General features: G+C 37.5%; 2 protein-coding genes and 5 long non-coding RNA genes across 16 annotated transcripts; 6 read left to right on the top strand and 1 right to left on the bottom strand.

Annotated features, from left to right (window-relative positions):
- Nucleotides 1-1,878: 1,878 nt before the first annotated feature.
- Nucleotides 1,879-23,221, top strand: LOC125694140 (uncharacterized). The gene is made up of 3 exons (XR_007377420.1): nucleotides 1,879-1,966; nucleotides 15,983-16,070; nucleotides 20,683-23,221. It is a non-coding gene; the product is annotated as an uncharacterized LOC125694140 (long non-coding RNA).
- Nucleotides 23,222-105,684: 82,463 nt separating this feature from the next.
- LOC125693597 (uncharacterized) lies at nucleotides 105,685-121,096 on the top strand. Its single transcript, XR_007377172.1, has 2 exons — nucleotides 105,685-105,743; nucleotides 120,367-121,096. It is a non-coding gene; the product is annotated as an uncharacterized LOC125693597 (long non-coding RNA).
- A 120,392-nt stretch (nucleotides 121,097-241,488) lies between these two features.
- On the top strand, nucleotides 241,489-242,717 carry LOC125693964 (uncharacterized). The gene is made up of 3 exons (XR_007377338.1): nucleotides 241,489-241,708; nucleotides 241,787-241,877; nucleotides 242,675-242,717. It is a non-coding gene; the product is annotated as an uncharacterized LOC125693964 (long non-coding RNA).
- An 82,938-nt stretch (nucleotides 242,718-325,655) lies between these two features.
- On the top strand, nucleotides 325,656-390,507 carry LOC125693963 (uncharacterized). Its single transcript, XR_007377337.1, has 3 exons — nucleotides 325,656-325,725; nucleotides 377,630-377,688; nucleotides 389,788-390,507. It is a non-coding gene; the product is annotated as an uncharacterized LOC125693963 (long non-coding RNA).
- A 61,592-nt stretch (nucleotides 390,508-452,099) lies between these two features.
- LOC125693962 (uncharacterized) lies at nucleotides 452,100-554,422 on the top strand. The gene is made up of 4 exons (XR_007377336.1): nucleotides 452,100-452,135; nucleotides 453,746-453,899; nucleotides 521,485-521,781; nucleotides 548,155-554,422. It is a non-coding gene; the product is annotated as an uncharacterized LOC125693962 (long non-coding RNA).
- Nucleotides 554,423-555,016: 594 nt separating this feature from the next.
- CTNNA3 (catenin alpha 3) lies at nucleotides 555,017-971,457 on the bottom strand. Of its 9 annotated transcripts, none has more exons than XM_048946506.1 (18): nucleotides 971,227-971,457; nucleotides 959,639-959,745; nucleotides 951,213-951,405; nucleotides 943,063-943,229; nucleotides 932,117-932,236; nucleotides 886,913-887,176; nucleotides 879,345-879,548; nucleotides 722,700-722,780; nucleotides 718,972-719,124; nucleotides 696,751-696,843; nucleotides 683,847-684,003; nucleotides 662,405-662,605; nucleotides 635,219-635,370; nucleotides 609,889-609,981; nucleotides 597,465-597,646; nucleotides 568,661-568,766; nucleotides 561,557-561,691; nucleotides 555,017-556,676 (listed from the first exon to the last, which is right to left on the bottom strand). In XM_048946506.1, the coding sequence occupies exons 2-18, from the start codon at nucleotides 959,738-959,740 to the stop codon at nucleotides 556,389-556,391; spliced, it is 2,691 nt and encodes an 896-aa protein (XP_048802463.1). In that variant the 5' UTR covers nucleotides 959,741-959,745; nucleotides 971,227-971,457; the 3' UTR covers nucleotides 555,017-556,388. The 9 variants fall into 9 exon arrangements, with proteins under 9 accessions (XP_048802463.1, XP_048802462.1, XP_048802464.1 ...); XM_048946505.1 differs by lacking the exon at nucleotides 971,227-971,457 and adding an exon at nucleotides 966,612-966,738; XM_048946507.1 differs by lacking the exons at nucleotides 696,751-696,843; nucleotides 971,227-971,457 and adding an exon at nucleotides 966,612-966,738.
- Nucleotides 779,927-861,898, top strand: LRRTM3 (leucine rich repeat transmembrane neuronal 3). Of its 2 annotated transcripts, XM_048946516.1 has the most exons (3): nucleotides 779,930-780,528; nucleotides 780,848-782,379; nucleotides 859,330-861,898. In XM_048946516.1, the coding sequence occupies exons 1-3, from the start codon at nucleotides 780,525-780,527 to the stop codon at nucleotides 859,537-859,539; spliced, it is 1,746 nt and encodes a 581-aa protein (XP_048802473.1). In that variant the 5' UTR covers nucleotides 779,930-780,524; the 3' UTR covers nucleotides 859,540-861,898. The 2 variants fall into 2 exon arrangements, with proteins under 2 accessions (XP_048802472.1, XP_048802473.1); XM_048946515.1 differs by having other exon boundaries at nucleotides 779,927-782,379.
- Nucleotides 971,458-982,472: the final 11,015 nt, after the last annotated feature.

Genomic DNA, 982,472 nt, shown 5'->3' on the forward strand with positions numbered 1-982,472 from the left:
GTGCTCTCTGGTCAGACTGTGGCTTGTGTGTGCTGGCACAACGTGCATCACTGTATATGTAAGGACTGAAGGAGTTGCTTTTTTGCTGTTATGCCCTGCTAGCACGGACATGGCTGTATTTCTTACTCTGACAAATGCGGATGCAGTGGTGGAAGGACGTAGCAAAGGATCCCTTTATTCCTCTATTTCTGCCTCTCCATTCTTGCATGCTGTGTCAGATTTGTTTGGTGCACGGGTCACGCTGCATGCTTACTGTGAAATAGCAGGGCAAATGCTTTTTCAATGCAGCTAGCAACTTCAAGTAGGAATAACTGCTGCCTCATTGTCAGTGCAGTAACCAGAACTGTAATGCACGTGTGCATTGCAGCAAGCACTGACACTGAGATTCTGCCAGCTGGGAATGTGTAAAATTTTTGTTTTTGTGGGATTTTGCATCTTTTGATACATCTGGTTGCTGGAGAGAGGATGGCAGCTTGACGTGGTCTTTGGTTCTTCTGACGTAGTTCTTTTTGTTCTTCTGCAGAGGAGTCTCTGGTGATACAAAAGCATCACATTCTGGTTCCTGTGCTGTGTATGGCCTCTGTCCTTCCTGATGCAGTTAGGAATTTGTTGTGATTTAACATTGAACCCTCAAACTTTTATCTAGCTGAGAGGTACAAACACTTCTAACTGAAGAATCTGTTGTTTCCAATTAATCTGTGAGAGAACTAAAGCAATCCCACAAGTTGGCTAAGTACTGCATGTAAGTTGGTTAATGCAGATGGGTTTCTCTCAACAAGGGACAGCAATGCTCTAGAGGGCAGGCTTGGCCTGTATTAGAAAGAAGCATTTCCAGATAGAGCCCAAATTCATTCAACCCAAATAACATTTCGACTACTTAGCTTTCTTTCTATTCATAAATCAGACAAATCAATAATTGTTTAAAATGTGAAGGCTTTAATTTGCTGGTATTACATGAGAAGTAAAGGCAGCATTAAATTAAAGATGCTGCTGTGATGAGGTCATGATGTCCCTGAATTTGCAAGATGTCTTTTTAGTGGTGCGGGCTTTTCTTCCCCATTGGTATTAAATAGGTTTTGTACTGAAAATTAGAGAAAATCAGCATCTAGAGAGCCAGTTATCATAAGGCTTCTTCTAGAGCTTCTCATAGATTCTGGCAAGCCAATATCTTAGAAGCATACATCAACTCTTACAAAAACTGTTGTATATAATTTGCTGGGAGGCCTCTGGTCTTCTCAGCATGTTCTTTGTCACTGGTCTTGCCTTAAGAGTAGCAGGAAAATTCTGAGGTAAAATACACTGTATGGCTGTACACTCACATATTGACATGTGGCTGGGGGAGTAAAAGTACTTGGATTATTGAAGAACTCGCTGTGTTTGCACGAGGTCACAAGTGGTACACCTACATTGTGGACCACAAGCTAGTACTGCCTGCGTTCCTGGGATCTGCTCAGGTCTGCTGTGGGCACAGTTGTGTCTGTGTGACGCAACTTGTGTGTGACTCTCGGGTGGGCTTGGCAGTAACTGAGGTAGAAATACTCTGGTGTGGTGCAGAATGACGTCTCCTCAGGGTTGTGAAGCTGCTCAGCCTCTTCTTGTCAGCTCTGTGTGCAGCTGAGGTGAATAAGCGTGGATGCAATTGCCAAAATGGGTATCCTGAGTGAGTGAACCTGGAGAAGGGAGCTGGCAAGTAGGCTAAAGGAAGCTGGCTTTTATTCAGTGTTTTATGGTTCTCTTTACTTTCACTTCCCATATAAAAAAGCTAAAGGGAGGGGGAAAAAAAAGAGTGATTAAAAAGAGTAGGAATGATCTCTAAATGACTAAATGAAATTCTCTTTTTTTTTTTTTTTTTTTTTTTTTTTTTTTCCTCTCCTGGGCCAGTCAGTGAGGTTAGAGAAATAATTTTCCTTGTTGGTGGCTGTGTATATCAACCCAGTGAGGAGGCTGAGATCTGTAAGAAATGCAGGTGAGACAGTGTATAATTTAATCATCAGTTTGAAATGTGTCTCCTAATCGTGGTGTGTTTATATAACGATTTTGCTTCCTTGCTCTCATGTCTTCTGTTTGTTTTTTTTTTTTAGTTGTTGTTACTTTTTCTCCTCAGACGATTACAGCTTACCTTTTGAAGCATTCACAGCCTATGGATGTGGGGTGAAATGATTAATAGCCTGTTTTGACTTCTTAAAATGAGGAGACAGAGTAGCATGAAGCAGGGAACAGTCAACTTGAAATTTTCCATTAAGTTCACACTCCTGGAATGGGTGCTTGGAAATGACTATTTCTGTTGGAACATAAGTGAGTTTCTGAAAATTAAGTCTTTTGTTTCTTTTTAAGCTGATAAATGCTTCCGTTTACGTTTTTGCTTCTGCTGAATTCTTATTTCTGTTAAGAACTGAACATATTAAATGGGATTATAGAACAGTGTCAGAAGAAATGGATAGTTGTCTGTCTGTACAGAGGTACATGATTACCAAATGAACTGTGCATTACAATGGAGGAGCAATGGGGCATAGAGTTGGAGAAGATCATTTTTAAGGCATTTGTGAAATTTAGAAAGCCAATTACTATTCTGCCAATGGAGATTTTTTCACTAAACACCTAGTAAAATTTTAAATGCCTATTAATTAATATTTAACTGATTTCTAATGGCAGTGATGTCTAGTGACAGTATGACTTCCACATGAAAATTAGTCTGTTGTGGAATGGGGAGATCTATCACCATTAATGTGTCGGTCCATTTGTTACCCTGGTGTCTTAATTCAGCTGCATTCAAGGGCAGCCAAGTGAGAATATCATAATCAGTTTGAATAGAAATTCAAATTAGAGACATGTCAACCTGGTGGCCATGCACCAGTGTGAAGGTCAGCAATAAGGCAGGTGCTGGGGAGCAGGGAGCTGGATGTTCCTGACTGTGTTTGCCCTGGGCTGAGTGTTGGCACTGCCTGCGTGTATGCAGGGCTCTGGGGGGCCTTGTGCTGAAACTATTTCTTGTAGTTCTGCATGGGACAAAAGTGCCCTCTAGTTTCATCTTCTCCTGACACTCTTTGTTGTAATCAGTGCTGTTAGTGAACACATAAACATATTTAAAGCTTCAGATCTTGCCAGAAGCCAAAGTCGGCTGCTGATAAGGAGTTGCTTTGTGTCCAGTAGGCCTGACTACTGTTGACAGGAATGAGGAGAACAGAGAAAAAACATTCTGCTCTGCCACCTGGTTTCCAATAGCTCATCTTACACATAAAGTACAGGAGCAAATGCAGACCAGGGCAGACCTTCCAGCAGCCACGAGTCTGTATAAAGCATAGAATGCAAGCTTAGAGGGCTAAGCAGTGTTCTTAGTTGTGTGGACACTATTCCTATCAACGTGAACTTACTTCTTTGTTGTTATAATAAATTGTTCAAGGCCAAGTAAGTAGTTAACTGTACCTGGAGATCAGGTACCCATTACAATCAACAATAAGAATTCTTCTGGTTTTCCTCTATTTATTTTGTGTGGGCCCTGATTGTTAAATAACAGGGTAGGAATGAGTGTGTCTGCATAAAATTCAATTGGACTGTGAAAGATAAATTGTTCATATAAATTGTTGTAGAGCTGCATTGAACATCTTTGATTTAAAGTACCATGCATGGGAGCTTGAAATATGACTGGTAATTAATGCACTGGTAGAGAAAGTGGAGGATTTCAGTATTACTAGTTAGTGTTCTGGAAAAGATGTTGAGAAGCTGAAGCTTAACTGTCTGTGAATTCGCTTCCTTTTAATTTTTAAAAAGGTTACCCCTAAGCCCTGCATTTGAGACAAGTAAAATGATTTTGACTGAATTAATATTAACCCGATTTTTTTCCTTTGAATAAGACAGAAACACAGTATAGATTCTTCCTTGCATTTTTCTTTATTGTAGTATGCATACCAATCTTCGTCTCCTGTGAGATATTTCTAAAGTTTGAGTAAACTGCCTTTATGTAGTATTGCCAAGGAGAAAATATTCAGAAATCAAAAACTATTCCTGAGTCATAGTATAACAGGGCCTACAAATTGAAATTTCAACCATGGTAAATATAAATTTTGTGTTCTGTCACTTCATTATATTTTAGGATGTGTTTCTTCTGGCATGTACAATATCTATGCGTTTAAGTTATAATAGAAGCTAAAGTCCTTTGCAGTCTCTTAACTCTAGCACTGAAGCTTTCCCATTTAATTATATTTAATTATCTTCTTAAATCACAAGAATTTACAATGATAAAAATAGTTTACAAAATGTCCTGGCTATGTTGATCAAACACCTATGGAAAGTGTGTTCTTGTTAGAGATCTGCAGTATGTCTTGTTCTTTAAAGCAAAAAGAAGAAACTGTGGGAAGTGATAAAGAGTCTGTTTACACTTCTCAAATGAAGGAAATGAGACACTGTGCTAAGTGATAGGGAAGAAACGATTTGATTCTTCCCTGTTGCTTGTATGTGATGTACGAGTGATGAGTAGATTTTTGATTCAGATGCCTTAGCCTTTTCTGTGAGGCAAAGTAATAAATATTTTCCTGTAAATGTGTGGCTAAAACGTCTACTTTGCTGTGCTTGAACTTTTCTCCAAAGCCTGAAACATGCGAATTTCTATAAGTGTATATTTTATTTCATTTTCAATTTGTCTTTTTCCCCAAAGTTGGATGCTTCATGTGATACCAGGGTGTGTGGAGCCAGCAACTGGCCAGGGAAAGACTACGTCAGTAAGCTCTTGGATTCCCATGTTTTAAGGAGAACACTGAAAAGAGGGAGAGACAAATAGGTTGGGGTCTGAAGAAAATACCTTGCTAAAAGAGACACAGGGCTGTATTGAAAATGTGGAGCAGTGATCCTATATCTACGCATTGCACTCTTTGTAGCAGGAAATAATAAGCATTAACAAGTGGTTTCTTCTGGGGGATAATGTTGCAAAAAGGACTACTGGCTGGATGCCAAATTCAAGTTCAAATAAGAAATCAAGCAAGCATGGTAGATTATGTTTACAACAGCAGAACTGGTCTACGCTCTGGAGCAGACTTGTGGCTAAAGAGATGACCTCTCCATCCAGTGAAGCTCAACTATCTTTCTTTGAGGCAAAGCATAGCAGTGAATTCTGTGCAAGGCATCTGCCTGATGCCTGTGCAAGTCTTGTCCTCCAGGCTCAGAAGCAACCAGGTATGCTGTGCTGTATTCTGCTTGCTGGGTGGGACTGCAGCTCAGCCAGAAACAGGGGTGCTCTCATTGCTTTCAGTGGTAGGTCAGCTGGAAAGGGAGCGGTAATTAATTGCAATAGAGATGTGTGCACCAGCTAAGAAAGAAGGGCAAAATTATGGAAAATCTCATCTAATTGGATTATACTTTGCCGTTTGAAACTCTAAGAAATCTTACTCTGTATGGCTAAATCTAAGCCCTTTTTTAGTCCTGTCACAGACTGCATTAATGTCAGAAATACGCTGCTGCTGAGCATTAGGTTATTAAATTTAGCTGTGCTGTAAAGCCATCACTGCTGTACTTATAGAAATGGTAAGTCCCTGATACTTTGTCAGTTATTATTAATAAATACTGGAATGAAAATTGATCATTCTTAATAAAAGAATTGATTGTGCAATTTATATCAAAGCAGTTTAAATAAAATACCCTAAATGAGCATAATTAGATTTATGTATTCACATCACTTCAATTATAAGTTGGTATTTAAAGGACACACTTCTTGTTTCACATGCTTTTAATCACTCTGCTTGAGTTTGCTTTTGCAAATTGCGGAGTTAAGACCAACATGCTTGTTTGCTTTATTTTTCTCAGTCATGTGACTTTTTTTTTCCCACTGGAATGAAATGCATATATTCATTTTGGCTTGTGCTAATCCTTAAAAGAGAGAAATAAATAAAAACTAATCCCATTCAGCAATGGGGACTTTCAAACCTTTATAACAATGATGTAGGTAAACATTTTTTTTCCCCAAGTGTTGAAGTACTCTGGCAACACAAATGCCCTGAATACAGGTTAAGCCTCCTCTATTCCTAACCATTGTCTGCTCACTAAAGCAAATACCTTAATACAATCTCTGAAGAATAAATATCAAGATTATGGATCGTTTTATCATCTTCTGAGACTGCACAGTTTTCTCCCTCCTCTCTGGTCAAATTTACCCAAGTGGTTTTGTGAAAAACAGTTGTAAAGTCAGTGGGGTAGCTTCTGAAGTAAGAGCTGTAGCATGTCTGTGGCTTTTACTAAACTGGAGTCTTGCAGTGGAAGATGTAATTGCAACCTATCAACTACATGGTAAGCTGAGTGTGCTGCAGTGCTATGCATATCATGCAGGGATAGATGTCTCAGCAGTCTTGGCTTGCCTTTGGTTTTGACAAAGTCATAGCCTTGAAGAGAGATTCCTCTGAGCAGACAGCTGCCTCCATCTGCCTCTAGGTCTCGTGCAAGGAGAGTGAGTCATCCCACTGTCCTGGCTGCATTACACTCCTCACTGCATTGCTAAAACACTGGTGTTTCCTAAAGGGACAATGCAGCCTGCTCTGTATGAATTCCTGCAGGAATGCATCTGCAGTTGTGTTGTGATGGGGCTAAACAATGATTTCATTTTGTGAAGTTCATTGTCTGGCACTCCAAGCAGCCCTGTAAAGCACATCTAACTCAGGCTACTGCTTCAGAGCCCTGAACTTCTTCAGGCATTTTATAAAGTCTATGATGAAGGAAAAGAGAAAAGAGAAAAGATAAAATTAACGACTAGAAGGAGATAAATAAATCAGAACATTGAAATGAAAGATGAAAATCAGGCAGGCAATAACATATAATGCTCATATTCTGCTGACCGTACATGTTTTGTTATGAAATGCTTTCTCATCATCTGGCAAAAAATGCTAATGGCTGTAGTACCCTAGTGGTACAGTTTCCCTTCTTTTGTTCATGGAAGCCCTGAGAATAGGTTCATCTATCTTTTTAGGTGCATATAGAAAACCATATTTGTTTTAGCTATGCCAGTATGAAGAAATAGAATTTCAATTTGTTTTCCATTCTGGTCCTCTCCTCTGATCTCCACAGTTAACATCTGGTTTCATTAAAAGGATGTTGGCCTTTCATTTTACTGCTTTCCTCTTATACTTTCTATTTTTTCCCTTTCTGTCTTTCTTTTTTCTTCTAGTTTTTTTTTTTTCTTTCTTTTTTCTTTTTTTTTTTTCTTTTTTTCCCTGTTTTCCTGATTTTTCTGTCATTTCTTTTTTTCTTTCTTTTTTTTCTTTTCATTTCTGGTAAATTGTGCATGGACTTTGGCCAGGTGAGGACTGGGTAACCTGTTGTGGAGACAGTGGAAAGTTCCTCAGCATCCAGGCATATCTGCATCTCATGTAAAGCACAAGTGCCCATGAGAGATGGATAGAACAAAAGGCAGCCTGGGTTCTGCTGGGTCATACTGAGGGTTGTGGAGAGGCAGCCTGGCTGAAGTCATCCTGCAATCCCTAGCTCAGAACTCTCCTCTTGGATTTAGGTGTAGTAATTTTTCTAGCTTGATCCTAAGTGTAGCAGAAACAGTGCAGGTCATCTTCCCCTTATACAGAGGGACAGATGTTGATTCAGAAGGAAAACAGCTATCTGTTGTCACATGGTAGTTAGCTATGGGGTCACCTTTTTCCTTGTTGAAAATCTCATTTTGCAGCTGTTTATGGAGTGAGAAGCTCTCACCAAAGAAAAAGCTACTGCAGGAAAGTGAGAAAGCAAGTAGGAAATGTATGTTTAACTCTATTTATTTGTTGATGAGGAACCACAAAATAAAAGACTGCCTTATAACACCCCTTCAGTTTCCATTGCTCTCGTGATCCCAGCTCTGCTCCAAAATATGGTAGGAAGCAAGATAGTGTACATTTCCCTGCAAGTTGGGAAGTGAGCACTGAGGATGTAAATGCAGAGGGAACAGCTCTGGTTCATTTCTATCTATGTGGCCTGAATGTTGCATCCCAGGAACAAAGCAGAGACTGGAATCTGTGGTGTTATTTGCACATCAGCTTGGCAAGAGGGGGAGGTCAGAGAGGCCAGGACTTTTGGCTTTTGGAATCTTGGTTGCAAAGCTCTGCTGGCCAAAGAGAATGTGGAGGTGGGAGTAGTGGGGGAGAAGGATGTGTAGTGCAAACTCCAGTTTAGATAAATGTGATGGGACTGTAATCTTTGGAGCACAGCTTTACTGTCACTCTTGACGAGCATGGGGATGAGTTAATTCCTCCCTCCTGTCTGTAATGCTGCTTCTGTGACTTTTCACTTTCCCTTATAAAAAGTGATAGCAGATTTACTGATAGAGCAGCAGTTTTTGCCTTGAGTGTAATTTCATAGCATGCACTGACAGTATGCATAGTTTTTCATACTCTGTTCTGAATACGATATTCTGAAGAACTAACATCCTATACCCTATATCCAAAATCAATATTTGTATAACGTACCAATGAAATTCTGCTAAAATGGCGCTGCTTGTGTAGGTGCTTTGGGTCTGAACAGCTTAGAATCACCAAATAGACCATGAGATAGAGAATTGCAAATGAAAATTAAATATGCTTTGGGAGATATTACGTTTGGTAGAAATGTGGCTGTTTCAACACCTCTATTATACTTTGTAAGTCTGAAATAAAATGGAAAAGAGAGATAAATAACATGTTAATGGTATCCCCAGTACTGCATTTTATAAATTGTATTTCTTGACCTAGGCAGCATATGGTAAGTCTGATCAGATTAGGTGAAATGAATTTGATGCACCTAATTCAAATCATAATGAGCTCAGTTCTACACTACAGTGAAATGAGAAATTTGATATATTTGGCAGCCCTCTATTTACAAAAGATTTCTACTGTAGAACAAGCAGAGCATGGCATCAAAAACACAGATACCCTAACCAGAAGCTGGCTCTTACACAGATGAGAAATAACTCCTTTTGATCCAGTAAGCTAGCGAGGGAATAATATTGTTTCTTAACTTGTTTTAACTGGTGACAGTATAGTCAACTAATTTAAAATGTAGTTTTACCTAGCTTTTCTTTTGCTGTAGGTGGACGGAAGTCTTGTGTTCCTTACCTTTAACTGTTAGCTTAGTGTTGGATGGTTTGTAATACTGGTTAGGACTTTGTAAACAGTTATCACCGCTTTAAAGGAATACCAAAATGCAAGAATTGGACACATCAGTCAGTCATCACAAGTCAAATTCATATTTCTAAAGAAGAGGAACTTTTTAGAGTAAATACTTTGGTACCAAAAGATAGCTGGAGAAAGAGTTCATGCACGTAATTTAGTAAAAAAAAAAAACAAAACCCAAACAAAACAACAACTATGATAACCATCAAGCTATTCTCTCATTATTGTTTACTTCACATACCTTGGACTTCACAGAATCACAGAACTGTAGGGGTTGAAAGGGTCCTCCAGAGATCACTGTGTCCAACCTTCCTGCCAAAGCAGGCTTCCCACACCAGGTTGCTCAGGGAAGCATCCAGATGGGTCTTGAATATCTCCAGAGAAGGAGACTCCATAGCCTCTCAGGGCAGCCCATTCCAGTGCTCAGTCACCCTCACTGTGAAGTTCTTTTGCATATTGGTGTGGAAATCCTTATGCTCCAGTTTATGACCATTTTCCCTTGTCCTGTCCTCACAGAACACTGAAAAGAGGTTGGCCAAATCCCTTTGTCTTCCAAAGGGAAAACTTTTAGGAAGATGTTTTGTCAGAAATATGTAATTCTTTTTCTAGGTTCAATAGGATATTGGCATTTAGGAGTGGCAAATCCTAAATACTTGTTTAAATGTTGACCCATATTGGTACTAGTTATATCTGATAAGTTGTGCTGTCTCCGTTTTATTCTGTAGCACAGCTGGGGAAATATCCTGTAAGTTTTTCAACATCCCTTGAGTAGGGCTATGCAAATCATTCTGAAAAAGTTACTACTAGGTGACCTGAAACAAATGTTTGTTGTTCCATGGCAAAACATAAATCGCTGGGAAAGAGGAAAGAAAGATGTTTTGATTGAATAAAACATCTTATTCAACACTAAATATTTAAAAGAAATAATGGAAAGTGCTACACTGGGTCCCAAAATAACACTTCAAATTAAAAGTCGAAGTGCTTAACTTAGAAAATGTCAAAATAAATATCCTTGCCATGCACATTGCACACAATGCATATTTGCACAGATTTTGGTTTCCCCAAACAACATTCCAGAGCAAATGAGCTATTTAAAAGAAAGTAGAAATTCTTTCCTTCTGTCAGAATATCTTCCAGAGTTTGCCATATTTTGCAGATACTTAGGAAGTTATACATACAGTCTTTCCTATCCATCATGATACAGAGTTTTTCTATAAGTTGGTTGTACAAGACTGATATTCAGTCATACATTCTTAGAGTATTGGACTCATGCTGCTTTTTTTTCCTTTCCATAAATTGAAGACTCTTTAAAGAAGGCTAAAGGTTTAAATTCAGCTTAATTTCTACCTTCATTTTTGTACTTCATGTTTCCTTGTGTCCGGCTACAGAAATGATCATAGAATGGCTTGCTTTGGAAGGAATCAGACTTCCCAGAACCCCATTCAACCTGGCCTTGAACACATTCATGGATGCTATATCCACAGCTTCTATGGGCAACCTGTGCTGATACCTCACCACCCTCTGAGTAAATTAATTCCCTAAAACATCTAATCTGAATCTTCCCTGTGAAGTTAAATCCATTCTGCCTTGTCCTACTGCTGTTTGCCATGTAAAAAGTGAGTCTTCTTCCTGATTATAAGCTCCTTTTTAAGTACTGGAAGATTGCAATGAGCTCTCCCCAGAGAACCCTTCTCTTCCCCAGGCTGAACAAATCCATCTGCTTTAGCCTTTCTTTGTAGCGTATGTGCTCTGGTCCTTTTGTTATCTTTATGTCCCTCCTCAAGGCCTGTTCTAACAGTTCTGCATCTATCTTGTGCTGGAGACCTCAGACCTGGATGCAGTACTACAAATGGGTCTTCATGAGAGCAGAATAGAGGGCAATCGCCTCCCTTTACCTGCTGGCTATCTCTCTTTTGCTGCCAGGATACAGTTAGCCTTCCAGGCTGCAAGAACACACTGCTGGCTCATTTCCAGCTTTTTCTCCATACGGACCCCCAAGTCCCTTCCCACAGGGCAACTCCCTGTGAGTTCTTATCCCAGTCCATACACTTACCTAGGATTGCCCTGACCCAAGTGCAACACTTTGCACCTGGCCTTTTTTGAACCTCATTAGATTCACACGGGGCAGTTCACAAGCTTGGCCAGGTCCCTCTGGGTGGCATCCCTTCCTTCAGTTGTATCAAGTTGTACCACTCAATCTGGTGTCATCATCAAGATTGCCAAGGGTGCACTCAATCCCACTGTCTATGTCATTGATATAGATGTTGAAAAGCATCAGTCCCAAGATAGATCCCTGGGGACGGCATTCATCACCAGCTTCCACGACATAGAGCCCTTTACCTGCTGGCTGTCACCAACTGGCCAGTTCTTTAACTACTGAATAGTCCAGCCTTCAAATCTATCTCTGTTTGGTTCAGAGACAAGGATAGCTCCAGGAAAGCTGGACATTCTTCAAGTTAGAAATTGGAGAAATGAACTGACCCTGTATGCTGTAAGACAAGCTGATGTGGAAGACTGGCCAGCAGTGTGCCCAGGTGGCCAAGAAGGCCAATGGCATCCTAGCTTGCATTAGAAATAGTGTGGTCAGCAGGAGCAGGGAAGTGATTGTCCCTCTGTATTCGGCAATAGTAAAGCTGCACCTTCAGTACTGTGTTCAGTTTTGGGCCATTCGCTACAAGACATAGAGGTGCTACAGCATGTCCAGAGAAGGGCAATGGTGAGAGGTCTGGAGCACAAACCTTATGGGGAGCAGCTGATGGAACTGGGATTGTTCAGTCTGGAGAAGGCTCAGGGGATGCCTTAAATCTCTGTACAACTACCTGGAAGGAGTTTGTGGCAAGATGCTTGTTGGCCTCTTCTTCTAGGTAACAAGCATTAGGATGAGTAGGAATGGCCTCTAAATGCACAAGGGAAGGTTCAGGTTGGATATTTGAAAAACTTTATTCTTTAGAAGAGTGGACAGGTATTGGAACAGGCTGCACAGGAAAGTGATGGATTCACTGTCCCTGGAGGCATTCAGGAAACCCTGTAGATGTGGCACTTAGGGTCATGGTTTAGTGGGCATGGAGAGAATAGGTTGATGGTTAGACTTCATCTCAGTGTTGTTTTTCAACATTTGTGTTTCGCTGTGGTACGGGACCATGTTAAAGACCTTGCAGAAGTCCAGTTAGATGATATCAGTTGCCCTTCCTTTATCTGCCAATGCTGCTGCTCCATCATAGGCCACCAGTCTGATTAGGCGTGATCTGCCCTTGGTAAAGCTGTGCTGGCTGTCTGGAGACCAGAAAGATTAGGATCTAAATTTGGGCTTACAGTGTCTTCATGTCACAAATAGAGTACCTAAGACGCACATAATAAAACAACTTGTTAAAAGTCATGCTCTATAAAGGGGAAGGAGAAAAGTAGTAGCTGGTTCTTCCAGCTTTCTCCTCTTTCCCCCCATAGGATTATACTTGCATTTCATATGACATGCTGGCAAAATACAGTCTGCCTTTACCTGAGGGCACCATATGGGCCTTCTGAGCTATAAATTCTTCAGACTGATACATTTAGGATATTAGAATGATCGTATTTTTTGATTGTAGCACCATGGCCGTACTTTGAAATCACATGTGTCTTGTCGTTCATTACAGCTATGTAGGTTCAGAATGCCTAGAGACTAATGATACGGAAAAAGCCTCAGTGAGACATAGGTCCCTACTGGCACTGACTATACAAGTGGAAAGATACCTAGACAGTGGGTTAAAAAACCAAACAAACTCAAAAAAACCTCCTTTAATTTTTTAACTTCACTGATGTAAAGCCTAATGAGGTGATTTTAATTTATTTGGCTACCAGCAACAGTATTTAAATGAAGCACATAATTTGTTAAATACTAACAAATATGCTTCAGGCTGTAAAGCTAATGTAATTTTTTGCTTCACTGGTAGCCTTGGAGGCATTCTATTTCCCCTTGCCCAAACTTCATCTGTAAGCAGGCCATAGTAGCAGATTTGATCAAGCTTTTTTTGTCAAGTTTCAAATTATGGCATTTTAATTTCTTCTTCAGCCTGTTGAGCCCCTTCCAAAGCCTTTCCTGTCTGTCTGCTATTTTAAATGTGCGTGTCTCTGTAGTAACTCTGAGTGAGCTGTGCTCTCTGCTCAGCTCTTGTTCCATTGGATATGTCACTTGAATATGCTTCAGCTGCTCATTTTGCTTCTTACATTACATTCTGCTTAGGCAACAGAGCATTTTTTTGGCAACTGGACACTGAAAACTTATCATTCTGTCAAACAGGGACACACAGACTTTAGCATCTTATCATAGTTTTCATGGTGGATATTTGTATGTATACTACATCTAAATTGTGTTAATTTTTTGTCTTTGACCCTGTGATTAGTGATATGTGGAGAAGACAGCATGGAATCCTCTTGAAGTACCATAGAACTAAATGCTTGTAGTGTTACACTTGCTACCTTGCTCACAGAAGAACATGAAATAATTGAAGACATAGTGGGTTATATGTATTATTTATTATTTAAAAATATTTTGTGAAGGTTGTGTAGAGATTTTGGAAGAGAGATAAAAGGGAGTATTGTTTGATTTGTTTCCAGACAGAATGAATGTATGAAGCTCCAGAGAGCTATTTTAACCATCTGATGTGCATAAAACTGGACTAAGAGGCAGGATGAATTATAGTTTTTTTTTTGTGTGTGCGTGTGAGAGAGTTCTCCTGTTGATACAAAGCCATGTAAATATTGGGGTGTTTTATAATGACTGTAGTTGCAGAGATTTTGATGGACGTTTTTAATACATCAAAGTAAATTGCTATTATAGGGAAAAATGAAATGCTTACCAGCTATAGAAACCTGAAATGAATGTGCATCTGTGGGGATATTGAGAATGGTTGTTAGGAAGCAGGAGTAGTATTGAAAGACCAAAGCAATGTAGATTGTAATAACGGTGTTGAGTAAAAAAGAAAAAAAAAAAAAAGGTGTTAATACACCAAAATGTCAAGTAATATACAGAAAGAATATACTTCTTTTCTGGGAAGATTTTTGCCAGGAAAAAGAGAAAATATTCTCTTACTCCAGATATCAGGAAAAGTATTATTCGAATCACAAATCTTCTGGAAGAATGCTTAGCTTTTCTGTCAAATATATGCAAACAAAATGGTATTTTAAATCTTTTCACTGGATTTTACTGGATGAAACATGTCTCAAGGGCAATCCAAGGAAGAGGAGCATTTGATAAACATGCATGGCTCCAGGCTGAGCTCTGTACTTCCCCACAGAGCCATGATGCCAGCGAGCTTTCTGCTGTGCCATGTTTTTAACTCCTTCTTTAGGCCCTGAAAAAAAATCTAAATCTGTCTGAAATCAATGGGGCACTTTCTGTTCATTTCGAAGAGCTTTGAATCAAGTATGGCATAGGAAGTGTAGATCAGAAAGTACTAATCTGAGCTGCATTTCCTTTTATTTTCTCTTTCCCGTATTTGCCTTAATTTCGGAGGGGAACATGCTATATTCCATCTGTTCTCAAGCAGTCCTGGGCTGTGAGCCACCAGAGCCTGGCAACGTGTCATTGGACTTTCAGATCAGCAAGGCACAGTTTTTCTTCTGTTCTCTTGGCTCCCTCCCACCAGATGTTCTTTCCCTTTCTCATTATGTGATACAGCTAAGAAATGTATCTGGCATCATATAGCATCAATTTTATGAGATGAACCTCAGATGCTTACATGTTTCTCTGCCCACAAACATTTCTCATGTTTGTACTTATAAATTTATGCTATACCATTGCTGTTACAAAATGTTTCAGAATTTAAAGACAGCTATGACAAATGAGGTCCCTGTCCTCCTGAAGGGACAGCTACTATTACTTAGCTCTGATGCAAAGAACAAAAGACTGTCTGGAATCCTGTTGCTGAAAACTGAATCAATTCCTGAGGTAAAACAATCCACTTAAACTTTTTCCCTCCGCATGCAAGAAGAGTGCTTTTCCAGGCAGTGCCAGACAGGGCTCTGGCCATTTGAAAATCAGAGACAAAATATTTCATCTGCATTTCATCTACTTCCCTCCCTGCTGCTCTTCTTCCCAGTGGTGCCAGTTTAGTGCGCTTTCTCCCCCTTCCCCCCCCCCTCCCCCCACACACTTTCCCTTAACATTTATGTAACTGAACACAGAACACTTCTATTAATGCTTACAAAGGGTCAGGGCAGGCTGGACGAATGAGATGCTGGATTAGCTGGAATTTAGGGTTAAGCACTCTCATTAGAGGAAACCTGAGGCTTAGCCAAACTCTTCTTAAGGGCAGTGTATAAAGATTGGATTTCATATGTGCAAATAAATAAGCAGTAGTGATGCTCTGGAAAGAGTGCTTTAGACTCTTTCAGCAAAATCTCCCTTTTGCCAGGTTTAGTGTCTGTATTTGTGATGAACTTCCTATAGCAAAGAAATTCTTCTTCAGGGAACATTTATCAGATCAAAATTACTCCAAACTTCTTTTCTGGAAGAATGATGAAAACATGCTCTGAAACAAAATGCTTACAGAAGATGGAGTCTCAGACACTCTTCCCACCTTTTCTTTCCTTCGTGCCAAATTAATGATTCCTAACTGATACAAGAATCTACATTTTTCAAAGCACGTTTACAACTAGTAGTTTAATTTATTTGCGAGATAAGTGATGTCTTCCATCCTCTCCCCAGAGAAAAAGGAGGGAAAGCTCGTATGCTACTTACAAACTACATAAAGCCTCAGATAGGGCATACAACAGGTGAAGTCCTGTCACGCATGAAGTTAAAAGAAGGTACCCCAGCAAAGTTTCATGTTAATCATTTTTAAAAACATGTCTAGTGTGTGGTCCTCCTTTCTTGTGTCTGTGCTCTGTTCCAGCTTGTCGTATTTGAGTCCTTGGCACCAGTCAGAGGAGAACTAGGAATTCTTGGGGAGACCAGCACCGAGAGCCCACAAGGGTGCCCAGGTAAGCACTGTATGCTGTGAGAGAGTGCTGTTGATGTTCCCAGTAACAACTATGCTTCTTTACATGATACAGTGATGAATCTAAAATCTGTACTGAATTTACATATGCAAGATGACAGGAATTGGGCTTATGTCTGATTATATGACACTCCTGGTTTTTTTTGAAACTGTGATCTCTCAGGATGGTTTTATATATTCTGCAAAAGAGGAAAAGAAAAAAAGCATGAGCGTAGTGTTTAGCTGAACAATGAAAGAAATTGAACTGGAAAGTAAAATACATATGTTTTGCTATTATATGTGTTCAAAGTTTACCTAACAGATATCTGGTTGCTTAGTAGCTCTAAGATGCTACAGGTTTCCATGATGGCAGACTATCAAGAAAAAAATATGAGCTGGCATTTCCTACCCCCACAGTTCTTAAAAAGAGGAATTTGTTCATGAATTACATGTTGAGCTGCAGGCTGGTATAGCTGAAAAATACTTTCTTCCCAAGCAACTTGCTGTTTATGCCCAGATATCTGGAACGGATAGGGAATGAAGTAGGGATGCCAGACTAGTTTTGTGCCAGAAGAGTTTTGTGTTGTGTTCTTGGTAGAACCTCAGAATTTTTTATAGTAAGCTTTTTGTAATATGCCTGTATTTTTTGTGGTTCCTCCCTTGCATCTCCAGAGCCTGAAACTCTGGAGACACTAGCAAGAATAATATTTTTATAACAGAGCCATTTTAACATGATAACTGGGCACGAGGAGAGAGAATGCTGCATGAAAATCATAAAGATGCATTTATTTTTTGTCTGGAATGAGTGAAGAAAAATAATATTTGCAATTATGATGCACTGAAATCTCATGAGAGAAAATAAAAGTCATTGATTAATGATGCAACAGCAGGGAACAAAGCAAATATGCAGAAGCCCTGGTATAGTCAAATTTCATACGCAGGATTAGATTCTTCTATACAACTCCAATTCAAAGCTTTTGAAGTATTCATATTAGAAGACTCTGGCCTGAAGGAAATAACGTGAATGATAAAAAAAAAGAAAATTTTTAAAGAACTGGTATTCTGTCTGTTAAAATAGAAAAGTTGCACAGGAGTTCTCAGTAGCATTACAAGCTATAAACAGGTACAAAAGGCATATGGGCCTGATTCTATCACCTGTTTCTGGTATTCATAATTACAACCTGCTTATGGCAGGTTCAAATGAGGAACTCCATTGCCACCTCATTTTACTCCCATGCTGAGGGTCGGTGCTTTAGGTGAAGCAAGTGAAGAAAGCTTATTTGGACCTATAACAACAGTCTGACTGAAGTCTGCTTGACTAGAGGGGATCCTCAGCTGCTTCTAAAGGCTATGTTCTACCTTTTTCTTCAGCAGTTTCAGTGCAGCCACCTTTCCTACGATTCCCAGGCAAGGGACTGATATAGATGTACCATTCTTGTCCCTGCAGTGTTCAGACCCTTCAAAAGAAGAAATCACTGTAGTTATGGAAAACTATTCTTAACCCCATAACTGAAATAGCTTTTGAAGCCAGGAGCGCATCTATTCCTTAGAATCTCTCTTCCTCTTGTTAATGTGGTTTCATGTAACTGCAGATGGTCTCACTGCCATGTGCACAGACAGCCTTTTGCGAATGTCAGCTCACATCACACATCAGACGTTGATTTGGGAGTAAAGCATTTGAAAAACGGCATTGTTGGTAGTTTGGAAGTGGGAGTCTACTTTTGAACTATATGTGTATCTACATACATGTTCCACTTGGATTTTGCCTTTATTCTGGCCTTCCCTTGTCCCTCTTTGTGTCACTGCTGAACAGTACCCAGAATGCTATGGAGATTAATTGACCAAACCTCTTCTATTAATCTATTTTTTTCCTAAAGAATCATCACGTTAGAAATTTTTTACCTCTGTTGGCTCTGTTCGCTAACAGTATAATCCAATTTATTTTTATTCTCTTGGCTAATTGGAACTGTTATGTATATTAAGTCTTTCAGTAAATCAACTTTAATGTTTAATGTTTTACTATCTGCAAATGAAAGTTGTTGCTGTTATTTCAGTGTCAATATATCTGGCTTAGACAGACCTCCTGCAGAAGGAAAAAATAAACCCATCTTTCTCTGTTGGAATTTTCAATAGTTTTCAGTGGAAATGATGAAACAAAGGCTGTGAAAAGTTTAAAACAAAAGGACTACCTAAATATCTGTATGCATATGAAATTGTATCATCAGTTTGCAGATGAATCAAATAACTGCCATTTCCTGCTCACGTGGAATTCTGTTGCTACCTTGTTTTATTTTAGCAGGAGTTGAATTAGAGCTCTCTGCACTTCTACTGTATAAACATGAGAGAGATTGTGAGAGATCTGTTTTCACATCTCTTTGATACAATAATGGGATTCAGTGGTAGAAAAAAAAATTAAAGATTGAAAGAATGAGAAGATTGGGGAATTTGGATAACACTTTGATAAGCGATCTGGATATTCAGTGGTAGATAGAGCTGCATGCAAAAGCCATCTGAGGTTTTGTTCAAAAGGTCTTAGAAAAACAAACTGTGAGTAGGTATCTGTAATATGAGAGAAAAGGGGAGGACTGACTATCTCAGTTAAAGGGAAGGTTATACGTCAGACATTTTTTTCAACTTGCACTGTGCATTTAAATGAGTAAAAAGAGTAAGAAGTTGTACTTTGTGTGTGTGTGTACTCTAAGTGCAGTTGCAGTGCTAATTAATCCTGATGGTTTAATTTTTATTTTGAGAGGTGTTGACATTTTATATTTGGGAAAGAGAATAAGATTCTGAGCATGAGAATTAGATGGTTCTGACACAGATAGCTTTTTTCAAACATTTTTCTTTCTATTTTTAGATCTTTTTTTCTTTCTAAAGATAGAAAGAAACTTACTTATAAGACATATGGAGGAAATGCACCACAGCAGAGGGTAACAACTATTACTAAATGTCCATACTGTAGAGCCCGGAACACAATGCTCGGCTGTTGCCTTATTCCTCCCACAGGCAGAATGAGGATTACCTTTGAGAAGGTGTGTCTTGCTAGCACTGTAAACAAAAATGTATAATTCCATACTCCTTTAGGCTGAGGAAGGGATTAATGTCATCAATTTAAATATATTGATTTTATTTGTATATCTAAAGCCCAGTAACTATTTGGCATGCAGCCGAGATTCTCCATCAGAGAGAGGAAGGATGAGGATGGCATAATTATGGTAACTAGAACCCATTTCTGTATCCTTCCGGGTCTTTGGCGCATGGTGAAACTTAGATGGCCAAAGAAATCTACTTAAGAAGACCTTAAGCTGTTCAGCCACCATAGCAGCATGGCTTTCTTCTCAGGCTGTCAAACACCAGCCTAGGGTGGTCCTTCTCAGCTGTGCTGCTGTGGCAGGTGATGAGGCTCAGGCTACCCCTCAGGTACTCCAGGCTGGATCACAGCTCTCTGGAATTTTTGATGCTGTTAAATGGTAGAAAAGTGCCTTTATGAAATAGTGACTCCACTCACTCAGATTCTGAATCTAGAGTTACATTCTTCACATAGATGCTTTGCTCCACCTGGCTAGAATAAATGGCAAACAGAAGGGACTGAGTCCCGTTTATCATATAGCTGGTTCTGACAGTAAAAGGCAGCATAGCGACAAGATGATGATATAATTTCTTTAGACCAAGCTGAAAAATGCAGCGATAAGGCAAAACAAGAAACCTGCATAATCAAAGGTATTCTTAGAAGATGACAGGATTCATATCCTTCCTTCTGTTTAGGATGTAACAAAACTGTGATTTTAGAACAGGAAGCTGCTTTCATGTACTAATGATTCACATTTTTTTCTTCCTTCTGTTGCTTAGCTCTGTATTACAAGATGTTCATAACATTATGAGTGCCAAAATTGATTCTAGAATATAGGAACTTGTTATGGCACACACTTAGTTTAACTGATGATTAGTTAGTGACTAAGAAATGAAACGAAGATGTCTTAGTTTCTGGATGATCCAGAAGAGAGGAGTCCCAGAACATTCCTATGTGTAAGAAGCTGTTTGTCATTTTCTGTTTTAATGCAGATGTTAGCAGAGACAGATCTGGAAATAAGCGGTTTTTTTAAACAGGGCATCTAATAGGTCTGAACCAAAGCGATACACAAATATCCCTCACTTGAAAGCTGAGATTAAATCTCCCAAGACCTGTAGCTTCAACAAAACTGTACAGTTGAAATCAGTACAAACTTGGTAAACAAATTCTTCAGATAAGTTGTTGCCATTTGGTAAAATCTGCTCATTTCTTGAGCAACTGTTTTTATAAACAAAACATAATGATATACGAAAATAACACAATTGAATTGGAGGGTTACATAACCTGTATTTAATTAGGCCAAATTGAGTAAAAAATATGGGTTTGAGAGAGAAGAAGGACAAAAAGAAGAAGGAACAGGAAAGGTACCCTAGAACTGCAGAAAAATTGAAGTGAATGATTTGTTCTCTGTATGTTATGTGGATAAAGCAAGAAATTATTTCTTTAGGTTGGAGCAAAGCTGACTTATGTTAGCTCTTAGGAAGAATTTTCAAACTACTGGTTTTAAAAGCATTTAAAATCCACAAACGTCTCATCTCCGTTCCAGGGAGAGGGCAGCGGGGAGTAATGTCTGCCAAGAACAATCTCCGTGTTTATACAGTCTTCTCATCTGTTGTAATTCCACCATGGGTTTTTCCTTGGAAAGAAGTGATATGAATCATCGTGTGAATATTCAATTAGAATGAAGGAGTTTACCCAGTCTAATTCATCAGCATTCTGTATTTATATCTCTGCAATTATTTAGTTTACTCAGTCGAAGAAGTACACCATTACTTTTTGTTGCTCTGTCAATACAGATGGGAAACAGTTTTGTTGATATATTTAAATAAGGTAAGCAGCAGAAGAAATTCAATTTGGAGGACACTGCCTTATCCAACAACTGAATCAGACTTTTGTTATGTAATACGACGGATCTGATGCTGCTGCTTGCTGTTTTTCTGGAAATGTGCAAAAATAGAATTAAAACAAAAAAGTCCAGGGAACTGTTTCCAGTATTTGAACACAAATTCCCTTAATGTACAGAGCGCTGAAGCTACATCTGTGGATTTTTTAACCTTAAGCAATAAACAATCTCTGGATGTGCTAGTCAGGACAAGAACTTGTAGAAGTTGCAATGTTTGCATAAACTCTCATCTTGCAATGAATTGCATGTGCTCAGCTTCATGCACATACAAATGACAGCCAGGTATTTGCAGGTGGTGGCCAGATCTCAGGATCTCAAGACAGAGCTGAATAGTATTTGTAATTGATTGTAGTATATACAGTTATGTCTCTTCCAAGTGTTGCTATGAGAGTGCCAGATTATTTGAGGATGTATATGAGCCTTTCTTGGGGTTTGTTTGTTTAATATAATGCTTAGACTCTGCATTCCGCAAAAAAGATAGCTGCTGAGCGGTATGCTGTATGATTGGGCCATTTAAGTCATGTTAGGCCACTTAGAAGATAAACTGAAGCATTTTTAAAGGTCTTTCTTGAAGTCTTTGGCCTGAGAAGTTAATGTGATGTATACTGAGAGTGAATTAGCAAATAGATATTTCATTTGATACACCTTATAAGAGTCTCAATAAGAACAATCAATTAAATCTCAAATTGGTCTTGACTTTGGGCTGCAGAAGAGTTTGTCGAGGCTGGCTTTCAGTAGCACTTCAGTCCATGGTAGTACTCTCTTAAATTATTATGTCCATAACTTTTATTAAGTATAATGTGAAATGCACTGAGAAACCATACCAAACTAAAATGCCTCTTTCATAATAGTAATGTTTCCATAGCACCAAAATCTTTGACTTGATTCTTTTGTCTGTATTAATATCACCTTGAACATTAAGAAATAGAGTAGATTACCTATTAAAAAACAGTCCTACAGGAGAAAATTCATTATACATATATATAATCTGTGAAAATTACTGAAGTGCTTAAGTAGAGGTAAAAATCCATAGGAGAACAAAAACTGCAAAATATTTGAAAGGGTGTTTTTATATTACAAGCCTAACAACAAATGCTAAGTTAGAATCAACCTAGCCAAGGAATAAGGGTTATCTCTCCATAGTTACTTAGGGGGCTCTACTGAAGGATAGGAACTGCTTAATGCGAAGGCTTCTGAAACTCCTACTAAGTCATTTTTTCTGAGGTTAATGTATATGTACTTGTGGATAAGAGAAACCAAAAAAAAAAAAAGGACTTTCCATTTCTAAATGACGTATTAGACATATTCCAGGCTGCACTTCTAAGCACTTTAAAGAGAAATTGGGTTGTTTGGAAGGTTTTAAAAAAGTGAATGCATACATTTATCTTTAGCTGAATTCTGTCTGCTTATAAAAGGAATAAAGAATATGAATGGAGACAACTACTTATTTTTAAGTGGCATGAAGACATTCCTGGCAGATGAAATGGCCATTACAGATAATAAGACAGGGCTAGGTAAAATATGTTGAGAAGCATGCTGATATCACAAGCTCTCAGTTGGCAGTATATTCTGAGAACTTTAAAACTGTTTATGGATGGATAAAAAATAAAAATAGGAAAGTATACATGATGGGAAAAGAAAACTCAACCTGCCTTAAAGTCTACAACAGCAGAGAAAGGATAAATATTAGCAGATACAAAGAAGCCTTTAGGGGGTGAGGCATTTAAATGAAACAGTCATATGTAGATCACTGTGTGCTTTTGATGTTTTTATCCAAATCTTTGCAAGGAAGATCACCACTACAGTATAACTCAGAAAGTCTAAAGCAAAGCAGAGCAATGAATGTAGAGAATCTGTAATCAGAGTGCTTGATCATTTCAGAAGTAAAATGTTTCAAAAATCCCTTATGGAAAACAAAGCTGCTTGTTTCCTGGAAACCTTTTCTTTTTAAATGCTTTCAAATCTAAGGGAGCTTCCAGAATACAAAAGAAACAAATACTTTGGAAAATGGGAATATTAGAAACTGAAGCCATAAACTTGCAAGTACTGTTCCTGTTCATGGGTAATTCAGATAATTTTAGGTGATTGTGATCAGCTCCTAATAACTGTCCCAGTGATCCAGACATGCAAAAAATGAAGAAAGTGATTTGAGGAGGTTGACTGGACACCTTTCTGTTGAAAACATCAGTGAGCAACTGAATTTAGATTGGTGGCTTCCTTGGTTTTGTGTTTAGCGAAATAGCAAAAAAGTGATGTGATGGATAGAGTCCAAACTGTTTTATGGTATTTTGTGCATAAGCTCACATAGCTTTTACATGCAGAGATAAAAGTAAATATAGAATAACTTTCTTATATAGGATATTGTGTTTCTGTGGATTCTGAGGGTGAACTATAAAACCTAATCAAACATACATTTGTTATTCAGTTTTTCTTTGCTTTCTATATCAGAATTAAGCAACACTGAAAGGAAAACTGTAATGTATTCTTATGGCAGCAGACTTTGCTACATCATCTCTATTCAGCTCTACCCCAAGGATCAAGGAGGGTGCTCAATCAGTCTGATGCCCCACAGAAGATTTTACTTTAGTAGCTGTATCTAGTCAAACTATATGCCTTTTGTCAAATGGCATCTTCAGAACATTGTATAAGGTAGCATGTAGAGAAGAGTCCTAGAAGGACCTGCGGGCTTACCTTCATCTAAGCTCTGGGCTTTGTTTTACTCTTAGCTCAGTGCGGCCTAACTGATTTCAAATGCCTTTGCCTTTGACTGAGTGAGGATTCACTTTGTTTCTTCACAGAACAAAACTCTTCCTTCTTCATTTCAGTGGTCAGGTTTTCATCCAGTGATGTCCTATGACATCAGACTGTGACAGTAATACACAGAGCTTCCTACAGGGAAACCCTCCTCTCCAATGCCAAGGGCTTTGAATACTTTTGGAAGAGGAAAGACTTCAAAGGTATTTCTATTTATTTTAACTTTCAAAGACATTGCCATTTGTTCTGTGGATCTTTGGTGAACCGAGGTTCCTTCAGGCCCTCTGGGAAAAAAAAAGTCATAACCAAATGAAAGATAGAGATTCTGCTCAAGAAGTATACTGGGTGTTTTCCATTGCACAACAGATTAAAATACAAAGAAAGATTTTTGTGTGTGTTTGTGTGTGTGTCTTCTCCTTCTTTCTTGCCGTAAGTCTCTTCATAAGCTTGTACAGTTTGGCAGATTTTCAGGATCTTTATATTTTATCTTGGTGGGAAAGTCTTGTATTGATTTTTAAGATCTTTCATCGGAGGTAAACAAAATTCTATCTCAAGAAAGAACCAGCTAGGACATATGTAATTGCTATGCATCCTATGCTCAGTTACACCAAAACACTGCACCACAGTGAAACTTGAACACACTAAATAAAGTTCAGGGAAAAATAAAACCAGAAAATCATCCAGCCTTAGTGACATCCTGTTTATAAACTCACTGTAGGTATTTTGGAAAGCTAATTCTAAAAGTAGTTATATTAGCAGTAGCTTCTTAAGAATAGTGCATGTATTTGAAAAAGCATTTAGCTAAGATGATTAGCCACAAAAGCTTGTACGAGTTATCAGCTGTCAGAAAAACTACTACCTTGGACTTCTGGAGTGTGGACTTTGAATTATTCAAGATGCTGGTAGGGAAAATCCCTTGGGAGTCTGTTCTTAAGAGTAAAGGGTTCAGGAAGGCTGGATGTTTTTCAAGAAGGAAGTCTTAAAGGAACAGGAGCAGGCTGTGTGCTTGTGCCATAACTGGATGGGAAGAAGACTGGTGTGGATGTACAGAGAACTTTTGCTGAGATTCCAGGAGAAAAAGAGAGTCTGCTTCCTGTGGAAGAAGGGATGGGCGACTCAGGGAGAGTGCATACTAGGGTATGCAGGGAGAAAATTAGAAAGGCAAAAGCCCAGCTTGAAATCAACCTGGCCACTGTAGTGAAAAAAGACTTTTTTTTTTTTTTTTTTTTTTAAGGAGAATCTCCATCCTTTACAGATGAGAAGGGAAAAGTGATGACTGAGGATAAGTAAAAGGCTGAGATTCTGGAGTTAAATCCAGCTGGTGTGACTGGTCATGAGTTGTGCTACTGAAGGGTCAGTATTAGGGCCCATCTTATTAAATATCTTTATTGATGATCTGGATGAGGGGACTGAGTGCACCCTCAGTAAGTTTGCAGATGATACCAAGTTGAGAGGAAGTTTCAATCTGCCTGGAGGGCAGGATGGTCCTACAGAGGAGCCTGGACAGGCTGGATTGCTGAACTGAGGCCAACGGGATGAAGTTCAACCAGATCAAGTGCCAGGTTCTGCAGTTTTGTCGTAATAATGCCATGCAGTGCTACAGGCTTTGGACAGAGTGGCTGGAAGGCTGCAGAGGAAAATGACCTGAGGATGTTGGTTGATGCTCAACTGAGCATGAGCCAACAGTGTGCCCGGTTGGCACTGTTCCCTGCAGGTGTTCAAGAAACATGTAGATGTGGTACTGAGGCACACGATTTAGTGAGCAGCATTGTTCGTAGTTGTATGGTTGGACTAGATGGTCTTAGAGGTCTTTTCCAAATTTAACAATTCTGTGATTCTAATTATTTTCTTTTTTTCTTTTTTAAATGGGGAAAAAAACTGATACATTTGAATTTCATTCAAGTCAATTATTCCCAAAAAAATGAACTGAAACTATTAATAGATCTGACTTTGCCCTAGGCTTTTAGCTACCAGTTCCACCTCATTTTGGATGTTCCTCTAGAACATACCAAATATACTGTGTTTACTTATTACTGTTATTACATTTTTATGTCCTTCATGCACTGAAAAAAATAACATAATTTTGTATCAGTTTATATAATCTTAGTGAGCGGATTGTAATAAATAGCTGATCTTCTTTGGGAGTCTTTTGAGTTTTTAGTGTAATCAATGTAGATGAGAATACTGAATAAATTGTATAAAATTGCAAATAGTGCCTTTCTCGGGTTAAATTTCCCTCCCCCCCTCCATCTGCTGGGTCTCATTCTGAGTGTAAAATTGAATGGACGAAGGCTTCTAGAAACTGTATAGAAAGCAGTTGACACATGCTAGCTTTTTAATGAACCTCAGTTGTTGCTGCTGCCTGAGCTGACACAAGGCCAAGGGTGTGTGAGAAAGATAATAAATGTAAAACTTTTGTTTTCCTCTACAGTCTGAATTGGTTATTTGATGTGACATTTCAGCTGAAGTTGGCTGCACTTTTTCACATTACTAGATAATTTCAAGCTGATAGTTCTTTTCTGTTCTTTGTGGCTGATTGAAAGCTGTCAAACTTGCAGTAATCCTGTCTTAACTACCGGAGAGCACAGATCTTCATGGTAATCTCCTCGATAGGAAGCAGAGCAGTTCTTGTTCTCCAGTGTATGTTTTGCGTATTTTGAAAAAAATTCATCTCCGGGGGAAGATGTACAAATTAATCTGCCATAAGTAGCATCTTATTTGTAAGTGGTATAATTGAAAACACAAACAGTGAATTATGATATTTAATATAGAGTTATTAAAGTTAAAAATTGTACTGCAACTCCTCCTCTGTAGTAAAAACATCTCTCTATATCAACAGGTAGCTCACACCTTGATGACTGAGTATTTCAATCCAATTCATCTGGTGAACTGTTGCAAAATTAATCCTCTTGTTTCTGTGTTTCTACATGAGATGGAGATGCACATTTTCCTCAGATAAGCACTCTGCTTATAAAGAGCATGGATTGGAGGCAAACTGATGGAGAACAAGGTATGCACTGTTTGTTGATATTAAATCTATGTATTCAATCTTGGGAAAAAAACTACTGTTGATTCTTGTAATATTTAAACATAGCAAATGGCACATGTTTCATCTTTGATCTAATAATCCACTGTCAGGTCAAATTTTTCCCTTGGATTATCATGTGAGCAAGTTTTGATAAATTTCTAATGGGCAAGATGGCTTGAAGAATAAAAGCATAAAGAAATGCAGCTGGACAAACCCAGAGGTGACTATTCCTAGTCCTACCTGGCTGAGTAGGAAAGAAAAAAAAATTACAACATTATCTTTTTGTCATCTCCAGTGTGTTTTACTGCACTCGATTATTTGCATTCAGTGATGTTTACACAAGCAGCATCTTCTGCTGTCTAACATCAAAAACCAATTTGTTCCTTTCAGTGAGAGCTTGAGCCACTGTGCTCCATGTGTTTATCATCTCCACAATCCACTTTTGTAATTCGTTCACCTAACCCAGGCTTACTTAAGCCCAGAATGAAGCCATAATTCACGAAGAGTGTGGTAAACCACATCTGTGGGCAACGGCAGCATAGAAAGCCTATTATACAGGTGCTTTATCACATCTGCTATACTGAGTTCTGAGAGGAAAAAACAATTCCTGTGATAGATTAAGTCTATCCCAATAAGAGTTTCATAAATCAGTGCTACCAAAAACAGGAGTGGCTCTGAATGTCTGTCATGATCCAGGAGAGGCTGTACTCTGGCAGATAATTTAAAAAGAAGGAGAAATGTCCTAAATGGTACTGAGAGAAAAGACCAATCAAGTACAGGGAAATGGCTCTAGTATGCTTGCATTTCTCTAGAATTCACTCACTCATTACTCTATCATGAAAATCCTCCCACAACAAGAGCAGAAGAAAATGCTCAGAAGAGAGGGAAACTTAAATGAGAGAGTCTGCTGACTTTGAGGAGATGTTTAGAGTCCCTGTGAACAATGAACCAGTTAAAGGCACTTAGGAGAAGGAGCATAAAAATTTTGTTAGACAATTATCAGAGTATTTTTGACCTTGGGGTTGAGGTTTCAGCAAAAGGCTGACAACATTATTCCTTCTTTGGAATTGTTTTGCTCAATTTTATGAGTAAGTGCATCCTTAACTAATACTTGCAGTAGAGAGGATGTACTTCTTCTTATCTTTCTTTCAGTGTAAAAATTGTCACTATATGTGAATGACAAAATAATTTCTCAGACAAGGTTAGTGGCAGATTATCTGCCAATATCCTGGCAAGTAAATAACTTCCAGTAGGACAGGTGAATCAATCTTCCAGAAAGTTATGATGATATAAGACTAATGCATGAGTGAGAACAGGAACATTAAAGAGCTATGGGGGTGTGCTGACTTTTTGTGTGGGCAACGTCACTTATGTCTTTGTTCTGAGCACCCCCTTGTAGTAGACCCACACCACTTTTTCGGGATGCCTCAACTGTGTTCAGACTGAAAAGATACGGCAGAGGATTCTCAGTAATCCTCTGTTCACTGGGATACCTTATGCAACTTAATGCAATTTTAACTCTACTGACCAATTTCAGTAGAAAAGAAATAGCTATGCTGCATTCCTAACATGAATTCTCATTTAAACCATGTACATGTCAAGTAACACTGTATGAGTAGCCCTTCGGATTTTCTCTGCATTAATCAGTAATGAATATATGAGCTTTTCTTGGCTTTATTTAGCAGAGTAAATAAAAAGCTAATGTGTATCATCATGGTAAGAAAATCAGATAGTTCTGGATTATTTGAGCTCAAACCTATTGCAGAGGAGCTTCTGTGCCTTGCCGGCATAGCCACAGTTATAATCCCAACTGGCTGCTGCTCTGAGGCTGTCACTTATTGCCTTTGTTTCTCTCTGGCCTGAGAGATGCCAGTGACTTCTGATGTACTGTCCCCATCACAAATGCTACAATGTTGTTCTCTTGGAGCTGTGCTTCCCAATTACCTGAACTTTGCTAGATTTTCAAAAGCTAGAGTTTGAGGTGCAGAAAGCTGTAGTAGAAACTGTCTAGCAGTGTTTTCTGAGAGCTGCTCAGGAGATGTGTGGGAGCACTCTAAGCTCTTGCATGTTCCTCCTCTTTGTTGAACTAACATTCCAAATTCAGTGTTTAAGAAAGTGCCATTATAAAATGCTTTTGACACAGGCTGAACGCCTTGTGATTTTCTAGCTTTTATTTCCAGTAAGGGGAGCAGACTGTAATGTAACAAACATGCTGCTAAAACAACAGCAACAACAACAAAACCACCCCACTTTATATCACTTCATATTTATGAAGGAAGGATTGCATGAATATTATTCTTATTTCAGAATTACTCAGTGTAGCTTTGAATACAAAAACATCTTTGGTATGAAAAGTTATTGAGATTTTTCTCTAGAATGAACTTAAATTGGTGATAAATTCTGGCTAGGACAAACAAAAGAATCCAATGGTAAAAACTGAGCTGCAGCCTCTGTTCTCAAATCTCTTATCCTATGATCTAGTCTGGGAGAAGTGGATGACTTCTAATCAGCTCCCATGATGCTGTACTGTGCAAGCATTGATCTGTATTTACAGTGAGCTCAGAGCTTATGCCTGTTGTCACTTCAAACAAACTGCTCCCCTGAGAGCTAACTTTAGGGTAAAGTGCCAGGAAGATACCCTCATCTCCCAGCCCTAAAATGTGGCAGAGGTGAAAAGAAACAATCCTGCAGTTATCAGGCCCTGGGAACTCCTTGGCTTATGTATTCTAGGGGCTCCTTGTAATCCCTCCAGGAATGCTGCAGATGTGTTGGCAGGTGCTGCAGCTGGGCCATGCGGTGAAGCTTTGAGGCCTGGTCCTGACAGCTTGGCCTCATCTTGTTGGGAGATAATGAGCAACATTCATTTCCTCTTTGATGTCAGCGGATGGCAAACAGCCCTGAGAGCAAGTACCTCTGTGGTGCCCACACCCCTGTCTGATTTATGGCATCATATGTATATTTGAAATAATGGGCTTGGGTAGTACTTCTGAAATAATGGGTTTGGGTAATACTCAATAATAACATAAAAAGCATTTATATTCCCTCTACTTCATGTTCAAAGTACTGATAATTCATGCCTGTAGTTGTTTTCACCATACCCAAAAAGCTGAAAAAACTGAAAATGAATCCAGGAAGACTTTCAATTTTTTTTTTTTTTTTAATAATTTTTTTTAATTTACTGCTGATAAATATTTCTGTTTATGATTTTAAGGAGTAGTTTATGGACTCTCACTGTGTTCCCGCTCTTCTAGACAACTGCTTACCTTAAGTTTTCCTTAGCAAGGGAGAAATTTCCAGTATCTTATTTTTGAAAATTCTCAAAATTAAGTGGTTTCTGCTGAGCATTGCACATATCAAATGTCAGACTGTGATGCAATGCTACAAATTTTATCTGACCCTGTCCCACTCTGAACTGCAATTACTGTTGTCTGCCTGTAGGAAGAGAGCTGCTTCTGTTGGAGCAAGACTCAGGTCTGCATTGCTAGTGTAGTATCCATCTTGTATGCTTGTGGCATGCTAGAATAAATTGATCTGTTTAATGCACAGATTTACTCCTTAATTAAAAAAGTTTAATTAAGAAGATCAGTGTTAATTTAAAGTCATTAAAAAACTCTTAACACATTGTTATAGATTTATTAGCGCTTAGAAGCGTGTTGTTTTCAGGCCTGCTAGCATGAATGGTGATGCATATGAGCCAATGTAATGTTTGCTTACCAAGCTTTTTGCTGACACCAAAAACTTGCAATAGCTGTGAAAACTGATTTGCATTTATTTTCATGAAATTGGCCTCTATCTTTGCCATTTCTCTGCAGTTCTGTGCACTACAAGTTTTAGCTGGACTGGAGGGAGAGTATGATAGACTGAGAAAGACATCCTCTATTGGAGTCCTGTGGAGCTGTATCCACTTTAAGGGCAAGAAAAGGGAAAGCCTGGCCTCTCTAGATATTTCATAATTTCTATTGCATATACAGGTACAGCAAGTTTCAGTCTTAATTGTTCATATTATTTCCAGTGACTGTGTTCCAAATTGCATCCTCTTAAACAGGGTGCTGTCACATTACCAGTTATTATATTTAGTATTTTTTGGCTCTGACACATTGTGCAGAGAAATGGATTGAGTACTGCTCCTGGCTCCACACTGGATCACCCGAAAGTGTAAATGCATGATGTCTCCAGGCCATAAAGCCAGAGGAAACATATAATTCTTTCAGCAAATTAACATCTAACCCATCTGTGGTTTCCCTGACTCTAGATCTGTAAATAGAATGATCCCTATAAATAGAACGGCTTGTGCTGGAATGGACTGTAAAGATTATGGTGTAGGGAACCTGCTTTGGCAGGGGGGTTGGACTCGATGATCTCTGGAGGTCCCTTCCAACCCCTACAATTCTGTGATTCTGTGATTATCTAGTTCCAACTCCTCCCACCAGACCAGGCTGTCCCAGGGCCCCATCCAGCCTGGCCTTTAATGTCTCCAGGGACGGGACACCCACAAATTCTCTGGGCAGCCTGTGCCAATGTCTCATCACACTCTGAGTAAAAAATTTCCCCGTAACGTATAACTTAAATCTCCCCTCTTTTAAAGTTATTTCCCCTTGTTCTATTGCTCTGTAAGCAGAGTTAAAACTAACCCAAGGAGTCTCAAGTACATTAGAAGATGAAAGGACACAAATAAGAGAAACTTTGGTACCTACAAGGGAGCAAAAGTCCAGTGGCTGGAATGGCAACAGGCGGGTCAGAAGTATGAAGATTTGAACTGAGAGGTTCCAGAAAGGGTGCAAAAGCCTCCTTGACACAAGCAGGGCATATCAGCAACACCAGAGGGTTAACAGGAAGCTCCTGTACCAATTCACAGAATTCTACCCACCGTGCTCCTCCATGGGCCCCACAATGGCTCTAGGTGAAGGGTGGTCATGAGTGCTGACCCTCAGGGGTCCATGTTGGAACTGGTGCTCTTCAACATAGAATCATAGAATCACCAAGGTTGGAAAGGACCTAAAAGATCATCCAGTCCAACCGTTCACCTATCACCAATAGCTCCCACTAAACCATGTCCCTCAACACAACATCCAGTCTTTCCTTGAACACCCCCAGGCTCGGTGACTCCACCACCTCCCTTGGCAGTCCATTCCAGTGCCTGACCACCCTTTCTGAAAAGTAATACTTCCTCATGTCCAGCCTGAATCTCCCCTGAATAGCTTGAAGCCATTCCCTCTGGTTCTAACATCTTTATCAATGACCTAGACAGTAGGATCAAATGTACCCTCAGTAAATTTGCTGATGACACCGAGTGGTACAGTTAATGTTGTAGAAGAAAGGGATGCTGTCCAGAGGGACCTGGACAGGCTTGAAGAGTGGATGGGCGCATGAAAATCTAATGGGGTTTAACAAGGCCAAGAACAAGGTGTAGCACTTGGGTTGAGGCAAACCTAGATACGAGTACAGACTGGGAGAAGAACTCACTGGGAGCAGCCCTGCAGAGTAGGACTTGAGGGTCCTGATGGATGAGAAGCTGGATATGAGCCAGCAGTGTACTCTTGTAGCCTGGAAGGCCAACAGTATCCTGGGCTGCATGAAAGAGGAGTGGCAACAGGAGGATGGAGGCAATTGACCCCCTCTGCTCTGCCCTTGTGAGGCCCCATCTGGAGTAGTGTGTCCATGCCTGGGGGGCCCCAGTACAGGAGGGTTGTAAAGCTGTCAGGCAGGTCTAGAGGAGGATTGTGAAAATGATCAGAGGGCTGGAACACCTATCAAGATAGGCTGGGGGGAGTTGTGCCTTCTTAACTCAGATAAGAGAAGGCTCCAGGAAGACCTCAGCATTGCCCTCAAGTACTTGAAGGACAATTTCATGCTTGAGGGGTTCTGATAGTGATAGGGCAAAGGGAAATGATTTGAAACTAATAGAGGGGAGATTGAGGTTAGATGTTAGGGAGGAATCTGGGATGTTGAGGCTCAGGAACAGGTTGCCCAGAGAGATGGTGGATGTCCCATCCCAGGAGACACTCAGAGTCAGGCTGCACTGGACTTTGAGCAACCTGATCAAGCTGTAGCTGTTCCTTTATTTGTTGCCAGGGGAGCTAAACCAGATAACATTTAAAGATCCCTTTCAACTTCAATGATTCGATGATTAGGAGAAATCTGATAGGGTAGATAGCCCAGGGGACTTGTCAGATCTCCAGGAGGAGGGAGATCTATGGGACCAGGTTAGACTAGCATCTGCCAGTGTGCATTTCCATCCCATCACTGCTGTGTGGGGTGGTGCTGCACCCTGAATGCCCTTATGCTCCCTCCCAGCCCTTTCTTCCTTCCTTCCTCTCATTCTATGTGTTCTGCATTTTACTTATTAGTGAGCTCCAGGTATCATCCAAAAGTTGATCTTTCTGGCAGTGGAGATTACTGCATTTTTTTTAACAGTAAGACTTTTACTTCACTCTAGAATTTAAAATGTTATTTATGCTTTTAATGGAGGTGGATAACTAGAAAAAAAATCTGTATTCGTAATTGCTATAAATTTGCTTCATTCCAGTGAAGTCTAGGCAGTAGTAGCAATTTTGCTCCATCTAGGAATGTGGATCAGTATTTCATGTCTATCAAAACATTCATTAAAGATATTGAAAAATATGACAGACTTTAAAGTGAGAAGGGAATGGAGGTGGCCATTTTTGGAGGATGTAAATGCAATAGATACAAAACCATTTTCTTATGATTTTTAATATGCTATCAGATGGAGTGTACACAGATAATTGAACTTTCTGAAGTGACAAATTAACATCCTTAGGAATTAAATGTGATGTTTAAGAAAGTTACTGAGTGTTAATGGATTTCTTCATTTGTTTATTATACATGGGGTGTCATCCTAAAGCAATTCTGAAAAACAACAGAGAAAGCCATAAACATTTTCTGAATATTAAGATGAAGTTCCAGAAGAACTAATGAGTATGTAATTGGAAACACAAATTTGCATACAAATTTGAACATGATATTTCAAAGCTTGCAAACATCAAAGTGTATTAAAATGACAAGCTATCCATGCCACTGTACAGTTTTTATTTTAAATGGATGAAAGTATAAAATAAAAAGGATTTACTTGTGAGATGGCTAATTATATAAAATTGCTTTAGGCAAAAGGCAATGTCAAGCTATCAAGGCATGCATTTGCTTGGCTTTTTTCTTCTTATTGTGTGCAATTTCTGTGTACCTTGGAGGTCAGAAGTGAAACATGTGTCAGGCATATAAAGATAATACAGAGTCACAGCTTTCTGTCTAGCAAATAATAGAGGTATCTCATACTCATACTTTGAAATCTAGACAAATGTGCATATGGGAATCCTCTTCCTTTCATCCATGGAATGTAACCCCTCTTTGTTCATGTGGGACTCCCAAAGCTGTTCTGGCTGTGACCAACTAAGTCTGCAAGACCCTGAACAGGGAGGTGCTCTGCAGAAGGGAAACCATGTGGGGATCACTGCTGTAGCATCAAGGCCATGAGCTCTGATGCTGCAGCTTTGCTTGGCCTCACGTTGACCAGGGCTTACCCCCAGAGCTGCCCACATCTGGTTTTCTGCACCATGTTCTGTTACTACCTGCCAGCTTGAGACACTCTTTTCATCAAGACTGTACTAAATTCTTCATTGGTAGAGTCCTGTCCTGTTGCCTTCTCTTGAGAGCTAGGAGGGCTGTTTCATCTGGCTGAATAAAACAGTGTGAGCTGTTGCTTGAAATCAGAAAGAGGTAGTATCTAGCTGGTGGCAGTTCAGACGTTCAAAGTAATTGTGTAGTCGACAAGAGGTTAAAAAAAAAAGAGCCTTGTGGGGCTTGTGCAGAAAAGTAAAGAATAAATTACAAAGGGCTTCTAACAGCTATGAGAAATATTAGATTTCTCACACCTTCAGAGAACAGCAGAGCACTGCAAGCATTCTTATCAATGTGTGAATTTTCCACAGTCTTTAAATGCAACTGTACTTGAGAGTTCAGTAGGTTTAGCAGTGTAATGCATCAGAACAATTTAGCCAAATGGAAAGAAAAGCATGGATCTGTGCTCCTCTCGACTTGAATTTAAAATGGAAATACAACAGAGAAATTCAATACTAATACAGCAGCATTCTTGCATATTGACTTTTTGGCTACTTTCTGACCTTTGGTATGAAAAAAAAACATTTAAAGCTTTCTGAGAAAGGCTTTGTATGTATGAAGTAGTACGCAGTGTGTAGAAACAGCTTGACTGAAGGCTCCAATGAGGGCAGCTCCTTCTTGTACCTGCCCTGTAGGAGGCAATAGGATGGAAGGGAAGCTGGTGCACAGACAGCCACCACAAAAAAAGCCTCAACAAACTGTTTCAGCAAAACGCACCAAGTGGGCATATGATAAAATGAGCACTGCTTCTAATGCTGTTAACAACACATTGCCTATATAGGAAAGTTCTTGATTTTGAACTGTCACTACTCCTATCTGTGACATGCAAGTTTTAGCTAGAGTAGAAGACTGTTTCCTGTTGTTTTCTGGTAACAGATTTGTGTTGGGCATCAGGAAACAAAATGCCAAGTATGAGGTTAATTTATTAAGCTACTATGCCTAATTCAATTGCAGGCCTAGAGTGAATCTTAGGGTGGCCAGGTAAAGTTGGTTGCTAAAGTAAAATCATGCTCCTTGTCCTTGAATCAAATGGAACTCACAGCAGGAATCCTCCTGCATAGCCTTGAAACCCTTTATAAGGTGCTATGTAAGCTAGTGGTGTTTGTACACTATTGTTGGCTATTTATCAAGCAACAGAAATATTAAAAGAATTAGGTGAATCAAAATTAATACACAAGTTACTGAATTAAAAAAGAAAAAAGCCATAATTAAGCCTTTAGGTATAGGAAGGCAGCTGCTGCTCTTCATGGATCATGCTTGTGTTTTTCTTCATCCTGCTTCTGTGCTAAATTTAGGAACCCCGCTGTCTTGTAATATGCATGGAACTTCATCTCCAGGGCTCTACAGTGTGTAATACGAACTTATGTTTTGAGTAATTTAGGGGAAGAAGCAATTATTTGAGGTTTGTCAGATTAACCTCTCAATGCTTCAGTATCGAGAAGTCACTGGACGGCCCTGGAGGAATAAAGGTTCCCTCAGTAAGCTGCCATCTCTGAGGAAGAGAGGCTCCCTCTCAAAACGTGATGCTTGCAACATGACTGCACAAACATCTAGGATATTGTAATCCATCCCCTGTACTACTACAGACACCCCTGATGTCAGTGACACTGGGCTGAAATAAGGGCTTTTTTTTGGTCATGAACTGTAGCATAAAATGGCTGAGATGGAGAAATATGTGCATTTGATCTGAATGTCATCTGGCTATCTTAGCCAATGAAACGTACGACGGAGACTATTTGAAAGCCACGGAAGTACCAATCTTTGGGAACTTAAAAGACTAGACAAAATACTGCAAAATATACAAGGGAGAGAAATGCTGTTCTGTCAGATTGGCAGAGATAACCAGATGTATTTCTTTCATCTTCAGACACGCTCTATTTTCTGTAATTAGTATATTACAGGCTATCAAAGCCATACAGAATCTTTTTCTTTTTTTTTATGAGGGACAACCTGACTGCTTCTTACTGTTGCCCCTGAGAAATTGCCGAGGATATTTTTTGCTGGCTGCTGTGGAATGTTGTGATTGAAACACCCCTTAAGATCATTGCAGATGTCTTCTTTTGTTCGAACTGTGCATCTAAATTGGCCACTGTTTTTCCTAATCTTTTCCCAAAGGCTTCCTGAAGGAAAACATAGTATGGTATTCAGCATGGAAAAAACAGGAGGAAAATGAGTAAGGGTTTTTTATTTTGTCTTGTTTTGCATAGCAGTGGTTGCTGTTGTCTGTTCCTCAGAAAAAGGAATGCATGGCCCTTGTAACTTTTTGAGATGTTGGTTAGGATTTGGGGAACCTGATGTGGAATTTCAGATGGAATTGCAATTATCAAATAACCATCTAGAATAGTATTTTCTTATGTCTGGCAAGTCTTGAAATTTTGGAAAAAAAGGGGATATTTATAAATACTGATTAATTAGAAAGTATTTGTAGTATTTCTTCGTCTTGCTTCTTCCCAGTACCCTCATCCTTCTGTATCTACCGTCTGTGCTTACAAGACTGTATGAGAGACATTCTAGAGTCAAAGGAATTCCCCTGGCATTGTTTAGAACATCATAATGAAAAATGAGAGAGTTGTGCTGGTGACGCAACATACACGGGGAAGAATGGAGAACACAGTGCCTCAGATCCATGCACTCTGAATGGAACCTTGTGAGATCCTTCTTATCATCACTCTGTCTTGCATATCTTCCACCTATGAATGCACAACTTCCTGGAAAAATTATTGACTACTTGTAATACCTCAGGGCTTTAACAAGCTCTTTGAAGTGCAGGACCTGTCATTGAGTTCTGTATCAATTCAGCTGCTTTGACAGCAGAGAACTTGGTGTGTTACTTTTCGCACAGACAGATGAATTTTCTCCTCTTATTTTTGTCATTATCTGTTTTGATACTTTCTTCATTTTTCAAGCAACATTAAGTCACATGCAGAGAGAAAGCCACTCATCCTCCTAGAATGCAGTTCAGGGAATAGCCATCTGACCAATCTCCCCTGTAGCTCCAGGCCTACTTCCCAGCACTGCACCCATATGCGAAGATGATCCTGTTGGTGGATGCTAGACTGAATGTACCCAAGCTCAGGAACTACTGACTCCCCTTTGTGGGGCTTGAGCACGTGTCCTGTGCCCACCTGAAAATTTACTGGGCTGTGCTGGTCTTACCTTGCTGAAGATAAAAACAGCAAATAGATTCTTTGTTAAAATTGTGTTTCCTAGTATTAAGCAAGTGAAAGTAATCTTAAGTATAAGTAATAGATTCTTTGAGGAAATACACCTCTACAAATGATTTTTATGATGAATATTTTGGTAACTGATGGAGCTGAAAGACTCTGAAGATTGGACTGCTGTATTTGCTTTACTCAGGTAATCAGCAAATGCATTAGTCACCCTCAGTCATTATAGTGCTTTTGATCCTTCATCTCTTACTCCTGGAGATTAACACATTTTGTACCACCAGAGAGTGTCCTTCCTTTTAACAGACACAAAGCAGATTTTGCAAGCAAGAAACTTGCAAGCTTAGATAGTTGGTGGTGCCAGGTATGAGACACTTTCCTTCCTATTTTAAGGGCTTATTTTCCCATAACCTCCCAAATTCAGAAAGACTCAGAATTTTAGACTGCATTCTGAGTCTAAAATATATCCTGCCATTGTTAATGAGTACTCAAAACCCCCACCTCTTGCACAAGTAGCAACAAAATGGGTTTGTTTATTGGACTGCATCTCCCCATCACTTTATGGATTATTTAGCAGGCTGTAATTAAATATAAAAAAGATGTCTAAGGCCAGCCGATTTGCGTATCTAGGTCTCAATACATTACAAGTTAAAAGGTGTTTAAAGTTTCTCTTGCATATAGGATAGTATTGGTGCTAAACATCAGCTGTAGCCTTTTTTGACACTTTGTTATGAGATTGCTGAAGAACGGGTGATGAACTTGTCAACCTCTTTCTATGGGTAGCTGTTATCATCTACTTAATTATTTTTTTATAACTTCTGAAGTATAATACATATTACAGAATGCAAGAAGTGTCTGTCAGTAAGCCAACCACCTGTGAGGATCATTTAAAAACAGATGGTGAAGAAACAATTTTGCCAAAGTGTCAAAATTATGGCATAATGCTGGAAATTACTGCCTGATGTTTATTAATATAGTAGTTATGACCCCCAATCATTTTGCATGTATAGTTTGTTGCACTTGTTCTTTTGAATGAAATACTCATTATGCAAAGTTGCTTTCATGGAATGTATGAGTATAAAAGAAAGATCCTGTAACGTGAAATAGCCCAAATATGCCACTGACTTTAACTGTGTTTGCTTGCTGTCTTGCATATTCTGCATATATAGTGCTCTGCTACAGGGGAACAGATGTGTGTTGGAAATGAATAGATAGGCATAACTTCTTCCTGGTACAACTTCAGGTGTTGAATTAGAGCTATTTGCATATAAAAATCAATCAGTTTGAAGGAATAGCTTTAAAGTCTGATGGGAATGTTTTGTATTAGGTCAGTAGAGGTCTAGTGTGAAGTCTCTCAGAATTTACTCTAGGAATCTCCTAGTGAGAAGTAAATATTGGCATTGTTTCCTAGTTGAAGCTTTTGATGGACGCCTGGTGGTAACAATCTTTTGAGTTTGATGTTTCTTATGCTGGTACTCACAGCACATCTGAAGGAGTCCAACTCCTGCTTGCCATTCAGGTATCATTGTGAACTTGATTTATTTATTTGTTTTTAACAGATTTTCACTACCACCATCTCATCTCCAGGGAAAATAATTTGTTTTCTTTTAATAAGTTGTTTTCTCAACTAGTAAAAAATGTTTCAAAAAGACAATTCTTGATCACATTGCCAGTGATCCTCACAACGTGTAAGAATTGAAAAGATTTTCATCGTTGCATGGAAAGATGGAAGGACAATTTTTAAGCAGTCTCCTTGCTATATACTACATCACTAGCACAGCTTTGATATTTCCTTAATATTAGATCAACTGCTGAAAAAAAATTGATAGAAATAATGCTCCCCAGGCTACTTTTTGAATACCTAACAAAGTACTGTGATGTTTAGGACATTTAAGGTAGGTATTTGTGTTTGAAAACTTTGTTCATGAGATGAGGGCTATCATCCTAGTGAATTTTGAAGCTCATGAGATAACTAAATTTTGAAAATTCTATTTAAAGATTTTTTTTTACTGCGTCTAGTTCATCTTTGAATCTGAAAGAAAGGGTAAGTACGTGTATTAGTAGTATAAAAGCATTGAGGATATTTAAAATTTGCTTTGGAATTATGCCAAGTAGCTGTTTTTATGTAATACCTTGCATTCTAGCAGTCTGTTTTATATGTCGGAAAGCTAGTTTAGGAATTTCTAGATATCAAAAGATTTTCTGGGCTATATTTTAGAAGACTCCCTAGGTTCATTCTTAGCTGAATGTGTGAGTTTTTATTGTTCCATGTAAGGTTAATTCATTTTGTGATGCATGAAATATACAGAAGGGAAACCGCCCTTTCAGTCTATCTTAAGACCCGCTGGCTTTCAAAGCAGAGCTCCTAATTACTATCTACAATCTCACTACAGATACATTTGAACCTTTATTTCCACTGGTCTGTAAATCATCTATTGAGGAAATAAGTATGAAAATAGAAACGAACAAGAGGAAGATATAAATCTGGGGAAGAAAATAACATGTAATGAGTAGTGAACTACATATCCTTTGTTAAGTCTTTTGCTGTACTGTGGCCAGAATGTTTCAGTATAAGGACTAAACTCATTGAATAGGTGGAAGAAGCAGGAATTGATGGTAAATGACTATTATGTTAACAGCCAGATTTGTTTTCCTCTTTCAAATTTTGTAACTGGAATGTAGAATTAACAGACAGCATGTTGGTCTATGTTGAACATGTAGCAAAGCTCAGAACAACTCTGAGATAGTATCAGTCATATGCTTGCCTGATCACAGTGCTGAACAGGGGCTAGTAGGATATCTAGTGATACTGAATGGACAGTGTATGATACTACATGAAGTAGTGTCATTCACATTAACGTAGCACTATCTTATTTTGTTACCACCATCCTTTCAGTCCAGGCATTGCAACCAAAATGGAGGATGTAGCTCATACTTGCAACCTAGATCTAATAATTTGTAGCGGATTAAGATGTTAAAAATTGAGAAAAATGTTCCTTTTTGATATTAACAACATAGAATTGGGGAAGAATAAATAAGCCTAAAGGTTATTTATCGTTAGTAAGACAAAGGTTGCAGTACTAAAACTTAACACAGAAGTTATTTCTCCTAGCTATCCTAGCTATCTTTTGAATTGCTGCTCCATGTCTTGAACAGTACTTAGTTCTATTTCCTAGAATATACTACTTCTTTTTACATGAAGAGCTCTCACCCACTAACTTTTCTGTACTCTTCAATCCAGTAGCTAAGGGTAGGTATCTGTAGACTACTGATCCATGTGAACCATTGTTCTCTCCCAGTACAGGATCTCCCAGCGATGAACACAGGCAGGTATCAATGGCTCCCTACATCGGGCACTGAAGCATGTCTTTTTTAATGTTCTTTTATTTTCTATTGATTAGAGACCAGAAAATACCCACAGTACCTTTGTGGGCACTGTTTTCACATCCTGTTTTGTAATGCAGTTTTTAAAGTCCACATAAGTGTAACGTTGAATCCTGGAAGTGCACTGTAGAAAAGAAGCTTTCTCACTTGGATCTTAATTATTCATTTCCTGGATTCCACCGAGTTGGAGACAAAGAAGTCCAAGTCAAATTCTGGCTTGTGTCACGGCCAAATCCTTAGAGAAGGAACCTAGATCTTGCTTTGTCATTTTTAAATTGTGCTCTGACAAGCCTCCATCCACTTTCTAGGAAGATACTTGTTCTTGTCTGTGAAGAAGGAAACTGAATGTTTAGGTTTCAACTGCAGCTGTAGAAGGTGAAAATGAATGAAGTGTTTTAAAAATGACATCAGCCCTTTCTAAGCCCATGGCTCTCTGTTGCCAAAATTAACGTTAATTACTAGATAAGTGAAAACTTTACCTGTGTTAACTTGCAGTTAAACCATCAAAAAATCACACAAAAGAACAAAGTCAGTTTCAGCCCAAATCAGCATGTTTTTTTTTTATGGAGACATTGCTTATGGGATGTAAAAGCTGAGTGTTTTGCCTTAGTGAGAACTGCAGATTTTAGCCCTATCTCTGATTATTAAGCACAATCTTATTTTAGCATACTGTAGTTTTTACTTGCAATGAAAACTTAGTGCTATAAAAGGAATATTAAATGAATTAATTAAAAGTAAAACATTGCCTAGTTTAAATGACTCACAGTAGTTTACTTGGGGTGCATTATCATCTAGTATTTCACCTTTATATCAACTTAATGTTATTTCTGACCAAAGCGGTTTAATAAGCTACTCCACTGAAATAAGCTTATTGCTTTGAATATTGGGAAGAAAATTGAGTAAAAAGTCATTTTAAAGTCAAGTTTATAGCAGCTTACAGTTATATATATCTGGTCTGAGAGTGTTTGAATCTGAAATAACAAACTGGATTGTCAGAAATGACATGCTAATAAGAAAAAGGAGGCACTTGTTTAAAAATATAATTCTGGGAACCAACTTCCATGGACTGCTAGCAGTTTTAAGCAGATAAGAAGCCCTGATGGAAATAAATGGAAATTTTCCATTCAAATTGGAAAATTGTGATTTGATTCTGTTGAATTTGGTGAATCCTACTGACACCAGATTCAGTGCAGGTGAAAAGCTGGTTTGCCGTGTGAGCTCTTGCCAGACAGCAATCTCGAAGTTGAGCAGGAGCTTGGTCACACCTTTCCTTAGGCAAGTACTCCATCAGTAGGAAACAAACAGCTGAATGCCAAGAGCAAATACATTGAAATTAAAGGGTGTTTTTCCTTTGAGATTGTTTTTTTTGGCACAGCTTGTGACAAAAGGAGGCACAGTGCTTATAGATGGAAATGCATTTCTGTCTTGAGTTGGATCTGTGTGGTCAGAACCTCATACCTGGAGGGGTTCAGGCAATGCAGGAGGCCTGTAAGCAAGCAGTGGAAGTATAATCCTGGGACAGTCTCTGAGGAGGTTTCCCTCTGAAGCCTGAGCTAGTCAGGACTACCCAGTAGGTGTATGATCACTTACTATCGTGCTTGTGCTGGACAATAATTAAATGATAGTGAAAACAGACAGATGGTTGAAGCAGACTCCATGGAATCTCCTCACACAGTGTTCTCCAGCCAGTGTGAGGGAAATGGATCTTGCTTTCTCTCTGCAGTTGTGTGAGCACAGTGTTCAAATGCTGAACGAATGCTCAGCAACCCCAAACCGCCACAGTCCTCTCTAAGGAGAACTTCTGCTATCCACCTTAAAACATATGCTTCAATAAATGAAGTTTTAGCTCTCAAAAGGTGTTCTACACCTTTTGTCCTCAACTTCACAAAGGCCTCCTTTTCATGTGGCTGCCAAGTTGTTCAGACTCAGGGACGCTGCAGTGATAAAGTCCAGGTGAATCCTCTCCAAAAAGGGTTCAGCTCTGCCTTGTCCAGATTCTCTCTTCTATTTTGAAAACCTTACTGATAGCAGTGCAGCACATTGCTCAGAAGGCTCCCTCTCTTTGTGGATGTCTCTGCAGTGATACTGTGAACTTGTGCCATGAATACCTTGCATACTATGTGATACGTAGACTGCTACATCTCAAGATTGGGCAAGTTCACCTAGCAATTTTGTTCTGGATTCAGGTGTAACTTGGTGACTGATGCGTTAAAAATGTTTTCCATTGGAATTATTGCTGTTTTTCTTCATTGCTAAAACAAGCATAAAAAAATAAATCAGTTCTAGAAATTGCGAGAGGGAGCAGAACTGCTGATTGACTGTTATTTTGATGGCATGTCTAGAATAATTGTTTTGGAAAAATAGTATCACAGCAAGGTAGCACAATTTTTGTATTTACAGATGCAGGTTGAAGTGAAATTGCCTGTATAAGGACCCATCTCATTTTTGCAATCATGATAAATTTGATTGTGCTATGCTGATTATAAACTAGACCAAACATTACGGCTATTAGCATTCCAGTTGGGATGTATATAGAGTGGTGGTTTTGCTGAGAGATACAATTTCAAATCAGCAGTGAAATTGCTAGCAGTGTAACAAGACTGTCTCTGTGTGTCCTTCACAGTTACATGCACAGGAGGGTGTACAAGTAAACTCCCAAGTATGTGTGAGCACATAAAAAACCCACCATGTAAAGATGTATGCAAATGAAAATATCTTGCATCTAATTCTGTTCAAAACTGGACTCCTGTGTGAATTTCAGCAGCTGGCATCCACAATGATGTCTCAGCTTTCGGGACTGACCTTTGCTCTGCAGCCTGGTCTGATGGAGCAGAGAATCACCTCCAGCCTGACAGATCACTTTTCACCTGATCGTAGTCACTACCTTTTAGATGTGGTACAACTTGTAGAAATTGATGCATCTGTGCAGAAAAATTGTCTTTGAAGAAATGTTCCAACTCCCTAAAAATTGCAGTTGTTAAAAAGATTTTCTTTCTCCCAGGAAGGAAGAATGGAAGCAAGGAGGTTTTTGTGACACAAAACATTTAATCTGTCAGCATGATGTCAGCTCTTTGGTGCAAACCCTTTTCTATTTTGCACAAATATAGATGTAGCCTCCTAAAGGTTATTCAGCCATGGAGAGGTATTAACAGTTGTGGCAAGATCAGTGAGGAAAAGGAGAGGAGAAGGAAGAGGAGCCAGTGAGATGTGGTCACAGCTACTGCCCTCTTTCTAGGAAAATGAAGATCAAGATGATGAAATGTTAAAAGGCAGCAGCATTGAAGCATGTACAGTCAGCATGAGGAGACAGTGAGCCTCCACTGTGCGTGGCCTCACTTCCTTTAATTTGTTGGATGCATTCCAAAAAGTGCATGGTAGGACCTTAAATTGATGCCTGCAGCTCCAGTGTTTCTGAAGTCTTCAGGAAGACCCGGAGCAGTAATGCAGCCTCTGGCAAGGGTGTGTTGTTGTAACTCAGATTAAGCGCCTGGTGAGAGTTTGCCAGGTATGGCAGGTGGCCTGAGCATCACTGCCTCTCCGAAGATTTCATCTCTGTAATCTGCAATTAACCTTATTACTCAAGCTTGTACCCCAGGATGCTGCTGACGTTTCACACTTCTTTTTTTTTTTTTCCCTCTAAAATGCTGGGGGACACAGATGTGTTACAGCTTTTTGGTCTTTGCAACTTTTATTGTATAATGTACAGATGCAGTGACCAGTGTGTAGCATGGTTCTGTTCTAAGGCTCTGGTGATGCAAAACAAACACAACCCATCCAAACTCGTAAGTCATTATATACTTGTGACTGCTTTAGCCAGTGCTGCGTTATAGAGGGCACACAGGATTGCAGCCACTTTGGTCCTTAATCTTTCAGCAACTAAGAAGTCAGCCTGAGGCAGATGCTCAGACTCATTCTGATCTCGTTTGCACCTCGGTAAGTCAAGAGTAACTTCAAGACAGTAAATTCAATTATGATGCGGGTGGTAGACAGTGCCAGGACAGGCTATATTTCACCATTTTTTGTTCTAGGCATTCTTTTTTTTTATGATTTAATTTAGAAAGAGATTAGAATTCTTGTTTGAGCTGCTTTTCTACCCATCTTTGTTATTTCCTTTTCATTTAGTCTCAGCCAATACATGATGTTTTCTTTCTTAATTATTTGCTGGCATGGTAATTTTTTAAAAATGTTTTCAGATTACAACAATTTTCTGGCAAAGAAAAGCATGAAATTCACTGCCCTTGAAATCAGCATCCATAAGGAGGAAAATATATCCTTTCATATATCAGTGTCAGAAAAGAATAGTAACCATGAAGCTATATTTATGTATTGAACCTTGTAATATTCTAAAGAGGAGGAAAAAGTGTATAAAGGATGCTGATTTTTCTTTTGCATATGCAGCATATATATCATGTAACTGTCAATGTTCAGATAATAATTTGTTATAAAAACCTTCACATTTCAGAAAAATGTAGGAGGTGACACAAAACAGACTGTCATTACTGGCCATACGTCTATGGTCTTAGGCTCCCTCCTAGATTTCTAGCCAGATAGAAAGAGGAGAAATATCCAGCCAGATTTCTAAGTCCATGTCATTTTCTTTGCACTGAATGCTAATCTTGGTTCAAGACAGAAAACAATTTCTTGAAATATTACATAAAATCTTAGCACATGCTTTGTGCTTCTGCTATTCAAGCTGCTTTTCTCTGGTTTTCATATTTTATCCAAAAATTGGCAGAAATTCAGAAACTGTATAGGTGTCAGAGCTTTGAAGAGAATATGCAGGTCCTATGGATAATACAATGCTTATTTTAATGTGCCTACCTGAGAACAGCAGAACAGAGCTCAGAACTTGTGGTTTGTATGAACGGGACCTACAAGTTTTCTGTGTTATCTCCTGACTTTGTGAATGTAAGCTTCATGCGAGTTGGAGAACTCTTTTTCCTGAACAGAAAACTGTCCAGGAACTAACTGTTAATTTCTATAAACAGACTTTCTATTGTTGAACCATTCTAATATTATTTAATGTCAAGAAACTGGGTAAGTTAGCATATTATCTATTCCCAGAATTACTGACAAGAATGTTGCAGTCACTTTCCTCATTCACTGAGAAAGAGAATGTGGGAGATTCTCTTTATGTTTTGCAACTAGTGGAATTCTTGGTGCCTTCTCTGAATAAATGGCCTCAATCTCTTTTTTTCTTCTTCTTTGCCTAACAATGCTACTTTCACACAGAAATATTTCTTTTTAAACTTAGTTTGAGCCTTTTGCCCACATTCTTTGTTATAAGATAGTAACTGAGATGTTTTCCCTTTGTAGACGTGCTTCCGCATTTGAAAGAATGTCATCAGGAGATGCACAGGGATATGCTGAGGCTCTGTGAATGACAGAATGACAGGACAGAGGAAAGGCAACATTGGTACATTGATGCATCTGTGGTACATTGATTTACTCTTTTGTTTTTACTATAGGAACTTACAAATTCCTTCTGTGTCCTTTTTTGGAATTCACCATTATCTGAGTAGCCTGTTTGTTGCTTTTGATAAGCAACAGGCTCTGATTTCTTCTCCTTCACCCAAATATTAGGAAGCTACAGGAAAACACTTTCAGCCAAAGTAGTTAATGCATCACAAGAGTGCATTGTTTTGTAAATGCACTCCAGCAGCACCTTATAGCTTCTTGAACTGAAAAGCACATTCCCTTGCATGAAATAAGAAACATGTTGTCCAGTTAAGCCATCTTCAGTTAAGCTTTGCATCTTCTGCCAGACAACTTCTATTAAGTATGCATCTTACTTTTTTTCTTTAAATATTTAACTGGATGATTGTTTGCTTAGTGTTAACATGTCATGAGGCAGCTGTTTTCAGTGCGTTATTTTATTGCCCATGTCTCTGAGGAAATGTACATAATGAAACAGATCAATTCAAAAAATCATTTTCTGTGCTATTTTCATTATTTTTTCCATCTCAGACCTGATCTCTGTATCTCTGTGGTGGTTTTGTTTTGTTTTGTTTGTTTTTCTGATTTCCTTTCAATTGTACCCTTTTTTTTTCTTTGTGAGAAATGCAGCCTGGTCTGTAGCAGTGATGTAGATGACAGTGGTACTGCACTTCTCTTGCTGTTAGTTTTGTGGGGACCACGTAGCACTCACCATGGCCACAGGCATGTAGAACTAACACTGTGAAGCCAGAAAAATGTTGTATTTATATTGACATTGACAGCCCTCTGCCTGTTTTCCCATCACTCCTCACTGGTTGCTGTCTTTACTTCTGCAGTATTCTGCTCTGACATATTGAAGATTTGTGCCTGTTTGCTGGTACAGAGAAAGAGTCAGTCCTGGATAGCTTCTCTCTTGGCTTTTTCTTTTTTTCTAACTTCATATGCTTGCTTCTTAGTGCATACTATTACTAAGGGCCCTAAGGCGTGCCCGTTTGGCTCTTCCCCTTCTTTGCCATTACATTTGAGTACCTGATTGATGTAGATAGCATGTTAGGAGATGGCAGATATTCTTTTCCTGTCAAATAGATAACCTGAAAAAAATAGTCAACCTTTATGAAAAAGGGGCTGGAAGGCTGCTCTCTGGCTGTAATTTATCAAAGTATTTCTCATCTCTGTTTACATCAGGTATACACGTGGACCCCAGTCCTTAATGGCTATGCCTTGGCATTCACTGTGTTATTGCAGTAGAAATGACAACAACACAGTTTTTTGGGCTGTCTTATTTTCATTTGAAGAATAATCACCTTTTATCTAAAGCAGGTTTGTGAGCCAGTGGTGTGTTCAATGAATTTGTAAACAGCTGCACAGTCTGATTCTCCTCCAATCTCTGATGTAAAGCAGTCAGATAGGGGAAAAGAAGTGAGAGGCATAAGAAAGGTCAATACACAGTTTTGCTATGAGTGTCAGTATTAGTTCTACTGTACTTGGATACTGCACCCTGAAAATTGTGAAGAAAACAGTGGAGAAGTGCTTGCTTTGTTACTGTGCTTCAGACACAAAAGACATTCCTGCTGTAGATAAACCTAATTGGTTGTATTCATTGAACACGGAGGTGTATCACAGAAATACAGTCTATAAAGTTGCTCCAGTATGAAATGCACAGATTTTATGGTAATGTTCTGGTTTTTATCAATGTTGATATATGTGCCTGGGAAGTACTATAAATGCAGCATTTTGCTTGAAGTACTTGTACACGGAGTTTCACTAACCATGTACAGCCAGAGGGTGAAATTAATCTGAAATTAATAATGTAGAACAGTGCAAGAGGACAAGCAAGCATGCTACAAAAATGGATTCTAAAATCTCTCCTAAGTAAATTTTTAACATTGTACTCTGGAGTGAGCAAATATTATATATTCAAGAAATGTTTGCCAAGTCTGCCTGCAAGAAGTGTAGACAGCTAGAAGATGTCAACAGGGAATATTGTCATAACACTAAGAATAATGTGTTATCTAGTGCCTAACACTGAACACATGTAAACAATTAATCACAGAACAGAAACTTCTGAAAAGCAGTAACATGTGAGCTGCATTCATAGGCTTGAACTATTTATTGTTTCTGATTAATAGGCCCTTTAAATTTTTTCTTTACGTGCTATCTCAGCATCTTAATCACTTGCATCATCCTGGTGTTTAAGGGATCTTTTTTTCTGAAGAGAGATTGAATACAAGTGTATTTTTCTTCAGAGGGATGAATCTTATAAAGAGAGGAGAATGAGGAGAATTATGATTGCTCAACCTTAGGGTGCAATACTGGTCAAAACACGTTGTTCATAATCTCATATACACGTGTAAGACTGCCATAATGCAAAGCCAGCCATTTTGTTTGACAACTTTGTCATCATCTTTACATTCTACACTCAGTTGTTGGGTGACATGCACTGAAGTTTCATTTCAAGGAACATCAGGGCATTATTGTTTAAGTTAGGGTTCAAGAACTGGTAGCAGGAGATTTCAGTGCCCTAATGCTGTGAAAAGAGGAATTCTCTGTGCATCAAGTGGATTTCATGGTGTGTCATCTTACAAACCATGTGTATCTTATACTTTGCCTATGCTTTCTAAGTTAGGAAAGACTCCTTGATTGGGAAAAACAGTATGTTGGTACAGAAGTCTTTTCTGGAATGAATTGGGCAGGGAATGAGGCTCAGGCTCACCTAGAGGTAGCAAAGGTTCTGGGAGAGGGGAGAAAGGTCTCTGCTTGCCTGGGCTGGGCTACACTCCTATCTGGGCAGCTCCCAAGGGACCAGACATCTGTGCTGGAGAGAAGTACTAAGATAATGGGGCCAGTGCTGCCACAGCTGTGGTTACCAGTCACCGCTACTGCTTCTCACACTTCCACACAAGCTGTCAGCATTCTAAGAAGTGGTTTCTTCCTTCACTTACGGGAATTAAGTTCTTCATCACTGGACTTCATGAAAGCAGTGTAGTCTCATTGCCACAAAGGAATAAAAAATGGCCACCTCTGCTTGCAAAGGAGTGATCTTATCAGCTTCAGAAGGTTCAAAGCAGGTCTCAGACTGAAACAGGTGTGAGCTGTTCTCCTTGTGTCTACCTAAAAGATGCAACTATTATATGCTTCACTGCTGAAACTTGTCTTGCTGCTGGTGTTAACTGGCTTAACAAGGAAGCATAGTCTTTTTGCTCCGGGCAAAAGTTGCTTCTATTCTGATAAATGCGCCACTTATCACAAAAGTTAGGGTTTAAACTAGTTGGTCTTCTTCCCGTTTTGAACTGAAAGAGATGTTGAATGTGTCTTCATTTTGTCTAAGAAGTTCTTAAAGGCATGAAAGATTAATCTCCTGTTAACATTTGCCTGCAGCTATTTCTAAAACATATTCATTGATTTCTGGCAAATTAATTAATCCTAGAGGAATGGCTTGGTGTTCTTAGCTGTGTGTTTTCTTACACAGAACTAGATCTGTACTGAAAGTAGTAGTGTTTTTTTTGATGGCAAAGCATGAAAGGGATAAGTTCACAGTAATGCAACTTGACCTTTTCAACTTCCCAGCTCTGTAGAACTCTTGTAAGAGTCATTTTCCTAAGTCACAAAGTGGCTGTTATACCATAAAGAGCAGCAATAAATGTGCTAATATTTCCGGCATTTAAACTAGTTTCTCATAGTAAAAAGATCCTTTTTGAAGGGCCTCAAGTCCATATAGGAATTGAATATCAAGAGGGTCAGCCTAGTCTGCAGGTCTCTTTTGTGCCTATTATAATTATAAATTCACTAGTCAGGCGTTTCACACTGATTTCCATGCCAAAGACAAGGTGCTGAGTTTTTAGTGCATTTTTGTTGACAGTTCATCCTTTGGAACTCTTGTCAGAATTGTAAAATATTATGTTAGAGACCTTGAAGTCTCTACTTCAATTTGTATTGTAAATACCTTCTCACAGTATTAAAATCATTATGACTCACTGTCTGTAGCATTCCTGTTATGTTGGTAGGATAAGTTCAGTAATACTGCTCCTGCTTCAGGATAGGTATCATTAGTGAAGCCTGTTGGGTAAGGCAGGGATGGAGACCTGCTGGCTGTGTGGCTGTTCCCATTGTATGCACTTCATTCTCTGGTAAATGTGAATTAAGGGTCTTTTACAAAGGGTTTGAATGCTAACACTGAAGGGATGAACTTCATCAATACCTACGCAAAGATGTGGTGTGGTGGTAGGAAATAAAAAAGTTTGGAGAAAGAGTGTGAGGAAAAAATGAGAAATTGCAAAGTAGGTGGAAAAGATAGGATGCAGTATAATATGGCATACAGGCAAATAAGGTTCAACACTTAGGAGTAATGATTTCCACAACTGCAACTGATCATTGCTGCAATGATCTGAACGTGTTAATGGCTCACAGACTGAGCATCAGTCAACAGTGTCATACTGGCAAGAAAAAGGCAAGCATCCCAATGACTCTGCATAAGCAAAAGAGCCTGCAAAACCAAGATAAGGCATCCATCTGCTTTTCTTCACATTTCCAAGGCCCCAAACAGTGTGTGAAGTCCAGCTGTGGGCATGTATTTTAAAAAAGCTACAAACTAATTTTGAGAGATTCCAGAAGGCAGGTGTAAGAATGATTAAAGGCATCAAAAACATGAACCATAGGCTATAGTAGAGAGCTGAAGAATTTTAGTTGCAGAAGAAGAAATTTGAGAGCAGACATGAAATTATTTTTCATCTGCCTGTGGCACTGCTGCATGAAGTGAGTCTCCATCTCTCCTGCTTATGGCTTAAAACTTCATAGGCTTAGCAGGTGAGATCTGGGATTAGAGGACAAGAGTAGGTGACTGGGATTTGGGGGATGTTAGGGGGTTGCTGCTGGTGTGTTGGAGCATGTGGGACAGATCATCAGGAACTGCATCATGTGTAGTTGATCCTGCCTTTTGGCAGAAAGATATCTATTGGCAGAGATATCTTCCTGAGGTCAGTTCCAGCAGTACTGTCTGTAGAATTTTAAGCCTTCAGATGGATGAGAAAGACCAAATCTATCCCGTCCATGAAAAAAATGTACAGATACATGTTTTTGTGATTTACATACCAACACAATTTTGAGTAAGTCTGTAAGTCTTCATGACTTCGGCTTTTTGTTGTTTGCTGCCTGCATGATATCCCTCAGTCACCTAGAGAAGGGTGGTGCTGCCTTGCTATACAGACACCCCCAGACCCGTCAATTTTTCACTAATAGGCATGAACTTTGCCTGACATGCAGCTAATACTAAGTAGCAAAGCAGGCTTCTCAGCTGTCTCCCATGTGTCCTGATTTATTTCTTATGCTTCTGTGATCCATGATACGAAGTTAATTTCATGACTTATGTTGTGTGGGCTTGGTAGCAGGGGCAAACTTTTGTTCTGAGTTTCCAGAGTATTTAATACAATAGAACTTCACAGTAACACAATACAAAACAACAGTAACAATGGCATGAAGGCAGTTGTTTCATTCCTAAATACTTTTTTTCCGTAGCTTTCTTGTGTGTGCGTCTCACATACAATGACAGCACAGAGAAAGAGCAATCTCTAAGCAGTCCTATCAAACTGACAGCTTCTTACTCTTATTCACTGCAGGGCAGTCACATGCCAGCTTTTAAAAAGAGTGATTTAAAAATACCAAAATGAACAATAACATTGTACAGCACCAATAGCAAAGGCAGTAAACAAAACAAAATGAAGTAGAACACAACAGGGGTGAAAGTTTTTCAGTGTTTGTTCCTCTTAAGGCATAAAATCATTTCTTAAATGATTGACACCCAGGATTGAATTAATCTGGAAGGCTTACTTATTTGCATTCTTTGAAAACTGTTGGCTGTACGTAAGCCTTGGGAAGTTACATAACTGTCATCTAGAGTTGTACACTCGAGTATTTGTCAAATAAGTTTAGCAAAATGGTGTTTCTTAATGCTTCTGTAAAAAGTACTTGATAATTCTGCAAGATAACAAACCTGCTATTCCTTTGTATATTTTGATGTCATAGAATTTTTCCTCTGAAATCTAAATCCAGCCGCCTGAATATCTGGAAGAATAACACTTGTAATAGACTTTCATACAGTTTATTTGTGCCTCTATTTTAAAATATTTTGGTCTTCAAATTGATTCCTTGATGTTGATGACTTTGTCCAAAGTCAAGATCTTGTTTCCTTGTCCAAAACTGTGCAGTCTAGTTTTGTAACTATGAAATGCCCAAACTTAAAGGCGTCACTGTCCTTTATTTTGTGCTTCTATGCTGGGCTCCCAGTTTCAAACAAAAGTTGTACAAAACATTAATTACACATCTGTGACTTCACTCTTTCAAGCATCTTTTGTATATGACTCTTAGCATACAATTACCATGTTTCAAATCACTACTTGCTCAAGGTTGGTATCTTGAAGTAGGAATCCTGCCCTAGATATGTTTTAAAAGATATAATATTAACTTCTGGCCTGTAGTAAATGTTCTGCAGTGAGGCCAACGTATCTGGCATCTCCTGAGAACTGACTCACTGGAGGAGGAGCCTCTATCATTTGGTTAGAAAAATTAAAATTAAGACTTGTCATGCTGTCAGTTGTTAAATGGGGCATCTGTCTTCCTCCTGTAGTCTGGCTCGGGTCTGCATCTTAGGCAGAGAGTACCAATTTTGTTAGGTGATTGGAGAGGATCTGTCCCAGTATTGGTATCTGCTGTCATTGCTTTCTATATGCTCAGGCATCTAATATGGATGGTATCTACATAATAAAAACATGTAAAAATTAGGATAGCAAATATGGTTTCTCTTGTACCATAGCTTAAACACTATTGCTTTTATTCCTTGGGTGAAACTCAGAACATAGCTAACAGCGGCAGAAGACGGGAAAGCTCCCTCTGTGTTATGCACAGTCATCATGTAATTGTTGAGAAACAAAGGCTTATCAGTTTGTTTTTCTTCACTTCCAGTTGCTGTGATGAATAGCTCTGCAATCTTTACATTTGCTATCATTTCTTTAAACTGTTTTTTTTTCCATGTGCTCAGCAGGAGTGTGGGGAGAAGAGGTTTGTACTTGATAGACTGTTGGTATTTAAGTGGTGATTTGGGAAATTGTAGGTATACGTATTCTGTTTTTTCTTACTAGCTGTCTTTTTTCCTTTTCCTCTACTGCCTTTTATTTTATTTTTTAATACCAGCTTGTTTCAATTTCTACATGCATCTGATTCTTAATTTCAATTCAGTTTAACTTCTTTCCCTGATGTAGATTAGTTGTTGATGTATATACTCGCCATTTAAGACTGAAAGTTTTTAATGAGTATTTGGCACCTTATTAGAAAAGGGAGCTTCAGGACATCTGTATCTGTGTAACCCCAATCTCCTGGTCTCTTTCTCAGTGATGTGGATATAGTAGGCCCTAAGAGACTAATGCCATGTTGAGCAAGTCTCTAGGTTGCAGAAATTCACAATCCTTTACTTCTCCCAGTAGAATTTCATATTTTGGCTCCTTGGGGCTGATTAAATTACTCATCTCAGCAGTAATCATCACAAAGGAAGAAGAAGAAAAAAGAGTGAACTGTATTCTACAATTTATCTTTGTTTTACTTGTGTATTCCTTACTAGGTATGCTATGCTCTTCTTATAAGATGGAGCAAGGTGGGATCTGCTAGGGCAGAGGAGACGATGAGATTAGGAGAGCCACTGAGTATCCCTGAGAGAACAGGCTTAAGGAACAGCAAGGTTAGGGAAGTAAGGGAGTTGCAACAGGGATCCAAATGCAGTTATGTCTCACATAAAGACTGCAGGACTGTCAGGAGAGGCACTGAGTGGCTGGACAGACCTTCTCATGAATTAAGAGATCTGGTGACAAGAGTTTGCTGCTGCTAAGGAAGGTATTGGGTTGATAAAAAGCAAAGACAGACAAATGAGTTCTGTATAAATCCTAGATTCCCTCTCTGTTCCAGTTGCTTCGAATTTTCTCAGTTTTAAAGGAAAGATTTCATTTTTTGTTCAGACAAAATTATGCTTTTTTGCATTTAAAAGTCTTGTGTCGTTTATGCAAGGACATCCTCAGGATTCCATAGGTTGACTCACAGCACTGTCCTACTTTACCTGTGTTCACTCCAGTGTTTATTATGGTACTCTACTTCCTTATACGTGTTTGTTCAGATGTGCCGCTCTTCTCCTTGTGTTTTTCACCCCAGATAAAGTCTTTTGTCATTTTATTGCCCCTGGGAATTTTCTCTGCATTGCTGCTGTGTTACAACTCTGTGGACCATGTTTGGGGATACTTCAGACTGTGAGATGCTAGAGCGTGATTTGGGTTTCTCTCCTAAGTTATTTGCACCCTAAGTGCCTTCATACACACCATAGGTTTGTTAAAATTTTGTGCTGTTCACATATGTTGTCTTATGTTACACATTAACATGTGTAGCAAAACTTCCTCAGAGCAAATGCTGTGGACACTTCAAAGCACAGCAAGGTGTTAGAGATACTTCCCCTCAGCCAACAGATGCTAGATGGATTTTGCATCCATAGAAAATGCCAAGTCTAGAATTACACTAAGTAACAAGTTGATGAATTGCTTTTACTAGTTTGTTGGTTTGCTGAATCCGGGTCCAAAAGAAATGAAACACTCCTAACACAAAAGTGCATCTGTAGATAGAGAATTTATTAGTGGAAGTGTGTGCATAGTTTTGGGTGGTATTTGTTGTATTTTCAGGACTTTCTTACATGTAGGAGGTGAATTCAGGATTAATTTTTGTGGGGAGAGTCATGTACTGCTTAAAGTGAGTTGGAAAAGAAGATAAGAAGCATATCTTCAAGCTATTTCTTTCAAGTTTTGCTAAGCAGTTTAACATTTCTTGAATCTAACAGTTTCAGACTGTACAGAGTTCCCAAAGAATACTTGCAATTTGATATTTCTCTTGTCTTCAAAATATAGTTTGTGTGAATAAGGTAAGAAATACACTTCAATGTTTTTGTTTTAATTGCGCCCCAAATAATGAGCTCCCTTTTATATAAAGACTATTCTAAGACTTTTATTTTCAGAACTTTTTAATTAGTTATATCAAGTATAGAGGAATGTTCATTTAATCTATTTTCTTATTATTTTCTTTCTACTCCGGTATAATTGCAGTACAAATGAAAAAAGTTTTAAAGCGCAAGGAATAATTTTAATACTAAATAATAATATTTAAAAAGTAGTGGAAAGAAACTGAGTTGTATGTCAAATCTCTTTAGATCTTAAGTTAATGATATTGAAAATCCTGTAGGTCACATTTACTTTTATTAAATTATCATTCAAAAACATCACTAGGCAAATTATAATATGCATAATTGAAGCAAGTTAAATGATATGAAGAATGCCTTGAACAAATAGCTGAGGGGGACATGTTCTTATACATAATCATTAGTGTAACTCCATAAGTCTACTCAATTAGACTTAATTGCAATACTGTGGAAGTCAACATAGAAGCTTTGAGATGTGAAAAGAGACATTTTACATATTGCTGTAGGGATCATTGTATTTATGCAAGACACTGACGTGGTTTAATTGTAACAATTGTATTTGACTACAGTAGCAATATGGAAATAGAGAAACTAAAACAAGGCAAGTGCCCTAGGACTGCTCAGAAATCAAAGCTGTCATCTGTTCTGATTAGCACATGTCATATTAAGAACATTCTAATGGCTTGCTCAAAATGCTTTATTCAAAGAAACACACATACCCCCAGCTCCAAATCTCATCAGAATATTTTAATTTCACCACAAATAAAATGTCCTGTCAAAATGGCTGGAAAAACACAATTGTAACTATTGCTACCCTGAGTTAACTAACAGGGAGAGGGTTAGAGTTTGACACTGCTAACACACTGATGTAAATCTTTTGTGGTATTTGTGATGGTATGTTAATGAAGAGCTGCTCTGATACCCTTAGGCCTGCACTTCATCAAAACCATTAAAGGCAGTGCAGTATTGCAAACACTGGAGCAAAAAGAATGTCTTTCTATGAGTGAAACTTAAAAAAGTTTACTCCATGCTGTGTTTTTCCAAATGCAGTATTTGCTAAATACAGAACTTTTTTGAAGATAGTAGTCAACACCCTTCTACTGTATTCCTGTGTCCAACCTGAGATGTTGCAGTCTGGATGAGTGAACAATTGGGTAGGTAAAAGCTAATGGAGAGGCAGCCTCAGCGGTTAAAGGGGCACTCTGTACAGGCCCATGAGCCCCAGTAGGGGTCTCTGCTTGAACCTACCATTTTCAGCTTCTTCATTAGTGACCTGCAGGAGGCAGTGAAGTGCAGGCTCATTAAGTTTGCAAATGAAAAACAGAGGCACACAAAAATGAATGCAAATGCAAAGTCCTGCAGCTGTGAAAGAAGAACCTCCAGCAATGATACAGGCTGGGGGCTGCCTGTCTGGGGAGCAGCTCTGCTGACAAGGACTTGAGAACTTGGCAGACAGTGAACTGGGCAGGAGCCTGCTGGGTGTCCTGGCAGCAAAGGCAGCCAGCAGCGTCTGGTACCACATGAACCATGGCAGAGCCAGCAGGCTGAGGGAAGTGATTACTCTGCTTTGCTTGTCACTCAAGAGGCTACATCTGGACAGTGTGTAATTTTAAGTCCCCAAAAACAGGCAAGATGCTAATAAACTGAACCAAGTTCCAAAAAGGGCCAGCAAGGTGATTTTGTCTTGGAGAACTTGATTTGTGAGGAGACAGCAAGAAAATGGATCTTGTTCTGCCTGATAATGGGAAGGATGTGGAGGTACTTAATGGCAATCCATTGCTACACGGGAGATGGTTATGAAGAAGGTAGCTTTGCAAGGGTGGATCTTGCCTGGACAATCCGATGGCCTTCTCTAATGGAGTGATGGCCTCAGTGGACAAAAAGAACAGCAACTGATGTCATCTACCTGAACTTGTGCAAGGCCTTTGGTATGGTCCCACACCACATCCTTATCTCTAAATTGCAGAACTATAGTTTTGAAGACTAGAAAGTTTGGTGGATAAAGAATTGGGTGGATGGTCAAAGCCAGAGGGTTATGATTAACAGTATCAACAGTTCTATGTCCAGGTGAAGTCAGCCTTGGAACTGACTGCTGCTCCTCAACATCTTTATCAATGACATAAACAGTGGGATCGAGTGCACCCTCAGCAAGTTTGCTGATGACACCCAGCTGCATGGTGCATTTAATACAACAGAACAAAGGGATGCCATCCAGAGGGACCTGGACAGGTTTGAAAAGTGGGCACATGATAATCTAATGAAGTTTAACAAGGCCAAGAGCAAGGTGTTGCTCTTGGGTTGAAGCAGTTCCAGATGTGAGTACAGACTGGGAGAGGAATTTGTTGGCAGCAGCTCTGTGGACAAGGATCAAGGAGGCTTGATGGACAAAAAGCTAGACATGAGCCAGCAGTATCCTGGGCTGCACCAGAAGAGGGGTGGCCAGCAGGGCAAGGGAGGTGATTGTCCTCCTCTGCTCTGTCCTTGTGAAGTCCCATCTGGAGTACTGCATCCATGCCCCATGAGAGGAAGGATACATAGCTGTTGGAGCAGGTCCAGAGGAGGGCCACCAAGATGATCATAGGGCTGGAGCACCTTTCTCAGGAACACAGGTTGAGGGAGCTGGAGTCGTTTAGCTTGGAGAAGAGAAAGCTCTGCAGAGACCTCACTGTAGCCTTCCAGTACTTGAAGGGCACTTACAAGCAAGAGAGGGACTGACATTTTACACGGTCTGATGGTGAAAGGACAAGGGGAATGCTTTAAACAAAATGAGGGGAAAATAAGTTAGATGCTAGGCAGAAATTCTTATTCGGAGGATGGTGATGCACTGCCCAGGGAGGTTGTTGCCCTATCCCTGAAGACATTCAAGGCCAGGTTTGAGGGGATTCTATGCAGCCTGATCTAGTGGTTGGCAACCTCCTTGCCCACAGTAAGGGGTTGGAACTATATAATCTTTACGGGCTTTTCTAAGCTTAGCCATTCTACGATTCTGTGATAAGATAGAGCCTCTTTACAGCAATGCAAAGTGGGAGGACAAGAGGTAACTGGCATTGGTTGCAATGAGAGAGATTCAGGCTGGCAACCTTTTTCTCCAGGTGATCAGCCCAGCAGTAAAGAAAGTTGCTCACAAAGGCTGAGCTACCTCCATCCTTGAAAATGCCCAGGATGTGACAGTAATTTGGTCTGACACTGTAGCTGAGCCATCTTTGAGCTGGGGGTTGTTCTGGAGCCCTCCTGAATCTCCTTCCAAACTTAGTTGTTCTATAATTCAATAATAATTTATAAAACTAGGTTTTCGTAATGGTCTTGGTTCATAAATAGTCCTCGCTTTCTGGAGTTCATTGAGGAAATTAATGCTAAGGGTAACAGCGGAACAGAACAGGATTTAAAACAATAATTGAGAATACTTTTTCTCAGAAGCAACTTGATTTTTTGGAACATTTTTTTTCCTTTTACTTTTTTGCTTATTTAATCATAGCCAAAATTAGGAATGTGCAAGATGGAGTTAATGACCCAGGAAAGTTATGCAGAAAGGATTTTGTCTTTGAACTGCAAAATCACTCTCTATTTTTTTCTGTTTGCATTACTTGTCTCAACCTGGATGTGAACACTGTCCATGGGAAGAGTTAAAATTTGAGGTATGATGGAACTGGGGGAGGAGGGCATTGGGAAGGCTTTGATTTTCAGAGATGAAGTATACTTCATACATCCAATGCTGTTTACTGCTAATTAATACAGTTAAGAGGATAGAATCCAAATTTCACTAAATTGCTAATCTTAGGGAGGATGGCATCTAATTCAAAAAAATAAGAAAAATAAAAAAGGACAAAGAGCTTCTCTGTGCTGAAAGCTTAAATGGAAATCATTTTAGAGGTCTCTTCCACTCAAAGTAACTGTAAAACTCAAAGTAACTGTAAGACCTTTTAAGACCTTAGGCCAGCTCATCAGTCTGTATAATATCGAGGGGATTTCTGTGAAGTAAATCTGATTCATTCTGATGGAGCATGGAGACCCAAATGCCCCTGTAGACAGGAGGAGCAGGCAAATATTCATGTAGATGAAAAAAAGACCCTTAATGCAAAAATAAATAAATAAATAAAAGGCTGTAGATGAAGAAGTCATTTTCAGGATGGAGGAAAAGTAAAGGGAAACAATTTCAGAACAGAAAGAAGCGCCTCAGTGAGAAAGAAACCACCTGGTTCTTGAACTCCCAAAATACCAGAGCTCCTGCAGCTGAAATTTCTTCTTTGGGAAAGAGTGTACAGCCTACCTATCACTCCGTGGTAGAAAAGTATGTTAAATATAAATGTTATTAGGGCAGAAGAAGAAGGTGGAATTGTTAAAACCGTAGAGATGAAATAAACTCACTTTGGTCAAATTAAATAAAGAATATCAAGAAGAAAAAGCGCATATTTCATTTAAAAAGCCACTTGCCAACAACTCTAACTATACTGAAATGAAAACTGATGTATTCTGGATTAGTTACCTGTTCTCAGGGAGGAGGAAAAAATGTTCAGAATATTTTCTTTCATTGCATTGCCTTAAGACTTCTGACTTAGTAGACTGCAAGGATTGTTAGTGAAAGGAAACAATTCTGGGAGAAAGCTAGGAATGTGCTGTAATGTCTTCAACCAGCAAATAAGAAAAAAACCTCAGTGTATTGCAGAACCATATCTGAAATTCTTTAAAAGACATTTTCAACGTTCTCCATTACCTGCTGTAAATCTTCCAGCTGGGTGGACTCTAAAATCTTCCTGTGACTGCAAGACAGGAAAATAATGTGAATAATACCAAGGCATTGAACAATGCCATGTTTGAATCACAAAACAGTATTAATGCTCTAAAAAAAATTAGGAGAACGGTATTAGATTTCCATACCTTATTTCATTGTGCTAATATAAGAAGTAATCTTATTTAATGATAACTTCACTAGAAACATGGATTCAGCTATGTAGATCCTGTATTCAATATTAATATATTGAATTAATGTACACTGCAACATAAGACACATGCCCAGTCTACAGGCAAGGCATAGTTTTGAAGAGGTTTCTCCTGTGTATGATATAGAGTCCATCTCCCTGAAAACTTCCAGTGCAAAAGAATAAAGCTGACAGAGGTATTGAAGCATTTTGCTAGTAAACTGTAGTGTCAAGTACAATTTTGGCATGCACATACAAGGGCATGCTGTGTACTAATGTCCTGGGGTTTCTAATTGGAGAATTTTAAATGCACCTTAATTCGTGGTAATACTTGCCATGTTCTGAAGGTTGAATGTTTAATCTTTCCAGGTATTTTTAAGATCTCCCTAGTGGTACTTTGTGTTTTAATACTGGCAGATGAATTTTCAGGAAGCATGCTTGAAGATTTTTTCAAAGATTATTTAAGCAACAAACTACAAGCTTCATAGGCTTCTTAATTTGATCTCATATGTATGTTTGCAGTTTGTGAGGTCACAAATGCCTAGTGGAAACTTTTGCCCACTGGTTGCTCCTTTCTGGATAGATGAATCAAACTCATTCAGGAATAAGTTCCATGGATTTTAAGAGACTTAGAATAGCAATTAATATGGCCTGATTAATTAATATCAGGCAATTATATAGAATGTGAAATCAGATCAGCATAGCATATTTCACATTTGGTTTGCAAGCTCTAGTTATACAGTCTGTTCCGTGAATACAAGAAAGAACATACAGAATGTACTGTGCCACAGAAAAAGGCAAATCTAAACAGTGTTGATTTTCTGTAGCTCTATTTAAAAAAAAAAAAAAAAGCCTAGCTGCATCTCTTTAAATAAAATCATAATTTAAGGTACACATCCAGCTTTTAATGGTAACTTTAAATATTGTATCTGCACTGATCTGCAAAGGCTTATTATTACTGCTCCTTTTATTAGACTCTGCTCATCAGAACGCTTGGTTGTTGTCTTACAGGGCCACTTCAGCCCAAATAAAGCTTCTCTGAAGCACTTGAGTTTTTCCCATTGTTCAGAGTGAAGTAGAATACAGATAAATGTAACAAGTGCAAACTAAGACTTTCTAAAAAAAAATCTTTTTTTTTCATTCTGACTAGAGAAAATTGCTTTGTGAGATGATAAAACCTAGCTCTTCTATTGTAAAGGGAATAATTTACATGTATGTTTGCGACTGTTTGTCAGGAAGCTTAGATTCCTTTCTCCAAATAGAGCTTATCATGAATCCTTATTAAGAATCTGTGAATAGAGATTTTAGAATGTTGTCTACACGGGCTTAGTCCAGTTAGGTATAAATTGCTCCTCCAAAAATAAGCAATCGGTCTTTTATACTGAAGATAAAATATGCTGTTTCTTTATTTATATACTGAAAACTCAGTAACTGATGCTATAGATGTTCAATTAAGATATGAATGTCAACTGTCAGTCATAAACTTCAGAAACTAGTCTTCCATGAGACATGTCAACTTTAAAAAGTTGTGAAACAATACATTAGAATATGAGTCACTGAGCTTACCCTGAAGCCACTTCCTGCTTAGGAAACTAAGATGTTCAAAACCTGACAGACGTGGCTCTAAGCAGGGTAGCTGGACTTGCCAGTCTCTAGAGGCACCTTCCGATATGAACAGTTCTGTGATGCTGAAGACTGTTGAAATTTGCCCTCCTGGTCCTATTGTCTCCTTCCAAAGGAGCTCTTTATGGCAAGCTCTGGTATAAATTTCAGTTACTAGAAAGCATTCTAAGCTTGTTTTGAGGACACATTACAGCTTCCTGTGTAATGTTTTTGTTAATTAAAGTGAACCATAGAGGTTCTTGAAGTCTAGACATCTTAAAAGGAATGCTGCACATGCAGTACTATCCAAGTGTTCTTGTCAAAAGTAGACAGCAACTTCTCATTCTGATGGAGCACTCCATAATGAGAACAAGGAGACTCTACACAGTTTCATGCCTGGCATAATTTTTTTTTACTTTACTAGGTGAATTTACTGAGTGTTGTAGATTTTCAGGTGTTACAGAATATGACAAAGAAAGGAGTCTATATTTGAGAATTTGAGCTTTGCCTCCCTGAAAACAAAGTGGTGGGAAGTATGTTCCAAATGTAAGAGGCTGAATTAACTCCAAGTTTGTTTTAGGACAGCAAGAAACTTGTCTGAGCTGATGATAATTTTGAAATAACTTGCAAGAAAGAATTTTTACATGGAATTTTGAACAAGTATAGTAATATTCCTTCTTCGAAAACTGAAACTGATTTTTTGAAGTTTTCAATTTTCCCAGAGACAAAAATAAACTTTATAAAAGCTAGAACAGAAAATTTAAGCTATTTTCTTGACCTTTCCAGAGTGGTAGTCCAACTAGCAAAATCTGTGTTGCCTTGGTGCCATATGTATGTTAGCAAGCACTCCACTTGACAGTTGTCAGCATCTTCAGCATCTATCCCCCTCTACTCAGCACTGGTGAGGCCGCACCTCGAGTACTGTGTTCAGTTTTGGGCCCCTCACTACAAGAAAGACATTGAGGCCCTGGAGCGCGTCCAGAGAAGGGCAACGAAACTGGTGAGGGGTCTGGAGCACAAGTCTTATGAGGAGCGGCTGAGGGAGCTGGGATTGTTCAGTCTGGAGAAGAGGAGGCTCAGGGGAGACCTCATTGCACTCTACAACTTCCTAAAGGGAAGTTGTGGTGCAAAAGGGTCTGGCCTCTTCTCCCAGGCAAATAGTAAGACCCGAGGAAATGGCCAGAAGTTATACCAGAGGAGGTTTAGGTTGGATATTAGGAGAAACTTTTTCTCTCAAAGGGTGCTCAGGCACTGGAATGGCTGCCCAGGGAGGTGGTGGAGTCGCCGTCCCTGGCAGTGTTCAAGAGGCGCCTGGATGAGGAGCTACGAGAGATGGTTTAGTAGCTTGTGGCACTGATAGGAATGGGAGGGTGGTTGGACTGGATGATCTTGCAGGTCGTTTCCAACCTTGTGATTCTGTGATTCAGCGAGACAGTGTTCTTTCAAGAATTACAGCACTTGTCCACTGGGTGCTCATGCCAGCATTCTTTCCTCAGGATTAGCTGTAGAGCCTGTTTTTTTGTGATGTTTGCCACAGTGTGATGTATGCCTGTAGGTCCACAAACTATTGATGCTCAATTGTCCTTCATCCTGGTTTGATCCAGAGAAAAGAAATAAGAAGTGAAAGAGAACAGAGAGGAAAAAAGACTAGAAGCAGAAAAGAAGTATGAGATGGTAGGTTTTTATGTTTGTTTGTTTTTTTTGTTTGTTTGTTTTGGTTTGGCTTTTTTTGTTTGTTTTTGTTTTTAATAGAGGGGGAAAAAAGTTATCTGAAGAGAGAAACATATAAGATACCTCAGGAAAATTTTTCTTCAGGACAGTTTTACAGATTTCTTAGCCTGGTTTACCTGTGGAGGATCAACTTACAATTCCACACTCTCTACATACATCCCCTGTCTGTATACAGCTCGTTGAACTACTTGGGCAATTTAAATCAAATTCTACAGAGCCATGATCCCTATAGATTCCATTAGCAGGAAGGAAATCTCTTCCTTTTTGGAAGCTGGAGGAAGGTGCAACACAAATACATATTTTATTACTTGGAGAATCCACACTGGAATGAAAGTTGATGATTAAACCTTGCATAAACTTCAGAAAGAACATACATATCAACTTACATTGTATCAACTATGAAACACAGGTAAGTAGAAAACAAGATTTTGCTAGTTGAAATTCGTTATGCATTTTGTTTTAGAGAATTGATTCTAGCATGACAAAGATTCTAAGCACTAGTTCACTTGCTACAAGCAATTTTCAGTTACCTTTATCTGTGCTAAAGATTAGACTTGAGTTTCCAAAATGCCCATCTGAATACAAGAGGTGTGATAAATAGCAGGAGAATGGAACCTTTTCTCCATGTATATTCAGCAAGGCCTCAGTATTAGTTATCTAAGGAAACACTGCACTTCCAAAACAGCGAGTAGATCTGGTATAAGATGTGGATAAAAATAATATCGGTCAAAGTAGATGCATGAAAGGAGAAGGACACCTACAGGAAAGGGGAGTAAGCCCATGGGTCACCCAACCTGGAACCTGGATATATCTCAGTCATAGGAGTAGATGCCATCTTCAATCTGTTAAACCATACATTTTCTCAATCCACACACAGCTGATTTGTGACAACACAAACATTTCCAACAACAGTGCTGGACAGCAGGCAGATCTTAAAAGTATATATTCCAATGTATATAAAAGAGAAGCAGCAAATAATAAGGACTTCACAGACACTGGTGTTATGCTTTGCCTTTTCACTATTGTCTACAGGGAGAAGTCATGCTGTGCACTTGAAGCAGGTAATTTAGCTGAGACTCAAATCTCAGAAAATTGGATCCTTTGCCTATAAACATCATCAGCAAAAAGAGTTCAGTATCTTCAGATGATAATTCAAGAGTTTAAATGAAATACCTGTAGCAGAGTTTGTAAATAGCTTGCTATGCTGTCCAATTGAATAGCCAGAGAAGACAAAAAAAATAAGACTTATAGTTACTGACAAGTTTCACTTGCTCACTACACCAAACCTGAAAGAAAATGTCTCAGAGTGGAAAACAGATTTAGAAACTTTTTGAGATAAGACATAGAAAGGTAAGTTTAAGATGATTCTAAAGAAAGAAAGGAAACTTGGAAAACATTACTTGATCTAGCCTGTTCTGAGAAAGAAATTTACACCTTGCAGACTTTGAGGTGGATCTTAGGCAACGTCAGAGATGGATTATTTTCCTTAAACCAAATAATCTTTCAGGTCATGGGGAAAAAGTACTTTGTGTTGGAGAAGTTACTAGAATACCTATGAAACACCACAAAGGAATATAAAGACTGTATAAACGAAATAACAAAATTCCAATTAAGGATCATATTTTGTTAGAACATACATTTGATACTGGCAGACAATGGAAATACAGGACTGTTGCAGTGTGGCTGCATGACAGCAAACAAATTAGGCTATTGTAAGTTTCAATTTAAGACAGAAATAAATCATATTGCATTAATTGCCCTTTTGTTTTTCCAGCTAAGATCTCACTTTAGTGGAGTTAATTACAATGCTTTTGAAGGCGGGAAGAGGCCATCTAAGAAAAGAAGCATATATGACAAACATTTAGGCTCGTACTGCCCTTTAGGGCATTCCTGCTCATAAAACATTTACATTACACATTATAAAATGCTTAAAGCAAATGGGATAAAGCAGTGGAAAAACATCTTTGTAATTTTACTTTTCTGCTCTAATTCAAAAATCTCTATGTTGCTTACATTTGGAAATTTTTTGCCAAATTTGAAGATACAAAACCATATTTGTTTTTAAAGTTCAGGAGTATAAATTTTTGCCTCAGTTACTGTTAAGTGACAATAAAAACAAGCTGTTGAACACTGACATTCCCACTGCTCTGCAAGGTACCTGCACACCTAAGCAGCTCTCGGTCTGCCAGGAAAACGTTGGCCTTGATTGCTGTGCGACCGTGTCTGATCCTCTCTATCTCACTAAGCTGCTCTTCTTTCTATTTCCCCTCATCAGGCTTTTTATCTAGTGGTGTCATGACTTTCTCAGCTGCTTTTGAGTGGAAGAGCTTTTGCAGGTGAATAGCTGCAGGAAATGGTGGCTCCCTGACAGCATACATGTTTTTTTAAGTCTGTACTTTGAATCCTATTGTGAGTCTCTCTCCATGATGCACTGGGAGCCCAACTCACAGCTGAAATTTCCACTGGTAAACCTGATAGTTAGAAGTGAACCATAGCAGTGTTCAGTATTTTAACAACCAAGATGTTTTGTGAATATAGCCCCTGTTTTTAGTTGAATGTTTTATGAAAATAGTGTTGCTTTCCTAACCGAGAAATTATTTTTGGCTTTTAAATCAGATGAATATAAGCCTTACAGAAATGATTTCTTAATGTTGGATTCCATTATTTTCTATAACTATTTTTCATGTTGAACGTAATTTTGATTGCTGTATTTTTTCTGAAGTCAAAGCTTACATAATTGTGTTTCTTATCTTACATTTCACTGAAAGCTGGCACAGAATGGCATCATCCAGACTAAATATTTGTTCTTATATATTTTTGTTTTATAGTCCACTGTTTTTGACTTTTTCTAACAGTATGACCACACTGACCTTGGGGAATTGAGGAATATTCAGCCGGGAAGAAAATTTGACCCACAGCTTTCTCTCTTTCCACTCTCTTCCTCCATTTCTTTAATATTTTTAACTGATTTTTCTTATGCAGAATTCAGAAGACTTTTTCACTTTGTTCTCAAGTATCACAACAATATTTTTTATGCTCTACAGATACTTTTTTAAATAATGCATTCAAAACTGAAGTATTTCACCTTCTTGGATAAAAATGAGGATTAAATAATGGAATCATAGAATCCTTAAAGTTGGAAGGGACATCTGAGGGCCATCTAGTCCAACTTCCCTGCAGTGAACAGGGACACCACAGCTAGTTCAGATTGCCCAGGATGTTATCCAGCCTCACTTTGAAAGTCTCCAGGGTTGGAGCATCAACCACATCAGGGAGCAACCTGTTGCAGTGCCTCACCACCCTCACTGTGAAAGATTTTTTCCTTATATCTGTCCTAAGTCTACCCTCTTTAAGTTTGAAGCCATTCCCCTTTTCTCTATCACCCCAGACCTTGCTGAAGAGTCTGTCCCCCTCTTTTCTGTAGCTCCCCTTTAGATACTGAAAGGCCACTATCAGGTCACCTTGCAGCCTTCTTTTCTCCAGGCTGAAGAGCAACAGCTCTCACAGTCCTTGTAGGAGATGCATTCCATCCCAGGCACCATTTCTGTGGCCCTTCTTTGGACACACTCTGACAGATCTATATCTCTCTATACAGAGGACTCTACAACTGGACACAGTATTCCTGGTGAGGCCTCACCAGGGCAGAGCAGAAGGGAAGGATCACCTCCCTTACCCTGCTGGCTACACTGCTTGGGATGCAGCCCAGGATACAGTCAGTTGGCATTCTGAGCCAAATCCCCAGGTTTTTTAGCAGGGCTGCACTCAATCCTTTCATCCCCAGTTTGCATTTGCTGTGAGGATTGACCCAGGTGCAAGACATTACACTTGGATTTGTTGAACCTCATGAGGTTTGTCTGAGCCCACTGCTCAAACCTGTCTAGGTACCTCTGGTTGGTACAGCCCCTTTTATTCTTGTAGGAAACATATTCCAAATTCCTAGGTTATTTGAATCCTTTTACAAAGAGCACATAACCCCTGCAGATGGCCACTGTAATTACATGGACCGCATTGTGTGAAAGGTACTTTTCTGCTGGGACTTGGCCATGTTCTGGCAAATGTGTCATAGCAAACTTGATCATGTGGTTGCTGCAGAATTACCAATATATAGCACAGGTCTTTAGTAGAAAAACAGTGATATATATTTTGCTTCATGTTCAGTGTTTTTCTGTGAAGAAAGCCTGAAAACATGAAAAATAATTAGAAACTTGTTGTAAAAAATATTTTTTCAACCAGTAAGCATTCTGAAGAGAAATATGTTGCAGTTACAGAAAATGACAATATATTTTATTTTGCTTCATGCATCATTAGCAAAATTGCCTGTTCATTTTGTCCTACCAGAATCCACATTGTGGATACTAATAGTAGGAAGAATGAGAAGAGTACAAGAGATCTTTAGTCAGTATGTAGCAAGTGCAAGCCCAATGACTAGAAAAACTGCATTTTGTCCGGTATCCTGAGTGTGGCTGGTACCTGTTCTATTAAGAATGTAACTAGATCAAATCATCTGCTGAAGCATTTTGGCAAAAAGCAATAATTTACAAAGAGATTAGTTTAGATGATCATAGAATTCTGCCTTTTTTCTCTCTCAGCAATCCTAAATTCTGACCCCGTGCATAATTTATGTCGAAAGATGTTGAAGAGAATGATGTAGAGCAGGGATCGTAACCTTTATAACTATTGCAGTGAGCTATAATCACTGTGAACTACACCAAATCCTCAGAATATCATGGTACCTTGAGTCTACACTTTAAAATAATGCCTATAAAAGAAGACCAATTACAAAGCAGAACATTTGACAAGATATAAAAACAGTTGAAAAGTTTTTTTTGTTTAATATGAGTACGCCTAGCACATCAAGTGACTGGAAAGTTTGGGTGAGTGTAATTGATTAGCTTTACTCACTTTAAACCATAGCTATAGTGTTTTATTTTAGAAACAGAGAATAAATGCAAGACTGAAGGCATGCTGTCATGTTGATTTAACTATATTTTTATTAATGCAAACTTTAGATATATTATAGTTGAGGCTGAACTGATTTCAATTCACTTTCACTGTTTATGATGCTGCTCATTTTCGCATGTTGTTAGGTTTGGAGTGGGACTTTCAACAGAACTAAAGGAATTAGGTATCTAAATCTGACTGAAAAGTAGTTGCAAATGAATGTTTAGTTAACTCGGGTTTCCTAAGAATCCCTAGCTAGAAATTTCTCAGCTCCCTAGACTTGTATAGCATTGTAATACATAAATACAGATTATATTTGACAGTTTTTAAAGCAGAAAAAAAGATTAATTGGTGGCCTCCCTCACTTGGGAAAATAAAGCACCACGATTAAATCAGCCTTAGAGTGCTCTTCTCTTCAGCTGGGCGAGTGCAGGCAAACTTCTCTGCCTGTGCTGAGCCAGGTCACTTCACTGCCCTCCCTGGTGTGAAAAAGTACAATTTTGTTCCAGCCATCTACCCAGATGGTCACCACAGCTGGTGTGGATGTATTGTGGCAGATCTCAAGCTGTGGTGCAGACAGGGAGACCCCTGACATCGCGTCAGAGCAAGAACAAAACTACCAGGAGAAGAAACTTAGTGTGGGTCCTGAGCTCATCTCTGCATGTCAGTGCTCCATTGTGCCTGTTGAAAAGTACTTTGTGGCTTTCATTTCACACAGCTGTGCTGGTGAAAATACAGAATACCCTGGTGATTCTGGCTGTTCCCTTGCAAGGAATCGTGTATTGCAACAGTAAGGATGTTGTACTTGAAGGAAAGTAAATAGGAGCAGAGAACTGTAAAGTCGTTTTTACAGCAAAAGATTAAGTGGGCAACAGAAATAGATCATTGGCTCTTAAGTCAGATTCTCACTGCTGATGGAAGATGTCCCATGCATCGTGTATACATATTTCTAAGGGTGTCACCTGCCTGTGAGTACTGAAGGTGACCCATAGTGTGACTGCATGCTGAGGTTTACCAAAGAACACAGATGTGAATGTGTCCTCTGGAGCTAAGTGTGTTAATTCAACCAGAGAGGTACCCAAAGGCCAGGCCCTCAGGAGAACGTGCTGATAGTTACTTGCAGGCTTTTGCAGCTGTGTGTTTTCAGGCTAATGATGTGTTGATTTTCCTCTTCTCTCAGAGGGAGCTTATTTGTTAATTTTCAAATACAAATAATATAAAAATTAGAGCTGTAAATGTCAGAGGCTGAATTACCCACTATAGAAACAAAACCAGAGGAAGTGCATTCAACCTAGAAGCCTGATATCTTGGTATGTGAAATAAATTTGAATGTATAAATTATTGCTAAGCTCAATTTCATTTTCAGAGTGTTTGTTAGACTGAACTTGCTGATGTGTTTGAGAATATTTTGTTAATTAGCTCATGCATATCTGGATTCCCAGGTTACATGCTGGTGAATTAACCTTCTAGGAAACCTTAAGTATTCTTATGATTTTAAAGCAATGACTTAGATGTTTTCATGTTGTGGCTTTTTTTTTTTTTTTTTTTTTTTTTTTTTTTTTTGTGAGCTATGTTAGAGCTTTTTCTCTCCCAGGAATCCCACTGTTCTGGTCATCAGTGCCCCAGCAGATTCCCTGCTTTATTTGTGCTATTCACAGGCTCACTGAGTTGTTTAGTTGGAAGGGACCTGTAAAGGTCACCTAGTCCAACTCCCCTGCAATCCTCTGAGATACAGTTGAGTGTGAATTTTTTAAAGATTTATACTCTTATTATGGTAGTTTTTCATGGTCTGTGTTTGATGTATGAATCAGAAAAAAAAGATGGTGACTAACTCTTTTGCCCAACTTTATAATTATTGGCCCATAGGTTAAAAAGTTTTCTTGAATATCATGTTTGTTTTTTTTCCCCAAAGATCATGACAGTCCCAAATAACACGATCTTGTTACATATTTAGACCCAAATTTCAATTTTTTTGGCATTTTGATATGTTGTGTCAGGATGTATCAGTCATATCCTGGCCACACGCAGCGGTGTGACTGACAGGGCTGGAGGAACACACCATAATCCCAGCAGTTCTCATTCTAAATAAGAGATACTCAAAGAGATGCGAGCACTCCTGCTTCTCATTTTTTTAAATGAAGTTCACCACTCCATGCACACCCTCATATCCTCCTCAAGTCCTTAGCTGTCACTAAGGCCACTCGACTGCATCTGTTCCTTAGTCATATTATCATCAGTGCCTGCTTGATGTACCAAAGCTACCTACTTTGAATCTCATTTTCCGTGGGTCAAACGCTTTCCAGTCACCAAAGAGCACAGTTTTGTCCTATTTCCAAAATGTTAACTCTGCTGAAAACACCCAGCCATAATGTGAGGGTAGCAGGAGCCCAGACCATAAAGCGATGAGGGATGGAGCAAAGAAAAAGCTAAACTCTGCTTTTATTGTGAGTTCAGAGATGGCTTTGCTTTCCACTGTCACTGTCAGTGGTCCTTTCAAAACCAGCAGTGCCCCAGTTCTGTGCATGGAGAGAAGGCATTCCCCAGCTTACTGCTGACCTTGGCCACTTCTTAATTTCTCTTGAACTGTGTACTGGAGTGTCCTAACTCCATAATTACAATAAAGTCTATGGCCTTTTTCTCTCTTTTTAAGTTTTTTCTTTCCTGAGTGACCCCATCCTTCCTTCCACACCTCATGAAAAAGTCACTTTTGTGCTGAGAGAAGAGATAAGGCTGTGACCTCACGGTCAGGAGAAAAGCAACTCCTTTGCTAATGTTTCCAGGATGTTACACCCGTGGGCAGAAGCGGGTCTTGCAGACCCCTACAGGCGATATGTAACTGCTTTTCTGTCTGCCTCTTTACGTGTGAACAATGGAACGGTGAGCTCCGCCCTGGTGGAAGGACATCGGCGCTGCTCACGGTGGCGCGAGCCAGAAGCAGAAACGCTCGCTGATAGAACCTTAGTGTCTGTAACTGTGGAGATTTAAGAAGGGGGGTGAGCTGGTAGGAGTGAGGGCACGCAGGTAAAGTACAAAGGTTATCTTATCGGCACAGGCTGACGCTGCTGGCTGCGTGCTGCAGCCACGCACCTCCGCAGCAGCAACCGCAGCCCTGCTCCCAGCATCCAGCCAGTCTCTGTCGCTGCAGCGGAGGGAGTTTGCTCGAGCTAAAGGCGCAGCGCGAGGCGCTACGCAGCTGGCGTTTGGAAGGGAGCGGGCTTTTTCTCTGCTCTCCCCCACAGAGCGGGAAGCGGTGCCGCCCTGCAGGTGAGGCGTGAGGCTTTGCTGCCAGGTGTGTCACGCAGCTCAGCCTCTGGGAACGTCCCAGAAAACGGCAGGACACGATATTTTCCCTTAGTGTAATAGCAAGGCTGGGGAAGGATGGATGTGGTAGTGATTTAGAGAAGACGAGAAACGTCTGGATGCCTCCCTGCCTGGTGAGCAGTCAGTTGTTCAAGCAATGGTGAGCGAAGCAGGTGAAAGTGGGGCTGCCTTTAGCTGCCTGCAATGCCCCTGTGCGAGGCAAGCCTGGGCTGCAGCAGGTAGCTGGGGTCTCACCTGAGGATTGTATGAAAAAGTGTGTTCTGTTCTCTTGAAAGCAGCTTGTGTGGAAAACTGTTGTTATGTACTAAGAACTTGAGCGTATTCCTTTGAAATCAGAAGCTTTTATAAAAGAAGCTTTTCTTTCCACTCAGACATACAGCTTTAAAAGATTGGGATTCTGTAAGCAAACACAAATCCACTAAAATACCCAGAGTTTGAATTACATTTAAACAGATTCTCTGAGCTTTCTCTTAAGGCTGAACGTGAAGCAGGCGATCTGGAGGGAGAGAAAAAGGCTGTTTCTGAAGTGACTGTGTTGATTGAAATAGAGCTATGGAGATTTGTATCCACTGAGGGGTGGCCTGCTATGCTGAAAGCTGAAACATGGGCTTAACCTCTTCAAATCCTTCAGAAGTCTTTCTCCTTTCCTATTCAAGGTGCCTGCAGTCAGCTTGTTTCTGTGAGCAGCTCATTTGTAAAAAAACTCTCTGTCTCTGTCACACCCCTCTCTGTGGCATATATGTTAAGTAACATCCTGACAGTGTTATGTTGTATAGTATATTGAAGAATAAATGAACGGTAGCCAAGAAGAAGAAATGTGAATGAATGTATTGCCTTAAAGTAATGAAAACTTCTTTGGAGTGCTTCATTAATGGTATATTAGCAGAAATTGTTCAGAGAGCAGAAGTGGGATTCACATTTTGTGCTTCACTGAAATGGGAAGGGAAAACACTGTTTAAATTCCATTTTGCTTTACTATCTTGTCATTTGCTTAACAGTGTGGAATATATTTGGTTGGGATGAATGACACTTGTCAGTTGAATTTTCCATCTAGACACTTTAAATTAAGTTAGTGTTCGGGGCTTTGAGTCATAATTTGCCCATCATGTGAAATACTGTTATACGTACCAGCTATAACGGAGGAATCTCAGATACATTGGTGTAATTGTTCTCTTCTTAATCTGACCATTAACTTTTTATGCTCTTCACAAAATGGTAATGAAATGCTGGTGTTTCTTCTTGATTATATATGAATAAATGAGTGAGAACTGTGTGGCAGCCATTTAAGGTATCGAGATTTGGATTATGTTGGCATCCCCATGGTGCAGTTCTACAGATCCTGACCTCATGTCTTTCTCTAAGACCCTGGGCTGTATCTAAAACAAAAGTCCAGATCTGATCTGGAGTGCTGGCAACTATATGTGAAGTTTAATCTATGAGGGAATCGTAAGACCTACTTCGTCAAATTGCTTTGGCATTTGACTATATTCAGTGCTGCCTGGAACAGTTCATAGACTAGGTTAAAGCCAGTAGGGTGTTTAAGTGCTAATTCAATGGAACTTCATGGTATAGATGCAATTGTTAACAGAAGAGCTTTTATAAATTCTCACTGATCAAAGTGAATTAAGATGCAGCAGGTATAAAAAAAATTCTGATCTTAGTGATGACCCAATATTCAGAGTGTGTACAAGTGGTATGCACTGTGTAGGGTTTTGTTTTGTTTTTTTTTTTTTCATAAAATCTTTCTTGGCTGCAATGGAAAAAGTGAGGAGTATAAAAAACAGTAAGAATCTTAAATTCTCAGTCTGGCCCCATCTTTGCAATATGTCTGTTGACAGGATAAGAGCATGACTAGCTTTCACTGACTCCCGTGTTGCTTTTATCTCCAGTGGCCACACAACTGTACCTAGTCCCCTTATTCAAAATAGATGCTTTCAAGAGTGAATTCTGCCCAAGATGTGTCTTCTTTTCAGGAAGCAAGAGTGCTCCTTTCTCCCCACACCTCCAGTGTGCAGCCCCATCCCAGAGAGGTGTTGTGAGCTCAGCCACCAGGTTCTAAAGGTATTTGGCATTTATCTGTGGAAGGAATTAAAAACAACTGTCTGTAAAATATCTAGCCTGTATGTAGGTCATGGTGGAAGTGAAGGAGTTCTTCTTGAGAGAAATCTCATGTAGAAAACACAAGTAATGACCCCATCTATGCTGAAGAGCTGAGTACATGTTGGCAAATTTTGTACTGGAAATTAGCTTAATCCTTGCAGTGTTTGTTGGTGAATGTGAGAGCCGTACTTTCAAGACTAGGTTTTTGTCTGAGTCTTGTGGGGGTGTGATTTCTGGTACAGAGATAGCTTAGGTAGGAGAAACAAAAATGTAATCCCAGAAGCAGTACAACTTCTGTATTCAGAAGCCGCATTGCTATCAGCTCTGTTGTGCTTTGAGTGTTCTCCAAGTTGTCATTACGTGCTCAAAATTTCCACTGCAGCACAGGAGAGTAATGTGTTATGATCAGGAATGTGGGATTTCTGTTATAGAAGCAAAAACAAAATGATATAATGTAGGTGGAGATGGTCATTACGTATGTTTTGTAAGCGGTGCAAAAGCTTCAACATACTTGAAAAAAAACCTCTAAATGGAGTAATATACATATATATGTATATTTTGGTGCAAACTAAGATCTGCAAATCTCAAAATCTCATTTTCACTGGAGGAAACTGAGAAATTTTAAAATAACAGTTTTGAATTTTCTGTGTGTTTTTTCTGCCTTACTATTTCCACACTTTTTAGTTAGTTAGTTAAAAGAGGAAAAAATGATGTATGTTGTTTCTTATCTACTTGGAAGATACTAGGTAAAAGGAAACCAGCTGAAGAGAATTGTCAGTTGGACGTTTAAGGCAGAAATGAAGTGGTTTGAGATGACTGCTTTAACTGGCAAGGTGCTCCTTGGCTTTGGTGTCCTTTGCAGGTCATGGGCATGGAGACTTTAGATAAGTACAGAAAGGAATCTTATATTTTGTCAATTTCAAAACAATCTTTTTTGTTTTAAAGGCCAGAGACTTTAATGGGCAATCCTCACACAACTTCTGCTACTGTGTTTTCTAGGCATGCTTGTAGAATAATCTGATTAAAGCATTCAGTGGTGTATGAAAAATTTTTCGCTGCTTGCCACCCTGATTTGTGTCCTCTTTGTCCCACAGAGGGACTCACTGCAGATTAGAACAAGAAAAAAATAAACCTCACCAAGTTAGTGAGGTATATGGTAGTCTGTCCTCAGTTGCTGCTAAATTGCTGACAAACTCTCTTTCACCTGGCTGATTTTGCGTGTATGCGAGCAGTGTAATCCATACTTGGCTGTCAAAATGCAGTTTACATGCTTTTACCACTAAGTAACTCACTTGGAAATGGAATTATTGAGGCTGAACTCTTTTCTTTCATGAGTTTGGACTAGACTGTGATCCTGATGCTTCTTTTTACATTCGTGCAGAATAGAATGTCATCAGCACTGAACAGGAATGTCTGCCATTTCACGTTTGTATGAAAGTTCCAGAAGCCAAACCGGGATAGGAAAAATGTTCTATCTTGCCCTAGTTCAATTCCCAGAGATTTGTCAGAGCTTTGACTTCCCAGATAGCCCCTATTAGCTTTTGTGCTTGCTCACTCATGTCCTTCAACTGAAACATGTAGAGGCCATCAGCTCCCAAAGCCTCCGGTGGTAAACAGAATCTTGGCGTTCATTCTTAATAGACCAAGCATATGGATCTGCCTGGGGTCACCAGGGAAATTTGCAGCTCACTGCTTTTATGAACTCCTGGAACTTCTGCTCAAGACACAGCCAAGTTTCAGCTGTCTGCAAGGTACCAGTTGTCTGTAAGGATGTAGTAGAATACTGTCGCTCTTAACACAGCATACTTTCATATGGATTTAGTAAACGTAAATCCTGAGATCTACCTAAAAGAGGCTGGGGAAGCAGATATTGCAGAGTAGTTGAGAATATTTTCATGCCAACGATGGACTCAGGACAGCACTATTGTTTCTAACAGGGTTGAAATCTTTTGTGAGCATTAAGCAATGGCCTGCTTTATCAGTGGGCTTTCCATCAGGCAAATTATTTGCAGATCTACTGAACTTGAAAAGAAGAAGCAAGTTCATGAGCTTGGCTGGGACAAGTATCAGTGTGGCGTTAGAGTGTCTCAAGAACAAAAATATTTCATACTGCTCTTACCCATTTCAGTAGACAGTGGCATAGTGGGTAGTCACCATGTTATATAATTTTCTTAAAAAGGTGCATCAGACTTGGAGAAACATGCTTTATTTACAACTCAATTCTAATAATTTTAATGTAGTCAGTTTTGTGTGTTAAAATTCCATCTCCAGTAGGCTCTGTATGTTGAAGGAATGGTTTATATAATCTTCGTAGTACTTAGTAACTACATCTTCTTTCTCTTCTTTTCTTAGTAGATTTCTCTTCCAATTACTTTAAATATAACGAAACAAAAAATTTGTTTTGTTTGAAACTGAATTTGTTTAAAAATGTGTGTGTGTACATATATATATATATATATATATATAGCTAGCTAGGTGGGTGTTTTTTAATCCTCATATGCTCTGAATATGCATTCTAAGACATAAAAGTTCAACAAAATTTGAAAAATGTCTTGACTTCCCTAATTTAAAACTGATTGACATCAGCAGGGAGAGGACAACAATGTGAACTGGCAAATACCTCTTGTCAGGAAACTTGTCAGACATGAACTATGCTATGCCCGGATCATCTGTGCTCAGGGTAGAGTCCTGAACTCTACAGAGTCTTTCTATGACTATCAACAGAAAGACAACAGAAAGGACCTTGGCAGGTCCTGTCCCAAAGGGTTTATCTGATGGCAGCGTGTTTCTTCAAAGTGTTTCTGACAGGACTAACCAGTACTTTCCAACAGAAAAGCACTTTCTTCAACAGGCAATGCCTGGTAATAATTATTTTGGATATATCTGTTACTAAGAATATCCAAAGATGACACACGTGGTGATTCTTATGTCTTCTGTTGGAAGATGCTTTTAAGAAAGTACATACAAAATGTAATGGGGCAGGAGGCAATCTGTGGATCAGTACAAAACATGGAAATAGCTGCTGCAGGATTCCTTGCTGGGTTCTACCAAAACCTGCCCAGAAATGCTCTGTGTGCAGTGTGTATTCAAATGACAGACCAGAGCTAATAGAGCAGGATTAGTAAATGTCTACTTGTTACTGCTGCAGTAGCTGCTTAGGGAAAGGATTTCAGCTAACACAGTTATCAGCCTTTCTGGTGCTCAGGGAAGGAGTAGCAGCATTAGGAAGACAGAGAGCATTAATATTTCTAGGATGCAGTATTTGTTCAAGGTCTTACAAGTGTTTTTCTAGAGGGCTGTAAAAGAGGAAAGTGACAGAAGTCAGAGATGTGTCAAGTAATTTATGAAACAGAAATACTAGTCAAGGATGTTGAGGAGGAAGAAGGCACACGGCTTCACTGCCAGTACTATGTGTCCCAATACCTAGCCACAGGAAAAAGGGAGCTAACCTTTTCTAAGAAAGGCCACGGAGGTCCAACTTGAGGAGGCATGAAAAGGGACCATATCTTTTGCTTTTTGCAGGCAAGATAGGTACAGAAGTGGCCATCATCTTAGGCAACAGAAGCACGGGAGGTTTCCTTTATGTAACACACCTTTTCAGCTTTTAAGCCATAGTTTTTAAAGGAATATGGCAATTCTGTGGCTACTTCTGCAGTATAATAGCACTGACCATGAAGGATCTGGCACGCAGAAATTAATTCTGTACCTTTGGGCCTGGGAAGAATATATGGATACTGCCCAGATGTACAAGAATGGGATCAGGAAACCCAAGTGCAGATGGGATTGAACTTGGCAAGGGATGTGAAAAACAAGAAGAGTTTCTTTAGATACCATACTCTTTAGGACAGAAGAGACAGGCAAAGGAAAGTTTACTTCCTCTGTTAAGGAAAGAAGAGCTGGATTCCTCAGGCATGGAGAAGGCTGAGGTACTTAATGAGTTCTTTGCCTCAGTCTTCATGGCCAGTCAGGCTTCTCACACCTCTTGTGTCCCTGAACTTCTAAGCAGGGATGCAAAATCACTCTCACTTTAAGGGTGAAAAAATCCAAGACCACCTTATGAGGGTGAATGTATACAAGTCTGTGAGGCTGGACAACACGCATCTCACGGTTCTGGGGGAACTGGCTGATGTGATTGCCAAGCCATTCTCTGTCATATTTGAGAAGTCATGGCTGTCGGGCAAAATCCTCAGTGACTGGAAAAAGGGAAACATCCCTCCCATTTTTAAGAAAAGGAGAAAGACTGACCTGGGGGACTATAGGCAGGTGAGCCTCACATCTGTGCCCGGGGAGATCACAGAGTGGGTGCTTTTGGGTCTTAAATGTTCCTGGATGAAACACCTGTGTAATGCTTAGTTTAATTTTATTTAATACTTTTTCACTGAGAAGTGATTCTAAATAGGTAATTATGGTTGATGGCACTAACGTGGATCCTTTTTTACTTTGCTAGGAAGAGTTGATACTGCATTTCATTTTGAATTTTGAAAAGAACAATATTTTCTTACTTGATGTTCAATTTCAACTCGAAATTGTCCTGTTCCTCTTCACTGCCATTAACAGATACACCTCAGGAAAGTCAAAATTGAGTGAATCTCAATATTTCGGAATTTAAACAAAACTTGTTTTCTGCTTTAGGTAACAACAGACCTTATGGCCAGGCTCTGCTCATCTGGAGATATTAACAGAATAATGGATATAGTTGGAGCTTCCCTGCCTCAAACAGTATTATGTAGTTTGCAAGCAGCTTTATGGAGAGCTTCATTATAAATTAGACCTCATAGAGTTTTGATCAATTTTTACCCCTTACTTAGATTTCATCTTTAATTAGAGGTATATCGCTTTAGTGATCAAATACTGGTTAAGTAACATGGACAAGGCTGTGCCTGAATTTCAGAACTCTTGTTTTAGTGAGGTTACTCCTCTTTGAACCGTGCTCTTTAAAATATTCTATTTTGGTTAGAAAAACACTATTAAAACTGCTGGCAAGCAGTCATAAAGATACAAGAAAATACCTCTGCTAATTTATAATACTTGAATGTTCCTTGGCATTAGAAAATATACTGCTGGTTTGTATGCTCCCAGATGATAAAATAGCACCCTTCTGAGCTGCTCTCAGTGCGTGACAACTTACATAAGATTTTTATTGACACTGAAATTGGCTTGAGATGTCCTTTTTGACAAGACCTGAATTGATTATGTTCTAGTTGGCTGTGTAGGCTATAACAGTGTTGTTGAATGTAGCTGGGGCTTACTGTTGCTTCAGGAAAAGGATGCATGAAAAGGCGCCTTTAAGTCTCTTTACTGTATTTCAGAGAACCTGCAGTCAGGGAAATATCAAGTAGTACAAGAGTCTTAATGGTTTTGATTGAATTTGAATGAATCCAGACCATAGCATAAAAAACTGTGACTCTAGGAACTGTCTGGTTTTCATCCTTATGTTTGTTTTCTTCAGTTCTGCTCCAAAAGCTGAAACTGTATTTAGATTTGCTTAGAAAATTGATGTAAATAGAGACAACTCTACCAGAGTTAAGGGCTCCTCCATACCTGTCAGGTATTCAAAATAGATGTATTTCTTACTTCTTCAAACAGCCCCTGAAGCCGATTGTACATTCACAGGAAGAACAAGAATTTGTAGGATGAGCAGAACCTTATGTCCATGAGCAGTGCGTGTTCCTGCCAGCTGTTACAGCTAGCAGCTGGCACTGCAGCTTATACAGGTAGTAGTAGGAATGCATATTTTCTTTCCCCTGAAATGTGAATTATACTTATAATTCACTGTAAAAATAATAATTTACTGTACTTATTCTTGAGTTTTTCTTTCCCTTTCAATATTTTTGAGGGGAAGTCATACTTAAGCTTTTCTGCTATGAAGCATTTGCTTGGATAAAATTGCAGTTGTTAAGATACCATGAAAAATCTTATTCTAGCCAAAATATTTGTAACTGGACAGGAAATACATTCCAGTCACAGTTGCAGCAATATTTTTTTGAACTCAAGTGATAAAATCCTTGCCTTGCTCTGGGTGTTTAGAGTTCAGAAATGCTTCAAATCTCTTATTATTCCACAGAATCCTTGTCCCTCTATTAGGGAATCATCAATTACTATTTATCTGATTTTAAATTCTACCATGGTCATTTAATACGATGCATTATCTTATAAACAGAAGAAAAGATGGCATGTAATTAAAAAAAAAAAAAAAAAAAAAAGGAGCTTTCTTTTCATTCCAGGTAAAATAAACCCTGAAAGTGAGTTTTTAGTTCACTCATGCAGAGCTCCTGAAGACTTACATGTTCTCTGTCCTGGTATTTCGTTAACCTTGTGCATATAGTTCTAACTGGGTCACCATAGAAAATTGGCGATGGTGTTATTAAATAAACTTTAAAGGTTGCTGGCTGGTGATTTGGCTGATTAAATATGGATTAGATTCAGAGTAAGCCAATAGAAAGATATCTTATTTTCTGACATGCTGAAGTTTATGAAGATGTTATGTCACATTGTATCTTATCACATTATGTTAATTTAGTACTGTGTAGGCTTTTGATGTAATGTACTTCAGCTTATTATAATGTTTTCCAACTTCAGGAAAGTTTGTTATCAAGAGGCATGAGAGTTGATTCGTTTGACAATTAATCCAAGCAAAACTATTATAGTCTAATGCATCAGTAAAATTTTAAAAGAAGCTATTCAGGTAAAATGCACATTGCATGTGTACCCATCCATGTGCACACGTATATAGAAGTGTGCCTTAGTTTTAAAACTGGCTGCAGGAATGGACTTAGGAATTTCCAATAAGAAAGGCCTACCACTATTCCAGTTTTCAATCTGGAACTTAAACAAGACAATCTTACAAGATTTTTGCAGAACTCATGTCAAAGTGTCTGACATTGAAAAGTAAACCATTTCTTTCTTCAAGTCTAAGTTTGTACTTTTTCTCATATTATCAGCCTGTGTATTTTATGTTTGGGCCATTGGCAACCAGAATTATTTTATGTGAAACTGACAGACATCTTGCCTTTGGAGGCAGTCCTTATTTATTTATAGATAATATCCATGTGTGTATTAAAAAAAAAAAAAAAAAAAAAAGAAAGCAAACCAAAACACATTGATTTAAGTGACAGAAAGAGGGGAATTAATTCACAGCCTGAAGGAAGAACAATCCTTTCTTTTGATTATAGTTTTAGTGTCTGAATCTGCATCCAGCATGCCCTGGCTCTGTCTCTTTTAGCTTGCTGTCAGATATCTCAAGGTGAAAGCAGAAATGGGAGAAAAATGTTGTGGAAGAAAGGAATTATTCTGTCTTGAATCTTCCTTCTGTTACAAGCCCAGATCTCTACACCACCCCCTGTTCTTCCCTCTCCTGTACTTTCTGTTATCACATTCTTCTTACCTGTAATCACTGCCGACCCATCAGTAGGAGCTGAGGTTCACACAGGCAGCAGTGTGTGCTTGGGTTAGAAGTGTACTGTAAACATAAGAAAATCCTGCAAAGAAAGAGCAGACTTTGGGAGGTACTATGGGAAAACGAGTTTGTTTTGTCATGTGCTGGTGAGATGGACATCACTGCTGTGTGAAGCAAAGTAAGAAGCAGGTCCTTCCCCAGGGCAGGTACTCTGAAGCTCTTCAGTAGCACAAAGTCTGTGCGCTGCCTTCTGAGTGCACTCTCATCATTTGTGCAGGAGTCCCTGCTTTGTGCTTCCTTTCAGGAACCTGCAAAGCTATTTAGAGCACTTGCCTGAGGTCTAGTGAGGTGAAAACACACAAGAAGCTTGATTGTAAAGCAGTGTTAGTGAGCTTGGATTTCTTTTAACACTGATAATCTTTTGCCAAGCACAATTTTTAATGAATATTGCTTGAATTTTAACATTTGTAATCAACAAAAATGAAATAAGGAATTCCTGATCTTCTTGCCTGCAGAACACAGATTTCTTTGAAGACCAAGTTGTACAAGTTGTAAAGAACACTTGAAATTTTTATTAACACTTGAAAGCAGGGGTAGTTGAAGTATAAAAGATTTTGCTCAGGAAAGCAGCCTTGGTGTGCAGTCACTTCCCTTCTTGTCAGCTTGAGGCATTTCAGCCAGCTGACAGGAAGATGCCTGTGCTACTGTCAGAGCTCTCCACCCAGAGGGCTGTGCCTCAGTGCGTGTGAAAACGATTATTGTGTGGGATGCTCAGCTGAACAGGGCAGCATTCTTGTTAGCTGGGTGAGCCACCTAGCACAGAAAGACTTCGAGATCTATGTGCTTGCTAGAAGTAACATCTGATATCTTCATGGATTCACTGGGATGCTTCCCCAAAAGGCTGCAGTATTATCATGAACAAATATAAGCCATTAACTCAGAAATATTAGAATCTTTTAAAATCTTTTTTCCTGCTATTGCCATAGGTGTGCACCACTTGAAGATGGACAGAATCTTCCTTCCTTCTCCCTCTATACTTACTTCATGTCCATTCTTTTGCTAATTCCATCTCTTTTGCTTTCCATCTTAGAGAACCTGAAAGTAGAGACTTTTTTTGTCTTATTCTGTTTTGCTGTCCAGTTTAGTATGTTCATATCATTAACTGCTCCCTCACTTGATCTCTGTGAGACAGTTAACTGAACTTAGAGAATGCTCAAAGTGCTTAATTAATGGCAAATTACCTGTTTGCACAAGTGAGACCGGAGTCAGTAGTAACCAGTGAAAAGAGAAACTGAAAATCTAAAGGTAAGCAGAAGTTATTTTCTGCTGGTCAATGTCAAGAGCAGCCAGTAAAAGGTGACATAAAAGTGGTTGACATAAAAAACCACTAAGATATAACCTCCTGAATTAATGCATAGCATTTATAGAGGGTAAACAAGGAGTGCAGTGATTTTCAGTGCGAATTAATGAGCATATTTTCTTTCATGATGTATTTGAGGGTTGAACCCTGAAAATTTTGTGTGTATGTTTTTGAGACAGTGATGAGTGGAAAGAAATAAAATTTGAGGCATATTGGTAGATTCTCATGAATCATACCATTCGAGATCATAGCTCTGGTAGTCCAAGTTTGACTTCCTGCTTAATACCTTTGCTATCTGCTGTGTTCCTTAAATATCTTACAATGGATGATTCCAACCTGAGGCAGGAATCTGCACAACAAAGAGGAAGGTCCTAAGATGGTGAGAAATGCCATCTCTTTTAAAGGATACTTCATACATTTTCTTTCCCTGCTTTTGTCACAGTACTCCTGTGAGTTTTGTACCAAAATGTATTTCACTGTAACTAATTTCTGTTGTGTCAGTTCAAATTTTTTTAAAATATATATATTGCTTCTTATTTTTCTGGTTGTCTTATAACAGTTTGGGATGAACATCTAAGGAAACTGTGCCCAGGATAGACACTGTTCATACTCTGGAGTCTGCCTATGCTTCAAGAGCTCGTTTCTACGATTTTTGAAGCCAGAAGGCAGGCAGCTGAATGCCTTTAAGAAAAACATGGAGCCTACTCTAATGTTCTGCAGAAAGCCACAGTAGAGAGCAGGAATATGTTGCTGCTGTAGTTTTTGAAGGACTGAATAATGCATGCCAGAAATGCATTTCCAAGTAAAGGAAACTAAGAGATCATAGCTAGGGCCTATTTGTCGTTTCCTAAGAGGGTGCTTCCAGTTGTAGCAAGCAGCACTGACAGTGTTGTTTTAATTGTAATAATTTTGTGAGAATTAATTTCAGCTGTAAGTCCACGTGTCTTGCTAGTGTATGGCCATACAGAGCATTTCTCATGGATGGACTAAGAGCCACTCTAGCAAATCACCCCTGGCTTCTGTGAACCTATTAGAGTGAGCAGCAGTGTATCTTGATTAATAGTGTCGAAAGGTTCAGAGAGATGTGAAAGGGTGAGAGTAGTGTCTGCTTATCATCTGTTGAGATTAGGAGACCATCTGTTAGTGCTGCTAACATGGTGTCTGCCTGGAGCCTGGTCTGACGCCAGGCTGTAGGTAGGATGGTACGGTGGATTCAACTGTAAGCTCTTGGCTCACTTCTATCTTATTTTTATGACCTTTAATCAAAATGATACTCAGTAAGAGTATGTGGATTACAGCCAAACTATTGTTGCTTTTATAAAGAAAAAATGCCCACTTAATGGAAATGCATGTTTGGAAGGAAAAAATAAAAATTTCTTCTCCCAAACAGACGTTGCCTGTTCTAACCAGCCATTTGTAAGAGAAAAGGCAGGCAGCATGTTCCTTGGAATGCTCCCTGGAAACTGTTTGAGCCAAAGTTTGGCATCTTTGAATCTTTTCCCTGTGGATTTTTCCTTCTTAATATCCAGGTAAACTCATGAAGAGTGAGAATGTGAGGTCAATGGGAAGCTGAAAATTTTAAAAATGGTTTCATAGTTATCAGCTTCCCTTCAATATTACATCGTCAGACAAATTCTTGCATAAAAAATGAAGCTGTACATATAGGAAAATAAGAATATTTAAGAAACCAATTCTTGTGATCATACAGAACAGCTATTTATTTTGCTGATTCTATTGAGGACTTCTCCATGGCAGAACAACACATGCTATGATAGATCTTTGCACTGTTTGATATAAGAGAACTTACAGTACAAGATGAATCTCAAGAAATTTAAAATGTTTGCTTACTCATTTTTGAGCTGCACCTTTGCAGCTTAAACCACTGGATTTGGCCAGTCCTTGCATTTTGCATTCTCTGTTTCCGATGGAAAACAAAGGAAGAGTTGAAGTAAATGTGAAGTAGCTCAGGATGACCAGTTTTAACTTTCTTCTAGAGTGCAAGTTGTGAGAATATAATTTCTTTTCTCATATTACCACTTCTACTTTTCCTTCCTATATAATTCAGGAAAAAAAAATAGTAAAAAGCCAAAACAAAACAGCAGCAATATATATTTTCTTGATCTTGCTCTTCTATTTTTTTCTTTTCCAAAGCTTTTGAAGGAGGCAGAAAATTTATTTTGCCTCCACCTTCTCCAGTTAGGAATAGTTGGTTCTGGCAATGATTTTTTTTTTCACATGGTTTTTGTGACAGTTACTTTATTTTACAGTTTCTGGAAATTTTAAAATCTGGGATGAAAACCCTTATTTAAGGGAGTCTGGGTTTGTCAAGGTTCTATTTCAAATGTAAAGCTGTAGATGAAATGAAGACTGGGTTTAATAAAAACAAATCAGATTTCTGAAAAAAAGTGCAAATTTGAGGTTTGAGAAACCCTTTGCATTAAATCAATCCATGAAATATTTTAAATTTAAATAAAAAAAAATGTTCTTACCCCTTTTTTTAACAGTACTTTTTGAGATGTGTAATTTTCTAGAAGTACAGCAGAAAGAATACAAGACGCAACATGAGTTCCTTTATTCCCATATTTGAATAGAAGAAAATCTGACTTCAGATAATAATTTCTTGGATCGCTCAGGACTGTTTTTCTTTAAACAACAGCCTCCCATGACAAGGAGGTAGCATTTCACAGCTGGGAATAGACCATAGCGACCTGATACGTCAGTAAATGTAATCTTACTAAGAGTATGCCCGCTGTCTGTATGACCTTGTGTTAATGGCTGGCAGCTCACTGAGGCACTTGTTGGGGCTGGCTGTGGTAGGTATGAAACCAGAGCAAATTCTCTTGGAAGGGAGTAAAGCAGCTTTGCTTCACCTGGTAGAAAATAATGTGGTGGCTTCTGTACCCATCCTTTCAGGAGGAGTGTTGGAAGATGGGAAATTGGAGCTCTTTTGTGAAGATGCTGGATGGTGCACAAACCATGTATCCCCGTGGCCTAAGGCATTTCTTCCTGCCCTGGCTGCTCCAAGAGGGCATGTTTTCTTTGGCGCTGGCACACCCAAGCAACCTGGGTCCAGCTCTATGGCATCTTTTGGATGGCATGCAGGGAAATTGGATGCAGAGACGGGAAATAGCTCTGCAGGAGTCTGCTTGTCACTGGCAGGTCTGATGAGCTCTGACTCTCGGCTGTCTCTGCCAAACCCACGTTGGTGATCAGTCTGCCCTGCTGATCCTGAGATGTATACCATCTGCCTTTTCCATTACTCAGAGCATTTCTACTCCCATCATCTAGTGTAATAGCTCGATGATTGTATTGGAGGATTTTGGCTATACAAAAACATAACCTGTGTTTTTACATCTGTAGATGTGTGCATTTTTTACAGAACAAAATAATAGCATGTTTTTTTTTGTTTTGTTTTGTTTTTTTTTTTACAAAGGTCCTGAAACATCTTCCAGGAAAGTAGGCATTTACATCATTTTTTTTCCAATTTTCCTTATTTTGCCAAGAAATGCAGAGAAATGGTGTGCAAGTCGGAATGTCTGCTGCATTGATTTCAGAATTAAGATTTCTGGTTGGGGAAAAAAAAGAAACTATAAAAAGTTTGTTTTGCAATGTGCGGTTGAATGATCCCTGTGGTAGTTGTAGGAGTGCTTAACACTGGATGAAGGGTGGCATCATCTCAGACTGGGCTTCACATACACAAAAGTGTTGCAGACAAGCCTATGGGAATGATTCAAAATCCTGTTTGAAATTGTGTTCAGATATCTGCCTTCCAATTCTTACCTTATGTGGTCTGTTTTTTTCTCCCTTTCTTCCTTCTGCCCCTTCACCCCTGGCTCTTTATAACATTTTAACTTTTTTTTAGTGTAGTTATGCACAGCCTTGAAAGAAAATGTCTAAATACAGCTTGAGAAGCTGGCGAAGGTGAGATCACATTTAATCCACTTCAAACAATAGACTAAAGGAAAAAAATCTCCTTTTCTACATAGGAATTACTCTGCCTTCCTTTCATTTCTACCTTGTTAGGAAAAAAATGATCATTTTTGTTATTTTTTTAATGCAAAAACCCCATACGTTTTATGTAATGTTAGTATAGGAGATATACTCACAAGTAAGTAAAAAACTTTTGTCATGGCAAGCTGCATTTGCAGCTCTCTGAAGTTTTATGCTTGTTGCTCTCCAGAGAGACTTAGAAATTACAATTTTTTTTGTATGGACAGGTGTTCTTAGAAGAGCAACATTACTTTTCAGGAAAAGAAGAAAGGTGATTACACGGCATGTGCGTTGTTGCTGGCAGTTATAATGCATTTTGCCAGAGCTCCATTGTGCTTAGCCTCCTAGTTCTACCTATTAATGTTTAATAGGAAAGCAGCAGGACACAGCACATGAGTGCTCCAGTGTTGCAGAATAAGTTTGGAAACTGCACTGTAGCCGTTAGCAACATTTTCTACAAATACCTGGCTAATTACCATCCACGACATCCAACTCTTAGAAGGCACCTGGCAATTGTGTCAAAACATCTTGGCATTTGGAAGAAAGCACAGCATTATTTAACTGTTCTCATTTAAAGAGCAGTTGCGCAGTCTCACTCAAAGTCTTGCAAAATTTAAGAAGACTGAATTTGATTTCCTCAGAAATCACTCCTTTATGGAGATGTGATCCATCCTGATTTTTTATGATTTGCTCATGGAATTGAGTTGGAGGAGGCCCTTAAAGGTCATCTAGTCTAACTCCCCTGCAATGAGCAGGGACACCTACAGCTAGAGCCCCATCCAGCCTGATATCTCCAGGGATGGGGCATCCACCACCTCTCTGGGCAACCTGTATCAAAGCCTCACCACCCTTATTCTAAGAATTTTTTCTTCATATCCAACCTGAATCTCCTCTCTTTTAGTTTGAAACTGTTTCCCCTTGTGTTATAACAGACCCTGTTAAGGAGTCTGTCCTCTTCTTTCTTATAGCCCCGATTTAGATACTGACAGGCTGCTTTCAGGTCACCTTGGAGCCTTCTCTTCTCCAGGCTGAACAGCCCCAGCTCATCCTGCCCTTGCAGAGGAGGTGTTCCATCCCTTGAATCATTTTTGTGATTCTCTTATGGATACTCTTTAACAGGTTCATGTCTGTCCTGACTGAGGACTCCACATCTGGGTGCAGTACTCCAGGTGAGGTCTCACAGTGCAGACCAAAGGGGCAGGATCACCTCCCTCACCCTGCTGGCCATGTTCTTTGTATGCAGCCCAGGATATGGCTGGCTTTCAGAGCTGTAAGGGCACATTGCTGGCTCCTGTCTAGCTTCCCATTCACCAATACTCCAAGGTCTTTTTGGCTGGACTGTGTTCCATCCTTGCATTCCCCAGCTTGTATTGATAATGGAGATTGCCACGATACTGGTGCACTCGGACTTGCTGAAACTCATGAGGTTTTCCTGGTCCCACTGCTCAAGACTGTCTAGGTCCCTGTGGATGGCATCCTGCCCCTCTGGTGTGTCAAGCACATCACATGGTTGGTGTCATTCACAAGCTTGCTGAGTGGGTGCACTCAATCCCACTGTCAATATAATTGATGAAGATGTTAAAGAGCACTGATCCCAGGACTGACTCCTGAGGGATAGCACTCATCACCAATCTCCATCTGGACACTGAGCCACTGACTGCTCTCTCAGTACAATCTTGGAACAAGTTCTTTATCCATCATAGATTCCACCCCTCAAATCTATATAATTCCAATTTGCAGAGAAGGAGACCGTGTCAAAGACATTACTGAAGTCCAGATAGATTACATCAGTGGCTCTTCCCTTGTCCACCGACGCAGTTATACCATCATAAAAAGCCACAATAAAAAGTTGTTTTTGTTGTTGGTGTGTGTTTATTGAAAGATCCTGAGGTGCTGCTATTTAAGGTCAAGATTTTGTTACTCCTTCATTTTGTTTTACGGTACTAATATTTTTCTCCATCTTTGTGCTGTAACTTTATACCCTGTCCTCCAATACCTAATTTACCTAAATTTAACAGTGAATAATCATTGGAAGAAGTAGTGTGGGCAAAGCCACTGAAGTTGGAAGAACTTTTCCATGGTTTGCCTCCAGCAATTGCAAACCTTTCTATTGAGAGCTGTCCATGAGCCAGTAAGTTAAGCGCTGTCATTCAAGGCACCAGAACTTGCCAAGCTATTTTATTAGCATGGCCTATTCAAGTTTTAATTTACTCTGTGACAGTCTATTCACAGGGATGGATTTTTTTCGAGAATGGCAACTGACATATACATCCAACACAGAAATGTCACTTCTGTTACTTTTCTGCTATCACTGCTTTTAACGATTTGAGGGTGGAGGGCCTTATGCAGTTCATATCACCTAATGGGTAGGCTGAGTTATTGACTTGGATTTTCTCCCTTCTCAGTTACTACTGTTCTGCCCTTTTTATTATAATGACTTCAAATTAATATTCTGGGTTTTTTGTTTGTTTTGTTTTTCTTCTGTGTTTGATGCATCATTTATAGTGGGATTAAATCAATGGTACTGTATTCACATTCTTTTTGGCAGCATCTGAAACTGCAATATGACTGCTGATCTAGGCACCTCTTAGAGTTGTAACCCATTGATTATGTGTCCTGAAGTGAGACAAGATTTGCTTCTGAGTTTTCTGAAGTTTGAATTATTCATGTTTCTATGCTTGTTTAGGTGGCAGCATATTGGCTTCATAGGTCACTGGCAAAAATAATGTAAATGGGATCTTTTAGGTAGAAAGAGAGTGTGTGCACAGACTGAGCACTTCTAAAACCTCCAAAACCCCATCTGTATGGTAAATGAAATGCATCTTGTCCAGAAATGAATTATGTCAGCAAAACATTTGAAGGGCTCATGATATTAGGCAGATATACAGTTCTTCATGGACATTCAGAAGTCCATAGAATTGATGGTGTGATTGCATTTGCCAGATTCCAGTAAAACGTACTGAGATGCAATGGAAGTATTCAGCAAAAGCATTCACATTAAAATTGCAGCTGTGAGTCACAGGTTCCAGCAGTGACAGTGAATGGTATCTGGCAACAAATTGGGCCTCATCAGTTCTTAGCCCAAGATGAGAGCGAAATACTGAAAACAAGCTAAATAAGCAGAATGACTAGATTTTTATACAATATGCATTGCCCTTTGGGACCTCTATAGGAAAGTAAAGCATCTCAAATTACCTTGTAAGGAAGGAGATCTGTTATTCTTTATGTTCTACATGCATCAAATGGTAAACTGATAACAATTGCTGCTAAAGGTTAGAATGTTCTTGTACTTTGCGGTGAGATTATAATTCTACTTTTTGCCCAGTTTATTGAATGGGGATTAATTACATAAGGAATGTTATCGACAGATTTCCATGTTTTTACAACTGAGGAATGCTAGGAACTCTATACAATCTGCAACTTCACCAAACTTACACCAGAGCTGTGAGAACACGTGGGCTATCTTTTTGCCTCTAAGTGCACCGCAGCTGAAGGTGATAAATGTCATCATCTCTTCTAGCAAAATTAGTGGCACTGATGCAGCCTGCTTCCATCACCCTGTATGTATTCCAGTGTATGTCATGTGCAAAAAAACAAACACGAGTTTGGAGACTGTCCTCACAGCTTATGAAATGCTGCTTTCATTTCTGGCTAAATTGGTCATTCTGTATTTTTTAATAATGGCTGCAAGCAAATTTTTTGGTATACAGAATTATTTTAGGAAAGCCTGAAGGAGGAGAACTGTACATTTGAAATGCCATTACTTTTTAGTGCTTTAATGTTATTTTTCAGTGCAACTAATTATTCTTCTTGGAAAATAGTTTGTTTAAAAATAAAATTTTTTTAGTTTCCTATTTTCAGAATATTAGTAATGGAGCTGAATAATTCTTTACAATATTAATCAGTAAGTAGAAAGAGATGATCAAGAACAGAAGTTACTCTAAAGTCTATAAATATGGATGTCTTCAAAAGGCGTCTATAGAGTCAACCATTTCAGGATATTATGAAGGTCAAATTTATTGCCACGGTGACTTTGAAGTGAAGGCAGTAAAGTCACTGAGCTTCACATGGATGATATTTGTATGAATTTATGAATTGCTGCCTTATAGCTCACCAATGTCCTTCTAGTTTTACGGAAGTGCCCCACATATTAGGTACTCTGTTCAGACAAAAAAGCAGGTCTCTACTCAGCATTGTAGCCCTCCTCACGTTCCATAGGTCTTGTCATTCTTTGTGTAAGGGACAAGGAACAGAGATAAGTCGATTTGTGTTCAGTCAACTGCCTCATTCATGAGAAATATTAGGCATGGAAGGAGGTCCTTGAGAGGGAAAATGCAGTATGTGAACAGGAAGGTAAATATTTCCTGCTTTCTCACCCCAATCAGCACTTTCAGAACTAATAATTCTGCTTGTTCAGACTGGTATCTATAGCATTTTCTCCCCTCTCTATTTTAATAAATACATTAAGTCGTATCTTTAATGGATATCTTTTCTCTGTTACTTTCAAGCCCAAAGTGCTCTGTGATATCTGCTCTCTGATTATAGCACAGTAAGGCTTTCCTTGGCAGTATAAAAAACAGCCCAGACAAATAACAGCTGTGTTTGGGTTTTATAACACTTTGGCATGTATCACTTCACACTGACAAATCCCACTTTTAATTTTGGATTCCTAGCCAAAAGCTGTAGTAAGTGTTGTTCTTTTGTTCAATTTGGAGTAACTCTTTTGAGATGTGTTTTCTGATAAGATGCCAGGTGCCCTGCATGTGGGACAAGTTCTAGGGGCACTTGAGCATTATGGGCACTCCAGAGCAACACTAAAAGCCAGAAAAACTGATGTCTTCTTATTTACAGTTTATCTGCTGTTTTTGATGTGGGGTCAAGTTCTGCAGTGCCTTAGTTGTTTTATCCTCACTCAACATGGGAAGAGCAGCTTTTCAAGCATACCTCTGATGTTAAAACTTGGAAAAAGACCTTGTTTCTTCCAAAGAGCAGGAACTGTGTTGAACTTAAGTTCTTTACTATGCAGTACAGCTATTCTGTCCAGTTTGCTGGTCAACTTGAATCTTCAAGTGTGTCCATGAACACAGCGCTTACTGAAGTTTTTGAACTGTGGTGGTAATCCATCAGTTGGGTGCTGAAATCTGCATGTACTAAGGTATGCATTTTCCCAGTGAAAACAAAACCAATTTTTAAGGATATGTGGAATTGTTATTTGCTTGGTATTAAATTGTTAGAATTTTTAATAGGGGGACAAGGCTCTCACTGTACTAAGCGTGATGTAGAAATTATTGTATAAAATTTTATGACCTGTATTATTCAGCAAGCCAAGGAAGATGATACTAATGCTCTCTTCTGGTCGTAAATTCTGTAAGATGCTTCGATACCACATGGTTACGGTGTTGGCATAAATATGCTGATGAATATAGATTTAATTAATTTTTAGAAGTTCCTTGTAATTATTCCGGTGATAGATGTTTAAATTTGCTAGTAGCATAGTAGAAAAAATATCCCGCTGTATTACTGCTGCTTGTAAAATGTAATGGCTGCAGAGCCTGGGGTTGTAGGTCTGCTGTTGCCTTTTTGTTCTACAAGTGTCCTTGTGGTTCCGCTAAAATTATGACCTGATCTGCACACTAGAGCATGGAGTTAGCTCCTGGTGGTTGTATTCTGTGAGCGCTGGAGAAGGGTTCTCTGGCCATGAGGGAAACAGGCACACTAGTGAGGTACACAGGTCTGAAATGTGCTCTGCTGGAGTGGTAGAATAGTGAAGATCTCAATCTGATTCCGAGGGTAGGCAATATTTCCTGTTGATCTGTTTGTGAACTTTGGAATGGTGCACAACTGCTCTTGCCAACCATATCTGGGGGTTCACAAAGCACAGCACTGCTAGCTGGTCAAGGGAAGTGATTGTCCAGCTCTACACTGCACTGGTGCCGCCTCATCTTGAGTACTGTGTGCTGTTTGGGGCACCACCATACATAAAGGACATAAAACTGCTAGAGACCACCCAAAAGAGGGTTTCAAAGATGAAGTATCTAGAGGGGAAGAGGTATGAGGAACAGCTGAATCCCTGGGTGTACTCAGCCCAGAGCAGAGGAGGCTGAGGAGAGGCCTCATGGTGGCTGCAGCTCCTCACAGGGAGCAGAGCGACAGTGCCAAGCTCTTCTCTTTGGTGACAGAGACAGAGCTTGCAGGAAACGCATGGAACCATGATAGGGGAGGGTCAGGTTGGATGTCAGGAAAAGATTCCTCACTGTGGACAGGCGTCCCAGGGCAGTGGTCATGGCATCAAGCTTCTGGAGTTCAGGAAGTGTCTGGACAATGCTTTTGGTTGTATGGTCTGATTTTTTGGTGGTCTTGTGTGGAGTCAGGAGTTGGACTTGATGACCCTTATGGGTTCCTTCCAAGATGAGCTATTCTATGGTTCCACAGTTCTCTTGCACACAAAAGTTATTTGTGCTGCTATTTTAGAGTAGGTTTTAACTTTCAGTGAATCCCAATGTTTTTCCGAAGGAATGGTGACCTCATGAAAAAAATAAGTATTAGTTTTTGTTTTTAGTTGTAAGAAATTTTAACAATTATCATTTATTAAATTTTTGTGTTGTTCAAAATATCTGTGAAGACCAAAGAAATATAGTAATATATGCTCAACTTGTTTCTACCTTTTTATTCTGCTGTAGCTCATAACAAAAGCGCTAACATTGGCAGGGCAACACAAGTCTAGTTGCTTTTCAACAACTTTTATATACTTTGCTAGTGCCAACTTTTAAAAGATATTCCTACTATAGCAAGAATAGCCTGAGCATGTAACCTATAGATTCCTACTGGGTACTGCTGCAGTATCTGAGAAAGGAACCAAAATAATAAGGTAATGGTCCTATGTTCATAGCGTGCTTGTATCTGAGCCTTGCACAACTGAATTTGTGGCTGGATGAAATGAATGAAGTTCAGAGAATGAACAGTGTCTGTGTATTTCCCTGTCGTAAGAATAACAGGAATTAAAGATATGGAAAGGAATCAGCCATCTGCCAGCCTTTGACCAATGGTGAGATTTTTGTCCTGTGTACTGTGGCAGAAAGAAACTCACTCCATCTTCTGATTGCTATATAGTAAAGATGAAGTAAATGTGTTCATTTGATAAAGCACAGAAGAGATCTGACTATCCTGTGAAGGAGAATAGACACTACAGTTTGTTTAGCAGGCAAAGAATGCATTCATCGTGTTTATGGTAGCTATAAAAGAATAATCCGATATGTGAAGTCAAGAATTTATTATTACTCTGTTATTGCTTTAATAGTCTAATAATTAAAATAATTCATCTAGTTACAGATCATGATCCAGGTTTAGTTTGCTGCAGCTGGCAGGGATTGTTAAACTGGGAATTTCATTGGCAGTTTGAAGGCCAAGTGCTTGCACATGCAAGAGCTCCCCAGCCTGGCAGTGTGTGAGTGCTCCTCGGCTGTGTTTCAGCCTGAATGCCTTCTGAAATGGTGAGACTTGCACTGCAAGTGGGAAGTGTTTAGGGCTTCAACTGCAGGTGAATATCCACTGCATGGTGGGAGGGAGGGAGGGAGAGAGGGAAGGGAGCTACCTCAGGCATGAAAGAGTGATCTTGAGTTTTGCAAAGCACACGTGTGTACTCTAGGGAGAGGAAAAGACAGTAATTAATGGGCAGGCTAAAGCTCCCCTTGCCTTCCTTGAAAATGCATATAGAAATTTAGGGTTTTGTTTTGTTTTGTTTTTTGTATTTTTTTTTTATTTTTTTTTAATTTTGTAGCTGGAAATTCAAGTTCTGTATCTCATAGAACCATAGAATGGCCTGGGTTGAAAAGAACCTCAAAGATCAAGCAGTTTCAACTTCAACCCCCAATCTCTCCTCTCCCTTGACCCAGTCTTAAATGCTTCCTTCTTCTGGAGAAGAAACAGCAAGCTTCTCCTTTAATTTTAATATGCTAACCTGATTTGTGTCAATAGCAGTCTCCAGCTATGTGTTGTTGTACATGTTGTTTTAGTATATTGCTTTGAGTCACTTAAATATGCTCTCTGTGAGCAGCTTCTCATGTAAAAACGTGGGAAATTGCAAGGAGTTTTTCCTCAGGGTGATGATAACCCCGAGAAAGTTGGTAAAAGAAGCCAAGAGTCTGAGTAAACTCAACAGCCTGAATCATAGAGGTGAGAGATTTGAATTAAGGTGGCTGTGTGAGGATGCAGGTGGTGAGCAGCTGCCAGCACTACAGAGCCCTGCTCCACACTGCCTTGTGCATCACTGGTTGGTCATGGCGAGTCTCTTTGGTTTACTGTTGTAGCAGACAGTGATTAACAGTCAGTGTGACCTGAGATCTGGTTGCTTTCAGTTATTTCTTTTAACCAAAAGAACTCAAAATCTGCTTTTAGTGAAAACCTGAACACACAAGTGGCCTGGCATTAACAAAAGAATATCAGGAAATTATTTACTCTGCAGCATGTAGTCTTTTTGTTAAAGCTTTCTTTTTGAAAATAAAATACTGCAGCCAAAAATACATTTGCCTTGGAATTTGAAAAGCAAATACTGATCTGTGCATTTGGACAAATGCTAAGCCTTAGAGAAAAACCCTTGTCCGTCTTTCTTGATGATATTTACCTTCATAGAGTGTATATTTATAGGCTTACTGTTCTAATGATCTTAAACAACTGGCCCTTGAGATAACTGAAGCTTGACTTCCTTTGCAATTTATGCTTCTTGCTGAAAGGGATTAAGTAATATAAATCAAGGGTTAGTGGAAGTATCACCTTGAATTTTGGATGTTTTTCATCACATCCTTTAGAAGCCTCTATTTCTTTGTTTAAAATGCTGTAACAGGAGGAAAAACATCACCTTTCAGAGAATGTGCTCATAGAAATTGGATAGAATGGATCTCAAAAGAAACAGGTGCAAAGATTGCTTTCCAGCTGCATAGTCAATAGTCTGCACACAGCTTCAGGTCTACATGCTAGATGAGTACAGTAGTAAGACTTTGTGGCAGCCAGATGTTCATATGGCATGAAGACTGGAAAGGAGGCCTAAGCTTGACTGCAATCAACAACAGTCTTTATGTTTGCTTGGAACAAGAAAATGTTCAGCAAATTGTAACATGTTCATGGAAAACACTGTAATTTATAGTCTGCTCTAGTTCATTTTCAGTTAATTCTGCTGTGACTGGCTGCACTCTCAACATCAGTGCAGCCATGCTGAAGGTGACAGAGGCTGCTGGCTGAGGAGCCTGCTTCTTTGTTTCTAGGAAGTTTTGGTAGAAGGCAAGCTTTGGTCTATTGGGTGGCCAATGTGTCTGGCCTCTGGAGCTGCAGCTAGTGTTCTTCCCTTCTACACCATCCCTCAACTTGTAACCAAGACCCCTGTGCCAGTCACAAGTCTGATCTTCCTGTCTGCAGAGACACACTGCATTTGTAGATGCTAGCTGAAAGCCCTAACAAGCAGAGACTCTATATACTTCTTTATGTGTAAGATACAAAAACTTAACAGAAACTTAACAAAACTTAAGCAAAGCCTCCTATTTTTTTTTTTTTAAATAATTTGTTGTTGGTTTTTGCTTATCTGACCTTAAAAAATATATATATCTGAGTCATAATAGAGATGAGATTATAAACCATCTGAAAAAGATACCACAGAAAGCTTAAAATCTGTTTTAGTTAGATTCTGTTTACATTATCTGTTTGAAAGATTTCCTATTAGTGTAAAATAAACTGCAAAGGGCATTCAAAGATCTGCTGGCACAGATAACTGCAGTAGTGCTGCGGGAGAGCTCGGTCCGTGCAACATGCCAGTGGCATTCAGCCTTTCTAGCTGAGGTGGCCACTTAGTCTCTGCTTGCACCAGGGGAGCACCACTTCTGTCTGCCTGCTTGGTGGAGTGACAACATGATAGCAAGAGGGCCCCTGTATATGCAGTGTCCTGGACCTGCTGCTGCTGCTGTCTTTTTTAACTTTTATTTTTGCTGCTGCCTTCTCTCTCCTATGGTCTATGTTAAGCTTTTCCATCTACACATGCTGAAGGCCTTGCCAGCACAGGAGCTAACTTTGTGCTGGCTGCAGGGTGTTGGTGGGGCTGGTCCCTCTCTACCCTCACTGCAGCCACTGCTTGCTTACAGCTAGTTCTCTTGGCCTTCTGAGGAGACAAGTGCACATTTGCAGGAGAAATCCAAGTCAATCTGTAACCAAAGCAGACTTTCTTGTGCCTTAAATGGCAAAAGTTGACATGAGTAAACTTCCAAGAATTTAAAGAAAATAAGTATTTGGTAATTGTGTTACTGGAGAAACTGTTCCCTTTGTCAGGAACACATCCCTGCTTCCAAGCTGGAGATTTCGAATATCTGTGAAGCATGATGGCATGTAATGTAACAGATTAATCCCATCTGACCTCAGACTTTTCTTCAAATTTAGCAAGTCATTATATATAGCAGGAACTACACAGGGATGTCTGCAACTAGAGCTTTAGAAAGTAGTCTGTGGTCATTTATCATCTTGCTCCTTAAGTGGGAAGCAGAAAAATTCTCCCATGTCTTTCAAACACTGCTTTCAAACCAAATTTCCTTTCAGATGGTCTCCAGTAGAGTCCTGTAAAAAGAAAAAAAATAAGTCAATACGTGGAAACAAAAGATGTGTAAAAATAGCAACATGTGAACAGCAAAAGAGAAGCTTGATAATTTCTTAGACAACTAAAGTGCTGTTAAAACTATTTGGAATATTTGTCTGTGGCAAAGATTAAGTGTAGTTCAAATGAATATACAAAGCCTGTTCAGTTCCTGAGAAAGGGCAATTTTTCTCCCACTGTTTGACTTATTTTAGCTGTGGGCATTGCTATATTCGTTTGCATAACACAGCGTGTTCAATCTATTGTAGGCAAAGAATTAATTACACTTGTATCTGAAAGCAAAACTATGGTTTTTTTACTATATGGGACTTGAAGTTCAAGTAGTATGTTTTCTGATTTTTGCAAAGCGAAAGCACTAGAAGAATACTTCTTCAATTCATATAATTATGAATTTGACCAGTGGCTGTTTCCCATAAACGAGTCTGTATGCGCATACACAGCTGTTCTTACACGGAGAGAATGAGAGCATAAAAGCCATGGGCTCATATTTTTCCAAACATTGTATAAATGCTTCAAATGCCTGAATCTCATCAAATCACAATTGGTTTGGGATTTCTTTTGTGTAACTTGGGTCCCAGTCACATGCTGCTTTCCTTCTCTTCTGTGCCTTCTCTTCAATGGTCAGTGAATAATTTCCTCCAGTTTTGGATCAAGATGATGTACATCTTCCTGTCTCTGAGCTTAAACATTTGCAAATGATGATTTGCAAGTAACAATGGTAGATTAAAGAGGAAAATAGCTAATGAGTTGTCAAATGTTATTTTTTCAGATACTAACCTAAAAACAGTGTTTTCTGTCTACTACCAAAATATGAGCACCATAGATTCCTAAACCATTTTAGCAAAAGTTTAGGATTTTGATCATATTTATTTATATTCTTACGTGATTTTTGTTTGGTTTTTTGAAGAGGCAAATTACAAATCTGCTACCTATATAATTACTAGCTATCTGCTACTAAAAATGTAGATTTGGTAGTTTAGCAAATGTCTTTTTAACCCTTTAACACCTTTCTGTACATTTATACCATGTTTCAATTTTAAAATAAATGTGTTTGGTAAAAATAAAGGAAATGCACATCCTGCCTTTTAAGTAACGAGATAGAAAAGGGCAAGAAATGTCCTGTGCAATGAAATTTGTTCCTCATTAAGACCATTTTCTGCTCTAATATAATCATGTTCAAGAACAGACAACCCCAAATCAATGCAGTCTGGGCAGATATTGCAACAGCTCTTCGGGAAGCACAGATAACACCAGTGTCGGTAGCTTGACTCAAGGACGAGCTTAAACATGCATCCAGAAAGAAACAAAACCAGGAGGAGATAAGAGAGCTCTGAACTGTATCTGAATAGACAAAAGTCGTATAGTTTGGGTAGTAATTTTTTGATAGTTGACTGTGTGGCTCTCACCAATAAGGGCAGAATAACCAGAATAGAAAGTACTTGCTGCAAGGGAAGAAGTTGAAACCTGGTTTTGGGGACTTAGCATTTATTGGAAGGACTTCCAGTGTTTCTGTGTAGCTTTGATTAGGAGCCAGCAGTTCTAGCATTTCAGTTAATATTCTTCATCTTTTTTCCCCCTTTGAGCATTCAGTGCTTTTTTCTAAGGGACTCAGGCTTATATGATTTCTCTATTCCTTTTGAATAAGTGATAAACCTCTTGGTCCGTTGCTTTCTCGAGCCTGCAACAGGAATGAAGTCTCTGATGGTGTCAGGTCTCTGTAGGACACATACAGAGACACTAGCTGGATGGAAGAGAGAAGCCCTGTTAACATACTTGCTGAGAGACATTTAGAATTTAATTGTTTGAAATGTTTTTGGTGGCACCTGGCCAAGCTGGGTATATGTTGACTGACGATTTTGGATTGTGATTCCTGGCCCCATGAGCAAGCCAAGAACAGCAGTAATGGTGGGAGCTGGAATTTACGAGAAAGGGAATGACATTTGCCCTGACAGAATAAGGGTTTTTTAGAGCCTTTAGTCATGATGTGATCTTTTATTGTAGAAGGCAAATACATGAGAATATTTGCATATCAGTGAAAACCTTCCACCAGCATGCAGCTACATGAAGAAAATGCTGAAGCTTTGTTGACAGTACTGAGGGAATGGGGGCAGGGGTATAAGTGCTTGTGTATTTTAGAATCTAGAAATGAAGGAGTCTACAGTAGCCAAGAAATGTTGAGTACTAGAAATGACGTTGTGAACAACTAATCATAACCTAACTTTGGAATGGCCTGTTTGATATGTACTTCCCTGTATGTACATCAGGAGGAAAATGAAGGCCCAGCCTGGGAGCGATTGCCTCCCAGGAGGTGCTGCGATGTTTAGATGATAGAGGTTTGGGGGTTTTTTTTAAAGTCAGGATTTAAATCAGTTGCACTCCAGGGAACAAGTAGAATTCTTACAAGTAAAAGAAATCTCATTCATGTGTGCCTCTGAGGGCAATGACCTACAGAGGGGGATCTGTAAAGGATAGAACAGACTCCCTTGCACTGAGAAAGCTGCAAGTATTCAGAGAAGGGTCTTGTTAACACGAAGCCTCAAAAGAAGTAGAACTGAAACGATGCGGGAGATTTCAAATAGGAGTGTCTCTACTACAATGCAGAATGTCCAGTCAGTTGTTGGCTCATGACTCCTTCCTGCTATGTCCAAAAAGGGGGTGTGGGACTCCCATTGTTTTGCTACTCATGTTGGATGCACTCTGAAGATCCAGGTGAGGCTTTTACTACCACTTCTGTTGGTGGATATCAGGAGCGTATTTAATAATGAATAATAAATTAAGAATTTTAATACAGCTGCTATCTTGTGTGTCCAGCTGTCTTAACAGTAATCCTGCAAATTTTTATTCCTGTGGGGTAGGACCAGTGCCTAGGTATGAATTTCTAATCACGTAAATGAGACTTGTCGCATGCAAAAACCTGCAGGATTACGGTTGAAGCTCTTAATATGTTGCATCTGAATGCTAACAAGATTGCCTTCTGCAGTTACTTATGCTTGGTTTTCCAGGGCTCACCAAGGCAGCAAATTACACACACCAGCAACTCCTCCACTTTTTCCTTTTCCCCTTACTATTCCTTATGCAAACTTTCTTCTTGTATCAGCAAGATTGATCAATTGTTGTCGTATGGAGGAATATTCCCAGGAGATCTCTGTGATCCCCATTACTGTTTATTTGTGCTCCTGGAGCCTTTCAGAAGCATACTTTCTGAAGAAGAATTTTTACTTAGAATTAAAGATTTTTGGTTTCATGAAAAGAAAGAACAGTTTCATTTGTGACATGACAGACTCAAGGTAATGAATTAATGATTTTTCCCTTTAGAGTTGAAAAATATGAAGAATCCCACACAATGCCAGATTGAGTCTTGTAACATAAATGGGCTTATTATCTGTACTGAATTTCCTCCTTTCCTGATGTAATGGAAAGGGAACAAACTTTTTGGCCCACTACTTGCTTTATTCTGTGGAATGTCAGTAACTCTGCTCAAGTTAAGGTCCTCTGTGAGATTGTAGTAATGTCTTGATCCCTTCAACATCTTCCTATTGGACATTCCCAGGTTGTCTTTTTATTTATTTATTTATTTATTTTAATTAATATTTTGCTATTTCGTAGTTGCAGCCTCCTGTGTCCCAGCTTGAAAGAGCAGCAGCAAATAGCAGTCCTCCAGCTTTATCATACCTCATAGCCTCTTCCTCATGTCCTGGATGTTCTAGATAATGCTGTTTCTTCTCTGTATTTAAGTTAGAAGAAGCACTGAACGTGACCATGGCCTATTGGAGAAAGATGCTTTCGACTGGGTGCTGTTTGTTCTGGTATCTGAATGATATTTAAGAGCTGTTTGCTGCCCACTTGGTGAGAAGTCATTCTTGTCTGGTTCTTCCCTGAGCTCTCATTCAAGTGGGATTGCTGCTGTGGGTTTCATCTTTGGATCTATTTTCTTTTCTGTGCTTGAAATGGTGTTCTCGGGGTGCAAGAAATAAATTGGCTTCATGAAGTGGGAGTTGCACTGTAAATTTCAGTAATTAATCTTCTGGAAATTTTTGCCTACGAAAGGATAAAAATGTTGCCCCCAGAAGTCTACCACTGACTTCTTTGGATGTCTTCTGGAAGAAGTCCAGGCTTTGATCCTTTTATTCTTGGAGAATGACAGAGAGCTTGATCAAGATAAATAGTATAGTACTACAAGATCAGCAAGATGAATTTGAGTTTGCTGTATACTACCTTTTCCAACCACTGCTTAACCAACACAACAGGGAGTAGTCCATGATATTTTATGAATTTTCTGAAGGGCACAGGGGTGGTGACTAATTAAGCCGTTGTGAGTGTATGTAGTGGCCTCAAGCACAAACAAAATTGCAGTTGTTTAGGATAATGCAGCTAATGCAATCTTTACTGTGCAGACCATACTCACTGCCAGAGGGGGAGGAAGAGGAGAAAACATATCACTGCCAGAGCATGGTGAACCTTGCATGGACCTAGAGTGGAAAGCAGCTTCCTTTCACACCTTTTTTTGTTTTTGTATCTTTGAGAACTATTTTTTGTGTTCTTCTGCTTTTTAAATTGCTTTTCTTTTTTTTTTTTCTTGTATGCTAGATTACTTAGGAAGCACCCTACTGGTTAGATGTGTGCCAGATAAGGATTCAGTTGTGTTTTAGCTCTCTCATGAAAGATTAGTGTGAGCAGATGGCTGGACAGCTTAGTCTTGTAATGTTTTTCAGGAGCTTAGAATGGAGGTAATAAATTGGAAGAGGTCCAGGACATCTTGTGACAGAGAAGCAGCAGAATGGACAAAGGAATTTAGAATACCTGCCCAGAGCAAATAAAAAAAAACACAGGGGTAACAAATGGGTTTTGGTGAGGTTGGCTAAAATTATGAGACTACAGATGACTGTAGAGAAAGTAAGATTAATGGAGTACTATGGAGAACTGAAGTAGCAATCATAATAACACCACTACAAAAGGCATTGATGTATTTCCATGTAACAAACTCCTTGTAAGCAATATTTTTTGTCTTAAAATGAATATTGTCTCTTAATACATAAATATAGGATGTATGTGACAAGTTGAAAGAGAAAATGATCTTGACAAAGTTCTCTACCTTATGAAATTATTTGCAAAGTTGAAAAAGCATTAATATCACTAGTACATGCCATTCCAAATAAAGCTGGTATGTAAAACAGAGGAAGGCTAGAGGATGGGCTTTTGGTTGGTGTGTATGACTATGACCCGGGATTTTGGTGTTTTTTCTGTTTTACTTATTTTACTGTGAGGCTGGTAACTTTCTTACCCTCCCCATGCTTTTGTTTATCGCCCTTGACGTAATAAAGAGAAGTCATGCTTTAAAAAAAAACAGCAAGAAATTACTGGGTGTGCATTCTCACTCACAGTATTTCTATTTTGTGAACTTCTTTTCTCGTTGGAAATAGATCTTGAAATAGTTTTCTTCAGGAAAATTGTTTTATTAATTTAAAGATTCTTAAAATCAGAATACTTGAAGTTCTGTGTTTTCTATCTTGTGATCTTTCAGAGTATACTTGCATCTTTAATCTCTTAAGTTAATGGTCATAGCTTTCTGTGCATTAGTTCTAAACTGCTGCTGCAGAAATCAGCATTTCTTTACTAGCTTGACACAGCAGTTGTGTTTATTTTGAGCAACTTACTTCTGCATCTGTTTGTGATATGGAGTGAAATAATTTTTTCTCAGGAATGCTGGCTTCAAGCCTCCTTTGCTGGTGAGAAATGTTAAGTATTACAGGGACAGAAAATGGGAAGACCAATAAGTAATGTAAAAAGTTGTTCATTTCCCGTTTTCTACACGTAGGCAACCAGTAATTATACATGAGACATCAATTTAACATCAGAGACTTTTACAAAGACTTGTTCAAATAAGCTTTGCTTGAGATTTTATTCAGGTACATGGTGTTTGAAATAACTGTACTTGAGTGGGGATTGACTGAAGGCTGGTGATACAGAAGCCTCCAGAAGAGGCTGTACACAGACCATAGAATCCAGAACTATGTGGCTGTAGAATAGTAATGATTCAGATCTAAACTACAGAGAATCAAAAAATATTCTTCTCTCATCTCCTTTCACTTACCTGGGTTTTGGTAAAGAGAGAAACAACCATCAGAACTCAAGGCAGTACTTTCTGGAAAGTGTTAATCAGCTCTGGATACTTTTGAATTTAATTATATTTTAAAACCAACCACCTTTTCCCACCACTATTTCCACATAAACAAAGATGATCTCTCTCTCTCTCCTTGCTTGCTTGGCAAGCATGAGAATTGATCAAGTATGGAGGTGGCATCTCTTGAGGACAGTAACAACAGAACTTAAGAAGATGTTTCTCCCATCTATATGATTTTTCTCCTGCCAGTAATAGGAATTGAAATTGTGAGAAGGAAGTTAAGAAAAAGAGGCAAGTCTGCATTTCCTTGCTGATTCCAAACATTGACAATCAGCAAGTGTGGGAAAAGAAGCACCTGAGCTGAGGGATGACCTAGAAAGATTTAGAAGGATGTGGGGAACAAATTATGATGTGTTTCTTCCTTCCCTCTGCCCCAATTTTCAAACAAGGTGAAATACTTGTTCGAAACACTGTGATGAGGCACCTGGTAAATGCTTCTAAATGAGCAAATATTTATTTCCATTTAGAAAACAGCTGGGAGTATATTAAATCTGTGTTCCCTCCTCAATATGAAAACCTATATAGTTTTAGTAGTGTTTTTCTTAATTTTTATGCACGTTACAGCACTTGGATCATGTCTTTTATTATGATAAAACATTAAAATAGGATTGTAACTAAGCTTGAAGCACCCATATATGTGGTAAACCTCCACATAAACCAAAAAGCAATCCGTCTTTAGTGTAGCTTCATCATTCCTTATTAACGCTATAAATGAGGAATGTGAGTTTCTCTCTTGTACAACATGTAGTAAAATACTTAATGGATTGTGAATGTCATGTTGTAAAACTTGGCATTAGATACCGCGATTTATATTCAAATGCATCTCAGACAAATAAATGCTCTATAAATAGAAATCTATCTGTATTCACAGTACATATAACCGCCTATTTGGGTGTAGCAGTTTGGATGATGAAATCAGTAGATAATTTATTTCTCCAGAAACACGTGTTTGTTATATTCTGAAGGGAACTCCCCTGAATAAACACCTTTAAACAGGGAAGGAGTTTTATGCAAACCAGAGGCGTTGTCTGTATTCCTAGTAGGATTCTGTTAACCTTCAAACATAATTTCAGAAGCACCAAACTGGAATGAATGCTGGTAACAAGTTAATACAATTATCCTGGAGAACAGGATGCCTGAGGCTGCCAGGCATTGCATGCTTACCCCAAACAGCCAACAACTCAGTGCATTTCTCTTTGCAGCATCATTTCCACAGCAGCTTACAACCGAGGTAGCACCTATTGCCAGAACTGCCACTATTAGCCATGTTTTCTCCCCACAGAAAGTAAATATAATTCAGTGATGGCATAGCTGGAAGTATGAAGTTTTAATGAAGAAGTAAAAAATAAATAAATAAAAAATCAGACAAAGAGCAAGCAGTTCCATAAATCTTTGTGAAAGCTGATGATCAGCATTTTAAACTGTGCACTCAGCCATGAAATAAGAACCAAAGGATCTAAAGAGCAAGTTCGGATTAAAGTGGCCTTGTGTTTTGTTTCCAGCACTCAGAGGAACGAGGCAGGACTTGGAAGAAGGCCATTAATTCTGTTGATTCCAGATCGTTCCCTTCAGGAATTTTCAAGTGAAGACAGGTATTTGAATAGATTCAGAGCTGAGTGCTTATTTCTTCCTCTTGTGAGAGAAATTAGTAGCTGTCCCCTTTGAGACAAGGCATGCAGCCTATCTGCAGTGCTGCTTAGATATCAGAAAATGAAATAATTTACCTTGTGTTTCTGTCCTTACCCTCTGCCTGCCCACCTACAGTTGGCAGCTGTAACCTGTTACCTCTTTTGCAGGGGAAGAAAACAAAGCTTGTAATTTATTTATTTATTTATTTTGTGAGGGAGGGGCAACAATCTAAAATTAAAAGGATTCCTATATGGAGCACATTGTCTACATTCAGTTCTTGCATTCCTTCAGTTCTTCTTCTGCTACAGTTGTATAATTCAATAAGTAGCTTGTATGGTAACTGTTGAGTCATGGCCTGAAAGCACTGATTGAGCACCTGGGGAAAGGACCTGGGAGCACAGCTGAAGGCAATTCAGCTGTGTGACTGAAAGGGGTGGGAGCCATTTAAGGGCCGGATCTGGAGATCCCTCCTTGGTGAAGCTTTCCCTTGCAATCCTAGTGTTTTCTGATAAAGGTGAGCAATCTTCTTCCCTTCCTTTATAGTATCTTTCTATCTTGCTGGTCCTATCATCGTCTCACTTTTGTTGAACTGCCTTCCTCATCATATTGATCTATCTCACTGCTACGTAGCTCTTTCAGTGTCTTGAGGTGTAGAGAGGCTACTGAACAATAGTTTATTTGTGGTTTTCAGTGATGTTTTATTCAGCTGTGTGCATGCTTACTGTTCTGTGTTGTGCAGTTGTGAGAGAGCACATGTGCACAAAAGCAGAGCACTTGTGTCACAAAAGGTTCTTAATGCTTGAAGGTTCTGTGATATCCACATTACCAAGTGGAAGTAAGTCAGGAGAGGACAGTGGCTAGTACTGATGTCTAAGTAGAGGTGTTTGTTTTTTTTTCACCTTGTTTGCCTTTTACTTTCTCATGTATTGGTAACTGCAGTGAAAAGTGGAGAATCACCAATGACTCCCGGTCACCTGCTGCTGCGGATCTGAGGTTGAGGCTTAGCTGTGCTGCATCCGCATGCAACAGGGCACCATTATTTTTAATAGTATGTCTTCTTTGTTTTTGTCTGTATCGCTGCAGCATACCTGCTCAAGTGACAGTGCCAAAAAGACATTTGTTTCTACTACCATCTTGGGAGGGAAAGTTAAATGAGAAACTGTGGTAATTTATCTGGACTGTAGCTCTAAGTCTTTATTATATAAAACTGCTATGGAATTTTAGGAGGCAATACTTTTAAATACTAAATGTACAGTTATTGACTCTGCTATGCTGTGAAGTTGAAGGAAGGTGTGAAGGGTTTGCACAGTAGCATTTTCATCAGATTGCAAGTACTTCTCTTGAGCTTCAGTAATAATTAAACATCTTTTTTAAAGTGCTCTCAAGAGGAGAAAGTTAGTCTTCTGTGAGTTCTCACTTCAGTAAATTAGAGAGTTCTCCTTTCTTGCTACAATTACTTCAACTTGAATAAATTGAGGAGTTCTTTTAAGACAAAGATCTCTCTTGAATGCAGATATTAATTTTAAGGCTTTGATCAAGCAGGTCACCTGATGTCTGAGACATCCCCAGTAGAAGCCATGTCCCTGTTTGTCATTATGTACCGTGTCATTCCTCTGAATTTCTTCACAAAAATGGGTCCTATTGGCACCTACTTTAATTAAGCTTGTGACACTGGCAGAGATAATGCCAGTTTGTATAGCTTGTTCTTTACTTTCCAGGCCTTCTTTATCAGAGTTAGCACAGGTACCATTCAGTACCCAGTAATAGGGTATGTAGGTGGAGGTATCTGGTTGCATTGGTATCCTCATACTCAAATGGAAGGCTGTAACTCAGACACAAGAAGTTTACTGTAGCTTTTATTGAGGTTCCAAGTGAGTTTCCTCATAGGACTCATGGAAAATACTCAGGCTATATTGAAAGAAGTTGAGCTGCTTGACTTGCTCCAAGCTGTCACACTGCCACCCTTTGTCATGGCTCAGGGTAAAACAAGCTGTGAGGCTTCTGTATAAAGGAAAAGTAGATCTTGGTAGCATTGTGAGGAGAATTTTTGTAGCGTTTCCTTCACTGGAGGAAGCTACGAAAGAGGACATGCCATTTAGCTATGATGCAGATATACTTACAGAGGAATATTTTGCTCCTTTTTTTGTTTGTGTGTCTTTCCAGATACTCTTCCCCCTCCCTCCCGAAATCTGCTGGTCTGTAGGACTAGTACTTACATAGCTGTTTGTCTTATGGTATTAGTGGCTGTAAGGTAACTGAATTGTTTGATTTCCCTTTTCTGTTGGGGAAAAGATTGCAACCACTCAGCAATCTTTGCTGCTCAAGAGGCATTCAGTGATCAGAATTGAATCAACTTAAGTCAAGCCATCTTGAGGCTGAAACAAAAACTTTCCAGGACAAAAGTAATGAGAGGAAAGTTACTTGCTTTTAGTGCTGTATTTCCTCTGCTTGGTTCATTAAGCTAGAAATTGGTCAAAACAGACTCCTCTGGGGAAGGGGGGGGGAAGGGAAGGGGATTTTGGAGCAAAATTAATTAGTTTTGTGAGGTTAAAAATGCACTTTTTTGCTTGGACTGAAATGGAATTTTTCTTTTTTTTTTTTTTTTTTTTTGCCTTAAATCTACGCTACTTTTTATCAGATTTGTCATTAATTGTAGGAAATAGAAGTACAGGAGAGTGATGGAAGAATTTGTCATGTTTAATTTATTCACACAGTGACCCTTACAAGTTGTTGTTTTGCTTCATGAGATGCAGCAGGCTTATCTGAACATCACCTGAGAAACAGTGATGTCTGTATTGAGTTTGAGGAATTTCCGAGCTGTTTTCTCATATTGCTAAGCAATAGATGGGTAAATCATGCCTAAGGATATTCATAAGATGCTGAAAAAAACCTGATACTGTTGGTTTGTGTTCATGTTTGCTACTTTTTTGTAAAGGCTTTTCTAAAGCCTTTTTAAGCTGCAGGGTAGTTCAGAGAGAATCTTGATTTTTGTATGAACAATTTTGTGTGCAGTGATGCACTGTAGAATTAGCAAGAGCTCATAAATCTTCATCTAAACTTCATTCTGAAGCTGCTGCTTTGACACTTAAAATGGCTGGGTTTGATACTTTCCTTGGCTAGGGTAAAGTGCAACTGCAAAATCAGATGAGGAAATCTTGTTAAGAAATGTTGTTGTTCTTGGGATGGATACCTTCAGAAAACTGTGACTGCCACACCGTTGCCCATCATGAAACTGGGTTACAGAGGGACTCATTGTGGCAATACCTCTGCTGCCCATTTAAAGCAGTTTGCCAGTTTCCAGTGGATGTAATGGAAACTCTGGCTGGAAATTCCAAATAGCTTCAGTTAATGATCACTCACGTTTGCTATTGGTAGCATTGCTATTATTTTTTAAATGAAGAATGAGGATGTACAGACTACATGATGCACAATGACATCACTGTAATGGTTCCCCACAAGGATATTGTTGAATTCTGAAGGCTACCTACAGTTCAGCATTAGTCTGATATTCAGGTTCCCTCTGAGAATAATTGAAACGTTGCTGTTATAGTTTCAATAGCAATGACACGGTTTGGATTTTTTGTGTGTATGTTGAAGGCTTAATTTTGCTTTTTTTCGAGGACAACTTTTGAAGATTTCTGCCCACCAATACTTCTTATGACTCCAGTGGCATCTTAGCTGTGTCCTACCCCGAACCCTCCACACCTTTCCCCAGTATGTACATCTTGGTGTTGAATGAGCTTTTCTCACATGGCATTCTGCCAAAACTATAAATACAAGAATAATAGGGAAAATAAGCATCAGAGGTATTTGTCTCTTCAGACATTTTTATTCCCACTGGAGTCTCTAATTTAATTTTTCTTTCCTTTTTTTCCTTCTCTCACTGCTAATCTTTTCTTGTTGATTGATATGTTCATTATACTACACTGAGACATTTTTCTCTCCTTTTTTCATTTTTTGTAGAGAACGCTTTTGCTGCAGTCTCTTATTTCTCTGCTGCTGATGAACTCATTCATCCTCTCTCCATAACAAATGTTCTTTTAATATTTTTAACTTTCATGGTGGAATCCATGCAGAAAAAGACACCCCTTCCCCAGTCCCTTTTATTATCATACCTTTGAGATGATTTCTCAAGCCTAAGCACTTAAAAAAATTCCTCCATCTAAAAATCATGTTCTGTGTATAGGTTTAGATGCAACTTTAGTCTGACAGAGTCTTCCTCTTTATGGTCTACCAGAAGATCCCAAGGCTGCATTCTGAGACCAACCTGTCTGCACTACATGCATGCTGTGGGGAAAGCATTTCCCTTTTGCAGATGTGGAAGAATTGCAGTCCAGAATTCTCTGAATATCTTTCTTGTTACACAGTAACTAGTGCATCTACAAGCAATGCTGTCTGGAAGTATGGGGCTTTCATTGGTGATTGTTCTCTTTTGCTGTTTAGCTTTCCAGAACTGCACACATGAAATATACTACTTGTTTTTGTATTGTAGGAGACCTACTACAGGATTTTATCTTCTGCAGGCCTATTGAGCCTGTCATCTGGGTCTAAACACAACTAGTAGCAGTGAGCGAACACCTTGTTCTGGGTTAGAGGGCTGATTTTTGAGGTAGAGGTGTAATTAACTGACTTGGGTGAAAGGCTCCATCTCTACTGCGTAACTTCTAACTGCCTGAGCATCCTACAACTGTCTTCTGACCCAAAGTGTGTATTCTCTGCAGTGCCAGCACCTTGCATGATGGTGCAGAAGGTATTTCACAATGCCGACCGACCGACTCACTGAAGCTTCACACTACTGGCCCTGCTGGCCCTAATCCTTTATTGCTGTAGGCACCTATCTTGTCTTCAGGTTCCTTTGTCTGTTGAATTAATTGCTATGGGAGCATGCTTTGAGTCTATAAGGAAATGGAGCTTGAATTGAGATGTGTACTGTGTAGGCGCTCCTTTGTTCTTGTTCTACTCACTGTGGTTGCAATGGGATTATTACTTATGCTAATTTAGAGCATTTGGCACAGAATTTTTAAAGAGAATACATTACATCCACTTAGTGAATGCTAGTTTTTGGAAACCTTGCTGAAGAGTAACAAAAGCAAACTGCCTCCATGAGAATTTCTTTAATACGTTCTCTTGAGCATATGGCTTTTTGTTTGTGTTGCAGTATTTTCTCTTTGAGTCATTTACTATTTTATGTAGCTATATATTGTATTTAGAACTGCCTGACAGAGGTTAATCCCATATATGAAGACCTCAAATCTAGTTCTCCTGTGAACTGGGGCAGAAATAGAAATGAGGAATTGAAGCTCTTTTAAAAACAAGACAAAATAAAATGGTCTCAAGTAAGCAGTTGTGTTAACTAGAACTCTCTGGGAACCTTAATGAAAACTATCATCTCTTACATTAAATGGGTCAGAAATACAGGGCTCTGTAAAACTGAATGTAACAGTACTGGACTTGCAATTAGGTTAATAAATTGTTTACAGCTGCTTACTCCTGTGCTTTACTGAGTGTAAGAAAAGTCTTACTGTTGGGGGAAGAATATTCAACTATAGCTAAAAATGTGTAGAGGTGGAGAAGACTGAAACACTTCAAAAACAAGCAGTGTTAATTTTAAATGGTTTTACTCTTAATAAGCTGTAATTGATCCAAATGAGGGCTACTCCAAAAGCAATGCCTCCTATTTTGTTCTGTTGGCACACAAAACCAGATGTGGATGTTGATGGTACTGCAGAAGGGGTTGAGCATTCCTGCCTGTATTCCACTACATGTTGTTGCAGTGTGACAGATGGCAGCAGAAGGGCAGTCTGACACAATGGCATCTGACAGTTGCAGATGAAGTGTGGAAAAAAACAGCATTCTTTGGCCTTCATGGACACGAGTGAATGTTTATGGAGACTGACCAGTGGATGTGAGCACAGTGCAGTGGTAGATAATGTTTCAGCAGTGGTAACAGTGACAGTAGGTCAGCTCTGCTGGTTCAGGCTTTTATAAGTGTGACGTGCAGGCTTTTGAAGGCTGTGGAGCACAATGCCAGTCTTGGCTGGACTGTCCTACCACACCCACTGTATAGTCTGCCTTCTTACTTCCGTCTCTATGAACTGATGAAGGATAGAATGCATGGGCAATGTTTTCCTAGTAATGGCACTGTCGTAGCAGCTATGAAACAGCAGGTTGTCTCTGCTGGTGCAGATTTTTACAAGAGTGGCATGTGGGCTCTAGTTTGTCACTGGTGAAAATGCAGAGCTGATGCTGGTGATTGTGCTGAAGAACAACATCTTGTAGCAGAGAATTTGCCTTATAAAAAAGCATTGTTTTTCTCATTGTATCCGTTGCAGTTTCCATGGCATAAAATAAGAGGCACTACATTTGGAGAGACCTAAGTAGCATGTGAAGTATCTTCTCAAAATACAAATGAGAGTAACAGCAAAACAAATGTCTGCAATGAAGTAGCTAAGATCTGTGTTTGAGAGCAGGATAGAAAAAAGATGAAGCTGTTTTGCATTCACAATGGCAACAGAGCAATATTAGTTGGCAACTGATGAGAATCCAGCTGTTTCTGCTGGGAAAAGATGCATATGTAAATTGGAAAAAAAAAATATCACCTTTTTCAATAGGTGATTTTGAATTTCTGATCTGATTTGCACCACTGTAGGCAGTGGGTATCCTTCATTCAGTGTTCATTGCTCACAAATTGTAGTTAGGCTCCTTAAAGGGATAATGAAACTGCGTGGTATTTTGAAGTATGTTCAGAAGCTTGGAAAGAGAGCTGTGGGGGTGATATAAAGGTGTAGGATCTGAATGGAATAAATGCAGGAGACTGGTAGTTGTATAACACCTAAAAGAGCACATCAGCCAGGTTCACCAACAGATAGCTGAACAGAAACAGTTGTGAGAATGTTTGGGGATGTGTTGACAAAATATGCCGGTGTTATATTTAGCCCTAATAGTACTTCTTAAAGCATGTAATAATTTACTGCGTACTGCTTGTCAAGTATCATCTTAGAAGCTTGATATCAAAGCTTGGCACTTCTCAGGAAGGAAAGCAGGGAAGTACAAATCAATGCCATGGCTCTATCGGGTTTTACTGGCTCTCGGTTCTGGGCATCTTTCTCACAGAAACTTCTCTGCACTGTGCTTTCATTAAGCTTCTCTGTGCAGAAAGATTTCTGTGAAGCAGCACACGCTGGACTAGTGAATAGTCTTCGTTAGCGTACTGAGCAAACACATCAGGTACTGAAAAATAGCAATAGGCTGATTAGTTTCTTTTTTTCACTCTGCTTTGGCATATTGAGGATTATATCATGCTAATGTTTTGTGTAGATTGTTATTGCGATGGAAGTGCCATGGCAAATGATTGCTTACACTGTTGTCTGTCAAAAGGCAGATTGGAAAAAGAAAATACAAACTAATGTTACTATGCTACTCAGTGCTGCTTCCTTGTAATCTCTGTAAAGAGACAGATAACAGTTGTCATTTTATTGTGTTGATGGTGGTTAAAGTAAAGAATAAAATATTTAATAAGGCTTTAATTATATCAGTTATTTAAACATTTCTGGGAAGCAATATTATAATTAAGTACAGTTATTAATTGTATGGCTCAGTGCTCACCTTTGAAAGCTCTGTGCTTCTAAGATATCTGTATCTTTTCTACCAGCCTGCAGCTGGGCTTCTAAAGCTGATGGCCCTCTTGGGAGAAGGAGCCATCTCTGTAGTAGTTACTTCTTGCCACACCTTTCTTCCAGTCTGCAGAGGGCCTCAGGAGGACATGATGGTTATTCCTGCACTTAGAAGTTTGGAAATCGTCTATGAGAAGTAATAAGGGTAGCAAGCAATCAGTTTATCACTGTTTTCACAGCATATAACCCTTTTTCAAGGTTTTCTTTGGAACGCAGCAGTCATGGAACTGTAAACTGAAAAAAAGCAATTCTGGCATATTGGCTATATTTTCTTTTTTAATCTGTCTTGGTTGCTGCTTTTCAAAATATAGATGCATTATACTCTTAATAAATATTTGACTGCAAGTATCAGTTGTAACAACATTCTGCATCCTACTGTATATTTGTATTTGTTAGCTCATACTCACGGATTCTGCAGAGCAAAATCAACTCTTCAAGACTTGATCCTACCCCTGGTACTATTTCTTGAAACAAGAATGTTTTCACAGTCTTCTGAAACATCCGTCAGATTTCTCCTGGTGTGCTGTTAGAGGACCTTTTGGTATACAACATATGTACTTGTTTACAATTATTGTTGGACAAATATATTCTTCAGACAAGTATGCTTTACAGATTATCCAGATCGTATCTTGTTTCTCAAGAAATGTGATCTTTTTTTTCTGGGAATGGTGTCAGTTTGCCTTCTTGCTCATTGCTTTTAAGACCAATCAAAACTATAAACTGAAATATTTTGGAGGTTGAATAGAAGATCAGAATCTGTTTCTCTTTGTAGAGCTGGAGTTTTCAGCTAGGCTGAGAATTTCTCCCATTTCTGAATGATGCTGTACATAAATAACACACTTGAAACAAGCAGGGGCACATCAGCTGTTACACTGAGGTGGTTTAATGCACCCCCATGCTCCCATAGAAACAGCACTGTGTGGAGGTACTGGCACAGCAGCTACCTGCATGGGCAAATGGCAAGTAGGAGAAACAAGTAACGCTTCTTTGCTTAAAAACTTGTATTGCAAGTGCTTTGACCAAATGCTCTTGCAGATCTACAGAAGAATAGGAACTTCTCTAACAGAGTCTTGTGTTCCAGTCGGTCTTTGGGGTTGACTTGAAATTGTGTGAGTTCTGTTTTTACTAGGCAAGCAGGTGGGGAATTCATCTGGCACGTTACGCCAGTGTTGCATATGGAGTTTGATCTGATGCTTCATGTTGAGACGCATCGCTAGTGCTGGATCTGAGGAAGGTACCCCTGCTGTGGGACTGAAGGTACAGGAGTCTTGCCACTGCCCAGGCAGCTTGCAGTGGGACAGCTTAATTGCCCTTACCTTGTGCACTAAACGCAGTAACACCTTGCTGAATCCTCATGCTTGTCCTGCTGTTGCTTTGCATTTGTTTTCTGACAGAAAGTGGCTACTTATTGCAATGTCCCAAATTTTGAGGTTGATTTATTTACTAGCACGGGTCCCAGAAGATCACAGTGCTTGATGCCCACACACACACAAACACCACTGTCATTTCAAAGAACCATTTGTATTTTATTTCATAGGGAATTAATTTGATGGACAAATTAAAGAAGTTTACAAATTAGTGTAATTACAGATTGTGTTCAGCCCTTCTACCACTTCTTTATGAAGGTGGCTCAGATTTTCTTTTATGCAGCTTAAATTTTTGTTTTCTGTAGTCAGAAAACTTGAGATGCAGCAAAAAGGCAGAACCAATTATATATCAAGCACTTGCATAATCCTAAAATATACCCCTCAGTAAGTATATAATGACAGTGTGCACTTTTAAATCAATTCTTCCAGCAGTAACAAAGCTGGGGATTTGATGTGTCTCAGAGACCAATTTCAAGTGAGTCGAAAGAGACAATTTGTCACAGTCAAGTGATCTTAGGACCTGCTGTCTTTGTTTTATTTTTTTGGGGGGAATATGAAGTATAAAAATTTAATGCTGTAATTTTATGGTGATGTTCCTAACTCAATTCACAGGGATTTAAATACAATCAAATAGCAGTCTATAATAGCTTTTGTGATAGTTTCTGAAGTCAGCCCACCCATACTGGAATAACTACCTGTCCTTAGAAGTTGGGAGAAACTGTAGAGATAAACGCAGAAAAAAAATATCTGTTTATTCCAAACTTCAGAGCTCAAAATTCCAGCTTTTTTCCACCTGTCCTGGACTTTGGATTGCGAGTTGTTTACTGCTATTATAAACACAGAAGAGACTGGATTGCAAAGGATGGTTTTGGCTCTCTGTCAGTTCTTCTTTACTTATTTTTTTCCAGTCTCTCAGTCTTGTGGTGTACTTCACACGGGGACACCAGGTGCAGTCCAAGTGAGATTTTTGACAGAATTAATGAACATGGTTATACTGTTCTGTGCCTGTTAAACAACAGTGATGTTCTGCAAGTGCTAAGCCAGTATAAGTAATTCCACATGGTACATAAATGGAAAATACTAGTTTTGGAGTAAATATTGTATGAATAATTTTTATGTTTGCCATGAGATTGCTTCAAATTCAGTTTTCTCATTCTTCAAACATCTGTTTCCCTCTCTGAGGGAGTTTCCCTCTGAGGCTCTTCCCTGAGCCTCCCTTTCCATGGCTGCAATGTGGACCAGTGCCCCTTTCCCTAACTGGCACCCTGCATCAATTCCTAGGTGCTACAGCCCCTACAAGCCTTAGTGGCTGTCAATTGTCTCTGTATTCTTCTGAGCACCCCAGCAATGAGTCCCAGGATGTAAAAGCCAAGTGGTGATGTGGGAGGGTTGTGTGTGTGGAGCCCCCTGTGTGCCTGCTGCTTTTCATGGGTAGAGGGAAATGATGTGTTCTGTAGATGTAATCTGACCCGAGTCAAAGTTTCTACTTAGGTGGCATTTATTTTTCTTGCTGTTGAAGTCCTGAAGCTAATACTGTCCTAGACTTTTAGCTTAAATTTATAGTAAGAAAAGTAGTTTTGCATGTTCTGCAGTTATTCTAGTTTATCTTTCTTGCCAGCAAGTGAGAATGACACCCATATATCACAATCATTCAGATTTCCTTTTTCAATATAGCTTTTCTAGTAATCGTCCTCTACACGTATTGGCTGATGGTCATGTCATTCATTGCTTTATGATACTCATTTTCTGTTTCTGAGTGTATATTATGGAGTGATTGCTTTATTGTGGTAGCTGGCGTGGAAAATGCTGCTTTGCTTGTTGTTTGTTATCACTTAATGACCTTAGAGGGAACGTGGACAGTACTGAGCATATGTGGGGGAGTTCTGTTTTCTGAAATAATTCAATGTTGTCCTACAATGGAGTTTGATATCTTTATCTCCTTTAAGGAAGTCAACAGTAATTTGAGCAAAGGTTCCAGAGTTAATATGGTAGAAAAACTTCAACAATTACAAAGGAAAGTGCAATCTGGCCAGATGTCATTTGTTTGACATAATGGTGTTGAACCGATGACTCACTTATTAGCTGCAGCTACTTATAAGTGAAAGAGAAAGGACTCATCATTTCTTTTCATTATCTATCGAGAGGAAAGGTGAGTCTCAGGTCAGGCTGTTGACTTTCTCAAAGTAACAAGGAGTACAGAAATCCAGAGTAAACTGATGGAGTATAATGTCTGGATTAAAAAAAAAGATGATGATCTGACAGAATTACTTAACTGTCTTTAAACTTTGCAAAACTGAATAAGATGGTCTGGTGCATATTAAAAAAAAAAAAAAAGTCATGTCCTGTTAGAACGACAGTAATGCTGCTGTGAGTAGTCTGACTGCTATTTATGGCTTTTTTTGTTGGTAAACTATGTGACCCTTCTACTGCTTTTACATAGGCTCTACTATGAGCCAGTTTATGAGGGAAGGGAATTACCATAGAAATTGAAAAGGGGTAATTAGTATCAACAACTGAAAGCAATTATATTTGCAAAACTAAGCTATTTGAAAAAGTTGTTTTTTTCTTGATTGATGGAATAATTTCAAACAGAAGAGGGTTACAAAATGCAGATGTGAGTCTCTTGTTGGTTGTCCTTTTCCCTACTTCCCAGAGCAATTGAATCTAGCTGCAAAATTTAGATAAAGAATTTGAATTCATGCCAAGCTGAGTTAGGTCTGCATCTGGAAATTAAATACAGCTCCATTTCTGTGTTAAAACACTGATGAAACGTGGACAGAAATTTCTTGAATAAATCCAGATCAAGTCTTTGCTTTAATGCTGCTTTTCTATTTTTCAATTTTATCATTTTCAAGCCTTTTTAAAAACCCTTTACTACTGTTTTTTTGTTTTTTTGTTTTTTTCCAATAAGGATTTCTAGTTAAGTACTCGACTTCCAAGAGGAAATAGAAAATTAAATATGAAACAAGGAAAACAGTCCAGAACATGTATGGATGAAGTCTGAACTGTTTCATTATACAAAAAAAGCATATGTAAATATTTTGAATTACCTTATATTTACTTCAGTTTTGGAATTGGACTAGACTGAAATATTAAAAAAAAAAATATCTTGTATGCAACCTCACTGGAATACATGCAGAATTTTGTACCTATTAGATGTTTGCCCACTAGTAGTTCTAGATACTGATACGTTCACTATTTGCTCATTCCACAGCACTTTTTCTATATTTTCTGTATGTTACAGAGCCCAATTTAATTTTAACTTGGAGATCTAACGTTTGTGTTACATTTTGTACAGTGTGTTGTGTATTCCTGAATGCAGTCTGTGACATTAAGGTGAAGAACTGTGTTTCTATCTTAGGGTCAAACAAACTGCCTGCCAAGCACACTGTGAGGCCTGACATGTGGCAAGAGGCGGTCCCCTGTGTTCAAACAGGTCTTATGTATCACACCATTGATTCAATTAATGTTAAGTTTAATATTATATTTCTATGTAGGCAGCTATTAAATTGGCCTAATATAACTGGTCAAAGTTGATCTGGTTCAATTAATAGTTGTATCACGGAAGAATATGTGTAGAGCGTAATTTGTAAAATCAGTTTGGAGTAAAAATCCAATATTATCAACAACTTGAAAGTTTAAGGCATGCACAGTCTGTTAGCAAAGGGAGGCTGGTGGACTTGAGAGATCCTTTGTGCTAGTCTTAATGATTTTTTGCTCTGAAGGGGCTTCATTTGTGTTCAGGAAGGTAGAGCCACTGTGTCTGTTTGTGTCTCTCTGGGTGAAAATGCTACGGAGCTTCAGTACTTAAGCACAATTTACATCTCCTGCATTTCACTCTTCAGTAACTTGAATTTAATCTTAAAATTTAGAAACTCTTTAGGGAACAATTAAAATTTTCATAATACTCATTCACTAAAACTTTTATTAACATTTCTGCACGATACCAGTTACTTCAGGAAGTGTTTTTAGGCTGGCTACATTTCAAATCATTTTCAAGTTGTGCACTTAGGTGATAATGAAAATAATTTCCTCTAGCTGAATATAATAACACAAAGGAAAACTGCTTGAATGGCTCGGACTTACCAGCTACTTAGTCCCTGTGAGGCTGCACTGGCTTTTCTGCCTTTTCTTCTGCATTTGTGGTTATCATTATCCCAGATGAAATCCTGGTGTGACTGGGAGAGGCTGCCGGCTTTCTCCATCTCATAATATGATGAGGCAATGTGCTGTACCTGCTGGGAGACATGGGGTCACTTACCTGCCTGTAAGGAATTTATCTCGGCCACATCAGCAGCTTGGTGTGAATTTGATTATATATTCTCTGCTCATCTGTCTTTTGGAGTCTGAGGAACTGTGATGTTAAAACTGGGTATGATCAATAAGAGCTGTGTGTGATGTGCTCTCCTGCTACACAGTTCTAAATGGGTAGCTTCTTGTGTTCGTGTTCAATGAGTTTGACCAACTGTGGTTTGAGCTTCTTGTAACTATTCTTTATCTCTTTGGATGTGTTTAATGAGGTTTAACTGAATCTAGCTGCACAGTGTGATGGAAATGCCAGTACTCTTCCCTTTGCTCAAAGCTATTTGCGTACATGGAAAAAAATGCCCATTTTGTTTATGTGGGAGGTTTTAGTGGCTATTACTTGTCTGGTCATTCATATAATTTTACAGTCAATCAATATAGGAAAATAACAGTAGGTGCTTCTCACTGAAGGAGACCTGGTGGGGTGCTTTGTGATGAGACTGAGCCTGAGGGAGCAGAGTAGTGGGGAGGGCTAGGGGAGCCAAGGTAATAACCGTGCTCTAATGGCCACCCTAACTCAGGAACCAAGACCTGAAAAGATCATTCCTGCTTTGTAGTTTTCCTACCTTCCTCTTGTTAGTGATCAAATCAGATTATCAGTATTTGGTGCTTTCAGGTTTGTACAGATAATCATGTTTTATAGCTTTTATTTGTGTATGTCTCAAGGAAGAGCTGCTTTGTATTTGGGTAATTTTTTTCCTGCTGTTTGCCTGAAACTGATCAGGAAGACAGAACTGTCTTTTCATTCTTCTTCCTAATTTCTCTTCTCTATTTTTAACTTTTCCATCAGTTTCTATCCTTGTCTACAGAATTTCTTCCTTGTCTACAGAACTTCCAGTGAAAAGTCTAAAACTGAAGACACCATTTGATGCAAACATTTGTGTATTGAATCTAACTTCACTGATTTTGTGTTTATTTAGATGCTTGATATAGGAGTTTATGTGAGAAGCCTTAATAGGAAAATCAAAATGCTTATAGGGAGAGTTCTACTGGGTCCCACAGCTCTTGTCCTCATTTAACAGTATTTCATTAATATCAGTTGAGATCCTGTGTAACAGCATAATTACTACATAATAAGACTTAGGTGGCATAACATTATCTGCCTGTAGATCCTCAAAGACAAGGTCACTCAGAGTACAAGTAGTCTTTAAAGTGATGTTTCTGGAACTAAGTGTTCTATCTACAGGAAAAATAAAACAAGTAACATGTTTTAATTTTGACACTACTTCTAGCATTGAAAAAGCAGTTCACCAAAATAATCTCTCTACAGCATTTTTAAAAGCCACTGGTGTTAATGTGGAGTTCATTTTTGTTTATGTAGGGCTACATTAAAAATCAGTTTTGTGAATAGGAAGCTGAGAATTAAAAAAGCAATAAAGGGTGGTTGAGTCATCTGTTGCATTTGGTAGAACAGCTTTAGATTTACTGCCTCTGGAAAACAAAACTGAATGCTCTTATCCTTTTTTATGGAATCAATAACCAGAGCTGCTTAGCGCAGATCCCAGTAGATAATGATGTGTCTTGAGTGGGATTTGCTGTTTCTAGATTGTTGTTGCCCAAAATATTTGCTGAACTTCTTTATTCCTGTATTACCATTCTTAAGAGCTTCTTTTGCATGGGGTCAGCTCATCAATTCCTTTGTTAACAGAACTCCTGAAATAAAGTCCTGATTATATACATTCTCATTATACACTTCCTTCTAGGGACTTCTTGACCATCAAAATGCAATTGGCAAGACAGCCAGTAAAACCATTAGGATATTTGGCATGTATTTCATTTTTATATTCTGCAGAGTGTAGCAAGACAGGACCAGTGCCTAAAGCAGACCTGGGAGGTTGATTTATGTAACCTTGAAGAGGTCACTTAAATCACAGCCTCCCTTGTGAGCACACTGGAACCAGCCCCAGCACACCTGGACTCCACGAAGGCCCCAAGCTGCTGCTGCTGGCTGTGCTGTGTGTCACAGGAGTTAATGGCATAAGAAGTCTCTTAGCTGTTCAGGCACCAAGTCTGGCGTGTGTATTTCTCTGTGCCAGTTCCCGTACCTAATAAATGAGAGCCTGCTTTACTGACTGTATCGAGGGGATTAATCAACTGCACGTTTTTATGAAGTGCCTGGAGATGCCAGAGAGCAGCATACAGCACTGCAAGAGATTCACTGTTGCTGCTTCCAGAAAATAAATTTGAAAGATCTTTTTTTTTTATTTGTGACTCATATTTTTTAACAAGCCTTCAAACTAAAAGGAATGTTTTTGCCTGTTCTTTGATACTGAGATGTGTCACTGGACTCCCATTGTCTGGCATGATGTACTATATTTCTTAATTTGGTCAAGAGTAATTCCAGTCAGATCTTCCAAGATTGCTTCATTTACGTTTGTATACTTGTGTGTATATATAAATGTTTACTTTGTTTTATCAACTGTGCTGACTGTAGGGATTTTTGTTTGCTTTGTTTTTGAGATTGCTTTTGAAGCACTAAGAAATGGTCACTGTTACCCAGCAATAAAGAGTTGTTTGCCTCACTGTTCTTGCCTCTTCTTTCAAAATATAGCTGTCTTTAAATTCTGTGTAACCGTCTTCTCCTCTGGGTGCAACCTTTTGTTTGATCTTTGCGTTTGTTACTTCCAAGGTGAAACCACATTTCGTGTGCCCGCCTTAGTTGAAAAGGCCTAACTCGAAGTATTTCGCTTGTGGGGAAACACTATAATTTGTAATTAAAGAAAAAAGGCCTCTATCATCATGTTGTCTACCGCTATCAGCAGGTTAACTCTTTGGTGTGAAGTAACTTTCTGTTTTCTCTATTTCATCTGTTTTGATGTGATCATGTATATGACCTGGCAGAGAACTTTACAGGCACAAGTGGAACATGGATCTTTACTCATGAGGAGGTAATTGTTCCTCTTCTTTTTTGTGCAGAAGTGGACAATGTGAAGTGATGGGAATCATTCAGTGCAAACATAGTTGTTGGCATCTCTATGAAGAAGGCAAAAACTTTCCATGAGATGGCATGTGGTTTTTCCTTGATTTTCACTGTGGCCAAGTTCTGACTGAAGGTCTGAGGCATAAACAAGTGCTTTAACCACTTTTACCTTTTCCTGATTTCCTGATGTTGACATGTGGAAGTGGAAAAACTTGATTGCAAACTCACCTTCTCACCCCCATGATTAAAAAATACAACCAACCAAACAGCTGTGCAGTCACTGTAAGTCCCAGTCTCTCACAAGACAGAGGGAAGCTATTTCTCATTATCACCCCAGAAACACTGAACTGATTTATTTAGTTTATTGTGTTAAGCTTGTTTCTACCCTTTGAGATTACTTCCATGCTCAGTGCTTACTTACCTTCATTTACCTTCATTAATAAAGACTTCCTAAACAACTAAAAAGGGTGATAATGTAAGGAAAGGATTTGTGTTCATGATCTTTGTATTTTATTTGGAGTTATGATAACCTTTCTAACTCTAATTATGAATACTGTTTTAAGGTTCTCCCTTTCACTTGTTTTCATACAAATGGCATTTTATCAAGCACCCCAGTTTTGTACTCTGCAGTGTAAATGAAAGTTTATTTCAAAATAAACTTGTTTTCCAACAAGATGTGATTCAGTATACTGGGGTAATGAGACCATTTCTCTAATGGATTCACACAATATTTCCAACAGGTCTTTTTACAGAGGGGAAAAGCAGGAAATGAAGTGGGAGCTTCATTTATATGTGAATGTTGGGTATGTGTTATTTTATGCCTTTGCAGTTTAAGCTTTGGCCCACATGACTTAGGGATTATGCTCCAATAATGGCCAGCTGTTATTTCTGTGCCACACTAACCAGAAGAGTGCACATCACTGAGAACCCAGCAGTAAATACCACCTAAAGAAGCTCTGGGTATCTACTGTGTTTTCTGGATTTGACAAGTATGTCTCTCACTGCTCGCTCAGCTCTTTTAAGGCCACAGGAGATGCTTGTCCCTTAGGGGTCAAAACAGGATTTGTTTTGCTCAGTGTCCCATTTGCAACAGTGGCTATAAGTAGGTATGCAAGAAAGAGGGAAAGCATGTCAAGTAAATACATATTTCCAGCCTTCACCTTATTAATCTTCTGATAATTCCTGACCTCGATGTGGTTTTGGTCTGCTTACCTTACCAACTCTCAGTGAATGCATTTTCTGTAAGCTTGAACCTCTGTAAGCTTTTAGCATCTACCAAGTATTTTCTTAAGGAGTCCTATGACTATTTTTACCTACTGTGTGCAGTGCCAGTCCCTCTGTACCTGTGTTTGATCAAGGCAGGCTATATCAAGTCATTCACCCTTTTCACATGCCTGTTGACCTCTCAGGAGAGCTTTCCTTTACAAAGATGGTGGTAACTCTTTGCACTGTGGTCTTACTTATTCAGGCATTCACTAGTTTCAATTTGTAGCACAGGTGCTATAATTTTCTTGGTTGAAATATTAGGCCCATGACTCCTTTTAATCCACACTAGTTCCTGTTTTTGTATTTGATACTAATCAGTCACCTGCTGGTACAAACCAAGGTGATTTTAGCAGGTAGGCTACTTAGCAAATCAGCTTTTGTAGTTTTGGCTTCATCTGGAATGAGTGAAAATTTCCTCTAGTGCAAGCGATTTTGTTGTTTGTGTCACCTCCTTACTCTACATCTGATCCTGCAATCATTTCAGCTCCAGGTGAAACTGTCTATTTCCACAATGAACACTAATAAAAAATATTGTCCAATTGTTTCCATTCCAGTGGCACTTCTGTACCTACACAGGAGCAAGGAAAGACTCTTGCTTTGCTAGTGAGCTCCCATCAAGCTGCTTTGCAGTTATTGGTGGCATCTGAGTAAATGTCTTCTTCACTTCTTGTCATACTGGGATGTCTGTGACAGTGACTGAGGCCCTCTGATTTGTTTCCCGCCCTTTCAAGTCTCTTCTGGTGTAACACAGTTGGTGTAGCTGCACTGTTTCAGCTGGAAAGTAGCACAGACCTAATGTTATACTGCTGTTCCTTAGCAAGACTTTTCAAGGCATGTGGATTCAGTGTTACTTGCTGAGATGATCGATGTGTTAATTGGATTTGACTCTGACCTTTCCTTGGCATACAGTAATACACCATGGGTAGCCCAGCTTGCTACCTTGTCATTTTATTTGTTTGTTTAGGCTCCTTAAGGTTTTCAGAATTTAGGAAGTCTAAAACCTTTGACTAGACCAAAGGTATTTCAAGCTTGGATTTAAAATCCACGAATGCGTTGAAATTAGTGGCAGTTACCTATTAATGTCAATTACCAATTAATGGCCAGCTCTCAGCTCAGCAGTCACTGCACTATTCATAATATGAGAGGCAAATGCATGTATCTCCTCTCTGTGTAGTTTCATCCCTCACGCTGCCCTGTTTTTCTTAAGAAGTGAGTCTTTGTTGTCAAAAGGTGCAAAGAAGCAGATTAATGGTGGTGATAATTTAGCAAAACCTAAAATAAACAGTTCCATATATCATATCTGCTACCTTCTAATTCCAATAAAGGATATGCAGGTAGCAGCTGTCTTAGCCAGTCTAGTTGCAGCAGTGCTTTGTATATTGGTACAGATATATTTGAAATTGCAGAATGTAATAGTACTTGCCATAAATGAAATTCTCAAGACTGAATATGTAGGTCCCACCAGTTGTGTGCAAAAAGGTTTGTCAAGACCACTCCTTTCAGAATTATCAATGCTACTACTTGTAATGGGTTAGCTTCCAAATATATTCCTATTTTAAAGCTTAACTGTTGTCTTTCAGCTCTTTATAACTGAATGTGAAGTCATTTTGTATCAAGAGATTTAGGTTATGGGATATAGTAATGGAACTGTCTTTTTTTCAATTTAGCAAAATACCATTAAGAATTAATTTATGACCTGGCTACATTACTGAATCATAGAGGTATGTAGGAATGTTACACTCTGGGTATCCTTTCCAACAAAGTTCTAAAGATAATTTTCCAAGTACAGACACTTTCTTCCTTCATTGCACTGTCACTCGTATATATAAATATGATTTAAGGGAGCATGTTTCTACTGGAGATGCTGAGGTAGCAAAACGTACAATTACAGATAACACTCAATGAGGTGAAGCTGTGTGTATTGCATGCAATTCTGCATTGCTTAAGCAGCAAATGGGACAAAGGGTGATTATTTTAAAGTGAAATTTGACAATACCTTTATAGAAATGTCAAGTCCCTGGAGGTAGTTCTGCCTGATGACGTAAAAGATTAAAAAAAAAAAAAAGGAAGAAAAAAAAAAAAAAGAAAAAAATAGGGTCCAAAAGAATTTATAAGATCCTTATGAACCACTGGAATACGTATAATGGAAACCTTTCATTTGTGAAGGAGAAAGCCTTGTTCAGTTGTGATGCCTTTATATAAGTTCATAATTCTTTAGTAGTTCTTCAACACATAACAGTCATTCAGAAGCTTCTGCCAGGTTTCAGACAAAAACAATAACAAAACACCAACCAAATCCAAGGATTGGTGCAGTGTGGTGACATAACTCCAGCAGAATTAACTGACAGCATGGGTGGCTGAGAAAAGGGAAAACCTTGTCTCACACCACCACTGGGCAATAAAGAGTCTCAGTCACGTTATTCATACTAGCTGATATCACACTGTGAGTAGTTTATGTATAGAACTTCATCCAAGGAATTTGATTATGAATCAGACCAGGGGGATATGTGAAAGTAGGGAAGTAGGTGCTCTTATTAAAGTTTATTGCAGACTGACACGTTGGGGATAAAGAAGAAGAAAATTGCCTCAGAATTTCTGAGAGTTTGGCTCCTTTCAATTGCGCATTTTATGAGATAAATTTGAAATCAGGGCTCCTGTAAGAGATTCAGCAAATGTAACCAAGCCACAACAGTGGGAGGCAGAGGCTGTGCTGCCCTGCTCTCTACCAGGCTCATGTGCTGCTTTTGAAGAGAGGAGAGCTTGGAGCCCTTCTTGTCTGTATGTTCTCTGTGTGGAATTGCATTGCTCTTCTTCCAATGAGGAAAAATATTCCCAGAGTGCTTTGTCCATTCTAAAAGATAAATCCAGAATCTGTAAATCTTTGTTCTGTTCTTTACCTGACTTCTGTAATTTCATGCGCACATGGTACCTGTAAAATGCCTCCTAATGGAACTAATGGTTTACCTAAACAGATAAACAGCACTTTGGGTGGCAGACAGTGGGGCATGCTATATTCAATTCAAGTCATTTACTAATAGCAAAGTTTCTGCCTAGTTTATATTGACTCCTAAAGCCCTAGAAGCTGGACTGATTTATGTTCAGGACCTGATCCCTTGCTGCTGTTTGAAATCCTTTTTGCTATGGATTGTGATCTGGATGATAATTTATCAAACTTTGGGATTCACAGGATTGCAGTGTTACCACTGGGCTAACAGAGTCTCCTAAAGAAGGGTATGTTCATCTTGTAGCTGCATGTAAATATTCTGAGTTCCTATAGCTTTAGCTAGATGGCTGTATTAATTCATCAATCATTTTGTGAGGATTTCAGTGTTCTCTCTTTTCAGGGGTAGACAAACATTCACTGCTTCAATATATGTTACTGGAGGGTATGGTCCTTATAAACAGAAGAAGCAGTGTTGCTGCCTGCTGCTTTTCTTGGCTAGTGTCTGTAAGATGGAGTGTGCAAGTGAAAAGAGTAGTGGAAAGTGGAAGAACTGGCCCAAATACATCCTTGCTGGATTTGAGAAATATAATTTCAAAAATAAATTGAGCCTGGGCCTAATATCTTACTGGCTTTAAGCAGTAATTTTTTGTCTTTTGACCTCTCAGGGTAGCGATTCTTTGCAGCATGCTTATTTACCTCCTGCTGTCTGGGGGCCTCAGCTCTTCTCACTGCAGAGCGCAGCCCAAACAGTCTTGTCTGGGTGCGTGTGGGCTGGGCTGTTGGCCAGGTGGGCAGGGGCTACTGTGCTGCTCCTGCCTTGCCTTGTGGTGGGAGCTTGCTGAGAGAGCCAGGGAAGGCACAGACTAGAAGCTGTGTTGTTACCAGTATGGGCAGAAACTGAACAAAACATTTCTCCACATGTGACCAATGGGCGAGTAACTCAGCAAGTAACTTACTGCTACTTCTGTCAGCAAAGAGGCTGGCTAGTTAGAGGATGCCAGGACACTTGTGGCTGTATGAATAACAAGGCATGCTGGCAGTGAGCATGCTTTTATTTATATCTCTCTATCTATACATATCTATCTTTATATGCGCTAACCACTGAAATTCAAACTGGGCAGCTGCCCATTGTACCTAGTTACTCACACAACCACAACAGTCTTGTTTTTAGTCTAGTCTGATAACATCTCTGTTGGCAGGAACAACTACAGCTGATTTTGTTCCCTAAGGACTTGGTTTTCTTTTCTTTATTTTGTTCTTTCCTTCCTAAAGGAAGCTCTGTTCAGCAACTGTACTCAAGCATTATACTTAACTGAGTTAAGTGAAAGTTTGTATGTAGCAACTTCGTCTTACTCAGATGAGACTCTTTTTTTCAATTTTCTCTTTTCCTCTTGCAAATTCAAAGAAAGCACAAACTATCAAAATGACCATACAGTTCGAGAAAGCTTCAATTACCTCTTATTTCTCATTAAAGGAACACAAACAAAAGTGAAAATAATTGTTCTAAAGTAAGTGGGCAACCAGAGATCATTAGTATCCCTAGAGAGAAAGAACATGTTTTTCTATAGAAAATGTAGGGACGATGATTTTTGGCAATGCTGGCGGATGTTCAGTGCAGCCTTTCAGAATGCACAGTATTCACTTCATTTGCTAAGTTTGTTGAGCTGTAGATGTGTGCTTTGTATTTGTTAACTATTAAGGGAAAAGAGTATTATATGTTGAATATAGTGAATGTGAATTCATGGCTGAGGGATTTGTGTGGTTTTGTTTGACTGTTTGTTTTTTGCTTTGAGTTTTTTTCTTTTTAACTCCTAACGCAGCAGTTTATGTAGATTAATTTAGAAGAGTAAGATGGACTGATATCCTGGAAGATATCAGTTATGTCCACATAAAACCTGAGGAGTATTTGTGTCTTTGGAGCACCCTTGTATAGCCACCAAAGCATTCCTTCCCACATGATGACTGGGCTGTAAGCAAATCTAAACGAAGAGGAGAGTATTTCTCATGCTGACCATTTCTGGCTGCTGAGATAATTCCAGCTTGTGCAGCTGCTCAGGTACAAGTGTTGCCCTCCAGCTTTGCAAACTAATGGCTGTGATAATTAAGGGTCCTTGTTAGTATGGTGATGGAGAGTCTCATCCAACTCGCTACTGCTGAACAATGTGAACTTTCCTTTTAATCCCTAGATCAAAGAAAGTGTGTGTGACATCTTAATTACATTTGGATAGTGGCAGAAAAGGTGACCAAGAATATAGTTAGCACTTGCACGTAGCTTTGTTATCAAGCTGAAAGCTGCACTGAACATCTTACTTGGCCCAATTAATCAACCAAGTGATTAATCCTAATCATCAGACATATCAGGGCTAGAATACCTAATTATGCATATGCAAGCAACTTGTTTTAGAGGAATTACTATAAGAAATGCTTTGTTATTAGGAGGCATCAGCCCTTTCCAAGCAGAATGGGGCTACCTTGTAGCCTGTAGCTTGTATGCTTGTAGTGTCCTAAATAGGAGAGGGTTGTGCCTCCTGGGCTCTGCACCTTTTCTTCCAGGAGCTCTCATGTAGCTAGGGGCAGAGGGATAAGGCTGTAGTGAAGCAACAACCATTGCAGCAGCTTCAGCATCTGTAGTTCCTTTACTTTCGTTTTGGGAGCCCTTGTTGATGTGTATTTCCTGTATTGGGTTATCTCGAAAAAAGTATCTTTAGAAGATGAGTCCTCATGGCTTCCTGCCTACAGTGGAGAGGATATAGAGGGCAATTTGGTGGTCCTATACTTTCTGCCCTTTTTCTTATGATGAGTGCGCAGATTTCTCTAATGCCTTTGTTTTCCATGATTTGACATTTATAGGCCATATTCTGTGAATTGGAAAGATCATTGGGTGTTAGAGTGAGAAATGAGCTGAAAGAAAAATTGATAAGTAATTAGTAAAGTTAATCCACTTGTGGTAGTGAGCCTGAGGTTTGTCTGGATGTACTGCCATTCAGTTAGTGTTCACATAAACAAAGCAAGGTAGAAATGATCTCTGAAATCCTAGTGACAATAACACTGGTTAAGATAATTAAAGCATCTCAATATAGAAGAGCTACTTAGTAGAATTTTTTTCATTGTTATATAAATTCCCTGATTTCCTTTGTCTGATTTTTCAACTACTGAATATCTGCTGTTGGAGTTGTACCTGTATCTTCCCAGACATAACCTCACAAGAAAACATTTTAAAGAGCTAAAAATAGGAGAGAGAGAATATTGAAGACGTCTACCTTCCCTCTGCTTTTTTTTTTTTTCTGAGAAGTATTTTCATTGCAGAGATCAGATTTCAAACATTTTTTTTAAATAATTTTCTACAGTTTGTGAGGCTAAGTATAGATGCAGAGACGCAGTTGCATAAGAATGCTTCTCATAAATATGGCAGAAATGTATGGATCTATATTTGAAATTAAAATTGCCTTCAGCAGACTGTCTGCACAACTGTGATAAGGAAATGTGTTGAAATGTCAGCTATGTTTACATGCAGTGTGGTCAGTTGTACAATGGAACTTTACTGTCCGGAGTACTTACCTTACAGTCTGTTTTTCCTCTTTTTTTTTTTTTTAAGCTTTATAATGAGTGACTCACAGTAAAGGAAAATATTAATTGGACATTAAAAAAAAAAAAAAAAAGATGAGGAAGCCACAATACATAACTACTTTCATCGTATTTGTTGAGGCTGCCTTTGGCCAGAGATGGATACCACAAAACCAGGTCACACATGCTGCCTCTGGCTGTCTCCCTGGCTGCCACCATCTCCACTGTCCTTATGGGGCTCAATCCCTACTGAAGAGCCTGGTGGCTGCAGGCTGCTGCAGCAAATGGTGACCGCTTGGCATTCCAAAAATAAGCCATGGAATGGTGGTTTTCCTTGATCTCTGCCAGCCTCTTCAAAGATGACTGGTGAATAGGTCATCTGTACCTTCTTTATGTCCTCTGTTGTTCTCATACAGAAATAATTTTGATATTTAGGGCTAGCAACTATTAGGAGATGTCTGTCCCATTTTTCACCTTTTTGTTCTGTATTTCATCTCCTGCTATATTAAAAAAAAACAACAACAAAAAACTGCAGGTGTACTTGATAACTAAATGGTAGTTGGAAGATAGAAAATGCTTACAAATCGAACTAGTTTGTGCAAAATGATTGCACTGGCACTGCCAAACCTCGTATGTGGAGAGAATAAAGAGAAGACAGAGCAAAAAAACAAAATTCTTGAACTCAAACAGAAGCACTTGGCATGAAAATGTGTAATTGCAGAAGCTTTTACTACCTTATATACACTATAGTAAGTGTAATTCCTCTTTTTCAGGTGTGCTCAACAGATTTTGTTTGTCCTTTCTGTTATGATCTATTATCAGGTAAATATTAGCTGCAATTTGATATGTATCATTTTGCAATAATGATCCATTTATAACTCCTGATGGATAGAATGAATAGTAACTTTGAGGGTGAGCATATAGCATATCCATTATAATTGTTTGTAAACAAAGCTGTAACAGCTAGCACTGGCCTGACACAGCACTTCTTATAATCTGGGTTCTCTGGAAAAAAAAAACATGAAGTGGCTGTGCTTTAAGTTCTTTTTTTCCCACAGGCAGGCCAACAAGGGAAGCTCTGCAGCCTCAATGGTACTGCATCATGCTTTGAGGTGTGTAGCTGTGTTGAGCTCTGTGGGGTCAGATGTTTCACAGACACATCAGGAAGGAAAGAGAGAATGTCCGGAGTGGCTGCCTGTGTACCATCCCTTCATGATGGAGTTTGTTCCTGGAGAGGGAATGGCTGGGTGCAAATGTCTTGTACTGAGGGTGGGATGTGTTTGAGTGTGTGTGCCTGCATGTGTATTGTGATTATGCTGTAATGATACGTGCAGGGAAGAGAGCTACCAGGAATATCATAGGAGTTTGATAGAAACAGTGAGCCTCAGACCAGCAAGTGGGGTAGGAAAAGTAGAACAAGATATGTCTGTACTTGAGAGGAAAATTCAACAACACAGAAGTGGTAGATATTCTTAAAAGTGGCATATCAGCAGCTATATAGAACAGTATGTTTGCCAAGTATTAAGGGGTTGGTGAGCTTTACAGGGACCAGCTTGATAAAGTGACAGTATAACCTGGCAGTCACATCTGTAGCTGGTGCCAGGGATGTGAGCAACTATGATGGCAGCCCTGTGAAGGGAACCCTTCAGTACCAAATATGTCTGCTAAAGGCTGAACTACTCAGTCACATCTCAGTCCTCCAAAACTGGCTGAAATCTAAAGGAGAAGAACACTTTGCAGAAGGGTGCACGAATTTCATCAGATGAAGCTAAGGGCAGACCTTGAGTTGGAGCAAAATGCCAGGAAACATATGGAGCATCAAAGCTGGGGAGGGGAACAGTGCCTCAGTTCCACAGGCTTCAGTGAGCAGATGTGCTGAGGGGGGACAGTGTTAGGAAAGCATTGTGGTTGGCACCCTCTGAGCAAAAGTGTAAAATTAAAACAAGAAAGCAATCCTCAGTTGTGTCATTCTAGTGCTTGTATACAAGATTAAGTAAGCCCAGAATGCCTTCTCTTGTCTTTGTCAGAATCCTTTAAACTTTAATAGCATGGCATAGTTGTTCTCAGTTTATTTGTGCTCTCCGCAACTTGTGAGTGATGTCACCTTGATAAAAGAAACCAACTAGAACTGATGTAAGGAGAGACACGCAGTACTCTCTCACTTAGAAATCCCTGAAGTAGGAAGAGAGAAAACAATGCAGCAGCAATGAGCTATCTTCACACAGGAAATTTACACCTAAGAGAGGAAATCAGAATGAATGATTACCTTAGGGATACAAAAACAAGACAGAAAATAGTAAAGAATTGCCCTAACAGCAAAACTTGGCTGTGTATGGAAGCCTTACATCTTGGAATGCTGGTGTTAACTACTCTTCATACACACGAAGCCTACAATGGGAGTCATTCGGAGCTCAAGCCCTTAAGTTCAAAATGTCTTCTAAGGACATTGCAGAGATTCTTCTGATGGCTGAAAACCAATATTAGTAAGAAATGGAATAGTTTGGCCTGGTGCACCACTGCTCTGTGAAAGGGTGGAAACTGAACCTGTTTTGCCAGCCTAACAGACCAGGCAGGCACTCATCTGCAGGTTTCAGTCAAAGTGGAAAAGGTTTCCTCTGTGGATAATAATAATAAGAAACAAACAAAATAAAATAATCACAGAATCACAGAATGGCCGGGTTTGGAAGGGACCTCAAGGATCATGAATCTCCAGCCCTCCTGCCACGTGCAGGGCCACCAATCTCCCCGTTTAATACTAGACCAGGCTGCCCAGGGCCCCATCCAGCCTGGCCTTGAACACCTCCAGGAACGGGGCATCCACAACCTGGGCAGCTGTTCCAGCACCTCGCCACTCTCTCTGTAAAGAACTTCTCCCTGACGTCCAACCTAAATCTCCCCTCCCTCAACTTAAAACCATTTCCCCTTTTCCTGCAGTTACTATTTCAAAGAGTTGATTCCCTTCCTGTTTGTAGGCTCCCTTTAGGTATTGAAAGGCTACAATGAGGTTACTGTCTCACTCCAATTTATGAGAGGGAAATGAGGTTCTTTTAATATCTGTATACCCAGCGTGAGATTAAGAAACAACGGTTCAAATGCTGATCCGACCAGTTTATTACAGATCTTAATTAGGGAGATGGGAAGGGGAGGACAGATGCTATTATGAGTTAGGGAAATGAAGAAGGGAAGGAGGGCAATAGAAAAGATAGGAAAGAAGAAGCAAGGAGTCTTCATAGGAAGCAAGAGGGAGATAGTCACCAGCGTGGTTTGTTCAGTTGTTGATTTTTGGTAGTGATGGGTCATTGGGCATTGTTGTTCTGTTGACCACGATGACAACAACGCAATGACGACCGTGACCATGGTGATGATGGCCCCTTTTCAAAGTGGTTGAGTCAGCTGTCTTTGGAGTGACAGCTCAAATCCAAAGTGGTTGAGTCAGCTCTCTTTGGAGTGGCAGCTTCTGGCTTTGGGTTCTCAGCAGGAAACTCCTTTGTTCCTATCTTCCTGGCATTGCCAGCAGATAAGAGGAACAGGGAGGTACCAACTTGTATCTTGCCTTCATAGGATACAGTGGCATCATCCCCCAGCTTTCCGTAACAAACTGGAGTTATTTGATGACAGGCTAGATCTTTCACCAGTAAACTGTCCTGAGCACTATCTTCCAAAGGCAAGCAGCTAAAATTGTCCACACAGTGATTTTGTTTGCCACACAACAACATCCATCAGCCATCTTCTAGACAAGTCAGTCTTATCACAAGAAATACCTCAGAAAGCAAGCTTTGAGCCAAAAAAACAAAGAAGAATTCTCACAGTCACCCTGCAGCCTTCTTTTCTCCAGGCTGAACAAGCCCAGCTCCCTCAGCCTGTTTTCATAGGGGAGGTGCTCCAGTCCCCTGATCATCTTCAAGTGATCATAATCACTGAGTGCAAGGGGAAATTGTGAGCTGAATTTCTCATTTCTAAGTCAGAATCAGTGCTTCTAAATGGTAACTTAAGATTGATTTAAGAGCAGGAACATGAAGAGAGAAAAGTGTCAAAAATTCACCCGAGAAGTTTAAAGGACTCCTGCTTACAGAGCATGCATTAATTTCATACAGTAAATAAGCTGATATGATTTGCCCTAATGTCTGGTGCAAATACAGCTTCAGACAAATGTGAATTCAAAATGAAGCAATGAAAAGGAAGAGAAACAAATGGTAATTAAAATACCACAGGAATATTACAGGAGACTTTTTTGTTATTGCAAATCTATGAAGAAGGTAAGCTCAGATTTTGTCTCTTTCTTCCCTTCACCCTCACTGCTGGTGTAGTGTAGGAATTGATTTAGCACAGGTGAGCCCTGTGCAAGCATGCGGGAATGGCACAGCTTCTTTCTCTGGCCATAATTCAGACTGGGAGAAGTGTGCATATGGCTAGTACCAGCAGCTTCTTCCAGACATGGTGCTTGGGGTCAAGTGACATTGTGCTTCATTTTTTCCATGTAGGCACTGACAGTGGATAAAGGATGAGGAAATTAACTGCTTATGAAGCAAACATATGTAAATTGGTGAAAGTGATTAATTTGGGAGGGAAATACATAATGTACATAAAAATATGATATGTTTCTTTGTAACTGGAACAGTACCCAAAACTTCATCAACTTTTTTTAGAAGTGATGAAAACCATTGATTTCTAGTAAAGAGTTTCCAAAGGACCTGGTTGTCCTTGGTGAAACTGGTGCCGTCTGTGTTTTGGGAACAAGTTTCTGGAAAGCAAGAGTTTTGGAAAGAAATTTTTGTCGTTCAGCCTAGGAAGAAAGACATTTTGGAATTCTTGGCAGTAGATTTCTCACCCCAGGCTCCCCTGGGACCTGCAGGTGCCATGCTGCATCCTCAGAGAAGTACAGCATTGTCCCTCTGCTTTGGTTTCTCTTGCTGCTAGCTGAACTTCGTCCTGTGAAAATAATTGTCAGCAATTTATAATGATTCTGGTTACTGCATCAAAATGGCAACAAGGGGCATTTTTGCTGCAATGAAAACAATGAAAAAAGCAAAGAACTGTCATTGTGACAGAATTGGCTTATGACAGTACTTGGACATAACTGGAAACTGCATTTTTCTTTAACTGTTCCCTTTCAAAGAAGGTTATAATGTTTAGGGCAGGAATGTGCTTGCAGGATTGAAAGCTAAAGGCAGGAATGACTGGAACAGTTACAACTGTGGCTGTAACTGATAGTAACCTGAATGGGTAAGAGCCACAAAGGGCATCATTCCCATAGAAAATTGGCATTGTGATGTAGGTAATCCTTCACTCGCAGATAATACAGCTGAACAGAAAACGTGCATTCTCTTTTAGTCTGTGTGTGGTCTGTTTATTATCTCTGTCTCATTTCTGCCTGCTTTAGTCAAATAACAATTCCATTTGCTTCGAAATATACAGAATTAAACTGCTATGTCTTGAGAAAGTAATCTGTAATAGAGTAAAGCTGTTATTAGGGAATGCTTATTCTAATTCAACCCTGCTGAATTTTTCTTATCTAAAGTCAACCTCTGGTCTCAGCCCATTCCTGAGTGGCTGGATACTTTTATCATCAAAATTTGGGGTGCTGATGTGGGGTCTCCTCTCCCTGGGGTGTGGCAGAGGTGTAGGAGTTCTGTGTTGGAAAAGGAAGAGCCCCAGACATGTTTCTCTCTCACAAGAGCAGGGTAGCAGTGTGCACAGACATAAGTCTACCTGGCCACTGGCAATATTCCTTGTGGTGGCTCGTCTCCTTGACATTACTGGCTTGTTTATATCTGGTTCACAACTTCCAAAAGTGGCAGGCAAATTAAGGAAAGCATCTCACATGCTGTCACCTATTTGGAGAACAACTGCACTGGTTTAAGAGCTGATGATAAAGAAATGGGCATTTTCAGATATGTTTTAGCCTACTTTGGAACACTGCAGTTCTGATCAAATCTGGCTGGATTTCCAAATTTATGTTATCACATCTCTGTGCCTCCACAGACTAGGCATAGTGGCTCTGCCTCATTCTAGGGTGGTATCCAAAATGGTGTCTTGCAGTGTTGAGCATGAAATGATGGACTGTCAGTGGTTTGGTGACCAGCTCCTTTCTGCAACCGTTGTCCACCCATGTGTGTTGGGCTGAGGATCGCTTCTGCTACAGTTGGATCTTTGCTGTGGGTGGCCCAGCGGCATGGCCATCTCTGGGGGGAAGAACACTGGGACAGAAGAACTTTCACAGCCCCTCAGGTCCTGCTGTTAGACCCTTCTAGGTGCATTTAGGAAAACGGCCGATGTTGTGCCATGAACCTGCTGTTGTGTATGTTTTAAAGAAGTACTTTTGTGCTGTGTAGGGTTTCTGAAAATTCTGAAATGAAAATTCTGAAAATGGTTTTTGCTCATCAGCTTCAAGTTAAAATTTCATCTGTGTATAAAAGACAGATCTCGTTCACTTTCTCTCACTTGAGATTTCTTTTGAGTTCAAATAAATTCAATTTTTAATTTAATCTCAGCGTGTGTGAGGCTGTCCCTAGAATAACTGTTATCCAAGGATTTTAGCTTCTGCATTAGTTGATTCTGCAGCTCAGAATACTCAATATTTTGTTATCTGCAGTGAACAGCGTGTCACTGGCAAAATAGGCCCAATTTAACAAAAACATGTGAGTGACACAAAACCCCTCAGAACTCTAAGAAAAATTCACCTCCAAAGGGGTGAATAAAAACATAAAAACAAAATTCTTGATGCAGCCTTTGACCACTAGCATTTTGGATAGGATTGCATTAGAAATAGAACAGCACTCTTCTCTCCATTGCATTTATGATTGTGTCAGCATTTTGCAATAAACCCATATTTTCTCAGCTTTAACAGCCAGCTATAAAAAAAAAAACAACTATTGAGCTGGAACTTGTTGCATATGTTATTATATCTCAGCATACTAGGAATTTATTAAATGTGGGGAAAAATAAACCAAAACTCTTTTAAAGTTTTATAGAAGAAAGAATAAAGATTTTATGGCTTGAGTTGCATATTGTCACACTTATTGACAGCAAAATCAGCTGACTGTTCCTTTGCATACTAACCTTGTTCCCTGGCTCAAAACTACTCCTTATTCATACACATGCCTGTTGTGAGCTACGCACCAAAGCGTGTGTGTAGTAACCATCTGTTACTATCTGTAACTGCCATCTCTGTGAAAGCAAATGATTGAAAGCACAATATACTTCAGGTGGAAAAAATGTTCCCTCCTTTAATGGAATGGTTTATGTTTCCTGGTGTCTATTTTTACTTTGAATAGCAAGAATCTCATTTATTACCTGGGTGTATAGGCAGGTATGTGATAAAAGCTGGATATGATACTGGTGAAAGAGATTCCCTGGGTTTTCATAACCTCTGTGCTGAGCCCGGTAAATGGTCACTTACTGGAGGTAAAATACTCAGGGAAGGGGCTGTAGCAGGTATTTGTTGTCATCCTGGCCCCTGAAAAAGGTGCCTGAAAAGCTGAATGACAGAAAGGCAAACTAAAGCTATGACAAAATTTTTTTGTTAGACTTGTCCTCCTGATAAGATGTAGAAAAGATCTACCTCTTTTTCTGGTGCCCAAAAAAGTATTTGAAAGCGAACAAATATTTTTTTATTTATTTAATTCTATAATTCAATTTTAATTTACTAGTAAGTATTTTGGAACATGCTGGATTGCAACAAGCAAGACTATTAAGATTAGAAACAGCAGGCTAATGTATGGGATAAACTGACTGCCTGTGTTTGTAATTCTTTTGCAGTGTAATTCGTTATTTTTTTTTTGTGAAGCACAGAGCTGAACAAAAGCTAGAATTTCTAGTCCACAATAAGCATAAAATATTTCAACCTTTTTTCTTCCTCCTAAATCTGATCAAATAGCTAAAACAAAAGTCTTGATTTTTGGGAAAGTTCAAGTATTTACTTCATTGGCTTTCCTTATAACCTATGGAAGAGCTACTTTTGTGTACTGTCCAGCTCTGGTAACAGCAATACGGATGAACTCGGTTGCTGCTTTCCAACTGAACCCATATGTTGTGATACAGGCTGATGGCTCAGCAAGAGGGGGGGGGAAAAAAACAAACAAACAGGATGCGAACTTCAACTTTAGTTCAACTTCAGAAACACCTAGGCCATGAGAAAACTTACTGTGAGGGCAAGAAATAAAAGAGGAAAAAAGTTGCAGTTTGCTCAGGTGAATGGACACTGTGGCCATTCTAGCCTGCAGCTCATGAGGAACAGCAAACAGTCAAAACAAAGTTTCTTAATGTCACCCCAACAAGTATTAACAAAGCTACCATTCTCCTGAAAATGTATTTTTCCGCTAGCAATCAATTTTCTTATTTGCAACAAAATTAAATAACACCATATTGATTCAGGCTTGATTTTCTCCTGACTTCTCATCCAACCCGGCTGTGTGTTACTTCTCCATGTTTTAGTCTTATCTCCAAAAGCTTAAAAATTTAATTACCAACAAGAGTTTCTCATGTATAGGAAAATCCCATGCAATTTTATTAAGGGGAAAAATGGAAAGGGATAAAGATCAGTACAATTGTGTTTAATTCAGTAGCAGTCTCTCCAGTGTCTCATTATCCTCCTTGTAAATGATTAATCGCCAATAATTGTCCGTGAAGAAAAAATGATTCCCCTGTTCCCAAGTCTCCCACATTTATCCTTGAGCTATTTGTATTTTGGATTAAGACCTTTCCCTAGGAAGTCTGTGCAAATGTCTTTTTTCCCCTTGGCTATCACCAGGTGGAGAAGGAAGGCTGATCTGGAAATGGCTGGCATTATTCAGGTAGACCTTCAGAGCACTTAGAGACCTGTGCAAATCTGAGGTTGCAGCTGAGGAGCAGAGTAAGAAAAGTGATAAATATGTTCTTGAGAGCTGGAAAGATCTAAGATACCTGTAAAAAGCTTTAAGAACTCCTACAAGGCTCCTGGAGTAGGCAGGCAAATTACTGCCTCAGACAAATATCCAGGCTCATAGATAACTCTCTGTTGAATGGGCAGGTTTAAATGGACTGGTACTGTCTTGGAAATGTGGTGGCTTGATTTTCCTCATAAAATGTTTCTGTTCTGTTAAATTGTTGAGACTCCTTCCTCTTTTTCTGCAGGCCATGTGGTATTCTTTAATAGAATTTGAAATGAAAGTAAGTGTGTTTCCTTCCAGCTAGGAAAAAATCATCTTAATTTTTTGGATACCCACTTGTCTTTGGCGAATGCAGGCCCCATCAACTACAACTTCTTTTCTTTCCAATAGGAACCACAACGTCTTTGAAGTTGGTCAGTGATATTCATGCTTAGCTCACTGATCTGCTCATCAGTGTTTTAGTTACTTAGATTTCATCCTAGAATTATTACAGCAGTTTTGTGGAAATGCTCTACAGTGGAAGGGCTCACTTAGAAGTTTATGCTGTAGAAGAAGGTTGCAGCAGAGAAACCCACATGCTTCATATTCTTCTGCTGATAAGCAGACGTTATCCGTGACTGCATATCTGACTCCATGGAACCAGGGGACTGATACGATGGGGAAGCCTCCTTGGTGCCTTGGCAGTCTGTCAGATAAGAAAACAATTAGCTTTAGGATGATGTACATGTTGACTTTACTGTTTCTAATCCTCTAATTTTAGTAAGTCTTTGCCTGGATCAGGTATTGCCCCTGGACAGTACTGTGAGTTAACTAATATCTCTCATCAGTATGCTTCACTTAGCTCCACATACCTCAAAGTGCAGATGAGGTCCAGGAGTAGAATGGCCTTAATTATCAGATGAAAGGTGTAGCAGTACTTAGACCTTCCTGGCTTTGCAACTGTAGTAATCTTACAAGCAAAAATTTGCATCATGTAATTGCAGATCCAAAACAAAATTTCATACTTATTGATGTAGCTGGCTCCTTCAGATGATTTCTGCTCACTGACTCTCTTGTTTATTGCAGAACAGGAAAGGTGGGTATGGAGCATGGAGGGTCAGGAGGATATGTACATGGTAACTGAGCCAGCTGAATACTGCACAGGGAAGCTGCTCCTTGTCTGACTTTTGCCACTGAGTTCTTCCAAAATGATAAGTTCAGTCATTTAACTCAGAGTTGTAGTTAGTGTTTTGGTAAACCAAGCCCACTTTCCATATGCTTGTAGTTGTGGCATAAATCAGGGCTAAATTGTTTTAAAAATGCAAAGTTTTTAACAATAGGTACTATGCAGAGAAATAGGGGAAGTGACCTAGGTGTCCCAGTTTATCCCCATTCATATGGCTGCTGAGAAAGTAGAAAAACTTTGAAGAACAATTGGAATGGAAAGCTTAAACATTGCATTCATGCAGGTTCGAAGCAGTTGAGCTGCTTAACCTACTGCCTTCCTGTCATTTCCTCATCAGCTTCTAATTTCTCTATGCTGAAAGTCATGTCTTCTCACCCTAGCAGAATGAGCCATGCAGTCAGTGTTCTTTTCTGCTTCAGTGAAACATCATGTAGGTCAAATTAAACAGCCTTCAGGTTAAACAACTGAAAATTAAGCTGGGATGACTTTGTAGTGAAGCTGGTGAAGAGTAGTAGCACTAAAAGAAGACTTTCTGCAGAATGTATGTTGAATAGTTGTCTACAATATTGTGAAGAGAACCCGGAAGAAGTTATGATTTCTACTTTTAGAGCAGAATTTAAATTATATAGGATTATTAAACAATTTAAACAGAAAAAAATGACCTGGTGCTTATTATTTTAACCTATGTAAAGATTGAAGTGAAATTTCATGAAAATTAGTCTTGCAGACTGTTCTGCTATCTTGTTAGAAATGAACCATGTAAGAGGATCAAACCAGAGTTATCTCCATAAGCTGGATATTGGTCTTTCCCAGTGTTTCGCTTTATACCTTTATGTTCTTTTAAAACAGTGAATAACATACATCAAAAACTTACCAGTTTTTATTAAAGGAGCATTAAAATTTCAGGCTTTTCAGCCTTAAACAAATCTCATCTATAGCCAATGTGGATAGCACTTTATCCTTTACCTTTGTGCTGCCAGGGATATGATTTCAGACGTGGATCTGACCAAGAGTGGAAATTCTTTAAGCCCCTATTTCTTATGAGATTCTTAGGTAAAAGCATCATTCTTTTCCAGTGTCTTGGCCTCCACCTGCCAGGCCCCTTTGGAATATTCTGCGGCTTATGCTGGACAAACCCTTGGAGTTCACAAATATCTATAGAAGCAGTAGTCAACTCCTGCAAGTAAATCCAGCAGGAGGATCAATGTTGAAAGCAGAATAGGCATTCCCTACTTTTTCAGATAAATGGTGTCTAGATTGGGTTTGAACTGTGCTGAAAGCTGGCAAAACTGCAGGCATCCCTGGAGATAAAAAGAGGTTTTGTCCCTGTTGTTCTCTGCTTTGAACTGATAATACACCACTGGAATGGCACCTCTGTGTCACATTCATTTGAATGTATTGGAAAACAGATCAGCGCATGTTCCCGTTTAATTGAAAAGACAAAAAGCACATTTTGCAAGCATTCATTAGACAGCACAGTCTGAGATGCCCCAATACATCGATAAAGGGATAGTTCTGTGTGCTGCTCCTAAACTGAGTTTTGGCAAGGGTCTTGTAGTTGTTACCATTTCTTTTCTTTTTCCAGTTCTTCCTTTCATCCTCCTTGCCTTCCTCTCAGCCCTGCTCTTCTGTTGTTATTCACAAATTTAAATCCCACCTCTCTTGCGAGTGTTAATAATGTTCAAACAAATTCTGCTCATATTTTAGGCAAGCACAAACTCTCCACAGTGAACTAAATTTAAGCCAAGTTCAAGTACAAACAAGTACGACGCACAGATTTCCCTCATTTTGCAGAGTGGCACAAGACATGGCACAAACGTTGGTGATTTACAGGGAATATTCAAGAACTCTGACTGTGGCAGGACTAGCAGGTCTCCTGGGTGCTTGACAGCTTCCTTCATTTTTACTTGCTGACACACAGGGAATTAGATATTCACTCAGTAAAGTGCATTTGTTTGCTTATTAAACAATATAATGTACTCAAGCATGAAAATCACTTTTAAGCCAGTAACAAGAAAATCCTTTCAGCCTTTCTGATGCTTTTTCATATGAAAAATAGTTATTCTGATAAAGTAACATGAAGCTGTGTTTTAGAGTTTTTTTATAACAGTATGCAGTGAATATGTAATAATGAATAGAGTGTACTATTGTTTGTTAATGGTTTTCAGTCACATATCTCATTCTCTCGTGCATGTTACATGTGAATTTTGTGGCCATTTAATATTTTGGATTTAGAAAGTTTTTATTATGGAGATGAGGTTCCTGCTATGATTACGGTCTTGTGCACAAAGACGCAGGAATTTACAGGTGCCTCCTTTCCTGTGGCTACAATAATTGAAATGGGAGGGAGAACTCTCACAGTGTCAGTCAAGTTTTTCTCAGATCTCTGCTTAACTGATGTTCTGGCTCAATAGTGCTCATGCTTAACCATCATCAAATGGCATTCACACAAAACCCTCCTCTGCTACTATTTTTAAAGAATGTCTATTGAAAGCAAATCTTCTGAATAAGTTACATTTGTTAGAAATGTATTTTCTTCTGCTTGGTTCAGTTGAGTTCAATGCACTGGGTAAAAAAGAACCATATTTTAATGTATTTTTTTCCATCTCAGCTGTAAATGTTGTTTAGGTTATCTTTAGAGCTGTGTGACCTGATGGTGTTCATGCTGAAGTAAACCTGCTGAAATCAAAGCCCCTCACCATCAGATGAAGATTGGTCTTTTGTGGGCAGTGCTGGGGGAATCTGTTTCCTTGGGCTGTAGTGTCCTAGTATGGGGCTGCGTGGTGTTCAGAAAGCTAGAGCATGAACTGAAGTGTAGCAGCTGAGAGACTGTAGGTTAACCTGTTGTAATGGCCCCCAGTAGAGATGCAGTGTACATTCACTCTCTCCTTTGTGATCTTCTTTAGTGTCAGAACAGGTAAGCCAACCAACATCAAAGAATCTTTTCAGTTAATCTCTGATGTGTATTTCTCATTAACCACCTCCTAGGAATATTTCACCTGCTACAAAGGCTTCTTTTATGTGTGAAATAACTGGGTCAGAATGTTGTTTGTTTGGTTTTGTTGTTGTTTTTTTTTTTTTTTTTAAATTCAAGATAAATTAACTGAAATGAAAGCTAGTTAATTGAACTTGAAGGCTTCCATAGCTTTTCTGTTCAAAGAAAGTGACCCTTCACAGTAGTGGAACAACCATTTTGCAGAGTGGTTGCTGGACAAATATCCTGCTGTTTCTCAGAGTGAGGACTTGAATCTGCTTGCCTCTGTTTCAGAAAACAGACACAATCCCCTGGCTATTTCTCTCTTTCTCTGCAGATAAGGGTATAAACAAACACGTGGGTGTTTATACATGGAACAGTTCCAGTGGGAAAGATGGATGAATCAGAACATCTAAATTTTTGCTAATGTCCTGACAGTGCTCTGCTAGAGGCAGTTAATCTGCCTGTGGAGAGCTGCTGCTGTTATGTCGGTACTTCCTGCTTTGAAGTTGGAAGCTGACATGTTGCTGACTTGTCCTTCCCCTGCCCACTCAGATCTGGCCTCCAAAGGCCCCGTGCTCACACTTCATGGCTTCTGGCTCCAGGCAAGGGATACTTTGTTCATTTGTGTCTGGAAGAGGATCTTTGCAAAATTATGCCTTGATGCTCTAATGCTAAGTATTTGAAATACCAAAATTAAAAATAAAAAAATCCAAAGACTGGAAAATTGTATTCTGCCAAGTGTTATTAGGAAGCAGTGTGCATGGGAAATGCTGGAATTACTTAGAAAGATTTCAGGGCCATGAATACTCAAGGCTTGTAAAACATTCAGAAGTACCCAAGCTTCTAAGCTGAGATGTTGGGCAGTGTTATATTTTTTCAGTTGTTTTGCTTTCAGTGTGGATCTGAAATAAGAAAATGCTTGTCCTGACCCCAAAGATTTGTGTATGAATGGATGGCAGTGTTGTGCTTAGGTATGTAGGGTTGGGTTATTAACAGGTGTTTGACTGTAAGAACTGTGACAGCAGATGTATAGATAGACTGAGTTGGAGGTTTGCTTCAGGTGCTCAGCAGTGACTGCAGGAGGCAGCGATGTCTGGGTCAGAAGGGTTTATTCTGCCTGGGTTTTTCTTCCATGCTCTTCTCCTCCTCCTGAAGCCAGCTGCATGTGTTGGGCTTCCAACCTAGTGCTATAGTGCACTAGTGCACTAGTCTAGTGCAATAGTCCTAGTGCAATAGCCTGCCTATTCCCCTGGCTCTTTACAAAGAAAGGCTCCTCCATCTTGGGCTCTCCCCCTAAGTCACCAATAGGCAACATATAGTCTACCTTTAATAGTCTCATTTCTACCTTTATCTGTCTCTTAATTTCAAAAAAAAAAAAAAAAAGAAGAAGAAAAAAAAAAGAAAAAAAAAAGGATTACTTGTGACATTGAGCAATGTTAACAGGAAACAGCTCTTGCTTAAATCCTTTGTTGAACAAGGATCAACTTAACTGTATGCTTAAAGAGAAACCTAGGCATATGTGCTCTGTTGAGTCACTCCATATGCTGGTGATGAGTGCAGGTTCAAGTCCTTAGTTGCTTCTTCAAATGCTGTTAGAACAGGGAGGCATGTCCCAGAAACAAAGTTCCTACATGGTTTTTGAAAACTTTGTTTTATTAAGGTATGGCTGAAAAAAAAAGACAAAAGGCCATTCAAATATTACTGCTTTATCTTTTCCATGAGAGGATGGATTAAAACATGAAAATTAAAAATCACTAAAGACTAATAAAGAAGAGTGGCAACAGGAATCATTTTAATTTCCTTCCTTACCATATATAATGATGGCCTTAGGGCAGAATGAGAAAAATGTAGAATGCATGAATGGAAACGTATCCATTAGGACTATACTATTTTCACCTTCCTTGGCATGAATATGTAGCTAACAAAAATACGTTACCGTGCAAGAGCTTGCTCTGAATAATCGATCCATTAGCTATCATAACATACAAATCATAAAAACAGCATTTGGGAAGATGTCTTTTCTCGGAACGCCAGAAGAGTTCTAGTTACATAACTTTGTATTTAATCTGGTCTTAAATGTCTGCATCATATTCGTTCTGTAATGAAATCAGGAATGGATTTGGCTTGCTGATCTGATGCTGGCACAGTGCAGATGTTTGTGTGTGTGTCTAAACAGAGGTGAAATGAGCTCAGTGTAGCATGGTTTAGGGAGAGAGAGCAGCTGAGAAAATCCTATTTAGAGCAGAGTGTGAGCATGTTTGGTATGAGCATCTGGTGAAGGAAGGAGAAACAGAACCAAATGCCTGGTGTCCCTTTAGAGAACAGCTTAGGGAAATCCACTGGGCAAGTAGAAAGAAAATAGAATCACAAAATCACAGAATTGTAGGGGTTGGAAGGGACCTCCAGAGATCATCAAGTCCAACCCCCCTGCCAAAGCAGGTTCCCTACACCAGGTCGCACAGGTAGGCATCCAGGCAGGTCTTGAACATCTCCAGAGAAGGAGACTCCACGATCTTCCTTGGCAGCCTGTTCCAGTGAAAATAGGGTGGTTGTGGTGACTGTTACTGCTCCCAGTTCTCTCCTTGTTAGCCATCTCTGTTCCGCTAGATAAAAGTTGCTTTGCTATTGTGCATATTACAGTGAAAAATCATTTTTCTTAATGTAATCTTGCCTTATAGTCCACTTGCTATAAAGGTGCTTACTTCCAGTAGGCAGACTGTATGATTTAAAGTCATTAATTAGCATTTATGTAGCTGACTTACTGCAGTGCTCTCAGGTCTGTGCTCATGACTGTTTGTACATGTATTTCCTAGCCTATGTCATAATATATCCAGCTTTATGATTGCTGATGGACACAGAATGCCAGTTTGCAAAGCAGAGCAGATGGACACATAATCAGCTTAATGAGTTAATGTCACAAATTAGATGACCTTGCAGTTACTTATTATTCCTTTCTGCCAGGACTGTTTCTGAAGTGATGCCTGTTTCTTAATACGAACTTGTACAGCTGCTGCTTCTGTCCTTGAAGCAAATGTTGCAACATCACTAGGCTAGCCACACTAGTGCTTATCAAAGTCCCTATCTGCTGCAAGGTGCTGGTAGGTTTTGCCTAAGTAAGCTACCACTGTACTCTATCTATCTTCTAGTTAGGTATTATTACTTTGCCACACAGAGATCACTTATTTTCTTGAAAATTAAAAGTCTACCCTTCTTGCCACCGTGTTGTCTCTTTGGCAGGTGCTATGTGTTCCTGTGGTTGCTTTCTCATTTAGTAGCTGTACTCTTCCTCTGTTGAAGAATGTCACACCATCTGCCTATCTTATGCATTCATCCTTTGCTTCTCCCACTTGCTTTCCTCTTGATACAGAAAATCATTTAGATCTGTGCCTGAGTCAATAGGACTTATAGAGAAGTTTAGTGTTTAGAAGTTTTTATGTTCTGCTGAAGTAACTGAGAGAGTTAAGGGCCTGTAAACCACTGTGACCTTGATCGCTTCTTCAGAGCTATGCAATTGTTGGAGTTTTAATTCCCAAAGTAGCTCATTATTATTAGGAAAATAAAAAAGGTGAGAGTGAAGAAGGTACATGGCTTCTTGTGCACAGCTTTTCCAAAAACATTCTCAAATTTGCATGTTTTTCTCTGGGTTGAAGGCAGATCTCAGTTCCTATTGTGCTTCCTAGTGAATTCCTACGAACACACATAAGTGCCTCTCTCATCATGGCCCACGCAGCCACTGCTGGTGTGTGTGAGAACAAATGGGTGTTCTGGTTGGTAGTTTCAAATCTGAGAGCTGTTGCCATTTCTCTTCTGCAAAAGCTTGACAATTTTCCCTGTTGGAAAGAGTCAGTCATCACAAGAAGTAATTGCTCATTAGTGCGGTGGGGAGGAAGGTAATAATATGGCATCAATTATTTAACGTGCTACTGGTCTATTAATGTTGCCCTCGGTAGGTGCATTACTGAAATAAAAGATGCAGGGCACTTAAATTCCTTTCTAGGTCTCTATTTTATATTTGGTGTTTTTCAGGAAGTTATAAATTAGGTTGTTAACTAACTGATTTATGGGATGTGCTTAATGTGCCAGCAATTTTCTGCATCAGTTGTAAATTACCTTCTTTTATTTTGCCATTTACATAATAATATTTTACCCTTTTACCTGTGCATAATTTGTTACCCTGGCAACCTTTATCATTCTAAAATTTTTTGTCAGTTTTGCCAATTTTTCTCTTGTGGATATGATAGTGAAAAAGTAGATATCTACCCAAGTGATATGAGATTTTAAGTGACAGCACTGTCTAAGGCTGAAATCCATTAACATGTCTTAATAAAAGAGAAAGTTTTTTTGTTACTGCACAAAATTAGATGTAAAGTGGCCTTTTTAAAAACTAGAGTCAATAGACAAAAACAGCACTTTCAAAATTTAATTTAAAATGAATATATTTACCAGTTGAATGTCATGGAAATGTGGGCAATGGCAGTTATTTTTGCAGTGGCTAGTTCAATGGTAGTACTCCTACAGGTCAGCTCTTCTCAATATCCCTGAGAATCAGTATGGTACGCAGTGTTTTTCAAGGCTTCCCCTAATTCAGACATGTTAAAGAACAAATTTCATGCTTACTTTAAGAAACATCTTTTCTATATGACCATCACATAGTCCAGTGTAAGGATGGACGGACAGAAATTTGTCTCTGTAGATCTCTCTATTAGACATGCTTATACACAGTTAGACACAAAGTTGTTTTTATTTCAGTTAATTGTGTATTTTCCAGTACCAGAGTATATGATATAGCTTTACTAATATGAACTTTAAATTGCATGTAAAAGTGGGTTTCTTTATATATTTTTGGGTTTCTATCCATGTAGAAACTTCGAGGATATTACCTAATGGGAAGGGCACAAATAAGTGCAAGGTGGGAGGTAATGTAATAAAATATTCCAGGACAAAATTGAGAAGAAGCTATTTAAAACCTGATGTATCCTGTAGATTTTTTTCTTGTCATCAAGACATCATCTGACTGAGAGAAAGCAAAAGTGAATAAGAGATGTCCTAAATGGCTTATGATTTTTATTTTTTTACGTAAGGTACATCTAGATTAATTTTAAAAATGCCTATTTTTGAAAATTTCATCTTGTTAGAATTATGTGATTTACAGCTCCTCTCCTAAATATAAGTATGTGGTTTGTTTGTTTGTTTGGTAGAGGTTGCTCTTGTATGTATTAACAATAGGATTGATTTTGTGGGTGTTTCTTCATTTCACTGGAACAGGCTGCCCAGGGAGGTGGTGGAGTCTCCTTCTCTGGAGATGTTCAAGACCTGCCTGGATGCCTACCTGTGCAATCTGGTGTAGGGAACCTGCTTTGGCAGGGGGGTTGGACTCGATGATCTCTGGAGGTCCCTTCCAACCCCTACAGTTCTGTGATTCTGTGATTCTGTGATTCTTCTAATGGATGGATTCAGAGTGGTTGGTATTGCTACTTTAAGTTCAACAAGACCAAGTGCTGGGTCCTGCACTTCGGTCACAACAACTACAGGCTGTGCTACAGGCTTGGGGCAGAGTGGCTGGAAGACTGTGTGGAAGAAATGAACCTGGGGGTGCTGGTTGATGCTCAGCTAAATGTGAGAAAGCAGGGTGTTCAGGCGGCCAAGAAGGCCAATAGTACCCCAGCTTGTATCAGAAATAGCATAGCCAGCAGGCACAGGAAGGTGATCATCCCTCTGTACTCATCTCTGGTGAGGCTGCACCTCGAGTACTGTGTTCAGTTTTTGGCCCCTCACTACGAGAAAGACATTGAGGCCCTGGAGTGTGTCCATAGAAGGGTAACAAAGCTGTGAGGGGTCTGGAGGACAAGTCTTATGAGGAGTGGCTGAGGGAGCTGGGATTGTTCAGTGTGGAGGAGTCTCAGGGGAGACCTTATCCATCTCTCTACAGCTACCTGAATGGAGGGTGTGGTGAGGTGGGTGTTGGCCTATTTTCCCAGGTAACAGTAATAGGATGGGAGGAGATGGCCTTAAATTGTGCTGAGGGAGATTTGGGTTGGATATTAGGAACAAGATCCTGGTGGGTGTGTGGAGCTGGAGCAGCAGCCGGTGCCCATTGCCTGGTAAACAGAGATAGCTCCTGGAGTACTGGGAAGGTGCAGATCAGTAGCCCTTGCCTGCCCCATAGTATGCTCTGGGCCTCTGTTGGTTAGAGATCCAAGTCCTTCCTGATCTGTATTAGCAGGTATAGATATGTATTCTTATCTGTGTGCTTGTGTTTGAGACAGCTGCTAGGTAGCACTAAATATGTTCCAGGAAAAGAGAAGCGTTAACGTGTATTTTGAAGTGCAGCACAAGACATATTTGTGTACACAAGAGACATTTTTCAAATGCTCCTTCAACACAGGATGGATTTACTGCTGACTACGTTTTGCTGCTCTCTGAAAGAAAGGTGCACTCACCAGTCTATGATAAGAATGTTTAATCCATATTTGATTCTAAAATTGTGATGGATTCATTAGGCAGTAACTCACTTTCCAAATATCTAGCTGATTTCATGTTAAAGTTTGAATCCAGTGATTTTTTTTTTTTTTTTTTTTTCAATCAGGATTCATAATCACACTGAAGTTTCTACAGGTTCCTTCTTCCAAATACAGTAATTCAAATGGTTTGTTTGGTTTTGAGGGCATAGTACTAATTTAGTCTGAAGTCTAAACTTGATTTAACAATATTTAACCAAAACAAAATCTATGGCAATCTTTTGTTAAGCAGTGGCATATGTTTAAGTGGTGCAACTTCCTATTTTGCTGCTCTTTCATTTTTTGTGTAATAACACTAATAACAGGCCACACTATGGTAGATTATTTCGTTTATTCAGTGGTTCTGGATCCAAAATCTCTGAGTGGTCCATCTGAAAGCTTGGCCACTTACCTGTAATTACTTTCACAGCAAGTTGTCCTTGTTCCAAAACCTTCCCTAGCCTTGGGCTATTATCACTTTTAAATGCTACAACTTGTTTCACTCTCTTTTCTTCAGAATGTGTTTCATTTGTAGTTCTTAAATGTTACAAATTTTCAGCAGAACATAATTTTTAGAAAGCATCAGCTATGCAATTTGGAATCAAAATAGTGCATCAGCAATTTCAAAAGAGGGCAAAGTCTTGGTTTGGATATACTCGGATTGAGGGTACTTTCTTAGCTGGAACGAAAGGCAGGATGATTTTGATTTTTTTTACCAGTGTTTTACAGTGCTACAGTGTAAACTGTAGAAATCAGATCTATTTTTATTACTTCCACATCAGAATTCCAAGAGCCTCGAGTTCACATTTTATTAATTTGAAGTGAGATAAAAAAAATAAAAAAAATTGAGCATATTCATTTTAATCTTGATGTCAGTGAACTAGAAGACCATATTTTAAAGACTGCACCATTTTAGTCATGTGGGTCTTGTTTAATAAAGCTTCAGAGATTGAATGAAGAAAATGAAGAAGCAGGACTTGCTTAAGAAAGTAACTTTAGGGATGCAGAACCTTAGAAACTTCTCTGCTGGCCTTTTGGGCAGGGATTTGTGGCAGCATTTCCAGGAGATCTGAATGCACTCGCTGGAGCTTCTGCTGAAACAATTAACAAGATTCAAGGAAAAGAAAACCAGACAGCACAATTAGCGTAGAATACCCTTGTGTGTTTCCTTCACCTTTTGAAAGATCACTATGAATATTTTTTTCTTGGATAAGTTTCAGCTGGTTGGGTTTTATTACACTAATTTCATTGATCTTTGAGCTGACTCAGTTAGTGCTTGGCCTTGTAAGTAGAACTACTGGGTAAAATAAACAGCAAACAAGGCTTGAAAGTCATCTAGTTTTACTTTAATGCCCAGAAAGAAGTAGTAAAACTCCTCCAATGAAGAAAGTGTTTGAAATTGTTAGGCTTATGATTTATGACAAATATGATTTTTTTTATTTTTATTTTTTTTTAACATTGAGATTTATATAGGTCTTTCCTGTAAAGTAACTTCACTTCTGAGGAACAGTTGGTCTTCCTTACAAAGACCATGTGCTTGGGATTTTAAGTTCAGTTTCTTTCTGTAAAAGACTATGGAGTATTTCCTTTACTTTTCACACTGAATGTCTTTAAAGAACGTACACTGTATACATAAAATAGTGTAGCTCTACCCTAGAATATGTAAGGACTTTTCTGTTACTACTGCAATGCACTGCACTATGTATGATCCTAAAAGCTTAGCTTTGTACAGCAGCTGCTGTGGAAAATAGTTTTATCACAATCCTATGAAAAATGCTTTTTCCTTGGTGGAAAGACAAAGTTTGAATAGTGTATTTTCAAAGTATCCATTAAAGTGGTGGAAGTTAGCAATTACTGCATTGAAATATATAGTTGTGTCTTAGGTTTAAACATTTTAATAACCGTTCCTGTGAAATGTGTACGTGCAGTTTGAGGACTACTGACATTCGCAAGGTTTGAAATGGGGTGGAACTGCCTGAGTTTGTAGCTGCATTTGGAGTAGAATGCTTAAAAATAAAGCATATACATCCTTAAAGAGCCATTATTGAATCATCAATGTTTTCTTCCACTGCTACGTACTGTTCAAACCAATCCTCATCTGGGTGTAAACGAGGATTTGAATGAGGATTTCTTGCTGTTTGGAGAACCAGCTTCACATTTTCATTTACTACCACGGCTTATAGATTTTAACATCAGCAAGTTTATTTTTTACTTCACAAGCAGTATAATCACTAATGACAATACATGCAAGATTAGAGAACCAGACCTTCAATTTAGAAAAAAAAAACCACCACCAGAACCAACAAAAAAAACCCAGCAACGATACGAACAAAATGAAAGTGATTTCAGAAGCTAGTAAGGCACTACTGCAAATGTCTGTACCTCTTGGACAGCCTGAAAAGGACTCCTGCCCCATGTTCTTCTCCAATGTTAGAATAAAACCTTCCTTCAGATGTTTAACAATTAGATGTAGATAAACGAATTTATGGATCTGTGCAAGGAAGAGAGCTGTTGGTGTAGTTGTATGCTGTAGCACAGGACAGAGGAGAAATAGCAGCTAGAGGGAGCCTGGCATTTAGGAAATGCAAGGTCATTTGGCAGCAGGCAAGCTTCAGTCATTGGAAATAAGCATTTCTGATATTCTTAAATCAGTTTTTCAGCTTCCAGGTAGCACATGTGGTTTGATGACTACAGTGAGAAATTTCTTGCGTGTGATAGGCAAATTTGCAATTTGCACTAGTGATCCATATGCAACAAAATAATGTAAAACAGTTTGTAACAGTGCTTGGCAAAGTGCTATGCCTACCCTCAAGGAGAGAATATGAGATGTATTATGGTGCTTTGGAGCAGGAAGCAGAATCTACACATCCCAGATCTTCTGTGGCTCTAAGCAAGTGTCACCGTCTTAGTAGCACTGTGCAGTTCAAGCTTAACACGTGTTGTGCCACTAAATCCTGGGTATGTTTTTCTGTGTGTGTGTGCCTAAGCTGCTGAGAAGTTGCTTGGAGAGTGCTGAGAGCATGAACATCCCTGCTGCTGATTCTTTGGGATGGCTGATGGAACTTGGTGCATGTGTTTACATGAACTTCTCAAGATCTCTCTGATTAGAGCTAAAATTGCCTCCTGATTTATTGGAGCTGATGGCCCTTAAGCAAAGACTATTAGTCTGCTGAAAGACTCCCATTTGACATAAGTGGGCTCTAGATCAGGCTTCATGTCATTAAACAGCTATATTTCCTGAATCTTGGAGATGAATGCACTGGATTCTTGAAATGATATTTGAATTAAGCATTATGAGCCTGATGGAGGAAATAATGGGCGATATTCTGTAATGTAAGTTATAGGGGAAATTGGAATAGAAGATGATAATGGTTCCAGAGGGCCTCAGTGGTTATTAATCTCATCATCTTTCTTCCCTGTGTCACCTCTCTGAGTCAGAAAGTGCTGGTGAGAGAGGCCACAAAACTGGGACAAATATCAGTTACTTTGCAACCAGCTTGGTGAATCCTTTTTTGAAAGGAACCAGTTGAAGTATTATTTACGGGGAAAAGACCACCACCAACAATCACAAAAGCACTTTAAAGTCTTAAAGCCTGATGTAAAATGATTTGAAAAGTGCTTAGACAAAAAGTATATGTAGTATACAGAATGATTATAAGAGTTTGGTGTAGCAGTGTGAATATAAGAGTTTTCTCACAAAATGGAAATTATAGTGTGGAAGTCTTCATATATAAAAATGCGTTTTTCCCTGGAGGCTGAAGTAAATAATGCTTGCTTGTGAATTTCATAGTTTGAAATATTAAATTTGAAGAATAAAAAAGAAATTTCAGGTAACATTTCAACATAGATCTGCTTGAAATGATGCCACATTTTGCTTCTCTCTTCTATAAAAAGCAATAATAATCTGATGATCAAGAGACTGAAGTCTGCAGTTGTTCAAAGTGGTACTGAGCTGTATTATCCATGACTGTTTTCTGCCCCACTGAAGCTTGAGGCTGTCTGATCTGTTGTCACATTTATGCGTGGTGGCAAAGTGGATGTCAGGAGGTCTAAACTGCCACAGTTGCGGTCTATAAATTCTTTTTAGCACTTATGAAATGCTTAACATATACAAAACAGTCTCCTTAATATGCAGAAAATCTCCTTGGCACTCTCACAAGCCTTCCCATCGTCCCCTTGTGTCAGTGCCTTCCTGCAGTACCAACCTAGGCAGTGATCTGCTGTAAGTCTTGCAGATGGCCTTTCTTGAGCAGGGAAGAGGTTCTGGGCTGTTTGTTTTTTTTTTATAGAGATGAGGAAGAGAACATAGGGCAGTATGGTAAACCCAGCTACCTTTTTCCTTCCATGGAGAGTCACCCATTTTTTCCTCTGCATATTTCTCTTATGAAACCTTTTCAGCAGCAGAGACCAGGAGGAAGCAGGAAAGAAATCTGACTGTTTAGCAAAACAGGAGTGGAAGCAATATGTTTTTCAGGTAAAAGTTAGTTCCTGATTTTTTGCAGTCTTAGCCCTAAAACAAGTACATCTCTGAGAAGGCTAATCTTGTCAGTTAACTTGGTGGTAGAAAGACTTTCCTGAGTAGAAATTCTAATCTTGCATTCTGCTCATGAATAACAAAGGCTGCAGTACAGAGAAAATTAGAGGTGAACTCATTTTTCTTTATTCTTGATTATAGAGTTCAGTGCTTGCACTGCTCCCTTTGCTGAAAGAACCCTGTAATCACCTTCTGCACTTCCTTTTTATGCTCACCCACTATTCAATTAAGAATTCATTAAACTGCACACCTGCAGTGCCTTTACCCTGAACTGTAGTTTTTAACCCCCTACGTCTATGTGATTGTTACACAGCCTGTGCATTGCTTGACTTCAACCAAGTAAAAATCGCAGAAAAAATAATTTGCAAAGATAAAACTTCTGTCTTTTTTTAAGCCAGTTCACAAACAAGAAGTGATAGGGTTTTTGTGAGCACTAAGCACTAGAAATGTAGGACAGGTGAGGGCAATAATGGTGAATAACCAGAGTGCAGTGAAGCTCCCTCTTGAGCAAGAAAGACAGAAAAGAGGCCTGATGAACTGCTGCATTCCTTATGTTGGATGTAACTTGCAAGAGGCATTTTTATGCTTTTGTCTCATGTCCCTTCTAGACGTGTGAACTCACTTGCTAAGCTTTGGTAGCATTGTTTTGATTTTTGGTATATTTGGGAGGGTTCTGTTGCTAGTAGTCTGAGGTTGGATACTTTTCATACTGTTTTGGCAAAAGTTTAGTAAAGAGGGTGTTGCCTGTATGCTGTTAGTTCTCAGTTGTGTTCAAGGCATAGAGTAGATACACAGGGTTCACTGGGAAGACAGGCATACTTCATATGTCTGTGTTGTTCTCTAGCTCTGAAGTTCCGTACTTTGTTAATGATTACTTTTGATTTGCTGGTGTGGCAAAAGAGACAGGAGGAACAGTGAACCAACAGATATGAACAATATGTCTCAGTGCTGAATGATGCCTGCATGTGAGCTCTAGCATTTGAGGGTTTTTTTCTTACGCGCTTTCTTAAATTTATTTCATTCTGAGTCTAGCATGTAATGCACCCAGGGCAAGGGTTTATAACGTTTTCTTTTCCTAAATCTTTACTTTTACAGTAAGATCCCAATGCAAAAAAATACCTGTTTTGCTTTGATGATGATTTAGCATCTTAAGAATGATATTTACCCTGGGCGTTTTTACAGTCTACTTTAAGAAGTTTGTTTTTCTGTCTACAGTGAATAAATTTTATGTGGCACTGCTAGAGACCCATTTGAGCATCTCCTCCTCTACAACTGTAAATGACAGCAGAGGCTGAGGGGTGGCAGGAGTGCAGAAAGGAAGAGGAGGTGATTGTGGGTTTTTAGTGTTTGAGACAGTGCAGAAGGAGTAGAAAGATGAGGATCCCAGAAGGGGGAGGGTGGAAGTGCTTCAGAAACGTGGGGGAATGAAAGAGAAAGGAAGACACGGTAGCAGCAGCTCAGGAGTGTAAGTGGGGGAGTTCAGCCCTGTACTGCAGGTTTCCTCTTAGGAGGTTTAGCTACAACCCTACAGCAAAAGAGTCTGGGAGACTAGGAGGAATGCTGAAACCCACCAAACTTCCCAATAGTGCTCTTTCTCTTACAATAATGTGTATGTTCAGTGCCAGCCCCAGCAGGGAGTCTTGCAGCATGTGGCAGGACCAGGGTGCGGAAGAGGCTTTGGGGATGCGTGCAGGGCTGAGCCATGCTTAGGATGAGCTGCTGGCAGTTGGACGCAGCAGTCTTGTGAGTGCACATGTGCTGCCATTGTGGAGCCTGCTGCTGGGTGAATGTCACCTGCTGTCAAGGGGCAGTGATGCCTCACTTGTGGCTTAAGATTGATACTGTAAGTTGTTCCAGTGCTTTCCTTTACCAAAGCTAACTATACTGCAGATGTATGTGGCACAGAATAATAATAATCCTTCCCACTATTCTCTTTAGCTTCTAGCCTTCACGAGGTGTAGTAGATGAGTAGATCCCCTCTGAGAACTGATGTTATGACAAATACTTCAGACTTACCAGGAGCTCTGAAACTTGGTTATTTTGTATAGTTTGGAAGAAAAATGCCTTTATGTGTAAGTGAAAGCTACGTGAAAGAAGACAGTAGGAAAAAAAATCAGCCTGTCTAAATGAGCTTTTATCAAGGAAGGACATGAGCAAACACATAACTGTTGGTTTGATTGCAGTTCACAGTCAGGAAAACCTGTGTGCTTGCTGGGCTCCATCAGGAACACCTGTTAGCAGGAGGAATTCCTCCCTGCTGAAGCTGAGACCTTTTTCCCAAAAGGGAGATACTAGTGAGTGTTTCCCTTGGCTATTGCTGGAGCCTTCAAGCTTCAAAGCATCAAAAGGAATCCTAACAGACTTGTGACGTGCGGCACTAACACGCAACACAGCAGCAAGGGAACCAAACCAGAAACACGAGATCGTCCAAAGAGATGGGAGAAACGGGATTGTACTAAACCAAAACCACAGTGGAAATCAACTCTTTCTGTATCCCAGATGTTGATTTGGGAACATGATCATAGAGTATGGAAATAAATATCGCTGGCATGTATTCTTCGTATTTGTTATATTTACATATGCATGATATTATTACTCTTGTTGCTGAGTAGGATTTGGGAAGGGTCAACAGGGCTTGATGCCATGAATCAGTTATGCATATTCCCTTAAATTAAGGATTATAAATCTTGTCATGCTTTCCAGCCACGTAAAATTTGCCAACCATTGGTAGAACAACCTGAAGATTACCTTTTGATCATTTGACAGTTTATTTGCAATTGTTCTCTTCTGTCCCATTGGTTGTTCATTCTACTGGCTCAGAGAAGTATTTGTTGAAATAAAGCTCTTATGCCTTGATAGCACAGACAACATAGAGCAGAATGGATATTGCTTACACAAGTAATAACTGCAAAATACCCATTGACTTAAAAGATGTGTGACTTGTGCAGAAACTTTAAAGCACTGAAGGTGGCCTAAACCAATTTTCTCTGCCTACTGAAAATGACAAAGCTTTTAAGTATGTTATCTTTGGATCCTCTTAATGCTAAATATACATTCCCTGTTTCTTTGTCTTTGGGAGAAATTAATAATGTTAGTTTGGGCTCTGGGATACAGGTTAAGGGAGAAAAGGAAGATGGAGAATTTCAAGAGGCATGGGTAAACCATCTGGTAGCAAAGAAGTTTATGGACACCTATTCCGTTTCATAGCAATTTTTGTTTGCAGATCTGTCGCACCGAGAAATTACACAAGCTCATGGAAAATGTTACAGAAAATGTGTAGTCAAGAGATGACCTTCTCTGGGACACCCAAAAGTTACTGAGTAGGTCTTTATAACAATACTTAAGATGTTTTTATTTGTAAGCACATTTGTGATAGTGCAAAGCCAGATTCACTTAGAACATTCAGAGTTGCATTAGAAGCTAAGCTAAGATACTCGTATCAAGGAAGGATTTTTATTGAGCTATAAAAATATATTGAAATACATCCTCTTAATGCTGTCTGAGTTATGATTATCAGATCTATATCTTTATTCAATTATTTTGGTCACACTGAGCAACATTTATGTCATAGCACAACAGCTGTGTTCATTGGCATGCTCTGACTGCACTCTTTGATGATTGTGATTCTTGTTTGCTCAGCTTTCTCCTTAGTGGATGATGCTGTTTATTCTCATACTGAAAATTCAAGTTGGCTTTGTATCACTCGGTGTGACATTTTGATATTTTCCCCTAAGATGTGACTAACAGTGAGATAATTCAGGAAAAGCAAAATCTAGGATGTTGCTTGGTAAACAAGTTGTGCTTGTAAATGCAAAGTGAAGACTGCTCCTGATTTCTTTATTGTGCTTCTCTGTGTGACAGCATTCTGCATCTTGTTCATACACAACTGCTGCCCTGTTCACTGCTCACACTGAACAGCAGTTACAGTAGTGTCAGTATTTTCATTCGCTTGGGAAGGAGTTCTTGATTTATTCACATTACACGTACTCAGAAATGGAGCAAGTACTGTCCTCCATAAATTACTGCTACCTTAATTGCCAGTCTACTGATGACAGGCAAATTCAGGTGCAGATGTTTACACTGGACTTTGCTGAACCTGTTCAATCTTGGTTCATAGAACAAATCTGTAATCAATGCAAAAAAAAGGAGAAACTACTTTATAAAGACTGAATGCATATTGAATTTATGCATCCTATACAACATGCAATTCATAAAATGTTAAAAAGGAATATCTATGTCACTGTTCTGAATTCTGTACTGGAATTACTTTGTCCTTGAAAAGCTTGGTAAGGGCTGTCTCCCACAGAGGCTGAGTAATAACTAGCTTTAAAAAAGGATTAGCACATGTGGAGTTTCATAGAGTGTGGTCTAATCCTGATTATGACTTTTAGGTTCCATCAAAGTGTAAAAGAAGATGGGAAGTGAATCAGAAACCTCCTGAGGTAATATCAAAATTGTTGTAGTAACAGGAATATTTTGAGAGGACAAATAAGGCTGTTGAATATTGAAACACATTTTCCATTGTAAGTTGACATAACTTTTTAATTGCACTCATAAAAGGTGCAGCATAACAAATGAGTTATTAAGGTCCCAGAAGCAGCTGTTGTCTGTGAACAATCAGCTTCTGCTAGCTATTGCATCGTTTTCATGGCTAACTGGAGGCTTTTATAGCTCTAAGCAAAGTAAAACCTTCTGGGTCTTTGCTGAAGCTGCATGCCCTGACTCTTTGTTCAGTCCAAAATGAAACCATGCTACAGGAGATGTGGACTTTTCAACTTCTCTTATGGGTGATGTGGTCTCTTTGACTCCCCAGAGAGGGATGAACCCCACAGTTTCCTAGCTTTACTGTGCTGGAGAAGAAACTGATATCCACTTGTGAAACAGGTGCCCCTGATATGGGGGACTCCAGGTTCGATATGTCCACTATCTGTGTAGCTGTGTCCTCCTATAGAGGTGGTGGTTCAGTGGGGAGGGCAAGGGTACCTACTGCTTGACTTGGGGCCTCACCCTTCTGTACATCCCCAAAGGCCTCAGAAAAATGTTATAGCTCCACTTTGGACAGGTTATCTTTGTGATACATTGCTGCTGTTAGTCCAGCATGATTTCCTGCTGTCATTCAAAGAGCCGCAAGCTAACAGTGCTGTCATTGCACTGCTGTGGAAAACAGATATTTCTGCTGACCAGCAGCCTCTGTAAAGGCAGCTAAGTAGAGACCTGTCCACTGGTCATCAGCCCGTTGTGCTTACAGGTTGTCCAGTGGCCTGGTCTGATGGGGCAAATAACAAATTTCTCTGTTGCCTATGGTTCTGTGAGACAGCTCCAGACAGCCACTTAGTGGGATTGCTGTGGGAGGGTACTCATTCTACCTGCTTTAGAAGAAGCTGTATGGATAGGGTATCCATACACCTGGATAGGGTGCCACACTCAAGCACTGTTTGAGTACATTTGCTAATGATCAGTTATCACTATTATGGCACTGGCATAGTTTGTTCCCACATCTTTCAAGTAGCTGCTGTTACTTCAGCACCTTCTCAAAAAGGTCAAGAAATTTGTAAGGCCAATTCATAAACCTGGTGGGGGATCCAACTTCTTTAGGAGTAGAAGTTCTTATGATGACAAAACTCTGAAAAGTAATGAACTAATAAAACAAATTCATCGTGGTTACAACCAGTTGCAGCCACAGCACAAAGAGTAGAAGCTTGTGGGGAATTTAATTCTATGTACTCATGCACAAAGAGCATGTACTTTAACAGGACACAGATATGTAATAGAGTGGGAATTGTAGTTATAATTGTTTGTGCTTGCTGAGAAGTTACAGAATCAGTGTATACAGTACTTGATCATCTAAGCTATTGATTTCGTTTCTCAGTTTTAACTATATTTACGTTGGATGCAGGGTTCAGCACATGAAATTCTTCATTGCTTTTTGTATTTCACAATATGACAAAAATCTTACCTGAAAATAGAAATCAAAGATAAAATTCAGGCAATTTGCATCTGCGCTGTCTTCAGAAAGGCTACACGTGTCTAGTCAAGAAGCAAACTTTCTGCCATGTTTTTAAGATTTGATCTTTTATCTGTAGTGAAAATATCTTTTCTGTAGTGTAAGAGATTATTTCATTTCAACCAAAAAGTTATCACAAGGCCGCAAAAATGATTGACACTTCGCAGTATCAGTCTTTGCAGCTTATTTAAGTCAAAATTCAAATGCTCCTTTGATCTGAATGCCTCTTTTTGGATTTGTATAAACACATGCAAATGGGCCTTCTTCCTTATTACAAACTGTACATTTTCCTGTCTTATTCAAGGTCATTCTTCTTTCAAGGTAGCCTTTAAAAAACTTGCATCAAATATCTTGTTTTGTTTGCAGGTAAAAATTTATCTGAGACATTATAATGAAAAAATATTTTGAAGTGTTTTTATTGTGTTTTTTCCTTCTCTTTTTGAGGATTTTCAATGGTGTCCTCTATGATTACTGGTTAAGTCTTCTGGAAACCGGATCCATATGCTGTTACATTCCCTAACAAAGTTATCCTAATTCAAGCTGAGAGAGATAGTTAAGCAGAAATGGTTGTGCGTTGCCAGTGCCCAAACCTTAACCCCGCGGTCTTAATAGTGGTCTGCCTCTGGAAGGAAAGCATTATCTCATTTCTTCCTCAAAGTTTGAAATTCTTCTCTTTGTCTATCCTTATGTTTCCCAACACTCACTGGTCAGCTCCCTTTCATTTTAACTGTTGATTATTGCACTATGTGCCCTTGCTGTGGAGAAATATAAAACTATAGCAGGTTATTTGTCTACATTTTGTAGTGACACAATCCTTCTATTTTAGAACACAGCACTGCCTGTGCTGTAATATCTAGGTAGGACAGTGAGCAAATGTGTGGCATTGCAGGGAAGTAGGACAACAGCATAGGAATTGAAGATGTTATTCAGCTGCTTGCCAGCAGCCTCTTGAGTTAACAACAGTCTGGTAGTCGTGGGTTAGTCGGGGTTTCTGATTGTGGATCTCTGGCCTGGTTTGTCTCATCAGCAAGTCCTGGGCAGCCCACAGATGCTTCTGGTATGGAATGTACATGCTTAGCAAGAAATCAGTCTTTCTGTTCTGTCCCAGCTAATGCAGGACACGGAGGTAAGCTGGCAGTAGGATGGGAGTGCTGTGTGTCTCCTTGCAGGTAGGAGGGAGCAGCTCCTTCTTGTGAGGGCCTGTGTGCCTCCGCAGAGCGTATGGAGACAGGATGCGCAATTTAAAAATATGAAATGCTGAAAATGTGGAGAGTGACTAACATATACATTTAAAACTTTATTTTAATTCTGTTATCACAGGTATATCTTATGGTGTACTTCCATACGTGTGCTACCTGCCTATGACCTAAATTTACTGTTCTACCTTCCACATAATTAATGAGATGTCTGAGTACGAAGTCAAGTCATATTACTGAAGCTACAAATGTTGTTATTAACATGTTATCTAATTTGCATAATGAAATCAGATGGCTTTAGAATATTTAAGCATTTTATTTTAGATGTAATTGTCATTGTGTCTTTAATTATTAACTCAAAAAAAGTTACAAGAATAATATGTATGAACTTTTTGGAATGATTGATTTAAATAAAAAAGCCAGAGGAAATTGAATGCCTTGAACTGATGTGATCTGGCATCAATGAAGGACAATAATGGTTTTAAAACTCATTTTTTTTAGCCTTAAGCTTATTTCTAGCACTGATGTTAAAGTAGGAAATAAGTTTAAAGTATAAATATAAATGTGCCCTGTGTTAGACTTATGGAAGGTCTCTATGTGCAGATGATTGAGTGATCTTGAAAATAGTGTAGGAACCAGGTAATTTTTACTTAAATGTGCTTTAACAACCCAGCTGGGGCTAAGAATTGGACTTAGTCTGAAAATATAGATATTATAAAAGGAACCTTTACATGTAAATGTGGTAATTAAATAAGGAAGTATTTGACTTAATGCACAGCTATTTGTACTCAATTTTCAGCTGTTGAGCATATTTTTGCACACATTGTGCTCTGCCTTATAATATCAGCTCTTGAATGTAACATCTTTCAAAAATGTCTTCTAGCTCTAAGTGGACTGCAGCAGATCTACTGAGGTCTGACCCCTCAGGAAGTTGCAGATAATTTATAGGCAGAATTGTCCTGCCTTTGTCTGGAGCATCTTCCAAAAGGCACTGAAAGAACATAATTAAAAACCTGGTGACCCTACTGAAATCAGACAAAAACCTCATTTCAGTCAGGTTTTAGGAGCCTCAGCTCACTCAAGCACCAGCTTGAATGAACTGCACTGTTCATAACCAAGCTTCTTGCAGTACTGTGGAAAATGACTTCAGTAAATGTTGTAAAAAAGGACTCTCAGATTCTGATAGGAAATGATTTGAAGTAAATAGCATTGGCTTGAGAGGAAATGCCCTACCAAAGCCTACTCAAACAAAGTCCTGCAGCACTGGCCATAGATACAGTTTTGGAGTGTGAACACTTGTATTGCTAAGGGCCTGCCATAAAATGGTAACTGAACGGAATAAAAAAGCGTGGGCAAAATGCTGAGGTGAAGAATGCCTGCAGCAAATGACAAATTCTGCGGTTCTCTAATTAGGAGAACTGTATCCAGTGGTAGTCTAAATCCGCTGATGTAAAGCTGACTTACCATATCTTAGTATTTTTATCTTTTGTATTTTTCTGTGAGTGCGTCTCCAGTAGGTGCTTCATAGGCTCTGCAGAGGATAAGCTGCCAGATTTAATTTCCTGTGCTTTGCTACCAGGTCTCACAGCAGTACTTGTGTGTTCTAGGGCTGAAGATCACCTAGAATCATGCATTTCTCTTTTCCTTCCAGTAAATGTTGTGCTGCATTTGGAGAAGTTTTAGGTTGCTGACCTAAAGGGAAGATTTCCATGTGCACTGAGATTCAGGACAGAAGAGACTTGCAGCAACCTTCTGAGAATCTGCAGCTCATGCACAGAAAAAGCTGCAAAGGCAAGCAGGGATCGGACCCAGCCGAACTTCCCAGGTGCTAAAGAAGCAAACTTCCTAGGGAGCACAGAACAAACCTCATGCAGTTTGCTGCAAGCCAGAAGGCAGAGCTATTAAACCTGTGAAGTAAGAACATATCCTGATAAAGAAATCAGTTCTGAAGCATTATTCAGTCAGAGCCCCAATCACTCTGGGAGTAAAATGTACCTCTTGCTTTTCTGGTCTACTTAAATAGCAGAAAGCCAGCCTGTACTCTCAATGGGCATGGATGACTATTTTATCTGGGTTTGGACTGAAGGTTTAGTTTGGAGCTGAGAAATACTTGTCAGTGAAAGTTTTTATTGAAATTGCTAACTTTCCTTAAAGGTTATGTCTCAGTAGAAAAATATTTCATGAAATCAGTGCATTCCCAAGAAAAATCTTTCAAGAAAAGTTCTTGTTCAGCTCTACTTCTGTTCCATACAGCATAAGAGGGTGGTTTTTTTTTTTGGTTTTTTTTTTCCAAGATAAGCATTTTTATATTTCAAGCTGTTGAAATTAATAGTCCTTTGACTGTTGTACCTTATGGTTTCTTCAGTTTTTACAGGTAGCTATTTTAGAAGCTCAAAATCCATTAAATACGGATGGAACAGCTGCTATAGTGAATGTACCCCTTGATGCAAGCAGCATAAAACCTGAGGAGGTCTGGAAACTGAAAACTTACCTTACTTTGAGGTGTTGGAAACCCAGTGGGAGAACCCCACATAGGTGCTGTTAACAGTCTGTTCTAAAAAATACAGTCCATAAAGTGAGGCTTATAGAAAGTGTTCAGGCATATGTTTTCAAAGGCAAAAATTAGATAAGGAGATTGAACTTTGTATTTGCTTATGGTGAAGAAAAGAACAAACTATTATTAGCAAAGATCTGGGCTGGAACTGGAATGTAATCCTCTCAGCTGCATTTTCCTACTCAACTGATCTTCAGAAGCCAGCAGTTGCAGTGTGGGGAACGCAACATTAGGAACGTTCCTTTCTCCACTCAAAATCTATTACTTAGGCAATTAAGTACAAGCAAAATGCAGGAAAAAAAATGGGTCTCAAAGTGTCTGCCTTTTAATACTCATTTATATGAACTGGAACTTTTCTCTACTTGTAAAGCTAATATCTTTACTACCTGATGTGGAGGGGTGTCCTGCCTATGGCAGGGCATTGGAACTAGATGAGCTTTAAGGTTCCTCCCAGCCTAAACCATTCTATGACTTTATGATACTTGCCTTTAAGTATTTAATGCTGACTCTAGTGCATTTTATAAAATGTGCTGAAAACAAAAACAAGGAAGAAATGGATGGCGATAACAGCACAAAGTGACAAAGATTATTGCTTCAGTCTCTTTTTTTCCCTTTAAAATGGCATCTCATACAATGTGGATAAAGGTGGGTGGTCTTCACATGGATCACCATCAAAATTTTCAACTACAGCTTCTCAGTGTTTCTCCCTAGGTACAGACTGGCTTGCATTAATCACTGGAGAATGACATTAACTCTGTTCAGCATTTCTTCAGAAATTTGAAGCAGAAAAGATGTCTTGCATTGTGCTGTTGACAGATGTTCCAGTATGAAACATTTGAGAAGGGTCCAAAAATGATTCACCCCCAACTTAGAAGGCAAGAAGCTTGTGGTATTATGAAACCTGTCAAGGTGATATACTAACAACAGTACTGTGATTGAAATGAGATTTTTCAGTCATCTGGACAAGGACAATCTTCCCAGAACTGTTGTTTTGCTTTAAGACACACGCATAAATATTTTTGCGTTTGTTTTTTTGAAAAGCAGCAACAACAAAATTACTATTGAATAGTCATTGATTCCTCAGAGAATTAAGAGAAAAGAGGAAAAAAAAAAATGAGATTGTGGAAAGGTTGCTGTGGAAACAAGAAAAGGAACAGTTAAAAACATCTTTGAGGTGATAGGTCAAGAAACTTAGATTGAAAATCTGCTGTGTTAATTATAACCAAAGGAACTTAGGGGCATATTCATGCCTTTGTTTTTTTTTCCTTGTGTGGAAAAGCTCAAGATTAAATACAGCATCTGCTTTGTTAAATGCATATATTTCCCAAAAATTGTAGATGGTTTTATGCCAATGAAGCAAAACTGATGAACAAAATAATTCTTTAATTGAGAAAAACTAATGAAGAAATTAGAAATTGTGGTAGCAAGGATATGCTGGATTAAAGAAAACAGTTCCTTTTCTTGCTGCTCACAGTGTGTGCTCTGCAAAGAGGTATTGATTTGCGTGGTCAAGTACATCAGCAAATGTGTGAGGAGTGCCTCGTGAAAAAATGTTGTCTGTACTGGTGTATCTGCTCTCTGCAGTTTGTTGAATGGGATGTCTAGTAGCAGAAAATTTTATTGTGGCTCCCAAGGATGCAATGCCGTATAGGGATATTTTGTGTTGGCAAAGCTGAAATCCATATTAGAAGTTCCAGCAGGGTACATCATGTGTTCCTTTTTATAAACCCTGGCTGATGTGCTATAGCAATATCACCAATAAGTGGTAGAAGGAGAAAGGCAGGCAATTCATAACATCTCTGCTCAAGTAGTGCCATCTGAGAGCTGCAAGCACGAGTTCTAGTGTGGCAGGATTTATGGCCCATTACGCACTCTGATTGTTTTGTGCTTTTTCTTTTGCAGAGCATAGTTATTGCTGAATCTGATGTCAAGTTTGTATTTTGGATCTTGATCATGCTGTGTTTTGAAGGATTTTCAAAGATGTGTTGAAGGATGTAGGGATGTAATAGAACTGTCCTATGGGAAGCCTACTTCTAGGAAAGGGCCAGTATGCAGGCATAAAGAAGAGAGACCACTATTTCCCCACAGAATATCTTCATTCTTCAGTTGTATTGTTACTGTATTTGTAGACAGATAAGCCTGACGGATAATTAACATGCTGTTATGTGCTCTGGAATATAAAAAAAAAAACAAAAAAACCCAAAAACAAACAAACAAACAAACCCAGGTAGACATGAGCATAGTTGATATCGTTCTTCGAAGAAGTGGTATTCTTATTACTGCTCCCAGGGGTATGTTCCTCAGAGGCTGCAAATAAAGGATGGCTCCTGGCAGTCAGCTGGCTTCCTCAAACACAATGAGCAAAATATCAAATGGATGCATTTTGCTTTATACAATTAGGAAAAATGATGTTCAGGAAGGAGAAGCATTAATGAAATTCTGAGTTCTGAGATGGACTTTTTCGAGGCAGTTTTTAAATGCCTGCATGCCAATCCTCTACCTGCAGTCCTTTGCACAAGATGTTGTTTTGGTAATGAGATGAGACTTATTACGAGACTGAAATTAATTTCTCTTTGTTAAATTTATCTGTGTAGAGCAGTTATAAAATTGCTTACAGCAATCAAGATCCTGGTGGCTTGCCAGCTTTTTAACAGATAAGCAGTTTTGAAATAATTATTTTCCAATAGTGTCATTGAAGTTGAGAAGGTTTTTGTTCCTCCTACTCTTTCTGCTTTCTTTTTAATTAAATATTGGGGAGGGGGGGGAAGATATGCTTCTAAAAATGTGTAATGAACAGGCTGTGAATACCAAGTATGAATATTGTACTTATTTCTCCTTTCAAGCATTCCCATGAGACACTGCAAAACTTAGCACAACTTCTGTATTCTTCTGTTTTACAAAATAAATTTTTGGTGGTATTATTTAAGGTATGCTGTAACTCATCAATAGTCCTGTTAGGTAAATCTGTCCATGCGTGATGCAAAAATACTTGCACGCATCTTTGTATTTAGCTGTGAAAGTACATCAGTGCTCTAAAGTTATGCAGAAACTGAAATTATGGAAAACTAATTAATGGACATGCTAAAACGCATTTCACACCTCTAATCAAATGCCTGTACCTAAATGCAAATTTACTCTGCAAATAGAAAGGAAAATGAGGAGCATATTTATCTCCCTTCAGGGTTATCTGATTTTTGTAGCAGCACGGTTGCAGTGTGGGGCATGCAGGGCACAGTGAGCCTGGAGGGGCTGCAGGCCACTTGCTCAGGGAGGTGCTGTGGGGCTGAAGGAGGACACCAGGACTGGATTTCCTCCTGGCAGCTGTTAGCCAGTCTGGAAAGAGTCATAGAGTGCCTCCCTGTGCAGGACATGATGGTGCAGGCAGGGGACAGAGGGGCAGAAGAGATGCTTGCAAAGGCGAAGGCACAAGTATTGCTCTGATGATGAGAGCTGTTCCCCCAGAAAGGGCAGGGCATGACTACATGACTACATGCATTGCAGTGGGAGAGCAGCACTCACTGCTGCTCTTGGTTAGGCAGAGAGTGCTTTTTGCTCTGGGTGGAAAGGAGCATGAAAAAAAAGAGATAGATTAAGATATTTAAGATATAATATGCAAGAAGATCTGTGGTACATGTTTCCCAGACCAGCAGGAGGTGTGAGTGGACTGCAAATCACTTGTTTGGATTTATGAGAGTGCAGTCACTGCAAATTAAACCTTGCTCATATCTACAGGTTGTTACTTTCCAAGTTCAGTGACACACCTACTATATTTCTTGGGTTTTTTTTTGTTTCTCTTCTGCATGAAAAAAAAGAGAATTATTGATAAGTTAGAAAAAAAACCTGGACAGACTGTCATTTTCTAAACCTTCAAACTTTCTAAAATATATCCTCAAAGACATGAATAAAAGGTTTTTATGAGAGGAACAGAACTGTGGGAAATGGACTATATTGATCAATGAAACTGGGTGGGAATGAAATGAATTATCTGTCTTTATTCACTTTTTTTCTTAAGAATGATTTTGGTATATTTGCAATGCAATAGCTTTTATAAGCAATGACAAAGCATGATAGCTAACAAAATGTTAATAGAAAGAAACATGATTTAGGTATTTTATTATAGATGCAAGTCTATGGAAGCACCTATTCTTTGTCTTTTTCATTTCTCTTACAGAGACAACAGCGACAGGCTTTTCTATCTAACGGCCCTAAAACTCCAGGAAAGAGATATCTTTGTAAATCCCTCACCGTGTTATCAAAAATCAACATTTCTCAACCCTGTGAAGACACAGATGTGCCAGAAATACTGAATGGACCAGAAAAGCCAGAGCAGGCACCAGCCAGCCTGCAGTGGTTTTTGACCATTTTTAAACAGATTGGTAAATTTATTAATTTATTCAACTGCTGGATTAAAGCTAGGAGCAGTCAGGGGGCCCTGAGACTATATGCGTGTATATTCTTATTCTTCCTTGGTGCTCCCTAAGCTAAACAATCAGACCTACCCTGTGTCCTTCAAAAAACACTGTTAACCCGAAATAGAAACTCCAGAGCAGCGGATTAGAAACTTCAAAGCAATCCCTCATTTTCTTTTTTTTTTTCCCCCTGTATTCAGGTATCCCTTTGGGATTTAGTTGTCATTGTGTATTAGCCATAATAAAATTCATACATCTCCCTTTTTTCAAGGGGAATTAACCTGCATTGAAATGATCCTGCCAGTTCCAAATAGCTATGTGGTCAGATGAGAACATACCTTTCCCACTGACACTCTTTGTTCTCCCTGTTGCTACTCTCAGCAGATACACTTTGTGGTGAAACAGCTGTAAGGAACAAGCTGAGGGCTGGCTCTTTAAGCATTTAGTTTATAGAGATGCATTTTTTGGCATTTGATTGAGGATCTTCTAATTTTACAGCTGATGTGAAGCTACGGTCTCCTTGCTATGGCAAAGAACGAGAAGGAAGGAAGTGCAGGCAGGTGATGAGAAATGTCCTGAGAAGTCACTGGCATTGCCTTCTGCATGGCTTCACAGATGTTGTGAGGGATTTCTCAATGGCAACAGGGGAGTGGTGCTAGCAGTGCAGGGTGCCTTTGTCTTGAGAGGAAGCGGGGGAGGAAAAGTATCACTGTTAAGATGCAGGTCATAGAGGGAGTTTGTGTGGAGTTGGGAGACATGGGGGGCATTTATGAGAAGGGGGTGCTGGTAGTGGTGGAGGGGTCTGTTGAGCACTCAGCAGGGCTTGGGACTCAAATTTGGCATAAAAAAGGGCAGCATGGGAAACAAGCTGGGGTAGACCTGAGCAGGTAATAGTGGTGATGATAGTTCTTACATTATCTGAGTAAGTTAGGTTGCAGAAATTGCCTTCTGGAAAATAAATTTCCAGGCACACTAGAGAAGTTTTAAGGTGGACAATACAACGTGAGTAGGACTTTTACTAAAATCTCCTCTTGGCTTCAGTGTGCTGTTTGCCCACTGGCAACGTGCAGCATGAGAGAAATTGCATATGGGTGCCCTGGAGGGCTTGCAATAGTGTCCAATCCTTGTGTGCTCCTATAGTTGCCTTGGCTTGGGAAGTCAGCAGGAGTGCTAAGGCTATGAGATATGCTGTTTCTGGCAGGCTGCATCTCTTTGTTGATCACTTCATTAGCCAGAGCAATAAAAACAAGCAGGAAAGCAGACGTAGGCAGTTAGGCTTTGGCCTGACCATAAGACTTTCTCAGCTGTAAGAATAATTTCAGAAGAGCAGACTAAGGGAAATAGTTTGCTTAATAACTTACAGCATCTCATCAGCCACATATCATACAACACAATTTTATGAACTGTTGCACTTTGACTGGATATAAATGGATTGTAACTGATAAGCCATAAAAAAATAATAGCTACTTTTAAGATTTCTAGAAGAATAAAAAACATTGCAGTAATGAAAAAGCTGACATTTTAAAGATTGATAAAACAACAGAAAAATGTATTAGTGGAACAGCTATGTATATTCTTGCATTATAACAGACCTATCATCAGGAGATAGCAAATGTAACAGGGTGAAAGTAATCAAAAACTCAGGAAATTGAAAGTGGGAGCTTGCAAATCTGTTAAGAGATTGAAGAAGGTATTATCTGAAACTACCTGAAAACTAGTACTTGGGTAGATTTGCATTTCCAGATGCTATTAGTTTGGTCATTGTGTGAGGCTGTTCAAAATCATCTACTGCAGGCTTACATGTTGAGAGCGAAAATCTGAACCTGTGCTCTTTTATTGGGATTTGCTGTGTAGCGTATTTAATTGGCCATTTTCCATTCAAGCTAAATCGAAGTTTTATAAACCTCGAAGTCATTTCATTTTCATGAATTCCATCCTCCTCTGCCCTCTCAGAAAGGGTGTAACCATTTGCTTGTGACAGAAAGTATCAAAGGGGAAGTCAAACAATGTGTGGTCTAATCAATATCCGTAAGTGAATGTCATTGAGTAATTGAACAGCATCCTCCAAGGAATTTTTCTTTGCAACCTGTTACTGTAATGAGTCAGCATAGCAGAACTGGTCTAGACAGAAGATTAAAGGCCTCTGGTAAAAATGAGCCTTTTTCAAATGTGGATTCAGGAAATACTGGAACAGAGCACTATTTTTGTCCTTAATTAGATGCAGCTTTCTTTCTAAATCAGCACCAGTATTTTCTTAAATTAAGAAATGCAGTAAACACTAGAATTACTGATGACATTATATAACTGTACCATGGCTAGTTATCTCTATGCCCCTCTTATTTTTGAAGACTTGTTTACTGAGGTCAACAGTAAAATTCCATTAATAATTAAATACTTAATTTTCTTTATGGAGAAAAAGTAAGATAAACACAATTTTCTTAGGTAATTTGTGATTATAAATGGAATGACTTGTTTAAAATCAATGTTGATAAATAATGTATAGCATTCTTTTTCAGTTACCCTATAAATATAAAGCTGATTGAAAAAAACAGCAATATATCTGCAAGCAGTGATAAGATTTGTGTGTATGTTCCAATTTATATGAAATTGATTTTATCCTGCCACAGGCAAAGGAAGGATTGTATCAATCAACCAAACATATGCACTAGCAGCGGAACACTTAACTGCAACCTTCCCCTGACTCACTGTGGCTCAGGGTCCCTCCCTCTTGTCAGGGCCTTCTGACTCTCCTTTGCCATGAGTACTGTTCTGCACAGCTTTGCACGATAAGGACCTACCTTTCACAACTATTCTTTTGAGCAGCTCCTTCTACATTTTCTGTATTCCACAAAGCACTTTTTTGCTGCTCAGAAGCAGTCTGTGTGCATGTCATGTGCAAGAGCACTTTGTGTACCTGAGACAGGAACTGGGCTGCTACGTTTCTGTTGGTGGACGGTGCTGAGAGGGAAAGAAACTTAGAGCAGGTAGAGGGGGAAATTTTAGTGCTATGGCATGCAGCTAAATGAAATTCTCCAATTTTCATAGTCCCTGAAGTCTGTATCACCAAGGTTATTAAGGTCAAAATTCTCAGCTGATGAAAATAAGGACAGACCAAATACAGTTTGTTCGTTCAGAGTTTTGACCTCATGTGGCTGAAATAACTTTTAGTTGTTGCAGTAGGCCTAACAGATTGTGTGAATCTGATCAGTACTTCCTTTTGTTGTGTCTACACCCACCTTACTCCCCACATCAAAGAACTGTATGTAAGAAAGAAACTGAACAGAAAATTGGGTAAATATTTTTGATCTGGTGCATATGCACAGCTGCTGTTATTGCACCTGATTCTGTTAGTTGCATCAATATAAACCTAAATGCAAGAAAATCTGTTTCTGATTGATGCTGATGAGCAGTGAGTCTTATCCGTAAAACAATCAGAGCTATAGAAGAAGTGGAAAGTTGCAGGTGACAGATTTTGAGGCAAAGTGCAGCTCATCTCCTGGAACATGCAGCAACATTTCTGAGAGAAAATTAAATAAATACTCTTCTTTTTGCAGATAATCTGTGCTTACAGTTGAAGGTGTATGATATTGTTTTTAAGATGAAGGGTTTTTTGTTCTTCTTTTGAGAAGGAATTAAAAGCTAGAAAATGTGAATCTCTTGAGATTGAGCCTGAGGTGCTCAGCACTGTGGGCCTGTTTTCAGCTGTGAAAGTTTGTTAGGGACTGAGAGAGTAACATCTCAGAACCAATGAAGGTGAATGAAGCATGGAGTGGCGCCTCATGGATGAAGAGGGAGTTTGTGTTTTGGGTACAGTGATCCAGAGGACAAAAGAAGGTGAAGTATTAAAATAAGATCTGAAACCAGCAGTACTATTGAGAGCTGCTAAACACTGCAGTATTCAGGGAGGGCAATAGATTGTATAAGGTAATGACCAGATTTACAGACTTAAAAAGTGGAAAAATGCACTTAGGTAAAAGCAAGCAATAAGTTCCTGGACAGGTATGTACATACATTATGAACAAGAGAGAATGAGGTTGGGAACACTGCATGGGAGCCTGCTATAAAATCAGTTTCTCTGACCTGGAAACCTTCTGGAAGTGACATTAAGATTAATTATGTGAATGCTCTGGGCTGTTTTATGAAAAAATTCCAGCCCAAATTGTCAAACGCTTACTCCAGAAATCACTTTAGACATGGAGTGCCCCAAAATCTTGTCGGCTTGTGAATTTTGGAAGTGCCAGACAGTGCTGTGTGTGTGTGTACTCGGGTGATCATATGGGGATTTGCCTGTGAAGTGCATTAACTGAAAAGAAGACTATGCAAACAAAAGAGTGTGTAGAGACAGCAGAGTGAAAACCAGTGGGTTTGGTGATCTGTGCTTTCACAATATGGTTGTAAAATGAAACAGGATGGATTCACACCCCTTCTAGGGCTAATAATGGATTCCCTTCCTGTTCTCTGATTTTTTGACTTACACTTTTATGTTGGACAACATCTTCAGAAAGTGAACGTATGAAAACTAACAACCTTATGCAAAGGCTGGATGCTTGGAAGATGTCAGTGTTCTGAAGAGGAACAGCATATGGTATAAAATAATAAAAGAGCAGTTCCAGAATGACTCTAATGTCACTGACAGTAAGTAAGGTGAGCAAAGCCACTGATTGTTCATAGCAGGCAGCGAGTAACTCAAGCTGTAAGCAGTCAGTCTTGTAATCAGTGCAGATGGATTATTTAGATTAGAGACAAAGCTCTCTGCTGGAGATTGGGTTTAGTGAGCATTCATTTTGGTGAGCCAGAGAGTAGTAGTGTCTAGTACTGCACAGATAGAAATCAAACAAGCAATTAAAGCTTTTGGACACGAAGATTCAGAGGCTGGAAGCAGATTGCCAGGAGACAGTGTCATAAGAATATGATATTATCTTATTGGAATAACCTTGCATTGGTTAATCGGTTTTGTTAGAGCTAGCAAAATATTGTATCTTATTTCCAAATTTTATACATTTTTTTTTCTTTTTAAGAAGTTGTTTATCAACTAATGCTTGCTCATTTATTTCTTGACTTGGAATATTCTCCAGTGTTTTTCCTATCTTTAAGTCCTGTATTTTCAGCCAGTGGAATTATGGCTAGAGCCTGGCTCTTACCAATACATGAAAGCAGGTCCAGTTAATGTCCCAAAGTATTGTATTACTGATTTTGATCATTTTTTATTTATCTTCTCCTGATTTATTTTAATTGAAAGCTCTCAAGAGCAACTGTTTTTCTTAAGTACTAGTTATAAGATAATTCTTAATCATTATTACTAATTATATTGCTTTCAAGCATGAAATTTCTCAGCATCTCCACAAAGATGTCAGTAGGAGGGTTACAGCATGAATACTGCCTAAAGTAGAGCACTTCTGTGGTTTCCATTTTTCAAAGTGTAAACTGAAGTTAAAACAAAATTTATATCTTTTCTGGCATTACACTTCTTTCACTTTGCCTTTACATGAGATAACAATGGCCCCAAACCTCAAGTACTCTGAGAATGTCTAAGTGACTCATCCTTTTATTTTGTTTGCTTCTCTTACACTGTCTTGATGACCTGCATTTCTTTCAAGTGGAAGAAGGAAAAAAACCCAGATGCTGTTACCAAACAGAGCAGAAAGTCACAGAGGAATGCCAAGGGAAATTTTCAAAGAGGAAGAGGACAGGAATGCCCATTCTTTGCTTCTCTGAAAGATCAACTATGTTACTTTACAAAGGGTTCTATCACCAGCTGACTACTGATAATAAAGTTTTTCCGGTGAAATAATGTTATGCTACGAGTCACCTCCTCCAAAGAGAAGTGGGGAGGAAAAATATTTTCTCATCAACTACCCTGGAGGCAAACCAAAAAATAAGATGTTCTGAAATGTCTTCTATAGAAATAGGAAGGAGAGTACATATATATTTACATAATGGCAGTGACTTATTGCAGAACAGTATTTTGTCTATGTGGAATTGCAGTTCTGAAGGACTTTCTGTGTCCAGTTGGCATCTCACTGAGGGTATCAGTACTTCTCTCCTTTAAAGATGCTCTAGAAGAAAGGCATATTTTCAGGAAAAATGAGGCTTTAGTCTATAAGTCCTTGTGCATGCTTTTTGCTAATATGATCTTTGTCTCCCTTGGGTCTTACTTTCAAAATACTCCTTTACAGTAGTTAGGCTATCATTGCAGGCTAACAGAGGAGAAAGAGAAATAAGATTAATTGTACCCCTGGCAGAAACTCCTATTTCCTCAATTAGTACAAACAGTAGGAGAATCAGCAGCTATCTTGGTTCTCAGGTTCTGACATTATGGGTACAAAGTAGTCATGACCATTTCAGTTGTCTCAGAGGTGTGCTCCTCCCAGAAGCTATTTGCTTTATTCCTGCCCACGTATTCTGCAGCATCAGCTCCTTTCAAGTGGATTGCAGGACCGAATGAAAAAGCGCATTCTCTTCTCTTCCCCAGACAATATTGGTAGAAGGTCACTGAAATTTAAGAGTTCTAGGTAGATTTGGGCTGAAGCGAAAAAAGCATGGCCAGCACGTTGAGGGAGATGATTCTGCCCCTCTACTCTGTGCTGGTGAGGCCTCATCTGGAGAACTGTGTCCAGATATGGAGTCTTCAGGAGACATACAGAAGGACCTGTTGGAGCATGTCAAGAAGAGGGCCACAAAAATGTTCCAAGGGATGGAACACCTCTCTTATGTGGACAGGTTGAGAGAGCTGGGGCTGTTCAACCTGGAGAAGAGTAAAGCTTTGAGGCGACCTGATAGCGGCCTTTCAATATCTACAGGGGAGCTACAGGAAAGAAGGGGACAGACTCTTTTAGCAGGATCTATTGTGAAAGAACAAAGGGAAACGATTTTGTCTTAATGATGTAGATTTAGGTTAGATGAAAGGAAAAAAAGTCTTTTACAGTGAGGGTGGTAAAGCACTGGAAGAGGTTGACCAGAGATGTGCTTGATGCCCTGTCCCTGGAGATTTTCAAGGTGAGGCTGGATCAGGCCCTGGGCAGCCTGATCTAGCTGTGGTGTTCTTGTTCATTGCAGGGTGACTTTTAAAGGTCCCTTTCAAATCTAAGAATTCTATGATTCTATTTCCTCAAATTTATTTCCTGCTCAGTTCTTCCTATTTGAGATGCTTTTCATGGACAGTGTCAGAATCTTTGACCTTCATCATCCTGTCAGCAAAACCAGTTAGTCTAAATGTGAATTAAGGCGGGTAAACTGGAAGGTTTTTGAATCTTTCTTTTATAAGAAGATGGATATGAAAGAGCACAAGTATATTTTTCATTTTAGCAGAACATCTTTAAAGTAGAATTGATGAAATTGATTTTTCATATATGTATGTATACTTTTTAAATCAGTGAATGTACTTCACTGTGTGGAATTTTTGTTTATTTTAGAGTGGTCTGTAGTCCAGAGAGAAATTTACTGTACAACTGCAGAAAACACTAACCAATGTCTCATGTGAGTGTCAAAAAAACAATTAGATATAAAAGGCAATGTCACAGCATCCTAGGATATATTTTAGGATTCCATATTCCGCATAGGGAATTCTCCCTTGACTTGAGGATTAGTTAGCAGTTGAATATTTCTCTTACTGAAAAATCAGGGAGGGAAGAATCCCATCTATGTGGTACACAACAGTGCATGTGGAGTTTGTTCCTGTTGAGATTTTCAATGTGAGTATTGCTTTGTCTTAACTGACCACTGCAATATCAGTCAAAGGAGTGAACTTTGGATTCTAATCTCCACTTGGAAAAAAAAGGTGGTTGTTTTAGTACTGGAGTGAGATGACTGAGGTGAGCTAGCTGGTTTCTGATATAGTCCTATGTTTCTTTTCAGCTAGGAGTAAACTACATTTTTAACAGAGGAGTGGATCTGTAACAAGAGTGACAAGTTTGAAAAAATGTCTATACGGATTATTGTGAAGAACTGAGTTCTCATTAGACTGAATTTCAAGTGAACTGCCCTCTTCCTCTGCATCTTTACTGTCTTATGTGAAATCTTAACAAATTTCCAAGTATGTGATTTTGCTTAAAGCAAGGAAGAAGTTATTTGAAAACAGTTTAGCTCTGACTGTATTTTGGAGACATTCCAGAGTGGGTCTTGTGTATTTGTATTTATAGACATAAACTAGGAAATAACCCACAGTGATGCAACAAGTAGCCTGTAAAACATGGGTGGATAAAATGTCTTCAGGTAGCTAAGAAGCTGGCAAGAGGCTCTTTGGGTTACTGTATTATATTTCTTATACATAGGAACTGGGGGGCTATCACATAAAGTTTAGGAAATCCTACAAAACTGGAATCACTGGCTAGTGCATCACTAAGAGATGTAGCAAAGAACAGGTGTTCAAAGCGGGCTGTCACTTGCTCTGTGTTTCTGTGAAGTAGTCACAAATTATTAAATAGGCTAAAGCTGCATTTGCTGAAGGCAAGAAAAAGTAAAATTAGAAATTGCTTAAAATGACATTTCAGCCAACTAAAACATTTTCTTATAAGGACTCCGTCAGTTTTACCTTCCCATTTTACTTTCTTTAGGCTGAACTTAGTTGAAATGTTTTGTGTCGTAAGTAAAGCTCACTTGTTTCTCAATGGGACAAACCTCTTAGGAAGCAAAAGAAATTCTGAAATAATGTGACATGGGTATGACTAATATATGCTATTAAAATCTGATTTCTCTGGGGGAAAAATGTTCAGTGTGAACTGTAGAATAAGTGTGTATGACTTAAAAGCCTGTAACAAGAAATTGAAACTGAGTTTCATACCAGTCGACAGTGAAAGCTTGCAAAAGATCTTGTCTTCTTAAGATGGATCCCAAAAATAAAATTAAAATCTCATTTAAAATAGTAGAATATTGCAGCAGGAAGGCATATGAATGCCAGATTGACAATAATAAGAAAGACTCCTGAAGGAAATGCAGATAAAGTTTTATGAAAAAAGCGTAGTAGCATGCAATACCAGATAATCTATACGGTATGTGACTAGTCTAATAAAACCACTGAGAGGCGAAAGCAAAATTATATAAAATTACATAAAATTTCCACGTTTGTCATGCTTTAAAAAACAGTGAATAAAATGAAACAAAAATGCGAGTCAAGCAATAGTTTTATCAGAGACTAAGAAATGGCAGGAGGAATGCTGTGTTCATTAAAATTACCCAAACCATTCACTCTCCCATATGCTGTGGAATCATGATCATCTGATCTTGCTGTTCATTTAGTACATCTTGATTTCTTGCCATTGCTTAACAAAATAAGCTTTCAAAAAAACTTACAAAATGAGAACTAGGTGGTGATCAGGGTATTTTGCTGTACTGATTTGACTGTGGAAAACAGTAAGAGCTTTCTCTGAGCAACCTGGACAACCCCATATCTTTAGGTGTGAGCAGAGTCCCTCTAAGGTCAATTGATGAGGAGGAAGTTGAAAGCAGAAAGTAGCCTCATGATCACAGACACTGGTTCTCACGGGGAACTTCAGCCACCCTGATATTTCTGGAAGAGCAACACTGCCAGCATGCATTCTCCAGGAGGTTCCTGCAATGTGGTGAACATAATTTTCTGACACAGGTGATGGAGGACTGGTGTACTGCAAGACCTTGGTCTTTTAAATAGAGAAAGACTGCTTGGGAATGTGTAGACTGGGGACAGCCTTGGATGCAGTGACCATGGAGTTTGGGATCTTACATGGAAGAAGCAAAGCAATAAGTAGGATTGTAACCCTGAACTTCAGGGGAGCCAACTTTGACCTCTTCAAGGTTGCATTTGGAGGTGTTCCATGGTTTAGAGCATTGGAAATGAAGGGGGCCTGAGAGATTGACATTCAAGCACAACTTCTTCCAAGATATTAAGATTAGTGCAACCCTGTAAGTAAGAAAACAGGCAAAGGTGGCAGGATACCTGCGTGGATGAGCTTGCATGGAAAAACTCAAATGGAAGAAAAAGGCGTATGGAATATGAAAAAAGGGTCTGGCCATTTGAGAGGAATATAAGAACATTGTCAGAGCATGCAGAGGTGCAATGAGAATGGCTACAGCCCACTTGGAACTAAATCTGGTGAAGGAGGTCCAGGTCAGCAAGAAAGGCTTCTTCAAGTCAGTCACAAAAGGAAGACTAGAGAAAATGTGGACCCACTGTTGAATGAGGTGGGTACCCTCTTAATGGAGGACACAGAGAAGGCAGAGTTACTGAATGCTTTATTTGCTTCAGTCTTCATTGCTAAGACTCTGGAATCCTAGCCCCTGGAGATAAGAGAGAAAGTCTTGAGAAAGGAAAGCTTCTCCAGATCTGGCCAAACACCGTCTAGGCAAATCTACGGTTCTCAATTGGATGCATGTACAAATGCTGAGGGAGCTGGCAGAAGAGATTGCCAAACTGTTCTATACTGTCTTTGAAAGGTCATGGAGAACAGGAGAGGTACCTAAGGTCTGGAGGAAAGCCACTATCACTCTAGTCTTAAAAGGACAAGGAGGACCCAGAAAACTACGGGCCAGTCAGCCTCACCTCCATCCCTTGAAAGGTGATGGAAAAGCTTATTGTGGATGCCATCTCCAAGCATGTGGAAGAAAAGAAGGTTATCAGGAGTAGTCAGCATGGATTCACCAAGGGGAGGTCACGCTAAACCAACCTGATAGCTTTCTGTGATATCACAACCAGCAGGATAGGTGAGAAGAAAGCAGTGGATGTTGTGTACCTTGACTTCAGAAAGGCTTTTAACACTCTCCCATTACATCTTCATAGATAAACTTAGGAAATGTGGGATAGATGAGTGGATGGTGAGGTGGCTTGATAACTGACTGACTAGCAGATCTCAGAGGGCTGTGGTCACTGGCAAAAAGTCTAGTTGGGGCCTGTAACTAGTGGTGTTCCCCAGGGGTTGGTAGTTGTTCAGCATCTTCATCAGTAACCTGGATGAAGGGATGGAGTCCACCAAGTTTGCTCGTATTACGAAGCTGGGAGTAGTGGCTGACACGACAGAAGGCTGTGCTGCCATTCAGTGAGATGAGCACAAGCTGGAGAACTGGGAGGAGAGAAACCTGATAAACTTCAAGAAGAACAAGTGTAGAGTCTTACATCTGGGGAGGAATGCACCAATACAGGTTAGGGGCTGACCTGACGGGGAGAAGTTCTGCAGAGAAGGACCAGGTTGTCCACCAGGGCACGAGTCGTCCATGAGCCAGCGGTGTGTCCTTGAGGCCACGAAGGCCAATGGTATCCTGGGGTGCATTAAAAAGAATGTGGCCAGCAGGTTGATTGTGGTGATCCTCCTCCTCTACTCTGCACTGGTAAGGCCACATCTGGAGCACTGTGTCCAGTTCTGGGTTTCTCAGTTCAAGAAAGACAGGGAACTTCAAGAGAGTCTGCCACAGAGGGCTACAAAGACAGTCAGGATCCTGGAGCATCTCCCTTATGAGGAAAAGCTGAGATACCTGAGACTGTTAGCCTTGAAAAGACTGAAAAGCAATCTTATTAATGCTTATAAATATCTAAAAGTCAGATTTCAACTGGATGAGGCCATACTCTTTTCAGCAGTACCCAGTGACAGAACCAGGGGCAATGAAAACAAACAAGAACATAGGAAGTTTTGTACAGACATGAGGAATAACTTCCTTACTTTAAGGATGACAGAACACTGAAATAGGCTGCCCAGAGCTGCTGTGTAGTCCCCTTCTCTGGAGATTCTGGAGATATTCAAAACCCACCTGGATGCTTTCCTTTGTAACCTACTGCAGGGAACCTGTTTTAGCATGGCGTTGGAGAGATGTTCCCTTCTAACCTCTATGATTCAGTGATTCTGTAATGGCCAGCTGTGATAATTGACCAGTTGTGCTACAGTACCTTTTTTTTTCTCCTCAAAGCTTTGTTTCAGGCATATCCCAAGCAGTATCACCATTCACCTGTTCTTAAGGCACTATGCTGTAGAATGAGCTGTGGCAGGCAAATCAATTTTTGCTGTATATTAAGCACAAAGTGCAGGCTTTAAAATGTTTGGTCCAGTCATCAATATGCCATAGATTAAATAGTGCACAATTTATTTTACCTCAGTACCTGCATCAGTGATTAGGTGTTTGTGTTGTCATTAAATAAAATTAAGAGAAAATTTTCGAAGTTAAGATGAGTGAAGACCTACTCGTGGAGAAGTTCTCCACTGATACTCACTTTCCAAATACTGAATAGGTCTTTCAGTTTGAGACCAAGAATGTTATTCATCTGTAACAAAAGTAACATAAAAGACAGCACATTAGGATAGGTTTCTTTTTTTGTCCCCTATTAGATGATGTTAAAATCCCAAAGGAAATAATTATAGCTGAACATTTTAAAAAAACTTATTCTTAAACTTTTGTTAATAGCACTTCTGTTTAACACTTCATTTGGAAAAGCATTGTGATTTATTAATATTTGAGCAGGTGCAACAAGTGTGATGTTCTTACTTTAAATTAATATATGATACAGTCTTGCATTCTTGTATACTTCTGTATTAATTAGGATTTGCTCTCAACTCTTCTCTGAATGCCTCTGATGGAAAAAAAACTTCCTCCAGACCAGATGGTGCTTTTTGTCACGTTAACTAAAATATGATGTCTGCTATATATGAAGAATTACACAAATAATTAATTTATCTCTCCTTTGACTAAGCTAAGGAAAGTTAGAAAAAAGCATCTACCAAAACTCTGTAGAAAACTTTGACAATTGTTTAGGGAAGCCACTGCATCCAATTCAGATCCTTTTGCTTTTGTTGATTTGTATCTTACTATCAAACTTTTTCTGCACTCCGTGGGATCATTGTGGACCAAAATTATTTTCTGCAGTGTAGGGAGAATGAGAGCAAAAATCTAATTCCAAGCAGAGTATTGACATTTGCTAGCACTATTGTATTCAGTGGTGATCTTAGTTTTTATTTTGTTTGGAGACCAATGTATGACCTGTGTGCTTTTCCTCTCCCTTGCTAGTAGAGAATTCAGCACCTGGCAGCATGGGAGGCTTTGACTGGAAATATTTTTTAAAATCAACACAAGGAGATGTATTTGCTCTCCAAGAATGATGTCCGCTATGCTAGCCCAGAACAACAGATACTTCTGCAAGGTGGGACTTTACCAAAGCTGGTCTTGCAGATTTATTGTTCTGTCTCTGCAAGATGATTCTCTAAAAAAGGCAAATGATGCATTAGAATTTACTTTCCGTTTTGTCCTCTAAAAGCTTTAAGTACCATAATTTATTATCAGTATTTCATGGGAGAAGCTGGGAGGCTAATGTAGAAATATATGATAGAAGTTTGAACTTCTTTTATCTCTACAAAGGTTTAAAAAAAAGAAACAAGATAAATTGCTCATGCTTGCTTAAGTTCTAGTTTTAACCTTTGAAATGCTGACAAATGTTATTAATCAAATTTCTTTCAGAGTGGCCTATGTTTTCAGAGTGCAGAACAGCCCTGGGGTTGGGTGACAGAATAGAGGATAAGTGAATGGTCTTGAAAATTTTGATGAATTTTCTTTATAGTTCCAAGATTGAGAAAAAGTACCAGAAAGTAATAATCCACGCTATGAATTTGTGCAAGCTTGAAATACTTCCAATGAAAACAAGGGGTCTCATTGAAGATGTTGCTGTGCACTCAGGAGTGACTTCTGTTAACTGAAACTCTCATAGCTCAAACACCTGTTAGCTGAAAACACTGCCTAACTGTGAGTAGCTTGGTAGCTCCCTACATCAAGACCAGCACTAGCTGATATGTTACATGAGCTGCCCTCCCATTTCTATGTCTAATGAATAATGGAAATGGTGTTTTTTACTAACGCTTACTGTTCAGTGAATGGCAGAATGATGTGTGACCTGAATAAATATTTAAGTGTATTAGTGTCTGTGAAATTTTTCCCTTGCTGTAAAATGCATTTCAGAATATGTAAGGCAATTCAGAAGGGTAAAAGCAGTGAACTGGAATTGTCCCAGACCATATATTGTAGTTTACTCAGCCTCTTCTTTAATTTAAAGGCTAAATAAATTTTGATGAATAATGACATCTTCATACATTTTAAATTGAATTTGACTTTGTGAAATGTCAGCCAGGCCATATAAACCAATAGTAAAATCAATAAAAAAAACCCTGTGCAATTGTGTGTGGTGATCTAGATTCACAAGATTAAAGAAAGCAGCAATTGGAATAAGATCGACATGGCAGACCATAAATCTCTTACTTTAATGCCAAGAGAAGGGTAGAGAATTGGCACTTTTCAAAACAGGGAACTATGTGGGAATAAAACTTTCTGAATGCTGACAGTAGAGACAGTTGTTGCATCTGCTCTGACCCCCAGCTAGGAATTTTGTTCAAGATGGGGTATTTGTGACAGAGATTCAGTACTTGCTAAACTTAATGCTGTATTTATCCTAGACAGTGAACTTTGGTGTCAATACTTGTGGCAGAAGTGTCATAGCCAAACAAGAAATGATTGCCTTCCCATTTTAGAGATTGTGCAAGACATTTCTGATAAATTGGCCTAAAACATCTTCCTGTGCATCTTTTATTTCCAGATGGTTGATGTAACATCTTCTGAAGCCCTCTCTTCTCATTCTCGTCTTTCTCATGGAGAGAGGCAGAAAGCGAACGAAGATAGCACTAAATGCTTTCTCTATGTTACTCAACTAATTATTTTTTCCTGTGTATCAAGTTTAGTTTGATAAAACTCCTCGTTTTCTGAACACTACTCAAAATAGCGGAAACTCTTTCCTCTAAGTGGTTTTTTTTTCCCTGTGCAATTCTTAATGTTGTTTTTACCCATTGTCATAGTGCCTGTTTTTGTATGGATTTTATGTGTTTGAGATGCACAGTGAAAGCACAGCTGCTAATTTGTTCTGGCAATTTGGCTGGAAATTGCCAGGTACTGAGCACTCCTAGACACTTTAATGGAAAGTTTCAGCTGGACTGTCTCAAGGGTGTGCTTATTTTGTTTAAACTGAATCAGTCATTTCTCATCCTTTCTAAAGCTCTCAGCTTGTTACTTTTTCAAGTCCAGATTCAAAACCACATCTCTCTCTTGTTAGTATTTTTATTAATAAATACTTAGTTGTCAGATTTTAAATTACAGTTTGTTTACTTGCAATTAATGGTATCTTTAAGAAACAGGAAAATCAAACTGAGATGTATTTTGTTTTTATTTACATTTCAGCTTATGCTTTGTCTCATGATGCATCGTGAGTTTAAAAAAAAACAGTGACTATCTTGTTAGTAACTACAGAGAAGAGATCCAGTGAGCTGTTCTCTTCAGGAGCTATCAAACAGTTTGGTTCTGTGCAAAACTCAATTATTAGGCTATCTAGAAAACCAACAGGCAACACGAAATGCTGCCCAATCATGATGGCCACTCCTCAGATCACTCAGTAGTTAGAAGGCTGAATTTTTCCATAGCAAAACTATTTCAGTTTATCTCTCTGTGAAGTAGCCCTTGTACTATGAAGCGTGTCAGCCAGTGTACTTACCCATGTCAGTGTGCTTACCCATGTCATCTGAGCCTGACCACACTGTATTCTCATGGAGGCAGGGGATAACAGGATAACTATTTTTTTCTAATCAAGGTGTTAGACAAGGAAGCTTAAATCAATGTAGAGATGAAGAGCAAATGTACAAAATACCTGATATCCAAGAACATCTTCTGACAGCGAGCAGATATCACAGTCACACAGTGCTCTGGGCACATCTGCGGCAGAGGATTGATTGCTAGGGCACTTATGCTTCTAGCACTAGCAGAGGTGCCCGTTAGTGACTATGGCAATTTTAAGCATTTAACAACCAAATGAAAAGAGTTCTGTCGAATGTTTTGCAGTGCCCTTTTTGTCACAAAGAACGTCTACATGCATGGAATGCATTAGAAAGTGTACTGAGTTATTTTAACATTAGAAGTGTTTGTATTTCTATATCTATATTTTCATATATCTGTATTTCTATATCTATATGCATCAAGATGATGCATGTTGCAACTTCTGGTACCTATTAGGTACTTATGAAAAAGGGCGTCAAACAGTGGGGTAGAGTCTGGACTGTTGTGTATGCATGCCAGATACTGCACAGAGAGAGGGAAATGTGCAGAGGAGTTTTACAACAAAAAACACTGAATACAAAGTAATCCAGAGTTAGGCAGCAGACAGACTGGGCAGCATATTAAGTAGTTTCCACATCTGAGGGAGCTGTCTCTATCTGTGTGAGATAGTTCAGGCCACTGTATGGAAAGCAGATCAAGGATGGACTTGAACATGACACAAACAATGGGACAAGGGCAACTGTCTCAGTCAGCAGAGTTCAATGAACGCACCCTGGCAGAGGCACTATGTCTTGCCTGGTTCATGGTACATAGTTAGACACTGATGGTCAAAGGCAGTGCATCATTAACGTCATTGGTTGAATTTCTTGAGTGAAATCTTGAAATCAACAACAAAACTTCCATCAGCTTTTACTTGGAACAAGATTTCATCCTGTGCTTTTGGTAAGTGCAGAGAAATTGAAACTACGAAGGCCAAGGCTTTCAACGCTACCAGGAAGATTTCAAGTGTCCTGAAAACATGAATTGTGGGTGTTCATTTCCCTTGGCAGTTCTTGCAGTCTGAGCTCTATATTAATGGAAAACTGTAATGAATTATTGAAGACCCTTAGAGCCAGGACATGTGAAATTCACTATATGTGGATTGCTGAAATAGCCATTCAGCAAGGGCCAGACTTCATCTTGCAGTGCACAAAGGTTCGGTTACAGGGCAAGAGATTTACAGCATGCTTAAGAGTGATATTTTCCTTGTAAAAAGAAAATTTGAGTTGCAGACTTAAGAGACTTTGACAAAAAATATGAAGTAGAAATGCATAAGAATACCCTCAAGGTTGCTAACACTGAGTCAGGCTGTCAAAGGAATAGAGTTAAGGAGGGGTATAAATAAGATATGTACAAGGTATATATCCAAAAGTAATGCTTCCTGTTTTATTCTGTTGACTCATGACATCAGAAGTAGAAGTTGGTGGTTTGGCAGTAGAACCTTCCTGACAATATTTCATTATATTTTGATTCTATGTGACAGAATGGCAACTGACATGGAAGTGCAGATGAAGCAAAAGTTTGTAACTGAATTCCTCCATACAGAAAAAAATGGCACCCGTTGACATTCATCAACACTTGCTAATCACTTGTAGTCACCAACCAGTGGATGTGGGCACAGTGAGGTGGAGGGTGATGAGTTTCAGCAGTGGTGACGGTGAGTCACCTCTGCTGGTGTAGATTGTTCCAAGCACAGCATACAGGCTCTTGTTCTCCTCTGGTGAAAATGCAGGGCTAATGGTGGTGACAGTGCTGAAAAATAGTGTTTTGCAGCTGAGAATTTGCTCTATCGAGTAGTGTTCTTGTGCTCTTTGTATCTGCTGCAGTTTCCATGGAAATAAATAGACCTATGTAGAATCATGAACATCTTTTTTCACAACTACATACTTTTGGATCTTTCTAGAAAAAAAAAACAGGCAGCATTGTCAGCTAACAGATTATAACCATGACACAACCCATTTAAACACTGGTCATGTGAACATGCAGGTACTAACTGCTGACGTTAGCTTTTTTTTTCCACCCTCCATGATAATCGATGTATTGGCATTAAGGCTCAACGCCTCTTTTGAAACAGCACAGCTTCTTTTTTTTTTTTGAAGAATTTGGTGGGGATGAAGGATAGAACTGAATTAACCTGTGAACTGTAAAAAGTGCATCTGTGTGAGATTATGGAGTCCCTTAACATTGTTTGAACTCTATAATTTGATGGGGCAGCAGCAAAATTTCACCAGTTCACGAAAAAAAAACAACAAACCACTGCCATTTTACCAGAAAGCAGCAAAGGACCCTGCTGCAGGCAATTGCGGGACCCCCCCATGGGGAGAGAAATATGACATCTGTGTCTGTTTCCCCATTACAGTGTTGTTAAAAGATATTCTTGTCTTACTACAACAGAAAAGGCAAGATTCAAATGTTTTCAAATCATCTAAGACAGTCCCCGTCCTGAGCTACCTTCAGGGATGTAGATGTAATTTGTAAGTGTTTCTCCAAACAGAGACTTTTTATGTTAATAATAGAGGAATGGAAGAATTCCTACAGTCCCCCAGGGAGTTAGCCTGCTCTGTATGAACCCTAAAATAGATCTATTATTTACTTTTTTCTTTCTGGAATAGAAGCAGACATCATGATCAATATGGTCCGCTATCATTCTTTGTCTTGTCTTGAAGAATATATTCCAATGTGAATCTGATTAGGGTATAATTCTTCTCTCATGATCTGGTTGCCTCATCTGCCAAGGATACAGAATTTTTTTAGTTATTCATTTGTTGAATCAAAACCTGCCTTTGGTTTTTTTAACTTGTCTCTCTCCAGTCTCTGTTTCAAAATGCGAACAAATTCAATCATTTATTTTCCCAGACTTTCAAGAAAGTAAAATAAGGAGAGTAGTGAGACAGAAAATTTACCTATAAGCCATTTTCATTCTGTTCTCCTAATTGCAGTGAAGGATCTGCACAGTCTTTGAGCTTTAGACAGACTGCTTATCTTTCTTATATTGTTATGTAATACAGAACAGCAACGTGAATGTATATTTCTGTTTTCTTTCACCAGTTCACTGGAATCAAGAAATTAAGCAGTATGTGCTTCTGAATTCTATGCATGTTTGTATAGGCAGAGACTTAATGTTCTTTACTTACGTTCATAGAATTAAACTGAGAAATAATCTTATCTGAAGCATTTTTTTTTTTTGCATGCTTAAATTGTATTTTGTGTATTTTTCAGTATTTATTCTCTTAACAGTTCTCTTCATGCAGTAATGTACATTACCAAGAAATGGAGATTTTCTTAGATGTTACCTCATCTCCTGACTAATCCAAGTAAATATTTCCACAGGCACTAAACAAATCTAAACTCAAACATTCTTGCGAAAAGTCATGTACAGCAAGTCCATAGACCTGATCAGGGGAAATAGTTGTGTGTTACATTAGTAAATACAGATAGCTCTGTATTTACACAACAAAAATCAACAATCTGAACAAATAAATTCCAGGTCCTAAGACTTACTAGCCTGGCAGTGGGGTAGACCAGCTTTAATCTCTGTAAGAGACCACAGTTTTTGTAGGTTCAATCTGTAATTCAAAGAGACAATAATTACTTTCTATATATCTTGTAAATATATATATATATTCATTTTATTAATATGGAGACCAGCTACTGAACAAGGGCATTTTACTCCTCCAGCAAGGGAAGATTAAAGATGAGTACACAGAAGTAGTTCCTATGCTTCACATAATTTTTTTACTTGTTTTTGTTTTCCCCATTGTTTTCAGGTATTAGTAACCTAAGACCTGCAAAGCAAAGGACAGAATGAGTCAATGAGAGCAGAGGTTAAATGTATATAACTGTTGTCACTGAATGGAGATGCTGGAAAATTCATGACTGCCAGAAAGCTTCCTGCTTCCAGAAGGGAAAGGACAGACAACATCAATTTCCGGCTGTTGGTCTCAGCTTTGGGTAAGTGAATATTTTAGTGAACCATAGTAGTGTGGCTAGTTCACTAAAATTGTTAAAAGAAGGGTGCTGCATGCAAACAAGGCAGAAGACAAATACATGTGTAAAATTAGCAAAAGGCATGATGGTTTTGAAATTGAAAAGTCTAGCCCCACTTTGGCAATTCTTAATGCTGTTTAGATGATAAGGTGATACATTACGTCATTGCATCATTAGGATGAAGTGTTACTGACAGTTAAGAACTCTAATAGCAAAATAATTATATGATAAAATGCTTATCAGCCATGCAGTCTGTACAAATATTAAAAAACAGGAGGGACTACATCTTGAACTTCTACTGGAACACTAACATAGCATTTCAAGATATGCTGAGTAGTATCTGGTCTGTACATTGTTAACATGAGTATGCAAACTTGCCAGTCTAGAGAGTTTTGTCATGTGTAGAACCAGGCAATGCAGTATGAACTGGCACATTCTCTTAAGATACAGAGGATGAGAGCAACAATTTGGTTTGACAGCATTTGTGTTTCTATGGCCATAAAAGCTCTCTGCTTTCCTTAAATGAATCTCACATACTTCATGGCACTTATTCTTCCACAGAGTTAATTATACAGCTTCCCTTTTCACCCTGCCATCACTTAGCATTATTTTATCTGGGGAGGAGTGTGAGCCTGAAGTTGGCCAAGGTGGGCTGGCTGGGCTAGGTGAGCCATGCCAGAACATCAGGCTGTCTCTGCGTATTCTTCTGCAAGCCAGGGCAGTTCCTGCTCTTCACCACTGTTCTGGGTGGTGTTTTCCATACTGTTTCCATGCCATGGCAGATCTGCTTGTGTATAGATAACAGGACAGTCCTCTTTTTGGCTTACACTGAATGGTTAAGGTTTGAAGGGACCTCTGGAAATGATCCGGTCCAACTCCATTGCTCAAGCAGGGAAAGAACATTTAATTTTACATCAGAGTGCTACTAAAGTCACAAGTGAAGTTAATTTAATATCCGGTGTCAAGAAGTATGAAAGCAGCCATTCAAGGCCAAAGGAGCATAATACTGCATGCCAAGTTATCTACATTTTGTTTACATTTTCAGAAACAATATGTACACAAATTCATCAAGAATTAAAACATACCAATTCCCATACTTGGGTGGAGACCTAGCTGTGATTCTGAATGTGATGATAATCGTAGCTAAGGGCATTATTTATTGTGTTTATGAAAATCTTGGAAGGTTTAATTATTATTTTTCTTGGTTTTTCCTCTGAGAGTCTGCAGTAGACAGGGACATTTGTCTGCACAACCCAATGGAAAGTTCACTTCACACACACAAGAACATTTTTTGCCTAAACTGTTACCTCATATTCCCAAGAATTGAGATGTCACCAGGACGCTCCAGATTTCCTACTACTTTCCTGTGACAAATTATGATTTTTGGGATTCCTTCTGGGATAATGATCAGGGCCCTTTGAACTGTAACGGGTGAGCTGTGATCCAGATCATGTCTACTGGTCTGTGTTTGCCAGATGTGATCTTGGGATAAGCCCATTAATTTCTGGAACAATTAGAAATTACAAATGGACTGTCTCTACACATACTTGCATATGCACATGTCACTATAATGAAATAAACAGATTGAAGGAAAAAATGTTAGCATCAAGATCTGCTGAAACTGGAACTTATCAGTTTTGCCTTTTCCTTGAAGTGTGAAACTAAACTTATAATTACATATTGCCTCCCATCAATTAATTATCTAAGTAGTTTTACCAGTCAGCAGCATTAAATTGCATCACTAAGTTTTTATGAAACACTTTTATAACTGATTGCATATTTGGGAAAAGACTACTGGTTTAATGATTCCTGAGGCACATATTCTGAATGAAAAATAAATAAAATAGCTCAACTTCTTTCAACATTTAGAACTAGAATACCATTAAAGAATCAAAACCATGGCTATCCTTTTCCTTTTAGGATCTGTTTTTGTGTTCTTTTAAGGTGAGATGTTCTCAAATACTTCTGCTAATAAGAACTTTTCTACCAAGGCTGAAGTTTTTTAATAGTTACAGTAGTAGTAACTGATATTGAGAAACATGAAAATAACTTGAAAACTTTTTAAAACTACTTCAACATTATTTCTAAATTTAATTTTAAAATATTATTTTTTTCCTGGATATTTATTTTACATATACAGAATAAATGTTATTTGGAAACCAAACACTTGTAGGGAGAAACTCTGTATATGAGAAACATTATTTGCTGCATGGATGTACAATTAATGAAGAATTAAATCAGATATATAATTTCTGCTATGAATATACTTGAAATTTGGCTTAGATTTTAGAAACACTGTTTCATCATAAACTATAAACAAGTGTTTTATTTAGGAAGTAATAGTGATATAATTTTAGTATTTTTTTCTTTTCCCCTACAATGCTCTCATTTATTATTGGTTCATCAGTCAATGAATGGGAAGTTGCCAGAATAAAAATTGCAGTGTTATACATTTAGATGAAAATAGCCAGAAAATAAAAAAAATAAAAAATAAAAAATAAAAAAATCAGAAGAAATTTATGAAAGAAAAATCCATCAATGACTGTTGAAAGGGAGACATCTTTTCTCATCCCAGAAGGCTCCGGGCCTACAGTCTTCTGAAGTCAGGCAGAGGTCTGGGGGTGATGGAGGAATCATCACTTTCAACTTGTGCCATATCTTTTACTTTTTGCTGGGAAACTGTTCATGGCTATTGCTGGAGAGAAGATGTTTTACTGAACTGAGGAGTTTTGATCTTAGTTGGCGCAGGTGTAGCTTCTTGTAGCCATGGTAATGACAATTGGTTAGCAAGAGAGAGACCAGATCTGGAGCAGCACTGTTAATCTAATCAAGATATTAGATATCTTTTTTAAGGATGGTGCTGTGCTTCTTCCACACCACTTTTCTCCTACTGTCTTTCCACTGCCATTTACATTATCACTCACTGCTGAATAAGAAATAGGAAAGTATAAGTATATTGACTTCATCAGTGATAACAACAATCAGTACATTTACTTCTCTAAAGTGTGTTAGCTAGATCTTTAGGTCTGCAGAATTTATATATAAGGATCAAAAAATAGTTTAAAACTGGGGAAAATGCTCCTGAGCAGAGTCTTTGGATGAGGTTTCAGTTATCTGATTTAGAAAAAGGAAAAAAGCAGAAATGAGTTCTTCAGTATGCTGGCCGGAAAGCAGTTGCAGTAACAGCAGGGGCAGCACACCAGTCTACAGGCAACCATAGAATAGGAAGCCCTCTTTTCATTATTTCTGCTGTCTCCGTTTTCAGCTTTTTACTCCCTCTAGTTAATGAGAGATATATCCGAAATACACAAGGGAAATAAATACAAGGACTATGATAGAAATAACAGACAGTTCTTGATAGCAGTGGAGCACTGAAGATACAGCAGCGTGTTTGATTTATTGTGGTGTCTTGTAGTAAACGCACGAAGATAATACTCTTAGATTTTTAAATGAAGAAATGTAGGAAAAAAACCCTTGTTATTGTTGAATAGAAAATAACAAGCAGCAAGGCATTTTACACTATGCAATATTTCCCCACATTTTAACATCCTAGATAGTGGAGAGAGGAACAGGATTCTTTGTTTGTGTTATTTCTTTCACCTTTATAAACATTCTGATTTTGTAAAGAAACAGTTTCCTCCTTTTCTAGTGATAAAAGTGCTTCCTCATTTTTTTTTTTTTTTTTAAAAAGACTGAAAAATGCTAAAAAGTTAGTTTTGCCTCAATCTCCATTCCAAATCTCTCATTAACAACTACTAGTGTACACAGTGAGAAGGAATTCAAGGCAGAGATCTAATTTATATGCCCCATGCTACCTCATCAGCTGATATAAATTACCATATCTCATTGACTTGAAGGAGGTGTCAGCAACAGTGAGGGGGAGTGTTTGTCTCAGCAAGATCATCATTATAGATATGGTCAGTGAGACAGGAAAAGTTTGACAGAGGCAAGATGATCAATAGGTTAATAGTCAACAAGTAATTTATTATCTGGTTTTATTTGTTGATCATCCATAGTCCCACATTTATGATTGAGTATTGCTTTAGAACATACAGTTTTTCCTACATTCAGTTTAGGAACCTTGTTAAGTTGCCCATTGTCCTCATTACTGGCAAGCTGAATAAACATCTTTCTTCTTCTGGTGTGTCAGGTGATGAAGTAATACATAAGCAGAATTCAATACGTTTGAACTGCCTTTTTTTTTTATATTTTATTTTAATCTCCATTAAAATATCATATGAGAAATGGAGTTCTGCTACCTCTCAGTTATTTTCACCTTTGCTGCAGCAGAAACCAATGTTCCTGTGCGCTGACTGTCCACTGAACTCCCCGTGTTTTCTGATTTTAGAATATATTATACTGCTTTCACCCTTGTTTGTTGACTTCTGACTCTTCTAAGGGGCTGGTTTTACAAGACCCTGCTTGCCACTTCTCACTATCTCCAAATGTTACTATGGCACAGTGACATGGACTTGAATCAGTAACTTAAAGCTGCTTTTTCCTGGGCTTCTTTCCAAAACTACCCATTCTTGTGGGGATAACCAAATCAAATCTACTCTGTGGATGTGTGTTTGTGTTATTATCAAGTCAGTATGCTTATACTATGTGGTTAGACACAGTACAAGTGTTATGTTATCATTATCTCAAATCCAATGATCTTTTCAACCAATATTTTCAGAGTTAATTACTATTATCTGTTAACTATTCAATGTAATTCAAAAACATCTGAATGAGCATAGCTTGGGCAGTCAAACTGCATTAACAGTACCCAACAGTGAGTCTGTACACTAGCCATATGGCTCTAATTTGGGTATCTTCACATTTTTGTTTGCGCATTAGAGGAAAAGAAATGGATACATTTTGGATGATAATATAATCTCACTCTTGATTGTGCCACCATGTGCTGTAATTAAGGATATACATATGCCCTAACTATGCATTTCCACTTTTAATACCTGTGGGTTTCTCTTCAGTATGAGCTCAAAGCCAGCTTTTAATGTTTGAATTGGGGATAACTGTAACAGTTAGGTAAGGCACTTTATGGTGCTTTGATGGTGCAGTTCCAAGCCAGGCTCCCAATTATCAACTTGTTTTTGCCAGCAAGTTCTCTTGATTTGACTTTGTTTAGCACCAGGCATTTCAAGAACAAAACAAACAAAAACCCCTACCAAAACTAAGCAAGTTTTAGCATGTGATGCTACCTGATAAAAGCTTTTTTTTTTCCTTTTGACTTTTCTGGTCAAATTCATCCATTTATTTTGTCTGCTGTATTTCTTTTAGATTAGTATAAAACCACTTGATGATGTTTTATTTAAAATGGATTTATTAGTGCTTGTGATATCCAGGCAGCACTATGAGCCTCAATTTTATAATCTCCATTCCCTATTTTTTTGTCTTTATACTCCATTGTATTTTTGTTATTCCATCTTCCCCTACTCCTTCACTAAAAGACAAGCTATGCTGCATGTATTCCCTGCAGCTCATATTCCCTTCATCCACAGGTATACTGTTTCCAATGCCAGTCTTGTTTTCTCATGTCTGTGGTTTTATTTCCTGTCTTCACTGCTGAAAGGTAAACAAACAACTTTTAAAAATGAATACTTTGGACTAATACATTTCTTTGCACTTCTGTTGTGAGGTTGCAATACAGTCAATTTGATGGGAGAAGTGCATAGAGAAGTCAACTTTACAGAATTCTTTGCATTCAACATGGCCACTAATTTCTTTTCTAAGGAAACTGGCTACACTAAGCTCTTTATAAACTAAATAACTGTGAGAATTAAGACACAGTTCTCGTGAATAACTTTATTAGTTACAGTGCATGCATTTAAATAAACATATGTCTAAGAATGATTATAGCTACTCCTGAAAGATTTTCCACACGCTGCTGAGGTCCTTCAGACAAAGGCAAGATGGGTATCTTTGAAGGGCATGAATTTTGGTCAGTTTGTATCTCTGTATTTTACAGAAGATACATACTGCTTCAACATACCGTTGTGTGCTAACCAAATTTAGACTTTTAGAATCTTTTTTGAACCAAAGCTTTTGATAGAAGTCTCCTAATTATTTTACAAATTGTTACTAGAGTGCTGTCTTTCTACTTGATGGGGATGAGCGGTAGTTAACTAATAAATAAATGCAGTTTTGATTTTCACACTTTTTAAATCTTGTTTCGGTTTCTGACTCTTTTTAAGGCTCAGTACCACTGTGTATGGTGTAACTTTGTATGCTATATTGTCCTTGGCCCACTGGACTCTCAGTTTTGCTGATTTTGAAATATATGTTTACAGATTAGTTATTTCCTTGGCCAGCTGGTAACTCCACAGCAGTTGGCTACTGCTTGTTAAATCTATTAATAAAGTGAAATATTTTGAAGTCTGCTGCTCAGCTAATACATTAAAAGAATTCTATGAAAAACTGTGCAGTCCAGACTGGGTGAAGAACAACACATTGAGAGCAGTCTTGTGGAGAAGAACTTGGGGGTTTTGGCAGACAAAAAGCTTGCTGTGAGCCAACATTGTGCTCCTGCAGCCTGAAGGCCAACAGTATCCTGAGCTGCATCAAAAGAGGAGGAGACAGCAGGGAGAAGAAAGTGATTGTCCCCCTCTGCTCTACCCTTGTGAGACCCCATCTGTAGTACTGTGTGCAGAGTTGGGGCTCCCAGCACAAGAAGAGCATGGAGCTGTTGGTAGCCTGTCTTTGTAGGGGAGGTGCTCCAGCCCTCTGAAAGCCCTCACACTTGAAAATAAGCGAGATCAGACCTTTTAATTACTTAAATGCTCTTTTCTTGCAGTGATATATGAAGAAGCCAGCTGTATTGTTCAGAAATCCACAGTGTTCTCAGTTGAGCCATGGCCTAATACATTGAACTACAAGGTTCCTTGTAGCAGTTCTGCTCATTATCATTTAAACTGTATAATTTTTCTTCCTGCACAAGTGAAGGAGGATCTTTCCAGTCAAAGTATCAGTGCAGTGTTCCTAGAATGAAGCCGGACAAATCCTTTAAGCAGACAAACACATTGATATGGTTTTGATGTCTTTCACAGCACAAAATATTCTGAAATGGTAAACTGCTGTTATGGAACTGGTTTTCAAAGCATGGTTACTGCTGCTACCAATGGTGAATTGTTAGTATTAAGAAACTCAATACTGGCATAAACTTTCCAGCATGTAGATATCTGATTTATCCACTGTTTAAATAAAGACATGCCTTCTTAAGGCTGGTAATAGCAAGAAATATCAGCTCATGTTTCAAGACAGGATTGGATTAGAACAGAGTCATCTGAAACTTGGGAGCAACATGCCAGATACAACTACTTGTGAGAATTCAGGTGCTTTTTCTTTGTTTTCCTCCATTCTCCAAATTACTGCTATGAATACATGAACATCTTTCTCATGTTTACAGCATTTATAATCCCCTGTTGGAAAGACATTATTGCCATTGCACTGAGAAAAAAAACCCCAAACCCTAAATGATGATCGAGGGAAAGAAAAAATAGATAAGCAAGGAGTTGAAAATATTTGTTTGGTCCTGGCTCACAGGACTGTTTCAGTTGCTTACTGTAGAGGGATACATCAGATATTAGGAAGGATGTCTCAAAACTTACATCTGCAGGAGCTGCTTTCTAGGCTTTTGGGTTTGGTAAGGTCAACTTGGTATATTTCATAGCAGTGGGACTGTGTGTGAAGGGATATTGAGCTGCTGTCAGAGGCCTTTACTTTCTGCTGGCTCTTTCTGCTGCAGAAGCATTGCTGTAGAGATAAGACAGCTCTCTACATCAAAAGGGATAGAAACTCCTATTTCTAACAGGCTTCCTATAGCACTGAAAGAACAAAAAGGATTCATGAATGGGGAAGAGCTTGTGCCTTCTTCTTATGACTGGAGTCATCCAGAATGAAGGTAGAAATAATTAGATGTTATGAAGGTAGTGATAATTAAAGGCTCCAGTTCAAGGCTAAATGCATCCAGTTCAAGGCTAAATAATGCCATTAACAGGGTTTGGGTTTTTTTGTTTGTTTGTTTGTTTGAACAACACTGGGTGATGCTCTTGTTCATAATTTGCTAGGTGAAAAAAGGAGAGTACTGCAATGCAGTCTTGCATCTGATTTTTTCCCTTGGATTATTCTATTGGAAAAGGAGATATATACTTTTTAATTTATGGTGACAAGAGTGTTAATAAGAGGTTGATAAAGCTCTGATGCATGGTAATTCCTAATTAGCTATAATGTCTCAGACAAAAACTGGAAGCTGTTTTTTTTAGTCTGCTAGAAACACTTGTTCAACAAACATTTATCAGCAAAATCTCCCAAAATGAAGAAAAAAAGATTATTTTGTATGTAAATGGACTGAGAGTGTGGCAGGAGATGCAAGAAAGATAAATGCACTATAGCAGAAATCTGAATAATTCCTAAGAAAACAATGCAACAGGGCTGTTTCAAAATGTGTGTTAGTGATACAGGCTACCCATATGATAAAATGCTTTGCAGTATTTAACTTCTAATTCAATTTACTAGAGTTTTGTCAACTCTGTGTTGAATTTGGCCTCCATAATGATCCTGGTGACAAAATTCCTTGCACCATTTGCTCTTGAATAGTTGTTAAAATGTGTATTTCGATATATTTGCAGAGTGAAGATTGAGTGAAATGTGAGAAAGGCTGTTGTAGCCACTTGGGGAATCAGAACAAGTTAGAAAATAAAAATAGTTAATAGAAATAGAAGAAAAAAATCAAATAGTTCGAAACTTTGGTACTGTCTCATGATACAGTTCTTACTTGGGCTCCTTCAGAGCATAGTCTGACACCACTGACTTAAACTGACTGAGGGCCTGTGAAAGCAATCACACTTAACCAGTGGGGTGTGGAGGTGGGTAGGGGAAGCCTGTCTTATCCAGCTTTTATCTCCTTCTTTGTCTCTTATCTTTTATCTCTTATCTTTTTTTTTTTTTTTTTTTTTTTGGTCTTCTGAGACTGGTTGAGGGTATCAGTCTCCATTTTATTCTGTAACTGAAATTTTGCATGTCTTTGAGTTCCTTATTTCTATGACTATTTATCAATGAAATTACTGTATAGTCATAGCCAAGGTTCTGAATTTTCCTTGTGTAAGACAGTCGTTTGTTTAGGATGAAGAATGTTGTCATATGTAAAAATTGTACTTCTATAAATAACAAATGGAGTAACTGTGGTTATTTTTATTGTTTTATGCAGAGCAGTGAATAAACAGAAAATAATAATTACCAACAGGGTGGGGAAGAGGGCTGATTGCTTTAATTAAAATCTGCAACAGCCTGATTTCTTTGGCATTTTAAATTGCAGAGAACTGCAATGTAATTTAATTGTGAAGGTGTTTAAGCAGTCCATTCTTGAGTATTGACTGATTACCTTTTGCTTCATATACAAAATTAGAATAACAATTTATCTTATGGTTGGAAATGTGAGTGGTGCAGCATAGCTCCTGCTTTGCAAGATTATTTTCAATCAGTATTCAGGACAACTTCAGTAACTGAGAATGAATGGAATAAAACACTAATGGCTGAAGTAGGTTAATGGAAGTGCTGTTAAACCTTGCACTGAAAGTAATAGACTTATATGAGCTGTTACAACACATCAGGAAGATGTTCAGCAGTCCCTAATTACCTCTAACTTCTCTTGGTCTTGTAATTAAGAGTTTTTGCACCTCTTCTTTCAGTGTTGGGAGTATTCTGGGACATGAACCTCATCATGTGCTTTTGGGAGAACTGTGCCACATCTCCAGGCACCGATTTCAGTGCTAGCATTAGTATGTAATTTTTTGTATACACACATATATAAAACTGAAAACTCAGTCAGTGCAAACTAGAAATATGATAGGAAATTTCAGGAAAAGGCATTATTTTGACACAGCTATTTTGCTATCTCATAATTGAAATCTGATTCTCTGGTAGTTTGTTTGTTTATTTATTTATTTATTTTAACAGGAAGTAACAAAAGTTCTTTCACTTCAAAATTACTCATCTACCAGAGTTAATAACTATCCTAGGAAATTTTCCATCTCAGGGGCAGAAAAATAAAAATAAGCTGCTTTTCTGCTGCTAAGAGTTCAGCTCAGATGTGGAAGCATTTTAACGGCTATCTGTTCTCATCATTTGTGTACCAGTTGTGTTTTTCTTTCTGAAATTAACTAACCTGCTGTGACTTAAAAGTTAAATCATACATTTTCCTTGTTTTGTAGCTCTTCTTTTTGTCCCATTTCACAAAAAATATTATCACTTTCATTCGTATTAAGAGTTCCCACTGTTTCTTCTGCTGCATTACATCTGTTGCTCCTTTCCTATGTATTTGCAGATTACTGACTATCTCTTTTAGTCAGAGGAAGTTACTTTACAGCTAGAAGTAGTTGCTGTGTAGATGTGGTTAACTTACAGTTTTTCATGGAATACCAAATTAACAAACATTTCTCAAACATTTTAAATTCCTATTGTGCAGTGTCTCAGGGAATCTCCTGTTCATCTAGACCCAATCAATTCTTTGAATTAGTTGCAGATGTGACTTTTAGCTTGTTTGGAATATTGTGTGTACTTTAGAAATGAAAATGACAGAAAATAAATAAGTAAGTATATTTTACATGACTTAAAAAAAAAAAAGAAAAGAAGAAGCAAGAAATGGTTTTAGGGCTCTAGGAAGCCATACAGTATCTAGCTGTGGAAATAGTTTCAGAAGTTTTCAACATCGATCATTTTCATATGCAGAACAGCTTGAACTGATACAAAATGTTTATTTTAATGAAGCTACTGTACTTGTAAAGGATGAGAAATTTTTGTCCCACTTGGAAGGAAAACAGATCCAATGCATACATAGTCTCTAAAGGTTTTTAAAATTCAGTAGCAAAAATATTCCTGAAAGCATTAGTAGAAGATTCTGTTCTGTATGAGTTCTGTAAAGACTAAAACACCTTAATTTTCATGTAGTTTTCTTTTTGATGAGAACAGTGTTACTCGATCAGGCATGTAATGTATGCTGACCTTCAGTTCATGAGGCGAATGTACAAATGAATTATTCCCATGGAAGAGGGCCCTGAAAAAATCCTTGAAACGAATTCCTTGTTTGCAATACATTAAAAACAAACAGCAGTAGATTGTTTGGGATCTGCAGTTCATTCAGCTGCAGCTGTACCTGTTGCTTCAAGACAACCACGATGAGGGGCTCTTGTGTAAGGAGAGACAGTGGAGATGGTTTCTTTTGTTTTTGGGGTTTTTTTTTGGTATTTATTTTGTATTTATATTTTTAATGTGCACCCTAGGGAGAGAGAAGGGATGACTGAGAAACCTTGTGCAAGGCAAAGATGGCATGGACACTGCAGCCCCGTGCATGCTGTAGCTCAGGAGAGGGGCCTGCGTGGCTTTCTGCCCCATAGAAGGACAGGATGATGGGCATCCTTACTTGGGCATGATAGCAGCCTCACTCACCTCTTGGGAGTCCTGTTTTGGATCTGACTTTCCAGGGCTGCTATGCTCTGCTTGACAATGTCTCTTCCACCATCTTTCATAGATTTAGTTTTAAAACTGAGAGTAGGGCTTGTTCAGGTGGCACCTCACTGCTACCATTAGTCATTGCCTTGTACTTACCTTGTACTTACTGATATGTCCATCCAGCATCTGCTGGCTCTGTGACTTCCCAGTACGTTGATTCCAGGATAAATTCTCCCACTTGGAAAAACTCAATCACTCATCTTCTATTTATACCCTGCCGCTGTTCTCCCTTTACAACTCTTCACTGTCAGTGGCAGCAAACATAGGCAGTAAAGGCTGTTGCCTTTTTCACCAACACATCCCTGCTCCAAAGCAGTGCCTGTCTCTGTTACCCAGAAGCATGCAAACACATTCTGTAGCTTCTTTCTGCTGGCACTTCTGTGATACCTGGTCGTGGTGCCTTCAGGTTCCTCTGTAGGTCACCCACTTTTGTTGTTCTGTAACAACTTGCTCATCCATGCCAGGCAGTACTGTAACTTTGCTGTGAGATGTGCTTGGCTATACTCAATGTGCACAAGTCTGCAACCTGCAGACTCCCAAACTCCATTACTGAGCTTCCATTCCCTCTGCTACCTTGGTTCTTTTTAATTGGAATTTACAAGTACTGTGGCATGGCAGCAATTTGTAAATTACATTTTGCAAGGTAGATGGATTACTTCCATGCTGCTAGAAAGCATAACTTAGTTCCTGCCCCCAGATCTCTCATTATGTTTGTTGTTCACTTCACTGATTCATGCTATTTTCAGTTCTCCCTTATTTTAATGAAGAATTGATAAAATTGTATCTAAATAAGAAGAGATCTAATCCAATACTGATTTTGTTCAAGGGTTTCACCAGGTATAGTGATCTCTCTGGAAACTTCTGCATGATGCAAAGTGTAGGTGTGGGGCTGAGAAATGAGGAGGTAGATGCCATGAAAAAGGTGAGATTTTTCTGCAGTTCCAATTCTATCAGGTTAAAAAGGTTTTCTATCAGCCAAAGATAGGCTCACTGATAAACAGTAGAGTTTCAGATGCTTAAAGTAATCTTTAAGCCTTTGACTTTTTTTTTGTTGTCTCTGGATACAGCTGTTCTCTAAAACTGTACACTGTACTTTTAAATTCAGCAGTTATCCTTTATCTGAGCTACTTCAACTTTATTTGTATTTTCTCTTTTCGCTGTTAGGAGTCACAGTATCCAGTTCTGTCCAGAGTTATCTCAGTCTTTTATCTCTCTGTAAAGCGCTACGTGATACCTTGTATACGGGATGTTTTATTAAATTGAATTTGTTTGCTTTGTATTATGCCACAGATCCTTCAGTCTCTGTACATCTTATCCTAGGCAGGTCTGTCCTTCCTCCCTATAACCTTGCTCCCCTATCTTTTTAATCCAGATGTCTGTGGGCTGAGAGGCATTGCTCTTACACAGCTATTGTAAGCTGTGATCAGACATCCTTGACTTTGTGGTATTTCCCCCGTGAACAAACTTGTGCCTTCTTGTAGCTTTCATCAGAGATGCGTTACAGAGTGGAAAATTCTCGGGCTTAGGTTAGAGATAGCGGTGGAGGCAGCAGCAGCTCAGGGCAAAGTCATATAAATGAAAAGAAATTGAGTCTTCCTGAAAAGAATGAAGGGGCCAGAAAAGGTCAGTAACTGTAAACCTCTGTGGTGGAAAGGGCCTTGGAAGCAAAGGCCACTGCAACCTTCCTGTGGCAGGCGAGTCCACAGGCAGGAGGTTTCGTTATCAATAAAACATTCATCTTCTTTTCCAAAAAGTTATTGTTACTGATTCCGCTCGTCCCTTTTTTAAGCCTCTTTGTTCTCAGCAGGATTAAATACAAGATGCCTTAAAATTTCTTCACTGTTTTAAGAACTGCTTCTGCTTGGGAATGAAAGAAACTGGCTTTTATTTTCATGCTCTTCGTAGGTCTGAGATGTTCTTTATTTAGGAACAGAGCAATCATGCTATAGATTTTATACAAGTATAAATTGTTAAAAAAGAGATTGTGCTGCCTAATGATGATGGCATTCAAAGGAAAGCAGTCTTCCATTTAAATCTGGAATAATATTTTTCAATCTCTTGGTTATTACTATATGTTTAATGAGGCAGCTGTAAAATCACCTTATGTACTTTATCTCATAAATACAAAATGAAAAGGTTATAAATTAGAATACAACTTTGGGTTATAAAATAAATATCAAAGCTAAATAAAAAGCTAGCAGTTTAAAATACGCAGGAGATAGCAGAAACAGGCATTACAAAGACTGCTTGAAGAAAAACAATTTGGGGACTTATTCCAGTGTCCTGGGGGAGAGGGGGAAGAAGGAATAAAAACAGCACTTCTTTTTATAGGCCAATTTTCTTTTTGTGGATGAGTCCCTGATACCCTCAGAATTGTTTAAAATGTCCATCTACTGTTCTCTTAAACATGTAGGAAATATGGAGGAAAATACTAGGTATTTTCATGTGTGCAGGATGTCTGTGTGAATCTCAGCTCAGTTTGCATTCCTGTCTTTTGTGTCCCTTTTTGAAAACAACTGTGTTTCACTTGTGAAATTTCAAAGCCACTTTTGAAATGGAAATCAATCCATAAGTTAATTTAAATCTAAAATTACTTGCATATCAGAACAGCCTGGTCTCCTTCAGGCACTTTATTATGAAGTACCAATTAGGGACATAAATTAGCTTGTGAGATATACAAATCACACGGAATACACATGTGCTATATAAAGAAAAACATGTGTGAATACACTGAGATTTAAGCGTTTTAGAAGTTGAATTGCTTGCCATCGTACTCCAAGGTCCCAATCCTCTTGACTCATAGTCATTGGCTTGTCAGGAATACAAAATAGAATTGGAAATGCAAACATCATTTGTATTAAGAAGGGAAAGCAAATCTATCGGGCATTTGTTCATGTTATTCTGCCAAGATCTTCGTGTATTATACCTTGGAGATAAATAGGTATAGATTTTCAATGCGAGAAGTGTAGACCCTTGGGGTCCAGGGCACACTTAAGCAATCAAGACCTGGTGCCCCAAATCACAGGAGATGTAAGAATTTTTGGGGCATGATAATTTCATCGAGTTGACTGTCCTCCTTCACTGAACTTCTTATTTTGTTAAACTTATTTGCATGTCACAGGAATGTGAACAGAGGCTAAAGGGTTTTCTCTGCTGCCACATGATCATCTTGGCCATCGTCTTGGGGATTTAGGCTGAGAGGCAACTGCTTAAAACTGTGGATCAACCTCAGTTAGGACTGAAAAGCTGGTGCTTCAGAGTGAGCCTTTATTAGACCTGTATTTTTGTGGAGGCTTTTGTAATGCATTTAAGAATCATGTAAACACTTCAGTAGGTGCTAAAAATCTGAATAATAAATATCTTTTCTTGGTAACAACTAATCTGTGTCATGGTGTACGGATCACACAAGTGAGTTATTATTCCATCTATATAATTTCATACAAGCTACTACATATTACTTCATCTCTACCCTCTAATTTATATTACCTTTAAATACACAGATTTCATTGTAACAGTTTTACTCTCAAGATTAAGTATATGCTTGCCCAGAGAATGAAAGATAATAGAATAAAGCAAAATCTAAATTAAATTCAAGCTATATTGAAACTGAATGTGATTGAAGTAATGATCACAAAGAAGAAAGGGTAAATACTTACTTATTGGGTTGGAGGAGAAATAAATACAATCAGAGACAGTCAAACAGCTTCTGTATGTACAGTAAGATTTTTGGCTAGATTAACACTTTAATTACTCTGTTTGGCAGCAAATATATGGGATAAAGCTCCTTGCCTGGAGCAAAGCTGAGTCTCGCACAGAAAAGTGGTGAAAAGGGGGCTCTGCAGGCTCGTGGAGGAGTGCTGGCAGCTTTATCCTGATGCAGGCGGGTGCCACAGGTCTGCTGTGGGACCAGGGGTGCTTATGTTTGGGCTTGGGCATAAGCAAAATCATGGAGGTGAGGTTTTTGTGTCAGCACATGCCTGCGAATGAGCAAAAGGGAAGCAAGAGTGCAGCAAAGGCTTTGTCTGAGGGGGCATTTGCTCTACTTTTATGGCAGACTTTACCCTTCAGCTTAAAGCCTGAGTTCAGTAATGAATTACATTGTTTCCCCTTCCCCTTCTAAACTTAAGGTCCTCAAACGTGAAGGTGGAAGTTGTTGCTTTTCAAAATTTTAATATAACTGTGGTGTGAAGGATAGATTCTTGGTGTCAAGGTGCATTTTATTTAGCAGTGGTTGCAGCTCTCTGAAATAGCCTTGTCGCTATGCATCAGACTGAGTGCACGTGGTGGCGATACTTCAGGAAACTGACTGTTTCCAGGAGTGGATAAATCTCCTCAGGCAGAGACAGCATCTTTGTACTTAGGGCTCAAGGGATTTTTAACCTCTGTTTAATTGCTTACCAAACTCTTTTAAATGGATTCCTGCATTTGCAAAAACCTCAGCAGTAAGTTCCCAGGCGTTTGCTTTTGAGAAATCTTTGTGTTTCCTAGATTGGACTCTACCATTGGATAAGTTCATTTGCTGCACTCTATTTCTTATAGTGAGACAGTTGAGGTTATTCCAGATTCATCTATCCGTATTGTTCTAGAGTTAACAGACTAGGTTACACTGCTAATCTGGCATTATTCTCCCAGCTGAGAGCCTTAACCTACCAAATTGTTCCTTGCTCAGAACATGGGCCACTCTACCCTGATACTTTCCTAATTATACAGTATTCTATGCACAGTGTTTGAGAGGAGGATTGAAGTGAGTGGTGACATGCTGATCTGTTTGATTTCTATTCCTGTTCTAACAACAGCAGCACTTTTTTTTTTAATCATTCTTTTAAACAACAGTGAAAGCTGAAGTGAAATTGCAAGTTTTCAAGTGTTGTTTATGCACCCAGTTGGACAACTCTTTGCATTAAATAGGAGTATGAAGTATAGGATAGAGAATTATGGATCTGTTATGCTTTTGTAGCAGAAATGGGGCTAATAGAATCCCGCTTACTTTTGCTATAAATCCCAAACTTGCTGAAGCTCAGAAAAGCACTCATCAGAGGGTAAAGGGTAAAATCTCAAAATTCCTGTCCTTCAAAATGAAGGTTCATAGATATGATGTGATCTTCTTCATAGGTATTTGTGATATTTTCTGGCAAGTCATTATTTTGGAAAAAACGATTCCTTCCAAAACTGTTGAAATTATGATTCAGACCGTGACTACAGCTTGATATTACCAAAGTAGATTTGATTGAGTGATTAGAACAGAAGCTGATCTGTTCTAGAAAGCTAATGAGCTTCTTGTAAGCAAGCATGCTAAAGGATGAAACTTTCCAGAAGGCAGTTGTCTTTATTACAAGGAATGTTCTATTGTAACTCAGATTTCAGATGTCTATTGCATGGGTAATTTGAGGAGCTGGAGACAAAGTAAAAAGCTGTCAGAGCCCAGGATGACTTGGGAAGATTTTTATCAAAAGGTGAAACAGTGTTTTCAGGTAATTATCAGTCTATGAACGATAATCCTGTGTTCATTCTACTTCAGCTGTTGAGTATGTATGTTGTGTATGATGCTCGAAATAGTCTAATTCAAACCTGCCTGAAATGGCCACCAAAATCATAGATACTATATGAAGAGAGGTTTTCTTTCTTTACATCACACTTTTGATTTCATCATTACCCTTTTGATGTAATTGATAGATACAATTGTGCAGATACAATGCATTTTTAAAGGAAATTCTATTTTATAAAAACAAACCCACAGTTCACAGCAAAAGATCTCATTTCTTACAAAAAATAAAAATAAAAAAATCCCCAACTCCTCACCAGTAACCCAAATATCTTGCTCCCTAATAGTACTTCTTTCTACTATTAATTTCATGGTTTGCAAAGATACAACTGAGGAAAAATTTACACATTTAACTCAGTTATGCCCATCTGCTGGTTGCTGTTTTGGCTAACACATTAAAAATTTACTTGTGTATGATTCCTTGTAGGCTGCTATTTATTAATGGATTAAGAATGGTCTTTTGAAGTGAGCAGCATGTATGCAGCAAACCATTTTGTTCAATTTAAATGAAAAAGAATTAAATAAGTGCTGTTATCCTACTTCTTTGAAGATATTTGGATTCAAATATTTGGTTTGAGGTATTGCTGTGCTCTTTTTAATAACATGCCCTGGAAACAAAACAAAACAAAAAAATGTTTTGGGGCTTTACATTTACATATTGTATGAGAGCTCTCCTCATCAAAGGCAGAAGTAGCTGAGAGGTAAGCAACGCTTTCTGAGCACAGCCTCTTGGCTCTTCTGCATGAGCACAGTCTCTACAGATCTGAGCTGGAGAGCAGAGCTGACTGTAACTGCACCATGCTGTCCTGGATGGATGTGCAGCTGAAGTACCACCTCTCTGTCCCTGCAGGTAGGGAAATCTGTGAGCCAGAGTTGAGGCAGGCATTCCTGGAAGGAATCCAGGGCTGGAAACCTTCTGAAAATACCCTAGATTCCCATCTGTCCCTTCAGTGGCAAGGAAGGATGGTTTAAGAGCTTGCCTGAAGCAGTGCCATCTCTCTTGGACTCTGTCCCTGCTGTGAAAACTGACACCTGTAGGTTTTCGTGAACTCTGTCTTACCTCCAACATCTCAGGGATTTTATATGCTTACTGCAAGATGAGTACTGTGTCAGAGCACTAGTAGTGCATCAGGCTTATTTTCTTGGCAGACTTTCATATAAATCCAGTAGGTCCACATAAATAATCACAGTAGAATAAGAAACCCTGATGTACACACTGACACCAAGAACAACTAACTATCTGCCCTTCTGTAAGGGTCAGCATTTCCCCATGTGTTTAACGCACCTTTTAGTTCCTGCTTAGTTATCATGGTGACTGAAAGCACAGCACAGGAATGAAAACAGGCACAGCAATAGTGTGAGGAAAACCAGTTCAGTGGAGCTTAATACAGTTCAAAGTTTTCTATCAACAAGCTATATTACACACTCCGCAAAGGCATTCATAATGCTTTTCTTTGCATGAAAAGTATAAAAAAACAAGTCAGTAGAACAGTAAAAATCTCTTTAGACTTTGAGCTCGTTCCATAGTGAAATGCTACATGCAGGATTTTGTACACTGACTTGACAAAAGAATGAGAAACCTATGGGAAGGACTGAAGGGAGGCTCCCCTCTTTTAGGCATGTACATGGTATTTGCTTAAACGCCTGAATCACTCAGCTGGGGAAGAGCTCAGAGGCAGGGAGGAGGGGAAGGTTTTTGTAAATATGATTTACTTTCTGCATGCATCTCCTGACTACACAGCATAATGCTTGTTTGAAAATGTAACTCTTCCTGCAGGTATTCATCATTCACAAAGAGCAAAAAGCGGTAATTAATTCTGCTTGGAACAATCAGTAATAACCTCACATTATAATCATCTTCTTCCCTCTTCCATGGATTCAGAGGTCTTCTTTTTTTCTTTTTTCTTTTTTTTTTTCCCTAGAAAAAAGATAATTTCTAGTAAATACTTCATTTCTAGTAATGAAATTGCAGATCATTAATTCATTTTGTTTTTTAAAAAGATGGGTTCAAATGCTACAGCTCATATTTTGTAGCAATATATATATATATTATTCACTAGTTTTAGCTGTATAAAATTAGAGATGAAAATAGTATATTTAGCCTGCTATGTAAAGAAAAGATTGACTGATTGCATATAATCACTAAAGGAAATGTCAGTGTTACAAGTGTTCAAAAAGCCCTCAAGCAACCTTAAATCTTAATAAGATCATTCAGAGTGAAAATGCAAGAAAACTTGATTGATACATTGCTGTTCTCACAGCAAAACTCCATCAATATAATTAATCCAAAAGATGAAGAGTTAAGATGGAATTTGTTCTCACGACTCCTTAGAAATATAAAGCAAAAGATGTATAGGCAGCAACTAACTGTACGCAGTAGAAAGAATGGAAACAAAGAGGTTCTGAATGGACTTGGTTCCTAAAAGCTTTAATCTTGATTCCTCTTTTACCTCACTGTCACAGAAAATATTTTTATCTTTGTAGAAAACTTCATTAAAAATGATTGATTTTTCCTTATCAAAACTTCCTGTATCATTACTCCCAATTAGAATATTCTTTCCATGCTGCTCAGAAGATGGTTACAACCTGAATGGTCCAATTGCTGAGCATGGCTGAGTGTTTCACTCCCAGGGCCCTGATGCCAGCACCCTTGGGGGATGAACTGTGGGCTGCTGGAGTATGAGACTCTTGTGGGGATTTCCTCGCTTGCTACGAGCAAAGGGGAACTCATCTCTGTGCAACTTCTCTTTGTACAGGTCTGCAATCCTATTCTGAAATGCATCTTTCACACAATGAGTAAGGCTATTGCGTAGCTGATAGTTAGCCTTTACCTGTCAGCACAGATACACAAGCATTTACACCAGCACTTCAAAATTGCTATGAAAGAGCTCTATTTCCAGTTGAGACAAGATATAGACAAGGTTCTTTACATTTGCTCAGTATTCCCAATTCACTGTTGGGCTGTGGCTGCTCTGTGCAGTCTGTTTTGATCTGCTTCCATCTGCTCCAATCTGATGTTTTTTTCCTGAAAAATGAAGCTGGCGGGGTGTGATTGTTGCAAAGACAATCAATTACTGAAGCTGTAAAAGTGTTCTGTCTGGTAAGGACAGAGTGTGCTCTTACCAGCCTGCTGTACTGCTTCCACTCCTCTATGTTTTGCAGGTAAACGCACCATAGGATATTGGCGCAGACTGAACCTGGCAGTAATAGAGACAGCTCTGGCAGATCTGCCATTGTACATGAGAACTAATCGAGGGTTTCCTGCTGCAGTCCATGTTTTGTGAGGGGACTTTGTTAGTAAGAACAGATTCTAGTGGTGTGTAAATGGCTGGAAAACTGTTCTTGGAGGATAGTTACTAGCAGCCAACTGTAAAAGAAGGATGTAGTGACTGGAGTTCATCAGCAGTCTATTCTGGTACTGCTCAGTGGATTTTCTGTTTTTATTTATTAGTGAATGACTTGAATGAAAGATTGAGAGTATACTTACCTAATGAGCATATGATGCCAAACTGTCAGGGAACAGAATTCCAAATGAACGGGACAAGTTACAGAAGGACTTGAGAAAAAAATTTTTGTTTTTCTCAATTCAGCATTTCAACAGGTACAAATGTAAGAAAATGATCCACACAGATACCAGATTCTTCAGAATCTGTTCTTCAGAAAAGATGCTGAGAGTTGTTATACTGTGTTCAACTCAATGTGAACAATGCATAGCTGTTGTGAAAAATGTTAACCTTGTGCTAAGATGTATGAAGGAGAATAAATGTCTAGATTTTTTTTCTGCAAGAGAGGCATGCATTGTGATCTTCCGTCTTTGCTTATAATGCTGCCAAATTCAAATCACAGCCGGTTCATGTTTTGACCTTGAGCGGGTTGCAGTCTGGGAAGAAGTAACCTGGTAGAAAGCAAAGGCTGCAGGCGGACGAATGGTGATCTTGGAGGGTTTGCAAGACCTGTGATTGCATAGGCTTAAAAGGGCAAATTAAAAACATGGGAGATTACAGCAGTTTTCAGACAACAGTCCAACATATGTGGAGAGGGAAATAATTTTCTCTCATTGTCAGAGGACAAGAAGGAATAAGCAGGAAAGTTCTGGGCCAACTCCAGGAAAAATTTTCTATTGATAAGCTAGGGGGAGATTCTTTTTTTTTAAAACAAACAGACAAAACACCCTGCAAGCTGGAAGGGTTGCTTCTGAGTCTTGGATTATGCTGTGGGCAACTGGGCCATAAATCATAATGTAGGCCTATAATGTGAGTTCTCTCACCCTGACTGAAAAGACCTGAATGTCTTCTTGTATAAATAGCTGATAGTGTTTGTTTGGGAAAACTCAGATTTTAAAATGTATGTGATGTTTAGTAAAGGATTAGAATTGTTTACCTTTTGCTGCTGTCCCACAGAACAAACTTACCTACAAACCACTTCAAAGGTCTCAGGAAGGAAAGAACCTGCAGCTTACTGCATTGGGCTTCAAATCAAATATGGGGAGACCTTGGATGTTTCCTTCTGCTTCAGCTGTGTTGTAGATTTTCACCAGGTGTATTTGAGAATATTGATTCCCAATACCAATTGATTTAAATAAATATTATTTTTGTCCATCTTTTAAATCTCCATATTAATATTATTCTCCGAGATAAAAATTGCATATTGTTACTCTGACATAGCACTCACAGCATGTATGATATATATGATTCTCATTTAATATTATCTGTCTTAAGCCTTTGTTTTAAAAAAATCTTTTAGAAAGCTTCATATATAAACTGTTCTTTTAATGAAGCTGGACCAATGAAATGCTAATTGTGGAAAGCAATTAAGTGTGGCTGCTAAGCAGAGATGACAAAGATAAATCAAACCATTCTGATGAGAATACTGATTAATTGCACCACTTAGCTATAAAGTTGTTGAAGTTTAGATGTTACTCTTGTGATCTTCTTAGGACAGGTGTCTTAACTTCTGAGGAGTGATTAAGTGCTACAGCATGTGGGTGGCTATGTGAATCATAATCTTCAGACTAATGTGTGCCTAAGTTATTAATTTAGTATGTTATGATTATGGGAAATATTTTGCTGTAATTATGAAATAATTAATGCAAAGATGTATTGGCAACTTCCCTCCAGTAATTCATCGTCACTGCTTCAGTGACAGACCCTTTCAGCCTGCCTCTGGGAGGTTTTGGAGAGGAGAAGCAGAATGACACAAAACACAACTGGAAGGAGGTCCCGTGGATTGATGGCTTTGCAAACAAACTATTGGTTAATTGGATGGGGGTGCATCTGTGGAAGCTGGAGGCATTTTTGTATAGGAAAAGATGTGTCATGCTGAGGGCTCTGGAGGCAGCAACTTGAGCAACTGTCAATTCAGGGGAAGATGGAAAAGTGAATGTCTGTGCCTTGAATGCTGAAGTACCTGAAATTCAATTCTAACAAATGCCCAAGTGGCTGCGTATGTGCATCTCCACAGGTTTGCCTCTCCTGCTACATGATTAATGCCTACTGTTTAGGTGCATAATTTCCATTAATTGCTTGCTAAGAATTAGACTGTATTTCAGTTTTTAACTGAGCAAACCCTCAGATACTTGCTCTTTGTCCTTAAAGCTATTCTGGGCATTGTGTTCCTTAGCAGGATGAGCCGCTGGAGGCAAGAATGGTAAGGGAAGGACATGTTGGAAATGGAAATGGAGAATTTTTCTAAAAGGGAATTAGGAGATCTCTGCTTAATTTCCAGAAAAGTGTCTTGAGGCCGGTCTGCTCTGGGCAGTGTAACCAGCCAGACCAGGAGCAGTGGAAGTAGCCTGAGCCATGCTGGTAGAGCTCTGCTGCAGAATTAGTGTGGCCGTATGTGTTGCTGCCCAGCTAGGGCCAAGGCTGCAGAGAGCTCCCACAACCAGGCAGCAGTGTGCTCCCACTCAGCAGCACTCTCAGCTTCAGTTTGCCTCTGCTTTTATTGCTGTATTTGTTATGTCCATGTGGTACAAGTCAGATTCTTGCTTTAATAAAAAAGTAATGAGTTTTGGAGCACTGTATCAGGCCTTATTCAAGCAGAAGTTGGGACTGAGCCCTGCGTGCCCTCCAACCCCTGGTGTGAAGACACTTTCAAGGTCTTCACACCAAGCCCTGCCTTGGCTACTCAGCACACAGAGGTACTGTCTACTTCTCAGTTCTGCCTTTTGCTCTTCCCTTCGTCACCAGCTGTTTCTCAGCCTTGTGCACATGTAGGTTATGAAGGTTTTTTGATGTGATTATGTCAGTGGAGTTGCCATGGGGAGGATTTTCTGCCACTGCTGTGGTGCGCCATGGGCAAGACTGCAGTACACTTTGACTGTACAAGGTTATTAATGCTAACTCAAGCCCACAGAAATGCAGAAATGAAGTAGCTCTGACTTCAAGAACCCACTCTAAGAAATGAGCGAGACAGTATTGATGAATATTGCCATCATTTTCCCTCACCCTCAACAACAAGGCAGATGGGGTTGTTCCACTCTTCCCACATGTCCCTAAGTATGATGTAAAATCAATGAAAGGACTGAAAAATTTGATTTAAAATAGAGTTAGTTGTTTGATTACTGGGAAGAATGGGCCTAACTTCATTTTGGTAGGGTAATGAAGAAAGAAAAATAAGAATTTGAAATGCATTTTTTTGGTGCATGTTGAAGTTCATGAAAACGGTTAATGTTTTGCTTGAATGATTCCCAGCCTCTTTGTGTGCACTACATGAAAAGTATTTTTACAAGTTTGTAACTTGTGGAGGCTGAGTTTACAGATACAGTTTGAATAATGGTCTGTGTTTTTGTTTCTTATTTTTATCCTTTTTTTCTCTGATGAGACCTTACGTGTTTATTTCAGTTTCTTAATCCCCCTCAGCTTCTAGTATTTGTGTTTCACTCTCTGGTTTTTTCATAGTGAATTCCTTTTTCAGTGGCTGCACTGAAGATTTTCAAAGCTTCCTGCTTACTTTTCAGAGCTGCTTATCTTTCTCTTTCTTTGTCCCCTTTATGTATTGAATTAGAGAAACTATGGATTTTTTTTTTTCTGACTAGAAAGAAATATCCAGGACTTGGAAGGCACCAGATGGTGGCACTGGTCCTTCACATCTAGCAATTCTGAATCATGCAGTAAAAAAAAGAAGTTTTATGTGAGTTACAACTCATACCATCATATTTTTTTTTCCTGGGCTGCATAGTTGGGATGCGCAAGGTGACACATTTGCACACTTATTGTTAGCATGTGCCTCGAGGTCAGACTGAGATATATTTCTAAGGGAGTAGAAAGGATAAGCGTGGGCAACATCTGGGCATCACTGACACCTTTACTTTCTGTATTTGTATCATGCCATTACATTTCATTACATTTCTTTTTGAAATGTGGAGTAGTTTGGATGCCAGCTGAGCTGCGCCAGTTTCTGCTAGTGAGGCTGCAGTCACGGTTCTTAATCAGACGTGTACCTCTTACTATGTCTTGCATTTACATACTTTGATGTGTGGTTTTTAATGGTGACTTGGTTTTTTTGGCCAAACATAGCAAACAGTAGCAATGGTGATCTTATGTTATTTGCTTTGTATTTTCAAAGTCTCCACTTCAGTATTTTCATGGTATGATTAACAATTTTACTTTTTTTCTTTTCTTTTTTTTGCTTTGCTTTGATTTGCTTGAAGGAGGAATGGGTGGTGAAATCTATATTTGAAAGAGGGTCAAGCTTGAATTCCATATAAAGTGCTTTGTTAGAGAAATATTTAAGACAGAAAAATGCATTTCTTGCCCCTGAAGATTAATTCTGCAGTCTGTGATGTACTTCTGTCTGGGCAACCTACAGTGCCAGGAAACAGAGTGTGCTTTCAGATGTGAAGGTGATGGGTGTGAAGTGAGAAAATACATAAAGTCCAGTGTTGGGTAGAGCAGTTATTATGAAAAACAAACACAAAAAAAAGGTTTAAATCCTTTAGTATTACTGCTCTTTCTGAAAATGAGTTATCTCTCAGTGTTACCTGCTGGAGTCCTCAGGCTGCAACATATGCCCTAACCAGTCTTAGGGAAAACTAGATAACATAAATTTAGCTGACCATCTAGTCTGCCCCATAATCTCCACAGCAAACCATTCTGCTGGGAAATACAAAGGCACATGAAAAAAGTCAGGGCACAGTATGTGCAGACTTAGTATTCCTCTACAAAAGGAAGTGGGTTCTGAACCCCTAAGGTATGTTCCTCAATGATTCTGCCAGCACAACTAGTCTTCAGGCAGCAAAAATCCTGATGACAAAGCAAAGCAAGGTGAATTGGAGACATTTGAGTATTCACATTTAAGTGAAGTTAGCTGCCTTCCAGAGCTACCTGTGAGCATAGCTTCAGGATTTGTCTCTTATAAATGTATTAAGTGAAGAATAAGGTGAGAGTGAATGTTTTAAAGTCATCATGATCTTTACACAATAATATATTCCCTGGTTGTCAGTAGTGGGGGAAAGTTTAAATTGACTACACTTGAGCTAGAAAAAGTGGAAAACAAAACTGTCTATCCCTTGATGATGGAGGAAAGAAATGCAGCAGTTACTTCTGTGACCAAGGACAATGGTTAAAGTAGTGTATTGTATGCATGTGTGTGTGTGTGTGTATGTGTCTTCTTATTTATTCTCCTATTTGTATCTTGCCTGTGCTCTTGGATAGATATGAAGATTTCCTTCTCCAAGGAGGAGAGGAAATGAGAGAGAGGAAAAGAGTTTGCAATCTTTCTTCCCATACCTGTGGGGAATTAGTTTTCCTACCAAAGCAAGACTCAGTCTAGATTTGGTCTCTAACAGCTACAGTGTTATAATTCAGTTTTATAGTATACCTTTGTCCCTTACTCTGAACCTTGTGGAGAACTGCCACTTAATTTCTGGGCTGAGATTTTGCCTTTAAGTGAAGCTACATATTTTCTAGTCTGAATACATGAGAATAATATTTTTTTGTCCCATAACACTCAATTTTTACATACCTATTGATTGCAAGAGAAACAGGAAAAACTAAATTGAAATGCCTTTTGAGTACGTCATTCTCATGTGGGAAGGCTAGCTGTCGAGTGTGCGCTGGCAGCAGATTGGTGATTTCTGTGGCACCTGAATACATTCCAAAGCTGCAATTTGAAGAAAGTATAGATCACGGATTAAAATGGAGCCTGGAAGTTTCTGTGTGAAATCACAGGATGTCTGCCTAAGCACGGCGTACTTTTCAGCTGACAGACTCTAATAGCAGCTATTATACATACATCGACTGCTTTGTTCACAGCACCTGGCATTCTGTAGAGTCAGGCCTTCATCAGGCATTTGAAAAATTGTTTTTCCACTTTTACTACATTCTCACAATTTTTCTCCTCTTGTCCCTTAATATGACCTCAGCTGTGAGCAGTTCATAGGAAAAAATAGTCACTCTTGTGTTTGCAACGTTGTATGTCTTGTTTACAAGCTGAGGCCCTGACAGATAGATAGCACTGCCTGCAATATAAATAGAACTAGTGTTGTTTTTAACTGTTTCACTTAAATAGGATTTAAAGGTTTGGAATTGTTGAGGGTTAACTTTTTTGTTGCAGAGAAGTACAGTGCTCCTAAGGTGATTGTGTGATAGGAGCTTCTCTTTTATGTCAGTTAAAGAACTTGTATAACTGCAGCTTTGTGGTAGTAAGATCTATGCTTACTGTCTTCCATCTTGGTTCACAGGTCATCCAATGCATAGGCATTTCATCTTACTGTTGCTCTTGTGGGGAGTGCAATATGTAGTGAACAAAGAGCATAAGTGAAAACAAGGAACTTGCATTGTGACCATGGGATTTTGTTTGTTGTTTCTGTTGTTTTGTAAGAATACATATAGAGTTACTGCTTTCATTCCTCATAGAATCTGGGAGCCTCTTAATTTTGCATTATTAAATCAGTCTGACAGAAAAAAAAGCTGCCTGGAGCAATCTGATCATACAACAGAAAAACAGAACCCAGAGTTGTCATTACTCCTTAGAATATTTTCTACTTTTCCAAGTTTTATAATGCTTCTACCAGAAGAACCCACAAGAGAGCACTCATCAGAAAGATTTAGTGCATGCATAGGCACAAGTGTGCATTTGGAATATACTTCACACATTAGGTGTGATGTGCTGCTGTGGTACTCCTAATTTTTCAATTAAAATTAATTGTGAGAATAAGTGCATGTGATGAGTCAGCTGGAAGTGATCTAACCATGATTTGCTGTGTAACGTGGCAGTGATGGCTGAGCAACACCTTGGTGTTCCAACCCGTGCAAAGATATTTGGATCACTGGGAAGGTACTGTAAAACCTGAGATGTTTACTGTGCTAGAAGTCACTTCCTGTAAAGAGAAGCTTTCAATGGACAGATGCAACAGGTGCAGACCAGGAACATAAATTAGCCAGGGCTGTTTCATCTCTCCTTTACTGCACTGCCTCCCTTGGGTAATGTGAAAATGATCTTCTTGTGACTAGTAGATGACTTCATCGAGATCTCAAGAGGAGTGCAGTCAAAGAGGATGAAGAGATTGTAAACAAAGGAATGGAAGAGGTTGCACACTTCAGTAAGATTTGCTTAAGTGTCATGCAAGGGCAGAAATCACACTGAGGAAAGAGAAAGAGGAAATTGAAAGCATAACCGTGAGATACAAATTTAATGGCAATTTGGTGCCTTCTCAATGAAAAGAAAAAAATAAATAGTTGGAAAGGAAGGTAAGTTCAACATTAAGATACTGTGCTTTTGTTGTTGTTTTTTGTTTTCTTTGTGTATGTTTTACTGGATGTGCTTTTTACCAGAAGTGGGAAGAGCCACAGGTGGCGGTAAGGAAAAGAATAGCACTAAGTGAAAGACTTATAATGGAGATTAGCATGATATGTAATCATAAAAGGACAGATCTTGCTGTCATTTTGAAAGGATAGGAAGAGAACAGCAAATAAATAACAAACAAACAGTAACCTCCTCTCCAACACAATACTCCCTCCCAACTTCCAGTAAAGCAGTCTTCAGTTGCAGTGCCCTTCCTTCCCATGCTTCCTTCTGGCTGTCCAGCTGATCCTCTGCTCCAGAAGCTGCCACCAGCTGGGTGAGCTGACCTTCTCTTTGGCAGAGAGATTCTCCATCAACTTCACACTGCAATCAGGATAAAGCTAAGAGGTACCTGAGACTGCTCTTGCCATGCTAGAGTGTCTTTAACTAATCATAACAGGCTCACTTGGAAGCGAGTAGAAGAAAATTTACCGTTTATTGCATATGCCAGTGGATTTTTGGCTTTGTTTATTCTCCTCAGACTTGATGTAACTCTGAGGGTGTTCGGCACAACAGCAGTGATCTTCCTAAAGTGTGATGTGTGTGCATACTTCAGCTGCTTTACATGGCAAAGATGTCACATTAGGTCAGGAATTTCTGTCTATGTGGACAAGGTGGAGCCCCACTTGGACTTTGGATGTCTCCTGTTGACAGTAAATACTGAGCCAGGTGCTGAAGAAAAGGTGTTGTGGTTTGGAGGAGACGAAGGCATGGAGGACAACTGCTCTGGAGAATGCTGGAAAGGTTTGAGAGTCTTACCTATGCAATAGTGTCACTTACTGGTTTCCAGTCTGTTAAATTTATTCTGTCTGTGCCTACTTCTTAAATTTCTTCACTGTGGAACTTCAACACAGATCCAGGCAATTAATTTTTCTTCTTTAGTTACCAGGTAGGAAGCTTGTTTGTGTAAAGTTGAACCTATCTACTATGTTTCTTCCTGCCTTCTTTAACAGTAAGCAAATGGGTTGTGCTGTTTGCCAGATGTGGCCACACTAGGTCTATCTGTTTTATGAATATCTGATGCAATTTTGAAATTCTAGGAAAATGCATCTGAAAAGATATCATGTGAAAATCAATAGCTCCTTTCTGTGTCATCTTGTTTATGAGCTAGAGCTGAAAGAGGGCCCACTGGAGCAGGGCTAAAATCAATAACTTTGTGAATTTTAATTGCACCACCTTTTAGTACTAGCTGAATGCTCTCTGCTTTTAACCCTCCAAGAGTAGAATACAAGACCTTTTGGCAGCTTGTGACTTTTTCACCATCCACACCCATTGGAACCACTTGTGGGCTACCTTACAGTGGATAGAAGGGAATCAAGGAGGAATTTGATTTTAACGACTGCTGTATAATTTCATTTAAAATAATTTTTCCACCACTTTGGTTTCTTATTTAAGCCTGGTTAATATATTTCTCTTTTTACTGCCATTTTATCATCTTGCATTGCCCTTGATTCCAGTCTAAGCAAGTTCTCCTGCTTTTTTTTCCCCTACCTTGTGCATAGTTGGTGTCACTTTACTTTACAACACAATTCTCATGTGTGCAGCAGGTTAATAAAATCACTATGTACTATATGGAATATGGAGATGATCATAAAAAAATACATCCATATTTCCTCGTAAAGAACCAGCCTTCCTTTTCTCACTTTCATTTACATCTCTCTTACTTGGTGATTACAAACTGTAATACGAAAATGAGTTAATTTAAGGTTACTTTTCTGGCTTACTTATATCAAAAAGCTCTTCTGAAATTATCTTAAAATCATTCTCATATCCTCTTGGCTTTATGAATATGGAAGGCCAGATAAGCCTTTTAAAATTTATTTATACAGAAGTCTCAATGGGATCATTGCTATGCGGTTTCCCCTTCACAATCACAGTCTCTCAAGTACAATATAATTAAAGTTGTATATTGCCCTGCGTTTTTTGGAAATTCTCTTGGTCATTCAGTTACATCTGCTGACAGCATGTGAGTGTTAACGGGAGACCCTTTACATCTTATAAATCTTCTGTAGGACTACTTGCCCTGTTCTGCTAGAGGTTCCAACCTCCATGCTTGCTGTGCTTAGGTTTTTATTATCTGTGAATTGCTAGCCAAGGGTACGCTTACTCTTTCCTATCTGCACCTCAGAATCAGGTCTAATCTGAGGTGACCGTTCCCCAGAAATTCCTGCAAGAGGAGCATCCAGGAGTTATCTACTCTGTTTCCTACAGCTTTCCACCTAAGAGACTTTACCTGCTGATAAGATTTTTATCAGACCAGTGCCAGGTTGCATTTTTACATTGTGTGCCAAGTAATGGAGATTGCTGCCTTATTTACAGTAGTGAAGTGGTGATGGGATTTATCAGAATATGATTTTTTACTTTGTTTTACAGAGTGAGTGGGTACGTTACGTTGTTCCTACTATCTGTGATGGCTTTTTAAAGAAATGCTAAGTGCTATATTATTCTCCAGTTTTTAAAATAATAGTGTAACTTTACTGATGTGAATGGTGTTTTTCCCCTCTGAAAAGAAGATATGCTGTTTTGTAACTGAAGAGGACAGATTCCAGTCAAAGACTCTTTTATGACTACATGAAATTCTTCTTTTATTTACATTGAAAACACAGAAGGTGAAATTTTATGCTGTTCTTGTAAAAGGCACAATACAGAAATCAAAGCCTGGGAGGAAGAGGGGCTGCCATGGCTCCTGCCTTCTGCTTTGCTCCATGGGGTGCAGTAGATTGGAAGAAGCTTAATGGTACAATAGATGGATGGGGGATTTTGGGAAATATTATGCAGCTCATTGTCGCATACGAAAGATGCAGCCAAATTAAATAGAGATATATCTCTTTCCTAAGTGGAGATACTCTGTTTCCTTCTTCTGGACTTGTAATTAAGCTGCCTTGAGCAAGCCAAGCCATCCTTTTGCTGTGAAAACTGCAGGTAAGTGTGGCTCATTGTAATGGTTTTTTAGAGATTTTCAGCAGTGAAATAGTGGCTCAGGTGTCTATCACCCAGCCGATGTCTGCAGAGCTACTGGACCAGAGCTGGCTTGGGGCTGGTGCCATGAGCAGGGCCAGAGGAGCTTGGGTCTCTACAGACATATTCTGTACCCAAGTGGAAAGGCATGGTTTGAGTGTTGTCCGTAAAGTGCGCATATGCAGATTCTTAATGAAAAATGAGAATTGCCCAATTACCTAATTATGCAATTTACTTAAAATTCTAGGAGGGGGAGACACCAAGAGGAAATAACAAAATTGCTCTACAGAAGGAAAATGTTTTGTAGGGTTGGTAGAACTTTAACTCAGCAATTGCTGAGATCTCAAAATGTATTTAGTCTTACTGTCTCCTCTTCTTTTTCTTCTTTTTTTAAATTTTATCTTAATTTTACAAAGAATTGCGGAGTATATGTTCTGAACATCTTGTCCACTGACAGTTCTTCAAAACACATCAGTGGAAAAGTGATCTGTTTTTAGTATTTGATTCTATCAGATCTGTTTGCAACCCATATCTCATCTTTCATCCACTATCACTCCAAGACTACTTCTGACATTACTACTTGTAAATTCCAGGCATCTCATTGACTTCACATTTGAGGTTATTTTTCTGTGGATGTATTTATCAAGTTTCAGGCCAGAGGCTCTCATAGAGCTATAAGCCTCTTAAAGCAAGGAAACTGCTGACATAGCCTTAAATTGTAGTATGGCAAATGTTACACTATAATTACCTTTATCTATCATCAAAATCCCTTTCAGAGTCCTGGCTATGTGCCATGGGCCTCATGATGGAATGCTCTGTTAGACTCAGATTTTTCATGGAAAAAACCTCTTCAACCGAAACATGATGAAGTACTTTTATAAGTGTGGTGTCACTGGCAGTAGCAAGGTAGTGAGATGATAAAGGATGATGGTAAGCTGCAGGACAAAATATTGAAGCTTTGGTGGTAAGCCTATATGAGAAAAAGAGCATGACTTCTTTTAACCATTCTCTCAACCGTGCTACTTCATGACTTCCAGATGCTTTGAAAAGTTGAGATTTAGCAAGAGTGGTAAAATTTAAGTAAGTGGATGTGTGTTTTTATTATGCACTGGAGTACTGGCAGTGCCATGAAGCTGGCAGACACTGACCTCGCTGCAGAGTGAAAAGCATCATAATGCTGCCCCTTTATCACTGCTCTTGGGCTAATCCAATCCACCTGGCAAAATCGAGCATGGTAGCTTTGGCACAAGACTGGGTTGAAGCTGCTTTGCTGATTTCATGATTGACATAGAGTTCATGCACTGTGATGTGTTATCACTTGATTGCATTCTCATGGAATCCTCACTGTGAATTCTGGGTTTGGTTTGTGAGTTTCATGTACTTAAAACAAAGGTGTAAAGAGAGGAAATAATGAATTTGAAAACATTTGAGAATGGTGAAATTCACAAGAAAGAGAAAAGAGTAGATACTTCCATAATGTAAAGACATTAGGCACGGGGAGAGAGGCCATTCCATATGGCAATATAGACAGTATCATCTCAGTGTCTGGAATATAATAGCTTCCTGTCGGTTTTCTTTTAATCATGAAGACCTGTTAGTCTTGCAAAGCATAGATAAAAGGAATACCTAAAGACAACACAGAAAAGATTTGTGAACTCTCCCTGTGTGCATATTATTTGCTTTTTGAATAAAGTAAAATATATTTACCTTATACCTGCATTTGTTGTTGTGACTCTTAGAAGATCCGCTGTTAAGCAAGTAGGATATAGTGTATCCATTACTGGAATGTACCCAAATGGAAAAGGGAAAGAACTTGTGTACTGGAGAACAGTGGTATTATGGGTGCAGGTCACTACTGAGATAAATTTGCAGAGACAGCCAAGGGAGATGGTTTTCCATATTTAGATCACTAGAGCCACTGTAGAGTATCAGATTGTATAATTGCAATTTGAGTACTTTGCATTTATGTTCAGTACTTCGTTTTGGTGGCTAACAATTTCCTTTATTCTGATACAGTTCCGTTTTCTGTTTAGAGTGTACTAAAGTAGATGTGCTTTAAAAAATGAAAAAAGTGAACAAAGCACATTATAGCTACATCTCTCTTGTTCTGCATGTTTAGTCATTTATCTCAGTACAGACAGTGCAAAATATTCTAGTTATGACATATTGGTGTTTGATTTATTATTCAGTGCAAATGAATGAAGATCTGGAGAACTGACAATCAAGGGGATGGTTTCTAGTCTGTTATGCTGTGACAGGATAGTGAATGTACTAAATGGGAATGAGATGAAAATAGACAGTCTTATGCAGGCATCATATTCAACAGCCTTAAAAGTCAGCAGAGTCAGCTATGATGAGTATTTGGTGAATGTAAGTGGTCTCTCCTTCAATGCATGATTGCTGTAAATAAGAGAAGCTGTGTAGTACCTCAGCTTATGTGTCTGAAAATTGCCCAGCAAAGTATGAAGATGTGCATCTGCGTGCGTGGGGGGAGAGAGGAGTCTTGCAGCTGAATCTTCTGACAGAAAACAAATTAATTAAAATGATTTGAAATATGACATGAAGCTGCTGCTCTAGGATATTCCTTCTAAGTTATGACAGGAGGGTCAGTGGCAGGGGGAGGAGTAGGTGGGTTCACCTTTGCATTCTTTCTAATTTTCTGCCTCCAGGGGAAAAAAAAAAAAGGTGGTTTGTCCACTGTTGGACATAGTGACCTGAAAAAGAAAAAAAAGGTGGGGAGGAACAAATCCCCCAGAACATCCATTTCACCATATTAAATGCTAAATCTACTGCAGCTGGAATTTAAAATGGTGCTGACGTCTTGTACTGCCCTCATCCTTATTGAATGCAGACACTCTGGCCTTTCTCCCAGAGGAAGCGGCGCGAAAGAATAACTTACGGTTTGCACATCTTGTAGCGTGGTTGGCTTGCAAGATAAGAACCTTATCAGACTTCTGCAGCAATCAGGTGGTGGTTATGTGCTAAAATCTGCAAATTAGAATTCCATTAATTTAACCATCAAGGATCTGTAGCATTTTGACAAGCATTCTGCTGTTTCTCCTCAAATGAAAAGTCAAGTTCTACAATCTATGGAGCTGAACTTGACCATGTATGTTGTGAACTGTATTTTGATTCTATGGATACTAATTACTTTCTTTAATTACATCTTTGTATGATGGGTGTAATATCTGTTTATCTCGGTGTCTGTGATTGTTACTTTGAAGGAAACCAGAATTTCTGAAGAATGATAGAAATAAGTGAATTCTTCCAAAAGCACTAGCCCTTGTAGTTGGGGGCAAAAGGGGTATCCAAGCATTCTTGATTTTGGTACAATATGAATGGAAGCTGTCCCTCAGCTAGTGCTGCTTTATTTTTATTTTTATTTTTATTTTTATTTTTATTTTTATTTTTATTTTTTTTATTTTATTTTTAAGAAAAGTTTCAGAAAAATGGCTTTTGCTATCGTGTCATTAATGGGCAGGTGTGTGGCCTTCTACTATGGGACATGATTGTGGCTGCACAGGTGCTCTGTTCAGACTGTACCTGGGTTATCAATGCTGGGTTGCTCAGCAGTTTCTGTGTATTCTGTTATGAAAAGCTGTTTTCAAGGACAGCATCACATACACATCGATTTGCACATAGCTCTTGCCTTCTGCTCTCCAGGGTGAATCTGGAAAACTACTTTCCTTGACATGACAAAGAAATGCCAATCTGTGCAGATATAATTCATGTTTTATTATACCTTTATAGTCTTCAGAGGAAACAATAGGATCCAGTGAAGTTAGGCACTTGGTTTGTTTATGTCAAACTGACATGGTGGAGTCAGTAGAACTTAATCTGATGTCTTTGGCATTTTTCTGTCTATAAAATGAGAAGCTGACTTCTGTCTCAGGAATATCAGATGAAAAACGCTAATTAAGAAACTATTTAAAAGTAGACTGGTTTCTCATCTGCAGATAAGGTGTTGTTAAAACATGAAAAGACTTTCCTTAAAGCAGTTTTAATGCATTGTAATTGTTCATTTGTAATGTTGTATAGTTCAAAATATGAATGTAGTGGGCAAAGATAAGAAGCATTTTGTATGTTTTAAGTGCAATAAACTTGAGTGATGCTTATGCAATGTGAAATACAAAAGGTAGCTGAGAGCTGTCAAGCACATCCTTGTTGTAAAAACAGAAACCCTAGGGCTTATATTTGGTCTTGTAGTGCTCTGGAAAATGTTGGTGTGCTTGAGCATAATTTGCAGGTGAATGCCTTAAAAATGTTAGTCATAAAATAGCGAGCAGGAGCGTGTGGAGTTTCAAATGACATTTTCTTGTATGGTGAGATGTGCTGTGCTGCAAGTTGGCTCTGACTGAGGATGACAAAGGACCGAGGTCTGGCAGAGTTTTTCCACTGATGAAGCATCCATAAAAACATGCTTATAGTGCTTACCTGGTAAATCAACACAGATGTGTTTTGTTCATCATTCCCCAGGGTTTAGGGCTTGCTAGGAATTTACCAAGTTAAGAGAATAAGATTGCTTTCTTTTGCACTTGAACTTTAAATCCATTTATAATAGGATGTGTATATACTTAGTTTTGTTTGCATGTATTAACTGCTCTACTCTCAGTAGACAAAAATAAAAAAGATAATTCTATTGTCATCATTCTAAGAAGGCTTTGTGACTTTAGGAGGGTGAACATGAAATAAAAGATATTTTAGTATCAGCTTAAACTTTGAGAACTCTCCATAAGCATTTCTGCTTACAATATTTGTTTGCGGCAAGATGGAGACTTTTGCATGACTGAAAGTGGTTCAATTTCTACATCACTGCTTTCATGAGTGCTTTTGCTGACTTGTTTCTGGCTGCCATCTAGCTGTGTATTTTTTGTTGTTGCTGGTAACTCATCTGGCATGTGCCAATTTATGCCCCATTCACAATACCAGTGAGAGGAGAGTCAAATCCTCGAGCATTAATCAGAAGATGGTATGATTTCTCAGAATAAAAGGTAGCATCTCTGGGTAGCAGTGCAATTTCCATGACTGGACGTGTAGTCATATAAGCTGAGTTTTGAATGTTGCTGTTTATGGAATGGGATGCTTGGAAATGAAGCCAGCCAGTGTGTAGCACAGCTTTATTAACAGTAGATGGGAACAACTCTATGATGATGAGGCAGTGACTGCTGGAGCAAAAGGAGAAAGCAGTGGGAAAATTCAAGTGAAATACATAGAAGGATCTAAAGAGTTATCCTTTAAGGGAGTGACAAGACCAGCTGCACAGCTGAAGTGCCTCTGGTCCAATGCACGCAACTTGGGAAACAAATAGTAGGAGGGGATCGGGGAATCAACATCCCCTCTTACTGTAAGCAAAGATCAGGTTCATGACCACCTAAGGAGCCTGAACATCCACAAGCCTATGGGTCTCAAAGTCCTAAGGAAATTGGCTGATGTGGTTGCCAAGCCACTCTCTGTGATATCTGAAAAGTTGTGGCAATCACATGAAGTCCCTGGTGACTGGAAAAAAAGGTAACATCATACCATTTTTAAAAAGGGTAAAAATGATGACCCCAGAACTACCGACCTGTCAGCCTCACCTCTGTACCAGGGAAAACCATGGAACATATCCTCCTGGAAGTGATGCTAAGGCACATGAAAGGCAGGGAGGCACATCATGTAAGAGGACCAGCATGGCTTCACCAAGGGCAAATCATGCTAGACTGACCTAGTGGCCTTCTATGATGGTGTCACTGCATCAATGGACAAGGGAAGAGCCCCTGATGTCATCTATCTCAACTTCGTTAAGGACTTTGACACAGTACCCCACAACATCCTTCTCTCCATATTGGAAAGAAATTGATTTGGTGGATGGACTGTTCAGTGGACAAAGAACTGTCTCTGAATTGAGTCCAGGGAGTGGTGATCAGTGACTCAATATCTGGATGGACGTCAGTGATGAGTGGTATCCTCCAAGGGTCAGTGCTTGGCCCAATATTCTTTAATATCTTTATCAGTGACATTAACAGTGGGGTCGAATGCACTCTCAAGAAGTTTGCAGATGACAGCAAGCTGTGCGGTACAGTCAACACACCAGAGAGATGGAGTGTCATCCAGAGGACCTAGACAGGCTTGAACCCAGGTGAGCCTAATGAGGTTCAACAAATCCAAATGCAAGATCTCGCACCAGGACTGGGGCAACCTCCATTACCAGTACTAGCTGAGGGATGAAAGGATTGAGTGCAGCACTGCCAAAAAAGACCTGGGGGTACTGGTGGATGGCAAGCTGGACATGAGCCACCAACATGGCCTTGCCACCCAGAAAGCAAATCATATCCTGGGCTGCATCCAAAGATGAATGACCAGCATATTGAGGAAGGTAATCCTGACCCTCTACTCTGTTCTGTTGAGGCCTCACCTAGACTACTGTGTCCAGATGTGGAGTCCTCTGTACAGGAGAGACATGGACTTGTTGTAGCACATCCAGAGAAGGGCCACAAAAATGCAATGAATGTAATGATGCATGGAATGTAATACCTCTTCTACAAGGACAGGCTGAGAGAGCTGTTGCTCTTGAGCCTGGAGAAAAGAAGGTTGCAAGGCAACCTGATAGCAGCCTTTTGGTATAGCAGCTGTAGGAAAGAAGGGGACACACTCTTTAGCAGGATCTGTGACAATAGAACAAGGGGAAATAGTCTCAAGCTCAAACAGGGTAGACTTACGTTAGATATAAGGAAAAAATGTTTTACAGTGAGGATGGTAAGGCACTGGCACAGGTTATCCCCATTCCTGGAGGCTTTCAAGGTGAGGCTGAATAAGGCTCTGAGCAACTTGATCTAGCTGTGGCGTCCCTGTTCATTGCAGAGGAATTGGACTAGATAGCCTTCAGAGTTCCCTTTCAACTCTAAGGTTTCCATGATTCTGTGATTCTATGTTTCCATGTCCTTTCCAGCTGCTGGTATATGGATGGAGAATAGAGAAAAGACAATGCATAGATTTTGTGCATCAAGAATGACAGTATGACATATGCAGCAGAAGGACATTCATCATGTGGTATAAAAGCTCAGCAGTGCTTCCTCTGTACACAGTGCAGCATCACAAATAAAATGTCTCTGTCTCTTAGGCAGAGATCTGCTGGGACACTGTGAGCCAAGGAAAGCAGATCTGTGTGTCTCTCCCAGGGAAACAACTCCTCTCTGGAAGGCAGCATGCTGTAGGCTTGCTGTGTTTTCCTATCGCCTGTATCTATGGCCAACGATTTTATGGCAGTTATGCTCAGTTAATATTTTCTGCAGATAAAAATTCTTTAGTACCCAACTTTGCTACTTCATATTTTCAAAACAACCAATATGTATTCAGTGATCAAGCTGACTGCTTTTTATTCTAGGAATAACACTGGCAGCCCTGGCTTTAGAGGCACTGCTAATGCTGCAAGGAAGCAGTTTGTATTAAATTGCCTAAATTGCTGAAAAAATTTGTCCTACTCACTTCTCTCATCTCAATATTAAAGAAGTTTATTAGTTATAATTAGATATACGAGGTCTGCTTTGATAGTAATATAATCTTAATAACAAGTACTGTTAACAAGAACCCCAGATTCGCTGAGAGGTAAAAATGGTGTTTGACAGCACCTTTTACTCTTAGACTATATTATGGGGACTAATTTTAGCCTTTGGTGTTGAACCACCTGACATTAACTGAAACAGTATCTGCTTGGTGTATCTAAGGATTCAGTGTGGGGTGACTGCAATGCTCTTCTGGCAGTAAGATGTCACACAGATCAATAGAGCTACTTGACTTTTCCATGTCTGTTTGTGATTAGGAGGATATTACCTATTATGTTTTTACTTTGGCAAAACATCAGCCACTAATTCTGCCACTTTCAGCCTCAAAAAAACCTGCCCTTTAAAGTCAGTTGTTGGGCTAATCAAATAGGAATGATTTGTCACATAATTGTATCTATCTGAGTTCCCTCCAAAAGCCCTGAACAGCTTAAACCAAAATGTTTGTGTAGTTAATAAAAGAAAATGCTATTTCTTCAGCCAAATTTTGCACATCCTTGTTTTAGAGGGATAGTGGGAACGCTTTTTTTTTTTTTTTTTTTTTTTTTTTTTTTTTTTTTTTTTTTTCCAGTGGGGGCAGAATAGGGGGTGTCGTGTGCTTTAAGAAATAAAACCTGTAGAATAGTTACAATTTTATGTGCAGACAAGCCATTTGTTACATTATAGTAAGAATGTCTATAGTTCAAAATGTATTTGCCCAAGATTTTATCAACATTCCTCTGAAGTAGTTGAGTCCCTCATCAGCAAGTATAAGTCAAGTTTGCTATCCATTTAGCCTGACTATAGCAATTTGTTTTATAAATGTGCTGTTATTCCCATCTTACAGCAGTATAAATAAAATAAAAGGGAATGGAGAGAGTAAAGAAGTAACTAAAAGGTCTGTGAGGAAACAGAGGAATAATTTAGCAAATTTCTTCCCTTTCTGATGACTCCCTTTGTCTGTTCACCTAAGATCAAAATGATAGAAGGATGCAACTCATAGCTAGCATAGAAGTTGCAGATTTCCCTGTACATCATCTAATTTTAGCATGTATTTATTATTAAATGGACAAAAATTCTGAAGTAGTCTTTGAACCTCTGTCAGCAAACAAATGAACATAGATGTATTGTGCGTTTGAAATTTTCTGCCTTGAATTAATTTATAGGGAAGAGAGCATTGAGGAGACAGGAAGGAAAGAGGCAGGGAACCGGCAGAAGATCACCACAACACAGAAAGGCAGAAAGTAAAAGCAGGATCAGAAGTTTGCAGAAAAGTTACAATGTAGAAATGAGAAATGTTAATTATTTTCTCTGGGAGGTCTAGGTTAAACAGTTCAAAGTTTACGACTCTGCAGGGTATATGGACCAAGACCACACTTAATAGTGTAGCAGTGTGGCTTTCCGTAACTGTTGGAAGGATCTTCCTTTTCTTCTTTTTGTTTTATTTTATTTTTTTTTATTTTTTTTTATATATATAGGTCTCAACCATACACGAAGCCACTGATTTACACATTACAGTTATGCTTGCTGAAAGATTCAGCTACTGGGAAGAAAAGGAGGTAGAGCTGACGAAACCTTAGGCAAATATATTTTGAAGTATAGACACTGCTACTATCATTTAATAAATGGTTTATCTGCATGTAAAATGTAAATTGAAGGTTGTGCAAAAGTGTCCATGGATGAGTGTCCCAGTTTAGAAATCCACACCAATATAACATTGTGCGCAACAATTTTCGCACACACAAAATTTCATAGGAATAAGAAGCAAAATTTTAAATAAACCAGCTCAAGCCTTATGTTAACTCATTATAAATATTACTTCAAAAATGAGCTGATGTATATTTGATAATTCTTACAAGGATCTTTATTTCCATGGACTAAGCTGCTTTTTCATTCTTACGCTCCCCACAAAGTGGACAGCTATCAGATGCTGCTAAAAGGAAAGCAGTGTCAGCAGCAAGAGCTAATTCTTTTATTATTATTATTATTATTTTTTTTTTAAGTTTTATTTCACTTATACTTGGAATGTCAAAACCTAGAGTTGTTTTTAGCATTCTTTTGTCTTTAATTTGTTAAAAGCATTTGGCTCTCCGTCCATCTACTCTACATCTAGTCTATCCAGAGTCTATTCTCTCAGTTTTGTTCTTCAGCGTCACTTTGGTCCTTATATACTTACAGGGAAGCTTAATTCAGAGCCCAGCAATTACAAATATATACAAATATATACAAATATATACAAATATATACAAATATATATACAAATATATACAAATTCTTTTTACAGGATTTATTTTGACTTTTTTTTAAAGTGCAACTACTCAGTTGCTTGAGCAACAACAGTAACAAAGTATTTCATAAATTGCTCCAAACTGACAAGTTTCCTGGTTCAGTTGAATCTTTGCTCCTGCTTTCAGTCTTGCATTAATGTTTAGAAGAGGTTCTAAGACAAAGAGAGCAATTATTACCCTATTACAGTACATTTGATTTTTCTATTTAATAGGCTGGATGAAGAGAAGTTCTTGATCGAGAGAAATTTTTTCTTTTTAATAACTCCTCAGTGTAGAGATAAGTTAATCTTGAAATTCTATGTATTTCATATTTATCTACCTGTATCTTTTTAAAGGGATTTGTTTTAGAGTAAGAGAAAATATTCCACTGAACTGTAAAGAGGCTTACTGAAGTGGTTTAGTTTATATACAGTATCCAGCTGGAATGGTGACATAAGCAATAGTTTAATATCTTACAGGCCATCTGGGAATAGAATTTGTTTAAGGGGAAACACAACGCCATAGAACGCACATTATGTAATTGTCTACACTTTGAACATCTCTGCCAAATACTCTTGTGGCTGCATGTCCCTGCATCTGGCTGAGGGAAGCAGCTGCAGCCCTAAAGTGCCCATTTGCTCACCATTTTAGAGGCTGCATCTTTTCTTCCTATTTTTCTCTTACTTTCCACCTGAAAAGTCGTAAACCTCCTGGAGCCTTTTAGGAAAGCTGACAGACAGCAACTTACAGTCTTTTCTATTGATAGCTTTGCCAGTGAACGTTCTTTTTATTACTTTGTTTTGGTTTGTTTTTTAAAGCAGAGAAATGCCACCGTTCCACTGTGAAACTTCATAACTAACTCCATGTTTGTCCATATATTGCATTTATTTTCTCATAGATATAAAAATACAAAATATAATTAATTATTCTGTTCCTAATCTTTTAAGTTTTGAGTAAATGCGCTCCCTACCTCTCACACTGTTCTGTCTGGATTTTGCTCAGTCTTCCTGATTTGATGCATTACAGTGAACTGCATTTCAAAGAATGATTACAAGTTCCTGTTTCTAGATGTTAAACTGACTAATGAAGTAAACTATAAATTTAAAATGTATTAATTTGCATTTTTCTATATATATCTGCTAAGGAGGATTGAAATAGTAAGCTTCTGTTATCTAGATCTCTATGAATGAAAGATTGGAGCTTTTTACTTAAAGCAGAATCATAAAATCGTAGAATGTCATGGGTTGGAAGGGACCCAAGGACCATCAAACTCCAACCCCTCTGCCACAGGTAGGGCCACCAACCTCCAGATATGGTGCTAGAGCAGGTCCCCAAGACCCCATCTAAACTGGTCTTGAACACCTCCAGGGCAGCCTGTGTCAGCACCTGGAACAGTGGTGTAAAATGAGTTGAACTAAGTAATGAATTCGGGAAGGGAAGAATGAATATAATAGTGATGGACAACAGATAATGGCTTCCAATCCTCCAGGTGTAGTTCACGTTTTATGACAGATTGAAAAACCAAACTTAAATCTATTTGACTGCATTGCATTATGTTTGCAGATGTTGAGCAGGGTGTTACTCGCAATGTGGCTGTTATATGGAGCCTCTCAGCAAATGACCTTAAGATGTTCTGCAGTGCAGGTCAGAGCTGCTATAGGGTTTATCATTACAATAATGAAGACACAGAGTCAGTGACGTGACTGTGATAGTTTGGCAGGCTGTGGCAGAGATCTGTGCATAAAAATTCTGAAATTTAATTTGAAATTTCCCAGACTTGTTTGGTGTGTATCTGTGTATTCATTTAAGCTTGTTTCTGAGCATATGGTTTACTCAGCTTGCATTTGTATTTGGTACTTCCATTGGAAAAACTATATATATATGCAAAAAAGCTTGGATTTGAAATGAAACCTTTGGGAAGGGAAATCATGCACATGTGTGTGTACATACGTATGCTGGAGAGAGGTAAAATCCAAGTTTAATGGTAAGTCTCAGAATTACACCAACGACTTGTGTTAAAATCAGATTGTACTGTACTTTCTTCAAATGAAATAAAATCATGCTAATGCATTTCACATCATTTTATGAGCAACAGCTGCTTAATATTTATCAGGTGCTGTATCTGTGAATTTTGGGTTTTTTTGTGTGTTTATGGAGAAAATGCTGCTCAGTGCTTCAAGTAATTTGCAGCACTGATAATCTTGCACTGTTACTGAATTTCTGTCCTATCCTGAGTGAAGTAAATCACATATTTCCTTAAGGCTTTTTATTCCAGCTTTCTAACAGAGGCTATTTCATCCTAATTAGCTCCCAGACAGCTCTGTTTTATTTAAGCAAACACTAAAAATGTATTCTGGTGATATTTTTTTCTTCATAAATTAAGTTACTTATTTCTCTAGAGAAAATTTGATGTATACAAATAGACTATGGTACCTGCTTTATCTTGTAATCCTTGATGCTGTTTTGATTTGATTTGATTCACAGCCTTTCTTGAATGTTGCTTCTAGAAATAGGTTCCCAACTCCTAACTGAATCATTTTGCAATGTGTAGCAGTTGGTTTGTATTGTCAAGCACAAAAATAAAAAGGTAGGGCTGTTGTGTACTGGGGTGAGGTGTGCTTTGTACCACTGACCTGTTTTTGTGTCTGCTGAATAACAACTGGTGAAGGCAGGGACAAGTGGGAGGCCAAGTAGACAGGGGAATGCCTTCATGCAGGGTGTCCTCCAGCAGTGCTGAGGGGAATTCACAGCCTACACCTTCCCATATTCTATAAGGAGATATTTTTTTGAAGAGATACTATTGATGTATCAATATGGAAAACAATTGATTTGTTCTTTATCGTTTATTTTTTTGTGATGAGACAAAGAGAAAAGACACTGAAACTTATAGGAAGCTTTCTATTTTCTTTTAATATTAAAAGTTAATCAGTGAAAGTAGTTACTACATGATAGTGAGCCGAGAATCAGCCAGTGAAGAAGGCATCATTAATGTTGACAAATATGTATTTAGAGAGAGAAGGAACTGCAAATGTCAAACATCTGTATCTTAGTGTTTCAACATATTAGTTTACCAGTACATTAAGTAACATTACAAAAGAATTGCCACAAAATGTGCTCCTGTGGAAGCGTATTGTACCCCCTATAGAGGGTACCCTGATCCTTCTCTGAAGGAATTCACAGTTTTCCATTGCATTTGCTTATGAACTTCTTTTTCAATTAGTACAGATGATATCATCATTAGAGTAGGTTCATAAATCGCTGCATGCCCCTCCTCAATATGCAGTAGATTATTCTGTTTTGGACTATAGTTTGTTAAATAGAAGTTAACTTTGTTGAATAGGAGAACAAGAATGTATCAGAAGTTGCTGTTGTTGGTGTTTTATTTTTTTTAATCTCAAATTTGTAATCACTGGTGACTCCAAAATAACCTCTACAACACAATTTAGAAACTCAGACAAATGAAGAATGGAGCAAGCAAAATAACTGTTAATTTTAGTATGATAAAAGAAGAATTTAGAACTGCTAGGGCTATTATGTAGCAGTAGAATCAAATTCATTTCCAAAAAATCTGATGGTTATTTTTTTCATTTGCTTGCTATCTTTTAAATGATATGAAGTGTCTGAATGAAATTAACGCTTGATTAAAAAGCAATCCAAGTTGAAATCATGAGCAGCATGTTCTAACTGTATCAAATCTCTGGATCCTACTGCCTCTTTCATACTGTGTGGGGAGAAAATGCTTCTATTTTAAAATGATGGTAGTGGGGAGAAGGAAATTTATGATCCGAACTTGCTGCAAATCATTTGTATTGATCTGTTTTGTTTCTATTCTGCTGAAGCTAATGGAAATCATTTGTCACCTGACTTGTCCCAGTTGATTTGGAGAACCACCATACCATTTATCTGATCTGGAGCAAGTGTGCTTATGTCTGCAATCACAAAGATATATTTAACTTCCAGCAAAGTAAAACGCATCAAGTGTCCTTATTTAAACATCAGCTTGAATGCACTGTCTTTGTATTCATGTCAGCTTCTTAATGAAACTGAGTAATTATAAACCTGATGTGGGGATCACAATATGTCCTGTCTTGTTTGTGCTTTTCTATTACAAGGTCAATACCAGGTCATCAGCTCCTACAAATCAACATCTTTGTATTGATTTAAACAAGTAGGTAACCATTAAGAACAGGGCTGATAGTAGCTCCATGGTGACATTTGGTTTCTGCATTAAAAGCAGTGTGAGTTCCTCATCCTCTTTCTTCAGAAGAAAGGAATAACTACAGTCTACTAATAATCTCTGTGTGTTCATTTTCACCAAGTATCCACTCCCTTCTGTGTTTTGCTGCTGTTTTATTTAAAATAATTTAAATCAAGCTGTACAAAACAAGTTCAGTTTTATCTTAACGCCCGACATTTAATGCATCTTGATTTTGAATCCAGCTTCAGCAATTTTTATAGGCAAAGGCCTTAGATGTCCACCTCAGATCTGCAAAAAACTGATCATTTTTTACTGTAGGCATGAATGATGACTATGAAGTTGCATCACAAACCAAACTCTTCTGTAGTTGCATAGATGTTCCTTTCACAAATAAAAATGTCTGAATCACTTGATCTTTAGTTTGAAACTCCTACACATCTCTAGAGCTTCAAAAATCTACTAAATTCTCATTACTTTTAAAAAGTAAGGCAGTCTAAAATGTAACCTTGTTTACTGAAGTCACATAAATGACTCATTCTAGGTCTGCTGAATGTTTGCACATTGTTTTTATAAACAACCCAAGTTTTAGATCATCTCACCTGCCATGTGAACACTGAACATAGTTCATTTTCAGTGGCTCAGTCTGATTTGGAGTCAGAACATCAATTTGCATAGCCATACTAAAGCTGCTTTCCTTGTTGGCTGTGTAATCTTCCTCAGAGGTTTAATCTTATGTTCCGCTCATTTTTACAGTGTTCCTAAAGAGCTGCAAAAAATGAGTAATACTCTTTTTCATCTACCATGTGCAAGATACTCTCCTCTCTCTCTTAATGCTGATCACATTCAACAGTTTTAAAGGGTACTTCTACTGATGCAGCTGTTATTTACTCTGTGGTTTGTCAACCAGCTCATCACAGATAGTTCTGTGCCACTTAATTAAGGAGAACTTATCTGTGGGATTAATGTACCTTCTGCTGATAGTTCAAAACTAGACAGTGTAGTTGCTCTGTTCTTGGTGGGAAAAGGTCTCTACCAAGCTGTATTCAACAGGCTTTGCCTAACTTTACATTTCATATTTAGTCTGCATGCAATCTCTTTTTAAGTATGTGAGAATGTGTGGCTGACAGTGTTAGTCTGAAGTGTGAGGCATTACGTACATGATCTCTGCTTAGCCAAAATTTCTCTTGGCAGAAAGAAAGAATACTTGACTACAAAATTAACCAAACCAACAGAAAAATAAACAAACAGAGAACAAAAAAAAAAAAAAAAGAAAAAAAGAAAAAAAGGGAGTTGGGGTTAGGAATATTATACAAACAGTGAAGCTCAAAGCCCAGTGAGTATGTGCCAAATATTCTTTTCTCCACACAGCAAACAAAAATCAAACAGACGAGAGGTAATCAGATTCTATTACTGCATTAAATGTCAGTGTTTCAAAAAATGTATCTGCTAACAATCTGGTAATATTCCACATTCTTACAGCACTTATCAGTATCTTCTTGTTCTTTCTCAGTCTTTTGTTGCAGAAAATATCATATTTTTCTATAGCTGTGTCTAAAAAAATCAATAAATCCAAACAAGTAAATACTGGAATGAGGCTGTCCTCTGAAATGCGGTGTAAGTATGAACTACTTTATTCTATAGAATAAGGAGGATTAGAATATATCACAGTGCAGTTATAGAAATGATGGCTGGGAAGGTAATTCAAGTTAAGTTTGGTGCTGTTGCAGTTCTCACTCTCATCAGTAACCAGCTGGTGTGTTCAAAGCTACTGCGATATCGTTAAACCATACTGCACTTAGTTACTTCTTTGACTTCTTTGTTAAATTTACTCTTAGATTTGAAGATTGGTTGAATAACTGCATGCGTATGTAACAGTTTACATTAATCTAAAGATGTTCTTCTGCATCATTAATTCAAAATTATAATGTGTATTGTGTCTTCTATGGGTGTGCTGGAGGTTTTCACAGTGCCCAGTGTGTGCTGAAGCAGACTGCAAGATAGCATACTAGGAAAGCATAACATAAACTTCATGAATTAGGGTCCTTTGGAAGAGCAAGGTGTACTTAAAATGTGGAAATAAATCTGTCCTTTCCTGTTATGTTTCAATGGTGTGGGTCCTTTGCATTTCAGCTCCTGGTTGCTGTTTCCTAGGAGGCATGGCAGTAGTTACTTTAGCCTGATAAATGAATGGGGTCTACAGCAAATGCAGTTGCCTGTGCTCCTTGTTCGGAGTCCCTGCTATTCTCTTTGTATTGGCACTCATGTTCTTGTTCCCATGCTGAAAATAGATTTATTAAAGAAGCTTTTGGAAGAAAAAAGGTAGTGTTCAGTAGACTTAGTTTTTGGTCAATAGTGTGATCATATGAAAGCAAAAGGAGTTTGATTATGTGTTAAGAAGCATAAATTAAGGTCTATTGAAACGGATAATGCAAACATTGCCTCTTTGTCTCTATGTTTTAACAAAGCACATGCACACGTGTGACCTGATTTTCTGGGGAAGTGTGTTTCATATTTGAATCTGACAATGGAAAACACTATTTCCCTGTTTCTCATGTTCATGCAGGAAATTGCCTCTGTGCTCTTCCCAAACTTTGTCACTAATGTGTTCTTTGTGATTAGTAATTAGCGGAAAGAACAGGCATTATTTGACTCTAAGAGCCAATGGGATCATGATTATTGCGTACTGGGTTTTGGAATTGTCTCAGTGGTTTTTGTTCACTTTATGATTTTTATCATTACTGAACAAATACTTGTAATTCAAAATGTGGTTGGACTAAGAAAATAATCATTTTAAGAGAGGCTCGCTGTCATACATAATTTAAAGATCTCTCATAGTATACGAGTAAATCTTGTGCTGTAAGCTACCAGTGGTCTACAGAGTAACAGGACTGGCATGTAATACTGTGCTGTGGTGTGAAGTGTATGCTGTTTATGCAGATAGACTTTTCAAGGAATACTGATAGTGACTGGGCAAGAATTAAATTGCAAGCCAATATTCTATGTCTGTGTTTTGTGTGTTTTATTCTGAGCAAGCTGTCTTGCTGAAGCCTGAGTCTGAAAAACAATGGCTACTGCAGTCTGAGATGTGACTTGAAACTACGTGCAGACTATGGTTTAAAATAGTGCTCTGTGAATGTGGAATTATTGTTCCTTGTGTTTTCTTGTTTTGAAGTCAATGGAAGAATGTCAAGCATCTATGAATATAAACATGGAAAAGTTCCATAACATCTGCTACTAATTTCTGCCAGATGAAAGTGATAATGATGATGAATATTTTTGTTGATGATGCTGATACACACTGGCTTAAATAAATTCACTTGCACACTATGAATATCTAATTGAAAATATACGATTGTATCACCAAATTGTTGACTTAGTGCACACTTAAATTTTTTATTGTTTTAATTTGTTGGAGAATTTACTGTTCTCTATTTTAGAGGGAAAAAAAAAAGAAATATTGTAACAAAATCAGGCATCACTAATACACTAAATAAAGACAATGGTTAGAGACTTACTATTTGGCAATTGAATTTTTTAGGATTGGATTATATTGCTTAACCATTTTTTGAGCAGTGTGATAACCTTGTTAAGAAGCTATGCCTTTGAAACAACTATAATCATAAGGGGTATCATCCTGCCTGCTTACGGACTTCACTGGTGCTTTGGCAATGTCTTAAGTTGCCATGCTGGGGATTTGATGATGCCTCATGTTACCATTGCAAATATATGCTATTCTGAGAGCTCTTTTTCCATCTCGCTGTTCCCTACACTGTCATGGAGTGCTTACAGTATCTGAGGGAGAGTGAGGACATGTACTGAGTGGCATAAGGGCTCTTTAGCCATTCAGAATAAATTTCGGTGTTTTTTTGGCAGGCAAAAAATTGTGTGCTGGGTGATGGCTTTTTTTTTTTTTTTTTTTTTTTTTTTTGTCCCTATTTTCCCTGGAGGGATCAGCAATGTGCACATATATTTCATTTGTAGACCCTTGAGAATCAACCTTATTTTATCTCATTATGTGCTTAGGATAAGAGACTAAAACATCAGTTCAGGATATTTATGGCAAAAGAATAGTTCATCTTAACACTGAAGGCGTGTGCCTGTTCTGTCCTTGCTGATGTGGGAGGCTTTTCTTAAAGTGTTTCTGGCATCAGGTTCTGCTCATGACTCTCATGACTCAGTGAGAATCTGGTTTTGGAGGTGGCAGCAAGGTGGCAAGACTGGCTGGTTACTGGTGTAAATTGTATGGCTAAAGGGTTGTGTCCTGGTTCCTTGCTGCTGGACTATTTAACTGAGCAGTGCAAAAACTGCAGGCACTGGTTTTCAGTATAGTCCAGCAGCTTTGTGAGACAACAGTCTATGGATTGTCTGATTTATAGACTCATAGAATCATTAAGGTTGAAAATGACTTCTAAGATCATCTAGCCCAACTGTATACCATCCACCAGTATTACCCACTAAACCAAATTCCTTAGTACCACCATCTACATGTTTCTTGAATACCTCCATGGGCGGTGACTCCACCAGCTCCCTTGGCAGTCCATTCCAGTGCCTGACCACTCTTCCTCTGGGGCAAGCCAAGGCTGTGTGCTTTTATACTGAGAATCTGAAATTCCCAAACTTTTTCAAGGATCAACTACAGGCTCTCAGACAGCATCTACATGGAGGATGGAAAGAAATGCTCTTCAGTTTCCAAGTGGACCTGGGCCAATTGCTAGTAGCCTGATGATGACTTGCCTGTTAGGACAGGAAGATGTTTTGTTCTGCAGAAATACCATTATTTTTAAAGTGATAATGCATTAATACACCCTTACTTCAACAGCTCAACCTTCTTGCACTGTTACAATATACTGTACCCTGATATTGAAGAACATGACAGTGGGAGGATGCTGTGATTACATTGACAGATATACTTGAAGAAGTGTGGTAAAATGTTTGTTTGGAATACAGAAATGTTTCTTTCTTGCAAACAGAATGTGTCCAAAATTATCTATATCTTTGTATCATTTTGTGCACTGCACAGCAGCATCAGGAGGATAAGGGTGAAAACATTCTGTTACTCACCATGGGAAACTTATGATTTAAGCAGAAACTCATTCATCATCAAAAAGGCCAAATCCAAGACAGCAAGTAAGCAAACAGATATTTCATGATATATATCCTAATTTTGATTTGTTAAATGTGTGAGAAAGGGTGTGGCTGCATTCTCTGTTGGTTTATATACATTCTCCAGCATTTCAACATCATTCTGAGATAACACCAACAAGCAGAACAGTTTAGAAATCCAGTAATAGTGCATATTTGGATTGGATATCAAAGGCAATTTAGGTATCACAGAAATACTTGCTGTTGTTTTAATAGTGTTTGAAAAGAAATTTTAAGAAATGTGTTAAAGTAGTGCATGTTTCACTATTTTTGTAACTATTTCTCAAGCCTGGATTTTCGTTCCAGAACCAGAAATGTTAGTTGACTCCTGTTAGCATATCTAAGGATGCTATTCTAGATTACCACATGTGGTATTACCTTGTTAGATTTGTATGGCGGGAGTATATCTGAATATGTGAATATCTTGCAGCAGAAATATGAAATTGCAGTGCAGCTTGATTATAGCCTTGAAAAAGAAACAGGAATATTGCCTCTATTTACAAGGAAATGCAATGTTGATAACAGATGCTTCAGTGTAGTCAGTATTAATAAAAATGTATGTTTCCAGAAGAAAATTAAGGAATTGTATCAGAAAAACAAAGGTGTGACATCAAGATGTATTTTGCTATTTAGTGACTGCTACAATTAGAATTTTCATGAGGCAGCTTGTATATCATGAAGCTGATAGGGGCAACTTGTTTTACTCCAAAGTTTTTTTCACATGATGAGTTTGGAGAAGATAGGTGTATGGGAACTGCTCAGTCACAGCCTGAACCTCTGATTGATCACCTGAGGCGAGCCATGACTCAGCCACAGGAGCACAGTGAAGGCAATTCACCTGTGCTGCAGTGTGCAAGAGAGAAAGGTAAACAGGGCTGGACCTTGGTGCAGCACTGTATAACTACACCTTCATTGTGTTTTCAAATGGATGTTAATCCAGGTTCAGTACAAAAGCTCCCACGTAGAGCCTTGCAATTGAAAGCCTTGCATTTTGTTCATATTCCCCACATAGTTGGTGGTTTCTTTTTTTGTCAAAAAGAAGGCTTTTTGACAGAGCTTTAAATAAAATGTCAGTGCATTTTTCATATGCTTAAAATGGTGTGCATTTTACTTTCCAATTTTCCCCATGATACCTACAGTCAATTCCTTGGATGGTCTTATGTCTTTATTAAAGTGGAGGAAACGAGGACAAGAGGCTTCATTTTTTTTGTCTGGTCTAGTCTGCGAATGTAAGCTCCTGGAGCTTGTTTTCTTTTTATTTTATTTTATTTTTTCATACTCCATTGTTTTATGATATTTCCTACTTTGAAGATCAAGTAAACTATCTTTATGAAAATACCTGTATTAATTCCTGCTGCAAACAATACACATAACTGCTTTCAAAAGTAGCTGAGCCAGATTTAAACATGATGGAAGTAGTATAAAAGCAAAATGATTTAACAGAAGAGTTTCACTAAAGAGGTACTTAGTTGTGAGTGGCATGTAAACCTTTATGTATCGTAGCTTTTTCACATATTGGTTAATGTAGCCCAGATTTCAAAGCAGGATTGCATTCAAAATGAATTGTTGCTGTTGCGATAACTCAGTTGCCCAGACATTTTGAGTGCTACATTCTTATTGCTTAGCAGTGTTCTCAGCTACTTTGTACTACTCTTATTCCACTTCTTCAGTGTAAACATAGGAGAGGTTTCTTCTGATGAGATGGAAGTCAAACCAAAACCTTGTAGCTTCCAGAAGTGTGAACCGTAGCTATAAATTTGAGGTGTAAGGGTTAAAAGACTGATGATTTATCAAAGCTAGCGCAGGGCTTTTGAGATGATTTAGTGCATGACGAACTGCTGTGCTTCTGTGCCAAGGAGTACACGTGGTTAATAATGGCCAGTCCTGTAAGCAAAGCCACTCTATGATGCACATGAAAAACAATGAAAAAAATACAGCAATTACTTTAAGTTTACGAAGCTGAGGCCACCTCACTGAAGAAAGTCTTACCTGAAAAGAAAGTTAGTACAACTTGAAAGTTCTCGAAGCTTCTTTATTTCCTTAAGGTAAAATGTTGTGCCAGTGTATTTAAATCACTCTTCCAAATTATTTAAATCTTTTATCCTGGACTAAAATTTAGTTTTAGCTTTTCAAATATTGTAATCTCTGCTTTTCTGGATTGTAGCAGCTTGAGTCAGTCTGACACCTCTCTGGTGTATTTGAAGCTGACATCAATGTATTAACAGAGTTGCTTTGAACACATTAAATATCTTTAAGCATTTTCACCCCAAACTTTTGTGTAATGTCATTCTAGCCACATGAAAAATGGATTGCACTGTCACCTAATGCACTATGCTTACAGGTGCGTATGCAGAACTCTGTTTTTAAATACAGCTGGACTTGGAAGATGCATTCAATAGTACACAAAAACTGTTGAATCTTGCAGTTAAATACTGCAACCATTGTTCTACATGTGACAGTCTGGGCATCATAGTAATAAAGGTTATATCCTAAACTCCTAATAAACATGGTGTCAAAAAGTAAGATTGTTTTATGTTTATCTTGATGACGCTATTTAAGTCATTGGATTATGATACTGCTAAGTATATCTCTTGAACATTTCGCTCTTTCATTTTTGGTGTCTCTGGCCTGACAGTATTGATGGACATGAAAACTAAAAATTATTAGACAGAATTTAGGATTTCTAAAGTAACTAATACTTCACTTTCAGGTAGAGATGTGAGAAATTAAGGAGACAATGTCATATGGTTACAACTCTACCACCAAAAGCACTTCAGCTTTCTGAAACTGAATGCACATTCAAATTCAGGCAAGTTGCTTTAAACACTACTTTCATTAGCCTTGTCTTGTACAATAGGAAGCTGATGGCATTTTGCTTCTCCTGTAATCTCACCCAGCACACAAGTCAAAGTGACTGAGGAGATGGGTGAAAGTCCAAGTGCTCTTTGCAGGAGAGCCATGGCTGTTCCTGTGCAAGAGTTCTGATGGGGACCTATTAAACTGTAACCTTCAGGCTTCTGCACAGACACAGAGACTCAACAGAACACTGAGGTGTTCTGTTAGGCTGTAGAATAGGCGTCTGATAAAAGACAAAGTAAGAACTGTATTTTTTGGCAGTTAAATTGACGTGTATATTGGGGAGCCATTTTCTGTAAGAGAATGCATAATGTGAAAACTGTGTAAATTCCATAGTTTGCTCTTTCTGACTGAATGTCAGAATGTATAGCAAAGTTAAATACAAGGAAATCACCTAATTACACCCAATAGCTTCTGTTGAATTTCTAAATCACCTTGGATTGCATCTAGGAAAATGAAAAGTAAACTAGATTATTATAAGAAATAGTTTTCAGAGAAAAATCTGTCAAAGGCTGACTTTGAGTACTTTCAAATGGATATAAGGTAAATTGCCACAGCATAAAGCAATGGATGAGTTATAGCCAGTGACAGTCCCTATATATCATACTAGAAGTTTTTCTTCAGTTTTGTCTTAAGTTCATTCTTTCTCTCCAGTACTCCCTTCAATCATCTGTAAGAAGAGATTTTTACTGTCGTGATAGTAAGAGGGAACTTTCTGCTATTTGTTATGGCTTCTGAGACATTATAGCAGTAGTCTAAAACTGAGCATTAGGCACTGTCTATGGCTTCCGTGGTAACTCATGCAGTTTTTTAATTGATATTTCTGCTCCTACATAGTAGACTTCATAAAATACTAAAAGAGGGGAGAGAAGAGGGAGAAACGTATTTTGGCCTGCTTTTTACCATTGCAAAGAAGAAATAACTGCCTTTTGATAAAAATTCAGAGAATTTTCAGACCTTCACCCAGTGTTGAGGGGAGTAGTATGAAGTTGTACCTGGCAGTACAAATAAGTTGGTTTATCAGTTGATTGAGTTCTTGTTATGGCAATTACAATCCTGAGCTCCCTTTTCAGAATTGGCAAGTTATTTAGAGTGCAAGTTCTAGCAAGAAATAGAGTCATGATTATTAAAGATTTGTTGCCTTCTTTTTTTTTTTTTTTTTGAAAAAAACTTTGGCCCTATAATTGCCTCTTTGTATTTTTTTTTCTCTTCCCAAACTTAGAAAGGCTTTTAGTCTTTGGTGAGAAATTTTAACTTTAAAGCTCTTTGTGTGTTATATTCTTCAATACATTTAATGAGGAATAACTTTCTAACAACATATTGAGGCACTGTAAATACTGAGACCTGTAACAGCACTTGCAGGATGGTATATGACAGCAATAAAACATTTACGGTTGCATTCTTCATCCTTGTGATAGTGGTATATTGATTATATACAACTACAAAGCAGTAAGAAAGGATCAGGATTTTGTGAAGTACTTTATTTACTCAGCCTTCATATAATACTCCCTTTACTCAAAAGCCCTATTCAGTGGTTTATATGGCTTTCTTTTGCACATAATTTCCATTAGGTTATATAACCTGGCAACCTGGCTTCACATCAAGCCAGTCTATTTAGGGAAAACTTTAATTAGCACTGCCGTGCTGGAGGGGGAAGAAAAACAATCCCACCTGACAGTTGGTCTGTTTATTCTTTTCTTGTTTGCTAAAAGTTGAATACTATGTGAGTAGACAGGCTGCCAGAACTTGGACCAGTGGTACTGGAGGTTTGATTTGTTCTGTGGGAAGAGTTCACCTTCAGAAGGAAAGGAACAGTCATGAAAAGGAGAATGATGGAAAACCTTTGCAGCGAAGAACTTTCATCTTGACTCCAGTTGAACTGAAGCTGCCTTACAACCTAGAATGTGAGAGTTTATCTCTTTTCCACAGGTAGATAATAGAAAAAAAAACAACCTGTAACTCTGGCTGTTTTCCTCTTCCAGATGAAATATTTCTTCTTTTTGTGGAATCTTGTGAAGGTCTGAAAGTTTGAATCAACCACCTGAACTCAACTGGATCTATGAGCACCTTTAGGTGATGACTGTGTCTTAGTTTAATGGACAACAAAGGGAAACGAGGATGTTTAAATATGCCATATTCTTACAAGGAGAAATGTGCAATGTTTCCCACTTCATTTGTCCTAGTGAATCATGAAAGAAAGGGAATAGAAAGTAAAATACGAGATTAAATGCAGTAGCTATAAACTCAGGGTATGAGAAGGTGTTTAAAATCAATTTATTTTATTGAGCATAAAAAGTACACCTTGACATCTGCCAGTGAGATGAAAACTATGAAAAAGGATGTTGTACAAAACTGGTTACAGCAAGTTTACTGCTTTAAAGAGGTTCTTAAAGCACTCAGTTCCTAGCCAGCTGTAGGATATACAAAGTTTGGCGTAAGACTTCCACTGATTTTGAAAGTCTGTAGCATTGCTACAAAAACTGTGCCATCATTTTAGATCTCCCACAAAACCATAATTTAATTGGTGGTTATGCAAAAAGAAAATGTCACCAGGAAGAAGGGTGGCATGCACAGACTCATTGAGTAGAGCTGCCTGGTGTTTTCTGCAGAGATGGCTGACACAATTCTCCAGTTTCTCTGAGGCCTCCTGGGCTGCAGAGCAGCGCTTGATTAGTGTTGCCAATTCCATTCTGAAGCTGGTCAGTGTATCTGTAACAGACGCAAGCTATTTGTTAGCATATGCTGGATGTTCGTTTTCCTCAGAGATTCTGTAGAGTATGTGAGGAAGATTTTCTTCAAAGCCAAACAGAATAATACCAGCTTAGAAAACTGTGCTGCAGAAATAAGTATCTTCTGCTTCTCGTTCACAGGTGGTAAGCAGAAAGGCAATTTTTTAAAAATACAGATTTAGGGGTAAGTATGATTATTTTATTTAGCTTAATATTTTGTTTCTGGGTAACGTGTGCATATTGCATTCCTACAACATAATGGGACTCTGGAGGCTCCTTAGTGAATCTAGAGAGATGAAACCCATGCTAACGCTGGAATACTGAATTAAAAGCGCTATACATTTTATATGAGGCATTCTTCAGGATAGGGATGGATGTGAGCAGTGAATATTATGAGCCTAGTAAAATGTGAAAAAGTTAACAACTTTAACTTAAAAAAAAGGAGAGGGGGGGGAGAGGGGAGGTAGAAAAAAAAAAAAAGTAATAAATACATGTAGCTGTTAATTCTTCCAGGAGAAAAACTTTTCTTCATTCATAATCAAATTGCTTTGACCCTCAAATAATTATTATTTTGTGCAGATTTTTTCATGTGTTTGAGTCTTTGCAACTAGGGAACCTTAACTAGTTTTCATTGCATTGAACTTTATCATACACTTAAAAGAACTGTAGTGGGTATTGATTTTTAGCTATTATGTGTACAGAAAACTGTAACTATGGGAATTACTGTTTGCAAAAAGGCAGAAAGAAATGTTTTCTCTAAGAAATAAAAAGCAAATGAAAGGGATGGAAATGACCTGCAATTTACTAAGGCAAAGCATAAAAGAATCCAGGAGATCTAATTGCTAGCAAAGACAAGAGCTCTGTTCCCTCTTATGACCTTGCTTGTTTTCACTGTTATTTTTTACTGAATCTTTGATGTTTGGCTTCCAAGAATTTCTGAAGATGCAGGATAACAAATTGATATTTAACATGGGTTTCAGATATCATTTGATGGATGGAAGTGGTTTGCACTGCTTTGCCGAACTTCACACATCAAACAAATATTTTCACTTAGTTTCTGAAAAATAGAATCATAGAATGGCCTGGGTTGAAAAGGGCCACAACGATCATCTAGTTTCAACCTGCCTGCTGTGTGCAGGATCACCAACCACCAGACCAGGATGCCCAGAGACACATCCAGCCTGGCCTTGAACGCCCTAGAGGGGCATCCATAACCTCCTTGGGCAACCTGTTCCAGTGAATAGGAACAGCATAAACAACAAGCGCAACAAACAGAAATAACATACTTCGTTCTGTAAAACAGTAAAATTGAATGAGGTTTTTATTTCCATCACGTTATTTTTAATTGCCAGTGATGCAGTATAGCAGAAGTTCTGCTATATCTATTGATTTTTTTATTAGCACATGATTAATCATTGCAAATAATTGGGCCAAGAAAGCCCACTGAAAAATTCTCCTGTATACTTTTCAGCTGACATTACTGATACTTTATCTTAGAGGGAGAAATCTTAAGGTAGAAAAATCTGTTTTCGAAGATTCCTGATTCATGCATTAAAATTGGTTATATAAATTTATTTTATATGTGTAAAATTAACAAAGTTCTTATTTTAATGTAAATTTGTGCCAAAATGTCAATCTTGTTTTATAGAGAGAGCGAGAGATCCCGGAAGAGGATAAATGCTGTAGACTGTGCAAAGCTTAAGATGATTGCACTTATTTTTTCCATCAACAGTTGTGTTGGAATCTCTTTCTGTTGCTTGAAAGAGTGTTGTGAGTTAAGAGCCCTGGTTGTTCAGCGCGGGGTCAGGTGAGCGCTTCTCTGCTGCGCAGGTGGAGCGGGACCCATCGGTGGGACACAGGTGGCGCTCGCAGCGCACTGCCACGTGCAGGGAGCCCGCACGGCTGCACGGTGAACATTCCTGCCTCTGAGCTTGCAGGAAAAGTTTGCCTGGAAGATATATTGCTTACAAACTCTCGGATGTTTTTTTATTGTTTGTTTTCGTTCTTGTTGGTTTTTTCCTCCTGCTTGTCCCCAACCTTTTTAAAATTTTTATTTATTTTATTTTGTGCTTCAGAACGCCAATGGAGAGACTGTTACCCGGGGTGAGGGGTGGCTGGGCACGCGCTGCAGGTGGGCGGGAAGCCTGCCAGCTGCTGGAAGGTTCCAGAGCGCTGGGCCCTGCAGGGAGGTCGTGCCTGGGGCCGCCGCTAGGGGGCGCCACGTGCTGCGCGTGGGGGGGGGGGTTCGCGTGCTTCTGCTTCAGCTTTACCCTCAAAGGCGCGCTGAGGGGCGGGGGAGCGCTGCTTGCTGTAGCAGAGCGTGCTCGGTTACGTTCTTTTTCCTCAAGCAGAACGAATGTCCGATGGAAAATGCATAGTATGAGTAATGCATGTGTTTGTGCATCACAGGTGAGAAGGATTTCTCCTGAATTGTGATCCGAAGTGTGTTTTCAGTGTTGGTGCTGTGCTGCAGCTGGCCAGCAGCTTCGTTGTCGCATCTAGCCGTGTTTTTATTGCCACTCAATTAACTCCGAGGTAATCGGCTTTACTTTCTTGATTTTTAAGTGCAGGTTGTCTCGTTTGTGATCACTTCTGAACGTATATGAAGAATAAATAGCATAATAAACTAGCTCTGATCTGGGTATAATTTAGTTATGCCTGTGCTGTGGAAACTCTATGCAGAGTTTTTGAATTAGATGTAACAGCACCCATATCTTAGAAACTAGTCAGCTGCTTTAATTACAGAAGTAGCCGCCTGCTATTCCAGTGTAAACTTAGATGATGCAGTGTGATTTTTGGAGAGGGGAAAAAAAACCCCGAAAGCCTTTGCAGCAAAAATCACGAGCGTATCTTTACATTTAATTCCAGCTACTAGGAAACAACAAGGACTGTGGTACAAATAGAGGACTGTGTGTACTGCAGTGCTTTCTGTTTGGATACCAGTGTCACATGGGACAATCTCATGGTGTCGTCTTATTTGTAGTGCATGTGTTACCTCAGCAAGAATTAAATTCCCAGCGAATAAGGAAAAAAACAAAATGCAGTCTGGAATTAGTGGGAACATAGTTCTGGAAACAGTCATTTTTTGAAATTACCCCATAATCTGTAAAAATTAACCAGCTGTTTTTCTTGTTATGTGTTCTTTCGCCTGTATACTCATCTCTTGCTTTTCCAGATACGTTTTGATGTCTGTTGTAATATCAGGTGCTGATCTGGCGTTATTTCCAGTTGATAGAAGGTGATAAAGTGGTTGCATAATGCATTAGAATTATTAAAAAAAAAAAAAGCACAGATGTGCTATTGAGGTTAAATGCAGTGAGGAGGTTCTGAAAGTGAGATACCATCTTTGTTTCTACTGAACAGGCACAAAAGAGTGAGTGTATTGTCACAGAAAGCACCAGTTTGCTTATCGTTTTGTGGAATAATTAATTGTATGCACATCAGAAATTGCTTTCTCAGTACTGTTATGTGTAGTTTAGCTTTGGGAATCTTCTATGATCTGAAAATCCCAGGGACAGGGAAGTAGGGCAGGGTTGACTCCAGCTAACAGGTGTGATGGTTCAGTGTCTGATCGCAAAGAAAATATCAGCAGCGAAACACAGTAGTTGGAGTTTGTGCATCACATAGCTATCACAGAGAACAGGTTCTCCAATTTTTGTCAGCTTCCATAGTACACTGAGTATTTGACTTTCTGAAACAGGAGTTCAGAAATGGGAGAGATAACAGAACCAGGCACTAGAGTGATGGGACTGCAGTGCTGCTGTCTGGGTATGATACCCTTACTGTTGGCTAGCTAAGAACAGCTGGTTAAATATGGTCCATTGGCAAGTAATTGTCTGCTCTTTCTTCTTTACAATCTTAACATGTACATCCTTCCTGTAGTGTTAATTCTGCTTCAGCAATTGAGTGCTACTGCATGTGTGTTTAGAACATGTTGTTCTTGTAAGGTGTCCATGAACGGGAACCATCCCTCACAAGAACGGAACCAGCTGCTAGACTCGTTTAAACTTCAGAAGTAGTTCACAAGTTGAAACTGCGTAGGCAGTTGTAAGCTATTAAAAATAAATGTGTGAAACATTTACTGACTTTAAACAGCTAAAATTCTTTGAGAGTTAAGCAGCCAAAATCTAATCTTGTTGTATAATAATGTGAAGATTGTTGGTTTGGTTTTTTTTCAGTGAAGACTGGCTGTCACATAGATAAAGCTGAAGTGCTGGGTAGCACAAATTTATAGAAGGCAGAAATATGTTCATTGGAGTGGAAGCTAAAGTACCTTTTAGATGTATTTCAAAGTAATTACTGGAGTTTTTTTCTTAATTTTTCTGAACTTTTGCATTCCAGTAACAGAGGACTTAAGCTGAACAGTTGTGTGCAGTTATGCCATAGCATTACCCAAGGTAGCATGGTTCCAAAATATATCTAAATGATGCATCTCAGCAGCAGTCCACATCCATTAACTGGGGGGCTGTAGCATTGTTCCTTTGGAGTGGCGAATCAATTTATGGAGTTTGTATGCTGTTCTAAAGAATGAGACTTTTCTTTGTGTCACATACTCATTCTAATGATGTGTGTATTTACTATTTAAACAAAAAAACTTCATAGTGATTATTTCTCCCTTGTGTGATTTGTTCCTTCTTTCTCCCTAATGCAAGTACATCTGTGATTTGGATGGAGCCATTTCAATTCCTTTATCATCTGAAACACCACTTGACTTCATGTTCTGTTCTCCAACAGTATGCAAATTGTTTTGTGCTGTTTGCTATCCACCTACTTTGGCTCAAGTCTTCCTTTTGATTATGTACTTGGGATGGTTGTACTGTCATCAGTCTATAATGTCCTGGCCATGAGAGAAGAAAACCGTTGTTATATATGCCCACTTTTAACTGCTTGATCTCATTTTCAGCAGCCCTAGAAACTTGTAGTGCAAATATTCTGGTATCAAATTATAAAAGCATTGTCCCCTTAGTTTTCTCCAAACTGTGCTGTACCTTGTTATCAAGTTCTCGCAGCATCTGGGGTCACCAAGGGGTATTGTGAGGTAAGTGACATTACCAAAGCAGTCATCTCTGTCTGTGGATCGCTGTCAGCAAACACTGCAAATTTGATTTTCCACGTGGCTGAGCAGCATCAGCTGGCTTTTGTCATTATTGCTGGAACCATTTACAAGCATCAAGGATAGTACTGACTGCATTCCATTGCTGGTGTTGGAACTGTTCCCTGTCATTGCAATTCTTCAGTCATTCATCCTCACAAATGTTTCTCCACCACACGTTTTGCAACAGCAGAAATGCAAAGCGCCATTCCCTACTGACACTGCAGTCTCTTGTGCAACAGTTTTGAGAGCAGCCCTCTATTGTTTCTCATCACTTGCAGAATTGTGTAGTATATACTGCCCTTGTTTGTTGTCAGCCTTTTGTAGTGACAGTCTTCCATGCTGTTAGCAGTGTTCTTAACACTTGCTCTGAATGCCTTGTCTTAACCTGGGAGAAAAAGCAACAGATTCACTAGGAAAATCAGGGGCCCTAGCACAGCTTCTGTGGAGGATAGATTACCTATGTATTTCCCTGTGAAGGAGCTGACATCCCCTGCCATCTTTTTCCCTCCTCTAGATTTTGCTGCTACTTGTGCTGGAGATGTTTTGAGTAGTAGGGAGGCATTTGGTTTTGTGCTATCTGATAGATATGATTCCAATTTTTGTAATGGAGATGATGCTGCACAGATTTGAGCACTTCCTTTTCTCTGATAATGGCTGATGCATTAGAAAAGATAGAAATAAGAAATGCTGGGACTGTTAAGGGAATGGGTGGTCTGGTGAAATTGCCTTTCCACCCAGCTTTGCTTGGCAGGCTATTGAGACTTGTTTGGTTGATGAGACTTAAAGTTACTGGACACACTGACTTCTTTTGTGTTCTTTTCTTTCATCTGGCATTACAGAAAATACTGTTTGTGACAGATACAGAGAGGACTTCCCACATTACTTTTCCAGCTTACTTTTAAGTAGGAGGACATTCTCATTGACTCCGTGTTGTTACTAATAGTGTACTCTAACCATTTAATTAGTCTTACATAAGAGATTAAATTGCTTTAATTGTTAGGGAAAATAGTTCTAATTGATAAATATCTTGATTTCCTCACTATTTTATTGTTGATAGTGTGTGGTCTTAGATGTAATCTATTTTAGCAGCCACCATCAATAAAATTGACTTCAAAGCAAAGCATGTTTGAGTATTAGTTTGTTATACCTTAGATGATGACTTTTGAGTGGTCAGTGCAAAAGGCTTCTTTTGTTTTGTTTTCCCAGCAGTGAGTGATGGTAAACTATTAAGGGATATTAAATCCAACCTACCTCACCAGTCAGAAATCTGCAGAATCCTCTTCTCAGCGTTCTGCTACCACTCCAAAGGAAAGAATTGAGAAGTAGGTGCAAAATCTGTGCATGCAAGCAACTGATCTGTGATTACTCATTAAAATTCTGTTAAGTCAGTCTTTGGAACCCTTTGCCCTTCCACCTTTTGCACAGTGTGGCTCTGGTCAGAGTGAAGCCATTCACTGTCAGCAGGAGTGTGGAAAGCACTTTGTGAAACTATGATAATTTGAGGCCTACAGCATTAGTCAGTTTATAAGAGCTACTGTGAAAGACGATAATTACAGGTTATTTTGTTGTTTGTTTTCAAATAGTTATGCAATGGGTACATTTCTTTTAGAAGTAGACTGTTCTTTTTCTGTGTACTGAACTTCACGCCTATAACAGTGATGTCAGTAAAATCATTCAGCAGTTGTAGTGCTCTCCTTTCCTATGCAAAACTTAGCATTGTAATTACATGGAATTTAATGGTTCCATTAGTGAGAGAGTGTAGTTCATGCATTCTGGTACATTTTAACTAATTATCTTGTACATTGGAACTGCAACATGAAGTACTCAAAACACCTTCCTTACCTTCCGCCCCATGCAGGTCACAGGCAGAATGTGATTGCATATCGTATGAGTACTGTCTTTGTTTGCATGAAATTCAACTGAGTAAATGAATGCTAACTGTCATGAGGTATAACTCAATTATGTCTCAGTGGGATGACTGGTGTGAAGTAAGGTAGACACCTTGGAGTTCCTGATTTATAGTAGCTCCTCCTCCTTGCAACCTGGCCTTGAAATAGAATAGCTCTCATCTTCCAGCATTTACTGCCAAGATATTCTGCTTCCATGTAGAGGGAGGAGCTGTTTTGTTTTTTGAAGGAGCTTCTCCATGGGCTTTTAAGCTGTTCCAATAGTCCATCCATTTTTGCCTTCTTCATTGAATTTCTTGTATATGTAATTCAGTAATCTATGCAGAAAATGATATGATTAATCTGAGAATAAAAGAAATGAGTAGAAAGCTTCCTTTTTCACTTCAGTTGGCTTTAGGTCATAAGCATACAACCTTCTAGAATTGATCAAGCAAAGCAAGTATTCCCTCTTTAATAATTTAATAGATAAATTAAAAGCTTTGTTTATAGCAAGATTAGCATGACAGTCTACTTTAAATATTGATTTTAGAAGTGTATTATTTCTTTAATATAACTACACATCAACGAATTTCATTAAGTAGTAGTTGATCTTACAATTTGGAATGCAAAAAAATATAGATATAACAAGCTATCTGATAATGACAAGTAGTGTTTTTGTGCTTTATTTTGCCACCTATAGTCCTGGAAGCAATAAGTGATGGAATTCCCTTTTTTTTTTTTTTTTTTTTTTTTTTTTTTAAAAAAAAAAAAAAAAGCTCACAGTGGGGAAAGAAGGAAGAAAGAAACAAAATGAGTGCATTTGTTAAAGCTCAGGAAACCACCAGTTGCCACTGGACATCTCAGCAGTTTAGGCACCTAGAAGCGATAGCACTGCATCAAACAGGTTTCATATAAATGCTGACTAGTGAAATATTCATGTTTGCTTATGGTGTTGATAATATTTTTTGCAAAAGCAAAGCATGAACTGTTGTACTGTTCGTTTCTCATTAATGAGCTCATTAACCTAGTGCTTTCTTCATCAAAATACTTCTTGCCAAACAACATCTGTGAATATAGGGACCTGTCTTCTGTGCCAGAAATACTTTAGCTGTTTTTAACTCACTAAATATAACTGCTTGGGAAGTTCTTGTGCATGAAAATGGGAAGCTGCAGTTATACAGAGTTCTGACCAGGCACTCAGGCCACTTGTACTTTCTACAGAACTCTTTTCATGGACTAAACAGTCTGTCTTTTTTACTAAGTGTTTCCAGTACCGCATTGCATCACATTGAATTACATACTGAATGACACAGCACTTCATTCTCTTTTGGTTTAGCAGTTTAAGTTTCATACTGCCATGAGTTTATAGCTCAAACTTCAGTTTGAAATGTTTGGAAGTGTTAGTTTTATATTTTCCTCTTAAAATGTTTTTCTGTCACAAATATTTTACTTCTGTCCCTCTTCATTGCCTTCACCCAAGAGATGTCATTTTGAAATGAAATGAATTTAGTTTTTTCCAGTTGAATTCTGTGATAGGTTGTAACAATCAGTCTGGAGAGATGGTGCATGATTCCAGCATCAAAGGAGGCAGTCAAACAGACACTGACTTTTTTTGAATCTGCAATACACTGTATGAAAAATGGATAATTCCTGAATACAAGTCAGATTATACAAAGGCCAGAGAGCCTAATTGTCTTTCGCTGAGTTTATTTCTGAAATGTCACCATAAAGTTGTTAGGGAAAACCACACATTCACTTCAGCAGAAACTGGTTTCTTCCTAAAAGAAGCTTTCCTGAAAGTCAGCAGGCAGTACAGGATGTTTCAAGTGCATGGACAAACTAGAAAGAGTCTCATTCTTCTAAGCATTTTTCAGGCACCTTTTTTGTATATTTGTGATATCATAAATATATAAATATATTAGATATATAAAGATTCATTTAGCAACAATATATTCTTTTCAATATATAAAGATTCATTTAGCAACAAGAAAGCCTTCTTGATAGGATATAATTTCTCCTTGGATATTAGCTTTAAATGTACTTTACTCAAACTTTCATTGTTTAACTCACCATAAACAAATACACGCTAATAAACCAAACTGTCCTCCTTAGGAAAGGAAGACATGCTGGTTTTCAGTGTAACCAAAAAGGGTATGGAACCATTGTTAGGCATTAGGTTCAGTGTTTCAACAAACTGGGTGCATTATATGTTTCTTAGGCTTACTATTTTTTTCTTTATAGAGCTGAAAAAACTCAGTAGCTTCAGCACCATGTCAGTCTTGTTGAGAAATGTGTCAGAAGTTGTAAGGATGTGCTGTACAGACCTTAGTGACTAATCCTTAATTTAGACTGGGTATTTAAATAGGTATTTAATTTACCTATTTTCTATCATTTTACATCTCTGTTAGTTCCTTGTTTATTGTTTTGTTGAGAAGTATTAATGAGTATGAAGTATTTATTGAACTACTGTCTCTTCAATAGTTAAATTACTGTTCTCTTTGAAGTGTCTGAAGCTTTCTGGTGAGATGTGATGATTTGCTGTATCTAAAATGGATGCCAGTGGATTCTACTGACCTTGTGTAAATGCCAGAGTAATTTTCAATGGCTTAAACCTTTCACTGGCTTTGATAAAATGCAAAGCCTAGATACGTTGTCTGTGTACTGCAGTCAACATTATATTAAGCAACTAATTGCTAAGAAAACAGGAGTTAAAGAATGGTATTAAAATACCCAGAATGTAACTGCAAAATATAAAGGAAGTGTAATGACAGTCTCTTTTTGCAGCAGCATTAGTCACAAAACAGCAAAAGGAGTTCCACAAATGCAGTAGTTGTCAAGAATTAAGAAAAAGAGCAGTTTTGTTTAGGGGCAGCTACGGTCAGTCATCCCTTCCCAGGTAAAATGTGATATGCCACATGTATTTACATGTAATTAAAAATATATATTAAAAACATGAAATCTGGACAATTAGAATATGTATTTTGAAGAGCGATTGGAGTTGGTGTAATTCTGCCTGTAGTAGTGGAAATCCTTGTCTAAAGCCAAAGCGTAGAGAGACTAAAATTAGTTGCGCTGACAGTAAACACATCAAAATGTATGCATATGCATTCTGGCTTGCTTTTTTTTCTTTCCAGAATGGTTTTAGGATTTACTTTTTTTTTCTTCCAGCTGCTTTATGGTACAGCAGTTTTGAAGAAGCTCTACCATAGTAACAGATGTTGTGCGTTGACTGGGGTGAGATTGGTGGTCCTTATGAATCTCCGTTGACAGCTGAGTTTCACAGGGTGCAGGTGACTTGCCCTTCTGCCCTGGGGCTAGCATGGCTTTCATCTTTTTTGACAATTTGGATTTTCTGGGAGGGAGGCTGTCAAAAACAAATTACATCATCAGGAAATTACATTTGTTTTTTTTTTTTTTGTTGTTGTTTGGTTTGTGTTTTTTGGTAGTGTACACTAAGTATTTGGAAGCACTTAAACTATCTTTTAAAGTTATCTTAAATTGATGCAGTAGTCTGGGCAAAAAGCGACTGTTATGAAATAGAAAGGCAGCAATGTGTGTTTCTTCAGTTTATTCGAAGAGGCTTAATCCTGGATGGAGTGAGAAAGTCAGGTTGCAGGAGGGCTCTGTGTAAGAGTTCTGAGGTCCTTTCCCAGGGCTTACAAAGAGAAACACATATATAAAGTGGGAAAACAGAGTGAAAATCTACCAGTGCACTTCAGAAAACTTGAGATTTTCACCTGTGGAAGCATTTGGAATTTCAAGTGAAAATCTTGTATGAGGAACATGTTTTTCGTGTGGTTCGTCCCCATAAATGTGTTTGTCTGTAGTGAAGAAACTACATACCTTTTATCTCAGATTGCCTTACAACGTATCTTCTGAAACTTTCAGACACAAAAGATGTTATAAAATAAACCCATGTATAGAAAATACTAATTTTTCTATATTTGAAATCAAACATAATATTTCAAGACAGCAGCCCAGTGCTTGGCTTCATTGAAACTATATTTCCTGTTCCTTCCTGTCCTTTAACTAGGTTGGCAGAGCTTCCTTGATACCTGCAGTGTCCTCGAGTGAGAGCTTTTTTTCCTGAATGTTATATGGGGGAAAGGGGAGACATGGAACAGACTTTGCTCAGATATGAGTGTATTTGGGGTTGGGAGGAATATGAAGTTCATCTTTTACAGATCAGCGGTCTTTCAAAGAACTTCTTTTTCTGCTTTATATACTGGATTTTTCTTCCTTGTTCTTAAAATTATTTTCAGGTCCACTTGAAAATTACCACATAAATCCAGGACTGTGAACTTGTTTCTCTTTTGCCAGTGCTTCTGAGCTTTTAAACTTTGAATTTGAAAACAGTGCGTTAAAAGCCGGCTGTTTTGGTAAATGCTTTCATTGTTGTATACAGAAGCAAACTGATGGACGAAAATCTTCATAACAAAACTCGATTATCTTTAGCAAATTTCTGCACATTTCAAAGGCTGTGAAGCCCTGTGTGGGCCTTTAAGTGTTTCTCTACCTGGAGCTAATTATACTTCTGTGCAGTATAAGTAGGATGCAGTATGAGTGCCCAGGGAAACTGCTTTGGGGTCACCTTGACTGATGCAGTTTCAATAGGAACTTTCTTAGATTTCTCTGGTACAAGAACTGGATAAGTGCTCTTTAACTGAGCCAGTGGTAGTATTTCCCTGCTTCCATATTTCATCTTTAGAATGTGCAGGCTTGGTTCCCTCTGGGTCTGGAGAATTCTTGCTGTGTCTTTTTGTTGTATGTTACAATTCTGCTAATATACCATACTTTTAAAATTTCTTTATATATATTTTTTTAAAACTCATACTGTCAAGTATTGGGACTTAATAAACAGAGCTTGCGTCTAGATAAAACAATACTTAGTATTGCAAGTCTTAGAGACTGTGCCATCTCTGCCAGCATACTGCTGCTCTGTCAACAGCTGTGAGTGAATGATTTAATGGATTTTATTTTTTCCATTGGTGGACTGGGGCTTTGATCTGCCTTAATGTAATTCATTCACATGAAAGAGGGGAAAATAGAATGTAAAATTTTCCTAAATGATCACTAACAATTTTTCTTGCTCAAACATGTTGACCTCTCGGATACGTGACTTAAGATGTCTGCTGTCCTCAATTCCTATCAAGTCTGTGTTTTTAACACTAAGTATCATGCTTCTTCCTGCAAGTGTCTTCTGTTTGCCACTGTTGCATACAGGAACTTTGTTACTCTTCTTGATGGGGTGAAAGAAATGTAGTAGTTATGACTGTGGGCTTTGCTGAGGTCTTTGGATCTTGGACTCCGTTGATAGCTGTCTAACAAGTCTGCCTTTGGAGATACTAAAAGTGATGGTGAGCCTTTGTACTTCATGGAATGTGTTGTAAGATGTCATCTGCATACCCGGTAAGTGGCAATTTCTGCTGTCTTTGTTGCAATTAACTTCACTGTTCTCTACATACATTAGGAGAAGTTCTTGTAAGACTTATTTAAACACAAAATTTGTAATATGTCTGTATATTAACGTGGTATCTCTTGTGACGAATGACCCATTGGCACATGCGAAGAGTTTGATGTCAGTTTTATCAAGACTGATGATTGCCAATTGAATTTGAATTTAGCACAGGAGTAAGAAAAGGTTCTTGGAAGAGTGATAAATTACATCTGATAGGAATCAATAATCCTCTGCCAGTTTCTGTATACATTCTTTTTGGAGTTATTAATCTACAGAGCCCTCAATATTTTATAGTATTATGTGTGGAAACAGGAAAGGATGTGTGAATGTGGCTTAATTCTCCAAGAAAGAGCAAGATTCCCAGGAGAAATTCGGTAAGTTTAAACTCAGAATAGCAAGAAAATAACAGCAATACCATAATCTATATTTTTGTAATTTCTTGATATAGAATGGATCATCAGACATCTAACGGATTTTTGACTAATAATTCATAGACGAAGGTATATTTTAATGATACTTAGCTTCAGTCGTCTTTGGGAGGTGGGGGAGGAAACCAATCAAATTTCCTCTGCTCAAATTTTATGTGTTTTTAGATTTTACATTTGTCTTTCTACAGCTAGAAATACTATTTCAGGATTCTAAGAATGATAAATAATAACATAATTTTAATAAGTATTGTGCTTCGTGTTTTCTCAGAGTAATAGCAGTGGATGTTTGCCTTGTCAAACTGTGCCTGAGTGTAAGATAAAGCCCTTGAAAGAAGCTTTCCCTGGATATTTTTACATTAGTTCTGATTATCTTCAGTCCTGCTGTTTGAATTTCCTTTTGGCATCTTATTTCAACCTAGTGTTTCTAAAGTGCTTTCAAACAGAGCACACTGGTGAGAGATTTAATGCCTCAGAAATGGTACTTAAATTTATTTGTACAGTCCTGAGCAGAACACTCATATACCAGGGAGCATATGGAAAGAAGGAGGTTCTTTTGTTAAAATTCTGCTTCCAAAGTGGGAAGAAAAAGATATCCTTGCTGGGTTTCTTTAGCTCTGAGTGAACTCTTCCACCTCTCTGCCAGCCTCATCAGCCTGCTGGAGATCACTTCTAAAGAGATAGAACATTCTTCTGTGTAGTGAATTTCCATTGAAGAGCTCTTAAACATTGGGAGCCTAGCCCTATTATCTTTCTGCTACATTATTGTGACAAAAACAGTTTTTTCTAAGAATGAAAAATGAAATTGAATTTCTAGTCACTCTTAGTTGTTGAAGTTAGATGCGCTCTAGTGACCTAAGAGCTTTTGGCACCAAAAAGATGTGATGTCCTTCCACAATTCTGCCTATATGGCTTCAGTTCTGTTCATCTGATCTTGCAAAGAATTGATTCAGCTCACTAAGCCTGTAGAGAATTAATACAAGAGGAGGTGTGAGTGGTTTTCTGGTGTCTTACTGAGTTGAACAAGTATTGTGTGTGATAAAGTAAGTTGATACATGAGTGTGGGAGGTCCATTGCAACCCAAACCATTCTGTAATTCTATGGATTTGTTCCAGATTTTGTAACTGATTTTTGCATAGCACATAGCTCTATTTTAAAAGTATTAAACAAAAGCCTTGTGCTATATAAAGTGCTTTCTGTTCTCTCCAGGTTGGTACGACTTGGAGAGGCTATTTATCTTCTGGCCTGCATTCTCCTAAGACAGTTGACACTATTTTTGATGATACAGTTATCTTAACTCATTGAGTTCTATGGTTAAAATTGTAATACCTGCTTCACAGGAGAGTGTTCCTTCTATTTTGTCTGTCATTTTTGTCACCTAAGTGACAGTGGTCCACAGGATAAATGAAACACTTGATTCATTTGTTTTCAAATCTGATCTAATGGTTTAAACTGCCATGTAGCTAATGGTTTGTTCTTAATTTAATATTTATGGAGATCCTTGATAGAATTTAAATAGTGAGATAAGGTGCAAGGTATTAGAGATCAACGTGAATTCTGAAATCTGCCTTTAGAATTTCACCCGCATATTTACAACTTTGTCATCTTGTTGCCTGTCAGCCAGTGGATTATGTATGAATATGGCTGCTGGGTGATGGGCCAGACTTCTTCTTCTCTTGACTTCACTGAAGTCGCTGCTGATCTATACCAGTGTAACAGCAATGCAGGTTGGGTCCCGTTACTCCTTTCTTGGAGTCTTTATTCAGTATCACATATATTCTGTTTGCCAGATGCCTTCACAGGTAAGAGTTATGTTTAAATATAAAGGCAACTTTGAAAACTCCCTGGGTGTTTTAGATCACATGATTCATTTATCCTTCCTTCAGTCTATAATTATTTTATATAAATTCTTTTTTTTCCCTCCCTCCTTGTTCGGTAATGCACTAATTTGAATGCCTCAAACTCTGAAATATTACTTACTGTTACTTTTTGACAGAAAATTTTGATTTTCTATTTTTTTTGCATTATTTCTTATTGTTTCATTTATTTTTATTAAATGTATACATGAACTATCACACTACAGAAATATTTCTTTTTTATATATATTTTTTTCATCCTTATTATTCTTCCTGGTTCCCTAATTGTCTGAAGCTCCAAAACTGTGGTCCTCTCTGCACACCCAGTGTGATTTTAGGCAGAGGAATTGTTCATGTCTTTGACTTCTGAAATTCTTTGAAGCTGTTAAACTACATTAGCCTCCTGTTGCTAGTAAGCACTTCAACTTCCATCAGTTAAATTACAAAGCAATCTGAGATGAGGGAAGATAACGAGAAGATGGGTCTTGGGTAGATTTACATGGAAGTACCAAATTTGATGAATAAACAGATCAAAAATACAGGATTTTATATTTTAGATTTTCAGAAGTTTTCTTGCACATCTCTAACATCATTTGAAAGTAACAGCTGGTTGAATGTAACACAGTACTAAGTCTACCTAGCTAAAGTTGGCTGGGAGGGCTGCTGAGTTAGGACCAATGGTGTACTTGCTCTTCCTGTTATTCTTTTATTCTGAACTATTGGACTTGGTAAAATCTCCAGGGAAATGAATAGGAAAAATTGTTAAGCACAACTTGTTAAAAAAATAAAATAAAAAATGTGGGAGTGACTTATTTGCAGTGTTATAACATCAAGAGGAAAAATGCCAGGCAAAGAAAAGAAGAAACTGATTTTGGTTTGGCACAAATGTAGTGAGCATACATAACAAAACTGCAGAACAGCAGCAAAATGTTTTGTGCTTGGTTAGAAACATGATGCTGTGGGGTAAATAAGGCTTCACTAAATACACGGAGTAGGGCATTAAAAACAAAAACAAAATATAGGGAATGTAAGATTTCAGAGAAGAGGTGGCAAAATAACTGTCCTAGGTCTCATATTGTGGAACCAAAAAGTGAGACTGTGTATATTTTGGAGCTTGTCTGATTTTTCAACAATACATAAGGACAGTGTGTTAAACAGAACTGAACCTTTAATTACATTTTAGCAGTGGCAGGAGGTCAATAATAATTGTAATAAGAGCATTTGTGACAAATCAATTATATAATGAAAGCGATTATAACATCATTAGAAGTTTGATAACCCAATAACTTTGTAATAATTACTTCTCAGTTGCTCTTAGGGAATAATTTACCACAGGAGCTGCTGGAATTTTAGTCATCAGGACTACAGCTGTATTCATATTAAAGGCATATTTGAATCTCATTATTTGTTTGAACCTTGTGGATATTTGATATGCAAAGACACCAGAAGGATGTGCTGCCATTCATTGAGACCTGTAAAGTTTGGATAGTTGGGTAAAAAGGAACCTAATGAGATTAAGCAAGGGCAGAGCCAAAGGCATCTGGGGAGATATAACCTTGTGCATCTGTACAAATGAGGGGCTGACCTGCTGGAGAGGATCTGCACAGAGAAGGCTTGGGGTATGATGGTAGACAACAGGTGAACTAGACAGGAAGCAGGTTGGCCATGAGCAAGCAGTGTGCCCTAGTGGCCAACAAAGACAAAGATATCCTGGGGAGCGTTAAAAATCCATTGACCTGTGGTCAGCAGGTCAATGGATGTGATCATTCCCTCTACTGTGCCCTGGTGGTGCCACATTTAGAATACTGTGTCCAGTTCTGGTCTTCTTAGTTCACAAAAAAACAGGCAACTGCTGGAGGAAGTCCAATGGAGGACCATAGGTTAGGGGCCCTTATGAGGGAAGGCTGAGAGACCTGGAGTTACAGGAGTCTGGAGTCTGGAGAAGACAGGAGTCTCAGTCTGGAGAAGACTGAGAGGATCTTACCAATGCTTATAAATAACTAAAGAGTGGGTGTCGAGTAGATGGGGCCAGGTTCATTTTGATGATTACCAGTGATAGAACAAGGGCAGTGGGCACAAACTGGAATGCAGGAAGTTCCATCTAAATATGAGGAAAAAAATTATTTACTTTGAGTGTTACAGAGCAGTGGACTGGGCTGCCCAGAGAGGCTGTAAAGTCTCCTCTGGAGATATTCAAAACCTGCCTGGCTGCTTTCCTGTGTGACCTACTCTTGGGTATCTGCTTTAGCAGAGCTTTGGATGAATTATCTCCACAGGTTCCTTCCAACCCATACGGTTGAAAGAGTGGTTAGACACTGGGATGCCCTGTCCAAGGAGGAGGTGGAGTCACCAGAAATGCAATTTTCTAGCTCCCAGGGATATAGTTGATGAAATGAAGGCATTGTGTGATGTTAGTGATCCACAGGGAAAACATCCATTTCTATTTATATGTACACATTGGTATGCACCTGTATGGGAACCATTTAAAATGAAGTGTGCTAAAGAATTGAAGTTGATTTTCTGTGAGAAAGCAAAATACATCAAACCAGCTTCAAACCTCAAATCTCCCATTTCTCTGGAAGCAGAGATTCAGGAAGCATCATGAATTTTGTACCCTGTGTGCCAAAATGTTTGTCTTTGTTTGCATTTAGTGCTGGTAAAGTAGACATTGCTTTGGGTTCCACTGGTGTTTGACTTTTTTGCATCTTGCTTCCCACTGAAAATTTTCCAAGTCTCCTCATCTTCACAAGTTATTTTCTCCCTTCAGGTGGCTAATTGTTAAAAAATAAATAAATGAAAGCCTTTAGAGCCTGCAGGAGCCTATTTAAAAACTTCCTCCTGTTGAGGAATTTTTGTTTAGACTTTCAGCTGAGATTTGTCAGTTAATCAACTTTTAATTTGATTAATGCATGACATATTGACTTTGTTTTGTTCTAGGTTCTCAGTCAACATATCAGGAAGCACCAAGTTTAATTTACTCACTTAAAATTCTAACTTCATCAAGCTGTTATCTTTGAGACAAACTTTTAATCTCATCAAGTTAGTCAAGATGCATTTTTGATAAACGTGCCCAGGCTGGCATTAATTACATTAACCTCCTTTAATTCTTTGTTTATGAAAATATAACTGGCTTATAATTTGTGTAAATTACTACACAGACTGGAGAAATATTAAAAAAAAAAAAAAAAAGGAAAAAACAACAACAAAAAGCAACAACAAGAAAAACCCATTGCTGTACTTCACTGTAGATAGTTTTTCATTCTGGTTTCATAATGATTCAAATTACTTGTTTGTTTTGTTTATTTCTTTTGGACGTTTGATTCATGTCAGAAGATGCTGTAATGTTTTTAAATGTTAGAAATGCTCTTTTGCTTTGAATGGAGTACTTAGAGTAGGATTGGCAATAGGCACGTGTCTACTAATCAGTGGAACATCTGTCTCTCCCTGCCTCAGCGGAATTCTTTGTATTTCTTACAGGTTATAGAAGAATATTCACAGAAGATTCAGGCTATGATCAGAAGCGGCACCAACTCTCAAGGTGAAAGGCTTGTCTTTTCTGTTTTGTAACTCTGGACACATAATGTTTGTTATGGCAACAATTGATGCCTGGTTTAATGATAGTAGTGCTAACTTCAGAGTGTTTTACCTATTTTATGGAGTTCTTTGACAGGAACTTTGAAGTGGATAAACTTCATTGCTTGGAATCAATCCTTGTTTATGGCATTGAATAAATTCAAATCAAAACTCTCGTTTCTGGTTATCCAAAATCTGGGTGTTTTTTTTCCAGAGAAAAGTCTGTTTGAGACTTATGTGCCATGAAACAAGTAAGAAATTATTTAATGTATGTCTATGGTATTAGAACATAACTTTTCACATGAAGCAATCTGTCAAAACTATGGTGATTTTCTTCTTATAAGCACTGCTTGGATGAAAAACTAATTGAAAGCCAGAGGAAAGAAAGTAATTGAATACTTAAAGCAGTGTGCAGATTTTGAAGATATTTAGGCAACTAAAGTCTTGTGTTTTCTTGCTTCCTATAAATGAAATTAATGGAAAGAGTCTGGAAGCTTTTTTTAACATGCCTTCAGGAAATGTTTTGTTCTCAAGGCTCCTAAGTCAAACATTAGTGCCCTCCTAAATGGTTAAGTTAGATATCCCATTATTGGGCATTTGCATTAACTAAAATAGAAAGTGAAATCATGTTCATTGTAGCTGCATGAATACCATTTTGCCAGAAAAGCAATGTGGACATCTCACTTTCAATAGGAACTGTAGACTTTGGTCATACTTCCATGATGCTTCTTGTGGATGCTATTCTCCCCTTTTGATGTTATTTGTTTTTCTCCTTTCCCTTTGCAACGCATGGAAGAAAAGTATTTTCTGAATTTTTCTGAAATGTTTGACTCCTCATGCTCGTGCCTGTACTCTGAAATCTCTCTTCTCCCTCTGGCTGGAGAGGATCTATTTCACTTAGGATATTTCTGTTAAACTTCACTGAAGACTGAAAAATAGCTTGCAGCAAAGGGCTGCTGTTCATCCTGTCACACATCCTATGGTAGCACTGTGCTAAAAATGTTGTGGGAGAAGCTGCAGTAGAGCACATAACACTGAATTGCATCTTAGGGGGAGGTTTTTACCCTACTTTTATCTGCCTAGAGATTAAAAGTCACGTGTAGCATCTGTTCTTTATCGTCTAATTCCTGATGTGTTAACGTGAGGCACGTGAGGTTGTATATGCTTAAACTGGTAGTAGCAGTTCAGTAATATATAATTTTATACAGCTCAAATAATTCTGTTATTTTAATGATTCTACATCTTGATTTTATTGCTAGCCCATGCTTCAGCCTGTCTTTGTAATGGCTGAACTAATTTACTGCACTGTGATTGGATTTCAGAAGACAGTGAAAAAAGAAGCAAGGAAAACTTGCAAAAATAAGTGTTTTGAATTAGGTGAAAATTGTAGAATATGTGGGGCTTTTAGATTAAGATTATGTAATTAACTCTTCGTGGAGTTTTTTAAATTCTGAAAATGCAGTATGTATTAGAATTAATTAACTGCGTATTTCTCTGCTCCCTCCAGTGTAAGATTGCCCTCTCTTCAGTGCTTTTAATATTGACATCTTGGTCAGATATGTTTGCTTGTAATGGGAACAGCCACTGCCACTTTCTGAAATATTCCAGAAGAGATAACAGGATTTTATCTACTGATAGGTTTAAAAAAAAAACAAAAAATTTAAAAACTAATTCTATTTCCTATTCATTTCATTTAAACCTGATTAAAACGGTGCAAGTTTTCTGCCTTTAAAATCCCTTCCCATTTCTTTTCAATTCAAGAAAAGATTTGTGTGATCCCTTGTGAGGGCAGGGTAAGCTTTTCACAGCTTACGTAGAACAATGGAAAGTTGTAAGGGATCTCTAGAAGCCCTTGTGTCCATCTCTGCATGCAGATGGAAGCAAGCTTAGAACACATTGCTCAGTGAAGTCACTATTCAGCTTTAAAGATAAAGACTGTGATTTAGTGGCCCTGTTTGGTTCTGTGTTTCTTTTCATTTTTTGACACTGGCTTTGTTGCAAGTAAGATCACTTGGGACTTGGGAAGAGTAATTAGGGTTTAGACACGGGAACCTGCCCACTATTAAGAAGTCATGAATTTATTATCCAGCTCAAGATAATAATAGCCTAATAGTTGTGCAGTCTCATCTGCTATACTAAGCAGGGTACCCTCATCTGTACTTCCTGTTTGTCTCTTCTTTCATCGCTTCTGGAGTACTAAAATTGATGATGAGTCTTGGCTAGGTTGGGGAATTGCAAAGAGCCCCTACATTCAAAACTGTCCTGAGAGGTGTCCCTGATGTACAGTCCCCCTTGTTTTAGGTTCAGTTGGAAGTCTTTTATGTGCTTTCTGTATCAGTTTATCTGCTTGTTCTTTACTAGTCTGTAATTTTATGCTGTATCCAAATTTTATTATGTATAGTATGCTACTGGAAAATACGTGATATGGTATATTCTGACATGTACCAAACAATACTTAGATCATGTAATCTATGTGCGAAGGGCTAGACAGAGGTTAGTTGCATATTGCCTTCTTTATTCAGACCATATGTACCGTCTTTGAGGAGAGCTGGAAGCTGGCTGCTGATGACTAGGTTGAAGGGACCCCTGTCCTATTTAGTTTAAGGAGTACAGTTCTGTTATGAGAGCCAGCAATTTGAACTACTGAAAGAAATCTCCTATTGATACTGATTTGTTTGCCATACTTTATGTAGCTTTCTTATCTCTGCAGTAATTATTGCACAGTCTCCTTTTTTAATGGATGGGTTTAAAAGTTTATAGTAGTGTCCTATGCAGTGTGTGTTCTGTATCCCTTTAACTAAGAAAAGCACAGATTTAACACTGGGAGTTGAAAGAGTGTTCAGCATTCCTATTAAAGGCTTAGAGCATGTTATTTACAACTGGGATGTTATAATGTAATTAAGAGAAGGTAGCCAGAGAGCACTCTTTGACTAACTGATTTAAGGTAATTGAGCGGCAGACAACCTTTGCTAAAAATGTCAATTTATGAATGTGGTTTGGGTCAATAGCAGCAGTATCAATTGCTTCCAGAAATCAGGGTCAATGGACTTTACTCAGTGCAGTAATTTAGGCTAGTTTATGTCAAGTCAACAGTTTTTTTTTCTTTTTCTTTTTTTAGTCTAGTGCAAATCATTTGAAGCCTGAAAGATTCTAAATAAGCAAAAAATTTTGGTGAGTGATTGAGTGATTCAGTCTTGTATGTAAAAGTGCTGAAGAAATGCTAAACTCATTATTTAGCAGTGTGAATTCACAATTCTCTATGCCACTACATCTTTTACTTGTTTGCAGTAAAACCTACAAATTCAAAATAGTTTTGGGACAGTTAAGCTGAAAACAGAATTTGTTTTTGTCTCATGTTATGAATTGCAGAAATTCATAGACCATGCAATGGGCAAGAGACAAAATAAATTACACTGTTAACAACATTCCAGATGTGTTTGGAGAAAGGAATCACAGTAGTATCAGTTTCAGTTTTCATCTTGTGTGCTTTTTAGTTTTTTTTAATATGATACCATAAGTTTTCTTATCTGCTTAATGCTATTACATGTGAACAGTAATCTTCACCTTAGAGCTAATAATTCATTTTCATGAATTATTCATAACTAACCAAGAAGAGATAGAGATAAAAGTTCAGCCAAAGGTGAGAGGACATATGGCCTGTCAGGAAGGGAAAAAGAGAGGGGCCTCTGTTCCTGGCCTGCTCAGTGACCTTGAGCAAGTAACTCACCAGCTTTCTCTATTATCTCTCCTATCAGATGTTCCTCTTGGCTCCTTAACCTGTGAGCTGCTTGAAGCAAGGATTGTATTGTGCTGTTCATATGGAGCACACTGGGGCCCTAATCTCAGTTGAGGTTTCTGTGTATTACTGCAAAACATGAAGAACTGGCATAATTTGTGTGCATTTGTGGGAGGAAGATTTGTAAGATGAAAAAAAATAAAATAAAACAGTTGCGGTGGTAGCTTATCATTTATCCTGGGAGTGCATATAGCTAGAATGACACAGGAAAATTAATGCCCTTTGTACTTGCTTAGACTATGACATTAATGGACTTGCTAAAATTGTAATAATATATGTCTTTTAAGGAGTCATTCTGGCAATCTGACAAACCACCATTTAGCTCTAACAATGTTTGATCCTCATCCTGAGCCATAAGCTGGATTGCATCTTGAAGACTGAAGCTGCAAAAGTGTCAAACTAGAATAAATTAAGAAATTCAACTGCAGAAAGACAGAACGGAGTAATGACAGGTTACTGCTTCCAAGCTTCTTGCTGACTGGGTTTGCACCATCCTTTCTGCTATCTCCTTTTCTTTCATATCTTGGTCTTGCATATCACATTTGTCATGGTAATAATTTGAGCTTGCCCACCTCCCACTCAGAGATGTTTGCTTTTTCCCCGTTTAATGCGCTGCACAGAACAATTCTCCTAAACTAATCTGTTAGCTTGTTCATAATCCAATGTCTGACAGGAATGTGGCTGTTAAACACATGGGAGTAAAATTTATTGTATTTACAACTTTAGGCTTCTGCTCAGTGAAAGCTATTAAAATTAAAATTTGAAAGCTATTTAAAAAAAAAAATGCTCTTTCAAAATAGGGGCTTTTTCCTTTTGGTAAGAGTTGTTAAGAAGCAACTAATTATTACAATCTGTATAACATTTTTTTTAAAGAGCACAAATATAAATTCCCTAACATGTCTGCCTGTCGTGTGGTATTTTAACCTCTACTCCTTGTGTATAAGCACCTTATATACTAAGCACCCTTAGGGTTCAGGTTCTTTTTCCATTTCTCTTTGAACAGTGCAATGGTCCACTTTGCTTATGTATCCACCAGAGGAGATAGTTTATTATACACCAGTTCCCTGCCATTTCTGCAGAACTGCTAGGACAGTGCTTTTTGTGTGAAGAAAGTTTATTGATGCAATTCCTTCATATGCCCTGGATACCAGTTCCTACAAGATGAAATCTTACTCAATTGCTGCCTGCAAGCTGAGTTGGAAGAGAGACTTCTAACAGTCTGTCTGTGCTGTCATCATACTATTTACACTCTTTGGAAAATCTAACTGAGGAATAGAAGAGTTAATGGAGAAAGGGCAACTTGTGTAACTTGTATAATGAGATGCAGCTAAATGTAAATTTCATTTCTTTAATGATGTCTTTTCAAATTATGCTTTTTAACATATCTGTCTTTATGTGGGACTGAAAGAGTATTAGAATCTGTTAGAAATCTAATGTATTGTCAAAAAAAACATTTGAATTCTTTCTACCTGTGGAATATTCCCTTCTGATACTATTTACAGAATGTTTTTTTTTAAGTGTAATAACAGGAAGGGAATTTGTCTTTTTTAGAAACTGTTCACTATATCAGAGTGGTGGGGCAGTTATTTCTAAATCTGTGTGGGAGTGAACTGTATTTGGTAACTCCTGCAAACAGAAAGTGTGGAGGGGAGAGAAGAGTTCTCACTTAAACTGGAATGGGACTGCTGGCATTACAGAGACTACTCAGAATGAAATAATATTGTGTGAAATACAAGAATATGCATTTTTCTTTCAGGCTTGTCAGATTTCCCTGTAGTTGCTTGTCGTATATTTGTAGCATATATTACAGTAACTAAAATGAACTAATGTTGAATGAAGATGTAAAAGTCCTTGTGACACATACTCCTCCTCAATTAAAGTTGTAGTTTATATATTTTTTTCCAGGCTGAATATTGTTGAACTTTATTTATAATTTTTTAATAAATAGTAGTTGAAGTTGTCATTCAAGCTCATGTTGCTCAGGAAGAACTGTATTTATTGAGCACTTAGTTATTCTGAAATATGTTTGCCAGATTGCAACTTTCTGATAAAAGTTCAGATTCAGGTTAAGTAAAGTTTGTATACGACATACAGAAGCTCTTACAAACAGATTTGATACTGTAATAAGAGTTAGCTACCCACAGCACCCTTTAGTTGTAAATTCCTGTTCATCACTTTCACTGATAAATTCATAAGTTCTGGAAGAATTTCAGCAAATTTCTCCCTCCCTACACTCAAATCCTAGTGGCATCAGCATGTGCTATGCTCTGGGCTAAGTTAAACGCAGTTTTCACACAGGAAGAAGTGGGATTTTGGAACAGAGAGTGTATGTTGTGGGAGGCTGCTTATGCTTCTGATGTATGAAAACTTGAAAAGTTCTGTATTTGTTAGCAGTTGGAGTGCGTAACAGAAGAAATCTCCAGTATGCCTTGCAGATGGTGTGGTATAACAGACCCAACTGAAAATGCTCCTGTAGAGGTGCTGTGTCATGCTGCGGTGGTATTTCCAGTACTTTGAGCACTGTAGTGGTACACTTTTTCATGGTCAATCTGTTCAGCTTTGGAAAGTTGCTCACCAGCCACATAAGTTTAAGCACTGTGACCAAAATGTTTTCTCTAACTCATTTCTTTTCAAATTGATCACATAACTAGTTCAGGAAGCTCAGGTAAAGAAGTGTCTGAGAATGGATCAATAAGGTGAACACTCATAAGAATTTTCTGATATTTTCAAACAGCTGTTAGGGGTGTGTTGATAAGGACCTACCAAATGGAACCCATGTCAATGAAAGAAACGTCTGCATTCACTCTTATGTGGCATGTGTTCCAGTGTATTGGACTTGATAGAAATACAAAGGTTAAAACAGCATTCATTTGGAATTAGGCATTTTACAGTCAGTCTTTCATGTAAGCCTGAGAAAAACAAAGCCATGGTGGAGAGCTGGCTCTATTCTTCTTAGCATATGCTAATATCTTTTTCTCAATGTAATCTTCTACCTTGCCTAAATAAACTTTTAAATGCATGTTTTCCTCAAGATGCTCATAGGAGTTTACGTTACTCTGCAATGTTCAGCAATTCCCAGACAAATAATACCAGGAGAAGTCACTATGAATTGTGTTATCATAAAAGTTAGAATTACTTATTTCCTTTTACAATTTAAAATGTTGCACAAGACACTCCAGGGTAGAAATAACACTTCCAGCTGTCCTGATTTGTGTTACTAAAAGTACTACAGCAAAAAAAAAAATATTGCCTTTTATAATTTAAAGTCAAATATGTACCTTGTTACTAGGGCAATCAGAATGTATTTCATTGCAGTGCCCATCAGGGAAAAAAAAAAGTGTGAGAAAGTACTTTATTGCAGATCATCCTAGATTGTAAACATTTGGTAACGAAAGTTAGAACTCCTTGAAAATTCATTGGATATGTCTGTTAAAAACAGTCATTACGGAGACTGATCAGATGGTGCAAGTTCACAAGGTTTGTCATGAAAGATTTCTGCTCATTTTGACCTTCTGAATTTACTCTGCTGTTTACTTTGTCTTTCTGAACAGTTTAACTCTCTCTTGCTAAAATATACATAAATATAAATCAGCCAAAAAGAGTATGCATATAGCATTTGTTCTGCATGTCATGGTGTCCAGATTGGTGGATTTATGCTCACGTGGAGGCATTGATGCATCATATCATATAGTATGTCTAACCAGAGAAGTCACTGCAGAATCATGGCTGCCATGTTGCATGTCTCTCTATACCACGGCGTGCAAGGAGAAGCACATGCTGTAGGGCAGTTCACTTGGCAGAGAGATGCAACAGACAGCAGTTAAACTTCCACAAAGGTTTTCTTTGATTTGCAAGACTGGGAAGTCTTAATTAATTTGCTGCCTGCCTTAATTGGTTAATGCCATTAACTTCAACTGACTCTGCAATATTAAAGTGATAGAATAAAAGACTGAATAAAAAGATAGAAAGGTATTGATAGATATCTAATGCATCCAAACTGTTGTAAGAGTAGTCATTCTCGTTACAGAATGGAATGAAAATCCATATGGACCTTACTGTGCTTTGTCAAGGTAGCTTTAAATAAAGTAGTGGATGCTAACTTTCAGTGTGTGGATTTCTCAGTGTATCAAGCTCATTGACTCCTTTGTAAAATGATATTCATTTGTTTGTGAAGTGCCATAGGTTGACTACAGTTTACATAGATGAGAAGAAAAACAAAGGAATTGAAGGCACATTATATCCTCTGAGGTACAACTCACTAACCAGCAATATTGCAGTGGTAAAATAATAGATGGGTATGTCTCTCTTTTTGTAGTGGATGAAAATGTAAATTCTGTTTTGGCCAAATTAGAATGGGTGCACTTTACCTGTAGCCACAATGATTTGCAAGGACAGTGTTTATGCAGAATTTTGGAAGGGTTTTGCTTATACTGAATTTCCCAGGTGAAAAGGAAAGTAATGTGTTTGATATTGAGAACAAATTTTTTTTCTTACATTCTGCACTGAAGACCAAGGTAACCTGGTTGTTTTTTATATCTGAATTGGGTTAGGTTTTGGGGCTTTAAAATTTTTTTTTTTTAAGATTTTTTCTTTGTAGGATATATTCTGTGTGAAGAAAGATTCTATGTATCTTAAGTCTGAACTTAATTTTTCAATGTTTTTAAATAATACTCCTGCTAGAATTTTTTAAAATCTTCCTTTCTTTAAAAGATGGTCTACTTGAGACATATGTAATGTCTGATCTAAACTCATATTCATATTCTTCTAAATTCATGTTTACCCTTGAAACTGTACTTTTTATATCTCATATGAAGAAGGGACTTTTCCTGGCTTTTCCAGGCGTAGCAGTAGTCCAAGTGAAAGAAATTCTGCAGAAGACTCTTTGCCTGCCTTTCCCTGTACTCAGCTACAGTAGAACATACTGCACATACAGTAAAATTTTTGATGCCGTTGCTGTTAGAGTCACTTTACAAACTAGCCACACAATTGGTTAGTAATCCTTCAATAAAACTTTGTTTTGTTAAAAAATCTTCTGCAATGGGATTGCGTGAACCCTATTCAAGGATACTTGAATGAATCTGTGTTAAGTTTAATGATCCCAGTGATGAAAGGTTTTTGAACCACGTTCATCTATTGAGCACCAACTTGAACCACTGAAAGTTTCTTGACATCATCTTATAGGTCTCTTTCCTCATATCCATCTGACATTGTGGTTTTTTATGTCCTTGAAGTGAAGCAGGTTGTATCTTTGAAAGAAATGTAGGAAATGACTTTTGTAGTGGGTATTTCCAAAATAACAGCAGGGTTGGATTTTGTTGTTACCTTAACCTTTATTAGCTAGCTTAGCTGTGTGGCGTTGTATGCAGCAAAAGCAGAAGAGACAACAAATGTGATTTTTAGCCTAAGGCTAACAGTGTTTTGGAAGAAGATCTGGAGGTGTGGTAAATCTCTCTAGGTGGTGATACTAGTGAAACGAAGAGGATAATGTCTCGAGTTAGTATTACATAAGGGTCTGTCTTTCTGAGTTGTTACAGCCCCATGCTGTATCCGTGAGTTGGCTGCAAAATTGAGCTTGACTTCTCAAATTCCAGAAAGTATCTGCTATTTTTTTGTTTCAAATTCAGAGATCTAGATAAAGGGAATTGAGGGGATATTAATACAGAATTATGCAATATTTCCAATCTGCACTTAACTCTAGATAGGCCACCATAAGCTATAGTACCCCTGTGTCCCAAAATCCTGTGTCCCAAAAGCAGCTATGCAAACTCATTGTTTAAAAGGATATTGGATGCCAAGAATGTGCCACCAGCACTTGCCAGAAATGTGGTTTCATTTTTGCCTCTTCTCACTGGAGCTCCTGAAGCAGTGGAACCAGCTGCACTTTTGGAACATCCAGTAGCAGAAGGGTATATCTGAGGTATGATTTATTGCCAGCTCTTCTTACTGAAAGAGTATGTTTCAATTTTGTTACCTGCTGCTTGTCACTGGTCCTGGCTGTGCTTCTTTAGGACAGCTTAATCCCATTGCTTCTGAGAGTCACCTAAATGTGGGGAGGCCTTTGTTCAATCGAATAAATAATGGTTTCTTGTAGAACGTGCCCTGAAAATGGCAAGGGTAGCTTCCCAGTCTGCAGAACTAGACCATTAAACTGAGCAGATGTTTGTTCTTACTGTGATGAAATAGAAGGCTGGTGAAGTGTTTCTGCTGTGAGTTGTTGTCCTCCCTTGCTTGTGAAAGTTCACATACATTTGTGTATGTGTCTGATGAATGATAGCAGTACCCTGAGTTGCCCAGAAAGGTTGTGAATGCCTCTCCCCTGGAGGTGTTCAAGGTCAGATTGGAAGGGGCTGTGGACAGCCTGGTCTAGTATTAAATGTGGAGATTGGCAGCCTTGCATGTGGCAGTGGGGTTGGAGGTTGATAATCCTTGAGATCCCTTCCAGCCCAGGCCATTCTGTGATTTTGTGATACCCTGAGTCAGTTCAAGAGTAGGGAAGAATTGCACTGTTGTGAGTTTATTCTCTAGATGACAGCGGTGGAGAACAGTAACTGTGAATGGTCTTTTCTTTCAGTAAGGAGATGCAAGGAGCTCTGCTAGAGCATAGAGATCTGTAAGGAGTCTAAAAAAGAGAAAAATTCTGAAAGAAGCGTGACAAGATAAAACTGTGGCTGAGTGCAGTTCTTATCTTAAAATAGCTAACAGACTGTCTGATGAATTTTGATTGCAATGCATTGGAGAAATAAGTGCTTCTTTTGAAAAAGGAACTGATGCTGGTAGTTGTCAAGCTCAAAATGAGTGGTATGTTCTCTTGGGATTGTGGTGGAGAGAGCATTAACATAAAATCCAAAGTTTTATTTAAAGTTATTTATTGATCTGCTGTCATGAAACAAATCTAATTCACAGTTCAACTCACGTTATATGGATTCTAGTGAATCTTTCAATATGAAAGGTGATCATGTAAGGCAGACTGTGTTTCTGTATGAGACCCGTCAAGCCTTAAATGCTGAGACACAAGTGTGAGACTGAAAGCATGAAAAGTTTGAGACCAGGTTTAAACTTTTCACTTGCCACTAAGCTGAATTTACTGCTTTTGACTGGAACTGAATCATCATTTGTAATGTGCCGAGATAGAACCTAATCGCTTCTGCAGTTTGTAAAACTACCAAGAATACATTTTATTTTCTTACATTTTATTTTCTGCTCTGTAGTTATTTTAAGATCACATGTTGATCCTAGGAATCATTTGCTGTGAAAATTTCCATAAAGTGATGTCTGCTTTGGTTGAGGATATGAGGCTTATTAAATGCAGTAGCAATTTCTTTACGAAAAAGGGAAGAAGGAGCACAAGAAAGTGGTGAGTTTAAATCAAAAGAAATGGTGAACACTCATAGTGCAGCCTGGATAACTGGATTCTGGATTAGTGGTTGTAATTAATATGAAAAAGTCAAACATTTTAGTGTCAGTTTAGTATTAGTGTCTGCTGTTATAGGGGCTTTTTGTGCATTTTTGTGCATTTCTGTAGTGTATTATTCTCTATTCAGTTCACCTGAAATGAAAGAGAAAAGATGATGTGGAGCTGGTTTTACTGCAGTAAAATAGCGGGCACTGTAATCCCAGGGTTTTATACTGTCATTTGCCTATTTTTACTGCTTTTTTGTTTCTTCTCCTTAGATGTCTGATATACCAGGTAGTCGTAAGTACTTTTTTGTGTAGACTGAAAGTGAAAGATGAGGTTTTCTGTTTCAGCTGCACTGCTCTCTTACTGCTTCTGAACACAAAGGAACAGCACAAGAGCTGCTTTTCATTACAGTTCTTTAGGACAAAGTAATCTTGTCAAGACTGAAGATAGAAGTAGCCTCTGAGAAAGCAGGGTACTGTGGACATGAAATCAGTAAGACATCAATTTCTGAGTGGTTAGTTTCTCCATGACTAGTTGACAGCGACTGTTTTTAAGCTTTTACTAATAATTGCATCAGATCGTGATGAACAATGTACTTAGGTGTTTAGAAGTCAGCCGTGTATTACCCTTGCTTAATAACACAAGTTTGACACATTAAATAAAAAAGAAGAATCTCTTTAATGCTCCCTCGTTTGCAGTGTGTCGGTATTCATGCCTCAGCTGGCTGCTCAGAGCTACCTTTGTGCAAGCAGAATGAGCAAATCCACTGTGAAGTAAAATGTGATTCATGAAGGGTTTTACTACTGCTTTTTTTCATGTAATTGTCAAAATGAATGTGATGGCTTTGAGAAATACTCAGAGATAGAGACTGCTGTGACATAAAGGGGTGGAGGCTGCCTAGCCATATCCCTTCATCTGCACTCGTGGAGGCTAATGTGATAATGGCAGATCTATAGCTCTGTGGTACTGAGGAGAGGTGTGCATTTCTCAGCTGCAGACACTGCTTCAGCTTCTCTGCTCTGGGACCAGATGTGCAAGTCTAACATCTGCATCCTATCCATTGAAACTGGAGTAAAGCAGTCTTTGGGACTACATGAGGTACTGCTGAGGGACGGTGGGAGATAGGGGTAATGACCCTAATCCCTACTGCCTTTCACTTTTAGTCTGCATTTGATTTTACTTTGTCACAGTAATGGTATTAGCAGTATTGTTGGGAGTTTCTGCTTTAAAAATGTGAAGCATCTTTTTGATGCTGTAAAGCCATCAGGGATGATAATGTGATACACATAAAAACTCAATCTGGAACTGGTGTGGGACAGCCATCTTTGTCTGAAACAAGCGTTGTGATCTCTCCAAGGAGACTCTCAAATGGCTCAGCGAAGTCCTCATCCAATGCAAAGAATTCAGTATAAGTGAATGAATATCCTGAAGTGACCACCTCACATGACATTGTTTGAGCTGAATTGGGTGCTCAAGTCGTTTACAGAGCTGTGTGTTCTGATGAGCAGTCTTGCTTTTGACTGTAGAGAGTGATATAAATTACACACAGTGCTTTTTATTTGAATACTTATCAGAGTGAGAAATTCTCTTGAAATAAAATTATACTGCAGTAAAATTCAAGGGTTTTATTTCCTTTAAGTGGGAAAACAGCAGAGGCTGAAATTCCATCTCTTCCACCTTTCCCCTTTTTCCCAGTTTCTGGAGTTTATGTCTTCAGAGTAAGCCACAAAGGAATGATTAGAGAGGCTAGTTGATAACAGACTTTATGATATATTTTGATTCAGTTTCCAGTATAATATTTTAATTTCTTGGTGCTTTTTTTAGTGGTTTGGTAAGTTTGGGAAAGTACCATGTATGTCTTATTGTATGCACACTGAGGTAGAACAATCATACCATTACTGAACAATGAGGATTGATGCTATTCTTGTTACTCATGTGGCTAGACATGTGGAAAGGTGCAAGGAAAACAAGCAAGCTATTTATGTATTTGCTGGATTTGTTCCTTATCCTTTCCTGCCACTGTGGTAATGTTGGGTATGGGGTTTTATAAATTCTGAGGTCAGCAGGGATGAGTTGACCATAGAATATGGCCAGGTATATTTGTTTCAAAAGAACAAAGTGCTTTTTCTACTAAATCCCTGGAGTGCATTATATCACGTTATTATCTGCCTCATCAGAGAGCCTATAAATTCTGACATATGTTATCAGAACACTCTTACTCGAATGATTCATAAATGGAACATGATATATCAGGTAATCCATTTTGAATTTTCATGTGCTCCTACAATATAATATACTAGTTTTTTTCTATGTAGAGGACAGATATGTTTCTGCTAAGTACAACTTTATGTGCATTTTATATTGCAGAGTATGTATAGTTAAGACCATGTTGTGCAAGCAGTGAGCAGTATAAAGCTGCCTTTGCTGCAGACTTGCTAAAGCCATTTAATCTTATTCCCTTAGGTAATACTGCATGTGAATGAAACGAAACATTATGTCTAGTGTTATTTGCTGTTCAGATAATAGACAGACTTTGATTAACACCATTATTAATTTGTCAAGTCATGCCAACACAGAACACTTAAGAGAAATAAAAAGTTTCCCTGTTCCCTCTATTCTGTGGAGAATTTCTCTGTGGTGACATTATTTGCTGAAGTTCCCTGTCCTGTGTCCGTTTAATTATCTTGCAATGTAAAAGCTGGGTGCATTCTGCCAAGTCAGAGGCAGGCATTCCTGAATCCATCTAAGCAAACAGGCTTGTGAGGACGCCTAAAAGGGAATTGCGTCTTCTGTAACTGTTTCTGGTACGAGTTACTTTCTGGAAAATAGAGTATGAACTCTATCTCTTGTATTTTGGCAGTTTTGTTTGGAACTGTCTGGGGGAAGGCAGGTCTTTTCCCACAGATGAAGGAAGCTCTTTTGCTTATGTTAGCTTTGGTGCAGTTGCTTTGAAATGTTAGAGCATTAGGACTATGTATATTTGAGGATTAAATCCTTAGAAATTGCAAAGAGAGATGCGGGGGATTAGGGACCTAGAAAACAGCATAAGAAGTTCACTCTGTATCTGTGGATTCTGCGGTCTTAGTGAAAAGACTGTTGGTAGCACAAGTGGTTTTGGAATGATGTGAGCCCTGTGTAGAATCATTGGTAAAGAACTGGGTTAACTAAAACTTGGGGAGAAAAAAAGGAGGAAAGATACATTCAGGTTACTTCTATTTTAACTTACTGTGGTTATTTACTTGAAGTTATTTCCAAATGGTAGCTGGTTACTTAGTTGTAAGTACTTCTATTTTTCCTTTCTCCTATGGCTGCTTATTTTCTTGTAACATCCCGTGAAGATTGTCAGCTGACTCTTCCTTGCTGTGCATTTTTTGACTCCTTCAGAGGAATCCTGTATGTTAAAGAATGACTCCCTTTACAACAGCCATGTTGATCCTTTCCCTGTATACCATATGCATATTTGTTCACAAATTACCTTTATTATAATTTCTACTATTTATATATTCTATCACTTTCTACCACTTGATTACTGATTTCAGATATACTGGTCTTTCCGTTCCTGAACAGGTTCATAAAAAATGATACCAGCTATGTGACCTTTTAGACTCCTTGTGATCAGGCTCTTCTAAGAAAGAGGTTACACAACACAGGCAACTGCTCAGCACTTTCACCATTGATTTCTTCTGGAGCTCAGGGATGAATGTACTCCCTGAGTATGTTGACTTGTTTAATGTGTGTAGTGTTTTTTTACTTATAGTATCATGCAGCTACACTAGAGAAAAATCTCATGATACACAACTTATTATTAGAGGATTCAATAAGGGAATCTTACTGGAAGTAGCTCTATCGTAAAAATGAATTTGTTTTTAAAAAATACTTTTTAAATGCAATAATCTTATCCTTTCTGAGCATTCCCTTTATACCTTGAACAATAATGGCTTCTACATATTAGTATAGTTCCTGATATATCAGAAAGAGATATATTATTAGTTTTTATGAGTCTTGCAAGTTGTTCCTAGAAGTCTTTGTGTCCTTATTTGGCTTGCATTCCTTTATGGAGCCTTCCAGAACTTAACAATCCTTCCTATTTTCTGTGGTGAAGCCTCCAGCTTTTTGAAGAACATCTTTCCACTTCTTAGCCACTGTTTAACCATGTCTGCTTTTTGTTTAATCTTTCTCACACTTGTTTTGTTTTGATGGCAAACCACTTTGTGGTTTTATGTGTAAAGCTTAATTAAAATAAAGTTAAAACGAAAATCAAAAGCTTTGATTTAGTTATAGTGATACTTTAGTGATACTTAGAATATTATTAATGAAGAAGAAAAATAACTTAAAAGGTAAAATCTGGATTGGAATTGGCTCATTAAGAAAATCTACATTTAAACCAGTCACCATAAATTAATGTAACATTTCATGAGATAATAGTTGAAATGAAGAACTAGATTTCTTGGTCCACGTTTATTTGGCAGACCTGCTGCAGTTAATTGGACTGATTTTGAAATAAGAATTAGATAATGCTTTCTGAAGCTATTAGCATTTCAGTGTAAAAGCATTGACCATGTAACTTACTGAAGACTGGCTATAAGTCATGGCAAGACCTCTATTTGTTACTGTTTGGATTATTGTTGTACAGTCCTGTAATAAATACTAGAAAGAATATTATGGACATTTGAGGAGTTAAATGAAAGATACCTATAGATGAAATCTCACAGCAGGTCTTGGAGAACTTGGAGAAGAGTGCTGTTGCATACAGTAATTAATCAAAGGATTGTAAACAGAAGTTTATGGTGTCTCTGGAAGGCCTTGAATGACTTGACAGGAAACTCATCTATTATGGGTCCACTATTTGAACATATTTTTGAAGCTTGTTTTTTTAAAGTGAAATTAGTTCTTTCTCACTGTCTGAAATGGAATGAGATAAAAGTTCAATTGCTGAAATTTCATACAAGTGCTCCATTGTCCATGTAATTTGAATTAATACTTTACCAAGTTAATTAAATTACATTAATCCAGTTCACTGAATTTCTGTAATACTTTCTGCTGGTGAAATACTTGGAGGAAAGCTCTTCCTTTTGTACTGGAAATGCTAAGTCACAGTCTGAACCAGTGAGAAGCACTTGGGGGGAAGGCAGAGCAAACCTAGGGGAGCTCAGGTGCATGCATCCCTTCCCAGACCTCACTGAAGGGATGGCAGTGGAGGCGAGGGCATCACTTGCTGGAGATCGCTGCCCACTGGAGCCTTTCCAAAGGTGGTTTCTTTCATTTCTTTGTGACTGCTGTGTTTGGGCTCTTTCTCACTTTCTGTAGCCTATAACTTTGCCACCCCCACTATTATTGTGGTACTTTCCATCCCATTATACCATTACGCCTTTATACTTTCATATTTGTACAGCTTGCAAAGAGCTCTCCAGTTTTATCAATACTTTACTGTGTGTGTGTGTGTATGCCTTCATTCAGTATAAGATTTATATATGAGTTCGTAATACCTAAATCATTCTAGATGGTGGAAAACAAACAGTTCATACATCATTGCTTTGTATGAAGAAACTTCAAGAGGCTATTAAGAAAAGAGTATTGAGAAGAAAGTACTTCAGACAGTGTGAAGCTGATAGATGTTCAGAGTTCTCCTAGTAAATACATGTTCTTTCTGTTTCTTTCCATTCTGACTAGGATCTTGCTCATTCTGCTCATTTATTAGGAAAAAGACACTTGAAGCACATACTCTGAAAACCTGACTGAGAATCACTATGAAATTATCTTCATGACTGTACTGTAGATTGTTTTCTTTGTAAATAGGTATATGAGAACATTATTTTTACATCTTCTTTAGAACCATTCAGTGTCATGATTTGCAGTTCATGTTAATTGCCATCTTTTATTAACTGGTTAGGAATAGGTCTAAGAGGGAAAAGATCCTGATGTTCTTCCCTAGTGCTCTCTAACAACAGGAAGGTAACCAATTCCCTAGTAGCATGGGAATTTGCTGTTCAAATGCAAGCATTTCTCAGTCACGTAAACTAGATTTTTTTATGTCTATAAAATATTTTTGAACTAGTAATGTGATTTTCCAAGTCTGTCATTTGGCAGATGTTTTTTAAACTTCATTTAAGCTATTTCCTTAGGTTGTGGTATTTTGTGGAAAAATGATGTAAAATTTACTGTAATAACTTGTAATATTTCAACCTCCCATTTTTCAGCTCTTTAGCATTAGATGGCACTGTTTTCCAAGCTTACCTTTCAATCTTTTGTGAGTGAGTCTCAGAAGCTGAAAGTTAAAAAGGAAACACCATAAAGTAATGGAGGTTATAGGATATTTACCATGAGATAATTTAATTAAAATGTGGCAGAGTGAATTGGAAACATAATGAACGTTATCAGTTGGAAGTTTAGAGACTTTCCAAATTAGTGCGGTTACTGCTTTGAATTAATAGAACACTCCCTTAATACACAAGACATAATCTCTAGTACAGCTTATTAAATATACTCTCTTGAACAGCTTAGTGATTTGACCTTTGGATTTATTTATGTACGCCTGATATAATTGACGCTAAAACAGTGAGTATTTCTCCTCCCTGCCATGGTGTGTTTGTTTCCTGTCCTTGCAGTCCTCAGGTTACTTGTGGCAGTACTGCTGCTAGCAAGTGAAGTTCAGCAAACTCACCTGTACCATCTTAAAACATTCTACTTGAGAACCACTGCATCAATTTAAATGAAGAGGTTTTGGCATGCTCTTACTAGTCAGTGTAACAACAGAAGGAAGAGAAATTTCCTGAAGAGACAGTTGCATACCTCTGAAAGTGCACACGCAGTGAGTGTCCCTGTTTATCTTTTGGGAGTCTCCTGACTCCTTTCTCTTTCCTGACTGCACATAGCAAGGATGTCTGTCAGTCACAACTGGAAGAGGCAGATCACTGCCAGACAGGGAATGGAGAGGCATTCAGGTAACTTGCAGGTTCCAGTCAATGCAGGCTGTGATCAAGACTCCCGACTGTGGAATCAACAAGATATTTCTGAATATGGTAACTCTGAAATCTGCTTAAAAAACACAACCAAACCTAAAAACTGGATGCAAATATTGTTTTACCAGTTCATAGTGCTTCTTCCAGAAGAAGGAAGCTTCTAGCACACAAGGCAAATACATTCTGATGCCTTCAACTGGGATTTGCCATCTCCAGACTTACTCTCTTTAGAGCTACCCAGGGTTAAATTATCCTTGTTAGGATTTCGATGCATCTTCATATATTTGCTGTCCTATTCATATCAAAGTAAACAGAACTTTTTTGTGGATTTTTGAAAACAGCATTGGAGATGATAATGTCATTGTGTAGCTAAGTATCTGTGAGTCATTTGAGTGTAAATGCCAATTCAGGAATTGTTGTTTTAAGAATCAAACATGTAAATTCAACATCTCTCATCTGAAAAAGAAGGATTTTTTTCATTATATCAAAAAGGCTTAAAAACAAAACAGGAAGTTTTGTTTTATTTTTATTCACAGGTCCAGCTTTACCTTTGATTCGTAGTTGATACTGTTTTCTTCCTCTTCTGTGATATCCCTTGCTTTCTGATTACAGGAACATATTGCAAACATTTAGGGGAAAAAAAGAAAGGATTCTTGGTCAGTGAAGTGGGGAAACAACCAGTCCAGAAGCTTGTGTTAAGCCTTAGGTGGCTAAGGACAAGTGATCTTGCTGCAAGCAAAATGCTACTTTTCAACTGTCAACAATGTTTAAATTGATCAGTGGAGATGCACAGAAATCCAAACCTGAACAGTTTGTTTTATTGTGAACAGCACTGCAAGGACAGCATAGTTTGGAACTGGCTTGGATGTTTTGGGGATTTCCTTCTTCTGGGGCAGTAGCCTATATCTTCTTGCTTTCTCATAACTGTCCTCTGATGTCCCTTTGCATTGATCATTAATAGCATTGGCAGGAACAATTTTTTTTTCCAGTATCTACGGGTCTGATATCATATAGGTAAAATAACAGTTTACCAGCCACCTTCCACTGTGTGTGATACTTGTTTAGGACAATGAGCACTGTGGAGAAAATGACTATTGAGTCAATAAGCACTTTACATATGCCAGCTATTAAACACTATCTTTGCAGTCTTGTGATGTACACATGTATAGATGATTCATACTGGAGAAATAGAAGCTCATTCTCTGCCTGGTCCAAGTTGACGAAGAATTGTGACAGTAACATTTCTGTTGCTTGTTTGTGGAATTGTTATTAACTGAACATCTCTTTTTCCCCTAAGATTCCAGTTTCCATAGAGAATTAACTTGGGATCACAAGTGGTAGTAGTCCTTGCCATGTTCAATATTAAAATCAAACAGCACACAGTTTATTAGAGATCTTAGTGTATTTGTCGTGTGAATGTTCAAGGCTTATTTCTCTCATGTAGTACAGTTACTTTTGGGTAATACTACAGCATAGAGCACTTATACTCCAGCACTCATACTCCAGAATTACAGAATCGTAGGATCCTTAGAGTTGGAAGGGACCTTTAAGGCCATCTAGTCCAACTCCCACGCAATACACAGGGATGGCACAGCTAGATCAGGTTGCCCAGGGCCTGATCCAGCCTTGCCTTGAAAGTCTCCAGGGTTGGGGTATCAACCATATCTCTGGGGAACCTGTTCCAGTGCTTCACAACCCACACCGTAAAAATTTTTTCCTTGTATCCAAACTAAATCTACCCTCTTCAATCTCAAAATTTATGTTTACATTTATGTTTCAGTTTCTGTATTGTTTACAAGACCCACCATCCTTTTTGCAATCTACTCCATATATGTATATGCTTTTATTGTATGCCCTGCTCAGTAGAAGATCTTAAAATACTCATAGAACTATTTTCATGATTCAAGAAATTGAGGCATTGTCATAGTTTACTGTATGAATATAAGTTTTATTAGTTGGCAGTTAGGTGTGATGTAAGATAAAGGAAATTGTGTAGTTCTGTGTGAGCTGCTGTCTAGGAAATATTTGAGCAATGTTGGTAATGCCAATGTGAGAGAAGGCCACACAGCAACCTGACAAGCTTGTGACGGTCTCTGGCATCCTGAGAAGAAGAGACAACTGCAGTCAATGCTTTACCTCAGGGGGGAAAAAAATAAATCAATCTATAGGTATGTGAGAAAGCTTTGCTTGCGCTACAAAAAATGTTATGTAGATTTTGACAAGGTTGCCTGGTTGCAGGATGTCACAGGACAATGGGGAGAAGATTTAGCTGAATCTACTCAGTAAAAGCACATGGAATCTGGTGGTCCAGAGTTTTGGAAAACTGTATCTTTGTAGCATCAAAATGAGCCTAGTCTTAAGGTAGTTACTTGGAGGTCAGAAAATAAGCTAGCTTAAATCTATCACTCCACCCACACACATAATATTTCCTCCTACCCGATTTTCTCTGATGGGTAAGGGAACAGTTGCTGTGGAAACTGTGAACAGAGAAAGCATGGGTAAAAGTTTCATATCTGTTCATCTTCAGGCCTTTTTAAGAAGAAGGATAACTGCAATTGCTAATTCTATCTGTTGTATGTTTTGAGAAAGATTGTGGGGTTAACTTGAGCCTTAGCCAGATATTCATAGGTGAGAATGGATTTAGAAGAATTATAATGATGCTCTCCCTCAAAAAAAAGAGTTTACTAGGGATCTCAATAGACAAACATATTCATTCAATTGAGGTTAGTGTTTAATATTGCTATGATAGTTTAAGAAGACACCTGTGGAAAATTACAAACACTGTGATGAGAAATTCAAACATAGTGATAGTGTGTTTTTAACAGCCTTCAGAAACGTTATTTCCTTTTCACATCCTGACAATGTATTACATCTTATACAACACTCTATCTTAAATGTTTGTAAAGGTTTTCAATAGAAAAATTGCATTAAGGATTTCTAAACAAGTAAGAAACATGAGGACATAGCTCTTCATGTCGTTTCATATCCCATCTGATTTTGTTGTTGATGTGTTCTCATCTTTGTGAGGTTTTTTGTTTGCTTGGTTTGTTAAGAAAAGTGAGGTAAGGGGTAGGGAGGGAGATTCGAGATTAAAAAGTGAAAGCATCCCTGTGTTTATTGAACATTACAAGCCTTTGAGTATACTGCCTTCAACAAGGACTTCCACATTGGTATTTCTGTGAAAATCATTTTGTTTCTGGTAACCATCTAAGTTGATCAGTACTCTACTAAAAAAATCAGCCAACAATCTCAGTGAGTAATTCTCAACAGATGAAAATGGGGGCATTTAGTGGAATGGAAGATAGCAATTAGTATTTATTCAGGATTTTAAAATGCTTTGAATAATCCAATGAAAATGTACTGTAAGAATATTAGAAATCATTTTAGTATCATTGGTGCATAGAAGAAAGAGTTTTCAAGCTGTTCTGATTAACCTTCCATCTTTTCCCTTATGCATGATTTTGAGAACCAGCTTTCTGTTGTGTTTTGAGTGACCAAAATTTACAATTTGCAGTAAGAGCCAATATTGTAGCTGAAACGGAGTTGTACATGAACAACAACAAAAATTAAATACAAAGCCAATTGAGTTACACTAATTTAAATAATTGTTTTAAGTTGCAAACAGTCAAGAGAATTGGGTATTCTAGGTTCTTATACATCTATTTCTGAGTGCGTGCCTGTGGTAGCACATGGCCATATGATTTAATCATTGCTAGAAATGAACTGGCGTTGCATGACGCTGATAGAATATAATTGTTAAAATGCTTGTAAATATGAGGAATTGAAATATTAAATAACATAGCTCAGGATAAACGTTTGCATTTGATGTTGGAGAGATTTGGTACTGTTCTACCTTAAAGGGAAATGAATTCAAAGCTAACAGCGTGATTCATTTGTTTATCTTTATTCCTTCTGTATGCAAGCTCAGTATCTTGAATATCAAATGGTTACGTTACCAAATGCTTCTAGCTGCAAAGCATTCCAGCATATTGCATTGATGCTTCTGTCCAATCATTTAACCTATTTCTTTTCACACTCTCCAAAGACATCCAGATGGTTCCATAATGTACATCAAAGCTCAGACATAAAATGCACTTCAGTAGCACTCTGCAGTTCCACACTGGTGGATCCCAGTGCAGTGTTTTCAGAATAGTGATTACTTCAGAGGAAGCCAGTTTGACAGAATGTGTTTCATGGAGGTGTTTATAGCTTTGTTGATGGAAATACATAACATTGTAAAGCTGATGCTGCCTCTTTTTATATTAGGAAGCAGATCAGTTGATCTTTTAACACAAGTCTCATTCTAAATTTCCTTGAGCTTTAGTTGTGATGATCATAGCTCTCTGTCATGTGCTGTTGTGATGCACTTTCTGAGGGGTGGTAGCATTACCTCAGGGTAAAGGTTTACCATAGATGGTCCTACTGCAGAGTCTTTGTGTGCAGCCGTCAGTACTTGGTGCAAGGAAGACGTGAAAAGGATGGTTGTAACATGTATTGAAGCTCATGTCTGGTTAGAGTGTTGTGCATCCAGCATGCACAATATCTTGCACTGTGGTTTTTCCAAGAAGCTGATCTTTAGGATCATAGTGGGAACACTGGGCACTGAAATACAGTTCATGCACTGTACAGTACTGGTGTTTTTTCCCTATCACAGAACCATGAAAATGGTCCTTTTCCCTCCTTTTATATGAAAGACTTTTCTCCTGCCTTTACAAGGTTTAGATTTCAAGTGCATCAAACATCATTAGGAGGCAATTAGAAATAGATTATCTAGAAGTAAAATGCATGTGACTTAAATGTGTTGAGGAACAGCTATTGAAGTATGGAATATGTTAGCAACTTGACTTCTCTGATTCCTGTATGTTCATCTGCTTAAAGAATGGGGAGGAAGACATTGTAATGTGTATCAAAAAAGGACAAAATTAAGCAATTTGTTTCAAGTATATGAAAAAGCTTGTTGTTATCGTGCAGTGTTTAAGGTTCAAATTATCTAAAAATATACCTGTAAGTCATGATAGGGCCTTGCTGATCTGGTAAAAAAGGCAAGCAAACGCATTAAAGTGGAACAAGTATTTTTGGCATGCCTATTTTTGAAGATATTGCTCATATCCTCTCTGTAGCTACCTAATATTGCTTTCCTACAGTTTTCAGAATAAAGGGAGTATGACAATATTTCCATGAATGTCTTCCTTACAGACTGAATGAAAAGCACCTGTACTTTAATAATACAGATCTTCTAAATAGTTGATGAATCAATAAAATACCTCTATAAACTGTAGTATAAATTCTTAGCCCCACATGTACTAGCCTTTTTTTTTTCTTTAGCTTTACAGACTAATGACTCTAAATAATAAAATACTTTGTAATTTATAAAAAGAAATACTAGTCATAATTTTTCTGTTCTTGTCTTGCGTGCCTTTTGGGGCACAGAAGGTTTGGGTCTTCTTAGGTGATTGTCACCTAATGACTTCTGATACAGGAGCAGAAAAAGTAATGCAATCTCTTTCTGGATGGTGAAGCTTTCCTCTGTGAGCCTGGAATCTTCTGATATGGGTGAGCAACCTTTGTTGTACTTTTCTGTTGTGCCAGTCCTTCCATCCTCACACCTCTGTTGTAACGCCTTTCCCATCATATTGATCTGTCCAATTGCTACACAATCAAATATATTTTAAAATTTTATTTAATGATTTTTTTTTAAATCAGAAAGCATTCTTACTGTTGCTAAAGGAGTTCCAAATCAGACTGCTTTGTAAGAGATCAGCTAGGAGCTGTAAGGTGATGTATAGGGGATGGATAATTATTGTGGTCTTGACAGTGCCAGAGCACTGTGCAGCGCAGTATCAATGCAGTGTAAGCATGCAGACACAGCTATGCTGTCCAGCAGAGTGAAGTGTCTGTCATCTTTAAGCATGCAGTGGATAGGACATGAAAGCAGCAGAATAAAGTGAGCGTAGCTAATTCTTTTCACTCCTTAAGTTTTTTTGGTAAGATGATACATAGTGTACAGGGTAGAAGAATCAGATCTTAAATCAGGAAAGTGCGGTATGAAAATAAAGATTAAATCTCAATCTTCCCATTACTGTAGTGCTTCTACTACAGTGCAGCTTCCAAGTATGTATTTCCCTTATTAATTTAGGAAGTATTAAATACAGGCAGTGTTTAATGCATGTAATGAAATATAAGTTGTATCATCTGCCTTTCACAGACCTTGACCTGGTGTTGATAATGGAATGATCTAGACATGTGTAAAATTAGAACTTCTCGTGTTATCACAAGGCAGTCTAATATGATAGCATATGGGAATGCTTTTAATGGCTTATAAATACTGAAACGTGTGTGTTTCTTGTTTATATGAATGAGGGCAGAAGTCTTTATCATTTGTGTTCCTAAAACTACCCTTGAGATACCTTTTGTATCAGATGCAGAGATACAATACTAGCAATATCAGTAATGAGGCATTAAGAAGAAAAGTAATTTCATTATTACTGTGATATTGCATTGTCTTTAATGTTGCACAGAAATTTTTTGAGATGACAACCGAATATGATTTTAAGGATAAAAATGAATGACTTTGTGCAAACAGCTTTTTTTTTTTTTTTTTTTTTTTTGTTGTCATAGCTTAATACAATCACAGGCATGTTAGTGCTGGATGTGTGGCAATATAGAATTATGATTTTACTACATTTTTAGAAGCTAAGATAAAAGATTTTGGTGTACAAAATTAAAAAAAAAAAAAAAAAAAAAAGACAAGGATTCCAAGGTAAGCAGGTGAGTAACTAGGAAGGGTATATTGTATTGCAGTTCTCTTTCTACTGCTTACAAATACTAAGAAAAATGTTTGAATGTTGCAAGCTTCAGATTGTTCTAATATTTTTACTTTGTTGTTGAAGGCAGGTAAGAAATAATTGCTACCAATTCCCTGAAAAAGAAGTGTTTATTTACAATTGGAATTGGATTTATAGAATTCATTTTTGAAGCGTGCCTCTGCTGGACAATGTATGTGAACATTTGTCCAACTCTTGATATATATATATATGAAAACACACCATCAGATTGTGCTGCTGCTTATTTTGTGACTTTCCTCTCTGTGGAATTCTGTTCAGCATGTTTGATCCCTAGTTTGGCACATAGGACTTGTAAATCAGATATATGTAAAGCATGGGGAAGGAAGACTGTTGTCCTCGATATAGCACCAGTGTATTTAGCAAGATCATGTACCACCTCAGGCTACAGCTGAGAATGTCAAAACTTTGACTTGATCTTCTTCACAAAGTTTTTTAATACAGTGATCTCTGTTCTCTCTCTTCATTACTTGATTTGTTAGATTTTATCTTTGTGTGAACATTACTTGACTTTAGAACAAATTTGTGTTGCTGAAAAATAATCTACTTACAAAGCAGTGAATTATGGTGACTGGTTGAAACCTCTGGCCTTTCCAGAACACCATTTGTCTGTGAAATTTAGTGGATTCTTACTGGATTAAGCAGCGATAAATCCTTTCGTGAAAACTGAGTAGGCCCCTAATGAAGCCTTACTTCAGTCCTTTGAAACTTTTCTGAAGGATGGAAATTAAATGTGATTACAGTCTGTCTGCTGGTACATTCTTTTCATTCAAGCAAAATGTGTTAAAAGTAGTTCATAAACTGCCTTTTGTAATTTAGCTTGCCGTGTCTGTGTGAAGTGCCTAATTATTTCCCCTAATGATGTGGTAGAGTGGTTAAACATTTCAGTGTTAATCTCCTGTTGTAGGAAGATCTCTCATTCCCTACTCAGGGTTCTCAGCTGACATTTTAAAGTATAAAATAAAAAAAATCATTCACAAGGGGTATCAACAGAAGCAGCTGCCAGTGACTGCTCATTTGCATCTTTTAATGATTACTGAAGCATACAGTTGACTTGACAAAGGACAAACAGCAAGTACGTGGATAGGTGCACTTTGAAGATGCTGGTTTATGGATCTTGCACCTTTCTGAGCACTCAGATTAATCATATAATGAATAAATGTGCTTCCAAAAATTTGAAATGAACTGGATTACATTCTCTCGAAGAGTATTTCTGGTGGAAACTGCAAGGCATGTTTGACAGTTACCCAGAGTTATCAGGCATGTATGTACATACATATGTATGTACGTTTGTGTATGCACTTATAAGCCCTATGAAAAATAGTTACTGCTTACCTTCTTCTGGAGCCAGAGTTTTATCTGTTTTATATGTTGATATATTTTGCTTATAGTTGGCCCTTAAGAAATTATTAATTACATGTATTCATTGTTATTCTAATAATTGTCATTAAAGATATCTTTGTGTACATTTCTGAAGCTGTTTGAATTAAATATTATATTTTGGTATGGCAGAGGTGGCCAGTGTTATAAATACAACATAAAAGCTGCAGTCTTCAGCAGCATCCTCTTGCTTGTTCTTGATAGATTGCATCTCACTAACTGACACATCCAGTGTTCATTGATCCTTGGAATGGAGCAGCAAATAGAACAGCTGTTACATTTCTCATTTAAGTTGTTTCTAAAGGAAGTAGCTTATTTATAATGTAATCACTTAAAGCTTTTTCCTGTGGCAGGGTGGAAGAGAGTTATCATGTTGTCAGAGGACATCAATAAACTTTGTTCATAGGAACCTGCCTGTTAGACTCTCCTGAGCTGAACCCTAACATTAGCAGGGAGAGAAAAGTGCATAGCTGTATATGTAGCCCTGTGGCATGGCATCCATGTCTTAGCCCTGTCAAAGAGCTTCTGTAAACTGCTGCTGTGCTGGTGAGGACATAGCCCAGTAATGCACTGCTTACTAATGCTTTGCATATCCAAGACATAACAGTTAATTATTGTTCAGCAGAGAGTGTAACTGGTCCCACTTCTCTCTCTCAGATGAAATCCGTGTAATTTTTAAATTCAGAAATAAAATTTGTTTTCATATAGGATGCAGATTATTCATACTCTTGCAAAGAACCATTTCAGTATCTGTTAAGCTTTAATTATATAGTACCTTTCTATCTTTCAACTGATGTTTAACATGGTATTTTCTAGAGTATATTTTTATGTTGAAACAGGCAGGGTTGCTTAACAGGGCTAAATTATAGTTTTGAAGCATAAGTTCTCAAACTTTGCTACATAGTACTGCTGGTGAAGTTTCAGCTGGCAGTACTAGCAGCTTCTGGCTGTTAACTGATGTAGGAAGTTGCTTGGGCGGTCCTGGCTTGTGGTATAGTAGATGCAGTCTCTTCCATGAGTCCCTTTTATTACCTCTTCGGCTTGAGGTAACACTTCTGGTCTAGTGTAGAAGCAGTTCAGCTACACTACCAGTCAGCTGCCCCAAAATGTTAGTATTGGGCATTTGTGATGGAAATTGCATATATTCTAGTCCCTAAATGTTTTAGAAATCCTAATTTGAAGAGATTTTTTTTTTCTACTGTGCTGAAGTTCCTGCTGAGCCTTCTTTCGTATTTCAAGTATTGAAGTGGAATTTAGCTTTGAAATAGCTTTTTGCTTTAAGGAGAAACTTTATTGATCAAATAAGCAAGAGAAAAGAACCCCTACCCCAACAGAAAAGATACTGCTGTCTGTTTCCAATTAGAAAATCCCATATGGTTAACTCAGTTCTTTGGTTGGAAAAGTTCCTAACTGCTTACACGTCAGTGTTGAATCTTGTCTTAATGAATCAGCTCCCTCTTGCAGAGAATGTCATATATACTGAAAGTTTAAGTAGTTTAGGCAGGCTATAAAAAAATTATATTATCAGTAATAAATTTCAGAGCTAGTGCTGTGACAGGTATATTAGTAGTTTTAACAATATTGTATTTATAACCTCACTTCGGGAAGTGTTACAAAGCTAATATAATCAATTCCCTATAAATGCTTCTGCAGTACAGCAGAATATTAAAGACTAACTCTGATTTTCATGTTGCTTTTAAACATTTGAATTTTGAGACTTCTGTACAAATTTTTAGAGTGCCCACATGAATTTCTTGTGCTTTCTAGTAGTCTCAGACCTATCTTCACATGTGAGCTAATTATCAGTTTTGAACTAGTTGTCATCAATGAAGGCATTTTCTGAGGGCTGTGTATTTGATAAAAATGAGATGAATTGCACCCTTGGGGGGGGGGGTTTCCTCCTGTCACTGTTGCTTTGAATAGCTAAAAAGATCTTTAGGCATTCTAAACTTCCTTCTGAAATGCACTTAGAGAGTATTTGGAAGTGCTTATTTATTTGCATCACATAGGGATCCTACATATGTTTTCACATTGCATCTAGACTGATGTAGAGCTCTTACTCAAATATGTGTGGTAACCCTATGCTTGGTCTTCCTGCCAGTTCCTAGTGACTCAAGCGTTTGAATTAGATAACATCATTGACCAACTTTATTGACAACATCAGTTCAATTCACCCTGATTTTTAGATTGGATGCAAGGCAAGGATTTGGACAAGTGCCTGCAGGCCATGGCTATGTAGGGCACTAGACAGAGGTACCTGGCTGAGGTGATCATGGGAAAATGTATCCTTAGGTTCTTGACTTCAATCCTTAGCATCACACCTGAAGTATGCATGCAGTAGGTGGTAGGCTCACTGAACAATATGTGAGTACTGTGTTTTATAGCATCTAGGAAAGATTAACTGGATGAGCACCTTTATCTTGGATTCTGGGTTTTGAAACCTCTGTGCATGTGTGTGTTAAGGAAGGTGGTGTGTACAGGCTGAAATGAAACATGCATCATGACTGGCAGATGCCTGAAAAAAAACAAAGAAACTATACGTAACTGAGATTTGGATCCAAACCTACGTTTTGAGGGATGGGAAGCGTACTTTCCAAGAGCCAGAACTGTTGGCACAAGCAAAGCTAGAAAGATTTGCCTCAACTCAGGAAAGCTTAACAAGTTGATGATTATAAAGAATAACTCCTCTGGAAGAAGCACTGTACTGGAATCACACATTATATTAAATGCAGTCTTCCGTTAAGTTTGGCCCTTCCCTGAGTGTATTGCTTTGAATCATTTTGCTTTTCTTGTGTTTTGTTTGTGTTGTACCAAAAGGTGATTTCAGGAGACTTCTGGAGGGTTTTGTGCGCGTGTGTGTGTGTGTGTTTTTTCTTCTGGTGTAGGACTGCTTCAACCTCATATTTGTGTTTGGTTTATTGATTGTCTTGGCCTTCAGCGTATAACATAAAGTGTTCAAAATACATCAGGTTGTTGTTGCTGTTTTTTTCTGAACGGTAATTAGAGTAACAATTTTCCCATGTATTTTTGTAAGTTAAAAATTAAGAAAAATACCTGAAAATAATGGTGGACTGGATAGTTTCTAGTACTGTGCAGTTTACAACTCATAATTTGTGTTTCTGTCCAATATGTTGTTTAAGCTGTGCAAATCATGTGATTTGTTAGGTAGCAAGCCATGCAATGAATCTGTAAGGTTGTACATAAGGATTATTTCATTTGCTATTTTGTTAAGCTGAGGTCATCCTATTACTACATAAAATGTATCTTTAAGGTGAAATTTCATTGGGAAACTCAAGGTGCTAGTTAAAAGCTTTGAAGACTGATGTACAACAGGTTGGCTATGAGCCAGCACTATGCACTTGTGGCCAACAAGGCCAGTGATATCCTGGGGTGCACTAAAAAGAGGGTGGCCAGCAGGTCAAGGGAGGTGATCCTCCCACTCTGCTCTGCCCTGATGAGGCCACATCTGGAGCACTGTATCCAGTTCTGGGCTCCCCAGTACAAAAAAGGCAGGGATCCACTAGAAAAAGTCCAGCTGAGTGCCAAAATGATTAAAGCACAGAGCATCTGCTCTATGAGGAAAGGCTGAGAAACCTGGAATTGTTCAGCCTGGAGAAGGCTGAGAGGGATTTTGAAAGTTTTTAAACGTCTAAAGTGGAGGAGTCAAATTGGTGAGAGAGGACTATTTTCAGTAGTGAGCAACAATAGAACAAGAGACAACAGGCAGAAACTAGAACACAGAAAGTTCCATACAAGGAATAACTTCTTCACAGTCAGATGATGGAGCACTGAAGCAGACGGCCTAAGGAGGCTGTGGAGTCTCCTCTGCAGATATTAAAGATCCACCTAGACATCTGTTTGTGCAACCTGCTGTAGGGACCTTGCTTTAGCAGGAGGATTGGACAAGGTAATCTCTAGAGGTCCCTTCCAACTCAAACAGTTATATGAGATCTTTATGTGTGTATATACTAGAATTTAAAACCAGGACATATTTCAGTTTCTAAGTCAATACATGGATTTAGTCTAAATGATAGAAAGTGTGGTCAAGATTGGTTGTGGAATAAATTGTTCAAAAGTGTTTTCATGTTGAATATAATGATTCAGTCTGAAAAGGACCTATGAATGTCACCTGTTTTATCTCTTTACTTAGGTTTCCTGAGTTTTTCTAACATAAGCAGTGGTACAAAATTACGCTTTTTTATTGCTTTGTCTGGAAAACAGGCAAAACTTGTTTTATTCAACAAAAAGATTTGATTACTTCCTTATATATTCATATTTACAGCCAAATGGAAATAGGAAATCAAATTTCTGTTAATTCAAATACAAAATGTGAAATATTTAAGAACTTGCAACACTTTCATCTTTTGTAGTAAAAAGGTCTATTTAATTATGTAGAGCTGCTGGCCTATTTTCTGGCAATTTTTATTTTAAAAATAGTCATAAAAAAGATGCATTTTGTCAAGGATTAGCTATTTTTGACGCAACTGGTAAATAAAAGTTTATTAGGTTGAGGATAGACTGTAGCTAGAGAGAGAGAGAAATGCTGGCGTGCTCTGCAACTTTCCAGTTAAATGTTAACTTTGCCTGTTCAAGGGTCAAATGGTACACAAACCTGATGTCCCTTAATCTGGAATGTGCTTTTGTTTTTTTTTCATTTCTGTTTACTGATTTTTTTTTCTTTAAAATGTAAATAATAGGATACGGATTCAAAAATTTGTATTAGAAATTCGTGCCTTTTCCATTGCCATTCTGGAAAATAAAGTGAGCTAGGGAAGTCTGTTCTGTGTAAAGAGGGTAGGAATGTTTTATCATTACCTCAGTAAGGAAAGGGAATCCTCTTAAAAGCTCAGTTTTGTTAGGGGAAGATTCAGAGATTCACCGTGAGCACATTTCAGATGCATTCTACAAATAGTTGCACTTGAAGAATAATTCAGAAAATATTGCAGGAAAAAAATGAATGTACAGAAATCCCAAGCAGAGGATGCTGCTGGCAGAAGTAGCTTTAGGTTTTGTAATTGGGAGAGTCATTTAGTGTGAAGTGTTGATCTGGGTAAACATAATGAAATGTGAACATGAGGTGATGAACTGGCTATATCTAGGCTGAGCAGAGAGCTGGCACGCAGGATTTCTTTGACTAGAGCTGACACAAGTTGCTAAGACCATTGAGACATAGTGTGAAAACTGTCTGTATTTGCAAACCAAGGTGCCAGCCTGGCTGTGCTGCTGCAAGCTCTGCTGCTGGCTTACTCCTGAGCTCCATGGGTATATTAGCACCTGGCGTGTAGAATAACTTTCTCTGTCATGTCAGAACTGAGACCTTGTGTCCAAATAATTGCTTTTTAGGTTTTATGATCAAGCAAAAGTAAAAAAAAAATAAAAAAATCCTAACAACTTAGAGTGAATATTGACTGCACTATACTCCAAATTAGAAACACCAAGAATATTGCTGAAAACAGATTATTTGGAAGAGGAAAAAAAAAGGCAACAAAAACTCCAATGCTTACCACACAAGCAGTATTAAAATATGAGTAGACAATGAGTACTAAGCAACCACTGTTCTTAGAGAGAAGGTGAAAACAGGTTCTTTAAGATTTTTGAATAAATATTTGAAACAGCATTGTATGGGAACTGCTGAGTCACGGCCTGAACCTCTGATTGATCACCTGAAGCGAGCCATGAGTCAGCCATGGGAGCACAGGTGCAGGCAATTCACCTGTGCTGCTGGAAGAGGTGGAGCCTGGCTGCACCTCTCCTAGACCTATTTAAGAGCTGGCTACCAGTGGGGAATGATCTCTTCTGGAGATCCCTTCTTCTGTTGCTTTCTGTAGGTGAGCCTAGCCTACAGGTAAGCCTTCCATTTATTCTCCTTATTATCTTAGTCTACTTTGCCTCACTCTCTTGTTCTTTTGTGATTATAACATCTTAATATCTATTGATTATACACAGCATGTATGACTTTGCACGGACTCATCAGTATTGTGCTTACTGGTTCCTCAGACAAAGCAGTATTGTATCTTTAATTGATAATTTTGAATCAACAGGATGACATTAAATGTATATCAGAAAATAAGTTTTGAATTTAATGCACATTAAGAAGTGGATTTTGTTGCTCACCTATTTTTCCTATTTCATGCATTTGACGTCCCTTACACGCATCTTTTGTATAGGCAGTGCAACACTCAGCCTTCAATCTCGTGGCTTCTGCATCCCTTGGTTGCGTGGCTTTCTATTATGCGTGGGGAAGTGAAGCCCCTCTATTAAGTGGACTGCTACAGAAATGGCTGACTTTTTACTTCTATCTTTTTCCCTCAGCAACATGATATAGGGATCTTATATCAAGTATTTATATTAGGACTCATGTCTCTATATGGTTTAACGTACTTGATGCTTTAGAAGTTATTGTGGTAGAAGTATTGGGAGTTTGCCTCCTTGAACAATTTTTCTTTGTAAAATTTAGGATGTTGTGTGACCTTCCAAAAAGTATTTACGAAACTGTGCAAGAACCTTCAGGCATTAGGCAGAAATCTTGGTATAGCAAGGAATAGTGGAGTTCATCTTTTTGCCCTTCAGGATAAAGCAGGCAAATTGTGATGCATGAAAGCATTTGTTTTTGTGTCAATTATTGCATCATCATATAGTATCTTTGTGTCCTTATGTTCTGACAGACTGTCATCATGCATAATTGTAATATGCTACATCTATTTTTCAAAATTAATTGGACTTCATCAGCTTTTTGTGCTAGGAAGTTTCTCTGAAGGAAAGTCAAAATAATGCTGAACATTGCTGTAAAATTAGAGTTTTCCTAGATATAGAGGACAGTGTCTATGACTCAGTTATACCCACTCAAAAATGTTATCTAAGGTGCATGAAATCTTCACTTGCACTCTTAAAAACCTTTTGAGATTATTTAAATTTCATAGCACCTGGAATAAGGTGTTCTTAAATTGGCTAGTTGAAATAAACCTTTATTTAAATATTGACTTGCAAAAATCTGACTTTTTTTTTTTTCTTCTGATACACTGTTTTCATTTTTGGACAAATAGCAGAATCATAGAATTATCTAGGCTGGGGAGGACCTCTGAGTCACCAAGCCCAACTGCCCATCTGATTTGCCAGTCCTATTACTAAACTGTTTCCCTTAATGCCACATCCATAGGTCTCGTAAATAGCTGCACAACTTCCCTGGGAAGCAAATTCTAATGCCTAAACCACCCTTTCCATGAAGAGATTCTTCCTGATACTCAATCTAAACCTCCCCAGCACATCTTGAGACTGTTCCTTTGTGTCTTATCAATTGTCACCTGAGAAAAGAGAGCAACACTTCCTTGCTGCAACCTTCCTGCAGGTAACTATAGGGATCGATGAGGTCTTCATTCAGCTTTTTCTCCAGACTAAACAACCTCTGTTTCTTCAGTTGTTTTCTCACCCTTTCACTAGTTTCATTACTCTTCTTTGATTACAGTCCGGCAACTCGACATTGTTCTTGTACTTAGGGGCTCAAAATAAACACAGTGTTTGAGGTGCAGACTCACCAGTACAGACAATCACTTCCGCAGATCCTTTGCTGCTGGGCAGCCTTTCAGCCATATTTCACATGCCCGTATCTCTGAATGAGGTTTTGATTTTGATGGGCTCTGAAAATTTTTAATACAGATATGAAATGGAATACTCTGAATAATCAGATAGAACAATAGCTTATAACTTTTGGTTTAGAGGCACTCCGACATGCTGTTCTACTTGACTCAGTATTGATAAACACTTGGAATCAAGACAGATCTCGTGTCTTGATTGTCAGCAGAGCAGCAAAATCATGATGCTCTGTTTTAATAAATATATTGTTTTAAATTTAATATTTTTAATAAATATATTAACCATAAATAAAATCTATGTCATCTGTTGGTAATAGCATAGTCAGGGTATTGCCAGAGAGCTTTCAGAAAGCAAATTCACTTGCAGTTGAGGCCTTTGTTTGTGAAGTGTGTTTCAACTCTTTGTTCAGGGGTTTCAAGGATCAGGTGCATTTGGATCACCTAGCCCACAAGTTTCTGAACTTTTGGTTTGCCTCGATTGCATTGAATGAATAGGAATTGAGAAATAGTGTTTTATAGAGAATTTCCTCTATCAAATAGTGTTATTATGCTCTTTATATCTGTTGTATTTTCCATGGAAGTAAATAGGAGGCATTACTTTTGGAGTATCCTATGTAGTTAGGATACTGAGCAGTGTTCCCTCAAGAACCTAATGCTTAATTGTAACGAGTTTCAGAATTTGCAGAAGATATTCACAGCAAGAAAGGGGAATTCTAACCTATAAAATTTTTTTTGTAGGAGTGAAAAGAGAAAAAGGGAAAGAGTGATGCTAATATATCTAATGTATAGCATTAGTATTTTTCATGCAGAAATGACACACGCTGAATTCTCTCCTACTTATGTTGCCTTTCAAGGAATAGATGTGGATTATGACTCTTGCCTCCACGTTTTAAAATTAGTCTGTTTGAGGGTCAAGAGATAATACTTTTTTTTCCAGAGAGCTAGGGAAATGGAGTGTTTAGTTTAGTAACGTTTGCTGGTTGTTGTGCCCTGGTACATAATAGTTAAAGTAGGATATATTTGCTAATTATGTAGCTGCTCCATCCATTGTTCTTCATAGCATTTTCAGGGATTGGGAAGGCCTCTTTTTTCCTACTACCTTGCATACTCTCTGTTTGTAATAGTGCATCATATCAGCCTCGTGGTTTTGAAGTAAATGTGCTATTGTAGCAGAGAAGCAGCCGTGACTATAAAACAGCACAGTGAGATTTTGAGGAACTACTCCTTGGCTAACAGTTTCCTGTAGAGCTGGTTGGTCTTCCTTGGAATGTTTCTTCCTTTCTATGTTGGAAGAGAGTGAAACAACATCTGCAGTTCAGATTTACCCTGCTGCTTTGTGCTGCAGTTACTAAACAATGTAGACTGTAAGCTTGTAAACAGTCCTGACATGAGAAAATACTGCATTGAAAACATAAATGTAAGTTTCCATACGTGATCTTATTATTGCTTGACCCTGGAAAGGAACTTTATTATTTATTATTATTTATATAGATATTATGTATTAGTATTGCATCTGGAGAGGTAAGCAGGAGTTGGATCCAGAGCATTATACTGGAACTTTGTTTTAAGGGTGCTAAAAGGCACAGTTATTAAAACTATTTTGAAGGGAACCTTAACATGATAAATCTTACAGCTATGACCCTGTTTCCTGTTGAAAGTTTTAGTATTTCAGTGATATGTATATTTCTAAACATATGTATTTGTTACCTCTTTAGATTGTGTAAGTGTATTATTGAATCCTGACTTATAAGGAGCTATTTAAATATTCTTGGCTTGCTATTTCTTTCCTATGTGGCATCTCTTCTTTCAGAGACAAAAATATTCTCCGTGTGGTATGCTGACATTTCTTCACACTCCTAAAGAATTGCTTTGAGAGGCATTTTTTATAAGATTCTTAAGTGAATGAAAAGATTGAGCACAAGCAAAGAAATGGATTAAGCACCTTATTTTAATCATTTAAATGTATGTATATTTGCATGTGAAAGCTGCAGTATTATCATTCCAGTAGAACTGTTGTAATAAATAATACCAGTCACTGTCTAACTTCTATTTTATTTTTAGATGGAGAAGCTTCTCTGGAGACACACCAATTCTTATTTAATTGCCCTAGAATTTTAAGATTGAGATGAACCCATTAATGAATCAGGCACTGCTGTGAACTGATACGGTTGCTGAAATGCCAGATAGTCTAAAATTGCTATCATAGAAAACAAAAGATAAAATTAGATGACTGTCTTCAAGAATAATGGTTATATCTACATGTAATACAGAAACATCCTTGTTGATGTTGAAAAGCTTTATTTGTCGGGAAATAACAGTGACACCTCTGCAACAGTGTTTGTATTTGTGGTTACATAACCTAACAGAGCTTTTGCCAGTGGAAGGACAGGAAAGCTGATCATGATTTCAGACATGTTAAAGAAATAGCAGAACAGCCTTGCTTGGGGAGAGGCAGAGCTGTATTTTCCCCACTTTGGACAAAATCTGGACATCCAGATTTCTCAGGTAGATCTCAGACATGCAGTGGAACTTCAATTTGGACAGAAAGATTGGAGTTCCTTGATAGACAGAAGTTCACAGTTGTTATCAGAGTACTGCAGCTGAATGAGTTTAGAGATAGATGGAAAGGAAGTAGGAGGGGTGCAGTACTACTCCTGGCTAGAAGGGCCCTTTCCAGGGCCTGACCATACTTTCAGAGCAGAAGCTTTTCCTTGTGTCCTATCTGAACCAGCCAGGTACAACCTGAGGCCATTCCCTCTTGTTCTGTCACTGCTGCCTGGGAGAAGAGAGCAGCTGCCACCCCACCACAACTTTCTATCAGGTTCTTGTAGAGGACAGTAAGGTCTCCTTAAGCCTCCTCTTCTCCAGGCTGAACAATCCCAGTTCCCTCAGCTGCTTCTCTTAAGACTTGTGCTGCAGATCCCTCACCAGCTTTGTTGCCCTTGTCTGGATGCTTTCTGGGCTCTTTCTTGTAGCGAGGGGCCCAAAACAGAGCACAGTACTTGAGGCACAGCTGAGTACAGAGGGATGATCACCTCCCTGCTTCTGCTGACAACAGTATTCCTGATGCAAGCCTTGATGCCATCGGCCTCCTTGGCCACGTGGGCACACTGCTGGCTCATGTTCAGGTGAGCATCGACCTGTAGTGCCAGGTTCATTTCTTCCACAGTCTTCTAGCTACTCAGCCCCAGGCCTGTAGCATTGCCTGGAGTTGTTTTGACCAAAGTTCAGGACCCAGCACTTGGTCTTGTCGGACTTCATCCTGCTAGCTTCAGCCCAGCAACCCAGCCTATCCAGATTTTTCTGTAGGGCCTTCCTGCATAGAAAGTCATGATTTGCATAGAAGCTGTACTGCCTCTTAGTAAAAAGATGTATAGAGGTGTTACTACTTTTGTACTGTTACAATGTGACAGAAATTAACAGTGAAAAGGAGCCTGGTCATAGTTGCTCATTATATTTGTAATCTTCATTGATTTATTGATTTGGATATGTAACCAGAGATTGAATTCACTATTTAAAGGTTAGATGGAACACTATGTTTAGTAGCTTTTCTTTCTTTCCAAGGTATTGTCAGGGAGAAGACAACAATTTCCAGCTAGTTGTGAAGTAGAACTATACCTTTAGTCAGCATTCTCTCTTCACAGATCCTAATGCCTTCAAAGCATTTCAGACTTGTATGCCAATGCCTTTGAGTACATCACAGAGGAGATCAATCAGGCTGTGATTTTTGAGGAACTCACAGGTGAATATCTTAGCCTGGTGACCGGTTTCCACTTGAAAAACATCTCTCAACAGCAGGAAAATTTATCAAAAACCTAACAGTAAGAAGGGCAGCTGCTCACTACACGTTGCTCTGATGAGGTTGCTGTGTTTAACCTAATATTTTAAAAATAAAGAGGAAAGTCAAGAGGAAGAAAGGGAAATATTTAAAAAGACTATTGTCTCTCAGAGTAGCTCTCCAAATAGTATTCCCCCATGTTCCTGATTACTTATTTTTTTGGTCAGTTTTTACTGGACATTAATAGAGGAACCCTTGGGTAAATTTACTTATCCCTTTTCCCTTTCCAAAAAGATGCAGAGAAATTCTGAAGTGATTCCGAAGGGGCTATGGTTACTTTAGAAGCAAGCAACAAAGGAAAGCAATTTTGCTTGAACAAATAGAAACAGAGTGCGCAGCAAGTTACAAAAAGGAGCAAATAAGATGTAAAATGAAAAGGCAATGTTCCTTGTTTTAATTATATTAAATGGTAGAGACAAGGGAAGAGAGGATAAGAGGGTATTCCTGTGTTCACAAAGAAATTATGGAGTGCTTTAAAGAGGAAGAGACCTCATTACTTTATGTCTGCTGCATCCCTGAACTGATGAGGACAGAAAGGCTTTGCTGGTTGAAAACAGATTACCCAAACTGCAATTAAAATTTGATTTTTCTTAGTTGTCCTGTGTAAAGACAGAGCCAATGTCAGATTTCTCTGTCCTAGCATGTGATTTGTCATCACATCATGTTAGAGGAGAGACCCTGTGCTGCTTTTTGGTAGAGCTCCAGGATGGTTGGAGCTTTTTTGAAACTTCCAGGCTATAATAATTCTGGGCATTGGGATTTCAATATTCAGTGAAATGTATTCAAAGAGAAGGACACAGAAATGATCTGCAACAACCAAGAACCTTCTACCAAGTTTTCACCAATATTCCCCATCCTTCCCCCTGCTCATGTATTCTTTAGAAGCAGATGAAATTCTTGGCAGTAAACCATGCACCATAATATGTACAAGATTTTCTGACATACTCAAGAACTGATTTACATTTTGCAGAGGCTAATGTTTCTGGTGTTACATTGCTCTATGAAAGCCTACTCAAATGCAAATGTTGTGGGTGCATTAACTAGGCAATTAGATATAAAGATATAATCCCTGAAAATACAAGTCTGGTTTTCTTGATAGATGTGCTTGGAAGAAAGCAGATGTTTGGTTTGGAAGTTTTTTATCCACAGGTATATTATAATGAAGAAAGGATTTAAGACTCCACAGATGGTGAAGCTACATTTTAAGTCAACATAGGCTCCTTACGGATTTATTTATTTTTTAATTTGAAAAAATAAATCTTAGAACAAGGTTGTAGTTTAACCTGGCAAGTAGCTCAGCACCACACAGACGTTCACTCACTCCCCCGAGGTGGGATAAGGGAGAGTGGAAATGAACTGGAAATGAAGAAATTGTGGATTGAGATAAAAACTGTTTGCTAAGACAGGAAATGAAATGGAAACATAAATGTAGTGATAACAATATGTATATATAGGTATATCTCTATATACCCAGCAACACATGCAATGTCTCACCACCTGCTGACAAATAGCCAGCAATCCCTAATCAATGGCTGGCCCCCAGCCAGCTCCCCTCAGCTGTGTGGCCTTCTGCATGATGTGAGGAAAACAACATGCTGATAAATAGATCAGCATTATGTGTATTTCACTAATACAGCCGTTCAGAATCTTAGTCTGGTGACATTCAGTTACTAAGTGTCTTGAAATGTATTTGCTTCACTTAAAATATGTACATGTAGCATTTGAAAAGTTACTTAGGCAATAAAGCACTCAAACGTTAAAGTAGTGTGAGTTGTTAAACTGGTTTCCTGTGGACCACCACTGTGAATTGATGCTGGTTTTGATTCTTTCAGGCCAACCTGAGGTTAAGAGACTAAAGTGATCACACCCAAAAAGAAGCTATGGTTTTTTGGGTTTTGGGTTTTTTTTGTTTGTTTGTTTGTTTGCTTTGTTGTATTCTTTGAAATTTTTTTTTTTTTTGGCCAGTTGTATTTTTCTGATTGCATGCAGTACAATTTTTAATACTTCAGTAGAGCAAATAATCTGGGTACACTGAAGGTTGTGTGTAAATTTTCCTGAAGTTAGTACTTCTTTTCCTAGACTGTTTTTTCTCTGGAAAGAACTTGACTGCAAACTTGAAGCACTTTTAAATATTCAAAATTTAAATAAGCATGTGACTTGTAGAAACGTTCTGTATTTTTTGCTCCAACCTGTATGTGTATGTTCGTCATTTCTTTGGTGATGGTAGAATTAATTTAGTAATTACTTCCCTCTAGGCTGACTACTTGAGTAATTACTGGAACAATCTTTAAAGTAATTACTTCTTTGTTGACTAAGAGCAATCGTGATAGTGAAAAATCAATACATGTTAGCAAATCAAAATTTGAAGGCTTTTCTGGTACGAAGCTGGTTCACTAGGCAAGATTAAAAGGGTTGTATATGAGACATATCTGTGTGGTGAATGCAACTTCCCTAGTTCCCTGCAACAGGCACTGTGCCACTGCTTCATTTTCTTTTCAGAATATTGCTTGACTCAGGTCAGCTGTAAAGAACAAGAAAACTCCTCTTGCTGGGCCACATAGTAATTTACCATATTTAAAAACTTACACTGTAGGTAGTGGACTGTTCTTTAGAATAACAACAGCCAGAGTGCTAAAAATATTGAGTCTGTGAGGACTGTCACATGCAGACTTAGCCCAGTGTATTTCTTTGAGAAAATCATTAATTAGTAAATAAAAAAAATACGTATACTTAATACACTGGAGTTCTTCAGAACAAACTGTAGTGACAGTGAATTGAGAGTTTGGTTCTGAAAGGCACACTGTCAGTAGAACGTCAGTAGAACAGGGCTTTTGTAACAAGGTGATGGTACCTTTTTGACCAAATATTTGAATAATGACTGTAGAAAAATCAAAGCTCTATTTCTGCCTCTGTGTATAAAGCAACAAGATTCAGTTGCTGATTTTTTTTTTTTCCCCTAAAGCTTAATTTTCTAATTTAAATAAAGCTACCTTTAGTTGTGCATGATGTGAACGAGTGCATGGTTCACACCGAGATGCAAAAGACTACCTGTGCTTGGCATGTTATTATTTCTGCTGTGACTGAAATTCCCTACAATTTTGATTCCCTAAAATCAAGGAATCCCTGAAATTCCCTTTCTTTTCTAGAAAACTTGAATTTATTCCACTAAATATTTGTTTCACCCAACATGCCAGCTTAGGCATCATGCATTTAAAAGTGTTCTTATGGGTGATCATTAGAAATGCTGTAGCTGACATATACGTATATGGTCATGGTAGTACAAGGATAATTTCCCAGCATTTGGAAGAGTCCTTTTGGGTAAGGGGTAGGAAAGAGATCTAAACTTGTAAATGTTTCTTTGTTACTCATAATCTGACTCTTGACAATCTTTCTGTTTACTTTTTTCCCTTAGCGTATTATCAGCTTTAGCGTCTTTAGTTTGCGTTTTATTTATAGAACTGTAGTGTATTTAAAATCCCAAAGAAAGCATAATTCAGAAGCATGTAAGTTTTGAGATTGCCACTTGTGATGTGGAGGAATAGAACCTCTCTGATAATTATTTACATGCAAAATGTAAGCATATTTTTAGTAACTGACACAGTCTACTGCAAAAGACACAAATTCTCCATGATAAAGGCTGGAGTTCCTTCTAGCCATCAACAGATTGTTAAGTGTTTGCACTTAGAGAAGGTTGATGAGTAAGATACTGTATCGGAGTTATCTCTGAGTTGCTAGTTAGTGTAGCGTTTATATAAAAACATTTGAAAAACATCTTAGTGCTATAGAGGGTATCTAATAAACAAATTTTGAAAAAAATCAAGGTCAATGCAATGTTGGCTTTTCACTGCTGTAAGTGATATTGTGCCTTTTGCAATTCTTTGGGGTTTCTGAACAAAATGATGACTCCTTGGCTCCATTTCCTGTCAGTGTCTTCCCTGAGTACAACATTACTCTTCTTTCAGTTTTACAGTTAATTGAAGTGGTTGGAGTTCAGCCAGTTTGACCAGAGGGCTACAGCGAGGCCATTTTATAATCTTGAGATACTTAGCACTGAAGATCCTCTGCAAAGATTACAGTATTGCATTGGAATTACTCTCTATATGTTGAAAGTATGTTAAATGCTTGTGCTTGAAAGGGGCAACCAGTAGGGCAGAAAGTATTTTATTTACATTGGATTAAGAATGGTGTAACTGACCATGAGCAACCAGGGAAGGGATCGTGCAATGTAGAGGAATTCAGAGTTAGGGAAGCAGAAGTAAAAATCCTGCAGGAGTGTTGTTTTCAAGAATCCTAGCCACACAGCTTGCCTTGTCTTTGAACTGGGCAAGGGGAGTGTTCTAGGATGGAAAGACAAAAGGACCCTGGATACCAAAATATTATAGCAGTGGTTGGCTGTGAAATTTCACCAGAGTATCATAGAATATTTGAATAAAAGTCTCACAAATACTTTAGCATAAAATCTATAATGAAGTGTAGTCTTTAATTGTAGTACTTTCAAAAAATGGACATAGTAAATAACACTGTTACCATTGACTTGATTTTCATTTTTAGAAAATGCTGTAGCAATGAAAGCTTGCCATCGTTTTCTTTCTGTTCCTATAAAAGCTTTATTAAAAAGTACGTTTTAAATCTGACAAATAAGACTGTATAATTCTTATGAGTTTCAAGATGCTCTAAATGTTGGTTTCGTGGTTGTTCCATCACTTATTTTCCCTAGTTGGTTTATAGTATTACCATAACTTTTACTGTAACTTTTGTTAGTTCAGTGTTTAAAAATAATAATGACTTTGAAATGGCTTTAAAGAGTAATGACTCTATTTGTGTGATGTACTGTGATTTACAGAAATAATACTATAATCAGAGTACTTATTGATTTTAGTGTTTGTGATGAACATTGATATACAATTACAATAACAAAAAAGACAAGCTGTTAGTCTAAAATAAAGTTCATATAGAAAACTTAATCTTCTAAGGCCTGGAACTACTGTCACGATAAAAAGGGCCCCTACCCACAGTATCGGTAATCTGCCGAAATAATTGTAGTAGTTTACTCTGAAACTCTTGTGTTCTCTCAATAGGGAACTATAAAGTGGCACAGCAATGTGAACTGGGTTACCTTCTTGCCAGTGGCGACAAGCTGTTGTCTAGAAAAACCTAATGAAGGTGGTGATAGTGGGTATGTAGTTAGTAGAAGTCCTACTAAAATTTTCTTGTTTAAGGTGTGTCTTTCATGGAGCATGAAAGCTGGCTGAAAATGTGAGTTTATGAACAGTCAGCAGGGTGCATTTCACAAACTGATGTTATCTGGGGAGAGAAGATAGAATTCAGTGTTTTCCAGGCCAGTTAGGCTGTTCTTGCTGACTTGAAAGATCATCTGCCTGTTTCATTGCAAACATTTCTAGAATAGAGCCTTACCAGCCATCCGGAAAAGAAAGGAAGCAATGAAATGATATTTCTGCAGGTTGTTGCATTCTAGAATTAATTCTTATGCTCTCTGAGGGTCTCAAATCAGTGCTTTGATGGAGTTAGCTCCAATTCTCTTACTCAGGACATCCAAATTATTTTCTGTTTATCATAGAATCATATAATAGTTTAGATGGGAAAGGACCTTTAGGATCATCTAGTTCCAACCCCTCTGCCATAGGCAGGGCCACCTCTCTCTAGACCAGGTTGCTCAAAGCTTCATTCAGCCTGGCCTTGAATGCCTCCAGGGAGGGGGCATCCATAAACATTCTGGGCAACCTGTTCCAGTTTCTCACAAATTAGGAAGAAAAAATTTCTTCCTAATTTCTAGTCTAAATCTGCCCTCTTCCAGTTTAAAGCAATTTCCCCTCGTCTTGTAGCTACATGCCCTTCTAAAATGTCCCTCCCCAGCTTTCCTCTAGGCCCCCCCTTTCAGGTACTGAAAGGCCACTATCAAGCCTCCCCGGAGCCTTCTCTTCTCCAGGCTGAAGAGCCCTAGCTCTCTCAGCCTATCTTCCTAGGCAAGTTGCTCCAGCCCTCTGATCATCTTTGTGACCCTCATCTGGGCCTGTTCCAACAGCTCCATGTCCTGATTCATCTATGCTTCACTGGGTAGACAGAGTCCTTGCTAGAATTTTGTGCTGGAACAGTTTGCATGATCTGAAAGTGATAAGACATTCCTCCTTATGATACGGGAATGACTTCAATCTAAAATAGGGGAGATTTAGATTAGATGTTAGGAAGAAATTTTTCTCTGAGAGAGTGGTAAGGTTGGGTGAGATCCTGGGCAGCCTGATCTAGTGGTTGGCAACTCTGCCCATTGCACAGGGCTGAAATGAGATGATCTTTAAGGTCCCATCCAACCTAAGCCATTTTGTGATTATGTGGGAAAGAAGAACATAAAATCCTCTACAGGATGAGTGAATGTTTATAGATTCATTACACTGACATTTGTTCTAAATGTTTTGTTTCATTTTTCCTTTTCCAGGGAATAGAAAACTGATGTGTTGAAGTAGAAGAATTAATGCTTAGGGTCAGAGATGTGTCTGGAAAGATGTAGAAAAATGAAGCATTGGGCAGAGAGTGAGCTGCAGTACTAGATAGGCCCTCCCTTGCACCTGTCATTGCTGCTGTCTGCTCCCAGCGTTCCAGAATTAACTGTCATAGGTAAGAAGTTATTTTCTGTTCTGTGTGATTTTCTGACCCTCAGTAGAATATTTTACTTTTTTTAATTTGAGATTAAGTCCAACTGTATTAGTCAGCTGAAATTCAATCTTTTCCATAGTTCAAAGTAATAATTTTATACCATGCCTACATCTAGTTTAGCTGTTTTAAATTGCTTTCAGGTGGTGGAATATTTAAGAATATTTTTTTATATAATTAGTTTTATGCATTTCTCTGGTTCTGTACCTGTGAGCAAAGTAAGCAAGATGATCTGTATATAAACACAAAATAATTTTGAAAACTACCGGTGGGATTTAGGACAATAAAGATTGTTGTGGAATGGTCCCAATTTATGTGATTGATGTTTTAGAGAAATCTCCCAGAATAGTCATATTATGACATTTTACACATGTACTGATTTCTCCAAAAAGAGGTAGTTGCTTTCTCATTTTAACCCTGCTACTGCCATGAGGCAGACTTTTCCTGTTGGAAAATTCACTGTACTTATGAACATCTACAACTCTCTATACGTTTTTTGGTAAAATGTGCAAATACGAGTAAAAACCCTGAGATTTTGCTATTTTAATATAACATGGAAGAACATGCTAGTACTTGAAAACTTAGGAATTAAACAAAAACAACCAATCCAACAAGCATAATGAATTGTAAATTTCATACAAATTTTAAGGAAAAAATCTTCAGACATTTCTGTGATTTATTTACTTTCTATGCTCCTTGGCTTACTCCTTCTGTCCTAATTCTTCTGGCAAGCTTCTAGCTGATCTACTAGATAATTTGAATCTGAAGGCATTTGGATTTTTCTTCTAAGCTGCCAAAATATTTTTAACCATTTATCTCTGTGAGATCATTTGAATATTTATGTTCAATATTATGTACTGTGATTGTACTTATAGTTTTTAAAAGTTTTAATATTTGATAGATTTTCAAATCTTATTTTAATTATTTCCCTGCCTGAAGCCCCCCTGTTAGGGCTGCAAGTTACCATCTTGTTAGTGCATTATGAGGTACCAATCAATCTGCTTCTCTGGAGCTATCTTGTGGCAACACTATATGGAGGTGGGTGTATTAATTTTAAATAAGTGGGTGTTCAATAAATTAAGGAGAAGCTGAAGACAGCATGATCTGCTAAAAGCAGATCTTACACTTTTTCTAGCTGTAAAAGTTGAAATGTAGTATCAGACTTTGAATACTTGTGACTTAAATATGAAGGCACGCTGGAACATTTTGTGCCAGAGGCTAGATTTCTGCAGTTTAAGGTGCCTGAAGTACTCACAACAAAAATGCAATTGTTTTAAAATTTCCTGTTTGGAGATTTTACTGAAATGTAATGGAAACTTTTGATAAAGATAAAATACTGAATTGGCACCTCCTAGTCTTTACTGCCTTCCTTATTTGGAAGTGGCAATTTTCAGTTCGTTGATGTGTTTTGAGTGAGATGGAAACTTTTCTGCTTTTGTCAGAACAGCCAGAAGCAGAGGAAGATTTGTCTGGTACTTGTACTGTCAGACAGTGATGTAGCTATGCCAGACATGCTGTGTCAGCCAGAACAAATGTTGTTTTGTACATCACTCTGCTCTTGGTGCACTCAGGTCTAGTCATTTACTAGTCATCCTCTGAGTGGACAAAGCTGAACAGACCACCTGTTGTGCTGTTTTTCACAGAATTATTGAGTTTGGAAAGCGACCTCTGGAGATCTAGTCCATCCACCCTGCTCAAATCAGTGTCAGCTGTACTCTGGGCTGTTTCTGTTTTATATGTATCTTAGAGACTCTACAGCTCTCTCTGGGCAACCTGTTCTAGTGTTCAATCAACCTTGTAATTAAACAGCTTTTTCCTATGTTTAGATGAAAATCTATGTGGAAAGTACTTCTTGATCTTTTGTTACATACCTCTGAAGTGAATCCATTTTCCTTCTCTCTGCATCAGGTATTTATATACATGTTTAGCATCCCTCTGGAGCTTCTTCTCAAGACTGAAAAATACCATCTATCTTACTTCCTGCTTACATACAATCAGTGTTTCAAATCCTTAATCACCTGCACAGCCCCTTCCTGGACTCTTTCCAGCATGCCTATGTTTCTATGAAATTGTATTCTGGCATTTCAGACTCCCACATGTTCTGGTGTTTGGAGTTACTGCTCCCCAAGTGCAGGGATTTTCAATTTTAACTTCATGACGTTTGTTGTCCTATTTTTCTATTTTTGTTAAGGTGTCTGCGTAGCCACACGACCAATTGGTGCATTAGCATTTCTGTGCAGTTCTTTAGCATGGCTTGCTGAGGTAGCATTCTGACCCCTCATCCAGGGCGTTAGTGAAGATGTTGAACTGTATTGGTCCCAACAGCTCCCACTGCAATACTCATTTGAGTGCCCACAGTCGCGTATTTGGTGTGGACAGAAACCCTGGAGAGCAGTGATAATTAAAGACCTTCTTAAAGAACATGCAGGTGAAGATTGGATCTGTATTTTTCATTCATTTGAAAAACAATTTCAAATGGCACTATTTGCATTTGTATGCTTGCCCTAATGTTTTTTTTTTTTTGTGCCTGTGTGCGCTCTGGTGGGGTAAAAAGAATGGAATATTTCAAATGAGTAGCAGATAATGACCAGTGTACTTTTAGTACTGATTTTCGATTTCTTTGAACTTGCAGAAAAATCAGTCAGTGTATTTCTATGAATTTGTAATTTAAATATTTGCGAACAATTAGGGTTATTATATATGACAGAGGACTAAACTTGGTGTTTTTGATGTGGGAATGTGACTGAGTTATGGATTGTTGTTTGTTTAACCAGTTCTTGCAGTGAAGCAAAATGATGAAAAAACACATGGTAGACTGGCAAAAGAGGGACCATTAGCAAATGAATGCTGAATTGAGCAATTAGGCAGGAAATTGAATGAGGATTCACATGAGGCAACACATGGCAGGACTAGAGACAACTGTAGAAACTGGCAGAGCATTGTCAGCACCTGGTAGTGTGATCTATGGCCAGTACAGCCAGCTGCCCAGTAAGCTAGCAGCCTGGGTTTGGAGGACGTTAGAATGGCATGAACATTTTTCTTGCTTCATTTGAAACATTTTGAGTGCAGCAGTCTGCTCAGAAATGAAAAAGATCCCTGCTTAGTGGAAGGAGAGGGGAGGATTCTTTATAGTTCAGTGTATGAAAATGTGTTCACTTTTGTTTCAGTAAGTCTGCATTATGAGAAACAATTGCTGTATAGTAAACAAGATACCTGGAAATGAAATACTTTGATTTAAAGTACCTGTAATAAGTTATGGATCATTTAAATAAAACTAATATGTGAAACTAGACTAATCAGTTTTCCAGTAAGATCTGAATGCCTGTCCCTGGTGAAACACAAGTTTGCTCTGCTGCAAGTTTGCTTTTGTTGCAGCTCTTCTTCAAACAGTTCCTAGGTAACAACTCAGAGGTGGATGAGCATGGCATGCTTTATGCCTTAGAACAGTCTCAGACTTAGTTATGGTGTTCCTCACGATGTCTAGAACGGTATGCATGTCTTGAAGAAAGTTGTTAAGAGCTGTCATTTTAGTGAGAAATTTAACTTGTATATCATCAGTGTCACAGAAAAAAAGGAAACTTGTGAAATCCATAGGGTTCGTTTATCCTTTCATATAATCTGATTTCACTTCTTTCTGGTACATCATTGCTGGAAAAAGCAAACTCCTTCCCTTAAGTAGAACCTCATCAAAGCCTCTTGAAAATCAACTTTAGTGTGTTCACAATGAGTCCTGAGAGTGGAGTGTTCTCTCACTTATGTTTGAGATTTAGCTTGCATAATCAAAATGAAAATTAAGAAGTATTTTTATTAAAATAAGATGGCAATGATTTACACTGCACTACAACACTAAATATAGACTGCTAAACTGTGTCAGGCTGGGTCAAATTCTGACTTGATAACCAGGCTCGGCTGTGCTGGCTGATATGCTTAATAACTGTTCTGGTGTAGTTCAGCTGCAATAGGAAGCTACTTAATTGTGTCACTGGAGTGTGGTGGAGGTGTACATCTCTGTAAGCATTTATGTGCAGAAGAAAGATTGTTTGTGTTTTTTTCTACATACATGTTAAAGTGCTAGAGAGGATTACAAACCACTGAGACTGTCTAACAGATAAGACAAAACAATACAGTTCAGAACATCATAATTCAGTGATTACTCCCAGCTAATACTATCTGAGCATCCCCATTGTTGAACTTAGTCTATTCACAAAACATAAGTCAATAAATGTGTGAAGGCAAAAACTGCATCTCAAAACGAATTAAAAGCATGTGCTTTGATAATAGATTACTTCAAGGGTAGGTTAATTAGCATTGACATTCTTTGCTCATGTGTATTAATGAAATTTTCATTAAAAGAGTGAAGTTTTTTTTTTGGGGTTTTTTTTTTTTTCAGATTGAGGAAAATATTAGGAAACATAACATCCGTTTGCAGAACACGAGAAATAGGTTAACTGCTTTCCAGGTATAGGAAGAATTATCTATACATTTTTTCACATTGGCCAGAGAATGTAATTTCTAAAGGAAGTTCTCAGCAGCTCAAAATGTATTAAATCTCTAAAAATGTACTCTACATCTTAGGTTTCAGTATTGACCTCAGAAGGGAACAAACCCTTTACAAGAATACACTGGTAGAGTTACTTAATGCAACCTGTAGGAAAGTTTCTCTGTCTTGTTGCTTCCCAAACGTAAGACAATTCTTACAGTCCTCCCACCTCCCTAAGGATTTATTGCTTACTATTAAGAATACTTCTTTGTCACTGCTATTGCTAGAAAGTAAAGCTTATGTAATAGTCTGTGTCACCTACTCACGTATGTGCTGTGGAGCTTGGTGTAATCTGGAAGATGTTCATGGTGCATGATGAGCTTTTTAAATAATATTTAAATATTTCATATTGATGACAATCAAAATTAGGTTACAGTTTGTATAATGCAGTAATAATGACATCCTCTTAAGTAAAGAGTAGAGCAGCTGAAAGCAGATGAAACCTCACAAAGAAACAGAGGATAGAATAATAAATATAGTAACTTGATTGTATGCTGAAGATGGAGCTATGAAAGCTTTCTTAACTAGCACAGCCTAAACCACTGCAGTCAAAACTTTGTTAAAGGAAGAGAGAGAGATAACAAAGAACAACCCAACTCAAGAAAATTTGTGTGAAGAATCATTTACGTTGTTCTCTTGGATGTGAGTGTTTTTGGGTTCATTCAGAGAACTGAAGCCCACGTTAAATGATTTGCTTATCCACAATGGATAAAAATGTGACAGTTGTACTTGGTTATTTCATTTCTTCATTTTTTCACACTTTTGAGACTCATTTTACAGGTGGTTTTAAAAAAAAAAAAAGTTCTTGGCCTTCTCTTCCCTTTTTTTCTTTTTTTTTTTTTTTTTTTTTTTTTTTTCTTCATGGTAACAGACTCTTTTATGATATTCTAGGTTAAATTATTCTGCTAATATTAAGAGCATTCACTTGACTGTTCATGACCTTCTTGCTGACATGGGCTTTGGTTTGTGATTTAATGAAAAGAACCTGAAGAACATTCAGGAAAAAATGACCTTTAACTACCCGTTCATCTCAGGTAAGGAATAATAAGGGCTCACTGGCTCCCAGCAGATGGTAGGCTTTCCTTAGATGTCAGTACAGATTTGTTTCAATAAAAGAAGAGAAATGCCTACAAGCTATTTGTGCAGAATCCTGAATTTGTTAGCTAGATAAAAATGGACTTGAACAACATCTCTTCAATGGCTAATAGTTGAAGCTATCTCCAATTATCGAAAAGGGTGATTTTGATGGTACAGCTGGCTAAGTATAGCTTAAATGTTCCAGATAAACTGTCATATCCTTCAGCCTTGTCTTATTTTTAAACATAGATGCAATTTATGAAGAGCTTGATACAGGCTAGATGAAAAAGCAAAGCATTGTCCAATTCATGTAAAAACAGTTGTTACAAGTGCTGATGAAAACACATGAAGGTTAACAAGTGTTTTTCCTTTGATATTAATAGAATTCAGTCAGTTTCTTATATCAGTACATCTGGCCTTTGGGCACCAAAGCTAGCTGTAGACACAAATTGTTTGCATAGTCTTCATTTGCAGGATGAAAACTTGATTGGAAGTAGAATAGATTAAAAATATTTCTGTGTTCACCATTTGCAGTTCATGTTAATCAGCCAATGTGAAAACTGTAGCAACTGCATGGTTTGGAAGTAGATAAAGAAATCAAATAAAATTAAGCTAGAGACCAAAATCTTACAAACCCCTTAATCTGCACACCCTGATAAGATGCATTTTGTTCCTGTTCTTCAGACAGTAGGTTTATGTTTTTCAGAGATTCTGTGTTTTTGTACCAGAAGTTTTCCTTCCCTGACAAAGTATCTCAATGCCAAGAAAACTGATGCAGCTAAGTTTATTTACTTTCAGACACTGGGCAAATCAAAGATAGTCCACTGATGCATGGGTGTTATGTCTGACAGAATCTGCCAATCTTGGTGTGTATGTCATTGCACAATAGCAATACACAAAGTAGTACTGTGCTGTCTTTCCACTGCAGCAATGCTTCTGGCAAGTGTGGTTTTTGCCTGCTTGATCCTTCAGATCAAAGAAGCTGCATCAGCATCTGATTTATCATTGATTACACAATGTACTTCTCCTTCAGGAAAACCACACTGCTCGAGTTTTTAAAATTGCTTCCTGCTTGGAAAAAGTAATGTAGGAGGAGAACAAAGGTTGGTATCCTCATCCCAGGTTGCCTGGGGATCTCAGGAAGAAAAGTTTGTCTTTTGGTTTAACTCTTTGTGTTAGGAGAATTGTTTAATCCTTCCAGAAGATAAAAACAAATTCAAAGCTCTAACTTCAAGCTCTAACTTCAAGCTAAGATTGGCACACAGGGGTAAGGTGCACTGAGAAAGAATTAAAGTTACCTTTAAAGTGTCAGTGTTCCTTGTAACTGGCTTCTAATTTGCCTAGATATAAATATAATCGTATTGTGTTGCAAAGTTTAGAATCTTCTTTTGCTTGTATGAGAGAAAAAGTTGATGGCTCTTTGCAGTCTGTTTGAAGTTTCCCTGTGTTATCGACTGGTGTGATCCAAGGTGGATACTGAAACAAGTGTCAGGGATGCAGAGGGAAAGATACTGGTGATCTCGAGGAAGGTTATTTGAGATATCTGGGTGATTCTGACAAGCAGTCAGTTCAGAGCAGTCAGACTGATGTTTTTAACAGTAATTGATATAGTGGTAACATGTGAAGTGCAGGAAGAAGTTAGAAACGGATGGCAGAATGGTTTGAAGAAGACTTAAACTTCAGTTTTCCATAACTTGAATAATTTTCTATAACCCCAGTTCTGTTGCTGTATATCTGTGTTTTAATGCCACTATTCTTTTTGCTTTTATTCGTGTTTGTATCCAAGGGGATCTTCTATTACTACAGTTTGGTTTTCTGTTGCCAGACCCTGAAGGAGTTATGCACAAAAGAGGTATCTCTTGGAATATGTATCTAAAACTGGATAGAAAAAGATATCCTTCAATTTTGGTGAGACAACCTTGAAGCAAAGCTGAATAACTCATGCCATTTCTGCAGAGACTGTTTTAGCTTAAGATGGTAGAAGTTAGCACAAGAAATGGAGGAATCACTGCTACTTGTGTAGTCTGGTTTCTCTTGCAGTTTCTACAGTCTGCCTTGGTGCTCTGAGAGTGCTGAGGATTGGCAAAGAGCGTAGGTGTTAGCAGTGAGTAATAAGATGAAGACTTAACCATTTATTTGCTTTTGGAACAAAGGAACAGAAACTTGAGATTCTATCTTCAGCTCCAGAACAGTGCTGGTTTCCACTGTCTCCTATTATGTTGTACTGCTCTTTACAAGAAGAAATCATGGAATGTTGTGGGTTGATAGGGACCTCATAGCTCGTCTGTTTCCAAATTCCCTACTTCAGGCAGGGTTGCCAACCACTAGATCAGATTGCAGACCCCCATCCAACCAAGCATTGAACGTCAGGAATGTGTCATCCACAATGCTCTGGGCAGCCTGTTCTTGCACCTTGCCACATTCTCTGTGGAAAAACTTCCTCTGAAATCTAATCTAAATTTCCCCTCTGCTAGTTTAAAACCATTCTCCCTTGTTCTGTTTCTATCAATATCTACCTATGTAAAGAGTTAATTTCCTTCCTGTCTATAATCTTCCTTTAAATATTGGAAGGCCATAATGAGGTCTCCTCAAAAGCCTTCTCTTCTCCAGACTAAATAAGCCATGCTCCTTCTTCCTGACCTTGTAGGAGAGCTGTTCCAGCCCTCTGATCATCTTCATGGCTCTCCTCTGGACCCACTCCAATAGCTCCACATCCCTCCTGTACTGGAGGCCCTAGATCTCTGGATACTGTACTCCAGATGTCCTCACAAGGACAGGGGGGGCAATCCCCTCCCTCATTCTGCTGGCCATCCCTCTTTTGATGGAGTACAGGCTACTGTTGGCCTTCTGGGTTGCAGTCACACACTACTGGCTCATGTTAAGTTTGTCATCTATCAGGATCCCGAAGTTCTTTTCTGCAGGGCTACCCTCAAGGAGTTCTCCCATATCTGGGACTGCCCTGACCCAAGTGTAACAACTTGTGCTTGGCTTTCTTGCATCTCATTAGATTTTCATGGGCCTACCTGACGTGTTTGTCAGGGTCCCTTTGGATGGCATCCCTTGCTTCTGCTACATCAACTGCACTACTCAGCTTGGTGTCATCTGCAAACTTTCCAAGAGTAAATACCCACTTTTGTTGCATTAACGAAAGTATATATGTACATGTACAAAATCAGCTGTGGAGCTGATAGTTCAGATCAAATCTTCATTTCCATTATTTTCTTTCTCCTTTGGATGATAGAGGCAATGAAATTGGTCCAGTGTTGAAAATTCGCAGTCAGATTCTTATTCTTTTGAAACTATTTCACTTCTCCATGGTGTGAGAAGGAACTTTGTAAAATCCTAGCTGTTTTGTGTACAGTGACTTAAGGCTTAAGAAGGATGCAGTGACTTCCTTTCAGGGTACCTGTGTAATAAAAAAAAAACTCCATCAGCCACACTTCATCTAACAACCTGGTTGCTTTCTTAGGATTTCAGATTTGAAGAAAATGTGTGCTTCAGAAGTGTTACCTTAGTAAACTGGAATGTCACTGAAATATCAGCTGCTTATCAAAGCCACAGAGTCCCGTGTACAGGTTATGGCCACGGTTAAGCTTGTACAAGTCAATTCTCAGTATTCTCAAAGGGCAAAGCCTGACAGTATCTCTAAATAGATACTTGTGTATAACTCCAACTTACTGTTTGAGCGAAGAATAGAAACTGGATTTCTCTCAAAAAGCAAGATAATTTCTATAAAAGGACCTGCTGAAGTGATTTTAGAATGGGCGATAATTTTGCCCTATTCCATATTAGCCGAAAAAAGAATAGAACGACAGATTTTAGGGGTCAGTGAGGTTTAGAAAAAAAAGCTATGTCTTCACATTTAGATTAGATGTGGGATGAAAATGAAAATTTCTAATAATTTTTGCTTATTACTAAAAATATCATATTCACTGTAGTGAATAAATGAGTAAATCTATTGGTGGTTACTTTCCATTTCAAATTACGTTTTATTGGACAAAAGTGTTAAAAATAAGTTGGGCATAAACATGTTACATTGGGCACAAATATGTTAAATATATATGCATATTTATATTAAAAGTTATGCATATTTTGTTTGCAGTTTCAGGGCTTAATATTCATAGATTCAGTTTCTGAGAAACTGAAAACCACAATTCCTTTGAATGTGGCTTTGCAAAAATATTTTCTTCTTTCTCAGTTTTGCAGGTGAGGGAGTTAAGCCTTGCCTACAGTAGATTTATGACAGTCGCTGCAGGCAAAAATTAGCTTAGCAGTTTTTGTTAAGAACTCCATCTTTTTCTTTCTGAACTCCATTTATATCTATCAGAACTGTAAATTGTGTCCCAACATAGCAGGTAAATTGAAGGTCAAAGAGAAGTGTAATGGGCTGAATCACATGCCTTCGTTTTCATGAAGGTAGGAAGAATTCTGGAAGAGCAGGTCATAAAGAAGCTGAAAATTGCTGTGAACAAACTGTTGAAAACGCATGTAACTTTTTTTCTTGGAGATATTTCTAGGAATTGTTGGTGAGCGATTGTTTTTTGTTTGTTCGTTTGTTTTGTTTTTATTTAGAAAAGTATTAAGCAAAAGTAGTATACTTAGTTAACCTTGTGCTTTGCTGCAGTCAGATAGTTACTTAACAAAAATGGAGCTTTCATCTAGTGTAGATTTTATCCACAGTACACAGCATTAGCGCAGAACCCTAGACATTACCATTGCTTTCATAGATAATACTCTATTTTGTAAAGAGTTATAATTTCTGTCTGAGCTATCTGTTCTTTAATTTCATTCTGAGATCTAAACGCAGAAAAAAAATGACTTTGTGACAAGTAAACTAAGCCATGAATGGTGCTCCATTTCAGCTTCTTGGGAAATGCACACAGACATGGTGAACAGTGCTGCGAAACAACATACTTAGGTGCTTAATTCTTCAAAAATATACCTGCAAAGAGTTCAAAAATGTGTATGTTAGATGGATAGTTTGTATTACAAAGCAAATGTGTGAAGATTAAAGATTTTGGGCTCAGATTTATGTCTTCAACTTTGCCATCTGCTCAGTCAGTGACCAGGAGCAAGACACTCTGTATTCTCTCGTTTGTCACAGGCTGTTGCTGGTTTTGTATTCAAAGCAGATTTCTCAGTTCCTTCTTTCTGAGCCCGTACTCATCTGTTTGCTGTGATACAGAGTTCTCTGCTTTAAAAATACTTTTCCTATTCCAGGAACTGTTGATAAATCAAAAAAAAAAAAAAAAAAAAAAAAAAAAGGCTCCATATTATATATATTTCTAACTATGCAGGAAGGAAGGCTGCTCCAAAAGCAATGCCTCCTATTTTGTTTTCTTGGCCCATGACATCAGAGGTGGATGTTGGTGGTACGGAAGTAGAGGTTGAACCCCACTTGCATTACGTTGCTGTGTGATAGATGGCAGAAGAGGGGCACTCTGACACAATGGCATCTGACATGGAAGTGCATATGAAGCAAAGGTCCATTACTGAATTTGTCCATGCAGAAACAATGGCACTCAGTGGCATTCATCAACACTTGTTGAGTGTTTATGGAGACTGAAGAGTGGATGTTGAGAAAAGAAGACTGAGGAGAAACCTGATCCAGGTCTATAAATATCTAAGGTGTGGGGGGCAGAATGGCGAGGACGGACTCTTTTCAGTGGTGAGTGGAGACAGGACAAGGGGAAACGGCCGGAAACTGCAGCATAGGAAGTTCTGCACAAACATGTGCAAGAACTTCTTTACAGTGAGGTGACGGAGCACTGGAACAGGCTGCCCAGGGAGGTGGTGGAGTCTCCTTCTCTGGAGATGTTCAAGACCTGCCTGGATGCCTACTTGTGTGACCTGGTGTAGGGAACTTGCTTTGGCAGGGGGGTTGGACTCGATGATCTCTGGAGGTCCCTTCCAACCCCTACAATTCCATGATTATGTGATTCTGTGATGGAGGTGGTGGGTGGTTCATTTCAGCAGTGGCAACAGCAGCATGAAAGACAAGCCACATTCTGGATGGCCAAGCAGATTTTTAAGAGCATGGCATGCAGGCTTTTCTTCACTGCTGGCAAAAATGCTGATAGTAGTGACTATGTTGAAAGATAGTGTTTAGTAGCTGAGAATTTCCTCAATCAAAAAGTGTTATTGTGCTCTTCGTATCCATTGTAGGTTCCATAGAAGTAATTAGAAGGCATTACTTTCAGAGAGACCTGCATACAAATGTATAGTAACCATGTAGAACTGTGTAGGAATTACGTAGTTGAAATAAGATTGCATTGGCTCTAAATTCAATGTGTTCCCGTTCTTGTTCCTACACCAGAGCAGAATGAAATACATCATTTCAGTTTTGTGTTCATGAGAAATAGCTCAAATCTGAACGAAATCGGTATTGGTCCTTACAAAGATTCCTGTCATAGTTTTCGTTATGCAGTTACAGTTTCTGAGACTTTGTGAAAAATTCAGAAGTGAAAAACTGTAGATGACCTGAGGGAGGGTTTGGGGCTTATTGCAACTGAGCAGATGTGAATGAAACAAAATGTAAAAAATGAGATCAACTGCAGGTCTGTGTTAAGGGCTGGAAAGAAATGTCTGTGCTTAAACTACCTGAGTTACAGGAGAGCAGCTCTGGGAGAAAAAATCAGTTATTTGGAAGTTGCCTGAGGTGGTTCTGCTAGCTGCCCTTGGGTCATAGCACAAGATGTTCTCTACGTCTCTAACGGAGTTGTTTCTCAACATCAGCAAAGAGGAACTAAGGGAAAAGAGTGCCTTGGCTGGCAAGGGCATGGGAAATTGGGGCAGCAAAGCCAAGTCAGGGTGTATGAAAGGTGAAGAGCTGGCAAGAAAGGCATCACAACTCATTTTTCAACACTATCACTTCCACTCCTGTTACTGAAGAAGATAACTAACTTCTTCAAACAGATGGTTGTGAGCAGTCATCGTCCAGGATCATGTTTTGTTAAAGAGTTGTGTGTCTCGCTCCAATTTATAGGAGGGAGATGAGGTTCTTTAATATCTGTATACCCGGTGTGAGATTAAGAAACAACGGTTCATATGTTGTTGCATCCAGTTTATTACTAAACCTAATCAGGGAGACGGGGAAGGGAAGGAGGGCGATAGAAAAGATGGAAAAGAAGCAGGAGTTGCGTAAAGCGAGGATAGTCACCAGCAGGATCCAGCAGCGGTCCCGTTGCACGGCGTTTGAAGGTCCCGGGCAGAATGCAGCAGAAGACGGGGAGCAGCAGCGTGGCCGGCCTTGGGCAGCAGGCAGGTAGACGAAGAAGTCGAGGAGCCAATTCTTGAAGCAGCAACAGCGGTCAGGCAGCAGGCTCAGGAGAGTCCGACAGTATGCAGGAATCACCTCACGAGGAATCTGATCGTCAGGAATCCCTCTTCTTCTTCAGGAGGAATCTGCTGCCAGAAATCCTCCATTCTTCATGAGGAATCTGTTGTCAGAAACCTCCCTTCTTCATCATGAATCTGTTGCCAGAAACCTTCTGTTCTTCTTCATGAGGAGTCAGTATTGTCAGAAAACCTAACCCGTTCTTCATGAGGAATCCGTTGTCAGAAAACCTATCCTCATGGTTTTCAGTTCCTCTTTTATCCTCCTTGTTCTCCTGCCTAGTGACAAGGATGGGCCTCCAGCAAGAGTCATTGAGTACCCCCTGAGATGGCCATCATCCTGAGATAAGTCCACACAAAGGAGCACTTCACAGCTATTCAGCTGCAGCTCATCTTGCTCTCGTTGCCCCTGGCCTTACCCATCTGCGCCCCCCAGACAAAGGATCTCACAACCTTTGCCCAGGACTTGCCTGGACTTGTTCATCTGTGTCCTTCAGATAAAGGGTTTCACAATCCTTGCTCGGGACTTGAACAAGTCCATCTGTGTCCCCAGCAAGCTTTGAGACACAGACGTTAACAGAATAATATCTTACAGTGGTGCAGTAGTTCCTAAAAGCTGCCGAGAAGCAGGGAATAGTAGCATGGTCTGAGCCCTGCAGCAGAATCTTGCCTCATTTCCAGCTGGTGCACAAAGACCTCACTTCTGTCTGCAAAAGGTGAAATGCATTATAAATAATGTGGTTCTGCTGAACTCTAATGTCTGTGAGTGGATGGAATTCAGAGCTTTTCCTTGTCAAAATCAGTCAGAACAAGCAGGAAAAAGGTAAAAGTAATGCTATTAATATACTTTGCCTGATACCACTGAAGTGTGTTATACAGGAATTTCTATGGGACTGTGTAGGTGATATAATAAGTGACAATGTCAGTGATTTTATGAGCATGCAATCCCACTACATGGTGGTGCTGGGCACTTGGCAGTATGGTGCTGGCACCAGTCTCACAGTTGCTCTCCCAGATGAACTCTTTCTGCTGCTAACTTGGTAGGAGCTAAAATGTGAGATGGCTGCATACTTCAGAGTGCATAATGAAGATATTTGTGCTTAGTGGTTAACAGTCTCTCAGCACGAGATATCTGCTACTTGGTGAATAGAGAAACAGCTGTAGACTTGTTTTATGGTGGAAAAACTTCTGATAAGAAAGACAGCTGGGAGAATTCTACTCAATTTTACAATTAATGGTAATTTCCTTTCTAAGAATATAAATGTTTTGGTTACATCTATGTAGTACTTAAAACATAGCCTTTCTTAAGTATCTGTAAGACTCCTGCCTGGATTGTCATCATATCTGATACTAAGACAAATATACTTAACTGCAGCTTGTCAATTTTTTTTTTTTTTTTTTTACTCTTTCCACTTAATTCCGTTTCTGAATTGCCCCACTTTGTTATTTGGTCTTTCACAGTCTGACACCGTCTGTCATATCCACTACAGGTGTTTGCCTACTGCTTAACTGCTAATCATGACATCCTGTCCTCCCACACAGTAGTTTTTCAGAATGTCTTTGTATTTTTGCCAACGTTGCTAATACCACTGCAATCACGTAGAGTTCCAAAAATCGTCTCTAAAACTTCCCACTGTTTTTTCTACATGTGTCATTTGTGACAGTGCTCCTCCAGCATAATGTGTACTCAGATCTTGTGAGAAGTTACTTGACTGGTGCAGTGGCATCAGCGGTTTCCACTGTGATCCGTTATGTACTCCTTTGTCTGTATGTCCAACCACTTGCTTTGTACTTAAGTTACTGTCTCTTCTGTAATAAGGCAAAGGTATGTGGGCACTTCTTCACTGTACAGCTGTTGCAGGATGCGTGTGTGCTCTTGATGTCAGTGCTGAATGATTTGCATAGCTGGTGGCAATGAGAAACCCGGGATGTTCTTTCCAGGTGTTCTGTGCCCCTTCAGTTTGATGCGCTCTTCCAGTTTGACAATGAGGGACTTAAATTTAGGCTGTAATAAGGATATCTGTAGATTTCTGTGTTATCAGAGGCTCACCATTGATTTGCTGGTTCTGCTCAACTTTTACATTAACACCTGTAAAGGTATAGGACTAGGCCTCTAATGTGCCGTGAGACAACTGCCAAGTAATGTCAGGAATGGCATCTCTTTCATAGGATGGGGGTTGTGCTTCTAAAGTGTTGAAACTGGGCATACAGAAGTGTCTGCCTGCTGCCTGGGGGACAGGCAGTGCCTGGTGAATGATAAAGCATCTGAGCTGATGGTGGTATGCTGGGGGCACGATCATATGCCTGGAGATTAAAATATTTATAGGATTTAGTCAATTTTAACCATATCAATTTTATTGTGTTTGTTCGGAGAGTGTTTGTTTGGGAAAAAAAAGTGTTTATTTTTTTCATGGGACCTAACACAATCCTTAACCTCCTCATGCAAAGTCTTCTTATTTGATAGAATTGTATTCCTTAATTGAATGGACAGGTTTTATTTTGATGCATTGAATGAAGTTGCAAATATTAGCGCTGCTTTTTGACTATGTCTTTTTGTTTGGTGCCTCAATATTTTGGATTTAGTTCAAAATTGAATTTTTGGTTGTTATGGCTTTCTCTCAGTTGGGCTACTTCATCATTTGCTTCTTAACCAGAGTGAAGTATCATGATTGCTTGCTGATTTGAGCACTTTTATCAGTAGGAGCCATTCAGTTGATACTAGTGGATTTTGAAAAGGGTCCATTATGCATAACCTAATTCCTACTGTTGACTGCCTATGGAGCAACTGATTGATTTAAATATCTTTATAGACTTTCAAGGTCCTTAATTTTGTTGTCTCTGAACCCTGTTTTGACTAGTATCTGAACATAAGCATCCAATTCTGTCAGTAGCCTATTCATTCAGAAGAAAAAAGACAAGAAGGAAAGCTTGTCTCCATAAAAATATTACTAAAAATACATTCTATTTGTTGTCAATCTGTGTAAGTGTCTTGAAAACAGTATTTAAAATGTATGGTGCTTTTAACTTTTATTCTTTTCCTGACTGAAATTAAACCAGTTTCTTCCTCTTTTGCAAAGACAAAACATTTCCCGGTTTTTATTGTATCTAAGAATATTAGTAAGAGGAAAAGAACTTGCTTGTTGTTTTTTTCCCGCTCATAATCTTCTAAGCTTACTTTATTTTACATTTTAAACTACACTGAGATCTACTGTTTTGAAATTCCTAATGTATGTTTTTGTAATGCCTCTTGTTTATTTTTACCGAAGTTAATGTAATGATCACATTTCCTGTGACAGGAATATAAAAGGAAATGGAGTTTATTCCCATTAAAATTTCTGATTATTATTGGGGTTTTTATTGAAATTAGAGGATGGCATTTCACATTTTCCTGCAGCATATTTTATTTACTAGCTTAGAATTCAGAAAACAAAGCTCAGCATTGTGCAGGTTTGCTTTTGTCCATTACATTCTATATAGCTCAAATTACAATATGAACAATCAAGCTTACATAGAACAAAAGGTGAAGTATTTAAATGTAAATTATGAGTATATAGAGAAAAAAAAAATCCTTATGTACAGCTGTTTCAGTATTCCCAGTGTACTTTTAAAAAAGTCATAAATGTCCAGTTATAACCACTTCCGAGTCAGCATAGGAAACTACCCCTGGGTCAGTGTTTCAGTGGTCACTTCTGTACACCAGTCCCTTCCCTGGGTGTTGTTCCTCATGAATATGTTACAGGAAGTTGTGAGCTTACAAAACCTTTGATTAAACCTGTGTGCAGTGATGCTCAGCTTATGGTGGGTATTGGTGTTCTTCAGGAAATAGGAATGAAAAGTGGGTTAAATTTCTGCATGTGATCCTTTCACTGAAGTTCAGTGAGGACTAAATAAACATTAGTTTGTTTATTTAATCAGCCACAGGACATTTTGGGGGAAAAAACCTTCTGCATTACAGAAATTCACAGCCATATGATGTTATAGCCTCTTCTGATACTTAGATTCAATTGTTTTGAAATTGTATGCCATGTACAATTGTGATGATGTTGCGTAAAATATTTAAATGCATGTTTTATTAAGCATTTTGCTGCCTTCTCTTAATTTTGTTTTCTTAAGAATTAATTATTTCTTTGCTATTTATGCATGCTTTAGAGATTATCATCAGTGTTCCAAAATTAATTCTATTTTCTATTCAAATGACAAATGGATTAAGGATCTTAGTTATGAGAAATGATTCTCCAATCATCATTTGGTTATCAACATTTGTAAATAAGGGGGTGCTTTTGTGATAAGGAAGGCACGTTCCAACTGCAATAGCTGCATCATTTTTCAGACTTTTGAAGTGGAGGTTTAGAAGTTTTCTCATAGAAAAGACCTAATTTCTCATAATAGATTGCATTGATGTAGAGCATTTCATTTAAAAGCCTCATTGCTTTTATAAACATCATTATTATTCTTTATCGATGTTACAGTAACATCTAGAATCCCCAGCTGAGATTGCTTCCCTTTGGTGCTAAGCAATGTGCAAAATACAGAGCAAAGCATATTCTACCCAAATGTGCTGATGTCTGAGCTCACATACGTGCCTTGTGCCAAGGAATTGCCCCAAAGTGTAGCTCTCTGCACCCAGCCAATGGGACTGCTTGGGAAAAGAGCCACCTGCCCCAGTGGGAGCTGCCTGCCTCCAAGGAGCATGGCGTAGGAGATGGTATAAAACTTCATTGCAGTTGCCATACAGCAAGCTGCTTGGAAATTATGAGGTTGGTACCTTCTCAGGTAATTCTGAGTGAACCATTATAGGCAGGCTGAATTATTCCCATAGAAAATGAGATAGTTAGAAATTGAATATTTGAGTTAATTATTTTCCCAGTTGAATATGTGAAATTAATTGATATTTCACAGTACCTGAAACTAGATTTATGGTATGACATACAACTATGTTAAGTTCACTGAATAAAGAAGAGGATCTGATCCTATTCCTCTCTCGCCTTTTCAAGCCCCACAAGTCCTTAATATACATTCAGTAAAAGAAAGGAGTATTTTAATAACTAGGTAAGGAAAGTAAATCACTTTGCAAGTGGTTTTTTTAGAGTTCTCACTTAGTGAGAACTGGGATGCATGTCTTCTCAGTGCCAGTGCCTTCTCATGCTTGCAGTGGCTACTGGCTACTGTCCATCAGTTTGCAGCAGAGGAAAGCACATTCTGTACTTCAAAAGCCTCTAGAGGGTGGCAGTGTAGGCATGCCGAAAGCTTTTTAAGGCTGTTAATCTGTAAGTATGGAGATCAGAGGCAGTTTTTTCTTTTTTTTTTTTTTTCCAGTTTATGAAAATGTTGGATAATCATGGAAGTAATTATGATTTTTGTATCTCTGAGCAGGGAGAATGGACACGAGTAGCCTTCAGCAGGGAAGACTCAAAATAACTAAGTTCTCTTTGTATCTTAACAAGCTCAGCTCTTTGGTCCATGTGAACTGAAAAGCTGGAATTTGTCTCTGTGCTTTTGTTTGTGAGAAAATTAGCCTGCATTAGCGTACTGATAAAATCATCTCTTTGTAACTTCCAGGAGAACAATATAAAAGCCTTTTCTTTCCTGTTTACTGTAAATCACTCTGGAAATAAGCAAGAGGCTATTTTATTCCAGAATGAAAGCTTTTGCCTAGCGAGTTGTAATAGTATAATGATCCCATTCCAGACAAGCTGTGGGTTATGCCAGGATCTGTTGCCAGATGGCTGCAGAGCTGCTCAGCTCTCTATGCTAGAGCTGCTTTGTCCGCAGCACAGCTCCCTCTCCAGGCCTTGCTTTGAGATTTCCAGAAGGTTCTCTGAAGGATCCTGCATGAGGGCGATAGGCATTTTCTCTCACAAATTTTGAGAAAGACTTTATTCTTTGGCTCCTATTGACGGAGAAAAGGCTTCAGCCCCACTGGTGGGGCCGTTAATTCAGAAGGGATGTGTTAGCATGTAGTCACAGCATTTGGAGTCACAGCTGTGTGAAGCACTGTGTTCAGGTCTGTGCTGAAGCAGAAGTCCCAGGCATTTTAGAAAAAGTTTGCCTGTCATTACAGTCTTTAAATAAATGCCATAGAATTTTTAAATTTCAAAACAGTGGAATTTTTCTTTTTAGGCTTTTAGTGTATGCTTGTGTTGATTTATCATATCTGTTTTGCAGTAAATTCAGCAATTTTTTTTTGCTATTATTTGCTTTTTTTTTTTTTTTTTTTTTTTTTTTTTTACAAATTTTTGCTATTATTTGTATTCTACGGGTCCCACTCATAAAATTTTCTCCCTCTTTTCTATTTATAAGACAAAAAAAAAAAATAGTACAAGTGAAATTAGAAGTGAGAAGTAACTAGTAACTTCAGAAATTTAAGTGTAATTCTGTGCAGCTGATTGGTTTTTAGGATGGGTGCAAATGGGGGAAATGCAGTTCCTCGTCCTGAAGGTGGCTTCAGCTGTCCTGCGCCATGCTGAGTGTTTGCTTACTCTTAGTTTCTTAGCAGTAGGATAAACTTAGAATACTGCTGAGCCGGACTGATAGAAGTGAGGTATTAAAAAGAGAAATCCCAATTCCTCCTTCAAAAGCTTCCCCTGCTGCCTCCTCCCGTGCATGCCAACACCCCAACCATGTCCTCTAGGGGTGCTGGCTGCACATTCCTTACTCCTCACTGTGTGTTGTCCGTGGCACAAAGCAGGTGAAAGGCTGAACTGTTAGTTGTGGCACTGCAGAAAGCAGACCAGTCTGAAAGGGTGATACAATGCCTTTCTTAAAATGGCTTTAGTGGCACTCTATGCTTTTTGCTCCACATGTTGAACACAGAAAAAGATACAACGGAGGAAAGGAGAGCAGAGGAAAAGGCAGAATTGCAGCACCACAACCTGACTTTAAGCATTTCTCTTCCAACATGTGTTGTTGATATTGTTAACATTGTAAACAAAATACTCTTTTTTTTCTTTTTTAATATTTTTCTGTTAGATGTTTGGATAGTATTTTATTGTGAAGGTTAAGAATTATTATAAGCAAATATGTCCTTTTCTCCTTACTTAATTTAGACACTTATATAATTATTATGGCCAGCTAGTTGTTGGGTACATCTTGAGAAACACATTTTATAAGGAAAATGCCTGCTATACTTTGGGTATTTTGCCTTGAGGACAACTTTTCCTAGCTTCTTTGCCTTCATACTATGGAGCTCTTCACCATGTGTCTCCTTTGCCTTCATACTATGGAGCTCTTCACCATGTGTAGAGGAACTGTTAGGTGATGGCTTGAACTGGTGATTGAGCACCTGGTGAAGGGGTGCGGCTGGCCCAGGGAGTACAGGCAGATTGTTTGCATCTGTGCTCCCCAGGTGATCAGAAGGGGTATACCTGGGGGGAGGCACCATGGACTCATATAAAGGCAATCCATGGAGGTAGGAGTGTCTCTTGGACTGCTTCCAGAAGAGGAGTGCTGTATAGTTGGAGTGTCCCTTCACTACTTGGGTAAGTTTGTCCCTTCTTTTTGTATGTGGTTCTTAGCCTACCTGCAAGTACTCTATAACTCCTGTTATTGCCAAAAGCCTGTCCGAACCAATCGTGCTTCTTTGTGAGTGGGATGCTATGGTTCTTGAGTTTTTCCAAATGCTCCAGTTTTTTTAATTTTAAGCTTGCAGGAGGAGAAGGAGAGGGAAAAAAATAAAAGAAGCTTGCTTGATTTATGAAGAATCTTTCTTTATGTTGTTTAGGGCACATGTCTGAGATGATTACTGAGGATTGTTGTGTCAAAGATGTGTTGATTAAAGAGTAGGAACAGCTTACATCTGTTAGAAAGTTTCCATTAATGTAGCTTAATGAACTTTGTAAGCAGATCCTGAAATATGAAAATAGTTGGCTGAAATCTCTCTGATCGTGGTCTGTGCTGGATCTGAAACTGTTAGTTTTCTGTTAGCTTTTTATTTTCAGCATGGTATTAAGGAATGTTGCCAGGTATGTGTAAGCAGCTCTTGACACAATGAGAACTAAAATAGGTACCTAGAGAAAATGAAAATGTCCATATTTAAGCCTGTTTTACCAGATGGCAGTGACTTTACAATGTGCGTACTGCAGTGTGAAGTCCTAAACCTGGAATGTAAGAGTTGACTTCTCAAACAGCTAGAATGCAAGATATTTCTAATGAAATGTGGGTCTGAGATGGGTGCATATCATCTAAAAGAGACTGCTTTATAGGAATATGGCTAAAGGTGCTTATTTGGACCTACCACAACTCTTGGGCAAGTGATTAAAGTTTGGCAAAGACGCAATCTATGATGTGGCTCCCAGTGTGCTAAAGGGGCTCTGATGCTTCCTTGTGGCTGTCCTGTGTGCTTTTGTAAAGCAGACTGTCTGAGACAGGGAATATCCTATGCTTATCAAACATCAGGCATGATGAGACTTTATATGATAGAACAAATGGATGCTACTGTAATAAATAATAATAAAATCTTGTTTCATCTCCTGGAATCCTTTTCTTGTATATGCTTCTAGAAGATGAGAGCTTGAAAACCATTTATCTCAAGAGATGAGAACACAATGTTAGTCACGTCAAAACAGGCTGAAATCCAGTGTTGCTTTCGTTATCCTGAAGTCAGCAATATGCTATCCTCATTGTTCCTTTGTCTAATGGAATTTACTGAGGCTATTCATCCTCTACACACATTGTGAAAGTGCACTTTGTAAAGCTGAGAAAGCTCTGGAGTTAATAGTGTAATAATTCAGCAAGAAAAACTGATTTGCAAGTGACCCATGTATCAGGCTCAATGGTGCTTAAAGGTAGTTCATAAATTCTTGACAAAGAAAGGTGTCAGCTTTGCGGACCACCCTTTTTTATAAATAAAGTAGCCTTTTAAGAATTGGTCACAGAGCTTAATGCAGGATGTTATTCTGACATGTAATTTACATGCCACCAGAGGAGAGAGGGGAAGCCAAACAACATTGAGATTGAGTGCTAACATGAAAAACACTATGTCTCTTAGGACAAAAAAATTCTGCTTGAACCTAGATTGTGTCAGAAATGCTGTGATACTCCTGCTCTGCCAGTTCCCAGGGGATCTTGAGCAATCGGGTGATTTTCAGGGTTGTTATGCTTTGGCTCGCACCTGGGTATGGAAGGGCTGCAGAAGGGACATTGAGGTGGTTGTTTTTCTCTGTTTGCCAGGACCATGTTAGGTTAGTAATGCCTAGGAAAAACTTCCTCTGCCTGTTAATACTGTGTTCGAACAAAACATGATTCACAAAACAGGATTTGTTTAGATGGAAATGATCTGTAAATGCTGATGTTGCACTGCAATCTCTGAGCACCTTAAAAAAAAATAGGTTATGCTGTAGCACTTATCTTCCAAGGTGAGAAACAATGGATTTGATTCTCACCAGTCGATCTGTGGATGGTGAAGGCTGGCACTGTGTTCCTGTCTTCCTCCTTTTGCAGGGTCTGGTAACAGCTGCTGCCCTGACACTTCCCTGGTAGGGAGACTTGTTCTGAGAGTGGCTTGTGTGCTGAGATGTGATGTGGCACTGCTTCCTGTCACAGTGCAGCGTGGCAGAGACCAGCAGCTTGTTTTTATACAAAAAGAAATATTGCTAAAAACTTAATCCCTGCCAAGTAAGCAGTGTATTAAGGGTGCACATTTTACACTGGAGTATCATACTGAAAGCAATTCTTACTGTTTCTATACAACTTAGACACATGAACCTCTCTGCCTCTAAGTGTTATTTGACAAAAACACGTTTCTAAGGGATTTTTTTCCTCCTATGTATACAGTGGACGTAGCAGCTCAATTACTGAAGTTATCGACTACTGTAGCAGCCCATTATTCTAGAATGTTCCATCAAGTCAATCAGTATCCCATGTGATTTCAGGCAGAAGTGCGGTGTTTCAGGTTTCTGCAGAGTTTGGCAGATATGGGATGTGTGAATGGAAGCTTTTTTATTAATAATCAAGCAGCTCATTTCTATATAATGAAAACATAAATTGGATATCTGCAGTCAAGCAATCTATTCAAATTACTCAACTGAATTTGTGTGAAGCACTGAACGATTACAAAATACATTTTGTGGAATGCTTTATACTAGGCTTTTTATAGAAATGAGCTAATGATCAATGTATGAATGCATGAATTAAGCCTAAAGGGCATCCCCAAAAAATCTATTGGAGGACCCAGTGAAAGAAATAATAGCTTGTGACACGCAGAAAATGAAATCGCATCAGATGTCAGTTGTGGTCATACAGCAGTCCAAGAAATTGATTTTTCTTTGAAAGGGTTTTTATAGTTGCCCTTTAAAAAATGAGTCTAATTACTGCAGATAATGTCTGTTTAAAGTGATAGAAGGGCTCTATTTTATTTCTTTTAATCATCTTCTCATCTTCTGTAGCACTGGGAAGTTCAAATTCAAAAATGATTCCACAGAATGATCTCTAGCTCACGGTACAGGGCAGTCATCAGACCTGCCCTATGAGTACAATTAAGGAAGTCAGGTAAGCACTGTGCTGCGTTTTAAAAAATGGCATGAAGGTACTGTGATAAACAGCAAACCTGGTATATTTAATAACATAATAGACAGTGGTTGTGACTGAAGAAGCTGAAATTTGTATTAACCATGTTAGAAATGTTTGATTTTTGTCTTGCTTTGGTTCCTCATGAGGCATGCTAGGAAGAAAAGCCTTTATTCTCACTACTGATCTTCTTTTTTTTTTTTTTTTTTTTTTTTTTTTTCCCAAGCAATTTCAGAAAAAATTGATTAAAACAGTGGGTATTGACCTTATTTGTATTAATAGAAAGTTAGCTTTATGGATTTTACTCAAGCAAGTTTACTTCAAAGAGTGGAACAACTTTTGTCTTTATAAAGAGCTGAAAAAAAAAACTGGAATGTACATCATAAGTTACAGAATTTCTGACATCTGACGTTTACTTCAGATTAAAAGTATTATCCTTTAGTAGAGCTCATTCAGTGCGTGTGGGGGACATTTTAGAAAAGTCTAAGTATGGTACATGAAGTTATTGCTTAGCAAAATATGCCTGTAGGGGAAAAAATAATGTGATTTCTTTTGTAAACTTTTTTTTTTTTCCCATACAGATCACACCCTACAGCCATTAGTTTTTCCATTTCCCCGTTGAGTGACCTGCTGGTCTTCACTTGTTTATTCTTTGAAAGAGTTCTACAATGCTGAGGGGAATTGCTAAAATGAGATGAAGTTTATTGATTTAACTTCCTGTTTAGACTAGTAGTCTCCAAAATGATTTGACTGCACACGAGGAAAACAAAGCTTGAGTAAGGAATCCTATGTTGGAGACATGTAGCTCAGAGCCTGTGCAGGGAAGCCTGCTCCCAGTGTCTTCCTACCATGTCCATAAAATCCCACATTTCCCTATCTTTTGAATAAACTCTGAATCTGTCATGTTCACCTAATAACGAAGGAGACATTTGAGGACCTCATTTCTTATATGTGTGTGAGGAATTATTACTTTTTTTATGTTTGATTGGAAAACTAAAATGCATAATTGCACACTTCAAAAATACATCTCTGATTTTATTTTACAGGCGATTCCCCCAAAAGAAATATTTCTCAGTTTTGAAGTGTGTGTTTTGAATGTGATGATCTATTGGAAGATGTTTGAGAGTCTTATTAGTCCTTATGTATAAAGTGAAACAGTGTGGTCCAGACCAGATTATTTACTTTGTATGGAAATAGATTCTTAGTCCTTATGCTTTTCTAACAAAATAAGAGCACATCTAGTGTGGCTGGGGGAGGTGGTGCTGAGGCTGGCCTTACTGTGTGCCCTCTGTGGCTGGGCAGCTGCCCCAAGAGCCAGGCTTGGCTGCCTCCTTGTTCTTCAGGAGGAGTTTTTGGTGTTTTAAGACTTATCCCAGAATCATAGAATGGTTCGAGTTGGGAGAGACCTTTAAGATCATCCATTTCCAATCCCCTGCTATAGGCAGGGGCACCTCCACAAGACCAGGTTGCTCAAAGCCCCATCCAGCCCGTCCTTGCTGGGCAACCTGTTCCAATGCATCACCACCCTCAGAGCAAATAATTTCTTCCTAATTTCTAGTCTAAACCTACTCTCTTCCAGTTCAAAGCCATTTCCCTTGTTCTGAAGATGTTAAATAACACTGATCCCTGAAGAATGCCACTTGTTACTGGTCTTCACTTGGACATTGAGCCATTGTCACGCTCTGAGAGTTGTGGTTCATCCAGCCAATTCCTTATCCAGAGAGTGCTCCATCCGTCACATCCTCTTTTTCCCAATTTGGAGAATGTGGTGTTTGAGAGACAGTGTTATGCTGCAAAACCCACAAATATGGAATTAATACAGAAACTCCTTTTACTCCTCTAGAAACATTACCAACAGAAATACATATCTGAGGGGCAAAAAAAATGCATTTCTGTAAAAGGAAATTGTGTAAAATGGAGCAGTTTACTGTTTGGCTGCATGAAGCTAGTAGTTCATGAGCTTTGAGTTGATTCATACTGCTGACTCAGAGTAAAATCTCTGAATGAAATGAAATTGCATTTGGCTTGCTTGTAGTACTCTGTAATTTCTTTAAAAATATAATTAATTAAGAATAATTGAATCGAAATGCAGTGACTTGGATGTATGATGGATATTTTGATTCATTAGAAATCCTAAGTGCTTGGTGTGTGGGCGAAACTGAGAAACAGGTATGACTGAGACAAAGCCAGCATAACATGACAGTTTTGCTGCTGAAACAGGAGAAAGAGAAATGTTAATGTCAGTTTGCAGTAATATCTTTTTTCAGATTCAGATCTAATAATCTAATGAAGATGTTCTCAGTATTCTGTTTCTTTTCTGAGTTATTGCCTCATTTAGCAACCATTTAGATTTGGAATCTTCTTTTTATATTTAAAAAAAATATATGTATATTCAGAACTACTCCCGTGCCCACTTAAGCCTCACTGTGCTGTTTACAATGGTTGGAGTTCTGTATGGAGGCTCTAAAAGGACATTAGTCTTCATGAAGAGGATTTCCAATGTGTTGGTGCCATTGCAGGCGATCAGTCTGTTTCCTAGGGAGCTTTGTGCATGCTCCAGGCCAAATGCTGGAGCACAAAAGTACAGAGTGGGGAACAACGGAGAGTTGCCATATGCTTGACATCTGCACCTGGCTTTCTGCAGTTTTAGTAGCTGGCTGTAGTAGGTTGCAGCAGAGCTGCCATTATTCACATTGCTCCTCATTGGGTCTGTGAAGTTTTACATTGTGCGTTTTCAAAGTGCAACACAGAAAATCATCCATGGTGTTAGCTGCAAACCATTCAGCAGCTGTAATCGTAGTTATGTTGAAAGGCTTCCTTGATGGTGTGGAACATATTGAAATATATAAAAGAGATGAGAGAGAAGGGAAATCATATAATATTGTGAGACTTTTGCATAAAAGTTGGTCATAGTGGTGAAATGAAATTAAAAGTTCAGTCTGCAGCCATTATTTAATCGCCAGCTAAAACCACTAAAGATGATCATTACTGCTTGGCACCGGAAACTATTCTGTTTATTACCTGCTTGTGCAGTTTTGAAGGATTTTTCTATTTACTCAGCTGGGAACAGTTTTAAAACCTAATGTAATGCAGGGCCTATATGAGAAGAGACATGCACAAGTTCTCCTTAATACTACAGTAAAACGGAATGTGTATGACAAGCCAGTACTGATGGAAGTTGTGCAATGTGTGTTGGATAATATCTTTTTTTTTTTTTTCTGAAAAAAAAAAAAGTAGAAAAGATTGCAAATAGGGCATGGATGATGCATGCCCAAGTCCTTGTGCACCAAAGCAGAGGTCACAAAACTAAGATTTTTACATGGGGGTTAATAGGGACATTGCTACAACCCCCTCACAAGTATGATTTAAACTGACTTAAAATGTTATAGCTTCTAGTAAAAGCTAAGAATCAGTATCTCAAAGTACTAAAAGTTTCTCTTGTACTTATCTCAAAGATTTATTTTGCTTCTTTATTTACTGAGAATGCTGTTGCTTGAAACGAGAAATACTAAGCTGACCACTCTACAGTGTTTTTTTCAATAATATATTGACTAGAAAAATTTGACAGCAAATTCAGAAGTTATGAACTAGAGTTAAAGCAGAAGAAAAAGTTTGTACCAAAAAAAAGAAAAGAAGACTTAGAGTCAAACAATTGGTATTGTCCATTTGTGATGGTAGTGTGTTGCTGCGAAGGGCAATACAGTTCCCACAGAGTGCCCTGCAATTCTGCAAGGTTGTTTTACCAGATGAGCAAGCAGCAATGAAAATGGTACCACCATTTTTTTCAAAAAGAAGAGAACGGATGTGTAGTGTGTGATATTCTGCCAAGAATATCACAGGAAGGACAGCAGTGGATTGAGGGACATAAACCTCCGTGGTGCAATGCAGTCAGATAAGTGGGAGCACCATGTGTGTTGACTTTGTGTAGTCACTGTGTGACTCAGAGAAGAGATCCCTCAGCAAAGACTTGAGGAAAACGTGAAGAAGTTCAGTGTAGCCAAGTGTCAAGGGAGGGTGTCAGAAGTAAGGCAGTGTTCTTCAAAAATATCAAAGTACTGGAAAAGGAAAAAAGAAAACAACAAAACAGAATAGATGATACACTAACCTAACATAGGCCTTGCCTGGGTAGGTGAGTGCTTTCCTATGAGGAGAAGCAGAGGAAGCTGGGTTTGTTTAGCATGGGGAAGAGAAGGCTCTGAGGAAACCTTTTTGCGGCCTTCCAGTAATTATAAACAGAAAAAAAGAAAAAAAAAGACCTTCTAATGTGATCTGATACTGATAGAACAAGGAGAAATGGTTTTAAACTAGAAGAAGGGAGATTTAGAAGAAATGCTAGGAGAAAATTCTTTACTCAGAGGGTGGTGAGGCACTGGCACAGGTTGCCCAAAGAAGCTGTAGATGCCCCATCCCTGTAGGCATTCAAGGCCAAGCTGAATGAAGCTTTGGGAAGCCTGATCTGATGGGTGGCAACCCTGCTCATGGCAGAAGCTTGGATCTAAATGGACGTTAAGGTCCCTTCCAACCCAAGCCACCCTATGACTTACAGTCCTCCCTTCCAGTGTGAAGCTTTATATTTTTTCCAGTTATAAAATATAGAAGTATAGTGTAGCAGACAAAAGGAAAAGAGATAAGTTGAAAATAGCAGAAAATAATTAAGGTGTATGGATTTTTACTGCCTAAGGCAGGTAAATATTTTTAATTTTTTGGTTTCTCTTACTTATGTATCCAGAGGAGATGTAGAAGATATCTGTACTGAAAGTTTTATTTCATGGGATCAGGTCTGCTAATAGTCCACAAACCTGTACCTGTTCAGATGGTGTATATACGCACAAAACCAGAAGGATGGTAAAGGAGTAATAGCCTGATCAGTATCTTGTCTGGGGCAGCGTTTGACAGTGTTACAGGCTGAGGGGAGGTTGAGAAATACAAGAAGTGGGAAGTGGCAGAATAACAGTGATAGTGTGATTGGGTGAGTGAAAAATTTCTCTAGATATCCACAGCCCGTTTCTTACCTTGTTGGAAATGATCAGCAGAAGGCATACTGCATCTGTATGCTTGGAGCACTTGCTGAATCTGCTCATCTTTAGAAAAGAATGAAAGGTGAAGTCAATTTGCCTTGGATTCTGAGAGCTGGTCCTTTGTTTCCTTATGCCACTGCAGTTGAGAGCAGCAGGGTGCCGGATGGCAGTATGGGGTCGTGGGAGTGGCAGCCTGGGGCAGTTGTGCGTGTTCTTTTCAAAATAAACAGTTTTAGGAATTACAATTAGTTAGAGGGTTCTGAAGATATGTTAAATTTGATTTCCACAAGCAAAGGCTCATCTGTTTTCCCAGGAGTACCTCTGATTACATTCCATGATATTCTTGCAAAATCAGTCTTGTTTTGAAATCCATATAGGGGAGAGTGGCAGGTTTTCTTTCTGGAGCATGAGCATCTGTGTGTCTGATTTTGCTTCTTGCCACCTCAGTGGCAAGATTCAATACAGTACCAGTAAGGCTAAATAAAGTCTTGAGCTGTAGTTTCCAGTACCTACTAAAGCTGCAGTGGAGTTAAGGAATTAAAAAATGCTAGTTTCCCTATCTTGATGTGAAGCTTGTTTTTCTTGCATAATAACCCTGCAAGCCTGCCTTTCCCTCATTTAAAATAAGCAATGAACCTTTCCGTGCTTTAGGGTACGCTATCTTTCATGGTGTTCGAGTGCAGAACATGGCTGCTGCTGGTGTGTGTGGAACCTGTCAGTTTGGGATTCCACTGTGAAGAGGGAACAGAAGTCGTCTGTTAGTCATGCTTTGTTCTTGAACCAAAGCTTGGTTTCAGGACATAGGAGGGATAGCTGTGTATACAAAATTGTTGCAACTGAGTTCCCCCTACTGTAGGGCTTCTTAGGCTATCTTTAAATCTGTAACAAGTTTTAGAATGTCCAGTACCCAGGTATAATACTGCTGCACCAGTCCCCGTCTCTCTGTTCTGTTTGAAAGCTGTATACCTTTGTTACTCTGACCCTGCTGGTCCTCACTGTCAGGAGGAGTTTCTGCTGCTTCCCTCTGTGGTGATAGCCATGGCCGTAAGACTGTGATCACAATGAGGCTGCTGAAGCTCTGAGGCCCTGTTGAACTTCTGGTTGTTTCTCTTTGCTGCCTTGTGCCTTCTGAGATTCCTAGAGCTAGGACTGCGTTTTAAAGGAAGCATCAGGCTGCTTGCACAGCATCCACTGCTACAGTGAAAATGTGCTAATGAGAATGCTGTTGTAATGGTATTAGTATGGCCTAAGTCCAGCAACTTCCAATTGCCTGGAAGTGTACCTGATAACTGACAGTGCTTTCCTAGGTGTGGTTTTTTTTTTTTTTTTTAACCATATTTAGTCAAATGTGACTTGTTAAATGGGATAATTAGGTAAATGAGTAACAGGGTAAATGCTTAAATGAGATCGAAATGGGTAATACACTGTCCTAAAGAATAAATTTGAAAAGACTTCAGGAAAGGAAAAATGGCCTTCCAGCCAGCATGAAAGACTGCGTCAGGCAACATGACTTACAGTAAGCACAGACATCAGGTCAGCCTGTGAGCTCAAAAGATCTACTAGCAAATAGTGACAGCACGTGGAACTGAAATGTACTTACACTGGGAAATTTTCTGGATCAGGAGCATTTGTTTTTTGCCATGTATGTCTTTGTAGAAGAAAGGCATCTGCCACTGGACAGACTGTAACTGTTTTTCTGACCGTGAAAATGCCATCTGGAAGGCATGAAATGGTGGTCTTTGCCAAGTTATTATTAGAGTAACTGTGTTAAAGCCAAGCATTATTTCTTGCCTTTTGGTAGTGTTTGCATTGAACTGGCCTTTTTCCCCTGAAAAAACCTTGTTAAACTTCTGTCAAGAGTTCAGAAAATGCCAGTAGCATTAGCTTGGCTACTTGGTTGAAGGGATATTGGAGGTAGAAAAATACGTATTGCAAAGAGAATCTGAGGTTGTGGAGTGAGAAGATGGGAAGAGTGGATTTGGTTTTCTATCAGTAAGCCCAGCAAGTTTCTAGGCTTAGGTTGACCTTATAATCCTCTCTGGAAGGATTAAATGGGGTTGGTTGACCATTTTAGGGGCTTGAAGAAAGCTTCAGAGCTGACTCTCTTATTTTTTCTAGGTGTGGAGAAGTTGTCAGTGATAAATCACATGTAACAATGTAATTTAAACCTGGCCAAAGAGAACATATAAGGAAGTAAGATACTTTCAGAGCAGCTAAGACTAATTATCACTTTCACTAATTTATTAAGATCTTTACTAAGTTATCATTCTAAAGTTCAAAAAAAATTATATAGCCTAGTATTTAAAGACGTGATGTTTCCTCAAAGATGTATTTCTGTAAGGAAAAATACACAGCACATTCAAGCGTGTGAGGTGAAGTTTTATGAAGGTTATTGGATATGTAGCTTTAATAGGAAAGAACAAATGAATGCAAGGAATTATGATGCATTTTAGCACACATCTGTGAGTAGAGAATGTGTTCACAGGAGTCTTTAGGTGTCTTCCTCCCTTTCTGAGATGTATGCAAAGATTTAAAAGTATATTCTGTAGCTTCAGTGCCCCGTGCTTAGCAAGGCAGTTATGTGTCAGTATTAATTTTTGTGTGGGTTAAATGCAAACTGAAGGAGTCCACGGTGGATACCAAAACCAGCTGATATCTATAGAGCTAACCTGAGCTTAGGAAATTGAGTCAGGAAGGTAGCCCTCACTGCCACCTGAGAGTGTTGCTTCCTCCAGAGAAGAATGTGATCCCACTAAATGGCAATTGAGAAAACTGTGTAGTTCCTTAGGTTCTGTAGGTGCAGTTAAATTGCTGCCCTGTTAGTGGTGGACTGCAGCCAGGCTTTCACTGCCACAGTGGGCACAAAGTCATCTGCTTATCTCCCTGAGTTGTGCAATTTTGCACACATTCTAAGAATATTAAGGCTAATCTGTATTGGCAACTCCTAAATTGATGAACCCTAATATTAGGAATGGACATCTTGCTGGTATTTACACTGTTAAGTTGACCTGTTTGTCTGTTCTGAATATTAAATGCTGTTGGCTCTGAAGTCTGAATTTATGTGGCAAGATCTTAATTTTATCACTACTTCAACAAACCTGTATTTTCAAGACCAGATTCAGAATAACTGTCAATAGGAAATTATCATTTCACTGAGTGCTTGTGTAGATTTGAATAACCATTTTCTTCTGTAGCTGATGGTTAGAGCAGTCCCTCCTTGCTTTTGATGATACCATCTTGCTCCCTTGAAAAAGTACAAGATCTGCATTAGCTTTCCTAAATTGTCATAGAGTTTGAGCTCTTTCCTGAGGGTTTAACAGATGATTTTATTTTTTTTGTCTATAAGAGACTCTGAATGGGAGTAATTCTTTTAGAAGATGACAGATGAAATAACTTGCTTGTAAGAAGTAAGTAGGCATATCTGAATCAATGTAGAAAGACAAATGTGTTCATTAGCTGCTAATATTTTGATGAAACCTGAAATCTAAATGTACCGTGGACCTGAGCAAGCAGGGAATTTCTTACCATCTTAAACAGTTCAATAGATATTTAGTCCTAGGCAAAATATTTTTACAGTGAATGGCACCGATGAGAGACTTCAGTCCCAGAAGTAATCGATATTCTTACAGTTTTTTTTTTTTATTGGACAGTGCAGTCTGTGGCTGTTGGTGATGGCTTTAATAACTGCACGATTAGCTTGTGACTGCCTGTTTTCTGCCCATCAGGTAAGTTGCATTCAACCTTGGGAAAGCTTCAGTTTTCCCTCATGTAATCCGCATTCTTTATTGCAACTGGTTCAATAACACAGATATATAACATGTCAAAATAGGAAGTTCAAGCAGCAAAAAGGGAGAGGAAGAGACTGATTTCTTCTAATGATAAGATGATTGTAATTTTATATTGCATCAAGATAATTTCCTTGTTCTTCTTTCAAGTAGCACATAGGGTTTTTTTGAAAGTAATAAAAGATGATTCACATACTTGATAAAAATCTGTTAAGGTGTGGGAATAACTATACTAATTTGAGATAGTGTCTAAATTATAGAAGTTCATATAACTTGGTTAATAGTTATTTTCTGTACTATATCCAAATATTCAAATCCATTTTTTTCTAAAATATAATACGGTAATACACAAAAGTGAGGCATAGTAGTGAAGCTTTCATGACATCCTGTTTCACAACAGATCTTGCTGTGTTTCATGTCTGTCTTGGAACAAAGCAGTTCCTTTCCAGTTCTTCCAGTGTCTGTTCTGTGGTTTTCTAGGAACCCTGTATTTACCTATCCCCTTGTCTTTAGGTCATTCATTATTTCTTGATGCAGTATTCCAGCAAGGAAACTTCAAGTGAAAGAAAACTACAGTACAGACTGACCCTGTTCTCAGTACTATCTAGGCTAGCTTTACTTTTTGAAAAAAAGTATGTCTGTTTTTCATTAACTTCCAGGCCTGTTTGATCATGTGCACAACTAATTTGTGTTGTTAGCTTTTCTGATTATTTTTGTATTTACTACTTAGGAAAATGAGTTCAGAGCTGCTTATGCTGCACACCTTTAACATTAGGCTCAGTATCTGGGAAATCTGCTGAAAAAATATTAGTGAGAAGTTCGCATTAGATTCTTTGGATCAGACCTTTAGGGTTTGGTTTAAATTCACAAATCCTGATGCAGTAACAAATAGGTTTTTGTTGTTGCTCCAAAAAGTAAAGGCTAAGTGTACTCTTAAAAGCCATTAAGTATTAAACTTTTTGCTGATTGATGACCTATAAGGCAAATTGATCCGTGATGCTCTGTTGCTGTTTGTCTTGTTAACACTGATTCAGGAAGTATTTCAAGTTAGAAGAAGGTGCACTTTGGAGCTATGAAATAGCTCCAAAATTTGAATTAAAAAATCTGAAACATTAGGCAGAATAATTTTGTGTCCTTCTGTTCAGTCTATGTAATAAATTTAAAAAACAAAAAAATCAAAAATAATGTACAAACCCTTGTAATTTGATTACCTAATAATCAAAAGTTTTTGCATGATCTTAGTGAGGGTAGAAGAAAACTGAGATAAGGACCAAAGCTTGTCTATGTGAACACAAAGCTGTCAATGCAAGAGACTCCATTGTTATCATTGCTGCTGAGAGCCAGAATCTCTGAAGTCTTAGTCAGCCTTCAGCAAGAAAATGCTGTCCTAACCCTGTAGCGGATGCTTCAGATAATGATAAAACTGTGAACACTGATAATGGATTCAAAAGACTGAAATTACAGTCAAATATGTTAAATATTTAAATGCTTTGCCTCTAAAGATGCAGTGTCAGACCTCTGGTCTGGCTGTTTGAAATGGAATAGAAATCTGGAGTTATAGTTTGTCTGTAGTTGCCATGAAGTGTTTGTGTTGTCTTCAATTTCTGCCCTTTAAATTCGCTTGATTTTAGTTTTCATGCTGCTTTTGAACACAAATGAGCATGATTTTTTTTTTTTTTTTAGTAACATTTAACTCCGTAAATTTATTATGCAGTTATTGCAGCCCGTAAGTCTGTGGTTGCTTTCAGCAATTTCCTGATTTTTATTTAAACTATAAATTTCTACAAATCAATGCTGAATTTTTAACAAAAATAGTGTATTTTTCATTTTGTAACATTTTCACTCAGTCATAATCTACTTTTCCTAAAATTTTAAATATTAAAGAAGAAAATTAAACTTATATCACATTTTCGTAATTAAAAATACTGCAAATATTGAAGGACTTTAGATCAATCTCAAGTTATTTTAAAATCCTGTCATTTGCCTTACGCTTTACTTTGCAATGACACCTGTTAGATGTGGCTGTCTATTTACTGTCTCTTTCATACAAGCAGTAACAGTGAGACATTAGTTGTGCTCTTGTCAGATAAAAAGGCAAGATTCTATTATTTCCAGCACCCCCAAAAATCCCCACTTAGAGCCTGTTTTTCCACCAGATAAGGTATTAAAGCTACTTGAAGATCATCCAGTTACAGAAGCAGTCATTCTTGTGTGAACCTGCCTTGCTAAGGTCACATTTCTGAGGGAAATGTCACAAAGTAAAATGAGCATCTCTAGATATGTGAGAAGAACCTTGTGATTAAGTAGCATTATCTTGTGTAAAGAGATGTAAGGAGATATTTTACTTTTTGGAATTCTTTGTTCTCTTGGTTGTTTGGTTTGTTTTTTTTTTTTTTCCACCTGAAATTGATTTTCAGTGAGTGAAAAAAGAACTGTCTATACTATTTTTTAGAGTATACTTCATGTATAGTTGAGCAAAGGCCAATAGGAGTCCGTGTGTGTGTGTGTGTGTGTAGTATTTGAAGAAAGTAATGGATACCAAAAAAAACCAATACAAGTAACTTGTCTGTTCATTTATTTTTTCTTAACCATGTGCAGTGTGGTGTTAAGTGAATCTAATTGATGAGAAATAGAAACTGCATTCTATGTGACGTTAATTCAGGATATGAGTAAACATGAGAAAAGGTATATGTCTTGCTGAAGTCTAAACATGCCAACAGCATAAAATACAGATTCTGCTATGCTGTATGCTATATTAGGGCTTTTCTTTGTCAGCTTTTGGTGAAGTTCAGCATAGAAATACACAATTGCTGTGAACTTGTGGATCTTAGAAAATCAGCCGTGGGTTGAGTTTGCTTTTGGAGGAGAAATCCATGAGCTAAGCAGAAACCCACAGTGTAAGTGAGAAGCAATTCTGAATCCAATGCAGCTCAATGCATTGCTTTTCTGAACCTTGGGGATTGGTCAGACAAAACTGTAGTTACTTGTTGTTTAAGATGTTTGAACATCTTAGAATACATAAATTTCCATGCTAAAGAGTTTTATCAAAGATTTGTGACAACTCTGTTCTCTAGAATGATGTATACCATCTTAGTTCTCTTTTGTGATCTCTCGGTGATGAATGAGACATTTCATGAATATCTTAAAATCTCAAAGCACTCATGGGTGCCAAACTCTGATAAAATCAATGTGAAAGACATTAGATAGCTCTGAGGGATTACAGTTGGGTGTTTGATCTTTTTCACTAATTGAAATTTTTGTCATGCAAGGTCCTTACCAAATAAAGGTATCTTTATGGGGTGTCTGTTATGCTTAGCTGCGATCATGTTCTCTTTAGGTATTGATGAGTAACTTATTAGCCCTAAATAATAAAGCCCTAAATTTAGGGCTTATTAGCCCTAAATAATAATAGCCCTAATATAAATTACCCCTAAATAATCCCAGAAATGGCAGAAAAGAAACTGCAAAGCTTAGCACAAAACATAGTTACTGTGGATACAAAATTGAAGAAAAATAAAGATGTGTTCCAGGGTAAACAGGTGACTTTTGATATTTAATGTAGAACCACAAAGTAATTAAATGGAGAAAAAAAAAATAAAAAAAGCTTTGTACACCAAACTTAGAATGTTAGATTTTTTTTTTTACCATACTGAAAGGAGAACATATTCATGGCTTTCTTTGATGTCTAAGTTATTTCTGATTTTTAGTCAGTGAAGTATGTGGCTGCATGTGTTTCTCCAGCATATTTAAATTAATCGAAGCCAGTTGGATGTGCTTAGAGTTATGTACACGCTCTATTGACTTTCTGAGACAGCTTCAAATATTCCAAAAATGATCGTGCAATTACATTTGGTTAGATATACATGTTGATTTGAAAGCCTTTTGTGTTTTTTTTTTTCCAGATATTCTTGTGAGTAACATATCTTAAAAGAGACACATGCACAAAAAAAAAAAACTTAAAACTTGATAAATATTCAGCAAAAAATAGCTAACTGTGTTTATTTTTTTTTAGTTACAGTAATGTTTTACAGCTTCTTGCTTATACTTCCACAGCCTGGTTTATTACTATGGTAACAAGTATCTGCAATAGCTACTGTACATGACAGGAATAAAAAAAACTTTGAGGAAAAATCCCGCTTAGCTTATATATATTGGATCAACTTGAATGGGCTAGATGAAGATGACACCTCAGTGCTATTGTTGTATATCTGTTTTCTGTACATAAAGTGGTTGTTTTCTGCAAATGTCTGAAGGATTAATTTTTGCATGGAATAAGAAAAGTACTATGTATGTACCTTCTGAGAAATGAAATTCCTTGTTCATGTTTTTCCCTTAATTATCCATCTTTGTCATTTGTCTTTCTGAATAGCTATGCCAGATTTCTACTCTCCAGTGCCCTTCTGCAAAGCTTTTTGTCCGATGCTTGATATGACAGATAAAATGCAAAGTTTGTTATTTATGGTATTGGATACTGAAAATTATTCTGCAGTAGGTAAAGGAAAAATTCCACAACATCCATGTGGTAAGCTTCAGAGTGAGGATTGTGATCAGTGTGAATGTTCAGCTTGGTTACACCCTCTTTCTTTGACAAGATCAATTAGGGAGTTCAGACACTGCCACTCCAGGGTATGACAGCTCAGTCATGAGCAGTGGCAAGCTGTTTCTCAGCTGGCTTTCCCTTCTCCTTAGGACTCTGCCTTATCCCCAGGACACAACTCATCTGGAGTCCTGGTATGTGCCAGCACCAGATCTCCCACGGCTTCAGCTGGGAGCCTGCTTGTAGTATCATGTAGCTGTATAGTATGTGAATGTAGTTTTTTGCTGGGTTATTTAAATGTGTGCTTTATGGCTCCTCAGAGTCACTTGAGAGCACTCTCAAATCTGAAAACAGATGGGATCCACCAAAGGAGAGGGTTAGATTCTAAGTCTCAAGTTGAAAATATGAGGAAGTAAAAGAGTAAATCAAGTTGTGTTTAACAAGAAATTACTCTTTAGTTGCCTCTTCTGTTTTTCAGGGAATGTGGAGAACAGTTGTAGCCTTATATTCATTCAGTTTCTCTGCTTGCTACATTCAACTGATAATAAATTATTAATGTGGACTGGAGAGTTGTTTTATTTTTGCTTTTTTTGCAAACCACCCATGAACTCTAGCATTTATTGTTTCAAAAGCAATGTTGTCCTAAGGGATGCTGTCCTAAATGGCTGGGTGTATCTTGAGGTTTATAAATCTGTCCCATCTTTGTGGTCTTTATTCCTTGTGCCAAGTAGCTAGAGCTTCAGTAGGTATTTAGAACAACAAATGGAGGAAAAAAAAAAAATCTCTAAAATTCTGCAGTTGAAATCCATGGAATTGTAGGCCTCATTAGTTGTAGCATTGGCCCCAAACCTGGGCAAAGAGTATGCTTGTCTAGTCCGAAGACACAGACAATATTACTGCAAAAGATCTCTGTGGCTCTTAATGTTTTTTTAATGTTACTATATTGTGTTGTTTTTTTTTTCCAGCCAGAAGGATGATAACAGTTTGAGAAGCCTAATGTACTATCAGTGTGAATTCTGACTATTTTTTCCTCATGCTCTGAATTCATTGAGCAACATCTATGTGATGGCCCCAAGTAGTTTCAGTTATGAGGCTGAAGTCTTTCTTGCGAGATCCTCTCTCAATGATGTACAGATCCCTAGGGATCTCACAAAATGGTCAGGCTACTCTGGAGCTCACTTCATGCCAAACTTTGTGGCACTGCTTTATTTGTGGATTTAATATTTTTCTAATCGAGAGAATCTTCCCACTTTTTTGCTTTCCCCGAGTATTTATTGCCACCTTTTGTTCCTCCAGGTTCTGTGTGGAAAAACTGGCATTGGTAGGGCTTTGTGATCCAGGGCTTTAATTAGTCATGAGCATCAGCTGTTACGTGCCATGTAGCTTTCTGAGCTTTTGTCACAGATTGTGCTGAGAAGGAAAATACTTGGCAAATTTGTCACTGGCAAGTAACCTTCTGTGCCCATTTATAAATGGCAACTATCTGTAATGCATATTTTTTCAGTTTCTCTCTTTTTATATATGCAGAACAAGCAAACAAGAATGAAATGCAAGAAGTAAACATGAGCATTCATAAAAAAAACACAACTGGTAACCTTGGAGACAGAAAACCAAGGGTGCAGAGCAGTTAATTTATTTTTGAGCTGAAGTACTGTAACGACCTATTCATACTTTCTATATATGCAGATTTCTGTGTTTCGGAAACAATGGGAACAGCAAGACTACATTTTGCCTGTATTTTTTTTTTTTTTTTAAGTATGTCGCCTGGAAAGAGGGGGGAAACTGCATGTACTTGTGAAAGATCTGCTAGGTTCCTGTGCTTGTTGTACTCATTAGGCTGTGATTTTTCCAAGAGCCGTTAGGCGTGTGTTTCTCCTTACACGTCTGTTTAAATCACGCATGCAGACTGGTACCCCACAGTCAGAGACATGTTTTAAATTTTGAGTGCAGAAGAGGCTGTGTGGCTGTAAGGAGGAGAGATGTGCCATCCTGCTGCTTTCTGGAAGCACGGATTTATTGACAACCATTTTTGCAGTAGATATTATTTCTGATTGTTTTCGGTTATTATGCTTTCTTATGCTTATTTCATCATTAAGTGATAATTACTTTTAGATGTTTCTTAGTGCCTGGGATATTTTGGAGCTAGAAGTAGTATTTTTTTATATTTTCTTGCCAAGGAAGAAGGTTTGAACTCTGTAGCCCTCTACTAAAAGTAGCCAGTTGTTAATGGGAATAGTACCATAGCTAATTTGTAGTAAGATTAATTACAATTCCTGAAATTCACAACAGAACAAATAGCATGCAGCTGTACAGTTTCAGTGAAAATGTCTGTCTCTAATGTGTTATTAGCACAGACGCTCTTCAGTGCATTACTTCAGGCCCAGGTTTTTCCTTACTGCATTCACAATATTTACAATTAATTCCATGCTTCCAGCTTCTGCAATGGAGAGGATCTTTGTATGTTTAATGCAGGCTGGCTGGGGCTGTGAGCAACCTGGTCTAGAGGGAGGTGTCCCTGCCTATAGCAGGGCGTTGGAACTACATGATCTTAAACATCCCTTCCAACCCAAACCATTCTATGATTGTGGGAGCAAAGATAAAGATTTGGTAGCTAGATTAGCAGATTATATACGTATATATATATAATATATATATATATATATTTTTTTCTTTTTTCTTTTTAACACATCTTGTTTCCATGTCTACTATCAAGGCTGCTTGGAATATTTAGGAAGTGTAAAGATCTGTTCCAAAACTAGGAGTCATTCTTTACCCTCACTGTGCATAATGTCACTGAAGCAAAGGGGGTTTTCACTTGATTATCAGTCCCAAATTCGTGACTAATAACATCACTCAGCAAGGCTGCAAAGGCACTGTGTATCATGTGTCTGTACTATGCGCTCATCCGGTTACTCCTGAACAACTTTGAGTCACTGTAAATTTATTTGACTTGAAGTAAGAATCTGACTTTAAGTTCCTATAAATCTTTTCCCCTATTGAGACCAGAGTACATATTTCTTCACTTTGTAATGCTGTGTGGTGCTCACTGTTTTGTTAGGAAGACATTGAGCAATAAAGCTGGACCTTGAGGTATTTTTGCTCTAAAGATGAACTTTTTCTTTGGTGGTAATCTTAGTGTTAAGATGGACTGCTAAAACAGCGGTGCTGCCACAGCTAGTGGTGTATTTTTATAACTCAGCTGTGAGATGACAGAAAGCACAGTGTCTTGAAGAGAGTCTCCAGTGTTTTTTTTCCTACATTGTATTTCCGTTTAATCATCTTGCAGAAATAGTAGCTTCTTTGCTCACTTGTGTCTAATGTGCTCTTTCCTCTCTTAGGGCCTGTATACTCATAAATATAGTAAATATATACATATACACACACAGTTTACTCATGTTCCACATGAGTATGAAAAAAATAATTGCTTTCTTAATTTCCTGTTATTATAATGTTATGGAAAGCCTGCAGGATTTGGGTTGTCCATTTTCTGTCCCATGTGCTTCTTTGTGTTATTTTCCCACTTTTCAGTTCCGCTTTTTATGTAAATTAATTTTAAATGACTTTCTTTTGATCCATTTCATTCTAGTGCCATTAGGAATTGTAGTGTTTCTGCATTCTTGTAGACAGACATACTGTTCTTGAGTTGTTCAGGCTGTGATCTGATTTGCAGCCTCTTTGTGTATATTTCTGATGATTACAGGGAAGAGTGGAGTTAATTTTTGAAGGACCTTTGCACTACACAGAGAAACATAGCCTAGCTGTTCAATTAACAAATGGTCGGGAAAGTGAACTATCCAAAAGCCTAAAGAGGCAATGTTTTCCTTTGTAAGTCTTAATACAGGAATGAATCTGAATCTACTGCGAACAACCTTAATTCCTTACAGTAAAAAGTTATGCTTTATAAACAAATAAGCTTTTATGCTTTGTAGTGAGTGCTCTTGGATTGAGAATCCAGAAGTATACTTAATTTGACAGGGAAAATGACCTAAATGCTGACTAGGGCTCTTACATTTCACCTTCTCTTCAGCATCTGTCTACATAGATATTTGATTTGTTGTGAGAGCAATATACTCTTGTCCAAGGGCTTTTTCATGTCGTTCTTTAATACTTCATCTCCCTGTGTCAGTCTGGCACTTAAACATAAGCCATGAAGTGGAATGTTTAAAGCTTTGCACATTTCTTTTTTTTATAGAATCCCAGAATCATTAGATAGTTTGGGTTGGAAGACCATCCTATTCCAGCCCCTGCACTGGACAAGGTCACCTTCTGTTCTAGACCAGATTGCACAGAGCCCCGTGCAACCTGGCCTTGAATAACTCCAGGAATGAGGCATCTACATGTTCTCTGGGCACCTTGTTGTGGTGCCTCACTGCACTTTGAATAAAGAATTTATTCCCAGTATCTAATCTAGATCTCCTTCTTTTGTTTTATAGCCATTACCTGTTGTCATATTACCACTATCTTCTACAGGCTTAACAAGCCTAGGTCTCAGCCTGTCGTTGTAGGAGAGGTGCTGCATCCCTCTAGTCATCCTTGTGGACTCCTGTGGACACTTACCAAAAGATCCATGTCTTTATGCTGGGCATTTTACATTTTCCAATTTTGAAACATAACACTGGAAATACATCGCGCTCGAAAAGTTGTATTCAGAGGTGGCTCTGAAGCCTGTCAAGGTCTCTCTGGATAGTGTTGGTTCCCTCCAGTGTGTTGCCTGCATCACTCAGATTTCATCAGCAAGCTTGCTGAAGGTGCCCTCAATTCTGCTGTCCATGTTAACATTAATTAGTGCTGGTCCTGGTACAGCTCCTCAAGGAATGCTGCTTGTCACTGGTTACCACCTGGACATTGAGCCACTGAATACATCTTTTACGCTTTAGTGCATTCATGTTTCTAATTTTTCTTCATTTATGGAAGGTGGTAGTATCACTTGCCTGTGTGTATGAACAGACAGCTCTCCAGAGCATCTGAGGACCAGCAGGTGAGGCATGGGATGGAGTCTGAGGGACATTATGTCAGCCTGTGTTTGCATGCACAGTGAGATGACTCTGGACTCTCTGGCCCACGGAGCTTGTTTTCAGGGAATCCTGGTGCAGCAGTTCCCTCAGTATCAGCATAGATTTTATTTCTAATCTCTATGGAAACTTGGCACCAACAAATAATATATGGAAAAGACTCAGAAAAACATAGAGAGACTTGAGCGTGCAACTGAGAAATGGAATATGGTGGAAGATGGGATAGGAAGAAGAATAGAATTCAGTGCAGTTGTCATAGTTATTGAAAGTCTGGGATACACGATGTAGTGGTTTGGCATGATAAAGACGGTGACATGAACAATAAATAGTGCAATCTGCTATGGATGCAAGGTACAGAATGGAAGTATAGGAAAATATTGAGCAGAATTTATATTTTACTGTATGTTTAACATTTTAGCATACTTTCTCTGTGGATGTGGTTTTTATTTATTCTGGGTCTGAGTAAACATTGGCAAAATAAAAAGCCACCTAAACAGACAACCAAAAAAACTCCCCATGAAAACAACAACTCGCTATAAACCAAAACAAGACCAACAGAAATAATATTTTTAGTTGATTGAGCTAACTTAACTACGCTTAAGTGGTAATACAAAGATTAAATTGGAAACCTGTAAATGTCATTGAAAATGGGTGATGAGGAGACTTCTACACATGTTCAAAAACACACTAGCAACACTAGTTGTTACTGTGGGTATGGGCTGTGATCACCTTTTTGTACTTAGTTAAAAATGAAAATATTCCAGAGTGCTATTTGCAGTTTAAAGCTCCCAAGCAGGAACTTTTCTTGGAGTCTTCACTTAACTCAGTGCAGTCACAGCAGTGTCCCAGTTAACTGTAGAAATGTAATACCAAATTCTATAATTTAATAGATTTAAGACTTAGAAATCATAAAATGTTGTGCACACACATCCACTGCCGTATATACCTTCAAAGTACATTAAGGTCTCTATTCTTATTTGTTATTGGCTTTTGTTTAGAGATACGAATTAGAGTGGTGATCATCTATAAAGTTTGTTTTTTTTTTTTAATAAAGACAACTAATCAAGATACTTAATGTAACACTAATAATAACTTTCTCTACAAAAGAAATTTGAAGTTGTTTTTATTTCCACAGATGAACTAAGCCCAAAAAGAAAAGCTACTTCTGCACGTTGCCTCAGAATATGCTTTACTGGATTACTAACACTGTGACTTTGTAATATCTTGAGAAACTTTGAGAGAAAACTACTTTTCTCTCTTGGATCCTTTTAATCTGCATCTTGTCTGGAGTGTCAGTGCTTTTTTAGAAGAGTCAAATTTCTTCACTATGGTTGTAGAAGCAAATTCAGCCTCAAGGCTTTTTGATACTGCTTGTGTGTGTATGTTAGTGCACTTCAACGTTGGCAAAAAGCACAATTGTTTTAATATATATCATTTTAATATTTATCATTTTATCATTAATATTTATCCTTGCAAGATGTAGGTCACTGAATGTAATTCTTCCTACTTATTTCCATGGAAACTGCATCAAAAATCACAATAACACTATTTGATAGAGCAAGTTATCAGCTACATAACACAATTTTTTTTAAGCATTCACTACCATTAGGAAAGCATCTTCACCAGTGATGAATAAGAGGCCTGCATGCTGTGCTCCTAAAACTGTGCACCAGTGGAGGTGAGCCACTGCTTCACAGCTGCTGTGGTGATGTTGGCACTAAGAGAAAGTTGCTCAACAAAATGTAATGGCATATTGGTGGGAAGGCTCAACCCTACTGTCATCCCACCAATATTGTGGGACAACATAATTAAATAGATGTTACTTTTGAGACAGCACTCATCTTTTAATGATGTAAAAGGTTATCTAGCAAATAAAATAGGAGGTTCAGAGATTGTGAGTTTTGGAATTAAAATTGAGAGGAATGCTGAAAGGGTGTAAGTACAAAATGAGAAAGATCTGTGCTCAGGGAAAGCATCAGTAAACAGAGGCTGAAATGAGAGCTTTCTGTTCCCTGCCCCATTACAGCGGGAATCTCTACTGGAGCTCACAGTGGGGACACAGCAGGAAATGTAACTCCCTAAAAAACCTCTGACCAAATAAGGTGACGGCAACATTTACAATACTGATCCAGTACACTGCATGAAAGCTCATCTGCTCTTCAAGTATGGTGTCACAAGCTGCGTAAAAGAGTGGGATGTTGGATATTCTGGAAAATTTGTCACTGCTTGTCTACACGGCAAAGAAAATACTCTTTTTAAAGCAATATCAGAAATGAAAACTCGTAGTCTTTACTATGGCTTCTTACTCTGTTTTTTTTTTCCCTAGTGAAAAACTGATGCTTTCACTGACCTTTTTAACAACTGATTTCTACCTCAGAAATTGATGCACAAGAAGAAATTGTAGCAGTTGGATGAATTGCAGCTGTTAAATCTAAGCCAGCATTTTCTGTTCACCTTCAGTGAAGAAGGAGAACCGTAAATATACTCTCTCTTGCATCATCTTTGATCACAGTATTCAGGTTGGTCTGAAATCCAGATAGTTTTATTCTCTGTTGAGGCTTAAATGGAGAAAAAAAAAAACAACAATCAACCAAATCAGTATAGAAGTTCATCTTACGGACAGCACTCACATATCCAATATTAGAAAAGGGATGATTATGTTGTTACTGTTTAGATGCCTGAGCTCTTCTAAGTGCTGTGCAGATCTGGAGCAATGAGGTTTTGGACCCAGTGACTGTAGGAGTTCCATGCAAAATACAGAACAGTATTTCAAAACAGTGCAGGATGTCTAGTAGTCTAAATAGAACTTAAGCCAAACTGCAGCCAGGTTATTAATATAATTTACAAACATGCATTCTCAGAAGGTATCAGTACTCTACTGTGTTGACTAGAGAATGCACAAAGCTTCTTTCTTTTCTTTGTTCCTTAACAAAAGAACAAGAACTACAATCTTGGAAGACTCTGAGAAAGCTAAAAACAATTTGAGATCAACTAAGAAACCTTCACAAGTGCTGTGCTAGATGAAATGCTGTTGTTTTGTGAGAGCTGAGTTACAGCTCATAGGGACTGTAAGTTAACTTCCCAGTGAGCCTTTACCTCATGCTCGCGTTGAAGAAAAACAAAGCTGCTGCAGCATCCTTGAATACAGAAAAGTTTGGTTGTTGCCATAAGCATCCCAGCACCCTCTGCTTCTTTCAGGTGTAGAAATGGCGCTACTTAGCCTCTTTTCAGTAAAATCATACAGAATAAAGGAAAGAACACTTATGGAGCTTCCCAAATTGTTGAACATATTACCAGTGAGTAGCTGTCTCTAAACTTGTAGGAAATCTTCAGAACAAACAGATGGCTGGTATTTATTCAGCTCTATGCTGGATAGTATACAATGTTTTTCTCTTTTCTTTTTCACACCATTCTCATTTCAGTCATATTAGTACTGGAGGTATTCATAGCAGTCTGGGCACTGAGTGGCCATTTTCTGCCTGAAGGACCAGGCCCAGTAATTTGGGTACAGAGATTAATTCCTCTCCTTTGCTGGACTGTACAAGACAGATAAAGCATCTCCTGCCAATTTTAATGTGGTTGGATTCAGCTTGTGAGGAATTCACTTTTGAGGAATGAAGAATGCAGAAAGGACTATTTGCACATCATTTTTGTCACCTTTGTTCCTGAGGACTGTAGCCAAGGTGAATTTTGTAATGATTTGCCTTCCTGGTTACATTGCAAGAATGTATGTGTGTTCAATGATATGCTTGGTACTGATGCAGCTGGTAAACATTGACAAGAAAGTGTTAAAAGCAACAGTTTGCTGGGAATGCAGTCCTAACATACTGTTAACGTTTTTTCTTTCTTTCATTGCAAAAGAGCCCTGCATCTTCATTTTATCTAGGAATGCCAGGTTGATGATTTGCTTCATTATCAGTGTATTAGCACTGGAGATTAAAAAAACCAAACAAACAAAATAATACAATGTTATGAAGGGAGCACAAGGACATAAAGATTGCAGAAATTAAATGAAAGAAATTCATTTGATGCATGCATGCATGCATTTTTCTCTTGACTGGGCTACTATATTGTTTGCAGGCAGTGTCGATGAAGGAACCTGTTTATCCTCTGTCTTCAAATAACTGACTGGAACTAAAAGCAACAGGTGCAAATAAGTAAATAAGTAATTGTATAAAATTACTTATTGGATTAATATTTCTTTTCTACATGGATATTAATCAAACATAGAATATAATTGTCTCTGATTGTCACTATTGTTCAGAATTATTTTCTAAATACCTCTTGCAAAAACTGCTTAGAACCTACTTTTTTTTTCCCCCCTTCTTTGTGTATATGGTGAAGCTTATGAGCATGGTCTTCTGCCTTCTGAGTGGCATCCTCTTTCTGATATCAGCAGTGTGGCATAATTAGATTCAGATTTTAGAAGCTTGTTCTTCAGTGTTGTAAAGTATTCACTTTGTTTAGTAGAGTAAATGAAGTTTTGTAATGGCCCAGTGTCTGGATGGAGATAAGTGATGCCCCTCTGAGGTCAACACTGGGACCAGTGCTCTTTAACATCTTCATTAGCAACATTGACACTGGGACCAAGTGCATCCTCAGCAAGTTGTGGATGGCACCAAGATGTGTGGTGTGGTCTATATGCCTGAAGGATGGGATTGTCATTCAGTAACCTTGATGGTTCTGAGCATTGGGACCAGGAAAAGTTCATGAGGTTCAACAAATCTTAAGCACAAGGTCTTGTACCTTGTTCATGGCAGCTCCCACTGTTGCTAAAAGCTGAGGTAATGTAGGGTTAGAGTGCACCCCTGTCAAAGGGGCTTAAGGGTACTGGTGAATGGTAGGCTGGATATGAGCCAGCAATGTGCCCATACAGTGTAGAAAACCAACTGTGTCCTGGGCTGCATCAAAAGCAGCATCGCCAACAGGGTGTGGGATATGATTCTGCCCTTCTGCTCTATGCTGTAAGACCTCACCTGGAGTACTGTGTCCAGATGTGTAATCCTCAGTTCAGGAGAAACATGGACTTGGTGGAGAGCATCCAGAGAAGGGACACAAACAATGATCCATGGGGTGGAACACTTCCTCTAGAAGAACAGACTGAGAGCTGGGGATGTTCAGCCAGGAGAAGAGAAGGTTCTGGGCAGACCCAAGAGTGGCCTTACAGTATCTAGAATGGAGGCTATAAAAAGGAGAGGGACACATTCTTAGTGGGATCTGTTGTGATAGGACAAGGGAAAATGGCTTTAAACTGAAAGAGGGGAGATAACAATTGTATATAAAGAAAGGGGTTTCTCAGTAGGAGCGGTGATGTGCTGGCATAGCTTGCCCAGATATGTGGTGGATGCCCCTTCCCTGAATGCATTCAAGGTTGGGCTGGATTGGGCTCTGAGCAACCTGATGTAGCTGTAGATGTCCCCATTCACTGTGGGGAGTTGGACTGAATGACTTTTAAGGGTCTCTTTCAACTTACATGATACTACGATTATAAGTCTTTGTATGTGTAGTTTAAAGCATGTATCTGCTGGCTCACTCTAGAGGCTACATAATTCTCTTGTGGAAAGGAGAGGAATTTCTACTATGCCATCCTCTTGTGTTCAGCATTGGTGTCCTAGCTATTAGACCAACTGCTTCTATGAGCTATGTCTTTCACAAAATTATTTTCAGATTGCCATTTCAAGAAGAAAAAAACAAAAAAGACAAAAAGACCACAAAAAAATGCCAACTCTTGAAATGGCGTTTTACTGAGTTAGCAAAAAGAAGGAAGATAACTTCAGCTGAATGTAGCCGTTTATTTGTTGTGAATGCATCAGATGTTGGCTACGTGAACATCTTTTTTCATTTATGTTATTTATGGTCTGGGGTGACAGTTAACCTTTTAAAAAGTTTCCATTAAACTGCATCTGTGGAAGCTTATGGTTGTGCCAGATTTTTTTGGACATGATGTATTGCATGCTTCCCTGTGATCTTTAAATTTCCTAGTCATCAAAGAGAAATTTGAATTCCAGTTAAAATATGGGCATTCAGATGTGCCAGCAGAAACTTGTGCATGGGAACATACTTTATGCTGGTTGCAATCTAGTTAAAAAATCAGTCACTTCATATTCCTAGGTTTGTGATATTTATCGTAATAAAAAAGTAGTAGATAGATACTAGGATGAGAGGATAGGAGGGAATATGATTATAACTAATACAAGACAAATCTCATAAGCGAAAACCAATTTTTGCAAAAGCACAGGTAAAAGCTGCTGACAGTTTCCTTTGTGTCTAAGTGGCACTGACCTGAAACAGCCCCATAAATTAAACTACTCAAGAACAGTACATAATAGAACAGACGTTCTGCCAGCTCCTCACCAGTGCCCAGCAGAATCCTGTCATTTTCTATAGAAGCAGCTGGGTGAACTGATAGTGTGGCTAAGGAAGCATCAGCAAGTTGAAGGAAATCATTAGTCATCTCTGCAGTATCCCTGGTAAACTGTTAGCATGCTTAAGCAAAGCTGTTTCTGTCAGCTGTGTGATCTAGCTTACAGCCAGGTTCAAGGCTCTGTACGTGAGTAGATGTGTCTGCAACGTGAAAGGAATCATCTCTTCCAAATACTAAAACAATGCTGCAAGAGGGGCTGAAGGGAGCCTGTGCTTCCATTATTACCATGCTGTATCAGCACACCTACAGCATAATGCTACAGTCTGGTCTGACATGCAGTCCAATGGTAAAAATCTTTTGTATCACCCGCAGTGCTCTAAACCAATGTCTAAAGAAGTTTTAAATTCACCTGTGGACTGTAGAACAGCAAGTGACACTAAGTCAAGCACAGTAATGCAGTGGGAAGGTTAGATGAGGCACTGATTTGCTGAGAGAAATTCCATGATATGAAGCTAAGTCTTCAAGCAAACAAACAAAACAACAAAAAATCCCACACAACTTAACCAAAACATAAATTTATACTGAATAAGTATTTTGACTTCTGCAATACATTACGTGTTTTTCACCTGTTAGGAGCTCTGAACTGGTTCATTTTATAGTTTAGAACCATTTCTTGGAGAAAGTAGATTGAAAAAGCATTGCTATGTCAAGTGGAAAATCTTTTGAATTAGCCTTGACTCTTTGGTGCTAGATAACCCTGTATCATTAATCTTTTCAGCCCCATGAGCAATCAGATGAATCCCTGCTGAGACAGAAATAACTCTTTGGTCACATTTGCTCACACTGATTCCATGTGGCTTTCCCTGGGAATCTGAATCTGGCTAAGGCAGTGCTTTCTGTCAGACTCAATACGCAGCGAAGGAGTCTGTGGTGATTAACCATGTGCAGGTAGTAGAGGCATATCTACACTGTTCTAATATTGCTGTTCAAGCTGTGTCACTGAAGGGCAGTCTCAGTGCATCTTATTGACATATTTCATGCTCAAGAAAAATAAATATGTCAGGTTTATCAGAGCAGATAAAGTTAGTTTTATTTCCCCCCTGCTGCACCAGTTGTGGTCAGAAGGTAACACAGAGAGCAGGAGCTCTCCATAGTGGTCACCAAAAAAATGTGTAGTTTCACAGAGATTCTTTCTCTCAGAGACTCTTGTATTGCTAGTAATGTTGTTTTACACATGCATTCATATTGTTAGCTGTCTAGAAATAGCTATCCATTTTCAGAGCAATTTTCAAGGTTTGTCATTGTCCTATGGTATCTATCTGGTGTATTACTTACTATGTAGGCAGGGGTATAGCATTACTGACAGCGTTTGTTTCAGTTGTTGTCTATTTCATTCTTTCTTATGAAGCATCAAGTCCTATCTTCCTCGATAGGAGCATTTGGTATGAGTAGTTGGGGCACTGAGCTGCCTAAATTTAGGAAGTCTGGGAGGTGAATGTATTGTATACTCATTTGACAACCTGGTGAAAATAACTTTTTTCTGTTACCAGTGATTAGGCTATGTACATGTCTAATTTTGTGAAACCTCATTCTGTTTTCCATGTTGTGCAGACTGGCTTGCAGTGCACCTCTGCCTACCCTCCAGCTACTATGGCAGCTGCTATGTCGTAAGTCAGTGATAGCTCTCAGTAACTCCAATGGCTGACAGAAGTGGCTTTCTAGAAATCTGGTGTTGTTTATGCTGTTTTATAGCACTTTGATAACTGCCAATTTTGGCAAAAAAAAAAAAAAAAAAAAAAAAAAAAAGCCTTAAAATTTGTAGATAGGAGTTGGGATTTTCAAAGCTACTATGGTCCCAGTCTTAAGATTTTTTCTTGTGGGAGTGGACTTCTCTCTTTTTATTGAATACAAATGCTAGAATTGTAATAAGCATTCAAATCTCATAAATTATGCTGACTGCCTTACTAACGAGGTTATTGGTATTTCTAGCTTATTATATGGAAGCTACGTAACAGATAGGAAAGCTGGAGAGTCTTTTCACTTACAGTGCAAATATTACGAGAAAGATTTTAAATAGTATTAGTAAGCATTTCTTTATGGAATTTGCAGTATCTAAACTTAGCATTGGAATAACATTCTTACCAGTCAAATTTCACCCTGATTACCTAGTAGTTGTTCTGAACTCATGCAGCTGGAGTTCCACAACCAACTAATGTCAAGAAGCACTTAATATATATATTATATATTTTTTTATATACACTGTGAGTAGACAAACGGAAAAATCAGGCATTGTAAAAAGCCTGCTGCTTGACGTTGTACTGCAGGGAATTGTTTATAGAGGGTGGTCAGCTGGTGGAGTGTGGAGGGCCTGAATTCTGCAACATGCCCTCCATATAAAGGAACATAAACTCTTGTTTTGGGACCTTAGCTAGAAGTAATTTAGAGAGCACATTTGCTGAAATACTCAGTTCCGTGCAGCCACTATGGCTCTAAATGTAGCCTACCAATTGCATTTGCTGCCTTTGCTTGCTGCCTAAAAAAACTACATCTGGAGTACAGTTTCAGTTTGCAATTTCTCTCTTATCCTTCTCCTGTGTACTTCATTACAAGGCAGAGGCCCAAGCTGTGGTAGCATCTGTGTGGGTCTCAAATATTCAGAAACAGAATTAACATTTTCTCTTCGTTGACAGGGAAAGGGAGTTATTTATAGAAGAATCAGCTTGATTAGCTCATGGGTTTTCGCACAGTTGTTTATTTGCATGGTATGAAGGTTTGTTTTTTTTTTTTTCATTGAAAAGGAGGAATGTTTTAACATCTCAATTTTATTCAATTGAAAAGATTTCCCTTCTGTATAATTAGCCTTATTTATATGATTAGAGTTTATCTAGTAATTGTTTAGTCCTTTTCAGTTTGCGTTCCCTATGCTTAGAGTATTCATCCAACATCCCATGTCAGAAAGTCTGAGATTAAACAAGATGGTTGTTTTTGCATATAGAAGGAACATATTTGCCAATGAAGCATTAAATTGTTGAATGTTATCTGTACACCACTTAATGGCAGCATATTTTCCTGGGTGACAGGATGATGAGTTCTGGAAAAAAAAAAAAAAAAAATGTCTTAGTGAAGTTTTGTGAGGAAAATAAATTAGTTATGCTAAGAGATCCTACAGTGACCTTAAGAGGTACCAGCTGCCAGATCTACCACTTAGCATTCAGCCACTTTTCTTAAGGTTCCAAAATAATTCGTATGAAGCTTTGCCGAAACTGCTTTCTGTAGCACTTAGACACATATATTCTAAACCTAATTCATTGCATTTGAATGACAATGTCTTTTAAAACAGGAACATCTATTCATGCCTGACACTGATCAAGCATGTTTCTATAGCGAGATCACGACTGTTGTATCTTCCTTATCTCAGCTGTACCAGGGTAGGGTCAGACTGGGCGTTAGGCAAACTCATTTTACTTTGAGGGTGGTCAAGCTGGACTTCCTAGAAGGGTGTTTGATGTACCAAACTTGTCTGTGGTCATAAGGCATTTAGCTAATGCCCCTGTAGTATGCTTTAACTTTCAGTTAGCTCTGAAGTGCTCAGGTAGTTGGACTGGATGGCTTCTGAAGGTTCCTTCAGCCTGATCTGTTCTACCGTAGAACTTTATCTTTCGCTTATGTAGTGAAAATAAACACAGTGCTGCTAAGTGAGAGCAATGGAAATTAATTAAAATGAAAAAATGGGTTGAATGTCATCTAAATACTAGGCTCAAAGTGCAAAGTACTTAGTGATGAACTGTGTCTGCTTCAAATAGGTATTAAAGGTTGTACAGACTATATGAGCATACGGAATTGTAAGAATTAGAAATAGCAGAGAAGGGTGACTTAGTAAATCTGTAAGCTGTTCTATCAAACATTCACAAGGTTAGCATAGTGTACAGCATATAGTACAGCATAGCTGTAGATACCATACAGCTGTAGTATTGCTTTCTTCCTCTCAGAGAATCTAAGGTTTCACCATGTGCTACCTTTCATCCCTTATGATACTTTGTTACATAAGTACAAGGCCTGCATTGAATTGGACTAAATAATTCTGGAAAAAGCTGAGAACTGAAAAGGTGGTTAAAATTGCTCTGCAACAGTATGGTGGCATCTGTATGCCCGATCCTCTGCCTGTGAACACATGCTCATTTTCCAGACATGACCTGCAAAGGAAATAGAGGAGAATACATCATTTACTTTCTATCAAGAAATGGCACAGTCCTTTCAAGTTCAGCTCTGCTGCATCCTGACCCTGCAAGGCTGTTAGCTCAGGTGGATGTATATTAAATGGTATTAGGAAAGTGAGTTCAGTGTAATCGGTTCCTAGCTCGTAACATAACAGATAAATCATTTCTCTGTTCTTTTTACCTGTAAAGTGGAAATTATGGATGCTAAGAATTCTGGGTAATGAAATTATTTCTGCGTGGGAACTGCTCATGGTGTTATCTATGATGCTGTAATACAGTTGTGTTGCAGTTTGATTTGTGTAGCTATAAATGCCCTCTCTTATTGCTTAAATATAAACACGCCTACTTTGTCCATATGCCTCTCTTTATTTATGATGCTGTAAGAGTTGATTTATTAATGTATTGACCTGTTTTCTACTTAGGTGTATATGTTTTTTTGCAACCTCTCAGAACACTAACGTTTATATTTTAGAATCTAACTACCTCCCTATTTTCTGTTTATCTTTAGTAACCTATCATAGAATTGTAACCTATCTCTTCCTTAAATGCAACCAGATTTATAGAAAGGCAATCAGTTATCATACCCTCTGTACTTCCTTGAACTGTAGGAAAGGCTGTAATGTACTACTGCTTTGCTTGTTGCTGCTCTTATTTCAGCTGAAAGAATGAGATTTATGTTGTATGTGCAGACTGGCAAACCTGCATGCATGTTGAATAATTAGTGGGAGCAAGTAACATGTAAGCATGGGAGGAAATCATTCTCTTTCCTTATTCTTCATATATGTGTCAGTGATTGCTTCTGGCCATTACTGATTTTTAAATATCTATGGATTGTGCTTTTCCACTTCTTTCATAGCATAGTGTGACAGTGTGTTTCCTCACTCAGTATCTTCATCTTAAAAAACAAACAAACAAACAAACAAAAACTCAGTCTGCATTGCTGTCTCAGTTATCATTACGTCTTGCTAATGCTCTAGAGAAATTCCTGATCTTCAGTAATATTCATCCAATAGAGTATGGTTAGCAACAGAGAAATATTTGATGAAAATTCTGGTATTTCAGATAACCTCATCAAACCTGTCAGAAATATTACTAAGTCATAATTCCCTCTGGAGTGTATCCCTATTTCTTTTAGGGCCTCTGAGATCAGCATTTCCGTTTTACTAAACTGAAACTTTACTTTCACAGCGGAGAGCTCCCAGGTGACATCTCTAGCTGGAGTGATACATTTTTCTTTGTTAATGCCAGTAGTGGTGAACACATTGGATAGTTGTGTGAATTAAGCTTACCAAGACTGCAGGGACTAGGAAGGACCTTGAAATCACTTTCGCCAATGTACAAAGTACTGCCTCCTTTTAAAGTTATAGTTAGAAAAAATTAGGAGAAGAAAAGGAGGGAAAAAAAAAAAAAAAAAAAAGGAAAAGGGGAAATAGAAGCCTCAACCTTAAAAATTAACATGGACAAAGCTGCAAAATAAGATGGCAGTTTGTTCTCCAAACTCTTCGAAAACACAGGTGCCTTCTATAAGATGCTCTAGATTTGAACAAGCTTAGAAAAATTAAGGTCTTGCAATAGAGGCTCAGAGTAAAGGTTTATGTGAATAGTTTAATTGCAGTTGTGCTCTCCAGTCATCTTAAAAGCTTTTGATCAAATGGGAAACAGTATGGTAGTGAGGAGAGTTTGTCCTTACAAATCTATTGCTGTCAGTGAAAGTAATGCTGCAGATGTTATATTGCATGAAAACACTTGTTTCCCCATGATAAAACATAGCTCAGGGGATTATAGCAACCAGGCTTCTCAAGAATTGATGTGTAGCTAGAGAAGTGTTATTTCAGGTACCTATTAAAAGAATATATCAAAGAAAATATATTGTGTAGCTGTATAAACTAATAGAACAGAAGGAGCAGTCTCCAAGAGCGTGGGAATTAGTTGAATGGTAGTGCTGTCATCCTGTGCTGCTATGACTATGAGAATGTTTTGAATGGTTTTGTCTGATCGGAGAGTTTACACTGTGTAAAAGTTACTTTTGAATGAAATCTGTGGCAAGCTGTGAATTATGCAGACTTTTAGAAGACTGATGAGATCTCGCAGGAAGACAAACTCAATTCAAAACTCTTCAGTATTTAAAGGGGTTGTCACAGAAATACATAATATTTCCTTATTTGAAAACTGAATTGGTTCTAAAATCAGCGTTGACACAAAAGCGATGCTGAGTTTGAGCTTTTAAAAAGGTGATGACATAAGTACAGCTTCTTCCTATCGCACGTACCAAATGTCCTTAGAACATTTATGTAATAAATCCATGATTCTTAGTAATCACCCTCAATTTCAGATAGCCAGCTCTTGCACTCCATTAAAGGAGTGGAAGTTCTGGTTCCTCTCTTTCCATGGCAAATTCTACTGTCTCTGCAGTTTCTCATTGCCATCTACCAAAACTAGAGAATTCTTTATTTCTTCCTGGTAGATACTTACTGACATGCTGTATCTTCCCTGGGCCCATCAGTAATTCCCATGAAAGTTGTAAGTATACTACTTAGGGCATTAGTATAGCATGTGAAAACAAAGCAACTTCTCCCATACTGTTATACTTGGGATGCCTTGAATTCGCTTTTTACAACCAATGTACTGCTAGCTTTCTAGCAGTGAAAAGTATTGATTTACATACCCAGTAAATATCTTGTAGGCATTTTTCTGTCTTTATTTGTTACTCAAGTAATACAACTGGACACAAATTGACATTATAGTTAACACCTACTAACAGAGCCACTGAAATTACCTGAAGTCTTTTATAGCATCCATGGTTGGTTAGTTAATTATTTTGTTGTAGTGATTTTCATCATTAATTTTGCTGTGTTAACTGAAAGAAATGATAGGATGAGCTACTGTGTTAATCTGCGTATCTTTTCTTTTTTAACACTGCTTCTTATTTTTTGTTTTATTAAGCACATTGATAGGATCCCTAACCATCTTTTCAGCCACAGTCACATTAAAATAGTATTTACCACATTTTTATTGTACAACAATAAAAACAGATGCCAGGTGAATAGGCAGAAGGAACAAATGCATGGCTTTATGCTATTTGAAAAATGAAAGCACTGCATCTAATTTGCTAATGTAGAACAAGTATTTATAGCCTTTAAGTGCTTACTAGAAAAAGTGCATATGCTAAATTGTTTTCTTTTAGTTGGTGGACTAGATGCTTCCTTTATATTAATATAAAATTTCTTGTTGATTTTTTTTTAAACTTCATAGTAGTTTCTGATGGATAAAGAGTTGATTTGAACTGACAGAACTGAATGAAAATCTCTTTGAGTTTAGTATATGTAATATATATGATATCATGTGTTTTAGAACCATAGAATGGCTTGGGGTGGAAGGTACCTTAAAGATCATCTACTTCCAGCATCCTTGTTATGGGCAGAGTTCAATAAATTTATTATTCCTCAATATTTTCTGGGCTATCTTGGTGTCATGGGTGGAAAACAATTGTACTCTATTGAACTGACAGGAGAGAAGCCAGAATATATTTACTGACATAATATGGATACAATATAGTGATTTAATGAAGCTTAATTGTAACTAAGGCAGTGACCTAACAAGATTTGAAGTAGCTGGATACACTTGATTATTTACTGCATAGGGGACTGGGTTAAACAGGCACATACAGGGGGACCTCCCTGTCGTGAGTCGTGAAGTTCAGAGTGGATTCTCTTGGTTTCTGTACTCCTTGAACCATGAGATAAGGAGCCAAGGTGCAGCTGAATCCTCACTTTGTCCCAGTATTGCTCAATGGTTTGTGTCTATGGGATTGTATGTATGCAGTTGATCTAAGATATAACCTTAGTGAAGTTAATAACGCTTACGGTCAAAGATGTGATCTTAGTGAGGCTAATGAAGTATGAAACAAGCAGGGAAAGCACGCCATCACACTTGGAATGCAAATTCCTGTATATAAGTTTATAAGCACCTCTGCTTTATAAGCACTGCTGCTCAGTGGGATACCTACGTGAGCTAGTGTACTACTTGTCTGTGGGAGAGCAAAGGAGCAGTTGCTGGTTTTATGGAGGTATAACTAGGATGCACCATTCTCCTTTTAGGGTTCACTACATGTGACCTGATGTCAATCAATTTTTCTTCTTTTTTTTTTTTTTCAGAAGAGAAATCTTGAGACTTTCCAGTGATATTTAATTGAATTTTGCCATTTCAAGGGTAGAGGGAAATATAACCTCATTAGTTCCAGTGCCGCCTGCTCCAAATCTTAGTTTTATGGAGGATAACCTATGGACTGACACCAGTCATTCCTCTGCTATTTAGCCCAGCCTGACTCCAACATGTGGGCAGAAAAGGCCATTAAAGTTGGCAGCATCTATGTCCTCAACCTTCTCCTGCACCTACTCAACTTTTGCTCTTGGCACTGTCAGAAGATTGAAGATAGATCTAAGTCTCAACACAGCAGTTGTGAAGGTATCTGCAATCTGGAGATAAATGAACAGGTTTGATAATGAAGGAAAGGCTAATTGGAATGGAGAAGGGATAGGTAGGCAGACTAAGAAAAGTCAGAACAAGTTGTTTTTTTTCCAAATCATGTGTAGATATTAGCTGGGGATGAGCTGAAAGGTCACTCGGGCATAAATACAGAACATCTCCTTGTGGTTGAAGAAATGATCTTCTTCATTTAAACTAAAATGCGCATGATAAAATTAAGATCCTAGTTGGACTAAAACATGAAATCATTTCCTTTAGTATTTCAGGTTTATCAAACCAGATCTTTTGAACAGAAAGTACCAAACCAATCTTTGTAGCTGAAAAATATGTTTCCCAGTGACTGTGTTTTGATCATTGGTCACCATTTATTTAAATACTTTATTATTATTGTTCTTATTTTACAAAAGGTAAATTCAAGCGTATGTACATAGGTTGTCTTTGGAGATGAAAGGGAGTTGCTGTCTTTATGATGTATTTCTTTACTTTTGACAACATGCCCTACTAAACTGATTATTGGATGGCTTGGTGCAGAGGTTGGTCTGTCTGTGACTCTGAAGATGATAAAGCAAACCATGTCACCTCTCTCTCTCTGTCCCCCTGCTGATCTATTTTGCCTAGTAAATCTTGCCTGTCATCTTGTTGCCCTACTTCTGCTATGAAAATGTATTTTTCTTCGCTACATTTCAACAATTTTTTTGTCTACTTTTGAATACTTTTGTGTTCTGCCAGCTGTTTCTTTAAGATGATTTGGCTAATGATTTGTTGAATGCCTTCATATTCATAAGTATTACCTGGATTTCTGTCATCAGTAGGCATAGTGACAATGCCTTTAGAAAATATTTTGCTAGATAATTAGATGCAACTTCCTCGATAAAATCTGTTTCTCTCTTTGCCAGTGAATCCAGTTTTCTGTATGCCTACTCATTCTGTTCCTGAAAATGGTTTCCACCAATATCCTATCTCACTGATCTGTAATTGTTAACACTTATTTGCTCATGGAAAGCCCTTTCAGTGTCTTCTATAATGAATTTTGATTTGAAATAGGGTCTTTTGTTCATCACAATGAAATTGGATTCCAGATTCCACTTGAATCTTTCTAGTCACCTCTACCAAAAGCACATGCTAGAAATAGCTTGTTTGTTTGTTTGCTGTGTCTTTGTCTTCTCTAGGCACTTCCTTTATAACTTCATCATTTATTGACCCTAAAGATTGTCAGCAGGCTTCTTTCTCTTATAAATCCCCTTTAAAAATTGTTCTTATGTGTTTGTTTTAGTTTGCTACATATATGTTATTACTTGATAATGTTTACTGTCTTCTCTTTCTTTATCTGGATGTGAAACTTCTTGACTTCTGTTGTTTTGTGGTATCACGTTCTTTTAGCTTCTCTTTTAGTAAACACTGTTTATTTGTTTTGAATAAAGCTATCTTTGAATACTTCATATTGCCTTAAGGAATTTGGGTTAAAAAATAGAAAAGAGAAACCTAGTCCACTGCTTCCAACTAAGCCAAGAGTGACTGTTTTCTGTATTTCCTGACTGCCTGTGAAATAGTTCTTCCTGGTGGCTTGTCATTGCATATTTAACACTCTCTACTGGATTTGGTTGAAGTTTTCTAGCCTTTCTGTGACTTGTCTCCTGTCTCCGTCCTTATGTTGCAGTTACTGTTGCCATTGTTGTTGCCTAGTTTACTGTATATTGCTAGTAATGTATTCCTTTTTTTTTGCCCAGAGTATCAGTTCCCTTGGACCACGCTTAACTGACTGGCTAGAGTGCTCTGCTAATTAGTTTCAAACAGCTCTTTAATATACGATGCTCCTTAGAACTTGGCACAGTTTAATCTGTTTTTCACATATACTTTAACAGTTACACTGTGCCTTCCTGAATGCTTTCTTTCCACTAGACTTCCTCCATGATTATTATGTCCATATTTGATATTGCCAGTTAAATATGTAGCTGGTCTAGTTGCATTTGGAGTCAATTTCCCATCGTAAGTGCAAAAAAACCCCACATACACGTTGTTTTCACTACTCTGCACTCTTAATGTAGAAGTTGCTGATCTTTACCATTTCCTTTTACGTTATTTCTACCTTCCATTATATTCTTTAATGAAGTTCTCTTCCATTAGAGAAGAGCTTTTATTTGTTCACCAGTGTCCTTTTACTTTCCTTTTTTTTTTTTTTTTTTTTTTTTTTTTTTTTTTTTTCTTTTTTTTTTTCTGGTTACATGTTGAATGTGAGCAGACTCATTCCTTTTATGTTCAAATGATGCCTGTTACTCCCAGAGGAGGAGCCTCATACTTACAATTTTCACCTTTTCTGATAAATCTCATATCTTCTTTTGTTTAAATCACTTATTTAGCTGCACACCAAGACTTGTCTTCCTGCCTTGTTCTGTGTGCAGTTTTGGGAGTGCTATGATGAAATACAGTTGCGTATTCTTGCCATGAGTCAGAAACCTGGCTGTGTTTCTGGGAGGTAAATTACCAAACACCATAGCCAGCAGCTTGCAGCTAAGGTTCATGACCCTAATAGTATATTTACTTCCTGGGAATAAGATTTCTCTTGATGATCATTTCCATTTCTTGAGTTCATGACTCTCTTTCTATAGAAAGGGGCTTCTAAACCTGTTCTTACTTCTATGAAGGTTTTTCATTGCACTGACATGTCATAGTGCCATGACACATCCTAAGGAGCTGCTGATGGTTGCATGTGTTATTCAGTGCAATGTACTCCATGCTCCTTCTGATTTTTCAGCTTCCCAGCTGGATTGGCTGCTTTTCTCAAAGCATCCTATTTGTGATAGCTAATTGGCTGCCCACTGTTTCGTTATTGTAGCTCAGATTGATCATGGTAGCAGAGTATCTCAGACAGCTGATGTGCAGCCTAAAACTGAATTTTGTAGACTGAGTTTCCACAATACTGCTAATTCTCATTGCAGAACCTGGATGAAAGAATCTCAGGCATAACTCTCTGCAGACATGGTGAAGTTTGGTGAATTCTTGCCTTTGATGGTCACTCTGGTAGTCTCCCTCTTAGCTAGAAAAGCACTTGAGCAAGACACTCCTGTTTTTACCCAAGCTGTGGGGCTGAATAATTTAATTCTGAACTTGTGTGGTTCTGGATAAAACCGTGTGAGGTGAGGGAACAGCAGCTAGATGTACTGAACAGTTGTTACTTGTGATTCAGTACATTAGGAGTTTCTCTACTTGAAGAAAATAAAGTATGGAAGAGGATTTAATTTCGTAGAGTGCTAAAGAAGCATGCAGCAATCACTTCTCTACTTTGAGGAGAATTTTCTTTGGTCCTGATGAGAAGTAAGGAAATCTGTTATAACGGATTAGCATAAACTTCAGCTTGGGATCACTGGTTGTGTTTGCCACCTGTGTGCCCTCTTGTTTGCTTAAGTGGGCTGTTGTTCATAGAAATATATAGAGAAGCACAACTTGTAGGCATGTCTGTTTCATTGTTGGAGCTCAAACACCTACCTCTCTTACTCTGTCACTCTGCCGTTAAAAAGAAGGCAACAAAGATCTTTGATTCCTATTCAACTAAAAATATCCAGAGTGGTTAACTCAGTATCATCTTGTGTGTAAAAAGAAACAGCATGATTTGCACAAAATGTAATTCAATGCTAGTGCCTTTCTTTTGTTGGTGGCTGAAATAAGTGCAGACAAGTTTCACATTTTAATTTGGAACTAATTAGTTATTGCAAATATGGTCTGTGTTTTTTACCATTTTCCTTTCTAATTTCTACTGATCTGCCAAGGACTATGAAGGACTTTTTCTATAAAAAAGACTGCAATTTTAATTTTTATTTTTTCAAACACTGAGCCATTAATACACATGCAGTTTTATGTGCATGCACAAATAAAATAGTACCTGATAGTTGAGCATCAGAAAGTAATACTTCTGTTGCCCTCAAATATTCCAAGTCTTATACTTCGTCTATACAAATCATTCTGGTTTTCTTATTCTTTTGAATTATTTAAGCTTTATGAGAAAAATGCAATCCCACAGACTTTATCATGTACAAACCAAACGGTGAATGTAGAATTCTTGTCTTAGGAGGCATAACAAAAAGTGTTAACCTTTTGTGTACAAAATTAATATAACCCTGGAACATGACCTACAAGACCTAGTTTTTAGCTATGCTTTTGACTGCATGAACTACATTTGTTGTAAATTGCAAGATTCTTTTTTTAAACTGATATAAAAAATAGTTGCATTTTTCAATATTGCAGAAATAGGTTTAGGATTTTGGTGATTTAATTTCATTGTCTCTCTTTCCTTATAGTCACAAATCTTGAAAGTTTTAGATCCAGATTTCAAGTGTTTTTGCCAGATAACAATGTCTAATATTGCATATAGGCAGGATTTGGGAGGGAATTTGATGTTGTCTGAGAATGGATTTGTTTTCTTACTATGAGATTTTTTTCATAGTTCACAAATTTACAAGCCAACATTCTCTACTCTGTCATGGGTTGAGCACAGCACAAACCATAGCAGAAAAATCTACATTCTCAGATCTGGTGATTTATGTAGTGTTACTTAATTATGTACCTTAACTTACTGTGGTTCAATTGCACGGAGCTTTCACTATAGTCAGCAGCTGCATATGTGGGAAAATTACATTTTTACAACAGAAGTAGAGGAGGTATCCTTCATGCTGGAGAGAATAGGGTAGGATATTTCTATCCCACGTACTGGAGTGCATCAGAGAGATACTCCAGGCAAATAAACTTTCACTGCTACAGAACAGTGTTACAGTGGATGGTTTAGCGTGTGTAAATTAGCTGGGATTACAATTTAAATGGTGCTAGTGATTATCACAGATGATGCCTAAAATGTATTAGGAAGCCTTCTGTCCTTCTGCAATGAAGTATTTGTAATACACCTATTTAATGAGCATGATCCCCTCAAAATAAAATTGAAGTGCAGCAATTAGAATAAAACTAGCAAACAGTTAACCAAAGAAAGCTAGATTAGTAGGTGTTCATGCTTTATTTTATGTTAATAGTTCTGTGAAGTTAAATCCTGCACAACTGTTTCAAAATTGATGAAATTCATTTCTAAAAGAAGCCACTTGGATGATAGATAGGACTATGATTTCCATTGTGTCCATGCCAGTAAAGGTTTTGTTTTTATACTGCAAAAATTCTTTGATAATAGATTTGGGTCTAGTTTTTTGGCTTCTGAAAACAAATTACTGCTATTTAAAATAAGTTCATATTTGTTACCTCATATCAATTCCTGCCATAAGGATACAGTTAGGACTGGCAATAGCATTATACAACTGAACCATATATTGTTAAGGCAACATAACGGTCACCAACTGCACCTCTGCTGCATTATCCAATGAGCCTATGTGATAATAGTGTTGATTTTGATTGCTGCTTCTACACAGATGTCCTTTTAAAACGTGCTTGATCTCCTGATAGATTTATAAATATTTCCAATTGACAGCCTCTTCACAAATACCTATTTTGGGAGATCAGAGCCAGCATTTCCATAATCATGTTCAGTCATTCAAATAGCCATCACATTTGAATACAGTGAAGAAAACTGGTCATGCGAAAGCAGAAGCCATAATTGGAAGCAAATGCCAAAAAGATGTTTTCATAATGAATGCAGTGATATTTAAGTAGCTTCCCAGCATTTTAATGGCAAAAAATGTGTCATGATCTGCCATCTAGCTTAGTAATCTTGGCTGATATCTGGATAAATGCATATATTGTATTGCTTTAAAGTAGCACTGGTAATGGCATACTGTCTGGGATTCTGTATGTTTTAGAAGAAATTACTTATTGGCTTTTGTAGCCTTGGCGACTAGTATCAGAGCAACTGCTGTTTTGCTGTTTTAGGACTGTTGTCCTATAATTCCAAGGAATACCTAGGGGCACCACTTATGATAAAGGAATATGGGCCTTCAGCATGTCGTGGTGCTCTGGCTATGGACTCATCTGCAGACCAGCTCAATAAAGTCTGCCTCCTATGTAGGATTTCCGAATAGAGTAATACGTAGGTCACCCCAAAAGTAATGCTACCTGTTTATTTACATGGAAACCACAACAGATTTAAAAAAAAAAAAAAAAAAAAAAAAAAAAAAAAATCACAGTAACACTATTTGACAGAGGAAAATCTCATCTAAAAAACAGTACTTTTCATTGTAGCCACCACCATTAGCTATGCGTTTTTGACAGTGATAAGCAAGAGTCTGCATGCCACACTTATAAAAATGTTCACCAGCACAGGTAACCCAGTTTCACAGCTGCTATGACAGAATTGTTGCTGGGAAAATGTTGCCTATGCAGTTATCAGCCTGGACAGATGGAGGAGAGAAGGCACCAAATCCAGACTGTATGGTGGGATAGTCCAGTCAAGATTAGTATGATCTTCAAACAGGGATGGGGCCTGGCCTTATGTTGTGAGAGAAAATTTGTCTTCTCTGACTTGATTCTGGAGGTTTGAGCCTTCAGCTTAGTCAGTGCTGCAATGCAGTGATCGGAGTTGGTAGCTTGTCCAAGTTCCAGGGAATCTAGTAGGATTGCCCCTGTCCTATCTAGAAGACAGTGCATGTCACTTTACCCACTGAGGGCTGTGTCTTGAGCTTCTTCTTTGGTCAGGAATTCACGTGTTGCCCCTCCTTGGACATACCGTTTTGACTCTGGCTTGTAATGGTAGCACCAAGTCTCATCACCGATAATTATGGGATCCAAGAAACTGTTGTCTTCAGCCTCAAGTTTGTTCAGTAGATCCAGACTAACTTGCATGCAGTTCTTTATGTTCCTATGGGAGCATTCATGGGACCTTTCTGGTACGAAATTCATGATACACGAATGTTGCCATCATTATTCCCAATGCATTTAATATTCAGCTCTTTACACAGTTCCATGGTTGTAATCTGCCAGTTCATGTGATCTAGCTGATTGAAGTGCTCTTCATTTTGTGGTGTGGCAGCTTTTTATGGCTGTCCAGAACATGACTTCTGTTTCACACTGCTGTTGCCATTGTTTGAAACACACTACCCCCCACCTTACTGTGCTCACATCTGCTGTTTGGTCTCCCTAAATAGAATCATAGAATTATAGAATGGTTTGGGTTGGAAGGGACTTTTAAGATCGTCCAGTTCCAACCCCCCTCTGGACATCTTCATGGCCCTTCTTTAGACCCACTCCAACAGCTCCATGTCCTTCTTGTGTCAGGGGCCCCAGAACTAAACGCAGTACTCCAGGTGGGGTTTCACAAGAGCAGAGTAGAGGGGCAGAATCACCTTGACCTGCTGGTCATGCTTCTCTTGATGCAGCCCAGGATATAGTTGGCCTTCTGGGATGCAAGTGCACATTGCCATCTCTTGTTTAATCTTTCATCAACTGACACCCCCAAATCATCTCTTCTGGGCTGCTTTTAAGCCATTCTCCCCCCAGCCTCTATTTGTGTTTGGGATTACCCAACCCAGGTGCAGGACCTTGCACTTGGCCTTTTTGAGCTTTGTGAGGTTGGCATGGGCCTACTTCTCAAGACTGTCCAGGTACCTCTCAATGGCCATTTCTCCTAGCATGTCAAGTGCATTGCTCAGCTGGGTATCATCTGCAAACTTGCTGAGAGTGCACTCCAATCCTATTGTCCACATTGCCTACAAAGATGTTAAATAGCACCGGTCCTGTCAACAGTCCTTGAGAAATGCCACTTGTCACTGGTCACTTTTGGACACTGAGCCATTGACGCAACTCTGAGCGTGACCATCCGGCCAATTCCAGACAGATGTTCAGCAGTGAATCAATGAATGTTGATGGATACAAACTTTTCTGGATGGAGGAATTCAGTGACACGCCTTTGCTATATACTTCTGTGTCAGACACTATTTGTTAGCCTACTCTCCTGCTACCATCTGTCACATGGCAACTGTATTTAGTGAAATATTGGTGGCAAGGTTCATCCTCTACTGCCATACCTCCAACATCCACTTCTGGCATACTGGTGTGACAAAATAAGACAGGAGCCATTACTTTTGGAGCAACATTCTGAAATAATACATTCAGAATGTATTCTGAAGTTAAACAGTCCAGATAAATTCAGATTTCTTTCAGCATTTATATGATTAAAAGTCAAATGTGGACAATTATTGCATGAGGCTTTCGTTGTTTTGATTGCAGTACCCTGCATTGTGCCCTAGTACCACAGCATCTGAAACACAAATTAGAGTAAAATAAGGCTGTAAATTCTACTTCTGTCTCCACACTGCAGTTCTGAAGTGATGAAAAATAAAACACCAACCAGTTACAAAGCAAAGTTTCAGAGAATCCATTTCAGTTTCTACATTTAGTATAGTTGATATATCATGGAAAGTCATGAGCTGTTTAATCGATCAGTATTTCTTTTTTCATTATTCCGTAGGCATAGCAAGCAAGCAGGGCACTGTTGCCACAGTTAATACCCCAACTCTCTTACCTATGTCTAGAAACTAATTCTTAGTGAATATGGGAGCATTTTAGATAGCTTTTCCATCTTTTATTATTGTCTATTCATTGGAACTTTGCTGTGCTTTCTGTATTTTACCCCTTTTTTTTTTTTTTTTCGCTTTCTTATAAGGCTGTGTGTAGTTTGCTTGCTTTTTAAGTGGAAAACACTTAGTTTTTCAGGAGAGCTTGAGGATATTTTTGTCATGTTTTTCAGTACTTTTGTGTAGTTTTCATTCCTTCTGAAAAAAAGGTATTGCTTGGATAGTTTCTAGAAGTTATGACTACCATTTAAACTCTGCTTTGTTGCCTCTCCTGTTGTGAGAGGTTTGAAGGGGTATTTATTGGGACCAAGGAAAGAATAAAGGAAAGCTGATTCTGGGGGAGGATTTATTTACAGGGTTTCAAGGAAATGAATTATTCCCTATGCAAGCATCCTATTAGAACTCAGTTGATAATATAGGTAAATATTCATTGCACTAAACTTAATCACACTGTTTGCAATGTTTGCAACCTGTAATGTTTCTGAGGTGAACTGCAGATTATTTTTAAAGTTATGGTTGTACTTTCAGTAAGGTGAATAATGAAGTAGCTTTTTTTCTATCTACCTTGTGTATACGTATCATGATGCTATGGCATGGTTGATGATAATTAGATATAATTAAAGTAATCTCCTTTTTTGAAAATACATTGTTGGATGATGCCATAAGGTTTCAAATTGTATTTCAATTTTGAAAAACTCAAATGAAAGTTCTCACTGAAAACTTTTAAATAAACTAATAAGGGATAAAAAAGGTATATAAGTCAGATTCCTACAAAACACAAAACAAAATGAACAAAAAAAGGAATAAATATCTGATTTTCACTGAGAAGGGAAATTATGAGCATGTCTCACAGAAATCTCTTCACCTGATCATTGTGAAAGAGTGACAGTGGAGAAACAGCTCTCAAAATATCAAATGATTAGGTTATCAAGTAATAAATGAAACAGAGTGTTGGAGAAACCAGTCTAGATCTGTACACGTAACATGAAGGATGTAGAACAAGTTGTTTTCACTTCTAAACTATTTCAGATAATTCTGATAATGTGTCAGTTTATTTAGCATCTACATCTTAATTGTTTGATGGAATTCTACTGTCACTCATGCTGAAAAACAGAACTGGAATAAGTACATGAGGAGATGAACAAGGCTTATCGTGTTTTTCAAACTATTTGGTCCAAGGAGCGATAAAGAAAACAAGAAGTCTTTGTGCTGGAGAAGAGATAACTGAAAGGATGCAAAGAAGGAAGTCTGCAAAATAATGAGTAGGAAACATGCAGTGGAATAGGAAGGGATTAGTAAATGTTTCTCCCAGGAGGGGAGAATATTTGGAAACAGATTTAGAACTAGAAAGAAAAATTCTTTTTTCCTGACTTCCATAAACTGTGGAATGCTACTGCAAAAGATTGTAAATACCAAGAAAATTGACTGGTTTCTACTCAGTATTGTAAAGGTGGGTCAATCAATGAAAGTTTTAGAAGAGTCTGTAAAATTTAAATCTTAAGCATCTGGTTCAGGTAGTTTGAAAGATTTGCTAGAGGACTCACAAAGAAGGCTTGCTGTGTTTTTTATATTAAGATAGTCACTGTCAGAGATAATGTGCAGTTTTGAATAGAACTTTGCTTTAATGAAGGCCAGTAGCATCACGTCATTAGTAAAAAATTAATATGTTACAGTAATAACCAGAAAAAAAAAACCAACTAACTCTACCAGTGCATACAGCATGAAATATGAATCGTGTGTGTGCTGCAGCCTTGCATGTAGCCAGAATAGTTGGCAGAGTAGATGGCAAGAGAAAGCGGTGCTTCTCTAAGTTGTTCTGACTCTTTTATTGTCATATGCTTATTTTAATGTTGGTTTATTTCTAGTAGAGCGTATGGTTATTCACTTTTTTAAAATTTCAGTGGCAGGAAACCAGGTCAGGTTCCATTGTAGACCTGGAATTTGCAGATTTCTGTTTAGAACATCTGCACTCCTTTCTGTCTTAAATCTAACGTGTATTGCAGTTATGGAAAGCTGGATGACCTGTGCGTGGCAGTTTGCACATGACTAAGCAATTGATGTCCACACTCAAGTTCTCCCATCTCTGTGTGGAATGGGGTGTTCTAGCTAACCTACTTGTCTGTAATGGGAATGTAAACAATGCCCTTCACAGAAACATGTTTTATTTTTTTGGGAATACTGCAGTGAGCTTGTTGCCATTGCTTACACTCTTTTCTTACACTCAGCGGATTGCAGTGCTCCACTAGTATTAGTACAGAGGTACTGATTTCAGTTGAAGGCTGTGAGGTATGCAAAAATGATGCGTTTCCATAGCCACTGGTAGTTAGCAGATGGGCTGCTGCTTCCAGTACTAATTGAACTACTTCAGCCAACTGTGGCTTCAATTCCTTAGTGTTAATCTATTGCTACTGAGGCAAGAATTTGCAAAGAGATGGCTTAATATGGACAGGTGGTTCATAGTGCAGCTATTGAGATGATGAGTAGATTTTTTGTACATATCTTCCCATTTGGACATTGAGTAGCCAGAAATAATATTGAGACATAAGGAAGAGACCCTGAAACTATTTACTCTGTAGAGGACAGGGAAAGAAGCTTTAGTAATTGATCTTTCTCATGTGTTAAGTAACAGTTATGCTGAATTTCAAGGGAGAGATGAAATCATTGTCGTGTTTAAAATTCTGGTTCTACCTTCTGTTGAGTGTGGTTATTAGACTATTCTTTTCTTCTCTCTCTGACATGGCAGGAGCATTTTACAGTCCATTTCACCACAGCATCCTATAGAAAGCTGACACCTTGACCTTGTTTAAACTATGTTGTGCAGTAAAACTATCCAGTTCACTTTCAGATTAAGCAGCAAGCTGCATATGCAGCCCACGTTCTTATGGAAGAATGAGGGTAGTGTCTGTACTGTGGAGTCGAGCTCATAAATGTGAGTTGACAGAATCATACTAGGAACTGCTGCAGACATAAAAACCCGGTGAGGAATCTTACTAGAACTGCCCGTGGTATGATTAATTTCAGACAGCATCCTACCAATCAGACCCTTGCTAATGTGCTGATAAAGGAAGTTGTGCAAGTGTAATCAGTAACGGTATTGCTGAAAAAACAGAAGGTCATGTAACAAAAAATTCATTTATTTTATTAGTCATTGAGTAAATTAATATTAATGTAATCTCATAATTATAAATATCTGATTGAGATACAAACTATTGAATAAATGGGTTGAGGCCTTGTAACTTGCAGGAATTTGTACTGAAGAATCTTCTTTTGGGTGGTTACAGGAAGGCTGGATGTTCCAGAGGACAGTGTGATCTTGGTTTAAATATGCAGGTAGTTATCAGCTCAAACGTGGGTGTCAGCATCTGATTTTCCTGTGCTTCTGATACTACCAATATGTCTAGGAAGCATTTATTTTTTTTAATTATTCTCCGGACTCAACAGGGAGTTTAAATCTGCTACCCCTCTTTGCCTTTTTGCTTTTTTCACTTTTTCTCTGTTCTGTAATCTTCATTACTAGTTGAATTGGTTTTTTATCCAGATAGGAAAAAAAAAAAAAAGAAAAAAAAAAAAAAAGAAAACCACACAGTTTTAATCTAGACAGGAGATCTTCACGCTTCGTGAAGACATTTGTTTGAAACAGTGTTATAACAACATCTAACAATGTTATTTGCCCTACACACCCAGAGAGTCTAGGCACTACTGAAACTCTGTTGTTTCTCACCCTTTACTTAGGAACAGAGTAAAATATGGCCCTTACCCTCGAGTGTTTACAGCCTCTTTTGAAATGTTCTTCTTGATAATGTTATAATGTGCGCCTTTCTCTGTACAGCCTTGGGCTACTGCCACCATTCATAGACATGTCTTCAGAGGCCGCTGCTTTAAATTCTCCGCAGGTTATGCAAACTGAGAACTGCCTCCTGGATGCATGGAAAACTTAGCTAGTAGAATAAATGCCATTCAAACTATGAGACTATCTTATGGTTAACTCATGCTGATACGTAACACAGCCATCGGACAAATATATTTTGATACTCATTTGCAAAATAGGAACTGCCTGCCTTATTGGAACTTCTTCCATGTATTGATGGTTTTCTTTGAAATGGTCAGGTATAGTCTGATGGCTCTTTCAGTTCAAGTTTGTAGTGTTGAATTTTATGTTTACTTGAAAATCAAACTACTCTTAATTATTTTTATCTTAATAAAGAGTTGAGAGTGAAGCGGCTTAGATGTACAGGAATCAAAGCAGCTGTTGAGATAGCTTTGATGTTGAACAGCTTGAGAGGACAGGATGGCAAACAAAGCTGTTAGTGTTTCAGTAGCACTAAAGTTATTGTGATGTGTGGAAAGAAGTTGAAAGGCTGATGGTGAACAAATAGCAAATTGCTGTTTTGTGTACTGTGTGCTTAAGGAAGTGTAGGATTTCACTGATGTAAATTAGACCAAGTATTGTCCTGATTTATTGAAACAAATCAAATGTAGTTGGCTTAGAGATTTGAAGACTCTTGTTGTACCTGATGAGAGCAGCAGTAGAATATCAGAAGCTGGTAGCCTCCAGTGGGTGTAGAGATGGTTTAAATGTGCAAGGGGATGTTGAATAAGTAGGACAGAAGTACTGCAGGACAGCAAGCTCAGTAGTGAGTGCCTTTACCAGTGGCCAGGAGAGGGCAAATAAGGCATTCTTAATGCTACTAGAAAAGAAAAGAATCATTAGAGCAGTAAGCAGAAACAAACAAGGAAATTGCAATTTTGTGGTGGTTATTTGAGGGAATAAAGTGTCTAGAAAAGACTTCACCTTTTTTAATGAGCTGTATGCCAAAGGCAAGTAGAAGGTTTAATACCTTTAGGCCAAATCATGACCTGCTGTAGATTTAATAGAGACTGGCAGAGTGCTGCTGTTTGCAAGGAAGTTCTGCAGATTTATAGCAGTGCAGGTTTTGGAGTCAGCTTTTTTCATGTATATTTTTCTCAAGTAAGTATTACTGCATTGAAAGGCAGGAATACAAGCGCCATATTACTAATACCCTTTTAATAATAATACGTATTTTAGCTTTCAGAGTAATTTTGGAGAAAATGCAACAAATAAATAAAAGAAAATAATGAACACTCATAAGTAAACCAAGAAGGCAAAGCCGACTCCTCAGAGAAACAGCCAAAAGCAGAATTAAAAATTAAAGATGAAATAGATCCTCGAGCTAGATCTGAAGCACTAGAAATCATTACATAAATATAGGTGTAAATCTTAAAGCCAGTGTAGGATGATGTTCTAGTCCATAGCGGGGGGAAAAGTCAAAATGAAATGTGAATGTCAGAGTGAGACAAAACAACCTACGTTTATCCAGCACTTAACATTTTGATATTGAATGACCATTAAATAAAACAGAAAGTTACATTTATCTTAAATGCATGGAAATTAAAAAAGGAAATGCTGTATTTCTAGAGATTCCTTAGCTATGAGCAAAGTATTGCTTTGACTGGAGGGCTACATTAAAGTAAAATACTAAGGGAAGTATTGGTGATTTAAAATAAGAAGACGTGAGTGCTTCACCTCTGGATTTAATAAAAGCCAAAATACACACAAAAGTTAGATTGAGCAGCCCTTTGAAAACAAAGCAATCGGTATTTGAGACAAATGGAGTTAATTTACGTCTTTAAGAGAAGACTTTGGCAAACAATGGATTATGTCTTTGTGAAGATACTAAAAATTTCTTTGAAGATATTTAAAGAAACTGCACTGGTCAAGAGCAAACGCTGTGGTTGTGTTTACCTACTGGCCCCATCCCGATAGCTCTGCTCTCTGCAGGTCAAGAGCTGGCCTGACAGCAGGCTGTGTGGAGTCAAGGAAAAGTGTAATGGTTCCACAACTCTTGGGTCTGATCTACATTCTGACATCACTGGTTCTCTTCATTGCAGGGATGGCAAGTAAGGCAGATCCCAAGTCTTCAGACTTCAGACTGTGACAGTGCCGTGTTTTGTAGTGCATTTGTATGTAACCTTAGACAAATTTATTTTTGTGAGTTCAGTATGTTAGGGCTTTTCATAATTGCCATCTGTGGAATGAAAGGCATTTTAGGCAAAAAGTGTGTATAGCTGCAAATATTAGAAAGTATAGTTATTATCAAAAGCCATGAAAGGAACTTGATGCAAATGTTCCATCTACAATAGAAGGGCCAGACTCTAATATCATGCATGATGCACAGTAACAGATTTTACTCGAGTACCATGGGATGCCCATACTGTGCCTGAGATTAGAATCTGTCTCAAAAATGGATTATTTGGATACAAAAGAAGCAATGATGAGGAAAATAAAATTTTACTGAGTTTTTCCTCACCCTTAGCATGTGAAATTTGGCTCTTGGCTTTGTTCTTATTCTTGGTCATTTATTAGAAAAAAATTGGCAGTAAAAATAATGACAGTATAAAATATCACTCCTCTATAAGAATCACATCATCAATTTGAGACAAAAAAAAGTTATTCTTTCACCACCAGTTGCTCAGAGCAGCTAGCAAATCTTTAATATTTAAATATTATCTGTATTACCTGAAGCTAACAGTGACTGCATTACCAGGGGGGATTTCCCTGCAGTGCTGTTATCATGCATGATGCAGGTGCTGTAGCAATAGAGCTCTGGTGTTGTGGAAACTATGAGCAGTCTAATCTACTCTGCAAATCTTATGATCAGAGACAGTATCTTCAACTATTTAAATCCCAAGCTGTATCATCTTCATTTTCCCCCATATTTAGATTTTGTCTTTTGTTCTTGTCAATTTGGGGAGGAGGTAAATGAAAGTTGAATAGAAACCATAATTAATCTGGGACAACCGCTTGCAGCGTTAATTTATATTCAGAATTTTGCCTTGCAGCAGCTTGACAGCTCCAGAAGGCTAATAAGGCAAAGGCTGCAGAGCTTGTCTCCTTATTGAATGATGTATTTATGACCCTAGTCTCTTATTTTTAATTCACAGCACCCCAAGAGAAGTTGGTATAGCTGACCCAAGGTCATCTCCAGAGTATCGTTTGCCAGGTAAGAAACTCCCATTAGGGATGGGAGAAAGGATTTTTAAACTTCATGGGATGGTGAGGGATGTGGTGAACCTAGCTCCCATGCACTGTCATGGGAAGAAGTCCCCACATCACTCCAGTTATCCTATTGTGACCTAAAACTTCTTTGAGGTTGAAAAGCAGCTGCACCAGGGTTTCTGTCATTCTGGATTAAGAGAAATTTCTTGGAATGCTACAGTGCATAGGAGTGGCTGGTATTTTGAAGTGTAGTGTTATTAATGATCTCCATGGAAATCATAGTACTGGTACTGAAAGTACCTCTTAAACAAATGGCAGGTACAAAGTAAAGGGCCAAACTCTTTGAACAATTTGAGTGTTTTGTTTAATTATTATATGTCTCTTTTACTGCATCTCAGGTGAATAGAGTTAAAAGGATCCTAATTTTAGTGCAACCAAATAACTAGTAATGCAGACAAATTCTATTCATTGTTTTAGCAAAGACTAAAATCACAAAAATGGTCATTGCAAATGTTTTTCTAACATACAATCCTCAGTGACTTTGAGAAAAATGCCTGCATACTAGTCATACTTCTGAGACCAGCTATGAATCTTTACAGCTCACAAGTGAAGCGATAAAATTTCAATGGCAAAATGCTTGTCGTCATAAAAATGTGAAAAATATGCCACTGTTCAGGGGCTAAAAGCTGTCCCAGGAAATGCTCTCAAGTCTGTGAATATTCATTGTGCTGCCTGAAAGTGCACCTAATTTTAAGGTATTATCTTTATTCAGTATTTTACTTTTTGCATATTGTTTAAACTAACTTTAAACATTCTGAAAATGTAAGTATTTTATTTATCACTTGTTAGGTAGATGAATGAAAGTACTAGTCAAGTGGTTTTTGAATAAGCTGCTTTTTAAGCTTGCATATCAAAGTATGCCTTTGCACAAATAAAAAAAAATTGAGTATAAAAATTACATATTTTTACTTCTATATACAATCATACACATACAATTCTAAAGTCTCGTTTCTTTGAAGCTGTAGTAATTTCTTCAGAAATATCATGCTCCAGCTTACACAAACAACACAAGTTATACAGGATATAACATCAAATGAATCTCAAATGCTGTGTATTAGCAAAAAATATGTCCCACATCTTGCCACCTCCTTCCCAGTTCTAATTTGACACAGGGACACCACAGACTTAAGAAGCTCGTGCAAGAAGTCCGTGCAGGTAATCAGTATGTTGTTGTATAACAAATACTCAGGATGCTAAAGAGAAATCTTCATACTGATACTTTGTTTTCATTCCTTTGCCATTACAAATTAGTTGGAAGGTGACTGGGGCCAAATCCCTAGCTCAAAATGTTCTGTCATCTAGGCAATTTTAATAAGTTTTTGAAACTGTATTATATTGCTGTTGATGCAGCAAAAGATTTGCTTTGAAGATCATGTTTGTTTGATATTCTGACTACTGACAATGGTTGACATGGAGGATGCCATCATCTTTGCTTTGTTGTGAGGTCCTTCACATTCGTGTCCTTTGCAGTCACACAAATCTTCATGTATACAGGGTAAATAAATTCCTTTTTCATCATAAAAGAAAATAAGAACGGGGTATGGGAAAATATTACCTGTTACTAATTATAATTCGCTGCTTTATCATGACAATCTAATCTAGTAACTTTTCTGGATTTTTTTTTATGCAGCTGTGAGTTCACCTCACCTGAAAATGTGCCCCAAGACTTTAATGGTGGAATAGCTGATTTTTTTTTTCTTTGACAGTCTTAATGCATACATGATCAATTAAAACACACTTATCTTTAGAATTATTTGTTCTCTGTTCCTGTGCTTTGTCCTTGTATCTATGTAGTGTACTTATTCTCAGTAACTCTTTCTGAACCTAGTAAGCCTTTCAAGACTGGGAATGCAATACACACTAGCTAGCTTCCTCTTCTATCACTGGCTTTATTTTCCTATCTATTCTGTCTTCCATTGCACATTAACACTTTAATGTATTTGCCTTGTCTGCAAGAACCAGAACCCAAGTTTTACCAGTAACCATTTGTATGTTTGTAATCAGCTGTGTTTAGTAATATGGGCACTTGTAGCAGAGCTTGCCTAATTCTGGCCCTAACAAACCTAGGTCTGGGTTGAACTGATAGGCCTTTGTATCCTGTCTCTCTTTGAAATAAAAAATGGGGGTGTTAGTGAGAGGCTGTTCAAAGCAAGAGATGCTTGCCAGAGAAACCATGTAGAGAACTGGAAAGCATAAATGAACCCGTCACAAATCTCTGCAAGGTGTATGATGTGTTGTAATCTGGCTTAAAATATAAATTAAAAAGGTCTGGTCATAACTGCTGGTTGAGGTTGATATTTTAATGGTTTTGTACTGTTTAGTCTGTTTTAATTTACTTATCTTAACTCAGCTCTGTTAAACACACGTCATTTCCAGGAAAACCCTCAGCTAAGCCATAGTTTGTAGTTTGCAGTTCGTCAGAAGGCCAAGCCTTACCTGTAGCATGCAGTTCAACACGAGCACTCCAGCTGTGGGAGTCATCCCACCATGTTTCAGTAATGGCAATTAAGTCATAGCTTGCCTTCCACACAGTGGCCTCCATCTCCTCTTGCTTGTTGCCCACACAGCATGTGTTGGTGTAGATGCACTTCAGCTGAGCCGCTGGCCTCACCACCCCAACCCCAGCATTATCCCCCATGGCTCATCTCTAGTGAGCTTTGTTTTATCCTCTTTTCCCTTCATACCTACTTCAAAGCCCTCTCAGTGAGCCCTGCCAGGTGCTGGGCAAGGATCCCTTTGCCCCTTTGAGACAGGTAAGACATGTACACAGCCATCAGACCAGATGCTGAGCAAACTACTCCATGGTTGAAAAAGTCAAAACTCCTGCAATGGAACCAGCCTTTCAGCCATGCATTTATCAGATGGTTTTACAATCCTCTCAGAATCTCTCCCTGCCACCCTATGGACAGAGGAAAACATCACTTGTACTACTGCTCCCACTAACCGGAGTGGTTGGTTGATGAACTTTCTGTGCCCAGAGAGTTTCAAACAGAGCTTCCTTGTGGCAGTGTGGAAACATCTGATTGTTACTGAAAATAGAAGCTGCTTTTCTGTGGTGGTGCTACATGATTTTCCTGTCAATTTGCAAATGATTTGCCTTCAGCATTTCTCTGATTTGCCATGCAGTTCAGCACTGATATGCCTGTGGAAAAATAACTGATACCTAGTTTTTACCTATTCAAGACTGGAGCCACACTTCCTCTGAGGGCTGACTAGCTGAAAACAACAAAGCTCCCTCTGGCAGTAGATTCCTAGAAGTAGCAATTAAGTAAGCCTCCTGATAAAGGCTTTGCTAAATGCCAGCATTTTTGAAGCAGAGTGACAACTTCTGTAGTTGATGGGAGGGAATCAGGAGTGCAGTGAGGGAGCTGACTCCTGCCTGCAGCAGTCACTACTTCACTTGTCCCTTCCCACCAGCAGCACGGTCTTTTCCAGAACTGCCATTCTCTCCTGCTACACCTGCCCTCTGTTGTGTTCCACTTCTGCTTCTCATATTTGGGGCAGGAGAACTCTGTTTTCTCTGCACCACCAGGAAGCATCTGTATGGCTCTACCTCTCTACATTTGAACCCCTTCAGCAGCAGCACTGAGAGCTCAGGCAGCCTGAAGCTGAGGTGTGTGTGGTACTGGGGCTGTGGAGTCTCCAGCAGTGAGGCAGCAACCACCATCAGGTCTTGCAGCTTGATGCTGAAGCATGGTCATAGCAGATTGAATCTGTAGGGAGTTGAGATAACAAATTTCTGCTAAAAAAGCTTGCAGCTTCATTAAAAGCATTTCACTGCTATGAGAGATGGTATAAGGCCAGGTGTCTAGTTCGTCATGCTTCAAAGTTTTCCTCTGTATCGCAGTGATTTTGATTGACACAATTTGATTGTGAAAATAAGATTATTTTAATGGGAAAATATATTTTGTTTTAGTTTTGTGCTTTAGTCTAACTGAAATTTCTTTAAACTTCCCCTTCAATTCAGATGGGGTATGTATTTGTGTTTATAAACAGAAATGGCTAGACATAGGAGTTTCTAACAGGAAGCATTATATCAGCCTAATTTTATTTGGAGAAGGAAGTGTTCTTTCTCATTTAAAAGGGGGGAAAAAATTGGAAAGTAAATCCTGAGGATGCTCTCATTATTCATGAAAAATGTTATTGAAAGCAAACTCTTAGGTGACTGGCCAAACATCAAAGTGCATATCCATAGTTGCAGAAAGAATTATTTCAGGCTAGCAGAAATTTACTCAAAACATCTGGTCCTTTCATTAGCATGCTAAGTTCTTATCATCTTTGCTTGTTCATTTTGCCAGACTTCCTTTGCAACATGAGTTGGAGGGATTGTCATGTATAAAAGTTCAACCAGGACTAAAGAGCAGCAGATTTAAGTAATGGTTGTGGCAAGCACAATGAGATCACACCTGGTTCAGTCCCTCTTGCTTTTTCTTGCTCCTTGATATTGTTTTTGTAATTGTACGTCAAAACTTTGACTTCAGCATTACAGCATTTCAGCAATTTCCTGCTTTTGTTTCCAAATATTGCGTGTCTGTGACTGAACTTTAAGAGCCACATATGTGGCTTTCTGCCATTTAGGGTTGTATGCCACTTTCTCATTTAAGGCAAGGGGGAATGAAAGAAAATTAACTGCAGAAATAGTGGGCTTTACTGAATAACAGATCTCTGCCATTGTGCTCCCAAGAAGTGACAAGTGGACAAAGTGGGCTGAGATGGGCAGCTGTTGAGATCTGTAACGGTGTTTAGGTTTGAATTTAGGTTGAATGTCAGGGGGAAGTTCTTTACAGAGGGAGTGGTGAGGTGCTAGAACAGGCTGCGCAGAGAGGTTGTGGATGCCCCATCCCTAGAGATGTTCAAGGCCAGATTGGATGGTCCTTGGGCAGCCTGGTCTAGTATTAAATGTAGAAGTCGGCGGCCCTGGCTGTGGCAGGGGAGATTCATGATCCTCGAGGTCCCTCCCAACCCTGGCCATTCTGTGATTCTGTGGTGTCTGCTGATGACTCATTTTGTATCTGCACACAAATCATTTAACTGTCTCTGTATCCAGTCCTCCTTTGCTGTAAATCCACAAAGATTCTTGTGTTTATTGCACATATGTGTGTACCTAATTTCTTTCTCTGGAATATGTCAAACTGGTGAATGGACTCAGCGTTACCCCTCTAATTTTGAAGGTACAAAGTACGTCTTGGGCTTTAAAAATTAAAATCATTTACCAGGGTGAAAAAATTATGTCTTGCCAGTTATATTACTATTTTTAAGAATAACACCTATCTGATTTTGAGTAGGGATATCTCAGTGTGACATTAAGTGAACACAGATGAAAAAACTGTTGCCAGCAAGCACAAAGACAACTTTCGTTGTTCAGCAGAAAGACAAGGCTGTGTTATGCTTATGACTGTTTTCTTTCACAGCTCCATCAGTCGGGAATACAATTTCAGAAGCCTTCCATATGCTACATGTTCAGATTTATTTTTCTCTAGGCTTTCATAGGTTTTAGACTACTTCCCTTACAAAAAACAGATTCAAAGATGAAATATTCTGTTAGGCTCATTTACATGTGTGTTCCAGTAAGAAAATCTGTGTTTAACAGCTCTTGGCTTTTTATTATTAGTTCTTTCAGCACAACTTGATTTTGTTTTTACCTTCCTGAATTCCTGTATTTACTATGAATTGTTTTGGTCTGAACTGTTATTCTGTCAGTCAGAAGGAAGGCCTAAAAGGAGATATCCGTGTAAGTGGGGTAGACTATGATTCTCATAGAATATTGATGTTACAAATGATCAACTGTGCAAGGTTTGTGGGTGACACCATACAAATCTGAATGTTCTTGACCTACTGCTGTTATAGTAGGTAATAAAGGTAGATATGGGGCTTTTCTGGGTTGAGGGAAATTTTTTTCATTGCCCTTGCCAGATATTACTGCTTTTGGAAGTGAATGTTGAGATACACTGGAACTGGAAGGGTGCTATAATTGCTATAATCTTGGATTGTGGTATCATATTAAAAAAAAAAAAAAAAATCCCCAAAAGTGATAAATATATTACAATATATATGACAGCTGCTTGTGAGAACATACTGCATATTGCTAGGACTTCTTCTCTAGAGCACATCCTCTTTGCTTTTGGAGGGGGTTCCACAGTATGGCATGCAAAGCAGCAAAGTGAACAAAAAAGTGGACAAAGTGCCAGACTGCATTTAATTTCTTCCGCATATGATCTGTGTAAATCAGTGGAACAATTGGCTGCTCCAGCATCCCTTTCCAATTGCAGATTTCTTGCTGCCAGCAGTCTCTCTGGAACATGCAATGGCAATGCAACAGAAGTTCCTAAAGCCACTAATTAGAATAGTAATTAACAGATTAGGGATATGTCAGGATTCCTTTCCTCATGTGGAATTCAGCCAGGATATTTCAGCTATAGTTTCAGTCCATGTTATATCCAGCATTAACCTCCTCAGATTTCACCTGAAGGAGAAGCCATGTTCTCTGTTGAATTAACAGTGAAGCATTTTTCATGTGTGGCTACAGGGCTATGTGTAAGTTTCAGGGCAATTGGCTAATGAAAGTCACCTTTGCTAGTGGAGGAGATGGAAGTTCAGGGCTCATACAGTAAAGCTTTGCAAGAGAGAAGAGTAGCTGCTGAAGGAAGGGAATAATAGAATCGTGGAATGGTTTGGGTTGAAAGGGACATCTCTGATCTTTGCCATGGGCAGACAAGTTTGCACTTCAGGGAGAGCAAGAATTTTAGCAGAAGGACTTAAATGGAAGTTCAGGGAAAGAAACTTTGGGTAGTTTGACATTATCTATGAGGTAACCTGTTTCTTCAGGAATTCACAGCCACTTGAACAAAGTTCAAAGGGAATGAAATCATGGATTTTAGCCCAGAAGTACAGGTAGCAGGAGAACTGGATGCTTCAGTGACTTGAGCAGTACCTGGAAGATGGAGCCTCCTAGGAAGGTGCAATACCTAGATTTGGGTACAATCCTGGGAGGAGGAGATACTGATCCTTAACAGAATGGTAGGCAGTTCACTGATAAATTGAGTCAGAGAGTAATAAAATGCTATTTAAAAAAAATAAATAAATGAGGCAATATGCTGCATAAGACTTGGCTAAAGGGCTTGGCTGTAGAAAGAGAAAATTAAAATGATGGCTAACATAGGTTATTAATGAAGTCTATTGTTGAAAGGTAATTGCTTTCTTTTTTTTCAACATACCCCAAATGCCACTTTTGGCAAGTTTGAAAAGATAATTAAATATTTACACAATATCTTTGCATTTCTTATATTTCTAAAGCATGCATTTGAATGATATTATTTTGAATTCAGTCAAGACAAGATTGAAGTCTGATTAAGGTGGTATTTGATGTTTGGGACAGTTTGGCAAAAAGATGCCTCAGGAAAAGACTGCACCAAATGTGCTTGTGATTCTCAAACCCAAATCACAGTAGACATAATAAGGCTGGAGAAAAACATTAGTGGAATGACAAGAAAGCTTCCTTCCTGCTACTGTGGGAAAGATTGTGGTATCCCTGGTACTGATTTTCCTTGCTGAGAGCTTTCAACAGCACAATCACACAGAGGTGTGGCAGTTTGTCACCTGCATAGGGTGACTGTTAGCTGAGGTGAGTAATCAAGATCCAGATTCATCATTCTTAGCTGCGAACCAATCCTAACAATGTCTTTTCCAAAATGCTGATTGGTGTGGGGAAAAGCTTCTCATTGTTCCAGGCATTGGCTTAAATACAAAGTAAACATGGCAGTAGGGTGAGCCTGAATTTTTTGGATTTGTAGCTGCAGCTCTTCTAGGTTCAGAAGGTGACATTCTTCCAACTTTGAGACCTCTGTTCATAACTTTGTATCTTTTCATACTGCCATCTAAAGATCTGGATCATTGCTTTGCTGGCTGTGCGGTAGTGTAATTGTGAGCTTATAACTGTTGTCTTCTGTAGAAGCATGGTGCTTCTAGTAGTGCATTGAAGAACTTAGAAGTAGTAGAATCGATAGATTAACTATTTCAGTGCTAAGTGCTCATCGTTCCAGTTCAGACTGCTAGTGTAACTTAAGAGCCAAAGCTGAAAGTAAGACAATGTAATACTTCTAAAGTTGGAGTGCTTAAGTAGGAATGGAAGCTTTACTGCTTCAGTAACTAAGCAAAGGTATTCCTTAGACTAGAAATACTGTGTTGAACATCAGGAAGTCAAGTTACATCAGCTTAATATTAAATTAATGTTCTTTCGTATACATCATTCTCTCCTACCATGAGACATGCAGCTGTTCGTGCAATCTGCACCCAGTCAATAGTTTGTGACATATCTTGAGCAAGTATTTTATCAAAGAAAATTACAGTGTCTAATCTTGTACTCATCAATTTAGAATTTCTAGGTGTATTTGTTAATAAATGTATTCCTTCCTATACTGTATTCCAGCAGAATCATGTTTATGTTCTGACAATTGCCCTCACTTAGTGCTCTTCTGTGACCTTTATACATGTAAGGAGCAATGAAAATGCACTTGAAACTTGTAAATGTCATGGTCAAGTTTAATTTCTCATGATTGTGAGAAGCTACAATGGAAAATAGTGAATTTCTTCTTATCCTGGAAAATACTGTTAAGGTTATGCACGCTCTATTTTACATATGCTAAAATGCCTTCATGTAGTCCTCAGTAGAGGACCTATTTTGAGATACTGGGATTCTTCCTTCACAAGAACATGACTGTGGTGCCAGAATTCGTAGCAATCTTCCTTGGGTTTCCATTTGCCTTCAATATTCTGAACCATGTGTACATCAGTAACAGTATTTTTGAAAGCTTGAATTAAGATTGGCTATTTTCAGGTAGGAGATCTGGCCAGGAGATCAGTATTTTTTCCTAGGATGCCAAATAGAACAGGTTTTGAAAATTACACTATTCTTTGCCAGAACACTGATTACGCTGAAGAGCATACATCAAGGCTGCTTGGTATTCTTAGTCACTGACAGTGAGTCAGAGCATTTTGTGTAGGTAATCTTACGTTTTCGTCTTTCTAAAAGATCAAGGGAAAAAGAAAAGTAATGTTCACATGGAGAAATTCTGTTCCTACTATAGTTTGTGAATTAACTTCACCAGTTAGAAATGTGCCAACAGCTTTTAGTATCTCAAGTTCCTTGTTAGTGGTTTTTTTGTTTGTTTGTTTGTTTGTTTTTTGCTTTGTTTTGTTTCATTTATTTATTTCTTTTTTTCTGTTGCTTTTCACTTCATGCATTGTAGAAGAATGATCAAATGAAAAGTTTCATTTTTAGGGATTATGCTTCTCTCAGACTAGTCTAAGTTGTGTAAGTATTGAGACAAATTTTCATCTTTCTGCTCTTCAAATGTGATTAACATTGGTGTGACTGGTAGCAAACACCGACACCGACTGGCTCCTGAATTAGGACCTTTCTTATTAGAAGAAGCAGTCATTTATTCAGGAGATGAGCCATTGCTAACTGCAGGGTTTTTTTTCCTATATAGGCGTATGAACTGTGAACTAAAGACTCAATGAACAAAGAATGTCAAGTATGCAGGAAACTGTGATGTTATCAAATACAGTGCAAAAGAGCAGGAAATGACAAGAGCTTAGAAAAGAGATGGCATCACAGAACTGATAATTTTTCAGAAACAAATATTTGTCAGCTTTTCATGAACAAATATTTCTTAGAGCTTTAGAAGCAATTTTTCTTGTTTTTGTTAAGGCTCTGAATACTTTTCAGTTACATCTTTTCAGTTACAGTTACTTAGTTGCAATTAAATTGCTGCAAAGGAGGCAAGTTTTAATTGTAGCATCATCAGCCAGATTCCCAGAGAGGTGCAGACACTTTATGTTGCACAGACTCTGGTGTTTCAGTGGGTCCTACCAGAAAGTGTAATAACTGCTATGAAAAAGCGTGGTGGAATTTGGTCCTAAATTAATGCCTGTTGCAGCCTAGAGCATTTGTCTACATTAGCAGCCTAAGCTATTGCTTCTACGGGACTCTTCTGCATATCGATTGCAAAGATTTATTTTAAACAAATCTCCTCTGATAGTTATTGCAAATCACTGCTTTAACATGTAATTATTGTCTAGGCAACTGTTTTTCTGAATTACGAGTATATTCAATGTCACAAGTGTTTTCTTTGTTCTGCATTCCTTAAAGCCACTTACAAATACAGCATCTAAAGTTTACTTAATCTGAGAAATAAGAAACCTGGGAAGAACATAAGATAATTAATTTGATATTTTAGTGAGAAGGATGCAGAGAGTTCTGTCAATACAATCATTCAAATTACATATGAATGGGTACATTGACTCCAGACCATCTACTGCATTTTTTTTCTTGATGTAATTTTTGAAGTAATTTTTCTTGTTCTCTTTTCAAGAAAGACATTTTTGCAGAAGAACACACAGACAGACAGTACTTTTAGTCTAGAATATTAGTTTGATTCAATCAGTATTAATTTTGAGGATAAAAATTTGCAAAATTGAAGAGGCTGGGTAAGGTTCTTCCTTAATAAATCCATGTTAAAGTCTATCCTGATTATTACAAAGTAGCTTTAGAGGTAAGGTTTGAAGGCTTGCTAAGGCCTGTTTTCTATAGGATGGAGAGGGTTTCAGGTCTGACATGGGTATTAATGCTCATAGGTATTATGCAGGTCACTCTCAAAATAATGTTTCCTTTCCATGAAAATTGCAACAGATACAAATAGCACAATAACATTATTTGATACAGCAAATTCTCACATACAAAATACTATTTTGCAACATAGTAATCACTGTTAGCAATGCATTTGCACCAGCTGTGAACAAGAGCTGGATTCCACACATTAAAATCTGCCCCAGATGAGGCAAACCACTGTTGCTGTCATCACTGCTGAGACACACCACCCACTGCCTCACTGAGCTCACATTCACTATTTGGTCTCCATAAACATTCAGCAAGCATCATTTAATGTTAATAGGTGCCATTTTTTCTGCATTGAAATAATTCAGTTCCACACCTTTGCTTCATATGCACTTCCATGTCTGATGCTATTTGTCACACTGTCCCTCTGAGGCCATCTGTCACACAGCAATAAAATGTATTGAAATACTGATGGGAAGATTCAACTTCTACTGCCATACCACCAACATCCACTTCTGATATCACGGGCCAATATAATAAAGTAGAAGACATTACTTTTGGAGCAGCCCTCTTACAAAATACAATGAAATAAACACTCCTTTCTGCAGTATAAATGAAGATTATGATCTATAGCTTTTAGCATAATATATTAGTAATTTGAAACAATCCATATGTGCAGGGTTATAAGACATTACAAGCATTCTTGACTAGCGCTCTGTGGCCTTTCAGTGATGGCAAATAGTTATTGCAGGCAAAACTACAGACTGACTGAATGAATTTGTGTACTTTTTAACATTTTATATTCAGAAGCACTCTGCACAGTTTTGCGTGGTGAACCTCTTTATGCACAAACAGGAATTTTAGAAATCTATATACACAGCAAAGAATTTATTGTTAATTTGATGAAAATAGCTATTACTTGTTGAGTGTAATTACTACTGTTGTGGTTTAACCTGGCAGGTGGCTGAGCACCACACAGTCGTTTTCTTCCTTCCCCCCACTTCCCAGTGGAAGAAAATTAAAAAAATAATAATAAAAAAAAATAAAAAAGGAAAGAAAAGTCTTGTGGGTTTAGATAAAGTGATTTAATAAGATATGAAAAAAAGAAAAGGATATTAGTTATGACTCTCTACATATAAATGCATATAACAAGTGATGAACAAGCAATTGCTCGCCACTCCCCTGACTGATGCCCAGCTGGCCCTACAAGCAGTGCAAGAGTGATGAACTCTCCCACCCCCTTCAGAACTCCTTCTGCTTGATGTTCTGTGGTACGGAATGTCCCTTTGGCCAGTGTAGGTCATCTGTCGTAATTCTGTTCCCTCCCAGCTCCTCGAATCCTCTGCTGAGAATGACCTTGGCTCTCTACAACACTGCTTAGTAACAACTATAAACATCAGTGTGTTATCAGCATTCTTTTTTTCCTAGAACCAAAACATAGCATCTTACCAGACACTGAAGAAAACAATTCCATCCAGCTGGAACTAAGACAACTGCAGAAATAGAAGGAAGAATGTAGTTTTGGAAAATTGATCCAATCAAGAGGCAGTTGCAAGTGTTAGAATCTCGTTAATATCCAGTCTTTTCTCCAGTGTTACACTTGCGCTTCCACGGTCCCTGTGCACCCCAAAAGTGGGTCCCCATCTTCAAGGAGAATGGGGGAGATGTTCTGTGAGCTTTCTGCATCCCCCGGTTCATCAGTAAGAGGAGAACTGTGACTTGGATGCTTTCTCTCCCTTACTCCAGATTACACATGCTGTACTCGTTTGCTTTCTTCTTATTGTTTTTTTCTTTCACTGTGTACACATTAACATTTATTCTTGGTTCTTCTTAAGCCAGTTCCTTGGTTGAGTTTTTTTTTTTAATGACAGTAATTAACTATCAATCATTATTTCCCTGGGGTCTCTAGTATTATTCTCTGGTTTTGTTTTGTTTGTTTGTTTGTTTGTTTGTTTGTGAAAACTTCTTTCCTTGGCTGAGAATTTTGAGAGCAGTTTAGTGTTTTATAGGTGATGTGGGGCATTTAATTGTAGCTTGAACTTAGGCTTGGCCATAGCATTTGTTATTTCCCTTAAATCTAGTTACTCATCTTGACTTCTGGAGGCTGTTTAATTTTTGATTCTCTCTTTTCTCAACTGAAATAAGTAACCTTCTTACCTGAAAAACTGGCTGAAACAATAAATCTAAAACTGATAATATAATGCTTGAGTAAAATAGTCTAAAACAGCTGTAAAACTTTCTAGTATTAAGTCCTGGGGATTCTTGTTTTTAGAGAGCATCTGCTTCATTCATGCAATATACATACCTGCATCTCTCCTATTTGCACAAGCTCTTGGCAAGTCCGGCTTTTTCTGTAGAAATTCAGCAGTCTGAGATTTCTTTTGTAGGAATTACAGTAATTCCCAATAATTTATTGAACCAATGATTATATTCAGAACTTTGGATCAACAGGAGAAAAATACTGAGTAGCTCTTCTCATTTTCATTTGAATTCCATGTTTATGTTTTTACTTTTACTGAAGGCTGTTGACTTAGTCTACCTAGACTTCAGCAAAGCCTTCAACGCTGTCTCCCACAATATTCTCCTGGAGAAGCTAGCAGCCCATTGCTTGGACATATGCACTCTTTGCTGGTAAAGAACTGGTTGAATGGCTGGGTCAAGAGCATGGTGGTGAATAAAGTTAAACGCAGCTGGCGACTGGTCATGAATAGTGTTCCTCAGGGGTTGGTATTGTTCCTGTCCTCTTCAATGTCTTTATTGATTACCTGGATGAGGGAATTGAATGCACTGTCAATAAGTCTGCAGGTGACACTAAGTTGGGAGGAAGTGTCAATCTACCTGGGGGTAGAAGGCCCTACAGAGGGATCTGAGCAGACTGGATTGCTGGGCTGAGGCCAGTGGGACAAAGCTCAACAGTACCAAATGCTGGGTGCTGTATTTTGGCCACAACAGCTCCAGGCAATGCTGTAGGCTTGGGGCAGAATGGCTAGAATGGGCCCAGGGAGGTGTTGGAGTCATTGACGTGCGAGATGTTCAAGAGATGTTTAGATGTTGTAACGAGGCATATGATTTAGTGGTAACTTTTGGTGGTGGTTGGATGGTTGGACTGGATGATCATAGAGGTCTTTCCAACCTTGCTGATTCTATGTTTACTCAGTATAACAGAAATTTGGAGTAGGAGTCAATAATCAAATTTTTCTACAACATAATGAGATGATGTTTACTGGAGCAGCACCTTCCCTTATTTCAAGACATCAAGTCAGTGCTTAAAGTTTTTCTGTTCTGAATCCACACTGGATTGTGAAGGGCAATTTTTAACTGGTATCTTAGATTATTTACACCATGGGGGAAAAATTACAGGGGAAACAGAGTAGCTGGGAAAGTAGTTGTAAACTTTCGTATATAGAAGAAGTTATCAGATTAAAAAGAAAGTATTTTTTTACAATGATATTTCTGCTTTAAAAAGCAATAATTTAAGAGACAAAATCAGGTTTTGAAAAAGTTTTTCCATTATTTGAGGTTTGGTTTTGGTAAACAATGGTGTGCCCCTCACACAGCAGACGCTGTTATAAAACTGTACTCTCAGGATTCTCTGAATTGCTGAACCAGGGAATCAACAGCTTTCAAATAGCTGACTTTAATAAGATACTGAATTGTGTAAACTGCTGATGAAACTGTAAAAGAAATGTATTGGAATGGTATGATCTGGTCTAATCTCAGATCTGTTCCTGTAATTCTTTTTTCTTATATTTATGTGGAAAGGGAGATAATGACTAATGGAATGGATCTACTTTGTCCCTTCCTGGGTACATGTTTTTATTTTAAATGATGATTTTAAAAAATGATCACATTCATTTATCATTGATATATCAATAATTATATCATCAGATTTTTCTGTATGGTTCTAAATGTTTTGGATCTATTGATGCAATTTTGTCTTGCATAAAATTTCTTAAGAAGCAGTAGACAATTATGGCAGTGGTTTTACTACAGGGTCAGAGTGTAAGAGGTAAAGCAATACTTTAAAAATTGATGAGTTGTATGTAAATAAGAACATTTATTCCTTCTCCCAGTAGTGCTTTCTGTTATAAAGCACGTCAAACACTGGGATTCTTCTTTCCAAGCACTGGTTAACTGAGTTTTGTTTGATCTCTCTAACTACACAAATTATACAGGACACCACTGGAACCATCAGTTGTCTTTTCAGCTGTCGGTGATCCAATTAATCCTTTTACAGGAAGGATATTTTAAGTACTCACCTTTTCTTATCCCTTAAATCTCTTGTTTCTGGCTCACTGCATGGCAAGCACAGCTAGTAACTCCCCTGAGCAAACCAAACCTGCTGCTCTATGTGCGCCATTGGAACAAGTAGTTTAATACTGTGTTAAATGCAAGTCTCAGATTGAATTGCATAGAACTCTCCTAATGGAAAAGTGATGACTTCACAGCAGTCTTTATAAAGCGTGCCTCAATAACCAATTGTGTTCTCATTTCTGTACGTTCTATATGTATTTATTCTATAAATCATTTTACCTTTTACAGTCTCCGTACATCTCAAAATCATTTGAAACCTAAAAATACATAAGTAATTTGCTCCTGAAAAAAAAAATCCATTTACTATTTATTACTTTAGTCACTTGAACGACCTCTTTTTTTCTGTCATTCATTGTTGACCTTGCCATTATCTTTGGTTTATTCTTCCACCTTCACATTTGTATGTGGTGTTATTAAAAAGAGCAATCTGTTTCCAAGTCTGGAGGAAAACTTAAAGGTATATTGGAGGCAATATATATATTGCCTACTTGCAGTGTATGAAGGTCTAAATATTAAAATATTATTCAGATTCTTTTCATGTAGTCGGGGTCGCTGTAGTTACTTTATCTGTAACTTCACTCAGAGGGTGGTAAAGCACTGGAACAGTTAGTCTATAGAAGTTGCGGATGCCCCATCCCTGAAGACATTCAAGGCCAAGCTAGATGTGGCTCTGGGCAGCCTGATCTGCTGGTTGGTGACCCTGCACATAGCAGGGGGTTCCTTTGTGGTCCTTTTCAACCCAGGCCATTCTATGATGCTGTGATTCTATATACTGCCTCTGAACTTTGCCATATATTTATGTACAATTTGTCTTTTGTAAATAACAATTTATCATCTAGGTGATTTTTTTTCATATTTTTCCTTTTTGTACTTCTGGCATCTGACTTCCATGTCAGAATGACTACTTGCTGATCGACTATGTCTGCCTTTTAGCCTGAAACTAACAATTATTTTGTCAATGTATTTCTAGTGTGATTTGTCTTCCACATATCCTGCTTGTATAGATTTGGTTGTGTGTTTTCATTATTCAGTATCAGATGGAAAGATACTTTATTTAAGAGTACTGCTAAGAACATGTAAAAGACTTTTAGAAAGAATCCAGTGGGGCTGTGACTGTTGGTCAGTGTCTAGATTTTGTTTGTACTATCAGTGTAGTTGGTATGTTGTACTTTGTGTGTCATCCATTTTACCTTATGTGACATTCTCTCCATCATGTGGCGTCATACAGTTGTCATTTTTATGTTACTTGAAAATACAGACTCATCATGTGTCTCATAATGTTTCATATCAGCTTCAGCTCATTCAGACTGGTTTGCATTCTGGCTGTCCTCCGCAGTGACATGAGCACAGTTGCTCAAATGAAACTTGGATGTTGCAGGTCTGTGTGGGATGGACTCTGCTTGGTGCTGACTCTGTCACTGAAATGCTGCCATTTTAGCAAGTTTACCAGGACAACGTCTATTGCAGTTTTGTGGACACAAGGGAAAATTAGTGAGAGTATTTCTAGGCCTTTTTAATAGTGCTGGGTCTTCATATTGTATGCTTTTAGAATATGAGATTCTTTAAACTGTATAATTCATGTGTTGCATAGGTTTACAGAGCCATACCTAGATTTGTCTTATCAATTTGAATTTTTTTTAACAACCATTGCACTTCTGAAAATTTCACCAGCTGCTCACCTTTAGCTGGAGATGAAGCAAATCTTTCTCTCAGTAATTTTCTCTTAGAGCTACGAATGTGAGTCACTAATAAGTGAGGAGAACTGAAACAGATGCCAGAAAATTAAAATCAATTGATTTTATGCAAAATGAGGCATTTTTTCTTGGTAGCAAACAGTGCTATCTTAAGTAAGCATTCATTTGACCTACTGGCTTTGATATCTATTGCTATTAATATCCATGTAGCACTCATTAACTAGACTGCAGCTTTCAGGGATTTAGTGGAGTAGTAAAGAAAGCTACATTACACAAACCCGTAAATAATAATCTTTAAAGGCAGAAAAGCAAAAGGAAAATAAATTAAATCTAGTCCACTATTAAATAGAGGATTAATAAACACGTGCATTTAATGAATATTCTCCTATAAATAGAAAATAGGCGTGACCTATGAAAAGTTGAATTTATTTTGAAATCTTTGTCTATTATAATTCTTATAAATTAATGTTTGTCTGAGATATTTAGAAGTTTCTAAAAATTATATAATGTGGCCATAGGAATAAACTGAACAATAAATCGACAACCAAAATAAATGCATAACTAATGCTGTGTACTAAAGTGAACTGTACCAAAACAGTTCACATATTCCCAGAAAATTGAAAGAAGCATTCTAAAAGCATCTGATTTTCAATCTAGATCTGGTGAATGAAATAACACTTGCAAATATTTCTTCTGTATTGGAAGGCTGAAAGGATACTCATCAGTTTTTCTGGAATATAAAGGAGTCAGAATCTTTTTAATTCCTTGCTCTTTCCCAAGCTTACATATCCCCATAAGATATCTTTGAACTTCATCTGCTAACCCTTTGTGCAAAACTCCTTTTTGCTGAGTACATCAGTCAGTGCCACAGCTGCATCAGGAGCCGGAGTCCATATTTGTTTGTGTAAGATGACAACTGCTGCTTGTTGTCAGAATCATGTTACACTGTGTCATTAGTTTAGCCTGTAATTAGTCGTCTTTTTTTTTTTTTTTCTATGAACTTCAGTAATTCCTATGCAATATGCAAAAATATTTGCTATGAACTTCGGTAATTGAATCATATCAAGTAAACCTACAGTTCAAGAGGTTTCTTCATTTTCATTATTTTAGTGTATTATTTTACTTGTACAAGTTACACAAGAAAAGAAAAAATAGTTACTGTTTCTGTAATCAAATGTGATAGTACCAGAAAAGCTAGACCATAATTTCTATTCTGTGTTGCATTTTATATACAAGTTTCTTATCTGTCAGACAAAGAGCCTGCATTAGATCTCACTGCAGGTCTCTGCAAATGAACAGAGGCATTGTTTTTTGTTTGTTTGTTTGTTTGTTTGTTTGTTTTTTCTTTTACACAGAATAGCATTAGTGAAGTCAAGATCTAACTATTGCTTCAGAGCCTAATTCTTTCAGTGTTCTAACAGCCTACAGATAACTTAAAATTAAACAGAGCCATTCAAACTTCCAATTCATGAATGGTAAAATGATATTGCATGACAAAATAATTTGATTAACCTGACAGCTTTTAATGTTGATGATTTTGTCCCATTGAAGCAAGTCTCTTTGGTCAAGACTTTTCCGTAAGAAACAGAATCAAGATGCTACCAGTTTTGATCCAGCTTAATCAAAAGTCGGTATTGTTGAAATTGTGCTTAATAAGATGACTATTCTGTTGCCACCATTACACTTTAAATGACCATTCCTGTGGTCCTTTGGGATGTAACATGAATGGTAGCCCTGTGAACAAACTATATATTATAATATGAAATATTTAATAACAGAGAGACAGGACTGAAACATTGATACATCTGTCTGATTCGTAAATATATTTTATTTGGTTTCGTAAAAGACAGGAAATGTCAGATCATAGAAGAATCAATTTAGTTTGGGCATGTTCAGCACAGTTTTAACTGCAGAACATAATTATTTACATCACTAAGTGACGTAAACATGATCTCTGCTCACATCTTTGCTTAAAAAGCTGCATTTATTAGTTCTTTGCAGGCCTCATCTCCAGAGCTGTAAAATCTGAAAAAGAAAAAAAAAAACCTCAGAAGAATTTGCTCATATTATTAATTTTTCTTCATATTTAGATTATAGTAATGCTCAGAGTATTTCTGCAGTCTTTGCTTATGTTTCTGTGACATTATTCATATATTCATGTCCATTATAGCAGAGGTCAGTTTTTACTGATGGTTGAATAGTATCAGATTCTCTTTTTTTTCCTTAATCTGACAGATGTTTCTGCCTTAATTTAATTGAAGGAAACAACATAAATGTAACAAAAATCAGTGTTATCACTGAGAGTGCTGGGTCGTCCTGCAGAAACAACTGTTTAATCCTTTCTGGACTTGATTTTAAGAGCAGCACTATTTTCTTCAGTGGCCTTCATCATCGTCCTGTCAGCCTTTCCTTATGCAACAATCTAAATAACAAAACAGGTTATTTCCATACGGCAGCTGTCTGAATGATTTTGTGGTATTTTACAGATAGGTGTACATAGCTGGAAAGGGATTGATCCCAGATAAAGAAGTATTTCATATTTTACAGGCCATGGTAAACAACAGCTCATATAAAATGGATGACAATAAGTGCAGAGTATAGCCATTGTAGTTAACAAAATACGCAAGTTAGAGATGTAGTCAATGAAATACGTAAAGCGGGGGCTGTCAAGGTCACCAGGCGTAATAGGATCTGCGGGGCCCCTTGCGTGGTTAACAGAATATGTAAAAGGGGGGCTGTGGAAGACATCAGGCCCTGCAGGGGCTCCTTGACTCATGAGAAACCATGATGAGACATGGCAAGACAAGACATGCCACACATCTTTTGGGCACAGATAACCGTAGCAAGGGTGATTGGTAGCACTGTGATAGCAGGGAGAGCTATAAGAAGAGTGTGTTGCTTACAATAAGCTGCATAAGCTGCATCTTGCCACTCATCATATTGGTGTGCTGAATAGCGTACAAATGGATCAGGCCTAGCGCGGGACTGACTCGGTTGGGCGCTGGGCCTGAGACTGTCGGGCCACTGCAGGCCGGGTGGACCATAGCTTAAGTCGCCGTGAGAAACTGTGACAAGCCATTTTAAAAAATAAAGGAACTGAAAAACAATTGGATAATTACTGGCCGTATTTCCAAAATAAACTTTTTTGACAATACTGACATTACAATTAGTCATTTTCCCCTGTTTTTCTGTGAAGAGATGGAGATTATAAAGAAGGGAAAGAGGGAAGCAAAATTCCTGTACTGTAGTGCCACGGCTTGGGCCCTTAACAGTGCTTTCGTGTCAAGCTAACACTTCCACCACAAGGAAACATACACAGAAGTTGCCTTTAGAAAAGAAATGGAGGCTTTCAATCTGGCTTTAGTAATCGTTTTGGAGAAAACTTTCTTAAAGCTTTATCTAGTCAGGATGGAGGAATTTTAATTTTACAGTAACTGTATCTCTTACCTTTCAGTCTGATTTAGGAGTCTCCAAGACTACTGTGGGAGATCAGTTACCGTAAGACCTTAGGTCGTAATACATACCCTGAGAAAATCTGTCAAACAAGTGGTGTCGTTGTACAACTAATTTGTATTTGGTGTAACATTCCAGAATGAACCATTGCTCCACTTAAGAAAGAAGGCTGGTTCATATTCCCTTTTTAGTAATAATTCACTAGCTGCGTGGCCACTTTTAAGTTTGATTTCTGGAATGGCTTGAGTTGGAAGGGATCTTAAAAATCATCTCTTTGCAACACCTGCCCTAGCAGGGTTGTTAGCCACTAAATGAGGCACCAAATCAAGTTCTCCAAGGCCTTGATCTGGAAGTAACTTTTCTTTCTTAGCCGTTTACTGTTTAACAATATATAAGTGCCTCTCTGAAATGCTGTCTGTAAGATAGCTTTCTTTTAAATTTTGTGACTGCGTGTGGTGTGTCACATTAGTTTTATATGACTCCAGATACTGGGATCAATACCATAATATATCTTCATAAATGACGTGTATGGTAAGACAGAATGCCCCACTGACAAGCTCGCAGAAGGTGAAGAACTAGGAGGAGTAAATGTGCCATCATTCTGGGGGAGAAATGGGTTAAGAGGACTGCCATAGAGTTCAACAAAGAAAGCGTTTGTACAAATACATGAAGTCTTGCAAAACTGAGGTAATAAATCATTAAACAACAGTGGGAAAAACACTGCCAGTAGTGGGCAAGCTGCCACCATTGCCTTTGAAAGGGAAATTCACTGCAACACTGGTGCCTTGAGACCTGTCTGAAAGTTGCACTGTAGCCTACATCCTTAAAATTTTCCAGGTTTTAGATCACACACATCTTAGCATAATATCTGTAGACTCTTTTTTCTTATCTCTTCAGCTACTTGTAGAAATAGTGGTCTTTCTTTGATTTCTTTTACCATTTTGTTAATTATTATTTTGTCAGGATAGACTGAAAATCTTCCCTTTTCATATTTCTATGAGAGTAATCACATCCAAAATTGCAGGAATGGGTTGCAGTGATGACAAAACACCACTGCAATTCCCCTCTGTGGTAAGGCTCCTGAATTCTGTGGTGACCTCCAGAAGCAGCACACAGCGGGAGGATTGTAAGGGCTTCTTCCACTGAGCAGTTTTAAGGCTGATCATAAAGAACTCTGGATATGAGCTCTTTCTTATTTTCATCTAGGAGTAAAATACAAGTGAGTCAGGAAGAAAACTCCTTCAGCATAATCTAAAGCCTGCAATGTTTTTCAGATCTGATTCTGGACAGATAGCCCTACTGTGCATGTGGGAAATTAATAGAAAATGGCCTATTAGTGTTTTTATAGTTAAGACTCAAGAATTCAGTGATTTATATTTCCTATTTAATCATGCTAACTGATGTAAAAAATAACTGGAAATGCTGGTGTGATCTTGCTCAAGCAAACTATGTAAAATTGAATGTAGCAAAGCTTGTACATTGGAAATCTTGCAGTAATAAAATCTGTGGTTTTTTTTTCATTGTACAACTTGCCAACTATGCCAATACAAGAGAATAGTTTAGGCAAATTACATGAGTAAAGAATTAGAAATGTAACTGGGAAAGGAAACATAATGTTGGGTTTGTGGCAATAGCTCATTTTGTATGATAAAACTAATTTGTAATTTGATCTTTAAAGTAGAACGCAAGTGTACCAAAGCGCTCGAAAGACCTATTACAGAGGAAAGGAAGTGTGAAGACAGAAATAGTTTGACAGCAGTACAGACAAGGGCAGAACTTTTACGGTGGATAGCGTATCCAAAAGAAAATAATTCAGTTTTTAGAAAAAGCTGATGAAGTTCTTTGGAGGGAGAACTGAAATAGTTTAAATACTAAGTTCAGCTTTAGAAATTTCATTTAATTTACTGTTTTTTATCTTCATGTGAATCTTTTTTAATATGTTCAGGCAAGAGAAGAAAGTTACTGAAAACAGAAACTGAGCTTAGAAAGCACAGCTCATTATTAAGGAATTCCTCAGGCTAAAAACAGAAGCAAAGGAGTGTGAGTGGCTTCATGCAGTACTGCAGGTCAGGAGTCTGGACAGACAGAAATGTCCCTGCAACCATCTTCCTCTCTCACATGGAGCATGTGCATGATTTTTTGTAGGGAAATGAGATCTTTTTCTGTCTGTACATTTTTCTCTTTAACAGTTGATGAAAGGACTTTTGGCAGAGCAGGGCTAAGAGCATTTACCACTAAGTAGAACCAAGTGAAACCTGTCCAGTCCCTGGAAAATATGATGTGTATAGCCACATCCAAGCAACAAATGCAAAGGAAATTCTCTTGATTAACCAGATTTTTCAACTGCTATTGAATCTGTTGAATACTCCATTTTAGAATGATGTCAAGGATGAAAGAAAGGTTAATTTCAATTGTTCAAGATATTTCTTACCAGCAATGGTAATTTATTTATTTATTTATTTATTTATTTATTACATCTCTAGCTGATTTCTGTCTTTGTGTTGGGAGGTTGAAGGTCAAAGCCATTGAGTGCAAAGGTCTGAACAGCAAACAACTTTCTCACAAGATAGATAGATAGATATAGATATATGTATTTATATTTAAAAGATAATTCCTGGTAAAATTCCTTCTAGAAATATAAATTGATTAATTTGTTGAAATACCCTAGTGAGCTGGCACAAGCACAGGGGGTGTGATTGTTCCTGCGTTATTAAGGGAAGGATCACCTAGATGCAGAAGTTCACATTTCCTCATTGAAAGAGTGTAAAATGATTGTTTAAATAGTTTTTTGGTCTATTAGGCTTCTCACTAATCTTTGGGGAACTCATTAACATGCTTCAATGCTAAAAAGCATGAAGATAGTTTTCGTCAAGTAAAATTGTTAGTGATGCATATCATGCCATGACACGCATTGTAAGTTGCGTTTCTGATTTTAGAAACCTCGTCATAGCAACTATACATTGCATAAATCAGTGCACTCTTGAGAGATGGAACACGCAAAGAAATTTAGCTGACAGTTCTTAAATGCAGTAGATCACAGCATTGTGTACAACTCCTCACTTTTACTATTTTTTTTCTTTTTCTTCCCTTTTTCTAATATGGTATAAATGATATACTTCTTTCCCCACACTGCAGATCTTTAAGTATGGGGCTTGAGTGAAGAGCAGAAATACTGAAATGCTTTTCCCTGTGTCCTTTTAGTCAGGTAGAAATAGCTAATCATACGTCAGAAGCAAGCTTGGGGCTATGATTAATCCCACATATTGAGAATTGTTTTTCAAGAAATTGTTTATTAGGGGGCATGAGCCCTTTGGAATGAGAGACAGCTTTTCAGAGAAGAATGCTTTAAACATTCTGTTTGTTTACTAGATAGCTGGTGAATGAACTCAGAATGAATGCATTTGAAAGAATTACTATTCAGGAATCGAAACCTTTTAAGATGACTGTTATCCCAATTTGAAGTCTGATAATGTGTCTTGGAAAGATAAAGAACACTTGGAAATGTTATAAGTAGTAGGACATACGTATATATATATATGTATATATATATGAAATAAATTTCTATTCAAGTGTGCTTTTTTACATTTACTGTATTTCATCAGTGCTTTTGTAATGAACTGACAGTTTCATGAGATTTTTGGTTTTCAGTATTTATATGGGATTAACTTGCAAGGGAGAAACTTCTAATGGTAGGGTTCTCAAATGGTACTTTTTCAGGCAGATAAGGAAGACTGTGAACCCAGGGCCTGCTCTTATTGTCTTCATTTATGGTTGTCAACAGTAGTAATGAACAATACGTGTGCAATCTCAGCCATCAAATGACTGTGTAAGTGAAAGATATAAGAAGAGATCTGCAAAAACTGCAGGAAAATGTTTTGAAAGATTTAATGTAATATCTGAGTGCTGATCTCAACTGCTTGTTAAGAATTTCCTCATGTTTACTCAGGGCCTTTGCAATTGCTTACACCTCTTTATCTCAAAGATAAAGCTGTTAATAAATGTAGCCCCTAAAATTGCATGTTCAACTCATAATTCAAATCCTATTTTTTGTACACGCATTGATACAGAGAGATGACATTGTACTGTAGATTTAAATTGCCACGATTTATTAAGCAAAATACAACATATAAATGGAAATATTCCACTGCAAAATAAGTAGAGGGAAGGCATACTCCCTAATTTTGAGTTCATAGAGAATGTAATTTTTGTCTTACATATAAAATTCCCCTGGATAGGAATGATCTCTTTTTTCATCAACTTAAAGGTTGTAATATGGTATCTAGACTTTTTCATCCATTTGAGAGTGATCTTTCAAACAGTCCCAAAGGTCTTCATGCCTAGTGAAGAAGCCGTAGAGCATGTAGGGTCGTACAGAAAGAAAGGATCTGTGGCTGAGTTTCCAAGAGTTTCAGTAGTTCTCAAGTTCTTTATCATGGGCAGAGCTCACAGAGCAATTAATTAGAAAGCATTTGTTTTGCTTACAGACTGTACTGTTCTGGTTAGCATATTTTAGTCGTACTTTTCCTGTGAGGCTGGGATATTTCTATTCCTTGTCCCATCCAGAGAAGCGGACAAGATGTTTTTTTAATTACTTGTGATACGGTTGACAGACATCTTTTACTTACATGCTGAGAAAAACTACAGATACAAAAAATTGCTTATTTTCTCTGTGTGGCAATTATTGAAATGATTGAGAGCTTCTTTGAGAAATTGCGCTGAAATTACTTTGCATCAATTTTTGTTTTGTGTTCCTATTTTTGGCTCACCAGGATCTGTTTGAAACGACTTTGTACGTAAGGTAAAGTAGCTAATGAAACTTAGGCAACTTTTACTACTTGTAGTATAACACTTGCACAGGTGAAACATGAAGCAGATGTTGCCCTCTTTTTCTCATAACAGCAAGGTCAAAATTACCCCTAGCTGTTGAATTTCTGAAGTGAATTAAACTGTTTATGACATTCCCCAAACAGAAGAGTGGATAGCGAAAGAGAAGTACAAAGTAACCTCTGTGTTCATTTCTGTGTAAGCATAATTTGCATTCTCTAGCAACTATTTAAAAAACAGTACATCTTGTGTCTAATTCAGGACAAAAGAAAGCTTTGGTTCACTTGTGTAGATGGAAAGGATGGATATTGAAATCGTGAGAATATGAGGTCCTGAAGAGTTTATTTACAGTAGTTTCTTTTGAGTACTCCCACTGCTTTCACCCTTTGCTGTGTTAACTCACAACTCGTTGCTGAGTTTCCCTTTATAATGTTCTAAAAGCTCCCAGCTCTGTGTCTCACAGTAGTTTGAAACGAGAGGAAACCTGCTAAATTGAGTAACATCTACAGATAAAGTCAGTTCAGAAATATGACAGTACTGGCCTAATTTCAAGCTCTTCAGTCCCTTTTCTACTAACATTAACTCTCAGAAATATTTCAATAGCCAAGAGGGCTAAATCTTTTGATCTCAAATTCATAAAGCTCCGTTTTTAACAAGAACTGCAAATAGAAAACAAAGAAAAAGTGTACGTGGTCATCTGACTGTTATAAAATGCAGAACTGACGTTCAAATCCATCAGTAAAATAGAGGAAATTTATATGAACATTATATGAAATTAACATTTATATGAAATTATAGATATATTACTAAAAGCAGCTGCATTATAAGAGTTAATTCACAAAACTAAAGATTGGCCCCTATTGATTACTGGATGCATTCCATTATAAATTACAGAACAAGGGGGATTTATCCTCACCAGTGTAATAAGGCAAAGTCTTAACATCTGAGTGCAGTGAATAAATGCCTTAATTAAAATGGATAAGAAGCCAGTCTTTCTTTAGTATGTTGCACGTTTTGTATTCAAGTTTTAGATTTACTTAAGATACTCAGATGTTTGCCCTAAGAGCTTACTTGACTGCGTAGAAAAATAGAAAAATGATACTTTTTTGGGTAATATCACTAATGAGAAGTATGTCATCGTTCTGGCAGAAGTCCAGTGCTTCGAGGTCCTTGAGCATGAGATGCTTTTTCAAATTTAAAATTCACACAGACAGAATACAAATACTTTGAAATGACAAAAATGACCAAAATAAAGCAGAATGTGTATTGTGGAAAAGAGAGAAGGTATCTTTCTTTTGTTAGTATTGAGCTCTGTATGTTTGTATGACCTGCCTGGAAAGTGTTACATCAGAAGAGGCTGTGAACTGGAACCACAGCAAGAGCAAGCTAGAGAACAGTGGGCAAAGGACATGTAATGCCCTGTTCAGCAAAAGCAGTGAGGTGGTTGTTAGATGGCAGTGTCTCTTCATAGGGCAAGACTAATATTCCCAGGTGAGGTACACAAATTCATTGGTGATAACTAAGAAGTCCAAGTTCAAAAAGGCCATGGAAGCAGTTGCTGATAGTCTGTCCCCTTCTTTCTTACAGCCCCCCTATAGAAACTGAAAGGCCACTCTGAGGTGTCCCTGAAGCCTACCAGAGTAGCTTGTACCTACTGCAGCCCTATTGCTATTTTGACGCCAAAGCAAAATACAAGGTTAACATTGCACAGTTTAGATGTGTATTTCACGTAAATGTTTTTTTTTTTTCCCCTAAAATTCTTCAATCGAGTTTCCATCAAAACCAGTGTAAAAGCTTTGCAGACCTTTGAGATCAGGCTAACAGGCTTTGTAGCTTGAATGGACTGAAACTTCCAGGGAAAGATTGACTGGTAATTTCTATGCCCCCATCCTCCTCTACAATTTTTTTTCCTTTCATTTGATCTTTCTATAACTAATGCTTTGCTGTTTTCTGATTTTGGGCTGCAGTAATCCAGTACTGTGATGGGATTTTAAGGAAAAAGTCAGGTGAAATCAAGCGCCTCAAAGTGAACTAGTAAAGATTTAGGAATGCTGACTCGCAAATCCCTATAGAAAAACTGTGACAGTGAATAGTTTCAGGCAGAGAGAGAGAGAAGATGGATCTTTTTCCAAAAGGATGAGTTCTGCAGGAGATAGATAAAAACAGGTATCCATACAGTTGATATTCTGTATCATAAACAGTGCCATCAATGACATTGTTGTCTGCCTGGGAGAAGTAAAATGAAAAGAGGAAGTTTGTGGATTGCTCTGGGTTAGGAAAATGTAGAAGACTACAAAGTAAGTCATTTAGTTTAAATAGGTTTTCTGTGGATCATATAAAGATGAAACATGATTCCTCAGACTGTTCTGGGCAGGACACCTTTCATGTTCTTAGATTCCCGTGAGACAACAGCCATTTTGTTTTCTGCATTTCTAGATCATCTAGGTTGTAAGACATAAATATTTTGTGCTGCACCCCAGTGATCTTGCCTTTGTTCTGTTTCCTTTAAGATAAAAGAAATTGCTGTGGACTGAAGATGGTTTCCATTGCTTATGGCAATCACAACTTGAAGAAAAAAGTCTTAACATTCCTATTTAACATTTCCTCACCAATATTGAGAATAGAAAAGAATTATATACATGAGTACAACTTTAATTTCAAAAGTCCTTGCAGTGAGTTTTACTTTTTATTCTTTGAATATTCTAGCCATTATTAGTAGGCCAAGGCTTTGGTGAGGGTCACTGGAGTCACAGAGTTCAATAATCTGGCTACTAGCAAAGAACAGGACAGTGTTCTTTTCTTATCCAGATTACAGCTGTGAACCAGGGTGGCTGGAATAAGGTGCCTGTGTCCTGATACTAGTTTTATAAAATCTATCAGATTAGAAGGATCAAGCCTTAGCCTTGTTAAAGCCAGGCATTTCCACTTGACTTGGATGTCTTTCAGCTGAGCTTTGAGAGGCATTTGAGAAAATCCAGGTTCAGTCTGAAAAAGCAGCTTCTAACCTTCATGTACGTCGTCTCCATCTGACAAGCAGTGGCACTGTACATTTTCTACCTTCAAAAATCCATTGGGAATGCTATCATTTTGATCTTATATCTGTTCTGACATAGGTATCTCCCAGTTTTGCCAGGGGAAATATATTTATTTCATGATTGATATCAAGGTTTCCTCATGTGTTATCTGCCTGAGGCTGACATTGTGTTGCTCTTCTGTAGAGGCCTAGATATTAGAGCTTGTAGGACTGTTCTCTGCAATTTCTTGACTGAAAGCCTTAACATTGATTTACCAGCTGATGTTAGCTGCTTCTTCTATCATGTTAGCTTTGCCTTAAAAAAAAAACAGGAAGAATCAGATCCTGGACCAACAGCAGTAATAAACACTGCCTTTTACTTCTATCGGGGGCAAAAATTAGGGTCAAGACACTGAATTGTAATTTTTTTGCTGTAACAAGCAACTACGCATGAAGGCTTGTTTAACTCTATAAACTGACCCTTCACTGATTCCAGGAAGGTCCCTCTTAACGCCTGTTGGAGCTGCTGAAAATCTTGAAAAAGCAAACAAAAAGGCCTTTGAGATGTGTCCAGTCATCTATGAATGGAACCTAGAAATTTCCAGGTCATGTTTTAGTCAGTATTTGTGCTCTTATATGCAGTGGACGAGAGTGAATCCTCTGACATCCTGGAGCAGACAAATCCATTGCCTACAGTGTATGTCTCAGACTTTACTTAGACCTCAATCAGGTAAATTTACTTTCAGTTCTTGCAATTTTATACAGCTGATCCAGTGACATAAATACTTCCTGAACTTGTTAATTGAACACTCTGTTACCACCATGTTACCATGCATCAGCCAAGCAGAGCTGACTTTTGACTTCACCAAAGTCAGTTTTAACTGTTCTGCTTAGTTGGTACTTGGTTGTTGTTTTCCCCGTTCTTCCTGAAAGAGCAGCTAAGCCAATTCTAACCACTTTGGATTTGATGTGGGCTCCAAGCAGACATGGGCAATTACTACAGCACACTTGACACAAAGTAATGTTTGCGGCACAGTAAGCTGGCCAGTTTTCTGGAGTTTTTCCTGTCACAAGGACTGTTCTAGGTCTTAGTGCTCACTGAGCAATGAGTAGCTCAGAAGGCAAAAAAATCCCCACTTGTGTTAAGCAGTGGCTGACTGCTGCTTCAGTCTCAAAATTGCACGAGTTTTATAAATGTGAGTGTGATCCGTGGGATGTATAATCCAGTCTCAGCCAAATCAATTTCTCAATTCTTCTCCTACAGTTTTTTTTTTTTTTTTACAGAATTGTTCTGGATAATTTTATGTTATATTAAAATACCCTGTTAATTAATTTTTAATGCACTTCAATGTAACCTCTGTGATTTCATTAACAGTATGCTCTTCTTTATATCATGAGAGCACACTTGATCTACCCTCCCTGTATACTTCATTGTCTTGGGTTCTTCTGGCATATCCTAAATTAGTTAATCACCAATGTGAACTGTCAGTCTGTTTAATTTTTGTTCTTATGAAAATCTCTAATTCCCTAGCAGTGCTCATTGTCTTCCTCTTAGACCCCTGCTGTTTCAGCTTTAATGTTTTTGAAAGAGTGCTTTTGATTTATATAAGGTCATTATAATTATGTATTTTCTGTTCTCCAGCATTTGTCTGTATTCTGAATAGCTTTGCCCATTTATCATTGTGTAAGATTCTGTTGTATTCATACAGTGCTGCAAGAAAACAATTTTTCTTCAGTTTTGCATGGCAGTGTGTGTAGATCAGAATGCTGTCATAACATCGGTGATTGGAAACTTGAGACTAAATCAAAGAGACTAAATATAGAATTCGTAGTCATTTCATATGTTATTTCACTGACAGTAATGGAAGCTGAACCAAGTTTTTTAATGGAATTATTAGTAAGGAAAAAGTGGTTCATGCAAGCTGCCTTGTTGAATTCATGTTGTCTTGATTTACAAGACATAGCTCCAGTCATTTAGATGGATACTTTAAAATATTCTGAAGTATTGACAATGTTCTGAAAAAGTTCTCTATGCTAATATAAACCTGTGAAAATAATGAAACAGTCACTGAATTAAAAGATTCCTTTGTTTTTATATCAGAGAGTAAATAATAATGAGTAAGAGGATGAGTAGAACTTACAGTAAAATGTTTTTTCTTTTGCAGTCTGTAAGTGTGTGATTCAGGCCAGAATACTATTATTATTTGAAGATTCATGAACTTAAGAAAGCCATGGACCACATAATATTATATGATAAAATCAGTTTAAATGATCTAAATTCTGAATATGTTAGAATTATGACATTCTAGTGCCAGTCTTACAAAAGAAATGAAACAACTGCCCACTGTACTGGGCAAAGTTGGAGAAGGCAGTACGTTGTTATAACATGTAAATATGTTATGTGTTAAATGTGCAAAAAAAAAAATTATACTGTTGGATACTTTTTTTTTGATTACTGGCTAAATTAGAAACTTTTTATAAAAAGTCAGTAGATGAATATTTAGAATCAGTTTTCTCCACTTAAAGAATGAGTGATGTGGTGGTACACAAACGAGCTGGTGCCCTATGCATGCATCAAGGCCATATAATACTGTTGCAATTTTTACTTGACAGCTAAGAGAGAAACTCATTGTAATTCTGTATTGTTGCCTGATATTTCACATGATATTTCAGAGCATTGCTTGTGATCCCCAAATGATGCATTTCCAGTCCTCTGGGAGGAGTATGCCCTCCCAAATGAAGATCAGCTATGAAGCTTCTGTGTCACAGCCCAACCTGCAATACTGTGTGTGTTTGTGTGTCTGCAGTTAGACACTAAGCTGCAAATTATCAGCCTCCTTTCATAGTATTTATGGCAGCTACAACAGCACTGGGAAGTGAGATGCCTTCGGCATGAACACCAGGATCACTGTGGTGGGATAACAGATTATGGCGCCAAACCGTTTTGCTGAATGCCCACTCAGCTCTGGGATCCAGGTTTCTTTCTACCCCAGTGGCTTTGTCTGCAATTGCAAATGCTATTAGAGGTTATACTCCAGTGACTTTAGAGAAAATGACCCTTTCTTGAAGTTTACTTATTCCAAAACTCTGTTTTCTCCTTCTTGTTACCTATTTCTATCCTTCCCTGACAATACATACATATATTTTTGACATTTTTCTTCATTTCCTCCTAGATACTAATGCTAACTCCCGTTTTTCTCTTGCAGCTTTTTCTGTACTCATTCCACAGCTGAATCTCTTGGGCCGAGAAAGAACATGTATCTGTGCCCCTTACAACATGGCCTTGGGCAGTAGAATGCATCCCATATGGAACTTTATGACTTCAGGTAAGAAAGAAGTAATTAAAGCAGATGAATTTTAAGAGAACTGTTTATATGCAAATATATTAGTGGAAGTCTGTGATTCAGATGTCTGTGGGCTAAATTATGAAAAAAGTATTGCTCATTTAAAAATTCATTATAAAGAACATAAAATGAATTTCAAAATATGTTATGAAATAAGAACTCGTGAAACCCCCAACTACTTTAAAGCAGTCTGAAGTATACTGAAGTGAACACAGTGTATTTTTTCTTTCTATTATTATTTCAAATTTTAATTATTTATTGATGTGGTGTTATTTTTTCCATCTTCAACTGCTTTTAGTAACTTTAGCTTTTACACCATCTCTTTTAATGTTTTTTTTTTTTTTTTTTTTTTTTTATGTTAAAACTCAGAGGGTATTTCCAATTTTATTTACCGCACGTTCCTACTGGATTGGTAATGGATGCCATGTTTTGACTATTTTAGTAGAGAGATTACTTTTGCAATTCCCTATCTTGATCAAACAGTACAGATTGGGTATTATTAAAATCCAGAATGAATATTTCACTGTAATGTGGGCTCACTATTAAAATAAAAACATGAATATGCTATAAAAATCTTGATGTATAATTCTTACCATAAATTATTGCTTGCATCAGAAACAGTGTTGCCAGCAGGAACAGGGCAGTGATTGTCCCCCTGTACTCAGCTCTGGTGAGGCCGCACCTCGAGTGCTGTGTCCAGTTTTAGGCCCCTCACTGCAAGAAAGACATTGAGGCCCTGGAGCTGGTTCAAAGAAGGGCAACAAAGCTGGTGAGGGGTCTGGAGCACAGGCCTTATGAGGAGAGGCTGAAGGAGCTGGGGTTGTTCAGCCTGTAGAAGAGGAGGCTCAGGGGAGACCTCATTGCTCTTTATAACTGCTTGAAGGGAGGTTGTAGTGAACTGGGGGTTGGCCTCTTCTCTCGTGTAACTAGTGATTGGACTAGAGGGAATGGCTTCAATCTGCACCAGGGAAGATTTAAACTGGATGTTAGGAAATACTACTTTTCAGAAAGGGTGGTCAGGCACTGGAATGGGCTGCCCAGGGTGGTGGTGGAGTCACCAACCTTGGAGGTGTTCAAGGAATGTTTGGACGTTGGGTTGAGGGATATGGTTTAGTGAGAGCTATTGGTGATATGTGATATGGGTGATCTTGTAGGCCTTTTCCAACCTTGGTGTTTCTGTGATTCTGTTGTTGTGTAGGCATGGAATGTACAAATTGTGTTATTATGCAAGATATGTTATAGTCAAATTAGTTCTTGTTCTGAGCAGATCATGCTATCCTTGCTCATTTGTCTTGTCATTTTCTAGAGATGGGAATACGTATCTTTCTTGGTATCTCTTTCTTTGTATGTACACGCACATATATATTTGTACTTTTACCTGCTTTAGTTAAATCTTCAGCATTTTGTTTTTATTATATTCAGATCTGCTTCTCAGCTTTGCCTGAAGTTGTATCTGTAGAATAGCTGTAGATCTCTTTCCTCCATGGGTGTCAGTCAGAAGACTCCCTGGTACTGAGGAACTCCCAGCTAAGATGTGATTAGCAGATATTTTGCAAAATGCATTTATTTCTTTCACTGTTCTGTTTAAAACTTTCTTTTTGGTAACATCATGAAACCATATGCTTTTTGGGGCAAAGACTGCATCAGGGAGGGAGGTCTCTAATTAGAATTGGAGAAAACACTGGGATACGGTTAAGCACTAAAAACCTGAAACTTAAGAAAAACTGTGTGAAATACATGTTGATGCCATTAAAACAGAATGTGGAATACTGGTGGACTTATCATGTGGAAATGTTCTCTAGGAAGCTGGAAAAGGATAGAAATGGTGGTTAACAACTTCAGAGGACAACACTTGAGAGTTTTTACTGCTGCTTTTTTCAATTATAAAGCAGAAAACAAAATCTTACCTGGTTACTTTCTGGGATGAATCAGTCCGGTGGGAGTGATGGGTTAACTCAATGAGTATCAAGGAAAGTACACCAATTAGCTTAGACATTACAGATTAGTCTCTGAAATAATTCTAACAATTTTGATATGATTTGGTGCATAGACTGTATCAGTTATTCAATAATTGCAAACTTCATCGAGATTTGTTTGGTGACAAATCTCTTGGTCTTCTGTTGTTCCAGACTTAGCTTGTCAATAAGTAGTGGATGGTGACAACTGTCATAATATTTCAAGATCCTTTCTAAAGAACAGTGGATGTAACTTGTTAGAGGAGATATTATACCTTGCTAAACAGCCGCAAGAGTTCAAAAGATAATACATTTTTTTTCTGTACATTTCTTAGGAAAGCACTAAATGTAAGGATGTTTATCAGTTTAATCTGAGGAAGAAAGAGACTAACAGAGTCCTGAAAGTTAAAGGACTGGTTTATGTTGTCTTCAAGGTCATTCTCCAAATCTGCTGACATTGTTAAATTAACTTCTGCTGTTACAAAACCAAAATTATACTGAATAGTATCCAAGAAAACTACAGCCATTACTTTTCCACTGTTGACGTGTCACAGCTGAATATTGATACAAAGATTTTTAGAGCTGCGTTAGGTGAATTGATGATCACGTGTGCTGAGAATGGTGGCTAAAATGCCTCATTCTGTGCATTTCAGCTCAGTTTAACTCTGTAGCCCTACCAGAATTAAGTGGCCTCTTTGCTATAAGGCATCTTGCACTTAATTCATGTTCCATCACATGCATCTCAGAAAAATCATTCTGCTTTGTAGAGGAGCTGGATGTTTTACAGTGACTTACTTTTCTGCATTCTTTCCTCATCTACATACTTACACAAATACTGTTTGAATTAGGCTGTTAAAAGTTTATGCATAAATCTTAATACTGTATGCTGCTCTCTTGCACAAGCTCAAAGTGAGTTGCCTTCCCAGTGACATTGCTGAAGTAGGAACGTATGAGGACTGCTCCGAAAGTATGACCTCTGCTTTTATTATGTTGGCCTGTGACATCACACATAGATGTTGGTGGTATGGCAGTAGGGGTTGAACCTTCCTGCCGATACTCCATTACATTTTGTTGCCATATGACAGATGACAAAAGAAGGGCAGTCTGGCAGATGGTGTCTGACGTGCAGATATATATGAATCAAAGGTGGAGTTGAGTCTCTCCATGTGAAAACAAATGACACCTATTGACATTAATTGATACCTATTGAACATTGAATGTTTAGGGAGACCAGCCAATGAATGTGAGCATGGTGAGATGATGGGTGGTACATTTCAACAGTGGTGACATCAGCAGTGGGTCATTTCCATTTGAGCATGGCATGCAGGTTTTTTTCATGAATGGTGAAAATATATAGCTAATGATGGTGACTATGTTGAAAAACGGAGTTTTATGGCTGAGAATTTGCTCTATCAAATAGTGCTATTGTGCTCTTTGTGTCTTGGGCATTGCAAGCACCAAAACAGCTGTTCTTGAGGCTGACTGTTTACTAGTTCAAAATTCTAGGTTTGCTTCCCAAACAAATGGTTGAATCTACAGACACCTGGAGCTACAAAATTCTGAGAACATTAAAGCTATGTGTGCATGCACGTACATCTGCATCTCGGTATGTCTGTGTCTGTAACGTGTGTTTTGTTCTTATTGCTCTCAAGTAGAAGTGCTGTAAAATTTTTAAGCAGCTGCCCTTTCCAATAGGTGCTACCTTGGGACTCATTCCATTGTTCATTGAAAGTCAATGACAAAGATCCCATTACCTTTACTCTTGCAGGATCGGGGCTTTAAATGAAATGACCAATCCTGCTGTGCTTTTCCTCATGAATATTCGCTTGAACTGTACCATGGTATTACTTTTGGCTTCACTGACTTGTTTCTGCAATAGCTCTTCATAAATGTTTTTATCAGTATTTGTTCAGGACCAGTGGATGTCGGTGGAAACATAAGTTTAGCAAACATTAGAGCAAAATTCTTAGCAAATAATTCTAATTAATAAGCAGAGTTAATCGTACATGGAATCTGATGCAGAGATGTTACGCAGCAAATTAAAATCCAGAGACAGATCATGTGATTCTTGGGTTCAGAAATGTTCAGAAAAGTCTGGCGTTTGAACCCCAGATGCTTCTAAATAATGAATGGCTGACATGCAGGCCACAGACCAGGAATTATTTGCCAAGTATATAGGGGTATGAGGAATTTAGTCAGGCTGTTTGCTTACTTGTGCCATCCTGTCCTTCACAACAATCAGAAAATAGTATCAAATTTTCTAAAAGACAAAACTTTACTTTCTAATTGTGGATGTTTGTCTTTGGGTTGTAGTCTTTGTCCATGGAAGTTACACAGAGTTACTCTGTGTCTTAGTAGAAACTGCTACTTTTCATTCGTTTTGATGTTACCCTTTTTACAAGAGTGAAATTTATTCAGACTAAAGTGCCTCTACAAGAATTCTACGTATGTCACACGCGTTATGTTATTTCAGGAGGGAATAGAAAAGGAAATACTCTGCAGAATTGCTGCAGAAAACAATTTTTGTTCCTTGCATATTGCTTTATCTCTTCTACTTCATTATGGCAGTAGAACTGAATGCAAATGAGAAAAATGGACCAATCCCAGATACACATTTTGTGGGATTTAACTTAGGAATTGAATATCCAGCTTGAATTTTTTTCTAGGCAATTTGCAAGTCAGATTATGTGAAAAATCCAGACAGTGTACATTTTTATCCTGGGCATAGGAGCGTTTCAGCTTTCTCTCATCATTGTTTTATGAAGAAAGTGGAGATAAAAGGCCTCTCACTTCAGGACTGTGGATGTAACATTATCTGCCTCCTCCATGCCTCTGTCTCTCTAGGTTCTAGCAGAGTGATTTAGAAGTCCAGGGACATCTCGGTTCTTCCGATAACATGGGCTTTCTTTTGTTTTTCATCTCTTACATCTTTTCCTTGTGGAATCTGACCTACAAATATGTTCACAGATAAGGGGCACCTTTTGAATTCCTTGAAAATATTTGTAACTTTCATAATTAAGAAAATAATGCTTAATTTTAGGATAACCTTTTCTTGCCCCACATTGCTAACATATTGCTCTTTTATTCAAAGCAATAAAATCTCCTGTTAGAAATTATTCTATACAGTGATTTTTTTTTTTTTTTTTTTCACAGTGATTGTGTTTGTGAGAGTGCACATACAGCTCTTTTATCTGATGGGATCATTTTTCAGCTCTGGGGCTGGATGAATTTTTATTTGAGTCTTCTCTTCTCTTGAGCTGGGAAAGTTGGGAGGAAGGCATTTGCATTTTAAGTAACTTTCACCAGTAAGGTTGATAGAGCAATGAGCTCTAAAAGTGTAGGAAGGAGACGATCTTCATTTTGTCTTATGTCTTCTCCATCAGATGTGTTATTACCCATCGTTCCTCTTTCTCTGTACTTACAACCCTTTTGGGAACATCTTTCTGGGATGTGAGAAGCCATGCTTTCTCATCTGCTGTTAGACACTAGGGCTGTTCCCAATATCCACAGCTCTGATCTTAATTCCCCATACCCTCATTTGTTTTCTGAGTTTTGATGCAGTAACTTTTTCTTCCAGGATTAACACTTGATCGACACCCATGAATTCTGTTAACTTTTAACACACTCTCATGCCAATAATTCCTGCCCTTCCTTTGGTACCCTCTCAGGATGGCCTTCCCCCACCCCCAACAGTTGCCTGAAGGAGCCATGCTGGTTGTATGTGAATGCCATCTGAAAGCAGGGAATCATAAGGTATCCTGCATCGTTGGCTTATTCAATCCAGAGCACCTACAAGAAATGAGTCGTCCTAGCATGAAGAACAAATGTGTTATTTAAATGTTGTCTTGCATAATCACCAAATGGTGAAAAGTATCCTGTTTTTTATTAACAGATTTAGGTTTAGTTATAAGTGACAGGAACTTGTGCTTGGAACAAGTCTTGCTAAATGCTCTGGGGGAAGAAGTCTCTTAAATTGCATCCTGTTTTGGGTTCTTTGTGACGTAGTACGCTTAGGTCTTATGGCAATTTAGTAGTGGTACATTAAATTTGCTTATAATCCATTGAGGAAAGCCATAGCCAAATTGCTAATATAATGCTGAAAGCAGATTATTTTACTCTTTGAATCTATTCATTCAGTGCTAGAGAAAAAGTCCGTCTTTGGTTATTAAAGACGAATGTCAGCAGGAGTCAGTGGAAATAATTCCATTGACTTCAGTTGGATTAGTATCAGTTTCAGATGAAGTAATTATAGGAAATGACTGTGTATGTACTGCTGCTGAAATGCAAACTGAAAGAAATACCAAGCTCGGTTCATTTTGGTCAGAGACAGGCAAGTTAGATACCTTCCACAAACTAATTAAGATGAGTCTTTTTTAACGCATTCATAAAATGTTTCATGCTTGCAATGTTAGTAAAATTAATGTTACTTTGAAGATGAGCTGTGCTGAGTCAGAACTTTGCAAGTGTCTTTAGATCACATGGCTTTGATGTCACACAGAAAACAAATCCATTACTGTATTGTAGGTATTTATTCATATAATAATTTGCAGAAATGTTATAGCATTATGGGAAATAGGATGTAATGGTAGAATAGCTGCCTACTTAATTTTAGACTGAGGTGGCTTGGAGAGAGGAAGTCATTAGAAGTCTTGCAGAACAAGTAGTCACATTTTTTTTTCCCCTCCAGCAATAATTCAGTGATTACATAGCTGTTAATAAATCTTGCAGAACATTTTTCTGTTTGGATTTTAAGTAGTAGAATTCCAGCTTAAGTAGATGCCTAGAGTTGTACCATTTATTACAAGGAGAGCATCAGGCTACATCTGTGATTATTTCACGTGCACAACTCAATTAAAAAAATAAGGAGAATAAGGCTTTAATATTGTTTTGGGAGGATTATGGCAAGACTTCATTAAGAATGCAGATTTCTTCAGGCTGAGTTCTGCACTTAAGTGAGGTTTGATCAATAATACAGCTCTGCTTAGGCTTGATTGATTCAGCCTGTTATGTGCTCAAGGAATGGATGAACAAAATGTTCCCTGGAATAAGAAATGGGTGCTCCTTCAATATAAATGGTTGTTCCTTCTCCTTGGGGCTAAGCCCCACCATGCTTATTCATATTATGGTTTATTATCCTTCTGTATGTTATGTAGTCTTATAGGACAGGCTCTGTTTTTTACATCATCCCAGTGATCATTTACCTCATCTCATCTCTGTTTCTCTGTATTGCATAGGAGAAATCTAAATGACACCTTATATTTTTTAGTGAGTTTTCCTGTGTATCATAGCCAATGGTCTGATCTTTATGCACCAAATCTCACCAAGAAAATTTTGCAGTGTTTATACACAACGAAGCTCCCAAAGGCTGTGCAGGTGATGTAGCAAGCCCATCCTTGTTACCGGTGTCTGTATCAGATTAAGTGTTCTAAGATTAACTTCTGTATGAAAATAAATTCAACTATGCAAGTTGCCTGGCTTAGCATGATTAAGTAAACATAGTACAAGAAAAAAAGACATTTTTGAAAGACTTCTGAAGACATAAATAAATTGGTAGGAGTGCCCTGAAGATGATACACATGTTATGTAATATTACTGTTACATTAGTCTGTAAACTATTAGTCTGTTAAGCTCGGTTTTCTGATGTAGGCACTAGTCCTTTTGTCAAAATTCACAGAAAAAATGTTTTCTGTGAAAAAACAGTAACTGACCAAAGTTAAATCATTTCCAGTGAAGAGCTTTCACTGATTTCTACTTTAAGAGTATTTTATGATTATAAACAAACCACTGAAAACCAAAGAAATGCAGCTTGCACACTGAATTTAAGACTCTTTTTGTTTTACCATTCTGGGTATTTCTGCTCTTTCTCCTTTTCCTTTCCTTTGAATGACTTTTTTTTTTTTTTTAGCTTTAATTTCACAATATATTACGTGCATTCAGCAATGCATGAAGTATTTCAAAGGTTTCTGAACACATTTTGGACTTCAGTGAACTAGTTACTTTTTTGCCAATGCATGCTTCTGTGTTCTTGCTGCTGTATAACTATCTCTAGTGACTAATTCATTCACATGATTTTGGTTTTAGCTTTAAAATACTTGTATTTATTAGAAAACTGCATTGCAATGGAAATGGGTGGTGGTGAAGTTAAATTCTTTTTAGCCTATTCTATGTTGAAAATATCAACTCCATGAATCAGCATATCTGCTTAAGTGGGTTTTGTTTCAAATAATAAAGAAATGATTAAGTAGAAAATGTTTCACCAGAGCGGACCATTGATGAACCAGTAGCCATGTTTATAAGAGAATATTCTCAGAAACTCTCCACACCAAGACTAAATTAAGCATGAAAACGATGTGTTTCACAAAGCAAAACTGGAACTAATTTGACTTCTTCTGGGTTTCTGTCTGGATAGAATTCTGTGTGTTAGGAAGAGAATATACTGCTTTTACTTTTTGTACATCTTAACTGGAGAAATGCCTTTTGCTTTTTTCCAAAAATGCCTTGGCCTGTTTGGCACAGCAGGTATGACTGCTGATTGGCTGGCGCTTCTCTGACAGTGGAGAAAGTTCAGTCAATTCCCAAGTGCAAACAGACATCTATTTTCACTGCTTACAACAAAACAAATCACTGCTGGCTGTAGCAGAATGGCACCGAGCCTCAGGCAGGCACAAACAGGCTTACTTCAATACCTTTGTGGAGGGGGTGAAAAAAGAACACATTCTATTAGAAAAGTGAATTTGCTTTGTAAACATTTTTAAGGTATCACCTTGTAGAAAATTTCTGCTGTCTATGGGTAAGGCTGCATTTGGTATGTGCTGGAGATACTCCGCCACTATAGAACTTTAATTTTATTTCGTATGGTTCAAAGTTCTGGTTAAAGTCAAAAGTTACTTTGTCAATGTTATAAGCCAATGGCATTGTCTGTCACCTTGTTCCTACCAGTTTATATCTCCTGTGCACATTTTATCATGTTCCAAAGTTATTCTTTAATAACTTTATTGTTGGTGTACTTTTTTCAATCTCAAATTCCAGCTACAGATCATCTGTTAGATTTCTTTCTAAATTAAATTATAATTTAGGAAGCTTTTACATTTTTTAATGTTTTTAAGAAGACATTTTTTAGAAGGTGATGCCATATTAATGAAAATATCTGCCTCAATATGGTAAGCAATTGCAAAAGTCAGAGTTCAACATATGTGTCAGCACAGATTGACAGCTTCAAAGATCCTGCTTTGCTGCTCAGTCTGTGCCCCTGGCGTTCACAGTGCCAGTCTGTGTGCACATAAGCACTAAGCTACTCAGCACGTGCTGCCTTCTCCTTCCTCTGGGGCCTTTCTAGATGGCACAGATGCCACCCCCATGGAGTAAATCAAGCTCATCTTGTAATTGCTGTCCCCAGCTGCTCTTGTGTATGTCTTACATGCTGTCAGCAACACTCGTGCTGGTGATCAAGCTGAGCGGATTTGAACATGGCAAGTCTGATTTGAAGGTAGAATGGCCTGGAGCCATAGCAAGGACAGAGAAGGAATATGTGGGGTAACACTGACCCTCAGTTCTAGTGTCACCAAGAGAGAAGAAACAGTAACTTGCTTGCCAAATATGGGACTTTGAACTGAGGTTATGGGAGTGTCAGGCAAGGAAGCAGATTTCTGGTGCATTCAAGGACTTCGGGGTTGAATTAGCAGTAAGGCCATGTTTTATGTCAAAAACTAGGAGCTGATGACATGTAGCAGGAACACACACAACTGAGAGGGAACTTCATTAAGAATGTGTCAAGTCTAAAGATTAAATTAAATAGATGTAAGCTGATATGAGCTTGAGAGAGAGACTGTGACGTAAACTTACCAAAGAAAACAACTTGGAACAGGAGCCAGAAAGGAGGACATGAGGATGTCTTTTAGGAGGCATGGGGACAGGCAGCCTTCCTCTTCCTGTACTCTCAGCAGTATCTGCAGCTCACCTGTTGGGCAGTTGCCCTGAAATTTCTCTAGGAGGAGGCCAAAGAAGTTCACAGAATCACACAGAGTCACAGAATGGCTCATGTTGGAAGGGTCCTCAAGGATTATGATCTCCAAGCCCCCTGCCACATGCAGGGCCACCAACCTCCCCATTTAATACTTGACCAGGCTGCCCAGGGCCCCATCCAACCTGGCCTTGAACACCTCCAGGGATGGGGCATCCACAAGCTCTCTGGGCAGCCTGTTCCAGCATCTCCCCTCTTTCTCTGTAAAGAGCTTCCCCCTGACATCCAACCTAAATCTTCCCTCTCTCAACTTAAAACCATTTCCCCTTGTTCTGCAGTTATCCACCCTTTCAAAGAGTTGAATCTGCTCTTGTTTGTAGACTCCCTTTAGGTTCTGAAAGGCTGCAATAAGGTCACCCCGCAGCCTTCTTTTCTGCAGGCTGAAAAAGTTCAGCTCCCTCAGCCTGTCTTTGTAGGGCAGGTGCTTCAGCCCTCTGATAATCTTTGTGGTTCTCCTTTGGACCCTCTCCAACAGCTCTCTGTCTTTCTTGTATTGGGGGCTCTAGGCCTCGATGCCCTATCCGGATGGGGCCTCACAAGAGCAGAGTAGAGAGGGACGATCAGCTCCCTGTCCCTGCTGGTCACCCCTCTTCTCATGGAGTCCAGAATCCAATTGCTTCCCGAGCTGCAAGAGCACACTGCTGGCTCATGTTAAGCTTTTCATATATCAGGACTCCCAGGCCCTCCTCTGCAGGGCTGCTCTCAAGGACTGAGTTCATCGCTGTTGAGCTAGTCAGTCTTAATGCTTCTTGAAACTGTTCCTTTGAATTGTTGTATGTTTTTGGTTGGTTGGTTGTTTGCTTCTTCACTGCAGCTTGGAATACTTGGATTTGATATTTCTAATACCACATTCTGAAGAACAGGAAATCAAAATAAGTCCTAGAAAGCAATGAATCTGTTGAGTGGGAAATGTTGGATGTTTAACATAACACCTCTGATACGTTTTGTGGTAGCAAGAGATAGCCAGTCAGTGCGTAATAATTATTTTCCAGTTTCTGTTAGCACAGTCTTGTATTCTCACAGTAGTAATTAATGTCACCATTGAGATGAAATTGTGAGAAGGCTATGCTAGCCAATTAAAATGGTAATAGGACTTCAAGATCTGTTTGTGACCATATTGATTTGCTAATGGAAAGCTTCTCTGTGACCTTTCCAAAGCACATACTGTACTTTTTATAGATTAATCTTGTGAAACATTATTTTAAATTGTCACACAGTAAGCTTGTAGAATTTTACAAATTGCCCAAAAGATGATAAAAATGACTGTGATTTTGTGATAAAGAGCTTTAGAGCACTGCCAGCAGATCATGAAAAATACCTCTAACAGTCTACTGGGAGTGCCCTATGGCAGAGTGAAAATTGCAGTGGAGCAATTAGGAAAACGAAGATGTCTTTTAATAAGAGATAGGTATTTGTTGTGGTGGAATACATGTTTAAGAAGTGTTATATAGTTGTAGCTATGAAATAAAATCTAGAATGTGAGAAATCTTTAGTTGATAAAGTATAAAATTTGAAGTAAAGAGATCTGACATTTGGATGAATGCAAACTCTATAGCTGAGTCTGTTAAATGAGAAAAAAACTTCAGGAACTGCTTTTTTCTCAGAGGCATTTATTTAGATATCAGACAAGAACCTGAACCAAACTGGAGCCCAACTCCTTTTAAGCTTTACAAATCTGAGCCTTCAGATAGAATTGTATGAGTAAGCTGTAATGGGATTTGAAATTTCTAGAGGGAAAACAGTACTTGGGATGGGATAGATTGTGAAAGTAAATTTTAATGCTGGTGGAAAAAAAAAAAAAAAGGCCATTAAATCTCACAGTGGCAGGAAATTAATGTGATTTCTTGATTTTAAAAAATAAAGGGAAAATTGTGACTCAGACTAGAAAATTGCTGATCTAGAAATTGTTTTACTAAGTCCATTTCAACAGGCAGCTTCCAAACATGTTCCATGTTATATGACAAAATACTTGCTAGATTTAGTGTTACGCTAAATCTTGTCAGCATATTAAAATGAAGAGCAAGCAAAAATAAGTGGTGTTCTCACCATTCATTATTAGGCAGAAGCACTGAATCTCATAAAAATTTCTCAAATAACATATTTACAACACTGAAGATTTTCTCCTTTTACTACTTTCCACCTTCTGTGGATTCAGTCTAACTGATAAAACAAATGTGTAACAATATTAGATACAGTGATGAAAGATGGTAATATTTCCAAGCTGTGGCTTTGCATCCAAAGGGAAACCTGGGTTGTTGTAGCTGCTCTCCACCCATGTATGTACCCTCTTTGTAGTTCATTCTACCTCCGTGCTCACAATTCATGAACAGTTCTCAGCAAGAGTGAAGTATTCCAAAGTATGCTTTGTAAAGAATTGGTGCTTTTCCTCTAGATGTGTGGTGTTCAGACTTCACTTGGTGACTGTTGATTCCCAGAGGCACTGCCAGTCACCTCATCAGGTCTGTTTGAGGCGATCTGATAGAATCTGTATTTTAGGTCAGTAGTGCAGGATTTTTGTACATGCAACCTCTCACTGAAATTTATGGTAACTTTGTGTAATAACTGAAGCACGATTGGCTAGTGACCAGGCTGGGTGCCCCATTTTCACTCGAGTAGAACTCTATTAAAGTATTAACTTCTGTTTTGAGAATTCATGTGTGAAGACAGATTTTCTCTCCAACATTCACAGGTTTGAAAGAGCAAAATATTTGCATTTCCCCCCAGCAAACAGCTTGTCCGCTTGTAATGACAGTTTTCCATCTGCAAGAACTGCCTTTTTGATTCCACAAACCACCAGAGGTGAAAATGTAACTGACTTGCTTTTCTGTAAAACTGCCAAAAGTGAAATCATTTTGCCTGCAGCAAGAAAGGTTTTCATGCTGCTATATGCTCCTAGTTTTCTATAAACTACATACTTGTGATTTGAACAGAAAAGAAGAATATCTCTGCAAATTAACCTATTCTTTTGTGACACAAAATGATACTTTTATTTGTAAGTTGAGGTTTCATATTCACTGGAGAAAGTCAGTTAGTCAAATTAGGCCTTCTCAGTAGTAAATACAGGCTTCTAAGTCATAAGTACACTAAAAAGCTTGTAAATAACAACTTAAAGAGAACAGCAGATGCGTATTTTCAACTCTTTTAGAAGTTAAGATATTTTTATTTATATTTATTAATACATGTTTAAGTACATAATTTAATACATTAATACCCCCAAAATACCGTGACCTGAAGAATCATACATTAATTACAGATGTTACAACTGGGGAGTGGGGATTCATGGAGGGAAAGGTGATGCAGGAGAAAAGAAATGACAAAGTTTTTCTTAAAAGAAAAAATAAATCTGCATGGTAGTGTTTGGGACAACTTCATCTTCTTACATGCTTCAAGGCCAAACTCAAATATGATTAATTATTTTTAAAATAGTTCAGTTTAATACTTTGATTTTTACACAATGGCTTGGCTTATTTCTTCCACGTGCTATGATTCTCTTTACAGCATCCTGAAGGATTTGACGAGTTATATCATGTCTCTAATCTGGTGCAGCAGAACCGCAGAAACCTGCAAGCTCCTTTCTGCATGACCTACACCAATGATGTTCCTTTCCAATACCTGGCAGTTTTTGGAATAAATCAATGTTTTGCATATCTTGTTCCTTACTGCACATCCTTCTAATACAAAAATGCTTCTGCTGCAGTTCCTTTACAGCGAACAAGCAGGGCCTTTTTCTCCTACTACCTATAACAGCATCTCAAATGCCTCTAAGAAGAGTCATGTTATTTCCCTGGAAGGCTGTTCCCCCTCATAAGGTAGAGCAGGCTTTATACTTTTTGCTTCTGTAGTCCTGTCTGAATACTGAATCACACTGAAGACATCTTGCAGTCGCTGCCCTTCTTCACAATCACAGAGGTGTTATTAGGAGAAATGAATTTCAAAGGATATTTTACCTAGTTCTTTATGCTGGAAGGATGGACATTTATTTAATGAATTTTCATGCAGTGTGAAACGTAAAGTGAGAAAAAGATGACTGTAAGATAGCCAAGTATTCATTAGACACGCTTCCCTAAAGAAAAATCTTTCTACTAGTGAAATCAATACCAGTAGGAGTAGTTTTGTTGATTTTTGTAGGGAAAAAATCATCATGATATGGGTAAGCCATGGCTGCCTTTTTTGCTGTTTCTATTTGCGTTTCATCAAGTAATGGAGTACCCAGCACATTAGAAAAGCAATCTATATTCTGCCCTTCTGTAGAATCACTAATTTCTTTGTGACAGCTCTTTAAGTCAACATTATTTTAAAGTATTTTTAATCACAACAACAGGAAAAATAGTGTGGAAACAGTGTTACCCTACTGGCAGATTAATGTAAGAATGTATAAAAGTTGGAAACAGCTGAAAATTGTTGCAGGAGGAGGTTCTCTAACAATATGCAGTAAAGCTTAACTCTTTGACAGTCTACGAATTGATAGTTGAATCATATTAAAGTAGCACAGCAAGAACTATTCAAATACAGCTTATCAACAATTGTTTGATACCAAGAGTGCAAGAAAAAGTCATGCAGGTTATAGTGGGCATTCAGAATTTCAAGATAAATTAGTGCAGTAGTGTCTACGTGAGAAACATGTGGAGCACTGTTAAATCGTGTCTTGACTTAAATAGAACCAACTAAAATGTTCCCAAAATTAAAATATTTAGAAGAGGATATTGTTTCGTAAGAAATTAATTCAAAGCAACATGTTGTACGTATTGATGTGTGTTGTCACCATAAATCATCTTGAACGTATCTCAAGCACCACACTGGAGATGAGCAAAGAGACATTACATTTTCAGTGTGAAAGAATTATTAGACCGCAGCTCCAGACTGGGGCTGCAATTTTTTGATTCTGCCAGTAAATCATTTCTATAGAGATGGAATACAAAGTGTTTCAAGCCAGATCTTTAGCAGTACAGGCACTGTCAATACATCCTTAAATACTCAGGGATAACACAGTGGAGCCACAATGAGGGAAACCTCATTGTGACCTTCCAGTACTTGAAGGGAACATATAAACTCTATTTCTCTTCTAATTCCTTTCTGTTTTAAATACTGTAAGATAGTTGAGTACCAGTCATCACGTAACTGATGAGGGCTGGAGCACCTCTCCTATGAAGAAAGGTTGAGGGAACTGGGCTTGTTTAGCTTGGAGAAGAGAAGGCTGCAGGGAGACCTCATTGTGACCTTCCAATACTTGAAGAGAGCGTATAAACAGGAGGGAAATGGCTATTTACGTTGATAGTGCTAGGACAATGGGAAATGGTTTTAAGCTGAGACATGGGTGATTTAGGTTAGATATTAGGAGGAAGTTTTTCAGATGGAGGGTGGTGATGCACTGGTTGCCCAAGGAGGTTGTGGATGCCCCATGCCTGGAGGCATTCAAGGGCAGGCTGGATGTGTCTCTGGGCAGCCTGGTGTGGTGGTTGGTGACCCTGCATATAGCAGGGGAGTAGAAACTAGACAATCACTGTGGTCCTTTTCAACCCAGACCATTCTATGGTTCTGCACAAAAGAGGATAAATAAAGGAAAGGTTTGCTATTAAAAGGAAAACAGTCTCAATGTAGAAATTTTGTTGGAAATAAAATCACTAAGGTGTTACTACCAAATCACAAAGTTCACAAGATCTCTTCAATGGACCCATAGGTCTGAAGGATAGAATAACAATAATGCAGTGTTTGCTTTCAAAGTGAACGTTACATAGAGGAACTTATATAAGTTTTGTAAGATCCTTAAAAATTCAATTGTTATGACTTATTAAACCAAATGAATTGATGCAGTTTGTATCTGGGTACACAGCAGTGAGATTGCTTGTAGTACCTGATTCTCTGCTTGCAGTTTTCTTACAAAGACTATGCTTATTCCAGAGGCAGATTGTGGAAGAAGATCTGTGTAGCTACTGGGGAGTGAGGAAAGGGGGGAATATTTTCACAGTAGCCCATGAAGGCAGCACAGTGAGCTGCTGCTGTTGGAAACAGCTTTTTAATTTGTAGTAAGTGCGGCATCAAAATAATCTAGTCTGATTCCTACCAAGTTTTCATATTTACATAGCAACAGAAATTTCATGCATTTACCACAGTTCCATTGCTATTTTTAATATTGGGAGTTCCTCACAGATTGTTATAACGTCGTTCCAAATGCATGTAGGTGATCTACTGGGTAGCTTTCTAGCAATACTGTTAGTTTTTGAAGTACCTTTTGGAGATGTTGTAATTTGTAAATCTCCCTTTAAGTATCAGCAATGCATTTGCATAAGAAAGTTCACTTGCTCTGTTATCTTAAGATCTTTTGATGCCTGTTTTCATTTCAGGCAAAATGACTGTGTCTTTTTATCTCCTTGCCATTGGAATCAAAGACAATATGGCTTAAGTCTTCCTAAATGTACAACTTTTGGGAACAGTCCCCTGCCATTAGGGATAGCTCTGGACAGAATTGCTGTGAGGCGCCATGGTTCATGGTCACAGAATAAATCCAGTTGCTTTCTCCTTTATCCTTCTCCATATGATGCTGCAAATCCTAATTTCTTTAGCCACAGATGATACCAATACAGACTTTCTAACTCTCCGGTTTACATGTGTGTAATATCTGAAAATCACACAGTGCTTTTATTAGTATTGTTTTGTAATTTGCAGACAAAATATCAGGGAGTAGAAGTGCTCTTTATTTTTGTTGCATCAGTCCATTTTACTTCAAGTTGTAGATGAGTAAGAATGAGAGCTTACATGCTACTTCATCCAAAGCCAGACTTCACTCAAGGCAGCCTGGGCTCCTCTGTCCCTTAGTTCGCCAGGTGCAATGTCAGTTGCATCACACCTAGCAAAAGTGAGTTTGATCTTTGTTTGTTCAGCTGGTGTATCCTGTCAGTGTCAATGGCCTGAAAATTGAAGTCTGACACAGGTACATAGTTTTCTTACTGTCAAATAAAATAAATGAATGCCATGTTAACTCCAGGGTATCTATTTTTCTTTATCATTAGCACATAATCATTTGCTTCACGTGAGCTCACTTTTATGATCCGTGCTACAAACTTGAAAAAATTTTTGGTATTGCTTCCAGCATTTTTTTTCTCAGCCCAAAAAGTTTACCAATTTTTTTCAGCTTGCTCTCTCTCCTCTTTTCTCCCTGTAACTTCTTAAAGGCTTTTTGATTTTATTTTATTTTATTTTATTTTATTTTATTTTATTTTATTTTATTTATATATTTTTTTTCTATAGCTAAATAAAAGCCAAAGTGGAACTGAATGTTCACTTCCGGAGTATTGAAATAAAACTATAAAACTGTTATTAGTAATGCAGATCTCATCCTGCAAGATGTTCTGACTGTCACAGTTTACAGTTTCATTTGCGGCAGGAACATCAGCATGAGACAATCATTTCACATAGAGGTTGTTTTTTTGTTTGTTTGTTTTAATATTTTCCTTGTACATAAAGACCAGGTTTGTTTCAGTAAGTTCTTTTTTTTTTTCTTTTTTTCCTCAGAACTTCTTCAAATATATTTCCAGTACTTTTTCTAATGCAAAGAATCAGGAATATGCTTTACAAACGCATGTATATGGTTATGTTTTCCTGCAGACAACTAATTTTCCTTCAGTAAACAGCAGACATGTTCAGCTCTTATGCCTTGGGAATGTATGTTTATTTTTTTTCAACTTCTTGGTGTCCAGATTGTATATTCCAGCTCCTCAAAAGCTTAACTTTTCTGGTGTCAGATATTCTCTGCCAACACAACCAGACCACGTAGATTTGGTGATTGTGAGTCCCTTCTGGTACTTTCCCTCTGGAGCTTCTTAATTTTGCTTTTTCTTGGCTTCCTTTGTATTGCCCTAATGACTCCTCTGGCTGTCTGTGGGTGACCTCAGAGATTTTGCCTTGTCTTGCTGCCTCAACTTCTCTCCTCTTAGCCTCTGCTGCTTATAATCTATTGTAACAAATGTTCCTCAGTTAATTTCTCTTACATTAGCTTCTCCCATTTTCTGTTCTGTTTTTTTTTTGCGTATTGACCTACTCTTCCTTGGATTGTGTGCTTTTTCTCAACTTGTTTGTGTTCTGAATTTGAGGTTCATGAATCTGGAATTCAGGTAAAATCATGGTTAACCAGAGTAATTGTGTCTTGTGGTGTAGCCTGTATGATTCACACAGTATAACTCATTTAAATAAAACCCAGTCACTTTCTGATGAGTCTGGAGAGGTTTAAAACTGCTGCATTTCTTGACCAACATTACTCCATTCCCTTATTCTCTGTTTTAGATGTAAAACTACAGACCCTGAAAATAATTTTAATAGCAGATTTTTTTCTTAGAATTTCCTTTCCTCAAGCAGGACAAATTAATCTTGATTTCTCTGCTTACTATAGCTTTTTTGTTTTTGGAATTCATATATTGATCTGTTCAAAGGGATCTTAAGAAGGAAAAGCATGGCAAAGTCAAAGCTGAAGCTTTCAGCTTTCACATTCTTTGCATAGAACCAAGCTTGTTGCCTCAATTAAATGGGGAGAAACCTGTACTGACCTCCACAAGTCAGGGTGTCTTTTAATGTGAATAAAGTCAGGAGAATCTGCCTTCCAGCCAGGAGGAAAAGTTGTGATACCTCATTCATGCCATTAGTAACTGTCCTTTAGCAGCTGTTCATGCAGTTTTACATTTCTTGTGCTAACTATTGCATTTGGGCAAGTTATCTTACCCAAGTGCTGCCTTACTGTCTGATAAGGATGGTTGTGTTGCTAATCACTGATGGAAATGTTTGCAATCACATTAATGAATTGGTGTTAATGAGTGTTTCTGTCTTCTAAGTATGAGTGTGGTTTTTGCTTGCTTATTTATTTTATGTAATGGAAGTGCTGTGGACGAATGTTTCTTTTAGCATTATTAATATGTTTATTATCATATAATCAGCCTAACAAATCGTGTTTTTAAAAGTTTAATCTTAAAGAGATGTGTATGGAAGATAACTAGCTACATAGTGCTGCTGCAGTCACTGTGGTAATTGATTAAAAAGTGGTAGGCATTTTCTGGAATAGTTTCAAAATATGTAAGTGGTTATTAGTGTGAAAGCTTATTGGTGGCCAAGATGTGTATTAAAGGTTATCAGATGGCTTTTACAGTCTCACTACCTTGCTAATTATAATGGGGGATTTTTGCAGATATTAGGAAAACATTGCCACCTTGTTCTTTCTCTGCAAGTAGCAGATTAGTATGGGAAAATGTCACTGGGGTACGGTGATGTTTCTTGATGCACAGGAGATAATGTTTCTGGGTGTAATCAGCAGCCTTTTAAAATTGATTTTCCAGCTATGAGGTAACAGGATAACAAAGTAAGGCACTCCAGTAGTTTCATGTAGTGCATTTTGTGTAGCTTTCACAGGTCATGGGAGGATTATATATTAGCTGGATAGTCACTACAAAGGTTTGAAAAACAACACTAAACTAAACATACTTAACAAAATATGTATTCTTTTTACTTAGCACTATAGAGTAGGTAAATGTTTTTCTATATTAAAGTCTGCTTAATATCGAAATAAGTAAATTAATTTCACAGAGAATATATCTTACAGTTTCTCAATTTGCAGAAATGTAGGTCAGATATTCATCTGATACACAAAAAAAATCATTAAATTAATATCCATGAAATTCATATGTTCTGACTATCTGCTCATTCTTTCAGAATCTAAAGGTCTAGATACCAGTAGTCTTCCATTAGTATCAGTTCACGTACATAACATGTAGAAGCAAAATATGGAGTAGTTATCTGCAAGAAGGATTCCTGAATGTTTGAGGACGAAGTTGAGCAATAACTAAAAGGTTTTTAAGTTCACAAGGTGTGAGACTCAAATATGAGGGTCTGTTTTGAATTCTAATATAAGTGAAGCTGCAGAAAAAGAAATTAGAAAAGCGTAGTTATTTAATTACAAACTGAAAAGAGCCTTCAAATAATGAATCTCACTAGCAATGGAGTTGGGATTACATGAGGTGTTGTAGCTCTAAGTCTCCAGATATTCTACAGAAAGAGCCCAACTCTCTCCTATTTTTTTACTTTTCTTCACCTTAATCTGCAGGCATGCATTCAACTGTGGTAAATGAGTGTATTTTTCACTGTAATACCTATTGCATTCATGGGAAATTATTAAGGATCCAAAACTGAACTGGAAATGGAAAGCATACTGGCATACTCAGTCCCTCCTTAAAAAACAAACAAACAAACAAACAAAAAAACTGGAAGAGGACATAAGAGGGCATGTGTACTCTGATGATTCTGAGACCAATACTGTTCTTTCAGAACTTCTCATACCATATGCATAATCTGGAGGATGTTTTGAGGAGTCAAAAGCATATAGCAAGGCTGCTGAAAAGGACAAAAAGGCAGAGAAGATGTTTTATGAGTCTCCCACTATCAGAAATTGAATGAGTAATAGTCCCAAGATAGAAAACTTTACCACAAGCTAGAAGACTGGTACAGCAGCTGTCTCAGGCAAGAGAAAAATGAGGTTTAAGGAGCAGTGGTGATGGCAGGGTGAGCTCAAGGTGTTCCCACCAAAAACTAATGACAACCAGGGAGAGTGGACTTGAAGTAGAGCCAAAGCACTTTACCAGAGGAATACAGTGGAAAGAGAAGTAGCAGCTGTCATCAGGCAGCAAGGAGAGCTGGATTTGTAGGCTAATGAGAAGTTCAGAGAACATGTTAATTTGACTGAAAAACTTCTGAAATGCTGATTGAATCAGAACCAGCCCTGGAGTTCTAAAAAACATGAATATGTTTTGTGGGGACAGTAGACTTGAATCCTGGGCAGACACATCTTGCTTGGAGTTTAAATTAAAGTGAAGCTTAGTTAAGTTCACTTCTTGAACTTAACTAAGCTTCACTTTAGTTTAAGCTTAGTTTAAAGCTTTAAGCTTTAGTTTATGTGAAACATCCATGCATACCGGGGTGGCTCTTTGAGAGCCAGCATTTTCCCATTGCATATGCTGACTGTAAGACTGAGGACTGTGTAGGTGAGAAGAGAGCAGGGATGGGTTATACTTCTGGAGCAGGCAGCATGCTGCCAATGGGATCACTTGCTGAAGCAGCCAGAGGTAATGTGGAGAGGACATTGCATCCCAGCACTTTGACATCAAGAGGGGATACTGCTGCTAGGCCTCCTTGGCAGAGAAATATAGGAAGCTTTACGGGGGCTGCCACACAACCAGCAATAAGAACTAACTAAAAAAGATCTCATAAACCACAGACAGTCAAAACTCATAGGCATGACTAGACCTTAATTCCCTTGCTAACCCACAAGAAAGATGTCTTAAAAAAGAGGCTGGTAGCAACTGCTTTAAGATAGCAGATCAATCTAAGAGGGTAGATACTGCTAAAAAGCCATTTACTAAGCTGGATTCAATAATGAAATGAGCATGCAGGACCCAGAAGGCAGCTGCCAGCCTTTTCATATGAATGCCAGGCAATGTATTAATTTACATATGATCTGAAGGTAATTTTTTCCTCCATTTCACACCTATATACCTTTAATGAACAGTAATGCATTAATGGATATATTCTTTTATGGAGGGTAATGAGCCCCCAAAACATAAATTGTGTTTGAGCCATGCTTGGGTTAGTTAGGAAGCAGAGGCATTGAGTTTCTCTGTACTTTCTGCATCTTACAGGAGTATCTCTTCAATCTGACAATTCACAAAAACACTCAACCCTTCCAGGATTTTAACATGCAGAAATGATATTTTTATGACCATAACAATTCACATTTCATGAGGCACATAGGTTGGTAAGTTCTATTAATGTTGAATAGAACTTCCTTTAAAAAGGTTCACCCTTGACTCTAGTCTGTTAAAAGTGAGAAGCATGTTATAGGAACAGATGGGGTAGGTTTTTACCACTAATTACTGTTGTTACTTGAGTGGAAGGTTCAGGAACTATTTCTGTTTCCATTTGTTTGTTTTTGGTGTTTGATGGGGGTGCTATATAAGCTTTCTGCTCTGCGCTCCCTTTATAGCACATGTCATGGTACTGACAAATTAGACCTCCTAGGTAAAATCACACGCTCTTCAGTATTCTGTCATCTTCTCTTGTCTTTTTTCTTTTTGTACAAACAGCAACAGTGAAACAACCTCATACTAGGAAACCACTACTTGCAAGTGTTTCACCAAGTATTTAACTGTTTTTCTCTATCTAGTATAATTTGGTATGGAAAACAATATTTTGGCCTTTTTTTTTTTCTACAGGTTGAATTCTTATTAGCTGTGTTGTTATTCCAGAAAGTATAGTGTCTCATTATGGTTTAATTCAATAATAGATACTGCTTATAGGAAAAGCAAGAATCTACATGAAGTATTCAAAATCTATATTATCTATAGATATGGCAGTGTGTTCTTACAGAAAAGAAATAGTCCTTTTGAGAAATAAATATGAAATGCATTTAATATATATGCAAAATACTAGCTGCATGTTTCCCTGCAGGAGAAACTTCAGAGAAACAGGAATGATAATGGGATTCCTTTGGGCTGAAGTGTGTGGTGAGCACTGACACATTCCTGAACTAGCAGAGCTATATTAATATTTGAACACAGTGGCTCGGCTTGGCAGGTCTGACATTAAGATGTGTTCCAGAGCTATTAAATGTGTTTTTTGTGAACTGGCCATGAGATGAAGCACACAGTATGAACTGCAGCATGCTTCATTTCAGGGATGTTTTCATGTGTGTCTTAAATCCATCAATGTTTTAGAAAATGTTTCTGTTTAAGTGACTTTCATTTCAGTGAGAAGAAAGTGTGTGCTTTAGTTTTTTTAATTCCTAATACTGTAATTAATGAAAATCATTATTAAAGAGTGCTATGTTCCTTATGTTATCATTATCTTATTATAAAATATAGTCAAGAACTGTTAGGGGAAATTATTACACTTCTGTACCATAAGTGGAAGGCAGATAGTGGAAGTGAGTGGGTGTACCTGCTCCTGAAATTACAGGAGAAAAATGATGAGTGGAAATTGCAAAGTGCTTAGATTTTGAAAAAGAATTATTTATAATAGTGTTGATTATACTTTCAGCCTGCTTTCAGAGGCCAGCAGGTAGATATACATACACACCTGTGTGACGAATCATAGAATCATTTGAGTTGGAGAGGAACCTTACAGGGTCATCTGGTCCAACTCCCCTGCAGTGAACAGGGACACCCACAGCTGCATCAGAGCCCCATCCAGGATGACCTTGAGTATTGTGTCATATTTATATACAAACAATTATGTTTCTGTAGAGCCAGGCAAAGCAAGTGTTTTTCCTCGAAGAATAGCTAGATAGTGTTTGAAACAGTAAAGCTTAATTTAATCTCAGTTGACAATTTCTTTCTGTTGAAGTGAAAGTGCTTCAGAGTAAGGTATTATCCTCAGCTAAGGAGCAAAAGTGGTTTTCTTTCCTTGCTGTTAACATGAGATGTAAAAATGTAAAGAGTAAAATGAAACAGAGAAAATGTGATAATTTACGAAATAGTTTTCTGTAACAACTTTGTGTCTCGCTCCAATTTATAGGAGGGAGAGGAGGTTCTTTTATTATCTATATACCCGGCGTGAGATTAAGAAACAATGGTTCAAATGTTGGTCCAGCCAGTTTATTACAAATCTTAATTAGGGAAATGGGGAAGGGGAGGACAGACACTATTATGAATTAGGGTAATGGGGAAGGGAAGGAGGGTGATAGAAAAGATAGAAAAGGAGAAGCAAGGAGTCTTTATAGGAAGCAAGAGGGAGATAGTCACCACCATGGATCCAGCAAGGTTCGTAGTTCAGTTATTGTTCTGTTGATGACCACAACGACAATAAGGACAACAACCATGGCGATGATGGCCCCTTTTCAATGCTTCCAGTGGTCGAGTCAGCTGTCTTTGGAGTGACGCCTCAAATCCAAAGTGGTTGAGTCAGCTCTCCTTTGAGTGGCAGCTTCTGGCTCTGGGACCTCAGCAGAAACTCCTTTGTTCCCACCTTCCGGGCCTTGCCAGCAGATAAGAGCAGGGATGCCAATCTGCATCTTGTTTTTCACAGGACACGATGGTATCATTCCCCAATTTTCCCATACCAAGCTGGAGCTGTTTAGTCACAGGCCAGATCTTCCCCCAGTGAACACTCTTGAGCACTCTCTTCTGGAGGAAAGCAGCTCTGGAGGAAGGGGCTTTCAAATGTTCCCAAAGTAATGTCGACTGTCACATGGTAGCACCCATCACTTGCCTTCTCAACAAATCAATCAGTCTTATCACAAGAAATACCTCAGGAAGCAAGCTTTGAGCCAAAAAACAAAGAAGGATTGTCACACTTTCTTTATTGGAAAAACATTAGAATCTAAGAAATTTTTCATAGAAGAATGGCAGGTGGACCACTGCACTGTTTGCAGTGTTTGAATGAACAGTGAGATGCATTTAAAATTGCAAAGATTGCTGTTATGTCCTATGTGCAGACAATAAATCCCATTGAAAAATTGTCTTTTAAAAAGCAATGTATGCATTGAAGTCTTCTTCTATGCACATGCATCTGCCTTAAAGTTCTTCAGTGATTTTATGAGTGTTATTCCATGAAAGAAATTTTGGTTGTGTTATAATTCAGTTATGAATTTTTTGTTTGATTTCATGGCCCAACAATTTCCATACACGGTATGATAGAAAAGTTATGTGCTTTTGCCCTAACGGCATGTATCTATGACAGCAATAAAGACCTCAACAGATGGTATTATACTGCTGGTTTAGTGGAAGAGGTACTTGATGGAAAAATTGATATGTTAGTTTTCGACGGGATTTAAGTTAAATGATAAATATCAGATATTTCGTTCTATTCTTAATTACACTGAGTCAACTTCTGTGTGTGAATATTACACACACATGTGCAGTACAAGTTCAGAGCTTTAATTTTTTCCAAGAGTTTTCAGCTTTGTATACTAATGGATTGTTTAGAATACATCTTGTAACTATACATACAACAAGAAGGGAAGCTATATTTCTAATGACATTTAGGCAAAGGAAAGAAAATAGTAAGAATGCCTGAAGAAGACCAAGTGCCGGGTCCTGCACTTCAACCACAGCAACCTCAGGCAGTGCTACAGGCTTGGAGCAGAATGACTGGAAGACTGTGTAGAGGAAACAGACTTGGGGGTGTTGCAGACCTCCACGCAGTTCCAGCCCAGTCCACAGCACCTTATCAGCACCCATCTGTCTGCACCCCCACCCGGCACAGGGACACGAGAGACACATGCCATAGGGTGTAGCTAAAGTGCCAATTTGTTGCTGCGCAACAACTGCCTACATACCGTCACACACGACCGCCCCATGACCCATTAAGCACCACCCAGAACCACCCCCTGTAACTACCACTCACCTTAGTCCAAGTACCACCCACACTAAGTACCGCCCACAGGGGTATTGGTTGATGCTTGGCTGAACTTGAGCCAGCAGTATGCCCAATAGGCCTAGAAGCCCAATGGCTCCTGGCTTGTGTCAAAAATAGTGTTGCCAGCAGGAGCAGGGGAATTATCATCCCTCTGTACTCAGCTCTGGTGAGGCCACACCTCGAGTACTGTGTTGAGTTTTGGGCCCCTCACTACAAGAAAGACACTGAGGCCCTGAAACATTTTCCCAGGAGAAGGGCAATGAAGCTGTGAGCACAAGTGTTATGAGGAATTACTGAGGGAACTGGATTTTTCAGTCTGGAAAAGAGAAGGCTCAGGGGAGACTTCATCGCTCTCTACAACTACCTGAAGGGAGGCTATGGTGAGGAGGGGGTCAGGCTCTTCTCCCATGTAACTAGCAGTAGAACTAGAGGTTGCACCAGTGGAGATTCAGGTTGGATGTTAGGAAATACATCTTCTTCAGGAGTGGCCAGGCACTGGAACAGACTGTCCAGGGAGGTGGTGGAGTTATCATTCCTAGAGGTGTTCAAGAAACGTTTAGGTGTTGTACTGAGGGACGTCGTTTAATGGGAAATATTGGTGGTAGGTGGACAGTTAGACTGGATGATCTTAGAGATCTTTTCCAACCTCAGTAATCTTATGATTCTATGATTCTATTATTTTTGCACATGTTCTGGTACACATGAAAAGTGGCACTATACATTTGAGAAGAAAATTCTGTCTCATGTTGCTTTTTGAGCTTTTAATACTTGCTCAAACCATCACCACTGAAGAGCCATCCACCTTTCATGGCATACAGTGAGCTAATGTGAAGGTAGCACAACTTCATTTGAGTCCCTCTGCATACATATATTGTGCATACATATATCCAGTTTTCCCCAGTGAACTTAAAATTCTGAGTTAAAACTTTTCTGCCACAAACAAGATAAACAAGTTCATTACAGACTGAATTTTTAAAAATGGAAAAGTATTGTTAGTTAATGTTTACCTGAACACTTGATCAATTATCTTAGATTTTACAGTAATTTTGTCCTTACTCTTCAAAAAGAATGCTAGAGCTTTAGAAATACAAAATGAATTTAATGGTAATGCTGGAGGAAAATCGGAAATGAGAAATCTCAGATTTCTTTAGCCCTCTCCTTATAAGAAGCCTGTTTGCTGATTCAATTATGAGCAGTCCGAGCTTTGCGTGTTCAGCATGCTTTTAGGCCAGATTTATGACACAGTTAGAAAAGGATCTGCTCAAGAGCCAAACCCAAGGTAGTTCTGTTAGCTGTATTTTAATTAGTATTGCTTTCTTGAAAGCCCTAAGACACCCCTGAGTGCTTACCCATACTTAAGTTACTCTGCATCTGTGAGACTGGAGCAGTAAAGGAAGAGAGCTAGGAACATTTAATGATCTTTAAAACATCATCTAAATCACCAACCTCTTAACTGAGCGAAATATATTTAAGGTACTTGAAGTCTGATGCTGATATTTTAATAACAAAAGTGAGGGGCCATAACAATTTCTAAGGACCACTGGAGCACTGAGCAATCTGCAGTGACTGATGTAGAGGGCTGACTGACATACAGAGAGGAAGTTCTCATTTTCTGTTGACTGCTAAATATAGATATTCTGATTTTGTTGGTTTTTTTTTTCCTCTTTAATATTCATCCAAAGGACAAGAAATTTGGACGATCTGACATTTACATCTGACTAAAGTCCTGTTTCATGGATGCCAGGTAACATCTGGTACTGTGATGGCTCAGCCCCATTTACCTCATTGGATCAGCAGTGTGTATTACAACACTGGGAGCTTTCTGAACTAGTGGAAAAAACATTGTAAAAAAACAAAACAAAACAGTTTGAGAGACTGCAGGAAGGGGGGGGGGGGGGGCGGGGGGGAGGCTGCAGCAGAGCAGTCCTGCCAAACCTGGATACTAACAATTAGTTCATCCTGTAATCAGTATTAATCCTTAATATAGTATAGATATTCCAAGGTCAGCAATGGAAGTTTAAAAAGAGACTCTGCAAACTCCAACTGTTCCCTCCTGGATCTCCAAAGTGTAAATCCCAGTTACACCCATCACCAGTCCTGGCAAAAGATAGAGCAAGACTCCCCAGTGACACGCTGTGCTACATGGTCTGTTAGCAGTGAATACCTTGGGAGATGTTCATTCACCACATCTGTGTTAGTTGTTCTGCAGGTGCAGGAATACATAGCACACACAAGTCTCTATCCAGCCCTGAGCCTTTCTCCTCACCTTCTTCCTGGCTGCAGATTGTCAGCAGGAGCAGAGGCAGCTACAGCTCTGGATCCTACATCCTGTAGATTGGTGTCACACAGCTCCTCATGTGGCTGAGAGAGCACTGTCATGTCCAGGCTGCTCTAGCTAGTGCCTGCCAATATCTTTTTTTTCTCTTTTGATTCTTTCCCTTTACTTCAGTTGTAGTCCCCAGGTTTTCTTTCTTGCTTCCTTTTCCATTCCAAGGTTATTTTAGGGTTTGTCTGCTCTAGAATCGGGAGAAAATAAGATTTTTTGTTTAACTCGTTATTACTAGTTCTTTGTAACTTTCATACTGTTGAGTTGTGCTTAGCTTTTGCTTGCATATTTTTTTCTTGTATATGCATTGTAGCTAAATTCTTTCACATTCAGCTGAGAGAAATAAAAATAAAGCAGGCTTTATAATGATATTTTTTTCCACCTGTTCTGTAAAATACTAATTTTTGCATGTGTACGTTTCCTGTTTCCACATTTCTGTGCTTGTAAATAAGTTATGATCACCAAAGGAATATTTCTGTTGCTAACAAGAAGCACCTTGCTGTCTTGTGGTCTGATATAAATTATTCATTGTTTTTCATGTAATCTGCTCTTGATCACAGGAACTTGTTTTCTTACTTCTTACAATAGCCAACAAATCTTCCTATGTGTGAATTCTTCAGAATGTGTTTGTGCACTGTTTAATTTTTAGCTTTTCTAATTTATGAACTATTTATTTATTTATCTATTTATTTCAGGGGGGAAGTGGCTGAGCTCAGTATACAGCATTATATAAACAAAACTACATTATTTTCTGTATTAAATTAGCATAGTAAGTACTGTCTCTCCACTATATCATTCTGCTGCTTAATTTAACAAGGCCTTGAGACATGCAGAGCTCAATAGGCATGATGAAAATGTAACGTGATAATAATAATTGCTTATAAGAGAAAAGTGACAGTAGATCTAACACAAAATTGACATAATGTCATGGGTCTTAACTAAAAATGCCTGTTGCTCAAAAATGAAATTTTTCTAAACACCCATTTACTGCATTTACTATGCATTCAAGAATAGAAACTCATTAATGCACTGAAAAGCAGTGGTAGAGTTTATAGAGGAAAATGGCAGAAGCTGAGGTTGCACAAGCATGCTGTTCTGGAGTTGGGAAGAAACATGAAGTCGGCAATGTTGTATGTGATGTAACACAGTAGTAAAGAAGTCAGAAGACAAGATCCTCTTTCAGCATCTGATGTTTGCCCCAGTTCTGTGTCAGTAACAACTCCTTCCCTACAAAATACCCTTCTCTTTTCCTCCTTTTTCCCAGAACAAAATTTCACATTTTCCTGATGGTTTTCTGATTTTCTTAGTAAGAACTTCCACACTCTGGATTTTTTTTCTCTGACTTGGAATACTTGAGTTGCAGTTATTTCTCTTCTAATTCCTTTCTGTTTTAAATACTGTAAGGTAGTTGAGTACCAGTCATCACGTAACTGATGAGGGGGCTGGAGCACCGCTCCTATAAAGAAAGGTTGAGGGAACTAGGCTTGTTTAGCTTGGAGAAGAGAAGGCTGCAGGGAGACCTCACTGTGGCCTTTCAATACTTGAAGGGAGCGTATAAACAGGAGGGAAATGGCTATTTACATGGGTTGATAGTGCGGACAAGAGGGAGGCTTTTTTTTAAGCTGTGACATGGGAGATTTAGGTTAGATATGAGGAGGAAGTTTTTCAGACGGAGGGTGGTGATGCACTGGTTGCCCAAGGAGGTTGTGGATGCCCCATACCTGGAGGCATTCAAGGGCAGGCTGGATGTGTCTCTGGGCAGCCTGGTGTGGTGTTTGGTGACCCTGCACATAGCAGGGGAGTAGAAACTGGACAATCATTGCGGTCCTTTTCAACCCAGACCATTCTATGATTCTGTGATTCTGTTATCACTGTTCTAGCAGCTCACTGGGATATTGCAGTTCTACAAGCATAGACAACATTTATTCTCCAAATCAATGGCCACCTACATAGGTGAAATTGTTGGACGTGTATTTATCAGTGATGTGGATTTTGGCTTTTCACATCTTTAAAAAAAATTGTTCCTAACTGCATAGCCAGGGACTTATCTTACAAATTTTGCTAGTTTTGATAAACTAATATTCTCTGAGAATTGATTTCAAAGCATTTATTTTTGATGATACTAAAACCAAAATGGAACAGAGACTTACTGTCTTGATTTGAATCACTTAGAATAGAGAATAAATATGTTGTTTAGCATTCCCCGTGAATCAGGGCAGAACAAATCTTTTGTGGATTCTAATCTAACTCTGAGACATTATTCCTATAACACAACTAGTAGGCTGAATTATGTTCACTTCCCTATGTCGAAGCTTATGATTTATTTCAGTTTCAAGACTGGAATAATAGAACTTTGTACTTGTGCTGCTTGTATATAAATCTTTACTATACAAGCCCAAAGTAATGGATATAGCTGGTGTTCTTTATTCATATTCCTTTCTGCCAACAACAAGACTGTATCAGACAGCATGTGCTAAACCAGAACAGAGGTGGGGATTAAGTGATTATGTGGCTTTGGAAAATTGTACAAGTATGGTTTAAAGGATCACTGATATTTAGAGGAATGTGTTTTGACTGCAGAATACTTTGCCTCCAAATCTGCCAAGCCTCCTGTAAAATTTAAATACAGGAATAATAAAATGAATGTAATAACACTTTTTACTTTCCCTTTCTGTGCAGTGGACATGGCACATATTTGCTCTGCAGCTGAGGTCAGCAAATAAACACTGATTTGTAAAGCCTAAATGAATAATTTGAAACTGTTACTTGTGTTGTCTTAAAGCGCTGAGGTGCTGCAGTGGGATTTGGCCACAATTGTAGCAGCTCCAGAAGGACAGGACACTCTACTCTTAGGTTTCACAGATAATCGCTGGCACAGAGGGTAGAAGTTGAGTTCAATTACAAGCTGTGGTGGGAATTGGTCCAACGAATGGAGAATGCTCTGCCTGTGTCCTTCAAGCTTTAGATTCCTTCTGCACCATCTTTGTATCCTGCCCCACAATGAATCCTTTTTGGCTGGCTTCTCATATTAGTCCCTTTTTCCGGATGAGAAGTATTCAGGACAGCCCTGCTAAGGTTTTTTAATGACATTTCTATTCTTCCTGACTTTTAAACTGTAGCCCTCAGACAGTCTTCAGGGGTTTTTCCTCACTCTGTATATTTGCTCTTTTTTCTTTTGTAACAGGTATGTTGACTCTGTCCTATTGAGGCGGGTGAAAAAAATGATGGCTGTGACAGAAAGGACAAGCTTCTTTCAAGTCTTTTTTTTAAAAAAGGTAAGAATGGAAAACCTTTTCAGTTGAAGTCAGTTTTTTGTTGTTAATCTTTGGCATGAGGAGGTGGAGGCAACCATCGTTTTCCTCAGCAGTGTTATAAATGCGTGAGTAACTTTGGCTGATTTGGCTGATATATAAGGCAGTCTGGGACAGAATTATGACTTCGAAAGGCTTTATGCAAAACCCTTGTATTTTCTAGAAGTGCTGGATAGCTATAAATGTAGTCCAATTAATATAAAAATAGAAGAGCATTAGACTGTGTTGCTACCTGCCTTTGCTCACAGTGCTTTTGTAGTAGACAGAATTATGTCTCAGTACTGTCATTTTTGTGTTCATCACCTTTTATAACTTGTTGCTTAATTTGTTTAGTATTTATTATGCTAAAATTAACATTAATTATGCAATAATATGAATGTAAAACTCGTTTCTGTGATGTAACAGAATTGCTTGTGAGGCATAATTTTATCAATAGCCGTTGCCCAGATAAAATGTACTGTACTACCGCAGTCTTTAGTTATATCTTTATTCCAGTGTGTGACATGCAGTTAATCTGTCATGTACTGGGAAGTACACATAATATATCAAGGAATGTGATGGGATAGAACCACGGTACTGTGCCAAAGCACAGGGATACCTGCTGCCTTGCACAGCCTAATGGGAAGCAGTCTGTAATGGTGATATGTTATCCTCCCATCTGGCTCCCATCCGGCCACATCCGTTTTGTAAGTCATGCAGTTATGTCATGAATCCAAGTAAGGAATTACTTTGAAAGAATATCTCACAAGCTTCTTTTGGTATGTTTCAATTTCTTACATAGAATCTGAAAAATATTCTAGTATTGACAAATTACAAGATAAAAAGGCATGATAAAGAGGGAAATGCACCAGAGAAAAGCTGGAATGGATTTCTGTGACATAATTTCATATAATTTAATCTATTGTCTTTAACTGTGATTAAATGGATAGGAAGCAGTGAGCTTGAATTTCAGGAAAAAAAATATCCAAATTATTAATCAGAAAATATTTGTATCAGAAAGGATGAAAATAGATTGCCAGGAAAAGCGGTACAATCTTTAGTATTGGTGTTATTTAAGGAATACATTAGACACAGAATGTGTCAGAAAGAATTGAATACAGGCACCTGGGAAGGGGATAGAACTAATCAGTCCTCTCTCTGCCCCCTCCCACCCCCCCCACCCCCCCCACCCCCCCACCCCCTTTCCCTTTTTTTTTTTTTTTTTTTTTTTGTCACTGGAAGCTATGAAGGCACTGAAGAAGTAAAATGATAGCATATGGAATATCTTTAGTTTCACATATGGAAATGCAGGCAAAGACTTTGCACAAAAAGTGATGAGAAATTTCTGTGCAGCTCCATGGAGATTTTCATTGAGCTGATTCCTCAGTATTACACATCTACAGATTAATTACAGAGTCTCAGTAATGAACTAGAAAGGAGATAAATAGACAAATGTTAATTAAATGTGGGTTTTTCTTATTGTTAAGGAAAATCCACTTTGAACTCACTTAAATCTGTTAAACTCCTTAGAAAATCTCAGTCCCCAGAACTATTTTATAACTAGCTAATATAACTTCTTTGAATATAGGGAAAGAAAAAGTAGCGTTACACTATGGATTTTCTTTTCTGCTATTATCTTCTTCAACAGGTAATTAATTTGTTAAGAAGGAATTGGGGTATCTAGTGGACTTCCTCTGAGGTTAGGCACTGTATTTGTGTTTTCTGTCTTATAACCATCTACCATGTGCTGAAATTAAGAGTTCTTGACGTCAGAAGTTTAAAAACTGGAGAAAAATCGAAACAAACGGAGTTGTTAAAGATGTACATTTTTACATGTGAGAATTTCAGAAAAGCCTTAGGGGATATAATTATCCATTTCTATTCAAATACTGTGTAGATTCGAGAGCATAACTTCTTTTAACAGATAAATCCCAGAGGTTTAGGACTGCTCAGTAGTGGAGTCGCAGAAGAACTTGTCCTATTCTCATATAGAGTAGTGTAAGATTAAATATTTCGAAAGCAAGTTAAACCATTATTTCCTTTGCTTGGCAGTGTCACAGGGCCATTCAGATTCACAGACTGCACGCAGTCAAACCCCACCACCTACTTTCTGACAATGCTTCATAAAGCCTTAAAATGTAGAAGCTCCATTCCAATAACACTGAGATTCAAGTTCATTAAAAACACACATTCATAATTTTTCACAGGAATATCTTTTTTCTGTTAAGGACAGAAATGAAAGGGCTGTAAACTAACTGTGAATGTGGGTTACTAGCATTATGATAACAATTTTTTAACCTTATTGTTTTTCTTGGAACCATTTGTGATTTTCCCCCAAAAATATGTGCTGTGAATAACCGTGAAAATGTTATTTCAGTTTCAAAGAGGGGAGACTGCAAGTGTCAAGTGAGATTAGTGTATCTCATGAATATTAATTGAAATTGAAATATTGCCATTTATCAATACTTGTGCCTCAAAACAATTAGCATGAGACTTTTAGTATGAGTTTTCTACAAAGAACTGCTATCAAGTAGTTAGTTTCTCCATTCTCAGAACTGAAACATTTTCCATACCAGATTGTATGGTAAAGAAACTACAATATAACTGAAATATATGGTTCTTGGAGTGTGCTAATTACGTTTTCACTGGCTGCAATCTCAGAGGTACCCATTCTGATGTTCTGCTGATAGGTTTATCAGCATTTCAAGTCAGAGTTGGAAAATAAATCCTTAGAGAATACAAGTACATCCAAGGCTTTTTGCTCTGAACTTTGTTGAAGGCTACCACCACATTAGTGAAAGTGTTGTTTGTTCAAGAAAATGTTTGTCGTTATAGGACCATTATAGGACCATTATGCCCTGAGAACTTCAGGGAAGGTCTCTAGAAAGGAACTTTCCTTCCCTGCTTTTGCACCTCCCTTTGGCACATTGTCCCTGAAGAACCTCTGGAGGCAGTGTCACAGAATAACGTGGTTCTGTGACATCTTTGGCCTGTAGATCCATGTTAACATTAAGACTTAATTTTCTTTGTGCATTCGGCCAAATTTGTGTCTAGTGCAGAGGCAGCAGCAATGACATGACTATTAAGTGAAGCCAAATGAGCCTGCAGTATGCAGTGGCTTTTTTTTCCATCATCTCTTTTTACTGCAGGTGAATGAAACACAGTTTTTTTACATAAATACAGTTTAAATTGGTTGTTATCATACTGATTTCAGCTGGACTAGTAGCAACATGGAATTGTAAGTGGGCATCTAAAAAGTATACTACCGGTAATTTTAATTTATAAATGGTCCAGTTAAGAATTTCTTATCAAGAAAAAGCTCCTGTCAGGCTTCAGAGTAAACTGATCCTGAGCATCAGGACATCAGCATGCAGCCAGAAATGATGAAACTTGTCAAACATCCATATCCTGTGTATTGGAGAAATGATGACTTAAATCCAGAGGGAGATGTTTTAAGTAGGAGGGCTGTTAGAGTTGCATCAACATGAGGTCTGCAGGTATTTTAAAAGCATCAGCATTAAGCTGACAGGAGACATTACGGAAATTGATTTGAGGGGGTGAGATATAAGTAATAGCAAAGGAAAGAAGTTAACTGAAATACAATAGACTCCTGAGGCAGTGAGAATTATGTGCGTTGGAACTGGGATGCAGCAGTAGGGTTTTCAGCCTGGTGGTTAGCACAGTTACTTCATAGACACAGTGACCATTTAAATTCCTTTAAATGAAGTTCAAAGCAGAGAAGAAAAAGCAACAGGGTAAATGTTCCGTTGGAGTTCATGACAGAACTGTTAACATCCCATCTTCCCTCTGTATTCTAGAGCCCTGCCACCTTGCCATTTCTTACATGACCAATATCATACACCCTGTATTGCCAGTTTACTCCATTTGGTCAGGCTGATATGTCATCTCTTGGTTAACCTTGATAACGCAGCCAGATTTGCAAATGCGGAATGTCAGTGAGCTCTGATTTACGGCTGCAAAGGCTGTGAACTGCCAGCTTTGTGGAGAAGTGGGTGGGGACCAAGCAGAGATGGTTCCTGTATCTTTTCAAAATAGGAACATTTAGAACAGATAATTTTAAAAACTTAGATGTGTGAAAGTGTATGAAATATTGGAGAAAGGTGAGAAAAGGGTAACAGTAGCATCTTAACAGATGTAAGTATATGTAGTTTTGTTAAAAGTTCTTGATTTTTTCCAGCTAAGTATCTAACCTGGTCTCTTGCTCTGGTTCATGATGTCAGTCGTGTTTTATTTCCGCAGTTTAAAAATATAGTTTAGATTCCTCAGAGACGTTTAGAACTATAATGCTATAGTAGAGGGTCATAAATGGCTAATAAGATAATCCACAGATATGAGGGCTTTTTAAAATTGTATACAGATTATGCTTATATACCTGCTTCAGCATGCCATAGAGTGCTGGATCTGCCTCCTCACTTTGTTAACCAGAAGAACAGCATACAAACACTGGAGCCAGAACTGGGCTTAAACCCTTCTACTTTTCTCATTTCTGTGCTGTGCATTGAGGTGATTTATTTGGACTGAAAGCGTAGGATGTTAAGGAGACTTGGCAGAGCAGCAAAATAGACTCTGTGTTTGGGGACTTCGCAGAACTGTTTGGTTTTGAGTTTTTCTCATCTTGAAAATTTAAATTCTATTCATCATAAAATTTGTTTAAGTTCTAAATGGTTATGCAGTCTGTTTAGGTGTATCTTCTAATAGGTCTCATATAATCAGAAGTGAGTGAAGACTCTTCCAATACTCATTTTTACGTACTGGAGAAAGTATCCCAAGAATTCCGGAAGCTGTTGTTGCTCAGAGTATAGCATACTGGTGAATAGTTGTTCTGAGCACATTAATGTGTGGTTTGGTTGCTTACTTGGTATTACAGACATATTTTTTGTTCTGCAGAGGATACCTGGAAATTATATCCTATTCCGTCTTACTTGTTAACCATGCAAGCATCTAAGCTTTGTGAACAGCAGAGTTGGTTTCTCTAAAGAGAGAGAGAGAAAAGTACTTGGTGTGTATCAACATTCCAAATTAATTCTCAGCAGCTGTTTTAGAATATTTTAATAATATCTAAGTTTATTTTGATACAAAATATCAAGATATTAATACTTGGATGCAATAATAAATTAATATATTAATATTAATATAGAATAAATTAATATATTAATACTTGGATGTAATAATAAAAATTACCTCAGTGTTTCTGTAGTAGTAACAATGAAAGCAAGAAATAGTGATTGAAATAATAGTCACTCATCTTTGGATTGATTATTCTTACAGGTATGGAATGATATTTTTCTATTTATGTGCTTGAGTTTGTTCTAAAGAGCACTACAAATAAGTGTTCAGAGGCCAAGAATTGAATGTACATAAAATGATTTTTTTAAGTCTTCCAAAGTGATCTCCATCTGTGCTTGAGTTATTTTCTGCTCTCAAAGAATTTTCATTGTTTGTGTACATCTGGTTAGAAAGGAAATAAAGTTATGTGTGAAGAAGATAGCATTTTTAATGGAAAAAAAAATACAGAATGACTTGGGCGGCACTAGAGCAAGAGGGCACAGCACTGAGCTCCATGGGACTTGCCAGAACAGAAGTGAGGCTTGGCCTCCCAGTTAAGTGCCATAGCTCACACCTTACAAACCGGTCTGGTGCACTAGAAGATTCACAGCATAAAAAAAAGAAAGAAATGTCCTTCTCTGTGGTTTTAAAGGGTAAAACGAAGCAGATAGAGAAGAATTAGTGATTGAAATACTTTCTATATAGCTGTGTAAATATTGGGTCACATCGTAATAGCACTAGAGTAAGAACGTGAGAACGTGCAGGATTCCTCTCAGGTACTTAGAGAGGAGAAAGAACTGGGGTCAGCTCCTTGCCACAGAGATTGCTAATGCATGAACCCTCTGACCTCTACAAATCATCCACAGAATCAGTGGTGGACTCCTCAGGTCTTCAGATGCTGAAACTTTTGAAGATGATTGGGAGCAGACCTGTCCAGTGAGCTTTTAGTGCATGTACAAAGCCTTTTAAGAGAGCTGTATCTGCCATTCTGAAGTCATGCGGCCGCTCACTTGGAATCATTGTGGAGGAAGCAGTGATTTCCCCATTGGATCAAAAGAAGTTCTGTAGCCCCTAAATCCTTGCTAAATCCTTTTAGGGATCTGGTCCATTCTCATTTAGTTTCATTATGTGCTTGATGTCCAAGGAATATTGAGAGGAAATTGGATATGATGGTGTCATAAGGGGTCTATAAATAACATGACAGTCTGCATCATAATTCCAGGAGTTGTTCTGCAGTTACCTGGGCTGCTTATTTGTGTGGAGCAAGAACAGGATGAATAGCTGCTGGGAGAGGAATTCAAGCACAGACGTGATGCAATCACTGGCTAGCTAGCTGTCCATACATCAAAAATACATCACTGCAAATATCTGCACTTTTGTCTTCAGATGTCAACTCATAACTAAAGACTATCATGTAATAATGCTTCATTTGGTGTGTATTCCTTACTGTATATCATTATCCCAAATTACAGACAGTATGAGAGAGCTTCCAGCGCCTTTCAAGGGAAGCCCTGGACGGCTGAACTTGGCACATGCTTGGGCAATAGATTCAGCACAGCTGGAATTTCACTGCATGTCTAAGTTGGCGGGGTAATTTAGGTCTCCCATTCTTTGATTCCATTAATGTAGGGGTGTAGGGATTTTCTTGTTTCCAGATGGAAGAATTAATATAAATTTCAGTAAAGTTTTTCAGCCTTTTTCTTCCTTTATTCTTTAGAGATTTGTACTCAAGAATTAGGAGTCATTAAAAATCCAGATTTTGGTTATGATTATATCATTCAATATTTGTTCACAAAATACTTTTGCATCTCAATGTAATGAGATGCTCTAAACAAAAAGATAGAATGGCCCTTGTTTCCAGCTGTTCAACTGCTAGAAGCTGTAAGATTTCTTAAAGTCACCAGTGTAAACTTGTCAGTCATGTCAAAACTGCAAGCAGTGATGAATTTTGCAGTGTGTAGTACCTTTCTGTGTGTGGCTTTCCAGTGCAGTCTGTGGCACTGCAGACAGTTTGTGCTCCCTCACGGCCAGCCTCCTAAGGTGATGTAGTCCCACATGGAAATACTACTTCTCCTTTTTTCCCTGCCTTGAGGAGGAATGGAAAGTAAAGTGGTAGTGCTGCTGCTTCTTAACTCCAAAACAATCTTTTTCCTCCCATTTTCAGTACTTTTTCTTCTGTCTTCATGGAGATCCTAAATTGTCTTATGTAGCTTAATTTGACAAAATTCACATTGGGATCAAACAGATCTTGAGTTTGTCAGACCCTGCTGCTGCCTGGACATACCCCTTACTGAAAAGAAGCATTATGCCTTTTTTGGGTCCTAGCAGCCCCAGTATACACTATCTTCATCCAGCTCTTGTCTTTTTGGGATGCTTTGCAAATGTGAACACACATGAATAATCTTATGCTTAACAACATGTTAATGTCTGAGAGTTGTATTATTTATATCTAACAGTGAGCACTATGAATCTTCTTTATGCTTTACTGATGATATGTTGGTGCTATACCTTGTCTCATTTTTCTAGAGGTGATGGAAGTTTTTCTCACCCGACACTATTACCATGCTAAAAAATAACAAGGAGATAGGATGCTAAAACTTATTTTCTGTGCTTTTGTCAGCTGCATGAGGCCGGGACAAAACCTCTTGAAAGCAAAGCTGCGTCCTGTGCGACCAGCCCCTGGCCTGCGGCGCAGTACGCTCTCGCGCAAAGCTCGAGCTGTTTGCACGGAGGTTGCCGCGTTCCCGCCCGCCCGTTGCTGCAGCTGCCTGCGGTGCCGGCGTGCCTGCAGTGCCTGGCGCCTGCAGGCAGCGACGGCCGCAGTCCAGAGCTGTCCGGCCGCGAGGCGCGGCCCTTCACGTCCGGCACCGCCGCCCCCGGCTCGAGCCCTCCCCGCACGGCTGAAGGAAAGCTGGCTTCCCCGCTTTCATCTTTTCTTCCACTCTTTTGGAAAGGATCGAAGAGAAAACACCGCTGGTGTTGCAGGCGGTGGCATGCTGGTTGGTTGCTTCCAAAGCGGTGCTGGTGTTACTTGGTGTCGCTGGGTGCACAGAGCCGCTTTTGTAAGTGTGTGGAGGGTGAGGTGGTGTGCAAAGTAGGAGTGGGTGCTGCTCCCATCTCCTCCGCACTGAGAGTGCTTTTCTAGTGGAATGGGATTGTGTCGGGGCATTGAAAAATACTTTCAAACTTTTGCATAGACGTTAAGAAATAATGCTCTTAAAAGTCTTCCGAAGTTGTTTTTGTTGACTCTTATATCTCTTTCTGGCAACTTTGAAGTTGTTTCTCACCCGTAGGTGTGATGATATAGCAGTGCTGCAGGTGCATATTTCCCCGAACATGACAGCCCTTTCACAAACTCCTTTTAATGTAAATGTTACGGAATCACAGCCATAGAATGGTTTGGGTTGGAAGGGACCTTAAGATCATGTAGTTCCACCCCCTGCTATAGGCAGGGACTCCTCCTCCTAGGCCAGGTTGCTCACAGCTGTGTTAAATGAGAAGATTCTGTAGAATAGAATTTTGAAGTAAACAAAGGAAACTGCTGGAATTGGATTGTGTCATGGTGGAGCAGAAGATGCATTTTGAGGTTTAATTTGAATGATAGCTTTCCTTTTGCTGTGTACTGCTTAAGCTTTACATGCGTTCCTCTTGTTTTCCCCTACCTCAAAAGCTGGCTGTGTACCAGCTGAGTATTGAAAAGCTTCTGTAAAATCTTCCCTGTTTCAGGGGATGTAAGCTGTTACTTTAAAACAAATAGGATTGGGTTGTTTATATTGGGTCTTACATTATACAATCATTGTATTACAGTGCTTTGAATTGTAAATGTGTGGAGAAAGGCTGTTTCTGGGAAATATGATTTTGCAGCTGTTAGGCAGAAGTGCTTTTGTGTGGTTTTTTTGGGGAGACTTTTTTATTTTTAAGTAGAGAAAATAAGGGCTGCATAATCTGGTCATGTTTGTACATCTGTTTATCTCAGTGTGCACCTCTGCTCTCAGACCAGGTGTGTGGTTTTTGCTTTTAATCACCTAGGGTAATATTCCTTTCATTGCTGTTATCCTACCAGTCCGGTAATTTCTTTCCACAGCTGCTCATTATCAGAAGCTAAGGGTATATATGAGGAGAAGAAGGATTGAAATGCAAGAGATTTCCAAAAGTGCATTTTTCTATAGTTTTGGAGATAATTGCAATTATAAGTGATCACCATAGTACAGGTCATAGGTCCCTAGCATTAAGTATGTTTTTATGGTGCTAAAATTATGTTCTCAGACAGAAAAACACCTGGACATTGTGAGATAAAAGAGTTTATTGCAACAATAGCTATAGTGTTAGCAGTGTTTTAGTGCTTCAGCAGTCCCATTCAAAGGTTACTTAATGGGACTGCTATTGGTGTAATTAGAAGTGATGCTGATTAATCTGATTTTATTCTCTTCTATGTGTTCCATATTATTTTTCTTCAGTATGAGAATTATTCTCTTATTCTTTCTTTTCCTGTGTAGGAGTTCATCATTGTCTCAAAACTGTTCAAATGCCTTTGAAGCACCAGGTTGGAGCTGAGGGGAAGAAAAAAAAAAAAAAAGAAATCATACATAGAGTTTCTAATTAACCACAGGATGTCTGTACCACAAAGATCTTTTTTTTTTTGGTTTTTTTTTTTTTTGGGGGGGGGGGGGGGTAAGAGTTCTGCTACCAATTATTTTTCTTTCCTTTACGTAAAAGCTACTCAGTGAGCACAGTGATTGGCTCTTTGTTGTACAATATTAGATTCTATTTCAGAAAGTATAATTCAGCTGCTGTATCTGCTGAATCCAGGGCTTTAATAAAGATGATTTATATTGTCTTTGGCAAGTACAATAAAATAATACATCGCATACTCATTTCTTCATGCACTCTAAAAATGTGTCTTTTCTGTAGTGTATTATTTTACACTAGCAAGTTAACAGGAGTAATTCCTAAGATTTGAAAAGTATTTTAAAACAAAAGAAGTACTTATTTATAAGAAGAGATTTCATTATTTCTACAATCATTAATATTATTCTGTCCTCAACAAGTAAGCTTTTACTATCACTCAGACAGAAATAGATGAATTATTTCTATAACTTAATTTTTAATTTGCTGTTGATGCATTTTGAACATCTTGATACAGTTCTTCTGATACTGAGTTGAATAAATTCATATCCTACCTGGAAGGAAAAGAGTGAAAGTACAATTAAGCAGTAGTTACAAGTTAATTGGCTGTATGTAACAGCTGCCCTGTTGATGATGATTTACAGCTTCTAGCTTCTTTATGAATTTACAGTCATTGCAACTAGTATGTTTTATATGCAGTTATCCAGGAGATAAGTTACTTAGTATGCTCAATGTGTATTTGAGCATGTATGTATGTGGGCACCTCTGATAGTTTTTTTTTTTTTTTTTTTTTTTTTTTTTTAGTGGATTGTTATCCATCATTGGAAAACCCTTGACAAGAAATCTGGTGTTTTACAGGGACATTGTTTGAAAAAGTGTAGGGTTTTAACCAGCCCGGAGTACTAATTGTAGTCTTCAAGGGACATGATATAATTGATAATTTTTCTTTGAATGGCTTCTCTGCGCTAGTCTGTGGTACTGTGATTCTTCTGGCTACTGTTACTAATTCCTTGTACTTCATTAGAGTGAAGAAAATAGCAGCACAACATCTTTCATCTCAGAGGTCTTTTATGTGTTGTTCCATACTGAATGTCACTCACAAACAAGATGCTTTCACTTCCTAAGGATGCAGAAAAGCATCATACCTCTGATAGTGTGGTTCGAAAGGTTCCTCCGAGACCAAGATAGGAAGAGGGTTTTAATAACCATAGTTTTTTTGTTTTGGTTTTATGTAACATCACTTTGTTGTCCTCAACTTTTTTTTAAGTGTTTCTAAAAGCACCAAAATAAACATATAATGTTTTGGGTGTTTTTCTCAGTAGAATTATCTGTACTCCAATCCGGAGGTTTCGTCTGAAGGATTTCTGACAGTGTCTTTAAAGAACGTTTGAGTATTTTCCATTTCAGGTCATTTGAGTTAATTATTTGTAAAGTTTTGGTTTCAGGTTCTGATGAATACCTAATAGTGTGTGCAAATGGTGATCTTAGTTTATTCAGTTCTTCTGAATAAGAAGTAATTTAAATTATTTTATGTAATGATTATGACATAGGTTAGAAACATCCAGATCTCAGTGGATGATTCTCTATGTCAAAAATTCAGAGGAACTAGCATTTTTTTTCTTTCTGAGAACCATGGTTTGCAGTATGATGTTTTCTTTATAAATAAATTATTGCCTGTTAAATTCTCATTCTTTCTTTCCAGAAGACCTGATTACAACTGTTATCCTGCAGATTTACAAATATGTACTGCTTTAGTATTTAAAAATAAGATTTTCAGCTCATGTGCTGTTATTTCCAGCGCAACTGAGCAGGAATGCATATGAGGCTTTATGTCTGCATGCATCCTTAGACTGGCTGCAGTGTGGTGTCAAGTGTGTTTTGAATTGGCCTCAACAGATTAGTTAACAGGGAGAAGTCCTCTTGAGCTGGAAGGAAAAAAAAAACAGAGGTTTGTGGTGTCTTAATTCTTGGCCCACAGTATTATTAAGAATTGCCCCTTGCATAAATTGGAGGCAGACATGACTCAAGATGTCTTGTAGTCCATCTATCTGCCCTTTGAGAGTCATACTTGGGTTAAAATGTCAGTATTACTGTACAGTACTGTGTAAACTGTCACTCGTAATACCTTCTGCAGGGAGACCTTAGACTGCTAGAGTAGTTCTGATAATATGGGTGCATTCTGCAAGTGTTTTGTTTTAATGTTCACTTCTAAATCAACGTTGCTGGAAATGACAAAGGAGCTGTGTATGGGAACTGCTGAATCGCAGCCTGAACCTCTGATTGATCACCTGAGGCGAGCCATGAGTCAGCCAGGGGAGCACAGGTGAAGGCAATTCACCTGTGCTGCCGGAAGGGGTGGAGCCTGGCTGCACCTCTCCTAGACCTATTTAAGAGCTGGCTACCAGTGGGGAAGGATCTCTTCTGGAGATCCCTCCTTTGGAGTTTTACAGTGAGCCCAGGACGTGGGTAAGCATTCTATCTATTCTCTTTTGTGTAATAACATGCTTAGCTATGCTGTCTGGTATATTCCATAATTATAACATCTGTACATTCGTTCATTATACAAACTGAAAGCGTTATTATTCAACCTTTTCCCTTCAGAGCCCACTTGAAAATGACACTGTATTTGATAGTCTTCGCTGCTAACTCTTTGTGAGCGCTGGCAAAAACAATCCTAATTCTAACTGCCCCAGCAGCTCTAGAAGAGGCTTTCAGAAGAACGTGCTGTCTGAAAGCAGGTGTGGAATTTGGATTAGGTTTGTTCAATTGTTCCTGTAAAAATCATTTATTCCTAGTGATGAGTCCTGGCGGGATGAATATTATAGAGTTCTGAGGCTTTTAGAAAACATAAAACTGGATATGGCATTTCAATGACTATTTATAAAAGCAGCTACCCTTAATGAAGTACATACATATATCAGAACAATTTTAAGAAGGCATTCATCATAATTATGAATGGAAAGATCTCAGCAAAATCACTGCAGTGCATGATTTGCATTCTTACAGTTCTGCATCCTTAATGAAATTTTCCTTGGCCAAGCACTGGAAGAATGCAAATTCATCTTGTGATTTTTTTTTTTTTTTTTTTTTTTTTTTTTTAAGGAAACAGAGTGTAACTTCTGCGTGAAGCTGTAGAAAGTGCCTTTTAGTATCCTTAAGCCGTTTTCTTAAAAGAGATTCTCATAGTAATGCTGTGGTTAAATGCTACAACTTTGCTGAAATACGTAATGTAGAACTGAGTTGTTTGTAAGAATTAATCTGTTCTAATTTTTTCCCAGTAATTTTGAGCATGCTTGCACGTTACACAGTTGGTTTTGTTGTTGGCCATGTTTTGTTTTTGTAGTCATTACTAGAAATCTGTTGTAGGTGCATCATGGGAACTCTATATGCACTCATTCTTGCAGGGAAAATTCAGGATGCCTAGATGCACCTAAAGAAATGGTTTTTTAAGTGTGATGTACACAAGGATTTGGAAATGAAAATTCAGTCTAATTCCAGACTACCATAGGAATGAGACCCAAAATCTCTTCTCATTTTGCACTAATAAAAAAACCTGCAGAATACCTTAGCAGAATTTGACTAGGTGTTTCACAGACCCTCCATGCACTTTGCGTTAAGATCTGCCAATAGTTCTTGCAGGATGAAAATGTATGCTTTATATTCAGCAGCAGCTGAAGAGGCTTAATGTTGGACCTAATTATTTCTTCCAGCTGTGACTAAGCAGCCAGTTAGAAGCAGCTGCTGTGAGAAACAGTGTGGGCAGCAGTTGTGTGGTACAGGTGAGGGAAGCTTCAAAAAGACAAAAATAGCCATTCAGTAGTGGCAGGAACAGCGTGGGCAAACAGCAAAGGCAGGAAGAAACGCTCCTCAATTATTGAACGTGAATGGAGGTCTGTAATTAAAGATTCATTTTTCCTCTGTCCTAGGGAATGAGATGAGGTTGCTGCAGAGGTAATGGGCCAAGGATTCCTGTGGCTGGGGATTGCAGAGAGGTGTTTGTGCTGTGCATGTGATCCCTCTGCTGTTTGGACTGTGATTTTAGTCACTGCATTTTTTTTTTTTACCCCATCTTTCAGGCCTACCACCTCTGGCTAGGAATAGAGGTGGCCAAGTGACATCTGTGCTAACTGTAGTGGTTTTCACTACAAGGATTCAGTTGTGCTTGAAGCCATCGCTCTTTCTGGATGATGTAAAGACTCTGCAGGGCATACTGAGGAGAACATCATAAAGGTATGTGATTCTGAGAATGTCTGTCAGTCAGTGAAACTTGAGCAAATGTATGTATTTGGAAAGTTGTAGAGGAGGAGGCTGCATAGGCAGTTAAACTGATGAGCTACACAGATTTCTGCATCTCCTAGAAGAGTTGGGGAAAAGGTACTAGTGACGTTGCAGACTGCATATTAACCAGAGCAAATAGGAAGCCTATGGTACACATTTGCTGTAGTTTCTATTTCCCTATAAACTTCACAATTTTGTAAAGCTTTGTTCTGCATGGTCTTTGTGCTCTTAGAAGTCCTTTTTTGAAAAACAAAAAAATCTCACATATATTCTGATTGGTATCTTACTGATTGCTGAGGCTACAGCTCTGGTGTCAGAAAGAGAGAGAGAGAGAATGACTGGAAGATTTTCACAGCATAAATTGGTGATATATCTATTAAAGACAGGGACAAAAAAGAAGGCTTTTCTTTTTAACCTGTCCTCCAAAACCTGCTGAAGACTGCAAATACTGAGTATGCTTCCTGAAAGGGTAGATAGGTTGGATGCATCCTGTGGTTTGGCAGAAGTGTTAGCATTTCCTATGGCTTCAGTAAAGGGTATGAGAGAGGTGGTATCTAGGCTCTCCCGTAGAAAAGATGTGGCTTAAATTATGTGAGAGTTGACTATGCTAAAAGATTTGTTTTACCTATATAATCTGAACAAAGTTCTGTCATTTGCTTTTTGACCATATTAAATGGCTTAGTTTAATGTCATACATACTGTCTTCGTAATGTATGTCTGAATTTCATGTCATGTCCATGCTACAGAGTAAGTATACAAAATCGCCTACTCATTTTTATGTATATAACAAATGACAAGATAAATGCTTTTTAGAAGAATGAGACGTATGTATCATGTGAAGGAGATTCTCCTCCAACACAAGAGTATGGTTTAGATAATACAGAAGGAATATTTTATGATTTCTGGGCATGAGGTTGTTAAACAGCCACTTCTGCATTAACTTTCCACGTTCAGTTCATGCACTGCCCTATACTGCCTCATGTTTCTTTCTCCTACGTATCAGCAAGAGTGAGGAGAAGTATGTTTGAAGAAAAGTACTTTGGACAAAAGGATATTAAAGATCTGATGTATATACGTCACCTTGCTATCATTGATGTGCTCTTTAAAGCTCTGATATACAACTTAGTGAATGTGGAAAAATTGTTCAGCCTTTGCAGAACTGTACTGCTTTCATGAGTAGTCAGCTGGGGCTGACATTCTAACTGTGGAAGACATTTATGAACACGCATCTAGAAATACCAACTGTATCCCATTGCTTTAATTCTTAGGGCTTGACTGTGAAAACAAGAAAAACCTGAGATCTGAGTAAATGCAAACAATTGAAAAAAAAAATCACATTGGCAAAGTTTTCCCGTGTTTAATAAACTGCTCTTTCGTTGCATTTATTGATTCTACTATTCTCTTCATGTATTATAAACCTAGACTGAAAGATGAGAGGGCAATAAAAACAGAACGACAGGGACATGAACCAAGTCCCATTCCCTTCTTGTTGAAGGGAATGACAGTGCTCTCCGTGACTTTATTGTGTGCCTCTTCCTTTGTGCTTTGCTTTGAATCAGGAGCATGCCTTTGAATCGCGTTTGGTTGCAACCCTTTACTGTGCTTTGGTTCACATTATAAAATAATTTCAGAGATGTAGATTGAGTTCTTTTTGTACCAGATAGAACTGGAGGACACATTCCAGAAGTACACTAATGCACAGAAACTCAAATGAGTGTTCAGACCATGGGATGAAAGGCTAATCTGAAATAAAACATCTGTATAACAGATGTCATGTGGGTGTGAAGTTCTATGCTTTATTGTTTCATTTTGTAAGTTGTTTGCTAGGATGTGATATTTGCAAATAGAGGTGTGACCAATGGATTGAGGCTTGGCCTATGTGTTGTTTAGAAAGGGACTGTGCTCACTGGTGCCTTATTAGCTTCCTGAGAAAACAATGAGTGCTGTGATCATTTACGAAAACTGGCAGCAATACAGTTCAGGTTTAATTTGAAATTGAAGCCATTAGTAGGAAGGAAATACCTAGAATTAATTTAAATTGCAGTTCATCATCTTAGCTTAAAAATATTGTTGATCATAGTAGAACAGGCATGTCCAGCCCACAGGTCATGTGCAGTCCTGGAGAGCTATATGTGGCCCCAGGAGGCATCACTTTTGGGGTGACTCATGTGCATTAAGTACATTACGTATTTCATACGTGGCCCAGGAAAACTCCTCTGAACTCAGTGTGGTCCAGAGAATCCAAAACATTGGATTCCCATGATTTAGAGGGTTCTTGTGTAGAGGGAGTTGTTATTACTGAGTACTATCAGTGTGCTCGATAAAATGTAAACGTCTTGGAGAAGATGGTGTTTCTGTATATGTGTCTGTGGAGCCAACCAACTTAGCACCACCATGAGTCACAAATGTTCTGCTTATAGTTAAGTAGATAGGTTGTATTTGCATTCTTTCTGATACTATGACTATATCTTTTGGTATAGCTCCATTGATTAGTTATTGATGGGATTTCTAAATGAGAAGTTTAACAATTGGGCAACTATCTTTTGTGGCGGGGAGCGAGATAAGGTATGTGGTTTTGTGCAGCATTATGGGATATGATTTTTTTTAATTGTGACCATTTTAAAATTTATTATTAGTGATCTGAATTAATTAGAGATAATGTCTTTTTATGCCCTTGATTTTTTTGCATGTCACATATCGTGTGTTTGCTCATTAGATAGGATGGTAACTCAGCAGGAGAAATTAATATTGATATGTATATTGAAACAAATACACTGGAGAAGAGCAGAGGCTGAGTGCTGTTCTTTGTCAGCATTAATAATGTGAAGCTAAAGCATAAATGCTTGCTGACTACAGCTTCTCATACATAAATATGTTTGACTTTTCATAAATAGGTTCCTCCATATACCATTTGGTTTCCCTGAAACAGGCAGTGATACCAGTCATATCGCTGTGCTCATGTACTTCTTACTCAAGGTAGTTCAGGAAAGGTAGAATTTGGGATGGAGTTTTCTTCCTGGCTACCATTTTACTACAATGTTTGTGGGATAATTTGAAGCTCATGCTACAGCCGATGCAGACATTGTGGTGCAGGGACACTCAACATACATATTACGCATTACACAGTTTCTTAACTTTTCTGGCTTTATTTGTGGTGTAAGCAGACCTGCATTACTGTTTCTGTGCAGTTTAGTATTTTTGATAGCATGCCAGTAGTTCTTGTTTACTGGGACTAGGGCCGTGGGCTACTGTACCAAATATGTACTTTTTGTTTAGCTCTTATTTCAGTGATTTTAGAGCAATACTAAAATGTACATTTCAGTTGCATTTCAGAAGCATTTGCAATTATTTTGATAAGCAGAACATTACTACTTTACTGCTATCTCACTTCTTGGCCTGTTTCCTCCAGCAAAGTACCTCTGAAGTATTTGTGTATGCAGCATTGAGATTAAACACAAGGAATTAGAAATCTGTGTGCAATTGAATTGCATCATTGGGATCACAGAGATAAGCTCATGTGACTAGAGTGCCACAGTATATGGAAACAGCCATCTACTGTTGAAAAAAGTGGACCAGGAAGGTGAGCAGGGAGAGTTGCTCTTGTAGTGAGAGAATGGTAGCTGGAATATATGAAGCTATCCCTCAGTTGAGAGTTAATGGGCTTAGGATTAGATGGTGAACCAATGAGTGACATCATGGTGAGTATTTGTTATAAACTGCTTGGCTGAGAAAATGTGGGATATGTTGTTTTCCTTAGACAGCTGGAAGAAGCTGGTGGTCTTCACATGGCACTTCAACCCTCTTGCCATCTTCTGGAAAGAGCATGACACAAGAAGTCATCTGTTTTCTGGTGTGCAGTCTTGATAAGCTCCTAATGCAAGCAATTAAACAGCTGGCAAGGGGTGGAGCTTTGGTCCTGATTCTTACAAATATGAAGAGCTGATGTTAGGAGAAATCTTCACTGCAGTAAATGTGAAGTGGTGGTGGATTTCAGAATTTTCAGAGAAGGAAGCAAGGCAAATAATAACCCTGGATCTCTAGAGAGCAGAGTCTGGCTTATTAAGGGATCTGCTTGGAACAATCCCATGGGAGACTTTCCTGGAAAGAAGAGAGTTCTGGGAAAATTTTTTTTTTTAAAAAAAAAAGTTTCACTTCTCCAAGCTCAAGAATAATCTATGTTGACATGTATGGTATTGGACAGAAGTGGTGAAAGGTCTATGAACAAGAAGCTTCTATGAAAGTTTAAATGTGAGCAGAGGAAGAGTGTAAGGTTGAAGCCAAGTCATATCACCCAGAAGTACAGAGACACTTGTGTGAACATGCAAGGATGAGGTTATGAAAGCCAGAGCTTTGAGTGAACCTGGTAAAAGGCATAAAGGACAACCAAAAGAGTTTCTATGAGTATGCTAGAAGCAACAGGGAAGACTAAGGAGAATGTGAGGCCCCTGCTGAATAGAACAGGGGATGTGATGATATATCACATGGAGGAGGCTAAGGTTGCCAGTACCTTCCTGATCTCAGGCTCTAATGAAAAGGCTCACTTCCACCAGTCTTGGAAGATAATTACTGGACGTGGCCTTGAGCAGTCAGATCTAGCTGAACCTGTTTTGAGTGAAGAAGTTGGTCTAGGCAGTCTCTAGAGGTCCTTTCCCACATCAGTGATGCTATGATTTGGCTGTTTATTAGAAATGTGATGAATAGTACCACAAAGTGTAGGTACTTGTCTGTTCAAACTTGCAGATTGGCCACAGGCAATCATGGAAGGAGGTAAAAAAAAAAAAAAAAAAAAAAAAATATTTACAGGAAGAACTGTATACATGGTTGGGTAGAAACTGTTCGGTTTTAAATGTTAAAAATAAAACCTCAAAGTAAGTTCAATAGTTAAATAGTTAAGAACAGTAAGCATGTTATGAATCGGTGCTACGATGCTCATCGTGTCTGGTTACTGACAATAAGAACAAGTGTGTCATCTCCACTGGGATTCTCCAGGAGGGACAGTAAATGGGGCACAACGTGTTGGTATGGTTTCCTGTCATTTTTGGTTTCTTTAATTTGTTCTTCTTCTGAAACTTGGATCATATATAAGCATCTCCCACTGCAGAAGTTCCCATAGCAACATCACTGAGGAATTATGAATAAACTGCACAGCGTCAGCAGATTCCTACTTTAGATGCAGCTGTGCTGACTAGTGCTGTTGCTGGCTTAGTTTATGGTAGCTGGGAAATTAGGACCTTCTGCTAGCTATACCAACAGAAAAAAATCTTTTTGCGTGCATGATACCTTCAGTAGAAACCTGTTGCTGTAGCTGTGCTGCAGTTTTGAATTAAAACTTACTCAGCACTGAAATTATCTAGGATTTTAAGTGCCTGAAAGGGAACAGTATATGAATTTCTTTTGCCCTGTGTTTATATGGTACCTTTAGTGCTGTGAGGGGACCTGGCTTCTGTGTTCTGAAGTAATATTCCTAACAACATACGTTGGTTACCTGCAAAAATATTTTAGTAATGAATAGAAATGATATTCTTTCTCCTCATATATATCAGATGAAGATTCATCACTCAAAAAGTCAGAGCAGTGATCAGAGCCACTACCACTGAAGCGCTAGTTTGCAAGTTTTTATGCAGGTTCTCATATCCATGGAAATGTCGGTTTTTTTTTTTTCTCAACATAAAAAAGTATTTTGTAGTCCAAAATTACATGCCATCATGCTTAATCTTCATTCTTGCCTTTCAAGTTTGTCCCTAAGCATTAGAGAAAAGCATAAGATTTCCTCTAATATTCATTCTTGTTGAGTTGAGTCGTCTTCTCATTCAAAACAAATGAACCACCAAACAAGCAAACAAAGCAGTAGAAACTGTATTCTTTTCCAGTCACTGGAAATCAAGAGAGATTCTTTGAACGGTGAAATGAAGTCAGATCTACTTTTATCTGCTTTTTGAGCTTTTGAACATTATGGCCACCACGTTTTGTTTTCTGTTCTAGGCAAGAAAGTGTAAAGTGTATGGCTGAAAATTTCTACAATGCATGTCATAACTCTTTGTTCTCTGTAGCAGATTTAAAGAAGCATGCATAGTCTGCTGCTTTTTCTTTAATAATGTCATTACCTGTCTAATTCAACAAGTTCACAATTTTTTGTAACTTGAACTGCTGGAATAATAATGGAATACAGACTTTATTAATGATCAAATGGGTGTAGATCACTGAGCTGGCCCAAAATTAGTCTCACAGTAATAGCAGAGGATTACTAAACGTGTGAAAACTTTTGATTCTTATAGGAGTGGGAACTGCCTCTTTGCAGTAGTTGACTTATTAATGGTAAATTTGAGACACCTCTGATAGTGCAGTTGAATGCAGATCTATGTATTACCAGAGGCTATATTTCTGGCTTGTGGTTAAATTAATGTATTAACATTACATGAATTCATGATTTGTATGAAATGGTTCTGTAAGCTCCAAAAGGTTAGCAGAGTTCATGAAAGTATTGTTTTAAGACATGTTTTGTGCAGTTACAGAGGGAGAAAAATCACACATTGAGTCCCTTTTTTTTCTGTTAGTCTTTCTATGAACAGCTCTAACGATCTAACTTGTGTATCAATATCCTAATAAGCTGGAGAAATGAGCACAAGCTCTGATAGCTTTTTAAGAGTGAAGGGAAGGAAATAAAGGGGAATCTTGTAGCTAATAGTGGCATAGTTTACTGGTTAGAGGATTGCCATCTGACTTGCATCATCTGTATCTTCCGAAAACTTGTTCTTGGAAGAAGCCTGGGGATTCCAGGTGACTGTGGTAGTTCTGCTGGCCACCAGAGAGAATCTGTTGCTCAGCTGTGGGTAGCAGGTCTGAATAGAGGGAAAAGATGACTTAAATTTTTATATTCTGTCATCCAGCATCTCAGTGTGTAACAGAAAATTATTTGAAAGCAGTCAGAATTGAGTATTATCACTGTCAAAAGGGGAACTGTAATAAGGAAATAAAATATTTGCTTGTGTGTGTGTTTACAGGTATGCACACAGGCACACATGCTCTAGTTATCTCATAGTACTTACATAGTATAGATGCTCTCTCAGCTTTGATAAAATTACAAAGACTGTTTGTTTATTCTGTGTGTTACTAGAATAGACAGACCTCTTATTTTGCTGGAAGAGTTATTTCAAAGCAAGTAGTGTGTGCTCTGACTAGATCATAGACTCATAGAATGGTTTGGGTTGGAAGGGATCTTTTAAGATCATCCATTTGCAACCCCGCTGCTATAGGCAGGGACACCTCCCTCTAGACAAGGTTGCTCTGGCCTGATTTTGAATACTTCCAGGGAGGGGACATCCACAACCTCTCCAGGCAATCTGTTCCAGTGTCTTGCCACCCTCATAATAACGGATTTCATCTTAATATCTAGTCTAAATCTACCCTCTTCCAGTTTAAAACCCCTCATCCTGTTGCTACATAGTCTTGTAAATAAAAGTCCTTCCCTACCTTTCCTGTAGACTCCCTTCAGGTACAGGAAGGCTGCTATAAGGTTCCCCCAGAAGCCACTTTTCTCCAAGATGAAGAGCTCCAGCTCTCTACAGCCCTGGTGCTGGATCGCTTCTTTGCTAATGTTTAACTTCTTCAGATAAGCCTGGAATTACTGTGATTTCAAGGCAAACACTATTGCTAGTAATGAAAACTACATACTGTTTCTACTTTTGTTAATGAATGACATAAATATGACTTTCTTCTTCTGTACAGAAGTATGAGGTATAAATCATTTTGCTTAGCTCTTTTAAAATGAACGCAGAAATCTGCAACGTTTTATGGAGGTAGTAAAAATTAAGGAGGCATTGCATGAGGTGCCTATCAATCCGTCAGCTTCTGGCTATATGATTGTATGCCTTTGGCAGGAACCTTTCCTACTAGTGTTGTGCTGGTCAAAGAAGGACAATGATTTGGAACTCCTCAATGTTACACATTAGAATTAAATTGTAAAAGTGTGGACTTTCCAAAAATAAAGCATACAAAATCTTTCTTACGTAGGAGAGAAATTGTTTTTACTTACACTGAGGTTTTCAAATGTTTGAAGCTGGTTACATACAAATTGAGCTCTGTATTCTTCATTTGTTTCCAATATATTTTTATGATTTAATAGAATTCTTTATAGGTGTGCTCTATAATTTTGCTATGCAGTTGGAGCTTATACAACTTTCTGTAGTTAAATTATTGTGTGTGTATATGTAACTTTAGAATAAAAAAATCCAGAAGTTTCCATGCGGTTTCTGTAGTAGAGTACCTTACCAAACATTTTTCTTAAATTTGAAAAAGTGTTGATGATTAGGTGTATTGGCTTGTGGTGACCACTGCCATCCTTTCTAAAGGAAATCATAGCAACTGGGAGGAAAATGCATGTCAGCTTCCTCCTACAGTGCAGTTGTTACCTTGTGTGTTCATAAAGGTATGTAACACTAAGGCAGACAAATAGCAAGGCAGTTAAAAATAGATGATCAATAGCTAAATAATAAAAGAAAAAGAATCATCTATCAAGAAAGCAGTTAATTTTTCAAAGGACTGTGGGAGTCAGATTTTTCTGAGAGAGGAACAGAAGATGAGATCAGTTAAGAATCTTGCTAGAAACTGTAATAATGACATAAAGTTTTACATTTCAAATGTGTTTTAGGTTATGTCCCAAGGACCTCATCCGTTCTTTTTTTTTCTAGCCAAAAAAAAGTTTTTAAATAATGTCACTTCAGCTTCTCAGAGTGTAGCAGTTCATGCATATATCTGCAGGTAATTTGCTTTTATGTCCTGAGGTTCTAGCTCTGCATCCTTGATTGTTGTGTGCTACAGATGGGCAAAAGTCTGGTTGGATCTGCCTGGCTGTGTTTAAATTGTTTTCCACAATTTTGTTCTGGTATATAATTTGAAAGAAAGAAGGGTTAATTAAGACAGACTTATATATAAAACTTTATATATAAGAAATGTGAAATGTAGAAAACAGATGCTTTGGCCTAATTTGGATCATCCTTTTAACAGGAATATTAGTAGTGAACTGGCTGGCTATTAAGTCCTTCTAGGCACATGGAATTAATGCCATCATAAGTATAGTTGGCCTGAAAGAAAGAAAAGGACGAACTCTTTAGCAGGATATGTTATGACAGGACAAGGAGATATGGTTCCAAACTAAAAGAGGGAGATTTAGATTGGATTCAAGGAAGAAACTTTCACAGTAAGCGTAGTGAAGCAAAGGTCACCCAGAAAGGTAGTGTGGATACCCCGTTTGTGGAGACATTTGATGTCAGGCTGGGCAGGGCTCTGAGCAACCTGATCTGGATGCCAGTGTCCTTTGCTATTGCAGGGAAGCTGGTCTAGGTGATCTTTAAAGATCTCTTCCAACTCAAGTTGGATTCTAATTTCAAAAGCACCTGACATCAGCTCATTGCTGATCCTATTTCAAGTTTGTGGGAACAGGACCAAGGGGATGAGATGCTGAGGAGCAGCCTCACTGAAAGGGATTTGGGGTTCTTGGATGACAGCAAGTTGAACGTTGAGTCAACAGTCCAGACTGCCAGGAAGGCCAACTATATCCCAGAGTGCATGAAGCATGGCATTGCTAGCCTGCTCTACACTGCACAGTGAATTACAACCTTTGTTTAGTAAACAACGTGGTTGGTAGCCAGTTCTTTGGTCTACTTTGTGGAATTTTATGTTTAATAGGGTTATGAATACGGTTATGAATAGTTGCTTTTTTAATAATTGGAGAAAAAATAAGTGCAAAGTTCTAGAAAACTTACTGTCATTTGAGTCTTCTGTAATTACTATATAAACTGTATTTGTTGCATTGCAAGAGAGGAGGAAGTGCTGTTGCAGCTGTATTTAATACTGAAGAGAGGAGGAATAGTTAGCTTCTAAAACCTTACTACAGACTGCAAGTTTTATAGATGAACTATTGAATAAGTTTTCTCTTTGAAGGTTAAATGGTTCTTGCCTAGTCCTTCATGTTTTTATATAGTCCTATAACAGGAGTCTTGTCAGTGATGTAGGGTCTGACTCTCCCAGTGACTTTTTTTGTTGTTTGTTTTTTATTGGGCTCATGTACCATGGCTTTCTTTTCCTAGCTGCTTTAACTGACCAGCTACTAAAATCTAAAGCAGTGCTAAAACAAGGTGGTCTATTTGTCACTGTGATCAACCTACCTGATTCACACACTTGCGAGATAAAATTTGTTGTGGACAGTGTTTAATAAATGCTCCCCTTATCTTTTCTGTGCTGTGGGGTGTGTTTCTCTCATGCACATGTGCTTTTGCTCGCTGTCACAAATGTGCATGTGCTTTCTCATTCTTTTTCTCATTTCTGTGTCCCACAGATATGTATAAAATCAAAAAATGCAGTGAAAAAATATTTCCACTTTTACATTCATCTTCTATACCTGAACGTTTCTATTTGGAAATTTCCTTGTATAAGGATTAGTTTCTTGTCTCTGTCACTTTAAATAAATTTGACTTGCAAATATACAATATTGCCATTTATTCTTAGTATGTAAGATAGTGCGGACTGTGAAGGAGAAATTACAGCTTTTAATTACTTAGTATTTATTTAATTTCCTAGTAATCACTACAGCCAATTCTGATGGATCATAGCATATTTACTTTTCATTATTTCTTTTTCATTTTTAACCTTGCCTCCTCTGAGTTAGAAATATGTTATTTTGCTTTCTGCACTGTCATTCTAGAGTTCTCATCTATGTGGTGGTACTGGGAGGGATTTTTTAATAACTGGCATTGTCTTTTAAGGAAAATAGAGTTATAATGAGTTCTGAAATGTTATCATCACACATTAGGAAATAGGATAAATGAAATGAAGCGTTTTGGCAGGGCTCTGTTGTGCAACTGTTAAAAATGTGAACAAAAAAAGGACCTGCAATGATCAGAGTATATGTAAACTCAGTGCAAAGGGTACAGTCTAGGAACCAATTTATGACATTTGTAGTCAGTCATAGAGTGAGTTTGAAGTAATGAAACCAACTAGAGGACAAAAAATTAAAGGCTAGAAACGGAGTGAGGATTTTTCATTATATACTGTCAGACCTTTCGGTATGAAAGCTTTAGAAACTTGTATACATCTGATTGTCATAGTCTCATTAAAGACAGTGAAAGGTGCATTACAAGGTGAGCTCCAAAGTAGTGTTACCTTAGCTGGCCATAGAGTGCCATGGTGTAGTTAGAAATTGAGCCCAAGGGTATGCATGAATCAACTTTTTAACTCAGAGTTTGCATAGTCCAGAAGACACCTCAACCACCTACACAAAAAGGCTTGCAATTTATATTTCTTATAAAAAATCTTGGAGGGATACTGCATAGTTGTATAACTAGGAGAGAAGATAACATTCCTATTACTAACCTCTAGCTATAGTGCAGACGAGGCTGACAACTGGTAGCTAGGATTTTAAGAAGGCATTACCAGGAAGCACTATATATATATATAATATGCAAAAGCATATATATATATATATATATATATATGCAAGCTTTTGCATATTACCAAAAAGAACAATATTACAAAAGAACAAGCTTTTGCTGGAACTTAACGAAGTTTCTAGTGTTGTGGTGTATACTGAATAGAATGTCACCAGTAGTAAAATTGTGGGAATTAGTGTAAGCTGCTCTACCACTTAAGTATTGTGAAAGGAGTTGAAAAAATCAAGAAGAAACATCTGTTTTTCAAAGAGGATTTTGGTACAGCTCTTATGCAGTGGTGTGATCAACGTAGTGAATATTGATGAGACGTAGTGCATTGGTTTGAAGGCATACTTTTTAACCCAGTCTTTAGATTTGGATTGTTTTGACTACCTCTTTATCCTCAAATCAAGTACTTGCAACTGTGCCCAAGCTTGTAGTAAGCACGTTAAAATGTTGGAACAGTATGGCTAATTAATTGGTGTTAAAATGGAGCCTATTTAGACCTAGTAATATGTAGAGTTGTGAATGTCTTACACTGATGAGAAAGGTATGTTTTATGTTGGTGACAAATATCTTTAGAATTGCTGCAAAATATGTGGAAAGAAAACTGTAGGAAAGAAGGATTTTAATGGTTACTTTGGTCATAGAAGTAAAATCTGGTAAAGGAAAAAATATCCCACCAAGGAAAGAAAAACAATCAGTTTCTAAGTATTCTGTGGTTTTGGATTATTAATCTTTGAGACAACTCTACTGAAAGATACTTCCATTAAACAACGTTCATAAGTCAGTATTTTGTTTACTATGAGACAATGAACTCTGAAAATGGGATCTGTCAATATGCTTTCTAAAAAACCATAGATTTAGATAAGTTTGTCTCGCTCCAATTTATAGGAGGGAGATGAGGTTCTTTTAATATTTGTATACCCGGCGTGAGATTAAGAAACAACGGTTCATATGTTGTTCCATCCAGTTTATTACCAAACCTAATCAGGGAGATGGGGTAGGGAAGGAGGGCGATAGAAAAGATGGAAAAGAAGGAGTTGCGTAGGGCAGGGATAGTCACCAGCAGGATCCAGCAGCGGTCCTGTTGCACGGCGTTTGAAGGTCCCGGGCAGACGCAGCAGGGGAGGGGGCGAGAAGCAGCAGCCTGGCCGGCCTTGGGCAGCAAGCAGGTGGACGAGGAAGTCGAGGAGCCAATCCTTGAAGCTGCAGCAGCGCTCAGGCAGCAGGCACAGGAGAGTTCGACAGTATGCAGGAATCACCTCACGAGGAATCTGATCGTCAGGAATCCCTCTTCTTCTTCATGAGGAATCTGCTGCCAGAAACCTCCGTTCTTCTTCATGAGGAATCTGCTGCCAGAAACCTATCCTCATGGTTTTCAGTTCCTCTTTTATCCTCCTTGTACGTGTCAAGGATGGGCCTTGAGCAAGAGTCACTGAATACCCCCTGAGATGGCCATCATCCGGAGATAAGTCCACACAAAGGAGCACTTCACAGCTATTCAGCTCATCTCCCTCTTGTTGCCCCTGGCCTTGTCCATCTGCCTCCCCCTGACAAAGGATCTCGCAAATTTTGCCCAGGACTTGCCTGCACTTGTTCATCTGTGTCCCTCAGACAAAGGATTTCACAATCCTTGCCCATCTGTGTCCCAAGCAAGCTTTGAGACACAGACTTAACAGAATAATATCTTACAAAGTTGTAATTAGCTGAACTCGGAGGCCATCAAAGAAGACATCAAAAGGGAACCACAGTACCTACCAAGTCAGTGGTTGACATTATCAGAGGAAACAAAACTTGTTATAAATATGTAACTAAAATCAAACAAGCAAGTCAATATGATGTCAGGTGAGTTGGCCTTTCTTATGAAAGTGATTGATTGCCTTCTTAAGGGCAATTAGTGACTACAAACGCTATTTGTATAATGGCAAACTAAGTTACATTTATGTAACTTGAATTCAGAGTTTGAACAGTTATTGCAAAGGATATTCATTTTAAATCAGAGAGAAGGGAGGGTTGCAGAGGATGAAATATTGCTGATAAATTTATTGGGCAATCCACAGTGATACGTTGATTCTCGGGAACGTTGGCATGAAATCAAAATAAAAAAAATCATACAGTAAAAAGTGGTTGTAATGACTAATCAGAAAAAGTAAATGATACTTAGAAAGTAGGAAAATGGTCGTCACTCTGAATCTTGGTTTGTTGGTTTTTGTTTGTTTGTTTGTTTGCCTTTTGTTACGAAGTTATCTGATAATTTCCACTGCTTAATATTTGATGTTTGTTTGGTACCCCAATAGCCTGGTTGAGGTTTGGTAGGCAAAATCCCAGTTTTCAGATGCTAACCTGCAAATCAGCATGGAAGTGACTTTATTTAAATATAATATTTTTAGAGATTTTAGCAATAGGGAACAGAGCTACAAAATTCCTGTCTAATTAGGTGGGAGAAAAAAATATAATTTCAGACTTTAGCTGCCAGAAGAACACATCAGAAGCCATTACAGATTACTTAGAAGGAAATGACTATATCTGATTATTTTGGATCAAAAAGTAATTATGTTCATTTGAAAACGCCCTTAATAATAATTAAATTGTGTTCCAGTGTCTGAAATCAAGGCTGATCTGAGCTGGGGAAATGTAAGTGATAAAGAAGCAATTCCAGATCTAAATGATTAAAGCTTTCAAAAACATGAAGTAAAAAGAAGAAAACTTTTACTTGTTATCAAAATGATACTTGCAAATTTGAGACTTAATAGCGCACACAAACAGCTGCTGTCTTTGTTACTACCTAGTCCCTAATAATTATTAATAGAAACAAATTGATTTTAAATGAAAGTTGTTCTTTCAAGTCTTTATACAGCCACCTCTTCAGATTTAACCAAGGTAAAAGATTATGGCTCAGAGGCTAGACTGGTGCTCACAGTTAATATCTGTTCTCTTCTTTTACTTAGAAAAATCTCTTTTAAATCTTTGTTCTGTATCCCCATTTTTTTTTTTTAAATCTTTCCTTATATTTGAGGGAGCATAGTATTTTCAAAAACTTGCATTGTTTTATTTAGTGTCCTAATTCAGAAAGCTTGAATTTGAGGTATTTTTATGAAATGATGTTTTATGAAATGATGTTGAGGGACATGGTTTAGTGGGAGCTATTGGTAACAGGTGAATGGTTGGACTGGATGATCTTTTAGGTCTTTTCCAACCTTGGTGATTCTATGATTCTATGAAATAAGAGATGATTGTTTCATTTATGGAACCTGCTACCACAACAGTTGCTGAAGTAATAGTACTATTTAGTCGTTTGGAATCATTAATGCGTTTTAATATCATTAATGTTTTTCTCTGAGGGATATTTTGTTCTGGAAAGAGTGTGGTAAACTGTAAGAAATACAGCTGAAATGAAGAATGCTTCTTCAGGGAGAGCAAGAGGTAATTGAAGGGGAATTCTTGAGGAGAGTTATGCACTGTGTTAGCCTATCTGCTTTTATTAGGACAGTTCTTAGATTGCAAAGCTGTGTTAACTTTGGTCATTGAGTTAAATGTTTGCGCACGGTTGACTGAGGCTAACACCATGTTTTCATTTTTCTTTATCTGAGTATCTCAAAGGGTCCCTCGCAACAAAGCAATGTTTCCATAGAATCAGTATTAAGAGTTGTTGGAATGGTTACATTAATGGATGCTAAGGTTGATTTCTTCTTTAGTTGATAAGCTTGTACGTTTTTTCCTATTCAGTGTTTCTTATTCTGTTGAGTTCTTCGTTCCAATAAGTTGTTTTTTTCCCCTCTTTTTTTTTTTTTTTTTTTTAGGTCATCTTTCTCTGTTTTTTTTTTTAAACTTATTAAGTTCTTCCAATCTGTCTTCATCCTCATTCTTTTAGTCATAACCTGAACTCATTTTCTCTGAATTCATAAATGGCTCTGAGGGATAGGTATTTCTAATAGAGAATTTTTCAGAAATTCAGATTAATGATTCACGAGTCTGCAGATGAATGACAAATTGCCAGATTGCTGCTCCTGAATTTCACTGCTCTTATGGGATACAGATTTTGAACACATGCGCTCAATACTTCTGAGCAAGATGACTTTACAACAGGGCCATTTTACTACTTTATCCATTCTTATTTCTATACAGTGGCAAAAAAACCACGATTTTGTTTACAAATTATTTCTGAATTTTTAAACTGAGTAATTATTTCTTAATGATTATAAGTTAATTCAGAAGTCAGTTTTCAAGAGGCCTGCTTGCACAGCATTACCAGTGATTGCACTGCATGCATTTTTTTATAGGTTTATAGCAATGACAAGCAGTTATTGGAGATTAAAAAAAGACTCTACGGAATTCTTTCTGAAAACAATTAGTGGTGTGGTATCTCTCATTGTGTCATGGGATTTGTTGATGGTGAGAAAGAATGGAGGACAGAGCACTGTCTTTTGATACCACACCTGCATTTGAGGTGCTTTCTTATTGTCACAGGACTGTTCCTGTTTTCTTTCTCCTTTAATTTAACATATTCAGAGAAAAAACACAGAGGTGCTATCAAAAGATATTGGGCTCAAAAAAAGTATGCTAAAATATATAGAATGTTATTAAGCAGTATTCAGAAGCATGCATTCTGTGATCTTCACTAGTTGAAAGTATTTAATTTTAACAGTAGTAAGTAGTGATGGAGTATCACATGCTCATCGTTTTTACTGCAATTTCCCATGCACACAATTGGACTAGGGATGTTCTTGCTGACAATTGTATCAGCAGATCTTCTACTTTTCCAAGTTGATAGTGTGGCCAATACTTTGAAGAGGCAAGAAATCGAGTTCAGTATCTTACATTTCAATTAAACTATAATGTGTTTTGTGTAGGAGAACTTGATGGCTTTAGAAGCTAGGTTAACTAGTCTGTATTTACATAGATTGAACAACATCTCTTGACAGAAATAAGAATTTCTAGCATAAAGATTTAATTTCCCTTCCTTAAGTCTACTTTGAAAAAAAAACTCGAGTGTTACATGCTTATGAAAGGTGGTTTCATCTATTTGGGGTTTATGAGTTTGGCTCATCTGGAGGTTGATGCTTCTTCATAGCTTAATACTGAAGAATTATGCTATGAAATAGACTGTATAATTTTTTTCCAGTTGCCTTTTTTCCTCTGTCCATTTATGTATCCATATAGACTAAGAAGAAAGAGGACAGCACCAAGTTGTGCTTTGGTAAGCTTTTTTTAATGAATTGGATGTTTCTTGTTCTGAAACAGCTTGCTGTCATCAATTTCAAGTTATTTAATGGTTTTACTATATATGAATCAAAAGTGATGTTAGTAAACCTACTAAGTAAAAATATAAAGTCTTGGTTGTAGATGAATGCACATGTTTTATAGAGTGGCTCAAACCCACATAGGAAACAGTTAAGTGCATTCACTTGACAGTTTTCCTCCACTTGCTAGAGGGCAGTGGGGTGTCAGTATTTAACTGTTAAGAGTCTTGATTTTAGAATAATTATGGAATTCAGTACAATCAGTAAAGGCATTCTATAGTTTTATTTATTGTTGGTTTTGTTGTTGTTGCTGTTTTAAGTTTGTTTTTTTTTCCCCACGTTCTGTAGAGAACAGTGTTTTGTGAAGAATTAGGAGTTGTCAGCTGTCTAATGCCATATCTAGCTGCAACCTGAATTCAGTTCATTAGCTGGTTCTTCTTTCCTGTGGAATTTTGCTAGACCCATTCATTCATCAACTCCATTATTTGACGTAGGTTTGCTTTGGTTTTTGTTTCATTTCTTTTATCATTTCTCTCTGCTCATCTTACAGAGTTGAAGGTGTTTCTTTCAGTCTGGACACTGTATAGAATTTATCAAAGATAAGTGCTGAGGTTATTGTATGACAAAAACATCTGAGAAAAGAGCAAATTGTTTTGATTTGCACATAATGAAAACTGAAGTGAAACTGGTTCTAGAACTGTCTGGAAGCAGGGCAAGTAACATTCACAGTTTGGTGTTCAAAATGGAAAGTAATTAGTCTGATTAAGAAGCAGTAACAAAAGTGTATTACTTTCTATGAGTTCACAATTGCAGCACTCTGCTCCAAGGCTATGCTATGTTATGGTAATCTAATCCTCATAAATTTAAGCACTTGCAAGATTCTGTTATGTTAGAACACATGAAGTGTTAGATATGGAGGATGTTTAATAAAGTGCGAAGAGGACTGCCCCTCAGGCCTTCTCTCACATTGTCTGTTGGGAAACTGGACTGTGATCTAGAAAAGAGAACAAGGTCAACTAAATCTTAAGTTTGTTTTACTAGAAAATAGAGTTATAGGTAAGAGGAAGGATGTTTGTACCTTTATAAGAGTAGTGGGGTAGAAAATATTTGACATAACCTTGTGGCTGGTAGGAACAGGAGAACAGGCTGAAAGACGTATTTTTAATTAAAAAAAAAAGTCATGACAAATGGAATAAACAGCCTAAAATCAAGGAGTACAGTCAGGAGCAGTGTACATTGTAGTTGGAATTTATCAAGAATGTAAACAAAGGAAAAGGTACAGGTAAAATCAACTAGGAATATTTTGAGGAGGGTCTGATAGTTGAGCCTCTCAAGCTGAAGAGGAATCAAAAATACCATGCTTTTTAAACAAGTTAACTGCATTACTGAATGAAAAAGTAATATTTTTAAGTAGCATTTTAAGACAACATACACAGTCTCCCTTCAAACTCTGCTTAGATGGAGTCGTATTCCCAGTTTGAAGAAAAAGTAGATTGTATGCAAACCACTTGGTTACTTGAATTCTTTCCTGCTTACAACCCTTATCGTTTGCATTTCATGACATTTTACTGTTTTTTCCGAACACTTAACTTAAAAAGTGGTCTAAAATACTTGAAATATCTTTGGGAACCAGTAGATGTTGGATCATTTACATATTTGAGATCAAGAGATGAACATAATTGAGTGACTTTGACTCTAGTGAAGCTTGGATGTTATACCCATGAATTACAGAATGATTTAATAGAATGAAATATGTCCAAAAAGTACTTTTCCTATTTTCACCATGGTGAATTTTCATCTTTTCAGACTGAACGTAGGAGTAAACAGTTGGTCATCCTATAGGATTATAGGAATCCTATAGGTCATCCTATAGGATGACCAACTATGATGATAGCGAAAAAGCTAATTGTTATTGCTACTCTAGTAAAATAAAATAAAACAAACAAAAAAAAAACCACAGCAAGTCATTGTTCTGTTAGATTGTGTTCTGCGCTTACTTTTGTATTGCTCAGCACTCTTAGGTTTGTAACAGATAGTAGCTGTGTTTAAGGAAGCTTCTTAAAAGCATAATGCATTGTCCTCTGTATGCATCCATAGCCTCTTTTGTTTAAAAGACCTCATCTGAGTAAAGACTAAGAATATTTATAACTTTTGTATAGATTTCCACCCACCATGGTCCAAGATTCTACTTTTCAACAGCATGCAACACACATAAATGAATCAAAAAGCCATTGCAAATGTGGTACGTCACAGGGATAGGGCTAAAAAGCTCTAGAACACTACCAATCTGCTAGATCCTGTTTTACCAACAGGCAATATGTGTTTTTACTATTAGTGCAGCAAATGGAATAATATATCTTTAAACTAATACAAACCATAACAAAATATAGTAAGAAGTAATTCAGATTCTGTCAGTTTGTTATGGAATTCTTGGGCATCAAATTTATGGATAACAATTCTGCATAATCCTTGCATGATTTGTGAAAACTGATGTCACAGGAATGTGTTGCCATTATTGTGCAGAGAGGCTATCATCTCGCAGAAAAAGCCTTCACAAACCTTTGTGCAGTATCCTTCTAGAAGTAAGTATATTTATCTCAGTAATAAAAAGCCTGTGATTCTGGAAGGAAGGTGTGTATTCATTCCCACAAAGCCTAGTGTTTACAGCAGAACAGATGCATGACCATCTGAGGATCACAATCTCAAGGGAATACTTTTGGAATACTTTTGAGAAAGCTGTATAAAGTACTATTCTTTAAAAAACAAAAAAACAAACAAAAAAACCCAACAAAACAAAACAAAAAAACCCCTCACATTCTAAATATAAAAAAACAGAGAAAGCAAAAACATTCCCCAAATAAACTCATGTAGTGAAGTCTTTAGATCATGATTCATGGTAATATGAATATACTGGATAATGTCAATTTTCATTTAAGATAATGTTTGCACAAATGCTTAGTTTATAAAGAAGTTCCTCAGTTGATTTCCATGAAGTTGACATGCATTTCCTTTAATTCCTTTGTGGGAAGTGCCTCACCAAATCAGAAGGGTAGATATTTTGCTAATGAAGGACAAATGTGCACTCAATAAGAAGCAAAGAAAACAAGGTCTTTTCAAAGCAAGTTCTGAGAAGTGGAAAGAACATTATTACTCTTGAAGGCTGTTCTGGAATAGCTATTGACCAGAGCAGAGGGAAGGTGGTTTCCCTGTATGTGTTCTGCAGGCAAACACTATATTACAAAGCATCTGCTGCACTGGTTTCACACCTTTATTTTGTTGCAAAACAACACACAAATAGATTGTGAGTTTTAGAATTTTGTTTTGCAAAAGCTTAATAAGGACAAACGTCATCTTTCAGATTACTTACTAACGTTTTTTTTCCTTATGTTTGTATGCCCAATGTTTCTGTTGACGGAATTAATCACTTTCATCACATGCTTGAGGACTGTATTTCTGGAAGTGATGCTGTGCATCTTAATGCTAGGAAAAAAAAAAAAGAATGCTTTACAATCTTCACTTTCTCTGAGATACAATCTTCAATACACAGCATGCTAAGAATTCCATAGAACTTTATTTTATAGGTGTTCTGAAAAATGATATGCTTGTTTGTAGTTCTTCACTCCAAAGGCTGTTGTTACTGAAATCAGCCTGGTGGTGTTCTTTTAACAGGATTTTGTCTGTATGTAGGGTTTATGTTTTGTCAGAAGTAAGCATTGGTTCACAGGAAATGATAGTTAACTGTGTTCACACACCAGGCAGTCTGTTACTTGTTATGGGTTTGGAGTAGACTGAGTCTTTAGTCGTGTACATAATCTCTTTCTATTCTACCTTCCAATTCTAATTTTCTTCTGCTGTTTTTTTTGTTTGTTCTTTTGGTTTTTTTGCATACTCATGTTTGCAGTTTTCTACTTCCCTAATGGCATATGTTTCCTGAGATTTTGCCATTTTTCTTCCAAAATTCATGTAACGAGCTTTGGGGTTGGCCTGCTGGAGTTCAGGTGTGGCTCGCTCTGTGTACTGAAGTGCTTACTAATATGCTGTCACCTACACCCAAAGTAGCAGTTCTTATCTTCGTCTATTACTTGGCTGATGACATCCAGAGTTTCTCTACCAAGCCAGTCTTAGAGGTTGCGTCCAAGGGATGCGAGCACTTAAAGTGTAATACATAACTGATTTCAAAACACGAGTCATCTGTCTCGCCCTTCTTAGTTTTTTTGTCTGGAAGAAGAAGAGAAGGGACAGCAGAATAGGGCATAGAAGAATCTACCAGTCTGTTGTGTAATGCATGAGTAGCTGTTGATAAAAAGTTTTTTTTTCTTCTGCATGATTACAATACAGCCTGTTTGGAAAACAGATGGAAAGAGAGGCCTGTCTCAAGGAAGCTAATGGGAATTTTGAACATACATCTTTTAAGTATGGAGTGAATTTTGATGATGTTGTGGCTCTCTTCTGTTGTATAAAGAATATTCTCACACACAGACACAGTTACAATTAATTTTATCAGAGGAAATTATAAAGCAAATAACTATTTTCTCAAGAAAGGAGAAAGTATGATCACTTGATTCCATCTAGTTTCATGCTTTCAAGCATTTTCTGTTCAAAAAATAAAGTAGGATGCTTTGAAATGTTAAACTACACAAGTCCCATACGTGAGAGATGTTGACTCTGAGATCCTCTGTATGGAAGCAAAACAGATGTGCTGAGCAGTACTTGAGGCATTCTTACCAACACACGTAAACAACCATGGATGATACTAATAAGAGGAAATAATCTTAGCTCAGGATTTTTCTGTGCAGATGGAATTGAAAATCTATTTTGAATTTCTGCATAGAAAATCTAAGAAAAGCTAAGATCAGAGAGAATTAGAAAAATACTAGAAAAAGTGCCATTTTGGACTATTACCAGTACATGTCTATTCTTTCAGAGGTGAAGCAGCTAACATTATTTATGTAGCTGTGGTGTACATATATGGAAGTTAATGTTGGATATCACTTTGATTTTAATCTATTCAAAGAAGAAAGCTCTTGTTTAGTGAAAGCAGCTAGCATAAGTTAAAAGTAGCATCTAAATTTCTGCCTCATATTTGGTCCATGTGAATCAAGAGAATGCAGCAGAAAAAGCTTAGGTAAGCACCATAAACAACTCAACAGGTTAAAGAGTAAATATGTTTTATTCTCCTTTTGTGAAATGTATGATAAAATGGAAGCCTCTGGAGAGAAGTTATTGATACACTGTGTATTTCCACTTCTTCTCAGCCACCCATGATAAACCTACAGCAGCTTGGTAAAATTTTAAGAAAGCATTTTGGTTAGAAATTTTTTATTGGTTTTTGTTTTAAGATCAGTTCATCAACTTGTAGAACATCACGTTTTTATTTTAAGTATTATTTGTGAGTATTACTGTGAGTGTTAAGTATTACTCACATCAATCAGGTGTGCCCATCAATCCCAATATTAATGTGTAGAATTTTCAATAAGTTGAGTATTTTTCTAGCATAATAGAAAGTTAAATTTCATCCATTCCTCCTTGCCCTGACTGTATGGAATCTAGGTCTTTTTAAGTCTGTTGCTTGCTGTTTGTTTTCTGTTCTAAATAGATACTCGAAATTATTGTTCCTTAGTGATTTATTTCTATAAGCAGGAGGTTAAAACTCATACCAGAAAATGATGTTTTGCTGGACCCACATTCTTTATAGTAAGTAGATTTAAGACTGACTGACCTTCATGACATTGCAAAAGCAGGAAAAAAGAATACTATAGCAAATTAATGTAGAAATGAAAGCAGAAGGATTTTTTTATTGACCTGAATTATGAAGATGCAAACAGAATATCCTTATATAACTTGTTTTGTTACTACATTCAGTGTAGTATATGCTTCCTTAAAACTCTGATGCATATTAAAGTTTTTGGCTGGCAATAATAGCTTGCATCTAAACACCAGTGAGATCTGAGTTTTGGGAATTTTGTGTAAGAATAGTTTTGAGATACAGCAGTGCAGATCTGAGAATATGTGGGACAGTTGAAAAATTTCTGCACGAGGTTAAATATTGAAACAGTCATGTCTCTGACTTAAGATGACAGGGATGAAAAGGAATAATACAGATAATCTACAGTACTTGTTACAGTACTTGTTTGTATGTAGTCTATCTTCCTGAAGTTTATTAAACGTTGCATATAATGTTAGTAGGGATTTAACATCTTTGAATTTTGCATGAATGTTGGTTTTGGTGAGTGTATTTAAACACGCATGCAAATAAAACATGCCCACATTCACACTTGCACATTCATGTTGTACTTAATACATGACAAATTCCGTGGGTTATATAGAACTTATTTTTTTTTTTTATGCAGCTAAATAGCTCTGAAGACCTGTGAAAGTCTAAGGTCAATAGCAAATATTCGTAACAACATTACAATAGCTGATATACTTTACGGAACACTGAAAATTTTGTAAGATTAAATAGGCAGAATATCTCATAAAAGCTTTTATAGATGCAATATTTTTTTTTTTTCTCATCAGAGAGAAATGCCAGAAAAAACTTAAAACAAACAATCTCTCCCTGGAGAGACAGACAAAAAAGTAAGCAAGATAAACAGACAATGAAATTTGCAGGGTGCAGAGGGGAAAGCATATGTAATACTGAAACATACCATGATTAATTGCAACTGAATAGTACAAAGGAGATTGGATACCTGTTCACTTTATGGTTACAGATCTGATTGGAATTTAGCATAGAGATATCTCCAGTGTCTGTAACTGAGGTGAGCCAAGTATTAATTGTCTATAAAGAAAAGGAATTATCTGTACATCCTTTGTATCCTCTCAATGGCAAAGGGGAAGGAAACCGGAAACTCCCACTTCGGTTGAAATGATGACTCGCTTGGCTACAATAATTGCCCAGCCCTACTCCAATACCCCTCTTGCCCTGGAGTGTGGTTGTTTTTTTTGTTTTTGTTATGGCATTGAGGTGTTTGTATGTAGGAGAACCAATTTGTGACACAGAATATGATCAAATTCCCCTTTCACTCAGGAAGATGCATGCCCTTCTGTAAGGAGTGTGCTGAAGGTGACAAGGGAAAGAGATCCTTACATGTTCATTAAGATCTAACAAACTTCTTCAATATTTTAAGAATGTCAACAGACTCATAGCCAAATGTCTAAGAGCAGATAGCGAACGCCTGGTATGAGGCTTTTCTGCTTTCTGTTCACTCCTCTGGACAGCTTTATCGCTTTGTTTTTTGTTTCAGTTTTTTTTTCTTGTCTTTCTGAAAGATACTGTATGGGAACTGTTGAGCCATGGCCTGAACCACTGATTGATCACCTGAGGACAGAGTAAGCTGCAGGAGCACAGGTGAAGGCAATTCAGCTGTGTGATCAGAAGGAGTGGAGCCTGGCTCCACCCCTCCTAGACCCTGTTTAAGGGCTGACTACCACTGGGGAGGATCTCTTTCTGGAGATCCTACCTTTTTGGAGTTTTCCACTGTAAGCCTAGATCCTCAGATACGGGTGAGCATTTCTTTGACTGTCTCTTTTTCACCATGATAATCCTCCCAACTATACTCCCAACACCTGTGAAGTATCATCCTAACTGTGCTACTCTTCCAACTGTGTTTGTTGACTGTGTATACACAGAGACCAAAAGTTCTATCACTATTGCTTTTTCATCAAGTGGGACTTGGTCTTAGCTATGAATACTTAGGAGTCATTGTCTAGGGTGCTTAATTAATGTCTCTAAGTATCCGGGGATGTTTAGATCTAATAAGCATATATAATATTGTATTGATATTATATCGAATAAAATTAATTATGATTAACATAAGGATATATTTTAATGCATTTTAAAAATTAAATTTTTAGATGTAAGGAACATGCCTAGACAAATTGGAGGTTAGAATCTGTGTAGAGGGAAAATAAAGGCCACCTGTATCAAACTTAACTGTTTTTCATTCTGAATGTTTTCTGCAGTCAGATAGCACTTTCTACTGAAAATGTACAGAAGTTCTTCAGAAAAGGACAAATTTTTTGAAGCATTTTTAACTATTCTGTATATACTGATGGGTTCTGCTAAATTTCTTCCTCTTCTAAATAGTCTATGCATTTCTCCATTAAAAATAATACATTCTTATACAATTCTCCCTGAAAGATTTAACTTAAAATTTAATTTAGAAATTAATTTACTTGTTTAAATGGTATTGTTGTGTTGCAGCTCTTCGAAATGTTGTCTGCAGACAACAAAAAAATCAATCATGTAAGTTTCTGATTTCTTTAGTCATACTTTGAAATTGCATTAATCAATACAATAGAAAAAGTGCTGCTGGATATTTCAGATCCTTACAGAAACATAAATTGTTCCAGAGCTGACCAGGAATGGTAGCTTAACTGATTCTGATTCATTTCAACTTAAGCATTAATGAAGAATGTGGCTGTTACGGATTACATAATCACATCTGTTGAGAAGTAGTAGTTGTGTTTTGGTTCTCATCTGCAAAACTGTTGTTGAAATTCTTGCTGCAATTAACATTCAGCTTACATAGTGGAACAGCTCTAACAGGACAAACTGGGAGAAGCCTCTTTCAAACTAATTCATGGTCCGTGTGGTGACATTTATTAACATTGTGGGAGAGCCAAATTCATATCACATTTTTGCCAAAAAATTATATGGCTGTAGGATTGCTGTGTCCTACTTCCCAGCAATTAGCTTTTTTTATTTCCTCCTACTCTCGAGAGCCAAGTTTTAAGGATTACATTAAAATATAGTGCATATTGAATGATGTATTTTGCACAGTGAATAACCAGAGGGGGGGGAATAAAAATAAAAGCTCCCCATGAGAAAGCACCAGAGAAGTTTAAATTGAAAGACAGAGAACAGCCTCTTTCTATGTTCTCCTACATACTATTTGCATAATCCTCCTTTTCCATCACTTCAGACCAGGAGCAGTCCTCCCTGCTGTAAGGTACTCCTCTTAGAGCTCAACTGCAGAGCAAGTAAGTCTGTAAGGTACTTGCTCTGAGCGCCACTTCTGATTGATTGTACCTACAAATCTGTCTGCAGTACCTGTATGAGTTACAGATGTCAGAGAGCTTAAAAGTACACAGGTAATTATATCGTTTTTCATGCGTATCTTAGTCTTTCAGTCCTTGGTCAGTACTTAGGAATCGCCAAGAATGAGAATAAGGAGCTTAGAATACCTTGTTTTGATGTTAAACATCTCTTTTGTGGTGTACATCTAAGGATATAGGATAGGATTTTATGATGCAAATAGATATTCAATTAGCCACAGTAATGTTATGGTCTCACCAAATGTTGTTCTGTCGTATCAGGAAGCTGTTTATTGCTAACTTCTTAATTATGCAGAACGTTACACACATGAGGGGCCACTAGCCACTCCTGCTTTCATCCAGATGGCAATCCTCGTCAATATTCAAAACACTGATGAAGCAGTAGTTAGAAAGATATGCAAGCTGTTGAATTCTGAAGTAACTTTTGTTTTCTTAATTCTTTCATTTAATATAAACATGACTTTATTGAGCATTTGGAAAACTATCTGTACCGTTTCTTTCTGTGATTCAGTTGCATCGGAACATAGAAAGAAATGAAATTAAAAAAATCAAGCCACAAGGAAATAAGTAATCTGGCACTGTGGTTTCACAGCACTTTAAGACTGACTCATAGTGTTTTGGTCAAAATCTTCTCTTACATTGTTAAATCTAAATCTTCTCTTACATTGTTAAATCTTACCCCAGGCTACAGTGATTCCTGCCTTCTACATTTTTGAGATACTTTTTGGTCCTCATGCTAAAGGTGAGCCCTTCCCACAGCCTCTGATCAGCTCTTCTGGTAGCTGGCAGCAGTCAGCTGCAACCTTCTTCCCAAAGTAGAAGTGAGAATCTCCTCAGCCCAGTGATGGTTCCAGTGGAGGAATGGTGGTCTCTGAGCTGTAACTGGTAGACAAAGTGATGGTGTAGCCAGTAATCAAAGGGTGTCAGTTTCTTAAATCTGAAGTGATTCGGTAAGTTTGAAACAAAACAAAAAACCTGGCTTAAAATGCAGGGAAGATTTCTGTACTACTGGAAGAGTGTTTGATTTATTTACTTTTTTTTTTTTAATTAGTGCTCTCATTTTCTTTCAGTTATCGTTTTGTAATGGAGACATGGTTCTTCAAAGTAGGGAAAAAAATATTTACAGTGAGTTTGTTTCTATTTCTGAATTACAGGTAATATTTGAAATTATCAGAGCATGAAACAAAATGACATGAGTGTGCTTACCTTTCACTCTTCTTTTATGTTACTCCAATTAGTGTTTATTAGGCATGTGTTATTTTAGTTTAAATATTAATCATCTGCATATACTATGAATGGTTCTCTTATTCTGTTGGAAAATCTGATTTAGAAAACCAGAATCATAGAATCACAAGGTTGGAAACTACCTATAAGATCATCTAGTCCAACCGTCTTCTCATTACCACTGCTACCACAAGCACTAAACCATATTATGCAGCACGTTGTCCGGATGCCTCTTGAACACTGCCAGGTATGGCAACACCACCACCTCCCTGGGCAGCCATTCCAGTGCCTGACCACTCTCTGAGAGAAATAGTTCTTCCTTATGTCTAATCTAAACCTCCTCTGATACAACTTGTGGCCATTACCCCTTGTCCTGCTCACTGCCTGGGAGAAGAGGCCAAATCCCTCTTCACCACAACCTCCCTTCAGGAAGTTGTAGAGTGCAATGAGGTCTCCCCTGAGCCTCCTTTTCTCCAGACTGAACAATCCCAGCTCTCTCAATCGCTCCTCATAAGACTTGTGCTCTAGGACCTCAATGTCTTTCCTGTAGTGAGGGGCCCAAAACTGCACACAATACTCAAGGTGCGACCTCACCAGTGCTGGGTAGAGGGGGATGATCACCTCCCTGCTCCTGCTGGCCACACCATTTCTAATGCAGGCCAGGATGCTGTTGGTCCTCTTAGCCACCTGGGCACACTGTCAGCTCATGTTCAGCCGAGCATGAACCAGCACCCCCAGGTCCTCTTCACACTCATCCAGCCACTCATCCCCAAGCCTATAGCGCTGCATGGGGTTGTTGTGGCCAAAGTGCAGGACCTGACGCTTGGCCTTGTTGAACCTCATCCCATTCACCTCAGCCCAGCAATCCAGCTTACCTAGATCTCTCTGAAGGCCCTCCCTGCCCTCAGGCAGATCGACACCACTTCCCAGCTTGGTGTCACCTGCAAACTTACTGAGGGTACACTCAATCCCTTCATCTAGGTCACCAATAAAGGTATTAAACAAGGTTGGCCCCAGTACTGACCCCTGGGCAACACCAAACAGTTCGCCAGCTGGACTTGACTCCATTCACCACAGCCTGCTGGGCATGGCCCTCTAGCCAGTTCCTTACCCAAAGAAGCGTATACCTGTCCAGGCCACAGGCAGCCACTTTCCCCAGAAAAAGCCTGTGAGGGACTGTGTCAAAGGCTTTGCTGAAGTCTAGGTAGACTACATCAACAGCCCTTCCCTCATCTATCAGACTGGTCACAGAGTCATAGAAGGAGGTGGGGTTGGTCAAGCATGACCTGCCTTTCACGAACCCGTGCTGCCTGGGCCTGATCCCCTGGACACTGCACACAGGCCGTGCAATCTCATCCAAGATGATTTGCTCTATTAATTTCCCCAGTACTGAGGTCAGGCTGACAGGCCTATAGTTTCCCAGATCCTCCTTACGGAGGGAGGGAAGGCCCTTCTTGAAGGGGTTGGGAATGATAGAATAGAGTGTCTATGGGTAAGGATCAGGGAGAAAGCCTGTAGGGGTGGCATCTTGGTGGGGGTCAGGGAAGGCCCTTCTTGAAGACGGGAGTCACATCAGCAAGTCTCCAATCCTCAGGGACCTCACCAGTTAACCAGGAGCGCTGATAGATGGCCGAGAGGGGCTCAGCAATCACCCCTGTCAGCTCCCTCAGCACCTGAGGGAGCAGCCCATCCGGTCGGTCCCATGGACTTGTGACGGTCCAGATGGAGGAGAAGCTCTCTGTCTCCACTGGAATTGATTGGGGCATATTCTGAGCAGCGTCCCGGACTTCCAGATCAGGGCATAAAAAGCCCAGAGGATAACTGGTCTGGCTATTAAAGGCAGGTGTGAAGAAGGCATTGAGGACCTCAGCCTTCTCCTTGTCCCCAGTGGTCACATTCCCTGCTGTATCAAGTATAGGATGAGAATTATCTTTGGCTCTTCTTTTGCCATTGATATATTTATAAAAGGATTCTTTATTGTCTTTTACTGCAGAGGCCAACCTGAGTTGAAGTTGGGCTTTCTCCTTCATAACTTCCTCACTGCATATCTTAGCTACTTCTTTCTAATCTCCCCAAGTAGCCTGTCCCTTCTTCCAGAGAACGTAGACTCTCTGTTTCTCCCTGAGTCTCAACAGTAATTCCCGGTTCATCCACACCAGTCGTCTTCCCCAACAGCTTGCCTTACGGCACTCAGGGACAGCCTATTCTTGTGCCTTTAAGATTTTCGTCTTGAGGAGCATCCAGGCTTCTTGGGCCCCTTTACCGTTGAGAAGCGACTCCCAAGGGACCTGCACTACAAGCGCCCTGAACAGATAAAAAACTTGTGGAAGTTCAAGAAGGTAGTTTTGCTGGTTGCTCTTTTATATCCCCAAGAATGGAAAATTCTACAATTCTGTGGTCACTACCCAAGACGGTCCCCAACCTTCACTTCTCCCACCAGTTCTTCTCTGTTAGCAAAGACCAGGTCCAGCAGGGTACTGCCCCTGGTAGGCTTTCCTACCAGTTGCGTAAGGAAGCAATCTTCCACGCAGTCTAGAAACCTCCTGGACTGCTTCCTCTGCGCTATATTATATTTCCAATATATGTCAGGGAAGTTGAAGTCTCCAGTCAGAACATGTGCTGGCGATTGTGTGACTTCTGCAAGCTGCTGACAGAACGCCTCATCCAACTCTTCGTCCTGATTAGGTGGTCTATAACAGACCCCCACCAAGATGCCACCCCTACAGGCCTTTCCCCTGATCCTTACCCATAGACACTCCACTCTATCATTCCCAACCCCAAGCTCTTCTACCTCGAAACAGTTTTTAATATAAAGGGCCACACCATCACCCTTTCCTCGTCTATTCCTTCTGAAGAGCTTATAGCCATCTATCACAGCACTCCAATCGTGGGAGTGGTCCTACCATGTTTCGGAAATAGCAACAAGGTCATAATTAGCCTGAGCTTGAGTTTTAGAATTTTGAGTTTTGAGAATTAGAACTGATCTTGAGTGTTGGAATGCACAGTATAAGACCTTGTGGAGAGTTTTTTCTTTCTTACCAGTTGTATTTTCTTCTGCCACAGGCATACATGCTCCTGGCATAGGCTTTGAGCAGTTTACTTCAGTGTAGTCATACACTCTCACAGTCTTAAGTCCATAAAAGGCAAAAGTTGCTTTTTCTGAATGAATCTTAGTTATCATTCTTCCTTTCCTAGTTCCTTAGGGAGGTCCCCACTAACATCTCCACCTTTACTTCTCTCCTGCTCTGTCCTGTTACCAAGGTACAGACTGGAACAGAACTGATCTGTTGGTATCACTATAACATTGCCATTTAGTGAACATATAATACACTCACTTCCGTGAAGATAAATTGCTATTAGAATAGTTCTTTTCCTCTTCAACTTTAAACTTTCGTTGCGTTGTGAACTATAATGTAATCCATTCAAAAGTTACTGTCTAGGAAAAATGGCCACTATCACACATAGTCCACGAAGATCCTTAATCTATCTTTGTCTAGGACAAACTAACCTCAATACAAACCTCTTAGCTCACTGCATGTTTTTTTAGTTTCTTTTGGGCTTGCAATTCTGGGTTTTCCTGTGGTTATTTTTTAGGACTCAAAGACGTACAAGAATTGTATAGATTTCTTTGGAAAGAATTTAGAGAAAAAATTAGAGAAAATGAGACAATCTTGGGGGAAGGAGAAATATTGAGGAGGAAAGTGGGGGAAAAAAAAAAGGAGCTTGGCTGAAGAGGAAGGAGTTGCATGGAATATCCAACTTAATTCTGTGGAAGCTAGGGAAGGAGATAATTTTGCACAAATCTATCTGAACACAGTGTTAGGGTAATTATCTTTAAAGCAGAGTGCATTAGCTTTGTAAACTTGATAAACTGCTTGTTTATCAACAACACTGTTAGAGCACAGATTCTTTTCTGCTTTAGCCTCATACACCTGTGCTGGATTGAAATGAGTCTTGATGTGACCTGATGCAATTCCCGCAGAAGGATTGTATCAGGGAGAATTAACTGGCGTTGCAAACTTCCACTGATTTCTAGTGAGATATTTAACTTGAATATTTTCTGTTAATTTTGGAGTAGGCATTTCTTCATAGGACGCTAGCACTTAAAGCTGTTAGAACAGCTTGAGAGCAAATCTGAAAGCTTGATTCAGTTGCTACTTTTTTGTGTTCATCAACTGCCTTCCAGTGAATGAATTCCCGGTGAATAGATAGAAACTATAGTCAAAGCAAGACAAATAAGTTCTACCTTTGTGTTATAAAATGTATAGTCTAGTCATAGGAAAATCATGACACAAATTAAAAGAAAGCTAAGTCAAGACACTCTAAAAGCTATCCTTTGCCTGCTTTGAAATGCCCTTGGTAAATGCCCTAGCCCAATCAGAGTATGATTTCATGGATTCGTTGTTGATGTATTTTTAACAGTTACTTAAATAATTTGGTTCTTTTATTCTTAATATTACTTGCTTTTAATTCTCTTCTGGTAAGAGAATTATTATTTGAATGCATGTAACTGTTTTCCTTTCCAGATCTAAACAAGCTTCTGCTTTTCAGCATTGTTAACTCTAGTAGGAGTGTGTAATAGTAAAATAGAAAAATTACTGTGGCTAGAATTGGATGCATTGAGTTGTAACATTTACATTTAGTTCTGTAAATTAAATTACAAGGATTTCAGATTTGATGATTTAGACATAAGTGTTACTTGTGTTAATAGGAGTCTCAAGTCCCTTGAAAATGTAGTGCATGACTATCTTTGTGCTTTGAGTGTTGGCTTTTTTGTTTCTATGAGGAGATACTGTATAGAATAACATTTTGTCACAATTAATGGAAGAAGGAATATGAACTAGATTGGAACTCAGTAGATTAAGGATCAGACACACCTGTCGGACTTCAGAAAAGATGTTAAATTTTGCTGTGCTTAAATTGCCTGAAGCTATTCCTTTGATGTGGGGAAAGATTGTACAAGTGTGCAGCCAGTGCCTCAGGCCCTAAAAGGCTTCTTACCATTCAGTATATGCATGGTCTTTCATGCTAATTTGTCCAGCATCTATTCACTGCACCACTTATTCTTGATAGAGAGTGGCTATTTAAATTACAGGCATTAATATTGGTGGTTGTTCGCCTTATGCTCTATTTATAAAGTGGTTTACTCTTAGCTTTGACTGTATAAGAAGAAGAGGAAAATATGGGAAATCCAGTTTATCCAGAGGCAGCCATTTCAAACAACAAATATGCTCGATCTAATTAAACTAATCACACAACTTTAAGGTTTTGTGTACATAAATATAGCACTCAAATGTGTGAACAACGTATGATTAATTGTTAACCTGAAGGTTACTTTTTCTGATTATAACTTAGTTTGATTAAAAGCTCAAGTCAGTTACTACTTGCCGAGAAGAAGATGGAATTTTCAGCTTAATGTGTGTGATTGTACCTCTATTACAGCTGCAGCTGGCTAAATAGCAGAAAAGTCTGTCCAGTAGCAATAGTTCTTTCATTTCATAGCAGTCTCTCAGGAAAAAAAAAAAAAAAAAAAAAAGTGTGAATCTCTTTGGATCTCTCTTGTAAAAAATAAAAATGTCAGAGAGAATTATTCTGCAGTGGAAAACACTGAATGGGTTAATTAATACATTGATGCTTCAGTGACTCATTCTTGATTTATGCTTCAGCAGCTGATACTTAAGCTTGTATGAATGGGGAAGAGTAAAGTCTAAGGAGCTCACTTGAGTTCTGACTTATTTACCTACGAAATGAATATTGTATACAGAAGCAGAGTAGCCATTTTTCCCACAGTGGCCTTCCTTCACTAGTTCTGATTTTAAACCAAATTTCTTATCTCAATAAACACTTCAGAGTTTTACTTTCTGATCAGATAACTGAGCATTGTTTTTCGATACTGTCTTTCTCTAGAATATAGGAAACCTTCAAATGCACTTGCTTAGTGCCTTTACACAGCCCCAGGTGGGATCAGTCATGAATGCATTTGATTGTGGGTGTTATAAAAGCATAAGCAATGCTAATGTATTCAGGTAAAATACTAAGCTCTTGTAGTAAAATTATACTTTTGGCATTTTATATTTACTACTTTGGGGGACAAGAGAACTTAAAATTTGAGAATTTTAAAGTGCCCTATCAACAGCTGAGTATAGCAAGAAATGGAAGAACATCATCTGAATAAAACAGCACCAGCAACAACAGACAAAAACACTTAAATTTATCTATCTATTCAAAACCTTTATAATTAAGTCTCTAGTACTTTCTGTTGGACCTGAAATTTGAGGAAGAATAGTATTTAAGTGGGGAAAAAAAGATCACATTGGTGTAATGTTACTTTTACGTATTGCAGTAATGTAAGTAGAGAAATCTATAAGTTTAGTTTGAAGGCAAAATGTCTTTTCTTGTTTGTAATATAAGCAAGTAGACAGTTATGCATTAAGTTATTTGTTCAGTGTGTAAGCATTATCCCTTGATTTTTCTTATCAGAGACAATAAGGGAAAGAATATAAATAAGATTTGTCAGATGTTATTATTAAGCAAGAATATTTAATATTTAGCAGTAGAGAGGATGGTGTAACAGATTTTCTTGATGCTTGTGGCTGCTTGGAGACCGTTTGCAAGGGAAAATCCATCAGTGTATGTTGAAGGAAGGCTATAATTGCTTTCATCATATAAATTAACATGTCACAAACTGTCAGAGGTTTTTTATGTCCTCTTCATGCTTAATAGGTTAGTTTTTATTTGCGTGTTTCTTTTCAAACAAATTTCATGTCTTCAGTTTACACTTTCAATTCAGTACTAATTTACCCTTTTTTCTCTGGCCTAGCTAATTCAGTGAGAAGCTAATCGCTCCTCAAAGCATTATGTTCTGCAGATCATTGGCCTGAAAATAACATATAAATTAGATTATCTCCCACTGACAGGAGGCTGCTGTAGAAATTTACCTATTCTCTACACTTAAAATATTTTCCTTTTTTTTTCTTGAGAAGTAGCTGGCTTCTAAGACTTCTCATATTCTATCACATTGAAAGGGTAAATAGAAGACATTTGGCCAGTTATCAGTGGAGTGGAGTATTAATATTCAGCTGAAAGGATCAAACAAAGATGCTAGCCTAGCCCCTTCTCTCTAAGAGGGTGAACCATGAGGGGATCTTGAGAAACAACTTTGTTAAAATGTAATTACAGTTGGATTAGAAGCAAACCTTGCTAGATGGCATTCGGGAAGTGAAGACTACTTTTTTCTCCTCTGTATAGATACTGTGTCACTAGAACACTTAGCATGACAAGTTTATCAGTTCTTAAAGCTCTAGAAATGCTGTAAAATTGCCCAACCTTAAAAGTATAGTCTAATTTAAATGTGAACTGCTTTGGTAATTTATTTCCCTAAACTCAACATTCTAAATGTGAATGATAATTTGGATCCATGTCTTCCCATATCTAATGTGGCAATCATTTGTGAAGGAATTCTCTGTTAGCTTCAATAAATGCTTATTATTTTTGTCAGATGAAAAATTCTGCTCTGTTTAGAGCGTATCACAGAACCACAGTGGTTGGAAGGGATCTCAAGGAGATCCTCAAATTCAACCCCCATACTAGAGCAAGTACTCTACAATAGGCTGTAGGTGTCCAGACAGGTCTTGAATATCTCCATAGAAGGAAACTCTGCAACCTCTCTGGGTAACATATACCAGTGCTCTGTCACCCTCACCATGAAGAAGTTCTGCACGTTAGTATGGAACTTCCTATGTTCAAGTTTCAAGCTATTACTTCTTGCCCTATAGCTATGCACCACGGAGAAGAGCCTGACCTGGTGTATGCGTGTGTGTTCATTTCTTTCCAGTAGAAAGGTTAGAGGGGAAAATTTTTATTTGGCAGAAAAAAAAATTGGACATTTTAAATTATATTTAAACTAAAACTAATGCTGTGTCTTGCTCAAATTCAGATCTTTGGAAATCTGTTTGGCAAAGACTTGCTACAGTGTCCAATTTTTATGTAGACTAGCCTGTAGTTTTATAGATTTGTACTAGTGTCTAGTACACTTCATATGCTGCAGTTTGCTAAAAGAGGTAAGTATACGTCATTAAAAAGATGCAAGGCAATAAAAGTTCTGAAGCTTAAATTCAATGCTTAACATAAATAACTTTATTTTACTGTAGCATTTTTCTCATGTATGTGGTAAATTTCTACATATAAAGTGGTAGCATAGTAAAGCTAACAAGTTACTCTGTTCTTTTCTGAATTCCAGTAATTCTCTTCCTTCCTACATGCAGATGGGAATTTTCTTTCCTACAGGCTGATATGGCTATCTTTGTAATATCTAATGCTTTTTAAAAGTTATTGTGAAAATTGCCTGCGTGAGTAGAATGTTTGGAGATAGTTTGAAAAAGAGGCCTCTACCCTTAGGTAAGCACCTTGTTGACTGTTTTTTTTTCTATCTCTAGTGGAAGGCCCTTCTACTCAGTAATTTATCTCTGTACCTTTGACTGCATTCTGAAATATGCAGGGATGGAGGAGTGAGCCTGGATTTTCTCACTGACTTGCATTTAGCAGGTTTGGCTTTGTTGCTTCAGTGCCTTTTGTAATTTCTGTGTGTAACGGCAGCAGTGCCAGATAGCAAAATTCATAAAGAACTGGCAAAAGAAGTTTCAGAATTTTGAGCATTCACCTTTTACGGACTCTTTAAGAACCTTCGAGTTAAAGAATGGTAGAGGGGATTATTCAATTGACCAATTTATTCCTTCATTGCATAGATGCAAAACTGCGGTCACTACTGTGTAGATCATAGAACAAAGTTGTAAGTAAGAATTTCCATTTTACAGGTTGGGGGAAAAATAGACCTTCTAAATTAACTGAAAAACATGTAATGGAGCAAGTGATAAGTAGCATTCAGATCTCTGAGTACGTAGCTTTACCCTGGATGTAAGTGTAAAATTCTGCTTTTGTGCACTCCTGATTACCATAATGTTTCATGTGATGAATTCAGACTTCTAACAGCTATGGATTTGATAAGTTGCATTACTTACTTGAGGTACTGAAACTGTGCAGTAGTTTAAAAAAAGAAGTCAAAAAAGTTGTCATAAGGAAATAAAGCAAGCGAAGACTGTACCAACCATATTTGCTGACAAAATTAATCTAGGAGGGCTTCTAACATTTGGGAAGTTATACGTAAAAGGCTATAGGAAGTAAAGCAGTTAACAGAGAGGCAGATGTTAGCAGTGTAAAATGTAATCAAGATGAATACTAAGTGGTTTGCAGTGTAAAAGCCAACCAAAAAAAAAAAAACCAAAATGTGAGAATGCTGATTGAAAAACAATGCTAGAGACGCAGAATCTTGGCAATGCTAAATTGAACATAAGTGTGCAATGTGGTGCTGCTAGAAAAATGCAAATGTGAAGATGTAACAGAAAGTAGACTTTCTAATTTGTTTGATGTGAGGGGAATAATTTGGCAATGTTCTCTAACTAAAGAGGTGTTTCAAGAATTTCTGCATAAACTGTTGTGCTAGGTCAGTATCACGCAAATCTAAACAGTTCTACTAGATAGCTTTAGTAACTCTCACTCTTCCTGTCTTCAGAACTGACTTTTGGAAAGGATTGCATTTGTAATCGCCCCTCATAATTTTTAGCCAAAATATCAGCCTTACTTAGAATACTTCCCTGTGCGTGATGTTTTAGATACTGTCCTTAAAGCCTTTGTTTTGGTGTTTGTTCTGCTTGCAGAACACTTACTTTGCACTACTACTCTGCAAACTATGGAACTGTGGTGTTTGTTCTCCGTGTTGCCTGTTTATCATTGCATCTTTTCATTGAATTTAAGCCTCCTTTTTTTTGAGGGCATCCAAGAAAAAGTATTCTGTTGAAAACTGCTTTTCTGTTTTTTTTTCTTGTGCTGCTAATTTCTTCATCTAACCTTTTCCCCATAGTCTAAGCAATGTGGACTAAATATGATACATGGAACAGAAATAGTTGGTTGGTTTTTCTAAGACAGAGGTTGTAACTTTTTCCTTAGAGAGACCTTTTCAATTAATACCAAGTTAAAATAAGGTCAGTTATGGAGAACCATGTAAATTGGAGTCTGAAGAAGAAAGATGTTGTGAGGTTGAGTGTTCCTGCTTCTATTATAGTGATTTCTGCTTCAACAATTTTCATCTGATTTGCGCTATCTAAATGATCTTTTGCAGAGATCTTTCATTGATTTTGCTTAATTTCCCTTTCAATATTCCATTGGTTTATTTCCTCTTTTCCCATCTGAATCCTAACATGAATTGTTTTTGAGAGAGACTTCTGTTTATCTTACTGCAAGCTATGGCAATTGTTTTTGTGTTGCACATTTTCTTTGGTATTCCATATTCTGGATTGCACTTTCATACCATTCCTTCTTTTGTCTAATATGCATATAGATGGATAATTTTAGCTTCATTGTTAATACTTATTACTTTGATGCATAAAACTTCACATAGGAAAACAATTGCTTTGTTTGAAGTAGTGATAGTTTGTTCTTCCTTTAAGTTTGTGTGAATGAGAGCTTGTCTTGTCATGCATTGTCTTCTGGACTGAATACCATATACAGAAACAATACTATGTAAGAAACAAACTTGCTCTTATTATCAGTGCCTTTCCAATTATTTTAAAAATGACAGCTCTGTGCATTACTGCATACAACTGTAGTTTTATATTGTCTAGATTGCAGTAAAGTAAGATTTTCTTACTTACCTGAAAAGGAATTTGGACTGTCTCAGTTTTTCTTAAGTTATGAAAAATATACAGAGGTTTGGTTTTTTGTTTGAAACTGCTCAGACCTCTGTAAGCCCCTGGGATAGCGGCTAGTGTTATATGTGATACAACTTCTGAAAAAAAAGAAAATCAGAAGCAACTGTCCCTAGTGATAATTGATGTTGGTGATGGAAAACTTTATTGGAATGCTCAGCTCAGAGACAAGAGGATCAAAGAGTCTTCCAGTGGCAACAGATAGCTGACAAAGACTGAAGCACTCATGCCATATCACAACACAGGAAATGAGACTAAATTTCTGGCTGTGTCACGTTTAAATTTTAAAGCGTGAGGAAGACAAAGGAAAATAGTCGAGAGAGGCATTTGATAGACTTGCCAAAGAGATGAAACAAGGTTTGTGTGCTTGTAACAATTGAGTTGTTTTTTTTTTTTTCTCTTTTATATATATACACATACATATATATAACACAGCTGTAAGGAACCTATCTTGCTGGGCTTTGCAAATCATGTAGATGAAGTGTTTTATGAGAGCAGTTCATTTTGCTATATAGTTATGCTTGCTCTGTGGTAACATAGTGGTTGAGAAGTTGTGATAGGTAAGGAGACGCTTCTGTTACAGCCATGGTCACGTGAGCTTTGAGTAGAGCTGTGTTTTTCAATAGAATTCAAGTGAGCTGCAATATGGAATCATCAAGAAATAACAAAAGCTCAGGAAAGATATGAGATGAAAACAAATTAAAAAAAACTATCACCTTTACCATGAAAAGATTACTTTGGTTTGTAATAACAGAAATGTTTTGACCTTTCCATTTCATGATTCAGCAAGAAAAAGTCTGTAAGCATAGAGATAACGCAAGAGAAGATGATCAAAACACTGGAGAAGAAATACACTGCACATGGTGATGGACTTCCCATAGACTTCAGTGGAATTTAAATCACACTTCTGTAGCAAAACTCTATGAATAGATGTTAAGTAATGCTAACAGAATACTAATAAGAGCCTTTTTTATGCTTTGTTTTGTCACTGATGTGGTCTGGGAAGGGACAAACCTGGCTTTACATAGTCTGGAAGATGAGACACTGGGGAGCAGCTCCAGTGAAAGGGATTTGGTAGTTTTGGTTGACTGCAAATTGAACATGAGTCAATAGTGTGCCCAGGCAGCTATTACTGACCAACCATATCCTGGAATACATCAAATGTTGCCATTTTACTGCTATGGTCCAGGCAACAAATACTTAGCTGCAGTAGAAAATAACCTAAAAAATTGAATTATCTGCCTGTTTTCCAGAACATGAGGCCTTATTTGAATCTGAAGAACTTGCATATTTTTAAGACCTTGTTATCTGAGCATTTTGTTAAGTGTAGAGGAGCAGTTCTTTGAATGCAGGAACTTCATGAGAGTATCTTAAAGCGCTGGTGCCAAATTGCTCACCATTGTTTCATGTGTTCTTCGGGTTAGAATCACACAATCTAGCAATCTTTACAGCCTGTTACATTATCTTTCTGCACCTTCCAGATTTCCCTCTGCTTGTGTGAGCCCTCATCTTGAGTTATTACTTTTTACTTTATGTTCTGTGTAACTGCGTTCTCCATCCTCTCTCTGTGTGCTGATCTGCTATGTAATCTGCTTGCTTGCTCAGCAGCACTCTTCTGGAGTCTCTATTTTGGTCCATATAGATGTTGAGATCTCACCAAACAGCTGGCTAACTTTATGCTTCTTTTTCTCTTCTAGATCTTCTAGAGAGTGTTCTCTGTCTCACCAAAACTTTTTTTTTTCCTCTTCAATCTCTTCTGATTTTCTTTTTATACTCTCTGGTCTAAACAAAACGTCCTGAAGGCAATTTTTCTGTATCTGCTCTGCATGACATTTTTTGGCTTTGACATCATTTTTTTTACCTCATGTTCTTCTTGGCTTTTTTATAGATATTGCTCTGTTAGCTTTCCAGCCATGCTTTTCTTAAATCCCACAGATTTAATACATTTGAAATGTTGGGTATTACATCACTTTTTTTTTTTAAACATCTTGATCCAGACCACTCTGTAAAACTTTCTTTGTCTTCTTTTCCTCCTAATGTGTCAAGTGTTTTCTCTGTTTCCAGACTTGATACTAGAGGGAGGGAGAGATGGAAATAATAATGATAATGATAATAATAATAATAGTGCTTCATTGTCATTTTATATGTGGTAAAATAGCTTAACACTAACCTTGTGAAAGTTAAAGACTTAGGTATTTGATAAAGGTTTCCTTGCAGTCTATCGGAAATGGATGTTGATGCTGGATTAGTCATCTTATATTTAATCGCAGACCATACAGGTAGTAGAGATGAATCTCTTCCTGCAGATGTCTTTGATTATTAGGGCTGTAGAAGGGCTGTAGCATGCTGCATCTACTTTGTATCAACTTGCCATCTGCTTCTGCCCCTCTGTTCAGCTCTGATTGGACATACCCAGAGTGCTGGGTCCCTCAGTACTAGAGATATAAGGACATACTGGCAGGACTACAGAGGATCAAAAGATGCTGAAGGGTCTATAGAGTATGTCTGCTATGAAGAAAGACAGAGAGTGGGAACTTGTAGCCTGAAGAAGGTAAGATACAGGAAGGACATCATGAATGTCTCTAAATACCTGATGTGTCAGTGCAAAGATGTCAGAATCAGGTTCCTTCTGTGGTGGCCAGTGCTACTGCAAGAAGTGGTGAGCACAAACTGAAATGCAGAATGTTCTGTCTAAACATCAGGAAGCAGTCTTTATTTTGTGGGCAGTGGAGCATTGGCACAGGTCTCCCAGAGAGGCTGTGATGTCTCCCTCTTTGGAGATACTCAGAAGCCACCTGGACTCGGTTCTGGGCAAGTTGCTATAAGTGACCCTGCTGGAGGAGAAGGTTGGACAAGATGACCTCCAGATGTCCTTTCCAACTTTAACTATTTTGTCATTAGTTATTGGAGGTTAGTCCTTATTTTCAAGCTGTGTGCATGCAGTGTAACATGCACTGGAAGCTGCAAGAGAAGATGGACTTAAGAGCATCAATATCTGGATAGGGATACATCTTTTCTTGTATTATTTCACAAAGGCCTAATGGATGAGTCTTACTATAAACATGGTTACAATTAGTTCTCTAAAACTACAAAGTAGACTTAGTTGTCCTACCAGAATCTGACTGAGATTAATTCCCCCACTTCTTTGCTATAAAATTGAATAAAGGATCTCAAAGATAGCATAGGACTTTAGCAAAGTAGAGGTTTATGTTACCACTAAGAGACGCTCATGAACCAAACATGAAATTTAAGCAGAACTCCATCTTCATGTAAATGCTTCTTAATTTATTTCATTCTTTTAAGGGAGGAGGAAAGCAAGATGAAGAGACACAATAGGATACGCTCAGAGGGTATTGATACACTGGAATGGGTTGCCCAAGAGGGTTGTGGATGCCCCATTCCTGGAGGCATTGAAGGCCAGGCTGGATGTGGCTGGGCAGCCTGGTCTGGTGGTTGGTGACTCTGCATGTAGCAGGGGGGTTGAAACTAGGTGATCATTGTGATCCTTTTCAACTCAGGTCATTCAATGATTCTATGATAGGATACAATTCTAGTAAATAAAGGATACTGCATACTGAAGAGTTCAAGTTAAATGCGCAAAAATAGCATTTTGTGGGTAGTTTATATGCTAAGTGTACCATGGGTGAACTGTGAAATATAACAGTAGAAAGTCTATAATTACCAGTACTATACAATTTGTTGTGTGTTGTTTTCTGGTATTTTTTTTTTTTTAATATAAAACGTATTATCATAAATCTTATGAATCACCCATTTATAGCTAGAAAATAACAGAAGGACAATCTGCTTTCTGCTGAGAAAAGCACACGCAAAAGAATAAAACAAAAAGTAACAGCTTTTAAATGCCACAAAATTGTTAGATTTTGAACGATTTATGATTTTTTCTCACCTTAAGCTTTCAGAGATCACTTCTGGAAGGACTGTGAAATGAGTTTTTAGAGATATAGGAAGGGGATGGGGAAGTGAGTGAGTAGATTTGTGCTTAATGTGTTTTGGTGTTTGCTTATAAAACATTATCGCCTTTTTACGAGGAGCTGCTTTCTAATCACGTGCAGAGATGATGCATTAGTTGTGTATGCCTGCAAAACAGACTTGACTGAATGACAGAGGCGGAGATTGCCAGGGGAGAAAACAGATGCTTTCCTACTAAATGTGTAAATCACGTTTTTCTCTTGAACAATTCTTTCCTAGATCCAAATGCATGATTTCGGGAACTCAAAGCTAGGCTTTGTAAAGGTGTCAGATATGATAATATTGCTTGTATTTCAGGAACTGAAAATGTACTGAGACAAAAATTTTGTCGGGTTTTGTTGGATTTCAGGTTTTGCTTGCAGTTTCTATTTCCATGAATGCTCACCTGCCCCAGGTTTTCTTTGTTTAGGACTGTTTAGAACTGAGTGGTATTTGTGCAGTATGTTGAGTCTGACAATCAGTGTAGTGGTTGGGGAAGGAAGAGGGTTTGTAATTATTTTTTACCTGTGTACTGACTGAGATTTTTTTTGTGGACTGGGGTTAACTTGTATGAGGTATTCTGCTTGTGTAGCATTTCCTACTAATTGCCTTCTGTTCTATATATAGAATGCATGTATGTTTGCACATGTCAAGCATTGTAAATTTATTATAGCAGTTAGTTACTATTGCAGATATCTGGCCAGAAACACTACATATAGCAGTTAAATTAATAGACATGATGGATCGTCATGCATTGTCAGCAAGATAAGAGTTTGTAACTTGGTATGTGCAAATACGACCAGTATATGATAAGTGTGAAAGCTGTTTTATGTAGACCAGTAGTTTTGATCACTGCTTCTTTTTATCATCTGGGAAATATCAAAACAATTTAGCCAAAAGAAAAAGAAAAATGTTGCAGATCTCCAGAAGACTCTTCCTACACCTGTAATGTATTATTCTGACGTCCTTTTCCTGACATAATAATAGACTTCTTACAAGTGGACTTTTCTTATTCCAATGGAAGACCAAATGCCACTTGAACTTTTCTTTCATATCATAGTACTGGAATAGGCCTTTTTCTTTCTCTTTTGCAAACTAAAGCATTTTTTAAAACTAAACAAAACTTGAAATATCTGAATACCAAAATGGATAAATCAAACATTCAGAGTCCAACTAGACATCCATTATAAGCTGAAATGATCCACAAGACTGTTGTTTTGCCATCAATGACAGACATTATTTGCCAGATGCTGGAAATTTCTTTTAGCAAACAGAAGTCATATTTTGATAAGAGATAATTTCAAAATCAAGGAATTGCCAGGAAATTCACCTCATGTTTAGGGGTTTTAAGTGCCCTTGATAGTTTCCTGAAATAATGGAGAAAGCAGACAGTAGCTGATAAGGGATCAATTATAATCATGTTTCCCTAATAATACTTTAACTAACTAATAGGAAGAATGCATGTGAGAGAGCAAAGGTGAAAGACTCAATACTCAACAGTTGTTTTGCAATGATAATATGAAGTTTGAAAGCATTTCAGGATAATGTGTCAGCTATGTCCATTTTCTGGTTAAGAAATCCATATTTGAAAAAGCATGGCTCATCTTTAAGAGTCAGTACTCTCATTGTAAAAAAGAACAGAAAATCAGAAAGAAAAAGAAAGAGAAGTGATGTATATCTAGAGACTTCATTTTCTAATGTCCCTAATGAAATACAAAACCATCTGGATGTCCATAGCCAGTCAACAGACATAAATCAAAAACAAATGCACTAGATTCAGAAGTACTGTTGTGTTTTATTTTCCTTTATTTTTGCTGAAGTAAATTTATTTTGATGTTTCAGAAAAATCTGAGCATATCAATGCCAGCTCCCCAGGGAAGGTTCCACTAAGAGTTTTAAATATGTTTATATTTAAGGCTTAAAGCCATGTTTCTAAACGTTTCATGGGCATAATCTAGAGTCATCAAATTTCAGAAAATGCTTTTAATCTGTATTATATGACACTGTTATACACCAATAAGCACAATCTGACATTGGTGCTTATTAAATAAAGGGTTTTACTCACTTTGTCCCTAGTAGCAGTTAATTGCATGAATTCTCACAGAAATAGAGCAGGCTAGTTGTCAGGGAGGATTATCTATGTTTATCCTAACATGACATTTTTGCCCAAACTGTCCCTTTTGATGTTTGTGAGTTTGTCTGTTTTTAAATAAAAATTTGTGATGTCTTTTTTTCAGCAGCAAAACAGTTCCTGAGAAAGATTTCTCAATTAACAGTCATAAATTTGACTCTATCTGGCCAAGTCATATTTTTTTCAAGTTCTACTCAAGTTCTCAGTGAAAAACATTGTCATAGAATCTATTTTAAATTACAAGTTAGATATTTGTTTTTCTAGGAAAAAAAAATAGCAATGTACACACAGGAGAAAATGTCTCAAAATATGTGAAAACAAATACTGTTATGTCATCTGCCTAACATTTGGATATAAAACTGTCTTTTATATCCCATCTTTGTTGAACAGATATTTGGGGCTTAGTTCTGCTCCTGTTAAATTTTGTATCAAAATTTTTATTGAGTTCAACTATACAAGACCACATGCATATGTATTGTTGACAGAAGTTGTTAATGTAAGTTTGGTGACCATAGACTTTGATACACATTTTTTAATTTCCTTTTCTGAGTGTCTGCAAGATGGTATATTATTGTATGGCACATTTGCATGCTATTTTTCCTTATGTTTTACGCTTACTCATTGAAGAAGGTGGACCTGCTTAAAGCCACAAATGAGGGTTATAATACTATAAGGCGTTAGTTGTGGTATGTGTCCTATTTGTTGCAGATACTGTGTGTTTTATAGTTAAAGAGGAAAAATAAGATGATGACCCTGAGCTCATCATGTTACGTGAGCGGTTGCCCTATTCAGCTGTTTTTTGTTACTGTCCATTCAGTAGAGCTGTTTTCTTCCAGTTAAGTCATTTGTACTAGGGAACAGGAGGAATTCCTGATGATGCATACATCAGGGTTTTTTTTCCCACCAAATTTGAAATCTGATTGTCAGAAGTTCAAGGCAAGAGTTAAGTCACTTATCCTACATTGTTAAGATGATTTTCTGTCTCTTATTAGAGGTAGTAAGAGAGTGTCATTTATATGGTGTGTTGCAGATTGATCCCTTAATTTCTTTTGTGAAGTGGTGACATAACAGAGTGCCAAGAGACATAGAGAAGTTTGCTCTAAATTCATCATTCTCCTTTTAAACTAAGGTTTTAATAGCATGCAATAAATATTTGGACATGTTATACCTACCTTATTAAGAATGATAAGCATTAAACAAAATAATAGTTACTGGGTGGTCACCTGATCAGCAACTAGACATGAGGTTTTTGCAAGAAATAGTTGTGATCATGTAATGAAAGGTAATTACAGCTCACATGCAAGGAAAACATGTTTGAGAAGATACAAATGCCAGAGCTAAAGACTATTGTTTCAGCAATAATATCTGATCCTATAAGGAAATTAAATAGAACTTCGATCTTGTGCAAACATTCTTAAATGCTTGAAATCATCAACTATGGAGTTTTTCATTAAACAGGAAAGAGAATTTTTATGTAAAGTATCAGCCAGTTTTTTTTTAAAGTATCTAGGAATATAAAATGCACATAAAAAGAAAGTCCTAGGAAATTTGACTTCCAGAATTGTAATGATAGATCACAGAGTCATCCTTCCCAAGGTCAGGGTCATCCAGAAATTGATCTCTGCCTCAGGCAGTGACAAAAGGTACTATGTAATTTAATGCTTAGGAACATTTACATCAGTCAACAGTCAGACCTCCTCTTATCTTAAGGTTGAGGTAACTTAAAAGTTTTCTCATAACTGTCTGCAGTTTTACAGAGAAATTCTTCAAAGTTTCATTTCCCTCAGTCAGACTTAAACATTGTTGGTTTCCGACTTCTTTGATGTCGGCAAGAACTCATAGGACTTGGCTATCTCTGCTTTTGGACTTACTTTATCATACTACAGGATTGTGTGGACTCTTCTTATCCCAGCTCTACAGCATGATAAGCTCCACTGTAGACAAAGAATTTGCAACCAGACATTGTTTTCTATTCCGTTATTTTAATGTAGCTATGCCCTTAGAGTATACAGCTAAGTTTTAATTAGCAGTGACTGAAGATACTAAAACTATTAGATAGTTCCATGAAGAAAAGGGAAAACAAATTACTTGCAACCAATGTATGTTCAATTTTAGCACCTGAAAATGAAGGGTCACTAGGAGAGTGGGAAGGAAGAGGAGGGAGGAACACTGGTTGAAGTGGTAGGTTGGTATATCTACCACATTTTTCCCCAAGTGTTATTAACAGCTTATTCATTGTATAAATTTCCAGAGCATTAATAGTTGTAGTAGCTGTAGGTAGTACTGAAAATGTTGGTGAAAAATTTGCTTTAAATCAGGTAAATCAGTGCAAATACAGCTAGCTTTGTAAATGTGTACTACAGGGAAATGGAAGGTATGAACTGCAACCCAGGAAGAATATCGTTGTGTAAGCTGTAACACTGATCTGACGTTGCTCTCTTATAAAGCAGTTTTACTTTTAATGCTTTTTGATAGATTTGCAAACAAATTGTGTGACCCTCACTATAGAAAGCTGCTGATTTTTTTTTGTAATTTTTTTGCATAAACATGCTATGGAAAATGACCTCCCGAAGCCAAGTGATCTGTATACTAACAAAGGAATTTCAGACAGTACTTTCCATAAAATGTTCTGCGTATTCATAGCTTTGGAAAAGAAAGATAAAGATGAATTCTGCACCTGGAAGATTGCCTGGGAAAAATTGGCCCATGCAGTTGAACGATAGTGAAGGAGTGATGGTGTGATATGGTGCTGGGACCTGTTAGGGAAGTAGTCTTTCAGATTTTTTTTAATTTATATTAACTTGAAGTCAGCATAGAAAATCAACAGCTTTTCTAAAAAACACACTCTATTCCTACATTGCGAATGAGTCCAGAGCTGACTACAGAAGCACTGAGCTGTGTGAGTCAGCAGAGCTTAAGGCATGCTTGAAGTGATCTGCACCGATTAAAAGGCAATGTAGAATCTGCAGGGGTAGTTGAATATTTACAAGACTTGGAACTCTGAGCTCTTTCATCCTTAAACCTCCTTCAAAACAAACAAACAAAAACTCTTCTAAGTCTTGTTTTTTCTAAGTTTTGGTTTGTTTTTTTTTAAGAAAAATGTAAAAAACTTTTGAGCAAAGTGCAGGTCCAAGGATTGGAGTTGCACAATTTAAAGCAGTAATAGTTCTAAGTACTTTTTCTATATTTCTCCCTTTCTAACCAAGCTGAGGACAGACCTGTTATTCACTTCATTTAGGCATGTATTAATATATAAAATCATAGAAATAAAAGGCATTCTGGTTTACATTGTCAAACAATAGGAGATAGATGACTGAGTCTGAAGAGACTTTCTTTTATTTTTTTCTCTGCCTCAGCTGAAGGAATTAGGGCTCTTTTTCAACTCAGAATTTATCTAGAATCCTTTTTAATTGTTTTAAGTTGGATTTCTATTTTCAACCACTGTGCTTTCAAAACATGCTCTTCTCATTGTCTACCTCCACACATATTTGAACTTTATGCTCTTAATTTTTCTAGGATTAACCCTTGTGCTTCCAGTTTTGTTACTTCGTTTTATTCTCTGTAAAAAGAATTGCAATGACCTTCAGTAAAGAGGTGGGAAACTTCTCAGCTCAGAAGGTTGGTCCCCAAGTCTTCTGAAGAGTTTCTTGGAAGTCTCGCAAACTTACTTTGCAAGGTTCTTCAAGTTCATCTTAACACCCTGTCTCAGAGGACAGCCTCTATTTCACACCCACCTGACTCGTTAGGACTATCATTTTTTCCTCGGGTACTTTGTTCTTTTGGAAGTCCTTCAGGCCCACAAACTGCTTTCATGTTAACTATACAATAATTCTACAGCAAAATGATACCATTAATAGCTCTGTCATCTCACTCACAAAGAAAGGCCTTGTAGGAAAATGAGAAATAAAAGGAGTCTGCCGATAATTATCTTAAGAGGAGCAGAGGCACACATGTTCTGGTAGAATCCAAGAATGTGGATTTGATAATATGCATCTCCTCGGAGTTTATTTTGTTGTTCTGGTAATGGCAGATGTATTTTATTTAATTTTTTGTTTGTCTGGGTTGAGATCAAAGAGGGGAGAGCTAGAACATTACTTATATTAGAGCTCAGCTTATTACCTATGAAGAGGAAGTTCCGTTAACCATCTAGTGAGAAAGTAGAGTGCTGGAACCAAGAGAACTGAAGATGCAATGCAAGAAAAGCTTTCAGAGTGAAAATGCTGCTCTTGGGATGGTGCAAATCTGAAGATCTTGCATGTGAATGATAACGATTAAAATACAAAATACGGTAAAGCAGCTATCAATATCATGATTGCTTGCTTTCATTGCAGCTTGGTGGTGTACTTTATAATTATTTCAGTCATTATATCAATAATAATTTATTACGAAAACTAGTGAGTACAAACATTGATTAAGTTCATGGAATTAGATGCATGGATACAAATGAGAAGGGGAATGGAAAGCATGGATTGAAATTGTAAAGATTTTTCTTTATCACGTGGTATCTGTTGCTGTCAAAAGCTTTCATGTATATGCAGTATTTGACTGTTTTAGATTATTATTAGTAATTGGCCTTAAGTGCCTTTAATGAACTGCTGAGTTTCTAATACAAACTTATGAGATGTTTAATATTTTGCTGAAATGTAGTGTGTAGAAGAAGCAAAAGTTCTTTTGTACTGACCTATAGAGTTATGTACTTTCTGTATGCTCTGAAAATCTGTTTTCTATACCTTATTTTAGATGAAGCTGCCAAGAGATAGCAATTCATCACATCAGGCTGCCATTACTCACCTTCGTTCATTTTCTCCTAATTATTCTAACCTTTTCCCCTCCCCCAGAATAGAAGGAGGAGCATGTTTGTGCACTGACAAGTGTGTGACACATTCTCTGGGGAATATTTAATGGTGGTAATCTTCAGAATAGTGGAAATGAGAGATGCTTGCAGCTCTTATCATAAGGACTGTACAAAGATAGCTTTTTCATTAGCATGTGCTCAGTCCTTGGATGCTCAATTATGAAAGTTCAAACACAGATAGTAATTTCTGACTTACTGCTCATTCTTGATCTAGCAGTGAAATATTCAAAGATAAAGTATCTACATAAAATATAAAATAAATGCTGGTTATGTGAAGATGATTTTGTTTATGCTCTTTCACAGTAAAATATGTTTTAATTTTTTCAGCTGCATTGCTGCAGTGGTTTGAAAGCCAGATCACGTTTTCCAGGAACATTATTGCAAAACCAAAATTAAAGCTCAGCCTACTCAATCTATTTGTATCAGTAAAACAGTCAAGAAAATGCTGACAGTTGAACTATTGAAAGTTTATCAATTTTTGTGGACTGATGGAATGTAGATCACCAGGACTTTCATTAATAATGATTTTATAGTACTATTCTTAAACAAAGGCATAGATTAAAGAACAGATCTGATAATTCTCTAAAATTTTCTTTTTTTAAATATTGAATTCAGAATTTCTAACAGATACAATTTACTCATTGACGAAAAACATGTTGTTAAAAGATTAAGTGGAGAATAGCTAATCAACATGCACAGATCCTTTTCATTCATTCTTGATTGCATGCTCTCTCTTCTTTTCCCTCTTTGTATTGCTATGTGTGCATGTACCTATTTGTCCAGATATGTAATTTACTTTATAGCTTTATCGCACTTGATCTAATTTGTAAAGCTAATAGTTTTGCAGTTAAATGTCACTGCTTTGGTAATTTTGAGAATTTGCAAGCACATTAAGAGCTGCTTGCACTGACAGTCATAACTGGAAGCTAAATGGTGGTTTAGAGGAATCACAATAGTACACTGGAAATTTTTAGTTCTGATTTCATTGTTTATTACAAATGCTCATAAAAGGCAAAGTAAAATTATTTCTTTTTAATTTGTATTTGAACCACAGAAGAGAACCTTTGGAATCTAGGTGATATGCTAGACCATGTATGTGCTGCATGTGATACAGAATAAGATTTGTTGTTGTTGGCATCTTGTTTAGAGGTGTATCTTGAACTTCATGCTTCTAAGCAAGCTGGAGGCAGCAAGTGTTTATCATGGTTAGCTGACATGTGCTGAAGCTCTGTATTCTAGGGCAGGTTGCTGTGCCTGCTGCGGTTTGTGGTGCTCAGGGGGGCTGTGAAGCTCGAGGGGAGCTAGTACATTAACAAAGAACCATGAGCAGAAGCCAGATGGCAGGCTGTGAGACACACGTCTTCAAATATTTTGTCCCATTTTCAAAAGCAGCACAAGTGTGAAGTCTGCGTTATATCCTAAATAGGTATCACCACTTGGTGTTGTGGGGAAAAAAAAATAAATCTGTCGTAACTTTGCTGATAACTGCCCTTGTGCAAGTACAGCTAAATATGCTACTTCTGTCAACAAGCCCTTGGGACAGATCTCCTGGGCTGATCCTGCTCGGAGGAGGTTGTTGGGCTGGCCCCCTCCTGACACTCATTCTAGAATTAGTTATTCTGGAAAAGACCTCAAAACTTCATGTTTGTAGACATAATATACATTTCTGCTGGAGCTGTCTTGACATAGCTGTAGGGATACATGGGACCCATCTGCATGTGAAACCTGCAAAAGCTGTTGTAAAATACTTTACAGATGGCTGTTAGAGAAACTCTGTGAAACTGTACAAACTCATGGTGATACATGGAGAAAGCAGAATTTGAGGGTTTCTGTACTCAGGGAGTGCAAGTGGCTTCCAGACCTGAGATCTTGCAAGCAGGAGGGTGGAATGAGATTAGGAATGTTTTAAGCAACAAGAAGAAATTTTTTATGGCTGTTAAAATCCAGCTTAGAGCAACTGTTGGTGTGAATACTGTTTATTGCTAGCTGTTGCCTGTGCATCTAATGTGATGCATACCATCCAACAAATAATTGCACCTGTCCTGTCATGCTTGTATTCATTCTTAGTAAATGTTGACCGTCGTACAGGGACACACAGAATTATGTGCTTTCTCTACAGATGTTTGTCCTTGGAAAAGGTTTTGCTAAGACACTCATTTGGTTCATATTCTGGTCTTTTTTGAAGAAATGCTTTATGTGTTTGAATGCCCAAGTAAGAAAGAATTATGGAAAACCTTGACTATGAATAATGTGTCTTAAAAGTAACAGCACCTGGAGTTAGGTTGTCCTCAAACATTTTGGTTGTAGTTGGTATTTAACTGTCTGTAATCACACAGAAGTACTGACTTAGTGGTTTGTTTTGTTTGTTTGTTTTTTTCCTAAGAAAAGAAAGATAATGTTTTCTATGCAGACAGGTTGTGCTATTCTGGATCATTTCAGTTATTAACCCCCCAGTATCAGAAATTTCCAACTATAACGGAAAATTAGCTTTAACTTCTGTAAGGCACAGGTTCCTTCCTATTTTCTGTAAGTTTGTGGAAGTGTATCTTAGTGGATAGAAATGCCTCAAGAATTTTAATTATTTCATTACAATTAATGTTTACAATTCTGGGTTTTAAAATGTTAAGAAGCAATGAACTATGTTTTCTTAAGATCTTGCTAGCGCCGTGGGTGTCAGGACAGTTTCTAGGGCATCGTCTGAAAGAATTTGGGTCAGTGTATTAGTAAATTCTACATGTTTCATATATGTATGGCCAAAGTAAATTTGTTCCAGATTCAGTCTTGGTAAGGTCTGACTAATTCTTGTTTTTTATATAAAGAAAACAAAATGCAAAATCTCTGGTCTAAAAAAAAAATATTATAAAGATTCTTTAATAAAGACTTCAACTAAGGATATTTGCTATTCAATTATAACTGTTTTTCAAAATCAAGAAGCCAATCAATTGTTTATTTGTTTTAAAAGTAGTAACATATTCCTTTTAGGCAATGAATTTGTCAAATGCAGCACTTTTATTTTCTTTCTCCTGCTTTCTCTATTTTATTAAACTTCTATTAAATATAGTTAAGTATATAATCAAACATCCCTACAGAACTCTCATTTTTATGAGTTAGAAGATGTCAGTGTTTATTAACTTGACAACATTTTAAAGAGTAAAAGGAATATAATCTCTCTTTAATTGCTGGACAGTCTAAGACTCCTGCTGTTTAATTTCTCTTAAATGATGTGCATTCTCCAGTAAGTGATAAGTAGCTGTACAGTAAGGAGAGTGAAGAATTCCCTGGCTTCCTAAATACAGGTTGCCTCATCTTCCATACCATTAAATAACAGAATTGCTCAGGTGATGAGAAAAGTGATGCTAGCAAATAGTGGAAGTTTCCTCAGTGGTTGCTCATCGTGAGAAGCTGCTTATTGGAGATAAGACAAAAGAGCTTTTCCTCTCTTCAGTTCATTCAAAGACAATACAAAGTTTCACTCTTTGAAACTGCATGTGATATACCAGTAACTGCTGCAATCCTGTAAAATTCACACTGAAGTAATAAGTACAAAGATGTCTCTTCCTGTATTTTTATCCACACCACCTGGGTTAACTAATAAAATTGTTTGCAGCAAGCTGCACTGTTCAAAGTAGTGTAATAACAGCATGATGGACTGCGTGCTCAGGAAGGCTGTGTGAGAGAGCACTACTTCAGTGTCAGTGAAGTCTTACTCTTCAAACTATGATTTATAGCTTCTCTGTTGCAGTTTGTTTAACTGTAATTACTTTCTTACAGTTTAAAATGTTTCTCAAATGTTCATATATTCGTAAGAATCTAGTACCAAAATATGTTTTTTTGGTGTGTGTTTTTGAAAAATCATTAAGTAAAATCTACATACTTATGTCTTATGTTTTATTGTCTCACAGTTAGTTAGCACTTGAGAAATTACAGTAGGATATGTATATACAAGGAATGCAGAAATGAAGCAGTAAAGAACCCACTTGTTGTGATTAGTTGCTTCTCTATATCAGCCAACAACTGCTAGTGTGGAGGATGACTGATTTGGGGGATGGAGGGAGGATCCAGAGTTTACAGTAATCAAGTGAAGAAAGTATAAGCAGTATAAACAAATTTGAGGAAAAGAATGTTAGGGGAATGCCTGCACTTAATATACCTTAGGAAATAATACACTTTGAGAAATACACCTAGCTGTTCCAATATACCAGAGAGAATTCATTCAACTTTTAGATCTCTAAGATACTCTTGAGTAATATGAATAGAAATGATAGACTAACTTTAATAAAAAAGAATGGAAAAGACCAAAGGGTGACAGTTTTAGGGAGACCAATGTTTATTTTATATTAATTTGGTTTTATTGCACGTTTGCACAGTCTATCCAGTATGCTCCCTGCACAGTGCACCTATTTCAGCTTTAACTCTTTGTAGAGGCATGGAGCATATCGATGGGAAGCTTCCAGTGCTGCAAGAAAGCAATGCAGAAGCATTTTTCATGCATCCAGGAAACATGGCACATGGTATTAAAACAAAATTCAAAAGAAGGTATTAATAATAATAACTGAAATCTATCAATTGGAATTTACTCCCAAATCTTAATGGGGGATAAACGTTTTATACAAGGCAATCTGGCTCCCAATTTGCTGTCAGTTTATGTAGGCAGCCATTCATGTATGTGTTAGATTGGAGAAGGGAAAATAATTTGAACTTTAAAAGCTATTTTATGTAACTCAGGGTATCTTGTTAAAGCAAACTAACATCAAGTATGTTGTTTTAATCTGAAAATAATCGTTTGTACAGGAAAATAATTTCAGTAGTACTTCAGCTGTGGTATTAAGACTGTCTCTTTAAAGACACTTAACTTATTTAAGTGGGGGGAAAAGGTCCTTTGAAAAATCCTTTGAAAAATCCTATGAATCCAAAGATAGCTGTCTAGGCAAGGGTTTGGGGTATATGGGTATTTTCTATGTCATGCTTACAAGGTAATGGATTCCAAAGGATGGTTACCTGGTATGGATAATTGGTAGTGTTTACACTTTTATTAATAAATATTTTATTTTATTGGATGTTTAAGTTAAATCTGGATACATGTATCTGTGGAGTCTTGTGGAGGAAAGAAATTTGTCCAATTCTATTTCAAGTAAGTTTCATCAGACTGCTTTTGCTTGAATCTGCCTTTGCTCTATTTTACACTTACAGAGCAAGATAGTTGTAAAATGTCGTATGTCCAGGGGCAATCTTGTTTTTCCTTTGCAGCTCTGGATTGTGATGAGGTTATATATTACAATCTTAAGCTTGTCTGCAGAAGTTAGGTGCTACAGAACTATCATTCTGGGAAGGTAATGGTGACATGTACGGGATCTTTGAATTCAGAATGACATCACTGATGTCTGATGTTACTGAAAACCATGTCAACTTCCAAGAAATCTGGACAATAGGCAACAAAGGTCAATGAAAAGGAGGAGAAAATGGGATTACAGTTGCGTATCTGAAAACTAAAACATCTGTCTTATCTCCTTGCATTTTGGAAACTGTGTCTTCTGTTTCTCTTCCTGATTAACTGTGACAGATTCAGTTATGGCCCCTGGAGCTGCTTTCAAATCAACACAGAGCTGACAGTAACATCTGGAATAAAGGAATAAGTTTTTGAGTGGCTGCATCTAAGAGCTAAATATATAACTACAAATAGCAATACAGGATTCCAGATTTGCATTCAGTAGTGTGAGATGCACAAATACATTGTGGCCAAAAGCTAGGATGAAATCTTTTCTCTCCCTTTGAGAGAAGGTTTAGAACTTGAAAATTGAAGCTTTCTGAGAAAGAAAGGATGGGAGCTAGTCTGAGTAATCAGAGGAAGCATGCAGCTGGAAATTCTGCTCACCAAATCTATGAGTTTCTTTTAGTATCTGCTTGTTGAAAATATCAATACAATGCGTTTTCCACATGCAGCTCCCAAATCAGAGCAGAAAACAAATATATCTGAGACTACTTGTGGTTTCAAACCATTGCTATCCTTTCTTTATCTTCTTTCTTCTCATAAATCTATGACTGTTTAAAGAACTCTCCTTCACGTTTTCTTCCTTTAGTACTGGCAGACCATGTGCTGTCTGAGCTGCTGGAAGGTATTGTTGGAAAATCCTTCTTTTAATTGTCATGTACCAAGCTTAGAGGATATCCATCTGAAATTATTTCACTTTTCAATGAACAGTCTGTTCCTGCTTGCCTGGTCCAATAAAACATGGCATCTCGTGGCTTTGCCTGTTAAATTTTAGTAGGAGACATGACCTCTGACCTCTGAAGGATACAGTTCTTCTACAGCTATCCTAATTTCTTTATTAGTTGCAGCTTTTGTCACAGAAGGAAGCCAAGCAGTATAGACCTTATATTTTCATCTAATGGTTAAAACTTTCTTCTCTCCAGCCACTTTCCTCTTCTTAACCGTTAAAATGGTCATGTTTGCTACTAATTATTCTAACTATTAGGGATGCTTTCGTTCCTCATTCCAGCTGTGATAAGAAAGGCCCTCAGCAGTAGATGCTTCACACACACAATAAACGCTGTACGTTTATTCTTCTGGCTCTGAAATCCAGCAAGATTCACAGCTTGTGCTTTGAGAGAATGCCTGCACCTTCAAATTTCAAGCCTATTTTCAGGTGGAGTACTGCACCTCTTCAAGAATCCATTTTGTTTCTAAGCACATGAGGCAGTGCACTGTGCAGAGCTTCCTGTACCTGTGTTGAGCTGTTAGAAGTATTCAAAGACATTCAAAAGTACGGCTTTGCTTTCTTATGGATAATTCTATTTCTCTACCCTAGTCCCTTTTAGCATACATAGCAGATGTTTTCCAGATATGAATAGAGATGGTTGTCATTAGCTCTTCACAGAATCTTAGAGTCATAGAATGGCTTGAGTTGGAAGGGATCTCAAGCTCCAACCCCGCTGCCTCAGGCAGGGCAGCCAACTTCCACATTTAATACTAGACCAGGCTGCTCCAACCTGGCCTTGAATGCCTCCAGGGACAGGGCATTCACAGCCTCTCTGGGCAGCCTGTTCTGGCACCTCCCCACTCTCTTAGTAAAGAACTTCCCCCTGACATCCAACCTAAATCTTTCCTCTGTCAACTTAAAACCATTTCCTCTTGTCTTACTGTTATTTACCCTTGTAAACTTATACCCTTGTTGACTCCCCTCTTGTTTGTAGGCTCCCTTTAGGTAATAAAAGGCTGCAGTGAGGTCACTCCACAGCCTTCTCTTATTCAGGCTGAACCTCCCCTGTCAGAGGTGCTCCAGCCCTCTGATCATCTTTGTGGCTCTTCTCTGGATCCTCTCCAACAGCTCCCTGTCTTTCTTGTTTTGGGTACCCTAGATCTGGATGCAGTACTTTGGATGGGACCTCGTGAGGGCAGAGTGGGCAGAGTAGACAGAGTAGAGAGGGGCAATCACTTCCCTGTCACTGCTGGCCACCTCCCTTCTGATGAAGCCCAGGATCAAATACCCCAGCAGTAAAACATTTCCATCAGAGAGCTGAAAGATGTTAACCTTACATATGGATCCACCACCTATAATTCCAGTCAAATGTATTTCAAGGATGAAATGACAGATTTAAATCCCAACAGCAGTCTATAAATCCTGCAAGGTGGTTTTTTCGTATCTTAGGACATGGCAGTGCTTTCTAATTCTTCAAAATACTCTGATCTGCTCTTCCCACCCCATCCCCTTTCAAAGGCACCATCTTTGGTATCTTTGAAATTCTGTTACCACTTTATCTAGGTGCTACAAAATTGATTCTCTGTATATACACTTGAGAATAAATGGGATAAAATAAGACTGAAGGCTAGAAAATGTGGGGAATTGTTTTTTGCTTTTTTGTTTGTTTGTTTTTGTTTTAAATCAAAAGCTTCTCATTTGGATAGGCTCCTCTGTGAGCAGTGATTGTGCTGTGCAAGAAAAGGAAGTCATTATAGTATATGCCTCTGTATCAGATCAATGTATTGGAAAGTATCACTAGTTCTGAGCAGGTAAGATTCAGCATCAATAAGTTCAAAACCATGCTTTTCATTTTTTCCAGTAGCCATTTATAAAGATAGTGCTTCCTAGTGACACACCTGCGATATGACTTTATATAGACAATGCAATTATACAAATCATTGTAATGAGCTTAGTTGTTACAGTGTTAGGTGAATTTAAGATCATTAGGTCTCTTGATAAGTATTCTGGAATTACATTTATTTATGTATTACATTTATATATCTGTAATTTGTGGAGGTGTTCACAACTTAGTGTCATTTCGAAGCCTTCCCAAAATTCATCAGGTAACTTACCACCAAGAAAAATTTAAAATATTTGGATTTATAGAGAAGTAAAAGTCAGTATATGTATACCTGATGGAAGAGGAGACGCATACTAGCCACCACAATTGATCTGATGGAATACTCTTATTTTGTGCATGTGTCCTGGATTATACCTTCAACAGTATTAAATTCCAGGCGTTGTTTACCAAGGATGTCTTTTTACTTCTTCCCTCCCACTTGAAATCTCAGAAATGCTGTTTTTAAAATAAGACACCTTGTACAAAGTTTGGCTCAGTCTTCTTGAAGACCTTCTCTGTAGGAGGTGGGATGCTGTTGTTAGGTGCTGTTAGGTTTCCTCAGCATGTCCTCACAGGGCCCTGAAGCCCCTTGCCATCTTGGTTGGCATCCACTGGCCTTGCAGCAACTGATCTGGGACTTAATTTACTGTGGAGTTCACAACTGGACACAATATATAGATGTAGTGCAATGAGTGCCAAATAAAGGGAGATGAATAATCTCTTCCCTCTCTCTTCTGGCTCTGCAATGATTCATACAGGACAGGCAACTTCTGGCCTGATCTGCTGCCAGGACACACTGCAGCCTCCTGCTCAGCTTGCTGTCTGCCAAGATCCCTGGGTCCTTGTCAGTAGAGCTGCACCCTAGTCAGGCAGTGCCCAGCCTGTATCATCATTGGAGGTTCTTCATTCCCAGCTGCAGGACTTGGCATATGTTCTTCCTGAATTGGATAAGGTTCCTCTCACCCTGTTACACTGATTACTACATGGGTATGATCCTGCGTATAACTCCTACATGGTGGAAAAAAGATGTCCTTTATTTAGTGAGTCCTGAACAAGTCAGACATACCTCAGGAGTATTTCAATATAAAACATAAATACTTTTACTCCGCTGTCTCACCTTGCTCCCCTTTTATACATACTTGTAAAATAAAATATCTGAAACAAAGACAAAACATTTCTGAAAATAAGTGAAAATGGAAAATAATGAAAAAAGAGTCTAGAATTTTCATTTTATGATACTAGAAGTCTATTTTTGCTGTTATTTAAAATACTACTTTTATTAAACTTTTATTTCCTCTAGTAGCGTTGCCAGAGAACTATTCAGTTGCAACTTTCAGTACTTATTCTTTCATCAACATGTAATTCTGCTAAACCTATTGCATATTAATAACATTTACATTGTAAAATGACTGAGAGAAAGCGTGGTGTTGCATTTGTCATGGTGACTTTCATTACAAAAAATGGAACACAAGAGGAAAGAAACACTTTCATTTTCCTTCGGTTATAACCCTGACCCAAACAACATCTGACCTTAAAACAAATCCCCCCCCTTAGCTCAAGAAGCTAAGTTTTCTTTGCAATCTACCCTTTCTTTTGGCAACTTCTTTCCAGCCCTTTTGCAAATGGAGCTCTTGGCTTTTCTTTCAATCCAAATGTAACCCTAGCTCTAACCCTGATCCCAATTCCTACTGTAAGTTGATTTTTTGACCTTTTGGTACATAAAGAGGGAACAAAGGAAAGAAACTGTAAATGGAAACTTTCCTGTAAGTCTACTCATTCGTTGCCGTCCAGTAGTGCTCTGCCTCTTTGCTTGCTATTACAACATTAACATTGAATCTTAAGCCATCTATATACTCATTTTCCTCACTGTAAGGTACTTTGCACCAGTGCCCCAACAAGCTTCTTGTGATGCAGAAAGCCATTAAGTTTGTCTCTATGCTGAAAAATTACTTTTGAAGTGGTGTAGAGAGTTCCCATTTCTATTGCCACACTGATTATAACCAAATGAGTTTTGATTAAAGTATGGTTTTATGTCTTAAGTTTGGAATCTGTAAGTCAGTCTCTGCTCTTTCAAAAGCCTACAAAAGCTGCTGCTAAGAAACTTTGCTTTGGCAATTTAGAAAGAAAGGTCTTTCAATCAAGATTATGCCCCCAGAAGCTGTATAATATGGAAACATCTGATACAGCCTCTCATGCTGGCATCAGCCCTAGCAGGAAAGTACTGATTTTCTTCTGCCATAGAAACATTAGTTAGAATTAACTGTGTGAAAAGTCTTAGGGAATAAAGTCTCAAACAATTAATTTATTTCTGTGAATATTCATTTCAGTTTTTAAACTAATTAGTGTTGAATGCTCTGAAATATTTCTGTATTTAATATTCTTGTCTGGGGAAACTTCTCTCATGTGAATTCTCCTAAGTAGCCTGAGCGGGATCCAACTGTGAGCTACAAAATGCATGTATGAAAATTTCCACTGCCCTTTTTATCTACACTGTTCAATAAGGAGCAGAATTGCACTTAATTTCACAAATGATATTAAAGAATCTGCTAGTGAAAATCATTTCTGAATTTTTAAAGCAAATAAGTCTTTATTAATCTGTTCAGGAATGTTGCACAATATGTCAAATTCATCACCTTTATGAAATTTTACCTTAAAAATTTTTTGCTCAAAGAATGGTGAGGCACTGGAACTGGTTGCCCAGAGAAGTTATGGATGCCTCATCCCTGGAAGTGTTCAAGACCGGGCTGGATGAGGCTTTTGGAAACCTGGTCTATTGCAAAGTGTTCCTGCCCATGGCAAGAGCGCTGGAACTAGATGATCCTGAAGGTCCCTTCCACCGCATACCATTTATCTAAGACTTTTTGTTCTCTCTTTTTCTGCCTCTCTTTCTCTCATTTCTGTCTGTATTATATTTATTATACAAAATTACTTATTCCGTAGTTTACAATATGGAGTCCCATCCTACTTTGACTTTACATCAACTTCTAGGGGAACTATTAGTTTTTCAAGATTAGAGATTTCACTTAAAGAAGCCCTTAATTTATTTTTTCAAAATCAAATCAAAATTCAGAGAGAAATAAAGCTAAAAACATATTTTTAATTTCTGATTGTTAGAACTCCAAATTGTGCTACTGATGCAGCTATGAATTGAAAAAAAATACCAATTGAAGGGACTGGTGTTTAAATGTAAGTAGTATTGTGAATGTGGAATGATAAATAGGCTTGCTTTCAGTATTCGAGACTGCTTCAGGTTGCGTACTGCAGAAGCTGTCTAGTATTGCTTTAATCATAGAATCACCAAGGTTGGAAACGACCTCCAAGATTATCTAGTCCAGTCATCCACCTACCACTAACATTTGCCCCCTAAACCATTAGTGTGCCTTAGTATAACATCTAAATGTTTCTTCAACGCTTCCAGGGACGATGACTCCACCACCTCCCTGGGCATCCCATTCCAGCAGCTGATTACTCTCCGGTTGACCAGGAACACTGATAGACAGTAGAAAACAGTTTAGTAATCGAGTCTGCCAGATCCCTCAGCACCCTTGAGTGGATCCCATTGTTCCCTATGGACTCGTGACAGTCCAGGTAGAGTAAGAAGCAGGTCTCTGTTTCCACCTGAATCATGGGGATTTTATTCCTCTCCCCATCTGAAATTTCCAGGCCAGGGGGTGGAGTACCCAGAGATAAATTGTTCTGACTTTTAAAGACAGATGTAAAAAAGGCATTGAGAACCTCAGCCTTTTCCTTATCATCAGTGGTTTTGTTCATCTTCTCTTATTGTTAATATGATTGTAAAAAAGATCTTTGCTCTTTTACTGCAGTGGCCAGATTGAATTCAAGCTTGGCTTTTATCTTTCTTATTCTCTCCCTGCATATCCTAACAACATCTCCATACTCTTCCCAAGTTGCCTATTCCTTCTTCTTCTGGAGGTTCTTCTGGAGGTAGACTCTCTTTTTCTCCTGAAGCCTGAAAAGAAGTTCCCTGTTCATCCCGGTCTTCTTCCTCACTCATCTTATGGCATAGGGGGGCAACCTGCTCTTGCACCTTTAAGACTTCCTTCTTGAGGAGCATCCAGCCTTCTTGGATCCCTTTGTCCTTCAGGACTGAACCTTAAGAGATGGTAAACTAGAATGAATTCTTGCTTGTACTGATTGCTTTTTCAAAAAGAAGTCTTAACTTTTTCCACAAACTTACAGGTTTGAGGGTGTTTTTGCTAGATCTTATGAAAAGAGTTGTCACATATTTTGCGATTTATTAACTTGTTTTGTGGAGGTAATTACTATTCTCAAAATTCCCAGATATGGAAATGGAGGTACAGGATTTTTAAAAACTATTTTAATGCAGCTGCAGTCCGTTCAATTGAGACTATCCAAGAAAAGTTTTAGCAGTCATATCCTTGTTGTGTTTTTCAACCCAAATACAGAAATTCCAAGATGGTTCTGTGAAGTTTGAGTAGGTCACACAATATGGTTTGTCCTGGGAGGAGTCTCTGTAGTTACATGTTCTAACTCTACTCACTGGCCCTTTGATGTCAGTATTGCGTACACTTTCTCTAGCTCCTCTTTTTGGTTTGGCTGTCCTAAGGCACAATATGTCTGTTTCTTTCAGTATTTTCATCATCATCATTATTATATCTACAATTTATGGACTTTTCAAGAGCCATGCTGAGATCTTTGAAAGCTCATTTTTAATAGGAATGAGTAGAAAGCAGAAATCATTGTTCTTTTCCATCAATTTTATGGTACTGTTAATTTTTCATATTTAGTGGTTTACTTTTCATATTTAATGGTTGTTGTTGTCCCAGATGCTTAAAGCTATAGGATGTGATACTTTTGTAAGGGTCATGTGTAGATTTGTTGCTTGTTTGAGGTCATTGAACTTACACGGTGAAAAAAACCAAGGATATATTCTTGAGAATGTGCTTCCTACTACCAAATAATGATCCAGTTTATTCAGCTTCTATCCCATATTGAGCAAAGGACTGCAGCGATAAATAGTATACCATCCTTCATCCAGCAGATATAGTCTGAATTAACAAAACAAAAAGGAAAGATCAGGGCTACGGTAGATGAGTAGGGCAAAACAAGGCTTGCATCTGCTTCACTGTTCTGGTGATAGCAGTATCTTTTCTTCTCCCAGCAGTGTTTAAGATTGTAATCTCATTTTCTTCACATCGACTGAGTACTTTGCCTATCTTTGCTACCAGTGTTATGGTGTATGTCAGAGGGGAGGATGAAGCACATTTAGAACAGAAATAAATGGGTATATTCATGTGATTTTCTGTGTATCTAAGCAAACAAAGTGGACTCTCACATCTCTTCACCAAGCAAAGCTAGTATGAAGAAAATATGCTTAATCTTTTATTCAATATGACCTGAAAATAGTATGGAATCATGTTTTATAAGATATCTGCCTACAAAAAGATTCACTTTACTGTTTTTTTGTCAGGGCTTCAGTTAAGTTGCTAATTATTTCTTGAAGTACTTCCAGAATGCACATTCATACCTGCCACATGAATACTGCTGTACAACAATTATTTCCTGACATTGACTTGATGGATTGTAACTTTCCATTGCAAAGAAGTTGAGTTTTTGGTAGTAGCTTTTTAGAAATGCTATCAATCAACAATTGCTCTTAGTTACTGTTGTTACTATAGTCAGATACTGTTAGCGGGGGGAAAACAAAGAAAAAAAAGTTCTCTATGTTAAGTGGTTACCTAACTCTTTTAATAAATTGTTGAAGAAACCTGTGATATTCTCAGTAGCCTTTCATAAACTGCCATTTCAGAACACCCTTTCCTCTGAAGACTTGAGTATTCTGGGTCTTCAAAATAAAACAGAAGTCAACTAGAAGCTGTTTACAAGGGATAAGACATGGAATCAGGGCACTCAGAACTCTGATGAAATACAAATAAAATTCAGCACTATTTAATAACCAGGAGCAAAAAGGAAAACACTTGGAGAGGAGTTATAAGCCTCTGCTCACTGCAGCTAAAGACTTTACTGAGGCAATCAAGGTGAGAAAGCACGTATCTCTCAAAATTAATTTCCAGAAGGATTTAAGTACTGACTGAACATCTCATTACTGCAGAAAATACTATGAGAAAGATTTACACTTCAGGCTAGAAAGAGATAGACATAAGCAACTTAATGTTTTGTAAAAGTAATCTGAAGATTAAGTTAGTAAATTATTTTTAATATGATTATTTAGTCAAGATTTATTTATGCAGAAAAAAAGAAAGAAACCTGAAAGGCAAGGTGAAAGTGCGAGGTCTAGTGTATAGTGTTAACTTTATAGGAATGGTGAAGATGCTACACTTCCAGTATAAACTTTCCATTACTGTGTGACACAAATTTATACAGAACTGTGCTGCTGGTAAGACCTGTAGAAGAATAACTCAACTTTGTAGTTTTCCACAGCAGAAAAAATGTTAGGTACCGATGGTAATATATAGGCCCTGCCAAAGCTAGATTGGATGCTGGTGAGGTATATGGGAATGTGCTCCTACACAGATGTTGCACTAAAAACACACTTCCATATGTCGCTCAGTGTTCCATTTTCCAAGCTATCTCTGAGGATTCAGTATGTGAGGGTATGTGGCTGGCAGATGGATATTTCAAAGTAGATGATACAGAGAAGGGTGTGTATTTCATTAGAGACAAACAAATATACTTAAAGGCTCTCCTTTAATCCGGAGTTTGAGTGCTGTGGGAATAATCTGAGTTCAAGGGCCTACATGATTTTTGTACTACATTTTGCCTAAGCGTAGTCTAATCCCATCATCTATTGCTACAGGCAATAATGGGGAAAGATTTGCAGGAGACAGTACTCAGACTATGACTAATATGATGCAGTATGGTATCATTGCTAACATCCTCAAAGAAGGCAAATTTCATGTAGAATAATTACATAAGAATTTTAAAATTGTATAGAGAACCCCATGGCTACTGCAGCAGCCAGGCATTGATCTCCTTTATCATCTAGGTAACTCTTTGGGTCAATTCTCACCATTTGTGAGAGTCTTGAGTTGTATGATAATGCTTTTAAGTCTCAGAAGTGGAGGTGAAAGTCCTTAAAAGCTTTCTGCTGTAAATAAGAATGTCTTTGCTTACGTATGTATCGCTGTAGCACAAATAGATTACCCTGAATTATCCACAGGTATTGTTGGACAAGACATACAGAATGTTTGGTCGGAAACAATTGCAGAACATACCAGATAGACATTAAATTAGTTTTGTTTAGACTCACACCAAAAATCATTCTGTGAGGAAACTGACTGTTAATAGAGAATGCAAAGATGAGACTTTGTCTCAAGTGTTAATTGGTAATAAAAAACTATGTTTTGATGAAGGAGACATTAGTAAATCATTATTAATGCTATGTATTGAAGATCGTTAATAATTTCTCTGATAAATAGGACAATTTAATCCAAACTTCATTGGATCAGAATATTCATCAGGGAAGAATAACATGAAGTATCTAAATGATTCAGGAAACTTTTATTCTTGCCTTGCATGCCTGCTGTCCAAGCTACTGACATTACGCATACATAAATGAAGTTCAGATAAAGTATATTTTTTCATTCACAGAATCACAGAATCACAGAATTGTAGGGGTTGGAAGGGGCCTCCAGAGATCATCGTGTCCAACCCCCCTGCCAAAGCAGGTTCCCTACAGCAGGTCGCACAGGTCGGCATCCAGGCAGGTCTTGAACATCTCCAGAGAAGGAGACTCCACCACCTCCCTGGGCAGCCTGTTCCAGTGCTCCGTCACCTCACTGTAAAGAAGTTCTTGTGCACATTTGTGCAGAACTTCCTATGCTGTTTCTGGCCATTTCCCCTTGTCCTGTCTCCACTCACCACTGAAAAGAGTCCGGCCTCGCCATTCTGCCCCCCACACCTTAGATATTTATAGACCTGGATCAGCTCCCCTCTCAGTCTTCTTTTCTCAAGGCTGAATTCCATTCTAGTAGATCTCTCGCTCTCACGTATCTAAAAGCAAAATGGAAAATTATTGCTAAAAGAAAGGATAGATAGTCAGCAAGAATTACACATACACAAAGAAGCTTTCAATGCCAACAATTTAAAAACAGTAAGAGTTTTAGTTACTGTGGGAATTCTTGTTATTCTTCTCTGGTGTTGGTCAGATCATGCATATCTGACTTGAAAAAAAAAAACAACAAACAAATGTTGAATTTCAAGTTAATTTTTCTTATGATGTACTGTGACCCTCCCCTAATGAGTTAATCCTTCCAGTGTAGCAAACAAATTTCATGTAGTTACTTCTCTTTCATAAAGAACTATTTTAGTAAAGTGATGCTAGTGAACTTACAAATTTGAATTTGTTTGTGGCAACAAACAGGGATTTGATCTGATTGTGCTGGCATTCAAGATCACTGGGATACATGCTGCAGAGTACTTCAAGCTAGCATTGCACTATAGTTAGTAAGCCCTCATGAAATGCAGGACCTGTGAGCAGAGACACAGTACCTTGCCAACATGTTAATTCCGTTCTGTGCAGATGTATTAGTCAATACTAGCCTAACCTTTCTGCGCTTCAGACATATGCTCAGTTTTGATTTGCTTTTTCAAAGTAAATTCTTAGTGGCTTTGGGTTAGAAAGAGACTTGCAGAAATTGTAGATAAGACAGAGACATCTAAATCTGGAGTAACAGCTTGAAGAGGTGTGACCTGCTTGTCCATTTCATTTTGGAGTGCTGCTAGCTCATCTTCAGTGGCAGTGTGAGTACAACATAAAATGACTCCCTACAAAAGAAAACAATATATGAAAGAATTGCAAGTTTGCATGTTGCTTTATTCTTGAACAAGAGACCTCATCACAGCCTTTGCAACGACCCCGCTCAGACAAATGCTGACTGAAAGATAAAGTTAGCTAGATGAGAGCTAGTTTATTTAATGCTCCCATTCTGTCTAGAATTGGTGATGTTCATGTATCGAGATGTATCACAAAAATATTTCACATCTGAAATGCTCTTTACAAGCGTCAGGGAGAACTAACAAGACTGGAACTAGTATGTGCTAGTATGTGCAAAATTTATCCAGATAATACTCATAACTGTAGTAGTGTAGATGTTTGATATATATAATAAAGAATTGACAGAACAGGTGATGAGCAGTTTGAGAGAAGAATAAATAATGTGAGCAATTTGGATTTCAAAGGTTGGAAACCTGTGGGCTGGACAGGTGTTACCAATAATCTTGAGTCCTTGGTGATTAAGATGACTTTTTCAGAAGATCCTTTCAGGCCCCCCAAATGATTTACCCTCCAAAAAGACTGGAGGGTTTGTCTGTTGTGACAGAGAACTCAACTGGAATTACAATTTTGGTGCAGGAATATTAAATGAAATTGTGTAGATCACTTGTGAGGAAGGCCAAGCTAAATGTCTGGCAATCCATTTTTTAGCATTAAGATTTCATGTGTGAAACTATTCATAGCAGTTGAAGGTTTGAATATGAGCTGGATCGTACTCAGTAAAATTTCAATAAGTTGTAGAAACTGTACTGGTACAATATGGTTTAATACTGAGAATCATAGAGCTTGATCACTGTAATAGAGCATCTTAATCATAAATTGTGCAGGTTTTGTATTGAGTTATTAGAAGCAACAATAAAAAGTTGTTTTAGTAGGTACGCCACATATAATCTGCTGTGAAATTGAAATGGTTAGTCATTTCCCATAGCTAGAGTAGATCATACTGTAACACTTCAGAAACTGCAATACCTACAGTCCTAGAGTCTTGTACTAAGTGGGATCCATACAATTTGATGTTAGTGTGTGTAAAAACAAAGCTGTAGTACGAACACATCACTACACGGCATTTTTTATTCTGGTTGACATTCCTCTTTTTCCTCAGTGAAAGTTGTACTGCAGTTTCTCAGTGAATTACTGATTTTTTTCAATATTCATTTCTATCTCTACAATATGAGACTGGTAGTACATGACAGTGTATTCTTTCAAGGAGTTATCAGTAGATGAACTGAAGAGACAGTTAAAGGTTTCTTCAGAGGATCTTGTGAGACATTTCCTGTACCTGTAAAAATAGTCTGGCTCCACTGAAGCTGCTCCAGTTTATCTCAGCAAGTATCTGCCTATCTCTAGAATGTGAGCTAGGCTGAGAAGCAAGGAAAATAGTTCTCTCCAGACCTGCCTACCTGTGGCGAACAGAAGTCTCTTCATTTTAACTATAAACACAAACAAGTAACTTATCCTGCAGTTGTTTTGTATCAAATTTTTGTATGTTATAAATTAGTTTAGAAACAAAATCACAACAGCTGGCATTGCTATTGTATTGTTGTTTTTTAAATATTGACCTTTAGGAAGCCAGTAGCTTACAGCTGATACGTAGTAGTGTTTGAGATAATAATTTTCTATGTAGAAGAGAGTAGCTGCAACATCTGAGTTACTGCCAGGGTATGCCACTTCAGCTGAGCCTGAAAGCACCTGTGAAAGAACAGGCAATCTCTCTCTCCTAAAGTCTAATGTGGCCTTATTAGCACTCACCTGTCTCTGAGAGCCAAGAGAACCAGCTGTGTATCCCATACAGCCTTACTTAGTAGCAGGGAGAAGGGCTGTCCAGGAGAACATTTATAGAAACTGTGATACAAGAGGCACGAACAAATCACTCTTGATTCAGAGAGGAGGAAAAGGATCAGGAAAAACTCATCCTTGAAGCTTAAAGACTTTTTGCTATTCTTCTGAGGGATGTCTGTACTGCCTGCAGAATCCAAGACTGGAGATCTAATCAGGCTTTATGATTCTGCTTCCTTAGATTTTGGTCTTTGTGGTACTCCTTGTTTCTTCATGGAAGAATCCGAACCTCGACCAAATACCGTGGGTTGTGCTCCACATCTTGTGAGTCCTCGACTGTGGATGTTCTCCTAGTACAACAGAGGCCAATGCAGAACAGGATGGAGAGCTGTGAGCACAATACAGTAAGATGTGTTTGGACTAATTGTGGAAGAAGTCACTCACAACAATAAAAAGGAAGGAGTAACTACCACTGTTGCAAGTACATGTATTCTGTACTGGGACCTGGAAATACAATTGTGAGCCCATGGGAAACAAGGTAAGAACCAGAAATAAAATGACGTAAATACTGATGCCGCAAGAATGCGGAGTAGCTTGAAAATGGTTTGAACTTTTATGAGGATATCTTTGAAACAATTAGTGAAATACATGGGAACATTTCCTTTCAGGGTTATTCCTGATTAGGGAGAATGTAGTCAAAGCAGTAAAAACAGTTTTGTAACTGTTTACTGTAAGGATGTTTGCTGATACTTCTATGTCAGGTATATCATTCCTCATTATGCACTTGACTAATAGGGCTAGCAGAAACCTGCATCTCTAGCTTTAGTAACTGCCACCACCTGGCAAGGGATAGCAAAGAACCTTACCATCTCATATGTTAAGCATATTGTGAGTCCATGTGCAAGTCTCTTACTAATATACTGAGCAGAAACACCATGTAGAAGGGAATTTAGAATGTTGCATGTCTACATAGGACATCTGTACTTGGAAACAAATGGATATGACTGTAGTTTTCTTCAATGTGTTTTTTTCTGTCTTCTCTGTTTGGGGCTAGAACCATACATTTTTACTTCTTGAAAGAAAGTCTGTCCTGTAAATGTGCCTAATGTCAGTGTAGCACTAGTCACTACTGTACAGCTCTGCGGAAAGCATCCTCTTAAGTTGTCCTAATTTAGCTCCCTGAAAGCTCCAGTTTATTGGAGAAACATTGGTACTGACCTGAACACAGCTTTCATCACTAAAACTGTGTCTCTGAGTGTTATCTGTTGGCACAGTGTGCACCCTTGTTACAGACTGTTGGCGCTCTACCCGAGTGCAAGGCTGTACAGAGGCTGGATGGAATCAGGAACTTAGCGCAATATATAGCAGTACTGATTAGGACTTAATTTTTTTTTACTGTGCCCAGCATGTGCCCCCTGTTTTTTCCCTTACACGTGTGAGGCCTAGGCTTGTAGATGATCATTTGCAAGGTTGAGAAGGATGGATAAAACTGTTAAAATAGTTCATTGGTATAGTTCTCAGGCTCTGCAAATTGTGTGGATTTAAATAGTAAATCAGAATTGTATTCAAGTAATACTGTATTTATTTTTATATAAATCTTTCTGCTGTGGAAGCTTTTGCTTTGCTGAAAGTTACAGATACACTGCTTTCTATTCTCCTCCATGTTTTGATGGTTTGTGAAATGATCTGCCCAGTATCTCTCTAGTCACATAAGGATAAATAGGATAGGTACTGAGTAATCATCTAGACTTTGTCTTACTGTGTCTTTACTTAACCAACTTCAAGTTTTGTAGGATTTTTATTTTCTTGTTGATATTTTTTTGTAAAGGTAGTTGGAAATGTTAATTTTTCCAAAACTGCTACTTAATGAAGAACCTTAAAGGCTAGCCAAAATTATCTTAGATCATATTATGGTTACAATATTATTTTATTTTTGTATTTTAGCTCAATAAAGCTGATGTTCACAGCCCAAAAATAAATGTATGTTCCATAGTAACTCTTTATTTGTATCGGGATTTAATTACATAATCAAATAAAGATAAAACAAACCCTTCTTAGGATAGGCATTTGTTACAATTTATGTTGTTTTGTTACATGTAATAACTGCTAAATTTTTCCCAGGCTGATACGTAGTAATATGGGCACTGAGAATGAGAGAGAGAACAGTGATCAGAAGGGTGATGCTTTACTGTAGTGAAAGTAAGATTGGTAAGGAGAAAGTACTGCCTTATTTATTTTGTGAACCTTTCTGTGGTAGCCTGAGACATTTTTATGTATTCTTCAATGGAAGTAAAGCAATAAGATGGACAGATGAAAATTAACTCTACAGAACCAAGAAAAATACTTGTACCAGGCTTGACTAAAGGAAGAAATAAATGTCTTAACAACTTAAAATCAGTATGTAAACTTCTTTCACAACTTCAGTTTTTATTATGAGATCAAAGCAAAGGCTTCTTGTCAGAAATAGTGTTTTGTAATTTCTTTATGATATCCTTATCCTCTTTTTCAAAGTCTGTAAGAGATGTGTGAAAGACTTAAGTAGTGTGCTGAAACAAGACAACATCACTGTTTGTAAAATTGGTGAGATTTTCATTTTATGGCAGAGGAAATATGTATTTGCTTACACAATTTCTTTTTTCAAGAAACTTGTTTCATTAATTGTCTGCCTTCATAGACATTGTATTCCACTCAACTTTATATAAATGTAGTGAGAAAGCTCATATCCAATCTGAGTTAGAATTTTACAATACAATACCTGTAAATTACTAGTACAGGTATTGTAAACTTTGTGATATGTTACCTTGAAGAATGAAATATATAAGTGATTTACAGCTATTTCAATAGTTAGGGTGAAGAAGTGATCACCTGAAATATTAATGGAGTACTGAGTGCCACAGAGTACTGTTTTTCAGTTTTTCCTTTACTTTCTTTTGTGCTTAATAGGACCACCAGAAAGTTTCTTTTCTATCTTTTGTTAGTTAATTGCCAATAGTGCAATAGCATTTAATCTCTCTCCAGAAATACCTACACTATTAGAACAGCATTTACCTGCCAATCAGTTTTCTGTCCTTAAGTTTTCTTTCCAAGCTTTCCTGTTCTCATCGATTTTGAATGTTTTCCTTGAAATCCAGAGGATTAAAGCTGAAGTTCAAAAGCTTGAGAATATTAATGATATAGTTAGTCTGTTTGTAACCTATCCATGGGCAATTTGAATTTTGATTCATTCTATTATAGAAATACATAATAATTTGAGAGAGGAAGTGTTTTTAGTGTTTAGGGACTTCTAATGGTTCCTGACTGAGAAATTTGTAGATGAAGGGTTATCACCATTGTTTCTGCCAAAAAGGTAGAGGACTTGAAAATTGTAGTAACTGGAGTGATAAGCAGAGGCAGACAAGAGGAGCAGATAAGGTGACTAGGAGCATCTAATAGGAGTGCTAAACTACAGTGAAGGTGAAAGAAAGGCTAACAAACTCTAACTGCAAGTGGATGCTTATTCCCAGCTGTCACATGGAGAAGAACCTGTATGTTTTGTATGCCAGGTCCTGAGATCCAGTTGCTAGGATAGGTGAGAAAATGGACTCCTGATCTGTTTGGATTAAGGAAGAAAGTTTTTAGAAGCTCTCATTTCCCTTTTCTCTTAAGATTTCATGGGGAATTTCTTTAGTTAATGAGAAAACTTTTGTATTCTTGGGAGCAATGCATCATGCTGCCTGCCAGATGCATCTTGTAAAACTGTTTCTTTGCTTTTGCTTTTTTTTTTTTTTTCCATTTTGTAATTACTCAAAGGCTTCAAGCAAGTTCCTATCCATTTCATTTTTCCAGGGATACTGGAGAGTTCTGTGAATGCACTTGCAACTTTCTCCTGTTCTTCTTCAGAAACACTGGATCCTGGTACTGTTTTTCTTCCTTTCAAATGTGTTTTAGAGATCTGTTGCTGGGGAGGCTATTTTCATTTGCCAGTTACAGATGGCTTACTCTCTTCTAGCACTTGGATAGTACCTGTTCTGCTGAAATCCAGTAGTGCTTTGACTTGCATCCCTGTTTCTGTCTTTTCTGAGAATTGTGTGGTCCCTCTTGGTACACCATACCTTGACATACTCTCTTTTTTTTTTTTCACGAGCTATGTTTGGAAATGTGTAGTATTTCAGGGAGATAAAAACAATTCATCTGCCTTTGTTTAATTGGCAGACGCTGGATAATCAACTGGAATAAATGTTACTTCGCTGTTGGCTTGGCTCCTTTCATGTTCTTGCCTCTTCACACTTTTTAATTCTGTGTGGGAGAGGGAATAGGGATATAAATTCATGGTACCATCAATGAAACATTTCTGTGAAACTAGTACTTCTCTAGTGTTTATAGATAAAAGTAATTATAGAAAAGTTGGGGCAGACTGTAAACAGAGATCAGTTCTTCACACTATCTTGATACAAGAATGAAGCGAATCAAGTGATAGTAATAAGAAACAATTTGAAAACAAAGAGAAATTCAGGGTTCCCTGTGCTAAAAATAATTGAGCTATGCAATGCCCCAGAAGAAGTTGCTATGGATGCTGTAAGTTTGGATTAGTTCAAGAAATGAGTTAAAAAAAAAGCAGTCTCTGTCAAGAATTGCTAAATTCATCAGAACCTCATCCAAGTCAGGAAGTCTCTAGACAAAAATTAGCTGGGAGGTAGAAGGGTTCCACTTTGGGAGGATTAGGGTTTGACCTTAAAAGTATACATTGCCACTCTTGGAGAAAGACTACTCATTCTTGTGACCTTTGTCTGACATAGCATTGCTTTTCTTCTGTTAAAATCTTATTTTCAGTTTGCAGTTGGTGGTGTCAGAGGAGCTTGGGTCACCTCTGTGGCTCAGCTTTTATACGATTTATTAAAGAAGCAGGCCCCTGAGGGGCCCTAAGTCTTGAAATATGTACCTGCTCAAGAAACAGGAGGGAACTCACTATGATATTTTTTTAAACATGTGTATTCTGATCTTTCCTAACCGTGAATTGTTGGCACCTTGCAACCTCACCCACTTCACTGACCTGCTAAAATGCATCCTGATTTTCTGTCAAACTCTATGAACTTGGAGTATTTTGCTAGCAATTCTAGAAGTTATAGCATATTTGCCCCATACTGCTTTCATTGCTTTACATCTTCCTTCCCCTTCTCTTTGTTGTTGTTTTGTTTTATGAGAGTAAAATAAGCAATTTGAGGTCAGCACGTTATTCATATCTGCTGTGATAGCCAGAGGATCTGAGTTGCCTTTTCTAAATAGTCATTTTCTTTTGGTTATAAAAACTAGCTTTAGAATTTTGAAGGCTTTGATGCTCAGTGGAGTGCACTTTCCCGATGCGTGATTACTTTAGAGAATAAACATTCAGGGCACAGACTATCTTGTGTCTATACTACACATTTTCTGCTTTTATTTTGAGGATTGTGTATATGTTCAAGAATATAGCTTGTTTATACAGGATGTTGGAGTGCTTTACAGGAAGGTCAATGTGTCTCTCAACACATCTGAATGACCATTAGCTCTATTTATTCTATTTAATCAGAGGACATACAGGTAAACAGCTTACATAAAGTTGTGCATTAATTCTGTGGCAGATTTTGGAGTATTTGTCTTCCAAGAAATCTATAGTACTTTCAGTGCTTGTACAATCAATGAATATACAGATTATATAGTATATTTGAGAGCTTGGTATATGTAATTATTATACTAGAGCAGAAAAGGACACACTGAACTTTGTAGATAGAGGGCACTGAAAGGCGTGAGGCCCTTTAAAGTTTAAATCATTGGCCTAAGAGAGAGAGAGAAGCTGGGGCTTAGACTGTCCTTTCATTTGCAGAACAAAATTTAACTTTGGGAACAGTCTGTGGCAGACTATTCACAGAAGTTCCATGCCTCTTAGCAGGTAGCTGCACACTGAGTTATTTATATGCATAACAAAAATCGAATCAGTCTTAGGTTTAATGTCTGAATATTGTATACGTAGGAAGAGAGAGGATAGGAAATCTGCAACTTCACCATGACTACAATCTGTAGACACACACTAAATATGCATATGCATGCCTGTATATCTGTGCATAGATAAATGGATAGGTATAGGTTGTTTTCCTCACTGAGTTATGGATGTTCTTCTATTTTTGGTTCCCATGGAAACCAGCAAGAACATACAGATTCATCCTGTGCATATCCCACACTCTGGCTTAAAGAGCCACAGCACCTGGAGCACAGGAATAAAATATCTACTGTCCTTAAGTGTTCAGATTGTGACCTCTTGTGCAAAAAATTAGCCATCTATAGCTTTTCATAGTACTTAAATCAGTAGAGTAGAAGTCCAGCCTTTGAAAGTCAAATGTTCATGATTTCGTTGTTGTTCACACCACTAAAAAATGCCTGCGCATACAGAGATAGGTTTACATAGAAATTCATCCTGATTTTTCAAAATATCATCAGCTGTATAAAATAAGATGAGGAGGGAAGGGGGGGGACAAAGAATATACTGACTTATTCCAGGCCCAGTACTCAGTGGGAGTTTCTTACCTGGAGAAGCTGTGCCAATGCAAACTTGTGAGGACTAGGGATTTAAAGTTAGGTTTTGAACACCTAAGTAGTAATTAGTCTATATCAATGTAGAATCATAGAATAGCTTGGGTCTCAAGGGACCCTAAGGATAATCAAGTTCCAACCCCTCTGATGCAGGCAGGGCCACCAACTTCCAGATCTGGTACTAGACCAGGTTTCCCAGGGCCCCATCCAGTCTTGTATTGAACATTTCCAGGTACAGAGCATCCGCAGTCTGTTCTAGCACCTCATCACTCTCTCTGTAGAGAACTTTCCCCTGACATTCAGTCTAAACTTTCTCTCCTTGAGCTTAAAACCATTCCCCCTTAGCACTGTCTAACCTGGTAAAGAGTTGATTGTCCTCCTGTTTATAATCTCCTTTTAAATACTGGAAGGCTGCAGTGAGATCTCTTTGCAGGTGTCTCTTCTCCAGGCTGAACAAGCCCAGCTCCTTCAGCCCATCTTTATAGGGCTCCAGACCTCTGATCATCTTTGTGGCCCTCCTCTGGACCCTCTCCAATGGCTTCATATCTTTGCTGTATTGTGGGCCCCAAAGCTGGATGCATTAGTCCGAGTGAGGCCCCACAAGGGCAGAGTGGAGAGTAGAAAGAGACAATCATTTCCCTGTCCCTGCTGGCCACCCCTCTTCTGATGGAGCCCAGGATACCATTGACCTTCCAAGTTGCAAAAGCACATTGTGTTCTCATGTTCAGATTTTCATCCACCAGGAACCCCAGGTCCTTCTCTGCATGGCTATTCTCAAGGAGATCTTCTCCCAGTCTGCATGTGTATCTAGGATTACTTTGAAAGTGCAAAACCATGCACTTTGCTATGTTGAACTTTTGAGTTTGTCAAGGTCCCTCTGGATGGCAAATAAACAATTTTGTTGAGATGTTCTAAACAATTGCTGAGTGAAAATGGGAAGACCAAGCCGTTAGAAATCTCATTTTTGCCTAAGACAGAAACATGAGTTTTGTGGGCAAAATTCGTGTTTTTGCTGATGTCTGAGGAGTTGATAAGAAATGAGATGAAACTTCTGGGAAGACATGTTTATTGGTTTTCTATGCTGTTCAGTCCACAGCTACAGCTCTTTCAGTAATAAGTAAAACATTTTAGTCCTAATGGAATTGCATCCTGGTGCAGAAATCTCTAATGAGAAAGTTGTTGAGACATGGTCGCCTTTTTCCTTGATGTGATGAAGTTGGCTTCTTGTTGCCTGTTGACTTTACTAGGTGAGCTATAGATTCAAGCATAATGTGCCTCTTTTTTTTTTTTTCTTTCTTCTTTGGACATATCTCCAGTTCATTACTCAAATTATCACTGAATTGTGTTCAAGAAAAGAGCTCTTCTGTTCTCTGTATCTCTAAGCCATAAACAGTCTGAGTTTTAAAAAAATAAAAATCAATTCACATAGTATGTTAGGGAGTGCTTTCTTTTTCCAGTTGCATAGGATAAAACCATTTTGGGAGAAGCTTAATGTATTTGTTTCCATGGTGCTAGACCCATAATTTAATTAGACGCAGGCTATTGCACTGAATAGAAGGACTACAAAGGTTGAACTGCATCAGTGACCTGAACATCCTTTGGGAAAATATAGGCAACATCAGAGCATCTCTAATAAATGTCTCTATTCTCAAAATCCATTTGAAGTTTTGTACATACCTTTTCTAAGACCTCTGCTATGTGGAGAATACTAGCAATGATGCTGCTCCCTGAAAGATAATTTTTCCAGTTGTTGCTCTCCCGTGAAATATTCATCTTTGTAATCTAGGCATTTTAGGTGTATACTAATAATAGTCATCTATATGTGCATGTGAACAGTCACTGTATGGGGGTTATTGAGCCTTATCTGGGTGTTATTGAGGAGTCATAAAACTGGACGTGTTTCTGTAGTCCTGCTACCTTTCTATTCTGCAAGGACATCAGGTTGAGCTCCACTCAGAGACTGGTAGGGCAGAAATGTCTCTAGCTTTGTGCTTGTGTTGCTTGTGCCCTCGTGCTGTGAATTTATCAACATAACTTCTTCCCAAAGAGTCTCTTCTTTTTTTTCTTTTTCTTTTTTTTTTTTTTTTTTTTTAATTTTATTTCTATAAAACTGTTAGTTGGCATTTTTATTTTTATTCTAACATCTGCCACTTATGCATACTTTGACTATAGTACCCTTGCAGGATGTTTTGTAGAACTGTGTAAATATGAAGGCAAGGATCATTGTACTCCTCAGAGTATATTTTTTTAAATGTATAAAAATTCTGAATTCTGAGAAGCAAAATGTTGCAGTAAAGGAGACAAAAGAAAATCTGGTTTAGAAGAACTGTTTTTGTTTGTTTGTTTTTCTAAGAACAGTTCATACAGCTTTTACTATCACATTTATTTCATTCTAAAAATTTAATAATCCTCTTTACTCATTTTTGCTGCTTTTCACTTACAAAGTGTTTCTTTTTTATCCTGATGCTTCCATTTTTTGTCTAACACCTGCCTTGTCATATTTCCTCATTTTAATCTTAGAAGATAAAAACGCTCTTCTCATTGCCTGCTTTATTATCAGATTAACTAATTACCTTGCTGCAGGATAGTTAAATAATGTGTTTTTTCTTGTGAAATAATTATCAGATTGCATTTGCTTCTGCCTGAGGGGAAAGAAATCTTACCATATTATGTTTTAAATTCTTGCGGTATAAAATCTCTTTGACTGTATTTTTCTTCAGTTATTTCCTGTGTTACTACTTTGACAAAGCTGTTCTTCCTAGAAAATAACCAGGAACGACTAGAAATTCACTCCTCTCACTTGATTTGCTATTCTTGTTGAGTGTCTTGCTTCAAGAGATTATTTTTAAAGTGTTGCACATCCCTAATTTACCCTGACTTTCTCACTTTCTTCCTTATCTCTGTCCTCAAATCTAGTATATATTTAAAAGGACTAGTGTAAGAACAGGCTCATGGAATGTAATGAGGTTATTAGCATAGTTCAATCTGGATAATTGCTGAAATACAGCCTTGAACATAGAGCTAACAAAATAAAAATACTATATTAATAGCTCGTTAAGAAGTAGTTAACCTGTATTTTCTTTTTGACACCTGTGGCCATGATAGCATTTGATGTTTGTTCCTTAGCACTCTGCCTGAGACTCTTCCTGTATACATGATCTTCTCACGTGATTCCTTTCAAATGTGTTGTTGAAGATGTGCTGAAATACATTTTCATGATACATATGTATAATTCACTACAAACTGTAACACTGTAACTGTAAGAGTTTGTTCATTTCAGTATAGTTTATGGGCAAATATCTGGCATAAAATACGATTGTATTACACATCAGATTAACAAGAGACTACCTGATTTTACTTCACTGGAGCTGTTCCAGACGTTGATGGAAATGAGGTTAGAACTTTTTTGCCCAGTTATAAATAATTTGTGTAGTCTTGCTAAGTGTAAATAATGGCTAGCGTTCAGCCAAATTAGTGCTCTAATAGAAAATTGTCCATACAAAAATTAGCACAAATTCTTACAATATGTCCCTAGCACAGTTGAGACTGGGCTTGCTCTGATTACTTTACACAAATCTGAATGTAATGAAGGAAAAGCAATCTTGGAAGTACTACTTGTAATGGAGGAAATGTAAACTGCTTTGGACCCACTTACCTCTTGTGGAACATGTACTAGAGGTACTTTTTGGAATGTCCATCTCCTGAGGGAAGGCAAAGGTGGAATAGCACAGGATAATCCTGTCTGTGATAGTACGCTAAGCAGCAGGATTTGTGACCCTTAGCTTCTAGCAAACACTAGGGGGACCTGATATGCTAACTCATAAGAAAATGCCAACATAGAGCGTGGGGCAGAGTGGAAGTCCCATGGCCAAATTCCGTGATCATCCTTTAGGGACAGGGACTTAATGATGCTATTTTAACTGATAAATTATCTTGTTTTCCTGAGACAGCAGTTCTCCATTTTTCTGTCAAAAACATGTTTTCAAGTAAACCTTGCAAGACCAAGGTGTGTTTCACAAGAATTACTAAAGCTCTGCCTCAAAGTAGGAAAAAATATTAAGTGGCTTAAGAGAGAGAAAAAAAAAAAAAATTGGGGGTGGCAGGAAGATACCTTTGCAGACAAGCTGGGATCAGACAAACTCTGCCTCCCACTACCCCCTTTATGGACATCTGTTGGGTATGATTTACACATTCAGTTATACTGAGTGCTTCCCTGGGAAACTTAGAAATTTGTATAGAGCTGTTCCATGATTTAACATGATTGTTGTTAGCTACATCATTCATGTAATTGGTTAAATTCATATGTTTTGCAGACAGCGTGTTTATCACCAGCATTCCAAAAGAATGTTGCTTTATTAAACTGCACTAGTCACTAATTTAGCTGTGGCAGTTCTCACTGGTATTCCCAAACTCATTATGAGTAGTTGTGAGAGCCCCTTCGATGCATTTAGATGAATTATACAGTGTGCTATTTATGAATCTAACTGTGGTAGGTCATATACTGAATGCAATGAAACATAGAGCACCAAATCACTCAATCTAAGCTTAGCCACCCCCAGTCTTTCTGATATCTGAAAATGAGCGGGAATGCAATAGGGTTTATTTTCTACCAAACTTCTCCACTCTTTTCACATGACAACTATATTAAAATACTATTTATTTAATTGAATTAGATGTAATTTAATACTTCAGTGGGTAAGTGTGAGTCATGGAGAAAGATTTACCACTTTTTTGTAGATGTTGTAGATGATGTAGATGTTGTAGCAATTTAAAATGTAAGAATGCATGTACACATTTGCATTAATACTTTTATATGGGACATATCCGTAGTCAAAGTCATACCTACTTTGTTCAGTGAAAATAAACTTTGAAACTAAACCCATACATTGCAGCTTTTTGTGGGTAACTTGTACTCTGACATGGTTAAACCCAGAAGCTGCCTCTTCAGCTTTGTCTTCTGTATTTATATCTATGTGGAAAGTTATTAATTTCTTGTATGAGAATGCTCAAACTTGAGTGTGAGGCAAAACAGCCATCTGCTGCTATCACTGAAAAGATTGAAGCTGTTTTTGATGTATTTATCTGAGTTTTATCATTAGCAGCAAGGTGTATAGCATGTAAAACATCATAAAATCATTCTTTCCAATGAAGTAATCCACAAAGTGTTCAACTAATCATTAATGGACAACTTGTGGGACACTTAAAAACTTATAAGATCATAAAATGTTGCAATCTGAAAGCTGCATGATATTCAGTCCTACCTGCAACAGTGAAGTAACTTGAAGCTGAGTGGTAAGCTTTAGGATTGTGATTCGTGTCAGAAATCTTCCAAAATCATTACTCATTGTCTCACTGCCTGTACTACTCTCTATACTTTAAAACTGATGTTGAAGCAAAGCTTAACAACACAGGGGAACTAATAGGAAAAAAGTTTGATAAACATCAAGCCAAAAGCCACACCCATAAAGGAGGACATAAGCAGAAAATTTGAATGAATTTGCTTCTTCACACTAGGTTACTGGGACTTCAAACCAGCGCACTCACATAAGACATGCAAGCTTCTGTGCTGCCATAGTTGTCTTGCTGTGAGTGCCCGTACCAGCACAGATCTCTGCAATTTCTGGACCTCCCCATTTTCTCTAACTCTCCATGTGGCTTTTTTTTTTTTTTTTTTTTTTTTTAAGCTGTTGTCTTCAAAAGCTCTTTTCTTCATTCATACTTTTTGTATGAAATATGATTTGCATAGGAATTAATTTGGTCAGTGGCTGAGGCTATATATAAAAAAATCTTCAATCAACTGATGTCCTTTCTCATCACTAGAATGATAAAATCTTTGCTTGAGTGTTTCGGTTTAATTTTGGAGAGATTCTTAAAGAATGTGCACACCTATTGCATGTGCTACATTGAGAATGTCTTTTGGATCCTCATACAGTTTGGCAAGAAATGTGAAAATCTGCAGACCTTCATTCCAATTTTTTAATGCTTTCTTCTGTCATCTGTGTTAGAATGCTGGACAGGATGATACAAGTAACTTTTTCCCATGCACCTTTATCTTCTGAGAGCCATTCTTAAGTTATTTTCACCATTATTGCAGCAAGCATTGTAAGTTAAATACAGTACCTTGGCTAAGTGTATTGGAAAACACATTTCAAGCATCATTAGCCATAACAGATCATTTCTCACTGAATCAAATTCTTTAGTGAAGTCAACAAAAAAGAGTGGTGATAACTAAAATATTCAAAAGTGACTGATTGTCGTCCTGAAGTTTGTCCCTTGTGCCTCATCTGGATGTATGTCAGACCAATTCACTTTGGTACAGTTTTTTTTTTTTTTTTAATCTTTGAATCCATGACCTTCCTTCCAGACAGTATCAATGGGATTGGTTTGTAGCTGTGTGCTTCTTCCAGTACTGTTTCTTGGGTACTGGCACGTACACTAATCTTGTCCATGAATCTGACTACCTTCCAGTTTGCAATAGCTTCATATGTGTTGAAAGCAACGGTTCTATTGCTGATCTGAGACACTTTATTGACACATCATCTTGTCTTTAGCTTTTCCATTCTTCACTTCCTTACCAGTGTGTCTTGCTTTAAATTATAATGGTGGTAGTTCTGTTTAACGTGAACCATCAAGATTATTCATCTGTTCCTTATACTTACATAGTTTCTGGTGGCATTTTTTTCTATCTATATTTTACTAGCTTTGCTTCTGCCTGGATCCTCCAGCAGCTTTCACTGAGTACCTGCGACGTGAGCTTTTAACCCATGCTCTAATGACAGTGCTACAAACATCTCGAGTCAGCTATTTTGCCATCTTTTGCTTTTTCGGTATATAATCTGATCTCCTTATTGTATTTTTTTTTTTTAAATTGTTGAATTTGTGTAATTTTTTCCCCCATTAGTGCTCATCTAACACTTCTGTTCTCCTGTTTTTGTTTCACTAAAATTTGTTCTGTTGCTTTAATTTTGGATCTTGCTCTTTCAGTACTTAGAAAACAGATTCTGGTATCTGCTGTATATATTGTTGCATTATGTATGCAGAATTGAAGCTCAACAATTCAAGGCCTTCTCTTCCTTTTATTTTATATCTTTCCAGTAAGCTAATCAATCACAGACTGCCAGAGTAAATTCTCTTCTTGTGATCTGTTGGTCTTCTGACTGTTCATGTGCAGTTGTCCTGATTTCCTGACTGGATATTTGGCAATGTGAGGTTATGCATGATTTATTTCTAAAGAGGAAATTCTTAGTGAGGACAGACTTTCAGTACAGGATTTAGCTAGCTGCTGGTCCTTTCTTTTCCTTTTGTTTTATCCTTACCTCCCTGCCACCCTACAACTTTGACATTTGTCAAATAAATGAGTCTCTCCCTTCAAAAATGTAACTCACTTAGCTTTTGCATTCATATTAAGTAAATACTGAGTGTCAAATTCTGTCCATGATATAATTAGTCAAGCTAATATTCTCAGAAAAAGCTACTACATGTGTTCAGTTTGATACTTTTTTCAATACTTTCTAGCTTCACGACTAACTTCATGTTAAACAGTTGCTTTTAATAGTAGCAGTGACAACAAAATTATGCCCTGAGTATGTGGAAGCTAAAAATAGGCTCTAATATCTCAGCTAATAAAAGTACCGGAATGAAATCTCAAAGCATTTTGTTTGGGGATATATGTGTGAAAAAGTCACATTCTAAGAATACTTTCAGACCACAGGAGACACAATAGAAAATGCTTTAAAGCCACATTGATAGCTTTGATGGAATTAATAGATGAATAAAAATAAGTATATATAGACTGATGTTTTTTTTCTAGATGTCATCTGGCAATTTAAATACGTTCAGAGGGAAATTGTGACTGTATTTATCCTCCGAATGGGGTGGTTGAGAGGTCTTAATTACCACCAAATCCAGCCTTATTTTCATAGGTTCTATTTTTTCTAGTTACCATTATTCTACACTAAAGCTTATCTAGCCTTCAGAGAAATGGAGGAATGTGAGAAGCAGCAAACCAGTGTATGATTCAACTTTTTCAGATGCAAGAGGGGCACAAAGGAAGAGAATTGAAATAGTGCAGAGAAGCAGGGCATTGCATATCACTGGGTTAGCACTATGGATTACAGCAGGTCAAACGAGAAGTGAAATTCTGTGTCCTCATTGAATAGCTGCCATCTGGCTGACTTTAGATCCAGATGTTGCATTTCTTTTTATCTTGCAAATATAACAACTGTTTCAAGGTTTACTTGGGGGGGGGGAAATACAGCAAGTATGGAAGAGGCAGATGTGAAGCAGACATAAAGATTTTGGAAAGTAATTAGAAAAGATTGGATATTCAATTTTATACTCTTCAGAGATTTGTTCCACCTGGTTTACTGTTATTACAAATGTTGGGAATATCCTTGAAGTGTCAAATAAGACAATGTTTGTGCCTTTATATCAACACAGTGTTTGGATACTGTCTGTATTTGAACACTGCCTTTTTTTTTAAACCCAGCAGTCTTTCTATAAAGCTGAGAAAGCAATAACTATTAAATCATTTATTCCAACATAATGTTTAAATTTTAAAAAGAGTATTTACAACATAGAAGTTGAACTGAACCACTGATAGGAAAAAAAAAAAAAAAAATTGAGCAGAATCTAGAGACAGAAGTTTGTATTACTTGAACTCACCAATAAAGAAATTTCCTGGTGAAGGTGGCAGGAGAGGAAGTCTCCAGGAAACCACATGATCATTGCTGAAATCATTAACTACCCATCAGAATGTATACTGTCTACTAGAGAAAATGCTGCTGCTCTGATGTGTGGTTTTTCTTTTCCTCTGCTTATCTGTAGGACTAGAGACTAGTGTTGATGATGTATGTAAGCAGATAACATGGATTTTGAAAAACTGTGATATACCTGATATATTATCCACATCTATTCTCTCTTTCATTGAGAGCTTTAGGCTGACAAGGCTGTTAGCAGCATCTATCTGACAGAAGAAGGGCTTCTTAAAACAAAAACAAAAACAAACAAACAAAAGACCATGGATGTTTTCAGACACCTCTGGACTAGATTACTGGCTCCATATAGAATTAAGCATGAAGGGTTTTGAAGTTTTAAGGTGTACTTCAACTTCTGACTTCCTAAGTCTGCTTGAGTCCATATTTAGTTAGGAAGATCAAGAAATAGCAATATTTATGCATTGAATATTGAAATATCATCGCTTGATGCTTTTTATCTACTGTATGGTTCTCCTTCTCTTACAACAATCAAATTGGTACAGGGTTCATATCAACTTTTCAAGTCCAGACTAAATTAAGTTCAGCGGTAGAAAGATTGTATCAGCAGTTCTTTAGCAGTATTGTGGTCTACAGGGAAAGGCGTGTTTTCCTTCAGTCAGCCCAAGGCTGCACCTGCAGGCATCCCATCATCACTCTGAGTGTTTTCATAAATTCTCTCTCAAGTTCTTGTTTGTGAATACCGCACTGTGGGGGCATCTATGCAAGAGCCCCAACACCAATTTTTTTTTACTTCACCGTGATGCGCAGCTTTCCAAGCCTGTTTCCATGTTCTGTGTTTGGTCATTAAACGGGCAGTAAACGTCACACGTTTATCTCGGTTTCTGTTTGAACTAGAGCTTTATTTGCTTGCTGGGGTTGAGTCTAATGCTGGATTTTGCTTTTGACTTCTACTGTTTTAAAGTAATCTTTCAGTACCTTCAAGTGCCTGTATTAATGGGTTTTATTACTTTCATTTCTAGGCCTTAGCTTCATAGATTTATAATGCCATATCCAATTCTGATGGTAACCTCTACCAGTAGTTGCAAGAACTGTGTCTTTGTAAAAGAAAATCTTGTACTCTCTGGACGTACATTCTGCCTATGCTCTGTGTAGAGGGATATATAGCTGTGAAATTTATCTGTTTAACCTTCAGACTTAGGGTTCCTCAGTGCCATGTTAATACTTGCAGGTCTATTGTGTAGTTTGAAAAAATAATAGTGATGCTTATTTCCATTTGTTGCTGTTTACAAACACATACATTTCCAGAAATGGGCTGCTAATTTTTTACTGGATTTGACTATCTGAAGTTCCCAACAGAAGAAAAATAGATTCTGCATACCATAAACCATAAATTCTTTACCATAAAAATATTCTGCTCTCATCCCTCCTTCCTACTGCCTCTTCGCCTTCCTTTCTCCTTTTTGGAGTCTTATATTACAAAAACAGCAAAAGAGGAGATTTGGTGCTAAAGGAAAAAGGACTTTAGAGGTTTTCTGCATTATTACAAGAGGCAGTAATTCTGACTGAAAAACGTTTCAGTGATTTTTATGTGAAAACTGGTGTTTGGAGTAGCAGCGTTTGTCTGTGATCACTTCTTTCAAAAGAGATTGGTTTGTCTCTCTATTTGTAGGATGCTGACAGCTGCATCTCGATCATTTTCTTCACAGAAAAAAAACACCCGAGTATTTTTGGATAATTCAATTTCTTTTCTTATTCAGAGTCCTGTCTTTGTCACCGTCCATGACATGAACTTTATCCACTTCCAAAATGTCCATATTTCCTTACATATGTGAACAGCTCCTATAAAATAAGAACTCGTAGTATAACTCCTAACTCTTTATTTCTTAACGACTGCACTCAGGTTTTTGCATAGCCTGTCATATTGTCTGGTAAATCTGATGAAAATAGAGTTGATTAGAGAGTAAGCTACATGAATGAGTTACCAGCTGGTAGCTGGTGGTTTGCTTATTTAAGAGGGGGAAGCATCTCATTGTTCTGTTCAGTTTTGGATGCTGAAATACATTTATAAAAAGTGATTAAAAAAAATAGTAATTGTTTATTGGTTATTGTTGTTGTAGTTTTAGAAAATCTATTTGGTTTGCTTTATGTCTTGTGAAACTACTATCCTAGTAAGTATGGCTACATACGAATCCCAGAGCCCCGATTTTCAGTGCTTTGTGCTGACCAGGATAGCTTACATTGTTTAATATTAGCCTCCTGAGCTTGAGCTTAACACTCAGTTACACAGTAATATCTCAAACTAAGACATCAGAAGGAATGCAAAAACTAGTCAGAAGCAGCAATGATAATATAAATTTAACTATTCATGGTTAATGCTGCTGCCTGAAGTTACAAAATAACTGGCATAATCCCATCCAAGTTCTGGCTTGATCCCCATGGGTAGTTTTCAGGGTGGGTAAGAAAGAGTTTTGCTGCAGAAACTGAGAAGCTAAGATCAATCCTTCACTGAAACACAGCCTCAGCCTGTGCACATCAATTGTCTTGTCGCCAAAGTCCCGATCTTTGAAATGGCTATGTTCTCTCATACAAGACTTAGGCAAGCTAACATATTCAATCCCTACCTCAACAGGGATCTAATCTGCTCTTCTTCCATTTAGTCCTAGAAAAGAACATTTCTAATATGGTTTCTCTTTCCTGTTCTAGTCACACTTTGATTGTATCATGCATTATTGCTTCACTAAGGACTTGGACATTACAGTACACATTTAACAAGAATATCGACATGCTTTTAGGAGCTGTTCTGAAATCTGTGTTAATTTACGAAAGATATTTTTGGTCTTATCTTTTAACAGTAACATACATAGAAAATTTTAAATTGGCTGAAAAAGAATTGTATGGAATTAGATGCTACATATTTACTTCGGAAATAAGGAAGCCAGTTCTTGCAGTGAGTGTATACTTAATGAAGAAGAAAAATGATGTACTGGCTTTCTGGCTGTTTGTTTGTTTGTTTTTGAGTTTGGAGGTATGCCAGGTGATATTACATATATTCGTGCTTACACTAATTTTGTGTGATGAGGAGACTTAAGTAAAATTACTTAGAGCAATTGACACGTAGAAGCCAGCAGATGTATGTAGCTTGCACTGAATGTAATGCCTACTATTTATTTCCATCAAAACAAGTCCAGTGAGCACAATACTAATGTTTGATAGAGCAAATTCTCAGCTTCAAAACACAACTTCTCAACAAATCAACGTGTTTGCTGATTTGTGCAGATGAGCTGGTTGAGATGCTCTTCGTTTTGTAGTGTGACAGTTGTGCATGGCTTTTCAGAACATAGCTTCTCTTTCATATTGCCATTCCCGCTACTATTGCCATTCTCACTGCTGATATGCACCACCCACCCCACCCTATGCTCATATCCACTGTTCGGTCTCCATAGATATTTAGCAAGCATTGTCAATAAGTGCCATTTTTTCCCACGTGGAGGAACTCAATTCCACACCTTTGCTTCATATGCACTTCCATGTCAGACATGGTTTTATCAGAATGCTTCTCTGCTGCCATCTGTCACATGACAACAAAATGTAACAGAATATTGGCAGGAAGATTCCACCTCCACTGCCATACCACCACCATCCCCTCTGATGTTGTGGGCCAGCAAAATAAAATAGGAGGTATTACTATCAGAGAAGCGCTTGTATAAAACCATTTTGTTGGAAGGCTCCTGTATGGTCTGAATGTCTTTTAGGACATTTTGTAGGAAGTTCAAATCTAGATCACATTATCAGACTGATAAGAACAAATAATTTCTTGTTTTATAAATATATTATGTGGCTTTGATAAAACAGCATGAAATCTGGATAGCTTGAGGGAAAACTTGGTATGGAACTACTAGAAGGAAGAGGTTTGTGTTTATAAGTGTATTTTTTTGATGATAGTCACTGATCTTGAGAGAATATTGAGCTAAAACAGAAAATACAATGGCTAAGCTTCATAATACAGTTCTCTTCTAGTAGCCTTGATGTGCTGTAATCCACCAAAAAATCAACGTATGTTTTTATATTTTGCGAAATCAACAGTCAATGTGGTAAGCAAATGAACCAGATTTGTTTCATGATATGTATTTGGATGGTGATTTGCATTGGTATATTGTCTTCCTCCTCACTGATCTCTCAAGTAAGGAGAAGAGCAATGCTGTAGACAGAAAGGAGAATGGAAAAAGCCAGAGTTAAGGGAAACAGTTGAACCCAGAAATTAGTCAAGTCTTCTAGTCCCTGCTAGGAAACTTGGGTCTAGATGCGAGTTGAAGTGATGTTGCTAATGCTATTTGGCAGTACTTTCTAGCAGTGATCAGCAAGTATGCTAAGAAAAATAAGCTAATGATGGTGTCTAGCTTAATAAAATCTATTTGTTATACCTCCTTAGTAGGCAACGACCAAAGTATCATAGTTTTTGGTTGTTCAGAACACTGTGTGAAAGGATTCCAGTGTTTTTGAAAAGACTGTGGTGGTGACAAAAACTGAAATAAAAAGACGTGCAAACTGGAACCTGCTTCTTAGGAAATAGCAAGGCTCCAGAAGGCAGTTACAAATACATTGGGTCACCCAGTAAATGACCTTTTGTTCCTACAAAATCCTAGCTGTACTTAATTCTTTAGGATCCCATTGATTACTGTTTCTGCCATCTTGTTTTTAGTATTGTGGAGGTTTATTGCTGCAGAAAATATTTCCAGCAATGGATTGTTTTGAATTATTGCCCCTTCCTAAAACAGCTAATTGTAAAATATCTTGATTATAAGTTGTTCGTATTTGTTTCTAGATTTAGCTTTAAATGCAATCCTTAAATGACCAACCTTTGTCAAGAACATTCAAATTTATAATTCTGACACGTTGTTCTCAGTGGAAGGAAACTGGTTTTGCTCCTTTTGTCCTGAGTGTCTAACTTTTTGGCTTGCTTGGGCCACACTGAGCATGTCTTGAGCCGCATATAAAATATATAATAGAGTTAATATATATGAGTAACTAAAATTATTTAATTTTTAAATATTTTTATTTAAGACGGCGAGAAAAACATAAAACTGAGTTGGGCATTTACGCTAAAGCATAAAAGTTTTGTCTGATGCTCCAAATGTCATTTTGTTGTTTTAAAACCTTTCAATATCAGTATCTTGACGATGGGGAAGAAAAAAAAAAAAAAGGACAAACTATTTATTTAAACTTCAATTTACACTGGTAAATATATCCTGCATAAATTTCAGTGCACTGAGTTCCATGGCTCCAGAATAGCACTACACAGGATTCAACTATTTTAGTATCCTTTTCACACACTGTAGGGGAGCGAGAATGTGGGGCCAGAGAGAAAAGAATTAGAAGCATCAGAGCAGCTCCATTTGACATTGATTTCTATTTTTCTTTCACCTTTAAAATACTTAGTAATTTTCTGTGATAAGTTACGACTAGCACAAATGAAAAACATCGGTTGAGTTTATAACCAAACCTATAGGAGCTTATTATCACTATTATAAAGATTGATTAGTCTTAGTTTTAGTTGTTTGATCTAATTGATTTAATTCAACCAGCATTGAGGCTAGGCTATTGATGTATTATTTGCACCCTTATTTGATTTTGATTTAAATCTTAAATTACATTGTTGTTCATTACAGTGTGCTAGTATTACTTAAAGTGTCTCTGTTTGGATGATATTTGTTTAGTGTTTTATTTTAATTTAAAGAAAAACAAATTCAAAACCAATCCCACTAATGTTCTTTTATAAAGCTTGGTGGGTCCAGAACCTTTGAAAACCTGGCTGTAGTCATACCTACTTCCTTGTAATTTAGCCTTTGGCTCTTACCAGTGTCTCAATGTTTTATAAACCTGGAAGAGAGCATTGAAGTAAGTGTTTTTTCCCTGCAGGAAAAAGTTTCAAGCAACCAATTTTAAGAATAAATTTTAGTTTTCTCTCTGAGGAGGTCATTTAAGATTTAAAAATAAGAAAGAAACAACAACAACAAAAAAAAAAGGCAAAAGAACTAACCCTCAATATAATTAACATTTACATGTTCCATCTAATTGCTTTCACATGCATTTGCCTAAAAATAACTACAGTACATACCCTGCATTACAATGAATCCCTCCTGTGGTGCTAAAAGAAATATTTACTATCTTTTAAAATGGATGTACCCATTTCCTGTGCATTGGTAGGGGAAACAAGAACAAGCATTTGATTTAAAGGATGCTTCATCTGTTGATGGTGTCTGTGCCAATTTACAGAAGCTAATGGTAGTATTAGTGTAACTTGATTTCTGAGCAATTAAGCAACAGTTTTAATACAAGCAAAATGCTTAATTGGGATCTTTTATCAGGAAGCCAGAATAATGGCTAATACTGTGTGTGTAAAATTCTGATGAAATACTGTGGTTTTATTAAATTTTTAGTCTGGACATTAAATAGCTTTGGCTGTTAATAATGGAACACAATGTCTTTCACTTTCATGTCAACATATAAATAGTCATATTAAATATTTCTCACAATCAATCTTGCAGTTTCAGAGGAGGATTCTCAGCTGCAACTACTGCATCAAGGCAGGACAGAGTAAATACATAAGTATTTGCAATAAAAAACCAAAAAAACAAAAAAACCACCAACAACAAAAAGAACCACACAAGAACTACTCCTTCTATGGTGTTATGTATCTTGCTTCAGTGTTTTCTCCATCTTCTCATATATATCATAAAAAATTCAGATCTATATGAGATTTTTCCTTTACGAGACTATGTTCCAGTATTTTCTCCCTATAGAGGAGATTAGCTTTTGATGACCTTTTGAACCAGCAGTTTTGTTTTCTGAAGCAGAAAATTAAGTTTTCTTTTCTATGAAGAAGCCTATGTCTCATATTCATGCTAGACTGTCCTGACATACAAGGAGCAGAGAATTTGAGAATGTGTCCAAGGAGTTAGGACAGCAAAAAGCAGATTTTCAGTAGAATTTATATCAGAAATGTCTTTACAGGTTCTTATTCATACTAAGATACCTATAAAGCACTCTGAGAGTCCAAAGAGCTTTTCCATGGATGAAGGTGTAATTTATTCTCTTTGTACTGTCAAGAGGACCACGGTGTAAAGAAGAATCAGATCTTTCAGCAAGGCACATGAATCTTCAAGTAAGAACAAAGAAATGTCCAAGATATTTGAGACAGTAAAATTAAAAAATCACATCAGATACTTATCCTGGATATTACATGCACAGATGGTTTAGGAAAAGCTGAAAATAGAGGAAATGACCAAAGGTGTATAATTACTGCAGTTCATAAACAGCTGTCTTCACTTGCAAGGAATTCCAGGACAGTAGCTTACAAAGTCTTCCTGGCAAAATTACCCAGTCTTTTGGACTGGAATTTCTGCTCAGAGGAAGTGTCACCTCTAGTGTTTCCTTAGAGGTGTTATTAGTACTTCTGTATGTCCTGAACCTGTATAGGCAGATTAGGGATTGTTTATTAAAATACTGGACGACTGGTGATGTTTCCATGAAATAGTCTTTCCTGAGTTCCTCTCTGTAACTGTACTGTAAACTGGCTCAGTCATGCAGTGTGTTTCTTGTGGTGATCATCGTTCAACTCCTCCTTTAGTTTAGGTGGGAATAACAAACAATAGTCTGTCAGGTCCTGGAATGTGTCAGACCCAGATGTGCTCAGTACAGGAGCCCTGTACCTCCAGTGAAAGGTATAAAGCTACTTGTAACATCCAGTTAAGAAAAATATGTCCCACTTTGCTTCTCAGTAGGTGACACAGCCTTTCATGTGTCTTACCTAGCTGAAGTAAATAAAAAAGTCTATGCCTAGATTAGACAGAATTTTGTAGTGTGTTTGTATTGGCAGAAAGTAGGAAAGCGTAAATAGCCTTTTTTACTATCCTGAACAGAAATGGAAGTAAAGCTAATCAAATGAGTGAAAATGGCACGGGAGAGCACTACGCTCATATTAGAGATGGATTATTATTCATGTTCTGTTTTTGGCAGATGGCTTAATACATTAAAATGGACAAGAGAGCAGTACAGACAGTGTGGCATCATAGCTGTACAAATGGAGACAGCCCAGGCAGAAGCTCATTGCAGTTTGGGGAGTGACTGGGAGAAGAAAATGGCTCTGTCACACTTAATTAAAAAAAGCAGCAGCACAATACAGACAAAGGCCAGCGACAAGTATTGTCCCTGCAGATGAAGTGTTATCTACCTTGTGCAATCCACACGGTGCCATTCAGCTCCTCTGCTTATTGTCTGTATAGTTGATGCAGCTTTTTACTGATGTTTCAGTCATAAAGGAAAAACAGCTTTTTAATCCTAAGGTCAGTCTAAGAGAAGAAGACGCTGAAGTTGGACCATTCCTTTCCCCCTTTCCTTTCTTCTTAGAGAACTTTAGGTCTAACTGCTGTTCTGACCCCTGGGATTTCTGTTTCGGTATTTAAAGTTCTGTGTATAACCGAATGGCAGAGCACTGCTCCTGAAAGCTTTCAGCTAAATTCTTGTTGTTTTCAGTGCAAGTGTCTTTTTTGGAACTAACTGCTAATGAAAAACAAGGGACTTCTTTTCCCCTAACTTTCAGAAAATATTTTTTCTGTGACAGTAATCTTCAATTATGTTCAGTAGCGACTTCCTTCTCTTTGAGTATATTAATAGGTTCAAAGTGTCAAGAGTTTCTTTCAAGTATCTAAGGTGCACTAGTTCTATTAACAGATTTTCAGTTTGCTGTGATCAGTTTTTGTTTCACACTCAGCACTAAGTGGCTTTGTACCAGCTTGTATTCGGATTCAAGCATAGCACGGTCTTCTGCACCGTTTGTCCAGCTGTACCCTGTAGCAGGCAGGGTACCAGATGCAGCCAAGGACAACACTAGGGCAAGATAGAGGCCAAGCTTGTCAGTCAGCAGCAGTTCTCTTCCCAGCAGCGTGTGTGCTGGACACAAGGAGAGCAGACCTTCCCAATTTGATATCTCTGCTAGCTAGGACTGCTGTAATCAGTAGAAAGATGTGGGAGCACTGCCCCTAGACTATTCAAAGTGTGCCACTGTTGTAGGTGCTCTGAATTGCTCACAGGAGGGATTTAAATCTCAAGTGGAGACCTGGTTAGTTTGCATGGTCTGCTAATTTAAATGCCTACAATTGGAACAGTATGAATGCTTGTAGTGTTGCCGTGTGCTCTCTGTGTGCAGGCATAGTCCTGGTGTCTGTGTGGTTCTGTAAGGTGTTACCTGGCCTAGAGTGCAGTCTGTTACAGCCAATGCCAGGTGACGTGTCGTCATGGGTATTTGTAGATTACCTTAGATAAATCATGTACTTCTATAGTTCGTACTGCAGAAGACTGTGCATGCCTTCACCACTACAGTTTCAACATTTATGAAATATATTTTATTTGAACTGCTTTACAGAAGTTAATTATATTCATTTTGTAACCATTTCATTAGTGTTACTTTATAATGCTACTCAGGCCAAATCGCTTTCCTTCAGTCATACATGAGAAACTGAGAAAAGATTCTCAAATTATCTGTTTTATTCTGGACATAAAATAAAGTGCTTCGGTGCAAAGCCTTACTACAAAGTGAAATGTCTGAAATGAGCGTATAGTAAAAATTATGCATAAAATCTGCTCTAGGCCCAGTTATTCTTCACATAGCTATATTAACATGAAAATATATTATGTGGACAGAACACATTCTATGCTCACAGAATCACCGAAAAAAAGGAAGAGATCTCCAAGATCACCTAGTCCAGCCATTCACCTGCCACCAGTATTTACCCTCTAAATTATTTGTGCCCCTTAGTATATAACATCTAAATGTTTCTTCAACACCTCGAGGGATGGTGACTCCACCACCTCCCTGGGCAGCCCATTCCAGTGTCTGACCATTCTTTCAGAGAAAGAATTTTTCCTAATGTCCAACCTGAACCTCCCCTGGTACTACTTGAGGCAGTATCTTCTTGTCCTATTGCTAGTTATGCAGAAGTGACTGATGCCCACCTTGCTACAGCCTCCTTTCAGGTAGTAGTAGAAAACTACAAAGGTTCCCCTGAGCTGTCTATTCTCTGGACTAAATGTTCCCAATTCCCACAAGTACTTCTCATAAGATTTGTGCTCCAGACCCCTCACCACCTTTGTTGCATTTCTCTGGGCGTACTTCTCAGTGTCTTTCTTGTAGTGAGGGGCCCAAACCTGAATGCAATACTTGAGGTGCAGCTTCATCAGAGCTGAGTACAGAGGGATGATCACCTTCTACTCCTGCTAGCTGCATTATTTCTGATACAAGGCAGAATGCCACTGGCTACCTGGGCACTCTGCTGGCTTGTGTTCAGTCGAGCATTGACCGACATTCCCAGGTCCTTTACTTCCACAGTCTTCCAGCCATTCTGCCCCAAGCCTGTAGCAATGCATGATGCCGTTTTGGTCAAAGTTCAGGACCCAACATTTGGTCTTGCTGAACTTCAACCTGTTGCCCTCAGCCCAGCGATCCGGCCTGTCCAGATCGCTATGCAAAGCCTTTCTACCTCCAAGCAGATTGACACTTCCAGTTCAGAATCATCTGCAAACTTAGTGAGGGTGTGCTCAGTGCCCTCATGTAGATCAATAAATATATTAAACAGGATGGGCCACAATACTGACCTCCTGAGAACACCACTTGTGACCAGTCAGGACCGCTCATTCAAATGTCATCTTCTTCAGACTGTATTATATAGAACAGGATGAATAGAAATGGCAGTTTTGTTACTACTGCCTTGCTAGTATAGAAATAAATTTTTTTGCTGATGCCAGGTGCTATTTGAATTGGCACTTAGTGATCTACTAGAGACAGAAGGGAAAATATGAATGATGTCAGGAGAAAATGCATTTTTGGAAGCAAAATCAATTCTTTAAATTCATTTCAGTTCCTCATTTTACAAATTTCATTACATCCAATTCCATTACAAAAATACACTCTCAGTATGGCCAATAATTGGAAGAAGAATGTTCACATGGGTTTAATAATTAATTTATCTGTCTTCATGTGTTTCAGTTTTCTTCAATAAAATACAACCAAATTATGGAAGATCACAGTGCAGATAAATTCTTACATGTAAAATACTTATCCTAAAAACTTCTTGTCTGTACATAGCAGAAATTCATGCTGAAGTAATTTCATCACTACTGGAACACGGCAATTGAAATGTTTGCAGGAGCTTTTACTGGTGTCGTATACTTTCAATCTAGCTGTTCCTCATCAGTTTCTCTGTTTGACTAATGCAGTCCTACCGTACTGCTCAGGAAACAAGATGTGATCTGCTGCTTGAATGGCACTGGAAAACATGAAACGAAATTGTTTCAGCTATAAAACAGAGTACAGAAAAACCAGCTTTGTTTTGTTGCCATGCCTTTAGAATGAATCCTTGTTGTGATCTGTATTTTAGTTTCCTGCAATGAAGTGTCTGCAGTTGTCCAATTTCCATTCAGTTATTCTGGGGTGCGCAATAACAAGCTTATGCAACGAGGAATTGCAGCACAATGACTTCAGGAGCCTAATGTAGAATGTAAAGGAGAAACACACCCCCACTCCCTCTTTTTTTTTTTTTTTTTTTTCCCCTGAAATTCTAATTTTGTTTTATGACATATGGTTTTCCATCTGTTCATAGATCAGACAAGCTTAAAGATGGGAGCTTTAAAAAAGGAAAGTAACCTTTTTCTAAAGCAGGAAATAGTATTGCTGTTGAGAAATCACACTGGGATTGGTGAAATGAAAGGGAAAAGGCTCTAGGCACTGTGGTAAGTTTGTTGACTTTATAAGCATAAGCTGTGCTGTGTGCAGTCTAAAGTTTTGAGTTTTTTGAAGCCTCTTCTGTGTGTGCTGAGTTAATTGTTTAGTTCTTTACTACTGGTCCCTCTTTTATTTTCTTTCAGACATTAGAATTTTTGGGTATTACAGTAGGCAATTACAGTCAATAAGAGAAAAATAATAATTTGGTGTGGGAGGGGGTGACATGGTGGCTGTGGAGAGCAACATGGTTTTATATCTATTGCCATCAGGTGAGCAGCGTAGGATTGTGTGGACAAGAGGGAAGAAGACCTTTCTCTTCAGAGACAAGGAAGCAACTCAGAGGAGGCAGTGTGACCAGCAGTGAAATGTCAGAGACTTTTGTGAACAAAGCAGTGACTGACAGTAGGCCTGGCTGAGGAATCAGTTGGCATTATTGGAGGTACTTAAGGGGAAGATGAGGCTGTTAGCTCAAAGCTTGGATTTGTTAGACACTTGTCTCCAGGATTTTGTAATGTAATGACCACATTTTCAAAAAATGAAACCTTAGTTTAGATCACAATTGAATTGCCAATGGAATTGAATCACTATTACCTTATGCATCCTCTACCTAGTAATACCCAGTAGCAGGCGTTGTCTTACATATATGCCGAAAAATAACCTCAGAAAAAATAGAATGCAGTAAAAGCTGGTTCAAGAGGGATGAATACATGATAGTTCTGCAGTTTTGAGTCCTGAATTTCATTTGAATTATAGGGTTGCCTACACAGTGAGTACTATTTTTAGCTGAGAAGATGGGTTTAATTTACAATAACAGTTTCAGGTGAGATTTCTCAGGTGGATACACTTGCTGAAATGTTAGAAATGTTAGTATATTTCTATGTCCTTTGACCAGCCCTGAGAACATTGTATTCTGTAAGGAGAGTAAGGACTGTGGGATTAGGAGGCAGTGCAGAGTGATCTCACTTGAAATTATCTTGCCTTCTTCTTGCAACTAGACAAATAATTTGGTGAAAATAGAGATCATTGTTACCCCAAAAATTGAAGTGTTTTTTTTTCCTTGTTTTACCTTACCAAATACAAATACCCTGTTCAGTTTTCTGAAGGTCTATGGGCAGATGTATTCTGTGCTCCATTTTTAATCAAGTTTTAGGCTCCAATTTACTTTCCAACTGACTTGATGCAGTTGCTGTACTTTTGCCATGAGCTGCAGCTGATAAATTTTGTCAGTGTGATTTCTTCAAAAGGAAAGACAAAGCTGAATATGGAAATGATGTACCTCACTAATGTGGAACCTTCCTGTGCTTCTAGTCACACTGGCTATAAATTCTAACAATTCCAGTTTGATGAAAGCAGGCAGAGTTACTTTCATGTCAGGATGTAGCAAAAATCAGCTAAGTGTTAGGACAGACAGATTAGGGGCAAATAGTTTGGGGAGAATATGTGTAGCTTTGTTGTATTTGTTTTTGCTGTATTTCTTTGTGACATCTGTGGCATGCATGCACTCCATATGAAAAGGACTGGAGCTTTCCAGAAGGGTAAAATATGGCAGGAGTTTGCAAAGAGTACAATGTCAGGAAGAAGCTACTGTTTTCACATTTATACCTTCTGTAACAATCTATGTAGATTTTGGGTGAGAAGTGTTTCTTTAAGTAGTCATATTTTGGTGATAAAGGAGTTAAGTTGTTAGCTAAATGTACCAGCAGTGTGGCATTGCTTCTGCAAGGCACGTACCTACAATCTGAGCACCAGATCCACTGAAAAGATCATTTAAGCATGTTCTTAGCTATACTAGTTGCCCATGAAAATTCTTTATAGTGTAAGTCACTGCTTACACCCACCATGATGAAATGTGACGAGGTTGTTCTAGCAGTATGGGTCAGAAGGTAAAGCATTACTCTAGTCCGACCAAATAACAGTCGGTGTTAATTCAGTGGCTGTACCAAAGGCTGCATTACTGTGTTTAAACCAAAAGTATTTCAGCCAATGTTTCCCCCTACACAGACTCAGTATTTTGTCCACATTTGCATATTATAGGATATACAGCATCTGAAGTGAGTAATTCTATTTTTCATTACTATATGAACTAAGTACATAAATCTGTCAAAAATAACAAACCAGCAAACAAGTGAGAAGTCTACCATATGTTATCAAATGAGCTGGCATAATGCCTGGTTCAAGGAAGTCTGTGCCCATTGTCTAGGTAGCATATTGTATGTTGAAGTTTTGGTTAAGTCTGATACACACTGTAACAAGATTCAAGTACTTAGCTGCCAGTTTTGTGCTAGAGTGTGACTCTGAGTTGATACCTCGGTTAAGGAAAAGGAGATTGCAGTAGTAATGCACAGAGTTTCTGGAAAAGGAAGTAAGATTTGTCCAGAAAAAGGGCTTGTTTAAAAAACAAGACAAAACAAATAAATCATTTCTTCATCCGAGATGAGGCTGAACATGCTTCTGTGAAGAAATAAGGATAGTTTTCTATCTGAAAAGTAGGACAAACAAAATTATTTCCCTGAAGTCTCTTCCTAGACTGACACCTATTTCTTAATGCATAAGTTACTGGTGAGTGAGGCATTCCATCCAATGGCTACCTTGAGTAAAAATAGAGGAAGAGTGGCTCTCCTTCTCTCCTTTCATACCTTGAAAAATCAAAATGTGATCTTAGCACACTTGAGACATCAAAATTCACTTTGAGAAAAGATAAATGTGGGGCTGCTTGGGAGCCGAATGTGTTTCTGAAAACCAGTACTGTAAGGGCTCTCTTACTTGGGAACAGTTTTCTTTGTATTCTTTCTTTTACCACGTGTTTTCTGACCTGTTTGTTCTATTCTGCTTTTATATTTTAAGTGTTGAGAAGGTTTATTTGTACATGTATTTTTCTTACACTGGGCTCATGTGTTATTGGCTGTCAGCTTTGGTCCTCAGCTTTTGATGATGCAGAAAATTAATGGAGTCTTCAGCTCAGGCATTATGATAATAGAGTGTTCAAGGATGTGCCATCACCACCCACAAGACTCAATAGCTCATACTACCAATAAGCTCTTCGTCCTTTGGATTGCTGTTTTAATAACCTTAATATTTTGTATTGTGGTATTTTACTGTTGGCTTCAACACACCTAAATAAAGACAAGTTGTTTGAAATGCATCAGGAGGAAAGAAGATGTATTCTCTTTTGGGAAGCATATCTCTTTACTGGTGGCATGCTTTCTACCTACTCAAAAGCAAACTTCAAGGTGACTTATCAGTCTTAGCCAGCTGTGGTGAGGGATAACATTTTTAGAGAACTGCTATAGAGGAAGGATGGCAGTAACTACTGTCAAGAGGATATTTTACCACTGGACTCAGAATAGCTGTGCTGATCTAGATGGCTGCTGAGCTCTCTGCATACCCAAGTTAATTTGTACTTTTTGTTGTACTTGTTGTGGTAATGTTTTGAAAACAAGATAAGGTGAAACAAGACCTTGGGAAGTGGGGGAGGGCATTGAAAACTTTCATACTGTGTTTTTTACTTGAAGGTAGAGTGCAGGACATAAGACAGGAAGCTAATGCTGAAGGGAGAGCACTAATATAAAGATGATAGGAAAATACAATGTATGGAAATCCAAAAGTGAATCAGAAAAGAGTATGGCAGGTGCATTGTTTAGTTGCTGCCTGCAAATAATGCTAGGAAGCTGTGGAAGTGGATTCAGTGATTCCTTTCCTCGCTCTGACCAACCTTACAGATAAACATGCTAAGTCTCCCTGGGGAGCCATAGAGGACCCAATCCTAATAAAATTCTTGAACTTCAGATGAATTGTGGATCCTCTGGAGCAGACAGAGGCTGCTGGTTGTGATGATAATGTGTTAGATGGTAGAGAATACTACAGGGTGGTAGTCCAAGCAAGTCCGTTCCTGCAAAGGACAAAACACAGTAAGCTGTGGCAGGTATCTCCTTGCCCTTGTTTTATGAGGATGTAGTTACAGCTATGTAGTTTTTTGCTATTATCTCCTTGATCCTTATAAGGCCTTAACTGCAGGAATATTCTGCTTTCTTGGAGAAATCCTTCCTTTGAAAAATGGTTTTCTTGACCAAAGAAGCTTTAAAAATAGAATTTAGTTTTCTTGCTGCCTCCTTTAACATCAGCCATGATGAATAGTTGAGCAAATAGGGCATGGTGCTCTGTTCCATGTTTTCAGATCGCGGGAGCAATTATTTGACATGTTTCTATCTAGTATGGAGCTCTATAACTAAGCAGACAAAATGCCAACCAGCAGGCTGGCTGGAGCAGTTTGCACCATCTCCCTTAATGCCCTGTCCCCCTGCCTCTGTGGAAGTGAAGTGCCAGAAGGCACAATCTGCCCCACAGCATATGAGCCGCATGACTATTTTCAGCTGCTTTTAAATCATCTGCTGTCTTGTATAAAAATAATTGAGAACTACAGTACAAAGCCAATAGCTCCAAAATAGCCCGACTCATAGAAGATGGATAGTCCAGAGGAAACATGATCCTGCATGACCAAGCATCTCTAGTCTCCATCCTGCTTAAATGCAGCTGTTTTAAGCATCGGGAAGTAGAAAATATGCTGCCTATCTATAAAAAGCTACTTAAAAATAAAATTGCTAGATCCATATCTTGCAGTGCAGACTTGTATCTTTAACATGTCTTGTACACTGGAGTCAAAAATAAGCCCTTCAGCTTTTTAAATTTTTTTTATTTTATTTTTTTTTTACTTTTGCTGATGGTAGGTGGGTTTTGAAGCATTTTTCTGGTTTGTTTTCCATAACTGTTAAGCCATTTCTGCTTTGGATACATTTTGTTTTGTTTTTTATTTTAGGAAGTTTTCCTATGAGCTAAGGTTTATTAACTGAAAGGTGGTTATTTGTCATTTCAGCAGCAGCACTTTCAGGGTACAGCAAACAATCTGTATGCAGCTAATGTATTCTAACCAAAGGGAATGGGCTTTTGTTTATGCAATTATTTAGTGAGACAAATATATGGGCAAAACTTCCCCAATTTTAACCAGGAATGGTACGTAAAGGACAAGTATTAGCTGGAAGCACAAATAACAGGAATGACCACATAGAGTTCTACTATCTATTAGTGGTGAAAACTTGCAAATCATTTCTTCAAAAATGAAGCTTCTAAGAGTTCGTTTAAACCTTCTGTACAAGGCCATTTTTCATAAATGCTTTGATAGCAGATTCACAGAAAGTAAATCAAGATGCCTTCAAAAGATCCAAAACCTTTTGAAACCATCTGGAGCACTTGACTTGTGTGATGTCACCATGCTTTGTCATCTTTGCTGAAGTTGCAGCTACAGAGCTTCCCTGGTGATTCCACGTTAATGGCCTAAGTGCAGCAAACCCTGGAAGTGGGTAATCATGCCTCCCACTTTCCCCCCTGCCCCCCTTTCCCTTCCAAAACCAAAGTCAATTAGTAGTTTCAGAACAGTGTTTTTCTACAGAAGAGCAAGGCTCTAGGGATGGACAGAGGTGCAGGGAGGTGGTTTTTCCATTTTTTTGAGGAGCTGAGTTACTAGCAGACTTGTGTTAACTTAGCAGGAATGGCTCACTAACTCCAGGTGATAACAGAGTAATTGGGACAAACTGAGTAAAACGTATTGAGCAGCTCATCGCCCTTCAACATTATTAACAGTGGCAGAGAAGTGGTGCTTTGCAGGTTTGCTGGGGGAGGTAGTGAGCTAATACAATGAACATTTTACAACTTCAGGACTTGTTTCTTCTCCTTCTACCACCTTAGCTAAGAATAAACTTTACCTTGTTATGTTTTCATTTGAACTTCAGCCAAGAAGTTCAAGTCCAGATACAACTAACCCATCATTCTTATGGCTCTTCTTGGAAGGCAGCTGTGGCTTTTGATTTCTTTGTTCTTTCTGAGAGGTGGGTTGTTTTTTGTTTTATTTTCTTTTTTTCTCCCGTAATGAAGTAATGAAGTTCCATGTAATAGGAATGGTCTCAAAAGCTGAGATTAAATTGGTTATTGAGAATGGCCAGGCTACAAGAAAAGTGACCGGTATTGCAGTAAAGTACACTGCATTAAGCAATAAACTGTGCTTTAGTGATAAGAATGCTAGCAAAAGCTCTAATGTAAAGCAGGCTAGTAAAAGCACACACAGTGTGCTGGACAAGCAGGTACTCCCTGCTTATAGGAAGGAGCAAGCCTGGCTTTTAACAAGGATATTTGCTACACCCAGACTAGTAAGGAGACACATATCCAAACAAAACCCACAATACTGAAAGACGAGCCTCCTCAGTGGTGTGCATGCTTTTTATTAATAATGTGAAAACGAGACATTTGTTGCAAACATCAGATGTTAAGGTGACTGATACCAAAAGCATCCCACAGTCATGAAGATTCTTTAAGAGTAACACTTCTAACAAAACAGATCTTGTTAATTAACTGTTGCCTTTTGAACCTCAGAGTTGCTGGAGGACTATGTAGTCTAAGGGGGTCAGCAACAACCTGAGATAATACTTGGAGATATTGACTTTAAGATGCAACAAAAATGTATACTCTTCTGTGCAATGTACCACACAAAATCTTTATCTCAGCTCTTATTAGTCTGCCAGCAGACCTACTGAAAGTAGATTGAATAACTGGCTATATTGCCTTTCCCTGCTGCACTTAACTGTTTGCTGCTTCTCACTCCGTGTTCTTAAGAGACTAACAAACAAAAACCTATATATGTGACTAAGATCTTGATGTAACCATATTGGAGGAGATCTGTGTTGTAAAATAAGTTTGTTGTTTTTTTTTTTTTTTTCCAAATTCCTTCCTTAATTTTATTCTATTTGACAAAATGTAATTTTGGTGAAAGTGGAATCCCGTTGTTTAAAATCTCTAATGAATGATCACTACAGGTTTTGTTGGGGTTTGTTAATCAACAACCGAGAAACTATGATGCTGTACTGCCCTGAATGGTTGATGCTCTGGCATTTGATAGAGCCCTTTTTCCTGAGATAATACAAAAGTCATAGCAAAAAAAGGGATCTACTTGCAAAGAAAAGACGAGTAAGGAGTGAAGTCTGGGAGAACAGAGACAGGGCAGGCAAGACAAGTTTGCTTCTTTTAAAAAAATCAATCCAAGTGGATTTTGGATTGAAACAGATCTAGAAAAACCATTATTTTCAAAGGTACTATATAGAGGCCTGGTGGTAAACACAGACTAAAAGCACTTTGTTACATATGTTGAAATATAACATAGTCATTTAACAAGTTGCTAGACAGAACAGCCCTGCCTTTCAGATAAAACTGTCATAAGCAAAGTCATTACATGGTCCGGATTCAAGATGCACATGTAATTTTTTACACACCAATATCAGAATAATGATCTATTCCATATTTGTTCTTTTGCTCTGTGATTAGAAAATTGTCTATTGTTACTAGAATAGTCTTATCGGTGGGATGTTGTAGGGCTTGCGAGTACACTAGGAAGCAGAACACCCATTAATTAAAGCCTTTTAAAGAGCTATTATTTCTATAGAGCAGTCACTGTGTTTTTTTATTACATTCTTAGATCCATGTTGTTATAACACTGTTTCATAAAAAATTTTCAAACTTAGATATCCATCCCTATTTTGATAGGCCTTGGAGGTGGTTGATTTTCAGATCTTTCAATCTAGATTAAAGCTAAGAGCCCAGACCCTCAGCTAGCATCAGGCAGTCCAGCTGTTTTGATCAGTGCAATGATCCCGATTAAGTATCTGTAGCAACAAACACAGTGCTTAAAAATCCTGTATGTCCTAAACTACATGCAGTTTAGTATCAGCGGTGAAGGAACACTTGACTAGCAAATGCAGAAGGAGGTGGGGCACAGTTTGACATCCTGCATTCTGCTTTTCACTGCCTGTGACACAGTGCCATGGCGTATTGCTCAGAAGTGCTCTGCTGAAACCTGTCAGTATGAAGGCATGATAGTTTGACACTGCAAAACGAGTACTTTTCATCTCTGTGCAGTTAAATAATCCAATGTCATTTTCAAGTAATTTAAGCAAATGTGAAGTTACAGATTTATAGAAAAGCAAAACACTAACATACGGTTATTAAATAAGTAGGGGGAAAAGTGAAAAATCATCAGAATTTTAAGAGAGGAGCATAAAAAGTGACAGAACATTAGACTATTTCTCTGCCTCTGAATTCACTCATGACTTGAACAGGATGGATTCTCTTCTTTGCAGAACCTTTTCTGACAGCAGCATAGATTTCTTCTGGCTTCTCTCTTTTAATTAGGGGCTTCTTCTCTGGAGCTTTCATTCTCCACATCACAACAGGATGTCGTGGGCCAGTAGGACTCTGGATCTTGATAATCTTTGTGGATGCAATGTAGGACATCTTCACTGTCTGCACCACAGCGTTCATTAAATTTTTGGCAGCCTGAATTAGTGAGGTGACACTATCCAACTGTAATAAGAAACAGAAACATAAGCCTAAGAAAGCAGGTCTGCTTTTAATCACAATATGCTCAGGATTAAACAACAGTTAAAACCTAAGACTAATATAGTAAAGCGTAATTTCTTTGTTTTCTCTTGGTGTGCTTGATCATTATATTCATGTTTCATTGATCAGTATTAAAGTGATACACAGGACTCCGTGCTGGTAAAGTGTAACGGCTGTTTGTTGCTTGCCTTTGTCTAAGAAGTGAGAATTCATGATTCTTGTCTGCAGGGTATCACTGCAATTACTACTGATGGGTAATGAAACCACCTCAAAGAAGAGCTATAAAAATGTTACCTATTATTTTCTTTGCATCAGCACTAGGTAAATTCTCCAGCTGCTCCCAGCACATTCCAGTCTTTCTTGCGTGCTTCTGTGCATTGCAGGGATGCTGTGAAGTGGCTGAATTAGCAGCTGCTGAATGTAGTCTCAATGACCAAAATTTTTAAAGCTAGTAAATGTGGGCTAGTGCACACAAACTGCAGTGACTGTGTGGTGTTTTTTTTTTTTTCCCCCCAGGAATGAGAACCTTGAGAGGCAGAATGCAAAACAAACCTCTGTATCACATATTACTGTATTCAACAGCACGCTACACAGCCAAGCAAGTGTTAAAGGTATTCTCCATAGATATTTCTGGAAATAAAAAGTAGTATATCTTGATTCCAACTGAAAATTGACTGACTGTAGAGGAAAAAAAAAAAAAAAAAGACAGTTTTAACTACTGTGTTATCTTTGCAGTGCTGCTCTGTAGAGGAATACAAAAACTGAACATACTGTTCTCTTCTCACCTAAGACTTGCATGGTGTGTAGGGACTGAAAGCTGACAGTGCTGGGCCACTTTACTTTTTTAGTTCTCTCCTTATTCCCAGTGACTTTGGTAGCCTGGACTGATGCTGACGTATTAGTGTTGTGCAGTACAGTTGTGTGAAAGGCCAACACAGACCTATGGCATGTGCTGAGTATGGGCATTTTATTCTGACATAACCCTCTCCCACAATGAACCATCTCAAACTCTTGTGTCTTAGTTTCAGCTGGATGGAATTGTTTTCTTCAAAGTGTCTGGTATGATGCTATGTTTTGGTTCTAGGAGAAAAACAATGCTTATAACACACTGATATTTATAGCTGCTGCTAAGCAGCATTGTACAGAGCCAAGGTCATTCTCAGTGATGGGCACAAAGAGTTAGCAGGGAACAGAATATGGACAGGTGCCTTAAACTGGCCAAAGGGATATTCTGTACCATAGAAAGGAGTTTTGGAGAGGGTGGGAGTTAATCTCTCTCTTCCACTGTTTGGGGTACTAGCTAAGCATCAGTCAGGAGTGGTGAGCAATTATTTGCGCATCATTTGCTACATATATTTATAGTCATAATTATTTTACTTTACTTCATCTTGGTAAATATCTCAATCCATGAGTTCTACTTTGTTATTTTTTTGTTTTTATTCTTTCCCCTGTCCCACTGGGAATAGGGGGGAGTGAGCAAACAACTGTGTGGTGCTCAGCCATCTTCTGGGTTAAATCACAACAGTCAGAAGCACAATTTGGGTCTGACACACTTTAGATGGTGATGACTAGCAGGATGTATGCAGAAAAGTTGCTGCTATGATGGGAGGAGCCTACATTGGGGGCTGTGTCTTGATAAAAGCCAAGAGTAAGAGCAAGGATTTTACTATAGGCCAACAATGGCAGAAGAATTGATTGTATAATTGGCCATCAGTGTTACTTAAAACATTTGAAAATGAGGTGGTTACCTTCTCATTTTGCATGTTTTTTGAATACAGACTGATAAGGCTCAGGGACCTCCTTCCAGAATAGGGCTAAGATCACAGAGGGAGAGGAACTGATGTGTGCAGGTGTCTGACTATGTCTCCTGGTCTTAAAATCCAGCTGCAGAGGATTTCTTTGACTGTTTGTTGCAACTGTGCCCAATGTTAGGCCACTGTGTGCCACCCTTGTGCACTGAAAAGGTATATACACATCCATTGCACTCAAACAGGAAGAAAGTAGGCTGTGTTTTGACTCTTTGGGAAGGTGTTGGGTTTTTTTGTTTGTTTGTTTTTGTTGACATAGCTAAATAATGCCATAGTTCATGTTAAGCACAGGACTCACATTTGTTTACAATTTAAATGTTTGTAATGAATGCTGTCTTTCTCTTTTACTTTACAGTACTGTTTGTGTTTTGATAGTGTTCCCAGGAAATGGTAGAGGTACATATATATGGTATAAATCATCTTAGCTAGTAGCTTTTTATTCAAAGATACCACACTGTATTTAATTATAAGGCTGACAATTTCGATTGTAAAGGAATCTCCATTTTGAATAGCTTGAAGAAAGCCCTTGAGAAATAGTTACTATTTATTTAAATCTCATTGATTAACATTTATTGCTTATATGTGTTGTAAATACAGAGGTTGCTCCAAAGGTAATGCCTCTTAGTCATTTCCAGGAAAACTACAACAGATGCAAGTACCATAACAAAGCTGTTTGATAGAGCAAATGCTCAGGTACAAAAAACACTGCTTCTCAACATAGTCACCAGCAGTAGCTGATTGGAGCAGATGAGCTGATTGAGACACTCTGCATTTTGTGGTGTGACAGCTGTACGTGGCTGTCCAGAATGCGACTTGTCTTTCACACTGCTGTCACCACTGCTGAAACACACCACCCACTGCCACACTGTGCTTGTACCCGCTGGTTGGTCTCTATAAACATTCAGTAAGTGTCAATGAATGTCAATGGGCACCATTTTTTCCACACAGAAGAATTTAATGACACACCTTTGCTGCAGATGCCACTGTGTCATTCTGCCCCTCTGCTGTCATATGCCACATGGCCACAAAATGCAAGGGAATATTGCTGTAAAATAACGTCCACCTGAGCAACCCACCATTTTATGATGTTCTTGCCAAAGCAAGGAAGAAAAGCAATTAAAAAATCATGCAAAATTTGCATCAGTTTGCATCTCTCAAAGGGGAGATGTTGTGCTTTCTACTTCTTGCACATGCATTTATATGTGTAAAGGTGTGTACAGAAATACTTTGTGTACGTGCACACAGCAATTGTTCATTAAATTCTGCACTTGTGCATATACCACTGATGAAGCTCATTACAGTTTGGAAATAATTGAAAGTGTTATTTCAACTTTGTGCGTCCTGTTTTGAAACATTTTTCCCTCTTCTGTAACAGCAATTGAGGACCTTAACGGTAGAATGATCTTCAGTTTGATCACGCAGCATTCTGAACACTTCTGTGGTATGCAGATTTGCAAACTGATGTGTTAGCGAAGGTGGTCTCCCCTTAGCCAGGGCAAGTGAATTTGTGAGTGAATTGATGAGGTGAGGGGAATGTGTTACTGTCTCTGTACAGTTGTTTTTGTAACACTTTATACGCAGGAATGCATGTAAGGCAAAAAACAGCAATAACTCAGGAAACGATTGGATTTGCATTTTTGGAATTAAATCTGAACAGAAAGATCTCTAGTTAATACTGTACCTTCCTCCAGAAATGCTAGGAAAAAACCAAAGCCATATTCTTTTGTCACAGGAGGTTAAAATGCTAAGAGGACTAATTGCACATATCTATGAAAACATCTAAAATTTGGCATGGCCTTGCTGCAGCACACAAGAGTTTTAGAAAGGATTTCCAGTTTTAATAATTATGTAATCTTTGTATGACAATAGTTTAAATGTATGTGGGGGCTGCCTAGCCGTGCTAGTAGGCTTAGCAGTTCAACGTAATAGTTGTGATGCTGTTTAAGAAAAATAGACAAAATTCTGCTGTCTTTATGCTGTTGCTTCCTAGATCAGCAGGCAAAGCCATGAGAATCCCGTTTTTCATTGGCTGATGGAGGCAACGTAAGTACTTGCTTTTTTCTACCACTCTGTGTATCACAGAATCACCGAAGATGGAAAACACACGATCATCCAGTCCAACCATCCACTTATCACCAACAGTTCTCACTAAACCATGTCCCTGAACACAACATCCAGTCTTTCCTTGAACACCCCCAGGGTTGGTGACACCACCACCTTCCTGGGCAGCCCACTCCAGTGCCTGACCACTCTTTTAGAAAAGTAGTACTTCCTAATGTCCAGCCTCACTCTCCCCTGGCGCAGCTTGAAGCCATTCCCTCTAGTCCCATCACTAGTTACACAAGAGAAGAGGCTGACCCTCAGCTCACTACAACCTCCCTTCAGGTAGTTATAGAGAGCAATAACGTCTCCCCTGAGCCTCTTCTTCTCCAGGCTGAACAATCCCAGCTTCTTCAGCCTCTCCTCATACGGCCTGTGCTTCAGACCACTCACCAGCTTTGTTACCCTGCTATGGACACGCTCCAGGGCCTCCATGTCTTTCTCCCAGTGAGGGGCCCAAAGGAAAACACAGCTTTCTAAGTGCAGCCTCAGCAGATCTGAGTACAGAGGGATGATCACCTCCCTGTTCCTGCTGCCCGTGCTATTTCTGATACAAGCCAGGACACCATTGGCCTTCAGCATTTTGTTCTCAACTGGAAGTACGACTATGGGGATCAGTTGTTGTGCATACATCCATACAGCTGTGTGTACCTGATATATATTAAAAGACTATTGTTTCTTAAAAAACTAGCTAATCTGGAGTAACAGCAAAAAAATTTTCTGCTGTTTTTAAGAATCTAAAAAGAAAAACATCCGCAATTGCAATTCATGCTTCACTTTCTTATAGTCTGCCTAAAGTAAGTGTTAAAGAAAAAGGTAGAGAACAAAAGAAATTCAGATCTGTGCTAGAACATATCATGAGCACAGGAAAGGACAGTGTCAAGTGAAGATATTTTAGTTTGTATTGACTGTAATTCATGCCATTTTTCTACTTACAGCAGACATGATGAGCTCTCCACCTAGATTCTGGATTTCTGCTTTAACTTGACTGCAGATTTTGAGCTGATGGGAGTACAGCTTGATCTGTTCTAGGTAAGCCAACAAATCCTGTTTACATGACTGGTCTGGACACTGAGGATTAAGAAAAGAATAGTAAAGCATGTGCATTTCATTTCAGACATCATATTAAATACTTAACTGAGGAGTATTTAAATCACTCATACAAACATCCTTGTACTCTTTTCTTTTACGCTGCAGGGACTGCTTTAGTAACACTGCTAACCAAATTATTTAATGTACGGAATGACTGTTCTTCTATTCCTAAGAGGCTTTATTTCTAAGTTATCTAGAAGTAATAGTTAAATAGCAAATGTAAACACAAATGCAAGAAGAATTTTAACATTTATAAAAGTTATGCTTTATCTCCTAATATCAATCTGTTTTTTTGTTTTTTTTTTTTTTAATTTTATATCCATTTTATTCAGCTTAATGTCAGATGTGCTGTTTCAATGGGAACAGGAAAATAACAACAGCTTACGGCTCATTCACTGATTTCAGTACTTAAAAAAAAAATGTATGTCATCTTTTCCACCTTCACTTCTGTGAGCTCCCACAAATACTTGGAGGGGAAGTACTGGTTTAAATAAACCTATAGTGAGCTAAAAGCCTGAAAAAGCAATAATTGTACTTAATTCAAGAACTACTTCACATAAACAACTGGCTTTGCTGAAGAAACCTGGTAGTTGTTCAAAATGGGATGTGTTTATTTCAAGTGCGATGGTTCTTCATGGCTCTGCAGTAGTAAATCAAAAAGTTCATGTTTTGGTCTTTTAGAAGAGGCAGCAAAGAATATAGCAAATGAATCTGAAAAATTGTTGATTACTATGAATGAAATATCAGTCCTTACCTTGTGTTCAGCTAGATCCACTACTGAAGTGTTCTCTATACTTCACCATAGTTTAAAAGAAAAACAGAACAGACTTTCTCAACACCCTCTCAACATGCACCATTTTCAAAGTGTAACCAGTATTCAAATCTCAGTGACTGTTGAGAAGACTTGAATACTTGTTTACTTCTTACAGTAATTAACAAAAAAATCTGTCCTTCTGGCCAAATGCAGCTGTAACCTCTTTAAGCATCACAACTATACTAAAGGTCTATTTCCTAGAATAAGGTGCTTGCTTTTATATTACTCTGTGATTTACTTCTCCCCACTGGAAAACCTCACTAGATAGAAAGACAGAGTACTAATACAGTATCTCATGCACTTCAAGTTGTGACAGCATCAATTATAGAAACTCAGAAACAACACTATTTCAATTTCTTACATAATACTCTTACATAACATTTGCAAGTTAGGCACATTTCCTATCTTCTTTTTATACACTTAGGGAAGAAATGTGTAACATTTTAGGAATGCCAAAGAGATGGTATGCACCAAAGATAGGGAAAACATAACCTCCTCAGAGACCCTGAGGTTAAACTAGTTCTATCAAAATACCGGTCTAGCGCTCAGCAGCATTTAGAAAAGCAAGTGTAAGGCATTGCTGGAAAAAAGCATGAATACATTTCATAAGCCTGTAGGATAACCACAGCTTCAATGAAATACAGCTTTATTAAAGCAAAGCCTTACTTTACCTGGTGCAGGTAAAGAAGTATCATAAAATACATGCTGTTATCTTACTGAGTCCTGTGCATGTTCACTATTTACCTAAAGGAACCTTTGGTCTGACACACTATACCCATTTTTATGTACTTTACCCATAAAACTTTATGAGAAAGGAGGCATTTCTAGGAGTAAAGATAACATTTTATGTTACCTTAGGTAAGATAAAGTACAATAAAGCCAAATTAAAGACTCATACCTTATAGCATATCCCAATCAACCACAAACAGATGCTAGAAAGAAATGTACTCTGTGAAGAGGGTATTCCATAAGGAACCCTCTGCGTATTACTCAGGAACATCTGGTACAAACAACACTTGCTTACTAGTGAGACAAAACAGTCAGCTGAAACAGAAAATAATTTAAAAATACTGAGATTAATCATTCCACAGCCCATTGATGAGTACCAGTTCAATGCCTAGCGCACAGAAACAAGTTCTTAGCTAGAATTCCTGGCAAAGAGTGAGGGCTTCTTTTTGATATACAGGGGCTGCCCCAAAAGTAAAAGTCTTCATTTTATTATGTTGGCCCACAACATCAGAGGTATGTAGAGGTTGAACCACCCCACCAGTAGTCCATTACATTTTTTTGCTGTGCAATAAACGGCAACAGAGGGGCAGTCTGCCAAATGGTGTCTGATATACAAGTGCATATGAAGCAAAGGGGGGTCACTGAATTCTTCCATGTAGGAAAAAACAGCACCCACTGATATACACTGATGCTTGGTGATCATATGGAGACCAGCCAATGGATGTGAACACAGTGACAGCTACATTTCCAGCAGTGGCAACGGTAATGGTGCATCACCTCTACTGGTGCAGATTTTGGTGAGCGCATGCAGGGTCTGGTTCATTGCTGACTAAAATGCATAGCTAATGGTGGGGACAAGGTCAAAAAATAGTGTTTTGTAGCTGACAATTTGCTCTCTCAACTATTGCTATTATCCTTTTTATGTGTGTTGTAGCTTCCACATAAATAAGCAGCAGGCATTACTTCAGAGCATCCTGCATATATCGGAGTTAGCGGAATGTTAACAAAAGCTTTCTGTAAAAAAAGAATCAGAATGGCATCCATGAGAATTCTGACAATAAACAAAATTGTTCCTACTTTATTTTGATTTCACCCCGTTTGCTAACACAGTCAGCAGAATTTCCCTAGAATCTGAATCTGTCTTCATGGTGAGCAATACTGGGCACGATCATACACAAACCCACTACTCTACATAATTGCTTATTTGTGATTTATTGCAACTATTTGTTAGCTGTAAGTTTTTAGGTGATCCGCTCCTGTAGTTAGATGATCATTTTGGCACATCTGCTTGCTTCATATCAGCTATTTAAAATATTATAGAATCATAGAGAGGCCTGGGTTGAAAAGGATCCCTGCTGTGGGCAGGGTTGCCAACCACTAGACCAGGCTGCCCAGAGCTACATCCAGCCTTACCTTGAGTGCCTCCAGGGATGTGGCATCCACAACCTCTCTGGGCAACCTGTTCCAGTGCATCACCACCCTCTGATTGAAAGTATCTATCATATCATCAGCTTATGTACATCAATCAGCATCTAAAATGTGATTTTTTTTTTTTTTAAATTTCAGGACAACTTTCCTAGGTACCTGAAAACAACTTCTTAATTAGATTACCTGATTCTGTAGGAAGAAATGTTTCATATTGATTGCTACACTTCCAGAATTTTAAAGTAATTTATGTTTTGTTGCACTGATGTGCTGAGTAGAAGACCACTGCACATTGAGGAGTTAGAGATCCACAAAACAGAGAAGGTGAGCCTCTGGCCAGGCCTCTGCACATACCATCCTTTTTGTTTGACACCAGAAAAGTAGTGGGTTGTTTTTCTTTTTTTTTTCTTGTTAGAAAATCCTGTCAATAGCTCCAATGATGGAAACTGGGGATATCTCTTGCATGGACAGGATCTGTCCAGACTGCTTGCATAGATTTAAGGCCAATTTGATGTTGCACTGGGTTTCTACCATCTGAAAGGAATAGGATTACTTACTCGATTTCCTCCTCATAGTAATTCTGATAAACAGCATTTTAAATGATACCTCCCAGTCCAAGTGCCTATCTTACTGGGATCATAATGTACCAGCACCTCCTGCTGCTGAAACAATTATTACTGAGAAGTCTTGTAGTAAAGACCTTAATCTACAGCATATGTCACTAAAAACAATGTACTACCTTCATCTTTGGGATTTCAGGTCACAAATTTGACAATGAATTTGAAATAATGCTATTTAAATTTATCAGCAATATACTTGTGATTAATTTGCCTAAGTTGATGCTGAATGTGATTATGTTTGCAGTTGTTAACTCCAAGTCATCTTTAAGTGCTGTGAGTATGGACTGAATTCTGCTGATTCTAACATATAGAATCCCTTTCTTTTCAATACATGAAGATGTTGCAAAAATCAGAATTGAAGAACAACATAACAGAGATGCTGTTGTGGCTGATCATTTGATAAAATACTGCAAATAGAATATCAGTTGTTTTTGTTTTTTTTCCCTCACACAAAATTATACAAAATATTTAATTCCACAGTTATCAATTGTGATTCTCTGAAATTACATGGAGCATGAACAAGAATCGTTCATTTGGAAATGTTTTATGTTGTATTCTATTGAAGAGATGCAGTGATTCTTCATTATGCAGTGATTGCTTTTTCAGGTTTTTTCCCAGGTTTCAATCTTGACAGAGAAAAAAAAGCAAGTTTTGCTTTTCTTCCTCATGTCTCTTTGAATACTGAATACGTTCATCGTATGTTACCAGGGTCCTGATAAAAGCAAAGGCATAGTCAAGAGTAATACTTGAGTCCTGGGATGACTGTGAAGATGAAAGTAAATGACAATATTAGAAATGATAACAAATAATTGAAGTGATGCAGGGTATGCTCAACAGCAGATGTCATAAGCATTAGAAGCAAATAAGCATATACAGTAAAATAAGAGATTAGTTAAACATTAAACATGATTCAAAGACATAAAACTGAGTCAGATGTCTTTGTCAGTAAGTTCGATACTTCTGCAGTGAATATAACTACAACCACAGCTAGATAGGCATCTGACTTAGTAAAAAGTAGAATCTTGCTCTTACTCCTACTGTCAGATGAATAATATGATTCATTTCTCTGGTGACTAGAAATCTTTCAATTTCTATTCCCAAGCAAAACCACCCTTTACCATACAGAGTATTTTTCTCACTGTGCTTTTCTTCAATCTACGTGGTATTTGTGAAGACTAACAATTGTTATTTTACCATATTTCCTCTGCTCTGCTCTCTTGAAAAGAAATGTTACATTCTGTTGACTACCTAATAGCTGTTCAATTAATTTGGTTCAAACTGAAGGAATCCTTCAAGAATTTGGTGTCCAGGCTGGAACAGGAGCTTTGATCAAGTTTTGTGAACAGCTTTCCCAGTGGCATTAACCTATTTTTTCAGTAAATATGCCACGTGTTCTCTTTCAGTAAAAAGCAAATTATGTGTAACTTAGAATTGTGTGTAAAAATGGATTTGTATTATTTACTTCAAAAGAGAAAACCAATGACTGTACATCATACCAACTGTAAGGTTTGTGTTTTAACATAAAAGTCCACGCATGTGGTTTTTTTCACCATTATATATAAACTCACTATTGTATTTGAGGTACATGTGAGAAAAGTAAGGTGAATCAAGACTTATTAACTATGTGCAATCTCTTACTTGGGACCAACAGAAATTATCTGAGTGAATTTAGTAACAGAGTTAATTAAAATGTAGTCACGTTTCCCAGCAACTAAGGAAACACACTGGTTATCAGCACTAATAATTCATGGCTAATTCACTCTCACATTTCTAGTCTGGTGTTGTTGTAACAATACAAAAATAAAATTTTAGGTAATTAATATTTCTGTAAGAAAGACTGAATTTTCTATTCAAAAAGGAGTAAAAGGTTGTGACACATCTCTAGATTTGATAACACATAATTTTCTGCAATACGTCAGTAATGGTTACAGTTTTGAATTTTAATTTTTAATTGATGAAAGGAATTGATGAAGGATCCAGTTCATTTGAAAAGAGACATGCTGGAAGAACACTTGTCAAGATCAGAAATGGGGATGTTTAACCTTCCTTTTTTTTTTTCCACAAATTCAGATCAGAACTGTATAGACCACTTATCAAACTTCTATGGTATCTCTGTCTGGAATTCAGAGAGAGGAGTGACAGAAAAAGAAAACGCAGATTGTTGCTGCTTCATAGATATTAAGCAAGTGAAAAATCAAAAGTGAGGGGTAGAGAGAAAGTACGTGAGGATGTGGAAGACATCAAATATATCCTGCCACTCTGGACCTAAAAGCCAGCCACAAAGACTAGGAAAATAAATGGCTTCAATACTTGGAGACTGAAATTTCACTGGATTGTTCTTCTCTGGCCTGGTTCTGTAAAGCCCTACTGACCTTACCTACATAAGACGAGTGGCTTGCACTAATGTACTAAGTTACAATGCTGCCACTCTAGCCAGGAAGACGACCATGCCTATGCATTTACATGCTCCTGTTTTGGAGTGGGTTTTGTTTTGTTGTGTGTGTTTTGCTTTGTTTTTTTAAGTTTCTTTTTGTTGTTGTTGTTTTTGTTATTTAGCTTATTTAGCTAGTAGAAGCTTTTAGAATTAACTGGAAACAAAGTAACTCTCACAGCTGTAGAACTATTCATTTTATGATGATAGATATTTCTTTTCAGTGGTAAGAAACCATCTCAAGACTTCAGGTATGCAGATGGCAGAATTCTACCTATTGAGAAGGGTGTTTAGATTGAAAGCAATTTGACATCAATAACCCAAAGAAAACGCCAGTACTGGAGGAAAAAGATGTCAGAAGGAGAACCTAGATTCAGCAGAAAGCAAACATTCTGGAAAATACATATAATATGCTGCAAAACAAGTATTTTGAAGACAAAGAAGAAAACTAACATAAGCATGGTCCCAAGACCTAGCACCTGTTAACATTGCTTGGAAATACTATGCCACTTGTGAGTTTCCACGTCTAAGCTGATTTGCCTCATTTTTTTTTCTGAGTAATTTGACTGAGAAAGTGAAGAAGGAACTATAATGTTGTATTCACAGCTTAAAGCAGAAGTTGAACGTACTCATAGATATACAAGTGTATATAAGTAGGTGTACGTGTATATATATTTGCACATGTTGCTAAATGTATATAGACAGGTATTTAAATAGTATGAGGAAGAGAATCCACCTATACATGACATGGTCTATATATCCATCATCATCCAGATATCCATCTTCTCCAGGGGAAGTGGGGGGGAGAAGGAAAATCAGATCTAAAAATGTCATAACTATTTCTGTGTGTGACCTTCGCAGGTGTTGGAACTTCTGTGCACAGGTTAAGTTGTGACAAAGGTTAATGCATTGCTACATAAATAACCTACCTGATTGGCAATCAACCGTGCCAGGACATCCATCCTCGATCCTGACTCTGAAATCATTTTTGCAGCATTAATTACATCAGATGTGTTCTTCAATGGTCCTCTACCCCTTCAGATGAAACAGAGACTTTATTACATTATTCGAAACTGAGAATAAATCAATCATGTGCAGATTAGGCACAGAAGGACTCAATTGAATTAAAAAAAAAAACCAAAAAACACTGATCTGTACAGAAGCAACATTAATTAAATCCCCGCTTCCAAGTGTTTTGTTTTCATGTCCCACAGATTTGCACTGCTTGGCTTCAACTGGATGCAGAAGTACCAGAAAAATGTCACATATTTTCATCCTGCAAGTGTAATCCATGCTAAATCCTAAAAACATGGATTTTTAAGTCCAGTTCCAATATGTCACATATAGATAATTCTATGGGAAAGGTGAAGGCTTAGTACAGAGACTGCTTGTGCTGCTTGCTCTAATTATCCTGCAGTTATACAACATTTATGTTCCTTTCCCTTCCAGCAGTTTTCTGCTAGGTATTACCTAGTAAAGTATTTTCCAGTTATTACAAAAAAGAAAGTTTATCAGAGTGATGAATTCTGAGACTCATTGTGGATGTCTGGCCAGAAAACTCAGGTTATTTTATGAAATTGGTGTATGCAAGCATAAAGGAATTATGAACAGGAATGCAATGAAAATTAACAAATACCACTCAAAACTTGGATATGCCATATCTGAAAATGCTACATAGTTTTCAGAACAATTCAGCATAACCGTAAAATTCCTCTGAACAATTTTTTCAAGAAGCCCCCTTCAGGCTTCTTCAACACTGAAATACTTCAGCTAAACTAAAAAGCAACATTTATTTTACCTCACACTTATGAAGTACGCACCCGTGCTAAATTCAGCTCTGCATTTCAGCTTTTGTTACAGATTTGTAGTTTAAAATAACAAAAACAAACAAAAAACAAACTCATTTGCCCTAAAACATTTTGTATGTGGTTACACATTCAGTAAGAAAAAAAAAAAAAAAAAAAAAATCAGTAAAAAAGACAACGATGGCAACACCAGCATGGCTAATAATTGTTAAACTCTTACTTAAATACAGTGTTTTCCAAAAAACTATTCTTTGATCCTTGGGGGAAAAAAGCATGCTTTACAAATTATAGTTCCTTATTCTCAACTGTTGAAGCCTACACCTGGAAAAAAAAATACAAAAACACAGAACTGGATATCTTGCATATTATTTTGCTACAGAAAGGTATTTTCTTGACATGGAAAACCCATTGAGGCAATTTTCATTGTTGCTTTTACCTTTTACTCTTTAGTAGTACAGAGGAATACTTACACTGCATACTGAACCTATATAAAGAAATCCTGTAAAGTAAAAATCCAGACTTAACAGTGAAACTGTACAAAAAGTGACTATTATCTACAACTAAAGAACCACGGAGAGGAGAGTGCGGAGTAAGTAACACTGATAACTGATTTTTTTGCTTGGATTAACTACCTGGCTCCAGATGCTAAAGAGATGAAAAAGAAATCTATGAAAGCCCTTCGTTTTTTCTTTCCTAGTCAGTAGACAGCTTCCTACCAGTTTTAGATTTTCTTGCATTTTGTGTGTCAAATTTGAAGTACGAAAATACACCTTGCTTTGGGAGTCTGTTTCACCATCATCCATATAACTTGCCAGAATTTTTTTGCTGATACTTCACTTGGTTCCCTTTTAGAGCCATTGCATCAATGGTCTTTCCCTTCTACAAATGTAGTTCAGGACTATCCTCCACTAGGTGCAGAAGTATCCCTGCCTAATCTGTGAGAGTATTATGGTTCTAGTCTAGTTGCTAAAACTGAGTTAGTGTAGACAATATAGACCTCCATGCAGAAGCTTAAGATCATTAGCTTAGTACATTCGTCCTCAGGAGATTCTTAGAGAGAGGAAAAATATATCCTCCCCACACAACTGTCTTAGTTTCAGCTGGATGGAATGATTTTCTTTGGAGTGACAGGTATGATGCTATATTTTGGTAGATACTGCTAAGTAGTGCTGTACGGAGCCAATGTTAAAGTAATGTTTAGTGTGCATTCAGCATTGCAGTCATCTTTAGGCTACAGAAACTGTATTATTGATATTTTTACTAATTACACTCTTCGATTTGTCTCATTGGGGAATCTGGCTACGGAGGATATAGAGGTGGATGGACGCCTTCCAGCAGTTTCTCAGCTTCCCTTTCACTTTTCCTTCATTCCCAAGAGCTCAGGAGACAGAGTAGCTCCTGAAAATTCTGAATATCTGTGGGATTTCAAACCAGCATGCTCCTATTGCTATGCATTGTGAATGTTATTCAGGCTAAGTTTAATATTTAACAATTATTTAAGAATATCACCCAGAGATCTGCCCCAAGACAGGACACTTCTGGATGACAGGGATTGTGGGATGGTGTGGGCAGATGGCTGGAGCAGTGGGCACCCCCAGTGCTTTGGAACTTCACCTCTGAATAACTGCAGAACTCTGAAGATCTAGTACAATATTTGGAAAAGATCTGCAGTTGCCTAGCAATCCTAAGGAGGCACACATCACTGCAGCATGCTGGGGCTTGACCTATGCCTACCAAGCACTGTTCAACACTAACCAGCATCCTCAAGGAAAAGAAAAATAAATACCTCTCTGATGACAATGCAAGGGACCTTCCAACTTCATTAACAGGTCCTGCAGCAGCAGCTCCAGTTCCTGCAATAGGTCCTGCAGCTGCTCCAAGCATTACGTGAGACCCTGCTGTGTCTCCAGCCCTCATGATGAACCCTGTAGCTGATCCTGCTATGGGTCCTGTGGCTGTTCCAAGTATTGCAATGAGAAAATGAAAAAAAATTCTTCCCAAGGGAGCTGCAGTAAGACAATACGATAAACCATTTGCAGGTCAGCAGCAGTATAAATTTTCTCCTTTACAAAGTTTTCCATCTTTTTTCTCTCTTCTATGAGAGAAATTCTAATTTCTTGGTTGTGGTGCTCATTAATTTTATTTTTTTTAAATTGGCCTGTCTTTCCCTTTTTTTTTTTCAATTGGGTTCAGAGCCTACACTGCACTCTGAATGCCATTACTTGATTTATTGTTTGGAAGATCTATTTATTTCCACACATATTACTATTTACAAGCACTGAAGCTGTATTAGATAAGTTTATAACAGGGCTCTGAAAACAAAGATGAGACACAAAGTACTGTATTTATGAGCAATTACATGCCCCCAGGGTAGTGATGGATTATTATTAGATCATTTAAATCAATTGTTCTATCCAATGAGAAGACTGGGAGTAGCCCATAAATAATTACAGTGTGAAGTCTAGCTGTGTCTAACTAGGAGTTTAATTGATGTCTGTACAAATGAAATCAGTTGAGAGCATCTCAGCGAAGTCATGGAAGAGAAAAAGCTTCACAGAAACTTCTCTTGAAAAGTATAAACACAAGAAAAAGCTTAGAATCTGGTAACAGATGTAACACCAAAGAAAATACTGAAAGACCTAAGTCACACAATCTAATCACTCTTGCCCCAAGCCGCGATGAACAGTATGTCTGCAGTCACTTCATTTATGCCTGTGCACTGTCTAAACTTAACTCCAATGACTAACAGGCATCACTATCAGGCATTTTTTTTTTTTTTCTTTACTCTGCAATTTCACTCTGGAAAGTAATTATCAAAAATATTCCCTTAATTCTTAGCTTTAACTTGCATTCTAACTTCATATTCAAAGGCTTCACCATCACAATGTTCTGCGTCCAAGCAAAGCTGAACGGCTTACTGTTACTCACTGTACTCACCTCAGCAAATGCACTTGACAGTCATATGGAAGGGGATATAAATAGACTGGGAGGCCAGACTTGCAATTATCTCAAGTATGGAAGAAAATATAGCTATAATTACAAAAAAGAGAACCTGTCCATTCACATAGAATAATTAAATGAACAGATACAAAAGTGAGGTGTCAGTCCCTATGCAGTGTTACAATAAGAAATAATTTCCAGTTCCAACTGATCACAGAAGCATCAAGAATTGGCACTAGAATGCTGCAGAAGAAAAAGCAATGGCAAAATGGTATGCACAGAGGAAAGGCAACACTTCTCTTTGTACAGTAATGAGTTATCTGTAGGTAAGTGACAAAAAACCACAACATTCCTGGAATGATTTAATTTAGAAAAGAGAAGACCAGACTAGTGGATTAGGTTTGGGTTTCCTTCCTAAAGTGTCTTTTTACAGTGAAGTGAGGCTCTGTGAAAAACCTTGACATGGGAATTCCTTCAACTGTAGGGCACAACAGGATTATATGGTACTTACTCATATGGTTATACACAGTCTGTCAGTAAACCATGACATTTAATGTAAGATGCACATCTTCTGTCAGAGGAATCTGTTCCATCAAAGCAGCCACCTCCTGTTCCAGGAAGCATAACCAGTGACCCAATTCCTGGATGAACTTAAGGTAGATGAGGCTTCTGAATTCAATAGCACTAGCGTTTAAGAAATATTTATGACAAATGAAGTGGAAGACCTTGAACATAGGAACAGCTCAAGAATCCAAACATTCCCTTCGAGTTAAATGGACAGAAGGCCGACTGTTACTTCTCTGCTTTCTCAGACTTATGCAGAAAAATAATAATGCAACTGTGGCTAAAATAACATTGGAAATAAATGCCGGCATGAGAAGACATAGTAGTAATTAAATCCTTTACACCAGTATAGAGATTTTGACAAATTCAGTGATGAGAGCAACGTCTAAAATTCATTTCATTTCACCAATATCACTGTCACTTATTTTAGTCTCTGAAAAAAAAATGAGTCTTGTGATAATTTCATGGAACATCATGAAAACTCTCCGGTGCATTCTAGTTTTTGAGTACCATGCCTGTGCAACACAGATTCTCATCTGTGGGCCACCAGAGCCACTGAGGCTCTCTGATGGCAGACCGCCATCACTCTGCCTCTCCCTTCTCTTTGGCTGCTTTCAAGTGGCATCATGCCTGGCTAGCATCTGGAAGAGCTAATAGTCACACCCCTGAGAGTGTCTGTACCTCACTCTTCATACTTTTCCTGAAGCATGCCTGTTCTGACCCTGGGGAATACTGTCACTGCATAACAAAAAAACATGCACTTGTGTTACTGTTGTGACAAAAGTCTGGTAATATTAAAACATAGATGGGATATTTTATTAATATCTTCACATTTGTTCAGAGGAGCTATACCATGCAACCATTCTATATACGTGTGTGTATTCCATATATATTCAAAAATACAAAATAAATACAGATACATAAAACACGTTTAAGTACTCTTTAAAATCCCCCAATAAAATAATAATATAGCAACAACTAGGTTTGAGAAGCATTGTAAAGTCCTTTTCATCTTTGATCACAACTGTCTTCCTATATTAATTTATTAAAAATAGGTAAGATTGTAACAAAAGCAATGGGTTGCATGGTGTATATAGCCCATCTGAATAAATATGAAGATGTAATTACTGAGCAGATATCATACATGAAGCTCTATTAACTGCACTTTGTCTAGTTACCGATGAAAGTTTTACATATGTTGAAGAGGGTTTCCCCAGTTAGTTATCCAACAGTCACCTTTTCCACATGCCATGAGAAATAGCTTCGCACATCTCCCTTTCATCACATCCATACACAAAAATTTTATCAGTACAATGTAGGACAGTACCACACCATCACACGTGTGTTCCGATATTTTGAACAAGCATATTTGTGATGAGGTAAGAATGCTTTTCTTCTCACTACTATTTTGGTTTTCAGTTTCTAAGATCAGCAGATCTTCTAAACAGTTATGGGCTTTAATTTGGATGTCTATCATTTTAATCATCCATTAACATTTCTGACTACAGAGAAGGTTGGTTATTTGCTTCTTCACTCTACTATTTTCCCTATCACAAACAGAAATTATCCAGAGGTTTTAACATATTGTAAGAGATTATTCTGTTAACTTCTGTGTCTCAAAGCTTGCTGGGGACACAGATGGACTTGTTCAAGTCCAGACAAGTCCCGAGCAAGGACCGTGAAAACCTTTGTCTTAAGGAGACAGATGGACAAGTCCAGGCAAGCCCTAGGCAAAGGTTGTGAAATCCTTTGTCTGGGGGAACATAGATGGACAAGGCCAGGGGCGACGAGAGCGAGATGAACTGCAGCTAAATAGCTGTGAAGTGCTCCTTTGTGTGGACTTATCTCAGGATGATGGGCCATCTTAGAGGGTGCTCAATGACTCTTGCTCGAGGCCCATCCTTGTCACGTAGGCAGGAGAACAAGGAGGATAAAAGAGGAACTGAAAACCATGAGGTTAGGTTTCTGACAACAGATTCCTCATGACGAACACAGGGTTTCTGACAACAGATTCCTCATGTAGAACGGAAGGTTTCTGACAGCAGATTCCTCACGAAGAACAAGGTTTTTCTGACAAGAGATTCCTCATGAAGAAGAACAGAGGGATTCCGGAAGATTGAGGTGATTCCTGCATACTGTCGAACTCTCCTGAGCCTGCTGCCTGACCGCTGTTGCTGCTTCAAGAATTGGCTCCTCGACTTCTTCGTCTACCTGCCTGCTGCTCAAGGCCGGCCACGCTGCTGCTCCCCGTCTTCTGCTGCGTTCTGCCTGGGACCTTCAAACGCCGTGCAACAGGACCGCTGCTGGATCCTGCTGGTGACTGTCCCCGCTTTATGCAACTCCTGCTTCTTTTCCATCTTTTCTATCGCCCTCCTTCCCTTCCCCGTCTCCCTGATTAGGTCTTAGTAATAAACTGGATGCAACAACATATGAACCGTTGTTTCTTAATCTCACACCGGGTATACAGATATTAAAGAACCTCATCTCCCTCCTATAAATTGGAGCGAGACACATATATGTTAATACAAGAAGCTATCCAACAGGATGGAGGGTTCTGTGCTTTAGTCCTTTATGTATTTATTTTTTTAATCCAAGCCTTTAAGTGGGAAGTGCTTGGTTTTGAACAGACAACATTTAAAAATCTAAGCGCACATTTAAATAACACAGTTTCTTTGCAGTCTGACCTGTACTGTGCAAACCACGCACATGCAAAATGAGATTTCGAATCTCATCCTTTACAGGAGCTCTAGATACACTGCCCATGACACTTCTGTGGGTACCGAGAACTTGTCTGCATAAGAGGTACTTAGGGTTGTCTCCCGTAAGAGCTGAAAGAGTAAACATGGAGGTGTTGGCTATGTGGAGTATGTTTCAGACATAACAGTGCTGCCACTTCTAGGTCTGTAGCATCTGAAAGCACAGAGGTGAATTATGGCTGAGTCAGAAAGTCAGAGCTCTCTCTAAGGGCTCCCACTGCAGAGTGGCCCATCTGCTTCCCACTCTTGTGAGCCATGTGTTGAATTTTCAAGAAGAGTTATAACGTGGTCGAGAAAAAGCAAGTGTTGCAGCCCAGAAGCAGAAAAAAAAGCATCTGAAGGTTATTAATGAGTGAAAATATGAATGTAAGTGCTACTGTAGTGCAGACATGTAACCACTGCCAATTAAACAAGTCAATTCTGCCTATTAAAATCCCCTTGCTATGCTATAAGTTTTGAAAAAGGAAACAAACATTCATTTTATTCTTCAAAGTTTATCTTCCCAGTTCTCTGGTGGAGAAAGCAAACTAATTATTCTGAAAATAATCTGTTGTAACCTAAGTTTGTTTTTTCTTAACCTTTTTCTTCCAGACTATTTTGTTATGTGTACTGCAGGAAGGTTATACCAATAAAACTCAAGGTAATCCCAGCAGGTAGAGGTTAAAAGTCAATCAGAAAATTCAAAATGGCTGTTTTAAGTCTACAGTGCTGTAATTTGTTATGTGCATTTATTTCCCTTGTTCAATTGTGTACTTAAAAAAAAAAAAAAAAAAAATTAAGTGCAAACCTTACCTTTTGATTTTATGGTGCTGTACTGAAGCCCAAAAGCAGAGTGTTGAAGCAAACATGTTATGGTTTTCCATAGGCATTCCATGTCATAACATCATGTTAAACAGTCAGAGCTGGGACTGCTGCTGGGAAGTTGCACTTACCACGTGGTTTCCAGGAGGAAAGGAGGTTACATAACCAAAACCTTACTTCCAGCTGTACCACCATTTCTGCAGCACAGTTAGAAGGCAGCTCTCTCTCCCTTGGCTTGCCTGTGGTCCTACACAACCATTCTGCATATTCAACTACCATTAATTAGCCAAACTGCATGCATCCTCTGTACGAGGTACAAAGACTGTCCTCAGTCACCATTTCTGCATCTGCAGGAGCAGGTCCTGTGGTAATTTACAGCTGCCTTCTGTGTATCTGTGTACTGTTTCATCAGTCTTACAGCAGGAGCTGCCTGAGGAGTCTGGACAGGCCAGATTCTCCTACATGGCTGTTCAGCAACACACAAGAGCTGCTTGGGGAAGTCTTAACAACACCGTAAAAGAAATCCTCTGCACCACTTCATGGAATCCCTCATGAAGAAATTCAGCTCATCACCTTGTTTTCAGCCACTCCATTAATCCAAACCCATCTACTGCCTCTGGGTGCATAAAACTTCCTGGACCATCAGGCATTTAAATGAATTTACTATCACATTCTGTGAAGTAGAACTATCATGTTTTCTTAACATTTTAAGTCTCTTAATAATAGAGTGCATAGTAGAATCTTTGCCGAATGGATGGCATGTATGAATGAGCAGGAGGGTATTTCTCCCTGGAGCTTCAAGTAGGTATAATCATACCTGGAGATAGAAAATACACTAACATAAAATAAATAAATAAATAGTTTTGTGTTGATCAGGTAAGTTCACAAAGACAAAACAGCTCTTCTCTCATCTTTCAATTAAAAATGCAAACTGCTGGAATAAAATCACTTGGACAGAGTTTCTCAAGCTATGAAACAGGAATCAGGACAAGGATCAAGGGCTGGAGAATGTTTCCTTTGTATTCTAGCTGGTAAAAAAAATATATTATCTTGCAACCAGCAATTCCCCTCAGAATTTTCCTAGAGCTTCGTAACTGACTAGGCATTTTATTGATTCTGCATCTGTTGCTACATATAGTCATCCACATACCATTGATTATATACAATAGGTATTTCCTGAATATACCATAAGCACTGGAGACTACTGCTGTTTACATACAGTTTTACTTGGGGGCATTCAGGTATTTGGAAAGTGTGACTCCTTAATGGGTATTGAAGACAATGAAATACCTTTACCAAGTCCCAAGACTCACAACTCACATGTTTCCTGCTGAACAGGCATGAGATACTACATAAAGATAGAAAGTTGTACTCTATTGTGCAGCCTATGCATGTGTGAACACAGCTGTCAAGAGATCTTTTAATAAGATTAAGCTAAAAGCTATATCAAGAGCATTACAGTTTAACTTCCTAAAACTTTTTACCTCAAATATTCTCATTCCCCCTGTCTACATGTTAGAATCATTGAATGGCTTGGGCTGGAAGGGACCTTTAAGATCATATAGTTCCAACCCCCTGCTATAGGTAGGGACACCTCCCTATAGACCAAGTTGCTCAAAGCTCCATCCAGCCTGGCCTTGAATGCCTTAAGGGTGCGGGCAACCACAACCCCTCTGGGGCAACCTGTTCCAGCGTCTCACCACCCTCACAGTAAAGAATTTCTTCCTAAAATCTAGTCTAAATCTACCCTCTTCCAGTTTAAAGCCATTTCTTAATTTCTTCATAAACACCATCCAGAGTAAAAATGAAAAGTATATACAAAATGTACTAAAGCATTTTGAGCTTTGTTTACTTCTAGAACTCAAGACTGCACACTGGTCAGGTCTTCAAGCATTTCATTTATAACCACTGAAGCCCAAATCATTTTATTTTTAAATAAAAGCTGAAGGCTCTGTGCAATTCAAAACAAGGGTTGTCTTAGCATAAACAGCCACAGTGACTGGCCAGCAATGCACTCCAACTCAGTACCACGACTTTAGTAATTTTAGGCACCTCTACAATAAGGGTAAAGGAAAGAGATGACAACAGAAAGAAAAAAAAAATCTTTGGATGTGAATCAGTGATCTCAGCAGCTCATCTACTCAGAGGTCTTCAGAAGTAGATACTTTAGGGAAAAACTCATTACTAGATGCAAAAGAAAACTGGGAGAACTGACAAAACTAATCATAGCAATATCATCGGCTAGGAAGTATGCCAGGTCTTACTTTTGGTATTGTTTTAGTCCACAGAGCTAACCTTCACAAAACCCTGTACCTTTCTTCAAATTCTTTCAACGACTGACTCCTTCCAATACTTCCTATTATAATACTCTTTCTTGCAGGCTTTATTGTTCCATAGAAACGCTGATTCCAAAATTAATCTTTCAGAATGCCTTTTCCTGCCCAGAACATCTTGCTCATCAACAGTAATATCATTTTCAGAATTTACTTATGCTATCCTACTTCCAGCATTATCATGTGCTACTAATAATGATGTTTTTTAACACTCCTACCCACTCGCTATTGCTAATAGCCTTTAGAGCGAGTACAAAAATAAAAAAGACCACTCTCAGGAGGTACAATTATTAATTTAACTACCCAGAGTACCACAACAAAGGTAGGAGAAATCCCCACCAAAAATAAATGAAAATATGAAATAACTGAGTCAAAGCCTGACTCAAAAATTCAGTTGAGCTATCAACCTGGTTACATTTTTGTTTACAGAGATTTAATGGCATATAAAAATCATGCCAGATTGTTCTTTCAGACTGCTCATATACTGTTTTGCAAAGATCACAGTTTTTGAAAATATGATGAATGGATTTTAAGTTGAATGATATTCTGGACACAGAAATAGTACTTAAAGAACTGTTCGGAGTTACTGAGTTGGTTTTCCGGTAGCAGACTACTGTGTCTTACAAATGCATTTATCAGTTTTATAATTTTCATCTTCAGAACACAGTGGCAGTTTTTGCCTGGCTCAGACTTCAACATTTAGAAAAGACAGGCACGAGGTAGTGCAGTCTACATGATGCACATTATAAAACCAACATCACTTGTTGAGCCTGGAGAAGTAGCAGAATCAGGATTATCAATATCAAAATGCTGACAAATAAACCAGCCATGATAGGCTGCAGAACAGCAGTTGAAGAGAATTCATCTTTCAGAATTAGCTCAATTAGTATAATCACATTCTGGAATTTATCTGAATACTGTTCTCACGTTGTGTTTTGTTTTGTTTTGTTTTTAAATAGCACTTTCACTATTGCAAAATCAAACAAACGGCAGGAGATATAAGTAACACACTTTACAGTAAAAAAATAATGTACTCATCAAAAATTTATATTTTATGCTATAAATGCACCTAATACATCTGCTATGCCACTGTGACAGATGTTTATTAATATGGATCTTCAATCATATCCCTTGATTGCTAATGGTTCAGTAATTCATCTTCTAAATGCTGCCCAAATTTCTGATTACATGTTGAACCAATTATCAAAATATTTTCATTTAATCTGTGGATCTCCATGGCCTCAGAAAAGCACCATTAACTTGCAGCTTTGTTTCAAAATCAATTTGAAGTTCTATCACAGCAATTCCTACACCGAGTCTTGTTTATTTGTATTCTTACATATGCTGTATGAAAAGACTTGAAAGAATAACTTCTTAAAAAAATAACAGAAATGTGTTCTGTTATGAGACTGATCTCCTGAATGATTATGTTCTGTGGTAAGGCTGGTGGCCACTGAACAGATGACTGAGCTCAGTTCTTTCAGTTATCCTCAGAAAGATCAGTTCCTAAATATGACTTCTTCGTGCTTTAGCAAAACTGACATTTGTATGCCTCGCTACATGCAACCTGAGTACTGCACTTGAGCCCCACTCAGAAAGTACCCAGCTTCAAAACGCTATGTAAACTAATCTCAGATTTTTCAGAATAAAAATAAATACATAATGAATAAAACGCTTTAGAAACAGACTATTTTATTTTCGCTGTACTCTTTTTCCATAAATTTGATACTTGCACTTTTCCTGCTTGTAAAAAAAATGCAAGCAAACAAACTCTCATTTGTACTGTTGATGACTTTCAGAGTCATGAAAGGCCCTACAGCACTGAAGGAAAAGACTTGTGATGTTCCCATCCTCCCAAATCTCCTACTTTTGGGATAGGCCCTCCTCGTTGCTCAGAAATACTTACGCAAACAATGTTACATAGTGTGTGTAAATGAAATCTTAGTGCTGTCTGCCTCAAGCATTCCAGTATCAGAAGGCAAGATCCACAGTACCACAAAAATGGAATAAAGATCAAGATATTTGAAATAATAAATCTGAAGGTCTTCATGCTTGCTTTCTGGTTTCTAAGCCTTCAGGGATCATACTTTCAGGATCTGCTCAATGACCATGAAACTTATTTTAAAAATGCTGGAGGTGAATTTCACCTACAGTAACATAACACAAGTGCCAAGATATGAAATAATATACATCAGAAGATTTCTAGTAAAATTGTGAGTTGTCAGCACTGACTACTGGAGCCTAGGAAGACAGCAGATAAAACACGGAAGGTCTTAATCCCTATTCTACTCATCAAGTATCAGTAAGAAAGCTTTCTTGCACCCACATGGAAGTGAGAGATAAGCAGTAGTATGAGAGAAAGACACTGGTCAGTCATTGGTTAGAATCCGTCATTGGTGCTGTTCCAGTATATTGCATATTCCAGTACAAAAACCTCAGGGGACTACACTGACTCAAAAATATGATCTGTTTGTAACTCTTCAGCAAAAAATAAAAGTTATTTGGAGCATAGGATTACAATTTGTCTAGCAATTACCACAGGCCCATACATTACAGAAGAGGCTTTTCTCAACCCTTACTGTGATGCAGCTATGCTGCAGCTTTGCATAGGTGATGCACCCAACAGAAAAAATCAGCTGCTAAAACCAATGAACAAAACAGACAATGAACTGGAACAGGACCAATGACAATGAACTACTGCTGAATGCTAAACAGAAACGCAAGGCATTAGTATAAAAGGCCAAATACTTTCTTAGTTTTGATACTAGTTTACACAGTTTACCTTTAGCCTTAGGTAAAGATGGTGAGACAGATCAATTTCTGGACAGCAAGAGAGCTGGTGACAAAGTCATCAAGGTGGATGTTGGAAGCTGTCCTGAATGGTGAAAAGCAAAGACTACATTCCTCTGCTTCCTCTGACACAGCACTGATTAGAAGCACACTAGATGCATGTAACCCAGAATACCGTGCATTCCAGGTGGTAAGCACCTGTGACAGTGTGCTCACAGTCTCTCCTTCCCCTCAACACATTACCTTCAGAAAAACTAAGAAACTAGGATGTAAGCCCAATTACTTGCCTCTCAGATAGGAAGAGGGACATACTGTCTGTGTCCTTGCAACAGTGAACAACAGTAAGTCACCAATCATTATTTTAAAATGATTTTCCTCCCACCTACAAAACATAATCAGGCAGTGAAGTTCTAGCTGCATAAGGAATATGCATTGCATAGGCAAAATGAAGATGAGAATTTGTATAGCTCCCTTAAAGAGGGAATATTAGACCTTGTTCCATTGTTGCTATTTGCAGAAAGGACATCTCCCTTTACTACTTTGAGACATGCAGTGCACCAAAACCTTTCAATTGGCTGTAGCTAATCATGCACAGCTACTGCACCTATTTAAACTGCTGCATAATCATAGCATGGGATACAACTCCTTCTTGCCCCTAATGTGGGTCATCAAGCCCTGTCCAATTGCCCTGTGGAAAGCATTTCTTTTGAGGAAGTTTCTTCTAGGTCCTATTTCATTCTTCTGTATCTTGAATACATTTCCTTTTGATACACTCTCACTGTTGAGTCTATTTCACTGCCAGTGATGTTCATAAGAAGGAAAAATCAATACAGAGCAAATTGTTTAAAATAGGTAGCTATACTCTATATTGGTCAGACTTTATAAACCATCTGCTGTTCTTCACAGCCATCTGTAAGATTTCCTCATATTTCCTCATCTCATGGAATTGAATTTCTCCTTCCCCAAATAATCATCAGATTGTGACACTCAAGAAGTTATCCAAGGATCCAGTTTTACAGGTTTGTGCTGTATTTATTTTGCTCCTCAGTATGCTGAATACATATGAACCTTCCATTAATCTAAAGACAACCTCAATGACAACCTTAGCTTCTTCATTTAAGGGAACAGATCAGGTGCAGTTGTAGGGATGATCTCAATAATTACAATATAAATATAACTAGGGCAGGTATTTTCAAACAACAGCTTTTCAGTAATCCTACTGTGGAAGGAAGATGCTCTCCTGAGCTTTGAGATGCCTTCCATTAATTCTTGCAGGTCACATCTTCCCTCTGCTGTCATAGATGATAAAGAACTAATAGATGTGTTTGCTCTACTATTGGTTGACATTAAAGAAAAAACTCAGATGACCTTAAAAATTCAGAATTGAGACAAGTATGCAAAAATAAGGTGAACAAAGATCTTATGTTTGCAATCTATGATGCAGATCCCAGATGTAGAGTTTTCTACCTTTGCTATCTTTTACACACCTAGGTAAACAAACCAGATACAATCCATCAGCAAAGAATTCATGACATCACTGATATTGGGTGTTTGCTTAAATGAGACTATATTTACATGACTTGGATGTTCCCAAATGCTTGTTAAAATATTTACTCACTCTGAAGTCACATATCCTCTTCATCCCCAGATACTGACCTCCAAATAATCAACTAGCTCCCATAATACTGTGAACACATTCACAGTGGAACAACACGAACTGGTGGCCATCTGGCTTATAAAAACTAGTGCTACAATTCAATCCACTTGAAAGCAAGCTTTATCCATCATTTCTCATTTAACCTCCTTTCAAGCAAATCAGATGATATGTCCCTACACAAAACACAGGACATGACCTTTACACTAAGAAAGCTGAAATCTTCTCTCAGCAAGCATCAGGGCAGTCAGGAGCATAGGCTATAGCAGCTTGGTATGGACATACCTTCTTCTGCCCTGAAGTGTGAAGTGTCAAGAGTGTAGTGGGACACAGAGGCCTAGCTATCCACTGACCTTCACAAACAGTTGTAGTACATAAGAATTGAGATATTCTATGAGAACAAATGCCATTATTAGGACCATTTTAAAGACAAAACTTGTAACCCCAACGGTACCGAAACAGCATCCTCAGAAGGCACTGAATAGAGAATGTGTTTAAACATGCTGAATACTGTTGAAGAAAAAAGGTGTCAAAAGTACTGCTAGGCTGTGTGAACCTCAAAGGTCCTGGTTTAACTGAAAAAGAGTTGCAACAGAATCTAGCTCTATTTTTAGAAGAAAAACACATCAACTGAATACTGTTTCTGCTGTTCAGCTTGCTCCCAATGTGAGCATTTCTGAATAGCTTTTCTTACAAGTACACACATTCAAAAAAGAAAATAAACTACAACAGTACTAAATAAAATGAAGCATACAGAAAATACAGTAAGGATGGGTGTCTTCCTGCAGTTTCTGGAAAGAATTGTATTTTACTAATTGCCAACTCCTCATCCTGGGTTTGATTCTTCACCATAAAGAAATCAATGGTTTCTCATGGACTGATCATGCAGAAGAAAGTAAAATTTTGGTACAGTAAAGAGGAGAAGGACAGATTATACAGGCGAATTAGTTTTATGATGCTGAAGGCTTCATTTCTCTGAAATAAGCAAGGTTTCATCTACACAGCAATGGCTGTGACTTTAGTAAGTACTACAGTGTTGTCAAACAAATGGCCTGTATCCCAGTTCTGGGAAGAGGGAAAAGTAACAGTAAAATAATTGTTAGGAAAGACCAGGTTTATATATTGAATGTTCTAATCATACTTCCTCCCTTCACCCTATAAATTCTGATGTAACATACAACCAAATCCAGGCACACAGTTTGGAGAAGCTCTATCTGATAAGGGTAAACTGGGTACTCATATAAAGGTAAGGGTAAGGACATTGGAAAATGTGACTTGCTCCTTCAAAGACATTTACAACTCTTACAGAGAAACCTTGAAAAACATTTTAAAAGTTCAAGTCCTTTGTACCTGGCACCATCTTTACTCAAAATATGAACACCTGAATATTTGCATGATTGCCACCTCACTAAAATCAAAGCAGCAGTCTAGATTTGTCTAGATTTATCACTTCCTGTTAATCAACAACTAAACCTGTGAAATGTTGCTGGCACTGCAAAGTCTATACAGTTTCAACAGCATTCCCTTTTACTTTATCAAGTAACATCTCACTGATCTGTTTATTTTCTACTGAACAATGTGCAACTACTATTGGTCCTCTTAGTTTGAACAGTCAGTTTTGATTTTTATGTACCCATGGAGGGTAGTATCCGTACTATCAATTTTGCCAACTCTGCTTTGACACTTAAACTCTATGCTTGTATTTCATCAATACCAGACAGATCAACAGTACAGTAACTCCATAAATCATCTCTTTTCATCCTTGGACAATAAGCAGTCAAAAGAAATGCTGGTATACATCATACCCTGGATGTGACTGATTTCTTGTAGGAGTGGGCAGAACTTTCTATTGAATCAGCAATGAGTACAGCAAAAAAGAAAATAAAATATTATGTCAATTTTGCGGTCAACATTAATTCACTGATGTGCTTATGCTTCCAGTGAAGGGGTTGGTAATAGCACAAGTTTTTCTTTATTTCTTGGAAACCTTCCAAAAGTGTAACTTCTAATTTTGCTGATTAATTCAGAAAGAACCTGAACATATGGTGTTATAGCAAGAAATATATACAGCATGTGCAAAATACAGCAAATAAATTCCATAAAAATAGATTGTCCTATACATTGTATAGGAGAAAAGTTAGGAGAGATGCTCTGCCGTTTTTAATGACTACTACTTTATTTCTCAAAGAGATTTTGCCTGGCATTTTTATCAAACAACAGCTTGAGCAAAATAAACAGACAAGCAAGTCTTGCATCATGCCATGGAAGTACAAAAGACAGGCTTGCTGAAGTGCCAACTGGATAATGTTACACAAAAACTGTCACAGCCCTGAACATTACAATAAGAATAGCAAACTAACGTGTCAATGATCATGACATCATTTCCAGTTTGGATACTGCCTGATCCAACAGTTTGGACACAGAAAAGCAAAAGAGGAGAAAAAGCACTTCTCAACTGCAGTGTCATGGCTCTGATTGCACAGTTTCAGCTGGGGACTCCTCCATAGCCCAGTGTGCCCACTGGCTCAGAAGCTCTATTAAAGCTCTGGCCTACACTCCTATCTATCCCCTTTGTCCCTGACCTGATCTGAATTACAGATCTCCAGCAATATTTCTAGTTTTACCCTCAGAGAGACTTTGGATCTACCTTGTTAGTAGCCTGTCTCCTTGTGCCCATGCTGTGCACTGACCACTTCTTTAGCTTCTTTGGGTGGACCTTAAACCTGCCTCATTAGTTACCTTGACTAGGATTGCTGATGGATCACGTTAGGAGCACCCTGTGTTGCCTGCTACTTTCAGATGCTGTATGTCTGTGCCCACTGATCCACAATCCTGGCAGTTGCTGGCACTACCCTCAGATCCTGGCATTCCACAGGAAGCAGCTGACTGTGCGGCCTGTGTCCTCACAACTTCAGGATCTAATTCCTGCTGCCTCAAGTATAAGGTGGAAATGACCATGGGTAGAAAATGAGTAGTCCCAGTCAGATTGCTGGCTAACCCCAATGAAACCTATTACAGCAGATAGCTATAAGCTCTGTATGCTGGGTGCCTGGCACCTCTGGAGTGCTCTGCTCCCCCTTGCTAGAGAGCTAATGCTGCTGCTGTCCATCCCTGCTAAATGGTAAATGCCCACAGAGTATGAGGAGTCCTGAACTTTCTTTGCTATTTGAGTGTAGCAGTTCTTAAAGCTAAAGCTGTATTATGCAGTCATGTATTCTCTTTGTAGTTCATCTTATTCTAGCCCTGAGTGGATTTTATAAAGGTGTAAAGGAGTATACAGACAAATATATCTGCCTTATTCATTATTTTAAATTACATTTTGCTATGCTACACTTAGAGATACTCAGAAGTCTTAAAGCATATTAAAGATTTCCTATTAGTATTTTGCTTCATCCTGTGCTTGCTGTTTGCTTACTTATACAAGAGGTATAACCTTAATGCCAGCAAAAACTGTAGATTTGTACTACACAGAAACACCAAGTTTTACAAATTTAAAATCAGATGAAGGGGAAAAGTTACTTACACTAAATACTGAAATATTGCAGTGTTACCCAGAGAGGCTGAAAAATATGAAATCTCCAATCTCAGGAATTTTCAACCTTGTGACTGGACATGACTCTGAGCAAGCTCATCTAATAGATTGTTATGAAGGGGCTGGACTGAATGACAACCACAGTTCCCTTCCGACCCTATTTTTTCTATCAGTTGGTAGGAACAAATACACAATGGGATGAGACTGGTCTGCTGGGTAGGAAGGAAGCCCAGGTAATTAACATGCATGCCACTGTTTACCTCTCAATAACGTGGACTGTTTCCATGAGGGTTATGAGGGAAAATAAGGAGCTTTCCAGTAGAGTACAGAAAGAACCTCTTTAAAAATGAAATATAACAGGTAGCCAAGGAATATGCCAGTATAATGAATGTTGTGACCTGACTGGAAACAGAAGCAGTAGGAGAGATGGCAGAAAAGGCTTTGACAAAGAAGGCAGGTGGCTTTTCGCAGCAGAGGTGAGAATGGAACTGTGTCAGGAGGTTGTGGTTAAAGGAACAATGAGATAACATGAAACAGGAAGGAGGCTGCAAAAGAAGCAGAAGCATAAAATTTAGATTTAAAACAAAGCCAACGTGCATGTAAGCACGTATATGCAAACTACCTTATTTCCTACTTTGATGCTGACACAGAGCTTTGTTTTATCCATTTCCTTTCGCATCTCGGGTCCAAGTGTGAGCAATGGTAAATTGTTTCCTGAAGACAATTACATGTGGTTTAGCTGCAACATTATCATGATAACGTTGCAGAGGAAAGCAACCAGTGCTGCATTCATTATTTTGGTCATTAGCTTTTCACTATATTGGTTTAAGTGTTCAACATGCTTTGTTAGCCTGAAAAGAAGCAAAGACTACATTTGGCATTCTCACCTAACCTCCTTTTTGGCTGCATACTCTATTTGGTATTTGTTTGTTTCACAGTTTGAAGGCAAATTCTGACCATAATTTCTAACAGTATATAACAACAGATTATATCTCAATATTTTACCATGTTTATTTAATACCACCACTATTTATGTTAATAATACATGCTACAGAAAAAAAAAACATCTGTTCAACTTGCAGGAAATGCATATCTAAGTATTTTGACTACAGATTGTAATGGTGTACTTTCCCACCCTCTCAGCCTGACCTTTATTTCCCATATCGCTGCTCAAGTGATCAACACCAGTGGCAGTCATCATGGCTTCATCCAACTTAAGCACACAACCATCAGTGTCAGTCATGGTGAGTGGTCAGGTCATGATGGCATCAAGCTCAGAGTGAACTTGTAGGAACATGATAACACAATAGCCCAAAGGCTAACGTCTGGCTGCGTGGCCACCTAACCACAGTGCTAGTTAGTGTTGTACTTAAGCCTAATTTGGAAGAAACTGACAACTGTAGTCTGTAAGCAAATATGACTGAATCAATCACCTTACCAAGTAAATAAGGATAAAATGAGGAGACAAACAGCCTCTTGAGCTCTACTGAACAGCTGCACAACACAATCTCCTCTCAAGCAGGGACACCTTTGATGTCACACCTCCTGCAGAGATCCCAGGCCTCTTGATGTCAAGATCTTGCCACTGCAGATCCTTGGTAAGGGTCTAATAGCTTAGTAAGCTTTGTAAGCTTTTCTAAGATTATGTCTTTAATTCATATAATCTATTAGACATAACCCACTACTTGCGACCAGATGCCAGCTGGTCTTAAGTCCATTTACCACCACACAGTGGGCTTGACCATCCATACAGTTTTTTACTGAGCCAAGAGTGTATCTGTCCAAGCCACAGGCTGGCAGCTTCCGCAGTAGAACGCTGTGGGAGACAGAGTCAAAGGCTTTGATGAAGTCTAGGTAACCCACCTCAATAGCCTTCCCCTCAACTACAAAGTGGGTCATTTGGTCACAGAAGAAGATGAGTTTGATCAAGAAGGACCTGCCTCTCACGAACCCATGCTGGCTGTGTCTGATCCCTCCAGTTGACCCACGCATGCTATGTGACAACTTTCAAGATGACCTGTTCCATTACCTTCCCTGGCACTGAGGTCAGGCTGAGAAGCCTGTAGTCCCCCAGATACATCTCTTCTTGTAGATGTGTATCACATTGTGAGAATCCTTCTTTGTTTTTTGGCTCAAAGCTTGCTTCCTGAGGATTTGTTGAGGAGGCAACTAATGGGTGCTAACCGTGTGACAATGGATATCGCTTTGGGAACATTTGAAAGCCCCTTCCCCCAGAACTGCTTGCTCTGTAGAAGAGCGGATGAGAGTGCTCAGGAGTGTTTACTGGTGGAAGATCTGGCCTGTGACTAAACAGCTCCAGCTAGCTGTGGGAAAATTGGGGAACGATACCATCGTGTTCTGTGAGAAACAGGATGCAGATGGGCATCCCTGCTCCCTCTTATCTGCTGGCAAGGCCCAGAAGATGGCAACAAAGGAGTTTCTGCTGAGATCCCAGAGCCAGAAGCTGCCACTCAAAGGAGAGCTGACTCAACCACTTTGGATTTGAGCTGTCACTCCAAAGACAGCTGACTCGACCACTGGAAGCATTGAAAAGGGGCCATCATCACCATGGTCGTCGTGCTTCGTGGTCGTCATTGTCAACAGAACAACTCTGCCTGACGACCCACTGCTACTGAAGATCAAAGACTGAACTACGGACCACGCTGGATCCATGGTGGTGATTATCTCCCTCTTGCTGCCTATAAAGACCCCTTGCTCCTTCTCTTCTATCTTTTCTATCGCCCTCCTTCCCTTCCCCATTACCCTAATTCATAATAGTGTCCGTCCTCCCCTTCCCCATTTCCCTGATTAAGATTTGTAATAAACTGGTCGGACCAACATTTGAACCATTGCTTCTTAATCTCACGCTGGGTATATAGATAATAAAAGAACCTCCTCTCCCTCCTATAAATTGGAGCGAGACACACATTAACAAGTCCCCAGTCATCTGTGACTTCTCTGGTTGGCCAGGACCAGTGAGAGATGGTGGAAAGCAGCTTGGCAAGCATGTCTACCAGCTCCCTCAGCACCCTCAGGTGGATCCCATCTGGCTCCAGGGACTTATGATGATTCAGGTGGAGTAGCAGGTCCCTAACTTTTCCAACCTGAATCACGGGGAGTTTATTCTGCTCCTTATCCCTGTGGCTGAGTACTCCAAGGATAACTGGGCTGACTATTAAAGACAAATATAATGAAGGCATTGAAAACCTCAGCCTTTTCCTCATCAATGGTCGCATTCCCTGCCACATCCAGTAAAGGATGGAGATTCTCCTTGGCCCTCCTCTTACTGTTAATGTATTTATAAAAACATTTTTTGTTGTCCTTTACTACAGTGGCCAGGTTGAGCTCATAACAGGCTTCAGCCTTTTTGATTTTCTCCCTGCTTATGCTAGCAACTTCCTCATACTCTCCCCAAGTTGCCTGTTCCTTCTTCCATAGGAGGTAAACTCTTTCTCCCAAAGTCTCAGCAAAAGCTCTGTGTTCAGCCGCATTTGTCTTCTTCGTCTCCACCTCATCTTATGGCACAGGGGGACAGCCTGCTCCAGCAGTTTCCTCCCTTTTCCCTTTCATGCCTACTTTTAAGCCCCCTCAGTGAGCTCTGCCAGCTCCTGGGCTAAGATCCCTTTACCCTTTGAGGAAGATGGGTCCCATCTGCAGCCATCAGGCCACGTGCTGAGTAAACTGCCCCATGGTAAAAAAATAAAACAAAAAAAACAACCACAATTCCTGAAATGGAACCAACCCTTCAGCCATGTATTTATCAAATGGGTTTTCCTGCTCCTGTCATTATCTCTCCCTGACACTGAACAGATACTGGAGAACACCATCTCTACTCTTTCACCATCCACTAACCACCCCAATGCATTAAAATGATAGCACCAAGGCTTCTCTCAGCAACTTCATCACTGCCAGCATGAACCATCAGTAAAGGGTGATAATCAGAGGGATGAATGAGACCAGAAAGTCTTCTGGTAATGACTCTGACGTATATCACTGCTTCACTCTTAAAACTGGCGTAATACCTCTATGACACAGCAAAACTGTGTGTTTGAAGAAAAAAAAAGCCACAAACCAAAACTACTTTTGGTTCCAAGACTATTCAATTCCACAAGCTGATTGTCAGATTAAAATGAAGTTGTGTAAAACAAAAAAATTAGATGCTTTCCTTAGGAATTCTATTAAAAATGTTACTGTCAGAAGGTGACTGTTTAGCACTTCAAAAAGTCAGTACCTCTCAGAATTATACTGGGCCTTCAAAAAATGAGGCCACTGCTATTTTTAATTAAATACTTGCTAGCACACATCCTCAGGAAACACTGAAACTCTTTACAATCAACTGATATGCAAGACCACTGAAACAAGTATCATATGAATTATCATACGCTAGATAAATAACGTATGAATAAAGACACAGTACCACACACAAAATTTGCTCAGTCAAAATCTTTTGAGATGGAGAAAGATGACAGACGCAGGATTTTTGCCTTCAAAACACTCTGTTAGTTGTGAAAGCTTGATTTGTATATGTTTTAGAAGCTCTGACATTCAGGAGGAATGAACAATACCAGCTGATTCTGCATTACGTGATATAATTTAACTTGACACATCTTGACACTTCATCACGTATCTGAAGGTCCATGTTTCTACTGGAGGGGAACAACTGCCTCAGGCTACTACTTAGTATACATGCAGTTCTGGCAGGACAGTCAGTTAATCCTGCATGTACTGCAAAATCTTAGCAACAGAATTACACTAGCTGGAGTAGTTTAAATGTTAACTAAATTTAACAGTAAAACCTTGTGTGTTTTACCCACTGTGTTGTACCAAGTAAATCCTGGTGATTCTGTTCATCAAAACAAATATTATAAACCAATGCAAGTATGTACACACATATAAATTATTCTTGCTTTAGAAATTAATTTGTCTTAAAGCATATTTTTATGTAACTAGCTCAAGTCACAGTTAGCTTCAAGAGAGGAATCAAAGGAATATTCACCTACTTTTCCATGTAGATGAATGGGCCAAAATAACAGTATGATGTCCTGCTGGGACAAGATTTATTTTGAGAAAAAATCCTCCCAACTTTAGATAATTTTTGATTAAATGACTGTGTTTAAAAGAAAATGCATTTTTCTCTTCTTATAATGCAAATGTTGAGTGTCTGGACTTTCAAATGCATCCCAGAATGCTTATTGAAACAATAAGCTATGAATATTCTGATATAAGCAAGGGGAGGGGGGGAAAGGGGGGAGGAATATAAATTTTTTATATATCACAAAATTGAACTGCACACGTAACAGCATTCAGTTTGTTCAGGATTTTCAGGAATATAGGTATTATTACTATATTGATAAATTATTAATGATAATAAATGTGTAATGCCACATTTTATGGCAATGACTGGGTGGTGAACCAGGGAGAATAGGAATGCAGTGCTTTTTGTCTACATACATGGTACCTTCAACCCCCATTAGGTACAGAACTGGCATCCTGCCCTCTTTTTATCTCCCCTTCTTTTCCAATCAAAGATGAGCAGAGACAACAGCTGAACTAAGGCTCAGGACTGTGGTTGTTATCAGGTGCGGAGATTCACTAAATTCGGCAGCTACACTTGGTGCCTTAACTAAGAGTATTACTGAGAGAAAACGTCAGGCTACATTGCAGCCCATAAGTACTACTGGTATTAGGAGAACTGGACGATTTTGCTAGATTTATTTTTCCAAGATACATTCATTTCCCATGTTTTGCTATTTTTGCTACTTTTCTAATATCTACTTTGATATTGGTGTCATTTTTTAAAATGACTATCAAGTGCCAAGAGTAAGTGAAAAATTTTCTGAAAAGCTGAGAGCTGCACTTAAAATAAAATAAAAATTCTTCATACAGTGCACTTTGAATCTCAGCAGACCTACAAAACAGGTAGGGGTAAAACTGCAGAGGCTATTGCTTACTAATTATATCATAAAAAACAGACTGTGAGATGGACTTTATCCAGGCAGCATGAATCCCGAATCCATTGACTGGACCAGGTAGTCCATCCCCAGCCCTTAGGACATGCTGGGTAGCAGCCTACACAGAAGCCCATTACCAGTGATAGTCTCTCTCAATGCACCCGTAAAAATAACTTTGGGCATCGTGGCAATCTCTGCCTTGTTCATGCAAAACTTATCACCCAGTGGTATTTTCCCTATCAGCAGTGATTTTTGCTTCTACTTTTTAGCCAAGTTGAAGAGAAATTGAATTATTTTCACAATTAACATTATCACAGCAGATAAGGCAATTTCTGGCTATTCATCTTTACAAAAGACAGAATGAAACGACGGTAGAATCCAATTGACACTATCGCGTAACTGACCTATGTGATTCAATGCATCTTCCCCTCTACATTTAAAGCTATAACTTCTTTTCAAGCACAGATTTTTTTAATCAGTGAATATTGATGCTTTTTTTACATGGATTTGAAGGAAAATGTAACATGAAAGGACACAAGGAAGAAAAAAATGCTGATTACACATGCACACAAAGATGTAGATATAGGCCACCATTTCTGTTCTTTCACCTTGCCGTTCATTTACATGTCACATTGTTTACTTTTACAGAGAGAAAAAGGTGTATTTTAGACTCTGGATCTAGGCCTACTTATTAGCAGTACTTTCTGTTTCTGTAAAATACAGCTGAAAAACAGTAACTTGAAAAGTCATACGACAGTTTGGAATCAAGTGCTTTATAAGTTTTAATAAGCCTTACTTAAGACAACTCTAAGTCAAGTAAGCTTGCTGTACCCTAATGTAGCTGTAAAAGTGCTTTAGAGTGATTTTTTTTTTCCATTAAATTGCATTTTCTTTAATGTTTCTCCTTTGTCTGGGGTGAACCACCTGATTCACAGGCCAAGATTTTAACAGAAAGTACTGTACAGACTCTTCCCCAGATAGATCCCACATCCCAACCTCCCCTTAAAAGTCTGCCTCTTCAGGTGCCAGTTCCAGTCTATTCGCTTTCATTTAGATAAGACTTGTCAATACAATGAAACAATATCATGTATTCTGAAGTCTAAGCAGTGCATTAATTTGTTTATATAGATTCTTTCCAGGAATCGTGTGCCCTTCCATGTTTGCTTAAAAGCTTCATCCCTGAGCTATTTTTAATTTAATGAAAGAAAACTCATTCACTAAAGAGACAGAAGCTATTCCTTTTAAACAGTATATTCTCAAACAGCTGTCTCTGCTGAAATATTGGAAGCTCACAACCAGAACAAATGACTCCTGCTTTCAAACTGGTACCCACATGCTCTGGGTTGAGTTCTCATGTTAATGGCCCTTATGCAGCTATGGCATTTCAGATAACCCAGAACTAAGAATGCAAAAGGGCTTAGGTGAAACTAAATTAGTATTACAGAATTTCACCAAGTTTTCAGCCATTGTTACATCACACACTGCACTGTAAGACAGTAGCAGACTCTGTACATGAAGAGAATTCAAAATGGGATCTAGAAAAAAAAAAAAGACAAAATGCTAATCATGAAGTCATCTAACATGGCCAACAGGAAAAATTATGAACAAAAGAATCCATTATATCTCATCCCCACCCAGGAAACAGAATTCTTGCAAAAGCCGAAGCAACTGCTGCATTCTTTTCCCCATAATACAACTGATCAACATTCTCTAATCTCCAAAACCTAAAACTCCAGAAGACACTCATTAGATTAAAAATGAATGCATTTGAAAGAAAACAGACATACATTTAGGTAAATATGTGACACAAACATTGAAAGTCACTATCTACCTGAGTAAATTCTGATGTAATAAACACAAAATGTCATTTCATGCATTCTATGCCTAAGACCTTGAAATTACAGCTTGGAGTGCTCAGTTCCCAAGACACACTGCTGCTTGCTGTGATCTCAGCAAGTCCTCATTCCTGGATTTTCAAGGGAGTAAGAAAGTCAGCTGTGTGCCTTGATGTCATCAGCCACTTTTCATACAGTAATTAGAGGGGCAGATCCACACTAGTTCACCTGTTCTTTGGCTACATAAAAGCCTTCATTTTACAAGACTGTCTGGCAACATTAAACAATAAGAGAAGTGATTTCAAAACACCCAAGGATATACTCACATATAGCATCCTAGAGGAGTTATATATAAGACACAGAAGTAAACAGATAGCTCAGAAAGTAATGCCTCCTATTTATTTCCATGTAAACTACAACAGACACAATTAACACTATTTGATGGAGCAAATTCTCAGCTGTTTTACAACATAGTCACCACCATCAGCTATGCGTTTTTGCCAGTGATGAGCAAGAGCCTGCATGCTCTGCTCGTCAAAATCTGCACCAGTGGAAGTGACCCACTGTCACCACAGCAGAAACACATTACCCACTGCCTCACTGTGCTTGCATCCATTGGTTGGTCTCCATAAACATTCAGTACACAACAGTGAGTGTCAGTGGATGCAGTACATCTTTTGCTTCATACGCACTTCCATGTCAGATGCCATTTGTCAGACTGCCCGTTTGCTGCCATCTGTCACACGGCAGCAACATGTAACAGAATACTGTCAGGAAGGTTCAACCTCTACTTCAACACCACCAATGTTACTTAAGACACAACTATGTACATAATATAGTAAGGACACCTTATTTTCTCTTACTAAAAAGTCCTTTAAAATTAACAGAAATCTTGATAGGACATTCTTTCCACCAAGAACATACAACTTTAGCATCAAGCATATGGTACAGGAGAGTTTTACATATACTTGCTTATCTCAAACTACATTTATGCAGGAAAACTGCATAAATGCACTTACTAAATTAGGAATAGAACCAACAAAATCCATGTTACAATATCGCAGAGTTCCCTACTGTACACTGAAATAAAGAGTAAGATTTCTCCTCTCTCTTTCCAAAAGATATTATTTTTCCCTTAAGTTTTTCTATCAAAGTCTCTCCACAGGTCCCAGTGGACTCCCTGGCAGTCAGCAACACTGAATAGAAGCTGGTCTTGAACTCAATACTGTCAGTTAAGCTGTCTTCAACAAACATAAAACTAAGAGCGTGAACTGGCCTTTTTAACCTCAATTAATCTAAAGCTAATAATTTCAAGAATTAATGAATGAGAGAGGTTACCTCAAATGTAAAATTTGACCTTATGACAGAATATTTTCTTTTACAAAAGTTCTCAATACAGATTTTATGCCCTTAATAAGAATGCAAGGATTACAGAGTTCAACACACAATTCTTTAAGTCTCTCTCACATGAAGGAGAATTTGAAAAGGTGTAGCACAATTAAATGCTGTAACTGTCTTCCCTTTAACAAGCCTTAGCCAAATCTCAGTTTTAGTAGCTGTTTCAGCTCTATGGAACCCTCTTAATTCACATCTCTGAAGAATCTGTGCAAAAGATTGAGGTTTTTCTTCTTATCCTTTATGAAATAACTTATATGAATTTATATGAAGAGATACGAAATGTCTTGCAAGAGTGGTTGTGTTTTAAGGCCTTATGTATCAACAACTATTTTATTAATAACAAAGTGGGGGGAAAAAAAAAAAACAACACAAAAAACAACCACACATACAAGAAAGAAGACAAACCAGTATTTACATCTGGTACAATTCATCTGATGAAATTTACTGACCACGTATTCAGTGCATGACAAAAAAAGCTCCTGAACTTAAGATCTCAGAACTGTAGCAGTTGGAAGGGATCTCTGGAGATCATCTCATCCAACCCCCTGCTAAAGCAGATTCCCTAGGGTATGCTAGGGTTTTTGAGGGGTTTTGAATATCCCCGGAGAAAGAGACGCCACAGCCACAGACTCTCCAGGCAGTCTGTTCCTGAGCTCTGCCACTCTCACAGTGAAGAAGTTCTTCCACATGTTCATATGAAACTTCCTGTGTTGCAGTTTGTGCCCAATGCCCTTTGTCCTATCACTAGGCACCGCTGAGAAGAGCTTGGCCCCATCCTCTCAGCACCCACACTTTAGGTATGTATAAGCATTTCTAAGACCTCCTTTCAGTCTTCTCTTGCCCAAGACAGTTTCATATGTATAATTATTGCAGAGCATATACTGTCAGCAGAGAGAAATGCGAGCTTTGAAAACTATCTACTATAGAACATTTTGCTTTTCAAAACTATACATAGCAGCACGACACAAGGAATGGCAGGTAATGTTATATAAAATATGCATGACTGAACATATGCTCTGTACAGTAGGTTTTATGCACAACTAAAATATAGTAAATGCTTGATAGCATGGTATGGTACAAGCAGAAGAGTAACAGATGAGACAGAACTACAACTCAGAATCAAGATGACGTTGCTTCTTTTTTTCCTTTCATTGAGTGGAGAAGGAGAAACAGAGTTCAAAACTTAAAAGTCCTCCCTCCAACATTTCAGTATTGCTAGCTAGAGTTGTCAAGCTAATTACATTAGCTTAGCCATTCAGCTTTGTGAAGACACTGCCACTGGACAATAAAAAAAATCACTATTTCCTGTCATAATGATATGACAATGGCTTCCAACATTTATAAAAATTGAAAAGCAATTTTTTGCATAATTACCTTGTAAAGTCAGTCATCTCCATCATAATCACACACATTCTCTTGGCCAAAACGATTATGTCATTGCTGGTATCATCCCATATTTCAATCTCTGCATCAAGCTTACTCTTGACTTTTTTGAAGTCAGCCACTTGCTCAGCTATCTTTTCTTTTTCAGCCTCTGGCAGTTGAGTCATCTTGGCCTGAAACATAAAATAGAGTCATAGAATGGCTTGGTTGGAAGGGACATCTAAGATCATCTAATTGCAGCCCCCTTGCTGTAGGCTGGGCTGCAAACAAAAGAACGTTACTTGCTTAATACCTGTCTATGTCAGAGAGGGGTCTTTTTGGTGTTGTGATTTTGGGTATTTGTTTTGGTTTTCTTTTGTTTTTAACTAGATATTAGAAAATACATAAATGTAGAGCAACCTGAGCCAACTGTCCCAGCCTGGGTACTTCTGAATTTCAGTATCAGTACGCAATCACTGGGTTGAGGCAAATAAGTTAGGTTGGCATAATGCAAACAGCACTGTCCATGAAACTATTACTATTAATGTAGTAAGAGAAACAAAAGAAAATTCTTCCAAACAGCCCGTATAAAATATGACTGACATATTTTCCTTTTTTCTTCAAGTGAAGGATTCTAGGTTTTGTTAAGAGCGATGCAGGTGACAAACTGCAATAATCTTTCAGGTACACAAGAATGAAGGGAAAGGTTTAGTTGTTCTAAAACATTTGAATGTGCTTGTCCTCTGCTGAGAAGGCTCCTCGGGATTATTTCAAGAACTGGGAAAGATCTGCTAGTTCAAACCTGCATCTTCTGTCTTTGAAGAAGATGCTGATTAAAGCCCTAGAAAATCAGTATGTGACTGAAGTTATCAAACCTTAAATGCTAACAGAAAATAACATTCAAATGAAGCCACAGCCAAACTGGGCTCAAGTTTGAGGACACAGCTCTATACTTGGCTACAGTTCTGGACTGAATTGTTTGCAAATATTCCACAAGATAAAACTGTTTCAAATGAAGATTTAGTACAGCAAGAGATATGGTACATTCCATGCACATTTCGGTTCTGGAGTCAGAACATTCAGTCTACACTATACGCATGTATTCTTTCTACATTTAAGCATGATGCCTTTTTTTGTTTGTTTTTAATGTTAATGTAAGTGTAATATATCAAGACTGATGTAACTGCTGAAAATGCAGCATGGTGAGAAGAGAAATACTTTCTTTAGAACTCTTATTTATGAGCAAGATTATCAGTTTGCTACAGACAAGGGACAGGACTTCTTTTACCAGAAACAGGCCAGAAACTAAACAAAAACAAACCAGGCTTAGCAAAAAACAGCAGAGATAAGGCAAAAAGGTACCTGATGCATGAGGTCTGGCCAGAAAAAAATTAGAGCTTTAACTTCTTTGACAATGCAGAACAAACTATTTTTATATTACTGATCTGATAAGTTGAGTAAATTTACTCTGAGAGCAGAAATACAACAAAACTACAGTTTGCAATAAAAAAAAACAGTCATTGCTTGGGATTGTGTAACTGCCAATTTGTTTGTTTGGTTGTTTTTTTAAGTACTACGTATTAAACTTCTGGATGGAAATAAAAGATCACACACATGAACTGATTTTAAGTAAGTCTAATTTCTTATTTAAGGTGGAATCAAAGAGAAGCGTAGCTGTGCTTCAGCTCCCAGTAAACTAAAATGTGTAGTTATGTGGAGGAAATGATTTTAAATTGCAGCATTAATTTAGCTAGAACCAAAAGTTCCCTTTGCCAATCTTCTAACCAGCATCAGCCAAATCAAATTTAATGCAAAACAGATTCCCTGCATAGAGACGTTCAGGAAGTTCATGTTCTTCCTTAGCTCTGCAGACACTGAATCAGAAGCTTAAATTCCTAAATGGCTGTTCCTGCCTCTCCAGAACAGAGCTTGCCTGCTTCTACATCAGTTGTAATTGAACAGTAGGAACTATGTTCTAAGGGTACATTCTCTTTGCTATCTCTTCCCCAAAACTTGAAGGCCTGAGAGGTGATTTGAAACAAAGCTCAGGCTTCTCTGTTGACTCAGTATATCAAAACCATTGAGGAAATAATTGCTAGAAGTCAGTGAAAGACAAACCTGAAATCTCCCTAGAAAAGGAAAAGCAGAATTGCATCAAGTCTTTGCTTACTATCCGCATGATTCTTAAATAACATTCAAGTTCATAGGCTGAATACAGTAAGTCATGTAGAAGTTATCATACCCACAGTTGGAAAATATTCAAATCACAGGACACAGAATATTGGATTTGAAAGCATGACAACCACATCAAGATTAAGAAAAGGCAGTTCTATTTATTCAAAATACTTTACGTATTTAATGAATAACCGGACATTTTAAAGAGTGTTTTGTGCATTGAATTTTTGGTTAAATAAAGGAAAGAGTGGAAGGACACAGAAAAGCGTATTATGAAAACAGCTGTGAAAACATTAATGCAAATCCCATAGTAAATTCTTCCTTTCAGATTTGTATCTGGAACTCAAGTAAAAAAATCAGTATTTGAAAGTTTACACTGGATTTTCTTTCATTTTTGCTGCTAGAAATGGTCATCTGGGTCATACTGGCTTTGGTACAGGAGCACTAAACAACTCGGCATGAGTAACTGACTACAGGCAATGAACTTGTGACACAACACTTTCTCTCACATGCCCTCTCCTGACTCTGACCAGTAATTTCTACACCTGTGTGATCCTGGCTACCAGACGGTCTCTCAGAGGAGCTGAAGAACAGCCTCATGGACATCAATTATATATGGACTAATGCCAGGATGACTGGAGGCTTTTTGCTCTTGCTGGCTTTTCTATATGAATTTATTCATTTTTCTTCTTCCTGCCAATAAAGCCTTATCTCAGCAGAATCCCAACTGCCTCAAGTTTTACTATAATTTAAGAAACACTCATCTTTGGAGTATAATTATGTAAATGATTAAATGCATGTCTACAGAAAAGAAAATAAAAAACTGCACATAGATACTTGAAATTGACTTCATTGGTATTCTATGCAGATACCGTATGTCCCACCAGGATGGGGGGGCCAAGATCTTTAGTCTTGTTCATCTTTATGTCACTGCTGTGTTTTATATCTATTGCTTTCTCTATGAAATGGTCCACCTCATGTATTATATAAAGCAACTATTAAGACATACAATTATTTTGCAAATATTTTGTGGTATTCTTGTTTATAAAACATCATCTTCCAAAGTTAAAACAGGAAGTTACAGCAGTGACAGAATTATCAGTTATAATTTATATAACAGGTAATCAGCTTTATACGCAATGCATATGGTTTTCAAGCCATGCGATTTAAGAGTTTTTATTTATGCTTGAATTGCTGTGTCACAAGGTTAATTTTCCCATTTATATCAATTACTGGAAATTATAGGCCTCCCAAAGTATGTTGTAATTGCAATCACTAAATTATAAAGTGTAACTAATAATTAAAGGAATACTATTCCTGTTTTGTTAAAAAAAAAAAAAAAAAAAAAAAAAAGAGAGAGAGAGAGAGAGAGAAAGACCTAAAACAAGCCACATAAAATCAAAACACATTCACCTCATGGTTACAAGAGCTTCCTAAGAAAGATGAAACAAACAAAAATAAAGATCTGGGCTACAGAATCTGAAGAACTCAAGTACCCCTTTCCATGCTGTTTTGAGTTGAAGAACGTATGGTTTGATACACAAACCACAAGAAAGATGACATCTTAATGAAGGAAATCTGACAAAGTATCCTGTTACATGTCAATAAGAATAACTTTCAGCTGGAATAAGACACATTAGCCAAACAAAGGCACAAAGGAAACCACAGTTCTGACCTCGCAATTCTGAATTTTTATCTCATTTCCCTCATAGTGCTTTATTAACATAGGATCATAAATTGCAGAATGACTTGGGATGTAAAGCAACATAAGCCCAACCATTTCTAACCTCCCGGTCATGGGCAGAGCTGCCAACCACCAGACCTGGCTGCCCAGGGCCCCATTCAACATGGCCTTGAACACCTCCAGGGATGGGCCATTCACAGCTTCTCTGGGCAGCCTGTGCCAGCCCCTCACCACTCTCTAAAGTACAGAATTTCCTCCTAACATCTAACCTAAACCTCCCCTCTTTTAGTTTAAAATCATTTCCCATTGTCCTGTCTCTATCTACTCGTGTACAAAGTTGATCTCCCTCTTGTTTATAAGATCCCTTCAAATACTGGAAGGCCACTAACAAAATAAAACAAATGTATGCACAGTGTAAGTGTAGATATGACTTCCCCTTGAAATAGGCAACAAGTACATATAAAGTAAAGACCTAAATTAATCATGTGATATTACAGAAGTGCTGGATTATTTTGCCCACTAGGAAAAGCAATTTTTTCTTTACTTCTACAACATGGTACAGGAAAACTTAAAATTAGGAGAGAGAAAATCTGTTTTTTCGTACTTTTCTTTTTTCCTTAAGAAAGAAAAATACCTGCAATAGGTATTTTTTTTTTCTTTAATTTCCTTTAACTCTTGAGGAGTTACGTACATTGCCTTGTTTGCAACTTGATGCTATAGAATAAGATTAGACAATCTTTTTACTTCAAACCCTTTTAAGTTTCAGTCAGTTTATTGTTACAGATTGAGACAACGTAAAAGATTTTACAAATTATCCGCACAATGACTAAAACAGACGATCCATAAGAAGCAGCTACTTAGTGAAGATTTTGACTCTTGTCCCACTGCTGCATCATTTGCCAGTGAAATTCCAACTTCAAAAATCGGCCTTTGTGCCTGACTTCACTCTCCAAGGATGACTTCCATATAGACCTACAGTATTCTCTTGAATTCTTAAACTGACATGCTTTTTGTTTTCCCGATCCCCTAAAACAAATTACTGGCTAGAGCCATGTCAGAATACTTATGACACCTAACATGGAGGTGTGGAGGAAGAGAGGGAGAAAGGGAGGGAAGAGAAACAGCAGAATGAAGCACCATGCCTCCAAACAAATGTTTACATTATCAAAAATTTCCTGAGACAGAAACAAGCCAGATATCTCTCTGAAAGGGAAGAGCTTCCCTTTGAAAACTATTTAACATTTCCTCTATTTGTAAGGTGCAAAGCATTGTGAGATTGTAACTAGAGAAGAGGAAAACTGCTTTTATAGAAATTAGAAGAAATTCAGTGTCTGGAGTGATTCTGTTAACATTGATGTGTCCACTGCCTTTTAAATCATATCCTACATTCTCTACTGAGTGAATAATCACTCAGATTTGGATAAAGAGGTGAAACAGCAAATACTGGATATTAACAAGCCATGGCAAAGTGAATATAAAGAACATTCCCTAGAGATTAAATGTATGGGAGTGATACCAGAAGCTGGAAGAAGCTGCATTTCTTCCCTGAGGTCACCAATTGCCTTTTCCTGGAATTAAGGTCTGTAACATAATTCTTGAAGTCCAGCCTGCTTTCATCAACTTTGGTGCCTCGTTTTTGCTGCCATGTCAGCTCCTGTGTATTTTTTACATACAGCAAAACTGAATGAAGAGATAAAGCTATCAGCAGATAATTTCAAAAACACAAATTCGTAACGTCGATTTTGTGAACCTTCACAAAAAAGGCAATGCATGTTATTAATCTAACTCCTCTCTGTGCCAGGGAAACAGGCTTGTAGATGAAGAAGAAATACGCCATGAATATGGGCTGCATTGGATTGTGTCATTGGTTCTCATGTCCCTCTCTAAACAATCTAGGGAAACATAATCTCTACATAATTGGCATTGAGTGGATGCGACACTCACTGAAAAACTGTTCACAGAATACTTTCCAAGAGATCATGTCAAAGTTGAAGGGATCAAAGTTGTCCAGATGTGGAGTCTTCAGTACAGGAGAGACACAGACCTGTTGGAGCACATCTAGGAAAGGGCCACAAAAATGATCCACATAATGGAACACCTCTCCTATGAGGACAGGCTGAGAGAACTGGGGATAGTCAGTCTGGATAAGAGAAGGCTGCAAGGTGACCTGCTACCAATCTTTCAGTCTCTAACAGGGGGCCATAAAAAAGAAGGGGACAAACTCTTTAGCAAGATCTCTGGCGACAGAAAGAAGGGAAATGGCTATAAGTTCAGGGAGGGTAGATTTAGGTTAGATAGAAGGAAAACATCTTGTACAGTGAGGTGGTGAGGCACCAGAACAGGTTATCCAGAGATGTAGCTGATACTCCATTCCTGGAGACTTTCAAGGTGAGGCTGGGGATCTAGCAGTGGTGCACCTTTCATTACAGGAGAGTTCGACTAGATGGCCCTCAGAGTTCTCTTCCAACTTTAAGGATTCTAGGATCACAAGATCCTTCCAGATGCTATTGAGGGAATAGAATCACAGAATCACAGAATTGTAAGGGTTGGAAGGGACCTCCTGAGATCATCGAGTCCAACCCCCCTGCCAAAGCAGGTTCCCTACAGCAGGTCGCACAGGTAGGCATCCAGGCAGGTCTTGAACATCTCCAGAGAAGGAGACTCCACCACCTCCCTGGGCAGCCTGTTCCAGTGCTCCGTCACCTCACTGTAAAGAAGTTCTTGCGCATGTTTGTGCGGAACTTCCTATGCTCCAGTTTCTGGCCGTTTCCCCTTGTCCTGTCTCCACTCACCACTGAAAAGAGTCCGGCCTCGCCATTCTGCCCCCCACACCTTAGATATTTATAGACCTGGATCAGGTCCCCTCTCAGTCTCCTTTTCTCAAGGCTGAACAGACCCAGTTCACTCAGCCTTTCTTCATAGGGGAGATGCTCCAGGCCCTTCACCATCTTTGTGGCCCTCCGCTGGACTCTTTCCAAGAGATCCCTGTCTTTTTTGTACTGGGGAGCCCAGAACTGGACGCAGTGCTCCAGATGAGGCCTTACCAGGGCAGAGTAGAAGGGGAGGAAGATCCTTCCTAGATCCTATTAAGTGAAATACTGAAGGGATCTGCTCCAACTCTAGAGTTATTCAGTATTTTTACTAAGAGTGTGTATGAAAGAACAAAGAGCACACACCACACACGTATGGCATAAAAAGTCTACTTTGACATGTAAAAGACGTGATTTACAATCCAGAGTGTTTCCTATTCCTTGCTTATTCTTAAATTATCATTATTTCAATAAAGGGAAAAAATGTAGCAAGTTAGAGAGGAAATTAAATACTTTTGACAGATCATGACACCTGACAAAGAATCTTTATCCATGTATTAAGCATCAAAATTACTATTAGCAACACCTGCTCAAAAATCACTGAATTGGTACTATGCTTGAATTTTTGTCATTGACATTTCCAGACTCTATGCAGCTTTGCTAAGAATTAATCTTGCATATGATTTTAAATTTGCCTTTTCATTATCCAAATAGCAAAAGCTTGCTGTTAATGTATGCCAGCATTTATATTAACAAAGTGACTTTAGATGCAAAGTCTTTCAAACTTGAATAAGAGTAGCTGTCTCATTTCCCTTCCAAGTATTCCCTTCTGTCAGTAGCCCTGTCAGCCATGGAAGCAAGCCCTGTTATAAGGTGCCAGTGGAAAGCACAGATAGCCAGTCAAAAGAGATGATTCCTACCATAGTTAGTACTGATGCAACCTCACCTTGAATACTGTTTCCAGGGATTCACAATATAATGAGGATGTTAAAGTACCTGAAAGCATCCAGAGAGCAAAAAAGTGGTTGCTGGGCTGCAATGCATGTCCTGTGAGGAGAGGTGAGACTGTTTTGGATGTCTTTTCAAGGCTGAATATTTTTTTAGGTATGTAATAACAATCACTGTATGTAAGGCATAACACAGATAAAACAGGAAAATAATTCATTTTGGATTTTCTCATTCACACTATTACACACACTGAACCAACTCTTCATCAGCACCAAACTGTTCTGCAAACATAACATGCAACAAATCTACAAATGTAGATCCTACTCTCAGATATTTTTATCTATGTATTCATGTAACAGCCTGAGAAACTGAAAAACAGTGTGGGCGGTTGGTTGTCTGAGAACTGTTTTGCTTTTCTCATCTGCACACATTAAAATATTTTGTACATTCTTCAGTATGATCACGTAACTCACACCAATAGCTTTAAAATTAAGCTAAGCTATTCTCTTTAGTAACTTAATAACTTCAAGCCCTTACACTTTCTCTTGCCCTCAAATGCACATTGTCTTCTAAGTAAAAAAATTTACAGGGCAAATACTTAACGTTCTCTTCAACTCAAAACCTGATGATGATTAAGTCACAAACTACCTCTCTCTGATTACAATGTGATAAATTTCCAAACAACATTTGTGTGATAAATTTACAAAATAATTACACATGTTAGACACAGGTATCAGAGGAAGAACACTTGGCATATGGAAGATCCAAATTTCACAGTACAAAAACTGCATTGTTCCTCGGATCTGTGAGCAGCACATGTTTTTGCAGAAGCTGAGAATTTGCTCCTAAAGATCTTCTTCAGGGCTATAAAATTGTGCTACAAATAATTAGTATTGCTATCCAGTTTAATTACTGACAGATCTCACAGCATACAGCAGAGGTTAATCTGTATCCCATCATGTGGGAAGGTGCCATAAGCACTGTCATATTATTCTTAGAGACTGGGAATTACCTGAGGGAAAGACAAGTCAGTAACATTTCCAAGTTTACCTATACAGATGCAGTCAGGAATATCAGCATGAGGTTAAGTCTCGATCTATTACATCCTCTCTCTAGAGAGATATTCTAGAGAAGTTATAATTAATAATCTGTCAATTTTATCTGCATGAAGAAAAATGAGATTTCTGAGTTAAGATGTAGCCTTTGTTACCATCAGTGAATGCATATCCAATTTGGTTTTACATGCTGTGTGTGCGATGAGAGAAAGAAAGAAGTCTCTTTCAAAAGCACCAGCTTCCTATTGGGAGCACTGAGAAATCAGACACACGAGAGGATGGAAACACTCTTGACAAAGCAAGTGAAATCAAGAGTGCTGTTATCCAGAACTAATACTGAGAATGAAACGTGTAAATAAAATTGACTTTACTATGCTGGAAACATCCAATAGAAAGAACATAAGGAGGAAAAAAAAAAAATACTTTGCAATCTTATCGTACTACTTCTGGATTGCAGACATTGGTGTTACCACTGCGCCAGAAAGACTTACTATTGCACAAGAACTCGCTGCCTTGACCAATAAATAAATAAACAAACAAAAATCAATCGAACCCAGTCTAAACCTTAAAATCGATCTTCCCTATACAAAGTCTCCATACTGCATAATATGTTCCAGGAATAAATCTTCAGATAAAAAGCATCAAAAAGCTGACCAAAGAGGCCTAACATCATTCAAATTTGCTTCAGCAGACAGTAGATTTCATCAGACATTTACTTAAAGAAAAACTGCATATGAAAGTTTGTCAACATCTTGATGTGGTTTGAGAGAATATGAGTCTTACGTAGTCAGAGTTCTCATTTTCTATTAAATTTTTTTATAATGTGCCATTTACAACCCTTATATCATAATGTGAAATATAAGAAAATTGTTCCCAATTAAAGGATCAGAAACAGTTATTAAATAATGACTACTAAATAGATCCTTAAAGCAGTTAAATTTATGGCAATTGTATTATCTGGGGGAAAAACTGAAGAAAAAGAAGTAGTTTATTTCCAATACTAATAAGCAACTGTTTTTTCATACATTTGACCCAGCCACAGTTTGGTATGAGCTATTTACGATGAGGTTTGTTTCAAAGAAAATTCCCCTTAAAGAAGTACTTTGTTTTATCTGAGATGTGAACACAGGTGTGTAAAAGAGATCTTTCAAAGCTTTTCTGGATCTTTTTCTGGATCTCTTCTTATTATTCGGATAGCAAACATCTACAAATTACTTTCATATTTTCTCAGTGAGAGAAAAACCTTCATTTGCTTTCTTTAAGGAACATCTACAAAACTATTCAGTATACCATCTATGTATTACATTCCAAATGAATCCATATCATCTTAAAGAATAACATTTTGAAGGAAAATTTTGCTTTTCTTAACTGCAGAAAAATTTTTATCCTGTAAGGTGAGGAAAAATCTTTTATAAATGTTACACTGTACACCATATTATAAGAAATAATTGACAGTTAATTAACATGCGATTGATATGTACAAAAGTAAAGAAGTTTTCACTTGTTTCCCAAAGAAAAAGAGATTAAAATTCCAGTCATACTAAATACATTGTCTCAACAAATCCAATTGCCAAGAATAAGCCTTTTTTGCTTAGATTTGTTGATGCGGCATGAAGAAGTACAAAAGGTATCACAGAATTCTTCTTGAGAACAGAATATAGCCAATAAAAAGCAAACAAAAAAAAAAACAAACCAATCCTTAACTCTTTTTTTTTTTTTTTTTACTTTTTTTTTTTTTTCTTTTTCTTTTTTTTTGTTTTTTAATAAAATACTAACTAAATTTTACTCGTTGTGTATACATAAGACTTAAATATAAATTGCCAGTAGTTTCTGGAAGAGTAGCCAGGTACCATTCTAATACCACAGTTTTCTTCATAGTTTACACTGGGTGTTTTTTTCAGAATTCATGTTAGAAGAAAAAAAATGGAACACAAATCAACAACTTTCATTTTAGTTAGTATTTTGGATATGATTTTAGGGACTTAATAAAGAAAACATTTTTTTGTGAGTGCTTGCTTAAAAACAAATGTAATGTTGAACTTAGTGAGATTCAATAAGGCTAAGTGCAAGGTGTTGCAGCTGGGACAGGAAAATCCCAGATATGAGTACAGACTGGGAGAAGAACTCACGGAGAGCAGCAATGCGGAGAAGGCCTTGGAAGTCCTGATGGACAAAGAGCCAGACATGAGCCAGCAGTGAGCTCCTGCAGCTCAGAAGACCAAAAGTATCCTGGGCTGCACCAAAAGAAGGGTGGCCAGCTGGGAGAGGGAGAAGATTGTCTCCTTCTGTTCTGTCTTTATGAGACCCCACTTGAAATACCATGTCTAGGCCTGAGGCCCCCAAAACAAGAAAGACATAGAGCTGTTGGCATGGATCCAGGGGAGACCACAGAGACAATCAGAGGGCTGGAGCAACTCTTCTATGAAGAAAGTCTGAGGGAGATGGGATTGTGCACTCTGAAGAAGAGAAGGCTCTGGGAGACCTCACTGCAGCCTTCCAGTACTTGAAGGGAGCTTACAAACAGGAGGGGGACTGACTGTACACAGGAGATAGTAACAGGACAACGGAGAATGGTTTTAATCTGAAAGAGGGGAGATTTACATTAGATATTGGGAGGAAAGTGTTGACTCAGAGAGGGCTGAAGCAGTGACACAGGTTCCCCAGAGAATTTGTAGATGCTCCAATCCCTGGAGGCCAGGTTGGATGGAGCCTTGGACAGCCTTATCTGGTGGGTAGCAATCCTGCCTATGACAAGGAGTGGAATGGGATGATAGGATGATATTCAAGGTATTTCCCAACCCAAGTCATTCTGTGAAGAGTGACGTTTTATTGACATCCCTTTTGTATTAAAAGTTTACTATTTTTCAACTACCTGTATTGCTTATAACATCTATTATCACAATAATAGTAGATTAAACCAAATGTGAGAAATCTGTTATTGCTTTAGGTAGTCTAAAAACAGTTAGTGAAATTGATGTTTCTGGCCCCAGGGGTCTTTCAACTTAAAGTCATGAACAGTTTTGCTGAAACAGTATTTAAGACAGAAATGTAGATAAAAGTAATGCTTGCTAAATACACCACTTTTGTTACAAAAAGCTTTGTGGTACTCCAAAATGTTCAGAGGCTCTTAAAAATGTCTGAACGTAAACAATAATCAGTAATATAGTGAAGTTCTCAGGTTAAATAATGATACAAGCAGCAAAACATCACTCAGAACTTCCAGAAATACTTAACCTAATTGACAAATGTTAAGTTATGCATACTTCTTCATGAGTAATACAGAATTTTCTATAGAAATCTATAGAATTGATTCACCCAGACTTTCAGAATTATACATCTGTAACTCATGCACAGCAGTAGCTAAGATTACAGATATATCTCTATATACAGATATATAGAGTTTGCTTTGTTAATATGCACTGAAGCCTTCAGAAAGACTCAGACATAAAAATTACAAATGTCCTAACTTTTAGTAGTTCAAGCTATATTGACAAGACTATAACCTGTTAGAGCTTTGTCCAGAAGTGTAAGAATTTTTCTAATTTACACCTTCAGTGTGTATTTATAAATCACATAGTGTTTTTCTTACTCAGGTCATACATATCAGTCATGTGCCCTCTATAGATTTTCAGGTATCTATTAAACGTCAAACAAGATCTTAATAATTCACTGTATGACTTTAAGTGGCTTCATAGCAGAAGTAATCCAGTAGCATTTTTTACCTCATCAAACTGCTTTTTAAAAAAACCTAGTGTAATACATACCCTGTCAGTCTTCCCTTCTGTCTGAATACTTGTGCGACTACGTGCATCATGGTCTTCTTCAAGGTCAGATACATCTTCAAGCTCTTCAGGTGTCTAGGAAAAAGTTGTTGAAGTATTATTCTCTCTTATGGTTATTAAATTTGGCATTGATGTCAAACATAACTTGGTCTAAGAGAATGTCTGACAAACAAACAAACAAAAGTCTTGCTGTAGAACAACTACTAAATGCTAATTAAAACCACATTCTGTCAGGCAGCTTTGATCTAGATCAAAATAGCCATGATAACATTAAAGCTGACTCTTAAAGTTAGCACTTATGGAATTTATTTTATATTTACATCTCACATTACTGCTGCTAGCAAAGGCATACTACAAACAAACATTTATGTGACCAGAATGCATAGGTTTGTTCTACCTTCTCTTCCCTGTACAGAAACACTAACATGCTCACTGTAATATACTAATATGTGAAAGACTCAAACTGCTCATGTTTGGAGTATATCTCTGACTTTATTGCAATGCACATACTGTACCGTACACACAATCAGAAAAACTTGAACTGCTAACATTTTTTGATACTGACTTTTTCAACTATACCCTGAGCAAATTAATGAAAAACACTGTTCTCCTTATGATATATTTTCTGTATGAGTCAAGCCTTGAAATTTATTTCCTACATTCCCATTTACAAAAATACCATGAAAAAAAACTGCAGGAGTTCCAAATTTTATCATCAGTAATTTAGTAAATAAAGCACAATGAACATGGCTAAGGGACACCCAACAAAACATTCAAAGCAAGTTTAACCATACTAACACAGCAGCACACAGCGAAAAATGCACCATTCAGAATTACGAACTATTTAAAAATTAATATTGGTCCTATCAATGCAATGGGATATTTAGAAAGCTTTCCTCTGGCTAAAGGGATTCACGTTTTAAAGAAACAAATTTACACCTAGAGCCAGACTGAATAAAGATCTGCTGTTGGATGGTCTACTATCAGCTTGGCCTCTAGAATTCCATACCATTCTTAGAACCCCATAAGCCTGATTTGTCCCAAGAGAAACATGAGAGGCTAAGGAGAGGATAATAAAAGTACCAAAAGATATGCAGAAAAAAAACCACCCTGAAAATCATCATTACTTTTACCCAATTTTCAATCAAATCAAATATGTATTTATTTAATCCAGAGTAGCTATGTGTTTTCATCTTCTTATTTTTACTGGCAGGTTATACATACTCAATATTTGTTAAGAGAAGCACTATAGGGTTGTGTTATTTGATTTTTAGATCCATAATATAGTAGCAACACTACATTAAACTCTATAAATCCACTTGTACACATTCCAGTCATTTGGGAAAGTAGCTCAGTGGCCAGCAGATGGAATAGGTGCTGCTAGACTTCAACATCAGCCTTGAAACAAGGTTTAAATAGCGCTCTGGTATTTCAAAGCACAGGAGTTGGTTTTACTCACTGAACAAAATAACAGTAATTTAAATGAGCTAATACTGCAAGAAATAAACAATATAAAGCTGCTGCCCAGCCTGACAGAAATGTAATCCTAGCGGTGAAAAGTACTGACTAGATATCCTTAAGAAAACAGACAGGCAGTCACTTTTTGGGGTGAACACAACTCATTTACCTGCACATACGTTAATGATAAAGCGGGAAAAAGGAACATTTTCTTTTCAGAAAAAGATGATCAGTGTCACGAAATATTTTGGCTTTTGTCTTGACATTAGACCAAATAAGAATTCCACACAATCCAAATGTTCCTGGCCTGTAATTCTGAGAAATTCTGGTCATTTGCAAAAAGCCTTTTTTCGATCCCCACAAAAATACATTCAAATACACCCCTACATGTTTAAGACTAATCATATTATTTACTGGTTACATGTTACAAAGACTGCAAATATGCATTTCCATATTTATGATTTTAATAAATCTGCATTCTCACTGGTTTTGCTACTGAGAACTCTAAATTATAGTCAAGTCTAGCACTGATGACTTTTATACTGTTACGATACAAAGTCAATATGGTATGTAAATTCTAGAACAGTAAAACGAAATGCTTTACATGCACTCTACAAGGGTCAGAATTTAATTCATTATATTGTGCACTGAGAACAGAATGGTTTTAAAGAGATTATCTGCAGTACTTCGAAAATGTGACTAATGCCCATATTGGAAAATTTCATTGTGTCAGGAATCACATCACTCAGGGTAACAATGTACGGCAAATGTTTCACAAATGGGCCCTTCACAAATGTTTAGCTAGTGCATGCTACTTCACGTGTTATTCACATTACTGCTATTGTTACATACTTAATACTGCCAGATGACAGGCTGCCAGAGTTTTGATACCCTTGAGGGAGAAGAATAAACTGGTAGTTTAATTTATTTTTCCTAATCAATTTATTAATAACCTCATAATCATTGATGTCTATTTCTAATTCACTAAAAGCACTTCTCAGATTTTTGCAAAAAGAGATTACTTTGAGTGTCACTTTGGAAAAAATAAAAAACAGCATTTTAGGGCAAATTAAAATGCAATGTTCTTATACTGTCAATATTACTAAATCCTCCTATTTATCATTAAACATGAAAATACACCTGTATTTGGAATCTGTTCTTGGAACCTCCCATTAAAAATATCTTTCTCATATTATTTAAGATATTATGGATGTAAAGTTGACACAATCATTTAAATCAAGGACTATGACTTTGTCTTTGATAGTAGTGTTGTCAACATGTTGGCAAGGAATTTGTCATCAAATAACAGTAAAAATATTGCCCTGCCACATCTTGTACACATCACAGATAGTTAATCTTCAAATGCAGGTGATGAACTGTTCTTGTGACTAACTGTGCAAATAATTTTTATAGGCTTAAGCTGCAATTTCCATTAAGATTAATAGTGTTAAGTCAGTTTACAACTTTCGACTCCAAGAGATTAGTACAAAAAAGGTAAGATTAATCACCTACAAATTGCTAGATAGATCAGGAGCCTGAGTAGGTGGCAATCCTCGTGTTTTTAGTTCTCACTGTGAGTATATTAAGATTTTGCCTGTCCTGGTCAATATCTTTACTGATGACCTGGATGAGGGCACTGAGTGCACCCTCAGTAAGTTTGCAGATGACACCAAGTTGGGAGGAAGTGTCGATCTGCCTGGTAGGAAGGCCCTACAAAGGGCTCTGGACAGGCTGGACTGCTGGGCAGAGGCTAGTGGGATGAAGTTCAAGACCAAGTACCAGGTCCTGCACTTTGGCCATAGCAACCCCAGGCAATGCTACAGAACTGGGGCAGAGTGGCTGGAAGACTGTGTAGAAGAAACAGACCTGGGCGTATTCATCAGTGCTCACCTGAACAAGAGCCAGCAGTGTGCCCAGGTGGCCAAGAAGGCCAATGGCATCCTGGCTTGTATCAGAAACAGCATGACCAACAAGAGCAGGGAAATGATCATCCCTCTGTACTCAGCTCTGGTGAGGCTGCACATCAAGTACTGTGTACAGTTTTGGGTCCCTCACTACAAGAAGGACATTGAGGCCTCAGTATTTGTCCTGAGAATGGTTACAAAGCTGTGGGGCGGCTGGAGCCTTGTGAGAAGGCTTTATGAGGAGCAGTAGAGGGAGCTGAGACCGTTCAGTCTGGAGAAGAGATGGCTCAGGGGGGACCTTATCACTCTCTACAACTACTGAAGGGAGGCTGTGGTGAGCTGGGGGTTGGCCTCTTCTTCCGTGTAACTTCCATCAATAGGATGAGAGGAAATGGCCTCATGTTGTACTAGCAAAGATTCAGGTTGGATGTAGGAAATAATTCTTCTCTGAGAGAATGGTCAGCCACTGGAATGGGCTGCTCAGAGAGGTGGCGGAGTTCCTGGAGGTGTTCAAAAAACATTTAGACGTTGTACTGAGGGACATGCTTTTGTAGGAAGTATTGTTGGACTGGGTGATCTTAAAGGACTTTCCCAAACTTGGTGACTCTGTGATTCTAAGATAACAGTTATCTCAGCAATGGCCTGAGAGACAGGAAAGATGTGAGCACAGGAATGTAACAAACATTTAAAGTGAATTTTTGATAAGTGCTTTCCAAAAATCATTTCTAAATAGAAACTGGGAAGTTGGCACTGCTTAAGAAGTTGGCACACAGTGTTTCAGCACTATTTTCTATCCAAAGTTACACCTCCTATGCTGAAAACTGGCATTTCAGCTCTGGTTTCGTTCTTCCCTTCCCTGAGTTCGGTTGTAACTCTTGGAATAAGTATGCCATTCTCGCATAATGCCTAGAAGAGTTTGAAACAAGCTTTTCTCCTGATAATGCTGAGTTAGTTATGCTATTGTAATAGCATACAAATATTTCTGAAGTCTAAGACATTAGGGAAAACTGACCTCCTTCAATATTTACATAGCCAATTTATTATGTATACTGCTTGCGTATATAAAATAAATTTCAATGTCTCATGCAAGACATGCATGAACTTCAAAACTAGGAATGGCACTGCACACATTAGGGTCAAATGATACATGGAAAATGAGGTTTATAGAAATGGTAGCCATTTTGAACAAATGAAACACCATGACAAGCAAAGAAGCTAATTTTTCAAGAGAATAAATTCTTCAACAGATTCCTGAGGGCTCACTTGGGAACTTGGAAGCCTATTTCCAGATATTTCATGAAGAGATTGAAAGTTTTCAGTGAAGCATGTTTTCTACAGTACTTTACAAAACAATGTAACATCCCAAATAATAACAGAAAATATGATCAAGCATAGTTATAACGTAGCTCCAGTCAAGGACTATCCCTGTTTATACTAAGTAGAAACTTCACCACATTACTTAGAAGTTTCCATTTTAAACTCAGTAAGAAACAAAGAATATTAATTTTTAATAAAAGATACGTTGTTTTGCATTCTGAAAATACATTCTTTTTTCTCTACTTGGTTGACATACAGCTGCTCCATCTAGTGGGAAGCTAATTATGACATTTACTCTACAAATGAAATATTTCATAATATACTAATTTGTATTGGAAATAATTCTTAAGACAGTGAAAAGTCAATGTTATAGTTGTTCTCATTTTTGCCGTAAAACCTTATAAATCATACATGACCTAAAAATGTTATAGTTATATTTGAAACAGAATACTTTACTTCCAAACATTACTCCAACAACTGAAAATGAGAAAAGAACTTGTTTTCTCTATCAGTCCCACACATATGAAAAAGTACGCAAAAACATTGTTACTGTAGGACTGGCAAACTCCAGAGGCAACAAAGGAGATGCTTTTCACTGTAGCCTTCAGAACGTCATAATGGTTCCTGTTTTCAAAAAAAGTCAGAAAGGCAAATTGGGGAGGTACAGTACACACACTGTCATTCCAGTCTCAAGGAAAATGATGGAATGATTCCTCTTAAAACACTCTTTTGGGCACATGAAGGACAAAGTGGTGACTGTGAACCTGTGAACAGCCTCAGTAACTTGAATGCCCTGTACAACAAACTGACCACATTTCTGGCTGAGAGAAGAACAATGAATATCCTTTAGAAAGGCTTTTTTGGCCATCTCCCAGGTTTTGTAACCAAGCTTTGTTATTAAACTTTGAATGGGCATACAACTAGAACTGCTCAGATAATCAGGCTCACAGAGTTCATAGGTTTGTTCAACCTGGTGACTGGCAACACAAAAAGTACTATCAGGGTCTATCCCAAGATCAGTTATATACAAATTCCTTACTATGTCTGGAGGAGGTTATGGAGTACTCTCAGTGAGTTTACAGATGACACCAGATTGGAGAACCAGTCATTATTATTAAGAGTAGGTCTGCCATCCAGAGAAAATTATAAGTTTGTAAGAATATGTTGACAGGAACTTGAAAAAAATTAAAAAAGAAAACAGCAAAGTCTGGCAGCTGTGAGAACCCCTAGCTACAAACAGAAGCAGCTGTGGACTGTGTGGCAGATCTCATCAGCTGAAAAGTACCTGGGGATCCTGGTTGATAGCAAGCTGGATGTAAGCCTGCAGTGTGCCCTGGCAGCAGGAAACATTGGGAGAACATTCAACTGTATGAATCACTGTGCAACCAACAGATCAAAGGAAGTTATAATCTCCATTTACTTGGCCCTTACTAGAAAACCCATAAAATCCAGTTTTGGCTTCCTCTTAGCTTCTATCTGCCTGAAGAAGTGACTTCAGGACATTTAAGTGCAGCAGCCCTGCAGCCCAACAAACCTATGAGGAAGTCATAAAGAAAATGGTGCTAGCCTCTATAAAAAAGCAAGGAAGGAAGATGAAGGACAATAGGAATTAGCTTGAAAAAGAGAGGTTCAGGTTGGGAATAAGGAAAACCTTTTTCCCCCATGAGGGCAGCCCAGCAGTGAAGCAGGCTGTCCAGAGTGATCATACAATTTCTGTTCTCTGAGGGTTCCAAGACACAACTGATTGACACTGTGAGTTAGCACTGAGGAGTCCCATGGAAGGTAGGTGAATCCCCAGTGCACAGGAGCTGATTTTCATGAAGATCCATGTAGCTAGCTTCAAAGATACAATGCTTCTTCCTTTTGACGGGGAGTAGCAAGATACAGAAGATAAATCTACCACTATGAAAAGAGATTTGAAATCATGCTTTGACCTTCATAAACAGACCTTCCTGCAGAAACTCCATTTATCATAGAGAAACTCCATTCCCAAATTCAAAACTAAAAATGTGTTTCAAGGCAGACTGTCAAATAAAATGTAGATAAGAAAACTGAAACTGCTTTAAAAAAAATAAAAAATAATAAAAAAAAAATCAGTGTGTTAAAAGTAAAGAAGAATATAGTGAAGATTGACAATTCACTGTTTAAGTACTACAAGTAAGAGAAAATACACAATTCAATTCTACAACAAACATCAGATGAATAAAAGCCTGAGCAACAGGCATCAAAGACTTCTCCCTGACACGTCAAATACATCATTTCTGTTAAGTGAATTATGCTAGGTGATCATTCTAAAGAAGTAATTAAAAAAATCCTTTAGATAGATAGATGCATCCTTTAATAAAAGGTTTCCCATTAGAAATGTTTTTGTTATACTGGAGTAGATGAAATTATTACCTAGGACCTAAAGACTTCCTGGAGTCTCTTGAGTGTCAACTGACCTTCTCTCTAGTATCAGACATGCAAGTAAAATGTGTCATCTTAAACAAAGGTGCACGGAACAGACCAGTCAGTCAAATCTTGTGCACAACTATAACAATGCAGACTAATACATAGCCCAATTCTGAACACACAGCTACCATTCGCTAACATCTTTTCCAAAAAGACCCACCTATAACTTTTTTCATATTAGCAGATTCTCATCCTAGACAGTGAGGTAAAAATAATACCATCATACCCATAGGTTGTTTTTTTTTTAATTAGTTTCATTCCTGCTGTTAATAATTAAGTGCTCTGATGCCTGTAACATGCATCCAGCCACAGTTAGTCACTCAGTAACCAATAACTGTTCAACTCAGTGATCTGTATCAGCTGAGGAAGAACTAAATAACACATTAAGTAGATCATTCTGCAAACCAGTCTTCATGTCACAAATCAGCAATCTGACTCCAATTTAAGAAGCTATTACTAAGTAGATTCTCCAAGTAAAGCGGAATTAAAAACAAATCAAAAATCATCCAAAACATTAGCTATTTCAGTCCTTGTTATTCCTGCACAATAATATTTATTAGATCACTTGGTTATAATTACTAAAGGTTACATGTACTCCCATCACTAATACATTTACTACTGCATGGAAAATACTTTGTTTTGTATACCTAATGATTTTCTAATCTGAGAAGGTTTTACAACAAACTTATGAAAAAAGGCAGCAGGAATCTTCACCTTCAATATACCAAGTGAGAAGCTTATTAATATTTCCCCTCTGCCTATTTTTTCACAATACAGCATGGTAGGCATTTTAAACAGTCTCTTTTGCCCAATGAAAATGGAATGAGAGATATTAACAAACACAGACAGATAAAATAAACAGATAAAAATGAGCAACTGTTATGAAAGACAAGATCCTTAATAACCATGACAGTTTCACAAAATCTGTCTCATATATGAATTGTGTCTAAACTGAATCTTCTCCCATGATGTCAAAGCTTAATCTTTTTCCTCCTATTCATTATGAACACATGAAAACACATTTTATGCTTAATTGTGCAAAAAAAATTGTCCATGTTTTAAAATGGCTATCATATCTTTCCCTTTTCTCTCCCCGCTTTTGCTGTGTTCACTAAGCTAAATAAGACCAGCCCATTCACTGATTTCCTCATAGCTCACATTTTACGTTAAAGCTGCATTCCTCAAGAACAGGATGCACAAACGAAATGCATCTGATGAACAGGACAAATGTGTCAAAAAGAATACAACAACTGCCAATGCAGGAAGGGATTATGTCTGTGACCATAACAGTAATTTGAGTGGGAGGTAGTATGAATTATACTTGAACTGTTCAAGGGCGTGAGCAAATCTTTAGAGCCCTAGCTCCAATTCCTTTCCTCTCTAGAGAAAGCTAAAGTCTTGCCTCTTTCACTCACATTACCATAATATCAGCTCAAGTGAGTTCATCCTCAAGTCAAGTACAGCAGTTTCCAAAGTAAGGTATACATATCACTGCATCAATACTACTTTGATACTGTAATATGCTCAATCAGGAAATTAAGTAGAAATCCCACAACACCATGCGCCAGGTTACAACAAAACTATAATTTCTATCAACCACTTTATGGTACATGTGCTGATTTTAATGGTCTTTATTTTGTTGTTACAAAAAGAAATCATGTTTCAGTTTTTAGAAAAGTGATTCAAAGGGTTCATTTATTAATAACAGAAGTCCAGGGCTACAGAAATTGCCTTTAATCTTCCAAGCCTTTAGCAAAGTCACCTGGCCAAAAAGCATATGAAAACTACTTATCATAAAGATGACACTATTTTCATTAAATTGCCAACTGTGTGAAATTACTTTCTTAGATGATGGCAGTTGTGGATTTTATCCTGCTACACCAAGCAATTCCCTCGTCCTATATGGGAAGGCATGGCAGAGAGTTGTGAATTTAGCTCTGGAAAATAGACCATAACAGTCATTGTTTTGTTTGTTTTGTTGTTTGCTTGTTTGTTTTGTTTTTGTTTAGCTCAAATGAATTCCCCAGTGTATAAAAACCATTAAGAACATAGACTGAGATGGACTTTAAGGCACATGAACGTAGGTGCCTGGCCTTTCAGCTTTGTATTTAAGCATCCATCTTCTAACCTACATCCAATACTCTAACCTAGTTATTATGTTTGTTTTCACTTTTAGTAAGACTTTGTAAATTGGATTACTGGAGCTCTCCTAAATGTCTTTTAATATACTTTAGTATCTTTAAATATCATACTTGACTACATTATTTATTTTATCCAAGTTGGAAATCAGAATTCATAAATTAGTTACCCTTTCCTAAAAAGACCGGCACCCCGTGAGAATTCCAGCATTCATATTTTACAATAAACAATTCTTATACTATCTTAGTGCCCAAGATTAGAAGTAAATCTGCATTTACATGAGACAAAATATAAGAAAGATTATAGGTGAGAAATGAAAAAGGAATTAAAGAAAAAAGAAGAGGAAGAGGAAGGGAAAGAAAGGAAGAGGATAGAAATAAACAATATTAATGCAAGGCAGGACAGCACAAAAGTATGTCTGTGATGAACTACCTCCATTCCAGGAAAACTACCCTGCCTTTATGGTAGCATATTCATGTTAGTTGTGGAGTGGCCCCTAATATGTTTTTATTTAAAGAAACAATAACAATTTCCCTCTGTGAAGGATGCTATTTTCCTGCAACTCATGATGCTCTCAACTTTTTTTTTTTCCTATGCCATAGATAAATATTTGAGCTCATCATTTTTTCCAAGAATAAACAAAAAGGAAGCATACGATATATCACAGCCTAAAAGCCAATTATGTTAGGAGCAACTGCTTGCCAAACCTATGAGCTATTTGGCAATCCTACAAACTGTGTAAGAGTGAATCATTCCTTCTCTTATTATCCAAACTGCTGCTAATATTTGCTATTGAGTTTTCTGGAATGGAAAATATCAGGAGAAAATGATGGTGTTAACTGATAACTAAACTAAACACAGACTAAAATTTAATCTGGGTTTACTTCCACCAGCTGGGAAATGTTAACTTAAGGGGCAGAAAACAGTTTTATGAATTATACAGCTAGTATGTTCTACAAATGATTGGGCCAATTTCATACACACACACACACAAAACACCAAAATGAGCAGATTACACAATAATTTCAAACAAACAAACAAATAAACAAAAACAAAAGCCAGCTGCAATGCTGCCAGAAAGGTCTTTTAATCCAGGAAAAAATAACTCTTTCAAATCCTTTCTGCAGTTAAAGGGCACATAGGGTGAGTCATCTGCTTTGTGATCTGTAAGTTCCATATAAGCAATAAAACTAAATGAAGCAGTCAAGCCTGAGAAGACGGAAGCTGTAAGGCATGAATTTTAAGACCATAGTAATGTAAAAGAATAGAAAAGGACAGCTTAAGTTTTAAGCAGACACAATTTTCTCCACTGGGGATTGCTTCAATTTCAGATATCAGTGTTAATCTATTGTCCAGAAGTCCAAACCTCAACACAGCCAGGTGAAATCACAATTTGCTGCTGTTCTGCCTAGCCCCACTTTACATCTGTTAAGATTTAAGAATGTAGTTACTTCACATCCGCTTATCTGATCTCCTCAATAAGCAAATTACAAACTGATTAGAAAGAAGGTAATTCACCCAGAACAGGAAATGGCCTGCTTAATACAATGAATATATGTAGAAGAACAATAGATGTCAGTTACCCAATTCTGACACTGATTATTGTTGGTTCTAATCAGCATGTGGTTGTGCTTTTAAGACTACAAGCAGACAGCAGAATGGCATTACTTTAACCATGGCGCTCTTTATTCCAAGGGAGGAAACCTGATTCTACTGTAACAAGAAGAGTCTCTTCAGGAACGAAGGCCATATAGCTGCCAGGAGTGCAAGGGAGCTCATAAAGCTGTCATGTCATTCCTAGGGAAACCTAAGTGAAACTATGTGCATCCCCAGGCTGCCAAAAACATCACTCTAGGCAATTAAGTGCAGCTCTTTATTCTCAGTATTCTATATGGATACACTTTCCTCTATCCTAACATGAAAGTAGTTATTATTTTTGTAAGAAAATGTAATACATATCAAATTCCAGGATATTTCCTAAGCTAATAGGAATGGCACAGATAATAATTTCTCAAGCTAAGGAACATCTATGAAGGTTCCTTTTACTTCCAGAAAAAATAATCAATCCAACTAAAGGAATTGGATTTCCTTTATTTCCCATAACAATTTTTGTGTGGACTACCTCAAGGACGCCTGGGATAACAGAGCACATGGACTAAGAAACTGATTTTTCCGTTAATGTTACTGCTCTGCTTTCCTAATAACTAAAGTACTTGCTATAGGGAACAGCAAGAGAGCCTCAAAAACTAATAGCTTAGTTCCACTGGAAGAATGGTGCTCCAAAGATGCAATTTCCACATAATCCATTTGCTAGATGATGCACAGTACTCCCTTGCTGCAACACACCTCACTTCAGTGTCAATATATACTGACTTTGTTGGTACTGAATATAACAGAGCATCTCTTTTCTTTCTTCTTTAGAACAGGATGTAAGTCCCTGAGGTTCTCAGACAATTAGGTAGCATCTGGTTTGTCAGCCTCTACAGAATTTTTTCAGGTAACCAGTCTTCCACTTATCAAGTTCAATGGAGGATTATTATTTTTTAAAATTCTCAGATTAATTTCCTTCTACAGTTCCTGTTTTTTACTGAGTCAGTCTCCCTGCTATAACTATGCCTCCTTCCTTGGTAAGGCCTGCTTGCCTTCAATAACTCTGCATTACAGCTTTATGACCATGCATTCAAGAAAATAATCCGGTGGTGCAAATTGGAGGAAAGAAAAGAATAAACATCAGGAATGTATCATTAATGGAAAAAAATGAACTGAAGTATACTTATGGATTATAAGATATTATAAAGAAAGTAAAGCAAAAGAACTATCAGTAGTAAAAAGAAATAAATAAATTCTTCCCAAATCTTTTTCACTCTCACATAGCTGTATCATATGCTGACAACTGGACCAGGCCTTAAACTCTATTAACTCAATGTCAGAGCAGATTGCAGCACTGCTTCTCCTTAACTATGACAGAAAATCTGAGATCACGAGCTAGAACACAGTTAATTTCTATTTTTGAAATATAACTGCATCCCAGTTGAACACTGAATACATTCGCAATGCATCCCTTCACTTTCTGCTTCATGCTGAAAAGAGTCCATCCTAAATGTCAAATGATTCAACAGTGAAAAGAATGGGAACTGAGAAATTTTAATCAATCCAAGGACTATGCTGATCAATAGAAGTCTATAGCCAAATTACCACTGGGTAATGAAGATCTCGATATCAGAACTGGAAACACTGACAGAGCAGATTTCAGTCAGAACTACTGCCTGAGCTATTAACTCTATCTACTGTCTCCATTTCCAGTCTTGCATCTCTCAAATTCCTATAAACCAGGTGATAAGACACATATTTTAATAATGTTTTACTGAAATACATGTAATTTGTAACACTTCTTCTGTGTCTTCTAGCTTTAGTTTTAGAAATTTAGTGCTTTTAAGGGAATAACATTCATTCTATTTCTGTAGGAATATATCTACATTAGACAGTAAGCACTAAATGGCAAGGAAGGAATACAACAATGCTCTTCTTTGTTACAAAAAAACCCTTAGCAAAGATTTTCATGTTCCAGAAAATACATTGCATTATGCATAAATTTTCAATGAGCAGCTAAACTAGAGCTACTAAAACCATTCTGGAAAGCTCTATTATCCTGAAGGAGAGGGATATTATTTTGAACAATTAAATACATAAATATATGTGACATACTTGCAATAGAATTCAAGCTCTTAAAACAGGGAAATATTGAAGTTTAAAATAGTATGCAACTCAAAATTGTTCATGCCATCCATTCCTGTACAAAACATAATGGCTTCACAATCTGAAACCAGTAAACCCAGTACTAAGAAACTCGATGGTAAGCCATATTGCAACCTGCTGCTGAGAAACTCTAGATTTACAGCCCTGCATGATACCTAAGGCCGTAGATCTTAGGTGGAAGACGATGCAGATTTGCCAGGATGTATAATTGCAAATTTATACTGTAATGGATACAGTATGCAGCTGATTCTTCAGCACTAGTCCTTAATCAGCATTTCTGAAGTCATTCATTATACTTTCTAAAAACACCCATAAAACACTTTTAAAAACAAATAAGTAGCAAACAGCACATCTTTCCCACTATCTGACACTTTAAAAACTGGAAACCTAAGATAGATTTGAAAAAGTAATATTTTTAACTGAAAAAAATATAAAATAGTAGATGGGTCAAATAGTCATTTGCTGACTGGAAACAATCAGGTATAAACACAACAAGCAATGGCAAAGTGTAGAAGTCTAGGAGTTGTGTGCAATGTAGCAAGAAGCTTGCTTTCATAAATAAGAGCCAAATAAGAGAAGCCACTCTGTTCCAACTAAGTCTACTAAGTCAACTAGTTCAACTAGTTTCAAGTAGCTGAAATACATGTAATTTCTTTCTTTATGAAAGCAGCTTTTTATATTATATTTTGTTCTCCATATAATAAAAACGTGGGCTCTCTAGGGAGGCCCAAAATACATAAAAGACACTGTCAGCCTTCCAGAGAACTAGAAACTCCGTAGCAAAGTAAGAGAATCTAACAAAGGGAGGCATTTCAGCCATCACTTTGGCTAAAACATCTGTTCTGAGCAAATTATTTTACTGTAATACTTTCTAGAAAGTTTTAATTCTGAATCAATGTTTTGTTGCATGCTGTATAAACACAGAGCAAGGTGATTCTGTTCCCCCAAAGAAAGACCACCTGGCAAACTCAGTAGGAGACTGGAAAAAAAAAACCAAAAAACCAAAAAAACTAACAAATAGATTGAAAGTAGATGCACAGCGGCAAATAAACACAGAGGTAACTTAAGGAACCACTGTTAACTGCATGATGAATGCTGACTTCAAAACAGCAGTGATGTTGCCATTGTCATGGAATATAAAAAAAATTGAGAGAAGAGTGTTTAGAGGTGAAAGCTTAATGAAGATATAGTAGATGTGGTGATGTTTACAGGTAACATTAAGCAATTAAGGAGCAGTTCTGTTAAGTACTGTCAAGTGGATATTAAATACAAATATTCAGAAATAAGGTGCATATTCCCTACACAATAGCCACAGAAAGCTGGAAGAGGTGTTGACTAATCTCTTCCCTAGGACAGCCAAGCCACATATGGTAGAGATTAATTCTAGACAGAAGAGCATTGCAGAAGCAACTGTGCTGAAAATGACTAGTTTATCAGACAATGGATAATAGTATACCATAGATAATATCTATACATATAGAGTAGATAATAGACCAAGGCTCTGCCCAGAGAGAAGTAACCAAGAGCTTTGAGAATTTTCAGCAGAATGAAGAGCTGGATGACAAGAGCTGGAATCAACCAAGGCAAGTAAAGAGAGGAATTACGTCTGGGAAGTACACAATTGAAGAAGAAAGATGCAACATTTATCACATAAAGGGTAAAGGAGGATTCCATCCAGCAGGAAGAGTCAAAAAAATGAGGACAAGCAATGCAACTGAGAAGAATGGATGAAAACCTGCTAAAGAGAATGAAGAAAGGGGAAGTGACAGGAAGGAAAAAAAGCATATATTGGAGACGAGTTTCTGAGATTCTGTCATTTCCTTCCAATATCGTTTCCCAATATTTGAGTAAAAAGTTCAAGAACTATCAGTTTTGTCACTTCAGAAGAAACATTTCTTTCTGACCTCTTGGCAGGAACAAATGGTAGTGAAACACTAAAACCAAGCAGTAAAAAGGACTAATCCTGCATTCATTCAGCCTTATCTTTTGCTCCAACAAGAAAAAATAGCTGGCAGGTCAATGGATGTGATCATGCCATTCTACTCATCGCTTGTAAAGCCACACCCAATTTTTTCCCCAATTTTGCAGCCCCTCAATCCAAGAAAGACATTAAAAAAAGTGGGCAGTGTCCAGCAGAAGACTGCCTGATAATGAGAGGACTAGAGAACTATAAACATGAAGACAAGTTGAAAGAACTGCACTTCAACTGAGAGGCAGCTCAGTGAGGATCTAATGACAGTGTTTCACTGCCTAAAAGGTAGTTACAGAGAAGATGGAGGCAATCTCTTTATGGGAATGCCTGGCAACAGGACAAGAAGCAATCAACAGAATTTGCTTCAGGGGAAAGTCCACCTAGAGGCAAGACTGAAAACAACTGAACATTGGAAAACCTTGTCCAGGGAAGAGGTGAAATCTCCAGATATTCAAAACTTGGCTTGACAAGGCTCTGAATAACATTGCTTTTCACGGGAGGTTGGACAGATTATCTCCTCAGGACCTGTAAAAACTTTGACACTTATATGATCCACTGTCTATGTTTCTCTCATCTCTTTTCTCTCACTGACAAGAGTGCGAGATGAGTGAAGTGTCTGGCAGAGTGCAAAGTAACATTCTGCTCAACATACTGTTATCTTGATAGCATTTTCTGGTTAGAAAGAGGCCAGTTAATCACAGTATTTTGGGGGGGAAAAAAAAAAAAAAAAGAATAATAATATTGAGTAATAACTTCTGGCCATGATCGAGAACAGTGATATGAACTGTGCTCCTATCTCCAAGAAGGCCAGTGGTATCCCAGGGTGCATTAAAAAGAGCATAGTCAACACTTTGAGGGAAATTATTCTCCTCTTCTACTCTGCTGTGGTAAGGCCACATCTGGAATACTGTGTCCAGTTCTGAGCTCCTCAGTTCAAGAAGACACAAATATTCTAGATGGCATCTAGTGAAGAAGGCTGCAAAGTTGAATAGGGGCCTGGAGCATCTCCTGTATGGGGAAAGGCTGAGAGAGCTGGGTTTATAAATATCAAAAGTGTGGGAGTCACATGGATGAGACCAGACTCTTTTCAGTGGTATGCAGTGATAGGATGAATGGCAATGAGCAAAAAACCAGAACACAGGAAATTCCATACATATATGAGGAAGAACTGTACTGTGGTGGTGACAGAGCACTGGAACAGGCTGCCCAGAGAGGTTTGTAGGGTCTCCTTCTCTAGAGATATTCAAAAGATGCCTGGACACTTTCTTGTGCAACCTACTGTAGGGAATCTGCTTTAGCAAGCAGAGTGGACTAGATGATCCTCCGAGTTCCCTTCCAACTCCTACGATACTGTGACTCTGTGATAACATTACTATATGTAGTAACACATAGTTAAGTGTAACACTACTATGTGATGGAAAGTACTGGAAAATGTACTAATTGAACATACAGGGTTGACGGGGTTAATTTTTCCACCCACTACTCATTTTTATACCCAATAAGAACCAAAATCTAAAACCAGAAAGTTAAAAAAAAAAAAAAAAAAGAATTGAGAAAGATGATCCAAGACAGAAAATACTGAAAATGAGCATCATTCCTATTCTAGTTGTTCTAGTTGTTGATTTTTTTTTTTAAACTGAAAAACTGGATTTTGTATTTTCTATTATTTGTCTGATAAGTCATTACATATTCTAATTCTTTAAGTAACAAAAACCTTTTTGAAATCAGAAGGCAGCAAAACTATGCAAGTGGCTGGAACATGGATGCAGGGACAGCAGTTGAAGGACGTACAACGAGCTGAAAGGTTAAAACTCGGTAGTTTGAAAGCGTGGGAATATAGAAGAAAAAGAAGTTTCTATTCAATTTATTTGTTCAAAAAAATCTATAAATCCTCAACAATCCTGCTCACTACATCTCAATGGTTTAAGCAAAGGGGACCTAAAAATGGGGGAGGAGAAGCACCATCCTGCCTCGAGTGAAATAAAAATGTATTTGTGCTTTGGCTTTCATTTTAACGTTTGAGATTAAAAGGCTGAGCATCTACTTTTTTTTTCCTTATACATCCTTCCTCCTATCCGAGATGAGAACACACCACCTGTTTCTAAAATCAATAATTTAATCTGTTGTAGTTTTTTTCTTTTTTTTTTTTTTTTTCTACTAACAAACAAAATTTTGAAAATAACTGTGAAATCACATCAATTCTTAAGAACAGATATTCATAGCAATTTGCAACTACTCCAAACTGAAGACATTTCCCAGGGGAGCAGCTTGCTCACAGGTTGAAGACAATGGGATGAAACTTTCAAGAAAAGACAGAGTGGTATTTATTTACAGATTCACTGCTGTGCACCTGTTTTGCTCTATTAAGCATCAAGAACACTAATACTATTGTACAAAAAACTGTAATGGTCACTTGATTTGTGGAAGATACTAAAGGCTTTAAACTAATGAAGGTGGCAGAAAATCAGACCCTTGAGTGTATTTTATGTGGTACATAAACCTGAAATACAGGCAAAATGCTGTTTGTAGTAGCTTTCCAGAAAACACAAATCAGCCTTATTTATTTGGAAATACAAACTGACCTGGTACTAAATGGAGATTAGCATTTAATAGAATGACAGCACGTTAAATTGAAATGTATGCAGACTATGTCCCAAAACTGTTGCAGTACAGAGCATTTTCATAGGATATATGCAAGGTAAAGTCAAAGTAACTATGACTGAGTTTATGGTGCTAATAAAGATGTATAATATAAACAAGAAAGTATTTCTACAATATCAGATGACTTCCCAAGTATACTCTGGGGCACATAACATAAGTTTCTCAATAATGCATTTGTAGATAATGTAACCTATGAGGTTCCTAGAGAATGGAACCTATATGGGAAGGAGTCTGGAGTTACTTTTCCCCACGATGGTTGGGGATCCTATCTAGAGATGCCAGCAAACCAAATAATGGGGCAGGGAGAACAAGCTGCAAGCAGGTTTTATTTAACAGTATGCATATTTGATCTGGTGGTTTAAACTCACCACATTTTCCTGATAATGAAACCAAATAAACAAGGTTTCTGCAACATAATTGTAACATTCCCCAGTAATACTTTTTATGTGACTCAGAATACAAACCCCACAATAAAGCAGGTGTCCACATAGCCTTAGTCAACCTATCAATTACCAAGCTTTAGCCAATCCATTCCAACTGCACACATCATCTTCAGATACTCTCGAAAAATATAAAAAGTGGAATTGTCACAGTTCTGCCTCAGTTCCACTCCTTCAGCAATAGTAATTAATCAGGACTAATTACTAATACACAACTGAAAAAAGCAGTATGTATGCGACATGTTAAGTAGACTTCTTAGGCTGAATTTATTTTCTGTTCTACACAACATACTTCCAGCCTGAACTCTACAGCAACAGAATTATTCAAATACATACTGAAAAATGCCCAGTATTGATTCCTGGATTGAAAGAATGACTTATAGATCACACACAGATACATCTTAAGCAAGTTTACATTGCCAGTGCTACTCTTTGCTTTGATACAGATGGTTTCCAAGCAGGTCCAGGTTACTGAACCGAGAGTGGAGTAAGGGTTACAATCTGGTGTAGAGATGTGCACTGTTTTTGACAGACAATGTGTTAGAAAGAGCAATAGATGTGCTACAATTGTGTCAGCCCATTTTTGGTGACTCTGCACATAATTGTATGTGGGAGGGAAGGGCGATGACTCCAAGCATGTCCACAAATACTTCCTTCACTGATCTGAATATTCCCACTGGCAAGCTCAGCGAATTGATCAAGCCTTAAAGCAGAAGCTGAAGAACATTGAGGAGGCCCTCTGCTAGACTGAACAGTCTGTATTAACAGTTATTATCAGATGAATGGCATTTCTAGGATCATTTTTAAACGACACCAGATATTACATCCTTCTTCAGTCACAGTGCATCAAGATACACCAACCTCTGGATGACAGGACTGATAGAATAAGCTAGAAAAGCACCATTTGAAGAAAACAGCACATGGAAACATCTGCTTGGTTACACCCAGTACAAAGTACATATTTTCTTAAATGACGAGGGTAGAAAATCCTTTTATTGCTACAGATACAAAAAAAAAAAAAAGAAAAAAAAAAAAAGGATGACAAGATAACAAGTACTGACTACATCTATATCAGAAGCATAGTGTGTAAAGGAGAACAAGCAAAAACATACAGGAAAAATCTCTTTCAGCCACGTAAAGTGACAAGGAGCTGAGGGAAAGAAAGGTCAGCTCCAACCTAATTAGGTCAGGAATGGCAGAAGGTGATGAGAGTTGCAGGTCTGCCTGCCTTGCTAATTGCTATTGTACAAACTCTTCCTCTTCAGCAGCTGATGTAGGATAGTTAAAAAAAAAAAAACAAAAAACCGTATTTAACTAGTTTCCCAATATTTATTTGTAATGAGTCAGCATGATTCATAAATTTCAGACAACTAATAATGAAGTTTATCAGGTTAATATAAGCTCTTTGTCTTTTCTCACTATAAGATTTCACAGCTCTCTTTGAAAAACAAACAGCAGTGGGACTGCAGTAAACATGTTTTTCTAATTAGTTTCCAAGCTTTATTTTCTCTACCTTTTAAATAGAGGTTCAATTCATATGTGCTATTGCCTGCACATGGCAGGATCTAATTCATCCCAACTATGGAAGTAAAAAAGGGGAGAAAATCCTGCATGCGGAGGATAATCCAGCCATTAATAAAAGCAAAGGTACAATTTAATAGAGACATTAACTGGCTGAAAGAGAAAAAGGATGATAGGAAGGTTTTCATCACTTGCCATCTTCCTTTCCAAAAAGTGTATGTTCTGAATATTCTTGCAGCTCTGCTGGATACATAAGACCAAATTCCGCCATGATGAGAGAAATCAACTGGACTGAAGAGCTTATAATCTGTTATCAAAGAACTCTCTCGCATTTCTTTAAAAATGGGTGGAATACTACCCAGCTTTTGCAATCAAAGGACAAAGAAAAATGGAAACCACATCAAGGGTATTCTGATGTAGCCAAAACATTTAAAAAGGCAATACTGTAAATACATGAACGTGTAGTTAAACCGCATTTGATTTTACAAAGGGCATTAAAATCTACAGTGAAAGACTGATTAGCCAAAGAAACAAAAAGATAAGGAGTACACTGGGAATACAGTGAGAATCCATTTGAAATAAAATTATGTAGGTATGATGCAAAACCACAAAATGCCTGTTCTTGGGGTGAGAGGAACTATGAGGATGAGTACGGCACAAAAAATAGCTGCTCAATGGTAGTGAAGATACAGTCTGCAAAAGAAACACTCAAAAAGCCTAACACCATAAACTCTGAGGGAATCTGTAATCACTATACTAGAATTCTGAAGGAAACAGCACATAGAATACATATACAGCAGAAGAGATCTATAAGAAATGTGTTAAAATGAGGGGAATGCTGCATTAGACAAGAACTGCAATCTCAAAAAAAAATTTCCTACTCTCTCATAAAATCTGGCAATACAAGTTCACTCATTCACTGTTTCCAAGATTATTAAAGGCATATAGTAGTGTATATATAATTGTGTATATGAACATTTTGCCTTCCTCTTTTTATCCGCTGGGAAAACTCCCAGCAGACACTTTTTGATAACATCAAAGAATTCCAGGAAACTCAGAACTTGGAGAATTCTTTTCCACTCCTGTTTATGTATTTATGTTAGGATGACTTCATCACCAGTTCAACTATTTGCACTTATTGTATATTTGTAGTTACTACCTCTCTATTGTAGCCAATATCCTAATGGGATATTATCAGCTGTTACTTCAATCCAGCTGTCTCATATTATTCAACTAACTACATTTCACATAGCAGCTCGCTGTTTTGTTGTTTTGGGTTTTTCGGGGTTTTTTTTGTTTTTTTTTTTTGTTTGTTTGTTTGTTTGTTTTTTAACATTAAGCAACATTTTTAACATTAAGCAACATTTCATAATTACTATCTCAAAGACTGTCCACCTGTTTCTTCTGCCTTTCCCACATTTATTTCAAATAGCTAAATTCTGTCTCTTATCTACCCCAATCTATTGCCATAAAAGCAATATACTGATTAATTCACTATCTAGAAGTTAGTGTGCAAAATCAAGCTACCTGTGCCTTTACAATTCAACAAAAATCCAACACTTAAAGAATCAAGGAATAAAGAAAAAAAAAAACAAAGTATGCATGATACTAATAAGCAGATGCAGCTAACACACCCTGGATCAAACAGCCAAATTAACAGCTACCAATGGAGGAATTCATCATCCTTGCAAGTGAGATGACAGAGATCATCTTATAGGACACATCCTGCAGTTCCAGAAGCATTTCTGTTAGAGCTCATCTATGCAGCACACCAACTAAGTATTTAGTTGCTCTCAAGAGTTATGCACATTATACCTGTAGGACAGGAATTAATATTTTATGTATCTACGGTTAGGCTTGGACCTTGAAAAGCATATCTGATAATTTGCAGTAATAACAGTATTTGGCAGCATTTGACAGTTGGGGAGAGTATTATAAAAAACATTCACTCAGTGTAATTACATGCTTGAAATGCTTCCTGAGGAACCGATCTGGTGAGTTTCCACTTTTACTTTGATGCTGAAAAATCCCCCCCCGTGAATCAGCATCCTCGTTAATTTACATTTTCAAATTATATTTTGATCAACAATTTCTTTCCTTGATTTAGTCTTGAAATCCCCTGTGATCAGCCACACATTGTTCTTTGGCACAGTATCAATGAGGCCCTATAAAATTTGGCCCCAGAATGCTTTTATTTCCTCACCTTGGCTGCTGTGCTTGCAGCATAGGTCTGAATAACCATCAGATTTACTAAAGCTTCTTATAACCAGACTGAAATGAAACTGACATTGCCTGGAACGTATCTAATAAGGAATGCAAATAAATCTGTGCTCAAAAAAATGAATGCCAGGGTTTTCTCAGCTCTCTTCCCGTGCTGGCAGTCAGTATCTCCAAGGGACGGTGGAGTAGCTGACTATCATTTCACCAAACCTCAAAAAAACCCTCTCATGACAGTCTCTGAAAAATGGCACTCATTAAGTAGAAAGCTGCACATGTCCTTTTTAATGAATTAAACTCCTTTTGTTTCCATCTCCTGAGCTTTTGTCACGAGTTTGCAATTGTCAATGCTGAATCCATCCAAATACAGTTGAATACACTTCAAGCCACATTGCTTTCAAACCCATACACATCTTTTGTTTAGGATGATGGGAATTTCAATAAAGGTGTAGGCATGTTGTTATCCAATTGGCCATAACTGCCTCACATAGCAGAAGTATCTGCTCTTTGCTATCTATGGCTCCAAGTTCAGCCAACATCATAATTTCTGATACTTTGGAAATTTTTTGCCTTGTCAAATTACAATTGCAAAGCAGAAGTGGAAGACAGACCTGCTAAGAATTCTTCATACTAATGCTGTATGTTTAGGTGCTGTGCAGTGATTTATGATTTTATAAATGTAGTATGCATCTACAAAGCACACTTCCACATGCTTTTATGTATTATGCATATATACAGTCTTCTCAGAGCAAATTATTTTCCCCTCATGCCCAGAAAGAAATAGAGGGGACGTAACATACTTTTCTTTTTTGAGTGGCTGTACAGACAGATATACACATCATGGAGGACTGTGAGAATATAGCTCAGAGTAACCTCCAGAGGAGTGTCTGTGCCTTCACAGAGGCTGTGAAATTTGTTACACTCCTCAGTTCATTTCCTCCCAAATGAAAAACTCTGTAAAGGAGGACTCAGTCATGATCAGATTACAAGCAGTTCAAACTCAAGAAGAAGTTATAACATTCAAAATGAAATAAAATTTAAAAACGAAATGACAGTGCAAGTCATACAGTTAGGATGGCCTGAACAACACGGGTATTAAACAAAGATTAACTGATCTAGAAAAATGTCATGCTACAACAAAGTTTCTATGGTGTCTCGCTCCAATTTACAGGAGGGAGATGAGGTTCACTGAAACAGGAACAGATTGTGCTACCTAATAGAGTATCTGTTTCAGTCTGTTTTTTTTTTTTGCCAAATAAATCCATCCCAAATGAATCACTGCTATGAGCAAGAACCTTCTACAAAGTGCAGGAACACAGTGAACAAGTACAAGCCTGTGAGCTGAGATATCCTGAGCTTGAGACAAGCACAGAGATCACCACCAGCAAATAAGGAAAGCAGACTCATCAAACTTCAACAAGAACCTTTTGTATCATATATACCAGCATTTTGTTTTCCCTGAGTAGGATGCACAGAATTAAAGGAGAGAATACAATGACTGTCCTGTTGTCCCAAACATTTGCATTTTTGTCTAGTTTGCAAGGAAAGAATATTACATATAACTATTATTATTATTATTATTATTATTATTACTATATACACTTCTTTCCTGTGCCTGAGGCCCAGAGCTTCATCCTAGAATTAATCCAAATCCTGACTGGACTAGAATTAAAGCCAACAAGTAACATCTGCATACTGCTATCATTCACAGTCTGACCACAAGAAGTAACTGAGACCATCTACCAGAATATCTGAAGTGTGAAGGAGGCAAACGTCAGCCCTTTAGTGACTTGAGCCTGTTCTTCCATTTCCAAAGACTGACTGCTCCCTTACAGGGAAGAGGAAAACATTTAAAACTCTATCAATGAAGCATATTGTAATAGCAGGTTCTCACTGCTTAAAAGTGACTTGCTGATGTTCATCTTCTCTGTTCGATTCTGAAAGTATCTGTTGTAAACCTCCTTTCCTGAAGAAAGGTTATTAGTTCCCCAATTGGCAGATAAATTTCATCCTTTAAAGCATCTGATTGAGAAAACACATCACAAAAAAGGTCCTTTGGAACAGAAACATTTCCAGCTTGAACTAATATCAAAACATACACAGTTTAAAGGAGCAGCAAATTGAGTTGTTGCTTCCATCATCAAGACACAATGGCATAAGAAGTGAACATCTGGGAGATGTAACAGCAGAAGCCTCCTCAAAAGTAATAGTGACAGGGAGAAACAGAACGCAAGAAGATATATGAAAGTTTCTTGAGCACACGTTGAAGAAGTTAAATTTAAATAGGACTAGGAAACGTAATGAAAAAATGCTGCTGAACTGAAAACTAGAAGGACAGTGATAAAACTTTTACAAGCAGTTGTAACAAAATTAAATAGTACTGGTTGCATTTTGCTTCACAAAGTTAGGTGCTAATAAAACAAACAGACCAAGCTTTAGATAACCTGACAGATAACCAAATCACTAAATAGTTACACAATTTTTTAATCCTGGTTATATGTACAATGAGTGAACAACAAAAAAAAAAAACAAAAAAAAAACCACAAACCACACTGATGATCATTCCAAGAATTAATACTAAGCTGTTGGAAAGTTATCAAAAATCACTGTAGGTGAAGTGAGAGCACAGTAAGCCACATGTCAGTGCTTCAGGATCTTCAGTACATAAATAATTTCCTACATGACAATTGCAGCAAGGATGATAGACTTAAAATTTGATTTTGCACATTTGAATTCCCACTAAAACTAACTTAGGCATTCCAACACGGCAAGAAGAGCTTCCATAACTAATTTTTTCCACAAATTTTACCCTGTAATATATTTTTATATTTAAAACAAATAACAGTGTATTTATTTCTTCCAAATTTATCAGTATTTCTTGGAAAATATTGTCTGTGCTTTTACTATTAATTTTATTCAACAAAATTACTTTTTTTTTTTTTTTGCATTGAATCATCTTGAAATTATATTTGCAGACTGAAAGTATTTGGGTAAAATTCTTGAAGTACAGAATAAAAGCTAGGATAACTACATTGACTGTACCCATTTTACAGAAGTCAGGCTGTTCAGTGTTCATGTATGCAACCGGCAGAACTCCAAGAGATTAACAGGATGATACGCTCTGCTCCTACGTTCCATCGAATAAGATTAAGGGCAGAGCTACAATCAGTTTGTAGCAACAAGTTTATCATTAATGGAGATTTCTTATCAACTCAATTACACACAAATATTTTTAAAGAATGAAACACATTTTTCTACAACATTCTGATTTGGTAACCTTGTTTTCCACATGAGAGGATTCAATCTCCCCAAGTCACAATCATACCCCCTCACAACACAAAATCCCCAAATCAGTTACATGTGAATATGAGTTGAGGTGCTTATTTGATATTCATAGTTCTAAGCTCTCCTGAAAATGCCCTTATGTCCTGAATTATCTTATAGACGAACTTTAAATGAACAAATCAAAAACTTACCCGAATCATCATGACTGAGCATCTGATGTTGTGAATAGTATCATAAACCTTCTTAGAAACATCCACAAATTGGTTATCATCAAATAGATGTACTGTATTCTTGCTTAAGCTCTCCAGTGCAATATTTACTTGACTAATGAACTCCGGGATCACTATTAAAAACAAACAAACAAACAAAATAAAAAACTCACAACAGATAAAAACAAAATTCAGTGAGGCCAAAAGGGATAAAACCTCTAATTTTTCCTTCTGGTGAGCTGCCAGTAACATTGATTAAAATGCTATTTATAAAAGCATTATCATAGTAATGTGGCTAGCTGTAAGCAGGAGCACATCAGAGTGATAAAAATGCACTTGGCATGCATGTAAGCTGTCAGTAGTTAATACTGAAGAGCAAGAGCAAGGCTACTGAAGAGCCGTAAAAAGGTGTAAATGGCAATACTTCTAAAATCTTGCCACTGATTTCAACAGCAATATCACCCAAGGACCTCACTCAAAGTTGAAAGTACTGCTCACCTATTTCACAATCTGCTTTCAGTCTGAACCGAAACATAACTACTTAAAGATCTTTAAAATAAAAAATATCAAGTGTCACTTGGACATACCATGGGAGCTGAGCCTTGTTTTCTCGAATCAAGCAGAAAATGTGAATTTTCAGTTAGTTGGCATAACTTTGCTTAACACACTGGTACCACTGCATCTCCCTTCACCCTTTAAACAAAATCAAAGCAAAGGATACCAAACCCAGAGAATACAATGAGTAACGACATAGTGCAGCCTGAAAATCCATCATACACATATCCTGAAACAAGTACAGTTCACACTCATTTACAATAAAACTTCAAGTACTTCTGCCTATCACTTAGAGACTAGAGATACAGAAGAAACAGGAAGGAAAGAGATAGGTATTAACTTATGTAATATTCAATAGGAATAGCATATACCTTGAGAAACAGAAGCTTTTTTCAGGCTCAATGTTGGTTTCAACTAAGAGCATATTATGCTTTTCTTCCCTTCCTTCACAACTACAAGCAAATCCAGGGGTACAGTTGATAACAGATATAAGACCTCAGAAGCCTCCCTTTCAGAAGAAACAGGTATCCATTTTTAAGACAGTTGCTTATCATCAGCATCATTTGCACACATAGACGATACAAAAAGACAAAACTCAAATTCTAAAATATATAAATAACAATCTCCCAGTAAAGTATAATCATGTTCTGATATTTCACTAATGCTGTCAGATAATTGATAACTCAATTGATAACTCAAACAATTCTTATTGTTTTGACATTTTTCCTGTACCTGACTTGATAATTCCCTCAAATCCATGACTCCAGCCTTGTTGGATATAGAGTTCTGAAGCAAAAGACTACAAAAAGATGTTTTCTTGGACCCATTACTTATTCACAGCTCAGTGCCATCAGAAATTGTTTACATCATACATTCCTAAATGGGTTAGGCACCTCTCTGAAACATATTCTGCATTACATTGACTAGAACTGCAATAATAATGAGCATATTTCATATATTCTGGTTTATTATTCTAAGCAACCTAAATAGAGGCAAAAAGGAAATACAAGATAAAAACGGGTTGAACTAGTTTTATTTTTTCAATTGTTGAGGATGACAATGAAAATCTGAAAAATTGTAAGCAACCTTAAAAATTTCAAGTACCATAAACATGAGAACTAACACTTTTGTGATTTCAACATTTAAGTATTCTTTATGAGTGCTGCCCTGGAAGCAATGCCTCCTATATTATGGTGGCCCATGATGTCACAGGTGGTTGCTGGTGGTACGGCAGTAGAGGTTGAACCTTCCTGACAGTATTCCCTTGCATTTTGTTGCTGTGTGATAGATGGCAGTAAAGGGGCAGTCTGACAGAGTGGTGTCAGATATGGAAGCATAGATGAAGCAAAGGTGTGGAAATGAATTCCTTTATGCAGGAAAAAAAAAGGCACCCACTGACACTCACCACTTGCTGAACATTTAGAGATCGAACAGTGGATATGAGCACAGCAATGCAGTGGGTGGTGCAGTGGCAACAGTAACAGCTCTCACCTGCACTGGTGCAGATTTTAACAAGCATGGCCAGCAGGCTCTTGTTCATGGCTGGCAAAAATGCATACCTAAAGGTGGTGACTATATTGAAAATAATGTTTTGTAGCTGAGAATTTTCTGTATTGAATAGTATCATTGTGCTCTTTGAACCTTTTGTAGTTTTCATGGAAATAAATAGGAGGTATTTCTTTCAGAGCAACATAAGAGCGCATTATATATTTTATTTAGGTTTTGCTACAATTTTTCTTTATTCTCAACAACAATTATGGGAAAATACTTGTAATCCTGCTTTTCCTAAGGCGGAAGACTTAGAAAGAAAGTGTTTCAAGAAATACTACTACAGTTCATCAGCAACTCTAAATGTCCCCAAATTAACTTACAGACTTCTCGACACCTGCACACTTCTTGAAATTTCACTTTTTTATTTTGCTAATTCCTCTCTTGTTTAAATAAACAAGTATCTTGGCCTTTTCTTGCAGTACTTCCCTCCTAGACCTCTCTGAACCTTACCATCTCCAATAAAAAATAACTAATGAACTAATTATATTTTAATAGAAGTCATGACCAAACACTTGATTCAGAAGCTAACACATCAGTATGCCATGATCACAAAAGGTAACCTGGAAAAGTAAATATTATTAATCAATTAATTCCCATTAGCAGCACTGTGCCTGCTATTTTTAGCAACAAAATCAGGAGAACTGGTTTTACAGAGAAAGGCTTTTATGAGTAGAAGAACCAGAAAAGAAAAGTCCACAGTATCCCCCCTCAGTGAGTAATAAGGGCAGACTGGCAACAGATAAGGAGAATGCTGAGGTACAACAGTACTCCCAGGTCTTTTTCAGCAGGGCTGCTATTAATCCTTTCATCCCCTTGTTTGTAATCGTTAATTGGTAATGGAGGTCACACCAGTGGATAAGGGAAGAGTCATTAATGTCTTCTATATGGACTTCAGTAAAGCCTTTGACAGAGACATGGGTCTGTGGAGCCCATCCAGAGGAAGGCCACCAAAATGATCCAAGGGATGGAAAAATGCCTCCTCTATGATGACAGGCTGAGAGCTGGGGCTGTTCAGCCTGGAGGAGAGAATGCTCTGCAGAGACCTGAGAGGAGCCTTTCAGTATCTAAAGGAGGGCTATAAGAAGGAAGGGGACAGACTCCTTAGCAAAGTCTGTTACGATAGGACAAGAGGAGATGGCTTCAAACTGAAAACAAGGAAATTCAGATTGGATATAAGGAAGAAGTACCCTGTAAGGTGGTGAAGCACTGAACACGTTATCCAGAGATGTGCTGGTTTTCCCATCCCTGGCAACATTCAAGACCAGGCTGGACCAGGCTCTGAGTAACCTGATCTAGCAATAAGTGTTCCTGTTCATTGCGGGGGTTGGACCAGATGATCTTTAATGGTCCCTTCCAACTCAAAAGATTCTATGATCCTATGAAAAAATGAGCCATTGTACTAGCACCTTTTAACATACTTGTATTAAATGATTAAGATCACTTCATCAGCAACCAAGATGGCTCAATATTGAAAAAGTAACAGTCTCTATAGTTAGAAACATCAACATATATGCAGAGTTCTTCTAAAAAATGCCTTAACAAAGTCAATCTGTAACACACGACATGAAATTTTCATAGCCCATATAAAAAAATCCACTGATCCTTGACACTAATCCTATTTTTAAAATATACTTACAATATTATAGTTTCTATTAATAAGAGCATATCTAATGATAAAAAATACTTTTGCTTTTTATAAAAAAACAGTTACTACAGATCCAATTACTTAGCATCCTCCTAACATTTAATCACATTCTTGGCTCATTGGTTCCTTTCATGAAAGCACTTTTTTCATTGTGAGGAAAACTCAGGGCAATAGAAGGGAGAATAGAAGGCAATAGAAGGGCAGTAGAAGGCAGAATCTTTAAAAAACTGTTTCTTCTCTTTATAAAATATTCCAAAAAGCTGAGTTCACTATTCCACTAACCTCTTACGAAACATCTCCTGAACTTTAAGAACCTTATCTAAAATCTACTTACACCACTGGGGGGGGTCTTGCTTTGATTTCAGTAGATCTGAAAACACAGCAAGATGGATTTGGGTTTTTTATTAGACCACATGTAACATATTAACTGACTTGTTTTCTTAAACACAGGAATGACATGGCCCACCAAGTATATATGAAATTCCACTTATTTTCTAACGGTAAAAAGTTATTATTTCAATTTCAAAAAAAAAAAAAAAATACTGTTGATTCTTCTGATTTTTGTAGGTAAAAACTGTAAGGAGATACTGATTAAGAGAAACAAACAAACAAACAAAAAACTGATCCCTTTAAAACACACATTTCCAAACTGCTAGTTTTTGATGCTTTCTTTTAATGTTTTAATAACTAGTACTAAAAAATAAAATAAGTTTTTTTACTTATATACTTGAAATTTTTAATTGTGCTCCAATATAGCCCAGGATTATATAGCCCAAAGATTGGACACTGATGTTTTAATAGATAGTAAATGATTAATTTTCGGTAGTCTCCTGATGTCCCTATTCAAAGTAAGGTTATACAAAGAAAGGAATTACAGCATACATTTCAATCATGACCATATTAAGTGCTACAAGTCAAGCAGCAAAGGCATAAGCATACCTTTCATATCTTAGGTTAATGTTCAAAAAAAGGAACATCATTAAAGTAAAAAAAATAAACAGAAACAAAATGAAAAAGTAAATCAGCAAAGCAACAATTACCTTTCTAACAAAGAAAAAAAATTGTACAGTAGCATAATTTATAAATTTTCTCTTTCTGCCTTTCACATTTACTCAATGCCTGTCAACGTAGCCTGAGCTTGAGTTTGATCAGGTTCATCTAGGTTTGATTAAAACTGAGAAAGTCACAAAGGAAAGGAACTTCAACTTGACCCTCATAAGGATACTTCTCAACATGATAATCAGGTATCCAGAAACCCTATGCTAATCTGAACGAGCCTCCAGGCTGGTTCATTTTTACTAGTGAGAATGAAATGTACTGCCAGCATTGAAAATTTTTGTTCTAAAGATGCCCTTCATCTTCAGCAAGAAGAGAAGGTAAGTACTACCATGGCAGAATAATCACAGAGTTGTGGCAAGTGGTGTGTGTCTTGAATTTTTTATTATCCCCCATAATCTGATCATCTACCATGAAAGTCACTTTGTTGCGTATAGACAATTTGCTCTCAGATTTTAGTGGTTCCCCAATTGCAGGAATTCACCTAAATTCAAAGACATAATGGACATCAGAAGTGTAAGTGAAGTGTGGCCAGAACGGTTAGAAATAGCTACCACTTCAATGTAGGACAATACAGCTATACAGAATGAATTTTAAAATCTAGCTACTTAACCATATAGTCTTTATTCAGTACTTCTTTATTTCATCTCACTCTTTGAGACCAAGTAATATTTCTCACAGCTTGTGATTTAAAAATAAGCATCTACAATTTCTTCTAGAGCGGTACCTAAGAATTTCAGTTTGTAAGAACAGACCTGTATAGTCTGGTAACTCAATTTGAATGCTATGTATTATAACGACACTTAATGTCATTTTAATCTACAGTGATATGAGGAGGACTATTAAAATAAATAAATTATCAAATAAAATCCATCTGAGCTAATGCAGATGCGCTGGCCAATGCACATCATTTGAAATACATGGGCTTATTCTGACATAAGGTTGAGTTATAATACCCAAGCTACACTATTTGGAATAGAATAAACTTTAATGAATGGTGAAGACACCTTCTTTACATGTGTTCAAAAATACATTAAAGTAATAATGGAATTACTCTATACAAAGATGATTCTGCACTCACTGCAAAGGGTTGAACTGAGTGACATTGTCTTTTGAAACTCCAGTCATCTATGGTTTTATTACAAATCAACATAATACAATGCTAATATGGATTAGATTAAGCTTTTTCTAAATTTTATTCTATTATTGTACAGACAGTTTCAAGGCTACTAATATTTCTGTGATATAATGCCAAATTGGTGACATTCAACATTTTATTGTTAACACTGTGCCAAAAGACTTGCAGAGATATGTATACACATATATAAAGAGAGCATGGAAGTTTTATGAACGTGCTTTTCATACATCTCTTTTGCTTTTTCAAATAGTGTTCACATTTCAAGTTTTTAACAAGCTTGTAGTTTACACATTGGAAAAGGTATTAATAACTTTTTCTGAACTTGTGAAGACATTACATATTTAATCTATGCTCACCTACCACTCTCAATCCCAAGCCAATATATTGGATAAAAGATCTCTGAATCACAACCCATTGTCATACCGTCTCCCCCAGCCCAATTATTTAGAGCATGAAGAATAGAGAACAATGACTATAGTGTTCACACTACAGTTTTTGCATGTTAAAAGTGTACTGAATCAAGAATTACTCAAAACAGAGGTCTGCTGCACAGAAGAAGCTGCATAATAAAGCATGGTATAATTAGTACTTGCTTCTATTTTAACCCAGAGACAAGCACACTAGAATTACATCTTTAAAATAGAGCTCCCAAAAATGAAATGAAGTAGGTAAACAGCATATGAGATCACTCCCTTTGGTGTTCTGTGTAGAAAGGGTGAAAAAGCATAAAAGTATCACAGCGAAAATGAGAAGATAGGGAAGCCACCAGTTCCTATTCCATGTTCCCTGCCAAAGACTTCTTGATCACCTTAGTGACCAACACCATTAAGAACTGCTGTCACCACTGCTGAATTTAAGGCAGCATTCTCATGGTTTTACATGCTTACAGCTACTAAGGGCTAGATTTTTTAGGAACAGAATTTTTAAATATAAAAGTGAAATAATCAAAAATAAGTGAGAAACAATCACTGGCAATGTGAATTACTAATGAATGTCTACTCACAAAATCACAGTTTGAAGTAGGAAAATGTTGTAATTTATCCCTCTTTTAAACACACATAACAGTGATGCTTTTTCCTATCTGGAAAACATAAGTACAAAGACAATTAAATGGCTTAGACATATAAGCAGTCATTACTACTCTGTAACTGAGCAAACTTGAACCACACACTATGCTTCATAGAATTAAGGCGCAAGAGTCAGTAAAAGAAGAGAACACAGCTGTCTAAAGCTTCTAAAATGCTATCAGAACTTCAACAAAACTTTTCCAAGTCCAAAATTGACTTTCTAAGATAATATGACAAGAAATTATTGTGTAATTCATCAACAGACAAGGAAAGAGCCACTGATATCATCTACCATGACCTTAGTAAGACTTTTGGCAAAATTTCTCACAACACCCTTCTCTCTAAATTGAAAAGATAAGGATTTGATGGGTTGACTGCTCAATGGCTTGCAGGATAAAGTCCAGAGAGTGGTTGTCAATGGCTCAATGTCTGGATGGAGACCGGTTATGAATGGTATCAGTGCTGGGACCAATACTCTTTAATATCTTCACCAGTGACACTGACATTGAGATGCACCCTCAGCAAGTTTATTGATGATACCAGACTGTGGGGTGCGGTCAGCACACCAGAGAGATGGGACGCCATTCAGAGGGACCTGGACTGGCTTGAGCAGTGGACCCAGGTGAACCTCATGAGGTGCAGTAAATCCACATACAATACCTTGCACCTGGGTCGAGGCAAACCTCGCTACCAATACAAACTGGAGAATTGAAGGACTGAGAGCAACCCTGCTGAAGAAGACCTGGGAGTACTGGTGGATGGAAAGCAGGACATGAGCCAGCAGCGTGCCCTTGCAGCCCAGAAAGCCAACCATACCCTAGGCTGTATCAAAAGAAGCATGACCAGCGGGGCGAGGGAGGTGGATCCTGCCCATCTGCTATGCACTGGTGAGTCCTCACCAGCACCGTGCCCAGATGTGGAGTCCTCAGTACAAGAGAGACATAGAGCAGTTGGAGCACAGCTAGAAGAGGGCCACAAAAATGGTGCATGGAATGGAACACCTCTTCTATGAGAAGAGGCAGAAAGAGCTGGGGCTGTTCAGCTGGAGAAGAGAAGGCTGCCCATCCCTGGAGACTTTCGAAATGAGGCTGTTTGATTATCTTAATCCCATTCACTTCTCTACAGTTGAATTTCTCTCCTGACTTATTTCCTATGAATACATGTGCATATGGAAATTAGGAAAAGTGAAAAAATATCACACCAAAATATCATGCTTATATGGACAGTCCAATTTGAAGAGATCATAAAATGAGACAATGACAAACCTTAATACTTGTTAAAAAATAAAATATATTTTAAAAGTTTGAGGTTAGGGGGGCTAGGCAGGAAATATCAATAGGAATACCAAAGTTCCTGAGGAAATAATAGAGGTAGGCTACGCTGGATGAGTATGGATAACTCCTTGTGCCTTTCAAATCTGTTAGCCTGTGCACCTTCCCCTATTCAACTTCTCTTTACCGTTCTTGTACAGCCTGGCAGTTGCACGAAGCGCTGCAACTCACATTTAAGGCAATGCCTGCAATTAAACCCCACAGTTCTAGCTTTAGCTAGTGACTTCAGGGGCTCCTCATGCCCCCACTGCACAGATGTCCAAACAAAACACAGGCAGAGGCTTCATACTGAAGAGGAAATGTATTAGTAGTTGATCAAAGCATCTAGAAGAGCAGAAAAATACTCTGTGATGATATCGATAACCTATCTTTCCAAAAGCTCTCTACCTACTTCATTTTGCTTGTCACGCTTATGGACAGGCCGATCATGAGATCTCAGATGAAGACGACATTTACCCCCAGGACATACTAGTGACAAACTTCAGAATTTAATTAGTTTTCCATTCCTTAGGAGACAGTCCAGTTCTTGTGCACCTGATCAGCTCCTTATCACTGCAAGGCATCCAGATGCTACCCATTCCTCCAAAACTCAGTTCACAGTACACAACAGCATGACCTGCTTTAATCTAACTGAAGTTGCAGGGCTTAATTTTCAGGTGTCTGCCCTAAACAGAATGTCCTGTTGTACACAGAAGCCAAAACTAGTGAATAAGTCTGTAAGTCTTACTAAGTCTGCAAATATACATATGTATACATATATATACACAAACACGTACATATGAACCCTATATCTGTATACATAATTCCTAAGTTTATTTCATGGGACACATAGAGGTTTCTGTTTAACTTTAATTCAATCCAATTTGAACTACCATGAAATCTCTATGCGCACATCCTTGCCTTGAAGCTGGTAGTCATGAAGCAGCACGACAAAAGATCAGTGAGCTGAAACACATGAAAACAATTTTTTTTGTCACACTAGTTTTGAGCTGGTTCAGTGCTCCAGCTCAACATGCTACCAGGCAGGAAAGGCAAAAAGCTAGCACTGGTACAACCAAGGCAGTCGGAAAAGGCACATTAACGTATCAGGCATAACTGCTATAACAAAAGCTCCACTAAGCACTGTTTGAAATGATCGTGAACTAAAGCCTCTATTTCTATGACTACAATTGTTACCACTGTTTTCCAATGAAGTTTTTCCCCACTTTGTTACATTCAAGGTCCAGGCTCTGCCAGCAGGGACCCTACTAACGTGAGGCAAATTTGAAAGGCTGAACAAATATTGCCAAACTGGGACTGTTCAAATGTACAAAGTAGGACAAATCACTAAGAGAAAAGAAGAAGTGCTATGGGGGAGTCCCTTTATTATATTTTAGAAATGTTATCTTAACAGAAAACAGTTTTTCCTTAACTTAGGAGGGGAAAAGAAATCTTGATCTTTTAAATCTCCATGGAACTTTCAGTAAATAAGCATTATACTACATATTGCTTAAGCCACAGACTGACATTAACTAAGAAAACAACCAACTCTGAAACTGCCACACTTCTAGGCATATCATAACATGCTGTTTATTATTATAGGTTTAATATAATAATCTCTATTGACTTCGAAATCATTAGAAAACACTTAAAGGGGAGCATATGAAGGTATATGAATTAAGGTAAGTAGAATTATTTTTGTCTTTCAAAGGGTGACATTTTAAGAGGTCACTTGGAAGATATGTAAAAATTTAGAAGCATTCAAAAAGAATTACCTTTTTGACCTAAAACAGAACTTGTATTTAAGCAAACAGAGCTGAAGAAACGTATTAAGATCTCTGCCATGCATCAGCTCAAAAACAAAAGCTGATCTGGTTAGGAGTACTGGAAAAAAGACAGAATTCACTTCACAAAGTGAATTCACCACTACACTAGGACACATGATTCTGAGAAACAGACAACCTGGAATATGTAATATATTCCCAAGTTTTGCTTGAAGTTTTACACATTAATATTACTATGAATAGAGAGTAGATTTGCTCACATACTTGCTTACAAATCCTGAGATTATAAAGACTTATATATGCTGAGACTGACAGTCAGCTCATTCCACATTTACTGCCATCCCCAGGAAACAATGTCTGGCATTACCCTGGCCTACAGTGCCCTGAGCAGGCACCTCTTTAGAGCATCTTCTCTTCAGAAGATCCCCCACAGTACTCAGGCCCTGCCCAGTAAAAAAAGGAATTCCACAAAACATAACAGCCTGTTCCTGGGTCATGGTGGATTTGTCCTGAATTACATCTATTGCAACATTCCAGTCACATTCCCTGTGACCGCTGTATAAAATCCATGATTTTAAACAAAGAAAAAAGCTGTGCAGAATTATTATTTCACCTTTTATCTGATATTTTACAATTTTTGAGTCTTCAAAGACTAGCACCATTTATTTTCTTGAGTACAACAGTAATGCTTCCCATACAACTTTACCTTTCTATTAAGCTGCATAAACACTGTATGCACACATCCACACTCCCATAAACATGGAAGACAAGAGAAATAAAAAGAGCTTTGAGAGGTAGTACAATCTCTCTTACTGATTACAGCTAGCAAAAAAGAAATCTATTCTAAAGCAGTAGAAAGAGAATTAGCAGGCTACAGTAAGGAAAATAATCTGTAGGGATGCAAAGAACTCTGACTAATCTGTTTCCAGCACTCGTTCCCATTATCAGTACGACAGGAGACTGCTCTTACTGGTTTTTCTCTACTTTTGTCATAGTAAAGCAGACTCTGACTTTTAATACCTAGGATCTAATTTCTTTTCCAATTAAAAGCTATTATAGTGGGTCAGATGTTGAAAGTTACTGTTTTTATTTCAACAGTAAGAAAGGTTAATTGAATTTAAGCACGCAGAAGTATTGGGGAAGTCTAGCTTGAACAATAAAGTCAATGAACGAATACTGAATATGTCACTAAATCTCTTTAAGTATCTCTCAGGTCAGCTTAACTTAAAATCACAGGAAAGCAACATTATTTTTAAATACAAAGTTGTATTCTCTTCCTTAATCTTTCCCAAACAGAGAGTTTTGTTATATGAATTATTTGGAAAAATATTAACAAAAATACATTTATAAAAATAATATGAACTGACAATTGCTTTTATAATCACAGTTTTGGAAAATACAGTGATTAATCAGGGAAAAACAATTAAAATGGGTCTTCAGGTAATAGTAAATCTCAAGAATGTGTATGAGGCAACGTACACATTCACCAGCATGAATGGATACCTGGAAATTCATCCTGGAAAAGAGATTCTGTAAAGAAGTTACTGTTGAGAAGATTATTTACGAATGACAGATATATGAATTTTACGAAGACCCAAGAGAAACACACAATGGATTTCACCTTGCATGGTTGGGAGGAAAAAAAAATACGGGTTATGGGGTATGGAAATACGCATGCAGAGATTAGCACTGAAGTTACATGGGTAATGTTTGGATAGCTCTAACTCTACGATGTCTGAATTCCTTAGCTTGTGAAATGTGGATGTCTTGAATCCGCAATACTTTGCAAATGATACTGTAAGGGTAACAGCAAATTTAAGAAACTAGAGAAGAAATAACCGAACACAGGGCAAAGGGTAAAGGCTTCCCATAGCTTAAAAGCTGAAAGTGGTGGGAAAGAAATCCAAAGTGAAAGGCAGTTGCTCTGAGCAGCAGGTAGTTAAGCATGCAGTGTCTCAAAAGATCAGCAGGGGCAAAGACTGCTATTCACAGGTACTTTCACGTTCACATACCTTGAAGAGTTATCTAAGTATGATACGGTGTTGGCATCCTTCATTCCCTTATTGCTCCTTATACAGATCATTGGACAACAACACATCTCTGCTAGCACATACAGTAAGATTCATGCAGTTTTAAATTATGACTGTTGCTAACAGACACATTTATAAAGAGAGAAAGCCAGTACTAGTGTTCCTCCAACCAATTAAATACTTTTCAAACTCTAACAGCCTCCAAACAGGTAAATGCAAAGATGGGAAAGGGAGCAGGCCCTTACATTAGGCTCAAAAAGAAAAGTATGGGATGTGCTGCCTTCTGCATACTGCCTTTGCTCAACTTTCCCCAAAAGGTCTCAAGATGCTGAGCTGCTGTAGGCGCATGCAGAAAAAAAACCATGCAGAATGGGATTTAGTATTTGATATCTCACTCGGATATAAGGTAACACAGTGATTATACATCTTTTGAAATAGTTCCCTACCATTCCACAAAATAGTGATAGTGAATGAAATGGTTCAGAAAAGGCTCTTAATGACAGAAATAAAAACAAAGACCTGAAGAGGACCAAAAAGCAGAGAACCATCTAATTTTTTGTACATGGGGCCAGACTTTTCACTCTATAGTGAGCAGTGTTAATGGAATGGAAGTTCTGGTAACAAAAAGGAATCATCTTCTTCAGAACAGAACAGCTTTTGTCACTTACACCACAGTGGCAAAGAAATTCCTGATCTACTTTCGTCTTGTTATAAATCTGCAGACATAATTTAAGCTGAATTGCATCATTTTGGAAAAACAAACAAACCATATCCGATGTTCACATCAGTCTTCTCTAGACTTTTACTGAAATCTGTTAAACTTCTTGAACAAAAATCCTGACACTTTTATTAGAACCCTGCATCTCAAGGTGGCCTTTGTTAATTACTGCATTCAAGGAGCACATCACTTTCAGCAGCTGCAAGGTTGATCATACCAACCAACCTAAATGCTGACTGGTAACAGCTTTGCCTAATTTTCTCCATCTCACTGTATTTTCTCTGAGATGTAACTACTGACACTTTTCAAGCTCTACTTTACAGCAGGGAACTGGGCACTTCTGCTCACAAAAATCTCTAAACTGCAAGTGTAAGAAAGAAAAATAGGAAGAAATCATGTAATCCTGCCTCACTACCACAAGGACCCTCTGTGTCTAAAGTAAGATGTTACTTAAGCCTGTAGTAGATAAAAGACTGGCATGTATGCCTTCGGTAAAACAATAAACCAAATATGCAGTGTTTTGACTAGTGGTTCATACCATTATCTTTCACATCTTATTTCAGTTTGATTTACAACATAGAACTGCCAATCCAATCCTGCTGTTCTGTAGTTTTCTACAAGCAAACTGGGGTGGGGGAGACGGCAGAAGTTTTTTTTTTTAAGGGCAACAAGTCCAGGACACAAATTTGCAAAGGAACCCTTACTCTGTACTTTAGCATTAGCCCTGTTTGTTCCTGTTTGTTTGATCCTCAACATTTTTCATTAGCCAGTCACTTTTCTTTGCAGGTTCTAAAACCTGCAAGATTGCTATTTATATATATATATTTAAGGGAGGAAAAAGAAACACACTGTTGATTTTCTAAAGTGTACAAAACCATACTATATGCAATTCATAAAGATAAAATACAAAAATACTAAAAGCCAAGCCTTCTACCCAAAAATCTGATTTTTATTTCTACCTTTATTTCATACAACTCATATCATTTTGAGACACTGCAATGGCAAAAAGTGTAAAACACTGGTTTAATAAATAACATTTTAAGAGTAGAGACTGTATTTTACCAGACTTCTCAATAATAAATTTGTCTACACAGAAGCTTTAAAAAGTAAATGCATATCCTCTAGAGTACCAAACATAACAGGCCTTGAGCCAAGATATATACCTTCAACAGTAGACTACATGCACCAGTTATTGGAAAAAAAAAAAAACAGAATCATAGAAATCTCAGAATTATAGGATCATCAAGATTGGAAAAGACCTCCAAGATCATCCAGTCCAACTGTCCAGCTATTGCCAATACATCCCCACTAAACCACGTCCCTCAGTACAACATCTAAATGTTTCTTGAAAGCCTTAGGGACAGCGATTCCACCACCTCCCTGGGCAGCTCATTTTAATGCCTACCCAATCTTTCAGAGAATAAATTTTACCAAACATCCAACCTGAATCTCCCCCTGGCACAACTTGAGGCCAGACCAACTTGTGAGCAGCTGGCTGACCAACAACCTTTCTGCTCAACTCTGCTAGGAGGATAAAACTTAAAAAGACACATGTGAAGGTGCACGTGAACCCAAATGGAATCAATGACCTTTCTGTTTGACTTCCTTGGAAATCAGAAGACAAGACTGCCACATTTGTTTGCCTTGGGCACTAAGAAATACCAACCTGTAAAATCATCAATCTTTTACATATGAATTAATACTTCTCAACGGTGATTGAGATGATTTTGTATCTATAAGATACTTAAAGAATAAAGGAGGGAAAAAGTTACTGTTTTAGTGGGCCATAACACATAGCTATTTGTATTGGAATTAAATGAAACAATCCTTCCATAAATGTTAGGGACAGACAGCTGTTTTCTGAGTGTTGATAAAGGGTTTTGTGTGAGATTAGATTTTTTAAAAAATTAATGAAGCATGAAATGTATGCATTACATTATAAACCATGTAAAAATGCAAGGAAAAATATATATTATCCCTCCAATATTTTACACAAGTTTTTAAGTAGTAAAACAGCAGTGTTAATCAACTGTATTAATCCAGTGAAAATACAGTGGTTCCATAATTCATATAGTTTCTTTTCCTCATTGTAAGATGCCTTATTTTGCAATAAATTCAGCCTCCAACAAAATTTAATCACACTTGGACACTTTGTACAAGGAGTTCTTATGCACTGTGATGATACTGTGAAGTCAGAATATAAGGCTGTCGTTTTAGAAACCGAGCACATGCAGCTGAGCCATTTTCCCAACATTCTAATCCTGCTGACAAGAACTTGGTCAACAAAATACTAACAGCAGACAACAATCTAAACATTTTGAAATGTTGCCATTTATTTTGGTACTGAACTAGAAATAGTCTTTTTAGATAGATAGAAATAGTCTTTTCTAAAAAGAAATCTGGTTCCCTTGTGTGTATATTATCATCTTACAAAAACTGAAAATAATTGAATGAGCCAAAAGGGATACTCTTACACAAAATTCCCAACTTTCTTTGGCATAAAAAAAAACATTAGAAAATACAGTGACAAACATAAGAAATGAACTGTATATTTTCCGCAGAACCCGATTCTTTGTTTTTCAGATATATGTTAGTAAGCAACAGAAACACAGAAAAAAACTGCCTTTGCCAAAACACACTCAGGGAAAAAAGGTCATTATTTTTTAGTACAATGCCTATTATAACAGAGTATCTGCAATAATTTCATCAAGAATAATTACACTTCATGGCAGACTGATGACATTTAAAAGGCAAACACAAGTAAAAAACAACTCATTAAACACTAAAACCTGAAGCTCTTAATTACAGTAAAATACCAATGAACATGCCTTATGGTCAACTACAAGACTTTTTTTTTTTTTTCCTCCAAATACTGCCAGACAAATATTGTGTCTAAACCTGGAATCAAGAGCAAGTCTCAAAATGATTCAGAAAAATCTGTTTCATGACAAACTGTGTGTCTAATTCCTGTCTTCAACACCTTACTGTACTTTGCACTGGTACTCTGCCTATTTTTTTTTTTTTTTTGGTCTACATTAATAATGAATGCTTAAGAAACAGAACCAAGACAAGGCTTTAGAGACATAATCCAGCAGAGCTGCAGCAATCACTCCACTCATTTTAGTGTGTTTGAAATTAGGTCTTAAATGCTGAATCTGTAGCACCAGCAGCTACACAAAAACTTTCTTTGTTAAAACATGCTATTACTAGAATTGTTTTACACAAAAATTGTTGAAGGTATGTTGTTGTATGTAGCAAGCATGCTCAGTATGTTGCAGTATGTAACCACTTGAAAGTCAGAATCCTATTAGTTGCAGAAATTGAAATTTCACCGCGTAGCCTGTTTGTGCTCAAGATTTAAAAAACAAAACAAACAAAAAACCTCAGGTAGTTCTGCCTGGATTGTTACCACGTGTATTAAACACCAAACCAATCGAAGAACATGACAGATCTGCCTCCTGCTCAAAGCAAGGTTAAAACTGAACTCAGTGCCAGTCGTGCAGGACTTTGTCCAATATGCTTTGACTAAAACCTCTCTGAGCAACATTTCAAAAAGATTTCACACACATTCGGATAGAACCAGCCTGTCCCTTTGTGTTAAACTGATTTAGTTGTATTTACTGCAAGCACTGGGAATATTTTACACTCTGTTTGTATATCTCATTGTATGAGGACTGCTGAATCACTGCCTGAACCTGATTGATCACCTGAGGTGAGCAATGAATCAGCCACGGGAGCACAGGTGAAGGCAATCTGCCTGTGCTGCTGGAAAGGGGGGAGCCTGGCTGCACCTCTCCTAGACCCATTTAAGAGCTGACTGCCAGTGGGAAAGGCTCTCTTCTGGAGATGCACTCCACCGGAGTTTACCACGCGAGCCCAGGATAGGGTGAGCGTCTTTCTTTTCTGCTTTAGTATTACTACATAAGCCAAGCTCTCGGATCCACTGCATCATCTGTATATTCATTGATTGTACACTCATACAGATAAAACCAAATGGGAAAATTATTTTGAGAATTTTCAAGTGGGATTTTAAGATATCTAGAAGCCCAAAAGATCAGGAATAGACAACAGAATAAGCAGATGATCTGATACACTAAAGGCACAAAACACACAGAACAGATGTTAATAATGAAATAGAGCATTTTCAACAGTCACTGAAATGACTCAACACTCACTGGAGTGACTCAGCTGTCATTGCTCTCTTAGTTCTACATGAAAATGTAGAGGAGAGTAGAGTACATGAAAAAAGAGAAAGAATATGAAAGCTCTCATGTACCAGTTCTGTATAGAAAATCAGTAGCCTGGGCTACCATACACAATAAAGAATGACAAAATGGTCAAATATTGAACTAAGAATTCTACTTGTACTTGTTCAACATGCCCAATATCTCAATTCTTAATTGAGAGGCAGAAAAGAATTAGAAGCAAGAAACTAAATAAGACACCTGCACTCGGGATAATCATGGTAACTGCACCTTGTTGTACATGTGTTGCCCCAGAATAGAAACCTTGCCTTGATCAATCAGCTACTAATGACATTAAGAAAAAAACTCTTCAGTACTTACCCAAAACTTCTTAATCAACTACTATCTAATTAAATAACGAACATTCACAGGTAGCAATACTAATGCTATAATTGGCAAGAAGAAATTAGGAAAGGAAGCTCTGTACAAAAAAAAGCTAGAGGAACAATGAAAACGATTACTTGTAATATGTACTGGCTGTTATGTGCATACAGTCACAGTGAAATTGCAAAGGACTGCTGACAGATAAGGAAGCAAATGTCAGACTTCCTGCTACTTTCAGTTCTACCCACAAAGTTCAGGAAGGATGAGAAACTTTCAAAAAGCTTTTTTTTATCCTTTACTTGTGGTTTACATGTGCTGACTACAAGAATATTTCTTCCTAACATACAATGCAGGTAGAGCAACTTTTACTCGAAGATTCAGGAGAGCATACTTTAAAGTTCAAGCATGTCAGTTAGCACATCCACTCATGAACAGTGGTTAGAAATATACTACATTGAGTAAAACTAACACTCCTCTTGACTCTATCAGGACATAAATTCTCAAAGTGTTATTAGTGTACAAGTACATACTTAACCTTATTTGTCTCATGAAATAATGCATAAACAGGTGAAAAAATGAGTAAATATAAGATGATTATATGCTATTTACAAGAAATATGGTACACTGCTGAAAATCCTACGACCAGCTCGCAAAAGAAAAAATAAAATAAAATAAAAAATCAACATAGTTTTCAAGCACTGGAGAGCAAATACTCTACAACAGAGTACCAATAGGCTTTAAAGGTTTATCTGTGTATCCATAAATGAATCCAATTAAATTATACAAATTGATTGCATCCATTTGCAATGTTTCTATGTTTCAGCTCCCTTCTGCTACGTCCTGTAAGATACCCATATTAGCGTTTTGGAGACTTGCAGATTGAAAACGAAGTATTTGCATGTAACCCTTCTAACTTCAAACAAACAAACAAACAAACAATCTTCTAAAATAACGACACTGCGAACTTTTAACAGTAAAACATTAACTAAGAGAAGGAATGCTTTTCTGGGAATCAGAGATTGCTACCACACAGTGTATAAATGCACCCTTTAAAAACATTTCATTACCCAGAAAAGGAGACCCTTAAACAACTGTACTTAAGTTATCTCCCTAAAATAATAATTAAAAAAAAAGTACATAAATAAGAACAAATTCTTTGCATCAATATTTAGAAGAAGGAAAGTCTCCTGTGCTATAAAGCTGATTCTGGGCCACACAATATTGAAGGCAGGTTGGCTCTTATCCATGCAGCATCAGCCATACTCAGACTCATCCAGTTATCATCGCTCTCATTGAATTTAACAACTGAGTGGTCATGAAAAACAACTGACAGACGCCTGTTATCTGAGTGGCAGAGACTAAATGAGAATAGAGCTTCCAGTGGTGCACTCAGCACACGGCGTATGAGTTACGGACAGTTGTGTATTTCTGCATAACCTACATACAAACCCACAAGAAATGATGGATGTATTATTTGACTATCTGCTATATAAAGTTTCATGTTAAGAGCATTTCTGAAACAATTCACTAGACCATCCATCTGCAGTTGTTCAACAGTGCTGGGTAAAACTGAGAAGACCCACTCTCACCAACTGCAAGCCAAAACTAAACTCATGATAGATCAAACTTTGTATACTATAGGCAGTGGTGGAATTTGGATAGAGTAAATAATCTGTTCCCTACAAAGAAACCCTGTTTATCAAGAATAACAGAAAGGCTCAGGTTGGAAGGGACCTTAAAGGAAATCCAATTCCAGTCCCTTTTTGATGAGCAGGGTTGCCAGCCACTAGATCAGGCTTGTCCAGGGCTCTATACAATCTGGTCTTCAATGCCTCCAGGGATGGGGCATCCACAACATCTCTGGGCAGCCTGTGCCAGTGTCTCACCAGTGTCTGAGTAAAAACATTCCTCTTAATATCTAACCTACACCTCCCCTCTTTTACTTTAAAACCATTCTCAATTATCTCTATCTGCTCATGTAAAAAGTTTGTCTGACTGCTGTTTAAAAGCTCCTGTTAAGATATGGGATGCCCCCACTTCTCAAGGCTGAGCATACCCAGCTGCCTTAGCCTGTCTTCATAGGAGATATGTTCCAGCCCCCTGATCATCTGTGGCCTCCTCTGAACCCGCTACAACTGCTCAACATCTTTAAAGACCTTTTTTTTTTTTTAGACATGTTTATAGACATTTTATAGTTATAACAACACAAGTAGAATTATATAATTTTAAATTTCAGCAAAAATCAGTATTTTCTATATTAACAGGGTCATAATCCATACAGATTGATTTAAACATATATAAATTGCTGTGAATTATGCAACAAGAAGTCATAGAATCATAGAATCACAAGGTTGGAAACGACCTATAAGATCATCTAGTCCAACCGTCTTCTCATTACCATTGCTACCACAAACTAAACCGTATCTTGTAGCTCCTCATCCAGGTGCCTCTTGAACACCGCCAGAGATGGTGACTCCACCACCTCCCTGTGCAACCATTCCAGTGCCTGACCACTCTCTGAAAGAAAAAGCTTTTCCTCTTGTCCAACCTAAACCTCCTCTGGTACAACTTGCGGCCATTTCCCCGGGTCCTGTTTGTTGCCTGGGAGAAGAGGCCAAATCCCTCTTCACCACAACCTCCCTTCAAGAAGTTGTAGAGTGCAATGAGGTCTCCCCTGAACCTCCTGTTCTCCAGACTGAACAATCCCAGCTCCCTGAGCCGCTCCTCATAAGGTTTGTGCTCCAGACCCCTCACCAGTTTCATTGCCCTTCTCTGGACACTCTCCAGGGCCTCAATGTCTTTCCTGTAGTGAGGGGCCCAAAACTGCACACAATAATCAAGGTGCAGCCTCACCAGTGCTGAGTAGAAGGGGCTGATCACCTCCCTGCTCCTGCTGGCCACACTATTTCTAATGCAGACCAGGATGCCATTGGCCCTCTTGGCCACCTGGGCACTCTGTCAGCTCATGTTCAGCTGAGCATCAACCAACATCCCAGGTCCCTTTCCTCTTCACAGTCATCGAGCCGCTCGTTCCCAAGCCTATAGTGCTGCATGGGGTTGTTGTGACCAAAGTGCAGGACCCGACACTTGGCCTTGTTGAACCTCATCCCATTCACCTCAGCCCAGCGATCCAGCTTACCTAGATCTCTCTGAAGGGCCTCCCTACCATCAGGCAGACAACACCGCCTCCCAGATCGGTGTCATCTGCAAACTTACTGAGGGTACAAGTTCTGCTACATCATTCCCAAATCAAACACTCTACAGTCACTACAGAAAAAAAAACAGTAAGAGCTGAAAGTATGTTTGGGAATCTGGGTGGGACACTGAATATCTTATTTGGAGTAGGCTTCTGAATGCCTAATGATGGCAAAATTCTAAATGAGCATATTTTTAAATCACTCAAGAACACGCAATAACTATCACGGTTTGTACATTAAGACTATGATGAAAAGCAGTATGAGTACAGTAGAGGGAAAACACTGCCACAGAGACTCTGGAAAATATATTTACAGTAACAACACAAAAGGCTACAGAAACGCAAGAGAAAGGCAGACTACACAACTGCAAATGAAATGTCCTCAGCATTAAAAAACAAAAGAACGTAACATTCTCTGTATTAAAGTCGTGGCTGAAGTGACAGAATTACCTTTGATACGGACAGATAAAAATTGTCCTAGTTAAAGCTCAGCAGACACTCTAAGTTAAAATACCTAGTAGAAAATTCAGCAGTAGTTCCCTGATCTTGTTATCAGCTTAAGCCCATTACAAATAGACTCTACCAAGAGCTATTACAAAAGTGATTCCTAAGATCTAAAAGAGAAAATACACTGAAAGGCATAGGTAAAGTCTATTTACACATTGGAAAATGACAACCCATTTCTTCAAGTAGCCTCAAGCAAAGAGAAGCAGTGAAGAATTTATCATATTGCACGGACTGAACATACAAAGGCAATTCCATGGGGAGGAATGTGGGAACCACAAAAATTGTACCCTGGAACACAGTTGGATGCAAATTCATTATACTAATTGTAGGAGGCAAAAGCACTTAATATACATTAACAACTTCACTTCCCCTACAGGGGAAGCCTCACTACAGATTTTGGGGGGTTTTGTTCTTTTTGTTTTGAATCAATTTTCTTCTCAATCATTGCCAAACACTTAGCAGTCTGAGCTTTGCAAGCCAGGGTAAAAACCTTTGAATGCTAAACAGAGTCGAATAACAAAGCACAATATTATCTTCAAACCTCATTCTGAGTGTAATGAATAAGCAGTGAAAAACGTGTTGTATGTTTGTTGTTTTTTTTTCTATATATAATACTTCTTTATCTTTTTAAATTATAGCTCAAATGCAATTTAAGTTATACAAAATGAGAGAGGTTCATCCAACTAATTGTAGCCACCTCAAAGTCATCCAGTCATATTGTTACCTTTTACAATACAAGAGATATGGACCTTCAGAAGAGCTGACTCATCACATGTAATCTGCTGATGTGTTTTTAAGCAACTCAGTGAAATCTCTGGAGATACTTCTCTCCCCGTTTTGGCTTAGGAGGCAAAAAAGCATAAAATAATGTATGGGCAAGACAAAACCCATCACAAAGCCTCCATATGCTTCCTCCTTGGCTGGTGTCTTTCAGTTAAGGAAGAGTAACATTTTTTAACTGGATAAAATACAGAATCCCTCTACTGCAAATGATGCTGACAGCAGACAAAGGAAACTGCCAGTTACATAAGGTAAGCTGTTGCTCCAAGCCCAGAAACCATATTTGAAAAAAAATGAAGTGAACCATCTAGAAAACACAACGTTACTAGCTGGCACACATAAGCATGCAAGGCATGGACACAGATGCAAGGAAGATCTAGTCAATAACACTTTTCTTGCTAAGATAAATGATCTTTTCCTGGAGAAAAACAATGCAGTAGATTAAATCCACCAAGCAGAACCATTTAATATAGTGCCACACAAGAAAATCCTGTTTTGGGTGGAGTACATTAGTGTAAGTACAGAGGCTGTACAACTGGTCACTCGCAAAGCGAGATGAGACACAGCAAAGCAGCCAAAATATCTACCTTGGGGTCAAGATGTAAAATATAAATACATTCTTTACTGACACTGGCAAACACTACCAATAGAGCAGGGAAACTGGGTCAGGAAGAACTGAATGAATTTTGGGACAAAACTATAGAAAAATGTTTCAAAGAAGGTAACATGACTTCTAAAGGATTTTAAACACAAATTAAAAGTGTCCAAACCAGGACCCAAAGGTAAACATTTTTGGTCCTCTGTGGCCAAATATTTTCTAATCCTGGTGGAGCTGTTCACACCAAGAAAAGAAAAAAACTGTATAAATGCTAGGAATTTGAGACGGTCTTTCAATAGAAGTAACAGTCTTGTGCAGAAGACAATGGGGCCAAAAATTTCCTTTCCTTAGTACCCAAGTGTTATCTCAAATAATTGTGAATAAGTAATACTCAACTGAAAGCTCCTCAAGCCTCATAAAGTATGTCACGGAACTGTAAGACACGAGGTCTTCCCTGATTAAGAAATGTCTAAAAACTTGTACACTTGTACTTAACCAGATGATGAACCACATAAAAAACATCTGTAGTGAAAACAGCTAATGGTGGTATTTATGTTAAAAAACAGCATTTTATAGCTGAGAATTTTCTCTATCAAACTGTTACTTTGCTCTTTGTACCTGTTGTAGTTTCACCAGAAATAAATAAGAGGCCTTGCTTTTGGTATGACATACATATTTTCTGAGGCAGGAAGAAATCTTCAAATCCACGTATAGCTTCACATTTGGCATCTATTATTGTTCTGTCTCACATATTAAACTGTCTTGATTCATGTTCAGTCACACTTCAGATGGAGCAGCTCAGTATTTTGTGTCTCAGCACACAAAACGGTGTTTTTGAGTGGTAAAACAAATGATGGATGTTTCAGAACAATGCCTACAGCTGACCTACTGTGTGAGAATGGTTACATTTGTTTTTTATTTCAAAAGTAGTTTCATAAGTATTCCTAAACTTAAAGTTAAGCTCTATACATAAGTGAATTACACAAGGTATTTCATAGTTCTGTCTAAAATAAGCTGTGGAAAATGGGCAGCCCTCAGCACTGCTGGCATAAAAACAAGTGGACTCAAAGCTCCAGTGATTCAGAGTATGATACTTCCACTAGTTCCTTAAGATTGTTAAAGTATTTCTCTTTACTCTTTTCCCTTTATTCACATGAATCTTAGATCTAAATAACCAGAATACTTCATAAATGTATGAACACAGACATATATGTGTAGAAAGAATATGCACATACATCATTATACTTTGCAGTGAAAGAAAGCTGTAGGCATTACTTTCAAAAAAAAAATATGGGCCTTTTTACTATATCATCGGATAGATGTCATAAGATAAATTATTTATTATTAATTACTATCTGGAAGGTAGTAAAAGAAATACACTAAATATTTTAAACTATTATTCTCACGCTAAGATGGAAATAACCTATGTTTTTATAATCACTCTTTCTTAAAAGTTTCATTTTGCTTTCAAGCAGTAGTACACAAATCCTACGAAAATTCAAGGATCTGCGTATTTCACTCTAATCACTGCCAGCAATTAGGAATGATGGAGAGGTACCAATATTAACACGTCCAACACTAAACATGTCAGAATCCAGCTTGCATCTCTACCACCTTTGCATTTGCAAAATTAAGATACACAATGCTTGTTTAAACTGCTGCCTGCATTGAGTATGTATACATACAGCTGAATACTCTTTTCTCCAGTAGTCAGTGAAAGTTTTATATAAACACTGGAGCATGCATTTCCAGGACACAATACTCAATGCTGACTTCCAATCTCTGGAGTAAGGGCTGATGAAATGTTCTGTAGTTTCTTTCCAACCCACACTCTCCTGTCCTTCCCACTGAAACCTGGGAATAAAATGAGACAGTCTATCTCGTCTCAATGTAGAACTAGGGTGTAGTCGGAATGCTTGCTCAAACGAGGAGCTCAGACTACTCAGTCCTGCACCCTAAATTTATCTTTAGCCATGCGAACTTACAGCATCACACAAGGACTCTGTACAGACAGGGAAAGTACAAATTAAGCTACTGAATTGTCTTCCTTCATTCTTCTTCCCCATTACTTTTTAAGTTGATCCAACAGACAATGGTTCCCTTCAAAATGTGACACTGATATATATCTGAAAAAAGTCCATCCAGCGAATTGAGTTAAGCAATCATGTTCTAAAACAACTGCTTATGATCACATAAATTATAAAGTCATAATGCATGTAAAGCGTGCAAAGACAACTTTTATTTTGATATTACCAAACTTATAGTACTGGACTCTACAACTTAACTGGTGTTCTACAGAGCTTTGTTGTGTGATTGATTGGCTTTTCTTCTTGTTGCATGACTGAGAAGGCACAGAGCAGATGAGAGGCATAAACTAAACTTAAAAAAGCAGGCACTCCATTATACAGTGTTTTAAGATCTATTTGGCTGTTAAAAACAACTGGTATCTGAACAGGATTATATCCCTTGAACTGGGAACCTAGACATCAACTTTTAACACTCATTGTACAGCTATTACAATACAATGTGGGGAACAGACAACTTTGCCATCTCAAAATATATGCAAAGCGTTCCAAGAGATGAGACAGGTTCAGACAGATTCTTGTACTTTCACGTGCATTTTTGTTCCTTTCCAATTGATAAGTAGTACACTATTATTCTGTAATTATATTTTCACTAATTGTATAATCCCATAATTTTTCTTCAGTAGCGTATTACCTTTTCATTATCCATAAAGGATGCACTACACTGCAATGGGTTACTCATATAAGCTAACTAAAGAGATAATGGCACAAAAAAGACGAAGTTCTCTCCTGGTGAAATCTCACCTTGCTTCTAGCAAGGTCCTGAAAGACCTGTCAATGACACAGGTAAACTTGAGGGCTGCAATTCAGTTGCATTTTCCATATATTTTAAAAAAGTACAAAAATAAAGCCAAATCAAAATCCTCACATTATTTGATGCTTATCATGGCAGATTATGTAAGTAAGGATAAGAATGAAAAGTACATATTCTTTTTTACAACTCTCACTGAATAATCTAATATTAGATTTGTAGCTTTGAAGACACTTCTTAAAGTGGCACCATGCTTGACATCCCTTGACACAGCCAGACATTCCAACCCCAACCAGTTCTGTCTTGTCTCTTCTAAGCATGTGAGTTTAGGCATATTACATAGTACTGTCACAGCAAAGTAACAGAATAGAAACCGGTATCAATTGCTAACGTGTTTAAACATTACCAGTTCCAAAAGAAGTGCTTAGCTCTTACATGGGAATCAAAACCATGCTTTCATGTAATTGCAGCTTCCCCTATTATGTGTTACAGTACTTTCAAGAGTTATGAAAGAAGAATGTCATGCCCAGTTCCAGATTCTCTTAGGAAATGGTTGAAGGAGGAGATGAAACCAGACAATTCTGTTTCAAAATATTTTCACTATTCTGTTGCTTTTGTATCTTATTTGGTACGTCAGTTCACCCGTTTCACATAAAGGTGCTTCTGTCCCAGAGCTATTTGAACTCATCATGAAAGATGTTGAGGCAAAATAATTATCAATCAAACATAACACATTAGAAACCCATTTAGATTGACAGAAGATTTAAACATCTGAGTTCATGAAGCTGGATCCCACATTCTAGAGATGCACACACTTGCAAGAAAACTTCTTAATGGAATTTTAATGGCAATAACTGCCTCACTGTTAAGACTTTCAACTAAAGAAAACTGGGACCTGAATAGATACATTTTTTTTTTTATTGAGTATATACACTACGGAAGGCCAAAAATTTAGTGTTCAAATACACAAACAGTATTAATACCAATCCCATTCACACCCACACAGCCTCATGGCTTTGAAATGCCCTTTGAAGGCCAAGTAGAAAAACCATTAATTAGAAATGGCTGACAGTTCCTCTTATTTTCTCCTTGAGAGAAATTACATTTCAGACTGGCTAGATGGTCTTTCACAAGAAGTAGCATATATACAGACACAACTGATATATATTCCATCTCAACTGATCTTTTTCCAGCCTCTGTATCATACTCAGACTTACAATGTTTACATGAACACCAGAAATTATTTACAGACTGAGATATTTACAACCCTGCCCCCAACATGAAGATATTCCAATGTAGAATATTCTCTTTTAAATATAAAAAAGCAAGTGGACGCTGCTAAACATTTCCCAAAATTCCATATTTTGCATAGCAAATGTGAAAATATCTGATGATGTTTAATTCAATAATCTTTAAAGTGGTAGGCTTACACAAATACAAAAATTCTCCTTCCCTGTAAGCTTGCCTTTTATCTACCTAAAGCAGAAGCCGTGAGGCCAATAAAACACAGCAGAAAGCTGCTGCCTCATCACTTGAAAGTTTCCAGATATTGCTAATTGTGTTGATGTAAAATCTCTAGTGCAGATCTTCTGAATATTGAAATCCTTATATAAAAAAAAGTAATTTCTTTTTTAAAACATATTTTCAAACTGTATGGTATCATCTTAACTGGACATGATTCTGAAAGGAGATAACACACCACACAATGAAACGTAAATGCATAATTAATGCTTAGATTAGAAAATCACAGAGTTTCTTTTAAATGCAGTGTACAAAAGAATGCTTATACTACTTAAGAAATTGGAAACATATTTTAGAAATGAGACTTACCACTCTTGGTTAAATACTGAACATTCTTCATCACTCTTTCAGTGTAAGCCCCTGGCTCATAATTGTCCATCTCACCCGAAACAATATGGGCTACTCTTGAAGCACGCCCCCGGATCGCACCTGCTGCACGATCTAAGTCATCAGCATTTTGCTCTCTCAATGCAATGATACACTTGTTTACGTCCTCAAGAATATGGCTTTCTGCAAATGAAACAACATCCATTTTTAGATTGCATGTCTTTTACGCCATCGGACACATTCTAGACATGGAACTGTGTTTTATTTTTCTTCCAGTGGAAACACATTGGCCAACACAGGCTTGGATAACAAACTTAAAACATGACACCTAAACTGAACTCTCTGAAATCCTTAAACATAATGATTGATGGAAATTGGAGGTACTCTCATACTGTCCTATGGACAACAATAAAATACTCAGTTACGAAATGTTAAAATACATCAAGCCCACAAAGTCTTACATAAATCATGAATATTTGTAGTATGACTTAAAATTTAAAAGGGATTATCACTGTTACTTATTATTGACTCTCTCAAAACTATGGTGATAAAAGGTTCTATAAAAGATTAATCACTGACAAAAAATAATAACCCCAACAAGTAATTTCTTTAAACCTGCATGTTAGGATCTTTATGATAAATCTTATGTTAATAGAGAAATATGTTTGGCTAGTATTAAAATCGTATGTTGGATTAGTGCAATATGCTACGTTATTATAAAATGCATGCTGGTTATTTGCTGTAACAGGTTGTAGTACATTTTTATACCAATACTTCTTGTGACTTACTGTGTTACTATGAATATTTTATATAATATTAGTGTACAAATATGCTTCTTAATTAATCAGTTATCAACAGATAGCATCAGCAGCCTGCCTGTACATCTACATTATTTCATTAAGTTCTCTCGCCTGACAATATCCTCTCTTCAACCAACTCTGTCATTCCCATATTAAGCTTTCATCCCTACAAAACTCTCTTACTAGAATTTCCCTCATTAGAATTCATTACCACTTCACAAACATAAACCACATTTAAAAAAATGAAGAAATGTCTTTTTCTTCATCTTTTGTACGCTGTGGCAACTGGTTTATTGCCAACTCGATCTAAATGATTTGACACAGCATAGCTATAAGCTATTAATTTTTACCTTAATAATCAAATTATATACACATTACAGTGCTTCTCCTGTGTAAATACCTATACATTCTAAATACTACACTCCTAGTATACTAGTATAAAGCTAAACATGATTTTTAAGGACAGGGAGATGTTAACCAATGTAAAATATATGTATGACATAGAACTTAAGAAAGTCACGAAATCCCTGCTTTTAGATGCCAGTTCCTGTATGAGACACTAGAGGATTTAAAGATGATGTTCTTAGTCAAAAGCTTACACAAAAAAATAAGCATCCTCAAATTACCCCATAAAAGGGATTAAAGATGCAATAAAACATCACTATTTTTTTCATAAGACTGTAAGAAAACAACATATATCAGAGCAATTACTATCTTCTGAGTATAATAAATATTTAATGTTTACAGAGCCTCATCAACATTTGATTACGTAATACAAACTTGCAAATGGGAGCTGAAGAAGTATCAGTTACGTAGTTAAACAAAGAGGTATCCAGCAGTGCCTTTGCAATGGATAGGGGTTGAAGCAAGCTGATTCCATCTTCCTTAGAAATCAAACATTTCCATCTGGCAATCACCTCCTACAGAGACATTTCAGAACTGCAAAGCTGTTTTCACTGTGTTCTTTTTGACTTCTTTTTTTTCAGTGGATTTAGTTGCCATATGCTGAGATAAAATCAAATCAAGCTTTTTGACACACTTTGAAAACTCTGGAATGCTCAGAAGGGACACTTATCTTGAACTTGTCTTTGCTATTTGACTCAGGTCTATGGGACATTACGACCTGACAGGAGGGAATTTGATGTCAATATACATCAGCCAGAAAAATTGTTAGAATGCACATAAATACAAAAGGAGCATGACATACTAGCATTTCCAAGTTACCCATGCATAATGTGAGCATTTTAAAATGAATAAAAACTTGACCGGAGGGAGCAGAACTAGGAAATAGCTTCTTAAAAGCTGATAGAAGCAAGCAGTTGGTTCACACAACTGAAAACGAAAGTGCAGATTAATTCAGAAGGGTGCCAAGCAAACAATGTTGTTTATATTTGAAAAGTTATACAACTTCTTTTCTAGAAGAGATTACAATGCTTCTGCTTTGCCGAACATCAGCTTTTCCAGTAGCAACAGTAAAGTTGTATTTCTGATCAACAAATCAGTTTTTGATAAATATATAGCAATGGGGGAAAAAAAATGATCATCAGCAGGAAGGACAACAGATGAAGAAAAATAAAAACAAACAGGCATTAAAATAAGAAAAACAGGCCATAAAACCAAAGGGTAACAGACCTGAGGAGGAATGCTGATCAACCTAGAGAACATTAGCAGGAGCATCATGGGTTACAGAAAGAATGAGTATGTACTGTGCTACAATTCCAGTTTGTATCAGCAAAGGGCATATTCTATTTTTAGGGGAAGGACAAAGTAATATAAACATAAAATAAAACTTACAGTATAAAGGATAAAATACAAAATCAGAATATGTTTGCAGATTTAAAGCTTAAACACTTGAAAGTTTCTGTATTGGTTTTGTTATTGAATTTCCCTTTCTACTTAAACCTAAGAACTGTTGTCTCTCAGAGACTTCTGTACATTAGAAAGACAGGATGGGAAGGTATCAGTCATATCATATCTTCAGAAGCACCACTATGAAACTTCTCTTGCATTAAACCATAAAACATAATTCAGAATACATAAATTTATTGTAAACTCAGATTATTACTATTTTGTATTATTAGCACTGAATTGCATTTTACTTTACAAAATAAATTGCTAAATTATGATAGCAAACAGACAAAACACACCAACAGGTAATCCTGAATTACGAACTGTATCAGACGTGTATCTTGGGATTCTGTCTCTAACAAAATCACAAACTTGTTCAGTTTATGAAACTGCTGCATCACAGAATGCTTCTGTGAATATGGAACTCTCCAAACCCATTCAGAAACATCTCCCCATTCTTTAAGATCAGTACAAAAAGAAAAGTTTAGTTGTAGTAACTTTGTCAGCCCTGCTTGTTCTGTTTGTGCATATTCTTAACGACTCTGTTTTGTCTCTTGAAGAAAAGATGGGAAACAGTACATATACAGGCTGCAAGGCCTAAACAATAAAATTGGATGTACAAACTAATAAGTGATACTTAAACCCAAACAAAAAGATCCCTATCTTTTACCAACTGCTGCCATAAGAAAATAGCAAAGAAACTTCAAACAAAAAAATAAAATTCAGTTCAGGGCATTCCTATTCTTCTTGTATTTGCATAAAAACAAAGCTGTTTCTTTTAATTCCCACCACTTTCCTACACACAGACATCCAGAGAAAACACTACGACCTCATCTGCAATTTTATTTAACAAATTTTCTTGGCACTTGGACTTCTTCTGAAAGTTTTAATACAGTATCTATATTCTAGTCATTGTTCAAATGAGATCACCGGTCACCACCTAATGTTGCAAGTCCTTGCCAACTCCAATGAAGGAATTTAAAACAAATAAGAGTTAGAAAAATTACTCAGAAAAAGGGGGAAAAAATGTATTCTCTTCTCTGACTGTATTCACTAAATATATTCTACCTGCTAAAATTAAAACTACATGATATTTTTTGACATTATTTGTTGCTAATCTAGCTGTCAACATTCATTCTGCCTCAGACCAAGAGTCATACTGAGAAACATGCTGCACAAGTCCAATTTACTCATGCATTAAAAAAATGCATGAGTACATCCAAAACCCTCACAGCTGAAATCTCAAATGTAAATAAAGGTAAATTGTTACATACAACTTCAAAAAAAAAAAAAAAGAAAAGGGAGAAGGAAGATCTAGGTAGTTTCCTGAGGCACCCACCTCAGTTCCTGGGAAAACAAAGTAAAAAAGCCTCATGGAAGGCATTTCCAGGCCAGTGAAGGACAGAAGATGATTAGGAACAAACAGTATTGACTTATGAAGGGCAATCTAAGCATGACTGGACTGACTAAACTCAGTGATGGAACATGAAGATGAATGTGGGCAGACGAAAGAGTAGATGGCTCCCCTTAAAGTTAATGAAAGTTCTTCAGGATCTGTCATTATATGCATGAGTCACTGCAGATGACCTTTGAAGGGAGAGAGTAATAATTTTACACCGAGTCCTTTTACTTTGTACATTTTCAGACACTTCATCAGGTAGTATGACACATTATCTTCATTTTTGTTCAGAGGAAATACTAACTTAAATTTGCTTTTCTTTTTCCAGATTTTACCTTAGGGTGAGCAAAACATTGATTGAGTTGGCAGCCTCTCATTGAAGTTTGCTTTCATTCACATATGCATAAAATGATTCCAAATCACTAGCTTATAAACTCTGGAAAACTAAAAACAAAACAAACAAACAAAATCAAACAAAGAAACTAAAAAGCAAAAAACCCAGAAGAAAATCCTTGAAAATAAAAATATTTCTTAAAGACTGTGCCTATTAATTAAAGAGCTGGCATACTAAGCGATCAGCTTGATTGACTAAAGAAGGTTTCATATTACCAAAAACTTCTCACTCTGTACGAGTGAGAATCTTACAACAACATTAATGCTTTCCAGAGTTTTCTTTCTTTACATCTTTCATTTTAACATCATCTCAGTAAGATGCGGATGGTTTAAGATGCTAACAGCTTATATTTCAGTTTTTATTCTCACTTTCTGGGCACAAAATTCAGCCTACAGAGAAATTCCTGGATGGTTAGTTTCCCACTCAGCATCCTGATTTATTCCAGAATATCCTGGAAATAAAGGAAGAACTGTCAAAATCTCAGCACATTAGCTTCTGCCTTCCTACAGCTTTCCATGAATCAGGCTCCAGGGTCTCTGAAGCCAAGAAGTACATTGCAAAAGCATACAGCCTGTATGCACAGGGAAAAACAAAAAATCAATAAAGAAAAGACATATAAAAAGTAGATAAAAAGCACAGACATCAGGATAGGCAAGAAATAAAGAGAGCTAAAAAAAAACCCAACAAAACGTAAGCATTCACAGCTGGGTAGGGGTCATTTCTTTAACCACACAGTCCTCTTTTCCCTAGGTCTACAAGATCAAGGAAACTTCTCTGAAGAAACATGCAGTGCTGAAATGAACTCAATGTAACTCTTCCCCCACATCATCATTTGGCCTTCTCATCTTAAATACACCTTTCATAGGTCATCTGAGTGAAAAGATATATTCAAGGGGCAATTCACCTCATCTTTTTTTATAAATTTGTTCAGTTGAAATAGGTCTCAGAAGTGCTCTTCTCCCTCCTTTAGCTATAAAAGTGGCTGAAAATACTTAGATCAATTTTGATTCTAAAACTTAAAGGAAATGTTTCATACTCCAATTATTCATGACAATACAGGGGGAAAGAGAACATTTTTCATGTGTTAGTACGCTATAATATGATGCTGATTTTCTAGGACAAGACAGAAAAATGAATTGAAAACTGTAGCAGGACATGAAAGCAGAAGGAGTAAGGTAGTAAAAGAAATCTAGCACTCAAGCAAGTAAACAGCCTCTTTTATTCAGACTATTAACCTGGGTAACTATATTAATAATCTATCTCTCTTAAAATGGTTTGTTTTCACCAAAATAACTACAATGAACATTCAATAAAAATTAACTAAAGCTGTAATTTCCCTTCCCAAGAAAACATCATCAAAAACCCCAGCTTCTCAAAGAGCAACAGAATAAACTCCTTCAATCTGACTTCTAAATCGTGGCAAGTCCTGAAAACACTGCCATATATATATATAAGGCCATCTCATCTATATTAGGTAGCACTGAAATGTAACACCTTTTCCTTTCTTTTTGTCTCAGTCACATCGAAGGACTTTTCTGCTAATGTTATGATACTCACAACACAATTCTTACGGTACATTTCTATTTCTTATATCTGATCACAAATATGGTGACTGATAAATATCCCCCATTTCCTCCTCTATAGCAAGTAGCACTTTGACTTATACTGCAGAACTAACTACCCCAAATAGCACCAGCTACATTTATACCTGACACAACATTCTCCAGCAGATCCTGAGAAAAAATTACTAAATAAGCATACATGCCTCATCTCCTATGCTAATTAGAAATTCTAGTCAGGAAAGTACGTTGGCATTAATAGATTAACTGACTCTGGTCTTTCCCATCTTTACTGAGATGTAAGGCTAATGAATGGCATAATAGCTGAAATGAAACAGGAGAAGATCAGAAAAAGAGAAAAAAAACTACTAACAAAACTGTGAAAATAATGAGGTCCACAAGAACAACGAACAGATGCTCAGAAAGGCCATGAAATCTCTGCCCTTATGCCCCAGCTATAAGTAGGAGGTTGAACTAGACCCTCATATTCCATCCATCCTGAATCACTTTCTGATAATGCGATACAGAGAAAATACAGGAGGAACTTTCACCCAAAAAGGGCAAGGGCTAAACATGACATATCTGGGCTCTATAAATTTCTGAAACAGAGCTATCAGTATCATCAAGTTCTTTTTACAGATTTGGTCATAAAATTCATCAGAACACTTGCTACCACCTGTCAGCTTATTTTTTTTTTCTTCTCAGTTATCTTAAACATAATAACTACTTTTCACACATTTTTTTAAATACTGCGTAATGAGGAATAACTCGCCTTCAAAGATCAGCTTTTACTTTAATTAATATGTATCATTCCTTGGACGAAATACAACAATCATTTTCTTTATCTTCATTCTGGGTCTCGTCTCTTAAATGGCAGTGAACATCCAAAACATTTATTACTTTCTTCATAACATTCCCTCCTCAAAAAATGTACAACAGCTTCCCTTTTTGCTATCATTACATTCCTCAGGCTAAAATTCAAGGAGGCTTCTTTTTCCATCAAATGGGCTACAAAAGGGGAAGGGAAAATTGAGACTTCTCCACATCTGCTTTTTCTTTGGTGGGGTGAAGTGAGGGCCAGTACGTGGTTTGTTGTTTTCCCCACCATTTATTCTTACTAGTTTTTCAGCAGTCGGTAACAACAGTCTGGGTAAGAGTTCTTAAATACAAGAGAGGATTCTCCTTCAGTAAAAGAGAATGTCACACAATACAATCCCCACAAGCCTTTGCTCAGTCTTTTGTAACCTATTTGCGCCTTCTGAAGACAGAGCTGCTTAGAAAGTTGATGAATTAAAGCAGATAGAAACTACCAAGAAAAAAAAAATATTTTTAATGCTAGAAAAGAGGAAATTCAATTTTCCTTACCACTTGTTTTGCCAAAAGAGAAGAGCTGAAGTCTGCAGTTTTATTCCCTTAGCTGAAATATGACTTGGCCCTAAACAGGGCATAAATAAACCTGTTTTCTGCCCTTCTATGGCTAGGAAATAGAACATTTATTGTTTTCTTTCTAAATTCCACATCCAAAATCCAAATATAGCTAAAATATTATATAACTTCATGAAAAACTCTCTTAAAACAAGCAAGCTTTTAATAAATCAAAGAATCCTTAAGTCTAAAAAGTGCCCAAAGCAATGTTTTCTGAATATTAGCTTATGTGAAAGATTTAATTTGTGCCAAGAATTACAGTTTTTCATTCAGCTCCATTCTTACAGATACTGTCTTTTGAACAGTCAACTAGCTAGATCACAGATGAACAGTTCAAAGCAGAGATGTTACAAATCAATGCACAGCCAATACCCTAGTTAATAATTTCAGTGCAAATGCCACAGATAAACAATTGGTAATCTTTTTAGTTTGGAGCAAGTAGCTTTAAAGGAAATCTGCATTTATTAAGGAATACTCAAAGTTACTCTTTGAATCAACTGGAGGATTTGGTCAATTTATCACCACCAGAAAGAATAAATTTCCCTTGTGGGGAAAAAAAAAAATCTAATGTGAAAATGTAGCACTCATTTTGTTTTGCCAGGAGACTTTGGTACTGCCTGCTTTACAATGTGTGTAACATAGCAGACTATGTTATGCTAAATGGCAACTATTTCAGGTATGCCAATAAAATATTTTTACTTTAATGGCAACCTGTCACTTTTTGATAATGATTCAGGTGAAAACAACAATAATCTCCTGTAACAGCTTTTTTTCTGCTGTACTGAACATTAGGCAAACATGTATTAATTTGTTTTACATAATAGCCAACACACATAATAAATTTTAACAGAGGTAAAATAATTAAATGGCGAGGTATGAACTGGGGTACAAAAGTCCTAAATGTCCCTGCAGAAATAAGTAACTCTCAGCTTTCACAAATTTGTACTTTTTTTCCTGATGGCAGCATTAATGCATATTCATTTTCTGACTGTAGCCTTGTCCATTAGTTACTAACTTTCCAAGTACCAAACCTGCAAAAAAAGAAAAGCTAGCTTGTCACTAAATCAGCTAGTTCCCTGAAATATAAGCTTAAGGAAAATCTACCACACAATTCAATTACTGTAGCACACTTTTCCTTTCTCTAATGGCGTAAGCCACAGGAGTACATACAGGCTCTCTGTGTAAGGCTGTACAGCAAATTAAAGGGTTAAAAAAAAAAAAAAAAAAAAAAGGATAACAAAGTGATACTTGCAAATGGTTTCAAATTGTGAAGCAACAAAACTAACCGACAAAGAGAAATAACACATTTAAAAAGGCTAGTAATTCAGAATTTTAAAGACTGGAACAGGTTAACGCTTTTTGTCTTTCACAGTGTCCAGTAACTGGCAGATCAGAAATACAAGCAAGTACCCAAAGTGTCCTTAGCACCAGATTTGTCACTTCAAAGAAATTCATGAGAAATTTTAAAAGAGTAAGAAAAGTCTTCCTGGCCCATCAACTTATTCTACTTATTCTATAAAACCTCTTCTGTCATACAATCTAAGCATATCATCAAAAACAAATTCAATTTTTAGTAATCAACAGTATGAAGAGGCTTTCTGATATTTCATGTGAACGTTCGCATAAAATGAAAATCAATTCAATGGTAATGCCTTATGTATTTTATCAAATTCCCCACCACCATCATTTATCAACACACCTGTGAACATGGCTCAGAGAACTGGTTGATCAATATACAACAGAAAAATCTATCAGGTATCAGTTTACTGGTGGCCACATGAAATATAATAACCAAAAGAAATCTGCAATAGAGATCTACTTTTGCCTCTTTGCTCTTCCTTCCTTCTTTTCCTTGAATCATATCCCTCTAGCTAAATTATTCTGAATAGCAAATCACAGGTTAATATATTACCTTCCGTAAATGAAGTTTAAATTGTATTGAGATATTTATGCCATGTAATACTGAGTGTTTACATTTTTCAGTGCAACTTTTATGAATCCTGACCTGGCCATTTCTTTTCTAATTACTAGCATTTCTTAGGGACACTAACATCCCACCGCATCCAGTATATAACCGTGATACCTGTTCTCGATGGTGCTCTTTAGGGTTTCTCATTTTGTTATTTTTCTTTTATTTTCTTTCCTTTTCAGGGTAGGGGAGCATGATGTACAATATATAAAAAAAAGAGAACTGGACGAAAAAAATATTTTACATCTGGAAAAGGCCGTATTTTGGAAGCACATACACAAAGAGATCATGAAGGCTGTTGCTCAAAGATGTGCACACAGTGCCATCTGTGTAAAATGCACCCTGAGAAAGTGTTACTATGTGCACGCGTGCATTAAAAATTTATCCTGGCATTCCAACTATTCAAGAGCACAATTTCTACACTTACAGTAAGACAGCAGTCAGAAATAAGGCCAAGAAAACTGTAAAACAAATTTGTCTGTTACTGTATTGTGATTTTAGAGAAAATGCAGAAATGTCAGCGCACTGAGGAGGAGCAGTCTTTGTGTCTCACTACTGCAGTCTTGTTCCAAAGTAATGTAATCAGTAGCTCAATACATTACACACAAAAGAGGGCCATGTTGTTTGTTGTTTCTCCCTAGTTTTCATTTTGTGATTTCTGTTAAAAAAAAAAAAAAAATCCTTTTCTTGTTGATTTTGTTTGGTTTGGTTTTTTTTGTGCGTGGGGGGGTTTTGTTCATTTGTTTTTTGGAAGGGAAACGGGTTGGTTTTTTTCTGTCTGTTCTTACGATATCATGTGTCACTGTCTGGGACTAAATTAAAAACCATCTTTTACACTCACTAACAACAAAAGTTTGGACGCGCAAGTCAGACTTCATGCAATCTACAAATTCAACAGGGGATTTCTGTCTGTTTTGCACTCAGGATTGTTTTGTTTTTTCCCATGACATGCTAAGGTTTCCCAGCTTTAAGAAAAATAAAAGCATGTCTTATCCAGTTGCTGGACATTCTAAAGAGCATGCTCCCCCTCCAGTCAACAAAGAAAAACTCATTAGTATCTTACTGCTTGTTATTAAAGGGAGCCTTAGCGGAGAGCATCCTATTCAGCAATACATTTTTAATTAGTTTGTGCACTTCTGTATGTGTTTTGTAAAGTTTCTTTTTGAAAAACAACAAAAAAGAAATAGCCAGAGGTTTGATATGCTACACACTAGCCTAGCTAACTTTCAGTAGCAAAGGTGCAGCTCATAAGTTTCAGAACTATAACACTACTATGACCTGAGATCTACTATCTCTTAGATAAAAGATTTTTTATTATGTCCTGGAAACAAGAAAGTCTGGTATTGTGAATCACTGTAGCACCATCACTTCAAATTCATAGATCCCATTTAAAAAAAAAAAAAAAAAAAAAAAAAGCATCTTCCTTCAAAACTGCATAGAAACATTAAAAGCTACTGTCACAGTTCCAACTCAAAAGGTGTTAGTAACCAACTTGTTAGGAAATAAGCATACAAAAAATTAATCTCACACTGTATCAGATTCAACCCATCTTACACCATGCTCCAAAGACTGCCTGAAAATCCAAATTCGGACAGATCAAACATGAATTTAATTCCAAATGCATCATACCTCAAAATTCTGGCAGTTGGCAGAGGTTGTGGTAAGAAATTAATCTTGCAGACACCTACTGGTCTCAGCACAAACTCAGTGAAATTCAATAAAATGTGAGCAGGAACTTAGTGTGGAATTTCAGTTTCTAGATTAAATAATTCGAACAACTGAGTCCAATGCAGAACTGCACTATCTTGCCACTTAGTCCTGCCTACTTCCTGGGTAATTTTGCGTATCTTCTCATTTACTCCTGCCCTCTGAAGAGCTACAAGAAGTTCATGACTCAGATGTCCATATAACATTAGCAATAAGTACAGAAAATTTTGAATTAGAAAATGCACATTTCACATGGCAGGCTTCCACAGTGCAACACTTGCCAAAAGAGATTCCTAAAATCAGGATGTGATTCTGCTTGGTGCCTAAGTTATGGAATACTTAAATACGTGATCCCTACTAATGCATAAATTACCTAAAATGGGCCACGTCATTACACTGTTTGCCCTTGAATCTAAGCAATCAGTGTGACAAGAGTAATTTGCATTTATGTTGGAGTACTAGGAACTGTATTCTACTTTTGGGACAAGGAAATGCATGAGAGCTGCTCCACAAGTAATGCCTCATATTTTATTTAATTGGTCCACAACATCAGTACTGGATGTTGGTGGTACAGCAGAAGAGGATGAACTTTCCCACCAATACTCAGTTACATTTTGTTGCTGTGTGACAGACAGCAACAGAGGAGCAGTCGGACAAAATGGCATCTGACATGGAAATGCATATGAAGCAAAGATGTGGAACTGAATTCCTTCGTGCAGAAAAATACGGCACCCACTGTTTGATGAATATTTATGGAGATCAAACAGTGGATGGAACCACAGTGCACCACCAGTGGGTGGTATGTTTCAGCAGTGATGACACCAATAATGGATCAGCTCAACTGATGCAGTTTTATGATTCTGGCACACGGACTATATTATTCATCATCTGGCAAAAACGCACAGCTAATGGTGGTGACTATGTTGAAAACTGTTTTAAGACTGAGAACTTTCTCTATCAGATAGTGTTACTGTACTCCTTGTATATGCTGTAGTTTCTGTGGAAATAAATAGAAGCATTACTTTTAGAGTGAGCTTTTGTACACCAAAGGGAGGTAGAAAGTAACACTAAACTTTCAATTAAAACAAAATGGATACAATGAGTAGCAACAAGCTACCAGGAACAATATGTTAACCCAAGATTTCTAAGGAAATTTAAGTACAAATAGTTGAACTACAAGTTGTAGTATTAATTTCTATCAATGCTGATAACACCATCTTTTAAAGTGCTTGGTAGGGAGCAGGGGAAGGAGAAATCTTCATATGTCTTGATTGGGCAAACTGGTACTGTGAACAGGGAGCACGTATGCTTTAGCATAGGTAATTCTTATCTCCCTTCAAGCACTTTACAGTCAGGTCAAACAAACTTGAGAGAAATGAAATTGAAACAAATTGCACAATCTACCTTCTGTTTCAGCACTGTTTCTCTGTGTTTCTCTTCACTGTTCATATATCTCTACACAGATTTCTTACAGGCTTACTGTTTCATGGCACAGCATAGTATTTTGCTCGGGCAGATGCCAAGACAACAGCACAAAAATGCCAAGTTGTCACCATGAAAACGTTATATTTAGGCCTAAGTGTCTGAACAGCATTTTAATTTTTTATTTTTATCTCCATTGACATGCTGTCCGTAAATCTATAATTAGTAATTTTTGCAATGCATCGATCTATGAACTTGCAACATAGTACTACAGTGAACCAGAACTTTGAACTGTTGATGGAAAACTAATTATATCATGAGAGATAAGCACGCCAGAAATCTAATTCATTATTCCATTACTCCTGGTCCAAGAATATGTTGTACGTTTTTGCAGTTTGAGCAACTTCAACAGCCTAGCTTGTTATCTTAATGACTACCGAAGTAATTTGAAACATGAGTCTGATCAAGATCAAAAATTCAATGCTAAGGGTACTCACAGGTTGAATCTTGGCATTGCAATTCATTGCATTTTGAGCACTATTAAGCAAGCGGGGTTTTGTTGTTGTTGTTTTGGGGTTTATTTTTGTTTGTTTGTGTTTTTGTTTTTTTTTTTTTAACATAATAGAAGTTGTAACAGGGTCACAGGGTTAAAAGAAAGGTAATAACAAGTTTTGCAACAAACAAAACCACAGACACCTTAGATCACTTAATCTAGAGTCCTGATTGAATGAGAACTTTTCAGAATCCAAGAAATGGGCATTATAAATGTTTGCTTTGCAGACAATAAAAAGAACTCCTCTCTCTCCTCAAAAAAGTAAATTTCTTAAGAAAATTCAGATAGCTTTTTCAGTTTCTTGATACGACAAAAGGTACCATGATTGCAGTTTACACAACAGTTACCAAAACAAGAGTTTCTCCTTCCTACAAAAATAAATAAATAAATAAAAATTAAAAAAAGCCTGTCTATCCACTATGATTCCAATCATATAAACAAAATAGCATATAGGAGGTACTGCACAAAAAATTTCTATGCTTACCCACAAAATGGGCACTAAAACCTGAAGCCAGAATGCACCACTAACTCATCTGGGAAAAGGCCTTTCTACAAAGGCTTGAGTGCTTTCCACATTCTCCAGCAACAGGAATGGTCAGGAACAAGGAGGACTTTCCATGTAAACAAAACCACAGACCTATAATTATACATCTCATTCTTATGAATTAAATTCTGAAACATACAAAAAGACATCTAGCTTAGTTAAGTGGTATCTAAATATTATTACCAGTTGCACAAGTTTTAAAAAGAAATCCTACACACAACATTTAAGTGATGCATACATGTTCCAGCAGTACATTGATGTATGCAGCCTCTGGTGAAAGAAAGTTGATGCCAATCCTGAACATACCCATTAACAGAAACACCTCTGATGGTCCAACACCATAGCTACATAAAGGTATCTGTACCAAGACACAGTTTGCTATAGTTTGAACTAATGACAAACATATTCACATAGTACATTTGCTAAGGCACAAACACACTACATGCTTTCTGTGATATACATTTAAAAAAAAAAAAAAAAAAAAAAAAAAAAAAAAAAACTTGCATTATATGAACAGCTCAGTTTTGGTTTCCTTTAGGTGTAAATAAAAAAAAAAAAAAAAGGAACCATATATAATAGAAAAAAATCTCACCAATGTTGATGAGTATCATCTGCATTCATAAAATACCCATTTGGTTGGTTTTAATCAACGAAAGTAAAAAGGTTTTTATACCAAATAAATAAATAAATCGGCTTTTTCTAGGAAACATATAGAAAGTGTTTCTTGAGAATTCCTTCAAACAGTGTGATGCTGAACAATGTTGAATGCTGATTCAACAGCAGAATAGCCAACAGCAGAGACATGGGAGTATGGTTTTATTAAAAAAATATTAAAAAATTAGCAATGTACTGGCATTGAACAACAACAACAACAAAAAAAAAAGCAAAAATCCACAAATCTTGAATTTATGGAGACCAACTAGTGCATGTCACCACAATGAGGTGGTGGCTAGTGTGTTTTAGCAGTGATAACAGCAAGAGTAAGTCACCTCTGCTGGTGCAGATTTTTACAAGTAAGACATGCAGGCCCTTGCTCGTTGCTGGCCAAAATACAGAGCTAATGGTGGTAACTGTGTTGAAAAATAGCTAGGAATTTAATCAGAATTTTTTCTATCAAATAGTGTCATTGTGCTCTTTGTATCTGTTGTAGTTCCCATGGAAATGAGTAGGAACCATTACTTTTGGAGCAACCTACATAGCTGGAAAAATTAGAATAACAATGACAGAAACATGAAAGAAAGTAATTGTACTGGGAGTTGACAGGGAGGAAGACTGTTAACCAGTGGAATTTCATTTGTCCAACTCACCTTGTAATCTAAGCAAAATGTAATGTTCTTGTTTTAGCAATCTGTAACAGAGTAATTTGTTTGAGCACAGGAGATCCTTCAAACACAACTGGGAAGAGATGCACTCCTGCAGGGAGTCAGGGAAGCTCAGCTTGGCATAGCATCTATAGACACTAGAAGAAAAAGACTACTGTGAAAAGAGAAACCAACTACCCAGCAACGACTGATTTCCTTCACCTCACATGTATTCCAAACAAAACTTCTGAAATCTCATAAATCTCCAAGCAGGACATGTTTATGCAAGTACAGGAAAGCACACCTCTGTCAAATATGAGTTTGACAAATATACTTATTTTATGTGATAAAAATTTAGAAGTAATTTTGAAAGAAAGTTTAGAAGATCACTGAAAAAATTGCAGTCAATGGCTCAATGTCCAAGTGGAAACTGGTAACAAGAGGCGTTTCCTAGAGATTGGTGCTAGGACCAGTGTTAACATCTACGGTCCTGGTAGGCAACACGGACAGTGGGATCAAGTGGACCCTCAGCAAGTTTGCAGACGACACCAAGCTGAGTGGTACAGCTGACACACTAGAAGGAAGGGACGCCATCCAGAGGGACCTGGACAGGCTTGAGAGGTGTGCCCATGCCAGCCTCATAAAGTTCAACAGGGCCAAGTGCGTTGTCCTGCATCTGGGTCAGGTAATTCCAAGCACAGATACAGGTTGGGCAGAGAAAAGCTTGAGAGCAGCTCTGAGGAGAAGGATTTGGGGATGTGAGTTGATGAAAGACTCAACATGAATCAGCAAGGTGCTCCTGCAGCCCAGAAGGCCGACCATATTCTGGGTTGCATCAAGAGATGAAGAGATGTGTAACCACCATGTCAAGGGAGGTGATTCTGCCCCTCTACTCTGCTTTCATGAGACATCAGCTGGAGTACTGTGTCTAGTTCTGGGGCCTCCAACACAAGGACACGGAGCTCTTGGAGTGGATCCAGAGCGCTACAAAGACAATGAGAAGACTGGAGCACCTCCCCCCCTATGAGGACAGGCTAAAAATATTAGGGCTCTTCAGCCCAGAGAAAACTCTGGGGGAACACTGCAGCAGCCTTCCAGTACCTGAGAGGGGCCTATAGGAAAGCTGGGGAAGGACTTTAGAAGGGTAGTGACAGGACAAAGGGAAATGGTTTTAAACTGGAAAAGGGTAGATTTAGACTAGATACTAAGAAGAAATTCTTCCTGTGAGAGTGGTGAGACACTGGAACAGGTTGTCCAGGACCAGACTGGATGGGACTTCAAGCAACCTGGTCTAGTGAGAGGTGGCCCTGCCTATAATAGGGGATTGGAACTGGATGATCTTAAAGGCCCCTTCCAATCCAAACCATTTTAAGATTCTATGAACAGAGGGCTGGAGCAATTCTCCTATGAAAAAAGGCTGAGAATGTTGGGCTTGTTCAGGCTGGAGAAGAGAAGGCTCCAGAAAAACCTCATAATGGTCTTTCAGAACATAAAGGGTGTCTACAGGAACATTGAGGACAGATTCTTTATCAGGGAATGTAGAAACAGAACAATGATTAATAGCTTTAAACTAAGAGAAGGGAGACTCAGATTAGGTATAAGGAAACAGTGCTTTACTCAGAAAGGCACTGGAACAGGCCAACCAGAGACATTGTGGAAGAAACGTACATGGAAGTATTCAACCGGTCTAGTGAGATGTGTCCCTCCCCCTCTCGTCCCTCCTCTCCCCCCTCCCTCCATGGCAGGGGGTTTGGAACTACATAGTTTATTTCAACACAAATTATTCTACAATTAGATGCAAAAAGGAAAATCAGACAAAACTATTTTTCACCTTGCCTAGGGCAGACAGGGAGTTTCTGTTCCTGGAGACCTTTAAGCATTCTCTCAACAAGACCCAAGTAAGCTGATCTAATTTGAAGTTTGTCCTGCCCTGTGCAAGATGTTTGATTACATAATGAAGAGTTTTCTTCTAGAATCTTTTATTCTTTCATTCTACTCTCCTGTTTTGCAATTTTGTGCCTGTTGCAATTTTCTGTTAATAAATTTCATACAACATCCTGATTCCTAATCAACTATTAAAGATTGCTATTAATTGTAAAAACTGCATTTAACAGCATAGACTTCAGACCTTAAGGGACAGTGTTAGTAAAGAAATGAAATTGCATATTTACTGGTCTTGCATTTTTCACAGTAAACTACATTCTTAAACCCAAGCTTTTGCAAAAAAGACACGGGAAATTTTTTTTTTCTGTTTGTTTTTGCTACTGTTAAGCTGAGGAAGATTTACTGACACCAAATAAAAACTACATTACAGTAGCAAAAAAAACCATGGTCACTTCTTGTTCTTGTTTGGGCCATAGAACCACGTAAAATTTGTATCAGTGTGTCATAAAGATTAATATCCACATTTTTTCTAACTTTAATAAGCTATCCATAACTGATAGGCAGACAGCAATTCTCTGTTCCTAGGAACATCTACCAATAATGGTATTATTATTTGTCACATTTCATATTTGCAATGACATGTTTTTACACAACTCATTAGCACTTTTTTTCCTTTGAAAAGAATAGGCATTCATTTAAATTGGCTATTTGCAATCAGACCTCTTTCTACCTTGTAAGAGAACTAATTTAATCTGTCTCTGAAACGTAGTTTTTCCTTTAACCTGAGGGATCACATAAATAAATAGAAAACGAAACAGATGAACAAAAAAAAAAAACAATTTCATGAGGATAGGTGCATCAGAAAACAAGACACCAATCTACTTAGAAAAATAAGAACAGCTTAATTAGTACATACAATAACAGTTAATTATTAGTACCTTTCTTTTTCCCTCCATTTTCAAATGCTCACATTTCCCTCCAGTCTTTTTATCTGCAACAGGTTACTGTCCCTTCCCTGTGCTACATCAGAAAAGGACACGTATCACAGGAGCGTGCGAGAGTTTTTCAGTACCTTTTGTTTCAGCAACCCCACAACTGGCTCATGAAGAGTAATGAGGAGGCCTTTTTGCATGGCTTGATTATTCTCCATCCTTTTAGCTATACTACTCTTAATTCCATTTATTTTTAAGACAACAAAACAACATATTAGATTAGTGAAACAGAAACTAATCCAGTTATTGCTGAGCTCTGCACAAAATTTTAACAATGCCTTTAATAGGAGCTACATTATACCTTTAAGATGTGTATAGAAGAACACACCTAGAAGTGTTCAATTTACGCCTCCAAATCATCAGTAAACCACAAAACTCATTAATAACACTGTTTATAAATAAGTTGCAAACCAAGCCTCAGGTAATGCTGTGTGAGGAGATACATAACATGAACCACAAAATATATCTTCCCAACTCTTATCGGGTTTGGAAAGTATGTTTTTCAATCTGGAAGAAAAATCTGACCAATCAATCAACCAGAGATGCACTTTAAAATAAACTCTTAAGCAGCCAAACTGATGTAAGATTTAGAAACTTGAATCACCAGAATTAGTAGGGAAAGTATGTGCTCAGTGTTTACAGAAAAAAATGTATTATGTTTTTGTACTAAAGATCTACTATGAGAAGACTAACCACTTCCCATGCCAGGAAGAAGCAATCACACTCAGCCATTAAAACCAACTACATATATCTCATACTCTGAGAAATCCCAGTATCAACTGTTAAATAAATTACGTTATTTGAAAAACACTTTTCCAATACAGTTGTGTTGGCATTCACTGTAGAAAAAAATCTTAGGGAAAAAAAAAACAGGTCCGTTATCAATCTAATTTTGTATTCTTCTGACATTAAAAAACAGAACAAAACAAAACCACTCAACCTGTATTATCCCTTTGAATGGCTTCCTTTAGGGAAGGGACATTGATCATCCAGTTCCAACCTCCTTCCTTTGGGCATGGCTGGCAATTACTAGATCAAGAACTGAATCAGGCTGCTCAGAGCAGTCATCCAGCCTGGCCTTGAACACCTCCAGGGATGAGGCATCCACAACTTCTCTGGGAAGCCTGTTTCAGCATCACACAACCCTCTCGGTAAAAAAGTTCCTCCTAACACCTAACCTAAATCTCCCCTCGTTTAGGTTAAAAACATTCCCCCTTGTCCTGTCACCACCTATCCATATAGAAAGTTGATTTTCCTCTTGTCTTTAAGCTCCCTTGAAGTACTGGAAGGCCCTTATTTTACTGAGTGACTGCATCATTCATTGTAATTAGTCTAAATAATCAGCTCTATGCACTAAAAAAAAAAAAAATCTTCTCAAAGGAAATAAATGACACTGTCACAAGGTAACATCTACTTACCATTCACTTAAGTGAAAACGTGAAATGACAATGTACAAAAACATCCTGACAAAGCTTACAGAGGATGTTTGACACATGACTTAAAGTACATGGATGTTCAGTTCTTTGGACCTCATGATACACAGGCACTGCTACTTAAGTTATAGCTTTCTGTTTCGTGAACTGTGAAACACTGAATCACTCCACTATACTCAAGTAATGTAGAACAGACCCAAACTTTATGGGTTTACTCAGAAACAAGTAATTGTCCACCAATGGATATTTGGATTTTTGTCCAAATGCTAATGTATTTTCTAACATTACTCTTCAAACCAAGGAAATCATAAAAAAATATCTGAACTTTGATATTTAAATGGATCACACTTGCGTAGTCAAAAAGAAATGTTTAATTCAGTGAATTTGAATGAAGAATTTTAAAACATAGGGTATTTCATATTAGGTAGAAATTTTAGAGTTGGATTTATTATTGAGAAAATTGACCTCTTTCTTCACTTTAGTAATGGTTCTGGTATCACAGAAATTTCAGATTTGCAACCTCCTGGACTGCGTAAGCAAAAGGAGGGTTTGTAATCAGCATCTATTAAATACATCTCAGGTTATGTTTCTCTATACTAAAATGCTTAGATAACATTTAGGACAGAAGCTCAAGAAATAATCAATTCACATTATTTCTCAGGAAATTCTACATTGGAACCTAAATCACCTGGTTAGGTATACTAACTAACCAGTGTAAAGCAAGGAGAAGATCTGTATCTAACAACAGGCAAACTTAGAAGGAGCCTGAAGAGCCATCTCTGCTTATGGTTTTTGCACCGTCTCAATCACTGTTTCAATCACAAGAGAAATACCATTTGCTACTCAGCTACGGGGACTCCAGTCCAGCAGTTTCAAGTTATCACAGTAAAGATGGTATTTTTTAAAATACACAGGAATATACAGGTAAACTTTAGAGCAATCAATATAAAAGGTATGACTAGTTTGGGTTTTTTTGCTTGTTTGTTGTTGGTTTTGGACAGAAGTGCATTTTCATTTTTAATGAACAATTAATGACTTGGGAAAATGAACTTAGTTCAGCCTTCACCTGCAATAGTTTCAAACTATGAACAACTGAAGAACTGCTCATGTTCTACACTGCTGCATGAACCATATAATCCTAATAAATAGAATCCAGCACTATGTACTTGTAAAGAGTAGAGTGGGCAAACATATGGCACATTAGCCATAAGGAAAAACAAAATTTAAACCACTTTTTATGAAGATGACACAAGTTGTTTTCCTGCCCATATTACTCTAAAAGAAATCAATTAGTTTTGCTCATTGAAGTGCAGAAATAAGAACAGGGGTTTAGTAGTTCCTGTTTCAATGCTGAAGACATGCTGCTTCAGAAAATAATATCATTAAGGTCTCTTCACTTAATAAATTTTGAAGTATCTTCCTCTAGACAATTACATAGAACTAACATTTCTGGAAATACTACAATGCATATGTTTTGTTTATAAGGTGTTTTTAAATGTATCAACATAGAAAAGTAACCCATGTGATTTCTAATTTCTATGTCTATCACAAAAATTACTGTAGAACCAAGTTTTACTTACTTACACAAAAGCATATGAACATCCAGAAAACTCTGGATGACTGGAAGCTTGGTACGTGCACAGCTCAAGGAAAAAACAAACTATTAAACTGATTCAGTGCCATTTTCTTTTCCCTCCTGAACTCAAAAATCATCAATCAATTAAGTGTCCTAATGAAAGCTTCTGTTAGTATTACCATTGTAAATTACAACAGCTTTGAAAGTTTTGGATCTATTGAATACTAAATTACAATATTTTTCATAATGTTACACTGGGAGGGAAGGGAAATGCCCAATCTTCTATGTATATACACACTGGTACATACTTCTTTTCACAGAAAAAGACTTCACACAGCACAGAGGATTTTAAAAGTTAGAAGCAGATGAAACCGTAAGATTGGATAAATGCATCCATTCAAATACAGCAATTGTGCTTCACACATATACAGTTTGTTCAAATGACTTCTACACTGTACAGAGTAGAAACACTTACCATGCCAGTACATTTAAAACATACAGTAGGCTTCACAAAGCCTTAAACAAACTGATCTTGCTGGTTCCAGTTGAAAAATGACTCTCCTGTGAAAAGTTTTTGAAGTACATAGAAGAATAATCTGATTCTAATAGTTATCATACCTGATACAGCAAGGAAATCATCAATACTTGTTATGTCATCCACAGCTTCAGTAAGAACATGGATATGATTCTCCCATATGCTCCTATACATCTCCATGTTGTTTTTTACAACTTGACTTTTTGGTCTTGCAGAAAGAGCTAAAGCTGCATTAATAACCTGTGCAAAACAAACAAATAAACAAACAACATAACTAAATAATTATGTATTTTGAAACAAAGTTTTCCTAAAGCTTAATAATGCAGAGCAGCATTTATGTTGTTCCAACTCTTGTTTTTCTCACTGCCAAACTATTATCTGTTAGGCGTTGCCAAAGCTAACTTCCTTTTTAGCTTCATGAAATATGAAGAGCCTACTATGGAGTATTCTCACTAAAAGAGATATTAGTTTTTATCATGTAAAAGCATGTTGCCGGGTCAAGATATATAATCAATGGCAAGGAAATAACATGTAGGAAACCTATACAAAGGTAGCATCATTCTGGTATTTCTAAATTAGTTACGCCTAAAAGCAATAGATATGTTCACAATTAAGAGAGCAGATTCCATCTCTCCTAGAAAGAACTTAATGTTAAACAAAATACTAGATCGTAAGGTTACTACTTCATTAGATATCACTTACATCAGTTAATTAGCTATAGACTTTTTTTTAATGTGCCTTTTTATTGATGTTACATCCAAAAACATTATATAACTCAAACTGTATTATTTATTGAGGGAAGAGGTTGAAATACTACCTAAAGCAAAGAATAGAAAGAATCAAAACAACATGCCACACTAATCCCCAGTGCTGAGGGTATATATTCATGAAATAGTTCAAGTATCATGCCACTGTAACAACTCCATTATACCAAAGAGTAAGAACTAGGATATTTCTCATCTTTGATTTAAATGGTGCTTCTTTATACTATTACCAATCCTCTTGACTCTGCTTGGGATTATAAACTAAATCTGTGATCAGTTATAATTGGTTGGTTTGTTTTGGGTTTTGTTTTGTTTTGTTTTAACCTATTACACAATTGGTAAAATTTAAGTAATTACACATTTTAGTAACATTCATGCTCCCGTAACCCAAAAAAATAGATAAGCCTTCAGAATAAAACTTCTGGGACTGAATATTTTACTAACAGCTCCGCTAGAGAAGAATAGAACATCCTATTATTACTTTGCCAGGTAGATGGTGAAGGAAGAGGGTATGTAACTACAATGTAGATAAGAAAAAGATTTCTTCACCAAGTGCATAAATGTTCAAAAAAAAAAAAAAAAAAAAAAAAAGCCCAGTATAAAAGCATCCTACTCTCCAGCAGGAAAATCAAATTTGCAGCAAGAAAAACAGAATTGGAACCAGCTGGATAGATAGCAGCAGAAATAAAAATTTCATATTTACATTACACAAGTCAATAGAAGCAAGTCTATCATGGCAACTGATTACAACATAGAAAATACTATCAGAGAAAAGAACAGAGAAGCATAAACAGAAACAGCATCTGAAAAACATGAGGGCAAGTGTTTTGCTCTACTTTAGAAGTATTCATCTTTTAAGTGCAATATCTCATCCACTTCGGAGCGCCATACTTCTAAAAAAACACAAATCGTTCCTCTCCCATTCAAGAGAGAACAGCATCAATTATCATCATCATAGATCTAAAAAAAAACAAAAAAAAACACCAAATCTGTGAGAAAATTTGAAAAAAAAGTCACTTTTCAGGAAAAGCTGAAGACAGAGAGCAGTTGTAGTCATTAAATGAAAGTTAAATTGTGAAGGGAAAAAAGCAACCACCAAAAAAGACACACATACAAAGAACCCACCGCAACAGCAAAAAGTCAAACCAACCAAACATTATCCATATTGAGCTGGCAAAAAGCTCTCCATTTACCTAAAATTCTCTAACATAAAACCAAGAACTTGCTTTAGATTACAATAACAAGTACACTAATTGGTCAACTAAGGAAGACTATATAACTAACATTTAATCTGCTGCAAATAAAATAGCACCAATGTGGTATAATATACCAATGATTTTCTATGTATTTTCATAAAACAGGAATATAATAATCACAGAGGTGCTACTTAATTATTAATAATGTAACAAATACACTTAAACATTGTTTAATTTAACCATTGTTTGCTTGTCTTCTAAAATGCAAGGACCCTTACCACTTTGAATTACTACCAGTTAGCAGCAACTTACACAAAATTATCTTCTCATTTGGAAAACAAAGGTATGCAAACTTATGTTTAAAGCTATGAAATACACCAAATAAAGCTCAATTTGTCATGCTCATTTTCTAGATTACTAATACCTAAATTACTTAAATTAGACTTTCACCTCTTTAGACAATTAATTTTAACTTAATATTTATATAATTGCACCGTGCAGATAGCCTTAAATAACACACTATTAAGTTTTCACAAATAAAAAATTTTAGGAAAGAATCAAATTATCAAGTTAATACTGATTAAATGCAAAAAGTAAATGCTAGGGAGAAAAGCGCTCAACAGTTGAGCAATTAGAATCTGAAATTAGTGGGTCTTCTTTTCAAAGCTGCACAGCCTGTTTTCTAATTATCTGATGAAAAGCATCACTTACTGTGCATCTATGATATGATGGAATAGTCTTAAAACAAATCAAAAGCATCTCAAAATCCACAATCACCAGCTACAGGTTAAGGCGTTTGCTTACAAAACAAAAGAAGGGAAAAAAATACAGCTCATGAACCACACCACATACATTTAAAGGCAAGTTTCGTCGAAGACTAACACAATCTACTTAAAACAAAGCCACTGACTGTTAAAATAATAGATGTGACAAGCCCACAGCAAGTGTCTGACAAAGTACTGCTCTAGTTACATCCAGAATGGACTTAGAACTGATGACTCCTTTTCCCTTTCTAACTAAAATGGGGTTTATGCTAAACATGCAATTGTCCCCCTTGTTTTCAGATATCTCTTCAACCTATTCCCCTTGCCATGTATTACACAATCTTATTTTATCCATATTACAGATCTGCAAAACATGCAGAAACATCATTTAGCAGCTGTACCAACTAGCAGCAGATCTACCCCAGTGGTACAATCCCACCCCTAAAAACAGGTGCACTTGCGAAAACCATCATCCAATTCCCCGCTCAATTATATTTTTTAAATGCAATCATCAGTAAACATACTCTGCTAAAATACTTAATGTGTGGACGGGAACTTTTTTTTTGAGTTTTTATGCAAATTTCTCTCCTCCAATAAAATCTAAAAAGAAACATGGTAAATCCCAGAGAGATGAAAAGCCCTTCCAAAATGAATGCTAAGTACAGTTTGGATCACTGCAAAATCATGGATCATTTTATTTCTAACATTTGAAAAAAATGGGAAAAAATGAATATTTTAAAAATAGCAACAGCACAGCAATGCTGACATGAATAAAAAGATCGGTCATTTCTACTCCATCAGAATGCATACATTAAAAATGAGTCACCGGAGACCTGAAAGGCCTATCTGAAGACAACAGCAAAGGTGCTTATATTCTAGGCATAAGCAAACTATCATTGCAGCCCCTCTGCTCACATTCCCATATGCACTATCCATTTGCAGCATCATTTCTTTGGGAATATAACATCTTTCCCTGCAGACGTTTATTCATGCTCTGATAGCCAACTGCTTCTGACTTCTCAAGTCAACAGACTGCCCAAACTGCTGAAGGCTTCCATTTCCATATACCTATATTGCTTCTACTACAGGCTCTGCAAGCATGTAATATTTTTTGCAAAGAAGCTGGGAATTTAAGAGGTTATTAGCACTCATTTTTATTAATATTCAGCATTTTTCTCTGTTATTGTTATTCCTCTGTATATAACCTTTGACACTAAACAATGTACTTTGAATACATACTTCAAAGTAGGCAGTAACACATTATGATAAAGCCATCCTCAACTAACATATGGTTTTACCAGTAATTCAAATTACTTTCTCTGTTTATTAAAACAAATACTTAAAATGAAAAAATACAACCACATCAAGTTTTTAAACTCCGCTTCACAAGAGCTCTTCAGTTATGTTGCTACCATATCTCTCAGTACTGTATTGATGGAGTCAACCACTTATGATTTCTATTCAATTAGAGGTGATAAAATATAATAAAAGCAAAGTTAAACTTTGAACGGTAAGAAATTGCACCCTGTGGTGATTACAAGTGACTTGGGTAAGACAGTAATGAAAAAACCCTATGTGTACAAAGGAATATACAAAGTAAGAAGGAAAGGATCTGCACTGAAATCCTCTTTCTGTCTTTTACCCTCTATATCAACAGTGAATACTTTCACTTCCTAACCACCATTCTACCCAGTGCAGAAAAGAGGCATGAGGTTGTTCTCAATGCCTCATTTCAATTTCCTGACATGAAAAATCAAGAAGGAAAATGAGAGAGAAAACACGATGACTCAAGATTTGCACTCAGATCGTGTTTTTAAAACAGTTCTGCATTTAGTGCTTCGGAAGTACCACCTCTATAGTAGTGCTTACCACATCCTGCAGATCCTCACAGAAACTTTCTGTGTATGCAGGGAGCATAAAATAAAAACCATCAGTTTCCAGTTTTATGGCCAAACCTGTTCATTCATTCCCTTCCCTGTGAGATGGGGGAATAGACACACAAACATACACACAAAAAAAAAGCCCACAGAACTCATGACTTGAGATAAAACTTTTTACTGGGATAAAGAATAATAGTTATGACTGTGTGTGCATGTGCATAACAAATGATGCACAAGCAAATGCTCATCACCTGCCAAACCAAGAATATATAAAGCAGGTTTATATGTAAACCATGGAAGAATTGATCCTGCATTGGTAGAAGAAAGAAGAGGAAATGTGGACTACGTGATCTTTAAATGCCCACTGAAGGCTTTGTTCTTTAACCTTAATGAAGTATCTGCATTTCTGAGAAACCAATTTCAGTTGCTGAAAAGATTACTGCAGGGTTCAGAGCAGACTAATAAAAAATGAGAAATAAGGTGGCACTGAACTTAGGTTATTGAACGGAGATCCTAACATAATTCTGAGACAAGTAAAAATGAAAATTGAAGAGGCATTTTCATTACTTCAGTTTGAAATATTACAGAAGTGCAAAAGAACTGAAAATGCGGGTAAGTATTCATCATCCACATTTGGGTGTGTACTTTGGAGTTTATTTGAATGCCTTTTCTTGGACCATGTAACTGATTGGCAGACTGTCACAAACTTTGTGTTTATCACTACACAAATGTAATGTATAAAAGCCACTTGCAGATCATGTTACCTCTCTTTGCCTCTTTCAACGACATTTTAGCATTTTGGCTTCCAGGAACAAATCGTTTCAACACAGACTAGTACTCATTTGCTGCCTTGAACTTCATGCTACTTCTGTGGAAACCATTTTAAACTATAATTTAAAAAACCCGAAAGCTCATCAGAAACATGAATTGGCCAAATTTGTAAGATTTACCTCTCTACACATCTCTAGGATAGACACTTCTCTGAAAAACATGCTATTATTCCCCAAACTCACTGAAGTCTGTGCCTGTACAGGTGATGAAAGGGGAAGGTGGGTGTGAAGAAAGGAAAATTTGTGTCTACTTTGCTTTGAAAACTTGTACAGAAGACACTACAAACTGCCAAAAGCTTGGTCCTTAGCTGCAACTTACACATCATACATGCACATAGAAGAGACCACACAGTTCTAACCCTGGCCATGCTACAGATATACTGAACTTGTCTCTACCTCATTCACTTTCTACTGTAGTACTAATAGAAGTAGAAACTTTAAAAAAATAAAATAAAATTACTCCTATGAATAAAATGGGGAAAAAAAAAAAAGAAAAAAAAAAAAAGCCACCAGGTATACCAAAGCTGGGTTTCCTCAGAGGTAGCTGCAGTGTTACCTGAACACTGACAAACACGTTCCTCTACTGCTGCACCAGAACTTGCCAGATTTGGAGCACCCATCTGTTGTTCCCTGCAAACAATACTGTTAGCTGCCTTGAAGGCGCTGAAGCACCCACGAGGATCCCCATCACACACACAATACTTCTTTTGGAAACCATCCCAAAACTTGGGAAGCTGCAGATAACAATGCTGTGCTCAATATCAAGAAACAAACTTACTGCACATGGAACCATATATGATCAGTTTGGTTTCAGCTTCTTGCTTCAATAAGAGTAAAATGTTCCCATCTCTGCTATTTATACTTCTCTATTACCGCATTCTACAACTATACATATTCTCAGCTCTTTATTGCTGCCCTCCCCTGTTTTCGAAAAAGACATGTGAAAATAAATCTCTTAACAAAGGTATTATTATGCTGTCATGTACTACTCTATGCTTTCCTACTCTATCAGTCCCCTCCCCAGACTCAGTATATATATATTTTTTTTATTTCACGTTATTAATAACAGAGTTTTACTGCCTTTCTTTTCTTCCTTAGCATTCTTAGCATTCAACAAAACATGGCCTCTTGAGAAAACTTACTAAATCACAACAAATGATGACATTGAAGAAAGAAAGAAATACCATTCCAGGAAGAAAGCTTTCAAGTTTCAAAGGTGCAGGGAAAAATAATTTCTTTATAGAACATTCATAGTGTTTTTGTGCAGCATGCATCTAGAACATATACCTTTCCAACAACTTTAAAAAACTTCCTCATCACTTTGGCTTCCCAGTACCTGCAGCAACCACAGGTGGAGCAATCGTAAGAGAATAAAATAGAACAACTTCCGCAGTGCTAAGATGAGGCCATTCAGCATGCGTAGGTGATATTTTTATTTATATTACAATCTGAGAATTTGTTGAGGATTCTCTTCTTACGCAACAGAAACTGGAAGATAAAAGTTAAGACAGAAAACCTCTGGGCATTTTGCAATAAATTATTCTCTAAGTACTACCATAAAAGAGCCAAGCTGTCACTTCCAATGTGAGATTTTCAAGGGAATCTGAGAGTCATAATTTAATTTTTATTTTCCTTTAAACTGATGATGGACAAAGTTCAAGCCAAAGCAAATATTCAGCTAAGCCTATTTGCATTACAGCATAAAGCATTAGGCCTTCCAATTCATTCTGCTGGCTCACAGCATTAGGATTCTATGCTACCCTAGCCAGTTAAAAAAGTCACAAGCTTTACCGTCTGTTTAAAAATGACAAACTTCAATCTCCACAAACAGGAAAAGGTAACAGCCTACAACTACTAGTGACAATAACTATGCAAGAGGAAATGAGAAATGTTCATATACTCATACAACAAACTGTATCAGACAACTGACTTGAAGGAAAACTAACCTTCCTGCTCCCTTCTGAACTTGATTCTCAGTGACCTGATGCATACAGCTGAATGCTACTTTGGTCACAAGGGAAGGAAGCAGAAATCACACCTTGAGAGTAGGCAGGGGCTGAATCTCTCTCAGCACAAGAGATGTACACCAGATTAAACTGCTTGTGAAGCAAAGGCGTAAAAGAAGGAATTAAATACAGGAGCATTCAAGCAGACTACCATAGTAAGGTTAATGAGATTTCTTTGATTAACAAGAATTTTTTCATTAACTTCAGCAGCACTGTGCATGACACAGGGAAAAGATACAAGCAAAATGCATTACTTCACCAAAATGTCTGTGCTTTGGTTTCGGAAATATTAAGTCATGATGTGTTCTTTTAATTAATCTCTTGATTCAAAAACCGGAGAAGGTACATAAAAAGATGCCTGACACTGTTGGAGATACTAACATCTGTTTTATCCCTTTTAAAGCAGATGGTAGACAACTCACTGATTTATCACATTCCTGATCTAGTGGTTGGCAATCCTGCCCATGGCACACGCTTGGAACTAGATGATCTTTGAGTTCCCTTTCAACCCAAGCCATTCTATGATTCTGCGATTCCCCTATTACTTCTGCCCTTGCACAAGACTGCTGTGTGCATATAAAATGGTGTGAAGACAGATAAAAGCAGATGCAACAGAGCCTGTTCAAACAAGATGATGAAACAACTGTGGTTATGAAAGTGATAATGGCAAACTGTTTTTATGATACTTATAAAAAGCTTCTACAGTATCCCCCATTTTATGAGCAAAGAACAAAATGAATGATTGATTTTCTCTGATGAAAAAGCAAATATATAGGAAATGTAGATTGTCAGTTTCAAAAATCCACAGCATCACAACTAAACTACAGTATCTGAAAAAAAATAACATCAAAAGAAGGCTGCCCACTTGTTAGCTATGAAGTCTCTTTTTTACCAAGGAAAATTTTCAGGTTTGTTCAATGAAGTACAGACTTTTCAGAAAATAATTTAGAAGCAAATAATATGCACCAATGTGTGTCAACCTGGAAGAGCTGAACAATTTAAGTGTAAATCAAAATATAACTCAAAGGGAAAAAAAAATCCCCCGCTGATTTTTGTAAGGGAAAGAACACTGATAAAACATTTAGTTTTGAGAAAATACTTACAGGGCGTTCACATTAAGAGCTTAAGCAAAATATAACAAAAAAAAAAGTTATAATCACAATTTTAAGAAAGCATACAGAGACCAGGTAAGTCCTTCTTGGACTTTAGAGTTTTAACTGAATATTTGTCCACGAGTCACACTGCTGCAACTGTGAGGCTGCTCAAAGCTTTCATGCTACTTTGTACAGAACCATAGTGTAATCAGTGAAGATGGCAACACAAATGTCTGTAGAAGATATCTAGAGCATCAGCCACAGACTCAAAAAACACCATAGTAAACTCCTGATGCCACTGTGTTTCTGAAATGAATAAACAAAATTTCAAAACATGTAAAACATGTTTCCAGAAACATGTAAAAAGTTCATGGCTGCCCGTTTCAGACAGGAAAGAAAGCACCACAGCTATGTTGAAATTACTAAAAGTCAAAGAGAAAAGGGCTGCAATATCTGGTTTCTCCTAAAAACCTTGGTAGTTGTTTTTTTTGTTTTGTTGGGAATTTTTTTTTTTTTTTTTTTTTTTTTTACATTCTCCTCACTGTGGATACGTAGATTAATAAAGAAGCAGTTCTGTAATCCCTGAATACTGCAAATGAGTTCCAGACAGTTCAGCTAACATTGAAAAAGATATATCACACTAGGATAAACAAACGTACAATGTTGAAGATGATAATGTCAGATCTGTATATGAATGGCTTAGAAACCTGAGGCACATAAATATGTTCCACAGATCACCTCATTATCTTGTTTAACAGAGTAGAATACTTCAACTGGAGGACTTTTAAATCAGAGAGCTGCACTGACCACACAAGGTTTAACAAGAACAAGTACCAAATTCTGCACCTGGGAAGAGTCAACTCTGCTACACATACAGACTGGGAGATGAAACACAAGAGAGCAGCTCTGCTAAAAGGGATCTGGGGTTCTTGGTTGACAGTAAGTTGAACAGCAAGTCAACAGTGTGCCCCAGCAGCCAGGAAGATCAGCTGTCCCCTGGAGTGCAAACACAGCACTGCTAGCCAGCTGAGGAAGTGACTGTCCTGCTGTACACTGGTACAGCCTCACCTTGAGTACTGGTGCAGTTTTGGGCACCACCATACAAAAAGGACATAATACTATAGAAAGTGCCCAAAGGAGGGCTAAAAAGATGGTGAACAGACTAGAGGAGAAGATATATGAGGAGTAACTGAAGTCCTTTGGTTTGTCCAGCCCAAAGTAGAGGACACTGAGGAGGGAGTCTTCCACAGTCTTCTTCTTACCCTAGCTCCTCCTTTTGTTAGCCTAGCTTGCTGGACATAATTGTTGAGCGACATGAAAGCTGATCAGATTGAATATGAGGTAAAAGCAAAAAAAAATGGCATTTTAGAAAAAGAAACTGGAACTCTTGTCTACTTATTTCTGATGTCCTACCTTTAGGAAATTTTTCCATCTCTATATCCAACAGGTTTACCATCTACTGCTTATCTTGACCTCTACCATGAGACAGAGGATCAAGAGACTTCCTCCAACACATCTCTTCAGTGAAACATGAAGGGAACAAACCCAAATCCCAGAGTAAGAAATAACTATCATTTTGTACCCTTTCTGTACAAAAATATAATTGTTTGCTTGCTTTTGTAGATTATTTTCCTTTTCTTTCTAGCAGATTTGATTAGATCACAAATTTGTTTGCATACCAGGAAGGCAAGATGGATTCCCACACTGAACAACTGCAACATTTTAGATTTTACCTACTTGACACTCGAGAAAAACCTCCCAATAAAAGCTATTACCATGAACAGGAATTATTTTTCATTACCTAAAACATATGACAGCAGCACTCTCTCTACATTCTATTATTATTAATATAAAATTAAATATTTTTAAAATACATTCCTCAACCAATTTCACAGACAGAAATTGTTTCATATCTGCCTTAACATATTTTCTTAGCTTATCGATTTATTAAACACTTAGTTTATTTATTATTAGTAAATATTTTTTAATTCAATCTCATTTAAAAAAGCTTGAGTTCAGAATCACCTCTCTACTTTTAAATACAGAACAGTATAATTAAGAGAACATACGCACTCCTATGAATTCTAACAATTACAAGGCTTTCCTCCAGCGCTTGCCAATTTTCTGTCTACCTTTTCATCACTGCTATGGCATCATGGGAAATTTTGATGCTCAAACCTAAGGACTCCACAGTGTCTTTTGCAGGTGTTATTTGGTGGTGGGGGGAGGGGTTGAGTATTTTTTCTTTTTTGGGGGGGCAGGAGGGAAGGGGCATGTTTGCCTGAGGGAGGAGGGTTTGTTTTGGTTTTCATTCAATGTTTCTTGACTTTAATCCAAACAACTTGGCTCCCTTATGGCAATATATTTTTTCTGAGCACTGATTGTTTGTTTGTTTGTTTTTTAACTCTACAGATTTAAGAATACTGGGGATTTCTGCATGTAAATTTCTCCTATTTCAAACTCTAATTGATATGCTCTGCGGGGATCTTCAGAAATAATTGTTTTCCTGTGGAGAATTTTTTAATGATATAGCATAATATGATTTACTGTGAAAATGCAGATGCCTTACTCTGCTGTTCTTACTTTGGTAAAATACCAATTGCATTCACAGGGAATGATCCTTATCTGAGCAAGCAGCAAATGCTCCACAATGAACACACCATTAATAGTAACACAATCTTTTCATGTGCATACAGCATTCTCCATTTAGATCAACTTATAATCATCAACTAATTCATCCCTGAAATGAATTTAAAAGGTTTTTAAAGTTAAAAAAAAAGAAGAAAAAGAACAACAAAACAAACAAATCAAAAAAACTGAAACAAAAAGACAATATATACCACGCCAATGGGAAACAAAGCAAAACAGAAACAATAAATTTCCATTTTACTACAGAAAATTAAAACGTAGCAATTTAAATGGCCACAAAAAAAAAGTAATCCTCTAGTAAAAATCAGCTTTCATAGTTTCCGCTACCACATGTGATACTGATAATTCTAAGTTTAAAAAAAAAAAAAAAAAAAAAAAACAACCACAAAACAAAGAAACAAAAAAAACCCCACTACTACTGGATGCATAATAACATATTGTAAAGGTTCACTTGTACCCTTGGAGAAATAAAGCCGCTGGAAGAAGCTGTTAGCAAATTCTTCTTACAGGTTAATAATCCTACAAAAAAATGTAATGTAATAAAGCAAGTAAGCCATTTTACACAGTGATACATATAAAACACTGAAATGCTACAAAGTTATAAAAATAGACATTTAAACAATGATTTCTTTCAGGGAGTGTAGTGATAGAATAAGGAGTAATTACCTTAAAGAAGGTAAATTTAGATTAGACTTAAGTAAGCAATTCCGTACAATGAGAGCAGTGAGGCACTAGAAAAGGTTGCTCAGAGAAGTTGTGGAAGCCCCATCCCTGGGAGTGCTCAGTGCCAATGGGACTTCAGGCAACCTCATCTAGCGGGAGGTATCCCTGCTCGTAGCATGGGTGGTCGGAACTGGATGGTCCTTAAGGTACCTTCAAACCCAAACCTTTCTGTAATTCAATGATAAGACAGAACACTTTCAGAGTATCACACTTACATATGTGAATTCCTTTTTCTCATGTCTTGTTTTTCACTCAGTGGGTATAAAATGGACACCTCAAGCTTGTAATTGAACGTACTGTTAATACTTGTTCTTCACCTTCTATTTCAACTATATTTAGCATTCAAGCACAGAAAAGGATAAGAATACTTTGATCACTGTGTGAACTGTAGTGTTCTTCAAAGAACTAATGATCTTGAAATTATGTTGCCTCAAGGCTGAAACAACTCGTGTCAGATTCACACAAATCATCTCTGCTCTAAACAGAATTACGTAACTGCAGAAGTGTTACGTCTGTAATTCTGAACATGAGAAACACAATGAATACACTTTCTGTAAGTAAAGTACCAATAAAGTATCTGCAGCTGTGCTAATTCTTATTCATCTGCTTCAGACAAAAGTTCAAGCTTTTGGTTGGCAATAATCAGAATTAATACCAGAACATTCACATATACATAAAATAAAGCAAGCTGTAATAGCATTTCAAGTTCAGTCAAAATATGTACTGTGCTTTGTATAAGTAAAGACGCTCCTGATTTGCCTATCATAGTAGGCTATTCATTCAGTCAGGTTTAATTTCTGAAACAAAACAGCAGGTTTCTTAAATTGTGATTCCCACAACTCCTTAAGACTCCCAATCAATAGGCTATACACAATTCCTGCGTTAACCACTAAGAAATAGCAAAAGGATTAACTAAGTACATGCCCTTCATTTGTTATTCAGTTTTCATTTAACTACACTAACCACCGTGAGAACTGAATGTGAATGTTAGACTGAAGTAGCATAACTAAACATCTATGTTGTGTAACAAAACACTGCATGCTCAGTGCATCGTAATGGGAATTAATTGAAAAAGTCATACCTGTGGGCACAAAGTCTCTATGTGATTAGCTGCCATTTGGACAATTTTCATTCCGTCTTCATTTGTTGACAACGAACAAGCAAGATTAGCAACCTTAAATAAACAAATAGTTTTATAAGTAGGTATTCATCCCCATGCTACCAAACTTAGCAAAGGCATCTCTGCAAGGAAGACTTCATTACTTGGGGAAATTAATTTGTCCAACAACATATCTGAAGAAGAGAACTCTGCAGAAAAAAAAGGGAGCTGTGGAAAGAGGGGGTTGGTAACAAGGAATCTCATTACCTCTCACCAGTTCAAGTTCACCATGTAATACCTGCAGTATAATGTTTATATAACTTAAGGAAATTTCAAATTAGGATCCTATGGCTTCTTAAATCCCTTGTGGTTGTTTTGTTGCTTGTCAGAGCCTTTCAAATCATATATACAGCTATGTTTTTTTTAAACTTACTTATTTTTAAGTCCTCAAGATCCAGTCAGACTTGCCATGATTTGATACAATGAAATAGAGTGACTATGCCCTGTGTCATACACAGATCATTAATTAGCTGTAGAATTACCTAATGAAATAGTCATGTCAGTACAATTTATATTGAGAATATATAAGAAAACATGAAATATATGCAAGTTCCAGTTTATCTTCTGTTTAACTAAATGCAGTGGAGATACAACTTCTTTTATATGAAAAAAAAAAAAAAAAAAAAGCCTTCCTTCAAGGTTACACAACTCAACAACTTAGCAAAGATGAAGGAAAAAGAGCACGCTCTCACTTAAGTTAACTGCAGCTCAACAACAATCCATTGTAATGGGCTGGCTTGACAAATGCACAAGAGTGCCTTTGGGACACCAAGACCCAGTAGATCTTTTCATCGTGCTGAAGCAGTGTAAGGCCCTTACGTAAATTACTACACTTTCATAGCTTTGATAATCCTTTGCTGAAATAGCTGTATTTACACATGCATCACTCTTACATTAACACAGATTAAGAACTGCTTGAGAAAAAGTCCTCTGTAGTGCTGCTGCTAACAGCACAGATACAAAACAAATAGGCATACTTAATCTGTAATTATTCACAAGTCATGAAATGAACTGCATGGCCCAGGTGCCAAACAATAAAAACAAATCTTTATTTATCAACATTTTAATAGACTTTCCAACAAAGAATAATTTAATAATGTTCTGTTATCAGAATTTTCTATTTACTTAATTGATATAAATCATTAAAAAGAATCTGTTAGTCCAAGGACAAGTAAATTACTCTTTCCTTCCAAAATTCTGAAGAGAATGAGGGGTAGAATGCGCGGCCTTCCATGCACAGCTGTGTCTCCTTAGAAATAATTTATGAACCTTTTCCTGTTGTTCCAACAATTAATTGGTTCCCCACCTAAGTAATATAAAAACAGTTTTAGGATTGAAGAATTTCAGTTTTCATAGTTGCACTGAAACTATTCTCTTATTTTAGACAACTGCATTAATATTTTTTAAATACAATATTTGAGAAAAACTGTTCCTATTCTCAATCTTCTCCTCATGAATCTTAGTTTTATGTATGTCTTGGTAATGGTCTAATCCAATATTCCAAGCATTGGGAACTTACAATAAGCTATTTTATGACTAAAACAAACATAAGACTATGTTGTTTATACTAAAGTCTTTTAAAAATCAAAACAGTTTTTGAAAAAGTAGTAGTCAGTCACTGTATTATAATATATTAATTGTGTTACAACATTTCAGCTCAGTTTTAGGAATACATATTGCATTGCCATCCTGACAGTGAATTTACCTCCTTGCCTTCATTTTACTTGACATTAGGAAATCTTTCACTGCCATTCAGATAAAATTTTCATCTACTTATTATGTCATGAGCCAACATTACAAACAGGAAGCACTACTTTCAGAGCAGCCCTCACGTATAACTTATATGTAAGTAATAGAGCTCTCTGTCATCTTCAGTAGCTGATTAAATCAACAGCTATTCCACCTAAAAGACAATCCAGATAACAGTAAATCATCATCATCATCATGGTCTCAACCATAAGTATACTAACTCTTAAGTCATTTCCCTCACTATGTCCTGAAGAGATCTCTTTGGTACTACAAACTAAAACATAAAATCAAGTTGATTAGTTATATAAGGGCTGCTCCAAAAGTAATGCTTCCTATTTTGTCATGTTGGCCCACAGTGTCAGAGGCAGATGTTGTTTTTACGGTAGTAGAGGTTGAACCTTCCTGCAGTATCCCATCACATGCTGCAGTCTGACAGATGGCAACAGAGGCGCAGTCTGACAAAATGGTGTCTAATACAGAAGTGCAGATGAAACAAAAGTGTGTAAATTAACTCCTCCACACAGAAAAAAATGTCACCCCTGACATTCATAGACACTTGCTGAATATTTATGGAGAAAAAAACAGCGGATATGAGCACAGTGAGGCATGGGAGGTGTGTTTCAGCAGTGGTGACATCAACAGTGTGTCACCTCCACTAGTGCAGATATTTACAAGTGCAGCACGCAGACTCTTGACTGCTGGCCAAAATGCCAAATGGTGACAACAGTGAAAAATAAGTGTTTTGTAGCAAGGTTTTTCTCTATCAAACAGTGTTATTGTGCTCTTTGTATCTGTTGCTGTTTCTATAGAAATAAACAGAAGGCTTCACTTTCAGAGTGACCTATATATTAAGCTGTTTATCATCTGCTGCCAGAGTTTCTACTTAATTTTTGTATTCCTTATAAAATGCCTCAAGATACTTCCATTTAGAAGTAACACTAGTATTTTTTTTTTTAAGTTGTTACTCTTGTGGAAACTATATTGAAAATAGATTTAACATTCATTTTGTTGCTATTCCTGCCTCTTTTTACTTTTTACCTCCTACTCTTCCAGAAATATCCCTGACTGCTAGTTTAAATATTCTGACACATTATACTTCTACAAGCCTGTATACCTATCTTCTGGTTCCCTCTGCATTTCTCTTTTATATGCCTCCATGTCTTTCCTCTTCTGCAGAAGTGAATTACGCATTATGCCATTAATGCCATAATCATTACTGGTTTAACAAAATTAGCTCTACACTGTACACTGGAGACTAACCACTTCCCCTGTTCAACTGTCACCAACTACCTTGTTAACATCAAAAAACTCCTCAGAGCATTATGTAACAGTGCTTCCTCTAACATTATTTATCAGGCATGCTAGAGATTTTATTTTGGTATTTAATCAGTAAAAGGATATTTGAATACCAATGGACTAGACTGCTGCCTATTTTCAACTAACATAAATCAGCAGTCTGTTTATTACAAGTTCTATACATGCTCAGTTAAGTTTCATTTCATACACGTCATTTTGAAAACTGCTTTGATAATCTGGGTCACACACAAAATAAAAATATAAAATTAAAAACACAGCCCATTGAAGCAAAGATGACGTGTGAAAGTGAGAACTCCACACAATAAACATTTCAGAAATAACTTACTTTTATCTAAGTGTCAGGCTTAATGCAGAACCTCATTTAGCTTTCTCTCACTGCTATTCGTAAAACTAAAGACAGCTGAAGAACCAGGTTAAAGATTCCTTCTCCAGATCTCAGCATGCAGAGCTAATTTACAGTATTATTTTAATAGATCTAAACATTCTTAGCATTATACATCTCAGAATATGGCTGTGTGTTTTTCCAGTTATGAGACCTGCAACTCCAAGTGGACTATTCAGCTGACTACAATATGAGCCAACTTCAACAATAGTAGCCCAGAATTACTATCAAAAACCAGTGGTCAGTATTAAAGCAGAATGAAGACACCGAACAGGTTACAAGGAGAAAATTCATAGAAACATAACATGGGATTAACCGTAACTGACAGCAGTTGACAAACAAAATTGCCCTACACTGCTCTGAAATTTATCATCATAAAACAGATTTACTGTTAGTTAATGTTTTAACTAACATTACTATTACTAAACCTGGGCAGAATACACAAAACCAAAGATATTTGAGTGGTGCATATTCAGGGCTACAGACACCATTAAACCAGCATCCAATGCTTGAGTAACTGGTTAGTGAAGTTGCAAATCTCAACAGCATTGACCTGCATCTATTTGCCTGCTGGAATACTCTACTTTGTATTTATTTACAAATAAAGCATTTCACTCCTTTGTCGAACACTTAGACTCAATACATCTGCCCTCATCACAGTCAGTTACACAAAATAAATTCATTCCAGTATAAGAAACTGTCCTCTCCCTAAACAGCTACTCTAACTACAAACATCTACAGTGACTTGGATCAAAACAGCCTTCATTTCAGATCTCAATCAGCAAATAAAGAGATTAAATGGTAGATTTTGCCTTGTTCAGCCTCATTAGGTTCACGTAGCTCACTTCTCAATTTTCACCAGGTCCAGGATGGCATCCCTCCCTTCTGTTTTGTCAACTGCACCACTCAGCTTCTGCCATCAGCAAACTTACTAAGGATGCTTTCAATCTCACTATATGTGTCATTGGAAAAGATGTTGAAGTGCACTGGTCTCAAGACAGGTATTTGGGATACACCTCTCATCACTGGCCTCCATCTGGTCCTAGACCCATTAACCACAATACTCTGGATGTGACATCTAACCAATTTTTTACACATGAAATAGCACACTCTTCAAATCCACGTTCTCTCCAACTGAAAGATAAGCATATGGTGTGGGACCATGCCAAAGTCCAGGTAGATGACAGCAGTTGCCTTTCCTTTGTCTACCAATGCCGTCACTCCAACTCAGAGGGCTACCAGATTGGTCAGACACAAACTGACCTTGGAGCAGCTGTGCTGGCTGTCTAGGTCACCTCTCCATCTCATACATGTCCAGTTTCCAGGAAGATCTGCTCCATGACCTACCTAGGCACAGATGTGAGACTGACCTGCCTACAGTTCCCCTGGGCTTCCCACATCCCTCTCTTATGAACAAGAATGGTATTTCCCTTTTTCCAATCACTGGGGATTTCACTTGACAGCCACAACTTTTTGATTATGATGGAGAGTAACTTGGTAATCACATTAGCCAGTTCCTTCAGGACCCTGGGATGGCAAGTCATCCAGCCCCATAGATCTGTAAACCTTCAGTCCCTTGTGGCAGTCTCTGACTCATTCTGCTTTTACAGTGAAAGGGATTTTGCTCGCCTGATTGATGCCTAGAGGTTCAGGGACTCGAGAGGCATGGGAAGTATGAATGCCAGTGAAGACCGAGGCACATAACTTGTTGAGTACCTTAGCCTACTCTGTGTCTGCTGAAGCCACTTCTCCCTTCTCATTTATCTCAGGGGGTACATTCTCCTTGGTCTATCTATTCTGAGCAGTGTACCAGTAGAACCCCTTCCTGCTACTTTTCTCATCCTTCACCAAGTCCAGTTCCATCTCCACCTTGCTTTTCTTGATCTATTCCCTGCATGTCCAGATAGCATCCCTGTATTCTTTCCAGGCCACATAGCCCTGCTTTCACTGCCTGTACATGTCCTTTCTTTCCCTCCGTTTGACCAGCAGGTCCTTGTTCAGCTATGCCAGTTTCCTGCCTCTTCTGTTTGATTTCCTATGTTAGAGCATGGAGAGCCTGTCTTCTTAGGAAGGTGGCATTGAAGACCTGCCAGCTCTGTCCCATTCCTATGTTCCTAAGAACAGTTTCCCATGGCATCCCACTCAACAATTAATTAAACAGCTGGAAGTTCACTCTCCTGAATTTCTGAGTCCTGACTGCTCTTTGTAAGGCCCATATTCCTCAAGATCATGAACTCAACTACGGAACAATTGCTACAGCCCAGACTGCCACCAGTCTTAGCCACTTCAATGCTCTCCTTTGCACTGGTGAGTGTGAAGTTCACTTCTGGTTGGTCCGTCCAACATGTGGATCAGGAAGTGATCCTCAATGGATTCCAGGGAGCTCCTGGATTGTTTGCAGCCATCTGCATTGCTTTACCAGCAGACATCTGGCTGATTTAAGTCCTCCATTAGGTTGCAAGTCTGCAAGCACCATGCCTCTTTAGCTACAGGAAGTCCTTGTCAACAAGCATGTCTAATCAGGCAGTCTGTAGTAGACCTCAAGGCACCGGATGTCCTTTATTGGTTTGTCCCTAATTTTAACCCAGATGCTCTCAACATAATTGTGACTATTTCTCAAGAGGCAGATGTTCACAATCTCTCAATTTCTTAACATAGAGGGCAACTCCCATGCCTTCTTCTGCCTGGATGTAGGAAGGCCCTACAGAGAGATGTAGACAGGCTGGATTGCTGGGTTGAAGCCAACAGTATGAAGTTCAGTAAGACCAAGTGCTGGGTCCTGCACTTTGCCCACAGCAAACCCAGGCAATGCCACAGGCTTGGGGCAGAGTGGCTGGAAAAATGTGCAGAAGAAATGGACCTGGGGGCTCTGGTTGACACTCAGCTGAACATGAGCCAGCAGTGTACCCAAGTGGCCGAAAAGGCCAATAGCATCCTGGCTTGTGTAAGAAAGAGTTGCTAGCAGGAGCAAGGAAGCAATCATCCCTTTGCACTCATCCCTGGTGAGGCCACGCCTCAAGTACTGTGTTCAGTTTTGGGCCCCTCACTACAAGAAAGACACTGAGGCCCTGGAACATGTTCAGAGAAGGGTAATGAAGCTGGTGAGGCATCTGGGCACAAGTCTTGTGAGGAATAGTTGAGGGAGTTGGGATTGTTCAGTCTGGAGAAGAGGAGGCTCAGGGTGACCTTGTCACTCCCTGCAACTACCTGAAAGGAGGATGTGGTGAGGTGGGAATTGGACTCCTCTCCCATGTAACTCGCAACAGGACTAGAGGGAATGCCCTCAAGTTACACCAGCAGAGATTTAGGTTGGACGTTAGGAAATACTTCTCTAAGAAAGTGGTCAGGTGCTGGAATGGGTTGCTCAGGGAGGCAGTGGAGTCATCATTCTTGGAGGTGTTCATGAAACATTTAGATGTTGTACTAAGGGACATGGTTTAGTGGGTAACACAGGTGATAGATGGATGGTTGGACTGGATGATTTTAGAGGACTTTTCCAACCTTGGTGATTCCATGATTCTTTTCTTTCTATCTCTTCTGAAAAGCTTGTAGCTCTCAATCATCATGCTCCAGTTGTGCGATTCATCCCACCAGTTGTGTGATATTTTCTAACCACGTCATGGCTTCCAGCTCTTCCTAGTTGTTTCCCACACTGCATGCACTGGTGTAGAGGATCTTCAGCGAGGTTCTCAACAGTGTTAGCTTCCTCAAGAAGCTCCTGACATTCCTTAGAGATGAGTTTAATCAAATCTGAGGTTCTTCCTTGCTGCTTCCTAAAACGATAGTATTATTTGTCCCCTTCTACATCAAATCTAGTTTAAATTTCCACTGATCAGTCCATCCAGCTTGCTTCCTGAAATACTCTCGTCCCACCTTGTTGATTATCTCCCATCCAACAACGTGCCCAGTTTCTCATATATTTGTATTCACATGCACACATTTTTGTAAAAAAGATTATGTCAACAAAAAGAAAAAAAAAAAACACCTAAGAGCAAAGCCACTAGTTCACAGTCTTGAAATTCTACAAACAACATAAGTTCACAGACTCTAGAAATAGCCGAAGGAGTAGTATAACATACCACCTAATGAGATAAGACTGTAATTTCCCACCTTGCTTAAGGCTTACACCAATAGGTTTAATGACTTCCTAGAATCATCCTACTTTTCTCCGTAGATATTTAATTAACCACATCAATGCCGCAAAATAATACACAGAACTATTCAACCCTGTATATCAACATACATGGTTAGTAAGCTGGAAAACAATAGTGTCAAGTGAAGGCAGTGTTTACTAACTAACAATTAATTGTACAAATTGGCTCCTATAATTAAAATTCAAATTAAAAAATGGATTTCAATAATGTATGAGAAAGAAAACGGTAACAGTTCTTACTGCATGACAGGTAGGATGTTACCTGGACCCTTAGGCATTATCCTCGTCAATCCTGACAAGCTCTCTCCCTTTAAATGAAAGCAAAACATTTTATAACAAAAGACCTTTCACTGATATCTACACAGAACTGTAGTCAGAAGTTCTCCTGCCCTCCAGAAACCAAGTCAAAAGAAGTTGTATACACTTTTGCAAGATACAGTTTGTGGCAATGTCTAAATTCTAGCAACCTGGGACCTTTTCCTTACTCTGGGAAGACATCTCCCATCTTACAAAGAGGACAAAATTTACTGGAGAGAATAAAAAGGTCAGTGCCTAAGGCACTTTATGTAGCTCCCAAACCAACAACTCCTACATCATACATACAAAAACATCAGTTGAGTTTGAGTAATTCTTTTCTAACACCTCTTTCAATAATAAGAAAATAACATTTCAGAACTTCACATATGTTAAATCTCTTAATACTCTTGGAATGTTTTTCTTTAAAGCTACCTTTTCCCAGCATTCCATCAAAACAACTAATCACAGCCTTATCTTCGCAATTTCACTTCAGTCATTTTCCATAAATCTGCGTTTCTGACAAATAGATAATTGTTTCATCACAACAAAATTGATGTGTGCACCAAAGCAACAGACAAGCAGGAAACTACCTTTCACACCAAAGGCTGGTTTCACAAATGAATGGATTTCTAATAGGCAATGACAATTCAGCCACTGCAGCGCCTTTGGCCAGCTGCAACACAATATTCCTATATTAAACATCTCTGCTGCTTTTCTCCAAGCACTTAGACACAATGCCAAGTCACTGTTAAGTGGTGTGGCATCCTCACAGCACATTGAAAAGCAGAAAAAAAACCAAACAACCTTGCATTCAGGTAACTTCTTGTTTTTACATTTTACAATTACCTGGATGACTCATTTTTTTTTCCCCACTAAGCTTTCCAACAATTGCAATGCTGACAACTTCTGTTTCCTGGAACTGAAAGGAGAATAACTCAGAGAAACATTTGTAAAGAAAAGTACCTTAATGATCATCCGAAAGTAGTGATGAAGTCTTTCATACACCCTTGATCAATGCAGGAAACAATCACAGAACATATGTGTATCAATTCTTTCTACCATAAACTAAAAATGCAATTATTTTTTACATATTCAAAGGACATTATACAACTTAATATTTTTAGCATTATTTAAAGATCTTTATTCTTCTGATGCCTCTGAGCAGGTATTAAAAAATATATACATATCCAGAGAAGATGTATACATATACTGCTCTTTCAGTGAGCAGCTTTAAGGGTAAGTAGTAGCAACAAATGATCAAGTACAAATACAGACTAAAATACTGCTCTAATCCAAAGTGTCTCTCTCTCATTTTCACTGGTGACAGGCCATTCACGTGTGCTCCTAAAAGACTGATATTGTTCACATAAAGTACTTAATTCAAAAAATAAATCATTTTGAATAGAAACTGAAACTATTTAGCAATCTAGAAAAAGAAGGTGCATCTCACATTGCTTCATGTCATTGCTTCATGAGCTGATTTTTTAGACTGAAATTTTGGATTTTCTAGTTCAGAAAGCTAGGTCTTAAAAAGCAAGGCCATTAGGCTTAGCATTCACAAAAGGTTAAGTAGCACCTCTTAACAAGTTTAAAAAAAAGGATGAGGAAATTCAACTTCCAGAACACATAAACCCTTGTTTTGCAATCTATTCTAAAAACTCAATCAAGAAACATGCAACAAAAATGTGTGTCTATCTCATTTTGTTGGACAAGAACTCAGCCAATCACCGTCAGTCACAATGTACCATAAACTCCGCTCAGTTGCAGAACCTTCCACTAGGATGGGAGTGTCAAGACAACACCATGGAGCGTTGCCTCAAAATAATGGCTATGAAGGCACTTGCTAGACTGATGGAAGTACTGGGAGGTAAAGGTGAACTCGCCAATGTCTACTGCATTTAGTTCTTGGCAATATTACAAGCAATCCTGTCCCTGATTTGTATTCTTTTATCACTTTTTGTTTTCCCCACTGAATAACAATCAGTTCTGCTGCACAGGCATGAAAGTCTTGAAGCTTGGGTGTATGCTAAACCCATTGAAAAAACTCTGCATACTAGATTGAGTAAAAATTTTAAATTAAATTCTAAAGCTAAGAACATGAATAGGAAGCTTTTCATGAAATAGACTGATTATATTTATGGTGGTTATAAAGTACTATTATAAGGCAATCCATAATTTACTCATACTAAAGTACAGGTATATAAGTACATTAGATAACTGAAGTATCTTTAAAGGAAAGTAAATGTTATACTGACCCAGTGGTAAAAATCCGATTTCCTCCACAGCATGTAAAAAATTAAAGACATGTTTATACATTCTCTATATTCTGCATTTCAAGTCCTTTAAAAACATAAATTAACCCTCTCATTTCTATTTTTCCTTAATTCTCTCAGTTAAATAATTTTTCCCAGGTGTATTAGTTTTCCTTCTCCTCTTAGTGCATAGGATCATGAGCTGTGCTCCCGCAGCTACTATAAAAGCCATCTATACACAGCAATTCCAATAGCAGTGAAGCTGGAAGTAATCTCCTAGCTACAGTTTATATGGAATAAATTTTGTACTAACAAATGTTTCTGTATCACATGAAGACTTTCTGTCAATTAAGTTCAAATGTTTATAATACGAATTCCTTCACTGATTTGTATGATGCATTATCTATTCTAGGAAAACAAAATTTACAACCAACATTTACATATAAAATCATTCAGGTTTCCAAACTGCAGATGAACTCTGTAGCAACCAGGAAAAAGCTTGCATGCATACTCACCACTAAGTACCTACATACCATTCAAAGACTGTGCTCCTAATAAATTCACTGAAAAAAACCCCTCTCATTGAGCTTATAGCTTGCTTACAGAAAACCAGCCTTCAAAAAAGGCAAATGAATTCCCTGTTTATCATTGCAAAGTGATGAACACATAAGACACAATCCTGACACATATAAACGTTTATCCAACAAGATTTACACCAGTTACTACTAAGTTTCAAAGGAAACAAATTTCTGAGCAAGGAAGCAGGAGTATATAGGAGTATAACCCATAAATGATTTCTAAAGAAGGCTGATGGGGTACTTGTTAATTAAGATAAAATTTGAAAAAGCACCATGAAAAAGCACTTCCCTCCACAAAAATACACAGGATATTGCCACCCACTCCTTTACCAGACTATCTGAGTAGAAGCAAACTGATACTGGTTGACTGATGACAGAGAGAACATGACTAGATGATGTAATTCTGTCCCGAGTCTGGGAAGAAGGCTCATGGGGTCTGGTAACAGCTGCCTGTGTTTTTCAGAAGGATAATGTTTCAGAAATTTGACATTAAGACCAGCTGCCTGACCATTTCAGGGCTAACCAAAACTTCAGTAGATTAACAAGGATATTAACCAAGTATTTCTTGAATACTGATAAACATGGGGCACCAAGCACTAGGAAGCCCATTCCAGTGTTCAATATCCTCACAGGAATGAAGTTTTTCCTAACGTCCAGTCTGAACCTCCTGTGGTGCACCTTTGTGCTGTTCCCGTGTGTTCTATCATCAGCGACCAGGGAGAGGGACTGGCGTTTCTCTTTCCACTTTCAATACTATTTTAGCACTTATTAAAAAGTTTAATGTTATGATATTGAAGTGTGAGCAATGCAAACTGACATGTTCATGTTACTGCATACTGCATTAGTTTGGTTTCTTTTAAAGAGTTTTTCCAGAACAATAACGTACTGAAAAAAAACATCTAACAGTAAGTGCCTTTTGTCTTAGCCAAGTTGTCAAAAACAAAAACATCAAACATCTCTGTTGAACAACTATCACTTGTCTTTCTTACGATGAGAAATTCTAGTCCACGACATCCTATTCTTCTTCCTAATTTCCTTGTTTTCTTTTTGAAAACAAGTACAGCTACTATACTTAATTTTATGTATGCAGTTAGGTCTCTAGAGTGAAATGATTTCTCCTGTATTTCACCTTCAGAATTATTCTGTTATGGGCAACAGGCAACACAGAAGAGTTCTGTCAAAACTGAGATTTCTGGGGAAATGCCATGGAATCACAATCATCACAATTACTAACAATTTGAGAAACTTCTGGTTTCTGAAGTAATCCAAGAAACAAATAATTGCCAGTACACTTGTGCACCAGCTGTCTCTATGCCATCAGCAAAAATACTAACCAAGCACAATGAGCTGGAATCCCTGTTGAATCAAGATTACTCTCCCTTAGGAGCTTGCATAATTTACAGTACACCCCACCTCAACAGCTGAGGTCAGTCAGCCATGTAGTATGGTAAGTACACCCCTCAGACACAGAATTCTGGTCTTCTGGATGTTTATCTTTTCTTCATTTGCTTCATACTTATGCAATAAAAACTGTGATTAAGAGGATTAATGAAAACATCACCGTTTATCACCTGAAGCTCAATCCATAACAGAGAACTTGAGCCTTATTTAATCAATTACATAAAGGTGTAAAAATTCTCATATTATGAATTCAGAAATTACTGCAAGGTGCTAGAACTTTGTAAGGCCCAAAATACCAAGGTTCAAAGCCCTAAAATTTTCCTGTGGTTAAAAATACAGGCTTTACTTTAAGATAATTAAATTTTTTCCACAATTTTCTCCATTCACCACTAAGAAAACACGAGCTCTCCATTAAGAATCCTTCTAATAACTTCAATATATTAAGAACAAATTACTATTTTTGAAGGCCTCCTTCTACCTTGTCTATAGTCATCCAATTAATGCTGATAGGTTCTTTTCATCAGAATTGTAACTGTTTTTGCATTTAAAGCATTTGTGCATTTTTCCTCTGCTGCTTGTTACTTCTCAAAAAGCTCCCACATCCCTACAATTACCACTTCCATCTTTAAAGTACCTTTTTGCATGCTTACTGCAAACAACCAACCAGAGCAACATCCAAAAACATCAAGCTTGCTGGTACAACAATGAGAATGACTACACTATTGATAGCCATCACATAAACTTTTAAACCAGGTCAATTTGTTAGAGGACTCTATTCAGCGCAGTAATAAATTTTAGCTTACATAGGAAAGCAGAGGTTCAGGCCTAACTCTTGATGCTGCTAGCATTAACTTTGTGTTTTAGGAATTAACTTTCATTTCCAAACAACTTGCAGAAAAAGATATCTGTAAGTAAAGATAGAAAAGTTTTGTTGTTTCGCATGTTTGTGGCCTTTTTTTCATTTGTTTTTGTAGACACATTGTTTGCTACATAGTCACAGATTTATATAAAATTAGCATACAGTTAGTAGCTGAACTGCTAAAACAGATGAGATAAAATCTTGGGATTTAACAGAATTGAAGCAATGAAAAACCTACAAGAAAGGAACTCAGCTATTCTCACTGATGTGTTATTAACTAACTCCAGCCTGAACAAGCAGGCTACACACTGGTCTACTAGAACTGAGCAAGTGGGACAAAAACAAGACTAAGACTACTAAAGTGGCATTCTGAAGCACACACCTGAGAACGCAAGTAAGTTAGCAGACTGAAGGGAGTTTTCATCTCAATAACAAATAATTGTGTTAACTTGCTAAGTAAGAGTCTGAAAAACATCAAGAATGAGATATGAAAAAAAAAAAAGTTAATTTAGCATGGATAGATTGATCCTAGATATTAATATGGTAATGTAAATCCACTTCCCATCCCATAAGAATCCTGCTTAGAAGAACTTGTCCTATTTACAAAAAACAAAGAAAAAAAACCCACACTCCAGTTCTGTCTGCAGATTGCACTCCACGACATAATCCTGCATCCACCTGTGGGGAGCTGCTGTGCATTGTTATGCATATGAGTTCCATAAATTAAACAGTAATACGAAAATGAGGATGATGATACACTCTGGAAGTCGGAGTATTTGTTGTTTTGACACAGATGTAACTACACGATGATACAACAGGAAGTTTATTCTGTATAAAAGAACAACAGTAGCAAGCGCTAGCAAAAAAAAAAAAAAAAAAAAGAAAAAACAAAAGGACAAGCCTCAGATTTTATTTTATTAATGAAATTCCTGAGCATCTAACTGTGTGAAAACTAAAAGACTGCTGAATAGTAGTCATTTTTCTTGTCTTCTGATTATGCTCTGAAAAAGAGCAATAAAAGATTCTGCTCTCCTCTGATATTCTCAACATTAACAAAGATGCTCCAATAATCATTTTAACTTCTACAGATGTAGAGTTTTGCAATTAACAAAAGTAATTTTGTTTTTCAATAGCAAAGCAAAATCAATTATAAAGAACATGTAAATAAACGTAAAGATATTATCTTTATTTAGTGCTGAACAGTCTGGAGCATTCAGTCATAGAAATGGGTGATCCTAGCACTGAGAATAATTAATTCATACTGTCTCTAAAAGGGATGGAAATACAGATCTTGCAGTTGTCAGTACTTCAATACGTAAAGCAAAAATCCATCAATAGATGTGGATTAATAAATCCCATTTCAGTTTAAGCTAGCTGCTACAAAATTGTGTGTTACCTAGGATGGCATTTTGGGGTTGCTGTTGGTTTTAATTTTTCAGAATTCTAGTCATTTTTTCCCCAATAACTATTAGCTCTGAGTAGAAGAAAACTTACACGAAGGAATGTAATCCTTTCCTACCAGATGTTTAGAGGTTAAAAAACAATCACAAGGCTTCTTGGAGGTTTGCTGTATGCTCCACTCAAGAAAGAACAAGAATTAGATGATTTCATTTTGCCAACTTCATTTAGAACTATAATGAGTTGCCCTCAGCATCCAATTTTCTGGGCTAGTATAGTTAAAATCTGCCATACAACAGAGTTGAAAATTATAAACAAATTTAGATAGTGTGACAACTCAGAAATATCTTTCCCCATTGTATTTGAAGAGAAATACTCAGTATTTTTGCAGAAACTAGTGGCAGATGTAGAAAGCCAAGGAACAGAACAGTGGCCCTGTTCCTTGTCTGAGAAAAAGGAAGTGTTGTCATGCCATATCCTTTTTAATAACTGTCAGTAGATTTCTTTTGATTGTCAAATATAATAATTTCAACTCTGCCAAGTTTTGCAAACATTTTGATTAATATGTTTGGGTTGTGAATATACATATACATAAAGAGGCTTTGCAAATAAACAAGCAACTAAGCAACTCAATTTTTTCATAGAAATTGCACCAAGTAGCAGGCTTCTATATTGAAGGAATTAATTCAGATAAACCTTACATGGACATTCTTAATCAAGTTGAATGTTGATTTTCAGTTAGATAAATGAATTTATCTTTATTCCAGTCTCTATCACTAATCCATGCAACAGAGCCATTTTTCCTCCCTTCTTCTACAGCTTACCTAAACTTTTTTTCCCAAGACTAGGGATCCAGGTAAGGGGCCACAGAACTAACTAAGCATGACATGCCAGGACCGAAACTATAAGCAAAGTTCTCCCAGCACATTTTAAATGATTTCAGAAGTAGCTAAAGTAATAAGAGCCAGTAATTTATTTTAGCCTTTGTTTTTTTCCATACCATCATATTTATTAATTAAGAAAATTAAATATTTTTAATAATTTTCATATTCTTTTTTCATTTTTTCATAAAGTAACAATATGATTCTTTGAGGATGACAGAGTGGCAGAAGAGGCTGCCCAAAGAGGGCAAATATCAAATGATATAAAGGTTTGTTTGTTTTGTTTTGTTTTTAAATTAACCCTTGCATGTATCTGCTGTTGTATTTCACTACACTAAAATATCTATGCACTTACACGTACGTGCTACCTCTTACTGTCAATTATCAGCAATAGAATTCACCTTGGGAATCCTACTTTGTGGTAATCAGTATTTCTTGTCCAACAGAAACAATGGAACACAGTCAAGACAAAAAAAAAAAGTCAAGAATTAGGCAGTAGGCAAAACCCTTAAGTTTGTGTATCACAGTACTACATCTGACTTCTGTATTACTAGATCAGGCTACAAAGAATATGATACATTTGTGTACTGAGCAAAAAGAGATGAAGAACACAAAGTTCACTTCATCATTGCCTCCACTTCTACTAAATCCCTCAGTCTCAGCTTGGTATAGCTGACCTTTAACCACAGCAGCAGGAAATTTGCATCTGTGCCAAAAGAAAAGACAATCAGAGGATTCCTTCCTGCTCCCATCAAATTCCTTTTTTAATCTCAAGTTCACCCAGTCTATCACTCTGCTTCTCAGAAATCATTACATCTCTGATAGAACAGCTCAGGAGAACAGCCTGTCAGCTTTCCCAAACAAGAAATTTCCAGTTACAGAATACAGGATATATTTTTCAGCTTGTGTAGACAGCATATTTCAGTCTTCCATTTTACCTATCTTTTGTTCACTATCACATATTTGATCACAAAACAGTATTGCATAATTGATCACATCATAAACTGTTTTCATCTCCAACAGAAGTAAAACACAAGCTAGAACACAATCTTCACTAAAAGCAGGCATATCTTAAAAGGCATAATGAGGAATGTACAACCAAGTCCCCTAAAGCTTTTCATGACAATTTTGATAATATAACTACTATTATTTTCTGATTCATTACAGAGCAAGTTTTAAAAATTTCTAAAAGAACACTGAAGTGTTTCCATATAAACAAGTACCACCTTGAGATGCGCAATTTCATCATAACATTTTAAATGAAAAGGCATTTCAAATCAAAACCTAAATGCATGAAATCCCAAAACAGTTAATTTTCATTGTTTTGAAATATCTGTACCAAAATTAATGCATTAGATTATGGAATTAAAACTAAAAATATAATTTTCTAACCAAAATATACTTTGGGGAATTTATTTTAAGGAAGATTCACAAAGATAGAGACCTTATCTCTAGAGAGATCTCTAGAGAACCTTAACCCAAATATGGTTGTTGCTTTTTTATTATTTCTATAGTTCATCTTGATTTTATTATTACTTTTATTATTATTCAGGCAAATATTTGATAAAGTATGTGCAGGATTAAGGTGTAGAGTAGCCAGAATAACCTCCATTTGAAGAATGCATAATGTAACCTTTGATATTTATGAAAATACTTCAGCTACGGAAGCTACATATTCAATATCCATTTCCCATATGGAGGGAGTTCAGTGTAATAGCCCAGGTGGTGTTTGTGTTTTGGCTGTTTTTTGGGGTTTTTTTTGTGCTTTGCTTGTTTGGTTATTTTTTTAATTTTTTTTTTTAATCTATGTAATTAGGACTACTTTGTTTCCTCTATACATCCGAAGGCACTATTGACAGTCATGACCAAGAGATTAAGTTTTGAGAACTTATTGCACAAAAAGTGCAAAGATGTAAGCCTAGGCATCTCAAATACTTTGCCACTGCCTGAGCTCTTCAAACACCAGCACCATTCACAAACCACCACACTCCACCAATAATACTCCTGGAAGGTGTAATTAAGAGGGTTGCTTTGAAAGCAATGCTTCTTGTTTTGTATTGCTGGCCCACAACACTGGAAGCTGACGTTGGTGGGATGGCAGTAGAAGCAGTAGAGAGTAGACCTTCCCACCAATATCCTGTCAGATCTTGTTGCTATATGACAAATGGCAGCAGAGGGGCAGTCTGACAGAATGGTGTCTGATATGGAAGTGCAGGTGAAGAAAGACTTGCCACTGAATTCTTCCATGCAGAAAAAATGGCTCCCACTGACATTCATTCATGTGCACTGAACATTTATAGAGGCCAAACAGTGGATGTCAGCACAGCAAGGCAGTGGGTGGTGCTTTTCAGCAGCAGTGACAGTGACAGCTGGGTCACCTCTGCTGGTGCAGATATTTATGAACATGGCATGCAGACTTCCATTCACTGCTGGCCAAAATGCCAAATGACTATGTGGACTACGGTGACCATGTTGAAAAATAGCATTTTTTGGCTGAGAATTCTCTCTGTCAGTGTTGTTGTGCTCTTTGTTGTATTTTCCACAGAAATAAATAGGAGCCATTACTTTTGGTGCAACCTACATAACATCCCAAACCTCTTAGCACATTTTTTTAAACAAAAGATAGAACCTCTAGGCCAAAGAACAGTTAATAAAATCAGGAGACAGATAACAAAAGAAAACAAGGAAGAACACACCTTGAGAAGTTTTGATTTGCTGATTAAAATAGAAACCACAAAGCATCTCTCAATATTTAATGAAGTACTTCTAATTTCCATATCAAATTCCCTGCTGGGGAAACCTTCACAAGAAAATGAACCTACAACCTCTAACTTGGTCTACTGTATTTATCCAGAAAACTATCTCATAACCTACTATTCAAATATCCTTGATGTTTTAGAAATAGATGGGAAAAAATGCACTAAGACAGTGAAGATATCAAATTCAAAACTGTTATGCGGAGCATAAGAAAATGCAACATAACGTTTGTCTAAAAAAAACCAAAAAAAAACAAAAAAAAACTTTCCAAGGTACAATTCATTTTACCTCACTTCAGCTATCTAGAAAAAAGAAGCTGAAACTAATAATTCAGACTAAAAAGGACAGGCACTTACAAAGATAAATCATCTTTAGGAAATCGTTATCTTGGGTTAAGAGTAAGTTGGGGTAGATAAGGCCTTATATTGAAAAAAAGACTAATACAATCTCAGAATACCTGACTTTTTCTACTTAGAAAGGAGGACAGATCAAACCAAATGAATAAAGCAATACCGGTGGTTACTAATGCAGAGAAAGGATTCTTATCATTTATTTTAATCTGAATTGAGAAGTGAAGGCTTAAACTAGAAATAGCACAAATACCAGTGGTTTGTCTTACTTCTTAAAATGGACTTGCAGTTCAATGCTACAACATAAAATTCACTACATTATCTGTCACCACTGGATGTACTGGCAGCAGTATTACAATCAATTTCTTTGCAAGTGGAGAGCTGAATATACAAATACACAGGTCTTGCTGGTCTAGGTTCAAAAATTTATTTTAAAAATTTCTCCATGCAAATGAAAATGTAAAATCAATTCAGCAACAGCAATAATATTTAAAACTGACTGAATCATAGGAAGTGATAACGTACTAACTACTATAAAGGGCTAATTAGATGAAGAAAACTTGATTCAAACGTTGGCTCACTGATGATTTTGAAAATACATTATGAATGCTGTGTTATGCTTTCCTGTTTCTGTTTGAATTGATATAATCTAATTACTCATTAGTGCAACACTAGCATCATCACTTCAGCTAAACAATGTTGTATGAAGCATGACCAACTGGAACAATAATATTTTTAATGAAATTACTTACAGAAACTAACCTACAGATGATGTTTTTGTTTGGACAAAATTTCAGCTGACAGTGTATACATCTGATTTTGTAACACATGTTGAATTTCAAAATTTATCTTTATGTACTAAAAAAAGCTTTCTATTTCCCTTTCTTTTTTAATGTCATAACTATGTTTTACAGGAGCAATGCTAATATTCAGCAGAAATGGACAGACCTGTTTACATACACTGAGCAACTGAAACATGGCCTTCATGAGGTTGCCACGAAAGTGCTCGACTGTTAGCTGTACCACACATTCCATAGTAAGATCCAGGCATGTAGATCCTGCTACTCCTCCAACAACAGGATGCGGAGGAAACACATGGCCTTGGTAAAAACCTAAGCAGCAGCGTAACCAGGAAGTCATAAAGTCACAGCTGGCACAGAGAGATTTAGCTTCTTTTTTTTCCTCCCCCCCTCCCAACCTCAGGAATAAGTCTAGAGGAATTTCAGCAAAAACTGTAAGCCAAAAATCTCACTGAGGGCATAGCATCCCCATTAACCTCCAATTTTTTATTTTATTTTATTTTATTTTTTGCCATGGTATTTAGAGAAGAAAATAAAATAATTACTTACAAAGATTTGCAAAGAGACATCAGGTTACTGAATGACTAGATGGTAAAACAGAGGGTGACATTCAATCTAGAGAATGTGAACAGTTATTTAGGAGAAAAAAATAAAGAGTATCTAGTATTAGTAGGGTGTGCTTGCAGCCCACAAGGACAACTGTATCCTGGGCTGTTCTCCAAGGCAGAAAATAGGGATTGCTAGCATCTGAGCTGCTTTCTAGGCGTCAGAGCTTACAAGTAACTTCAAGAGGTTGTATGTTGCATGAAGTGTATTTGCACCTGAAAAAAAGTTTTTCTTCTTAAAAGTATTTTGTATATAATAATATGGACTGCTGCATTTCCAGCACTGGCTTCTGCTGTATGATCTGTTGCCCACACCAGAATTCCTCATATATGACAACTACACATGGATGTTAAAACTGCCTTCCTATCGATATTGCAATTGTCTGATATCTCATCTACCTTATTTATTAGTTTTTTGATTTATTGTTGCTGACTTATATAATTCTTTGCAAGTAATTTCACTTAGTTGCTTAAAGCGTTTTACCTATAACTGTCATATCCATTGTTATTCCATAGCTATATGGCATATACTGCCCACAGTTATACCTTAGTAAGTCACTTCAATTATTCTCAATTACAGAGAAGCTGAAGCTCAATTCTGCAATGGTGTACATGAATAGTATTCCAGACTTGTATTTCATAACCTGAGAACTGTAGGAGGATTTGGATGATTTTCTTAATATATATTTTTTTTAAAAGAATGAAGGGAATAAATAATAAAGGAATAAAAAAAAGAGAGAGAGAGAGAGAGACAAGAAAGCGAGTACTCTCCGGCAAACATGGAAATAATATCTGCTATTTAAGAACTCTCTAATCAAATGCAATGATGCATGAAAACTTCATGGAACCTGGAAACGTTGTACAGAGTTAGATCTTCAATTACGTGATATCCAACTCAAAATTGCACAAACAGCATCACATTATGAAATATATCCCTAACAAAAGGCATGGAAGACATCCCAAAGAGGACAAGTGATACTTATAATCAGAAGTTTCACCACCGAAAAGTAAGTAAAGTGATAAATAAGATGGATAATACAAGTACCAAAGATTCAAAACCTATTTATTTCTTTTCCATTTGTCTTGTCTTTCTTGCATGATCAAGCTCTCTGGCAACTCATTTACCTATATCTGATCTCTCTAGGCTATCAATTACCTACGGAACCATGTTCAGTTGGAAAACAAGCTGCAGAAAATTAAGATTACTAAGATCTAATTCTGTCTACCTGCTGTGTTACTCAGTAAATTAAAGCAACAGTACAGTACAATGTAACTTTCATTTAGAAAAAGTATTTTCCAAGTAACATCTTTTGAAATGCTAAAAACCAAAATATGTTTCCAATTCACTGCTTCAATGTATTTAAATACTCCTCGATTTATATTAATTGAATTGTGATCTTACTTTCCACAGGACATTTGCCATATTCTTTTTCTTTGCTGACACTGTTGAAAATGACTGATTTTTTATTTGTAATCAGGTAGGTCTGCTTGTAGGTACAAGGTCTCTTAGTGACCACTTGCTTAGCCACTAATACTTCTTCATTTATTTTTTTCTTTACTTCTGGTAGGCTAGTAGCTGATAGACGCAGCTAACTACTATCTAACTAATGTTCTGGTGAGCTTAGCAGCATAGTTTAACAAAAAGCCACTGAATATCAAACAAGCTCCCGAGAAATAAAGTATTTTCAACCAATATAAGAATTTTCAAATTCATTATCTCAGTTCCGGTGTATATACTGAAAATAACGTCAACTGTACACTCATTTTGAACAGCCGTGTATGATGTAAGCACCAGCAGAGAGACAAGCTGGAACAACTAATCACACAAGAGCACATGACACTGTGTGCAGGCTCTGTTAAAGCCAGTTACTGAGAACATTTCATTAAGTATGTATTGTTCACTATAGGCACTATACAAAGTTACAACATAAATACATACACACACACTATGTATTTACATACACACAAAGATTAGCCTACTACGTCTTAGAACAATTGTCTTGTAACAATTTGAGCTATTATTCCCTAAAAATCACACATTTCTCAAAGAATATTTCTGTGGAAATGCATACAATATTTTCTCAATGCAGAATTCCCCTCCATCAAATTTCTACTCAATCAAACAGTGTAAGTAGACATCACCACAAAACCCACTATCTTATTACATACCATTACATAATATAAAATATGTACATAATGTACAAAAGTAGAGTATGTTTACTATGGCCCTAGGCAATTAATGCATTCTTATCTGAAATACCACCTTAATTCTTTCATGGTATTTGGCACCAAAAGGAATACTGCAGAGGCAATTTACTTAGGCCATGCAGTTAGAAAAAAAAAGCATAAGACCATCAAACATACCTCCACAAGTCTGCTGGTATGTTCTCGAAATATAGCAGCATATTCTTTTATTTCTTTTTCTCTTCCATTTTTAGCAGCTTCAATGAGAACTAGAAGCGGAACAGTGGTATCTAAGAAGGAGTCTGAGATGTGATCTATAATGGCTTTACGAAGCTGCAAAACAAAGCATTATATTAATACCAGCTATTTACAGAATTCTACTATACACACACTGCGTTATGTATTAACAAACTGCATTTGTGAGTAAAGTTCACTGTTGTGATATATAAGTATAACAAACATGCACACACTGCATTCCTGCATTAAGGGCAGGGTTACGTGACTAAAACTACAGTTTTCCAATTTAAACAGAAAATACTCTCTATAGCTAGGGATAGTTTTAACCTATCAGTATATAAATCTGCACACTTGTACATGTGACTAAATGAGTGTACGGTAACATAAAATACTTAAAAGTAGTATTAGTCCTCTCAAAAATCAATAGAGTCAAACAAATACTCATGTTCTTTGATGAACAGAATAAACTACCTAAATGATCCCATACATTAAAAGTCACTGTTCAGCCAAACCTAATTTTGTCTCCCATGTTCTTTTACTTGTAGTTCAGGTGTCAAGGGAGAAAGCTATTTCATTTTACAGAAAGTATTCATTTAACTATGTTTTTACTCACAAAATGCTCTGTATCATCATTTCCTAATTGCAAAATTACCCAAATATTTTTCTGCCTTGCTGGAAGACCTAACGATATGCTCTGATTAGCTATACGGTACCCTTCACAGTAGTATCTCCACTGAATTATTAATCATGCCACCCGACAACAGACAAATAGAGCAAAGAGAATTGTAAACAATTCTGAAGTTCAATTTTCCTTTTTTCAAATAATTATTATTGAACTTCTCTTCCAAATTATTAAACAAATATCACATCCTGATACAAACTAGCTTTCTTAAATTAGATTACATGTGATCTTACAACTGATGACTGGGACATTACTTGATTGAGAGCTTAATTTCATGTTATAAACCTACACATGCCAACTGCTCATTTTAATCAGACAACATGGCATGAAATACAATGATCAAAACTACCCATGAAATAGATGTGAATTATCAAGCTTACTGACTTCCTTACAGCAAAAAAATATTTCTGTAATAAGTATAGAAGATACTGATTGGAACAGAAAAAAAAAGAAATAAAATTCTTTTAAGTTCCTACATGCCAGCAGATCTATTGCTAAAGGAAAAGCTTTCCATTTAGCATACAGCCTCAATGTATTTATGTGAAAACTCTGCAAAAGTAAAGACTCATACAACTAGAAAAATTATAAGACATAAAAATCTTCCAAAAAAAATTAGTTTAAAATGTTTAATGCTTTTGTCATCCGACTTACTGTAATGTATTACTTTAGGAGACTCAATCTGGATTGTACACTCTCAAAAGTCACTTGCAAAGGCAGAAGTTATGAGGTCCCAACATAGAACTGGATGCTATAACTTTTTTTTTTTTTTTTTTTTTTAGAACAGTCACATCCATACTAATTCTGCTATTTGAAAAATGAAGAAGACACCAGTATCAAAATATACTGAACCTCCCACCAAATTATCTTTTAAAATTTGTGTCCAACTGAAGGAAACTGATAAACTCCCGTCAATGTACATCACATGCATTAAAAATAAGTATATAAACGTGACCTTGAGGAATCAGAATCTAAAATACTGATTTTCATTCATAATATCAACAACAAAACACTGTGGAAGCATATCAAGGGCTTATAATTCATCATCTCCAAGAGAAATGTTTGGGTTTGTGGACATAACCCAGGCTACAGTAATTGTGCAGTCTCACTACATTATTTTAGGGCTGCTGACCTCAGTCACATTCACGGTGAATTCGAGACATTCAGTTTTAAAATAGAAGCCTAATTTTCTCTCTCATCAAATAATTATTTTCTGTTGCTTTTTACTGGTGTGGCTGGATTAATTAATCTTCATATAAATTATCAGTATTATTTTGTTTCAAGAAGTCCTCTATCCTGCAGTTCAGAAAATGAAATATCTTTTTCCAGAAATGATAGTGCTGTGTCTTTGCTGAATACAAACCAGTTTCAAATATGTTCTTATTTTAACTATGCTAAGAAACACCCGAAGCTGAGATTTTCAAATTTTGCCTGTATTCTATTAAAGAATGAAGAAATGCAATGTAAAACAAGGAAAGGAAAAGGAACTGCCTGAAGCAGTATTAATTTTCTCTTCAGTCTAATCCAAACAATCTTTCTTTCCCCACTACTCCATATGTCTGTTTTTGGCACTGACTACCTGCAGAGCAAAATGCTAAGAATTAAGTAGAAATATAGCAAGACAAGTAAACAAAGAACAATAGCAACCGTAGCTCTGGCAGCTGCTATCAGGGAAGGTACTGTGCTGTGATTAAAATTCATTTCTTACTTGTAAGTGAAAGAGACGCAATCAAGAGGAGGATGTTGTCTAACTTGGAGGGAGTACAGGAAGTATTTCTTTATTCATACCTTCTAGAAAAATATCAAAAAGCCACAGAGCTACTCTGGTTGATGATACTAGTTCTGAACTGTCAATTAGCTGAACATGACGGCATTCAACCCAATCATTTTACAAAGGCTTCTATACAAACGTAATTTTTTAAAATAAATTTTAAATGCTGCAACAGAGACATTTCTTGAATCAATGAAAAGATGGAGCCTACTTTCCTTATGGAAGAGACAGCATAATACAATGGAAGAGTTAACAGAGCTCATGATGAACGCCTGCATCACAAGGGTGTCTGAACTGAACATAATTTTGATGAAATGTGAAAGGAAATGGGATAGCTAGTTAGCTGCAAATACCATAATACAGTTGTCTTATTTTTCAAGGTTTCTCCTGAATGACCATGGGACACAGAAAAGATTTATTTACCATCATAAAACATAAGAGTTGGGTTGTAAGACTGTATACAAAGTTGGGACGGATTTTCTTCCACCAGAGAATTGACAAACAGCCAGTGCCAGATAGGATAAAAGCCATGTGTGTTCACATTCTGTGTGGCCATAAATTTTCATTCACATGGATGGCTGGGTCTGCCTGGCTGAAAGTACTACAAGCTTTTCAACTCTCCTTTCTAAGCTGGAACTTCCTACTCTTTCAGCACCATAAACAATTCTCGATGTATACAGAACTGATTGCTCGTCTTCTGCAATACACTAAAGCTGCAGATTTTGGTCCCCACCTTACATTAGTCTTAGGATAATGGGATGCAAAACATGAGGTTTGACTCTAGACCACGTATTCCCAATACCCTTCTCTGTTGCTTAATCTCCCACAAAAAGGAAGGACTAGACATAGACTCAGTGGTCCCATCAAGGTATGTATTCCAACAATCAAAAATTAAGTGAATGGTAATTCAAGTACTTTTAGAATGAAGCTAATATTGTTTTCCAAAGCACATTAGCAATATATGCTTCTAGAAAGTGTATATATACACACACACTTAGACATGTGCACATGTCTACATACATATACTCTGCCAACGTCTAAATGTGGTAGGGCTTTTTGCACAGTTTTGAAAATCTGCACATATACGCTGTAATTATCTTCAGTATTTCTCTAACATAGAAGAAAGGTTTATTTACAAAATGTAGTGCCATAAAATCTGAAAACTGCAGTTTAGGTAAGTCCTTAAGTCTACTTTTTCTACTGGTTTCCCAGGAGATTTACCTGTCTGCGAAGATCTCTCGTCTTCTTGCACATGCTGTCTATTGCAGTATTCAAAGCATCACTTCTTTCTTTCCTGTCAGTCTGTAATAAGCATGACAGAAAATAAAACAGTATTTATGCAGCAATTCTTTGTGTTCTCAGATTATTTGAGTATTTGGTAAATCATATATGACATGTTTAAGGATTATTTTTTCCCTAATTTCAATGCAAGTATCCCTGATTTCTGAAAAATCCCACAGAAAGCTGATTTGTGACGCTGAACAAAATCCAACGAGTCAAAACAAGTTTTACTAACTGCATGTAGGAAAGAAACTAAACAACTTTATCTTCTGAATTGCTGTCATACAGTAATTTATAGGTCAGGATTACTAATGAAATAACATTAAAATAATTATTATCATTGATGCCAATCCATTATCACCATATTGCGAAAAATCACTTTTTCCACTCCACAAGCAATTCATAAATTCATATGTCCACAGGCTGTTTCATAGTGCTTTAACCCATAATCTTTATTTTACTCCCACAGAGCAGAATGGGTGAGTTTCAAAACTTCCATGACTTTGCAATGCAAAGGCAATAAACACTGCCAATGAAAATGGGCAATCTTTCCATTTATTAGCACATTCATTCTCAGTATCAATAGAAGATAGAGCTACTGAAATATTTCAGAGATCTTCAGGGAATCAGCTGTGTACCTTCCAAACAATCTTAACTTTTTATTTCTGTCTACAAGCAAAGCACTCATATCATTGTTAGCTATTTGAAAAGCATTTTGTTCTACTGCCCAGTATTTTTCATGTATGATACTACCATAGTAGTTATCTTAAGTAGTCTTTTTTCCATGTTAGCATATACTGCTTGCTAAATTTTTTTTTTTTTTTTTAATTTAAATATCAGCGAACAGAGCAATATGCTTAGCATTAAAACAGACTAGAGACACCCAGGACCTTTTACATTAAATGTGTAACATCATAAATGCCATTAAATGATTGGTACATTTTATATCAGCAAAGGTAACTACAACTTTTAAAAATTATTTCAAGATTCCTTATTAATACTTTGATGTTTTCCTACCATCTTCAGTTTCTGAAATCGCATATAATCTTCACAGGTAGACAATCAAATATATATTTTGGAGGGAGAGATCATTATAGAAACATGACTGTTTGTCAAACCAGCACTTGCCTAGGAACCAAAGTAAGTAACATTCTCGTAACAAGATTTGTACGCTATTGTCAGCTTTGTTAACAAAATCAATCCTTTCTAAAATGCTAGGAAAATAGGCCCAATAAAAGTTCTGTGGACATAAGTCAGCTCAATGTCTATGCCTATGTACTTCTTACATGGGCACATTCTTTGAAAGTTTTGTATTTGTAGTCTTTTTACCAATGATGACATAATGCATGTAAAAATACTTTGGCATTTTACAAGTTCCCCTAGTAATCTGCAGCTTCAATGGAGGTAACTGATGATACAATTGGCTCTAAGCAAATCTAAGTCATGGAGGCAGCTAATAGGAAAGTACATAACAAACAACAAAACCTAAATATACTGTAAAACATAGTTTCCAAACATGAAATATGGACAGTTCAAGAATGTGGTTAACTTCACAGCTTCATATAGTCTTTCTTCCTTAAAGAAATACGAAGCTTCAAAACATATTCCTGTTCAGATAAATCATTCTTTTAAAGATTGAACTATTTCAGAATTGCGTACAGCCTATGAGAGGGACATCTAACTACAAAGTCTGCTGAGAGTACACTTAAAGGTCAGTGACCTTGCATAGCATTGTCCAGCTTCTGTAAAATATCACTATCAGCCCCAAGTGCCTTTGAAGATGGAATTACTCCTTTCGGTTAAGCCTACTAAGCTCAACAGATTTTCCAATACCTACATGACAGCAGACATTCAAGTTCTATATTTGCTGACCACATATTGTGCTTTTTAAAATCAACATATTTACTGTTTTAAAAGTCTGTGTTACAAACAAATGCATGTTGAAAGTGAAAATGTCCACACTATACACCACTCTCCAGTAATACAGCTAAAATGACTGCACTGGAAATATTCTGCATCTGCTTCTCAGTGTTCTTCTCATGACTGCTGTATTTAAAAATAAACAAGCCTTTTCTGAAGTAGCTCATTCCTCTAAAGGTGACTGAATAGAGGAAAGGGCTATGGAAATTCTAGACTCTAGGTTATGAAAATCATGCAAATCAACTAACTCCTTTATCTCGGTTTTCCTATATGCAGCTACAGTTTTATTTTGTAAAATATACGTCATAATGACTATATGACTCCCTTGTGTAGATATTACAAGCAATATACAGCTCTTATTTCAATGCATTTTTAACTCAATACACGTTTTACAAACACAGAATCACATTATTAACACTTCCATAAATGAAAACAAACATTTTAATTAACACTGCATAGCCTGAAGATAAATGCTGAGTATTACCAACAATACAGGACTAATTTTTTCATACACTTGCAAACAACTTTAGGTGACTTAAAAATTATACATGATAAATACATTCCCGTCAGATTTTCATATAAAATAGCACACATCTAAATGCAGATGCTTAGCTGAAAAGAGCCTCCAGTGTTTTATAACAGCAGGTGGTCATGACATCATGATACTATAAGTCCTTCTTCACAAGATACACAGGTGAAAATGAATACATTCGCCTTGCCCACACAACCCTAAAGGACTCAAGAATTTATTGACAATGTAGTCTTTGGTAGGTACATGCCAACACTTTAGAGTATTAGCAAGTAAAAAAGTAGTTCTTCAGATTTCATACTTTGTTGATTTCAAGAGAGATTCTAAACAAAAGAATAACATTATTCTGATAAAGTTTCCAATTTCATTTTTCTTATACTTACCCAGTGCTACAAATGTACACCTAACAGTTGCACTGTGTTTCCAGTCTGAGCGCTCATTAGAGGATTATACAGAAATTTGGGAAGAAGTACCTAAATGACTATTGTCAAGTACTGAGTTTGATAGGTTTGAGCTAGATTTATAATAAGGATACAGCCAGTCACAGGTATTAAAGTAGTAAATAGTGTTAGCATTTACTGTGTGACTTCAAGAACAACATCTCTTTCAGCCATAACCAAGAATTTTGTTACAGGGAACTGAAATGCTCTTATTGTTGGGACAAAAATTAATGAGAGCCATCTGTGTGAAATAGAGCCTGTTTATTTGAGTATGCACTGGTACTAAAGTTTCCACAAGTATTAACTTAAATCCTGCAAGGCAGGCAATATGTACACAGGCTGGAAGATCTCACCGAAAGCAGCACTGCAGAGAAGGACTTGGGGGTACTGTGGACAAGAAGCTCAACACAAGCCAGAAGCGTGCGCTTGTAACTCAGTACACTGTCTGTATTCTGGGCTGCATCAAAGGAGGGATGGCAACAGTGAGGGAGGTGATTGTCCCCCTCTATTCTGCCTTTATAAGGCCCCATCTGGAGTGCAGGAAAGATGCGGAGCTGCTGGAGCGAGTCCAGAGGAGCCCCACTAAGATGCTCACAGGGCTGGAACACCTCTTCTATAAAGAGACATCAAAGGAGCTGGGCCTGTCCAGCCTAGAGGAGATGACTCATTGTGGCCTTCCAGTGCTTAAAGACACTTTTAAATAGGAAGGAGACTGACTACTTATATGGTCTGATTGTAACAGAACAAGGGGGAACGGCTTTAAACTAAAAGAGGGCAGATTTCAGTTAGATATTACAAAGAAATTCTTTAGTATGTAGATGGTGACGTTCTGAAACAGGTTGCCAAGAGAAGTTGGGGATGCCCCATTCCTGGAGATATTATAGGTCAGGCCAGATGGGGCCCCGGACACACAGTAAATATTAGAGTGTATAGCGCTTATAAATGTTTCACATTTTGAATTCAAAGGTCACTGTGAAATCTACAGAAAAGCATAACAGTAATGAAAAAAGTATCTAGAAAAATAGTTTCACACTTCACTGTATATTCAAACAATGTTGTCTTTACAATGGAAAGTTACATCAATGGGTTTGTGCAAGTCCATAAATAATATCTGCTTCCATATTCATCTCATGAAAGTGCTGTTGGTTCAAATACTTTTCTGCAATACAACAATGTTAGGAATATTTCAAGCATCTGTCTTAAAACAAACACACACGTAACCTTTGTAAAGAACGATCCAAGTAAATCCTATTGCACAATGTCTTCCTTTATATTAGAAACATATGAACTAACAGAGAAGGGCAAAAAGGCTCATCCCCTTGATTAGTGGGCAAAATTAGGAGCAGAGTTTCAGCAATCAATACATAAACAAAACTAATATCACTACTGACATTCTTTGCTGGACTAAAACAAAGTCCCTGTTACCTGAATGTCAAGTGCAGAGTTAAGAGATCTGAGAAGAATCAGGAGTGCTTGGCCGTGAACCAGTCCTTAGAAACAAAGTATTGGGCAGCCATATCAGAAGAACAGGACTACAGAAACATTCCCAGAATGGAAACAATCTAACACAGCACAGAAGGGTCATATCAGCGTTTGAATAACTTCTTTACAATTACTGTCAAAAGGAGGTCTGCGGGCAGATCTTAGAGGATTGCCTCTGTTCTTGACACCTCCACCAGATGAACAAGCAACAGGAACCAAGCAATATGAACGTCAATCCCAGCAGCAGCCTTCCTTCTCATGAATGCACTTGTCACTAGGCTGCCCCCATTCCTTACCCTTGCTCCCTGCACTGCCAATGCCAGCAGTGACATTTGAACTGCAAAGAGCCAGAGACTTCCCACATTTTTACACTTAAAGCACAAGGCCCTTTACACCGCTGTTTCTTAGGATACATTGAATTTTCTAATACCAGAACATGGAAATCAAGTTTCAGCTGTCTTCCTATCAGACCTCTTTGTACCCAAATACATCCACCTTCCCATATTAACAATTACTCTGTTGTTGTTCACCCCCCCCCACTCACACTGCTGTCGTTTCATTTCAGAGAGATAAAACCTTCACTGCCATTACTGTCTTGCAGTATAGTAGGAAAAAAAAGTTATCACGCAAGTTTCCAACTACAATTTTCAAGTAAAAAACAAGATCCCTTGTTGAAACACATAATGACAAGCTATACAAAACTATGAGCTTCTCCAAAGCTATAGATCTCAGTGGACAACGTTATGTCATATTCAAATACAGAATGAAACCAGCTGGATTTGAAGAGTTTACAATTCTTATTTTCAAACATGTCTCACACTTTTAAACAATTTTTCAAAAAGGCCTCACATATCTTGCCAGGAATAGTTTTTGTTGCAAGTAACCTCATTGAAACAATGGGACTACTTAAACATACAAACATGTTTTTTCTATTTTTTTTATTTTAAATTTAATCTGTAAATCTTTCAAGAATTCAGCAACAGCAGCATCTAATTAACACCGACTGAGAAATCTCTTTAGTGAACATTTTAGAGTTACTCAAGGAACCCTGTGACAAGACAGCAAAGAAAGAACTCAATGTTTTTAGCATTTTGAAGAATAAAAATTATTTTGAAAAGCCAGAAGATTCCAGACCTTCTCACAGAGCACTTCAGAGTACATTTTTATTGAGTATCAAAAGGAGCCAAAAGGAAACTCATTTACAAGAATATTTATCACCTCTTTTTGTTCATACAGGCAATACACACACAAAAAAAGTATTTTAAGTTGAAAACAGTATCTTTATTTGATAAGATTCCCTACACATTCCTATTAATAAATATCTAGTGCACTTTTTCTACAGACACCCAACTCAAGGAAGCTAGTTTCTGTGAAAACAAGGTACTACATTAACAAAATAATAATAATTGCTTTAGATGACAAGGGCACAAAAAAAATCATATGTAATTGAGCAAATAAGGAATCTTCTATGTGAAATTCTTTCTCACTATAGATACCCTCTTCAGCATCTTCAATACGCAATTTTTTCTCTCTCCGGTTGTAATGCTCCCTATGGATCTAACGGTGTGAGATGCAAAGTGCTCTGGAAGAAATGAATCACCTCAACCTCTGCCAATATTGGATGGAGTATGGGGGGCTCTCCTCACTGTGTGAGTTTCCCTTTCTCAACCAGTTTACAAGAAAAATCCTGAATTTGAAGCCCTCTCTGCATAATTCCATTTTGCCATTCAGTTATAACTTGTTCTTAATACCAAAAAACAAATTTAATTCTAGGTGAGCATGGATAATACAGCCTAAGGAAAAAAAAATAGAATTTATGACTCCTTAAATAATAAAAAGTATTGTAAAAATCATAATTAATCCTGTTTTCTCAGAAATAATGTTGTTGGTGGAAGATGAATCACACTGCACCTTAGTGTCAACTCAGTGAAATATTGGTGTGAGACACCCAAAGACAAGAAGAGCAGTCAAGTTGCTTTCAAGGACAGAGATGGATCCCTGGTTTCTGATTTGAGCATGAGCTCATAAATCCTCTCAAAAGGGGAATGTGAGCAAGCTGCAGGAGGGAGGGAAAACCCATGCAGTTTTGTGTTTTCACTGTGTCTGATACACAGGGTCAGTATCTCATTATATCAGTTCTTCACATGCTTTTTAAAATTAAAATAGTAGAAAAATTTCAGTCTGATTCCAACGTTGTCACAAAACATCCTTATTTTCCTAATACTCATCTTGGATACAGTCACAGAAAATGAATGCATCACAAATGGTCTGTTGCAAAGCAATTAAAATGATTGCTTACTATTTCCAACACAAAATCAAAAGCCACACACAGTACTTCTTATTTCAAATGCAACAAATGTTTCATAAAGAAGTCATACAGCCAATGGTCCTTTCCTTCACGTTGTACTTCAGCTTTCAACTATTTGGGGAAATCATAACGAAATAAAAAATTTCTTCCACTTATTTTGATCAGATATTGCCTTATTCACTGATGATGCAAGTATAATCAGAAATAGAGTAATATTTATACCATCAAAGTGATAACAAGACACATACTGAAGGTTCATCTGCTTTTCATTAAGGAACAATTTTTCTAAGTCCCTGGTACAAAAATTTTTGATCAAATATCCATCCACCATTCACCAAAATATTCTGGCAGCTTCAAAGCAGTGAAATTGGAAATTAGTCGGAGAAAAGCTCTTCCTACAGCAGCAATATAAGGCTTTTCTATGATGAACTATCATATAAAGTCCTTAGAGATCATATGCTGTTATGAGAGGGAAGAAGGGGACGAAGGGGGAGGAGAATACAATAGAGTTGCTAAGACAGTCCTTCTCATCCAGATTGTTCAGAGCTTTTAGCCGCACTCTTAAATCAAAGTTACGGTCAAAAGACCGAAAAGACCTAAAAGATCATCCAGTCCAACCGTTCGCCTATTACCAATAGCTCCCAAGAGTAGAGTTAGTACAGGTTCTGAAATACTATTTCTTCTGCAAAGCAAAAGCACATCTTGCATCTTTCAAGACAATAACAATAACAACAAAACCTTAGTTTGGTTGCAGATGTGATATTTTCATGCAGTATGTACCACATAGCTCCTAACTGACTTAAGATGATTAATAATATTTATATCAATCAGCAGGTTTTTTAGGAAATACACAGAATTTGAATGATTACAAAATAATTCCTGGTAACAAAGAAGTCTCACTTGTTATACCTCATAGCCCCTCTAGATCAACCAACAGCATCCATTACTTTCTCCTTATATTCACACTGCATCCAAATGTAACATGGTATCACTTAGAAGCCAGAACTATAAAACTGGGATTATTTTTTTTTAAACTACATCTTTATGTTGACATACTTTTCTGAAATAATCCAAATGATCCTATTCACTACCAGTTACAGAATAGACACGAGATTAACTTTTAATGAAACACCAGCATTCTCTGTGATATTCTTATATCAGTGTGGATAGATAATGAAGACTAATTTCCCTCAGACTGCCTTGATCTGAAATTTCAGCTAGACACATAATCGTCAGCAAAGAGAATCCTACTTGTTGTTTCATTAAGAAAACAAATCCACTAATCTCACACACATACACAATTCATACTCTATAGCATTTCTGTCAGATGATTTGAAGGAATGCGCTTGAGACAAAGGTGGAACCATGGGAGAATTTGATCTGCAGGCTGAAACTATGAAAACATACATGTCAAAGACTTAAGCTCAACATCAGGCAAATCTGAGGTGTTTCAGCTAGCATGAATGTTATGAATTTGGTTTTGTTTACATTCATACTTTAAAATAAAAGTTAAAGTGGCAGGCAGTCAATGGTTCAGTGTCCAGATGAACATTGATGACAAGTGGTGTTCCTCAGGGGTCAGTACTGGGACCTGTGCTCTTTAACACCTACATCAATAACATCAACAGCAGGATCAAGTGCCCCCAGCAAGTTTGCGTATGACACCAAGTTGTGTGACATGGTCAACATGCCCAACAGACTGGATGCCATTCAGAGACCCAAGCAGTGGGTGCAGGAGAACCTCATGATGTTCAGCAAATCCAAGATCTTGCACCAGAGTTGAGACGACATCCACTACCAATACAAGCTGGGGTATGTAAGGATGAAGCAAAACTCTACCAAAAAGCACCTGGGGGTCCTGGTGGATGGAAAGCTGGACATGAGCCAGCAATGTGCACTTGCAGCCCAGAAAGCCAACGATATCCTGGGCTGCATCTAAAGAAGAGTGGCCAGCGGGGCTAGGGAGATGATCCTGCCCCACTACTCTGTGCTGTGAGACCTCACCAGAAGCGCAGTGTCCAGATGCAGAGTTCTCAGTAGAGGAGAGACAGATCTATTGTAATAGGTCCAGAAGAGGGCCACAAAAATACTCAAAGGGATGGAACACGTCTCCTATGAGGACAGGCTGAGAGAGCTGGGGCTATTCAGCCTGGAGAAGAGAAGGTTCTGGGGTGACCTGACAGCATCTTTTCAGTATCTAAAGGGGAGCTGTAAGAAAGAAGAGAACAGACTCTTCAGTAGAGTCAGTTGTGATAGGACAAGGAGAGAGATAATTCCAAACTAGAAGATCTAGTTTGGACATCATATAGAATTTTTTTAAGACAAGAGTAGTGAGGTACTGGAGCAAGGTGCCCAAAGGTGGTCGAAGTTCCCTCCTTGGAGCCATTCAAGACAGATTCAACCAGGCTCTGAGCAACCTGAACTAGCTGCAAAAGTTCCAGTTCATGGAAGGGGAATTGCACTAGATAACCTTTAAGGACTCCTTCCCACTCAAAAGATTCTATGATTGTATGAAATTCCAAATGAAGACAATAGAATCATAGAAACACCAACTTTGGAAAAGATCTCCAAGTTCATCTAGTTCAACTGTCTACCTACCACCAATACTTCCCCTCTAAGCCATGTCCCTTAGTAAAACATCTAAATATTTCTTGAACACCCTCCAGGATGATGACTCAACCACTTTACTTGGCAGCCCATTCCAGTGCCTGACCATTCTTGAGGAAAATACATTTTCTCTGATATCCAACCTGAACCTCCCCTGGCTCACCTTGAGGCCATTCCCTCTTATCCTGTTGCTAGTTACCTGGGACAAGAAGATGACTCCCACCTCACCACAACCTCCTTTCAGGGAGTCCAGTAGGTATAACTCCATGTAGTTAGGTACTAAATGTATTAGTTAATCCCTATGTAATCCAGAGAAACTAAAGTAATGTGATTTGTGAATCAAGGAGGCTGGAAGAAATTTCAGAAAGATCAACGAATGAAAATAACAGCTTGTATGTAAGAGAAAGAGGCAACTGGCTTAAATCTACAAATTGTTCAACTGAACACTCATCAGATTCTCTACATACAGTGAATCTAGATTGTATGAATTCCTTTGTATGTTTTGTCTACATGGAGGACAACAAGATAAGAGGTATAGCAATACAAGATGTTTTAGGGATTGTAAGAGCAAACAATAGCTGATGAAATCACTTCACCAGTATTCAGTACTATCAGTCACTTCTGAATAAAACATCATTTTTTCAGTACAATGAAATGACTCTGAGCTATTATTCCCCGAAGCCTGAGACTAAATGCTTTCAACACACAAATGTTATTTAAAAAGTCACAACTTATACAGAGAAAATCTATTCCACTGAAGATAGTCTCTGCTATTAGCACTTAGAGAGCAAAGAACATGAAAGAGATTGATAAAGGAGCACTTGAATGATCTTTTTACACTGACAACTGCAAGGAAAGAGGCCACTGCACAGTCATTTATTTAGCAGATTGGACAGTGAGAAACTTGAGTGTTACTGTGGTAGTTGGATTATACTCTCAGTGAAAGAAGCGTACTAAGATCCTGGGTTTCCGCACTACCAAAAGAAAAAGAAAAAAGCAATCTGATAAGTGTTGCAGCTAAGAGGGCAAGGGAGGCTGTATGTGATAGCAAGCAGGGAACACTGCTGAAAATTACAATCTTCAGAGGGCAGGGATTTGCAAAATAATACACGAAATCAGTAAAGTCATTCAGGGCATACTGCTCTATGGTTCTGTGCTGGAATTCTCTGCATTTTTCCCAACTTATTTTTGCATTAAAAAAAAAAAAAAAGAAAGCATCCCATGGAACAATTCAAACTCATTTTGCAACACTGCTGACACTGTAATGAAGTGATCATATTTAAGTTGCAAGTATCTTTCTGCAGGACTTGTAAATTTAACATTTCATAGACTGTTTTCCTAAATTAGGAATCTCCAAGTTTTGGAAAAAGAAAACGTAAGAAAACTAGAGCAGACTCAGTAGGAAAATTAGGTACTATGATGAATAAAGCTAGGAGCAGAAAGGAAAAAAAAGTCATGAAAGGTTTAAGAGAGAGATGAATAAATTAGAATCTGGAGCTGATGCATCATTGATTGTACAAAGTTAGCTTCCAACTGACAGGCAGCAAAGACCAAATACAGGGTAATGAACAGTCCTGATATTAGCAGAAAGCTCAAGCAGAATTGCTATAACAGGCAAAAGGAAAGAAAAGGTATGTGGTAATAGAAGGTCAGAATCATGCAATGACTAAGTCTGGAGGTCAAGAAGACAACACCTTCTACAGGCTGTCTTGGTTAGTGATTTTACCAGTACTATTCATTCTTTCTGGTAACTATATTTAATGCATAAGCGAATAACAATTGCTCTGCAACAGAGAAATTAATGCCCAGTCTGGTGACAGCATTTTGTAACGACAGTTATCAGGAAAAACAGAATCATGCAAGGTATCTGAATACCCACTGGCACGCACTGGTTTTATGGACTATTTGTACTGAATGTACATTAAGCATCGTAAGCAAAAAAAAAAAAAAAAAAAAAAAAAAAAAAGTAACAATCTAACAGACTCAGATTAGGTCTACCGGAAGACATTCTTTAAAGTATGTGACTCAGATCTCATCAAGAGGTCAAAAAAAAACCCAAAAACCAAACACCTTGGAATCTAGCAAAGGCTGTACTTCAGATAGACAAGCACTTCCTTCTAAAATACATCTTGGTGCATTTTTGCAAGCATGGTAAGAGATATGTCTGTGTACTGCCACCACACAATAGAAAAAAAATGATGAGAAAAGGAGCCTAGCATAAAAAGGCATAAAAAGTAACATTTTTCACTAATGCAGTAGTTATTACAGAGCTCAGGCGAGCATTTTCTCCTTTAAGATTTATATTCTTTCTTCCATTTCAATTAAATACACGGCTGAAATCTAGTGAGTAATCTTTTATTTCTGTAAATGTGCTTACAGATACTACTGAATTACACAGAAAGTCTTTAAAAAGTTAAAAATACATACAAGTCCTGAGATTCAAAAAAAAGAAGTAGGATCACTGTAAATACTACTTACGAGTTGTAGCATATTTGTACATTCACAGGTAGATACTCTGGTTATTACAACTGATCACCTTCAACCCAGGTTTTAAAAGATCAGTATTCTGTTTGTGTATTCTACAAGTGGGTACACTGATGCACAACAATATGAGATCTGAAAGTTTTCCTTGTATCTACAGAGCATTTGCTCTCAGCCTTCCCCTCACCGATCACGATTTTGTACATGGATCAGAGCAACTGCCACTCAATGACAAGACTGAAGCACAACGAGCAACAGGCAAGAACAGGCACAAGTCAAACATACACATTGATAGCAGATTTCAGAGAACAGAAGGCCTTTCTTATTCTTTGCAAGTCCTTGTATATATGCTAACCACAGGTAAAGTCAGTTACCATTTTCATTTGTCAGCTGGCAGATCATTCTGGAGTTCCTCATGCAATCACCGATGGTAGCACCACACTCAAAAACCACATTGTCTCCTGATTCTTCAGAGACACTGCAGCACTTACTAAAAGTGATGATGGAGCTCTAGGTGACAGCAAGGTTAAAACCTCAAGCCCACACAAAGCTGCTGTTTTTTGTTTTTTTCTTACTACTGTAAGATGCCTCCACTTAAGAAATGTTGTTGCAGGCCCAGATACAGTCAACAGCTAGATACAGATCTTCCAATAGTAAGAATCAACAAAAGAAGAAACTTAGAAAGGGACTGTTTATGGACTCTGTGCTCAGTGAAATATGGAGAAAACATAACATGCAAGCATGCATTTAAAGACTGTGCTGGTATGAACACTGCTGAGAGGACATCAGGGATGTGAAGAAGAATCTTAATTCCACCATTTGTCTGCTGCTTCAGGTTTTGCTGCTGTTCACTATATATCTAAGTATTTGCTGATATGCATAGGTGTATTATTCAAAGGTGAGGATATTAAAGGCTGTAGTTGTTCATTTTTAACTAGGGTACATGTTCCCATGTAGGTAAAATATCTCTACAATCACATGGCAGCATTATATATTAAAAACATCTAAAACAATAATTACACAAAACCACATTAACGAGATCCGACAAAATATCAGAGCAACTTTACATGAAAAAGCTTTATGTCAGATTGCACTGATAGCATAAGAGAAAATTCATGCTGTACTAAACCATGTAACAAAGAACAAATTTGATGTGACAGTGTCTGAGAAGAATGTTAATAAGAGAGAAACCAAAATCATATAAAAAGAGAATGGGAAAGCCAAGCAGAAAAGCCAAAGCAAATTTTCCAGGAAAGGTTAGTTATGTGATAAAAAAAGAAAGATCAAATGATAATTATGAAAGAATTGTTTCTTACACATAAGGAGAGAATAAGAGAAGTATGGGCAACTGAAACAAGTTTGTAGAACCAAGATTTGGTTTTGCTTGCCCATCAAGCTGAGGCTTCTTTTTTTTTTTTTTTTTTTTAAATTACTGATATACTGCCTTTATGCTTCGCTGTAAGAATAGCCAATATTCAACATAATCATGCTATACACAAGAAGCCTCAAATGGGAACTAATGCACAGACTTAACTACTAACTGACAGCATATACTGACAAGTTAACAACTGGAGGGTACAAACCAAGCATAAAAGTGGCAAAGCTGAAGGCTCTTCTTAGAAAAGACTTCATTCTCTGTGCTTCACTAAACTATGGTGGCAACTTGGGTGGGAGCAGCTGTTTCCAGACTCAAACCAGAAAGAAAAAAACAGGCTAAACCAGAAAAAAAAAAAAAAAAAAAAGAACACCACCACAAAACCCTGAAGGGCCATCTAAAGCAACTATGGTACTTAAAGAAAACCAGAGAGAATCATACCACTACCTGAAGGCAGATGATGGAAAGACATCACATGCTGCGATCCCCACACACTCACCTACAGTCTGCCTGAAGACACTTCATCCATGACAGTAGAGCAAGGGCTAAAGATTCTCCTGCTTCGCAGGAATCCAGTTAAGTTCTTAGGCCAACTATTTGTGCTCGCTGCCTGATCAAGGGAGGACAATAGAAGACCAAGACAGAGGCCACAGCAGCTGCATCTGATTCACGTAACTCCAAGGAGATCACTCAAAGCCGTTCTCAGAAAAGCACAGAAGTTTGTGTTTCAGGTCTACTTCCATACTAACCATTTCAAACACCAAACCTGTGAAATGTCCAACGGTGATTTCACTGTATCATAATTATCATATTATTTTGCACATCTAAAAAACCACAGTCTTTTTCTTGAATAACTCACATCTGAAGAGCAGAGCAACAGGTAGACAAAGGCTACAGAGAATAGGAAAAAACAGAGTTTTGAGTTGATATCAGTTAGATCAACTGTGAGCAGCACAATAGGAGCATGCTTTGGAAAGTTCCTAAACAGATGTGGGTTCTGTGTCCTTTGCACTCTCTGGATATGTGCTTCATCCATATTTCAAAAAGTTTTGAGAGGGAGAGAGGTTATAAGTATTGTTTTTGCAAAGATTCCTTAAGTACAAAAGCCTCAAAAATGCTTGTAGCCATGTTAGCTCTGTTCCTGCTTTAGCAACAAGACAACATCATCACTCAAGTGACAGCAGAAATTACGCACACAGAGTAGGTGAGAAAGGCTAAATGAAACACAGCAAATAATAATTTCTCATACAATAAAGAGGTAACGATCCCAGGATATGCAGAACATCTTATCTCACTTATCACTCTTCAGTTATGGAACTTACTGAAAATGTTACTCTTCTTGTGTAAAGAGTACAAGCAAGTCCTAAGGTTTTAACTAAAGAGCCATGAAAAAAAAATTGGTTCTACCTAATGACATCATCACTAGCACAGTGAAAGATAAATACAGCTTAAGTTCCACCTGGAACCTCAGTTTAAATAAAAACAAGATAAAGCCTAAATATTCAATGCATCTAGTAAACCTACATATACCAGAATAACTTTTCTGATAAAACTAAGAAAAGAAATAAGAACAAGTTGCTAAGAAGCACAAGAAGTGCTTTACTGTCATTTTCATACATAATTGAAATACCAAAGAGTAGAATACTCAGAGACTATAAATAATACATGATGGAAACCAGCGAGAAAAGAAAAATGAAGCAACCCAAATCAAGCATCAGCTCTACCGAATTTTCAACACAGGGCAGAGAATTACATGAATTGCCAATTCTTGTTAGTTCTGTATTTCTAAAGCTGTTTCACATGACACTGGCATCCCAGAATTTAGAACATACTAATTCAATTTAAAAAACACCACTTAGAGGCTAGCATCTCATCCACTTCAAGCACAATATGCACAGACAGTGCTGGTAAACAAAGACACTGGCTGACTCTGGAGACATAAAACATAAGCAGCTTTCCAGTTAGGGAATAAGTTGGGTAAAGAGGGAAAGCTGAATGCAGATGAGCCAGGTGACTAAATGACTAAAAGGCTAACACAGTGAAGTCTGTGAATAGGACCTCTAACTTCCAACATGTTTACTGTTGACATAGTGATGTTGCAATGCAAAGCAGGGCTTTATCCATCTTTTTAAAGAGAAACAGAATTTTGTGGAACAAAACCAAAGATATCTCTACTACTGCTGAACCAACCAGGTCAATTAGCCCCTGGTGTTCCATGGTCCTAATCCTATAAGCATAGCAATACAAACTGTTACAACAGTTGAACAGACAAAATTGATCTAATTTCTATTCTATATATAAATGAGACCAATGTCTGATTCAATTAAGTCAGCAAATGACACCAATTTAATGTATGTACAACATGTATTTATTTTGAGCACAGACAACGTTGGTACCACTCTTGGAATTTAAATTTCAATGAATGTTAAAAAGTTGTAACACTGAAAAATACTTTTAAATGAAACCCCTTTGTAAGCAAATGTACTGCAAAATAACAGGAGCCAGCACAGAAGATTCAGGCGGAATCTCTACAAGCTGGTTGTATGATGGTTCATAAAAAGGACACAAGATGCCATCTGTTAGCTCATGAAGAATTCAACCTGCATCAGTTTTTGGACAATTCACCATAGATGTAAAATCATACTTCAAACATTTCTTCAGTTCTTGGATGTGTACTAGAAAAAAACTGAAGCCCTTTCTTACTCAATTTTCAAAACTGCAGAAACTCATTCACCAAAAGCTCAATGACAAATTCAATATTTTGCTTATCAAGATCAGTAAATTATGTAAAATGTATCTCCTGTCAGCAAAATGTTAGACGATGTAGGCTATTTTAGCTTAACAATATAAAGGCTGTAAACATCTTGTAGCTCCACTACACAATTCAGATTCAGCCCCTCTTATTCTTTGTACCTTAAATAAAAATTAGGTAGCTCAAAAGCTTTTGAAAACTATACCTTGTCATTAATTACTCAAACTCTCTAATATATGTATCTCGTGTCATAGCCCTAGGAGTACACTAACGCTCATTATCTGTCACTCGTTTTGTGTTAGCTAAGAATTTATTGCCAGATTCACAAAGAGATTAAGGTAACTTCCTCAATAAAGATAATACCGCAGAACAGCTACCCCTAGTGATCACTGATATGGGAGATGAAGTTTAAAGCTTATCTCTGCTAAAAGATACTTCTCATTTTTTCTCAACAAGATCGCAGACAAACAAAAAACACCAAGGCATTTTTTTTTATTTATTTACTGAGGTGTTGCAAAGGCAACACTCAGTGCACATACACATATGTGCAAAATCTCTGAGAGCAGTTTTACCAGGAATACCTTTCCGAATAGGTCTGAGTCACATTGTTACACCTAGGTCAGAACTCTAGCTTTGAAACGCTAGCCTACCCCCACCTAAGGACCTGAATCCCAATTTAAGTATCTCTGATCTGACCTCCTGAAACACAGCACAGCAAACAAATCCTTCTCTGTGTTTCTGTGCAATATAAATCTACTTTTATGGGCTAACAAGTAAAGATCAGTCTTTTCTAATTACTCTAATCACTATGCAAAGACCCTGTTATGAAGAGGGTCATGCATGGGCAGGATATCAATGTCAGACAGAGAGCAAAAGGAAGATCACAGACTAAAGAAAGAAGCTCTTGGTGCAGGGGAAAGGAAATTCAAAGCATGCAAAGTGCAACAATAAGAGAAAAGGGAAGAAGAAATAAAAATCTCAGTGAAGAAAAACAACATGAAAATAAATCACAAGCACCAATATTTTCCATAAAGCAGAAGGCAGCCCCTCTATAGGCCTCACTTGGAATGCTGCAACTTGCTTTAAGTTCTGTTCACCTTCTATACAGGTATCAAATCCTCTTCTGAATTACATTTGCTTCAGGACAGTCCTGCTTGGACATTTTCCCTACAGCTTCTACACGCGCTCTGACTTCAGTTCCTTTTTCCTCCTCATAAAAGCCAAAGATTCTGCATTGGTTTCCTTCAAGTTCGGCTTTTCTCTGACTGACAGTCTGTGGCTTCTACTGGCTGTCCACATTTTGTCCTATTCATTCATAGGTTTACAGAACTTCCATGTGGTAGCTTCTATGCAGGACCCTTAGGTCATTCAAACCTTGTCTTTTCTTGCATATACCTCACAGCACTTCTATTAAGATACAGAAAAACTACAAAAGAGAGGGATAAAGAGAACATGCACATACACATCAGTGTTTTGTTGAATTTAACTCCCCCATAATTTATTTTTAAGTGTTGTCACCCTACGATTTCTCTGAGCTCTACAGTGAAATAAGTCAATACAAAAAGAGCAAGTTAGACCACAGATGTGTGCTTTTCCACCAGTGCTCATTTAAGAAAAAAAAAAAAAAAACCAGCTGAAAACAGTAAAAAGCTCATAGCATAGCATAATGGCTGCAAAGTAAATAAACAGCCTGAACCAGAATTAGCAACACTTAATCTATTAACACTTTCATTATATGATAAAATCCACTCAGAGTATCTGAAATAGTGTAGAAAGACATTTGAGAGCCTAAGTAGAGAAAAAAAATCAATTGTACAGATTATATTTAAATTAAAGAAGTCACAGGTAATATGGGGAGGAAACGGGGGGAAAAAAGGAGAACAAGTCAGTACATTATTTTAGAGCATGCACCTTCAGACCTGAGCATTACATCCAGATGAGTGCACCATTTACCCAGTTAGATCTCCTTAGAGAAGGGCCGTAAGGGGTCAGAGCACAGAACTCAGCGCACAGAACCAGCCAGAGGCCTCCATGCCTCTCACACATTTAACCTGCAGCCTGGACAACCTGTGAGTGACAGGAATTTATCATAGAGTCTTAAGTTTAGACTGAAGTGGAAAATTACAGACAAAAAAAAAGATAAAATTGTCTCCTTTAAAGTAACAACTTCCACTACTTTTTGTTAGATTTTAACACTATTTCCATTCTAAAAGGACACAGAGATAACTGCACTGTTCCAAAGCAAGGGAGAACATTTCCAACTTTATCATTTGACCAACCAAGAAAAGAAAAAAAATCAAGTATGCTCTGTAATATCTGTTCAGCAGTAAGTATTAACAGGGACTATTTTAAGATATAAAAAAAACGACAATATGTAGATGCAGGTAGGCTCTTGGAAATTCACTCCGGGCACTAAACAGCTGAAACTGGGAAATATGAATCTTACTGCCAGGGAAATGCCCCTACCAGGAAATAAAAACAAGGTCAGATGCTATCCGGAGGGGAAAAAAGAAAAAATTATCTACGGTTACAGAAATGTAATGCACAATTTAAAGATAATTTGGCACGCACGAAATAAAGATAAGCTGGCACACACAAACACAGAACAAGTGTGCTGAAACACAGCAAGATCCTAAAGAGTGGACAGGATTGGCCTCACCAGTGCGTTCCTACAAGTCACACTTCTGAGTTACGTGCATATCTGGACAAAGACCAGCTCTGAAAGGATCACCTTATGTATAAGTGAAATTACCATCCTGCTTCAGTCTACAGGACAATGGCCCTTTCTTTCCAAAGATCCAGAGCTACTGTGACAAGAAAATTTGACTGATTACTACTATAAAGCCTAACAAACAAAGTGTATTTCCATTTTATGTAACTAACTGCCACTACTGTATTAAGACAGTATCCATTATGTCAATAGCCATGTTATCTCCCTGTTTTTCTAATACTTGTCTCTGTATAGCATAAATACTGCAAATCTTTCTTATTTGTCTGGACACAACCGCATACACTGCAGCTCCAGCCTGCCTGAAAAATAAAGTGTAATGAAGGTAGTAATAATTAACAATAATGGAGCACTGGCAAACTATTCTCATCAGCTTTTATTGTGCAGTAGCTAATGTTGCAAGATTCTCATGAAATGTTTGCCTTAAGAGTTAAAATATGACTTAAAATATGTAAAATATGAGTTATAATACTTATCTGAAAGCAAGGAAGACTAGGCAAGAAAATGGTACATCAACAATTTCAGTAATCAGTAGGCAAGAAAATGGTACATCAACAATTTCAGTAATCAGTAGGCAAGAAAATGGTACATCAACAATTTCAGTAATCAGTAATTTCTTAACTGATATACCAAACACCTTATAATAACTCACTATCATGAATAAGACTGTACCTTAAGCACTAGGTTTACTCAGACGTATTTATGTTTCAACATTACAGCTGTGGTAGTTCTTTATAGCTACATATTAAAATGTTTCACAGGACACTTTACAAGTGTTTTTATGCTAACTGGTAGGAAAGAGCATTTATATAGCCAAGTTTTATTCAGCAGACTCTTTTAGATCCTTGAACACTGGGTTATAACGGACTTTAGCAGACAGGCTGCAGCAACTTAAAAAAATAAACAATAATAACTTCCTATGACAGTAGACGAAGTTGTGATACAACCATAAACGCATTAATAGAATTGGTCTCAACATTTTGACAATGCAGGAGTCTTCAAGGGCCTAAGAAGATAGGGATAGATTTGAAAACACTGCCTGGGAGCTTAAATTGTAATGCAGTTCTTCCTCTACTACAGATTTAGTTCGCTTGTACCTTACATCTGTGTTTAAAAACAAAAAGTCTCACCAGGACTCTCAAATGAACATCTCTATTGCCTTGATGCCATGTGGCCCTAGTTCTGTGAAACATTTTGTAACAACATGGAGAGCAATATCAGCAACCAAGCACTGAGGCAGTTCTTACTATGGTTGCATGCCATAGCCAGCAGACAGGCTAACACCTTAACTCAAATAGTAATACAGAGTTTTGGAGATCTATTAATATTTTCTATGATGTCTTTTACCGGATGGGCTATATCCCCAGGTGCTGAGGGAGCTGGTGGGGGTGATTGCCAAATTCCTCTTGGCCATCTATCAGTGCTCCTGGTTAACTGGTGAGGTCCCTGAGACTTGGAGGCTTGCTGATGTGACTCCCATCTTCAAGAAGGACCGTAAGCAGGATCCAGGGAACTATAGGCCTGTCAGCCTGACCTCAATACTGGGGAAACTAACAGAGCAAATCATCTTGGGTGAGATCGCATGACACGTGCGTGGTGTCCAGGGGATCAGGCCCAGCCAGCACGGGTTCGTGAAAGGCAGGCTGTGCTTGACCAACCCCATCTCCTCCTATGACTCTGTGACCAGTCTGGCAGATGAGGGAAGGGCTGTTGATGTAGCCTTCCTAGACTTCAGCAAAGCCTTTGACACAGTCTCTCACAGGCTTCTTCTGGATAAACTGGTTGCCCGTGGCCTGGACAGGTATACACTTCTTTGGGTAAGGAACTGGCTAGAGGGCTGTGCCCAGGGGGTCGTGGTGAATGGAATCAAGTCCAGCTGGTGACCCATTTCGAGTGGTGTCCCCCAGGGGTCAGCACTAGGGTCCATCTTGTTTATTATCTTTATTGATGACCTAGATGAGGGGATTGAGTGTACCCTCAGTAAGTTTGCAGATGACACCAAGCTGGGAAGGGGTGTCGATCTGCCTGAGGGTAGGGAGGCCCTTCAGAGGGATTTAGACAGGCTGGATCGCTGGGCTGAGGTGAATGGGATGAGGTTCAACAAGGCCAAGTGTCGGGTCCTGCACTTTGGCCACAACAACCCCATGCAGAGCTATAGGCTTGGGAATGAGCAGCTCGATGACTGTGAAGAGGAAAGGGACCTGGGGTGTTGGTTGATGCTCAGCTGAACATGAGCTGACAGAGTGCCCAGGTGGCCAAGAGGGCCAATGGCATCCTGGCCTGCATTAGAAATAGTGTGGCCAGCAGGAGCAGGGAGGTGATCAGCCCCCTCTACTCAGCACTGGTGAGGCCGCACTTTGAGTATTGTGTGCAGTTTTGGGCTCCTCACTACAGGAAAGACATTGAGGCCCTGGAGCGTGTCCAGAGAAGGGCAACAAAACTGGTGAGGGGTCTGGAGCACAAGTCCTATCAGGAGCAGCTGAGGGAGCTGGGATTGTTCAGTCTGGAGAAGAGGAGGCTCAGGGGAGACCTCATTGCACTCTACAACTTCCTGAAGGGAGGTTGTGGTGAAGAGGGATTTGGCCTCTTCTCCCAGGCAACAAGCAGGACACGGGGTAATGGCCACAAGTTGTACCAGAGGAGGTTTAGGTTGGACATGAGGAAGAAATTTTTCTCTCAGAGAGTGGTCAGGCATTGGAATGGCTGCCCAGGGAGGTGGTGGAGTCACCATCCCTGGCAGTGTTCAAGAGGCATCTGGACGACTTGCTGCATGATGTGGTTTAGTGCTTGTGGTAGCAGTGGTGTTGAGGAGACGGTTGGACTAGATGATCTTATAGGTCGTTTCCAACCTTGTGATTCTATGATTCTATGACTACCAGTGCTTCATAAGAAAGACATCTAATAATTGCTGTAAGCATAGGAGAAAAAGTGATGCCATACCATTTTCATAAGAAACATGGATGAACTCGTACTCCTTGAGCATTCTCACAACGCTTCGATGATTTCTGGCTCATCTAACTCTGTTGAGGCTTCTTGGACCTAATCTATGTGAAAGAGGGTTCTCTTCATATAATTCTTGCAACTTTTTCTTCATGCTCTTTGTTAAAGTCTCCATGACATTATTTTGTTTGCATCTACATTTACACAATCCGACAATTTAGCTTCCTGCTGTCATTTCACAAGTCTTCTCTGGTAGGTCTGGATGTTTGTTCTGGGTCTCAAATACGTTAATTTCAAACAGTCTTATTATGAAAATTTCATTCTTAATTGCTCTTTTTAGTTTCTTTCTCATTTCTACTTTATTACCTTTGTTCCAAATCAAGCACAAACATATAATGTTTTTACTTTTGCTGTTCCTGCAAATCTTTTCAACAGATGTAGATTTAAAACGAGTTCTTGTAAGGGAACATTTCCAACTAAGTTTAGTATGCCCTCCAAGAGCAATCGAGGGCTTCCTCTAGTTTCACACCTAAAAAGCTGAACAATCAACCAAAGAGATGTGGACAGATATTCAGGAAATACAGCAGCTGGTTCCTGTTCTCCATAAGCATTCTCAGTACAATCATACTGCAGTGCTTCTACAAAGACGTTTGTAGAAATTCAAATTCACAGTGTTAAAGGAAGCCACTGAAATTCAAAGGGTTGCTTGCGTAGGGTGCAAAGAAGTAATCCAATTTCTGCTCCCACTCATTTATCATTTAGCACATCTGCTGTACCTCACAGTCAGAGTCCCAGCTGGTGGAATACTCTGTAGTACATGCTATCCTTGCAACAGAAAGTAAATTTTGACCCATTCCTCCATAGTTACAAAGATAACCACAGAGCTGTTAAATTGAAATCTTAACCAAAGCCTAATTAAGTCAAATTTCAAGAACCAAGTCACACAGAATTCAGATGTTTCTGTAAAGTTGTACAAACCCATGTGGGCTCTCCACCTTTGCCTCCAACTGGTCATTTGTTAGCTATAAAGATGGATTCATATTTTCTCTCTAACATAAATGCCTTCACAATTAAATTCCCTGAAGCATAAGAAGCTGACCATTTAACGTACCTGCTTAATGAGATCAGTTTAATTGTGCAGGCAAAACTGAATACATAGGTATTTACTATTTACTACCGACCCTTCACTGCCTTCCTATGTTACCATTAGAACATGCAGTGGTCATAAAAACAAGTGAAAGGACACCTTATTTAGCCCTTTGGCCAATACTTTCAATCAGAATTCAGAGAACAACTCAGAGGTCTGTGACAGTGTCACACCAGGGATAAGAAACAAATTTTGACACAGGCAGCAAAAGCTATAATGGTTATTATGATAGCCACAATTTCTATACAAAATCTAACTATGGCTACTGTTCTTCCTGCATTTCTTCACCCACAGTGTTAATGTATATGTAAGTCACTTCACCCTTCACCCACCTCCACCTTTGCTTCTTTCTTCAATGCATCATGATTTAACTTAAACTTTTTAAAATGAGAATTTAAACAGGTAGATAACTACACCAAAAGAAGGAAGTTGTGCAATACTGCTTTTCAGTTCTTTTTTTTTAATAAAAAAAAAAAAAAACTTCAAGACACAATGGTGTGTAACCTTGATGAGCTTAAGAAATTAAAGAAGAAAAAAAGTATTCTGAATAATTAACTGAAACATAAATCTGCCCAGATAATATAAAATAACAGCTTCACTGGATTATAACTGTTTTAACTGTTTTTCACTATAGCTCTAATTATTAACTTTATTCATCTTTTTCACTGAAGCACTGTGAATATAGCCCTTTAAAATGAGCCTATCCTTTAAGAGAGTGAAACAAATTCAGTAAAATCAATTTCCTCAAACATCAAGAAGTCCCACTGCCCACATTAACCACACGTACACAGCGCTTTGCTGAATCAGAACAAACGCCACTGCATGTCTTCACTTAGATTTTTTTTCTTACAGTAAAATTGACCTATTTATACAAGCATAGGTGAGCAGGCTTTGCACCATACATTTCTTCATTAACATAAATACATGATATAAAAAAAGATATGATATAAATGATATAAAAAATAATTAGTATACTTCAAAAATAAAAAAATAATTAGTATACTTAAAAAAAATTAAAAGCAAGAAAAAATAACAGCCAATTCAAACCACAGACAATCCACAGAAGGAATTCAGAACTTCAATTATGTGTAAGTACCTTGCATTTTCCAAAGCAATTGCTAATCTCATTTAAAGACTCCAGTGATTTTTTAAGAGTATTTGTCCCACAAGGAAATTTTGCATTATTAGCCTAGAAGATCTTTTAGAAGGCAAAAAGCCAAAAACCCAAATACTTTGATGTTCTGAAGCAATTCTATAACTGTCTTGTTCTGAAAAGGCAACTCCTTGCAAGGAGAAAAAAAATTAAGGATGTTAAGTGCCATGTTATTACTCAAAGAGACATCTCTCTTTCATATACATAACCTTGTCCAGAGATAACTAAAAAAGTAGATACAAGCTGCTATGTAACAGTCCTAGCTGTAATACACAAGCAAACTGAAAAAGCAAAGGCAGCCTGGTATAATAGAAGGGCAGAACACTTTGCCTATGAGGTTTACAATTAAGAGAGTTAAATAGCTGTACAAACCATCTCAGAAACATTAGAGGGAGACACACCTTTAACACTGCTGTTTAAACCCACTACAGTTAAAAGTCTATATAAAAACTAAAATCATATTCCTCCTACTTCTCTCATGGCCTCCAAAGCAAATGCACAGCTTAAGCAAAGTCCCAGTAAGCACTCGGCAACATGAAATCCATAGCAGCTCATCTTCAACCACATCTTTTGATGCTTATAAGCTCAGAAGTCAGAAAACTTCAGGCACCCACCACAGCTAATAAGCAGAGTTCCAAACTTTGTGAACCAAGAAGAGAAGCTACCATCCCATGCCTCACAAACTGCGTATGGGTCACTCCAGAAGAACAAGTACTTGCAGCTCTGTCACAGATACTGCTACCATGCTTTATTTTACTCATTCTGCACAATAATCACATCCAGTGCAAAAAGATCTTCTGTGGCTTGAGGGAAGCATGTTGACCCAACACTGTTGATACATATAATTAGTCTAATGAAGTATATTTATACAGTGCTAAGCACTGCTACAGAAGAGGAAGAACTGTAAAATATAATAGCAATAATTAGCTCTTACACTGCATATTCCTATCTTCAGATGAGAAAATTGAGTCATAAAAGAGGGAAGTTACTTGGCCATCACCACCTTCAGACCAGCACCAGTTGTTAGTGTAAATAACCCCCCTACAGAAAATAGAATGCAATCAGATCTTCAGTGTCAAATAAAAGTTTGCCATTATCCAACCAGCAATTTTAACAAAGAGACACACACATAAAACTCAATAGACAGCATCAATTTAACAAAAGGAAAATCATTTTGCCTTATCAAAATACTTTATCTCTGAACCTCCATACACTCATCATTTCCAGCCAAGTCTGACTCTTAGAACAATTATTCCCACTTCATAAAAGCAGAATAATCCACCTTCTAGTTTTGCGAGCCTGACTTGCTAAAGTAAAGGGAAAACACTTTCCATGAGCTCAAGAGACATAAGAGAGAAGTGAATTCCAATCTCAAATAATTATAGACATCTCTCTTAATAGCTTATGGATACCAGACAACCAAAACGTAAACTGCACAACTGTGGGAGGAATTAATTCACTATTGGAAAACATAGTATTTTGCAAGTCACACAAACCAGAAAAATTAAAACATACTTATTCTGCTTAACCTATGTCTTACTTTGCGTGGCACTAGAAGAATGAATAATTGTTCCATTCCTCGTTTTAACAAGCACCCACAAATCAGATACATTTTCCTGAGCTGATCCCTATAAATTCCAGAAATGTATTTTGCAAATGTTGTGGTGCTGGGGCTATAAAAAGAACCAGAGCTAGCTGGAGTTTTGCTGCACATCACAAACCAAGTCACAAATTAAACGTTACAGCCAAAGCTTAAATTTATCCCTTCCAAGATGGATGGGTCCCTGCAAGTTGTTTCAGTGTCTTCAGAATGTTGTATATCACATAACTTTATGAGCAGTGCCATCCCTTTCTCTCCTACTCATCATTAAACTAGTAGTGGGGGGGAAAAAAAAAAAAAGAAAAAAAAAAAAGAAAAAAAATCACTCTTCACTATTTTGTTCCATGATTTTGGGGATGGATAAATCTTATTTAATACATCTAAAATGACAGTTCTTTCTTTAGATGTGAAACTATATTCCAAAGGCAGGTCAGAGCACCATAAACTATCATTTACAATCGTTTTTTTTCCCAGGTTAGGAAATTAGTCTCAGAATGAAATTAATTCATCTTACACAATCAGTTTTTAGTATTGGGGTAAAGATAATAAACAATGATGTCAGTAAACAACAGCAAGCAACATCCTTCCAAGCGCTGTTGATATACCTTTTTTTCAATAAGCTAAACACAACTGTGTGTTTTAAAGTTTCAGCTTTCCTCTCAATTTCTCTGAAGGCACAATTTAGCTCCATAATCTCTTTCCCATTCTCAAGTACTGCCTTCCCAGCACTTTCAAAGGGCTGTGGACAATCCTCATTGTGAAACTCGTCCCACGGAAGCCCAAAAGATGAGAATGGAAGATCCAGTGACATACAGCCCAGCTCTTGACCTACTGCAACAGTAATCTATTCAGATTATGACCAATCTTATACATGAACTAATACAAATCCTTCAGAGAGTAGTTATGCTTTAGGCTGGTGCACTTAGTGCTGATAAAAACTCCAGACTAAAATCCAGTCAGCTTTATCAAGTTTGCAAAGTGTACTTGCAGTCGTGAAATGTTTATTATTAGCAACCATTAGTTAATAACTTAGCAGAGTAATACAGTGTCTCATATAATACGAAAGGCAGAGTATTGATGCTATTCATACTTTGCCTTTGTGGTTCTGAGACAAACATTTGAAATTCTATTTATTGCCATTACTTGCTAATAACAGAAAAGTATCTCTGGACCAGATTTCAACTGGCTTCAACAACGGAGAGAAAAAGAAAGAAAAAATATCTCAGAAACCTAGAATCAATTCCTTAAGAAGAAATAGCTATACAAATAAAACATAAACACAGGCAACTTCCAACCTTTTAGACTGCCAGGAAATAGAGAGTCTAATTTAGTACTGATATACATCTAATGGGAATTTATTCGTGTAAATGTCAAATAGATTTGCTTAAGGGAAGCTATTGTAAGGCATGAGAAATATTTTCTTTACTTGCAACATCCCATGAGATGTTTTGTTTTTGTTTTGTTCTTTAAAAAAAAAAAAAACAAAAATCCTTTTTAAGGTCTTTTTATTGTTTCTACCAAATGGACTTAACGTTACAATTCTGTAATACTTCACTATGATACAGTACCTTTATTACAGCCAAATTTCCTTTAATTTACTTAGCCTTTAGGCTACAAATCTTATAGTGTTAAAAGGTGGTTATTTATTTCTTATATTTGTGCTGTTTCCAACCCGATATTCATTTTCCTCAACAGAGTATTTTGACTAGCTTCATAGTCATTCCAACTTAGATGAAGGAAAAAAAAAAACAACAAACAAGCTTTCATCATTTTGCACTTGGCCACTACAAAACTTGTTTTCCAGCTGACTGGTGCACACATAGATCATTTCTCTTTGATTGCCTTACAAGCTGCACAGGAAGTAAAATAAAAGTGGAATAAATGCTGTCTAGGTATCTAGTGCCACATTTGAAACCACAAACTTGTATCTCTAGAAGAACATATCTCATTTAGGATAGTCTCAACTCATATCTACTTGCCATCTCATTTATGAGATCTCAGAATTTACTGTTCTCATCCCATTTACAAAGCATAGCATTTCAAAATCACTTGTGTGGAGGAAGGGAGTATCTGCAAAGGAGCGCAAGCATCTGATTTTAAAGGTTAAATATCTTCCAAATTCTATTCCAGCCTTCAACATTTTGATGGAGTTCAGTGATCTGGTATAAATTAAAATCAAATTTAAAAGCACCGATCTGTTTTCTAGTTGTCATTGTTAATATCTGAAAGACCGCACTGTATCTTCATGTTTGTTACTTTAAATTTGAAGTCATCTGTTTTCAATATCTGGGCCTATTGATTCATCAATGCTTGGAAAGGCAGCAACAAGATAACTTTCACGCAGCAATACAGAATAACCCCATCATGTTTCTCACTCACTTGAAATCACCCGGCTTTTGGTATCTATGTATTGATATCTGTACCTGAATGAGTAATGTGCCAGTGGAGATTTGAAACAGCACAGGCAATGGAACTGAACTCAGCTTAGATCTGGCACTTATATTTGGTCAGATAAATCTCTTTACACTGCACAGACTACTGACTCAGCCCCCTAACACTGAGATGGGAACCTCGACAGCTAGGTCACACAGCACTACACTGGAGATGCTGAAAATAAAACAGGATGAGTTCCATTTTCAGCATCCAAAATAAACAAATGAACCCACACCAGAACTACAGGTATCTATTTTTAAATGATTTTGTTGATGTAGCTGTACCACGGTTTACAGTATTTTCCATACTTCACAAAGGAACACCCAAGGAACATCCTTTGGGTCAAGCACACGTATTCTGCCTTTGCTGGGAAGGCAATTAAAACACCTGAACATATTCAGCAATCAGCAAATCTGGGTGAGCAACCACACGCAGAAGAAAGGAAAAGGATTTCAAAGGTATTTCTTTCAGTTTCTTTATTGCAATATCTTTAAAGAAAAAAAAAAAAAAAAAAAACGTGATTTGCTCCTTCAGGTATTTTCAAACAAGAACTGTCATCCTACAGAAATGTTACTGGAAAAATCTCTGTTTTCCATATACAAAAATCATACCAGTACATCTCTTTTTCAGTAGCTCAAACCACACACTTAGATTTCAGTACACTGTAAGGACTGAGTGCCCCGCTGGCCGCACTCGCACGAAGCAGCGCTACGCTTTCACCGAGCGCTGCCAGCAGCCGCACCGCGCGACGTAGGGGAGAGAGCCGCCTCCTCCCTTCACGTGCCTTACCTCAGCCTAACTTAGTTAAGCAAAGCAAAACAGGTTTTTGTCTCAAAAAGCAAAAAGATCTCTATTCTGATCATAAACGTTACAAGAAAGAAGAAAAAAAACAATCATTTTTCTGTAATTTTAGTCAAAGTATTCTTACCGTGAAACACCTTCTCCCTCCCGGGCGCCAGCAACACTGCTGCAAGAACACAGAACACCACAGACTCTAAGTAGAACCTGCTGGTTCCAGAAGGTTCCGGGCGGTTCTGGCGCCCGCCCCCGAGCACAGCTGAAGCCTCTCAGCCACACGTGTGAGCAGCAGCACAGCTGCGGGAGGAGATGCTGCAGGTGCCCGAGCAGGGACAGCCCTAGCCCTGCTGCCCCTGGCCGAACCAGCCGGGTGGTAGGAAGCAAGCATCGACCAGATAAAAAACGATGCACAGAGGCTGATAATTAGTGTACCTCTTAAATTCTGCTCTTAGAAGTAGTTTTACTTTGTATCCTAAATCCATTTGCTTTAAAGCTTCCCTGCCTCCCCTGATTGGAAAAGGTCTGTGTGTGCCAGTCCAGCCCTGAGCTGGAAATGGCAGACGGATGCAGAGATTACGTAGAAATGGGAATTTAACAATATTTTTATTTTGTAAATCCCCACAGATTTTCATTGTAGTAACTGCAGAAATACTGAGGACGAGGGGTGGTATAATTCAATTCAAATAACTAATTTAATATTCATTTTAGCTGGTATGAACTGTTTATGCAAGGTGTTTATTTGTTGTCATGGCTAAATCCTTAGCAATATATCTTAAAGTATTGTCTAAAGCCACAACCACAATCAGTGTAGCTTAATTAGGAACAGCTGGCCCAGAGTTAAGAGTTACTTGAGCCAAAGGGATGAAAGACAGAAAAGGTGTGCTTGTGTACACACGTGATAGCTTCATCTCTTTCATTTTCTTTATTCTTTTTGTTATTTTTTCCCCCACCAGACTAAAAGAGCTTGAACGTTAATTGTAATAAAAAATATGGGGTGAAAATGTGTGATGAATTTATGCTAGTTAGTTACCCTACTCCTCAAAATCTCTGTGGTATTACATTCTCATTTTCAGAGATGATGTTCCTGTTTTAAAAGTGCTAATTGCCTGTGCCATGTTTGGCTTCTCAGCTGTTTCAGAATGAATTCCCAGTGCAGCAGAAGGTCCTGACTCCCCGAGCAGTGGAGCAAACTTCTCAGGACACCCCAAACTGCATCTCTCGAAAGAGCTATGGGAAAACAGAGGAGGTAAAAGCCTTTTCCTTGGAGCTGAACTGAGGGTGCATGTTGGTAGCTCAATGCTTGCCTGTTGTCAGAAAATTGCACTGGCCAATACACTCCTGGTTGTATCCAACAAAATACAACAGGGCATTTTCCCTGAAGACCTGAGTTAATTCATTTCAAGCCACCATAAATAATGCATTTTTCTACACAATTAAGTTAATTTTGCTTATTATTCAGAGCAAGCGCCAGGTGTACTCTACAAGGCACTCATGTACAAGCCCTCAACTGAACATTCCAAAGGAGGGTGTACATATTTATGCAGAGGGACTATAAAAATGGGGAGAAGTATAACATGATAGTATGCACTGCCTTTGTTTTGTAATATATTTTACACTGATAGATTTCAAATAAATAAGCTACTGCTTCACCAGTCACAGGAATAAAACAAAATGTCACATTACAGAGAAATGCTATCTCAAAACAACAGCTGAATGCATAGTTTGGCTACAAGTGTAACTGGCAGGCAATCCCACCAGTGTTGCCTATTCTGTCATTCCCCACAGGGAATCAATGCCTGATTACATTTAGCATGGCCTTTCTCTTTCTACCCTTATTTCATCTGCAATCATGATTCTTTGTTTTCATTTCATTCTCAAGCTTTCTTTGTCCATGAATTCCTCTGATTACTAATTCCCTGCTCGGTTTGCATATCTTTTAAAAGCCAGGGCCGACGCTGTAGGTCTTTTATGTATGGATTTCCCCTGCACAAGAGAACCTGCATCCTGCCATCACAGAGATTGTAGAAAAAAATCTCACTGCACCTAGTTTGGGGCCATCCCACTGCCTTTGAGATAGTTGTAGATGAATAAAGAGCAAGGTTACCACGCTGCCTGAAAACCTCATCTGGGAGACATACAGCGACCAGGACAGTAGCCTCAGTCTCTACGAATGATCTGTAGAGATGCCAACTGATCTCTCCAGATTTGGAGATCCTGTCGTGTGACTTCAGGGAGAAATGAGCAGAAGTTTCTAGTCACTTGGTGCCTCTTGAAGGCATCTGATGAACTCTGTCCTATTGAAGTAATTCCAGAAACACTGTTGTCATTTTTGTGTACCACAAAGGACCTCAGATATATTTCTACAGTGCTGTTAGAGTTGAGAAGTAGGATATCTGGTTTTAGAAGTGCTGTTTAACACTGTGAGGAATACTCTAAGTCTTTGGGATCTCAGCATACTAAACACTGAGCACACATGCTCACTTAAAGCAAAAAACCGTGCCTTGCATCAAAGAACTTCTTCAGCAGTGGAAGGAACATGCCAACCTCACAAAAGTACTTTTATGCTGCTGGATGGAGGTGTGTGATGCTTATTGTTCACTTCACTTCCTTTAGAAAGGTAATATAAAAAGATGCATAACATTAAAAAGAAGCACACTCCTGCAGGTTAAGTGTGCTCTCACATCTGTAGTCTTATCTTAGAGATTTACTGTAGCTAGCTGGTGTGCTAAGAACATATTGACATTGGTACAGTTAATGTACAAGGATTTCTTGTTTACTGAAAGCAAACCAATTCATCATAACAAACGCAATGCTGAATACCTTGAAAGGCAAATGGCTTTTGTGAGGTTCATGGAATGTCCTTGTGACTCGTTTATAAATCCTGTGACAACTAGTATACTGAGCATTATGCTAACGTTTCTTACTAACAAAAAAAAAGAAATATTTTTGTTCTTATTCTATGATATATTCAACACCTTGCTGAATAAGACATGATCACAGAGGAGACAACATAATTTGATGTGAAATTCAAAATGTAGTGAGAGGAAAACCAGCTCATATTTAGGATGTGTCATCTTGGCCCTTCTTAGAAAGACAAGTAAAGCTGAAGAGGCTTTAAAAAATGAGAACACCTGAGTTTGATTTCCCACATATTTCTATTATATGCCCAACACCCTGTCCCATCAGTCAGTTCCTCCTCCCACTTTTAATTCATTGAATTCATGCAGTATGTGGGAAGCTAGCTGTTACATATGTTCTGGTTAACCCATGCAACTAGGCTGACCAGTTCACAGGCTGGTGAACACCTGTTATATCGAATGAATTATAATTACTTCATATTTGCTGGAAACTTTAATATGGACCTCTCTCTCCCAACCAACAACTGAATTTTTTCAGATCTTCATCATAGTGACTTCAACACTCAGAGGCTGAAATCAGTTCAAAATTTATCAAGGGGAAACATTATATACCACATTAGGTAGTGTAATCGCTTAAAACATTATTTACCAATAATACCAAGCTGAATAATCATATTTTATAACAGCCCAAAGGTTTTTTCCAAGCTAGGAAAACATTTAAAATAATTTCCCTACTTTAAGTATGAAAAAATCCTACCAAATAAGCAGTAGCATAGCAAAGGTATTTGGAGTTCAGTAAACCTTTGCAGACCAAAACGTATGCAACTTCTGGTTGCAACTTCTCCTACTCATAAGTAAAAGCAGCATTGGAAACCAATGGGACTGGCTTAATTTAAGCAGAAATTAACGAGTCCATGTCAGATCCTGCTCTAATAACAGACACTTTTCTTTGTTTTTAGAAGTAATTTAATATTCCTTACAATCAAAACAACATGTACAGTACTGTTTTAGCATTCATTTGAATCTACATATGTGTATTTTTCACTTCAAGCTAGAACAAAATTCCCAAGCCTATAGTGCTACATGGGGTTGTTGTGGCCAAGGTGCAGGACCCGACACTTGGCCTTGTTGAACCTCATCCCATTCACCTCAGCCCAGCGATCCAGCCTGTCTAAATCCCTCTGAAGGGCCTCCCTACCCTCAGGCAGATCAACACCACTTCCCAGCTTGGTGTCATCTGCAAACTTACTGAGGGTACACTCAATCCCCTCATCTAGGTCATCAATAAAGATATTAAACAAGATGGGCCCCAGTGCCGACCCCTGGGGAGCACCACTTGAAATAGGTCGCTATCTGGACTTGACTCCATTCACCACGACCCCCTGGGCACAGCCCTCTAGCCAGTTCCTTACCCAACGAAGTGTATACCTGTCCAGACCACAGGCAGCCAGTTTATCCAGAAGAAGCCTGTGAGAGACTGTGTCAAAGGCTTTGCTGAAGTCTAGGAAGGCTACATCAACAGCCCTTCCCTCATCTGTCAGACTGGTCACAGAGTCATAGAAGGAGATGGGGTTGGTCAAGCACAGCCTGCCTTTCACGAACCCGTGCTGGCTGGGCCTGATTCCCTGGACACCACGCACGTGTCATGCGATCTCACCCAAGATGATTTGCTCTATTAATTTCCCCAGTACTGAGGTCAGGCTGACAGGCCTATAGTTCCCAGGATCCTGCTTACGGCCCTTCTTGAAGATGGGAGTCACATCATCAAGCCTCCAAGTCTCAGGGACCTCACCAGTTAACCAGGACCGCTGATAGATGGCCGAGAGGAATTTGGCAATCACCCCCATCAGCTCCCTCAGCACCTGAAGGTGCAGCCCATCCGGTCCCATGGACTTGTGACAGTCCAGATGGAGCAGAAGCTCTCTGTCTACCGTAATCTCTGGGGACATATTCTGAGCAGCGTCCCTTCCAGATCGGTGCATAAAACGCCCAGAGGATAACAGGTCTGGCTATTAAAGGCAGATGTAAAGAAGGCATTGAGGACCTCAACCTTCTCCTTGTCCCCACTGGTCACATTCCCTGCTGTATCAAGTATAGGATGAGAATTGTCTTTGGTTCTTCTTTTGCCATTGATATATTTATAAAAGGATTTTTTATTGTCTTTTACTTCAGTGGCCAGCCTGAGTTGAAGTTGGGCTTTCGCCTTTCTAACTTCCTCCCTGCATACCTTAGCTACTTCTTTCTAATCTCCCCGAGTAGCCTGTCCCTTCTTCTGGAGGACGTAGACTCTCTTTTTCTCCCTGAGTCTCAACAGTAATTCCCGGCTCATCCACACCAGTCGTCTTCCCCAACGGCTTGCCTTACGGCACTCAGCAACAGCCTGTTCTTGTGCCTTTAAGATTTCCGCCTTGAGGAATATTATTATTGATATTGATATTACTAACTCTGTCTCAAGGCTACTATCTGAAAGAAAAGCAGGCTGCAGGAAGTATTTCTGAAAGTAATGTCAATGCACAATGTTTAGATGCCACTTAGCAATGGCACTCTACATGCCATATATAATCAACAGGAGGAGATCGCTCTTTCCCAGAGGCAATTCAGGAACATGATGGCCAAAAAGAACAGCTACTACAGAGATAGCCAGTAGAAAGTAACAAACACCGAATTCCATCTTATTTCCCTTCTCACTTCAGAGTTTAGATATATGTTTCTGGGCATTGCAACTCAGACTGACAGTTTCAGCACATACTTCACATTTTCAGAACTGTTCCATTAGACTTGAGTTGTAAAGCCAAAAGATTCAGTGACGTGGAGCTATAACTCAGATCTTTCCTTCCTGAGTGCACACAGATTCAACCTCCTGTAGTCAGTCACTCACTCACCACTGCTTACAGATTGATTCTGCATGCGTAAGGGAACTCTATGCACTGGAGATTGGACACAGCAGGGCTCTATACTTTCTATATTTATCTAGATCTCTGGTTTAACCACAGATTTCCATAAAGCCAACAGTTATCCCTCTTTTAAACACAGAGTACAACTCTTCCAAAAAGAGATTTCCTCTGTACGCAATCATGTGGCTTAAAGCCCCTCCTGCTATTTTGTGACGGTACAGTCTGGTAGGGAAAAAATGTATTTTGGCTCAGTTACAGTTTTTGTGCTTTTTATGCTTCTACAGCATATTTCTGAAGTTTAATATCTCAACTTAAACTAACATAATCCTCTAATTTACATTTTGGTTTTGATTCTGACATGACAATTCTGTAGAGTTGAAATATTCATATTTTTACTTGCCTATCAAAAATAGTGCTAAGCACTGGAGCTAATATTTTCACACTTTACACACTGCAACTACAAGTTCAGTTCTATAAAATACAAATTTCAATTCCTAGAGACGGCTTGTGCACCTATCATTTCATTTGTCCGCACTAAGGTGAGAATCAGGCATTCAAAAAATTATTGCATTGTTAAAGTTTCAGACAACACAAAGATAGAGTTTGATACTGTTTAAATGTCAGTGAAAATGACTGACAAATGGAGACTTAAAATCTAGCACAAGCCTTATCAAACTCTTCTACAATGCAAAGTACTGCAACTATTTCTACTAAAAACTAAAGTTGGTCCTGGGTGTGGAATAAGTATTTGAGAGCTACTCTGGAAAGGCTAAGCAAAGGATCGTAATTAATGCCCTCTGGCCCACTGAGGATTTAAGAAAAGAAACTCACTGAAGTGTCACGGATTTCTAGGATCGTCTGAGCTTATATTAAAGATTTTCTATAAAATACCAAGTTCTATTACTCTCGCTTTCAGTATAAATCTTACAGGTTAGTTATTTAATCAATGTTAATTAGACAGACCAGTAAAGTAAAATGCATTTCTATCAAATGCAGAAAAAAACATAAGCAATTTAAATTCATTTACAGCCTATCTAAAGGCAAAGACATATACCAGGTATTAATTTAACAGAGAAGTCTGCTAAACACAAATGGATATGGTTTTGCCTAAACTGATGTTTATCAGTTGTAGGAAGACTTGAGATTTCTATTTTTAAACCATGAAAGCAAATATCCTTCCCTCAATTAGCTCTTAAATACTTGAAAAAATGAAGTGCACCTTCAGGGAAAGAGTATTTGTGCAGCCCCACAGACACACTGTGGATTAGAAGCTGTACCTCATCACTGATTTCAGTGTGTCACTTCAGCAGCAGCCACAGGCATGCCAGGGGTGATGGCTGCAAATTACATTCAGGTCAATCAACCTTAAAAATTTCTCTAGCATTGGTGTCATTTGAAGCTGTAATTTGTTATCATCAATACGTTAGTATGATTTATAGCATCATCTCTGAAAGAAAAATAAACTTCTTGACAGAGTGCCTTTTCTAAAGTACCCTCACTTCAATATCAAACCACTTGGCTGTCATTAACTGTCACATTTGTGCAGATAAGGAATTTATTGTTAAAATCTAAACATTTTTAGAATCTAAAATCTACATATATATATATAAAACTCTTTTTCGTTTATTGTTATCAGTTTCCTATTTTGCCATAATGTTAAGCTTCTTGCAATCGCAGGGAATATTGCAGTCAAACATACGTTTTAAAATTCAGTGTAACATGAAAATGCTAATATAATGAGTATAACAAATTAACACTATTCTGTATGAGCTTTTACTAATTCTTCTTTCTTTAATTACGCTTTAGTTAAATCCAATTGGTGTTCTGCTTATAACGGAAATACCTTTCTACAGTCCTGAGGAATTAATTACCATTTGCTGAATTAGCAAAACTCTCAGTAACACATTTCTATCCGAATACTTCTAATTATTTCAACTGAAGTAGCTCCTGCTGTTGGAGATAATTTGCTTGAGATCTGAGAGTTACCTCAGCACAAGCATCCAAGGAAACCACCTTCATACACAATAAGAAATGAACAAATGTTGTTTTTACAAGGTGTCATTCCCACTGTGACCAGACTGGCAAGCAAGGCTCTATCTTCCTGTAATTCCTTACTTCCTCGGGAAACAACTTTTTGCCATAAAAATTCTATTCCGACTGAACAGAAGATTTCCTTAAAGAAAGTGAGAGACCTTTTTCTACTGCAGCACAAACTGAATTTTAAAGATTGAGGTCTGAAGTTTCGCTCATTCCATGCAGTGTCAAATACCTTCAGCCTATGTTACTCTCTACCCAGACAATGCATATTGCTCTCTTTTACTCTCTTTTACTCTCTTCCTCTTGTTGTTATAGTTGATTGCTCAATGCACAAGTATTTGCTATGCCGTCCTGGCTACCCAGCTATCTTTTGGCACAAACCTAACTAATGAAGAATCAATAAAACATGATGTATGATGTTGGTTATGTGATACAGAGGGCCTTATGGAGACATGCATTCCCTACTCAGTAGAGAAAAAAATGTAACATTCTCAGAAGGCATCATTAAGTAAAACAGAGAGGGTGGAGAAAGAAATGGGACTTTCATGATAACTGATTTTAAAAATATACCCTGCTTAATAGCGCTTAATATTTACCTAAATCAAAATGTCAAGAAATCTTATTCACAAAATGTGGACAATAGTTTGTATAAAATGTATAAACATACTAAGTTTAAAATCCAAAGTATAGTCAAGTTTCCCACTTTCTGTGTCTGATTATTGATTGTCAGTGGTATAACATGCTTCTCTCATCTCTGCTAAGGCTCATCCTTCACGTAAACGCTGGTATATTTATCAGTATAATATAAAATGCTGTGAAACTGAAGAACCATTACTCTAACAGCACTGAAGCTAATGCTGATGCTTTCTGTTTGTTGTGATAGCTTCATGTAATCACTTTACTAATGGCAGCAATTACTCTCAACTTTCCAATACAGTCAGTATGGTTCAATAATGTCAAACCATCAAGTTGTACAGAAAATCAGCCTGTACAGTCAGAGTTATGAAATGAGCTATCATTCCTTCTACTCGTCCAATCTTCTGAAAAGAAACACTTGCCATGTCTTTTACTCAGCCAGATTATAAATTCCTGGGGCTGGGTTTAACTCTTACTGTCTACTGTCCACTGTCACTGCGGTGGAGGTCAGAAGAAATAATGTACATAACATTAAATTACCAAATTTTTGGAGTTGGTCAAATATCTGACAACAGAACTCACAGCCGGGTTTGGACTGCATTAAAGAAGAACATCTGCCATTACCACTTCATTACAGCAAGTATTTAAACTTCCTCGCCTAAATTTATTCAAGTACATGAATACAGAAACAAATTACTCCCTATCAGATGACACCTTTCCACTTACAAACTAGAACATGTTGCAACCGCATTACTGTTAATACTAGTCTTTATCAGCTATAAATGTTTTTATTCATGTAGAGGCAGTGTAACCCAAAGGATCAAGTCGATGTCTAGGATAGCCAATGGGGAGAGTAAGCGTTAGTACTGTCTGCACCTTAGTAAAAGTCAAACAATGGAAAGTCCTTGTATTAAAATACCAAAGATCCTGTGAGCATGTGCAAAACAGAAAGAAGATTCTGGAGTCCTGTGAGCCTTTAAGGAAGCATACAAGCAGCCCTGTATTAGTGCCACTACCTAAAAAATCTTAGTTAAAAATGAGCAGCCTGTATTATGCGTCCAATGTGTCCTGTATTTTCTGCAATGCGTCCTTCATTCCAAACCCAATTTAATTTCCCATAAAGTCTTGATTTTCCTGTTCTAATAACCAGAAATTCTCTTAACATTTTCTGCCTGATGCCCACTCCAGAACTGCTGCAATTTTCATTCTTTCAACAACTTTCCCTTTCTACTCCATGTGCTGTCTTACAGAGTTCCTTTTATCCCTTCCGCCCTAAGATTTTTCAGTTCCTCATTTACAGGAACTGGGCTTCTTCATTAAAATTTGATTGTAATTAAAGCAATCACGAATTCCACATGCTAAAGAGAGGATTATATACTTACAATTGGATTTTCGCTTTAAGAGGTCTTTGCTCCTCAAAATTCCATTTAGATCCAATGGTCTAATTTCTCTTTCTTTTCTCCCATCCTCTTGCTACCTCATGCTATAATCTCAATCTCTACACTGCCCTCAGAGTATCTGGATGTGTTTTCTTCTATTCTAACCCCACAGCAACTAAAATCCAGCACTCCTTTTGCACCAGTCACTTTCCTTTGATCCCTCTTTCATCACATCTGGTCAAGTCCACTACATGCCTGTACTTTACCTCAAACATGCACCTGAATTTGTGGGATTTTTTGGACTGTTGGGGGACATAAGCCTTTGGGAGACAGACAACATAAGAGCAGTAAAGGCCATCTGTTTTGTTTAACTAGAGAAGACTGAAGGGCAACTTCTCCACAGCCTGCAGCTTCCTCTTGAGGGGAGCAGAGGGGAAGACACTGATCTCTGCTCTCTGGTGACAGTAACAGGTCCTGAGGAGATGGCATTGAGCTGTGTCAGGAGAGGGTGAGATTGGATGTTTGAAAAAGGTTCTTCACCAGAGGATGGCTGGGCAATGGAACAGGCTCCCCAGCACAGTGTTTGTGACACTATACCTGACAGAGTTCAAGGAGCATTTGGATAACAGTCTTAAGACATAAAGTTTAATTTATAGATAGTCCTGTGTGGAGTCAGAAGTTGGACTTCATGACACTTGTCCCTTCCAATTCAAGATGCTCTGTTCCTTTCTATTTACAAAACATGCTCTGAAAGTTTACTAACTTGCTTATGGTTTACTAACAGTGTTGTAAGGAAGAGAGAGACATTTAGATGAAGATATACATAAGACCTTTCCCCTGTGAACATAGGTACCAACAATAGGTACAAAACCCCATTTAACTTCTTGGCCAGCTAGATGGTTGGAGTTGACGATCTTGGCATTTTTTTCCAACCTAAATGATTCTTCTAAGATTCTATGATTCTATATGGGGAAGAATAGGAACAAAGGAACAACTTTCAAAATTTTCATCCCAGACTATAATTATATATATACATTAAAAAATCTTCCCTGGTGAGATTATAGGGACAAAGAAAAGAAAATGTTTTAGAAATGGGTGAAGGAGAGGAATATGGCATGGCAATTTTCCCCAGCATTCATCCAAGCTCAAAAGCAAATACATCCATTTGCTCTGCCTTGGGCGGAGGGGTTGGTGGAGGGGGGGGGGGGTATGAGAAAGTCACTTTGCAAGATTTTTTAAACTTACATTTCGTTAAATTAAATTCACTCCAGAAAATCTGAGTAGCACTCAGTCTGAGTTACTGAAGTGGAAAAATTTAGACTGCTTCAAGCACCCCTCAGAATAACAACTGCAAAAAAATGAATCAACAGAAATCTAAAAAGTGCAGTTTAAGAAATTCTTAATCTTGATGATTCACCAGTAAAAGGAGAAAAAAACCCACAAAATAAAATTTATTGCATGGCAACAGTGAAGTGGTGGGAGTTTTATTAGGAAGATAAAAAATAAGAGAGGAGTATTAACTGCTCCATGCCTTAAACCAAGTTCTTTACTTTTTTCTCCTTCAAAACATGTTTTTGTGATTAGAAAGTTCTGGAAATTCCAACATAGGAAAACAAGCAGATAATAATATACATCACTTCAGAGTTTAACCTCTTATGCCTTTCTTGATAGAATTATGGCAATTACACAAAAATTCTTCTGCCATAGACACTCAAATTTAATGTGAAGATAAGTCAATACTAGCATAGGTAAGACAAACTTTTCTTTAGAAGGGACCTTGGAAAACATTTAGTTTTTTTTTCAAAAAACAAATCCACTCGCCCAATCCTCACTCTGCCAGTACTTTTCACATCAACAGGCCCACAGACATTTTTATTCTTCTGTGATTCTAACCCCAACTACTTCCGTATATGAAATCTCCATAAACAGTGAAACTCTTATTTAGCATTTGTTTTACTCAGAGTGTCTGGTAAGATGTTATGTTTTGATTCTAGGAGAAAAACAATGCTGATAACATACCAATGTTTATAGTTGCTGCTAGGCAGTACTATACAGAGCCAAGGCCATTCTCAGCCAAGTTGCTGGGAGGGAACAGAAATAGAACAGCTGACTTAAACTTAGAGAGAGATATCTTAAGATAAAAGAGATATTCCATACCATGGGACATCGAGCGGAAGAAGTTCTGAAGAGGGTGGGAGTTCATCTCTCTCTTCCACTGCTCAGAGGGACTAGATGGGCATCGGTCAGTGGCAATGTACAAGCAACAGCCTGTACATCATCCTTTCAGTACAAGAAGAGAGCATATAAACAGGAGGGGAACAACTATTTACATGAGTTGATAGTGATAGGACAAGAGCAAATGGTTTTAAATATGATACGGGAGGTTTAGGTTAGATATTAGGAGGAGGTTTTTCACTCAGAGGGTGATGACACACTGGAAGAGGTAGCCCAGACAGGCTGTGGATGCCCCATCCCTGGAGGCATTCAAGACAAGGCTGGATGTGGCTCTGGGCAGCCTGGTCTGGTGGTTGGTGACCCTGCCCACAACAGGGGGGTTGAAACTAAATGATCCTTGATGTCCCTTCCATCCCAAGCCATTCTATGATTCTATGATCTTTGAGGTCCTTTTCAAGTCAGGTCACTTGCAATATATCTTTATATATATGTATGTATATAGTTATAACTATTATCCTTTTCTCTATATTAGTAAATAGCTTTATCTCAATCCGCAAGTTTTTTCCTGATCTCTCCCCCATCTCACAGGGAAGGGGTGGGCTGAGTGAACAACTGCATAGTGCTGAGCCACCTGTCAGGTGAAACCACAAAAGGGCTCAGTCCTGCTGAAAGAGGCTTGAAGCAGTACCAACAAGGTTTAACTCAAACTACTATTTGATTCTTGCTCTGATCAAAGAAACCAGTGTTAGCAAAGAGAATAATCTCTGGCACCAACATTTATCCTTCCTCCTAAGCAACTCTATCAGCAGTACTATAACATTTGACTGCCTCTGATGTCAGAAGGGATATCAATCCAGACATATGTCCAAACACAACTAGAGTTGTGAGCCTACTTTGAGGAGAGAGATTCCTAATTTTACTTTCCAATCCCTACAGTTTGAAGAATGTCTTGTAAATTTTTAATATGTATAAAGAGAATATCTAATTTGAAAAATTACCAGTAAAAACAAATATATTCAACTTTCTGGAAGCTTGAGATAAATAATAAATTGCAATAGATGTCTACGCAGACAACGCACTTAAAAAAGAGACTGCAATATTATCTATGAAAACTAGTTTTCTTGCTTGCTTCTGCCTAGAGACTTCTTGTCAAATCAGTATTATATATTAAAACTCTAAGATAAATGCACTCAATATCATTTAATTAATACAGTAACTGTTTTAATTAATCATCCTTTGACAAAAATACTAATTAACCTAGTCTGAAATGACTGACTAGAGAGAAAACATTGGTCTATGTTTTTCATTCATAGAATATGTTTGAAGGTTTGAAACTTATTGTGAGAATCCAAAAATTAAATCACCTGGTGAAAATGAAAACACTTTCAAATTCCGAGATTTATTTTAAAAGTTCTCATTTCCCTCCATTCATATCTATTTAAACGTTTCCAAATTATCAGCATATTCCAAATAAGCTGAAACAATTTTACACTTGCTTGGATATCATCACATCATTAAACAAAACTTAATTTTCAGCAATATTTTTGGAGAGAAAAGAAAGAAAAAAAAAACTTTGATAAGAATGTGAACTTCCTCTGTTCATTTCCAATACACAGATCATAAAACAATTTACTAGAACAGCAGCTCCTATGAAAAAGACAGGAATTCCTATATAAATGCACAAACCTCTGAGCAGTCCAAAAGCAGGTAGAGTCACAGCTCATGCTCCCATAGATGAAAAGCTCAAAATAAAAAAGCAAGATAGGGAACAAAACATAAATCAATGTAAAAAATGAAATTCTCTTGAGAGAAGTGTTTCTTGTTGATAATCCAATCATTTCACCTGTATTTGTGTTGATTTACTTGTTCCAGAGACTTTCTGGGTAAGATAGCATCTCAGTCTCAGAGACGAGATAATGCAGAGACACAGTGACACAGCTTTGGGATGGCAGGAAGTCCTGATTTCAGAAAAAAAAAACCACTCTGAATTTCAAATTTCAGTGGCTCCCTCATTAGCCACTAAAATAAGCACTGAGCAGCTGTTATATAACTACCATTAGTTCAGAGACAATCTGAAGTAGAAGGAAGGAAAAACCCAGACTTTTGCAGGGCTAAAAGTAAAAGGACTGGAAAGGGCAGAAAGGACTGGAAACACAGTGTTCTATTTACCTACTAAGTATGATGCCCTTAGGAAAGATTTCCAGATTTTGAGAAAGAATTACATGCACAGAGAAATTCTGATCATTTGAAATTAGTAAAATGCACTGTGCCTGTCCAAAGAGAGTAGGAACTAAAGGTATTTTACAGGCTTAGAGAAGCTATTCCCAGTTCAAAGGTGGTAAGAGTAAGGTTGGCTGACATACAATAGTGACCAGCTGGGCAGCAAAGTAAGATACTGTCCTATGCAAGGAAAATTGAAAAGAAACCTTCATCCCATGCGATGAAAACAGGCAGGGTCAGCAGCTAACTAAACCCTAAAGTCAGGGTTTTCTGTTGCGGTAGTTGTTTTATTTTGTTTGGTTTTATTTATTTGTTTTCAGTGGAAGATATGAGAACAGCAGAATTCCTTGTGGTTAGACCAGGTTTGAATTAATAAAATGGATACATTCTTATCTATTCACTATAATCATCTGCTTAAAGCATGTTTTCATTTTCATTTGTGTTTCCTGAATAAGGACTGGATCCTAAAGAGATTTCAGGAACACCTAAGAGTAGGCTTTAAGCAATTTTAAGTTCTTTTTCTCTGTGAACAGGTTAAAAGTTAGACATTACAATTAGAAATTTGCTTAATGAACACCTCTAAAGCTCTTCTTAAGTATTCTGTTGAACTAGCAAGAATAATTTTATACCACAGACTGAGAGAAAACCATTAGATACAGCAGTAAATATACTGCTTTGCTTTGTCTCATGTAACAACCCTTATTTGGCTCAAGTGATACAAGTGGTCTGAGTCACTGGAAATGCACTATAGAGAAAAGTGCACTGAATTTTCATGAATGTTACATTATCTTGACACACTCAACATTAATTTTTCCAGCTATGGTGCTTGTGTCTGTAATAACTCCAATTCCTTTCCAGCTGTGTGGATGGGAGCTTTCAGCTTCTGAACAACTCAAGAACACCACTGAAATTTATTTGGAAGTTGCACAAAATTGTTTGCCTACAAAGAGTTAGAACCAAGTGGAATAACACTGTGAGCATGGACAGATCATCTTCAGAAGCCTCTGTTATTGTTTCAGCAATGATTACTTAGGAATTATAACAAGATTATTGCATTTTCCTTATACTCTGTGTCCAGCTCACTATCATCCTGCAACAGTCTTCAAGAAAAACGAAACACCTCCCTTTGCTATAGCAAAATTCCTGTAAATGTCAAATTGATATCTATTTAGTCCTTTATGCATTAGAAAGTGATTCAACTTGGACTCCTACAAGGACTAAAAGGAACAGTAGAGAGATAGGAAACTCCTCAAATCAGAGCAGAATGCCACTGTTACCAAGTTGTGCTGAACCTAAAGGCTGGCCCTTTACAATTTGGTACCAGAGCACATAGTATTCAAACACACAGACTCACATAAACTACCTACTTCAGTGTAATGTGGATGAATCTGCATGGCTTAAACTGATCTTTAATTGTAGATCTAAGAAGGAGCTGAGAATGGTAAAGCACGACATCCAATATTCATAAAGCCAAAGAATAGCTTAGGCTGCATGGGACCTTAAAGACAAGTTCCGATCCCCCTTCCATGGCAGGGGTTACTAGAAAGGGCTGCTACTTAGCAGAAGTGAACTTTGCAAGTACAACTTTTAACCACTACCTGAGGGACTCTTCACAAGGTGGTGAAAATCTCATTATCTCAGCCTCTTTCCCTGTGGAATACTAATCATGAGTAACTGGACACAAAAGCTCCCTTTTAGAATGTCAAATAAGTTATCTACTTCAGTTCAAAGTTAATCAAGATGCAAAAGGAAGACGCAATATTACAGTGTAGTTGCCTTCCCATAAATGAAGACATGCATTGGTATGAGGGGCAGCTACTTAGAACAGAAAAACATTTTTCATGCCATGAAAATTCATATTTAGACTGAATGGTATATACCTCTTGTGGCAACCAGAGCCAAACAAATTTCAGCTATGCATCACTTACACAAACTCATCTTATGCAGGTAGTCTTCTTTGAACAGAGACATTTATCCAGCTTTTTTTTTTTTACATTAAATAATTCCCTTTCTTGGGGAAGTTAAAGACAACAGTACGGCTGGCTGATGAATACCAAAAGCTATTCCATTAAATAATGACAAAGCTCAGGAGGAGCAGCAGCACTTTTTTTTTTTTTTTTTTTTTTGTGTGTGTGTGTGTGAGTGAGCTCCTGATATTCCTGTCACTGAAAGTGTTGATCTGTGACCAACAGGTTGTTTTCAAAACCAGCAATAATTCCTATAGATTATCTGGACTCCAAAGTTAGCATATTGCTTCAATTTTGGATTTTACAAATCTTCTAAAAGCATTATCTAAAGCCCACACAAGCATGTCTGACACATACTCTCAACGTCTGCCAGTTATGAAAATGAAAAATGCATACATGGAATCTTAGTATAAATTATCATAGATGAATTGTTTTGAATATCAGGAGTAAAACCATCCAAATGGTGACGGTACCTAAACTATTTACATCTGACCTTCATTCTAATTTTAGAGCTCAAATTATATACAAATAAGGCAGTGATTAATTCTACATGAAACACGATCAGCAAAACACACTACCAGCAATTGTTAAATTGTGAAACTCATCATTAAGATCCTAATAATGATCTCTGAAAGAAATTCCAAAATTGTGTGCTGAAGCATAGAATTGTTCTGATATACACATCCCTATCAGCCTCACTGATACATCTATTGACTGGCACTCTCAGAAATGTTTAAATAGTATACCATTTCTTAAAATGATGAGTCTAACTCGCCATAGTTTTTAATGCCATTTTTGTGCTTGAACATGAGAAGCTCCCTAATGATTTCATAAGTTGTTTCATACATATATTCTAACTTTCTTGAACAGCAACAATGGAAATAATGGGGACTGAAACAAAGCAGATGCCTTTTCTGCTGCACACTGATGTTGTGTTGAACTGTGGAAAATAACTACTGATGCAGGTAACTCTCCCAGCCAGCCCCTAACAAGGAAATAATGCATGGCCCTACACAAACTGTGCATAAAGAAGACAAACGCTAGCAAAGGGTGACAGAGGCTGTGAACTTGCAAAGCACACTTTTTGAAATGTGAAGGCTGCTCCAAATGTAATGCCTCCTATTTTATTTTCGTCAGCTCACAACATCAGATAAAGTATCATGGCAGCACAGGTTGAACCTTCCCACCAATATTCCATTAAATGTTATTGCCATGTAACTGATGGCACTCCGACAAAATGGTATCTGACATGAAGTGCATATTAAGCAAATGTGTGTAACTGAGCTCTTCCATGCAGAAAAAATTGCACCCAGTGACATTCATCAGCAATCACTGAATGCTTACAAAGACCAGACAGTGGATGTGAGCACAGTGAGGCAGTGGGTGGTAAATTCAGCAGTTGTGACAGCAGTGTGAAAGACAAGCCATTTTCCAGATGGCCATGCAGATTCTTATGCGTGCAGTATGCAACTCTTGTTTATCACTGGTGAAAATTCATAGCTGATGGTGGTGCCTATGCTGAAAAATACTGTTTTGTAGCTGAGAATTTGCTCTATCAAATAAATAGTGTTATTGTGCTCTTTATTCTGGTTTTCATAGAAACAAACGTGGCATTACTTTTGGAGTGGCCTACATACGTTCTAAGCACAGTGGGGCATACAGGATTTCCATTGTTTGCAGACATTTTTGCTACAAGTAGCAAATAAAAGGATCTATAATAGCCATCGAGTACTTCAAGTAGCTGCCAAAATAGAACAGAAAGAAGGTCATGTGGCAGATTTATTAAATGATATGCTTATCATTTGAGAGGTTAATTTTGTGAGACTTACAGGATCAGCAACTATCCCTTTAATCTTTTGGGTGCTTGTTGTATTATTAGTTTATGATAAGGTACAGAATTAAATATTGGAAAAAAAAGAGAAATGTGCCAATTGAGAAACTTCTCTCACTAAAATTCTGCAAATGAGCCACGTTCAATTGACAATAATTAATACTGTCATCACTTAAGACATTTGACTATGAAAAAACATGCTACTAAGAGCAGGAATTTTCTCTTTCTCAGCATCCCTGCTCTAATTTACAGTAACCTTCTTAAGTGGATCCAAGTCAGAAGTTTAGCAGCACTAAGTTCATTCCTACAATGTCAGTAATGGGCAATACAAAAGTACTGTTCTCACTAATAGTACAAAAATCTTTACAAGCACATGTGGAATTGATGCACAAATACAAATGACCAGAGTAATAACTAATGCTGGAAACCTATTCTAAATCTGGCTTTGGATGAGACTTTGTTTTTAGCAAAATCAAAGAGCTTTGCAAAAGCAGTTCTAGCAGTTCAGTTGTTGTAGAACCCGTCATATTTGCTCTTGTGTTTCTCTCATGCATCATTCTGTACGAAGGGTTACAATGCTAAAGACTGGTCTTCACGTGAACATACGAATTATCAGCTTCTTTAAAACATTATTCCTTTGATCAGCAACTATCTTATGTAGATACAATGGTTCTTACATAAGGAGAAAATATATTCCAAGATATTTATAGTTTTCTTTTTGGAGACTCATGGATACAGTGGTTTTCTTCAAGACTTCTATTCATTTATAGATTGCTCTTTTATAACAGGATATTTCCACCTGATTTTAAATCACATAGAGAAGAACACTGAAATTGCTATGCCAGATATGTTCCAACTTTCTATCTCACTGTGGCAACTACTAGGTATTTCAAATGAAACTGAAAAGATCTTCATAGGAGGCAGTTCTTATTCAATAACATGGCCTTACGGTATCTTTTTTTTCCTAACATCCATTACTTCTGATCTTACTTTTTCCTATCCTATGTCAATTACCTATGCATGCAAAAAGCACCAAAGAGTTTCACTGCAGAAGGGATCCCATAGAGATAGTATAAACTAAACTACACAGCTGAAAATATGCATTTTGATGAAGAAAGTAAAAAAACAAAGGAATATTTAGCCTCCCCTGAATGGTCCTTCTTTTCTAACTTTCCTACCAATTTCAGACAAAATATATTGTCATCATTCCATTCACGACTGTTCTGTGTATCAGACTGGTAATGTTTATACTAGTAAATTAAGATTAGAGTCTCTTTTAGTCATATATTGAGGGAAAAAATAAGTACATTACTGTCTGAGCTCGCAGTCTTAGAAAGGGACATAGGAAAGGGTTCAAGACAAGCTCAAAAAACTCACTAGTAGTTTTTGCTGTGTTAATTATACATCATTATACATGAACATCTGTTTACAATCTGGACTTCAGTTTGGCCAAATGACAAATGATGACAAACATATGCTTCAGGATCAAACCAGTAAACTGGGATTTTTGTAATACACATAGAAGAGATTTGTCTGACATCTACTTGTGACAAAAGATGTACCCTGTAAGAAATAGATGGAGATATTCCTATATCCTTTATGCCTCAAGACAGTATACTCGATTTTGAAACTTAGCTCATGTTTACATGCCCTTTGTATTTTGTCCTAATTCCTTTTGCCATTTAGGGTCACCTGGGATGCAGAAACAGAATTAGTGACTCACTCAGTGTCAGTGTCTCCACTATGTAGACTGATTGGAACTTCTACTTAGTTACTGACTGTCAGCACTTCTTGCTTTCTAAACTTTCCCATATGCAACTAAGCTGTTGAAGATAAAGGTGTTTTTTTTTTAAGCTTCTTAGCTACTTAGCAGATATAGTAGACTGGATTGAAGGATTTACAAATTGCAAAAGCTACAGTACCCAAAAAGTACAATGTGCCTATCTCACTACTGTTGCAAGAAAGAGGAGAAAGGGTAAAAGCTAATTTTCCTATCCATGTCAGCTTCCTCTCTTCCTCCCTGTGTGTGCAGCACCTTTCAAGACTCTGGTCAAGAAGAAATTAACACTGCAGATATTTTTTGCTTTACATTGTGATGCAGCAGAAAAACGTCATGCGTAGCATTTGAGTTCCTTTGACTTGATCGTGTAATTTATTTGTTATCCTGTCCACTAGATAAAAAGACGCTGTTCATTTTAAGAAATAATGGAGTACACTGTCACAGAAAAAAAAAAAAGCTATAGTAACCAAGACTTCTTGTTTTGGACAATTACGTGGGAGTCTGTTGCTTTTTCTGTAAACCACATAAACATGATGAGATTTGTTCATTTCTTTTTGTTTTTTATTTAATCAGATTTCATTTAATACAATTTTATTGAGTAGACATAGCCTGAAAAGATGAACATGAAGTCATGTAAATCACATCCGTTTTCTGTAAAGCCATTTGCCAGACATACCCCTGGGAAAAGAATAAGAATGGCAAATACAGAATGGAATAGCTAGTCAAAACAATTCACCTCTTTGCTTTTTTAACCAAAGAGTTCTAGTTCATCCTTACTAAACACAGAAGAGTGACCTCTACTACTAATTTGAAGCAGATTACAGGCTAGTTAACTAAGCACAGCTGTCATTGTAATTAAGATTCTTGATCTTTCTCAGGAGCACCAGCTACCACAGCTGGAATATTTGTAATCTGCTGTAGCTTGCTTAATTGAAAAAGACTTGATTGAATTATTAAGATTACAGAAATCTACAACTTTTGATGAGACAGAGAATAAATATATTTTGGAGGAAAATAGCAGAAAACAGAATTAGGCCAAAGCCAGAGGAGGAAGTGACTAAGCAAGCAACTATAACCATTTGAAATAAATCATTTTTATGCTAGTCACATTGTGTATGAACATAATTATATGCTTCTTAACTTGGTTCGTGTTTTTCTCTTGCAAATCTGTTCAAATGTCATGTTTAGTTTTCTCTTCAAAATGTTACTAATGCTGTACAATAACACACCATTCTGGTCGTCTTTGGATTTGAAAACCACAACCTCAGTATACCACAACTGAGTCCAAGAGCAAGTACTCATAGAGGTAAGCTGGGATGCTTCTTTGTCCAGTTTTTCATGTAAGTGAAAAGAGAAACTGGAAATAACTTCAGAGGATTTCAGCAGGTCAAGTGAAATCAAGATATTCTGCACTCTTAACTGTTTATGCCTGTACACCTCTTTGCAGTGAAGAGCAGTAATGTAACTAAGAACTAGAAAGTAGCTCTACCTAGTAAGAATAATTGTCTCATTTACTGATCGAGGACTGACCCTAAGAAAGGCTATGTATATATTTCTCTTCTCATTTCAACTAATTGAAATATGTTAGTTACCCTTCACATTTATATATGCAAAATTAAAGGTATTGTTAAGTAGCTTTGATTGTTTTCAAAATGAAATTCTTGTAACATCTAAAAAAGTTCCTACAGTGAATAGAAGTTGACAGCCCTTATCAGCCTATTTTGTCCTCAAAAGAAATTTTGCCATAAGAATACATCTTACCCAAAGTAATTAATAAAAATGACAAAAGATATAAAAGTCCAGATAGATTTGGAAGTCCAAAAATGCATAGGTAGGAAAATGTTTTAAAATAAATACTGTCAGATAAAAAAAGGTGAAGGAAGTAATTTGCTACGTTGATCAATTTCCAGAATAATTAAATGCTACTCTCATTCTCATCAATGGAGATTCAGAGGTCTAAGGAAAATTAGGGTTTATGATGCGGTTTGGGAAGCAAGTTATGAGATTTTTTTGAGGTTTCTGAGAAGGTGTTGTCTTCTTGGCTTTCGTATAACCAAAGTTACTGCCAGCTGCCTTATTCTAGAAGTCAGAGAGCCAGAGCAGTCAACAGATGTTGACCTGATAGCATCAGTAATTTCTCAGCTGCAGCATATGATGAGATCCCAAGGCAGCTTCATTTGGAGAACTACGGAGAAGTTAGCTAAATGTGTAATAAGGATCACATCTAAAATTCCAAAATACCTAAGTGCATTCTTTCCATGCACTCTGTGCTGAGCAACTAAAAGATATCAATTTCCTAAATAAGCATATATGGGGTAGGAATTGAGGAGAGGTTATGGGAAAGGCATGAAGAGGAAAGGCTAATCTTGAGGTTTTTACCTACACACTAATACTAAAGACTAAAAAAGGCTAGGGCTTGCTAGAGAATAAAACAAAGACTTAAACTTCTTCTTACTTCTTACCAACCACAACCATCATTGCAAAGTCACACATGACATACATGTCAGTGTGTGACATCAGAGCCTAGAGATCCCCATATAAGGCCATGTTGTGCACTTTATCCCCCCTGACTCTTCAGAGGGCAGCACTGAGCTGCTCCAGGAATGTCACATTTCTGGGACAAGGCTGCAAATCTGCTTGAATTCAGTTAAACAATGCCACCAGCTCCATGTCCCAACCCTTTCTGGAGTTCTAATGAATGAAACTTCACTACAAAATTCCTGTGTTAATTTGGCTCATTAGAAAACAAATACACTATCTATGCAGCAATTGTTATAGCAAGGTAGAAGTCCCTAGGAGAACGAATTCTATCTCACAGGCAAACCTACTTCATGATGACATGTAACACATTCTGAATGCTTTAAGCTACATAATGTGTGTGTGCTTCTGTGACATCAAAACTGTAGACTGTCTTCTGGTAATGGCCTATTGGTTCCCAATAGAGTAGGAAGCAATTGCAAGGAGTGTGGGTTTATTTTAACCTGCCTGGCATCTTCACAAAAGACTACAGGCAGAACTGCAAACAGAGGCCACTGAGGACATCTTTTATTTTGCACTTGCACATCTCTAAGGCATTTATCATTCATCAGAGCTTGTAGCATTCATGTTTTGCAGGTTGAAGCTAGCATTATGAGTAAGATATAATTCATTTCATCTTGTTCATTGATGATTATTTACCTTTTGGTTCTTCCACTCATACTCTCCTTCCACCAACATGCTAGAGGACAAGCCTGAGTGACATACTACACCCACTGAAAAAGAAGTACCATCTACCAATTTCAGAGAGCAAACAAAATGAAAGCTAAACCTCATGTATTTGTGCCTCAAGATGATAGGACTGAAGGACTGGCTGCATGCTTTCAAACAGCTTCAAAATCATCAGGGAAAAAAATCAGTGTCCGATTCCTCATTAAGGATACAAGAGCTGTGACAGGATCCAAGTCTGGATGCCACAAACAAAAGTATTAGGTTCGTATGCAGCATAATTTACACTGGATTCTATGATACAATTTATATCATAGAATGGCATAAATTAGAGGGGACTAGTCACAATATCCACGAAAAGAGTGAGACTTAGTCATGGTATCCACCTGAATGAGAGCAAGAGTATCTGCCCGTCAGGAAAGGTGTTGCAATCCTGACTGAATTTGGAGGCAACCACGTAGCCATCCAGACCTCTGGCTGTGTAGACTGCATGAGCCTTTCCTTAGCATCGTGAGGCAGCAGTCAGAGCATCTATGTGAGGTGTGAGCAAGTAGATGAAAAAAACACAAAATGCAAGGCAGTCTGTATCACAGATACAGTCTGTATCACAGATACAAGTTGAGGAAAAAACTTGCAATGCTGGAGGCAAGAAAACAAAAGTAAGGAGTGAATGGAGGCAAGTCAGTTCTTGAAGCTGCAAATGAAAACCCTGCTTGCCAGCTCCATGGCCCCAGGTGCCTCTCTACAACAGGTGTGAAGCCCTCAGTGTGGAAGGTCCATCTCTGTGTGATAACAGACCACTCAGACTAGACCAATAAACAAAACAAAACCAGGAAAAGCTGCCAGGTATGTGTAATCTACGACTTCCCTGGACAGTATGTTCCAGTACCTTATTAACAATGCCTTTTCCTAACACCTAACCAAAATCTCTCCTCTTTTGGAGGACTCTCCATTCCCCCTATTTCTATCACTATCTAATTATGTAAAAATGTCAGTCCCCCTCCTATTTGTAAGCTCCTTTCAGTACTGGAAGGCTACAATGAGGTCTCCCTCAATCTCTCTTCATAGGAGAGGTGCTCCAGCACCCTGATCATCTTCGTGGCCCTCCTCTGAACTTGCTCCATCAGCTCCATATCCTACATGATCAGAAGCCTCTGTGGCATATCCAAAATGCCTACAAAATTATACAGTTGGAAAGCTTTACTATTCAACAGCGTGTTGAATGGAACTGTGCATGAGGAAAGTGATAGCCTGCGTTGCCCTGCAAACTGTGGTGCTGAGGAGATTCTCCTGACATACAAAAACTGACAGGTGTGTTCCTGATGTCTTCTACAAGCAATCAGATGTTATAGAGATGTTGCTGACTCCTAGGAAGGAAGCATAGCTCTAATTGAGTTTCAGCTCTTCCCCTATCTCAACACAGAGTTTGTAATACACAATCCTTTCACCTTGCAGAGCTAATTGTTTCTAGCTGGAGAACAAGAAGATGTTTTTATTTATCTGCATCCTGAATCTACTATCTATCACCATGGTCCTTTAGGTCAGTACTGACAAACATGTGGGACAGGACTGATCCTTCTCTCAGCTCTCTTCCTTGTTTCTTTAGGGTACTTTGTTACCTCAGTCTCCCTGTACTTCATGTTCCCTGAACTTCCCTTTCCCTTACTTCTTTTTCATTATGTTCACCTTTGGCACATCCTGCATCCTTCTGAGTTTCCCTCTGTCTTCCCATGCTCTGATACTTACCCTGGGAGTTATACTCTTCTAGCCCTAATCTGATCCTCACAGAACATCAGGTTCATTTAATCACTGGCTCAAAAATTGCGAAGATTTTATTAGATTTATCCACTCTTAATGATACAGTGATAGCACACCAAAGTACCCTTTAGAACAAACTTCAATTGCTAACCCAGCTGATTCCTCTTTTCTCTATAGTGAAATAAAGTTCAGGGAAGGACATAAACCCAAACCCTTCATAAACCCAAAAAAGAACACAGTGCAGCACTTTTTATCTGCAGTTCCCCAAAGGAACATGTGATTACACACTCCTAGACACAGGAGCTCTATCTACAAACAGAAAAACACTGTATCCAGAAGCCTACACTCTGTGCATTAAGAATATAACACATTGTGGCTAAAAAGGATGATATTGGTTTTTCGAATGAATTTCTAATGGAAGTAACAAAAATAGAAACGTTCCTTAAAAAAACTCAGTTACAGCAATAATTACACAAGAACTGCATTTTAAGGAGCATGCAAGATCTTGAGGAACGCAATGGGAAAAAAGTGACTAAACAGGGAAGGCTTCTGACTGCTGGTTCACATAGAATCCCACTAACCACTGCTAACTGCTGTTTTCTTTTGCTTTGGGAAGTTAACATTCCTTCCCTGTACCTCTCCATCCTCATCCTCCTGGAGCCTGGCAATTCTGTCATCCATCCCTTCCAAATATCCACAGCAAATACACATATGTGGTCGCTGCAGGTGCATTTGTCAGGGTCATAAGGAAGCAATAATTCCTCTTTCACCTGTTCTTTTGTAAGGCATTTGATTCCACACCAGTTCTGTGGAGGTACTAGCTTTCACAGTGAATGTGATTTTTTGTTTGAAGCTTTGCTATTCTGGCTGTAATTCAGGTTAGGAAGTGATTAGCTTTTCAGAGGCGTGTTGTGGCAGGGCACAAAGGCCACAGCCAGAATGAACGTAAAAAGAAAATATAGTCAAATTTAACTAAATAAGCAAAACCAAAACCAAACATGAAATTAAATTAAAGCAAATTACTCCAGAGGCTGGCAGTGAGCAAATTCATACAGGACAATATCCAGATATATAGTCTACTAAATGATTAGTATCAAGAAAAAAATCTTTACCTTGGGATACTGTACCATTTTGAAATATCTTTGAATTTAATTTGTTGATCACTCGTCAAGAAAATCATAGGTTCCGCCCAACACTGCCTTTTCACCTCTTTAACCATTAAGGCATGTTTAACAACGTATCTGCCAATATTTTTTTCTGACATGTATGTCATTTTTAACCTCAGAGAAAGCCCGGGAAAACAAATCAGAGTTATCATGGAAGCTTACAACTCAAAACCAGTAAGGTATGTGGCATCTCAGTTTATACCTAAGGCTGAAACAGAGACTGTGCAAGAGAGTATTTTCTTTTCAGAATTGTAAAAATTCTGTTTTTGTAGACAAAAGAGAAGGAATAACATTGATTCTCAGCACCAATCAACGCTCACACACAGTACTGAGCAGGCAGTTCTGTCTAACACTGGCACAAAGCACTGAACTTAAAACTTCTGTGACTACAGCAGCTAACGGACACAACCTTGCACATAGTCTAAGTTAAATTCACATTAATCCTTTAACAAACTCAAAATTTTTAGGCACCTGGGAGCTGTGATATTAAAACTAGCTTATCCATAGAAACATTAACCAGTTTGGCCTCGAGTTCTGTTTTCCTCATGGCATGAGTTAGAAGGCAATGCAGTGGGGTTGCAAAGACATATAAACTCTATTTGATAGAAGGCAAAGGTTAAATCCCTTACAAAAGGTATCTTCTTATCTAAAATGCAGCTTTAACTTAATTCCCTATTTTTCATAGTTTATAATATGGCTATAAGACTGTGCTGAAATTCTGCTTGAAATGGTTCATACTGGGAGCAGCTTTATTTCAGCGATTTTAAAAGAAACCATTCAACTGTATGAAGATACAGAAATGTAATTTTAAAAAACTGTTTATCAGACACTGGCACTTTTCCTGCTTGTGTAATTCAGAAAGGATCTCAGTAAAGAAAATTGAATTTGGCAATCCATTAATACAGATTTGATGCTCTCTCTGTTCATCTCTTGATGTCTCACCCCTTTCAGAAAAATGAAAATAACTCATGGTAAAAGAGTGGCTGCTCCCTCACATTTGTCCACTGTATTGGCAATTATTAAACCCTGGAAAAGCTACTGAAGCTCTGCTGACTCATGGTGGCAGAGAAATTACTTGTTAATTCCATAATGAAGATACAGAAAGAAAACAAACGAGGAAAAGCCAGAGAACTATCAAAATCTGAGAAGAAGGATCAGACTGAGCTAGTAAAGTTGTACCAACTCTTATTAAGATGAAAATTCAGACTTAATTTCAACCCATCTGAGTTTAAGGAACCTGAGCCATTTAAATAAAGAGCTCACTTGTCACGGGCATCCTCTTCTGTCAGCAGAGAGTGGCAGTTCCGGGAGACAAACTGACTTACTGAAGTTCTGAATTGTCTTCCAAAGATGCCAGTCCTGCTCCATCAAGTACACACAGACCTCAAGGCAGTGATGGAAAACCTATAATAAGCACATCAGGACAGGCACATGACACTCCTGCCAGCCAAACAGCTCCCCAGACTATCACAGTGCTCAGCACATCCTGCATTTTTTCACTGGCCTCCCAACCCAACAGATCAGATTCAACAGGTAAAGATGTGCTGTGTTGAGAATGGGAGATCATGACAAATTTAGAATTAACCCTTTACATCTCCACAAAACTGAGCCACACTGGAGAGCTTTCTTATGGTGGGTCTTGATGCAGATAAGTAGTTTTGAGTGATGACGTGAAAAATGTTCACCAGTTGTTATTAGCGAGGGGCAACCATGCTCCTAATTAAGGCACTACAGGTAGGTGCATTAATGCTCTAGTGCAATTGCTTTAAGCCTTAAGTCATTCACAGAGCGAGTACTAGCCAACGCTAGCATTTTAAAACATGGAAAAATTTAGGTTTCACCTCCTTTTAAATTAAAAGAGAAAAAGGCTCTTTATAACAGTCCAGAGTCACACACCTAAAAGAGTTCTGCATACTTTACCTTCACATAAAATTCTACCCAGGACATAACCTACAGTAAAAACAATTCACCTGATCGAGGTAACATTTCAAGCTGCTTAGTCCCCATGTTGCAAGGATCATGGAAGCGTGTGTTTGAAGTGTTTGTGCTGTGGAAGTGACAACAAGTTGGGAAATAAATGAGCACAATACTCTCTTCTAACCTCCTGGCATTATACTTTTTAACAGATGAGAAAAAAGTAAAAAGTCTGAAGCTCTGAAACATTTTTCATGTTGCATAGTGTCCCCACTGAAATGCTTGATAAGAGACACAGTGACGGGCTGATACTTCAATGAAAAAAAAATCGTGAGTTATTGCAAAAAAAAGTCTTGTAAGCATGTCTCATGCAATGAGGGGAAAAAAACCCAACCCTTAGGACTGGAAATTTATATCTATGCCCTACAAATGTCATGTTATCCTTCCAGACAAAAGTCTCAGCCCTGCATACAGAGCTATTAAGTTCAAGGATGCAAAACAGCTTTCAGAAACAGTAAAAGAGGCTAAGAGGATTTGGATATTTCAGCATACCTCACTAATTTACATTGAAGCTGACCAGTCTGCTCCTATTAGTCACTCAGAACAATCACTCTTTTCCCAGCAGAGCTTACTCATTTGCAAGATAAAAGGAAGACATTTCTGCACATGCCCATAATATTCTTCACCACTGGGGGCAGCTTTACATAAGACTGCATTCACTGAAACCAAAGCAACAGTCGGACGGAGCTTTCAGAATGACAGTACGCAGAAGTGAGCAGAGCTTGTTCGTTGCACGGGCTTATTCTACCTTCTATGCTACAAAGCAGCTTCCTAGCCGGATCGGGTACTAAGTAAGGGAACTGCTGTGCTATGGAATACAGATGTGTGAATTCAGATAGCTAAATGGTGCTCGGAAGAATCTAAAATGCTTTCTTATAAAGAGAAATTTTAAAAGCCAGGTTCCTAACTATAAAGATGCAAAAACGTAACATCCATGAAGATCCTATCACCTAGGAAGAATTTGGCATTTTTCTGCGAATGCTGTGTTGGGATTGATTTATTCTTGGAGTGTTCTGCATGGCTGGCAAAGAATAATGTTCCAAAATCGGTCCATCTCCCAAGGGGTCCAATTTTTCTTCCTGGGTGTCAGCGAGCCCTGACTCACTACAGTGCAGCTGACAGGGGCTGCCATGCTTGTGGCACACTAAGCAAAAAACAAAAGACCTAAGGACGACCTTTGAACAACACAAAGGATGGGTATGTTTTTCATGTTATTTTTTTAATATACAATTCATAGACACTGCATAGCCTCTGCTTTAATTGCTCCATAGCCTTACCTTTATGTGATTTGTGATTACAGTTAAATTGCTTAGGGGTTACACCTTTTACCCAACTGTTTTTTTTCAGTATTTATAAAGGCATTCTTTTAAAAAATCTGAGTAAAGAAAACAATGTGAAAAGTAGTTGAGACAAGCTAGGGATTTTTAAGTGATTGTTGAAATAAAGATTTTAGCATGATTGAAAGAAATGACTGATGTGTGGGGGGATAACTTTTCTAAGTTGTTTTTATTTCCAGGTTTCAATGTAATTAGGCTACTGAGCGGATCAGCTGTAGCTCTGGTAATAGCCCCTACTGTATTACTGACAATGCTTTCTTCTGCTGAACGAGGATGCCCTAAGGGCTGTAGGTGTGAAGGCAAAATGGTATATTGTGAATCTCAGAAATTGCAGGAGATTCCCTCAAGTATATCTGCTGGTTGTTTAGGTTTGTCCCTTCGCTATAACAGCCTCCAAAAACTAAAATACAATCAATTTAAAGGTCTTAATCAACTCACCTGGCTCTATTTAGACCATAACCACATCAGCAATATTGACGAAAATGCTTTCAATGGAATACGCAGACTAAAAGAGTTGATCTTGAGTTCCAACAGAATCTCCTATTTTCTTAATAATACCTTCAGACCTGTGACAAATCTCCGGAATTTGGATCTGTCATACAATCAACTGCAGTCTCTGGGATCTGAACAGTTCAGGGGCTTAAGGAAGCTGCTGAGTTTACACTTGCGGTCCAATTCCCTAAGAACCATCCCTGTTCGAATATTTCAAGATTGCAGAAACCTTGAACTGTTGGACCTGGGTTATAATCGCATCCGAAGTTTAGCAAGAAATGTCTTTGCAGGCATGATCAGACTGAAAGAGCTTCATCTGGAGCACAATCAATTTTCTAAGCTCAACCTGGCACTTTTTCCAAGGCTAGTCAGCCTTCAAAACCTTTATTTACAGTGGAATAAAATCAGTGTGATAGGACAAACTATGTCCTGGACCTGGAGCTCATTACAAAGGCTTGATTTATCTGGCAATGAAATAGAAGCTTTCAGTGGACCTAGTGTTTTTCAGTGTGTGCCCAATTTACAGCGCCTCAACCTGGATTCAAACAAGCTCACATTTATTGGTCAAGAAATTTTGGACTCCTGGATATCCCTCAATGACATCAGCCTTGCTGGGAATATATGGGAATGCAGCAGAAACATTTGCTCTCTGGTAAACTGGCTTAAAAGTTTTAGAGGGCTGAGGGAAAACACAATAATTTGTGCCAGCCCAAAAGAGCTGCAGGGGGTGAATGTTGTCGATGCAGTGAAAAACTACAGCATCTGTGGCAAAAGTACCACGGAAAGGTTTGAATTAGCACGAGCTCTCCCAAAGCCAACGTTTAAACCAAAACTCACCAGGCCTAAACACGACAGCAAGCCCCCTCTACCCCCAACTATTGGAGCCACTGAATCGAGCTCTGAACCCGAGCATGACACAGAACACATCTCCTTTCATAAAATCATAGCAGGGAGCGTGGCCCTTTTCTTGTCTGTGCTTGTGATCCTGCTGGTAATCTATGTGTCATGGAAGCGTTACCCAGCCAGTATGAAGCAGCTGCAGCAGCGCTCTCTCATGCGGAGGCACAGGAAAAAGAAAAGACAGTCACTGAAGCAAATGACTCCAAGCACACAGGAATTTTATGTAGATTACAAACCTACCAACACTGAGACCAGTGAGATGCTGCTGAATGGAGCAGGACCCTGCACGTATAACAAATCAGGCTCCAGGGAATGCGAGGTATGAACCATTGTGATAAAAGAGCTTTTAAAAGCTGGGAAATAGTGGTGCTTTATTGAACTCTAGGGACTATAAAGGGAACGTTTTTCTCACTTCTCTGGCACAGCTCTTCCATGTCACTTATTTTGTACATTCGTAATACTGGTCATTTTATTCTCATACATAATCAAGTCATTGAAATTTAAATACCGCAATCAATGTGAAGTCTGAGCTTGGTTTAATACAATACCTATTGTACAAATCCTCTTCTGATTTCATTAAAGTCTTGCTTGTTTTTAAATAGAAAACTTCTTTCATAACTAATCCACTGCACCTGCAGTGAGTGTGCTTCTGTTTAGGGAGAAAGATCACAACAATGATGAAAAATAAATCAAACCCAGCTTCCTTCCCAGTCCATGCTCTGAAACTTGCTTTTTGAGATAAGGTACTGTAGCATCATAGGAATTCTGATTTTTCTGAGTCAAGAGATGGTGCAGGAGTAGCTCTGAAAAACTGCCTGATTTCTGCCTAACACATGACATAATAATAATTAAAAAAAAATTCAGTCTCAGGCTTGAGTCATCAAACCAAAAGCAGAGTAGGCTAAATATAAATTTTAAAATAAAAACTGTAGAATGGGGCTTATTCTACTGCATTATAATAGTAATTGAAACCTGTTTATGTGACTTCACACAAAAGGTGCCAGTGTTTATCCCTTACACCCAGTTGCCTTTCAGAAAGTAGTCAAAAGGCATTCATTAAGTGAGGAGCAGAAATTCCTTATTGATGCAATTAGAGGAAATGAAATGTGCAGTAGCAAAAGCAACACCACTTCCTGCACACATTTGTACAAGTGCTCATTAGAAATTCTCTTTTCAAGACTGTCAAAGACGTTAATGTAGCTGAAGAAACAATTAAATCTTCCATTTTCTTCTATTCCTCTCTATTTGCTGGTCTTGGTAGTTGTTGTGATGTGTTCTGTACACTGTCTCTCTAATAACTAAATAAAGCTTCGCTGCAATCAAAGCCAAACAGTGTACATTTTAGAAAAACAGCAACTGCAAAAGAGCTTTCAGAGAAAATTTGTCAGTCATCTAAGTACACTGCATCCAAAAATCCTTAAAGAAGCCAGTGACAAATTATTTTTCCCTCTTACCAAAACCCTGATGACATTACAAGAATTCAGATACTCAATTTTAATGTGAATTCATTCATCAGTTGTTTTGGACAAAATACAGATTTGTAAGCTGGCTCCTCCCTTTCCTCTCTCTATAAAAGCTTTTTTTTTTTTCTTCCAGTTGCTTAGAACGTAACATCCTTCGTATTTGGAAAAACAATCATATATTCTATGTATTTTGATGGTCTTCTGAACACAGATGTTTTCTTTCATTCTTTAAATAATACAGCAGCACCCATATAGAAGTAGAGTTAGTTGTGTAATTATTTTGTAACTTGATTTGGCTTAGTAAACTGCACATCTTCAATCACTTGGAAGAGAATGTTTCTTCAAAGCAGTTTCACTGCAGCAGATTAGAGGAAGCAAAGCCTTAGCAGGATGTTCTATTGAATTTTTACTAGAAAAATAATCATCACAGCCAATCACCTTGAAACATGCTAGATACAACGAAAACAAACCTATGAATCATTTCTTTAAAGAAACTAATATACTTGAAGGGTATTCGGCTTTTGTGGTGGTACTGTTGTTGTTATAGCATGTAATGAAACCAGTCTCATTTTCAAGGACTGTGGTGAGTAAGAATGGAAGCTTGAGACTATACTGAACCCTGCAACACTGAGATCTTATTTTATTAAATATAGAAAGAATTCTGAACATTTAAATGATTAAACATTTAATAATGGAAGTGCTGGAGATGTTTTAGCAGCACTGAGCAGACTGTAATTTTTAAGCTGAATTGTAGCTTTAAAGTTGCTATTGAAAGTCAATATAAATTGAATTAACTTAGCTATTACGGGATTCAGTTTTCCACCACCAAGTCTTGGTAACCTCTGTGCTGAAGGATTATAAATTTGCCTTAAACTTATTGATAAGAACTATGGCTGTACTTCTATAGTCTTTAGTGCCTGTAATGGTGACTAATACTATGTACTACCAAAACAAAAAGGATTTGGCCCCAAACATACATATGTTCATACAAGAAATTATGTACACACACACACACACACACAGGAAAGTTCTGATATCCTTGACTTCAGGAAGAGATGACTACATTAAAGAAATAATTTCATATTATTAATTTAGAATTTATGTTATTTAATAATACTCAATACATATTCTAAAATTTCTTAACATATTGTGATTGTGAATGAGTTGTGAATAGCTGAGTTTGACTTACAACGTCTTTTTAATGCCTTATTGTACCTCAACACTCAGAAAAGAAAAAAAAAAAATCAATCCCATATTCCCCTACAGAAAGCAATTCCTGTAAAGTTATCACCAACTCCCTTTGAAAAATATTTCACTATGGGACTGAAAAAGCAGCTAAGGCCAGTATGTCATTAATCATAGATGACAAAAATAACAAAAATTCAGCACATTTATATTCAAGTAGACACGCTCAGATCAACTGTATTATTTGTTGCCTGAGAAACAACAGGCAGACTTCATGTATTGCCAACTATGCCCCAAACACAGATGAACGTGTAATTGCTGCTATTGCTGCTGTCTTATTACACAAAATAAAATGCCCAGTATAACTAATTGAACCTTCTTGCACAGCCTGAGGCCTGAGAATTGAGTCATTTAATGCCACTCTAGTGTCTATGGCTTAGAAAACACTTTTTAACCAGCTTTGTAACATGTCAAAACATACAAAACCCATGCTTTAAACTGCACAAAGACAACATGAAATAAACTAACCTTAATCCCACTACTGTAGAATTAAACACTATAGAATTGACTTGTTTTGGGAGACTAGGCCACCAGAGTCACAAATTTTAATCACCTTGTGGGAAATAACGTCAACTTAACTGAACAACCTTCAGTTTCTGTGAGAGGTTGCCCTTCTAACAATACAAGTGAATATATAAATACAAACAAAATGATAAAGCTTCAGAGATTTCAGAGAAGAAATATGTCTGTTCCCCTTTCATCTGGATGTATAGAGTTCTTGTCCTACTTTGTCTTGGCTTTCGGAATTTTTGATGCCAGTCACTCACAGAATTCTTAAAGTCTTCCTGGGTTGATGCTGAGAGATCTTCAGAGGGTGTGTAATATCTATGATGGCTTTTAAAGCCCTACTCCTCCTTCAAGTATTTCAGGTACCAAATTGAGGAAGGAGATGCAGGAGATGTGACAAAATGCCTTTTATAACTTGCCTGTCCTTTAATGGCTTTGATGCTGTCTGTATATTCCAAGTTGAGAAGAGTAAGATTGCATTTATAGGTGTTATTGTTTGTTTGCGTGTTTTAAATCAACCTATTCCTTTCCCTGAGTCTCAACTAGTGTTACCTAGTGTTTTGGAAGTACCATTTGAAGAAAAAGGCATTTCAATATAGAAAAAAAATGCAGAACCCCTTAATGACAGTTTTCATTTTCATTGGTTTAGCAACAGTCAACAGTTATTTAAACAATGAAAATAGAAATGTCAGGTGGGATCACCAAACAAGGCTGTTTCACCTTATAGCAGCACCCCAGCAAGCTGGAAAGTTGTCAGCACATCCTCTGCCAGCCATTCTACAAAGACCTTGCAACAATCTCTCACATAGAAAGTTTATACATGGCATGTTGGGAAGATGGAAAAAGAGATAACAGATTTGAGGTAATTTGCTTGAGATCACACACCAACTGAGTTCTGGGAAGACAAATCCAGTCACTTTCTGCAAAGGCATCCTCTTAGCCAGTGGACTAATTAGCTTTCCAATTAAAAGACTGAGATGCTATTCACTACCTCTTAAAATACTTGACTATGTTTTAGAATACTAGATAGTACAGAATGCACATTTTTTGAAAAGAAAATAACTAATGTACTAAGCAAATTCAAGCAGACTGGTAATGTTCATTCACTGTGCTGAGATTACCTCCAGCAATTGTAGAGTAGAAGAATAATAATGAGACCAAGTGGCTTGAATATAATGAATGCAAGCATCTCTGCTGGCTGGTAGGCTTTAATTACTCACTATCTGCATTTACACAGTCTTCATGGATTACTGTTTAGTTTTTTAAATTTTATATGAACTAGCAAACCTCAATATAACGTTCAATTGCAAAAATGAACATAAGTTTACAATATTTCTGCAAACACAATTAAAAACTCTCAATTTACTGCAAAGGAAAGGTCTTTTCCATCAGCCGCTCAACTCTAGATAAATATTCTCCTAGATGAATTTCTGTGGAACAATAGTGACATCCAGTGGGTAGTAAGCTTAATCACAGGTCTCTATTGAATACAGATTTGTTTGCCTTTTTACTTTGTATTCTTCTGCGTAACATGATGACAGCAGCTAATCCTTTCATCAAACTAAGCGCTCAATTGTATTTTAATTTCATTTCTGAGAGTCATAACCTGAACACAGTGAATGATGGAGAAAAGAATAGATGAATGCAAGCAAGAAATGGTCTATCCAGTGTGCAAAGATCCACTGTCAATAAAAGGCAAGAAGCACTAAGCAGTAAGAATAGGAGCTGTAAAAAAATTTTTTTAGAACTTATTACGTATAAAACACAACTATGTCAATGAAATCAGGTTTAAAGCTACTGTAGATATCAGTCAAATCGGGTTTCCTTAAGAAGATGCACAGGAACTCATTTCACTGCACACTGAATGAAGTAGTTACAGTTTTAGATTTCACGTACATGGGGTCAACTGTCAGATAATGTGCAGCCCTTGTTTTTGTTCCTAGCTAGCTTTCTAGAATTGGTGCTATGACAGCAACACAATACAGAACTTCAATGTGATCCTTGGGGCTACAGCCAAACTATCTCTTGGCACAATGGTGAGTGGAACAAATTGGATGCAAAAAAAGGAAAAAGGGACAGTATACAAGAGCTATGAACTGACCTGCAAGGCGGCTATAAATTAATAAAAAGTAGTATAATCAAGACAGTCCACAATAGATAGCTGGAATTTGATGGCCAGCATTTTACCTACCTGAAAAATTGTATCAAATTTAGAACTAGAACAAGCCTTGTAAAGGCAATCATGAAAAAAGACTTGCAAGGAAAGGTAGTATGTTTTATTTGACCTACCCACTATAGAGATCACATGTCCCTAAAATTCTTGTCTTATTCATGACAATAGGCTATCATGGCTACAGCATTAGCATTCAAATGCAAGACTGACCACTATTTGCTAAGAAGAGATGAAAGGGTTGCGAGACACCTACTCCTTTATTAGGCTTTCCTTTCTGAACACATTAATGAAATTTACAGTAGTTATTACAGGAAACGTTTTACATCCATGTGAAAACTAGATTTTAAAAATCTTTGTTAATCAAACAAACTTTTTAGGGAAACAATCTTTAATTCTTTCTTACAGTTTCTTACTGTTTCTCACAAGCTCTTTACCTTGTATTGAAAAAACTATAGATCTAATCTCAAAAACAGAGATCCCTCAATTATGTCTTTTTAATCCCTAAAAGTCTCTTCCTATGTTCCTGTGCGACTAATACATTGACCACTATTAAAATAAGGACAAAGGAAACTGAAACATCCTAATTACTCATTTACTTACACTCTGAGCAAAGACATAAATACTCCATGATGTTTATTGCTTCACCATACCACTGGAAAATCATCTGCTCAATCTGCATGCAAATCCTTTCCTTATTCAAACTAACCAATTAGATAACTAGCTTGATCTCTTCATTGCTTACTGCTAGAAAATGAACAAACAAACAAACAACTTTGATATTGGCAGCTGCCTGCAAGAGTTGTAATCATGAAGTCAAACTTTATTATAGTTATCCTTGCTTGACAACTGTAGGAGGTACTACTGGATATCATGTATTATAGCTGTGCCCTACCTCCTAATGTGATATATGAACTATATGATAACTTTGCATTTTTATAGACACTACCATTTATGTGCAAATTATACTGAGAGATGGAAAACAGAAAAGACTCAGGAAAAAGGACTTTATATAAACAGTACCAGTAAAACATCAAGAAAGATCAGTGAGATTTTCCAGAAGTAAGCAATTTTAAAAGATACCAAATCACATTCTAAGCTAAAATTGCAGTGTTAAAATAATAGCATTTGTACATTTCTTAAAGTATTTCTGTTGTTTCTTTTTGTTTGGTTGGTTTTTAATTGCTACTATCTGATTCTGGGCGCTTTGAAATATCAAACAAAAAAGCTTCTCAGTAACTTCTATTTCAAAGCTAATTTAATCAAATGGAGAAACTAACTTCCTCTGATGTAACATGCCTTTTCTGAAGCTGTGGGACTGAGTTCACATAGAAATAACCAAAATGCTTTTCATCTTACTGTAACGTTGTCTCTTGTATGATTACTTTCAACATCCTTAGCAATGATACAATACTACTTGTTGATAACATGGATTACTCTATCTGAGCCCGTTCCCCTGGCATTTTTTCTGTGCTTTGTGGCAAAACATGAGTTGTGTTGATAGGTCTAATGTACAGTTTGTGATCAGGAACATCATACTGCATGTTTGAATAACATTTCTTCTGTAGTCATTGGTGCTGCAGAACTCATGTATCTAATTTCAAATTAAGCACCATATTTCCCACTTCCTTAAAGACTACAGAGCTCTCAAATCAACATCAAAATAATGCAATGAGATTGCCAGCCTCTTCTGCCATTTCAGCTGTAACTCAGGAGAGAAAACATACTCAAAAGGTTCAAAGGAAGAAACAAAATCTCCAACGGAAGCTGGGCACCCTAACTGCCTTTGTAATTCTTCCTTTCATTGTCCACATTATTACAAGTGGTTGTGAATAGAGGAAACCTGAAGCCTCATCATGCTTTTCATTATAGCACTGATAGTAAGCAGTAATGCATTAGTCGTACAATCTCTGCACCACTGAAAACACAACCATCATAATTGGATTCCTTATTCCTTATTCCAAAATACAGACTTTATAACGTATATTGCAGCTTACTCATTGTTTCTTTTTGCATATTTTTTTACTTCTCCAGTTATGCAGAAATGTCTTTGGCTTGCAGTAAATTGTGCAAAAGCCACAGGTGATAAAGGGGAATGCAGCTTACAAAATGCAAACTAGAGTCATACAGAAAAATACTTTAGACTTCAGCACCTTAAATAATGTTTGTTTACTCATTTTTCAGTTTCCTGTGGATTAATTTGTTTACTTTAAAGCTGGGAAGATTTTCAAAATTTGCAAATGGGAATTCAAGCACACAAATAACATTCAGTTCTTGCAATAGTTGGACACAAACATTTGATAGAGTGCTACTCTTCTCCCCTTCCCCCCAGAGTGAAATTTAAACAAGACTCTGTGAGGTATTCAAAGTGCTCCGACCAGCTTCATGAAGCTGGTGTTAAATATCACCTTGCAGGTCACATGCAACTTTTCTTGGAAATCAAAGTAAACATTTGTACATCAATCGTGCAGATACTGGTAGATACATCTTACTAAGACTGTGTGGGATGTTTATCAAAAATGTATGTGCTTGGAAATTGTCTGCTGAACCACAAGAGGCTCTGCCACAAATTCCTGCCACATGGTTCAAATTAACCAACCTTGGAAAAGTGATCATTTATGATTCAGTTTAAAAACCTGCTAGAGCCTTAAGAGTATTTTTAATCAAACGAGTTTATTCCCATATTTCCTGCTAATGACAATCAGAGTAACCTTATATAAAAATATCTAGCTGAAGTTCGAGCAAAGGATAATGTTTTCCTCTTCAAAAAATAGTAACATCAAATAATAATTCCAGTACAGAGCTTTTTTAGTAGCACACTATGGTTTGCAATACAACACTGTCATATCACTGCATTAGCCTTCCAGCCATCTGTAATGAGTCACATCCTCAGAACAGTGCAGAGTTCACTCTGCATTGCTTCATACCAGCCAGATTCTCCTGAAACACACTGTACTACCCAGAATACATATACATTACAAATAAAAATATTTTCCAATTTAAAAATGAATTTCACTTCACATAACACCTGTGACCTAGAGTGTATACGTATACTTAATGTCCACGTTCCAAGAAAGGATCACAACACTGGTAGAAACCCTTCAATGGGAACTTTTCCTATGGCTATTTGTACCTATTCAAAAACAGTTCATACTTTTAGAACTAAATGTTGAGTTTTCCCTAATTTTAATAAACCTTAACAACAGTTTCCAAACTACACTGCTGATATAAATTTGGGACAGAAGCCAAGAGAGCAGCATTTTTATATGAGCTCAAAAGCTGCTTACCACTCCTAATTAGTAGCCAGTAACTTGTCTTCATTAAATAACTGTTATCCTTCAAGAGTAAGTACTACCTGACAATATATTTCCCTTCATCCATAATGACACTGGCAATATAAGTTACAATGGCAGATAATATGGAGAGGGAGGGAAGGAAACTAACATTCTAAATCAGAATTCTGTATATTAAATCTTACATCTTCCAATTTAAAAAGCACATATGTAGAAAATTAACAGTTTACCCTGAGGGAAACAATAAGCACTGTGAGGTAGTCTGCATACAACTGCTAGTAACCAAGCTCTTTTAAATGAGAGTTTGAACTTAGAGCTTGTATTTATTTTTACAGCTCAAGGAAGCCAACAGCCAAAGCATTTCAACATTCCTATGCTTTATATATATTTATTTTAATTTTTGTTTATAACATTTTTAGGACAAATTTTGAAATATTAAAGTGATAAGCAATTGTATATCAGATGTAGCAGAAGAGAACAACACTGGAAGGGAAGCTGTGTGTGGTATGCATTTGATATTAACTTGCATGTACTGAAGTCCAGCAATATGGAGGTGTTTCTTTTTTTTTTTAAAAAAAAAAAAAAAAAAAAAAAAAAAAAAAAAAAAAAGCTTGATAAACACAGGATAAACTTACTATCCAGAATAGGCTTGTCTGTAGCTAAAGCATATGTTCAGACTTAGAAGAAAATTTATCTTGTAGCAGTGCAAATTAATTTGCAATAATATCACAATAGACTGCACTCTCAAATCTAAAATCATGCTGTATTTGGGCTGTAAAAGTTTCTTAAAACTCCTATATTGTAATTACAGTAATATAAGTAATGAAAGTAATTCAATTATAGCAATATAGTAATAAAACAATTATTTTTTTCTTTAAATCCACAGAGCTACTGACAAGAATGCTTTGGCTTCATGTATAAACTAACATGGCAAATTCTAAATTTAACAAGGACAATCTCTTAAAAAAGCCTCACTAATCACATCCATCAAGTATATAAAATACATCTTGTCAGCTAAGAACAGAGGACTTCAATTAAATGTAGAACCTTATTCAGCACTTCAAGCTGTTAATGGCTCAAGCTCATTAATGAGATGATGAAAAGAAAAGGCTCCTATGCACAGAGTCTATAGTGAGAATTTATTACCAGTACTCATTAATTCCACCTAAGCTCATATACTTAAGAAGCTGTCCCACGTTTATATAAACAGTTCAAATACCAACAGAGAAGGATACAAGAATATTCATGTTTGTGAACATGCATCGACATGTATTTGGGGCGAGAGAGAGAGAGAGATGTACTTTTTCCCTAATATAGAGAGCTCCCAGAATATACAGTGTGATACCTTAACCTGCTTCAGTCTCTTGTTGATTCGAACCTCAAGACAATTTCAGTCAAAGCTTGCTATCACTATTTGACAACTCCTTGCAAAGTTTCAGCAGTTCATTTGAAAAAATACTTCTAAATCTTTCCTTAGACACTCTGGCTACCTAAAACTAATAAAGTTTACCTGCAGGCACCAAAGTTTTGCCTCAGATATAAATACAGAAGAGTTTGTCCTTTAAGGCGTGCAAGTGATGAGGCCTTATGCAGATCAGAGGAAACCATCAAAATGGCACTTTAGGCTATCCAGCATTTTGATTTTTCAAGTAATAATAAAAAACACTAACAGCAGACCATAAAGCACGCCCAGGCTCATAAAATTTTATGATTATTTTGGACAGTCTTTTATTTAAATTTGATCAGAAAAGCAATGGAAAGAGGTTTACAAAACCATAAGTGAACAATTGTTCAACTACAGAAGGACTTTGGTCTCTGATGTGAAGAAAAAAACATTTCTCAGAAACTTATTTCAATTAAGCAGCCTCATGATTCATGAATTTTCATCCTTGTAATAGACTGCAGGACTTTCCATATGTGCTTTTAACCTTAAGGAAGGCTATTACTGGAATTTTCCAGCTGCAAGATATTTAAGAACTAGCCTTACTTCTCAAAGAAAGGAAAAATATCAATATTCTGATTTCTTTTTCAGATTTCTCTTTCCCAAACACTTCATTTCCTCTAGTTCACAGTCCCCTTTTTTTGATTGCCTATTTCCTAGTATGAAGAGAATCTAAGAGCATCCAAGAACACAAACATATAAGATGCCCTTAATTTCCAGTCTACCATGTTCTGCAGAGCTCTGCAAGGCTCTTATTTACAAAGTCAGCTCCAACAGTAACATTAGAACAAAGAAATACTAGAGAAAATTTCTCAATAATTCTACATTACTTCTGCCAGAAAGAAGTCTCACTGATCAAGAAACAAAATAATAGAGTGAAAAAATCATGCTCAGCTGCTCAGGAAATAAATTAAATCTAATAGAGTGTTTTGAATGTTTATACCTTCTGCAGAAACCTGTACTATCAATTTTTAAGTGGAATTAACAATGTTCAAACATTGTTATGCGTGAGAAGACCAAAGTTGTCTCAAATTATGGGTATTGCTGTAGCAGCTTTTAGTTACAGAGAATTGAACTTTTTATATTGATGCTTTACTTGGGCACTATATGGATAGAACAGACAGGACGTGTCCTTAAGCTGTGAAGAGGAAGCTGAATTGCCTAAGGTTAATTTCACATTAGCTAAATTATTAATCTCTACCAAATATAGTTTTTACATTCTTGAAAAGAACTCTGCAAATAGAGGTCCTCTATTACAGAAAGGGTAGTTTCCAAGTTAAACAGCAATGCTACAGCATATAGACCACACTTCTTCAACTGATCTGGTTAGTTAAAATGCATAGTTATAACAGGCTCACTTACAAATGCAGCTGAATAGTCCATTATCCCTTTTCCCAAGTAACACCAAACATTTTACACCTCTGTAGTAGGGCTCTTTCAGAACTTCAGAAAATACGAGAAAAAATTTCTGATACGTACTCCGGAAAAGGGAATCTTCCCCTTCCTAAAACATTTCAAATAAAACATTTTCCCAGACTTCCCTTCTCAGTATCTGTACCCTGCACCTCTTACCTGTACATTTATTCAATTTAATGCTTGTTTTGCATCATTTAATACTTCCACTTCCTTGTATCCTCAACAGAAAGGAAGAAACAAGCACCATCATGTGGTATATTTCCAGCATAAAACTCCAAGTCCAGATTTGTTGAATGAATTCAGGAGAACATATTAACAGCTTTGAAGTGGGAGGATAGCTGGCAGAACTGCAATAAAACCTGTGCCAGGCAGTAGATGGAACAGGATTGAAAATGGAAATCCACCTGCTACACAGCCTAGCTAACATGCTGCAGTGGTGCTGCATGCTTCTATAAGAAAGTAAAAGATTTGCAAAGGAATATTAACTTTAAAATGTACGGGGATTAAACTGTTTGGAAAACAGCCTGAAATAAAAGAATGCCTCAAAGTCAACCACTCAAAAGTAGCAGACCCCTGAAAACACAACCTTTCCCTGTTTCTTAGTTTAAAAACTGTAGAAATCACTGTGAGAATTACAAGGCTCATTTAGTCAATAACAATAAAACATAGATACTTGAAATAAAATAGTTCCATTCCAGTTTTGACTGTATCTAAGTCAATACCTTCACATGTTGTACCGCTTGCTCATTCACGCAGAGCAAATGTTGATCATTAGGACAAGATAATCTTTGCAAGTTCTTTCCAATCCAAACCATCCTATGATTCTATGTTTTATAACAGCACTCTAAAATGAAACCTCTCAATATTCTAAATCAAACCTTGAGCACAAGATCTGTAGAGAAAAACCTTGACTGGGTTGGAATTTGAGTCCTTTCCAATGAGAGCTTGAAGCTTTCAGTGACCCAAGCAGCTTCTGTATCTTTCAGAGAAGGAATGTATCTTTTAATCAGACATTTTGTGGTTGTTCTTCTTTTTTTTTTTTTTTATTTTTTTTATTTTTTTCTTCCATGGTGAGGATTCACCAATGCACTCACAGGAGTTAAACTATGTAACTACTGAAAAGTCTAGTGATCCCACAGCTAAATCAGCACAACTTTTAAGTCTCATCAGCTTTACATTTAGCTTCCCAATAAGCCTACCAAAAGTGACTGAAAAGAAACTGCTCTCTAGGTCGTATCTTTTTTTCTAATGAAGGAATTCACATAAGACCTCCACAGTGCAGTCTGTAAAAGGGCCCCTTATTGGCAAAATTGTACTGAATGGTTCAAGACTGTTAGATTATCTTTACAATTACCTTCACTTTTTTTTTTTTTTTTTTTTTTTTTTTTTTTTTAATGCCAGTAAAGCAACATGAATCAACTGAAGAATCACTGTATATCCTTCTTCCCTGCCTTTATTCTACTTAAGGGTTTGCTTAATGAACAAAACAGCGCACTGTTTTGGTCCTGGTGCTCCAACAGCAGCGTTAGTTTTCTCAGGTTAACCATCAGCTCAAGTGCTATTCTGTTTGACAGCAGTAATACTGACTATAAGAAGAACAACATATAATAGTGATTGCTTTCCTATTCTATTAATGTGCCAGAAATCAAAGTTTGCAGAGCTTGTGGGAAAGAAGCCAGTGACTATTAGCTTTCCTTTTGTTTTAAGCTTTTAAAACATTAGGAGTTTATTTTCAGGCTCACAGCCTATGACCTGCAGAGTTGAGGCTGAAGTACAATACAGAAATGCAGTAAATGTGTGACAAGTTTAAAACAACTTTTCCAAAACGTGCTGGTTGTCTTTCCCCAGCCCTAACAAAAAATATATATATATTTCAAGGCATTTGACTTTTTTTTCCTACTTGGAGTAAAAGTTGGAGAGCTTATTTTCAAACAGATGTGATGGAGAGAATTTCAGGAACAGTCTTGTGAAATTTCCACTAACTTTGCACCACAGATGTTACCTGATTTTGTAACAAAGAAAAGCCTCCCATTTACACAGTGGCCAGTTCAGTGTATCCCCAGACCTCCCCGAGAAGTCCTGTAGAGTGGGCAGTACCTGACTATCTTTCAAATCTTCAATTCCATGTCAGCGGACTGGACAAAACAGGGCTGGAGCACTCATCTCTTCATCTTTGCCACCAATACTAATACAGCACATCCTACTGATACTAGAAGGGAGAAATCACACTTCTCATTCCATTTTGTTTGATTCAGGGTACTCAATTGGAACATAAGATTTTTCCAAAGGCTAAGTGTCCTACAAAATTCAAAGGAAGAGGAGCTTATGAGGCAGTAGCACAAGGACTCTGTGTATGTTACCATAAAAGCCACAAGGGTGTTTCAGAAAGTTTAACCTTCGTAACTAATTCATACATCAAAGCATTCGAAAAGGTTAGCTGAATTTTACAGAAGCCTGTCATACGCTGCAGCTTGTACATCAGCAGTAGGAAAGTAGGACACTGATATTATGCTGACAGGAGGTCTTAGCATTTAACAATTTCCTCACTAAATAAGCATGACTTGTGATGGCTGCAACAAATCCAGTTTTCTCAGTATCAGCTTTTCAGCCACTGAAAGAGGGAAGGATTGGGGGAAAAAATAGCCTGGCTTGCCAACTTCCCCTCTCAAGACAATGAGTGCCCTTCCGATGGCATCCACTCGCTTGCGTGAGGCATGAGGACAAGGCTGGAAAGCCTGAAACATAATGCCACTGTTGTTGCGGGGTACAGACAGGAACCGTGAATGGCCTACGCTTCCCACAGATCTTCACAGACATGCTCTACACTAAGGTGACATGCCACATTAGTCACTTTGGAATTACTATTTTTAATCAATCTAAAAGAATTGGTGAATCTAGCATTTAGAAATTCATCATGACTGTGTTATACACAAGATGTGAGGGAAGCCAGCACTACAAAAAAAGGATAATTTTGCCAAGAGGAACCTTTGTTGCATTCTATCTTTCAAACTATTTGACTAATTAAATTATATTCATATATTCCTGTTCCTCACAGAAAACGTAGCAAGAGGCAGGAAGGCCAATATGTTCAAGGGAGAGGATGATGGTTGTTTCCTGGAAATTAGGATCAGGTTGTTTGGCTATTTTGACCTGTAGGTGAAAAACATCTGCAACTACCCTTCACATAGATTCCTTTCCTGGAGAAAAATCTAGTGTGACTCACACTGCAAATGATATTGTTTTACTGTTTCTGAGTCCTCCAGGCTGACGGCTTTCAGTAATAGACTGTACATATCTTTACATAATTGCCTTTTTCGTGTTTAATACTTCAGTTGGGAAGGTCACAGGCAATGATCTGATACGCTGCCATGTGTGCCCACCTGCATTCAATTCCTCCCAAACCACACACACACAAAAAAAAAAAGGTCACAAAAGATCTCTTGTGATTTTCTCTGCTAACTGTCCTAATGGTTTGTGTTTTGGAAAGACAGCAGACATGGACATAAGACATATTTCCTTGAAATTATGCTCTCAACAGGATGAAAATAGAACAGGATAACATCTCTGTTTTGGTTCTTCGTTTGGTGCACGTAGAAATAACTCAATCTGGTATGTAATCGTTTTTCTTACTCAGAATTTTAGCTTGAAACAAAAGCAATCACTTAATTTTCTGTGAATTTCTATTAGAAAGTAAACAGATCATTGAGTCAGATATTGATTAAAAATTATAACCTTCCTTCCCAATTGCTTTATAATACAATTAATTATTTGTAATTAGAAATAAATACCATTCCTTTAAGTAATTCTAACAACAAAAACATTGATGCATTTTTCATTAGTCTTGAAACACTTCAAAAAACTAGGCAAGCATTATTAATGCCATTTATACAGCAAAGACATCTCAGCTGGTTTCCTTACAGACTATGACAGACTGGGAGCAGACACTCAACCTCCTGCTGTCTCTCTGCAGCTCTGGCCACTATATCTTTGTAACTGCCTGTTCCACATATCAGAGGAATTTTGTTTAATCAAGCCGCAATGCATTTCCATTCCTATCTATACCCTAAAACTAGTATTCAAGTAAATACTGTACATAATCAGTAGGTAAGAAAATGGCTACTTCTTTTACTACTTATTCAAATACTTTTTCAAATGGTTCACTCCATTTGAGATGGATGGAAAGAACAAGTAGAAGGGAGGCTGGAGTGCCAAAGCCAGATATGCCACAGCTCTCAATCTATATAGCCTTCAATGTGCAAAGAACTTCCCTAAACAGTACAGCCCTTGGCTGCAGTTAAGGAAACCATATTGGAAACTTCTTTCATCCTGCATACATGTCAAAACCTGTGTCTTCATCTTAGCTATGGTCTACTGTTTACTTTGGCACAACTGAATCACTGATTTTATTTTATATAATTACACTGATCACATTTTTGATTGTCAGATTAGCATCATCTCAGTTTATACAGCTAAAAATGGATGTATCCTTATTCCCTTTAAACAAATTGCTAAAGTTTAGGCATTAATATTGTTTTCTTTTTCTTACAAGAAGTAGAGAGAGAGAACCCACAAAGAGTGGGCAGAAAGAACATGAGTCAGATATAGTGAGTGAAAGATTAGGCAGCAGCAAGGGAGCAGCTTTAGGCGCTATCATCTGAATTTGAAAATGTACAGAATATGTTGAACTAAAACATAACCTTAATCCCATAAAATCATACTTTCAAAATCATAATTTCAGAGTTGTTGCTTGAACTTCTACAGCCTGTCAACACACGAAATTACTCAGAGTCTATAATCACCACCACAATAACGTACACCTGCTCTGATTTGGCTGATTTTCCTACTACGTTGTCAAGTGTAATCGATAGTTGCCTGTAGAACTTCAACCAAACTTAATGTTTTACTGCATGACAGCATAAAAACACCGCATTGGAAAGTATATTATATTTTTCATTAAAACAAATAAACAAAAAGTTTCTCAATACACATTCCAGGAGTTACAACCACCATAATAAATCCAGACTTCATGTTTTTAATTTCAGTTTTAAAAGACATTCCACTTTGTGAATTATGTCTGTTCTTTCTAAAGTGACTCATGATCTGACATGAATACGTGATTGCTTAGACATTTGAGTTCTGTCAGATCACAGTAAAATTATTACTGTGAATGTCTATCCAAGTGAATATTTTCTGAAAACTGAGAAAAATAACTAAATTCAGATTTTGTATTTAACATCTAATATAAATAAACCTCAGCTGCAGCTGAAATTATAACTTCATGCTAACAGTGCTAGACAAAGTTCAGTTTTGTTGTCTGTTAATTCTCACATTTTTACTTGCTATTTTTCTATCCAACATGACTAAGAGCATGCTGACATTGTGGTTAATTCCAAAAGACTGAAGCTTATGGTTCAGAAAGTAACCCATTTTGATGCTGCTGCTGGCAAGGAGCACTGAGACAAACCTGTTTAATGAACTAATGAAATCCAGATAGAATAAGGACAAGAAATTCAAAGTCAATATTATAGAATCATAGAATCATAGAATCACTAAGGTTGGAAAAGACCTAAAAGATCACCCAGTCCAACCGTTCACCTATTCCCAATAGCTCCTACTAAACCATGTCCCTCAACGCAACATCCAGTCTTTCCTTGAACACCCCCAGGCTCGGTGACTCCACCACCTCCCTGGGCAGTCCATTCCAGTGCCTGACCACCCTTTCTGAAAAGTAATACTTCCTCATGTCCAGCCTGAATCTCCCCTGACGTAGCTTGAAACCATTCCCTCTGGTCCTATCACTAATGACACGAGAGAAGAGGCCGACCCCCAGCTCACTACAACCTCCCTTCAGGAAGTTATAGAGAGCAATAAGGTCTCCCCTGAGCCTCCTCTTCTCCAGGCTGAACATTCCCAGTTCCTTCAGCCTCTCCTCATATGGCCTGTGTTCCAGACCCCTCACCAGCTTCGTTGCCCTTCTTTGAACACGTTCCAGGGCCTCAATATCTTTCTTGCAGATTACAGATTATTATACTTCAATATTAATACTACATAGGTCACTCTAACCCACTGTCATCACTGCTGAAATGCAGCACCCCTTGACTCAATGTACTCACATCCACTGCTCCATAAACATTCAGCAAGCATTGATGAATGTCAATGGCTGCCATTTTTCCACTGGAAGAACTGAATTCCACCATGCTTCATGTCACTTCCATGTCAGATGCTATTTTGCCAGACTGTCTGTCATCCGTCATACGCATCCATCATAAGCAACAAAATGCAATGGAATGCTGGTGGAAAGATTCCACATCTACAGCCATACCATCAATACCTGCCTCTGCTGTCACAAACATAAACAGGGAGCATTGCTTTCAAAAAACCCCTGTACATACAGAAATAATGATACACTTTCAGCACACAAAGCCAGGAGAATCCTCCTGCATTCCTAAAAAAAGGTGCCAAATTCTACAAAGTGCCACATTCTGCTTTTCCCCCTCCCTCACTGCAAAACATGACAGCACACAAAAAGGGGGCTGCAAGTGGCGTTTTAAAAGTCACTAAATTTTGTTTCAATCTGTTGACCATTTTAGTGTGACAAAGGAGCTGGAATAATAACGAGAAACCCTAAATCACACTGGAACAAGTTATCAACACAAAATTTTTTTCATGGGATTAACATTGTGACTCTCCATTTAAAAAGCCCAGATCATAATGATACGTAATACAATAATCTACTTAAATTCAGGGACGCATCAGTAGGAGCACTGACTGTTGTGATACCTCCATCAGTAATTTAGCAAATTTATATGCAGGGCATTTTACTATTTGGGCTTTCTCCTGAGATGATGACACTATAGTCACATAAGGAAGTCTCATAGTGGAGATGACCTATATCTAAAAACAGGTAGAAGTACATGTTTACAATAAAATACAAGATATAGTAAAACAAGGGTGAATAAATACATATTTTTTCAGTTTTATCTATTAGTTCTTCATGCGCATTGATCCCATATCGTACTTCTATCTTTAAATAACTTATTTACAGATGCTTTCATTATACATTTAGAGATGAAATCTTTGTCCATAGAAATTCTATCAGATCATCACTAATTCTAGCAGCAAGTTCTACAGACGAATTGTGAATAAAAAGATTAAGAGGTCCTTTTAAAATCAGTAACATATCATTAGAATCAAGTCCTTCTAAATGTTTTGTTCAGGAAGCTCCAAATCATTTGTTTCTACTTGATCTTACATATATTACATAATTACAATTGAAGTCCAACTCATGAGAATAGGTGAACTACTTACAGAGAAGCAGTTACTGTTTTCAGTACATTTCTAGCCTATCACATCCACGTCCGAACCCTGCTTTTGTCATCACTATACTCTTCACAAGCCTTTTGAATGCAGAAGATAGCACATAGTTTTTCCTCACTGCTAATAACTTGCTTAAGCCCTAAGAACAGATGTTCAAATTATTCCTACTATTGCCAACAGGCAATACTTTACACTTCTCTACAACTTATTTTTCGTGGTATGGTACTGCTCATTCATCTAGCTTTATTGAGCCCTGGAAGATCCTGGTTGCCCTTCCTGAACTTGGCGGATCTTAATAAATGTATCCTACCTGCAAATTTTGCCTTTTTTTCATGGAAAACTTCAAAACATACTGCTTGAAGCCAAATTTGAATACTTGAAGGTTCCCTGCTGTTAACCCTAAGCTGCACGTGTACACTTCATTCCTTTTCTTCTTGCCTGCCTCTAGCCAGTTCCCATCCTGGGAAACTACTTTCCCTTTTATAATTTAGTTTTCTAAATAGACTCTCTAGCACATGCTTTCTGAGAGACCAAATAAATTCTGTGAATGTACTGTTCTTTACTCACATTACTCTGTCAAAAAAACACTTATTAGCTATTTTAATAAAGCTGTTCTAGAAAATACAGCTTTCTAGGTAATACTTTTTAAACATTTAAGACAGGAGTAGTTGTTCTCCATCTATCACATTGACTAGATAGAATAATTAGGTGACCAATAAAAAGCAGGTATCTGCAGCAGCATCCTCCCAGCAAACATATACAAAGGACATTCTAGGAGCGGTTCTGAATTTTGTTCTTGCTCACCCCAATGTTATCCCTATCACCTGGAGAAGTATAATCACACACATCAGTACAGGTTCAGGGCTGACCTGCTAGAAGGGAGCTCTTCAGAGAAGGACCTGAGTGTCCTGATGGACAACAGACTGGCCACAAACCAGCAGTGTGCTCTTGTGGCCAAGAAGGCCAAGGGTATCCTGGAACACATTAAAAAGAGTGTGGCCAGCAGGTTGAGGGAGCTAATAAAACATTTTATTTGTTCTCTGATTTAATTATGCTTAGTGCTAGGTTCCAACAGGGTGTTTATATTAGGCTAGACACACTACAAAGCACTAAGGCTTAACAGTGTAAAGAAACAGCTGTTATCTTTGTACATATGCACTAGAATGAAACTAGAAAATTTTATTACGAAACTATCATTCTGCAGGGGAAATTCAGTGTATAGTTCTTTCATTTTCCCTTTGAAAATCAGTGAGATGAATATGAAAATCAAGACTTATTATGTTAAAAATTATCATTCAAGCAATGAGTGTAGAATTAAGTTTGATTTGTCTTATTGATAAACAATGCAAATGCACGTAAATGACAAATTAAAACCCACTTATTTTATAGTTGGCAAAAAGAAGTGCACATAATGCTAGATGAAAACTACCTACTGTACATATACAAACATAGCCAGTATTCAGAGAAAAGCATATTTAATTCAAGTAATGGCTGTCATTCTAACAACTCAACCATGAATGCTTTATAATAGAGCAATGAAATTATTAAAATAACATCACATGCATGTTTTGTTTATAAGTTACTTGCTTGGGATCAGTCACATTTCTTGCTATTCAATTAAGTTACCATCTTACGAAACCTAATATTGCCATCTGAGTTATTTTGCACTAAGAAAAGTTTATTTGTCCATTCTATATCACAGACATACCTCACGGACTGATAAGCATTCCAATTTATACACATCTTGCGTATATAAAAACAGAAGCCACTGCTTATTAACTACAACAATTAAATACCATAAAATGATATTTCCAGGTAACTTCATGGCACTACAACCCCAGCACAATGTAATTTTCTATACAAATTCACATAAAAAGATAGAAACCTACATGTTGAGAGCGAAGCTACCAAATCCAAGCACAAGAACCTTAACTTCTGTTCCAAAGATACTGTACAGGTGTGAGCTGTGTGGGAAGGACAGGCAAACACACAGCCCAACTTCACAGGAGCAAACTTGATCTGTAATTATGAATCTTACCTTGCCATCTAAATTAGACATGGTATAATCCTTTTAAAGTAGTATTTGGAGAACTACTTCAGTAGGTTGGAGTGGTGGTTCTTTTTGTGGTTGTTTTTTTTGTTGCTGTTGTTTTTGCTTTTAAAATTCAGGTCATCAGTTTCTTTTTCAGTAGCTGGAACAGGGATTTAAAACTTTAGCCCTGGTTTGACAACTGTACATATTTATTTTTCCTTTCTAAGTTCTGTATACTCTTCACTCTTAACATACCTCAAATACTCATTTAGGAAAAGCATTGATTTTTAATATACAAGGGCATTTGGATACACCTATTGAGAAAGAAGCTTCAGAAAACTAGCTGTTTTGTTCAGAAGTAGAAATATTGCAATTCCCATAGTCAATGAAATACAATTCCTTATTTACAAAAATCCAGAGGCACATGTGTCTTGCAGATACCAAGAGAGCGTGACTTCTTTCTCCTTTCTGTAATAAATTTATGTAAATTAAAAACAAAACAAAAAAAACTACTTGCAATTAGGTTACAGAAATCTCCATGTAGTACAGAATATTGCTAACTTATCTGCCTGTTATTATCAGGTCAAAGCTTAGATATATTTGTGCAAATGCCCTTACAGCCTCCTAGAAGTTTAAATATTCCCTCATATCTGTAATAAATCAGCCATTCTCCACTTGCAAGTGAAAGGTTACTTGCTTGTAAAAGAACATTTGTTAGTGAGAGGAAGGAAGGAAGGAATGCGATTGCCATCAGAGTCCAAAATTTGCTGTGACTCAATATCTCATTTCATTACACAGTTTTATGTATTCTAGCGCAGAAATAAGACTGAAGATTTTTGTTCATTAATCTTACTGGGATGCATTATTACCAGCAATTTTAAGATTGTTTTAGGAAATTATCCAGTCAAATTTCTAGAGAAAAGCCATATGGAAAAGCATTTAAACTTAATTGCTTGTGAGTTTACTCTTCACTAACTAGTCAGCATAATGACAAATATACTCTTCTCTCACCAAAAATACCTCAGTTCCCACTTGCCCCCATATTGCCTGCCTGTAATTCTAAAGTGAAACAGGAACAGTGTAAAAAAACACATTTAAAACAGTCACCCTGCAGTACGCCTCACAGTGTCACATAGCCTTCTTGAGATTTCAGGGCAAGTCTTCATTCTCAGTATCTTCAGTATGCTTATAATCAATCATGGCAAATGTATTTATTTAAGGCTGATTCAGAAATAGATTTAACCAGCTGGCTCAAATTTTTATTAATGTGAGTCACCCACCCCCATACTTGCAAATCCATAACAGAGCATGCACACTCATCAGTTTGTCTGCAAAATTCATCTGAATACAGACACTCTGTAAAAGATGCAGAGAATCCCCAAAGAAAGATGCTTTCATGGCAAAGCTTCATGACTCCTTTCCCTGGTCTATTCACAGGAAAAAGAACAAGAAAGCCATCAGCAGAAGCCAAACATGAAACAATGAGAACGTTTCCCAGAAAAGGCACAAGAGAAAGAAAAGCAAATGAAACAGACTTGTGTTCCTATCCAGGTGCTGAGAAAGCTAAAAATTGAGATGGGTAAACTAGAATACCTACCTTTAAGTGAATGTATATCAAAAGCTGAGGGGAAAGAGAGCAACTTTGGGGACATTCATTTCTGAGCATAAAGGACAAAGAAAAAAAAAGCAATAACTTGTGTAAATAGAGTAATCATTTCAAGAAATTATATTAAAACAGCTTAGAACCAGATTAAAAATTGGTTAAATGTAGCAATAAATAATATCAAACCCCTGCAAATTGAATGTTCACTTCTGAACACAGGGGGAAAAAAAACCTGCACTATTAAGGACAAGTTGGCAAAAGCTATCATGTTATGCCCAGAGAAATTAAAATAATAGCCAGTAAAGAAAAAACTGCAACAATGGGAGACATTCGTTATTTCAGATATGCAGTGGTGCCAAACCTTAAGATTGTATTTCATGGAGTAGCTAGACATGAAACCCACTTAATGAAAAATAACTTACAACATGGTCAGAAGGCACAAAACAAGAACCTCATCAAGAATATTGCTATAAAGGGGACAGTCTGCAAGAGGGATGCTGATGTATTTACACAAAATGTGTCTACTGCAGAGATAAAAGCCCCCAAAAGTCTCCCTATTAGAACTTGACTTTAAAATGGTGAGCTAAATGAAGATATAAACTTCTCCAAAGTAAACAAAATACCAGAAAGTGAGTACAGGTAGTAGCACAAAGGTTATGCTAATACAGTATAGTAAAAGGTCTCAGAACACACCTGAAAAAGAGCTATTGAAATACCCACAACAAGATGCTTCTGTATTTAAACAGGTTAGGAGAGGGTTTTAAAAATAACTCTCAAAAAAATATTGTGACAGTGCTCAGTAACAGGGAATGGACAATCACCATTGATTAGCATTAGTACTGATAAAACATTAATGAGACTTTCATAAGGTCATATCTCACAAAGTTATTGCTCCTTTACATTAGGACTCCAGAAACAGCTGGAAGAGCTTTACAATTATTTCTTAATTAAAAGCCCAGAAATATATTAAAGATTATATTTAAAATTGTATACAGTGTGGACAGGATCAGTCACTTGTAAGATATCAAATCAAGATTGTCACTTAATAAAATCCTGCATTCTAGACTCTCAATCCCACCGCAGGTGAGATTTCAAAGGTTAATGGAATTGGGCTCCCAGTGGGCACTTGTTTAAATACTGGTATTTGGACAAGGCGCCGTAACGAAGCTGGTTTCAGCCGTTCCACTAACAGTGTCCTACAAGTTAGTTTTGTTATTTCAAGGTAAAATTAGTTCCTGGAGTGGTGTTATTTTCCTGATTGAACGCTGTGATTATACAAATCCCCAGTCAATGGACAAGTTTGAAATAGATACATTGTTTTTCTTTCACTCTTGCTGCTCCTTTGGGTTGAAAATTCTCCAAGTCCTTTTTCTTCTCACTCCAGTATCACAGAATCACAGAATTGTAGGGGTTGGAAGGGACCTCCTGAGATCATCGAGTCCAACCCCCCTGCCAAAGCAGGTTCCCTACAGCAGGTCACACAAGTAGGCATCCAGGCAGGTCTTGAACATCTCCAGAGAAGGAGACTCCACCACCTCCCTGGGCAGCCTGTTCCAGTGCTCCGTCACCCTCACTGTAAAGAAGTTCTTGCGCACATTTGTGCAGAACTTCCTATGCTGCAGTTTCCGGCCGTTTCCCCTTGTCCTGTCTCCACTCACCACTGAAAAGAGTCCGGCCTCGCCATTCTGCCCCCCACACCGTAGATATTTATAGACCTGGATCAGGTCCCCTCTCAGTCTTCTTTTCTCAAGGCTGAACAGACCCAGTTCACTCAGCCTTTCCTCATAGGAGAGATGCTCCAGGCCCTTCACCATCTTTGTGGCCCTCCACTGGACTCTTTCCAAGAGATCCCTGTCTTTTTTGTACTGGGGAGCCCAGAACTGGACGCAGTACTCCAGATGAGGCCTTACCAGGGCAGAGTAGAGGGGGAGGATCACCTCCCTCGACCTGCTGGCCACGCTCTTTTTAATGCACCCCAGTAAGCCATTGGCCTTTTTGGCCACAAGGGCACACTGCTGGCTCATGGCCAACCTGTCATCCACCAGGACACCCAGGTCCCTCTCCGCAGAGCTCCGCTCCAGCAGCTCATCCCCCAACCTGTACTGGTGCATGCAATTATTCCTCCCCAGATGCAAGACTCTACACTTGCTTTTGTTAAACCTCACTCGTTTTTTTACTGCCCAGTAGATACTTAGTAGCAGACAGAATAGCAGAAACCTAACAAAAATATACTTCCAAATGTTGTGATGAGACATCACAAGACATCCAGTTTCCAGTTTCTACTTTAAAGTAGCAATGTTAAATGCAGTACTGAAACACAGATATGGTGACTGTTATTTGCTTCTACCTTGTAGCATTTTCCCCTTTGGAAGGGCATTGCGTTAATCAAGACAAGGCACAAAAGCCTTAGAGATTCACTAAAGCACTGCAGTTTTATAAATCTAAACCAAAGTTGCGCATAGCCTGTCACAAACACTCTTCAAAGGAAAAAAAAATATAAGTGGATCTTAAACTCTATTTTAAAACAAGCATGAAGAAAACAAGTCATTCTTTCCAAAACCGTCTGCTGTTCACAGACACCACCATCACTTTAATCACTATTTCTTTGAGCAGAGCCTTACAAAGAATGAAATAAACTGATTTTAGACTAGTTTTATAAGTTATGCTCTAGAAGTTGTGCACTATGCTCAGATTTGGAGCAATTTCACCTATCTGTGGTACCAGCTACTCCAGACTGCTCCCTCTCCGCGTGAACATTTTCTGCTTCAGCTTGCATCTCTTTCTGCAAATATCTGGTGGAAAGCATGATCCCTGTCTTAGCTGTGCTGCCCATTGCCTTGGGTACAGATGCAATGGAGACCTTTTGCCAGTCATATCTGCCCACTCCTCAGCTTTAAACACAGTGCTGGGAGAAAAATACCTCTCTGTTGTGAGGGAACTGAAGGGTATTAATTTTCTGCTCAGGCACATTAGGCAGTTCACAATAAAACCCTCTGCTACAAAGCTTTTAAATATTTTTCTATTGACTTCTACAGGATATTTTTTTAGCAGCTCTACTTAAGTAGTTTCATTGTGATTTCAAAAAGAACTATTAAACTAATATGCTACTAGTAGTTCTTCTAAGAATAGTAGGAGAAAAGGGAAAGCTTTATAACACTCGTACACAAGAGATATGGATTTGGCAATTAAACCTTAATTTGGATTTCATTTAACAATGTAAGAATTCTGCCAACTTTTTCAACACTTAATGTATTTGCATTAACACACAGCCCATAATTGCTCCATGCTTTCCCATGATGGCCACTTCACACATTTGTAGTTGTGAGATCAGCTGACCTTGGTTGGGCTAGACTCCCCAGACAGTTTCCCTGAATTAAAACAGAATCAGCTCCAAACTTCAGCTTCAGAAAAGCTCTAATACATTACGCTTCACGTTAATCAGAAGCATATGGTCCTTAACATAAAGTCCTCAGTGACTCAGCACTGCTGTTCATAGAAGGAAGGGCAGTACATCAAACGGTTCTTATTGCAAAACAAGAGTCTTTCACAATACTGGGATGAATGTTTCTAATTCATCTGTTTGTCAAAAACAATTTGTAGTTTCAAAATGTAAAAAGGAATAATGTAGCATCCCCTTTGAAAGAAAAAGACAGTATTACAGCTTCTGCCAACTTCCAAGGAAGGATCCCCACATTCAGGGTGTCCGAACATGCCAAACAATCAAGTAAAATGCATGAAGGGAATCTGCTCAGAAAGGTGTTCTCACAGGATTTGTATAGCATCATTACACTAGCACCACTTCAAGAAGGTGAATGATATAATGATTAGCTCAGCATATGCATGCTTTGTCACTGATGCAATAGGAAATTATCCTGCTTGCAGTCACCCTTAAAGAATCCTGCTGTATGGCAATGCTGCCCACAGATATAATCATCATTTTATCATAAAGCTAGGACTGTCCAAACTATGCAGATATTCCAGACGTCTTTTAAAATTGATTCCTTATTATGAGACCAATAACCCTTTTCTGTCTACTTCCCAATCGTTTGTGAGTGATTATGTTTTCCTGCCCTGAGCTCCAAACTTTTTCTTTAATATCATTTTATACCTGTATGCAAGCCAAAAACAGCTGCCTACTCCAGCCATCAGGAAACAAGTATTATCTCATACAACTCCTCCATCTAATATTACTAAAACAATATACCTCATGGTTTTGTATTTGGAATTAAATATAAAGCAAATAAAAGCACACTTTGGATCAATATAACTGAACATAATATATAAATGCAAATTTTATAAATATGACATTAGAATCCATGCCCCAATGTTTGAAGATCAGCAAAAAAAAAAGTCTATAGCAAATAACCTGTTGCAAAGAAATTGCTCAGGTCTATAATTAGTCAAGGCTAGTATCTCCCTTAAACGTGTTATAAATTGTTATAAAGAAAACAATCAAACAAAACTTAAGTGCAAGATCGTGGCCCAATATTGACTAACACTAATCAGTGGAGATTCCAATAACTCATGTGAGTAACTTGTCTCCACATAAGTTTAAGGACATCACTACCAGCTAGCTCCAAAAACATAGAAAATAAAACTTAGAGATAGCAAAGCTCCTGCAAATCCAAGACTATTCATCCTGTGCAGAGAACACCAAAAAACAATATTTCACACCATGGATCCAACACTCAAACACAATTATCCAGCAGGCTACTGTGTCGAAATGATAGAAAACCAAAATGATTTACATCATTGTGATTTACATACACAAGTTAATTGAAACTTTAAAATTGCTCTCTTCAGTAAATAGCAGACTTCACAGTGGTTACCCTTGAGTGACGCCAAAGACTCCCTTTGTCCAGGTTCCACCCCACTTATTAAATCCACAAGAAAACGTCAAGGGGCTTTGACACCACTTTTGCTCTGTGTAAGGATGAAAACCAACCATTCCCACATTTTTTTTTTTCTCCTGGCTGAAAGGAACATTGTACCAAATATTTAGTAGAAAATGAACTCTTAAGTCCTGAGGTCTCCTGAGATAGACAGATAGACAGAGGCAGATCTGGGGTGTGTGGTTTTTAAGTTTTATTGTATCTGCTGCTTTTAAATTAGGCAGAACTGGGATTTGAACTATCACAGCACTCTCCAAATCAGTATCTGGACTACCCAGCTAACCACTCTTAAATCATTTGTTTGATTCAACACACTCAGCAGATAAATTTTTGTTTATTTCAGGATGAAAAAAAAAAACCAAATATTTCTCAGCAGTTTTGGTTTTGTTTCCTTGTTCATTGTTAACTACATTAGCTTCCAAAAGCAACCGTGGATGCCAAACTATTCTCCAAACTTCCTGACTACTGAAGTACTTCCAGCTGCAAACTATCCCAGTAGTGAGATGAAGGGGGAAGTCTCCAGGAACAGAAGTAGCTGTTAGGAGCCAGGAAGCAATGATGGCATGCTGATGAGCTGTACCGGTGATGCTCAGAACATGTGAGACAAGCTCCAGGGTGCCACAGGCAAGGACAGAAGATGAAAATCTCGATGTTTTTTTGCCACTTGAGCTAGACCCTGCTGCTGACACAGGGCAACAGAAAGTCTGTGCATTCTCTGCAAGGCCTGTGGGAAAACTAACAGACTAGGTAACAAAACAGAAACCCTTATCAAGGAGAATCTGCTGATTCTTTCCTCCCCAGGCTGCAGTTTCGCAGCTGCTTTAAATTGACCTAATTACTCACTGGTACTAAAGAGTATAGGAATCAAAGCCTGGATTTTCTTCTCTTCCCTTGTGTTGGCACTAGAGATGGTACTGCACACACTGAGAAGAACTTAGTGTTTAACAGGGCATCAATTCAACTGAGAACTTTTTTTATTTTTCCTGCTTTAAAGTCTTGTCAGGTTCCTTGCAGGCTGGGTTAGTTCCCATCTGTCTCAGTGCCTCACAACCACACCTAGATTCAAGGACTCCTGAAGCCACACATGGAGCAGGCACTAACTCCATTGAGAAAGGCAGAAAATACCTGCTCTTACAGCAATCCCATGTGATTCTGAGCAAATCCCATCTGCTACTTTAAAACATTTCCATCCAGCTCTAATTGCTGAGGTTTTTTATTCACAGCTGTAGGCTACTAGACAGAAATCCTCTCCCTACTTAAGAGACTGCAAACAAACAGCTATGATGTATGCAGTGTGTGGTGGAGACAGATTTTAGACTTCCTACAATGCGACACTCTTCAGTGAGGCACTGGGGGAAGAACATTTGGCTAAGAATTTTCCTTAAGTAGTCAATTTGCAAAAAAGATGTTCAACTTCTAGAAATCTTTTATTTTTAGCTGTCTCATTACTTTAAGTAAACCAGCTTCACACCTCTGAGTTTTAATGCTGATTTCTATGGGGGCTTTAGCTGCAAGACCTTGTGCTTCACAGATACAACCGGACAGAACTTAACTAGTGTGACAAACTAAAGGAAGAATCAAATGGCAGCTCAAGTTCTGGAAATTAAGCTGTAAGCATTCCCAAATCTTAATATATTATCTTTATAAGCAGAATTTACATTTGTATTTGTTTGTAAACAAATTTAATTTAATTTAAATTTAATTTTTTTGGGGGGGGGGGGGGGGAGGGGAGAGGGAACTTACTCACAAGTCATCTTTAAAACTTCTCTTTGATGCTTCCCAGCAATACTAAGTAGATTAAAGGGCAGTGTTTTGGCACGTGTACTTGTTTGAATGCTCAAAAGCCACTCTTACCAGCTTCTCTCTAGCTTCACACCTCATAAATTTTATTGAATGTTTTTCTTACATCTCAGTATTTCTGAAAATCAAGACATTTGTTTTATAAAGGTAATGCTAAAGAAAATGCTATGAACAAACAATTACCTAGCTGCAGCAGGAACAACATAACCACAATTAAATCCATCCTTGCAAATGCAAGACTCATACTGAGAGTTTTTGGCAGTCTCCTAGTATGTGAAAAGGTAAGAGGTACCAGAGCTGTACTTATTTGGGGCTCTGCTGAAACAACCTGGCTTCAGCCATATACAATTCAGCTTAAGGAACTTTTCAGAAGCAGTCATCTCGTATCAGAGAGACAGAGATGAGGATGAAGAGGAAAAGGAAGATGAGAGATTGAAACAGAGACTGAAGATGTAATTACAAATCAAAGACATTATTACAAAAAATTAGCATGAAATGTTCTTAATTAAAGCTAGCACTCAGCATTTGGGTCTAGCTGTTAAATTCTTCTACTACTGCACATTACAAATGCTAGTGATATCTGAGAGGAACAGTGCTACTTAGACAAAGTAAGACCCATAGAAGTTAGGATTGAATGTACAGCAACTGACAAATATCTGTGATAGATGTCCTTAAAACAGATCTAACTGCCTTTTGTTTTAACAGTTTTTATGATACTCTTTGTTGAAGTTAATCATGAAACTCAGCATGTTCGCTGTCAACCTACAGGAACACTAAAAAATGCCGTATACATGCAGATAAGCACTGAGAGCTCATCCTTAGAAAGAAAGATTTAGGAGCACATAGACCTTAGAAATTTCATTTTAATAAAAGATTCCTTTTCACTCTGAATTCCAGGAGCACTTGGTATTGCATGGTGAACAATTAAATTAAGTGTAGCACAAATCTTATCAAAATTGACTTCTTGGACTTAACTGAAAATAACAAGAAAATCATGAAAGATGATTTACTGAAATGGTTTTTGAGAAATAAAATATAGTCCATAGCATAGCTGATTTGCTGGGATGTGAAATCACATATAAAAAGAGAAGAGAAAGTAACATTTTCCCACAATTCGTAAACATGAGGAATTATTCCTCCCCGTTCCGCTTCATATTAAAATTAAAGTTGATGTAGGGACTCAGTGAAAACTAATGTTGTAAATATTGACCTCCATAGGTCTGAAACGGTGGCTGGTACCACTGAATCCTTGAAACATGTTTGGAAGAAGAGGGAAAGTTTTGTAAGCTACTATAGAATTTTCTAGTGCTGTGTGCACACTGTAAGGTCCAAAAATGCGTGCCAGACAGCAGATAGATGTGATTTACAGCAATTTCTGCTCAAAAGCAGTTAACACTGAAGAGCTGATTGATCTTCATTAGACATATGAGTTAAGATAAAAACTCCCTACCTTTCTATTATGAAACTCAATTTGTTAAAGTGCCTTTTTTTTCCATGTAATACAACTGTAGTTAACAGACATTTCTTTCTCAACATTTCATTGTCCACATCAGCATGCACTGTGGAATATCTTAGTACGTCTATAGAAAACACAGCTTTTTCAATGTTACTGAGTTTAAAGAGATAATTGGAATGAGATGAGTGAACAATTCATTTGTTCCTTCTCCCTGAGGACAAAGATATTTTTCTTCAATGGAAATTCCACTACACAGGGAAACAACTTTGTGAGAACTACTTTGTACATAAACAGGGAAACTCTGTGAGAGAACTGCTTTGTACATAAGGAGGTGTAGAGGCCTGATTTAAAAAATAACGTAAGTCAGTTAATTCCATTGACCTCCATCAAAAAGAAGCTTAAGTAGTACTCCTACAAAGCTTCAGCTTCACAGAAAAGCAGTTTCTAAAAAGGATGAATGAGAAAATAAATCTAGACTGCATGTGAAACACCATATTTCCCAGTGCAGTTCTTAGCAGACCAAACGCCCCTTTAGGGAAGCTGTAATTGATTATGTTACTGCCACTAGCTTAGTAAACAAACAAATGAGACCATGACCGTGGCTGTTCCTTTATCATGTTATAAAATTCATTGTTGTCATATTTCCTCAATTAGTAGTCAGTAAATGAGTTCACAACATAATCTTCCCTATTTAAAAATGAAAGAAAAAGAGTGGTACCCTTTAGCTCTTAAACTTAGGGACAGGTGCATTCTGCTTCCCAAAGTTCATACACACATAGTGCTTGTAACCCCACAAGAAGAATAGGAGAAAAATGAACCTCAAATATGTTTGGAACTTTTTGAATTTATGATGCAAGCAAACTATAAATATTATTGATTGTAAGTTGTATAAAATAGCACAGCATTAAGATAATATTTATTGATAATACACCAATTATACACATAACTTGTCAAACAACAACAAAAAAATCCACAATCCCACAGTATAATAACACTAAATTTAACTTACTTCAGTAGCTTTAATTAAAAAAAAAAAAAAAAACAAAAAAAAAACAGACCTAAGAACAGTTCAAGCTGCAAGTCTTCAGAAATAATCCTACTGCTATTTAACAGATAAAACTAGTCTCACTCTGAAATAACTCTTGTGGAAGCTGATGAAAGACTTGCTAGTACCTAATTCATGGGAATTGGATTTAATTCATGGGAATTGGATTGTGCCTGAGCTTCATTTCAGTGTAAGAGACCATCTGTCCTTTTCTTTGTGATTTCAAATGGACCAAGAAAGGGCTGAGAGTTTAAAAAAAAAAAAAAGATTCTGATAAGCCAAGGAATAGAACTAAAAGTGATTGGTATAACAAATACTTCTGAAATTCTAAGATTCTCACTAATAATTAACCCAGAAGAATTTCAAGACATCTGAAATAAGGGTCAGATAAAGGGTTAGTGACATCAAAATGAAATCTGTGGTGTACAAATACTGTGCAAATAGGTCACTAGAATTTATTATGTATAGGATGCTGTATCATTGGTTACTTAATTACATTTCTTCAGAACTACAGATGAATGGAAGCATCTCTTTTCAAAATTCTGCTCCACTGTTTCAATTAGCCTACACACTTACATTTATGAGAAAAAGATTTTCAAGAAGAGCTGAGAATATAGCTGCTGGCAAATAGTACTCAAGAAGAATGATTACATTTGAAAAAAAAAATGGATTGGAGAGAAAAGAACAGATACCAGCTACCTTCACATACGATAAGCAATTAATGTTAGCTCCAGGATATCTTATATAAAGCATGAGATGTCTAGCAGAATTTTACTCCAATCAGCCTGAGCTGATACACTGCATGCAGTTGCAGATAATGCATTTTAAGGAAAATAAAGAAAAAGGCAAAACAGATAAGAAAAGGAAAATCAGAAGGAATATTGTTAACACTAGTTGTGATTAGTGCAATTGGTTTAATTTGGAAAATATTGAAGGAACAAGAGAATAAGAATAATTCCCCACTTGATTTTAAAAAATGTAATTTAAAAATTAATGATCAACATTATCAATAATAATTGAGGAAAAAAAAGAAAAAAGTCAGTAACTTGCAATGAACATTTAGGTGCAGTAGCAGAAACCTCTTCTGAGGGAGACCACTGTTAAGCACTGAAACAAACGCAAGTCATAGCTAAGTGCAACTTACATTCAGTTTCATCTGGGCTTTTGAGCTGCCAGATGCTTTCAAGAAATACATATGTTTCTTGGAAGTCATACATAAAAACCACAATTTATCTGAGGTTATACATCTTTCAATAGTTCCTGTTTTAACTTATTAGAAATGGTAATCAGTATGGGGTTAAAATACTGTTACGGATTGCGTATTTATCAGTGTAAGTAGAAAAGCAAGTGGAAAACTATAAATTTGTGCATGAGAAAGCAAACAGGTAAGTGTGTGAGACAGAGACAGGTGGGCAGTTGTCAACAGGCTGGAGAGAGCCAAAGCACGTAAATCCAAGACCAAATAATAAAAGCTTCCTTCTCCTGGATCCACAAACAAAATCACCATTTATTCCAATAAAGAAAACCTAAACCACTAAGCATGGAAACAGTGCCAACAAACTACAAATGATGTATTCAGCACAATGAGTAATAAAAATGCCTCAGAAATATAGAGAAGCAGAAGTAGCCAGCTATGATGTCATCAAGCTCATTTAAAATCCACCTACACTAATTATTAGGGGCCAAGCTCATTCCACCTTCCAGGATAAATTAAGCTTATGCACCACAGACTGTCCTTTACGCAGAGTACCAAGAAACATGATGAAAGGATAACAGTTTCTTACTTTCCTGCATCTCAGTTATATCAAATATAAATTCATTTTTTCAAGGCATGTCCTTATCTTTAGAAATGGCAACTTTAAGTATTATATTTCAAGATTCGTTGCCCCGACAATCTTGAAACCACAAGTTAATGCTATTAAATTACAAGTAGATTAAAAATATGTATTCCTGTGAAAAAAAAAAAAAAAAAAAAAAAAAATTACATTAGCCATTTATTAGTATTAAAGCTTTAAAAGACAACCTTTATACAACTAGTGTGATGTCTGTCATACAGAGCCCCAAAGCAGTCTTCTGTACAAAAAATCCCAAACTGTTCTGAAATGAGACCTCACAACATTATATCATACACTGTCACTACTATATTTTTTATTAATTCTTCCTTGAGTACTGAAAGAGGTAAGAAAAAAAAGCAGGAAGAAAAACAAACCCTGGTGGCAAAATTTGAAAAGGCCTCTGTAAAATCCTAAACTAAATTCAAATGCCTTGTTTGAATAAAAGCTATTCTTCAAATGATCTCCTTACAATTTGCATAGTAGAGAAATTACGCCCCCCTACAAGCAAGCCTATCCCATGGGGAAGATATATAAAGACACCACATCCATTGGTCCTTCCCAACCAAATACTTGCTTTGTGTAGGCAGCAGTACTGAAAAAAAAAAAATGGCATGACATTGTTTTGATTGTTTAGGGTGTGTCAAGGCAGCTCAAGGTGCACAGGCAGCTCAGTGTGGAGGCTGCTAATACAGCATTGCATTTGGTAGCAAGGAATGAACGTAGCAGTAACTGTTTAAAGCACGGAAAGTGGTTTAGCGATGTCTATGTTGTAATACTGTGTGTAAATACATGTGATTGGGAAGAATTTATATACTTGTGCTATATATAATTTTCTTAAAAGCTAACTTGAAACACCACTTAAGGGTCACAGGGATATCATGGAACTTTCCACCATTCTTGAGTGGAAAGACAGGGGAATATGGACATAAAATGGGATCAGAAAAAAACGTAACTGTGACAGAAATTACAGATTGATTTTCAAAACAAAGATTTTTAACAAGCGTATTTGATTAAACGTAAGGATAACAGACAGCATTTATCTGAATTAAATAAACAGCCCACCTCATGAACGTGAATTTGAGAATTTGCAGGTTTCTGTGTAGTGCACCATGCAGCTCTTCCACAGCTCAAAGGCGTCAGAAAAGCTCTGAGGAGAATAGTTCTAATGGCAGCATGTACACACGTGTGACAATGTCTTAATAGCTGTCTTTCCCTGAACAACCAGGCAAATAGGGCTAGTAATTTATTTTTACTTCCTAAAGAGTAACCTCCAGCTGTCAAGAACTATAGCACTAAGGTAGAATTAGCCAGTTCATGAGGAGATCTGATAAAAAAAATGACTGTAGACTGCATATCTTACATCATAAAATGCAAATCTAACACAGACAGTATTAGCCAGGCACATCCCTCATGAATGAAACATATACAAAAACCAACCAGAAGGTATTACAAGACACTGAGAGAACTGTTCTGTTAGAAATGACAAAGTAGTTCCAACCACAGAAAACCTTAAGGAAAGCCTCTCTAAAGCCTCCAAAGATGTGCTTTATTTCCCCAGTGCAGTTTAAAAAAAAAAAAATAAAATCAAAAGTAACTAATTCTCATTACTGGCCTATTTATCCAGAGACTTCATGGCATCCATGACATCATCATTCAACCACCATGCCACTTTGGAAAAACAAAACCAGTTCTCAAACACCTTCACGGGAATCATGCAGCTCAGCATCTGACCACTTAGAAATGGATTCAAACCAAACTGTTTACTAAGAGCAATCACCATTAAGAGTTGCCACTTATGTCCTTTGGCACAGGCTAAGAGTCTAGTGACCACATTTTGACACTCTATTCTCAAGGATCAGGTTTGTTTTACTTTTGTAACTATGCCACATAAAATCTTATTTAGAAAATGTGTTGTTTGCTTACTGTGTTACAGATTACCACTGTCCCTCCACATTTCATATAAGATTACTTGCTTCTGACTTCTGAAAAATAAACATGTATATTAAAATTATCTTTTGTTGCATTCACACAGTATCCTTCTCTTTAACTTTATCAGACATTTATCACATTTCTAGCTGCGACTTGCATAGAGAAAGCCTTATTCTGCTGCCATTATTATTGCCAAGCAGTTCCATCAATTTTAATGGCATCATTTGTTTAATAAGATGCTAACCAACATGAGGAGGAATGGATGAATCAAGCTCCCAGTAAGATATCTGGCTCATTTCAGCTAGAATTATGCTTCTGCTAACCACCATTCACATTACATGGTAATTTTCTCCCAACTTTCCCCTGTGCTATCTTTTCAAGTGGTTCTTAATTAACTCTGTTTTATTTATGAAAGCATATTTTGCTAGACTTTCCCCAAGAGCTTTAGTAAACAGCTGTATTAAAGTTGTCTTTACTTATCACATCTTCTGTAATGCTCTCAAAAGTGCTGGGAGAAAGGAATAATATTTAGAGAAGCGGAGCTGTTTGAGCTGAAGTTTTCTGCCTGTCTCCTAAGCATTATTTCTTCAGGAAATCACAATGGCTTTGAATGCTTATATCTGTGCATATGTCATTCTGCCTCCTTTCTTGCTACTTTTTAACAAGTTGCCCTATTTTGGCTTAATTTTGTAGAGGAAAGAAGTCTTAAAAATAGTTCTTACAAATATTGAGATCACAGGGAAGAGAATACGCGAGAGAAACTGTATAAATATTCACACTGAAGGAAAGATGCAGTGGGCTATTCAGCTCATGAGATGCAACAGAATTGAAGAGAAGTAACTTGTCCCTCCGAGGCAGGAAAGTCTTCCTCAGCTCCCCAGCAACTGGTAATGCTGAGCTTTCCACAAATACTTTAGCAGTAGTTGCTAAGTTTGCAAAAGGAATGTGCGTTAGTTGTCTTCAAAGTACGCATTTGGATGCTCATTACTATAAAGACAGATTTCATTGATACTGAAAAATGAGTACTCTTTGCTGGGTAACAGAGTTGATCTTTGTACTCCTCACTTTAGCATGTTATGCCTGTTTGCTGTGTTGTCAACTTTTCCAGATTTTTAAGCTTTTGGTGCGTACTGATGTAAGATCTGATAAAGACCAGTACATCTAAAGAATTGCCCACAAAAATAAAAATATATTTAAAGTGGAGAAAAAAAAACTACATTTACTTCCACAATAACCAACCTTTCATACAGATGTAAGAATGAATTTAAGTAATTACTAGATCAAGTCGTAATTTTTTTATTTTTATTTTTTTTCACATAAGGCCAAAAGGACTCAAATACTTATAGTGACCTAAAACCATATCGAAAAATTGGAAGTATTTTGAGTCTATGCTCATCATATTAACCATAAAAGAAGAAAGCATTAAGAAAGGTCGTTACTCCTAAATTCTACAAAAGGATGCTTATCACCACAAGTTAACAGTTCATTAAGCCAAACACTTATTTTTCTAAACATAAATCCTTAGTCAGAAATCACAAGCTTATTTCTAGAAGTGTTCAGGAATTAAAGAAAAAAAAATACAAAGAAACCACTTATTTTAGATTTGAAACAGAAAGCCTCTTCAGTTCTTCTTTTGTAACTATACATCTATCCTTTTTCTCTTTTTATGGACAGACAAAGTTGCATATTTGATTTACAGCCATTCTCCACAGCTGTACTAGCATGTAAAACAATGTGAATGTCTTTACCTCGTACTGTCTTATGAATCAGAAGTTTTAAAATTCTTAGCTTATGAATTTCTAAAACATGTACCACTTGCAATTGTTTACCTAATATCAGCACACTCTGATGTTACACATTGTTCAATACTCACACCAGGAAACAATGGGATAAATAAAGAAACATGAAATGATGAATAAAATCTAGGCAAATTATTGACATGATTCCTTCCAAAGTCTTGTGAAGCTGTGCTAACTCCTTCGCTTCAATTCCCCATACTATAAAAAAGGGATAGCAATACTTACTAACTTTGAAGTGGATGCTGAACATTAAGTTCAGCATATGAACTGGGAAGAATTAAAACATTAGAATTATTAAAACAAATTCATAAATTCTTCTTCATTAGAAGAATTAAAACATAAAGAATTAAAACATTAAGTTATACTTGTAAACTGCCCTGAAGGTAAAAAACACTATACAAAGGCTACATATCATCTCCATCATCAGAAATTCACAGTGTATAATTTCCTCCTCCATACATATGAAGGCAGGAAATAGGACCTAGGACCTAGGAGATTGATGGCACCGGGAAATTGTAGGCAGCCACCTGCTAAATTACTGTGGATGAGTCACCAACACTTAAAATTATTATTAGAGAAGTAATACTTAAAAGTATTAGTTCTTTGCTCAGTGTGACTGTATTTACTCTAACACAATCTTAGAACCATAACACAGACTTGTTTGTAAGAGAGACATCGTTACTGAAGACCATAACTCACACATACAACAGCTGGACCCAACGGTGGAAAGAGATGGTTCTATTTTAATATCCCAATTTAAAAGTGATCTTTAAGATAGGGCAGCACAGGAGAAGTTCTACTGGTTTATATAGGCAACAGAGCTGGACCTAAACCCTAATTCAGCCCCATCAGATCTATATGCTGCATACATCTATTTGTTACCTTTTCCCCTAGCACCTGCCTTTGTGAAAAAGAACCCAAGAAACACAATTTACATTACAAGACACCCAAATGCATAAGATAAGGAGCTGCACTGCACTGACAAGAAACATTTACTCAAAAGAAAATTTAGAAAGACTGTAACTATTTCTGTTTCTCTCTAAAGATTCATAGGCATAACCTCAGCAAGTTTAGATTAAGACAGCTTTCTTGATATTAGTGGAGCTCTGCTGCTTAACAGGGGATGTAAGGTTATTTAAATTCTTAGAAATAACTGAAGTACTGCTTGAGGTATTTGAAGCTATATATCCATTGAAATTCCACTCCTCATAACTTCATCTTCTGATGACTTGCATCCGTTAGGCTTTGCAGGAAATAATTTCACTCTGCTAATTATATGAAAGCTATGATACAAGGACGTGATCTGTCTGGTTTTGATCTTGCATAAATGAAATAACAGTGAGCTGTGTTGTATGTAATAGTGACAGTATACACGTTGAAGAGATCAGAAAACTAAGTGTGATACTCAGGCCATCTTGACATCAACTATCTCCATCTAAATTCTAAGCTATTGTTTCGGAATTCAATCAGAGGCAATCAGGCATCCACTCAACGAACAAGGACCTTTAGTTAAAAAAATTTCTTGGACACAACCTCCAAATGTAGTCATATGAATTTCAGAAGCAGGACACTAAAATGGAAACAAAGAAAATTTTTATTACTATGTATTTGTTTATTTGCATTTCACATCCTTAAGTTTGCAGCATCTCCTTATCTCAGGTTTTTTTTTTGTTTTTTTTTTTTTTTTAGCATTGAATTCCAGCACTTTTACTTCAAGGAATTAAATGGCTAGAACATACCTTCTTCTGAATGTATTAAATCCAACAGTATTTTACATATTGAAGAACTGTTTCATCCATATCTAATCTTCTCTTTTCTAGACTAAGGATACCCAGCTCTTTCTTTCTTCATAGGTATTTTCTAAGCCTCAATTTCTACTTCTTCAGTTTGTGCCAAACCAGTACAATTAACCTCCTCCTTGCAACTTAACAGCACACAAACAGTATGAGTGTTGTTTCAAATATATCTGCTACCTTTGTAAAAATATGATTCTCCCATCTCCAAACATTTTGCCAACATATAATTCACTCTTTTTGCCAATGTATGTTACTAAATTCTTAATTCAAGCTACGTTGTCTTGGCTACATAAAAAGAGTGAAAGTAAGCCAAAGTAAAAATTCCAAAATAAAGGAGACATTATTTTAAAAAAATCTTATAAACAAATTAATTCCTAATCTCTATTTTTCCCAAAGTTGATATTGGGATTTTAGATAGTCATGTTGATGAATTTGAATGCTTCTGAATGCTTCCCACAAAATGCTGACAGCCAGTCATTATCAGATTTTAACATGTCAAATAATACAGTGATTGTACAGATATAAATTACATTATGTAATCTGTGTTGCTTTTTAATGTTTCCTAGAACTTAGGAAACAGTCTCCATACAATACAGTTTTGTTCAATAGGACAGACATGGAAGATTTTTCTTCCATACGTAAATGAAATTGATATTTGTGCAAAACCAGCTCAAACCACATTTCGCTATCATCAATGACAAATGTGGTGATAAGAATGAAAGTGGAGCCATTTAACCTTACTGAAGTCAAGTGTGGAGTAAAAAGCACCCCTGATTTTTTTTTTTTTTTTTTTAAATATTTGTGGCATCTAGGACAGCAAGGCATCTACTGACCTGCTGTTCTCTCAGCATCAGAGTGAAAGAAATCTTAATTAGCTCAGTCAGTGCTGTGAACTTTATAAACTGATTCTTAACATCACTTAGCACTTCCTATTTCCAAAAGAAAATGAATACCATCAAAATCTGTTCAGGAACAGTTTTTCAGCCTGCACATCATGATCGATTTTGGGAACAATATCTTGGAAAACTGAAACTAAATATCTCATTTGTACTATGCTCTTCCACTTGGTCTCTAAGGATGAAAAATTCCAGGGTCTAAATGTATTTTCATTGCAAGAAAAAAAAAAAAAAAAAAAAAAAAAAAAAAAAAAAAAAAGCATGCAAAATTCCATCTTCAACAGATACAGTTCAATTTTGACTTGACAATGTTAAGGATGACATGAAAAAAAAGTAATGCGGATCAGTAGAAGACACCTGAAATATGCCAGTAGAAGCTAAAGACTCAAAACACGTTAAGTATTAGGTTAAGAAAGCTTTTCTATTCATTTTACTTAACACGATATAACAACAGGGGCAAAGATGTTTCCAGTAAGCTTTTCTCTTCAGTTATGCCTGTTTCCATGAGTAATAACATGATTCAAGCTAAATGGCAATTCTGAAAATACTGCAAAGGGAAGGAGTCCCTTAATTCTCATGCTATCACAAAGAAACAATTTTAATTTCTATCAGGAGGAGGAAAAAAAAGTAAACATTGAGAGGACTCCAAAGACCAATTCACTCAAGTTTGGTTTTCACACATCTACCCAGTGCAAACATCAAAAACCTCTTACAAGCAGTCTCATGTTGTTTTCAGGCTCTTCCTCCTATATGGAGGATTCCAGTTCTGCTCTAGAACAGAAAATTCACAGGACTTGCCTAATATTTACCAACACATAGTCAAGTGTACTTCAGATGGCAAGTATCATACTTTAGCACTGTTCATTTTCCATTTAAAAGCCCCATTTAATGTACGCCCATAAAAGCTCACTTGAACTGTCTTGCATCCAAAATTCTGGGAACCCAGTAAGTTATATCTTCAGTATCAAAGACTTGGAGAAGAATGGGAATGGGTGAATATTTAGAGTTGGGTAGTTCTCAACAAATGATATAGCTTGTCTGGAAAAGGAATAATGTACATTTATCCGCATTTTGTAAGTGACAGGATCCAGTTCACTGCTGCTTTGAGGTACCAAATCTCTGGACTCCTCCTGAAACATCCTCCCTGCCCATTTTTAAAGAAGGTATGACCTGGCAAAAATGCTTCCCCCCCCTCCTCACAAACAGCCCAACAGCCCATGAATTTGACAAATTTTCATTAGTTTAATCTTCCATTACATTAGCAGGCTCATTGAGGGGAGAAAAAAAAATAAAATCAATGGTCTTCTTGCTCAGTGTATGCCTTTGCAGTAAAATCACTGCCTTGCTGTTAATCATAGTTTTAAGAGGTGTTTGACTAACGAGTTCAAAAAATTAGACAAATTAAATAGGTGTTGCACTCTGTATCATCCAGATAATTCTATAATCCTGTCTGCTAGTAAACAACTTCCAGTAAGTGCCAAGCAAGCCATTGGAGCAACCTCTACAATTAACAATCATCATAAAAATACAGCTTCTGTAATGCTCCTAATTTTATTCCAAAACCAGTTACCAGCATTTAGCTTTATTATTTTCTCAGGCACTAAAAAACAAGGACAACATAACTGCACCGAAGGCAATGAATGTATTTCAGGCTAATTATAACATAATCAAGCTCAAAATCAGGCAGAAACATTGAAAATTCAGGAAGACAAATGCCTCAGTTGCCTAGAGAAAGTACTTGGTAAAACATTACTTTCTAACCTGTATGCAGAATTACTAACATCTTCAATTTTATCAACCATTCCACAGTTTTTAGCACCGCACAATTTCAGATCTTGAGTAAGCTATCTTACTGAGAACAGTGGTCCATCACTACTTTATGCCACTTCTTATCTTACTGCTTACACTTTGGTCATCCTAGTCTGTCAATGGCATTAGAAGATACTGAAATTCTTGATAAGCATTACTTATTTCAGATGACTGACTGGACTGTCGCTCTTCTGACAGCTTGCACAGCACAGGCCTCTCTCACAGCAATAATCACTAGTTTTCATTAGCTTTAAAACAATTCTGAGATTAAGATATATTATAGTATATTCTCACAGTAACAAGATGGGAGGCAATTGGACAAGGTCAGACTCTTCTCACAGAATCACAGAATCATTTCCAGTGACTTATAGCGATAGGACAAAGGGCAATAGCCAAAAACTGGAACATAGGAAGTTCCACACCAATATACAGGAGAACCTCTTAACAGTGAGGGCAACAGAGCACTGGCACAGGCTGTCCAGAAGGTTGTGGAGCCTCCTTCTCTGGAAATATTCAAGATCCACCTGAACACCTGCCTATTCAACCTACTGTAGAAAGCCTGTTTCAGCAGGGGCATTGGACTCAATCTGTACAGGTCTCTTCCAACCCCTATGATTTTGTGACTGCGATAACCGGATGCTACAGCTTATCATGCTGATGTAAGAAAAGAGAACTAGCAAAAGAACTAGCAAAAATAGCCAAAATCTTTCAGAGATGTGAACATAATTAGTGAAATGTTTACAATGGCATAAAACCTGACTCTACAGATTTAATAATTGATCGCAGACATTTCAGCATCTTTGTGCAGGCATAAATTGGAGCTCATCATATTTCTGCCTAATGGAAGAAGGTGGCAGCCAAGAATTTGAGTACTGGAAAATTAACTAATCCCCTTCATGTGTTCCCAGAATGCTGCCTTCTCCTCCTGCTGTCAGAAAGTAATATTCCTGTAGTGGACACAGCAAACAGGGGAAAAAGGAAACAACTAGAACTAGCAACAACAGGATGTAGTAAGGATATGACTGCGCTAAAAGCTTAACTTTATGTCACATTACTCTCTAATATTTCATTGCTAGAGTGTGAGAAGGACAGTTCTGCTGTATATCAAAATATTTTACAACTTGCTCATGTTTCCTTGAACATTCACTTAAGTTGGACTTTTAATAGATTATTATAATATATATTATATATATTATATATTATTATATAATATGTAATAGAATATATTCTAATAGATTATTATCTAAGAGATTATATTTCTATCTTTCAGATTTTATTCAACATCTGAAGTACTATTAAGTAATCATATGCATATCTTTGTTTATTCATTTTCCTAATGGGCGCTGTAAAGGAAGCTCAAACAAATTAGGAGTAGAAGACAAAAAGAAGATATAATTCATGCCCACTACCAGATTGAGCCAACTTTAGGAACAAAGTTCCATCATAGTTGTTATTACGTTAATAGTAAAATAAAACAGTAAGAATCTGTTAAAGGTTTCTACCTTTAAAAAAAATTCATCCTCTGTGAGGTGACATAATGGCAGCATTTTAAACACCGGAGTTCTTCCACTTAAGGTTACTTGCATTCAGGCTCATGAAATGTCCACTAATTCCCTTATCCCAGGAGAAGCCTGATGAAAATGTCTTTGCTATTACTTTCTCTTCCTTTGTATAGATCACCCCCAGATCAGTGAAAGAAACTCATGCTTATTAGATTTTCAGATGCAAATTGAGACAATGGTGCCCTCTGGAGAGATTTTAAAACTCAGAGAAGGAAGACTGCATGAAGGCTTCCAGCTGGAGGTATAATTTTAAGTGCTATTTATGGTTCACTGCAAGCAGTAGTAGCCTTAAAACAGCAAAGCAGCTCTGGGAGCCCCTAGCAACTCTGACATTTGCTTCAGGTGGAGGAAGCCTTTTGTACTGGTACAGCCATATGTTTTTGAAAAATGGAATCATAGAAATAATGATTCAACATTCCAAAAAACATTCCAAAAACAGGTGCTTGATGTTAGGTTGCTTAGACAAGGCTCTAACAAAAAGAATTGCACCCATAGGATTTAAAACAGGCTCGTATGCAGTTGGATTTTTGCAAGCTTTGAAAGCTCTACAGTTCCATGTATTTCAAAAGCCTTCTGCCAGCTTTCCTTGTCCCTTTATTCTCTGGCATTTACCTATGTCATATTACCTATACACATTTGTAATGTGACCACAATCTTGTGCTTCCCTTTACTGACCTATAAGGATATTTAAGGCTTTTCCTCACTAATTCTATATTTCATCTCTGTAACTTCTTCCCTTGAAAGGATACTACTATTCTGAGCCAAAGTTCTAATTCAGACTTTGACACAGCATCTGCTCTACTGCTCGAAAGAACTATTAGTTTTGGTCAAGACAGAAAGATTAGCAAGGAGAATTCTGTGACTGATTAGTTAAAAGAGAAGCAAAATATCAGTGACTGAAAAGAAAGTAAGGGGCTAGTAGAAGATTTTATTTTATCTCTATTTTATCTCTATTTTTATTTACAGTAAAGTAAAATTATGCTAATGAAATTTGCTGATAAACAAATTTACGAAACATTATCAATAGCAGTGGATGGGAGTTTACACTGAAAGAGAAATGTCAGAGAAGACTGCAGGAGCTAGAAAGAAGATTGAAATTGATGGGAAATACAAGGTCATGCATAAAGAAATGAAATCTTGTCTGTTAAGAATGTGCTCATCCCACTGGAAATAACAGCAGGGAAAAACGATTTGAATGTATTCATCAACTTCAACCTTAATATGAAGTCGTAAAACAATACAGCTGTCAAAATAGTAAATCTGATCCTAAACATGTCAATTCAGCCAACTTTCCATAAAGAAAAAGGGGTATTTACATCACTATAACAGACACAAGTAAGAACTTATCACCCAATTGTAGAATGGCTTAGGTTGGAAGGGTCCTCAAAGATCCAGCCCTCACCCCACTGCAGACAGGGCTGCCACTAGATCAAGCACTAGATCAGGTTGCTCAGGACCCCATCCAACCTGGCCTTGAACATCTCCAGGAGCATCCACAGACACCCTAGGCAGCTTGACCACCTCCCTGGGCAGCAGCTTATCTTGGATAATATCTAATTTTGCTGAGTCATACTTAAGGAAGAGATTTGAAGTGAACTTCTGTCGTGGAGAAGAACTTGTATAATAATCACTGGAAAGGATGAAAGGAAGTTTCCAGCTTGGATTTTTTAGCACACAAAACTTAAGGAAAAAAAAAAAACTACATCTATATCTGTACTGGTAGAAACCAGTACTAGAGCCCTTTATATAGAGCTCATAAGCTGGATTCAGCAAAGCATCATTCCACAAGTCTTTGTCCTTAGTTAAGATATCATTTTCCCTAGGTTACATCTGATGCTATCTCACAGCGATCACCTTTGCATTTAGACTACATCTTCCCCAGGTTTGCTTAACTAATGCACATACAAAACAGCATCCCTGGTTACATACTTTGAATAATGGGAAACTTCAGTACTCCGACAGATGCTATACCAAATTTAATTTTAATGTATACTATAAATGCTCAGTGAGCTATTTTTTAGGCATATGTCCTGGGATTCTGGAAGCAGAGATTTCAGTCATCATAAAATTTGACCAAACAAATACCTATAGGTAGATACACAGACCTGTTCTTTGCCTCTAGAAGATCTCTTTCTAACAACAGAATTCTGATATAAGGAATAGAACTGCTACTAGAGAACCTAGAAGTCTTGTAATCTTGTCAGAGTCCTCCTGTGAAAGACTACCTTAGACACACATTTGTTGTAAAGAACCATTTAGGGCACAGAATGCTTAAGGTCACAGCTATGGTTTCACAGTGAATCTTCTTTTCTGAAAAGAGTCAGAAAAGATTTTTGTGGCACTATTCTATTCATTTACTGAAGTCCTCAATAAAGGTGAAATGTGCTCCAGCTGCTTTCTGACTCTGTTTTTCCAGAAATATCTCAGTATAAAATGCATTTCTACTCTCTGGCATTTTAGGAGATGAATAACAAGCCTTAATCATTAAAATATTCCTGAGGAAAAGCAGATGCCAAATATCACACCCTTTAATGCTATAACACTTTTTCAGAGAATTTTAGGATTATATAGAAGTCTGGGTGAAGGGGAACTGATGACTTTTCCAGTGAATTTTAATATCTTTTGTTTACAGAAAGTTTTGTAGCTTTCAGGCAGATTACAGCAAACATTTAAGACAAGTAAGATGCTCCTGTTTGAAAACAATCATAGCCTGGAAGGAATGAGAATTGTGACGCTCATCCACTACCAGAAACATAGCTCATTTGCATTATCTGTTGCTCTCTTTATCTGTGCTCACCTTATACCTACTCTGAGAGGTAGTCATCCTTGCTTTTATTTAATTGTAGCTGTAAATTACAGTACTGGCTGAGGAAAAATAATTTCAGTACATCTGACAAACTCCAGAGTTTAAATGGCAGGGAACTTCCACCTCATCCATCTGAACATACACAGCTCTCAGTCTGTCTACACTAACATCTTAGACTGATGAGACAAGCACTTCAGGAGCCAAACTCATCACATTTTTGGCTGGCACTGTATAGTGGTCTGAAAGCAAAGAAACTGCTCTCCTTTTGCAAGAAACTAAATCAGAGGATGTGCTCCAGGAATGCTTCCAATGCTGCTAGTGCTCCTTCCGCAAGATCAGACATGATCTGAAAGAAAATATGCACAACGCAGACTCTAGGTCCTCCTCACCAACTGTTTCCCTCTACACATCTGCTCCAGTTGCACTCACTAATACAGATGCAGCTTGTGTTTTCTCTCAAAGCTCCTCTAATGAAAGTTAGGACCCTTAGCCCTGACAGTTCTTCCAGCAACAGCTGGAGCTCTGTGAAATCAATAATTGGCTATGTTTTTTCATTAGGCAAAAACAAATAATAAGATTAAAGAATAGGAAGAAAAATGAAGTTGTATTCTCCCCCAGGTACAAGTCCCAATAACGAGGAGCCACTCAACATGTGAATCAGGTCTAAAATCTCAAAATACTGTGCAGGTGCTAGGCATTTTATAAAAGCCATATGCATATTTTGAGCTCATCTGCCCTTTCACAAGTGTGGAAAAGGTGTGATGAGTACAAAGTGCAAGGAGCTGTGAAGAGTTTACATCAATATTAAAAAAAGACACTTGAATCAATTAAATTAAATGATTGGGTCTTTAACATAAGAAAGCATACATAAATATCACCTAATCATAATTTCCAAAGCTTTCATTTGGCAAACTAAGGAAAGCTGTTCTGTTCCATGTCACAAAAATTTCAGTTTTTTAATAATGAAATCAATATGCATCATTAGATAATATAAATGCACAGAACATACAGTTACAGTAAGCCTTTCATGTTTTCTTGACAAAAGAAAATCTCTCTTGACCAGTCCATTTTTACACAATTTCTCCTCAAAATAGTTTCAGATAGGCATTAATGAGAGTCCATGATGGTATGGCTAAAACATTACACTGCTACAAAAAGTAATGAAAATGAAGAGACTGCTGCACTGTGGCAGAAGGATGTGGCAGCCACTCTGAGGGGAACTTTCGTCACTGGCCATAGAAACTTTGGGGATGGCACCATAATGACAACACAATTTAACTGCAGTTCTATTAAGTCCATAATACTCTGAAAACTTAATTTCACTGTTTGGTATCTAAATAGAATATTCTCACAGGACAAGCTGGAAACTAATCAAGCATTGACTCAGCAGCACTTACTCATCAGTGCCATAAAATCTAAAACAGTGACTTTCACAGGAGATAAAGTATGAGGAGAAGGGAAATGTAACAAACAATTTGGTTTGCAACTGCTGTGAGAGACTTCCCTAACAAACAAATTCTGCATCCATCATAATTACTAATAGGCACAAACAAAAAATGTACTTATTTCGTGGACATTTAAATTCTGAGCTCACCTGTAGATCCCAAGCAGTGTTTCTAACTGCTACAGCATAAGTCATGTAGCCCAGAAATTTGAGCCATATGATATTCAGTTGTGGATGAAAATCTCACAGTTCAAGTCTTAAATAAATCACTCAAATATCCTGAAAGAATAGTTTCAGGAGACAAGTTTCTCAATTCTTCATTTTAACAAATACTTAACAATATTACAATATAATTACACTGAGAACAAATCCTTTTGTCCAAGTTCCCATCCCAGAGGGGAAACAAAAGAACCCTCAATCAATTAAACATATTTACCTACCATATATTGCTTTTAAATGCTATTAACTAACATGAAACTCTTCAAGATGAGTTATCTTGCCCTTGTCTACACAATGGCTCATTTTTTTTTCAGCCCTTCTGATGATAGCAGTATGAGGTAAATGTTGGTATACTTGTGAAGTTAAGAAGAATATGATACCACCAAGATGATCTTTAAGAGCCAAATGAATTACAAAAATGGATAAAGTAGGAAAAGGAGAAATCTCCTCCTGATCTCGTCTCGCTGATACTTTGGACTATAAAGGTATTACAGAAGATCCCACAGTAGATAGGGGACCTTTCTATTTCCTCACTTCATCTTTCCCAGTATGCTTCATGCCCTTATTTGAGATTAATTGCCAACAGCAATAGTTTAGATAAATAGGATTTTGGTGTGATTCGTTATCCTGGAGCACACAATAAATCACATTGCTGTGCCTTTCAAACTCAATTTCTCCTCAAAAGGCATATCCCACTTCTCTCAGAAAAATTCGTTTGGTAATTATTTGGAAACATTTATTTTTACTATAGAATTCCAGACCTTAACGTTATTTTAATTTTGCATTACACTTCACATATTTGGTTCTATCCTGCTTCAAAAGTGGGAAATAGAAATGCCACAATGTCCTATATTTGTGTGCATGCACACACATAAATTTATGGTAATTGCTTTACTGTTCTGGTTTGATGAAAAATTTGCAAGAAAAATGATTGTTTTATTAGATGAAGGAAAAAAAGTTTTGAGGCATATAAAAGAAGTTCTCCAAATCATAAGGACTACCCTTTAAGATGTAAGTAATGATTATTCTATGTATGTAAGCATCCTGTCACAATAGGTGCATTTATCTGCACATGGCACAAAAAAACGTTGCTGCCTCATATGACTATCTACCAATAGAGATGTGAGGTCAGATCCAAAAGCATTACAGTCTGCACATAAGAGGCTACAATGGGCAGAAGGGCTCCTCTGGTAGGTCTGATCATTTAAGCAAGAGCAGAGGATGGGGCAAAGCCTTTCCCTGAGCAACCAGCACAGCAAAATGAAAATGAAGTAGGAAAAGCAACTCCTCACAGAGCACTGATGTCACATAACTGTCAGCTTGCTTTTCAATGGAGGATGAGACATTGTCATGCATGGACTTGCAGAACTCCAAGCCTCATAGAAAAAGACAACTATTCCTAGCTACATTATCAACTTTTATTTTCTTTAAAAAAAAATTTTCTTTAATCTGCTGCAACAAAAAATGCAGTAAAATTAACATTTGCCAGGCCTCTACATTGTCAAACCAGTAGTTACGTACTCATTTTAAAAATCAAAACCTTTTAGACCCCCTGATGAGCTTTAAACTACAAACCTAAAATACAAAAAGCAGTTGCAGGTCAACTGAACATACACTGCATAGGATGGAATACATAATGTAAAAATGATGATAAATAATAACATACAATAAAAGCAAATGTTCACTAAAGTGTGTTTAAGGTAATGAAGCAAAGGCCTCACTCCCCATCCCATTTAAACCTTCATTTTAACACTGAAACAAATCTAAGTAAAAGGCTAAAAATATTGTGCAGACATAGAAATTATAGGTGTCTATGACTTCCAAATAACATCTGTGGTTATAGCTTCAACCAAACACTTCAACAAGCTTTTTCTTTTTTTTTTTTTTTTGCTACAATCATTTCAATCCTGCTAGCTATGGTTTTAAATCAAATACATTCTGCACATTCTCCAAGAAGTGTACATTAAGCAACAACAAAATACCACACATATTAAAATGAAAACCTTGTTGTGCCTAAACCACACAGTTTCAAAATAAGAATAATATTGGAAAGGCATATCAGCAAACCTTTATATTGAGATTACTATTATTGGGTTAGCTATCCTCTGAATAAATGTATTCTTAATGAAAACTGTCATGGTAAAATAAAATGCAATAATTACATAAAAGTACAACTGTTGTCATCTACCTGGACTTGTACAAAGCCTTTGACGCAGTCCTGTACAACTTATTTCTAAACTGGAGCAACATGGATATGATGGGTGGAATATTTGATCCGTAAAAAATTGGCTGGATGATGATAGCCAGAGGGCTGTGGTCAACAGCTTTATGTCCAGGTGGAGGTCTGTGTACTCCAGCGGACTGTTTTGGGGCTGATGCTCTTCAACATCTTTATCACTGACATAGACAGTGGGATTGAGTGCATGTGGCCCTCAGCAAGTTCCCTAATGACATCAAGCTGAGTGGTGAGTTGACACAACAGAAGGGAGGGATGCCACCTAGAGAGACCTGGGCAGACTTGAAAAGTGGGCTCATGTAAAGCTAATAAGATTCAACGAGGCTAAGTGCAAGGCATTGCACTTGGGTCAGGGCAATCTCAGATATGCATACGGACTGGCAGAACAACTCATTGAGAGCAACCCTGCAGAGAAGGACTTCAGTTTCCTGATGGATTGTCACGGAGTTGACTAGATCAATCTATGTCCATGACAGGGGCGACAAGCCTCTGCCCTCCCCCCCCCCACCCCAGTCCCACAAAAAATGGGAAGGAAGGAAGGGAGGAAAAGAACAGCAGCAACAATCTATGGAGGAAAACTTATTTTACTATAATATCGGAATACAAGATAACACAATAGATACAATTTAATTGAAATTGAGATGAATAAATCAGACAAGATGAGAGAGAGAGAGTTCCCGGGACCGAGTCAAACCTGAAAAGCTTGGAACGGCTAGGAAAGCACCCTCCAGCACCCACTGCAAGGCAGCAAGAGAGCGCCCCCCCCACCCAGAAGGGCCAGATCCCGTGACTGCTGTAATGTACAGGGATGGGTACTGGGAATTGGGGCAGTGACACTTTAATGCCCTGTACACTGCATGATGTTTTGATGTGGAATACAGAAACCCAGAGAAAAACAAAAAACAAAAAACAAAAAACACATAGAACTATGACATGGATGAAAAGTTTGATGTGAGCTAGCAGTGCGCACTTGGCTTCCTGGGCTGCAACTATATCCTGGGCTACAGGAGAGGAGAGGTGGCCAGGAAGTCAACAGAGGTGATTTTTGTCTTCATAATCTGTCTCCATGGGGCCCCATCTGAAGTACTTCGTCTAGACCTGGGGTCCCTGACACAGGAAAGATGTGGAGCTATTGGAAGAGGTCCAGAGGAGGTCCATGAGGATAATCAGAGGGCTGGAGCATCGCTCTCATGAAGAAAGGTTGAAGGAGCTGGGTTTGGAGGAGACCTCACTGAAACCTTCCAGTACTTGAGAAAAGCTTATAAACAGGAGGAATACCAAGTTTTTACACTGACTGTGACAGAACAAGTGGGAAAGATTTTAAACTAAAAAAAAAAAAATAAAAAATAAAAAAAAACTGGGAGATTGAGGTTAGATGTTAAATGGAAATTTCTTTACTATAAAAATGGTGAGGCAGGGGCACAGGCTGCCCAGAAAAGTTGTGTATGCCCTTCCCCTATAGAAATTTAAGGATATGTTGGATGGGGCTCTGGGCAGCCTGATCTGGTGGCTTGCAGCCAAGCCAACAACAGGGGTTGTAACTAAGTTTATCAATGTCCCTTCCAACTCAAGTTATTCCATAGTGATTCTGAACAAATTTACAAATTCTGCCTGCATATAGATGGGCACATAGGAGTTTTACCATATTATAATAGCACATTTTTGCCTTTGGATCGGTAAGAACCAGAGCTGCCCGATCTTCCATTCCAAGTAGTATATTCGGCACAAAAGGCAATCATGATTTCCTAAAGCTACTTAAAAACTCACGCCAAATGTAACTTAAAGCTTGTTTTTCAACTCTTCCATAGTCAGTAGAATTTTTGAAAATAGGCAGCAGTAAAAAAGGTACTAACACTTTTTTTTTAATTACAGTTACATCTTTTTCTAATTCACACAGATTTTCTAATTAACATCAATGAAAAACTTAAACCCTACAGGGGGTAATAAAAAGTTAAGATGTATAAATATAATTTCGTGGAGATATAAGCACAAGTGATGATATAATCAATGTGAAGGTTGTTATACTTATTTAGGATAACTAATTCAAGACGTATAATCAGACTCATTTCTTGCTCAATGCTTCAGACTGAATAGCAAAATTAAAAATTGAAATATTTTGTACTAAATACAAGAATTGCAATCTTCTTGTCCTGAATGATGTTTCAAGTATAGTTGTTTTTTCTATTTTAGTTCAAATAAAAAACATCTGTCTATGGAGATACAAGTAAGTCTTCTATTCACATTTAATTTACTATATTGCTGTAACTATCATAAACACAACCACGAGAAGATTAAAAGCAGGTTATGAAATATGATCATCAGTTGTTTGATTTGTTAAGAGTAATTCTCCCCAAATGCATTTAACAACATAATTAAGTTAGCATTAGTGCTGTTCTCTGCTAGATTGTGTCAAGAACTGCTGCACTTAAACCTGCAGCAAGGTCACCTTTCTCCACAACTCTTATAATCCCAAATCACCACAAAAATTTTTTTAAAAAGACTGCTGTCAGTGACTGAATGGATTTATATTATTTTTAACAGCCTAACAGAATTACAGAGTTGTGCCACCATGAAAGGAGGCTAAGTTTTAAATTACTAGGCATGTAGGAATATTAGATGCACACTTAAAATGAGCTACGATGCTTTCCACATTCCATAAAAATTGGCTTCCTCATTGGCTCTTAAAGTGCTACAGAACAGCACAAAAACTTGCTGGTAAAGGAAGAGAAATTTCTCATTATGCTAAAACTACTTCACCTGAATATATTTTCTTTGGCCTACTTTAAATAATGTCAGGGATATTTATGAGATACTGAAATGATACGGATATCACCACAGTAGAAAGTAAAATGCTTGATACATATAAAATATAGTAGATTCTAATACTCCAGTTAGCTTCACACTCGTAGATTAGCAGGCCTAATCTACGAGTGTGAGACCTAGTTTAGTCAGTTGAGTTCTAAAATGGCCACATTTCAGTCTAGCTTTATAGACATAAAAAGTACAAATTCCTATTAATGGGAATGCACATCTCCTGAAGAACCTATACTTGCTGTGGTTCAGATATCAGATACTTGGACCTTCTGCCACAAACATTTTTCATTGCTACTGACACACCCTTCCTTCAGATCACTGCTGGCAGGATCATTCAGAAGTTCTTCCAGTAATAGTACTTGCATTTCATAGAAACAGAAGAGGAAACCACAATACAAAATACACCAGCACAGAACACACTATTTCTGTTTTCAAGTTTGTCACAGACGTAAATTTGAGTTCTTAAGGAGAAGATAACATTTTCACAGACTTCTAGCATTACTGTAGCTTGTATTTCAGGACAACAGCCCCCGAAAACTGCTAACTTGAATTGATCACAAAGATCTTTTCATTATAAACGTATATTTTGCTTCATTGTGTAATTACTATACAAAGGCTAGAAGATTCTTTAAATCCTTTGAGCAAAGAGAACAATACATCAGAGAAGGCCAAATGATATTTTACTAAATTCCATCACTAGGCAGAAAGACTGACTTAATCAGTCTGGATTTCTGGAACTTCTTTATTTCTACTTTTCTTTTGATCAAGCTATATGTGTTAAGATGCAGTAACTTCAGGCAGGCCAAATTTACGGACTAGAGCCTTTGAACATCAAAAGAGCTTGCTGGCCCCTTTAAATTCAATTTTATCAGTAACTCAATTATAGAGAAGTTGCTCTCACTCCTCCTCACAAGAAAATATATTTCCATTTATATTATCTTATAATTTCATATAGCACCCTGTGGAATCCTATTTCCCTTGTCAACTGTGATCAGATTCTCTAAGAAAGTTACAGACTGGAGTTGGCAAAGTATTTGTTCAGAAGGCTTTCTGTAGTTTATACCCCAGTAAAGATGATTCTAACATCTAAAATAATTTCATCATTTTCAGGGTGATTTCATATGAAAAATGGGAAATGCGTCTCAGAGATTTTGTGGAAAATCATATACTTTACAAATTAAATGGCATATTATAACTTGTTATATGATAGAGATGTGTGGGCAGCCAATTTTGCAAGAAAACTACCTGCTACAAAAAAAAAAAAAAAGAAAACAGCCTGCAATTATTTAGATAAGTCTAAAAGCAGATGCAGTACCTGCACTGAATACCAGAGTACAACTGAAGAAACAAAAGGCAAACTCTGTTGATACCAATGCTGCATGTATATCATGGCCCAAATAACTTCAGCTCAGTGAAAAACAACTTTTCCAATTTGACATAGTGTCCAAGAAAAAAACTGTTCTGTATTCTGACATATTTGTAAGTCAATTATAGAAAACAAGTTGTTTTTACCATAGGCCAATATGAAAAAAATACAATGGAATGATAGAATGGAAAGGACCTTAAGTTTCAGCAAGTTCCAACCCCCTGTCATGAGCAAGGTTGACACCCACCAGATCAGGCTGCCTAGGGCCTTGAACACCTCCAGGGATGAGAAACCCACAGCTTTTCTGGGCAATCTATTCCAGAGCCAATGAAGTTTCCCTTTTTCCAGTCACCAGGGACTTTTCCTAACAGCCATGACTTTTTTTTAATATGATGGCAGGTAGCTTGGCGACCACATCATCCAATTCATTCAGGACCCATAACACAAGACTTCACTGCACACAGCTTCTACCTACATGTCAATCGTCCTGCAGATCACATCATGTTGCTTTTTTGCACTGATAAGACAAAACTTTGCATCTAGTTTATTTAATTATCTGGACTATAAAATATCAAATAAAAATAACAAAATAGAATTTTACCAGTTTTGTTATTATCTTAGCTCTTTAAAAGCTTGGGCAATACAGTTGTAGAAAGCTGAAGACAAATTTGGAGGCCAATTCACAACTCCTAAATTTGAAGCTAATTTTCAGCAATTGTTTGGACCTATGCTCTCAGGAAAAAGTATATAGAAAAGAGGCAATTACAGATCTCCTCCTCTGCTTTACATTCAATTAAAGATATTCTCCTAGCAACTGTATGATTTTCTTTTTTACAAACAGATACAACAGTAAGAACGTTATATTATTTTTTTTTTATGAATTTGTCCTTAAGCAAATAACCTATGCCAACTCTGTGCTGTTTCTACACTTGTTCTGCTACAGAATTGGAGTATCTACAGCTCACAACCATGTGCAATACAAAAACAGAGCCAGGCCAGAGTATGTTATAGGAGTTACAGTATCTGCAATGCTAAAAGCATTAGCAGAACAGATGCCTAGCTTTCAAACAAAAATTGAGTAGCATAGAATACATACAACTAATTTTGCAAATCACCCAAGAGTTATTTTGACAAGTGTGCTGAGTTTATTAAGCTGCAATGAAATGTATCAGGATATTACCCCCATTTTCTTTTTGCATCTACTATTTTATTAGCATACAAATAAGCTACGGTAGATTCCTAGTCATTCTCAGTGGCTCACTGAGGGGAAAAATATCCTGCCTACCCTACATCTTCTGCATTTCAGGCATGGTGGCCCTCTGTGCTGCTCCATCCCGCAGGACTGTCTCAGGCAATTACAACTACACTTGTACCAAAGTCTCTTTCTCTTTCTTTAAGGTAGATAGAAAGAAACTCTGTACAAATTTCCACAGGAAACAGACAGAAATGTCAACCATCTATTCTGAGCAAAAGTACTACCTCTGTTCTAGGAGTGCCTCTCTTCAAGAACAAATATTCTTATGGATCTCCAGTGAGCCATTGACAAACATCACCATGAAAGAGAGCTCAATTCTATGGGTCAGCTGCAAGGAGGCTGTGATGAAATGCAAATGCAGAACTTCCAGCATTTTAAGTTCGCTGTAGACTCTGCCATACACACGGCAGAGCTATGCCATATGTATGGCACTGTAATCTATATACTTATACAGATGATTTGTGGGTTTGTTTTTTTTTTTTTGCTTTTTGTTTGTTTGTTTGTTTTTTTATGCATCTTTCCACATAACTTCAACTGAAGAATGATTTTCCTGTTTAGCAGTTACCATTATAGGTGTGATTAACGCAGACTAACATTGACAGATTTTGCAGTCCTGAATAAAGGACTTCTTAGCCAACTGCAGAAAATCCGAGGCGGTAGAAGGGTGTTCCTTTTCTGTAGAATAACAAATATTCCTTGACTTGCTGCCCTCTTATTAAAAACAGCATCATAAGCTTCCCCAGATGAAAACACTCCTGAATCAGGTGATGTTATTGTTAATGTGAACTCTCTGTGACAACTCAGTTTATTTGTGATATCTACATTTTGGTGAACAAGCAGCACAGCTTCAGAATGTAACTTTCATTCAGTCAATTCTGTCTTCATTTGGAGCACTAACACAATGCGGAAGTGAGAAGAAAACATCTGAACAAAAACTGAACAGATGGAACTTTGGCAAGAACGCCCCTGATCCCATACCCAACAGAGATCTAAAATCTCTTTAAACCTACTTCTTGTCTCTACTCTTCTACCTAACAAGGACCATCCTCACTCAAAAGAGTATTTCTATGTTTGTTTGTTTGTTTCTATTTGTAGAAAAATACAACAGCTTTTATTTTTCTAGGAAGTTTTCTGGGCCAAAAATGGGTTTACTTTCTTTGCAAGGCAGGGGAAATACGTCAATACCAAATGATTTTATTTCTTTTGATTCAAGGCATCTTTGAAAATTTATTTTTGAAGTAAGACTGGAAGAATCTGGGGAGATCACTTTACCCATTACTTGACTCTGGCGAGAACAGCCACAATACTTTTGTCCTTGACAAAAGTGTGGCTAACCAACTTCTAACTATTTTCCTACGTAGGATACTTGACAACTTCCTCCAACAAGCTGTTGTAGTACTTAATTATCCCTAATAGGAAAATTTTAATGCTACTGAGTGCTGCTTCTTGTTATGCCTACCATTACAGTAGAATATAGATCTTGTCTTTGCAACAAATACAGATTTCAAATCATCCCACTCTATAATTTCTAGACTCTGATGCATCCTGACACTCTCCTTTAGATAGCTCATGATTATTTTGAACCTTTCTTGGGCAAAACTGCTCAGTTCTGGACAGTATTTCTCTTCTGACATGACACCTCAGCATTGACCATACTTATATTGTACATGCCTTGGCAGTAAACACCTCATATGTTAAGAATATTTCTTAATAGCACAGTAATGCTCGTATGCCTTGTGCAATCCACAGGCGCCTCTCCTCCTGAAACACAGCTTGCCCAGGTGCCCCTGACTCTTTCGGAACAGCTGATTATAACCACACAAACACAGAAGTTGGAGCTAGAAGGGGCATCCTGTCTTTTCAAACCACCTCTCCCATTCGCTGTTGAATGTAAATTCTGGCTCTGCCCTTCAACATACCCAACACCTCCTATTATAAATTTAATATTCCACTCCATTAAGCAGCTCCCTTATGACCAAATCCCCAGCAGAGACCTCTGCAGGGGATTGCTTGGAACATTATTCAAAGTTGAGAGTGACACTGATCAGCTTACTTGTTAGAGTGCTCCTCCAGCTCCATCTCAGCACACATTGAGCAACCTTACAGTTCACATTTCTGAACAAGTCCTCTTTCACTTCCACATTTTTCCTATAGTACTGCAGTCAAATTCGTATACACTAACACATCTGCTTAAACTACAGATTTTAACACATTTAATTACTTTTATGCCATGTTTAAATAACCAGAAAGACAGCCTATTCCACAATTACAAAAAGCTACTTTCCAAACATGCTTCTTAAAATACATGTAATATGCAAAACAAATATACAGATTAATTCCATAGTATTTGTATTTTGTGGCTATCAGATAGAAAACTGTCACCACAATAGTGTTGACCACAAGGGCAAGGTGTTACAGATAGATGCACAGGATGTTGAAGCGTAAGAAATTTCCTGTGTTGGACATGTCTGTACCTCTGCTCAATACATCCTAGGCTTGCTGAGCCAAATGTGCTAAGCAAGCAATCTGGAGGTATTTCAGCTCTGCTTATTATGCATGCAGCACGAGTGACCTCTTTGGAAATACTCATACATAAAGTTTTAAAACCATCTCTCTCCAATTTTAATATGCATACATTTGAGAATTCACACAAGAATATGCAATAAAAAAGAGAACCAACAGTGAGTACAATAAAAGCTAATTTCCTTAGCATGCATTTGTCTATAGCCACCATGAAAATTGCTTCATCCAGTTGTAGCTGTAGGCTGAGGATGAAATATATCCTTTCAAAGCTTAATGGAAGAAATAGGCATTAATGAAACACTCTGATTCTAAAAGTAAAGATAAGGAAATTGGAAATTAAAGTTCCTGAAGCAACTGGAACTCTTATATTTTATATGTGTATTGAAGTGAAAAATGAAAGCATATATATGCACAAACAGATTTCTAACAGCCACGAAATATTATAACCACACAACATTTCTTCAGGGGCTGGGTTTGTCAGATTTCTTGAACATTTCCTACCTGAAAATGTCAAATACCCTAAGAGATCTGAGAGCTGGATGCAGGAAGATTTCCTTGAAAAATTACTTGAGGAAAAGGACCTTTCATCTGGACTTGTTAGAAATCAGCATTTGCACAGTTACGCTAGCCAAATGAACCACTTTGTAGTGAGATGAAAAATTCTTCACAGTTGAACCGGTTCTGATAGTAATTAATGACCCATTCAACTGAACATACTGGTCTTGATGAAAAGCGGCATCTATCATGACAGGAGCAGATGTTCTTTGTAACACTTTTACATACCTAACATACATTATAATAACCAATTAGCAAATACTTCAAAGCCAAGCTAGTATGCACACTAAACTACAGTGCTTCTCAGTGCATTTCATTTGAAAAGTTGCAAGCAACAGGCAGATGTAATCATGCGGTTTGGACACATGGGAGAGTTTAACATGGGATGTTAGATATACAGCTAGTTTACAATTATGATACACCTTTTTAACTCAAATACACTAAACAGATGGTCTGTTTAGTTAGATGCTCTGTTTAGTGCATATATTAAGCCCTGATGTTACGAACAGCTAGCAGCTTTCTGAAAGATCACCAAACAATCAAGTATTCTGAAGTCTTGATTTAATGAAATCTCTGACCCTGATAAATAAGTTATTTCAACCTTGAAATACATAAGGCCAGATTGTGATACAAAGCTGGGATTTGTAGGATTATTCAAGGATAAAACATATTTGTCAGTGAGAGTCAGTATATCAGCCTCTCTCTATTCATACATTAATCAGTTGAAAATTTTATTTGATCAAAGTAACTATCCATAACGCTTACAGAACAGCACTAGATTAGACACAATTACAGGATGACACAACCTCAGTTCTTACCACTTACGTGAATGTGGACATATATGATTAAATCAGACATTAGCAGCTGCAATAAAATGTGGAGTTTCTGTGAAACACTGACAATTAAAAGAGTAAAGGAAAGTTTACTGGCAACTCATTTGAAGATCCCCATCCTATACCGCATGCCAGATTTTCTGACAATAATCACCCAGTAACAGAGTTACTGCTGAAATAAAACAAAGAATCCTTAATAGCATTTACATTCTGAAGTACTAGAGTGTTAGCTACTTGCTAATTTTAAAGACACCACAAAAAATCATAGCCTGGGTTGAAAAGGACCACAATGCTCATCTACTTTCAATCCCCCTGCTATGTGCAGGGTCACCAGTCACTAGACCAGACTGCTCACAGCCACATCCAGCCTGACCTTGAATATAAATATGGGCCCATGCTATTCCTAAGGAGGTGAGGCAAACGTTATACTACTTCAATATTTCAAAAACAGGGGAGCAGTTCAGCACTATCATTTCCTGGGCAGCCACAGCTTGCCATTGCTGTACCTCTCCCAGCTTATAGGTGAGATCAATTCCAATCAAGTCCAGTGGGGAAAAAAAAAAAAACAAAAAAAAAAACCAGAAACAGAATATTTTATTTTATGATAAAATCTTTCTGCTCAAGGACTTCACTCAAAAAGAAAAGGATGTAAAATAAATGGAAGTTCTGTTACTTCAGTACAGATTCATGTGCAAGCGCTAACAGTTCCTTAGTTCAGGCTACAACAGCTGATACCAAAGGCCTGGTTTCCACTGTGTGGCAATCAACATTAAGTTTGTTTTGAACAACTTTTTCAAACATCTGATAAAGAGTTCTTTGCATATACTATTAGCTGGTCTGTAAAAAAAAAAAAAAAAAAAAAAAAAAAAAAAGTAATGTTTTGTAATGTAAAAAGTTTGACTTCTCATTTTCTATGTGATTAATATGGTAATAGTAATACTGCATGTTCCTGAAGTAGGTCACCATGAACAGTTGGGGTTGCAATACGTTGATCAAAACAGAAAAAGGGAAGCGAAGCTCGTAGCAATTTCACTTTTTGATAAAGGCTAAAACCACAGATTCCAATATAGAATATAGAGCATCTGATTTAAAGATCAAATTGTAGTTATGGTGTCTATGTTCAGACAATTAACAATCATAGCACACATTGCAGTGTGGTAAATGGAGTAACATGTCTGCTCAGCTCAGCTGCCTGCCGACACTCCGGGAGTTAATAATGGGTTGTGTTTTAAAAACATCTTGAAAGTTAGCTACTTTTTATCTTACCATTTGCTTGGCAGCGAGTTCCCAAAAACGAGTATCTGAGATGTTTTAAATATTTGCTCATAACCTTTTTCCCTTCCCTGACAGTCACAGCCTCAGAAAAAGTGCAAGATGGGCCAGTCTTTAAGGCACCAGCTGAAAGCATCAGCATCTATTCCCTTGATGGATTCCATAGCACGCAATCCTAACACTCACTTGATACCCTGGCTTTGGAGTTCCTCAGTAACAGACTTTGCAGTGCAAAAGCAGACACATATGCACAGGCTGGTTTTCCCCCACAGTACAGCAGTGTGAAGATGCTATTTTCTTACAAGGAAATAAAGAAATAATACTTTCTTTTGAGACATGGAAAGCATTTCCCATCCAATCTTATGGCACATTAACATCGTATATGAAAAGTCTGGGTGATTTGGATGAGACAGGGTTAAAATTAGAGATGTTCTTAATTTTATTGTTACCCATTTTGTCTGAAGTGGTGGGGCAACGCTGAGCAAGGGAAAGAATGGCTGACAGGAACAGTAAGAGTATTTTAATTATAAGAAACTACATCCTGGCTGAGGTTTTCTGTTAAACAATTTGCTGGTTAAGCAACCACTGGAGTTCCATCAAGTTAGAGTTGGCCCTGATTGAAGGAAAACATTTAGAAATGCACTGGAAAGTATTAATAATCCTACAACGTTAAAAAAAAAAAAAAAGAACATACAGTTCTGCCAACGAAAGCAGAAGATTCCACAAAATTAAGGGAAAAATACATTCCAGATTAGAAAACAAAATGAAGATAGATGAAAAGCTCTGCCAGTCCTCACATTAGCATGTCCATATGATGGAGCTGTAACAAGCAAATGAGGTGCTGTGTATTTCACGTACAAATGGATGCCCAGCGAGAGACAAGACTCATTAACAAACAAAACTGCAATGCTGTATCATCTCAGGTAGAGCAGAAAAGGAAATGAAAAAGCATCTATCTAAATAGCTACCACAGTGTTGCAGAGAACTCAATATATTATCATCATAGCACAACAGGGAGATTAAAAGGACTCAAACCAAGGAGAGCAACACTGTAGTGATACATCAATAAATCGCATAATGCTTCAAGAAATAGAAACTTTATCAGAAAAACAGTTTTGCTGATGGAGAGTATTGAGATGATTCTCCAAAAGGATATTTTCAAAAGAAAATTAAAGATATATAGCTTGCAAAGCTAAGATTCCCATAGGTTGCAAGCCCAGCTCTACAGCTCTCAAATAGTACTGCTCTCATTGCACTACTTTCTTCTCAGTCAGATAACCACAGCTTTCTAAAACCTTCTTCTTACAACACATGCACTGTGCTGCTTTTCTTCAGAGATCCCATCCCAGCACTAAGATTGTGCTTCCCATATTTTGGCTATGTTGCAATTTCCTTACATTCCTTTATTTATCTGAAAATTAACTCTGTAAGAGTTAATTATTTTCTTCTTTAGGTCAGGAAACTTCTGTACAGCTTTATTTCTGTACTGGCTTTATTTCTAGGCTGTAAGCATCAGATCAATGTAATTCAGACCTTTGGGGCAGCAGAACACTATCAGTGAAAGGAGCACTGTAAGTGCAACAGGAATAGCAATCTGGTTTCACATATGTAGTAAAAATGGCATAGCCTAGAGACTGTGTTTGCTGCAGGGAAGCAAAAAGGTATTATGAAACAGCAGCATACACTGCTCGAGCGTCTTCAGGGACAGAAAGGAATAGAAAAGGCAGGTAGACTAAGAATAGGGGCTTCAATGCTTTAAGGATATTTTTCGTTTGCACCTCCATTTGCTTTCAGTAACTTGCATGAATGTGCTACATCTCAATTGAATAAAACAGAAACTAAACGGAAACAAAATGGAAACTAAAAAGTCTTACTGGGCTGTGGACATTAAAACACACCATGTCTCAGAGAAGACATGAACATTTTAATAATTTAATGCAAAGCACCAGCCCAAAAAAAAATAGCTTCTCTTAAATGATTTTTTCTCTAATTTTTTGCTTGTTTAGATTTTTCTTTCTAAACAAAAAAGATAAAGAGTGCTTTGTAAGCTTTATGGTGGTTTTGATATTTATTCTGTAAATTGAATGAGGGCATTTTCCGAAAAAGCTGCATATCTAGGATGTTGAGTAGTGCATCTACAAATACAACATGAACTCAAATTTAATTATTCCTCCTTTCCTTGTTGAACTCTTTCGAAGTTGACTTCTTATCACTGGTGTAGGTTTCAACAGCTTTTTTTCCATCTTTCCTCTTAGTAACACGCAGATAACAGTAATGCTCAGCACAGAGTTATCATTTCCTTTTCTTACTTTCAAACCACAAGTTAGTATTTCAATATGAGTGAATTTTAAGCAATCACTTTAAATCTATATTAAAAGATATGCAAGATGCTATGCATAAACTTGCTCTGTAGAACATAAAACAATAGAGAAAGGATGTACACCAGACATGACTGAGCTTGCTTACCAGCAAAACTTAATCTAGTGGGAGATGCCCCTGCTCATGGCAGGGGATGGAACAGAGTGGCCTTTAAGATTCTTTCCAACACAAACTATCTGTGATTCTGTGAAAAGGCAGAGGGGTTGGCAGTACTCCTATGACAACCCGCCCTATGGCCTGACTAGCATTTCTGAGAAGTTAGCAGTTGTGTACTGCAGTGCGTTGCAGAAGAGCATTGCAGTTGCAGTTTAAAGAGCATTTTCACCGGTCTGTAGGCTAAGAGATTTACTTCGTTGAGAAGAGTACCTTTGTTTAGTTATTTCCAGATATCCAGAAGACTCATCAGTGCATCTTTCTATCCTGTCAAAGGGTTCGCCTTCGGATATGACAAGTTTTTGATACCTTAGGGAACGGTGAAAACATAGACAAAATGCCAAGTACTATTTTAACTGACTAGAAAATTACCTAGAACTACCTTGTATTGAAAGCAAGAGTAATTTCTTGGGCAATTATTACAGAATAAATAAATCTACAGAACAGTTTACTTTAAAGGAACTTCTTTCTCAAGCCATCCCTCACTAATTGAAAAAAATCATACTTATATTAATGCACTTGACATCAGCAATCAATAATTGAGCCATATATTCTAAAAATCATGACAACTAATTTGTCACCTTTCTCTTTCAACAGATGGCCAAACTAAAGACTACCACCAAGTTCAGAAAGTCTTAGGAAAAAGCAGTTTTTTCACAACAGCAATTTGTCTTCCCTAGTTCCATTTCTTATCAATGCTAGGAACCAGAGTGTGGATAAAGTCAAATTGTGGCTGCCCAGGTTCTGTGTAAAGCAGGTTACAACTGAGGATATGCCCACGTGGCTGGTTCACCATAGTGACAAAGACTTCTAATAGACTTCTACATAATGAAGACCAACTGCCTGACTTTGGAGCAGGCTCTACACACTTGGTTCACAAAGCAGTGAACCATCACAACAGCACTAAAAACTACATTAGCTTCCCTGGAATCAAATCCTTTTCTTAAACAATATTACTAAATCTGAATACTCATGTGATTTATAAAATATTTTGTTAGCATTCATGAGATTAAAGAAATGTTGACTGTACAAGTCTAAAATCCATTGGTAAAAAATGAACGTTACTCATTCAAACTATCTTCAGTAACTTCAAGATAAATAGTCTTTTGCAGGGAATTTTCCAATACAGACTTGAGAGACTGGCAGACTTCTGTACTAGCCATCTGCATTTTCGGTTAGCACAGCTGAATAGTTCTATGTTCATCTATTTTTAATGTGCAAAGCACACAACAAAAAGAATCAAAATGATAAATAAAGTATTTTTTAAAAAGATGGCAACCATCTCCATCAAATGAAGTTGCATAAAATATTTCTCCTTTATTCTAAAATCTCACTAAAAAGTCTGTCCAAATATTTAAAACAATGTTCTGTATATTTAAATAGATTTTACCTGTGAAATTTGATTGTGAAATTTGGTCAGGTTTTCAGCCCATCTGGTGTGCAATAATAAATAATGATGGTCCAGATTTCAAAAAAGCATGTTCTAGAAATCAATTTTGTTTTGGTCATTCTCATGCAAATTCTTGCAACGCAAACTTTATGCTAAGGTTTTCAAAGTAGATGAATCTAAAGGGGGTTTCTAAGTGGTAAAGTTAGCCAAGACTGTTCTCAATGGGAACACACACTCATATCTCAAAAGACATAGGCTTTTCAAATGCTTTTGCTGGCTGTTTGTAAAGGCAGTAGGCATTTAGACATTAGTAGGCATTTACTGAAAGTTGTCATAAGGTTACTTCATACAAACTGAATGAATAACAGCTGAGTACTCTCTACTGGTTGGTTTTTGCTTGATTCTATCTAGGAGATAGAAGCTTTTCCTCCTTCAAACAGACTTCTGTCTCTGTTGCTGTGGTTCACATACTTTATGCCAGGAGGATTCACAGGAAAAAAAAAAAAAAAAGGTTTTTGTTGTTTTTTTTTTGTTTGCTTGTTTTCTTTATTAGAGCGACTTGATAAATTTGAGGAAAAGTGCAGCTTTTAGGCACACGGGCCCTTCTTTGGGCCCACTCTTATTTTTTGAGTGAAAAGCAGTGCTATCTGCGCATTTAAGCATCATGATGAGCAAGCAGTCATACTGCATTTCTGAGGAGTGCAACACTGCTTCACCAAACTTCCAAGACCAAACTGCTCTTAATCGGGCTGGATAGATCCAGGCCCACAAGCATCACCAACCTGCTGCACACCAGGAACCTACAGTCAACACCTAAGAGGACTTGGGGTTGGCATCTCTGGTTCAGGTGCATTAGCATGCACTACAACAATTTTCTGTTGAAGAGGCATTGAAGCTGCTGCATGTCTTTTAACATCAGACCATTACTCTACCTTAAACATGCTGCACTTTCACAGGGAACAGTTCAAATGCATGTGAGCACCTTCTAATTAGAATCATAGAATCACCAAGGTTGGAAAAGACCTAAAAGATCATCCAGTCCAACCGTTCACCTATTCCCAATAGCTCCCACTAAACCATGTCCCTCAACACAACATCCAGTCTTTCCTTGAACACCCCCAGGCTCGGTGACTCCACCACCTCCCTGGGCAGTCCATTCCAGTGCCTGACCACCCTTTCTGAAAAGTAATACTTCCTAATGTCCAGCCTGAATCTCCCCTGCCGTAGCTTGAAACCATTAGTTCTAAAATAGTTTTTGAGAAGTAACCTTGTATTACCTAGGATAGTAGAATGAGAAGAGCACTCCAGTGTGACTATACAAATGCAGGAAAATCCTATTCTTTCTTCACTGACAAAATGCTACTTGAACTGTGAATCAAAACCAAGCAAATACAAATAAGCTGTTAGCATTCTATTGTTAGCGCTCTAAAGAAGAGACATGTACTATCTGACTTCTTGTTGGTTTATTTATGCCTAATAAGTATTAAAGTTGTAATTTATGATTACATAAAGCCACATTACTCACATGTTTGGCCTTGAAATTTTCATTATTGTGTAGAACAGGTAGCATCACAGCCCTTCATATGGAACAAGCAAAAGTCCACACCGTTTTTTATTACTGTATTCCAAAAGGAACCAGAAAAGCTTGAAGAAACTGAAACACATGAAAGTGGGAATCATGCCGTGCACTGGTGCATAACATACTAAACAATGGTTTGCTCAAGCAGCCAGATGATAAGAAAGAACTGACATAATGATTATATTATTTCATGACATCTTAATGAAGTCCCTTGGTTAGTACGGGTCACTAAACATTGTATCAAGGTGATTAGCAAACTCAATTGCATTTTATATCTGAATCTGATGTTAGGTGAGACATGGCACTACACCACAAACACCATCATGCTGAGAGCATAACTTGTTTTATCAAACAAAGCAGTCCTTGGAATTAATCTTGAGGTACACAGAAAATTTGTATTATTGCATTTATTTTTTAATTAAGATTGTGTGCAACAAAAACAGTTACAATAAAGAAATTCTAATCCATAGTGAAAACACTGTGAAAAACTTGAAAAATCCTAAGTGATTCTTCATTCTAAATCATTGTGTATCTAAAGTCTCTTGTTTCTGAATTTCCATCGAAGTGCAAGTTCATATTCTACCAGCAGGAGTTGTCTGGAATTAGATGCAGGTAGAGCCTACCAGATTCAGAATGTACATTTATCAACACTGTTAAAACTAGCATCATTTTGTTATGTGCACATACCATTATTAAGAATGGCTCACACATCATCATCATATTTCTGAAATACAGATGGCAATTTCTTTTACAACCAGCACAGTGTTCTCTATCTTTATCTTGCTTCTGCAGCCACTGGCAGGCAGTAAATAGCAACACTAGGCCAAGCAGACTGATGAACACCTAGTATACCTCTGCTTAATTTGTCCTTACACACAGCTAGGCTGTTTTAGAGCATCTACTTCTTGAGCCCTTCAAGTCGTTTGTCAACAACTTTACTTGTTTATTCTGACAGCAAATAAGCTATCTGAACAAAACCTCAGTTTCTCTTGAAACTTCAGTAGAAGTTTCCATACAGAATTATCTAAATGGAACAAGAAAATGATGAGAGTTCACTTGTTTGAAAAAATGCACTCCATTCTTTTCCTCCACTAGGAATGCAGCACATGACCCATTTTGTATGTTCCTTTAAATCTGCTCTGAGCTCTCATTAAATGTGAAGAGTTTCTTACTGTTTAATACCTCAGGTTACATGTTCTGAAGAGAACCATTGTCTGCCTACCCACAACACCAAAAGTAGTACAAGCCTAAAGAACACCTAAAGAACAGCTGCAGATAAAGCACACACTGCTGTGTCTTCCAACAGATACTCCAGGAAAGTAAACAGATTTGTATGACTGAGTATTAGAAAAGATCAAACTGACTAAGCTTAATTATATGGCTCTAAATGAATATCCTTAAGAGTTATCATTTCCCTCACTAGTTCAGGATGTCTTTCATACAATCATAAAATCACCAAGGTGAGAAAAGACCTCCAAGATCATCTAGACAAACCATCTACCTATCACCAATATTTCCCAGTATACCATGTACTTCAGTACAACATTTAACATTGCTTGAATACCTCCAGGGACAGTGACTCCACCACCTCTCTGGACAAAGGAATCACTTTGAAGGGAAATACACATTATCATTAAAAATACCACTGGTGTCAATAGGAAGGCGGGTTTTTAAGGTCCATTTGTCAAAGGTACCATCAAGGGTAATACTAACCCAGATACAGATAGTACAGGTACTCTCTATGCTATCCCTGTGCAAGTTCCTGCACCACGAGGTCTGTAACAGAGTGAGCCACAGAGATAAAGAGCAGCTTCCTAATTGTTTTTGGAAACTCCCGCAGTGGGTTAATCACCCAAACTCCAATCCCAATTCTCTGAACCATGCAAGCCAGCAATTAAGGTCATTTTCAATGAACCAAAAAGGTCTAAGACAACTTTTTCCTGGATTTTATTTATTTAAATACCCTAGTCAGCTTTGGTCTCTTGCCTGTTACAACAAATTTTCTACGCCCCCTTGCTATTTAACCATAGAAATAATCCAATGTATATAGCTTGACACTGGAACAGGTTGCCCAGAGATGTAGTTGATGCCCTATCCCTACAGACTTTCAAGGCGAGGCTGGATCAGACCCTGGGCAACCTGATCTAGCTGTAGTGTCCCTGTTCATTGCTAGATGGTTCTCAGAGATCCCTTCCAACTCTAAGGATTCTATGATAAACACGATATGAAGACAACTTGAACACGTTCAGAGGGCAAGGTGTTTAAAAAAAAACCACAAAAGTGCTTAATTAGTACAAATACTAAATAATATAGTATATATGGACATGTTTTAATTAAGGAAAATAAATATTATATTGCCACTATTGTCCACTATGTCAGAAAATAACTACTTTATATTTGTCACATAAACATAATGAACTTAAGATTCTTTACTGAGAACTGAAAGAACCACATACACAGTGCTCCCTATCCACGAGATAAATTATATTAACCTCTGTCATTCTTTCAGCTGTATCCAACGTTAGCATTCCATTACAAAATCCTTCCAATTTTAACAAACATCTCTTTATTTAATTTACTAAAATTATTATGCAGAGCTTATTCACTAACATGTATAGTTGTAAGAACTTCACTCAGATGAGTTTTTCGGAAATTACAGTGGTTTGCAGAAAAAAAGAAAACATTGTCATTGCATAGTAAATTCCATAAAATTAGTCTGTTGCAGCAGTATTATATTTGAGTATTGAGTATATTGAGTATATCTTTTTCTGTTTAGTTTTGTTTTTGTTTTTAAATCGTCTATTAAGCACTATTAATTTTAGACACTGTCAGCTAGAAATCCTTAGATTCAGCTCCTTTTGTGTTTCGGGCTGTTTTTCCCAATACTCTTTTGGGAAGTCTCTTTTCTGCAGGCAAACATGTCAATTTGCCTTCATCTAATAGAGAAAGAACTTAATTCCCTTTAGGGAGAGCCTCTGCCGAACTGCACTACCATTTTGGCATTCTTCAAAGGTGTGTGTTTTTTGTTTTTTAAAGAAACATGAAGATGCTTTCCTTCAAAAAATCTGAGAAGAGCTCAATTCTTTCCACTCCTACTCTGTCTTTGAGCAGCACAAATCCACTTGACAGAACAAGGACTCCTCCCTAACTGTAGCCTTGTTTCATGACCTGTATAAATCCTGCTATCCCCCTCAGCTTTCTGTGATGCTCTGGCATTGGCCAAGTTTCAACACGACACTAACATACAGCTGCAGATGGCTCTAACTCTGGCCAAGGCAGGATCTCCCAGCTTTTGCTTCTGTAGGAAATCAAAGAGTAGTGGAGAGCAACAACAAATGAAAAAAAAAAAAACCAAAAACTAGCTGCCTGTTATGTATATACGAAAACATAGAAGCATGAATGGAGGTCAGAAGGAAGATAGAAAGGATGAGAATTTTTGAACTCCATGATGTACGTACTAACGTTTCCCCTGGGAATATGCTTGTTAAATGTTACAAGATAAATTAAAAAGAAAAAAAAACACCTATCATAAACAAACCATGTCAACAAATAATTGAACCCCAAAAGGACTATTCCTATTAATTTAAAGATCAACAGGCAGAACACAGTACTTGAAACATCATACAGTCATAGAATTGCTCAGGCTGGAAAAGACTTTAAAGTCCAACCATGACCTAACCATACTACCCTAACTCTAACAACTCCCCACTAAATCATGTCCCTGAACACCACATTCAAATGGTTTTTAAAACACATCCAGGGATGGTGACTCAACCACATTCCAGGGAAGCCTTTTCCACTGCTTAACAACCGTTTCTGCAAAATTTTTTTTCCTGATATCGAACCTAAAATTAACCTGGCACAACTTAAGGCAGTTTCCCCTCGTCCTGTCACTTTCCACCATCATTTGGATCTGAGCCATATAATTCAAGGGGCTTTGGGATAATAAAAAAAAAAAAACCAAAAAAAACAGGATTAAAGCAGGTTTTATGTCTCTTCTATGCAAGTCTGGATTGGTCACTGAAATAATACTACTCATATCACAAGCTGATGCAAGCCATGAATGTAGGTTAGATCTTTTAATATTATTTATTAGCTTAAGAGTACTGTGCACCAGAGAACACTGCTTTACTCAAACTGGTTAAAATCTCACATCAAAGCACTGACCATTTAATGCCTCAATACCACTTAAAACCAGCTGAGGGAATAATCAAACTAGAAGAATACATAAAGGTTTGTTCCTTGCTCTCAGAAATAGCACAAGTTCTCCACCCTTCAGAGTTAAAGGTCTCTTTAGCAAATATTTCTTATCTCACATAATTCTGATTTATGCCAACACTATTAATAATGCAGATATCATATCAGCTTTGTCTGTTAAGCAAGTTACATCCACATACAAATCAGCAAGACTGGACTTAGGGCACTATGAAACTATATAAATATCAACGCTAACAGCTAATATATTCAAAATACAGAACTACAATTGGTGGTCTCACTCTGAGTTTGTGCACCAGTTTGCTTTTCTGGCTCCTTTCCTCGAGTCAGGAGACCACATTCTGACACTTAAGGCAAAAGAGAATTAGGATGCTTCACTAAAAAAAAAAGTAGCCCAAGACAGCAGATTATAAAGAAAAGCAAAGGTGAATGAAATGGACAAATAGCAGCAAAAAACACAGTGTAACAGGAAGACAGTAACATCCCACAAAATACAGTTAACAAGGACGCTTTCTCTTAAAGACAGAAAGAGGGAAACAACAATAAAAGGGAAGAAGAAAGCAAGCTTAATAATTCAGAGATAATAGAGAGATAATGAGCAAAGTATAAAAAGAAAGACATCTATGTCTTCATCATTACCAAGCCTCCTAAATGTTTTCTAAGAAGCCAATTATTGGAGCTGTAAGAATATCAGCTTTTCATCTAGAAAGGTGAGAACATAGTCTTCATAGTTAGATACAGCAGCTATATAACATATCCTGAGTGCTTTAACATGAAAAAGTGAACAACCAGATAAAGATAAGTAAGAAAAATATCCTATTAATAGATATCCTATTCTTAATAGATGTATGCCCCGTCCCTGGAGGTGTTCAAGGCCAGGTTGGATGGGGCCCTGGGCAGCCTGTCTAGTATTAAATGAGGAGGTTGGTGGCCCTGCATGTGGCAGGGGGGTTGGAGATTCATGATCCTTGAGGTCCCTTCCAACCCTGGCCATTCTGTGATTCTGTGATATCAAATCCACATTCACTGAAATAATAAAAATTGCCTGTCTTTCTCATGGAAGCGGCTAACAGTGGCTAGATGTTCACTGTATCCTCTCCCACCGTTCAACAAACAAACAAACAATCAGCTTTCTTTGTCAGCCGGTTTCAGAGCATGACCTTTGTTTTTACAAGTGATTTTTATACTCTGGGAATATGCTGCATCATGAATTACTCAAAATCTGTGATAAGGATTGGACAAATAAGGAAATACAACTGGACTACTGGACATAAATGCTAATCACGTGCTTACTAAAGTGTAGGGTTTGGGTTTTTTTTTTGTTTTTTTTTTTTTTTTAAATGAATGCTAAAACAGGGCACTCAGCCACAAGAACTGAAAGTAAGGCCTGGAAAACAGCAGCTATTTCAGTAGGAGGTTTGAAATAATATGGTTCTTATATTGCCATGGAGACAACATGTCCTCATGTTCAGTGTGACAGAACAGATGGCTAAAAAGCTTAAAACGTGGACAGACGTGACGCAGACCTATCCTCTGTCCTATTTCCTTGTTATTCTCCTTCTCTGATAAAGAGAAGTATGGTTGCAACATATATTTGATCTGGCACGACAGTGAAGATTAGGTCCAAAATAGGAAATGGTAAGTAACACTACTGGTTTCCACAATTTCCACAGAATTTCTCACAGTATGGAACCTTGAGCTAGCTAACTAAAGGCTAACACATCGGAATAGAAAAATTACTACACCCAAGCAAAACATGTGAAGCACATCACTACTGTGCTTATTGCCCAGATTTACTGAGAAGGAAAACAGTAGCAAAAGCAAGTTATTTTGAGGAACAGAAATTATCATGTTAGAAGTAATGCAATATTTGCAGTGAACTGTCCTTTGAATAGAAAACACAATTCTCCCTCACCAAGAGAGCATTAACATCTGCATAAAAAACAATTTGTCATTTGATGAAAACTACGGTGATCGTTAAAAGCCTTTCTGTAGGTTTTTAACTTCAGCCTGGAGTGAGTAGGAATTTATTTTGAAAGAAGCAGAAAATAAATTGAAAATGTTATCCCTTTGTGCTTTCTTCCCTTGTACAACACCTCCATGCCACTCAGAGGTAAAATTGGGCAAATTAACACCAGTGCCTTGTGAAGTTTCTATCAGCATGCTGACCAATTGATCTAACAACATACTGCTCTTTCCCAGGCCATCACAGTATGGACATTAAAAGGTTCAAATATGAAGTCACAAGTTCTAAAGAACCACCTTAGAATATACAAGTTATTTATATTTAAAGAAAAAAGAAGATCCTTAAAAGTGACTGGCAAGTTTCGCAGGCACTCATCATTTACAGCTCTTCAAAGGGCTCAGAATTTAATTTCTGAGTTGCTCATTTCTCTACAGTAAGGTCACTCACAGCATATACAAACACCACCACCATCAAAAGTATCTACTGATAACCTTCCCCCATGGTTGAATTGCAATTTGTGAAAGGAAATAAGAGAATCTGAATTGTGACGCCATAATTCTCACAAGCTGGCTGTAACAGGTTTATCTACGCCTTCAACAGAAGTTTGAGTTTAATTTTCCCTTGTTTCATGGCACAGCACTAAGTAAATGCTTGCTTGAAGAAGACAGTGAAAGAAATTGGCTTCTTTTTCACTACTCATACCAGGCAGCTGTAGGGCTTTCACAGAAAGCCCTTGCATATGCTACTTGAGAGATGAAATAAGGGACTTGTTACAAGCAAGACATGTCTAAATCACAGAGAATTTAGATGTAGGTGTGCAGGGCAGAAGGCAGTGAGAGGAGATATTAAACAACCTTGCAGCCATCCTGGCATAATACTTTCTAAGGAATGATTCAAGGAGAAGCCAACTAAGAAGCTGGAATGAATACTGTTGCTAAGTCTTGTGTAGCAATCAATATTATGGACAGCTGAGAAAGAGAGCATCTGCAAAGCTTCTAACTTATATTTGGATGTGCATATAAAATTGGTTTTAGTCTGCCAGCACGAGCTGACATAGCTGCTGACAGATGAGACCAAAAATTCACAGAACTGCTATATGCTATACATCAGCAGCGCTGGAGCATGCTTTGGATTAAGTTCTTATGCAGTATTTCTCTCTATCTTACAGAAAGAGAAAGTAAAAACCAAGTTGCTACACCGCTATTAGTAAAATGTCAGTGCAACAGGGCAAACAAAAAGGATTTGGTAAAAATTAGTCACCCTTGGGAAGGAAAACAGGACATAGGAAAAAACGTTATGAAAGTTCTGTGATAAAATCTGGGATAGGCATTACATTCCCCTGCAACATTTCATGTGAAAACAACAGGGCATTTGTGGAGGACCATGACAACATCAGGCAGATGGAAAAATCTGGAAAACTGTTCCTCCGCTCTCCCTTTGTGCAAGGTAGAAATTGAAGCAAAAAGGAGGGAATGAGATAGGAAATGTGCAGATGAGAAACATGAGGAAATAGGACAGAGCGCACTTCAAGAGAACAGGTAAGGGTTTCTAATCATGCTGAAGAAAAAGGCCTCATGAAGTTTGAACTAGGCAAGTTGGAAAGTCAAGAGGGGACTGTGCAAGAGGCAAAAACGACATGACAACTGATTTACAAATGAACAAGGTAGTGAAAAATAGTTGTTCAGAGAAGAATCAAAGATATCTGGGAAATGCTGAATTGTAAACACGATTAAAAAGGCTTCAGTAATGATTTGCTTAGAGCAGCATTCAACAGTGAGGTTCCTAGGTTTGGCAAACAGGAAAACTAGGATTTCAAAAGGATTTCCCAAACAAAGATAAAAATGGCTTTCATTTTGAAATTCAAAGTCTGAAATCAAGTTGTTGAGATTCATGGAAGAGCCAATTTAGGTAAGGTTTCTTAAATACATTCATTATAATTTACTCTAATCTATTCCCTATCTAATAAACTCAAGGTATTTTAATTCTCCAAATCCTTTTTCCTTTTTATATGCCTAAAAATTTTAAAAATAGTACTAAAAATTTAACCTCTGATAAATTTAAATAACATGCAAAATGTATCACAAAATCAAAACAATGGAAAATTATCAGGTTTGTATTGAGTTGTCATTTGAAATAACATGATTCTTCATTGTAGTCAAGAATAATGCATTTAATTTTTATTCATACTAATAAAGCCTTCATGGTTTTACAATGGTTTCTTCCATTTATTTATTTACTTATGTACTGAAGCCAATAGCAAAACTTCACTGACTTCTATAAGGGAATTTGCTTTAGCAGGGGGTTAGACTCAGTGATTTCCAGAGGTGCCTTCCACACCTACAATTCTGTGATAAGGTTCAATTCTCATATGTTGAGCATATACTAATGTATTGTATTCTCATGCCTACATTATAATGACATTCTATATATTTTCAGAATTCTATGTCACAACTCCATCGCTTCCATTACTTCCATGTTTACCTCATTTCACTCTCATATTCCACTGTAGGGTCTGATTTAATTTGTTCTTTTCATCCACCCTTTTGCTCATGAACTGCATTTTCTCAGCTCCCTCTATCCATGATCTCCATGGATAACACTCCTCTTCCCTCTCTTCCCTATCATATTTTCCCATGGTTCCATTAAGCTACTGCAGATCTACGGGTACGCCCTTAAGCATTTAGTTTCCACAGCCTTCATTTCCAGGGTTCTATGACTGAGTCTTGAATTTCACTCCCAGGGAGTTTGAATACCACATATGCATCACATTTAAGAAAATACCAAAAACTGGAAATATTTCCTTTAAGTCTATATGCAATACCAAAAAAAAAAAAAAGCAACTCTGTTTCTTATCAAAGCCAAGGTCAAGCAGCCAAGCCAAGGTCTAGCAATCAGATAAAAACACTATCAGGAAACCAACAACTCAATAAATACTGCATGTTTTTGCTAGAAATTCACCCATATTTGTTGTCTACCAAGATACTTATCTGTTGTTAGAAGCATTCCCCATCTATCAGTTTATATCTGTTTAGCAGCAAATATACTTCTGCTATCTCAAACAAATATCCTGCTTCTTGCAGCTCTTCGTAATTGCCAGAGAGAAGTCAAAAACAAACTGTCTCTATCTCTTCCTTCCTTCTTAAAAAAGCTAATTTTGATATGTGGCAACTTTTGCTTTCATGCTCCTATGAGAATTAAAGCAGACATGCTAAAACATTCACATGCCAAAAACTGGATTAAATTCCTGTCAGAATTGAACATGATGACTTTTTAATAATTTTTAAATTCTGTTTTGCTACACAGTTTTGTATACACATCTTTTAGCTGCATTTTCTACGTAAAACAAGCCTGAAGTTTTAGATATTCTTACCAGAAAAATATAAGGTTATTGAAACTTTTTCTCCCCTGACATTGTACAGAAATTTAATACTAAACAATGAAATTCAGCTTGCAGGACAGATGCTTCCCTGAATGTACATTATAGCTTTCAAACTGCAGAGCTGAGATAAGCCTAGTCTTTTCGGATGCTAACCTAATCTAAGCCTGAACTGTGAACAATCTGAAGTTCACACACCACCAGTGATAAAACAGTGTAGACAAAGAGGTGAGAGCTATCAGTACAAGTGCTACAGTACTACTACTTTAATGGTTTTTTTTAAGTTTAAATAATTGGAGGTATATAAAGGCAGAACTTTTACAGACACTTAGCACTATCAGAAGGAAAACAATAGGAAAATACAAGGGAAATACAGACAGGGATGGGTTTTATTTATTTTTTATCTAATTTCCATGTCATGAGGGTTAATGTCTCCAGGACTATGATCAGGAGGGAGACTCAGCAGCTGGTAGCAGCCCCTCATTATGCTTACAAATGAGCTGTGGTGTGAACTGGGGTGACCAGAAGTCTTTTTCTACAAACTCTTAAAAAAAAAAAAAAAAAAAAAACCACAGAAATGCTGCAAATAGTCAGAACCTGGGTATTTCAGGAAATAAAGACAAAAGGCTGTACATACTTAAGGGAGGGAAAGAAGATGCAACAAGAGAGGAGGAGTATACCAGAAGTAAAATATGGGAAATTTTATAACTGCACTAAATACCACAAATTGCCTAAAATGAACAGATTTTGCATTCTACATAAGTGTCCTTTTTAATCTTTTTGATTACTCTAATATGAACAAAACTAAATCTAAAAGTAAAAATACTTATTAAAAAATTCTAATTTCATGTATTATAAGCAATATTTTAGGTAATCCTATGCTGAACCATGTGGAAAATTCCTAAGAAAGCAGTCAAAAAGTAATAACTTTTCAGTCTAAAGCATTTGAGCCAAATCTGCTTAAAGAGAGATTTTCAGATACCATAGCACAAAAGTGGTTGAAACTACCATCTAGTATGGCCCTACATTTACTGAAAGCTGCTAGATTCAAATATGTGGTGATGCTACAAGTAACCAGAGGCATGCTGCTCGGTGGGTATTTCCCATGAGACCAAAGATACTGCACACACTGAAGTAACTCAAGCAAGTTCCATTTTTAACCTGAAAAGCCATTTAAATTTCAATTCAAATATTGTATTTATCCCCAATTGGGTCACCTGCCTTTCTCTTCACTGACAAACTGATTTTAGCAGTAGTTGATTATATTCTATAGATTGAGTTCAATTGCTTCTTAATACAATCCTATGATTCCTATATCACTCACACCCTCAAACCCATTTGTATTCATGTAAGATCAAAGGTGATAGTTAGTAGGCCTAAAACATCCTAGGAAAGACCAGAGTGGGATTGGGGTGGAGGGAATAGAGGGGTAGAGAGAAATAAAAGATCTTTTCACATATAGAACTACATTCACCTTTACTCAGTGTTTTAGACAGACCATTACCTCAACATCAGATTCAGGCAAGAAGAACTGAATTATGCCATGGCAACTGGCTGTTTTTCATCTTTGTTTTTCCCCCAGATACCACTGGCTATGAATGTGTCAACATTTCTTGCCTATGATCAGCCCACAATAAGTTACTGTGGAGTACATCATGAACTGCTTGCTCACAAGGCCTACAACTCGAACACCCAAGAAGAAGCAGTGGAAACACACCTAGAAACTGATCTGGATCTGAGCACAATAACAACAGCAGCACGAATCAAGGAACACAGTCAGCAGCTGGCTTAACTTATGGGGGGTTGGTGGTGGTGGCGATTTTTATTTTTCCCTGTAGCAGAGGCTGCAACCAAATTCTGTGTAACGTTATCAAGAAGTGAGAAGACGTAATAATATGGATTTTAGGATCCCTGTTTAATTTTTAAAAGATCCACAAAGGTTAATTGTTTCAAGTCTACAATTTGTAATTAGTTAAGTTGTGCAGTATTTTTTGACTTCAAAGTATGATCCTTGAAATGAATCTTTTTTCAAAACTCATCCTACCTGCCTGTATAAACTGTACAGATGTAATGTATTTTTCATATTGTAAAGTTTCAATTACCAAGAACAGCTGGTATGTACAGTATCATAATTTAATTACATCTTACAAGTTTCAGTTTCTAAAGTTTTAAATTAACAAAAGTTATTTCTTGTGTTATTCAGTTACTCTGTTTTTAGGGATCATTTTATTACTGCTTTTGTGCCCAGAAACCTATAGCTTAAAATTCTGTCCTTTGCAGAATATGCACCATTTTTACCATATTTAAAGTGTAGAATTTTATCTACTTATTCCAGATGTATTAACCAAAAGGATGATTTAACTATTCAGACATCAAAGAAATTCTTGAAATACATAGCCAATTTTTCTTATAAAAGAAAGCCAACAAAAATTTCACAGTTCTCCTTGGACTTCCCTGACATACATGCAGACTTATTTTTAAAATCAAAGAAACGTAATGATGAATGGTATTTTAAGAACAGAGTTTATATGTGGAACTGTTAATCATTCTTGACTAAGTTTTGTAAAGTCTCACTGTTCTGCAAGACAAACTGAAAAGGAGGCTTCAACAGGTAGCTGTCTTTACAGAACCTGTTCTGAAATGATGGCCTGTCAAATCAGCATTGGTATTTAAGTGTAAAGATACAAGGGCCAAAACCTTCTTCTATCAGACAGTTGTTTACAGATGCAGTAACGGAAACAAGCCCTCAAAGTTGGAATTATACCAGTTCTGGAACATAAAGTATTATTCAAACTCAAGAAGCCTCTACTTGGAAGAAAAATATTTATTTTGACCAAATGGTGAAGGTAAACAGTCTTTTAACACATTGAATCGAGAAAAGAAAAAAAAAAATCTTTGAATACAACAAATGTAGTATTAAGTCTTAACAATTGCTACATTGCTTAATTGTTTACCATTTAATACTTAAGTATTCTTATATCCCAGTGTTTTGAATCTTCAAGACTTCTCAATACTGTATAACTCCTACAACACAACCCTGAAGATGTAATCATAAAAGATTACAGAAATTAGATTCATATTATATCATGCTGACTGGGTGAAATATAAAAGGGAACAGGAGCCTTCCAAAATACAAGAGAAAAAAGTTTCATATGGTGAAGCAACTTTTTATAATAAAGAGAAATTATATAACCACAATACATTTTTCTGAATGTTTATCCCACCATATTTTCATGTAGCTTCAAAGCAGAAGACTGAAATTTAAAATTACAGTTCAGCTCTTTTCTCAAAATCTAAAGCAACTCTGAAGCATCAAAATTCTATTGGTTATTTGGCATTTTAGATTTTGTAACATTTTGCATAAGTTATTTGCTATTCAAAACTTTACTTGCCTTTCAAAGACTGATCTTAAAACTCAACGTTTCAGTTTCTTATCTTCAGTATGTGTATCCTTGAATTTCTAGTCATTGTCTTCAGTGCTGTAATTTCACATTTTGAAAATACTTTGCTAACTATAAATGGAGAAAAAATGCAGGCATAATTCTGGAGCTGAGTGACATTCGTACTCCAGGAAGAAGTGAACTGCTTTATTTCAAAGTTATTTTAAAGTTTAATACTCAATCATTCTGGTCAAAATCAGTCTGAGCGTTAGGCTTCAACATCTTGTTTCAGTTACTCTTACTCTATCCTCATTCTTTTCTTTGATCTGCTGCCCTCACAGTGTGTGAATTTGGTTCTGGCACTGATGTTATTACTCAAAGTACACAGGTGTTTAAAGGTTCCAAATACTTCTAGTTGGTGAAGAACTGTACAACAGGAATATTTTCTATTATTAGACACTCTAATGAATTTAGGGCTATGAGTTTTCTTATGCTAAGATAAATTATTTTTCGTCAAATCTTTCTTATGCTAAGATGAATTATTTTTGTCAAATCTGGTTGAAGAAACAACTGTGTATACACAGACATCTTTACATAACACAAATATTTCTCCCTTTGCTACTTTCTCTTAATAATGAGGCATATATTAATGACTTGTCTTATATCCCTCCTGGAAGATTTGCATTAAATCAGGATACCAATTGAAAACGGAAGAAAAACAGGGTGACATAAATAACAGTAGCACTATCTCCATCAATTCCTTGGGCATTTGTAGAGCTCAGCCCCCTGTGACCCAGTTAGGCCACTCTCTGATCTCATGTTTGCTTTCACTGCTCTGACAGAGACACAGCTCCCTTGGTCACAAATGGAATACATACGTATCCACACCAAATGAAGAGCATTTCTATATCTATAACTGAATTCCGTGGTTTTTTGTTTGTTTGTTTTTTTAAATGGACGATGTCAATCTGGAACTTGCTTTTCTCAGCAAGATGGAAGTCTACAAGGACATTAAATGTCAGGTAGGTACCTTCCTAAAAAAAAGATACTATAAAAACAAATTCAGTAAAGCTAACCAACATAAAAGACTTACTCTTAGATCCTACTTTAGGTGTATAAACATTGGCTTTCCAGAAGATTACTCTTGACTATATACTGATTTGGACCACAAGGAACAAAAAATGTATCATATAAAAAAAGCCCTAGAGCTATAATATAGCAAGAAGAAAATAGACTAAGCCTGTGGATTCAAATACTTACAAGTCAGTTTGATATAGCATTTCCCTTTGTAATTAGATTCATAAAATAGAAATAGATGCAGCTAACAATACTAATCTCGTTCTCAGGTAAGTTATATGATATCTGGGTAAACTATTCTATCAAGAAATGCTTAAAATATATGGATTGGTGAATAGTGTAACCTCTATAAATATAAACCAGTCAATTTTAAACAAATCAATAAGTAACAATTCACACTCTCCATCAGTGGATCATTGTTACACAGTAGTTTACAGAACTCAAACAGCCATTAGGAAGTTGAGCAGAAGCATTTGAATGGAGGCCTTCCCTAAGGAACAATGTATAGATGAAGATTTATGATTAATTTGACAGATCACCACATACTGCAAAACACCTTAAATACATTCTAGTATACTAAAATTACAAACACCAGAATAACATCAATACAAATAAGCAAAAGGTTGTTTCAATTAAAAAGTGATCAAAATTTACAGGATAGTATTTTATACAAACTATTTCCAAGGAACATAAAAATAAAAGCTAGATATCAATTGAGATGCATCATAAATGGCAACATACAACAAACTACAACAAACATACCAGCCTCACAAGTTGTGTACTACCTTGCTCTACTTACAACCACGTAGGTTCCAACATCAGACATTAATGTAACTCAGAACACTAACGCCTGCAGCCCTATTTTCCACCTAAAGATTTTAAAAACTTTAACTGGAAAAGCATGGGATTGATAACTCCAGCAAAAGTGATACTAATGATATTGCGGCAAGTTTTAATGAGAAACTGTGAATTTATTTATTTTTAATCCTTAACTAAAATCGATGTCAAATGACGTAATTAAAAGGTTTCTCTGAGATCTAAAGAATGCACGCAGCAATATATCCCCAGAAAGCCCCATCAGACATCAGCTATTTGTAGGGCAGGGACTTAGAAAGCCACAGATGGTGTTTTAATAGCTCTATGAATTTCCTCAGTGCCCTCTGAAGTCATGTGAATTTTTAATATTCGTAAGTCCTGCAAAAAGTAAATTTACTTTGACAAAAAGTCACTTTTTCTTTGTTCTAGTACAAATGAATGACAGTGTAATAGAATTATTTTTCACTTCCATATTTGACAAAGAAATAGGATTATCATATAATTAGTAGTGACAGATTGATGACTTTCTGGTAGTTTGAATTACATCCATCTAGTCATCTAAAGCATAGATATTATCTGAAAACCCATAGACTTAGTGATCAGACTTCCCACTGGGAGCTACTTAAAGACAATATTCAGCACACCAGAAAGCAGAATAATTTTTCAGCTTTCTCAAGTCCATCACAAGTTTGAATGCAAACAAAAAAAACAATCGTGTTTCTTACAAAGTATTGCAAAACATTCTTCAACAGAGAAATGGATGCATGAATCTCTTATTCCATGCAGGCTGGAGTATGGGATTCACATCTAAAGCAGATCATCTTTAAATGCCTAAAAAAAAGTGAATTGATAGTGCTATTATAACATAAGGCCAAATTCTATCCTTCTGCTCTAATTATAGAACCTGATTCATTTGAATTATAAAGTTTCTGAAAAAATCAATTTGAACATCAGAGTTCATGATTAATGCTATTTTAATGAATACCTAAGGAATTAACAGTTTGCCACTAGAACCTTGGTGAGAATTTTTACGTGGATCTGAAATGCAGCATGTAAAACTGAAAATCCCATATGGCATAGAACTTAGTTACTTTATCAACACCAATTTTGTATGCAAATAAATCATTCTTAAAATCATCTCTTTAGATGGTTAACTACAACAGAGCACCAGTTGTATAACAGGAAAGGAGTCTGCAACATGTATTCATTATATGCAGTCTGTCACATTAGAAATCTAATACAATTGTGAGAGTGCCACCACTACAGATGTGACACGTGTAATCATGGTAACTTACAAGCAAGTATTAATGCTGCATTCATATGGACTTTCTCTGGATCAGCATCACAATTCTATTAATATCAAATGACCAATGCAGACAAAAAGCTATTGTAATGAAAACTGAAAGAATTCAAAGTTCACCTATTTCGGAACAGTTTTTCCAGTTTCTATACAGTGATTTTCACTTTCTATTTCATAAGAAACAAACTTTTATGAAGGATTCAGCAATAGCTCTATTTCCAAGGTAATCCCAAAGTGATTGCATCAATTAAATGTATTTCCAAGTCAAATAATTTGGACTTCATAAATACATCAGCTGCTATAAAAGTAACACTTTCTATTTTTTTTTGTTTTTTTTATGTTGGAACTTTCCTGCCAGGATTATGTTATATTTTGTTGCTGTGTTACAGATAGCAGCAGAGGGGCAGTCTGACAAAACATAAATGAGTTTCGAGTAAAGGTGTGGAACTGAATTCCTCCATGCAGAAAAAAAAATTACCCATTCACATTTATTGATATTTGCTGAACCTTTATGGAGATTTACTGAGATTAAACAGTGGAACTGAGCACAGTGAGATGGTGGGTGGTGCATTTCAGTAGTGGTGACAATGAGTTATCACTTCTGCTGGTACAGATGTTTTTTGTTTGTTTTTAAATGTGTAGCATGCAGGCTTCCATGGAAAAAAAAAATAGGAGGCTTTACTTCTGGAGTTTCCAAAATGTCAAGCTTCCATAAATATAAATACAGTGTATGTGAAATCACTAATATTTTTTTTAATATAGCTTTAAAATAATACATAGGAACAAAGTGATGCTTTTTGAGAATAAGCAGTATGATTTAGTTCCTATTTTCATTTCTAAAATGTTAGAATTCATAACAATTATGCAAGGAACTTAACTACTCTGTGGCTTAAACAGATTTCTATGCTGCACATTCCTGAATCTTTCTTCCACTTCTTTATTTCTGCAAAAATACTAGGAATTTTGCTGGTAACTGGTTCTTAAGCCAGTGTAAAATCCACCCCTATTCAGTCAACCTGTTCAATGATATCTTATCACTTTAATTTCAAGTGCCAACTGTAATACAAATTGCTGCTCAACTCCTCAGAACTTGTTCATTCTTTTCTTCAATATTTGTGTACATTTTGTCATAGAATTCTTGGGCATCCACATTTCTCTAGAGGAAAAAAAGCTCTACCCACTGAAATTGAAAACATATTTCAGATTATTTTCACTAGACTACATTCTAAGATCCTTCTTACGTAATATGCAAAAAGTCATATTAAAATTATCTCTACTGTACTTTTTACTGCATTTCAGTGTATTTTTATAGAAAGAACAAATTATTTTCTGCTTTCAGAAACAAGCATTAACAGCCTATTATAAAGTTTTGTGCTGTGTCTTGTTTCAAAAAATTCTACAGGAAGAAGTTATGCAGAAATACCTTTAATAACACAAAACTACACTAGTTACTGGAATAAAAAACACATATTGATAATTAATACCTGAAATAGCAATTTAAATGCAAGTATAATTGTATGTCACTTCTGAAGACAGATGTAAATAAAGGGGATAGAAGATATCTTGAATGCAACGTATGCTGCAGAAAAAATATGGAAGATCAAAACAACTGTATGGAGCTAAAGTTGAAGATATTTTAGGTTAGGTTTTAAAAGGATGTACAGGCTGTTAAAGCATTAAGAGATAGAAGTATTCAATTTAGTTTTGGACTGAATACATAGAAGCAACCAACCTGATCATAAAAAAAGTCTTGTGCCTTCCTTGCTAATGAAAACCTTTTACTTCAGTTTTTTTTCCTATCATTAAATATCTTCTGTATATCTGAGTAATCAGTAGGACAATATCATATAAATCATACAAATCATTAAGAGTGATAAAGTTGGCCTTAGATATACATATATATATATATATATATATATGTGATCCGAAAGCAGTAAGACCACAGAGAAAAAGTAGACAGACACTATATGCAAACATTTATATCTCTATTGTCTATTTTGAGAGGCAAATAAACATATCAGAACTTCTTTGTTAACAATGGTTACTGCTATTGATCTTGCTCACCTAAGAGTTTAAAGAAACCCAGGGAAATGGAAAAGTAAATTAAAGGCAGAATTATAAGGGAAAAAAAGCTTTTCATGATGTACAAACACAAAATACTGCTCATATGAAAATCCAAGTACATGGAGCCATGCCAATACATAATGCTTGCTCATCAAAAGCAGACAAAGGTCTGATACAGCTTACTGGTATATTTTCCCATGAAGAGCACAATTTTCAAGACCAACTTACAACGGAAACCTTAGAAAATAATTCAAAAACTAAGAAAATGTTATAAGAGTACAATGTTTAAATTATGAATTGTGGCATTTACTGATGTATAATCACTGAATGTACAGATGTTATAATTATGAAATATCACAGAATCACAGAATTGCAGGGGTTGGAAGGGACCTCCAGAGATCATCGAGTCCAACCCCCCTGCCAAACCAGGTTCCCTACAGCAGGTCGCACAGGTAGGCATCCAGGCAGGTCTTGAACATCTCCAGAGAAGGAGACTCCACCACCTCCCTGGGCAGCCTGTTCCAGTGCTCCGTCACCTCACTGTAAAGAAGTTCTTGCGCATGTTTGTGCGGAACTTCCTATGCTGCAGTTTCCAGCCGTTTCCCCTTGTCCTGTCTCCACTCACCACTGAAAAGAGTCCGGCCTCGCCATTCTGCCCCCCACACCTTAGATATTTGTAGACCTGGATCAGGTCCCCTCTCAGTCTCCTTTTCTCAAGGCTGAACAGACCCAGTTCACTCAGCCAGAGAGTTTGGCTAAGCAGTTATTATACCCAAAGAGAATAGATAGAATGCTTACCTGTATCCTGGGCTCACTAAGAAACTCCAGAGGAGGGGACCTCCAGAAGAGACCCTTCCCCACTGGTAGCCAGCTCTTAAATGGGTCTAGGAGAGGTGCAGCCTGGCTCCACCCCTTGCCCAGCACAGGTGAATTGCCTTCACCTGTGCTCCCAGGGCTGACTCGTTGCTCAGGTTCAGGCCATGATTCAGCAGTTCCCAAACAACTGATAACTTAGCTGAAATCTTATAAGTTACTCCTTTTCTAAGTTTTCAGCTCTGTCTCCCAGACATTAAAGATAAACAAGCAAAACAGCAGTTAAGAAGAGGGAAGTGCTAACTGCCAATAACAGCTTTTGAGATCCTTACAGTTACTACTTGGGCAGAAAGACAATATCTTCTTTAAAGTTACCCAAAAATGGACCATTTCATTGGAAACCATCTTGTACTACACCACAAGTTTTGCAAAATACCTTGAACTAAAATTTTGTTTTTATCTACACTAGCGGAAGATTAATAGCCAAAAATGAGGAAAGGTAAAATAGGAAACAGAGAAGCAGACATAAAAGGAAGTTCCCCTGTAGAGGGGCCTCGCTTTGGCAGGGGTTGGACTAGAAGATCTTCAGAGATTCCTTCCAACAATTCTGAGATTCTGTGAAAAGATCCAGCTGTGAATAATTCCAAAGAACTTGACAAAAGTATGACACTGGGCAGCATGATAGCAGGCTAATAAAAGCAAGTAAATGGGAAGTAATGAAAATAGGAAGGTACAGATTAAACTGCTTGTTTACATTAATCAGATGCAATCCTGTGGGGGAAAAATAGTTAACACATTGGCGTCTAGATTAAACATGCTGTCTACTTCATCAGCCATTTCAGAAGAAAAGATGAGTAAGATGTTATGTTGTATTAGAAGGGTAGGATAGTAACACACACATACACATATAGAGAAACAGACAGAGACTGCCATATGAACTGGTGGCATGTTTTCAGCTACAATACTTCTGGTTTTAGATATCAAGGTAGATACATTAGTCTTTCTTCTGATAAAAATGGCTCTTACTCTGTGGATATAAGTTTAAAAACAATAGTTTTTGTTTCTGTTTTCTTAAATGCATCTTCTATCTTTTGTAAAAGCACACTGAAAAAAAATAAAATGCTCTCAAAATTCATATAAAAATAATAGCTTTGCAGTCAGATATACGTGATTTAGGGATGATGAGGCAGACTTCGTGGGTTGAAGAATCTTATGAATCTTTCCTAATTTCTTTTGTGAAAAGGGGAACTGCTAAAGGAAAAGATAGATTACATTTGCCTGTGGGTAATAAGGCTCCTTATAAGGAGAAGCAGCATAGACTGAATAGTTACACACAGTTTGAGTGAAAGGAGCCATACAGAATCTAGTTCTGGTCGGAAAATTACCTGCAACAAAATACTGATAAATAACGAGTGAGGAAAATGGGAGAAATGACATTTTATTCAACTCTTTTCTTTTAGTAGTTCGCTGAGCTTAAACAGTAAGTCAAGCCGGAATTTCTTCTACAGAGTGCAGAAGCAATGAAATACCTTCTGCCTTGCAGAAATTCTTCCATCTTGCATGAATGTCAGTAGAAAAAGAAAATAGCAAAACTGCATAGAGGAAAAGTGAAAACATCAAAGAGGTCACAATTTCATACTATTAAAAAAAAAAATTGACAGCATTTTTAAAAAGTATTTTTTTCCAAGAAAGGTATAAGACATTGTATTGCATGTGGGCGTCTGCCAATATAGACAACAGTGAAAAGCACAGCATTAAGTATTCAGCAAAAAAACTATTCTCTTTAAAAAGTTAAAAAGAGCCATTTAAAAAGATGTATGTACCAGACACTACACAGCTCCCCTTTTTATATCCACAGAAATAAGTTTCACTCCTAGAAACAAAGAGACTTTCTAGCTCCACTAATGTCAGTTCAAGCTCCACCACTGGCCTCAGCAGATCTGACATTTAAAAGTAATTGAGATTTTGGCCTTTTTGTAGTTGAGAGAATTAGCAGCAGAAAGAAGAATTAGAGTTTTATTTAGCATAGTTTGAGAAAAGCAATAGACACAACACGATGGATGAGCACACAGCGAAGTACTTGCCTGCAGCCTTCTGAAATTTCTCCTATACTTAAAAGCACGTTTAATGAGAGCACCTCCTTCCATCTCATACTGAAAGAGCCAACCCATCCAAAAAGAGATTTAAAATCTGAAATTAGAAGCCTTTACTGTGATTGGTCCCTCTCAGTCAGAATTCAGATGGAGTCCCTTGTACCTTCTCATAATGAAAAGTAAAAAAGACTTTCAGCCACTGAAGGTAAGCTGTATCACAACACAATTGTGTAAGAGGAGAAAAATCTATTCTGCAATATAAAAGAAATTAAAAATCAAGTGTTGGTCATACAATGCCTCCTCTGCTCATAACATATCCTTTCTCCAAATTTGTACTCACACTAAGTATTCTCAGTGATTTTACTTTTTAAGATGCGAAAATCGGACATAAATCCCATAAGATCCACAGAAAAAGTATTTCCTTTCTCTAAAGTATCCTCCAAGAGAGACACAATCCAAAGCTTGGTAAACTGCAGGCATGGGTCTCAAGTAGGCTCAGCTGTGCTCAAAGAAAGGGCATACTCCCTTCCTCCAGTAAGGCTCTATATGAACAAGGGCTAACAGAGACCAATAAGAAAAATTAGCAACCCTTCTCCCTGCCTCATAGCCAAAATACAACATGCAGTAACATTCAATAAATAGTACACAATCAAACAGCAAAAATGATACCATTAATCACATAATCCCAGTACAGAAGTCAGAGCTTATATAACAGTCCATAGACCAAAAGTGTCAGAATAAGTTAATTTTTTCTTTTTTGTACTTTTAGGATCTTGAGGCTATTTTCAAGGTTGCTTTACGTACTACTTCAGCACAAGCCAACAAGATATTGAATGAGAATTCATTAGCAGCTGGTCAAGTGTAAATAGTACATCAATCATGTTATTTCCTTACTGACGGCAAATTTAATTTCAACTCAGGAAAAAGCCTGTGTTTTGAACAGTGAAATACATCACATAAAATAGTGACATTTGATAGTATGTCTTTAGATTCTCAAGTCTATAGGGAGAAAAACAGCTTGATGCATAATGAAGCCCTTTTTCCTTCATAACCACCAAACACATTTGGAACAAGTAAAGCAGATGAATGAACTACAGTTTGTTCTAGAATAAATTCATTTGTTTTTGTCTAACACTCCAGTAGAACTTCTGGAAGAACTGCTCTCTTTTGTCTTATATTTACAAGATTTCCACCAAATAAAAAATACGTATTCTTTGCTGTCCATTAAATATCAACCATTTACTATACAGGGATCTTTATTGTGAAAACCTGAACAGGTCAATAAAAAAGAGAAAAAGTGGCACCCGCTGACATTCACTGACACTTGTTGAATGCTTACAGAGACCAACTGGTGAATGTGAATGCAGTGAGGCAGTGCATGGTGAGTTTCAGCAGTAGAAACAGTGACATGAAAGACCAGCCACATTCTGGATAGCCATGCACAGCTGTCACACTAAAATGACGATTGTCTCGATTAGCTCATTCATGCAAATCGGCTAATGGTGATGACTATGTTTAAACTAGTACTTTTTAGCTGAGAATTTGCTCTATCAAAACAGTGCTCTTGTGCTCTTTCTTTCTTTTACTTTCCTTGGAAGTAAATAAGAGGCATAACTTTCAGAGTGAGCTGCATATTAAATGCATAAAGAACACGCTGAGAACATAAACATTTCACAACACGCAGTCTGTCAAGCTGGCTGTTTCTCTGCCTGTTAGCGATTTTTATTGGGTTGATTAAATGTCATTTATGACACTCTTCTTGGAGTCAAAAGAAAGCAAAGAAATATTATCTTTTGCATATAGACAGTAGGAAAAGCAACACTGACACTTCTATAGTTATTTGATTGTTAAAACAATACATATTAAACATTGAGTACAATGGTAACATTTAATACTAAATATAATTTATTCTTTTTTTTTTTTTTTTACTAATATTCTTAAGTTGTTGCAAATTTCTGTCAGAAGAAATGCTAGAAATTTCTTTTTTGTTGGCAAGGTACTGCTGTTTGGTTTTTGCTGTTACTGTTTTACAATGTATAATAGCTTTCTTCAGAGAAAAAAGTTAATATGAGAAAACATACAAATGTAATACTTTCATTTAATCTTGTACAGCAGAATTTCAATCAGCTCTTTCTTGTTAAGTTCAAGTTCATGAACAGATTATGGGACATAAAATTCTTGGATGGATTCTGCAATACTAAATTTAGATAAATCTAATGTAGTTATAAATATGGTAGGGTAAAAAAGATTCCCACTAATATGATCAGATGAATCACTGTCAGCCATACTATTTTCATGCCAACAGCTTATGAGGAAACTCGTACTACTCAATAACTTCTTTTGTATATCCATCCTGCCTACATCCTCTGGAGAAGAAGGGCTATAGGAGTAATACGTCAATTTAAATCTGTGAAAACACTTCCCTCTTTCATGAGCCCTCAATTCTGCACCAGGTGCAATTTGCAGATTCATGCAGAGCTGCCCTCCATTCTGAAAAGGAACAGTTTTATGTCCTGAGAGATGACAGAAATGGGACTTGTCCAGAGAGATAAACTTCTTGCTGTTCTATGCCAACATATCACACAGCAAAGCATTAAGTTGTTGCTTAAAGTTATTTTCTCCTATTCACATGGCATCCAAACTGACTATTGATCTTAATTTCTCTACAAAAGAGCTAAATATATTCTGAAAGAAAGGAGCAAAGGGAATTCCTTCAATGGTTATTTCCTTTCACAGACGGATAACTCTTCATATTCGATGTTAAGGTTTAGAAAAAATTAGAAACATTGAATAGAAAAGATTATCCCAGATTATTGCTAAATACAGCCTCTAGTTAGGTAACTGGCTTATCCTTTTCTTCTACCTTCACATAAATTTTCTTTAATATTCGCTACTGGTAATGAAACAATATTTTAAAAAATCATGGTAACATAAGATTGCAAGGATTTTTCAGTAAGAGTAATTAGAAGAATTTACTTAATGTATGCTACTAAACTTTGCAGCTGTTTGATTTGAGACATGTATTTTCTCCACACACTCTACAACAAAAACAAAGTTGGCACCACAGGCTTAGAAATAACCACAAGAGGCAGTTTTTCAGTCCAGCTGATCTTGAAAGGGTCTTTTTTTTTTTTCCCTGTTGCTGTTTTTTAAATTAATATGGTAAGAATTTGCTCTTCTGTTTACTTTCTCAGCCTTCTGATCACATGCTACTCACAATTACAATAACACAAGAATGTGTACTTCCTTTTAATTTTTAGTTAATTAGAAAAAAGAATAGCACATCAGATAAAGAACTATGGAAAAATAATACATCGAAACAAAAGGTAAAACAAAAGGGAAATGCCAATAAATGTTTTTAATAGTCATGGAGAGAGTCTATAAAAGCCACGTTTTATTTGTCTTTACAGGAAAAAAAATAGAATTGCAAAATTTTAATTTACATCCTCTGGTCTCCAGTCCCTAATTGGCTGAAGTTTTAAAATCACTGTTTTAAGTTCCAGCTGAACAGTAAAGAAAGAATCAGCTTCTTATGCAACTGTTTTACAATACTGTACTGATTTCATCAGAAAGTCATTACAACTTACTTCACATGAAACTCCACTCTTCATTCCTCATGAAAACAATAGAAGCTAGGAAAGAAATTATTATCTGACAGGTCAGATATAAACTATGCAGACAGTTCCATTTCAGAGAGAAGTCTCATTTGCTGGTATAAGTGAAGAATTACAACATCTTGTGTAGCTACTACGTGAATTTCTTAAATCTGAGGAACTACCAATAAAGTATTTGTTTTTAGCAACACCAAAATTTTAGACAAATTTGAAAATTCAAAAGAATTTGAGGCTTGCTTAGAAACAAGAATTCTGTTTGATGCAAATTTGGATTTGTAATTGATTTTATAATATCAATAACTTTGAAGGATCAATGATTTTTTTTAATAACTGTTATATAAAGTAGTAAATATCTTCAAATTTGAAAGCAAATACAATTTAGAAATATATTTGAAGAAAAATCAGCTACTCTATATGAAGGCAGCAGAAACGCATTCTGAAATACCAGACTTCAGCAGTGCCCCTAGAAATGACACACTAACGGTTAGAAAAATGATAAGTTTAAGATTCTTAAGAAAACAGGAAAGTGGTTAAGAAAAACTTCACATAATGACAGCAATTTTGCACAAACTGTAAAATATATACATCTATCTCTGTATATATTAAATAGATAGGTGGATGTTCCAATAACAAGCATTTGTTATATTTTCTTCCAATGTTTTAATTACCACAATCAAGGATTTATTTCATCTTGGGAAGAGGAAATGCTACTGCATTGAAAGTTCCTTAAAAACAGAAAACAGTTTTCAACATATATACCTAACAGCACCTGATATACCTAACAGCAGAGGAAGTATATCAAATTCAAATTAGAAATTACTGTACAGAATCACCCTCTGCAGAGCCATGAGTTGGTCATCACCCTACATTACTGCAATGAAAGCCCTTAAATTAACATCAGATTAATCCTAGAAATAGCTTGGTTCAGAATCATTAAATGAAAAACAAAGCTTAAGAATGAGAAACCTTTTATTATATATATCTAGTTCATGTCTGATCTGAGTTTACCAGAAATTCTGCAAGACCACAAAGGTAAATTTAGCTGTAGCTTATTTTTTATCTGTAAATCTATTCAGGAAATTTGCTAGATTACTTTTATTGTTTAAACATACTAAAATCTTCTTTCCAAACATTTAATACCTAATTTCCCTTTATAACTCTTAGACAAAGCCAACAGCAGAAAAATAATTTTCAATTATACTTACATATAAAAGCTCACTATAGAAGTATTTAAAGTCACCTTAAGTACCTAGCCAATATCAGCAAGACAATTATGAGAATTACATGCTTTCCTCTGTAAATGCCAGCAAAATATGCCATATGGGCATACTAATTTTACTGGATTTTTTTTTTTTTTTTTTTTTTCCCCAAAGACATCATATTTGAGAAAGTCATTAAAAACCCTGAATAGACAAGATCCAAGTGATGCTTTCCACCCACACACCATACACATTTTAATCCATTCTTTCTACAGAAAAATATCTGAATAAAAGCACTGTTACACATTTTGCTGTTTAGAAATTCAGGGAAAAATAAAGAAAAATCCTTAACCTGCTGGTAAAGACCACTCAATACATAAGTAAAACAAGGCACTAGTACTCCACAGCACTAAAATATGAGTCAAGACCAAGCGTAAGACCCAGAACTATGCCAGCAATAAAAAAATCTTATTTTCCACCCTTTTTCTGTTTTTAAATTTCCAGTGTTTGGGCTCACAGAAGTGAACAGCAATTACAATTTGAAATCTACACAGATGCAATTGCACAAGTTCCAACTACCCAGCATGTCTTTCTTACAGCCAGACCTTCCCCATCCACATCAATACATGACTCAGTCCTACACACTGTTTTGTTGGTTGTTGGTTTTCTTTTAGCAAGAGAACATGAAAACTCAGCAGATTACAATCCATTCCTGTCTTAGGTAACACCCCCATTACCAAATATCCTTGTTTGCCTGGTGCTATTATTCTCACGTACAATTCGCATGCTTAGATCCAAACATGCCTCAAATCCAAATGTGTCCTGTATTGAGAAGTTGTGGACACAAGCCCATGGTGAAGCAGAAAGTTTCAAACAACATTCAGGGAACCCACAGAAATGAAGTTCCACAGCTGTACTAGCAAGGTAAAATTAATTATTAGACTCCCATCACTTTCTTAATAATCTCAGTAAGAGACTGAAACTACCCCTGGTGGGAGCAGGGAAGGTTTGACTATGCTCCTTGCCAAACTCAGTACGTATAATACAGCGGTGGCACAGTAAGAAGCAGCAAACACCATCACCTACGGCACAAGAATCACAGGCACCTCCAAAGCTGCCAACAAAGTTACGGAGCTGATGACAGTTTGCACGTTCACACGTGTCTGTGACTTGTGAGCGAGACACTTCTGTGAAATACTTTTTAACAGAAGAAACGATTCCGTGGTACAGACACATTTTTCAATCTGTATCAAGTTGGCTACTTTCTTTAGAAAGAACAAAATTTTGTTTTCAGAAACATTTTCTGATATAAATACAGATTTGATACACTTTTCAAGATTACAAACTTTTTAATTGGCAACAACAATGCAAGTAATTTTACTGACCTTATTTGCCCCCAATCTTAGGTAATTTTAAAATAAAAACCTAGTTAAGAAACAGGTGACTTTGAAATACACAACAAATAAGAAATTGCAATGTATGAGGAAAGGTATAAAGTATACTAGCTAAGCATGAACAACAAAATACAGCTATACATTCAACCAACACCCTGAAAAATCCTGAGAAACTAATAAACTCTAATTTCAGGAAACAACATTCCAAAGAGAAAAAACTTTAACTCAAGAAATCAGCTATCACAATATACCCCACCTTCTTTCAACATTTTTTCTGCCTTGCTTGAATAATCTAGCAAGTGATCTTTATTCAAATCCACAGGTGGTGCAGAATAATTACTCAGTTATACCATGCCTACTAATGAAAGCAGAGAAAGCAGTGCCTGTCATCCTAATAGATGCTCACTACAGCCCACTTTAACACACATGCACAACTCACAACCCTATTATTCTTTTTCATCACCCAGGTGAGTGCATATCCCTATTATGACTGGGAATAAAAGCAAAAGGAAAACTCAAGAAACATGAGTGAAAATTGTTGAACTCCAGTACATCCAATAATTTTCAGTTTTGAAGGATGAACAAAGACATGACAATAGCTTGTCCTCAGAAGAATGCAAGTGCTTATTACTAGAACAAAATGATTGTTCCTATAAATACATTATTATCCACTCACCACAGTATCATTCTACCACAGATAAACTATCCAAATTCACATTAGTAATTTCTGCTATTTGATGTTCTGAAGTGCAAATGTATGTACCAATACAAATCTCTGCACAAAATTAAGAGACAATAGTAACAGCACACAAATAATCCAGAAACATCCCCCCAGAAATTGTCTTTCAAAAGAAGTATAAATACAATATGACTAAATTATTTTGTGGATAAAAAAATCTTAAGCCGCTTGGAGACCAAGTGGGCCTCTACTATTTTGTTTAAATATCCGTCACATCACCTCACTGTGACACAGCCCCTGTGATAAGTAGCCACTTACATAAATGGCAGTGTCTGTTTAAAAGATGTTCCTTCCAGCCTGCAGTAAAAGCCCTAAATTTCAATCACTGACTCCAAGAGGCTCCTAATTTTATGGTTTCTTCTGGTTTCTTCTAATTTTATGGTTTCTAATAAACCATTCTTCTGGTTTATTAGACACTTAGAATAATTGATAAATAAAAAACAAATTTAGGAACAACAAAGGCTACATTCCTCATTGTTTCAAATAGAAACAAATCAAAAGTTCCTGTACATATGTTTAGTATAGTCAGACCTACAGAGTCAAAGGCTTTGTTGAAGTCTAGGTAGATTGCACCTGCAACCTTTCCCTCAACCACCAGGCTGATCATCTGGTCATAGAAGATGAGGTTGGTCTGGAGGGACCTGCTTTTCATGAACTCATGCTGGCTGAGTCTGATCCCCTGGTTATCCCTCATATACTGCATGATTGCAATCAAGATTATCTGCTTCATAACCTTCTCCAATACTGAGATCAGGCTGACAGACCTGAATTTATTCTCCTCCCCATCTCTGTATTCCAGCTCAGGGAGCTAAGTAGCCTTGGAATAACAGGCCTATTAAACAAAGCATACCTTGATGGTTACAAGGCAAGGAAAAATTCTGCTCATGCTCAAACTGAGATGCAGAGCCTCTGTACCTCAGGGCACAAATACACCATGAGACCATACATGTGGATTCGCACAAAAATGCACTGTGTAGAACTGGGACTAGCAGAGCATGGTAGTGCTCCCAGAGACAGGGAAAGAGTTCACCACCTTTTTCTTAACTTGTACTGTGTTAACAAATGGTTTGCATAACATCTACAGCTCATTCAATTCACATTTCTAACTTACTGAAATGATTAATACAAGAGTCCAGAAAGTGGTAATAAACCAACACACTCTACTGAATTTATTCTCAATTCTTCTGAGTTAGAGTTATAAAATAAAGTAATTGACATCTAAAAATCTTCTCACTGAAAAACTTATTTAATCCTGTCTCAGTAATAGCCATAAACAAGCACTGGTGGTAGTATATCCACTGAGTTCAGCATTAATTGCATAAGCAGATCAAGAGCACTGAAGAAAACTAAAAATCTTTCAACTCTCTCCTGTCATTTTATCAGTGTAACACATTCGTTAGACTTTTTCATATTTCCTCCTTTATACTTTCCTCCTCATACTTGCAACTGTATTCAGACTGTGTGTTTTGCAGCAAATTATATAATACTTTCCCTATTTGCCATATTTAAACAGCTACTACTTGACTTTCTCAAGTTTGCACTTTGAGTTGAGCAATATATTCTTCATTTACCTTAGCCTGCATTATGTAACTCTAGAAATATTATTGTTTCTGAGATTAAAAAAAAAAAGATAATCACAGTTTTGTTCTAAAGGTAAAAATTTCAGACCATGTGACTTACAATCATATATTTTGACTTCTTCCAAATATAATTCAACCCTTTTTTTTCAGACTGATATGTATTGTTATACATCAAATTAGCAAACTTCCATACTTCCTGTCTACTTCGGGTTGTTGCTTTTCCTTACTGAACTTTCTGCCATTTATGAGCAAACTTGATCTAGAACAGATGCTGCAACAGACACCTGCAGCAGATGGTATCAGATACCAATGTATCGAGCTAACCATAGAAATGAAATATCACATGGCTAACCCATGTCTATAGGACCACCAAAGGTACAAGAAATGTGTAATATTCAATTGAAACTGCTGACAGATTCTGAGTAAAAATTAGTAAATACATCTTTATCTCATATAAGGAATGAATGAGGAATTGGAATTCGCAGGTAATTACAGAAAAGTAATTCTTCATCTCACTTCTGTACTTTAATTTCAGGAATAAAAAAAGATTAACGAGGACAACATCAGCAAAAAGAAAATACATCCAATATGCATAAATCATTTTAGTCCCTATGCTTTGTTACCCTAATCACAATAGGATATGACAAAGAAAATACTCTCATTAGAACAGTTATGGTCTAGTTTAACTATTACAGCTTTAAAAAGAGAAAGGAAATTTGGCATCCAGAAAAAAAAAAAAAAAAAAAAAAAAACAGCTGTATCGTACAATTATTCTCTCAGTGTGGTGAATGAATCTCCAAGTACTATTTTGATAAGAACTATATACACACAAAAACTGTCTCCAGAGGAAAGGCATAATATTAACAATGTGTACACATACTAATATCTGAGCCTCCATTGTTTCATCATGCAACAAGTAAGAAGTGCTAAGTCCATTTTTAAAATCAAATGGTTATTTTAAAAAACTATATTAATTTTCAAAAACTCACAGATGAATTGCCCTATGAGAATTTCACACTACTAGATTTCTGGATTCACTGATCATCCTAGCTTTCTAATTTAGCAGTTAAGTCATTTCTGCCCTTGTAATTCAATGCCCTTGAACAAATCAAACACGGTGATGTAAACACTCTAAAATTATATCTCAGGCATCAGATTTTAAGAGGAAATAGGAAGGTGAAATTATGATGAAACTTTTGTTCATAGCATAAGAAGAATCACATATATTCTGTACTAGTTATTGTTCACAATAAGTATAAAATTATATAAACACGCATGCCATACCTGTTATACAGCACTTTCCATAGTCTGTACAACATAATTGAATTTTTACTCATTCTGGAGGTCTGTACTCAGGTTTAGGTTAAATTTATATATAGACGAGTTTTCCTTTCAACCTTGTGAAGATCACGATGAGAAATAGAGGTTAAACCACAAGCGATTACAAGACATTCATGCCAAATTACTTCTATTCAATACATATTCACAACAAACATTTCTTAAAAAAGAGAAAAGTCTGGTTACCTACATTGTTTATGTACTCAGAAAGCAGGTCTTGGAGAGCTTGACGGATAGCGTTGCACTCAGCAATGATGCGCTCTCGATGGAAATCACGTGTGCAGGAAGAATCAGCTAGCAAAGCTGCTCCACTGATAATAGCTTCCAAACGTTTCTCTAGCGATGGCCTTATTTTGTCTTCACTCACTAAAAGAGGGTCCTGGATGATCAAATGCTGGAAAGTATTTTTAGAAAGTAAAGGTAAGAATAGTCAGCCTACTGAAGTTGCCACTTTGTTTTTCATCTGCATGAACCACAGTGACATTAGTCTTCTTCAACTTCCAACTAGCTCTTTCATCTTGATGTCAAAAATAGTCCAAGGACTATGGCAGATCCCAGTCTCCTTACACTGGCTACAGGCACAGATCATTTGTAGACAAAACCAAATTCTCTCTGCCAGCAAGATCTCACTAGTTCTAGTCCAATATCCATGTCATGAAATTCTGCTTGCCTGGATTCAGTGCTAAACTGGTATCTGAGCTTTCCAGCTTCAGCTCTTTCACAGCAAAGTGCCTCACAGAATAAGATCACATCTACCTACTTGCCATGTTGACATCTTCTGATGTCACAACTACCTCATTTCCAAGTTGTCTTTGTTTCCTATTTTAACTTCATGAGACTGAGTATTTTTCATCCTTTGCTTCAGTCTCTTCTACACCTGCACCTGTCATTTCTTCTACAAGGCATTTCACTGAAATCAGAAACACTATTTGTTTTCTTTATAAATATGCATGTGCTTTTATCTATGAAGTATCTTACTACTTGGTCTCTCATTTTTTACAATATTCTGCTCCAAAACTGAAAGCTGTAAACCTCACTTTACAGGCAAAGAACTGGGGCCCTGCCAATCAGCCTCAGAGTCATACAGAAGGTATGTCTTAAAAGAGGCAACTGCATACCACACCTTTCCAAGTTCTCAGACAGCACTGTTTCTCCATTGTAAGTTTTATCACCATTGTTGTTAAAAAGTATTTGTTGAAATTGTTTCTTGTCCCCATCTGGATTTCTTGACTTCCTCATTCCCCCATATAGTGGGTCTGCCATGCACTTGCCTTGAAATTTTATACTAAGCTTTTATCTCTATATACAACTATAGCACTGAGTATGTGATATTTACAACTCAACTCAGTAATGTTTCATGTTTTAAGTATTTCAGAGTGGAGGCTCAGCTTTGTTTGAATTTCTATAGGGAGGGTCAGTATCTCCAATATTAGACTTGTAGAGATCAGAATGACATCTGGATAACAAACACAAACAGCAGTGACAGCTCATCACTGAGATGTTATAAGAGCAGTCTAATTCTGATGATTTTAAGTCTAATACGGTCACACACCAAGGCAGAAATTTGCTGCTGCTATGTTTAACAGGCTCAATATCCACAAAGCAAAATTAGTAGTTCAATGACTGTATTTTCAAAGGACACCAAAGCATCCTCTTGCTTTTCACCAGCTCTGATAAGCAAAAGCAATGAAGTGTTTTGGCATGGTAAAACTAATTATGTTTTTGTGACAAATAAATACTCTAAGGAACAAGAAAGGGAGAAGTAACATTTTCATACATTGCAAAAGCAAGTATACTGGAAAAAGCTTCAGCATTTAAAGAAATTCAAACTACTCATTTTTAATCAAACTGAACATCTGAATTTGTCATTTCTGTCCAGATCGTCAAGTCTCTATTCCACATAAGTCCACTTAGCTGGATCCATATTCGAAGCTATCAGAAAAAACATATTAAACAAGAAAACCATGCCATATATCCTGAAGTGGAATTCAGGTCAGGTGAGCCAGAATTTATCTGTGCTATTAAATATGTGAACTGCTTTTAAGCCAGAAAATTTTAATTATTTTTCCAATTTAGATTTCAAGTACTGTCTAGCTTAGGAAGTTCTAAAAGTACTAAGAAAAAAAATCTTGTATTACAACATGAATATCTAGGAAAGGGAACATCAGTTACCTTCAATTTTGTAGTTTATATTACTTTTTAGTGCACTATTACATAATATCTAGAGTTAGGGAGATTAAGTCTTTTTGTTACAGGTTTAATTCTCCTATCTTTTCCAGAATACACAACAATCTCTTTGGAACAGCTGTGAGATTCTCCAGAGAAACTAGAGAAAAATCAGACTTAATTATCTGAGTATTTCCAAATGAAGTATTTTAATACTGCCATCAGGCAGCACAGGTGATTTCTGCAATACTCAGTTTTAAATGGAAGTTTGTTATTTGCCATCCTGCTGGAGCAGTGTAGGTTTCTAAATGTTTCACCTTCACTATTGATCCATAGCTCTGAAGTCAACCACCTCATTTAAAAGTACTCTTACTATTTAAGTACTCTCAGTACATAAGCCTATTAACATACATAACATGACTGGACACCAAACCTTATTAAGTAGCTTCTAAAATCCTGGGGATAAAAATTTCAGGCTGCTATTCTACTTCCTATCAGAAACTGGTACTACTCAAACTCTAGTCCTCAAATTTCACAGTGACCAGAAGGAAAACGTACTTCTGAGAATCTGTCTCACATTCACCATGTTGATTTGGGAATTTTAATACCACAACAGAGTATCCAAAAGAAATAAATAAAAGCTGACTGTGCTACTGTCATTTCAATTTACAGTTGTCTCTTCTGAGACAATAAAGTCCAAAACTATATGAATTTGTGTCACTGAGTTTATGAATTTTTACATGAAGTGACAAGATATATCATTAAAATAGTTTATAGGTTTATGTCAAGAATTTTTATGCATCCAGTAGAAGCAATCTTAGATTAAGTTAAAGCAGTAATTATTTCCAAATTCTGGGTTTTTTAGCTCCTTTTGTTATCCAGAAAGAAACAGTAAACCAGAAAGGAGCTTGAATGTAAGCAGGAGGGAAGATTTAGTACTTTGAAAAGCTAATTTAATTGCACTTACCCTATTTGTATCCCTTAATAATTTTCTAACTAAAAGCTGTAGAAAACAAAATTATTCTGACAATGGAAACAATAATCTCACACGTAACTTCAGAAACTGGTATTAGGCCATAATTTTATTTACCTCTTCCCTTGCTAACAAAGCAAAGGAATAAGGGCAGTCCTCTGTTTTCAGTCTCTTGCAGAAATAAATAAGAATCATAGAGTCATAGAATCATAGAATCACCAAGGTTGGAAAAGACCTAAAAGATCATCCAGTCCAACCGTTCACCTATCACCAATAGTTCCCACTAAACCATGTCCCTCAACACAACATCCAGCCTTTTCCAAGAATTTGGAACGAGTTGAATAATTCTCAGTATTGATAACAAATTTGATTTCTGCAGTCTCCAAGAGAGAAGAAATACTAAAATTTTGTCAGGGCCTGGTAGTCTCTGCCTCTTAGGAGAAAATTCAAAGAAAAGAGAGAGAAAAGGAGCACTGCTTGCTTTCCTTCTCTATCTTCATATGCCCTCAACTCTTACTGGCAGTGGATGGAGCGAGACTGGTTTATCCAAGGCCTACAGTCAGACCTTAGCTGACTGAGCTCTTAGTTAAATATTAAGAGGCCTTTGTCCTTTTCTACAATAGCTATTTCCATATAAAGTAGGAAATTTATCTAAAGACATTTCCAGAAATGTGAAGGTAGTAAGACACCAATTGTTCACAAGTATAACATGGAAACACATCAAGAATATTAATACTGAGGTATTTTTTCCATTTTCTTCTCTTTATTGAAATTCCTTACAGCAAATGATAATATGGCTGAACACAAAGGAAAACTTCACGCTATTTATCTAGAGGCAAGCTAAGTTACTTTGTATCTCAAACATCATGCAAAAAATTATGAAAATGTAGTATAGGAAACAGAAAGAACATGGTAAGAGATGCCTTTATGGACTCTGAAATGGAGGAGAAAACAAAACCCTTTCAGTTGTCACCTCTCTAAGAAGAATGCATAACTTCAAGATCAGAATTCAAATAGTTCTCAGCAATGGGAACTTTGTATTCCTACATAACGTGTTTAATCAATGTTTTATGTACGTCTCCATTACTTCAGCTATATCCAAATACACAACAGAGCTATAAAGGAAAAGGCTTGCATTTGATCAACTAGTAAAAACTGTATGAAGCTAGACACTGATGTTTAAATATTTACTGGGGTTTTTTTGTTATTGTTTCTATTTTTTAAATTAACTTATATCAAAGAGATAATCTCAAACTACTCTTCCACAGCAAATGATAAGGGAAGGCATTCCAGAGGTAACAACTTTCAGAGGTGAGTATATCCATTTTTTACATGGAAGAAATGTTTATTTTGTATTAGAGATTTGAAATACATAGAATCGCTCAGGTTGGAAAAGATCTTAAAGATCATTGAGTCCAACCACAACCTAACCATACTACCCTACCTCTAACCACCCTCTGCTAAATAATGTCCCTGAGCGCCACATCCAAACAGTTTTTAAACACATCCAGGGATGGTGACTCAACCACCTCCCTGGGGAGCCTATTCCTGCTTTCAGTAAAGAGGTTTTTCCTGATATCCAAACTAAACTTACCCTGGAGCAACTTAAGGCCACTTCCCCCTGTCCCATCACCCGTCACCAGTGAGAAGAGACCAACCCCGTTCACACATTCATGTGCATCTGCCACATTCACATTACAGCCTTGAATGCCAAATTATTCTGTAGTACCTCACCTCTGCTACAGTTAAATCCTTCTGGCACTACTCACTGGATCATCAACTTCACTGCCAGATCCCTGTATCTCAAGCATTCTCAACCCTATACTATACAGCATCCATCATAACATAAAATGCACTCACAACTAGAATATTCAAGTATAACAACAGAAAGAAGTTGCACTTTAAGAAGTAGCTTTATCACAGAAGACTAAGCCATGTCTAATTGCTACAGTCAGTTAACCATTTAGTTAGCAAAATGACTGTTTTCAAATCTCAAACGAAAATTGGAAAAGAAGTTGGAAAAGGAGGCAGTTTGCAGAAAACACACAAAAAGTTGAACAAATAGTACCGGCAAAAAGCTGCTGCAGTTTAGCTCTGAACTAAATTTAAAGAAAGAAGACTACTAGGCAACAGTAACCAGGAAAATATGATTTAAGATTCTGCCCACAGATTTAATTCTAAAAGCAATTTCATAAAAAAATTCTGATCAGTATTCTAAATGGAAAAGGTAATTTGATTTCCAAACAACTGGGGAATGACAGATATGTAATAAATAGTTACACTTTTCTGCTTTAACAGGGTTAATGAGTGTTTAGCTACCTGAGATTTTAAACATAAATGAGCACCTAACCACAATTATTACTTGGCTACTTTACCCCTCATTTGCCTTCTGATCTCATGGAAGAGTGAGAGGAAGGCCAGAATTCAGATAATACCAGGCTGCATTTTCTGACATTTTGGACTGATATACAGTATTTTAACACCTCATATGTAACTATCCTGCTACATGGCCAGGGTCATTAAAGAACAACAGGTCAAATGAACACACTGAGTCAAGCATAGATGACCCGTATCATTTTGTGAGAAATCTCTTCACATTTAGAAAATGCAATACTAGTGAAAAGCATAGGTAATCTGCACCCACATACCCACTACTAAATTTGTTATAGTTTTGTGCTTAATTACAAATAATACGTTTATTCATATGGAAGCTATAAGAGAAATTCTTGAGAATCTACTGATTTAAGAAGTTAACTGTTCTAATTCTTACTATTAGCTTCCCAATTCAAAAATCTGTAATTACTCTGATACTGACAGCACTGGGCAAAGGAAGAATGACACTGCAAACCATCTATATACTAGACTGTTGGGTAAGCTCTGTGATACTTTTCTACACCGCAAATATTTAACAAGATTTGTTCCCAACAGACTATTTACTACATCGGTTTATTTCATGGCACTCTATTTGCTGCAACAAGAAAGAGCAAAAGTTATTTCAGGTCTTTAGCCCATAGAACTTTCATTAAAGAAAGAAAAGCACAATCATTTAATTCAGAAGATCATTTTTAGAAGTTTAAATTATGCTTATTTAACACATACAGCTTAAATTCCAATTTGTGGTATCTAGGTGAAAATAAATTTAAAATTCCATTTACAGAATGGCTTTTTACAAGTGAGACTTTATGTTGTTATGATTCCAATAAAAATAAATTCAATCCAGAAGAAAATTTTCCATGGAACCACTACCAAAATTCTTCTATTTTAAAATAATATTGAAAGTAAAGGCAATTAAAAAATCTCATTAAAATGTTACTGCTCACATATGCCAGAATAAATCCATCTGCAGTCAGATGATGCAAGCACTTTGCCAAATTTTGTTTTATCTTCTTGAGGTTTTTTTTCTGGTTTCATTTTACGTTTGTTTGGTTTTTTGTTGTTGGGTGTTTGTTTGTTTGTTTGTTTTTCCCTAGGTTAAACAGGGAAAGAGTAGCTCTAATTTAAACTACACTGCCATTCAGGCATCATCATATCACATCACTTAACACACAAGTGATTTTCTTTCATTTAGTAAGAAAATAGTTTACAACTTTAAAACCTAGTTTAAACAGCAAGAATGGCTGGCATATAATATGCAATCACATTCGTTTGGGGATGAAAAAAAGAGCCTGTCAAATTCAGCTTCGGGCATTACTGAAAAGTCTGTTTTGATCAATACACTACCATTACAAGATTTATAACGTATAGGGATTTCAAATTTTCTTTAACCATTCATTGCATATTTTAAACAAAATCTATTGTCATCAGTCACAATATTAATTCTCATAAGAATGTATCAACATTCAAGGCTGGCATCAGACAAAACCGAGTTTTTACAACCAAAAAGGCCCTCTGTTTTTTGGTTTTGTTTTTTTAATTTGGGCTTACATCTGCTATAGCGGATGATGAATGCAGTCCATCACCTCATCTTCAGGAGGTCTTTTACCAGTTTTAGCAAGGTAATGAAAAATTACACGTGGAAGAATCAGAAAAGTTTGAGGAAAAGGGAAAACTCGATGTGGAAGTCTAGAATTATGTTAGAAGTAGAGAAAGAGCAGACATTCTCCAAACATTTGGTTAAATACAGAAGTAAAAACATTAATCTGTTAAAGTATATTTCTCATCTCAATTTAACGTGAGTGAATTTAAAAATAAAGACATAGTTAGGTTTCTTAATCTTCAATTACATAAATTACATAATGATCCCATTGACAAGTTTCAGAGTAAATAGCATCACTTTGCATTGCACTAATTCAAACACAGTCAATGCAGCAGTGATTGCAATCATTAGAGAATCACTGTTATTTATAAACTTAACTTATGAGTTCAAGGACATTTCTGTCTCCACCATTACTTACATGCATGGACGTAATTCTTAAATGCTGTTTGAAAGAAGCAAAATAGTGAAACAAAGACTTAACTGCAAATATTATTGAATAGTGATTCTTTCCAGTGAAATAATTTAGGGTGATACTATCCAGACTAAGACTAAGGACAGCATTGATCTTTCACTCAACAGCAGTAGATGAAAACTGAAATAACTGAAATACATTGCAGTGGGAAAAGTTTAAGGGTGTACCTACCTCAAGCTCATCAAGTGCACTTCCTAGAGTAGCTCTGTAAGATGCAGGTTGTCCCTTTTTATTCCCAACTCCTTGGGAAGCATTAGAAATCACATTGAGGGCATTTTGTATTTCATTACAAATTGAATCCTTGCTGGCTGTAAGGGATGCAACATCTGAATGTTCCAAACAAGCTGAACATATTGAATGAAGAAGAGAAGAATTTTCTTTCAGGGTTGCACGTGCTGCAGCAATTTCATCTCGCTGATCACTAGATTTCAAATCCTGTCAGCAAAAGAACATGACATTTATTTCCAAAAGCACTTCAAAACTGACAAGTAGTGCATAAATGGTGTTGTTTGTTTGTTTGTTTGTTTTTGTTCATTTTTCTATCTGTAGTCTGTTTAAGGTCACAAGTTACATTTATCTAAGATTTGGAAAAATGACTACATCTATAATTGTACTTATGATGGAATCTTCTTTATCTCACAAGGAATGAAGAAGACCTATGTAAAACAATCACATTTTTTAAATTGTATTTTATAACTAGCACTATGGAATATTCACATTCTGCTCTTCTAAAAAGAATTTTCCTGTGAAAAAAGTGGCCTGGAAATCAGCTCTCTTCTCTCCTCTCCAACATGTCTATCTTAATAAGCAGTAGAGAAGGACAGAGATGTAGATAGGGTTAATAAAGGAGTCTTTGATTGCTACATCTAAACATATTTCTTGTGGTTGCATTCCTGCCCTGCTGCCTGTGTCCCAGGTGCTCTGTAGAAATGAACAGCAGCTAGAGATTTACTTGAAGAAATGCATTGGATTACAAATTTCTGAAATATTTTTTGTCATTGCTGTAATACCCTATTTGATTATTTGCTTTGTTTATTTAAAATATTTATGATAAATATCTGTCAACAATACAAAATAAGCTGATTTCTTTTTTCCTTCCCAAAAAAGAACAAAACTATAGCAAATTGAGTCAAATAACTCAATGACATATTTTTCCACTCTATTTTAAGAAGCATTCAATTCAAACACTGCAGAGAACGTTAAGTTGCTGCTATGTGAACGTATGTACAATTGATGTGTGTAAAGAACAGCGCTCAAGAAAGTGAAACTAAAGTGTTGATCCATCAAAACAAGCTTATTAGCATTACCATTTTCAGAAATGTTAACAGTATGCTCTGTTTTGGCCACTCAGCTCACACTGCAAAATCAGTTTAACTGTTATCATGAATAACAGTTTCTCTTCTCGCATATTAGCTGGGTTTTCTCACCATTGTTTTTTGTATACCCTGCAAACAGTTATAGGATAGGAACTCAGACCAAGAAAGAAAAAGCCAAAAGCCCTTGAGCTCTGTGCTGAAAGTTAATGCATTGGTATATGATAGATTTAATACAGGACTGAGAATAAATGCCTTCCAGCAGCTGTACTCCGGACCTATAAATTGCTGCAAGTACTGTGAAAATCTATACAGAGAAAGAATGGCTGTATAATTTAAAGCACTGGTATTTGTCAAGAAAAGCTGCAGATACAGAACTTGATTTCTTTTTTTTCAAAATTCTTATGAAAATTACAAGTTGCCTTTGCAGAGATACTTTTTAGATTAGAACTTTTGTTCATCTTTCCTGACGGCACTTCAGTGCAGAATACTATTTAATTCTTAACAGAATAATGAAATTCAAGAACAAACGCCAAATGATTTAAAAAAAAAAAAAAAAAAGCTACAAATTAAAAAAAGTTAACAATGAGCATTTATGTTCTACATTGAATATACTTGGATAATATGAGAAAAGTGGAGTACTGATCCAATTTATATTGTAGAGATTATATATATTGTATTAATCCACAAAAATAAAATGTTGAAGAAAAGGTTTAAGCAGTTGAATTATTATTTTTGAGATGCATCCCTACCAAGAACACTGACAGCTGCATCACACACTCCTGTTCTTCCTTACGCTTGAGAGATTTTCCACGATCAGTCCAAAAATACCAGCTAAAATACACATTATACCTCAATAGCTACACAAAATGCTATACCACCTAACCAATGTCTAAAACTTACAGAATTTAAATAAGTTTATGGTAGAAATATGAAGATTTGTGTCTTAAAGTCACGCGTACATTTAACCATCTCATTTGCTAATTTGTGAATACCAAGCAATGACTTTTTTTTTGTTTTACACATTAATGATACTGGAACGTTTTACTAATCAGGGAAGTATAACTTTTGAGATAGTGGTTTTGATTCAGAAAATAAGAAAAGCTTCTAAAATATAAGTGTTTTCCAGAGAAAAAGAGTGTTATAAGTGAACATTCCTTTCTAACAGAAGTAATTTTAAGTCCATGAAGTAAGAACGTTTTGTTGAAACCCTCTGAAATAGTTACTTTCAGAATGTGATCAGCATTGAACTGTGTTGTCAATGTCTGTTATGTTAACAGACTGCTGCCTGCTAACTGCAGTTTAAATTGCCATATTTCTTTATGTGCTAGCTTCCAACTATCATAATTGAAATGACTCAATGGAAACCAATATCTTCCTGGATTCACAGCAAGTAACAATGAACACTGCAGCATTCCTTATGTAAGTTCAGGAAATGCAATTTCCTTTATTTCTAAATATATAAGAAATAAAGCATAAAAAAAAAAAAAAAAAAAAAAAAAAAAAAAAAAAAAGACAAGTTGAGCTGTCCTAAGAAATTTAATCATTATTTTTGGTGCAAAAATCAGAAAAGTCCCAGGAAATATTTGTTATTTTTGAAGTGAATATTCTATCAGAAGTTCAGTTATCTGAAAGCCCTTCAAACTGGCCAGAATTCAGTTTATAAGACACAAAACATAAGGCACACAATACTTCAAAATAAAACAGCAAGTCTTACTAATTATCCCCTCATACGGACCCAGCTGTGTTGAACCCACTGAATTGTAACAATTCTTAAGGTTAGTACAAGGGCTACCACAGGCAATATCCCATAAGACAACTGTGTTCAGTAGAAACAGCATGTAAAATATAATCTCTCAGTAATAGAAGAAAGAAGTGGAAAGCAGTCACAGTTTAAACTTCAGCAAAGAAAATTTTGTGAGGACCCTACAGACAGGCACTGCAGAACTCTGAAATTTTAATCTTTGTGATCTGCCTTTTAATATCTAAGCCAGGGCTTTGCTGTTTATCCTTGAGTATAAAACATGAATCCAGAGCTGATCACAGTCACCATCAGAAACAAATCTCTGCTGCTTTATCTCGAAAAGTCAAAACACCCTTAAATGGTCTTTTCCTTGAAGAAGGGAAATGGTAAGAGCTTCAAGCTTCACACAGCAGTGGCAGCAGTTTTGCTGAAGCGTCCTCTACTTGTTCATATACTGACTTCCTCATTTTCCCTACATGGCTAAAAATTATGAATTTGGATTTCCTTTTATTTTTTATGATGGTATCTATAATTGGAAGAACACCAAGGAATTAAAACATGTTGAGATTCATCTAATTAAATGGCATGAGAAGGTTTTAGTTCAAGCTTTTCTGTGTAGCATCAATTTCTTGTATTGAAGCAGTGTATAATTTTAATTGCAAACTTCTCAGCTTAATAAGCCTTAACAGAATACATTCATTTCTGTGACTTCAGTGCTTTTCACAAATGATAATAAAGACAGTTCTTCCATGGAGGAAATGTCACTGTCAAACAAAGCATTCTCATTAGTAACAGTTAGAAATTATAGAGTGGAGGGAACTCACACAATTTAGGAAGTCCTTCGACCATTAACTATCAGGTTTCAATATTACTGGTCTTGTGAAGCCTTGAAATCTTAAGAGATGTAGAGCGACAGATTAAATATAATAGTCCATCTTGATAAAGGAAGAAAGATGTCTTCCACCCCATTCCCCATACCAAGTGTACGAAATGCGTACAGAAGTATCACTTTATCTGACCCCTGGTTTCCTCTGGAACAAAGCCCTTTTTTACTCTTGCTGTGTTTCAAGAAATAACACAGCACACAGCTGATAGAGAAAGAGCACTCATAACCATCAGTGAAACTATTAGTACAGAAAAAGCCCTGTATTTTAGAATTCATTTAAAAGGGACAGAGTAATAAAATAAGGCCAGGTAAGTCAGTCAAAGCAGCACTGTACTTCACATTCACAAATAATTTACTAAGCAAACTACCTCTAAGGCATAGTATTTAAAAACTTTGTTTTCACTATTTCATACAGAAACTGAATTTCAAGTGATCAGCAAGTCCAAAACATTTTGCATTAGTACTTCATGCCCCTTTATACTTCCTGCTGTCAATCACTGGACTGAGATGAATATCAGGTAACAGCAAAAGGACAAGAGGGGATGGTCTCAAATTGCCCCAGGGGAGGTTCAGGTCAGATATTAGAAAAAAAATTATTCTCAGGAAGAGTGATGATGCATTGGAACAGGCTGCCCAGGGAGGTGGTGGAGTCACTGTCCCTGGAGGCATTCAAGTATCATGTGGATGTGGCACGGGGGGATATAGTTAGCAAGCATGGTGGCGATGGGTTGGGGTTGGACTAGACTGTCTTAGTGGTCTTTTTCCAACCTCAACAATTCTATGATTCTCTCTATCCATATTCTATATTTATATCTATTAATGACTAATTTTCTATTAATTACAATTGGATCAAACACAGATTTGATCCCAAATCTTCTCAAATCCAACGGAAATTGCAACATTCGTTTTTGCAAAAACATTATGCTTTTTTCACATTAACAACATTGTCCATAGGACACGTGAATTCTAAGATTCATACGTATTCAGAGTGTTTTCCATTTAGAGTTTTTGGTGAGTGGTACAATTTGCTGTGTTGCTGACTAAGACAAAACAAATTACATTCTCTCTTCATCAAGTCTCAGCCACGCTGCAATCAATATAACGTCTAACAGTTTTGAGGACTATGAATAAAATATTAAAATTGTGTTAGAGTTCTTTTATACTGAATAGCTTAATTAACATGAAAATAACCTTTCAGTAATGTTTCCTCTCTTCTAGATTATTCTTATAAAGTATTAATGAAACATTAAAACTTTTCTCTTAGGACAATAACTCACTTTTAAAAAGATGAATCACTCAAAGACTATCTAATCAATTTCCTTTTTAGTTTATTGTTAGAATATCACTCCTAAAAAGTGTACAGAATTTTTAAAAAATATAATCCTTCAGAGAACTCACCTTCAAAGCTAATGAGTGTAATCAGCTTCTGAAACAGAATAAATCTTTTATACTTTGCTATAGTACTTATTTTTAATACAAAATTGAAGTTATTTTTGCTCAAGGAAAGAGTTCCAAGAATTCTGAAATAAACTTCTTTAAGCCCAAACATGAGATACAGTTGTGCATTTGTGTATTTCTAATGTTAGTTTTGTAGCTTCCCCTCATCCCCTAGCAGATCTTAAACCTGCCATCCACATTCTTCAGTATTGCCTGAGAAAAGCAATATAGGGTCTCCATTCTTCTGCTGACAGTCCAGTGTAGGACTGTATAGGCTGCAGCTGGGAACAGCTCTTCAGCATAAAGGAACTGCATAAACCTAACATGATGGTTATTTGTTCCTTACACAAGGTGAATACAGAAATGAGAGAAACTACATTCAAATCCACTCTTCCTGGTATTTGAAGGGTCTTAGCAGTAAGGTAACGTTCCTGGTGACTGGAAAAAAGGCAATATTATATCCATTTTTAAGACGCGTGTGGCCACCTTCAAGGGAGGTGAAGCCCTCAGTACAGGAGAGATGTGAACCTGCTGGAATGCTTTCTGAGAAGGGCCACAAAAACAGTTCAAGAGATGAAATACCTCCCCTTTGAGAAGCAGAGAGAACTGGCGCTGTTCAACCTGAAGATGACAAGACTCCAGGGAGACCTGATTGCAGCCTTTCAGTATCAAAAGGGGGCTGTAAGAAGGAAAGGGCAGACTCTTTAGCAGGTTCTGTTGTGATAGGACATGGGGAAACAGTTTCAAACCAAAAGAATTAAACTAAAAGGGTTTTTTTTTGTTTTGCTTGTTTGTTTTTGGTGTTTTTACAATAAGAGTGGTGAGGCACTGGGAACAGGTTGCCCAGATAAGTGACGCCTCATCTTTGGAGACCTTTAAGGTCAGATTGGACAGGGCTTTGAGCACTTTATCTGTCTGTAGAGGTCCCTATTCAGTGCAGGGAAGTTGGAGTAGATGAACTGTAAATGTCCCTTCCAACTCAAACAATTCCATTATTCTAAGGTTCTGTACAGATACCCACTGCATCCTAGGAGACATTCTCTTTCAAAGACAGATAATCCTTCCCTTCACAGATTTTTCATGCTAACCTAAAATCAGTAAAAACTATTTCTATCTCATGGCCTCAGTCTAAGGAATATTTTTTCTTTAAAAAAAAAAAAAAAAGGAAGCATCCACTGAAACCAATGATGTCTGTTTATAAACAGCCCAAGTTCCCAAATTCATTTCAGTATTCTTCATCCCAATTTTTCTCTACAGTGTTATCACCAAATTAGAAACTGCTTTAGGGAAATTCAATACTGAAAATATTCCTCAGTTAAAGCAATATTCATACATTTTAAAAAAAGAAAAGAATTAGGGAAAAACTTTAACAAAGGCATACATCTTTATTTTGCACTTACTCAACTTCCAACACCCAGGTAGCACCTATGGAATCTCTCTTATTACCTATTTTCTCCACCCTTTTAGACACTCTTCTTCTGACTTAGACAAAAATAACTGTTATTATTAAGGAGTTACAAAATGCTGATTTCTAGATATAAAAATCAGTCATATTAATCACTTTCACTACAGTTAAACATTCGAAATGTGAAACATCTGAAATTTTTTAGAGGACTCTATTGAGCAAGCCCTGAGAACTCAGGCTGTCTATGAAAGTCAGTGAAATTAATTTGTGAAAGCCATTGATTTAGTCTGCTAATGCCACAGTGAAAACAGGATGCTGCCAAAAATCTAATCACATAGTAACAATTGACACTGGAAAGCAATTTTGATAACTATAATCTCTTCAGATAATCAAGAATAATCATATATAAGAACATAACTTTTCTAGCTTAATAAAATTTCTATAGCATTTGTATGTTGCATTCAACAGCTGCTGCAAGGAAACTTTGTGATGTCTTTGGATAAGTATAATCTATGTTGTAAGACAACTTGATGCATTGGGCAAATCTCTATTTGAGAGACTGCTTGGGCCTTGTCATCTGGAAGAAATTTTGGATGTTGATTAGTGAGAATTTTTAGCGAAGACTAATAGCTAAACAACATATTGAGAATTACAGTGATGATGAAAGGATGTTCATCAGTGATTATGAGTTCACAGTAATTAGACAGCAACTATCAAAAATATAGGACATTTCATCTGCAAGCTAAACGTGCAGTTTCACTGGCCAAGGCCTGTTGTGTTGTCTGGGGTTGCTGTGGCCAAAATGCAGGACCCAGCACTTGGCCTTGTTGAACTTCAAGTTGCTGAACAGGACCGACGCCAATACAACCCCTGGGGAGTACCATTCGTGACCAGTTGCCAGCTGGAAGTGATTCCATTTACCACACCACTCTGGGCTCAGCCATCCAGCCAGTTCTTAACCCAGCAAAGAGTTTATCTGTGCAAGCTACAGGCTGCCAGCTCCTCCAGGGATAACTATGGGAGACAGTGTTGAAGGCTTTGCTGAAGTCTAGGTATACTAAGTCAATAGCCTTTCCCTGATCAAAAAGATGAGTCACTTGATCATAGACGGAGATCAGGTTGGCCATGCAGGACCTGCCTGAATCCAGGAACAGTCACAGGAAAGCCAAGGGACATGTGCTGACAGTATAGGGTAACTAACACAGCCAAGAGATCACGGCAGCCTGTCTAGTATATTAAAATGCAAAAAAATTCAACAAAAAAATTCACAGAATTTCCACTTCCAATATTTGTGCAGAGGATTGGATGCAGATGCCTTTCTTTTTTTTGCCAGGATTGTGGTTCTGATCTATTAACACAAAAAATGATTTTCTGTAGGCCTAAGTACTGCATTTTGAAATGCTGCAAACTTTGCAAAATCACCTTTGTTTGCAGTTCCTTAATAAAATCTTCAGTTAAAGTAAGATAAGTGTGATTAGAGTAATAACTGGTCAGAACTACTTCTCTATTTAAAAAAATATCTGCAATTCTCTAAATCACATGGACCTGCTTTGGGAAAAACAACACTTACACAGTTTACTATCACACTAAGGATCAATTGAACAGAAATTAAATCACATTATGGTACTCTTTCATTAGAAAAAAAGCTTTATGGACACTCATGTTGCAATTCACTACTCTCAATATGCAAACCTTTAAAGAAAAAGATATTTTTTTTTAAGAGTTACTTCAGTGGGGAACATTGAACAAACAGACTCCTGCAACTTATTCAGAAAATTTCTGAAGAGCTCACCATATTCTCTGATTAATCACCAAAAGTATTTGTCCAGAGCTTTTAGAAAAGTCTCAGGTGTTACTGCAGCTTTAATTCCAAACAAAACCATGTACGAACGAATGGATGAATTACTTCACAGAGGAAGAATACCATTAGAAACTACAGTCAAATAAAGAAGTTACTACATCCAGAAAAACCAACACTTGGCAGTAGAAAGATAAACAGTTCTTCATACTGTTGCTGTAGTGATGGGGATTAGGACTAGAGGAAAAAAAAAAAGGCAGTTCAGTGAGCATCAGAACTAAAGTAGACTCTGGGCTTGTACTACTGCAATGCTGTAACACAATGGAAAGCACAGCAATGATAGCAGAGTAGTCAAGTCCTAGACTACAGCAAGAGAGGACATGTTCAAATGTTGCAGCCATGGGCACAGAAACAATGGAAAGAATCTGCTTACCCTTGGGAAAGTCTAACTTATCACAGGGATCTCCTGCAAGATCCCCTTGCCTCCACTACCAACCCTTAAATGCAATGGATCCATCCCATCTGGACACTGAGCTGCACTGCATGCACCTGAGCTCCCCTGGGTTGGTCCTGCCTTCCCACCAGCTCAATTACTGTTTCATGCCATGACTTAGCATTCCCACTACAACAGCACAACATCCAACCTGCAAAAAAAGTAAACAGATCCTGTATGTTCTATCTGTGGTATTTTTCTACAGTTGCTAACAAGAAGCTGGAGTTCTTAACCAAATAATTCACTAGTGGCTGCTTAAAACAGCCTCCTTCTGTACTAGGAAGCATGCAGTAACATACATCATTCTTCTGGCATGGTTTTTTGTTCTGATTATGTTCTTCAAAGTAAAATCAGAAAACATGGTCTTAAACTAGTGTGAGGACAGTACAAAAAGATTGGCAGAGAAAGAATCCTGGAACATATAGCAGTGGGTAAGTTTTAAGTGGAAACATGTATTAAATATGATTTTTCAGAATATTTGTCTATGTCTGAAAAACTCCATATTCCTAACCAAGGTTATAAAAAGGAGGGAACATTGAAAAAGAACGTACAGATAATAAAGGACAAGAGTAAAAATGAAATTGTTTTTGATAACTTCCAAAATGACCTAAAAAATAAAACCAATTTTGAAAGCAAAAATTACAGCAAGTACAAACGTTTGTACCTATGCTGGAAAAAGTAAATTGCTGGCTGTATTGCAGTCAGAAAAATACACCACCCTGCTTCAAGTCTTCTTCTAGTCACTTTCAAAACAACAAATATCAAAGCAAAGTGAATGAACAGATTGTAGCCTGTAAGAAATTTTAGTAACTTTTGTCATCTTTATTATGGATAAACCCAAGCTGAAGTGCTGGAAGATGGAGGAGGCTGAGGATGCAAAGAGAAAATTACAGAAAACATGGATATTTTTAAAATATATTATAGAGGGGAAATATTTTAACAGCAAGGAGAGTGAAATGTTGAAACAGATTGCAGACAGAACTGTAGCACCGATAAAGTATTTAAAGAAAAAAATTGTTGGAATTGGTCACTTACATTAAATCTGATTTGGAATACACAGATTCTGGATGGCATGGATGTGTTCCTTTCAGACCTTCTTTTCTGATCCTATGAACATATGCTTCCAAACAGATAACATAAATATCACAGCTCTCCGCCAGACTAAGCAAAGAGATTTCACATTCAATACAGAAGGAAATGTGTCTGATGAACAGAGGAGAGTTACAAAGGCAGAAAGATTTTTTCATTATGGGTCAGTAAACTGGATAGCAGTCATTCAGGTCATGACCAAAATAACCATCTTGTACAGACTTATATGAAAGTGTCAGGCATGTTTTCAGTACAGGCCAGAAGTATACAGGGTCCATGCTGCTGCTGTACTGGCTGTGTGGATAAACACACCCATGCATGCAAATTTTGCTCAATGCAGCAGCTTACAGAGCCACTAAATAAAATATTACAAAGCGAACAGCAATTTATATATATATATACATATATATATACATATATATATAATATATATATATGGTGATTGAGCTGCGTGTGAAATACACAAATCTAAGATATTAAAATAACTGTTTACTGCACATATATGCTCTTCTCTTCAACAATGTGTGAGCGAGTTCCTTAATTACAGAACATCTCCAAACATACTACCAGGCCTAAAATCTTCTTGTAGATGCTTGATCACATCTCAACTCCTTACCTAAAAAATCTCTCCAAAAAACACTGCTTACAACAGCTCTGGGAATCAGAATAAAATCCACAGCTCTGCAAACAAACTGATGTAGAGGATCTTTGTATTTCAAGAAAAATGTAATTAGTGCTATACTGACTGAAAAGTAGCAGAGCCAATTAGATATAAGCAGGGCACTATTCAACATTGTATGATTTAGTAGGCATGATTCCTCATTTTTCCCAATTTCCCCATTTAAGAGGTTTTCGTTTATTTGCTGTTTTTATCCCATGAGTGATGTAAGAAAATGATTGACAGACCTTGCACCAAACTGTTCTAATGGTAATACCCCTTTCACAGTCTAGTTATTGTCTTCCATGAAAGCACATGACAGATGTTTACAAATGCCTGTTGTTACTGGTTTAGTACCACCTTGGGTCTTTTTTAATACCCCACGTCTGTAATCACCTGAAGTAACTCCTTCCACAGTATGTGCAGAACATACTCATGATAGTTTTTCATTTGCCATTGAGATCTCTCACAATTACTCTTACAAATAATGTCATAAAAGAGGACTGTAGGATGTGGAACTGCTGTACTGAACTTGATGAGCCCTTAAATATCAGCTAGTCTGTAATCAGTAGTGATTGCAAGGACCTGATCTCAGAGGACTGTCCTTTCAGGACAGGTACAGATTTGGATGGGGTCATTCACAAGTTCAGCAGCAAGTACTCATGCCTAAGGAAGAGAATAGAAAATCCAGCTGAGCATCTTCAGTCTAATCCTTAGCAATCATGACACCACATCTTTAGAAATCCCACAAAAGACCCTCCTTTGACAACAGGATCAGGCCTTCAATGGCTCATGTTGAAAACAGCACTATATAGCAATAGCAGAATAAACAAAATGTTACATTCCTTCACAAATGCTAAAAAATGATGAGGAACTAGGAAAATACATGGAAAAAAAAAGCTGCGACACTTCTTTGGAAGTTATTCAGTAAATAATGGAAAACATATCTACTGGTTAGTTCATCTAATAACAGTTTAGAAACTGGTTGAATATGCATTCAGAAAGGTAACAAAATGTCTATTTAACCAGCACACTAATTAACACATGTGCTTTCACAAGATGCAAAGTATTTTTTAAAAAAACATTTTTAAATTATCAGGGTATAAAATATACACTACTGGATATACTGATAACCAAATACATATGTAATCCAACAAACATTGCATAAAACGCATTCTTCCTGAACAACTGTGCTCTCAGCTACAGCACCAAGGATTAAAAAAAAAGGATAGGACATACAGGCAGGAAAAACTACATTCATATTTATCTTTAGCCATCTATAGGAGGTTTTTCCACATCCTCTTGTTTTGCTGGAGGAAGAAAGCCCAGTCCACAGACTGCATACTGCAGCTGAGCATAAATGGACTACAAAGCGGCAAGGGGCAGAGGGTCTGGCAGTCTCTAGTGACATAGCACAAACTACTCTGCCACCCAAAAGACAAAACAAAGAGGCAGGATGCCATATGTATGAACAGCACCGTAAACAGGAAGCACTCTTGTTCAGTTCAAAAAAAAGTACTCACATCTTGAAAATTCAGACACTGGAATGGATACTTGAAAACAAACTCTAGAAAAAACAAAGTGATGTCTTTTTTTCCCAGAAGAAATCACGTAGACAAAAGCATACATTTTTTACAACATACAATGTTTAAACATATACAGTGTTTAAAACATACAATGTTTTAACAACATACACCACTGCTTTAGAGCACATAAGAGAGCTAGAACCATCCAGCAATACATTAATAAGAGTTTTAGTCATTTCACAATGAAAACCTGAGAATTTATTCAGAAGAATTAAAGCTACTTTTGGAAATGTAAGAAAATGATCCAGAAAGAGATATATTGATACATTTAAAAAAAAAAAACAAACAAACAAAAAAAAAAAACACAAACAAAAAAACCCTCTATAAATGCAAAGTGAAATATTACTTTGGATAGATAGAGCAAAATGTTAAGCATGCTATTTTCTTCCAACATGCATTATTTGTCACGATCCTTCAGGTCAAGGTAGCAGTTACAATACTTCTGCACATCGTGCTCTCAATTTTCAGTATGCCATAAATAGCAATAGATATCATAGATACCATCTATGCATATAGCATAGATGGTATAAAGTTTTCTCACTAGCTTTCTGTTCAAAAACCTATAAGTTTGCATCCCTAACTATTGCCTCAGTCATGTGAAAGTTATTGTGCTAAATGCTGAAGTTGGTAAAAAGCAGGATTTATTGTAGTAGTATTTAAAGGAGTATGTAAAGTAAATCTTAGTGCTCAGTTTTAAATAGGTCATGAGCCAGAATGAAAACCAACACCTACCAGGGAGCTGTGTAATCTTAATTCTCAAGTTTTCCCTGACACACTAAGAGGAACAGAAATTTAATGAATTCTATATTACTTCAGTAGTACTACAGCAGTTTCATCATGATAAAATTTAAACACTAAAAAATTAAACACTGCAGAAACTAAAGTATTTTCTCCAAATGAAATGGAAGATAGCCATGTTCCATGGTACGTTGTAGCAATCAGACTTCTATTCTTGTAGAGCTGGGCACTGCGCAATTCAGCTCTTCAGATTTTTTACACTGCATTACATCTGCAGCTCTGAAAGATTCATACCCACCGCAGACCACACACAAGACTAAACAGTTCTCATTTATTTTTGAGAATTGTTATGGAAAGAGCGGGTAATGTTTCAACTTTTCTTTTCACAAGCTTCTGAAACACTATGCATGAGGATTTATGCCAGTACCAACAGGAACACTGGCAACTTCTTATTAAATCCAGTTTGATGCCAAGCCCAATGGACAGACTCTTGCCTGATACCAGCAGACACTTCACCATACCAACGATTATACAGCTGCCTGTACTGCATTTTTCAAGCATTTAATATTGCAGCCATTCTACAGTAAATATGTTTCTCAGAGGAAGTCAAAGGTCCTAAACTTTGCAAATCTTTTCCATTTGAGCCCTTCAGAAATTATAACATAACTTTATAATATGGTATCTCTATTGACTGATTACTGAACTCTTGCCCATATAAGCCACATGCTATTTCCTTCAATTTTCATTAGCACATGTGTACCATACACTTTCAAAGCATTAGCCAAGAAGAGTAAGAACAGAAATAACTTTTCATTACAGATCTCTGCTCTTTCTTACACTTCTATAGAGTTATATTCTAGTAAATTTAGCTTTTCAAATGAGTTCTAGGCATTACTGAAGAGTAAATTCCTTTTAAGGTCTGAAATATTTCATTACAAAGAATCTTCCCAATTTCTTCATCAAAATCATTGTCAAGTACTTCCTGATGAATGAATGCTTCCCACAAACAAACAAAACAGTCAGTGTTAATACTAAGCAGAATCTGTACTCCTATATCTTATTTCTGTCTCACTGCAGCTGGCACATCTATTTTAAAAACAGACATGTCTCTTTGCATGTAAATCTGTCCTGTGCCCCTTGAAGTGCATATTACTTAAAAGTAGTTTAAATATCCCTTCCTTGTTTCTAATCATATCAGAAATCTCCAAGCAGGGGAGCAGGAAGGGAGATGCTTTTTCAAGTGAGATTATCAGATAAAGCAAAAGCCTGGATCTTCAAGAAAGTAGGCCAGCACCACATCACCCCAAAGTTCATCTGTATCCTGAGTGGAATCACAGTAAAACCTGCTTAAAAGTGAGCACTTCCTCCCTTCAAGTTTCCAAGGTTTTACCACACATATCTTGTGGCTTTTGGAAAAACAAACGTTTAAGTATGTAATCAGAAGTCTGGAATCCCTGATCACTGCATTTCTCAATGTGGAAATGTGAAAACAATGAGTAGAATTTATGCAGATTTAGAAATGTATTTACATCAATTACTAAAAAGTAAAGCTCCTCTAATTCTGCTTAAACTTCTTTCCCAAACAAAATACTTCTTTAGAATGTGTTGTCAGCAACTGCGAGACCCCCCCATGGGATGTGACGTGATAGGCCCTCTCCCTGCTCTATGATTGATGTGCTTTAAGAATGCTTATGGAAAACAAAAGCAGAAGTATTAGCTAAGCTTTCCTACCTACTCTTCACAGAATAAAAAAAAAAAAAAAAAAAAAAAAAAAAAAAGCCAAAACTTTCTGCTCCCATGCCCTCAATCAAAATTATTGATGAAAGAAAACTAAGGTTTCAATGAGAATATGAACATCCTACTTTGAGAATACAGTGCAGCTGAAGCAAATCCTCTGCCAGTTTCTTAACATCAGTGAGATGTTGGGCAAGCATCTAATGTAGTTACTGGGTTGGCTGAAACATCTCTGCCTTAAACATAGATCCTGAAAGACAGAATTGCTGTCAGAATGCTGAAGACCTACATGCCTCAAAGTTACACATAAGCAGTGGTTCCAGTATTACTAGTTTAACATAGCCCTGGAAGGCTATAAAACAAAAACAGAATATATTCAGTTTTACCTAGAAGTAAACAAAATTATATATATATTTCAAGCATACCCATAGATAACGTCTTTCAACTATTTCTTACATATCATGTTCTGTTACAAAAGCTTTGGGTAACAGTCATTGCACTTGACTTTTTTGATACAACGTACTACATGATTACTTTATTTTCTGCTTGACTATTTATACTTTAATTGGGAATGCTTAGCTGGAACATACAGCAGTTTGCCTACTGTATCACATCTGCCACCAAGTGACTCTAGATAGCATACAAAGGTTATTTTTAACTTAGATCTGAGTAATCATTTTGTCTCCACATTACTCCTGTGAGAGAAGAACAATGTTTGAATGTTTGGCTAAAATAGTCCAAGCCAGAAAGTAACAGTGACAACAAACAAATCATCCTTCTGTACAGATTTAGAAGTGGTTGTATTAAAATACCAGCAGAAGGACAAATGCACAGATGCTCAGTTGTCTCCCTCTCTAATCATAGTCTGAAAGTGATTTTATTGTGAGAACCATTAGTGAGGAATAGCAGGTCAAAATTAAGTAACAACCATCAGCATACTGTATGGTAGTACTTAAAGGCATTGCTACAATATCTGTTGTCTGGAAACATGCAGGTAATTTCTACCTCTGAGACAAGTGCAGTAGACCCAAGAGGGAAAAAAAAGTTTGACTTCTCCACATTGCTAGCTCCATCTTGGCAAAGCTACCATCAATAGATTTGTAGAACACTACCCTTCCTGCCCCATGCTAAGCTAAGGTTAAAGTTTGAATCACGTTCTTTTACTTAAACCAGAAAGGTTTTGCTCAACATACTGATGTTATATCATAGCAGGAAATAATTTTTTTTTTCTAAACTATAAATGCAGATCACAAGCATCCTCACCAGTCAAAATACACTACCCTTTGTTGCAGCTTGGCACTGCTAGGAAAATTCCCATTGATTTTGCTAGCAGGGCAAAAACTAAAGAACCTTGTAAAACCAGAGTAGTACTGCAGGCCACTTTATATTTACATCAGCACTGGAATACTCAGATTTCTTGCCATACTTTTTTTGTGCTATTAGTCCCAGCACATCAGAAGAGTTTAAACTGATCATATGCACAACATGCATGTTCAAATAAGGTTAACTTAAGATATATCACAGTCACCCAACGTAAGAAACACTGGCAGAACATGTCTACAAACAAGAAAAATGCAGTAAGCTTGTGTGACAAAGTGTTATAATTAGTACCACTGCAAAAACTCCTTATAATATGGTTATCTCACATAACACTCATCACAGCTTTTTAAAATCAGCTTCAAAAAAACATCCCTCAATTACCTTCCTAGAATGCAGCTGATTTAGAATTTTTAGCACTTGCTGTCTAAATATATAAAGACAGCTGCTACAAAACCCAATATACATGGCATCTATTCTGATACTAATGTTCTCCATGAGCATTATTTTGATGTGTGGTCATTTAGGCACTGAGATCTTCATTCCACCAGGTATACCTTACTAAGTATTTGGCACCTAGCACTAACCATTTCAAGTGAACAAAGTGTGGCTAGTGTTTCTGAAAAGCAGGCTACAATTTTCCAGAACACTGATTAGAAAACATATATGATACAAAAAAAAAAAAAAAAAAAAAAAAAAAGTAACTGAGAATGCATAACCCTTTATAAAATCCTAGGTAACTTGAATCATTCAGAAAATCCATAAAGCACAGTATGAAGACATTTGCAGAGAAAAGATATTATTAAAAAGGAAGATTTCATAGATTGGAGCATAGAGAAAAACACATAGAAGAGAACCACAAAATGCCAACCTGCTTTCCAAATGAGCAGTCAATTCATTTACCCAAGAAACTCGCTCCAAGATTTCTAAGTCCCATCTTCAACTGCACACAACATATTACCCAAACTCCTTACCTACATGGAATGCCAGATTTGGCTGTCTCAAGAGAAGATGCTAACTGTTAAAAAGTATTTTGTGCCATGAAGTTATACCAGCATAACCCAAGAGCAAGATTCTACTCTTGGAAGTTTAACTCTTATACATGTGTTTGTAATAGATGCCCTCCTTTTGCCACTATTTTGTGCGCATTACTTCACCACTATTCCCACCCTTTCATACATGTAGAAAGAAACATCAGAGGGAAGATCCAGTATTCTTTAAACTTTATACCCTCTATTCCAGTGCTACTGAATCCTTTGGTCTGCACAAATGTCTTAAATACTGGTCTATGGCAAAGTTCTGTAGAATATGATTTAGAAATTAGTTGGATGACTACTTTATTCACACTCAGATGTTTGGCTGATTTGGGGTACCAGTGGTTTCAGATGAAAAATAAACATTAATGACAGTCCACATATTTACAGAATTGCATGAATAATTGCTTCTTTCTTGACTTCAGGGGCAATTATTTAAAAGCAAAACTGCATTTGCCTGCCTGTGGAAGACGTCTTGATTAGAACATTATTATATCAGTCAGTCAGGAAGGAAAACTGGAACAAGTAATTCTTTAGAAGTTATCATAAAATTGTATCTAAAAATGGATTATATTTGATTAAAATTGAGGGATTGTTTAGAATTATATCAGGAATTAAAGAATCTCAGGGTGTGTTGTTTAATATACTGTCTGTCATTTCAAAAGGAAATTAATTTAATAGCAGCAAAGCACCTATCATTACTATATACTAACCATATAACACACTAAACGAAGATTACTTGTAGTCTTCCAGAGTGAATTAAATTTGTTTTCCTCATAACTTTATAAGTAAAGGGACTTGACAGTAATTTCTCCTGCATTCAAAATAAGTTCACCTCTGTGAAAAGGTCATCCATGAAAAACGTTAGCCTTAAGGATGAATACTTGCAACGCTCTGACCATATATTACAATGACAAAAGGAAAACATTATTGCAGCTCAAACCACAGACTGTTTTTTCTAACAAGCAAATTTAAAAGGAGAGATACATTCTAATGTTACTGAAAACTTTTATTTCCTCATCAGGAACAGAAACCTAAGGAATTTATTTTTCTTTCAAATAAATTAATATTGAAAAATAAAAAGGATTGCTTGAAATGATTTTATCAAATACATATCAACTCCCCTCTAAATGATACATAATAAAGAAAATCTAACATAAGATTGAGACAGCACATTTTTTTAAATCCATATTTACAATACCAGTTTGAAAAAGGAATTTGTGCACAAACTAATGCTCAGACAGTGGGTGACAACCTCTTTAAATTTGTTTCTGCAATTAATACTAAAGCTTGTAAGTAGAATCTTTTTCCTTGCACAATATTTCTTTTAACATAGCACTTTTAATACTATGCAGTAGAAACTAAAAAGTCTTACTCAGAGCCAGTTCAATCCAAAGATCAGAGTCTCAAAAATTCACTTGATATGGGAAATTATACTGGAAAACCTACATATATGTATATTCCTTCCAGTACTTATAAGTACTAGAAGGAAATATTAATATTTACAAGGCAGATTATAAAGAGGAAGAACTCTTAATAGGAGGAATAAAAAAATTGTGACTATGCTGAAAAAACAACTGAGACTTTTCTCTATCAAATGGCATTATTGTGCTCTCTGTATCTGTTACAGTTTTCCATAGAAATAAATAGGAGTCATTGCTTTCAGAGCAACTTATGTATTTACTGAAAATCTTCTCACACAGTTTTCAGTTTACTATCTCCTACTCCAACATTGAAATTAAATGAAACAAAATCTTCTAAAATATAGCGGTCATAGATTCTCACTTAAGCAAGCAGTAAGCATACACAGATATTTATGTATATTTTCCCATTTTCTCATTAGATATAAAATGTTTTGGGATTTTTTTTGTTTGTTTGTTTGTTTTCAATCTCATTACCAACAGCAAGTAAGTAGAAAGTACCTTAGACACCCTAAAATTGGAACAGTGTTCCTACTCAGGCATTTTCATGGATTAACTGTAGAAGGAAGAATAGGTTAAAAAGGTCAAATTCTTCCCATTTCAATATGTACTTGAGATAACCCATTTGCTTCATTATTTGTATTGAGACATGCTAACCCATTTTGATACCATAATGATTTATGTATGAATAAATGTGGTGCATATTGCAATCTTGAATTTTCACTGAAAAAAGCATTGAACTGTTTCAGATATTTACATGAGACCCAAACTACCTTATATTTCACCCATCTCTGACATGACTTTGTGATTTCACTAGCTTTTGGTCAACCATACAAAACTGTAAAATACAGCTCTGCTAACATTTAGATTTAAGGATTTAGTCAGAACTATAATAGAGGGCAAAATAAAACAGTACCCTATAAAGTCTATCAGACAGACTATAAATAACTGCAAGTTAAAAGAACTACGAGGAGCAGAGATTTTTTTTCTTTCCCATCAATCAGAGGTAGAAAAAAAAATCAAGAAAAAGAAAAAGAATTTGATTTCAGAGATATTCGGGGCTCAAATTAATTTTGAATACACCTTGATGAACTATCTCCAAAGTATTTCACATTCATGCACATCCTGATTAGGATTAGGGAAACTGCACCAAAGACTAATTTATCAGCAGTCAGGTCTTGTGTTACTTTCATATGAACTACAAAGATTTTCTTTATAGAAAGTGACCGGACATATATATATATGTAAGTCAACAGTGACAGTGCATTACCTGCTTCTCCAAATGAGATGCTCACTAGCAGCATCCTAAATAGCAAAGCCTGCTTCTTCTGCAGGTTCAGCTTCTGTACTTCTCCCTGCAGACATGCATCCCCAGTTCAGTCCCTAATTCTGGCTGACACAGATTACCACAAATTCATGTTGGATTGATAACTATTGTTTGTTGTTGTTATTGAAACAAAACACGTGCAGCTGCTCCCACTGGAAGAATCATTATGATTAGCAGTTTAAATTAATGAATAATCCATTTACTAAAGACTCTGCTTCATTTTTGAGAACAGACTCTCTTCATCATAAAGCCTCCTACTGTTAAGGTCTGACTTGAAGCATTGCAGAGTTGCAGTTTAAGCTGCAGCAGGTTAAGACCATGTTCTATAAAAATGGAGCAGCAAAAAATCTGACAAAATGGTGAACTGCACAATGCTGAACACAGTGAGATTCATCTGACCAAAATCTGTTATTGCAGTAAGAATGAAATTTTCTCATGCTGGACAAACTATACTGCTTAAACATGACTGCTTCAATCAAGAAGCTTAAGAAATAAGAACTATACTGAGTTTTTAAAAGGAATACAAAACTCCACTGCACACAAGTGTTATATGAACATTTTTTTTAAATAAGAATGGGGAGATTTGTTTTTGTGTGAACCACCATTTATTCATACATAGAACACTGCAAAGACTGACCATGGAAGAGAAACACTGCTTATCAATATACTAGTTCAGGAAGTGCTCACTAGATGCACATGGAAATTGCAGACCTGTAAATCTGACTGAGATGATCTACTGGAGTTCTGAAGACTTAACTGCTAAGACAGATAAGAGAGATACACTGGATTACAGGGCTTAAAAATATTGATTTTACATCTACAAACAGTAAAATAAACATATTTAAAAAGGAAGAAGGTTAGTTACTGAAGATTTTGTTTATTATCTGGCAAGAGATGCAGAAAATACCTCTACATTACACTCAGCTGTGATCATCTTGAAGACTATTACAAAAAGACATGGTTCCAGCACTGCTGAAAGCAGCATCACGAAGACAGTATTATGGTTAAACATGTTTAAAAACAAGTTCAGAAAGGTATAGTGCAGCAGCTGTTTAAAATACATGCCCCTGGTAGAGAGACTTTGCAACAGAGGAGGCATTGCCAATCACTAGAATTATGTCTTCCGGAATTACTTTGAACCACACCCTGAGCCATTATCCAGATTTTCCATCTAGGACAGCAGTGTTTCTTGAAATGTCCATGCCCTCAATAAAGCCAGCTAGGACACTGTCCATTACTGCTGCTGAACAGTACACGTTCTATTATTAGGATCTTATGTAAGGGGAAATTTGTGGAGCAGTTGAAACAGGTTGTAAGTGTAGATATCACAATATCATTGTGCAGTATCTCATGTAGTCTTGTATCAATACTCTCCCAAAAGGCTTCCTATCTCTTTAGGGTGAAGAATTGGAGATTATTTCATCCAATTTTCTACTTTTTTATTAAGGATATCCAATACAGAAGTAACAAATATACAGCCTCACTGTTCTGTTTTTAGTACATCACTTCTGAGGGTAGGAACAAACTATGATTTAGCTCCTTCCTAAGATTCTTTTACAGTTCAGAGCAAAGAAGCTAGAATCCTGTGATCCATTACAGATATGCTAAAAACAGCAGCAGGTGTGTGTCTGTTTATCAACTTTTTCTAACAATTATTGTCAGATAGACAATTAATTTCAAGAGACTTCCCCATCTTAATAACTACAAATAATTTTGAAGACATGCTTTCTTCTATTGCTAATCTTTAGTAAAGGAATAAGACTATTAAAATCTGATCAAAATGAAATATCAAAATATCACAACCCAAAATGCTTTGATATCTACTTTAAATCAAATGCTAATTCATTAGATCTACAGCCTCAAGCAACAGTATGAGTCACACTATAAATGTTTCAATCTTCAAGTTAATAACATTTTTGATTAGTCTGCACATTGACTAGCATTTACTTTTTATTAATTCTAAATTCCTTTGCCTTTTATACAATTACTGCAATTTACATTTGTTATTCTAAAAAGAGATTAATACAAAAAGACCATGAGATGACCCAGGTAGTCCATAAGTGCACATAATGTTACATGTCCTGTTCAGTGCATGACAATGAAAAATTCTGAATACAAAACAGACAACTGATTTTTCTTAATGCCACAGCACTTTTTTGAATGCTAGACTAAAGGCAACAGTGTTATGCATTACAAATGAACGACTGAGTAAGGTATTTTCCTCATTGGTTGACTTTGGTCTTGTTCAGTAAGCAATTGAACTGCACCGAACTGGCCTCGCAGATTTATTTTAATCAGTATTTCCTTGCCAGCAAGTTTCAAAATACAATGATCAACATAGTCAAACAAAAAATAGATTTTCTCAACGATGAAATGTTGATAGTATTAAAATAATTTTCTATGTGAGCTAGTTTCATAGAAAAAGACGCTGTTGACAATTGAATAATTTCCCAGTGTTGTTTCCAAAGTAAACAGAACGTGTATTTTTCACAGCAGTTTTGCAATATACAAATGTATTCCTCTCCTATGTAACTAACCTATGCATGTGAATCTAGTTACATTTTAACAGTTTTATTGAATTAGAGCCATGAAAATTGATGCTTTAAGTGCCCATACAGAGGATTCTCATTCAACTCAATGAGACTTTTTCCACTAAAAATGACAAGGCCATATGTTTTTTTGGCTCGGATTAGATTATCACATCAATATTGACTCTCTATTCTCCTAAGGTCAATTAACATAGTCATGCAATATCCAGTACCTCAAAGATTTATTTGCAAAAAGTAGAGCTTATTCTTTAAAAGCCATAAAGTCTGATCTTTCACAGATGTTTCTGAAGTAAAGAATTCAGCTTCAGTCAATGAAGTTGAAACTTTTATCATGCAAATCTATAGCAATCTTTCACTGTTTCGTCTCATTTTCTTTACTTCAGCTCCAAAGTTAGGCATATATATTAAAATAATTTTGTCTTGTAAAAGACCAGTCCCAAGGTCAGCCATTCCTTTATGCTAAGGTGCCTAAACAGGACTCCAATAAAATTGTTCATGTGAATATTTTTTTAACATACCAACCATTAATGTTCTGCGTACCTGCCCAGATCTAGAGAAAAATATAATACTGAACACATTTCTAGATAGTTGTTGTTATTTCTATCATAAATAACTGCATAATATTTGTATCTTTACAAATATTCCATTTTATAAATACTGTTTAGTTCCGTACCGGATCTCCTCAACTCACTTTAACTCAGAGGTAATTAATGGCTTGCCTATTAAACATGTTAATATGGTTCTTTCTACTTGTATTACTGAAATTTTCATAATGAAGATGAATGTTGACTTGTGCTAACCTCATGCTGCTCTGTACACCTGCAGATTGCTTGAACACTGCCCTCCTGTTGTCTGGTACATCTGTTCATATTTGCCTCCAAAACATATTTCCTCACACTTTGATTCCCCCCACAACTCTTTAATAAAATCTTTATTTTCAAACACCATGGAATTGTAAGCCTTGTCTTTTTTTCATTGGCAAATTTCATATTACCTCAAGAACTACTCCACTTCAACACCCTGAAACAGTTTTTTTGTTAATTATTCCCAAAAACACAGAAGTCACTAAAATATGAATACAAATTATTTCTATATATAATATAAATCATATACTCTTTCATAGACCAGTCTCTCCAGAAAATTTAATACAGTTTGCTGTTCTTTAATGCATATTGAAACATCTACATGACAGTAACACTTTGAATGACAGACTGGGGCTATTAGAAGTTCATAGCAAGGAAATTTTCTAAAGCAAAACGTATGGTGACAAAATGTTCCTGGCTTTGTCTGGCAGGATTCTTTACATCATTCTGAAAACATAGCCTACAGATCATGGTATGAAGTACCAGGATCTATATATGTACCAGCTACCATTCAAAACAAATCAAACCATAATGCTTCATCCACTTTATATCACCCACCTGATCATTAAATCTTTCACTTAATGATATGAGAAGCAAATGTAAAACTGGCATTTTCATAACTATAAGGACTGCCAAACATAAGCAATTGATTCCATAAGCTATCTAACTGAAAGAATCAAGCTTGGTACTTTTGGGATGTTCTTATGCCCTACAGAGGCAATCCAATGGTAGATTGGAATCCTTAGATCACAGATCCACTCTGACTTACACTTGTGCAAGTCCCAATTTCAAATAAAGATAAAATAGGGTAGGGAGATACACTTTCCCTCTCAACTCTCTCAGTGAGATTTTTGCTACTTCAAGAAATAGCATCTTTGAACTAGAGAATCTCTCTTTTTTCTTCAGAAGGCAAAAATAATAATAATAAAAAAGGCATTCATATAAACAACAGGATTCTTGACAGGCCAACTATGTTCCTGACTAGAGGAAGTCCATGGAGCTAGAGAAAAAAGGTTGACATGCCTTTGGTTGAAAGCATTGCCTACTGTCCTAACAAAAATCATTAGCTCTCCTACAACCCCAAAAATCTTCAGACCATTACAACTGTTCACCTACAACACAATAACTAACTTTAAGACTTCATAGTAGGGACAACTGCATACTGCAAAGCTTCGCACTTCATCTAGGTTTAACTCACCCAAAGAACAAAAGTCTATACAGAAAAGGCCTTCTGGGCACACAGAATGAGTAGCTTGGTAGAGTCCTTCATAAAAGAGAAATAAGCAGAATGAATTGACATGTTTCAGGTGGTAATGTAAAAAAGTACAGATGTCAAATAATGTCATTCTAATTTACATGCTAGAACATTAAGAAATAGACTTTGCGTTCTTCTGTTAAAACATTAACAGATTAGAAAACAACAAATGGAACTTAATACATTGCTCTACATATTACAGATAGTGATCACACTATTCAGGAAAAGCTGATTTAACTGGAAAACCAGGAAGAGGAAGAGAAAAATTCCAATTAAGGAAAAAAAAAAAAAATGAAAGAAGAAAAATCAGAAAACATGTCCAAGATAAAATATCCTGTCTAGTAAGACATTACCAACTCTGAAATTACTAGTTTTGACTGGAGAACTTACAATTATAACCAGAGGCATGGTTAACAGGCTAAAGTAAAATTATTTAAGTACGCTTTTAAGAGCATATGATTTGTTTCATTTTTAAAATTAATTTATAATATAACTGCAGATGATTCTCTGTACTCAGGATATTATCATTTCTTCTGTTCCTATTGTAGTAGCAACCACCTGTTCTCCTTTTATGACAGGATTACACTTAACAGGCATGACAAAAATACAAATTTGTTTTATATTATGAAAATAACTTTTCTTCTGTGCCATCCAGGAGTTCTTATTTATGTCATAATCAGTTACAATGTATAGTTAAAGTGCTCACAAATTTCTCCATGTCTCTCTTTCTACCTATGGAAAATTTTAATGGTGCAGATAGCAGAAATTCTGTTTTATGAAACCTTTATTTTTTAAAACAAGATACTTACTAGTACATTGTGATTAAGTTTTACAACTGCAACTTCTACAAATAAATATTCACGCATGTAACTTTTGCAGCAAAGGAGTACAGGTATCAGACTGTAATACCTAATAATTGTACATACAATTATGATTCTGCAGAGAAGGACTGAACATAATGTTTAAATACTTATCACGACCCACAGAAAGGGCAACCTTAATTGAGATGCAGGTATAGCACTGCCGAAGAGTCAACATGGAAATAACAGAATTGAGAAGGATTAAAACTAAAGTTTCAGACAGAAATTCAGAGAAAAATCAACAAGTGGAAGGAAGTCACAGATAAGCAAACTGCTTTTCTTTCTCATGCCAACCCGATTAAAAGAACTGCCAATTATAGTATCATAATGCATAGTGAAAAAAACAAATACAGAGGACTTACTGTGAAATAATAGTGTTTTCCTATGTAGCAGTTGTTGGTACCACAGTAACAGAGAGCTCTCATTACTCATACTGTTACTTTTAATTCTTAGGAGTTGCGAAAGATAAACTAGGAAACAGAACTTCTTTTCAGACCAGCAAGTATTTGCTTGCTTTGGTTTTGTGACAACTCTCCTGTGCTCAGAAAAACTATGAATTAGAAATATTGGAAAAGAATCCATCTTCTAAGACAACTGCAAAGCAATCATCAAAGAAAGATTAAGCTGCTTCTGCTCAGAAGTTAATACATTTGATTAACCACTGATTCTACCAACGCACTGAATTTAACTCATTTAGTCTGCCACCACTGCATATTACAGAACAACAACATGTACAAAATGGTCAGCAAAAGTTTCTTCATCTGTAGAGAAATATGAAAAACTGCAGGCAGCTAAGCACCACACAGCCTCTCTTCCCAACAGGATGAGGGAGAGAATTAGAAAATAAAAGTAGAACTCCTAAGTTGAGATAAGTATTCACTAAAACAGAAATATATTTATATTTATATGTATATTTACAGCTTTGCTGTATAATTTACACACAAAAATATAATTCTAAGATCAGAATCCTTCAAATTCATACTTCACTGATTCTAGTCATCTTATAAAGATATGAATTTTCATTTATATTGCTGAAGTGAAGGGGAAAATTTTAGGGAATTCAGGAACCAAAAATATCCTGATCTGTATTAACAGGAGGCTTAAGTGCCTTCTTGTCATGAGAGGCTGATGCAATGGGGCTTGCTCAGCCTTGGGGAAGGTATGGCTTTGCACGCATATAATAGCAGCCACTCCAGTACTTCCAATAAAGTCATCCAAAAGACAGCACTTGAGACTGAACAGTAACACATGGACATAATTTGTGAGACACAAGGCATAAATCAGAAGACATTTAGACTGGTTGTAAGCAAAATCTTTCTCTCCAGAAGATATGATGACAAGGGATTGGGTTCCTCAAAGTGGTTGTGCAGTTTTCATTCTGAGAGATTTTGAAGACATGACTGGATAAAGCATTGAACAACCTGATCCAACCCCACAGCTGACCCTGCTGGGAGGAGAAGGTTGACTAGGACCCTAATGAAGTCCCTCCCAGTCTGAATAATTCTAAGGAGAAGCTAGAAGACTTGGAAGCAGTAGTCATAAATAATTCATTGTGACATTTTTGTGACATATAAAATAATATTGCACCAAACTGATTGCCACAGTCTTCATACAGGCACATAAAGTATTTAAGTTTTGAAAATCCTGCAAACTGCAACTCACAAACTATTCTTAGCATAGGTATGAACATAAAATTTATCTGCATGATAAGATGTATGAATTAAAATTTTATAAAATTAAACAGGTTACATTTCATTACAATTAGTTACATTTCATTACAATTAATTCATTTCATAATTTTCAAAGGATTAAGTATTACAGTAAAGCACAATTGCTAAAAGTATGGGTTTTATTATTTAAGTAGCAGATGTACTTCAGCTTTTAACTCCGATTCCCTTGTCTGTGTCAATATATCTTGTTTGTACCTGAAGACTTTACAGAACAATTCTCACCAGTGCCAGCACTGACTACTGCACTCACATTAACAGTACCAAAGGAAGCCCTAATTCAAACAAGATTCCTTGACACAGACCACTCTTCTCATTTTCTCCTGTAAGGACGAATCCCTCCAATTTAACTACAAGAAGAGCAAATGCACTGCAAACATCTGGAACCTTGTTTATATTATCACCAAATCAACTGAAGCAACAAGTTATGGTTTGGATTTTCTCCTTTTTTTCTGGAGGGGGGGAGGGGTTGCTTTAAACAGGTAGTCCACATGCTTTAATGTTTCTTTACCTGACTAAATATAACATAGATCAGTTCAATCAACAAAGCTGCTTTTCCAGAGCATACAGTTATGTTTGTACATGCACATCCTAAAACTGTCTTCTAACTCTGCTTGTGTCAGAGGAGGCAAGAAGAAAATTAATGGCAGAACATTTCACATTTCACTTTCACAGCATGTATGCACAAGGCACCAAAGTTGTTGTTTGTTGTTGTTTTTCAAAAGAAGAAGAAACTGAATAACCTATAGTGTTTAAACATTTAGGCTAGTACCCTTCTTTGATATCTAGGTAACACGTCCCATTCTTAACTGACCCACCTGAATAGGTCAAATACAGCTGCTTCAGAAAGAATATACAGATTCGTATAAGCAATACAAGATTTGGTTTGGCAACAAGCACAGAGAGCTCTTTGTCTCAAGCCCCATGAATAATGGTAGTTGCAAACCACGAGTAGAAAAGAATAAGCACTTAACCCAATTATAAACACATTTCTCTTTATCTGGCTGTCAGGGGCATTATTGCTCAACTAAATATACAGCTAGAAAGCTGTGTATTTTTAATTAGATAGGCTGATCTCTGTAGTAGCAAGTTGTGCAGTTAGAAACTAAACAAACATTGTTTCTTCATTCCTGTCTAGTTCCCCCAACACTCAGATGTCCTGCACACTCCTCAGCTGTGTCTTTGAGATTCATTACTACTGTAATACAATAACTAGCTTGGCACAGAAAGCTGAGGAATGTTTCCCTTCATATAGTAAACCATTCATGAAATCATCTCTCCAGAGATGATAGCTTTCACTGCTGCAGAATCAAAATTGACCTTTTCAAGACCAACAACCCTGCAGAATATCAGAATATGTCAGGCATAAGGCACACAGACTGACCATCCATAACTCCATTTTACTAGGCTGCGTTTGGACACACACACATAGCAATAGTGGTACTGCATAAGAATTAGTATAGGTAAGCATAACAATTCTTCTCTCAGATGCCAAACAGCTTCATTTGTAATAACAATGATCTAAGAGTGATTATAAAATCTCTCTCAGAAAGAAAACCTAACCTGATGTTACAACCAAGTTCCTCTTATGGGCATTGCATCTTCCAGCTTGCAAACAGTATGTAGTTAGCCCTCACTAAAAAGTTATAAAAGGCAAACATAGAAAAAGCAACAAACCCTTCAAAATCTTGACAAGGAATCGCTACAACACTCTACTAGAGAAACCAGTGCAGGCTCACTGCATGTGTAGGAAATATGCTATTTTAATAACATAAACACCAGCAACAATCCTTTACAGATGAAAGCTAATATACGAGGATTTTTTTTTTAAGCTGCCATTTTTTATGACTACTTTTTTTTCCTGAGGAGTGGCCCTCATTCTTCTCATTCCTTAATCACTTCATTTGACAATTTCATGCCCACAAGGTACAAGAACATCCAATAAAATTGACATTACCTCTAAGGAGCGGGTGTCCCATAGAAGAATTAAGCACTGCTCCATCAGATCTTTTCTGGTTGCAGCACTGCCCAAACCAGACATATAAATGCAATCCATGGAGAAACATCCAAGAAAATCAAGTACGACATGTGCATACTAAGAAAACAGAATCCACTGCAAAGACAGCATTTATTGCAAATATATATAATTCTCATGATTAGCTAGAGCACAAAATCAGAGAGACTTTTAAAGAAAGCTATCTTACTAAACCTGATCATCACTCCTGAACTTCATTTGGAGTTATCTATGTTTCTCTGTCAGTGCAATTGAGAGGTTTGTATCAATGACTGAGATTATTAAATCTAGCAGAAAAGCAATACAAAGTTAATGTATTTATTGTACTTTAGAAATTGCAAGTAACTGAGTTGCTTATAACAGCATACACATAGTTGCCATAGTGATATTTTCTCAAATATGTAATCACTCTGTTTATCAGCTCATCTGCTAGTAACAGCACAGATATATTCAGATTTTCCATTTTCCATATTCTTTCATGTAGGATACTATCAGAACTTAATTAGATGACCTTCACAAAGAATTTTGGATGGAGGCAAATGACATCATTTTCACGGGTAGTTCTAGAACCATTAAACATTTCCAAAGCTTGGGCTGCATTACTCTTTCCCAACAATATTTCTATTTAAAAATACACACAGTAACTAAGGACAAAAGTAGTATAAAGGGTACCCCTACACCAACAAAAATGCTTATGCTTCTTTAGTTCTGAGGTGTCAGTCACACACTGTCCACGCTGTATACGTGCTAGCTTTCTCCTACCACAGGAATTATTAGTTCTTGTCTGAACAAACCCAACCACAATTTAGAAATCACTTTCCTCATGGTGCCACTTCAGAAGAATGGACAGTAATGCATCAGATTAGGATTCTTCTCTCTCCCATAAGACTGCAGAGTGCCCCAAAAGGCTCTACGTCTATACACATGCTCCTACCACATAACTAAAAACCAGTTCCTCTAGAATCATGCTAAAGATATTTAACTGGACAGAGCCATGAAGCAAATCTCTCACAGTCTTAGTAAACAATTTTTTGAAAAAAAAAAAAAAAAAAAAAAAAAAAAAAAAAACCCTCTAAAAATAAAGTTTTGAAGCATCTATTAATCAATGACATATTACAAAACACTTAACAGCAATCCTTGATGCAATAAATCTGTGTTCAGACATTTCTCAGGTCTAGTAAGGAGTGTCATGTTCAGATTCTCTCTGGCAATCCATAAGCAAAACAGCCCAGCACCGAGTTTTACCAGCCTTGCTGATGGAACTGAAGAAACTTAAAACAGACCTGAGAAGGCAAAAACTTAAACTAGGCCTAATTAAGATAAATAAACAAGGTCCATCTGTACCATCGCAGACTTGCTTACCACCAATCCATAGACTGCTATGATTTGTGGGTGGTTGCTATCCTCACTTCTCTACAGGTACTGATTTCTACAGGGAGGGGTACCAGCACTCAGTGGACTCATGACAACTGATCCTTAAAGTTATCTTAAATAACACTTCTGAAAAATCTCAATTTTAATAACATTCTTTGTGAAACTCGCTAAGATGAGTTAAGACTTATCTCCGCTTCCATTTGGTAAAGAAATATTTTAAGAGATGTCTTACTGAGACTACCAAAAGCAAAGATAAAAGGACCTACTAAAAGCAGAAGGGAAAAAAAAAGAAAGAGAATGTGTTGAAATAATTTTGAATTTTCTTAAAATACTTCTTTTGACAGCTCCAATAGCACTCATAAGTTTTTACATTGTTTCTTTTCATAATCATTTCATTTTCGAAATAGGCTTCCTTCCTCCCTCTCCTGCCAACTGTTTCAGTTTTGCAACTATGTCAGAAGCATCTGTCATTTCTCCTCTAAACTACTACAGACACTTGAAAGGGAGTACTTTGTGGTCTATCACTGCTCATAGTAATGGTGGAAAAAGATTAGGCAAAGATTCATACAAGTGTGAAGGCAGAGATACACTTCTTTAAATTAATCTTCATTTGTTTTAACCTTTTCAAGATTCTTAAGAGCTTCTCAGCTTGCTCTCTGCAATTCTAATGAATCATCTTCCAGGCAACATGAAAACCTTCACAATTAATTCCCAATAAGCTAAGGCCAAGATCAAGAACTCTTCACTATGCTTTCAACTATCTTTCTCGTCAACTCCTTTCCCTGACCTCCCAGGTTTGATTCTATATATACCATAGTAATGAAACTTTCTGCAATGAAAGGCAGAACGCTTCTCTAACAGAATCTCGAGTTCAGAAGAAATAGGCTCAAGCACATCAGGACACTTTGCTATTATTATACTTGTGCTTAAAAACTGCAGCTTATCTGAAAAGTGGAGGGGAAAAGAAAATACTGTAGTTCATATCGCCTCTGTATCCATATTTGCCTCTCTAATCTACTAGTTTAGCAATAAAATATAATCAGCAGTTCCAAAACTCTGATCTGTAATCAAATTTTAGTTCCATGAACTTTATCACCTTCATTTAGGTCAGATCCTGGATATAAATAGTATTGCTCTAAGAATACTGGAATTAGTATTAGTGAGAATGTAATTTTCACCAGAAATACTACCCAAATGCACATGGTGAGCTGCTCATTTCTGGCACATCTATTATTTGTCTACAAACTGATGATCAGTAAGGAAGTTAAAAGGAATGCTGCACATTCTATTCAGAACTTGAAACAATAGTTTACAAGGTTCTGCAGATGAAATACTGCAAGATTCCTAAAGATGCTCATGCAAAAACAAACTGAACGTTAGCTTACTCATCTGAATAGATGAAGAAATGTTATATTTCTGTCAGTGTCTGTCTCCATTGGAAGAACAGTGCAACACCTGCATCTATCAGTAAAGATAATAAATGACCAAAACAATGAGCTTTTACTCAATATATATATTGAAGTATTGTATATCATCAGCTCCAATGACTTATGTCTCGCACTTTCCCTTTGTCTTTATACCTTCCTGCAACGGTCACTGGGGTTTTTCAATATATGAACAGTTCAAAGAACTTAATATTTCCAAGTATGACTAAGTACCAGTCTGGAGTGCAATTAGGTTTCCCCATACAAGAAATTCAGTAATAGACTCAATCACTTACAGAAAAGACTGAGGAATATGAGTGATAGCTGTCAACACAGCTGTGTGAAGTATTTATAGCCATAATGATTGTTGAAGTTCATTTAAGTCATTCCATACAGCTGCTGTATTACTAAAATCAATGTAAAGAGGATATACTGAGGATTGAGTCTGACAGTGAAATGCCTAATGCGTAAATAGAATTGTTCAGCATATAGAGAGATCTGGAAGATAGCGATAAGTCTGTGTCTTCTAACTTTTTAAAGGCTTTCAGGCTCTGACTAGGGAACGTACATTAAGCCTGGATCATGAATATACCTCATATCTGATTTCTCCATGCTTTTAGCTTCAATTCAACCAGCATTTGCAGTAGCTGCTTTATTCTGAAACCTTTTCTGACTTGACAGTTCTTGAATTGGATTTTTCCAAGCTAGATTTAGTATTGATTGTACTATAGTATTGATCTTAAGTACTTTCCTGGCAATATTTGTGAATTGCAACATTTTATGTATTCTAAGCTCACTGCACATTCCTAGATCATCTCAAGATCAAGCAGGCCATCAGCAGCATGCTAATCAGACCTTTTGAATCCATAACAGCAATTCTTCTATGTCCCTTCTTCTCTTCTGGGCCATATTCCAAGTGCAAATTAAATAGATCTCTTTGGTACACTAACTCCATGCTTTAGAAATACCATTTGCAGGAACTGCTCAGAAATCTTGGGTCCCAAAAATGAAAAGGAGAATCATCACTATGATTTCTCAGCCTCCAGTTCTCCTTTCTTTGGAAGGGATTTAACAGTACGCTATGACCATGTTTTTTAATTCTTCTATACTTTAGTTAATCCAGTGCTGAATTACTTGGCTGCAGACAATGTAATTTACTAAACTTAGAAAATGTAATGCTTTGCTTTTATGGGCTAGCTTAAAAAAAAAAAAAAAAAAAAAAAAGACATTAAAAAAGTCTCCCATAGTACTTCCCTCTTACAAACCAAACGGAATGCTCATCCTTTTTCCATGAATAACCTACCCAATTACAGCTAGAAGTTAATCCCATTGTGGAAAACATGACTGAAGTAACAATCAGATTAACCCATATTATCTTTTGTTCTTAAATATTAAAGGCGGGTGGACCCTCAAATTAAAAACTCCTTTATCAAGGAAACAAAATTGAATTCCTAAAGACAGAAAAAAACAGTCACAGAACAATTTATTTTCATTAGTTATAAAGGCACTTTTATGAGCTCAAGGTCTGTCACAGTATCTTCTGAAGCCATTCTTTCACAGATTGCTCATCAATAAGAAGTCCTGGACATATTAAGAAGTACTGGGAATATCAGAGTACTTGCTACGAAGGGAACACATTAAGATGAATAACATGCTCGTTAGTCTCTAAGGTATTTTTATTAAAACAACAGTAGGAAGAAAACTCATTTGGTGACATCAGCTTTCCTTAGCCAAAGGAGAGCAGTTAGTCTGTTTTTCAACCAAGACATCCTGTTTACCATTCTAGTGCTGGAAAATTAGGTATTTTCCATCTTCTGATTTGATAAGTAAAAGACAAAGGAAAATTTTCAACTATAACTTGACAGTGTAAATTTTACCTACAAAGAAAATTTTAATCCATAATGGCCACCTATAAACCCACAATTTCCCAAGATGTCATGAAGGCAGACTTCAGAGTAGACCAATGAGCAATAAGGTCTATGCTGATAAGGAACCAACTTTGGCCCTCTCAAACCATGAAAGTTTTCTATTCCATGTTTACATTTTAACAAAAGATTAAAGATAGGTGACAAAGAAAGGAAAATATTAGAGTCTTGTGGGTCCCATCAAGTAAGAAGAAGGCCTAATTACTTTCTCCTAAGTCTTTGGAATAAAGCAAAAGAATCAGTAAGAACAGGTCTATGTATCACAGACAATCAGACATCTTGGCTAAGCTAGAACAAGGATCCAGAGCAGAAATGGGAATGATGAATTCAGAGTAGGAACATCAAGATTAGGTTGGGGCAGTGAATGACCCATGTTTTGCCCTCTTTCTTCGTGCCCCAAACCACTGTAATTTGTCATTCCGTACGCACTCAACTCACAAGTGTGATACTTAAGGCCCTATATAAAACATGCATATCCAGCAGTACCATATCTTCTGTGCAAGATGCAGGAAAAAATATAGCAGAACAGTGTACGTATAAGCAAAATTGCTTATTTGTTTAAATCTAATGCAATAAATATCTTTCTGTGAGCAAAATAAATGAGTAAACACTTTCAGAATGAACAAACAGAAATGAGGTGTGGATGACAAATGACAGAAGGCCTTGCAGGACGAAGGAGACACTGACTTAAATTTGTGTGGTGGCTGCCTAGGAAATATAACTGCTGAATGATGAGGGTAAGTTTTAGAGGAAAAAATGAATATGAGTATCATTATGTAAATGCAAAGGACAGAATACAATTTTATGTAGAGTATTTGCTGAAGAAAAGGGGCTGCAGAAGGGGGCATACGTGTACTGGGGAGATGACAGTAAAAAAAAAAAATTAAGGACTAAACACCTAACCTTGTTATTTCACAAACCGCTGAGTCAGAACACTACCCTGAATTCTAGACAAGACTACAAAGTCATCTGTATGCAAAATCCCTGATTCCATTCTTAGGGTTTTGATTCTGCCCTGCACAGTTATGCCACATCTTAGTAATATTTTCCACAAGCTAGAAGCCCAAGGGTGAATGGGCACTTGAAACTCAAGGGCCAGAAAATCCATGAACAGGATACATTAGTTCTTCCCTATATATCAAATACATCACATTCAACAAATGACATACTCCCTATAAGCATAGAATCAAAATATTTCAAGCAAGGAGGGAACCATAAGGATCATAGAGTCTGTAATACAATGGAAAGCACAAAATTGATAGCAGAGTAGCAAGGTCCAGGTAGGTAAGAATTTGCTCAAATGCAAAAGTTGCTTACATTTAGAAGATCTCAAGCACAAAGGAACCTTCAGTAAGATACCCTTGCTTTCACTACCAACCCTTAAAAGAGGAATTAGAGTCTGGGATTGGGTAGATGCTGGCTCTGCCCCTTCCAGTCACTCAGGTACATTGCATGGACCTGAGCTCCCCTGCCTTCCCACCAGGTACTCAACCACTGTTTTAAGCCCTGATTTAGCATTTCAACTACAGAGTCCAACTTCTTTTGTAGAATATTCAGAAATATTACTTCCCAGAAGTTTAAGACTTTTTTTTTTTTTTTTTTTTTTTCCCCCCAAATAGAATAATCATGCACCACTTTACTAGGTTATGATTTCAACTAATAAAAACATAATGAGTTGTAGATCTGTAAGACAGAGGCAAAGAACTCAGCACATACTTTGGAAATAACACCCCTCAAGCCAAATTTTTATTTTCAGAGATACTGTAACAATCAGATCAACACAATGAAAAGATGATACTAGAGGTATAACGATAGAGGGACTAACGCAATGGAAAGATGTTTTAAGGGAAGGAAAAAGGACTGCTCACACATCTCTGAAGATCTAGGCTCACAGAGAAAAACTCCACAAAGGAGGAATATCCAGAAAGAGATCCTTGCAGAGTGGCAGTCAGCTCTTAAATGAGGTCTAAGAAAGGTGCAGTCAGGCTCCACCCTTTCCGGTCACACACTTGAATTGCCTTCACCTGTGCTCCCAGGGCTGATTGGGTCCTTTCGACAGGTGCTCAATCAGTGGTTCAAGCCGTGATTCAACAGTTACTATAAAGATATATGTCAGCACTTAGACCTAGTCCAAATATCAATGATAACTGTGCAAGTAAAGCAATAAAGTGTTGCTCTATAATTTTTCTTTTTAAAAAATTGTCAACATTTCATAGAGTGTAATACTTCACAAAACATACTATTGCATAAGGCTTATGTAATACAAAAATCAAGACAGGAGCAGAATATTAAAATCCAGCAGTCCCATGTCCCAGTGACACTGCAAACAAGCTGCTGCATACAAGAGTTCTGCAGGAAAGGACTGGTTAGGAGAGGAATATCTCAATAGGACATCTTACCAAGAACTTATCTTTCTGCATGCAGCTGGTAGAACCGTTCAAAGTATAGGACTTATAATATACTCTTTGAACTACCCAATGGAAAAGGGAATACAGCAGTGCAGAAAATGCTCAAGTTCTTGAAATGCTTTAGTGTAGTGAAAAAGAAGTGGTGAGAAGAAAATTCTTACATTTTGTTTCAACCAATGTGGGAAAACTGAAAGTTCTGAAAGCCATTTTGGCATGACCATGGCACTTATTACTCTTGGAAAAACAGAGTAAAATAAAGATCAATATGTTCCAGTAATCAGGTTTTGTTGCATTCAGTTGAGCTGAATGAATTTCATCCTACAATACTGAGTGATTGATGCTATCAATGCTCCCAGTTACCAGTGTTTCCTTGTGAGAGAGCATTCTCTATGCGAATGGAAGGTGAACAAATTTGACTAGTCTTTTTTCAAGGAGAGAAAGCAAGGATTTAGACCAATCAGTTATTTTTAGTTAAAAAAACAGATAATGCAATTCTCTATTTAATTATCTAGAAATAAAGACATGACTTAGTAATAGCCACCATAATTTGCCCAGAGAAAAGCTTATCAAATTCATCTTATTTCCTTCTTCCTCAGTTCTTGGTATGTACAGAATGATTTTTTGAGCAGCCCTTGTATGGCTAGATTGTTGACACTCATGTAACTTTCTCGTAGCTAGAAAAATCATTAGATGAAGATTTCTTAAAAAGAGTTACCACCAATTCACTGCTGCTATGCAAATATCTATCAAATGATTTTCTGCAAGGGTCTGTTGTGAATACCTAACTCGCACAAGAAATCAGAAAACAAGGATAAGGGCCTCTTAGTGCACTCAAGGACGGTATTTGACATCACAAGAACAGTAAGTGTGATGCTCTCCACTCATAAGAATGAGTACAAGTACTACACGTGGCAGAAGCAGTCAGCTACACAATGTATGAGGGGTGCTCCAAAAGTAATGCCTCCTATTTTATTGTGCTAGCCCATGACATCAGAGGTAGATATTGGTGGTATGGCAGCACAGGTTGATCCTTCCCACTTATATCCTGCTACGTATTGTTGCCATGCAATGGGTGGTAGCAGAGCAGCAACCTGATAAAACGGTGTCTGATGTAGAAGTGTGTATGAAGCAAAGGTATCTCACTTAATTCCTCCACGAGGAAAAATAGCACGCACTGACATTCATCAACACTTGCTGAATGTTTCTGGAGACCAAATAGTGGATGTGAACTCAGTGAGGCAGTGGGTGGCAACAGTGACAGCGGGCGACCTCAACTGGTGTAGATCATTATGAGCACAGCATGCAGGCTCATGTTCCTTGCTGTCAAAAATGCATAGCTAATGGTAGTGACACTGTAAAAAATCACAGTTTTGCAGATGAGAATTTGCTCTATCAAGTAGCATTATTATATTCTTTGTTGTAGCTTCCATGGAAATAAATATGATGCAGTACTTTCAAAGCAACCCACATATATGCAGCACATGCCAGTAACAGATCACTTTAAAGCTGTGAATTGTTCTGCCAGATTCTAAAGACTTTTAAGTTGTCTTTTATAACAAATTTAGTTCATTGCTTCAGCACTTTCTTGCTGTTGATCTCCTGCTCTCTGGCAGTTTTCAATTAAGTTTGCTAGCGTATTTCTCTTCAGCCCTGTTAGCTGTTGAGAGTCAAGAAATCAGATCTATTTCCACCACTGCTACACAGAGTAAGAGACAGGAAAAAGAAAAATGTTTCAAAGCTCAAAATACTATAGGGCAAGGGTTTCTGTGAGATAACTAACAAATTCAAACATAAAATTATCTAACAGATATCTAGACCATGAGATCAACACTTTGTTCTCTTTTGCCAACAGACATCTACATCTCTGTTTCTAGAATGTCACACAAACAAACCCAAAGTCTCAATTCAGGTGAAAAATCATTAGTCCTGTCTCTTAGCAGTACAGATAAGTAAGGTAAGGTATGGGTGTGTTGGTTATGGTCAGCACATGTTATCCCTGAGCAAGCCCCATACTAAAGTCATCCTGCTATTCTTCATGCCTGTCTCTAAATTCTGCAACTAAATTTAACATTGTTACCAGAGTTCTCCCACTGTAGTGGCCTAGTTAAATTAATTCTTTGCGCCAATTTTGTTATACCATGCTCCTTGTTAATTTCTTTATACACCAAACACTTAAGAACATTGAGATATAACGAAAATTTGAAAGGAAATTTTAGGGGGAGGGTAAGTAGTATGCCTCAAGAAAAGTCTGCTTTTTAATGATTAAACACAGTTTAATCATTAAATAAAGTTCCCAAAAGCATTAATGCAGTTTATTTTCCTTTTAAAAAGGAAGAAGAAGAAGATATCAAGACTGTTTGAAAAGGTGAAATATAAGTAAATTAATTGCTAGAAAGGTAGATGAGGCACTGATGGACATGGTCAGTGAGCATGGCAAGAATGGGTTGAGGTTGGACTTGGTGATCCTAGAAGTCTTTTCCAAACTTAACGATTCTATGATTCTATTGCTCTATGAGAAGAAGAAAAAATAAAAGAGCTCTGTATGAAAAAAAAATAATAATAATAATAATAATAAAATAAAAAAATTCTAAATCCCAGGCAAGCCCAGGAAAACCTGGACAAGTTGAAGGCCTGCTGCCTGTTGACATTCAAAATCCAGAGCATTATGACAACATTTTTTAAGTCGGATTATCTAAAGTAATGGATGCTCTTGGCATGCAATATGTCAGGATTTTTGCCTGAAAGATCCTATATAAACATATGGTTAAAGAGGATATTGTTCTCGAAGGCGGAAAGCTCCTGACTGCAGGGACCTTATCTACTGGCAGAACTCCAGGTTCAAAATTGTCTGGCATAAATACAGTAAGACTAGGTCTATGGAGTAGAGCTGACCACTTTTATTTGCTGGCAGTGATTCCTGATGAGTTCGTGATACATTTCCAACATTCAGTCTGAAAAAATACTACAAGAAGAAAGGGGGGAGGCAGGAAAGGAGACCAGAATCATTAATGCATAGAACACCATTGTTTTATGAAAACCAGAACAGTAGGAACAATGGAGAAGGCAAATATAAGCAGAAAAAAATATTTCAGTGATACAAAGTTATTGCAACAAACATAATATCTCTGTCAAAACATGTTCATCTTTCTTGTAGAAGAGTTTTGTGTATAGTTGCTCTGTTGAATTAGTCACATTTCAACTGCATTTAATGCTTTTTGAAATTTCTTCTCTTGTTATAAGCACTTTCTCTTATCCTTTCTTTTTGCTAATAAATTAAGGTTTAAAAGAAATAGAAAAAATAGGTGTTGTTTCACACACAGAACAGATTGCGATAGCTAGACAAAATTCCATTTTCAAATAACTGACCTTATTAACTACCTTAATTTTTAAGATTGCTCAAGGATAGATTAGATCTAGATTAGATTAGGATAGATCTAGATTAGATTAGATTAGGATAGATCTATCCTAATATGAACAATAAATTTATGTATATGTATATGTATATGTATATGTATATGTATATGTATATGTATATGTATATGTATATGTATATGTATATGTATATGTATATGTATATACATGGGCAAGGGCTACTCCAAAAGAATGCCTCCTATTTTATAATATTGTCCCATGACATCAGAGACAGTTGTCAGTGGTATGGCAGTAGAGATTGAATATTCCCACCAATATCCTGTTACATTTTGTTGCCAAGCAACAGATGGCAGCAGTGGGGTAGTTTGACAAAATGGCATCTGACATGGAAGTGAATACGAAGCAAAGGTGTGGAACTGAATTCCTTCATGCAGAAAAAATGGCACACACTGACATTTGTTAATGCTTGCTGAATGTTTATGGTATAGAGTAGATGTGAGTACAGTGAGGACGTGGATGGTGCATTTCACCAGTGGTGACAGTAACAGTAGCCTCAGCTGGTGCAGATTATTGCAAACATGGCACACAAATTCTTGATCATTACTAGTAAAAATGCAAAGCTAACAGTGGTGACTTTGTTGAAAAAAATATAATTTTGTAGCTGAGAAATAGCTCCATCAAATAGCATTATTGTATACGCTCTTTGTATCTGTTGTACTTTCCATGGAAATAAATAGGGGGCATTACTTTCAGAGCAACCTACACATTACATTTGGTTTTTATTTATTTTTTTAATATAAACAATAAGTAACATACATATTTTGTCGATGGAAATTTTACAAATAGTTATAACATGAAATTCTGATATAACAACTACATAGTGCAAAATCTTCACATAGAAACTATCAGGAAAAAGCATAATAGAGCCATAAAAGATGAACACAATCCCCAAAACGCATTCTTTAAACTATTTCTCTGTTACCTCTCTCCACTTTAAGATATATTAGTGGTTTTTGAGATGTGTTGCAACCACAGGATACTTACTTAATTCAATTGACTGATGACATTTGAACATAAGTATGTTTGACCTTCCTTAGCTGATGCTGAAACAAGTTACACAGTATTTAACTCAAAACTAGAAGGTCTATTGTTCAGCCAACAGAATGTATTTTACTACTTATGTAGAATGCAAAGTTTTAACAAAATGGGGAAGAACACTAAAAAGATACTCAACACTGTATAATCCTATTGATTTATAAAAGTGGAGATAAAGAATCAAGAAAACAGGAGTGAAAAGAAAACATTCCCAGCTGGCCTACGCACAACAGTGAGTCTTAAGATCGCAGTTACTGGCCTTCCATGGTTTTGGGGAACAAAGGCGTCAAACACAAGCTTTGTTAACATAAGGATTAAAATTGCCTGCATGTCCCCCACTGATCACCAGATTTTAAGGTCAGTGCTTCTCTGCTGGCATTTACAATTATCTTTAGACTTTCCAAATGCACACATAAATAGCTCTTATTGACAACCAAAGAAAATCCACACATACCCACAAGCACACTAAGATGCCTCAGAAGAAAACCCAAATGAAAGAAAGACAATCCTTTCCTCCTCTTTCTCTCATCCAACTTCATTCCCATATTACCACTGCTTCTTTCCCTCTCTAATATACTCTATCCTAACAAAATAGGGAAGAACATGTATTCAAACATCTCCGAAGAAGTAATCCCATTAATTTTCACACAAACGGTAAAAAAGGAATGTTCTGATCCTGTTAAAGATCTGATCACATTCCTTTGCCAGGAAAATTAGAAGGAAAAGTCATCATGAATGAGGATTGTGATCAAATTTTTGAGGCACTATTTTCCATCCTCTCAACTGTTTATTTTCTCTACATGTCTCTCAGATTAAATGATGATGCTATTCTATTCCCTATGTCCTTAAGCAGTCCATAACAAATCAAAGCACTTCATTTCTGAAAAAAAGGAATACTAAATAAACAAACAAGAAAAACAAGATTGTCTGACATTTCCTTATTACTCTTCTCCCAAAGACGGTGTACCACTTCAAAGAATTTTTCTTTTAGCTGGGAATGTTGAAACAATTGGATTTGTTACAGAGCCCTTTTGATTGTATTATTCTTTGGACTTTTCTAAAAGGTAGAAATCTTTGTGTCTTTCCTGAACAAAAAGCTACTCAGAAACGAAACTATTACAACTACAGATGCTTTGAAAAAGACAACATGCACGCTATCTTAGTACACTCTGAATAGAAAAATACCTGTGCACATCTGCTTATGGCAAAATAATAAGACATTTTTAGTAGATTTTCCAGTATCTCAAAGTAAAATAGACAGCAATAGTAATATTTTGTGTGACTTCATAACATTAATTCTGACTACAATTCACATGAATTTTGTGCTGGTCACAAATAAAGCTAGTCCCTAAAAAAAGAGGTAAGCAATTTAGTTTTAAAACATTTAACTTCCTGAAATTGGTCCTGTGCAATTAGAATAGCTTTATTGGTACAAGTTTATAACATTATTAACTTACTGAAACTATTTCAGATGTAACCCAGTTTAACAAAAAAAAGTCAGCTCAGAGTGTAGAAATTAAATTTTCAACTCAATTAAAAATGGAAGGAAGATAAGTAAAAATAGTAATTCTCTAAACAATCTACACAGACTACCTGTGGGATAAAACAAAGTATGAATGGAAAACAAGTAGGACAGTATAAAAAAGACCTACTTCAAGATGGATCACTTACGGTCCTTGATTGCTTCCCAAATACAGAAATTTACTAGAAATAATCCTTCTTCAGAGGAAATACCATTAGTCAGAAAATGAATGAAGAGACCTTACAGTAAAATAATTTCAATGCAGAGGCTTAAACCAATACTCTTTTAGCTGAACAATACATTGTTAACTTTCCTTCCACAGCAGCAAGATCCCATATAAGAAAAATAAATGTGCACCATTTACTACTATAATCCTAATGGAAAAAAAAAAAAAAGTTTTGAGATGAATCACAAAGTCCCCTCTTATCCTGCATCGCTTAACATTTGCAAGAGTCTGCCTATCTTCAGCTGTTGAACAGAAAAGTTTTATTTGCTTTTAATCTGGCCTGAGTTGAGCATGTTTCCATGTAAGTTTTTAATAAGGCATTTCTTTTGGAAAAGTATGACAAGCCTATAGAATTGGAGGTGTGTCTCGTGCTAACCAGTAGTAAGAAGAAAAGATCTGATGTGCAGCAATTCAGAAGAGAACAGGCATGAATACGTGGGAGTTCGTCAGAGACAGCAACGGTTCAACAACAGCACCTAGATCCATGTTTGTTTCTTGTATACTATTACCACTAATAAAAGTTTGGTCCATATTCAGAGATTTGTTTCAACGTGAGTAATTTTAAATATCCTTTTAAAAATTTGTGATTCTCCATCTCACTGGAAAATTTCAATATTGAAAAATTACACCACTTTTGAATGATATAGTTGTCTGCTTCCGTTCTTCTTTTTAGATAGAGAAATAAAGTGCAACATAACACATTCATTGCTCAAACTACATAAAGCTTATTTCACCACAAATGGATTCGTGTTCATATTGTACACAGTTGTTGTTCATCTCCAAATATATGTCAGTGACTCAACATTTTGGGCTAAAAATATATCCATAGTTCAACAAAAGAGCACATTTGTTGTTATCCTTTAAAGGTACAAACTCTGCAAAGTGAGTATTAAATGTCATAAACTCAGAAGAATTTCAGTTCCAATCCAGGTCTGTACTTCTTCCATAGTAATTGAACCAAATCTTACCCTTTTCACAAAGAAATCAATTTATTTCCAAAGCAGGAGTCAATTCAAAGTCTCCTACACAGCTAACATAAGCAGCTTTCCAAATCCTTTTCTGCAGGATTTCCGGCAAGTTCTATTGAGATGAAAATCTCAGTATCACAATTAGATAGGTTACTACCCAAAAAATCCACAGATCATGAAACTTCTGAATGGGTACGCCATGTAAATTAACTGAGGTACAGAGAACATCTCTAGTTTCTCACTTGCTTTCTAATTTCAGTCTCTGCCTACTTTGTTTTCTTCATAGCACTGTATAAGATTTTGTAAAGACTATGCCCTAGTAAAAAGCCTATCCTCTGTCCTGTGATTGAAAGCAGGAAATGATGTTATAGCTAATACATTTCCAGTACCTCCAAATGCAAAACCTTCTGTCAACACATTTAAGCACAGCAGAAAGACAGAGAAATAGTATGAGGAGATATACGAATGCCTGATTTAAAAAGGATGTTGAAATTCTCTAAGTGGCTCACAAATACAAAATATTAAGATAGAAAATGTAGTAAAGATCTGGAAACAGTAGAAAATATGCCCTTCTGAAGATGAAATGAAATACGCTATTGAAGCAAGTTTAGAGTCCGCTAGATAATGATATATAGGTCTTGTGAAATAAAAAGGGATTTTGTTGGGAATGAAAATTCAGAGAGAAAGCTACCCCTAATATTAGTGATATCCTGAGAAGCAATTACAGAATTTATACTTCCCTGGCTCAGAACTACTCTCCAAACCATTGCAGATGTGACACTTACTATGTTTGACATAATTACAAGAGCAAGTAGTATAAACCCACATTACAGGCTAAAACTAGCATTACTTGTTAGTTGAAACAGTCTTTTATTTATCAGCAGCCCCATGTCCAAGGGCAACAAGAAACATGCCATATTACTACCAGAAAAACTCTCTTAAGATATTGCTCCTTGACCTCATCAATTCAAGAACCAAAGATTCATGTGCTCAACCACCATCTGTCTCTGAGTCCTTTCTCATTTTCTATCAAATATAAACAACTGGAAAGGATCTGTCGCCAAATAAGTGAAGTGTTTGACAACACTGACACCAAGTGACAGAATTCAGAAAAATATGAAACACATAGAAATTAGAGGGCGCTTCATCAGTCTGATCTGAGATAGGCCAAGTTATTTTTTCCTCCCAAGAACACAAACATGAAGACCTAACACGAGAGTTGACAATTTTCGCAGATGCCATGCCCAGCTTACAGAAAGCTTGTGCAAGATTAAATGCACTTAACCATGTAAATACATTTAATCATGTACACAAACACACGTTAACAGCTTAATTTAACCTCTGTCTCACAAACGTGAGTAAAATACTGCATACACTTTAAACTTTTACACAATCTAGTCTTGTAAATTCGTTACTGAAGAGGAAAAAAAAATTGATGGTTTGCATGCACAGCTAGTATTTGATTCCATTAATTTTTGTGGATTTATTTTCATATCTCAAGTAAAAACTGTACTTCTATACCCTTTAATTAAAAAGTTGGTAAGTTAATACAATGCTTAATAATATCTAACTTTTATGTGCTTGTTTACCTTTCTGTATGATAAACACATCTGTTCAGAAATAAAGTACCATTACTTCCAACACCATATGTATAATATAGAATTGCCACCCTTCCTATTGATTCACACAATCAAATTACATGAAGGAAAACCCTACTGATAGAACAATAGCTCTGTCAACTGCTCTTTTTCTCCCACTTACCATGCATATGCCCAGTGTTTCACATCTTACCACCCGGTTTCCACATGCTTACCTGCTGACGTTTGTATGCCAAATAATCTAGGTTTTCCAGATCCTTTTGAAACTTCTGGTAGGTATTTTGTAGATCAGATCTACTGGATACATTTCTTAATGTTTCGAAAGTTCTTTGAAACTGTGATGGTAAAGAAAGAAATATTGTCACTTACCACTTGTGGTTTTGCTTTTGTCTGTTTCCTGCATGAGCTTTCTAATCTACTAAATATTAAGGATGTAGTGCTGCATCTTCTTCAAGTATACCATATTCTAGACATGAACACATTCCTATAATTTTGAAATCAATTCTACAATTTTAAAAAGTACATATTACCTAATTTAAGTAAACTAAATCCACTGTTTCATTTCATAGACAAGGCTTACATAAAACATTAGTGATAAAGCAGACCTGATCTTTAAAGATCAGTTATTTTCCTATGTCAAGGTACTTAATAGAAAGCATTCACATCGTTTTCTTTCTTTCTTTTTCTTCTCCAACTAACAAAAGCACATGCAACTTCACACAGGTAGTGAAATCATTATTCTAACAAGCATATCAGTAGGGTAGTCTTTATCAATTTAATTTATTTATCGTAATCTGCTAGGCTGAAGTCTGGCCTTGGGCAAAATGCTCAGATGCTGTAGGAAAGCTGCCACAAGATTAGTTATACTTTGTTTCAAATCTCACTTTAAATATAGTACTTCTTTCACCTACACATTATTAAAAGTGGTACTGGTGTTTTTCAAATAGATGAACAATGCTTATTCAACTGTAGGAAACTGCAATACAAAGGCTAACATTTGCATTATTAACAATTTCCTTTAGAAAGGAGAAGGGGAGATGTCATAGCACACAGACACATGAAGGACCTGACAGATGGTGCCTCTCAACCTCCTCATCATCATAACAGATCCTCAACCTAATATCTGGCCTGACAGTTGGATGAATTTTTCAGACACAGCACACTGTCTAGTGCTTGTGAGCAGAGATGGTGACAGCAAGAGCGACCATGCTGCTTGTTTTTATTTTTAATGAAATCATCTACCTCTCCTTAAGGATCTGATATGAATGTTTACTACACCACTGATATGAAATTACAGAGGTATGTTGTACTCGATTTCCTCACCTCACAAAATAGTAGCAAAAATAGGGAAGAATACAACAAAGACAAACAAAATCACTTAAAAGTTTGATTTTATAAGATTTTATAAATCTTTTTTTCTCTAGGAGATATGCTTCAGAATACGTTTTTACTCAATAAGCCTGAGAATGTCACAATGGACCATAAAGCCTAAAGACATCACCTGAACAGGAAGCCAGACAACAAAAATATGACATCACAAATATTTAAAGTACTTCATTGCATACAACTGGCAATGTTGGAGGAAACAGTTAAATATGGAGTACTAAGTTTTATTCCTGACAATAACCATACAATCCCCATATAAGCCAAAAAGGTGGGAGGCAGCAAACGCCGCTTCTTTAGTTTATGAGTTATGCTATTTGACAAATCACACACCTGCAACATTGCTTACTTGGGAATCTAGCTAATTCATGAAATGATACAACCAAAGTTTTATTTAAGGTGAGGACAGTGAAGTACTGGAACACACTGCCCAGAGAGGTGGCAGATATCCCAACTCTGGAGACATTCAAAATCAGCCCAGATAGGGATAGGAGCATCTAATCAAACAGCGTCCCTTCTCACTGCGGGGGAGTTGGACTTTGAGGGTCCCTTCCAACTCAAACAATTCTATGATTCTATGAAATGGCCTGCTGCACTTCCTTTACTTGTTCCGACTTTACATGCCTGGCTCAGATTTAGGGCCAGTACTGTAAATGCCAGTTTGTTATATTAAAAAAAAAAAGAAGAAGAAAGAAAGAAAGAAAGGGAAAAGAAAGAAAAATGGCTCTCTTCTGGTTTCTGAAACCATAAAAGTCAAACAATATTTGCCATTCTAAATGTTAATATAATTTTTCATTGTGCAGGGCAGCAAAACAGCACTAAACTATTCACTCGTAAAATCTTTATTTTCATATGGATGAATTAAGGAAGAAAATTAAATTTATATTCTGACACAAGCAGTTCATTAAAAAAAACTTCTTATTTTAAAACATATTTCTACTTTAAGAGACTAAATTACAATAAATGTACTTCTTTAAATCAACAGGATAAATGGTTGAAATCAATATTAGAAAAATTCTCTGAAATTCAAATTACTGAAAGCACATATTTATGAAAAAAAGTTGTTTACACAATATTTTATTCTAGTGGAATTTGTAGCATGTTTTTTTTATAGAGGTTTATGGCCTCCTCCATCCAGGAAATATCAAATAATTTTGTTCTTATTTTAAGAAGTTTTGAAGACACGCATTTTAATGATAAAGCAGATACTGTTTTGCATGCACATTCTCATTTCTGCCTCCAAAGCAAAAGTGAGCTATAAAATTAATTCCTCTGGATCAGGATAATCTGTGTATGCCTGAGATACAAAAAACTGTTGATCAGGCAAACCATTCTACCTTATATTACTTCATTACTAAACAACCCAGAAATAATCTGCCAAGAGAAACAGAATATCCAAGGTCATTTTACTGATGTACAATTTACCCTCCAATATTAGCACTCATAAAAGGAAATTTCAGTGTCACTTCCATATTATTCTCCTATGAAGCACTGTACTTCAGTGCGTTAATGCAGAACAAAAACAGTATAACAACTCAAAAGAAAACAATTTAGAAATGCTCTTTTTTTATTACTGGTTTGAAGGCAGTCTACAACAATGGAGTTCTAGGCTCTGTATAGAGCATGCAGGAATTGTCATAGTCCCAATAAACAAATATATGAAAGCAAGCACCTACTAATATTCTACCTTAGTTTTCTTAAAATACTTTTCAAACCACTACACTGATATAATAGAGGGCAACCTACTCCCGTTACTTTATCTTCTTTTGCTAAGGTACAGCATATAGGCACAATTATCTCTCGTTTTAATGATTCATGACTCTTAAAAATGTGGTGGCTGAGCAGCAAGGAGGAAGGCTGCTACATATTTACCTGCCCTGTCACCTCTAAAGGTGACATATTTATCTGCCCCAATACACCAAATCAAGCAGACACTCTGGAAGAAAGGGAGATTATTCTTTCTCAAACCTAACAAACATGTGTTGCTCATGGAGACCCTTCTAGGATGTTGGGTAGGACAGAAAACAGTGAAAAAAAGCAGACAAGCTGCCTGCAGCTGAAGCAAAGTTATGAAACTTCTAAGCATGAACTCCTAAGGTAGCTGACCCACATCTACACCTGAGATATGATAACAAAGATGCTTTCACTACACATAAGGATGAGTCTGAAGAGTCTATTGCAGACCAGGAAGCTCTGGAGAGGGGAAGGAGAAATAAGTCTGATGGGGAAATCCCTATACAATAACAACAAAAAAAACAAGAAATTGATTTGCTTACAAATCTTTTCATTTAAGTATGATTTGTTTTCAGATCTTTTCATTGCAGTGTGACTATAACCCAGCAGCTGTGGCTTTTTCTTGAAAATACAGCTCCGGTATTCCATTTTGTTTTCTTGTGCTCTAGTAAAACAGATTCAGGAACCTTCAGACTTGGTCATTTCAAAGAAAATCTGAAGTAGTTCCACCTGAAGTTGGCCAGTTATAGTCCCTTCAAAACCTGCTTCTGACTTGCAAGAAAAGGATGTTATTTTTTCAGCAATTCCCATACTAAGACAAAAACCAGGGATGTTACGTAAACTGCATCATAGCCACTGTGGAGCCTGTTCCCTAGCAACAGTTTGCTAGTCATTAAGTGTTGCTGTTTCAAGGGAAGCCCTAGAGGTTGGAAAGCTATGAGTCATTAGGGGGTCACAAAGCAGCACAGTCAAGATAACAAGAACAGAAGGGCATTCAGGTTCCGTTTGCAAGCAAGAGAATGTTCACTTAGAGAAATGCAACTCTTCTTAAAATAATTCTTTGGGGCTGCTTTTCTTTGTCATTTCTTGCACTTTACAGACTGCCATATTATTTGTGGAGTGTCGTGATAAACACTGTAACTCTAATTACAAATAACTGTGTTCCATGTGTCACGTACTGGTCTCAATAAGAATCCATTTCTGGTGGCTGATGAGAAAAATATGAGTATGAACCACAGAAGAATCCAAGTCCAATCTCAAACACTCCTGTTAACTTTTAACATCTCTTGCTCACACAGGCTTCTACTGCTGTAACGATCGTTCACACTCACCAAAGAAAAAAAGGAGAGAAGACTCTGGTCATTTTTTATTTTAAAAACTGACTGTCTACCTCCAGAGTAGATTATTTTCTTTTTTTTTCTTTTTCTTTTTTTTTTAATTAAATGTTGCATGGTACCACAACAGAAAGCTATCAGAAGGTGATGTGGCATGCAAGTCAAATTCTGCATTGAGTTATACAAGTGAAGTCAAATCCCTAAACCTGAAGCATATGTGAGCCTTACCTTTCTTCTCTGTCACCATACTACCCCTCTCCTGCTAAAAACATTTTTAATGCTTCCACTGCAGGGAAGGGAAGAATATGAAACGCTACATCCACATAATGCCCAAGTTCTCAAGTCACTTCTTATTTGTTGTAGTCATTCTCATTTCTTTTTTCCTGACTGTAGTTAAATAAGAAAACACTTTATGAAGATCCCACTGTCTGAGGTGTTTTTGAAAAATATGAAGACTTAAAAAGTACCCCTAAAAGCACAATAAAAAGGGGGAAAAGGCAGACAAAACACACTGGTTCAGCATGATCTGGAATAGATAAGAGAAAAACAGACTGCCAACATATTTTAAATGAAAAGCTCGGAGCTTGTTACTGTTTTGCTGTTCTCCCTTGATCAATAAATTCAAGCAGTTCCATTAGTCTGCTAATTCACTTAATTAAATAATATTGAGCACCACTAGCCATAATGAATGAGGCTGGGAATGCAGCACAGAATCAAGTAATGTGACACATAAGGAGAGTTTTGTTTTTCACAATACAGTTTTTGTTAGAGAAGTCAAGCTGTAAACTAAGCATAGAAAATGAGATATTGAGAACTATTAGAAAAAATTCCCCTCTGAAAGAGTGGTCAGGCTCTGGAACAGGCTTCCCAGGGAGGTGGCTGAGTCTCCCTCTCAGGAGGTGCTCAAGAAATGCTTAGATGTGGTGCTACAGGACACTAGTTTAGTGGAGAATACTGATGGTAGGTAGATGGTTGGACTAGATGATCTTGGAGGTCTTTCCCAACTTTGGCAATTCTATGATTCTACAATTTAAACTCTTGCCTATTTAAAAAAAAATTTAGTCATTTAAAGATGAAACCATTTTCATTAGTGCGTTGTATCTTCCTTTCTCAGTCAACTCCAATTAAAATGAGCATTTGCACTGCACTATCATACTTTTGTAAGGCTGTGAATTCTACTAAAAATGATTAGAAATATAGTATGAGGGAATATGATCAGTCAGATAGTTCTAACATGCAACAGTTTTGGGCAGTGAAGATACCATAGGACTATGTAAAGAACCAAAATGATCTCCACCTTACTGGTGAAATTTCATAAAAGAATCTCATCTTCACAGTGGTTCTTTTCAGTGGTGCCCACCCAGTGCCAGAATCAGAGACAGTGAGCAAGATGTTCCATCTAAGCATCAGGAAGCACTTCTGCACTGTGTGGGTGATGGAGCACAGGCACAGGTTGCCCAGATATGCAGCAGAGTCACCTCCTTGAAGATCTTCAAAAAACACCTGAATGTTGTCCCAGGCAACCTGTTCTAGGTAGTATTGCTGCTTGAGCAGCGGGGTTGGACCAGATGGACCCAGAAGTCCTTTCCAACCTCAACCATCCTGTATTTCTGTATGGAAAGCACAATACTCTTACAGGCTACAAACTGGAAGTACACTTGGTTCATCCTTTTTCTCAGGTACATGTAGAGTGGCGGACATGGCAGATGACAGATAACACTAGAAGAAACTGTATATGACATCTAGTCAAATTGTCACTGTCTCTTTCATATTCTTGTACAAAGACTGCAGAGAAAATAAAAGTGAAAAAACCCAGGCTACATTCTCCCAGTAGAAGTAAGCATGATATTAAATGTTTTGAATGACTGTGAGCTAATTAATCTATTGCATGAACAAGACTAAATACAGCACTCTTTGCTAAATGGGTTTAAAAATAACATAAACAGAAAATTCCCCATGAAATACTTTGTACTGGATGAAATTTAAATAATATGCTAACCAAATATTAATAAGATTAAATATTAATATGACTAAATACAAGTTGAATGGTTAATAATAAATTATTGGTATTAATTACTGTTATTTATAATATATTAATATTTGATGATGATGGGCTTCCTTCTTTCTCAATTTTAAAAATTAACTTTATTTTTATCACAAACTTTTTGTGATTTTATGACAATTACAGAGCACAGAGTTATGGAAATAAAAGCAATTAAATATCACACGTCTCGAATAATAACAGTGTTATTGTAACACTGTTAAATAACATTTTTCTTCACACCTTTGTGAAGAGAAAAATAAAATGGAAGGCCTATTAAAATGTTATTAAAATGTTATTAAAATTTCAAAACAACTGCTAAAGACTTTTTTTTTTTTAAATAAAAGTTGATTTTCTAGTCATTTGAACCTGTAGACATTGAGAATAATAGAGCTGATAAAGCAAATGTAAGGTCTACTTTCTATGCTAGGGTTACTGAATACAATCTTTTTTTATGGGATCAAGACTCCATTGAAGGGGAAAAAAAAGGAATTCCTAAGCAAGTTCTAAGGTCCAATACTTGAAGTTAAGGCCTTTGAAAGAATGAAATTCAAATTAAAATACTTAATGAATCTTATTTAAATCTGGCTCAGCTGGATAGAGCTCAGAATCTTATCTGAATGTGGTTCACTAGCATGTGTTGAAATAACCTCTTCTAAGTCTTCTAAATCTGCTAAATCTAATCTATTTCTAAATATTCCAAGTCAGTTTCCTGATTAGATATCAGAAAGATGCCATGACAACTAATACCACTCGTGTTGGGTTTAACAGCCAGTGCAGAGACTAAATAATCATGAAAAAAATGTATCTTCTAAAGACTAGGGTCATTTTACATAAGCATTTTGGTGTGAGTTCTGCCACACAGATTTATTCTGAGACATTAATAAGGAATTCAGTTCTCACTCCTGTATAGAATTAAAGTATGGAAGAGAAACATAACTGTGCTCCTTGCAGTGTTGGAGTTTCTCTGATGGTTCTTTGCGTTCACTATGATCTCCAGTTATTTGCTTTCATTTTCAAATGAAAATAATGGTATGAGTTTTACAGAGTTGTTTAGAAATACTGAAACTGTGGGAAAGAAAACTTCCCAATTACAATTCTCTTATGTAAAACACATTGAAAGGATTTTACAAGAGTTCTTCTAACATAATGAAAATACTTATGCAAAAATTCAACAGGTTACCAATTAAAATACAATAATTTAAGGGTTTTTTATTGCACAAGCACTACAAAACAGGCCACCTTCTTATAGCTGGCATATAATAACAGACTTTTCTGCAAGTCAGTGCTTATTTTATCCTGTGCTGCACCTCCAGCAATTATCAAAGCTGAACGTTTCAAATAAAGCACTGGAACCCAAACAACATTGTTTTATTATGAAATACTGCAGTACGAAGCAACAAATCCTGTTGTGATTGGGAGCTAATTTTTTCCCCAAACATTTTAAAGTCAATAGAACCTGATTTATTATTTTTTTAATCAGTGTGTAAGATGCTAGAATATAAAAGGAAACTTGAAGAGAATAATTCCTCTCCCTTCCCAGAAGAGGAACACAGCGACACATTTTGGGAGTCAGAAGTATGATGGCAACATTAAAGTCACTCGAGACACTACGGTTATCAGCAAAAGAATTTGAGTAGGCAGGAAATTTTACTAACGTTGCTTAACAGAAATATTTTGCTTAATTATGAAATAGTAAAACAACCATGTTAGTTTTATACGGTAAGAAGAATATGGGCATCCTTACGGTACAACGAGAAACAGAAAAAGAAGAAAAAAGATGACTGAATACAGCATTATTATAATACAGCAGCTACTCCGATAGTAAAGTCTCCTATTTCGTTATGTTGGCCCATGATATCAGAGGCAGATATTGGTGGTGTGGCAGTAAAAGCTGAACCTTCCCACCAATACTCCATTACGTTTTTTTTGTCATGTGACAGATGGCAACTGAGTTGCAGCCTAACAAAATAGCACCTGACGAGCATCCCTAAGAGTAAGAAATCAGGGTAACGTGGCAGGAGGTCTGTAAAGATGAGCAAGGAACTTATGAATAAACTAAAAGGAAATAAAGTAGAAATGCGGAAAAAGAGGGTCTGACCACCTGGGAATAATATAGGAATGTTGTCAGGACCTGTAGAGATGCAGCAAGAATAGCTAAGGCTCTCCTGGAATTAAATCTTCCAAAGGGGATAAAGGGTAAGAAGAATTCTTACCCTTTCTTTAAGTATGTCAACAGTAAAAGGAAGACTAGGGAAAATGTAGGTCCCCTAAATGAGGTGGGCACCCTAGTAACAAAGGATGCTGAGAAGGCAGAGATGCTGAATGCCTTCCTTGCTTCAGTCTTTAATGCGAAGACTAGGCCTCAGGAAACCCTGAATAAGAGAGTCCAGGGAAAGGAAGATGAAGATGGATCTGGTCAGAGATCATCTAGCAAAAATCAACACACACAAATCCATAGGCCCCAGAGGGATGCCCTCATGTGTTCTGAGGGAGCTGGTAGAGGTTACTGCTGAACCACTCTCTATCATCGTTGAGAGGTCTTGGTGGATGGAGGAGGTGCCTCAAGACTGGAAGATATCCAACATCACTCTGGTCTTCAAGATGTGCTAGAAGGAGGACCTGAGAAACTAGAGGCCAGTCAGCCTCACCTCTATCCCTGGAAAGGTGATGGAATATTCTGAATGCCATCTCCAAACAAATGGAAGGAAAGGTTATCAGGAGTGGTTGATATGGATTCACAGGGGAAATCATACCCAACCAGCCTGATAGCTTTCTATGGTGTCATCACTGACCAGGTAGATAGGGAGAGAGTAGTGAATGTTGCATACCTTGACTTCAGCACTGTCTCCCACAACATCCTTGTTATGAAACTTAGAAATTGTAGGATAGGTGAGTGAATGGTGAGGTAGACTGAGAACTGGCTGACTAGCAGAGCTCACAGGGTTGTCATCAATGGCACAGAATCTGGTTGGAGGCCAATAACTAGTGGTGCTCTGCAGGATCAGAGCTAGCTTCCATCTTGCTCAACATCTTCATCAGCAACCTGGTTGAAGGAATGACATCCACACTCAGCAAGTCTGTTGATGATACAAACTTGGGAGGAATGACTGACGCACTGGAAGGCTTTGCAGCCATTCAACAAGACTTGGACAGGCTGGAGAGTTGGGCAGAGAAGAATCTGAAGATGTTTCACAAGAGCAAGTGTAAGTGTCTTGCACCTGGGGAGGAACAGCCACATGCATCACAGGTTAGGGGATGACCTGCTAGAGAGGAACACTACAGAGAAGGACCTGGATATTTTGGTAGACAAAAGATTGGCCATGAGCCTGCAGTGTGCACTTGTGGCCAAGAAGGTAAATGGTATCCTAAATGGGGTGCATTAAAAAGGACATGGCCAGCAGGTCAAGGGTCTACTCTGCCCTGGTGAAGTGATATTTAGAATACTGTGTCCAGTTTTGGGCTATCCACTTCAAAAAAGATGGGGATCTACTAGAAGCAGTCCAGAAGAGGGTCACAAAGACTATAAAGGGCCTGGAGCATCCACCATATGAGGAAAGGTTGAGTAATGTGGGTCTCTTCAGCCTGGTGAAAAGAAGACTGAGGGGGGATCTGATAAATGTTTATAAATATCCAAAGGGAGGTGGGAGGCAAACAGATGAGGCCAAGTTCTTCTCAGTAGTACATAGTGATAGGAGCAATGGCCTAAAACTTGGACATAAGAAGTTCCATACAAACATGTGGAAGAACTTACTTTACAAGAAGGGTGATGGAGTACTGGAACAGGTTGCCCAGAGATGATGGAGTCTCCTTCTATGGAGATATTCAAGAGCTGTCTGGACATTTACCTGCATAACCTATTGCAAGGAACCTGCTTTATCAGGGGCTCAATAATCTTCAGATCCCTTCCAACCCCTACAATTCTGTGATTCTGTGAAGTGCATAACAAAGATAGGTCATTGAACTCCTCCAAGCAAAATAAGTTGCACCCATTGACATCCATCAGTGTTTGCTGAACACTTATGGACACCAAACAGTGGATGTGAGCGCAGGTGGTAGTAGGTGGCTTGTTTCAGCAGTGGCCACAGCAATGTGAAAGACAAACTAAATTCTGGACAGCCATGCAGCTTTATGTTGCTTTTAACAAGCATTTTGTACTGTGCAATTTTTAAAGACATGTCAAAATTAGAACTTTCTAGCCTTTTCTGTTTGCAGTCTGTGAATAAATAGCTAGAGCCAGGGAGCTATCAGGGACCTTTCTAACACACCTCCCTCCCTCTCCTTGTAGCTTGTCTTTCTCAAACTAAGTTGAATACAAAGAGACCTTTACCTGCTTGGTCCCTTCCCTCCCAGAATATCCACATAAAATTCCACCTTCAAAGTTCTCTAGAGATCAACTGTCGTGCACACAAATATCAAGAAGGCTTCATACATAAACAGGAGATAAAGAAAAAGGAACTTGAAATATAATTTTATGGATAACTATCTGCTAAGTTAGTTGTAGGGCACTTTTATTTTTTTAATTTTCTACAAATCAGCACCTTCACTAGTTGCCAGGTTATTATGTGTACACACACACACACATACACATTAAAAAAAAAAAAAAAAACAACCAAAAAACCACCTTTTCTGGCCAAAGGGAGTCTGAGTTAAGTCAAAATTTACTTACCACAGTTAAATGTTCCAGTAAGTATGCCACATCAACCATATCTGCCAGAATAAGAAGCCGTGTAACAGCTGTAAGGAGAGATCGTGCTGTTTGGACAACTGCCTGCCTCTTAGGCAAATAGCAGGGATCACTGGTAAAAGCCTCTGCTGATATCTTTAGAGCTTGACCTGTAAAATGAAGACAAATTCATTTAGGCTATACTGCAACACTCAAGAAGAAACAGCTAAAATTTTGTCAGCTATCTGGCAAGTCACAGGTATTACCAAAAAATCTAGTGTGCTTTTGTTGCCCTAATGCTTTGGAATGGAGATCTATTACTGATGCAGAATATTCTGCATTTTGAATGCTATTTCTTTTCTGAGTCATTTAATTCTTAAACAGTTCCTTTGGCAATCACATAATTACTCTTAACTATACACTAGAAAACCAGAGGCTCTAAGCTAAACTTTTCTAGTCACTGCTTTTTATATTATTTGGTACTTACTGTTAAGTAATTCATGGACACAGAAGAGAATCAAATATTACTTTTCTCATTATGAATAAAAGTTAATAGAATGAAAATCTCATACACTCAAACATCTAACAAATAAAATCTATGCAGATAAGCTAGCAACTGTGCAAATAGATAATAAATACTGCTTTCCAGCATTAAATTTTAAAAACTAGATTTAAATGGACATTGTATTCCTATCAGCATTCAGTCACTGAAAAAAATCCCACACAGTCATCCAAAGATCTTGGCTTTAAACTGCTCTAATAGCATTATAAGCACCAAAATTCCCTACTACCATCTCCTCCTCTCCTTTAAACTGAGTATTTACCCAATTATATGTACTTTAAAAATAAAACCATTACTAGTAAGTAGCAATAAACTTAATGATTAAATTAAGTCTATGCACACAAGCCCCACTTCTGCTGTCCCAACATCCAAGTCTTTCAATAAGCTTAGAACAATATAGACAAACTTTCAGCCATCAATATCCAGCTCTTACTGAATACTCGAGGGATTGCTCAGGATTCCAAATGAAGTGAAAAGCCAGAGTGCAGCACAAGAAAGTGAATATTTAAGACATACTCTTCTCCTCAGACATATTCCTGCTGACTCCCTTAGGCAGCTGTTCATTAAGTTGGATCCACGCTCTTAGCCATAACACTTGCATTGAAAAGAAAACCAAACACACTTTGGATATTGTTAGCATAAATCTGCCAAGGGTCTCATATCTGGAGAATGTGGATCTCAGCACTGGTTGTTGTTTTTTTCCCCACTTCTCCTCTTCTCTGTTTAAAAGCATGTCAACATTTTTTATACACTGGAGAGGTCCCTAAGACGTTATTTTGTTTCAGGATAAAGAGAGTAAGAGTTGAAACTTAAAGATCAATCATCTAAAACATGCTATATATTTAACTTAATAATGCTCTGTTTGCAAGATGTGCCAATTTGCCTGAATTTTGTTACTCTCAGCTTGGAAGCAAAGGTATCCTAGAGTGTGTAACTGCTTAGTAAATTAGTATTTTGGCCTGCATGGGACTCCTAAAGAATACGGCGTAAGGCTTATAATTCATTCCACAGACATTTCTACGTTTTCTTTTTCCACCACACAGGTGTGAGTCAGAGTTAGGCTACAGAGACATCTGCAATACAATATCTGAACAACAGAATGACTCCAGCCAAGTCTGAAATAGAGTGGCGTCAATCATGTGAAACTTTATTTATTGAATCTATTCGTTGAATCTAATTCTCCACTGACAAACAGAGACTCCACTGACAGTGTGAAGCAAAGTCAGAAGGGTCTGAAACATGAACCCTCTAGGAACAAGCTGGCCATTGCCTGAGGTGGTTGAATGAACAAATATATGATGGCCATAGGATCATGACTCCAAAATACAACTGTGATTGCAGTCTAGGAAGAAAGGAGCTACAAGTATACAAGCAGCAGGAAATGACATCTCCAACACCAATACAATGTGAGAACATTCTTCAAGTGCTGTCGACAGGCATGACACTGATGCAATCTAATCAATTTTATTGTAAATCCCATCAGGCAGATTTCTCCCTTAATTATATTTGTCAAAAACAAAGAAACACAGAGTACTAATTCAGTGGCATAAATACGGAAGCAGAAGATGAGCATATCCATCATACTTCAGCTATTTCAGGCATTGAAGTGAAAAGCAATTAAAAGAAATAAAGTCAGGATATACCTTAAATAATATAATTAATGGAAGACACATAACTCCAAGGCACATTTCAGTACACACAGAGAGATAGCGAAGTAAATGGTGTTACTACCATTAGCTGATCAAGTACTGCTGCTGCTGTCAAATGATTGCTGTTTTGTAGATCTGCTTGCCATAAGTAAATAAATAAGCACGCTCAAAGAGAAAAGTGAAAATACAGCTCAGCCACGGGTAATTTTTTTTTTTTTTTAAAGTTAAGGATACCCATGCACTTCTCTCTAGCACCAAAAATATTTTAAAAAATTACCTGAAAATACTTTTAAAAATAAGTCAGTCATGAGCCTGTTGGCAAGTATTCTGTTGGCAAATAGCTGACAAGGGTACACAGACCTGCTGGGCTGCTTGCTGACGGTAGGCTGCCTGTACAGATTGTTGCAGTAGTACCATTTACTGCAGTTAGGGAGCACTCTCCTCAGACAGTGATCCAGATCATAATCCAGCAACAGCTAAATGTTTTTCCATGTTTTAGACAAGACAATCAGAGTATTGTTTTCTTCTTTTATTTCTTTGAATTGATTTTCTTTCTTCTATTTAATCCTATCTAAGAATCACATTCTTGTTCTCTGTATGTTGTTACATCTGTCTTTCTCATTTCATTTGCAGCAGTATGAAATCCACGTGGAATGACTGTTGTCAATTCTTGTGTTCTCCCACAAAGAGGTATTGTTGCAAGGAAAGTCCTGGTGCTCTCTTCCCTAAATCTCACCTTTAAGGCTGATGGACTTACAGTCCAAAAGAAACAGCTGTGAAAGGGAGCCCACTGACCGAGAGAGAGGGAGCCACCGGAGACAATATAAAAGAGAGGATTTCAAATCTCCTGGTCTCCCTTGGGATAAACAGCACACCAAGCATCAAAGTGCATTCTTAAATGCTCAGTTGGCCAACACGTAGATATACAGGAAGAGACTTAAACATGGTTTTGATAGCATAAAGATTATACCAATATGTCACAAAGTATATTTTTACATCTTTTCATATCTACATCTTATCTTGTGGTACACTTTATAATATGTCTAATGCTATCCACATTCCACAGCATTTTGAGTAGTAACGGTGGTAAATCACAAGGAACTAAGTCAGCACACACACATAGGGAAGAACAACAACTAAATATGAACACTAGATTTGCCAATGAAATGTATATTCAAACAAAACACACCAACTGGCCTTAATTCAATCAGACTGTACCAAACAGTTCGTAGCAACAGATCAGTAATGTTTACGCAGTTTTACATATATTGAGTAAAATGTTTATAATCTGAAGACTTTTTGTTCCAGGCATGCACAACTACATGGAGTGATTCCCTCGTGCATCCAGCACCATGACGTAATGCTTGCTTCATAATCCCACATCGGTCTTCAGGAGTTATCTTTCAGGCTGGCGTTTTGTTCAGTAACAGTAGTTTTTTTGGTTTCTTTTATTGTTTAGTTGTGATTTTGTGTTCCTGTTGTTTAAACAACACTACCAAAGGTATTTTTTTTTCCTGTGCAACACACATGTAATAATCGTGTCTTCAAGGATCATAAATATGAATTACTGTCAGCTACATCTAAGGCAGGAATTAATCTTCTGGTTACCACTATCAGAAGAGCAAATAACTGTGTGACTGGTGTTGTCTGTATATCAGCAAGACTTTCAGTAATAATGCATTTACAATCACTTTGATAGCCATTGTATCATTTAGGAGTTCTAGTCTCAAACTCAAGAAAAAAAAATCAGTGATTTATACCAACAGTTGCTATTTCTAAGCCTTAAGTTCCATTACTAACATAAGCAGAATTAGGACCAGAGAAGACTGGGAGTCAGTTCACATCAGAACAAGCCTACACTTTCTAAAAACAAAAGATGAAAAAACACTAGTCGTTAGTATGATCACCTGTTCTTCTACCACAAGTATCATTTTTATCTGCTATAGTTAGCCAGCTGGAGTTGGCATTATTGGTGTGAAAGCAAGGCCAATAGATATCTCCTGCATGTTCTTAATATACAATACCATTATAAGGCAGCTTGTCGCAATATCCTAGAGCAGATGTTACAGGACATTTTTCTCCTGCCACAGAGTCTGTTATTCAGCTCAGATACCATTGTATTTTGTTGCACTGCAATTATTTTACTGCCTCATACCAGGAAGTTCTACTTCCACGTTTCATACTGCTGTTCCTAATGCGTAATCAGAGCCACCACATACACCCCCAACATGCATCATGTCCAGTCTCTTAATTCCCTTTTTCACACTTAGGGACATCTGAGCCAGTTATAGATACACCCAAAGCTCTTCTGCATGGGATCTGTTCTTGGCAAAACAGGTGATCCCAAGCCTTTGTATCTAAATTCTTCCTCCTAGAATGAGCTGCAAAGTACACATGCGTACATCAATGTAGGATGAGAAAACAAAGCTGATTTTTAACAGATTTTCTGGAGAAGAATAAAAATGCCAATCAGCACTATCCCCCTTCCTTAGTAAATATCCTCATTTTGTCCTCTCCATTTTTTTTCTTACATGAATAGTGACATTTTTTCTATGCCACAGTTTTCCCTGTCTTTTGCTCTCAACACATTAAATATGAACATTTGAAAGTGGGCTTTTTTGCTGTTCTTTTTTGTTGTTGTTGGCATCGTTTTGGGTTTCTGTCTTTTTTAATGATTTATTCTTTGAGGGTAAGGGAAGGCTCAAAATGTAACTCCAGCAAGTAGCATGCTTTCACTATGTTATCTGTGACGTAAGGTTTATCTAGAAACACACTTGAGACATGATAACAGCTAAATGCATGCAAGATTGACACTGCAATAGATAGAAGCAACATAGGCAGCAACTGTTTTGTTTCTGACCAAGTATGGTAAGCAAGTAATAATGATTAATACCAAACATTTTTGCTAGGCCTGTACAATTGCTTGAAAACTATGATTCAATCTCATCACACCTTGATATAAATTATAGCAACAGGAAGTGACATGTTAAACTCTGGACTTTAAGATAATGTTTCCCCATATAAACTACATCACTATTTTGTCTCAAAATTACTTAAGAATTAGAATTGGGACATTAATTATAGTTTGATGCTTAATATCAGAAGTGTTCATGTCTAAATGTTTCTTAATCCCTTGCATAAAGGTCAGTTATTTTACAATTTATAACAGAGTATGAATAGAAGGCAGTTTATTGTTATGCTGTATACATGAAGGCTGGCAGTGAGACTTTTTTTTCTAATTACTTATAGATTTAATACACTATTTTTGAATAAAAATGGGGAAAAAAGTGCTCTTTAGCAAAGCCAGACCAAATCAGATTACCAGGAAAACCTGTCAGCTATGAGGCTACTGGATTTCCGCACAATGCACACAGTCCATCAGCAGCATCTGCAATCCTCCCAGGTAACCTGTTCCTGATTCCACACCCTATAGACTTTCTTTTCATGCTTAAGTCCAGGAGCAACCTGTTTATCCACACAGGCCTCCAAGCATTCTTGCCTGCTTTCTTTTTCTTGGGGTGCACTACTTCTGGGCTTGAAGAAGATGGTCCTTGAATACTGACCAGCATTCAATACCGAATACTGAATCATTTCACACTGGCCATAACTGTTCCAAAGTACTATGCATTTAATTCTAATGTCATAGTCTCCTAATTAAGCTCAGTGAGCAGCAATATATGATAAAAACATGAGAAAAGATTTTACATTATTTTTTCCAGACATTGGTCTGCAGCTCTGGAACTCATAGTTTGGTTCACATCTGAGTGCAATTACCTAGAGGATTGTTTCAGAATTCCAGTCTACATTAAATATAAACTGTGGCCAATGTGTAAAAATTTATAACTCGTTTTAAAGCATATGAATAAGAATACCGGCCAGTTACCACAGAAAAATTTGAGCAGAGAAAATTAAATACTGAATGCTATAATATGAATGGCATGTGACTGCGTGCAAACACGATTTATCAGAATTTATGGCCCAGACCTTTTCAAAGACCTTAAAGCAACAAGAGACATTTAACAGCAGCAGAATGCAACTACAGCAACAAGCAAAATTACATGTGGTGGGGTACATCACAAATTAAAAATAATACAGCCCCAAAAGACTATAAATACGTGCAAAATCAACAAATATTAAAATTTACCATGTGATTGTTCACCAACTTTTTAAAATTAACTTGAGCAGCTCAGCAAATCCATGGAGGAAAATGGGCTGCAAGTTCACAATTTGTCATTGCATAATGATAGGTAATAACATTGATTTAACTTTCTTTTAAAATGTATGCACTGTATATAATCTACTTTACGTATTATTTATTTTGGTAGTCATCCCTAGTCCTGGATGAGAATCAATACATAAATTGAAGATGTGAAATATTTTTACATAATCTATGTATAAAAATCAATAGAAAACTATATATTTTTTTTCTTGTCTTGTGTTATCGATCTGGACTGGATGGACTAACATTTTAAGACTAATCCAAAATGGCTGATTTTTCAAAAGCTGAACTGATCAATATGACAGATAACAATGACATTTGCTGGCTGTAATGCCTTTAATCTCAAAGTACCTTAAGTTATCTCAGACATTATATGCATATATCAGACCCTAAAATGCAGCCCTTGTTTGATCCAGAAGAATCCATTAGCTAGTAATGACTACTCTGAACAACTGCAGGCACTCAGAAACTGTCCCAACTGCAAATGGAGAAAGACAAAATACAAAAGAAAAAACAACCCGAAGCTGTTGATTTATTAAGGGCAGAGACCTGACTCAAATGGCTAATGCAGTCCTTAAGGCACAAATTATCACATGGTGTAACAGTACACACTACAAAGCTTAGCTAAAAACTAACAGAAGTCTCCTCTACTGCTTGATAAAACCAAACATGGTTACAAGTTCATTCAACAGCATGGCATGACAATAATTTCATGGTGCAGACCATTCCTCTTAGTCTGCTGCTATTTATTTGGAAAGGCTTTCATCAGCTCCTCTTAGTCTGAACCCAGGCAACCATTAGGAGCAACTCACTTCTAAAATTCATGGAGTATTGATGAGAGCACACATTTACCAAATGACCAGGCACTAAGAGCGTTACTCTTCTGTCCTGGTTTTCCTTAGAAATCTTCTCATGAATTAATTTTCAGGACTTATTTATAAAGGAACCTGTTTCAGATGTCTATCATTCAGTATGCAATTATTCGACCTGAGCTTCTTACTCAACCAACTAGGTTCTGATTATCCATAAAGAGAGCAAACAATCAACAGAGCAACAAATAGCCTAAAAGAATGTGACTAATACTCTGGGAGCCTGTTTGGAAATGAGGAGACAGGCTATCAGAAAATGGAACATGGCAAAAACTGGCCAAAGATGAGCTGCTCTGACATAAGAAGATGAGTTGGTCTGACATCAGAAGATGAGTCTTACAGTAGCTTGAAGCTTCCACTGTTCTTCTACTAAAGACTCAAAATGTAATTCCAGACAAGCCTACTGTAGCTTCACAAACAAAATCCTTACTATTGCACAAAAGAGGGAGTATGTCTTTTTTTATTGTTATTTCTATCTAAAAAGATCTTAAACTCAGATTCAGGAAAACAGCTCTTTCCAAGAAAAGAAACAAAGCATGCATTATCTTAAACATGTGCTAAATAGTCAGTAAAATCAGCTAGGGGAATCCTGTCTTCATTAAAAAGAAAGCATATATATATTTTTAAAGGCAATACTATCCCTAACATAAGTGCTTTTCCATATCCCCAGCTTGCATGCTTTACCTCTTTACCAGTGGTATCTGAGTGCATACAATCAGACAACATAAATTTCAGACATTTGCACACGAAAACATATTTCTCATGGGTACCTCAGCTTCTTTGTCATAACAAAGTTACATGGGTAAGCTAATTAGCTAATTCCTTTAAGTGCCTTTGTGACATAATACACTTACTTTCTTTCTGAACATCAGCCAATGCTGCATGAAGTTCCTCCTTTAAGACGGTTGCTTCCTTGGCAATTTTTTCCCCTTTGTCCAATAGATTCCAAGTGGCTTCTTCCACAGAAGCTAACAAGACACGAGCTCTTTTTGAACGTCCCTTTTTCTTACCAGAAGGATTCTGTGGACATTTCACTAATGTTGTAACCTACATTTAAAAAATAAAAGAGAGAACAGCAGTGTAACAAATCAAGAATATGGCTGGTTCCTTCTCACTGCTGACAGGTGACAGGACAAGGCAGGACAGGAAATGGCCTCAAGTTGTGCCAAGTTTAACTTGGATATCAGGAAAAACTTCTTTACAGAAAAGGTTGTAAAGCACTGGAATAGGCTTCCCAGGGAGGTGGTTGAGTCACCATCCCGGGATGTGTTTAAAATCCCTTTGGATGTGGTACTCATGGACGTGATTTAGCAGAGGTTTGTTACAGTTAGCGTAGCATCGAGTTGGACTCGGTGATCTTTAAGTTTTTTTTCAACCTGAGTGATGCTATGATTCTAATTTATGCTGCTTTCAAATTAACAAAATAAAATCATAGTTCAGAATAAACCATAGAATTTCCCCTGCTTTAAAGAGAGACAGGCAAGTTCAGTGCACACAGTGAGAATGTGCAAAATTATTAAATTTGACAGACTTAATCTGATATTTCTAATTTTTATGTTCTCTCTGTAAGATCAAAGAAAACTCAATGGAAATTTCACTCTCATATTAATCCTGATATAAACTGCTAACACTGCTTATTATAAAAAAAATCTCATCATGATATAAAAATTACTAATGCTATTTAAGGAGGCTTCAGCCAAGCAGGCAGCAGTTCTGCATCTTCCCACACTTCCCTCTTAAATCTCTCAGGTCATCTCAGAAGCAAATATCCGAATTGAGTATAAATACATTTCAAAATACTTTCTCATCTTATATGCAAAGACTGCAGTGGCCAGAACTTAATGCATCAGAATTCCAAGGATCTTTCAGCATAAAAGTTGCACACAGTTTTAAACAGAACGTAGATTACTGCAGCCTTGTCTAAATTAGAATTTTTAACAATGCATTTCAACATTAATAAAGAAGTTATTTTTATTTAGCATCCCACTCCACATTCCTCATCATTTGAGCACAGCCTCCGCATTCCAACAAAATCTTTGCAGCAGACTGTTCTCTGAGACATTGTTTGAGTTGTCAACACAGGAACACTCCTAAAATATTTTTAAAGTAAAGTGTTACACAAATATCTCAAGACATAATTTTTTTCCCAGTAAGTTCACTAATCCTCCTTCTACTTCCATTCAGTGCCAAAATGTAGACAGTGTAGAATTAAGCACAGACCTACTTATGGGACTCAATGAACTCATTTTCTAAGTATGAATTGCTTCATTTTATTAAATAGCATTCCAAACATGTTAAATCAGCGTATTTATTTGTGCAGTAAGAAAACTGACAACAACACTGCGCAAGGAAAGTTACAGCTGCGTATGAATTTCTTAGACCACCAGGCAGGTTTAGCTCACGGCTGCAGTGCAGAGATTGGTTTGAGCAGATCTGTGAAATAGTGCTCTCTTCACAGGTCTAGGAGGAGAAGATCCAGTGTTCATGAATTCATGCACTTTCATGCTTTCATGAATCTGTACCTTTGAAGTAAATAAGAAACATCCTCTGGAAAGCATTTCTGTAAGCCTATCCATCATTTAAAGAAAGTAAGTCTTGACCCTTATGTCATTTATGTGGAATTTGGGGTCAGAAAACTAAGACCAGCCACTTAACACCAACAGCCATGGGATGTCATAAGGAGAACATCAATATAGATAGCTCAGAATCAGATTGTTAAAAAGGATTTTGGTATTCTGATAAGCCAGGAAGGAAAGTAAAAATATTTATGCACCAGCCAGCTATCTAGAGAACATATTAGAAATTTAAACATCTTCTAAAAAAAAAAAAAAAAAATCCTACAATATTATCTCTAGAGCATTTAATGAAGCGTCAGTAATATTTTAAGAAATATCTGAAGAGATTATAAACTGATATAAGGAAGTCAGAACACAATTTTAAAAATAAAGCTGTCACAAAAAAAATATTAAGCCTTATAGATATCTTAGCTATTTGTTTTTCCGAGTTTTAATGTAAGTTCATTTTAATGTAAAATATCTGTATTGCTTACTCATACATATTTGAGGAAGAAGAAAGGAAACAAATGTAAAAATAAGAAAAATAATCTTTACTGCAGTTGAAAACTCATAATTCTAAGACATCTTCAGCATTACTGCCAGGAAATACCAAAAGTATAATTTCTATGGAAAAGGGACCAACATCACTTAATAGAGTCAACTTTTGATCTCAAAAACAAGTCAAAATTTGATAAGTACCTCTCGGCTTAAGTAAGTTAATGGATGCAGAAGAACTGCTTCATTTTCCAACACAAAATCCCAGTGAGGAATACAAAACCTTAATGATGATCCTATGCAAAGAACTGAATTAAGCAGCAATAAATATAGTATGCTTTTTTGATCCACTGTCAATACAGTTGCAAAATAGTGACAGAATACCCAGTTAAAACGACAGCATTATCAGGCTCAGAATAATTAAAAAAAAAAAAAAAAGAGAGAGAGAGAGAGAGACAGAAAAACACACCCCATTAATCTAGCTCATGCCTAATTGCATTTCAGTTACTTTTATGTTGCCACACATGGTTATTGCCGTATTGGACACAGCTACTCCCCAGCATTCAGTGGAAATCAACACCATATTTTACAATACTTAAGATGTTTAGGAGGAGAATTACTATAAAGCCAAAGTTTTGAAAGTGAGATTTTCAAGATTATATGCCATTACAGTGGCAAATCTGTTGTCAGTTATTACCATTATTTATTAGGCTTGTAGAATTGCTTTGTTGTTTGTTTTTGTCATGATTTACAAATACTGAATTCCTAGAGCACTGTGCAGTAATTCTTCTAATGCTACATTCAGAACCAGACCAATCTTCAAAAGACAATCTATTAACACTGCAGTAGTTAAAGAAAATGGTATTTTCATATCTTGAGTATGAAAATTTTGTTTATTAAAAAAAAAATTAAAAGCATCAATCACAAAACAGTTTATAACTGTTGAAAAAACATTTAGTTAAGTAACTGCAACCCTTAGACGTGAAGAAATAATATATGAACTCAGCAATCTAATGACAATGACAGAAGTACCTCCCCACTCTTTCAAATGCTAACCACCCCTTGTCTGAGTCAGATGTTTGGGAATAACAAAGTGTTGCCCATAAAAATAAATACTGCTTAATCAGTTGCACTATGCATAAAGTAAATTCACCATATAGAACTAAAAACAGCAGTGAATCATTTCCATGTGAGCCAAGTTTTGTCAGTGTGAGCAACATGGGAATAAATAAAAGCCTTTCTACTTTCTCATTTTCCATAGGTAATATAATACAAGAAATCCTAAAACACATGCATTCATAAGTATTCTGTAAAACTCAACTCTCTCTCACAGCCATAAAATTTTCATAGCCTGTATGCGTGCAAAGAATATAAATGTATGGAAGAAATAATGCCTGGTAAGGAAAAACTCTTTGAAATATTGAGAAGTATACATGTACACACATATATTAACTGTGTGCATATATACAAATAAAGAGACAGAGACAGAACTTCAGACACAGTCTCCAAACATGTGGCTAATCTGCATCTAACAGGGCTTGCATAGATCACAGAATAAAAGCAGTTAGAAGTGTTTCCTTTGTGAATTAATGAAGTGATATTAATCTCATCCAGTCACATCTTTCTTAAATGTTAATTAATGTAAATTCAAAAGGGACAATGTCTAGCACTACTTTCCCCTTGTTGGGGCTGAGGTAGAGTTAAGTTTCTTCACAGAGGCTCGTACAACGTTGTGCTTTGGATTTTCTGTGAAACTAACACATTGACTGCTCTAGTTGTTGCAGAGCAGTGCATACAGAGCCAAGGACTTTTCTACTTCTCATGCTGCCCTGCCAGAGACAAGGTCGGAGCGCACAAGAAGCTGAGTGGGGACACAGTCAGGACAACTGACCCCAGCTGGCCAAAAGTATGTCCCATACCATGTGGTGTCACACCTAACAATAAAACCTGGAGTAAAGGAGGAGGAAGTGGAAGACAGATTGTAGGCATTTGTCTTCCAAAGAAAATATTACATTGTTATTTGTCCCTTCTGTTTTAAAAGTGTCTGAAAATCTGCCTGCTGATGGGAATGAACGAACAAATCCTTGTTTTGCTTCGCTTGCACACACAGTTTTTAGATCACGTAGCAAACAGTCTTTATCTCAATCCATGATTTCTCTTACTTTTATCTCTAGGATTCTCTCCCTCATCCCACTTGGGAAGAGTGGGTGAGCAGCTGTGTGGTGTTGAGCTGCCTGCAGGGTTAAACAACAACACTACAGAAGCAAATTTATATCTAGTCTTAAATGTTATTCTTAGTATAATTAGCAAAAAGCAAAAGCAAGCTTTGGTCTCTGAGAATGAGATAAAGAAGGGGATACTTTTCTATTACATTAACTATGTTATGAGTAAACATTGCACTAGCATGCCAGTAGAAATCAGCTAGGCAAATGAAAAAACCAGATGACCAAATGATTGCCTCACACGACTTGTTCCACGACAGAAAGCATCTCTGATAAGAGCCCAGAATTACAGAAAGACTGTCTAACCATGTTCCCAACCTTCAACAGAGCAGCTCTCAGCAGAATGGTAGCAACTTTGACAATATTCACTTTTAATGTGTCAGATGTATCTACCAGAAAACCTTGATCATGGAATCATAGATTCTATGATAGGGAATTGTACCTAAAAGCCTTTCTTTCAAACATACTTTTCCCAAAACACCTGGAATAAAATAAAAGCCATGAACAAAGACAATCCCTTCTAGTGTTTGTTTGCACGGGGGCAGAGGGTTGAGAAGGATTAAAGAAAAATTTTCCCATTACTCTGATGACACAGGGCAACAAGCAGTATGTCGCCATGAGAGTACAGTACAGGAGTATAATGCTAGTCACACTAACACAGTTATGCCACCTTCCACATGTGAGTTCCTCTCTCTGCAGAGCCCTGCACAGCAATATTTTAACACGCTGCCTTAGGACAGGTCACTTCTTGGGATGCCGAGAGTGAGATGCAGCAATACTGGCAGTCCTGCAATCCCCTAGACATCATTATTTAAGGATATGGCTTCATTTGAAGGGAGAAGTTACCAAGTTAGACGGCTGTATGCAAAACAATGGGTTGTGCTATTTTCAGTCTCAAAGCGATCACCACTGTCAACTGCAAATTGCAGCAAAGAGAGAGGGAATCTAGCAATGTCACTTCCAAAATGACTTCTGCACAGGCTGCCTGCTGTTTTTTAAGTTTCCTTTCATACTAATGCCATTAACCAAATACTGTCCTAAGTCTTAATGTAACTGGCCAGTACAGACTTCAGAGAATCACAAATACACATAAATGCTCCTATAGTCCTTAAAGGCTACTCAGTACATTAGAACATGCATCTCAAAATGAAGTTAAACTATGTTCAAAGCAGCAGCTAAGTGAATCAGGCTAGAGCAGTCCTATTATCTATAACTGCTAAGACTGTCTTTCTAACTGTAGATCAGTTTCCATTTATTGCCTGTCCAACATCTTAATCATCCTTCAATTAATATTCATTTTCAATCTCTGCTTTTGCTTTTTCAATTTTTTTTTGTGCTTCCTCAGCCTTCTAAAATGCAAGTTTGTCTTTCAGAGTTCTGTTACAAAACAGCTCTATTATGTAACAAAGGGGGTTGAGTGTAAAAAAGTCAAAATCATATTCTCTTTGAGCTGAAGAAGCCTCCATTTTTAACAGCTTTTTAATCAATATTTCAGATTTTTTTTAAACGTTTTGGATAGCTTGTTTTATTGGGTTTCTTTGATCCAGTAAGACTCAGGCCAAAATTTACATTTCACCTCTTTTAAAAATGCCCACTGCTGTAGCATAAGCTGACCTACAGAATGCAGACTAAACCCATCCCAGCCTACCACTCTGAAACTGATCTTATACAATGGTGGATTTTGGCAACTTCCCACAAAGCACTGAGCTGTTACTGAAGTTTTATATGTCATCAATCATACCATGCAGAAACAAATATATAATAAAGGGAAGGTAAAAGAAGTGACAAGTAGCTTAGTTAATAAAAGCTTAAATCAAGATAATAATAAAAAGATCTCTTTCAGAAAAAGAGAATTTTCTAGAAGGAACAAATAGATAAAGACAGAAAAGATCAAAATTAATCAACATTAAATAATATTTCCAAAATGATCACCCAATAAAATAAATAAATAAATAAAATTCTGGATGGATGAAATCAGCAAAGACAAATTTTCAAAGGGGGGAAATACATATATATATATATATATATATATATATAAATTCATTAAAGATAAACTTACATCACCTAAATAGATTTTAAAGCCATTTTTTCAAAGAATATCTGTTATAACACATTATCAGTACATGTTTTCTTAGGTTTTAGACCATATAGGGGACTTCTAACAGCAATGACTAATCTGACATGAAAATGCAAATATATGTAAGCGTCATCACACCAAACATATCTGGCATTCTCTAGTCCTCATCTTTCATTGCTGTGTTCATTTTCTCTCCACTCATATCATGCGCTGCCTTTTTAGATATAATCTGACAGCTCCTTTGCATCTGGTCACAACTCCTTGGCAAGCCCAGATAACAAGTCTGCAGAGGACTGGCTCCCAGAACAAAGAATGAAAAACACAAACAGAGCAGTGTGTAAAAAGGAGTGCATTCCTGGAGAAACAAAATTTACCATAAGCCAAAGCTGACACAGTCAAAAGATGCCAATTAATGACCCATGGGAGGGAAAAATATATATTTTTCCTTTAGTATCTATTCAAGTACAACAATAGCAGTTGTGGTTTTAATTAAAATGATAGTTTTATTTATTTTAATAGAGAAATTGCAGTTATAATAAAATGGAAATAATAGAAAACTATGTAACTTTTTTGTATGTTTAAATGTTTGCTGTTTCATTTTGGTTTTGCTTTTAAAATAAGCTGTAAATTCCCAATTGTTGCATGTCTATAAACAAAATAATGGCCAGAATACTGGATTTTCAGCCTGGTTATGTTCTGTTTACCTAACCATTTTCCCAGTTACATTTTTGTTTGCTGTTTATTAACATATACTACTTAACAAAAAGTTATTCTCTTGTAACATGCATTACTCAGTGAATTTGAAAAGATATTAACCAAATCACAGAAGCTAATTCAAAGCCATTATACCTACCATTTTTCAGATTGTAAAGTTGGCCAAAGTATTCTCTGCATATTAGCAAATGTCTAAAATTTCTGAATGTGAAGTTGGAGCTCATTGTACCTACACAAACTGCAGCCAGAGCAATGACTGCCATGTAAACACATCCCCAGGAATCAGGACAAAGAAGAGTTAAGAAGCAGTGTACAGCAGCAACAGGAAATGCAGCATCTTGACAAGGCTGAAGGACACTCATAGACAGACAACCTTGTGATACATGCAATTGACTAAATAAAAACAGGTATTTGCACATTACTAAATAAAATGAAGGGAGTATTCAAAGAGATTGAGATTTAAAATAGAAGATGCACTTTGTGTTCTTTTTCACATAATATATTTCTGTAGAGGTCCTTTAACACACTTAGTTACCCACAGTATTTGCAGAATCACATCAAGCCTTCTGCAAGTAGGCCATTGCACTGGATAAAAAAATAAAAGATTTCTAATCCATAAAAGATATACACACAGTCTGTTAAAAATTCTCTGTTTAAGCACAGCATATCGAACTGGTGAATACTTCAAATAAAACTCAAGAATGCAGAACTGCTCCTAAAATGAAAGTTTCATCAGTAAACCTGCAAATCACCCAGTTCAAATTTTCTTTAGTAGGAAGGAAAAGTGCTAAGATATGTTTATGCAGTACACAGCAATTATGCAGCCCTTAGGGAATCTCTTCTAAAATAAAACAGAATAGTTTTTGGGGTTTTTTTCCCCCCCAGAATTCACATAAAGAAACTCACCTACAGATTTCAAGGCTCCATCCACTATTTACAATATGAAACTTTTCATGATTTGAACTCAATCTGTTAGCCCATGGATAACACTGTGCAAAAGACTAGCTAAAACATGCAACAGTTACTATCCCATACAGTGTTGTTTGCAAAGGAAGTGACTTCATAAATTACTAAAGCTGGAAGATGTTCTCTGCACAATTCCCAGGCCAGTTTCAGAAGAGTCGTGGGTTTCACAATAGTGTCCTTAGCCTAAGCTCTTCAACCTCATTCATTTCTCTATATGTCTATCTAACTTCTTTTCTGCAATGTTAAAATACCTGAATTATAAGTGGTTCCAGTAATTTCTCTACAGTGAAAGTCTGGATCTGCAGGTCCTGAGGATCAATTTTCAGTTTAATGTTTGGTACTTTGGTTGACATGTCGCCTAGGAACAAAGCAGAAAGATAAAAAAAAATAGTTTAGTATGTAATTAATAGCCATGAGAGCCCACTACCATCTGTTGGAGTCCAGAAACTGCTTCCCGGAGTACAGGCTTGGTTCCACAAAAGAATTAGGATTTTAAGAAATAAGATTTAATTTTATGATTCCTTGCTTCTAAATTGTGAAAATATATACAGATACTCACATATACTGTGAAATAATAGATTTAAGGCACACATAAATATCTTCTCTTCAATATTTCTAATTTGACTATGTATTTTAAAAATGCAAAAGGATAATTATAATAGAAATCCTTTAAAAATAAGTTCTGTAGTAGTCAATAAAATTGAGCTTTTAAAAAAATATGTATTTCATTCTTAGATCTACTGAAAAATTGCATTACTGAATACACCACAGAAGAAAAACATGGGTGTTATGTGTAGAAGACCTGTATCTTACTCATGCGTTAAAGCACAGTGGTCATAATAAACAGTTTGAGAACAAAAACATATATATAGAAGCTCCTAAAAGTCCCAATAATTGACAGTATGAGAAAATGAAACATTTAGTTGCTTTATACCCTGCAGTAGCAAATGCTTTCTAAGTGTCAAGACAGATTAAGTCAAGAAAACCTATAAATGAAGTCAGTAAGATGGAATTAAAGCTAAGGGAGATCTTTAAAGTGACTAAGTCATTCATTAGGAGCTTGATCCAAAGTTCACTGATGTTAATTTAAGGGTTTTCCCTGAGTTAACTGGGCCCTGGTTCAGGCTGCAGTGAAATGAGTGTGAACCAGCAGAGAATTACAACTGTGATCCAGAAGGAAAGCAACTAATTATTGCACCAAAATAAAAGACACTTTAAATTTTCCAGTAGCTCAGCTTCCCATAAAACGTAACTCAGCAAAGCCTTTTTATCCAGTAAAGACTTCAAACATAAAAGTAACGGATACCTGTCTGCTTTTGAGCAGGACTTATTACGACCACTGATGTTGTTTAATAAAGTAATAAGGTAGCTCGATTGTGCAGGCTGAAGGAATGTATTGTAACCTCCTGGTGAACCTAGCATTGATTTAATACTGGGTAGTAGGTTTAAGCTTTCTATACCAAGTTGTTGTTTGTCTTATAATAGATATCCACATTTCAATTGCAGGCAATGATAGTAAGAATGATAATTAAAGAATTAAGGTTAGAAGTAATTTAAGTTTTTGCCAATCTCAGTAAAGGTGATACAAGTGCTAAATTTATTGCTTCATTATAAACTACACTAGCTGCAGCCCTAGGTTTCCACAGATTCAGTTGCATATAATCAGGTGAGAGTGTATGGAAAGAACTTATTCTTTAGTTTTAATTATATTTACAAGTCAACAGATAAGAGAACAATCCTGATATAAAATTGATGACAGTTTTCCTTCAAGACAACATTTTTATTTTTAAAGGCAACTTTTGAAATGTCAGTGCAAATCATTTCACTATGTTTTACACATTTATTTTTTAGAGGTAAGAGATTTTGTCTGTAACAAAAGTCAAGGAAATAAAATTTGGGACACCAAAATTAGTTGTGTCAGTGGCTCTCTTTCTGTTCAGTGAATCATCAAGTAGACTGCTCCCACCTTCCTAACAGACTTCAGTGTAACTTATCCCTCTCTTTGAAGGGAAGTGACTTCCTTTCTCATTATTCAGCACTTCAAAAATCCAGATGTCTCTTAGTCAAAGGGACTGCAGCTTTTCTGCTAGCTCAAACTGCTTTTTCTCTTTCCTTAAGATAAAGTTCTATCAACAGAAGCACAGAATCATAAGGGCTGGAAGAGAACTCTGGAGGTCATATAGTCAAATTCCCAAGCAAGCTTTCAAATCTCATCTGCTACTCCCACCACCTCACTGTAGCCATTAAGAAGCAATTTGAGAAGGACAACTCAGTATCTTTTGCTCTTTTCCTTTTGTTGTAAAATACTTATTTACTCAAAGAGGCAGGAGCAAAACAGGGATGGTGGCTAGGGCAAAGCAAAATATTTTTGTTTTCAAACTTCGTTCAAGTAGTGTTTTTAGTATTTAGTAGCTCAATAAATCAAGAGATTTATTATTCTCTCTCTGACAGAGAGAGTCCCTATGATCTTTTCATCATTGAGTTTAGTAACAGGACAAGAAGTAATGGCTTCAAGCTGAAAGAGGGTAGATTAAGATGAGAAAAGAGGAAGAAGTTCTTTACTCAGAGGGCAGAGCAGTGCTAGAATTTCTTGCCAAAAGAGATTGTGGATGCACCGCACGTGGGAATGTTCCAGGTCAGGTTGGATTGTGGCCTAGGCAATCTGATCTACTGGGTGGCAACCCTGTCCATGGCAGGAGACTGAAACTACATGAGCTTTAAGGTCCAATCTAAACCTTTATCTGATTCTATGATTAAAGGAAGAACTGGAAGGAAGTAATTATATCACCAAGAAGCACTTCACTACAGAAAAGCAACAGGAATCAATCCTTTCCCATCAGACTGGTAAGCATTTTGGAATTGAAAACCTAGTAGAGACAGAGGCAATATTATATCCTTTGTTTGTTTGTTTGTTTTTTACCAGTCCTAGCTCTCTATTGTGACTATTAGTCAACAAACAATTGCTTTGCACTCCACAGTTCAGTATGTCCTTTTTTCAGAATCTCCTCATAAAGTAGAAGATGACCACACAGAACTGACCTGGGAAGAGAGGGATGCAATTAAAGAAGCTGTTTTGTTGTTGATGACAAAACAACATAAAGATTTTTATTAAATATGAAAGCATCACTCATCTAGCTGGCAAAACTAAACATGGTATGCATGCACTCTGAGATCAATACTGGAATTGTTGTACAGAAGAATGGTTTCAATTACCTGTATTCAGAAAAATACTTCTGAAATGCTGACATATCTAGAACTAGCCACTTTCCCCTCAAACCTCCATAGGTAAGTTCCAAAGAGTGAAACTGGATCACACAGCTGAACGCTATCTCTGAAAAACATTCTGAGAAGGAAAGTCTCCATTAAGAATCGGGCACGACTGCTTATTTCCATGGGAGAAATAAGTTTCTAGCATCATTAGAAACATTTCAACACTTAGCCTTGTGTCTCAGTAACAGAACACAAGCCAGTAGCTGGAAACCCTATCTGGCAAGAAAACTGCTGCACAAAAAGGCATTAAACTGAACTAATTGATCTAAGAAGCATCCAGTTTTAATCCATGCTATTTATTTCAAATCCACTGAAACATTTCAATGAAGCTGCAGCCATATGGAAGTTTTACTACTTATTCAAATCAGGCCTGTGATTCATTCCTAGGCTCATCCAGTCACAGAACCACATTTGGTCTGACAGCTGAATGACTTGAAATTATCACTGACATAAGGACACAATTTGGCTCATGACTAAAACATTCCTTGAATGTCATTATTATCACAGCCACAATCCTGACTACTTATAAGGAGAGCATAATTCAGGGAAGAAATAGTGGGTAAGTAATCCTAACAGTATCTGTTTATACTTTCCTTCTGCTAGGACTGGATTTACTGTTTCGAAGCTCACATTTGGTTCCTTTGAGTTGTACTTCCAACAAGATTTTTGAAAATGAGCAATGACTTTCTAAGACTGCAAAACTTTGCAGGGAATAAAACATAGGTTACACAAATGCCATTCTCATTTCTGTAATACTTTTGTGCTGTGACTCCTTCATTAATTGTAGCATACATCCAGCTTCATAAATCTGCAGTTAACTGTTCTACACATACCCAAACATTGCAATGATTAGATGACTTTTGTCATTAATCATAATATCTCAATGGTATTCAGTCTTGGAAAAGGGTATCTTGTGTGTGAAGCATTAAAAATAATTCAGAATTTTCAAAACAAAGTGGTTCTAAAAGATAAAAGTTTTATGCCGTTTCTGACTCTAGACAATATCTAGAATTTCAGAACTATAAAATTGCAAAATTAGTAAAATATTGTAATCAATTTGTCATAGCAGAGAGTGAATGCAATAAAGCAAGAAGTAATGCATACTCTATCTGCTGTTTAGCAGAGGAACCAACAAAAGTGAAACGAAGTCATTCAGAGGGCTTCATAAACCCACAATTTAAGACATCACAAAACTGCAAACTTGCCTGGTTTCTTTACATTGTGCACACAACATCCTAGATGATCTGAACTATGCAACTGGAGTTTCTTCTTACAGCTTAGACCAAAGACATCTAGACTGTACTCATTCAAGCAAGCTTTCTTTATACCTTTTATCAATAGTGATTATTACTCTAAATATTCATTGGTTCTTCATGCATGAAAACTAAAAACAGAAGTGAAACCAAGTTCACAACTATAAAATTATTTGAAAAAATACTGAATGTATAGTGATTTAAGTTTCTACCTCTCAATAATAATGGACTTAGTACAAAATGCAGTCTCAGAAGTCTAACACCTATCAGCTGCATCATTTTATTTTTAACAAGGAAAATTCAGAGAAATTTATCTATCTGTAAAGTTCATCACAATACAGCTTGTTTATAGGTAGAGCTACATGAGAGACTTCCAGCAACTCTCCTGCTAACACAGCAAATGCTATCAGTAACCTGGAACATAGGTTTTCACCAACATTTAGACTTCCACACACATGCTTGATTCAAAGACAGCAAAAATTATTGGGAGAGCCTCCATAATCTATTGAAGTGAGCTTTCTTTTAGTTCCAACTATTTCATTTGAAAGTCACAAAATATCTGTCATTCAGGTCTCTGTTTTTCTCATCTTCAAAACTAAACTGTTTTGGCAATTAACAACTTTTTCAAGTGCCTCTTCCATAATAAACCAGTAGTACAAGCATTTCTGGCTGTCTCTGCAGCACTGGCACAGAGGGTGTATGGCACGTCTTTGCCCACCTGTCAGCATGTTGATATAGCCCATGAACTTCATGCATAGAACTGAGAAACATCACCCTGCTGTGTTTACCCCCAAACAAAAAAGTCCACTTAATTCAACAACTCTCCTCTAGATTCACTTGGATTATATCCAGCCACATCATACCATAACCTTGAAAAAACCTTTTTTCTGACTATCCATACTTCATTGTTCATACATCACTTCTCTACATTGCTCCAAGGAGCCTGCTCTCTACTCACATAGACTCAAAGGTTTTAATGATACCACTGGTTCACACTTCTTATGTTTGACATAATTTTCAGAAACTTCCCAGCACAGGAGTATTTTTTTAAATAAATCACAACAAAAGCAAACAGACTACATTGATTCTGCTGTGAATTCCTTCTGGACCTGATGATGAAAGATGAAATGGAGTAGGTAAGAATGGACTGAAAACAACACTTCACACTTCTATTGAGATTTGAAAAACTCACAAGATGATTGTCAGCTTATTTTTTCTTCACATTCAGCCACGCTTTAAATTTGTAGAGGCTTCCACTTGATTCACTGATAGAAGGGTGTTACTAGCCGTTTCACTCAAAATTCAAACATGAGACCTTTGCTGCTTGCAGAGAGCTCCCCCCTTTCTCTCAACACACCTTCTTCTACTACGTATCACCTACAAAGATTAGATCTTTTCTAAATTTTGGCAAATTGGTTGTAATTATAATCACTTTCCACTAAACAATCTCAAATTTATACAGTGTTGCAAATCCAGTTCCATTTCTTAACATCAGAAAAACCTCCATGTACAGAGAATTTACCTTCTCTGATTTTGTAGATTTCTAAACCTTAACATATGGTCTAATGCAGATATCGTTATTCTTTGCTCAGCCCTGGCACAGGTTTCTGAAATCTACAATATTTTATTGCCTTGGGGCAAGCCAATAAATTATCATTAACTGAAAATCAGTTGCAAATTTTGCTTTATTGTTTCTGAAAATTTTAGTTATATTCTAAGCTATAAATGCCCTATTTAAAGACTTTGCTACTGACTCTAGTTATTTGGGGGGGGTTGTTTGTTTTTTCCTAATAATACTAACATATATATTTATAATTCTAATGTTCTTTTTAAGCAGACAAAATGGGAAAATATACTTGCAAACAAATGCAGTGAAAAGTGCAAAAAAAAGTGCATTATTTTGACACTGTTACCACTTCTTTAACTTAACAGACTCTTGTCACTATTATTTACCATATTAGTACAAAAGCTTTTTGGGTTGATTTCTGTTTGTTTGTTTTTAATAGAAACAAGTATAGAGGGTAGCAAAGAAAAATGCTGGTAGTAGAAATTATTCTGAGCCTTTTTGTGACATTTCCACTTCTTAATTAAGTAGATAAATTTTAGTGCCTCCTTCAAGATATGAAAAAAAAAAAAACATTTTTGGGGGGTTTTTAGATTATTTTTGTTTGTTTGCTGCTGTTGTTATTTCACTCTCTACATACAGTACAGATCTTGACTGCAAGATGTTTTGTTAAAAGGCTGCTTTAACCACACACTTGGTTATATTAACCTTTCCAGTAGGCAATTTCAGCATTGTAGACCAGGAACTCTTACAACACTTAGGATGTTAAGCATGTGTCACCAGATACAGTTCTGCTGTTTCCAAACATCCAGTAACGCAACCACCTGCACTCTTCTACAAGTGCTGCAAACTTAAAATAAGAACTTGTCCTGTCAGCGGATGTGCCCAAGCTGAAAATACTGATTGCTGTGGACCAAGAAAAACATACCCTTACAAAATAGTTAGTTTCTATCAATTTGCAGTACAGTCGAACACAGTACCTGCATTTTCTTAGATCAGTGTGAAAGTAAGCCATATGCAGACACAGACCAACCAGTTAGAGTTAGAAAGCAGAGTCACAGATATTCTGCAGAAATTAGAGAAGTTTAGAATCCATTTCCTGCTAAGTCAGTAGAAAGCTAACAGCACATCACTCACCTATGCTAGAATACAAACGGTCCATATTCAGAACTAAAGCAACTGCCTATGTAATATCCTTGTGTTAGGGAGCTTCAGTGCAACTGTTTTGGCTCACTATTTGGCTTCTGAGGCATCTGCAAGGGACTGCCTGACAAGCTGTCCAGTGTATTTCAGGATGACTGACAGGACATAGTGGCTGCTGGAATGGTGGCAGGGGGATGGGCATCCTTAAAGCTATATACAAGTGCACAACTACACAGATACATAGATACATTTAAAAAAAAAAAAAAAAAAAAAGATTAAAAGCCTTGAAATATGAAATATGCCATTACTCATATTTCTGGTGCTTATTTCTTGTAAATAAATAATTTCTTCTTCTTTCAGCAAGGCTATTGTTTTCCCATACATTCTGGTCATATGCCAGATTCCATCTCAAGGCAGTGACTCAGACCAGCTTCTGAACTGGACAGCAAAAGGATTCATAAGGCTCTAACCCAATCATTTGGCACCAAATTTGTTTTCTTTCTGTTGCATGTTTTTCCTCACTGGCATCTAGTGTATTATCCTATCAATATCATTAAATGCAAAGGCCCGTTGCCTTCTAAAAAATAAAGGGAAAAAAAAAAAAGGAAGACAAAAAAATATATTAAAACAAAGCAGGATGGATGACTATTTGTAAAAAAGATACACATGCACAAGACACCTGAGATTTCTAAGACAAGATGCATTACTGAGAGTGTGTACTAGAATGCTTTATTATATAATAAATAACAACTTAAGATCAAATAATTATTTAACAGCTCTATCAGCTGGCATCGGCACCATTTCAGGAATTCGTTAGCTTTTTTTTGCTGGTGATTCAGTACAGTGAGAGTAAATCAAATTTTATGAAAGCAACAAAAATAGTGACTGTATTTTTCCTAAATCCTTTAGATGATACTTGAGAAAATAATTTCCAGAATGGGGAGGAAAATCTGTTAAGATGTACTAGTTGGGTTTGCAACATAGCAGCATGAACTTCTGTGGGCCAGGCCACAGACTGGAATGCAGCAATAGATGGGAAGGATGGCATTCATTCAACACTGGAGAAAATCCATAAAACATGTGGCAAGATGGATTACTATATAAAGCTGCTAGGTTATATCTTAACTACCTCAGATTTTTTTTGATTTCTTATCATTAGCAAGAAGAAACATCTGCTAATGCAAAAGCAGTTGAAAAGAAAGAATAGCCAGAGAACTGGAAGGTAGCAAGATTCAGAGTTATTAATTATATTTATTCACTGCAGGCTACTACCAGTCTTAGCACGTAGATATAAATATACTGTGAAGTAACCAAAAGATACTTTTAGTGCTGAGAAAGAAAAAAAAAAAAATCAAAATAAAAAAAATAATGGATTCACATAGTCCAGACTACATTCTCTTTAACACACTGGCCACCTTTCTAACACATCTGAAAAACAACTGAAACTCCGAGGGAAACAAGATTTCTGCCAAATTCAACATAGCTCTCAGTGTAAGTAAGTAGAGTGGCATACATCATCCCTTTAAAAATGAATCTACCAAGGAAAACAGTATTAGCCTACTTCTTACCGGGTACAGGAGAATCCAAATGGTGAGGAATAGGTTATGATCTAATTGCATGAAAAGCTTTACTTAATGTTTATAGAAAAAAATGTTTGAGATGAGGAATTCATACTTCAGTTCGTGAACATCTTTCAAAAAGTGTGATGTCTAGTGAGACATCAAATGATAAATTTTCTCTGGATTATAACATTCTCAATGCACTCTTCTCCTTACTAAAAAGTTGTGTCTACTTCTCCCGTAGCGCATTCCATCAAATCTCTTTTTAATGTAGAGGTTATCTTTCAATTCCACACAAGGAAACAATCTGAGATAAATTACTTGCTCACAATCACACAGATTGCCAGTGGAAGAATCAGGGACAGAATCTGGTGATACATCTATCTGGTGGTCCATCTAACCGGAGAACCTTACTTCTACAAACTGCAGCCAATAAACAGGCTGAGAAGAGTAAATCATTTCTGAACACATCTTGTAACGTAAATCTAGAGAATATAATCTTCCACATTCAGGTCAACGTTACTCAGATATTACTATTTCTTATTCTTAGTAACATCAGCTAACACATTCTTCTCCCTTAAATATACTATCAAAATTACTGCCTTGGTTGCATGCACTTTTTCACAGTCAGTTGCAACGCAGTGACGAGTTCTAGGAGACATTCCAGCAGAGGTGTGAATCCTATAGTCTGATCAGCTGCACAGCCATTGGCTTTGCACTAGCATGCCAGACTCTGCTCTTCAAACAGCAACAATCCACAAATGTGTGCTTTAGTCCTGAGGCTACAGCCACAACAAGGAAATCCTCCTCCACACAAGTATCACTGAAGAAACTTACAGGCCTGACGATGATCACACTATATTAGCAGTAAACTAAATAGAAGTGACAACAGAACCAAAATAATCCTACTTAGTTTAGAAATATTTTAACAGCCCTATCTTCCTAACACTTCTTCCAAGGCATTTTTTCCCAAGAACTGGAGTTTTTTTTGCCCAAGAACTACAGTGCTAATATTTAAGATATCAAAAAAAATTATTTATTTCAGAAGGAAAAACAAAAAGGATGCTGTGCGACAGAGGCAGCGTTTCCTTCAAAAGAAAAGGTTTTCATTATGCTCTTCAGACCCTCTCCAAATTCTTTTCTAAAAACTTTTTAAAAATCTTTTGACATGAGCCCCTGTTCTATTTTCACTGCTTGCACTTTGAGCAGAACACAAGCACCCTTTCTCGTTGAAGTGGCACACAGTTGGTACATGGATGACTATCTTGTGCTGGCAACCATAGTTTTAAAACGTTTGGCTCCAAGCCCTCCCCTTTGTTATCGCTTTTAAAGTGTTCCTATCTCTATTCAGAACCAGAGACTGTTTAAATAAAGTTCAAGTTGACCTTTCACTAAAAATAGAATATTGTTCAGTTCTTGTGTGGGAGGGAAAAAAAAAAAAAGCACCAAACATTTACCAGTTTTGTTATTTGACAGTTATATACTGTAACATCCACAATGTTTTGCTTAACAGATACCTATTTCTTACTCAGTTGCAATGGTTTAAAATGCTTTTCTCAGTGGGACTGTTACTTCTCAAAAATTCTTTGTTTCATACCCACACCTTACACATGATGTTTCACTATCATTTCCATTTTAAGCAAATATTTTAAAATTAATATAGTTTGTAAGTTTGTGCACTCTTTGTTTTCTCCAGTGACCCAAGTAATGTAGTTGTTCTCCACTGTTGTCTAATGATAGGAACAAACCAACTCCAAAATTAATGCTGGCACATATAATCACTGTTTTTTAAGAATGTATTATTTTATATATATGTGAAAAAAAAAGAATCTGTTTGCAGAAAGCACACCATTTGGGACATCTGCAAGCAGCACATCAGCTAGCATCTACAAAGGCTTTATCTAGAACAACAGGAACAGTCTTTAATACAAACTGTCATCTGACCACACCAACCTGCAGGAAATGTACAGACTCAGACTCTATCCTACTAACTCATACATAGTAATTCTTCCAAGGAGGCTCCTGGCACTGCATGGCACCTTACTGATTCAACCAGTTTCAAAATAAAATCCAGCTCAGTAGAGAAACACTATCCAATAGATTCACCATTTCTTCTAAAACAGTCTCTTTGAATGCAAAAGAAGTTGAGGATGCTCCATCTCCAGAGATTCAAGGCCAGGCTGGATGGAGCCCTAGGCACCCTAGTCGAGTGAGTGGCAGCCCTGCTCACAGCACTGGGGTTGGAACAAAATGATCTTTGAGGTTTCCTCCAACCCAATTCATTATATGATTCTACAGTTTGACCCCTCGTCCTCATTCTAATACAAAAGACTTTGGCTAATGAATAATCCTACAAAAAATTTCTTTGTTCCAAGGCAAATTGTTTTCCTACTATTGACCAATCAATAAGGAACAGGAGAGAACAGCAACAATTCATTATGTATTTCCTTCTAAATGCCTGACACCAGGCCTAATTCTTTGCTGTTGCAAGTATTTTTGGCTTCAGTGGCTTTGAACACACCTCAGATTTTAATAAGAGGAGCCCAAACGTATTCTGCATAGAGAAAAATGTCCTAACATACATAAAGTTTTTGAAATATGCCAACCACTATAATGAATGTAACAGCCCTACTTAGAAGTAAGTGCCTTCTTACCTTAATATCAAATCATGTATAAAATTGTCTTGTACAGTATTTTTTTTGCCAAGGTTATAAATGCATAATTATATAAGCCTTCCTAGCATTGGAAGCAATATCCAGTGAAGTACTAAGAGATAAACGAAACTTAAGAACACAATTCATTTAACAATTCACCCTTCCTTTAACAATATTCTTTTTTCACAAATAGATAACACAAAAATGTTGCATACCTTTGGCTACTAACTTCAAGTGACATGATCATGGTAATTTTGAATATTCAGAGAATTAAAAAATATCATACTTTAATGTTACTTCTCTAGAAAGTGAATTATTTAAGTAACTATAGTTCAATTCATAGCTTCACATTCTTTTACTAAATGGAAAATTCCCTTCATTTCTCTTCAATCTTACCTTCCAAATGAAGAATCTAACAAAAGATCCTTGAAAAAGCTTTGTGAAGAATTCCTCTCAATGCTGCTTGATTCTAGAGGCACTGATGGCAAGAGAGCAAATGACTCCCATTCTTCCTTCTCTACAAGAAATAAAAAAGGAGTGGAAAATAGTCCAAATGGGGAGGGGAGAACCCATTTGGGACCTCCTCCTACTCTGTAAGTTTCCTGACTTTACTGACTATTTGTTACAGTGCACAGCGCTTTAAGAAAGCCCAAGCTCATTCTTAATCTTGAAAACAGTTTGTCACTAAGCTTTCAGACCCTCAACCACATGGTACTGAAGTCAGCTGCAAAGCCCCCTCTGAAATCGGTGAGTTTTATGTTGAAGGTGAGAGGGCAAAGTGAAACAAGGAAAGCAAAGGCCATTGCTGTAAAATCCAGATCAAATACTGTTGCAAGATATGTATTATGGCATTTCATACAAACTACAGTGTACACAACAATCTTCATTTACCTTTATGTCACAAAGCACTCAGAAGTTATTTCCAGATCAATAATCCCACATTTATAGTATTTTTCACCAAGGTAGCCAGTAGAAATCATAGCAGCTTTGAGCACCTTGACACATAGTGCACACAGAGTGCATATTAAAAATAATAATAATAATAATAAAAACAAAATTTCAAAAGGGCAGAAACTGTTCAATACTTCTTTATTCTGCTAGTCATTATCTATTCTGCTGCTTAAGATTGTAACCATTTTAAATCATGCAGTCTGAGGATTTGTATATGAGTTCTATTTGTCAGGCTAAATTTTCTTTTTGGAAAATTTCAACCAAAGATGTTTAGCTATTTTTAGTTGGTTTGGAGGTGAAAAGGACACAGACAGCCTGAAGGCTGAGATTATCTGACACCAGATGAAGAGCATTGGAGAGGCTCGACTGGATGAAAATACAGAGACCAAGGGAAGGCAGAAAGCAAGATTTGGAGAATGTACTAAGACAGTTGGACGAAACAAAGCAAAATCTGTCCCATTTCAGCCCTGTCATCCAATGGCTGACTGACTTCAGTTGCACTTTTTGCATTTAAAGCTGCATAGAATATGTGAAAGTCAGGCAAAAAATTATACTATATATAGATCATCTTATGGGCGACTTTTTCCCATGCAACAGCATCAGTTATTCACAGAAACCAAGGAAAATTTTCTAGATGATGATTTACTACAGGAAAATGCACCTGGAGATGTTACATTAAACTTATTACTTCATAATTACTCTTCTCAGAATTTCAAGATTTAAACTTGAAAGACAAGCTTTCCTTTACTCACCTCCAACGCATGAATTTAGAAGGCATGAACAGCCACAGAAGAGAGCAGCTAGACTAAATTAAAGACTCAGCTTCCTGAGCACTATATTAAAACTAAGATGTAATCCAAGCCTTAATACTACTAACTGCTCCTAATAAGAAGTTCTCGGTGTTTCTAAGCTCTCCTATTTAACTCGCTACTTGAAAGCTCAGAACAATAAAGGAAGTCACTTAACTACAAGATTCAAGAAAAACAAGTGAAATTAATTTAGATGTTCACTACTTCATTCTTAAAATTCATTAGATCTTTCTAATCACATCAGTGCTTCTTTTCAGAAGTAAATTGGTGAAAGCAGAGCCTCCAAATTCTAATAGATAAACTACATTGTAAAAAATAGCAGTTTTATTTCATGTCCTTTGTTCCGTCATTTCCAACAGGTAATGTAGAATAGGAGTCAGATGCCTACATTAAACACCTAGTGCCATTTTAAATACTATGGGGTATTCATCATACAAGCCCCCACAATGCCGCAAGCCTCCCACAGCCCTGGCCAGGGCTGGATATGGAGATGCCGTAAAAGGCCAAAGGAATCTAAAATGGTCATAGACACACATGCTTGTACCCTTTCATCATTCCCAAGCTGTCTTCATCTTAACAAATGCTTCCAGCAGGTTGCCAGCATAAAGCTTTTGCAACAGACCAGGCACGTCCAACCCATGCTGCAGCCTGCCCCTGGCCCTGCACCATCATGGAGGTGGCTCTTCACCACCAAGCAGCCCCATCCAGCCGCAGGTGTGCACTCATTGCTCAGCAACAACCAAACAACAGTGCACAATTGGCACTATCTGGGCTGAAACCAGCACATAGGGAGGACACAGTGCAGTCTGAACTCATGTCACGACAAATATTTTGATATCTTGGCTAAACACAGTTTTGTGGACAGCAAAACATTTGCAGCCTTGCTTTCCTTTTTTATTCGAGAACAAAGTTCAATATTGGGAAAAAAAAAAAAAAAAGCATCTTTTTTTGTAAATTTCCAATTCTATTTTCAGTTGACAAAAATAAATCACCTGTGAATTTTCAAACTAAATGCATAGAGTTGCAATCAGATATTCACCTTAAAGAAAAAGTTTTATGTATTTTGGTTCCTCTTTTTTGTTTTAATAAAAAATACTAACATAAGGTTTTTTTTTACTTACATGCATTAACTACATTATATATTTTATGATATAATGATAGTAATGCCTCTTGTTTTATGTTAGCACACGACATCAGAAGCAGATGTTGGTGGCATGGCAGAAGTTGAACCTTTCCACCAACACTCCATTTTATTGCCACGTGACAGAAGATACCTGACATGGGAGTGCATATAAAACAAAGGTGTGTCACTGAATTCTTGCATGCAGAAAAAATGGCATTCACCAGCACTCACTGAATAGTTGCAGAGACCAAACAGTGGGTGTCAGTGAGTGGTGCATTTCAGCAGTGGCAACAGCAGGTCACCTCCATTGGTACAGATTTTGACTAGTGCAGAATGCAGGCTCTTATTCATCACTGGTGAAAATGCACAGCTAATGGTGGTGACTATGTTGAAGAATAGCGTTCTGTATCTGAGAACTTGCTCTATCAAATAGTTACTGTGCTCATTGTTGTAATTTCCATGAAAATAAATAGGAGGCGTTACATTCAGTGTAACCTAGGTAAATGTAGCCCAATTCCTCTTCACCCAATGCAGCCCAAGCAAGCCAAAATTTGGTCATCTACACACTAAGCACTATCAAGATGTTTAACCCAAGAGAAAATAGCCAATAGTAAACACAAACAGAACCAGACCCCCTACCTGCTAGGTCTGTCTACAATACATCATGGTCAGGTAACTTCAGTGATGCAGTCCAAATCAGCAGGTTTTGTGCAAGAGTTTAACAGTGCTGAGCCAATAATTTACAGATACAGATGGTTCTGAAAGTACTTTCAAATTTTGTTGTAGCAGCTGCTGCCGAAAATTGAGAAGAGTGTTTGCACTAATACACCAGGAAAGGGACAGAAGTGATGGAACACATTTCTCAAGAGGATGGATCAACAAGGCAAAGAAGGCACTAAAGTTATCTTTCAGTTACCCCCACATTAACACAAATGTTTGCTTACTGGTATGTTTATATCATTTCTTTCTTTTTAAATCCAAAAACAGCTCTAAGGCAAAGCAGCCAGACCCCTTAACACTGAGAGACCTGAAAGCATTCAGCCTGGAGAAGAGAAGGCTGAGAGTAGACCTCACTGCTTCCAAACATGAAAAGTGCAATATTCAAGTTGATTGGGGTGGACTCTTTTCAGTGGCATACAGTGACAGAATGAGTAGCAACAGGCAGAAATTGGAACACAGAACTTTCATACTAACACAAGGAAGAACTTCACTGTCAGTAGTGACAGTGCACTATCACAGGCTGCTCAGGGACTCTGTGGAATCTTCTCCAGGGATACTCAGGACCCACCTGGGCACCTTCCATAGAGACCTGCTGTAGGGAACCTGCTTTTGCAAGGGATTGTACGAGATAATCTCCAGAGGTCCCTTCCAACCCTGTAATTCTGCAGTTCATTATACCAGACTGTTACCAGTTGTATCTGGAATCACCCCTCAGAGCTACATTCCCTCTTCAGTAAGAGGTAGCATTCGCATATATCACATCTTTGACCCCGAGAACATCCCAGCTTCCATATCAAAGCTGCTGTCTTAGCCAACAGCCTAAGAAAGGTTCACTCACCTACACCCCCTATTTCCACCTCACACATCCTACTCTCTGCCTCACCCTCCCCTGCAGAAGGATGCAGGTTTCAAAACCCACTCAGACAGAGGTCAGGCAGCGCAAGTCTGCCATACACATTGCTCCTTTCTGCACTCCCGCTCCTCAGCCCTCTCTGGCCCCAGTTCACACCCACACAACGATAGCGCAGCTCTCTGTAATAACTGACGGGAGAAACAAAGGGAGATGGCTGCGCCGTCTCACAGTGAGGAACTCCAACGGCCCCGCGCGCGCCACCTCTCCTAACGGCCCGCACGCGCGAGGAACCGCCCTCCGCCTCCTCCCGAATCCCCACAGGCGCTGCGGGCTGTGAGGAAACCACTTTCCTCTGCTCAGATCGTGCTCTGACAGGTAATTTATTGAGGGAGCATCAGTCTTTTAGCTCACCCAGTGCTCACTAAAACTGCTGTTTCATTAAAAACAAACCATTATTCCAAGCCCTGTGATAAACAGCTTGCAGCTTGTTTGCAAACAGTGCTTGCTGAGAAAGCCATGGACCACTGTTATGCTTCCACTGCCAGCGAGTGGGAAATGAAATTTTCCTGCGCAGATGCTGTTATTGGCAAATCTTCCTGATAGCATCTCATCTCCTCCTAAAAGCAGCTGTGAGAACTGAATGTGCAAATTTGCATTAAGCCTATCTGTGGGGTTTTATTTCAATCAAATGTTCTATCCACATACATGTATTGCTCCTGACGTACACAGTTTGTCAGGTGGCAGGGCTTTCAGTTGTCACGAAACTTCTCTTTGGTTCACAAGGCAAAGTTCAGCTTTTAAACTGTACGTATTCTTCTGTAGAACAGAATAGAATATTCTGAAATTCTGGGCAGAATTTCACAGCTTCTGTGAGAGCCAGATCTCACCAGACCTAGCACCTCTGGGGAAGCACACTGGACCTTTAATAAATCTAACCTCAAATCATGGAACAAGGTGTCCATGCCTGCACTGAGGGGGCACAATCCCTACTGCATCCCAAGCACAATCCCTGGTTACCAAGCTGAGCAACCATGCTGACTCAGGTTTTCACACATCTCACAGATGTGAGCTTCATTCCTACAGAAGCCAAATAAAAAGTGTGGAACAGGAGAATGGCTGAGTCCAGCCACAGCATTACGACACAGACAGGACGAGTGATCAGACTCAGGATCTTAGTCTTATCCTGGATCCACCATTGTATGTACAACCGCATTTCCTTAAAAAATGTAGACTATCCTAGACTAAAAAAAAAAAAAACCACTTCAAAAATTACTCAAAGTATTGTTTTCCTTTACAGCGCATTTCTTTACAAACAGCACATCTCAATATTCCAACAGTCCATTTGCCCTCAACTATACCTGTAAGTAAATTCACTAATAGTCTTTTCTTTCTAGGTTCAGCTGTTTTACTGATTTATTTACTTACAATAGAAGTTCTGAGCAGATTCAATATATTTCACATTTGTACATTCTTATTTAATCAGGCTTATCAGAACTACAATCCGGTTCTGCAATCCATAAGCTATGATTTTAGACAATCAGTATATAACATTATTTAAAAATAACCTGTGTACAAGGCAGTAATCACTAGTACTGTCAAGCCACGCAGTGTAAAATTAGCAGGGTGGAAGCTTACGTGACAAAATGAAGCATATACCTATGAGCTGCACAAATGAAATGGTAGCGCCTGCAGTTCCTAAATCAATTTTAGGTCTTCTGGGAATCTGCACACAGAGAAGACACAAATCTCTAGATTCCCATTGCCTGAGATTTCATTCTTCAAACTATCTTTTGAAATTTTCACCATGAATATTTTTCTTGAGCAGAAAATGTAGCTTATAGAGGTGATAGAAACAAAGACTAAAAAGAATAGAACATTCACAGAGATCACATGAGCCTCAAACAGTTCAACAGAAACACCTTGTCACTGTGTTTCTCCAATTGTAAAGCAACAGATAGAAAACATCAAAAATGCAGACCTATAAAAATCAAGCTTTTAACCCTACCTTCTCATATTCTATTCCACAGATACCAGCAGGCAAGCAGAATGCTAACAGTAGATGTGTAATTAGCAGATCTTTTAGGTAGTGATAAATATGTAGAAGATTGGTTTGAAAGAAAGAGACTACTGAGCAAAAATACTCATGGTAAATTGACTTTAACAGGTGATCAAAGTTGCATCCATTCTATCTAATACAGATATTTTGCTTTACTACTTTCAACATCCTCTTGTGCAATGACTCAAGGTACACAAAGTATTTGATTTTATTTGATGTGTAAATGCAATGGTTTATTGCTATGATCTATCACTGAAGCTTAATAGGAATTAGAGTAGTCACGTGCACTGGATAATTGCAACCTGTCAATGCTACAGATAAATTTTATGTTAAAATACAAATTTGTATTTCAGGTTTAAGCTTTAAGTTTTTCATTTTATTAAGCATTCATGTCTAACTTCCTTTACTGCAAGCAGCAACAAAAACTTCAAAAAGTTATAAAGTGATAAATCACTCTACTGTAAATAATCTTAAATGATTTTAAGATTAATCTATAAAAAAAGGAAATGAACCAGAAATAACACATATTTTAATCCTTCAGTCATGCACCATGAATATAATTATTATGCTTAAGAGATGGATACAGAAAATGACCCTTAAAAGTCTTTCAGGGATACTGAAGATCCCATAAGAGTTTCCTAAGCATAGGATACATCAAATACAGAATTTCAAAATACAGAAGTATAGCATTAAAGCATCATTCTTTATGTCACTGAAGTAGACTAATAGTGAAGGCAAGGAACAAAGCAAGAAGAAATTACTACTACAAGAAATTGTAGCTATAAAGGATTGTCTGAAGTAATTTATTTTTCATGATTGTAAGGCTTAGATATTCAGATTTGTTAAGTGATCTTCAGAGCTGATAGAAGGAAGAAGTTTACAGAAGGAAAAATAAGCATGCAGCATTATTAGTTATTGTTAGTCATTAGCTTTTTCAGTAATAAAACATGAAATCTGAATTACTTTAGTGTTGCCAGTACTACCTGTCTTAATATGCGATCTGTGTTGGATTTGTTAATTCATGTGTATTCTTCAAGGGAGATATAAAACTTACTCTTGAATATTTTAAGTTGCCCAGAAGTACTTGGTTACCATTCCACTGACACCGCTGTAAATGTTCTTAACAGGCAGAATCTAATTTTTTTGTTGCAAAGATCAGATGCATATAATTAATAACTTGTATTAAAATAATTGCATTTGTAAAGTCACGCTTTTTAATGTGAATAAATCCTGAAATTATTGCATTTGTAAGGCGAAGAGAGATTGATTAATTTACAGGGCACAGGGCAAGAGAGTGAGAAGGGATGAAAGAAGCATAACCAAATGAAATCTGAGGAAAAAAAAAGGAAGAAAAGTGAAATGTTTAAGTGCTTGGGGAAGCAGTTCTGTATTTGTCAAGACAACAGTAATATAGAAATTACTTAATGCTGGAGAATATATTTGGAAACTGATTATCGCTTACATATTTTTGCTGCTGGTTGTTTATGATGATCCATCCATATTTGTGTTATGGTTTTTGCAACACTTACATAGAGAAGTTAAAGATATAAAATAATATTGGCAAATTTGTCCTATTACTGCCATTATTTTGTGTAAGTTTGAAACTGCTTTTTCTCTCTCCTTTATTAATTCTAATGTCCAGTTTTTTCTAGTTCTAGCTGATTAAAGGAGTACGAATTTTAGGACTCCTTTGGGAGAATAATTCTCCTTCCAAAGTACATTTATCCATTGGGAAATTTTATCTTACCCTACATTCATTTTCATAAAATCACAGAATTGTTAAGGTTGGAGAAGACCTCTAAGATTATCTAGACCAACCGTCCACCTGCTACCAATGTTTCCCACTAAACTCTGTTCTCTAGTACCACATCTACGTGGCTCTTGAACATCTCCAGGTACCATAACTCTTCCATTTCCCTAAGCAGCCCATTCCAGTGCCTGACCACTCTTTTGGAGAAGTTTTTCCTAATATTCAACCTGAACTTTCCCTGCCACAACTTTAGGCCATTTCCTCTTATCCTGAATTTTGGCCTGCTAGAGATTCATTAAAAGCTCATTTGAGATATAAAAGCCTTTTCTACTCTTTAAGTTATATCTAGCACTATCCTGAAGAAAAATCCAAAGTACTAATGGCTCCAGTTTAGCCTGCATTTCCTAAGTAAATATATTACAATTTCATTTTTAATTAATGAATTTTTTCTTAATAACATAATACTTCCCAAAAGCTGTCAGATGTAAATTGTATTCCCACGTAAAAACAGATACCATAGCTGCAAAATATTTATCATAGAACAATGTATTTATAAAGCAATGTTAAATGCATGAATTCTGGTAATGAAATTAACCATTTGTGTGCATAAGAGTTATTCCCACTTTTAGTCAACAATATATCAAATGCTTTAATTAAGCCTTTAGTCTCATGCCTAGCTGTTTTCAGTGTCCTCCAGCAGATACTGGAAAGTATTTCTCAAGAATTGCTCATACCATTCTAAACTACCTACTAAGGGCAAAGATCTCCTTCCTTCTAACATCCATAGAAGGTGACCTGAGAAACCAGCAGAGACATCCAGAAGTCAAGTGCCTACTTGAAAGCTGCAGAAGCTCAATCCCACTCAAACTGCCTCGGACTAGTTTTCTATTCCTTTCTCTCCTCTGAATTGCCAGGTTAGCCAGGTATCTTGGACTTAAAGATCTTTAAAAATAAGATAGTGAACAATAGATAGCATTCTTTAATAAGCACCCACACTTGGGTAAACACTGTAGTGCTTGGCAAGCTGCCTGTTTCTTACAATTTAAGAATTAATTTTAGGTTTTTACTTCAGGTTTGTGCCTTTTCTTAGACGTTAATGCAGGCGTTCTGGGAAATATTTTTAGTTATTTCCTTTATATTGAGATCTCTTTCTCTTTTGGCACTCGTAGTTTTGTAGCAAAGTGCTAGAATTCAAATAGCACTCTGCAAATACCATTATTCCTCCTATTTGACCATTGTTCACCTAAAAAGATTGTGCAGAAATACCGAAGATTCCTCTTCATATGCAGCATCTGCAACACATCCTATCTGCTGCTTTACTTGCAGCTTACACAAAGAACACTGGAGGTCACTCTAACCCAAGGATCAATTGGAGCGAGTGTTTTTTTAAGATTAAATTGAATGTAGCTGGTTAAATAAAAATACTGCATGTGCCATTTGCAACAACCTGCCAGCTATTGTGATTATGTTTTACTGAAACTGCATCTTTATCTCAAGTCTTGGATTCACGTGAATACAAAATACCTGCAACAGACATGTAAAGAAAAATTATGTTTCTTATGTAGTCTATTTAGGAAGTAAATTTTCCTAAATTCACGATATAAAAATTATACATCCCAAATAGTCAAACACAGGGGACACTGAGTATATTTTTAGGCTTTCTTATTTTAGGACACCACATGCATATTTCAGATGTCTCTGAGTATTCATTTCCTACAACCTGGCAAAAGGGACTGGAGTGGTCAGACTATGTAGACTAGGGCATTTCTTAGTCAAGAAAGGCTTAATGCACAATAAAAGCTCTTGAGGTAAGTTCCTCATACTCCAGATCCAAACATTTCTAGATGAACAACCTGTAAGCCATCTTTAAGTCACCACACAAAACTGTGCTCAGATATACAGCCCTCCCAAGGATATGGTCTAACCATTTGTGAGCTCAAACTGGTATTCTGTAGAGGACTTTTTTGGTGGTTTGTTTTGTTTTGTTTTCCCATCAGATAAATTGGGTTTAAAGCAGCAGTTTGTATTTGCTGCCAACGAGCTGTGGGAGAGTTTCTATTGAATCCTAAGGCTGAGTACAGTCTACATTCTGCAGACACACCATGCAGATGTCTATAACTTGCCCATTTTCTCACACAAGGCACACGATTGTCTTTCCAGCAAAATTTTCAGTAAATTTGAAATAAACATCTTGAAAAGGAGATTGGGTTGAAAGTTCAAAATACGGTTCCATTGTTTAACGTTGATGCTAATTAGCATAACTGATGAGACATGAGAATTGTGCTATTAATGTCTGGGACAGTTATTAGGACACCAATCAAACAAGAAGAGCGTTCTGGTGACATGAACATTTGCATATTACATTAATTATACCATTCACATGGATTTTGCTTGCAATCAAACCCACATAAAATAGTAATCAAAATAATATTTCTGATTTTCTCTTTAACTTTTTTTATGCAGGTCAGAAATCTCTCTAAAGACAAGTTTTACATAATTTCCACTTTTTTTTCAGCTTGCAGTCATTGCGAGATGTATTAGCTATCCAGAATTCTTATCTAAAGAAGAGTGTTCTAACACTTGAGTTAAGAAAAAAGATTAAAGAAAAATGCTTCTTTAACATAATACTACTGTACAGTAGTGTACAGAGTTCTCCAAAACTGCTGTAGTATTACACTTCCTCAATAGAATACAAGAATTGTTTGTGCAGTCTAAAAACAAAGGCATTTTGACCTACAATTTAAGAATGACTTTACTGCTATGTTTCAGTTTCCTCAGAAATAGCTACTACTATTACCAATCTCAACTTTGATGTACCAGATTTCAGTTCCCTTTGACTCTGAGTAATAGAAATGTTCATACGTTTCTTAAAACAAGTTACTACTTGTGTGGATTTCAAGTAGGCTATTTTCTGTAACAGAAATGAATCTTCTGCTTATCCATTAGTACAGAAGTAAACAGCTTTGCTCCTTGTCCTCACATCCTTAAAAACATTGAAATAACATTTGTAATACAAATCCCAAGTCTTTCCAGGCACTTACATCTGAAAAACACTTGTTTCTCCATCAACATGATCTCTGACTGTCCGCTTCTATTTCTTTTCTGTACCATACACAACTATACTTGGTCATACTGAAAGCACTGTTTCTTTTCCTCCTGCTCTTCACGCATTTGTTATTTACTGAGGAACTATTATTTACGTAATAAGGAGAATGTGACACAATCATGTTTTTCACCTTCCTGTATATGCTACTAGGTATACCATGGGCTTATAAGAACAGCATCTTAGCAGGCATCACACAGCTTGTGCAAGCCTTGCCAAACAGACAAAACTACACAAACATCAACAGAAGATCACGTTTAGCAACCAGCAAGCAATT

Source organism: Lagopus muta, chromosome 5, assembly GCF_023343835.1.
Source record: "Lagopus muta isolate bLagMut1 chromosome 5, bLagMut1 primary, whole genome shotgun sequence".
NCBI lineage: Eukaryota > Metazoa > Chordata > Aves > Galliformes > Phasianidae > Lagopus > Lagopus muta.

Bases quoted from the DNA above. Each gene is read 5' to 3' on its own strand.
- LRRTM3 (XM_048946515.1), top strand. From the start codon at position 780,799: ATGACTGATGTGTGGGGGGATAACTTTTCTAAGTTGTTTTTATTTCCA. The intron at 782,380-859,329 runs GTATGAACCATT...TTTTTCCCCCAG, and splicing joins CAGGCTCCAGGGAATGCGAG to ATACCACTGGCTATGAATGT.
- CTNNA3 (XM_048946505.1), bottom strand. From the start codon at position 966,636: ATGGACCGTTTGTATTCTAGCATAG. The intron at 684,004-696,750 runs GTATGACTTTTT...TGTTTTGCACAG, and splicing joins TAGAGACTTTGTGCCCACAG to GTTATTAATGCAGCTTTAGC. The intron at 556,677-561,556 runs GTAAGTAGAAAA...TTCTTATTACAG, and splicing joins GAGAGCTCATCATGTCTGCT to TTGGATAGTGTCACCTCACT.